General features: G+C 39.9%; 5 protein-coding genes, 1 long non-coding RNA gene and 2 pseudogenes across 24 annotated transcripts; 3 read left to right on the forward strand and 5 right to left on the reverse strand.

The window, feature by feature from the left end:
• Nucleotides 1-65,195: 65,195 nt before the first annotated feature.
• EFNB1 (ephrin B1) lies at nucleotides 65,196-78,152 on the reverse strand. Its single transcript, XM_082717205.1, has 5 exons — nucleotides 77,239-78,152; nucleotides 68,473-68,750; nucleotides 67,585-67,677; nucleotides 67,268-67,396; nucleotides 65,196-67,106 (listed from the first exon to the last, which is right to left on the reverse strand). The coding sequence occupies exons 1-5, from the start codon at nucleotides 77,364-77,366 to the stop codon at nucleotides 66,694-66,696; spliced, it is 1,041 nt and encodes a 346-aa protein (XP_082573331.1). The 5' UTR covers nucleotides 77,367-78,152; the 3' UTR covers nucleotides 65,196-66,693.
• A 110,032-nt stretch (nucleotides 78,153-188,184) lies between these two features.
• STARD8 (StAR related lipid transfer domain containing 8) lies at nucleotides 188,185-266,079 on the reverse strand. 4 transcript variants are annotated; one of them, XM_082716583.1, is made up of 15 exons: nucleotides 266,020-266,079; nucleotides 248,745-248,778; nucleotides 201,468-201,539; nucleotides 199,249-199,330; nucleotides 198,231-198,294; nucleotides 195,665-197,076; nucleotides 194,878-195,051; nucleotides 193,680-193,839; nucleotides 193,037-193,235; nucleotides 192,172-192,382; nucleotides 191,783-191,897; nucleotides 191,299-191,523; nucleotides 190,112-190,329; nucleotides 189,835-190,011; nucleotides 188,185-189,683 (listed from the first exon to the last, which is right to left on the reverse strand). In XM_082716583.1, the coding sequence occupies exons 1-15, from the start codon at nucleotides 266,062-266,064 to the stop codon at nucleotides 189,566-189,568; spliced, it is 3,306 nt and encodes a 1,101-aa protein (XP_082572709.1). In that variant the 5' UTR covers nucleotides 266,065-266,079; the 3' UTR covers nucleotides 188,185-189,565. The 4 variants fall into 4 exon arrangements, with proteins under 4 accessions (XP_082572709.1, XP_082572708.1, XP_082572710.1 ...); XM_082716582.1 differs by lacking the exons at nucleotides 248,745-248,778; nucleotides 266,020-266,079 and adding an exon at nucleotides 228,937-229,126; XM_082716584.1 differs by lacking the exons at nucleotides 248,745-248,778; nucleotides 266,020-266,079 and adding an exon at nucleotides 221,530-221,797.
• A 1,387-nt stretch (nucleotides 266,080-267,466) lies between these two features.
• Nucleotides 267,467-269,697, forward strand: LOC309855980. Its single transcript, XR_014307020.1, has 4 exons — nucleotides 267,467-267,563; nucleotides 267,687-267,806; nucleotides 267,899-267,978; nucleotides 269,321-269,697. It is a non-coding gene; the product is annotated as an uncharacterized lncRNA (long non-coding RNA).
• A 68,345-nt stretch (nucleotides 269,698-338,042) lies between these two features.
• Nucleotides 338,043-376,674, reverse strand: YIPF6 (Yip1 domain family member 6). 2 transcript variants are annotated; one of them, XM_082716836.1, is made up of 7 exons: nucleotides 376,308-376,674; nucleotides 359,156-359,284; nucleotides 357,788-357,866; nucleotides 347,931-347,973; nucleotides 345,123-345,248; nucleotides 344,335-344,492; nucleotides 338,043-342,572 (listed from the first exon to the last, which is right to left on the reverse strand). In XM_082716836.1, exons 1-7 carry the CDS (start codon nucleotides 376,362-376,364, stop codon nucleotides 342,454-342,456), a joined length of 711 nt encoding a protein of 236 aa, XP_082572962.1. In that variant the 5' UTR covers nucleotides 376,365-376,674; the 3' UTR covers nucleotides 338,043-342,453. The 2 variants fall into 2 exon arrangements, with proteins under 2 accessions (XP_082572962.1, XP_082572963.1); XM_082716837.1 differs by having other exon boundaries at nucleotides 376,200-376,382.
• A 6,083-nt stretch (nucleotides 376,675-382,757) lies between these two features.
• Nucleotides 382,758-384,127, reverse strand: LOC309855814 (keratin, type I cytoskeletal 18 pseudogene; annotated as a pseudogene). Its single transcript has one exon. The product of its transcript is annotated as a keratin, type I cytoskeletal 18 pseudogene (transcript).
• A 16,366-nt stretch (nucleotides 384,128-400,493) lies between these two features.
• OPHN1 (oligophrenin 1) lies at nucleotides 400,494-959,714 on the forward strand. 13 transcript variants are annotated; one of them, XM_082716849.1, is made up of 25 exons: nucleotides 400,494-401,444; nucleotides 401,575-401,745; nucleotides 568,881-568,976; nucleotides 597,303-597,364; nucleotides 607,754-607,825; nucleotides 664,208-664,309; nucleotides 685,330-685,440; nucleotides 687,939-688,043; nucleotides 689,797-689,926; nucleotides 692,588-692,688; nucleotides 696,663-696,754; nucleotides 703,210-703,288; nucleotides 707,960-707,993; nucleotides 708,496-708,558; nucleotides 709,913-709,987; nucleotides 790,431-790,515; nucleotides 795,504-795,562; nucleotides 796,937-797,042; nucleotides 821,689-821,848; nucleotides 873,882-874,029; nucleotides 900,634-900,960; nucleotides 927,807-927,972; nucleotides 929,008-929,058; nucleotides 940,080-940,121; nucleotides 941,360-946,738. In XM_082716849.1, exons 2-24 carry the CDS (start codon nucleotides 401,592-401,594, stop codon nucleotides 940,111-940,113), a joined length of 2,412 nt encoding a protein of 803 aa, XP_082572975.1. In that variant the 5' UTR covers nucleotides 400,494-401,444; nucleotides 401,575-401,591; the 3' UTR covers nucleotides 940,114-940,121; nucleotides 941,360-946,738. The 13 variants fall into 13 exon arrangements, with proteins under 13 accessions (XP_082572975.1, XP_082572970.1, XP_082572974.1 ...); XM_082716848.1 differs by having other exon boundaries at nucleotides 400,679-401,048; XM_082716851.1 differs by having other exon boundaries at nucleotides 400,686-400,995.
• LOC309856605 (uncharacterized protein) lies at nucleotides 471,248-479,565 on the reverse strand (the record flags this gene model as incomplete). The annotated part of the gene is made up of 3 exons (XM_082717945.1): nucleotides 471,248-471,506; nucleotides 472,432-472,548; nucleotides 479,473-479,565. The coding sequence occupies 3 exons, from the start codon at nucleotides 479,563-479,565 to the stop codon at nucleotides 471,309-471,311; spliced, it is 408 nt and encodes a 135-aa protein (XP_082574071.1). The 3' UTR covers nucleotides 471,248-471,308.
• A 132,517-nt stretch (nucleotides 959,715-1,092,231) lies between the features above and the next one.
• Nucleotides 1,092,232-1,092,902, forward strand: LOC309855906 (shugoshin 1 pseudogene; annotated as a pseudogene). The gene has a single exon. The product of its transcript is annotated as a shugoshin 1 pseudogene (transcript).
• Nucleotides 1,092,903-1,153,433: the final 60,531 nt, after the last annotated feature.

Genomic DNA, 1,153,433 nt, shown 5'->3' on the forward strand with positions numbered 1-1,153,433 from the left:
TCTAAGCTCTGCACACAGCATGATCTTAAAAGAACACTTTCCCTCATTATTCTCTGGACGAAACTAGAAAAAAAAAAAAAAAGAGTCAATTACAGCAAGAAGGCTCCAGGTCAGACACCAGGAAGAACTTCCTGAAGGTGGAACCCCACAGAAGCAATCCAGGTGGAATCTGAATTCTCCTGCCCTGAACTGGAAGCCCATTGGAGGGGGGGGGGGAGTAACATTCAGAGCTGGGCAAGGGCAAGCTGATCGACTTTTTCACCTGGATCCCTAAGCCTGGAGCTCACCATTGGGAAGTGGGGAGAAGTGGGGGACAAGTGGGAAAAGTCAATTCACCTCATTTCCACTCTAGTAGTCTGAAGCTAAAGCTACCTAGGAATATCCCCAGTCCAATGCTGACACTGCTGATTAGCAGGCGCAAGCTCAAGGCCACCACAGCCTCTATCTCCCCAGAGGCTGCCCAGGGGCTAGAACCCAGCTAAGGCAGACAGACCCAGGTCCACCCTCTAGCTTCACTACAGAGAAGCCCAGAAATCAATGCTGGCCCTTTGGCTCAGAGCTGAAGACAGGGTTAGGCTGGAGGATAAAGAAGGGAATGGCAGCCATGACCGTAGACACAGTGCAGGTGGGGGCAGTGTCGGGTTGTGTGTGTGTGTGGGAGGGTGGTGTGGATATGAGAACACCACATGTCTCTATCCCAAGGCAGAGGGGAATGAGAAAGACACAGAGCTCTCTCGGGAACTCTCGATATCGCTTTAAAGGGTGTTCATAGTTACCTTGTTCTCTACTTTAAAAGTCCTGAGGGTTTAATAACACTTTTAAGTGGCATCTTCTGTGGGGAAGTTCCCATTGGCTATAGGCCCAGCCTGTGTCATTTCCATTCCAGCCCCTTTCCCTCAGCCAAGCAGTGCATTTATCCCAGGCCAGGAATTAAAACTCAAGCATTCTGGATGTTCCCCTTAATATCTATCCTCCATCCTTCCTGCTGCAGTACCTACATCACCCTCTTTCTTCCTGCCTTGCCCCAAAATGGAAACGGAGCCTTCTTTGGTTCCTGAATGAACAAAGCTCTCAGATTAGAAAGTCTCTTCCTGTTCAGGAGGCCATCCTGGCACCCTGCCACCTGTCACTCCCCACCACTACCACCCCCAGCTCATTCTACCCCGGGAACTGGCCTAGGCTCTGTGCATTAAAGAAATGTCCTAAGACAAGTCAGGCCGAGGATATAATTCTGATGACCACTAGAAGGGAAAAAAGAAGGGAGGGGCTGAACTGGGTGGCCTTCGGGCTGTCAGGTAATAAAACTAAGCCACCTGCTGTTTGAGCCCAGAGTATAAATCGCTAATCGGTTTGGGACTTGCACATCCACTAATGAATTTCTCTCTATTCCCAGAAGTTTCTCTGGAGCTACCCTGTGGGCAGGGGTCAAGAAAGGAGCTCCTGGGGCTGGGGGCAGCTCTCTGCAGTCCCCACCCTGCTTCTCCTGCCCCCCAACCCCTTTAGGCCCTTCCCAGGGTTGGAGAACTCCAGGAAAAGGGAGAGGGGTTTCCAAGGCTGTGCTCCAGAGGCCCTAGACAAAGGTGCCCAACCTCAGTGCTCTCTTTGCCCTGCCCTACCGCAATGGCCATCAGCTTTCTAAGTTTCTCTGAGAGACTTGTAGGAGCAATAAAATGAGTACCCCAGGCTCTGTCCCATCTTGCTCCCTTATTTGCCGCCTGGCTTTAGGGAAGTAATGCCAACTCTTTGAGCTTTGGTTAATTCTGCTGTAACATGGGGACCCTCATTCTTGCCTTGTGGGATTGTCTGAGGAGTGAATAAAATCATGTAAAAGAAGCCCCTAGCCTGATGCCTGGCACATAATACATATGAACAGATTCACGAACACTGGCTGCCTCATCTCTAATATCATCCATAGAGATGGGTCAGCCACTCCTAATCTCTAAGAAGGAATGATCCAAAACTGGCTGCTGAATGAAGTCGGGTAAAAAAGGAAAATCTTCCTGATGGGGCCCGTGACCCCAGCCTCATCTTTGGCTTTTCATGTGGGCAGTTCCTGCCGCCACCTATTTGGACTTCCAAAGTGGCTATGAGCCCTCAGATGTGAGGGCTAGATTAGGTTCTGTGACCTAGGGACAACAGGCACACTCCTTTGGGCAACTCCTAGGCACCTGGGGGCTGCCTCGGAAAGGCTCCAGGTTGCTGCTCCTGGAGCTAGAGCTACTCCAGTGTCAGGGCACATATGGTCACAGCTGTCAGAGCTCTGCCAGCTGCTCTGCCCAGGCCCCTCTTTGTCCAGTACCCCCTGGTCTTCACGAACTCAGGCGGCACACATGAGGCTGAGCCCCTGATGTGCCATACGGTGGCAAATACAGATGGTAAAGACACTGTGAGCTGGAGTCCCCAGGGAGCGAGCATGTGGGCAGGGGGCAGGCCAAAGGCAACTAACTGAAGGACCGTGTGTGTCCTGGGAAGGGCGCCAAAGTGCACTATCGATGCTTCCCCATGGGATCTTGAGCCAGCTCCTCCCTCTTTGTGAACTCAGCTCCAAGGTTCTTTGCAGGTGCATCTGGGAGTGCTGCTAGGATTTGGTGCAGGGACTGGGGTCAGACCTAACTCTCAAGCTATACAATGTGTGTGGCTAAAATTAGCTTCCAAACTTTAGCTTAGAATGACCTCTCAGGGAGTGCCTGTGTGGCTCAGTATGTGAAGTGACTGCCTTCGGCTCAGGTCGTGATCCTGGGGTCCTGGGATTGAGCCCCGCATCGGGCTTCCTGCTCAATGGGGAGCCTGCCCCTCCCTCTCTCTCTGCTGCTCCCCCTGCTTGTGCTTCCTATCTCTCTCTCTTTCTCTGTCAAATAAATAGATAAAATCTTTAAAATATATATATATATTTTTTTTTTCTTTCTTTTTAAAAAGGATGACCACTCGGGACGCCTGGGAGACTCAGTCCGTTAAGCAATCGGACTCTTGATTTCAGCTCAGGTCATGATCTCAGGGTCCTGAGATCGAGCCCCACGTCAGGCTCCACACCAGACAGGGAGTCTGCTTGAGGATTCTTTCTCTCCATCTCCCTCTGCCCCTCCTCCCCTACTTGTGCTCTTTCAAATAAATAAATAAATAAATAAAATCTTTTTTAAAATTCCAAAAGGAATGACTTCTCATGGTTTATTTCTACCCTGACACTGGGAGATTCCATGGGCTTAGGGTCTTGCCAGGAAGTTCATCTGCTTATCTAACCGATATCCCAAGCATCTTCTGGTACAGCTCATTCATAACCTCCAGAGAAGTTAAAACAGAGCTGATCTTCACCTCCTGCTCAGTAATATGGAAGATATGGGCAGTGTAAACTGATCCTTTCTTCCCTCCCAGCCTCAGTGTCTCCATCTGTACAATGGGGAGAATTGGCTTCAATATGTTCTGAAGGCTCTCCCTTGGTTGAGTTCCTTCTACGTGCAAGAAGAAAACAAGATCTCAAGGACTGCCAGGAACCCCATATTAGATTCTGTCTCTCTCTTTATAAAACTCAATTGAAGGGGTGCCTGGGTGGCTCAGTGGGTTGAAGCCTCTGCCTTCGGCTCAGGTCATGATCTCAGGTCCTCTCTGCTCAGCAAGGATCCTGCTTCCTCCTCTCTCTCTGCCTGCCGCTCTGCCTACTTGTGATCTGTCTGTCAGGTGAATGAATAAAATCTTAAAAAAAAAAAACCCAATTGAATATCTGGACAAAGTGAGCCCAGTTCTGCCCAATCCCAGCCTCTGAGGGGCTGGCTTCCCCCTCCCCATGACTCTCCTAACAAGTGCCAAAATTAAATGCTTACATTCTCTAGGGTGTTGATGGATGCTACCCAGGCCTACAGAAGGGCCGTCTGTAGCAATATGGCCCAGCCTTGCTCTACTCCCAGAGGTCCCCAAGCCAGGGCCACCTGAGAGCCTGTCTGGACCTCAGAGCAGGGGGAAAGGGTCTGCTGGAGGAAAAGGCCGAGGACCATAAAGACAAGGAGGTTGGAGGAGGAACACCCAGCTTCTCCACAGCTGACATGCACCTTCTTCCTCACTTTGTTCAAAGACATCTCAAGACAGAGCCTAAAGGGGACTCCCAATATAGTCTCCCACAGTACAGATGAAGAAACCGAGGTCATAGAGAGAGGAAAGAACTTGCTCAGGCTTCTTGAGCTTCCCACAATAATAACTGTTGGTTGGTGACAGGGGACTTGCCATAGCTTAGGTCCCTGCATGCTCAGTGAGGCTGAGCAAAAGAGGCTGTGAAATAGATTCTACCGTTATCCCCATTTTACAGATGGGGAAGCCAGGGCTCAGAAAGAAACTGGCTGGCCCAAAGCCAGGCAGCCTGGAAGTGACAAAATCTGTATTTGAACCGAGGGTTGTCTGCCACCAAATTTCCACTCTTAGCTATTATGACTCCAGGGCCTCTCTTGGATGTATTTCCACCCTTGTTGCTGCCAAGCCACGGGCCTGATGATGCACCAGGCACCAACAGTAGCCTGGCAGGACCTTGAGGCTCTCCAAGTTCAGGCCCCTGCCTTCAGGGTGAAGTAAGGGGTGGTGCCAAAAATACTTAATGAGGTGGAGAAATGCTTCTGGTTCAATGATATGTGGGAAACTCAGGGTACAAAACACAGGGGCCAGAAGAGGACACGCAGATGACTGGCACATATGTGAAAAGCGTTGGGTATCCCTCATCGTCTGGGAAATGCAAATCAATGCCACAAGGGGGACCATCTCACACCTGTCAGGATGGCCATCATCACACCTCCATTGGGAAAGCAAAAATGAAAAATAACCACCACTGGTGAGAAGGTGGAGAAATTGGAAACCTAGTGCACCCGCTGGTAGGTATGCAGAGTGCAGCAGCCGCAGTGCAAAACAAGATGGAGGGTCCTCGAAAACTTAACCAGGGAACTGCCCTAGGATCCAGCAGTTACACTTTTCGGTATTTAACCCAATGGGATTGAAATCCAGATCTTGAAGAGACATTGGCATCCCATGTTCATAGCAGCGCTATTCACAATGGCCAATGGAGGAGACAACGTAAGGATCCATCAACAGACACACAGATAAAAAAACACAATACACTCACACACAGAGACACACATGCACATGCATACACACACAATGGAATATTATTCAGCCTTTAAAAAGAAGGAAATCCTGCTGTATGTGACATCGAGGATGAACCTGAGGGTCATTAAGCTCAGTGAGAAAAGCCAGTCACAGAAAGACAAAAACTGCCTCATTCCACTTGTATGAGGAACCTAAAATAGTCAGTCCTAGAAACAGAAAGTAGAATAGAATAGTGATTGCCAGGGCCTGGAGGAGGGAGAAATGGGGGAGCTGCCGTTCGATGGCTTATTTAAGTTATGCGAGGCAGAAAAGTTCAAGAGCTATTCTGCGCAACATTGTGCCTATAGTCAACCACACTTACATCTAAAAACTTGTTAGGAGGGTAGATTTCGTGTCACGTGAGGTTTTTTTAAACCACAATTAAAAAAACAAAAAACAAAAACAGAATGACCAGTATTATCACTTTGGTAAAAGGTAAGATTGTGTGTGTGTGTGTGTGTGTGTGTGTGTGCGCGCGCGCGCGAGCTTGTGCGCACACGCAGAGAAAAAAAAATGACTAAAAAAAAGGATACCAAAAAGTGAACAGTGCTTTTCCCTAGTTAGTGGGATTATAGGTAATATTTTCTTGGTAACACTCTTATGCGGTTTTTACATTTTCTACAGTGAATAGATATTACATTTATCATCCCCCTCTCCTCCCTCGAAATAAAAAAGCCCCAAAGAAACAAACCACCAAAACTCGGCAGATGCTATAGAGCTCGAAACACAGAAGATTACAGCCATGCTCCCACTCCCTGCGTGACTGCAGACAAGTCAACCAAGGCTCTCTGAGTCTCCAACACCTCACCTCTGGGATGAGTGTTGTGATACCACATTTCTCTGTCTTTTCTGTGGAGCCGGCTTACCTTTTCTTTCGGTCCCTCCAGGGAGATCAAGAACAAAGCTAGAAAAGCTGGTATCCTTGCCCGCAGACAAAGCTGCCAATATACAAGGAAGCCCTGGGTGTGGCCACCAGGCACAACTAGCTTGTCTTTCTCCGGCCAAATTAAGAACCAGGGCAGGATGGGTGCCTGGGTGGCTCAGTGGGTTAAGCGGCTGCCTTCAGCTCAGGTCATTATCCCGGGGTCCCGGGATTGAGTCCCATGTTGGGCTCCCTGCTCCCTGCTCAGCTCTCTCTCTCTCTCTCTGTCAGATAAATAGATAAAATCTTTATAAAAGAAAACCATTCACTGCATTCTTCAAATATGTGTTTACCTATTAAAGAAGAAGAACAACAACAAGGGGAGGATAAGGCCTCGGTTTATCAACATGGAAAATGAGAGTGCTGTGAGCAAGCCCGGAGTGGGCGAGGGTGAAGCTCCTGGGCTGGGTAAAGCCTTCTTGCCCCAGCAATGCCTGCCCACTGGGCCACAGCAAAGACCCCCAGGGCAAGACTGGCACCTGTGGGCACAGGTGGGGAGGACGGGCTTGTAAGAGGCGGTGGGGAGGAGGGAACACGGAGTCTGTTGGAAAGAGCCTGCATGGAGCCAGCCCCACTTCTCCCCCAGCCCACCAAAACCAGGCCAACCCTCGGTCACCTTTTTCATCACACTCCAGGTTCCTGGTGCTTGGGGCAGTGGCTGGGAAATATCTGTGGGTGTCCACTACTGCAGCACAGCAGGCCAATAGGACTCTGTCAGCCCCTCCCCAGCTGACCCTCTCCTGGGAATGAAAGCAACGCCCTGTTATCTCCCTTTATCCTTTAACTGAGTTTTTAGTGGCTAAAGCGGGGTGGGGGGGCAAGACTATGTCCCACCATGAGCAGGCTCCCTGGGTTGCTTCAGGGTGGCACAGCTCTCAGGGTACCCAAACTCTCCCCAGCAACCCTCAAAACACTGATCGAGGCCACTGCAGTGAATCACCCCATTCCCCTACCTGAAGACAAGTGAAGCTCTTCTCCACCCGAGGCAGCCTCCCTCTGCTCAGCACCAAGCAGTCCCTCCTCAGAGCCTCCTTGCATTCCCAAATCTCAGACACCCAATTGTGTTTCCCCCAGAGATTGAAAATTCTAACTTCTTAGCCTTCTCTACAGAAAAAATAAATATCCATATGGAGCCTGGAAATTCTCCACCTACGGGTTTCTGTATTTTAAGGGATCTCATTTTCTCCTGCCTTTCCTTAGATGAATCCTAGAACATTAGAGATGGAAGAGATTATTCAATTCAACTCTCCCCAGACACATCCATTATAAGAAAGGCCTACTGGGGCCCAAAAAAGGGAAAGGCCCAGCCTCAGGTTCAAAGCTGAGTGGTGGCATAGCTGGAACCAGAATCCAGAGTTCCCACCTGAGGACCCTGTCTGCATCTCTCCAATGCCAGGGCCCCCTTCTAGTATGTTCCCAGGCTCTCTCTGAAGCAGCAGGGGACTGGGACAATTCCCAGGGGCTTCTCCTGGTCCAGGAAGTCAGGCAATTTGAGGTACCCACTGCGTCACACCTACCTCCTTACTCCAAGGGGCTCACCTTGCCTAGCTCAGGTTGGCTACCTCCGAGTCCTGGACCCACACCTCGGCAAGGCAGCAGAAGAAAAACTGGATTGTTTTCTGCCTCTGGTTTCTGGTGGCACTCACACTCACCCTCTTTCTCATCAGTGTCTTGAGGGCTCTCTCCTGCCCCCTTTGTCTGCTGTCTCTCAGCCTGTCTCTCTCAAACATAATATTGCTCTCTCTTGAATCTTTCTCTCTCCCTTGTCTATCGCTCAGTCTCTCCTTCTCTCCTCATTCTGCCAGTCTCTCTGTCACGATATCCTCCGCCTCTCTCTATCTCTTACACTGTATCTCTTTCTTCCGTTTTCCCTATCTATTTCAGTAGCTGGGGGTTCCTCTCTCTTGGGGTCTGGATCCTGCAATCCTGCACCTTCTCTGGATCGATCTCTCTCTCTCTCTCTCTTGCTCTGTGAGGGGTGAGGATGGCCGTTGCCTGATTCCTCCCTGAAGTGAGCAAGGGGTTCCTGGAACAGGCACGAGCAAGGCCTTCAGGGCACAAGAGTCCTCCCAGGGGGCCAAGGCCAATGGGGGCAGGGCAAGGAATGGCAGCATTAGGCCTGGCTCTGATTGGCAAATGCCTCTCCCCACTTCCATTCCAGGCCCTTCCTGAGTCCAGCCCTGGGAATCACCATTTCAATTAAACTTTGGGGCTGCTGAGGCTGAGAAATTCTCCTTGCATCTCGTCGGCCCTGTGGGTCTCCAGCAATGGAGTCGTTGCCCTCCATTCCCCACTTAATAATAGGCATATCTGATAGTGTCTTAGCTCACTGTCACTGGAAACTTCTGGAAGGCAGAACAGGAGATCCTGCTGCCTGCTTTGTAGACAAGAATCCTGAGTTCCAACAAGTCAGAGGACTTGGCCCAGGCCATGCAGCCAGGTGGTGACAGATCTAGAGCAGGGAGGGGTGAAAACTGCTCAGCAAAGATCCACCAGCCTGCACTGTCCCATCCCAACTCTGTTCCTAGAAGCAGGGGCAAAGGAGCAGGTGGGTGTTCTCTCCTGCAAAAGCTTTGTCAATGAACACTGAGGTCCCGCTTTGAGGAAGAACCCAGGGATAAGCAGCCAGAGACTAACAGACTCAAATATCTGGTGAGAGTTTTACCCTTTCCAGAAGACCCTCTCATACATTGTCACAATGGACACCTTCTTAATAACCAGGGTAAATGATGATGAAGCTTATGCCCACTGTCTGCTAAGGAATCGATGGCAGAGAGAGGACTAGAGCCTATGCATACAATCCCAGATCCAGCGCTCTTTCTGCCATGCTCCCTGGCAGCAAGGGGACCCAGGCTGCTGGGGCCCTTTGTCACCAGGAATGTTGGTATCAGCCATTGGGGCCTACACCAGGGCCAGTTCAGGCTGCACGCACAGGACCAAACTTCAGGTCCATCCCAGCAGGTGGAAGCCAGGGAACGGTGTAAGAACATGCTCCTATTCTAGGATCTAGACATAAGAGATGGGACATTACGCCCTACCCTTAAATCCAGAACCCAGTCCAAACTGGCCTAGTGCTGGCAAGGGACTTTCTGTGGGAGAATAGTTTAGGGCTCCTTCCTGAGAGTAATACCAGGGAGGAGAGGCCCTCATGTGGCCCAGAGACCCCCAGTCTTACTTCCTACCCCCAGCTCCCAACCTCAGGTTTACAGAAGATTTGCCTTTTTATCATCTTTCCCTGTCCCCACTATAATTCTTGCTCCTTGAGGACAGGGATTTGTGCATTTTTGCAGTGCGTACGACAGTGGCTATCACATGGAAGGTTCTTGGTAAGTAACTGTTGAAGCAAACAAATAAATAAATGTTATACCCGGAGTCCCACAAGTGGGGAGGCTTTCACATCCTAAGATTTGCTCCCCTCTTTCTCTTGGACACATGGGGAGAGGGCATACCTCCTGCAGAGTTCAGACTCTGCCCCAGAGCACTCAGCCTCTATACCTGTAAGACCCTACCTTCTCCTAAGGGCTATGCCAGACCTGAGAGGAGAGGAACAAGGGGCTTCTATGAGTTCCCATAGGGCACAGCCAGTAGCACATTCTGTCTTAACTCCAATTTGTAGGGTATCTGGCTGAGCCCATTCCACAGTCAAAGAGACCACGGCCTGGGGAGAAGAGTAAAGGAGCAGACCAGAGTCACTCTGGGTCAGTGTGGAGCTAGGCTCAGGAGTCAGGGCTGGGGACTCTCCTGCCAGGTTCTGGGACAGATCAGGGAATGGAAGGGAAAGACAGAAAGGATGTTCTCAGGATGACCCCTCCTGGGTGCCCATACCAGGCCTACAACCTTTGGCATATTCACTGTCACCATCTGTTGCAGGCCTATATTACCCTTCTCCCTTCTTTAGGAGCCGGTGTAGCAGCCAAAGTGAGTGTTAATAGGGACTTGCATATCTGCTCAGGCCCCAGCCTTGGCCCACTCTTGTCCCAGCCCTAGTCACACATCCCCACCTTTCCACGTCCCTCCTCACATGGAAACTCTATCTCCACTCACACTTGCTCCCTTTATATCTCTCCCCTACGTTTTATGGGGTGGCTGTGGCAAGAAAGAATGGTGGGAAGGGGCTGGGGCTCAGAGACTATCCTTTATTAGTTCTCTCTTCCCTGGGAAATAAGGGGCTGCAGCTGGCCGGGGATATGGGTGGGGTGAGCTGGCCTCTGGCTGCTGGGAAGGCTGCACATCTGGGGGTGGAGGTCTGAAAGGGAAGCTGAGATGAATTACCTGTGTGTGCTGGGAGAATCAACTGGGCATGCTGGCATGCCGCCTGCCCCGTTGGAATTAGGGAGCTGGGCTGGGGGTTCCAGCTGGGGACCAAGCAAAGCCCCCATAGAGGGTAGAGGGCAGGCAGTGGCAAAGCCTTGGAGAGAATGCCCTCCTTGAAAAAGAAGAAAGCACTGTTTGCAAACTTGGAAAAATATCATGATAAATGGAGCCTGCCCTTCTCCAGGGTACAACCTTCTAGCCAAAACGCCGGACCCACATGCTACCCTCTCCACTCTCCACCCAGCCCAAAGCCACTTCTAGCTGGGCCCTCCTGTCTAGGCTCATCTGCTTAACTGGTCTGAGTGCTCCGTGATGCCTCCTGGTCCCCAACCCAACACACACACACACACACACACACACACACACACACACACACTTCCTCCTTCCTTCTCTAAAGCACTCCCGTTCCCTGCACCCCTCCAAGGTCTTCACTGATAACTGCCACTTGCCAGTGATGTAGGACCTCAGTTTTCCTCATCTGGAAAATGGAGGCATTCATGCTCAAATAGGATGTTTTGGGTGTTTAAAATCATTAACAGGGAACCCCTGGCCTCTGGCTCTTGCCCACACGGGGGAGGGGGCAGTGGGGTGAAATGGGAAAAGAGTGAGCAGAATGGAGTTCAAATACAGGTTCTGCAACTTGCTAGCTCAGTGAACCTAGATAGGTCACTTCTTATCTCGTTGAACGTCAGTTTCCTCATCCATAAATGGCAGTGATGATACCCACCTTGCGACATGGCCAAAGAAGTCTACAAGGAACATGTTTCGAAGAGCAAATCATTCTGCAAGCTGTGAAATGTGCAGCCAGGAGGTAAAACCCTGTCCTGATGATTCCCTTCTCTCTGCCTTCCCCCTCTGGGTCCTTGGAGGTCCTCAGCAGGAATGTGCCCCTTCAGCTCCCAAGGCGTCAGGAGAGCTAGGAGGCAGCTAGGGGTCAGAAAAACAGGTGGGCTGACTGGGACCTGGGCCTCGGAGGGGGCAGGCTGCCTAGGTGCTGGGGACAGTGGGAAGAGCCCCCTCCTTCCCACGCCTTCCCCTGTTTCTGCAGCCGTTCGGGTCCCTTGCTCTCCAGGAGGCAGCCTCCTCTCTGACATCATCTTCAGTCAACTCCCCTGAGGGCCATCCCCAATTTTCATTTCCTCTCACTAATCCTCACACACAGTCCCTTTGCACAGCCCGGAACAGCCTCTGTCCCGGAGCTGGCTCCACGCACCAGATATTTGTTGCAGCTCACAAACCTAGGTTTCTTAGCTGGGAGGGCCTTGCAGAGTTCATCAACTACGGTCCCCTTCATCCAGGGCTCCATGATGGGGATGGGATACAGGGAAGGAGCCAAGGCCCATCACTTCCACCCATCCAGTACTTTTGTGCTCATTAAAAAAGGGTACCCCCTGTTGGCGGACACAGCCTGCACCAGTCTGCCCAAGACTGGTAAACAGAAGGCAGGCAGGATGTCAGTTCCCACTGACACCCTCAGCCAGACCCTCTTGTGCAGTTCACAACCTGTACAAACATATATGGTGACTCTGGGAGACAGTCTGAGCTTTCTCATTGCAAGCTCAGAAAGCCTGGCCTGGGCTCCTTTAGACACCTTTGCTACAAGAAAAGCCAAGCTGGTTATATTAAGTCCCAGAAGAGCTCAAGAGATGGAAAAACAGCAAAGGAAGGTGGTCAGCTCACTCCACAGATGTGCATGCTTGAAGCAAATATGTGGAAGGGAGAGTCATCTCTGGGATCCTGGTAGCTAGAAAGGTGATTCAGGGCTGAGGGCAGGCTGGCTCAAGGGGGTCAGAAATGAAGTTCAAAATGACAACCTGAGTTGTAAGGCCCGGGGCTTGGGGCTGAGGTCTGATCAAGGATCAGAGAGATTGGTGCTGTAGGTCTGAGGAAAGAATCGTTAGTCCTGTGTTAGGTCAGATCACCATGGGGCAGGGACAGTAGGTGGTGGCCCCCCAAGACTGCATACAGCTGGGGCCATTCCTTTGCCTCCTTCTAGCCCCAGGCCCCCAAGGTTGTTAACGACTGACCATTAGAACCTTAGAATGCATGTGTTTAGCACTTTCACACTCCAACTCCCTTTTGCCCTGAAGGAAGCCAAACTCTATCCTCTCTATCTTACCCCAGCGGAGCCCTATTCATCTTTTGAGCCCCCTCAAAATTCAGACGTCACCTCCTCTGCAAAGCCTTCCCTGACGCCCCACCATTGATACCCTCTCAGGTCCCACGACTTCTTGGGCTCAGACTGCCTCCAGATAGATCTCACTGCCTTATATCTCTTGCTTTTGTGTGTCTACACCACCAGACTAAGGGCCCCTAAGAACGGGGCCTCTGTCCAACTTGCCTGAATCCCCACAGCCTGGCTCTGAGCCTGGTGCTAGGAGGAGCTAAAGAATTGCATATTGTCCGCATGAATGAGGCAAAACAGACACATGTCCACACACAGCGCCCTGGTTAACGGGTCTGGGAAAGGCGGCAAACTTAACCGTTGGGCCAGGGGATAAAGATCCATGACTGTTCTCATTGCAGGGTTCCAGGCCATGTGTGGATGAGGAGGAAGGCATGGCAGCAGGGGCAAGGACCTGATGGGATGGGCCAGTGGCCTGCAGGAACGAACTCCTGCTCATCCTGCGCCTAGCCTTTGGACCATTCCTTCCATAGTCTGGCTCCAAGCTCTGGACAAACTCCAGGAAGCCAAGGCAGAGGATATCCAAGTGACATCTGAACTTAGCCTTCTGGTGGGCACCACGCCAATGTCCTGTCTTGTTTTGGATGTCGGAACAGACTCAGCTTCCCCTTCTTCTCTGGTCATCTCAGGGGGAGCGCTGTCTCTCCTCAGTGCTCAAGTTCCTAAGGGGCCCTGCCTGGAGGCCCAAGCTTGTTCCGTGTTATCCCTCCCACTCCTCTCCCACCAAGCTGGAATGGGGCCAGGCATGACCAAGGAAAGGGGACTTAGGGCAAGGGGCCTGGCCCCTTGGATTCTTGAAGAAGCATTGTCATAAGCCCATCGGGCAACTATGGTCAAGTGTCTGGCCCTTGCTGACTCAGGATTGTCCCTGCTGGGGTCTGTAGGCTTTCAGGAGGCATAGCAGCTCCTGGAAGGGCCAGAAGAGGACTGACGTGGGGGCAGAAGCACGGCCCTTATGACCCAGAGCATTTGGAGGGTTTTTAAGGAAGGGCTCAGGACTTGGCAGGGTCCTACCGGCAGGACATAGGCAAGCAGCGTCCGGCGCCCGCCGTCCACCTGCCACCCGCCCGCCAGCCTGAGCCTGCGCCCGCCTGGCCACAGGCTGAGGAAGCATAATCATGCTGGGCTATTTCAGACCCATTATCTCAGCTCAGCTCCTGCTTCCTGAGCAGGCCCCGAATTAGCCTGGCGCTTTGTTCTCAAGTGCATTTGTCAGATCGCTTGGCCTGTACCTCGGGAAAGAGAGAGAGGAGGGAGGAGAGGGCAGGGGCGGGGAGGGGGCGGAGAGGGAGCCAGAGGAGGAACTCGACGCTAATTAAGTCTCATTAAAAAAAAGAAGACGACAATGAGGAGTAAGGAGAAGAAGAAAGAGAAACGGAGTGGAGGGGGGAGGGAAAGGCTTTCTGAGGAAGCAGAACAGCCGCTGGGAGACACACACACACACACACAGAAACACACGGGCACATGCACGCCCACAAAAAGACACACAAACACACACAGCTCTCCATCTTGGCAGCCCACACCCTTCTTCATGGCACTTGCCTGCGCGGCCCGACCCTGGCCTAGCCTTGACAGGTCCTACATGGGCACAGAAACCGGGGCCGTCTTTCCAGTGCCCAGGGCGGCCAGGTGTGAGGATGAAACAGCCCAGATCGGCTCGGCAATTCAAGAGCTCTGTGACCTCAGCCTGGTCTCCTCTCAGGACCTGGCTTTCCTTTTGGTTACAGGAGGAGAATCCTCAGGCCCACTTCCCCAGGCTGGTAGGAAAAAATAGGGGCCCTCCATTCAAAGAGCCCAGCAGGGTGCCTGGGCACAGAGAAACTCCTCTGCTCAGGGACATCTCCACTCACAGCGAAGCCTCTGCCTCTGGTCAGAGCCCAGCCCAGGTCAGACCTGGCTGAGCTGTTCTCGAGCCAGGGGTAGCTCTATGCTGGGACTCAGGGCCTGCTGGGCTCCCTCCCTTTCTGCCATCCTTGGCCTGTTCCCCTACGCCCCTGGCCGAGGCTGCTTTCATGAAGCATTGCTTGGGCAATGGACAAAGCTGCCCATGGCGGGGAGGCCTCTGCAGATCCACGAAGTTCCCAAATATCCTCAATGAACTAACTCTAGCTTGCTCTCTCCCCCACCCCAGAATTCTTAGTTTCTTAGTAACTCACATCTCCCAAGGCAGGAGCCCAGCTCAGTGCCAAGGTTGCCTTTCACATCACTTTAGCCCAGTCCTGGATGGAGGAGAAGACCAAAGTTTGGAATATCTACTACTCCATCCCTCACTGGCTGATTTCAGCCTTCCTGAGGTCCTATGAGGAGTAACTGACACTACCCCTCCACCCTTGGCCCCACTGCCTGTCCTAGGACAGGTGTCACCACCTCCAGGCAGGACTGTCCTTCCCTCCATTCAGAAAATGTGGGCTTTCAGCAGATCCTGACCGGTCTTTCAAAGATGTGAGTTCAGTCAGTGCCTTTGGGGCTGGTGTTTGTACCCCTGTTTGAGAGCAGAGCATAGAACTGATGATGCTTGGAAAGCACTCTTAACTTGAAGCACTCATAAAAGCAACTTAGTGGCAAGAACGATCATCTGGCAATCAGACAGTCCCGGGTTCAAATCTCTGCCCTACAAATCACTGGCCATGAGACCTTAAGTGAGTTGCCTCTCTCTTCTAAGCCCCAGTTTCTTCCTCTACAAATGAGGTTAAGGACCACACTACACTCTAGGGTACCTATGATGATGACATGAGATCTTTTGTGTGCAAAGTGCTGAGCGCTACATCTGGCACACACTAGATGATCAAGATGTTGGCCTGCCTTTTTTTTTTTTTTACTTGATATATAATTGACATGTAACATTGTATTCATTTTAGGTGTTCAACAATAATGATTAATACACAGATCTATTGTGAAATGATGACCCCTCTAAGAGTAGTGGACATCAACATAAGAACACACTGGATATTATTATCATATCCCTTCTGCCTCCATCGCACCACACCTCCCCCGCCCCATCTGATGCAGCCTGAACCTGAATCCCCTCAGAACAGTCCAAGTGCTCTGGTGCCTGGCAGTACAGAGGGTAAGGAAGAAAGTCCCTGCTTGGAGGGAGCGGGGCCAGGACTTCAGAAATTCATGTCACCATGGGGCTCCTCCCTGTGCTCTCCGGCAGGCCTGGGGGTATTAGGTTCACAGGCACTCTGGATGGCCTAGGCACTGAGGTCAGGGCCTGGGACTTCAGCATGGGGAGCAGTCAGCTCTAGGAGTGGGAAGGGCATGGCTGGGGTCCTGAAGACTGGATCCAGTACCAGATTTGCCAGGGAACCTGTGGGCCCTTGGTTGAGTCCCTGTTCTTATATGGGTGTCAGCTGGCCCCTTCTCCCCCAGTGGTGGGGCTCCAGGTTACAAAAGTGGGGGTCCCTGTGGAGGCCTTGTCTGGCCCAGTGAGGTCAGCTGCCATGCGTTGCCCTTCCCCGCACCCCTTCACTCCTTTCTCTGTTAGAGCTTTTTCTTGCAGCCTCTTCTGCAGTGTGCCCTTTGAGCCTTTCCGCCCCGCATTCCTGTGCGAGCCTTCAAGCCATCCCAGACTGAGCCCAGCTTGGATGAGATGCACTGTGAGCTGAGTTCCCATTGTCCGCAAATCGGGACCAGCTGTGAGCAGCCTGAGAGCCCCGGGCTCGTGGCCACCCCCACTCCCACTGCACTTACAGAAGAAGGGAGCAGGGTGAGCCCACTGCCTGCCTTCCTGGGGCTCCCCCCACCCCAATGCACACAGCATGATCAGCTCCCTAGCCAGGAACAATCAAGCATTATGAATAAAGATGTGCAGCTGGACAGAGAATTTCTCCACACCCACCTGGCCCACCCGACAGCTCACAGCCTTCCTCCCCCGACCAGGCCCTCTCCACCTCAGGGGTACCCCACCCTGGCACACAGGCATGCAGAGGCCAGTTTCAAGGGGGCACAGGACTTCCCCAGCCTGGCACCATCCTCAAAAGGGCATCCTGGCCTTCTGGAAAGAGGCTGCTTGACCCTGTCATGCCATAACTTGGGTGGGTTTTTGTAAAGACATTTTGTAAAGACCTCAGCCATTGGGATTGGTGGGGCAGGGGAAAGGAAGCCAGAGCCTGAGGAAGCTGAGACCAGGAAACTGATTCCAGAGGAGGAGGCTTGGTCCAGTGGAATGTGGACCCTGACCTTGGTCAGACTCAGTGTTGGGGCAGGTCCAATGACAAGAAGCCGGGGGGTAGGTAACCGTTGGTATCAGACTGGTAGAATTCTAGGTACTCTGCACTGATGACAGCATTCTAGCCATGGCCTGAGCATCCGTGAAGTAGCGTCTGAGGCTTTGGGCAAGGAGGGGGGCTTTGGGCAGAGCATCAACCCCATGAGGAAGAAATATGCTTTTTGAAATATGCTTTTTGATCAACGAGTCATATGGTTTGGACCTGTGTATGGCTGCAGGGGGCAAGAAAGTCACAATGGACACAAATGTGGCCTGGGATTCTCTCCCAGCTCCTGGTGCTACAGCCTATATTAATAAGAGAACTTCCAGGTACCTTTCCCATTATACCACCCCTCCCCGCAACCCGACCCCATGTTTTGCCTCTACCCCAAGATCCACTCCCACCCCTCTTCCAAGGCGGTCCAGGTCAAGATCAGCTTCAGGCCTGAGGGCTGGGCCTCTAGGTCAGTGATCTCCATCCTGGGTGCACAATGAAGTAATCTAGGGAGGTCTGAAATACCCACAAGGGACCAGGTCATACCACAGACCAATTTTGTTGGGATGTCCGAGTGTCAGATCTGGCCATGGATAATTTGTTAAAGCCCCTCAGGTGAATCTACTGTGCAGCCGAGGTGGAGAGTACAGTTGAAGGTTAGCATGCAGCAGAGCGGATAAGAACAGGAGCTCTGTGTGGACGCCTGGGGGGCTCAGTCAGTGAAGCAGCTACCTTTGGCTCAGATCACCATCCCAGGGTCCTGGGAGGGAGTCACACGTCGGGATCCTTGCTCAGCAGGGAGCCTGCCTCTCCTTCTGCCTGCTGCTCCTTCTGTTCATGCTCTCTCTCCCTCTCTCTCTCTCTGACAAATGAATAGATAAAAAAAAAAATCTTAAAAAAAATAATGAACAGGAGCTCTGCAAGCAGGCAGGCCTGTGTTTGAACTTAAGCTCTGCCACTTACTTAACTGTGTCTCACCGTGCAGATTACCTAATCTTGTCAAACCTCAGTTTCCTTATCCATAAAATATACCACAATGGTGGGGAGGATGAAATGAAAAAAAAATAATGCACCAAGATCTTAGCATGGTACACAGTAAGTGCCCCACAAAAGGCTGTCTATCATCTTTGTTAGCTAGAAAAGCAGATTCGGGCAGAGACTGGAACATGGGTCAAAAGCCATCCCTCTCCACCCAGAGACTTGTAAACTTCGGTTACAGGTTGGCAATGGCATTGGCTTCCCAAAGGCTCTGGTGAATTCATTAATGGTGGAGGCATAAAAAGTATCAGGACTGAGCCTTTAGAAGCTTTCAGATCCCATCTGGTCATGTTACAAATACGGAAATGGAGGTGCAGGAGGGGAGACGGGAAACTTGCTCTTGTGACTCTCAGGTCCGTGCGTGGGCTCCAGTTAATATGCATTTATCTCCTGTGTAGATAAACAGAAACTAGGGCACCTATTATGTGCCAGGCATTGTGTTGGCATGGAAGGGGCGCAGAGGTGAATATGGCAGAACCCCTGCTCTCTGAGAGCTTAGAGCCAGACTTGTTGATCTGTTATTCACAAAGGGTGGGGAGCATTCAGTTCCATCTGGATAGAAATGTTATATCCACTCAAAGAGGCTTCAACAGGCAGAGATGGGCCATTGGAGAAGGCATTCCAGGTAAATGAGAAGACATGTGTAAAGACACTGAAGGTTTTGGAGCAGAGGTTAAGCTTTCAGATCTTTAGAAAGAGTAATCTAGTTTCCTTCCAGAGGATGGAGGAATAGGTAAAGACAGGGAGGCCTGCTGGGGATTATTGCAATGGTTCAGGGGGCAAATTGATGGAGTTACGATTCCTTTTTCCCCAACCCCCACCCCTCACCGGTGACAACCTCAACTCCTTAAGCATTGAGAAAACAAGGGCCATCAGATGGGAACTTCCTTTTATTCGCACAAATTCTGTATCCCCATCTTTCCTCTTTCCCTCCTATCACCATGGAGGATGAGGCCTTTCTCCCATCTCAGACCAGCCCTTCAAACCTCAAATCGTCCTCCAGAGACCACCCTTCTCACCTTCCCAAGGCTTTTTTGGGTAGTTTCTTCTACTCTCTGACTCATTCTCTTGAAGAAAGACGCAAGTTCATTGTCTTTCTTCTGAATAAAGAAGAAAAAGGGGAGATGAAAGGGGAAGAGGTAGGGAAGGAGAGGGAAGGAAAGGGAAAAAGAAAAAAAATAAAGACAAGACTTCTCTTTGATCCACAACTCCCTCCAGCTATGACACCATTTCTATGCTTTCTTTCATAGGGAAATTTCTCGAAAGAGCCTTCTATATACATTCAGTCTCCACTTCTTCATATTCCCTTCTTCTGTCCACCCCTGCACTCTAGCTTCTACCCTCACCCCTCCACTAAAATCACCCTTGTCGAAAGCACCAACAACTACAAGATTGCCAAATTCAGCAGACACTTCTAGAAGCTGATACTATGAGAGGCCAGTGTAGTGATTAAGACAGGGCTTCTGGGGGCGCCTGGGTAGCTCAGTGGGTTAAACCTCTGCCTCCAGCTCAGGTCATGATCTCAGAGTCCTGGGATTGAGCCTCGCACCGGGCTTTCTGCTCAGAAGGGAACCTGCTTCCCCCATCCCCTGCCTGCCTCTCTGCCTACTTGTGATCTCTGTCAAATAAATAAATAAATCTTTAAAAAAAAAAAAAAAAAAAAGACAGGTCTTCTGGAGCCAGCCTGTAGAAGTTGAAACCCCAAATCTACCATTGAACAACTGTGTGACTCTGACCTTGAGAAAGACACCTAACCTCTCTGGGACTCAATTTCCTAATCTGTAAACTGTGACACATGTTGAGTACATTCACATAAGACTTGACTCGTAAGTAGGTGCTCCCTACGAGCAGGCTCCATCAGTAGCTTTAATGTGACCTGTCTTCTCAGCTGACTTCACCAGCATGGATCAACTTCCTCCTTCTGGAAAATGTCCCTTCCCTCAACCCTGTGACCACATACTCTCCCAGTCCTTTCCACCACCTCACTGGTTCCTCTGTTCACGCCCACTCTATCCAGCCTCTAAGTGCTGAAATCCCTGAGACCCATTCTGGGCTCTCTCCTTTCCTCTATTCTTTGTCTCCTCTAGGTAACTACACCCATTCCCATCTATATGCTCGTAACTCCAAAATGTCTATGTCTGTCCCAAACCTCTTTGCCCTCCAGCCTCATGTGACCAACCACTTACTTGGAATCTTCACTTGATTGCTTAAAGAAAATTCCAAATTCAATATGGCCAAGGAAAGAGGCTGAATCCACCCTGAAACCTCGCCCAGGCTTTCCATCTCAGTAAATGGTACCATTGACCAGTTGCCCAGGCCCAAACTCCAGGAGCTATCCTGGCTTCTTTCCTTTCCCTCGCTCCCCCTGTCTGACCTGTCAGTAGGTTCTGTTCTACCTTGAGCTTATTATCTTGTCCATCCATATCTCTCCACCTATTCCACCATTGCCATCTTCTCTCTCACAGACAATAGCACAGAACTCTTCTGCACCATCCTGCTTCCTCCCTCACAATACTACTCTCCTACCCCCACAATGGCCAGAGTAATTGTTTTACAAAATGCACACCAGACCATGTCTCTCCCTAAATGAAAACCTTGCAGTCGTTTTGGATTGTCCTTGGAATAAGAATGTGATCTTCTTACCTAGGCTTACAGTGTCCCTGGAGATGTGGCCCCTGCCTCCCTCTCTGACCACGTCTCGTCCTGCTGACTCCCTTTTTCACTCCACTTTGGTCACATTGGCATCCTTTCTGCTTCATAGCATACTTGAATGCCTCCTGGCCTCAGGACTCTTGAGGTTGTTGATCCCCCTGCCTGCAAACTTTAGTCACTGGCTCCTCACATCACTGGCCCTTTATTAGCCTTCAGGCCTTAAGCTTAAAGAAGGCCTCCTTTAAAAGGCCTTCCCTGAACACCATATCTAAAATAGGTCCCCCTGTTGCTCTCTCTCATGACCATCCATTTACTCCCTTCATTTTTCTTTATGTATTTGTTTGTTTCTTCACTGTCTGTTTCCCTCACCGGAATGTAAGTGTCGTGAGGACAGATGCTTGGCTGTCCTGTTTGCCAGGTGTCCCCCAGAGTCTGACACAGTGACGGTCACAAAGAATTAAATAGCTGCTAAATGAATGGATAAATGAGGCAAAACAGAATGTGGGGCTTGGGGGGAAAGTGGGCCAAGCTAGAGAGAGACTGAGGAAGCAGTCATGCTAAGATTCGGTGTTGGGTTGAATGTGGGGAGAAGAAGAAATGAGGCAAGGATGACTCCCAGGTTTCTGGCTTTATTAACTGAAGGGATGGTTGTGCCATTTATGAAACTGAACAATATGGGAAGGGGCCAGCTTGGGGAGGGTGGCAAATGATGACTTCAGCTTGATACTTTGAGTTCAGGGTTCCTGTCTGACATAATAAGATGCCCAGAAAGGACATTGGGACCTGAGTTTGGGACTGAATGAATGATCAGGGCTAGCGATAAATAATGGGATGGGATCAGAATGGTCGAAAGCAGGAGAGTAGACATGACTGCTCTGAGAGCATCGAGAGAGAAGACCAGAAACAAAAGCTAGAACAAAACTGACCCATGCATGACACAAGAAGAGAGTAAAGGAGCTGCAATAGGGCAAGAGACCTGGAGCCACCCTATGTCTCCAAAGCCAAGGGAAGAGAGAATATCAAGTAGGAAAGGACATATGGCAGATATGAAGATGGAAAAAGGCCCCTCACTTTGGCAATAAGGAAACCACTGGTGCCCATTAAAAGAAGAATTTCAGGGGCGAGGGAGAGAGGACATGATGCAGTAGACTGAGGAGAGACTGGGAGGGGAGGAAGCCGTGACAGTGACAGTAGACAATGCTTCCAAGAAGTTTGGCTGCGAAAAGAAGGCAAGGCAGAAGATGATAGCTTAAGAGGGAGGAAGGGTCAAGGGAGGGTTTCTTTGAAGGATGGGGGAGACCTGAAAATCCTTGAAGGATGAGGATGAAACAGCTCTCAAAAGAGGGGGAGAGATGGAGATATAAGAGAAAGGTAATAATTGATGGTGTTAGAGGTGAGGTACAGAGAGGAGGATAGACATGTCTTCCTAGGAGACAAAGGGAGAGGGAGGGAGAGAGGGGTAAGGGAAGGAGGGAGGTTAAGGAAGAAGAGAGCCTGGGAGGGTCAGAGGGAATACAGAGAAATTCTGAGATGGACAGCCTTTATCTTAGCAAAATTGGAAGCCAAGTATTAGGAGGGGTATAGTCGTGAGTCTGGAATGTAAGGGAAGCAGAAGAGGGGAATAGCAATCCCCATGGGATGACTCGAAGAATTATGGAACAGCAGCATCAGCAAGTGTCTCCTGTTGAAGCTGGAAAGCTTACAAGTACTACAATCTAACTGGCCAGGACAAGGGACAGAAGGCAGAAACAGCAAAGCTTGAGTGGCTCCAAGTCATGAAGGTCATGGCTGGCACCAGGGTCCAGAAAAAATAGAACAGGGAGGTGAGGGGGACTCGAGGAGGACTGAGTGCTGGGAGAATGGGATAGGGCATGGGGATGAAAGACTAAAGCACTCGGGAGTGGAACGACCAGTTCCTTTTTCTTGTTTATCCAGCAAATGGTTATTTGGCTCAGTACCAAGTGCTGGAACCAAAAGCAGGTTCAGGAAGAATAAAGCAGCCAGTCACCTGGGGCATGGGGGTAGAAGAGCTGAAGATAGGAAATTTTGGAGCTGGAGCCCAACCCAAGTAATGACAAGGTTTCAGATGTGGCCACACGAGTGGGAAACTTCAAGAGAGGATATGTAGATGATACCATGGAGGCAGGATGGCCGGTGTCCAGGCTGAGGCTATGCCCATGAAGGTGCTAAAGCCAGTAGGGAAGCCAGCAGGGGCTAGACTAGAGAGAAAAGCTTGGGACCTGGTACTCTGGGACCTGAAGACCAGTCAATATTCTGGTGGGCAGTGGGGCTGAGCAAGGGAAGGGGGCTTCTGGTCAAAAGTGGGGCTCCCTGTGGAAGAAGGAGAATTAGAATTAGGCATAGGAGACTTGAGCCATGAGCAGCAATTACACCAGTCTCCCAACTGCTCCTAGAAGCCAAGCTGGACAAAGGTAATAGCAGGGATTCCTTTGGAGAGAGTCGCTAATGGTAATACTGGGTTTCACTTCTGATCTGAGGGTAAAGGGAGAATGTGTTGGTGAAAATCTAGAGCCTGGTGGCTTTGTTTCTGATACAACAGGCTTTCATGGAGAACACTCAGGGCTGTGATAGGGTGAAGTCAGGCTTGGGTAGGAAGGATGGGCGCCTGCATGGCATCTGAGAGAGCCATTTGTCCTTCAAGCAGTCCTCTGGGAGCATGACCACAGCAGCTTGTCCAACCTCTTCCCAGCAGAGCCAAATGTAAGAGACAAGAGAGTGAGCCTGCCTGGGTCCCTGAAGCTGACCAGCACAAAGCATGTCAAGTCTCCCAGGTTCTGGAGGTTCCTCAGCTTGTCCAGTCACTCCATTTCATTTACCAAGAACCTGGCACCATAGCTCCATAGCAGCTCGGGACAGTATAAGCAGGCCTATGAGTTCTGCCCCATTGCTTTTGTTTCTGAACCTCTTCAGTTTCCTGACCTGAAAAATCTCTGTCTTTAAGGAGGCTTTCCTCACCAGGCATTTGTGATGATTAACTGAGAGAATGCCCTGAGGAGTCTTTGTAAACTGTTGGTCACTACAGAGATGGCAGCTGGGAGAATCTCATTATCCCTGGGAGGAAGACTGTGGACCTTCAGCTCACCTGCCTATGCAGTGGCTCACCTTCCCATTTGTCAGTACAGGAAGCTGGCATCCTAGAACTTTGCCAAGCCAGGGACCTGATGCTCCTGGCAGATTGTAGGCCAGTGGAAAAAGGGGGTGGGGAACCAGAATGCTGAAGAGTGAGAAGCATGGGGAGGATCCTTGAAGACGCATTCATCTAGCTATCAACCAGCCCTGCTCTCACCCCTGGGAATTCCAGAACATCTATGATTCCTATTTCTTGCCTTTTGGGTGGTTGGGGGCGTCAGGTTGGCCAACTGGATGCTGGGCAGGAAGCCTCCCAAACCAGGCTGAGCTGAGGGTGATTGCTACAGGGAACCCTAAGGAGTCTGGAGAATGTGGTGGGAGAAGCACTAGACAGAGCAGGGGAGTGGCCTACAGCCAGGCTGATCCTGCCTGGGACGGAGGGGATGTGAGCTAAACAGCTGAGCTGGAAATCGGGGAAATCAAACATAAACCACCTCAATAAACCTGTCAAGGCCAACAAACTCCCTCTTTTGTTCCCATTGCCTGACCTGTACTTGGCTTCTAAAGGGACAGCAAATTAAGTCTGTCTTTCAGGCGAGGCCTCTGGCGCCGCTCTGCCTGAGTTGGAATCTCAGCTCTACCCTTCATTAGCTGTGAGAACTTGGACAAGTAAGTTAGCCTCCCCAGGCCTCACTCTCCTCATCTGTGAAATGGAGGTATTGTGGGATTAAATGGCTTGATACTGGTAATGCAGTTAGAATGGGGTCCAGCACACAGTCAGCTCTTGAAGTTTCTAAAGCACTGAAGTTTGGGCAATGGGAAGTTCTATGGACAAAACGTGAAACTTGGGTTCGGACAGATCTGGCATAAACCCTTTGTTTCTCCCTTGACCTCTCTGAGCCTCAGATTCCTTGTCTTTAAATAGGGTGGTGGACTAACTAACTCTTAGCCCATAGTATGGTGTGTGGATTAGGTGAAGAAATGTCTGTGACTACATCTGGCTATCCCCAGCACATAGTCAAGGCTGTGGAAATGACAGCCTTTTGAAATCTCCACAACACCAAACATCATTTCCCAGAGACTACACCAGATGCCTGAATAATGATCAGGACAGTGCAGGACCCCCCACCCCCGCGCCACCTTCAGATGCTGAGGCCTGCTTGATACTCATCTTTGTCAGGGGGAGGGAAGTCCAAGGGCCTGACACTTCTCTGTGAGAACTTCCCGCCTTATGTACATAGAGCAACAGTTCTTCTTAAACTCTAGAGTCTACCAGAATCACCGGGAGAGCTTATGGAAACACAGATTGCCAGGTCTCACCCCCTAGAGTTTCTGATTCAGTGGGACTGGGGTGGGGCCTGAGAATCGGGATTCCTGGGGAAGCTGTGTGACTGTGGAGGGTCTGGGGTGGGGCCTGGGATTTTGGATTTCTGAGACGCTCCCAGATGCTGCTGTTGCTCCACCCCCCACACCTGGCGTAGCATGGCTTAGAGAAGTGGTCACCAGCCCCTCCCAACCAATAGGTTGGCAATTTAGCAGAGGTAAATGGATTGGGGGAGGGGAGTGCAGGGCTCGGGTACCAAATGCAGCATCCGTGAGGAGGTGAGGATGTAGTCCTTTGATGGCAGGGTGAGGACCACAATGAGGGCAAGAGTACTGGATTCCAGGAATGGCAGGCAGCCTGAGTGTGCTCAAGGCATGAACAGCAGTGTGCACGCATCCATGCATGCACGTGAGAGGGAAAGCCAAAAACTTTGAAAGAATTTGATATATTTTTTCAAGCATCAAAGTGGTATCTTGGGAAAAATTGAAACTTTGTTGGACTTCCTTACACGTATTTTATGGGTTAATATTGTTTTTAATTTTAATTATATATGGGCCACCGGGGCGCAGGGGCTGTGCCGGCTGTTTAGAGCTTTAGACCTCTAAAGGTCTTAAAACCCAGCCCTGGTGGCCACTGAAGTCTGTGTCCCAGAGCTTTAGGGCCTGAGGTTGTGGCCAAGTGTGTGTTTAGCAGGCTCTCCCCTGTTCCCCCCAGGATCCAGGATCCGCAGATGAGATTCGATTTTCTCAGATGGGATACTAGATGCCATACGGATATAAAGGGGGTCCGAGGACCTGGAGGGACATCAGTGTCACGGAATGGCGGAACAAAGGAAGGGGACGTGTTTTCCACATGCTCCAGTCAGCACGCATACACACCAGGTGGCGGTGCCCGATCCCCTGAGCTATGACGAGTGCCCCCAGCATTCCCCACTCCAAAGGCACAGAGGCCCCAGATTCAAAGTCATACAGATCTGCCTGGAAAGCCCAGCTCCACGTCTTCTTAGCTATGTGACCCCAGGACAAGTGACTTTTCCCTCAGTTTCCTCATCTGCAACATGGGAATCAGAAGTACACGAAGGATAGAGATGAGGTGCTTAGAATAATGCCTGGCCCTAGTGTGCCCTCAGAAACAGTGCTTGCTGTAATGGTCTAGTTAGCCATCATCAGGAGAAACAGAGATGAGTTTGGGCAGTGGGAAACATCTGTTCAAGGAGACAAATGGGGCACGTGTGAGAGGTGTGCTATGTTCAAGATGTGTCTGAAGGAGCCTGCCAAAGTTCCTCAGGGCCAACGTCCTACTACCTAGTACTGATGCATCATGCAGAGGTCAATGAGACTATCAGACAAAGCCCATGGCGAGTAGTCCTAAGTGGCCTAGAGACCCCAGTGATGGAATTGCAAAGGTTGGGGAGAGGGGGCTTCTTTTTAGTTAGTTTAATTTTTACTTTCTTTCTTTATTTCTTTTTTTTTTCTTCAGTTGGAAGCTATCCCTTGTTAAAACAGAGCAGCAGTGGGGGTCTGTGGTTTGGCATTCCCTCTCCAAACCCCTGCCAGCATCAGGTTCTTGCTGCTAGAAGCAAAATGGCTGCCCGCTTCTTGGTGGCCCTTGGTGAGCATCAGCCTCTTGGCTGCCAGAGGGGAACCTGAGGCCAGGGGCTTCTTCTTATCAGACCCACAAGAAGGACCTTGGGGGAAGAGGAGGAGGAACTGGGTTCCATTGGAGGAGGTCAACAGGTAGAGCCGGGCTGGCTCCCACCATGACAGAGGGCCTGGGCCCTGGGGCACCAGGAACACAGAGCTCAGAGAAGTCAGAGAAAAGACTGGGAAACACTGCTGTGAGGACGAGAGAGGCAATTCCAAGGCTCTGAGAAGAACGAGAGGTTCGTGTGTGGCCTGAAAGAGAGGGGAAAACAAAAATGGAAGTAGGCATATTTTTAAAGAACAAGTAAGAAGAGGTTCATAAACCCATGTGAAAACGGGGAAAAACAGAGGCCTGTAAGAATAGTATCTGACCCACTCATCAACACCAAAATGCTGGTTTAGATCCAAAATGCCCGAGGCCTTCCTTTCCCGAAAGAGCACATCTGTATTTCAGTGTCCTTGGGAGCCCTGAATTAGCTGAACTTTTTCCCATTGCCAACAAGGACGGCTATGTTGGCTGCGAGGATGATTTCAGAGTGTGACACAAGGTGGCCCCTCGTCTCTGCCTCCTCCCCACCCATGCCAGCCTACACAGGCTGGTGCGTCCCCCTCAACGTCACCAGGAATCTCTTTTACCCCTTTCTTCAGACTTTGGAAGATTTATTCTCCCACGCACAGAATTGGTGGAGCAACGTTTTATTTGTCTTCCTGGTTTTATTGTATAGACATCCTGGGCTGCCAATCAAAGCTTCGGGCCAGCATGAAATTGGCCAAGACCAATCAGTCATTGGCACGACAGCCCAAACCCAGGACAGACTTTCTGAAGCAGTGTGGGTGACTTTCAGAGGGCTCTGCAGCTGGTCTCTTCACGGACACTGGCTTGGGATGGGAACTACAGACCTTGCCCCAACACTTCGTGTCCCAGAAAGGGCCAGTGACTGATGTAAGGGCACACATGGATTGCCAGGAATAAAAGCCAGGTCTTGGGCCTTCCGACTCTATCCCCTAGCTGTGTCACTGCATTGCCTGAAACTTTCCCAAACCTTCCTTCAAGTGTGCATGCAGTGCCTATTAAATCAGTCTTCTTGGCCTGGCCAAAGCCCTTCCCCCAAACCCTATATCCTGCATCATAGACCCCCTCCTCTTCAGCTTCAGGGGCCTAATCCCAAGTGTCCTTTTCACATCCGCACCCCACCCCCTCCCCTAGCCTGTTCTCCAAAGAAATGGGCCTCCCCCAGCCTTCCCATCTCCTGCTTCCCACCCTCCTCACCCCCAGCCCTATAGAGTGTCATAAATTCTAACGAAACCCCATCAGGGAAAGAAAAGAAGCAAAAAGTGCCTAATTGGCAGGGGCCTCGAAGCTCTTGGTCCCTGTGGTGGGATTGATAAGGTTCCTGGGAAGCGGTAGGGGTTTGGAGAGAGAAGGGGGACGCTGAGGGCCTGCCTGCCAAATGTAGCCAATTAATGTCAGAGCTGCCTTTCATGCCAGCCAATTAAGTCCCACATACTTGTCACCAGCCCTGGGAAGGGGGGCAGGGAGGGCGGGGCATGGGGTTTCAAGGGAACAACTCATTTCCCTGTAGCCAGGAAAATGCAGCCTTCAAACCAGGGAGAGGGTTCAGGGGGAGCTGGAAGGTGGCTGGGGATCGCCAGGGGCAGGCAGCAGGGTAGAGGGGGGCAAGGTGCAGAACAGTGGGGCTCTGTGGGGACTTTGTTTGGAGCCTGGGAGAGATGGAAGGTGGGATTGGCTTCAGAGGCCAATAGGGGCTGCAAACTGGGAAGGAAACTTACTTTCTCACTTCATGCCCAGCACCAGCAAGAGCCAGGCACTTGCCAAAGTTATGTAAGTCAGTCTTCACAGTAAGTCCTTGCCAGGTCCGAGAGGTTCAGGAACCTGCTCAAGATCGCACAGCTCTAGCTGGCCAGAGTAAGGAGCTATTAGCCAGGCAAGGTCCCATGGCGAATGTGCCTTCGGTAGGAAGCGAGGCCGATGGCTTAAGCATCCAGGAGCCCTTGCCGTGTCTGTCCCTCCCCACCTCTGTCAACCGTGCAGAGCAGCCTAATGGAAGAAGTCACGACCCAGGCTTTTGGACGGCAGGCGAGGGTGGGAGATAGGGAAAGACCTTTTGAGGCAGGGAGAAGCAGATTGGGAGGGAGACTGGAGACAGTGTCTCAGTGCTGGGATATTCTTATGAAGCTGGGTCGGGGTGCCCACTCTTATCCCTTCAAGGAGGCAACTGGCTACAGACAGAAGAGACATTTCCAAGCAGTCAAAGATCGTGAGGGGATCTTGGTGGCCCTCACCTCAGAAAGCTGAATGCTTAGGGAAGTCACCTGTTCATGCTGGCTTGGGGAAGAATTCCCAGGACTCCTGAAGGAGGGTCTTGGAAGAGGCTGGAGAGGCCAAGGAGCCAGCAGAGGTCTTTGGGGCCCAAAAAGAGGCCCTGCAGAGGCCCCTGGGAGCAAACAAGGCAAGCACTTGCCCTCGGGAGCCCATCTGTTCCCAGGCTCACTGTGGGGAGAAAGAGAATGAGTGACATGGATCTGAGAACCAAGCGTGGCTCCTCCACCTGAGAGCTCGGTGATCTTACCAGAATCCTAGCCCCTCTCTAAGCCTTGGTTATCTTACCGGTGAAATGGGGATAAGCAGGGTTCCTGCCTCCAGGGTAGTGGTGAGGCTCATGGATGAGCCCAGATGGGAAAGGGTTTGTTGGGAGGGCTTCCGAGCTGACTGTTTGGGTAGAAGCGGATGTGCCCAGGAGCCTGGCCACACAGTGGCACCAGCTGGCCCCTCTGCCCTGGATGTGGGCAGAGGGGTCCACAATGTGTGCATTGTCATGCAGATGTTTTGCCTGCCCGCCCTCAGTGGGCCCACTAATGACCCTGAGAGCTGGTTGGAGGCTGGGGCAGGCTAATTACATGGCCCTAAGCCCGCCAAGACCCAATAATTACACAGCAACTTATACAGAGAGGGTGGCTAATTGTGTGACAAGCTGTGAGGGGAGGGCCAGGGCACCCCCCCAAGCTAATGAGCTTTCCCCCAGAGTCCAGGGAGCAGGGCCGGGGCAGGGGATGTGGCGGGCAGGCCCTTTCCATTCCCAGCCCCCCATGGCGCCTAGCCCCTGGGAGGGTGGCAGGGTGTGCGGGAGGAAGGGGAGCAGTAATTAAGAGCCAAAACTCGCCTCAGACCTGTCTCCTCTTGCCAAGTCTTGCTCAAAGCTGCACCTGGCCGGGTACTATGAGCCTGGCTGTCTCATGAAAAATATCCCCCAACACCTCCCTCATCCCAGGGTGGCTCACGCTCATCAACGCTTGCCTTCCTGTCCCCTAGCCCCACCTGCCTTACAGACTGGCCATCACAAGGAGTAAAAAAAAAAGACCTGGGAAATCCTTGATCCTCAGAGTTGCCAGAATCCATCAGAACACTCCGTTCTAGTCCCCACTGCTTCTCACAAGGGTGGGAAACCAGGTCAGGGCCAGAGTCCTGGCAAACCAGTGAGCTACTCTCTCACCTCCCTGACGGAACATCTTGTTTTTTTGCCATCCAAAGCAGTCCTAAGTACTCTGAAGACCTTGGAGTCAGCCAGATCTGTGTTCAAATTCAGCCCTACCACTTCTGTTCAAGCTGTGTGACTTGGGGTAGGTTGCTTTAATTCTCTGAGCCTCAGTTTCTCCACCTGTAAAATGACAAGATTACAAAGATAAACTGAGCTGATTGCAGTGAAACCTAGAACCCAGTACCTCGCACAATGGTACCATATCTAGTTTTCTACTCACGCAGGTTCCTGAGGCCTGACATCCCCTCTGAAGCCAAGCACCACAGGACAGCCTGAGACCTCCTAGCCATCACCTCCTTTCCAGGCCCAGTCCCCACCCCAGTTAGCCAGAGGCCACCCCACCTGCCTGCCCCACCCCAGCCACCTGTTCCTCTCTGGAGACTTCTCTTTTCCTGAGACAGGAGCACAACTGGAGGGGACAGGGGTATGAGGGCAATCGATTAATTATCCCATCTCTCTTCCCTTCAGACATGGCATCCTGTGGAGGTAAGGCCTCAAGATGGAGAGAGGCCTGAGCACCCCCTTCCTCAAAAAGCCTGTTTCTCACATGACCTCCTCTTTTCCAGCCTGTCTTTCAGCTCTTGACATTTTTGGACCCCCCCAAAAAAGCAATCAGGATCTAGAGGCATTGAATTGGCTGTTGACAAGTTGGAATAGCTTTACAAATTACTCCTAATAGACTACTGGGGGCTAGAGGAAGGGAGGCCAAAAGCCAGTCTGTTCCCAAAGCAGTCTGTCCATCAGTGCCCAGGTGGGCCTGGCCACTCCCAGGGCAGCCATAGGCTTTTCAGGCCTACACAGAGTATGTCTTAAGCTCCACCCCTCTCCCACCCCAATCCTAGCCCTGGGATCTGAGATTCCCCAGTTGTCAGAACCATGGGGACTCCCCCAGGCCAGAGGCTCTCATCTTCCCTGAACCCGGGCACTCTTCCCGGCACTGTCTGGCATGCCAGGAGAAGTGGCAAGGCCAAGGGCTCCCGCCCCTCGGGCTATCTCGTCCAGGAGATTGGGCTGGAGGCCCCCTACTTACTTGGTGCCTAGTCATTCTATCAGCATCTGGGTGGGCAGGATTGTCTCTGTAGGGCCCAGCTCTGGCCACTGACGAGACAAATCATCTCTTTTCTTGGCCTTGCTGCCCATCCCCCATCACTTGCCTCCTAGGGCTCTTCTGGGTATTACATAAGGCTGTGGACTGGAAAGTGCTTCCTCGACTTTAAAGTCCCAGACAGGGGTTGATATGGGGGACGGCTGCTGATTATTATTGGTTTTATTGTTATTCTTTCTTGCCCCTTCTGTATCCTCCACCTCTGGCCTCAGTGAGACTGAACTAGAGGGAGAAAAGGGTTGACCAGCTCTCCCAGCAGTAAGGAACACTTGGCAACATGCTTTCTCATGCATCTTTTTAATTCTCACATTCTCAGTGCCTCAAGGGAGATGTTACTGGGCCCTTTTACAAATGAGAAAACTGAGGCTCAGAGAGGTTATGCATCTTTCTCAAGATCACACGCCTAAGAAGTGGTGGGGCTGAGTTCTGAACCTATTTTTACCTTTGCATACTGCAAAGGTATGCCTTTCAAATCGGCTCATCTAGTGGGCCCGGACCCAGCTAGACTGAATAGATAAGAGGTCTCCACAGCAGGTGCTCAAGACACCAAGCTTCAGAGTGGGTTCTGTCCACAGGCTGTGGGCTCCATCCTGGAGAGCCCCGGAATGGGGATGTTCTTGAGGGTGAGCTGGGCACTGCTGGGACACACCAAATGCCGAAGCCTGTAATCTGATTAAGCCATTAGAGCCGCTAACCCAAACATGCGCTGCCAGGCCACCAAGTCCTCCAATTAATCCCCAGATTAATCCATTTCCCCTGCATGTGCCCTCCCCTGTACCTCCTCCTCCCCCAGCCCCAAGAAGTTCCTTCGGGCCTGGAGGTGGAGGGAGACCAGGCCCTGGAGCTCACAGAGCTGCAACAGGGACACTAGACAGCACTCCCTCCTCCCTCAAATTGCCATCATGTTGTCCCTCAGAGAAAGATGTACCATCTGCCCTGTCCACCCCACCTTGGGTCTGTCTTCCTCCTTAGCCTACCACAGATCTCTACCCCTTCAAGACCTATGTTCATTCGTTCAACAAGTGATTGAGCACTTCGTGTGTGGCAGGCCCCGATCTTGGGGCTCTAGTGGTGAAGACAGACAAGGCCCCGGGAGGTTTCCAGTACAGGGCAGAAGAAACACAAATGTGCAGGTACTAACACTTCCGTGTGCTCCATGCGGCAGCAGGGGGCCCACCAGCTGTTGTGGAAGGAGGTCGGAGAAAATAAAGACGAGCACTCCAGGCAGAGGAAATGTGCAAAAGCACAGTGAAGTAGTGTGAAAATGCACAGCCCATTCAAGGAAGGTGGTTTGGTTGGGGTGGTGAAGGAAAGAGGCGGAAGCTCGTGGAAGATGAGGCGGGGAGGAGGTTGTGGCCCGTGACGAAGATTTTGTATGTGTATATGGAAGTGTGAGCCGTGAATTAATGTCAGTTCGTGCCCATCCCTATAGGTGTGAGTTGAGCACACGTTCCTGCTTATGTGCATATGCAATGGCGGCCACTTCTATGATGGGCATCTGTATCCCAATGTGTGTTTCTATGTCTGCATATCTGTGGGTGGGAGGCCCCAAAGCCGCCTCCTCCAGAAAGTCCCCCGGGGTTCTCCTGAGCCATCTCCAAAAGCCCTTTTTCTCCCTGCCCCTCTCTGCTCCCAGCAGACATCAGGGCTGGGGAAAGGCTCTTCCTCAGCTGGCGTCTCCCTGTATTTATTTGGTCCCCTCAACCACACTGACAGCACCCCAAGGACAGGGACTGTGGGTGCTGTTTCTCCCATAAACGCCTTGCTCACCAAGTGCCAAGGACCAAGCTTCCCACACAGGATCCCTAGCTAGACGTGGCTCTCCATCAAATATGCCCGAATCCTGATGGGCGAGAACTTCTGGACCTGGATTCATATTCTCTTCCTAGACAGGGCTCTTCACTCTGTCCTGACTAAGCTGAGTCAGGGACGCAAGCACAAGAGGCTGGCAATGATGGGGTCTTCCGCCCACCTGTACCCCACGATCTTGGCTGAGCCTCCTCTCTGTCTCCCCAAGATGACTGCAGAGACTCCTCACTGTTCTCTGTCTTCTCCTTTGACGCTGCCAAAGAATAAGAGTTACAAACCAGTCCGGGGTCGGGGGGGTCTGTTAAAAATGAGGTCAGGTCCTCTGCTGCAAACGCTGCGGTAGCTCCTACCTCACTCAGAGGAAAAGCCACTGCCCTTTCCAGGATCCTTACTGCAGCCCTATGCAGGGTATGTGTCTCCCCTGTCCTACCCTGCCATTACTTCTCAGACTTCCTCTTCCAACTTTCCCCTTTGCTCGTTGGCCTCCAGCCCCACGGGCCTTTTTGCTGTTTCTCCAGCAACCAGATATCCTCCTGCCTCAGGGCCTTTGTATCTGCTACTCTTTCTGTACGAAGGGCTCTTCTCCCTGATATACACAAGGCTCACTCCCCCCTTCACTATTTACTCATGTGCCTCCTGTCACCCTCTCAATGGGACCCATCAGGACCACTCCATTCAAAATCACGGATCACTGCCCACCCTACCCTGGAATTCCCTGTTTTCCATAATCCGGTCCTTTTTCTCTCCGTAGTACTTAATCACGTCCTGGCACACTGAAGGATTCCCTTGTGTGTTATGTTTATTTATTGTCTCTCCTCACTAGAAAGTCAGCTCCATGAGATTTTTGTCAGCTCTAATCACTGATGTATCCCAGCTCCTGAAACATCTTCTGGCATCTCATAGACACCCAGTGAATATGCATACTAGGAGGGAAGACTACATCCTGGGGAGGAAACCCCAAAGGCCAAGTTCTTCCTAAAGCTTATTTTAGGATCTAAGAGTTCCAGGCCTTATTTCCAATGCCACCCAACCACCTCACCTCCTACAAAGATGCCTTTAGTTTCCTCCCAGCCCCAAATGGGATTAGAGTGACTGTGCACACAAGTGTATATGCGTTCATGTGTGTGCCCGTGTGTGCATGTGCAGACACACACACTGCCCAAATGTGGGCACTGGGGTCAGGTTCTTTGGTTCCACCTCCAGAGAACTGCCAAACCCTGCCCTTCTCCTAAATTTCTCTCACCTGCTGCTCCTGTTCCCCCAATAGCTCCCTTTTCTTGGACAGGCCCCTTAACCTCTGTCTCTCTCTTGAGCTCTTCCCTCTCCCTCCTCTGACCCTTTTCCCTATGCCCCCAGACCTTGTTCCCCCTCTCTTCCCCAACAGTCCCTGCTTCCCTCCCCTTGGTATCCCCAGATCTTGATCCTTCCCCTCACTGGCTGCCCAGCTGCCATCCCTCTGTTCTCAAGGTCTCTCCTGCCCCTCTCCCTCTCAGTGACCCCCTCTTTGCCCCTGCCCCTCTCTTCTAGGTGCCCTCGGGTCCTACCCCTCTCCCCGCAATGCAGTTCCTTCTCCAACTGCTGGCAAATGCCTAGGCTTTGGTTATCACAGCCTCTGTGTGTTTCTGCCTGGCCTTTGTGCCACCTGCAGGCCCAGCATCCCCAAGGGCTCTCCACACAGCCACTCCCTAATTAGGTCAATTATGAGGTCAATTATCTAATCCTCTCCATTCCAGCTCTGCATTGCTCCACACACTCCCATCCTCAGGCACTTCCAGAGGCCCCAGGCAGCAGATGTCCTGGCCCTTGCAGATGCCCCAACCCTGGCCTCCAGGCTGAGAAACTTCTCATCTCTAGAAACTTTGGAAGAGGCAGAAGGCACTGGATGGTGGCTAGGAGTACAGGGATTCCCCAAAGCAATATGAGGGGAGCACATCCCTGAGCAACACTGATGTCACCTTCCTGGTGATGAGACATCACTGAAGTAAATCCCCAGTGTCTGGACTTACATGTGTCTGTATGTATGTCTCTGTTGGGTACCAGAGGGTAGATCCTTGAAGACAAGGGGTGGGACAAGAAGACCTCTAAGGAGGGGTCTTCTTAATCTTTTTTCTGAAGTCATGTGCCTCTCAAGTATCTTGATGAGAAGCCTGGGAACACACACCCACAACCTGTTTGCAATTCATTTCAAAGATCGGATCCCCAGATCCCCAGAAGTTGCCCAGAGATCCTGGTCACCAACTGGAATCCAGAAACTCTGCTCCAATGGTTCTTCCCTGCATGGTGGCACTCCTCTTGGGAAAGATTACCCCTTTAGGATAAACTCAAGAAGTCTTCAGTCCTCCCTATCATTTCCCAGAGCCTCAGTTTTCACTTCACGTGGGTCTCGCCTGCCTACCCAGTTACGAGACAACCAGTGCCAGGAAAGCCTCGTGTCACTGGAGCCGCTGGGGCAGTGAGAACGACCCCAGGGGCTCTACTATCCAGGCAGGGCTGGCATGGAATGGAGGGGTCGGGCCAGCAGGCCAGCTCCAAAGTAGGCAATGGCTCACAGGCAGTTTGACCCAATAGGAGAGCCAAGGTGAAGTGGACCAAAAAACAGGTGGGGAGAAGCAAGGAAGTGAAAAAAAGGAAATAGGGAGCCCAGAGAGGGGTGGGGGGCAAGAATGCTACTAAAAAGAATGAAAGCAAAGTAAGTGCTCAGAGTGGATATTGCTTACATTGCCCAGGAAAACCCAAGAACTTCACCAAGTCTAATCTCTTCCATTGCATAGATGGGGAGTTTGAGACCCCAGAGTGAGAAAGAGACTTGCTCAAGACCCCACAGACTGTCCTTGGCAGGGTTGTAAACGGCCAAGCCCAGAGAAACTATCACAGTGGGCCCTGAGAAGGGCGGGGGCCAAGAGGGAGAGTTGACAGTCTCCAAATCTTCATCTCACTGACCAAAGTGATAGTCATGACAATAATCATTATGATTGAGAGGCATTAAAAACAACATAAAGTCCAACAGTTGTGTAAATTCTAGTTTACCCAGTGTTGACTGCTTTGTAACATAAAGAACCTAGGGATTAAATTTAGTGCCAGATAGTGTTTACAATCTACCTTAAAGGTCCTTTAGAAAAACCAAACCAGTAAACACATACAGGGGGGAAAAGACCAGAAGGAGGAAATATGACAAAACATTAACACTTGTTAACTCTGGCAGGGATGTTGCAAATTATTGCTGTCTTATTTTTGCTTGTCTACATTTGCCCTACATCTTTAAATAAGCATGTATTGCTTTTGTAATAAGAAAAATCAATATGAAAGTTACCCAAAAAGCCTCATCTCCAACCCAGACTTTTCCCCTGACCTCCAGGCTACAAAACCCGCTATTGGTTTCCATGGGGTCACAGGCTTCTACCCCTCTTAGAGCTGCAGCAACTATAATTCCACAGTCTTGACCCCATGCCCTTCCCAGCTTCCCCACAGCCATGCATCCACACCAAGCTCAGGCTGATATAGCCTCCGGCCTGTCCCCCTCCACCCCACCTTCCTCATGCTGGGATCTGGACAACCTTTGTTAACAGGTTTATCCAATCATGTTTCCCCCACCTGTAAGACAAACCAGAGGTTCCCAAGTGCCCATAAGAAAAGAGCTATGGGCTGTCAGCCTCTTTGAAAGCTTCATTTCTCAGGATCCCCTCCTCCAAGGAGGAGGAACACACACACATACACACACATGTGCACATGTGTATGTACACACACATGTCTCACCCTTGTTTCTATCATCCCACTCCAATTGGCAGAAGCGCTACCAAAACATAACCCACACCACCCTTCATACACACACTCTCTTTATTCATTTCCAATCCATTCCTTTTGTCTGACTTTATTTGGATGCCAGGGTCATGTTCCCCGCTGGCCAACCAGAAGCTGCTTCTTGATGTTCCCCAGTAGACTCCGCTAGAGCCCAGCCTGCTAATGGAGGCAACTCCGAAGAGCAGCAGGGTGAATTGCAAAGTAGGGACTGAGGGCGGGGCAGAGAGATCACAGGACTGTGTCACGTGACTGGCAAGTTCAGGACACCACTGTGCACACAGCCCTGCCCAGTCAGTGTACACCTCCAACAGCAGCCAACCTCAGCCCACAGAGCCCTCGCACTCCACACATCTACACCTCCCACAATGCACACATTCTCTCTATTCAGAGACCTCTCCCGAGCCCTGTCCTTTAGGGGTTAAAAACTTGGAGCGCACACTTATAAAGGAGAACACCACCATCAGTCCCTAGGATGTACCCATACTACAGCAAACATGCTCTACCATGTACCCGGGTGAGAAATTGTGAGTACAGTAGTGAAGACCCCGAATGCCGTCTATCTACATAGTCTGCCTGCAGCTAACCGTGTGGCCTGATGGCAAGTTATGTCCCCTCTCTCTGAGCCTCCAACTCTTCAACTGTAAAATCAGGGTAATGATAGCATGTACCCCCGAAGCTGCTGCACAGATGACATTAAGTTAATATATGTCAAGTGCTTAGAACAGTGCCTATCATAGTGTTATGTGTTTGTTATTATTGCATGTCATAAACACGTACAGCTATATACACACAATTCAGAACCTTTCTGCAAGAGTAATAGAGATGTGTGCGTGTGTGTGTGCACACACGTGACCTTATGAATAAGTGATTACCTAAGTTGTATGATTTAGAGGGGACTACCCACACCTCCAAGCCATAATCAACACCATTGCCTGAAATTCCACCAATATAGCATATATTATCTGAGTCTTGAAGGCCAGTCCTTTTCAACAATCCCCTATTAAAATGCACATACCCCTTGGGGGGTGTTAAGCCTTATCAACTAACACCTTAGTTGTCAACTAACACCTTAGTTATCAGGTAACACCTTAGATATCAGTTAACACCTTAGTTGACAGCTAACACCTTAGTTGACAGCTAACACCTTAGTTGACAGCCAGCTGAGAGCAAGACCCTACAGTACTGGCTTTGGAAGAAGGAGGACAGAAATAGGAGAAATAGAGGGCTTTGATATGGTCGAGAGCAAGGCACCAGGGCCAAACCGCACCTATTTCCCAGTGCTACCAATCTCCACCTGTCCCACAGTGTGTGGAAGGAACGGAGTCCTTCCTTCCAGCTGATGTCACCAGGCGCAGGTGGGGGGTGAGGCAGAAGGAAAGGGAGATCATACGCCAGATATTCCTTACAGCAGCTGGGAGTGTTGGCATAGCCGGCCCAAGCCTTCCTGTGGAGGTGGGTGGAGGTTCAGAGTTGGAATCTTTGCATCTTACTTCCTCTCCTGTAATTCCCACCCCTACTCTACCTACCAACCCCTAATCTGGGGCTAGGTTCAGGGAGCTGGAGGGAGGGAGTCCAGGTAGATGGTCTCAGAGACTTCCCCCACCCACCCAATTCCCACTGCCCATGACTGCCACTCTGCAAGTCCAGGGCTGGGCCCTGGGCCCTAAGGGGCCAGTTTCCTCCCATTGACCTCAGAGGTCAGTGTTGCCAGCTCCTGCTCAGAACAATCCGTGTCTCTGGCATTTATCATTCCATCCCAAAGCCATTCCTGTTTGCTGCCTAGACCACTCCTGTGTGTAATGAAAGCCATAAGCTCATTAAGTTGGGGTGAGGAAGGACTTCCTTTGATTTGTCCTCAATTTACCTCCCTCAAGCTTCAAAGAGGCCTCCCACATCCAGAGAACTGAAGTTTATGTGGCCAAAGTAGAGGCCCCGGTGTTCACAACACTTGTGGTTGGAGTGTGTAAGCTCAATTTTTCTCTAAAAAAGTTGGAGACCCAGGATTCTTGGGATGTCTGTTCAGGAAGGTTGATCAGAGATGATCTAGTCCCCTCTGTACTCTCTTCAGTTCCCACCCACTATTCAGATAAAGAGACTGAAACCCAGAGAGTTTATTAACCCCATATATACATCTATACATTGATAGAGTGGACAAAGCTCTTTAGCACATGTTTCCACATGGAGTACTTGGAATAATCCCAGAAGTAAGGAATACTTATTCTGCCGAGCTGAGAGAAGACAAGATTGAGGGTCAGAACTGCTTAAGAGCTGGTCCAATATCTCAGAGCAAAGTTGTGGCTGAGGAGGACTCTAACCCAAGCCTTCTCTCAAAAGTACTTTCAAGCTTTGGAGCCAGAGACCTGGGTTTGATTCCCAGTTACACCACCTCCTAGCGGGTGGCCTAGAACTTTCAGTTAGCTCCCTAAGGCTCAGCTTCCTGCTCTGAAAGCTGAGGGTTACCATTACCACTCTCACGGTGTTGTTGTCAGGATGAAGGCAGCTGACACATTGTAAAGTGTTTATTCATTCGGTCCACGAATACTTGGTGATCATCTACTATGTACCAGGCACAGTTCTAGGCCACGGAGACCCAGCAGTAAACAAGCACAGATGACAGCCTTTGCCTTCATGGAACTTACAATTTGGTGCTGTGGAGAAGCATGTAAATGAGTAAGTGACAAGACTACTTCAGCAAATGATGAGTGCAGGGAAGGAAATGAAATAAATGGTGAGATCGAGCATGCCTGGGGTGAGAAGCAATGTTTGAGCTGGGACCTACAGGAAGACTGTTAGACAGGGGGAAGAGCAAGTTCAAAGGCCCCAGGTCAAAACTCTGATCACTTCCATGTTTATACCTCTTGCCCTGACCTTTCCCCTGAGCTCCAGACAACTATCCCCATAACAACCCCCCACCACTTGGATGTCTAATAGGATCTTGAAGTTAACACAGTGAAGGCAGAGTTCTTGAGTGTCCCCCAAATCTTCTTTCCCCACCATGTTCCCCGGCTCCACACTGCCGAGCTAAGAGAACTGGTTGGATGGTATCACCATCCAACCAGTTGTTCCAGACCCAGCCCCTTGAATCTTTCCTTTTTCTCACCTCTTACATGCATTCCATCAGCTAGTATAGGCACCCTAACTCCATCCACTGACTCCATCTGAATCCATCCACTCTTCAGCACCTCTGCTTCTACCAGCCCAACGCAAGCCATCATGCCCATCCTTGCTCGCCCCAGTGGACCTCCTCTCACCTCCAGTCTATTCTCAACACAGAGACCAGAGAGGGTTTTTAAAAATGCAAAGTAGATCAAGTCACTTTCACGCTCACAACCCCTCAACGGCCTCTCCTTTGCCTTGGAACAAAGCCCCAGGTCCTCCCCATGGCTTACAGGGCCCTGACTACTCTGGCTCTCGCCCAGCTCTCCCACTCAGTCCTCACCATTTCTTCCCCTTACTTGCTCATCTCCGATGCCACCAACCTCCTCCTTGCTGAGTCCTTCAACATGACAAAGCTATTAGAATATAGTGAACACTCAGAAGATGTTAGGTGGCAGGTAAGAAAGAAGGAGAAGAAAGGTGGATGGGGCAGGGAGGAAAGAGAAGGGGAGGAGGAACATTGGAAACTCAGACACAGCACTTCATTGACATCACAGGCTCTGGCCTGGAGGAGCTCAGAGACCATCTCCTCTTCAGCGCTTGTCTCTCCTTCCTGAGGCTAGAGGACTTCCCTTCCTGGTCCAGCCTTACGTGCCCACTCTTCCTCTGTCATGGGGAAACAGTTGAGGCCACAGGAACAGATGAGTTTCCCAGGGGAAGATATTGGAAGAAGAGAAAGAATCCAAGGGAAGGCATGCAGAATCCTGAGGAGGACTAGTTGAGAGAAAGGAGAATTTGGAGAGCACAGTTCCAAAGAAAGCCTGGAAAGGGCCACAGCAAGGAGAGGCTGGACGATGGTGTCAAAACTGAACAGATGTTGTCAAGGCCAAGTTGGGAGGAGATGACTTTGAGTCCTACAGACAACAATGGCTTTTGTGGTGAGAGTAGAGTGGAAGGCCCTCTAGGCCAGAAGACAGTGCACATAGATGCTTGGCTATGACTGGGTAGACAAGCAGAAGCATGGGAGCTTGAGGGGGTATATAGCATAGAGAAGATATTTTCAGATGGGAAAAAAACTGGAATGTATCTGCAGGTTGAAGGCAGGGAAGCAGCAGAGGGGAGAAAATGACTGGAGCATGGTCCTCTAAGGGTTGGGCTTGTCAGACTTCGGAGGAGAAGGGCCACTTTTTCACTCCTTCCTTTGGAGAGGGTAGGGGTGAGGAATGGAGGAAGGCCATTGAGAAGAGGGAAGAAGGGAAAGAGGATCCAAGCCCATGACCACTGGCCTCCTGTTTTGTTTTCCTGTTCTGCTATGCCTTCCCCATCAAGGACAATGCCAGTGGCTATTATTCAGCTCTGGCCTTCACATTTAAGGGATGACTTGGGCCAGGGAAGGGAGAAGCAATGAAATGGGGTATTGCAACCAGCCTTTGTATCTGCCCCGGGGCCTGTGGGAACCTCCCAACATTGGGCTCAGGTCAACAGGACTAGTGGAGCTTATACCTGGTATGGCCTTTCTCCCTGGCTCCCTTGCCAGATTTCCTCAAGACCCAGACCAGTTCCTTCAACTACCAATTCCCATGCCCACCACCTTAACTCACATTCCTGCCTCAGTGTGCAGGAGGAGCCAAGCATGGCGGGACTGGGAACACAGTCAGCAATGCTGCCACCAGTCCTGGCCCAGTGGCCTTATGCTGCTCTCGGCGCACAGGATGTGTGTTAGGATTTCTGGACATGTGAGTACCCACAGTTAATGACTCCAAAGATCTTCTGAGGAAGGTAGTTTTATTATGCCCTCTTTTCAGTTGAGGAAACGAAGCTTAAAGAGATGCCAAGATGACATCAATTGCCTAAGGCCACCCAGAGCCACTGGCCAAGGGAAAAATTCCCCTGGAATTGTCAGTGATGTCTTACAACATTTGTCCAAAGTCAAGAACAGTCACTGAAGCAGGAAAGGCCCTCTGAGCCCATCGCAGGGCAACCAGTCCCAGTATAAATGGGAAAACAAAGGATCTGGCAGGGATGGTGGCAAGGTCACATGGGGGAATGACAGGTTCTCTGTCTTCTGGCTCCCTGGCTTGTCAAGTGAACTGCTGCTACAAGGTTCAGCCACCTGCCTCACAGGCCATGAAGGAGGCAACAAATATGAAGTCATGGAAAAATATGACTAAGAATGCACTGGATTCCATGGTCCTGGGGAGCAAGGACCTATCTGCCCCATCAGTGCTCCGATGAGATCCCTGGCAAAAGAGGCAAGGCTAAGTAAATAAGCGTTGAGTGGATGGATGGAAGAATAGCTAAGTGGACACATGTTTGGAGCACACCCAGAAGGCGGCTCAGGCAGGATACCCAACCCTCATCCTAAATTCTCTCCCAGATCCAGGGCCTCACTCCTTATCCAGCCACCTGGAGGCTGGGCCCTGGGGACCTGACTCTTGCTGGGGGCAGAGAAGAGTGGGGAAGAAATTCTGCCAAAATTGTCCTGGGTCTCTCATTGAAAGCTGGACCCCCAAACCTGTAGAGGTACCACCGATGAACCTCTCATTCTCCTCCCCAACCCTCACTCCAGGAAAGTTCCCTGAAACCAACCCCTGCAACCATGCTGATGAAGCAGAAGCCCCTGATCATTGTACAAACACACATGTGCACGCTCTCCTGCCCTCCTGAGTTGGGGATACTAAGGGAGCAAACTCCTCCTCAGTTGCCAGGGCCCACAGGAACAGTGGCTGTGGCTGGGGCTGGCACATCTGGCCTGCCTGTCTTCCAGGCCCCAGAGGCTGCTCAGTTCCCTGGGGCCTGCCCTCCTTTCCCTGCTTCCCATTTCCCTCTTACAAGCCTTCGCTGTTGTACTTGGCCTCTGGCATGGGCTCAGGGAAGGGCTTGTTTTTGTTCCAAAGCAGGGAGCAGTGGGAACAAAGGCTGTCACCCATGGTCACCATCCCACATCCTAGCTCTCTCTCTCTCTCTCTCTCTCTCTCTCACACACACACACACACACACACACACACACATCCCACACCGGTTATGGACACTCACTCATGCACATGCTGCTATTACACACACATATCTCTCCTGCCAGGGCCAGTGTGTGAGGACTCTCTCCCGGGTGGACCTGTCTTTGTTGAGGTGGGAGTGATAAGAAAAGGTGGAGGTTAAGCCGGACAGTGAAGGAAACTGTGTCTCTTTTATTTGGAGAAGGTTCTAAGGTCCAAAGAACAAGAGCCGGGGATTGTACCTCATTCTCTTAGCCCCCCCACTGACGCCCCAAACTCTCTTCTTCTTCCCAAAGCTCAGCCTTCTGCCCGGTGACCACCAGCCTGGTGGCCTGGCCTGGCCCTGCCCTCCCCAGTCCTCTGGGTACCAAATATGCAGCCAGGGCTCAAGTAACAGGCCTCGCCTTGCCCAAACCGGGAAGCTGCTCAGTGGTGGAAGAGACCCCCCGCCCCGGGCCCAAGGTTATCTAATGCTCCCACCCCTCTGAGGTCCTCTGAGGCCTTTCCCAAAGAGAAAGCAGGAGGCTTCCTCAGAAGGGAAGCCATATTTCCCAGTATTGACGGGCCTGGCATGGATCCTGCTAAGAGGAAGTGAAAAAAGAAGAGGGCACTGGGACCATCAGAGCTTCGGGTAAGGGAGAGGTGGCACTTCCTGGCTTCTGCTCTGCTGATCCCCCATGAGGAATTTCCCCAAGCCCCTCACTGCCTGCTGTCCCCACCTTCGTTTGTCTCCCCCATCCTGCCTCTCCTCTCTGCACTATCCTTCTCCTGATCCCCTCATGAAAAATGGATAGAGCTTTTATTAAGCTGTTTTTTCTTCAAAGGAACTTTCAATTTTTAATGATGTGCTGGGGTTGGGGAGACAGACTGGCCCAGACAGACTGTTAAGGAGGGGGCAAAAGAGGTCTTCCCTGGACTAGGGGAGGGGGCGTGGGAAGGGGGGGCTCTAGGCCTGCCTGAGGGTCAAGGGAGCTGGAGGCAAGAGAAGAGATGCCTGCCTAGACAGGCCGTTAGTCTTTGGGGTGGAAATACTTTCCTGTCTTCCATGTTGTGGTCCTATCCCAACTGAGTCTCACTGTACTATGTGTTCCCTTATATTAGTCACTTCACTCCCCTGGTGACAGAGACCTGAGCACACTACCTCCTTCCTTGGCTCTCTTGGCAGATGAAGGCACTGTGGAGGTTTGAGAGGAGCCCAGTTATTAGCTGAGAGTAAGTCTCCAGTAGGACCAGATGGCACAGGACAGGGACCCACAGTCCTAATTCTAAAGTACCCAACACGGTGTTTGGTACATGGTTTGGTTCCGCATTTTGAATACATGCATTCAGCTTTTTATTTTGGGATTTATGTTTGTTAATTACAAAAGTAATACATGGTAATGTGGGAAATTTAGGAAACCCAGAAAAACCTATTTTAAAAAGGAAGAAATCTCCTTTGAATCCATACTAGCTAAAGGGTTGATTTGACCTCGATTTGTCAACATGCTTTTCTCCTCTGATTTCTGAAGCCAGAGGATCTACTTCAAGACAGATACTGCAGAGCAAGTGTGTAGAAAAAGGAGGCATGAGGCCCTGCTGAACGCAATTCAAGCATGGACCCAGTGGTGCTCTAGGCAACTCCAGGGAGAAAGAGATGAGGACCTTTCTTCCAACCCATCTGGTCTGGCTCCAAGTGAAATGATGGGGGAAAAAAAAGTTGGTTCTAAACAATAAACTAGAGAAAAAATATCATATATCCTTAGTGATTATTTTTCCAGTTATTGGTCTTTTTTACATACTGCATGATGCTTTAACAAATTTTTTTGACATTTTTCAGCATTTTTAGTGCACCGTTCACTTTGAAGGGAGGAGCTCATTATTTACTTGTGGGGAATTATTTCTAATTCATTGAAACGTCCATTCTTGCCAGTCAGGTGTGCTGAAGGGTATTTGTTTCATTTTGGTGGAAGGATCAACACATGCAGGCCCCAAGGGGCCACCACTCTGCGCCTAGACTCCACTCTGATGCTACCCAGGGGTGGGACCCAAATCAAGTTTCTCAGGGAAAGCCAAGGTGGGGGGCAGCAAAGCTCAGATGGGGTGGACCAACACTGAAGCAGTGGTTCATGGGCCACCATGAACAACAGGCCCCAAGCCTTTTCATGGCCTTCTGATGCTTCCCTGACCTTACACTCCACCTGGTGTGCTGTGTGTGTGGACAATATGCCTGCTGGCCTTTTCCTTGCCAATAATACTTTCAAGCACCATTACACCAACAAAGCTCAGCCCAAGTCTGTCCCTGTCCCAGAAACCATACAGTGCTTCAGTCCTGACAGCAAGTGGCATTCCCAGTAGGAACAAATGATTACCATGGCACAGTTGAAAAGATGCTAAGCCAAAGCCCCTGAAGTTGAGAAGGGATGTATATTGAAACTGGTGAAAGAGTATGTTAAAGATAAAAAATGTGAGCATCACTGGAAAACAAACAAACAAACAAACAAATAAATAAAATTGGATTTGCAAAACTTAAAGACAAATCACTTGAAAAGCAGATTGTGTTGCATTGAAAGGTTGTATATTCATCTTAGCTTACACTTATGGAAGCTGGGACTAGCAGATGGAAACATTTCATTTTCAACTTACTTGCTTTGGGAGCAATTTATTTAGAAGAGGTAAGATTTCAAAGTTCGTGCAAATATAATTGAATGACCAGAGCAGGAAGAAGGAGTTGAAAATGAATCCCCAAGTTATTCTCCCCTGAAATATAAAAACTGAAAAATCCAGAAAATAGGTAAACATGCTTCAAGTGCAAAACAAACAAACAAAAAAAACAAAAACAAAGAAACAAAACAAAACAACAAAAAACTTTCCCCATAGTCCCTGGAAATTATTATTATATGGAAAACCTTTAGCTAGTCAGATTTATTTTCAACAAATTTATAATCCTAATGAATTTGCAGTTGCCACTGATTTCTCACTAGTTTGTTTGTGACCTGTTACCAGATCCGCAAAGACTTGACTGTCTCAGGTCTCCAATGGGGCAGCATAAGGCTGGTAAGCAGACACTACATCAGGAAGCAGATAGAGTACCTTCTAGCTTCATCCCCTAGGGTCCAACTGTCCCCCTCTCTGAGCCACACATCTCTCTTCTATGAAATGGGGAATAATGACCCATCCAGACCCATTTCCAGGGCTATTACCACAAAGATCACATGAGACAGGAAAATGTTAAGAAGATGTGCCCGGGAATCAGTCCACCTGGCTCTGCCACCTAGAAGCCATTTACTTAACCTTCCCAGATCTCGTTTTTCCCATCTACAAAATGAGGCCGCACCTTCTTCAATGACATTTCAACATCTTACAGGTAAAGTACCTGGCATATCATAAATATTCAATAAATGTCTGTTAGCAAGACAGATGGGAGAGTCCGCTTTGAGGAGTGGCGGGGCATGGCCACGATTTTTGCACCTGCCTCCCCAGACGGCTAGAACCTGGAGAGAGCAGGGGGTACCCTTGGCCCATCCGTGTATGTGTCTCACAGAATGGAGAAACCATAGTCACCGTGGCATGAAAATTTGAGTCCATCCTTCTCCCCCATTTACCCTCTGGCTGGCCAGATCTCTTAAAGAGATCCAAATGACTCCATGCAAATCCCACGAAGAGAAGAAGGACCAGACGAATCTTAATGAAACTCTCTGAGGCACACCCTTCTGCTTGTCCCTGCCACCGCCTGAGCCACGACCCCTACAAGTGTGACAGGAGTAGCTCTGGGCCAAACAGTGGGAGCCCAGCCCTCCGGTCTCAGCCCTGCTCCTGTCTTCCCAGAAGACTTCAGGCAAGTGCTCAGCCCTCACTCCGCCTCAGTGTCCTCCACTGAAACATAAAGGGACTGAACCAAGTCAGTGCTTCTCAACCGTGGAGTGGAATCCACAGCTCTTCCCTTTATAGGACGAACATTCCAGTGGAACCATCCCCTGAAACAGTATCTTTGAACAAGTACAACTCCCACACCCAGATCTGAATGTCTGTCATTTGAGAAATGTCTTCAGAATTGAACAGAGGCTATGAAAATGTCTTCCAGTGTAAATTATAGCTGTTGTTGTAATTGTAAGAAAAATCATGTCTAGATTACCATCAAAATAAGAACATAAGAGTTCAATTCTCAAAGAACTCGTGACCCCTGAGAATGGACCCCCCACTCCCACCCAAGAAATCGCACAAATCCCAGGCTGAGAATCACTGGGCCAGATGTTTGCCAACATGCTCTGGACCCATGCCTACTTTTATGGTCTCTTGGCTGTGTATATAACTTAATTCTATGGACCCAGACATGCCCCCACTCTTTATCTCTTCTTGTAACCCCCAGGCCCTCTGCCAGACTAGATAGGTTTCTAACTTTGCCGCCAGGGCTCCCAGAGCAGCTGTGTGGTCAGAATGGGAGATGGGCCTGGGGAGAAATCAGCTCAAGGCCCCACCTTTCACCTCCCATTGGGGCTGGGCCAGCTCCAGTGGAGCTCCCTTATAAAGGGGAAAATGGAGAGGGGACTCTGAGCGCAAACTTTTCCACTGCCCCCAGATCCACTTTTAGGTACTCCCTGGAAAGTAGCCACTGGGCTCCTGGAGCTCCTTTTACTTCTGTGGACACTGCTATCCTTCCTGGGCAGGTGAAGTCACCTGGGGAAGTGGGGAACTTGTTCTACAGGTGCTGCTGACAAAAGGAAAAGGGGGTGGAGCAGGGTGGGCAGAAAGCCAAGGTCAGCCATCCTTCTGCTCTCTTTCCTCTGGGAGGCTGCAGTGGTCAGGAAAAGACCTGGACCAGCATGGGGGGGGCGACGGTAGGAGGATCTAAGATAGGCTCTGGGTGAAGAGAGAACTGCCATGCTTGGCGTCCAGCAAGGACTAGCTGCTGTATGACCTCACCTTCCCGGAAGTCAGTTTACTCATCTGGGAAGTGGGCGGGATCCTCGTTGTTAAGAGGATCAGAGGAGGTTATAGGTGAGAAGGCCCTTGGTAAACTGCAAAGTGCTGGGCCCTGGGCACGTGTGGACATGTACATGGAAGCATGCATCCCGGCAGGCTTTGGGCCCCTCTCGCCTATATCTAATGCATACACTTGAGTAGCATCAGAATTACCTGGAGGGCTTGTTAAAACACAGATTTCTGGGCCCCACCTCAAGTCTCTGGTTCAGTAGGACTGGGCTAGGGTCCAGGAATTTGCATTTCCCTTTTTTAAAGAAAAGAATTTTTTGATTGATTTTTAAAGATTTTGTTTATTTATTTGTCAGAAAGAGAGAAAGAGCACAAGAAGGGGAGGGACAGAGGGAGAGGGAGAAGCAGGCTCTCCGCTGAGCAAGGAGCCCAATGCGGGACTCGATCCCAGGATCCTGAGATCATTACCTGAGCTGAAGGCAGATGCTTAACCAACTGAGCAGTTGGTATTCCAGATTTTATTTATTTATTTGAGAGAGAGGGAGAGGGAGAGAGAGAATTCGAAGCAGACTCCATGCTAAACACAGAGCCCAATGTAGAGGTATGATTGCAATATCAGGACCTGAGCTGAAACCCATAGTCAGATGCTTAACTGACTGAGCAACCCAGGCACCCCAGGAATTAACATTTCTAACGAGTTCCCAGGTGTTGCTGATGCTGCCAGTCCTGGGACTGCAGTTTGGAGAACCACACGCTAATGCTTTTCCATCCACCACGGTATCTGGGAACGTTCTTGCTACTATTTGTTGCTCTTGTAACAGGGATAAAGGGACCTGGACATGAGGTCACAATTATTTTGAACCACAGGCACCCAGCCCCCAGTCTTAGATAGCTCGCCCTGTGCCCCAGATACCCCCTGTGTGGAGCATGAAAGAGCAACTGGGAGTTAGCCAAGAACCCCTCCTAACTCACAACCATCATGTGTGCACACACACACACACACACACACACACACATGAAATCATCATGCACATACACTCATCTCACACCTATAACCTAGTGGCCAAGTACAAAAACTCATAAACAAAACTGCCCAAATTGTTCAGTTCCCCCATTTCTTTTTTATTTTATTTATTTACTCTGGCAGGGAAGAGATAGAACAAGCAGGGTGGGGAGCAGAGGAAGAAGCAGAGTCCTCGCTGAACAGGGAGCCCAATTCGGGGCTCTGTCCCAGGACTCTAGGACCATGTCCTGAGCTGAAGGCACAAACTTCACCGACTGAACCACCCAGGTGCCCCCAGCTCCCCAACTTCAAGCATATGACCTTGAACAAGTCACTTAACTGCTCTACTGCTCTGAGCTTTGACTTTCTCACCAATAAAAATAGGGTTACCACTAGTTCATAGGGTTATTGGGTCAGTGAGGTCATGAATGAAATCTTTTAGAAGACTGCTAAATGTTAGCTATCCTAATTTTTAGCAGTGGGCCCCAGGTCCCCAAAGGAATCCTCAGTAGACAAAAAAAAAAAAAAAAAGCTGGGGCAGGCCCAAGCTATTCACAAATTCACTCAGCTCAAAGGAGCCTCCCAGCTAAACCACGACCCGCATGGGAGGCAGGAGACCTAGAGCCCAGTTTCAGGTGTTTCTGACTTCTTCACCATGTGCCCATGGGTCAGTCCCTTGCCTTCCCTGGGCTCATCACCCCCATCTATCCCATAGGGGCTGAGCTGGATTGTTAAGCAGGGCTTTCTTCCAGCTCTGCCACATGGTGGGTTTATGCCCCGTGGTGCATGGTGAAGGCAACAGCCACAATGCCACAAGCCCATCCTCACTGGAGCTGAGACAAGCTGCTCACACTCCCTTGAGCAAGAGGCCGTCAGCAAGTCTCCCAGCCTTCTCTTCCACTGGCTCCTCCGGCACAAAGAGGCCTGGAAGGGGAAGCCAGAGAGATTTGTCATAACCCCTTAATGTCTGGGCCCTGCCTGTCAGGATAGAAAGCACCATTGTGTTCAGGCTCTTGCCACAGCCTCAGCAGACAAGGTGCACAGGAGAAAGGGAAGCTCGGAGGGGCAGTTTCCTTCCCAAGGAACCCAGGCCCGTCAGATCCCAAGTCCACTGGCCTGGGCTGTGAAAGTCTGTAGGAATCCAACAAGGAAAGCGTCCTTCATATGGCCTCTGCTTTCTTCACGTTTTTGAGACCTTCTTGAAAAGGTCTCAAGCCAGCCCCAACCTCAAGGTGCCAGCTCTCCATATTGTGCTCTATTTTGCCTTTTTCTGCAGCTCTCCTCCCCTTCTCATGTCATATAGAAATCACTTGTTTATTACGTCTATTGCTTATTGTGGGTCTCCGAGGGCAAGGGGCTTTGTCCCAGTTGTTTACTGCCGGGTCTCCAATGCCAACCACGGAGCCTGGTGCTTAGTAGGTGCTCTATAGATATTTGTTGAGACAGTGACCCACCAATGGTAGCAGGCTCCGAACTGGGTGGTGGAAACCACCTCTTACCTGGTCTCCTTGTCTGAGCACTTTACGTGGCTTCTCCAAACCAGCGTGACTCACTCAGTGAGTCAGGAGCCCCTCAAGGGTGGGGACACATCGTGGCTTAGTTATCTCTGTGTCCCCTGTGCCCAGCCATGTAGTAATTGCATGATGGATGAATGCATGAATGAATAGAGGTCCACAAAGGCATTAATGAACATGCACAAGTATCTCAATTTTTAAAAGCCCTAAGGGAGAATGACCATTTCTTTATGGTAGTATTGTTCAAGCTAAGGCATCAAGTTCTTTCACCTCACACTAGAAGTGTATCACTCCGAGGAGGCAACTCTGGTTATCTTATGGAAAAACCAATCATATCTTTCATCTCACTGTCTGTCTGTCATCTATGCCTATCATATATGCCTCTATCTATTTATCTAACCTGTCATCTGTATACACATATCCCCTAGATACCTACCTGCGTACCTACCTTCCATTTATCAGAAGCACATTGCAAAGTGAGGGTACAGCTCTGGAGTTGGACGGCACAGGTCCCTACCCAGACGTATAAAGCTGTATGATCTGACATGGGTAACTTAGTCTTCTAGAACCTCAATTCTCATGTCTATAAAAGTTGAATAATAATAACAGTCCCTAGGGCACCTGGGTGGCTCAGTCGGTTAAGTATCTGCTTTCGGCTCAGGTCATGATCCCAGGGTCCTGGGATCAAGCCCCACATCGGGCTCCCTGCTCAGTAAGGAGCCTGCTTCTCCCTCTCCCGCCCCCCTGCTTGTGCTCTCTTTCTCTCAACTAAGTAAATAAAAACCCTTAAAAATTAAAAGGTAAAAAAAAAAAAATAACAGCTCCTTTCTCATATGGTTATTGTGTGATTAAATAGGCTAATTCTTAAGGAGTACTCGTCACTAAATGATGGTGGCTCTTAACAACAGTCATTAATATCACAAGTTAGTCATTGAAGGATTTGGGACAACTGAGCAAATGTTATAAAATACAAAATGAGAAAATATGTACTTGAGAGAAATCAAGATAAGGAAAAACAAGGTCAGGAAATAAAACCAGAAGTAAGATTCACACACACACACACACACACGCACACACACACACACACACACGAGCAGAGCTTGCACACACACACACAAGACCTTCTCTAAAGTTCTATACAGATACTGGATTCCACTCCTCCGGTAGCCTCATAAAAGAGGAAAACATCAGCAATTATAAGCTTCATGACATTTGTACAATAAAGATAAAGCAAGTATTCCAGAGACGCATGGCTTTCCCTAGTCAGAGAAGAAATCACATCCTTTCCTTGGCCCTTCACAAAGAGGACCCTGGGAGAAATGACCACACAGTGTCTTCAACAACCTTGCAGCCAGTGAATTCCAGGCTGATTTTCTCACAGTGTTCCCTCTAGGCATCTACCACAAGGACCCAAAGCAATTTTTCCCACGATGACAATAAATAACACCAGCCACCATCTACTACATGCCAGGGATTGAATCCACTCCCCCCCCCAGATAAACTCAAGAGGTGAGCAATGTTATTATGCCCATTTTACAGAGGAGGAAACTGAGGGTCAGATGGAATCATTTGTTCAAGGACACCCAGGCAGGAGGTGGGAGGGCTAGATGAAAACCCAGACCAGTCTGTACCCAGAACCCAGATTTGTAATCACTATACCCTCCTGAAGGCCACCATGGCCTCCAGAAGGGCCATGGTGCTGTCTTCCAAACACCCAGCCTTCTGATGAGCTGCCTTAGGCTAAGGCTAATATGAGACTCCAGGACATGGGCTAGATAGATACTCCACTCTGCGGATTGTCCCCCATATAAATACTGGTTCTCCCAACTGAGCTGTTCATAAGGCTGGGGCCTCAGGGGCTTCAAGGCTGAGTTATCTGGAGCAAGATCCTGGAGTGTTGTGATTGTGAGTCCTTGATGCAGGGCAGAGCCCCAGGCTTGGCTGGGGAGCTAGACAGAGGGGAGGGCTTACAAGGATCAAAAGGGCCTGGGAACGATACTCACAGGGAGGCCTAGAGGGGAACCCATGTGCAAGGGCAGTGTTCTCCTGAAAACAGTTCTGAATCCCCTCCAACACGCAAAGTTCTCTGCCATCGAGCCAGGCCTATAGCCATTTCTGTCTGGAATGCTTTCAAAGCAGGCGTTACCAATTGCCACTGTGGCTATTTAAAAACTCAATAAAACACCCCTAGAACATCTAATTTAGGCAATATAGCTTCCTGGTGAACCCTCCAAGATGAATTAGCTGCAAATTGCACCCCCAGGTAACTAAATGATTTGACCCGCTATATGAAATTGTTGGAGAGAAACCAGCTGAATGCCGGGGGCTGTCTGCCAACGCCGATGATCTGGGTTTTCGGGTAGTTGATCTTAAGGTGTGCTTTCTGATAATAATTGGGCAGTCGGATAAATTGTCTGTTGCAGTCAGTCCTACAGCATGACAATAAAGCCAAATCAACAGCAGAGCGAAAAATACTGATCTTTCTATTCTCATTTGCAGGGGGCCCAGCCCCGGCCTCTGCTCTGCCCAGAACTCATATGGACTCATTCAAACTCAAGTTCAGAAGAACCGGGGTGTGTGGAGAAGGCAAAATCCATATACCTCTCAAGGGCAGTCTCTGATTTCCCAGGAGACCTGCCAGCCCCAACCCTGCTTTATGTTTTTTAAATGCAAAGGGTTTAGTAGACAAGATCTTCCAAAACTGCGGTATGGAGGGCAGGGAGGAGAGAGGCCTGGGGAGGAAGAATTCCAAAGGACAGCCCTAGGTGGTAAAATGGTTAAGGACCACTAACACTGAGCACCCTATATAGTCCCACCCGAAGTGTCCCTCTAAGTCTTCCCTGCCCCTGAGCCCCCAAAACCCCCAAACCCTGCCTTTCCAGGTGCTCGCTGTGAACCAATGACTATGGAGGTGGGTTCAGAATAAATACCTGGAAAGACAGGCTTCATGTTCGTGTATGCACAGATTATTTTTGGCAAGAGGGTCATTCCAAGCTGAAGAAACTGCCTAAGCCAGGACTGGGAAGCAGGTAAGGGCCCTTGATGTTCTGGAAGCAGTCACTTTGAACTACTCAGCTACTTTTCCTCCCTAGAAACAGTCTATGACTCCCCAGTACCTACAGGATAAAGTCCCAATTCTTTAAGCTGCCACTCAATGCTCAATGCTCACCCCTCCTTCTCCTCACCCCACAAATCACAAATCCCTATGACTGGGGAGTCATAGACTGTTTCTAGGGAGGAAAGATGGCTGAGTGGTTAAGAGGCCAAACTCTGGAGTCAAACTGGATTCAAATGCTTGATCAGCAGGTTAGTGACTGTGTGAGGTGCAGCAAGTTGCACATTGCCGTGCCTCAGTATACCCATCTGTGAAACGAGAACAATAGCAGTGATTACATGTAAAACTGTCATGGAGATTAAAGAAACTATCACACAGGAAGCACTTAGAACAGTGTCTGGCACACAGTAACCCCTCAGTTGGCATCAGCCTTTTTCATTATTAGCAGAGGAGATGACAGTACCAAGCACTTTCTCTTCTTCCGTGCATGGAGCTACGTACTTTACATCATGCTCTTGGTTCATCCCCACGACCCCACAATCCAGGTCTGATCATTATCCCCACTGCACAAAGGAGGAAGCTGAGGCCTAGAGAAAGTAGGTGTGTAACCTGGGTCTGGAGTTTGAGAAGGTCAGCCCGGCTTCAGTGTGTAGCAGTTGAATTATAGGGGCAACTAAAAGGAAAGTGGGACCAGGAGGGAGGCGGAGGCAGGGGTTCAAGTGAGAGGCTATGCGGTGACACAAGCAGTCTCAGGAAGACAATATAGGGATGAGGGAGCCCTGGGCCTCTGCTCTTCAGGCCTGGATCAAGATCCATAAGACTTGTGTGGACCTCCATTAATCTTGAGGTCCTTGTGTCCCAGAAGCTTCATGGCTTCCTATAAAGCCCCATGGGTCTCACACCCCACCAAAGTGTAGAACACAAAGACTGAGCAGCCCTGTGTTTTAGCCCTTTGGCCAGGACCATCCCAGCCATGAAATGAGGGGAGTGGGAAGAGCCATTGGAGCTCAGGCCACTGACATAGTCAAGCCTTAATCAGTCTCCTCACACAGGGCCCTCAGTTTACCCAATTATGAATCAGGGAGGTGTTTCCAGGGTGTTTCTAAATAACACTGGGCAAAGGAGCACACAGAGGAGGTAAGAGCAAGGTGAGGGGCAAGGAAACACCGGGTGAGGTAATGGGAGGCACACTCCACAGCCCTGACCTTCCTTCAAAAAATCAAGCTGCCATCTGGCCCCTGGGCACTCACAGAGCCTGTGTGCACCCCACCACTGAGGTACACGGGAGAACAGGGGCCTGCCCCTTCTCCTGGCTATGAAGAATCCCGGTGGGAAAGGAGGAAGCAGCTGCCAGAGGCACACCCCGCATAGGGAAGAGCGGGTGGAAAGCAACTCCTTTCTGGACTTCAATGGTGACCACAGCCCTTTCTCTGGTGCTCCTACCCCACTGTAAGCAGAGACTGCTTTCTGCCCAGGCTCCTTGGTGAAGACAGAAAAAACACAAGCAGCTATGCCCTTGTCTGTGTGTGTGTGTGTGTGTGTGTGTGTGTGTGTGTGTGTGTGTGTGTGTCAGGGGGTCAGGTCAGAGAACGATGGCATCTGGCATTCTCTTGCAGGTAGGTATGATGGGAAACCTCTCTCTCAGAGCCCTCCACAAGACAGAAAATGGAAGGGGCTTTCATCTGCATGTTAGAAGACCCAGGACCAAGTCCCATATTCCCCGCCACCTCCCTGCGTGAATGAAGCTGAGTTTTTTCTCCTCTCTGGCCTGTAGAATTCAACTGTGAGTTCTCAGCGTCTTCTTTCCTAAAAATCCAACTCGAAGTCAATGGAAGCCTGGGGGGCTGGCATCCCTGGGCACTGACTCTGAGTCATGTCAACGGGGGCCATCTTAATCCAAGCAGCCAGAGACTGCAACCATCCTCAGCAGATCAAAGGTTGGGGTGCAGGGAGAAGAGGAGTCTTGGAAGCAGGAAGCTCTGAGTTTGAAATGCCAGCTCTGTCATGTACAGCCTGTTTGATGTGGGCAAGACCGGAGGGTTCTCAGAGACACTGCGACCTCCTTGTAGGAGATGGTAATGAGGGTTTGATGATGTGAGAAATTCAGAGCACCCAGGACAACTCAGAAATTGCCCTCCCTGCTTAGCACACCACACCCCAGCATAAGATATTCCCTAGACAGAGTCAGCCTAGCAAAGCAGGGGTAGATAATGACCAGGGGCCTGGCCCAAGACTGGGAAGGTGACTTCTGCATCCAAAGAGGGCAGAGGGTGAGGCAGGGAACTTGGATGGGGGTGGAGAGGGGCAGAAAGGGGCTGGGGAAGGGGAGGTGGAAGAAAAGGGGAGTCTCTGAATGGGAAGGAAGGAAAAGGGGGGCAGGATAAAGGAAGTTTATTATTCTTCCTGCAGACCAATCATGGGGCTCCTGGAGTGTCAAATTCCAACTCCTGCAGCCAGATGTGACCTGTTCCTGTTATCATGGAATATTAATCAGAGGGGCCCTTGGGTAATTGGGGAGTTTTGATTAGAGAAATAGCCCTTAAAATAATAAGCAGGCGGGAGCCTAGGGAAACCCTCCCCCACTCCTGGTTGCCCACCTTTTAAGCTCCATGCTTCTGAAACTGGACTGAGGGGTTGGTGAGCATGGAGAGGGGGATGGTACCGAAGCTGGCATGGAGACCAGTCAGACCTTTGGGGGGTTGGTGCAGGGATAGATGGCTACAAATGGGGCCAGAGACTGGGAGTTCCAAGGGCCTGGTACTGGCCTGGCTTCACTCACCTCCCCATCAATCATCACATTAGTTGTTCTAGGGCTTTCCCCTTTGCTGGGCCCCTCTCAGCCAGCCCTCTGCAGGCACCACCGCCTCGGGCTCTGGCCCTGGTGGGACCCCAGCTCTGTTGCAGGCTGCACATGGCCCCTGGGCTCTGTATATTTAGACGGTTAATGAATCTTCCTGTTTGGCTGGGCCAGGCTAGAGCCTGAGATGGAGAGAATGAGGGAAAGAATGGGGAGGAGACCCAGCACACAGGCTCCCAGACCCAAAGCATGGAAAGAGTCCAGTCAGTTCAGCTCAAGGAATCCAGAAATTTGCTCCCAACCCTCACCCTCACAACAATCTAAGGACAGAAGAAGACCCAAGTTCTAGGCCTAACCCTTGATGCGCCCCCTGCTTGATCCTCAGCTGCCTCTTCGCATTGAGGGCTCTGGACTAAATTTCTTCTTTCATCAAACTCCCTCAGCACCTACTCTGTGCCAAGCTCTGTACTGGGTCCTGTATATTCAGAGAGGAGAAAGAAACATAGCATTTTCTTCACCCTCGAAGAGATCACAGTGTAATGATAGAGGAAGTCATGGAACTATCTCGCACTGAGATAGTAATCATCATAATAAAATGAATTGAGTGCTGATAGCCAGTTGGGCCCTGTGCTTAGGGCTTGCCATGGCATCTCTGTAACACCCCAGCACCATTAGTGGTATCAGCAGTCCCATTTTACAGAAGAGAAAACAGAATGACTGAGGGGTGAGGAACTCAGCAATTGTGATCCAATGTGTTAGAGCCCAGGGACACCCACAGAGCTCAGAGAAAGAACCGGGAAGGTTTCTTAATGGAGAAAACAGTTAATATATGCTACCTCAAAGCATCTGCATCATTACTGGAGGGGTGTGTGTGTGTGTGTGTGTGTGTGCGCACGTGCGTGTGTGTGTGTGTTTGAGTAGATGAAGGAAAGATATCAGAGAAGGTAGCTTTTGAGGTTTCTCCAATTTTTTTTTTTATTTTAGAAAAACCCTAAAACTATGTACAACTGCAATGAAAATCCTTTACACAGGCCCTTAATCCACAGTGGAATTGCTAGGTCAGAGGGCTTGCACCTTTTGGGGGCTTTTGATATGTATATCATTATCCAAGTGACCTCCTGAACGACTGCACTAGCTTACAGTTCACCAGACTCATAGGTGTAGAAAGAAGCCATCTAGTGTAGCGTCTTTCAGTTCAAGGGTAAACGGGAGCTCCCGTGACCCTGCTGACAATGGGAACAAGAGAGTCCCTGGATCTCATGGGCTTCTCCTGAACAGGGAAACACATGCTTCTTGACTTCCCAGAAGCTCTGCAGACCACTACCAGAGCACTCCTGCTTTGGAGCTGGACCTCTGGCTGCTGGAGCCTGGCAGGAGGATGGGTGTAGATTCCAAGGTGGGGTGGTGGTGGGGAAGACACTTGCTTAGTTATTCACTCATCAGCTCTTTGCTGAGTGCCAGGTTCACTGGCCCAATGGAACCCACCTTTTTTTTCTTTTTAAAGATTTTATTTATTTATTTGAGAAAGAGAGAGAGAGAGCACAAGTTGGGAAGAAGGAGAAGAAGGTCCCCACTGAGCAGGGAGCCCAACATGGGACTCGATCCCAGGGCCCTGGGATCATGACCTGACCCAAAGGCAGCCGCCTAACCCACTGAGCCACCCAGGTGCCCCAGGATCCCACATCCTGATGGGAAGCGGTGGCTCCTTACATCAAAGTTCAGTGGGGGCTTTTTTTTTTTTTTAACCATTTTTTGCTTATATCATTCCTTTCCCAACAGATGAAGAAGAAACCGGGCCCCAAGAGAGAAATTACTGAAGTATTAGTGGCAGATTCAGGCCTCAGATGCAGGCCTCCCGACACTTAGTCCAGGCTCCTGGGGCGGTGGAGCACAACAGACTGGAAGTTTCTTCCTTCAGGCCTGGAGGGGCTGGCAGCCTACCACCGCCCACTCCCAGTGGAGCCCGAGTGACCCAGGCTGAGGCTGAGGCCAGAGATTCTCTGGCTGCTGATCCCCTGCTTTCAGTGGCTGCCCAGAGACCAGCCTGGAGTAGGCTTGGTGCCTCCAGCAGGTTGAGAATCACCGAAGGCTGCTCCGGGACTCCCAGGCTGGTAAGTGGCATGCACCAAGCAGTTCCCAGGGCTCCGTTCCCAGGGCTTGTTAGGCGTGCAGTCACGGAATCCTTGCTGCAATCTCTCGAAGGCAGCTGCTACTCTCAGCCCCGTCTTCCAGAGGCAAAACCAAAGTCACAGAGGGGTTTCAGCAACCTGCTAAAGAACTCAGAGCCAGAAAGCCGTAGAGCTTGGGTGCCAACCCTGGCAGCATAACTCCAGAGTCTGCGCTCTTACCAACCACCGGAAACCGGCCTCTGATGCCATGTGGCTGAACGCAAGCCGTGCAGGCCGCTGGGCCCAGCTTTGCCCTCTCCTCTGGCCGCCACTACCACCTCAAGCCAGCAGCGTGGCCAAGGACCTAAGCATTTGGACTCTGGAATCAAGGCTCTTGAGTTCCAATCCTTGCTCTGCAACTTCCTAGCGGTGTGCTCAAGGACAAGGTACTTTCACTTTCTGAGCTTCTGCTTCCGTATCTGCTGCTCAGGGCTAATCACAGCCCTATCTCAGATAAGGACCTCTCTAGAACTTCATCGAGACCTGAGGTGTCCATGGAGTCATGCATGTTAAGTGTCCGGCACAGTGCCTGGCCCATAATAAGGACTAAGTCAATGTCCCCTGTTACTGTAAGGTAATATAGTAGGACGTTGGTGCTCCAGATTGGCTGGGCAGTAAGGTAAGCAGGTAGAGGGGCAAGGACAGGGCCCTGGGATGACCGCTCCAGCCCATCCAAGTGCCCCTTCAGCTCAACAAACCTTTCAAAAGGGTATTGACACTGTCTCTGGACTACACTCTGTTCTGGGCCTCACTCTGGGTGAGATACAGGGATGAACCAGACAGGGTTTCTGGCCTCTAGAAGCTCACAGTCTAGTGGGGGAAACAGACACAGTCTACACAGCATGAGCAGAAACACCATGAGAACTGAGATGAGAACCCTACCTTCACCTGTATTTGCAGGTGAGAAGCGTCCCTGAAGGATTAACAGGGGTTTCCCAGGCCAAGACCAAGTAGGTGGGCATTTCTGACCGAAAGAAGAACATTCAGAAAGGCTCAGAGGCTTAAAGGTGCCTGTCCTGGTCAAGGACCAGAGAGTGTGAGTGTGTCGTTGGAAGGTAAGGTGAGTATGGCGTGGAAAGATGAAAGCTTTGAAGCTTACAATACGGGTATAGGCATGGGGTCAGATCACCCCGGGCCCTGATACCCACGACTCAGGAGTAGGTGGATGATTGACACATTTGAAAGGTAGACAGAGATTGACAATATCAAGATTGAGTTTGAGAAAGATCATTTTGGCTGCTCTTTGTCAAGGGAGGGGCATGAGCTGGAAGCAGGGAGACTAGGTGGGAGGCTATTGTCATAGTCCGGGCTGGAGGTGAAGGCAGCTTGAACCAGAGTGCTGGCCTTAGGGGTGGTCAGCAATGGGCAGAGTCAAGAGCTGTTTCAGAGGCAGAAAATACGGGATTAACCTGTAAGTTTCTAGCTTAGATCCATCTGCGACAAGACCACGGCTGAGGTGGAAGTAACTGGTCTCTTTTTTTCCCCTTTGGTATTTGTGTGGGTTTCCTTGTGAAATTCATTGCAGACAATTCTGATCTTGTTTCAGCTGAACTGAAAAAAAGGGAGATTTTTCCATCCTGCAGCTGGGACTTGGGTTCCCGAACCTCCTAGGGCCAGGTTTTATTGGTGTCCGCTCCAGCGGAGGGATCATACACAAAGCTAGGAAGATCTGGCGAGGCTAAGGCCCAGGAGGTTTGGTGTGGCTTGGCAGACCTGCTAGGGTGGGCGGGGCGGAAGGAGGGGAGCTGGGGTGGGTGGGGGAGGGATGTAGGTGGGAGGGTAGCAAGAGCAGTTTGGCCTGGATTAGGGAGGGGATAAGGGTGAATGGGGTGTTGTATAGGGTGAGAAATGAGCAAATCCTGAGTGCTGGCTGTTTCAGAGGAGAATGGCTCCCTTCCCTGGGTAATGCCCCTAGGTCATAGGTACCTCTGGCCTTTTCTTCTCTGGATTTGACCCTCCCAGGCCCCAGGGGGGGGGTACCTCAGGTTGAGCCTCTGTGCTAGAGGAGGGGATTCCAGAGTCCACAGTAAACACCAGTGGCAGGCTGTGCAGTGGTTTGAAGAGGCAATGGGCTAGAAATCAGAAGACCTGGGTGAAGGCCAGTCCCGGTGAACTTTCTGCGTGACTGTGGGCTGTTCCTCCTTCCCCTCCCTGGGCCTCAGTTTTCCCATCCATCCACCAAGGGGGCTGGACTAGAAGGTCTCTAAACGCCCTAACAACTTGAAAGATTCCATTCTCTTCTCTGAATCTGCCCGGGGGGAGGCCTTGGGGGCTGGGGCACCGGCAGGGGCTGAGAATTCCATAGCAATTTGCATGTGAAAGCATGTTACTGCCATGGCTGTTAAGTGTGTGTAGGGGGGGGCGCTGAAGACAGGGCAAAGACAGCTAACTGTCAGGCTGGCCTGAGAGGCCCAGGCTGGCCGCCTGGCTAGCGGAGAAAGTGGGTGGAAGGTCCCAGAGGTGGACACTTGTCTCCCCAGGAAGGGCGAACCGCCTTCCGTTTAAGGCCCCGCCCAACTAAGATGCCCAGTTCTGGGGCCGGTCTCTACATTCACACCCGCCCCCCATCTATCTTACGGAGTGACTTCAGAGCTGTGTGAGGTGCCACAGGAGGCTGGGGAGCATGGGGTTACCGGGGAACACTCCTACTGCATTTTCCAGATCTGCTGCGACCAGGCCTAAACCTCCCAGGGCCGTGCTTCCCTCGGGGTTTATAGATAATATGCTATTTTGGTAATTGCTTTCTGTCAACTTACAGAGTTTGTCAGTATAAATACTGTGTATAGAGAGATACACTGGGTTCACTCACAGGCACAAACTTCTGCGGATTCTGAGAGAAGAAAGAAACAATGCATAACAAAGAGCAAGTGATCTTGGCCTGTGAGGCAAAGTTGCTGGTTCTGATGCCTGGCTCTGCCAGTCCTGGGTTAGTAAGTCCCCTCATGTGTCTGGGCCTCAATTTCCCCATAAGGGGCTTGGTCTGGAAAGGAGCTCTTGGGAAAGTCCTAGCTCCACCCTTTCCTGGCCTCTTACCTCTCAGATTCTACTGAACAGGCATGACGGCAGCCAGGGAAATCTGGCTCGTCCCCCCTGAGAGCAAAAGCTCTGCCCAGTAGAATCCAGCTGGTGTGAAATCCCCCTGATGCAGGGTGGGTTCCAGGATCTCCTTGGCTTCTCCTGGTAATCTGGAAGCTAAGGGAGCCACCTGGAGCCTCTCCCTTAGGACCCTGGATAGAGAAAAGGGGGCAACTCCTCCCTCAGAAGGCAGTTCCTCAAGTGCTGCCTCCAGGGAGGCAGCAGCCCATGGAGCTACAGGGGTAGCAAGGGCTGTGGACACACATCTCTTCTACTTTGGCTTTGGAAGTGTTGATCATGGGTCTATTTCAGCCAGCCTCCAGCCCAGGAACCTGGGACTGGAGCTAGTGGAGGCAGCCTGGAGACTGGAGCCTCAGGATAACTTCTGATGAGGATGTTCAGAAACTTTGCAAAAGGCCAGCTTTGGTCAGTGATGATGATAACAGCCGGGGACTTGAGGTCCCCAGGAAGTCCAGCCAAACTGCCCATTCCCTGCCTCGCCAGAAAAGCAACAGGTACCATTTATTGGTGCTGACTACGTGCCCGGCATTCGACATTTTATGGGGCAAGAAAATGGGTAAATGAATGCGTGAAAGGCTAACTTTAGAACCCTAGTTCCTGATCTGTGTACCTTCTATTTCTGCCTCTCCTGTTCCCACAGCCCATCACAAACACTTAAGAGCTAACTAGGGCCTTAAAGGCCCTTCTAGAACGTAAGGTCCCTGCTACATGTCTATTCTGTTCATCCCTGTACCACAATGCCTAGACCACAAGCTGGCATATAGTAGGTGCTCAGTAAATATTTTCTGAATAGATGAAGAAATCTTGTTCTATTCCTCATTACCCAGACAGGGAAACTGAGGCCCAAAGAAACAGGAACCTGCCTGCCTCTGGTCAAGAGTTACGTGGGAGCTGGCACAGGCCCTCAGTCTCAAGCCCCCATGCTGGGGCTCTTTCCCCTTTATCAAAGCGCCCTGCAGTGAACTCCTTCCATCCTCCCATATCCCTTCACACATTCCTCTCCCCCCCCCTCCCCGCCAGCTTTTCCTCTTTTCTTTCTCATTGCCAGCTGGGTAATTAACCATTGGAAACCGAACCCATAATTACTGTCTCCCCCATGCCCTTAAATTGTTTTCAGTTTGGGATCCGTGACCCCTGTCCTGGGTGGAGGTTGGTCTCCCCATCAGCAGCCTCCCAGAGGGGGATCCAACCTAACAAGCACCAGCTGGGGCTCCAGCCCCCCCAGATCTAATGGCCAGCTGTACAGGAGACCAGCAGCAGATGGGCAAGGAGGGTCCCCAGGCCGGCTGGGGCTGACTCAGCAGGGGTGTCAGTGGTGACTGTGACGTCCAGGCAAGGCTGGATTTCTGAAAGCGACTGATGCCATGTGGCCAAAGGGCTGCTTGTTTAGCTGGGGCAAACTAGGGTGGCCCCAGTCAGGCCCGGGTCTCTCCTTGAGTTCTTCAGCCCACACTCCGTCCCTGCCTAGAATGTGCCAGGCCATCCACATCCTCGGCAAGGCCTTCTGTGAGCATAAAGTGGACCAGTGCAATAAATCACAGGAGCCCTGGTTTTCCAGCTCATGCGAGGCCTGTCCCTTCGAGGGAAACTGAGGCCTGGTTAGCACCTGTCCAGCTTGCCTCATTGGTGATCTGGGTTCAGCCTGCAGAGGAAGCCAGGCAGCCCCACCCTCACCTGGAAAGCATCGTCTATCCCTGACTCACCAGGAGCTTGGCCCAGCTGGAACAGGAAGGAGAGCTGAGGGTGCGGCTAGTCTGGGCCCTACCACAGGAGGCTCACACCTCCAGCTTCCACCTAGCTCAGCTTGGTCTCTCTCTGACCCACAGAGCTGGGAAGGGAAGGTGGGGGAGGGCTCCTGTTCTTCAAGGTCCCTAAGGAAGCAAGCTTGCTGGGTCTCACTCCAGACAGGGCAAGGGGCAAGGGGGTGGGGAGAAGGAGAATTACCATCGAGGAACTTCTATTTGCTCACAGTGTAGAAAAGGCCTGGGCTCCAATCCCAGTGCTCTGGATCACTTGATGGTGCCCCTGGGCAAGTCACTGCATCTGATAGGGTCTCAATTTCCTCATCTCAGATAGGAGGCAAAGAATTCCCCACTGTCCACCCTCACGGGAAGGTTTTTGAGACTTGGTGACATAATGTGTGTAAGGTAAGTGTTTGAGACAAGTGGCAGGCGCGGGCCAGGTGAAGGACACTGCCGCAAGGAGCTACTGAGCACCACTGTGTGGCCAGCACTGCTCAGGCACCGAGCCCAATCCAGCACCCGCCACAGCCCTCAGGCCAGAGCAAGTGGGAAGAGCCAGTCACAGATCTGGGCTGTTAGAGAGACGGCCCCGCACTTTCCCCAGCTTTCTCCCACTGACTTGCCTTCACACCCCCACAGCTACTCCCAAGGGGCCCCCAGGAACTTGACCCCCCCACCGGCAGGGCAAGAGGGTAGCTGATAGCTGATAGTGGGGGACCACCCAAGGACATTGAGTTTCAGAAGTGCATGAAGGGCTCAATCAAGCCGGTCAGGCTCCACCCCAGTTAGAGACATCAACCTGTCCTGAAAACCAAGCCCTGGTTAAAGACCCCCCGACCCAGGCTGGGGGCCCCACTCTGGGCAGGCAGTCAAGTAGCAGAGGCCCCATCTGATCCAGGCACTTCCTTTGGTTAATGAGAAACCAAATAAACAGCCTCTGCCCCAGCTGGCTCCAGGAGCACCCCAGCCAGGCCCAGCCCTGCTCCAGCCCAGCCTCCCTTCCCTTCACCCTACAGGTCCCATAGCTCTCCTCCCCCTTCCTCTCCCTGTGCTTCCCACTTCCCTCATAGCTCTGCCTGTACCTTGGCTTGTTCTCTGAAGAGTTCCTGCTCTGGATCACTAACAAGCCCTCCCCTTCCTTCCTCCTTCTTCTTTCCTCTAGTGCCTTCTTATCCATTTCTAGCTACTGGGATCTCACTTGCCTCCTCTCCTGACATCTGCCTTGGCCAGCTCTACAGGGAGTTCCCCACCCCCAGACTGGAGCAGGAAGGCCCCAGGCCCTTGCCACTCTGCCTCTCTGTTGAGGGATTGGGGCCAGACCCTCCTGCACCCTCAGCCTGTGGGACACTGGGTGCTCACGGCTGTTCATGGCTGCTTAGCTCTAGGGCTTTGCCTGCCAGCCAGAAGCCCCTGAGTATGCCACGGTGAGGACTCTGGGGTAGCCCACCTCTGAAGACAAGAGAAGAAGATTCTTCTGGCTAAGAAGTGAACTGGGTGGCCTGAAGCAACCCCAGTCCCCAGTGGGCCACAGCTGAGGCCCAACTCTTGTAAAGTTATTTCTATCTACCTTTAGGTATCTTGAGGCAGGACAGGGCCAGGCCTGCCAACAGGTCCCAGATGTAGTTCCAGCCAAGTGGTGGCAGTGCCTGTGGACACACCCAGGTCCCCATGGGAACACCCCCTCCCCCATCAACTCTCTCTAGCAGAGCCTAATGACAGACTGGGCGGATGCTCATGGCCTGTGCCACAGAGGTGATGGGACAGACAGGGAGAAAGGGCTGCAGGCTCCAGCAGAACAAGAGGGCAGAGGAACTTGGGGTAGGGGTTGGGGGAAAATAGGATAGGCCTAAGTCACCTGAAACATCTTGTTCCACTAGGAAAGCCACCCTTTTCCCATACCTGCCCAGATTGTCAGTGATTTGGGCACAGGAAATCTTTCTCTCTCCTTCTCTCAATCTCTCTCTCTCTCTCTCTCACACACACACACACACACACACACACACACACAAACACTCACATACTCACAGCTCATTCCCCAATATCATGACACCATTTTACACCCATTTCTCCATGTGGTTAATTTTTTTTTTTTTTTAGTTCTCATTTTTTTTCTAAGAAAAAAGCAACAAGAAAATAATTCAGAGTTTATACAAAACATCTTTACATTATTTCTTCCAAAAAGACTAGTATTTACACAAATGGCAACAGAAACAAAAACAAAAAACCCTTCCAACTGCCACCTGGAAGGGGCTGGCTGTTTCGCTCCCTTTCCCACCTGGCACTGGGGTGGGCAGCTGGCCAGGAGGCAGTATAGAGGTGGGTGGTGATAGGCCCAGCTCCTTCCATGGCCACTTGGGGAGCGCCTACAAAGCGCACTCCAGTGGCAGTCTGTTAGCAGCCGTGCTGGCAAGGAATCGGGGTCAAAGTGCACGGCATGCTGGCCCAGCCCTGGGCAGCCTCTTCCTCTTTCCAGGCCCTGACCCAAGATTGGAGGGGCCAGGGGAAGCTGGGTTGAGGGGGACACCTGCCTGTGCTAGAGCCCAGGAAAGGAGCAGGCCACCTGGCTTTATACCCGCTTAGGTCTCTGCCCTGGGCCTCTGTTTCCCACTAGGCCAAAGGACGCCAAAGGTGAGAAGAGAACAGGACGGGGAGGGGGAGGGGGAACTCCCAGCTCTGCAGGGCAAATAGCCACCTGGGCACCTCACCTCCCTCCACCCCCATGAGGTCATTTGCCTGCAGCAGCTCTCCTGTTCCCCAGGCAACAGCCAATTAAGACGTTAATTACCGTGAGAGTGAGGGAGGCAGGAGATGCCCAAGAATCCCACAAGGAAGAGGTTTTTTTTTTTTTTTTGAGGGGGGTGGTGGAAGGGTGGCAGCCACTACCCCATTGCCAAGATCAGCTTTGTAGGAGGGTCAGGAGGGCATGGTGAGATGCTTTGCCCAATGGCACTCTCATCTTCCCTCCTGGGCAAGAATAGCTCTGGCCAAGCCACCCCTCCCCCAAACACCAAGGAGTTTATAAAAGAGATACCATCCTATGATTCCTGGCTGGCCATATCCTGCCCTTTTTCCCTTAAACTGGGCCAGGCCAGGCTCAGAAAGCCCAAGGAGGGGCTGGCTTTTACATTTTTCCATTTTTCTTTAAAAAACAGATGAAAATGAGTTGACAGCTAAAAAATGAACACAAAAACATTAAAAACAGTGATCATAGTGGACAAACAGTCCTGGGAAAGAGGGGAAGGGGGAAGGGGGGCAGAGTCAGGGGGGCATCTTCCTGCCTGCTGTCCATCAGCGTCCAACCCTGCCCTCCAAGAAGGGGCGCCCCTGCAGAGCCCAGAGGCCTGGCCAGAGGGGGAAGGCACAAGAGCGTGGGGGCTGGGGGCACAAGCACCCCCCTCCGAAGCCCAGGGGGCAGGGCAAAAGGGGGATTATAAAAGCCAAGAAACTACAAAACTAAATACAAAGGTGGGCACAGCTGGTCAGGGGAGGGAGTGTGGGGGATAAAGGAGAGATGCAGTCCTGGCCGACTGTCTCTTGGGGACCCGAGGCTGCGCTGGGCCCTCAGACCTTGTAGTAGATGTTCGCTGGGCTCTGGGGTGGCATCTCCTGGACGATGTAGACAGGGTGCCCGTAGTCCCCACTCACCTTCTCGTAGTGGGGGCAGTAGTTGTTCTCTGTAGTCCGTAAGGGGATGATGATGTCACTGGGCTCGGTGCCCGCCGTGCCACTGCCCCCCTTGGGACTGGCCAGGGTACTGAGGGAGAGGGCGGGCGCCCGCTGCTGGGTGTGCTTCCGGTGCCGTTTGCGCAGCTTGAGTAACAGAACTGTCAGGAAAATGATGATGAGCAGGAAGATGACACAGCCAGCGCCAACGGCTGCGAACAATGCCACCTTGGAGTTGAAGAAACTGTCGGGGTCCCCACTGCCACCTCCGCTTGCCCCAGGGCTGCTTTTCTCTTCCTGGTTCACAGTCTCTGAGGAAGGAGGAGGGAGGGGAGACGTGGTTGGCCATGGGTCCCAGGGACACACTGCCCATTCCTGGCTGGGCCCCGTCCTGCCTCGCTTCAGAGACAGGGCCTGAAAGGGTGGCCAGGCAATGGCTTCTGCCCTTTTGGGAGACACCCACAGCACTCACCATGCTTGCCGTCAGAGTCACCCAGGGAACCCCGGCCGCTGGGGGCCTGCGTGGCCATCTTGATAGTGTTGTCTGCCTCCTTGCTGGGCCGGCTGGTGGTCAGCTGCTCAGGCGTCACAGCATTGGGGTCTGGGGGTGGGAAGAGGATGGGTGAGCCAGGGACCTCAGTCATCTAGCACAAGCCAACAGTGACCTATAAGTCAGACCTCAGATACTCTGACCCCATTGCCCCTCCCCTACTCCCAAAAGCACGCATACCAAGCCAGGGACATCTGTTGCAAAGGCTCAACTGGGGAGCCCTCACACCAGGCACTCACCTTGCCCAACCTTCATGACGATCTTCATGGTGCGTGTACGGCACACGCCTCCCTCCCGGTTTTCCAGTCCCTCCAGGCTCCCATTGGATGTAGCTGTAGCAAGAAGCCAGAGAAGTCAGCAGGAGAGAAAGGTCTGCCCACACTACCTAGAAATCCTAGTGCTGTCTTATCCCATAAGAACAGAACTGGGAGTTGCGGGGGGTGGCAAGCAGCTCCCACCTACCTGCGAACCTTTCTGCCTGTCTCCCTTGCACTGAGAACAGAGTAGCCAGCCCCAGACCCAGCCCACATCAGAGACTAGCGCTTCCCCCAAGGATGCTACTCCTTGATCATGACCAGGCCTTAGCCCTTCTTTCTCAGTGGACACTAAGGCATCTTCTCTTTGAGCCATGTTGCTCAGAGGAAAAACAATCAGAACCAGAATATGGGTGAGGCTCCTGCACAGACTGGAAGGAACCCAGTCAGGTGAACTGGGCTGGAGTCCCAATACTGTCCCTAACTCCCCGAGTGACATGGGGCAAGAAGCTCCTTCACATCTTGGGGCCAATTTCTCATGAAGAGAAAGGCCCAACCGCCAGCTGATCCCAAAGAGTTCTGCCAACTCTGCCATTCCTGAGATTAGACCTTAGGCAGGCCAAGAAAATGAGGACTTCAGGTGGGCACCACAAATTGGGAGTCTTCCCCCACCCAACTTCTAGAGCAAAGGGGACTGGCAGCCACCCTCTTGGTGAATTTTAGGGCCAGAAATCCCAGGCCGGGTTGGAAGGAGAGCACACCGGTCTTCAGAGGGGTCCAGACCAAGACAGGCCATGTGCTAGCTCACTGTACTACTTAGAAACTTCTGCAGCTACCACATACGAGAGAACCCTATGATGGGAAGGGACTCACAGGTAATGTAGTAATCATGGTGCTTCTTGAACTCCAGGCCCATGTAGTTGGGGCTGAACTCCTGGAACTTAATGGTGAAGCGGATCTCCTGCTCTGGCCGATTGCAGGTGACCAGCACATTGGGGTCAAGCACAGTGCTGCAAGCAGCCGCCTGCTCCGGTCGCACCAGGTACAGCTTATAGTACTCGTAGGGCCGCCCTGCTTCTGCTCGGGGGCAGATGATGTCCAGCTTGTCTCCAATCTTTGGGTAGATCACCAGGCCCTTCCCACTCAGGAACCTGCCCAGAAGGGAAGACAGTCAGCCTCAGGGTCGGGGGTCCGGGGCCTTCCCCTGAACTGGGGGCGCACACCATGAGAACCAGGCTGAGCCTGCTAGGTGGACATGGGAAGGAGAGGTATCTCGTCCTTCTACCATCCTCAGGCTGGGGTGAGGAGAGACGATCACACTGCCAGCAGGGTGTGGAAGGGGTGGCCCATGGGCAAGGCTGCCAGGCTTTGACTGCTCGGCAGGGTGGGGCACGGCCTACCTGGGGGAGCCTTTTGTCCTAATGTGGCATTTCCGCAGGGGGCTGACATGGCCAAAGGTGTCAGACTTGGGCTGCTTGTCACACTTACATCCCTTCAGAGCCACTGCTACCATCTCCCCAGCACATGTGTGCATGCACGCGTGTGTGTGTGTATGTGTGCATCTGCACACACACAAACATACAATGAGCCCACACATGCCTTAGCCACCACCCCTGTGACTCCCAGACTACAACTGGGGGAGCTCAACCTGTCTGAGACCCAAGCCTTCTCTCCCATCCTTGCTAATCTTGGGCCTGATAGTGAGAGAGGAATAGGCATTGCTTGGAACCAAGGAGTAATGGGTAGTCTCTGGCGAGGTGCGACTCTACACAGCATTCCCCACTCCCTACAGGCCAGTGTCTTAGAGGGGGGACCCATCTAACCCCCATAGCGTGAGGACCTGAGTCCCCAAACTTGACTAGTCTCAATCCTAAAAAAGAGCAGACAGAGGGGAGAAATGGCCCAAACACCAACAACAGATCATGTAAGAGATGGTCCCAGGAACCTCACACATCTGTGTTCTAATACCCCCACCTCCACATCTGCCCCTGTTATAGATCCTGAGGGAGCAGGCCAAATGCCTTCTGAGCCAGGTTCATCTTCTAATTTTGAAGGCTGGGATCAGGGAGTAGCAGAGGGAGGGCAACTGCCCAAGCCCATCTACCCCTATCACTCTGTCCTTACGTAAGCTTATAGTCAAACCATGGTGCTATCTTGGCCATTTCTGAGCCTGGGCAGGCTGGAGCTGGGAGCAAGGCAATAGCATGGAGGAAGGAGAAAGTAGACAGACTTTGGAACCAGACAGACATGGCCCTTCCTAGCTCTGCGACCTTGGATGAGCTGTATGATCTCACAGAGTTTCAGCTTCTTCACTTATAAACTGGCAGTGGTAAGAGCCCTATCCATCACCCCTGCCCCAGGATTGTGGAGTGGGTACAGTGGTATATGCAGAGTGCCTAGCACATAGTAGGTACTCAACATGTTTGACTCCTGCTTAGAAACAGTCTAGTCTGCCACGAGGCAAGATACCAACAGCAAATGCCTATGACACCAGTCTTGGGTTTTTTGGGGGGGGGCGGGGGCTGGCTGGGAAGAGAAGCTACGACCCCATCCTTGAGGATTTTTCTGTCTGCTGTGGGTCAGAAAAGTAAAAAGGATCCATGCTTTAGCAACAGACAGTACCAGGCTATCTGTAGGTTATGTGGGAGGATGGTGGCTCAAACCGCAAGGGCTGGAAGCAGCGAGAGGAAGGAGACAATTCATCTGACAGGAGATGGTTCCTCAGAAGGAGCAGAATGCAAGTGGGTCCTGGCGGGGCGGGGGTGGGGTGGGGAGGGAGGAAGAAAATAAGAAGTTAACACAGAGCAAGAATGGACAGGAGTGGCAAGAACACAAACCCCAGGCCAGTGGCTGGTCCCACAATTGGTAGAGAGAAGCAGAAGAGGGGGTGGAAAAGCTCAGCTGGGGCGAGTCTGAAAGGCCTCAAGTGTCACAACAAGCATCCCACTGGGGACAGACCTTCTAGCAAGGACAATGGAGGGTTGAAAGTAGCACTTCAAAGGAACAGAGCTGACAGCAGGAGAGCATGGCTCCTCTTCCTGGGGGCCTGTTGCTCACTGGGGACCACAAGGTACGAGGGCCTGCCCGGGAGCTCAGGGCCCTCACTCAAAGGAGGCAAATGATACACAAGGAGGTGAGTCTAGACCAAGCAGATGAAGAAAGGCAGCCCTCCCTCTGTGTTAAACGAGGCTTTGACAAGCTGAGACCTGCCATCTTCCTCTACAGGAGGGTAAAAACCACAACAAGAAGGTCTTTCCCTTAGTACCTAGATTCTAGAGGGCCAAAAAGGAGGCAGGCATGGGAGGAAGGCCCCTATAAACACTGAAGAGGGAACAGCCTCACCCCAGGCCCCCATAATTCCCAAGGCCATTTTCATTTCCCCAGCCTCACACTGATAGCTGGATTCAATGACTTCTAACTTCTTAGAACCAGTGGAAACTTTGAGACCTACTGAGTCCAGGTCCCTCATATGAGGGACGGTGTGATCAGTTGAAAATTCCTATGGAAGAGAGGTGCTCCAAGCTGACTGGAGGACGCTACCCTCTGCCGGGACATTAAGCCCTGGGGCTCTAAGAAGACCTAAAGCCTTGGCTGATTCCTCACAGAGCTGCGCTTCAACAAGACCTTCCATGGAGGTGATGGCAGGTGCACAGAGGGCATGCGAAGGGATACAGGTCATCTCACCTCTCGTGCCACTTGGCCCTTGCTTCCTCACCGGGGGCTTAGCTGTTCTAAGCACATCTATGGCCGCTCAGGGTCTGGAGCTCCGGATCTGAAACACAGGGCTTCCAGCTACTGGGGGCTCTACCTTGAATCCAGAGCCATCGAGGAAACAGATGTCTATACAGTGGATGGAGGAGGGGGTAGAAAAAAGAACTATGGCCCCTAACACCGCTCAGACTCTCTTCAACCTCAGCAAAAGAATTCATGAATATTCATCAGTTCATTTGCATAGCAGCTGGCAGAGGGAAACTCACCTTCCCCTAAAGTGCAGAAGGAAGAGGAGCCTGATGAGACCTGCCTTCCCTGACCCTGATCCCCTATAATGGTGCCTCCACAGCATCTTCTCAAACATCAGAACTGCTTCTTGGCCTACGAGAAGCCCAGGAAAATGGCAAGGGGACATAAGGGGCAGGTGTGTAGCCAGCAAGAGTGAAGCCTACAACACTAGTCATAAACACTAGTCATACTATCCAGGTGGGGGTGGGGGGGACCCTGCAGGTCTCCCCTCATACATGTCAGGTTAGGAGTAGGGGCAAGAGTGGAGGACAAAGAGATTGCCCCCAAGTTAAACTCTTTATCCCCCACTTTTCAAAAACTATTATCAGGCCAAGCTTTCTTGCCTGGGGCCACCCCCAGACAAAGCCCTTTTCTGGAAAATAAGGGGATTGACAAGGCCCAGCAGGAAGCCCAAAGCAGGTCGCCATGGTAACCCCTGAGGCCTTCCCTCCTCAGCTTCTGATAGCCCCAGGACCCCAGTGAGCCACCCCAGGGAGAAAAAGGACTTGGGGGAGGCTGTTGGAGCATTCCAGCTCCTTCTTATGGCCTACCTCTTCCCTTCCACCCTAGCCCAAGTCTCTCCCTCAGCCTTTCTGCTGAGCTGAGAAGTGTCGCCATGACTGCTAGTTACAAATCCTGGGAGACGAGAAGACTGAAGGGTCTGGGGCAGTATCCTGGTCAGAGGCTAACTGCCCTCTTGCTTCCTTCGTTCCGCTGAGCCCCTCTCTGTCCAAACACAAACAATCTGCAGTGGGGGCAGCTTGCAGCTATGGGGGTCATGCCCAGAAATGTGCCCATGTTCCACCAGGCTCATGCTTTCCTTCCCTCAGGCTCTAGAAACTTGTGGTCAAAGAGTGGCCGAAGGGAGAGCCTGCTCCCAGGACGCACCAGTCCAAGTTTAGTAGTAGACTCCAGCCACTGCCTTGATGCGGAGACCCCGGCGGCACTGTGCCTGTACCCACAGAGTGGTAGGACAAGTGGAGGACAGACCCCAAGCCAAAGCTCAAGTCTGCTCCCATCCCAGCAAGGGTGGGGAGCCCCCAAATTAAAGGCTCCTCTTTCATTCCTCCAGCTCCACCCAGCCCCCGAGGCAGCAGGAGCAGGCCTGGCGTGTCCCAGCAGTGCCCGCCCAGGCGTGGGTGGGCAGGAACAGCAGCTGGGTCCTGGCACACACACACACACACACACACACACACACACACACACACCGTCGGAGACAGAGAAGCCAGGAGAATCCCAGAGGAAGTCACCCTCCCCACCTACACTGAACTCTGCCCTCCCTTGGCCCTCCCAGGCTCATACTTGGGTCCAATGGAGGGGGGCTCACACCCCTTTCCTTGTTGTCTGCTTTTTGTGGGATCCTTGAGAGGAAGTGAGGCTCCTGGCCCAGAGAGGAACCCAAGGTACCACTCTGAGCTTAGGAGGGAGAGTGCCAGGCAGGAGCTGACCGCCCCGAGTTCAGGTGACTGGAGCAGGCTGCCCTCAGAGGCAGACCTAACCAAATCGGAGAAGGAAGCCAGGGCACTGCTCGTCCCACACAGGCAGGGCCTGAGTCACAAGGACAGATGCACGCACACCTGTGAGGTAAGAGGGGAACCCAGGGGCAGGGAGCCGGCTCCTATTTCCAAACCCCACCTTGAATTCCTCTCTCTCCTAGATCCTGAGGGAGCAGGATGGCATGGAAAGAATGGCATACGGCAAGCTCTGCCCCCTGTGAGCTGAGTCTAGACAAGTCACTTCCTTCTTCCAGGCACAGGCCTTCTCATCTGGAAACAGGCAGCAGGGGGCAGGGGGGCAATTCCTACTCCCCAGGTCTCATGGGAACCACCAACGAACTCACATAGGAGGATGCTTTGTAAGTAAGTAGCAAGGTGCTGCCTGACTGTTAAGCTGGCCTGCCAAACACAGTACCATTTAGAAGAAGCTAAAGGAGCTTCCACTCCTGGCTGCTGGCACCCCCGCCCCAAAATGCCCACTATGAAAACACACACAGGAGGGGCTGCTATTCCAGGGCCAGGAATCCAGGATGTGGCTGGTGAGCAACGCCCCCCACCTCAACTTGCCTAATAATCACAGAGTGGACCCTCCCTCAAACCTGGTGTTTTCATGGCAACAAGCAGCCTCCCGGCTGGCCCATCCCTTCCACAGTCCCAACCCCAGAAAACAGTAGTGTCCAGGGCCTGTCCATTCCCATCCACCTGAGCTGATGAGGCAGCGGAGAACCTGAGGGGAGACAGGGAACCCTCCATTTAGCCCCCACCCCAGCCTCACAGGCCCTTCTTGCTTTTGCCCAACTGCCTGGGGTGGGGGTGGGGAGGGAGGGGAACAGGAAACTTTAGGAGCTGCTGGGTTCCCATCACTCTCAAGCCCCCACCTGTGGCCAATCAGCCAGAGTAGAAGAGGTCAGGTCTCTAGCCGCCCCGGAAAGGGGCCCCTGAGCTGGCCTCCCCAGGACTGTGAGCTGGAACAGCTGTGAGGGGGCTGGGACCAACATTTTGGCTCCTAGCAGGCAAGCCTAGGTTGGGGTCTGCAGCTGCCCCCACCCATGCTGGCTGGAGTCAAGGGTCCTGGACACCAAGCTGAACCCCCCACCCCCACCTCCTTATAGGGAAGGTGTAATGTGATCTCAGGCACATTCCCACTCCCTGGAGGTGGGGGAACCTGAGTTGGGGGCAGGAAGGGGTCAGAATGGGACAGAGAGACTGAACTGCAGCAGCTGGACTTGGCTGAGGACTCAAGTGTGAGGCCTGCCGGCTGCCCCAAGCTCTCTGGGGAAGAGGCTAGGGGGAGGGGGCCACTCTGGGACCTTCCATCACAGCCCCCACCCCAACCAAGCACATGCATACCCTCTGGTTTCTCCCAACCTGTAGTGGGACTAAACCTACCGCCCACCCCCCATGCTCATCAGGCAAATCTGACAAGAGGGGCAAAGGAGAGGCAGAAGCCCTCACCACCCAGAGACTTTCACGCTGAAAGACCCCAGCACCAATTCTGGGAAAGAGCCTGGAAGTCTTAAGTCAGCGCTTCCTGCTCCCCTCTCAGTCAGGGCGGGGGCTGCATGCACCCTGGAACCTGGAAACATACCCCCAGCCCCACCACTTCTTTATTTCTTTATTTTGATTTCTTTTCCCCAAGAAGGAAGCAATTAAGCAAGGTTTATAGGCACTGGGAGATTTGAGTGGGGGGGGGGTGCCAGCTCCTGACAAGGCTGAGGAAAGAGACCAAAAGCACGGAGGAAGAGGGGAGGGAAGAGAGAAAATGAGCCTGTGAGGGAGAGCACGGGCATGTGCGAGAAACAAAAGGACTTGAGAAAAAGAGGCAGAGAGTGACTAAGAGTGAGAGGGAGTGTGAGAAAGAGGGAGAGCAGGGTGAGCCTCACTGGAGAGGGGAGGTGAGTGAGGCTCATAGAGGGTGTGAGAGGGTGAACCAATAGAGACCTGAGAGGGAGAACTCGTGCAGGAGGCAAAGAGGGAGAGACAGACAGAGACAGACTGTTTATTTGAAAGGCTGTGGCAGCCTGAGGGTTGGGTGCGGTGGCAGAAGCAGCCCCTGGAGCTCTTGTGGAGCTGAGGGCAGTGCCCCCCTCCTGTCCTCCTGCCCAGCCCCCCATGCACCAACACACACAGACCCCCGGGCCTGGATGGAACTGGGGGGCATGCAGAGGCACCAGCATCAGTCCCCCACCATTCTTGGGATCTGCTCAATTACAGGACAGAATTTGTGCGGGTCCTACGTAGTCCTACTGAGTCCTCACCCTGCACCCAGATGCCTGCCCTCAGCCTGAAGTGGATGGTGGGGTGGGTGGAACTCAAAAACCTGGAAACTGGTCCACAGCACTAAAGGCTCAAAACACAAAAAGGGAGAAGCTCAGAGAGATGTTTCTCCCAGCCCCCCCCTCCAACTCTGCAGGAGGGCTCCTTTCCAGCTGCAGAGCTGCCTGCTATCTCTGGTTAGAGACCCGAGAGAGCAATTAGGTCACTCCCATGAGCCCCTATAATGGGCTACCCCAGGCGGATTTCAGCTATCCTGACTGGAGAGAGAGCATTTCCAGCCTCCACCTCCCCTGTAAGCAGGGGGTGGGGGGAAACTGGGCTCTTCACAACCCTTTCCCTTGAGCTAAACAGCTCAGGGCCCCCAGACTATCTTAACTCCCTGCTGTTAGGAGAGCGCTGCACCCAGTCTGGCTCCTGGGTGGGGAAGAAATTCTTGTCAATCCCTTTGCTTGTACCTTGTTTCCTTTCCGGAACCCTCTACACTGACCTTGTTTTAGCCATCCCACAAACTGGTAAATAGGACCCTACCTTAACCCAGGAATAGAACTAGAGAAGCGGCCTTCTCCCACTCCAGGGCTGAGAGAGCCACTGTCCCTGGAATGTAAGAGGCCAAGGCAGGCAGGAGCCCGGGAAGTTAGCCGGGGAGCCCAGAAGAGTGGAAAGAGATTACAGATACAAAAATCAGAGAGCACAGAGGGCAGGCCAAAGCCCCCCAGTTTCCTACTAAGTAGGGGTATCTGCACATTACCAGGACTTCCACAAAACAGGAAGAGCAATCTTGACGCTGAATTCCAACCCCAGTTCTGAATGCCAAAAGAGTAAAAGGTCCAGAGGTCACTACATAGCCCCAGACTCTTCACTAACAGCCCAGAAACCACTGAGCCACCGCCCTAAAAGGTGTGTGTGTTGTTTGGGGGTGGGGGGATTGTGAAGGGGAAGGAAGAGGAAGAAAAGAAAGGATCTCCTCTACATAGCTACATCCCCAACCCCTTGGGAAAAGCTAAGCATAGCTTCCCAATCTGAGGGACATGGCGGGGGGGGGGGGCACCGGGACCCGCCTGGCCAGGAATCCTTCCATCCCACCCTCCCTCCCTCGCCAACTCCGACGCCACTCTGCCTGGGCTGGCCCTCGAAGCTCTGCCGCTGGCTCCACTGGTCCCCCGACGGGCGCTGGATTGAACTCCCCTCCCCAACAAATCCCTCTCCCACTCCGCCCCTCTCCACCAGCCGCCTTTGTGAGCTTGGGAGCGGCGCCCGCCCTTCCATGGCCCCGATAGGGAGAAAAGAAGGGCCAGAAGAGACGGCAAAGCGAAAAGCTAGGGAAGCAAAGAGAGAAGAAAGAGAAATGGAAATGGGAGAAGCCCGAATGGGGATACAGGCGCAGCCACCCGCCCCACGCGCGGAGTCCCGAGCCGTGGTCCCTTCACAGCCAAACAAACGAGAAACCTGTGTTCCGACCTCGTCCCCCACCCAGGTCAAGCTTGCCCCTAAAGCGGCTCTCGGAGAAAACCGCCACGTTCCCAGGAGCCCCACAGGGGAATGCGTTCTCTCCCCCACCCAGCTCTCGGGTGCGCCCTCGAGCGCCCAGACTCCCAGCTCCGCCAGGCGCGGCAATCCCGACTTGATCCAGGACGTGCGAAGGAGAGAGCGCGGAAGCCAAGGGGTCACAACCCAGCCGAGCGCCCCCCACCCCACTCCGCCGCACCCTGCCCCACCCGCCCGCAGGAAAACACACTCGAAAACGCCAGAGACAAAATGGGGCGCCGCTCCTCCTAGAAACACCTCCCCACACGCACTCGGGGGCGCGTGGCCTCACCCTGCAGGAGTGCCTCCCACCCCTAGGGATCTGAGCCAATAAGTTACTCACTTGGGGTTGAGGGAGCTCCAGGACACGGGCTCCAGGTTCTTGGCCAGCGGCGTGGCGAGCCGGCACAGTGCCAAGACGACCATCGCCACAAGCCACTTGCCAAGCCAACGCTGCCCAGGCCGGGCCATCTTCCCAGGAGCAGGCTGCACTTGGGATCCCCTGGCGCCTCCTCAGCAAACTGGCCTCGCCTTCCCGTGCTGCGCTGCGCTCTGAACCGCTCAGGCGCCCATCCTCCGCAGTCACCGGCCTTGAAGTGCTCCCCTCCCGCCGGCTTCGGCGTCGCTCTTCTCCGGCCGGCGGGCCAGGCGGACTCACTGGGCAGCCGTCCCCAGCCCGGGCATGGGCCGCGGCCTCCGAGGTCTTGCTCCTCTGGTCTCTCCGCCGCACGAGGCGCGACGGGGGCTCTGCGCCCCCGGTGATCCGGCCCGATTCCGCTGGGCTCCCCGAGACTGTTCGGGTCTGCGCGCCCTTTCCCTGACTGGGTCTCCCCACTGAGGACTCGGTGGCCGCACCGACGCCTCGACTGTCCCGGGATCGACGGCCCTTGGAAGAAGTGGGAGTCTCCCCACAATGCGAGCTCAGTCCGGGGGCTCCCGGCTGGGTCGCCCTGGCACGGTCTCCGTTCCTCCAGGCCACACTGGGACTCTGGGCTGCGCGCCCCACCGACAGCTTCTACTTCAGCGGGGGCCCGGTTCAGTGTACTCAGAAGAGCGGGAAGACGCAGCGGACCGAGATAGTCCCATCGATTTGCGCTTCTGAAGCTTCGGCCGGGTTGCTCCGCAGCCCCGTCGCCGAGTCCTAGCTCCCCGGCGATTGCACCCGAAGGTCTTCGGCCAGTGCGATTCTCACACGCCTCCCACTGCTGTCCAGCGCGCATAGACTCCCCCGGCTGCCGCGGAGCTGTCTTCTCCCCTGCTCAGGCGAACGCAAGGCCGACCCTACTCCTCTTAGCCAATAGGAAGCTCCGTCTCGGGGTCCTTGTCTCCTGTCACGCCCCTAGAACAGGAAGGGGGCGGGGCTCCTGGGAGCTCTTAAGGACGCCGTGCTCACGGGCACCAATTTGAGAGTGCGGGTCTTGTGGTTAGGGCTTGGTCCGGTTTAGTCCCGTTCCCAGAGCGCTCGGCGGGTGGAAGTTAGCGTTCCTCTAGGGCTGTCGGCCTGCTCTCCTCTCGCGCGCCTAGTCGACACTCCGGCCCACTGAACCAGATAGGCCCTGTCGCAAGTATCCCGGGAACGTACTTCCATTCTCTTTATACAGGAACCCTAAAGTCCTGCTCTGTGCCCACCTCTGTGACAAAAGTACCCTGGTTGCTCCCCGTCCCATGTCCCATCTCACGTAGGGCTCTGGTGGGCCTTCCTCCTTCTTACCTCACAATGCAGTGTCTGCTTGCACTTGGACCTGGAGTCCTAAACACACAGATCCGATAGGTGATGGAGACTCAAAAGAGATCAAGTACCAGATGGAGGTGGGTGGGAGGTGCCCCTGGGGACCAGGTCTTTAGAATCTCAGCCTCAGGGGAGAGCTTTGTGGGACCTGGGAGCCCAAACTTAGAGTCTTGTCCTGTCTGAAGGGGCAGGCAAGACCCCGGAACAGGCCAGCGGGGATAAAGACTTTTATCTTTCTTCGATAAAGAAAGACACCTCCTGGGCAAAGAGGAAAGTGTGCAGGCAGACGCCTTTTGAAAAAGCAAAAGCGAGCGTCCTGGCCCCAAGACGCCAGACTCTAGGCCTCACCATCTGGGTCTTTGTCTCCCAGCCCTGGCCCATTCTCCCCGCCCCTCCTCGCTTCCTTGCCTATAACTTTGGCTCCATCCCACAGCTCAGACCCTCCCGGTCCGGCCCGCTCTCCTGGTCCGACCCCAACAGGCATACCCACGTGCTAATGTCTCCCCCTACTGGTCTTCCACAGCACTGCGGGAGCCCTGGAGAAATGGGAAGCTCTCATCCAGGAGCTTGACACATAGAAACCTAGCGCTTCACTTGAACTTGAGACTTAGGACGGGCGTGGTAGCCTTGGCAAGAACCGCGGTCCAGTATGGGGTGGAAGGGAAAGCACTAGGAGGAAGATCTGGGTTTGGGGTTGGCTTTGGGGGATAGTCTCCTTGGGGCTACTTGATGGAGACAGGTGAGCAACATTCCCAAAGGGTTCTACCGTTTACTAAACAGGTTCATGTCCTTATCGCACTCAAGTTGGTGTTTCTCACTGGATCCTATGATGGTTTCTTTGGCTTTAGAGTGGACCTGGATTTGGAGGGGATGGAATAAGAAGGGAGAAGCTAGGCCCCTCCTCCTTTTAGGGCCAGGGCCTGGAGGGTGAAAACGTTCTGGGGGGACAGAGACCAGGAGAAGCTAAGTCGGGTCTCTCACCTGACAGCTGGACCCCTTATTGGGGTGTGAACAAGGAGAGATGAGAACAAGGTGCAAGGGCACACCAATAGTCCAGCCTGGGGACTAGGATCCCTTGAAGTGTGTGCATAGCACCTGAGTATGGAAAGAAGCCTGCTGCTTACTGAGTGCTGACTCTGTGCCAAGAATCATGTTAGGTGGGTTTCCTCTCATAGTCCCTTGAGATAAGTTCCACACCCCTCATTTCACATAAGAGGGAAGACAAGGCTCAGGGAAGAGAAATAGCTCCACTGAGGTCACTGAACTAATCAGTGGTAGAAGCAAGACATTTCCCCAGGCATTTCTGTCTCCAAAGCCTAACCAATTCCAAAGCCTGTACCATACTGACTTGTCACATGTTCAGCCTCTTCTTGCCTACTTGCTTATGTAATTCATTCCTGGTCAAAAGCTGGCTCACACTTGGAAGGGAGCAGCGTCAGGATGGGTCAGGACTCTACTCTTTGTTCACAGGTTGCTAGGCCTGGGACTACCCATCTGTATTCCTGGTCACATCTCAAGATTCCCACCTAAAATCACCACTACCAAACCCCAACACCAGCCTCACATTCTGCTGCCAACACGCCCCCAGTGTCTCTTGGGAGGCAAGCCCGAAACCAGGTCAGGGAAGGGGGAAATGAGGCTATGGTGCCAGACTTGGGAACCCTAAGCAACTCCTGACTGTGCGTTGGCACCCCCTAATTCTGGGTGGAGATGGCAGCAGAGGAAAGAGGAGAGGACTTGAGGCCTGCTTTACATGCTGGTCACTGCTGGTCACAGCACAACCTTTCTGCCTCAGCCTGTCCACTCCAGCTCTAGGGGCCTCAGTAGTAGGACCAGACCTATTCTCAGCTGCAGCCAGGATCACTGACTCCAGGCCCCCACTGTCTGTGCCACCCTAGAAGGGCCTCAGATGTAAGGATTCAGGCCCCTGAGGTAGGGAGAAATTACCTCCCCCCAAGAGGAGACTGAGAAGAACTTGGAATCCATGCAGCACATGGATCCTCTCTTATCCAAGCCCTCACTGCTCCAGTAGCAGTCACACCCCTCCCTGGGCCTCCCAGATCAGCATCACCACACACACACACACACACACACACCCTCAATTTCTGTGGCCCTTGTCCTCGACCTGTCCTTGCCTGCCCTCATTCTGAGACGAGAGAGGTGAATTAACTTGCCTAAAGCCGCACAGCCAGGAAGTAGAAATGTCATGATTTTAACCTAGGCTTTTAACCTAGCTACCCAATTTGTGTTATAACCAATGACTCTTGTGAATCTACACTGATATCCCAAGGCTCTGGAAAGGAGTATGTGCCAAGGTGTGGGGCTTGCATACCAAAGGGTCAGAGCACGGGCAGCCTATTCCAGGCCCAGAGTAATGTAAGCTGGGCGAGCCCAGTGAGGCTAGCAACCCTCTATTAGATCGGGTCATCCCCAGCCTGCCCTAGGTCTCCTATCTGTCCTCACAGAGACCCACAGCCTCTGCGCATACCCTCCTCACAGACACACACAACCATTCCCTATAGGGAGAGGGGGATGCTGTAGCATCTTGGCCCAGTCCTGCTCCTGGCTCCTTAGAGAACACACTGGACATGTCAGACCCCATAAATGCAGGGAATAAAATTCCCTTGGAGGAACACCCGAAGCAGAGCAAACACCTGGACACAGCTGTGTTTCTTGAATACCCACTGTATGCCTGGCACTGTAGCTGGGTACTTTCACCTTTGGTGCTGTATTAGCTGAGTTTAATTCTCACAACATCCCCTGAGGCTCCAGGCTCAAATGGTCTGCATCCCCTTCCCCGCCAGCCTCCACCGGTGAGGCCCTCTCTTGAGCCCTGCTGGCTCATTCCCACTGTCCATTTCTCTCCTGTTCTTCCCTCTGCCCTCAGGGCTCTGCTGGCTGACATTTGCTGCCATCTGTGTGGGACTCAGGCTGTCTTCCTTCCCCCACAAATACCTGGTTTTTCCCAAATCACTCTATCTCTGGGTTAGTCTCCGGGCAAACCCAGGGTGGGGCTGGAGCCCTCCCGCTCTCCCTCTTCCCCTCTCCTGCATGCACCACACCCCACGACTAGGTCAGATCCAGCCCCAGGGAGGTAAACCTTGCAGGTCTAGTTCCACGGCAGCCATGGCAGTTTTCAGTGGCTGGTGAAGGAGGCGGTGGTCCCCAACGCCTAAGGTTCAACCAGACTCTTAACCCCCAGTCTCTGCCCCAGCTTCACACCTGGTTTACAGATGTTTGCACTGAGATTGCCTTGATCTTCCAGGTGTCAGCCTGGCCCCTGCTCAGGCTGTGGGTGGGATACTGGGGAAAGGAGCCTGTCTTCTGGAGATGGTCCTGCCTGCTCCCTCCCTCTCTATCTCCTTATCCCCTCCTTATTCCACTTCACCCTACCCTGGACTTCTAGAAATCTCAGGTCCCATACAGGCAAGTGACCTGCCACCGTCCCTGGAAAGAACCTGGAACAGGACATCTGAGACGGAGCATGGCTAGGTGTGGCAGAGAAGGGGGCACAAGGGTCTGAACAGCAGCTGGGACCTTGGGTTCCTTGGAAGCCTTGTCTTTGGACTTCCCTGCCCTCCTGTGTCCTCTAGCAGTCCCTCCTGTCTTGTGCTCTCTAGCCCAGCAGGGGGCAGTCTAAAGGGGGGAAATCCCACAGCACTATGGGTGGGGGCAGGTCTCCTGTTGTTCTCTCTCTCCCAAGATGTGGAGAGTATGCAAAGCAGGTCTGGGCCATTCATCACTGTCAAAGTCTCAGGAGTTTGGGGGAGGGGAAGCAGTAGCGGTCCCCACCTGTCACTGACCCCAGCCTGGCTCCCCATCTCAGAAGGCCAGCAGGCCTGGAGGAGGATGATGCTAGCTGGAGAAATAGCGTCTTCGCCCAGTCCTGCTCCTGGCTCCTTAGAGAACACACTGGACATGTCAGGCCCTATAAATGCAGGGAATAAAATTCCCTTGGAGGAACACCCGAAGCAGAGCAAACATCTGGACAACCCAAGGAGCAAAGGGAAGAGTAGCTGCTTCCTCATCTCTCCAGCCCTCCTAGATTTGACCTCTCACCAGCCCATGAGCTAACTTCCTACATCCTACCCTGCCTCGAGGGCTAAAGAGTCATCCCCCGGGCTTCCTTGACTGATAAACCCAGGCCCACTGATAGAGAGGTCATGAGCCCCTGGGAGTATCCTGAGGAGAGATAAGGGGCTGAACCCAGCTGGCCAGATACTCACTGACAGATATATGGCACTGAGGCCCACCAGCCTACAGCTGCCCCTTGGCCAACATAGCCAGGACCTCTGACATTGAAACCTCCCCTCCCCGTTCACAACTTAGTCCATTTGATTTAGAGACCTCCCGTCCTACACTCAGTCAGGAGGGTCCCAGTGTTCCCTCCTAGGCTCAGTGTACCTCCCAGTGAGCTCCCAGTTCCCTTCTAAGCCGTTAGTCTCCCCACCTAGCTTCTCCCACCCTGCCCCCACCATATCTCCACCTCCCCAGAAGGCTGCCTAACTTGGGGTTGGGATAAGACTTCAATTAAGGAACCATCCAGCATCTTACAGGATGCCAGATTCTCTGGGGAACATGAATTTTCTTGGCCTGGATGTTTTTCTTTCACAGACCCTCTCCAGGACACAAAATAGAGCCGACAGCAGTCCTCAACCTCAGGAGGAATTTTCTTCCTTGGACTGGTGTCCTGGGAAGGGGTGGGGAAGTCAGGAAGCTGGGGGCTTCTGAACTAAGAGGTGATTAGGGCTCTAAAGGTGTGGGAAGGAGGAGGTGGGATTTCAGCGGTGGGGAAATGAGGCATTAGGTAGGTTGTTGAATCAAAGGAGTACCCCAAGGAAATTCTTTCTCCCTGGTAGCTTCCCTATTCCTCAATCTCTGTCGACCTCCAGTGGCCAGCCCAGTATTTGCACCCCAAAAGCTGATCTAGCACTAAATCTGAGCGCTGACAGCCAAGAGGAAGTAAGGGAGGCTGCCAGCTTTGGGTGTTGGCCTGAGCTGGGCCAGGCCAAGAACATCCTTCCTTCTCCTCCCCATCCTCGCTCCAGGTACTATAAATCCAATCTATCCAGGCGTACATTAGCATCCACGTCCTCTGGGCAGCCTTACTGGCAGGTCCTAGAAGCCTTTCCTTCTTTGGAGGTTCATATCATGACTGTACTCCCTGTGATTGGCACTTAAATTTTCATTGTGTACATCCTCTCTCTCCCACTACATACTAACCTGGGGAAGAAATCACTGCTTCTCCTTTAGCCTCCATGTCAAGGTCAAGCATAAGGATGGGCATACAGAAGGTGTGCAATTAATGTTACTGGTGATGATGGTGATGGTGACAGCTGCTGTCTCCTGAGCGCCTACTACCTTCCATGTACTTCATATCCATTTTCTCATTCAAAAGTCCTTTTTATATACAGACCAGGAAACTGATGTCATCAGAAGTCAACCGACCTCAGTAACACCTCACATGCAGTAAGTGGCCAACTCCAAGGCTTGAGGTGGATTTCTCTGGCTCCAAGCTATAGGTATCACTATTTCCTGTGTCCCATACACTGTCCTTACTCCTGGAAGGGACATGGGGATGACTAGGACTCAGTCCCCAACAAGAAAGCATGCTGTGGACCACAGCAAAGATGATACGCTCCATGGAGCATGGAGGAATTGGCTCCACATGCTTCCAATTTTTCTCTAGTTTGCTCTTTGACAGAGCAGATCGCCAAGCCCAGATGCAAGTCTCCCAGGTCTCATCACACAAAGAGACTGGGGCCAACCAGAAGACTTCTATGGAAAATGAGTGCTTAAAAGAGTGAAGAATCCAGTGCCATTGGACTCTTCCTGGATCTTCCAATCCAGGAAAACTCCATCAGAGATTGCTATCAGTAGAGTACTCAGACCCTCTCAAGAATGAACATGGGTCATTTCAATTCACAAACACCACTGGACCTTCTCTGGGAGCCTGACAGGAGCTGAAATCGGAGGTTTAAAGAAATGAGAGAAATGTGTGTTACTTCCCCTCTCTCCATGCCGTGCCCAGTTAGCTAACAGTCCCAGGCCAATAAGCACCATGGAGTAGAGCACCCACTGATCTGAACCTTACTCTTGTCCGGACTTCCCTGAGCCATTTTGCCTTTCTCCAGCCTGGTGACCTAAGGAGAAACTGAGTCATCTGATGCCTGCCCTCCTTTCTTCCCCAGGTGAAACTGAGACTCCTTCAGTCATTCCATTCATAATAGTCCTTGGTGCAAAGATTACCTGCTGGGGCTGAAAAGGGAAAGAGCCCATTGTAGGTGTCTGGGTGGTTCAAGCTCCCTCTCCCTTGCCTGCTTCTACCACTAAGGTTCCAACAAGGCTTAGAGCTGACAGCCCTGGAAAGCAGGGAGCTTAGTTTTCCAGGCAGATTCTACAAGGAGCAGTGCCTTCAGGTTTCGGATTGGACTTTCCACAGACAGTTTATTAAAGGCTTCCCCCACCAAAAATAGGATGAGTGGTAACACCTGATTTTGAAAATGTCCAATCTGGGGTACCTGGGTGGCTCAGTCAGTTAAGTGTCTGACTTTGGCTTAGGTCATGATCTCAGAGTCCTGGGGTCAAGACCCGTGTCTGTCTTTGGGTTCCATAGGGGAGTCCGCTTGTCTCTCGCTCTCTCCTTCTGCCTCTCTCCCCTCTTGTGCTCTGTCTCTCTCTCAAATAAATAACTAAATAAAATCTTTTAAAAAATAAAAATATCCAGACTGAAATGACCAGGCACAGGTCTCTGACTCTGAAACCAGTTTGTTCATTCGTTCGTTCCTTCCTTCCTCTCTCTCTCTCTCTTCTTTCCTTTCCTTCCCCTCCCTTCCCCTCCCTCCCTCCTTCCTTTCCTCCCTCCCTCCCTTTCTTTCTTTCTTTCTCACATGGGTACAAAATAGAACTGCTTCCCATAAGAAATTTCAGCCCTGCTAGCAGGGCCTCCCAGGGCCACTGCTGGGCAGAAGCATAGTGATCTTCTTCCAGGAGCATATGTGCCCTCACCGGGAAACCTACCTTCCATCAGCAGTGAACAACCTCACTCCCAGCCTGGCTGATTGCTAAGACTGATGGGTGTGCACGTACCCTGCCACAAAGAATATTTGCACTCCAGGAGCTCATTAGGGAATCTGGACTCACACACTGCCACCTAGCACATAGCAAAACATATGCTTCCAGAAATAATGTCCCTAGGAGCCTTGTCAGAAGTCTTGCAGTCTAGTAAGCTATCCTAAAGAAGATGAAATCAGATCTGATATCCTGTCTGATGAAATCAGATCCCTGGGATCAATGGCACTCAGATGGATATTGTGGGGGCACACATCAATCACACAAGTCAGCAGACCCCTGTGAATGGGGCAAGGATGTCACACAATACTGGGTAGCCTGGTGGCATTCACTGTGAGGGGCTGGGAACTTATTTCACAGAGTTGTTGTGAGGGTTAAATGGGTAATATATGTGAAACATTTACACAGCACACACCATGGATGTGTTAGCTCTTATTAATTATCTTTTTGTCCTCTTCAAATATTTATCAGCCAATTTGTATTTCTTCTTAGCTTACATATTTCTCTCTTTTGACTTTGTAGTTTTTTTAAATTAATTTGCAAGAACAACTTATCTGTTGAGAATATTAATTATTTGTTGAAACTCTCTTGAACTTGGAGCTCAAATTATTTTTATTATGTTTTAGCTTTTTGGATTATCCCTTCTAACAGCCTTATTGAGACATAACTTACATACCATAAAATTCACCCCTTTAAAATGTACAAATCAGGGCAACCCTCTGGGGTCCCTCCCCTCCCTCTTTGGGAGCTTTATATTCTATCATTCAATAAACTTTACTAAAAAATAAATAAAATGTACAAATCAGTAGGTTTTAGTATATTTATATAGTTGTGTAAACATCATTATTATCTAATTTCAGAATATTTCATCATGCCCCACAGTACCATATATCCATCAGCATCCACTCCCCACTCCCCATTCCTTTCTCCCTTCAGTTCCCGGCAACTATGAGTTGACTTTCCGTCTTGGTGGATTTGCCTCTTCTAAACATTTCCTATAAAGGCAATCATCCAATACATACATCTTTTGAGACTGGCTCCTTTCATGTAGTATAGTGTTTCTGAGGTTCATCCAGGCTGTAGTACATGTCACTAGCTTTCCTGATTTTATTGCCACACAATAGGTCATGGCATGGCTATACCCACAATTTTTAGGCGTTCATTGGTTGATGCACATTTGGGTTGTTTCTACTTTTTAGGTATTATAAATAATGCTGTCATGAACATGGATGCACAGAGTTTTGTGCAGACATATATTTACCTTTTTCTTGGTTACATAGCTGCGAGTGGGATTGCTGGGTCATGTGGTAATTCTATCTGTAACTTTTTTCAGAAACTGCCATATTGTTTTCTGAAGCAGCTGTACCATTTTACATTCTCGCCAGCAGTGTACGAGGATTTCAATTTCTCCACATCCTCCCCAACATTTATTTCCTTTCTTTTTGATTATAGTTATCCTAGTGAGTGTGGAGTGACAGCTCACTGTGATTTTGGTGTGCATTTCCCTGATGACTGGTAATGTTGAGAACATTTTTTCTGTGCTTATTGGACATTTGTACATCTTCTTTGGAGAAATGTCTATTCAGATACTTTACTCATTTTTACTTGGGTTATCTGTCTTTTTAATGTTGAGTCCTAAATATACTTTATATATTATGGAGACAAGTCCTTCTCAGGTATATGATTTGCAAATATTTTCTCCCATTCTCTTTTGTTGCTTATGTTTCTGACATCACACAGCATAACGCAGGGTCTTAAAGATTTATTCATAAGGTACTTCTAAGAGTTTTATAGTTTTAGCTCCTATATCTAGATCTTTGATCCATTTTGAGTTCATTTTAGTGGCTGGTGTGTGATAGGGGTCCAACTTCTTCTTTTTCTTTTTCTTTTTTTTTGGCAAGGGGATATACAGGTATCCTGGCACTTTTGTTTAAAAGACTTCTCTGTCCCCATTGAACTGTCCTGGCACCCTTCCTGAAAATCAACTGACTATATGTGAGAATATTTATTTGGGGGCTCTCAGTCTTATTCCATTGATCTACATGTCTATTCTTATGCCCGTATGATACCATCTTGGTTATTATAGCTTTGTAGTACATTTTGAAATTGGAAAGTGTAAATTTTCTAACTTTGTTTCTCTCTTCCAAGACTGTTTTGCCTTTTCAGGGTCCCTTGCCTTCCATGTGAACTTTAGGATCTGCCCATAAAATCGACAAAGCAAAGCCAGCTGGGATTTTCATGGGAGTAGCACTGAAACTATAGATCAATTACAAATAAAATTTAAAATATTAAGTTTTTCATTTCATGAACACAGAGTATGACTTTCTGCATATTTAGGTCTTCTTTAATTTCTGACAATAACATTTTGTAGTTTTCAGATTACAAGTCTTGTACTTCCTTTGTTAACTTTATTCTTATTTTATTCTTTTGATATTATCATACATGAGATTGTTTTCTTAATTTTATTTCAGATTGGTTCAGAAATATACATTTTTGTACATTGATCTTGTATTCTGAAACTTTGCTTAATTAATTTGTTACTTTTGTAGGCTTTTAGTAGATTTGTTATGTTTTTCTATACATAAAATTATCTACTCTATAAATAGAGATAAAGATTTACTTTTTCTTTCGTTATCTGGATACCTTCTATTTATTTTTCTTGCCATATTGCCCTGGCTAGAGCCTCAGGTAAAAATGTTGAAAAGAAGTGTCAAAAGCAGACATCCTTGTCTTACTTCTTAACTTAGGGAAGAAAAACTCAGGCTTTCACCATTAAGAAAGATGTTAGCTCGGGGGGGAGGAGTCAAGATGGCGGAGAAGTAGCAGGCTGAGACTACTTCAGCTACCCGGAGATCAGCTAGATAGCTTATCTAAAGATTGCAAACACCTGAAAATCCATCAGCAGATCGAAGAGAAGAACAGCAATTCTGGAAACAGAAAAACAACCACTTTCTGAAAGGTAGGACCGGCGGAGAAGTGAATCCAAAGCGACGGGAAGATAGACCCTGGGGGGAGGGGCCGGCTCCCGGCAAGCGGCGGAGCAACCGTGCACAAAATCAGGACTTTTAAAAGTCTGTTCCGCTGAGGGACATCGCTCCAGAGGCTACCCGGGGCGAAGCCCACACAGGGTCAGCGTGGCCTCAGGTCCCGCAGGGTCACAGAAGGATCGGGGGTGTCTGAGTGTCGCAGAGCTTGCGGGTATTGGAACGGGAAAGCCGGCTACAGAGACAGAGCCGACAGTAAGCTCGGAGCTCGGGGTGACCTTGAACCGGTCGCAGGCTCGGTGAGCTCGGAGCGCAGCCGGAGGTCAGGCAGACGGGAGTAACTGAGCGCGGTTCTCTGGGCACGCACTGAGGAGTGCGGCCCTGGGCTCTCGGCTCCTCCGGGCCGGAGACCAGGAGGCCGCCATTTGTATTCCCGTCCTCCGGAACTCTACGGAAAGCGCTCAGGGAACAAAAGCTCCTGAAAGCAAACCCAAGCGGATTACTCACCCCGGCCCTGGGTAAAAGCGGTGCAATTCCGCCTGGGGCAAAGACACTTGAGAATCACTACAACAGGCCCCTCCCCCAGAAGATCAACAAGAAATCCAGCCGAGACCAAGTTCACATACCAAAGAGTGCCGTTTCAATACCAAGGAGAGCAGCAGAATTCTAGAGGAGGAGAAAGCAAAGCACGGAACTCATGGCTTTTTCCCTGTGATTTTTTTTAGTCTTGCGATTAATTTAATTTAATTTTTTTCTTTTTCATTTTTTTTTTTTTTTTTTGCCTTCGGGTAAAATTTTTTTTTTTAACTGTTACCTTTTTCTTTTTTAACGACTTTTTACTAGTTTATCTAATAAATATATATTTTTTTCTTTTTTATATTTTTCTTAGGTGTTTTCTTTTTTTTAAAAAAAAATTCTTTTTTTTTTTCTCTTTTTTCTTTTTTTTTATTGTTTCCTTTTTGAACCACTTTTTATCCCCTTTCTCCCCCCTCACGATTTTGGATCTCTTCTAATTTGGTTAAAGCATATTTTCCTGGGGTTGTTGCCACCCTTTTAGTATTTTACTTGGCCCTTCATATACTCTTATCTGGACAAAATGACAAGACGGAAAAATTCAACACAAAAAAAGAACAAGAGGCAGTACCGAAGGCTAGGGACCTAATCAATACAGACATTGGTAATATGTCAGACCTAGAGTTCAGAATGACAATTCTCAAGGTTCTAGCCGGGCTCAAAAAAGGCATGGAAGATATTAGAGAAACCCTCTCGAGAGATATAAAAGCCCTTTCTGGAGAAATAAAAGAACTAAAATCTAACCAAGTTGAAATCAAAAAAGCTATTAATGAGGTGCAATCAAAAATGGAGGCTCTCACTGCTAGGATAAATGAGGCAGAAGAAAGAATTAGTGATATAGAAGACCAAATGACAGAGAATAAAGAAGCTGAGCAAAAGAGGGACAAACAGCTACTGGACCACGAGGGGAGAATTTGAGAGATAAGTGACACCATAAGACGAAACAACATTAGAATAATTGGGATTCCAGAAGAAGAAGAAAGAGAGAGGGGAGCAGAAGGTATACTAGAGAGAATTATTGGGGAGAATTTCCCCAATATGGCAAAGGGAACAAGCATCAAAATTCAGGAGGTTCAGAGAACGCCCCTCAAAATCAATAAGAATAGGCCCACACCCCGTCACCTAATAGTAAAATTTACAAGTCTCAGTGACAAAGAGAAAATCCTGAAAGAAGCCCGGGAAAGAAGTCTGTAACATACAATGGTAAAAATATTAGATTGGCGGCTGACTTATCCACAGAGACCTGGCAGGCCAGAAAGAGCTGGCATGATATTTTCAGAGCACTAAATGAGAAAAACATGCAGCCCAGAATACTATATCCAGCTAGGCTATCATTGAAAATAGAAGGAGAGATTAAAAGCTTCCAGGACAAACAACAACTGAAAGAATTTGCAAACACCAAACCAGCTCTACAGGAAATCTTGAAAGGGGTCCTCTAAACAAAGAGAGATCCTACAAGTGGTAGATCAGAAAGGAACAGAGACCATATACAGTAACAGCCACCTTACAGGCAATACAATGGCCCTAAATTCATATCTCTCAATAGTTACCCTGAATGTTAATGGGCTAAATGCCCCTGTCAAAAAACACAGGGTATCAGAATGGATAAAAAAACAAAACCCATCTGTATGTTGCCTCCAAGAAACACATTTTAAGCCCGAAGACACCTCCAGATTTAAAGTGAGGAGGTGGAAAAGAATTTACCATGCTAATGGACATCAGAAGAAAGCAGGAGTGGCAATCCTTATATCAGATCAATTAGATTTTAAGCCAAAAACTATAATAAGAGATGAGGAAGGATACTATATCATACTCAAAGGGTCTATCCAACAAGAAGATTTAACAATTCTAAATATCTATGCCCCCAACGTGGGAGCAGCCAACTATATAAACCAATTAATTACAAAATCAAAGAAACACATCAACAATAATACAATAATAGTAGGGGACTTTAACACTCCCCTCACTGAAATGGACAGATCATCCAAGCAAAAGATCAGCAAGGAAATAAAGGCCTTAAACGACACACTGGACCAGATGGACATCACAGATATATTCAGAACATTTCATCCCAAAGCAACAGAATACACATTCTTCTCTAGTGCACATGGAACATTCTCCAGAATAGATCACATCCTTGGTCCTAAATCAGGACTCAACCGGTATCAAAAGATTGGGATCATTGCCTGCATATTTTCAGACCACAATGCTCTAAAGCTAGAACTCAACCACAAAAGGAAGTTTGAAAAGAACCCAAATACATGGAGACTAAACAGCATCCTTCTAAAGAATGAATGGGTCAACCGGGAAATTAAAGAAGAATTGAAAAAAATCATGGAAACAAATGATAATGAAAATACAACGGTTCAAAATCTGTGGGACACAACAAAGGCAGTCCTGAGAGGAAAATATATAGCGGTACAAGCCTTTCTCAAGAAACAAGAAAGGTCTCAGGTACACAACCTAACCCTACACCTAAAGGAGCTGGAAAAAGAACAAGAAAGAAACCCTAAGCCTAGCAGGAGAAGAGAAATCATAAAGATCAGAGCAGAAATCAATGAAATAGAAACCAAAAAAACAATAGAACAAATCAACGAAAGTAGGAGCTGGTTCTTTGAAAGAATTAATAAAATTGATAAACCCCTGGCCCGACTTATCCAAAAGAAAAGAGAAAGGACCCAAATAAATAAAATCATGAATGAAAGAGGAGAGATCACAACTAACACCAAAGAAATACAAACAGTTATCAGAACATACTATGAGCAACTCTACGGCAATAAATTTGACAATCTGGAAGAAATGGATGCATTCCTAGAAACATATAAACTACCACAACTGAACCAGGAAGAAATAGAAAGCCTGAACAGACCCATAACCAGTAAGGAGATTGAAACAGTCATTAAAAATCTCCAAACAAACAAAAGCCCAGGGCCAGACGGCTTCCCGGGGGAATTCTACCAAACATTTAAAGAAGAAATAATTCCTATTCTCCTGAAACTGTTCCAAAAAATAGAAATGGAAGGAAAACTTCCAAACTCATTTTATGAGGCCAGCATCACCTTGATCCCAAAACCAGGCAAGGATCCCACCAAAAAAGAGAGCTATAGACCGATATCCTTGATGAACACAGATGCGAAAATACTCAACAAAATACTAGCCAATAGGATTCAACAGTACATTAAAAAGATTATTCACCACGACCAAGTGGGATTTATTCCAGGGCTGCAAGGTTGGTTCAACATCCGCAAATCAGTCAATGTGATACAACACATCAATAAAAGTAAGAACAAGAACCATATGATACTCTCAATAGATGCTGAAAAAGCATTTGACAAAGTACAGCATCCCTTCCTGATCAAAACTCTTCAAAGTGTAGGGATAGAGGGCACATACCTCAATATCATCAAAGCCATCTATGAAAAACCCACCGCAAATATCATTCTCAATGGAGAAAAACTGAAAGCTTTTCCGCTAAGATCAGGAACACGGCAGGGATGTCCATTATCACCACTGCTATTCAACATAGTACTAGAGGTCCTAGCCTCAGCAATCAGACAACAAAAGGAAATTAAAGGCATCCAAATCGGCAAAGAAGAAGTCAAATTATCACTCTTCGCAGATGATATGATACTATATGTGGAAAACCCAAAAGACTCCACTCCAAAACTGCTAGAACTTATACAGGAATTCAGTAAAGTGTCAGGATATAAAATCAATGCACAGAAATCAGTTGCATTTCTCTACACCAACAGCAAGACAGAAGAAAGGGAAATTAAGGAGTCAATCCCATTTACAATTGCACCCAAAACCATAAGATACCCAGGAATAAACCTAACCAAAGAGGCACATAATCTGTACTCAGAAAACTATAAAGTACTCATGAAAGAAATTGAGGAAGACACAAAGAAATGGAAAAATGTTCCATGCTCCTGGATTGGAAGAATAAATATTGTGAAAATGTCTATGTTACCTAAAGCAATCTACACATTTAATGCAATTCCTATCAAAGTACCATCCATCTTTTTCAAAGAAATGGAACAAATAATTCTAAAATTTATATGGAACCAGAAAAGACCTCGAATAGCTAAAGGGATATTGAAAAAGAAAGCCAACGTTGGTGGCATCACAATCCCGGACTTCAAGCTCTATTACAAAGCTGTCATCATCAAGACAGCATGGTACTGGCACAAAAACAGACACATAGATCAATGGAACAGAATAGAGAGCCCAGAAATAGACCCTCAAATCTATGGTCAACTAATCTTCGACAAAGCAGGAAAGAATGTCCAATGGAAAAAAGACAGCCTCTTCAATAAATGGTGCTGGGAAAATTGGACAGCCACATGCAGAAAAATGAAATTGGACCATTTCCTTACACCAAACACGAAAATAGACTCAAAATGGATGAAGGACCTCAATGTGAGAAAGGAATCCATCAAAATCCTTGAGGAGAACACGGACAGCAACCTCTTTGACCTCAGCCGCAGCAACATCTTCCTAGGAACAACGCAAAAGGCAAGGGAAGCAAGGGCAAAAATGAACTATTGGGATTTCATCAAGATCAAAAGCTTTTGCACAGCAAAGGAAACAGTTAACAAAATCAAAAGACAACTGACAGAATGGGAGAAGATATTTGCAAACGACATATCAGATAAAGGACTAGTGTCCAGAATCTATAAAGAACTTAGCAAACTCAACACCCAAAGAACAAATAATCCAATCAAGAAATGGGCAGAGGACATGAACAGACATTTCTGCAAAGAAGACATCCAGATGGCGAACAGACACATGAAAAAGTGCTCCATATCACTGGGCATCAGGGAAATACAAATCAAAACCACAATGCAATATCACCTCACACCAGTCAGAATGGCTAAAATCAACAAGTCAGGAAATGACAGATGCTGGCGAGGATGCGGAGAAAGGGGAACCCTCCTACACTGTTGGTGGGAATGCAAGCTGGTGCAACCTCTCTGGAAAACAGCATGGAGGTTCCTCAAAATGTTGAAAATAGAACTGCCCTATGACCCAGCAATTGCACTATTGGGTATTTACCCTAAAGATACAAACGTAGTGATCCAAAGGGGCACGTGTACTCGAATGTTTATAGCAGCAATGTCCACAATAGCCAAACTATGGAAAGAACCTAGATGTCCATCAACAGATGAATGGATCAAGAAGATGTGGTATATATACACAATGGAATACTATGCAGCCATCAAAAGAAATGAAATCTTGCCATTTGCGACAACATGGATGGAACTAGAGCGTATCATGCTTAGCGAAATAAGTCAAGCGGAGAAAGACAACTATCATATGATCTCCCTGATATGAGGAAGTGGTGATGCAACATGGGGGCTTAAGTGGGTACGAGAAGAATAAATGAAAGAAGATGGGATTGGGAGGGAGACAAACCATAAGTGACTCTTAATCTCACAAAACAAACTGAGGGTTGCTGGGGGGAGGGGGTTTGGGAGAAGGGGGTGGTATTATGGACATTGGGGAGGGTATGTGTTTTGGTGAGTGCTGTGAAGTGTGTAAACCTGGTGATTCACAGACCTGTACCCCTGGGGATAAAAATATATGTTTATAAAAAATAAAAAATTATATTAAAAAAAAAAAAAGATGTTAGCTCTTCCAGTTCTGTCCATGTTTCTACAGAAGTTGGGTATTCATCCTTTCTGATGGAGGCATAATACTGTGTTATATGGGCCACATTTTCCTTATCCATTCTTCCGTTGAAGGGCATCTTGGTTCTTTCCACAGTTTCGCGACCGTGGCCATTGCTGCTATAAACATTGGGGTACAGATGGCCCTTCTTTTCACGGAAGAGATTATGCTGAGTGAAATAAGTCAAGCAGAGAGAGTCAATTATCATATGGTTTCACTTATTTGTGGAGCATAACAAATAGCATGGAGGATAAGGGGAGTTAGAGAGGAGAAGGGAGTTGGGGGAAATTGGAAGGGGAGGTCAACCATGAGAGACTATGGACTTTGAAAAACAATCTGAGGGGTTTGAAGTGGCGGGAAGGTGGGAGATTGGGGTACCGGGTGGTGGGTATTATAGAGGGCACGGATTGCATGGAGCACTGGGTGTGGTGAAAAAATAATGAATACTGTTATGCTAAAAAGAAAAAAAACTGGGTGTGTTACCCATCTACACAGATGAAAGCATATTTTTAAATTAAAAATAAATAAATAAATGGAAAAAAAAGAAAGATGTTAGCTGTGAATTTTTTGTAAATGCTCTTTATCTGGTTGAAGAAGTTTCCTTCTCATCCTAGTTTGTTGAGTTTGGGGGGTTTTAGTTATCATGAAAGAATGACAAATTTATCAAGTACTTCTGTGTCTATCAAGAAGCTCATTTAGTTTTGTCCTTAATTAATATGGGTATTTAACAATACTTTTATTCCAGGAATAAATTCCACTGATTCGGAATACTTAGTTATTTTTATTTATATGTTACTGGATATGGTTTGGTCTGTAGTTTTCTCATGATGTCTTTTTATAGCTCTAATATCAGTAATATTTACTTCACTGAGTGAATTGAAAAGGATTCTCTCTTTGTACTAGGATTCTCCAAAGAAATAGATCCAAGAGTATATATATGAATTGGCTTATTCACTTATGCAATAACAGAGGCTGACATTCTAGCTTGAAGGCTGGCAGGCAGGAAAATTATTTGGGGGCAAAGCCAAGTAAGATTGACGGGAATCAGCATTTTATTCCGTTTAGGTCTTCAACTGATTGGATGAGACCCATCCATATTATGGAAAGCAATCTGCTTTACTCAGTATGCCAGTTTAAATGTTAATCTCACCCAAAAAAACACCTTTACAGACATTCCCAAAATAATGTTTGACCAAATATCTAGGTATCCCATGACCCTATAATGCTGGCACATAAAAGTTTCTATCACAAGCCCACCTTATCAATTGACACCCATATCCATCTCCTTAAACCATACTTAGTCTCCAAATAAAGACAGTAACAAGGTTATAATACCACCAGTATGATGCAATTATCCTGCCTACAACCAAAAGCACACTAACCCCTTTCCCAGATGAGGGGTAAAGTCATTGAGTGACGTTTACTTTCCCTATAATATCCCCCAAATTTAAATAATACAATGTAAAGTTAACAATACTTAGATACTGATACTCAAATCTTCCTGTGCCTTTCTCTTTTAAGAACACTTGTCACTGAATTTAGAATGCACCCAGATACTCCAGGATGATCTCTTCATCGCAAGCTCATAAACTTAATCATACCTGCAGAGATAGATCCTTTTCCCAAATAAGATAACATTCATAGTTTACATAGTAGTAGGGCAGGGGCATGTATTTTTGGTGACTACCATTCAGAGGATGGGGTGAGGACCAAGTGCAGAGAAGGTATGAAAAGGGTCTATTGTGCTGTTTTTGTCTCAATCACCATCATCACCACTACAAACATTTAGGTAGTGATACCCATGTATCAAGCTCCGTGCTAAGCCCTTTATGTATATTATCTCATTAAAGTGACCCAACCCTCTGAGTTGTTACTATTATTACCCCCATTTGCCAAAGAGGAAGCTGTGGTACAGAGAAGTTATGCAGCTTGACCACATTCACATAGGCAGAAAATGGTGTGCTTGCTTACTAGCTGCCTGACTTCACATCCAGTATCCCTAACCACAACTCTCAGCTTCCCCCTCACACAGGCCTGGAGATTGACATTCAGTGCACTGACAGCGGTTTTAGAAGCCTTCTGGTATGATTTTTGGGAACCTGAGCTCTGAGGTCAAATAGACTTAGGTTCCCATTCTGTCCCTGCCCCTTATTACTTGTGTGATCCCCCTGAACGTTCCCATGATAAACTGGGGAGAAACCATTTATTCACTCATTAAATGTCTACTATGTGCCAAGAAAATAACATTTATCCATCAGCAAGCTGTGCAGATTGAATGAGTTCATGTATATAAATATCCTGGCACATACTACAGCTTTAACAAATGATGGCTATTTTTATTATTGTATAGTTATAGCTGAGAAAGAGAGAGGAAGAGGGGAAATGACCAGGAGGACTTATATTTGGAGTGAGACCAGATGGAGTCCCTAAGACCCAGGCTGATTTAAATGTCAGGAAGGCAGTGGTACAAATAGACAGAGATAACCTAGGACCCTTGGCTAGGCCCTGGAGAAAGAAGACTCTACCAGGAGGGTTATATGTTGACATCTCAGGCTGAATTAACATGAGGTGAACACAGGAGGGCATGTGATTCTCACAACAGGCTGATTCAGAGACTCCCAGAGAAGCTCCAGGCTCCTGCTCCCTTGTTTCTATCTCTAGGACAGCAGGCCCAGACCCTGTGACTGAGAAAGAGGCTGATGGAGGGAGGGAGAAAGTCTAGGAGTAACAGGTCCCTCTCTGGGGCACAAAAGATACCTTATGTCAACCCACTGAAGGGAGTAAAAGGGAAAGTAGAACTGGCTCAGCACATTTGGGGGTTGAGGGGGGAGGGAAGAAGTCACAATACAAGGGACTGAAATGACCTCTTAGCCTCCAGGCTAGGCAAGTAAACAGCATTAGTCTATTACACACACACACACACACACGCACACAGAAATTATGAGGGAGTCCCAGATTTGTGGAAGAGAACATGAGTGAGGCATGAGAATGTCCAGTTGGGAGCATTTCGGGTAATACTAGATCTCGGTCTTCATGTTCTAATTATGAAAAATAAAGGCATCAGGGACACCTGGGTGGCTCAGTTGTTTAAGTGTCTGCCTTCAGCTCAGGTCATGATCCCACTGTCCTGGGATCGAGTCCCACATCAGGCTCCTTGCTCGGCAGGGAGCCTGCTTCTCCCTCTGCCTCTGCCTGCCACTCTGCCTGCCTGTGCTCACTCTCTCTGACAAATAAATAAATAAATAAAATCTTCAAAAAAAATAAAGGCAAAATAAATAAAAGTTTCATGTGTCTATAGGGTTAGTATGTGGAAAAAGCTAAGCTGATAACTCTGATGAGAAAGATCTGATGAAATCAAGCCTGTTTGGAGATTAGAAATCTCAAAGAAATTCTAGCCTGAGCAGGATGGTTTACTTCAGAATCTAAAGAGCAAGAAATGGCAGCAAGATGCACCAGCTTTAGAGTCACGCACATTCACCAAGCATTTGCTGGCAGTGTGGCCATGCGCAAGTCTTCAAACTCTCTGATTTGCCCCATCTTTCAAAGGGTCATAATAATAATTGTACTACTAGGTAAGAGTCAAGTAAGATAGTGGGTGTAGAAGTGTCTGGTACACAGCAGGTGCACTAGAAAACGCTTGATCTGCAGCTATCCATGACGGAGTCTTGAGAAACAACTTTGGTGTGAATCCTCGGCAACCTTGAGGCGGGTTGTCTTACTTGGGAGCAGTAACCTACTGTTGGAAGATAAAATCCATGTAGGATTGGACCTTCTCCAGATAATCATTAGGAACCTTCCATTCCTGAGACAAGGAATTATGGGACGTGCAGAAAGATATCTGGTTCTCATCAGTCAAGTCTCAGCTAAATTGCTACCTCCTAGGAGAACCTTCTCCAACCATTCAGACTAAATTAGTGCCACTCCCCCAACCCTAGCCATTGCCTAAGCAATTATCGTGTTTATTTCTTCATAGCAGTTATCACAGTCTAAAATTACCATTTTCCTTATTGGCTTACTTTCTGGCATGCACACACACACACACACACACACACACACACACACAGAGTAAAATTTGTTGCTGTGATGTATAAAAAATGGACCTTAGCATCAAAGAACTTATGATACAGGTGTAAGAGTAGTTGGGGGCTCATGTGTCATGGCCAGGAGGTCACTTCCAGCCAAGAAGTATGAGTTCTGGGAGTTATGGGGTCTTGAGCAAGGCTTTGAAGGATGAATAGCATTTGAAAAAGTGGAAGTGAATGAAGAGAGAGGAGTCAACAAATGACAACAGCAACAGCAGTTCTGATTTTCTGGACACCACCATGGTAACATGCCTTGTTCTCAGCTCTGCAGTAGAACAGTGAACAAGCCAGAGGAGACCCTGGCTCTAGAATGGCACTCACATTGCAGTGAGAGGAGACAGGACCCTTTCAGATAGTAATCAATATAATGTAGAGGATAATGAAGGGTAATGGATGGGCTGAGAAGAGAGGGACATAGAGGTGGGTGGGGTTCCTATAGATGTAGGCAATCAGGGGGTCTTTGAAGAGGCCATGTCTGACCTAAGAGCAGAGTGATTAAAAAAAAAAAAAAAGCCAGGCACCCAGATTCCAGTCCACTGTTCTACACACAAGGCTCATTCCTCCTGCATTCAGCCCTTGCCACCTCTTCTCTTTCTCTGTTCTGTGATATTTCACCAGAGGCATTATTTGCTTCCTCTGGCCACTCTCTACTCCTTTTACTATAAATCACCCCAACCTTTCAAAGCCTCTTTCAATTTTCCTTTATTTAGTACCAATTCAACAAACCAAAAGGCCCCAAATCAAGCTAAAAAACTTAAGAAGCTTCTTAGAAGGAGAAAAAGACAAATTCATTGGGGAAGACAATGAATCCTCATGCCTCATTTTTCCCTGTCACATTGATGAACTCAAAATAAAAACAGCAGCCTGACAGGGATGCTGTGGGGATTGTCCTATCTACCATATAGTAGGTACTCTGGACACATTAATTCTCTTCTCTCCCTGACTCCTTGATATTCTCAAACATGAAGTGTTGGTTTTTAGTGTTATGTGTTCATCATAGAATAAATGAAAGACACCATGAAGAAGAAAAGAATAGTAATCACCCTCATAAATTTCCCGTGGCTCAAAAGTAACAACAATTTAACATTTTGGTGTATTTTTTCCCAGGATTTTCTCTAAGTTTATTTCTTAAAAAAAAAAAAAACAGATTTATTGGGGTATAATTTGACTACCATAAAGTCTACCTCTTTGAAGTATACACTATCATTTCTTAACATATTCCCAAAGTTGTGTGATAATTATCACTATCTAATTTTTGGAACATTTTGTCATTCCAAAAAGAAACTTTGTACTCATTAGCAGTCACTCCCATTTACCTCCACCTCATGTCCAGCCCTAACTAACCATTACTTTATTTTCTGTCTCTATAGACCTTACCATTCTGAACATTTTATATAAATGAAGTCTTTTGTGTCTGGTTTCACTTAGCATGATTTCAAGGTTCATCTATGTCATAGTATATATCAGTAATTCATTCCTTAGGAATTCCTAATTCCAACAAATAACATTTTGCTGTATGGATATACCACATTTTGTTTATACATTCTTCAGTTGATAGACATTGGGGTTATTCAGTTTTTATGTGGGCACATATTTTCTTTTTTTCTTGAATATTGTACATACCTAGAAGTGGACTTGCCAGGTCATGTGGTAACTCTTTGACATTTTGAGGAACTACCAGACTCTCAATGTTTCTTTCTTCATGTTATGGTGATGCTGTAATACAATCATCTGTACTAGCTTTCTGAGGCTTTATTTTTTCCCTCAGTTTCTCAATAAAGCTTATTTTTTCAGGTATCTATTTAAAAATGTGTTTTGGTCAATAAGGCATGGGTTAGACCCTGGGAATACAAATATAAATAAAAGCTGGCCCTTGCTGTCAATGACCCCACAATCTGGTGGGGAAAGCAAACACATCAAGTTCAATTCCATGTGGTCTATGCTATAGTAGAGGGAGATTTACAAATTGCTGAGAGAGCTCAGATGAAGAGACCAAAAGTCTTCCCATGGGGTGGTAGGGAAGGCTTCCTGGGGGAGGTTACATTTGCAGAGTCAGGAAAGATGAGTATGGGTTCATCAGGTTGATGAGGAAGAAGGAAAGGAGGAGATGGAGGAGGAGAAGAATGCTAAGCAGAAGCAACAAAATGTGAAAAAGCATGTAAACATGAAAGAAAATGGCACCCAAGATACTACTACAAACAGATTGGTGTGGTCAGAGTCCCAGGGAAGTTGTAATACTGCTAATGTAGGTCAGGGCCTGATTTTGAAAGGCTTTGAATGGCATGTAAAGAATTCATAATTTAACCTGACCACTGCAGAGCCTTAGAATTTAAGGCCACAAGTTGGCATGGTTAAAACCATGTATTTTTAAATACTTTAAAAGTGGCTCACTCAGTTAAGCATCTTCCTTTGGCTTAGGTCATGATCTCAGAGTTCTGGGATTGAGCCCCAGGTTGGGCTCTGCTCCCCACTTAGTGGCAAGTTTGTCTCTCCCTATCCCTCTGCCCACCCCCACTCATGCTCTCTCTCACAAATGAATGAATACATAATCTTCTTAAAAAGTAATTTTAAATCAATGGTATACATGTATATGGTTAAAAATCAAGGAACAGAAGTGGTTTTTTAAATTAACATATAATGTATTATTAGCCCCAGGGGTACAGATCTGTGAATCGCCAGGTTTACACACTTCACAGCAGTCACCATAGCACATACCCTCCCCAATGTCCATAACCCCACCACCCTCTCCCTACCCCCTCCCATCGGCCACCCTCAGTTTGTTTTGTGAGATTAAGAGTCTCTTATGGTTTGTCTCCCTCCCGATCCCATCTTGTTTCACTTATTCTTTTCCTACCCCCCAGACCCCCCACGTTGCATCTCCACTTCCTCATATCAGGGAGATCATATGATAGTTGTCTTTCTCTGATTAACTTATTTCACTAAGCATAATACCCTCTAGCTCCATCCACATCATCGCAAATGGCAAGATTTCAATTCTTTTGATGGCTGCATAGCATTCCACTGTATATATATACAACATCTTCTTTATCCATTCATCTGTTGGTGGACATCTAGGTTCTTTCCATAGTTTGGCTATTGTGAACATTGCTGCTATAAACATTCAGGTGCGTGTAACCCTATGTATCACTACATTTGTACCTTCAGGGTAAATTTCCAGTAGTGCAATTGCTGGGTCATAAGGTAAACTCTATTTTCCATTTTTTGAGGAACCTCCATGCTGTTTTCCAGAGTGGTTACACCACCTTGCATTCCCACCAACAGTGTAGGAAGGTTCCCCTTTTCCTGCATCCTCGCCAGCATCTGCCATTCCCTAACTTGTTAATTTTCGCCATTCTGACTGGTGTGAGGTGGTATCTTATTGTGGTTTTGATTTGTATTTTCCTGATGCCGAATGATGTGGAGCACTTTTTCATGTGTCTGTTGGCCATCTGGATGTCTTCTTTGCAGAAATGTCTGTTCATGTCCTCTGCTCATTTCTTGATTGGATTATGTATTCTTTGGGTGTTGAGTTTGATAAGTTCTTTATAGATTTTGGATACTAGCCCTTTATCTGATAGGTCGTTTGCAAATATCTTCTCCCATTCTGTCAGTTGTCTTGTGGTTTTGTTAACTGTTTCCTTTGCTGTGCAAAAGCTTTTGATCTTTTTGATCTTGATGAAGTCCCAATAGTTCATTTTTGCCCTTGCTTCCCTTGCCTTTGGCGATGTTCCTAGGAAGAAGTTGCTGTGGCTGAGGTTGTAGAGGTTGCTGCCTGTGTTCTCCTCAAGGATTTTGATGGATTCCTTTTGCACATTGAGGTCCTTAATCAATTTTGAGTCTATTTTCATGTGTGGGGTAAGGAAATGGTCCAGTTTCATTTTTCTGCATGTGGCTGTCCAATTTTCGCAACACCATTTGTTGAGGAGACTGTCTTTATCACACTGGACATTCTTACCTGCTTTGTCGAAGATCAGTTGACCATAGAGTTGAGGGTCTATTTCTGGGCTCTCTATTCTGTTCCATTGATCTATGTGTCTGTTTTTGTGCCAGTACCATACTGTCTTGATGATGACAGCTTTGTAATAGAGCTTGAAGTCCAGAATTGTGATGCCACCAACTTTGGCTTTCTTTTTCAATATCCCTTTGGCTATTTGAGGTCTTTTCTGGTTCCATAAATTTTAGGATTATTTGTTCCATTTCTTTGAAAAAGATGGATGGTACTTTGACAGGAATTGCATTAAATGTGTAGATTGCTTTAGGTAGCATAGACATTTTCACAATATTTGTTCTTCCAATCCAGGAGCATGGACCATTTTTCCATTTCTTTGTGTCTTCCTCAATTTCTTTCATGAGTACTTTATAGTTTTCTGAGTATAGATTCTTTGCCTCTTTGGCTAGGTTTATTCCTAGGTATCTTATGGTTTGTAAATGGGATTTGTAAAAGGGATTGACTCCTTAATTTCTCTTTCTTCTATATTGTTATTGGTATAAAGAAATGCAACTGATTTCTGTCCATTGATTTTATATCCTGACACTTTACAAGTTCTAGCAGATTTGGAGTAGAGTCTTTTGGGTTTTCCACATATAGTGTCATATCATCTGCAAAGAGTGATAGTTTGACTTCTTTTTTGCCAATTTGGATGCCTTTAATTTCCTTTTGTTGTCTGATTGCTGAGGCTAGGACTTCTAGTACTATGTTGAATAGCAGTGGTGATAATGGACATCCCTGCTGTGTTCCTGACCTTAGCAGAAAATCTCTGTTTTTCTCCATTGAGAATTATATTTGTGGTGGGTTTTTCATAGATGGCTTTGATGATATTGAGGTATGTGCCCTCTATCCCTACACTTTGCAGGTTTTTTTTATTTTTATTTTTTATAAACATATATTTTTATCCCCAGGGGTACAGGTCTGTGAATCACCAGGTTTACACACTTCACAGCACTCACCAAAGCACATACCCTCCCCAATGTCCATAATCCCACCCCCTTCTCCCCAACCCCCTCCCCCCAGCAACCCTCAGTTTGTTTTGTGAGATTAAGAGTCACTTATGGTTTGTCTGCAGAGTTTTGATCAGGAAAGGATGCTGTATTTTGTCAAATGCTTTTTCAGCATCTATTGAGAGTTCGATATGGTTCTTGTTCTTTCTTTTATTAATGTATTGTATCACATTAATTGATTTACGGATGTTGAGCCAACCTTGCAGCCCTGGAATAAATCCCACTTGGTCATGGTGAATTATCCTTTGAATGCACTGTTGGATCTTATTGGCTAGAATTTTGGTGAGAATTTTCACATCTGTGTTCAGAAGTGTTTATTATAACGACCAGCAGTCTCTTGCTCCATTTGTCCCATGTCAGACCCTCTCCTCTTTTGTTTCTCCTGGTAATTAGTTCTTTCATTTATTCCTAATAATATATATAAGCTGTTATTTCTTGATCTATCAACTTAAGACACAACCTCCCTACTTTTATCTTTTATCTCTGCAATAAACACTCTATCTTCTTATCATACTCTTATCTATGTACTCCCATCTTTCCATAGACACAACTATTTACATTCCCACCAGCAATTTATAAGAGTTTCAATCACCCCCTTGCTTTTCTGTGTAGCTTTAGACAATATACTTGTACCTGTATTTCTTGTTTCATCAACACTAAACATCTCTTGACTCTCCATTCTGTGAGATGAGGATATTAGTGACCCTGCTTTTCCCTAATGTTCTTCTATCCTTTCTACATCCTACCTTCTGTCACCTGTATTTTTAATTTTACACTGTCAAGATTGATATTTGCATTATGTTCTACAAGCATAATTAAATCCTCCATACTTTCTCTATAGGTTGATTCAAAATAAACAATGGTTGTATTAATTATTGTGACTTGAACATTTTGTTCCTTAAAAAAGCCAAGTTCCTAAAAAGCCAAGTAGTTCAGTGCCCTCATTTCCCTTTCTTACATAGCTTTTCATGTATTCTGCTGCTGCTGCATGGAGGATTCTGTTTATTTCTGTTAGGTCTAGTTAGTTTATAGTGTCGTTTAAGTTCTCTATCTCCTTACTGATCTTTTGTCTGGTTGTTCTATCCATAATTGAAAGTGGAATATTAGGGTCTCCAAAAATTATTGTAAAATCATTTATTCCTCCCTTTAATTCTGTCAATTTTGGCTTCACATATTTGGAGATCTGAGTTCAGTCACATATGCCATTCAGATGGTCACATTACTATCTCAAAGCTATATCCTTGGGGACAGCCTCTAGGAGCAGGAAAGGCAATCAGAATGCACATTCCAAGGACAGAGAAGTGGGTGAGGAGCTTCTGATTGCCCTGGTCCAGCTCACCAGTCAATTGATGTCATGTCCTCTCCATGACATCCTCTAACCTCAGATTTGGCAATGATTCTCATACATGACACCGAAACACAAGAAAACAACTCAAATAGACAAATTTGAATTTGAATTCATCAAAATGAGAAACTTTTATGATATAAAGGTCTTTCAAGAAAGTGAAAAAACAATGCCCCACATGGAAGAAATATTTGCATATCACAAGGGACTTGTATGTAGTATATATAAACAACTCTCAAAACTCCAAATAGATGATCCAATTTTTAAAAATGGGCAACGTATCTGAGTAGACATTTATCCAAAGAAGGTATATAAATGTTCAATAATTACATTAAAAGATTCTCAAAATCATTAGTCAACCATCAAAACCACAATGAGATACCACTTCACATCTATTAGGATGGCTACAATCAAAACGTTAGAGTGGGTGAAAATGTGGATAAATCAGAACCCTCATATATTGAAGGAAGGAATGCAAAATAGAGCAGCCACTTTGGAAAGCAGTTGAGCAGTTTATGCATGTTTATAGCAGCATTATTCATAATAACCAAAAGATGGAAATAACCCAAATATCTATCAACTGATGAATAGATAAATTAAATGTGCTATATCCTTATAGTGACAGTGTATTTAACAATAAAAAGAAATACAATTGAGACACAAGCTACAACACAGATAAACTTTGAAAACATTACATTAAGTGAAAGGAACTAGTCACACAAAGCCATGTATTATATGATTCCAATAGTTTGAAATGTCTGTAATAGGCAAGTCCACAGATACTCCTGATTGTCAGGACTTGGAGAAAAGGAGGAAGTGGGGATGATTGCTAATACAGGTACAAGATTTCTTTTTGAGGTGATGAAAATGACTGTGGTGAAAATTGCACATATTCCAAAAACCATTGCATTGTATACTCAGTAATGGATGAATTGTATAGTATGAAAATTATATCTCGATAAAGCTGTTTTTTTTAAAGCTCCACTTAGACCATTAAAAAAAAAAGAAGAAGGAGCTGTGATTCACTCAGACCTGCTCAGTAGTGGAGATCTCATGTATAGAGCAATAAGGAAATAAATATGGGACCTGAAGAGAGAAGCTTAGAATGCTCTAGCCCCATGGAGAATGGAATGGGATTCTAAGCTACTCCACAGATCCCAGCCGCAGGAGTTTAAATAATCACTCTTAGCCTCTCTTTTCATCTTTCAGTTCCAACATTCAATGCTGGCTGCTTGACAATTTTCTCTAATTCCTGTATCAGAATTTCTTTTGCATAGAATTTTGTGCCAGACCACCTTCAAGGTACCACCAAGTGGACTGCCCTTTGGTCAATTAACCAACCTGATTCAACTAACCATGGTCATCAGTACTCCACCTCACCAGATTCAGTTATTTCCTCTTCTCTTCCTTGCTCCCACAGCACTCTGAGTCTCTATTATAGTCCTGAGCCTCTTGGATTCTGGCCAGTAAGTATACATTTCTCTCCCAGAAACCTGGCCCAATTCTTTGCTGCTTCTCCCGGGGGCATCTGGTACAGTCAGACACAATATGGGTACTAAGTCAAAATGCATTCAACACTAATGATAATAGCATGTCTCACGTGTTTACAATATGGCAGGCATTGAGACCTTTTCATGCATTAACTTATTTAGCCCTCACATCAACCTTATAGGGTAAATACTATTATTATTCTGATAATACTGATGAGGTGACTATTACTTTAAAGAAGTTAAGTAGCTTGCCCAAGATCATACAGTTAATAAGTGGTAGAGCTAAGAATTAAACATAGCAGCCTCGCTCTTGAGACTGCAAATTACATGAAAACCAGTGGACTAGTAGCAAAGACAGTGAATCAAGCATCAGAGAGTTCTTTGCAGGCTGGAATAATAAGTTGAGATGGAAAAGGTGAAATATTATAGCACCAAATGTAACCTGTAACTAACCCCACCCCTCACCCCTCAGTCCAATGGCACATGCCTAAGAAAGGGAAGGTGGGTCTTAGCAGCAGTGAATTTGGAAGCCCTTTGAACTTGCTCCTTTCCCTTTATAACCTCTAATCAACCATTTGCCAAGTAAGGCTGCAGCCATTTCCACCCATGCCCCCCTCTCCATTCTCATTCTTTCTACCTTAGTTTAACACACTAACATCCCTTCCCTAGACCACAGCGAAAGTCTCTTAGGTAACCTTGCCTCCAGCCACCCCTTTCTCACACCTAGGGTGAATCTAAAACCTTACCTGGGGGCGCCTGAGTGGCTCAGTGGGTTAAAGCCTCTGCCTTCGGCTCAGGACATGATCCCAGGGTCCTGGGATCGAGCCCCACATCGGGCTCTCTGCTCAGTGGGGATCCTGCTTCCTCCTCTCTCTCTGCCTCCTTGTGATCTCTCTCTCTGTCAAGTAAATAAATAAAATCTTTAAAAAAAAAAAAAAAACACCTTACCTGGCAGAATTTGCCTTCAAGACTCCCTATCTCTCCCTCTTACTATTTTGTGAGCCCTTGAGGAAGAGACCAGACCTTGTTTATCTTTCTATTTCTCCCTACCATCACCAAAAAAGAAACACACATCCATGCAGTGCCTGGTATGACAAAGGCTTCTTAAATATCCTGGGTCTACCAAAGAGAAATTTCAACTTATTCACCAAATATGGTATGTATGTGAGGAGAAAAAGGCCTACATCACCGCTACACTCACATACTTCTGTGCCCCTAGGCATGAGCCTGGGCACCTCTCCATTACCGGCTGATAAAGCAGTATCCTTTCCTTCCTTGCCATGGGCCACCAGCAGCTCTCTCTGGCATATATAGACCCATCTGCCCATCAATAAAGTGAAACCACCCAAAGGTTTATCCAAGGTCCAGACATATGTGGATAGTTAGAGGAGCTTGGACATCTCTACCTCTCAGCAAAGAGTGAATGAGGCTGGCATCCACCAATGATTTTTATATCTTGCTTTAAGCTTTTCACATCATTTTCATCCTTAAGTATCCTGCAAAGGAGGTAGGGCAGGAGATTCATATTTTAAAAGGGGAAACTGAGGCTCAGAGGAGGAACAGGAACTTCACAGAGTAACTGAGGCTGCATGTGGAATTCCAGCTCCAGCACACACACATAGTACCCAGAGCACATTGTAGATACGTAGTGGTGGTGCCTTACCCATATTCATTCCTGCTATCCTTATAAATGCAGAGACCTGAGATAGCACGTACAATCTGCATTGGTTAATCAGACTTGTTAGTCACATTCCCAGTGTTTTAGTTTCTGCTGAAAGGTAGTAGCTACCCAGAAGCAGTTCTGGACTGTGAGGGCTGAGGTACTATTACATATATGCGTGGTGAGGCAGGGTGGGGTTAAGGGGTGATGTAGTGGGAAATGAGAAGAGATGAGAATGCATGCACCATGAAATTCCAGGCTCACACCAATCTCCAGAGTATGCGCTTAGGTCCCTGGCTCCTCGCTGTGGTTTCCACTTATAGGTCTGGTAGGGAGCTCACCTCTTTCTGGCCTTGCTCTTCCCCTGTACAACATCCTCTTGCAGGAGAGGCTTCTCACCTTCTGCAAGCTTTTGACTTCTCTACTTATAAATGAAACATACACCTCACCTAGCAACCTCTTAGTTCCCTTTGATCCTTACTTTTTCTTCTAACATTCTATACATTTTATTTATTTTTTTAAAGATTTTATTTATTCATTTGACAGACAGAGATCACAAGCAGGCAGAGAGGCAGGCAGAGAGAGAGGAAGGGAAGCAGGCTCCCTGCTGAACAGAGAGACCAATGCGGGGCTCATCCCAGGACCCTGGGACCATGACCTGAGCTGAAGTCAGAGGCTTAACCCACTGAGCCACCCAGGCGCCCCTACATTTTATTTTTTTATTGTTTGCCTTCCTTCACAAATATGAGCTCCACGAGGGAAGGGATTTTTTTTTTAAGTGGTGTTCTTTTTTTTTAAGATTTTATTTTTTTATTTGACAGAGATCACAAGGAGGCAGAGAGATAGGCAGAGAGAGAGAGAGGAAGCAGGCTCCCCACTGAGCAGAAAGCCCGATGTGGGGCTGGATCCCAGGACCCTGGGATCATGACCTGAGCCGAAGACAGAGGCTTCACCAACTGAACCACGCAGGCGCCCCAAGGGGGAAGGGATTTTTATATGTTTTCACCTCTCATAGCAGTCACTGTCTGTTCCTCAGTGTCCCGTTCCATGCTGTGTTCCTCAGTGCAAGAACAGTGTCTGGCAAATCATGGGTGCTCAGTAAATATTTGTGGGATGGATGGAGTCTCACAGTCCAAATCCTCCACTGTCAGCCACCCAGCCTATAAAGCAGCACTATGTGCACATGCTACAAGTCCATGAAGTATGGAATGGAGAATGTAGTTACAGAGAACTGCTTGGTCCCTTGAAGGGATAAAGCTGGTATCTTTCCTTCTCATTTCTATGTCAGGGCATGCACCTCACACCCACCTGCCCAGCTCTGTGGCCTGGACAGTCTTCCCCTTCTCTCAATTTACCTAGTCCTTCCTAGCTAAAAACCTCAGGTTTCAGCCAAAACGCTGCCTGACTACTTCAAACTCTATCCCAGTCCTATCCACTTTCATTGGCATCTACATCTACCACTACTTTCCTGAGTAGTAATTCAATCTAATAAACACTGGCTTAGGGTGCACATTTCCAGAATGTTCATTCAACACACAACTATTAAGCACCTACAAGAAGCCATATGAAGACAAATAAGACTCAGTTCCTGTCCTCAAACTGATCCCAGTTGAGTAAGGGAGTCTGAAATGTAACTAGATTCATACTAATTAGTGTGATTAATTTTGGGACAAAGAGAAGCCAGGGGTTGTGGGAGCCCAGATGGGGAAAACCCAGACTGGCTTTCAAAAAAAGAAGTAGGGTAAGCTGAGGCTTAAGAGGATGAGGAATTTGCCAAATGATAAAGTAGGAAAGAAGATGTTTCAGGCAAGAAGTGTGTGCCAAAGTCTGGATATGGGCAAGAGTGGTTTGTAAGATAGAAGTTTTGCCATCTACTAGGAAGTGGGAGAGATAAAACTGGGAAGAACTCATGTGTCATACTGTGGGGGGGGGCTTGTAGGCTATGGTGAGGAGTTTGGATTTGACCTAAAGAGCAATGGGGAACTAATGAAGGGTATTTCAGGGATGTAGAGCATGGCTTGAAGAGGCAAGAGTGAACCAAGAGAAGTCAGTTAAGAGGAACTATGATATTCCAGGTGAGTGATAAAAGATGATGATGACCTTGTGGTAGCAGTGTAGATATGGAGGACAGGACAGACTCAAACTTAAGGTGGAAGGAGGAGACAAAAGTCAAAAACAAAAACAAAATCCAACAACCCCGGACTTGGAGACAGTTTCACTGAAGGATATGATTCAAAGAAAAGGGATGCTGATTTGGGTTGGGCCCAATGAAAGGCACTGTGGCTTTGAGATGCTGGTGGCACTTCTGAGGGAAGATGTCCAGTAGGCAGATAAACTTCTAAGTGCTGACATTTTTCTCAAATAGTTCAGTCCTGCCCATCTTTGGGTTCTCCACTGTCTACATTATTTTCATCCCTTTGCCTTGTCATTTTTACTAGATCTTTGTGTCCATACCTCTCTTCAATCTTCTTTCTGAGGCCATCAGTTTGTCTGCCCACCTCTATATTCTTCTCTGTTTCATCCCAACTGAATATCCCTCAGTACATCTTGGAATTGTAAATGCATACTTCCAATTAATATGTGATTCTATTTTCCATCAGTCAATTTCTTCCCCATAGCGAATTTTTAATTGCAAACATGCATATTAACTCTTGACATATCATCATTTGATCAGAGGCTTTTGAACTACTAAATAGAAATACCCTTGGAATGTGAAACCCAAAGAGGGGAAGTGAGTTTTTAAGGTCACTTCAAGATCACAACTATGAGTTTGTAGTTGAAAGGGGACCAGAACCTGGTACTTTCTACACCCCAGGCTGATGCTGAGTGCATGCAGTGGATTCTTCCTAGCACCAAAAGGGCTGTTTAAGATACTGAGCAAATGAAGAGGGTGCTTACTTGCCATGAAGGCATAAAAAGGAGCTATGAAATTTCTTCTTCCAAACTCTCAGCAGAGAGTTGCTATTCAATTGACTTTGGCTCTTCTGCTTCAAAATAGGAATTTTACTAGGCTGACATCTCCCTTATATACATTCTCACTAGGTTGAATGTCACCTAACAAGTAGTAACTAAGTTATTGGGACCAGACCATGGGGAGATAATGGAGACAGGTATTTCTACTCCAACAGTATCCCATTAGAGATATAAGTGTCTTATCGGCCAATCCAGAGATCATCCTGAGATGACACACTTGTTCAAACAGTGACTTCTGAGAGCTGGGAGCCCAATGGTGAACAATAAGGGTAAATTATCCATGAGGACTAGGGTCTACCTCTTCCAGACCTTCCTTAGGGAGAAGGAAAACATCACAATGGGGGATAAGAGACCCTCTGAAGCTTCCAGCCCACTTGGTGGCCTCTCTGAGACCTGAAATCTGTGCCAGCATCCATCCAACTGACAGAATGACTGAGAGGCAGGAGAACTAAAATCCAATCTCTTCTCCATTACTAGGTACCTATGTGATCTTTTTTTTTTTTTTTTTTTTTTGTTACCCAATCTTTTTTTTTTTTTTTAATTTTTTATTTTTTTATAAACATATATTTTTATCCCCAGGGGTACAGGTCTGTGAATCACCAGGTTTACACACTTCACAGCACTCACCAAAGCACATACCCTCCCCAATGTCCATAATCCCACCCCCTTCTCCCAAACCGCCTCCCCCCAGCAACCCTCAGTTTGTTTTGTGAGATTAAGAGTCACTTATGGTTTGTCTCCCTCCCAATCCCATCTTGTTTCATTGATTCTTCTCCTACCCACTTAAGCCCCCATGTTGCATCACCACTTCCTCATATCAGGGAGATCATATGATAGTTGTCTTTCTCTGCTTGACTTATTTCGCTAAGCATGATACGCTCTAGTTCCATCCATGTTGTTGCAAATGGCAAGATTTCATTTCTTTTGATGGCTGCATAGTATTCCATTGTGTATATATACCACATCTTCTTGATCCATTCATCTGTTGATGGACATCTAGGTTCTTTCCATAGTTTGGCTATTGTGGACATTGCTGCTATAAACATTCGGGTGCATGTGCCCCTTTGGATCAGTACATTTGTATCTTTAGGGTAAATACCCAATAGTGCAATTGCTGGGTCATAGGGCAGTTCTATTTTCAACATTTTGAGGAACCTCCATGCTGTTTTCCAGAGTGGCTGCACCAGCTTGCATTCCCACCAACAGTGTAGGAGGGTTCCCCTTTCTCCGCATCCTCGCCAGCATCTGTCATTTCCTGACTTGTTGATTTTAGCCATTCTGACTGGTGTGAGGTGATATCGCATTGTGGTTTTGATTTGTATTTCCCTGATGCCCAGTGATATGGAGCACTTTTTCATGTGTCTGTTCGCCATCTGGATGTCTTCTTTGCAGAAATGTCTGTTCATGTCCTCTGCCCATTTCTTGATTGGATTATTTGTTCTTTGGGTGTTGAGTTTGCTAAGTTCTTTATAGATTCTGGACACTAGTCCTTTATCTGATATGTCGTTTGCAAATATCTTCTCCCATTCTGTCAGTTGTCTTTTGATTTTGTTAACTGTTTCCTTTGCTGTGCAAAAGCTTTTGATCTTGATGATATCCCAATAGTTCATTTTTTCCCTTGCTTCCCTTGCCTTTTGCGTTGTTCCTAGGAAGATGTTGCTGCGGCAGAGGTCAAAGAGGTTGCTGTCCGTGTTCTCCTCAAGGATTTAGATGGATTCCTTTCTCACATTGAGGTCCTTCATCCATTTTGAGTCTATTTTTGTGTGTGGTGTAAGGAAATGGTCCAATTTCATTTTTCTGCATGTGGCTGTCCAATTTTCCCAGCACCATTTATTGAAGAGGCTGTCTTTTTTCCATTGGACATTCTTTCCTGCTTTGTCGAAGATTAGTTGACCATAGATTTGAGGGTCTATTTCTGGGCTCTCTATTCTGTTCCATTGATCTATGTGTCTGTTTTTGTGCCAGTACCATGCTGTCTTGATGATGACAGCTTTGTAATAGAGCTTGAAGTCCGGAATTGTGATGCCACCAACACTGGCTTTCTTTAAAAGATCAGCAAGGAAATAAAGGTCTTTTTTTTTTTTTAAAGATTTTATTTATTTATTTGACAGAGAGAGATCACAAGTAGGCAGAAAGGCAGGCAGAGAGAGAGGAGGAAGCAGGCTCCCTGCTGGGCATAGAGCCCGATGGAGGACTCAATCCCAGGACCCTGAGATCATGACCTGAGCTGAAGGCAGCGGCTTAACCCACTGAGCCACTCAGGCGCCCCAGTACCTATGTGATCTTAAGCAAGTTACTTTATCTTAGTAGTTGGAATTAGCAGTTCCAATTGCTAATTATGTAAAATAGAAGTAATTAGTATCCACTTCACAGAGTAGTGAGATGCTTAAAGAGAAGTGGGAATATGAAAGAACTCCATAAACTGTAAAGCAGTGCACAAATGGGAGGAAGTTATATTGCCAGGGGTTATATTGTTGTTTGACCAGCAGTCCCACCTCTAGCATGGTCTCCTCTTGCTATAGTGTCAGCCCATGCCCTCTTGTGAGTCCTACTCTTCAAAGGTACATTAGGTAGCTTCCAAAGAGTATAGTTGCTTTCCCGAATCTTGTGGAACCCCCACTCTCATTTTACTGAAAAGTAGACACTTAAAAGTACATGATCTCTGACTTGAGACCTCAGAGGTATTGTCACGGGCAGAGGTTGTAGATGGGATCTCGGTGGCCTCCAGGGTAGGAAAGATAAGGACCCATGCTCAAAATTTGCTTCTTCCCTTCCCCTAGCAGCCCTTCTAGCCCATCCAGCAGATGACAAGCCCCAAGAAGCCACCCCAGAAATCTGCGTTTTTAACATACACTTCAGATGATTCCAATGCAGAGTTTCCCAGACCAGAGAGCTGTCTTAATTAATCTATATGGACAGGGCCAGTAGCCCTCCTAGGTTCCTTGCAAGGCACTACCTATCCTACATCATGGCGGTGAGACATTGTGAGTAACAGGTGGGACTGACATTTGGGGTCCAGCCCCTCTGATTCTCTCATATGGTACCTCATGAATGTGACCACAGGGTCCCACAAGGTGCAAATATGCTTTGGTCTTCCCATGTTTGAGCCAAACAAGTTTGTTTGTCCCCAGCCCTTGCTACAGTTCAGCCTGGGGGGGCTCTGAACACCACAGGAAGCACAAATAATGGAGAGGCACAAAGTCAATTTTTGTAAGTCTAGGAAGAATACACACAGCGGCTTAATGGAGGAAGGCAGTAGGAAGCCCCTTTCAAAGAGGACATAAGAGGAAAGGAGATAGAGCAACCAAGGGGTCTGGTCAGAGTCCTGGGAGGCATGTAGGAGGTGTCATTGAGGGAAGTCCAATGACAGCATGAGGCAGAGGACTGTGTGGGGGTGGGGATCATATGATTTCCAAATAGCTTGCAAGGAAAATCTGCCAGCTCCTTTCCTCCATGACTATATCACTGACAGCACAAACTGGTGTACTGCCTTTTGTCAGTGTCATAAAACACACACCAGACAAGGAAGCAGGAATCCCAGATCTGAGTGCAACCCCCAATATAAATGTTTGAAGGATGGGGAGAGGGAAAGTATCTATGAACAGTTTGCAGCTCTGTCTCTGCTACCAGTGCTAGAACCTCAAGAAGTGCTGAATAGCACTTGATAGGGATGCTGCACAGAAAGCCCCAATACAAAATAAGGGTAGAAGCAGAAAACTGTAAAGTCTCTGTCATCCCTAATTGTCTGCTTCTTTAGCTCTCTGCTTAATCCAATCAAGACACAGATTTTTCCAGGTAGGAGATCATAGTTATAGATCTAACATCGATTGGATCCTTTATTATATGTCCCAGACTGTTCTAAGCCCCTATGCATGACCCACTTAATCCTTACAGAAGGTTGGGATTTTTTACGACTCTAATTTTACAGATGAGGAAACTGAGGCACTTACTTAAGTAACTTAAGTAACTTGCCCATAATTCCCATTTTGGGCTGTACAGGCCAGGTCATGCTGAATTAATAAATATCACCTAAATCTCAGGTACTTAAAAAGAAAGTTTACTCTCACTCAGCTTATACATTCATTGTGGGTCACAGGAGGGGTGTAGGACACAGGTTGGGGGGGCAATCACCATCTTATGACAGTGATACCACCATCTCAACCTGGGCTTCCACCATAGCCAAAACTATGGAAGACAAAGTGGACAGTTGAAGATGTGCCATTAAATGTTTAGATCCAGATGCGACCCCAGTAAGTTCTGTCTTCACTCCTTTGGCCAGAACCAGTCCCATGTCCATATCTAACTTCAATCAAGTAGGGACATATAATCCTCTGTGTCCCTAGAAATGCAAAGAGAGCCTACTGTTGATGAATGTCAGCAATGTCTATCACAATTCCACACCTGGCACAGATTTAACCTCTGGCTGCCTTGTTCTCAAGATTCTCCTCTACCACTGAGCTTGAGTTGTCTTCTCCTGTGCACCCCAAGAAGAATGGCTGACACTTCTCCTGTGAGAGAGTTAGCAATTGACATGATTTGGGGTGGGAGGAGTGGGAGACTCAGGCCTCTCTGTGCCTTTTCAGTGTCTCTCTGTGACTCTTTCCACCAAATCCCTCATGATCCCAGGGTGTTTTCTATCTGCACTCCTGGAATAAGTCTAAGTCTAGTGTCCCCTTCTATTCTCTGAACTTGGAGGGATAGGAGTGCATAGGCTTCTTGTGAACCTCACCACACCTTACTCCTGCCACTAGCTCGGGCTCACATGAATACTTTCTTGTTGAGTTTTGGGTGCTGGCATATAGAGCAGTGGAGACAGAAAGCCCAAAGGGAAATTGGAAGTCCTCACTCCTGGTGAGAAGAGAACAGTAGTAGTAGTTCAACTTGATGGCTGAAGCTTCTATCACAGCCTACTCAGGTGATGTCAGGAAACTGAGGGAGGGCTTATATAGAGGAATCTGGGGTGACATCATCACAGAAAGCAGCAGGAGAGATTAAAGTTAGATACTGAAGACTTCCTGATGATAAACATAATTGTTGCTGTATGTCTGTCTCCCTACTCATTGAGGGAGACACTATTAATTTCACTTCTAGATTCTCAGCACCCAGCATAGGCCTGGCACAGAGCAGGCACTCAGAAAACATTTGGGGTGGGGGCACTAGGAGCAGATATTTAAGAAGAAGGTGGAGATAGCCTGGCTGGCTTAGACCCCTTCCGGGTTAAAGAATGCCCCACTAAGCATTCCTACACCATGCTCGGTTGCTTGATGAAAGGCAAAGCTAGGCTCAGGCCTGGGGAAGCTTGACAAGCTGCTATTTCCACAGGAACTGGGTAGCTGGTTTCCTCCACAGCCTCATTTCTCCTTTCAAATGGGGAACACTGTCCTTGACCCTTGGGTACCTGGAAGGGAATTAGGAAGGAACAAATCCCATAGGGTGACAGAATCTTTTTGCCTCAGTCATACCAGTCTCCTAATTCTGTAAGCAATCTGATCTCTTCCCCATTTTGAGGCCAGAGCTTAAAGTAGTCCCTCTATCTGGAACATTCTTTCCTTGAGTCTTCATTTGGCAATTATTACTCATCCTTTAGGTTTCATTTTGGGGCCTTTTCCTCACAGGGGATTTCTTTGACACTCCCCTCCCCAGCAATCTGAATTGTACTTCCCTTGCTATATACTCTCAAAGCCTCTCTCTTTTTTTTTTTTCAGAGCATTTATCACACTTTGTAATTTAGAATCAATTGGGGGAATGATTAGCTTTTTTTATGTCTCTCCCAGTAGACTGTAGTTTCATGATGTCAGAGATCATGGTTCTCCACTGCATAACCCCAGTATCTAGTAGGTTCAATAATTGTCTGTTAAGTAAATGCATAAAATTATGAACAAATGAATGAATGAGTGAATGAATGAATGAATGTCTAACTCTAAAACCTTTGCTCTTTCCATTAAACCATGTTTCCTTTGGTATCTAATACAGCACCTGGCACATAGGGGAAGTTTGATAAAAGTTTCTTCTCTCCCTCATCCTTCTTTTCCTCCCTTCCTCCTTCCCCTTCTCCTTTCTTCCTTCCTTCTCTCACTAGGGAAGTAAGTGAGAGAAGGAAACTCCTCCCTAGATATACATCTTCTACTGAGAACTTCAGACACTAAGACTCCAGATGGGTCAGCAGGAGTGATGAGCATGGCTGGGCTATGCCATGTTCTGAGTAAGCACACATTAGGAGGCAGAAAACATGCTACCTGACCCCCAGCATCTCCTACTTCCTCCAAACAAATGCCAAAACACAGTGGGGACTGGTCTGATGTACAAGGCTCCCCTGTTACCTAGCAAATAATCTTATGTTGAGGGTGGGGACTCAACTGCATGGGGCAAGTAAGAAGACTGGCAGGGAGACCGAGGGGTCTCTCAGACACTACTCACTAGCATCAGGGAAATTTGTTGACCTGGCTGGGGGACTGTGCCTCACTATCTGTTTATGGCAAAGCACTGAGGGGTCATCTCTGGAAAACAACTGGGCAGAATCTCCAAATTTCAGCTCTTAAAGCAGGAAAATATATGGAAGTTCACCTGGTTCCACTCCATGCCCACTGTCATTGACCCCTGATGCCCCATGCTGTAGCATCCCCAGCAGGTTTTCTCACAACTTTTGTTTGCACATTCCCAGCCACAGGGAGCTTACTACTCCTGATGGAGGAAAAGATAAACTCTCTGCTATATCATTTCCCTATCTACTGGATGTGCTGTCACAGCTCAGATCCCATCTCAAGGGAATGGTATTGGTCCAGGGGAATGATCTGCCACTCAGGCTGGGAACATAGAGGTATGGGGGCCCAGAATCCTCTGCCAGTCCTCCAAAAGTCCTAGGAACCCTACTCAGTACTCTCATATATAGTCCATGCCAGAGACTGAGCAGGGCAGTCTGTACAAGCAGCTAACTGGATGGTCAAGGTGCTTATAGACAAAAATGCTTCTTCTTGAGAGTGGGGACCACACCTCTCTGGTTTACCATTTCTATCACATGGATATTGCCCAGTAAAGGATAAAGATTGAGTTGTATTCATCTTTGTGACCAGCATAGTGCCTGACTTTGTCCATCAAGTGAATGGGGGATGGGTTCTCCTCACTGAGTATGTTACTTGACTTCTTTGAGCTTCATTTTCCTTTTGCTTCAAATGAGCACCATAACCCTTGCTCTATCTAGCTCTTAAGGACAGTTGTTGGGAAGGGGAAGGCAATGTCAGTTGGTATACTTTGGAAAGAGTGTGGAAAAATCATGTGTAGGTATTCTTTGTCTTTGTTTCTACATTTTTTTTCCACCTTGCAGAGGAACATCCACCTCTGCCGACTGGTTCTCCTGTCTCTGCCTCCCCCAAATTTTGTCCACCAGAAGTTCACAGGGATCTCCTGCTCATGAACAAAAGACTCCACAGGTTAGGCCACCCACCTTACAGGCACCCTTCAGACATTCTTGCCCCTATAGTCCCTGGCTTCAGCGGTCCTCTCCCTCCCACACCATTTCTAGAAAGATTGTGGCTGCTCTCATTGCCCACTAGACCCTGGAAGATACCCCCCAAAGCTCATTTTGTGGGCCCTGGCAAAGACTACTTCTTGGCAGCTGCCACAATGGGTGGATAAGCCAAGAATGGGAATTTATCACCAAGAAGGACAAAATGATAAGCAGTCTGGATTTGGTTGAAGAGCCACTTCAGAACTTGGAGGAATTGTATGTCAACTCAGAGAACAAACAAAAATAATCCCAAGGGGGAGACAAGATGGTGGGAAAGTAGGAAGAGGCGCCATTTCAACTGTACCCTAAAGTGAGCTGATTACCTACCAAAGAACTCCAATCATCCATGAAATCAGCTGGAGAATTATACACATCTGGATCTCTATGGGGGCAGAAGACGCCAGTGGGCAGGTAAAGTGGAGTGGGAACGTTGGACTGATATTGGAAGATAAACAAAAGGGGGAGGCAGCCACCAGAAGCAACCCATTGGAAAGTAATACCCCAATACGAGAGTGCACTGCAACTGGGGACCAGCATTAACTTGGAGTCTGGTTGAAAGCACTCAAAAAGAGCAAAGGGTCGTGGGGAGAAATTGTGGGAATCAGGGGAGTTAGGGACAGGGGCTTAAGTCCCCAGACCCAGGAAAGCCACCCCTGGCACTGAGCCAGAATGAGTGTAGCGGCGAAACCAGGTCTTGGTCCCTGAGCGGCAAGGGTGTCTGAGAGCGCGTGGGGTCCGGCTCTCGTGAGGGGCTGGGAGCCTCACCAGCCGGCAGAGGCACAGACTTTTTGCAGTCCCCACGCATGTGCTGTGCCATGCTTTCAGAGCCTGAGTCACGCCCCACACCATCCCCTGAGAGAGGCCGGCACAGGCACCAGCCTGGCTAACTCAGACCCAGAAAGACCAGGCACTCCCAGCCTGGGCCAGTGGGAAAATCTCAGTCTGCGATCGCTGCTTGGAACCTCTCTGGTGGTCTGGAGCTGCCTAGACAGTGGCTGCTGTCGTGGTTTTGGGTACAAGCAGGAGTTCCTGTGTCCCCAGGGACGCGACTCAGAATGTGCTCTGCCAGTGGCCGAGGGGGGAACAAACTGACACTTCTCTCTGAGAGGGAGGTCCAGGTGCAGTTTGCTTTCCTCTAAACCTCCAAAAACCACCAAAAGCTGTCAAGGCAAGAGAAAACAAATGAACAAACAAACATAAAAACCTCCACATTCCTCAAGAAATTAAAAATAGAGCTTCCCTATGACCCTGCAAATGCACTCCTGGGTATTTATCCCAAAGATACAGATGTCGTGAAAATAACGGACATCTGTACCTCAACGTTTATAGCAGCAATGGCCACGGTCACCAAACTGTGGAAAGAACCAAGATGCCCTTCAACGGACGAATGGATAAGGAAGATGTGGTCCATATACACTATGGAGTATTATGCCTCCATCAGAAAGGATGAATACCCAACTTTTGTAGCAACATGGATGGGACTGGAAGAGATTATGCTGAGTGAAATAAGTCAAGCAGAGAGAGTCAATTATCATATGGTTTCACTTATTTGTGGAGCATAACAAATAGCATGGAGGACATGGGGAGTTAGAGAGGAGAAGGGAGTTGAGGGAAATTGGAAGGGGGGGTGAACCATGAGAGACTATGGACTCTGAAAAACAACCTGAGGGGTTTGAAGGGGCGGGGGATGGGAGGTTGGGGGAACCAGGTGGTGGGTATTAAAGAGGGCATGGATTGCATGGAGCACTGGGTGTGGTGCAAAAACAATGAATACTGTTATGCTGAAAATGAATAAATAAATAAAATAAATAAAAATAGAGAATAATAAAAACAAACAAACAAAACAAAACAAACAAAAAAAACCCTCCAGAGAACAAAAGCCTGGAAAACTGGTTTCCTCAGAGCCCACCCCCTTGAGGGAAGGCAGGAGAAATTAAGTAAGGGAACACTTCCTGAAAACCCACATGGCAGTCCCCTCCCCCAGAAAGCTAAACAGAAAAAAAAAAAAAGATGAAAAGAGAACAACCACCACTACTTCATAGATACAACTTTTATTTTTACCTCATTCCCACTATTCTGGTTCATTTTTTTATATAGATAATTTTTTAACCTATTTACTATCACAGTGAGATGTCCTGTACATCAAATTCCATAATAACCTTTTAACCTGAACTTGTTGATACCTATACCCATGTTTTTCTTTTGCTTTTCTATTTTTTAATATTTTTAAATTTTATTGTATTTAATTTATTACTTTTTATTTTTATTTTTTAATATTCATATAGAGTTAAACTTCAAGGTAATCCCCTTTCCCCAATAAATGCTATCCTTATAGGTAAACCAAATTTTAATCCCCCTTTATCTTAGGAAAGTTGAGTCCTTTAACAAAGATATCAAGATACATCCAGGAAGAATAAAAATAAACTTCCTCACCCACACTGAGAATTTACAACCACTCTCCCAAATTTTTCTTCTGCCAGTGTTTCTGTGTATTTGTGTTTGTCCTGATAGTATATAAATTTTATACTTGGGGTTCTTTTTGATGAGGTTCTTTTTTTTTTTTTGCTTTTATATATATATATATTTTTTCTATTGTCATATACTTTTATCAGTGTTTTTGTTTGTATACTTCATAAATCTTACCTTGGGACCCATTTGGGTTGAGCCTTCTCTTTTATCTTTCTTTTTTTTTCCTGTCTCTCTCTCTCTCTCTCTCTTTCCTTTTTTCTCTCTTTTTTATTTAATTTGGGTGGGGATTGCTTGCTTCTTGATTGCTCAGAAGCGTTCCAGGGTGCATCTTGATTGCACCATGGTCGATACATCCAACTACATCCATTCAGCCATCTCTCACCAAAATGATCAGGAGGAGGAATGCCCAACAGAAGAAATGGGATGGGCCTTCTGCAACAGAGCTAATGACTATTGACATAAACAATATGTCAGAAAGGAAATTCAGGCTAACAATTATCCAGGCAATATCTAGGTTGGAGAAAGCCATGGATGAAAAAACAGAATTGATTAGGACAGAACTGAAAGACATCAGGGATGATGTTCACAATGTTAGGGCAGAACTGAAAGCCACCAGGGATGATGTTCACAATGCTCTCAATGAGTTCCAATCTAATCTAAATTCTCTAAAAGCTAGGGTAACTGAGACAGAAGATAGAATCTGGAGGACAAACAGATAGAGAGAAAGGATCAGGAGGAAGCCTGGAACAAACAGCTTAGAAGCCACAAAAACAGAATCAGGGAAATAAATGATGCCATGAAATGCTCCAATATCAGAATTATTGGAATCCCTGAATGGGGAGGAGAAAGAAAGTACTTTAGAAGATATAGTGGAACAAGTTCTCCATGAAAATATTCCCAATCTCTCAAATGGAACTAGCATTCATGTACTAGAAGCAGAACGGTCTTTCCCCAAGATTATAGATTCTTGAAAGTCCTCGAGACAACTAATAGTAAGAATGAGGAATTATAATTGTAGGCAGGCCCTCTTGAAGGCAGCTAGGACAAAGAAGCTCCTTATGTACAGAGGAAAGCCCATCAGAATAACATCAGAAATGTCGACAGAAACCTGGCAAGCCAGAAAAGGCTGGCAAGATATATTTAGGGAACTAAATGAGAAGATCATGCAGCCAAGAATACTTTATCCATCAAGGCTGACATTCAAAATGGATGGAGAGATAAAGAGTTTCCAAGACTGACAAGGCTTAAAAGACTATGCTACCACCAAGCCGACACTGCAGGAAATATTAAGGGGGGTTCTATAAAAGAGGAAAAATCCTAAGCATAGCATTGAACAGAAATATAGAGACAGTCTACAGAAAGAAAGACTTCAAAGGTAACTCAATGTCAATAAAAAACGTATCTATCAATAATCACTCTCAATGTGAATGGCCTAAATGTGCCCATAAAATGGCACAGGGTTGCAGACTGGATAAAATGACAGGACCCATCCATATGTTGTCTACAAGAGATCCATTTTGAACCTAAATATACACCCAGACTGTAAGTGAAGGGATGGAGAAGCATCTTTCATACCAATGGGCCTCAAAAGAAGGCTGGGGAAGCGATTCTCATATCAGATATATTAGATTTTAAACTAAACACTGTAATAAGAGATACAGAAGGACACTACATCATTCTTAAAGGGACTATCCACCAAGATGATCTAACAATTGTCAATATCTATGCCCCCGTAAGGGAGCAGCCAATTACATAAGAAAACTATTAATCAAGATAAAGAGTCATATTGATAGGAATACATTAATAGTAGGAGATCTTAACATGCCTCTCTCAGTAATAGACAGATCATCAAAGCAGAAAATCAATAAAGAAACAAGAGCATTGAATGACACATTAGACCAGATGGACCTCCTAGATATATACAGAACATTCCACCCTAAAACAACAGAGTACTCATTCTTCTCAAGTGCACATGGAACCTTCTCAAGAATAGACCACATACTGGTTCACAAATCAGGACTCAACTGATACCAAAAGACTCAACTGATACCAAAAGACTGCATATTCTCAGATCACAATGCTTTGAAACTGGAGCTCAATCACAAGGAAAAGTTTGGAAGGAACTCAAAAACCTGGAAGCTAAAGACCACCTTGCTTAAGAATGCTAGGATCAACCAGGAGATCAAAGAAGAACTGAAACAATTCATGGAAACCAATGAGAATGAAGACACTTCGGTCCAAAACCTATGGGATACAGCAAAGGCAGTCCTAAGAGGGAAATACATAGTCTTCCAAGCCTCCCTCAAAAAAAATTGAAAAATCCAGAATATACCAGCTGTCTATACACCTTAAAGAACTGGAGAATCAACAACAAATTAAGCCAACTCCATACATAAGAAGGGAAATAATGAAAATTAGAGCACAGATCAATGAGGTAGAAACTAAAGATACAGTAGAACATATCAATGAAAGTAGAAGCTGGTGTTTTGAAAGAATCAATAAGAGCGATAAACCATTGGCCACACTAATCCAAAAGAAAAGAGAAAGCCCAAATTAATAAAATTATGAATGAAAAGGGAGAGATCACAGCTAACACCAAGGAAGTAAAACAATCATCAGAAGTTATTATCAACAGTTATATGCCAATAAGCTTAGCAGCTTAGATGAAATGGATGCATTCCTGGAAAACTATAAACTCCCAAAATTCAACCAGGAAGAAATCGACAACCTGAATAGACCGATATCTAGTAACGAGATTGAAGCAGTGATCAAAAACCTCCCAAAAAACAGAGCCCAGGACATGATGGATTCCCTAGGGAATTCTACCAAACTTTCAAAGAGGAAATAACACCTATTCTCCTGAAGCTGTTTCAAAAAATTGAAGCAGAAGGAAAACTTCCAGACTCTTTCTATGAAGCTAGCATTACCCGGATCCCCAAACCAGGCAAAGACCCTACCAAAAAGGAGAATTTCAAACCAATATCACTGATGAATATGGATGCTAAGATTATCAACAAGATCCTAGCAAACAGGATCCAACAGCATATTAAAAAGATTATCCACCATGACCAGGTGGGTTTCATCCCTGGGCTACAAGGATGGTTCAACATTCGCAAATCCATGTGATACAACAAATTAATGTGAGAAGAGAGAAGAACCACAGGGTCCTCTCAATTGATGCAGAAAAGGCATTTGACAAAACCCAGCATCTGTTCCTGATTAAAATGCTTCAAAATATAGGGATAGAGAGAACATTCCTGAACTTCATCAAATCAATCTATGAAAGACACACAGCAAATATCATCCTCAATGGGAAAAAGCTCACAGCCTTCCCGTTGAGATCAGGAACATGACAAGGATGCCCACTTTCACTACTCTTGTTCAACATAGTATTAGAAGTCCTAGCAACAGCAATCACACAACAAAGAGAAATAAAAGGTATCCAAATTGGCAATGAAGAAGTCAAACTCTCTCTATTCGCAGATGACATGATTCTTCATATGGAAAACCCAAAAGACTCCACCCCCAAACTACTAGAACTCATACAGCAATTCAGCAACGTGGCAGGATACAAAGTCAATGTACAGAAATCAGTGGCTTTCTTATACACTAACAATGAAAATACAGAAAGGGAAATTAGAGAATCGATTCCATTTACTATAGCACCAAGAACTATAAGATACCTGGGAATAAACCTCACCAAAGAGGTAAAGGATCTGTACTTGAGGAACTACAGAACACTCATGAAAGAAATTGAAGAAGAACAAAAAGATGGAAGACCATTCCATGCTCTTGGATCAGAAGAATAAACATTGTTAAAATGTCTATACTGCCTAGAGAAATCTATACTTTTAATGCTATTCCGATCAAAATTCCATCGGTATTCTTCAAAGAGCTGGAGCAAATAATCCAAAAATTTGTATGGAATCAGAAGAGACCACGAATCGCTAAGGAAACGTTGAAAAACAAAAATAAAACTGGGGGCATCACGTTACGTGATTTCAAGCTTTATTACAAAGCTGTGATCACCAAGACAGCATGGTACTGGCATAAAAACAGACACATAGACCAGTGGAACAGAGTAGAGAGCTCAGATATGGACCCTCAACTCTATGGTCAATTAATCTTCGACAAAACAGGAAAAAATATACAGTGGAAAAAAAGACAGTCTCTTCAATAAATGGTGCTGGGAAAACTGGGCAGCTATATGTAGAAGAATGAAACTTGACCATTCTCTTACACCGTACACAAAGATCAAATCAAAATGGATAAAAGACCTCAACGTGAGACAGGAATCCATAAGAATTCTAGAGGAGAACATAGGCAGTAATCTCTTCAATATCAGCCACAGCAACTTCTTTCAAGATATGTCTCCAAAGGAAAAGGAAACAAAAGCAAAAATAAACTTTTGGGACTTCATCAAAATAAAAAGCTTCTGCACAGCAAAGGAAACAGTCAACAAAAAAACAAAGAGGCAACCCACGGAATGGGAGAAGATATTTGCACATGACAGTACAGACAAAAGGTTGATATCCAGGATCTATAAAGAACTCCTCAAACTCAACATACACAAAACAAACAATCATATCAAAAAATGGGCAGAAGATATGAACAGACACTTCTCCAATGAAGACATACAAATGGCTATCAGACACATGAAAAAATGTTCATCATCACTAGCTCTCAGGGAGATTCAAATTAAAAGCACATTGAGATATCACCTTACACCAGTTAGAATGGCCAAAATTAGCAAGACAGGGAACAACATGTGTTGGAGGGCATGTGGAGAAAGGGGAACCCTCTTACACTATTGGTGGGAATGCAAGTTGGTGCAGCCTCTTTGGAGAACACTGTGGAGATTCCTCAAGAAATTACAAATAGAACTTCCCTAGGACCGTGCAATTGCACTCCTGGGTATTTACCCCAAAGATACAGATGTCGTGAAAAGAAGGGCCATCTGTATGCTAATGTTTATAGCAGCAATGGCCATGGTTGCCAAACTGTGGAAAGAACCAAGATGCCCTTCAATGGACGAATGGATAAGGAAGATGTGGTCCATATACACTATGGAGTATTATGCTCCATCAGAAAGGACGAATACCCAACTTTTGTAGCAACATGGATGGGACTGGAAGAGATTATGCTGAGTGAAATAAGTCAAGCAGAGAGAGTCAATTATCATATGGTTTCACTTACTTGTGGAGCATAACAAATAGCATGGAGGACATGGGGAGTTAGAGAGGAGAAGGGAGTTGGGGTAAATTGGAAGGGGAGGTGAACCATGAGAGACTATGGACTCTGAAAAACAATCTGAGGGTTTTGAAGGGGTGGGGGGTGGGAGGTTGGGGTATCACGTGGTGGGCATTATAGAGGGCATGTGTTGCATGGAGCACTGGGTGTGGTGCAAAAATAATGAATACTGTTATGCTGAAAATAAATAAAAAAATTTTTAAAAAAAGCTTTTGCACAGCAAAGGAAACAGTTAACAAAACCACAAGACAACTGACAGAATGGGAGAAGATATTTGCAAACGACCTATCAGATAAAGGGCTAGTTTCCAAAATCTATAAGGAACCTAGCAAGCTCAACACCCAAAGAACAAAGAATCCAATCAAGAAATGGACAGAAGACATGAACAGACATTTCTACAAAGAAGACATCCAGATGGCCAACAGACACACGAGAAAGTCCTCCACATCACTCGGCATCAGGGAAATACAAATCAAAACCACAATGAGATATCGCCTCACACCAGTCAGAATGACTAAAATTAACAAGTCAGGAAATGACAGATGCTGGTGAGGATGCGGAGAAAGGGGAGCCCTCCTACACTGTTGGTGGGAATGCAAACTGGTGCAACCACTCTAGAAAACAGCATGGAGGTTCCTCAAAATGTTGAAAATAGAAATACCCTATGACCCAGCAATTACACTACTGGGTATTTACCCTAAAGATACAAACGTAGTGATCCGAAGGGGCATGTGCACCCAAATGTTTATAGCAGCAATGTCTACAATAGCCAAACTATGGAAAGAACCTAGATGTCCATCAACAGATGAATGGGTAAAGAAGATGTGGTATATATCCACAATGGAATACTATGCAGCCATCAAAAGAAATGAAATCTTGCCATTTGCTACGATGTGGATGGAACTAGAGGGCATCATGCTTAGCAAAATAAGTCTATTGGAGAAAGACAACTATCCTATGATCTCCCTGATATGAGGAAGTGGAGATGCAACATGGGGGGGGTTAAGGGGGTAGGAGAAGAATAAATAAAACAATATGGGATCGGGAGGGAGACAAACCATAAGTGACTCTTAATCTCACAAAACAAAGTGAGGGCTGCTGAGGGGAGGGGGGTTGGGAGAGGGGGATGGGGTTATGGACATTGGGCAGGGTATGTGCTATGGTGAGTGCTGTGAAGTGTGTAAACCTGGCGATTCACAGACCTGTACCCCTGGAGATAAAAATACATTATATGTTTATTTAAAAAATAAATAAATAAAAGTAAAAAAAAAAGAAGAAGAGAAATGTTTCCTTCATTGAATCACAGTGAGGGCCTTTTTTGTAAGTCAGTGACCATGTTCATGTGAGTCCATTTCTGGCATGAGCTGAAACATGAGTAAAGCAAGAAAGCCAGGCACAATGTTAAGGGAGACAGAACATCCCAGGACCTGAACTAGGGTAAGGCAGTTGCCTTGGGCTGAAATTTAGGGCATTGCCAAAAAAGTCTCAGTAATCTTTATGTATTCTAGCCTAATATATTTTTTAAAGATTTTATTTATTCATTTGACAGAGAGAGAGAGAGAGAGAGAGATCACAAGTAGGCAGAGAGGCAGGCAGAGAGAGAAAAAGAAGCAAGGTCCCTGCTGAGCAGAGCTCCCGATGTGGGACTCAATCCCAGGACCCTGAGATCGTGACCTGAGCCGAAGGCAGAGGCTTAACCCACTGAGCCACCCAGGCACCCCCCCAGACTAATATTTTTAAAATCAAAATGAATGCAAGAAATCCACGATAAGAACATTAGGACTATACAAGGAGGCAGGCTGGGTACTGCTGATTTTTCCCTTTGTCTCAGACTCCAATGTGTGTGGCATTGGCCTGTTGCATATTGAACTAAAGGTGGGGGTGGGGAAGCAGCCAGGAACAAAGTGCCTAAGCATCTGGGCCTGAATTGAAGGAGGGGCATATCAGAAAAAGCTTCCTAGAAGAGGTGATATTTGACCTAGTCTTGAAGGAAAACTAGGAGTTTCTAGGCAGACTCTGGGGTATGAGGGCAGCACAGGCAGAGCACAGTGAAAGCAAAAGGATGCTGGCCTGAAAGAGCCTGTAATTTGAGAGAAATCAAGAGGTAATCTGGTGTGGCTGGGTTCTGCCCACAGCGGGGAAGGAAAAGAGGATGAGGGACAAGGCTGGACAGATAAGCTAAGACCAGATGGCAAATGGCCTATAACTCCATCTAAGTATGGGCTTGGTTTTGAAGGTAAAGGGAAAACATATATGCATTTTACGGGGGGGGGGGTAGTTAGTACAGGCAGTGCTTAGGAAAATGTTACCCTCCCCAGAGCTCTTCCCTCTGCCTGGGTACTTGTCTGCTGGTATGGACATCAGGGCATGGGTTCCATTAAAGAGAGTTCCAGGGCATGGAGCCCAGGGCAAAAAACCATCAAACTCCCACATTAGCCTTTACTTCCCTTTGGGTACTTCATCCAAGTCACTGATCACTCCAGATGTTGGGCTTTCAAGCTGGATATTTGAACTCTGCTTGTGCACAGGCAGGCATTATTGCCGCCCTCCTCCTCCACCCTCTGGCAGATGGCCAGACACACTTCAGTGCTCTCTCCCCTTCAACACATGGTCTTTCCAGAGAGGCTCCTTTCTCCCTGCAGGGTCCTCTCCCCTCCATGAAGAGCCTTATCAACTGTATACAGTCTCTATGCCATAGAATTTAGGACTGTAAGGGGCTTCCCAGACCATCCAAGAGTGGTTCTCAGCTCTGCTTACACACTGGAATCACCTAGAAAACATTAAAAGTACTGATGCCTGGATTTTGCCCCCAGAGACTCTGAAGTAATTGGTCTGGGGTGTGGCCTGAGCATCAGTTGATTGGCTCACAGCCAGGTCTGACAACTACCAATTCAGGGTTTCTTAAACATCCGTGACGGTAAGAATTTCCGGGGGTACTTATTAAACCTACACATTTCTGGGCTCTACCTAAAAAATCTAGATGGGCTTCTTTCTGTCTAGACTTAGGAACAGGGTTCCCAGCATGTGGATGACTTCTTCTTGCTTCTCTTCATCCACAGAGATGACCCCCCCCCCCGGGAAAACTGTATGCAGGTTGTGGGTGAAGAGTTGGAGTTAGGGGCCTCTCATAGGGCCATTTGCCCTGGACTATTATATGTTAGCTTGTTTATTAAGCAGCAAGCAGGTTCTCATAGCTTCAACAACTGTAAGTGTAGATGATGCCTCAGCCCTAGGGGATGCCCCCCTTTTTAGCAGCTGCAAATTCCAGGATGATCTGGTTAGAAAGATAGGAGTAGGGAGCTGGATTAGTTCCCAGTGATAGCTTTCCCCTCCTGCCTTGGAACACATAGTGTTGGGCATATAAGCAAGAGACTGGTTGTGGAGGGAGAGGAGCAAGAAATAGGGAGCAGGAAAAGAGTAGGTTCAAGGTACTGAGTGAGCAATGGAGTATGCCCTCACAGGACATCAGAGACACAGAGGCAGAGGAACAAAAGCCAGTGCCCGAACCTGTAACATATCCCTTTGCTATCTAATGTCACAGAGCACTACAGAGTGGAAACTTTAAGTTTAGCCATAGTAGACTCTCAAAAAATATTTGTTCAATAAATGAGTGATGCCAAGCTTTCAGGTTCTAAGGACATGCCTCTGGAGCAGCTATTGAGGGGCAAACTGGCCGGACAGTCTCTTCACTAGAGCTAGTCTGCCTTTCTTTGTTTCATATACCTTTTTCCAAGATAGATTTCAATGGAATATAGCGTTTAAAAATTATTTTAAAGTGCAGAAACCACGAATGTGTTCCAATGTTTTCATACTCCAGATAAAAGGAAATTGAGGCTTGAAAGAGAGAAGGGACTCATGCAGTCAGTGGCAGAACAGGAGCTTGGGCCAATGACTGTCTGAGGGCTAGGATTTGGGCTTCCCAAAACTGTCTGAAGGTCATTTTCACTACATCAGGCTTCCCTCACCTCAGACCTCTATTTCTTCATCTCCAGTCTATTTAGTTATTAATTTATTTTTTAAATTAACATATAATGTATTATTTGTTTCGGGGTACAGTTCTGTAAATCATCAGTCTTAACTCAAAGCACTCACCATAACACAGACCCTCCCCAATGTCCATCACCAAGCCACCCCAGCCCTCCCACCCCCTCCACTCCTGCAACCCTCAGTCTATTTCCTGTCCATCTCCAGTCTATTTAGATAGCCTGGAAACTGGGGAAGAAATGATGGAAGGAAAGGAAAGAGGGATGAAGGAGGAAGGTAAGGAAAGAATAAAGGAGAGGAGAGAAAAGAGGAAGGTAAGGAAAGCAAGAGCTTGCTGCACTGTGTGTTCTAAAAGAAGAGAATTGGGAGAGCAGGGAGTATTAAAAAACCAGGGATTTCTTGAAAAGCAACATTTCTCTGGATAGAACTTGATGGACTTGAGAGTGATGCAAGGTGAGATGGAGGGAAAAAGTCAAACTTTAAAAATATATATATCTAACAGTCCTTGAAGGGGGCCCAGGCTGAACTCTGGAATGGTTTGGGCACTTGGAGATAACCTCTCTCATGATACATGAGAGTAAGGAGCCCTGAGCATCTGTGGACAATAAATCATTTATGAATAGATAAATTGGACTTCATCAAAATGTAAAACCTTCATGCAGCAAATAACATTATCAAGTAAATTAACAGATAACTTACAGAATGGGATAAAATACTTGCAAATCATATACTTGGTAAGGGTTTAATATTAGAATAGACCTGTTACAAATCTTATTTCTCAATGACGGAAAGTCACACAACCCAATTCAAAAATGGGCAAAGGACTTGAGCAGGTATTTCCTCAAAGAAGAGATATAAATGGCCAACAAGCACTTGAAAAGATAGTCAATATAATTGACCATTAAGGAAATACAAATCAAAACCACAGTGAGATATAAATTCGTGCCCACTAGGGCACTAAGGCTAGGATGGCTATAAATTATATATAAATGTATATATTTAAATATATAGCATATATATTTAAAAAAGAAAACAACAAGTGTTAACAAGGATGTAGAACCCTCGTACAGTGTTAGTGGGAATGTAAAATAATACAGCCTCTATAGAAAACATTTTGGTACTTGCTCAAAAAGTTAAATAGAGTTAACATATGACCCAGCAGTTCCACTACAAATATATACCCAGAAGAATTAAAATGGGTACTCAAATAAACTCTTGTTCACAAATGTGCATAGCAATTTTACTCATAATAGCCAAAAGGTGGAAACAACCCAAATGTCTATCAACAGATGAATGAATAAACAAATTGTGGTTTATCCACACATCAAATAAGAAAAAAAATAAATGAAATGAAATACCGATAATATATATAGAAAGAGATTTGGATGAACCTCTAAAACACAAGCTAAGTGAAAGTAGCCAGACACAAAATCACATAATGTATGATTCCTTTTATATGAAATATCCAGAATAGGCAAATCCATAGTGACAAAAACCAGATTAATGGTTTCCAGGGAATGGAGGAAAGGTGATTGAGGAGTGAGTGCCTAATGCACATGCAGTGTACTCCTGGGGGTGTGAAAAGTTTTGAAGCTAGAGAGAGGTAGTGGTCGCACAACATTGTGATTGCACTAAATGCCACTGAAGTCTATACTTTAACATGGTTAATTGTATGTTGTGTGAATTTCACCTCAATTAAAAAAATGATGAGGTCACAGTTGCCATCATTAAGTAGAAGACATGCAACCTGAACAGTCAGCACCTCAGATCTAGTATCATGTGGCATTCTATTGCATGAGCAACACATTTTCTATACATTCAAAGCCTAATTTGATAACCAACAGCAGCTCAAAGATGCAAATAGTATCCCCTAGCCAATCTGTTTATAGCCAGCCCAAAGTATGAAAACTAGAGCTCCCCCATGTTTTTTCTCTCTTATTGGAACCCTGATTTTGTTCAGGTAATCACCCTCCTCTGCTTGGTCATGTGATTCAAGAGGTGGGTCCTGATTGGTTTAAAACTATTGTAGAGCCATTGACCCCTGGCCTGTTACTGACTTAGGCATGGGCTTGTGACACAGTTCAGACTAATGAGATACTTGGGGAAGCTTACTGGGGGCCATTCTGGGAAAGGTTCCCTTGCTTTATAACAAAACTACATAAGAAGAGATGATCTTTCCCATGTTTTGTGGGATGTCATTGGGCTGGAAATGATATCCAGAGCAGTGGCAGCCATCTTGGAACCAGACACAGATTGAAGTTACCATATGGACAGAGAGGAGCCACAGGCAGGTAAATCATGCAATCATCTTGATACACATCCTCATTCCTATAATAATGTTTACCTACAGGTATCAAGTCCTAATCATTAGAAAAGGGGTCTTTGCATATGTAATTAAGTTAAGGATTTTGAGATGAGGTGATTACTCTGGCTTATCCAGGTAGGCTGTGAATGCAATCACATATATAAGAGAAAGGTTTTAGAGAGATATACAGAGGAGAAGGCAATGTACAGAAAGAGGCAGAGATTGAACTGATGCAACTGCAAGCCAAGGGATGGCAACAATTGCCAAGAAATCACCATGGGGCATGGGACAATTCTCCCCTAGAGCCTTAGGAGAAAGTGTGGCACTGCCAACACTGTGATTTTTGGACTTCTTCCCACCAGCGAAAAATCCTGTTGGTTTAAGCAATGCAGTTTGTGGTAACTTATTACAGCAGCCCTAAGAAACTAATATATATCCCCCCATATACTCTGTATTTCCCTTAGGCAAATTTCCTGCTGATCCATTCCAGTTTCAGTGGAAGTGACCCCATCATCTCTGTTTCCTGGGCCAGTTTTCCTGTGGTTGCCTCCCCCAGCTCATGTTGCCGTGGTGGCCTGGAGTGTGCCAATTGGTACTGATGAGGAGGGTCATGAGGAATCCTATATGCCCATTTCCCCACCCTTAGCCAACTCGCCCACCCTGGAAGCCCCTGGTGGCCCCACTATAAGCATTCAAACATACTTAGCTCTTGGTCTTCCATGGCCTCCAATTAGTTTTCTGGCACCTGACCCATAGGCTATCCTATTCCTTTCCAGAGGACTGCTCTTCCATTCTCACCCTCTCCCCACCCCAAAAGCTCCCTTCCCACAGACATACCTTATCACATCCCAAGAACTGATATTGTCTACCCATCAGGAAGGACTATACATAAGAAGTGGGTTCTGGGGCTTGGGGAGGGGAAATAGGAGTGGTTTGTCTTCACCACACAAATCCACCACCTCCCTTTTCTGAATCCCTGGCTCCTCATCAGTCACATGATAATTTTGGAGTCAGACAGATATGGAGTTTAAATGCCACTTCCCCCACTTAGGAGCTGTATAATTGCAGGCCAGTTCCAATTCCTCTAAAAATAGGGATAACAACATTGTGAAAGATTTTTATCTATGGTGGTTGATCCTTCACTTTATGCATTAATAGTATTTCCAAAGTTTGGAACGTTTATCCCAAAACAGAACAATTTTTAAAGGTACATGAAAAAGTGTATTTATTTTTTTTTAATTTTTTATTTTTTATAAACATGTATTTTTATCCCCAGGGGTACAGGTCTGTGAATCAGCACTCACCAAAGCACATACCCTCCCCAATGTCCATAAACCCACCACTCCTTCTCCAAACCCCCCTCCCTCCAGCAACCCTCAGTTTGTTTTGTAAGATTAAGAGTCACTTTGTCTCCCTCCCAATCCCATCTTGTTTCATTGATTCTTCTCCTACCCACTTAAGCCCCCATGTTGCATCACCACTTCCTCATATCAGGGAGATCATATGATAGATGTCTTTCTCTGCTTGACTTATTTCGCTAAGCATGATACGCTCTAGTTCCATCCATGTTGTTGCAAATGGCAAGATTTCATTTCTTTTGATGGCTGCATAGTATTCCATTGTGGATATATACCACATCTTCTTGATCCATTCAAATGTTGAAAAAGTGTATTTATATATGCATAATTTCTGTTAACCATGAAGACACATAAATAACTTGTCATTGTTATTACTAAATATGTATTACCAGTGAGACTCATTGTGGTATTACTGGGTTCAGGTGCCATACACACCATTCTGTCCATACTACATGAATTGGGCCAGTTTTACTCAACCAACATTATCCACTATCATCTTGTGATGAGCTGTGGTGCTCAATGAATCATCATTGCATTATTATGGTGTTTCTTAAGAAAAATTTATGTCCATTTAAAAGATCCCCTTTAGTCCTTTGTTATTCAGATGTCTTGGGTGTTTAGGTTCCAAATGAGTGACTTTCTAACTGGGTTTCCTTCTGTCATCAGCTAGACCCAAAATCTGACCATTACTGCCCATCTGCTTGCAACCTCTGACCTTTATCCAAACATTTTTCCTTAAGATCTTCTTTCCAGCTTATCTCTTAACTCAGGCAAATGGAAACCAAAACCACCCCTCAAGCAAGAACACCTGCCCTGACAAGACCTCCAGCCAAAACCAGACCACCCAGACCAGTTTAAGTGTAATCCTTGACTTACATTTACAAAAATGAACCATGGAGTGATTTCTAAATGATGGACAACTACCTTTAACTCATTATAATACTAAAATCTCTACCCAAGGAGGAGCACAAGCCTCATTTACATAGCATACAATGGATGTATAGGCATGTTTCCTTAAGGCACATATAAGGCCTTATGCCCACTTCTACATATGATAAAAAGTCTTTCCCATTCACCTAACCCTAAATTAAAGGATCCCATTCACCCTTGCTCAGGAAGTCATGGCTTTGGGAGTTATTTCCTGTGAGCTCCTTATTTGCTGCAAATAAAGTTTATGTTGTACAACAAATCCACCTAGTATGTCTGTGACTCACCAGGGAGCAAATTCATGTTGGTTTGGTTCTACTTCCTCCCAGGGTGTTATTAAGAGAGAATATTCAAGTTCCTGTCCACAGAGTCCCCACTCAAGTGTCAGATCCATGGAGTCTCTTGGCACATGGGAACACTTACAGTGAGGAGGCAGGGAGGCTCTGCTTGGGGTTTGTCCATTCTCCTTGCCCCAGCTCTTCTCTCTCCTGTCTCCTTCCCAGTGAACATCAGTGAATATGTACAGCTTTTAGACTTGATCAGAAAGTGAAGCAAGTATGAAAGTGGGTAAAAGAGGACCAGCTGTCAACAGGAAGGGAACCATAGTCTCTCCTTCACCCTCTCCCTGGGTGTGATAGTTAATTTTATGTGTCAACCTGACTGAACTATGGGGTGCCCAGATATTTGGTCAAAGATTATTCTGGGTGTGTAAGGGTCTTTTTTTAATTTTTTTAAAAGATTTTATTTATTTGTTTGACAGACAAAGATCACAAGTAGGTAAGAGAGGCAGGTAGAGAGAGAGAGGAGGAAGCAGGCTCCCCACTGCACAGAGAGAGCCTGATGTGGGGTTATATCCCAGGACCCTGGGATCACGACCTGAGCTGAAGGCAGAGGCTTTAACCCACTGAGCCTTCCAGGCACCCCGTAAGGGTGTTTTAGATAAGATTATCATTTGAATAGAAGACTGAATGAAGGAGATTGTCCTCCCTGATATGGAAAAGCCTCATCCAATCAGGTGAAGACCAGAAATGCACACAAAATGTTGACCTTCCCAGGAGAGGAGGGGACTCCTGCTTGACTATGTGAACTGGGACACCCATCTTTTCCAGTCTTTATACTTAAACTGAAACATTGGCTCTTCTTGAGTCTCAAGCCTGCCAACTTTGGACTGGAACTTATATCATCAGCTCTCCTAGTTCTCAGACTTGAACTAGAACTACATACACATGAGCTCTCCTGGGTCTCCAGCTCTCCAGCTTGCTGATGATAGGTCTTAGGACTTCTCAGCCTCCATAATTGTGTGAGTTAATTCTTCATAATTAATGGATCTATTTATCCTGTTGGTTCTATTTCTCTGGAGAACCCTGAAGCCATAATAACCTGTCACCCCATTTCCTCCAAGACATTGGCAGTTTCAGAATTTGGAATCAGGAGACCTTGGTTCAGATCCTGACTCTACCACTACTCTGCTTGGGTAAGTCATTTACTGTCCATTGCTGGTCTCAGTAGATTGGTTTGTAAAGATGGAAAATAATACCTGCTCTGCCATCTTGCTGGGCTGTTGATTCCTCCAGCCATAAGAAAATGGCAGATCCACAATAATTGAAGACTCCACCCCACCACCCCCATCTTTTTATCAAGAAAGATTTTTTTCCACTGGCAGAGCAAAAAAGTTTTGAAGAAGGAAGGCACCTGGAATCCTGGCATCTGGATCCTCCTCTATTACTATCTCACTGAGTAGCCTGGGCTGGGTCAATTACAGTGAGTACAGTAAGGAGGGTGACCAATGAAAACTGGACTATTCTAGGAAACAAAGAGACATTGACCCAGAAAAAGGAAAGAGCCATTTTCACAGTAGATTCAAAGATGCCCATTTATGAAACCATTTTCCAGGGACTGGGTCCCAGATCTCTTTCAACTCCAGCTACCAGGACATGGTTTTAATTTGGGTTTCATAACCAGGAAGCTCTGTTCTCCACATCAATCCATCAATCTCTCTTTCTCTTTTTTCCTCTTTCTTCCCCACCACATTACTAGCTTTTCAGAGATTTGCTCAGCCCAGTCATCCAGAATCAGCTATGCAGTCCAGCCTCTTGATTTGATTCACAAACCTCTGAATGGAGAGAATTTTCAGGCAGCCTAATACAAGGTTGTTATTAGCTTCTGATAGTCAAGACTTCTTCTGGGCTGTTTCTTATTAAAGAAACATTATTTATTTAATACCCAGATCCCAGGATCTCCATTCCAGGAGTTTTGGAGGTATTTCTAACACTTTGCTCTTCTCCTTTACTTTCTCTTCACCTTTCTCCCCTTTTCTATATTTTCCTGGTTTCTCTCCTCTGTCCTTGGCATCCATTTTTTATTGTGGTCTTAATATGCAGTGCCTCAATTACACAGGACACAGAACAGTTCCATCATCCCCCAAAATGCTCCCTTGTAGTCAGGTCCCTCTCTCAACCTCTAAACCCTATGCATCACTGAGTAACATTGTAGAGTGTGGAGACTCCTGTGTGTTTTCTTTCTGGTGCCAGGGTACATTAGGTGCCTGGTCTCTGGGCTGCCACAAAGCTTTAATAGTAGAAGAAAGTGCAGAGTGACCCCTAGAAATCCGAGGATTAATCACTGCATAGCCACAAGCCAGAACTGCTCCGAGGTGTTGCATTCTTTCTTAGTAAATTTATGCAAGCTTTGACATCAGCTTTCAAATGTATCCTTGCTTATTAATTTAAAAATGACCAGTGATCTCTTTCTTGCCTTTTCTTTCCCCACTGTATTAAGCTGTACTTTGTGACTTCATAGTAGCGCTTTCACAGAGCTGGGTACTATTTTATTTCAGAGACAGGGATCCTTTCCAGCGCTTTCAAGACCTGATGTGAAAACGGAATCATATATAACACAATTAGGAAGTAACTTTGTTCCAGGAAGGGGCTTACTATGGGATTCCTTGGTGTAAAATGCCACTTCATCCCTCCTCATATCTGCACTTGAAGCGTAACTGGGCATGCCTATGTTTGATTTGCATGTTGTTTTTTAGCATCACATCTGCTATTCAAGCTCAGGAGCACCTAGACTCATTAAACAACCTGAGTTATTTGGGCAATTCTTGGAGGCCAGCTATGGCAAAATTTAATATTACCTCAAGGCCATTGAATCTCTTAGACATTTGGTTTATGGGAGAATCACATTACTTTTGTCTCTTGAAATCCCTGGATGCTGAAACATCATAGAACAAAAGTATTTTAGAGCTAAATGGGTTGTGTGTGATGGGTTAGTAATCCAATCCATCCATTTCACATTTTTAAAAAATTTTTTAAATATTTTGTTATTTTATTTTATTTCATCATAATAAGTGAACTCTTTAATCCTCATCCCCTATTTCATCCATCCCCCCCAAGCTCCCCTCTGGTAACCATCAGTTTGTTCTCTATAGTTAATAGTCTGTTTCTTGGTTTCACCCTCCCTCTATCTCTTCTTTCCTATGCTCCTTTGTTTTCTTCTTAAGTTCCACATATGAGTGAGATCATATGGTATTTGTCTTTCTCTGACTAACTTATTTCGGTAAGCATTATACTCTCTACCTCTATCCATGTGGCTGCAAAAGGTGAGATTTTGTTCTTTTTGATGGCTAAGTAATATTCCATTGTATACACTCACCACATCTTCTTTATTGTTTCCTTTACTGAGGGGAACTTGGACTGCTTCCATAGTTCGGATATTGTAGAGGATGCTGCAATAAACATAGGGGTGAGGATAGCCCTTTGAATTAGTGGTCTTGTATTTTTGGGGTAGTGTGACTACTGGATTGTATGGTAGTTCTACTTTTAATTTTTTGAGGAACTTCCATACTGTACCACAGTGGGTGCACCAATCTGCATTCCCACCAACAGTGCAAGAGGGTTCCTTTACTCCCATATCCTCACCAACACTTGTTGTTTCTTGTCTTTTTTATTTTAACCATTCTGACAGGTGTGAGGTGTTATCTCATTTTTATTTGCATTTCCCTGATGGTAAGTGATGATGAACATCTTTTGATGTGTCTGTTGGATATCTTTATGTCCTTTTAGAAATGTTTACTCATGTCCTCTACCCATTCTTAGTTGGATTATTTGTTTCTTGGGGCTATTGAATGATATCAGTTCTTTATATTTGGAGACTAACCCTTTATCAGAAATAACATTTGCAAATAACTACCCCCATTATATACATTGCCTGTTAGTCTTGTTGAATATTTCCTCTCCTGTGCATAAATGTTTCATTTTGATGTAGTACCAATAGTTTATTTTTGCTTTTATTTCCCTTGCCTCAGGAGACATATCTAGAAAAATGTCACTATGGCTAATATGAAGATTACTGCCTAAGCTCTCTTCAAGGATTTTTAGGGTTTCAGATCTCACATTTAAGTATTTAATCCATTTTGAGTTTATTTTTGTGTATGGTGAAAGAAAGTGGTCGAGTTTCATTTTTTTTTCAATATGGCTGTCAAGTTTTCTCAACACCATTTGTTGAAGAGTATCCTTTTACTCTTTCCTCCTTTGTCAAAGATTAATTGACTAGATAATTGTGGGTTTATTTCTGGGTTTTCTGTTCTATGTCATTGAACTATGTGTCTTTTTTGTGTATTAGGACCATACTGGTTTAATTATTGTTGCTTTATAATATAACTTGAAATCTGGAATTGCAATGCTTCCAGGTTTCTTTTTCTTTTTCAAGATTACTGGCGCCTGGGTGGCTCAGTGGTTTGGGCTGCTGCCTTTGGCTCGGGTCATGATCTCAGGGTCCTGGGATCGAGCCCCGCATCGGGCTCCCTGCTCCGCAGGAAGCCTGCTTCTCTCTCTCTCTCTCTCTGCCTGCCTCTCTACCTACTTGTGATCTCCGTCTTTCAAATAAATAAATAAAATCTTTAAAAAAAAAAAAAAGATTACTTTGCCTATTCATGGTCTTTTTGGTTCCATGCAAATTTTAGGGTTGTTCTTTCTAGTTCTGTGAAAAATGATGTTAGTATTTTGATAGGGATTGCATTAAATGCATGGATTCTTTGGACAGTATAGACATTTTAGGATTATTTGTTCTTCCAACTCATGAGTGTGTAATAGGTCTTTCCATTCCTTTGTATCATCCTGAATTTCTTTCATCAGTGGTTTATAGTTTTCAGAGTATAGGTCTTTCACCTCTTTGGTTTGGTTTATTCCTAGATATTTTATTGATTTTTTGTGTAATTATAAATGGGATTGTTTTCTTAATTTCACTTTCTGTTGCTTCATTATTAGCATACAGGAATGCAACAGATTTCTGTACATTAACTTTGTATCCTGCAACATTACTGAATTAATTTATTAGTTCTGGTAGTTTTTTTTTTTGCTGGAGTCCTTAGGTTTTTCTATATACAGTATCATATCACCTGCAAAGAATAAGAGTTTTACTTCTTCCTTACAAATTTGGAAGTCTTTTATTTCTTTTTCTTGTCTGATTTCTATGGCTAGAACTTCCAGTACTATGTTGAATAAAAGTGGTGAGTGGACCTCCTTGTCTTCTTCTTGACCTTAAGGTAAAGCTCTCAGTTTTTCACCAGTGAGTATGATGCTGACACTGTGTTTTTCACATAAGCTCTTTATTATGTTGATGTATGTTTCATGTACACCTACTTTGGGGAGGATTTTTAGAATGAATGGATGTTGCACTTTGTCAAATGCCTTTTCTTTATCTACTGAAATGATCATATAACTTTTGTCCTTTGACTTACTGACATGATGTATCACATTTATTGTTTTCAAATATGGAGTAACCTTTGCATCCCAGGAATACATCCCACTTGATCATAGTGTATGATCTTTTGTTTTTTATTTTTTATTTTTTGAGTAGGCTCCAGACCCAGTGTGGGGCTTGAACTCAGGACCCTGAGATCAAGAGTCATGTGCTATATTGATGAGTGAGCAAGGTACCCCAAATGTTTATGACTTTTTACATGTATTGTTGGATTTGGTTTCCTAATATTTTGTTGAGTATATTTGCATCTATGTTCATGACAGATATTGGCCTATAGTTCTCTTTTTGTGGGGTCTTTATCTGGTTTTAGTATCAGGGTCACACTGGCCTCATAGAATGAATTTAGAAGTTTTCTTTCCTCTTGTATTTTTTGGAATAGGTTGAGAAGAATGGGTATCAACTCTTCTTTAAATGTCTGGTAGAATTCACCTGTGAAGTCATCTGGTCCTGGACTTTTGTTTGTTGGGAGTTTCTTTTATTACTAATTCAATTTCGTTGCTAGTAATTAGTCTGTCCAAATTTCCTATGTTTTCCTGATTTAGTTTTGGTAAATTATTATGTATCTAGGAATTTATCCGTTTCATTGAGGTTGCCCAATTTGTCAGCATGGAGGTTTTCATATTATTCTGCTACAATTGTTTGTCTTTCTTTGGTGTTGGTTGTTATTTTCCCTCTTTCATTAATAATTTTGGTTTGGTTTTTTTTTTCAGTCTCAATGAGTCTTGCTAGAGGTTTATCTTTGTTGTTGCTATTTTCAAAAACTAGCTCCTGGTTTCATTGATTTCTTCTATTGGTTTTTCTGTTCCTATATCATTTATTTCTTTTGTTATTTTTTATTAACATCTAATGTATTATGTGTTTCAGGGGTACAGGTCTGGGAATCATCAGTCTTACACAACTCACAGCATTCACCACAGCACATGCCCTCCCCAATGTCCACCACCCATCCACCCCATCCTTCCTCTACCCCTCCACTCCAGCAACCCTCAGTTTGTTTCCTGAGATTAAGTCTTTTAAGGATTGCCTCCTTCCTGGTCCCATCTTGTTTCATTTTTCCCTCTCTTCCCTCCATGACCCACCACCCTGCCTCTCAAATTTCCTCATATCAGAGAGATCATATGATAATTGTTTTTCTCTAAATGACTTATTTCACTTAGCATAATATCCTGTTCCAACCACGTCATTGCAAATGGCAAGATTCCAGGGTTTTTTTTTAATAGCTGCATAGTATGCCTATATATATACATGTATATGTGTGTGTGTGTGTGTGTGTGTGTATCACATCTTCTTTCTCCATTCATCTGTTGATGGACATCTAGGCTTTTTCCATAGTTTGGGTATTCTAGACATTGCTGTTATATGTGGGTGCACATGCCCCTTTGTATTTGTATTGTTAGGGTAAATACCCAGTAGTGCGATTTTCGGGTCATAGGGTAGCTGTATTTTCAATTATTTGAGAAACCTCCATACTGTTTTCCAGAGTGGTTGCACCAGCTTGCATTCCCACCAGCAGTGTAGGAGGGTTCCCCTTTCTCCGCATCCTCACCAGCATCTGTCATTCCCTGACTTGTTAATTTTAGCCATTCTGACTGGTGTGAGGTGATATCTCATTGTGGGTTTGATTTGTATTTCCCTGATGTGAAGTGATGCTGAGCATGTTTTCATATGTCTGTTGGCCATTTGGATGTCTTCTTTGCAGAAATGTCTGTTCATGTCTTCTGCCCATTTCTTGATTGGATTATTTGTTCTTTGGGTGTTGAGTTTGACAAGTTCTTTATAGATTTTGGATACTAGCCCTTATCTGATATGTCATTTGCAAATATCTTCTCCCATTCTGTCGGTTGTCTGTTGATTTTGTTGACTGTTTATTTTGCTGTGCAAAACCTTCTGATCTTGATGAAGTCCCAAGAGTTCATCTTTGCCCTTGCTTCCCTTGCTTTTGTTTATGTTTCTAGGAAGAAGTTGCTGTGGTTGAGGTTGAAAAGGCTGCTGTTTGTGTTCTCTTCGAGGAATTTGATGGGTTTCTGTCTCACGGTGAGGTCTTTCATCCAATGTGAGTCTATTTTCATGTGTGGTGTAAGGAAATGGTTTCACTTTTCTTCATGTGGCTGTCTGATTTTCCCAACACCATTTGTTGAAGAGACTGTCTTTTTTCCATTGGACATTCTTTTCTGCTTTGACAAAGATTAGTTGACTGTAGAGTTGAGGGTCCATTTCTGGGCTCTCTATTCTGTTCCATTGATCTATGTGTCTGTTTTTCTGCCAGTACTATACTGTCTGTATGATAACAGCTTTGTAATAGAGTTTAAAGTCTGGAATTGTGATGCAAAAAACTTTGGTTTTCTTTTTCAACATTCCTCTGGCTATTCGGGGTCTTTTCTGGTTCCATATAAATTGTAGGATTATTTGTTCCATTTCTTTGAAAAAATTGATGGTATTTTGATAGGGGTTGCATTGAATGCATAGATTGCTTTAGGTAGCATAAACATTGTCACAACATTTGTTCTTCCAGTCCATGAGCATAAAACGTTTTTCCATTTCTTTGTGTCTTCCTCAATTTCTTTCATGAGTACACTATAGTATTCTGAGTACAGATTCTTTGCCTCTTTGGTTGGGTTTATTCCTAGATATCTTATGGTTTTGGGTGCAATTGTAAATGGGATTGACTCCTTAATTCCTCTTTCTTCTGTCTTGCTGTTGGCATATAGAAATGCAACTGATTTCTGAGCATTGATTTTATATCCTGACACTTTACTGAATTCCTCTATGAGTCCTAGCAGTTTTGGAGTGGAGTCTTTTGGGTTTTCCACATAAAGTATTATATCCCCTGTGAAGAGTGAGAGTTTGACTTCTTCTTTGCCAATTCAGATGCCTTTAATTTCTTTTTGTTGTCTGATTGCTGAGGCTAGGACTTCTAGTACTATGTTGAATAGCAGTGGTGATACTGGACATCCCTGCTGTGTTCCTGACCTTAGGGGAAAAGTTCTCAGCTTTTCCCCATTGAGAATGATATTCACTGCAGGTTTTTCGTAGATGGCTTTGATGATATTGACCTATGTACCCTCTATCCCTACACTTTGAAGAGTTTTGACCAAGAAAGATGCTGTACTTTATCAAATGCTTCACCAGCATCTATTGAGAGTGTCATATGGTTCTTGTTCTTTCTTTTATTAATGTATTGTATCACATTGATTGATTTACAGATGTTGAAACAACCTTGCAGCCCAGGAATAAGTCCCACTTGGTCATGGTGAATAATCCTTTGAATGTACTGTTGGATCCTATTGGCTAGTATTTTGGTGAGAATTTTTGCATCTGTGTTCATCAAGGATATTGGTCTGTAATTTTCCTTTTTGATGGGTTCTTTGTCTGGTTTTGGGATCAAGGTAATGCTGGCCTCATAAAATGAGTTTGGAAGTTTTCCTTCCATTTTCTCTATTTTTTGGAACAGTTTCAGGAGAATAGGTATTAATTCTTCATTAAATGTTTGGTAGAATTCTCCTGGGAAGCCATCTGGCCCTGTTTGTTGGGAGATTTTTGATGACTGCTTCAATCTCCTCACTGGTTATGGGTCTGCTCAGGTTTTCTGTTTCTTCCTGGTTCAGTTTTGGCAGATTATTCATCTCTAGGAATGCATCCATTTCTTCCAGATTGTCAAATTTGCTGGTGTACAGTTGCTCATAATATATTCTTATAATTGTTTGTATTTCTTTGGTGTTGGTTGTGATCTCTCCTCTCTAATTCATGATTTTATTAATTTGGGTCCTTTCTCTCTCTCTCTCTCTCTCTCTCTCTCTCTCTTTTGATAAGTCTGACCAGGGGTATATCAATCTTATTGATTCTTTCAAAGAACCAGCTCCTAGTTTCATTGATCTGTTCTACTGTAATTTTTTGTTTCTATTCCATTGATTTCTGCTTTGATCTTTATTATTTCTCTTCTCCTGCTGGATTTAGGCTCTTTTTGCTGTTCTTTCTCCAGCTCCTTTAGGTGTAGGGTAAGGTTGTGTATTTGACATCTTCCTGGTTCTTTGTTTCTTGAGAAAGGCTTGTATCACTATGTACTTTCTTCTCAGGACCACCTTTGCTGTGTCCCACAGATTTTGAACAGTTGTATTTTCATTTTCGTTTGTTTCCATGAAATTTTTCAATTCTTCTTTAATTTCCTGGTTGACCCATTCATTCCTTAGTGGGATGCTCATTAGCCTCCATATGTTTGAGTTCTTTCCAACTTTCCTCTTGTGGTTGAGTTCTAGTTTCCAAGCACTGCAGTCTGAAAATATGCAGGGAATGATCCCAGTCTTTTCATACCAGTTGAGACTTGACTTGTGACACAGGATGTGTTCTATTCTGGAGAATGTTCCATGTGCACTAAAGAAGAATGTATATTCTGTTTCTTTGGGATAGAATGTTCTGAATACATCTGTGATGGCCATCTGGTCGATATGTCCTTTCAATCCTTTATTTCCTTGATCTTTTGCTTAGATGATCTGTCCATTTCAGTAAAGGGGGTGTTAAAGTCCCCTACTATTATTGTATTATTGTTGATGTGTTTCTTTGTTTTTGTTACTAGTTGGTTTATATAGTTGGCTGCTCCCATGTTAGGGGAATAGATATTTAAAATTGTTAGATCTTCTTATTTGGACAGACACTTTAACTATGATATAGTGTCCTTCCTCCTCTCTTATTATAGTCTTTGACTTAAAATCTAATTTGTCTGATATAAGGATTGCCACCCCAGCTTTCTTTTGATGTCCATTAGCATGATAAATTGTTTTCCACCCCCTTACTTTACATCTGGAGGTGGCTTTGGGTCTAAAGTGAGTTTCTTGTAGACAGCATATTGATGGTTCTTGTTTTTTTATCCATTCTGATGCTCTGTATCTTTTGATTGGGGCATTTTGCCCATTTACATTCCCGGTAACTATTGAAAGATATGAATTTAGTGCCATTCTACTGCCTGCAAGGTGACTGTTACTGTATATTGTCTCTGTTCCTTTCTGGTCTATGTGTTTCTTTACACTTTCTCTTTGCTTAGAGGACCCCTTTCAATATTTCCTATAGGACTGGTTTGGTGTTTGCAAATTCTTTTAGTTCTTGTTTGTCCTAGAAGATTTTATGCTCCTTCTATTGTCAATGACAGCCTAGCTGGATATAGTATTCTTTGCTGCATATTTTTCTCCTTTAGTGCTCTCAATATATCATGCTGGTCTTTCTGGCTTGCCAGATCTCTATGGATAGGTCTGCTGCCAATATAATATTTCTACCATTGTATTTTACAGACCTCTTGTCCTGGGCTGCTTTCAGGATTTTCTTTTTCTCACTGAGACTTGTAAGTTTTACTATTAGATGAAAGGGTGTTCACCAATTTAATTGATTTTGATGGGGGTTCTCTGTGCCTCCTGGATTTTTTTTTTAATTTTATTTATTTTTTAAATTTCTTTTCAGTGTTCCAGAATTCATTGTTTATGCACCATGCCCAGTGCTCCATGTGATACATGTCCTCCATAATACACACCACCAGGCTCACTCAACCTCCAACTCCTCTCCCCTCCAAAACCATCTGTTTGTTTCTCAGAGTCCATAGACTCTCATGGTTCATCTCCCCCTCCAATTTCCCCAACTCCCTTCTCCTCTCCAGCTCCCCCACGTTCTCTGTCTTATTCCTTATGCTGTGCAAATAAGCAAAACCATATAATTGACTTTCTCTGCCTGACTTATTTCACTCAGCATAATCTCTTCCAATCCTGTCCATGTTGATACAAAAGTTGGGTATTCATCCTTTCTGATGGAGGCATAATACTCAATTGTATATGTGGACCATATCTTCTTTATCTATTTGTCCATTGAAGGGCATCTTGGTTCTTTCCACAGTTTGGCCACTGTGGCCAATGCTGCTATGAATGTTGAGGTACAGATAGCCCTTCTTTTCACTACATCTGTATCTTTGGGGTAAATACCCAGTAGTGTAATTGTAGAGTCATAGGATAGCTCTATTTTTAATTTCTTAAGGAATCTCTACACTGTTTTCCAAAATGGCTACACCAACTTGCATTCCCACCAACGTGGAAGAGGGTTCCCCTTTCTCCACATCCTCTCCAACACATGTTGTTTCCTGTCTTGTTTATTTTGGCCATTATAACTAGTATAAGGTGGTATCTTAATGTGGTTTTGATTTCAATCTCCCTGATCTCTAGTGATGATGAACATTTTTTCAGGTGTCTGATAGACATTTGTATGTCTTCATTGGAGAAGTGTTTGTTCATGTCTTCTGTCCAATTTTTGATATGATTATCTGTTTTGTGTGTGTTGAGTTTGAGGAGATCTTTATAAATCCTGGATATCAGCCTTTTGTCTCTATTGTCATTTGCTAACACCTTCTCCCATTCTGTGGGTTGCCTCTTTGTTTTGTTGACTGTTTCCTTTGCTGTTCAGAGGCTTTTGATCTTGATAAAGGCCCAAAAGTTCATTTCCATTTTTATTTCCTTTGCCTTTGGAGACACATATTGAAAGTTGTTGCTGTGGTCGATGTCGAAGAGGTTACTATCTATGATTTCCTCTAGGATTTTGGTAGATTCCTACCTCACGTTGAGCTCTTTTAATCCATTTCGAGTTTATCTTTGTGTATGGTGTAAGAGAATGGTCAAGTTTTATTCTTCTATACATAGCTGTCCAATTTTCCCAGCTCCACTTATTAAAGAGATCGTCTTTTTTTCCACTGTATATTTTTTTCTGCTTTATAGAAGATTATTTGACCATAAAGTTGTGGTTCCATATCTGGGCTCTCTACTCTGTTCCACTTGTCTATGTATCTGTTTTTGTGCTAGTACCATGCTATCTTGGTGATCACAGCTTTGTAGTAAAGCTTGAAATCAGGCAATGTGATGCCGCCAGTTTTGTTTTTCTTTTTTGACATTTCCTTAGTAATCCAGGGTCTCTTCTGATTCCATACAAATTTTAGGATTGTTTGTTTCAGCTCTTTGAAAAATGCTGGTGGAATTTTGATCGGGATGGCATTGAAAGTATAAATGACTCTAGGCAGAATAGACACTTTAACAATGTTTATTCTTCTGATCCATGAGCATGGAATGGTCTTCCATCTTTTTGTGTCTTCTTCAATTTCTTTCATGAGTGTTCTGTAGTTCCTTGAGTACAGTTCCTTTACCTATTTGGTGAGGTTTATTCCCAGGTATCTTATGGTTCTTGGTGCTATAGTAAATGGAATAGATTCTCTAATTTCCTTTTCTGTATTTTCATTGTTAATGTATGAGAAAGCCACTGATTTCTGTACATTGACTTTGTATCCTGCCACATTACTGCATTGCAATATGAGTTCTAGTAGTTTTGGGGTGGAGTCTTTTGGGTTTTCCATATAAAGAATCATGTCATCTACGAAAAGAGAGATTATGACTTCTTCATTGCCAATTTGGATATCTTTTATTTCTCTTTGTTGTGTGATTGCTGTTGCTAGGACTTCTAATACTATGTTGAACAAGAGTGATGAGAGTGGGCATCCTTGTCGTGTTCCTGATGTCAAAGTGAGGGCTGTCAGCTTTTCCCCATTAAGGATGATATTCGTTGTGGGTTTTTCATAGGTAGAGTTTATGAAGTTGAGGAATGTTCCCTCTCTCCCTGTACGTTGATGTGTTTTAATCAGAAATGGATGCTGTATCTTGTCAAATGTTTTTTCTGCATCAATTGAGAGGACCATGTGTTTCTTCTCTCTTCTCTTATTGATTTGTTCTATCACATTGATTGATTTGCGAATGTTGAACCATCCTTGTAACCCGGGGATAAATCTCACCTGGTTGTGGTGGATAATCTTTTTAATGTACTGTTGGATCCTATTAGCTAAGATCTTGTTGAGAATCATAGCATCCATATTCATCAGGGATATTGGTCTGAAATTCTCCTTTATGGTGGGGTCTTTGCCTGGAAGTGGAGAGCAGGGTAATGCTGGCTTCATGAAAACAGTCTAGAAGTTTTCCTTCTGCGTCAACTTTTTGAAACAGCTTCAGAAGAATAGGTATTATTTCTTCCTTGAAAGTTTGGTAGAATTCCCCAGGGAATCTGTCAGGTCCTGAGCTCTTGTTTTTTAGAAGGTTTTTTTTTTTATTTTTATTTATTTATTTGACAGACAGAGATCACAAGTAGGCAGAGAGGCAGGCAGAGAGAGAGAAGGAAGCAGGCTCCCTGCTGAGCAGAGAGCCTGATGTGGGGCTCGATCCCAGGACCCTGGGGTCATGCCCTGATCCGGAGGCAGAGGCTTTAACACACTGAGCCACCCAGGTGCCCCTTTAAAAGGTTTTTTATCACTTCTTCTATCTCATTACTAGATATTGGTTTATTCAGGTTGTCAATTTCCTCCTGATTCAGTTTTGGAAGTTATAGGTTTCCAGGAATGCATCCATTTCTTCTAGTTTGCTTAACTTTTTGGCATGTAACTGTTGATAATAATTTCTGATGATTGTTTCTATTTCCTTGGTGTTAGTCGTGATCTCTCCCTTTTCATTCATAATTTTATTAATTTGGGTCCTCTCTCTTTTCTTTTGGATTAGCTTGGCCAATGATTTATCAATCTTACTGATGCTTAAAAAAAAAAAAAACAGCTTCTATTTTCGATGCATCCTATTATATCTCTAGTTTCTATCTAATTGATCTCTGCCCTAATCTTGATTATTTCTCTTCTCGTGTGTGGGGTTGGCTTAATTTGTTGTTGAATCTCCAGATCTTTAAGGTGTAAGGAGATATGGTATATTCTGGATTTTTCAATTTTTTTGAGGGTGGCTTGGATGGCTATGTATTTCCCCCTTAGGACCACCATTGCTGTATCGCATAGGTTTTGGACCAAAGTGTTTTCATTCTCATTGGTTTCCATGAATTGTTTAAGTTCTTCTATGATTTCCTTGTTGATCCAAACATTCTTAAGCAAGGTGGTCTTTCGCTTCCAGGTGTTTGAAGTCCTTCCACACTTTTTCTTGTGGCTGAATTCTACTTTCAAAGCATTGTGGTCTGAGAGTGTGCAGGGAATAATATCAGTCTTTTTTTTGTTGTTGTTTAATTTTTTATTTTTTATAAACATATATTTTTATCCCCAGGGGTACAGGTCTGTGAATCACCAGGTTTACACACTTCACAGCACTCACCAAAGCACATACCCTCCCCAATGTCCATAATCCCACCCCCTTCTCCCAAACCGCCTCCCCCCAGCAACCCTCAGTTTGTTTTGTGAGATTAAGAGTCACTTATGGTTTGTCTCCCTCCCAATCCCATCTTGTTTCATTTATTCTTCTCCTACCCACTTAAGCCTCCATGTTGCATCACCACTTCCTCATATCAGGGAGATCATATGATAGTTGTCTTTCTCTGCTTGACTTATTTCGCTAAGCATGATACGCTCTAGTTCCATCCATGTTGTCGCAAATGGCAAGATTTCATTTCTTTTGATGGCTGCATAGTATTCCATTCTGTATATATACCACCTCTTCTTGATCCATTCATCTGTTGATGGACATCTAGGTTCTTTCCATAGTTTGGCTATTGTGGACATTGCTGCTATAAACATTCGGGTACATGTGCCCCTTTGGATCACTACATTTGTATCTTTAGGGTAAATACCCAATAGTGCAATTGCTGGGTCATAGGGCATATTTTCAACATTTTGAGGAACCTCCATGCTGTTTTCCAGAGTGGCTGCACCAGCTTGCATTCCCACTAACATTGTAGTAGGGTTCCCCTTTCTCCACATCCTCGCCAGCATCTGTCATTTCCTGACTTGATGATTTCAGCCATTCTGACTGGTGTGAGGTGATATAATGTCAGTCTTTTTATATCAGTTGAGCCCTGATTTGTGACCCAGTATGTGGTCTATTCTGGAGAAAGTTTCATGTGCAATTGAGAAAAAAGAGTATTCTGATGTTTTAGGATGGAATGTTCTGTATATATCTATGAGATCCATCTGGTCCAATGTGTCATTCAAAGCCCTTGTTTCCTTATTGGTTTTCTGCTTGGATGATCTATTACTGTAAGTAGTGTGTTAAAATCCCCTACTATTAATGTATTCATATCAATATGACTCTTTATCTTGATTAACAGTTGTCTTATGTAGTTGGCTGCTCCCGTATTTGGGGCCTAAATATTTACAATTGTTAGAACTTCTTGGTGGATAGGCCCTTTAAGAATGATGTAGTGTACTTCTTTATCTCTGACTACAGTCTTCAGCTTAAAATCTTATTTCTCGTATATGAGAATCACTACCCCAGACTTCTTTTGAAGCCCATTGGCATGAATGGTGCTTCTCCATCCCTTCACTTTCAATCTGGATGTATCCTTAGGTTCAAAATAGGTCTTTTGTAGACTATATATGGATGGGTCCTGTCATTTTATCCAGTCTGGAACCCTGTGCTGTTTTATGGCAGTGTTTAAGCCATTCACATTGAGAGTGATTTTTGAGACATATGTTTTTATTGACATTGTGTTGCCTGAGAAGCCCTTGCTTCTATAGATTGTCTCCATAAATTTCTGTTCTATGACACTCTTGGGTTCTTTCTTCTTTTATAGAACCCCCCCTTAATATTTCTTGTAGTGCCAGTTTGGTGGTCACATACTCTTTTAAACTTTGCTGGTCTTGGAAGCTCTTTATCTCTCCATCCATTTTGAATGTCAGCCTTGCTGGATAAAGTATTCTTGGCTGCATGCTCTTCTCATTTAGTGCCCTGAGTACGTCTTGCCAGCCCTTTCTGGCTTGCCAGGTTTCTGTGGACAGGTCTGACGTTATTCTCATGGACCTTCCTCTGTACATAAGGAATCTCTTCCCCCTAGCTCCTTTCAAGATCTCCTGTCTAAAATTATGATTCATCAATTTCACAATCAGGTGTCTCAAGGTCTTTCTAGATTCTATGACCTCGGGGGAAGACTTTTCTGCCTCTAGGACATGAGCGCTGGTTCCATTCCCCAGACTGGGAATATTTTCTTGGAGTATTTGTTCAACTATATACTCTAGTTGTCTTTCTTTCTCCTCTCCCTCAGGGATTCCAATAATTCTGACGTTGGAACATTTCATGGTGCCATTTATTTCCCTAATTCTGTTTTCATGGCTTCTAAGCTGTTTGTTCCAAGCCTCCTCCTGATCCTTTTTCTCTATCAGTTTGTCCTGTAGATCACTAATTCTATATTCTGCCTCAGTTACCCTAGCTGTTAAGAGTATTTAGATTACATTGGAACTCACTGATAGCATTTTTAACTTCTTCCTGGGTGGTTTTCACTTCTACCCTAATCAATTCCATGTTGTCATTAATGGTTTTCTCCAACCTAGCCATTGCCTGGATAAATGTTAACCTGAATTCCCTTTCTGACATACAGTTTATGTCCATATCCCATAGCTCTGAAGCAGAAGGCCCAGTGTCTGAATTTTTCTTCTGTTGGGCATTCCTCCTCCTAGTCATTTTGGTGAGAGATGGCTGAATGGATGTGTAGCTGAATGTATCAACCGTGATCCAGGCTGGGTGCACCCTGGAACACTTCTGAGCAATCAGAAGTCCCCACCAAAAAGAAAAAGGGAGAGAGAGGAAAAAAAAAAAGAAGACCCAGCCAGAATTGGCCCCAAAGGTAAGATTTATGAAGTATACAAACAAAAACAGACAAACTAAAAGACCAACAAAAGTAAATGACAAGAAAAAAAGAACGCAGCTACAATGAACCCCAAAGTATAAGAGTTATATACTACCAGAACAAAAGCAAACACAAAGAAACACTGACAGAAGAAAAAGATGGGAGGGTGGTTATAAATCCTCAGTATGGGCAAGGAAGGTTATTTTGATTATTTCTGGGTGTTTCTTTATATCTTTGTTAAAGGACTCAATTTTCCAGGGATAAAGGGGGAATGAAAACTGGTTTATCTATAAGGGTAATATTGATTGGGGAAGAGGATTACCTTGAAGCTTATCTCTATATGAATAGTAAAAACAAATAGGAAAGCAAAAGAAAAACACAGGTATATGTATCAAAAACTTTCAAGTTAAAAGGTTATTATGGAATGTGTTGTACTGAACCTCTCATTGTGATGGTAAAATGTTAAAAATTATTTAAAAATTAGAATGAATGAGTATAGTGGGAACAAATTAAAAATAAAAGTTGTGTCTATGAAGTATAGAGGTTTTAGGGCAATATGGGAGCTTAATATCTTCTTTTCCCCCTGATATTTGGGTTTTACTCCTTTATGGGGACCCTGTGGTGGTTGTCCTCTTGGTTTTGTTTGTTTGTTTGTTTTTGTTGTTTGTTTGTTTGTTTTGGCTGACTCTGGGGGAGGGGCTTGCTGTGTGATTTTTCAGACAGTCTTGCTAGAGGTGAGTCCTCCTGCCCTCTATCAAGGGGCTGGGCTCTGAGAAAACCGGTTTTTCAGGCTTTTGTTCTCTGAAGGTTGTCCCCTCCCCCCTTGGGTGGCTTTTGGTGGTTCTTTGGAGGTTTAGAGGAAAGCAAACTGTGCACTGACCTCCATCTCAGAGAGAAGCCTGTTTGTTCCCCTCTGTGTGGTCCAGAGCAAATAGACTTCCCCTCTGCCACCTCCTACTGGCAGAGCACGTCCCCAGCTAGTCTCAGGGATAGCAGGAGCTGCTGCTTGTCTCTGTACCCTGGTGCTATTAAAACTGTGAGCAATATTAGTCCAGAGAGCCTGCTTCCAGTGGCTGCCTTTGCTGCAGATGTCTGGGCAGGTTCAGACCACTGGAGAAATCCCAACCAGAGACAGCACGCTGAGATTTTCATGTTGACCCAGGCTGGGAGTGTTCAGATTCTCGCTGGTCCTTGAGAGTTCTGGCTATTGCCTGCAAGGAGCTCTCTCAGGGGAGTGTGTGGAGTGCGACTCAGACCCTGGTCTTGCAGAGCGCATGCAGAGTACAAAAGGCTGCTGTTTTAGAGAGCACTGGCTGGTGTCCACACCAGACTCTCTCACACACGTTGCCATCTAGATGTTCTCACATGAGCTGGTGGCTTAGGGACCATGGCCTGGATGCTTTGCCACACTCTCTGACACTGCACCTGCTGTGACTGTCCTGGGTCAATGGATTTAAGCCTTTGTCCGTAACCACCCGATTCAACTAATTTCCCCTTAAGATATTTTGCTCTTTTTGAGTGTTTTTAAGCAGACTCCAAGTTAATGCTGGTCCTCAATCACAGGGCACTCTCGTATTAGAGTATTAATTTCTAATGAGTCATTTCTGGTGGCTCCCTACCCCTTTTATTTATCTTCTGATATCAGACTGATGTTCCCACTCTGCTTGCCTGTCCATTGGTGTCTTCTGACCCTGTGGAGATCCAGAAATGTATAATCTGACATCTCAGGCTGACTTCATGGGTGTTAAGAGTATTCTGGTAGATAATCAGCCCACTTTAGGGGACTGGTTGAACCAGCATTTCCTACTTCTCCGCCATCTTTCCCCCCAGTCCATATTATTCTGCCTCCTGGATTTCGATGCTAGTTACCTTCCCCAAAGTAGGGACTTTTTTTAACTATAATTTTCTGCAATAAACTTTCTTTATTTCTTCTTCTTCTGGGGTCCCAATTCTACTATTGTTGATCTTATGGTATCACTTATCTCTTGAATTCTCCCCTAGTGGTCCAGTAGTTGTTTATCTCTCTTCTTCTCAGCTTCTTTATTCTCGATCATTTGGTCTTCTGTATCACTAATTCTCTCTTCTGCCTCATTTATCTTAGCAGTAATAGCCTCCATTTTTTTATTGTAACTCATTAATAGCTTTTTTATTTCAACTTGGTTAGATTTTAGTTCTTTTATTTCTCCAGAAAGGTATTCTTTTTTTAATTTTTTATTTTTTATAAACATATATTTTTATTCCCAGGGGTACAGGTCTGTAAATCGCCAGGTTTACACACTTCACAGCACTCACCAAAGCACATACCCTCCCCAATGTCCATAACCCCACCCCCCTTCTCGCAACCCCCCTCCCCCCAGCAACCCTCAGTTTGTTTTGTGAGATTAAGAGTCACTTATGGTTTGTCTCCCTCCCAATCCCATCTTGTTTCATTGATTCTTCTCCTACCACTTAAGCCTCCATGTTGCATCACCACTTCCTCATATCAGGGAGATCATATGATAGTTGTCTTTCTCTGCTTGACTTATTTCGCTAAGCATGATACGCTCTAGTTCCATGTTGTCGCAAATGGCAAGATTTCATTTCTTTTGATGGCTGCATAGTATTCCATTGTGTATATATACCACATCTTCTTGATCCATTCATCTGTTGATGGGCATCTAGGTTCTTTCCATAGTTTGGCTATTGTGGACATTGCTGCTATAAATATTCGGGAGCATGTGTCCCTTTGGATCACTATGTTTGTATCTTTAGGGTAAATACCCAGTAGTGCAATTGCTGGGTCATAGGGCAGTTCTATTTTCAACATTTTGAGGAACCTCCATGCTGTTTTCCAGAGTGGCTGCACCAGCTTGCATTCCCACCAGCAGTGTAGGAGGGTTCCCCTTTCTCCGCATCCTCGCCAGCATCTGTCATTTCCTGACTTGTTGATTTTAGCCATTCTGAATGGTGTGAGGTGATATCTCATTGTGGTTTTGATTTGTATTTCCCTGATGCCGAGTGATATGGAGCACTTTTTCATGTGTCTGTTGGCCATCTGGATGTCTTCTTTGCAGAAATGTCTGTTCATGTCTTCTGCCCATTTCTTGATTGGATTATTTGTTCTTTGTGTGTTGAGTTTGCTAAGTTCTTTATAGATTTTGGACACTAGTCCTTTATCTGATATGTCGTTTGCAAATATCTTCTCCCATTCTGTCAGTTGTCTTTTGATTTTGTTAACTGTTTCCTTTGCTGTGCAAAAGCTTTTGATCTTGATGAAATCCCAATAGTTCATTGTTTCCCTTGCTTCCCTTGCCTTTGGCGGTGTTCCTAGGAAGATGTTGCTGTGGTTGAGGTCGAAGAGGTTGCTGCCTGTGTTCTCCTCAAGGATTTAGATGGATTCCTTTCTCACATTGAGGTCCTTCATCCATTTTGAGTCTATTTTAGTGTGTGGTGTAAGGAAATGGTCCAATTTCATTTTTCTGCATGTGGCTGTCCAATTTTCCCAGCACCATTTATTGAAGAGGCTGTCTTTTTTCCATTGGACATTCTTTCCTGCTTTGTCGAAGATTAGTTGACTGTAGAGTTGAGGGTCTATTTCTGGGCTCTCTATTCTGTTCCATTGATCTATGTGTCTGTTTTTGTGCCAGTACCATGCTGTCTTGATGATGACAGCTTTGTAATAGAGCTTGAAGTCCGGAATTGTGATGCCACCAACCTTGGCTTTCTTTTTCAATATCCCTTTGGCTATTCGAGGTCTTTTCTGGTTCCATATAAACTTTAGAATTATTTGTTCCATTTCTTTGAAAAAGATGGATGGTACTTTGATAGGAATTGCATTAAATGTGTAGATTGCTTTAGGTAGCATAGACATTTTCACAATATTTATTCTTCCAATCCAGGAGCATGGAACATTTTTCCATTTCTTTGTGTCTTCCTCAATTTCTTTCATGAGTACTTTATAGTTTTCTGAGTATAGATTCTGTGCCTCTTTGGTTAGGTTTATTCCTAGGTATCTTATGTTTGGGGTGCAATTGTAAATGGGATTGACTCCTTAATTTCTCTTTCTTCTGTCTTGTTGTTGGTGTAGAGAAATTCAACTGATTTCTGTGCATTGATTTTATATCCTGACACTTTACTGAATTCCTGTACAAGTTCTAGCAGTTTTGGAGTGGAGTCTTTTGGGTTTTCCACATATAGTATAATATCATCTGCGAAGAGTGATAATTTGACTTCTTCTTTGCCGATTTGGATGCCTTTAATTTCCTTTTGTTGTCTGATTGCTGAGGCTAGGACCTCTAGTACTATGTTGAATAGCAGTGGTGATCATGGACATTCCTGCCGTGTTCCTGACCTTAGTGGAAAAGCTTTCAGTTTTTCTCCATTGAGAATGATATTTGCGATGGGTTTTTCATAGATGGCTTTGATGATATTGAGGTATGTGCCCTCTATCCCCACACTTTGAAGAGTTTTGATCAGGAAGGGATGCTGTACTTTGTCAAATGCTTTTTCAGCATCTATTGAGAGTATCATATGGTTCTTGTTCTTTCTTTTATTGATGTGTTGTATCACATTGACTGATTTGCGGATGTTGAACCAACCTTGCAGCCCTGGAATAAATCCCACTTGGTCGTGGTGAATAATCCTTTTAATGTACTGTTAAATCCTATTGGCTAGTGAGAATTTTCGCATCTGTGTTCATCAAGGATATTGGTCTATAGCTCTCTTTTTTGATGGGATCCTTGTCTGGTTTTGGGATCAAGGTGATGCTGGCCTCATAAAATGAGTTTGGAAGTTTTCCTTCCATTTCTATTTTTTGGAACAGTTTCAGGAGAATAGGAATTATTTCTTCTTTAAATGTTTGGTAGAATTCCCCCGGGAAGCCATCTGGCCCTGGGCTTTTGTTTGTTTGCAGATTTTTAATGACTGTTTCAATCTCCTTACTGGTTATGGGTCTGTTCAGGCTTTCTATTTCTTCCTGGTTCAGTTGTGGTAGTTTATATGTTTCTTGGAATGCATCCATTTCTTCCAGATTGTCAAATTTGTTGGCGTAGAGTTGCTCATAGTATGTTCTTATAATAGTTTGTATTTCTTTGGTGTTCGTTGTGATCTCTCCTCTTTCATTCATGATTTTATTTATTTGGGTCCTCAGAAAGGTATTCTTAAGTATTTTCAATGCATTTTTTGAGCCCAGCTTGCAACCTAATAATCATCATTCTGAACTCTAGTTCCGACATATTACTAATGTCTGTATTGATTAGGTCCCCAGCTGTTGGTACTGCCTCTTGTTTTTTTTTTTTTTTTTTGAGGTGAGTTTTTCTGCCTTGTCATTTTATCCAGATAAGAATAGATGAATGAGACAACAAAATACTAAAAGGGTAGTAATGACCGCAGAAAAATATACACTAACCAATTCAGAAGAGACCTGAAACCAGGGGGAGAAGAAAGGAACAACAACAACAAAATGTATATATAGATTATATATATATATAAAATATACTATGTATAATATAATATATAATATAATATACAATATTATATATAATATACATATAAATATTTTTATATTTATTATATATTATTTATATATAATTATTTATACTTTTATGTTAAATAATATATAATTATACATAATATATAATATTTAGGTATCTATAATATGTAAATATCTATATATGTGTGTTAATATATATATATATATATATATATATATATATATATATTCAGACTGGTGAATAGAACAGAGCCACACACTTGATTTGGGGTATATTTTGGTCTGTTAGAAGAAAATGTCTCCCAAAATTTTGAAGAAATAAAAACTTATATATATACAAAATTAAAGGTAAATACAATGAAGGGATGGACTATGACTGTAATGGGTATTATGGAGGGCATGTATTGCATGGAGCACTGGGTGTGGTGCATAAACAATGAATTCTGTTACACTGAAAAGAAATAAATTTTTTAAAAAGATGAACATTTAAAAAGATTTTTAAAAAGGAATTGATAAGAAGTTGGTTGAAAAAAGAAAAAAAATGGAGAGAATGTGACTATAAGAATGAAATTTTAAAAGGACTTTTAAAAAGTTATTGATAAGATAAAATAGTTTAAGAGGTTAAAATACAATAGGGGAAAAATTAAAAAAGAATTGAATAAGAAAAAATAAAATTAAAAGAATTTAACTTTGACAGACTAAAGAATAATGGGAAAAATGCCATGAATTCTATGTGTTGCATTCCCCTAACCCTGGAGTTGCATCGTTCTCATTGATCAGTGAACTTGGGCTTGGCTGAATGTTCTTGCTGATCTTCTCAAGGAGGGACCTGTTGCAGTGATTCTCAAATGTCTCTGCCCAAGGCAGAAGTACACCACCCTTGCCAGGGGCCAGGCTAAGTAATCTGCTCGGGTTCACTCTCGGGAGGTTTTGTTCCTTGAACACTTTCCATAGAGCTCTGGAGGATGGGAATAAAAATGGCGGCCTCCCAATCTCTGGCTGGAGGAAACAAGAGCTTGAAGCTCCACTCCTCAGTGCGCCCTCAGAGAAAAGCAGTCAATCATTCCCGTCTCCCTGGTCTCCAAATGCACTCCATTCCCACCCAGCCTGTGACCAAGCATTTCTATCTCTGGTACATGGCCACATTTGGAGACTCCAAACCCAGCAGATTCCTGCTGCAGTGTCCCATGCCACTCCTCCCAGATGAATGAGGGGGTCTTACTGGATCTGCCACTTGTGAGGTCCCAGCTTGAAGAGCAGTGGCTCAACTGTGCCTCTGATCATGGTTTAAGGTAACCACAAGCTGAGAACCCCCTCCTCAGCTCCATCTCTGCAGCTGAATTTCCTGCTCCAATACCTAGGAGCTCTGCCACACTCAGGCACCCTTGGTCTTTCTGTGATCCTGCGGGTCCTGAGACCACACTATCTCTGCAAGACCTCCCTCCCTGCCCCCACTCAGTCTCTGGAGCAATGTTCCTCAGTGGAGCAGATTTCTGAAAGTTCCAATTTTGTGCTCCACTCCTCTACCATTTGCCAGGAGCCAGCCCCTCCACCCACGGTCTCTCTTCCCATCGCTTCAGATTCACTTCTCTGCATGGCCTACCTTCCAGAAACTGGTCGATTTTCTGTTCCTAGAATTGCTACTCTTCTTCTCTTCAATCTCCTGTTGAGTTTGTAGGTGTTCAGAATGGTTTGATAACTATCTTGCTGAATTCCTGGGACCAATGAAATTTAGGTCTCCTATTCCTCCATCATCATGTTCCTGTCCTCTATATCATTTATTTCATCTCAAATCTTTATTATTTCCTTTCTTCTACTAGTTTTAGGCTTCATTTGTTCTTTTTCTGGCATTTTTACATGCAAAGTTAGGTTGTTTATTTGAAATTTTTCTTGCTTTATGGTAGGCCTGTATTGCTATAAACTTTCTTCTTAGAACCACTGCCTAGATTTGCTGCATTCCAAAGGTTTTGGACCATTGTGTGTTCATTTTCATTTGCTTTCATGTACTTTTAAATTTTTTCTTTGACTTCCTGGTTAACCCATTCATTTTTTTAGTAGTAGCATGTTATTTAACTCCCATGTACTTGTGGTCTTCTAAATGTATGTGGGGGGGGGTGATTTACTTTCTATTTTCATAGTTTTGTGGTCAGAAAAGATGCATGGTATGATTTTGATTTTTTAAAATATTTGTTGAGGCTTGTTTTGTCTAATATGTAATCTAATCTAGGTATAATATGTAATCTTTTCAGGAGACTTTTCCATGTGCACTTGAAAATAATGTGTATTCTGCTATTTTAGAATAGAGTGTTCTGAATATGGCTGTTAAATCTATCTGCTCCAGTGTGTCATTCAAAACCAGTGTTTCAGGAGCCTGAGTGGCTGGCTCAGTCAGTTAAGCTGCTGCTTTTGGCTCAGGTCATGATCCCAGGGTCCTTGGATCAAGCCCCACATTGGGCTCCCTGCTCAACGGGGCACCTGCTTCTCCTTCTCCCTCTGCCTGCTGCTCTGCCTACTAGTGCTCTCTCTCTCTGTCCAATAAAAAATCTTAAAACAAATTCAAAAACAAAACCAGCGTTTCCTTGTTGATTTTCTGTTTGAATGATCTGTCCATTGATGTAAGCGGGATGTCGAAGTCCCCTACTACTATTGTATTAGCTATCACTTGTTTCCCTTCTGTTTGTTATTAACTATTTCATGTTAATTGCATAAATATTTGCAGTTGTCATATCTTCTTGGATTGTCCCTTGTATTATTATGTAGTGTCCGTCTTTGTATCTACTTAGTCTGTTTTAAAATCTGTTTTGTCGTAGGGTGCCTGGGTGGCCTAGTCTGTTAAGTGCACAGTTCTCAGGGTTCTTAATTCAAGCCCCATGTTGGGCTCCACACGTGGCAAGGAGCCTACATTAAAAAATATTGTGTCCGATAGAAGTATGCCTTATGTCCATTTGCATAATAAATGTTTCTCCATCCTCTCACTTTTAATATGCAGGTATCTTTCAGTGTGAAATGAGTTTCTTGTGGGCAACATAAAGATAGGTCTTTTTTTTAAGGTTTTATTTAAATTCCTATTAGTTAACATACAGGTTATATTAGTTTCAAGTGTATAGATGGGTCTTTTTTTTTGTTATCCACTCCATCACCCTATGTCTTTTGATTGTAGCATTTAGTCCATTTACATTCAAAGTAATTATTAATAGATATGTATGTATTTCCATTTTGTTACTTGTTTTTTGGTTCTTCTGTAGATTTTCTCTGATTCTTTCTTTTCTTGCTCTCTTCATGGTTCATTCACTTTCTCTATTGATATACTTGGATTCCTTTCTCTTTATTTTTTGCATATCTATTACTGTTTTCTGACTTGTGCTTACCATTAGGTTTATATATAGCATCTTCTGCATATAGCAGTCTATATTAAGTTGAGGATTGCTTAAGTTTAAACCCATTCTTTACACCCCACACACACATTTTAGGTATATGATATCATATCTTACATCCTTTCGTGTTACGAATCCCTTTACTGGTTTTTACAGAAATATTTATTTTTACTGACTTTGTGGTTTTTTACTTTTCATATTCTCATTTGTGATCTTTCATTTCCACTAAAAGCATCCCCTTTAATATTTCTTGTAGGGCTGGTTTAATTGGTCATGAACTCCTTTAGTTTTTGTTTGTCTGAGAAACTCTATCTCTCCTTCCATTCTGAATGAAAGCCTTGCTGGACAGAGTATTCTTGGCTGCAGATCTTTCCTGTTCAGCACTTTGACTGTATCATGTCCTTCTCTTCTGGCTTACCAAGTTTCCACTGAAAAATATGCTGATTACCTTATGGGATTTCCCTTGTATGAGACTGTCTTCTTTTCTCTTGCTGCTTTTAAAATGTTTTCTTTGTCGCCACTTTTTACCATTTTAATTACTAAATATCTTGTTGTGGACCTCCTTGAATTTGGGGGAGGATCTGTGCCTCCTGGATGTAAATATCTGTTTCCTTCCCCAGATTTGAGGAGTTTTCAGCTATTATTTCTTTAAATAAATTTTCTGACCCCTTTTCTCTTTCTCCTTCTGAGATCCCTATAATGTGAATGTTATTATGCTTGGTGAAGTCACTGAGTTCCCTAGACTAGTCTCAATTTGCATAATTTCTCTTTTTAAAGATTTTACTTGTTTATTGGAGAGAGAAAGACAGAAATAGGGACAAGTAGTAAGAGGAAGCATGAGTGGAGAGAAGAGGGAGAAGAGGGTCCCCCTGAGCAGGGATCCCAACATGGAGCTCAATCCCAGGACTCTGGGATCATGACCTGAGCCAAGGGCAGACACTTAACCGACTCTGTGTGTGTATGAGTACAGAGGAATGAGAGACTGTGCCTATACCAGGCCAATCTCCTCCAGGTGCTGAGTAGGAGAAGAGTGGCTATGGAAGGGTCTTGTATGAAGACTTTTGGGCTCCAGGAAGAGTCCACTGCCCACATAATCTGGGTGAGCCTGTCCTGAATGAGGAGTAAATGCTTACCCCTCACCTCATTACCTGTTAATGTGGTGTTTAGAAGGCCTCACCTATGAGCTGTCTGGACCAACAGCTTATTTCAGCCTAAGGATCACTGCCTTCCTAACTGCTTCTTCTCCACAGCCCCCAGCTGGGTAGAGGACCAGACTCTCTCCCTTCTCTCTCCCAGACAGGCTGCCCTCTTTCCATACAGTGCAAGCACCTGAGAACAAAGACATTCGCAGGACACTGCAAGGGGCATACAGAGCAGCATCCCCACATACACGCTTCTGTTGATGGGGCTGACTGTGTGTGTGATTCACCCCTGGGGGAGAACTCTTGGGTGGCCAATGGCTGCAACCAGTCCTGGGTCTCCAGCACTCCTCCAGCCCCACTAGCTCCTGGATGAACAGTTCATCCAGTACTCAATTTCTGAAGGCCTACAAGGGCCTGCATGACTCTGTCCTTGCTGTATTACTGGGGTGCCCAACACATACCCTGATTGCAGCACACTACAACCCAGAATTACATAAATAAGTAAATGAGGAGAGGAAATGATGTGTGTTAGAGACTCCTGTGTGTTTGTGGAGGCACCTGTGTGTCTTTGTGACTGGGTTTGTTCTTCTGTGCCACCGTGTACACATATACCTCTGCACCCTGCATCTTCATGCATTGCCATAGTCAGCACATCCTAACAGAATATTTTGAAGGCCATTCTACTGGAGCCACTAACACACTATACCCAGATGACTCGGTTACAACATAAAATCACCATGATTTTATTACCACATAATGGACTTCTGAAACACCCCTGAGCCTCCCTTCACCTATGAATCCCTCTATTAGTCCCCATCAGAGCCAGGGTCACCAATAGAGTGAGGTGAATTGGTGCAATGAGGATGTCCTTTTCTTTTTCTTTCTTAAAAAATAAACCATTAATCTGCACTTATTTCTTATTTTTTATTGAAGCAGGGTCAACACTTATTTGATTTTATGCTTCATCTTTTTGGTGCATAAAATGCTCCCATAATGCATCTTTTATCATTTTTAATTTTGGTCTCTTCTTTTTTGCCCGGTCAGTGTTATTGAGAAACTATGTAAGTTTAAGATGTACATCATAATGGTTTGATTTCCATAAATTGTGAACTGATTACCACCATAGGTCCAGGTAACATTCCATCATCTCATATAGATACAAAAAAAGAAGAGAAAATAGAAAAAATATTTTCCCTTTTAATGAGAACTCTTAGGATTAACTCTTTTAATAATATTCATATATATCATAGAGCAGTGTTAGCTATATCCAGCATATTACTTCGTATAACTGGAAGTTTGTACCTTTTGGCCACCTTCTTCAACTTCCCCCTCCCCTACCTCACCTCTGGTAACTGCAAGTCTGATCTATTTTTCTATAAGTACTTATTTTTATTTATTTATTTATTTATTTTAGATTTCTGCATGTAAGTTAGATTATACAATATTTGTCTTTGTCTGACCTATTTCACTAAGCATAGTGCCTTCAAGGTCCACTCATGTTGTCATAGATGATAGGATTTCTTCATTTTTATGGCTGAATGTTGTTCTATTTTAGCTATATATATCACATCTTCTTTATCCATTCATCCTTTAATGAACACTTAGGTTATTTCCATGACTTGGCTACTGTAAATAATGCTGCTATGAACATGGGGGTGCAGATACCTTTTTAGTTAGTGTTCTTATTTCCTTTAGCTATATTCCCAGAAGTGGAATTGGTGGATGATATGGTAGTTCTATTTTTAATTTTTTGAGGAACTTTGTATTTTCCATAATGACTGCACCAATTTGCATTCCCATCAATAGTTTATAATGGTTCCCTTTTCTCAATATCTATGCTAGCATTTGTTATCTCTTGTCTTTTTGATGATGGCCATTTTAACAAGTATGAGGTGATATGTCACTGTGGTTTTAATTTGCATTTCCCTAATGCCTACTAATGTTGAGCATTGTTTTCATGTAACTGTATGTATGTCTTCTTTGAAAAAATATTCAAATTCATTGCCGATTGTTTAGTTGGTTGGTTTATTTGTGTTAGCTACTGAGTTGTATGAAGTCTTTATTTTTTTAGTTTAATTTAATTTAAAATTTTTAATTCCAGTATAGCTAACATACAGCGTTACATTATTTTGAGGTGTATGATATAGTGATTCAACAATTCTATACATTATTTTACATTATTCAGTTCTCTGTATAAGTTTGTATGTTTTGGATATTAACCCCTTATCAGATACACGGTTTGCATATAATTTTTTCCATTCCATAGGTTGTCTTTTTACTCTATTGATGGTTTCTTTTGCTGTGCAGAAGCTTTTTAGTTTGATGTAGTCCCACATGTTTATTTTTTATTTTGTTTCTTGTGACTTAGCCTTCATATCCAAAAAATCATCATGAAGACCCATGTCATGGAGCCTTAAGTTTTCTTCTAGGACTTTCATTTAAGTCTTTAATCCATTTCAAGTTAATTTTTGTGAGTGGTATAAGATAAAGGTCCAGTTTCATTTTTTTACATATGAATATCCAATTGCCACAACACTGTTTATTGAAGAGACTCTCTTTTCTCCATTGAATAGTCTTGGTTCTCTTGTCAAATATTAGTTGACTGTGCGTGCTTGGATTTATTTCTGGGATCTTGATTCTCTTCCATTGGTCCATTTGTTTGTTTTTATGGCAGTACCACACTGTTTTCATGACTATAACTTTAAATCAGAAAATAAAGTCTTTAGCTTTATTTTTCTTTCTTAGGATTTCTGTGGTTTGGGGGGTCTTTTGTGGTTCCATATAAATTTTAGGAGTGTTGTTATACCTATGTAAAAATGCCACTGAACACTTGATAGAAATTGCATTGAATCTATAGATGGCTTTTGGTACTATTGACATTTTAACAATATTAATTCTTCCATTCCATGAACACAGGATATCTTTCCATTTATTTGTGTCTTTTTGATTTCTTTCATCAATGTCTTGTAGTTTTCAGAGTAGAGATCTTTCACCTCCTTGGTTGAATTTGTTTCTAAGTATTTTATAGTTTCTAATGCTATTGTCAATAGGGTCAATTTCTTTCACTTTAAGAAATTTTGTTGTTAGTATATAGAAATGCTACTGATTTTTGTATTAATTTTGTATCCTGTAACTGTACTGAATTCATTGATTAGATCTAATATATATATATATATATATATATATATATATATAATCTGCAAATAGAGACAATGTTACTTCTACTTCTTCCTTTCCTATTGTGATACTTTTTATTTCTTTTTTTTTTTAAGATTTTATTTATTTGACAGAAAGAGATCACAAGTAGGCAGAGAGGCAAGCAGAGAGAGAGAGAGGAGGAAGCAGGCTCCCTGCTGAGCAGAGAGCCCGATGCGGGACTTGATCCCAGGACCCTGAGATCATGACCTGAGCTGAAGGCAGAGGCTTAACTCACTGAGCCACCCAGGTGCCCCTATTTCTTTTTTTTTTTTTAAAGATTTTATTTGTTATTTATTTGACAGAGATAGATCACAAGTAGGCAAAGAGGCAGGCAGAGAGAGAGAGAGAGAAGCAGGCTCCCCAGTGAGCAGAGAGACCAATGCAGGACTCAGTCCCAGGACCCCGAGATCATGACTTGAGCCAAAGGCAGTGGCTTAACCCACTGAGCCACCCAGGTGACCTTTTAATTTCTTTTCTTGGCTGATTGCTCTAGCAAGGACTTCCCGTACCATGTTGTATAGGATTGGTGAGAGTGAGCACCTTTGTCTTATACCTGATCTTAGAGAAGAAGCTTTCAAACTTTCAACATTGAGAATGAATTAGCTGTGATCTTGTCACATATGACCCTTTTTACGTTGAGATATGTTACTTCCATGACTAATTTGAAAAAGTTTTACATGAATGGATGTTGAATTTTGTCAAATGTTTTTTCTTTATCTACTGAGATGATCTTACGATTTTTACTCGATTAATGTGATTGTTTAATTTGCATTTGTTGCATCTTAGGGATAACTCCAAGTTGATCATGGTAAATGTTTCATTTAATGTGTGTTGAATTCAGTTTGCTAGTATTTTGTTGAGAACTTTTGCATCTATATTCATTAGGGATATAGACCTGTAATTGGTTTGTTTGTTTTGTTTCTTGTTGTTGTTTTGTTGTTGTTGTTGTTTTTCTAGTAGTTGCCTCTTCTGGTTTTGGAATCAGGATAATGTTGGCTTTATAAAATGAATTTGAGAAAGTTTCCTCCCCTTTGGTTTTTTGCAAAAGTTTGAGAAGATTTGGTGTTAATTCTTTAAATGTTTGTAAAATTCACCAGTGAAGCCATCTGAACCTGGGATTTTCTTTGTTGGCAGATTTCTTATTACTGATTCAATCTCTTTACTAATAATTGGCTTATTCGGATTTTCTATTTCTTCCTGATTCAGTCTTGGTAAGTTTCATATTTCTAAGATTTTTTTTTCATTTTTTCTAGGTTTTCTAGTTTTTTAACATATATTTGTCCATAGTATTCTCTTATGATCCACTGTATGTCTGTGGTATCATTTATGATGTGTCCTTTTTCTTTTTTTTATTATTATATTATGTTAGTCACCATACAATATGTCATTATTTTTTGATGTAGTGTTCCATGGTTCATTGTGTATAACACCCAGTGCTCCATGTAATATGTGCCCTCCTTAAAACCCATCACCAGCCTAACCCATGCTCCCACTCCCCTCTCCTCTAAAACCCTCAAATTTTTTCCTGGAATCCACAGCCTCTCATGTTTTTTGTCCCTCTCCAATCCCCTCCTTCATTTTTCTCTACCTTCTCCTAATGTCCTCCATGCTATTCCTTATGTTCCACAAGCAAGTGAAACCATATGATAATTGCCTTTCTCTGCTTGACTTATTTCACTCAGCATTATCTCCAGCTCCATCAATGTTGATGCAAAAGTTGGGTATTCATCCTTTCTGATGGCTGAGTAATATTCCATTTTATATATGAACCACATCTTCCTTATCCCATTAACCTGTTGAAAGGCATCTTGGTCCTTCCACAGTTTGGCTATTGTGGACATTGCTGCTCTGAACATTGAGGTGCACGTGACCCTTCTTTTCACTACATCTGTATATTTGGGGTAAATACCCAGGGGTGCAATTGCTGGGTCATAAGGTAGCTCTATTTTTAGCATCTTGAGGAACCTCCACACTGTTTTCCAGAGTGACCATACCAATTTGCATTCCCAACAACAGTGTAAGTGTTCCCCTTTCTCCACAACCTTTCCAACATTTGTTGTTTCTTGCCTTGTCAATGTTTCCTTTTTCATTTATGATTTTTTGATTTGGGTTATCTCTCTTTTTACCTTGGTTAGTCTAGTTAAAAGTTTGTCAATTTTGTTTACCTTTTCAAATACCAGCTCGTAGTTTGTTTAATCTTCTGTATTGTTTTTGTTCTCTATTTTATTTATTTCTGCTCTAATCCTTATTATTTTCATTCTTCTCTTAACTTTAGGCTCAGTTTGTTCTTTTTTGAGTTCCTTAACAGATAGAGTTAGGTTGTTGGGGGGGGGCTCTTTCTTCTTACTGTAGGTGTTGATGCTCTTAACTTCCCCCTTGGAACTGCTTTTGCTGCATCCTATAAATTCTGGTATGTTGTATCTCCATTTTCATTTGTCTCAAGAAACTTTTTTATTTCCCCTTTAATTTCTTTTTTGGTCCATTGGTTTTTCAGAGGAGTGTTTTTTAATTTTCATGTGTTCAGAAATTTTCTAGTTTTCCTCTTGCTGTTATTGATTTCTAGTTTTGTGCCATTGTGGTCAGAGAAGATACTTGATATGATTTCTATCTTTTTGAATTTACTAAGACTTGTTTGTTTTGTGGCCTAATGTATGGTCTGTCAAAGATAATGTCCCATGTACATTCTGTTGTTTCTTTAAGATTTTTTTTTTTTTGACAGAGATCACAAGCAGATGGAGAGGCAGGCAGAGAGAGAGAGAGAGAGAGAGAGGGCGAAGCAGGCTCCCTGCCGAGCAGAGACCCCCATGCGGGACTCTATCCCAGGACCCTGAGATCATGACCTGAGCCGAAGGCAGCGGCCCAACTCACTGAGCCACCCAGGTGCCCCTGTTGTTTCTTTATAGAATGTTTCCTATAGATCTGTTAGGCCCATATGTTCTATAGTGTGTACAAATCCACTGGTTCCTTATTAATTCTTTGTCTGAATGATCAATCCATCGTTGGGAGTGTGGTATTAGTCTCCAACTATTATTGTTTTAATGTTTGTTTCTCCTTTTAGTTCTGTTAGATTTTGCTTTATATATTTAGGTGCTCCAATGTTGGGTTCATAAATATTTATAATTGTTTTATGTTCTTAATGTATTAACCCCTTTTTAATGGCCTTAAAAAGGGCCTTCTTTCCTCTTTGTATTTATTTTTAAGTTTAAATTCCATTTCTTCTGATATATCTACCTCTGTTTTGATTTTTTTGTTGTTGTTACCATTTTCTTGAAATGATTTTTCTCATCCCTTCACTCTATGTGAGTCTTTAAGGCAAAGGTGAGTTTCTTGGCGGCAACACTACTTTATCTCTTTTAAAAAAAATCTATTCAGCTTTTCTATGTCTTTCAATTGAAGGTTCTCTTTTATTTTTATTTTTAAAGATTTTTATTTATTTATTTATTTGAGAGAGAGAGAGAGAGAGAGAGAGAACATGAGAGAAGAGAGGAGAGCCAGAGAAACAGACTCCCTGCTGAGCAGGGAGCCCAATATGGAACTCAATCCCATGACTCCAGGATCACGACCTGAGCTGAAGGCAGTCGCCCAACCGACTAAGCCACCCAGGCGCCCCCCTGTCTTTTTTAATGTTTTGATATCTTTTGGTGTTAGCATGCTTTGACTTCTTTATCATTTTCTTTTGTGCAATTTCTATAGGTTTTTCCCTTGTAGTTATCATGAGGCTTACATGAAATATCTTAAAATTATAACACCCTATTTTAAGCTGATAACAACTTAACTTTAATAGAACTTCTAAACTTTATACTTTCACTTCTCTTCCCCTCACATTTTTGGTTATTGCTGGTGAAAGTTATACATTTTTATACTGTGTAACTAGTAACAGATTATTATAGTTATAGTTATTTTTGCTACACTCATTTTTTAACTTTTAAAGTACAGTTTAAGTGAATTATTCACTACCATTACCAAATTGCAGAATCTACCCTGAGATGTACATTTCAAATAGCATTTGATAATAATAATCTTTTTTTTTTAAAGCTGAAAGTTTACTCATTTAATTTTAGGCCTTTAAAAAAGATCTTTATGTCAAATCCACCATATTAAAGCAGTCAGGACAAAATGTTCCTGGTGTCCAAATGGATGCATCAAAGCAACCAGGTCAAAATGTCAAGTACCTGTGTATGCATGTGTGTGTGTGAGAGAGAGAAAGAGAGAGCACACCTCTGTGTGAATAAATAAGGATCACTGGCTATGTGTTTCCTTTTATGAACCCTTGGGGCAGCCCAAGTACCTGTAGGCCTGAAGGCCTTGTTTGGTGTACATAGTGTGTGCCCATGTGGACAAAGTTGCCTGTCACCATTGTCCACAGAAACAGTCTGTCAGATTGTTTCCATCTGTGATCTTGAATTCGCATTTTATTTATTTATTTATTTATTTTAATTTTTCAATTTATTTATTTTCAGAAAAACAGTATTCATTATTTTTTCACCACACCCAGTGCTCCATGCAATCTGTGCCCTCTATAATACCCACCACCTGGTACCCCAACCTCCCACCTCCCGGCCACTTCAAACCCCTAAGATTGTTTTTCAGAGTCCATAGTCTCTCATGGTTCACCTCCCCTTCCAATTTACCCCAACTCCCTTCTCCTCTCTAACACCCCTTGTCCTGCATGATATTTGTTTTGCTCCACAAATAAGTGAAATCATATGATAATTGACTCTCTCTGCTTGACTTATTTCACTCAGCATAATCTCTTCCAGTCCCGTCCATGTTGCTACAAAAGTTGGGTATTCATCCTTTCTGATGGAGACATAATACTCCATAGTGTATATGGACCACATCTTCCTTATCCATTCGTCCATTGAAGGGCATCTTGGTTCTTTCCATAGTTTGGCGACTGTGGCCATTTGACTGGGATGAGGAGGTAGGGCTGATCCATGGGGCGAATAGCTGCTCTTTACACCGCCCCCCTTTCTGACTCTTTTATTGCTTCTACCAGGCCAGCCAACCTTCCCAAGAAAGTACCTCTAGTTGAAAGTCTTAAAATGCCTCATAAAAGAGAAGGAAGCTTGATGCCAGGTCTCTAAGGCTGCAAATCCCATTAGGGAGAAATCAAATTGAGGAGTATGAGCCTTGTGAGATCTCAGCCTTTTAAGGTTTTAAGGCAGAAATGGGCCAGGAACCCAGCTTTTGTAAGTGCCAGCACACTGGTATCCTTGGCAGTCTGAAGGAATTGGGACTAGGGGGAGGTGACTAGGGCAGACAGACTTACAGTGAGACTAGGCTGACTGAGGGGGCTCAGTATTAGTCTGTGAGCAAGTTTCAAGTCACATGGACTGAGCCCAATTCAAAGATGATACAAGCTTCAGTGCTATCTGTCATCCCTTCTGCGCCATTGCTATGGATGGGACTCTCAGTTCTTTTGCCTGGGTGATTGCAGTGGTCTCTTCTGATCTCCCTGCAGTTCTTCTCACCCTCTCCAGTCCATGACACACTCAGTGTCCAGAATGAGCTTTCTAAAACAGGCTCAATCTCATCGTTCCCAGACTGAAACCCTATGCTCATTCCCTAATGTCTATAGCAACATTTCTCAAACTCCTTGGCCAGGGATGATCACTGGGACTTGTGACAAAAGGAGATCCAAAGTTAAATAAGTTAAGAAGACGCTGGGTTCAACAAAGTAAAGCAAGTATCTTTATTGTAGAACAGATCAGCACCTGTACTATGATAATGTGTACTGAGGCTCGCCAAAACCCTCTCTACTATTTTTCCCACAGGACATTGTGTTCAGCAGAACACAGTTTGGGAAACACTTTCTTGACAGGTCTCCGGGACCTGGTTCCTGCCTGCACCTCCAGCTCCCTTGTGTTCACTAATGCTGTTCCCTCAACTCAGATGCCTTCTTCGGCCCTTCCACTGCCTGACTAATTCCTACTTACCTTTGAGGACTCTTATACTTGTGCCTCCTCCAGGAAACCCACCATGGTTACCCCCACCCACTACACATCACTCACTCTCCCAGCTGTGCTTATCTCTGCCTTGTCAGTAATGGCCATGTATTGAAATGATTTCTATATTTGTCTCCTGCATGAGATTTTTAGCTCCTTGTAGATAGGGTTTCAGCTTTATTCTACTCTGCCCCCAGAGCCCAGCATAGGGCCTGTCAGTTCTCAGTGAATGCTGGATAGAAAGATGGGACAGAAAGAACAGCAGAGAAAGAAGGAGAAAGAAATTTTAAGAAAGAGAAAGATAGAAAGAAAAAGGGAATGGGGAAGTAACAGCAAGTACAGTTAGCCCTGGCACAACATGGGTTTGAACTGCATGGGTCCACTTATATGTGGATTTTTTTAAAAGATTTTATTTATGAGAGAGAGAGAGAGAGAGAGAGAGATTGAGAGAATGAGTGGGAGAGGGACAGAAGAGACACAGATTCCTTGCTGAGCAGGGAACCTAACACAGGACTTGATCCCAGAACGCTGGGATCATGACCTGAGCTGAAGGCAGATTCTTAACAGACTGAGCTACCCAGAAGCCCCACATGTGGATTTTTTTTTTACAGTACAATACTGTGAATGTATTTTCTCTTCCTTATGATTTTTAATGACCTTTTCTTTTCACTTGTTTACTTTATTGTAAGAATACAGTTTATAGTATATAATACAAACTTACAAAACATGTTGATGAACTATTTATGTTATCAGGAAGGCTTCCACTCAACAGTAGGTTATTGGTAAAATTTTGGGGGAGTCAAAGTTTACACAGGAATTTTTGACTAGTTGGGAGATCGATGCCCTAATCCCCATATGTTCAAGTGTCAACTATACAGAAGTTTCTGTTAGGAAGCCTTCAGAATACTCCAGGTTCTGTTTCAAGCTAATGGACTTGAAATTTAACAGCAGACATTACATAAGATACTTCATGCTGCTTTAGTAAGAATGGATGATATTTAGTAAGAATAGCTTATCAGCATCCAGTGATGCTATAGCCCACACACAGCAGCATGGCCGATACATTGGGCAAGTCGGTCCTACTAATTCAGCAGTGATCACTAATTTGAAAAAAAAAATGTCTACTGAAATGCTCAGGAAGGTCATCCCCCTGGTCAGGTAGCCCCCACTTGGCTGAAAGGCAGCATGTGTCAGTGTCAGGTTCTACTCCACTGGGGCCCTGCCCTCAAGCTGCTGTAGTGCCTCAATGGGAGGAAGGGCCTGAGGATTCCCCCATCTCCACAGAAGGGCACTGGGGCATCCTGGCCTCCACACAGGTGATGCATCTCTTGCTTCTCTGGGTCCGTTTCCCTCTCCTTCCTTCTGAGGCTCAGACTTTGGAAGTGAGGAAAAGAAGGACACTAGAAAGTTCAAAGGTAGGGTTTCAGTGGACTTCCCTGTGGGCAGAGCCCTGGCCTTCCTAGAACCTGATATAAAATAAGCAACCAAGAAGGATGCCTGGGTGGCTCAGTTGGTTAAGCGTCTGCCTTCGGCTCAGGTCATGATCCCAGGGTCCTGGCATTGATCCCCACATTGGGCTCCTTGCTCAGTGGAGAGTCTGCTTCTCCTTCTCCCTCTGCCTGCCCTTCCCCCTGTTTGTTCTCTCTCTGTGTGTCAAATAAATAACATCTTTAAAAAAAAAAGTACCCAAGGAATCTTTGTTAAATAATTGAATGTAGGCCAAGAGATGTGAGCTTGGGGGATGGAATGAAAACCTCACTCTTTCCAAAAGTAACTCTCTGAGGTGGCTGCAAAGCCTGAGTTTCCACCCTTGGGGTTGAAGCATTGTGTTTTGAGAGGACTCATTTGAAATGCAAACATATTACCAAAGAGGAGAAACCAGTATTTAGTCCCATCGTATCTACTTATCAATTTGCCCTAGATCTGCTCATTGATCAAACACAGGGGACATACAAAGTGTCAGTCCTGTATCAAGTGGGCATAGTCCTTGCTCTGTGGGACTCACAACCCATGTTGAAGATGCTTCCACCTGGGCACCAACCCAACTGAAGAAGGATAGGGTTTCCCAACTTCACTTGAAGGGTTTCACTGCTAATTCATTCAGTGCTTGTTCACTGAGTGTGTACTAGCTATTGTCCTGATTCTGGTGATAAAGAAGAGACCAAACCTATTGAACATCTCTGTCCTTAGTGGGGCTTCTGCTGAGTGGGGAAGGACAGACAATATATGAAATTCATCAATGACATAGTATGTCAGAAAAGTAAAGCAGAAAAATGGCATAGAGAGTATTGGGCCAAGGATGGGGGTATACAATTCCATCTCAAATAAGTGGTCACAAAAAGCTTTACTGACATCTGAGTAAGAACTCTAAGGAGGTAAGATAGAAAAGTATGCTGATTATCTGGGGATATAAGGACACCAATGTAAGGACACCAAGGCAGGAGTAGGCCTGACAGGGGAGATCAAGGAGGTCAGTGTAGCCAGTGCAAATAAAATGAGGGGGAAGTAATAGAATATGTGGTTAGAGAGGTAACAAGGGGCAAACTTGGGCAGGGCCTTGTAGACCATCGCAAAGACTTGAGCAAATCAGAAGCCATTGGAATTTTAAGCAAAGGGTCTTTCTGGTTTCTATATTGAGACTGAATTGTAGGAGGCGAGGGTGGAAATAGGAAGGCCAGTTGAGAGGCTCCTGCAATCACCCAGGGGAGAGATGATATTAACAAGGACTAGGGTGGGGTCAGTGGGTGTGGTAGGCAGCGGGAAGTTTCTGGGTGGATTTTGAAAAGAGAACCAACAGAACCTAGATTGAATGTGGGGCATGCAAGAAAGAGAAGCTTTTGGCTGAAGCAACTGGAAAGATGGAGCTGCCATTTATTGCTAGTTGCTGCAGATAATCAAACCAATTTTCAGGGCATGGTGAAGGTAGACCAAGTTCCTGCAAAGCCCATTTACCCTCCTCAGTGCAGGCCCCCACTGCAGGTCCTGCTTGACTTAGGGACGCCCCTCGTATTTTGCTAGAAGAAAGGGAATGAGATATCTGGCAGGCCCGGATAGAAATGCGGGAATCTGGGAGAGTCAGTGGGCCCAGGGACAACACATTGGGGATCTGGTTCTTCCCTTGAGCCCTGGGCTTCTCTGGGGCACAAGAGCATTTGATATCATAAGGTACCGTAGCACCTTTCTTTGTCTAACATTTTCCTTTAGACAACTGAATCCACCCTATCACTCCCAAGGCTTTCAAAGGTTTGTCAGAACTGAGAAAGCTTTGAGTGCCAGGTTTCCTGGTTGGAGCTTAGTGGTTAGGGAGTACGGATGGGATTGAGATTTTGGGAGCTAGAGAAAGATGGAAATGTTCAACAGTTTGGCTGGGTAATAGGGGAGATTAGGAGCCCAGTCCAGAGAGAAACTTGAGTTTGAGGTGGCCTCGGAATGTTTGGAGCCTATGTCAACTGGCCACTGGTTATTAGCCTTTGGCAGAGTTGAAAAGAAAGGGAAGTGTGTTCAGTCCCCAGTTATAAGTGACCTTGTACCCAAAGATTACACTTGTCTCTGATCCTAAGGATCAGGTCTGAAGGGACATCTGTTACTGCTTTCTGTCCCAGACCTTACCAAGTTCTTCCTTAACAAAAGTGACCAAAACTTTAGTCTTCATTCTTGGTCTAAAGACCGAGAGAACCATCACCACTTGCTCCCTTGACAACTCTGGGCATTTTGTGAGCTGACTGGCCCCTTTGGAGAAGTTGTTGTTGTAAGGAAGCAGTAATATACCTTGTAGGGCAAAAGTTACTTTTAGAAAAGTTAATCTTCCATGGGAAGACTCACCAGAGAAAAAGGTCTGTGTCTTTCATGGTCAACTAGGAATTTATCATGTATTTCTCACTTACATTAGATTTACTCTTTGATGCTTGTTGTTTTACTCAAGCCAGTCCTCCTTGACCCATGAGTACACCCACTGCCCAGGTAAGCCCCATGCCCAGTCCTGCCTTTGTCTTTGACTCAGCTCTTTTGGGACCCCTATGGCACCCCCTTCCTTGCTCTTTAGGACCTTTCCCTGAAGTGTCTGTGAGTGGCTTCGTATGAGAGTGAGAAGGAGAAGGGAGTCAAGAAAGGCTCAGTGAGTGTTGGGAAAGGCAGTCTCCTGTAGTCTTCCACCCCAACCCTGCCTCCACTGGGTCTTGGGCCTAGAACATTGTACTGGGCTTCTAGCCTTGTGAGGGACTATCTCTGCCTATTCTGGGCCTATTGCATACTCATGTGTTCTGCTTAAGCTCCCCCATTAGTGGCTCTCAGGCATGTACTCAGCTTTCTGTATTTCAAACCCCACAGTGGGTAATACCGCACTTTCTCCTTGCCTTTTTTTTTTTTAAAGATTTTTATTTTTATTTTTTATTTGAGAGAGAGAGTGAGAGAGAGCACAAGCAGGGTGAGGAGCAGAGGGAGAAGCAGTCTCCCTACTGAGCAGGAAGCCCGGTGTTGGACTCGATCCCAGGACTCCAGGATCATGACCTGAGCCGAAGGTAGATGCTCAACCAACTGAGCCACCCAGGCACCCCTACACTTTCTCCTCTCTTGTGCTAAGAGTTATGCCACTTGAGCCTGGTGTGCATCTTGTCTATTCTCAATGACCTCAAATCATGTACTGGTTTCTTCCCTGGGTGGCACCTTTCACCTTGACTTCATAGCCTCAGCATCCCATGAACAGTAAGACAGTGAGACCAGTTCATGCCTTGGTTATGGGCAGTCATCCCTGGTGTTCGGATGAACTAGAACAAAGCAAGGCTGGGGGCCTGGCAAGGCCCACCCTTGGAAGGGGACTTAACCTCAAATGTTCAACAAATTTTTGGCTCCACCATCAGGGCAATTCCGGGACATTTTCCTGGAATTCAGGGAAAGGCTCATCAGAAACCACACCTCTGTCTGTACCCCATCTTTGACATAGGCCTCCTGCCTGGGCAGTGCCCCCCTGCTGTACCCACTTGCTGAGGCTTGCGTCTTGCAGGATGTTCAATAGCATTAACCTCACCCAGCTGCTCCTGGGTACATTTTGGAGCAGAGTTACTTGTAAGGAACTCAACTTTCTGTAAATTCTTAATCCTGTTCTCCTTTTTCCCCCACATTTGCTCCAGCGAGGGAGCAAAAAGTCTGGTAACTGTACGTGTGCACACATGAGCATGCATGTCTAGTAAACATGTCTGGGAGCATGTGTGTGTATGCGTAGACCTACCTTGCAACCAGGAGAGGGGCAGGAGCTTCTTCCCAGAGAACAGAAGCCCAGGAGTCCCCACCTCATCCCCTAGAAGAGGAGGGGGTATGGAAGACAGACCCTGGTTTAGGTCCTTAGACCATGTCTCCACTTAAACTGCGTGGGCTTGGAGGAAAGGCTGAGTGTGAGAGGGTCTTGCTCAAGGTCACATAGTTCAGAAGTCACAGAGCTGTGACAGAATCCATGCCTCTTGATTCTCAGAGCTGTGTTTTTCCTACTCCCCCAGAGCAGAGAGAAGAATCTTCATCCTGTCAGTCCCATGGAGTGCCTATGAAGCTTGTAGGAACCCATGGACAGAACAATGCTTAGTTGGGTGTCAAAGGCCATGTACCTGTGAGAGGTGACTTTTTTTTTACATATAATGTTTTATTTGCTTCAGGGGCCCAGGTCTGTGAATTATCAGTCTTACACAATTCACAGCACTCACCATAGCACATACCCTCCACAATGTCCATCACTCAACCACCCTACCCCTCCCCTCCACCCCCCAGCAACCCTTAGTTTGCTTCCTGAAATTAAGAGTCTCTTATGGTTTGTCTTTCTCCCCAGTCCTATCTTGTTTCATTTTTTCCCTCCCTTCCCCCATAACCCCCCACCCTGCTTCTCAAATTCCTCATATCAGAGAGAACATATGATAATTGTCTTTCTCTGATTGACTTATTTTGCTTAACATAGTACCATCTAGTTCTATCCATATCATTGCAAATGGCATGAGTTTGTTTTTTGATGGCTGCATAGTATTCTATTGTATATATATACCACATCTTCTTTATCCATTCATTTGTTGATGGACATCTAGGTTCTTTCCATAGTTTGGCTATTGTGGACATTGCTGCTATAAACATTGGGGTGCACTTGCCCTTTCGAATCACTACAATTGTATCTTTAGGATAAATACTTAGTAGTGTGATTGCTGGGTCATAGGGTAGCTCTATTTTCAACTTTTTGAGAAACCTCCATACTGTTTTCCAGAGTGGCTGCAGCAGCTTGCATTCCCACCAACAATATAGGAGGGTTCCCCTTTCTCTAGGTCCTGACCAACATCTGTCATTTCCTGACTGGTTAATTTTAGGCATTCTGACTGGTGTGAGGTGGTATCTCACTGTGGTTTTGATTTGTATTTCCCTGATGCCGAGTGATGTGGAGCACTTTCTCGTGTGTCTGTTGGCCATCTGGATGTCTTCTTTGCAGAAATGTCTGTTCATGTCTTCTGCCCATTTCTTGATTGGATTATTTGTTCTTTGTGTGTTGAGTTTGGTAAGTTCTTTATAGATTTTGGATACTAACCCTTTATCTGATATGTCATTTGTGAATATCTTCTCCCATTCTGTCAGTTGGCTGTTGATTTTGTTGACTGTTTCCTTTGCTATGCAAAACCTTCTGATCTTGATGAAGTCCCAAGAGTTCATCTTTGCTCTTGCTTCCCTTGCCTTTGGTGATGTTTCTAAGAAGAAGTTGCTGCAGCTGAGGTTAAAGAGGTTGTTGCCTGTGTTCTTGTGAGAGGTGACTCTTAGGCATTGTGTCTCCCTGGGTTTCTGGCAGAGTCCTGAGTCCCTGGTAAGCACTAAGTCCTGTCTACTTGCTTGTCACCTTCTAGCTTCCTGCTACACAATTCTCTCAGCTCCATGCCCACTTCATCTCTGTACCTAGAGACTCAAGCTGAACTGGCTGTGAGGGCCCCTGCTTCAGAGCTCTGGGAATAAGGTTGGGTGGTTTACAGTCAGCTCCCCACAGCCCTTCCTTTCATCTTCCTTTATCTTCTCAACCTTGATTTTCTGGATTTACAGACTTCGGTACCAATGGCCTTGGCCAGTTAACCCCAATTGCAACTGGAAGGATTTGGTTTAGGCCAGCATTTCTCAATCTTGGTACTACTGACATTTTGGGTAGGGAGATTCTTTATTGTGGAGTCTGTCTTATGTCCTGAAAAGCAGCATCCTGAGCCTCTACATGGCATTTAGTGTGTGCCGCTACCACATTTCTCCTCACTGTCCCCTAGCTGGGTTGACGAAAAACATTTCCAGACATTGTTCAATGTCCCCTGGGAAGAAAAATGGTTTTCAGTTGAGAACCACTGGGTTAGGCTGAATGCAGCTACTCTGGCTCTGCCTCCCTTTCCTGGGAAGGCTGTGGTGTGGGTGGTGAACTAGACCAGCTCCAGTGTTTCGCATACCTCTCTGAGGCCCTCTTCCTGCCAAGTCCATTGCCTGCTTGGGGCTAAAAGCCAGAGCTCCAGGAGCCAGCACTTGTGAGCTGGGCCCTGAGCATTCCCATCTATACAAGTTGGGAGTACTTGGAAGTAGACTGGGATGAGATCTGATAGGGTGGGAAGGGGACAGAGATTAGGGGAGGACACTGGGATTTGCCAGTGTATTAATAGTGAAATGGTGTTTGTTTGCAAGGCCAGCAACCCCTGGGGCAATGTGCCACTTTCCTTCTAGAGCCCAGCTGGGTCTTTTTAAGATCTTACCTCTCCTGCTAGGTGCTCATGATGGCTGAGCTTCATAACTCCTTGTTTTTCTCCTCTCTAGGCAATCTGTCATCACTATATGGTGCCTGGGCAAAGCCAGTGATGCCAGCGGTATTCCTGGGATCTACCCTCCAACTCCTCTACCCTGAGTGTTGTGTGACACTCTCAGTGGCCTGAGCACCTCCGAGTATCAGGGCTGTAGGGCCTTCTTTGTGCTGTAAGTGACTGTATTCTCCACACACTTGTCTGTAAGACCTACCCTGCTTAACCAGCCCTCAGGCACCTTCACCTTTTCAGTCTTGTGGCCCTTGTGGTAGGACTAACCAAGGTTTTGAGTTGTTCCGCCAGAAGTTGTTGGAGGGAACTTGGCAAGTTAGAGCTATAGGAGGTCTTGACTGTAGGACCCTTGGAGAAACAAAGTCCAAATCACTGTGCAGATCAGAACCCTGAGGCCAAGAGAAGAGGGATAATGACTCAGTGGCTATATGGTCTCTAGAACTGATGCCTCTTGGGTCTCAGTTCATGACCTTTAACTTCTCTTTCCAGGAGTCTCTTTCCAGGAGTCTTAACTTCTCTTAGTCCAGGAGTTTCCTCTTTTGGTTTCCTGCTCCCCTTCTAACTTCACCTCACTATGCTGCCAGGTTTATCTTGCTTAGGCACAATTTTCATTACACTCCTCCACTGCTCAAAAACCTTCAAAGGCTCCCTGTGGCCTAGGCCCTAGGGAATTCAATTCAAAGTAGCTCTCTGGGGAGCCTCTTCTCCAGACCTATCTGCCTTCTCTCTCTGCTTCCACTGCTCTTACCTGCCAGCTCAGATCCTCAAGTTCACTAGGCGGGACCTGTGTTCTCCCACCTGCCAACTCTGGGTCACACTCTTCTCTCCTCCATGGGATTTCCTCCTCCCATCCTCCCCAAATCACCCTCCTCTTCTAGCTTCTCTTAAGTGCTACTTTAAAATGATGCTCCCCCAGCATGACTCCATTAGAATGCAATCTTGCCTCCTCTAAGCCCGCACCCCTTGGCATATCTCCCATGTCTCCTCTCACATTCCAGCACTCCCTGAGTCTCAGTTTCCCTGGCCTGAAAAATGAGTCTATAAACCTTCAGCACATGAGCCTCCTGTGGAATTCAGAGCAAAGCAGCCTATGTAGTGTGAAGCTGTTTGACAATGTTCTCCTGCTGCCCTTCATCACCATGCCATCCCCAGTGACCTAAGGCCTCCAATGGTGGTTCGTCTAGTTCAATAATGCTACCACACTGTGCACTGTCCTCCAGCTCTCCATCTTGTGGGAGGTTGGGGGCTGCACAGCCTTCTGAGAGGCTGGGCCTTTAAGCCTCAGAGTAGGAAGTAAGTTTTCCACTCTGGTGTAAATAATCAAATATGCAGCCTGACTCAAACCTGGCCAGGGAGGGGGCAGGTGGTGCTTGGGGCTCAGGCCCATTTCTGTTCCTCCTGCCTATCCCTGGGAGCTGGTCTCCAGAAAGGAACTCAGTCCTTCTGTTTGATGGCTAATTCTTGCATTTCCTTCCCAAATTCTGGCTCAAATTCCAGGCCTTGTGGGAGCCAATTTAGACAGCCTCTGTCTCCAGGTAAGATGCTGTCAGGTAAGTGGTGTTTTAGTGATCCACAGAATGAGGACATGCTCCTTACCATCCAGCCCCAGGGTCTCCGGTTGTTCCCTAGGCCTACTTGCTCTCTTTCCTCCGTGGACGGGGAAACCACTTGTTACCACCTTTTGGGTGAATCATGTCTCCATCATGTGTTGCTTCTTCTCCGGCTGGGCTCCATTTTCAGCCTCCTCACTATGCCACTGAGTCTAAGGCCCACTGCTGTGCCCAACCACAGCTTTTCTTTGGTCTTTAGAGTCTGACAGCCCAAGCTTCAAATTCAGTTTCCTTCACTTGCTAGCTCTGTGACCTCAGGTAGTTCCCTTACCCTCTCAGGGCTGCAGGTGTTCTTGTCCATAAAGTGGGGCTATTAATCATAGGATTGTTGTGCAAAGGGAATGAGCTCATGCATATAAAGGGCTCAACACCGCTTGGCATCATAATTGCACACTAAGCATCAGGAGAGGAAAGATGTGTAAACAGTGTAAACAGTGCTTGGCATATAGTAGGCATGGAATAAATTAATAAATAAATAATTAATAGCTACCCTAATGCTGATACCCACCTGAAGATCTTTCGGAAGCAAGTCAAGTACACTTTACCGGAGGCAGTAAGGAGACTGACCTGCACCCCCGGCCCCCAGACAAGTGAAACCATGAGAAATGGCACTCCTGCCTCACTCACTCTCCTTACCCACCTCACTGACTAATCTTTTCCCACCCACCCAACACTGAGTCATACAGACCCAATTTGTTCAAATGTAGCTCCCAGTACCAACTAGCTGAATGTAACATTGGCCAATCACCTTCCTTCACCTCGCTGAGCCTTAGTTTTTGCACCTCTAAAGTGGGGATCAAAATTATACCCACCTTCAGGGTTTTGTGAGTAATAAGAAAATAGGAATGTGCGCTATGTCAATCACATGGGAGAGAGGATGCTTTTCATTTCTGTGGTTCCTCCTCCTTTGCATAGGCCCTGGGTGGGCCCTGCCTCCCTTCTTACTACTCTGTCCCCTTGCCCCTAATCTCACCTTCCTCTTACCTCCCCTTCACCACCCCCCCACCCACATAAAGCTGTCACAGACCAGGACACAGCCATTTACTCTACATTTGTTTATGCCAACATTTTTTGGTGACCTGAACAAGGTGTCCATGGTGTCCACGGACAAGCTGTACCCACTGATTCAGCTGCTGATTCAGAAGAAAGAAGGCTGGGAACCCTGGGACCTCTGCCTCCCAGTCACGAGCCCTGAGCTATATTGCTCTCATTTGTCAGCAAAACACTTGTCCAAGGCCATAGAAGCCAGTTAGAGGCCCTGATAAAAACCTGCTTGCTTCCCTGAACTAGGAAGCGTAGCTGGGGGTAGTTAGAAAATGATAAGGGGCGTCTACACTCCAACAAGAGAGACAGGAAATGTCCCTACCAGTCGCACAAACTAGATCACCCGAAGTATAGGGTCAAGCATCCAGCAGTCCAGGACTGAGTGCCTTGCTCCCCTGGAGTGGTGACATTTTAACTTTAATACAGGCTCCATGCTGCCCTCTGCCAGGATCACTTTATCGTTAGGCATATGTTAGGCCTGGCATTGAGGGCCCATGAAAATGTCTTCCTCTTCATTGATTTTAACATCAGAAGAGAAAGGGGGAATAATAATGGCATATGTGTAATGAACAGTGCAGCCCAAATAATGTTTGCCTTTATACCAATGCAGTTGTAAAATAGAAGTTTAAGCATTGTTTATGGAGGCAAGGCCCAGGAAAGTCCACATGCAGCCCTGGACTCTGCTCAGTCCCAGGCCCTTCCCATTGGCTGAAGCACCACCCTCTTGTCTTAGAGTTACAGCAGCTGCCCAAGGTGACCCTAGGGCCCTCAGGAGCACTGCAGGGATCCAGGAGGCAGGGCAGAGCAAAGCAGGCCAACTCCCAGCAGGCTGTGAGGGTGGTCTTGGGGCAGAGGAGGGCAGTCTCTACCTCACTGTGCCTTCTACCATCCCTGGCCCTTTTCCCTCTCTCCTGGCCAGACTGCCCTTCAGCCAGCATTCCTCAAACACATTTCCTCCTTTGTTCAACAGCTCTCATACCTACCACTCCCAGTTCTCTCCCCACTGCCCCCCCTCCGCCCCCACCACACACACACTGAAGCTAGCAGTAGGAGGTGGGAGTGTCCTCTCCCTTTGCACTGGGCTCCAGTGGAAAGAACACAGGCTCAGGAATCTGGGCAGAAGTCCCCTTTCAGTCCCTTACTTGCTATGTGCTCCAGGGCATGTCTCCTTGCTTCTCAGACTCTGAAATCTCTACCTAGGAAAAGGGGGGGTGCTAATACCTCACAGGAGACTTCTGAGGTTGAAAGGACATCCTGTAAGGGGAAAATGCTATAAAGTAGACACTCAGATCTGTATCCATGCATCCCTTCTTAGGCAGTGGAAGGGTTTGGTACAGTTCTCACCCACTCTACCATGCTTCTTTGGGCTCCAGTGCACTGCACACTCCGTGCCTCATGCTCTCTCATGTCTCCCTGCTGCTACACACAAATACGTAAATGCATTCAGCACACCCTCCCTAAGACCCTGTGTTGGACCCTGGGGCCACAGAGATGACTCTCACTTGGTTCCTGTCCTTGACGTCCTAGCCTAAGCAAAGAGACAGGCTTGTCCATTTGAGGTTTTGTGTGATGAAAAGTGCTGCTTGAGTCATCCACTCAAAAGGTACTTTGGGAGCTCAGAGGTGGGTTGGTTAGAAAAGGCTGGCTGAGGCTGGAAGGGTGTGAGATAAAGGAGAGCAAGCCAAAAAGAGGGAACCTTGTAGAGCGAAGGCTTGGAGTGAACAAGCCAACATAGTCAAAGGTGATGAAACACTCCATTTATGCCTGTCAATGTACTAGGCACTGTGCTAGGTGCCTGGGCTCCTCTCAACATTCATTTTGCAGATGAGAAAGCTGAGGCTCAGGGGGCGAAGCAGGCTTGCTCAAGATCATACTGCTAAGAAATGGCAGAGCCAGGATTTGAACCCACCTCTGTGTGTCTCCAGATGCCCTCCATCAAGCCTCCCTGTCTCTCTGGGCTGTATACCACGAAGGACTCAGAGATGAACCTCACTGCTATCCTGATCCCAGGGGCTCCCAGGTTAATGAGGGGCATGTGATTGGTACCCAAAGAACAATCATAAGAGGAGACATAAGTGAGACAGAAGCTTGGAAATAGATACAAAGGGCAATGATGACTTGGAAGAGGGAGTGAAGAAACCTTGCTGGAAGCTTCAGGGACAACTTCACGGTGGGGATTGCCAAACTGATAAAGCTTGGGAGTACTAGCTTTTTGTAATAATTGACCTAGGTTGCTAAGTAATCTGTACATCTCCCCATTTAATGTGTGGGCAAACTGGGCTCCCAAAAGATTAAATAACTTGCCCACAGTCCCACAGCTGCGAAGTGGCAGAGCTGAAACTTGAACCTGTGTCCTCCAAGTCCATGACAGTTCTATATCTGCTCATGGCAGAGGTAAGAAAAGGAGCATGTCAGGCATGTGGCAGAAGAAGGGAAGTGAAAAGAAGAAACTTGGTGGAAAAGTCAAGGCCACATCATGGGTCCTGAATGACAGGACCTGAAAAACATAGATGATACTTGACTTTTTGACTTTTGAATGATTCACCTGGTTCTAAATGTAGGTGAAAGGGGTGGGAGAAGAGAGAAGTGAGGTGAGTGCCTCGTGCTAATGTCTGGGGGGAAAGGCGTGCAATGTGAGTAGTGTGCCTTGGACATTGGTTAGAAGCTAGATGCAGGAGGCACAGTGGAGGTAGATCTGGCAACATGTGGCTACCTCCCCTTTTAGACCCACATGATCCAGACCTCTACTCCACTCTCCTTCTACCCTCCCCTTGCTCCTGCATGCCAGCCATGCTCACCCTCAGAAAATGCCAACTTTGCCTCCACCCCAGGCCCATTGCATTTGATATTTCCTCTGCCCAGAGCTCCTCCCCTTCCTCTAACTTTGCGTAGCTGATTCCTTCTCCTTCCTCAGGTCTTAGCTTACATATCACCTCCACAGAAAGGCCTTCCCTTATCATCCTGTGGAGGTAAAGGCTCAGTCACCACTGCCTTCCCCAGCTTGACTGCCTTCATCACTCTTATCATAGCTGATGTTAGCTTGTGCGTGTGTTTATCATCTACCTCCCTCCACTTGTCCATCTACTAAGATGTGTGCTAGAGGCTCATGGGAACCTTGTGGGGCTTGTGGTCACTGCTGCATTCTCTGTACCTCCAGGCTGCCATATATGCCAGACTTTCTGCAACTACTTGTTGAATGGCAGAATGTATGAGAGCTCGGATTGATGGATGGATACCTGTATGCATTGGTCATGGGGAAAGGGGAGAGGGAGGGCAGAGTTCTGGCTGATTTAGAGATTGGGGCGAGGATGACAACATTGCCAACAGAGGTAGGGCAGGCAGTGGGGAGCAGATTACATGTGGGAAGATGAGGAGCTTGGCTTGGGCCTGGTGAGTCTGATATGCAGGAGGGGCCTATAGGTAGACAGGCCCACTCACACAGTGGAAAATATTGGCCTCAGCTCAAGGAAGTGATGAGGCTCTGGGAGGGACAGGGAATATCTGCCCCAAAGTGTAAACTGAAACCATGGGCACCAGTGAGGTCTCTGATGAGCAAGGTGAGGCAGAGAGGAGGAAAAGGAAGAACTTGGGGGAATGACCGAGGTTGAGGCGGGCCAGAGGGAGAAGAGAAATGAAAGGGGCAAGGGAAGAGGGTCATGAGCTGTGGTCAAAGAAGTGGGAAGAGCTCTCCTTGAATGGAGAAAGGAGGGCTTCTGGAGGGAAGATAGGTCCAGGGAGCCAAGTTCTCAAGGAGGAAGTGGAATGAAAAAACAATCCGTACTTAGGATACAAAAAGGCCACTGGGATGTTTTGAACCTGATGAGGAGGTGGGTTTGTCCAGCATGGGGGCAGCTGAGGTTACGGAGGTTGAAGAGCCAAGGAGGTATATAGGACCTCGATGCCAAGGAGAACATAATCCACACACCCGCCCACCCACCCAAGCCCAGGCCCTTAGCACAGAGGCTGCCTGGCAAGGGGGAGGCAGGTAGGAGGCTGGGTAGGGGCGACTACCATTTATTCATGTCTACCATTTATTCGCGTCCACTGTGTGCTACACACTGTGCGGCCACAGTCATGGCCATTGACTCATTCAACCCTAATGACAACATTGCAGTATGTAAGTAATTATCGGCCTTATCTTCTGTGAGGAAAAAGATATCAGAAAGGTTAAATGTGTCACTGAAGATCACAGCCAGGAAATGACGCAGCTCAGTGTGAACCTGGGTCTACCATCTATTCTCAGCCACTCTGGCAACAGGGCACTGGGGATTCAAAGCTAACAAACTGAAGCTCTGAGATACATTGTCCAGTTTCCACGTGAGACCTGCCAGCTGCCTGGCTTCTTTGAGGAGCTGCAACAGGGGAAACACAGGAGGAGAGAATACAGGAAACAGGGTTGAGAATTTGAAGGGGAGAATCGTCTAGCATTGGGGAAAAGAAAAGATCAAGTTAGGACAGGCTGAGGTACACGACTGAGGGCTAGAAATGGTCACAGGAAGTGTTTTCCATGTGCATGGAACTGAGAGGCCCCATCATCACCGCACCCACAGGCCACGGTGGTCCATTTGTTGACTGCACAGTGGCTGCTTTATGGAGGGGAATGACACTAAGGCCCAGAGAAGCTCCCTTACGTGTCACTAACTCTCCCAGAATGCCAGATATGGGGAACCACCCTGGGAAGTTGGTGCCGGGCATGGGTCCAGAGCTGGAAGGTGGGAGGAATTCTCTGGCTCTTCCAAGAATCCCCCTCATACACAACTCTTTGTCTCCTTGTGATTGTCACCCATTGACAGCATGCTCAATGCTATGCTCTGTACCATTGCCATAGCCTCCTTCCGTGACCAGGTCAGGTGGTGCTTAAAGGTCAGAAGATCCCCTGGCTGCTCTTGTCTGCCTCAAACTACTGGCTGGAGCTTCCCCCTAGTGTCCCTTAACACCATCATGGCTTGAGCCATCTCCCATCTCCCATACTGAAATGGGGGTAACTCCACTGTTCTCCCACAGGCAAAGTGCTGATGGGACCTCTGTTCCACCTCACTCCCTCCTGAGGCTAGCTGAGATCCCCAGGTGGCAGCAGTGAAGACAGGCCAAAGGCATGTAGGGACAGCCGAACCCAAGAGAAGAGAACGAAAGGTAACAGAGAAGTGGGACTTGACAGATGCCCCAACCTGTCCAGGTGGAGCAGGGCAGGCCCAACACAACACTTTTACTGAGCCAAGCTTGTGCCAAGCTGTCACTGGCCTGCTTGGCCCATGAGGAGGCTGAGCTTCAGCTAGAGGGAGAGCAGCAGGACCTGTTTGCCCCAGGCAACCCAGCAGCACTCAATGGGTACAAACGTAGATTGGATCGCGTTGCCTATACTTCCTCTCTAGCAGCCCCTAGGAGCTTGGGAACTTTATGGCCACGGCAGTGGGGCCAAGATACCCCTTTCCTGCAGGAAAATAAAGGTGAGGGGGCCTTTCTAGCCCCCTGGGCTTTGCTGGCCACTGGTGCCAGACCAGAGGCTGCCTTCGGGCACTCTGACCTCTCTTAGGCTGCTTTATGGGGAAAACATGGTCTCCAAGCTGTCAGGGGTTGGGTTTTTTCACTCTTCATCCTGAAGCCTGGGCTGTGGGTAGCAGGTGAAGGAAGGAAAGCATAGCCAGGGGCATTTCTCCCTATGGCTACTGTTAGGATGCCTGCGGTCATGATTGTGTGCCACACAGACTGGAGACCCTGGCCAGATCAAGGGATAGGATAGAAATCTGTGGCTTCTGCCCACACCCTGGCTTCTGGGAGTCCCACATTCCCCACCCCCAAATCACCTCCCAAAGAGAAGAACTGAGGCCCTCCCCAATCCTACCGTGGCCTACCCCCAAATCCTACACCGGTAATGTTCACAATGTCTGACACTAACACAAAGCCCACAGTTGTAACTTGCCCTTGGTCCCTAACCCATCATCTCAGGGAAGACAGCCACACAACCAAAGTTGTATTGCTTTATTGTTCTGCTGAGGGGTCACATGGTTCCTGCCTTCAGCCCCCATCATCTTAAATGCCCTATCCCCCTCAGGCTTTCCTGACCCCTGCTCGCACCCACGGATTATAATATACTCACAATAGAATACGTGTGCATATACAGATGTGCATATATATGTATCTATCTATATATATATACACACAAATACATATATATATTCTGGCTGTACAGTATTTATAGGTACAAATAAAAGAGGCTTAAAAATTACAGCATTGGCTGGAACCCATCCCACTCCAGTTTACTGAGCTGAAAGAAAAATGAAGCACCTGTTGGCATTTGAATGTCATTTGGAATTCCACATAAGCCAAGATGGCTGCCGGGTGGGGATGGATCAGGTTTAGATCAAGCCACAGCTGGCTGAGGTGACACTCGGCCCTTCCATCTGGAGGACCAGCTGCCTGAAGCAGGTGCCAGTTCTCTGCTTGATGACGGGGCTCTTGTGTCAGCCTGTTACCACAGGCAGGAGGAGCAGGAGAAGGGACATGGACACAGATATGTGTCTCTTCACTACTGTCTGCTTTTGCTGGGCCTATGTAGTGGGATTGAGCCCATTTGCTCTCCAAACATAAGAGTATGTGACCAAAGGCCGCACAGGACACTGGCGAGTGGCAGATAAAGTAGGGGGCCCAAGCCAGGGAGACTGGTTCACTGGTATCCTGAGACCTGAGAAAGGGAGCCCGCTTTCACCCCCATTCCCATATCCCAGGCTGCCCCAAACCATCCTGCTGCCTACTGCTAGTGCCACTCTTTAAATCAGCCTCGTAAAAATCAGTATCGTATTGACACAAATCAAACAGTTCACGGTGGTTGGGCTGCCCTGTGCTCACCTTCTCTAATTCCCTTTCTCTGAAAAAGCCAGTTCAGAGCCAAATATTAGACCCAAAGGCAGGATCAGAGCCTCCTGCCAACCTCAAAGGGAACTGAGCACCCAAAAGGATGGCTTGGCCTCCCTGAGCAGCAGAGACCTGGACGCACACCCTGCTGTCTATCTCCTTCCCCCTGCAGGTGGGGGAGCTGGCAAGGTTTCAGATGGATGGTGCCTTGTTGTGGGCCAGTAGTGTCGCAGCAGTCGTCTTCTTTGGAAAATAACTCCTCCCTCTTAGGAGGACAGAACACAGACTCTTGGGTGCCGGTGGAGTAGAGTCAGGACACTTGAAATTCTCTTCCCCTCCCTTATACATGTGGAAGAGCTTCAGGCAGCCAAAGGGACAGGAGGCTGCCAGATCAGCAAGGGCCGGGCTCTGCCCCTGGAAGCAACACATGAGGGCTGCTCTCCTCCCCTTACCCGCTTTCTTTCTCCCTTGGTGCCAAGGGGCCTGGTAGGGGGTGAGGCTCATAACTTTGTCTCAGGGCCAGCTGCCTGTAGGGTGGGGAAGGAGTCCCGGATCTTTGCCACTTCCATGGCACACAGGTGCCCAAAGACTTTGTTGTACCAGTCAGGAGAACGGCCCCTGTGGAGGTAGAAGCAGGCCAGCATGAGCCATGGTTATGGCCTGGAGCCCTTGCCCAGAGGAAGGAAGAAAGGACTTGCCCTCAGCCCCCTGGGACAGACGGCATGGGACAGGGGTGGGGAGAGTGCCAGGGCTGCAGGTGACCCAGTACCTGAGATCAGCACGGCAGATGTGAGTGAGCCGGGAGCGACCCAGGCCACAAGGCTCCATGAGGTACTGGGAAGTGAGCATCATAGCCCGCACCCCTGACTCTGGCACCGGTTGCTCAGGATCCAGGGACTGGGAGACTAGCAGGCAGCCACCACGGGGCAGGTCGGAGCGCCACATCCTGCAGGAAAGGGACATGCACAGTCAGGTTCCTGGCATCCATTCCCGGTCCACCTCCCTAGTCCCCCATGCGTAGCAGGCTGCCAGCCAGAACCCCTCACCGGAGCACCACAAAGTCACGGCAGGGATGGGGCGCCATGCTGTCGGTAACATAGTGGTACAGCTCTACGCCGGGCATCAAGGCCTCCAACACCTGGGCTCGCAGCAGGTCCTCGTCCCAGAGGGCCCTCTCCCGCAGAACACGGTGTAGCACCACGGCCGGAGGGGCTGCCACCTCAGTGGACACCTTCCACACACGCAGGGGGTGCCCGTCTGGTGCCTGTGAGCCATGGGAGTAGGGATGGGGGACAGCCGTCAGAGCCGGAGAACACCCACTCTGCACCCCCATCCCCCGATTCCAACCAGGCTGTCCTCATTTTATCTCCTGAAAATGGAAGTCTTGCAGGGGCACTCTGCTAGCCCTAGCCACATCCAGACAGGTAGTCCCTTTGTGCCCTGTCCTCTCAGTCCTTTCTGGATGTCTGCTTCTCCACCTAGTCAAAAGCATAGAGAGATGTTGAGACGCACATCCTCTGGGGCCTACTAGGCTCTACCATGAAAGGGACACGGGGCTTAGAATTCCTGGAGGTGAACAGGAAGAGAAGGTGGTGATCGTCCTGAAGGAACTCACCATCAAGCCCAGGCAGGAGGCCAAGGGCATAGCAATCAGAGCCTCTCGTCCCCATCCCATAAGGAAGTTTCACTATGACTGGCGCAAACAGAGCAAACCTTGGGCTTGCAGTCTTACTTGTCATTGCAATTCAAGAAAGAAGATGGCTAGTGCCAAGAGAACGACAGAGAAGTCATCTCCAGTTTGAGACATGACAGGAGGCTCTGAATGAAGGAGAATGCATATCAAATCAAGGCTTCCTGTGGCTTGGTAATGCTCAGGCCAGGTCAGCCCAAGTAGCAAGACGGCAGGGGCGGAAGCACAAAGGTGCAAGTGTGAGGGGCTCAGCACAGCCATAGTGCAGAAAGATACGAGAGGCGAGGCTCTGCAAAGAGTGAAATGTCTGCAGTGGGGCTTTGGTACAGGAATTCTGGCCCATGATGCCCAACAGAGAGCCCCTGGTCTCATCAGGGTCCTGGTTCCTTAAGGTCCTCGACTCTTCCAGCTGACATCTTCCAAGGTCAAGCCAAGGCATGCTGAGACTGGCAGGGTGGCTCCCTCCCTGGGGCCTCTTGACCTCCCTGCGTGTACTGCCCACGCTACCCGCTCCGTGGCAGCCACGGGCATTGTGTTCCTTACCTTCCTGCAAGCCAGCTCCGTGTGCTGGGGCCCTGGCATACTCATCCAGCCCTTGAAGCGCTCGGCAGCATCGCGGAGCAGCTCCTGGATGCTCTCCTCCATGTAGAGGCTCATGCTCACACCTGCAGCTTGGGCCCGCCGCAGCTCGGCCAGGGCTGGCCCAGGAGGACTGAGCTCAGCTGCGCTGTAGGAGCCACACAGTTGCAGCACCATGTCCTGGGGGACCTGGGAGAGCACACACACACTGGGGCCATGGGCAGCAACAGAAGGTTCGGGGCCCATCCATCCCAGAACCCATGGGATCTCTCAGGTTCATGTTCAGGGCCACTAGAGAGGTCTGGCTGTAGGAGTGAGGTAGATAAAAAACCTGATAGGACAGGAGTGGGAAGTTGAGGGGGTACGTGTCAAGCTGGGCCCTGCCCCTGACCGGGGGTGTGAAGCTCTGTTCTGGTGGTTCCCCTGATCTGGGCCTAGGGTTACTCACTTGGAAAAGTTTCTTGCAGTCACTGATCATGTGTGATAGGCCCTGGGTGGCAGCCATGTTCTCACTCAGGTCCCTAGGGCCTGGCCGGCCAACCAGGCTGCGTTTGCTCCTGATCCTGGAGGGCAGGGGAGGAGAGGATGGTGCATTGGCTCAAGACAATATGGCTGGCTTCAAGCTCCCCCCCCCCCAAGCCAATCAACTGCAACCCTTTAGAAGGACCTGCTTTGAAAACATCCATGCAGTCCCAGGCCCCTGAAGAGTCAGGCTGACCCCTTGTGGTAATGCCTGGGAACTGCAGGGCCAGCCCTAGAGGGCCTGCCATCCAAAGGGAGCCAAACCCTCCAGCTCCCACATCACACCGCGCCCTACTACATTCTGCCCTTTTTCACCTGGGTGAGGGGTTATCCTTCTTGGAGGCGTTGAGATGGAAGATGGAGGGTGCCAGGCACACGGCTAGGTTGCCGGCTGTCATCTGGTTTTCCTCAGCAGAGGCAATGTCACTTAGGAAATAGAGCAGGGTCTGTAGGACCTCTCGGTTCTCATCAGGGAGCAGCAAGGTGGCAGCCTGCGCTGCTGCCAACCACTGATCTTTGGGGAGGACTGTGAGAAAGGAATGGCAGAAGGGCTTTCTTACTCCCCTAAAGCTTCTGGCAACAAATTTCCTACTTCTAGGAATGCAGAGGGCACAGCAGTTCCAAAGGAAGTCAGTGAGAAGAAAAGGTAAAGATGGGCTCTGGGAGGTCTCTGGGTCCTAGACCAAACCCCACTCTAACGGACAATGTACATTTAGGGAAGCCCCTGCCTTTCCTCAGGGCTTTAGACCATCTTTCTGTATAATGGGTTTGGGGAATAGAATGTGGTCTCCCGGGGTGCCTGGGGGGGCTCATTCATTAAGCGTCTGCCTTTGGCTCAGGTCATGATCCGGGGGTCCTGGGATCAAGCCCTGCATCGGGCTCCCTGCTCAGCAGACAGGCTCCTTCTTCCTCTCTAGCTCTCACTGCTTATGTTCCCTCTCTCACCATCTCTCTCTCTGTGTCAAATAAATAAATAAAATCCTTTTTTTTTTTTTTTTTAAGAATGTGGTCTCCCTTCAAGGGTGGGAGGGCCTTTCCAACTCCAGATAGCAGATCATCCAACGAGCTCATTCCTATGTATGGCTAGATTTGCCCACATGGGGTTTATCTCTCACAAGCCCCAGGATTCTGGGAGCTTGAGAACGGGGCAGGCATCTGGTGACAATTGCAGGTGACTCACGCTGGTAGATCTGCAGGAAAGTGGTGGTGAGCTTGCTGGTGAAGATAGGCTCTGGTAGGTCCCGGAAATATTGCTTCAGCAAGTCAGCCACATCATAAGCTGACTGGCCCTCGTAGCAAACATTGTCTGGGGACATCTCATTCATTTGGCGCAGGTTCTGGATCCTGGACTTCACCCCCGACTTGCGGAATATGCCCACCTGGCCCATGCAGGAAAGGAAGGGAAGGAGACGTGCAGGGCAGGGGTGGGGTGGGGAGGAAGATTATGATGAGGCCAGGCCCAGGCTGGGTGTCAGGAGTGTAGTCCACCCCAGAGACTTCCAAGCTTGCCAGGCTTCCTGCCTGGAAAATGGCAACACCAAAGAGAAGGGTTGTTACAGCCTCAAGGTCAAAGAGAAAGATAGCTGTAGCAGGAATGAGCAGGAAAAGGACCTAGGCTAAGGCAGGCTTCCACAGATGGCGCCTACAGTGCCTGGGCCAGAAAGAAGTGGGCAGAGAGCTGGGCAGAGGGGAGCTTCAGCTCAGGAAAGTCCAGAAAGGTTTCTCGTGGGCTAGAAAGTCCCCAGTGGTCCCCCCACCCAGTTCCTTGGCCTTGGATTTCTTCCCCAGGGCTGTCTCCCTGCAGGTCCCCCAGAAGGGCTCACCTGGTCCAGGCACTGGCTGCGCAAGTAGCGCATGGCTTGCTGGATGCTCTGCGGCAGTGGCTGGCCTGTGCGCTGCACATGTACAAGGGGCGGCACCCCAAACACGTGCTGGCCCCGGTAGTCTGGGTTCTTGTTCCTTTTCATGAACTTGGGCACTGACCTGTTTGGGGCAGTAACAAGAGGTCCACTGAGAGCCATGGGCCCAGTCCAGATGTAGCCTGGAGACTGTGCAGTCTCAGGGGTCTCGGGCAGGGATGGGGAGGGGTAAGAAACACACCGTGTCCCCAGGGCCAACACTCCCTGAGCACCTGTTCAGGGCCCGGCCCTAGAGAGTCCCAGAGGAACACAGGGAGCTCTCAGGCTGCTTGAGGGGATAACTGCATCGACAGGCAGGGACACTATATGTGGTCGGGGGTGGAACAAGCAAGAACTTAGAGGAAGACCTACGAGGAAGGGGAACTGTACCTAGTGGATCAGAGAAGCCTTCAGGGAGGATGTGGGCATTCAGCAGGCTCTTGAGGGACAGGTAGGTGTTGTCCCAGAGAAGAAATGGGGAAAAGGTGTTCCAGGCAGAGAGAATAGTATGGACAAAGGCAAAGAAGCAGGGGAAGAAAAGAGTATGGCATATTGAGGGAAGAGCAATGATCCCAGTGGCCTACCTGGTGGCATTGCCTGAGGGCAGCAGGCTAAGGAACCCAACAGCTGGGGCAGGGCCAGAACATGAAAGGGTCATGATAGGAAGGAAGCTGGACCTTCTTTGGTTCCAGCAGTGGTTGTGGGGGAGGGAAGAGGGAGACGGGGGCACGAAGGGTGTTTATCAGGAAAGCAGCAACTAAAGCTGCCTTTCAGGACAATCTCACTGGTGGCAGCCTGGAGGCTAGGATGGAGGAGGTGTGGCTTGAGGACCTAGGGCCCCCTACCCCCACTCCTCCTTGCACACAGCACACACATGCACACACATCCCAGGAGCACCCCCCCATACACACACACAGACACATGTGCAAGCCATGCTGGCCTCTTGGGCCTCAGCCTCTCCAGCTGCCTGGCACAACCTACCATTACTGGCTTCTGGGCCCCTCCTACTTGTACCCACCTTCTGGGGGCTGACCCTCCCAGGGTCCTGGATTGGGAACAGGGAGGGAGTTGGGACCTGGGCAAGAAGCTCCCCACCAACCCTCTGTGGCCCAGGAGTGCTCACCAGACCCATCCTGGCTTGTGGGGCACAGTGTACTTCTCCATGAAGGCAGTGAGCCGCAGTAGTGAGCCCTTGTGCAGGAGGTGGATCTGGCCGGCGAATTGGCGGTTGATCTCCAAGGACTCTGAGTTGAGGCTGGGCCGGTGGGAGTTCTGGAAGCTGTGCCAGCGGAGCTTCCTGATAAAAGATAGGAGGTGGGCCAAGAAGGCCAAGGGAACAGGTGCAGATAAATCTTAGGAAAGTTTGCACTCTTCTGGTCCCTTTATTCTCCCCCAAAGAAAGCAAATGCGGGGAGATATGACCACTGTCAGCACTGCTACTGGGCCCCAGGGTGAAAAACTGAACGCCAGTTTCCAGGGCTGTCTGGTCGCCAAGATGCCGTCGGGGTGGGTGGCCCAGAGCTGAGGCCCATCTAGGGCCATCTAGGACCAATAAGCAGCACCATTACTCTGCTTCCAAGACTGCAGCAAAGGGGCTGCTCTGAGAACCCAAGATGGCAAAGCTGGAGATGAGAGACCATCTTCTCTAATATCTTTGATTGGCACATGGGGAAAGCAAGGCCCAAAGAGGAGCTAGAATTTGCTCAAAATCACAGCAGAGGCAGGCCCTGAACTTAACCTGGAGGGAACACAGACCCTGCCCCTGGGCCTCAGGACTAACATACTGGCTTGAGGGAGAGTTGTATGAGGGAGAGAGGGAAAGGAAGAGAAGGAGGAGGAGAGACGGGGATGGGGAGAGACAGAGAGACATGACAGAGTCCTCTGTCCCCACCCCTGCTCAAAACTCCCACCTGCAGGGTCTAGTAAGCGAGGCCCCAACGCCTGAATCTCGTCGTTCACGTGGTGCTGATGCCCGAAGTTCAGCTGGTGAGCCTCTGGCCCCGGGCTCATTCACGGAGGTTCCACTACTGTCCAGTTCACTAGAGGAGGCCACGCTGTCAGGAATGGAGTGTCCTTCCATAGACAGGCTGGAGGCTGAGGTGGGTTCCCCACCTGAATTCGCCTCCTGACCATTATCTTGGGCTGGACCCAGGGCCTCAGTATCGGCCTCAGCCTGTGCCTGTGCCAGGGGCTCAACCTCAGCCCTAACCTGAATCTGAGCTGGGACTACTGGCTGGACATCAGCCTGGCCCAGGGCCGAGGACCCTTGGCGGGCTGGAGCCTCCACCTGGGCCAGAGCCTCAGCTTGCCCTCCGACCTCAACCATGGCCATCTCTACGGATGAAATGACTTCCTCCTCTTCTTCCTCCTCTTCCTTCTCTCTAGTCCGCAGGTCTGGGTAGATGGCCTGAGACCAGAGTTCCACCCGTTGCTGCAGCCCCCACACATGCTGGAGAATGTCATCTAGGTGGGCATAGCTGCTGCTGCCCTCCTCCTCCTCCTCAGCTTCAGCGCCAGCCAGGACAGGCTCCGCTGGGTACAGCTTGGGCATGTTGTCATAGATGCTGGCATGGCTGCCTGTGGAGCCACAGGAGCCCCGACGCCCCTCACAGCCCCGGGGCCTCCCTGGCTGCCAATCTGCCAGGCGGTGTCCGTCCTCAGGAAACAGGCTCTCAATGGACAGGGAGCGAGGGAATGTGCCTGGTTTGTGGTCCCTGGGCACGTGTACAAGGCAGTCACCCTGGTGCGCCCGCTGTGGATGCTGAAATGCTGCCACAGGCCAGGCCTCCCAGGCCCTCGGGGTTGCAGCGCCACCGTCACCAGCTGAGGTGGCCGCCCTGTTCTTGGCCTTGTAGAATCCAGCAGAGAGGAAACTGCGGCGACTGCAGAAAGAGGAGGGTTTGCTGGTCTTCTCTAAGGTGGCTGGGCCACGCTCAGGCTCTGCTTGCTGACCACAACCCTTTTCCTTCCGCCTGAGAGATTCAAGGTGCTTAAGGAAGCTACGAGAACGGTGCTTCTTGGCTTTGTCCCGGGGACCCTTTTGGCCCTGGGTGGGGCTAAGGAGGAGCTGATTACTTGGGCTGGGGACATGGCAGGGTGAGGGCAGGTCCTCTGGCTCCAGTGATAGGCCCACAGTGATGGCTGGCAGGGAAGTGGCACTGAGCTCTGTGAGGACACTCTCACAGCTGGAGGTCCCCGGCAGGCCAGGGCTCGGGGGGGCCAGCAGGTCAGAGGACCCTCCGTGGGACCAGAATTTACTTTTTTGCTGGACAGCCCAATGGTTGCTGATGGTACAATGCTCTTCTTCTTCTGAGTCTTCATTCTGGGGACGGAGCCATGGGGTCAGGTCAAGTCAGAGAAGTCCACTCCCCAAGCCCTTGTTAGTACCCCCAACACTCTGCCTCCAAACTCTTGGGGGACTTTGAGGCAAAGGGCCCCGCTTTCTGACAGAGGACATGTCCTAGGTGGGGAGCTGGCTCTGGAAGCAACAGAATAAGATGGGGAAACCCTGACCCACAAATGAGAAGCCACTTGCCCAAAGTCATACAGTGGCATGCTGTGAGTCAGTGGGAGAGCCAGGGTTAGAATCCAGGTGTCTTGACCTCTTGTCCTCAGCAGCTCCCCAAGCCTCTAGGCTATGGTCTTAGATTAGAACTATGTAATGCCAGAACTGGAAGGGGATTTTAATTCTCTCCTTTGCAATATGGGGAAATCAAGGCCCAGAGAGGGGAAGAGGCTTACTCAAGGCCACTGAGCTGTTGGTGGCAGAGCTGGGACCAGGTTCCAGGGGTTTCCTGCTTCCCAGTCCAGCTTAGCTGAACCTCCTGGCTCCAGATCTCTAGTGGAGAAAGCCCTAGAAGAAACCTATGAAGCCGGACCCTACAGAAGGACGAGGTCATCAGGGCTACATGTGGACTGAGGATCTTCTCCGTCTCTTCAGTCTCACATTGGTAGAGTCAGAAAGGCCCCTTGAGGCTATTAATGCTCCCCTCCAGTTCAGTGCAGAGATGGGGAAAATGAGGCTCAGGGGTATAAGACCTCATGGGGACATGGCTGGGGATCTTGACTCCTCAGCTCATATAGACTGTGATTTTTCTACCACATTATTCTGTCTCTGCTCCCTAGGCAAGGATTTCTTGCCATCACAAAGCAGACGAGGCAGATAGACTTCCCTGAGGAAGGGCCATCACTGGATCAGGTTATGAGTAAACTCAGTGGGGAGAGGGGTACCGAGGCGGGTGTGTGAGGCCATGGGCCAGGGTACTTGTTCTCAGACTCCAACCTCTAAGCCACACTTGCCAAAACACAGCAGGATCATAGAGTCCCTTATACTTCACTCCCAGGCTAGACCAAGGCACTGCTCTGTACACCCCAGAGTCCCAGGACCCTGGAGCTACTTTTGCAAGTGGTCTGCATATATCCTGGGTTCCCCCATGGTGCCACAAGTCCCCAGGCCCTACCCTTGCCATGACTCACCTGCTTGCTTTGAAAGTGAACTTCCAGTTTCATTGAGGCACAATTGTTCAAGGTCATCAGCCTCCTGTAAGGAAAGAAAGTAGCACTCAACCAAGGGTCCCAGCCAAAGCCTGCAGGGCATGATCTACCAAGACAGTCCCAAGATGCCATCCACTACTTTACATGCTTGAGCCATCAGAACATCTCCAAAGACCTGGTGTTCAGGAAGCTTTCAGTGCCAGACACAGTGCTAGGGAGATCATGGCTTCTGTCCTCTGGGAGCTCATATATGCAAATAAACCACGACAGAGATGGGGCAAGTTTAAGAACAGTATATAGGGAGGTACAGCAGGCATACAGAGGGTGGGACAAGGAACTTCCGCAAAGGGGGATGGGATTCGGAAGGAGAAAAAGAAAAAAAAAACAAAACTGGGAACTTCTATCCCAGGCTTCCACAAGAGGCTGTGACAAGGTAGAGAGGAAAACAGTCAGTAAACAGACCAGTGCTGGTGTGACAGAGGCACTGAGGCTGATACGGTTGGTCAGAGCCCGATTGCAAAGCTGCCTCATGTTTAAAAATCTTTACTTTCCTCTGTAGGCAGCTGCACACACCAAGCGGAGGGGCACCTGCTTGGAAGCTGAAACTGGGAACTGTAGAGAGAGTCTGGATCAGGGTGAGGAGGGGAATGGCAGGAAGGTCAGTTAGTAGGCTACAGAACTGGATCCAAAAGGTTGTGGTTTGGCCTGAAACATGGCCCAAACCAGTTTAAGCAGAGGGGGGACAAAGCAGAGGAATGTCTGGGGAATGGAACTGAAGGGAGAAAATGAATCAAGGCCAGATCTTGGCTCTCTGGCTCGAGTGCCTGTGTGGCGAGGAGTCACGGACACAGAAAACAGAGTGAGCAGTATGACTGCTGCAGAGAAGCTTTGTTACAGTCTGGGCTCCTCCTCTGGTGAAAGGGCTGGGGACTGATTCTTTCCCAGGAAAGCCCACAAGCCGGGCCTTGACTTCTCAGGCCTGGCCCTCAGCGCCCCCTACCTGCACAGGGCCCCCAAAGAGTCCTCGTCCAGAAAACTGTGGTCCTTCTTCACAGAGCCAATATCCAGAGGAAACAGACCTTCTGTATGGCAGAAAAGAAGCCAAGATGAGTCACGGTAGTAGTAGGTCAGAAACTCAGTGCCAGCAACCCTTGAGGAGGAAAAAGGGGAGGCCAGGGAAGAGAGGAGGCTGGAAGGCAAAAAGCAAAGCAGAAGGAGCAAGCCTGGAGTAAAGGAGAAGCCCAGGGAGCTTGGGGTTGACCATCAGAGGCAAGTCCAGGGTTGAGGGAAAGGAGGGTTGAGCTGGATGAGAGGACCCAGCAATAAGCAGGTCCCTGGGAGATGGCGGGCCCGAGGACTTGGGTGACCGTCAAGAGCCAAGCTCGCACCACCCCCCCGCCCCCAGTCCCCTTTGAAACCTGGGCTACTCAGACAGGGAACCTCTTTCCAGGCCCAAGGTGAAGTAGGAGCAGGGAGAGAGTGAGGACAGAGAGGGCAGTGTGCAGCCAAACAATACCTCATTTCCTCCTACTTGTCCAAACAGGAGAGCCCACTCCCTAGGATGTAGGAAGGGGAGGGGAGAGAGGAAGGAGTAGGGTCGGAGGACAACGCATTCAGGAAATCCCACACCTCTCTGCCTGACTGCCAAAAGAAACCCACTTTCTCATTTAACTGACATTACCTGAGCACCTACTTGGTGCCAGGTACTGGGGATCAAACAGTGAATGAGATAAAAATGATCCCTGCCTTCATGGAGAGACTGTGTGGAACAAGATAAGACCGTTCTAAATGCCACAAAAAGACATTAGCCAGGATGATAGGGCCAAGGAAGGCTGGCGGGGTCGGGGGCACTCATAGAGAGGTGACTTCTGAGCCGAGTCCTGCAGAGTAAGAGGGGGCTGGCTGGGCCAAGAGCCTGGGAAGAGGATTTCAGGCAGGACTAACATTAAGGCTCTGAGGAAGGGAAGGTGTGAAGGAGTGGTAGGAAGGAGCCTGGGATGTAGCGAGCAAATGGAAGGGGACTAGACAGAAGTTGGGTGACATAGTCTTGCTGGCCAGAATAAAGCATGTGAGCTTACCCTCATTCTGAGTGTGCCAGAAAAGCAGCAGAGAAATGACAGAGTGAGGCCCGGGGTCCCTCTGGCTGCCATGGGCTGATGAGAGGCGAGAGGAGGGGGATGCAGGAAGGAGGCTGGTGCTCTAAGGCAGGAGAGCAGTGATGGTGGGTTACAAAGGAGGTGGCAGCAGAGGTGGTAGGAAGTGGACTGATTCGATATATAGCATGGAAGGAGAAAGTGACCAGCTGGAGGAGAAATGGAGGATGAAGGAGAAAGAGGACTCAGGGGTGATTCCTGGCTGTGGGGCTTGAGTGCACGGTAGTGCCCTCAGGAGATGGAATTGAGACCTGCTCCATTTGAGATGCCTATCAGACAGATGAGATACTGAATTGGCGGTTGGCTAGATGAATCTGGAACTCAGGAATGAGGTCTAACAGAACTATTTGGGAAGCACCAGAAGATACGTGGTACTTGGAGAAGGATCACCTGGGAAAGAAAGGTGGAGAGGGAAAAAAGGCCAAGATTGGGCTCTGGGATACCCCCAACATTTAGACACCAGTTAGAGAAAGCAGAGTCTATTATAAGAAGACTTACAGTGGCAGCTGGAGAGAGGCAGCCAAGAGAAGCGACCAGAAGCTGAAGCGAGTGTTCCAGAAGCTGAAGTGAGTGGCCAACTGCACTGAAAGCTCTTAAGAGATTAAGACTGGGGAGGGATCACTGAATTTGATCATGTGCAAGTCCACAGCGACCTGGACAAGGATTGTTTTGTTGGCAAAGTGGGAGTGAAGGTAGGGTACAGTGGGAGGTGTGGGAAGAAGAGGGAAAGTGAGAACAACGAATATAAACAACTCTAAAGAAAAACAGAAGAATGAAGGGAAACAGAAATTCTGGCCATGCGGAGGCTCAACCCTCAGAAGCAGTATAGTGCAGGGGCCCCTGGTTGAGACAATGTACTTGAACATAGTGGTGACACCAGAGCTTAGGAGAGCCAATCAGAGTGACCCACTGGAGATGATGGGGTCGTGATGGGAGCAGGACCAATGTTCACAGCTTCTTGTGTGGTTGGAGAAAGAATCTGATTGGCCTCATTTTACAAACAAAAAACAAGAGGGATAAGGCAAGATTTGGGGGTAGGGAAAGGGGAGCAACAGAGTAGCCTTACCCTCAAAAAGCTGCGCATACTGAGGGAATCCTGTCGCTCGGAGCCACTTGCATGCTCTCTTGGCCTCAGCTTCTAAAATGGAACAGAGGGACAGAAATGGGCCAAGAAATGGGGTTAGCTGGGTGCTGGCATGGAGCCACCCTGGGTGTACACTGCCTCACCTCGAGTTCTCGTGATCCAGAAATGGCAAGGAGAACATGGTGAGGTCTGGCATATTTGCTGCTAGGATTTACCTTCAGTTTCCCACACCCAACCCTCTGTATGTCCTGGCACACCCTTCTTGAGCCTCACTCTCTGCCTATCCCACTGCTCCTCTCACTCTACCATACCTACCCAAGAACAGAACCCACCAGCAGCAACTCCCAAGAAAGGAAGGAGTCAAGGAGTACTGCTGGGGGAAGAAGCCACAGCTGTGTCTTCACCTTCCCTTTCTTCGGGAAGCTGTCCCCCTTCCATGGCCCTGGGGAGGCCATCCTACTCCAGTCAGGGATACAAGATATTCAAGGATTAGCCTTCTCTTTCCCACCATTATTCTATGTAATATTCCCCAGCACTTTGAGAACTGAATCTCACTTAGCACACACAACATGCCATGAAGAAGGTTGTATTCTCTCTATTCTATGGCTCTCTAGACAGGTTCAGGAAGGGAGGGACTCCTCCATAGTTTCACAGTTGACCAAAGTAGCAGTGCTGGGGCCAGAGTTCAAACTCAGTCTGACTCCTCCTCAGGGCTCCTACCCTTCTGATCTGGCAGCCTCCCCGGTGCTCACCCTCCCTGGCCACACATCATCATCGATTTCTAGCCCTCCCTCCCCGGGGAGCCTCCTGGGACTGCTCCAGCTCTCCCCAGTGGTTAGGCCTATGTGATATAATCCAGTGCTGATTGTCCTGATAACGCAGTGCAGACCTGTGGGAATCTTAGAGGGCAGTGGTGGGATTAGCTTCCTCCCTCTGTGCTGGGAAGGCTCAGCACCCCTACTAGCCTCAGCAGAGACATGCACCTGGACTAAAGGAGGTTGGGTGGGCTGAATACCATCAGCAAAGCCCTGGTCCTTAGCGCCCACGACCAGGGGACTCCAAGGAGACTGGTGAGGTTTCTCTGAGACTGGGATAGCTCTTGCTTTCCAGGGCTTTCCTGCAGGAAAATCCAGGATGAGGCCCTAGAAGCTGGGACCGGAAAGTTAAACGACAAAACAGTACTTGAGAGAATGCCGGGTGGGGAGCCAAGGGAGGGAAGAGGACAGAAAGGTGGAAGCTGGTTAGAAAAAACAACAGGCTTCTCAAGGGTCACACACTGATGGGGATTTGAGGAGGGGAGGGGAGAAGGCTCTGGCTCCCCTGACAGCTTTGGGGGCAAACAGGAGTGTGGTGGAGATGAACATCTGTGCATTTCCCAGAGTGAGGGCCACCCCCAGCATCTCCTTCTGCTCACAGCTGCAGCCAAGTCTGCTCAGGTCCATGATCCATGAATATCAATGTGGGATGGCACTCCTGTACATGCACATGGACAGGCCCCTCAGTCTGTGCATGCACCCGAATCTGTGCACATGCACATGTTTTTTGTTACTGCAACCTTCTAACCTATGACAAAGATCTAAGGGTCATCAGGACTTCTGAGAGGTCCTGGAAGGCATTTGTTTCCACAGAGCTCAGCCAGCAGTCCCCCAGACCCTCTGGCAGGGGGCAATGCAGGCCTGGGAGAGGACTCAGGTCTCTAGACAAGAGGCAGTCTGGGAGAACTGTGCTACGAGCTGCTGGAAGGGACTTTGCCTCAGCCCAGGAAGCATTTCAGGGACATGGTTTTGCTGTAAGGACAGTTGAGCCAGTTGCCATAACCATCTCCCTGTCTTCTGATCCTACCACAGCCCCAGGAGAAGGCCCTTATCCATCCTCAGAGCCCCTGCCAGAAGCCAGCTCTGCTATCCCATCATCAGGACAAAGAGAAGGTCCCGAAGGAGGGATCTGCTAGGAGTTTCCAAAAAGGCAGGCACAGAAGGAAACAGTCACCCCTAAAGGACCATGGGTTTGGGATGGCCACCCCAGGCAGGGCTGTGAACTCCAGAGATAGGCCTGCATGGCAAGGACACACCTTCAAAGTCCACTCAGTCCTTTGTGGTTAGCGGCAGAACAAAGAGCGAAAGGAAGGAGAGAAGCACTAGCCTGTCCGTGACTCCTGGGCTCCTTCCTAAGCCTGAAGGAGGTGGGAGAGTGCAATAATTAAGTGTACATCTCAAATACCTGCACAATCTACCCAAGCCACAGAGGCAGAGCCCACAGGAGAGTGGTGAGCCACCTGCTCCTCTTGTGTTAGGCTCTAGCCAGGGTTGTTGGGAAGGAAACAAGGTCACACAAGAGGGCACCAAGTTCTTTCACTGCTACCTAGAGCCCTCAAGCCTCCTGCTATTCTATGTGTGATCCCTGGACCGGCAGCCATCAGTATCACTGGGAACCTGGTTAGAAATGCAGAGTTCCAGACCTACTGAATCAGAATTGACATTTATTTAACTAGATCCTGAGTTGATCTGCATGCACATTAAAGTCTGAGAAGCACTGGCCTATATTACCTAGCTCAAGGATTCTTACCCTTGGATGCATATTATAATCAGCTAGGAAGCTTTAAAAAATACCAGTTTCCTGGGTCCCCATCCTCAGAGGCTGATTTAATTGTTCTGTGGTGAGATTCTCCAAATCAACATTTTTTTTTTTTAGATTTTATTTATTTATTTTACAGAGAGAAATCACAAGTAGATGGAGAGGCAGGCAGAGAGGGAGAGAGAGAGGGAAGCAGGCTCCCTGCTGAGCAGAGAGCCCGATGCGGGACTCGATCCCAGGACCCTGAGATCATGACCTGAGCCGAAGGCAGCGGCTTAACCCACTGAGCCACCCAGGTGCCCCAAATCAACATTTTTTAAAAAGATTTTATTTATTTATTGGAGAGATCTAGAGAGAGAGAGCAGAGCAGCAGGCAGAGGAGAGGGAGAAGTGGACTCCCCACTAAGCAGGGAGCCCGATATGGAGCTCGATCCCAGGATCCTGGGATCAGGACCTGAGCCGAAGGCAGATGCTTAACTGACTGAGCCCTCCAGATGCCCCCAAATCAGCACTTTAAAAAAGTTATAGTATGGGACATATTGAGGCCCAAGAGGCTTTTCCAACTCCCACAGTTATTTATGTGTCACAGTTGAGACTGTAACCTTCATCTTTTCTTTTTCTTTTTTTTTTCAAAGATTATTTATGTATTTATTTGACAGAGAGAGTGAGAGAGAGAGAGATCACAAGTAGGCAGAGAGGCAGGAAGAGGGGGAGGGGGAAGCAGGCTCCCCGCTGAGCAGAGAGCCCCATGTGGGGCTGAATCCCAGGACCCTGAGATCATGACCCGAGCTGAAGGCAAAGGCTTAGCCCATGAGCCACCCAGGCGCCCCTTCTTTTATATTTAAATTCATTACTTAACATACAGTGTTATTTTAGTTTCAAGTGTACAATATGACGATTCAACACTTCCATGCATCCCCCAGTGCTCATTACAAGTGCCCTCCTTAATTGCCATCACTGATTACAGCCATCCCCCCAGCCACCTCCCCTCCAGTAACCTACCTCCAGTTTGTTTTTATGGTTGAGAGTCTGTTTCTTGCTTGCTTGCTCTCTCTTTTTCCCTCTGCTCATTTGCTTTGTTTCCTAAATTGTCTTTCTCTGACTTATTTCGCTTAGCATAAGCCCCCTAGCTCCATCGATGTTGTTGCAAATGGCAAGATTTCATTCTCATTTATGGCTAGGTAGTATTTCACTGTAAGTGTGTGTGTGTGTGTGTGTGTGTGTGTGTACACACACCATATCTTCTTTATCCATTCATCACACTTGGGTCGCTTCCATAGCTTCCCTATTGTAAATAATCCTGCTATAGACATAGGGTTGCATGTATCCTTTTTCATCTAGTGTTTTTGTACCCGTTGGGTAAATACCCAGTAGTGTGATTGCTGGGCCATAGAGTAGTTCTCTTTTTAACTCTTGAGGAACCTCCACTCTGTTTTCGAGAGTGGCTGCACCAGTTTGCTTTCCCATCAACAGTGCAAGAGGGTTCCCCTTTCTCCACATCCTCACCAACAACCGGAGTTTCTTGTGTTGTTGATTTTAGCCATCCTGGCAGGTGTGACATGGTATCTCCTTACAGTTTCGGTTTGCATTTCCCTGATGGTAAGTGATGATGAGCATCTTTTCATGCACCTGCTGGCCATCTGGATTTTTCTTTGGAGAAATATCTGTTCATGTACAACCCTGATCTTTTCATTTCCTGTCCAGTTCTCTTATGCCACCTGCCCTCAAATGCCAGGGAAACCAAGGGCCCACACTCAAAGGAACCAACTCCATGTCCCCTAAATTTTTTCCACCCTTCTGATAGAGTAGAGTGACAAGACTGAATTGAAATCCTGGTGCTACCAGTCATGAGCCCTCTGACTTTGGGCAAGTTATTTAACCTCTGTAAGACTCAGTTTCCCCCTCTGTAAAATGGAGGTAATAGAGTCTACTTGGAATAGCTACTGAGAGCATTAAGTTAAATACTAAAGAGGGAGAAAAAAAAAAAACAATAACCAAAAACCCCTGACACATAGTATAAATACTTGCAACTAACTGAAGGGTCTGAAGGAAAAAGAACAAACAGAAGAAAAGGCCCAGCTGGCATTTCCTTTTGGGTCTGTAAAGTGGCTGCATCCACATTACTGTCAAAATTATAGCCAAATGGCTCTGAGAAGTGAGGTTAGTTAAGAGGCAGACATTTCAAAGAGGCCACAATAGCTCCAAAAGACAAAGGAGCCAAGGAGTTTGAAGCAGGGCTATGGACTGAATCCCCAGCAAGTACTCCCTGGCAGGAATCTGGAGAATGTAATGGGTTATTACCCAACAGGATGTCAGGGACACTGCCTCCCAGCATTACACCACCTCGTGGAGGTCGGGGAGGCCCTAAGGCTCCTCCCAGATGAAGCAGTCAGAGACATATGTCTTGGTGATTAAGGACTGAGCTAAAGTACTTTGCGTTTACTCCTCCCACCCACCCCAGCCTGCCCAGGCTGGGACCAGAAGTGACCACTCACCCCCAGCAAGTCCACTCCCCTGAGGTTAGGGCCCAGGTGTTCCAGACTCAGAATTGCCTTCTGTGCCTGGCAGGGAGAGTGACACCGGGCAGGCCGATGCAAGCGATGAAGGAATGTCTGTGTCCCCTTGTCCTGCTTCTGTGTCCAGATGTACAGATTTGAGCAGCTTTCAACTGCTATATTTTGCAGGCTGTGCTCTGGCCAAGGCTAGGATGATGTGCTGGGACAGGTCAGGAATGGCACTCAGCTGGCACAAGCTGGTTTCCACAGAGATTTAGGCTCAGACTCTAAACCCGGGGATGGTCCCAGGTGATCTGAGCCATAAGAATCAGAGCAAGGGGCATACTCAAAAGCTCAAGAATCAAATTAGGTCTCAAGGCCATGCCCACAGGTTTCCTGGAGGGAGTGTCAAAGAAAAATGGCTGAACAGCAGGAGAAGGTTTTAGAGGTCAATGACAGGATCTACACCTACACTTAAACAGGCCATGTACCAGGAGCCTCTTAGCACAGAGCTCTCTTCTATTTTGAGAAGGAGAGAACGCGGAGAAAAGCATTTCTGTTCCCAAGAAATGCTGCATGAACAAGGGTAGCTTACGCACTCAGGAAAGGGCGAGCAACATCTCCCACGGAGGAAATGCAATCATGCTCCAAGATGATAGATAAGTGAGTCGAAGAGCGAGCTTTTTCCCATCAAGCCAGCTCCCCTACTCGCTGCCTAAGTCACTTTAGCCAACTTGCTTCTTTCCCTAAGCTTTGGATTTTGAACTAGGTAGTGATGACCAAAAGCTTTCCTGCCTACGTCCATGGTTATTGCATGGAATGGGTCAGGTTTTGCCTGGTTTTGAAAGTGGCTGTATGAAAGTTATCATTAGAGAGCACAATTTTTGTTAAGTTTACTTGAACTTGCCCCCCGCTCCTGAAACTATTATTACATTGTATGTTAACTAAGTGGAATTTAAAGAAAAACTTAAGAAAAAGACTCCTTGACCTTGGTATGCACACATTCACAGTTGGTGAGCCTCAGCTCAGATTTTGTCCTACTTTTTAAAAAGTGAGCATGAGCTAGGAGGGGAAGAAAAAGCAATTGCCAACTAAGTTGAGGGAAGTTGGGCCTCACCAAGCCAATATCACCAACCCCACCCTCTTCATGCCACATTCAGGGGACTTGAGTCCTTCTACTTTGTGGTCACTCAGTGGGCTATGAGAGAGCTGCTCAGACCCCACTCTGCCTACTCTTTCCCAACCCAAAACCCATCTCCAGGCATAGGTACCAGGTAAGACTCAGAACCCAGGACAAGCAATGGGTGGATGTCACAGAGGCCCCAGTCAACGGGATCCTTGTTACCACCAAAATAGTAACCTCTCAACTCAGACCACACATTATATATAGTCTGAGAGTTTTTAAAAATTCCAGGACCTGGGGGTTAGTTGGGTGGCTCCCTCGGTTAGGCTCAGGGCATGATCCTAGGCAGTGGTGACACCATCATCATCATCATCATTGGGATTCCCTGATCAGTGGGGAGTCTGCTTCTACCTCTGCCCTGCCCCCCTCCACTCATGCTCACAAGCACATGCATGTGCATGTGTGTGCGCTCTCTCTCTCTCTCTCTCTCTCTCAAATAAATATATAAAATCTTTTTAAAAATTCCCATGTCTGGGCCCCAGTCATTACCAATTAAATTAGAATCTATGGGAAAGCTTTCATTTGTTTTTGAGAGTTTTCTACATGATTCTTGAGTGCAGGCAAGAAAGAGCACCACTGCCCTGAACAAACACAGTCAGCCAAAAAGCCACAGCATAGGTCTCTGGAAAGATTCTAGCCAGAGGCCAGACTCAGGCCCATTCTAATCACTGGTCCATGTTCTCTCCAGGCCCCAGACAAGGAGCAAGAGAGCCATGAGTGGTAATACGAATGCATGTGGTGGGACAGGGGAGGGCGAGTCTGTGGGTGTCTATGAAGGTAATTTAGTCAAACAGTTAGCTGTCCTACTCCATAAAGAATCTTTCAGCAAATGTGCCAATTTCCTTTACCTTACTTTGCTTTATGTTTGGAAAAACATCTCCTTCACTGGCCCTCACTGTAGGACGAGTGTCTTCCAAACAAGGTCTGGGATCAGCATAGTCTCTCCCAACTTTAGTGAGCACAGGAGGGAAAGCCAGCATTCTGAGGGAGTAGAGAAAGACCTGGGATGCTGATGTCTGTGTGACAACCCAAGTTTCCGAGGTAGACTTTGTAAGGTCAAGCTGGTATTCCAGGTAGGCAGAAGCCCCCCACCCCACCCCACCCCGGCCCCATTACTATAGTTGGGAAATGCTAGGTCTTGGCAAATGGCTTCTTGGCCCATTTCTCTTGGGAAATGCAAAGCCCTCCTCCTTTTCCCACCTTCACTCCCAGAGAGGGATCCTGTCTAAGGAAGAGATGTTGTCTTTCTGGCAGGGGGCTTGGATCTCACTTGGCCTCAAATGCTTATTAGCAGCTCATTTCACCCTCCTGTAAGGATATAAGCTAAGGAGCCTAGGCCACAAGAAGGGTGCCCACCCAGCCTTGAGCCCTGGATCCCTCAGAGGTGGGGCTCCATTCAAATTTGCACAAATGCTGCAACAGGTGACTGTTTGGCTATCCCCCACCCACCAAGGGACAGAGGGAGAGGAGCTCTCACAAGGGCTCATACTAACAGCTGTCATGACTTTTACGACTGCCAAGACTTCACTTCCTGACCTTGAATGGGACATTCGGTGGGGGGGAGGGGTCTGCAGTACCCTGTTCGGTGGGACACTGGGTATACTCGTCTCCCCACTACTGCTGCTCATAGCAGGAATGACAGTTCTTACTCGATTCTCATGGGAGAGGGGGGCAAAGGGAGAGAAAGAAGCAACACCAAAATAGCTCTCATCCCACATCCCAAACCCCACAGGAGGCAGGGGCACAGGAAAGGCTGCTGGATTTTAAGCAGCCAGCTTGGCTGCGCTAGCCACTGGCTGGCCTCAAGCCTGTTAGGTCACAGGCAGGACATGGGGCCCCTGCTGCACCTGTTGGGATGCTGTGTCAATCTTAGCCAGAGCTGCAGCTGGATACCAAGCTCCCAAGCCCATGCAAGGGAGTCTCCCCATCAGAACTGCAGCACCACCGACACACACAGCCCAGGAAGGGACAGTACCATGCGGCTGGGTGGCAGCATGGTGAATCCACTGCATCTTCCGGCTGACTAGTGGCAGTTTGACACGTGCGGCTCTCCATTCAAATAGCCCTCTCTCCTTAATGCTACATGTCTGCACCAAAGCCACAGGACCTCAGGGAGTCTCACCCAGGGACAATGTTATGCCCTAGGGGACCTTTGGCAATGTCTAGAAATATATTGGCTCCAGGACAATCGCCACAATGAAAGAAAGGCAGACTCCAGTCCTGAACTGTGACCCCAAGGTCAGCCTCCACCTTACCTGGGGGCCTCAGGCACCCACTCCTTGAAGATGTCCTGAGGGATGAGGCAAAGACTGGATGCATGATTCAGTGGAGGTCCCTTGTGTGTGGAAACACTGATCCCGCAGGTCAGCCAGGGACAGGTGGCAGTTTGAGTTGAGAGTTTTTAAAAACATGGAAGTTATACAAGAAATCCCCAACTGCACCCCTCTCCCCGACAGAGCTGTAGTCTGAGATTTGGTGTACAGCTTTAAGTGAGGGAGGAACATGAGGGTACTGGGACCAAAACCAGGCCTCTGGCCTCCCGGGGCTGCTTAAAAGTTTGAGACCAGAGTCCAGTCTGTGGTCTCCCAGGCTGTCACTGGGTACAGCAGGGTTAAAGCAGGCGGTGGACATTCTGACCCAGCCCAGGGCTTTCCTGTGACAGTGAAGGTCAAAGCTGCCACCTGCTCAGGGGCAGTCACTCCATTAGCTTTCTTACCCTCAGGGAATCCTGCCCCCAACCCAGTCCCAAGTGCTCTGACAAGGTCATGGTTACAAGAAAGGACAGGTGTTTTCATAAGTTGTGCACTACTCCAACACCTCCAGTCACCAAGCTGTAGGCAAGAGATGCCCACCTAACTAGTCTGGGGCAGATGGTAGACCAACAAACTGCTCTCCACTATAGTATGGCTGGAAAGATTATCGGACTGAAGGTCAAGAGAACTACATTCTAAGAGCCTTAACTGTGCTAGAAACCTGTTGGGTGACCTCAGGCAAGCCACCAACTCTGTCTGGGCCTCCATTTTTCTGTCTCCTAGTGGCCACTCACCAAAATCTAAACCCAGAGCTGGAGTGTGTATGACTCTCCCTGGCTGGTTCAGTAGAGGAGCTGTGCTCCTCCTGCACACTCTTTTGGCAGACTCCAGTAAGTCTGAGTGGCAGACCCACGGTTCAGTGGGCACCAAGACCAAATCCATCTTCCCCTCCCAACCTGGCTCTTTGGCTTTCCTGCCTCCCAAGGCACCCGAACACCCAGGCTTAACCTACCAGTCATCCTGGTCTGTCCTCTCTCAACTTGTGTATTTAATCACTAAGTTCTATCAACTTTTCCATCAAGTGGTCATGGTTTCCCACGCCTGACTGTGCTCTAGGTTGGCATGCCTGGATCACTTAAGCCTCCAAATTCCCAGCCTCTAGTCTCTCCTTTCAATAGGTTGTCCTGCCATCTTCTTCTTACAAGAACCCAGTTCTGACCTGGCCACACTCCACTCTGCCTTGCAGGCTCCCCTGCCCACAGCCAAGGGCAACAACCAGACTGCTTTTCACCTGGCACGTGAGGCCTTCAGCACCCCAGACTCAGTCTGACTCGAAGCTGCAAACTCCCAGTATTCATCAAGATGGAGGTCAAACGTCCCATGAGATCTTCCTTCCCTGACCTCTCACTAATCCCCTACCAACTAACAGGTCACTTAAATTAAGTGACCCCTACCCCCTACGCATTTCCATTACCTTCTCAACTGCACATGAGACTGTCTGCCCCATTCAACTGGAGTCCCATGGCACTGGGTCCTATCGGTCTCAGTATCCCTACTGCATTGTGGTAAGGGCTACAGAATGTTCTGGCAACACCTAGGCAGGAAGTCCTGCTTTCCAACTAAACAGTGTGCGGGCCTCTGCCTCCACCCATTCCTCTGATATCACTACAGCAAAGACACAGAACTGAGGAGACACGCTTGCAACTCAGCCAACTAGATGACCAGCAGAACACTTTGCCCCAGGGCAGAAACCATGGCCAAGAACCAAGGCCCAGAGGTGTAAGATGTGAAAATAATCTCTGCCTAGGGACAAAGACATTCTGGCCCCAAGGAACCCTCAGCTCTTCCATCCCAAGCTCCTGTGAGGGCCCCCAAGCCCACTGGGCAAGGGACATGCACCGTCTCCTGCTTCCTCTCTTGGCCTGCAAAGTCTTGGCACTCACCCATCTTGAACCTGTGTCTCCACTTCTACATCCCACCCCCCTTGCCTACTTCCTTTTCCTTTTGCTGAGGCCAAATATAAACCCCCAGGCAGGAAATGCCTTGAAGGAGCCTGGCCCCACCCTGAGACCCAGAAAAAAATATTGTCTCTTACAGAAAGAAAATGGGCCCAAGAGAAGTAACCTCTTCACAGGGTCTGTTCCCCCTCTAGAAGCCAATGGATACAAGCCTCCCCTGAGCTCTGCAGCCAAAGGGAGGGCTGTGATTCTGTGCAGAAAGGGGGGGGCTTAGCTTTGTGGGCAGGGGGTGGCCATGTGCATGCTTAGGCCACCTGGGGTGAAGGGAAGGAGAATCTAAATGGCAACCTAATAACTGTGTAATATCTAGAAATAGAGGTTTTCAGGTGCAGTTGGAAGACTAACAGGCTAGTGACTGTGGCTTTTAGTCTTGGCTCTGCTACTTCTTAGCTGTGGTTGTGTTCCTTACTAATAATAATACTAAGGATACCGAATGTCATTATTAACAATAATTAAGATTAAACATTAATATTTACTGAGCACTTAATATGTGCCAAGCCCCAAGCTAAGAACTTTACACAGATCTCTTTGGGCAAGACTTAGCTTCTCTGGGCTTCAGGGTCCTTAGCTGTAAAATAGTGACATGTTTATATCCCTGACGTCAGGAGGTTTTTGCAAGTATAAAATGAGATAATAACAACAAGCAAAGGGTTCCAAGTCATTGTTGGGTCCCCAGCATAAGTACTTCTTATATGGTTTATTTCACTGAATCTTGACAACAACCCTGCAGGGGCTAAGTGCTATGAAATTTCTATTTGACAGATGAGAAAACTAAGGCCCAGGGATATTGAGTAACTTGCCCTAAATCAGCAACTAGGAAGTAGTGGGTCAAGGTGCAAATCCAGGCAGTCTAGAACCAGAGTCCTCCAAGTCCACCAAGTTAGAATACTCATTAAATAGAAGTTGCCTTGGCTGTGGACACAAGAAACATAGGCCAGGAGTTGTGCAGTATGAACCCTTAGCCTGAAGTAACTTCCCATCAGTGGAGAAAACACCTGACCATCCCACATCTCTTGTGGTCCCCATGACAGCCCTGTCCGAAACAGACCTACTGCACAAATGGGAAAACGGAGGCTATAGGAGGTCAAGTGGCTTCTACTGGACTATGGACGAGGACCAGGAGCCTGCCTAAATGACCACAACCAACCTGTTGATCTGTTCCCATGTTGTCTCCCTAGGCTCTCCCCTCCAAATCCAATCCTACCCTGTGCCAGGCCCCATGCTAGGCACCAGGGTCTGAAACTGAGCAAAAGCCAAACTCTCCTGGAGTACCGGACCAGAGCTGCTATCAGGCCCATACTTCTCAGGGAAGCAGATGCTAAGGTCAGCTATCCTCTGAAGCACTCTCTGGCCTCTGTTTGCAGGCAAGATCACAGAGAATGAGCTCTAAAGGAGGTACAGCCTATGGGAAGGAAGTCTTTAGCCCCCCCATGGGCCCTGAGGTGGGAACGTTGTGGGGAAGGTAGAGCTTCTGGACAAAAGCTTACCCTTCCACATGCCCAATACCAGCATGGACCACACCAAGCTGGAAGGGTCAAGCAAGTTAATTCAGCCAGCCTTCCACCTGCCCCTAACCACCCACACCTTCTAAATAATGAACTCTGGTTGTCAGGAGAGCTCATTATAGTGTCTCCTTTCCCTGATGTCACCCAGAACCCTTAGTCCTGGAAGGTGCTAATCAGGCAGGCCTGCCGCTGTCAGAACCACCTCCCCAGCTTCCTCCTGTATACCCGCCCCCACTGTGCAGCTCTGCTTAAAGCCTCAATACCCAGCCCTTTGATTTTCTCTCCCCTCCATCTGTCTGCCTTGCTGGGGAGGGAGCAGGCAAGGACCTAGGGACTGTCTGCCCAGGAAAGACTGATCATGATGGGTAAAATAAGCAGTCAGGGGTGGAAGGGAGACCCAAGCCCAAGCTCTGGCCTCCTGGCTGGCCACCCCAAAAAGGGAGGAGAGGCATGGCACCGTTGCTAAGGGTGTGGGTGGTAGACTCAGCCTACCTGGGTCCTGATTCCAGTTCCATGATTCCCTAGCCATGTGACCTTGAGTCCGTTCTTCTTTTAGCCTCTCCCTGTATACTTCTTCATATGTAAAATGTGGAGGAGAATAGCAGTACCTACCTTACAGAATTACCATGGGAGCTAATTAAGTTCAAAGGTGTCAAGAATTTAGAAGAGTTTACTATTATTATTGTTGTTAGCGTGATCATAAATGTCACTCCTCACTCGAGGAGACCAGAAGGATCCCTCCCTCCAGGTGAGTGTGGCCCAGGAATGTTTTTTGTGAGGAAGTGGAATCTGAGGGACAGAGAAGCCCAGAGAAGACCTAAGGCCTTGGGGGCCACATGTTTGGGTGCAGCACAGTCCCAGGTCAGTGAAAAACAGCAAAGAGATAAGGTGGCAGAAAGTGCCACTAAACAACAACAATAATAAGAATCCTGTTCATATTATTGGATTTATGACTCAACAACCCCATGAGGTAGGTACCTATAGCTCCATTTTACAGCTGACAAAATGGAGGCTCCCAGAGGTTAAGTGATTGGCCCAAAGTCACCCAGTGCTGTTTATCCCAGAGCCCCTGCTCCCCACCATGACACACTTTCCTGCCCCAAACTCTGGATGTACAGCTCTGTATGCCTTTCACTTCATCTCCATTCTGGCCCCTTTCCCACATCCCCTCTTGGTTTTGCCATTTAGAAGGCCCTGCTCAGGTGAGGGCTGCTCAGGGCAGAGGTCTGTGGCGAAGCACTTCCCAAGCTGCCTGCTCATAGCCCCAGCCTGACGTGACCTTGACCGGGAGCAGAAAAGCTGGCTGTGAGTGCGTGTCTCACACCTCAGACAGGCCAGCCTTTGGCCAGCCCAGATAAAAGACAGGAAATCCTTGGCCACCTCCCCTGGAGATTGCTCCCTTCACCATGGGAACAGAGTTTCAGCCTGGGCAGAGGTTCCTCTGTGGTGAGGAAGCGGCGGAGTCAGCCCCAGCTGCCTCAGCTGCTGGGTGTGGTTTGGGGGAAATAGTGAGGGCTGAGCATCAGGAGACCTGGGCTCTGAATCCTCCCTCCTCAGACACCAAGCCTGTCCCCCATCTGGGCCCCAGGTGGGCACCTGCAATGATCACACTGCTTCTCTTACCAGGGCCGCTCTGAGAAAAGGGTGGAATTGTAGAAGTGAAAGTACCTCGGAAATGGAAAGAAACGGGAATACTCATCGTGGTCTTCATCATCAACTGCAGAGGAGGAATGGCTGAGTTGGTGTTTCTCCCCATCTGATTCACCCTTCTACACCCCAGTGTGGGCATGGCTCATGCTCATTTCCGGCTTTGATGCTCCTCAAAACATTCCCTTCCCCCTGACCTCCACCAGCTCAAGGGAAGAAAGTAAGTGGCAGGAAAACAGGATATACTGACAGGCCACACAGAATACACTGCAGACAGCTCATCAGAAGTGAGCACTTCCTCTCACCAGGCTTGCCTTCTGCTATGAGGGCACCAAGAAGAAGGCCAGCCAGACCTAACCGACAAACAAATCAGAGAGCTGCAGGAGCTGTTTGGACCCAGGACCCTGGGGGTTCAGAATGCAACTGCTGGAGCCACCAGAAAAAGATAATGGAGAAGTCTTGTAGGAAAGTTCAGACTAGGGGCTGCTGGGTGACTCAGTTGTTGAGCATCTGCCTTCGGCTCAGGTCATGATCCCAGGGTCCTGAGATCCAGTCCCACATCTGGCTCCTTGCTCAGTGGGAAGTCTGCTTCTCCCTCTCCATTTGTCTGCTGCTCCACCTGCCTGTGTTCTCCCTCTCTCTCTCAAATAAATATATAAAATCTTAAAAAAAAAAAAAAAAAGTTCAGGCTAGAAATAAACAGAGAGTGAGGGGCTTCCAGAGCCCCATTTCCCATTCCCAGGGCCACAAACCGTAGCACGTGCAGAAGACAGTAATGAGGCTGGGAAGAGGACTGGTCCCAGGTCCCGTGAGAAGTCTTTGGAGGAACTGAAGCTATTTGGCCTACAGAAGAAGCGAGGGGACTTGGGTTCCGTCCTCAGACCTCTGGAAGTCAGAGAGAACGGCCCCTGGCTAGATGGTCCCAGGGGGCAGAGCTGGGATCCAGGGTTGTAGAAGCCACAGGAATATGGTGTGCAGTTCGACATAAGCAAATGCTTTTGGACGTTCCAGGAATGAAAGCAATTGCTTTGAAAACTTGAGCTCTCAGGTACTGAAGATGGGGGCACAAGAGCTGCACAAATCCCTGGTAGGAAGATCTAGGTTCATAAGGAGAATTGGACTGAGTGCCCTCTAAAGACCCTTCTCCCCAGAGCTAGGTTGGCTCTCTACCTCTGGGGTATTGTGCATAAAGGTGGGTGGGGCTGGCTAAGCCCTGAGCCACTTCCCTCAGAGACCTGGGATCCCAGGAGCACCTTCAGCTGCTAACCAGGGCCAACAGGTCACTCATTAACCTGTAGCTGAATGGGTCAGAGGGTAGCCCCTTGGGACACACACACACACACACACACACACACACACACACGGCGAGGGGACTGGAGAGCAACTGCACAAAAGCCCATGCTCGAGCAAAACCCAAGCTATGGCAGTTCAAGGCCTGGTCAGCTCAAACTGACCAGCCAACTGGCACAATGTAGTAACCGGGCCTGGCAGAATTTAAAGCCAACTGACCTTTGCCTTGTGAACAAGCAAAAGGTTTTGCCTGGGAATGCATAATCTTACAGCTGGAATGGAACCTGAGAGACCACTGAGTGCACACCACCTGTGAAAACTGAGTCCCAGAGAAAGTAACAGTCACTCATGCTGAGGTAGCTACAGAGAGGCACAACCAGAGGGCAGGCTTCCTGACTTGTAAGAGGCCCCCACTGGTTCCCTAAATGCTGGTTCCGTCTCTTCTCACTGAAACTGCAGAAAACTGCTTGGGGTCCGGAGCTTTCCAAATGGGACCCAACCTGACCCTTCCCAATTCCCACTGTTCGTCAAGATGCAGGCTCTTGGAGGGAGGTCTCCTCTTCCACCGTGGAGGCCTCAGCCTTACAGCAGGAGCAGCAGCAGCATGACTGACGGCTCATGTCTCTGCCTAGTGTGGAGGAGTGACCCACAGCTGGACTGAAAACAGACAGGCACACAGCCCCACTAACGGCAGATCCTTTGCGTGGGTATTTCTTGCTCTTTCAAATTGACCTGAGGGGGTGAGGGACTCCTGGAAAGACCCCCAGACCCTTCTGACTCATGCCTAAAGACTCCCCTTACCTCACTGCCCATCCGAATCCCTATCAATTCCCTGACCTTCTCAAAAACCACCCAAATGAACTTGTTTGCCCAAGCAAAAACAGAGGGCCAGAAGTTTAATTGGCTCCGGGAAGTTCCCGTGAAGGAATGTTTGTTAGTGTCCCCTTGAGGGAGGTGAGTGTTAAGAGGGGATCCCCCTTAAGGCCAGGGGTGGACGGGGAGTTGGTTAATGGCCATCCCCCAGAGGTGACTTTTCAAGGTGGTTATTATGTGGCTCAATCATTAACCAGGCAGTGGCAGGACCCCAGGCTTGTTGGAATGGAGCCACTCCTTTCCCAAGGACGGCCCAAGAGCAGGAGGCTGCAGCCAGGGAGAGCGCTCATGGGGTCTCCCGGCCCTCTCACAGCCTGCTCTGGTCTCACAGCCAGCTCTGGAGCAGTCGGAAGAAAGGCTGCTATGGAGGGCTGGCCCGGATGTGGAGGAAGTCAGCACACCCTCACTGAGGTGGAGGGAAAAGGGAGACAGTGAGAGGTTTTATCATGAATGAGAGAGGAAGCTCCAAGCTGGGCCTTGGTGATTAGCTGACAAGCTGGGAAAGACGCTCATCCTGAATGCATCCTATGCATCCTGTTTTGCTCCAAAGTGGCCTCAGGGGTCAGGGGAGGGGCCAGGAGGAGAGGAGCCTCCCAGGAATTCTCCCAGGCCTACTGACCTCAAGGTCCTGGGTGGCCCTGGAACTGGGGAGGCAAGTGGGAAAGTTCACCCCATTTACTGCTAGAGGAGCAAGGCACAAAGTTTCGGCAAGAAGCTTCCCCAAATCAGCCTCCGGAGTGGCAGTCCCAGGGACTGGGGCTAGTGTTTTATGTAAAACGAGGGCCCAGGATTCCCTAATTGCTCCAGCTCTGACTTTGCCTAGGCCCCTCTTCAAAGGTTCAGCTCAAATGTCACTGCCTCGCCTCTGTCAGTCACCTTCCCCTCAGTCAAAAGCAACAAGCAGGCTCTCTAGTCAGGCATCCCCAGGCAAAACAGCCCTCCTAGACAGCTGCAAAGATGAACACTGTCAGAATATCTGATGATATTAAGGGGCTGTTCTGGATGTGTTAATGGTACAGTAGTTTTTTTTTTTTTTTTGGAAGCCTTATCTTTTAGAGATCTATATATTGCACTATAGATAAATTGATAAGATGTCTGGGATTTGTTTCAAAATAACAAGAAAGAAGGTGAAGCAGATGGAGGTATTAATAGGCAGGATTATACCCATGGGCTAATGGGCTCTTACTACACTAATTTCCTCTATTTTTATATATGTTTGAAAGCCTTCATAATAATCTTTTTTGAAAAGTCCTCACTGAGGTAAAGGCTTTGTTTGCCACGCATGATTTATGCCACTAACCCCCAAACTAGTTGGTCGATTCCCTGAAGGTGGGGGTTACACTCTGTGTCCTCTAAGACCTAGCCAAGCCTGAACTTAATGACTAATAATTTGTACGGTCTTTGGTAGTTTACAAAGCACTTAGCCATGGATTCTCTCATCTAATCCAATGAGGTAGAAACAGTGAGGAGAAACCAAGAGCTGGGGAAGTCACAAATGGAGCAGCAGGGCCCAGATTTAAACCTCCCATATGTCCAGCTTTCACTCCCTTGTGCTTTGCCCCACACCACCCTGGATTCCTGAGGAACTTAACATCCAGTTACCCATACCAGCACCCTGATGGTTGGGGGTAAACAGGGACAGCAGTCAGTGAAATGTGAGTTCCCATAGTAGGGGGCTGGGCAAGAGAAGACACACACAAACACAGCATTTCAGACCTGCAATGGACCGATTCTGGGATGAGTCCCCCTCTCCTCCCATACACACGAACCAAGGCCATGGGTCACAGATGAAGAGAGCCTTAGTACACAGCTGACACCAACGATTATGTGCTCAGGCCTATTCTCCACTACTTTGTTTAAGGCTGCAGAGTGGGGGAGCTCACACTTCCCATCCTAGAGCCCTTGGATTTTTTAGATCATTTATCTCTATTTTATCTGATAATGGCCTCCCCAGGGCCAAGACACTCGATCTTACCCAAACTTAGAGTCCAAAGAAAAAGTTCTCTTTTATTCAAGCTAGAGGCAATTCCTTCTTCCAGCCAAAGACCCCTTGCCCCACCTTCTCCAAAAAAATGAGGGCACAGTCTTCATTTGTTAAGCCTGCCATCCACTGAACCTGAACATTCCAGAACAGTGAACTCCAAGAGTGTCCTAGCAGAACAGCACCAGCAGCTGCAACAGCATCCAGATTACAGAAACAATCCTCTGCTCCCGTGGAACCTTCTAGCTTTTGTGTTGCTGCTGGTATCCAGGGGTCCTATGCTCCCTCTCCAATCCCTATCCCTAAGGGTGGAACTTTAAAACTTCAAGAAGGCAGAGAAGGTCAAAGTTCAGGCCTCTTTGTGGCACCCTCTTTGCTCCTGTGCTCAAACTCCCGAAGTGTGCTTTAATTAAGAAAGTTCTTCCATCCACCCTGCTCAACTCATGCCCCACTCTCCAGCACTCCCACAAGATACACAGCCCCTTTGTGCACCTTCTGCTCCTCTTCTTGCTCTAAGCATCTCCAGCTATCTCTCAACCCTGTCTCCTCTCCTGGTGGGGCAGGGGAGCTGCAGATGCACAGGGAGGTTGAGCATTCTTCTCAAAGAGTTGCTTAAGAGGTGGACATAAGGCCAGCGAAGAGGGCAAATGGGATTTTGTCCATGTGGTGTTTACTAGCCCTAATGACAGAGGTCCAGGGAGCAGAAATGCCAAACCCCAAATCGGGAACAAAATTGGACATCAAATCCCGGAAATGAGCTCCAAACCCAGAATGCCCAGTGATATGGTAGCTACAGCTTTAGGGTAAAAAACCCCCAAACCCCAACACCATTCCCATGACACTCTTACCCACTTGCTCCATCTTCCATTCATAAACCACTTGCAGCCATGCCTCTTTCTCTATGCCCTTGGACTGTCTGCCTTTCCACCCCCAAATAGAAATTGCCTCTCCTTTATTCCAGGCAGATGGAAATGAGGGGAAAATTCAGAGAGCAACAAGAAAAGATGGTGGGTGGAGAGAGCAACCCTCAGAGTGGGGGCAGCAACAGGTCCCACAGTAGGAGTCAGGGTTTGAAAATAGCCCTGGGTGTGACTCATCACCCTCTCCTCCTAGGTGGGCAGACCTCAGGGCTCCAAGGGGGACAGAGAAAGCCAGGCTTTTCCAGCCCAACCTCTGGGGTCCCAGGCTCTGAGTTGGCCCCACTCCTCCCCACCTTGAATCTGGCTGCTGTCCTACTCACCCTTCCCGCTGGTTTGCCTGCACAATCACCACAAAGCTTTCCATCTGTATAGTTCCTGTCGCCCCAAGCACCTCCAAGACAAACTTTTACCTACCTATACCAGTGAGGAGCTTGGACCCGTGGGACAAGTCAAAATGTCATGGAAAACACTGGCCCTTTAGATACTGAAATCCAGCCCACGACCTTGGGTTGAGCGCTGTTGAAAACACTTCGGCCCGCAGAAGTAGCATGACTCACCTAAGGTCACATGAATTAGTAGCCGAACCCCAGATTCCTGAGTCCTAATTCAGTGCTCCACTTTAAAGAGCCTTGGGAGAAGAGAAATGGAGAGAACCCCAGACTACCTAATTTGGAAATCCCAAAAACTTCCACTAAAAGGAAGCCTTTCCTCAGAGCTTCCATAATCCAAACCCACTTGGGACTTCATGGGGCCACAGAACCGTGGAAGATGCGACTTATCCAAAGGTTTTTACTTGATCCCCACAGCCACCTTAATACCAGGAAAGTACGACCGCTTCTCAGAAGGGAGGACAATGGCCAAGGGGAAAGCCCACAGGGCCCTACCCGGGATTCCTGGAAATGCCCTCAATAGCAGAGGAAGGAAAAGGGTAGGCGAGGTGGCACAGAGCCCGAAGGGCCGCCACCCCTGCCCTGTTCAAGCCCCCCTCCAAAGCCCCAGAGCTAGGGCTCCAGACTCCGGCCAGGCCCGGGATAACGGGGGAAAGCCTCCTTCTACCACCCGACTGGCGGGGCTTCCGTGGGGAGAAGCGCTGCCAGCGGGCTCAGGGGATCCCCCAATTTCGGGGACTCCGACCCCAAATCCCGGGGCGGGGCGAAAGTGGCTCCTGAGTGCGCTGCCTCGCCGAACCGCTAAGAGCGGGGGCGGGCCAGAGCGCTCCCGGGACTAGGCCGGGCCAGGGGGCCCAGGGAGGCCCCGGGAGGCCCCGTGGGTCCGGATTTTTGCCTGACTTCACCCCAACTCCTACCTGGAGGCCGCGTCCACCACTTGGGGTTCGAGACCCTGACACAGCGGCCAGTGGGCAGGAGGTGAGTGCAGGAAGGACTGCTCCTGGCTGGGGCACGCGCGGAGCCTGGGGTCGGGCGGGGGTAATGGTGTCAGCCAGAGGAGCAGCTGCGGCGGCTGCTTAGCTGTTGTCAACCAGAGGCCACTTTCGGCTCAGGTTGGGAGGGAACAACTGCAAGTTGGGCGGTAGGGACGCCCCGCCCACCTACGGGCCCCTCCACCAATGAGGGCGCAGTCCGGCCCACCGGACTTCCCAGAAAGTTGCCCAAATTGTGGTGGGCGGGGCGCTGCTGCCTTCCAGCTCCTCCAATAACCGCTCCGGGGCCTCTTCCTCAGGTCACACCGCTGGTGGGAAGAGGGGTAGGCGGGGAGAAGCCACAGCCAGAGCTAGCAACGCGGGGTGAAGGAGCAAGCGGCTGGCCAGTCGCACAGACTATTTATTAGGTTCTGAATGTGCCTGGCACGGTCTGGGGAATTTAAATACATGTGCCTGTGCACGTCAAGGTTCAGATGCTTGCTGCGGGTAATTTATGGAGCATTCCGAAGACTTCAGTGAGATCTCCGATTAGTAGGGACAACCGAGAGGGAAACTTGGACATTGAATACTTGAGCAGGAAGTTGCCATTCCCACCTTGCTCAGCCCCCGGCATTCTGCAACTTCCCGCCTACCCCCAGCTCTCTGCCTCAAGTCCAAACTCTACCTCCGGGGAGAAATGCATGGACAACTTGGGGCATATGCATTAATCATGACAGGCGAGGGCTTCCAAGAGTGTGACATCAGAAAGCTGACTTAAGTTCTTTTTTTTTTTTTTTTTAAGATTTTACCTATTTATTTGATAGAGATCACAAGTAGGCAGTGAGGCAGGCAGAGAGAGAGAGAGGAGGAAGCAGGCTCCCCGCTGAGCAGAGAGCCCGATGCGGGACTCGATTCCGGGACCCTGAGATCATGACCTGAGCCGAAGGCAGCGGCTTAACCCACTGAGCCACCCAGGTGCCCCGCTGATTTAAATTCTATGAGAAATAGTGTTAAGATTTGATTTCCCTCTTGTCTTTCCTCACGAAGTTTACAAGTTCACAACCATAACTTTATTGTCGAATTGAGGACTCCTATTAGTGGGGACTGGGAGTACTCAAGACAATGTGCCATCCAGCTGCCCTCCTCCACATTTACAGATACAGAAACTGAGAAGACATGACTCACTCAAGCTAACCTATCAGATCCATGGGTTATTTTCTCCATACCTAACAGACGGGAGAAATGAAGCTGAAGTTCCTGGAAAGCAGGGGCCACATCCACCTAATTTCTTTGCTAGAGTACCCAACACAGACAAGAGCAAAAATTCATGTTTATTAGGACAACAACTTTGTTAAGGTCACCCAGGCAATGGCAAAGACAGGCATAGCCGCAAGTGTGCCCCCTCCTGTCTTGGTCTTCAGACAAATTGGAATTCTCCCACCTTCCTTCCCTAGTGGTCCTGAGAGAATCAGAGGAGAAATGCTGAAGCAAGGCTACGCCCAGGGTGCACCCCTTCTTTCCTCTCAATGGCAAGACGGGAGCTGGCACTTTGTTCAAGATGAGTCAGGTCCCTGTGGGTTTTGGATGTAGATGAGACCTGTAGATGAGACTTCAGAACTCACTTCTGGAAACAAAATCCTACCCAGAGTCAGGAACGTCTGTAAAGGGTGGGAAGGTAGACGACCTCCTTCCTGAGGCTGGGCTGTTATATTTGTGGACATCCCTAAGGTCCTGAGTTGGGGCCAAATTTATTTTGTTTCTGAAAAATGCAAAAAGGATATAAAAAGTGTGGGTCCTGCAGTATCCTTATAGCTTCCCTATGGGGAGGAAGCCATGTCAGAGCCAATTTCATCCACCACATAGCACCAAGCAGTGTCCACAGTAGTTTCTCAGTAATGTTGAAAGATATTCAAGGGACAACCAACCATGAAGAAATGAAATTGCAGTCACATAAATAATGACCAAACCCCAATAACCTTTTAGTAGATATATTTAAGTGACTCAGAGATGATGGATTCTGAGACACCCAGTAGTGTCTTAAAAAAATTAATAATCAAGCCAGACAATTAAAAAAGGAAAAACTACAGAAGTAAAAATATAGCAATTGCTATAAATAAGTGGAACAAGAACTTCACAGTGCCTGGCATAGAGTAGCCCATATCTAGGCTATTTCTTTGGGTCTTTCTTGATCTCTTTCTCTTAACCCATGAGCTTTAGAAAGGCAAGAACTCAGTCTCTTCAGAAGGAGATAACTCGTTGCCTTCAATCCTTGCTCTCTGATCTACCCCCAGGCCCTTACCTAAGTCAGAGTCTTGTGTGGAGCAGATATACAGTAATGGGGCCTGGTACAGATGAGGAAATGGTACCTCTTCACAGTCTCCTGGGTTGCATCTTGAATGGCTCTGGTGATAAATGGAGCCTTTAGGCCCCAGGTGTCCCTTTTCCCACAAGCCCCTACTACTGCCTGGATATCTTAGGGTGATGCTGCTGCTGCTACTACTACCTTAGATGCCAGCTCAGCCATTAAGCAGGGTAATGTAGAGTGCATGAGGGCAGACTGAGGGCAGGTGGAAAAACCTTGGGGTGCATGTATGCATTTCCACGCCCTAGACATGGGGCTTCCCTCTATCACTATCCAAGCCCAGGTGTGTCATACAAAGAGCCGTATGATGGAATCTGGAGCCAGACAGCCCAAGCACAAAGCCCAAAGCCCAACTCTGCTACTCATTAGCCATGTGACCTCACGCAAATTATTTTCCACCTTTCTGTGTCTCAGTTTCCTCACCTGTAAAGTGTGGCTGATAATCACAGTCCGGACTTTATATGGCTGTTAAGCGGATCCTCTGGGCTAAATTGTACTTAGAATGGTGGCTAGCTCACAGTAAGTGCTCCTAAGTGTTAGATACAGTGACAGAGGTACTAAGCAATAAAGAGAAAGTGCTGGATACTACTCCCAGTTCTACCACTTTTTGGCTGTGTCAAGGAGGGAAAGTCATTGTGCCACTCCAACCGTCAGGATTTTCACCTGTAAAATGAGGATAGAGCATAATCCCTATCAAGCAAAATTAAGACAATGGATGTGAGGGTGGGCTGTAAAGGGTGGTGGCAGGTGAGGGGATGGGCAAGCAAGGTGTTGGGCAGCTCAGCTTTTTCCCAAGGCCAACCAGCTCATTTCTTCTAGGAGGTGGCAGAGAGAAACTCCAGATGCCGTGACTGTGAGCCACACTCCAAGACACATGGGTTCCAATAAGTGTCTATCTGGACTTCTAATGCCCCCTAGATCCCTTACTGCCTAGGAATGGACATCCTTCAGACTGTGGCAGGCAGACCCGTAGCTCCACTCTGGAACAGCTGAGGGTGATTAAACAGGTGCTTCCACTACCTTTTACCATGGAGCTAAAGCAGCAGCAGCAGCAGCAGCAAATAATTTCCAGGGAACCCAGCTGAGAAGAAAGAAGGCAGGTAGGAACCATGAGGGGGAAATGAATTACACTTGGACCAGCCCCAGGCAGCACAGGACCACGGATGCCCTCACACCTGCACACATTTTCTCAGACCTCCAGTCTGAGGTCTGAAAGGCCTCCAGTCAATCCTGGAACGGTAAAGGCCTGCTCTTCAAAGTTTTTGGGGCCCCTGCCCAGCTTCATGAACGAGGGCTACTGCTCAGATCCCCACAACATGAGACAGTTACAGCTCTTTAAAAAAAAAAAAAATGCCATGCCATGGCAGGGGCGTTCGCACCAAGACAGGCAGCCAGAGTAGTGCCAGTGTAGGAAGAAAGGGATTGGTGGTGGGAGGGTCTTGAAAAGGTGAGGGGTAACAGGAACTCCACTGTGCATTGCTAAGTGGGAGTGGAGATGGAGCTAAGTCCTGGGAGGAGCACAAAGACCACCTCTCAGCCCACAGCCCAGGAGATCACCATGGCTGTGCCCACCCCACACCAGAGAGTACCCTGAAAGGGGGAGCTCCGTGCTGGGCTGGGAGCACTGGGCTAGCTGTGAGGAAAGCTGGGGTACTGGCTAAGCCAGGCAAGGCCAGGGGAGTTTCAGGGATTGCTTACTCTCTCAGGACATCCCCTCCCCCCAACTCCAAGCTAGGACTCAGATGCATTTATTCCCTCTCACCTGCCTCCTGGAACTATTGAAAGGAATGTAGGTGGCAGCTCATGATGAACCTCCAAGCACTTGGACTAAGCAGCTGGAAAGGGAGAACCCAAGCCCCCTCAGTCTCTGCCTCCCACTATTCTCCAGACACCCAAGAGCCTGCCCGCATCATTCCAACAGATACTAGGCAAAGCGACAGCAGCTAGAAAGCCAGCCCCCAGCATCCACGCAACAAACCCAAGTGAGCCATGACAGTGTGGTAGGCACCATTTCACACCCAGGATGGGCCCCTGACTTGGCTTTACTGGCCAGTCTCAAAGAGGCCAGAGGTTTTCTGCTGCAAGCAAATGGAGCACCCCTCCATTCTCTCAGGGAGGTCTGCCTGCCTCCTCTCGAACAAACAGAGGGGCTAAGCCCTTGGTGAACCTGCCACAGATACCCAGAGCAGGATGTCCACTCCCACCCCACCCCCCACCTCATTCTTGCCCTTCAGAGGATAGTCACCGTGCAGTGAGATGAGTAAAAACAAGTCAACTTCTAACACGAAAGCTTTCTCCCTGCCCCACTCCATCCTTAGGCACACCTACAAGCAGCTGAGACCAGAGAAACCCTCCCAGTGCTCCCTCAACAACATTCCCCTCTGCCTGACTTAGTTTCAGCCCTTGAGTTCACTCCTTCCTGGCCAGGCTCAGTTTCCTCATCTGGAAAAACAGGGCTGCGTCCTGGTTTCTTGGGTGCTTTCTTTCTTTTCTTTTCTTCTTTTTGAGAGAAATGGGGAGGGAAGGGCAGGGGGAGGGGCAGAGGGTCTAGAGCCCAATGAGGGGCGCAATCTCACACCCCTGAGATGGTGACCTGAGTAAAATTGACAGTCAGATGCTTAACTGGCTGAGCCACCCAGATGCCCCAGGGACCTTCTTTCCATAACATTCTCTGCTTCTATGAGGTTCTCTGTGTGTTCGTTCCTGTGGAGGGGGTGAGGATCCCAGAAACCCAACATCTCTGGAGCTTTTGCAGAGGACTAGAAGTACTTGGGGGTGTAGGAGTTCTCTAAGGATGAGGAGAAAAAGTTGAGGAAAGTGAGAAAAAGGAAGGAGGAGAAGGCTGAGGTAAAAGGCAGAGAAAGAGGCAGGGCAGATGCTGGGACCAAATGAGCCCAGAAGTCTAGAGACCTGATCCCTGCCTCCAGCACTGCCTCCAGCTCACCTGGTAGCAGTGGACACCCACGGCCTCTGAACAGAGCTCAGGATCCTGCCCCCTTGCCTGGGACCTATCCACTTGTCCCTCAAGGGAAGCAGCTCCTGGGACAAAACAGAAAGGGTGAGGAGGAAATGGAGGAGGATGAGTGGGCTCTTCCTTCCTACCCAACAGGCTGTCCCATCAACCCACTGTGGTCTGACGTCATGCTGCAACCAGATATGGTGTCCATGAAGTTGGAGGGTGGCTGGTGGGGGAGGGGGGATTCACTTTCACAGGCCTGCCCAGAGTCTGGCCCAGTTCAGCCCTGTGATTACCAGGATCTAGGGCTTGGTATTCTCAATTCAAGCAGACAGAATGATCCCTGGGCCACCCACCCTGTCTATTTCCCCTGAAGAATAGCCTGCAGAGGCCTGTGGGGACATCAGAGAAGGCATAGGATGTATGGTGATGCTCGAGGGCCACTCATCTAAGGCTCTGAGCTCTTAAAGCCCCTCTCAGTGTGCTCTTCTCCAAGCATAGCTACCTCCTCCACACACACACCCCAAAACACAAACACACATACTCACTAAATAAAAATTCTGAGCTGATCTTCAGCCAGGCATTCCTGGCTGAAGGAATAGGTGTATTCCCATATAGAGAATATATATATTCCCTGTTCATATGTATCAATGTATCAGTCAACATGGGCACCCAGGCATTGGGGTGGGGTGGACGGGAGGAGAAAACAAGGCAGGTAGGTCCAACAGCCAGGGTCTCTGCCTTATGGAGCTCTGACACCACTGGAAGGACAACAGTGGTCCCCAGATAAAGAATACCCAACCCAGGCAAGGGGGCAGCCAGATCAGGTCCCAGAGGACAGGGAGAGAGGGGACAGCAAGGCCCCCATGTTTCACACTTGATATCTCCGGATGAACAGACCCCACAGGAAACACCGGGAAAGTGGCTCCTGGGCCCCATCAAGGCTCTTGGATCAGGGCCCAGGACACTACAACTCTGGCTTCTACCCTCCTTTTACTACTGAGGAGCTGTGTGACCTGGCTGAGAGTCTTGCCCTCTCTGGGCCTTGGGCTCCACATATGTACAATCAGAGAGTCTGCTCTAAGGATTTCTGCAGGCCCTGTCCTTCAAGAGTGTTCATGTTCCATGACAAACCCATGTTGAGAAAGCCAACCCAGTTTGCTATTTCCTCCCTGCCATTTGGGCAGGAGCAAGGGAGAACTTACTGGGGGAAAAGGAAGCAGCAGAGCCTGGAGATTTTTTTTTACAGCACAGAAAAATAAGTACTTTTTTCAATTTTTAAAAAGACAAAGTGCCAGGTAGACTGGGAGACCCACTGGAGTGGAAACAGGCCTTGGGATGGAGCTTTTAGGCAATCAAGGTGCTGCCAGGGTGGCGGGCCCACATCATGCAACTAGGAGACAGAGTGAGGCAGTAAGGGTCCCCTGGAGTGACAGGGGCTGTGTGGAGCTACTGGCTAGGTAGTGAGACCCAAGGATCCAGAGACAAAAAGAGGGATAGAAGCACAGAAGGATAAAGGGATGAAGTCAAAACATAAGCAGGTCAGACATATAGTGGGACAGGAAGACAGACAGGAGGGTGGAAGTGTGACGCCAGTGTTGGAGACAAAAAAGTGCTAGAGGACTAGTGATAAGGGACATACAATTCATTAAATCCCTACTATGTGTTAACAACTAAAATGTTGGTCTTTTTGGAGTAGCGGATAAAGGCAAAGGGAGAGAGGCAGGTAGGGACACAGCCCGATGGACAGCTGGGATAAAAGGATGGGGGCACCCTGAAAAACAGCAAGAACTGCCAAAGAATTAGAAGGAAGCAGGAGCGCGGGGACGCAAGGTCTGAAAAAAGGAGAGTGCCAGCCCGGGATGGGATTCAGACAAACGGACGCAGAACTAAATAGATGAAAGCGGGACTGGAACCAAAGATTCGGAGGCGAGGGGGACTGGAGTTCTGCTTAGCCGGAGGGCAGCGCCAAGGCTCCCAGCGACTTGCAAGCCTAGCCCTGACCTCCCGCAGAGGTCCGCCCAGCTCTGTTCACCTGGCTTCCAGTGCGGCGGGTCCCACCGAGCGCCCTTCGCACCCCGCAGCTTCCACGGCATCCTCGTCCGGGGCTTTGGGAGCCGCAAGCCTGGCCCCCTGCCCGGGGCTTCAGCCATGAGTTCACCGGCGACTCCCAAGCGGAGCGCTGGTCCCTCGGGTTGTCGTCCCCGCACTGAGCCTGGGGCGAGGACGGCGCTGAGTGGAGGTAGGGAGGGGCTGAGGGAATGACGGCCCAAGTTGCCCCGCCCACTCAGCGACGACTAGAAAGTTCCACGCCCCCACCTTGAGCAGAAAACCCCCCTTCTCTAGCCTCCACTGGCCTCAGGTTACTTATTGAGCTCTGCCACTCTGCCTCGCGCCTCACAATCAGGTCTCCACTCCCGGGTTGGGGTCTGGCCTTTCCCATACTGGCCCCCAATTTGAGGGGTATCTCACCACAGATCCCACTCCTTTTTGCTGTCCTCTGCCAGTGCAAGATAGTGAGAGTCAGCCCCTCCACCTCCCGCCTCCCCCAAATCTCATCACTAGGTCAGCCGCTGCACCTCCTGTCTCCCCCACACCTCGCCAACCACGTTACATGGCAGAAGACCTTGTGCAATAGCCGGATGGAGAGGGAAACAGTGGCTCTAGCCCACTTAGTGGACTGACTGACTCACTCGCTCCTCAGCCCCCTCCACGCCCTGCTTCTTAGCACTCTCCCAGTCCCATTTTCTGTCTGTCTGACCAGAGCAACAGGACCCTAGGTTCCAACAAGGATGACCTGAAATCCTTCTAGCACCCAGAATATCCTGGACCTTAGGAGAAGAAGCATTCCTTTCTTATAGGCTCTCTTGCATTAGAGAAAGCAAAACGGACACCCTAAAATGCAAATGACTTGGTTGTCATCTCAGTGGGACAATTATCTCTGTTGCAGTGCTGTTTCGAGGCTCTAAAGAAAGATTAACTTCTATTCTCAAAGATATCAGTGCCGAGGATCTGCCACGAAGAAAACCTGGACCAGGACCCTAAATTCCATGACCCTTTTCCTTACCCTCACCTCCACCCACCCAGGGCAGGCAAATTTGCATGCCCTGATTTGGGGATGGTGGGGAGTTCTGTCCGACTTTGTTTATGATGGAGTAGCTCACAGACCTGGCTATTTCTGCTCCACTTCTTGTGGTGGCCAGTAAGGAGGCAAGATCTTATAGTGGCTCTGCACTTACTGGGCAAAACCCATGTGGTTTTCCCTCTCTGAGCCTCCATTTCCTTGTCTGTAACATGAGGATAATAATCCCATGACTCAGTCAGAATAATGATGAAGGGATACGCAGGTGAAGGTCACAGCTTCTTCCCTTTCCCATCTCCATACCTTGTGCCACTAGGCTAGGGCCAAGCAACGCCATTTGTGAGGGACAGGCTAGGAAACAGAAGAGGAGTTTGTGACTTGGTATGTGCTTATTTGCATGAGATTTGCACTCACTTTTCATAGATGCCATGTCAGAGCTGGAAAGGAATGAGAAATAAACATGTTGATCTCCACACCAGTCTCCCTTTGCCCCGGAGCAGTGTTGGCACACAGTAGGGTTCACAAAGTATTGAATGAACGTATTCTTCCCCCCGGGGAAGAAAACTTGCCCAAAATCACACAGTGAGTCTGTTTCACAGTCAAGAGAGATCTCACATCTACTCCTTCTACTAGGCCCTGTTCCTTGATGGAATTCTTTTCTCCCATTCGATCCTAAATCAGTGGGGAACTCATTCCTCTCCCCCAGAACCCTCTGGTCTATTGACAATCCCCATTCTGGTCGAGCTTAGCCAGGAGAAGCAACCACAGGGAGGCCCCGGTCTGGGCCCAGCTTGGTACTTCCAAGCCTTTGACTTCTGAGTTTCTCAAAGTCCTGGGACTGCCTCTGCCCCAGGGGCCAAGTTCCCCTCTGAGGAAAAGGAGGTCCCAGTCAGTTTCCTCCAAGCACAGGAGTTTCCCTTTTGCTCTCTTGTGGGGTGGGAGTGCAGGACACAGCCTCTCAGAGCAGTGGCCTTGAAGGAAGGGCGGCAGCAGCCATTTCCTACCCTGCTAAGGCATCTCCCTCCCTGTCTAGTCCCTCCCGTTTCCTGTGTTCTGCTGCTTTAGCCCCAGCCAGAACAGTGGTGTGAAAGGGACTCTAAAGTTTTCCTTGAGTCATAGAAACTTGGAACTGGAAAGACCTCAGAGCTCATTTATTCCCACCTTCTCCCCGCAGCAGGAGCGCCTTCTGGAGCAGAGAGGAGGGGGGCATGTGACCTAACCACTTCCGGCTTCAATTTCCTCCTTGAAGGAATGGACGGGAAGACATCTACCTGCCAGTGTTGTGGGACGGAATGTGAGAACAGATTTAGTAAAAGCTATCATGCACTTAGCACTAACTACATACCCAGCCTGGTTCCAGGTGTCCTTTGGGAATTCGTCTATTTAATTTTTACCACAACCCTCTAAAGTAGGTTACTGTTACGATTGTCATCATCATCACCATCACCCTCTTTGCACAGATGGAGAAGCTGAGGGATGACCAAGGTAACGTGACTTGCTAGGTTCCCCCAGCTAATAAGTGATGATGGCAGAATTTGAACCCTGATCCTCAGTTTTCACCTGTATCATGACAGAATTATCCCGGAGAATGATCCCTCGTTAAAGTCCTGTGAGCTCACATGTGTCTGTGTGGCTAGAATTTTTATACACAACAATCCTAATGGCTCAGGGGGAAGAATGCCTAGAAACGCTGGGGGAGCCAAAGACATAACCGGAAGCTTTGGCTCCATGCAGAGGATGTCTTTGAAGTCCCTGGTCTTATCTTAAACACCTACTTGAATTTCCTGGTTAACTCTGGTGCGCATCCATGTTGTTTTGAGGAAAGTTGACACTTCAGTGGTCCTGTGCATTTGTGTGCTCCAGGCAACTGCCTTTTACCTCATGGGTACCACACACCTGGCACATGGTGGGCCCCTAGTCACTGAGAAGAGCTAACATTAATGAAGAGCTTATTATATGAACCAACATTCTGAGCACTTTCCACTTATGACTTAATCATCATGACAATTCTACGAGGAGGGAAGATGATTATTATTGCCCTTATTTTCTAGTGGAAAAACCACAGCACAGAGAGGTTAAGCAATGAGCCCCAGGTCACACAGCTTGTAAGTAAGTGACCCCTAGGCTTTAAACCCCTACAGACTGACAGCCTTGGCTTGTCACCGCTCTGTGGATGGCCTCTTGGGCCACAACAGAGCCTCTCTTCCCCACCCATCTCCACCACTTGCCACCAGGATGATTGAGTTGATTCTTGGCATGACACATTCCCATTAGAGGAGCAGCTCCTTGAGGGCAGATACATAGCGTCTCCCCTACCAAGCCACCCTGTCCCGGATGATGCTGAACCAGGGTCTGGGGCCAAGCACAGGGCCTGTCCTCTCATGTGTGGCAACTGACTTCACTCTGGCCTGTGGCAGTCTCTCGGACCTCGCACCTACTGGGCTGATAGCCAGAGTGCTAACGATTCACATAGGACTCCTCTGCCACTCTCCGCGGCAAAGATCCAGCTTTGGAAATGGCTGCCACTCAGCTACAGGGGACAAGTCCATGCCTCTGATATTGACATTCAAACTGCCACCCAAGCTCACCCAGCCAAATCAGCAAGCATTCCCAGAATATCCTCTACTTCATTACCCCTCCAGATGTGTTTGTTACATGGGATCTTCTCTCTCACAAGAATGCTCATTCTTCTTTCTTTTGCCGCCCCCTCTTTTTATTTATTTATTTATTTATTTTTTAACAAACACGTATATTGGTGCTTTTTGTGTGCCTGGTCCTGCTCTCAGCTGTTTGCATATTTTCACTCATGGACTCTTACAGAAACCCTGCACGTAGTTACTCTCCCATTCTACAGATGAGATAACTGAGGCACAAAAGAGGCTAAGGTATTTGCTCTATCTCCTGCACCTGGCAAAGTCCTACATATTCCTGCAGCCCTTCCTGTGAATACCGTCAGCCCTTCCTTACCTGGGTTTATTCAGCAGTCATTCTATATTGAGTTCAGTTATCTTTTCCAATAAGAATGTGAATTCTCTGAGGGCCAGGACTGTGTTTTATTACTTATGGCATATCCGCTGCTCAGGAAGGAGTTTGGCATTGAGTTGGCACTTAGGGGATATTGGCTAAAGGACTGATGACAATTGAGAGGACGAATGAGTGACTGGCCCCAAAGTGGCACTGACCAAATCAAATGCTGGCTGAGACATTTGGGGTTTTCTTTCCCCAGTGTCACCGGGATAGAGGAGTGTAAAGGTGACTGAGCATGAAATGCAACCACGGGTAGGGAGAGGGGAAGCGAGAACTGCCTCCCTCCCCCTCATGCCCGTCCACCATCCTGCCTGCCATTTGTGTGGTTGGACTGATTTGGGGCTGATGGGGCATTGAGTACACCACAGAAGCTGGCACTCTGGGATCTGCTCTGGAAAGCTGAGCTCACTGGATTCTGCTTTTCTCCCTCAGAGGCCCCAGGACTGCCTTGGCACTTCAGAGGTTCAGATGGAAAAGTGCAAAGGGCTGAATTGTCACCCCAGTTTGCTGCTTTGGGTCTCAGACATTATGCTTTAGTGAACATATCTCTGTCTGTCTCTTGCTGGCCAAATGCGCTTTGTGGGAAAGCAGAGGGGAGTCTGGGCACAGCTCTGGTCTCAAGTCCTGGTTCCACCACTCAGTAGCTCTGTGACCTTTGGCAAGTTACCGAACTTAGAAAATGGAAATAATTTTTTCTGCCCCGCAAACAAAACTTGAGATAATGGATCTGAGGGCCTCTATAAGGGAAACATGACCAGATGTGGAGAAAATGACAGTAGGAGGACTGCTTTTAGCAGCTTTCAGCAGTTTTCCAGTTGAAGGCAGATAGGTGAGGGACCTGAGCCTCAGCCTCTCCCCTCTCTCACCTTGCTTCAGTATGACTCCTGTATGACAATCAACCTTTTCCAGGCCTTTGTAAAATGGGAAAGATCATTCCCAGGCCCCTGAGGCCAAGTCTTAGCAGGTAGCTGGATGGGAAGCAACTCTGCTTTGCAACTCTCAAAGCACCCTTGGGTTTGAAAACAGCTTTTTTTTTTTTTAAGATTTTATTCATTTGAGAGCATGAGAGAGGGGGAGGGAGGGAGAGAAAGAGAGAGAAAGTGCATGAGCAGGGGGAGAGGCAGAAGGAGAGGAAGAAGCAGACTCTTAGGTGAGCAAAGAGGCTGATGCACACAGGGCTCAAGCCCAGGACCCCGGGATCATGACCTGAGCCAACAGCAGAAGCTTAACCAACTGAGACCCCTGGGCTCCCCTGAATGCCAGCCCGAACACTTGATGACATGTTATATCACCTCTCTGGGCCTCAGTTTCCTCACTTGTTATATGGAGACAATAACACCTACCTCCCTAAAATGTTATGGGGATCAAAAGTGCAAGTGTCAGTGATATGCCTTTATGAATGACAGGATTGCCCCTTAGCCCTTCACCCTGCTTCGTGTCTTTCTTCCTGCCCTTGAATCATGTAGGCTGCAGATTTGAAACTTCAACAATTCTTTCTGCCTTTATCTGGGTCCACCCCTGGCCATCCCCCCACCCCCACTCCCCAGCCTTAGTACCTACACCTTTATCCCGGTCAAAACTCACAGAGTCCTCTCCTCCTCTTCCCATCCTCTGGCAGGGTGCACCACTAGCCCCATGGTAATGCTTATCTTGCACTATGGCTCGGGGGTTGAGGGCTCTGTCCATTTAGCAGCTGGCCTTGCGTTTATGTCAGAGGAGTAGTCTGCGAGTCAGGGATCGTTAATCTGCCTCCTGCATCCATGCCTTCTTATGACTGGTCCAAAGGGCCAGCAAACCGTGGCAGGGAGCAAGATTTATTTATGCATTTACTGCCTGGTGGGTTCCCTGGAGATTCTAGACCAGCACATGAGGGAGCGGCCAAGTCTGGGGCGGGGGGGTACTTCCACAGAAGACTAGCCTGGAGCTGGTGGGCCCGCAGAGCACATCTGCTCCACTCCTTCGTGGTCCAGATGAAGATCTTGAGGCCTATCCAGGGAGGGCAAGCGACTCAGGGCCCCTCCCTCAGGCTTTGCCCTCCAGTTTTTGCCTCTGGAAGATTCAGTCTTCCAGAGCTCTCATGGGGCCTGAGTTGCTCAAGAGATTAGGTCAGAAGAAGGGATTTCCAGAGAAGTCCCAAGGTTCTCTGGGAGGAACTTCTGTAATTTCTCCTCCATGTGGTGTCCTCAGGTAACCCGTGCTGAAATCTGGAAATAAAAGTTGGCAACACACAGGTTCTTAGATTCAGGAGCATCACACCTTGAATAGAGACGGGCACCCGCAAGCACAGCTGTAAGAGGGGCAGAGCATTGGGCCATTCTAGTGCACTGGAAGCCAGGCTGCCTTCCCAGACTCCTGGAGGCAAAGGAGCCTTATAAAAATGCCTTGCTAATGCCAAGAGTCCAGCCGGAATGGTAAAAGTTAGCCCCACGGCAGATGCATCCCACAGACTAGAGACCTCAGGGACTATGTCCCTTGCCAAACAGATCCCCAAAGCCTGTGAGAGGTCCTGTGATGGTAGGGTGCTGTCTTATTGTCTTGAGATCTAGGGTGGCTCCCATAGGATATGAGGGTTCCCAGGGTCTATTCACATCTAGAACTCAGGGGCAAGGCCTCTGGCTCAGCCTCCCATTCCCGCCTGCTCACCTTCCTTTCCTAGCTGTTCTCTGCCCAGGCCTAGCAGTCTCTGTGTTCTAGCTTAACCAAGGAGGCTTTTCTCCTCAACTAAATTATTTCCTCCATGCCCAGTGGTGCCACCTGTGCCCGCCCCTGCCTTTGGCTAGCTGTGCCACCCTTTCAGGGTTCATGATATCTTCATCTGAGTATAACAAGGTGGGATGGACTACATCAGTGGGCTTGCAGATTTTTCCTCACAGTGACCAGAGAAGACCCTCAAGGCCAGCCTTGGGGATGTTGGGGGAGGGGAAAACATGGGAAGGTTGAGGCTGGAGGCTCTAACTCCCACCCCTACCCGACTGCATCAGTCAGAGCCGTGCTGCTTTTTAAATCTATTCTATATATCAGAGTTCTACACAGAATTCAGTCTGGGCCAGGGAAAAGAGTCTGCCTCTAAGGAAAATTTAAAGGCCAGTGACTTGATATGTTCCTCCTGCACCTGGGCCTCAGCTACCTCCCAAGTGACGATTATACACCATGATATAAGTAAAACACTTAGCACCATGCCCAGCCATAATGAGGATGTCAACTGTAACCCTCATTTGCAGAAAACTAGGTGTCAGGAATTGTGCCAAGGCTGTACCTGGGTCAACTCACCTAATCCTTACAAATCTTCTCAAGAAGGCATTATCATTATCCTCACTTTACAGATAAGGACACTGAGGCAGAGAGGTTAAGCAAGTTTTCCAAGCTCACACCACGGATGAGAGGCTCATTGGGCATTAGAATACAGGTGGTGGGGCTTCTGGGGCCCTCATTGTTCATCAGCTATGATGAACTATGGGTTCTCAATACATACGTAGCTATCTGTATTGTTTTTTTGGTTATAATTTTCACTGACAAATGGTGTTACCCCTCATCTGGAAAAATGGGCTGAGTTTACCTCACAATGTGACTGTGTGCCTAAAATGGGATTGCAACCCCAGAGCCGGTGCAGTCCCGCTCTGACGACTAGTCCAGGTTGTACACACAGTGCCCTCACCTGCCACATCTGAGGCCACACCTACAGTGTGGGACCATTTCTGCAAACAGTGCCATGGAAAACTCCTGCATCTACTGAGAAAATAAGGACTAGCTTGCATGATGGGAGTCTAAAAGAAGTCAGGCAGCTGAGCTGGTGGGAACTTAGAAGATAGCTAGATGTTCCACACACCACAAAACACTACTGACGTGCTATGTTCAGCTCTTACTGAGCCTACTACTCTAAATATTTTCCGTCTGCCTGGTTTAGGCTTCCTTCTTCTCCTTCTCCACCCCCTTCTGACTCTATTTTTCTCTCCCTTTCTTCTCCTCCTTGCTCAGCCAGACTCCTAATAACTTGCTAAACCACGCCCCTCGTATTTCTTATATTTCCACTTTCCAGGGGAATTTTGCAGATGGTCCCATCTGCTTCCCCTGATTGATGCCCTGCCCCCTGCCCACATTCATCTCTTTTGGGGCCCCACACACTCTCTCCAGGCCAGTTCCCTTAACTTGAGTGCCCTCAGCCCAGAGCCTTGCCTTTTTCCTCCGTAACTTGGCTGTCAGAGCCACTAGCCTCCTAGGAAAATCCCTTCCCTTTTCTGGGCCTCCGTTTTCATAGAGGTTACAGGTTAGTGATTGGACTAAATGACACCTGAGGAGCTTTCCAGCTCTCGTTTCCAACCATTTACAGGCGGTCCATTTAAAAAATGGAATCTTCTTGGGGAGCCTGGGTGGCTCAGTCTGTTAAGCTTTTGCCTTTGAGCTCAGGTCATGATCCCTGGGTCCTGGGTTGGAGCCTGCATTGGGCTCCTCTGCTCAGCAGGAAGCCTGCTTCTCCCTCCCCCCACTCCCTCTGCTTTTACTCTCTCTCTCTCACTGTCTCTCTCTCTGTCAAATAAATAAATAAAATCTTTTTAAAAAATTTAAATGTTATAAAAAATAAAAAATTGAATCTTCTTAGTCAGCTCTCTCTATCGCTCACCTATATTTGTATCAATATCTACACACACACACACACACACACACACACAGAGAGAGAGAGAGAGAGAACTCCAAAAGCTTTAGCTGGGCCAGAGTCTGAGGAACTGGGAGCTGAGGGAGGTAGAGGCTGGAAATAACAGTTGCAGGATTTTCAAAGTAAAGCCAAGTAAACTTTACAAAATAATGGTCCTCTCGGCTGGGTTGATCTCTAAAGGAAGGTCAAGAACTATGAGCCCAGAAGCAGGATAGAAACAAAGCACCAACCCATCTAGGTATAGCACACCATCCAGAATTCAGTTCCCTATCTCCTATTATTCACTACCTGCATGTTATAGACAAGTCGTCTGGACTAAGGGCAATGGAAAGCCAGCCCCAGAGCGACAAAGACTTCTGTGCTCAAGGTGCTTACATTCAAGCTGCAGACACAAGAATGGAGAGAAATAGAGCACCCCTTATAGTTTCCCAAAATGCTTTTATTTCTTTTGTCTCATTTGGTCTTTACAACAGTCCTGGGAGATAGCAGGAGAGGAATTGTTATCCCATTTCACAGAGTGGAAGACTGAGACTCAAGAGAAGACCGAATTTACCCAAGCTTATCTGATCAGCAAATGGAGAGCTGAGGCACAAACCCAAGTGTTTAGTCTTCAGAGCCAGCACTCTGTCCAAAGCATCAGGCTCTGGCCTTTTCAGTCGCTTCAACAATAGGAGCTTTCTGTGAAGCTGCGAGGAAACCTCCAAACAGTGGTTAGTTCTGGCAAGTGGGAGTGAGGGTTTATAGAACTAGGGTTCTCCATTTTGTATCTAGATTACAGGTTGAAATCTTTCCTTGGGGAATGTATTTTATTTCTTATCCACATGTGAAAGGAAATAGCTCCAATGTGAGGTAGAACACAATCCATGCTAGAAGACACACACACAGTATGCTAGGGATTTGAAGGGGGGCGGGGAACAGTATTGGAAATGAACTTGGAAGAATGGCAAAGCTCTAAACAGGCTAAGATGGGGGTGGGGAGTCCCAGAGTCCCAGAGACCACAGCAGTCAGCTTTACAGCTCAGCAGCTGTTGCTGACTTCTGAGACAACATGCTGGCTTAGAAGGCATTCTTCCTGAACAATTAGGTGCGTATAGTGGACAGGATTTCCTGTTTTCTTCCCTTTCCTCATTTTACATTGTGGGGTACCTGGGTCAGAGCCCAGGGCTTGGGAAACACCTGCTTTATCCACTCACCCCTCACCTGGGCTGCTATCCTACAGTGCCAGTTCAGCCTGACACAGGCAGAAGGACCAGCAGCCTTAGAAACAGAAGGGGGTTCCAGCAAGGCCTCCCCACACCACTTTTCACTTTCTTTTTATTTTATTTTTTTTAATTTATTTATTTGACAGAGAGAGATCACAAGTAGGCAGAGAGGCAGGCAGAGAGAGAGAGAGGAGGATGCAGGCTCCCTGCCGAGCAGAGAGCCCGATGCGGGACTCGATCCCAGGACCCTGAGATCATGACCTGAGCTGAAGGCAGCGGCTTAACCCACTGAGCCACCCAGGCGCCCAACTTTCTTTTTTTTTTTTTAAACTGGGGTCCAGTATCAAACTATCAGGTGATCAGATTGATAACTTTTTTTTTTTTTTTTTGAGAATGAAAGTCAAACACCTTTTCAGTTAGAGGTCACATAACCACAGTGTGTAGGCCATCGAGGGCCTTCGAACCCCACCCTCTCCAATCTCCTCATTTTAATGTCGAAGAAGACTTACCCAAGGTCACAGAATTTGTTAGTAGTCAAATCATCATGCCTGGTTATACTTTAGCCTCTACTGACAAATGACCATTGCTGTGAGCTGGGCCACCTAGGAGCTCTTCGGAAGACATGAGAAACAAGCGCATCTAGCCTTTGAAGAGCTGAGGTCTATCTGGTACATCTGACCCTTCCGTCACTCCAATGGAAGAAGTTGCCCTCTGGCCTGCACACTGCTTCCCTGAAGTGGGGGGGTGGGGCTCTAGAGCCATGTTTCAACATCCACCCTCCCCATCCCAGAGGCCCAGGGGCTCATTCCTGAGGCTTCAAATCCTGTCTTCTTAATCTCAAATCAGACTTCTGGGCTGCAGAAAACATCTCTCCCTTCCCTTACCCTCCTGCCTGGGATAGGCATGGTGGTCATTTTATAATCCTAATAACTATGATTTGCATATTGCCTGGGAGCCTCATAGAACACTATTACACCCACTACCACACTTAGTTCCTATAACAACCCAGGAGATGGGTATTTCGATCCTCATTTTAAAACCAAGGCTCAGAGAAGTCACTACACAGCTAATAAGTGACAGAGTCAGAATCCAACCCAGAGCTGTCTGGATTCTCCAGAAACTGAGTTCTTTCCACCACTTTAAGGCTATATTTTTTTGCTTGTTCCTTGACAAGGACAAATGGGCCGATGGGTAGATGGAAAGATGAAGCAAACAGTTCTTGAACACACGCTGTCTGTGGCTTGCTTTGTATTGGGCGTGAAGATACAGAGAGAGGCGAAATGAAGTTTCCACTTTCAGGAAGCCCACCATTCCAGTGAGTGCTTCTCAAACTTTTGCACCCAAATACCTAATGGTTGAACTGAAAAAGACCCATTCTGTACCTGGCCCCAAGGAGATGGAGAAGCCCATGTAGTCATCCACAGGTGCAAAGTTCCTTTGAAGGCTCCACTTTTAGCTCACAAATTCATGTGAATTTTGCATGCTATTCCATAACATATATCTATGCTTGTTTTAATATAAAAATAATGCTCCCTCCAACCTGGATCTTTTAAAAAGAATGAGCCATTCCAAGCAGATGGTCTTAGACTCATCTTCCATGAAGAGACTCTGCTTACCCCTGGCCCAAGGGGACATATAGTCCCCTTTGAGAAGCAAGAGACAGGAGTAAAGTTTTGTGTTTTAAAGCAGCTGTTACTCTGCAAAACTAAGATTTTTGGTAAAGATGCTGTGTGTGTGTGCACATAGATGCGTGTAACATGTGGTTGTGTGTGCTTGTGGAAGCTCCAGAAGTGACCAGCACTGTTTCTTTGTAGGACCGTGTTCCTTTGGCATCCAGATGCCACACTTTTACCCTGCTGACTACCTGTGAACTAATCATGTTCCTAGATGCAAACACCAGAACTGGAAAGGACCTAAGGGGTTCTGGAAGGCATTTTCCTTTTCTTTTTTCTTTTTTTAAATTTTTTTTTACATTCAATTAATTAACATATAATGCATAATTAGTTTAAGAGGTAGAGGTCAGTGATTCATCAGTTGCATATAACACCCAGTGCTCATTACATCACATGCCCTCCTTAATGTCCATCACCCGATGACCCCATCCCCCCACTCCAGCAACCTTCAGTTTGTTTCCTATGGTTAAGAGTCTCTTCTGGTTTGTCTCCCTTTCTGATTTCATCTTGTTTTAATATATACAATGGACTATTACTCAGCTGTCAAAAATGAACTCTTGCCATTTGCAACAACATGGATGGAACTAGTGGGTATTAGGCTAAGCAAAATAAGTCAGTCTGAGAAAGACAATTTTCAGATGATCTCACTCATATGTGGAATTTAAGAATCAAAACAGAGGAGCATGGAGGAAGGGTGGGAGGTTTTTTTCTAAAAGACTTTTTGCATTGGCTCTTTTGGTAATTGCGCTTGGGAAACAAGATAGAACCCGCCTCCCAGAGACAAAGCTGAGAGGGGAGAAAGCCAGGCAAACTTAACAGCGGTTCATGTGGAGCGATGAAGCAATGATCCTGGGAGATATATGGGGACTGATAAAGTGCTTCCCTCCTTTTGCTGGCTTTAAGACAAGAGGCACTTACTTTGTAAAGCCTGAATATTATTCTGCTGCTTGTAGGTTGTGTAATTAATTTATGTCTTCTGTTTCTTGGTTTATAAAGGAAGGTTCTGAGTGAGAGCCTACTTTGATGATACTCAGATAAACAAGAAAAGAGGCTTAGACCTTCTTCTGGGCCATAGGTTAGAGCAGGGGGATCTCTGTGGACCAGATGTGGTGATAACAGCAGTAAGATCAAAGTACAACAGTTCCAAGTGCTGGATAGGGGAGAAGGGTTGGAGATTCTGAACTGGCTGCCCCTCCTCTCTTTAAGAGTCTCCTTTTGGCCTTTTTCTCTTTCCAAACCTTGAAGGGCTTTGTGCTTTGTTTTTAATAAGGAGGCCGTTCCCTTCTCTTGTGGAATGTATTCTCTGAAATATCCTGTTCCAGGGGCACATGGACACAGAGTTGGAAGCTCCTGTTCTCAGGAGCCCCACTTCCTATGTTTTCATTTTTCTTCTCAAATTGTAAACCAAACCAGCTCTTCCTGTTTCTGGGTTTGGGATGTTGGAAGGTCACACAGCAGGGTCCCTCTAGCGAACAGGTCAGAAGGGGCCTCTGAAAATTGTCCCTAAGCTGCCCTGACATGGGAGGAGCACTGTTTGAATGGAATTTGGTCCTATGGAAAGAGGAGGCGAATAGCATCCAGACTGCCCAGTGGGCACAGCTCGTTTTTTGATGGCAGTTTGCTTTCCTTTGCCTTTGCCCTTACCCCAGGCCAACAAAAGCCTGGGAACCATAGAGTTTTCACCAGCTGAGCTGCTGATCTTCAAGCACTGGTTACTGTCAATCAGAAACAAGTTTAGGGCATAGTCATCAGGATTGTGAGAAATCATTTTAGGAGTTGGAGCTATTTACTATGGGGAAAGACAGATTCAGGGGAAGATGTTATAGATGAATGGGAATGGGAACTTGGCTTCTAGTTTCAGTTTTACCACTGATGAGTTGTCTTTTATCATGCAAATCCCCGTCTTCTCTGGGCTTTAAGCTCCCCAACCACAGTGAAGACACTGGACTGTATGAACTACAGAGTCACTTCCATCTAAGACTTTGAGAAATTCTATGCCAGTAGATTGGTCATAGGGAAGAAGAAACAACTTCTGTGAGACTCCAAGGGGTGAAAATGGGACAGCTGGGTGAAAGTTGTAAGGCAGATTCTGGTTCTACATAAATAAGAACTTTCCACTAAGGACAGAACAAAAAGGGATACTTGACCATAGCTGGAGAGTTTGGTCCAAGCCCAAGTGGATGCATAGCAGGAATGGTATAAAAGGGAGGCTATTAGCAGTTAACTGGGCTAGAGCAGTGGTCTCCAACATCTAATTTTATGTGGTCAACTCCAATATCCAAATGAAATCCCCAAAAGGTAAAATCTATTTGGTTAAATGAAGTACCCTCAACTCTCTCCTCCTTTCACATACCCCATTGACTCTCTGGGAACTCTAGAGTCCCTCAGTATTTTGTTTGAAACAACTGGTTAATAAGGTCCTTAAGTGCCCTTCCTGCATTGATATGTAAGGCAACCTCAAAGTTTCCAGGTTTTGGTAGAGATGTGTTTTACATGAATCTGCACCATTAGCTGGAACTACAGGAACCTCAGGGCCTCATCTCCAGACAATTTGTCATCTGGAGACAGCGGGGTCTGTGTGTCAATTTATAATATCTAATGCAGAGCTGAAATGACAGAGAAGAAAGTCTGCTGAGAAGAAGTCATTAGCCTGATTACCAGCAGTTCTTTTGCTATGCCATAAAAAAATAAAAGACAGTCCTTGCCAGATTCATTGCTTGTGTTAAGCCCCATGCTCAGTTCTGGGACTACAGGGGTCAGTCAGATATACCTCTCATACACTCATGGTCTGTAGGAGGTATAGGAAAGAAAGGAGTCAAATGAGGAACAACATAAGGTGTTATAATAGAGATGTAGAACTGACGGAAAGGGAGTCTAGAGGATGGCTTAACAGGCCAAGTGTTTTTCTGTGTTTGTGTGTGGGGGTGCTATCAAAGACACTTCCAGTGAAGAGTCCAATATGAGAACTCACTGTATGTATAGGAAATAAGGAGTTGCCCCATGGAGCTCAGAAATGTGAGGATGTGGCAGGAGATGAAAGAAAGATAGGTTGTTTAAGTTGTGAAAGCTCTTGAATGCCACTGCACAGAATTTGGACTTTGACCAAAGGTAAGGAACAATGAAAAGTTTTTGAGCGTAACCAAATTGTTCTCTTAAAGGGTGAACTCTGGCAGCAGTATGGGAAATGGACTGGAAGGGAAAGCATGGTGGCTGGGAGACCAGTTAAGAAGCCATAGCAACCCTCCATGCCAGAGCTACTAAGGCCTGAGATGGAGGGCTATCCTAGTGTGGGTGGAAAAAAAAGAGGCAGAAGTAAGAAACATCACAAAGAAGTGGATGACAACAAATGAGAGAGATGGAGGAGTCCAGATGATTCCCATGATTCTTGCTTGACTGGGTGGATGATGATGGTGCATTAATCAAGAAAGGGAGTCCTGTAGAAGGAGAAGGTTTCCAGGAGAATGATCATGAATAATGATGCTGATTGTTGAGTCTGAAGGATTAATGGGATGTTCTGGTAGAAGTGCCCAATAACACTTCCCAGGTCTTTTCCAGACCTGTCACTCCTCCTGCAATTCTCATTCCCTTCCTAGCCCCTGGGTATTTATCCCATGCCATCCAGCCCTTGCTCTTATATTCTGGATTGGTCCAGGCTATAAAAATGTTCCACTAGGCTGTGCTTCAGGACATTTGCCTGACCTATGTCTGTAAACCTTGGCCTGACTTTCTGTTTTGCACTTCTGAAAACAAGTGTTGGGAACCTGGGCTTCTCAGCCCCTTTTGACCCAGAAGGAAGCTGTTACACTCCTCCACAGGTCTGTAAATCCTTCCCCCAATCCCAAAGAACATCTTGAAATTGCCCTTTCTACTGACCCTATCTCAACCTCTCCCTCCTTTCACTCTGACTCTGGCAGTGGTCAAGGATGACACAGAAACAGAGTACAAAGGACTTTGGGACCTTCTATTTCAACCTTTTTATTTTTCAGACAAGAAATTTGCGGCCCAGAGAAAAGAAACGACTAAGTCAAAGTCACAGAGAGAGCTAATGTCAGACCTGGGACTAGATCTTGGAATTCTCAACTCACAGTCCAGTATTTTTGCATTGGCTGAATTCATTATAGGTCATGGTTGTAAGGTTTCCTGTTTCAAATGATAATAAATTCCAGATATCCCCTAACTAAGTAGATCTTTATACTATTCAAAGTTGCTGGATAAGCTGTTTGTCAAATGCTAAATAAGTTATACCCTGCAAATTTTCTTCATGAAATAGCAAATGTCAAATGGCCAAGTCTGTCAAGAGTTTGTTACAAGAATGATTTGGTCATTTTCAAAAGAAAGAAAGTTAATTGAAACATTATTATTGATTTTCTTTGGCTCAGTATTTCAGTCTCCTGCCCTCCTGAGACTTGGAAGTGATACCAACTAGCAGCTTAAATAAATGCACTTAAATTAATGTATCTGTTTATATTTTTTCCCCTTTTAACTGGTTTCCCTGCTCCTTCAGAGCCCGAGGGAGGGGTCTGGGGCAACTGATACACAGAATCTAGTGCTAAGGCCAAGCCTGCAGCCAGGCCAGAGCCAGCGGGGTTGGGGAAGCAGACTCTTGTTACAGGCCAACTATTACCCACCAGGTCACCTCAGTCACTTCTGCAGGAGCCTGGAGAGGAGCCCTGATTGGCTTCAGGCAACAAAAGGGACTTTGCGCACTGGGAGCAAGGGACCTGAGGGAGGATTTGGCACAGAGGTAGTAGAAGCTCAGCTCAGCAGCTTCTCACCTCTGCAAGCTGTTGGGAGTCAATGGGTAAGCAGAAGTATGGGGTACCAGTGAAAAAGTCATTGAATTTCAGAGCAGCAAGATACCTTTGAGATCATTAGACCAAATTATTCATTTTATAGTTGGGGACACTAAGGCCCAGAGAGGGAATGGGACAGGCCCAAGGTCACACAGCTAGCAAACAGCAGAGCCAAAACTGGACCTAGAGCTCCTGGTTCCCTAGTCAAATGGCCTCACTTCAGCACCTGTGAGGCCATTTAGAATTATAGATTTTGTTTGGAGGTAGGGAGCTCCTTTTGGCCTCCAGAACCTTTTTCTATCTCAGGAGCAATTCATGCTTGCATAACATGATACAAGGACTTGGAAGGAGTATGAAGTGTTTTAGGAATCCCAAGAGCATTAGTGAGTCTTGGAGTGGGCCCTGAAGGCCTGAACCTCCTTCTGACCTGCTGGTTGTGTTACGGCTACCTCTGTGTTTTCCAATGCACAGGATGATTTGGAGTGATACATTTTGAATCATGATAGATATAGACTGAATTCAACATGTATTAAGAAAGATGTAACTAGTACTGCAAACACTAATTTCATAGATATTATGGCTTTGAGTAAGGTTATTGTTTAAAATCTGATTGATATAAAGAAAAAATTAAGTATGAACTGGCACAGGATGAAGTGATGGCAAAAATTGTGAAGTTGATTCACAAATACGTAAAATCTGGGAAACATTGTGCTGGTGGATTCCTTGACAGCTATCAAAGGTCCTTCAGCTCATCCTCTTGGGCTTGGGCAGCACTACATATGTTAAAGCCAGTTGGACATTCCTAATAGTTTCCTGTGAAGACAGTGCCAAAGGTTTCCTCTGTCAGTAAGAACACCAGGACAAAAGCAATAGCATGTCAGAGAAACCTTCAATTGGCTGATCTTAATATGAAGAAGATGACACGTAAATCATATTCAATTGTCAACTTTGAGTTGCCTTTTTCTTTTCTACAGTGTCCCTAGTTGGTCCTCTCTTCAATCATATCTGTTCAACTCCTGTGGAACTTGTCAGAATGGCATACGAGAACACAATAGTTTTCATGTGCAGATGGAACATTGAGGGTCAGAGAGGGGAAGGTTCTTAAGATAATTCAGCCACGATTGGAACAGTCAAGACTGGATCCTAGACCTCCTGGCATCCATATTCGTGCTTCTTCCACTACTGCCCCACATTTCCCCTCCACAGTTCCTTCTCCACTGCCTTTTCCACACATTCCCTTCATCAGGAACCCCCCCAACCCCGCCCCGCCACCCGACCCCAAATCAGGCAGCCACCTCTGCTGACGTCCTGTCTAGCAAACTCACTTGAGACCTTTAAACTCCTCAAGGGTTCAAGAAGCTGGTAACATTTGCCACCTCCAAGAGGACTGCTGGATGGTTGGGGACAGGGGTGGAAAGAATTTTTATTTTCCTATCTCTTGAAGTTTGAGGTATATTTGAGTATTACATACTCCAAAAATAAATGAATAAAAATCCCAAGAGTTCTCTTCCTTCCCTGAGCCAGATCTCAGAAATAATAACATTTGTTCAGCATTTTGACCTCTTAATGCACTATCTTGTATGATGCACACAAGAGTTTCATGCACTAAGTTCCATTGTATAGATGAACTATAAAATGGACACTGGTCCAGAGATAGGGAGTTCCTTATTTGGGCTCACACAGTGAACTGGTAATGAAATTTGGACTAAAATCTAGGTCCTTTGATTCCCAGTGCCTTGTTGCTTCTGTTGCCACATCCACATAAAGTCATAATTTGTGCCAGATGGTCCTTGGATTGACTTTGCCCTTCAATAGTCATTTTCAAACTTTAACCTAAAGAAGTAGGACAAAACTAGTACTAGCTAAGCTTTGCAGGTGTCAAGTTCTTCTGCCTGGGCCCACCCCCTAAAAGACACTCTTCTTTTTCCTCAGGAAGCCACAGGCTCTCAGCCACCTGGTGCCCACCCTTCCAGGATTCAGCCCGGTTAACTGAGCTTGGCACAGACATTCTAACTTGGCAGCAGCAAGTGTATTCATCTGAAAGGGTCATTATTTCAGGGTCTTAGGGTCTTCCTTTTAGCTTCTGCAGCTGGTGTATCTGCAATGGAGAAGTTTATTCTTCTCCCAGGATGGACAGCTCACAGATCTTGTGTACCCAGAAGTTACTTTTGCAAAGCAGGAACTGTGCTCTGCAAGAAATGCTGGAATGGTGATGGGTGAGGAGGTGGGGAGTGGAAGAGCAGATGTAGGCTCTGTGCTGATCACTGCAGGGATCCTACTTCAAAATAGGTCCTCTCTCATCTGCTGTCATGGCAATGCAAACAAACACCTCGCCCTGACAACTCTTCTTTTTTTCTAGCAGCCACTACCCAAGAACTCAAGATCTTAAGGTGGGAAGATATTTGGAAGGTCACTAGATCCCCTTTCTGCTTTCAGGTAAAACTGTGCCCAAACTGGATCCAACTGCTTGGGGAGGTCTTCAGGAGCAAGAGATCAGGTCGCTTCTAAAGTCTCCCTAAGGCGCCTCACACAGGCCCTTAGCATGCCACTTGTTCATTGATGCCTTCTGTTTCTGTGACCCTCAGCCCTAACTTCCACCTAGAAACGATGCTCAGTCAAGTCCTGAGCTCATCCTGAAAAACTGTACGCAGTGGGAATGGCTGAGGTTGGGCTAGAGCTCCGAGGATGGCCTAAATGACCTCAGCAAAGCTCAGCCAATACCCAGAGTTCAGACTCTGGCAGCAAATTCATTCCTGGCCAGGATCCTTCTTTCTCTTCCTCCCCAAACCAGGTATCCCTTCCAGACAACTGTGTCCTCCTCAATGAATGGGAGTTGTTCCCAGAACGCCACTAACTTGCCCACACCCGAGTAGGACACCAGCGACAAAAGGCAAATATGTAGTCGGGCTCAAAGAAACTTGTTAGAAAAAGGCTATGTATATTCCCTCCATCCTAACTAAACCTCCTAGAAGCCTTTAAGATAAAGCAAGTGTTGGGAATATCACAGACATTGAATTCTAAATGTCGTGTTTCTTTCCTTTATCTTCCACTTACTTATTCCTTTTCCCAACATACCTCCCACCCCTAATATACATCCTGGTCGGAAGTAAGCACCTGGGAACAAGGAAGCATATGGATGGGTACACTTGGTGATATATCTTTAGGAAAATCCTCCCTGGCTCCCTGACTAGAGAAAACCCTCCGTCTGAGAAATAAAGAAGTTCTGCAAGCTCACTCCCTTCCAAAAGGAAAAACTGAAAGAGGTCAGAAAATGCCCACTGGAGGGAGACAGAGGATGTATCCAGATTTTTGCATCTAGTCCATTGTTCAGGAACAAGATCAGCCAGGCCTTGAGTACCACTGAGAAGCTCTGCCCCATCACATGACACTTGTGACCCCCACCTCACACACTTACCAGTATTCTTCCTCCTCTGCAGCAATGGGAAGCACTGCAAAGGAAACAGAGAAGTCAATACATTGCAGAGACCTACTCAGTGTCAGAACTGGAAGGAATCTTTGAAATCAGCAAGTTCAATCTACTCATTTTACAGAAAGATACACTGAGTCTTACAGAAAAGGAGAATGAAGTACAATGGGAAGCCAAGTAGAGCCTAAAAGCCCAGACTTTTGACTGCCTGATCCATAATATTTTGTCTCACTCCATTGACTCCCCTGGTTCGCTTCACTCTCATGGATTGAGGAGTTTCCCTAAGTCAGGAGAGTGGAGACAGTCTGCACAGCTCACAAGGCTGTTCCAAGAACCAACAGTAAGGATTATCAAAGAATCAGTTAACAGTTGCTTTGCACATACCATCCTTGGTTAGAAACATGGTATGTTGGTGGGAAGAGCAGTATTTAGAATTGGAAAGCTCAAGTTCAGGACTACCTTATTATGTAATATTAGACATGCCTTCTTGAATCTCTGTTTCTGCATCCCTAAGACTACAATGGTAATAATCCCAACCTCATAAGCTTTGTGAGAAATCAGTTTACATGAAAGCACTTTATAAAATAAAACACACTTTAAAGTCATTCATTCAATAAATATTTATAGAGCACCAGTACCCTGTAGAGCACTACCCACTATGCTAAAGCTGTAGCAATCATCTAGACAGATAAGGTCCCTGTTCTCATAGAGCAGGGACAAACAATGAATAGGCAAACAAAAAAACAAATAAGGAATTTTCAGACATCACTTAGAACCAAGAAGGTGAAACTAAAAAAACAGGATGAGGTAGGAAGTGATAGGGTAAAAAAAAGGGGGGGGGGTAATAGGCATAATTGCTTTAGAAAAGGTGGACAGAGAGGGTGTGTCGGAAGAGCTGAATTTTTTTGTTTGTTTTTAGTTTCATCCCAGTTAGTTAACATATTAGTTTTATGTGTACAATATAGTGATTCACCAATGCCATATATCACCTTTGCTCATCTCCACAAGTGCCCTCTTTCATTCCCATCATCACCCCTATCTGCCTCCCCTCTGGTAAGCATCAGGGTGTTCTCTATCATTATAAAGAGTCTCTTTGTCTCTCTTTTTTCCCCCTTCGCTTATTGTTTTGTTTCTTAAATTCTACATATGAGTAAAATCACATTATTTGTCCTTCTCTAACTGACTTATTTCATTTAGCATAATACTCTCTGGCTTCATCTGTGTCATTGCAAATGGCAAAATTTCATTCTTATTTATGGCTGAGTAATATTCGTGTGTGTGTGTGTGTGTGTGTACACACACACACCATGTATATACACACACACACACACCATATCTTCTTTATCCATTCATAAGTCAATGGATACTTGGTCTGCTTCCATAATTTGGCTACTGTTAATAATATTGCTATAAACGTAGTGGTGCATGTATCCCTTTGAATTAGTGTTTTTGTATTCTTTGGGTAAATACTGAGCAGTGTAATTGCTAGATCATAGGGCAGTTCTGTTTTTACTTTTAGAGAAACCTCCTTACTGTTTTCCAGAGTGGCTGCACCAGTTTACATTCCCACCAACAGTGTGTGAAGTTTCTTTTTTCTCCACATCCTCGCCAACACCAGTGGTTTCTTTTGTTGTTCATTTGAGCCATTCTGTCAGGTGCGAGGTGATATCTCAGTGTAGTTTTGATTAGCATTTCCCTGATGATAAATAATGATGAACATCTTTTCATGTGTCTGTTGGCTGTCTGTATGTCTTCTTTGGATAAATGGCTGTTCAATGCTTCTGCCCATATTTTAATTAGGTTATATGTTTTTTGGTTGTTGAGTTTCATAAGTTCTTTATATTTTTTTTGGATACTAACCCTTTATCAGATACATCATTTGCAAATATCTTCTCCCATTCTGTAGGTTGCCTTTTAGTTTTTTTTTTAAGATTTTATTTATTTATTTGACAGACAGAGGCAGGGAGTGGGGGGTTGGGGGAGAAGGCTCACCACTAAGCAGAAAGCCCGGTGCAGGGCTCCATCGCAGGATCCTGGGATCATGACCTGAGCCGAAGGCAGAGGCTTTAACCCACTGAGCCACCCAGGTGCCCCTGTCTTTTAATTTTTGTTCATTGTTTCCTTTGCTGTGCAGAAATCTTTTGTCTTGATGAAGTCCCAGTAGTTTATTTTTGCTTTTGTTTCTCTTGCCTCAGGAGACATCTACAAAGTTCCTATGGCCAGTGTCAAAGAGGCTACTTCCTGTGCTCTCTTCTAGGATTTTGACAGTTTCAGGTCTCACATTTAGGTCTTAACCCATTCTGAATTTATTTTTGTATATGGTGTAAGAATGTAGTCCAGTTTCATTCTTTTGCATGTTGGTATGCTGTTCTCCCAAAACCATTTGTTGAAGAGACTTTTTCCCATTGGATAGTCTTTACTGTTTTGTCAAAGATTAATTGATCATATAGTGGTGGGTTTATTTCTGGGTTTTCTATTTTGTTCTATTGATTTATGTGTCTATTTTTGTGACTGTATCATAATGTTTTGGTTACTGCAGCTTTATAATATAACTTGAAGTCTGGACTTTTGATGCCTCCAACTGGGCTTTTCTTTTTGAAAATTACTTTGACTATTTCGGGTCTTTGTGGTTCTATACAAATTTTAGGATTATTTGTTCTGGTTACATGAAAAATGCTAGTGGTGTTTTGATAAGGATTGCATTAAATGCGTAGATTGCTTTGGGTATTTTGGACATTTTAAAAACATTTGTTCTTCCAATCCATAAGCACAAGATGTCTTTCCATGTCCTTGTGTCATCTTCCATTTCTTTCATCAATGTTTTGTAGCTGTCAGAGTACAGTTATTTACCCCTTTAGTTAAGTTTATTTCTAGGTATCTCTCTCTTTATGTTGGTTGGGTACAACTGTACAATAGATTTTTTTTCTTAATTTCTTCCTCTGCTGTCTCGTTATTGGTATATAGAAAGACAACGGATTTCTGTACATTGACTTTGTATCCTGAGTGATTTACTAAATTCATGTATTAGCTCCTGCCGTTTTGGGGTGGAATCTTTCAGATTTTCTATATAGAGTATCATGCCATGTGCAAATAGTGAAAGTTTTACTTGTTCCTTACTGATATGGATGCCTTTCATTTCTTTTTGTTGTCTGACTGCTGTGGTTAGGGCTTTCAGTATTATGTTGAATACATGAGGGAATGGACATCCTTGTCTTGTTCCTGATCTTAGGGAGAGAATTCTCAGCTTTTGCCCATTAAGGATGCTGTTAACTGTGGGTTTTTCATAGGCGGCCTTTATTATGTTGAGGTCTGTTCCCTCTAGCCCTCCTTTTTTGAAGGTTTTTATCATGAATGGTTGTTATACTTTGTCAAATGCTTCTTTTGCATCTATTGAAATGATCACATGGTTCTTATCCTTTATTTTATTGATGTGATGTATCACAGTGATTGATTTGTAAATATGGAACCACCCTTGCAACCCAAGGAATAAATCCTACTTAATTATGATGAATGATTTTTTAAAAATATATTGTTGGATTTGGTTTGGTAGTTTTTGTTGAGAATTTTTGCATCCGTGTTCATCAGGGATATTGGCCTGTAGTTCTCTTTTTTAGTGGAGTCTTTATCTGGTTTTGGTATCTTGGTATCATCAGGGTAATGCTGGCCTCATAGAATGAATTTGGAAATTTTCCTTCTTTTTTTATTTTTTGGAATAGTTCAAGAAGAATAGGTATTAACACTTCTTTAAATGTTGGTAGAATTGTCCTGTGGAGCTATCTGGTTCTGGACTTTGGTTTCTTGACAGTTTTTTGATGACTGATTCAATTTCTTTGCTGGTTATTGGTCTGCTCAAATTTTCTATTTTTTCCTGCTCCAGTTTTGGTAGTTTATATGTTTCCAGGAATTTATCCATTTCTTCTAGTTTTTCCAATTTGTTGGCATATAGTTTTTCATAATATTCTCTTAGAATTATTTGTATTTCCATGGTTTTGTTTATTATGTCTTCTCTCTCATTTGTGATTTTATTTATTTGAATCTTTTCTCCTTTTTTTCTTTATAAGTCTGGATAGGCATTTATCAATTTTATTGATTTTTTTCAAAGAACTGGCTTCTGTTTTCATTGATCTGTTCTACTGTGGTTTTTTGTTGCTGTTTTTTAGTTTCTGTATCATTTATTTCTGCTGTAGTCTTTTTTATTTCCTTTCTTATGCTGATTTTAGGTTTTGTTTGTTTTTCTTTTTCCAGCTTCTTTAGGTGTATGGTTAGGTTATTTATTTGGGTTTTTTTCTATTTCTGAAGGTAGGCCCATATTGCTATATACTTTCCTCTGAGAACTACTTTTGATGCATCCCAAAAGCTTTGGACCTTTGTGTTTTCAATTCCATTTGTTTCCATATACTTTTATTTCTTCCTTTATTGTTTAGTAGCATGTTATTTAATCTGCATGTATTTGTGGTCTTTCCAGAGATTTTCTTGTGGTTGACTTTTAGTTTCATAGCTTTATGGTCAGAAAAGATGTATGGCATGACTTTGATCTTCTTGAACTTTTTGATGACTGTTTTGTGACCTAATGTGTGATCTGTTTTGGAGAATGATCCATGTGCACTTTAAAGGATATGCATTCTGTTGTTTTAGCATGGAAAGTTCTGCATATATCTGTTAAATCCATCGGTTCCAGTGTGTCATTCAAAGCCATTGTTTTCTTGTTCATTTTCTGTTTAGATGATTTGTCCATTGATGTAAGTGGGTGTTCAAGACCCCTATTATTATTGTATTATTACTGATAAGTTCCCTTATGTTTGTTTTTAACTGTTTTATGTATTTTGATGGTCCTATGGTGGGTGCATAAATGTTTACAATTGTTACAGCTTCTTGTCAGACTGTCCCCTTTATTATTATACAGAGTTTCTGAAATTTGAACAGAGGCTTGCATGATAAGACAAAGCCAGTCTTGTGACAATATTGGTGCAGAATATTCCAGGCAGAGGTTGAAGAGAGAGGCAAGGGATTTTGAGGGCCAGGGTGATAACTGGGACTTTGATTTAAATTGCATTATGAAGCCACTGGAGGGTGTAGAGGAGAATGACAATATCTGATTTTCACTTTAAAAAGATCATTCTCTGGCTGCTGTGTGGGGAATGAATTGTGGAGCTAGAGTGGAAGCAGGGAGAACTTTTAGGAGGCTTTTGCAGTAGTTCAGGAAATGTTGGGATGTTAATTTGAAAGAAGAGATGCAGCCAATCAAAAGCTTATCAGGAAAGGAGTTGTCATAGTTATTTGTCATCTCTCCTATCCCCTGAAGAGTGATTGCCACACCAGGTGCAGACCCTTGACTACAATGATTGCTAGTCTTAGGAGATCAGTCTCAGCCCTACATCACTTTAAAATGGATAAAGTTCAGCTCCACCTTGGTAGACCACAAAATAATCTGGTGAATCTTCAACCTACAATTGGCCACAGGAGATGAGAGGGATGGATGGTGTTCCCCAGTGTTAATTGACAAGGACCTTGAGGGATGCTAGTATGAGTGAGTTAAATAATAGAATGAGATAGGTGGAAAAAGAGGGGAAAGACCAATCAAGAGGGACAGATACAGTATTCCCCTACAAGCTATGAGACCTATGATTAAGTAAGTTAATGTAATTCTCAGTGGTGGACAAAAGGGGAGTAAAAGAAAAGGATAAAGGAGTGGGAGAGAAGGAAGAAGCAGTCCCCTGTGAGGTCCTAAATGTGACCATTCTGAGAAATTAGGAGATGAACTGATAGGTGGAGCAGACTGTTACTCTGCAGTCCTGTTCTATGCACTTTCAATTCCCTCTTCTCCCACCCTATCTCCCAACCCATCATGGGTATGACAGAATTAAAGATAGTTCAGGTGCTAGTTAGGCTTCAATTTTACACAGGAATTTACAGGTTACAAATAAGTGACTTGGTCGTCACACACATTCCACAAGGTAAGTTTTTTATTATTATTATTCTCATGTAACACATGAGGAAAATGAGGTCCAGATAAGTGAAATGACTTATCCAAATGTCAGAACCAAGTTTATACCTTAGGCCTATGGAGTTCCCAATTTTATTGTATGCTATTTTTTTTCTCTGTGGGGACCCAGATAACCCAGACTGGGCTAGAACTATGAGTTCCACTCTGCTTTGGATCCTGATCTTAGTGGCTGAGAATTTTACAGGGAAAGGTGAGGCATAAACTTCTACATCAGAGTGTTCTGCTACAGAGTGTAGGCTCTTCTTGTTTCCTGTTGTAGAACATATTCTACATATTTGTCCTTGGGGCTGTTCTGAACCCGGGAACCTAGCAGTTACAGAGATAGCCACTCTGGAAAAGGACCAGGATTAATAGTGACAGTGTTCCAATCACTCATTCATTCATTCCTTCATTCACTCCCTACAGGCTTTGTCAGGGCCAGCCCCTGTGCTAGGTATTCAGGGATTCAGACAAATTGGGCACATTCCCTGCTCTTGAGCAAATCACAACCAAGTGGGTGGGAGGGGAAGCCACATGCACAAATCATCACAGTTCCATGTAAGTGCTATTGGAAAGCATGAAACCTTGTGGATATCAGCAAACAGAGTGCTGGGAATGCAGATGCATTGTCAAGAGGGCCTTCATGAAGGAAGCAATATTTGGAACAGGTGTTAAAAGATGAATAGTTGGGATACCTGGGTGACTCAGTTGGTTGGGGTTCTGCCTTCGGCTCAGGTCATGATCCCAGGGTCCTGGGATCGAGCCCCATGTTGGGCTCCCTGCTCTGCGGGAAACCTGTTTCTCCTTCTCCCACTCCCCCTGCTTGTGTTCCCTCTCTCGCTGTCTCTGTCAAATAAATTAATAAAATCTTTTTTTTAAAAAGATGAATAGTTGTTTATGAGGCAGGCAAGAGGGCAAAGAGCACAGCAGGTAGAAAGAAAAGCATAGAAAAGGCAAGGAGGTATAAAAGCATGTGATTTGTGCAAGTGTATAGTCTGGCTGGAGAGCAGAGTAAGAAATGAGTCTAGAACAGTGGGTAGGGACCAGATTATGGACCTTGTAGGTCATGTGAAGGAGCTTGAACCTTATCCAGAGCCCACTGGGGAGCCATTGAAGGGGCTTAAAGAGAAGAGTACCATAGTCAGATTTATATGGGTGAAAATAGATTGGGAATGGGACTGGGGGAGGTTAGACAAAACTAGAGACAGAGAGGCCAGAGCAGATTGCAGCAATGGCCTTTGGGACAGAAAAGGAGAGGACAAATATATGAACTATTTACATGGTAAAACCAAAGTCAATGACAGGATGTGGAAATATAAAAATGGAGTCAAAGATGAATCCAAAGTTTCTGACCTATGCAACTGTGTGGACAACAGGGCTATTAACTGAGGTCAGGAAGGGAGGAAAAGACATGGTTGGGGGTAGGGGACAGGGGAATTTCCTTTTATAATGAATCACGGTTTTGAACTTGTTGGATTTGAGGGGTCTGTGGAGAATCTGCTCAGAGCTCTCCAGAAGGCACTGTGGTAGACCCACAGATGCAAAGTCCCACAGAAGCAGATGTAGTCCCTGCCTTTCAAGGAGCTTGCAGTCTAGTGAGTAATAAAAAGACAAATCAGGAGTTTTTGAAACTGGAAATCACGTTGAAAGTGTGAAAAAGAGAGAACATGAGCTAAAAAGGGGATGGGAACAGAAAGCTTGCTGCTGGGTGAGAAGGTGGGAGGTCTGAGTGGGGTGGTTTGGAGACAAGTTGCAAAGGCAGACCTTGTCCAAACCTGAGGAGTCCTCAGCCATAAGCAGCAGAAATGGACCTCACTCTCTCCAGCAACTTCTCTGCTGGGCCTGCAAGTCCTGTGACCAGCCCTTGCCCTGCTATCTGAGGGCAAGCCTGGAGACTATTCAAACCTTATTTGCCTGGTTTCTCTGCTCCCCCTCATCCCCTGGCCAACTCTGTGCCTCAGGCCCAAGCTTGGGGCCAGTCATGAGAGCACGTTCTTCACATTCCAGCCTCCCCCAGCCCTATCAACTAGGCCACACAGAACCCTATTCACAGCCTGCCCCTCCTGGCCTCCAGAGTGGGCCCTCACCACCTCCACTCAGCCCCAGCTGGTGTTTTGCCAACACAGACTGTGGCCACTGTGGGAAGCAGGGTTTTCTGATTCCTCAGAGCTGACATCTCTGCATCCTAGGGTTTCTCTGCTAGGATGGGGTGCAGTGGATCTGGCCAGTGGTATGTGTCTGAGTATGTATGTATGTCCTATACACTCAGTCAAGTCCCTCTAGGCTAGGCCCAGAATAGGGGCTGTGTGGAGCTGGACACAGGGGTGGGTAAGACAAAGGCTGGGTCCTTAGAGGAGCCCAGAGTCCAGTATGGAGACATCTGGGTAATGAAGGGCATTGTGTGGGCAGAGTCTGGAATCATCCTGCCACCAGGTCCTAAATTGGAGCATTGGTGTCATGATACCACTTTTAAACCCCATCCTGGAGGCCTGGGGACATGTGCTCCTGTTCATGGTGTGATGTCTGTTGAGAAAGGGTGCTACAGCCCTCAGGGATGCCAATCTCTTTCCTGGAAAGAGGAAAGGAGACCTAATTTAGAGTAAGACTGACCCACACAGGCATTCTGGGCCTGACCATGTGCCTTCGACCAATTCTTTGCTGGTCCTCCAATTCTTTGTTGCCTATAATGATAGGTGAGTCCTTCATAATTCTCATCCTCCCATCACAGGGAGGAGGGCAAGGGACAATCCCAGCAGGGAAGGGGCAATAGAAGACATAATTTCTAGATCTTTGTAGAACAGAGTCTGGGACAGCCTTGTGAGGAATCCCCAGAGGGTCTACTTCCTTTATGCCCTCTCTGAGGGTACAAAGTGTCCTATGCTTGCTAGGAGTGTGGCCCTAGAAAGCCTGACTGTCCTTTCCTAGCCACCAGAACTATGGTGGTCTCATATCTACTCACCTCACCAACCCCCCCAAGAAAGTATCTGACCTGTAGCCTCAGGAATGCTGATTTGTGTATCATTTTATAACTCCTCTCATGACAGCAATTCTTGCTGCCTTGAACTCTTTTCACCTTAATTCCTTCCTGCCAGTTGTGGAAGGGCCTCCTTTCCTTCTCTCTCACTCCCCATTTCTCACCTGGTCAGCAGGGCTGTTCCAGGGCCAGCTATTTGCCTTTGGGGCTCTTTCTGTCCTTCTGTCCTTCCTTCCTGTCCTTCTGCCTCCACAGTAGGTGAGAGAGAGCCAGGGAGGAAAGTGAGTTCACAGCTGCAATCCCCAGGGGTTCTCTGGATAATCTCAGGAATGTCATATCTCTAAGGCTTGACTTTCCCACCAGCCAACAGGGACCCTTCTTCCTGTCCAGAGCTTGAGAGTCCTTCCAGGAGAGGGGCCTTGGATGGAGTGAGTGCAGGGAAAGACTGAAGAGGAGGAGAGACACAGTAGTTCCAGGGTGAAGCAAAGCCTTTTTTACAGACTCTACATCTAGTTCAACAAGGCATCGGAGTAGGGGTGGGGAGAAGAGAAGAAGGGAGTCACCTAAATAGCCCATTTCCTGAGCCTTGGGGAAGTAACATCAGGTTTCCTACTATCTTCACTTCTAGAGGATGTTCCTGAATCCAGGCTCTCCTCAAGCAGGTAAATCTTATTTTTTCAGACGAGGAAACTCAGAGCACAAACCATAGGTCCAGTATCACCTAGAACATCCAATCAACTATCTTCAAATTTAATTCAGATTTACTGAGCTCCTACTGTATGGCAGGCCCTTCCATATATGTAATCATTGTAATTAATTTTGAAGTAAAGAATATGCTCCCCATGTGGGTACTTGAGGAAGCAGGGGCTTGGAGAGGGGAAGTAGATGCTGACCTGGGCTAGAAGATTAGTGTCCCATTTCCAGCAGCTACTGGATTATATTATATTATAATATTATATTAATATTATACCATATTCTTCTCCCAAGCTCCAAGGATGACCCAGCCCAGGGCAGAGAAGAGTCCAGGGAAAGTCAGCCCACACCAATTTTCAGGACATCAAACCCCATTCCCCAAGTCCAGGGCTTCCTTTCTTCTGCCCCTTGGCAACACAAGCCTTGGAAATGCCAGTTGAAGTGGACTCCAAGGTCCCAGATTGCAGCAGCAGCAGCAGCAGCAGCAGCAGCTTGAGGGGTGGGCCAGAGAGCTGGGGTCAAGGAACTCCACTCCTCCACCCCTCTGTGAAACCTCGACCCCACATCCCAGCATAGGCCACTCGGGCTGCTGCTCCCTCTTATTGATCCTAGTAACTTGGAAATGCAGGCCAGGCCATGGCTCCCAGAGTTTGCCAAGCCTCCAGCTGTTCTCAGGCCCTGCTGGCTGCTGGGAGGACCAACCTCCAGGGAAGGCTCATTTTCCTGAGCCTGGGCTCCCTGCCCCTTCCCCAGGGACCTTGAGTAGACATCACTGACATTTGGAGGGCAGTTTTGCTTTCCATTTTGCTTGGAAGTTGAAAGAACTATATATGAAAAATGATGAGACTGAAAGAGCTGGAAAGACTCACAGAGATAAACCAGTCTAAAGGTAAAGTAAGAATTAGTGTCCAAGACATAAGTCAAAGTCAAAGCTTTGCTTCCCATTCCATCTCAATTCCCCAGTGCCCACCTCCATCTCTCCCAGTTCTCAGAAAAATATTGTCCAATCTCTTGATGACTTGATCAAACAGTATCAATTCTGCTGAAATGAGCAACTGGGAGAGAGGAACCAGGGTTAAGAGTTCAGATCAGGCAAGTTCTGGAGGTCTCTATCTCCATCTCCAGTCTGGGCCCACTTTTAAGATGGCTCTGGCTATGCTGTTGCAGGAAGTACCTGGGACTCCAGCTTAGCCATTGTTTTGCCTTGAAGACTAGATGGGAATTGTCATGCACTGGTGCTAGATAGACTAAAATTGTTAAGTGAACAGTTTAATACCTTGGCATTTTCTGGACTGAATCAGTCATTCCCACCAACAGGGCACTTGGGGATTGTGAGTATGAAAAACACTCATTTTATATCCACTAGACAGTAAGTTCCATGAGGTTAGAGGCCCAAAGCTGTTTTGTTAATGCTTGTCTATCTCTTCAGGGCCTGACACAGTGTCTGGCGCATAGTAGGCCCTGAATAAATATTACTTGGTAATGAGTGAAGGAATGAATTCCTCAAGACTGTACCCAGTTCAAGGAAACTTCCCATTTTCTTCAAGATAACAATAAATAAACATGTCAATAGGTCTTGCCGTCATTATTTCATGTGATCCTCACTACAACCTCATGAGGTTAAGAGTTATAATTTTCCCCAGTGTACAAATAATAAAAATGGTTAATGCTCACTAACTGGGTGTCAGGTGCTTTATATATGTTAACTCAGTTAAGCCTCATAACAACTTTATGAAGTGGGCACTATTATCACCTCTATTTCACAGAGCAGGAAACTAAAGCTCAAAATGGTGAAGTGCTTTTCTCAAAGTCACACAGCTCACACAGCTAGCAAGTTGTGGCTCAGAGAGTGAAGGGCTTGACTCCATGTTTTGTTATTGTAGAGACCCTGGCTTTTTTTACTGCATTAAGAGCACCCTCAGTAAAGTCGAACTCCCCACCCAAATTTGACCCCTGCTCTCATTTTGACCCCTGCTCCCATAACTGTCCACACCCAATTTCTATATCCAGGGCAAGCCCCCTGGCTCTGTGCCTCCTCTTTCTTGGGTCTCCAAACTTACTTCTTCTTGAAGAATCCTCCCTACTCTTCAGATTCTGATCCAATTGTGCACCTACTATGTGTTGGGCTTGTATACACATTATTTCATTGGCAATTCCACTAAGTCTGATCCACTGAGGAGAGACGGCTTGCCCAAGACCACTCAGCTTAGATATGGCAGAGCTGGGCATTACATCCAAGCCAGTCTGACTCCATGTCCAGTGTTCTTTCCGCACATCTGCTTTCTGTTCTGAGTCAGAATTCTCCTCCCAGAAAGCTTTCTAGATCACCCAGAAACCAACTCAAAACTCTCTTTAAGTCCATGTGTGCCAATAATGTTAGCACACCTCTTCTTTTACTTCAGACTATTGATTTGTGTCTCACAAATATGTGACATATGCCAGCAACTTGGCGATTTACCATTAGCCACACAGGGGCAAACCATAGTGTGGATTTTTCACCTATGTCAGGAGCCAGTACCTACCACTCAAGTTGACTAAACTGTGGAACTGCAAAGAGAGATCCTGAGGGTGAAGACTCCTTCTATGGGTTATAAGGCCTTGCCCTGCACTTGTTAAGTGGCTTTCCCATGACCTGAGAGTATGTCATAATTCTTGTCTTTGAATCCAGTAATTGGGAGGTGACTATATGTACAAGTCTCAGATGTACAGGTACATCTGAGAGGTACATCTGAGGTACATCTGAGGTAGATGTACCTACCCCTCCCACACACACACACACTGGTTAAGGGACCCGTGACAGTGTCTTCAGATGAAATAGGCTGTTTGAGGGGTGCCTGGGTGGTGCAGTTAAGCATCTGGCTCTTGGTTTCTGCTCAGGTCATGATCTTGGAGTTGTGAGATTAAGCCCCAAGTCAGGCTTCATGCTCAGTGGGGAGTCTGCTTTGGATTCTCTTTCTCTCTTTCTCACTATCTCCCTTGCTCTGCCCCTTTTCTCTCTCTCAAATAAATAAACAAACCTTAGAAAAAAGAAACAGCCTATTTGAAGAGGTGGTTAGCTCTACATCACTGGAGGCATGCAACAATATCTGGCCATCCTTTTGGCAAGATGTGCTAGGACTCCTACATGGGATGTGGGACTGCCATCCAGAAGCATTTAAGAGTTTCTATACATTCATATCCTCTCCTGAATTCTCTACACTCCTTCCTGCCTCTCCCACAATGAGTACACAGTACATGTGGCAAATTGGTCTCCCTTGGGACAATAAGGACAAAGGCTTGGAAAAGCAGAGACATCCTGGAGGCTGAGAGTACAACAGCTGAATCACCCAGTTCCCATCACACTTTCACACCATATTCTGCCAGGCTGATTCTGCACAAAGACTGGGGAGTTGTGAATTGGCCTGGGGACATAAAAAGCCCCAGGGTGAAGAAGCACACGAGTATGTGTGTTCCTGTGAGTGTATGTAGGTACATAAATATGAGCAGGCAGAGGGAGTGTGAAAGCACTCACTCATATAAAAAGGTACCTAAGAGTCTGGTGTAAGAACAGCTACATACAAGTCCCTTGTACACTCTGGCAGTGCACTCACAGGACAGGGTGCTTGAGAATATGTCCTTGGGTGAATCAGAAGAGCCCTTGTGCACCTATGCACTCATATGCATGACTAAGTATGTGAGTAAAGTGATTGGGGAAAAATGGTGTTGCTTGTTGGACCATGACTGAATGGCTAAACTCTCCAAGGCTTCCCAGTTTACAAAGGACTTTTCTGTCCATAATTTGCTTTGCCTCCTGGGTGAGATATGGGTATTACCATGTATGCTTATGTGTACATGTATATGTGATATGTGTGTAAAAGTCCCACCTGGTATTGCCCTTAGATTCTACTGCAGACAAGTTGTGTTTGGATTTTGCCGCAGTGGAAGGAAGGAGATTATGGTCTATTACATAGACCATGTGTGGGCCCAGCCGTGTCCTGGCTGCCCCCCTTCCCTGTGACCTTGAGCATGTATCTTTCCATTTTGTGTCTCATCTGTAGTTTAGAGGGAGGGAATGGGGAAGAACAGGTGACCTCTGGGGATCTTTCCATCTCTGGTATTTTATGACTATCTGTTCTAAGAGAAAAGAATTGAGATACAGCAGGAAGAATTGACCCTCTCAAAGTCACCTATGGGTAGGTCGTGGCTGAGATGGAGCTCCAGTCAGATTCTCCACCTTCCAGGTCAGTGCCCTCCAAGAAAAGATATGCCCACCTGATACAAAGAGAGTTCCATGAGATCTTAACCCTGGAGTTTCCAAATAGAGAATAATCCTTGTTCTTTGCCTCAGTGCCCCCGGTGTACAGTTTGGAAATATGCTTCCAACAAGTCATGTGTTGACCACCTTCCCCATACTAAGCACTTTAAAGACACAACCTCCCCAAATCCTCATGGCATCTCTGTAAGGCGGGCACTGATTTGTATCATTTTTTTAAGATAAGGAAACAGATGCTCAGAGAGGACTTCCTCAAAGGCACAAAGCTATTGTGTGTGTGTGTGTGTGTGTGTGTGTGTGTGTGTGTGTGTGTGTGTATCAGGGGGATGTAATTCAAACCTAAGTTTCTCTGCTTCCACCCCCATTCACACCTCTTCAGCTGATGGAGAGCACCACATGGTATGGGAAGATAGGGGGCTCGGTTTCTCTGTTAGGATCAAAAGAAGTTTGAATGAGACAATACAAAAGATCCCTCTCAGCATGGCCAGCTTGGCTATAGTTATGCCCCTTTCTGCAGTCAGGTCTCCCATAGTCAGGCGTCTGCTCGCAAGGAACCTGCCTCAGAAAGTGAGGGTGGCTCAGCACAGCCCATGCCCCTGACCAGGCTTAGAAGCCCAAAAGGCCTGCCTATCTGACTGGGACCTCAAAGCAGTAGCATTGGCAAAGCAGCATGTAGGTGGGTGTGGCAGGCTGTCTCTTAACCCTGAGATATAACATCTGCCACAGCCCTGTGTGTGGGCATGCGTGCACATGTACCTCTGTGCCATGTGCACACTTTTGTACATCTACGTGATTTTGCGTACATGTCTAGGTCTGTGTGTGTCTGCATGCTTATGCAAGGGAGGGTGTCTCTTTGTGTACCTGTGTACCTGTCTCTGTATGTGTATGCAGGCATATGTGCATGAGTTTATGTAATTGGGGATGTGCACTGTGCGTGAACATGTATGTGTATGTGTTTGTCTTGCTATGCATGTGTGTGCACACTTGAACGGTGTGTCTATGCACATGAGTATGTAATTATAAACACATACACATGGGTACATCCTGTGTTTGTGGGCATGCATGAATGAGTGAGTGTGTGTGTGTGTGTGTGTGTGTGTGTGTGTGTGTGTGTGTGTATGCTATTGTCTGGGACAGGGATAGAGGTCTCCAAGCCTTTTGGGGGACTCTCCTGTCCTAACGATTTCTAAGAGGCTGACATGGGCAGGGAGTGTTAGCTGGGAGTCTGAAAGACTGAGGTAATGACTGCAAAGTGATTTCAATCCCTACCATGCACCCAGAATGGTTAGCTGGAGTAGAGGACAGTGGTACCAATCAGGTGTCAAATATCACAGACATTTTTGCTCCCCCCCCCCGCCTTCTCTTTACCATTATACATCTCCCATCCTCTCCTCCCCACCCAGCCTCATTGCCATCACACCCACCTTCCTGTCCTCGGCATCATCACTTGGGCCTTTCCACACCGGAGTGGAAGACTGCTGGAATGCATTTCTTTTCTTTCTTTTTTTTTTTTTAAGATTTTATTTATTTATTTGACAGATAGAGATCACAAGTAGGCAGAGAGGCAGGCAGAGAGTGAGAGAGGGAGAAGCAGGCTCCCTGACGAGCAGAGAGCCCGATGTGGGGCTCAATCCCAGGACCCTGGGATCATGACCTGAGCCGAAGGCAGAGGCTTTAACCCACTGAGCCACCCAGGCACCCCTGGGGTGCATTTCTTAAAAGTGTCCATTGAATTATATCCCTACTTTACTGAAATCCTCCCAATCCCTTAAGACAACAGTCTCTGGACTTCAGAATTTCATAGATGAGAAAGACAATTTTTAAATAAACAGATAAGGGAACAGACTGCTGCAAACTTTTTATTTGCTCATATTTTAAAATATCTTGCTCTTGAATCCCACCCCATCAGAAGGACATAATAATCTCTAAATAAAGAACAGTCTTTTGAATTGAATTAATTTAGCTTTCTGAAAATTGTACATTATTCCCACTTTTCTTCCATTTCACCGCAGATGGGTGAAAATCTCATTTAGGACCCCCGACTAGGTGAAGACCACAGCCTCATGGATCAATTGCAAACCCTACAGGAGGCAGCCCCATTCCCCCTCTCTAACTTCTCTCCCTTTAGACCCTGTACTTGAGGGATGCCATGAAACCAGCCCTCCCCTAAACTCACCACCATCTGACTGCCTCCAGACTCTTGCTCACAAATGTCCCTCTGCCAGGCATGCCTGGAATGCCCTTCCCCGATTTTTGGACTGACAAAGTCTTCTCCTCCTTCAAGCCACAGGCTCAGCCCAAATGTGACTTCTGGCGAAACCTTTCCAAGTCCCTTCTGGTGGAAGTGATTTTTCCTTCCAAGGGTCCTAGCCTTCCCTCAGTCAGGCTAGTTAGTTAAAAGTTTCCCTCCTGAATTAAATTGTGGGAAGCTACACAGTCTCAAGAGAGGTATGGACTTAGGAGTTCAGATCCTAACTCTGTCAGGCATAGCTGAGTGATCTTAATCTTTTACAGTGTCCCTTCTGCATCTATAAGAACAGGAAAACAATGGTTTTGGTAAAGATTACCACCACAGTTAATGAACTGAAAGTGCCTCTGTCCGATATATAGCAGATACTAAATAAATATCAGTTCCTAGGATCTTGAGAGCAGAAATTATGCCCTGCAAATCCCTGTGAGTCCTGTTGCGCTCATTTATTCCTCATGCCCAGGATACAGTAGGCACTCAACAAATATTTACTGACCAACTATCCAGCATAGTGTCTAGCACTACTGGTGCTTGATAAAGATCTGTCACTTTTCTTACCTCATCTTTGAGGACAGAAGCCATGTCCCTTTTTGTCTTCATGGAACTCCTATGGTGCCTAACATAGAGCTTGATATATGTTGATGGAAATGAATAATAATAATCATAATAATAGTAATTGTTACTCGTATGGATGCTATATGCAAGGCATCATGCTAGGAATTTAACATGCATTATCTCTTTTATTTGCAAACATTTCATATATAAACAATAATACCAACCTCATCACCTTACAGAGGTTGGTACCAGTACTGGCTTCATTTTAAAGCTGAGGAAACTGAGGCTCAAAGGAGTTAAGAATATTGCCTTTGTGGCAAGGCCTGGGAAGCAATGGAGGCAGGTTTTATGATAGTCAGCTAGTCGACTTACTTTCATGGGAAAACAGCAGATATTTACAGAGCTGGTTAAAGTGACAGAAGCAAGATTTGAATCAATTCTTTCCAGCTCCAAGCTAGTCTCAGAAGCCCAGCTGCCTTCCCGCTGGGACTCAGTGGTCCCCAGCTGCCTCCTTCCTCTCTGAGCAGCAGAGCGGGCTGGGTCTGTGCAATCACTTACCTTCACTTCCCTGAAGCAAGCCCAGAAAACATCCAGCAGAGGCATGGTGGGGTGCAGGGAGCTGGCCTGCTGGGCACAGGCCTTTTTCTCTCTAGGGACTAGACTGGAGAGGATGCTTGCCTTCGTGAGAATCAGCCCCGGCCCTGCGCTCCATCTACTGCACCAGTGCACCAGCAAGAAGGAGAGAGGAACAGAGCAGCGGCTGCTGGCCTGAGCTCTGCTTGCCTCCTCTTCAGGCGCCTCCCAGAGGGCCCCAGGGAGGGAAGGTGGGAGGGAAGGAGGGAGGGAAGGAGGGAGAGAGAGGCTAGCTAAGGAGGAGGGACCAGGAGGCGGGTCACTGATTCAAACTCAGCACTGTTAACCGGTTGGCTGGGAGTGGAGAGCAATGTCAGTCAAAATTCATTGAACATAACAGTCTGCAAGCTTGGAATAGTCTGTCCTGCCTGCTGGCTCCCCCGTCACTCTGCCACCTGCACTCTGGCATGCATGCCTTCTTGCCTCCTGCTGAATGACACACCAGCTCTCCCTGGGGGTCTCTGTGTATAACCAAAACCACACAGGGGCTGTGGAAAGAGTGCCAGGAAAAGAGCCCAGGGAGGCCAACAGTCAACCCAAGCAGAACCTAGGCAACTGTGAAGACAGCTGGATGAAGCGGAAAAGCTATGAGCCTGGGAAACTTTTTCAGCCATGAGACTCTGGGCCTTTGGTCCCTGGGTCATTCTCATTCTCCAACCCCCACTGTCAAGTTAAGAATCGTGAATCACTCTGGCACCATGGGATGGCACTTTCCTTTTTGGACCTCAGTTTTCCCAGCTGTGCAGTGAGAGGCAGGGTCACAGTTGTCTAAGTCTCAGGTCTTTTGTATGACTCCCGTTAGGGGTTAGGTACTGGGCAATTCTAGAAGAAACTGCATTCTGGACAATAATTACAGCTCCTCTTAGACCTCCTGTGCTGCCTGTAAGAAGTCAGGTAGTGTTCCAAAGAGAATCTGAGTCCACAAAGGCCATTTCATTGATCTACCTGCCTCAGGCCATCGTAACTCTCTCCTACCTTGGATCACCCAGGTGTATGCCCTTTTCTGAACATCTGAGGAAATGATAGCTTTCCTCCTTCATCTATTTCCATGCTCAGAAACCTGAGCACACCAGGCTGAACAGATCCAGAAGTTCAGCTTGGAATCTGAATTTGAACCTCCTGGAAACACTGAAGTCAGTTCTTTCAACAAAAATAAAGTTGGCACCAGGCAGTTCTAGAGGCTTTATGGGCAGGAAGCCATTAAGAAGCAGTGATTCTCCCCTCCCCCAAGCTCAGCAGGCAGGGTGCTGTGGCTGGCAGCCAGAAGGCTCCTAGGAACTCCATGGCAAAGGGCCAGGCATGAATCTCTGGGGGCATGTGTCATCACAAGGCCCAGAATAACTAACTCCCCCTGACCTCACTTCCCTTTCAGAGACCCCAGCTGTTCGGGCAAAAGACCAAATCCTGGGAATCTCTGAGGACGCCACTGCTTCTTTGAGGACTTTCTTCATTAGCAGTTTGGTCCAGAGGTTTGTCCCAAGAGTCTGTGAGAATCTTTCCAGCTCTGCTTACAATGTACTCTGTGGCCCTCTGTTTCCCCATTTGTCTCCTGGGGGGGGGTTACAATAACTGATCTCTCATCTTCTCTCTAGCTCTGGCCTCTGTGGTGCCTCAGATGTCTGCTCTGTTGGGCCCTGTCAGGATGACAGTCAGCCATAGACAAGACAACTGGCTCCTTCCCGCTCACCTCCCATTGGACACAGTCTTATAAGGTAAAGCCCCTTGCACAGGGTGGGAGAGTAACATGAAGACCCAGAGCAGAGTACTGTTCCCTCTTCTGAGAATATGCCCTCTTCCCCCACAGCCAGGGACCTGAGGATGGAGAACCATGAACCAACTTTTGGAGAAGAGGCTGAATGGCAGGAGAACAGACCTCCAAGGATGGCGACATGACTCTTGCTCCCTGGAGTCTATCTCCTTCTTTAGATTCAGGCTACTGGGAGGAAGGGGCTTTGGACATTTACTGTAGAGGCAATAGTGCACAAAACAGTGACCTGAGAGGCCAGGAGTTTGGTTTCAGTTCTGGGTTTCTCACACCAGTTTAGCTTTGAGGATATTAGAAAACAGTGTTAAGCCCATGAACTCTGGAGGTAGACTGCCTGGATTCAAACTGCAGCTTTGTTACTTTCTAACCTGGTGACCTCGGGCTTGCTATGGCCTTAGTTTTCCCAGTTGTAAAATGGGGAATAATAGCAGCACCTATCTACTTGGGAGGTTTAAGTTAAATGAGTTAAAGCATTTAGTATAGATTTAGTATCATGCCTGGCATAAAGTAAATTCTCAATAGATGTTATTTGTTATTATTGAAGAATCTATGGCTTTGGGACCAGACAGACTTAGATCTGAGTGCTGGTTCTGTTACCTTCTAGCAGGGTTCCCTTAGGAAACACACTTCACTTCTCAAAGCCTGGTGCCTCATCCGTGAACTGTGGGTTCACTGTTTACATAAGGGGGCTACTGCCAGGTATCAATGAGATAATACCTATTTATACTTAGCACACTCAGCACATAGTAGGTGTTCAATAGCTATTAGTTCCCTTGCTCTCTCTCTTCCTCTACTGGATGTTCCTGACTCTCCCTGCTTCTGGTAAAGCATCATCCAAACCTGAGTTCAGATTCACGCCCAGCTACTTTTTGACTGTGCAAGCCACTTTGTCTCCAGGACTGTTTCCCTGGCTGTAACATGAGAATGAGGATAAAAATATTTACTCACCTCCCAGCTTTGGAATGGGAGACATGAAGAACCTGACATGTACTGGGTTCTCTCAGTTAACATGAATCCTCCCTCCTCTCTTTCTTCATTCTGCCTCCTGCACTCCATAAGGAGTCTGAATCTATGGGTGCCTCCCTTGCCTCACACCCAATACCTCCCAAGATCAGTATAGCAGACATGAAGCCTGCTTTCTTTGATGGTGGTTAGGGGGTGGTCATTGGGAGGATGTCAGGGAAGGGGTTTGGAGTTATAGAAAGTGCAGCATTTAGGGCAGGGAGACAAGCAGGTGGTGGGGGGAGTTATCTATCACATTAACATTCACCAGGCTAGCTGCTCTATTTCCTTACCCAGGAAGTGGCACTGCCTGTGATAGGGTGTCTTGTTTAAGGCCAGGATCACCAGTCTAAGCGAAGGAACCCAGGTAAAGGAGAAGAAAATCTTGGTATCATTGAGACCTGTGAGTTAGGAAGAATGGGTTTCCTCTCAAGGTAATTGTGTCCATCCTTCTGCCAGATATTGAGCAGATCACAACTGGAACCACTGGAAGGACAAGGCTGTACCAAATGAAGACAGGAAGTCAGAGACATACCGGAACAGCCATTCTCAAACTTGCTCTCCAGACACTTTTCCACTATTAAAAGTTATTAAAGACCAGAAATTTTATTTATGTGGGCTCTATCTATGGATATGTACCATACTAGAAATTAAAACTGAGACATTTAAAGAATATTTATTGATTGATTTATTCATTTAAAAAACATACTTAAGGAACACCTGGATGGCTCTGTCGGTTGAGCATCTGCCTTCGGCTCAGGTCATGATCCCGGGGTCCTGGGATCAAGTCCCACAATGGGTGTCCTTGCTCAGTGGGGAGCATGCTTCTCACTCTGCCTGCCACTCTCCCTGCTTGTGAGCACTCTCTCTCTCTCTCTCTGACAAATAAAATCCTTAAAAAATTAAAAAAAAAATATTTAGAATTTAGACATGTTAACATAAATGACATATGTTAGAACATGTCTGTATTTTACTTCATTTCATTTTAATTTAACTCCAGTTAGTTAACATTGAGTGCTATATTAGTTTCAAGTGTATAATACAGTGACTCAACAATTCCATACATCACCATGTGCTCATCACAAATGTGCTCCTTAATCCCCATTACCTACTAAACCTATCCCCCCATCCCCTTCCCTCTGGTAAGGATCAGTTTTTTCTCTATAGTTAAGAGTCTGTTTCTTGGTTTGTCTATCTCTCTCTTCATTTTGCCCTTTTGTTCATTTGTTCATTTCTTAAATTCCACATATGAGTGAAATCATTTGGCACTTTTCTTTCTCTGACTGACTTGTTTTGCTTAGCATTATGCTATAGGTCTCTCCATGTCCTTATATATAGCAATATTTCATTATTTTTAATGGCTGAAAAATATTCCATTATATGTATATATATATATATGTATATACTTACACACACACACATGCACACACATCCCTTCTTCCTTATCCATTCATCAATTTTTTTTTAATTTTTAAATTTTTTATAAACATATATTTTTATCCCCAGGGGTATAGGTCCGTGAATCGCCAGGTCCACACACCCCACAGCACACCCCCCCCAATGTCCATAACCCCACCCCCCTTCCCCCAAGGCCCCTCTCCTCAGCAACCCTCAGTTTGTTTTGTGAGATTAAGAGTCACTTATGGTTTGTCTCCCTCCCAATCCCATCTTCTTTCATTTATTCTTCTCCTACCCACTTAAGCCCCAATGTTGCATCACCACTTCCCCATATCAGGGAGATCATATGATAGTTGTCTTTCCCTGCTTGACTTATTTCACTAAGCATGATACGCTCTAGTTCCATCCATGTTGTCGCAAATGGCAAGATTTCATTTCTTTTGATGGCTGCATAGTATTCCATTGTGTATATATACCACATCTTCTTGATCCATTCATCTGTTGATGGACATCTAGCTTCTTTCCATAGTTTGGTTATTGTGGACATTGCTGCTATAAACGTTCGGGTGCACGTGCATCTTCGGATCACTACGTTTGTGTCTTTAGGGTAAATACCCAGTAGTGCAATTGCTGGGTCATAGGGCAGTTCTATTTTCAACATTTTGAGGAACCTCCATGCTGTTTTCCAGAGTGGCTGCACCAGCTTGCATTCCCACTAACAGTGTAGGAGGGTTCCCCTTTCTCCGCATCCTCGCCAGCATCTATCATTTCCTGACTTGTTGATTTTAGCCATTCTGACTGGTGTGAGGTGATATCTCATTGTGGTTTTGATTTGTATTTCCCTGATGCCGAGTGAATGGAACACTTTTTCATGTGTCTATTGGCCATCTGGATGTCTTTTTTGCAGAAATGTCTGTTCATGTCCTCTGCCCATTTCTTATTTATTTATTTATTTATTTTTAATTTTTAATTTTTTATACACATATATTTTTATCCCCAGGGGTACAGGTCTGTGAATCGCCAGGTTTACACACTTCACAGCACTCACCAAAGCACATACCCTCCCCAATGTCCATAATCCCACCCCCTTCTCCCAACCTCCATCCCCCCAGCAACCCTCAGTTTGTTTTGTGAGATTAAGAGTCACTTATGGTTTGTCTCCCTCCCAATTCCATATTGTTTCATTGATTCTTCTTCTACCCACTTAAGCCCCCATGTTGCATCACCACTTCCTCATATCAGGGAGATCATATGATAGTTGTCTTTCTCCGCTTGACTTATTTCGCTAAGCATGATACGCTCTAGTTCCATCCATGTTGTCGCAAATGGCAAGATTTCATTTCTTTTGATGGCTGCATAGTATTCCATTGTGTATATATACCACATCTTCTTGATCCATTCATCTGTTGATGGACATCTAGCTTCTTTCCATAGTTTGGCTATTGTGGACATTGCTGCTATAAACGTTCGGGTGCACGTGCCCCTTTGGATCACTACATTTGTATCTTTAGGATAAATACCCAGTAGTGCAATTGCTGGGTCATAGGGCAGTTCTATTTTCAACATTTTGAGGAACCTCCATGCTGTTTTCCAGAGTGGCTGCACCAGCTTGCATTCCCACCAACAGTGTAGGAGGGGTCCCCTTTCTCCGCATCCTCGCCAGCATCTATCATTTCCTGACTTGTTGATTTTAGCCATTCTGACTGGTGTGAAGTGATACCTCACTGTGGTTTTGATTTGTATTTCCCTGATGCCCAGTGATATGGAGCACTTTTTCATGTGTCTGTTGGCCATCTGGATGTCTTCTTTGCAGAAATGTCTGTTCATGTCCTCTGCCCATTTCTTGATTGGATTATTTGTTCTTTGGGTGTTGAGTTTGCTAATTTCTTTATAGATTTTGGACACTAGTGCTTTATCTGATATGTCGTTTGCAAATATCTTCTCCCATTCTGTCAGTTGTCTTTTGATTTTGTTAACTGTTTCCTTTGCTGTGCCAAAGCTTTTGATCTTGATGAAATCCCAATAGTTCATTTTTGCCCTTGCTTCCCTTGCCTTTGGCGATGTTCCTAGGAAGATGTTGCTGCGGCTGAGGTTGAAGAGGTTGCTGCTTGTGTTCTCCTCAAGGATTTTGATGGATTCATTTCTCACATTGAGGTCCTTCATCCATTTTGAGTCTATTTTCGTGTGTGGTGTAAGGAAATGGTCCAATTTCATTTTTCTGAATGTGGCTGTCCAATTTTCCCAACACCATTTACTGAAGAGGCTGTCTTTTTTCCATTGGACATTCTTTCCTGCTTTGTTGAAGATTAGTTGTTCATAGAGTTGAGGGTTTATTTCTGGGCTCTCTATAATGTTCCATTGATCTATGTGTCTGTTTTGCTGAATAACAGTACCATGCTGTCTTGATGATGACAGCTTTGTAATAGAGCATGAAGTCCGGAATTGTGATGCCGCCAACCTTGGCTTTCTTTTTCAATATCCCTTTGGCTATTCGAGGTCTTTTCTGGTTCCATATAAATTTTAGAATTATTTGTTCCATTTCTTTGAAAAAGATGGGTGGTACTTTCATAGGAATTGCATTAAACGTATATATTGCTTTAGGTAGCATAGACATTTTCACAATATTTATCTTCCAAATCAGGAGCATGGAACATTTTTCCATTTCTTTGTGTCTTCCTCAATTTCTTTCATGAGTACTTTATAGTTTTCTGAGTATAGATTCTTAGCCTCTTTGGTTAGGTTTATTCCTATGTATCTTACAGTTTGGGGTGCGATTGTAAATGGGATTGACTCCTTAATTTCTCTTTCTTCTGTCTTGTTGGTGTAGAGAAATGCAACTGATTTCTGTGCATTGATTTTATATCCTGACACTTTACGGAACTCCTACACAAGTTCTAGCACTTTTGGAGTGGAGTCTTTGGGGTTTTCCACATATAGTATCCTATCATCTGCGAAGAGTGATAATTTGACTTCTTCTTTGCCGATTTGGATGCCTTTAATTTCCTTTTTTTGTCTGATTGCTGAGGCTAGGACTTCTAGTACTATGTTCAATAGCAGTGGTGATCATGGACATCCCTGCCGTGTTCCTGACCTTAGCGGAAAAGCTTTCAGTTTTTCTCCATTGAGAATGATATTGCGGTGGGTTTTTCATAGATGGCTTTGATGATATTGAGGTATGTACCCTCTATCCCTACACTTTGAAGAGTTTTGATCAGGAAGGATGCTGTACTTTGTCAAATGCTTTTTCAGCATCTATTGAGAGTATCATATGGTTCTTGTTCTTTCTTTTATTGATGTGTTGTATCACATTGACTGATTTGCAGATGTTGAACCAACCTTGCAGCCCTGGAATAAATCCCACTTGGTCGTGGTGAATAATCCTTTTAATGTACTCTTGAATCCTTGGCTGTTATTTTGGTGAGAATTTTTGCATCTGTGTTCATCAAGGATATTGGTCTATAGCTCTCTTTTTTGATGGGATCCTTCTCTGGTTTTGGGATCAAGGTGATGCTGGCCTCATAAAATGAGTTTGGAAGTTTTCCTTCCATTTCTATTTTTTGGAACAGTTTCAGGAGAATAGGAATTAGTTCTTCTTTAAATATTTGGTAGAATTTCCCCGGGAAGCCATCTGGTCCTGGGCTTTTGTTTGTGTGGAGATTTCTAATGACTATTTCAATCTCCTTACTGGTTATGGGTCTGTTCAGGTTTTCTATTTCTTCCTGGTTCAGTTGTGGTAGTTTATATGTTTCTAGGAATGCATCCATTTCTTCCAGATTGTCAAATTTATTGGCGTAGAGTTGCTCATAGTATGTTCTTATAATAGTTTGTATTTCTTTGGTGCTAGTTGTGATCTCTCCTCTTTCATTCATGATTTTATTTATTTGGGTCCTTTCTCTTTTCTTTTTGATAAGTTTGGCCAGGGGTTGATCAATTTTATTAATTCTTTCAAAGAACCAGCTCCTAGTTTTGTTGATTTGTTCTATTTTTTTGTTGTTGTTGTTTCTATTTCATTGATTTCTGCTCTGATCTTTATGATTTCTCTTCTCCTGCTGGGCTTAGGGTTTCCTTCTTGTTTTTTCTCCAGCTCCTTTAGATGTAGGGTTAGGTTGTGTACCTGAGACCTTTCTTATTTCTTGAGAAAGGCTTATAACGCTATATATTTTCCTCTCAGGACTGCCTTTGTTGTATCCCACAGATTTTGAACTGTTGTATTTACATTATCATTTGTTTCCATGATTTTTTTCAATTCTTCTTTAATTTCCCGGTTGACCCACTCATTCTTTAGAAGGATGCTGTTTAGTCTCCATGTATTTGGGTTCTTTCCAATCTTCCTCTTTTGGTTGAGTTCTAGCTTCAGAGCATTGTGGTCTGAAAATGTGCAGGGAATGATCCCAATCTTTTGATACCGGCTGAGTCCTGATTTAGGACTCAGGATGTGATCTATTCTGGAGAATGTTCCATGTGCACTAGAGAAGAATGTTTATTCTGTTGCTTTGGGGTGAAATGTTCTGAATATATCTGTGATTTCCATCTGGTCCAGTGTGTCGTTTAAGGCCTTTATTTCCTTGTTGATCTTTTGCTTGGATGATCTGTCCATTTCTGTGAGGGGAGTGTTAAAGTCCCCTACTATTATTGTATTATTGTTGATGTTTTTCTTTGATTTTGTTATTATCCATTCATCAATTAACAGACATTTGAGCTGCTTCCACATCTTGATTATTATAAATAATGCTGCTATGAACAGGGGTTCAGGTATCTCTTTGAATTACTGTTTTTGTATTCTTTGTGTAAATATCCAGGGGTGTGATTGCTTATCATAGGGTAGTTCTTTTTTTCACCCTTTAAGGAACCTCCATACTGTTTTCCAGAGTGGCTACACCACTTTGCATTCCCATTAACAGTACAAGAGTGTTCCTCTTTCTCCACATCCTCACCAATACCTGTTGTTTCTTGCATCGTTTGCCCATTCTGACAGGTGTGAGGTGATATCTCATTGTAGCTTTGATTTGCATTTCCCTGATGATGAGTGATCTTGAGCATTGTTTCATGTGACTTTTGGCCATCTGGATGTCCTCTTTGGGAAGTGTCTATTCATTTCTTCTGCCCATTTTAATTGGATTATTTGTTTTCTGGGTGTTGATTTGTATAGGTTCCTTATATATTTTGGATACTAACATTTTATTATTGGATATGCCATTTGCAAGTATCTTCTTTCATTCTTCAGGTTGCCTAAAAGTTCTGATGATTGTTTTCTTTGCTGTGCAATTTTTTTTTGCTTTTATTCCCCTTGCTCAAGAGACATATCTAAAAAAAATAATGCTGCTCTGGCTGATGTCAGAAACCTTACTGCCTATGCTCTCTCTAGGATTTTTATGTTTTCAGTTCTCACATTTAGGTCTTTAACCGACTTTGAATATATTTTTATATATGGTGTAAGAAAGCTATCTAGCTTCATTCTTTTGCAGGTTGCTGTCCAGTTTTCCCAACACCATTTGTTGAAGAGACTATCTTTTTCCCACTGGATATTCTTTCCTGTTCTGTTGAAGATTAATTGATCATAGAATTGTAGGTCTATTTCTGGGTTTTTGAAATTATGTTCTATTGATCTATGTTTCTGTTTTTTATGCTAGAACCATACTGTTTTAATTATTACAGCTTTGTAATATGACTTGAAGTCCAGGATTATAATGTCTCCTGCTCTGCTCTTCTTTTTCAAGATTGCTTTGGTTACTCAGGGTCTTTTGTGGTTCCATAGAAGTTTTAGGATTGTTTGTTCTAGCGCTGTGAAAAATGTTGTTGGTACTTTGATAAGGACTGCATTCAGTATGTAGATTGCCTTGGGTAGTATAGACATTTTAAACATATTTGTTCCTGCAAATCATGAGCATGGAATGCTGTTCCATTTCTTTGTCATCTTCAATGTCTTTCATTAGTGTTTTATAATTACCACAGATTTTTCAGCTCTTTAGTTAGGTTTATTCCCAGCTATCTTATTGTTTTTGGTATAACTGTAAATGGGATTGAATCCTTAATTACTCTTTCTGCTTCTTCATTATAGGTGTATGGAAATGCAACATATTTCTGTACATAATTTTGTATCCTGTGATGTTACTGAATTTGTGTATCAGTTCTAGTAATTTTTTGATGAAGTTTTTTGGGTTTTCTAAATATAGTATCATGCCATCTGCAAATAGTGAGTTTCACTTCTTCCTTGTTAATTTGGATGCCTTTTATTTCTTTTTATTGTATGCTTGCTGTGACTAGAACTTCCAGTACTCTATTGAATAAATGTGGTAAGAGTAGACATCCTTGTTTTGTTCCTGACCTGATGTTAGGTGTGGGTTTTTCATAGATGGCCTTTATTATGTTGTAGTATGTGCCCTCTAAACCTACTTTTTAAAGAGTTTTTATTGTGAATGGATGTTGTACTTTATCAAGTGCTTTTTCTGCATATATTGAAGTGATCATACAGTTTTTATCCTTTCTTTCATTAATGTGATGTATCACATTGATTGATTTGCAAATATTGAAGGATGCTTGCAACCTAGGAATAGATCCCACTCAATTCTGGTGAATATTTTTTAATGTGCTGTTGGATTAAGTTGGTGGTATTCTGTTGAGGACTTTTGAATCTATATTCATCAGAAATATTGGCCTATCATCCCTTTTATTGTGGTGTCTTTATCTGGTTTTGGCATCATGGTAATGTTGGCCTCATCAAATGAGTTTCTCCTCCTTTTTTAGTTTTTGGAATAATTTGAGAAGTATAGGTATTAGCTATTCTCTAAATGTTTGGTAGAACTGGCCTGTGAAGCCATCTGGTCCTGGACTTTGGTTCGTTGGGAGATTTTTGATTACTGATTCAATTTCTTTGCTGGTTATCAGTCTGTTCAAGTTTTCTATTTCTTCTGGTTTGGGATTTGGTAGTTATATTTTCTTGGAATTTATCCATTTCTTCCAGGTTGTCCAATTTGTTAGCATATGTTTTTCATAATATTCTCTTAAAATCATTTGTATTTCCATGGTTTTGGTTGTTATTTCTCCTCTCTCATTTATGATTTTCTTTATTAGCATCATTTCTCTTTTCTTTTTGGTATGTCTGGTTAGAGGTTTATCAATTTTTTAAATTTTTTTCAAAAAGCCAACTCCGGTTTCATTGATCTGTTCCGCTGTTTTGTTTGTTTTTTAGTGTCTATATCGTTTCTGCTCTAATCTTTACTATTTCCTTCCTTCTGCAGGCTGTAGGCTTCATTTGTTGTTGTTTTTCTCCTTTAGGTGTAAGGTTAGGTTTTTTATTTGAGATTTTTTTCTTGATTCTTGAGGTCCACATGTATTGTTATATACTTCCCTCTTAGGACCACTTTTGCTACATCCCAGAGGTTTTGGACAATTGTATTTTCATTTCCATTTATTTCTGTGTTTTTTTAAATTTATTCCTATATTTCCTGGTTGATGTATTCATTGTTTAGTAGCATGTTATTTAACCTGCATTTATCTGTGGTCTTTCCATATTGTTTCTTTTGATTGACTCCTAGTTTCATAGCGTTATGGTCAGAAAAGATGCATGGTATGACTTTAGTCTTTTCTGTTTGTTGAGGCCTTCTTTGTGGCCTAATATGTGATCTATATGGGAGAATGTTTCACGTGTACTTGAAAAGAATGTGTATTCTGCTGTTTTAGGATGAAATGTTCTGAATATATTTGTTAAGCTCATGTTCCAGTGTGTCATTCAAATCCTTTGCTTCCTTCTTGATTTTCTATTTAGATGATTTGTTCATTGGTTTGAGTGGCATCTTAAAGTCCCCTACAGTTATTGTTCTGTTATCAACTAGTTCTTTTATGTTTTTTATTAATCATTTTTATATATTTGGGTGCTTCAATATTGGGTACATAAATATTTAGAGTTGTTGTATCTTCTTGTTGGATTGTCCCCTTTACTATCTAATATACTGCTCTTCTTTGTCTTTTGCCACCATTTTTGTTTTAAAGTCTAGTTTATCTGAGATAAGTATTGCTACTCCAGTATTCTTTTGATATCCATTTGCATGATAAAGTTTCACCATCCCCCACTTTCCATCTTCAGGTTTCTTTTTGTCTAAAATGAGTCTCTTGTAGGTTTTTAAAAAAAAAAAAAACATCTATTCTGCCACCCTATGACTTTTGATTGGAGCATTTAGTCAATTTATTCATATATTTGTATTTAGTGCCATTTTATTACTTGTTCTGTTGTTGTTTCTAGATATTTTCTCTGATCTTTTCTTGTCTTTCTTTCTTTAATGTTTTGGTGATTTTCTTTAGTGATATATTTGGATTTCTTTCTCTTTATTCATTTCATGTTTATTAGTGGTTTTTGATATATGGTTATCATTAGGTTAGTATTTAACCTCTTCTGCAAATAGTGGTCTATTAAGTTGATGGTCATTTAAGTTTGAATACATTCTTTATGCCTCTCCTCCCCATGTTTTAGGTATATGTTATTATATTTTGTTTTTTTATGAGTTCCTTGACTGATATTTTACAGAAATATTTATTTTACTGCTTTTGTGTTTCCTGCCTTTATACTCTCTCTTCTTAGCACTTAAAGTGCCCCTTTTAATATTTCTTGCAGGGCCGTTTTAGTGGTAATAAACTCCTTTAGTTTTTGTTTGGGAAACTCTATATCTCCTATTCTAAATGATAGCCTTGCTGGATAGCGTATTCCTGGCTGCAATTTTTTTTCTTTTCAGCACTTTGAATATATCATGCCACTCTCGTCTATGTTGGAAAGTTTCTGCTGAAAAATCCCCTGCTAGCTTTCTGGGGTTTCTCTTATAAGTTAATGACTTATTTTGTCTTGCTGCTTTTACGACTGTCTTTATCACTGTATTTTGCCAATTTAATGGCAATATGTCTTTATGTGGATCTACTTTTTGTTGGTTTTGATGGAAATTCTCCATGCCTTCTGGATCTGGATGTCTGTTTCCTTCCCCAAATTAGGGAAGTTTTCAACTATTATTTCCTCAAATAAATTTTCTTCCCTCTTTTCTCTCTCTGGGACTCTGGGACTCTTATAATATAAATATTACTATAGTTGATGGAGCCACTGAGTTCCCTCAGTCTATTTGTGTTCTACAATTCTTTCTCTCTTTTGTTCAGCTCCATTGCTTTCTGTTACTGTGTCTCCCAGGTCATTAATTTGTTCCTTTATCTCTTCCCACCTGCTATTCAGTCCATGGAGCATGTTTCTAATCTCCTTAATTGCACTCTTTATCTTTGATTCTTTTTAATTCTTTTATTTCTTTGGTAAGGGTCTCCACTCTTCAATTCTTTTCTCAACCCCTGTGTGTTCCTTATGATTGCTGCTTTATATGTCCATTAGGCATTTTTTTATATATCTGTTTCACTTAGATCTCTGGCTGTGGCCTTATCTTGTTCTTTCATTTAGGATAAATTCCTCCATCTTCACGTTTTGTCTAAGTCTCTGCCTTCTCTGTTTTAGAAAAGCCTGTTGTGCCTCCTTCTCCTGAAAGTACTGTCCTGAGAAGGAAAGGTCATGTAGTGCCCAGGGCTTGATGCTTCAGTAAGTGCATCCAGTGTGGCTATGTGTGCTCTGCTGTTGTGTTTTGGATACTCCATGATACTCTTGGATACTGAGGCCAAGAGGCTCTCCTTGCCTACAATGAGCAGTGTTTGGTCCCTGGCCTGAATGTGGTTGAGTTTTAACAAGGTGTGCTCAGGTCTGCTTGTGAAATGAGACCTGTGACCATCTCCACTGGAAGTATGTCCTCCAAAACTCTGTTTTGGGGAGATGTGGTATGACTAAGGGTTTGTGTTGGTCTTCTCTGGTAGGGACCACTTCACTGAAACTGAATCAAGTTTGACTGAGAGGGGGAGACCTGCTAGAGTGCAGGGAGGGGTGGAGATTAGTGCAAGCAAGTTAGGCAGCCATTGTCCACACTGAGCTGCTTCCTGCAGGTGGGTCTGTGTTTATGTTGAGAAGCGGGGAATGGAACTGTTTCCAGCCAGCTCCTTTGTTCCTGGAGTGGTGTCCTGTGAATGCTGACTCTCATGGACTCCCTCTGAGAAGAGCAAATGCTCTCCCCACTGTGTACCCCAGGCAGTCTTCAGATCACTGTTCCACACTGTCTGTCCTGGTTTGTTTGCCTGCCTTCTCTCCAAGAGCAGCACAATGATTTCTATCCAAGTCAAGCCCACTGACTTTTAAAGCTCCAGGCTTTAAGCCCCGCTAGCTGCAAGAACTTACAAGATTCAGCCACTCTCCTTTTTCAAACCAGTGGCTATGAGTAAATGTTCTCTCTGTGGGATACCCTGTGTGCACCACTTTCTCAATTGCCCTTCTCCACCACCTCCCGCTCCTCTGTAGTATCCAGGATCCATTTTTCCCCTAAAGCACATCTCCACAGTTCCTGCCTTCTTAGGTGTGGTTTCTTCTCTCTCTCTAGTTGTGGAGTTTGTTCTGTCAGTCTTCAGGTCGATTTTTGGAGTAATTTAGGATGATTTGTCAGCTATCTAGCTGTATTCATGGGATGAGGCAAGCCTAGGGTCCTCCTACTCCACCACAAACTTCCTCCCTATCTCTAGAACATGCTTTTAATATAGTTTATAAATAACAACAATATTTTCTATAGATAAAATAAATTTACTGAGAAGAGGGATATGGTTTCGCATTTTTGATACTATCTTTAACGTCTGCCTTAAGAGAAGAGAACTGCATTCTCGTAGATGCTTCTGCATTCAGTCTGCTGTAATATGCTGTTTTGGTTGAAGTATATGAAAAGAATACTTCCTTCCACAGCTATGTAGTTTGAAAAGGGAGACCTCACTGAACCTTGGAAATGGTGTCAGGTATCCATAGGGATTCTGGGGCCACACTTTGAGATACACTGTATTATGAGATCTTGATTAGACCTCATTACGGGATCCTAGAACATGTGAGCTGGAGGAGTCCTACAGATCAGCCAGTTTGAACCTGTCATTGTGCAGAAAGGGAATATGAGAGCCATATAAGGAAAGAGATTACCCAAGTATACACAACAAGTCAGTGGCAGAGCTCAGACTTGGACCCAGGTCACCTCCTGCTTAGGAAAGTTCTTTTCCCAACACCTCTGAATAAATATAGCTTTATAATTCCAAGGGTAGTACAATGGAGAGTACCCTAGTCTGACTTATAGAGAGGTTTGGGTTCTAGTACCAGATCTGTCATTGATGCCACAGTCAGACCTTTCTAGAGCACTCAAAGATCATAGCATAGATAAGAACATAGCAACAATTATAAAGTAGTGAGCCCCCATCACTAGACATAAACAAAGGAAAATTTAGCCCAACTAACTTCCCACGTTCTTATTGGCCTCAAGAGCCTACCGGAGGTGACTATAAATGGTACTTGCACCAAAGTTCAGGCAGTGTTCCTGTGGCAGAGCCTGATCAGTCACTTTTCCAGGTTGAACTAGGAATGTGATAGGCACCTACTATATATCAAGCAATATACTCAGTGTCTTCTAACAAAAGTCATTGTGATTTCAGATGACAATAATATATACCACTGCACTAGAAAACCACCTACCTTACTTCCTTTTGTTTTAAGTTCTACCTGTTTATTTTATGCTCATTTTAATAAATGCCATAGAATCAATGAACCCTCAAATACTGTATTTGTTGGGGTCGGCAATGGTGAGGAATCAGAAAAGTGAACCTGAACAGAACATGGCATTTATCTCATCTTTTTCCCCCTTGAGAATTCCAAGTATTTGCCAATATTCCAATCAATGATTTTCAGTGTAACTAAGGGAGAGAGCAAAGCCCAATGGAAATAAAGTTTCTTGGCAATTCATAGGAAGGTAAGGATAGAGTGAAAGGCACAAGTCTAGATTTTCATTTCCAATAATTAACTGTACACTGGAAGAGACAAACTAGAAATTTGTCTCTTCTAGTAGTACTATAGAAGAGACAAACTGTAACAATCTCTATTCCCACAGAGGAATATGATATTATATACAGCTCCTCAAGGGCAGAAACTTTCTCCTGAGGGAACATGGTTTTCTAATGTACATGTATTTTCAATGCAAAGCTGTTCACATTGGTGACTAACATTGTCAGTAGGCACAGGATCTTATATCCAGGACTTCTACTTTTATTCGTGTATTCATGTATTCATTTATTCATTGAGAAGACTCTACTGATAACTACTCTGAGCTATACCTTGAGGTTACAGAGATGATGATTTATAACAATAGCTAACATACACTGAGCAGTTTCTGTATACTAGCTCTCTTTTAAGTGCTCTCAAAGCTTCATCTCATTTAGTTTTCACAGCAACACTATGTAGAAATTACTCTTAAAATTCCCATTTACAGATGAAGAAACTGAGTACCAAAAAGATTTAAAAAAATCTTGCCCAAGTTCATACAGTTGGTAAGTGTCAGAGCTGAAATTCAAGAAAAACCCATTTGACTCCAGAGCTTATGTGTTTACACATTACTCTGTACTCAAATATGGTCCCTGCTGTGACGGCAGGCTGATCTATGATCCACAGGAGAGTTTAGATAAGTAGATAAAGAACTCACATTCAAGATAGAGCATGAGGATGCAGAAGTAGAGAGACAAGAAGGCTAGATGAAGATCAGCTCAAAAAACAAGAAAGCTTAAGAGCGGATGTGGCATTAAGGTTGAAGAATGGGCAGGGTTTGGGGGAAATAATGGGATGAGTATTCCAGACAGAGAGAACAGCATAAGCAAAGGCCTAGAAGAAAAAATTCAGAAATTATATCTGGCACATATGACAAAGTTCATTCAGGTGGTCTGTGGTGTAGGACGCTTAGAGTTGCCCAATTGAGTGAGTTTGAGTACAGGATGTTCAGTTAAATTAAATTTAAATTTCAGATAAACAATGAATAATCTTTTCAGTATAAGTATGTCTGAAATTAAAATTTAACTAGCATCCTGAATATTATATAGCAACCATAAGGGTGCATAAATGAAATGCTAGAATGAGAAAAGATAAATTAAAACTGATCATGGAGGGCCTTCGACATCAGGTTAGGTTGTTGCCATATGACCTGGAAAATATGCCTCTCTGAGCCTCAGTTCCCCCATCTGTAATGTGAGTGCACTGGATTAGACCAGTGCTTCCTGAACCTAGCTGCACATCTATATTTAAAAATATAGATTGTCAGGCCCCTCTTTGGATATTATGTGTCAGAACCTTAAGGGGGAGGGCCTGGATCTGTGGTGATTCTGATGAATATCTCAGTTTGGAAACCAATGGGCCAGGTGGTTCTAAGGGTCCTTCTACCTCCCATGTTCTTTGTGACCAACCCAAGAATTGATTATACTGGAGAAGCAGGATATACCTTTATGCTTTTAAATCCCTAAGCCCCGGCTGTCCCTCAGGTTTCCTCACCAGGGAGGCCTACCACAAAAGACTTCAGAATTCCCCTTCTATTCTCCCTGTGGCAGAAGACTCCCATTTCAAATGCCCACACTATGAGGAGTTCTGGAAGATGGGAAGGAGCCAATCATTTCTTTGCTGAAAAATGACCCTTGCCTTGGCAGGAATTTCTTACTGCCCAAGGCAGGGAACCAGGGATGGCTGGAAGATGAGATGTATACTGGAGCTCTCTGTGTCACAGGACCATCAGTGTAGGCAGCCAGAGACTGAGGCAGGGCAAAAGGTGATGCCCAGAAAAGGCATTAAATGACCCTTGGAGAAGTGAAACTCTGGGGTGGGAAATATTGACTTTCTAGCTCAGGAACACAGTGTCCCTGCACACTGCCACAGTGGCTCTGCCCATAGAGGTCAGCTCAGCACCTCCTAGCTCCTGTTGCCCCTACCTCAACCAGCCTGTAGGCTGAGAGTTAGAAGAAGAGCAGGGAACATGATCCCTAAGGACCAAGCTCAGTGACCTAGCCAGGCCCAGCAGCCTACAAATTGGGCCACTCTACTCTGCCTTTCTGAGGAAGCCTTGGACTCCTTTCTTTTTTTTTTTTTTCCAAGTATGGTTAACATACAGTGTTACATTTGTTTCACGTATACAATATGATTTAAAAATCTATGCATTTCATCTCCCTCTGGGAGCCACCAGCTATTCTCTATATTTAGGAGTCTGCTGTTTTGTTTTTCTCTTATTTTCTTTGTTTATTCATTTGTTTTATTTCTTAAATTCCACATATGAGTGAAATCATATGGTACTTTTCTTTCTCTATTTTACTTAACATTATACCTTCCAGGTCCATCCATGTCATTGTAGATGGCAAGATCTCATTCATCTTTATGGCTGAGTAATGAAGTAATATATATATATATGAAGTACTATATATGAAGATTATAAATATATGAAGAAAAAAAATATATATATATATCTCCATTCATCCATCCATTCATCTCTTAACTACTGCAATAAACATAGGCGTGCATATATCTTTTTGAACTGATGTTTCTGTTTTCTTTGGGTAAATACCCAGCAGTGGAATTACTGGATCATATGGTAATTTTATTTTTAACTTGCATTTAATTTTCTGAGGAACTCCCATACTTCTTTTCACTGTGGCTGCACCAACAATTTGCACTCTCACCAACAGTGCAAAAAAGATTCCTTTTCCTCCTCCACAACATTAGCAACATTTGTTATTTCCTGTCTGATTTTAGCCATTATGACAGGTGTGAAGTAATATCTCATTATGGTTTTATTTTGCTTTTCTCTGATGATTAGTGATGTTGAGCATCTTTTCATGAGCCTGTTGGCCTGTTGACCATCTGTCTTCTTTGGGAAAATGTCCATTCATGTCTTCTTCCCATTTTGATAAGATTATTTGGGGGGTTTTGGTGTTGATTAGTATAAATTCTTTATATATTTTGGATACTAACCTTTTATCAGATATTTATTTGCAAATATCTTCTCCCATTCAGTAGGTTGCCTTCTTGTTTTGTTAATGATTTTCTTCACTGTGCAGAAACTTTTTATCTTGGTGTAGTCCCAATAGTTTTTGGTTTTGCTTTCCCTGTCTCAGGAGACATATGTAGCCAAAATATTACGATAGCCAACTTTGAAGAAATTATTGTCTATGTTTTCTTCTAGGAATTTGATGATTTCAGGTCTCTCATTTTGGTCTTTCATCCATTTAATCCATTTTGTATGTGGTCTAAGAAAGTGGTACAGTTTCATTCTTTTGCATGTAGCTGTCCCGTTCTCCCAGCACTGTTTGTTGAAGAGACGGTCTTTTCCCCATTGTATATTCTTGCTTCCTTTGTCATAGAATAATTTGACCATATAAGTATGGGTTTATTTCTGTTCCATTGATCTATGTCTTATTTTTTTCATCAGCATCATACTGTTTTGATTACTACAACTTTCTAGTGTATTTTCAAATCTGGAATTGTTATACCTCTAGCTTTGTTCTCTTTCACAAGATTGTTTTGGCTATTTGGAGTCTTCTGTGGTTCCATATAAATTTAGTACTGTTTTCTCTACTTCTGTGAAATATGTTGTTGGTACTTTGATAGGAACTGCATTAAATCTGTAAGTTCCTTGGGTAGCATAGACATTTTAACAATATTGGTTCTTCTAATCCGTGATCATGGAGTATTTTTCCATTTGTTAGTGCGGTCTTCAAATTCTTTCATCAGCATTTTATAGTTTTCAGAGTATAGGTGTTTTGCCTTCTTGCTTAAGTTTACCTAGGTATTTTATTATTTTTGGTCTTGGGTTCCATTCTGAAGGTTAATGGCCCCTAAGGGCCACAGCTGGCTTGGCAGGGCCTCACAAGAAGTGATAATAACTGAGGGCTGAATCCCATGAGGATCTGATTATCAGCAGAATTATTGGTCATTATCAGTCCAGCACATGAATAATTTTCTGCATGAAGTAGTGGCTCCAAATGTTCTGGCATAATGACTGCTGCCTTGGTTCTCATGAGTCAGATAAAGCCTGGCCCAGTTAATGCAGCAAGCAAGGGAGGAGAACAAAGTCTAGTCCAAACAGCAGACAATGTCTCCTTGGACCACAGGATGGCCCATGGGCTTGTCTCAGGAACTCAGGGAGACCCTTGGGTAGTAGCATCTGATACTTGAGAACTTCTTTAACAGACTTAATAGGTGCAAATTCCTTGTCATGGGCTCATGGACTCAGTTTGCTGAAGCAAACCTGGATGCCCTGACAGAAGACAAGACCTGGACAGGCAGTGTGAAATAGGCCTTCCTACCGCTGCAGTAAGGCAGGAAGAACAGGCTCTCTGGAGAGCTGGGTAACAGTTGGAAATGGGACATCTATGGGGGCAGTGGAGGTCTTCAGTCTCATACAGACTTTCTCAGCAGAAAACATGGCAACTGATAACAAGTCTGGGGGTAGATGATGCCAAACACCCTAGGGGGCAACTGGGATGTTACAAGTGGAGGGTGTCTGTCTATACACAGCAGGATTCCAGCACAGGAAAAGTCTCAGATTTCAGTCTGTGAGGGGACCAGCAAAGGCAAGGCAGGGTTCAGTTTTCAAATCATCAAGGATGGAACTGGGGAACAGAACTGGGGTAGGCAAAGTGGAGACTTTGTCATATTATCAGTAAGAGCCCAGTGACTCAAACTAGGGCACAGGTTCAGGACCAAGCCATAGCAAGGCTCTGATGTTTGAAGCTGATAGGTGAGACTAGGGTTGCCCAGTAACAGGATGGCTGCCAAGGATTCTGCTGGGCCTACAGCTGGGATCAAAAATCTCAACTATAGGAGATGGATACCAACAGTGGTTGGGTCTCAGGCCTCCATAGTGCTAAGTCCAGCCCAGAAGCATCTGTCTCCTTGTGCTTGATATCATTCATTTTGCATAGCATGACTCAGATCCTAACTTAGTGGCAAGAAGATTTCCCAAGAGGCCCAAACTCATCAAAAGCAAGCCCTCAGCTGGGAAAGTGTGGCCTTCTTGGTGACTTGGTAAACTATGAAACCTGGGACAAACCACTGCGGAGCTTCTGCGCCTCCATTTCCCCATCTACCATCAATCTGTAAGGCTGGAGGAAGAAAAGTACATAGAATATATGGAACAAAAAATAAGGCAAAATAAAAGAAATGATAACAATAATGAGGATGGTGAAATAAAATAAATAATAGAACAAGAAGAAAGTAAAATAATGCCTTCTAGCAAAATAACAACAATCATGGCTAACATGTATCAAGTACTTATTCTGTGCCAGATACCCCTCCAAATACTTTTCACGGATTACTTCATTTAACTCTCACAGTAACTCTATCTGGTAGGTAGAGATGAGGAAATGGAGGTGGTTAGGAGAATTCATATACTTGGTAAGTGGTAGAACCAGCTTCCTAATCTTGGCAGGCTGGCCTCTCAGCCTGTATAAATAACTCTCACACTCATCAGCCTTCCACAAAAAGGGGAATAATGAAAAACAACTCCCAGCCACCCCTGCTAGCCCATCCACAGTTGGTAGGAGTGCCTTCAACAGTGGGTATGGAAATAGTTATCCATATTCTTACTCAGTTCCCTGGACCCCTGAGGGGATGCTATCTGGCCAGGCCCAGGGGCTTAGCTTATGGCTAATGCCAGAGCTTTCCTTCTTATAAGGCAAATGACCATTTTCAAGACTGTAGTGGTTATCATTGGTCCTGACCACCAAGTTCAGTGTCCCTCTTCTAGTGTCCTAGCCACCAAACCGACAGAGTGCTTTTAGAGCAAAACACTGTGCAGCAGTTATGACTCCATGGGAATAGAGAGAGCACTGTCCTGAGAGTCAAGAGAAAGAAGCACATGGTATCTTGTTCTCTGTGAAACAGGGACCAGCTGTGTGATTTGGGACAAAGCTGTTCCCTTTTGTGGAGCTTGATTTCCCCATTTATAGATTTCATTTATTAATTAAACAAATATTTACTTGGGGGTCATCATATTGCCAAACACTCTTCTAACCACTGGAACTTCAACAGTGAATGAGATGACTATAGTCCCTGCCTTCCTGAAGTTTGCCTTCTAGTGAGGAAGATAAATAATAAATAAACAAGTATATATGCAATAAAGGTAAGACAAAATGCCAGGTAGTGATAAGGGCAATACAATATAGCAAAGGAAGAAGATGAAAAATGAAGGGTTAGAGGAAGTGCTATTTTATCTAGGGTGGCCAGGAAAGCAGGGCCTTCAGACCTGGAGATAATGGCCCTTCCCTCTAAGGACTATTGTTGATTGTTGAGGTTCAAAATACAAAGTGGTCAATGACTGTGAAAGTATTTTGGAAATTGTAAAAATGCCCAAATGGGAGGAGTTATTCCTACTACTATCTTCAGTGACAGGAGGGTCTATTTATTACTTTTTGCTTTTAGTCACAACAGAGAACCCTTCTCTCAGCTTCTATCTCATGGATGTTTCCTTTCCCTCTCCCAGTCCTGTGCTTGTTCATTCTAAGATCCTGCTGAAGCTCTCCAGCATATAAAGGACATTTCCCAGGAAAGAAGGCAAAGCAGTTACCAGGGGCCTGAGGTGTGCAAGGGAAGTGGCTCTTCTGAAGTCCTGTGGCTTCCACCTCAGCAAGGTCAGAGAGCCAGGGTGTGAGAAGGGAGGACAGTGGGGAAAGAACCTTTCCCCAGATAGCCAGTGTGACTCCTGGGAGTAGAGTAAGAGAACAGCATGGAGTTATGAATGCTCAGATGTCTTGTGATCTCCCTTGCCTTAGACTGCGTGAAAAGGTAGTGGCCACATGCTGGCAGGGCTCTTCACAACAACACAGCCCAGCAGTTCTCAAATGGAGGATGTGTAAGTAGAATCAGCAAGGAATCTGTGGCCAAAGACAGAACCACGGTTCCTACCTCCTGGAGATTCTGCTTCAGTAGATTTGGAGTGAGGTCTTGGGACACTTGTGTTTTGAAAAAAGCTCTTCAGATTATGCCGGTCAGCAAGTCTTGTTACGAACTAACACTCTAGTTTAACCTGCCATATAATAGGGAGACTGAGGACCAGAGGGTAAAATGTGTCTGCCTGAAGTCACACAGCAGGTCAAAGCACCAGGGCTGTAACTGGAGCCTCAATGTCTCTGTGCTAATCCAGGCTTCCTTTCACTGTCCTATTCCGTATCCTTACCTTCCAGCCCACGTATCACCAACCGTTGCCAAAAGCCCTGGATTCTGTCACATCCTACCTGACTCGGGCCAGGGCTCAGTGCATGTGGTGGACTGGTTCTTCCCACGGGCAATGGAAGTCCCCTCACTAGCCATTAGGAACAGAAGTTCAAGGTTACCATTGTCTTTCCTCTCTCCTTCCTGCTGCCCTAGTTTCTGGACCCGGGAGCACTAGTGCTGACCCCTGGTGGCAAGGCCAAGCAATAGATGGAGAGGCTACTTTTCTCATAAATTTCTCATAAATTCTGGAACTCTCTAGCACTGAGCCCCTCAGCTTTCAGAAGCAAGTGAATCTGTGCCTCATTTGATAAATCAGTCAGTCACCAATCTTTTTGAGCATCAGCCATATGGGTTTACCCAAAATAAATAAGACACAATCCAGCCCTCAAAGAGCTTGCAATCAATCTAGTCTCAGAAACAGAACAGACATTTGTATTCGAAGGGAAGAAGCCCTAGGTTTAGAGGCAATAGATGTAATCCCAGCTCAGTCCCTTATAGATGAGTAATCTTGGGCAAATCTCTGCATGTCTCCATGCTTCAGTTTCCCCTTATGAGAAATCTGGATAATTTCTGTCCTGTCCACCTGCTAAAAATATTTTTAAAATCAAACGAAATGGTGGGTGTAAAAGTATTGGAGATCTGTAAAGTGCCATGCAAATAGAGGGAGATACTTACCTTTAGCCTGAACAGCTAAGCTGGCAATGGCATAGGTTAACTGAGACAAGGACAGCGTTGTACTTTTCAACATATTTATACTTATTTTCACAAAAATGAGACTATGAAAGCAGCTCGGCTTTAACATGAACTTCTATTAAGTTAAACATTTAAATCAAATGTAAAACTCACATATGATTTTAAAGTATACAAATGGATACAATTCCATTATGCATGAGGATTTTTTTTTTGTTGTAAATTGGAAAATACTATGGAAATGTGTCATTACTATTAAGTGTAGATTTCATCACATTTCCTTCTAGAATCCTTTAATTTGAAATTAGGCAGTCCAGTATGGCCTAATTGTCTGGCAATTAAGGTCATTTTGGCATCAAAGATGAGTGCATCTGTCACAATGGTAGGACGAGATGGGTCACAGTGGTAAGATGATGTGGGTTCCTTGGGCTCAGCTGAGGTCCACAGAGAAGGAGACCAAGCTACAGTAGGTGGGCCATAGTGGGGAGAGGTACTGATTGCTTCCCCACTGAGAAAGAAGAGCTCAGGAAGAGAGGGAGTTGATCTGGAAACATCAAAAATATAAGCCATTCAGTCTCCTTCCTTAGCATTTGGAGTATAAAGACCAAGGGGTACAGGAATTAGGATAGGACTATGAGGCTTAAGAGATACTACATGGCCTCCTGTGTCCATGTTTGTGTTCAGACTTGGCTCCATTGGGAAAAAAAGAAAATATAGAGGGAAGCATGTGAAATCTCAGGAGCTGAAAGATTTCAGGGGCCCCTCACTAATCTCTCATGCTCAGTTGCTTTGCCTGCTCAGCAATTTTCCCTCTTCTGTGAAATGTTCTACTCTCCATTTTTTTTTTAAGATTTTATTTATTTATTTGACAGAGAGAAATCACAAGTAGTCGGAGAGGCAGGCAGAGAGAGAGAGAGGGAAGCAGGCTCCCCGCTGAGCAGAGAGCCCGATGCGGGACTCGATCCCAGGACCCTGAGACCATGACCTGAGCCGAAGGCAGCGGCTTAACCCACTGAGCCACCCAGGCGCCCTACTCTCCATTTTTTAATGGAACCTGTTATATTCTTAGATACCCAGTACTACCATTCCCTTCTAAAACATACTTCCTGATAATAGCTTATTGACCCAGAGATGAATCTAGGGATGGTTGGCTTACTTAATTATGGATTAGCAAATTCTACCATTTAGCTTTTCAAACTGGAGCTTGGGAAAGGGCTTGTCACTCTGATTATACAAGGCACAGAGGCCATGCTATCATGTGAAGAAAGCCAGTCTGCATTTGGAGATAATGAAGATTATATGTAGAGATAAACTTATTACTGAGATACAGTGGATTCAAGTCTTGGCAGTGTGCAAAGACTTGATTCCAGTTGTTCCTGAGGTCCAGCTGTATCCCTGCTTCTCCTGAGGTTTGGTTGTTCAACCTTGCATTACATTTTTTTGCCTATGCTACTTTTAATTGAATTGTTTGGGACAGTTTCTAACAAAGTAAGTCTTAAAATTTTTCTATCCTTGGTTTTTCTTCTCTTTTCTTTTGAAGATTTTATTTATTTATTTATTTATTTATTTATTTATTTATTTGATAGAGAGAGACACAGTGAGAGAGAGAACACAAGCAGGAGAAGAGGGAGAAGCAGGCTTCCTGCCAAGCAGCGAGCCCATTGCGGGGCACGCAATCTCAGGACCCTGGGATCATGGCCCAAGCCAAAGGCAGATGCTCAATGACTGAGCCACTCAGGTGTTCCTATCTTTGGTTTTTCATCTTCAAATCTTTCACAAAAGGCCTTGAGAGAGAAACAAAGGAAACTTACTTTTTATTCATTTTTTAATTTGACATCTCCACTGAATTTGACTATTAATTGTTTTCTCTTTCTTTTACTTCTATTTCTTTCTTTTTCTTTTTTTTTTCTTTCTCTTTCTTGAAACACTTTTCTTCCATTGAAGACGTGCATTTTCATTATTCTCCTCTTTGTTTCTGGTTCATCCTTTCCCATGTCCTTCAGGGAGACCTCCTTTTCTGCCTATTCCCTAACTACTGCTTTTCTCTAAAGTTCTATCCTAGGATCACTCTACTCTTCCTGTATAATCTCACTTAATTCCAAGGTTTCACCATTTCCTTCCTGATGATTCCCAATATTTGTCTTTAGGTCAGACTGATCCCTGAGCTTCAGACCCATACATCTAATTGCCTATTCAACACATCTGCCTGAATCTGTCACAGGCACCTCAAATGCAACACATCTAACATTGAACTCATAATTTAGCCCTTTCCTATATTCCTCACCTTAATGAATAGCTTCCCTATATACTCAGTAACATAATCCAGAAACCTGGGAATCCTCCAAGCTTTCTCTCTCTCTTATTCTAATATCCAATTACCGTGTTTCATCAGTTCTGTCTGTTAAAAATCTCTCTTAGTTTGTCATTTATTTTTCCTTTCCTCAGTGTTAAATGGTAAAAGTTATTTGTAGCAAATTAGAAATTAGAAGTGGCCCAAAATATGCCACTTCTTATTGACAAAACTGTAACAGTTTGTAATTAGCTACCTGAGTTATTATCATGATTGGTCTGACAAACATACTACACACACTTAACTCTTGAATCTTCTCAGCCTCCCCATCTCTACCATCCTTGACCTAGGCCAGGCCTCAGCTTCTATTTGGGGGCATTCAAAGTACTCTGTAAAAGTATATCAAGCCACCATGAGGGGAGAGGGAGAGCATCAAAAACTAGGGTTCTAGACCCCATTTCTGCTTCAACCAGAGCAGTGCTGATTGCTTGCTTGATTGATTCCTTGATAGATGTACTGGGGTCCAGGAAAATTTCACTGAAATAAAGTGTTCCAACTGCCAAAAGAAAGAGAAAGACAGAGGGAGAAAAGGAAAGAAGTGTGGGAGGAAGGGAGGATGGGGGGAGGGAAAAGAAAGAAAATGAAAACCATTGAATTAAATATTTCAATAGCTTCCTAATTGGTCTACTCATCTCTAGTTTCCACCCTTCCCATTTGCTTTCCAATAAATGCCTGTGAATTTTGGTTTATGAAATAATATTTTAAACATTTTAAAAGATTTATTTATTTGAGAAAAAGTGTGAGAGGGTGGGGCAGAGGAAGAGAGAATTTTCAAAGAGACTCCACACTGAACACAGCCTGATGCAGGGCTCGATCCCAGGACCCTGAAATCATGACCTGAGCTGAAATCAAGACTCAACCACTTAACTGAATAAACCATTCAATTACCCCTAAACATCTTTAAAACATAAATACTACATGAATATAGGTTTGTAGTAAAAAATCAAAATAATAGGGACGCCTGGGTGGCTCAGTTGGTTAAGCAGCTGCCTTCGGCTCAGGTCATGATCCCAGCGTCCTGGGATCGAGTCCCACATCGGGCTCCTTGCTCTGCAGGGAGCCTGCTTCTCCCTCTGACTCTGCCTTCCACTCTGTCTGCCTGTACTCGCTCTCTCTCTCTCTCTCTCTCTCTCTTACAAATAAATAAATAAAATCTTTTAAAAAAATCAAAATAATAAAAATGTCTATAACCATAGTCTTTCAGCCTTGGCACCACTGACATTTTGGACTGGATTCTTCTTTGTTGTGGGAGTTGTCCTATGCTTTGTAGAATGTTTACCAACATTCTTGACCTCTGTCCACTAATTCCCCATAGCACTTTCCTACCCATGACTACAAAAAAAAGTGGAGACACTGTCACATATCCCCTGCAGGCAAAATCTTCCCCTGTTGAGAACCACTGCTAAAGAGTAAAATGAGTAAAATGTGCATATTCCCCTTCATTTCTGCCAATCCCACTCCCCTCTTCAGAGATAATTATTAGTATCAGTTGACATCTATCATTCCAGATTCTTTCTGTGTACTTATACAGCAATGTTATCTTCCAAAATGCAGATTTGATTATATTACTCTTCTGATCCAATTTATCTCAAATGGTCTGTAGGAGAAAATGGAAAATTCTTAGGCATATGAGGCCTTCAGAACCTGGATTCTTCAGGCTCTGTTCCCACCATTCCTTCCTTGTGGTAAAGCATCTTGTTGTAAAGGCTAAAAATGCAATATACTCACTTTCCTAGCCTCCTTGCACTGAGAGCAAGGGCAGAGGACTGGAAGAGACATCTGATGGAGAGCTTCAGTGAAAGGTTTTGCTGCCTAATAAAGGGACACATGAAGATTGAAGTGGTCCTCTTGTTCTTCACTGGATGTGGTTTCGCTTGCATGTGACATGATAACCATCTTACAATCCAGAAGACATTGAAAAAACAAGGATGGTAAAGCAGAAGGATAAGAAAGCCTCTGGCACCTTGCTGACAATATTGAACCACTGAACCTGCCTGGGAACCAACTTCTTTTGGACTTTTTGTCATGTGACATAATAAACTAATATATTGTCCCTGTGTTAATGATACTTTTAGTTGAATATCCACTTAGCTGCAGTTGAAAGCATCCTAACTAATATACACCATATTCAACAGTTGATAGTTGCCTTAATACACCAGTATATGCCTTTGTGCATGTTGGTTCCTCTGCCTGGAGTTCAGCCACTACCATATCTGCATGACAAATACTCATACGCCAAGTCCCATTGTAAGTGTCACTTTTTTCTCTATGAAGTCTTTCTCACCATCAACCTATACCCAGAACATCCCTCCTTCATGAATATATTTCATCTTGCTCACATTTTATTATAAAATCTATCACACTAAATTGCTATTTTTTAATGTGTCTGTCTTTCCCATTAGATGTGAGTCCTTTGAGGGATGAGGCTATATCCGATTCACTTCTGAATGAATGTGCTCATCACAAGGCTTGGTAAAGAGAAGGGACTCAGTAAATGCTTATTGAGTGAATTGATTGTTAGATGGATTCATGAATCAATGAGGACATGAATGAACTAACCAAACCAGCTGGGCAAGTGAGATGGTAATGAGTTTATTCCTCTCAATTCCCTGCTTCAGCCCATGCTGGTTGGGACCTTCAAAAATTAGGGAAGGAGAGGGTTCCATGGGTAGGAAATTTCCTTATATGACCTCGGTCCTTTTATGCTGCTGCTCTGCCACCACTTCCTTGGCCAGAGTAGGGCCCTGTGCTCTTTCTTTTTACTACCAGGCTCTGACTTAGAATTAAAGTAGAAAAACAAAGTATGCAGTCAGCCCATTGCCCCAGAGACGAGTAATCATCTCCAGAGGATGTGATCCCAAAGTGGTTATCTACCCACTTGTTCTTTGAAGTGTCTAGGGACATGTTGGAAATAGAGTCTTAGGACCCAACCCTTTCTGATTCTTTTTGAATCAGAATCTGCACTTAACAAGATCCACAGATGATTCCTATGCTTACTTAAGTTTGAGAAGCACTGCAGTCTATCTCTCCATGGAAGTAACATGGTATTTGTTCAATATAAGCAAGTGGGACTTTTGTTCACCAACGTCTCAATAAAAAGCCATTCCATAACTTGTCTTCATCACAATCTTAAATGTCTTTTTGACTTGTCTGTTCAAAATGTTCTTTATAGCTCACCTATGGTGGTGGTTTGCCATGCTCCAACTTAGCTCCATTAGGAATTGTCTGATAGCTATAGTACCAGAAGAAGCACACATTTGGTGGAGCACATCCTAAGAAATTTTCCAATAAAAAGTGTGTGAGCTTAATTTTTTAAGTCTTAAGGAGTCTGAATATGTCTTTTATTCTACAGTCATACTTAATGTATAGCTTTGCTAGGTATAGAATTATTGGTATGAAACATTGTCTCTCATAATTACTTCAAGGTATTGCTTCATTGTCTTCTATTTTTTTTTCCATTTTTTCCTTTTCATTGTCTTCTAGAATGCAGAATTTTTTATAAGAATATTAAGGTTATTCTGGTTCTTAATCCTTTGCATGTGACCTGTGGGTGATTTATACTCTGAAAGCTTTTAGGATCTCCTCTTTCTACTTAATGTTTTGAAATTTTGTCATACTGTGGTTAGGCATGGGGCTTCTTTTCATTCCTTGGGAGGACATTCACTGTACCCTTTAATTTAGGGACTCATATCCCTTGCCTCTGAGAAAATTTTTAAAATTATTTCTCTGATTATTTTTTGACTACACCTTCTCTCCTCTTTTTTATGCTATCCCACTTATTTAAATAATGAGTCTCTTGGATCATTTCCCTTATGGCCCTTATGTTTTTTTCCCTCCTATGTTTTCTTTATCTTTATCTTTTGTTTCTCCTTTCTGGGTGATTTTTTTGACTTGTCCACCAATTCCTCCATTGATTTTTTGGAATTTAAAAATACAGTTTTAAATTCCAGGAGCTCTCTTATTAATATGCTTTTCTATTCTAAATGCATTTTTTAAAGGACTTTGAAGAGACAGAGCCTAAGTGCACTTTTATTTCCTGAATTTTTACTGTTTCTTCTAAAATAATCTCTTTGTTTATCTGTCCTGTATATTTACTGTTGGAAATATTGAGTATGTGTCTGGGGAACCTTGACTTTCCATTCATATTTTATTATGGGACATTAAGAATCTCATTATGAATAAATAAAATCAACAAAGATAATGGAAAGTAAAAAATGACAAACAAACAGAAACAAATAAACCCAATCACATTTCAAAAAAAGAATAACCTCAGTGAAGAAGGAAATAAAGAACTACCTAACCAACTTTAAACACAGCATTTTTTACTGTATATCCTCAGGCTATAGACAAAAAAGAAATATAAGCAAATATTAAACTATAGTTAGTTGTTTGTTTTTTATGTGGTATGATTTGTTATTTCCAAAAATACTTTATATGTGTTCTAGGATTCAGCACATTAGTAAATATATCATGTAAAATGGGAGCCAAATTTTCACTCTTAAAGAAGGGAGTTATAAATATGGAAAGGAAGATGGTTAGAATGTTGTTAAACTGCAATTGGAAGTAACAGTAGGATTTTTAATAGATGTCTATACATGCATCTACTCTAGCTCCATCTTCTGAGAGCTTCATCTGTATTTATTTCATCATCCATTAAAAATGAAGAAATGCACAAAAGACCTGAAGAGCTCATGTAACCTTGATAAAGCAAAGCAAAGCTGGAGGTATCACAATTCTGGACTTCAAGTTATATTACAAAGCTGCAGTATCAAAACATTATGGTACTGGCACAAAAATAGACATCTAGATCAATAGAACAGAATTGGAAACCCAGAAATAAACCCACAACTATATGGTCAATTAATCTTCAACAAACAGGAAAGAATACCCAATGGGAAAAAGAATCTCTGTGGTGTTGGGAAAAACTAGACAACAACAAGCAAGGGAATGAAACTCAACCACTTTTTTTTTAATTCTTTTTTTTTTAAAGATTTTATTTATTTATTTGACAGAGAGAGATCACAAGTAGGCAGAGAGGCAGGCAGAGAGAGAGAGGAGGAAGCAGGCTCCCTGCTGAGCAGAGAGCCTGATGTGGGACTCGATCCCAGGACCCTGAGATCATGACCTGAGCCAAAGGCAGCGGCTTAACCCACTGAGCCACCCAGGTGCTCCCACTTTTTTATACCATAAACAAAAATAAATTCAAAATAGATTAAAGATTTATATGTGAGACCATAAAAATTCTGGAGAAGAGCACAGGGAGTAACCTCTTTGACCCTGGCCACAGCAACTTCTTTCTAGATATATCCCCTGAGACAGGGAAACAAAAGCAAAAATAAACTATTGGAACTTCATCAAGACAAAAAACTTCTGAACAACAAAGGAAACAATCCACAAAACTAAAAAGAAACATACAGAATGGGAAAAGATAATTTCAAATGACAGATATGATAAAGCATTAGTATCCAAAATATAGAAAGAACTTATAGAACTGAACACCCCCAAAGCAAATAATCCAATTAAAAATGAGTAGAAGACATGAATGGATTTTTTTCCAAAGAATACATACAGATGGCCAACAGACATATGAAATGATACCCAACATCATCCATCATTAGGAAAATCAAAGCTACAGTAGTAGTTTTCATTTCATACCTGTCAGAATGGCTAAAATCTGTTGAACAACTGAAAAGAAAGAGAGAAAGAGAGGCAAACGAAGAAACAGACCCTTAACTATACAGAACAAACTGATGGTTACCAGGGGGAAGGTGGGTAGGGAGATGGATGAAATAGGTGATGGGCATTAAGGAGTGCACTTGTTGTGATGAACACCAGATACTATATAGTTGTATGGAAGTGTTGAATCTCTATATTGTACAGCTGAAATTAATATCACACTGTAAGTTAACTACCTGGAATTTTTTTTTAAATCTAAACTCTAGTTAGTTAAAATACAGTGCAATATTGGTTTCAGGAGTGGAGTTCAGTGGTTCATCACTTATATACAACACCCAGTGCTCATCATAACAAGTACTTTCCTTAATACCCATCACCCATCTAGCCCATGCCAACCACATCCCTCCATAAACTCTCAGATTGTTCTCTGTCATTAAGAGTCTCTCTGGTTTGGGGGCACCTGGGTGGCTCAGATGGTTAAGCAACTGCCTTTGGCTCTGGTCATGATCTACAACTCCTGGGATTGAGCCCCATGTCATGCTTCCAACTCAGCGGGAAGTCTGCACCTCCCTCTCCCTCTGCTTCTCCTCCTGCTTGTGCTGTCTTTCTCTCTCTCAAATGACTAAATAAAATCTTTTGAAAAAGAGTCTCTTATGGTTTGTTTCCCTCCTCCTTTTCCCCCATCCCATATGTTCACCTGTTTCGTTTCTTAAATTCCACATATGAGTGAAATCATATGGTATTTGTCTTTCTCTGACTGACTTCTTTGACTTAGCATAACACACCTCTAGCTCCATACACATCATTGCAATTGGCAAGATTTCATTCTTTTTGATGGCTGAGTAATATTCCATTGTATATATAAACGACATCTTTATCCATTCATCAGTCGATGGACATTTGGGCTCTTTCCATGGTTTGACTATCATCGATAATGCTGTTATAAACATTAGAGTGAAGGTATCCCTTTGAATCTGTATTTTTGTATCCTTTGGGTAAATAATAGTAGTGCTATTCCTGGATAGTAGGGTAGCTCTATTTTTAAATTTTTGAGGAACCTCCATATTGTTCTCCAGAGTGGCTCTACCATTTCATGTTCCCACCAACATTGTAAGAGGGTTCTGCTTTCTCCACATCCTCGACAACACCTATTGTTTTCTATGTTGTTAATTTTAGCCATTCTGACATATGGGAGGTGGTATTTCACTGTGGTTTTGATCTGTATTTCCCTGTTGATAAGTGATGTTGAGCAACTGTTCATGTGTCTGTGAGCCACTTGGATGTCTTCTTTGGAAAAATGTCTATTCTTATCTGCCCATTTCTTAACTGAATTATTTGATTTTGAGGGGTGTTGAGTTTGATAAATTCTTTCTATATTTTGGATACAAACCCTTTAGCAGATATGTCATTTGCAAATATCTTCTTCCATTCTATAGGCCACCTTTTAGTTCTGTTGTTTCCTTTACTATGCAGAAGACTTTTTACATTGGTGGAGTCCCAATAGTTCATTTTTGCTTTTGTTTCCCTTGCCGCTGGAGATGTGTCTAGTAAGAAGTTGCTGAGATCAAAAAGGTTGCTGCCTGTGTTCCCCTCTAGGATTTTTATGGTTTCCTAGCTCATACTTAGGTCTTCAATCCATTTTGAATGTATTTTTGTGCATGGTGTTAAGAAGATGGTCTACTTTCATCTGTGTGTTACTGTCTAGTTTTCCCAATACCATTTGTTGAAGAGAGTATCTTTTTCCCATTGGACATTTTTTTGTGCTTTGTTGAAGATTAGTTGACCATATAGTTGTGGGTCTGTTTTTGGGTTTTCTATTCTGTTCCATTGATCTATATGTGTCTCTTTTTGTGCCAGTAACATAATGTCTTGATGACTACTGCTTTATAATATAGCTTGAGGTCCAGAATCATGATGCCTCCAGCTTTGTTTTTCTTTTTCAGAGTTGCTTTGGCTATTCAGGGTCTTTTGTGGTTCTATACAAATTTTAGGATTGTTTGTTCTAGCTCTGTGAAAAATGCTGATGGTATTTTGGTAGGAATTTCATTAAATATGTAGACTGCTTTGGGCAGTATATACATGTTAACAATACATGTTCTTCCAATTGATGAGCATGGAATGTTTTTCCATTTCTTTGTGTCTTCTTCAATTTCTTTCGTTATCATTCTATAGTTTTCAGCGTACAGATCATTGGTCTATTTGGTTAGGTTTATTCCTAGGTATCTTATGGTTTTTGGTGCAATTGTAAATGGGATCAATTCCTTGATTCCTTTTTCTGTTGCTTCATTATTGGTGTATAGAAATGCAACTGATTTCTGTACATTGATTTCATATCCTGTGACTTTGCTGAATTCATATATTTAGTTCTAGCAATTTTTAGGGAGTCTTTCAGGTTTTCTACATAAATTATCATGTTGTCTGCAAAGAGACAAAGTTTGACTTCTTCCTTGCTGATTAGGATGTCTTTTACTTCTTTTCAATGTCTGATTGCTGAGGCTGAATTCCAGTACTATGTTAAGTATTAATGGTGAGAATGGACATCTCTATCTTGTTCTTAACTGTAGAGGAAAAGCACCAGTTTTTCCCCATTGAGGATGATATTACCTGTGGATCTTTCATATATGGCCTTTATGATGTTGAAGTATAACTAACCAGAATTTAAATAAAAACTGAAAAAAATGAAGAAATGCCTGGTTTCAGAGCTGGAGCAAAGAAAATACAAAACAAGTCTGAAATATCTTGGAGTGCCAAAAAGTAAGGATATGCTCAAAGAATGTTGGAGACATGTCAAAAGGACACAGGAGCCAGTTTGAAGGGGGCTCCTACTGAGAAAATTTGAGTATCAAAATAAATAACAAAAGTAATAAAATATAACCCATAAAATATGTGACAATCCATAAACTCATGCTGATATAAATTAATGCATAAATGGAGACGGAAAAGCTTTTCTTTATAATAGAATGCCAACTAATAAATGTAAGAGAAATGCTGGAATTAGAAAAATGTTATTTGGCAACCACTATAGTAATGATTGTTTTAGGCAAGAATCATCAATGGATGCTGAAACTAGTAGGTAAAAATGAGATATAATACAAAACAGGATATTTCCATAGCCTGAAACATCTCCCCAGAAGTTAGTTATTATCTACAAAGAGAAATGTAGGAACTTAATAGTGGACAGACTTGGCCAACACCACCTTAAAACAAACATGAAAGTAAACATTACCAGTAATGAGACAGAAATTACATACCTGATGATATGATGACCTGAGAAAGATAAACATTGCCTCTGCAAAATGTTCGATAAGAATGCATAAGCCAAATTTAATCTTGAGGAAACATCAAGAAACTGAAGGTGAGGAATATTCATTTTACAAAACAAGTGGCCTCTACGCTCCAAAAATTTAAAGTTCCTGTCAAGAAAGAAAAAGAAAGATGGGGGAAACTGATCCCAATTAAGAGGGACTGGATCAGATCTTGGATCAGAATAAAAATTTTATTTTCATTCTGCTATAAATATATTAGTGAATCAATCAGTATGAACTGAATACAGTTTATAGATTATAGTATTACATCAATGTTAGTTTCATGGTTTTGATAATTCTATGAGAATATCTTTGTTCTTATGGAACTGGCACTTAAGTATTTAAGAGGAAAGTGGAATCATGCCTGTCATTTCCTCTCAAAAGGTTTAAAATTATATATATAAATTTTTAGGTAGATAAATGTAAATGTAGATAGGAGAAGACAAAGCAAATATGGTAAAATGTTAACACTTTGAGGAATGTGAGTGAAGAGTATACAGGAATTTTTTTAGTATTTTTGTAACTTTTCTGTAAATATGAATTAATTTAAAAATAAAAATAAAGAAGCATTTTAAAAATCCGGTTAGGAGCTAGGAGGAGGGCCTTGTTGATCGACAAGCTTCCTTTTAGGATGAAGGGGGATGAGCTGGACAATACACTAGGAAACCCCAAATGTCAGAAAATGAAGGCACTTACTTTTTTTGGAGTTTGTCAAATCTTTAGAGAACAATCTTCCAATTTTTTGAAAGTGCTGACTGCTAAGAATGGGAGTGAAGAAGTTGTTAGAAGGTAATAGGGTGATAGGACTGAAATCCTAGTACCTGTGTTCTTATATCTGAATCATTTGAGAAATTGACAAAGGAGACAATTGAGACAAAGAAGAAAAGCCTATGCACAACAAAACAGCATCTTTATATCCATAAATTTGAAATTTAATATGAGGCTAAATTGGTTTCCTAACACTGAAGCCTAGAGTTAGAGAGTTCACCCACTCAGTTGTCTGCAATGCTAGACCATCCATCCCAGGCCTCCCATTAAAGCAGGGCTTGTTCTGCTAAGGTGATTGCATGGTGGAGATCCATTGAGAGTATGCTTTCTCTGTGGGCAGGACCCTCCCTAGAAGGAGAGAGGAAGGGCCTAGACTTACCTGCTTGGTTTCTCCTTCCAAACTCACCAATTAGAGTTATGGGAAGAGAGGAGAAATGTTTAGGAAATTCCTTCTCCTGGAAACCAGGAATGGAGAGTTACTCCCTACAGAGAAGGGTTAGCTCTTCTAGAGTATAGAGACTCTCAACACCCATGTCTTCGGCCTCACTTTCCACATACACCAAGCATCAAAAATGGTGCTTTTTAACAATTATTCTGAAGGTCATCAAGAGAAGATCCTAAAGAATACAGAGAAGGCACAGGCAGAGAAATGCAACAAAAGCTCACTAATATGAAGCTGTGTCACATAGCTCACAGAAGAATCAACAACCAAGAAAGAATGGATTGTCAACAATGTTATATCAGTAAAAAGGTTCAGTAATATAAATTTTGGAATAAAGCCTCTGGATTGTAATTCTAAGCTAGAGCATCAGTAATATATATAGAGAAAGGTGATGGCAGAAGCTCAATTGCAAGGGGTCAAAGGGGATTGAACATTTCCTTTCTTGTGTCTTCCTTCATTACCTTACAAAGCATCCTATACATGCCCTGCCTCTCTCACTAAGGATACAGACTTTATTATCTTGACCATTACACTTTTTAGCTCTCCTTTCAATTCTGGATCTGACTCTGTTCAGCAGTGTGATGATGCAGAAAAAGGATGTGCTAGTAGGCTGGCTCTCATCTCAGTGCTGGTCATTTGTCAGCTTTGCACAGCCAGAACTTTTCCCAGTGAAAGGGGGCACTGAGAAAAACCAAGAACTGAGAAAAAGCAAGAACTGTTTTGCCCAGGCAGGAACAGAATTTGTCCTACTCCCAGAGAGTTAAATTTGACTTCACAAGGACCTGCAGTCAACCCACCTGATAGAGGCCATGTAGAAGCAGAATGGCAGAGAGGAACAAACATTTGCTCTGAATCAGATACGGGTTCAAAACATACCTCTGCTATTTACCACATGAGTGACATTGGGTAAATTACTCGACATTTTTGAGCTTTAGTTGCCTCAACTATATAGCAGGGATATCATTCAGTCACACATAAATATTTACTGGGCATCTATCAAGCGACTGAAATTGTGAACAACACAGGCACATCCTCCCAGAGCCTATAGTCTAATAGGAAAGCAGACATTGACAAAATAAACACAACACATGTTAAGTGCTAATGGAGTGGACAGAGGCAAGACAGAGGGGGAATGGACTTATTACTCTATATGGAGTTAACCAGATGAAAATGGGGTAAAGAGAGCACACCAAATGGGGGGAGGGGAATTCAGTGTGCAAAAGTTCAGAAATAAAAGAGAATGTAATACTTGGAAGAAAAAATAATTCCAACATTGTCTGCAAATAGAGTACCAAGGAGTGAGAAATGAAGCTGAAAGATAAGAATGAGCCAGATCTTAGTGGGCCTTAAGGTAAAGTTAAGGATTTTGAACTTCTTTCCTTAGTGCAGTGGTGAGAGCAAGACGAAAGATTTTTAAAGCAGGGCTACTAAGAGTAATGTCATCCATAATGGCAGAGTAAGGGACACCAGAAATTATTTCCTCCATGAAATCAATAAGAATACTAGCAGAAATGATCAGAATTTACTTTTTTTCAGACATTTGGACATGAACTAGAATTCTTCAGTACTTAGAGGAGTGCTTATTCCAGAAGACTGACTCTCACTAACAACATATTTTGTGGCATTTTAACTTACCCTATTACCAATACCCTTTTCAGCTCCACATGACCCACAATCACAGTGAAATCAGAAGCCAATCAAAGTGAATCAGTAGTCAATCAAAGAGGCAGAACAGAATAGGAGCTCTATTCTATCAAAGTCTAACATTTTCCTATGCTACTGAAATTAAGTAGATATTAATCTAAAGTAGATGGTTTTAAATTAAGTTGTGAATTGTAATCTCCAGGGCAAAAAGTAAGAAAATAATTCAAAAGCATAGTAAAGGAGAGGACAAGGAAGTTAAAAATTATACACTGAAAACACTAATTTAACATAAAAAGAAAGCAGTAATGGAGGACTAGATAAAAAAGACATAAAACTCACATGGAACAGAGCAAAATTGCAGATATAAATTCTACCTTATTAGTACAGTAAATACACATGGTTTAAGCACTTTAATCAAAAGCAGAGATCTGCAGAATGGACAAAGAAACATGATGCAACTATGTGCTGTTTATAACAAACATAATTTACATTCAAAAACACAAATAAGCTGCAAGTAAAACAATCAAAAGATATGCCATGCAAACACTAAACAAGAGACCTGGATTGGCTATATTAATATCAGATAAAATAGATTAAAGACAAAGATTGTTAGTAATGATAAAAAAAGATATTTAATAATGATGAAAGAGTCAATCCATCAAGAAGATATCATCATTTTAAACATAGGCATGTTTAAAAATGAAGCCCCAAAATACATGAAACATAAACTGACAGAATTGAAGAAACAGAAAAACAGTATTAATTGTAGAGTTTGGTACCCCACTTTTACTTATGTATAGAACAACTAGATAAAAGATCAACAAGGAAATAGAAGACTTCAACAATACTATGGACCAACTATAACTTCTAGAAAACTCCACATGACAAAATCAGAATATTTGTCTCTACTAAATATGAGGCATCCAATAAAATTAGTAATTAATAACAGAGGGACTTTAGGAAATTCACAAATATATGTAAATTAAACAACTCAGTTCTAAATAACCAATGGGCCAAAGAATAAATCATAACAGAAATGAGAAAAAAACTTTGATATGCGTGAAAACAAAAACATAAAACACAAAACCTATGGGACGTCTTCTCTGGGGTTTCTTTTAAAAGAAAACTAGTCCTGTTCAAGAGCACTTTACCCTCACAAGTTAATCACCTCTCCAAAAGCCCACATCCCAACACCATCACATCAGGGGTTAGGCTTCAATATGTGCATGTTGGGAAACACAAATATTCAGTTCACAGCATAGGAGGAAGCTAAAGCAATGCTTAGAGGGAAATTTATAGATATAAGCCTATATATTTTTTAAAAGAATTCAAATCATTAATTTAAATTTCCACCTTAGGAAGCTAGTAATAGAAAAACAAACTAACCCCTAGTAACCAGAGGGAAAGAAATAATAAAGATTAGATGGAAAATAAATGAAATGGTGAACAGAAAAAAAAAAATAGAGAAAATCAAAGAAAACAAGAGCTAGAGCTTAGAGAACACCAAAAATTTTGGCATACATTTGACCTAGCAGAAAAGGGGTGGGGGAGAAAAAACTGAAATTATCAGAATTAGAAATTAAAAGGGGGATATTACCACCAGTTTTAAGTGAAAAAAGGATTATAAGGAAATGCTATAAATAGTTCTATGCCAAAAATAACATATGAAATAGACAAATTTCTAAAAACACACAAAACTAACAAAACAACTGAAGAAGAAATAGAAAATCTGAATAGGCCTAGAACAAGCAAAGTGATTGTATTAGTAATTTAAAAAAAATGAAAATCACAGGGCCAAAATGATTTCACTGATTAGTTTTATGAAATATTTATTAAGAAATTAACACCAATCATTAAAATATGTTTCCAGTAAATAAAAGATGTAGGAATGCTTCCCAATTCATACTATGAGCACAGTATTACCTGGATACCCAAGCCAGAAAAAGACATTTTAGGAAAATAAATTACAGATCAATATCTCTTATGAATATAGACATAGAAATCTTCAACACAGCACACTAGCAAACTAACAACATATAAAAAGGATTTTTAAGCATGAATAGGAGGTATTTATGTGAGAAATGCAAGGTTGGTTTACCATATAAAAACCAATCAATGGCACCATGGCAATAGAATAAAGAACAAAAACCTCATAATCTTCTTTAAAAATAAAGTATTTGACCTCAACAAATTAGGATTAGAGGGGAGCTTTCTCAATCTGATAAAGGAAATCTCTGAAAATCTTATAGATAACATCATGCTTAAAGGGAAAGACAATTTTCTACCTAAAAGCAGGATTAAAACAAGATATCTGTGCTTAGCATTTCTTTCTTTTTTCTTTTCTTTTTTCTTTTTTTTAAGATTTTATTTATTTATTTGAGAGAGAGACAGAGAGTAAACAAGAGTGAGTGACAGAGAGCGGAACATAAGCCAGCAGAGGGGCAGAGGGAGAGGGAGGAGCAAACTCCCCACTGAGTAGGGAGCCTGATGTGGGACTCGATCCCAGTACCCTGGGATCCTGATCTGAGCTGAAGGTAGATGTTTAACTGAGTGAGCCAACCAGTTACCCCTGCTTTTGTTATTTCTATTTAACACTGTAATGGCAGTATTAATCAGAGAAATTAGGGAAGAAAAAGAAATTACAAGTATCCAGTTTGGAAAGAAAGAGTAAAACAATCTCTAGTTGCACAGAACATGATCTTTTATATATAAAACCATAAAAATCTATTTGAACTAATAAATGAGTTCAGCAAGGTTGTACAAGATCAACACACAAAATCAACTGTATTTCCATGTAGTAGCAATGTGAAATCTCAAAACTAAATTAAGAAAACAATTCAATTTACATCACTCTTGAAAAACAAATACTTAGGAGTACATTTTATTTCTTTTTTTTCACCAAAACAATTCTCATGATGTCCAAACGTTCAATGTTTTTATTGAAGTATAATTGATTGACATAAATTATATTAGTCTCAGGTTGCAATATAATGATTTGATATTTGTACATATTTTAAAATAAGTCTAGTTAACATAAATCACAATACAAGCTAACTGAATGTTATTTTATGTGATGGGAACATTTGAATTTACTCTCAGCAACTTTCACATATGTGTTACTGTATTAATTAATTATCAACAGTCAACAGCTGTACTCTTCATCCTCAAGACATTTATTTTTTAACTGGATTTTTGTAAATTTTTTTTAATTTTTTATTTTTATAAACATATATTTTTATCCCCAGGGGTACAGGTCTGTGAATCACCAGGTTTACACACTTCACAGCACTCACCAAAGCACACACCGACCCCAATGTCCATAATCCCACCCCCTTCTCCCAAACCCCCTCCCCCAAGCAACCCTCAGTTTGTTTTGTGAGATTAAGAGTCACTTATGGTTTGTCTCCCTCCCAATCCCATCTTGTTTCATTGATTCTTCTCCTACCCACTTAAGCCCCCATGTTGCATCACCACTTCCTCATATCAGGGAGATCATATAATAGTTGTCTTTCTCTGCTTGACTTATTTTGCTAAGCATGATACGCTCTAGTTCCATCCATGTTGTCGCAAATGGCAAGATTTCATTTCTTTTGATGGCTGCATAGTATTCCATTGTGTGTATATATACCACATCTTCTTGATCCATTCATCTGTGGATGGACATCTAGCTTCTTTCCATAGTTTGGCTATTGTGGACATTGCTGCTATAAATATTCGGGTGCACGTGCCCCTTTGGATCACTACATTTGTATCTTTAGGGTAAATAGCCAGTAGTGCAATTGCTGGGTATTAGGGCAGTTCTATTTTCAACATTTTGAGGAACCTCCATGCTGTTTTCCAGAGTGGCTGCACCAGCTTGCATTCCCACCAACAGTGTAGGAGGGTTCCCCTTTCTCCGCATCCTCGCCAGCATCTGTCATTTCCTGACTTGTTGATTTTAGCCATTCTGACTGGTGTGAGGTGATACCTCACTGTGGTTTTGATTTGTATTTCCCTGATGCCCAGTGATATGGAGCACTTTTTCATGTGTCTGTTGGCCATCTGGATGTCTTCTTTGCAGAAATGTCTGTTCATGTCCTCTGCCCATTTCTTGATTGGATTATTTGTTCTTTGTGTGTTGAGTTTGCTAAGTTCTTTATAGATTTTGGACACTAGTGCTTTATCTGATATGTCGTTTGCAAATATCTTCTCCCATTCTGTCAGTTGTCTTTTGATTTTGTTAACTGTTTCCTTTGCTGTGCAAAAGCTTTTGATCTTGATGAAATCCCAATAGTTCATTTTTGCCCTTGCTTCCCTTGCCTTTGGCGTTGTTCCTAGGAAGATGTTGCTGTGGCTGAGGTCGAAGAGGTTGCTGCCTGTGTTCTCATCAAGGATTTTGATGGATTCCTTTCGCACATTGAGGTCCTTCATCCATTTTGAGTCTATTTTCGTGTGTGGTGTAAGGAAATGGTCCAATTTCATTTTTCTGCATGTGGCTGTCCAATTTTCCCAGCACCATTTATTGAAGAGGCTGTCTTTTTTCCATTGGACATTCTTTCCTGCTTTGTCGAAGATTAGTTGACTGTAGAGTTGAGGGTCTATTTCTGGGCTCTCTATTCTGTTCCATTGATCTATGTGTCTGTTTTTGTGCCAGTACCATGCTGTCTTGATGATGACAGCTTTGTAATAGAGCTTGAAGTCCGGAATTGTGATGCCACCAACCTTGGCTTTCTTTTTCAATATCCCTTTGGCTATTCGAGGTCTTTTCTGGTTCCATATAAACTTTAGGATTATTTGTTCCATTTCTTTGAAAAAGATGGATGGTACTTTGATAGGAATTGCATTAAATGTGTAGATTGCTTTAGGTAGCATAGACATTTTCACAATATTTATTCTTCCAACCCAGGAGCATGGAACATTTTTCCATTTCTTTGTGTGTTCCTCAATTTCTTTCATGAGTACTTTATAGTTTTCTGAGTATAGATTCTGTGCCTCTTTGGTTAGGTTTATTCCTAGGTATCTTATGGTTTGGGGTGCAATTGTAAATGGGATGGACTCCTTAATTTCTCTTTCTTCTGTCTTGCTGTTGGTGTAGAGAAATGCAACTGATTTCTGTGCATTGATTTTATATCCTGACACTTTACGGAACTCCTACACAAGTTCTAGCACTTTTGGAGTGGAGTCTTTGGGGTTTTCCACATATAGTATCCTATCATCTGCAAAGAGTGATAATTTGACTTCTTCTTTGCCGATTTGGATGCTTTTAATTTCCTTTTGTTGTCTGATTGCTGAGGCTAGGACTTCTAGTACTATGTTGAATAGCAGTGGTGATATGGACATCCCTGCCATGTTCCTGACCTTAGCGGAAAAGCTTTCAGTTTTTCTCCATTGAGAATGATATTTGCGGTGGGTTTTTCATAGATGGCTTTGATGATATTGAGGTATGTGCCCTCCATCCCTACACTTTGAAGAGTTTTGATCAGGAAGGGATGGTGCACTTTGTCAAATGCTTTTTCAGCATCTATTGAGAGTATCATAGGGTTCTTGTTCTTTCTTTTATTGATGTGTTGAATCACATTGACTGATTTGCGGATGTTGAACCAACCTTGCAGCCCTGGAATAAATCGACTTGGTTGTGGTGAATAATCCTTTTAATGTACTGTTGAATCCTATTGGCTAGTATTTTCTTGAGTATTTTCGCATCTGTGTTCATCAAGGATATTGGTCTATAGCTCTCTTTTTTGATGGGATCCTTGTCTGGTTTTGGGATCAAGGTGATGCTGGCCTCATAAAATGAGTTTGGAAGTTTTCCTTCCATTTCTATTTTTTGGAACAGTTTCAGGAGAATAGGAATTATTTCTTTAAATGTTTGGTAGAATTCCCCCGGGAAGCCGTCTGGCCCTGGGCTTTTGTTTGGAGATTTTTAATGACTGTTTCAATCTCCTTACTGGTTATGGGTCTGTTCAGGCTTTCTATTTCTTCCTGGTTCAGTTGTGGTAGTTTATATGTTTCTAGGAATGCATCCATTTCTTCCAGATTGTCAAATTTATTGGCGTAGAGTTGCTCATAGTATGTTCTTATAATAGTTTGTATTTCTTTGGTGTTAGTTGTGATCTCTCCCCTTTCATTCATGATTTTATTTATTTGGGTCCTTTCTTTTTTCTTTTTAATAAGTCGGGCCAGGTGTTTACCAATTTTATTAATTCTTTCAAAGAACCAGCTCCTAGTTTCGTTGATTTGTTCTATTGTTTTTTTGGTTTCTATTTCATTGATTTCTGCTCTGATCTTTATGATTTCTCTTCTCCTGCTGGGCTTAGGGTTTCTTTCTTGTTCTTTCTCCAGCTCCTTTAGGTGTAGGGTTAGGTTGTGTACCTGAGACCTTTCTTGTTTCTTGAGAAAGGCTTGTACCGCTATATATTTTCCTCTCAGGACTGCCTTTGTTGTGTCCCACAGATTTTGAACCGTTGTATTTTCATTATCATTTGTTTCCATGATTTTTTTCAATTCTTCTTTAATTTCCCGGTTGACCCATTCATTCTTTAGAAGGATGCTGTTTAGTCTCCATGTATTTGGGTTTTTTCCAAACTTCCTCTTGTGGTTGAGTTCTAGCTTTAGAGCATTGTGGTCTGAAAATATGCAGGGAATGATCCCAATCTTTTGATACCGGCTGAGTCCTGATTTAGGACTGAGGATGTGATCTATTCTGGAGAATGTTCCATGTGTACTAGAGAAGAATGTGTATTCTGTTGCTTTGGGATGAAATGTTCTGAATATATCTGTGATTTCCATCTGGTCCAGTGTGTCGTTTAAGGCCTTTATTTCCTTGCTGATCTTTTGCTTGGATGATCTGTCCATTTCAGTGAGGGGAGTGTTAAAGTTCCCTACTATTATTGTATTATTGTTTATGTGTTTCTTTGATTTTGTTATTAATTGGTTTATATCATTGGCTCCTCCTACGTTGGGGGCATAGATATTTAAAATTGTTAAATCTTCTTGTTGGACAGACCCTTTGAGTATGATATAGTGTCCTTCCTCATCTCTTATTATAGTCTTTGGCTTACAATCTAATGGATCTGATATAAAGATTGCCACTCCTGCTTTCTTCTGATGTCCATTAGCATGGTAAATTCTTTTCCACCCCCTCACTTTAAATCTGAAGGTGTCTTCGGGCTTAAAATGAGTTTCTTGGAGGCAACATATAGATGGCTTTGTTTTTTTATCCATTCTGATACCCTGTGTCTTTTGACAGGGGCATTTAGCCCATTAACATTCAGGGTAACTATTGAGAGATATGAATTTAGTGCCATTGTATTGCCTGTAAGGTGACTGTTACTGCATATGGTCTCTGTTCCTTTCTGATCTACCACTTGTAGGCTGTCTCTTTGCTTAGAGGACCTCTTTCAATATTTCCTGTGGAGCTGGTTTGGTGTTTGCAAATTCTTTCAGTTTTTGTTTGTCCTGGAAGCTTTTAATCTTTCCTTCTATTTTACATGAGAGCCTAGCTGGATAGAGTATTCTTGGCCGCATGTTTTTCTCATTTAGTGCTCTGAAAATATCATGCCAGCTCTTTCTGGCCTGCCAGGTTTCTGTGGATAAGTCAGTTGCCAATCTAATATTTTTACCATTGTATGTTACAGACTTCTTTTCCCGGGCTGCTTTCAGGATTTTCTCTTTGTCACTGAGACTTGTAAATTTTACTATTAGTTGACGGGGTGTGGGCCTATTCTTATTGATTTTGAGGGGCGTTCTCTGAACCTCCTGAATTTTGATGCTCGTTCCCTTTGCCATATTGGGGAAATTCTCCCCAATATTTCTCTTCAGTATACCTTCTGCTCCCCTCTCTCTTTCTTCTTCTTCTGGAATCCCAATTATTCTAATATTGTTTCGTCTTATGGTGTCACTTAACTCTCGAATTCTCCCCTCGTGGTCCAGTAGCTGTTTGTCCCTCTTTTGCTCAGCTTCTTTATTCTCTGTCATTTGGTCTTCTATATCACTAATTCTTTCTTCTGCCTCATTTATCCTAGCAGTGAGAGCCTCTATTTTTGATTGCACCTCATTAATAGCTTTTTTATTTCAACTTGGTTAGATTTTAGTTCTTTTATTTCTCCAGAAAGGGCTTTTATATCTCTCGAGAGGGTTTCTCTAATATCTTCCATGTCTTTTTCGAGCCCGGCTAGAACCTTGAGAATTGTCATTCTGAACTCTAGATCTGACATATTACCAATGTCTGTATTGATTAGGTCCCTAGCCTTTGGTACTGCCTCTTGTTCTTTTTTTTTGTGTTGAATTTTTCCGTCTTGTCATTTTGTCCAGATAAGAGTATATGAAGGAGCAACAACCCCAGGAAAATATGTTTTAACCAAATTAGAAGAGATCCCAAATCGTGAGGGGGGAAAAAGGGGATAAAAAGAGGTTCAAAAAGGAAGAAAGAAAAAAAGTGAAAAAAGAAAAAGAAAAGAAAAGAAAAGAAAGAAAAGAATTTTAAAAAAGAAAACAAATAAGAAAAATATAAAAAAGAAAAAATATTTATATATTAGATAAACTAGTTAAAAAACGTTAAAAAAGAAAAAGGTAAAAGTTAAAAAAATTTACCAGAAGGCAAGGAAAAAAACAAAAAATGAAAAAGAAAAAATTTAAATTAACTGCAAGACTAAAAAAAATCACAGGGGAAAAGCCATGAGTTCCGTGCTTTGTTTTCTCCTCCTCTGGAATTCTGCTGCTCTCCTTGGTATTGAAACCGCACTCCTTGGTAGGTGAACTTGGTCTAGGCTGGATTTCTTGTTGATCTTCTGGGGGAGGGGCCTGTTGTAGTGATTCTCAACTGTCTTTGCCCCAGGCGGAATTGCACCGCCCTTACCAGGGGCCGGGGTGAGTAATCCGCTTGGTTTGCTTTCAGGAGCTTTTGTTCCCTGAGCGCTTTCCGTAGATTTCCGGAGGACGGGAATACAAATGGTGGCCTCCTGGTTTCCGGCCCAGAGGAGCCGAGAGCCTGGGGCCCCACTCCTCAGTGTGCCCTCAGAGAACAGCGCCCAGTTACTCCCGTCTGCCTGACCTCCGGCCGCGCTCTGAGCTCACCGAGCCTGCGACCGGTTCAAGGTAACACCGAGCTGTGAGCTTACTGTCAGCTCTGTCTCTGTAGCCGGCTTTCCCGTTCCAATACCCGCAAACTCTGCGACACTCAGACATCCCCGATCCTTCTGTGACCCTGCGGGACCTGAGGCCATGCTGACCCCGCGTGGGCTTCGCCCCGGTTCAGCCTCTGGAGCGATGTCCCTCAGCGGAACAGACTTTTAAAAGTCCTGATTTTGTGCTCCATTGCTCCGCCGCTTGCCGGGAGCCGGCCCCTCCCCCCGGGGTCTCTGTTCCCGTCGCTTTGGATTCACTTCTCCACCGGTCCTACCTTTCAGAAAGTGGTTGTTTTTCTGTTTCCACAATTGCTGTTCTTCTCTTCGATCTGCCGATGGATTTTCAGGTGTTTGCAATCTTTAGATAAGCTATCTAGCTGATCTCCGGCTAGCTGAAGTAGTCTCAGCCTGCTACTTCTCTGCCATCTTGACTCCTCCTCCGGATTTTTGTACCTTTTTACAACTTTCACACATTTGCCTTTCCCCCAAACCCCCAACTCTGGCAACCACCAATCTGTTTTGTGTATCTGTGAGTTTTTATTTTTTATTTCTTACTGAGTTTTTTTTTTTATTTTAATTCCTGTATAGTTAACATACAATGTTATATTAGCTCCAGGTATATAATATAGATTTAACAATTCTATGCATTCCTCAGTGCTTATCATGATAAGTGTACTCTAATTTTTAAAATTTTTTTTTTATTTGAGAGAGAAAGAGAGAGAGAGAGCACACTCGAGTTGGGGGAGAGGCAGAGGGAGAAAGAGAATCCTCAAGCAGACCCATGCTGAGCACAGAGCCTGACCCAGGACTCTGCAATCATGACCTAAGCCAAAATCAAGAGTGGGTCCCTTATCTAACTGAGCCACCCATGCACCCCACTAAGTGTACTCTTTAATCCACCTATTTCACCCATCCCCCCACCCACCTCACCTCTGGTAAACATCAGTTTGTTCTCTATAGTTAAGAATCTGTTTCTTGGTTTGTCTCTCTCTTCTTTTCTATTTCAAGTTTGTTTTGTTTCATAAATTCCACATGAATGTTAATTATATTTGTCTTTCTCTGACTTATTTTGCTTAGAACTATGCTCTCTAGCTCCATCCATGTTGTGGTAAATGGCAAGATTTCAATTCTGTATTGCTGCATTATATATATATATATATATATATATATATATATCCATATCTTCTTTATCCATTCATCTATCAGTGGATACTTGGGCTGCTTTCATAATGTGGCCATTGCAAGTGATGCTGCTATAAACATAAGGGTTCATGTATCCTTTTGAATTAGTATTTTTGTATTTTTGTGGTAAATACCCAGTACTACAATTACTGCATCATAGGGTAGTTCTGTTTTTAAATTTTTGAGGAACCTCCAAACCTCCAAACTGTTCTCCAGAGTAGCTGCTCCACCTTGTATTCCCACCAGCATTGTAGGAGTGTTCTCCTTTCTCCACATCATCACCAACACCTGCTGTTTCTTGTGTTTTTTATTTTAGCCATTCTGACAGGTGTGAATTGATAGCTCACTATAGTTTTGATTTGTATTTCCCTGATGATAAGTAATGTTGAGCATCTTTTCATGTGTCTGTTGGCCATCTGTATATCCTCTTTGGAGAAATGAGAAATAAGAAATTCATGTCTTCTTCCCATTTTTAATTGGATTGTTTGTTTTTTGGAGTGTTGTGTTGCATAAGTTCTTTATACATTTCAGATACTAACCTTTTATCGGATATGTCAGTTGCAAATTTCTTCTCCTGTTCCATAGGTTGAATTTTAGCTTTGCTTTGTTTTACTTGTTTCTTTTGTTGTACAGAAAGTTTTTATTTTATGTAGTCCCAATAATTTATTTTTGTTTTTGTTAACGCTGCCTCAGGAGACATATCTAGAAAAATGTTGCTAGGGTCAATGTCAGAGAAATTACTAACTATGTGCTCCTCTGGGATTTTTATGGTCTCAGGTCTCAATTTAGGTCTTTAATCCATTTTGAGTTCATTTTTGTGTATGGTGAAAGAAAGTGGTCCAGTTTCATTCTTTGCATGCAGATTTCCACTTTTCCCAGCACCATTTGTTGAGGAGACAGTCTTTTTCCTATTGTATATTCTTGCCTCCTTTGTTGTAGACTAACCATATAATTGTGGATTTATTTCTGGGTTTTCTATTCTCTTACCTTATCTATGTGTCTATTTTTATGCCGGTATCATACTGTTTTGATTACTACAGTTCTGTGATATAACTTAAAGTCTGGAGTTGTGATACTTCCACTATTGTTTTTCTTCCAGACAGATTTGGCTATTTGGGCTCTTTTGTGGCTCCATACTAATTTTAAGATTGTTTGTTCTAATTCTGTGAAAAATGCTGATGGAAAAATGCTAGGTATTGCATTAAATGTATAGATTGCTTTGGGTACTGCAGACATTTTTAATGATATGTGTTCTTCCAATCCAAAAGCATGGAACGTCTTTCCATTTCTTTGTGTCATCTTCATTTTCTTTCATCAGCATTTTATAGTTTTCAGAGTATAGGCCTTTCATCTCTTTGGTTAGGTTTATTCCTAAGTATCTTACTGTTTGGGTCCAATTAGAAATGGGATTGATCCCTTAATTTCTCTTTCTGCTGCTTCATTATTTGTATATAGAAATGCAACAGATTTCTGTGTGTTTATTTTGTATCCTGTGATATTACTGAATATGTTTATCAATTACAGTTTTTTTTAGTGGAGTCTTTCAGGTTTTCTCTGTATAGTATGGCATCAGGTGAAAAGAGTGAAAGATTTACTTCTTTCTTACCACTTTAGATATCCTTTATTTTTCTCTTTTTTAATTTTAATTTATTTTAAATTACTATTTTATTATTTTTCAAATTTAAATATGAGGTAGTTAACATACAATGCAATATTGGTTTCTGGAGTAGGATTCAGTGATTCATCACTTACGTACAACACTCAGCACCCAGTGCTCATCTTAACAAGTGCCCTCCTTAATCCTTATCACCCATCTAGCTGATCTCCCATAGACCTCCTTCCATCAACCCCGAGTTTGTTCTCTATTGTTAAAAATCTCTTATGTCTTTTTTCTCTCTCTCCTTTTTTTCTTTCCCCCTTCCCATATGTTCATCTCTTTTCTTTCTTAAATTCCACATATGAGTGAGATCATATGGTCTTATTTAACTTAGTATAACATACTCTAGCTCCATCCATGTTATTTCAAATGGCAAGATTTCATTCTTTTTTATGGCTGAGTAATATTCCTGTGTGTGTGTGTGTGTGTGTGTGTGTGTACACCACATCTTATTTATCTACTCATCAGTTGGTGGACATTTGAGCTCTTTCCATAGTTTGACTATTGTTAATAATGCTGCTATAAACATTCATGTACCGTTTGTAATCTACTTTTATATTCCTTTGGGTAAATACCTACTAGTACAATTGCTGGATGGTAGGTTAGTTCTATTTTTAAATTTTTGAGGAAACTTCATACTGTTCTCCAGAGTGGCAGCACCACTTTTCATTTCCACTAAAAGTGTAGGAAGGTTCCCTTTTCTCTGCATCTTTGCAACACATGTTGCCATTCTGACATGTGGGAGGTGGTATATCATCGTGGTTTTCATTTCTATTTCCCTGAAGGTCAGTGATGTTGAGCAACTCTTCACATCTGTTAGCCACCTGGATGTCTTCTTTGGAAAAATGTGTATTCATATCTTCTGCCCATTTCTTAACTGAATTATTTGTTTTCGTGTGTGTGTTGAGTTTGATAAGTTCTTCCTATATTTTTAATATTAACCCTTTATCAGATATGTCATTTGCAAATATCTTCTACCATTCTGTAGGTTGTCTTTTAGTTTTGTTGATTGTTTCCTTTGCTGTGCAGAAGCTTTTTAGCTTGATGAAGTCCCAATATTTCATTTTTTATTTTTTTTTCCATTTGCCTGTGGTGATATATCTTGCAAGAAGTTGTTATGGCTGAAGTCAAAGAGCTTGCTTGCTGCCTGTGCTGTGTTCTCCTCTAGGATTTTGATGGTTTCCTATCTCACATTTAGGTCTTCATCTATTTTGAATTTATTTTTCTATATGGTGTAAGAAGGTGATCCAGTTTCATTCTTTTGCATGTTGCTGTCCAGTTTTGCCAACAGCATTTGTTGAAGAGATTATTTCTATCCCATTGGATATTCCTTCCTGATTTATAAAAGATTAGTTGACTATATAGTTGTGGGTTCATTTCTGGGTTCACTATTCTGTTCCATTAATCTGTGTGTCTGTTTTTGTGCCAGTACCACACTGTCCTAGTAACTATAGCTTTCATTCAAAATAGAAGTATAAATAAAGAGTTTCCCAGACAAACAGAAACTAAAGGAGTTTGTGACCACTAAACCAGCCCTGCAAGAAATGTTAAGGGGGACTCTTTGAGTGGAGGGAAAACAAGGGCTAAAAGCAATAAAGACTAGAAAGGACCAGAAAACATTACCACAAACACCAACTCTACAGGTAACACAAAAGCACTAAATTCATATCTCTCAATAGTTACTATGAATGTAAATGGACCAAATGCACCAACCAAAAGACATAGGGTATCAGAATGGATAAGAAAACAAGATCCATCTACATTCTGCCTACAAGACACTCATTTGAAACCTAAAGACACCTGCAGACTGAAAGTGAGGGGATGGAGAACAACCTATCATGCTAATGTAAGTCAAAAGAAAGTTGGAGTAGCTGTACTTATATCAGACAAACTAGACGTTAAAAATAAAGACTGTAACAAGAGATGAAGACAGCCATTATATCATGAGTAAGGGATCTACTCATCAAGAATATCTAACAATTGAAAATATTTATACCCCCAGCATGGGAGCACTCAAATATATAAATCAGTTTATAACAAACATAAAGAAATACACTGATAATAATACAATAATAGTAGGGGACAATTAACATCACTTTTACAGCAACAGAAAGATCATGTAAGCAAAAAATCAATAGGGAAACAATGGCTTTGAATGACAAACTGGACTGGATGTCCATAACAGATATATTCAGAACATTACATCCTAAATCATCAGAATATACATTCTTCTCAAGTGCACATGAAACATTCTTCAGAATAGATCACATATTGGGTCACAAATCAACCCTCAACAAGTACAAAAAGACTGAGATCATACAATGTACATTTTTAGACCACAACACTATGAAACTGGGAAGTCAACCATAAGAAAAAAATTGGAAAGACCTCAAATACATGTAACTTAAAGAACATCCTAATAAGGAATGAATGGACTAACCAGGAAATTAAAGAAAAATTTTATGAATACATGGAAGCAAATGAAAATGAAAGCACAACAGACCAAAACCTTTGGGATGTAGCAAAAGCAATCCTAATAGGGAAGTATATTTCAGTACAGTCCACAAGAAGCAAGAAAAATCTCAAATACACAACTTAAACTTACACCTAAAGGAGCTGAAAAAAAAAAAAAAAAAGAACACCGAATAAAGCCTACAGCCAGCAGAAGAAGGGAATAAAGATTAGAGCAGAAATAAATGATATAGAAACAAACAAACAAAAAACTGTAGAAAGGATTAGTCAAACTAAGAGTTGGTTCTTCAAAAGAAAAAAATTGATAAACACCAAGCCAGACTTATCAAAAAGAAAAGAGAAAGGATCCAAAAAGATAAAATCATAAATGCAAGAGGAGAGATACAACCAACACCACAGAAATATAAACAGTTATAAGAGAATACTATGAAAAATTATATGCCAACAAATTGGGCAACCTGGAAAAAATGGAAAATTCCTAGAACCTTATAAAGTACCAAAACTGAAACAGGAAGAAATGGAAAATTTGAGCAGACCCCTCACAGCAAAGAAATTGAATCAGTAATCAAAAATCTCCTAACAAACTAAAATCCTGAACCAGATGGCTTCCCAGGGGAATTTTGCCAGACATTTAAAGAAGAGTTAATACCTCTTCTTCTCAAACTGTTCCAAAATATAGAAATGGAAGGAATACTTCCAAACTCATTCTATAAAGCCAGCATACCTTGATTTCAAAAGCAGACAAATACCCCAATACAAAGAAGAATTATAGGCCAGTATCCCTGATGAACATGGACACAAAAATTGTCAATAAAAAAGTAAATAAAATTCAACAGTACATTAAAAGAACTATTCACCACGATCAAGTGGGATTTATTCCTGGGCTTCAGGGGTGGTTCAGTGTTCACAAAACAATTAACACAATACACCACATCAATAAAAGAAAGACTAAGAACCATATAACCCTGTCAATAGATGCAGAAAAAGCTTTTGACAAAATAAAGCATCCTTTTCTGATAAAAACCTTCAACAAAGTAGGAAGAGAGGGAACATACCTCAATATCATAAGGCCATATACAAAAGATCCACAGCTGATATCATTCCCAAAGGGGAAAAACTGAGAGCTTTTCCTTTATGGTCAGGAACAAGACAGGGATGTCCACTCACCAGTTTGATATAACAAAGAACTAGAAGTTCTAGCCTCAGCAATCAGACAAGAAAAAAGGCATTCAAACCAATAAAGAAGTCAAACTTTCACTATATACAGATAACATAATACTCTATGTAGAAAACCCAGAAGACTCCAAAAAATTGCTGGAAGTCATACATGAATAAAGCAGTCACAGAATCAATGCACTTCTATACACTAATAATGAAGCAGCAGAAAAGGAATTCAAGGAATCAATCCCATTTGCAATTGCACCAAAACAGTAAGATACTTAGGAATAAATCTAACTAAAGTAGCAAAAGACCTATACTCTGAACACTAAAGAACACTTAATAAAGAAATTGAAGAGGATACATATAAATGGAAAAGCATTCCATGTTCATGGATTCAAAGAGCATTGTTAAAATGTCTATACTACCCAAAGCCATCTACACATTTAATGCAATCTCCACCAAAATGCTACTAGCATTTTTCACAGAGCTAGAACCAACAATCCTAAAATTTGTATGGAACCACAAAAGACCCCAAATAGCCAAAGCAATTCTGAAAAAGAAAAACAAAATGAGAGGCATCAAAACTCTGGATTTCAAGTTATATTACAAAGGATGCCTTTCATTTCTTGATTGTTGTTGGTAGGATTTCCTGTACTCTGTTGAATAGAAGTCATAAAAGTGGACATTCTTGTCTTATTTCTGAAATTAATGGAAATCTTCAGTTTTTCCACATTAAAGATGATGTTAGCTGTGGGTTTTTCCACATATGAGCTTTATTATGTTGAGGCATGTTTCCTCTAAACCTACATTGTTGTGGGGTTTTATCATGAATGGATGTTGTACTTTGTCAAATGCTTTTTGTGTCTATTGAAATGATCGTAATGTTTTTATCCTTTCTCTTACTGATATGATGTGTCACAAGGATTGTTTTGTCAGTATTGAACCACTCTTGGGGTGCCTGGGTGGCTCAGTGGGTTAAAGTCTCTGCCTTCAGCTCAGGTCATGATCCCAGGGTCCTGGGATCGAGCCCTGCATCGGGCTCTCTGCTTGGCAGGGAGCCTGCTTCCCTTCCTCTCTCTCTGCCTGCCTCTCTGCCTACTTGTGATCTCTGTCTTTCAAATAAATAAAATCTTTTTTAAAAAAAGTATTGAACATCCCTTGAGTCCCAGGAATAAATCCCACTTGATCGTAGTGAATGAATTTTTTAATGTATTGTTGAATTTGGTTTGCTAGTATTTATTGAGAATTTTTGCATCTATATTCATCAGGGATATTGGCTTGTAGTTCACTTTTTTAGTGGAGTCTTTATCTGGTTTTGGTATCAAGGTAATGCTGGACTCATAGAATAAATTTGGAGATATTCCTTCCTTTTCTAATTTTTGGAGTACTTTGAAAATAAGCATTAATTCTTCTACCAAACATATTGGCTTGTGAAGCCAATCTGGTCCTGGACTTTTTTTTTGGTGGGCGTTTTTGATAACTGCTTCCATTTCTTTGCTGATTGTCTTTTCAAGTTTTCTATTTCTTCTTGTCTCAGTTTTGGTAGTTTATATATTTCTAGGAATTTATCCATTTCTTCCAGGTTGTCCAGTATGTTACCATATAGTCTTTCATAATATTCTCTTAGAATTCTGTGGTGTCATCTGTGATTTCTTCTCTCTCATTTGTGAGTTTATTAATTTGTGATCTTTCTCTTTTCTTTTTGATAAGTATGACTAAAGGTTTATCAATTTTATTAAACTTCTCAAAGAACCTGGTTTCAAAGCTCCTGATTTCACTGATAGGTTCTATTGGTTTTTAAGTTTCTGTATCATAATTTTTTGCTTTAATCTTTATTATTGTCTTCCTTTTGCCGGCTTTAGGCCTTGTTTGTTATTCTTTTTCCAGCTCCTGTAGGTGTAAATTTAAGTTGTTTATTTGAGATTTTTTCTTGCTTCTTTAGGTCGGCCTGTAGTGCTGTATACTTCCCTCTTAGGACTGCTTTTGACACATCCTTAAGTTTTGGACCACTGTGTTTTCATTTTCATTTGTTTCTATGTGTTTTCTTATTTTTTTTTTAATTTCAAGTCTTTATTTGAATTACAGTTAACATATAACATAATGTTAGTTTCAGGAGTAGAATTTAGTGATTTATTACTTACATACAACACCAAGTGTTCGTCACAAGTGCCCTTTTTAATACCCGGCACCCATTTAACCTATCTCCCTGCCCACTTTCCTTCCAGCAATCCCCAGTTCGTTATCTGTAGTTAAAAGTCTATGATTTTCCTATTTTTATTTGACTTCCTGTTTAAGCCACTCATTGTTTAGTAGCATGTTGTTTGACATCCATGTATTTGTTGTCGTTCCAATTATTTTCTTGTGGTTGACTTCCAGTTTCATAGTGTTGTGGTAAGAAAGGATGCATCGTATAATTTCAATCTTTTTCTATTTGTTGAGGCCTGATTTGTAACCCAGATATGATCTATTCTGGAGAATGTCCTACGTGCACTTGAAAAGAATGTGTATTCTGCTGCTTTAGGATGGAATGTTCTGAAGATATCTGTTAAGTCCTTCTGGTCCAGTGTGTCATTCAAAGCTATTTTTTCCTTGTTGATTTTTTGCATAGATGATATATCCATTGATGTAACTGGGGAGTTAAGGTCCTATTACTCTTTTTTTTTTGTCAATGACTTCTTTTATGTTTGTTATTATTTTATACATTTTTGTGGTCCTGTCTTGGGTGCATACATATTTACATTTGTTATATTTTGTTGGATTGTCCACTTTATTATGGCATGGTGCCCTTCTTTGTCTCTTATTACAGTCTTTGTGTTAAAGTCTCATTTTTCTGATCTAAGTATTGCTAGCCCAGATTTCTTTTGACATCCATTTGTCTGATAAATGATTCCCCATCCCCTCACTTTCAACATGCAGGTGTATGTGGATCTAAAATGAGTTTCTTCGGGTGCTTGGGTGGCTAAGTTGGTTGAGCATCTCATGGTTTTGGTTTGTGTCATGGCCTCAGAGTCATGGGATCAAGCCCCATGTTGGGCTCCACACTCAGTGGGCAGCCTGCTTGAGATTCTCTCCCTCTCCCTCTGCCCGTCCTCCTGCTTATGTTATCTCCCTCTCTATTTAAATAAATAAATAAATATTTTTAAAGTAAAATAAAACGAGTCTCTTATAAGCAGAATATAGATAGTCTGTTTTTTTTCCTCCAGTCCATTCATATCCAGAGTAATTTTTTAAAACACTTATCCATCCATTTTGATAGAGAGAGAGCATGGAGGGTTGGGGCAGAGGGAGAGGGAGTCTTAAGTAGACTCTGGACAGAGTGGGGAGCCTGATGCAGGGCTCAATCTCATGACCCCGAGACCACAAGCTGAACTGAAACCAAGAGTCAGACATTTAGCCAACTGCCCCACTCAGGTGCCCCTACCTTCAGAGTAATTATTGATAGATATATTTTTAGTACCATTTTATTACTTGTTTTGTCATTGTTTCTGGAGATTTTCTCTGCTCCTTTCTTGTCTTTGTCCCTCTTTCCTTTCCAATCAAAGAATCCCCTTTAATATTTTTTCCGTGGCTAGTTTAGTGGTCACAAATTCCTTTAGTTTTTGTCTAGGAACTCTTTATCTCTCCTACTATTCTGAATGATAGCCTTGCTGGATAGAGTATTCTTGGCTTCAGATTTTTGCATTCAGCATTTTGAATATACTGTGCCATTCCCTTCTGGTTTGCCAAGTATCTGCTTAGAGCTGCAGATAGACTTACGGGTCTGTAAGTTAAGAACTTCTTTTGTCTTACCGCTTTTAAGATTTTTTTTCTTCATGAATACATTTTGCAAATTTAATTATAATATATCTTGGTGTTGGCCTACTTTGTTTGATTTTGATGGGAGTGCTCTGTGCCTCTTGAATCTGAATGTCTGTTTCCTTCCCCAGATTGGGAAATTTTCAGCTATTATTTCCTCAAATTTTCTGTTCCCTTTTTTCTCTCTTCTTCTGGGACTTCTGTTACATTTCATGAAGTCACTGAGCTCCTCCTCCTCCTCCTCCTCCTGCACAAGTGGTGTGGGATAGGTGCTGAAGGACAGGAATTGAGAGAGAATCCTAAGCAGGCTCTGACCCCAGTGTGGAGCCAAGGTGGGGCTTGGTATCACAACCTTGAGATCATGACCTGAGCCAAAATAAGTCAGAGGTTTAACTGACTGAGCCACCAAGGCATCCCCCAGCTTTTTTTTTTTTTAATTTAATTTTAGTTTTTTCAGTGTTCCAAGATTCATTGTTTATGCACCACATCCAGTGCTCCATGCAAAACATTCCCTCCTTAATACCCACTACCAGGTTCACACATCTCCCCACCTCCCTCCCCTCCAAAACCCTCAGTTTGTTTCTCAAAGTCCACAGTCTCTCATGCTTCGTCTCCCCATCCCAATTCACTTTTGCCCCAATTCACTTTTCCTTTCCTTCTCTTAATGTCCTCCATGGTATTCCTTATGCTCCACAAGTAAGTGAAACCATATGATAATTGACTCTTTCTGTTTGACATATTTTACTCAGCATAATCTCCTCCAGTCCCGTCCATGTTGATACTAAAGTTAAGTATTCATCCTTTCTGATGGAGGTGTAATATTCCATTGTATATATGAACCACATCTCCTTTATCCATTTGTCTGTTGAAGGGCATCTTGGCTCTTTCCACAGTTTGGCGATTGTGGCTATTGCTGCTATGAACAATGGGGTACATATGGCTCTTCTTTTTACTGCATCTGTATCTTTGGGATAAATACCCAGTAGTGCAATTGCAGGGTCATAGGGTAGCTCTATTTTTAATTTCTTAAGGAATCTCCATGCTGTTTTTCAAAGTGCACCCCCAGCTTATTAAGATAGATTATTTATTTTTTATTTATTTATTTGAGGCAGAGAGAGTGCAGGGGAGGGGCAGATGGAAAGGGAGAGAGAAACTTAAGCAGGTTCTATGCTGATCTAGAGCCCAATGTGGGCCCTAATCTCATGACCCCAAGATCATGACCTGTGCCAAAACGAAGAATTGGACATGCAACTGACTGTGCCACCCAGGTGCCCCATATATTTTGTCTTCTACATCACTAATTCATTCCCTTGCTTTTTCCAGCTTATTGTGCATTGCATCAGGGGTGTTTCCAATCTTGTTTATTGCAGTCTTCATCTCTGATTCTTTTTTCACCCTTTTATCTCTACTAAGGGTCTCCCTGCTTTCCTTTATTCTTTTCTAAAGCTCAGTGAGTATCCTTATGAGTGTTGATTTAAATCATCCATCAGGCATGTTACTTGTATCTATTTTGCACAGATCTCTGGCCAAGGCCTTATCTTGTTCTTTCATTTGGGATAAATTCCTCCATCTTGGCCTTTTGTCTAAGTCTCTGCCTTTTTCTCTGCGTTAGGAAAGCCAGTTATGTTTCCTGCTCATCGTGTCTGTTGCATGCACTCTGCTTGGTGTGTTGTGGCTGATCTATCCTTCATGCCAGTTGCTAGTAGAGGCTGTCCTTGCCTGCAGTGCACAGTGTTTGGTCCTTGGTCTGAATGTGGCAAGTTTTAATCATGTGTGCTCTGGTCTGCTTATGAAAGGGGACCCCATACTTCTTCTAGTAGAACTGAGGCCCTGCAGATGTGGTGTGGGCAGAGGTTTGTGCTGGTCTTCTGGGTGAAGGGCCCACGGCACTGGGACTGAGATTAGCAAGCCTAAGAAGGGCAGTTCCACCAAACAGCAGGGGCTTGGGGCCTAGTGTATTCAAGTTAGGCATCCAGTGTGTGCAATGTGCTGCTTCCAGCAGGTGGCTCTGTGTTTATGCTGAGGGGTGGAGGAGGAAAATGGTGCCAGCCAACTCCTTTGTTTTACAAGTGGTGTCTGGGTGAAAGCTGCCTCTAGGGAACAGGCTCCAATCAGAGCAAATAATCTCACCACTGTGTGCCCCAGGCATTCCTTAGATCACTGTTTCCATGCTGTCTGCCCCTGGGTTGTTTGCCTTCTCTCCAGGAGCAGGGCAGTACCCACCAGGCACTATCCCCGCCAAGTCTGCTGACCTTTAAAACTCTTGGCTTAAAGCCCTGCTGGTTGCAAGAACTCATGAAATTCAGCCCCTCTATTTTCCCAGCCAAAGGCTTTGGGGGAAACGTTCTCCTTTTGTGTTCCCCTGTGTGCTCCTCTATCCTTTTCTGTGACCATAGCTCACCCCCTCTGCAGCACCCATCATCCATTTCTCCCCTAAACCATGTCCACAGGTCTTAAGTTCTTTGATGTGGCCTCTTTTCTCCCTTTGGTTGTGGAGTTTATTCTGTCAGTCTTCAGGTAAATTTGTGGGGTATTTAGGATGATTTGATAGTTATCTATTTGTGTTTGTGGGACAGTCTTATGCCCTCCTACTCCAGTGCAAGGATACTAGTCTTGCTTGACAGACTATGTAAGCCATGAGTTTTGCTCTCTTTTCAAGTGCTACTAATTATAGAGTTGTGGAATGGGCTATATGCCACTTCCTGTGTGCTCTGGTTAGGTTCCCTGGTCAGATGGGCTGAGGGCTGTATTCAGTGGTAAGTAGGGCTATGAATTAAGAGTGGCTGCCCTTCAGAAGCACCTCTGAAGGCAAAAGCTCTCTGTTGTCTTAAGTCAAGCTAACCTATACCCCAATCCCCTGACTGAACAATGCCACTGTCTTTCCTCTGAAAATGATTGGCTGGGCCTACCTCTAGACTCAAGTGCTGCTGAGCCACACAGCTTCCAGGAGTTGTCTCCAGCTTTTCTGGTCTGATGAGTCCAGAATACACTTCACAGCAAGTGGGGTTGTCTCAGCTCCCTTACCTGCCTGGGGGTAGGAGCACTCTAGGCTACTCTCAACTTCTCAGTCTCTTGATTAGAAGAGGCTACCCTCAGCTTTGGCTATGAATTAATCTCCCTGGCAGTACTGGCTTGGGTCAGGGGGTCTCTCAGTTCAAGCACCACCGGGCCAGTACACTTTCCAGGAATTTTTCTCAGACCTTCTGGTCAGATGGGGCTGGAAGACCCTCCATAGTGGATGGAGCTATGATTCAGCTCCTCGCCTCTGCATAGGCAACATGGGTTCTAGGGCCAGCATATCTCATTTGAGGATCTGAATCAGGCACACCTGCACACCATCAAGTTCACTAGTCAAGGTGTGCCTCCAACTTGGTTCTGTAGGTGAGCGAAACTGCTAGGTGGGATTATACAGGTATCGTAGATAAGAATCTGGTCAGCCAAGATCCATGTGCTGGTTGTTGCCCCAGACTGAGAGTGGTTGAGCCCCATAAATCTCCCTACAGTCCCTAGAGTGTGAGGTCAGAGCAGGGGCTCCTGCAGAACCACCCACAATGATGGAGGGGCTGCTTGTCCCCCGGGGCTATCTTATCCAATGGAGGAACTGGAAGTTTAGGGGAGACCTTGCCACATGGTGTTGTGCTGGCCTGAGGGAGGAGCAATGTCATCAAAATGCAGGAATTTCCTTTGCCCTTCTACCTGTGTTGGTCTCTGTGGTTCGGCGGGATGCTTCAGCCACACCCCTACGCTCCACAATTCTCTGAGTGGTGTCTTGTTCTTGAATAGTTGTTAGTTATTGTTCTTGTGAGCGGGGAGCAAAGTTAGGAGCAACCTATGCCGCCAACTTGATGATATCACTACCTTGATATCTGAAATACCTTGGCATTTTTGAATCCTCAGTATCTAGCATAATGTAATGCTCAGTCTGTTAAGTGTGTGAACATTTAATCACCGATGCATCTAATCACTCATTCTTCCCTTTCACCTGACAAGAGGTTTCTCTAGTTTCTCCAAGGTTAAATCTACCAACTCTATTCAGAATCACAGTTCTTTTCATCTCCTTTAGGTAGTTACTCCCCTAATAAACTCTTTTACTTGGAGCCTATCACTATTTCTCAGGAGCTTCTTCCTTTTCCACTGTTACATATGCACATATCCACTGACAAAGCATTGGTGGTATTCTTCTTTTTCTTTTCTTTTATTTTTCTTTAAATTTTTTATTTCTTTTCAGTGTAACAGTATCCATTGTTTTTGCATCACACCCAGTGCTCCATGCAATCTGTGTCCTCTCGAATACACACCACCTGGTTCCCCCAACCTTTCACCCCCGCCCCTTCAAAACTCTCAGATTGTTTTACAGAGACCATAGTCTCTCATGGTTCACCTCCCCTTCCAATTTCCCCCAACTCCCTTCTCCTCTCCATTACCCTTGTCCTCTATGCTATTTGTTATGCTCCACAAATAAGTGAAACTATCTGATAATTGACTCTCTCTGCTTGACTTATTTCACTCAGCATAATCTCTTCTAGTCCCATCCATGTTGCTACAAAAGTTGGGTATTCATCCTTTCTGATGGAGGCATAATACTCCATAGTGTATATGGACCACATCTTCCTTACCCATTCGTCCGTTGAAGGGCATCTTGGTTCTTTCCATAGTTTGGCGATCGTGGCCATTGCTGCTATAAACATTGGGGTACAGATGGCCCTTCTTTTCACGACATCTTTTTCCTTGGGGTAAATACCCAGGAGTGCAATTGCTAGGTCATAGGGAAGCTGTATTTTTAATTTCTTGAGGAATCTCCACACTGTTCTCCAAAGAGGCTGCACCAACTTGCACTCCCACCAACAGTGGAAGACGGTTCCCCTTTCTCCACATCCTCTCCAACACATGTTGTTTCCTGTCTTGTTAATTTTGGCCATTCTAACTGGTATAAGGTGATATCTCAATGTGGCTTTAATTTGAATCTCCCTGATGGCTAGTGAAGATGAACATTTTTTCATGTGTCTGATAACGATTTATATGTTTTCATTGGAGAAGTGTCTGTTCATATATTCTGCCCAGTTTTGTGTGTGTTGAGTTTGAGGAGTTCTTTATAAATCCTGGATATCAACCCTTTGTCTGTACTGTCATATGCAAATATCTTCTCCCAATACCCTGGGTTGCCTCTTTGTTTTGTTGACAGTTTCCTTTGCTGTGCAGAAGCTTTTGATCTTGATGAAGTCCCAAAGTTCATTTTCACTTTTGTTTCCTTTGCCTTTGGAGACATGTCTTGAAAGAAGTTGCTGTGGCTGATGTCGAAGAGGATACTGCCTATATTCTCTCTTAGGATTCATTTTTTTAAAATTTTTTATTTTTTATAAACATATATTTTTATCCCCAGGGGTACAGGTCTGTGAATCACCAGGTTTACACACTTCACAGCACTCACCAAAGCACACACCGACCCCAATGTCCATAATCCCACCCCCTTCTCCCAAACCCCCTCCCCCAAGCAACCCTCAGTTTGTGAGATTAAGAGTTACTTATGGTTTGTCTCCCTCCCAATCCCATCTTGTTTCATTGATTCTTCTCCTACCCACTTAAGCCCCCATGTTGCATCACCACTTCCTCATATCAGGGAGATCATATAATAGTTGTCTTTCTCTGCTTGACTTATTTCGCTAAGCATGATACGCTCTAGTTCCATCCATGTTGTCGCAAATGGCAAGATTTCATTTCTTTGATGGCTGCATAGTATTCCATTGTGTATATATACCACATCTTCTTGATCCATTCATCTGTGGATGGACATCTAGGTTCTTTCCATAGTTTGGCTATTGTGGACATTGCTGCTATAAACGTTTGGGTGCACGTGCCCCTTTGGATCACTACACTTGTATCTTTAGGGTAAATACCCAGTAGTGCAATTGCTGGGTATTAGGGCAGTTCTATTTTCAACATTTTAAGAAACCTCCATGCTGTTTTCCAGAGTGGCTGCACCAGCTTGCATTCCCACCAACAGTGTAGGAGGGGTCCCCTTTCTCCACATCCTCGCCAGCATCTATCATTTCCTGACTTGTTGATTTTAGCCATTCTGACTGGTGTGAGGTGATACCTCACTGTGGTTTTGATTTGTATTTCCCTGATGCCCAGTGATATGGAGCACTTTTTCATGTGTCTGTTGGCCATCTGGATGTCTTCTTTGCAGAAATGTCTGTTCATGTCCTCTGCCCATTTCTTGATTGGATTATTTGTTCTTTGGGTGTTGAGTTTGCTAAGTTCTTTATAGATTTTGGACACTAGTCCTTTATCTGATATGTCGTTTGCAAATATCTTCTCCCATTCTGTCAGTTGTCTTTTGATTTTGTTAACTGTTTCCTTTGCTGTGCAAAAGCTTTTAATCTGGATGAAATCCCAATAGTTCATTTTTGCCCTTGCTTCCCTTGCCTTTGGTGATGTTCCTAGGAAGATGTTGTTGCAGCTGAGGTTGAAGAGGTTGCTGCCTGTGTTCTGCTCAAGGATTTTGAAGGATTCATTTCTCACATTGAGGTCCTTCATCCATTTTGAGTCTATTTTCGTGTGTGGTGTAAGGAAATGGTCCAATTTCATTTTTCTACATGTGGCTGTCCAATTTCCTCAGCACCATTTATTGAAGAGGCTGTCTTATTTCTATTGGACATTCTTTCCTGCTTTGTCAAAGATTAATTGACCATAGAGTTGAGGGTCTATTTCTGTTCCATTGATCTATGTGTCTGTTTTTGTGCCAGTACTATGCTGTCTTGATGATGACAGCTTTGTAATAGAGCTTGAAGTCCGGAATTGTGATGCCACCAACTTTGGCTTTCTTTTTCAATATCCCTTTGGCTATTCGAGGTCTTTTCTGGTTCCATATAAACTTTAGAATTATTTGTTCCATTTCTTTGAAAAAGATGGATGGTACTTTGATAGGAATTGCATTAAATGTGTAGATTGCTTTAGGTAGCATAAACATTGTCACAGTATTTGTTCTTCCAATTCATTAGCATGGAACGTTTTTCCATTTCTTTGTGTCTTCCTCAATTTCTTTCATTAGTACTTTATAGTTTTCTGAGTATAGATTCTGTGCCCCTTTGGTTAGGTTTATTCCTAGGTATCTTATGGTTTGGGGTGCAATTGTAAATGGGATGGACTCCTTAATTTCTCTTTCTTCTGTCTTGTTGTTGGTGTAGAGAAATGCAACTGATTTCTGTGCATTGATTTTATATCCTGACACTTTACGGAACTCCTACACAAGTTCTAGCAGTTTTGGAGTGAAGCCTTTTGGGTTTTCCACATATAGTATCATATCATCTGCGAAGAGTGATAATTTGACTTCTTCTTTGCCGATTTGGATGCCTTTAATTTCCTTTTGTTGTCTGATTGCTGAGGCTAGGACTTCTAGTACTATGTTGAATAGCAGTGGTGATAATGGACATCCCTGCCGTGTTCCTGACCTTAGCGGAAAAGCTTTCAGTTTTTCTCCATTGAGAATGATATTTGCGGTGGGTTTTTCATAGATGGCTTTGATGATATTGAGGTATGTGTCCTCTATCCCCACACTTTGAAGTGTTTTGATCAGGAAGGGATGCTGTACTTTGTCAAATGCTTTTTCAGCATCTATTGAGAGTATCATATGGTTCTTGTTCTTTCTTTTATTGATGTGTTGTGTCACATTGACTGATTTGCAGATGTTGAACCAACCTTGCAGCCCTGGAATAAATCCCACTTGGTCGTGGTGAATAATCCTTTTAATGTACTGTTGAATCCTATTGGCTAGTATTTTGGTGAGAATTTTCGCATCTGTGTTCATCAAGGATATTGGTCTATAGCTCTCTTTTTTGATGGGATCCTTGTCTGGTTTTGGGATCAAGGTGATGCTGGCCTCATAAAATGAGTTTGGAAGTTTTCCTTCCATTTCTATTTTTTGGAACAGTTTCAGGAGAATAGGAATTAGTTCTTCTTTAAATGTTTGGTAGAATTCCCCTGGGAAGCCGTCTGGCCCTGGGCTTTTGTTTGTTTGGAGATTTTTAATGACTGTTTCAATCTCCTTACTGGTTATGGGTCTGTTCAGGCTTTCTATTTCTTCCTGGTTCAGTTGTGGTAGTTTATATGTTTCTAGGAATGCATCCATTTCTTCCAGATTGTCAAATTTATTGGCGTAGAGTTGCTCATAGTATGTTCTTATAATAGTTTGTATTTCATTGGTGTTACTTGTGATCTCTCGTCTTTCATTCATGATTTTATTTATTTGGGTCCTTTCTCTTTTCTTTTTGATAAGTCTGGCCAGGGTTTTATCAATTTTATTAATTCATACAAAGAACCAACTCCTAGTATCATTGATTTGATCTATTATTTTTTTGGTTTCTATTTCATTGATTTCTGCTCTGATCTTTATGATTTCTCTTCTCCTCTGGGCTTAGGGTTTCTTCCTTCTTTCTCCAGCTCCTTTAGGTGTAGGGTTAGGTTGTGTACCTGAGACCTTTCTTGTTTCTTGAGAAAGGCTTGTACCGCTATATATTTTCCTCTCAGGACTGCCTTTGTTGTGTCCCACAGATTTTGAACCGTTGTATTTACATTATCATTTGTTTCCATGATTTTTTTCAATTCTTCTTTAATTTCCCGGTTGACCCATTCATTCTTTAGAAGGATGCTGTTTAGTCTCCATGTATTTGGGTTCTTACCAAACTTCCTCTTGTGGTTGAGTTCTAGCTTCAGACCATTATGGTCTGAAAACATGCAGGGAATGATCCCAATCTTTTGATACCGGCTGAGTCCTGATTTAGGACCAAGGATGTGATCTATTCTGGAGAATGTTCCATGTGCACTAGAGAAGAATGTGTATTCTGTTGCTTTGGGATGAAATGTTCTGAATATATCTGTGATTTCCATCTGGTCCAGTGTGTCGTTTAAGGCCTTTATTTCCTTGCTGATCTTTTGCTTGGATGATCTGTCCATTTCAGTGAGGGGAGTGTTAAAGTCCCCTACTATTATTGTATTATTGTTGATGTGTTTCTTTGATTTTGTTATTAATTGGTTTATATAGTTGGCTGCTCCCAAGTTGGCGGCATAAATATTTAAAATTGTTAGATCTTCTTGTTGGACAGTCCCTTTGAGTATGATATAGTGTCCTTCCTCATCTCTTATAGTCTTTGGCTTAAAATCTAATGGATCTGATATAAGGATTGCCACTCCTGCTTTCTTCTGATGTCCATTAGCATGGTAAATTCTTTTCCACCCCCTCACTTTAAATCTGGAGGTGTCTTCGGGCTTAAAATGAGTTTCTTAGAGGCAACATATAGATGGGCTTTGTTTTTTTATCCATTCTGATATCCTGTGTCTTTTGACAGGGGCATTTAGCCCATTAACATTCAGGGTAACTATTGAGAGATATGAATTTAGTGCCATTGTATTGCCTGTAAAGTGACTGTTACTGTATATGGTCTCTGTTCCTTTCTGATCTACCATTTGTAGGCTCTCTCTTTGCTTAGAGGACCCCTTTCAATATAGAGCTGGTTTGGAGTTTGCAAATTCTTTCAGTTTTTGTTTGTCCTGGAAGCTTTTAATCTCTCCTTCTATTTTCAATGATAGCCTAGCTGGATATAGCATTCTTCGCTGTATGTTTTTCTCGTTTAGTGCTCTGAAAATATATGTCAGCTCTTTCTGGCCTACCAGGTCTCTGTGGATAAGTCAGCTGCCAATCTGATATTTTTACCATTGTATGTTACAGACTTCTTTTCCCGGGCTGCTTTCAGGATTTTCTCTTTGTCACTGAGACTTGTAAATTTTACTATTAGGTGACGGGGTGTGGGCCTATTCTTATTGATTTTGAGGGGTGTTCTCTGAACCTCCTGAATTTTGATGCTCATTCCCTTTGCCATATTGTGGAAATTCTCCCCAATAATTCTCTCCAGTATACCTTCTGCTCCCCTCTCTCTTTCTTCTTCTTCTGGAATCCCAATTATTCTAATGTTGTTTCGTCTTATGGTGTCACTTATCTCTCGAATTCTCCCCTCATGGTCCAGTAGCTGTTTGTCCCTCTTTTGCTCAGCTTCTTTATTCTCTGTCATTTGGTCTTCTATATCACTAATTCTTTCTTCTGCCTCATTTATCCTAGCAGTGAGAGCCTCCATTTTTGATTGCACCTCATTTATAGCTTTTTTGGTTTCAACTTGGTTAGATTTTAGTCATTTTATTTCTCCAGAAAGGGCGTTTATATCTCCCGAGAGGGTTTCTCTAATATCTTCTATGCCTTTTTCGAGCCCGGCTTGAACCTTGAGAATTGTCATTCTGAACTCTAGATCAGACATATTACCAATGTCTGTATTGATTAGGTCCCTAGCCTTCGGTACTGCCTCTTGTTTTTTTGTTTTTTGCTTTTTTTTTGTGGTTAATTTTTCCATCTTGTCATTTTGTCCAGATAAGAGTATATAAAGGAGTAAGTAAAATACTAAAAGGGTGGCAACAACCCCAGGAAAATATGCTTAAACCAAATCAGAAGAGATCTTAAATCGTGAGGTGGGAGAAAGGGGATTAAAATGAGGTTCAAAAAGGAAGAAAGAAAAAAAAAGGAAAAAAAAAGAAAAGAATTAAAAAAAAGAAAAATATAAAAAAGAAAAAATATATATATTAGATAAACTAGTTAAAAAACGTTAAAAAAGAAAAGGGTAAAAGTTAAAAAAATTTTACTAGAAGGTGAGAAAAAAAAATGAAAAAGAAAAAAATTAAATTAACTGCAAGACTAAAAAAAAATCACAGGGAGAAAGCCATGAGTTCCGTGCTTTGCTTTCTCCTCCTCTGGAATTCTGACGCTCTCCTTGGTATTGAAACCGCACTCCTTGGTAGGTGAACTTGGTCTTGGCTGGATTTCTTGTTGATCTTCTGCGGGAGGGGCCTGGTGTAGTGATTCTCATGTGTCTTTGCCCCAGGCGGAATTGCGGAATTGCTGACTAATCCGCTGGGCTTTGCTTTCAGGAGCTTTTGTTCCCTGAGTGCTTTCCGTAGAGTTCCAGAGGATGGGAATACAAATGGCGGCCTCCTGGTCTCTGGCCCGGAGGAGCTGAGAGCCCAGGGCCCCACTCCTCAGTGCGCCCTCAGAGAACACTGCCCAGTAACTCCCATCTGCCTGACCTCCGGCCGCGCTCTAAGCTCACCGAGCCTGTGGCTGGTTCAAGGTAACCCTGAGCTGCGAGCTTACGGTCGGCTCTGTCTCTGTAGCCGGTTTTCCCATTCCAATACCCGCAAGCTCTGCGAGACTCAGACATCCCCGATCCTTCTGTGACCCTGCGGGACCTGAGGCCACGCTGGCCCCGCGTGGGCTTCGTCCCGGTTTAGCCTCTGGAGCGATGTCCCTCAGTGGAACAGATTTTTAAAAGTCCTGATTTTGTGCTCCGTTGCTCCGCCTCTTGCCGGGAACCGGCCCCTCCCCCCGGGTTCTATCTTCCCGTCGCTTTGGACTCACGTCTCCCCCAGTCCTACCTTTCAGAAAGTGGTTGTTTTTCTGTTTCCAGAATTGCTGTTCTTCTTCTCTTCAATCTGCCGATGGATTTGCAGGTGTTTGCAATCTTTAGATAAGCTATTTAGCTGATCTCCTGCTAGCTGAAGTAGTCTCAGCCTGGTACTTCTCTGCCATCTTGACTCCTCCTCTCTCTTTTTTTTTTTTTTGGCATTAGGTTATGGCCCTTTCAGCTACTCTACTGTGTTATGTTATATAAAGAGCAGTGGACTGGAAATGAAAACTGTTTTATTTTGGCTCCTTTTAACAGTGTTGGGTAAGTAGCCTTCCCTCTCCGGCCCTCAGCTTTTCATTTTGTAAAATAAGAAAATAGAATTAATTATCTCTAAAATTCCTTTCATCTCCAATGTTCTGTGCCTGATATGACTCTACAAATAAGAAACCAATACTCAGTGCCTCCATCTCCTAGTAACAGGAAACATGAAAAAAAAATTTAAAGAATGGCTTTTGTATCCAGTTATCTATTGCCACTATAATGCTGCATACCAAACCATTCAAAATTCAATAGATTAAAACAATAAGCATTCATCTACTCCTTGAGTCTGCAGATTGGCAACTTAGGTTGGGTACAGCTGCGAAGTTCTTCTAGTCTTAAGAGGGCTCACTCATTTGTCTGACAGTCATTTGGTAGTGGGCTAATCTAGAATAGCTATGGCTAGGATGACTAGGCTATGTTCCAGCAGGCGAACTCAGGCATGTTCTCTCAGGATACGGCCATGAAATGAGAGACATATAAAAAACACATAGAGCCTCAGGTATTCTGGATCAGAAATTGCACACCATTACTTTTGCCAGATTTTATTAGGCAAAGCAAGCTATGAAGACCACCTAGAAAGAAGGGGTAGAGAACAGGTTCTGCCTTTTATTGAGCGGAACTCCAAAGTCACATGGCAAAGGGTAGGGATTCAGAGAGGGGTAAAACACTGGGCCACTAGTGCAATCAACTTACTATATTCTTCTACCCAAATATATTTTCTCAATTAACTAACTCAACATGTTTCTTGAACACCTGCTTTGTGCAAGGCACTCATTCTTAGGTTGTTGGAGTATAAAACTTTCTGTAAGGGTAGCAGAGCACAGGAGGAAGAGCATAGGCTTTTGAGTAAAAACGAGAGCTGTGTTCATGTTCCACCTTTGCTGCTTACCAAATCCAAACTGCTTCCTCCTCTAAAAATGAAGGAAACTACGTCAAAGGATTCATGTAAGATTAAGGTAGCATGTAGAGGGGCGCCTGGGTGGCTCAGTGGGTTAAGCCGCTGCCTTCGGCTCAGGTCATGATCTCAGGGTCCTGGGATCGAGTCCCGCATCGGGCTCTCTGCTGAGCAGAGAGCCTGCTTTCCTCTCTCTCTCTCTCTGCCTGCCTCTCTGCCTACTTGTGCTCTCTGTCAAATAAATAAAATAAAAATCTTTAAAAGGTAGCATGTAGAAATCCACAGCACATAAATAAGATTCATTCCCTCCTCCTCATCTTTGATTCTTTTTTAGTCCTGCTCTTTAGCAACTATACCTGTCAATAAGACTGAAACAGTACATTCTCTCAACATGAATAGCATCTGCAGACTCAAATTTACATTTCTAGCTATGATTTTTACTATACTTAAAACTCATATTTCCAGTTGTTTTTAGGATATGGCCACTTTGATAGCAAACTCAGCACCTCCCCAACTCTCCTCAGAACACACCATTCTTCCAGACCCATGGTTAGAAATATATTGGCACTCCTTTCTTGTCTCTACCCTACTTGCAATCCAATTTTTCGATATGTCCTCATTTATTCCTTTATAAGTAACTTTCTTTGAGATAGTCCCCTGCTCCAGAACTTTTGAAAACATCCTATTTCCTACCACAGTACTCACTAATCCTATCACAACTACTCACAATTTCCTACTTTTCAATACTTACCCTCAATGACTTGGTCTCATCTTATCCATCAACTTTATTTCCCAAAGTTAGTTGAATTCATTTCAGTATGCAAGCTATCATTAGAAAAGGGTCAATATTTACATGAAGATCAACTTTCCAATTGTGTTCTTGAGACTGGCTTTATCACCCAAGGCATACTACTTCACTTATTTGAGCCTACCTCCTTAGCTATAAGCTTAGAAGTTTTATCTGCCTTGTAAAGTGAAATATATAAAGGCAGCTAGAAAATTTTCACAACACATTCTGATATGTACAGGACAGTGACACAGTTGCACATGTGTAGATACATGGCTTTAGACTTGGCTGCTACCTCTCATCTTTCTTCTTAAATATTCCCTACCATCTGGAATGTCCCCCTCTCCTCTTGGATGATACAAATTCTCCCAATATTTCAAAGACTTTCTCCTATATTCACTGACCATTCTAACGTTTTATGTGGTACCAAAAATAAGAATCACAATGCATTTCAACTATGAGTGTGCACGGATGGTGAGGAATTTGGTTTCTCCAAGTAGATCATAAACTGAAGGCAGAAACCAGTATTGTCCCCAGAAGATGGGTGAAAACCCAGTTTCCCACCATATTATTAAGCTACCTGATTGATGTGGCTTAGTTTAGTGGGTAGGTATGATTTTAATTTGGCAAGGAACTAATATAGAAGACTATGGAGTCATAAAACCTGAGTTTGAACCCTGGCTGCACCACTCACTGCAACTCTGGACAATTTATTTAACCTCCCCAAATTCCCAGGTTTCAAAACTTTTAAATAAGGTTAATAACAAAACTTTAAAAGGCGGCTGTGATTAGAAGATACTGTTATAAAGCAGCTAACATAATAGCCTGGTGTATATTACTTGCTCAGTAAATGTGATTTAAAATTACTGCCTGTCCAATCCTACACAGCATTCAGTACTGTCTGATGACAATATATTACCTCTGAAAACAGTATGTAGCAAATATCTCTGTGTCTTTCCCCTCAAGAATGGACATGTACAAAATCTCCTTTTCCAGTGTTTTTATTTGCACGTTTAACATTCACAAATCATCTTACAGATTTACTCTTTCCATAGGTTCATTATTTACAGGAAATATCAGGATTAAAATGGAGTATTGAAGAGAACCAAGAAATTACCAGCAGTGATGGCACAGAGCACAAAGGCTCTGAAGTAAACAGAACAGAGTGAACAAGAGTAGCATGTGGTTACTTCTTACCAGGTGGAACCACTGACTTCATTAAAGCAAAGCCCTTACTCTGTTATTTTTCCCACCTAGTTTAAACCAATTAAAAAAGATTTTTTCTCACACTACTGCTCTCCGAGGTCTTAGAAATATAACTGGTATTATAAGTGACTAGATGCATCCCCTGACTATAAGCACCTGAATAAACAGGTTAAATTTTGATGCACTAATCTTCCCTCTGGGAGAATTAAAATGAAAGAGGCAGAAGTTGGTTGACTCATAAGACTTTGGGAAAAAGAAGAGGAGCGTGCATGCGTGCATGTGTCAGGTGGGGGAAAGGAGACAAAAGGGGCTGAAGGTGGGGGAAGGCAGGAAACCTAACTCTTTCCAACGTACAACTGCTCTTGTGTTTTTCTCAGATGCTAATATAGTGTTCTATTACTCAGGGGGGAAAAAAAGAATGAGAGTTATCTATCTCCAGTCAGTTGTAGGGTGTAATGGCTAATGACAGGGAGCATACCCATACCCTGGGAAAAGGGTATATTCATTTCATGTACATAACAATGCAATTCAAAACTGTGTCCTACTATGCTCCCATTTAGTGTTTTCCTATTTTAAATCAATTTACTGTGTGACCTTGGGCAATTTACTTAACCTTTCTGTGACTCAATTTTCTACTTATAAAATGAGAATTGTAGCACTTTTTGTTACAGAGTAGAGGAGATACATAAAAAGCACTTAAGAATAGTGCCTGGCCAAATCAATAGAGACAGAAAGCAGACTGGTGGTTGCCAGAGGCTGGGGAGAAGGGGAAAAGAAGTGATGCTACTGGATATGGGATTTTACTGGGAGGTGATGAAAATGTTCTAAAATGACCTAGTGGTGATAATACACAATTATGTGAATATACTGAAGAAAAAATCACTTAATTGTACATCACTTTAAAAGGATGAATTTTATGGTAAAGTATATCTCAACAAAGCTGTTATAAAAATTCTTAAAAAAATAGAATATTGCCTGGCACAATGTAAGTGCCCAATAAATATTAGCCATTATTAGTAGTAATATTATTGTCATTATTATTACTTAGCCATCTTATGGCCTGAGTAAATCCCTAGAAATTCTTTATTTTCAATAAAAGCCCACAGAATCTAGAAAAGTATTTATAATTTACATACATGAATTAACATTCACAGATTTATCTCTATCCAAACTGTCTCAGAAATTAACAGTCTAATTAAGAATAACAATTTCAGTATCTTACTCTGGAATAAAACAGCTCATGCAATGGATGTCTGATCATATCATTATAGCATGTAGATAAATTCCAATGACTTGACATCACCCAAGGATTTGAAATGACAGGAGATTTTCATTTTCATCTTTAGGAAGTCCAGGTAGAGTAAGTAGTTTGATTATAAGAAGTATACAATTAAATCTTTAACTACAGGCTTGCTAGCCTTCTAATCACATCTGGGAGATACTTTATAAAAAGACAAATATAGTAAACAGTAAAATGCTGACTGGTCCTATGTCCTGTGACAAGCCCACCTTGCCCAACAACAGAAAAATCCATCACAATAAAAAGATCCTATTCAACTCATGTAATAAGACTCCCAAGAGGCAAAAGACTTGACAATTAATGGTTGACATTTAAGACTACACTGCACATTCAAATACGTTTGCATCAGTTGAGTTTTTATAATCTGAAGAGCAATTATATCCAGTCTTCACCTTTCTATTGCTAAAGAATGTTACAACAGAGGCTCAGTCTCAGAAGTAGGGTCAGCAAATGACAACCCAAGACAGTGATACACCACATTCGGCAATAATGCAGTATATTTGGTTAATGATGCTCACACACTTGAGTTTCAACTAAAGCATGAAACTTCCCAATTCCTAGAACAGGATTTCCTTTGTTAAAATCCCTTTCTCTTCTAGTCCTTCTTTCTATAATTAGCCATGTGCCTTTGCAGCAAACCAGGGAAAGCTGTGTTGAGGGTTATAACTTCCAGATAATCAGGTCTTCTGCCACAGAGAGCAATGCACTTTTTTTGCATATATTAAGAAAATAATCATTTATACCATAAAACTGACCATTCATTTTCAGAAAGATAATCTCCATTTTACCCATCTTCATTTAAATCAAATAAAACCATTCCTTAAATCACCCAAGACCAAGAGATTAACACACAGAACAAACTGCCTTAACACCCAATATAACCCCCTCCCCACCATAAAACTGCCACCCCTGTTGTAACCTTAAACATTTCTGATCAAAATATTTAGCCTGAGTAAAATTCGGTAGGCAATTCCCTTTTGAAAAACATGATCATTTCTTTAATTTTACATTATAACCACTGGGACAGATAATGAAATAACTTTGGAAAAGAGAAGTTTTTAGTAAAGGTTGGGAAATTTCAGACGATGGAAATTTCAGACGATGATAACTTAAGGACCAATTTCAAAATCAAAACCAGTTTCATAATATTGTCTTTACCAATTCAAGACTGAAAAATTGGCTTTGTGCTCAGCAGGTTTATTTTAAAATTTAGAAGAGAAATTAAAATGAATACAAATATATAATAACCAAAACGTCTGGAGAAGGCTGGTATTGAGAGGACCAACTTTGAAATGCTCAGTAATTTAGTGATAACTCCAAGAACCCATTTGTCCTAGTAGTATTCTTGGTTAATCTGGGAATGGACAAAATACGTTTTTAAAATTATATATCCATGTGTAGATAGTCTTTAGATTAAAAAAATGAATAAATATTTAGATTCCATGATAAAGAAAAACCATGGAATAAATTCCTGTCTTTAAAGTAACTGTATATACAATGAATGTTTTCAGCCTGACTCCTAATCTTTTGTCTATTAAAAGTTCTTCAATGTGCAATTTATAGATGGCAGCAGTTCATATTACCCTAAAGGAATATGTTTAGCTTCGAATCAGCCTTTCCAGACACTCTTCTCCCTGAAAAGCCTTCACACTTGTGTGTACAAATAGCTGAGAATACAAGTAGGTGCACATGTGCAAAAAAAAGTACTCGTCTAAAGAAGAGCTAAGCAGCTTTACAAATATAGTCTAAAACCAAGAAAATAAATTGCTATTCCCCAACACAAAAAGCACAACTAATGAAAAAACTGCTAAGCCCACTATGAAGAGGTGGCAGCTGTAAACCCATGGCATCCAACGTCATGCTCTAAGCATCTAGCTGTTCTGTGAACCAGCCATCAGAATGCTAAATCCGTCCATGTGCATGGGGTTAAATGCAGGCTTCTGATTTAGCTTTACTTTCTAGTTAAAGCCCAGACTACACAGAATAACGAGGGCTTCCTTAGAGCTATGCTGTGTCCAAAATGCCTCAATCTACCGGAAGAATAAGTGCCCAAATGATAATATGCATTAAGGGCCTACTGATCTAAAATTCTTGAGGTCTCCCACTTGGGTAAGTTCAAGCACTGGTCCACCAAGAGCTTCAATGACAGGAAAATTACATATTGACTACGAACAGCTTGCATATTCAGAGCTAGGGAGCAAGATTAAAAACTAGAGTGTCAATGAGGTGCTGTTAATAAGCATGGTGGAAAGGGAACCATACAGAACAACTAAAGAAGCTGATTCTTTACCTGTCCTTCGCTTTTTTAGAAAGCAACAAGTGCAGAATTTTCTCCAGTCAAAATCTGAATACTGGTTAATGCATGTTTTCTCCTCTGCAATTATGAAGCCCCTTCCCAACCTCTGTCATTGCCTTTTTAAGCCTAAGAAAGAAATAAAACAAAATGGATAGACTACCCATTCCTATGTATGAAAAGAGAGGCATATTCTAATAGTCATAAGGCAATGTGTTTAAGATCCGCACCTGAACTGGTATTCTCAAAACTGAAAATACAGCAGTTAATTCCACTCAACTCGCAGGATGCATTCATGTGCTTCCCAAATCACTGGCTGTCACTTGAATGGACCACAGTGACCCTATCACGCCTTAAGGCAGCACTATACTGCATATACTACATATTTTAAAGAAATAACATCAAGAGGCAAAGGACAGCCTTTCAAACATCAGTTCCTTATAAGCAGTGATGGTGCTTTATGGCTCCCTTTTAATATCCTCACATACCAAATACCTCCAAAATTACACAAAAGAGGGCCAGAGGGAAAGCTCCATGGTGAATTGCATCTTTCAGATGAGCTTTCAATTCACCGGTTTTTAATTTCCATTTCCTGATTTATTGAGGAGTGAATGTGAGAATCATCCAACTGATGACAAAATAGAACAAGAAAACAGGATAAATGGCCAGGGCTTTGCGGTTTGGAGGCTGGCTATCGGCAAGAAAAGCTGTAGAGGCTAAACAAAACAAACAAAACAAAATGGAATCTTTAATATAATAAGATTGTCACAGCCACTAACATTTACTATACTTTAATGTGCTTGGCATAGTCTGGAACACAGAATTACACAAAAAGTTCAGTTATATTTGTGACCTTTGGGGAAAAACGCATTCTGCGGCATAGTTTTTCCAGACAGTTGAGAGCTACTTGTTTCCAATACTAAACTCTGAAAGTTGTCAACCATTTCACATGAAAATCTTTCTAAAAGGGGCTTCCTAACCTTTTCTGAGAAGTTACTGACCTGTGATGAATACACTGAGAAAAATGTCTAAGGCGAGTTGCTCCTATGGCAAATGGCCTCATACTGCTATGCTTCTTGAGTAATTGTTCTTATTATTCAGTTATTGGCTCTTTTAGATGTTATTCTTGTCCACCCAGGAAATGAGACTCAACCTTTCACACATCTGATCATCCGTTGCAGGCAATCTTTCCTAAGCAACCATCACATATCCTCCCATTGCAGGCAGAACTGCCCACGTACATCCTCTGTGTCCCCACCATACCCTGCACACACTTCCATCTCCCACCTGGGACACCTATTGCCCTTAAGTGTTTACATGTCTGGCTGCTCCACTATGTTATGAACTCTGAGGATAGAGACTGTGCCTAGCACAATGCCTGACACACAGTTTGTGCTCAAGAACTATCTGCTGAATTAGAAAATGGAATGCTTATAGGAGCCTCTCTCTCTTCTAAGATTCTACTTCCTGAACAGCTATAAGCCTGGACACCAGATATTCACAACTACAAGTATGGTAAGTTATCAGACGCTAAGTGAGGGAATGAGGGGGTTCTCCATGGGTAAAGCACTCGAGCTTAACACACAGTCTTTATAATATTAATTCTGGCATTCTCAGACTGTATTTTTGGATTACTTCTTGGATTTTAACCATGTTCCAGAGCAAATGTGTATGTTAATGCACTTAAAAATATTAGGCAGTCTGTCTATCCCATGAAGTAAGAAGCCAGTGAGCAGTTCTAGTTGAAGGTAGAATTTTAGGAATGCAAAAACAATGAGCACATAGTATTCACTGCCACCACTATAGGCTCTTCCTAATTTTTGGCAGAATTTTCTACTGAAGCAGAAAAGTACTACATGATAATACACATAACAACCTATACTGGGAGGTAGTATAATACAGTTCTAAACAGGTGTGTCACCTGCTTGGATTTGAAACATAATTCCCCTATTCACTAGTTATGTGTCCTAGGGCAAGTGTTTTAACCTCACTGGGTCTGTTCCTCATATGTAAAAAAAGGGACTAAGAATACTACTTTTTATTTGCGTTGTAAGGGTTAAGTGAGATAATACATATAAAGCACTCACAACAGTGCTTGGCCTAGAATAAGCAATCTGTAAATGCTGGCTACTATTCTTATCATGATTAATTTGTTAGGAAAAGGCCCAAGTCATTTCTCAAGTCACCTATGCCTCCTATATGTTAGGATCTGAGCTAGGTCTAGTATAATCTCCTTTCCTGACCCTATCAATTATTTAAGAATAAAAAAGAAAGAATATGACCCTCTGCATCTCACAAGGCCAGATATCCAACTCTGATAAGATGTTGCCTACTTGGAGAAGAGGGTTCTGTGGATGATACTGGCAAGAATCCTATCACTCTCATATGACTCAGGAGTTACACTGCACCTCATCTGGTTGTCATCTCTAACTCATGTTTTTGTCTGCTTTGCTACTGTAGAGATAAGTACATTCTTACCTACTATAGACCAGGCAAACATCACGATCACCACAAAAAAACGGACCATGAAGTTTATAGGTCCTGGCTCGGCCAAAAGCACCAACCGGCAAACCAGCATTGCCACCGTCAAGGGAAGTATACAGTAACCCAGCACACAGAGGCTCTGAAAAAAAGATCTAAAAAATAACATACATCTTTAAAGATCATAAATATAGTTGATCTGTATCATGATATGGCTTATTTCACAGATTTCTATATACGTAGATTGTTACCTTCCTTCAAATATGTAATACCTATACCCTAAGATTGATTCTATAAGGAGGCTTCTGTATTAAGCATAAGCTTTAATTTTTCTCTCCCTCTACTCTTTCTCCCTTCCTCTCAAACTCCTTGAGAGTCAACCACCTAAGGTACCAGATGATCTACTCTAATTCCTAGAGATTTCCTTCTCCCGATGAACTTCTAAGATAGTGGTTCTTAATATTTTCTAGTTTAAAGACCTAGTTGAGAATTTGTTGGAAGCTATGGACCATCTCCTCCACAAAATGGACATAATCTTCTAACACAAAAAAAGTCTCCACATGATTTCAGGAGCTGGAGAGAGCATCTGAAGCTTATCACAGGACCCTAGATAATTTAAGGTAAGTTAAACTAGGTGATCTCTGTTCGGTGGGTTTAAGAGAATTTCTCTTTAGCCCTCATTTATTTTCATTTTTCTTTAAAAAAATACCTAACTAGCCAGACTTCCTTAAAAGTCTAAGATATACTATCTGGCAAGGCAAAAAGTACATTTTAATAATACTCACATGTTTCCTCCAAGAAGTTTTGAGTTGAGGGTGATGGTAACTGCACCAAACCAGACAATGACAAACACTTCTGCAAACTGGGGTCCTCCATCCTTTTCACTATCTATAGAGCTTCTTTGAAGCATTCTGTGAGAAGGAAATGGCATGAGAATTGCTTCATCTTTTATTTATGGCAATAAAGTTAAAGCAAACTTTGAATCAGGGAGCTGTCCTAAACCTCACCTGAAGATCTATAATATATAGGTTGTACGAAAGCAAGACATCAGAAATATTCGGTATGGCTCCCTTATTTCCAATTCCAAATGCCTCAGGACTGCATGGGTCACCACATCTGGCCTTGCTGGGATGTGTAAATGGATTACTAAAGACGTTTTTGGTTAAGCAGAGGTTAAAAACTGAAGGGTCAAATGTGGCTCACAGACATGGAGTTATTAGTCCATACAAGATTTAAAATGGGTTTAAATTCAAGTGATAATATTTTAAAATTGGGAGGTTTCACTTAAAAATACATATTTCTGGATTTTCTTAAAAAACCTGAAGAATTTCTAACAGTGGGCCTACGTTCCTACATGGCAACAACTGGGAGCAGTTGACTGACATAGCAGCAGGTCCCTTCACAAGGGACCAAATCATGTACACCAAATCATGTACACATTCAGGTTACTTCTCTACCCCTTAGATACATTTGCATTTATAATCCTTCAGTTAAGGCTTTAGTTCTGACATTTATTTATTATTTTTTAAGATTTTATTTATATGAGAGAGAACAGAGCAAAAGAGAAAAAAATGAGCTGGGGTGGGGCAGAGGGAGAGGGAGAAACAGGCTACCTGCTGAGCAAGGAGCACAACTGGGGACTAGATGCCAGGACCCAGGGATCATAAGCTGAGCCCAAGGCAGACACTTAACTGACTGAGGCACCCAGGCACCCCTAGTTCTGACATTTCAGAATGGAAAGACTCTATAAACCTATCTATTTTTTTGAATCAAAACACAGATTATTACTAAAAGACTTCACTTTAAAATGGGGTAGTTAAAAAAAAATGGGGTAGTTCAGCAGGCACTGATATATCTTCTCTTTGTCTAAGAATTCTACAAACTTTTGAATTGTGGACTAGAACACTTGGACTTAATGTTATTTTTTTCCAGTAACACCAAACTCACAACCTCTTTTAGTAAGTCTTGCCCTGCTATGCTGCTTGCCAGGGCAGGCTTCTGTATTCTATACCTGTACGTACTCCATTCTGAGTCCTAACAATCCGATGCAAGGAATGCTGGCACTGATCACTTGTTGTCTGGAATCTCTACTGCTTTGGCCTGGTATGAAGAGAGAACATTAATGGGCCTCGAAGGCAGGAGATCCAGAAAGTGATTCAAGTTTTGTCATTAGGTATGCTAACTAGAGTACATCACTGGATGTCTTGAGATTCCAGTTTTCCTCTCTGCAAATAAATTGGGCTAAACTACATAATCTCTAATGTTAATCTTTTAAAACTTAAAAAGCATATGTTCAGTCATTCTAATATAAACCTGTCCATCAACGCACTGGAGTATTGCCCTTGATGTGGTTATTAAAGGCGTAAGAAACAGCACTCTACATTACTGCCTAAATTACCAGATGTTTAATTCTCATTGAAAAATGGGCTGAGAGGGGTGCCTGGGTGGTTCAGTGGGTTAAGCCTCTACCTTCAGCTCAGGTCATGATCTCAGGGTCCTGGGATTGAGCCTTGCATCAGACTTTCTGCTCAGCAGGGAGCCTGCTTCCCTTTCTCTCTCTCTCTCTCTCAGCCTGCCTCTCTGCTTACTTGTGATCTCTCCCTCTGTCAAATAAATAAATAAAATCTTTTTAAAAAATGGGCGGAGAAGCCATTAAGAAATTTGTTCAGTTTAGAATCATAAAAAGTCAAGCCTAGAAGGGATCCTCAGCCATCTCCTTTTATAGATATGGAAAAGGAGACCCAGAGGGGTTAGGTGGGCAGAGATGTAAAATAATCACAGAGGAAGACAGTGGGCAGTCAAGGAAACCTAAGGTTGAATCCCAAGTCTACCACTGATTGTGTGATGTCGGTTCAGTCCCCATTCTCTTTGAACCTAAGCTTGTTTGTCAAAAAAAGAAAATAATATTCTTGCTATGAGGATAAAATAAAGAGAAGGTATTTAAAAGTTTTCTGTAAATAGGAAAAAAAATCATTATACACATTTTGGTTCTAAGTAGTCCAAAATTGCTCTGGTGATAGCACAGTCAGGATGAGAACCCAGAAGTGAATCCTAATGCAGTATTTTTTCCACACTACCAATGGTTATATTCCCCTCTCCAATGGAACTATGCTCTCCTGTCCTCTCCCTTTATGTCAATGTGTATGGAAAGTCTAACACTTTAAAGTATGATCTTTCTTTGAACTTGAACACTTCTACTCTTCCTAATTTATTCTCATTCTCATTCATATTATTAAGATTTAAGAAGAATTAGGTTTACAAATAAACAGTACTGAAACCTACAAATATTTAATTCACTTAGTTTACTGATGGAGAGGTGCATGAGAGTAAACAAATGTCATTTCAAGAGAAATGGCTAAACAGGCTAAGAAGTTATTGCTAAAGAGAGAGGAGAATGATTTTCACATCTTTAATTCTATCACTCTTTGAATTGATCTGGAAAACTACTTGACTTTTTAGACTGAAATCATAAGGAGTACAATATATCATAGAAATCCTAAATAAAATATTCAAAATTTCCTTCAATTTTGAAACTCCACACAAGAAAATATAGTCTATCTCAAATTGCAAAGGAAGGAAATGTAAGTACTTACAATGCAAGTGTCACACAAAGGATCAAAGGGCCCCACAGATCCCCTACAAGGCAAGATAAAAACCAGAAGACTGTTAAACAACTATGTAGTATTTTCTATCTTTATTCCAATTATCTACCTCTCCCACTCTTGGAATTCAGACATCAAGGCTCTTTCTGTCTGCCCAAGCCTACCCAACCTCTCCTACCCCTCTACCTGCCCTCCCTGCCCCCCGATTCTGAATGCCCTTCTTCATATATCCTTTCAATTTTGTTGACTTCATAGACCACAAATCACCCCTCTTCCACCTACTAAGCCACATTCCAACATGCTATAAAGACCAATGGGCCAGAGGTCAAAAACTTAGGTGCCCCATCCTCAGAAAGACTAGAGCCAAGTCACTGAGACTACATTAGTATAATCAGGTTCACCTCTAGAATATGAGAAATGAAGCTGAGAAGGAAGTGACTTCCCCACATATATATGTAATAGTTAGGTATGGAAGTGGGACCAGAACCTCAGTCTTCTGAGTCCTACTCCAAAGTTCTTTCCACTCTGCCACACTGCTTCCCTTTCAAAATTATTACACTGAACTAGTATGGAACTGCTGTTTGTATAGGTGAGAAAACAAGTCTATATTGGTAATTTCATAAGGTCAAACCTTAGCAAATAACAGGCAACTTTTAGAAAAGTATAAAAGCCTCTGCCAACATCAGGTCTAAGCACAGTGGTTCTCAATTAATAGCTGTTAGGTAAATTCATCATCCAACAGTTCAGTAACATACAGCTTACAGCAAAATTAACCTTCCCCAACAAAAATGAAAAAAGATACATATACCATTTCTAACTTTCACTTCTTACGTACATAACTCTAAAGAAGTATGCATATGTACATATTTACATTTTTTTGCCCACATTATATAAGTAATTTTGACACCACTGTGGAAAGTTTGGAAAAGGTATAAAGAAAAATCATAATCCTACCACTCTGATAAAATACTGTTTTTCTTGTTAAATTTTTGAACTTATCAACTAAAAAAGTAAATTCAAGTACAACTGATACTAATACACATTTAAAAAAATACACTTAAGGGGCGCCTGGGTGGCTCAGTGGTTTGGGCTGCTGCCTTCGGCTCGGGTCATGATCTCAGGGTCCTGGGATTGAGCCCTGCATCGGGGTCCCTGCTCCGCGGGAAGCCTGCTTCCCTCTCTCTCTCTCTCTCTCTCTCTCTGCCTGCCTCTCTGCCTACTTGTGATCTCTGTCTGTCAAATAAATAAATAAATAAAGTCTTTAAAAAAAAATACACTTAAGTTTTTCTTAATTCATAAAAAGTCTGAAATAGTTAAAACTATTTTCTTATTTTAGTAGAATATTAGTAGAATATATGTATATTCTACTAAAATAAGAAAAAATATATATATATCTCACAAAATTTGCCATTTTAGTCACTTCTAAGTGTACAAGCTTTGGGTACATTCACTGTTTTGCAAACCTTGTATCATCCATCTCCAGAACTTTTTCATCTTCCTAAACTAAAACTCCAACCCTATTTCCCACTTAACCTCCAGCAATCATCATTTTACTTTGTATCAGTTCAACTACTCTAGGAACCTACTAGAAGTGAAAAAAAATATGTCCTTTTGTGACTGGCTTATTTTACTTAGCGCAATGTCTTCACAGCTCATCCATGTTGTAGCATGGATCAGAATTTAACTCCTTTTTAAAACTGAGTCATAGTCCGTTAGTATATGGTATATGTCATGGTGTGTATACCACAACTTATCTATCCATCCATTCACCTTTTGGCTATTGTGAATAAGGCTGCTATGAACATGGCTGTACAAATATCTGCTTGAGTTCCTGCTTTCAATTTTGGGGTATATACCTAGAAGTGGAATAAGTGGATCATACAGTAATTCTATGCTTAATTTTCTGAGGAACCATCATGCCATTTTGCACAGCAGCTGCACCATTTCACATTCCCATTAGCAATGCAAAAGGGTTCTAATTTCTCCACATCCTCACCAATAATTGTTATTTCTATTTCTTTGATAATGGCTATCCTATTGGGTGTGAAGTGATACAGCATTGTGGGTTTTTTTAAGTCATGATTTTTTTCCTTAACACTTTGCCAAGGGCTATGCTAACAGGGCAGGGCAGAAGTACAAATTTGGGCCATGACTAACTTACCCTTTGTGCCAGCCTATCTGTCTATCCCCACAAGGTCTGGAAATGGACTTTAACACATGACATAGCTAATCATCATCACTAATAAGCAAAATACCACACTGGTTCTGCATTGCCACGAAAGCAAACTTGTTTTGGACTGAGCCACAGCAGCAGTTGAAAGGGTATCCTTACACCTGGGCGAGTAGTGGTAGAATGGAAAGAAAATGAACTTGAAAACTGGGTTCTAGTACTGCCTGTGTCATCCTAACCAGACTCTTAGCTTCTCTGAGACTCATTTTCTTCATCTGTAAAACAGGACCAATAATTCCTACTTCACAGGGTTGTTGTTAAGGATTAAAAAAGATTGTGTGTGTGTGTGTGTGTGTGTGTGTGTGTGCGTGCAGGAGGAGGGCATGGCACTAGAGTAACAGTTACCATTTATGGTGCAACTATCAAATGTCACATGCTGTGAGAGGTGGTTGATATGTATTACCTCTAAGCCTCACCAGCAGATATACATTTTTATCTCCTCTTTAACAGAGAAAGAAACTTGAGCCTCAGAAAAGTTAACTGTCTTATTCAAGATCACACAGGTAGTAATGGAACCATGATTCAAACCCAGATCTGTCCATGCTCTTTCCACTACATACCAGTAGTAACAAATCATGTCAGCTCTAACCCACCGTGTACTATGTTAAGAAAGATTCTGATGCTGCATCCATGTGCCACATGTTGGCATCCCTACATTATAGCTGAAATGCTGCCCAAATAGAAGGTGCACTCATGTACATCATTGTCACTATTCTCAAACAACTGATTCAATTTTTCTGATAAAGGGTACTATGAAAGCAAATATAAAAGGTCTAATGATTTTAATAATAAATTCTAAATAGACCATAATTTATTGCAAAAACTGTTTTGATAGTCCTCTTAGTCAAAAAAACATAGTCATCAGACTAAGTAATAGTTCTGCAAATAGAAATGTCAATAAAGATACTATTAATTTGTTAATCCTAGGCTGTTATTCTAATTTAATATTGAAACATTTTGCCTTTCCCTTGGAGATTGTCAGCTCAGGTCGAATAAAGTCCCTATGTGCTTATAGCTTCCAAAACTGTTTTTTATTTCCAGTGGCAGATAGAGATATACCGTCTATAGAGAGAGGCAAGATGGCAGAGGAGTAGCAGACTGAAACAACATCAGATCCCAGGAGTTCAGCTATATAGGTATCCAATTATTCCGAACACCTAAAAACTCAACAGGAGATAAAAGAGAAGAAGAGCAGCAATTCTAGGAACAGAAAATTGACTAATTTCTGAAAGGTGGGACATGCAGAGAAGGAAATCCAATGTGACAGGGAAGGTAGGCCATGAGAGGAAGGTCCAGCTCCTGGAAAGCAGTGCAGCAGTGGAGCACAAAATCAGAATATTTAGAAGTCTACTCCACTGATGGAAATCACTCCAGAGGCTAAGTAGGGGTGGAGCCCTCCTGGGACAGTGTGCTCTCAGGTCCCACGGGGTCACAGAAAGATTGAGGGTGTCTGAGTGTGACACAGCTGCCAGGTATTGGAGCGGGGAAGCCAATTGCAGAGCCAAAAGAGTGAGCTTTCAGATCAGGATTACCTTAAACCATGATCCAAGACACAGTCGGGCTACAGCTCTTCGAGCAGGGCAACACAAGTGGCAGAGCCAGGGAGACTACCTTCCTGCTCTGGGAGGAGCAGCTCGGCAGGAATCTGTTGGGTTTGGAGACTCCAAAAGGGGCCATGCACCAGAGAAAGAAATGCTCTTCACAGACCGGGTGAGCTCGGAGTGTGGCCGGAGACCAGGGAGACAGGAGCGATTGACTGCATATTTCTGAGGGCACACTGAGGAGTGGGGCCCCAAGCTCTCAGCTCCACCAGGCCAGAGACTGGGAGGCCACCGTTTTCATCCCTGTCCTCCAGACCTCTGTGGAAAGCGATCAGGGAACAAAAGCTACTGAGAGTGAATCCGAGCAGATTACTTAGGCCAGTCCCTGGCAAGGAGGTGCAATTACACCTCGGGCAAAGACATTTGAGAATCACTGCAACAGGCTCTTCCCCCATAAGATTAGCAAGAACATCCAGGCAAGACCAAGCTCACAGGTGGCTCAAGGAGAACAGCAGAACTCCAGAGCTAGGGGAAAACAACACAGAGAATTCACGGCTTTTCCCCCATGATCCATTCCTTTTGCAAAGTTAATTTCTTTTATTTTTTTTCTTATTCTATTTTTTAACTTCTCCTCTTTCCTCTTTTAGCGTTTTTTAACTAGTTTATCTTAACAATAGCTTTCTAAAAACGATCTTTATAAACCCTCAATATTATAGTTGTTTTTTATCCCTTCACTGTATTTAACCTTCCTTTTTGTATACACATAGGTTTTTTCTTTATTCTAAAAAATTTGGGGACACAATTTCTTCTAATAGATCAAAATATACCCTAATCTAGCACATGGCTTTGTTCTAGTCTCCAGCATAAGCACATTCCTTCCTCTTTTTTTTCTTTTTCCAACCAACTTATCTTATCAATTCCTTTTTTAGAATTTTTTTTTAAATTTTCATCTTTACAGTCACATGCCATCCCTTCATTGTGTTTACCCTTATATTTATGTACCCTTACATATATAACTTTTTCTTTCTTTAAAATTTTGGGAGGTAGTTTCTTCTAAGATACCAAAATCAAGTGGGTGGCTCTGTTCTATTCACCAGTCATATACATACATATATATATATATATATATATATATATATATAATTTGTTTTTATTTTAAATTTTTATCTTTTTTCCCCTTTCTTCTCCTGCCAGTTTTAGGATCTCTTCTGATTTGGTTAGCATGCATTTTTCTGGGGTCTCTGCCACACTTTTAGTGTTTTATTCTCTTGTTCATATATTCTTATCTGGAAAAAATGACAAGGCAGAAAAACTCACCACTAAAAAAAGAACAAGAGGCAGTACCAATGACTAAGGACCTAATAAATATGGACATTGGTAATAAGTCAGAACTAGAGTTCAGAACAACGATTCTCAAGGTGATAGCCGGACTCAAAAAAGGCATGGAAGATATTAGAAAAACCCTGCCTGGAGAAATAAAAGCCCTTTCTGGAGAAATAAAAGAACTAAAATCTTACAACATTGAAATCAAAAAAGCTATTAATGAGGTGCAATAAAAAAATGGAGGCTCCTACTGCTAGGATGAATGAGGCAGAAGAGAGAATTAGTGATATAGAAGACCAAATGACAGAAAATAAAGAAGCTGAGCAAAAGAGAGACAAACAACTACTGGACCACAAGGGGAGAATGAGAGAGATAAGTGATACCATAAGAAGAAACAACATTAGAATAATTGGGATTCCAGAAGAAGAAGAAAGAGAGAGGGGAGCAGAAGGTATATTGGAGCAAATTATTGGAGTGAATTTCCCTAATAGGGCAAAGGGAATAAGCATCAAAATCCAGGAGGTGCAGAGAACCTCCCTCAAAATCAATTAAAAATAGGTCCACACCCCATCATCTAATAGTAAATTTTATAAGTCTTAGTGACAAAGAGAAAATCCTGAAAGCAGGATTAAAGATTTAAAAAAAAATTTAAAGATTTTAAGTCAAACACTATACAGAGATAAGGAAGGACACTATATCATACTCAAAGTGTCTGTCCAACAAGAAGATCTAACAATATTAAATATCTATGCCCCTACCATAGGAGCAGCCAACTATATAAACCAATTAATAACAAAATCAAAGAAACATATCGACAATAATACAATAATAGTAGGCAACTTTAACAACCCCCTCACTGAAATAGATGGATCATCCAAGGAAAAGAGCAAAAAGGAAATAAAGGGATTAAATGACACAATGAACCAGATGAACATCAAAGATATCTTCAGAACATTCCATCCCAAAGCAACAGAATATACATTCTTCTCTAGTGCACATGGAACATTCTGCAGAAAAGATCGCATCCTGGGTCACAAATCCGGTCTCAACTGGTACCAAAAGATTGGGATCATTCCCTGCATATTTTCAGATCACAATGGCCTGAAGATAGATCTCAATCATGAAAGCAAAGTTGGAAAGAACTGAAATACATGGAGGCTAAAGAGCATTCTACTAAGGAATGAATGGTTTAACCAGGAAATTAAAGAAGAATTGAAAAAATTCATGGAAATAAATGATAACAAAAACACAACCGTACAAAATCTGTGGGACACAGCAAAGGCAGTCCTGAGAAGAAAATATATAGCAATACAAGCCTTTCTCAAGAAACAAGAAAAGTCTGAAGTACACAACCTAATCCTATACCTAAAGGAGCTGTAGAAAGAATAGCAAAGAAATCCTAAACCAGCAGGAGAAGAGAAATAATAAAGATCAGAGCAGAAATCAATGAAATAGAAACCAAAAGAACAGTAGAACAAATCAACGAAACTAGGAGCTAGTTCTTTGAAAGAATTAATAAGATTGATAAACCCTGGCCAGACTTAACAAAAAGAAAAGAGAAAGGACCCAAATAAATAAAATCATGAATGAAAGAGGAGAGATCACAATCAACACCAAAAAACTACAAACACTTATAAGAACATATTATGAGCAACTATACACCAGCAAATTTGACAATCTGGAAGAAATGGATGCATTCCTAGAGACCTATAAACTGCCAAAACTGAACCAGGAAGAAATAGAAAACCTGAGCAGACCCATAACCAGTAAGGAGATTAAAGCAGTCATCAAAAATCTCCCAACAAATAAGAGCCCAGGGCCAGATGGTTTCCCAGGAGAATTCTACCAAACATTTAAAGAAAAATTAATACCTAATCTCCTGAAACTGTTCTAAAAATAGGAATGGAAGGAAAACTTCCAAACTCATTTTTTGAGGGCAGCATCACCTTGACCCCAAAACCAGACAAGGATCCCATCAAAAGGAGAATTGCAGACCAAAATCCTTGATGGACACAGATGCGAAAATTCTCACGAAAATACTAGCCAATAGGATCCAACAGTACATTCAAAGGATTATTCACCACGACCAAGTGGGACTTATTCCAGGGCTGCAAGGTTGGTTCAACAGCCACAAGTCAATCAATTTGATAAAATACATTAATAAAAGAAAGAACAAGAACCATATCATACTCTCAATAGATGCTGAAAAAACATTTAACAAAGTACAGCATCCCTTCCTGATCAAAACTCTTCAAAGTGTAGGGATAGAGGGCACATACCTCAATATTTATCAAGCCATCTATGAAAAACCCACCGCAAATAACATTCTCAATGGAGAAAAACTGAGAGCTTTTCCACTAAGGTCAGGAACATGGCAGGAATATCCATTATCACCACTGCTGTTCAACAGAGTACTAGAAGTCCTAGCCTCAGCAATCAGACAACAACAACAACAAAAATTAAAGGCATCCAAATCGGCAAAGAAGAAGTCAAATCATCAATCTTTGCAGATGATATGATACTATATGTGGAAAACCCAAAAGGCTCCACTCCAAAACTGCTAGAACTTGTACAGAAATTCAGTAAAGTGTCAGGATATAAAATCAATGCTCAGAAACCAGTTGCGTTTCTATACACCAACAGCAAGACAGAAGAAAGAGAAACTAAGGAGTCAATCCCATTTACAATTGCACCCAAAACCATAAGATACCTAGGAATAAACCTAACCAAAGAGGCAAAGAATCTATACTCAGAATACTATAGTGTACTCATGAAAGAAATTGAGGAAGACACAAAGAAATGGAAAAACGTTCCATGCTAATGAATTGGAAGAACAAATACTGTGACAATGTTTATGCTACCTAAAGCAATCTACACATTCAATGCAATCCCTATCAAAATACCATCAACTTTTTCAAAGAAATGGAACAAATAATCCTAAAATTTACATGGAACCAGAAAAGACCTCGAATAGCCAAAGGAGATAGAAAAAGAAAACCAAAGTTGGTGACATCACAATTCCAGACTTCAAGCCTCTATTATAAAGCTGTCATCATCAAGAGAGTATGGTACTGGCACAAAAACAGACACATAGATCAATGGAACAGAACAGAGAGCCCAGAAATAGATCCTCAACTCTATGGTCAACTAATCTTCAACAAAGCAGGAAAGAATGTCCAATGGAAAAGAGACAGTCTCTTCAACAAATGGTGTTGGGAAAATTGGGCAGCCACAAGCAGAAAAATGAAATTGGACCATTTCCTTACACCACACACGAAAATAGACTCAAAATGGATGAAGGACCTCAATGTGAGAAAGGAATCCATCAAAATCCTTGAGGAGAACACAGGCAGCAACCTCTTCGACCTCAGCCGCAGCAACATCATCCTAGAGACATTGCCGAAGGCAAGGGAAGCAAGAGCAAAGATGAATTCTTGGGACTTCATCAAGATCAAAATGTTTTGCACAGCAAAGAAACAGTTAACAAAACCAAAAGACAACGGACAGAATGGGAGAAGATATTTGCAAATGACATATCAGATAAAGGGCTAGTATCCAAAATCTATAAAGAACTTATCAAACTCAACACCCAAAGAACAAATAGCCTAATCAAGAAATGGGCAGTGGACATGAACAGACATTTCTGCAAAGAAGACATCCAGATGGCCAACAGACACATGGAAAAATGCTCACCATCACTGGGCATCAGGGAAATACAAATCAAAACCACAATGAGATACCACCTCACACCAGTCAGAATGGCTAAAATTAACCATTCAGGAAATGACAGATGCTGGCGAGGATGGGGAGAAAGGGGAACCCTCCTATATTGCTGGTTGGAATGCAATCTGGTACAACCACTATGGAAAACAGCATGGAGGTTACTCAAAAAGTTAGAAATAAAGCTACCCTATGACCCAGTAATCGCACTACTGGGTATTTACCCTAAAAATACAAATGTAGTGATTTTGAAAGGGCATGTGCACATGAATGTTCATAGCAGCAGTGTCCACAATAGCCATATTATGGAAACAACCTAGATGTACATCAACAGATGAATGGATAAAGATGTGGTATATATGCACAATGGAATACTATGCAGCCATCAAAAGAAATGAAATCTTGCCATTTGCAACAATGTGAATGGAGTTAGAGGGTATTATGCTGAGCGAAGTAAGTCAATCAGAGAAAGGCAATTATCATGTGATCTCTTTGATATGAGGAATTTGAGAGGCAGAATGGGGGGGATTTGTGGTTAGGGAAAGGAAAGCGAAACAAGATGGGATTGGGAGGGAGACAAAACATAAGAGACTCTAAATCTCATGAAACAAACTGAGGGTTGCTAGGGGGACAGGAGGGATGGAGAGGGTGGCTGGGTTATGGACATTAGGGAGGGTATGTGATTTGGTGTGTACTGTGAAGTGTGCAAGCCTGATGATTCACAGACCTGTTCCCCTGGGACAAATAATACATTATACTTTAATAAAAATAATTAATAAAACAAAAACAAAAGCAAACAAAAAAAGATATACTGTCTATATTTATTGATGAAGATGATACATTACGCAAAATCTTCCAATCTCTGAAATTCAATTCTAAATGTTTAAATTCTTCCAAAACGTTCATTTACATATTCTTTTATATATTTTTCATTTTGCAAAATGCCAGTTTTCTTATCACAGAAATGTAGCCACATAACGTATTTGATAAGGTACATTGAAAAACAGCAAATCCTCAAAAAACTATATACTTACAATCTCTCAACAGAGTATTACTTTTCCTTGGGTACAAAACATGCATGAATTTTTTCCCAACAGCTTTTAGATCACGCATCTGAAAGACATAAGCAACTTGTAGTGTCCTGACCAAGTTACGAAGTAGTCCCCTCACTTAATTTGCTCAAATTTATTTTAACCTCCTAGGTTCACTGAATTTGGGAACTACAATGTCAGTTTAACACCTTCCCTATACAAACAGAAAGGTAATGTATTTCTACTAACTTTTAAAAAATTTACTTAAATTCAATTAATTAATATAAAATGCATAATCATTTCAGAGTTAGAGGTCAGTGATTCATCAGTCTTATATACTACTCAGTGCTCTATTAACTTTTTAATTAAGTCCTTAAGCCAACATTTAACTCTTTACCACATCCACCTGTTCTGTTTTGATTTTTAAAGCTCTGTAAAGGAGAAACACAGCTGTACCAATATGTTACTTAAAGAAACTAAAATAATGTAACTATTAAAATCTACTCTGCAACACATGGCATCTGACTTTCAGTTCATAACTGATGAAGTCCTAAGGGCCAATGAGCCTGCTCCCTAACAACCATATTATACAGAATAAAACAAATTAATTTCCAACATTTCCAATTTAACTGGTAAATGAATCCTAGAAGCAAGATTTTTAAAGATCAAGACAGCTGAGGAGCACCTGGGTGGCTCAGGTAATGATCTTACAGTCCTGGGATCAAGCCCCCTGTTGGACTTCCTGCTCAGCAGGGGGTCTGCTTCTCCTTCTCACTCTCCCTCTCCCCCACCCTGTTCAATCTCCTCTCTCTTTCAAATAAATAAATAAATAAATAGAACTTTAAAAAAATCTAGACATTTGTAAAAGAGTACAACAATATAAATATAACCTGTCAAATATAGTTGAGATAATTCTGTCCTAATTTTTTCACCTATCAATTTCTTCATGTAATTAATAGTTCTTTATGAATATATTAACAAATGTTTAGTATTCCATCCCATAGATATAACACAATTTACTTAACTGAAATCCCTTCTGTTGTTCAATTTACCCTTATTATAAGGAATGCTGTAATAAACATCTTTGTATATTAATATTCTTCTGTATTTTGAAAAATATTTTTTTTTAAATTCCATATACCCTATGTGGAGCAGAATGACCAGCTTAAAAATATTCGAACATTGTAAGATTCTTAATACTCATTACAGCCAAATTGCTCTCCAAAAAGGCTGTACGAGTTATTCTCTAGGGGAAAATCTTAAATTTCAATAAATAAGATATACTGAAAATCAGTGAGCCAAACCAAAAAGTCCTATAGTTACTTAGTCCCATGATACTGAACAGAAGTTCTCTCAGCTAGGCTAACTTACAATGGTATTCTGAACAGATTCATTTAATGTGGAGCTGTCAAATTCCCGAATATGAGATCTCATAGGAATGGTGATTTCTCCTTCCACAGGGATGTCTTGTGAGATCGATATATCAGAAAGGCCTGCAAACTGAGAAGAGTTGGGGAAAAAAGTTAAAGTCTGTAATCAACTGCAGCATTTTTCAAAGACATCATTTCCTAGTGAGTAGAGACTATGTCTTTTCATGGGGTGTTACACAGTTTTTAAAGTAAGGTATTAGTTTACCAGACATTACACAATGCGTTCAACTAAAATTCTCAAATGGTTTTTTCTTTTAACTTAAATAAGGAGATGGCACATGATAGAAAAAATTACAAAGTAAACGGCATAGACACTTTCTTGCTCTCAAATATTTGCTTTCTTTCAAGCATGAAACCTTCACATGGCACAAGTTAGCAAGATTGCAAAGCTATCTGAAAACAACCTTTTGGGAATTGCATATTCACACAGCCACAATTCTGTAGCTCTTTTGCTCTGTGGTAGGCTCTGGTGGCCTCTGCCGGCTACCAAGGAGCATGAAGTGAAGCCTAACGGGAAACTGGGAAGAACAAGGAAATATCAAAATAAATTCTCATCTCTACTCTTTCTAGCAGGTTACCTAGCAAACCAGATCAAGTAACATTTCCCAAGTGAATTGTGAGATTGCAAGCTCATAAACTCTTATGTTCAAATGCCAAATTTTATTAGTATAACTAAAACTCTGAAATCTTCAAGTCCCTAAGAAAATAATCCCTTCTCACATGGATATTGTCCCAACAGGCACAATATTTAAAGGGTAGCAGTTGCAGGTAAATAAAGTACAAGACAGTACACTGAAATTTTAGGAAGAATAAAGTTGCTCAAAGAACTTATGAAAAATAACTTCTCAAACACACTTTTAATAAGAAATGCAAATTAAAGCTACTTGTAATAAATGTTTTTCCCTGTTAAGACTGACAAAAATACAACAGTATGACAACATACTCTGGGAGTGAAGTATTCACACATATCTGGTGGGAATGCAAAATAATACTACAGTCTACGAAGATGAATCTGGCAATGTCTAGCAAAATTTATACATGGATCACCCATTGACTAAGCAATGCCACTTTTAGGAGTCTAAAGACAAAAGGCAAAAACACATATACTCAAAGCTACTTATTAACACTACTTATAAAAGCAAAAACCCGAGAATAACCCATATGCCCACCAACAGAGGATTACTTGAATAAAGTATGGGATATGGACATAACAGAGCTCTATGCAGCTGTAAAAGAAATGGGAGTCTCTTCAAAGTACTATTTATGGAGTGTTAAATAAAAAAGGAATGTGGAGAAAAGTTTGTAAAATATGCTACCATTTATCTAAGAAAGGAGAGAATACAAATACACACTCACACCTGAATGTTATTTTTAAGACTTTATTTATTTGACAAAGAAAGAGCATGAGGAGCAGAGGGAGAGGAAGAAGCAAACTCCCTGTGGAGCAAGGAGCTCGATGTGGAACTCGATCGCCAGACCCTAGGATCATGACCTGAGCCAAAGGCGGATGCTTCACCAACTGAGCCACCCAGGCATCCCGAATGTTATCTTTTAAATGTAAGAAATGTGAAAGAAATAAATCATGCAGTGTGATGTAAGTCATAGGATTTTTTTAAAAAGAGGTCTCCTAGAGGCGCCTGGGTGGCTCAGTGGGTTAAGCCGCTGCCTTCGGCTCAGGTCATGACCTCGGGGTCCTGGGATCGAGTCCCACATCGAGCTCTCTGCTCAGCGGGGAGCCTGCTTCCCTCTCTCTCTCTCTGCCTGCCTCTCCAACTACTTGTGATTTCTCTCTGTCAAATAAATAAATAAAATCTTAAAAAAAATAAAATAAAATAAAAAGAGGTCTCCTATTAAAGAAAGGGAGGAATAAGGTAGAGGAGACAGGGAAAGAGGCTAGGCTTTTTCAAATACAAGTTGTTCCATGTATATGACTTGATTTCATATAAATAGTTCACATAACTATGAAACAAAATTAAAACTTAAAAGAAGTCCTTAAAATTGAAAGAAAAATAAAATAAATGAACCTATGGTATGAGGAATTAAATATTTCAAGTGGTTTTAAAACACTATAATTTGACTTGTGATTAGGATGTGGAGAGCTGGAAAGAATACCGTTCCCCCCACCCTGCCAACAGAATGAGAAAAAGTTAGATGAACTACAAAATCACAACTTTTCTTGAGCCCATCAAAGAGTTAAGGTTGTAGGGCAACCAAGCAGCCTGCATAAAATTCAAGGAAAGAAAGGTGCTTCCAGAGGGGAGGAGTCAAGATGGCGGAGAAGTAGCAGGCTGAGACGACATCAGGTAGCAGGAGATCAGCTAGATAGCTTACCAAAATCATTCCAAACACCTACAAATCCAAGAGGAGATCGAAGAGAAGAAGAGCAACAATTCTAGAAACAGAAAATCGACTACATTCTGAAAGGTAGAATGGGCAGAGAAGTGAATCCAAAGTAACAGGAAGATAGACCATAGGGTGGAGGGGCCAGATCCTGGCAAGTGGCGGAGCAACAGAGCAAAAAATCCGGACTTTTAAAAGTCTGCTCCACTGAGGGACATCACTCCAGAGGCTAAACTGGGGTGAAGCCCACATGGGGACAGTGTGCCCTCTGCTCCCACAGGGTCACAGAAGGATCGGGGGTGTCTAAGTCTCTCAGAGCTCACAGGTATTAGAGCAGGGAAGCCAGCTACAGAGACGGAGCTGAGGAGTGAGCTCTCAACTCGGGGTTACCTTGAACCCAATCCGTGGCACAGGCCACTGCTCTGTGAGTGGGGTCCCCACAAGATCCGGGGAAACCCCCCCTTGAAGAGCTCAGGCAGCTGCGGTTCAGAGACCCCAGGCAGAGCTGTGTGCCAGGGACAGAGATGCTTGGTCACAGGCTGGGTGAGCTCGGAGTGCAGCCAGAGGACAGGGAGACAGGAGTAATTGAGTGCTTTTCTCTGAGGATGCACTGAGGAGTGGGGCCCTGAGCTCTTGGCTCCTCCAGGCCGGAGACTGGGAGATGCCCATTTTCATTCCCATCCTCCTGAACATTCAGGGAACAAAAGCTCCTGAAAGCGAACCTGAGCAGATTACTTAGCCTGGCCCCTGAAAAGGGTGGTGCAATTCAGCCTTGGGCAAAGACACCTGAGAATCACTACAACAGGCCCCTCCCCCAGAGGATCAACAAGAAATCCAGCCAGGACCAAGTTCACTTACCAAGGAGAACAGCAGAATTCCAGAGGAGGAGAAAGTAAAGCATGGAATTCATGGCTTTCTCCCCATGATTCTTTAGTCTTGCAAACTTAATTTTTTTTAATTGTTTTTTTCTGCTGCTAAATTTTTTTAACTGTTACCCTTTCCTCTTTTAATGTTTTTTAAACTAGTTTATCTTAACAACACCTTTCATTAAAAAAATAATCTTTTTTTGAACCTTCATTATTATAGTCATCTTTTATCCTTCATTGTATCTAACTTTATTTTTGTATACACATAGCGTTTTTTCTTCTAAAAAATTTGGGGCACAACTTCTTCTAATAGATCAAAATACACCCTAAATCTAGCACTGGGCTTGTTCTAGTCTCCAGCCCAAGAAAATTCTCTCCACTTTCTTTTTCTTTATTCTCCCAACCTACTTACCTTATCAACTCCTTTTTCAGAAATACAAAAAAAAGGTTTTTTTCATCTTTATAGTCATATTCCATCCCTTCATTATGTTTGCCCTTATACACATTTTTCATTTATTAAAATTTTGAGAGGCAGTTTCTTCTGAGAGACCAAAATACTCCCAAAATTAAATGGGTGACCCTGTTTTAGTCAACGGTATTTTATATACATATATATATATATATACACTATTTTTTATATTGTTTCTTTACTTGTTTTCCTTTTTAATTTCTTTTTCCTGAACTTCTTTTTACCCCCCCTTTCTCCCCCCCAACAATTTGGGGTCTCTTCTGATTTGGTTAAAGCACATTTTCATAGGGTCTTTGCCACCCTTTTAGTATTTTATCTGCTCCTTCATATATTATCTGGACAGAATGACAAGGCAGAAAAACTCACCACAAAAAAAAAGAACAAGAGGCAGTACCAATGGCTAGGGACCTAATTAATATGGACATTAGTAATATGTCAGATCTAGAGTTCAGAATGATGATTCTCAAGGTTCTAGCTGGGCTTGAAAAAGGTATGGAAGATATCAGAGGAACCCTACTGGAGAAATAAAAGCCCTTTCTGGAGAAATAAAAGAACTAAAATCTAACCAAGTTGAAATCAAAGAAGCTATTAATGAGGTATAATTAAAAAATGAAGGCTCTTACTGCTAGGAGAAATGAGGCAGAAGAAAGAATTAGTGATATAGAAGACCAAATGACAGAGAATAAAGAAGCTGAGCAAAAGAGAGACAGCTACTGGACCACGAGGAGAGAATTCAAGAGAAAAGTGATACCATAAGACGAAACAACATCAGAATAATTGGGATTCCAGAAGAAGAAGAGAGGGGGAGCAGAAGGTATATTGGAGAAAATTATTGTAGAGAATTTCCCTAATACAGCAAAGGGAACAAGCATCAAAATCCAGGAGATGCAGAGAACATCCCTCAAAATCAGTAAGAATAGGTCCACATCCCATCTTCTAATAGTAAAATTTACAAGTCTTAGCGACAAAGAGAAAATCCTGAAAGCAGCCTGAGACAAGAAGTCTGTAACATACAATGGTAAAAATATTAGATTGGCAGCAGACTTATCCACAGAGACCTCGCAGGTCAGAAAGAACTGGCATGATATATTCAGAGCACTAAATAAGAAAAACATGAAGCCAAGAATACTCTATCCAGCTAGGCTACCATTGAAAATAGAAGGAGAGATAAAAAGCTTCCAGGACAAACAAAAACTGAAAGAATTTGCAAACACCAAACCAGCTCTAAAGGAAATATTGAAAGGGGTCCTCTAAGCAAAGAGAGAGACTAGAAGTAATAGATCAGAAAGGAACAGAGACAATATACAGTAATAGTCACCTTACAGGCAACAATGGCAATAAATTCACATCTCTCAATAGTTACCTTGAATGTAAATGGGCTAAATGCCCCATCAAAAGACATAGGGTATCAGAATGGATAACAAAAACAAAACCCATCAATATACTGCCCACAAGAAACTCATTTTAGACCCAAAGACACCTCCAGATTTAAAGTGAGGGGGTGGAAAACAATTTACCATGCTAATGGACATGAAAAGAAAGCTGGGGTGGCAATCCTTATATCAGATCAGTTAGATTTTAAGCCAAAGACTATAAGAGAGGAGGCAGGACACTATATCATACTCAAAGGGTTTGTCCAACAAAAAGATCTAACAATTTTAAATATCTATGCCACTACCATGGGAGCAGCCAACTATATAAACCAATTAATAAAATCAAACAAACACATTGACAATAATACAATAATAGTAGGGGACTTTAACAGTCCCCTCACTGAAATGGACAGATCATCCAAGGAAAAGAGCAACAAGGAAATAAAGGCCTTAAATGACACTGAACCAGATGGACATCACAGATAACTTCAGCACATTCCATCCCAAAGCAACAGAATACACATTCTTCTCTAGTGCACATGGAACATTCTGCAAAATAGATGACATCCTGGGTCACAAATCAGGTCTCAACGGGTACCAAAAGATTGGGATCATTCCCTGCATATTTTCAGTCCACAATGCTCTGAAGCTAGAACTCAATCACAAGAGGAAATTTGGAAAGAATCCAAATACACGGAGACTAAACAGCATCCTTCCAAAGAATGAAAGGTTCAATCAGGAAATTAAAGAGGAATTGAAAAAATTCATGGAAACAAATGATAATGAAAAGACAATGTTTCAAAATCTGTGAGACACAGCAAAGACAGTCCTGAGAGGAAAATATATAGCAATACAAACATTTCTCAACAAATAAGAAAGGTCTCAAATACACAACCTAACCCAACACATAAAGGAGCTAGAGAAAGAACAACAAAGAAAGTCTAAGCCCAGCAGAAGAAGAGAAATAGTAAAGATCAGAGCAGAAATCAATGAAATAGAAACCAAAAAAACACAAAAGAATAAGTCAACGAACCTAGGAGATGGTTCTTTGAAAGAATTAAAGACTGATAAACCCCTGGTCAGACTTATCGAAAAGAGAAGAGAAAGGACCCAAATAAATAAACAAATAGCCTAATCAAGAAATTGGCAGTGGACATGAATAGACATTTCTGCAAAGAAGACATCCAGATGGCCAACAGACACATGAAAAAGTAGTCCACATCACTTGGCATCAGGGAAATACAAATCAAAACCACAATTAGATACCACCTCACACCAGTCAGAATGGCTAAAATTAACCATTCAGGAAATGACAGATGCTGGCGAGGATGGGGAGAAGGGGAACCCTCCTACACTGTTGGCTGGTGCAACCACTCTGGAAAACAGCATGGAGGTTCCTCAAAAAGTTGAAAATAGAGCTACCTTATTACCCAGCAATTGCACTACTGGGTATTTACCCTAAAGGTATAAATGTAGTGATCCGAAGGGGCACGTGCACCCGAATGTTTATAGCAGCAATGTTCACAATAACCAAACTATGGAAAGTACCTAGATGTCCATCAACAGATGAATGGATAAAGAAGATGTTGTATATATATACAGTGGAATACTATGCAGCCATCAAAAGAAATGAAATCTGGGGCGCCTGGGTGGCTCAGTGGGTTAAAGCCTCTGCCTTCAGCTCAGGTCATGATCCCAGAGTCCTGGGATCAAGCCCCGCATTAGGCTCTCTGCTCAGCAGGGAGCCTGCTTTCTCCTCTGTCTCTCTGCCTGCTTCTCTGACTACTTGTGATCTCTGTCAAATAAATAAATAAAGTCTTAAGAAAAAAAAAGAAATGAAATCTTGCCATTTGTGACGACGTGGATGGAACGAGAGGGTATTATCCTTAGCAAAATAAGTCAATCAGAGAAAGACAACTATCATATGATCTCCTTGACATGAGGAAGTGGAGATGCAACGTGGAGGGTCTGGGGGTTAGGAAAAGAATAAGTGAAACAAGATGGGATTGGGAGGGAGACAAACCATAAGAGACTCTTAATTTCACAAAACAAACTGAGGGTGGCCGGGAGGAGGGAGGTAGGGAGAGGGTGGTGGCGTTATGGACATTGGAGAGGGTATGTGCTATGGTGAGTGCTATGAAGTGTGTAAACCTGGTGATTGAACGACCTATACCCCTGGGGCTAATAATACATTATTTGTTTATAAAAAAATTTAAAAAATTAAATTTAAAAAAAGGTGCTTTCAGGAAAACATAGGTCATGGGAACTACTTTGCACACTGTAGCACAACACAGAGAATGACGCCGCGTACCACACAGATGTTTAAGAATTCTGCTAAAAGTGAAAATGAACTGCTAAAGGCCAAGCATGGACTTGTATGAGGGCACAGAGGCCCTGGAAGCATCAGACACAAGGGAATTTCACACCCACCTAAAGAGTCTTCTCCACAGACTTCCACTAGGTCTAGGTTTTGGCCAAGGGAGCAGCTGCCAATTCTGAGAAAAGCTAAAAGAGCCCTGCTTGGACCCTTCTCCCCTACAGAACAAGATCCTTAGAGCAACTGGGGGAACTCTGCTATCTCCAGGGAACAGGTGAAGACCCACTACAACTGGCGAAAGAGAAAAGACAAATCTTTCTACTCCTGGGGGAGGGATAGGAAAACAGCCTGAGGCCAGACCACTACAGTCTCCTTCGACTGGGGGAGAAACACAATCACTGACAAAGTCCCACTCAGGAGACACAGGGATACAGGGACTACCTAAGACAAAGCCTGGACCAAGACAGCAAGGAGTCCCTCCTCCCAGGCAATAAGTAGGGCATCAAAACAAACAGCAGTCTACTGCTAGGGGAGGGGCTAGAGGTTGAAGGAAGAACCACTATCTTATGCAAGGGCAAAGGGAAAATATAGAAAGCTTAGAATAGGGGCGCCTGGGTGGCTCAGTGGGTTAAATCCTCTGCCGTCAGCTTGGGTCATGATCCCTGGGTCCTGGGATCAAGCCCCACATCGGGCTCTCTGCTCGGCGGGGAGCCTGCATTCTCTCCTCTCTCTGCCTGCCTCTCTGCCTAATTGTGATCTCTATCTGTCAAATAAATAAATAAAATATTTAAAAAAAAAAAAGAAAGCTTAGAATAGAACAGGAATATTAGGTAAAACACTGGGATGATCTAGCACTCACCCCATGGACCATGTAATAGAAAAAGAATTTGAAGCTGGTGACACATTGAAGGTTCCCATAGCAAGGAAAAAACCCAAGCACAGTTCACCCCCTGACCAGACTGATCTAATCCCCACAGTAAAAACATAGCAGAAAAGATGTGCCACTTCCAGGCAGTCTCTACTCTTCTATACATGATGGCCAGCATTCAATAAAAAAAATTACCCCCCCACAATGAAGAAACAACCCACTATGATGAGACACAGCTATCAATAAAACCAGACAGACTCTGAGATGACCCAGATTTTAGAATTATCAGAATAAAATCAAGAGGACTATGATTAATATGTTAAAGGCTCTAGTAGAAAGGGCATATGCACAAATGATGATGAATTTCTGCAGAGTTGGAAACTGTAAAAGTCAAATGGTAATCCCAGAAATAAATGAACATAGTAACAAATGAAGAATGCCTCTGACAGCTTTATTTGCAGATTCAACACAGCCAGAGAAAAAAATCAGTGATAGGTCAGTCAAAATTATCCAGACTACAACAAGAGAAATTTTTATAGAGAAAAAAATATACCAAATCATTGTTGTATACCTGAAACTTACACAGTGTTATTATGTCAATCATTATCCCAATAAAACTAGAAAAACAAACAAAATCGAAAACAGAATAAGCATCTAAGAGCTGTGGGTCAATATTAAATGATTTTATATATAAATAAAAAATTGAAATCCCAGAAGAGAGAGAAGAGAGAAAATGTGTCTGAAGAAGTATTTGGAAAGATAATGACTGAATATTTCCCAAAAATAATGACAAACATCAAATGACAGATTCAAGCCCAGAGAACACCACTCAAGATAAATACCTAAAGACAAAACAAAACAAAAAATCCACAAACTTGGACACAATCAAACTACTGAAAACCAAAAATAAAGAAAATCCTGAAGGCAGCCAGAGGAAAAAAGACACTGCATTCAGAGGAACAAAGATAAATAACAGACATTTCACCCAAAACTACCCAAGCTAGAAAAAAATGAAAGCACCTTTAGAATGCTACAAAAAAACTGTCAATCCAGAATTCTGAACCCAGGAAAAACAGCTATCAAAACGAAGGCAAAGTACTTTTAAAGCAAAAGCTGAGACACACACTACAAGAAATGTTAAAGAAAGATCGTCAGGAATGGGATATCAGAAGGAAACTTGGATTTACACAGGAAAAGAAGATCTCTAGAAATGGTTAAAATGAAGATAAATATAAAAAATATTTTTTCTTGTTTTAAATTATTCTAAAAGATGTTGGCCTAGAGCAAGGGCCACAAAACTTTTTCTGTAAAGGGCCTCAGAAGTAAGTGTTTCAGGCTCTGAGAGCTATGTAGATTGTGTGGCAACTACTCAACTCTGCTGCTGAGGCATGAAAGCAGTCCAAGACAAGACATAAACAATTAATAAAACCTTATTTATAAAAATAGGTAGTGGGACAGATTTTAAATCATAAAAATATGACATTTAGAAGATAACTGGAAATTTGAACACTGATAAGATATTTGATATTAGGGAATTACTAACTTTTTCAATGTACTAATGGCATTGTGGTTATGTTCTTTAAAAACAGACTCCTTTCCTTCTAGAGAAACATGTTGAATATTTACTAAAGTAATGATGCCTGATATGTACTTCAAAATAATAGAAGGGAAATAGATAGGGCTACAGAAGAAAGAAGATTGGCCATAAATTAAGTATTGAAGGTTAGGACATGAGGGCATATTTTACCACTGTACTTTTATATCTCTGAAACTTCTTAATAGTTGAAAAGTAAACATTGCTAATTTTAGGGGCCATCTGAGTTCTTTTTCATTCTTGCCCCTCCTCCATCCGAAATGAACCTGAAAACAATCCAGCTCCTGTGTCTTATTAGAGTTTATAGGAAATATGTGGATAGAGGAACATAGTAAAAATACCATGAGGATACAATCAGCCAAATACAGAAAAGTGGAGAGGACTACAAGACAAATGACTGAATTTTAAAAAATAAATTAAATTAAAAACAGGAGAACATTTAAATATTAAGAGAGATTTATTATCCAAAAGCAATTTGTTGACTTTGTTTGGATCCAGATTTGGGCAAACTATAAAAACATATGTTTTTAGAAAATTGTGAGATGATGAGCAGAGGTTAGATGATACTGAGAAATTATGAGTTTTGTTATTGTGATAACAAAGAAAACGTCCTTCCCTGTTAGAAAAACACACTGACGTATTTACAGGTGAAGTGATATGTCTGGGATTTGCTTTTAAACACTCAGAAAAGGGGTGCCTGAGTGGCTCAGTCATTAAGTGTCTGCCTTCAGCTCAGGTCGTAATCCCAGGGTCCTAGGATCGAGGCCGGCATCAGGCTCCCTGCTCAGTGGGAAGGCTGTTTCTCCCTCTTCCTCTCCCCTGGCTTGTGTTCCCTCTCTTATTATCTCTGTCAAATAAATAAATAAATAAACACTCAGAAAAGATCATGAAAGACAATAAAAAGACCATTAAAGATCGAATAAAACTAAGGAAAAATAACAACTCAAGGCAATGTAAGACCCTGGATAAGATCCTGGAACATTAGTAGAAAATCTGGTATAATTCAAATAAAATCTGTGATTTAGTTAATAGTATTGTGCGAATGTTAATTTCTGATCTGATCACTGTATACTATGATCACTGTATACTATGGTTATGTACAACGTTAACACTGGAAGAAATGGGATCAGGGCTATCTAGGAACTCTCTGTTGCAATTTTTCTGTATGTATAAAATTAGTTAAAAATAAACAGGTTAGAAATCATACTCCAAAGAAAAAGGAAGCTTTGTGCATTGTTGGTGGGAATACAAACTGGTGCAGCCACAATGGAAAACAGTATGGATGTTCCTCAGAAAGTTAAAAATAGAATTACCATAGGATCCAGGAATTCCACTACTGGGTATTTACTCAAAAAACAAAAACAATTGGTGATGCAACATGGGGGCTTAAGGGGGTAGGAGAAGAATAAATGGAACAAGATGGGATTGGGAGGGAGACAAACCATAAGTGACTCTTAATCTCACAAAACAAACTGAAGGTTGCTGGGGGGAGGGAGGTTGGGAGAAGGGGGGTGGGGTTATGGACTTTGGGAAGGGTATGTGCTTTGATGAGTGCTGTGAAGTGTGTAAATCTGGCGATTCACAGACCTGTACCCCTGGGGATAAAAATATATTACAAGTTTATAAAAAAATTACAAATTAAAAAAAAAACACTAATTTGAGAACTATGTTTACTGCAGCATTTATTTACAATAGCCTAGATATGGAAGCATACCAACTGTCCTTTGATAGATGAATGGATAAAGATGTGGTGTCTATGTACAATGGAATATCATTCAGCCAAAAAAAAGAATGAGATCTTGCCATTTGCAGCAACATGGATGGATCTAAAGGATAAGTATTGCTAAATAAAAAAAGTCAGAGAAAGACAAGTACCGAGTGATTTCACTCATACACGGAATTTAAGAAACAACAACAACAAAAAAATGAACAAAGCAGGGGGGGAAGACCAAAGAAACAGACAGACTCTTAAACATAGAGAACAAACTTGTGGTTGCAAGATGGGGGGGGCTGGTTGCAGGGATGGGTGAAAACAATAAAGGGGATTAACAGTACATTTATTGTGATGAGTACTGAAATGTGTACAGAATTGCTGAATTATTATATTGTACACCTGAGACTATTATAACACTGTACATTAATTATACTTGAACTTAAAAAATAAATTAAAAAAAAAAGATTAAGCAAAAAAAAAAATCATACCCCAGAAAAAAAATGTTGGGGAAATGAAATAAAAATGGCAGAATTTTGAAAGGTACCACTCTTTATTTTATTTACATACTTAAAAGCTTCTGTAATAGGATTTTTAAATACATCACTTTCTTGTTTTTGCTATTCTCTCAAATTACTCTCCTTCCTCTCCTCTTCCCTGATCAAACTGCTCTGCACTCACCCACTCCCTTAATCCTTTGTAATTTGGCACTTCGCCTTCCCACAACTTTACTTTCCCCACGGATCTGGAACAGTGACCTCATAACCAAGAAGTACAAGGATCCTTTCACCCTCTGAATATTCTTCAGCACTTAATATGTCAATCACTCTTTTGAAGCTGTATTGTCTCACTACTATGACACTGATCTTTCGGGCTCCAGGACTGGTGCTCTGAGTTTTCATGCTGTCTGCAACTGCTAGGGAAGGCAAAGCAGTATAGAAGGAATGAGCTTCAAAGCCTAATTCAGCTCTGCCCTCACTTGGAGACGACACCATCATAAGATTTAGGCAAGACCAGCATTTCACCTAGCCCGTGGTCAGCCCTCGATATATGATATTTGAAGAGTACTGGTTAAGAGTGCTGTAGGAAGCCATCCAGCGCTATCACCAACTACCTATGTGACACTGAGCAGGTTTCTTGACCTCTCCATACCTCAGTTCCTCATCTATAAAACTGAGAGAATAGTATCATCATCACACGGTTGTTGTGGGAAGAAATGTGTTACTATGCATAAAGTACTCAGTAGGAGGCTCACAGCAGGGCTACATACATGTTAGCTCTAGCTCAAGATGCCCAGGGGGTTAATTCCAGTTTTGTCACTTGTATAATGAAGAATTTGGCTGGCCTTTGTCTCCTGTTCCTGTAAGGTAGCCTCTAAACCCTTGGAATTTCCTAAATGATAGTGTTAATTTTGTTACTCATGGTGGGCCCTAACAGTTTAGCTAACAGGTGAGTCATGGTAGGCCCCTAGACACTTTATGCTAATGAGATGACTCAGCATGGGGGCAAACCATTCCAGACAGACAAAACACAAGTTTAGAGGGTTGAACCTTTGACTCCAGTGACATAAACCTGGCCTCCAGGGACGGGAGGAGTCAATAATCTAGTCAATCATGCTTACAGAAAGAAACACTAATAAAGACTCTCGATACATGAGTGCACTTTCCTGATTGGCAATATTCTGCCTATTGCCACAGACTGATGTATCAGTGGGTACAAGGTCCTGACTCCACAGGGAGAAGACAAGGAAGCTTTGTGTTAGAGACCTTCCTAGGCCTCACCATATGTATCTCCCCCTTTTGCTGGTTTGGATTGTATCCTTTCGCTATAATGAAACTATAATTTTAAGCAGAGTGCTATCCTGAATTCTATGAACCATTCTAGTGAAGTATGGAGCTCAAGGGGATCATGGGAACCCCTGAATTTACAGCCAGTAGATCAGAAGTAAGGGTGGTCCTGGGAACATCCAAACCTGTGGCTGGTGTCTGAAATAAGGGCAGTCTTGTGGAAGACTGTGCCCTTATCCTGTGAACTTTGGCCTAACTCCAAGTAATTGCTTTTGTAAGTCACTGCAGTCATTATAGTGCCATGTGGTTCCTATCATATCCCTCATCCCAACATTTCCTCAGTAACTCTTTTCAGAAGAATTAGTGATGTGGTTCAGAGAGCTGAGCCAGGATCTGTGGACTTCAAGCCCCACATATAACAAACAGGGCTTCTAGGCCCTCAGCTAGTGGACCTTGCTCTCTGATTAGCCTCTCAGTGCAGATGAAAGGTGACTTGGAGCCAATGTCCCTTCCCTTCTCCTTGTGCAGGTAGGCTCTTGCACATGTACACACATGTGTGCACAGAAATCCATGTGTACACTTCGCTGTCTGGCCTGGACCAATGAGGGGACAGATAGAGGCAGGGCCAAAAAGATATAGTAAAAGCAGGGACTGCAGCCTTAAGAGAGCAGCTGGGTCCAAATAGGTTATACTACTGACCAAAATCCTAGAGAAGAGAGTCAGTAAGTGGGGAGGGGTGCATCAAGCAGAAACCAGCTCAGACCAAGAGGCTTGGCTTCAAGAAGTGGGGAGGGGTGACTGCTGGTGTGCTATTCAGCCAGCCCCTTTACCTGAGACCAACATCCTTCCAGACCTCAGGCTAAAGCCATTATTACAGCTCTTTTTCCTGCTCTCCAAACAGACAAAGATAGGCATTACCAAAGACTATCTTCTCAACTCTATGCAAATGACTCCTAATTAAACCTAGTCCTGACTTCTGAGCCCTGAAGTCCAGGTTTTAGACAAACTGCCTTTTGGATGGCCTGCCGATAACTCAAACCAAACACGTCCAAAAGTGAATTAGTGAACTTTTAGGGTCCCCATCCTCCTCTTATGTATTTCTGTGCAGGGGCATCAGTATGCTCCCATTTGTCTATAGCCTTGCTTTTCACAATGTGGTATGGAAGCAGTAGCAGCAGCAGTATCACCTGGGAGCTTGTCAGAAATGCAGAATCTTAGGTCTCATTTCAGATCTACCAAATCAGAATCTGCAACTTCACAAGATTCCCCAGATGACTGCTAGGCACATCATAGTTCAAAAAGCTCTGATCCAAGACACAGCCTCCCTAGCACACCAAACCCTCAAGGAACCTGCTATCTCCAGTACTCATGACTCCACCACTGCTATAGTGCAGGTAGCAATCACTTGTTCTAGAACTACTGGTTTCGCTGGTCTAGATTCCAAACATTCCTCATGGTAACTCTCTCTCAATTATGTTGTCAAATTCATGATTTTAAACCCTTCCCTCCTCAAAAATTCCCAGTTTCCTCATTGCCTATTAAACCTCCAAGCTTACTAGTCAAGAAGAAATAACACTTATTGTATAATCATTACATACCAGGCACTCTACCAAGTGTTTTTCATCTCTTAATTCATTTAATCCACCTAACAACCCTATGAGCTAATTATTACTGTATCTTCATTCTATAGATGGGGAAACTGAGGCATGGAGAGGTTAAATGACAGAGCTGAGAATCAAACTTAGATAATCTGACCTCAGTGCACAAATTCTTAACCACTGTTTCATGGTGCCTCCCTAATTCAGTAGCTTTATTTTTTTAAGGCTTACCTCCTAAGACTTCCCTGTACTTTATCAAGTGATCTACCTGTTGTTCTATAAATACATTAACACTTCCCAACTTGTGTACCCTCACCCTTGAGAGGTTGTGTAGTCTTAATGGAAATAATCTGGGCTTCAGAAGCAGACCTAGTTTCAAATTTTAGGCCTGGTCATTAACTAGCTCGAAGACCCTAGGAAAATCATCAAACCTCTCTGAGTCTCCTGTCCTCATCTGCAAGTAAAACACAGTTTAAAAACCACCTAAGTGAAATGGTTGCTGTGAAGTTTAGAAAAAATGCTGAGGATGTCTAGTACAATCCTGGCACACAGCAGGTGCTCGATCATTAACAGCTCTTACACTCACCTGAAATTTCTAATCCTACCCACCCTTTAACACCCTTTCAAATATTACTTCTACTGCATAGCTTGCTTTGTCACCCAAAGTGGACATAATAGCAACTCCCTTTAAATTTTGTTAATATTTTATGTGTAACACTTTCTGATTTACTACCTTATTTTACCATTGTACATTTGTCATAGTAGACTGTAGGCACCATAAGGGCAAACCATTTGTATGCCCTAAAACAGCTAGTATAATGCACTGCATTGTGGGAGTTTAATAAACATTACTGAATAGAATTGGATTGGACATTAAGTAATGAATGACCAGAACCACTAAAATTAATTGGGGGAAAACATCATAAAAAAAGAGGTGTAACAGGAACTAAAAACAGCTAAGCACTTGTAACTATGTCACTATACACTGTGTGTATAATAGCTCATTAGTTATCTCATTAATTCTGTGATGAGTTACCATCCCATTTTCCAAATGAGGAAACGGGTTGAGAGTGACTTCCTCAAGGCCACAATTGTTCCATGACAACTTGGACCCACTCACTCTCTTTCATTGCTGCATTCCCAGTGCCTAAAGGAATGCCTGGAACATAGATGCTCAATAAATAACTTGTTGAGTGAATGAAGAGATGAAAAAATAGTGCTAGTAAGTAGAACCAGGACTAGAAGCAATTTCACCTGACTCCCAGTTCAGTCCTCTCTTGTTAATTTGCCAATTTAAAAGAGGAAAAGGATGTACCATTTATTAAATAACTGTGAAGAAATTGAACACCATTTGGGAAGAGGGATTTTAGAGCAGAACATTGAATAATTACACTCCTCAGTTCATGACACTGTGTTTGACACTTGAAATTATATCATTTCACTTTCCTAAAAACTCTTTTCGGCATTTTTATATCCATTTTATGGATGAAGAAACACTCCCCATGAAATGACTTGCCCTAACTCTCATAAGAGGCAGAGCGGGTGATTCTAGCCCAGATAATTTTAACTCCAAAACCTGTGTCCGTAAGTAATACTCGCCCAGGCTTTGGGCTTGTACTTGCAAAGGAATTCGTACCCAGTGTAGAGACAAGAGACAGGAGCGAGATAGCATCATGAAGAGCACTGCGAGGAGCTGCAACACGGAGAACAGGGATTAAATCAAGACTACTGAGGTCATTGAACAAATCAATAATAAAGTTATAAGGTCCTATGGGAAGCAGTCTCATTAATCCAAGAATGCTGTTATTCCAACAACAACTAGTGACAGAACTTGATAACATGAAGGGCAGCAGAAAAAAAAAAAAAGATAATTAAGAAATCACCTAAAGCTCGGCATTCACACAATGTACGGAAGGAGGACAAGCCCTGAGAGTATGGGACAAGAAAGTGAATAGGAGTTTCACAAGAAGGCGTGAAAGGAACGAGGAGGGTAAAGAGGTTAGCCCTACGAGCAGGTGCAATGTTGAGACTGGTTCTAGCATGGGGTATAGGACGGGCCTACCGGGAGGAAGGAGTTCCAGCCTTCTCCGGCCAGGAAGCCAATCATCCAACTTCCTTAAGAGCACTCTACCTCACCCTCAGTCCCTTTTGCCGCAGAACCCAAGCTCACCAGGGGCCTGGGCGATGTTGTCCCCGGGTCTCCTGAAGACTCGGCCGCTTTCGCCATCTTGGCCCTCCTTCTCCCGGGTCGCTCCCACAGGCCTTTGCGGAACCTGAGACGTGTAGGCCACGGCTGGTCAGCGCGTCATCGCGCGGCGGTCGCGTCACCGAAAGGCGCCCGACAGCGGCTGCCAGTGCGGTCACGTTGCTGTCTCCGTCCTCCTGGTGTCTGGGAGAGGGGCGAGTTGTTGCGCCTCGCTTCGTTTCTTAGGGACCACAGGTCCCTTTAGACGTGCCCCCCTTTTCATACTCAACCCCGATCCTGAGATCGCTCCACGTCTGCGTTTTCTTTTAATCCAACGCACCCGCGCATCCGTTTGTCGCTCTCAGGGCGGGTCCGCAGAGCTAGCGCTTCACGGAAAAACCTGCGCCTCCACAGGCCGCAGAACAATTTGGCGGTTTCCTGCTCCTGAATAAAGCGATCAACTCCTGACCAGCCGCTCCCTCCGCCGTCGCTCCTGCTTCTCTGATTCTTGGTGCATTCCCCTCATCCCCCACTCACCCCGCTACCAGCCTTTTTCCACTTCTCTGTATACGTTGGCCAAAATGTTAATCTCACTACAACTTCTAAAATTGCTAAGTGATTTGGAGCAAGTACTAAAAATGTTTAATGTCTAAAAGAGGATGATTATTGTAGGAATCACAAAACCAGACCAAAAACAAACAAAAACTCGGCGTGTCCCAACCTCTTTTCCCTACCTAATTCTGGGTCTTTCTCACTCCACTTTACCTCAGCGCCAGGTTAAAATGCGATCAGGACATACAGTCCATTTTTGATGCAAGAAGGATTCAGGATATCTTGAGTGTCCTTTGGTGGTGTGAATATCGGGTTTCCCCCGCTTTTAACAGGGTAGGGATGGGTATGCAATAAAGTGCTTTATGTTTTTGTATAGGCAATCTAGAAAGAAATCAAGCCTTAAATTTAAGAAGGAAGAATGTGGAATATGGTGGGACGAAATTCTCAAATAAATGGTTGGGGTGTGTGTGTATAGGGGACTTGTTGTGTGGTTTTCTTTGGTTTAAATATTCTCATAATTCTTCAGATCCAGCACATTTTCAGTACTTGCTCAGGTACTGATGGGAGCGATCTTAAAATTGAGACAGTAGAAATGAAACATTTCCTGAAACATTTTTTTATAAAGATTTCACTTATTTGATGTAGAGCGGAGAGAGCAGGAGTAGCAGGGCAGAGCGAGAGGAAGAAGCAGGCTCCCCGCTGAGCAGGGAGCCCAAGTGGGACTGATCCCAGGACAGGGTCATCTTGACCTGAGCTAAAGGCATATGCTTAATGACTGAGGGGCTCAGGCTGTCCCTGAAACATTTTTTTCCCCTCAAGAGAATATTATGTACAATTCCCCAGTCCCAGCTTGGCCCCCCACTGTATCACTCCCACTTCCACCCAGTCCAGATTTTTGGTACTTGTTATTGGGTTACCAAGTCCTTTCCTGCTTTCCTGAGGCTGTTGATAATCTCTTGTTTCCTTGCCAACCTCCAAAATTAGTTATCTCTCCCTAACCCCAAGCTCCAACTTCCGCCACCTACCCTTATCTCTTGACCTCTTTGCTACTGGTTTCAGGATGGCCTTGATGCTGGGTTAAGAAAAGGACAGACCAGAAAACAATTGTTGAGGCAGTCAGTGTTCAGGTTACCTAGGCATTATTTCAGTCTAAAATGTCAGTTTTCTTCATTTAACTAATAGGGTACAGGTTAAATATGAGGTAATACGCTATGAAGGAAAAAAACTCAGAAAGGTTTTAGAGGAAGATGATGGCATAGGGACAAGCTCCTAAAATAGGAATTATTTTATATTTTTAGATGCAAATATATCTTACAAAATTGCCAAACTCGGTATTCTTTTTTTTAGTTTATTTATTTATTTGACAGACAGAGATCACAAGTAGGCAGAGAGGCAGGCAGAGAGAGAGGAGGAAGCAGGCTTCCCGCTGAGCAGTGAGCCAATGCGGGACTCAATCCCAGGACCCTGGGATCATGACCTGAGCGGAAGGCAGAGGCTTTAACACACTGAGCCACCCAGGTGCCCCAAATCGTGGATATTTTCAATAGACCAGTTTACATTTGATTTTTTTTTTTTAAAGAGGGAGTTTTCTTTTTTTTTTTTTTTAGTTTTATTTCATTTATTTGACAGAGAGAGATGACAAGCAGGCAGAGAGGCAGGCAGAGAGAGAGGAGGAAGCAGGCTCCTTGCTGAGCAGAGAACCCGATGTGGGGCTCGGATCCCAGGACCCTGAGATCATGACCCTAGCCGAAGGCAGCGGCTTAACCCACTGAGCCACCCAGGCACCCCGTATATTTGATTTTTTAATTCATAAAATTACATTCACACCCTTAGCATGTGTCCAAATTGTAATTTTGTACCAAAGAAATATTTTGATAATTTATTTTTAATACTTGTACATTTGTCCATATTATTCAAGTTGTTTCATACTTTCCCCAAAATTTTGCTATGAAAATATCCAAATATATAGAAAAGTTGAAAGAATAGTGCAGTTTGCCCCCATATACACACTGCCTAGATTTCTACAATTCACACTTTGCTATTTCTGCCTCATTACATCTCTAACTACTCATCCAACAATTCTTCCACAGGCCTACGACAGAAAGTGAGATATAGCATAGCATAGACAAGTGCTTATCGGTTCAACCTGGCAGAATGGAGGGCTGAGAGGATGTGAGACAGGGCATGTGAGGAAGATGCCTAGTCTAAACACAAGATGATGGACATCTGAAAAATAGTGGTGGCGGCAGTAGGAATGCCAAGGGAGAATTTTGCTTTCACTTTCCTTTTTTCTTTATTTTTATATTTGAATTTATAAAAAGAGGCAACTTAGTGAAGCGAATAAGAACGCAAACTCTGGAACCAGAACACTTGGGTAGGAAGCTCAACTCCACCTTTTACTTATTTACTTTTTACTTGACTTTTTTCAAGTTACTAAAACTCTTCGTGCCTCAGACTCAGCATCTATAAAATGGAGAAAAGAACAATAGCTGCCTTATAGAGTCTTAAGGACTATGAGTTAAACGGTAGTTATTTTTTTTAAGATTTTATTTATTTACTTCAGAGAGAGAGCATGAGAGGGGAGAGGGTCAGAGGGAGAAGCAGACTCCCTGCTGATCAGGGAGCCGGATGAGGGACTCAATCCCAGGACTCCAGGATCATGACCTGAGTTGAAGGCAGTCGCTTAACCAACTGAGTCAGCCAGGCACCCTAAACAGTAGTTATTAATACTTAAAACAGAAATATATGTTTGTTGAAAAGAATCAAAATACATAAGTATATAAAACACAAAGTGTCCTGTATCTGTTAGGATGCTTTTGTTTTCAAGTGAAAGAAAATCAAGCCGCAGTCAATGAGGCATTGGACATGGATGGAATATTGAGGTAGGAAGTCTTGGGCTCAGGCAGTTGGAAGGTGACACAAAACTATTCTGTCAGCAATGTCATGTCAAGGGGTTGAAGGAAACTGAAGAGTGGAATACAAAGCAGGTAAACTGAGTAGTACGTGTTAGTATCTAGCTAGCCAAGGAAGAGTATTCCTCCCCTTACCCCCTTTGGTTATTCCTTCCGCCTCTTTTTCTTATCCTTCACTATCTTGCTTATTAGCAGCAATGTCCTCCTCTTTTGTAGCTAGGAAGAAGGAGGATACGGGACTGCTGTGAGAGAATTTCTTGGCTCAGTGGACAAAAAGAACTAAAAATGGTCAATGTTTGTTCTGGATAAGTTCATCTGAAAAGTGTACTTTTTGAAAGTGAACAAAACCTTTGCAATTAGATTTTCATTAAAATTACACACAGAGCAAAGAGAAATGTGTCTGCTGGACCACACATTTCTTTTTCCCACCCTTTACCAACATCTCTTTTTCAAAAATGGAGGTTGTAAATAAGGAAAGGAGGAGGAAGGATGGGAAAGGAAAGAACAATTTAAGGAGTGTGGAACAGCTTTGCTTCCCTTTCTTTAAGTAACCTGCAATATGAAAACACCATTTGGAGGACAAGAACTCATCCTTTTTATGGTTGTGTAACATTTCACTACATATATCTCAAAGAACACTTAGGTCACTTCAATATCTTGGCTACTAAATAATGCTGCAATAAGCATAGAGGTGCATATATCACTTCAAATTAGTGTTTTCGTTTGCTTTTGGTAAATACCCAGTAGTGCAATAACTGGATCGTATGGTATTTCTATGTTTAATTTATTGAGGAACTTCCACAAGTCTTACCAGAGTGGCTGCACTAATTTACATTCCTACCAACAGTGCATGAAGATTCCTTCTTTTCCATATCCTTGCCAACACTTGTCTTTTTGATACTAGCCATTCTGACAGGTGTGAGTTCCATATCCTTGCCAACACTTGTCTTTTTGATACTAGCCATTCTGACAGGTGTGAGGTAATATCTCATTATGGTTTTAATTTGCATTTTTCTGATGAATAATGATATGAAACATCTTTTCATATATCTCTTGGCCAACTCTATGTCCTCTTTACAAAAATGTTTATTTGGGGTGCCTGGGTGGCTCAGTGGGTTAAAGCCTCTGCCTTCGGCTCAGGTCATGATCCCAGAGTCCTGGGATCAAGCCCCACATCGGGCTCTCTGCTCAGCAGGGATACTGCTTTTTCCTCTCTCTCTGCCTGCCTCTCTGCCTACTTGTGATTTCTGTCTGTCAAATAAATAAATAAAATCTTTAAAAAAATGTTTATTCAAGTGTCTTTCATTTTTAAATCAGATTATTTGTGAGGTTTTCTGGTGTTGAGTTGAATAAATTTTTATATATTTTGAATATTAAGCCTTTATTGAATTCATCATTTGCAAATATCATGTCCCATTCAGCAGGTTGCCTTTTTGTTTTTTTGGTTTCCTTTGCTGTGAAAAGCCTTTTATTTTGATGTATTCCCAACAGTCTATTTTTAGTTTTGTTTTCCTTGCCTTAGGAAACATGCTTAGAAAAATGTGGCTATAACTGATGTTAGAGAAATTACTTCCTGTGTTCTCTTCTAGGACTTTTATGGCTTCATGTCTCACATTTAGGTTTTTAATGATTTGTAGTTTATTTGTATGTATGGTGTAAGTAAGTAGTCCAGTTTAATTCTTTGCATGTCATTGTCCAGCTTTCCTATTGGATATTTTTGCCTATTTGGTTGCAGATTGAAAATCTAAGCATGGGTTTATTTCTGAGCTCTCTAGTCTGTTCCATTGATCTATGTGTTTATTTTTGTGCCAGTACAATACTGTTTTGATTACCATAGCTTTGTAGTACATCTTGAAATCTAGGACTACAGTACCTCCAACTTTGTTCTTTTTCAAGATTGCTTTGTGGTTCCATACAAATTTTAGGATTATTTATGGGGTGCCTGGGTGGCTCAGTGGGTTAAGCCTCTGACTTCGGCTCAGGTCATGATCCCAGGGTCCTGGGATTGAGCCCCGGGTCGGGCTCTCTGCTCAGCAGGGAGCCTGTTCTCCCCCATCCTTTCTCTGCCTGCCTCTCTGCCTACTTGTAATTTCTGTCTGTCCAAAAAAAAAAAAAATCTTAAAAAACAAATTTTAGGGTTATTTATTCCAGTTCTGTAAAAGATATTCTTGGTATTTTGGTAGGGATTGCATTAAACCTGTAGATTGCCTTGGATAGTATGGACATTTTAACAATAGTAATTCTTCCAATCCATGAGCATAGAGTTCTTTTCATTTGTTTGTGTCATCTTCAATTTCATTCATGGATGCTTTCTAGTTTTCAGAGTATAAGTCTTTCACCTCCCTGGTTAGGTTTATTCCTAGTTATTTTCTTCTGTTTGGTGCATTATGAGTGGCATTGTTTTAATTTCCCTTTCTGCTACTTCATTATTAAGTGCATAGAGATGCTATCAATTTCTGGGTATTAGTTTTGTATCCTGCAACTTTACTGAATTTATTTATTACTTTTAATAAGTTTTTGGTGAAATATTTAGGGTTTTCTATTTATTGTATCATGTCATCTGCAAATAATGACAGTTTCCTTAGCCATATGGATGACTTATTTCTTTTTCTCGTCTAATTACTGTGTCTGGGACTTCCAGTACTATGTTCAATAAGATTGCTGGGAGTGAATATCCCTTATATCTTAGAGGAAAATGTCTCAGTTTTTCACCATTGAATATGGTGTTAATTGTGTGTTTTTCATATGTGGTCATTATGATACTGAGGTATTTTCCCTCTAAACCCACATTGTTGAGTTCCCCCCCCCCCCATGAATAGATGTTGAGTTTTGTCAAATACTTTTTCTGCATCTATTGAGATGATCATATGATTTTTATCCTTCGTTTTGTTGATGTGATGTATCATAATGATTGATTTGCAGGTATTGAATGATCCTTGCATTTTTTTTTTTTTTACCTTCGAACTTTTTATTGGCCTCCTGCTCCCCAAAGTGTACCCTGCTTCTGCTCCCTCAACGCCTCGGAACTTTGGTGTCATTGGACTCAGACACGACCTTGCCGTCCACAATCTTGCGAGTAGTGGTTTTCTGGATGGTTTGCATGGAGCTGCTGCTGTCCAGGGCGTCACTGAGATTGAAGTCCTCCCCACCTTCCAGCAGGCGATGGTAGGTAGCGATCTCAGCCTCCAGCTTGACCTTGACATTCAACAGGGCTTCGTACTCCTGGGCCTGGCGCTGCCCCTCTGCCCGGGTCTGGGACAGTTCAGACTCCAGGTGCAGCAGGACCCCGTTGAGCTGCTCCATCTGCATGGCGTAGCGGGTTTCGACCTCCCTGAGGCTGTTCTCTAAGCTGGCCTTCAGGTTTCTCATCGAATCCAGGTTGATCTCCAAGGACTGGGCGGTACGTCTCAGCTCCGTGAGGGTCATCTCAGCCTCTCCTATCTCTGAGGTCTGTGTGGTAATCACTGTGGTGCTTTCCTCAATCTGCTGGGACCAGTATTTGTCCAGCTCCTCTCGGTTCTTCTGAGCCAGCTCATCATACTGGGCCCGGATGTCTGCCATGATCTTGCTGAGGTCCTGAGACCAACCCGGAGTTGGCAATTTGGTTCTGTAGACCCTTTACTTCCTCCTCATGGTTCTTCTTCATAAAGAGCAACTCCTCCTTGAGAGCCTCAATCTCTGTCTCCAGCTGCAGCCTAGTGACATTGGTGTCATCGATGACCTTGCGGAGCCCGTGGATGTCACTCTCCACGGACTAGCGCATGGCCAGTTCCGTCTCATACTTGACTCTGAAGTCATCAGCAGCAAGACGGGCATTGTCAATCTGCAGAATGATGCGGGCATTGTCCACAGAACTTGCAAAAATCGGAGACCTCAGCTCCTCGATGGTCTTGAAGTAATGCCCCCAGTCTCTGACCTGGGGTCCCTTCTTTTCCAGGTGTTCCCGGATTCTCACCTCCAGTCTCTGATTATCTGCCTCCAGGCTCCTCACCCTCTCCAGGTAGGAGGCCAGGCGGTCATTCAGGTCTTGCATGGTCTCCTTCTCGCCCTGCATGCCCCCTATGCCGGCCAGACCCCTGGCCATCCCGGCGGCCAACCCCGTGGCCAGGCCCCCGGACCCCCAACCGCCCGGAAGCTGGTGGAGCGGGATACGGAGATCCGGGAGCCTGAGCCTCCGGCGCCTGCATAGACGCTGGTCGCGCTGCTGACAGGCCGGACCCGGTGGCTGGGCGACTGCATGGAGCCCAGGGACCGATAGTTGGAAGAGAAGGTGGAGTGGGTGGTGAAGCTCATGCTGTTCGGAGAGTAAGATGAGAGGCCAGGACTCGGGTTCGGGCCAGTGATCCTTGCATCTTTAGAATAAATTCTATTTGTGATTTTTTGGTTTTGGTATCAGGGTAATGCTGACCTTGCAGAACGTATTTGGAGATTTCCTTCCCTTTCTCTGTTTTGGAATAATTTGAGAATAAGTATTAACTCTTTTTAATTAACATATAATGCATTATTTGTTTCAGAGATACAGGTCTGTGAATCATCAGTCTTACACAATTCACAGCACCCACCATAGTACATACCCTCCCCAATGTCCATCACTCAACCACCCTACCCCTCCCCTCCCCTCCACCCCCCAGCAACCCTCAGTTTGTTTCCTGAGATTAAGAGTCTCTTATAGTTTGTCTCCCTCCCTGGTCCCATCTTGTTTCATTTTTATCTCCTCCCTACCCCCCCCCCACCCCCCGCCCTGCCTCTCAAATTCCTCATATCAGAGAGATCATATAATAATTGCCTTTCTCTCATTGACTTATTTCGCCTAGCATAATACCCTCTAGTTCCATCCATGTCATTGCAAATAGCAAGATTTGGGGGTTTTTTGATGGCTGCATAGTATTACATTGTATATGTGGTACTAACTCTTTTTTAAATGTTTGGGAGCATTCACCTGTGAGTCCATCTGGTCCTGGACTTTTAAGTTTTTGGTTGTGTTTTTATTACTGATTCAGTTTAGTTATTACTAATTGGTCTGTTCAGATTTTATATTTCTTCCTGATTCATGTTTCTAGGAATTTATCCATTTATTATAGGTTGTCCAATATACTGGACAATAGTTTTTTGTAGTATTCTTTTATATTCTTCATTTGTCTATAGTGTCTGTTTTTACTTCTTCTCTTACTTTTCTGATTTTATTTATTTGGGTCCTTTCTATTTTTTTTCTTGATGAGTCTACCTAAGGATTTATCAATTTTATCTATCTTTTCAAAGAAGTAACTCCTGGTTTCATTGATTTTTTTTCTATTTTTTGGACTCTATGTGATTTATTTCTGCTCTGATTTTTATTATTTCTTTTCTTCTACTCCCCTTGGGCCTTTTTTGTTCTTTTTTAGTTCCTTTTGGTGGAAAATAAGATTGTTTATCTGAGATTTTTCTTATTTCTTGAGGTAGACCTGAATCCCTATTTATTTTCCTCTTCAGAACTGATTTCATCCCATTCCAAAGATTTAGAACATTTGCATTTTCATTTCATTTTTATCATGTATTTTTAAAAATTTCTTCTTTAATTTCTGCATTGACATATTGTTTTTTTTTAATTAACTTGTTGCTTAATGTCCATGTGTTTGTGTTTTTTCCAGTTTTTTCTTGTGATTGATTTATAGTTTCATATCACTTTGGTTGAAAATGATGCACGGTATAATTTCAGTCCCCTTAAATTTATTAAAACTTGTTTTGTCACCTAATATATGATCTATTATAGAGAATGTTCCATATGCACTTAAGTTTTTGGATACAATGTTCTATATAAATCTGTTACGTCCATCTGGCATAATGTGTCATTCAAAGATACTGTTCATTTGTTGACTACCTCAATATCCATTGATGTAAGTGGAATGTTAAAGTGCCCTACTATTACTTTATTATCATTCATGTCTCTGTATGTCCATTAGAATTGCTTTATGTATTCAGATGTTCCTCTTGTTGGATTAATCTCTTTATCTTTATGTAATGCCCTTCTTTGTCTCTTGTTATAGTTTTTTTAATTGTTAATTTTATGTATTTTATGTACATACATAGGTAACATGTGGTTTTGAGTGATGGGATGACAGATCATTTTTTTTTGCTTGGAAGCCAACTAAATCCTATTTTAATCCCATGAATATTGTGAATTTTAAATATTTGGAAAATTTAAAATATTCTTTTTGTTTACTTTTTCACTTTGTTTTCTAACAGACATTTTTAAAAGTGATTTCTAAGAAATATTTTATTTATTTACTTATTTGAGAGAGAGAGAGTAAGCACACAAACAGGGGATTTGGGGGGGGAAAGGAGAGATAGAAAAGAACTCCCTGTTGAGCTGTGAGCCTAATGTGGGGCTCCATCCCAGAATCCCAAGATCACATCTTGAGCCCAAGTCAGAGACTTAACAGACTGAGCCCCCCAGGCACCCCTAAAAGTGATTTTTTTAAAAAAAGAATTTTTTTTTGTTTTTATCTTGAAATGATTATAGACTTGCAGAAAATTTTGAAGTACAAAAGTCCCAGGTAACTCTGACCCCAGAATGACATCTTATATACTTGTAGTATAATGTCAAAACCAGAAAATTGACATCAGCGAACTACACTACCAAGAACTAGAGAACTAGACTACAGACTTTTGTAAATTTTCACCTTTTTAAAACCTACATTTGTGTGTGTGTGTGTGGTTCATTAAAGTCTTCATTTTAAAGTGTATTTTCTCTGATTTAAGTATTGGTGCCCAGTTTAAAAAAAAAAAAAAACATTTTAACTAGTCAGAGAATCTGTTCTCTAAATCAGAGGTTGAAAAATGCTATTTGTAAAAGAACAGACGGTAAATGTTTTTGACCTGTTTGAACTGCTACAACAAAATATCTGGGTTCCTTATAAAAAATAGAAATATATTTTTCACAGTTCTGGTTTCTAGAAGTACAAGATCTAAGCACTAGCACCAAGGCCCTTTTTATGGTTCATAGCTGGCACATTTTCACTACGTCCTTATATAGTGGAATGAGCTAGAGGGTTCTGTGGGTTCTCTTTCCTAAAACTGCTAGTCCTATTCATAAGGGCTCTACCCTCATGACCTAATAACCTCCTCAAAACTCCACCTACTAATACCATCACCTTTAGGGGTAGAATCTCAACATATGAATCAGAGGGAGGGGATACAAACTTATAGACCATAGCACACAAAAAACATTTTTTACTTAAGCAGCAGCAAAAAAACAGGCTGCAGGCTGGATTTTGTTTGCAGGCTCTAGTTTGCCAATTCCTACTTCAGATCTAGTTACTTATTTACAAGATATACAGAAGGCAGAAGGACATGTTCAATGCTACTGTAGGGATGCAATCAACAAAATCTGAACTGAGGGAAACTCTAATCTACAAACAACCTGTTTGTGGTGTATCCTCAGAAGCTCAACATCTCTTCAGTCTCAACTTTGAAAATAAATTGCAAAAGCAAAAGTCAGTTGCTGTGTGTGAATTTTACTTGGATCCTGATTTGAAAAAGCAAACAGGTTAAAAAAAAACACCATTTGAGACAATCTGGATAATTTCAATACTGACATTTTTGATGAGATCAAGGAATGGTTTTATTTTGTTTGTTTATTTTTGGTCTGATAACAGCTTGTCTGTATCTGCCAAAAATTCTGTTGGGATTTCAGTTGGAATTACAGTTAACCTATACATGAACTTGGGGAAGACTGACATTTTTAACAATATTGAGACTTCAAACACATGAATATAGAATATATCTGGGTTTTTTTACATTGTTGATTTCTTTCATCAATATTTTGTAGTTTTCAGCAAAATATGTACATATTTTTGTTAAATTTATACATAAGCATTTCATTTCCAGCATTATTGTAAATGGTATTTTTAAACTATCAAATTCTACCTGTTCATTGCCAATATTTGTATTGAATTTTTATCCTGCCATCTTGCTAAACTCATTTAGTAGTTTTAGGAGATTTTTGCAGATTTATTGAGATTTCTGGGAGAACAATCATGTCATCTGTGAATAGGACAATTTTATTTCTTCCTTTCTAATCTAAATGTCTCATTTCTTTTTCTTGTCTTTTGTACATGATAGGACTTCCAGTATGACACTAAATGGAAGTGGTGAGAGAGTACATCTTGCTTTGCTTTTAAATATGACATTAGAGTAGATTTTTCACCAATGCTTTTTATTAGATTATGAAAGTTCCTGTCTATTTCTGGTTTGCTGAAAGTTATTATTGGAAATGGGTGTTGTTTTGTTCAATACTTCTTCCATATTGATTGCAGAAAATGCATACCATATGACATGATCATATGGCTTTTCTTACTTGGTTTGTTAAAATGGTGAATTACATTGATTGATTTCTCAAATGTTGAACCGGTCTTGCTATCCTAAGATGAAACCTTCTTAGTGTTATTGTATTATCCATTTTATATATCATTGGGCTTAATGTTAGTGTTTTGTGAAGATTTTGTTGAAGAAAGTATTTCAATCTGCAGTTTTCTTTTAATATCTTTGCTTTAGTATTAAAGGAATGTTGGGCTCATAAAATGAGACAGGGAGTGTGCAATATCCTATTTACTGTAAGAAAGTGTTTAGAATTTGTATAATTTCTTTGTCAATATTTGGTAGAATTCATCAGTGAAACTATTTGGGCCTCAATTTTCTTTTTTGGAAGTTGTTTTTAAAGATTTTTTTTTTAATTCCTATTTATTTAATTGAGAGAGAACCAGTGCAAGTGAGAGAAAGAGAGCAGAAGCAGAGGGAGAGAAAGAAGTAGCAGGAAGCCTGATGTGGGGGTCCATCCCAGGGCAGGGGAATCATGACCTGAGCTGAAGGTGGGCACTTAACTTATTGAGCCACCCAGGTGTCCCAAGATTTCTTTTCTTTTCCATTTTTTTTTTTTTTTGGTGGCTGATAGAAGTTTTTGTTGTTGTTGTTTGTTTTGTCTTTTCTTTAGATTTTATTTATTTATTTGACAGACAGAGATCAGAAGTAGGCAGAGAGGCAGGCAGAGAGAGGGGGGAAGCAGGCTCCTTGCTGAGCAGAGAGCCCAATGTGGGCTCGATTCCAGGACCCTGAGATCATGACCTGAGCTGAAGGCAGAGGCTTTAACCCACTGAGCCACTCAGGCACCCCTTGTCTTTTTTTTCTTTTTTAACTTAAATTCAATTTCTTTAATAGACATAGGACTACAGGACTATATAGGCTATTTCTTCTTGAGTGATTTATGATAGTTGATCTCTTCTAAGGAATTGGTTCCTTTTATCTAAGTTGTTAAATTATGGGCATAGGGTTCTTTGTAGTAATTTTCTTATTATCCTTTTAATGTCTTTGCAATCAGTAGAGATCTCTTTCATTTCTGATTTTGGTAATTTGTGTCTTTTTTCCCTTATTCAGATTTGCTGGAGGTTTGTCAATTTTATTAATCTTTTGAAAGAACCATCTATTGGTTTTATTTATTTCCAATATTATTTTTCCAGTTTTAACTTCATTCATTTCTCCTCCAATTTATACTATTTCCTTCATTCTGCTTGCTTTAGGTTCAATTCTCTTCTGCTCTTTTTTCTCCAATTTTATAATTTAGAGACTTAAGTTACCCACTTAAGGTCTTCTTTCCTTTCTAATATAAGAATTTAATACTATAATTTTCTAAGCACTGTGATAGCTGCATCCTACAAAAAATGGTATGTTTTATTTTCATTTTCATTTAGTTCAAAATATTTTAAATTTCCCCAATTCTTCCTTTTGATGTACCAGATATTTAGAAGTGTGTTGTTTAATTTATAAATATTTGAGAATTTCTCAAGATATTTTTTTATTAATCTCTTATTTAATTACATTATAATTTGAGAACACATTTTGCATGATTTATATCCTTTTAAAATGTAATGTTTGTTTTATGACTTAGAATATGGTCTATATTGTTGATTGTTTCAAGTGTACTTGGAAGGAATGTCTGTTCTTCTGCTGTTGAGTGGAGTGCTCTATAAATATTTGTTAGGTCAAGTCGACTGATTGTGTTGTTCGTGTAATCTATGTTTAACATTTTCTGCCTACTTGTTCTATCAATTACTAAGAAAGGAGTGTTAAAGTCTTCAATTTTACTTGTGAATTTATCTACTACTCCTTTCAGATTAATCAGTTTTGCCTCATATATTTTGAAGGTGCATGCACATTTAGGATTTTTAGGCTTTTGGAGAACTGACACTTTCACCATTATGTAATATCTTTCTTTATTCCTGATAGTATTCCTGGTTCTAAAGTCTAGTTTCTCTGAGGTTAGTAGAGGTACTCCATCTTTCTTTTGGTTGGTGTTTGCATGGTATTTTTTTTGCTATCTTCTTACTTTTAATAGAATAGATTTTTATATTTAAAGTAACTTTCTTTTACTGTTGCTAGAACTTCTAGTACTATGTTGAACAACAGTGGCAAGAGTGAGCATCCTTGTTCCTGATCTCAGAGGGAAGGCTGTCAGCTTTTCCCCATTGAGAATGATATCCACTGTGGGTTTTTCATAGATAGATATTATGAAGTTGAGGAATGTTCCCTCTATCCCTATACTTTGAAGCGTTTTAATCAGGAATGGATGCTGTATCCCGTCAAATGCTTTTTCTGTATCAATTGAGAGGACCATGTGGTTCTTCTTTCTTCTCTTACTGATTTGTTCTATCACATTGATTGATTTGCAAATGTTGAACCACCTTTGCATCCCAGGGATAAATCCCACCTGGTCATGGTGGATAATCTTTTTAATGTACTGTTGGATCCTATTAGCTAGGATCTTGTTGAGAATCTTGGCATCCATATTCATCAGGGATATTGGCCTGAAGTTCTCCTGTTGGATGGGGTCTTTGCCTGGATTGGAGATCAGGGTAATGCTGGATTCTTATAAAGAGTCTGGAATTTTTTTTCTGTTTCTTTTTTTTGAAAAAGCTTCAGAGGAATAGGTATTATTTCTTCTTTGAATGTTTGGTAGAATTCCCCAGGGAGTCTGTCAGGTCCTGGGCTCTTGTTTTTTGGGAGGTTTTTGATCACTGCTTCAATCTTGTTACTAGATATTGGTGTATTCAGATTGTCAATTTCTTCCTGCTTCAGTCTTGGAAGTTTATAGATTTCCAGGAATGCATCCATTTCTTCTAGGTTACTTAACTGATTGGCATAAAGCTGTTGATACTAATTTCTGATGATTGTTTCTATTTCCTTGGTGTTAGTCATGATCTTTCCCTTTCATTCATAATTTTATCAATTTGGGTCCTCTCTCTTTTCTTTCGGATTAGTTTGGCCAGTGGTTTATTGATCTTATTGATTCTTTCAAAGAACCAAGCTTCTAGTTTTGTTGATGTGTTCTACTGTATCTCTAGTTGTATCTCATTGATCTCTGTTCTAATCTTGATTAATATCCTAGCTAACAGGATCCAACATATATATATATACATATGTATATGTATATATATATATACATATACATACATATATATATATACACACAGTCCCAGTTTTATTTAGATACAACTTAAAAATATTATAAATTATAATATATAATACAAAACACAAAATTTATCATACTCTAGATACTAAAGTAAAACTAGTTTTCAACTAGTTTGATTCACTTACATACCTTGGGTGGATTTTTGTACTAAATTGTTCTTTATGTGTGCATAATCTCCTACTGAATGAATGTATATCATTTATATATCTAGTTCTATAATGGCCATATCAGAGGTTTCCTGTTTGGCTGCTACAAAAAAAATGCTGTAGTATACATACTTGTCCACATCTTTGCATTCTTTCATGATGAAATATATAGCACAAATTCCTAAAAATAAAACTATTGGGTCAAGGGAATATGCATTTAAATTTTGATATATGTTGCCAAAGTGCCTTCCAAAGTGTTTACACCAGTTTACATTTCCATAATCAGTCTATGATGGTTCCTGTTTTTCTTCATCAGCATCAGTTTTTAGAAAACTTTTAAATCTTGTTCAGTTTGATGAAAATAATATCACCAGCACATATGCAGTCTAGCATAGAAATTAATAATGAAATCCTGGGGTCCCAGCAGCTAGATTTGATTCCCAGCTCAACAACTTCCAAGTTGTGTGACTTAGGTTGAATTACTTCATCTTTTTAAGTTTCAGTTTCCTCATCTAGGGAATGGGAATGATATTCCTAGGTACCTTGGACACAGTAAGTGTTAGTATTTATTTACCTTGCAGTATTTAACATTATTAACTTAAAATTCAAAGTTTTTTTAAAGGATAGAAAGTAGAGTAACTTAGTGGTCTAATCAGGCTTTTTGAAGGTTGAAATGTGAATTCACCCACAATTCATTTTTAGTAAAGTTCTGCAACCAGTTTCCTTCCTGTGGTAATGTTGGTTTAACAATGGGAAAGAGAAAGTGTGATTGACATGTACTGGCTCCTGCCACCTTTCCAGAGCATTTTCACTGTACTGTTCCCTTCTTTAGACAACTGTGTTGATGTTCATGGTGTGATGTTTTCATTTATAAAGTTACTAGTATAAAATTACTGCAAATTTGTGGGAAAGGGCCAATTATATTGCTCTAGAATTATTAAAATGCTTTATTTTATATCTTAATATTTTACTATAATTACATATCCATTTGCAGTCAGTGATATGTAAATCTTTACATTTGTCTACTACTTGTTTTACTGATGAAAAAAAGGAAGAGATTTAAAATTTGGAAAGAACTGTATGTTTTATCTTGTGTTGTTTTACTGTAAGAGAAACTAAAATAACTTGCTAGCCTCAATTGCCTGAAGGCTTCCTCATGTCTTATTACCCTCAGAGCCAGAAACCTGTTGGAAAATACCTTAGTTGTTTTATTTTTCTCAAGTTATTCTAGTAATTCTGTTAAAAAGTAGGTAATGTGCTATGTGATATGAGTAAAAATGACTGCATATAAAATGTTAAACAAATGCTACTGTTATTGAATCACATTTATTTAATTTTTAGCTTAGAGTATAAGATGTCAGAAAGTCTAACTGTTGCCAAATGAGGAGTGAAAAACTTTCACTCATGTTATTATTCAAAACCACTGTTGTTTGAGGAATATCATGTCTAAACCAGTTTTTAATAGATCAAACTCTATATCAATGACTGGATGACAGGACTGTGGACCCCCTCCAACAAAATCACATGTTGGTACTTGTTTAAAATTGAGATTTCCCAAATACTTACCTAGGTCTCCTCTCTCCCCCATTTTATTTTATTCCTTGTTACTTTCAGGCCTCAGTCCATATCATTTGACCTCAACCCATACCCGAATCCATATTATACTGTCAGACTCTGGGAGAGGGATTCAGGAAAGTCTTCATTTTCAACAAACACCCTGGGTGATTCTTATATGACTCAAAGTTCAAGAAAAATTAATTGAACAACATGACTTAGGTTCCACTATATAGTAAGAGACTTTAAAAATTGTTGGAAAGTTTCTGGACCCTCAGTACCTCACACTACCTTCTTTTTTTAAAAAGATTTTATTAATTTATTTGACACAGAGGGAGAGAGAGAGCACAAGTAGGCAGAGAGGCAGGCAGAGAGAGAGGGGGAAGCAGGCTCCCTTCTGAGCAGAGATCCTGATGTGGGGCTTGATCCCAGGCCCCTGAGATCATGACCCAAGCAGAGGGCAGAGGCTTAACCCACTGAGCCACCCAGGTGCCCCATCATCACACTACCTTCTAAGATGTTAAAAAATGGGGTAGGCCAGTAGGCTGTACTGAAATCGTAGGTATTGATATCTTTCCAGGAGGTTTTTAAAAAAAATTTTATTTGTCTATTTTAGAGAGAGAGAGAGAGCATGCATGTGTGTGAGTAGTGAGGGGCAGAAGGAGAATCTGAATCAGACTTCGCACTAAGCTGGTCTTGATCTCATGACAGCAAGATCATGACCATTAGATCATGACCTGAGAGGAAACCAAGAGTCAGGTGCTTAACAGAATGAGCCACCCAGGTGACCCTTTCTGGGATTTTAAATTTAAACAGCCATGCCTTCATCTCCCTTAGAATATCTCTCAGAATTGAAATAGGCTCAGTTTGGATTTTCTTTTTTTGGAACTGTGGTTAGTTAAGAATCAAAATGGACACAGAAAATGGCCACAAAGAGACCATCCTCAGATCTTTATCAATAGACAGTTTTGATGTAGTCCTGCTGATATGAAAGTGTAATGAAAATGCTAAATTCTAGGAACAAAGAATTTTGGTGGATGGTAAATCACATGGATTAAATAGATTACAATTTTAAAGCTATAAGTTGATTTTTTTTTCACCAAGAAACATCATAAGGGGAGACTTGAGGGGGGAAGTTAAGTGGAAAGTTGGACATCTGGATAACTATGGAAAAAGATTTTCCCTTCCTTCTACCATTTGCCACTTATAGCTACTAAAATCTTGGCCTAGGCTAAGGAAAGAAACGAGGCCAAGTCTTGTCAAAACAGGGAGGGAATGGGTCAGAGCCAAGGCTGGGACTTGGGAATGGTGCCAACAATAGTATAGGATTTAGGCTAGGCTAGAACTAAGAGCAAGGCTAGCCACGTGGTGGGGCTGGGAAGCTGATATGCACTTTGTCTTATGTTCCAGGCAGTTCAAGTCTGGAAAATCTAGAAGGCTGGGCATATGTAACATGGAAGTCAGATTTGTCAGCTTCTGCCTTCAAAGAATTCACCATAAAAACTTCGTTAATATTAAACCTAGGATAATTTCAAATTATTTGCTGCAATGACCAACAAATGACTTTGAATTATTTTTTTCCGTGTCACAGTACTAAGTACACACAGACACATAAACGGGAGGGAATGGAGATTAGATATTGATTTATTAGACTGGAAGGCATTATAAGGCAATGGCAAAAAAATGGTTTCAGATTCATACATGGATTTAAATCTCTGGTACATCATTTAATTTCTTGGCCAAGTAGCTTGACTCCTCTGAGTTTTAATTTCCTCATATGTAAAATGAAGTTAACAATAGAACCTTTCTCACTGAGTTGTCATGCAAAGTAAATGAGAACACTTGCTTCAAGTGCCTGGCATAAGAGAAGTGATCAGCCTGTGCTGCCCCCTAGCCCTCCAATTCTTACTCTTACTTCCCCTCTAGTTTCTCTTCTTGTTACTGACACAACCCAGTTAATTTCTGTTATCTTTTCTGTGTTTTTGTGAATGAAGGACTATAATATTTTAGGACAAACACCTTTACGATTTTTTAAAAGATTTTATTTATTTATTTGACAGACAGAGATCACGAGTAGGCAGAGAGGCAGGCAGAGAGGCAGAGGGGGAAGCAGGCTCCCTGCTGAGCAGAGAACCTTATGTGGGGCTTGATCCCAGGGCTCTGGGATCATGATCTGAGCTGAAAGCAGATCATGTGCCACCCAGGTGCCCCATCTTTATGATTTTTTATAAGAAACAGAAGGATTATAAAATATTATTTTGTATCTTTAGGATAAAACTCTCTTAAAACACATCACATAAGTTACTAAAGCTCAAAATGTCATTTGGAAAAATTACTTTTTTTTCCAGGTTCCCAGAGCATTAAAAAAAAAAAACCCTCCTTATATTTATATTTTTTCACATGTGGATAAGAACAAATGATTAGCAAATGATTAATGAGCATTGTATTGAAATATTTTAATGAAGCCAGCTGTGGTCCCAGATGGAAGAGGTGAAACAGAAGTTGGCATATTAAGTTAATATTGGATATTCATTTGATTTTTCTCAGGGAGGTATACTGCCTTTTCTATAAATCTATGACTTATGGTTTCTTTATTTTCCCACTACTTATATCTTTCAAACTGTGAAAGCAATTTTTAAATTTATAAGAGGCTGATCTGTTTCACTGAGTTAAAAGTTTATGGCTCTGATTCCAACATGAAGGACAGACAGACACATCAAGTTGATAAGCTCCTATCCTGGAGGATCTGAACTGAACAGTGTGGAGACTTATAGCTGTCCTGAAACTCTACCATAAAGGAATCCACTAAAATGATTAACTCCTGGGGATTTCAGGTTCTGGTTCTTAAAATCTGAAAGGGAGTCTTGGCCTTGTTACGCTGCAGACTCTGAGTGTCCTGAAAGTTAAGGAAGTACATTTAAAGAAAGCACACCAGACCACAAATCAGGATATAGTTTCTGTATTGAAGTATAAATTTCTCTGAGCATGTTTTTGTTTCTGTTTTCCTATAATGATAAAGAACAGGGATCAAGTTGGGTTGTTATATAAATAGCAATGTTTTTCTAAGACTATCATTGTAAGCAATCTGACTCTCTCTGCCTCTGAGGCTGTCCATCGACCAAGAACAATGAAAAAAGCTTTGGGCTCAACCAATATTTATTGAGGAGTTATTATATGCCATATACTTCCATATATATTATCTATAGTTAATCCTTAGGAAAACTTTTGAAGAAGATATTATTCCAAGGAGAGTTCATATGACTTACTCAAGGTCACAGGTGGAGCTGGACCATATTTCAGTTCTGTATTACCTATATTGTTCCAGCTCTGTGTTCTTCCCACAGCATCACAGCTAAAATAGAGAGATTACTTAGGAGAGAGATACTGTCCTGTATTAAGACTGTAGAGGTGATGTTACCTTTACATACAAGAAATAGGGGAAATGAGATTTTTAGATCAATTTTAAGGTGACAGCAAAATTGAGAGGGAGGTACAGAGGTTTCCCATATACCCTCCATCCCCCACATGCATAGCTTCCCTTGTTATTAACATCTCTTACCAGAGTGGCACATCTGTTACATTTAATGAACCTACATTGACACATCATGATTATCCAAAGTCCACAGTTTACATTAGTGTTCACTCTTGGTACAAATATATAATGATATGTATCCACCATCATAGCATCATACACAATATTTTCACTGCCCTAAAAATTCTGCTTTACTCTACCTATTCATTTCTCTCCCTCCTTTACATAACCTTCAGCACAACCTGTCTTTTAACTGTCTTCACAGTTTTGCCTTTACCAGAATATCATAATGTTGGCATCATACAGTAGGTAGCCTTTTCAGATTGGTTTATTTCCCTAATAGGCATTTACGTTTCCTCCATGTCTTTTCTTATCTGGATGGCTCCTTTCTTTTTTTTTCTATGATTTTATTTATTTATTTGAGAGAGGGAGAGAGACAGAGTGAGAGAGAGAGCATGAGAGGGGAGAGGGTTAGAGGGAGAAACAGACTTCTCACTGAGCAGGCACCCCAATGTGGGACTCGAGCCCAGGACTCCAGGATCATGACCTGAGCCAAAGGCAGTTAGTTAACCAACTGAGCCACCCAGGCGCCCTTGATGGTTCCTTTCTTATTAGAACTAAATGATATTATATTGTATGGATGTACCACAGCATATTTATACATTTACCTACAGAAAGACTCTTAGTTCCTTCCAGGTCTTGGTGATTATGAATAAAGATGAAAGGGGACCACTTTCCAAATCCTCAACTTTCTTTAGTCCTACTTCCTTAAAAAAAACTATCTGCCTTCTCTCACCTTCTCTCTGCCTTTCCTCCTTCTCTTTCCAAGTCTCTAAAAATGAAAGCCTACCTTTCAAAGGTCAGAAATCTTACTAAGGTACATTGATTCAGGGTGTAAAAACCCTTGGTGCTAAGTAAAGTGCAATTTCAAAAATCGATGCCCAGAAATTTTCTTTAAGTCAAGGTCCTGTGCTACCCCTTTCCCATCCATCTCACTAAGAGCTGAATTTCCAATAAAGTTTATGTTTTATGTTTAATAATAATAAATACCATAGGATTTCACTCATATATGGCATTTAAGAAACGAAACAACCAAGTAAAAGGGAAAAAAAAGAAAGAGGCAAACCAAGAAACGGACTCTTTATTATAGAGAACAAACTGTTGGTTACCAGAGGGGAGGTGGGTGGGGGGATGGGTTAAATAGGTGATGGGCATCAAGGAGGACACTTGCTGTGATGAGCACAGGTGATGTACAGAAGTGCCGAATCACCATACAGTACACTTGAAACTGATATTATACTCTATGTTAACTAACTGGAATTTACACAAAAGCTTAAAAAAAGAAAAACCTCTGAATGACCACACTTAGACTTGCCCAGTCAAACTGGATCATTTATTGACTCAAATCTTTGATCCATGGAACAAGATAACTTAGGGATAGCAGCATAATCCTATTACATGGTTCATATTGATAGGATGTTTTATGATCTTGATGCTGGATCTCAGGTTACCCTAATTGTGTAATGGCTATTTGAGGTATGTTGTTACAAAGATTATGAGATCTGAGAAAAAGTAATGATCACAATGTATAAGAGTTTTATGTGTTTTTTATCTATTGTGTATGCATAACAATTGTGATTGTAACTGAGTCTAGAAGACTTTTTATACTTGGAGGCTATGATCACAAAGAAATAAAAATAGTTCAATTTCTATTTATGGATAAAACTTTGTTGCAGAGAAATTCAATATGGTGATCAATAGGAGACTTTCAAGTATAAAAATATATTATGAAGGAATACAATTCTTTGGGGAGAATGCAATGTATATTCGATTTCAAGGAGAAGAGAAGAAAGAAACAATGCAAATTTTCTGAAGGTTAAAAGAAAGTTTACACTTTTGTGTTTAATGTTGAGAGTGGGCATAAAATTGCTTTGGTATTTAGAATCCAGTGAAAATCTTTAAAAGCACAACATAAAGGTTTTATTCTAAGTTGTCAATATGTATAGTATACTGGATATTATACCTTTTGCAACTATTTAAACTTGATGAAAAATTTCGTTGTCAACCTAAAAATATGTGAGGGAGTACATAACTTCTCAAAATTCTTCTAGGGGTTATGTGAATAAAAGTTTGAAGATCCAAATCTTATAGTGCTTTTGTGAGGGTGAAGTATAATGTGTGCAAAGCATCTAGGATAATGCTCAATTAATGCAGCTATTATTTGAGGACTGAGTTCTAATTTTAGTCCTTTTCTTCTCTGGTATTTGATCCAGGGCATTTTGATCCAGGCACTTTGGCCTCATTGTCTAGATAAAGGATAAAATAGATGGCTGTAAAAACACTTTAAGTATAAGAAGTTAGACAAGCAAGAGTGTACCTAACATCAATAATGTCAGTGGTAATATTCATAGTGATGAAAACAGGTATAGACTCTGTAAGTCAAGGCATATAGCAGATATGCAATAAATGCTTGTCAAATTAGTGAATGAATGCTATACAGAACCTTGCTAGAATGAAAGAACATATGCCTGTTTATTGGACACCTTCCCTAGAACCTGCAATAATGTTTTAAAAGTCCAATTTGGACATTTTCTCATAAATATAAAATGAGTAGGCAATAAAGTCCTTCCCTGGGATGTGGCTACTTATTAATTTTCTGGAGGCATTTCTTCATTGGACTCTTTACCATACTGCATTATAGTATAGTGTGTAAGAGCAGTGGGTTTTAAAGAACCAGCTAGGTTAGGCTCAAGTTCCAACACTGCCACTTAACTAGCTGTGTGTCTTTGGGCAAGTCATTTAACTTCTCTTCAAGTGGGGTATCTTTACCTGGGTATAATAAGGATACCAATCTCATAGGGTTATTTTGAGTATTAGTGAAATGGGTTTATAGAATTACAGGTTGTGTGGAAAGTGGAGCAATGTTGCCTCGGAATATGTCCATGTCCTAATCCCTGGAACCTGTGAATATATTACTTTATGTGACCAAAAAAAAAAAAAAAATCACAGATGTGATTAAGTTAAGGATCTTGAGATGGGGAGATTATCCTAAGTTATTTGGTGGGATCTTTTAAGTGAAAGAGGGCAGGAGAGTCAGTGTCAGAGCAATGCAATGGGAGGAAGACTTGATTAGGCATTGCTGGATTTGAAGATGAGGGAAGGGGGCTATGAGTCAAGGGATGTGGATAGCTTCTAGAAGCTGGAAAAGGAAAGGAAGTGGATTCTCGCCCTTGATCCTCCAGAAAAGAACACAGCCCTCTGACATCTTAGTTTTGACTCAGTGAGGTCCATTTCTGATTTCTGACTTCAAGAACTCTAAGACAATAAATTTATGTTGTTTTAAGTCACCAAGTTTCTGGTGACTTTTTTTTTAATAGCAGAAATATGACCCCCATACAGGTGGGTTGGCCATTATTACTCTATTTACAGCCCCCTTCAATTCTGGCTTTTCTTGGCTTTCTTCACAGGGCAATGTAATCTAACCACTTCTCCAAAATAAAAATGGATCCTTTTGCCCATGTACACATGATTTTCCAACGCAAAGCTGCTCTTAATCTCAAGGCATCCAACTGTAAAGAGTAGCCACAGTTCTCCCACCTTGACAATGAACAAGAGGTCTCTCAACTAAGCCGCAAGACAATTTATAACATCCTGTTCTTAGGTTTTCCACTTACACATGGAAAATCATGTGCTTTAATGAACAGCCTTCGGGATGAGTGGAATCACAAAATCCATGCTCTGAGGTCCTTTTCAGAAAAAAGTGAACTCCTAATTATGGCCTCCCTTCCTTTGGCAGGGAGTTCTGAGCCTAACATTGCGATCCTCGGGTAGGAGCCAACCCTTGAGGTTGTTCAGGTCGAGGGCCCAGGAGAATTAGAACACTAGGATAGGGAGAAATGGGCAAGGGAAGGGGAAAGGAAGTTGCTCTCACAGAGGGATGCTGGAAAGAGTGTAAGGGAAAACAAAAACAAAAACACAGTCAAGTAATGGGAAGTGAGAGATGGCCTCCCACAACCGACGCCTCCGGGGTTCTCTCGCTCCTTTTGGAAACTTTCCCTCTTTAGGCTCCAGGGCAGTGCACCTGCCTCTCTTGGCTGGGCCTCAGGAGCGAGCCTGGGGCAGGCTGGGAAAGTCTTGCCTGGAAAGCCTCCGCCCTGGCGGGGTGGTGGGGAGACTGCAGGGAGGAGTCAAGGGGCGAGAAACGGAAAGACTACATCTCCCAGGCCACCACGCTTCCCAGCTGGAGTCCTAGGGCTCCGAGTGCTCTCCAGTTTCCGTAGGGAAGTGCCAGGCTACCGCAGCTATTGTGCGTAGCGATATCGCCCTCCCCTTCCCTCTCGGGTGTCTAGTGAGGAAGGCTACGTTTCAACTACCGCCAGGGCTTAACCCCTCCGACGCCTAACAGGACAGCAGGCCGGCTCCCTTGGACCAGGAAGAACTCTCAGGAGCAAGAACAGTTTGGTAACGCAATCCCAGGGTGCGTGGAAGACAGTTGAAGAAGGAGCCCGAGTGTTGGGGATCCGCGCAAAGGTTCGCTAGGGCGGGGCGGGAGCTCTGGCTTTAAGAAGGGGGAGGGGATAGTGCAATCAGGGTTGCCCGCGGAGTTCAGCAAAGGAAATCTTCAGTTAGCTCGGGAACGAGGAGCGGGGAGAGGAAGCTTCCAGTCCCAGCGTCCACCCCAGCCTCCACCCTGGGCGGGCTAAAGTGTCACGTTTGCAGTTGCTCAGGAAGGATCCCACTGGTCTCCGGAGGCAGGCTGGGCTGCCTGTCTGGGGAGGCAATGCCTTGGGGGCATGCTGCTTGCTAGGCAGAACCCCTCCAGGATCGGACTGCATTAGTTAGGTCTCTGTGTCACCTGAAGCAATTGCCGGCTGCCTGCTTCCGGTGGAGACCAGCCAGTTCTACCCAGGAATCTCAAAAGAACAGGTACCTGTCCTTCAAAGGGAGGGAGGCTATGAGTTTCCCAAGCGGGTCCCGCACTCAGTTCCCCCCATCTCCTTTCCCCTACTGTCCCGCTGATGCTCTTGGTCTTTGTGTGTTTCCTCGCTCCTTTCAGCCCTCGCCATCAGAACCATGGGGCATCCCCCGCTGGAGTTCAGCGACTGTTACCTGGACAGCCCCGATTTCCGTGAGAGGCTCAAGTGTTATGAGCAGGAGCTGGAGAGAACCAATAAATTCATTAAGGACGTGATCAAAGATGGCAACGCGCTTATCAGCGCAATGAGAAGTAAGTGGGAGGCTTTGGTGGATGAGCTGGTGGCTCTGGCCTTTAAGCTCTTCCACACCACAGGGGGAAGGGAGGTTTCAAAGTGCTTTCCAGTTCAGTTCTCTGAGGCGAGTGGGTTTCCGAACACTTCGGAAGTGGGGTCAGTGGAAGGCGGTGGCTGTAATTAGAAGGCCTTGACCTTACAAGACTTGATCAGTACCTGTGCCGGGGACCTTCTTGCTCTGCAACTATCATTACTTGGAGGATTGTTGTTCTGAAGGGACAATTTGCCTGTACTGTTGGACGTGTTTAGTACTCATGTGTACTGTATATCTCTCTATCTATATATTTGGGTAAGGGTAAGGAGATTTTCAAGCTGACCAAGGAACTGCCCTAGCACCTTCTAAAAAAGAGAGATTAGAAGCTGGCAGAACAAGTAATGGTTTTGTCCTGGCCTATGGTTGCTAACGAATGAGGGTTGAGGTAGTGAGAGAAAATTCCCTGTATCAACCTGTTTTCTAAGGAAAGTTCCTTCGCCCCAGATTTTTTTTTTCTTTTAAGGTACTGAGCTATGGGGGTGCCTGGATGGCTCATCTGGCTCAGGTTGTGATCCTGCTGTCCTGGGATCACATTGGATTCCCTGCTCAGTGGGAAGCCTGCTTCTCCTTCTCCCAATCCTCCTGCTTGTGTTCCCTCTCTCACTGCGTGTCTCCCTATGAAATAAATAAATAGAATCTTAAAAAAAAAGGTACCACAGGGGCGCCTGGGTGGCTCAGTGGGTTAAGCCGCTGCCTTCGGCTCAGGTCATGATCTCAGGGTCCTGGGATCGAGTCCCGCATCGGGCTCTCTGCTCAGCTCTGCCTGCCTCTCTGTCTACTTGTGATTTCTCTCTGTCAAATAAATAAATAAAATCTTTTAAAAAAAGTTACCACAAACACAAATTTAAAAAGAAAATAAGGGGGAGGGAGGCAGGGAGAGGGTGGTGGGGTTATGGACACGGGGATGATATGGGCTATGGTGAGTGCTGTGAAGTGTGTAAACCTGACGATTCACAGACCTGTACCCCTGGGGCCAATAATACATTATATGTTAATTTCAAAAAAATAAAAAATAAAAAAAGAAAGAAGGAAAATAAGGCACTGAGCTGTGGTTTTGGTCAGAGTCAGTCTGAGCTCAGAATTTTGGATGGCCTCACATGCCACTGAATTCTCCTTGGGGGTGAAACAAAGACCTGCTTAGTACCTGGCACAAGGAACCCAGTCCCCAGAGAGCATACTTCAGGGCTAGGCTTAAGGGCCACTGGTCTGAAGGAACCTCATCTAGCTTGGCTTTGCCAGTGGTCACAACTGATGTCTGTGGGACCCTACCCCACCTTCCCCACTGTGTGGAGTTTTTATTTCTGCTAGTTGGCAGAAGGCTTGGAGTAAGAGAAAGAATAATAAACATTCCCAACAAGAGCGCAGGCGAGCCAGCCCTTTGTGCCAAAGTATATATACCCAGAAGAATGGAGGCTAGCGTTTGGGTGGAGTGATAATTTTTTCTCTTCTTGGCTGCAAAATGGTTTCAAAAAAGAAAGTCACTGCTCAGAGTTACTGGTAAATGTGTCCTGTCAGCTTATGACTTTGTTCTGAACGCATTTATCCCTGAAAAACTGTGTCTAAGTCCTGTGCAAGGACCTTCTTAAGGCAGATGGAGTCAAAGAAGAGTGGGGAGAAAGGCTTGATATTTTTGTGCAGCTCTTTTGATTTGCTCCTGGCAGGCCTGTGCTTTCACTGCCAGTGTTGTCTGCCCACTTTGGTCAGAATATATAAGTGGCCCACGTCCCTGCTGGTCATTTGATGGAGTCTGATTATTTAATTTTTTTGTCATATTGTTGTCCAAAGAAGAGCACACTCTCGGCAGCAACTGAAAGATGGGGTATTGGAAATGCTGGTTCTTAGAGGCATATAGGCCTTTGGGGTGTGTTGTCGCCTAATAGAATTCACTGAGGGGTTAAAGATAAGACACAAGACTAGTTAGACAGATTGAGGGTTCATTGAAAGGAAAAGGGGAGAATGTTTGGATTTTTTAAAAAAAATTTACTTATTATGATAAGCTGCTTGGTATATGTAGCTCCTCATGAACCCCAGAAAGGGGTGTGAAGTGTATGGTAAGCTGAAACTGTGCTAAAAAGTGACCAGCTACAGAGAGATTAAGATTTTTAAGAGACAATAAACAATTCAATAACACATTTGAGGAAGAGTAGATTTTTTTTTATTTTTTTTTAAAGATTTTTATTTATTTATTTGATAGAGAGAGATCACAAGTAGGCAGAGAGGCAGGCAGAGAGAGAGGGGGAAGCAGGCTCCCCGCTGAGCAGAGAGCCCGATGTGGGGCTCGATCCCAGGACCCTGAGATCATGACCTGAGCTGAAGGCAGAGGCTTAAACCACTGAGCCACCCAGGCGCCCCAGGAAGAGTAGATTTTTGTATGCTAAGGGCAAATAGTGGTTCTGACTCTTTCCTTCTCTGGAACGGAAACTGGTAAGAATCAGCAGTTATTAAGGCCTAAACCTTTGCAGATGGGTGGAAGATCCAAGAAAATATTTTGGCCCATGGGGCTTCTTGATATTCAGGGTGGTTTTCTGTTTCCGAATATACATAGAAAGCCAAAATAGGGCAGGGTGGAAATAAAACCCAGCAGCTAACCCACACTCCATTTCTTTCCTTTAAGTTGCATGATTCTAAAAACATGATTAGGTAGAAGCATAGGCGGGATGTTTCCCACTGTCTTGATCACAGTAATGTTAATCCTCCCACTCCACTTCCTTACACTGCTAGCTTTTTGAGAATGAGTGGGGAAGCAAAACAAAGGTAAGCTTTTCTTTGTGTGAAGGAAACAGGAAAAAGAGAAGGCTGGAACTGGAGTTAGAAGACGTGGCTTTTCCATCTTGGGATAAGATGGCATAGATTACTGACTTCATCTGTTAAATGGGGGTGATTACACCCACCTCACAGGGTTGTTGCGAGACTCAAAGGAGTTAATGGATTATGAAACTGCTTTGTAAATGGAAACAGTCAAACATAGAAAGTTGTTGATAATGCATCTTTAGGTTAATAATGTATCTGATGGTGAGTGTATGTTTCTCAGTAGGTTTCTGAAGGGCAATGAATAAGCAGAAGTCATTGGAAACATATTTTTTACTGTCATCTTATTGGAAAATGTCACTCTCTACATTGACATGTCTCAGCAATTAATTTTGTCTTCCTGTGTGTGGATTCATTTTGGCATTTGGAGCCTGGCATGAAAGGCTGATTGTCAGAAACAATGATTGACACCTTTCCCTTTAACTTACTCTGTTGACTAGAAAATCAAATGGCTAGTGTTTCTAGGAACCAATGAAACTTGGTGCATTGTGTTGCAAAAACTAGGTGCAGTTTTTTTTTTTTTTTTAAGTTGTGAGCCTAGGTGGAACTGGATTTCTGCATTTATCCTGTTTGTGTCTGATTTTGTACAGAGCTCCAGATAAGGTTTAAGTCAACTTTGTGTGATGATTTATTCATTAAACATGGGTCCCTTTTGAACATTTAGGTTTACTTACATCTGTCCTCAGAGGTAAATGATGTTATTAACAATACTCAACATGTCTCTCTCCTAGGGAAGTGGTTGATTACCCCCCTTTAAATGTGATCTATTTATAATTGTTGGAGTACAATATGATGGTTATAACTTAAACTAATGGAAGATAAAAATACTGTGACTCTGAAAGGTGAACATATTGCTTGCTTTTCTGTTTGTCCTTTGGCTTTCTGTTGGCAGTTTTGGTCCCTGATGTTGTTTGAATATTTTCTAAGCACTCAGGCTAGGAATTATTCAGAACAATTGATGTGGCTCCTGCTTATATCACAAGGCAACATGATACATCTAATAAATGTTATATATAGTTCAGTGAACACATACCATTCATTCAGGAAATGCCTGTGCACATACTGTATTCAGGCTGCCATCCTCAGGGCTGTCACAAATGTGACAGTCTTTGTAACAATGGTTCCTGCCCTCAGAGAGTTCCTAGACTAGTGGGAGAGAAAAGACATGGGTAGAGATGATTATCAGGTAGAGATCACTATCACTATCCCTATCAAATGTGGGTAGAGGTCACTATCAGTGGATGTGGATCCAAGCCATACGAATGGAACAGGTGGATATCGTGGCACATGAAGACCAGCAGGAGAGCTCATTTCTTGGTGAGAGGGCAAGGAAAAGGAAAGAAGGAAGTGGCATTGGAATTTGTCCAAATTCATACTTATTGCATGTTTAACTGTTCACAGTGCCAGGCATTGAAATATTATAACAGCCTTATGAGGTAAGGATGATTATTCCCATTATATAGATGAAGAAACTGAAGTTCAGAGGTGCTAAATAACTTTCTCAACAAATAAGGGCAAGAGTCTGATTTAGAACCCAGACCTGAGTCTGAAGGCCTTGCTTACTTTACTGTGTTGCACTGTATTCAGGATGAGGTATTTCATGTAGTAGAAATGACCCAGAGGATGTAAAGGGACAGCAGATAATTCAAGTCATCTGCAATGGATAGGTCACAGGAAGGGCGTTTTGGGGAGATGAAGTTGGAATGGCAGGCTGAGGCCTTACTGTGCAGGGACCTGTTAAGTACTTCAGATTTTTCTTGATAGAGAGAGGGAGTATTAAAAATGTTTTTGGTAGGAGAGAAGCATGATTTGAGTTGTGCTTCGGGAAGATTCATCTGATAGTGATGTGTGAGGGGTGAGAAATTCCACACAAATATTTGTGACTTTTCAGAAGTTATTTGGCAGCTTTAAATTCCCTTTTTTAAAAGATTCATTTATTTATTTGAGAGAGGGAGGAGGGGCAGGGGAGAGACAGTTTTAGGCAGACTCCATGCTGAGCGGAGAGCCCAACATGGGGCTCGATCTCATGATCCTGAGATCACAACCTGAGTTAAAACCAAGAGTCCTTCACTTAACTGGACTGTACCACGCAGGTGCCCCTAAATTCTCTTTGATATAGCTCAAGGGTTAGCAACAGATCTCTTCTGTAAAGGGCCATGTTTTAGGCTTTGCAGGCCATACAGTCTTGGTGGCAATTATTTAACTGCCGTTGTTGCGAAAAAGCAATCATAGATAATATATACATGGAATGAAAGTGGTTGTGTTCTAATACAACTTTATTTGTTGACATGGAAATATGAATTTCACTTAATTTTCACAAGTCATGAAATATTATTCTTTTGAATTTTCAACTGTTTAAAAATATAAAAACCATGTCATCTCAGCTAAGGGACAGAGGCATACAAAATAGGCAGCAGGTTGGGTTTGTCTGACTGGTAGCAGTTGGCAGACTTTTGATACAACTAGTTAACCTAAAAAAAAGCTAAATGGAATTTTATTGGTAAAGCAATTAAAATAGCTAATGGTAGCATTTCCATCAACTAGGTTTACTCTGGTGTGCTGTTAACTATGCCTGATCCAGATTTGGGGATCACAGCCTCAATTCCTGTCAGGGGCCAAGGAGAAAATGGAAAAGTTTAAAGCTGTTGGAAATGAGTTAATAGGGCTGGAATGATTGGGGTAAAATATAGCAGCCTCACCACATTCAAACGGCCTTTACTTTCTTCTTTTTTTAAAAAATGTGCTAACTAAGTAAAATACATTCACAGCCTACTTTTAATCAGGTTGCAACTCCTGAGCTAGATGATCTAACTCTATTAGTCTAGGAGTCTTTGATGCTAATGTGCTAGGGAAATGAAAGGCAGTAGTCTCCAGATAGAGATTTCTCCTGGGAAGCACTACTAGGCACTGTTGGCATATGAGTGAAGGCAGAATGAAAGTATAATGGAAAAAACCCTAGACATGAAGATTAGATACTTGGATATGGTTCTATTACTAATGGGATCTGTGACCTTCATAAATCATTTTGCTGGGGCCCCAGGTCTGCGGCTTTATAAAGGTAGGGTTGGGCAGTAAATCTGTAAGCTCACTTTCAGCTCTAACATTCCATGCCTTTTTTTTGTATTGTATATTGTAGTTTAATCATTTGGGAAAGGAATGACTAACCCAATTATAGGAACTTATTTTATGCCTATGTAAATGTTCACATTATTTTAGTGTACACGTCAGTATTTAAATAGAAACATTTAAACAAAAATTTTAGTCTTTCAAAAACCAAGGATAACATACTTTTTGTATGTTTGTATATATAAAGCAGATTTCAGAAAAAAATAATTATATCACAAATCTACACATATACATGAATAGTCACACATACATAGGCTGTCTGGGACTAATTAAGACTTATGTTTTATAAGAATTCAAAAAAGGGGTGTCTGGCTGGCTTAGTCAGTAGAGCATGTGGTTCTTGATCTCAAGGTCATGAGTTTGAGCCCCATGTTAGGTGTACAGACTACTTACAAAAATAAACAACAACATTAAAAAACTAAAAATATGAAAGATGCATTCTATTCTAAAAATGTACATGAAGTTGATAAAGTAGAAATCATGTAATTTGTATAGTTTTTATAACCTAGTCTTAAATTCTTTAAAAATGCCACTTTCTTATATTCTGTACTTACATTCTATACTTTATAGACCAGAGTTTTAGATGTTTACATTAAGGTGACCTTTTGGAGTATCTGTTTACCTCTTGCTTTGGCAACTGGGGCACCTATATGGTGAATGCTTTCCTGGAAGAATGGATTGATTCCCTTTGTGAGGCAAATTTGATCTTGAATATCCTCAGTGGGGAGTATCTCCAGCTTGACACAGAGAGAAACTCGTTGCTAGTTCCAGCTCTGTCACTAGCTTGCTGTATGATATTGAATAAGTATTTAGCTTTGTGAGCCTGAGTTTTCCCATTTGTAAAATTAGAGTTTTGGTCAGTAAGCCTTAGTGTTCCTCCTGGCTTTATCATTCTCTTTTTTCTGGGCTGCAGCTGTCTTGCTCATAGTCAAGCAGCCTAAATTGATTCTGTTATGAACTTTAGAGCCCATCACCTTTACTCTGGAAGAGCAGGCAAGGGGAATATCAAACTGATAAGTCCAGCATAACTAGATGACTTGAATCATGCTAACTTATCTGATTATCTTCTTGATGAATGTTTCCTGAAAGGTGTCACCCTGATGGCTTTTCATTCTGTCCTGAATAGCTCTGTAGTGAGAGAACCCAAAACTTATAATTCCTTTGGGGTGGGTATAGTGCCATGCTGTGCAGGGAAGAGTTGGTGATGTAATATACATTCTCAGTAGATATCCTGTCATTATCTTGGTGATATTTAATTAGTGCCTTAGAACACATGGGGTTATTTTAAATACTCTCTGAAGTCAGATCAATGTAATGAGTATGTTATATGGTACTGTTATCAGTAGGTGTTAACCAGTGTCAAATAGAATTTGGTGGAGGCATTATTGCCATGTTCATTGAAGGCCCTCAGAACACCAGATTCCAAAGTCTAAAGTAGTTGGACGAGTAGTGATGTAGGGACTTGGAAGGAGAAGTGAACCAAGCTTTAATAGTGATGAAGGAAATAGTGATGAAGGAAAGTTGCTTTTCAGCTTAATTTTTATAGCCACTTGTTAAAGCATAGCCACAGACTCGTTTATTCTGGCATCTGTTTCTCTAATCATTTACTATAGGAATTTTCTAAAGCCTGTGAAGATCTAGAAGGAAATATGGTTTTCCAGGGGTGTACCCTGGAAATCTTGAGCTGATTTTTTTTTTTTTTTGGCTAGTGGGATAGAGAGCCCTCATGATGCTTGACTGGACTTGCATCAAGTACTAGAGCCTTGCACAATGTAAAGGCATTTCAATTTAATTCAACATGGATTTGCTAAGCACTTGTATGTGTCAGGTACTATCTTGGAAATTGGGGGAATAGTGGTGAATAAGGCCGCTACGGGCCCTCCATCTTGGAGCATAAAACATAAAACATCTGATTGCTCATTTAAATAGTTTAGGGCACCTGGTTGGCTCAGAGGGTTAAAGCCTCTGCCTTCGGGTCATGATACCAGGGTCCTGGGATGGAGCCCCGCATCGGGCTCTCTGCTCAGCAGAGAGCCTGCTTCTCTCTCTCTGCCTGCCTCTCTGCCTATCTCTGTCTTTGAAATAAATAAATAAAATCTTTAAAAAAATAAATAGTTTAATTACAATTAATTACAAAATAGCAATGAAAATTTCAGGTTATGATGTATATTCTATCTGATGTTACAAGGAGGGGTGTTGTGGGGGAGAAAAGACCATGGGGATGTAATTTCCCATAGTAAAAAGAATGAACTGAAAAAGGAAAAGTTCCTAAGTCATAGCTAGTTGTCTTACTACCCTTGGTAGTTAATGGTCCTGGCTAATGGTAGTTAACAGACACATCAAGTGAGTGGAAATTTTCTCAGAAACAGACAGAGTATAGTACATCTCATGGAGTCTTCAGGGAAGATCTGAAGTACCTACTATCTCCTTTTATGAGTATATTACAATTTTTTTGATTGGTAACACATGAACATGGTACAAAATTCAAAATGTACAAAAGGCTAAACCTTCTGCCTCCTCTTATGTCCCATTTCCCCAGTTCTCCACCCTAGCAGCAACAACGGGTAGCTGTTTGTTTATTCTTTACCCCATTGCTTCTTTTAACTTCTGTTTCCTCAGGAATGTGTTTCATTGTAGGAAAATTTCCAGCCATACTGCGGCAAGAGAACCTTAAAAATGTGTTTGGAGGGAATTAAATACCTCAGAAAATTGACTCTGTGAAAGCAAAGAGGACACTGGAAAAAATTGCCAAAATTAACTTTTCAGAACTCTGGAAATTAACCAAAAGGCTTGCAACAATCGAAAGAGTGTTTACTGATGAAAAGATGTTGAAGCTTTGTAGCAGCAGAGTTTGTGGCATTTTAACTTAAACTGCCTCATTTTCCCTTCTCCATAGTTTCAGGGTAACCTTGAAAATCCACAGCCTTATAACCACATTAGCTGTGGAAGCCAGCCCTTTTAACATCTGGGGGGTGGGGGGAAGACTGTGTTGGTAGCTCCTCAGGAACTCACATACCCAGAGTCTTGTCACTATTTAACCTGTCTCAAAGCTACCTAGAAAATCCCATTAATAGGGCTTCTCTTTACTTCACCTGACTTAGGGCTAGCTTAGTGAGAAAAATTCTATCCCTAGGGTGTTTAACATTACAGCTGCCTGAGACTGCAGTACCTGTAGGGCAAGCAAGAGCCTGGGCAAAAACATGAAAGGAAGAAATGGGGAAATGAGATACCTACTGGAGGTTTTGGTAAACTCTGACATATTCCTGAAGATCTAGAAGGCTACATGCATGTTCTTTTCTAGGCTGTTTGTGTGCCTAGAAAAGACCTCAGGGGGCTCTAATTTTTCCCCTATGCTTGAACTTGAGGCAAAGTTGTAAACTACCTGGCTGAGTGTTGAGGGAATGTCCCAACATACACACAGAGCTCCTTGGCAAAATGTGGCAGTCTTAGTGGTTCAAGTCATTTAAGAAGATATCTGAAGTCACTAGCTGGCCACTAAGCTAACCAAGCAGAGAGTCAGTGGCAAGGAATACAAGGAATACAAGCATTACAGACATAGTCCAAGAAAGACACTAAACAAAGCAACAGCAACAACAATAATAACAGAACAACAATAGCAACAAAACCTGGGGGTCAAGATCTGATTTCCAGAGGTACCACATTATATTGTTTAAAATGCCCAATTTTCAAAAAAGTTAATCAGGCATGCCAAAAAAATTATGGCCTCTATGCAGGGAAAAAAGCAGCCAGTAGAGACTGTTCCTGATGTGGCCTAAATGTTGGAGTTTAGATAAAAAATTAAAATCAGCTAATATAATCAAAGAAATAAAGGAAACCATGTCTAAAGATTTAAAGGAATGCATGAGAACAATGTATTAACAGACACTGCAAAGAAATAAAAATGGTAAAGAAGAACAAGAGAAATTCTGGAATTGAAAAGTAAAATAGCTGAAGTGAAAAATTCAGTAGCAGATTTGAGCTAGCAGAAGAAAGAGCAAAGAACTTGAACATAAATCAATTGAGATTATCTGGTCTCAGCAAAAACAGAGAAAAAAATGAAGAAAAATGAACAGAGCCCCAAAAACTGTGGGACATAATGGAAACTGTGGAACACCAATAACATACACATTATGGAAGTCTCAGGAGAAGATAGATTGAAAGGAGCATAAAGAATATTTGAAAAAATAATGGCCCCAAACTTCCCAAATTTGATGAACAACACTAATCTCCAGGTTCAGGAAGCTCAAAAAACTCTGCATAGGAGAAACTCAAGGAGAGCCATACCTAGATATGTTATAGTTAAACAGCTGGAAACCAAAGACAGAATCTTGAAAGAAGCAAGAGAAAAATAACCGGGTTCCTTATAAGATTAAAAGCAAACCTATCAAGAACCATGGAGACCAGGAGCCAGCCCTGGTGAAATTCGAAGTGCTGAAAGAAAAATAATATCAACCAAGAATTCTGTATTCATGAAAACCATCCTTCCTCCTTCAAAAACAAGGGAGAAATTAAGACATTCTCAGGTAAAAAAACCAAAAACTGAGAATTTGTCACTAGGATACCTGCCCTATGAGAAATACTAATGGGAATCCTTCAGGATGAAATGAAAGAACGATGAATGGTAACTCAAATCGTACAAAATATAAAGAGTATCAGTACATGTAACTATATATGAAGGTATAAAAGACAGTCTGTCTTTTAGTAACTCCTTTTTTCATACCCTATTTAAATGACAACTGCATAATGCAATATTTACAAAGCTGTGTTAATGAGCTTATAATACATAAAGATGCAATACATATGGCAATACAGCACAAAGTGGTATGGGGGGAAGGAAATAATTATACTGGCACCATGTTTCTATATGCTTTCTAAATTAAGTTAAAATTAATATGAACTTGATTGTTTTAAATTAAGATTGTTTTAAATTAAGCCACTAATAAAATAACTTAAAAAAATACTGAAAGAAACAAGGGAATTAAAATAGTACAGTAGACAATATTTAACAAGGAAGAAGGTAGTAATGGAGGAAGAGAAGAAACAAGATATATAGAAAATAAATTGTAAACATAAATCCTGCCTATCTATAATTAGGTGTGAATGGAATACACACTGCAGTAGAAAGGCAGGAATTAGTAAAATGGGTAAATTGATTAAAACATGTACTGTCTTTAAGAGTTACATTTTGGGGGCACATGGGTGGCTCAGTGGGTTAAGCCACTGCCTTCAGCTCAGGTCATGATCTCAGGATCCTGGGATTGAGCCCTGCATTGGGCTCTCTGCTCAGCAGGAAGCCTGCTTCTCCTGCTCTCTCTGCCTGCCTCTCTGCCTACTTGGGCTCTCTCTGTCAAATAAATAAATAAAATCTTAAAAAAGAGTTACATTTTGGATTCAGAGACACAAATGGTTGAGAATAAAAGGATGGAAAAATATTCCAAGCAAACAGTAACCAGAGAGAGTTGTGGTGGCTATACTAATATCAGACAACATAGATTTTTTAAAAAAAGATTTTATTTACCTGAGAGAGAGAGAGCAAGCAGAGGGAGAGGGGCGAGCAGATTCTGTACTGAATGTGGAACCCAAAGTGAGATCCAGTCTCAGGATGCGGAGATAATGACCCGAGCTAAAACCACGTCAGATGTTTGACTGAGCCACACAGGTGCCCCCAGACAACATAGATTTCAAGACAAAGTACTTTTGACATACAAAGAAAAATATTTTATAATGGTAAACACAGTTCATATATCAGGAAGATATAAAATTATAAACATATGCACCTGACAACAGAGCTCCACAATACATGAAATGACAGTGGCCAAACTGAAGAGAGAAATAGATAACTCTGAAGATAGTAGTTGGAGACTTCAGTATTCTACTTTCAATAAAGTCTAGATTAACTAGACAGAGATTAACAAGGAAATAGAAGACTTGAATGGCACTATAAACCAACTAGACCTCTTTCAGACATTTGTAGAACACTACATGACAAAGGCAGATACACATTCTTCTCAAGTGCACATGGAACATTTTTCAGGATAAACCTTCTGCTAGGCCACAAAACATGTGTACGTATATTTGTTCACATGAAGTATATTCTCTAGCTATAGATGAATGAAATTATTAATAACAAAAGGACATTTAGACAGTTTACAAATATGTGGAAATTAATATCACAATCTCAATGTGTGATTAATATCACACATTGGGCCAAAGAAATCATAATGGCAATTAGAAAATACTTTGGAATGAATAAAAGTGAAAACACAACACGCTAGAAATTAGGGGATGCAGGAAAATTGGTGCTTAGAGGAAAATTTATAGCTTTAAACACCTACATTAGAAAAGAAGAAAGACCACAATTCAGTAATCTAACCTTCCACATTAAGTTACTAGAAGAAGAATAAACTAATCCCAAAGAAAGTAGAAGGCATGAAAAGATGAATATAAAGTGGAATTAAATGAAATAATGAGACAATTAAAAAATCATAAGTTGATTTTTAAAAAGACCAACACCATTGAGGAATCATTAGCTAGACTGACAAAGAGAAAAGATAGAAGGTTTGACTTATTAAAGGCAGGAATGAAGGAGGGGACACTACCAACCCTACAAAAAAATAAAAAAAATTAAAGGGAATACTATAAATAACTTTATGCCAATAAATTATGTAATTTAGATGAGATGGTCAAATTTCCAGGAAGACACAGACTACCAAAAATTGACTTCACAATAAATGGAAAATCTGTAGAGACCTATAACAAGTAAAGACATTGAATTAGTAATCAAAATACTATCCACAAAGAAAAGCCCAGGCTAGCTCATTTCACTGGTAAAGTCTTCCAAACATTTAAGTAAAAATTAATACCCATCTTTTGCAAACTCTTTTAAAAGAGAGAGAACACTTCTTAACATATTCTCTGAGACCAATAGTAGCCTGATCGTAAAACCAGATATCACAAGAAAATAAAATTATAGACCAAATTCCCTTAATAATATAGACACGAATGTCCTCAACAAAATGCTAGGAAACCAAATCCAGCAACACATGAAAAGGATTATATACTATAATCAAGTGGAATTTATTTCAGGAATCCAAAGATAGTTTAACATCTGAAAATCAATCAGTGTAATAACGTAATATACCAAATAATTGTAATAAGAGAAAAAAATATAATAGGTACAGATATATTTTCTTAAAGACTTCTATTTATTTATTGGAGTGTGAAAACCAGTGAGAGAGATCATGAGAACATGAATTGGGGGAAGGGCAGAGGGAGAGGGAGAAGCAGACTCCCTGCTGAGCAGGGAGCCCAATGCAGAGAAATATGTGGGAAATATGTGGCATTACTAAAGGGTGACAAAGTCCTCCCTTCATATTATTTTTATTGTAAGGCAGCATGACGTTTCTTCTAAGTGACAAGCAGTAGGCCCCACAGTATAGTACCATATTAGGAACTTAAAGGCAGTTCTTTGCAAAAGGTTTTCATTAAGGATTTCCCAGAAATAGGATGGCCACGTTTCAGCTTCCAATTCTCTTTCCAGAGCCAGGCTGTCGTCGAAAAGTCTTTCCGTGTGATTGGAAAAATATGTATTATGCATGTGGCAGTTGACAGCTGGGGACTAATCCCTAGTTCATCCACCCTGAATTTATTAGGTGGGGGGAACCAGCCATCAAGGTGTTTTATTACTGCCCCTTACAACTTTTGTTTAGAGCAGGGAAAAAAAAACTCCAAAGGGAGTTGTAAAGAGAATGTCCTTACCACCATTGTCACCATGCTGAATTTCTCTTGCTTTTAACACTGGAGATAGTGATATCTCTCTGTATTTGGTTTGTCTGGAGAGAATTGTCTTCTAGAATCCATACCCATGCCCAGTGTTTTAGGATTTATGGGAATGATAGTTCTGTTATGGCACTAAATAGGAAAGCAGAAGGTAATCAGTGTGCTAATTGTTTAAGACCTCTGCCAGGGATTGTATGGTTGTACTAGGAGAAAGGAAGAGGAGGGAAAGCTGGGGCTTCATGGCATTTTGTTTGCTTTTCCTTTGTGAAAAGCAGTTGCTGTTCATTTCCTTTTCTTTTTGACTAATGCACACTATCTTGCTGGAAATGGACGCATAGTGTTCCAAGGGCCCTTCAGAGAACATTTAACTCTTTCATATTTCAGATGAGGAAGCAAACTTAAGAGGGCATGTTCCTTTCCAAGATCATGGAGCCAGTTGGTCAGAGAATCAGAACTGGCACACAGTAACCAGTCCCCATTCCTGGGCTCTGTGCAGTATCACCGTGCCTCACAAAACAGTCTCTACTCTTCACAGCCTCTTCGCTGGGCCTGTGATTATTTTTCAGAATCACTTTCAGATTGTGAAAGAAAAGACTTGCTTTCTCTTTAGTGCCTCTTGCCAAGAAGGTACCTTCAGTGTTGGTCTGAAGACAGCCATGCATTTCAGAGATCTGAAATGCAGGAATGGAGTAGGGGAAGGAAGGTTCAGGAAGGCTAAAGTTACTGCTGTACTTTTTCTAGTTGGTGCTTTCCTAGCTTGATGAAGCAGAAGATCAAGAGAACAATCTCTCATAATAGAATTCTCCTCCAGATATGTGGAATTTAGAGAATCCAGTCGTGAATGAGGAAGAAGTAATTCTACTACAGATTGGGTTGTTTCAGGTATGGTGAAGTTTGTGCTGGGCAATGACAAGACCGAGATCTGTGAATGTGATCTTACTCAGGTTGACCGATTACCTGGATGTGGATATAGATATAGGCCTAAACTGTGAGTATAGATATGGGTATAAATCAACATTTGCAGAGTACTTTATAGCATACAAGGCACTTTTAAAAAAGGTTTTATTTATTTATTTGACAGAGAGAGAGAGAGAGAGAGAGAGAGAACGAACACAAGCAGGGGGAGTGGGAGGGGGAGAAGCAGGCTTCTCGTTGATCTGGGAGCCCAATGCGGGGCTTGATCCCAGGACCCTGAGATCACAACCTGAGCCAAAGGCAGCCATTTAACTGAGTGAGCCACTAGGCGCCCCTACAAGGCACTTTTACATATATTATGTAGCTTAATCTGGGAAGGTACATGTTTTTATCTTCATTTTATAGATGAGGAAACTAAGGCTTAGAGAGCTGAAGTATTTTCCCACTGCTAGTCAGTCATAGGGCTAAGCCTTAGATTTTCTGAGTCATCTGTTTGCTGTTCCACATTGCTTTTATTCCCTTTAATGATGATAGAGAATCTAAGTGCTATTGAGAGGAATGGATAGTTTAGAAAGAACCAATGTGAAGAAGAGATATGTCGCCTTCTGTAGAGAAACAGGAGTGGCCACCAGAATGCGTGTACAGGGAAGTGGCCATTAAGAAGCTGGAGAAGAGCAGTAAAGAAGTGGATAGCTGGCAGGATTGATGGCTCAGAGCTTGTGGTAGAGTTTCTGGCATCATCAACCAACTGTGTGCTCTTCTGGGAAGGCTGCTGTGAAGAAGACAGTCTGGACCAGGGTAGAGGTCTTTAAAGGAGAATTCTCTAAAGCCAATGCTGGTGGTTAAAAAGAATTGAAGATGCCTCATACTGATGATGGACGAGGGGAAGGCCCTGGGCAACATTCGTTACGGATTTGGGATATAAAATGAAGCTTAAAATAGGGAATTAGTTAATAAAGAAGAAAGGTGGATATTTTAATAGGGCCACTTAGTTTACTCTTCTAGAGGTTTCATGAGTGGTGCAGATATTATTTAGTCCAAGTTATGTGAATGTTGACTTTCCAGGCTAATACAGATCTTGTTCAAAAGCAGTTTTTCATCCTGAGATGGAGTTGTGTGTTTGCCCTGATAGCATACATAACAACACTTCATAAAAATATTGGAAATAAAACATCTTTCTTAGTATTTTTCAGTTTGCCTGTTTTACCTATGATTTCAATTTGATCTTTACAGCAACTGGAAGAGCTAATCAGGCAGGGTATTATTAGCATTCCTCTTTATACAGGTGAAGTGACCAAGGGCAAATAACTGTCTCCCAGTTTTATAGATGAGGAAGTTGAAATTCAGAGGAGTTATTTGCTCAGAGTTATTCAGCTAATGTGTGGCAAATTGGGGTCCAAACCCTGATTTTCTGGCTCTTGAGGGCTTCAGATTTTATTCTGTATTCCCATGGATTCTCTGTAGAGTGGGGTCAGTGGTTCTGCCTTATGGGGTGGGTTTGGGAAGTCCATGTCTCTGGGCTTTCTTGTATGGTCTCTTGCTAGGGGGTGGGGGGGATACCAGATTCTCCCTGATATGTGTCCCAGCTTTGGCCTGGCTTTGTACGCAGCCCTCTTCTGCTCCTTTTTTTTTTTTTTTTAAAGATTTTATTTATTTGACAGAGAGAGAGAAATTAGAAGCAGGCAGAGAGAGAGCGGGAAGCAGGCTCCCTGCTGAGCAGAGAGCCTGATGTGGGCCTCGATCCCAGGACCCTGAGATCATGACCTGAGCTGAAGGCAGAGGCTTAACCCACTGAGCCACCCAGGCGCCCCCCTCTTCTGCTCCTTGAGCCTGCTCTTCCAACACCATTTCCATGTGTATCTCGCTATCTGTCAAATTCTTACTGTTCACTCTTTTGTGTTGCCCATTGCCAGCTGTCATCTCCTGCCTTCTGGATCATAGGAAACCCTCTCAGAAACCTTACCTTACTGTGCCTTGTTTGTATGCCTCACCACCTCTTTCTGTTCTGATGACTTGCCTACCACCCTCCAAATTGGGATTTAAAGTCTTTGGGCCCCTCCCTCAAGCCATGTGTTAGGCAGCCCCCATTCAAAGGAGATCATAAAGATCCCAGGGTGTGCCGGTGATATTTAGGACCAATCCTTTGCCTCTTTCTTACCCCCGTGCCTTTAATCAGCTTCTGCTTCCATGGTAATATGACAATAATCGGCGTGTTTCCTGGGCAAAGCCCATTATAAAGATTTCCTTTGCAGCAGGCCGTTTTGCCCTGAACCATGTCTGGCATGATTACCAAAGTTATTGCTGTTGTTTGGTCAGGTCTAACAAGTCCAGCAGGATCTGGCTGATTAAAGCACTGAACCAGTCACTGGGCAAGGAGGCACTTGCTGGGCAGGTCTTTTTTCTAGGGAGAATTCTTTTATCTCAGTAGCAGTCTCATCCTGAAGGAGTTAGTATTCCTCTTTAGGGCTGGCTTTCCCAAAGTATGGCCCTCTGGGAGCTTCTGGGTGTTTGTGAAGGCTATTGGACAATTGTGGCTTTAATGTTTCTTACGGGGTGCTGTCTGAATTTCTGCACCAGACAAGAGTTAATAATGTGATGTTTATTTATTTTTAAAAAGATTTTATTTATTTAATTGACAGACACACACAGCGAGGGAAGGAACACATGCAGGGGGTGTGGGAGAAGCAGGCCTCCCGCTGAGAGGGGAGAAAGATGTAGGGTTCAATCCCAGGACCCTGGGATCACATCCTGAACTGAAGGCAGATGCCTAATGACTGAGCCACGCAGGAGCCCCATTAACGTGATGTTTAATTAAAGGAAAAAAGTATCATTCGACTGGCATGTCAGAAGTCACTCTGGTCTCTCTATTGGATTAGCAAAGACTTTTGTTTTCTAATGGTGACAAGTAAAAATAGGTGGAATGGATACTCATAGGCATCGTATGCTTCCAAGTGTTTTGTAGGCTCTGACTTTAAGAATAAGTGATTGAGGGAAAACTTCTAGCCTTGTGCCTTTGCTCTTTGCTCCTTCTTAGAAGTCCTGGGCTGAAGGGAGAGAGGATAAGGAATTACTTGATTTCTCAGAGAGGTCTCCTTGCTCTGTTTACATAAAAGCAAGGGTCAGCATACTGTGGCTCATGGACCAAATCTTACCCACTGCCTATTTTTATAAATAATATCTATTTTTGTAAATTACATTTTATTGGCACAGAGCCATACCCACTTGTTTATATATTGCCTAAGGCTTCTTTTGTGCTAAAATGGTAGAGATAATATAGCCCTCGGTAACTAAAATAATCTGTGTAACATTTGGCTATTGTTGGGTAGGGTAAGACATGAGTTCTTTGAAAATTCCTTGGACCTTTTAGTTTTTGTCCAGCTTCATCTGGGTTTGTGTAGAGAGATGTATAAGGAAGTGGTTTTAGAAAGAGCCTCCTTCCTAATACACAATGAAGGCTTAGAATCCATATGGTGCTGCTAGGTGTTTTTGTTTGTGTGTTTGTTTGAATAGGTAAAAGCCGCCATCATTAGTGATACATTCCTAATGCCTAGCCCAGGGCCTGACTCAATCTCAGTTCCAGTCTCAAGAAACTATCATCCAGGGTTTTTGCTTTCCCCAGTTACCAGTCAGAAGCACATTGCTTCTCCAGTACAGAAATTGATCATCTTTCAGTGTTTGGCCACGAACCCCTGTTTTCTCCTATTAGAGACCATCATTAGTCTCTATTCCCCTGAATAGTTTGTATGTATTTGTTGATTTTGAATTTTGAACTGGTATATTAAGCCCTAAGGTGTAATATGTGGCTTTGATAGAAGGGAAATGCATGATTTCTGATATATTATTTGTCATAAAATAATAGGAATCTTTTCTTCACCTTGATTGATTTGGGAACTTCCAATTCATTAAAGGGGCCAGATAGCAGTTACCTTGGTAGTTAACAATGAAGGTGACAGAACAGGAACCATAAAAGTCACAACTGAGCATGCTGCTCAGTCAGGCTTTCTCCAACTGGTCAAATATCATTTCAGAGGTCCAAAGAAATGGAATTTTATGAACACAAGTACCTCTCAGCGTTCCTGGTTTTTATTTATTCCTTGTGATTAATTGGTATGATTTTGGCATTTTGGTATGATTTCATATAAATTTTAACAGCATGGCAATTGCTAGATGTGATTTCATGTTACTTGTGGTACCGCTACTGTAATGGAACAGTCTGGCTTCTAAAACCTAGTTTTAGAGAATAACCACAAGATCCCCTATATAAGTAAGGTTTTCAGAATTACAGTGTTAGAAGAGGTCTGGAAGGTAATGGAGTCAACAACAGCTTTTTTTTCCCGGTACCTAACTCAGCCAAAACAGATGAGAGCTAGAAAAGGAATGGATTTAGATTGTTGCCTTAGTGATGTTTTCCATCATTAACTTCTGTCCTTTTGGGAGTACTGGGTACCAGTTTGTTAGGGAAAATATAACTTTTGGATCCCAGGGCTTCTATTTTTTTCCCAGCCATACCTAAAGGACACTTGGGACTGAAGTAGTTAAAGATATGCTTTTGGTTGAGGTTATATTACTGAGCTTAGGTTTCAACATATTCTCTGTCTAGGAAATAGAGTTTATTAGCAAAGAATGACACAGTGAGGCTTAGCAGAGTAGCTTGATGTTTTGGGAATCAACACTGGCCTTCTAGGCACATAGACCTGGGTTAAAATTCCATATTTGCCTTTGATTAGTTGTGTGGCATGGCAAACTATCAGCCTCTTAAAGTCTCAGTTTTCTCAACCATAAATGGAGATTGTAATACCAACCTTGGTCATTGAGTGTATTAATGAAATAAGATACTTAAAAGTAACATGCTTTTAATAAATGTTAAGATCTGCTAAGTATTTTTTAAAAACATATTTGTGGCAATGCTTGTGCCATAAATAAAGTTAGATTGTAGTAATAAACAACTTGGTTGGAGTTTGGATATGGTCCATTAATTGAGAATTCAGGAATACGTTTTACAAAGAGAAGAACAAAGGAACATGAGTCATAGTGCTTTCTATCAGCCCCAATGATAGTAGAGTAGGGACTGATCAGAAAGCCTTCTGATATAGCATATAAAAGCAATTTCACTCACGAGGAAGGTACCGTGCACCTGATCTTGGGCTTCTTTTCTATAGTAATCATTTGAGAAAGATTTGCATTGCTATTTACAGTGCTGTTGGGTGTCGTATTTTTGTTACAGTTTACTGGCACTGAGAAAGGGAACATACTTTAGGTCTGGTCAAAATGCCTAACATAGTGCCTGGCCCTCAGGATTCTCTAAGTATTCTATTTGAATGAATAATGAGAGCCATTTTACAACAGGTAAATTGAGGCAAAGAACAGTAAAGTTGCTTATGCAAGGATTAACATAGAAATTGTGGCCTTGTCCCTACTGGGACCTATTCTCACGGATCCTTCCCTTTCCAGTCTCTTCCCTCTTGCCCCATGCGTATCATGCAGTATAAAGTAAAGGGATTTCCTTTCCCCTCACCAGCTGTTGATTAGCTCCTACCTAAATTAGGAAGAGTGGGTTAAAAATGCAGTGAAAAAAAAATGCAGTGAGAATGTTATATGGCAATTCAAAGTACAGTGTTTTATCTAGAATTTCATAGTTGTGAAATTGCAACAAATAGGGAGGACCCTTTTTTGTCTATATAATCAAAGAAGAGGTTGAACAAAGGGGCCTATGTGAAAGTATGGAGAAGGATGGGTGTCATGGCATGGATTTTATAGGTGTTGACTTTGAAGAAAAGTATGGTAACAGTGATATGAGAATATCAGTATAAAGGGTATATCTCATTCTACAGCTTTGAATCCTTGGATCTGACTACATTCCTCAGGGACATGGCATTGATTAAAGTGAGTTATTCTGATAGAGCCACAGGGTAGGGCTAATGTACATTAATAAAACTGTGTATAGAAATCCTGTTTCTGAATATACAGACATCCTCTGTCTCTAGAAAGCTGGCCCCTTTTTGAACTCCTCACTGTGCCCCAATTGTTGCAGAAGTAATTTGGAAACCCCAGCAGAAATACATAAACAGGGCCTGTTACACAGTGGGCCTAAACAAGTTGGAGAGGTATAATTTCACATTCGATGGCAGGCTGTTTTTGTCTTTTCCTCTTTCTTTGCTTCCCGTCTGCTTTTGAGTAACTGCAGCGGCTCTTTTCTTCCTTTTTATTTTTTTTTCCTTTTTGAAGATTTTTTAAAAAATTGAAATATAGTGGACACACAATGTTACATCAGTTTGGGTTGTACAACATAGTGATTCAGCTTCTCTATATGTTATGCTGTGTTCATTACAACCGTAGCTATCATTTGTCACCATACAATGTTATAACAATTTAATTGATTAGATTCCCTATCCTGTACCTTCCATCGCCATACTTATTGATTCCATAGCTAGACGTCTCTATCTTCCACTCCCCTTCATCCATTTTTACCAAACTCTTCCCTTCTCCCCTCTGGCAACTGTTACTTTGCTCTCCATATTTGTAAGTCTGATTCCGCTTTTTAAAAAATTTGTTTCCCTTTTTAGATTCCACATATGAGTGAAATCATACAGTATTTGTCTTTCTATGACTAATTTCTTTCACTTAGCATAATACCCTCTAGGTCTAGCCATGTTGCTGCAAAGAGCAAGAGCTCATCCTTTTTTGTGGCTATGTAATATTCCATCACAAGTATATACCACATTTTCTTTATCCATTTATTCATTGATGGACCTTTAGATTATATCCATATATTGGCTGTTGTATGCTGTAGAGTTGTAATGCTGTTGTATATGAGTTGTATGCATGTCGTATGTATGTTGTAATGCTGCAGAGAACACATGGGTGCTGTTGTATGTATGTTGTATGTACGTTGTAATGCTGCAAAGAACACATGGGTACATATGTCTTTTTGAATTAGTGTTTTCATTTTCTTCTGATATATACCCAGAAATGGAATTGCTGGATAAAATGGCAGTTCTGTTTTTAGCTTCTTGAGGAGCCTCCATTCGTTTTCCATAGTGGCTATACAAAATTACATTTCTACCAGCAGTGTATTCCTTTTTTCCCACATCCTTGCCAACACTTGTTATTTCTCATCTTTTTGATAATAGTCACTCTGACAGGTATAAAGTGATATGTCACTGTGGCTTTGATTTGTATTTCCTTGATGGATAGGGATGTTTAAAATCTTTTTCATGTGCCACTTGGCTGTCTGAGGTCTTGGAAAAATCTCTATTGATGTCCTCTTATTTTTATTTATATATTTATAAAATATTTATTTATTTGTTAGATTATTTATTTATTTAGAGAGAGTGAGAGTTGGGGGGAATAGGGGCATGAGGAGAGGGAAAAAGAGTCTGAAGCAAGACTCCCCATTGAGCATGGAGCCTGACATTGGGCTCAAGCTCATGACCCTGAGATCATGACCTGAGCTGAAATTAAGAGTTGGATGCTTAACTGACTGAGCCACCTAAGTGCTCTAACTAAGATTCTCTATTTTTAAATAATTTTTTTTTGCTGTTAGGTTGTATGAATTCATTTTATGTTCTGGATATTAACCCCTTATCAGATATATCATTTGCAAATATCTTCTTGCATTCAGTAGGCTGCTTTTATTGTTTGTTTGCTTTGTTTTGTTGATGTTTTCCTTTGCTGTGCAAAAGCTTTTTGTTTTTTATGTAGTCCTAATAGTTTCTTTTTGCTTTTGTTTCCTTCGCCTTAGGGCTGCTGTATCTAGAAAGATATTGCCAGGGCTGATGTCAGGGAAATCACTGCTTGGGTTCTTTTTGAGGATTTTTATGGTTTTGGGTTTCACATTTGGGCCTTTAATCCATTGTGAGTTTATTTTTGTGGATGGTGTTAAAAGATGGTCCAGTTTCATTGTTTAACCTATAGCTGTTCTGTTTTCCTAGCACCATTTATTGAAGAGATGGTCTTTTCCCCATTGTTTATTCTTGGCTCCTTTGTCATAGATTAATTGACCCGAGGATCATGGTTTCTTTCTGGGTTCTGTATTCTGTTCTGTTGATCTATGTGTCTGTTTTTGTGCCGGTACCATACTGTGTTGATGACTACAGCTTTGTAATAAAACCTAAAGTCTAGAATTGTTTTTCTTTTTCAAGATTGCTTTGGCTAGTTGCGGTCTTTTAAGGTTGTATACAGATTTTAGTATTTTTTTCTAATTCTGTGAAAAATGTTACTATTTTGATGGGATTGCTTTAAATCTGTAGATTGCTTTCAGTAGTATGGAAATTTTAATAACATCTGTTCTTCTAATCCACAAGTGTGGGATATCTTTCCATTTGTTTGTGTCATGTCAATTTCTTTTATCAGTGTTTTACAGTTTTTAGATTGCAGCATTTGACTTCTTTGGTTAAGGTTTTGTTTAGGTATTTTATTCCTTCTGGGATAATTGTAAATGGTACCATTTTCTTAATTTCTCTTTCTGCTACTTTGTTATTAGTATGCAGAAATGCTACAGATTTCTGGGTATTAATTTTTTATCCTGCAACTCTACTGGATTCATTTATTACTTTTAGTAGTTTTTTGGTGGAGTCTTTAGGGTTTTCTACATATAGTATCTTGTCTGCAAACAGTGAAAATTTTATTTCTTTCTTGCCAGTTTGGGTGCTTTTTTATTTCTTTTTCTTATCTGATTGCTATGGCTAGCGCTTCCAGTACTGTGTTAATGTTAAGTGGGGAGAGTGGACATCCTTGTCTTATTCCTGATCTCTTAGGGGTAAAGCTCTTAGTTTTTTCACCATTGAGTATGATGTTAGCTGTAGACTTTTCTCATATGTCTTTTATTATGTTGAGGTATGTTCCCTTTACACCTAGTTTGTTGAGAGAGTTTATCATGAATGGATGTTGTACTTTGTAAAATGCTCTTTCTGCATTTACTGGGATGATCATATGACTTTTATCCTTTCTCTCATTGATATGGTGTATCATGTGTACTGATTTTGTGAATATGGAACCACCCTTGTATCCCCAGAATAAATCCAACTTGATGATGTTGAATGATTTTCCTAATGCATTGTTGGATTTGGTTTGTAAGTATTTTTGAAGATTATTTACATCTGTATCCATCAGAGGTATTAACCTATAGTTTTCTCTTTTTGTAGTGCATTTATCTGGTTTTGTTATAAAGGTAATGCTGGCCTTGTAGAATGTATTTGGAAGCTTTTCTTCTTCTTCTCTTTTTTGGAATAGTTTGTGAAAAATTGGAATTAACTATTCTCGACATGATTGATCAAATTCACCTGTGAAGCTATGTGGTCCTAGACTCTTGTTTGTTGGGAGGTGTTTGATAATTGATTCAGTTTCATTGCTAGTAGTTCATCTGTTCAACTTCTTTATTTCTTCCTGATTCAGTTTTGGAAGGTTATATGTTTCTAAGCATTTACCCATTTCTTCTAGGTTATCCAATTTGTTGGCATGTAATTTTTCATGGTATTCTCTTATAACCCTTTGTGTTTCTGTGGTATTGGTTGTTATTTCTTCTCCTTAATTTCTGATTTTATTTATTTGAGTCCTCTCTCTCTCTCTCTTTTTTTTTTTTTTTTGATGAGCCTGGCTAAACATTAATCAGTTGTGTTCATCTTTTCAAAGAACCAGTGCCTGGTTTCACTGATCTGTTCTATTGTTTTTTAGTCTCCTTCATTTAATTCTGCTCTAATATTTTTCATTTCCTTCTTTTACTGGCTTTGGGCTTTCTCTGTTCTAATATGACTCTAATTTTTCTTTAAACTGATTCTTTGGAATTTCAAGATGATGCCTACTTAAATTTTGGTTTTTTAGATTTGCTAAAAAACAAAAACAAAAACCCCCCACAAAACCCCACATATTAACATCTCTTTACCTTGTGTGACTCTGCCAGTTTCTATTTTCAGCTATCAGTCCTCCTCTTGTCAAATAAAGTAATTGTAATTATTCTATTAGCATTTCATTTTAAAACAAATCAGTTGCTTGGTGAACATGTTGTCCTCTCTTTCTGGATCATGTTCTGGTCTCATATGACATTCTGAACATTGTCCTAAGGATTCCAGGGCAGTGCTGAAGCCTAGGGAGGAGATTTTAGTCTGCAAGGTGTATAATTGCCTGCCCAGTGATAATCACTGTTTTGTTGGGCTTGTAATTTTTGGAAACAGTCCATACCTCATCCCTTTCAGGATTGTAGCTGATAAGATATTATTCAGAGTTGCGATACTTACGGAAATGCTTTGGTGTGTTCATGTCAATGTGGTCTAGTACCATGAAGACTGGCCTAGCATTCTCAGAACCAGGAGTCAAGTCCTAAATCTTTGCTACCCAGATACTAAGTACAGTTTATCTTTTAGAGCCGTAGTTTCTATATATGTGAGATGGAATCAAGAGCATCTGCCCGGCCTACCCCAGGGGTGCCGAGGGGGGTCAGATGGTTAAGCATCTATCTTTGGGTCAGGACATGATCCCTGGGTTCTGGGATCAAGCCCTGCCTGCATAGCAGGGAGTCTGCTTCTTCTCCCTCTACTCTTCCCCACCTCCTGCTCATGCTCTCTCCCCACGCCCTGCTCATATTCTCTCTCTCAAATAAATAAATAAAATCTTTAAAAAAAAAAACACCTTCCCTGTTTACCCCTTAAGATTATTCTGAGAATCAAGTGAAATTATAGAAGTTAGATTACTTTTTCATTAAGTGCTGTACACTGGTGGGAAATGTTGATTGATTAAATATTATAGGGTGTATCAAATAATTTTGCTTTCCTGATTTATTTATAAGCCATTGGACCAGGTGCTAATTAGAGTAACTAACCTAACATGCATAAAGCTGCTCTTACTGCCTCATTGTAGTAGTAGCACTATATATTTGAAGGTTAGTTTTCTAATCTCAATATCCAGAATAAAACCAGGAGTCTAAAGGCTGGCCCCAAATGGTCTTAAATAGCTAAAGTGGTTTTCACTGGACATTCTACTCCCTGAAAGAGCATGTAGTTTCCTACCCCTCAGAAATTTAGAGGCAAAAACTAAGGATGTGAAGGTGAAGTAGGAGGGGGTCTAGAAACAGAACTTTGATATGAAGAATAAGTAACCAAATTTAATTGAATTAAGGTTAGGGAGGAAACTGAAAATATCTGAAAAACAGGTACAAAGTCTACAAAACATTTTGTTTGGGTCTATTTTGTGGAGAGATAAACAGCTCTATGTACCTGAATATTTGTTAACTATATGACAATCTCAGTTTGATTGATGGTATCATGATAATGAATTTGAGTCATCCAAAATCTCTTTGGAAAGAAGTATTAAATGATAGCTTTCTATTATAATGGTTAAAATGAAGAAAATCTGTGCTTAAAGGGTTAAGTCTTATTCAAATTGAAAATTAACTTCTTTAATGATGTATTATCTAATAATGCTGAATAAATAGGACACTACTAGGTTAATATTTTAGTGATCATTATATTATAAAATAATTTTTTTACTTTTTACAATTGGATACTTTAGTATTATTACAGTTAATTTATAGGTATAGGTAATTTATAGGTATAGGACCTTAACAAGGCACTCTTATGCCAGATTTGTGGCATCATCTGGAGAGGAACACATGGTTCTTATCTTTTCTGGTATGTTGCCACCCTCTATAAATAAAGGACTTCCCTATAGGCATTGTCTCATTTTACAAACTGCACAGTGATCCATTGCGATACATATTGTTACTCCCATTTTCCAGATGAGGATGCTGAGGCTTAAGGTAGGATCCATGCAATCTGTTCATAAAAGTGGTAGAACAGGGGGACAAGATGGCGGGGGAGTAGGAGGAGGCACCTTTTTCAGCCTGTACCCCAAAGTGAGCTGATTGCCTACCAAAGAACTCCATTCACCCATGAAATCAGCCTGAGATCAGAATTATACACGTCTGGATCTCTACAGGGGCAGAAGATGCCAGTGGGCAGGTAAAGCAGTATGGGAATGGCGGACTGATATCGGAAGATAAACAAAAGGGGGTGGGAGCCACCAGAGGCCACCGGTTGGAAAGTAATAGCCCCAATACCAGCCAGAGTGCCCTGCATCTGGGGACCAGCATTAACTTGGAGACTGGTTGAAAGCACTCCAAAAGAGCAAAGGATCGCCCGCGGGGCGGGGGGGGGGAGGGTTGTGGGCATCAGGGCGGCTAGGGATAGGGGCTTAAGTCCCCGGTCCCAGGACAGCCTCCCTGATGCTGAACCAGAGAGGGTGCTGCGGAGAAACCAGGTCTTGGTCCCTAAGCCACCAGCACCCCCGAGAATGCCTGGGGTCTGGCTCCTGTGAGGGGATGGGAGCCATGCTGGGCGGCAGAACTCGTGAGCCCTGCTACAAAGCCTGAGATATGCACGGCCGTCCCTCATGCTCCCTTGAGAGAGTCACAAAGGCCCCGCGCCATTGTTTCAGAGCCTAAGCCGTGCGCCCCAAACTCTCTCCCCTGACAGAGGTGCACAAAAGCCCAGCTTGGGGCTTTTGGACCTGCACCCCGTTCTCAGTGCCTGAGACGTGCGGGACCCATAGCCGCCCCTGACAAGCCAGGCACTCTTAGGCCCAGCAAGACCAGGCACTCCCAGCCCGGGCCAGCGGGAAAATCTCAGTGTGTGATTGCTGCTTGGAACCTCTCCAGCAGTCTTGAGCTCCCAGACAGCTGCCACTGCCTTGGCTTTGGGTACAAGCAAAAGATCCTGTGTCCCCAGGGTCTGCAACTTGGAACCTGCTCTGCTAGCGGCCAAGGGGGAACTTATTTAGCCTCTGCACCCAGACTGAGGCCTTTCTCTGAGAGGGAGATCAGGTTGCGGTTTGTTTTCCTCTAAAACTACAAAAACCATCAAAAGCGGTCAAGGTGAGAGAAAAAAAAAGTGAACAAACATAAAAACCGCCAGAGAACAAAAGCCTGAAAAAAACCAGTTTCCTCAGAGCCCACGCCCTTAAGGGGGTGGGAGGACTTAACTCAGGAAACATCCACGTGGTGGCAGGCCCCTCCCCCAGAAAACAACCAAAAAAGAAAAAAAAAAGAGGAAAAAAAAAAAGGACTACAAGAGAACAACCACTACTTCATAGGAAAACTTTTATTGTTCAATTCCCACTATTCTTGTTCTGTACAGTACATCAAGTTCCATAATACCCTTCTAACCTGAACTTTTTGATACATACACCTATGTTTTTCTTTTACATTTTTGTTTTTTGAATTCCTTTTTAAAAATTTTAGTTTAGTCTAGTTTATTCCATTTTATTTTTATCCTCTAATATTCATATAGAGTTAAACTTCAAAGTAATCCCCTTTCCCCAATCAATACTACCCCTATAGGTAAACCAATTTTTAATCCCCTTTATCTTAGGAAAGTTGAGTCCTTTAACAAAGATATCAAGATACATCCAGGAAGAATCAAAACAACCTTCCTTGCACACACTGAGAATTTATAAGAACTCTCCCATCTTCTTCTTTCACCAGTGTTTCTGTGTTTTTGTGTTTGTCATATAAATCTTACACTTGGGGTTCTTTTTGACGAGGTTCTTCATTTGCATATATATATTTTTTTCTCTTGTCATATACTTGTATTAGTCTTTTTGTTTGTCTCTTTTTGTTTGTCTACTTCATAAATCTAATCTTGGGGCCCATCTGGGCTGAACCTTCTCTTTCATCTTCCCTTTCTTTCCTGTATCTCTCTCTCTCTCTTTTTTCTTTTCTTTTTTATTTCCTTTTCCTTTTTCTTTTCTTTTGTCTCTCGTTTGGGTGCGGAATCCTCATTGCTAAGAAGTGTTCCAGGGTGCACCTTGACTGCACCACAGTTGATACATCCAGCTACATCTGTTCAGTCATTTCCCACCAAAATGACTAGGAGGAGGAATGCCCAACAGAAGAAAAATATAGAGGGTGGACTGCCTGCAACAGAGCTAACGGCTATCAACATAGACAATATGTCGGAAAGAGAATTCAGGCTAACAATTATCCAGGCAATACCTAGGTTGGAGAAAGCCATGGATGACCAAGTGGAATTGATTAGGGCCTAACTGAAAGATACCAGACAGGATGTTCACAATGTTAGGGCAGAGCTTAAAGCTACCAGGGAGGAGGTTCACAATGCTCTCAATGAGTTCCAATCTAATCTAAACTCTCTCAAAGCTAGGGTAACTGAGACAGAAGATAGAATTAGTGATTTGGAAGACAAACAGATAGAGAGAAAGGATCAGGAGGAAGCCTGGAACAAACAGCTTAGAAACCACGAAAACAGAATCAGGGAAATAAATGATGCCATGCAGCATTCCAACGTCAGAATTATTGGAATCCCTGAAGGGGAGGAGAAAGAAAGAAGTCTAGAAGATATAGTGGTACAAGTCCTTCATGAAAATTTTTGCAATCTCGTGAATGAAACCAGCATTCATGTACTAGAGGTTGAACGGTTTCCACCCAAGATTATACATTCCAAAACAACATCACGACACCTGATAGTCAAATTGAGGAATTAAAATTGTAGGTATAATCTCTTGAAAGCCGCCAGGGCAAAGAGGCTCCTTACTTACAGAGGGAAGCCCATCAGAATAACGTCAGACCTGTCCACAGAGACCTGGCAAGCCAGAAAAGGCTGGCAAGATATATTCAGGGAAATAAATGAGAAGAACATGCAGCCAAGAATACTTTATCCAGCAAGACTGACATTCAAAATGGATGGAGAGATAAAGAGTTTCCAAGACTGGCAAGGCTTAAAAGACTATGCAACCACCAAGCTGACACTGCAGGAAATATTAAGGGGGGATCTGTAAAAGAGGAAAAATCCTAAGAATAGCATTGGACAGAAATATAGAGACAGTCTACAGAAAGAAAGACTTCGAAGGTAACTCGATGTCAATAAAAAACGTATCTATCAATAATCACTCTCAATGTGAATGGCCTAAATGCGCCCATAAAACGGCACAGGGTTGCAGATTGGATAAAACGACAGGACCCATCCATATGTTGTCTACAAGAGACCCATTTTGAACCTAAAGATACACCCATACTGAAAGTGAAGGGATGGAGAAGCATCTTTCATGCCAATGGGCCTCAAAAGAAGGCTGGGGTAATGATTCTCATATCAGATATGGATATGAATACACTAATCGTAGGAGATCTTAACACGCCTCTCTCAGAAATAGATCATCGAAGCAGAAAATCAATAAAGAAACAAGAGCATTGAATGACACATTGGACCAGATGGACCTCATAGATATATACAGAACATTCCACCCTAAAACAACAGAATACTCATTCTTCTCAAGTGCACACGGAACCTTCTCCACAATAGACCACATACTGGGTCCCAAATCAGGACTCAACTGATACCAAAAGACTGAGATTATTCCCTGCATATTCTCAGATCACAATGCTTTGAAACTGGAGCTCAATCACAAGGAAAAGTTCAGAAGGAACTCAAAAACCTGGAAGCTAAAGACCACCTTGCTTAAGAATGCTAGGATCAACCAGGAGATCCAAGAAGAACTGAAACAATTCATGGAAACCAATGAGAATGAAGACACTTCAGTCCAAAACCTATGGGATACAGAAAAGGCAGTCCTAAGAGGGAAATACATAGCCTTCCAAGCCTCCCTCAAAAAAAATTGAAAAATCCAGAATACACCAGCTGTCTCTACACCTTAAAGAACTGGAGAACCAACAGCAAATCAAACCAACTCCACACATAAGAAGGGAAATCATTAAGATTAGAGCTGAGATCAATGAGGTAGAAACCAGAGATACAGTAGAACGTATCAATGAAACTAGAAGCTGCTTTTTTTGAAAGAATCAATAAGATCGATAAACCATTGGCCACACTAATCCAAAAGAAAAGAGAGAAAGCCCAAATTCATAAAATTATGAATGAAAAGGGAGAGATCACAACAAACACCAAGGAAGTAGAAACAATCATCAGATGTTATTATCAACAGTTATATGCCAATAAGCTTAGCAACGTAGATGAAATGGATGCATTCCTGGAAAACTATAAACTCCCAAAATTGAACCAGGAAGAAATCGACAACCTGAATAGACCGATATCTAGTAACGAGATTGAAGCAGTGATCAAAAAACTCCCAAAAAACAAGAAACCAGGACCTGACGGATTCCCTGGGGAATTCTACCAAACTTTCAAAGAAGAAATAACACCTATTCTTCTGAAGCTGTTTCAAAAAATTGAAGCAGAAGGAAAACTTCCTGACTCTTTCTATGAAGCCAGCATTACCGTGATTCCCAAACCAGGCAAAGATCCTACCAAAAAGGAGAATTTCAGACCAATATCACTGATGAATATGGATGCTAAGATTCTCAACAAGATCCTAGCCAACAGGATCCAACAGCACATTAAAAAGATTATCCACCATGACCAGGTGGGATTCATCCCTGGGCTACAAGGATGGTTCAACATTTGCAAATCAATCAATGTGATAGAACAAATTAATATGAGAAGAGAGAAGAACCACATGGTCCTCTCAATTGATGCAGAAAAAGCATTTGACAAAGTCCAGCATCTGTTCCTGATTAAAATGCTTCAAATTACAGGGATAGAGGGAACATGCCTGAACCTCATCAAATCTATCTATGAAAGACCCACAGCAAATATCATCCTCAATGGGAAAAAGCTTGCAGCCTTCCCGTTGAGATCAGGAACAAGACAAGGATGCCCAATTGCACCACTCTTGTTCAACATAGTATTAGAAGTCCTAGCAACAGCAATCAGACAGAGAAATAAAAGATATCCAAATTGGCAATGAGGAAGTCAAACTCTCTATTCGCAGATGACATGATTCTTTATATGGAAAACCCAAAACACTCCACTCCCAAACTACTAGAACTCATACAGCAATTCAGCAACATGGCAGGATACAAAGTCAATGTGCAGCAATCAGTGGCTTTCTTATACACTAACAATGAAAATATAGAAAGGGAAATCAGAGAATCGATTCCATTTACTATAGCACCAAGAACCATAAGATACCTGGGAATAAACCTAACCAAAGAGGTAAAGGATCTGTACTTGAGGAACTACAGAACACTCATGAAAGAAATTGAAGAAGACACAAAAAGATGGAAGACCATCAGAAAGGATGAATACCCAACTTTTGTAGCAACATGGACGGGACTGGAAGAGATTATACTGAGTGAAATAAGTCAAGCAGAGAGAGTCAAGTATCATATGGTTTCACTTATTTGTGGTGCATAACAAATAGCATGGAGGACAAGGGGTGTCAGAGAGGAGAAGGGAGTTGGGGTAAATTGGAAGGGGAGGTGAATCATGAGAGAGTATGGACTCTCGAAAACAATCTGAGGGGTTTGAAGTGGCGGGGGGGGTGGGGGTGGGAGGTCGGGGTACCAGGTGGTGGGTATTATAGAAGGCACGGTTTGCATGGAACAATGGGTGTGGTGAAAAAATAATGAATACTGTTTTTCTGAAAATAAATTAATTAATAAAACAAAGTGGTAGAACACTGGGTTTACATCTTGTCTTTAGACTGTAAAGCTTTTTTTTTTTTTTTTTTTCCAAGTCTTCCACATAGCATCATTATGCTCTGCACTTTGGAACATTTCTGGAAAGTAAGTAGGGCATATAGGTATCATTGCTTCCATTTTACCATCTGAAGAAATTGAATTGAAAGGTGCCAAGTAACTTCCCCAAGGGTCACATGATGCCTAGAACAAAAATGGGAATACGGCTACCCTCTTTCCTTTGAACTCACCTCAGATTGCTTGCACCCTCTGTGAAACCTCACCTACTACCCAGAACTGTTGAAGATAGAGATCACTTATTCAGTAGTCGCTTCTGCTTTCAACAAGGCAAGGACTTGGGCCTCTTCCAGCATTCCTGTTGGCATCTAGGAAATCCTAGTCATGTACAGGTCTGATGTCAGTTGTATTACAGGAATGTGGCTGTGCCAGAATAGAAGAAAAGTAAAATAATTTCAGGGACTGTAATGAGTGAAATTGGGGGATAGATGATGAGTAAGAAATGTGGTACCTTTATGTAGGACTTTATTATTTCAAAATAATATATATTACTTTAATGATTCTATTTGCATTTCATACAAATTATTTGAAATAGGGTTGTTGTCATTAACCGTGGATAACATATAAAGAAGCAAAATAACTTAATTATACAAAATTACCCTGTGGTAAAGCTGAGACTTGAATCCAGGTCATCTTACTCTGTATTCAGTATCTCATTTCTTCCTTTATTACCTCCCTGCTTCTGCCTTCCCACCAGAGGTCCTCTGATGTGATTGTGTTACTTCTGTTTTAGAATTTTTCCTGAGACTGTGTGGTACCGCTGTTCCCTTTGCTCAAGAAATGTCCCACCTATCAAACAGTATATCTGGTGTAGTACCTGACTTCCTAGAGTTCAGAATGATGCCCCACTTGAGACTCATCACTGCTCCTTTGCCTTGTGCTTTTGAACTCGGGGTCAAACACAAGGAAGCAGCCAACTGTCACAGCTTTGTGAATCTATGTGGCAATAGGTCAGTGATAGGGAATTTTTCTTTTTAGAGTTGAACGACATAGTTAGTCTTGGATTTAGTTGCTGAGCACTGAACCCTACCCCTTAGGTTTCTGCTGATTTAAAGCAGGAATTATTTCAAAATCAACACTTCCAAAAATAATACATGCTTGCACACATTGAAAATGTTGCTCATCTGTACGGAAGAGAGACACTTCTAAAATATATAAGGCATACAATTTTTATATTTCAGTTGTAGAAAACATTACCCTTCTCTCTAAGAATGCTTCTTACCACAGGTTGTGTCTCCCTGATTTGAGTTTTTAAATGTGGTTTTTAATTTATTTGGTGCCTTTTTCTTCTTCCATAAGGATCATTTTGGATATTCTCTTTTGCTAAAGTGAAAGGCATTTGATACTGGTTCTGTATCTGGGCTCTGAGGTTAGTGGTGTGACAGCATGTAAAACCAATCTCCCTAAGCTGCCATAGATTGCTAAGTAAACAGTGTCCTGGAGTCTGCAGACTTGAAACATTTGGTGTCTGTGTTCCTCTTCCTATTCAGCACACAGGGACAGTTGGGAGCAGGGACTGTATCTTAATTCTCTGTCTTTGGCTTTGTTTCTTTATCATCTTCCCATCTTACCTGCTTATGATTTAGTGCTGGCTTGTTCAAGTTCCGTCTTTAAAGACACTATCGTTCTTTCTAGGCAGGCTATCAAAACATTGTTGAATATTTACTTCAACTACTCCTATATAATTACAACTCTACATTAGGAGTTTTGTGGGAACATGCCCCCCCATTTATTTATTTTTCATTTCTACTGAAGTACAATTAATATACAGTGTTATAGTAGTTTTAAGTATACAACATAGTGAATGATTCAACCCTTGTATACATTACTCAATGCTCATCACAATAAGTGTACACTTCAACCCCTTTATCTATTTCACCCATCCTCCCAAATATCTCTCCTCTGGCAACCACCAGTTTGTTCTCTGTATTGAAGAGTCTGTTGTTGGTTTTTTTTTGGTCTTTTTTCTTTGTTCATTAGTTTTATTTCTTAAATTCCACATTTTTCTGAAATCAGAAGTTATTTGTCTTTCTCTGAGTAATTTCACTAAGCATTATATCCTTTAGGTCCATCTGACATCCCCTTCCCACAATTTTATATTTTAATGTGTGAGTATGTACTAATGTATGTTTTTCTCAGGGAGCAAGTCCATAGTGTTCAATAAAAGTTCAAAGACTGAAAACTGCTGGCCATATGTGGGACCTGTCTTGGCCCTTTTCATTATGAAAATATGTTGCAAACCTGATCTTGTAAGCACTCATCTGAATATCTACCAGGGCTTATTTCTTTGTCTCCTAGTTCTTGGTGTAGCACTACCTATAACTCTTATTGAACTGTTTGAAGAGAACATATAGCGAACTTAATAACATATAGCTAACTTAATAATAAGATAACATAAGGTATGCAGCGGGATTTATTTATACCTGGGGTTTAATGATTTTATTTACTTTGTCTCTGTTTTGAGTCAAAACCCAGCTAAGCATTTTCCCAACATCCTGCTGACTTCCTTATTTTGGTCCCTGGTATCCCCAGCTTGCCAGCTGGCCAGACTTGAAACCTCAAAGATAGCTTTTCTTTTTTTTTTTTTTTCCTCCCTTGGCTCTCACATCTACTAAATGGCCAAATCTGGTAGGTTTATCTCTGGCAGTGTCTTTTGCATTTAACTTTCCCTTTCCCTTGCTCTTCTTGGTACATCTCAAACCTTTACAACTTTTTACCTGAGCAAAAACTGGTCCTCAACTCTTTTTTTTTTTTTTTTTTACCCACTTTAGTTTGTCCTATACTGATTCCAGATGAACTGTTCTAAGTCAAAGCACCCATCATGCCACTTCCTGTTCAGAAACATTAAGTGGCTTCTCATACTGTGAACTTCCTTAAAAAAAAAAAAAAAAAAAAAAAAAAAAAAAGAATGTTTGGTCTGACCAAAACAAAGGTTTTCCAGATTAGCCACCTAGGTGTCGTCTCCAGCCTCATTTCCTGCTACATTCATTTGTATCAATTGTTTTCAAGCTAAATTGGACTCCACACTGTTTTCCAAACCTGTACTCAAGCTCTGTACCACCTTAGTCCTTTTTGCCCTAGCCATTCTTTTGCTTTGTTGTAATCTTTCCATCTTACAAGGCCTGTGTCAAATCTCACCTTCTTCTTCCCAGATCCTTTAAACTGAATGTAATTTCTTCCTTATTTGAACTTTCATGGGCCTATCTATATCTCATGAGGCTTGTATGGTTCTTGATATTGTAGATATTTAGGTGCTCATCTTTACTGCTTCATTGGATATTGTCCTTGAAAGATAACCTTGGTTTCTTAATAATCTTTATATTACTGAATAATATGAGTCCTGGAGCTTTGCATGTATCTGGCTTTCCACTATTATTTGTGAAACTGAATAGAGTTCTCTTTAGTTATCTTTATTGTTTCAGTAGTATATCTGACATTTTTGAGGCCAGGCTCACATGCCACCTTCTCAGTTAGAACTAGCACTACCCCACTGATACCTGTTGTTTATACTGTATTTACAGCCATCTATCTTGTTATTAAGTTAGCTATATTTGTGAATATCTCCCCTCCTTTCCTGGGAGAAGGATTGGTTCTGATTCATCTTTGTATATCTCGTGACATTAAGCACATTGGCTAGCTCATAGAAAGATATTCAGTGACTATTAGTTGAATTGAGTAACTGTAATTATTCTAAAGTTTATGTTTTTTCAGCTTCTTTTCAAGAAAGCTATTCTTATGATCAAGCAGCAATATTCATAGAGTGATTAGTATACAGAACAACTTTTCTCCCAATTGCTTGAGACCTACTCTAAGAACCTTTCTTTGTCAAAGTCATGAATGGTGAAGTTCCAGTGTCAACTAGGAAGTAGAGGCTATATGAACACATCTGGGGTTGATGTTGTGTGTAAGAGTAGAAGATTATGACTTTAAAAAATTCTGTGAGTGTAATACTAACAATCAGTGATAAGATATATCAGTGAGAATGGTTCTATCTCATGCTACAGTACCAAATAACCTATAGAAAAATCAATGGCTTTTAGTAACAAAGGTTGATTTCTTTTTTTTTTTTTTAAAGATTTTATTTATTTATTTGACAGAGAGAGATCACAAGTAGGCAGAGAGGCAGTCAGAGAGAGAGAGAGGAGAAAGCAGGCTCCCTGCTGAGCAGAGAGCCCAATGCGGGACTCGATCCCAGGACCCTGAGATCATGACCTGAGCTGAAGGCAGCGGCTTAACCCACTGAGCCACCCAGGCGCCCCAAAGGTTGATTTCTTTATCATGATACATATCCATGGAAGTTTGTCTGGGTGCCCTGTTTATCATAGATACACATGGACTGAGGCTGATGGAGCTCCATTTTGTTTTGTTTTGTTTTGCTTGTTTCAATTTTTTAAATTTAAATTTCAGTTAATATATAATGTAACATGGTTTTGGCAGTAGAATTTAGTAATTCATTGCTAACATATAACGACACCCAGTGCTCATTACAAAAAGTGCCCTCCTTAATACCCGTCACCTATTTAGCCCATCCCCTATCCACCTCCTGTCCAGCAATCCTCAGTTTGTTCTCTGTAGTTAAAAGTCTCATTGTTTGCCTCCCTCTCCTTTTTTTCCCTCTTCCCCCATGGTCATCTGTTTTGTCTCTTAAATTCCACATATGAGTGAAATCATATGGTATTTTTCTTTCTCTGACTGACTCATTTCACTTAGCAGAATATTCTTTAGCTCCATCCATGTTGTTGAAAATGGCAAGATTTCATTCTTTTTGATGTCTGAGTAAGATTCCATTATGTACCACATCTTTATCGTTTCATCAGTCAATGGGTGTTAGGGCTCTTTCCATAATTTGGCTATTGTTGATGATGCTGCCATAAACATTCCTTTGAATCAGTACTTTTGTGTTCTTTGGGTAAATTCCCAGTAGTGCAATTGCTGTATCATAGGGTAGTTCTATTTTTAACTTTCTGAGGAACCTCCATATTGGTTTGGAGAATGGTTGCACCAGTTGGCATTCCTACTAACGGTGCAAGAGGGTTTCCCTTGCCAACACCTGTTGCCATCCTTGCCAACACCTGTTGTTTCCTGTGTTGTTAATTTTAGCCATTCTGACAGGTGTGAATGGTCTCTCATCGTGGTTTTGATTTGTATTTCCCTGATGATGTATAGCATCTTTTCGTGTGTCTGGAGCTCCGTTTCATAAATGCTTTTCATAATCTCTAGGGCAGGGGGAAAATGGGGGTTTCCTCCATGGCTCTTAGAGCTTCTACTTGAAATGATACACATCACTTCTGCTCAGATTATACTGGCCAGAGTAAGTCACCTAGTCAAAACTGCCTTTAGAGAAGTTGGGAAAGTGCACCCCTAACAGCTGCCTTGAGGTAGGAATCAGCAATATTTGGTGTACAACACTAATATTGACCATACATAGTAAAGGCTTCATGAAAATAATATAAAAACTTAACCTGGGATGCTTAGGGAGGGCATGGAAGAAGGATAAGGAAGTGTTCAGCTCAATCAGAATATAAGTCCTTCAGAGGTACTTACTGAGCACCTTTTGTATACAAGGCATTTGTATAGGGTGATGAATAAGACTAATATGGTCTCTGCTTTCAGGGAACTAACATTCCGGAGGCAGGCAAAAAAAAATCAGTAAGCAGACTAATCTTGTGGTAAAAATTGTGATGGGACTACACAAAGGTTGAGAGAATTAACAGAGGGAGACTTTCTTTTGGTAGTGAGGTCAGAAAAGGCTTCTTAGAAGAGGTAGTATTTAATTTGGAACTGAATGATAAGAAGGCACCAATCACACAAAGGGATTAGGAGAACTTTGCAGGTAGAGGGAACAATGCGTGCAAAGACTCTGAGGTTGCAAAGGGCTTCCTTTCCTCTCCTTCAAAATACTGAAAGAAGAGCAATGTGGTTAGAAGGTATTGAGTAGTTGCCTGTTCACTCAGAGCCTGTTGGGCAGGTAGGGATCGAAAGTCTAAACCCATTGGAGAGTTTAAAACAGGAAGGTTCAAGTGATGTAATTTATATTTTCAGTTTACTCTAGTTATACCATGAACAATGAATTCAGAATGGGCAAGAGTGGACAAGGGGAGACTGGTTAGGTTGTAGGTGCAGTGGGTGCATGTGAAATGATGATGGCTTAGACTGGAGGGAGACAGAGCAAAGCATATTAGAGAGATTCTTAGGCGTTTAAATCAATGGGTTTGGTGATGGATTAGATATGCAAAATGGGAGAGAGGGAAATATCACAGATATCTGGTTTCTAGATGGATATTGGGGTCAGTCTCTGAGATGGGGGATCCTAAAGAGGACCAGTTCTTTGGGAAGATTTGGCATTAGATTACATATATATTGAGGAGCCTTCATGACACACAGACCAGGCATACTGCCTGTAGGTTAGGGCTGGCTCTCCAGTCCTGTGTAAATGTGCTCCTCATTTGAGGCAAGGGAACCAGGGCAAGTGACTTCTTTATAAGCTTGATAGCCCTGTGTGGCTTCCTTTTCACCATTAAATGCATCCTCACTGCAGGAATGGAACACATAGAAGGAGCTGGAGAACATTTTAGCAGGTCTGAAAATTTCAAGTGAAAAATGTGTTGGCTTGAAATCTTTGGCGACCATTCCATAAGGTTATTATAGCTGCAGCTGTAATCAATTAATAGAGCAGTAGATGCAAATCCAAAACTTCCAAAGATCATTTTAGTATTTGGGCACTATGGAAGAGGGTGATTTTTAGTTGGACCTTTCTCTTATTGGACAGAGGATAACTTGAGGAAAATGCACACAGATGCAGTCATAAGCAACTATAAAAGTGTCTCGTAAAAATACTAGCTACTAAAAGCCAGTAAATGGAGGTACAGAGAAAAGGCAAGAGGCAACATAAGATTGAAGTCAGCTCCAGTTTCTTTGCAGTCCTTGTGTCCCAACCTGCTAATTTTCCTGTTAATATTCTGGTCTGGAATAGCTGGCCTCTTAGCTGTTCTTCGACTCACTTCCCAAACCTAAGCAAGATGATGAAATTACCTTTTTATGAATGTTAGAGGATGGAAATAGCCTGATTTGGGAAGAAAAAGTAGCAAGCAAGAGCAGTGCCACAGGCAAGATGGTGCTAAAAACAAAAACAAAAACAAAACTCACACAACTGAGGGAATTAAGAAGTGTTAGCTAGTTAACCTAGTAGAGAAAAAAAAAAGCCAAAAGAAACAGGCTGTGTTGAGGCAGCAGTGTGGAAATGGATTAAGCTACCTGAGAAACTGCAGGCTTGTAGTGAAGTTTAATTGGCTTCACTGATAAAAGGCCTGAGGCAAGGTGAGGGATGGAAAGCCTATTTTGTAAACTAGCTGAAAATCTTATAGCAAGTTCATATGATTCCCAGTTAACAGCAAATTTTAAGTTAGAGGTTAAAGAAAAAGAGGAAAAAGTTGTTAACTTTCCTATGATTTATCTAAATGGAACTTCCATTACAGGCTTAGAGAAATCTGAGTGAACTGTACTGGAGGCTGTTTACATAACTTTTGTTCAAGAGCCCTGGGACTGCTCCCAAGGCGAGAGCTGCTCACAATGGGGACATAATTTTCATTAGCCACCCAGAGAAGATTAACAGCAGGATCCAGTTATTTGCAGTTTCCTCAAGCCCCACAGTCCAGATAGAATCACGTGCTTCTGGGAGCAAGTTCCCTTAAGAAGGCAGGGAATGATGGGTAAACTTATAGCCAGTTACTACTGACCAGGGGCTCAACCTGCAAGACAAGCATTCAGAGTTAGTAACTCCCTGGTAGTCCTTCCTATAAATGCTTAAGGGATAGACATGGGGGAGAGGCATGTGGATTCTCTCAGCCCTCACATTCTTTTGTTTTTTTGTTTTTAATTTTTTTCTTTCCAAGTTTTTACTTAAATTCCAGTTTGGTTAGCATACAGTGTAATATTAGTTTTAGGCATACAATATAGTGATTCAGCACTTCCATACAACACTGGGTGCTCATCACAGCCAGTGCTCTCCTTAATCTAGCCTTCACATTCTTGATGCTTACTGCCTGTACAGGGAAATCCTCCCTTGTTATGTCTCAGGGAGGAATGGTTTGAAGATCTTAACAGCCAGCTTCCACCTTCAGTAATCTATTGATCTGAATCTTTGCTGTGTATTCAAAGGATTCCAGATTCCTCTGGAATCCCTAAATTGTTTTCTTTCTTTTTTTTTTTTTTAAAGATTTTATTTATTTGACAGACAGAGATCACAAGTAGGCAGAGAGGCAGGCAGAGAGAAAGGCACGGGGGCCAGGGGTGGGGGAAGCAGGCCCCCTGCTAAGCAAAGACCCTGATGCAGGGCTCCATCCCAGGACCCTGAGATCATGACCTGAGCCAAAGGCAGAGGCTTTAACCCACTGAGCCACCCAGGCACCCCCCCAAAATTGTTTTCATGTAAAGTAGTAACAATTAGAATATATAATGAAATAAAAGACCTATTTTATTTTATTTTATTTTAAATTCCAGTAAACTTAAGCTAGTGTTATATTAGTTTCAGGTGTGCAATATAGTGATTTATCAATTCTATACATTACTCGATGCTTATCAAGGTAAGTATACTCTTAATCCCCTTTGTCTTTTTCACCTATCACCCCACCTATCTGTCCTCTGGCAACTACCAGGTTTTCTCGATCCTCAAGTATCTGTTAGGGGGGATCACTTACCGTGATGAGCACTGAGTGATGTACTGAACTGTTGAATTGCTCTATTGTACACCTGAAACTAAAATGACACTATGTTAACTATTATGGAATTAAAATAAAAAGACTTTTTTTGTTTGTCTCTTTTCTTTGTTCATTTGTTTTGTTTCCTGAATTCCACATGTGAGTGAAATCATATGGTGTTTGTCTGTGTCTGAATGTCTTAATTTCACTTAGCATTGTGCCCTCTAGGTATACCCATGTTGTTATAAGTGGCAAGATTTCATTCTATCTTAAGGCTAAATAATATTCATATGTGTGTGTATGTGTATATATATATGTATACACAATATGTATCCATATATTGGATATATAATGGAATCTTCATTATTCATTTAAAGATGGATAGCCACATGGGTTGATTCTATATCTTGGTTATTGTAAATAATGCTGCAAGAAACATAAGGGGGTTTGAATTAGTGTTTTCGTTTTCCCCACTAGTGGAATTATTGGGTTATATGGTAATTCTATGTTAAATATTTGAGGAATCTCCATATTTTTTTTCTCCATACTATTTTCTACAGTGGGTTCACCAAATTGCATTCCCACCAAGAGTGCACGAGGGTTGCTTTTCACCCACATCCTTGCCAACACTTACAGATTTTTATGTTTTTGATTTTAGACATTCTGACAGATGCAAAATGATATCTCACTGTGGTTTAATTTGCATTTCCCTGATGATTAATGTGATGCTGAAGACCTTTTCATGTACCTATTCGCCATCTGTATGTCTTCTTTGGAAAAATGTCTGTTCTGGTCTACTGCACAATATTTAATAAGATTTTTTTTTGTTTTTTTGTTTGTTTTGGCTTGCATAAACTTTTTATATATTTTAGGTATAAACCCCTTATTAGATATATCATTTGCAAATACCTTCTTGCATTCAGTAGGCTGCTTTTCTTGTTTTGTTGATGTGGTTTTCTTTGCTGTGCAAAAGCTTTTTGTTTTTCTTATAGTCCTAATAGTTTCTTTTTGCTTTTGTTTCCTTTGCTTTAGGGCATGTATCTAGAAAAATATTGCCAGGGCTGATGTCAGGGAAATCACTGCCTGGGTTTTTTTCAGGATTTTTATGGTTTTAGGTTTCACAGTTAGGTCTTTAATCCATTGTGAGTTTATTTTTGTGGATGATGGTGTTAAAAGATGGTCCAATTTCATTGCTTAACCTGTGGTTGTTTCATTTTCCCAGCACCATTTATTGAAGAAACAGTCTTTTCCCCATTGTTTATTCTTGGCTCCGTTGTCATAGATTAATTGACCCCAGGATCATGGTTTTTTTTTTTTGGGCTCTGTATTCTGTTCTGTTGATCTATGTGTCTGTTTTGGTGTCAGTACCATACTGTGTTGATGACTATAGCTTTGTAATATAACCTGAAGTCTGAAATTGTGATGTCTCAGCCTTGTTTTTCTTTTTTTTTTTTTTTAAGATTTTATTTATTTACTTGAGAGAGAGAGCATTAACAAGGAGAAGGTCAGAGAGAGAAGCAGACTCCCCATGGAGCTGGGAGCCCGATGCGGGACTCGATCCCGGGACTCCGGGATCATGACCTGAGCTGAAAGCAGTCGTCCAACCAACTGAGCCACCCAGGCGTCCCTCAGCCTTGTTTTTCTTTTTCAAAATTGCTTTGGCTAGTTAGGGCCTTCTGTGGTTCCATAGAAATTTCAGTATTATTTGTTCTAGTTCTGTGAAAAATGGTGTTGGTACTTGGTAACAATTGCATTAAATCTGTAGTTGGTTTTGGCTTTGTTTGTTCTTTTACTAGCTCATTTGTATTTAAAGTTTGGTTGTTAAAAAAAATTTAAAAAAAAGTTTGGTGGTTTATTTTGGATTTTTCTTGCTTCTTGAGGTAGGCTTGTATAATATTCCCTCTTAAACAGCTTTTGCTGTAGCCAAAAGATTTTGGAATGTTGTGTTTTCATTTTCAGTTGTCTCCATGTATTTTTTGATTTCTTCTTTGATTTCTTGGTTGATCCATTCATTGTTCATTAGCATGCTATTTAGCCTCCATGTATTTGTCTTCTTTCCAGATTTTTTTTTAGTGATTGTTTTTTAGTTGCTTATCATTGTGGTCAGAAAGGATACATGAAATAATTTCAGTCTTTTCATTTACTGACGCTTGTTTTGTGTCCTAACATGTAACCTGTTCTGGAGAATATTCCATGTACACTTGAAAAGAATGTGTATTTTGATGTTTTTAGATTAAATGTTCTGAATATATTTGTTAGGTCCATCTCATTTGAAGCCACTTGTGGATTTTCTGTCTGGATGATCTGTCCATTGATATAAGTGGGGTGTTAAAGTCTCCTACTATTGTTATATTACCATCAATTTTTTTCCTTTATGTCTGTGAATAGTTGCTTGAGGTATTTAGGTGCTCCCATGTTGGGTGCATAAATATTTACAGTTGTATTCGCTTATGGGATTATTCCCTTTTTCATTATGTAGCTACCTTCTTTGTCACTGTTACAGTCTGTTTTGAAGTCTACTTTGTCTGATACAAGTATTGCTACCTGAGCTTTCCTCTTGCTTCCATTTGAATGGTAAATACTTTTCCATCCTTTTACCCTTTCAGTTTTCATGTGTGTTTAGGTCTGAAGTGAATCTCTTGTAGGCAGCATATAGATGGGTCTTCCTTTTTCATCTACTCAGTCACCTTGTTTCTTTTTTTTTAATATTTTATTTATTTACTTGACAGACAGAGATCACAAGTAGGCAGAGAAGCAGGCAGAGAGATAGGAGGAAGCCGGCTCCCTGCTGAGCAGAGAGCCCGTGCGGGGCTCGATCCCAGGACCCTGGGATCATGACCCGAGTCAAAGGCAAAGGCTTTAACCCACTGAGGGACCCATGTGCCCCCACCTTGTTTCTTTTAATTGGAGCTTTTAGTCCATTTAAATTAAAAGTAATTATCAATAGGTGCTGTTCTTCTCTGTTCCTTTCTTCTCTTGCTCTCTTCCCTTGTGGTTTCCTTAGTAATATGCTTGAATTCCTTTCTCTCTATTTTAGAGTATCCATTGCTTATTTTTGAATCATGGTTACCATTAGGTTCCTATATAACATTTTATGCATACAGTGGTCTATATTAAGTTGATGGTCACTTAAATTTGAACCCATTCCCAAAGCACTAAATTTTTAGTCCCAAAACCTATTATGTGTATGATGTCATACTTTACATTCTTTTAGTTTGTGACTCCCTTGATTGATTTTTATAGATAGAATTGATTTTATTGCTTTTGTGCTTTAACCTCTGTACTGGTTTTATAAGTGATTAATCTGCCACATTTATTATGTTTGTATGCAACTGTATAATTTTTTTCCTTTCCTAATTTTCTTACTCCTGATTATGGTCTTCTCTTTCCACTTAAAGAATTATTTTTAATGTTTTTCATAAGGCTGGGTCAGTGTTGACAAACTCCCTTAGCTTTTGTTTATCTGGGAAACTCTGTGTGATCTTCTCTTCTAAATTATAGCCTTGCTAGAAAGATGATACTTGGTTTTTTTGAAGTGAAAAAACACAGTTTTTTTTTCCTTCCAGGACTTGGAATATATATCATGCCACGATTCTGGTTTGCCAAGTTTCTGCTGTAAAATCTGCTGATAGCCTGATGGGATTTTCCTTGTATGTAACTGTTTTCTTTTTTCTGGGTGCTTTTAAAATCCTATATGTATCACTAGGGTGCCTAGGTGGCTCAGTCAGTTAAGCGTCTGCCTCTGGCTCAGGTCATGATCTTAGGGTGCTGGGATCCAGCCCCACATCAGGCTCCCTGCTCAGCGAAGAGTCTACTTCTCCCTTTCCCTTTGCTCCTCCCCCTGCTCATGCTCTCTCTCATGCAAATAAATAAAAATATTCATTTTTTTAAATTTAATTTTTCAGTGCTCCAAGACTCATTGTTTATGCACCACACCCAGTGCTTTATGCAATACATGCCTTCCTTAATACCCACTACCATGCACACTCATCCCCCCCAACCCCTCCAAAAACCTCAGTTGGTTTCTCAAAGTCCACAGTCTCTCATGGTTCATCTCTGCCTCCGATTTCCCCCAATTCACTTTTCTTTTTCTTCTCCTAATGTCCTCCATGTTATTCCCTATGCTCCACAAGTAAGTGAAACCATATGATAATTGACTTTCTCTGTTTGACTTATTTCATCTCTTCGTATCACTACTTTTTGCCACTTTAATTATTATGTGTCTTGGTGTATCTCCTTGGGTTCATTATTCTGGAGTTTCTCTGTGCATCCTGGTTCTGGATGTCTATTTCCCTTGCTAGATTAAGGTTGTTTTCAGCTATTATTTCTTCAAATAAATTTTCTACGCCCTTTTCTCTCTTGTCTTCTAGGATACCTGTAAGTGAATGCTACTCTTTGATGATGTCACTGAGTTCCCCTATCCTATTCTCATATATTTTATTGCTCTTTTTATTTCATTTGCTGTTCAGACTTTATTGCTTTCCATTACTATCTTCCAGTTTGTTGACCTATTCTCTTTTTTTCCTAATCTATTGATTCCCTCTAATACATTTTTAAAAAGATTTTATTTATTTATTTGATGGACAGAGATCACAAGTAGGCAGAGAGGCAGGCGGGGGGGGGGGTAGCGGGCTCCCCGCTGAGCAGAGAGCCCTATGTGGGGCTCAATCCCAGGACCCAGAGATCATGACCTGAGCCAAAGGCAGAGGCTTTACCCACTGAGCCACCCAGGCTCCCCATATTTTTTTGAAAGATTTATTTATTTGAGAGACAGAGACAGACAGAGAGAGAGAGAGAGAGAGAGAGAGAGAGTAGGGGATGAGGGGCAGAGGGAGAGGGAGAGAGAATTTTAAGCAGATGTCCCACTGAGCATGTAGCCCAATGTGGGGCTCAAACTCATGACCCTGAGATCAAGGCCTAAGCTGAAACCAAAAGTTGGACACTTAACCAACTGAGCCACTTAGGTGCTTTGATTCTCTCTAATATATTTTTAATTGTAGTTATTGAGTTCTTCATCTCTAATTGGTTCTTTTAAAAATTTCTATCCCTTTGTTGAAGGTCTTACTGAGATTTTCTACTCTTTCGTCAAGTCTAAAGAGTGTCTTTCTGACCCTTCCTTTAAATTCTTAATCAGGCATTTGCTTATCTCCATTAAATTTAGTTCTTTTTCTGTTCTTTTACTTGGGACATATTTCTCCACCTCTCATTTTGTCCAACTCTCTATATTTGTTTTTATGTATTGGGAAAATCAGCTAAATCTTCATAAGTGGACTTATGAAGAAGAGATCCTGCAGTGCACTGTTGTGCAATGCCCTCTGTTTACCAGAACCAGGCACTTCAGGGTTGTCTTTTATATGTATTGTGTGTGCCCTCCTGTTGTGGCTGATCTGTGTTTGCCTTCAGTCCAGTTGGCTTTAATCACCTCCTTTGCCTATTGTGGGCAGAGTTTGGTCCCTGTGCAACTGACATGGGCTTATAGTTGGGCAGTATCAGCAGTCAGACCAGATGTCTGTTCTCATTCCATTTGCTGAGGCTACAATATCACTGAACTGCAGGGCACTCTCCCTGTGTTGTATTCTGATATGCTTTTGTTGGTATATGGGTCTTGCAGTTCAACTTGATGTCTGTTCCTAGTCCATTTGTTGGATATAATAGCACTGAGTTACAGGATGCTCTTCTTGCCTTGCCCCTCAAGATAATTTTGTTGGTGCGTGAGGCTAGCAGTCAGACCAGATGCTTGTGCCTGGTCTGTCTGCTGGAGCCACAGTGACCTTGAACTACAGGGCTCTGTCTCTGTGCTGTGCCCTGAGAGGTTTCTGTTGGTGGGTAGGACCAGAAGTCAGATCAGATATCTGCCCCTAGTTCATCTGCTGTATGTGGTTATCTTCCCCTTTCTCTAAAGCACTTTGGAGTGATTTTAGTCCCTGCTGGGGCTGCTTACAGGATGAGACATGGCAGGAACCACTTTAGAGGGACTCTTGCTGAGTGTGGTGAATTGGATGGGGTGGATCTCCAGGAGAACCTGGAGGTGGGGCAGGGGGTGTTAGCGAGTTTAGGTGATGGGTGTTAGTGCTGGTTCCTGCAAGTGTCCAGCTATCTAGGCTGGTAGAGTGGGTGGTAAGAAATGGTACCTGCTAGTTCTTTTGTTCTTGAAGTATCCTAAAGATCCCTGCCCTTCTAAACATGTTTGAGATTAGTAAGTGAATCCCCTCCCGCATACCCCAGGCACTTTTCAAACTGTTGCTTCTATGCCATATCTCAGCAGGGTTGTATGTTATGCTAGCTCCTTAAGGGCTGGGACTGTTTCATATCACCCTCTAGCTTTCACAGAGCTAAGCCTGCTGATTTTTATTTTATTATTATTATTTTTAAAGATTTTATTTATTTGACAGAGATCATGAGTAGGCAGAGAGGCAGGCAGAGAGAGGGGGAAGCAGGCTCCCTACTGAGCAGAGAGCCCGATGTGGGGCTCGATCCCAGGATTCTGGGATCATGACCTGAGCCGAAGGCAGAGGCTTTAACCCACTGAGCCACCTAGGTGCCCCTATTTTATTTTTTTTTTAAAGATATTATTTATTTACTTGACAGAGAGAGACATGAAGAGAGGAAATACAAGCAGGGGTAGGGGCAGAGGGAGAAGCAGGCCTCCCACTGAGCAGGGAGCCCAATGCAGGGCTCTATCCCAGGACTCTGGGATCAGGACCTGAGCTGGAAGCAGAGGCTTAATGACTGAGCCACCCAGGCACCGCAAGCCTGCTGATTTTTAAAGTATTGGGTTTTAAGTCCCACAGATTATAAAAAAATACTCCTGAAGTTAAGCCCCAGTGGTTTTCAATGCCAAATGTTATTGGGACTTGTCTCTCCACTGCAGATACCCCTTGTCTGGTGTGACTGGTGTGGGGTCTGTTCCTCTCCCTTTTCTGTGCTTCTGGTATCCCTCCCATTTGTAGTTACTATCACTGGGAGTTCTGGGAGTTTGGTTCTTGACTGCATGTCCTCCCCTCTTATCCTTCTTGATGTGGCCCCCTCTCTGTGATTAACTGTAGAAAGCCTATTCTGCCAGTCTTTGGGTCATTTTCTGTGTTAGTTGCAGTGATGTGGCTATTATCTAGGTATGTTCATGGGATGAGGCAAGCATCAAATCCTCCTGGTCTGCCATCTTCCAAGAAGTCTCCCAAAAGACCACATTTAAATAGTAATAGAAAAAAGAAAATATCTAAAAGGAGACTTAATAAACAACACTTAAGTTCTACATGAATGAAAAAATAAATATTACTGAGGAATATTAAAGAATATTTAGACTAATAGAAAGGCATGGCATATTCTTAAGTGGAAAAATAATATAAAATACTAATTTACTTAAGACTTAAGTAAATAGTAGGATAAATTAGACAGTCCAAGTAAAGATACATTTTTTTTTTGTTAAGCTGGATGTAAAATTCGTATGTGAAAACAAGCAATCATGAAAACCCAGAGAAATTTGGAAAAGGGGAATAGTTAAGGGAGATTAGTTTTATAAGAGATTTAAAATGTCTTTAAGGTACAGTACTTAAAGCAGTGTGGTACTGCTACATGACTTTATGGACAAATCAATGAAACAGACTAGAAAGTCTAGGAATAGATTGAAATCAGATAGAAATTTAACATCTGATAAAGGTCGCATTTCAGGGCACCTGGGTGGCCCAGTGGGTTAAAGCCTCTGCCTTTGGCTCAGGTCATGATCCCAGGGTCCTGGGATCGAGCAGGGAAAATGAGTAGCATCCGTACCTCAAAGTTAACCACAGTTAGATAAAAGATTTAAAGATTTAAATGTAAAAATTTAAATGCAAAATATTGGACCATAAAACTAATAGGAAATATGGAAGTATTTAAAAATTAAGTTTGGGGTGAATATTTCTATAATGTGATCAAAATGAGGAAACAATAAGAGGAAAAGATGCATGAAACTCATACCTCTGTATGGAAAAACAGCATCCTGGTAAAGTCAAATGAGTTACACTATACATTACTGCAATAGAGATTGGTAGGAAGTTTAGAAGTTTAAATCAAAATGAAAAACTACATACTTTAACCCAGGAATTCTAATTCTTTGGGTTTATTCTACTGATATATCCAGTATATCCATACATCTACAAAGCAGATCTATGTTGCCACTGGAACAAGTGACCACAAATTTAGTGGTCTAAAACAACACAACTTTATTCTCTTATAGTTCTGGGGGTCCTAAGTCTAAAATCAGTTTCACTGGGCAAATCAAAGCATGAGTAGGGCTGATTCTTTTTGGAAGCTCTGAGGGGAAAATTTGTTTTCTTGCCTTTTTCATCTTCTCAATTTTTTGGTTTGTGGGCCTCCTTCCACTTTTAATGTATATCTCTCCTGATGTGGAGAAAGGGGAACACTTTTACACTGGTGGTGGGAATGCAAGTTGGTGCAGCCACTTTGGAAAACAGTATGGAGATTTCTCAGAAAGTTAAAAATAGAGCTACCTTAAGACCCAGCAATTGCACTACTAGATATTTACCCCAAAGATAGAGATGTAGTGAGAAGAAGGGCCACATGCACCCCAATGTTCCTAGCAGCAGTGTCCCCAGTAGCCAAACTGTGGAAGGAGCTGAAATGCCCTTCAACAGATGAATGGATAAAGAAGATGTGATCCATATACGCAATGGAATAGTACCCAGCCATCAGAAAGGATGAATACCCACCCTTTGCATCAACATGGAAGGAACTGGAGGGGATTATGCTGAGTGACATAAGTCAAAGAGAGAAAGACAATTACATGTTTTTACTCATATGTGGAACATAAGGAATAGCACGGAGGACATTTGGAGAAGGAAGGGAAAAATTAAGGGAGAAAATCAGAGGGGAAGATGAACCATGAGAGACTGTGGACTCCAGGAGGCAAACTGAGGGCTTTAGAGGGTTGGAGATTATGGGGGATGGGTTAGCCCGGTGATGGGTATTAAGGAGGGCCCTATTGCTGTGAGCACTGGGTGTTATATGTAAACAATGAGTCATGGAACACTACATCAAAAACTACTGATGTACTGTATGCTGACCAATATAACATAATAAAAAAAAAGTATAGGTCTTCAGTCTTTGCTTCTGTTGTCACATAGCTGTCCATTCCCCCTAATTCCTGCCTCTCTCTTTTAAGGATCCCTGTCATTATATTGGGCCTATTCAGACAGTTGGTCATAATCACCCCATCTCAAAATCCTTAATCATATCCACAAAGTCCTTTTTCCAGTAAGGTAATATATTAGCAGGTTCTGGGGTTTTAGACATGAATGTCTTTGAGGGACCATTTGTTAGCCTGCCATGGATATTGAATATCCTCTGTCTGGAAGAAGAAACTACTAATGATAATTGCCACTATGGAGAGGAACCTGGGGCTGAGGGTCAAGAGCATGACAAAGACAATTTACTATATGCCCCTTCGAACTTTCTGTGTTTGTATGTCTGTATTGTCTCTTTAAAAAAGGTGACATATGTCCATTTTAGAAATTGCAAAAGGGTAAAACTTAATCTAACCATCCAGACTCAACAATGTTAATATTTTTTCTATATTTCCTTCTATTTTTTTAAGTTCAAAGTTATGTCTCTGGTAGACAGAATAAAGGGCTCTCATAGATACCCAAGCCCTATTCCACAGAACCTGTGAATATACAATGCCACACATAGCAAAAGAAAGTTTATAGATGTGATTAAGCATTGTGAGATAGGGAGATAATCCTGGATTATATAGGTTGTGTAATGCATCTAGGAGCCAAAGAATGTGCACACCCTTTATCAGCCAAAAAAGGGAAGGACTGAACTCTTGGACTTCTGAGCTCTGGAACCGTAAGAAAAATTTATGTCCTTCTAAAATACTGAATTTGTGGTAATTTGTTACATTGGCATTAGGGAACCAATGCAAGGTCTTTAAATAAGCATTTCCCCACATGCTTTAACTCTTTTTATGAACACTATAATGGCCCTTTAATATTGTCATTTGTTTATTTATTTGCCTTATTTTCTAGACTGTAAGTTGTATAAGGGCAGGGACCATTTATGTATTTTTTCCATAGCTTTATTGAGATGTTATTGACATATTGACATTTCAGATGTCCAGAATGGTGATTTGATACATGTATATATTGTATAATAATTGTCACAATATTAGTTAGCACCTCTATCTCCTCATATATTTATCTTTTTTTGGTATGTAGTGATAACATTTTAACAACATTCTTAACAACTTGCAAGTATATAATATAGTACTGTTATAGTCACCATGCTGTACACTGTATCTTCAGAACTTATGCATCTTAAAACTGGAAGTTCGTAGCCTTTAACCAAAATCTACTCATTTCCTCCAACCCCCAACACCTGGCTACCACCACTCTGCTCTTTGATTCAGCTTTTGTCTTTCTGTGTCTGACTTATTTCACTTAGCACAGTGCCCTCAAGGTTCATCCATATTGTAAAAGGCTGGATTCCCTTCTTTTTAAAGGCTGAATAATATTTCATTTATTAATATTCTATATAGAAGTATATGAATACATACCACATTTATATTTATATCACATTTTCTTTATCCATGCAACACTTAGGTTGTTTCCATGTCTTGGCTATTGTGAATGCAACAAACCTGGGGGTACAGATACCTCTTTTAGGTAGTGATTTCATTTCCTTTCAATATATCCCCAGAATTGAGATGCTAGATCTATTTTAGCTCTACTTTTAATTTTCTGAGGAACCTCCGTACTGTTTTCTATCTTGGCTCCACCAATTTACATTCCCACCAACAGCTCACAAGTTTTCCCTTTTCTCCACATCATTTTCAACACTTATAGTTTTTCTTTTTTACAATAGCCATCTTAAAAGGTATGAGGTGATATTTTATTGTGGTTTTCATTTATACTTCCCTGATGATCAGTGATATTGAGCACATTTTTCATGAACATGTTGGGCATTTTTATATCTTTTTTGGTAAAATGTCTATTTGGATTCTATGTTTTAATCAGATTATATATATATATATATATATATATATATATATGCTATTGAGTTGTTTGAATTCCTTATATATTTTGGATATTAACTTATCAAATGTATGGATTGCAAAATTTTCTCACATTCTACAGTTGTCTCTTCACTCTTGAAGCTCTTTACTTTCATGCACTTATATTTGTCTATTTTGCATTTGTGGCTTGTACTTTTGGTTTCACATCCAAAAAAATTGTTGCTAAGATAAACGTGAAAAAGCTTTTCTTCTATGTTTTCTTCTAGTAATTTTATAGTTATGGGTCTTATATTTAAGTGTTTAATCCAGTTTGAATTAATTTCTGTGAATGGTGTAAGATAGGGGTCCAATTTTATGCCTTCGATATGTATATCCAGTTTTTCCAAAACCACTTATTGAAGAGACTGTTGTTTTCCTATTGAGTGTTCTTGGCTCCCTTGTTCAAATATTAGTTGACCATATACATGTGTGGATTGATTATGGGCTCTCAGTTCTGTTCCATTGGTCTATGTGTCTGTTTTTGTGCCATTACCATATTATTTTGATTACTATAGATATGTAATAAAGTTTGAAATTAGTTATTGTGATGCCTTCAGCTTTGTTCTTCTATGTCAGGATTGCTTTGGCTATTGGTCTTTTATTGTTTCATATGAATTTTAGGGTTGCTTTTTCTTTTTTAAAAAAAGATTTTATTTATTTATTTGACAGACAAAGATCACAAGTAGGTTGAGAGGCAGGCAGAGAGAGAGAGAGAGAGAGAGAGAGGAGGAAGCAGGCTCCCTGCTGAGCAGAAAGCCCAATGCGGGACTCGATCCCAGGATCCAGAGATCATGACCTAAGGCGAAGGCAGAGGCTTAATCCATTGAGCCACCCAGGCGCCCCAGGATTGCTTTTTCTGTATTTGTAAAAATGCCTTTAGACTTTTGATAGGGATTGCATTGCCAAATGTCTTTGGGTAGTATGGACATTTTAGCAATATTAATTCTTCCAATTCCATGAACATGAGCTATCTTTCCATTGTTTTGTATGTTCACCAATTTTTATCAATGTATATGATTTTCAGTGTACAGATCTTTTATCTTTCTAGTTAAATTTATTCCTAAGTATTTTATTATTTTTTATAAAATTGTAAATGGGATTTTTAAAATTTCTTTTTCAGATTATTTATTATTAGTGTATGGAAACAGCTGATTTTTGTATAGTGGTGAGCATAGCCATTTTCTGTTTGTGTCTTGATTACAATTATATTTCCAATGTCTTTTCTACAGTGGCCCTTTAATAACTATTTATTTAGTAAACTAATGAATATGCCATAATTTATCTTCCTAATATTTCATTTAGCTATTAAGCTTGTTTCCAATGATTTGATTTTTCAAAAGTAGCTCTTGTCATACATAGCTGATAATAATAATATAATTATCTCTGAAGTGCTTTACATACATTATTTCAATTTAATCCTTATCAAAATCTCATGAGGGGTAGATGTTGTTATTGTCACCCTTGTCTAAGATCACATAGTTTGTTAGTGGCAGAAACCCAGATCTGTCAGACTCTAGATCTAATACTCTTTTTTTAAAAAAAAATATTTATTTTCTTGGCAGAGAGAGAGAATACAAGGAGGGGAGCAGCAGGCAAAAGGAGAGGGATAAGCAGGCTCCCCGCTGAGCAGGGAGCAGGACCCTGGGATTATGACTTGAGCCAAAGGCATATGCTTAACCAACTGAACCACCAAAGCACCCCCCAGATCTAATACTCTTAACTACTACATTCTACAGCCTGCTCAAAAACTGGCTCTTACTGTATATGCTGATTTTGATAACTTGTTTTTTTATTTTTACCAAACCACACATCATAAACATCTTTCCATATTATTAAAGATTTTTACTGTCATTTAAACATATTGCTCAATATTTCTTTTTTTTTTAAGATTTCATTTATCTATTTGACAGAGATCACAAGCAGGCAGAGTGGCAGGCAGAGAGAGAGGGGGAAGCAGGCTCCCTGCTGAGCAGAGAACCCGATGTGGGGCTCCATCCCAGGACCCTGGGATCATGATCTGAGCGGAAGGCAGAGGCTTTCAATCCACTGAGCCACCCAGGGACCCCTGCTCAATATTTCATTATGTATATCTACTATAATTTATAGGACCAAGATCATATTAGTACTTTCTTTGTAACCGTAATTGAATTTGTTTCCAGTTTTAATATGGAAAATTTTAAATAGACACAAAAGTCAAGAGGAATATAAAGAACATCTGTGTAGCCATCATGCAACTTTATAAATTATTAACATATGGTCTGTCTTTTTAAATCTATAATCCTCACCTGATACCTTACAAGTGAGCCTGGATTTCATTGAAGCCAATTTTCAGACAGACAAATTTATCTGTAAATACAATTAAACACAATTTTTGTACTATTCAGTTGTAGCAACAATACCCTAGTAGCTTAGTAATTCGAATTAATGTAGAAATTAGTATTCAGAGACAACCTGGAAAATGAGGAGAACAGATGACCTCAGTTGGGTTGGGAAAAGCACAGTTGGGCATTCATGATCAGTGATCTGCCAGTGATAATTGAATGTGCCCCAAGAGAGCAAAAGGTACAAATCTATGATTCATAGTCTTGGCTGACCACTGGAATAACTCCAGGTACTTGAAAAATACTGATGACAAGACTACTTCCAGAGATTTTGATGTTATTAGTCTAGGTAGCATAAGTGTGGGACACTGAAGTTTTATTTTATTATGGTAAAATATACACAATGTAAAATTTATCATTTCAACTATACTTAAGTATACAGTTCAGTGGCATTTTAATAATTTTATGCAACCATCACCCCTGTACATTTCTAGAACAGTTTCATTATATCAAACAAAAACCCTATACCCACTGAATAATAATTCTGTTACTCTAGCCCCTCAGCCCCTTGCAATCATCATTTTACTTTTTTTCCATGAGTTTGCTTATTCTGGGTACCTAATATAGAGTGGAACTATATAGTATCTGCCCTTTTGTGTCAGGCTTATTTTACTTAGCATGATAGTTTCAAGATTTATTCATGTTGTAGCATGTATCAGATTTTCATTCATTTTTTCCCATTTCGTTTTAAGGTTGAATAATATTCCATTATTTGTATTACTACATTTTGTATCTCTGTTGTTTCTGCCTTTTGGCTATTGTGAATAGTGCTGTTATGAATGTTCGTGTGCAGTTATCTACTTGAGTCAATTCTTTTGGGTATAAACCCAGAGATAGAAATGTTGGAGCAGGGGCACCTGCGTGACTCAGTGGGTTAAACCTCTGCCTTCGGCTCAGGTCATGATCCCAGGATCCTGGGATCGAGCCCCACATCTGCTCAGCAGGGAGCCTGCTTCCTCCCTCTCTCTCTGCCTGCCTCTCTGCCTACTTGTGATCTCTGTCTGTCAAATAAATAAATAAAATCTTTAAAAAAAAGAAATGTTGGGGCATATGGTAATTCTGTTTAATTTTTTGTGGTGCTGCCATACTGTTTACTGCAGTGGCTGTACCACTTTATTTTCCCACCAGCAATGTACAAGGGTTCCAGTTTCTCTACATCACCACAGTGCTTGTTTTTGTTTTTGTTGTTGTTGCTGTTGTTGTTTTGTCTTTTTAGTAATTGATATCTTAATAGGTATGAGGTGGTATCTCATTGTGGTTTTGTTTTTATTTCTTTATTTTTTTAAAGGTTTTATTTTATTTGAGAGAGTGAGTGGGAGGAGAAAAGGAGCAGGGGGAAGGGCAGAGGGAGAGGAAGAAGCAGACTTTGCTGAGCAGGGAGCCAGATGTGGGGCTCAATCCTGGGACTCTGCGATCATGACCTCAGCCAAAGGCAGATGCTCAACTGACTGAGTCACGCAGGTGACTTTGATTTGCATTTCTTTAAATGGCTAGTGATATTGAAACTCATTTCATGTGATTATTGTCTGTTTCTATATCATTTTCTGAGAAATAACTTTTCAAGTCCCATGTCCAATTTGAATTGTACTGTCTTTTGTTGTTAAGTTGTAAGAATTCTTTATATATTCTGGCTATTAATCACTTAACAGATGAATGATTTGCAAAACAGTTTCTTTCATTCCATGGGTTGTTTTTTCAATCTTCTGTTAGTATCTTTTAATGAACAAACATTTTTAATTTTGATAAAGTCCATTTTTGTTTATTTTTTTCTTTTGTTACTTATATTTTTGGTGTCATACCCAAGAAATCATTGCAAAATCAAATGCTATAAAGATTCTCCCCTATGTTTTCCTCTTAAGAGTTTTACATGTTTACTTCTTACATTTAAGTCTTTGACCCATGTGAAGTTAATTTTTCTATGTATCATAAGATAAGGGGCTATGTTCATTCTTTGTATATGTACAGTTTACCCAGCACCACATGTTGAAAGTCTTCTTTCCCCATTGAATGGTGTTGATATCACTATTGGAAATCAATTGGCCATATATGCAAGGATTTATTTCTCGATTTCTATTCTATTCCATTGGTTTATATGTCTGTTCTTATGTCAGTTCCATATGGTATTTTTTAAAAGATTTTATTTATTTATTGGAGAGAGAGAACATGATCAGGGGGAGGGACAAAGGGAAAGAGAGAAGCATACCTCCCACTGAGCAGGGAGCCCAACATGGAGCTCCATCCTGGGACTCCAGGATCGTGGCCTGAGCCGAAGGCAGATGCTTAACTGACTGAGGCGCTCAGACACCCCTCCATAAGGTTATTATTATTATTATTATTATCGAACCTTTGTTTGATAAGTTTTGAAATAAAGAGGTATGGGTTCTCTAACTTTGTTCTTCCTTTTCAAAATTGCTTCGGCCATTCATGGTCCCTTGAGATTGTGTATGAATTTTAGGGTGAATTTTGTATTTCTGTAAAAAATACTGTTGGGATTTTGACAGGGCTTGTACTGAATCTGTAGATTGTTTTAGGTAGGATTGTCATCTTAGCAATATTGTCTTCCAATTTATGAATACAGGACGTCTTTCCTTGTATTGTGTCTTCTTTCTTTCATTGATGTTTTGGAGTTTTCACTGTAGAAGGCTTTCACCTTTTTGATTAGGTTTATTTCTAAGTATTTTATTCTTTTTGATGCTGTTGTGAATAGAATTGTGTTTTTTAAAAATTTCCTTTTTGTATTGTTCATCACTCCTGTTTAAAAAGCATTAATTTATTTCTTAGCTTTTTGATTTTAGCCATTCTGACAGGTATAAGGTGATATTTCGTGGTTTTGATTTGCAATTTCCTTGATGATGAGTGACATTGAGCATCTTTCATTGTGTCTTTTGGCCTGTGTATATCTTTGGAAGAAGGTCTATTTAGGTCCTCTACCAATTTTTTTACTGGATTGTTTGTATTCTTTTTTATGTTGAGTTACCTAAGTTCTTAACTATTTTAGATATTAACCCCTTATCAGATAGATCATTTGAAAATATCTTCTTCCACTCAGTATGTTGCCTTTTTGTTTTATTGATGGTTTCCTTCATTGTACAAAACTTTTTCTTTCAATGTAATCATAGTTTCCTTTTGCTTTTCTCTTAAGAGACATATCTGGGAAAATGAGTGATGACCTCTGTCAGAGAAATTACTGCCTGTATTCTCTCCTAGGGTTTTATGGTTTCAGGTCTTACATTTAGGTCTTTAATCCAATTGGAATTTATTTTTGTGTATGGTGTTAGAAAGGGGTCATTTCATTCTTTTACATGTAGCTGTCCAGTTTTCTCAACACCATTTATTGAAGAGACTGTCTTTTCCCATTGTATATTCATCTTGTGTATTCTTCCCTGCTTTGTCATAGATTAATTGACACATAATGATGGATTTATTTCTGGGGTCTCTGTTGTGTTTCACTGATTACTATGTCTATTTTTGTGTCAGTACCACACCAAAAAAAGGAAAAGGAAACTACAAGCCAACATCTCTGATGAGCATAGAGGCAAAAATACTCATCAAAATATTAGCAAATTGCACTCAAGAATATGTTGAAATAATCATTCACCATAATCAAGTAGCATATATTCTGGGGGTGAAAGGGTGTTTCCATATTCACAAATCAATCAATGTGATACACCACTTCAAAAAAACAAAAGATAAAAATTATATGATCATTTCAACAGATAGAGAAAAAACATTTGACAAAATTTAATATCTATTTATAATAAAAATTCTCAACAAAGTGTTCAGAGTCAACCTCAACAATATATGAAAAACCCACAGGCAGTATCATACTCCATGATGAAAAACAGAGATTTTCCCCTAAGGTCGTGAACAAGACAAAAATATTCACACTCATATTTTTATTCAACATATTACTGGAAGTCCTAATCACAGGAATCACAGAAGAAAAAGAAATGAGGCACTTATACTGCTAAGGAAGAAGTTAAACTTTTGCTAGTTGTGGATGGCATGATACTATACATAGAATATCCTAAAGACTCCACCAGACACTACTAAAAGTAAAAGATGAATCCAGTAAGGTTGCAGAATATAAAAGTAATATCCAGAAATTGGTAGCATTTCTATACACAATAACATAGCAAGAAGTGAATTACAAAGAAAAATTCCATTTACAATTGCACCAAAAAGAATAAGATACCTAGGAGTAAATTAAACTAAGGAGGTAAAAAGTATATACTTGGGAACCTGTAAAGCATTGATGAAAGAAATTGAAGACAGCACAAACAAATAGAAAGATTTCCTGTCCGGTGGATTGGAAGAATATATTATTAAAATGTCCAAATTATCCAAAGCAATCTATGGATTTGATGCAATCCTTGCCAAAATATCAACAATGTTACTTACTAGAACTAGGGCAAATAATACTAAAATTCATATGGAATCACAAAAGACCTCAAATAAGCAAAGCAATCTGGAGAAGGAAAAAGAGTGCTGAAGGTATGTCAATTCTAGATTTTAAGAAATACCACAGAGAGAGGAAGATGGCAGGAGAATAAGGAGGATCCTGGGCTCATCTTCTTCCACAAATAAAACTAGATGAATATGAAATAATCTGAAATACCCTAGAAATTGACCTGATTGATCTGAAGACTGACAGAACGCAACTAAATGGAGAGAAGGGGCCATACAGAACAAGATAGGAAGTGTGGAGACATGGTTTAGGGAAGAAATGGATTGTAGGTGCTGTGGTGGGAAAGGGGCCATGGTCTCAGGATCACCCACAGGAATGCACAGGGAAAAGATTTCCTCAACATCATTGGCTTGGAAAATGAGGGGCTGAATTTTGTGAGTTCTTGCAAGGGGCTTAAAGCCTGAAGGTTTGAAGATCAGCAGTCTTGGCTGGGAAGGATCCTGGAGGGCACTGCACTGTTCCTGGAGAGAAGTCAGACAAATAATTTGTGGAGAGGACCCCATGGAAGCAGCAGTCTGAAGAAATCCTAGGTCACGTAGTAGGAGATCATTCACTGTTCTTGGAGCACTTGCCTGATGGGCAGCATTCATGAAGATGCCTCTGTGGGAACAAAGGAGCTATCTGCTGGCATTTTCCTCCTCTGCTTCTCAGCATAAGCACAGAGCCAGCTGCTGGAAGCAGCATAGTGTAGATACTGGCTCCTTAACTTGTGTACTCCAAGCTCTGTTCTCCTGTGCTCTGGCAGGGCTGTCCTTCTCAGTTCAGTTTGCATTAGTCCCAGTGTAGCAGAGCCATGCCACAGAAAACCAGCACCAACCCTTGTCCACACCACATCTCTGGAGCAGAGAGTTCTGTAGGGCCTCAGTTCTGGTGGAGTTGGTGTCAGGTTTCATTTCACAAGTAGATCAGAGCACACCTGGTTAAAAGTAGTCACATTCTGACCAAGCACTAAGTACCACTCACCGCAGGCAAGGAGTACCTTTGCAGATTGACTGGTCTGAATGATACAATAGGCAAAACACAACAGAAGAGCACACACAGCACACTCCAGAGACACTCCCTGAAGCACCAGGTCCTGGACACTATATGACCTCTTCTTTGTAAAGCCATTACTCTCAGGAGTAGTTAACATAATGGGCTGTTCTAACATCCTGAAGAAGACAGAGACTTAAACAAAATGTCAAGTTGGAAGAATTCATCCCAAATGAAACAAGATAAGGTCAGTGCTAGAGATCTATGTGAAATAAATATAACATGCCTGATGGAGAATTGAAAGCAAAAATCATAGGGGTACTAACTGGGCTTGAGAAAGTAATGGAAGACTTCAAGGAGACCCTTACCACAGAGATAAAAGAGTTAAAAAACAATCAAATGAAAAATACAATAACAAAGATTCAAAGCAGGCTGATTCAGTGAACACAAGGATGGAAGGAACAGAGTAATGAATAAGTGATATAAAAGATAAAATAATGAAAAATAATGAAGCTGAAAAATAAAGAGAGAAAGAATTATGGAACATTGGAATAGACTTAGGGAAATCAGTGACTCCATCAAATATAGTAACATTCATGTTATAGGAGTTCCAGAAGAGGAAGAGAAAGAAAAGGGGGCAGAATACATATTTGAAGAAATAATAGCTGAAAATTTCCCTAATCTGGGGAAGGAAAGAGACATCCAGATCCAGGAGGCACAAAGAACACCCATCAAAATCCACAAAAGTAGGCCAACACCAAGACATATTGTAATTAAATTCATGAAATATAGTGATGGAGAATGAGTCTTAGAAGAAGCAAGACAAAAGAAGACAGTAACATACAAAGGAAACCTCATAATGTGATCAGTCCATTTCTTAATAAAAACTGTGAAGTAGAAGGGAGTGGCATTAATATTAATAATACATTAATAATTAATACTATTGATAAATAATTGACAGAACATTAATATTATAAAATAATATGTTAATAACCAATATGCAATTAATGTATAATTAATAATACATTAATATTGACTGATGATACATTAATATAAACATTAGTGCATCAATAATATATTAATTGATGATGATACATTAATATTAATGGATAATAATACCTTAATAATACATTAATATTAGTATTAATAATACACTTACATCAACTGACTGAGCCCCCAGGTGCCCAAGACCACTTACATCAAAGATAGGTCATGTAAACAGAAAATTAACAGGGAAACAATGACTTTAAATGACAAACTGGACCAAACGGACTTATCAGAAATATTTAGAACATTCCATCCTAAAACAGCAGAATGCACATTCTTTTCAAGTATACATGGATCACTGTCCAGAATAGATCACATATTACATCACATATTCCACCTCATCAAATAGAAAAATTCTGAAAGTATCTTTTCTCACTACAATGCTATGAAACTAGAAGTTAACTACAAGAAAAAAAATTTGGACAGACCACAAGTACATGGAGGTTAAACAGTATGTTACTAAACAATGGGTCAACCAGGAAGTCAAATAAGAAATAAGAAAATATCCATATGTTGTCTACAAGAAACTCATTTTAGGCCAAAGGTAACTCCATATTGAAAGTGAGGGGGTGGAGAACCATTTATAATGCTAATGGACACCAAAAGAAACCTGGGGTAGCAATCCTTTTATCAGACAAATTAGATTTTAAACCAGATTCTATAGTAAGGGATGAAAAGAGACACTATGTCATACTTAAAGGGTCTATCCAACAAGAAGATCTAACAATTATAAATATTTATGCTCCTAATGTGGGATTAGCCAATTACATAAACCAATTAATAATAAAATTAAAGGAATATATTGATAATAATGCAATAATAGTAGCAGAATTTAACATGCAACTCACAGCAATGGAGAGATCATCTAAGCAGAAGATAAACAATGAAACAAGGTCTGTGAATGACACACTGGACCAGATAGACTTCACAAATATACAGAGCATTCTATCCTAAAGCAGCAGAATACATATTTTTCTTGAGTGCACATGGAGCATTCTTCAGAAGAGATCATATACTGGGTCACAAATCAGGTTTCAACCAGTACCAAAGGACTGGGATTATTCCCTGCATATTTTCAGACCACAGTGCTTTGAAACTTGAACTAATCATGAGGGGAAATTTGGAAGGAACTCAAATACTTAGAGGGTAAAAAGCATCCTACTGAAGAATGAATGTGTAAATAAGGAAATTAAAGAAAAATTTTAAAAATTCGTAGAAACACATGAAAATGAAAACACAACTGTTCCAAACATTTGGGATACAACAAAGGCAGTCGAAGAGGGAAGGTCACAGCAATACAAGCCTTTCTCAAGAAACCAGGAAAGTCTCAAATACACAAGCTAACCTTATAAAAGAGCTAAAAGAGCTGGAGAAAGAACAGCAAATAAAGGCTAAACCAAGGAGAATAAAAATAAAGAAATCAATGAAATAGAAAACAAAAGAACGATAGAACAGATCAACGAAACTAGAAACTGGTTCCTTGAAAGAATTGATAAGATTGATAAACCCCTAGCCAGACTTATCAAAAAGAACAGAGAAAGGACCCAAATTAATAAAATCATGTATGAAAGAGGAGTGATCACCACCAACACCAAGGAAAAAGAAACAATTTTAAGAACATATTATGAGCAAATGTATGTAAACAAATTAGGCAATCTGGAAAAAATGAATGCATTCCTAGAAACTTATAAACTACCAAAACTGAAACAAGAATAAATAGAAAACCAGAATAGACCCATAACCGCCAAGGAAATTGAAGCAGTAATCAAAAGTCTCTCAACAAACAAGAGTCCATGACTGGACACATTCTCAGGGGAATTCTAGTGAATATTTAAAGAACTAAAACCTATTCTTCTAAAGTTTTTTCAGAAAATAGAAATGGAAGGAAAATTTCCAAACTTGTTCTATGAGGCCAACATTACCATGATCCCAAAACCAGACAAAGACCCCACCAAAAAGGAGAATTACAGACTACTTTCTATGATGAACATGGATGCCAAAATTCTCACCCAGATACTAGCCAGTGGGATCCAACAGTACATTAAAGGATTATTCATCATGCCTATGTGGGATTTATTCCTGGGCTTCAAGGGTGGTTCAACATTTGCAAATGAATCAATGTGAAACATCACGTTAATAAAAGAAAGAACAAGAACCATATAATCCTCTCAATTGATGCAGATAAAGCATTTGACAAAATGCAGCATCCTTTCTTGATTAAAACTCTTCACAGTGTGGGGATACAGGGAACATGCCTTAATATAAAAACCATCTATGAGGGGCGCCTGGGTGGCTCAGTGGGTTAAGCCGCTGCCTTCGGCTCAGGTCATGATCTCAGGGTCCTGGGATTGAGTCCCGCATCGGGCTTTCTGCTCAGCGGGGAGCCTGCTTCCCTCTCTCTCTCTCTCTGCCTACCTCTCCATCTACTTGTGATTTCTCTCTGTCAAATAAATACATAAAATCTTTAAAAAAAAAAACCATCTATGAAAAGCCCATAGTGAATATCATTCTCAATGGGGAAAAACTGAGAATTTTTTCCCTAAGATTAGGAACATGACAGGGATGCCCAGTCTCACCATCTTTGTTTAATATAGTACTAGAAATCCTAGTTTCAGCAGTCAGACATCAGAAATACATAAAGGGCATTCACACTGGCAAAGAAGAAGTCATACTCTCACTTTTCACAGATGACTTGATACTTTATGTGGAAAACCCAAAAGACTCCACCCCAAAATTGTTAGAACTCATATAGGAATCCAACATTGTGGCAGGATATAAAACCGATGCACAGAAATCAGTTGCATTTCTATATACTAGCAATGAGACAGATGAAAAAGAAATAAAAGAATTGATCTCATTTACAAATGCACCAAAAACCATAAGATACTTTGGAGTAAACCTAACCCAAAGATGTAGAGGATCTGTACTCTAAAAACTACAGAACACTCATGAAAGAAATTGAGGAAGACACAAAGAAATGGGAAACCATTCTATGCTCATGGATTATAAGAATAAATATTGTTAAAATGTCTATGCTTTCCAGAGCATTCTACACATTCAGTGTAATCCCTATCAAAATATCATCTTCATTTTCTACAGAGCTGGGACAAATAATCCTATAATCTGTATGGAACCAGAAAAAGCTCCAAATAGCCAGAAGAGTGTTAAAAAAGAAAATCAAAACAGGTGGCATCACTATGCCGGACTTCAAACTATATTACAAAGCTGTAATCATCAAGACAGCATAGTACTGACACAAAAACAGACACGTAGATCCATAGAACAGAATAGAGAAATGGACCCTCAACATTATGGTCAACTAATCTTCATCAAGGCGGGAAAGAATATCCAATAGAAAAAGGATTGTTTCAATAAATGGTTTTGGGAAAATTGGACAGGCACATGTAGAAGGATGAAATTGGACCATTGTCTTATACCATACACAAAGATAAACTCAAAAGGATGAAAGACCTATATGTGAGACAGGAATCCATTAAAAACTTAGAGGAGAAGAAAGGCAACACCCCTTTGTTCCCAGCCACAGCAAGTTCTTGCTAGATATGTCTCCAAAGGCAAGGGAAACAAAAGGAAAAATGGACTTTAAAATTTTCTGCACAACAAAGTAAACAATCAACAAAACTAAAGGGCAAACTTCAGAATGGGAGAACATATTTGCAAATGACATATCAGACAAAGGGCAAGTATCTAAGATCTATAAAGAACTTATCAAACTCAACAACCATAAAACAAATAGTCCAGTTAAGAAATGAGCAAAAAACATGAACAGACATTTCTCCAAAGAAGATATACAAAGGGCCAACAGACACATGAAAAAATGCTTTCTGTCACTTGGCATCAGGGAAATACAAATCAAAACCACAATGAGGGGCGCCTGGGTGGCTCAGTGGGTTAAAGCCTCTGCCTTCAGCTCGGGTCATGATCCCAGGGACCTGGGATCAAGCCCCGCATCGGGCTCTCTGCTCAGCGGGGAGCCTGCTTCCTCCTCTCTCTCTGTCTGCCTCTCTGCCTACTTGTGATCTCTGTCTGTCAAATAAATAAGTAAAATATTTTTAAAAACCACCACAATGAGATACCACTTCACATCAGTCAGAATGGCTAAATTTAACAAGATAGTAAACAACAAATGTTGGGGAGGATATGGAGAAAGGGGAACCTTCTTACACTGTTGGTGGGAATGCACACTGTTACAGCCATTCTGGAAAAGAGTATGGAGGTTCCTCAAGAAGTTAAAAATAGAGATACCCTACAACCCAGCAATTTCACTGACAGGTATTTACTCCAAAGAACTAAATGTAGTGATTCAAAGAGGCACATACATCCCAATGTTTATAGCAGCAATATGCACAATATCTAAAATTATGGAAAGAGCCAAGATGTCCATTGATGGATGGATAAAGAAGATGTCACACACACACACACACACACACACACACACACACACACACACACGAATATTACTCAGCCATCAGAATGGCTGAATACTTAGCATTTACATTGCTTTGGTTGGAACTGGAGGATATTATGCTGAGTAAAATAAGTCAGTCGGAGAAAGACAATTATATGGTTTCACTCATGTGGAATAGGTACAGAGAATCGTAGAGGAGGGAAAACTGAATTTGAATTCATTATAGAGGGACACAAACCATGAGAGACTTTTAACTAGGGTTGCTGGATGGGAGGTGGGCTGGGGGATGGTTTAATTGGGGAGGGCACACCGTATGTTGTGCACTCGGTGTTTTAAGCACTTGGTGGATTACTAAGCTCTGCATCTGGAGCTGGTGATATATGTTGTCTAATTCAATTTAAATAGAAAATAAAGATGATTTGTACACACACAAAAATAAGAAAATAACAGACTCTTAACTATGGAGAACAAAGTGATGGTTGCTGAAGCGGAGGTGTGCAGGGGAATAGGTTAAATGGGAGATGGGTATTAAGGAGGACATTTGCTCTGATGAGTACTGAGTGTTGTAAGTGATGAAACTAAACTGTACTCCTGAAACTAATGTTACACTCTATGTTAACTAATTGGAGTTGAAATAATACGTGAAATTAAAAAAAAAAGTACATGGAAAGAAATGAACATGAAAACACAGTGGTCCAAAACTTAGGGATGCAACAAAACTGTCCTAAAAGGGACATATACAACACTACAAGCTTACCTTAAGAAGCAAGACAAATCTCAGGTAAACAACCTAACATTATACCTAAAGGAGCTAGAAAAGAAAAAAACAAGGCCTAACACAAGCAAAAGGAAGCAAATAATAAATAGTAAAGCAGAAATAAATGATTCATAAACTTAAAAAAAAACCAATAGAACATATCAATGAAACCAGGAGCATTTCTTTGCGAAAATCAAGCAAACCTAAAAACCTCTTCCCAGACTTATCAAAAAGAAGAGAGAGAGGACCCAAATAAATAATATCATAAATGAGCATGGTGAAATAGCAATGAACATGACAGAAATAAAATAATTCTATGAGAATATTATGGAAAGCTGTATGTCAAGAAATTGGGCAACCTGAAGAAATGGATAAACTCCTAGAAATATATAAACTACCAAAACTGAAACAGGAAGGAAACAAAAACTTGAACAGACTGATAATCAACAAGAAATATTGAATCAGTAAGCAACAGTCTTCCACCAAAGGAACATCCAGGACCAGATGTCTTCACTAATGAATTTTACCAAAGGCATAGGATTTTTTTTACCAAAGATACAATATTTTTTTTTTACCAAGGATATAATATTTTTTTTTACCAAAGATATATCTTTTACCAAAGATATAATATTTTTACCAAAGATATATCTTTTACCAAAGATATAATTTTACCAAAGATATATTCTTGTCCAACTATTCGAAAACTAAAAAAGGAAGGAAAACTTCCAAATTCATTCTATCTGGCCAGCATTAATGTGATACCAAAATCAGATGAAGTCTCCACTAAAAAAGGGGAATGCTGACCAATATACCTGATGAACATGGATGCAAAAATTCTGAATAGAATAAAAGCAAACCTAATTCAACAATACATTGGAAAGGCATCATTTACCACCATCATGTGGGATTTATTCCTGGGTTGCAAGGAAAGTTCAGTATTTGCAAGTGAATCAATATGATAGGTTATATCAATAAATGAAAAGATTAGAACCACATTATCATTTCAATAGATGCAGAAAAAACATTGTTCCAAGTACAACATCCATTCATGACGACATCCCTCAACAAAGGTGGTTTGGAGGCATCATACCTCAAAATAATAAAAGCCAGCTACAAAAAACCAATCATCGTATATGGGGGAAAACTAAGATCTTTCCCTCCGCAGTCAAGGAACAAGACAAGGATGTTCACTCTCACCACTAATATTTAACATAGTAATGCAACTTCTAGTCACATCAGTCAGATAACAAAAAGAAATAAATGGCATCCAATTTGGCAAGGAAGAAGTAAAACTTTCATGATTTCCAGGTGACATGATACTCTCTATATAAAACTCTGAGACCACCAAAAACCTGCTAGAATTGATAAACAGATACTGTTAAGTTGCAGGATTCAAAATCAACCTATAGAAATGTGTTGCATAGGGACGCCTGGGTAGCTCAGTGGGTTAAAGCCTCTGCCTTTGGCTCAGGTCATGATCTCAAGTTCCTGGGATCGAGCCCTGCTTCAGGCTCTCTGCTCAGTGGGGAACCTGCTTCCTCCTCTCTCTCTTTGTCTCTCTCTGCCTGCCTCTCTGTCTACTTGTGATCTGTCTGTCAAATAAATAAATAAAAATCTTAAAAAAAAAAATAAATCTGTTACATTTCTAAACACCAATAACGAAGCAGCAGAAAGAGAAATTAAGGAATCAGTTACATTTACAGTTGCACCCAAAACAATAAGATAGCTAGGAATAAACTTAACCAAAGAGATGAAAGACCTATACTCTGAAAACTATAAAACACTGAGGAAAGAAATTCAAGATGACATGAAGAAATGGAAAAACATTCCATGCTCCTGGATTGGAACAACAAGTATTGTTAAAATGAATACTACCTGAGGTAACCCACACTTTTAATATAATTTCTATCAAAATATCAATAGCATTTCTCACAGAACTAGAACCAATGATTCTCAAATTTTTATGGAATCACAAAATACCCTAAATAGGGAAAGCAGCCTTGAGAGAGAGAAACAAAGCTGGTTGCCTCACAATTCTGGACTTCAAATTACATTATGAAGCTATAGTAATCAAAACATTATGTTACTGGCAAAAAGGAACACATTAGATGAATGGAATAGAAGAGAATATCCAGAAATTAACCCACAATCATAAGGTCAATAATTTTTGACAAAGCAGGAAAGACTTGTCTAATGAAAAAAGACAGTCCCAACAACAAATGGTGTTGGGAAAACTGGACAACATGCAAAAGAGTGAAACTGACCACTTCATCACACCATATGATAAAATAAATTTAAATTGGATTAGAAGGCTAAATGTGAGACCAGAAACCAAAAAATCTAGAGGAGTACATAGGCAGTAACCTGTTTTGCTTTGGCTGTAGGAGCTTCTATCTAGGTATGTCTCCTGAGGCAAAGGAAAAAGAAGCAAAAATAAACTATTGGGTCTAATGAATATAAAACCCTTCTGCACAGTGAAGGAAACAATATAACTAAAGGGCAGCTCCTGAATTGGAGAAGGTATCTGTCGCTCTCGGCCCGCAAGAACGACCCGCAGACGAGGTGAGTGGCAAACTTCTTTATTGACAATCTTCAGCCCCGGGACCCTGTACAACGATTATAGCCCCAAATTATAGAACACAGCGGATAGAAAGCAACCAATCACCACATAACACGACTAGTATAACATCCAATCAGAAGGGACACAGATGACTTCAGTCCGGAGCATGCAGGATGCTCGTGTCTAATGACGTGAGCTCCCGAAACTTATTGTTCACTTACTCCTGTGCCTTTCCCATGGTCCCTGGTTAATCTTATACTAGTCCCAATGCTTTAGTACAGGTTGTGTGTCACCCTTGAGCGCCCCCACATACCATAGGTTAAACATTCACCTGCCCTTCTCAAGCCTCGCCTAGTACGTGACTCCTAGTTTCTGCTGCATGGCTCTCCATAGCTCCCCCTTTTTTATTTATTACATGGCAGGGATCGTGCCTGTCTTAGGTTGCCAATCCTCAACACATGCTTACCCGTCATCGGGTACTCCCCTTCACCGAGGAGCCCCTGTCTTAGGTTGCTAAGGTGAGGGATCAGTCTTACCCGTCTTTGGCTATCGACCCAGCATACAGAGCCATATTCAGGGGGAGGCACTAGCCTCCAGAGCCATCATGGCCATGTTTGCCATGTTATTCAGCAGCTACAGCTTTAAGAACATTTGAGTCACACTCATTAGGCTGGTTCGTTTGTCTAGCCTGAGGAGGAGTACTATAAAGTTCTTATTACTAATACCAGGGTCAAAAGGCACATAAGAATAACGATTATTGCTAATACACCTATAATAGTTCCTATAACATACCATGCATGCGTCAGGGAAGGGAAGTGAGAGAACAAAGAGCTCACGAAGCTTTCAGCAAGCTGAGCAACAGTTAACTCGGCATGAGGAGGATTGCCAACACGTGTTGCATTAAAATAAGCGTCAGTAGCAAACATGAGTTCGGGTGAGAAGAATGCACTCTATGCTGAGCCATTTGAAGAAGGGTCTGAAGCTGGGCAGTCTCTTGTCTCGGCCACAGTTGAATTGGTTCCGCCTTCGTGGGAACAGGCTGCAGGACAGTCATCGTCGCTATCATCACCATCACCAGCATCCTCCATAGGCTCCGTGGCCACCAGCCTGGTGAGGCGTTCCGGCACCCAGAGTGGGGCGGGCGCATCCTGCGGGAAAACACAAAGGGAACCTCGGTGCCGCCTAAGCACCGGGTTGGGCCCTTTCCATAAGCCAGTAAGGACATCCTTCCATTTCACCATTAACTGCTGTGTTTTCTGTTGGCCCCAATGCCGCTCCGCGGCCGAAATGCCGTCTCTGTCGACCGTGAGGAAATTTAAAATAAAACAATAGCACGTCTTGGTGCAGCTGGTCTTATAAGGCGGGGGCCACTCATGGGGTGGCGCTGTGGGGTTAGAATGCGGAAGCGGCGTAATCCCCTCTGAGCTTTCGCTTTTGGAGTCAGAGTTTTGGGAGGAGCCCTTACGGGATTCTTCTTTCACTTGCTCAAAAACTTCCCCTCCCTGTAGTACTGCTCGCTGCAGGGGCTCTCGGGGGGATTGCAAACATACTTTCACAAGGGACCACACGGCAAGAGTGCCGGCAGTAACGGTGGGGCTTTGCCTCAAATCCTCCCCCAGATGTTCCCACTGAGGCACATTCAAGAGTCCTTCTTCTATAAACCAGGGGGCAATCTCCCCTACCTCTTTCAAGAAGGCGCGAGCTGTCTTTGACTTTAAAGGAGTGCCATTTGCTTTGAGGATATCTCTTAAAGGACCCTCCATCCTATACCTAGCAAGCTCGTTTCCCATCCGGGAAATCTTTCGTTACTATAGTCTCTGTGGAGCCTAAATTGCTTCGTCTATGATCGTCCCCAGAGAACCTTCTAATGACTAAAATTGTTCCTCATCCCGAGGAAACTTTCCTTATTGTCCCCGTAGAACTTCACCAGCCACTTAACGTCTTATCGTCTACGGGGAGCTTCTTATCGTCCCTGAAGAACTTTATAAACAACCTAACCTCCGATCGTCTTCAGGGAACTTCCCTGTCAATAGACAGAAATAGGTGCACTCTTTTCCTTATCGTTGCTCTTACCTCAATCCTCGTTCTGCGTCCGGCGTCTCGGGTCCCGGGTTTCGGCACCAGATGTCGCTCTCGGCCCGCAAGAACGACCCGCAGACGAGGTGAGTGGCAAACTTCTTTATTGACAATCTTCAGCCCCGGGACCCCGTACAACGATTATAGCCCCAAATTATAGAACACAGCGGATAGAAAGCAACCAATCACCACATAACACAACTAGTATAACATCCAATCAGAAGGGACACAGATGACTTCAGTCCGGAGCATGCAGGATGCTCGTGTCTAATGACGTGAGCTCCCGAAACTTATTGTTCACTTACTCCTGTGCCTTTCCCATGGTCCCTGGTTAATCTTATACTAGTCCCAATGCTTTAGTACAGGTTGTGCGTCACCCTTGAGCGCCCCCACATACCATAGGTTAAACATTCACCTGCCCTTCTCCTCAAGCCTCGCCTAGTACGTGACTCCTTGCTTCTGCTGCATGGCTCTCCACAGTATCTGCAAATGACATATCCAATAAAGGGTTAGTGTCCAAAATATATAAAGAACTTATAAAAAACTCGACAGCCCCAAACCAAATAATCCAATTAAAAATGGTCAGAAGATAGGAATAGATATTTTTTTACCCAATGGTCAGAAGATAGGAATAGATATTTTTCCAAAGAAGACATACAGATGGCTAACGGACACATGAAAAGATGCTCAACATCACTGATTATCAGGGAAATACAAATCCAAATTACAATGAAGTATCACCTCACACCTCTCAGAATGGCTAAAATCAAGTACACAAGAACAACAGGTGTTGGCAAGGATGTGGAGACAAGAGAACCCTTTTGTACCTTTGGTTGGAATGTAAATTGGTGCAATCACTGTGGCAAACAACATGGGATTTCCTCAAAAAGTTAAAAATAGTAGTACCCTATAATCCAACAATTGCACTACTAGTTATTTATGTAAAACACACAAAAATACTAATTCAAAGGGAAATATGCACCCCCAATGTTTATAGCAGCATTTCAAGTATAGCCAAATTATGGAAAGAGCCCAAATGGCCGATGACTGATGAATTCATATGGAAGATGTGGTGTACATATACATAATGGAATATCACTCAGCTGTAGGAAAGTATGAAATCTTGCCTTTTGCAAATTTGTGGATATAGCTAGAACGTGTAATACCAAGCGAAATAAATCAGTCAGAGAAAGATAAATACCATATGATTTCATTCATAAGTGGAATATAAGAAACAAAACAAGGAAGGAAAAGGGAAGAAAAGAGAGAGAGGGGCAATACAAGAAGCCGATTCTTTTTTTTTGTTTTGTTTTGTTTTTATTTGTTTGACAGAGATCACAAGTAGGCAGAGAGAGAGGAAGGGAAGCAGGCTCCCCAGTGAGCAGAGAGCCCGATGCGGAGCTTGATCCCAGGACCTTGAGATCATGACCTGAGCTGAAGGCAGCAGCTTTAACCCACTGAGCCACCCAGGTGCCCCAAGAAGCCGATTCTTAACTATAGAGAATAACCAGACAGTTACAGAGGGAAGGTGGGGGGTGGGAGCTGAGTAAAATAGGTGGTAAGGATTAAAGAGTGCTCTAGCTGAGGTGAACACCAGCTGTTGTATGAAAGTGTTAAATCACTATATTGTACAATTGGAGCTATATTGCTCTGTATGGTAAGTAACTGGAATTAAAATAAAAACATTTAAAAAATAGAGTAAAGAAATATAGTACAAAGCTGTAGTAATCAAAACAGTATGGTATTGCTAGCATCTTCCAATTTTCTGCCTCCCTTTAGTTTATTCTAAATGTTGGTATACTCTTGCTGTTGTTACCTGATTTATCTTCCTTAAAAACAAGTATCTCCACACACTTAAACATTTGTTGAATGGATGAATCTTTTTCACTCTTTACTTGCACTTGATTCCTCCCTGTGTACAAGAATTAATATCAAACTTCTTAACAAAGCATGCTCATTTTATAGTCTGACAGCCACCCATCTCTTCAAGCTTCCTTTCCTAGCCTCCCCCCATACATACACTCCATTCTAGCCACCAAACTACTTAGTTTTTCCTGAATGTTGTTGTTATTCTTATGCCCCATATCCTTGCTTACAATTCCATTCTCAGCCTTTATTGTCCCCTATATCTTTCATACACATTGCACATTTTCTCAGTCTAGAAAATGTATGCATTTTTCAAGTTCCTCCTCAAATTTATTCTCTTCTATGAAGCTTTCTGCATCTCATGCAAGTATAGTCACATGACTCCCTGTTTTATTTTTCCAGGTCATCTGATTTATACTTTTATTGTTACATTCATGACATTGTATTATAATTATTTAATGTCTTTATCCCTCATATGAGCTCTTCCAGGTCAGGGACTGTCTTTCTTGTCTCCATCACCCATAGCACCTGTTTTGTGAAGTAAGTGCTCACTTAAAGTGTGTTCAAAAATAATTCATTTATTAATTCTGCACATATTTATTGAACATCTCCTATATGCCATGAAATTTCTAGGTATTGCAGATTCAGTAGTGAAAGAGACCAAGTTTTTTCTCTTACGGAGCTTGAATTTTAATGAGGAAAAACATAAAGTGTAGTAAATAATTAAATAAGGTATTTCATTTTTCAAAAGTTTTTTAATTCTAGTATGTTAGCATATAGTGTTATATCAGTTTCAGGCATATAATACAATTACATACATCACCCAGTGCTCATCAGGATGGGTGCTCTCCTTAATCCCTGTCACCCATTTCATTCAGCCCCCTAATCCTTCCCTTCTGGTAACCATCAGTTTGTTCTCTATAATAAGATATTTTTTCTTCCTTCCTTTCTTTCCTTTCCTTTACCTTTTCCTACCTTTCTTTCTTTCTATTTATATAATATTTCTTGATAATTATTAGTTCTATGAAAAAATACAAGATAATAGGATAGAGAATATCATATGTATTATATTTTTAAGAGTTGCTTGTAGCTTCTATAGGTTTAATGAAATAGGACTAAAAGTGGAAGCAGGAAGATTAGTTAAAATGCTATTACAAAAATCTGGGTAAAAGGTGATGGTGGCCTGGACTAAAGTAGTGGTGGAGGTGGTGGAAAGTGCATAGTGATTCAGGATGTTTAGAAAATGGAACCGATGGGGCCTGTGGGTGGCTCAGTTGGTTAAGTGTCTGATTCTTGATCTCAGCATAGGTCTTGATCTTAGGCCCTAAAATGGGCTGCATGCTGGGCATGGGGCCCACTTAAGTGATGGTGACTCTAATTTCTTTTTTACTATTACTTGCCAATGAATTGGTTGAGAGATATAGAAGGAAAGGGAGAGGGAGGGGAAGGGAGGAAAGGAGAGAGATCAAGGATGAGTCACAAGTATTCTTGGCTTGATAACCTGGATGGTGTGTGTGTATGTGTGTGTGTGAGAGAGAGAGAGAGAGAGAGAGAAAACAAGAGTGAGTGCGAGAGAGAAGATAGGGTTTTATTTGAACATAAAAGATTTGAGAAGCCTATTTGAAATGAATAAAATAAGGGTAGTTTATGTGAGTCTAGAATTTTTATCAGCTGGATAGCATAAGCAAAACTTCATTCCCCATGCTTATTTCTTTGATTTGTGAGAGCAGAGGTGAGAGAAGGAATCATTTTTGGCAGTTGAAAATGGGTTTCCTTAGGCATTAAAATTGCTAGAGGTTTTTTAATATTTCACCTTTTGCAAATGTTAGATGGAGACAAACTATTTACTTCTCCCTTTCCTTATTCAATTTTCAAAAAAAAAAAAAAACTGATCCACATAACTGGCCCTTTAGAAGGGCCATATTGGTCTTTGAAAGTTAATAACAGTTGTGGATAGATTGGCTAGAAGTCAACTGGTGGGTGGCAAGGAAAATAACTGATTAGTCAGAGGCAAATACAGATATTAGTTCCCCAGTATAGATGAGAATTTTTGGGGAGCGAAATATTCTTAGAAGACGCTACTAAACAGTAAGGGTGATTGTTCAGAATTGGGTTTGGCTTATTTTGAGACATTAGACCCCAGAGTTTGGATACCAGCCCAGTGAGGCCAGTGGCAAAAACTGCTAGCACAGATTCAGGATTTTTAAATTTCTGAAACTCCAGGCTGTATTCTAGGAGACTACTGCCAAGGTGGGGTTTGCTTTAGAGATCTGCTTTTTCTGCCACAGAAAATAACTCCTTTTTGAAATACATCCTTGAAAGGATTTATTTGCTATAATCTCTTGGTTGGTTTCAGGAAGCGGTTAAATTTGGCTTTGATGAGTAATGGGTATGGATGGAGTTATTATAGTTTGTGTCCAGAAAAATCAGAAAAGCTATTTTTTTTTCCTCAAACCTATTTTCTCAAAAGATCCTATTTGACTGTTGGCCCTTCTTCTGTTGATTTGCTAGAGGCTTTTATGTTTTCCCTCTGCCTGCTGGTTTTGTATCAGTGAGTTAATTATCAGTTTATAACAGCTCATGCTTAAAACCCTGGAGTTCGAATTTTTATTCCAGTTGATTTACCAGATTGGTAAGTAACAGACACAATGTAGCTTACTGTTTCTGATCCATATGGCAGATCACATCATACAGATTTGTGGGAAGAATTTCAGAGCAGGAATTAAAAATGGTAAATTACATTAATAAGTAAAACCTCTTCAACTCCACCCCCTTGACTCTTGGGGTTGCAGCTGATAACCAGCCACTCATGTTTTTTTATTGGCCTAAAACACGTGGATCCAGCAAAGTAAACATTTTGCTGTTCTATGAACACTTTTCCAACCCCTTTTCTTACTTGTTCCTTAGTTTCACTTGGATTTAAAATGTGAACAACAAAGTCTAATGGAATTTATTGTTTGTGTTTTTTTAAACAAAGGGTTGTTAAGGAACATCTGGTTACAGTTAATAGTTCTCTGTGTGTGTGTGTGTGTGTGTGTCTAATGTGTCTTTATTGTAAGGCTCATTGCCAGATTCAGATATGTTCCTGAAGAGATTTTGTTAATTACATGTTTTAGAGCATGAAATGCAGAGTAATTTTTTTCTCCTCATTTACTGAGAAAAATATGATTGAAGTTTCCCCACCATTCAGTCTTGATAAGACAAACACAGTATTGCAGTATTCTTTCTTACATTTGCCTATGGCAAAGGATTTTAGAGGTTGACAAGATCTAATTGTTTTGTCCATTTATTTCTGGGAAAGGGAGATAAATATGCTCTTGAGGTTTTAGACAGGATAGTTCTTCGCTGTGTTTGTTTGTTTTGGGCATTGCTAGCTGTCCAGTATCTTAGCTCTCCTTCATTATGTTGGAATAAATGCCAGTAGTTCTAAGTTATTGTGCCAACCAAAATCACCTCCACACATTTCCAAGTGTCCCTGGCTGTAGTATTGCCTTGAGATTGAGAACTACTGATGTATTTTAAAGTCCTTAGATTTTAGAGGGGGAGACTGAGGACTGGAGAGACCTATTAAAGGTTATACTACTAGTGACAAAACTGGACGAAAATTTAGTTCCCCTGAAATTCACCTGGTGTCCTTTCTTGCTACATATTTTGAAGGCCTCATTTAATTACCTTTAGGCTGATGTCTTTCGTGCTTTTAGGGAGTTTTGACTGGTGGGAAGGTAGTCTCAGGCATACATATATTCAGAAGGTTGTAGAATCTGGAATTTAATTAATGAATAATATGCTTCAGTTTTTACTTATACAAGAAAGTTAGCTCATGTCTGCTGTGTGACAACTTAAAAAAAATGGTACCTCTCATGAGCCTCTACTTTTTACATAATATAAATGGGAAGAGGTGGTGATGTGAAGAAAATTACTTAAGGATCTGGAAAGGGGTCTTTTTTTTTAAAGTTGAATGCAATGAAGTATTTGCTATCCATTCTCTCCTTTCCTCTCCATAGCTGCTTCCCAGTATTCACTAGGAATCAGGTATGATCACCAGCTGCTTTATTTTTTCTTCAGTCACTCTTCCCCCATAAGTTATAGATGACATATAAACTTCTCGTTTTCTGTTTAATTAGCCTGTGTCAGTGTGTGGACTCATCAGGTACCTGGCAAATGTTCCTGCTTGGGGAAATGATTCTGAACATATTCCCAGGTCAAGTGGTAGCATCTTGCTTCGTCTTGCCTTTTTTACCAGTGACAATGAGATAAATAAATAAAAACAGAACTGTCTTCTCTGCCATGAAGTTTCTGCTTGAGGTTACTAAATGGGAGTAGATCTCTTGTGGATAAGAGAAAGAATTGAAAGAATACATTGGAGCTTTTGGAGGATCCCTGAGGACTTGTCCTCTTCTGTACAGCCCATTGTTTTCCATTTATTTTCCCCTTGTTTTCAATGTTGACCTTTCCTTTAGAGGATTTTTCTTCAACTGCCCGTTTAATTCCATTTTGATCATGCCAAAATGTTTTCCAAATAGACTTAGGCAGTCTGCAGTCAGTCTGCAGTTGGTCTGAGATGAGAAGTGATGTTTTTCTACCCCTTTATCTCTGATTTCATTCCATAGCATTTTTTTTTAAAGCTGAAGGATTTTTTTTTTAAAGATTTTATTCATTCATTTGACAGAGAGAGATCACAAGTAGGCAGAGGCAGGCAGAGAGAGAGAGGAAGGGAAGCAGGCTCCCTGCTGAGCAGAGAGCCCAAAGCGGGACTCGATCCCAGGACCCTGAGATCATGACCTGAGCCGAAGGCAGCGGCCTAACCCATCGAGCCACCCAGGTGCCCCCCGTAGCATTTTTAATATAATCTCTAGGCTTAGCATGGTGACCCTCACCCCTCCTTGTAGGTGGGCTACAACTATAAAGGTCTTGCCTATCATCAGAAAAGAAAGTAAACCTCATGTATTCTACAGGTTTTGGGCAGATAATGTTAATAATTTGCTTTTAGGCCAAGATCCCCTTATGTTCTTCCTCCTGTTCCAATTAATGAATAGATCCAAGGCCTCTTTTATTTTTGGGGTTATTTTTAAAATACCTTTATTGAGATATAGTTAACATACCATACAGTTCACCCATTCATATTGTGCCATTTACTGGTTTTTAGTACATTCATAGTTGTACAACCATTACCACAGTCAATTTTAGAATATTTTTATCGCTCCAAAAAGAAACCTTGTACCCATTACAAAGGCTTACTATTAAGCCTAAGTCAATATCAGTCATAATGGCTAATGTTCGTTGAGCGTGTATTCTGTGCACTGGGCTGAATATTTGCATGTATTATCTTGTTAATACTTGTCACAACCCTATAAAGTATGGACTGATGCTATCCCCATTTTACAAATGAGGAAACTGAGGCATGGAGACATTTTAAAACTTGTTCAGAATCAAACAGGTTTTAAGTGGTGAAGCCTGGATTCAAAGGCAGACTATTTGACTCCATAGCATTTTCTAAGTTTTTAATTATAGTTTGTAAAAATACAGTGTTATATTAGGTTCAGATGTACAATATGCTAATTCCATATTTCCATACATCACTCTGTGCTCATCACAAGTGCCTCCTTAATTCCCATTGCCTATTTAACCCATCTCCCAACCCCCCTCTCCTCCAGTAACCACCAGTTTGTTCTCTATAGTTAACAGTCTGTTCTTGGTTTGTTTCTCTCTGTGTCTCCATCTCTTTTTTCCCTTTGCTTATTTGTTTTGTACCTTAAATTTCACCTGTGAGTGAAATCATATGGTATTGGTCTTTCTCTGATTGACTAATTTTGCTTGGCATTATACTGTCAGCTCCATCTATGTCATTGCAAAAGGCAAAAATTTCATTCCTTTTTATGGCTGAATAATATTACATTGTATGTATATTCCACATCTTCTTTATCCATTCATCAACCAATGGACACCTTTCCTGTTTCCATAACTTGGCTATTGTAAGTAATGTTGCCATAAATATATCAATGCATTTATCCCTTTGAATTGGTATTTTTATGGTCCTAGGGTAGATAATCAGCAGTGCAATTGTTGGATTATAGGATAGCTCTATTTTTAACTTTTTGAGGAAACCCCATACTGTTTTCCAGAGTGACTGCAGCAGTTTGCATACCCACGAGCAGTGCAAGAGGATTCCTCTTTTTCCACATCCTCACCAACACCTGTTATTTCTTGTGATCTTGATTTTAGCCATTCTGACAGGTGTGAGGTGATATCTCATTGTGGTTTTGATTTGCATTACCCTGATGGTGATTGATGCTGAGCATAATATAAAATGGGAAGAGGTGGTGATGTGAAGAAAATTACTGTGGGTGAGCATCTTTTCATCTGTCTATTGGCCATCTATATGTCTTCTCTGGAAAAATATCTATTTGTGACTTCTGTCCATTTTTAAAGTGGATTGCTTTTTGAGTGTTGTGTTTTATAAGCTTTTTATATATTTTGGATATGAGCCCTTTATTGGATATATCATTTACAAATATCGTCTCCCAGTTTGTAAGTTGCCTTTCAGTTTTGTTGGTTCTGTGCTGTGCAGAAGCTTTTTTTTTTTTTTTTTGAGTATTCCCAATAGTTTATTTTTGCTTTTATTTACCTTGCCTCAGGAGACCTATCTAGAAAAACGTTGTTATAGCCAATGTTAGGGAAAAAATCCTTATAGGATTTTTATGAATTTAGGTGTTAAATTTAGGTCTCTGATCCATTTTGAATTTATTTTTGTGTATCATGTAAGAGAGTGGCTCAGTTTCATTCTTTTGCATGTGGCTGTCCAGTTTTCCCAGCACCATTTGTTCAGGAGACTCTTTTTTCCACTGGGTATTCTTTCCTGCTTTGTGGAAAATTAACTGACCATATAATTGTGGATTTATTTCTGTATTTTCTATTCTGTTCTATTGGTCTATATGTCTGTTTTTGTATATGTATGATGCTGTTTTGATTACTGCAGCTTTGTAATATAACTTGACATCCAGAATTGTGATGTCTCCAGCCTTGCCTTTCTTTGTCGATTGCTTTGGTTATTTGGGGTCTTTTGTGAGTCCATACAAATTTTAGGATTGTTTGTTCTAGCTCTGTGAAAAATGCTGTGGGTATTTTGATAGGTATTGCATTAAATGTGTAGATGGCTTTGGTTAGCATAGACATTTTAACAGTGTTTGTTCTTCCAATCCAGAAACATGGAATGTTTTTCCATTTCTTTGTTCCCTCTTGAATTTCTTTCCTCACTGTTTTATAGTTTTCAAAGTACAGGTCTTTCATGTCTTTAGATTTGTTTCTAGGTATCTTATTTTTTGTTGCGTTGTAAATGGGATTGTTTATGCACTTTCTCCTTTTACTGTTTCATTATTTGTGTATAGAAATGTAACATATTTCTATATGTTGATGTTGTATCCTGAAAATCAACTGAATTTGTTAATCGATTGTAGCAGTTTTTTCGTGGAGTCTTTAGCACTTTCTATATATAGTGTCATGTCATGTGCAAATAGTGAAAGTTTTATTTCTTCGTTACCAATTTGGATTCCTTTTATTTCTTTTTGTTGTCTGATTGCTGTGGCTATGACCTTCAGTACTGTTTTGAATAGAAGTATTGAGAGTGGACATCCTTATCCTGACCTTAGGAGAATGGCTCTCAATTTTTCTTATTGAGGATGATGTGCACTGTGTGCTTTTCATAGATGGCCTTTATTATGTTGACATCTGTTCTCTCTAAACCTATTTTGTGGATGGTTTTTTATCATGAATGGATGTTATACCTTGTAAAATGCTTTTTCTCGCATCTATTGAAATGTTCATATGGTTCGTATCCTTTCTCTTATTGTATCATGTTGATTGGTTAGTGAATATTGAAATCTTGCATCCCAGGAATATATACTGATTGATCTTTTATGAATGATTCTCTTATGTATTATTGAATTTTGATTGCTAGTATTTTGTTGAGGATTTTTGCATCTGAGTTTATCAGAGATACTAGTCTTTAGTTCCTTTTTTCTTTGTGGTATATTTATCTGTTTTTGTTTTTGTTTTTTTTTTAAACAGGGTAATGCTGACCTTACATAATTAATATGGAAGTTTTCCTTCTATTTTTTGGAATAGTTTGAGGAGACTAGGTATTAATTCTTCTTTAAGTATTTGGTAGAATTTGCCTCTGAAGCCATCTGGCCCTGGACTTTTGTTTGTTGGGAGTTTTTGATTGTTGATCTATTTCTTGCTGATCAGAGGCTTGTTCAAATTTTCTATTTCTTACTGGTTCAATTTTGGTAATTTATATATTTCTAGGAATTTATCCTTTTCCCCCCTAGGTTGTCCACTTTATTGCCATAGAGTTTTTCATAATATTCTCTTAGAATTGTTTGTATTTCTGTGCTGTGCTGTTTGTTATTTATCCTCTTTCACTTGTGATTTCTTTTAGTCCTTTCTCTTTTTTTCTTGATAAGCCAGTCTAGTAAATTTTATTGATTTTTTTTTCAAAGAACCAGCTCTTGGTTTCATTTATGTGTTCTTTTTTTTTTTTTTAAGTTTCTCTATCATTTATTTTTTCTCTAATATTTATTATTCCTTCCTTCTGGTGGTTTTAGGTTTTGTTTGTTGCTCTTTTTAGTTCCTTTAGGTTTAAGGTTAGGTTGTTTATTTGAGATTATTGTTACTTCTTGAGATAGACCTGTATTGCTAGAAATTTACCTTTTGGAACCACTTTTGCTGCATCCCAATGGTTTTGAGCCATTGTGTTTTCATTTTCATTTGTTTCAATGTACTTTTTTATTTCTTTTTCTTTTTTAATTTCCTTGTTGACCTATTCATTGTTTAGTAGCATGTTATTTAACCTCCATATATTTGTGGTCTTCCATAAATTTTCTTGTGGTTGACTTCTAGTTTCATGGCATTGTGGTTAGAAGAGCTTCTTGGTGTGACTTCCATTTTCTTGAATTTGTTGAGGCTTGTTTTGTGGGCTAATATGTGATCTCTTCTGGAGAATGATCTGTGTGCATTTAAAAAGACTGTATTCTGCTGTTTTAGGATGGAGTATTCTGAGTATCTATTAAATCTATGTGTTCCAGTGTGTCATTCAGTCATTGTTTCCTTTTATTTTCTGATTAGATGGTTGGTCTATTGATGTAAGTGGGGAAGTAAAGTCCCCTACTGCTACTGTATTATTATAGATTTTTTTTTATTCATCTATTTGTTATCAACTCTTTTATGTGTTTAGGTGCTCCCATTTGGTGTGCATAAATATTTACCATTGTTACAATTGTTATATCTTCTTATTGGATTGTCCCCTTTATTATTGTATATGTCCTATGTCTCTTGCTGCAGTCTTTGTTTTAATGTCTATTTTGTTGGATATTAAGTATTGTTATTCTGGTTTTCTTTGACATTCATTTGCATTATAGATGTTTCTCCATCCCCTCAATTTCAATCTGAAGGTGTCTAGGTCTAAAATGGTTGTCTTTTAGGCAACATATAGATGGATCTTTTTTGTAATTATCCATTCTGCCACCCTTAATGTCTTTTGATTGGAGCATTTAGTCTATTTACTCTGCAAGTTATTATTGATAGATTATGTATGTGTTACTATTTTATTACTTGTTTTTTAGTTGTTTCTGAAGATTTTCTCTGAATCTGTTTTGCCTTTCTCTCTTCCATGGTTTGTTGGTTTTCATTTGTGATAAATTTGCATTTCTTCCTCTTTATTCCTTGCATATTTATTAGTGGTTTTTGATTTGTGATTACCATGAAGTTTATATAGCATCTTCTTATAGCAGTCTATAGTAAGGTGATAGTCCTTTAAGTATGAATTCCTTCTTTGCTCCTCTCCTCCCCACATTTTAGGTATATGGTGTCTTATTTTACATCTTTTATTTTGTGAGTTCCTTAACTGATTTTTTACATAAATATTCACTTTTACAGCTTTTGTGTTTACTACATTTTGACTACTTTTTATTTTTCTGTTTCACACAAAGTGGCCCTTTAATATTTCTTTCAGGTTTTGAATAATGTTCACGAACACCTTTAGTTTTTGTTTTTCTGGAAAACTCCTTATCTCTCTTATTTTGAATGATAGCCTTGCTGGATACAGTATTCTTGGCTACAGATTTTTCCCATTGTGTTTTGTTGATATTGTTGGAGATGTGTCATGTCTCCTGGATCTGGATATTTGTTTCTCTCCCCAGATTAGGGATATTTTCAGCTATTTCTTCAAATAAATTTTTTGCCCTCTTTTCTCTGTCTTATTCTTCTAGGACTCCTATAATATGAATATTAATTATATTTAATGGAGTCACTGAGTTCTCTAACTCTATTCTTGTTTTACATAATTTTTTCTCTTTTTTGTTGAGCTTGGCCACTTTTCATTACTCTGTTTTCTAGGTCAATAATTCATTTTTCTGCTTCCAGCCTGCTGTTCATTGCATCAAACATGTTTCTAATCTCCTTTTTTTGTACTCTTTATCTCTGATTTTTTCTTTTTTATCTCCATGTTAAGAGTCTCTTTGATGTCTTCCATTCTTTTCTTAATTACTGCGAGTAGCCTCATGATCATTGCTTTAATTACTCCATTAGGCAAGTTACTTATATCTGTTTTGCTTAGATCTCCAGTCATGACCTTATCCTATTTTTTCATTTGGGATGGATTTCTCTGTCTTCTCTTCTTGTCTCTCCCTGTTCCTGTTTCTGTTTGTTGGGAAAGTCAGCTATATCTCCTGTTTTGGAGGGTAAAGGTATTATGAAGAAGCGGTCTTGTTTCATTGTTCCATGTAATGTCCCCTGTTCCTCAGGGTTTGGCAGTTCTAGGAATGTCGCCAATGTGTGCTCTGTGTGTACTGCATTTGTGTCTTGGCTGCTTTATCCTTATGGCCACTTGTCTCCAGAGGCTCTCTTTGTATGTTATGGGCAGTATTTGGTCCCTGGCCTGAATCTGGCAAGTTGTATTACGTATGCTATGGTCTGCTTGTCACATGAGACCTGTTGCCACTCTGCAAAACTCCCGGGTCAGCAGACATGGTCTGAGGTGTGGTTTGGGCTGGTCTTCTGGGGGAGGGATTTGCCATGTGAAATGTGACTGGGACATGATCTGAGGTTGGTTTGGGCTGGTCTTCTGGGGGAGGGGCTTGCCATGTCAAATGTGACTGGGAAGGGCTATTTCACCACAGTGTGGGTGGGTGGGGCTTTGTGTAAGCAAGCTAGGTAGCCAGTGTCAGTCCTGTACGGGTTCCCATAGGTTGCTCTCTGCTTATGCTCAGAGATGGTAGAGGGAAATGGCATCTGTCGGTTTCTTTGTTCCTGGAGAGATCTCTCCATGAATGCTGTGTCTCTGGGATAGGATTCAAAATGAGCAAATACCCTCCATATAATGTGCCCATGTGTTCTTCAGATCCCTGTTTCAGTGCTGAATGTTTATGGGTTGTTTGCCTTCCTTCATTCCAAAGTAGCACAATACCTTTCAGGCTATATTTGTGCCGAGCCCATTGCCCTTTAAACTTCCAGGCTTGAAGCCTTGCTGGTTGCAAGAACTCATGAAATTCAGCCCCTCTCACCTTATAAACCAGTTGCTATGGGAATTCATTTTTCCCATGTTAGGCTATCCTGTTAGTTCTCTGTCTTTCACCCTTCTCTGTGTTGCAGCTACCTTCCCACTGCAGTGGCCATCTTTTTATCTCCCAGTCCCTATCTTTGTACTCCCTATTTTCTTTGATGTGGCCTATTCACTACCTTTACTTGTGGAGAGTTTGTTCTGCCAGTCTTTTGGTTGATTTCTGGGCTATTTAAGGTGATTTGATAGTTATGTAGTTGTGTTCATGGGATGAGTGAGCCTAGGGTTCTTGTGCAGTGCCACCATCTTTCTCTCTTCTTCCTTGACTCCATATCTTTTAACAGATCATCACCCTGTCACACTTTGGTCATGTGATAGGATCAAGCACAGTCTTCCCTACTTTTTGTCAATGTGAACCATGATTTGAGATGTTCTATCATAAACTGGTGAGTGAGCACAAAATAACAGTTGCCAGAGAGAAGGGGGGTGGGAGGATGAACAAAATGGGTGAAGAGTGGTGGGAGATAAGAGACTTCCATTAATAGAATGAATAAGTCATGGGAGTAAAAGGCACAGTATAAGGAATATAGTCAGTGATAAATGTAATAACATTGTATGGTGAGATGTTGTAGTTACACTTGTGGTGAACATAGCATAAATGTTTAAACTTGTGAAATCATCATGTTGTAGATGTGAAACTAATGTGACATTGTGTGTCAACTAACCCAAATAAAATAAAAATAATAGGAAGTAATTCAGTATTTATTGATTACTTGCTATATATCAGGTACTGGTACAGAAGCAAAGTGGCATGTAGAGAGGGCTGAAACAGAGATCATTTCCTTAAGAGGTTTCCAATCTAGTTAGTTGCTGGTTTATAATGTAGCACCACACTTTAGAGGTGCCATATGCTTGCCACAGTTAGTTGATACTGTGAAGCCTAGTGGAAGGTGAGATTAATGTGGGTTGGTGTGATTAAAGATTTCCAGAAAGAAGTAGGCTTTACCTAAATGTAGATGGGAATAACATCAAAGGCATAGGGTTGGAAAGGCCTGGAAACATATTGGGAGGATCTTGAGATAGGTTGGAGATTGGAAGATGGTGAAGGAGACTACTGTGCAAGTCAGACTGTGAAGGGCTCTTCATATCAGACAAAAGAGTACATTCATTCATTCATTTGACTGATGTTTATTAAGTGATTGCTATGCACTAGCACTTGTGTAGATATTCAGGTAGAACAATAGGTAGAAGACAAAGATTTTCGTCCTCAAAGAAAGTTAAATTCGGTTTGAGGAAGTAGATGACAAATAAATCAGTTATATAATCAGATTGTGTGATCAATTAAATAGGGGGTAGAGTATGTCAGGTGCAGGAGGTAGTGGCTGTAAATTTATAGTTTTAACTTTTCATTTAGATAGCAGAGAGCTGTTAACAAACTTCTTGTATTGTGTTTTGGCTGAGTATTTATCTTTGGGATTGCCTAAGAGAAATGATTTAGAGGTGAGAAGTTAGGTTTGGAGAAGTATAGGCAGGTGGGAAGGTCAAGGACAAGTCAGAGCTGGGTCTAGCTTGTTAATTCTGAGTCTAGTTGCTGTGGTATTGTGGAAAAATCACAGGATTTGAATCCGTATGGTTTGGACTCTGCCAGTAACCTTAGGTCACTTCAATTCTCTAAGCTTTGTTTCCTTTTCTATAGAAATATAAAACTAACTGTTCTGGATTACTTGGCATAATATGAATAAAAATTTATTAGTTGTGTATTACTGTATGAGGTGAAGAGTTATTATGGACAATGCCTGTGAAAATTGCATTTTCATTCTTTTCAGTCCATCTACAGTTCTGATAGTAGCATTTAATTTTTTGTGTCAATGAAGTCATAAATTACAATTTTAAGTCACAAAGTACAATTAATCTAAGACACTCTCCTAGATACTGACCGATAACTGTTTTACCCCAGGAAGTTTTCTTTCTTCCTTTGTTCAGGGCTGCCTGTATGAAAGAAGAGAAACTTTGTTATGGAGTAGGTAGTGTATTCAGTACTTGCCATATTTCTTCTGCAGCCTTGCCCTGCCTTGCAACCAGCCTTCTCACCACACTGAACCATGTTATCACTGATATGTCTTTGTCTTTTTTCTGTCTCTTTGTCTTTCTGTCTCTATCATTCATTTGTTTGTAGCTAAATTTCCTTCTGCCTGAAGCACCCTTCCCTGCTGTATTTTTTTTAAGATTTTATTTATTTGTCAGAGATCACAAGTAGGCAGAGACAGGCAGAGAGAGAGGGGGGAAGCAGGCTCCCTGCTGATGAGAGAGCCTGATGTGGGGCTCAATCCCAAGACCCTGAGATCATGACTCAGGCTGAAGGCAGAGACGTAACCCACTGAGCCACTTCGGTGCCCTCCCTGCCATATTTTTGTAACAATATCTAATTTCACATCCTCAACTCATATATCCTTCTCCTCCAGGAAACATTCACTGATATTTTTCCCACTGTCAGAGTTACTGCACTGAATTGCACTTCTTCCATGTGAGTCACCATCACCAGAATGAGCTCCTCAAAAACAGGATTGTATTTTGTCGCTCCTTGGGTCCCTGGTACTTAGTGCTGGAATTAGTATTAAGCAAGTGCTTGCTGACTGAAGGAACCATAACTATACAGATCCCTATGTGTTATCTAAGAAAATTTTCAACAGTCCTATGTTCATGTATCTTTAATGAACCTAAACATAAACCAAAGACCTAGTGACTGGAGAATGTATTACAGAAAGACTATAGAATATAGTAATAAGGCTTTGTAACAATTATGAGTAGGTAGTTCTAGATCCAGATTACATTGTTGCTCCTTCTGTTCCTGGAGATGGGGCCTGGAAGTAAGTCCTTTAATTTCTCTGTGACCCACTTTTCTCATCTATAAAATGAGAACCATAATTATCTCTAACTTCTAGGGCTGTTTTGAGAATTACATGTGTATACACACACACACACACACACACTATATACATATATACATAGATATGTGTGTGTGTATATATATATATATATAAACACATGAATTAATATACATATACGACACTCTTAGTACACAGTAAGTACTCTAAGTGTTAGCTTTTCTTACCTAAACCAAATAGAGTAACCCAGCATATTTATGGACAAGGCAATTTGGGAGAAGTCTAGTGATGTCTTTAATTTCAGCATTACTGAAAACAGATATTTCCTGAGTACCTGCTATGATATAAGTACTGAGGCAGAGCTGTATAAAATTTGGTCTACTGCCTTCAGGAGTCTTTCCTTCTTGTTTTGAAAAATTTTCCTGCAGAAAGTCCTTGACAGTCTAAGATTTTAGCCACATGTAATATTAGCATTTGTTATAAGAATTTCTTGAAAAAAATTCAGTTCATCATGTGATTACCCAACAAAGAATTCCTTTTATCTCTGCATATATAGCTACTGGCATATTTCTCAGAGGTGTCTGTAGGCTTTCCTAAGGTCTCAATTTCAAATTCTCTGACCTCAGGCAATCATTGATCTGTTTCTATCTCTATAGTTTTGTCATTTCGAGAATACACATTTAATGGAATCCTATAGAATGTGAACTTTTGAGACTGGCTTTTTTTTTTAATTCAGCATGATGCCCTTGTTATCCATCTAAGTGTTCCATTGTATGGATGTAGTAGTTTGTTTATTCATTCTCCAGTTGAAGGACATTTGGATTATTTGTAGTTTTTGGTGATTACAAATACAGCTGCGTTAAACATTGTCATACAAGTTTTCATGTGAATGCAAGTTTTCATTTCTAGAGGATAAATGCCCAGAAATGGGACTGTAGGCTCATATTTGTACATGTTTAATATTATAAGAAATTGACTAACCCTTTTTCAGAGTGGCTAAACCAATTTATATTCCCACTAGCAATGTATAATAATTCCATTTTCTCTGTATCCTTGCCGGCATTTGGTATTATCACTATATTTTATTGTAGCCATGCTAATAGGTGTGTAGTGATAGCTCATCTGGGCCTTAATTTGCTATTCCTTATTGGTTGATGATGTTGAATATCTTTCCATGTGCTTAATTTCCATCTGTATATTTTGTTTCACTAAGTATCTGCTTAAATATTTTGCTCATTATCTTATTGGGTTGTTTGTTTTCTTATGTTTGGGTTTAATAAATCACTTATATATTCTGGATATAAGTTCTTTGTCAGATATGTAATTTACAAATACTTTCTTCTAGTCTGTGGCTTAATTTTTTGAAAGTTTTCTCATTAGGGTTTTCAACAGAACAAAAGTTTTTGGTTTTGGTGAAGCCCGATATATTTAATTCTTATTTATGTATTGTGCTTATGGTGTCCTAGAATATGTCACATAACCCTAGGTTACTAAGATGTTATCTTATGGTTTCTTGTAGAAGTGTCACAAGTTTAGGTTTTAAATATCTGTAGTTTATTTTGAGTTCATTTTTGTATAAGGTGCAAGGTTTAGGTTGAAGTGGTTTGTTTGTTTTTGCCTATGGATATCCAGTTGCTCCACAGCATTTGTTCAAAAATCTCTGCCACTTCTTGACTGTGACACCTTGGGAATTTATTTAGCTTCTCATGGCCTCACTTTTCTTTCCTCAAAAATGGGGATAATAATAGGACCTAATGTCTAAGATTGAAATGAGGATTCCAGACTGCATGTGTTAACAGCTAGGAGTAACCATTACCATTACTTACAGAGTTTCAAATTTTGGTATGTTACTTTACGATTTATAAAATTTGATAACATACATTGTCTCTTTTAATCCTTCCTGAGGATGTTGGGGAACATGGATCAGTGTTAAGGTAGGATTCTGGCAGATGGGTTCTGTTGTGATGAAGATTGAAAGTACTTAGGGGCGCCTGGGTGGCTCAGTGGGTTAAGCCGCTGCCTTCAGCTCAGGTCATGATCAGGGTCCTGGGATCGAGCCCCGCATCGGGCTCCTTGCTCAGCGGGGAGCCTGCTTCTCTCTCTGCCTCTGCCTGCCTCTCTGCCTGCTTGTGATCTCTGTCTCTCTCTCTCTCTCTCTGTCAAATAAATAAATAAAACCTTTAAAAAAAAAAAAAAAGAAAGTACTTGTAGTGAGGGAGTGACAGCAATTCCCATTGGGAAGAGAAGCTGAGGCCAAGGCCAGTTCAATACAAGTCAAGAGTGTGTGGAGCCAAAAACAAGAAATAAAAAATGAAGTCAAATGTTATGAGAGAGAGAATTCAAGAAATTTTTTCTAAATAGGTAAGGGCAAATAGGGTTCTGGACTTTGTGTGTGTATAGAGCGAAATATTGGGATGCACTCTTACTGAGTTCTGGCCTCTTAGCGTTTTTTAACGTTCTTGGACTTGGCATTTTATTTCAGGATGCTCTTTACTAGCTCTGTGGGGGAGTCTTTTGCCCTCTCTTGTCTAAGTGAATTTAGTCCAAGACCTAGTTTTGCTGTGAGCATTTCTGCTTTGGTGCCAATAGTGTGGTGGTGTGCCAGGTGCCTTCTGGGAAGTCTTTCTAAAACATACTGCTTAATAAAGCTGTAAAGCCTGAAGAACCTTCTCAGGATGCTGATTGTGCCTGTGGTAGGTCTTGGTCTAGGAGCCATTTCAAAAGCTGGATACCACTGCCACTTTGTTGATCCCCACTATGCTCTTTGGGACTGCATACCTTGTTGGCTCCCTAGGAACTCTCCGTAGTCTCCCTGAGAAAGAGCTGAAAGCTTCAGTGTTTTTGTTTTTTGTTTGTTTGCTTGCTTTTTATTTCCTCTTTGGTCTGTGTTCCTCTTTAGTCTGAGATCCCACATGAATTAATCTTTTCTGATAAGTACATGTAGGATATCTTGAAGGAAGTATACTATTCAATGGAAAAATTGTAGTCACAACAAGCCTGACCAGAGATTCCTATCTGGTCAAGTGTGAAGTTTTACCTGGGGTAGTGTCATTGGAAACTGATAGTGCAATTGAAATTGCCTCTGAGCTGTATGAAATAGCAAAACAAATATGTTTTTTTTTTTTTTTGCATAGTACTGAAGATCATCTTATTGTGATAGTTTATGTGTAAACCTCCAAGATAGTAATGGTACCTAACTTCAGTTCTTTGCAGTTTAGAAAGCCCTGTGATGTATGCTATTGAATTTGACTCTTAAAACAAGGATAAGAGAGGCAGGGCAGGGATTATTACTCATATTTTTTTAAAATTTATTTATTTGACAGAGAGAAACCACAAGTAGACGGAGAGGCAGGCAGAGAGAGAGAGGGAAGCAGGCTCCCCGCTGAGCAGAGAGCCCAATGCGGGACTCGATCCCAGGACCCTGAGATCACGACCTGAGCCGAAGGCAGCGGCTTAACCCACTGAGCCACCCAGGCGCCCCGTATTACTCATATTTTATAGATATGCAAGCTATCGGGGACTTGGAACTAGAATGGGCTGGGTTATCACTCTGTGATCAAGAGCATAGTCTCTGGGGGCAGATTGCCTACTTATTTTTGAATTTTTGTGTTTTGGTAAAATATATATAACCTAAAGTTTATAATTTCGAGCCTTGATAAATGTACACTTCAGTGGCATTATGTTCATAATGTTGTATAACCATTGTCGTCATTTTTAAAATGTTTTCATAACACCAAACAAAAGCTCTATAACCATTAAACAACTCCCCATTAGCCCTCCCCTTAGCCTTACTAACCTCTATTCTACTGTCTGAATGAATTTCCCTATTCTAGATATTTCATGTAAATGGAATAATATATTTGTCCTTTTGTAGCTGGCGTATTTCACTCAGCGTAATGTTTTCAAGGCTCATTCATGTTGTAGCACACATCGCTATGTCATTTCTTCCTATGCCAAGTAATGAATATTCTGTGGTTCATATGTGTATATGATATATATATCACACATTGTTTATCCATCTGTTGATAGGCATTTAGGTTGTTTCCACATGCTGACTACTGTGAATTGTGCTACAATGAACATTTGTGAACAAGTTTTTGTTTGAATACCTGTTTTCATTCTTTTGGGTTATACACCTAGAAGTAGATTTGCTGGGTCATGTGATAAATCTTTTAAAAAATATTTTATTCATTTATTTATTTGAGAGAGAGTCAGTGAAAGAGAGAGAGAGAGAGAGAGAGAGCGAGCATGAGTGGTCAGAAGGGCAGAGGGAAATCTTGCCATTTGCAATGTTGTAGATAGAATTACTGTGTATTATGCTAAGCAAAATCAGTCAGTCAGAGAAAGACAAATACTATATTAGATTTCACTCATATGTGAAATTTAAGAAATGAAACAGATGAACATGATGGAAAGGAAGAAAAAAATAAAATAAAATAGAGAGGCAAGCCATTAAAAGACTCTTAATTATAGTGAACAAACTGAACGTTGCTAGTAGTTGGGAGGATGGGGTAATTGGGTGGTGGGCATTAAGGAGGGCACTTGATATAATGAGCACTAGGTGTTATATGCAACTGATGAATTAGTAAACTCTACCCTGAACTTAATAATATACTATGTTAACTAACTTAAATTAAATTGAAAGAATAAAAAAATGTCTATTCAGATTCTCTGCCCATTTTTAAATCAGATAAGATATGTTTCTTGTTTTTGTTTTGTTTTGTTTTGTTTTGCTATTTAGTTGTAGGGGTCCTTTATTTTTTGGATAATAACCCCTTATCAGATATATGATTTGCAAATACTTCCTCCCATTCAGTAGGTTGCCTTTCCATTTTCTTGATGATTTCTTTTGCTCTTCAGAAGTTTTTTAGTCTGATGTAGTCCCACTTGTTTATCTTTGCTTTTGTTTCCCTTGCTTTTGGAGTCAGTTCCAAAAATCATTGCCAAGAGTGATGTCAAGGGGTTTACCATCTATATTTTCTTCTAGGGGTTTAATGGTTTCAGGTCTTACATTCAAGTCTTTAATCCATTTTGAGTTAATTTTTGTGTATGGTGTAAGATAGTACTCTCATTCCATTCTTTTCGTGGGGCTGTTTAGCTTTCCCATTACTACTTATCGAGGATACTTTCCTTTTCCCATTGTATATTCTTGCCTTCCTTGTCATAAATTAATTGACCATATACATGTGGGGTTATTTCTGGGCTCTCTATTCTGTACCATTGCTTTGTGTGTCTGTTTTTATGCCAGTGCCATACTGTTTTGATTACTATTTGTATGGAATAATTTTTTCCATCCCTTATTTCTTTGGATGTATTTCTGTCTTTGGATCTAAAGTGAGTCTGTTGTAGATACCATGTAGTTGGATCCTGTTTCTTAATCCATTCTATGGATTAAATTATATGTGATTATTTAATCCTATGGATTCTGCCTTTTTATTGGAATGTTTAATCTATTTACATTTAAAGTAATTATTGATAGTTAAGAACTTACTTCTTCCATTTTGCTAGTTGTTTTTTGTATGTCCTCCACTATTTTTGTCCCTCATTTCCTCTTACTATCTTCTTTTGTGTTAGTTGAGTTTTTGGAGTGATCCATTTTTATTCCCATCTCATTTCCTTTTATGTTTTTATGTTTTTAATGTTTTATGTTTTTAAAATATTTTATTCATGGACACCTTGGGGATTAAATTTAACATCTTTAATTTATAACAAGCAAGTCTGAATTGATACCAACTTAGCTCCAATAGCATACAAATCTCTGCTTCTTTACAGCTCTGATCCTTCCCTGTGTATTGTTTTCACAAATGACATCTGTATACACTGTGTGTCCAGGAAATATAGATATGTAATTATTTGCATGCATTTGTCTTTTAAATCATGTAGGAAATTAAAAAGTGGTGTTACAAACCAAAAATACAATAATTTATATTTGCATATATAGTTACCTTTATGGGAGATCTTTCTCTCTTCATATGGTTTTGAGTTATTTTCTAGTGTCCTTTTGTTTTAACCTAAAGGAGTCTATTTAGCATGTCTTGTAGGGGAAGTATAGTGTTAACGAACTCCCTCAGCTTTGTTTATCTGGAAATGCCTTATTTTCTCCCTCATTTTGAAGGACGGTTTTGACCTCCATGGTTTCTGATGGGAAATTGGCTGTTAATCATAAATGAGGGTCCCTTCTACATAACAAGTCACTTCTCTCTTGCTGCTTTAAAGATCCTTCCTTTATCTTTGGCTTTTGGCAGTTTAATTACAATGTGTCTCAGTTGTGAGTCTCTTTGCGTTTGTTCTTGAAGTTTGTTGAGCTTCTTGGATATATAGATTTTTATCTTACATCAAATTTGGTGTGTTTTGGGCTATTCTTCAAATATTCTTTATGCCCCTTTTACTCTCTGTTCACTTTCTGGCAATATAGTGTATATTCTTGTGTGCTTGATGGTATCCCATGGGTCTCTTGGAGTCTCTTCACTCTTTAATATCTATATACTTAATGATAATTTCATTTGTTTATTTATCATATTCCTAATTTTTATTTGCTATTTGTTTTCCTTTAGCCATTTTAGCATATTTAAAAAGTTATTATTCTGAAATTATTGCCTGATAAATCTCGATATGTGTACATCCTAATGGACAGTTTCTGACTATTTTGTTCCTTTGGAGAATACTTTCCTATTTCTTCATAAGCTTTGTGATTCTGTTGTTGGAAAGTGAACATTTGAACATTAAAAGGTGGTAACTCTGGAAATTAGATTCTCTCCTTTCCACAGGACTGACTGACTTTCTTTCTTTCTCTCCCCAACCCCCCCACCCTCTTTCTTTCTAACTAGTTTGGCAAAGACTATATCCTTTGTCCTTGTCCTGTGGGGACACTATTGTCTCTGTTACTTAGCTTGTGTTCAACTTGAATTTTAACACAGATTTTCTTGAATGCTGAAAACTGAAAACAAATATAGAAACCAATAAACAAATACCTCTCCCAGTCTTCCATGATTGGCCCTGTGCTTGAGTTGTCCTTTAAACAATTAGCCAAGCTTGCACCGACTAGGGATTGGCCCAAGGTGAAAGTTTAGGGTCTTCTCAGATATTTTCTATGCATAATGCTCTGGGCATGAATGTGGTTTTGTTTGATTCTTCATATACACAGTTGCTTTTAAATATTCCAATTTTCCAAGGAAACTCCCCCTCAGCTTTTGCTCCCAGGCCTCCATCAGTGTATTGTTTGTTTCAACATAATCTCCAGTCTTAGGTATCAGAAGGTTGTTAGTTCAGCTTTCAGTATTTTCAGTTATTGCCCAACCACTTTCCCAGCTTGAGTTTTGAGTTATGTGAAACAAATACAAGCACCTGACCTCAGTTTTTCAGGTATCTCCCAGACAGGTTCAAATAGGTATGCATGATGATTTGTGAAAAAGATCTGATCTGCATCTTCAAGAACAAAGGGCTAGGGTCACACACCAGGAACCTAGGCTGCCACTATTTTAAGACCACAGATGTCATTACATCAGATATGGGGTGGGTAAAAGGCAAGTTAAAAATCCCACAAAGCTTCCTACTATTGTGAGGTTGCCTTATTTTTGATTCAGCACTTTTTGTTGGGTGTAAACTTTTGACTGTTATCCAGAGTTCTGATGAAGTTGGTTCTGACATTTTCTGCTTGCTTTTTGATGTTCCTGGTTGAGGGAGTGGGGCGAGAGCTTGGAGCTGCCTATCTGCCATTTTGCTAATGTTACTTTCTGACCATACTTTTTTAAAATTTTATTTTAATTCCAGTTATAGAAATTTTATAATTTTTTTCAGAGAATCAGCTCCTGGTTTCATTAATCTCTTCTAGTGTTCTTTTCAGTTTCTATATCATTTTTTTTCTGCTCTATTCTCTATTATTTCTTTCCATCTGCTGGTTTTAGGTCTTTTTTTTTCTAGCTCCTTTAGGTATAATGGTGGGTTTTTTATTTGATATTTTTCTTGCTTCTTGAGGTAGGCCTATATTGGTATATACTTCCTTCTTAGACCTGCTTTTGCTGCATCCCAAAAGTTTTTAGCATGTTGTGTTTTCATGTCCATTTTTTCCATGTACTTTTTAATTTCTTCTTTATTACTTGGTTGACCCATTCATTGTTTAGTAGTATGTTATTTAACCTCCATATATTTTTGGTCTTTCCAGAAATTTTCTTTTGGTTGACTTCTAGTTTCATAACATTGTGCTCAGAAAAATTTCATGGTATGACTTCCATCTTCATGAATTTGTTGAGATTTGTTTTGTGGACTGATATGTCATCTACTCTGGAGAGTGTTCCTTGTGCACTTGAAAAGAATGTGTATTGTGGTGTTTCAGGATTAAATGTTCTGAATATATCTGTTAAAATCCTTCTGGTGCAGTGTGTCATTCAAAGCCATTGTTTCCTTGTTATTATGTTTATATGATCTGTCCATTGATGTAAGTGGGGACTTAAGTCCCCACGATTATTGTATCATTATCAATTAGTTCTTTTATATTTGTTATTAACATTTTTATGTACGTGGGTGCTCCTATGTTTGGTGCATAAATAACTACCGTTGTTATACCTTCTTGTGTGTTGTCCCTTTTATTATCGTATGATGTCCTACTTTGTCTCTAATTACAGACTTTTTAAAAAAGGTCTATTTTGTCCAATGTAAGTATTGCTACGCTGACTTTCTTCTGACATCCATTTGCATGATAGATCTTTCTCCATCCCCTCACTTTAAATCTGCAGGTGTCTTTAGGTCTAAACTGAATCTCTTGTAGGCAGCAGATAGATGGGTCTTGTTTTTTAATCCGTTCTGTCACAGTATATATTTTATTTGGAGCATTTAGTCTATTTACATGCAAAGTACTTTTTGACCTATCAAAAATATGGTTATATTGCTATTTTATTACTTGTTTTGTGTTTCTGAATATTTTATCTGATCCTTTCTTCTCTTTCTCTCATTGGTTGGTGGCTTTTTTTTTACTGATATATTTGGATTTCTGTCTCTTTATTCTTTGCATAAGTTAAATGTTTTTTTAAGATTTCATTTATTTATTTTATTTGAGGTGAGGAGGGACAGAGGGGTAGGGAGAGAGAATCTCAAGCAAACTCCACACTAAGCATGGAGCCTGTTTTGGGGCTCAGTCTCATGACCTGAGCCAGAATCAAGAGTTGTATCCTTAACCAACTGAAGTACCCAGGTGCCCCTATTTTAGTGTTTTTTGGCTTGTTGGTTACCATTAGGTTTTTATATTAACATTTTCTGCATATAGCAGTCGATATTAAGTTGTTGATTGTTTTAAGTTTGAACCTATTCTTTACTACTCTCCTCGTGTTTTTGGTATATGGTTTCATATTTCACATCCTTTTATTTTGTGAATTCCTTGACTTACATTTTACAAAAGTATTCATTTTTACTGCTTTTTTGTTTCCTTCCTTGATACTTTTACTTTTGGTTTTTAATTTTCACTCAAAGAGTCCCCTTTAATGTTTCTTTCAAGTCTGGTTTAATGTTCATGAACTCTTAGTTTTTGATTGTCTGGGAATCATTATCTCTTTTTGCATTCTGAATCATTGCCTTACTGTATAGAGAATTCTTGGCTGCAGATTATTCCCTTACAGTGCTTTGAATATATCATGCCACTCCTTTCTTGTTGGAAAGCTTCTGCTAGAAAATGGCTGATCACCTCTTCTTTTGATTTGCTATTTAAAATTTTTTATCTTATTTTATTTATTTACTTGACAGACAGAGACACAGCAAGAGAGGGAATACAAACAGTGGGAAAGGGAGAAGCAGGCTACCTGCTGAGCAGAGCCCAATGCGGGGGTCAATCCCAGGACACTGGGATCATGACTTGAGCTGAAGGCAGATAGTTAACCACTGAGCCACCCAGGCACCCCTAATATTTTTTTCTTTATCACTGTGTTTTGCTGTTTCAATTACAATATGTCTTTGTATACATCTTATTTTGTTAATTTTGTTTCTCGGTTTCTCCTAGATCTGGGTATCTGTTTCCTTCCCCAGATTAGGGAAATATTAAGCTATTATTTCTGCAAATAATTTTTCTGCCCTTTTCTCTCTTTTCTTTTGGTGCTCCTATAACAGATGTTATTACATTTGATGGAGTCACTGAGTTCCCTACGACTATTCTTCTTTTGCATAATTTTTTCTCTTTTGTTCAGCTTCATTATTTTCATTATTTTCCATGAGTCTGTCTTCTTGGTCGTTAATTCTTTTCTCTGCTTCAGGCAGCCTGCTGTTTATTCCATTAAGCATGTTTCTCATTTGTTTTATTGAGTCCTTTATATGTGTTATGTTATGATTCTCTAGATCTGTGTCCATGGTGCTGTCCTGTTTTTTCATTTGGGAAAAATTCTCTGGTGTTTGGGCTGGTCTTTCTGGGGGAAGGGACCCACTGTGCTGGATGGAGGCAAGTGTGACTGGGAAGGGCAGTTCCACCAGAGCACTGTGGTGCAGGGCATGGTTTAAGCAAGTTAAGTAATGAGTGTCAGCACTGCGCTCAGTCCCACAGGTAGCCCTGTGCTTATACTGAGTGATGGGGGGAGTGAAGTGGTGCCTGCCAGTTTCTTTGTTCCTGGTGGGTTCTCTGTGAAAGCTGCCAGTAACCTTCCCACTATGTCATATTAACTCTTCATATTGCTGTTTCTTTGTTGTGTATTTATGGGCTGTTTACCTTGATTCTCTCCAAGTGCAGTACAATGCCCTCTGTGCTCTCTCTGAGCCAAGGTAACTGATCATTAAAACTCCAGGCTTTAAGCCCCACTCTTTGCAGGAACTCATGAAATTTGGCCCCTTCCATTTTCCAAGCCAATTACTTTGCAGAGTCATGCTTCACTATATGTTTGTCTGTCTCTTGCCCTTTTCCACAACTGTGCCTCCCTCCCCACATCAGTGACCATTTGTCTCCCAAATCATGTCACCACACTTCATGCCTTCTTTGATGCAGCCTCTTCTCTACCTTTGGTTGTGGAATTTGTTATTCCAGTCTTTAGATAGGGTATTTAGGATGATTTGATAGTTATCAAGCTGTATTTGTGGGACAAGATGAGCCTAGGGGCCTCTTATTCCTTTACCATGTTCTAAAAACCTCTTACTGCACTTTTTTAAAAATATTCTTTTTAAAATAGCCTTTATTTTTTTGAAAATGTCTTTTCAGTGTTCCAGAATTCATTATTTATGCACCATACCCAGTGCTCCATGCAATACATGCCCTCTATAATACCCACCAACAGGCTCACCCAACCTCCCATCCCCCTCCCCTCCAAAACCCTCAGTTTGTTTCTCAGAGTCCATAGTCTCTCATGGTTCGTCTCTCCTCTATTTTCCCCCAACTCCCTTAACCTCTCCAGCTCCACATGTCCTCCATGTTATTCCTTATGCTCCACAAATAAGCGAAACCATATGATAGTTGACTCTCTCTGCTTGACTTACTTCACTCAGCATAATCTCTTCCATTCCCATCCATGTTGATACAAAAGTTGGGTATTCATCCTCTCTGATGGAGGCATATACTCCATAGTGTATATGGACCACATCTTCCTTATCCATTTGTCCGTTGAAGGGCATCTTGGTTCTTTCCACAGTTTGGCGACTGTGGCCATTGCTGCTATGAACATTGGGGGTACAGATGGCCCTTCTTTTCACTATATCGGTATCTTTGGGATAAATACCCAGTAGTGCAGTTGCAGGGTCATATGGAAGCTCTATTTTTACCTTCTTAAGGAATCTCCACACTGTTCTCCAAAGTGGCTGCACCAACTTGCATTCCCACCAACAGCAGAGGAGGGTTCCCCTTTCTCCACATCCTCTCCAACACGTGTTGTTTACTGTCTTGTTAATTTTGGCCATTCTAACTGGTGTAAGGTGGTATCTCAATGTGGTTTTGATTTGAATCTCCCTGATGGCTAGTGATAATGAACATTTTTTTCATGTGCCTGTTAGCCATTGTATGTCTTCATTGGAGAAGTGACTGTTCATGTCTTCTGCCCATTTTTTAACATGATCATTGTTTTGTGTGTGTTGAGTTTGAGGAATTCTTTATAGATCCTGGATATCAGCCCTTCATCTGTACTGTCATTTGTGAATATCTTCTCCCATTCCATGGGTTGCCTCTTTGTTTTGTTGACTGTTTCCTTTGTTGTGCAGAAGCTGTTGATCTTGATGAAGTCCCAAAAATTCATTTTCACTTTTGTTTCCTTTGCCTTTGGAGACATATCTTGAAAGAAGTTTCTGTGGCCGATGTTGTAGAGGTTACTGCCTATGTTCTCCTCTATGATTCTGATGGATTCCTACCTCACATTGAGGTCTTTTATCCATTTCGAGTTTATCTTTGTGTATGGTGTAAGAGAGAATGGGTAAGTTTCATTTTTTTTACATGTAGCTGTCCAATTTTCCCAGCACCATTTATTGAAGAGACTGTCTTTTTTCCACTGGATATTTTTTCCTGCTTTGTTGAAGATTATTTGACCATAGAGTTGAGGGTCCATATCTGAGCTCTCTACTCTGTTCCACTGGTCTATGGGTCTGTTTTTATGCCAGTACCATGCTATCTTGGTGATCACAGCTTTGTAGTAAAGCTTGAAATCAGGCAACGTGATGCCTTCAGTTTTGTTTTTCTTTTTCAACATTTCCTTAGAAATTCGGGATCTCTTATGATTCCATACAAATTTTAGGATTGTTTTTTTCCAGCTCTTTGAAAAATGCTGGTAGAATTTTGATCAGAATGACACTGAAAGTATATATAGCTTGCTCTAGGCAATATAGACATTTTGATAATATACTTTTTAATCCAGATTGTCTACTTTTGAATACTGGCTCTGTCACTTATTAACTCTATAACTTTGGACTAGTTATTCAACTTCTCTGTTTTCTCTAAAGAAAAATTCGGTATAATAGAAGTACTTATCTGAGAGAATGGTTATAAGAATTAAATTTGAAAATCCATGTCAAACTTTTTTCTAAAGATTTTATTTGTTTATTTGAAAGGCATAGATCACAAGTAGGCAGAGAGGCAGGCAGAGAGATAGAGAGAGGAGAGGAAGCAGGCTCCCTGGTGAGCAGAGAGGCTTGATCCTAGGACCCTGAGATCATGACCTGAGCTGAAGGCAGAGGCTTTAACCCACTGAGCCACCCAGGTGCCCCATGTCAAACTTTTAGAACACTGTGTGGCACATGCTCAAATGCTCAATAGTTGTTTCCCATCTTTTAAAATCACACCATAATTTTATGAATCATTAGGAAGGAAAAGAAGTCAATAAAATATGACATGGCATGGATAATAAGGTATACCTTGATTTTAGAAATGTTAAAAATAAAAACACATCTCATAACTGATGAAGTATGTTGGTGGTGTAATGATTGTTGTCATCCTGTCATCATAATCACTGTGATCAGTATCTGGTTCATCCTTCACTTTCAGCAGATAGGGCACCTGAGGCCCAGAAAGTATAAGTGACTTGATCACACATATGTAGGAAGTTATGTTTTAGGAAATCTGGAATCTGTGTTTCCTGATTTTTGTTCCATTTACCAGTCTAGTTATCAGTTAGCTAGCTATCAGTTCACCTTATGAATAATGTCCTTCTAATCTCTCAGTGTAGGTATGTTTGATGTTTGTTAGTGGTGTGAGCAAAGTAAAAAGAAAAGGAGGAAGTAGGGTAGCTTATGTATTTTTTTTTAAGATAAATCTGCTGAAAACTAGCAGGTTGAGTCTTTTCTAAAAGCATACCTCAAAATCAGCTGTTATTTTCTAGCCATGAGATCTTAGACAGCTATTTAACCTCCTTCAGCCAAATAGTTTTAGAAATCTCAAAAATGGAAATAATGGCTAATCCATAGAGTTATTTAGAACGTGAAATGATATCACTTCTAAGTATAGTGATTGGTAGATGATATATATCTACTAATTGGTAGTTTTCTTTTCTACTTCTTAGAGAGAAGTAGACATTTTCCCATCTCAGCTCAAATCTTGTATCTGATTACTTTATCATGTAAAATTAGACTAGCATTATTCTCTTCAGTGAATTTGTGGATGAGGGAAAAAGTCATATCTATGATTGGGCAAAGAGACATTCCTAATGCTGAGTGAGGAAAAGACAGCTGCTTATGGAAAATGAACAAAATGGTCATTACTTCATGTCAACTTGTGCATTATGAGATTTTTGCTTTCTGTTGGTTTTTTCTTACATTAACCATGTAATGGCTTTCATACATTAACCATATCCCCATCTACTTGCCACATAGGTCTTCTGCCAGCTTTTTCAGCATGCTCTTTCTTTGTAAGCAATTTGTTAGTATCATCAAGACTAGGTGTTAAGGCTGTGCAAATTGGAAAAATTGTTATTAGGAATAAATATTCTTTGCCATTACTTTAAAATCTGTCTTTCTACCATTTTTAATTATATAGCACAAAAATGAAACATTGCAGTAGATGTTACAGGCGGGGGGAATGTTTTAGCTCTGGCTGAAACACAAACATGTAAAAATAATTATTCCAATGGAAGTTGAAAATCACAGAAATACTACTGCCTTAAGCATCTCATCAAAGACAATTGGCCTTGGGCTAAAGGAACAGGAGATTCTGAAAACCACCCAGTAAGCGAAGTCGCTGCTGACATGACAAGAAGTCCTAGAAAAATAATCCATTGCAGGCTCTTCTTATGAGTGGATATTACAGATTGAGGAAGAATGCATTTTTATTATTTATTGAAAAACTCAGCTTCCCACACAGAACATGAATTGAATAAGGATGGACATCTTCCAGGCTATTTAACCTTAGAGCTAGAAGGAAACTTTAAACTCTTTCGGTGTTTCAGTGCATACCTATTTAAAAAAGATTGTTATGGAAAATCTCAAGCATACCAAAACCAGAGTCTGGTATAATGAACCCCAGGTATCTATCACTTACCATTTTTTCAATCTTATTTCATCTCTTCCCCCACAAGCCATCAACACATGCATACACACACACACACAAATTATTTTTTCTGGAGTATTTTAATACAAATCTCAAGAATGTCATTATAACCACAAATATTTCAGTACATATCTCTGATAAGTAATTTTTAAGTATATATAACTGGTACAGATCATTATACTCAATAAAAGGTATCAGTAATTTGTTATATCATCTACTACCCAGTCCAAGTTTATATATTTTTTGATTGCCTCAAACTATATCTTTTTTTTAAATTAGGGTTAACTTTTCAGAGCAATTTTATTTTATAAAAACATTGAACTGAAAGGACACAGTTTTCATATGCTCCCTAATTACGCCCCCACCTTTCCCATTTATTAAAATCTTGGATAGTTTACATAAGTGCTTACTCTTTATGTTGTACATGCTCTGGGTTTTAACAAATATATAATGATATTTATCCACTATTATAGTAGCGTACAGAATAGCTGTTGTATTCTAAACATCTCCTGTGTGTCACTTATTCAGCCTTATGTGTCACCTGCCTACTGAGTCCTTGGCAACCATTGATCTTTCTGCTGTCTCCATAGTTTTGTCTTTTTCAGAATGTCATATAGTTGGAATCATATGGTAGGACCCTTTCCAGATAGGCTACTTTCATTTAGCAATATGCATTTAGAATTCCTCCTTGTTATTTCATGGCTTGATAGTATTTTGTAAATTGCTAGGTAATATTTTATTATCTAGATATACCATAGTTTATCCATTCACCTACTGAATGATATACTGGCTGCTCCCAAGTTTTGGCAATTATGAGTAAAGCTATATAAACGTGTTCAGGCTTTAGTGGAGCATGAGTTTTTAACTCATTTGGGTAAATACCAAGGATGGTGTTTGCCAGATCATATGATAAAACTTATGTTTACTTTTGTGACAAACTGTCAAACTGTATTCTAAAGTGTGTGTAGTATTTTCATTAGCAGTAAATGTGTTTTTAAAAAATATTTTATTTATTAGAGAGAGAGAGCACGCAGAAGCAGGGGGAGGGTCAAAGGAAGAAGAGGGAGAAACAGACTCCCTGCTAAGCAGGGAGCCTATTGCAGGGTTTGATCCCAACCCACTGAGCTACCCAGGTACCCCTCTCCTTTACTTTTGAAGTATAATTTTGCGTTGCACGTAATTCTAGGTCAGTGGATTTTCTTTTTCACTTCAGTATGATAAATATTTCACTCCACTGTTTTCTTGCTTGCATGGTTTCTTTTCTTTATTTATTTTTGCTTACATGGTTTCAAAGGAGAATTTGGATATAATTCTTATCTTTGCTCCTCCATAAGTATGGTGTTTTTTTTCTCTGGCTTTTTTCTTTTTTTCTCCCCTTATTTTGATTTTCTGTCATTTGAGGATGATATACCTGAAGGTAGGAATTTTTGGTATTTGCCATGCTTTGTGTTCATTGAGCCTGCTAGATCTGTAGTTTGGTATCTGAAAATAATTGGGGGGAAATTCTCAGTCATTATTGCTTCAAAAATTTCTTTTGTTCTTTTCTTTCCTCTTTTTGTGGTAATTTCATTATGCATATGTCGCACCATTTTTAATTGCCCTACCATTTTTTGATATTCTGTCTTTTAATTATTTTTTCTTTTTGCATTTCAGTTTTCGAAGTTTCTGTTGACTTATCTTTAAGCTCATACTGATCTTTTCTTGGTCTATTCCAATCTATTTATGAGCCCATAAAAGGCTTTCTTCATTTTTATTCTTGATTCCTAGCATTTCCTTTTGATTCCTTTCTGTAGTTTATCTTTTTCTTTATATTATTCATCTATTCTTGCATTTTGTGCACTTTTTTCATTAGAGCCCTTAGCATATTACTCATATTTTTAAAAAAATCTTGATTTAATAATTACAACATTTGTGAAACATCTGAGTCTAGTTTTGAAGCTTGCTGTGTCTCTTGAAATTGTGTTTTTTGTCTTTAAGTATGCTTTCTCTTTTTTGTTGTTGTTAAATGTCAGGCATGATGTACAAAAAAAAAGGAGTTGTGGTAAATATACCTTTAGTGTGAGACTTTATGTTTATCTGGATAAGACTTGGGTTGTATTGCTGTTAGCTGTTTCTAGAGGTGTCAGAAGCTAAAGTTTCCTTTTGTGTCCTTGTTTTTGTCTCCTTTATTGTTTTTGGGCTTCTCTAATGATTTCTTCTTAAATAAGGTTTGAAAGGTACAGTACTTTCAGTTGTATTTTCCTCATGTTATACATAAGCCCTGTTGATGTTTGGCCAAATTTTAGGGGGGAGGAGAAGATGGAAGATGAAAGCATTCAGTAGTCATATGCTTAGAATTTAGTGTTTTAGTGATCCTGTGCCCCTGGGCTGTGACCTTTGCAAGTGTTTCTCAGTTTTCTTACCTTACCTTCTCAGGTACTCCTGAGTTTCTCAGTTTTTTTTTACCTTAGAGAGGAATGCTAGTGGGTCATAGTGTTGGTATTTTCCTTTCATTGCATGAAAAAATAGAGGTCGTTGGAGTTGCGTACTTTCATTCTGTATGTGAATGGCTAAATTTTGCTTGAGTTGGGAATTTTTCTTTCTTCAGATTGGTTAGGCTTTTATCAAAGCCTAACCAATTAGACTCCCCAAAATAATTTCCCTTGAGTTAAGGTCTTGTTAAGAAGAATAGAACTCTCTAGGTGTATTTCAGAATGGTTATTTCCCCCCTTTTCTTGCTGAAAACATAAGGGTGTTTTTCTCTGATCTTCATTGTGAGAACCTGGTAGTGCTCCTGGTGCAAAAACTCACAGAATTGTTGGGGACTCCCTAAGGCTGCCCCCCCTAACAGAGCTTTTAAATCTCAAGTATGGTCCACACTGATCCTGCAAAAATTTATCAATTAAAATTTTATTTTTTTACCCTGGTACTGTCTCCAATGTGGGATGGTACTCCTGAACTACTACTCTACCAAGGGATGATGGTTTTTTTTTTTTGGTATTCACCTGTCCGTCTCCAAATTTGAGGACCCAGTTTGTCCTGTGACCTCAATTATCTGAAGAATATAAGAGGAATTATTGATTTTCAGTTTGTTCATTCTTATTTTTCTTGTGAGAATTATAGTGACATCTTTCACGCTCTTTACATACCTAACTGGAAACCAGGAAGTTGTATCAAACTTTCTTTTTACAGCTTGAGCCACTTGCTTTAAGAGAGTTGTGATGATTTATCTAATATCCAATGATAATAGTAATACCCAAGTAGTTTGTAAATTACAAGCACTTATTATATGCCAAGCACTGTTACAAGTACTTTAGAAAACCTATAAGATTAGTGTGCTAATATCATGCTCATTTTATAGAAGAGGAAGCTGAGGAACAGAGAAGTTAAGTAACTTGCCTATGGCCACAAACCTATTACCTTTCAGAGTAGAGATTTTAACTTAGGCAGTCAGGCTCTTTTTCTCTTCTAGATGATTCTTAGCAAGTGATGAGTATTACTACTAAATTTAGGATGGGTGTAAATGTGCCTTTTTTGGGGCCTCCCTGTAATATGCTCCAGGAAGCTCTTATTTCAGGGGAGATACCTTTTTAATTATCTCTAATATTTTCCTTGTGTGATCTCTTGTGCTTCCTTAAAAAAATAGAAACTACTCATTTTCCATTGCAGTCACTCTGTTTCATAAAAGCCATAGGTCCTATGGATATAAGATCACTGGATGCTTGTGTTTGTTATTAAGCATCAACAAATCCATATGTACCCTAGACTTTATCTGTAGAATAATAGTGTGAACACTATTTTTTAAGTTTATATAAATAATAAATAGAATAAGAGGGTTCCCCTTTCTCCACATCCTCTCCAACATTTGTTATTTCCTGTCTTGTTAATCTTTGCCATTCTAGCTTGTGTAAAGTGGTATCTCAATATGGTTTTGATTTGAATTTCCCTGATGGCTGAGGATGATGAACATTTTTTCATGGGTCCGCTAGCCATTTGCATGTCTTCATTGGAGAAGTGTCTGTTCAGGTCTTCTGCCCATTTTTTTGATATGATTATCTGTTTTTTGGGTGTTGAGTTTGAGAAGTTCTTTATAGATCTTGGAAACCAGCCCTTTGTCTGTAGTGTCATTTGCGAATATCTTCTCCCATTCCGTGGGTTGCCTCTTTGTTTTGTTGACTGTTCCCTTTGCTGTGCAGAAGCTTTTTATCCTGATCAAATCCCAAAAGTTCATTTTCACTTTTGTTTCCTTTGCCTTTGGAGATGTGTCTTGAAAGAAGTTCCTGTGGCCGATGTCAAAGAGCTTACTGCCTATCTTCCTCTAGGATTTTGATGGATTCTTGTTTTACATTGAGGTCTTTCATCCATTTTGAGTTTATCTTTGTGTATGGTGTAAGAGACTGGTCGAGTTTCATTCTTCTATAGATAGCTGTCTAATTTTCCCAGAAGCATTTATTGAAGAGACTGTCTTTTTTTCACAGTATATTTTTTCCTGCTTTGTCAGATTATTTGACCATAGAGTTGAGGGTCTGTATCTGGGCTCTCTGCTCTGTTCCACTGGTCCATGTGTCTGTTTTTATGTCAGTACCATGCTGTCTTTGTGATCACAGCTTTGTAGTAAAGCTTGACGTCAGGCAAGGTGATGCCCCCAGCTTTGTTTTTCTTTTTCAATATTTCCTTAACAATTCGGGGTCTCTTCTGGTTCCATACAAATTTTAGAATTGTTTATTCCAGCACTTTGAAAAACGCTAGTGGTATTTTGATCGGGATGACATTGAAAGTATAGATTGCTCTGGGCAGTATAAACATTTTAACAATGTTTATTCTTCTGATCCATGAGCATGGAATGTTTTTCTATCTCTTTGTGTCTTATTCATTTTCTTTCATGAATGTTCTGTAGTTCACTGAGTACAGATCCTTTACCTCTTTGATTAGGCTTATTCCAAAGTATCTTATGGTTTTTGGTGCTATAGTAAATGGGATCGATTCTCTAATTTCCCCTTACGCTGTTGGTAGGAATGCAAGTTGGTGCAACCACTTTGGAAAACAGTGTGGAGATTCCTCAAAAAATTAAAAATAGAGCTACCCTATGACCCTGCAATTGCACTACTGGGTATTTACCCCCAAGATACAGATGTAGTGCAAAGAAGGGCCATCTGTACCCCAACGTCCATAGCAGCAATGTGCACAATCACCATAGTGTGGAAAGAGTCAAGAGGCCCTTAATAGATGGATGGCTAACGAAAATGTGGTCTCTATATACAATGGAATATTACTCAGCCATCAGAAAGGATGAATGCCCAACCTTTGTATCAACATAGATGGGACTGGAGAAGATTATGTTGAGTGAAATAAGTCAAGTAGAGAGAGTCAATTATCATATGGTTTCACTTACTTGTGGAACATAAGGAATAACATGGAGGATATTAGGAGAAGGGAAGGAAGAAAATGAAGTGGGAGGAATTGGAGGGGGAGATGAACCATGAGAGACTGTGGACTTTGAGGAGCAGGGTTTTGGTGGCCATAGGGGGATAGGTGAGCCTGGTGGTTGGTTATTAAGGAGGGTATGTATTGCATGGAGCACTGGGTGTGGTATATAAGCAATGAGTCTTGGAACACTGGGAAAAAAACTGGGAAAAAAAACCAAGTAGCAATGCACTGGCATTTTCTTACTTGTTGAATATTATAAATTATAATTGCAATCATGTGAAAAGGTCCAAAATTTGGGGGTGGGCATGCATCAAAAATGTTCTTTTCATTCCTGAACAGGGTAAACATTGCTAAAGAGAGTATGAATGAAATAATAGAGCAAAGATGAATAGAAAACAGAACCTTTGGTGAGAAAGGGAAACCCTATCCCCATTGGCTCTTCCAGGTGAGAAAATGTTTTCCAAACTGACCAGGTCTGCCTTTTTGGGATAATAGGAAAAGAAGACATACATGAGGTGGTGCTACGGATATTAACCTTAGGAGAGTTTGGGATTGGTATTCTTGATTTGAATCACATTTCCAGTGTTTAATAGTTGTTTGATTTGGGACAAGTTACTCACTCTATCTGTCTCAGCTTCCTTATCTGACAATGCAATTCTTAATACGCAAAGTAGATCACAAAATACGTAAGACAGAAAATAAGGTGGCTAGGAACTCAGGTTTTGGTAGCATGAAGCCAAATGGACTGGGATTCAAACCCTGGCTCTGTCACTTAATATTTGTTTGACCTTGAGGAAGTTACTTAACCTCTCTCAGCTACATTTTCAACTGGAACTAGCAGTGGCTCCTATCACAATATAGTTATGAGTAGTAAAGTAGAAAATCCTTATAGGCCATTTAGTTTAGTGCTTGATATATCATATGTTTTCAGGAAAATAATGGCTCTAGTCTTGATAATTATTATACTAACACAAATGAAACTTGCCTAACATGTATTTGTAGTTCAGTAAATCTTTAAAGTTCAAAAGAGATGGTAGTTTTTGTATGTGGATATGTGTGTGTGTGTGTGTGTGTGTGTGTGTGTGTGTGTGTAGAGATATGATTTATTTTTATACTTATATACCTTAGTTACATCTTCCTTTGACTCTGGGCTACTTGTGGCATGGGTTTTAGACTCCTTTTTGCTTTTAACTGTGGACTAAGATTTTATGGTGGAGAGCACCACTTGTTTTCACCAAACTCTCCTTATAGCAGATCCTTTTCTTCTTCCTGGAAAAGAAGAATAGTTCTTCTGTGTTTCTTCTTCCTGGAAGAGATATTATTATTATTATTATTACCTTCAATTAATCTCCTTGCCAAGGATGATGGCTCTTTGAATAAGCATCCTGAGAACAGTAGTTCTTAAAAAAAAGGATTTGATTGATTTATTTGAGCTAGAGAGTGAGACAGAGAGCAGGAGTGGGGGAGCAGGTGGAGAGGGAGAAGCAGACTCCACACTGAACAGGGAGCCTGACCACAGGGCTTGATCCCAGGACCCAGGATCATGACCTGAGCTGAAGGCAGAGGCTTAATCGACTGTGCCACCCAGGTGCCCCTGAGAGCAGTAGTTCTTAACCTTAGTTGTAATAGAAATTATAACAAGGGATTTACAAAACATATGCCTGGTATCCATAACTAGAAATTCTGATTTAATTGGTCAGGGGTGCATTCAGTGCACAGGAAATTTTAAAGCTCCTAAGTCACTCTAGTATGTAAACAGTGTTGAGAACCTTTGCCCTGAGGCATCCCTTGTCAGAACCTTCAGTGACTCTATTATGTACACAATAAGTATGGACATCTGAGCATGGTTTTCTGGCACCATCACAGACTGGCCTGTCCTGGCCAGCTTTTCTGAGTGTTCTCTTTCATTACATTACTTCCCAATATGATCCTGCTCTTTTAATCTAGAAGACATATTATTCTTTGAAAGTCTATTTTCTTACATTCATTCTTTGGCATATATATATATATATATATATATATATATATATATATATATATATATTTGCTTGGTATGCCTTCCCCAGTTTTTAGCTGTTGAAATATTGCAGATCTTTAAAGCCCCACTAAAAAAACACATCCTCAAAGAAGCCTCTTGTGATTTAAGCAGTGGAAACTATTCCTCCTTTCTCTGCCTGTACTTTGGAAGCATGCATATTGTACTTATTTTGCAATAACATACAACAGAATAAAATGCATTCTACAGTTGTTTATTTTATGAGGCTTAGAGAGTAAAGAGTAATAATTATTATTTTAGTTATAATAACTCAGTAGACACTGTTATATTCCAGGTATTGTATTAAGTATTTTTATAATATTAGTTTAATCCTCAAGACAATTTTATGAGGTTGGTATAATTTTCCTCATTTTGGAGATGAGGAAACTAAGGCCATGACAAGTTAAACAGTTTGCTTTGAGGTTAAAAAGCCTGTGATGGGTAGAGCTGGACCCCAGGCAGGCTATTTCCAGAATCTATGCTCTTAAGTACTACATTTTACTAAAGATGAGTCTAAAGACAGTCTGAAAGATGGTTTAAGCAAAGTCCACTAAGTGACAGTTCAGTCTTTGGCAGAGTGGTAGAGTGGGATTTGTACCCAGGAAGTCTGCATATTTTTATGTCTAGAACTACCTTGTATACTATGGTAGGCACTGATTACATGTGGCTATTGAATAGTTGAATTGTGTCTAGTCTGATTTGAGATGTACTATAAGTGTAAAATATATATTGGATTTCAAAGACTTGGTATTATAAAATAAGACATCTCATTTTTACCTCTATAGATACAGAATACCATCTTTTATATTAATTATATGTTGAAATTATATTTTGGGTAAATTGAGTTAAATAAAATTATTATAATTGATTTATTTCTTTTTAATTTTTTAATGGGACTACTAGAAAATTTAAAATAATTTACGTGTTTACATTTGTGGCACACATCTATTATTGGATGTCATTGATGTAGAAAGTATTTTAATGGAAGAGGTCATTTTAATTCTTATGACAGAATCATAAAGCAACAAGAGAGATGCTTTTATCCTCATTTTAATTTTTTTATAGATGGGGAAGCTGAGGCTTATAAAGATTTATGAATTGACTAAAGTTATGCAACTGGAAGGTGAAGGTCATCTTTCTTTTTTTTTTATATATTTTATTTATTTATTTGACAGAGATCATAGATAGGCAGAAAGACAGGCATAGAGAGAAGGGGGAAGCAGGCTCTCTGCTGAGCAGAGACCCCGACGTGGGGCTTGATCCCAGGACCCTGAGATCATGACCCGAGTGAAGGCAGAGGCTTAACCCACTGAGCCACCCAGGGACCCTGAAGGTCATCTTTCTAATCCTGGATACTAAATACTGTTTTAATTCCATTTTATGTCATATTTCTTCATTATGCAACTATTTAGTAGTTTATGGGATATTCTTATTTGAATCTTGTGAACTTGGTTACTGATCACAATTTCAAATGGCTCCCAAGACACTAACAAATTACTGCTATATTTGGTAGTCACAGATATTTTAATCTGCAGGATTACTCTTTCTTGTATCCGTACCATCTTATTAAACTAGATTTTGACTGAGAATGATTTTTTCAGGTCTATTTTTTAGTTGTGTCCAGTAGTGCAACACTCTCTGTTATGAAGTTTCATCCAGGTCTGTGCTGTATAAACTTTATTCTGATGATCAGAACTCATGACTGAGCCTTAGTTTTCTCATATGTAAAATAGGGTGATATCAACTTTCACATAGGGTTGGTAGGATGATGATATGGGATGATATAAAGTACCCAGGGCAGTACCTAATACATGATAGGAAATCAGTTAGCAATAGTTCCTTTCATCCCTCCAAATGGATCACCAACAGGAAACCTTTTACAGGCTCCATAAGCCAAGTTTATTATTCTTTCCTAAGGACTACCACAAAAAAACTCTTTTATAGCCCTGATTTCATTCAGGATTATGGTGGTTTCTGCTCTCATTTTCTCCACTTTATGTATTATAGACTTCTCAATGGCCAGAATCACATTTTATTAATTTATATCACTATAACTTCGGGCACAGTGCTATACCCACAGTAGGTGCTCATGACCAGTCCAGAAGTTAGAAATGGAGCCTATTACCTGGTGGTTAGAATGGGAGTCTAAGGTGGCTTTTTTGTTGATTATTATAATAGATACTGCTTGAAAATGAAAATGTTAAGTATTTATCATATATAAAGATTATACAACACACACACACACACACACACACACACTCTGTAGGGGACATCCCTGTCTGGAAATATAGAGTAGATGCACTTTTCCTATCCCTCCTGCAATGCACAAATAAGAACCCTGGACATTGTATATAAAACAAATACACTACAAGAAGACTAAGTAGAGATAAGTAAAAACAAGTAGACAAACTGGCTAGAAACCTTGACCTGAAGAAATACGTGGTGGTGAATTCCCTGGGTGTTCTTTTGTCTTCATATACCCAGTTTGGGACCTGTAGAAGCTGGTAACCAGATAATGTCAATAGGCAGAAGCAAAAGTCAAAAACAAAAACCCAAGCAACATCTGCTCTCTCTCTCTCTCTGGGAGCAGCCTAGTTACACAGAAAACTTTTTAATATCATAACGGTTATTCTGAAGTCAAATACCACAGAATACTGTATGACTACCATCATTGCTTCCAGCAAAGACCAGCTAAGGAATCTATACCATCCTTGCCTGACTGAAATGAATGAAGTACCTTAACCACTTTTTCCAGTATCAGTGGAAGCACTACTGAGGTTCTGAGGAACCTGAACTCCCACATCTATGTAGCAGTAAGGAGAAACCCTTCTGCTTTTAGGTGTCAGTGAAGGCCAAGATCCTTGATTTTCCCGGGATGTGCCATTTTCCTTCACCTATCAGAGAGGTGTCAGAGGAGGCTCTCTAAAACACAAGATTTAATGAGATCAAGGATCTCATAATAGAGTACCTTAAATGCCCAGAATATAAAAGAATCTTCTGTTACACCAAGTCATTAAATGTTAAACATCGATCTTAAAATTTCTTTGATAAGTAATTGTCAATATGCTTGAAACAAATGAAGAAATAGAAATTCTTAACAAAATATAGACAATAGAAAAAAGAATAAAATGATAATTTGAAATTGAAGAATTACTGAAATTAGAAACTCAGTGGATAAAGCCAACAACAGAATGGAGAGGACAGAAAAGAGAATCCATGAATTTAAAGACAGAACAATAAAACACACGAATTTGAACATAAGAGAGAAAAAATAGATGAAAAAATGAACAGAGCCTAAGGGACTTTTGTGATTATGACAAAATGTCTAATATTTGTGTCATTAGAATGGAGAAAAAAAGGAGATAAAAGGTGGGGCTGAAAAGTGGAATATACACTAGTAAAACCTGATTATTGCCCTGGCATTTGAATATTTGAGTTTCTGGCTGATCAATGTGACTTAATCCCTTCCTCTCTCCCTCCCTCTCTCTCCCTCCCTCCCTCCCTTCTCTCCTCTGAGCATAACATTTCAAGGTTCAGCCACATTGTGGAGCCTGTTCTTAAAATTTCTGCATTTAGAGGTGAGACTTTGCTGTATTAGTCAGGGTTCTCCAGAGAAAGAGAAGCAATAAGATTTGTATATGTATAGAAAGGTATTTATTTTAAGGAATTGACTCACATAGTTGTGGAGGTTTGCCAAATTCAAAATCTGTTGGAGGAGGCCAGAAGTTTGGAAATGTAGGAAAGAGTTGCAGTTCTAGTGCAAACGCAATCTGCAGTAGAACTAGTGTCTTAGCGCATTTGGTCTTCTATATAACAAAAATACTATAACTGGGAACCATATAAACCACGGAAATTTGTTTCTCCCAGTTTTGGAGACTGGGAAGACCAAGATTGAGGTACAGGCAGATTCAGTATGCTGTGGTACTGGCAAATCAGGAGGGCCTGATTTGTAGTTCATAGATTGTAACTTTTTGCTGTAACCTTACGTGGCAGACGGGGGCAAATGAGCTCTCTGGGACTTCTTTTATAAGAGCGCAAATCCCATTCATGAAGACTTTGCCCTCATGATCTAAGCACCCCTCAGAGGTCTTACCTCCTGACACCATTACACCTGGGTATTAGGTTTCAAAATATGAATTTTGGAGGGACAAAAACATTAAATCTATAGCAGTCAGGAAGAGGCGATATTGAAAATAAAGTTCAAACGCAGTCTGTTGGAAAATTCTCTTTTCCTGGGTTGGGAAGGCAAATGTTTTGGTCTGTCCAGGTCTTCCATTGATTGGACGAGGCCTACCCACAATGTGGAGGGCAGTCTGCTTTTCTCAGAGTCTACTGATTTAAATGTAAATCTTATCCAAAAACACCTTCACAAAAATATCAAGAAGAATGTTTGACAGAATATCTGGGTACTGTGGCCCAGCCACGTGGAAGTGTAAAATTAACCATTACATTTGATCAGTCTATTTTTATCTGGTAAATAGGTAAACAGACTTAACATTGAGGTTTGTCTTCATTTGAAATGTACAATTTAAAATTAGCACCAGAAATTGCTATATTTTGTATCTCTTTCTGTAACCAACTTCTCTGAGGAAAAACATGACTTTGAAATGATGCAGAAAGAAGAATATTGATCTTGTACAGGCATCGCAAAGCTCAGCTAAAAAACTTTTTTTTTCCCATCGCCTCGAAATAGGGAAGTATTTCATCTTGAAAGCATCTGGGCCTTTCTTCCTGTCATGGATAGCCCACATCCAAATAAATTTGGAAAGAGAGAGATTAAGCCACATTTATCAGCCAGAAACTAACTATCAAATGTGGGGACCATATTCAGGTTTTAGTGGTTTACATGCCATAGCAGACATTGATCTTCCCCATTGGACAGATGTCATGTTTTAGGTTCTTCTGTGTTTTATCCCTGTCTCTATTTTTTTATTTATTTGACAGAGTGATCAAAAATAGGCAGAGAGGCAGGCAGGGAGGTGGCGGGGGGAGCAGGCTCCGTTTTGAGCAGAGAGCCCGATGTAGGGCTCGAGCCCAGGACTCTGAGATCATGACCTGAGCTGAAAGCAAGAGGCTTAACTCACTGAGCCACCCAGGCACCCCTCCCCTATTGGTTTCTTAAATCCATTTTCTTGCAGACTCTAGATTGTAGTTACCAGGCTATCTAACGTAGCTAGAAAGATTTCCCTTTGTCTCTGCATTTCAAGAGGGAGCTTCTGTAGTTAGTCATGTAAAATGTAAAATTCTTCAGGATCTTTCAATAAAAGAGCTCAGTGGAATTTGAAAAAATTGTAGGCTGATTAATATGTAGGGAAACTGTCCTATTCAACAAATTCTTCAGCCTCCATGCTACTGACATATATGAGCACCCTCCTGGGCTCAACAGTTGTGTGTGTGGAGAGAGAGTCTGTTAGTCCCCCATAATGTGCTGAGGATATATGTCCAATGTCATTTGAAGGACCATTTGGCCTAGAGGTATGGAATATTAGGGATAAGGACAACCTTACATAAGGTCCCAAAGACAGTAAGAACTATGGCCAGAATTTGAGCTACAAAGCCAGTGTTCTTTTTACTTCATCATGGCTTTTCAAATACCATTCAACGTCTTGTCCAGAGGCATTATTAATGGCTAAAATCATTGCAATGCTGTTTTGTCAAAATAGATACTGAGTTTGTATGAATATTTGTGACTTCAAAATGTATATCTGAATCAGAAGCCCCATTCTTTGAAATAATGTACTTTTTTATAACTTTTTGGATTTGAACATACATTTTGAGGAGTCTTCATCACTATGATCTGGGATGTTGAAATGATAATATTGAAAGATCTGGCTGCCTATTTTGCTAACTTTTTACAAGATTATGTCTTAGCAAGAAAAAAAGGACTTGCTGTATGCTTTGTGGTATAGCTACATTGAGTATATGTTAAAACAATTATGGACATTGCAATGAAGAAGTTATACAGTGAAAATTATTACAGTAGATTGGAATCTTACAAATGATTTCACTAGAGGGGGAATGATAAGGAAATGTCATTTTTTGACATTATTTGAAGATGTCATGCTGTAATATTCTAAAAAGAGTATAGTTTTAAGTAGGAAATATAAAAACAACATAAATTTACCTTTTACACTTTAAATGGGTGATTTTATGCCATATGAAATATATCTCAATAAAGGTATTTTAAAAAATTCACTTAATCTCCCCATTACTCTGATTTTATATGTCTTTGTAATGCAGAAACTTTTCTTTCTCTTTGTCAACAATTCTTCTTCCTTATCCCAAAGCACTGAGAAGCTCCTGTGCCCTAGGATGCTGCTGTTTCCTGTAACTAGTTTTTTTTTTTTTTAATTTAATTTTTTATTTTTTATAAACATATATTTTTATCCCCAGGGGTACAGGTCTGTGAATCACCAGGTTTACACACTTCACAGCACTCACCAAAGCACATACCCTCCCCAATGTCCATAATCCCACCCCCTTCTCCCAAACCCCCTCCCCCCAGCAACCCTCAGTTTGTTTTGTGAGATTAAGAGTCACTTATGGTTTGTCTCCCTCCCAATCCCATCTTGTTTCATTTATTCTTCTCCTGTAACTAGTTTTAAAACATACTCTTTCTCTCTTTTTAAAAATTTTTTAAAATTTTTTTTAAAATTTTTTTATTTTTTATAAACATATATTTTTATCCCCAGGGGTACAGGTCTGTGAATCTCTTTTTAATTTGTATTAAAATGTCTCTAATTCTGACATTGAAAAGACTTTATGAAAGGTTTTATGTTTCAGTTTCATCAAAATCCCCAATGGAACCCAAGTTGCTTTCCATTCTAGGCCTTGTCCTCATCTTTCTGTCCATAAATATTCATGGTGTAATTGTAGCCCTGGTGATATTATTCCTTTACACAGAGGTTAAAGCTTATGAGAAATTTGTACATAGCAAGTCAGTGGGCTCTGCTGATAATTTACTTCTTACTAACAGTAATGTGCTTTGGAGAGGGCTTGTTCCCCCACCCCCCATTTCTTTAGTTAATTAATATGAAATAATAATAAAAAAAAACCTTAAGGATTTTTCTAGGAACAAACTACTAAATCTTCTTAACAGGGAAAACTTGTAGGAATGAGATGAATATTCTATGGGAAATTTTACAAAGTTTAAGACTCTTAAAGGGGTTACACCCACTGGATGCTGTGACTACCCTGAAGTTCTGTGCTAGGCCTAGGAGATAGAGAGATGAAGTAAACACAGTGCCAGATTAAAGGTGGCACATGGCCTAATGGGAAAGAGGCATATTTACAACTAGCCATACTATGGTCACCCTTCTTAGTGAACCCAAATTTGAAATATATGCTCTTTATTAATAAGAACGTACTTATGTACTTAAGGTAACAACAGGATAGATTATTTTAAATGAGTGCTATTTCTTATTTTCTGAGACACTTAGTGCTAGTAGTAGACAAAGGAATTTTGTAATTTTCTTTTGAGAGTACCCCTGAACTTATAGACAGTGATGAGTAGAGAGGAAATAATGCTTACTGAATTTCTTGCCTCTTTCTTCTCCCTCCCCTGACATTTTCATGTTGTTAAAATCTGGTTGAGGGAATGCCAATAAAAATCACTAATAAATAAGGAAGGTACTAAAAGATATTATGTAAAAGATAAGAAAATATGGCAGAGGCTGTCTTATATTTTACAAACAGTTGGCATGTTAAAAAGCTCTTTTTACCATGTAAATATGGTTTGGTTATTCTTTGCTTCATAAAAGCTTTTGTAGGTTGAAATTCAAATATTTTTAAATTTAAACTTCTTTGTGTGATACACAATCCTCTTTATAGTTGGTCTTCTACTTATAAGACTTTTCCAGATTTAATTCCTACTATTCTTAAACATACCTCTACTTGCCAACTCCTAGAGGTTCTTAGAATATTTCTAATTTTTCATATTCATTATATCTTTATCTGCTATTTCCTTTGCCTAGAATTTTCTCATCCCTTCTCACCTGGATAAATGTCTTTTAATTTTTTAGTCACAACCAAATATATATTACTCTTTTTTTACACATTACTCTTTTATGAAGTCTTTCCTAGATCAAAACAGTTGCTCTCTTGTCTTTGTAGCTCTAGTGCCTGCCATAGTTCCTGACACAAAATAGATACTGAGTAAACATTTTACATGAGGCTTATCCTCTTTCCCACTATAATAGTAATATCCATATATGCTTGCCAAAAAATTTGGAAAATACAGAAGATATAAATAAGAATCATGCACAGTCCCCAGTAACCACTTTTTTTGACATGTTTTCTTTTAGTCTTTTTCTCTAAGCATAATTATATTCTTTAGATAGTTTTGAATTTTTTGGTAAATGTTTAATAAGCTCCCTTTATTAATTCCTTTTAATCTCATGTTTTATTATTCCCCTAGTTTGTTCCCCTCTTCTCCAGCATGTTCATGCAGCTGCTATCTTCTCTCTTTTCTCCATATTCTACTTTCATACTTACTGGTTTCCTCCTGAAAATGTAATTATATGGTATTCTGTTAGCTGTGACCACCACCACTAATCTTGTTTCACTAATCTTGTTTTCCTTTAAAGCCTGTTATAAAATCAAAATTCCAAATACATTTTGCATGATTAAATCCATCTGCTTTTCTACCTTGTTCTTTCAACACTGATAGAGATTAAATTTGGGTGTTTAAGCTGGAAGACATCTTGGGGGAGATAGTCCTCATCATTTTCAGATCAACTCATTGTGCCTGGCACGTGATAGGTACTCAGTGAATGTTAGTGTCCTTCCTACTCCCAGCCTCTTATTCCTACTAAGGTCACACACTGGTAATTGACACATTAAGACTGATTCCTAGGTTAATGTATATTCTTGATTGGTTACTTTGTTCAAGTGTTGTTTGGTTGTTGAAGATACCTTTCATCTCCAAAATCTACAGGTCTTTTCTCATCAAAATTCTTGCAAAATTAGTGTTCCTCACATATTAGTTTGACTGACTAAATGACCCAGGGTAGAATGGTTCCTTGCTTTGGGACTTCTCCCAGGCTCACCTGGAGAACTTATTAGAGCTGGGAATATAATTTATAACTTCAGTTCTTAGATTTTGAATTTAGGCCATTAAGACCCTCTGGTTTCTCTGAAGAGAGTTCCTAATTTTGTCATAAGGAAATATAAGTTTAATATGGAGGTTTTGAAAGTTTGTTAATAGCAGTGTTAACTTGGGTTCACAGGATCATAAGACGTTAGAATTGAGAGAGACCTTTGAAGTCATCTAGTACAGCTCCCTATTTTATTGATGAAGGAAATGGAGCTAAGATCACTTAGCTGTAAAATGGCAGACACTACTAGGAGCTCAGGCCTCCTGCCATTTGTACCGAAGACACTAGAGAATGTATGTAGGCAGAAGCCAGAGGGTAGGTAAAGGAGATGGGCTTTGTATATGTTTCTTTCCTGTGATAAATAGCAATGATCATATTTACAAATGTGAAATGGTCCACAAAAATGCATTTGCTTCCTACACCTTAGTCCTGTGTTGTAAATACACAGGAGCAATTGTCTCAGGCTAAAGAAATTGGATTGTTTTCCTAGAGAAATTCTCTACAGAGAAATTGAGATGACATTGCCCCATTTTTATGATGAACCCAATTTGGAGTACAGTTGACCCTTGAACAATGTGTGGATTAGGGGCAGTTACCCCTCTCCCCTGTGCAGTAAAAAAACCACATATAACTTTTGAATCCCCCAAAACTTTCTAATAGCCTACTGTTGACTGGAAGCTTTACTGTTAACATAAAATAGTCAATTAACAAATATTTTATGTTTGATGTATTATATACTATATTCTTACAATAAAGTAAGCTGAAGAAAAGAAAATGTTATTAATAAAATAGGAGAAATACATTTAGAGTACTGTGCCGTATTTATGAAAAACAAATAAACCCATATGTACGTGTATCCATGCAGTTCAAACCTGTGTTGTTCAAGGGTCAACTGTGTGATTGTTTGGGAGTTTTAGATTTCCCTCATAAAAATAGTAATATTTTCAGCATGCATACTTTGGGGAAAGCAGCTGGTGTTGGTAGAAAGAGTTCTGGTCTGGGATTAAGTCCTAGTACTGTCCAAATTTACTGTGGACTTTACATAAGACCCTTCTCCTGCTCTCTGGGCCTTGGTTTCCTCTTATGTTAAGATCAGATGTTATGTTGGTTCCTCTCGTGAATCTTCTTGTGTTGATATCCTAGGTTCTAGAGGCATTTTTAGCATTCTGCTGAGGCAGCCACTCCTTCTAGCCATCTGCTGCATTCCAAGAGAGGCCCCCATTCTCTCCCTATTGCCTAATTAGATTGTTTCATGCTACAAACTAATGGGCATGCTGCACTTGTCGTTTCTGAAGATCCCTTTGTTTGGTCTTGAATTTCACAGTTGTTTCTTTGCTTGTTCATTTTGCATCAGACTCTATTGTTCTCCTGTTAATAGAGGTTTATCTTCTTTGTCATTTCTCTCCTCAACTCATCAGTTCTGAACAACCATTCAGTGCTCAGAGGAGTCCACTCTTATTTTATTTTAGCTGGAACACCACCAAATATAACAGTATGTGTATCTCAAGGCCATGCAGTTTGTATCCCTGCTAATAGTCTCCGTACTTTCTTTAAAAGGGGTATTTTTGTTTTACTATCAAAATATTATTGTAATAATATTGAAAAATTTTTTAGTCATAAGCTTAGCTTTTAATTTTTCTATGTTCTTGTCTAATTTTATCCATATATATTTTTGCATGTTTTTGAAAAAAAATTTTCATTGTAAAAGTAATGTAACTACATAAAATATCTTTTAAATTTTTAGAATAGTACTAGGAATTTCTATATAAACTTCATACTCTTAACCTAGGTTCTTCACGGGTTAACATTTCTAACACTTTAAAAAAAATTCAATTCCTGTTATAGTTCATGTACCATGCTATATTAATTTCAGGGGTATGACATGGTAATTCAACACTTCTGTATGTTAGCTTGTGCTCATCCTGACGAGTGTATTCTTTAATCCCCATCGCCTAGTTAACTCATCCCCCAATCCACCTCCCCTCTGGTAACCATTAGTATGTTCTGTATAGTAAAGAGTCTTATTTCTTGGTTTCTCTCTCTCTCTTTTTACCTTTGTTTGTTTTGTTTCTTAAATTCCACATATGAGTAAAATCTTACTGTATTTGTCTTTCTCTGAGTGACTTATTTTACTTAGCATTTATACTCTTAGCTCCATCCATGTTGTTGCAAATGGCAAGATTTCATTCCTTTCTATGGCTGAATGACATTTCATTGTATATATGCACTACAGCTTTATCCATTCATCAGTTGATGGACACTTGGGCTGTTTCCATATCTTGACAATTGTAAATAACACTACTAGAAACATAGGGGTGCATGTATCCCTTTGCATTAGTGTTCTTACATTCTTTGGGTAAATACCTAGTAGTGCAATTCCTAGATCATAGGGTAGTTCTGTTTTTAACTTCTTGAGGAAGCTCCATACTGTTTTCCAGAGTGACTGCACCAGCTTTCATTCCTACCAATAGTGCATGAATGTTCTTTTTTCTCCACATCCTTGCCAACACCTGTTGTTTCTTGTGTTGGTGATTTTAGCCATTCTCACAGGTATGAAGTGCTATTTCATTATAATTTTTATTTCCATTTCCCTGATGATAAGTGATAATGCGCATCTTTTCATGTGTTTGTTGGTTGTGGCACTGCTTTTGTTGGGCTCCAGCCAATGGTGTATTGGTGGGGGTAGTTCTGCAGAAGAACATGGGGCTTAATGCCTCCTGTTAGTTAGCAAGGGTTGCTCAAGTCTGCTGTGGAGGGGACTTGAAGCTGTGGCTTGGCTGGAGAGGGTGTGGCCACAGGAGAATATGGGGCAGGGCATGCTATTAGCCAGGTAGGTAGGTAGTGCTTTTTGTGCTTCACTCTTTCCTGCAGTGTTGTGTATCTAGGATGGGTGTGTGGGAGGGAAGTGGTGCCTGTCAGCTCTTTTGTTCTTGGAGAAATCTCCCTAAGATTTCTGCCCCTCCAGCACAGCTTTGAAATTAGTAAACAAATCTCCCTCCTCTATACCCTAAGTGTTTTTCAAATCGCTGGTTCTATGCTCTGTCTCCCCAGGGCTGTTTGTTGCGCTGTCTCTTTAAAGATGGAGACTCAATTTCCTTTTGCACTCCTGTGCTTCAAGGTCCTGCTTGCTGATTTTTAAAGTTCTAGGTGTTAATCTCCGCTGATCATAAGAACTTGTGAAATTGGGCCCTTTTGGTTTTCAAAGCCAAATGTTAAGGAGATTCATTTTCCCTGTGCAGATTCCCTGTGTCTGGATTACCTGGTGTAAGTGTCTCTTTTTCTCCTTTCTCAATGCTACCTATGGCGTCCCTCCCTCCCTTGGACAGCCCTCTGGGCCGGTTTAGCTCTAGACCACAGGTGTCTACCTTTTCTACCCTCTTAGATATGATCTCTTCTTTATATTTAGCTGTGGAGTCTGCTCTGCTAGTCTTTGGGGTGTTTTCTGGGTTGTTTGCACTGATATGGGTGTAATCTAGTTGTATCCATTGGATGAGGTAAGCTTAGGGTCTTCCTACTTCACCATCTTTCCCAGAAATGAGATTTTTTTAATATCCTTTGTAATAGATTGGCAGTCTCTTAAGTAAATGGATTTCTTGAGTCTTGTGAGCTTCTCTAGCAAGTTAAACCCTCTACGGGAATCCTGGGAACTTCTTAACTTCTAATTGACTTCTGAAGTGGAGGGCAGTCTTGTGGGACTGATTCCTTAACCCATGGAATCTGATTCTATCTCCAGGTAGTGTCATAATTAAATTCTTATTTGTGTGAATATCTGCCCCCTGTAACATACACATACACATACACATTGAAATGAGGTTCAGAATCTGTTACTATTATAAATGGAATGGTTTTTTAAATTTCATTTTTGGATTGCATTGCTAGTATATAAACACATGATTTGTTTTGCTGAAGTTGTTTATTAGTTCTAATTGATATTTTTACCAATTCCATTTGAATAGTCTGTATTTAAGATCATGTCATCTACAAATATAATTTTTCTTTTTTTTCTCCTGTTTTTAAAGATTTTATTTATTCATTTGAGAGAGAGAGAGAGAGAGAGAGAGAGAACATGAGTAGTGGGGAGAGACACGGGGCTTGATCGCAGGACCTGGAGATCATGACCTGAGCCGAATGCTTAACAATCTGATCATGACCTAAGCAGATGCTTAACAATCTGAGCCACCCAGCTGCCTCAAATATGTTTTTTCTACTTCCTTTCCCATCTGGATACCTTCTATTTCATTTTTACTACTCCTCCTTCTCCTTCTCCTTCTCCTTCTCCTTCTCCTTCTCCTTCTCCTTCTTCTTCTTCTTCTTCTTCTTCTTCTTCTTCTTCTTCTTCTTCTTCTCCTACTTCTTCTCCTCTTCCTCCTTCTCCTTCTTCTTCTTTTTCTTCCTACCCCCCTTTCTCTTCTCCTTCTCCTCCTTTTCCTTCTCTGTCTTCCTCTTCCCTGGCTAGAATCTCTAATATAATGTTGAATAGAGCTGGTTGGAGTGGACATCCTTGTCTCATTCTTGAATTATGGGGAAATTATTCAGTCATCACTACTAAATATGAAGTGGACTGTACATTTTTCATAGATGCTCTATAACCAGGTTGAAGAAATTTCCTCTATTCCAACCTTATTGAGTGTTTTAATAATGAAAATTGTTGGATCTTTGTCAAATTCTTCATTTCTATCAACTGAGATAACTATATGATTTCTCTCCTTTATTCTATTTTTTAGAGGGGAGTGGACAAGGGGCAGAGAGATAAGGAGAGAGAATATCTTAAGCAGGCTCCATGACCCGCACAGAACACAACACGGGGCTCTATCTCAGGACCCTGATGAGATCATGACCTGAACTGAAATTGAGAGTTGGGCATTTAACTGACTGAGCTACCCAGGTGCCCCACTCTGCTTTATTCTATTGATGTCATGCATGACATTGATTTTCATGTCAAACCATCTATGCATTTCTTTTTTTAAGATTTTATTTATTTATTTGAGAAAGAGAGAGTAAGCCAGAGAGAGAGAGAACATGAACAGGGGAAGAGGGAGAGGGAGAAGCAGCACGGAGCCTGATGTAGGGCTTGATCGCAGAACCTTGGGATAATTACCTGAGCTGAAGGCAGATACTTAACCTACTGAGCCACCCAGATGCCCCCACCCATGCATTTCTGAAGTAAATCCCCTTGGTCATAATGCATAATTCATTTTATATGTTGCTTTAATATTCCCTTGCTTACACTTGCTTTTCTTTTTTGTTCTTCTCTTTCCAGTATCTTGAGAGGAAAGGTTAATGATTTGACATCTTTCTTCTTCTTCTTTTTAAAAAAAATATTTTATTTATTTATTTGACAGACGGAGATCACAAGTAGGCAGAGAGGCAGGTGGTGAGAGAGGAGGAAGCAGGCTCCCTGCTGAGCAGAGAGCCCTATGTGGGGCTCGATCCCAGGACCCTGAGGTCATGACCTGAGCCAAAGGCAGAGGCTTTAACCCACTGAGCCACCCAGGCACCCCATCTTTCTTCTTTATTAATATAAGTATTTATAGCTATAAATTTTATAGTAAGCACTGCTTTAGCTACATGCCCTATGTTGTGTTGTGTTGTGTATTCATTTTCATTAATCTCTAAGTATTTTCTAATTTCCCTTGTGATTTCTCATTTTACCCATTTTACTACTTAGTAGTGAGTTTATTTTCTGCATACTTGTGAATTTCCCAACTTTATTTCCATTAGTAATTTCTAGTATCATGCCATGTGGTCATAGAACGTACTCTATGATTTCAGTTCTTTCAAATTTATTGGGGATTATTTTATGGATTAGCATATAGTCTATGTGAGAGAATATTCTATGTCCCCTTGAGACGAAAGTGTTTTCTGCTGTTGTTGGATGGAGTGTTCTATAGAGGTATGTTAGATCTAATTAATTTGTAGCGTTGTCCAAGTCTCGTATGTACTTATTGATTTTTCTGCCTAGTTCTAACCATTATTGAAAGTAAGATATTGGATTCTCCAACTATTATTGTTGAATTGTTTATTTCTCCTTTCAGTTTTGTCATTGTTTGTGTTACATATACTTTGGGGGCTCTATTGTTAGGTACATATATGTTTATAATGGTTATACCTTCCCGATGGATTGGACTTTTTAATCATTATAAAATGTCCTTCATCATTTCTGGTATCATTTTTGCTCTGAAATATATTTTATCTGATGCTTATGTAGCCACTAAAGCATCCTCATTATGTTTTTCATCTTTTCACTTTTGACTTATTTGTGTCTTGAATATAATATGTATCTTCTATAGACAGTATACTGTTCAATTTTCCTTTTTTTAAAATCCAGTTTGCATTCAGTCTTTTGATTAGGCTGTCAGATCAGTTTACATGTAATAATTTTATTGATGTAGTGGCTTTATGTCTGCCATTTTACTGTTTTAATGTTTCATACATTTTTTGTTGATATATTCCTTTGCTGCTTTCTTTTCTATTAAATGCTGTCATCATCATTATCATTATAAATATTACATCTGTTAAAAACCCAATAATAGATTGCTACAATAATTACCTTATGAAGCTTTGTCTTTTAACAGGGTTGAGAGAAGAAGGAGAATAGGCATACATTTATAGAGTTTGTTATATTCACCTTCTTGGGTGCAGTTTTTGGTTCTCTTTATTTGCTTTTGTGGATTTAAGTTACAATTTTTTGTCATTTCCTTACTCTATTTTAGCTTTGCCTTTACCTTCGTTCTTTGTGATTTTATTATAAAATATGTTTCCTTATGGCACAAAATCCAAAATGCAATTATATACATATTGTTTTACACAATTGTTTTTTTACATCAGAAGAACAAACAAGAAATATGCATTTATACTCTTTTATAATTACATAATTACTTTGCAAGAGATCTGAATTTTTCATGTGAATTTGAATTACTGTCTGTGTTCAGTTTCTTTCAGCCTGAAGAAGTCCTTTAGTATTTTTTATTTGTTGTAACATGAACAGGAATCTTACTTATGCAATTTAAATCATCTTTGAGGGTGGATCCAGGCAAAGTTGATTAAAAAAATCATACTGTGTTATTTTAATAATAAACCAGGAGCTATAACCACTGGACTAGGGTTTTCTGAGGTCCCTTGTGGTTCTGACATTCTGTGATACTGTAACAGTGATGTTACCCCTGAGATTTTTAATCCATGTTAGACTACATATTCCTGACTTGTCAGTATGGCATAGATCTGTAGATCTTGAAGTGTATTCCCTAGACCAGCAGTATTATTTTTAATTATTTTTAATAATTTTTAATTATTTTCTGATTGCCATTGCTAGGACTTCTAATATTATGTTGAACAAGAGTGGGGAGTGTGGGCATCCTTGTCGTGTTCCTGATCTCAACGGGAAGGCTTTTTCCCATTGAGGATGATATTCACTGTGGGTTTTTCATAGATAGATTTGATGAAGTTCAGGAATGTTCCCTCTATTGCTATACTTCGAAGTGTTTTAATCAGGAGCAGATGCTGGATTTTGTCAAATGCTTTTTCTGCATCAATTGAGAGGACCATGTGGTTCTTCTCTCTTCTCTTATTGATTTGTTCTGTCACATCGATTGATTTGCGAATGTTGAATCATCCTTGCAACCCTGGTCATAGTGGATAATCTTTTTAATGTATTGTTGGCTCCTATTAGCTAGGATCTTGTTGAGAATCTTGGCATCCATATTTATCAGGGATATTAGTCTGAAATTGTCCTTTTGGATAGGTTCTTTGCCTGGTTTGGGGATCAGGATAATGGTGGGTTCATAGAAAGTGTCTGGAAGTTTTCCTTCTGTTTCTATTTTTTGAAACAGCTACAGGAGAATAGGTGTTATTTCTTCTTTGGAAGTTTGGTAGAATTCCCCAGCGAATCCATCAGGTCCTGGGCTCTTGTTTTTTGGGAGGTTTTTGATCACTGCTTCAATCTCCTTACTAGATATTGGTCTATTCAGGATGTCAATTTCTTACTGGTTCAATTTTGGAACTTTATAGTTTTCCAGGAATGCATCCATTTCATCTAGGTTGCTCAAATTATTGGCATATAACTGTTGAAAATAATTCCTGATGATTGTTTCTATTTCCTTGGTGTTAGTTGTGATCTGTTCCTTTTCATTCATAATTTTATTAATTTTGGCCTTCTCTCTTTTCTTTTGGATTAGTTTTGCCAATGGTTTATCGATCTTATTGATTCTTTCAATAAACCAGCTTCTAGTTGCATTGATGCATTCTACTGTATCTCTAGTTTCTATCTCATTGATCTCTGCTCTAATCTTGATTATTTCCCTTCTTGTGTTTGCAGTTGGCTTAATTTGTTGTTAATTCTCCAGTTCTTTAAGGTGTAGAGACAGCTGGTATATTCTGGATTTTTCCATTTTTTTGAGGGAGGCTTGGAAGGCTATGTATTTCCTGCCTAGGACTGCCTTTGCTGTATCCCATAGGTTTTGAAGTGTCTTCATTCTCATTGGTTTCCATGAATTGTTTCAGTTCTTCTTTGATTTCCTGGTTGATCCAAGCATTCTTAAGCAAGGTGGTCTTTAGGTTCCAGGTGTTTGAATTCCTTCCAAACTTTTCCTTGTGTTTGAGCTCCAGTTTCAAAGCATTGTGATCTGAGAATATACAGGGAATAATCTCAATCTTTTGGTATCATTTGAGCCCCAATTTGTGACCCAGTATGTGGTCTATTCTGGAGAAGGTTCCATGTGCACTTGAGAAGAATTAGTATTCTGTTGTTTTAGGGTGGAATGTTCTATATATATCTATGAGGTCCATCTGGTGCAATATGTCGATCAATGCACTTGTTTCTTTATTGATTTTCTGCTTGGGTGATCTGTCTGTTACTGAGAGTGGCCTGTTAAGATTTCCTACTATTAATGTATTCATATCAATATGACTGTTTATCTTCATTAACAGTTTTCTTATGTAGTTGGCTGCTCCCATATTGAGGGCATAAATATTTACAATTATTAGATCTTCTTGGTGGATAGTCCCTTTAAAAATTATGTGGTGTCCTTCTGTATCTTTGACTACAGTCTTTAGTTTAAAATCTAATTTATCTGATAAGAGAATCACTACCCCAGCTTTCTTTTGAGGCCCATTGGTATGATAAATTCTTCTCCATCCCTTCCTTTTCAGTCTGGATGTATCTTTAGGTTCAAAATGGGTCTCTTGTAGACAAAAAATGGATTGGTCCTTTTGTTTTATCCAATCTGCAACCCTGTGTCGTTATATGGGTGCATTTAGGCCATTCACTTTGAGAGTGATTATTGAGAGATACGTTTTTATTGACATTGTGTTACCTGTGAAGTCTTTGTTTCCATAGATTGTCTCCATATATTTCTGTTCAATGATATTCTTAGGATTTTTCCTCTTTTATAGGATCCCCCTTAATATTTCCTGCAGTGTTGGCTTGGTGGTTGCATACTCTTTTAAATCTTGCTGGTCTTGGAAACTCTGCCTCTCCATCCATTTTCAATGTCAGTCTTGCTGGATAAAGTATTCTTGGCTGCATGTTCTTCTCATTTAGTGCCCTGAATATGTCTTGCCAGCCCTTTGTGGCTTGCCAGGCTTCTGTGGACAAGTCTGACGTTATTCTGATGGGCTTTCCTCTCTATGTAAGTAATTTCTTTGCCCTTGCTGCTTTCAAGAGCTCCTGTCTAAAATTGTGATTCATCATTTTCACTATCACTTTTCTTGAGGTCTTTCTAGATTCTATTATCCTGGGGGTAGACCTTTCTGCCTCTAGGACACAAAGGCTGGTTCCATTTGCGAGATTGGGAAAATTTTCATGGAGAATCTGTCCAACTATATCTTCTAATCTTCTTTCTTTCTCCTGCCCTTCAGGGATTCCAATAATTCTGATGTTGGAATGTTTCATGGTGTCATTTATTTCCCTAATTCTGTTTCTGTGGCTTCTAAGCTGCTTGTTCCAGGCTTCCTCCTGATCCTTTTTTCTCTGTCTGTTTGTCCTCTAGATCACTAATTCTATCTTCTGCCTCAGTTACCCTAGCTTTTAGATAATCAAGATTAGATTGGATCTCATTGAGAACATTGTTAACATCATCCCTGGTGCCTTTCACTTCTGCCCTAATCAATTCCATTTTGTCATCAACGTCTTTCTCCAACCTAGCTATTGCCTGGATAATTGTTAACTTGAATTCCCTTTCCAATATACTGTCTATGTCCATATCCAATAGCTCTGATGCAGAAGACACTGTCTCTGAATTTTTCTTGTGTTGGGCATTCCTCCTCCTAATCATTTTGGTGAGAGATGGCTGAATGTATGTGTAGCTGAGTGTATTGACTGTGGTATAATCAAGGTGTACCCTGGAATGCTTCTGAGCAATCAAGAGTCCCCACCAAAAAGTAAGAAAAAAGAAAAAAAAGAGTGAGACAGGAAAAAAAGAAAGATAAAATAAAAGAGAAGGTCCAGCCCAAATGGGCCCCAAGTTAAGATTTATGTAGTATACAAACAAGAACAGACAAACAAAAAGACTGACAAAAGTAGATGACAAGAGAAATAAATAAATAAATACAAAAAAAAAATAAGCTCATCCAAAAGAACCCCAAGTGTAAGATTTATATACTACCAGGACGAAAACAAATACACAGAAACACTGACAGAAGAAAAAGATGGGAGAGTGGTTATATATTTGCAGTGTGGGCGAGGAAGATAATTTTGATTCTTCCTGGATGTATCTTGATATCTTTGTTAAAGGACTCAACTTTCCTGAGTTAAAGGGGGATTAAAAACTGGTTTACCTGGGGCGCCTGGGTGGCTCAGTGGATTAAGCCGCTGCCTTCGGCTCAGGTCATGATCTCAGGGTCCTGGGATCGAGCCCCGCATTGGGCTCTCTGCTCAGCGGGGAGCCTGCTTCCTCCTCTCTCTCTGCCTGCCTCTCCGCCTACTTGTGATCTCTGTCAAATAAATAAATAAAATCTTTAAAAAAAAAAACAAACTGGTTTACCTATAGAGGTAGAATTGATTTGGGAAAGGGGATTACCTTGAAGCTTATCTCTTTATGAATATTAAAAATAAAATAAAATAAAGTAAAATAACTTAAAAGATAGAAAAGCAAAAGAAAAACACAGGTATATATATCAAAAAGTTCAGGTTAAAAGGTTATTATGGAATTTGATGTACCGAACATCTCACTGTGATGGTAAATAGGTTGAAAAGTTATATATATTTTTAAAAAAAATGAAAAGAACCGGAATAGTGGGAACGAATTAAATGTAAAAGTTGTATCTATGAAGTAGTGGTGGTTGTCTTCTTGTCTTTTTTTTTTTTTTTTTTTTTTTGATTGGCTTTCTGGGGGTGAGGTCTGCCTGCTGTGGGTTTTCAGGCAATGATGTTCCTAGAGTTAAGTCCTCCTGCCCCCAACATGGGGGTGGGCTCTGAGGAAACAGGTTTTTCAGGCCTTTTATCTCTGGAGGTAGTTTTTGTTCATTTGTTTTCTCTCCCCTTGGCAGCTTTTGATGGTTTTTGGAGGTTTAGAGGAAGGAAAACTGCACCCAGACCTCCCTCTCTGAGAGAAGTCTCAGTCTGTTCCCCTCTGGGTGCTCCAGAGCACATAAATTCCCCCTTGGCCACTGGCAGAGCACGTTCCCAGTCACGGTCTCTGGCGCACAGGAACACCAGCTTCTACCCACACCCACGAGAAATACTAGCCCTAGCCTTGGCTGTCTGGGCAGCTCCAGACCGCCAGAGAGGTCCCAAGTAGAGAGAGCACACTGAGATTTTCATGCTGGCCTGGGCTGGGAGTGTCCAAGAGAGTGATGGCTGGCATCTGCATGCATCTCTCTCAGGGGAGGGTGTAGGGCGAGTCTCAGACTCTGGTCACACAGCGCGTGCCTCTGCAGAGTGGAAAAGGCTGTGGTTCTGCCAACTGGCGAGGCTCTCTCACCCTCACAGGCACCACCACCCAGATGCTTTCAGGTACACTGGCTCAGGGACAAAGATCTGGCTTCTTTGCTGCACTCTCTCTGGCTCAGCGCCAGCTGTGGCTGTCCCGGGTCAGTGGGCTTACGCCCCTGTCCCTAACTACCTGATTCCCACAATTTCCCCCTATGATCCTTTGCTCTTTTTGAGTGCTTTCAACCAGACTCCAAGTTAATGCTGGTCCCAAGTGCAGGGCACTCTCATATTGGGGCATTACTTTCCAATAGGTCGCTTCTGGTGGCTTCCTCCCCCTTTTGTTTATCTTCCGGTATCAGTCTGATGTTCCCACTCTGCTTTACCTGCCCACTGGCATCGTCTGCCCCCATAGAGATCCAGATGTGTATAATTCTCATCTCAGGCTGATTTCATGGGTGATCAGAGTTTTTTGGTAGGTAGTCAGCTCACTTTAGGGGACAGGTGAAACGGCTCCTCCTCCTACTTCTCCTTGATCTTGTCCTCCCCCAGTCATGTCTCCCATTATGTACATGTTCTAAGCTAAACTATAACTTGTCCTCAACTAGTGACTTGACAGCACTATTAGATATACATAGGTCATCCGAAATTCACCTGGTAATTGAAGTGGTTATACATTTAAATTGCCTTTATGAAAAGAAAAAAATAAAACTTTTCTTGTCTCTATGACTACCAGGCAATTAAAACTTGAGGCAAGCCACCTCGAATAAACTTCAGGGTAACGGAGATAAGGACTTACTCTACCTTAATGTTAAGATTTCCAAAATTGCTCTTAGGCCTCTAAGAAGAATATTCCTAGGTTATAATGCTTATTTAGCTTTGACAAAATTTATGTACATATCAAGGGGTAGAAGGCAGTTTTACAATTAAATTTTCTCAAGGAAATAAACTAAGAAAAGGGAGAGGGGAAAAGGTCTTTCCTTTGTGACAACCAGAAACATCCAATCCTACAATATACCACATATTTATCTGTTCATTTCTCTATTAATTGGCTTGTAAGCTGTTTCCAGTTTTTCATTATTGCTAATAATATGCCAATAAACATCCTTATATATGCCTTCCTGGAAGATGTGCGAGAGTTTCTGAACATTTTTGAACATTTTTGGCATTACCAGATATTTCCAGATTACACTCCTGAGTGTTTATATCCATTTATACTTCTACCAATAAATATGGGATTCTCCATTTATCCATGTCCTCAATCCTCAATTTTTTACGTACAATATCAATTGTATGTAAAACATTTTGCCAACCTGATGACTCTGAAATGGAATCTTCATTATTGATTGATTTTTGTTTTCCTATTTTTAAAAACTTGAGTATAGTTGACACAAAATGTTACATTAGTTTCAGGTGTATAATGCAATGATTCAATTTAGTATGTGTTATCCTAAGCTCACCACAAATATAGCTACCTAACATCCATCACCCTATAACACTATTACAATAACATTGAATATATTTCTTATGTTACGTCTTTTGTTCCTATGACTTGTTCATTCTGTAACTAGAAGCCTGTATCTCCTACTCCCCTTCACACAATTTTTCTAATGCCCCACCCCTTTTCTCTCAGATAACCATCAGTTTATTATCTGCAGTTGTACTTCTGATTCTGCTTTTTCTTTATATATTCATTTGTGTTTTAGATTCCACATATAATTGTGAAATCATATGGTGTTTGTTTTCTCAGTCTGACTTACTTCATTTAGCATGATACCCTTTAGATCGATCCATGTTGTACCAAATGGCATGATATCAACCTTTTTAATGGCTGTATAATGTTCCTCTCTGTGTATGTGTGTGTGTGCTTATGTATGTGTACATCACATCTTCCTTTTCCATTCATGAATCGATGGGCACTTAGTTTGATTCCCTATCTCGGCTATTATAAATATAATGCTGTAATACACATAGCGGTGCATATACCTTTTCAAATTAGTGTTTTGGTTTTCTTTGGGTAAATACCCAGTAGGGGAATTATTAAGGCATTTGGTATTTCTAATATTTCTCACTGTTTTCAATAGTGACTCTACCAGTTTACATTTTCACTGACAGTGTATGGGTGTTCCTTCTTCTTTACATGTTTGCCAGCATTTGTTATTCCTTGTCTTTGATTTCAGCCATTCAAACAGGTGATATCCCAATCTGGTTTTAATTTCCAATTTTCTGATTTTTGGTGATATTGAGCATCTTCTCATGTATCTATTGGACATCTGCATGTGTTCTTTGGAAAATGTCTATTTAGGTCTTCTGCTCATTTTTTTTTAAAGATTTTATTTATTTGACAGAGAGAGAGACCACAAGTAGGCAGAGAGGCAGGAAGAGAGAGGAGGACGCAGGCTCCATGCTGAGCAGAGAGCCTGATGCGGGACTCGATCCCAGGACCCTGGGATCATGACCCGAGCTGAAGGCAGAGGCTTTAACCCACTGAGCCACTCAGGCGCCCCTCTTCTGCTCATTTTTAAGTCAGATTTTTTGTTGATGTTGAGTTGTATAAGTTCTTTATATATTTTGGATTTATAGAAGTTCTTTATATATTTAACCTCTTATTGAATGTATCATTTGCAAATATCTTTTTATATTCAGTAGAATGCCTTTTCATTTTGTTGATGGTTTTCTTCCCTGTGCAAAATTATTTTGATGATGTCCCAGTATTTTTGTTTTGTTTTGCTTTTATTTCTCTTTCCTTAGCAGACGCATCTAGAAAAATGTTGCCAGGGCTAATGTCAGAGAAATTACTACTTGTGTTCTCTTATAATATTTTTATGGTTTCAGGTGTCACATTTAGATCTTTAATTCATTTGAGTTTATTTTTTGTATGGTGTTTAAAAGGAGTCCAGTTTTTACTTTTACATGTAGCAGCCCAGTTTTCCCTGCACTATCTATTGAAGACACTGTCTTTTCCCTGTTATATATTCTTGTCTCCTTTGTTATAGATTCATTGACCACATAATCATGGGTTTCTGGGCTCTCTATCCTGTTGCATTGATTTATGTGTCTGTTTTGTGTGCCAGTACCATACTTTTTTGATGATTACAACTTTGTAGTATATCTTGAAATCTGGAATTGTAATACCTCTAGCTTTATTTTTCTTTCTTAAGATCGCTTTTATGGTTCTATAGAAATTTTAGGATTATTTGTTACATTTTTCGAACAATGCTGTTGGTATTTTGATATGGAATACATTAAATCTGTAGATTGCTGTATGAACATTTAAAATGTATGAACATTTTAACAATGTTGGTTAAGCATGGAGTATCTTTCCATTTGTTTGTGTCATCTTCTATTTTTTTCATCAACATTTTATAGTTTTCAGAGTACAAGTCTTTTGCCTCTTTGGTTAAATCCATTCCAAGGTAATTTTTTTTGATGCAATTATAAATGGTGTTGTTTTCTTAATTTCCCTTTTTGCTCCTTGTTATTAGTATAACATCATCTGCAAATAGTGCCAGTTTACCTTCTTCTTTACGAATGTGAATGCTTTTAATGTTTTTTTCTTATCTGATTACTGTGTCTAGGACTTCCAGGACTATGTTGAATAAAAGTGATAAGAGTTGGGCATCCTTGTCTTTTTCCTGATATTAGAGGAAAAGGTCTTAGCTTTTCACAATTGAGTACAATGTTAGCTGTGGTTTTTTCACATATAGCCTTTATTAAGAGGAGGTATACTCCCTCTAAACCTGCTTTGTTGAGAGTTTTTATCATGAATGTATATTGTACTTTATCAAATTTTTTTTCTGCATTTATTGAGATGATCATATAGTTTTTATCCTTTCCCTTGTTGATGTGATATATCATGTTGATTGATTTGTGAATACTGACCCATCCTTGCATCCCTGGAATAAATTCTACTTGATGTGGTAAATGACATTTTAATTATTTTGTGTTGTAGTATGGACTTCCTTGGCTTCATCTTGTTTGGAACTCCTTGGTCATTTTGGACTTGGATGTTTATTTTTTCTCCCTAGGTTAGAGAATTTTTCAGCTATTACTTATTTAAATAAATTTTCTATCCCCTTTTCTTACTCTTTTTTCTTCAGAGATCCCTATGTTGTGATGTTTGTTCACTTGTGCAGGTGATCCCTTCAAACTATTCCCATTTGTATTTTATTCTTTGTCTCTTTTTGCTGTTTAACTTGGGTAATTTCCCTTGCCCTGTCTTCCAGATTGCTGATATAGTCTGCATGTGCTAATCTATTATTGATTTTCTCTAGTGTATTTTTATTTCAGTTATTATATTCTTCAACTCTGATTTTTTTTAATATTCTTTATTTCTTCATTAAAGGTCTCACTGAATTCTTCTGCTCTTCATTCCAGTCTAGTGAGCATCTTTTAAGATCATTATTTTAAATTCTTTATCAAGGATACTATATATCTCTATTTTATGTAGTTATTTTTTGAGCTTTTTTTCTTGTTCCTTCTTTTGGAGAGTATGTCTGTCTCTCCATTTTGCTTGACTTTCTATATTTGTTTCTGTGGATTTGGTGGACCAGCTACCTTTCCTAAACTTGAAGGAATGGTTTTGTGTACGATTGTCGTATATAGACTGTGTGGGTATGGTGACTTTTTCCTGGCTGAGTGGAGCTATGGCTGGCAGGAGTTGGGGGTCATGGGGCTTTTTACGTAGTGGATGCCCTGTCAGGACAGCTGAAGCTGAAATGGGTACAAGCTGTAGTATCCCAAGGTATTTATCGTGGTGGGGTGTGGGGTTTGTGTTCCTGACTGGTTTAGAGCTGAAGCCAGTGCAGGCAAGTGTGCTCCAGGATGCCCCACGTAGGGGAGCCCTGGTGAAATGGCTGGAATCAATGTGATATAAGCTTAGGGTTCCCAGAGCCCTCCACCTGAGGGGCATCCTGGCTGGGTGATTGAATCTGTGGCTGATATCAGTCAAGAGATTCTGGAGCATTCCACACCAAGGCTGCCCTCATAAGCTGTCTGAAACCAAAGTGGTGTGGGCCTGGAGTATTTGTGGTACTTTACATCCATGTCACCCAGGCATGAACCCTGGGGCTGTAGTGAGTACTAACCAGTGGCATTCCAACGTGCATTGCCCCATAACCACCTTCATTGGGTGACTGTGGCTAGAGGCCTGGGGATTCACTGAGGCAGCAGGCCAGTTAGAGTGTCCAGACTGTACACTAGTCTGTGCTTTCAAAGTGGAGGGGTAGTGTAGACCATGTCTGTTGGCCCCACCCACCTGGAAAATGTTCTAACACCCAACTATTATTTGGTGGAGTACTAGGGCTGAGGCTTTAATAAAACAATAGTTTTTTAAAAAATTAAGTCTTTTTAAAAAATATGAAGTAAAAGGAAAAAAAGGATAAAAGGGAAAGAAAAAACAAAAAGGAAAGAGAAAAGAAAGAAGAACAAAATGTGAGAATGAGGCAGGGAAGACTGTGGAGTGGGAGGATGCTAGACTTGCCTCTTCTCACACATACAACTAGATAACACTCACATCAGAGTAAATAACATAGAAAATGACCTGAAGACTAGCAGAACAAACTCCATAGCTAAAGGTAGAGAAGAGGCCACATCAGAGAGGGTAGAAAGGACAGAGACACAGTTTGGGAGTGGCCATCTGTGGGTTGGAGGGAACCAGTGGTGCAGAAAAGGGCGAGAAATGGACTATCACGCCAGGGAACTTGTATGGGGGAAAACAAAGCTCCATATTTGGCTTTGAAAGGGAGAGGGGCCAAATTTCATGAGTTCTTACAACCAGTGGGACTTAAAGTTTGGAATTTTAAAAAATCAGTATAGTCTAGGCTCTGGGAGAGCATGGAGGTTGTTAGGAATCTGAGTCCCCACTTTTAAAGAGACAGCATGAGTAACAACCCATGGAGATATAGTGTAGAACCACCAGTTTGAAATCATATGGGGCATATGGGAGGAGGACTTATTTAATCATTTCAGAGCATGTCCCAGAGAAAGGGATATCAAGGATACCCATCCAGGATCAAAGGAGCTTATAGGTACCATTTCCCTCTGCTCCCCCCAGCATAACCACACTGACACTTGCAGGAACCAGTATAATGCTGACATTTGCTTCCTAAGTGGTTTTACCAAGACCTGCCCCCATGTGCTTTGGCTTATCTGCCCTTCCAAGTCATGCTTGCCTCAATCCACAGCACTATAGGTCCACTCTCCCAGAAGACCAGTACAAATGCTACAAATACCCATTTCTGACCTGCTTATTTTGCATGGACGCAGGTCTGGTGTCAGTGTGGCAGGTCTCACTTGTCAAGAACACCAGTGTGTATCTTGTTAAAACATGCTTCACCCTGGCTGGGACAAAATGCTTCCCATAAAAGGTGAAGAGCCTCTGTAGATGACTGCATTGGAGAAGAAAACAGCCAGGACACAGCAGGAGCACATCGGCAACATATATAGTCAACATTTTTTGGCATGACAGGTCCTGGGAAACAGAGGATACTGCATTGCAGGGAACTGCAGGACCTCTTCTTCATAAGGCCATTACCTTTAAGAACAGAAGATGTAACAGACTTTCATAATGCACCAAAACAAACACAGAGAGGTAGATAATATGAGGAGACAGAGGGGTATGTTCTAAACGAAAGCACAGTACAAAATCTATAGCAAGAGACCTATTTGAAATGGATAAAAGTAATATATCTGACAGAGAATTTAAGACATGATTTAAAAAAGGTAAAAAAAAATAATGATCATAAAGATACTCAGTGGATTTGAGAAAAAAAAATAGAGGACATAAGTGAGGGCCTTAAAAAGAGATGAAAAAAAAAAAAACAGATGAAGAACACAATCTGCAGATTTAATGCAATCCCTATGAAAATAACCACAGTTTTTTTTTTCTACTGAACTAGAGAAAACAATAGTAAAATTTGTATAGAACCACAGAAGACCCAAATAGTCAAAACAATCTTGAAAAAGGAAACCCAAACTGAAGGCATTACAACTCCACACTTCAGGATATATTACACAGTTGTAGTAATCAAAATAGTATGGTACTGGTGGAAAAACAGACATATAGATCAGTGGAAGAGAATAAGGAACCCAGAAAAGAACCTACAATTATATGGTCAATTAAACTTCGACAAAGATGGAAAAAAAAGACATTCTCTTGAATAAATGGTGTTGGGAAAACTGGACAGCTACATGCAAAACAATGAAAGTAGACCACTTTCTTACACTGTACACAAAATGAAACAAAATTGATGGAAGACTTAAATGTGAGAGCTGAAACCATAAAAATCCTACAAGAATGCACAGGCATTGATTTCTCTGACATTAGCCATAGCAATAGTTTTTCTAGATATGTCTTTTGAGGAAAAGGCAATAAAAGCCCCCCCAAAATTTTTGGGACTATATCGAAATATAAAGCTTCTGCACAGCAAAATAAATAATCAATTAAAGTAAAAGACAACCTATGGAATGGCAGAAGATATTTGCTAGTGACATATCTGATAAAGGGTTGGTATGGCATGTGATGTGATGAGCACTGGGTGTTGTATACAACTAATGAATCATTGAACATTATCTCAAAAACTAATGATGTACTCTACATTGGCTAATTGAATTTAAATTAAAAAAAATACAAAATGTATAAAGAATTGTATAATCAACACCCAAATATGTTGGTGTATGTATGAATTAACACCCAAAAAACAAGTAATCCAATTAAAAATGGGCAAAAGACATGAACAGACATTTCTCCAAAGAATAAACTGGCTGGTAAACAGACACATGAAGAGATACTCAAAATCTGTTACCATCAGGGAAATGCAAATCAAAACTATAATGAGATATCACCTCAAACCTGTCAGAATGGCTAAAATCAGGAACACAAAAAACAACAATGTCAAGAAAAAGGACTATTCATGCACTGTTGGTGGAATGGAAGCTGATATAGCCATTGTGAAAGCAGTGTGGAAGCTGTACCTTTTGATCTACTACTGGTTATGCAAAAATAGTAATTCAAAGGGATATTGATGAATAACTGAATTTTACTCCAGAAACCCATATTGCACTGAATGCTCATTAACTAAAATTTTTATTAAAAAACAAACAAACTCAAAGGAGTACATTCACTTCTATGTTTATTGCAGCATTATTTATAGTGGCCAAATGATGGAAGCAGTGGAATTTTGCATTGAAAGATGAATGGATAAAGAAGAGGTGATATATATGTACATGTACACACACAAACACACACACACTGGAATATTATTCAGTCATACAAAGAATGAATTCTTGCCATTTGTAAGGATATGGATGGATGGAGCTAGTGTGTATTATGCTAAGTGAAATAAGTCAATAAGAGAAAGACAAATAACATGGTTTTGCTCATATGTGGGATTTAAGAAATAAAAGAAATGACCAAAGGAAAATAAAAGACAAACCAAGAAGCAGACTCTGTAGAAAACAAACTAATAGGAGAGGGGAGGTGGGAAGGGGGATGTGTTAAATCAGTGATGTGGATTAAGTAGTTCATTTATGATGAGCACCGGGTGATGTAATAGAATTGTTGAATCACTATATTGTATACCTGACACTAATATAATACTGTATTTTAACAATACTGGAATTAAAATGAAAGCCAATAAAAAAGAAAAAAAAGGGGGGCGCCTGGGTGGCTTACTCTGTTGGGCATCCAACTCTTGATTTCAGCTCAGGTCATGATCTCAGGGTCATGGGATCAAGTCCTGCACTAGGCATGGGGTCTGCTTTGGATTCTCTCTCCCTCTACACACCCCTCCCCACCCCACTCATGCTTTCTTTCTCTCTTAAAAAAATTTAATTAATTAAAAAAATTAAATAGATAATTAAAACAGAAAAAAATAAAAAAACCAGAAAGCATTTTTTCTGTGCCCCAGCATAACCAGGGCTGTTGTGGGCTTGTGGATTCTGAATTCACTCAGTCAACAAGCTCACTGTATCCACTGGACTCTCTTTTTATCTGGGCTTTTAATGTGAAAGTGGAGACAGAATTTGTGCTGCTCCCTCCTTGGTCCTTTTAAATTGTGATTTTTTTTTTTTTTCTGTGCCTCAGTATGCCCTGGCCTGATGTGGGCTTGTAGACCTGGATCTCACTGAGACATCAAGCTCACTGTGTGGACCAGAACCTCTGGCTTTGATGTCTAGACCCAGTTCTGGTCTGGGCTTTTTATGTTAGAGAAAGAATGTAAATTGTGTAGATCTCCAGTCTCTCTGACTCAGATAGGAATTGGCTGAAGCTCTTCTGGTTTTTGTCAAAGTTCTAGTGTTGTCTCTGATAAAGTAGTTGTTCTTTTAAATGATGCCTTTTCTCTGTGGGCGGGCAAGAGGAAGCTGTTCCTGGTCCCTTAGTATTACCCATCCCTGCTGCTATTCTCAGCATCAGGTTGGGGTTTCCCTTTGTTACTGTGTTTCCCCCTCACTTGGTGTTCTCGTTTGCTGTTCTCTGTGTCTTTTGTTGTACAGATGCTGTTCAGTTGACCCTCAGTTCTTCTGGAGGAATTGTTCTATATATAGGTGCAATTTGTGTGTGTTCCACAGACCTGGTGAGTTCAGGGTCTTCCTACCTCATCATCTTGGACCAGACTTTATATTTTTCAAGCTATTAATTGAGCATTTTATAAAATATTTATTGGCCATTGGTATTTCAATGTGAATTGCTTAGTTTTGTATTATTTGTACATTTTGTCTTTTGATTTGCTGGTTCTTATTATTGGTTTATAAGTGTTATTTGTATATTCCAGAAGTTAATTCTGTTAAATATGTTACAAAAAACTTCACCCATTCCTTAGTCTTTTCTGTTACAAAAGGCAAACACCGTTCAGTTTCTCTCCCTTTTCATCTTGTTTGTGGTGCCTTTTGTCATAAAGAAGTTTTTAACTATTAAATATATTCATACTTTTATTACTTGTACATTTTGTATCTTTAAAAACTGTTATACTAAAGTTAGAAAAATATTTTGTTTTCTTATGTAAGTTTTAAAGATTTGATGTTCACATTTAGGTCATAATGCATCTAGGTTTATCTTATAACAAATCTAGCCTATTGGTAGGGAGAGTTTGACCAACTTGTTATTCATTACTTTCCTTACTATTCTTGGACTGGCACTTTTCTATTGAATGATTAAGTATTTCAAAATTGCATTGAATTTATAGATTGAGAGAATTGGCCCATTATGATAATTCACTTTCTCCCATGTATGGAAATGGGTGATTGGTATATTGATATGGGGACATTTGTGTCTTTTAACATTGTTTAAAATGTTTTACAAAAAATTCATGCACTTCTTTTCCTAGATTTACTTCAAGGTAGCTTATTCTTTTAGTTGCTATAATAAATCCCTTTAAGCTATATTTTCTAATTATTTTTGATAAAAAGAATTCTATTAATTTTTATATGTTGATTTTATATATAGGAACCTTGATAAATCTCATTAGTTCTAACAGTTTGCCTGTAGGTTCGCTTGGGTTGACTGAGTAGTAAATTATGTCACCTCTAATTTTAAGACCTTCTTTTCAGATTTTATACTTCATATTTCTTTTTCTTATCTAATGGCAATGGCTGGAATTACCATATGATGTTTGTCAGTAAGAGTTATAGAGGTGTGGTGAATTTGGTCTATACTTTAATGGGAATGCTTCTAAAAATTCACTGTTACATCTAGCATTTGATAGTTTCAGTAGATGGTAATTGTCAGATTAAGGATGCCTCTTTCTCATCTTAGGCTGTTTTTTTTTCCTTTTTGGTAATAATGAATATGAATGAGTGTGGCACTTCTATCAAGTGCTTTTTTGGTATCATCATTTTATAAATGTGGTAAACTGTGGTGCCTGGGAGGCTCAGTGGGTTAAGCCTTTGCCTTCAGCTCAGGTCATGATCTCAGGGTTTTGGGATCAAGGCCGCATCGGTCTCTCTGCTCAGCAGAGAGCCTCCTTCTCTCCCCACCCCCACGCCAGCCTCTCTGCCGACTTGTGATCTCTCTCTCTCTGTCGAATAAATAAATAAAATCTTTAAAAAGACTAAATGTGGTAAATTACACCAATAAGTTTTTAAATATTGGATTATCCTTGAATTCTTAGAATAAACCTTATTTGAACATGATATTTAGTGACTTTTTTTCAGTTTTATTGAAGTATATTTGACATACAGCACTACATAAGTTTAAGATAGCATAATGACTTGATTTACCTATATTACAAAAAGAATACCACAATGAGTTTATATAACATCCATTTCCTTGTATGTATAAGCCCTGTTAACTATAGGCCATTGTGTTGTACATTGCTTCTCAGGTACTTATTTATCTTAAAACTGGAAGTTTTTATCTTTTGATCACTTTCATCTAATTCCCCCAGGCTCCCATTCCATACTCCCTACCTCTAGTAAACAAAAATTTGATTTCTTTTTCTGAGGTGGGTTTTTTTTTTTGTTTTTGTTTTTAGATTCTCCATATAAGTGAGGTCATACAGTATTTATCTTTCTCTGTTTGACTTACTTCACTTAACATAATGCCCTCAGTGTCTATCCATGTTGTTGTATGTGGCAGGATTTCCTTCTTACAGTGATTTTCCTATGCATTGCTTATACATGAATATTTTGTTTAGGATTTTTGTATCTATCTTCATAAATGAATTTGGTCCATAATTTTCTTTCCATGTACATTTAATAATTCACTCATTCAATACATATTCATTAATTTCATATTGTGTTCCATGTATTGTTTTAATAAATGTGGAGATAGTAATAAATAAAGTAGGTAAAAATCATTGCCTTCATTGAACTTTATGTTCTACTAAGAAAACAGATCATAAACAAGATAATTACATATTATAGTATGCTAAATATTGACAAATGTTAATGATAAAAAATAGGAATGGGGATAGAGTGTATGTATGTGTGTGTGTGTATGGTATATGCAATCTTAGATAAGGATTTATAAGGAAGGCTTTCACTCTAAAGTGACATTTCAGTGAAGATATCGGAGGGAAATTTTAATGGTCCTAAAGTTTGCATGTTTCTGGTTAAGTTCAAGGAGCAGAAAGAAAACCATTGTAGCTAAAACTGGTTTTGCTATCAGGCCAATAAGTAGTTGGATAGCTTTTTCAGTTTTTAAAAAAATACATATTTTTGAAATAATTATAGAACCACAGGAAATTAGGGTGCCTTGGTAGGTCTATCAGTTAAGTGATCAACTCTTAGGGCTTAGCAGGGAGTCTGCTTGGGACTCTTCTTTCCCTCTGCCCCTCCCCTCTGTTCTCTCTCAAATAAATAAATAAATCTTTTAAAAAAGAATCATAGGGGATTACAAAGGAAGTACAAAAACATTCCTTGTCCTTTTCATTGAGTTTATCACAATGGCTACCTCTTAACTATTATAAAATATCAAAACCAGGAAACTGACATTGGTATGGTGTGTATGTAACATCCTATGCATTTCATTACACTTGTAGATTTGTGTGACTATAATGTCAATCAAGATATATAACTAGCCAATTACCAGAAAGAGCTCCTTTGTGCTACCCCTTTATATTTGTACTTACACACCTTCCTGACACCACCCTTACCCCCTGGCAACCAAGAATATGTTTTCCATCTCTATATTTTTGTCATTTTGAGAATGCTATGCAAATGAAATAAAATAGAATATGATTTATTGAGGCTGTTTTTTTTCCCTACTCAGAACAATTTTTTGGAAAATCTCTTAAGTTGTGTCAACAGTTTGCCCCTTTTTGTTGCCAATATCATTCCTTGGTGTGGATATATCATAGTTTGTTTAACCACTCACCTGGTTAAAATATCTAGGTTGTTTTCAGGTTTTGACTACTAATAAAGCTGCAATAAATATTTGTGTAGAGGACTTGGGGCAGGCATATATTTTCATTTCTAAGGGGTAACTGCCCAGAAATACAATTGCTGGGTTTTATGATGTTTTTAAAGTAAATTTCAAACTGTTTTCCACAATGGTCTTACAGCTTTACATTTGCAACAACATTTGCTTTACATTTGCAGCATTTACATTTGCTTTACATTTGCAGCAACAATGGTGTATGAAATTCAGTTTTTCTGCGTCATTGTCAGCTTTTGATATTGTTACTGTTTTAGCCTTTTTGGTAAGTATATAACAATATCTCACTATTGCCTTAATTTGGACTTCCCAAATAGCTAATGAATTGTTGAATGACATATCTTGTACTGATTTGCAATCCATATATCCTTTTCAGTGAAGTATTTCTTTCTATCTGTTGCCCAGTTTCTGATTGGATTGTTTGTATTTAGTTTTCAATTTTGGGTATTCTTTATATATTCTATATTCTATGAAGCTTTTCTGATATATATGGTTTGTAAATATTTTCTCCTGCAGTCTATAACTTGTCTTTTCATCCTCTTAACAGTGTCCTTTGCAGAATAAAATTTTAAAATTTTGATGAAATTCCATTTATAAATGTATTTCTTTTATTGATCATGCTTTTAGTATCAGGTCTAAGAACTTTCAGCAAGAACTATGACCTAAAGATTTTCTCCAAGTTTTCTTCTAAAAATGTATTGTTTTAGGTTTAGGGCTATGGTCTATATTGAGTTAATTTTTGTATAGGGTGTAAGGTTTGGATTGAAGTTAATTTTTATGCCTCATGTTTAATGACTCCAGCACTTTATGCTGAAAAAGCTATCCTTCTTTTAATCAATAGTTTTTACACTTTAGATAAAAATCAGTTGGGCAATAGTTTATGTAGATATTATACACTTGAGGAGGTGGAGCATAACTGCCCTCTCTTCGAGTGTGGACTGTATACCGTGTTTTCCTTCCAAAGATACAGTTTGGAATAAAGGAAAGAAACACTAATTTTAGTGTGGACAATCTTGAGAAACACTGCTTCTTCCAGGTAGACAGTGTCAACTTTAGCAATGATAAGTCATGTTGATAGTGTGTGTCAATGATATGATGTGATAAAAATGGCACTTTTGTGTTTTGTTCCCCCAAACATTTAACCCTAGGTTATGAGAGAAGTATCAGAAAATTCTGATTGGAAGATATTTTACAAAATACCTGACTAGTGTGCTTGAAAATTGTCAAGATCATTAATATAAGGAAAGATTGAGTAACTATCACAGCTAAAAGGAACATAGGGAGATATGACTACTAAATGTAATATATGATCTTCCAGTTATAAAATAGTTAAAGGGAAGTAATGTACAACATAGGGAATGTAGTAAATAATGTTGTAACTACTTTGCATTGTGTTATATGGTAAAGGCTTATTGTGGTGACCATTACATAATATTTATAAATATCAGATCACTGTGTTCTATAGCAGAAACTAATAAAATATTTTATGTCTCTTTTTCTGTTGTCAACCAAGAAAAGAGGAAGTGCTGAAATAAAAGCATTTATTTGGGGGGTCTTAGAATTGCAGTTCAGGGAGCACAGATTCAGGTAGCATCACAAATGTGTCCTGTTGAGGAGTAAAAGTCCAGGGTCTTCATTACTAAATTGTGTAGTTATTAGGAAATGCATGGAAACTGTTTTCCAAAGATTATGAATGGAAGATATAATTACATTTTATAACTCATTGGTTTTTTGGGTACCTTGTATCTGTTACTAGGAAAATTTATGTGCAGTGTCAAGTTTTTTTTCAAGAATATGGGTGTAGCATCTTGGGTTCAGTCATATGCTTCTGCCCACTTCGAAGGTTCCGTGTCATTCCTATTTCTAAAAAGCAGGATGAAGTTTTTAGTCCTAAAATAAAGTCTCATGTTCAGAGGTTTTAAACAAATTTACATTTCCTGCTTTTGATTGAGATATCTTCTCTGTAGAACATCACAGGTCAACATTTTTCCCCTCATTGCCAGAGTAGTTTTCAATACCTGCTCTGGGTCCCTCCTGTACCTTGGAAGGGAACATTAGTGTTCCTGTTCTGGTATCCTAAGTAAGAAGGTAGATTCATATGGGTTGTCAGCTTTGTGAATTTTAGTAATGCCGAGCATGGTCATGTGGGAAAAAGCATGTGATTGAGCTGGGTAGAGCAGAAAGGATAAGTTTGGATATGCATTTAAGAATCATTAAATTACAGAGTAGTATAAAAAACTTAATGAAATCAGTTTAGTGTATAATGATTAGAAACCACTGAGGTCACATTTAACAAGGAAGGGTAGTAGAGAGAACATTCATGTACTTCACATCTAAAGTATATACTTATCAAGGTCATAAGCTTTGGAAATCTTCAAAACACTGAGCTACCATCATCCTATTTGGTGCATTATTTTTGCAGAAATTTGACAGGCAATAGGTACAAAGTTTTAAAATAATTATATAAAAAAGAATTAAAAGTACTATGGTAAGTACAGTTTGTATGATAATTCTAAACCAAGTGCCCAAACCTGAAGGTAACCAGTTAAATAGATTAAGAGACCTGCAGTCTTCACTTGAAATTCAGTGTACCAATGTGCTTGTGTTCTGATTTTATGCAGTTGCATTTCTACTTTCCCAGAGAAATTTATCCATGTGTAACAGGTGGTATTACTATTAAATACATGTCTACATGCCTCCTTGTTCAGCAAGTAATCAACGGCTAGGTGCACTGGGCATCCTCTTACAAGGAGAACAGTGTTTTATTGAACTTGTGCAAATACACACATTGTCATGGAAAATAAGAATATTTAAAAGAATTTCAGAATTCTGAAGGGATAATGTAGGGAGAGAAAGATAAAAACTTCAGCCTTTGTTGTAAAGATACACTTTACCGAGTCATTCAGTTATAAATAGCTTAAAGGAGAGGAGAAAAAGGGGTCCTTTAAATTGGGGAAACAAAACATTGAAGAAATCTGTTTTCTACTAGAGTTTGAGAAATTCTTACCACTTCAGTGTAACAATCTTTAATTTATCAAAACCTATGTTTTCGCATATTTGTCAAATTATAAATCTCTTTGAAGATAAAGTACTTAACACCATAATTGTCCATAAATGAAAAAAGACTTAAAGGAATAGCAATAGTTAGAGATCAGAAGCAAGTTCATTATGATGCAAGCAAGTGGCAAGCAGATTTGATGATTTCTGTGGCACACCATTTCAAGAAAATAACTAGAATTATCTTTATACCAAGACATATTAGGATTTTAGGAATATTACATTATTTCTAGAAGACTTAGAATATATGCCTACACAAATACATTAAAGAAGTATTACTTTTTGACCATGCTTCCTATGTAAATTAACATATTAGGTAATCATAATTATTGTAACATCTCATTTCTTATAAGAGAGGGAACAAATCTTTTGAGAAGTTCCAGGGACCATCTAAAACTCAGAGTTATGGGGGTGGGGGTTGGGCAAAATGCGTGAAGACATATGAGAGATAGATACAGGCTTCCAGTTATAGAATGAATTAATCATGGGAATAAAAGGCACAACATCAGAAATATAGTCACTGATATTGTAATAGCATTGTATGGAGACAAATGGTGGCTATGCTTGTGGTGAACAAAGCATAATTATGTCTAAACTTGTTGAATTACTATGTACAACTGAAACTAATGTAATATGTGTGTGAAGTATACTCAAATTAAAAAAAAATACAAAAGAGTTTACAAGAATTTGATTTTGGGAAGCCTGTTAAAAGAACCAAAAATTTTTGGTTCTCTTGACCAAATAAGATCACAGATCATTATGAAACAATATTTATCTATGTGACCACTGTGACAATAAAAAATCTCAAAGACAAGGGCACCTGGGTAGCACAGTTGGTTTTGGTTCAAGTTGTGATCTCAGAGTCATGAGATTGAGCCCCACTTTGGGCTCCTCATTCAATGTGGACTCTGCTTGAGGTTATCTTTCCATTTCCTTCTGCTTCTCTCATTCATGCTCACATGCTCTCTCTCTCAAAAATAAATAAATAAATCTTTAACAAAAAGTTAAAAAGATTTCAAGGACAAATATAAGGGTTACATAGTGGTACAGGAAATTATTTTGATAAAAAGACAAAATCTTTGTTTTTTAAATATATTACTTTGAAAGATAAAGAATGCCATTCACAATATTTATCAAAAACAACTCAATGCTCCAAGATGCTTTGTCTTTTTAACAAGGCTTTTAATTTGACATTAGTATGTTATGGGTATTAAGGCTCAATTTTAAAACCCTTATAACAATTCAGTCTTTAGCTAACTTGATCACATGTATAATTCATTTCTCCAAATTTCTTTTCCATAAACATTTTACAACTTTCTATATCTATTTAGGCTTTGTCCTTTTTCCTGGAACAATTATTTTACATTACAACTCCCTTACCATGTCCTTTGTATCTTTCCTTATCTATAAAATACATTTGATTTTCCTTATTTACTTTTCACATATAGTCACTACCTTTGACCCTTATTATTTTTAGTAGTTCTGTAAAAAAAAATCTCATTTTTTGACATTTTCAACTTTATTAGTTTAAATGTATTTTTCTCAATTAAAAAATTGCAAATCTTATCTGGAAAAGAAATGATGTGAGTTATTACAGAATAGTTACAGATTTACTCTTTCAGGATAGCATAATTGCTTATGCTTTACATTAAATGCATATAAACTCTTTCCATATTATATAGTCAAAACATACCATACACTTTTTGGACCTTATAGTATGAAATTTATTTGCATCTGTAAATTATCCTGACATTGCTCTGCTAGACTGGTAATAACAGAACAGGCAGGAGCAAGAGGATCCCCAAATTATTGCTGAAGAGTGTAACTCTAAGTTGACTAGGAAGCATAAAGGTTTTTAAAAGTGGGACAATTTCTAGGCAATAGAAGTGCAGTGTTTGGGAAGCCATCATCAGAATTCCCAGATAGTTACTACTTGCAAGTAGTTATTAAAAAATAGGAAAAGTTCCTTTAAATAAAAATTGCTGCCTGCCTGCATATCTAAAAAAAAGGCAACAAAATATGAGCCTATTCAAGAGTGATACATTTTGGCCTTGAGGAGCTATCACTATGTTTGTACATGACAGAAAGGGTGATGGTTCTTGTATTGGCCTTTCTAGTTTTCTGCACAGACCCTTTTGATGCTCAGTTTATTGTGGTATGAGTAGTACCCTTAGGGAGAGAAGCAACTGAGGGGGCTGCATAGTACTAGGACCCTAGGCTCCTCTTGTCCCTTGAACAGAACTAGATAACTATCAAATATTTCTGAAAACCCAAGAAGCCAAGTTGAAGACTGACAGAACAAACTCCACAACTAGAAGGAGAGAAGAGACCACATGGAAGAAGGTAGGAAGTGCAGAGATATGTTTTGGGGGAGAAAGGTATTGCAGGTACTGAAGAAGGGAGGGAGACCTGGTTGTAGAGAAAGGCAAGAGAGAGAGGAGCACACAGGGGAATGTATACGAGCCATTGTCTAGGAAAATGAGAGGGGCTGATTTTTCTGAGTTTTTGCTATCAGGGGGCTTCGAAGAGTAGAGTTTTAAAGGTCAGTGGGCTTGGCTGAGGTAGAACCTTAAGGCAGTGCACTACTTAGGGCCAGAAGGCAGACAAACAAGCCAGGGGTAGATTGAAAGGAAACAGTGATTTGAGGAATGCCTCAGGCTCACAGTGGTGAGATTATTCACCCTTCTTGGTGCACTTGCCTGAGTGGAAGCATTCACAGGACATATCACCAGTGATAAAGGAGCCAGGCAGGCAACATTTTCCTCCCCTAACCTTCAGCATATATGGAGAGCCACCTGCAAAGGGCAGCTTGGCTTCTGTATTAGCTGCCTAACCTGCTTGTTCCAAGTCCCGTGGCCCTGCACTCTGGCATGACTGCACTTCTCTGTAAAACTTCCCTTGGTCCCAGCATGGCAAGACTCTCCCCCAGAAGATGAGGACAGGCCCCTGCCCACACCAATTCCCTAAAACCTAGAGTTTTAAAAGTCAGCAGGCTTGGCTGAGATAGAGCCCAGAGGGAACTGTGCTGCTCCTGGAGAGAAGGAAAGAAAACAACACAGAGGCAGACAGTGTGGAATCAGTGATGTGAAAAAAGCCTGGGACACACAGAGGGGAGATTACTAGCTCCTCTTGGAGTGCTACCCTGAGTGGCAATATTGATGGATAGGGCTCTCTAGGGACAAAGGAACTGGTTAGTGCCATTCTCCTCACCCCCACCCCTCACCATAAACACAGAGCCACCCAAATGTGGTAAACAGCACAGCACCCACACTGGCTATCTGACCCACTTACACCAGGGCCTCTGTGCTCTGCTGTAGTGCCCTTTTTGGACAAGATTGCCTCAGGCCCAACATGGTGGGCCTCTCTCCCAGAAGTCCAGCAAGTACTTCTGCTCACACAACATCTCCCAACTAGAGAGTTCTGCAAGGCTTCAGTTCTAGAGGAAGTAGCATCAAGTCTCATTTAATAAGCAGACCACAGTACACCTAGTTAAACTCATAACACTCTGGCCACAGACCAAACACTGCCTACTGCAGACAAGGAGAGCCTTGGTGGATAACTGGCCTGAAGTAGCCAAAACACAACACAGAGTTCATGCAGCACATACCAGAGACAGTTCCTGAAGGTACAGGCCCTGGACAGCATATGACCTCTTCTTCATAAAGCCATTAATCTCAGGAGCAGGAAACAAAACAGGCTTTTCTAACACAAAGAAGATGTCGGAGATTTAGACAAAATGTCAAGAGAGGGGAATTCATCCCAATGAAACAAGATAAAATCATGACCAGAGATATAATCAAAACAGATACAATCAATGTGAATGAGGGAGAATTTAAAGCAAAAATATTAAAGATATTCACTGGGCTTGAGAAAAGAATAGAAGACTTCAGGAAGGCCCTTGCAGAGATAAAAAAGTTAAATGAAATGAAAAATGCAGTAATTCTGATTCAAATCAGACTGGATGTAATGAAAACAAGAATAGCAGAAGCATAAGGACAAATAAGTGATATAGAAGACAAAATAATAGAAAATAATGAAACTTAAAAAAAGAAAGAGTTACAGAATATGAGAATAGACTTAGGGAAATCAATGACTACATCAAACATAGTAACATTGTATTATAGGAGTCCCAGAAGAGAGAGAGAGGAAAGTTGGCAGAAAATTTATTTGAGGAAATAATGGCTGAAAACTCCCCTAATATGGGGAAGGGAACAGATATCTAGATCTAGGAGTCACAGAGAACTCCCAACAAAACCATCAAAAGCAGGCCAATTCCAAGACATACTGCAATTAAATTAGCAAAATACAGTGATGAAGAAAATCCTAAAAGCAGCAAGACAAAAGAAGTCCCTGACTTATAAGGAAAGACAAATAAGGCTAGCTGCACCTCTCTCCACAGAAGCTTGGCAAGCTAGAAGGGAGTGGCATGACATATGCAACTTGCTGAATGGAAAAATATGCAGCCAAGAATATTCTATCCAGCAAGGCTATCATTCAAAATAGGAGAGATAAAGAGTTTCCCAGACAAACAAAGACTAAAGGAGTTCGTGATCAGTAAAGTATCCCTGCAAGAAATATTAAAGAGGACTCTTTGAATGGAAAGACCAAAAGTTACAAAGATAAGAAAGGATCAGAGAAAATCCCCAGAAATAATGACAAAACAAGTAATAAAATGGCACCAAAAACATATCTATCAATAATTACTCTGGGGGCACCTGGGTGGCTCAGTGGGCTAAGCCTCTGCCTGTGCCTCAGGTCATGGTCCCAGGGTCCTGGAATCAAGCCCCACATCAGTCTCTCTGCTCAGCAGGGAGCCTGCTTCCCTCTTCCCCTCTGCCTGCCACTTTGCCTACTTGTGATCTCTCTCTCTCTCTCTCTCTCTCTGTCAAATTAAAAAAAAATAATTACTCTGAATGTAAATGGACTAAATGTACCAATCAAAAGACAGGGTTTCAGAACAGAATAAAAAAAAGTGCATCTACATTCTGCCTACAAGACACTCATCTGAGACCCAAAGACACCTGGATATTGAAAGTGAGTTGATGAAAAATAATTTATCATGCATGTGGCCATCAAAGGAAAACCAGAGTAGCAATAATTATTTTAGACAAACTAGATTTTAAACCAAAGACTGAAATAATAGATGAAAAAAGGATACTGTATCTTAATAAAAGGGACAATTCAACAAGGAGATATTATAATTGTAAATACTCATATACCCAACATGGGAGCACCCAAATATATAAAACAATAACAAACATAAAAGAAATAATTGATCATGATACAAAAATAGTTGGGGACTTTAACACTCCACTTACATCAATGGGCAGATTATTTAAGCAGAAAATCAACAAAGAAAAATGGCTTTCAATGACATACTGGACCAGATGGACTTAACATAAATTTAGAACATTCCATCTTAATGCAGCGAATATACTTTTCAAGTGCACATGGTACATTCTTCAAAATAGATCATATACTGGGTCACAAATCAGGCCTCAAGTATAAAGTGATTAAGATCATACCAGGCATATTTTCTGACCACAATTCTATGAAACTAGAAGTCAACCACCAGAAAAGGTTTGGAAGGATCATAAAGCCCCATACTTAGGATCATAAAACCAACATGCTACTAAACAAGGAATTGGTCAACCAGGAAATTAAAGAAGAAATAAAAAATACAGAAAAAATGAAAATGAAAGCACAGTGGTCCAAAATCTTTGGAATGCAACAAAAATAGTCCTCAGATGGGAAGGGATAGCAATACATGCATACCTCAAGAGGCAAATATTTCAAATAAAGAAGCTAACCTTACATTTAGAGGAGGTGTGAAAAACAACAACAACAACAACAAATGAAGTCTAAAGCCAGCAGAAGGAAAGAAAGAATACAGATTGAAGCAGAAATAAATGATATAAAAACTAAGAAAATCCCAGTGGAAAAGATCAATGAAACCAGGAGCTGGTTCTTTGAAAAAAACTAATAAAATTTATAAATGTCTATCAGACTTAAAAAAGGAAAAAAGAACCCAATAAATAAAAGCAGAAAGGAGAGAGGATAAATAACAACTAACCCTACAGGAAAACTATATGGCAAAAAATTGGACAAACTGGAAGAGATGGATAAATTCTTACAAATATATTAACTAACAAAACGAAGGAGGAACAAATAGAAAACTTGAAAAGACTGATAACCAGCAAAAAATTGAATCAGTAATAAAAAAAATCCTAAAAACAAATGTCCAGGACAAGATGGCTTCACCAGTGAATTCTACCAAATGCTTAAGGAAGACGTAATATCTATACCTAAAAAGCTATTCCAAAAAATAAAAAGGAAAGAAAACGTCCAGGTTCATTCTGTGAGGTCAGTATTATCCATATATTAACACCAGATAAAGAGTCCACTAAAAAGAGAACTCTAAGCCAATATCCATGGTGAATGGGGATGCAAAAATTCTCAATAAATACTAGCAGACAGACTCCAACAATATATTAAAAGAATCATTGACCCTGAGCAAGTGGGATTTTTTCCTGGGTTGCAAGTGTGGTTCAATATTTGCTAAAAATCAATCACTGTGATACACCGCATTAATAAAAGAAAGGTAAAGGACCATATGATCCTTTCAGTACATGCGGAAAAAGCACTACACAAAGTACAACATCCATTCATGATAAAAGCCCTCAAAAAAGTAAGGTTGGAGGGAACATACCACAACATAATAAAGGCCATACATGAAAACTCACAGCTAATATCTCTAGTGGGGAACAACTGAGAGCTTTTTCTCTATTGTCAGGAAAAAGACAGGGATATTCACTCTCACCAGTGTTACTCAGCATAGCACTGGAAGTCCTAACCACAGCAATCAGACAACAAAAAGAAATAAAAGGCATCCAAATCAGCTAGGAAGAGGTAAAACTTTAACTATTTGTGCATGACATAATACTCTATGTGAAAAACCTGAAAGACTCCACCAAGAAACTGCTAGAACTGACACATGAATTCAATAAACTCTCAGGATACAAAATCAGTGTACAAAAATCTGTTGCCTTTTAGGGTGCCTCGGTAGTTCAGTCAGTTAAATGTCAACCTTCGGCTCAGGCCATTATTTCTGGGTCCTGCAGTGGAGCCCTGCATTGAGCTCCCTGCTCAGCAGGGAGTCTGCTTCTGCCCCTCCAACCCTGCTCATGCTCTCTCTCTCTTTCAAAGTAAAAAAATAAAATCTTAAAATAAATCTGTTGCATTTCTAAACACCAATAAGAAAGCAGCAGAAAGAGAAATGAAGGGATCAGTCCCATTTACAACTATACACAAATACATATAGAAGACAAAATAAATGCATTTTATTTGTAACTCTTTTCTTCTTATATATGTTAAGAAGGAAACTGTATTGCAATACATACAAAGTTATATTTATCAAATTAAAACATATGAAGTACAATTTGTATGAAAATATGGTACAAAAGAAAGGGTAGGTAGCAGCTATATTGGAGAAAAGATTTTTATGCAATTGGAATTGGTATTAATCTACCCTACATTGTGTCACTGAAGTATTAATTGTAATTCCCAGGACAACCACTAAGAAAATATCTGAAAATATATAGTAAATTGAACTAATTAAAGAGTATACTGGATAAGCTACTTTATGCAAAGGAGAGAAATAATGGTAGAACAGAGGAACAAAAGCTATGTGAGGCATACAGAACATTAAAGTCATATGTAAATCCTACCTTGTCTGTATTAAAATAAACATGAATATAGTAAAACAAAAACAAAAAACTAGTCAAAGCCAGGGAGTGGTAGAATGGATTTAAAAAGTGACCCTTAGCTGTCTATAAAACACTTTCTTCTATCATAGACATGGGTACTTTGAAAGTTACAGGATGGAGAATGATATGCTATGCAATCAGTAACCAAAGGGAGAAGGAATGTTTATAATAATAAAAGACAAAATATACCTTAAGACAAAAATTGGGACTAGAGACAAAGAACATATACTAATGATAAAATTGTTAATCCAACAGAAAGAAATCACAATTATAAACAGACATTCATCTATCAACAGAGATATGAGTACATGAAGCAGAAACCTGATAGAAAGGAAAGAAATAGAGAAATCAACAGTAACAGATGGAGATTTTGATATCTCATTTTCAATGATGGATAGAAAAAGTAGGAAAAAACAAGGAAATAAAAGACATTAACAGCATTGTAAACCAATAGACATAATATACATCTATAAAATACTCCACCCAACAACAGAAAAATACACCTTTTTCTCAAATGCACAAGAATGTCCTCAAGAAAACATATGCTAGGCCTCCAAAAATTTAACAGAATTAAAATCCTACAAAATATGGTCTCTCACCACAGTGGAATAAAATTAGAAATCAACAGGAGGGGTGCTTGTGGTTCAGTCAGTTAAGCAGCTGCCTTCAACTCAGATCATGATTCCAGGGTCCTGAGATGGAGTCCTTCCCCCTCTTCCCTTCCTCCCTGTGCAAGATCTCATTCTCTCTCACAATCTCTATCTCAAATAAGTAAAAACCCAGACAAACAAAAATAAACAAAAAATAATTTTAAAAAATCTACAGGAAAGAATTTGGAAATTCACAGATATGTGGAAATTTAACACACTTCTAAATAACCAAGGGATCAAAGAAGAAACCACAAGATAAATTAGAAAATACTATGAGATAAATGGAAACAAAAATACAACATACAAAACTTCTGCAATAAAATTAACACAATTTATACAGGAAGATACATGGTTTCAAGTTACAAAAGGAGAAATATCAGAAATATGTGAGATATCTGAAATCAACAACATACTTTTATATCAGGAGAAACTAGAAAAAGAAGGAATTATTAACACAAGGCAAGCAGAAGGAATGAAATAATAAAAGGGATTAGAAAATAAGATAATAGAAAAATTAATAAAAGCAATGAAACCAAATAATCAAAATTAAAAAGCTTTTAGTTAAAAGGACCAAGAAGAAAAAGGGAAAAGATTCAAATTACTAAAATCAGGAATGAAAGATGAGACATATAAAAAAGCATTATAGAGGAATATTATGAACAATTAGACACCAATAAGTTAGACAATGTAGATGAAATGGAAATTCCTAGATACACACAAATTACTTAAACTAACTCAAAAAGAAATAGAAAATGTTTACAGACATATGACAAGAAATGAGAATGAATAAGTAATCTAAAAAATTATCCAAACAAAAAATCTCTGGGCAATAAGGCTTCACTGGTAAACATTACAAAAACACGTAGAAAAGAATCAATACTAAACCTTCCTAAAATTTTCACAAAATAAATTACATGACAACACTTCTTGACTCATTTTTTGAGTCCACTATTATCTTGATACCAGAACTAGACAAAGACATCACAACAATAGAATACTAGAAACCAATATCCCTTATAAATAAAAATGCAAAGGGCACCTGAGTGGCTCAGTCACTTAAGCATCTGATTTCAACTCTGGTTGTGATCTCAGGGTCCTGGGATCAAGCGCCGCATTGGGTTTGTGGGTGACTTTAAGTTTCATAGATTTGTGGTCAGAAAACAATACATGGTATGAGTCAGTCTTTTCATATATATTGTGTATTGTTTTGTGAACTAATATGTGATCTGTTCTGGAGAATGGCCCATGGGCACTTGAAAAGAATGTGTATTCTGCTGCTTTAGGTTGGAATGTTCTGAATATTATCTGTTAAATCCATGTGGTCCAGTTCATCATTTAAAGTTGTTTCCTTTTGTTCTCTTCAGATCATCTGTCCATTGATGTAAGTGGGGTGTTAATGTCCCCTACTGTTATTGTATTATTATGATTGCATTCCTTTATGTTTGTTATTAATTATTTTATATATTTGGGTCCTCCCATGTTGGGTGCATAAACATTTACAATTGTTAGATAGTCTTGTTGGACTTTCCCTTTTATGATTATGTAGTGCCCTTCTTTTTTTTTTTTAAGATTTTATTTATTATTTATTTACTTGACAGACAGAGATCACAAGTAGGAGGAGGCAGGCAGAGAGAGAGGAGGAAGCAGGCTCCCTGCTGAGGAGAGAGCACAATGTGGGGCTCGATCTGAGGATCCTGGGATCATGACCTGAGCCAAAGGCAGAGGCTTTAACCCACTGAGCCGTCAGGTGCCCCTGTATTGCCCTTCTTTATCTCTTGTTACAGTCTTTGTTGTAATGTCGAATTTGTCCAATATATGTATTGATACAATAGCTTTCTTTTTTTAAAAAATTTTTATTTTAAATTTTTTTAATTTTTTATAAACATATAATATATTTTTATCCCCAGGGGTACAGGTCTGTGAATCGCCAGGTTTACACACTTCACAGCACTCACCAAAGCACATACCCTCCCCAATGTCCATAACCCCACCCCCCTTCTACGAACCCCCCTCCCCCCAGCAACCTTCAGTTTGTTTTGTGAGATTAAGAGTCACTTAGGGTTTGTCTCCCTCCCAATCCCAATAGCTTTCTTTTGATGTATATTTGTATGATGAATGTTTCTTCATCCCCTTTCTTTTAATCTCCCAGGCATCTTTAGGCCTTAAATGAGTAAGCCACATATAGGGTTTTTTTTTTTCCCATTCTGACACCTTTTATCTTTTTTAAACATATTTTATTTATTTATTTGTCAGAGAGAGAGATAGCGAGCCGCCCACAGGCAGACAGAGTGGCAGGGGGAGAAGCAGGCTCCTTGCTCAGCAGGCCCATGTGGGCCTCAATCCCAGGATGCTGGGATCATGGCCTGAGCCAAAGGCAGCCGCTTAACCAACTGGGTCACCCAGGCATCCCACCTTATATCTTTTCGTGAAACTTTTGTCTATTTACATTCAGAGTAATTATTGATATGGATTTAGTGCTTTTTTTTTTTTACTTGTTTTGTCATTGTTTATGGAGATTTCTGTGATCCTTTCTTGTCTTTGTCAGTTTTGGCCTCTCATTTCCACTCAAGGAATCCCCGTTAATATTTCTTGCAGGGCTGGTTTAGTGACCATGAAGTTCTTTAGGTTTTGTTTGGGAAATTCTTTAACTCTTCTTTCTGAATGATAGCCTTGCTGGATAGGTATTCTTGGCTACAGATTTTTTTTTTCATTCTGTACATTGAATTTATTATGCCACTATCTTCTGGCTTGCCAAGTTTCTGTTGCTAGGGCAGCAGTTATCCTTATGCATCTTGTCTTGTAAGTTAGGGACTTCCTTTGTCTTGCTGCTTTTAAGAGTTTTTTTTTTCCTTTATTACCATATTTAATTGTAACATATCTTGGTTTTGACCTGCTTTTGTTAATTGTAATGGGTGTTCTCACTGTCTTGTAGATCTGGATGTCTCTTTCCTTCCTAAATTAAGGAACTTTTTACCTATTATTTCCTCAAATAAATATTCTGCCTGTCTTTCTCTCTTTTCCTCTTCTGTGACTCCCGTAAAATGAATGTTATTACAGTTGATGGAATCACTAAGTCTATTCTTGTGTTTCATAAATCTCCTTTCAGTCTTTTGTTCATTGCATTAAGCTTCTTTCCAGTCTCAGTTATTGCATTGTTCATTTCTGAATGATTCCTTTTTAACTTTTATATCTTTGGTAAAATTCTCCTAGTTTCCTTCCATTCTTTTTTCAAGCCCAGTGAGTATCCTTATGAATGTTGCTTTAAATTCTCTATCAATTTTGTTACTTATATATGCTTTGTTTAGAACTCTGCCCAAGACCTCATCTTATTCTTTCATTTGCAATAAATTCCTCTATCTTATCATTTTGTCTAAGTCATTGTCTTCTCCTCTGTGTTAGAAAAGCCTGTTCTGTTTCCTGTTCTTGAGAGTAATGGCTTTATGAAGAAGTGGTCATGTAGTGTCCTGGGCTTGGCACTTCAGAGTGTGTGCTTCTGTGCTCTGTTGTTATGTTTTGTCTGCTCTATATTTTATGCCAGTCATTAGTAAACCTCTCCTTGCCTGCAGTGGGCAGTGTTTAGTCCTTGGCCAGAGTGTGGCAATTTTAACTATGTATGCTGCCGTGCGCTCATGCAAAAAGAGTGGATCCTATTTTATCTAGAACTAAAGCATTTGGAACTCTAGTCAGGAGACATGGTGTTAGTAGGGTTTTCTTCTGGTCTGGGAGAATGGCCTGCACTCTGGGACTGGGTCAAGCTTGATGGAGAAGGGCAGTCCCACCAAAGTGCAGAGATCCAAGAGTTGGTATAAACAAGTTAGGCAACCTGTGTCAGCCCTGAGCTCCTTCCTGCAGGTATCTCTGCATTTATGCTGGAGGGGGAAGGGAAATGGCTCTAGCCAGCTTCTTTGTTCCTGGAGAGGTGTCTCACTGAAGGCTGCCTCTTAGAGAAGCACTCTGAGAAGAGTGAATAATCTTCTCCTTTGTGCCCCAGGGATTTTTGAGATTTTTGTTTCCATGTTGTCTGCCTCAAGGTTTTTTTGACTACTTCTCACCAGGAGCAGCCCACTGACCTTTGGGCTCTAATTCTGTCAAGACTGTTGACTTTTAATACTGCATGCTTTAAGGAACTGTTGTGGGTAGGGGATTATGCTGGACTTTGGGGGGAGGGTCCTGCCATGCTGGGACTGAGGCAATCTTGACTGAGCAGGGTAGTCCCGCCAGAGCACAGAGGTGAAAATTGTTGTAATCAAGTCAGGCAACCTGTGTAGGCCCTGTGCTGCTTCCTGCAGATGGCTCTGTGTTTATGCTAAGGGGAGAGGGAATGGAATGGGACCAGTCTGCTCTTTTGTCCCCACAGAAACATCTCTGTGAGCACTGTCTCTCAGGGAATCACTCACAGTAGAATGAATAATCTCCCCTCTGTGTGTCCCAGATATTTTTCAGATTGCTTTTTCCAGGCTGTCTGCCCCCCCCTTTTTTTGCCTGCCCTCACTCCAGCAGCGGTGCAGTTCCCTCCAGTCTCATACCAGCCAACCCTGCCGACATCCAAAACTCCAAACTTTAAGCCCTACTGGTTACAAGAACTCAGGAAACTCAGCACCCCCCCACACATTCCCCAATCAATGGCTTTGGGAAAACATTCTCCTTGTGTGTTCCCTTGTGTGCTTCTCTCTCCCCCTTCTCTGTGACCATGGCTCCCTCTCATCTGCAGCACACATGATCCATTTCTCCCTCAAACCATGTCTCCCCACTTCCTACCTTCTTCAGTGTGGTCTTTTCTCTCCCTTTAGTTGTGAAGTTTGTTCTGTTAGTGTTGAGGTTGATTTCTTGGGTATTTAAGATGATTTGATAGTTATTGTATTTTATTCATCGGTCTAGACCAACCTAGGGTCTTTCTGTTCTGACTGCATAGTCCCAAATACTGGTTTATTTATCTTTGATTTTAGCCTGGTAGACTCTCTTTAGTATTTAGTGTAGGGTAGATATACTAGCAACTAATTCAGTTTTTGTTTATCTGGGAATATCTTCACTTTTGAAATTTAATTTTGCTAGATGTACAATATTATTGTTGCAGGGTTTTTGTCTCACAGAGTCGAGGAATGAATCTTCCTGGACACAAAAGGGTGAAGTGAGGTGAAAATTTATTAAGTAAAGTTGAGAAGAGAAAGTAAAGAAAAGGAGCTCTGTAGTGTGAGCTCTGTAGTGTGAGAGAGGTCCTGAATGGGTTGCCACTGAGGGCTTTTATGGTCTGTCTTTTATAGAAATCTGACCATATCTTGTCAATAACATGTAAAAACAAACATGATAGATTTGTAAATATCATGAGACTATCCTGTCTATATTTAGAACAAAAGTGGTGGATTTGTTACCTTCCCTTCTCTCTGGTTAATCTCATCTATAACATTTCTTCACATTGGGATTTCTTTGAGACTAGTCATGTAGCTCCCTACCTGTCTTCCACTTCCTAGCCTCGCCTGTCCCTTACTCATTATCTTGATAGTTCCCTCTACCCTGGTATTTTGAGTATGCTACTTTACTGTCTGATTCTTCATGATTCCTGATGAAAAATTCAGCTGGTAATCTTTCTGAGGATTCCTTGTTGATGAAGAGTTTTTTCTTTTGCCTTTTTAAAAGATTTTGTCTCTATCTTTCAGCAGTTGACTGTGATAGTTTTAGGTATGTATGTCTGAGTTTATCTTTCTTTAGGTGTTTATTGAGCTTTTTGGGAATGAAGATGATTTTTAATTTTTATCAAATGTGGCAAATATTTTTTCTTCGTCTCCCTTTCCTATTCTAGGTTCCCATTGTGTGTGTTGTTATGTTTATGGTGCCTTGTAGGTCTCTGAGAGTCTGTTGATTTTTCTGCCTTCTTTTTTCTTTCTGTTCTGTAGATTTGGTAGTCTCAGTTGACCTCTATTTAGCTTCACTGATTCTTCTGTCTGCCCAATTCTAATCTTAAGGTTATGTAGTAAATTTTCCATGTCTGTTATTGTGTTTTTTTAACTACAGAATTTTTAGGGGATTCTTTAAAAGTATTCTTCAATTCACTATTGATATTCTGTATTTGGTGAGACATTTTTCTCATTTTCTCCTTTAGTTTTTTTAGATATGGTGCTCTTTGATTCTTTGAATATATTTAGAATAGCTCATTTAAAATCTATGTCTAGTAAACCCAATGTTTGGGCTTCCTCATTGACAGTTTCTGTTGATTACATTTTTATTTTTTAGTTAGTCAAAGTTTCCTGTTTCTGTGTATCTCCTAATTTCTTATTGAAAAGTATGCATTTAATATTATGTAATGTGACAATTCTTGAAATGAGAACCTCTCTCTTTCCCCATGGTTTATGTGTTGTTGTTTCCTTGTTTTCCTTCTTGAACAAATTCTGTATTAAATTCTATATTTTTGTTGTGTTTAACTGCTGAAGTCTTTGGTAGTTTAGCTTAGTGATCACCTACTGATTGCATAAGGATTCCATGAGATGCCTTGAGGCAGCAAGTTTCCTAGCCTTTGGTGAAGGGCTGTGTTGGTGTATGTTATGTCAGTTTGCAACTCTGCCTACCATTCTCTGCCTGCTTGTTCAGGGCCTTCAGTTCAGATAGAAGTGAGCGACTGGGTCCATCTCAAACCTTTCATGGACATAGACACAGCCTGGGGTGTGCACACATACCTTCACATGCACATGTCTTTCTAGATTTTTAGGGATAGGTTGTTGCTTTGCATAGGTCATGTGCACATGTTATTCTCCAAATTGTCATTCTCTAAATCTTTATGAAGCATTTTGGGTTCCTGGACCCAATTCCAATGTATTTTTGGGAGTGGATTCCCCACACTAACAAGCAATTCTCTGAATACCAGGTAGATGTCCTACTATCATATATCATATCATATCATATCATGATATATATCATATCATGATATATATCATATCATGATATATCATGTCCTACTATCATATATCATATCAATACCAGGTAGATGACACTATCTCCCTGGAAACCAGATTCTACAGGTTAAGTTTTCAGTTGTACAACACTGCACTAATGCTTTCAGATGTCTGTCACAAGTCCAGTTCTTTTGATCAACTGGCTGTAAACTAGAGGTTCCAACAATGCCCTTATTAGGTTTGATTAATTTTCTAGAAAGACTCACAGAACTCAAAGAAATATTTTACTTACTAGATTACAGTTTTATTATAAAGGAATATAACATAAGAACAGCCATATAGAAGGTATATATAAGGCATATTATGGGAGAAGGGTGTGGAGCTTCCATGCCCTGTCTGAGCATACCATTCTCCCCACTTCTCTACATGTTTACTAACCTGGAAGTTTCTTTTGGGTTTTTATGGAGGTTTTGTTACATAGGCATGATTGATCATTCATTGGTGGTTGATTCAACCTCCAGCCTCTCTCCCTCCAGAGGTCAGGGGAGTGAGAATGAGAGTGAGAATGAGAGTTCTAATGCTCTAATCACATGGTTAGTTGTCCTGACAACCAGTCCCCATTTTTAGGTGTGGTCTAAAAGTCATGCCATTAACCTAACAAAAGGCAATTTCATGGCTGTCATCACTTAGGAAATTTCAAGGGTTTTGGGAGCTGTGAGCTGGGAATGGTGGATGAAGACAAAATATATATGAGAAATATATTCTAGGCATCTGAATTGATCAAATATATATTTCTTATAAATCACAATTTATATATGCAAGCAAATATTTTGGTCAACCTCTTGATAACTCCAACTTTTACATTTCCTTTGGGCTACTGCAATTTTAAAAATTTGAGATGATTATTTTTGACAAAGCCCCCCCCCCCAAGCACTGTTTATACAGAATGAGCTTTGGGTTAAGACAGAGACAAGCCTTAAGAATGGAGCCTTCAGGACCTGTTAAAATGGACAAATAGTGATAGTTCTGTAAGAGTGCAGCCTTGTGAAACTCCAGCCCCATTCTGCCCTCTCTGGTGGCTGCTAGCCTGTTGGTTTTCACAGCTATCATTGTTGTGATACTGTTGATTTTCAGTGCTACAGCAGAGCTGGGGAAAGAGTGATCTGATTGACTATACTTAATGCACAGCAAAGTACACTGGTATTATCAAGATTCAATCTTTTATCTTGAACAGAGGATCCTTAGATTCTTAAACCTTTAGTTTATTAGAGAATATCATATATATTATATAATCTGTCATATATATTATATAATCTGTTTTTTATAATATATATTACAGAAAAAAGTTGTATCCAGGATTTATAAAGAAGTCTTATACCTCAGTAGCTCAGCAATAAGAAGACAAAAATCCAGTTATAAAACTGGCAAGAATTTTAACAGACCCTTCATGAAAAAAGATAAATACCCAACAAGTAAATGATAAATTACTTAGCACCATTAGTCATCAAGAAAATGCAAACTAAAACTATAGTGAGATACCACCACACAGCCATTGAAATGGTTAAAATTAAAAAGTCAGTTATCAGATTTTTAGTGTAGCTTTATTCACAATAGGCAAGATATGGAAGGAACTCAAGTGTCCATCAATGGACGAATGGATAAAGGAGATGTGGTATATGCATACAATGAAATATTACTCAGCCATAAAAAGGAATGAAATATTGCCATTTATTACAACATGGATGGAGCTAGAGAGGATTATGCTAAGTGAAATAGGTCAGAGAAAGACAAATATCATATGATTTCACTCATAGTGGGGAAAAAAAAGGAGCAGAAACAGACCCACAAACACAGAGAAGGAACTGGTGGTTGCCAGACTAGAGGTGAGTGGGGGAATGGGAAAAATGAGTGAAAGAGAGTGGGAGGTGCAGGCTTGTAGCTATGGAATGAATAAATCACTGGGATGAAAGGTACGACATAGGGAATATAGTGAGTGGCGTTTTAATAGCATTATATGGTGACAGATGGTAGCTATACTTGTGAGCATAGCATAATGTATAGAGTTATTGAGTCACTATGTTGTAAACATAAAACTAATATAACATTGTATGTCTGCAATACTTTACTAAAAAGATTTTAAGGTAAGTTACCAGATGTTGGAAGATATGTGGATCAATTGAAATTCTCATATATTGTTATAAGAGTACAAAATAGTACATTGACTTTGGAAAACAGTTTGACATTTTCTTATATGTTGTAAGATACACTTACAACTAATCTTAAAACCCATTCATTGGACTCTTATGTATTTACCCAAGATAAGTAAAAATGTATGTCCTAGAAAGATTTATACATGAATTTTTAAAGTAACATTCTTCGCAATAGTGAAAAACTAGAAACAGCACAACGTCCATAAATAGGTGAATGAATGAATAATGGTATATTTATCCAATGGAACCTACTCAGCAACAAAAATAATGAATTACAGATAGATGAATTTCTAAGATATTGTGCAGACCAAAGTAATCTAGATATAAGAGTATATTCCATTATGATTCCATAGAAGAGAAGAGTGATAAGTAAATTGGTTTCTGTACAGCATTAATTACCTGCCTAATTAATCCTGTTTATTCTACCGTATTCCCAGAAAACTTCAGTTGCCTAAAATACACTATCCAGCTACATTCTAGAAGGAGTGAGGGAAAAACATAGAAGGCCCATGAATAAGAAGGTGGTGTAGAGAGAATCCTCAAAGATATCTTGAACAATTATGAGATAGAAGCTTGGTGGACTGGGATGCAGAAGTATTAGGGAAGATAAAATAATGATTTTACATGGTCTAGAATGATGTAGTAAATTTTATTTTAATAAGGAAATAAATGCCTCATACATAACAAGCATTTCTATGTTATTTATTGATTCTTTGGAGTCCAATAGTTACCCAACTCATTTATCTGAAATACATGGCTCATTCCTGACACTTTTCTTAGTACAGAGGCTGAATATATGAGACTTTCTTTTAATGAAGAGCTCCTAATTTATGCTTGTTCATATTTGTGAATGTGATTTGTCTCTGCATTGTCTCGTTTTTTGTTTGTTTATAAGGTAAATATGGTAATACCTACCTTTGTGTATTCAAGAGGAATAAATGAGAGTGCTTTTGGTAAGTCCTTCATAAACTTTTTCAAGCTCTGTGCAAATGTAAAGTAGTGTTTTCAATCATACCAAAGGTCTGGAGAAGAGAAGTTGGTGCAAATAATGAAAATGGAAATTAATGCAGCTCCTTTCTTATCCCATGGCTTCACTTACAAAATAATATAACTGTAAAAAAATCACAATATTTGTGGTTTCTGAGATGTTCAGATAATTCTAAAAGAGGAGTGGTTATTGACTATACCTTGTTTTATCAAGAAAAAAACTGAAAGAATCCAGGTATTTGTGAAAGGGCAATATAAAGAATATTCTTATTTAATTTCCTTGAGTGACACAGAAAGCACATGGGGGAGTTCCAGGCCTGTCCTTTTCTGCTGCTGGCCAAGGAGACCAGAGAAAAGTTATTATTTTCCAGCCATGGAGCCTGTTTTGCATTCTCTTTGCTGATGAAATATGAAAAACAGGAAAACATCCTCCTCTTACATTGGTGTGGACCAGATTTGAAGTAGAAAATGTTACTGCAAAGTGTGGAAATTTGAGAAGGCATGGTAACCTAGTCTGCAGTCCCTATTCTTTGTAAAACGTTTCTTCTTCTTCTTTCTCTTCTTTTTAAAAAATATTTATTTATTTATTTGAGAGAGAGAGAGAGAAAGCAAGTGGGGGGAGGGGCAGAGGGAGAAGGAGAGAGAAATTCTCAAGCAGACTCCATGCTGAGCTTGGAACCTGAAACAGGGCTCAATCCCACTACCCATGAGATCATGACCTGAGATGAAATCATGAGTCAGACACTTTTTTTTTTTAAAGTCACTGATCCTTTATTTGTCTCCAGTTAATGTATTAAGTATTAGTAAAACGAAAGCTACCATGTATTGAACACCGGTGTACCAAGCGCCATGCTAACTGACTGAGCCACCCAGGCACTCCTCTCCTCCTTCTCCTCTTTCTCCTGCTTCTCTCTCTGCTACTTCTGCTTCACGTCCTCCTCTCTCTACCTCCTTCTTGCCGATGATGTGTTCAAAGGCTCAAGGCTCTAAATACTGAAAATAAGCTTTTCTGGAAATGGGATGTAGACAAGATGGCAATAAAATTCTAGGCAGGTTTATCTGTTCCAACCAAAGGTCTGAACATGTTTTATTGTGTTTGTGCTTAACCATGTTAGCTTTTTATTGAAAGGAATAGATATTGTCTGTATTGTCTCCCTTTCTGTTGGTCTGAGAGCAAAAACTCTCATAGACCTATGTATCTCATAGATGTAAAGGTGGAGGATGATGAAACTATGGAGTTAAAGAAGAAATAGAAAAAAAGGAACCAAAAATAACCAAAATTTTGAGCTTTCCTAGAAGATGGTCTAATGGATTACTTTAATTAATGAGAGCAGTGCTCCTTGAACATTAAAGGACATATGAATCCCCTAGGGATTATATGAAACTGCATTTTGTGATTCAGTAAGTCTGGGGTTTGATCTGGGAATGTGTATTTCCATAAAGCTTCCAGGTGATAATGATTCTGCTCTGAGAACCACTGAGAGTAGCAAGGCTGGAGAGTGGCTGGACCTCTTTGTGAAGGAAATATTTTTAAAATTTCACTAGAGATATGTCAAAAGGCTAGCTAAATATGATTTAGTTTTGTACCTTCATTAGACTTTCATTTAATAAAATTTAAAATTATTCCCCAAAAATATAAGCATTTGTCTGGCCTTACGACCCTGAAGTTTTTCATTAATTGCTTTCTTACTTCAGGTCCCTTGCTGAATACTCTGTGAACAAGTTAAATTTGTTGTCCTGCCTGATCGTAACCTAACCCAGGCTGCCATATGGTTAATGTGTAAAATATCCAGGTTGTGCCTGTGTTGCCATGGAAAAGGCCCTAGAGAAACAGAAAGACTGTCTGGCTTCTACTTTTGACACTGCTGGCTAGCTTAGGGCCCTTGAGTACCACAACTCCAAAATTCAGCTTTTTCCTTTGTAGAATGTTTGTGGGTATTTGTTTGGTGAGAGGTAAGAAAACATTTAGTCCATTGCCCATAATTGGTGCTCAATTAATGCTTAAGGAGACTCTTTAAGGAGTAAAACTAAGTAGTTTTAATTCTTATGGGCTTTGGATAGAAGGAGTCAGAGAGGACAGGAATTGAGATTAAAACATATCTCATAATTTAAAAGAAGGACTTCACTAAACTGCCCTCCTTCTTCTTTAATGGGTTTAGTTCCTCGAATCTTCTACTGAAGTTTTAATATTTTGTTAAACTTTATTTATTTTTTAAATTTTATTTTATTTTTTCAGTGTTCCAAAATTCATTGTTTAACTTTATTAAATGCAAGTTGCTAACTACTGGGAGCACTTCTCTTTGCTTTTGTCCTATCAGCCCTAACAGATATGAGTAAATCAGTTAAAGGACAGTCTTGACAATTTCTTCTGTTTCTCTTACTTTGCAGATTATTCTTCAGCTGTTCAGAAATTTTCTCAGACACTTCAGTCCTTTCAGTTTGATTTTATTGGAGACACTCTGACTGATGATGAGATTAACATTGGTAAGTCTTCAGCTGCATGTGGCCTTGTGCCTCTTGAGGCAGTTCTGAAACCATGAGTCTCCTAGGTTTCTGGATACAGGAAACTTGGACATCTTCATCCTCTGTGGTCTAGTGCCAATTTCATGGGAGGCTGCTTAAGAAGGATAGAGAAACACTGTTTTCCAGTCCCATTCCCCTCTCACACAAAAGCAATAAAAAGATATCCCTTAGGCCTCCACTGAGGTCTTTGACTCAGTCAGTCTGCAGGGGACTTTTTCTTTAAAGAATCTAATACATGAACATAGATATTTTTGTGAAGGATAAAGTAAAGGTGATTTTTTTTTGAAAAAAATTCCAAAATGATTTAGAGTAACTGTCCTCCAAGGAATAAACTCTAGAATGTTTAAAAGTAGCATTTATATAGGTCCAGCTTTTCCGACAACAGGACATTTGACATAAACTCTTGGGAATTTAATTTAACAACTCACTGTGTGAGTTGTGTGATATTGGACAGATACTTCCTTTTTTTGAGCCTTAGTCTTGTCATCTATAATATGTGGTTAATATTAATATCAAGAGTGTTACTAGGAAGAGATTGAACAGTGGAAGTTAAAGAACTTTGTTTTTGTGTTAGTTACTATGAAGTTAAAGTGTTGTTGGCCAACTCTGGCCCTTGGCCCAAATCTTGCCTGCCACTGTTTTTCAATAAATAAGGTTTTGTTGGAACACAGCTACATTTATTCATTTAAATATTGTCTAAGGGAAAAATATTGTCTAAGGGTACTTTTGTGGTAGGACAACAAAATTGAATAGAAGTGGCAGAGACTAGATGGCTTTCAAAGCCTAAAATATTTGCTCTGGTCATTTAAGAAAAAGTTTGGTAACCAGCAAGTTAAAGAATTCATGTAAAGCATTTGCTAGACAAGATCATTGAACCACAGAACTATTGCGAATGCTTTAATGTCACTGAAACAAGTTAGTTAGGCAGTTGTATTTATGAACCCCAGCATTAAAATATAAAAATGTATTATTATTTAATGGTCATTATAGTAAATATGAATCGTATATAAAAGTATAAAATTACCTATGATAGTAAGATATTCCAGTACAGAAACAATGTATTGAATGCTATTGGCATATTATATTTTAATTCTCTTTTGTACATGTATCTCTTTTATGTGTATGCAATTTAGTTCATGCTAAATACATAGTTTTATCTTTTTAACCTAACATTTTATCATAATCATCTTCTGATAGCATTTAAAATTCTTTGTATATTTCATGGTGGCGGGGGCAAGGGAATTGTTTTTATTCACTGCTGTTTCCCCAGTGTGTAGAGGAGTACCTAACATATAGTAGATGCTCAGTACATGTTTGCTGAATAAAAAAATATAATGGATGCATTCAGATCTCTTTATTATAGGAGCCATACTTTATATAGTATTCAGCTATTTAGCTTATTTCCAGTTTTTCACTATTATAAATAATACATCAGTGAGTACTTTTGTGAGACTAAGATTGATGACTTTTAGTAAATATGGTGGTATAAATAATGAAGCACACATTTGCATTTATATTATTTATTCACTTCATTTTAATTTTATAAATCTATTTTTGTCTAAGGGCATGACTTATTTAAAAATTAATATCATGGGCTTGAGAGTCAGATAGCCCAAATTTGAACTCTAGCTTTGGAACTTATTATCTGTGTAATAATGAACTTATCACCTGGGTAGGTGACTCCCTTTCTTTTTTTTTTTTTTTTTTAACGATTTTATTTATTTATTTGTCAGAGAGAGATCACAAGTAGGCAGAGTGGAAGGCAGAGAGAGAGAGAGAGGGAAGCAGGCTCCCCGCTGAGCAGAGAGCCCAATGTGGGACTCGATCCCAGGACCCTGGGATCATGACCTGAGCCGAAGGCAGCGGCTTAACCCACCGAGCCACCCAGGCGCCCTGGTGACTCCCTTTCTAAGTGTAAATTTTTCTCATATGGAAATAGGGATGAGATGATCAATGCCAAGTGTGCACAGTGCCTAAATACATGTTAACTGTTTAATCATTGTTAATATAATATTTGCTTTTTTTGTGCTCTGCAATGGACTGAATGTTTCTGTGTCCTTCCCAAAATTCACATGTTGAAATACTAACCCCTGATATGGTGGTATTAAGAGCTGGAGTCTTTGGGACGTACTTAGGCCATGAAGGTGGAACCCCTCATGAATGGGATTAGTGTCCTCATAAAAGAGACACCAGAGGGCTCTTTTACCTTCCTTCCATCATGTGAAGATACACAAGAAGTTGTCAGTCTGCAACCTTGAAGAGGGCTCTCACCAGAACCTAACTATGTTGACACCGTGTTCTCAGATTTCCAACCTCCAGAAATGTGAGAGATAAATTTCTCTTGTTTATAAGCCACCCAGTCTATAGTAGTTTGTTATAGCATCCTAAACTTAGTAAGGCAGAAGAAATTGGTACTGAAAAGTTGGGGTGTTGCTGTACCACATACCTAAAAATGAGGTAGCTTTGGAATTAAGTAATGGGAGGAATCTGTAAAAGTTTGGAAGTGCATGCTAAGAAAAGCTTAGATTGCCATGAATGGAATTTTAAAGGCAATTGTGGTGAGAGTTCAGAAAGAAAAAAGGCGAGCCATAGAGAAAGTTTCCATGAACAACATGTTATTAGACAATGGAGAAAAGCAATCCTTGTTATAAAGTAGGCAAAGAACTTGGCTGAACTGTGTTTATATTCTGGTGTTTTGTGGAAGGTAGTGTTTTCCAACTGAAAAAATTGAATGTTTGGCTGAGGAAATTTCTAAGCAAAGTGTTAAAAGAATGGCTTGGTTCCCCCTGTTTCTACTAAAAACTAAGGGGAGAAAAATGAATTAAAGATGGAATTATTAAACAAAATGGAACAAGAATTTCAAGATGTGGACATTTCTCTGCCTGTCCATATTACAAAAAAATGACAGTGTGTTTGAAAGAGAACACCAAGGTTGTGGTGGACCGACCATTGCATAATGAGATCAATGTGGGTGTGAACCATGGATGTAATCAACTATTCCAACAGAAGCCAGGGATAGAGATGGGATTTTATGAGCAGAAACACTCCCCACTGCGACTATAGGAAACAAAAAAATGGGACAAAATGAAGGAAGACTCTTTGACTTCTTAGACCCTATAAGACCCGACCATACAGCTATTTGGCTATGAACATGCACTATTTTTCAAAGACAAGAGAAGAAGGACTCTGAAGCCAATCCAGAGATCATCAGGGTTGCCATTTCTATCAGATGCCTAGAGTCTAGAGGCCCTGTGGCCTCCCACTAGATTTGAAAGGATGAGACCAATGCCTAAGGAGCTGTAGGGGTGGGCCCACTGAGGGTACAACACCTACCTTACCATAAATGTCAACCAGTGCCATTTAGGAAAAAGGTGTGTGAGTTTGAGCATGATGGTTTATAAACAAAATAAAACAATATAAATAAACAAAACAACACCCCCCAGTGATACCATGTTCTTGTGGGTGTTTGTGAGCTCCATGTAAGTTTGCTAGCTGTGACACATTTGCTTCTTAATGTGTGCTTTACAATAACACTTTAACTCAGTTACCATTTGCCTGCCAAGTCCAGTAACTCATAATTATCATCTGGTCATTGCCTTTAGGGATGATGAATCATGAATTGACCTTTATTGATGGGGACTGAAAAAAGATTTTGAGATTTTAAGTGGCCTGACATAGTCATCTTTGTTGAGTATGCTATTTTGAGAACTGGGATTTGTGGTAGTAGTGAGAAGAACAACCAGTGCTCCAATAGTTTAAGGTGATGTTCTTTGTAGGCTTTGAGAAGAAATATTAGCGATCCTACTGGGAGGGCACTGCTAGGAAAGAACAGTTGTGTTGGAAGCTGAGATGGGAGAGTGTGCCATACCCTCTAATTGTCAACACTACTAGCCCAGAGTGGATAGATCTTCTGTTTAACCAGAAAAATTGGTAAAAGTACAGTTATAATAGAATTTTGGGTTGAGATTTAGATTTCATATTATCTGTGAAGAGAACCTTGAAGTGCTTTTCATAATGAATTTTGTTGATGGCTGCAAAATGCAACTCAGTACCATTAACTCCCTTGTAGATACCAGTTGTCTAACAGAGATGGAAGTGATTCCTAGAGGATGTGAGTAAAACCTGAGACTTCTCTGAAGAGTCCCTTCCCTTGATTATCAGCACTAGTAACTAACTTGAGTAGTCTGTATGTATTAGGGACAAGTGAGAGGAAGTGTCTCACTGCCCTGATGACATTTGTCCCTGCTCTAGAGCAAGACATCTATGCCTTCAATTGGCATTGTGTGGCTTTTTCTCTACCTCTATATCTTAGTAACCAAAGGAAATTTCAGGTGTTTAGGTAGTTTTGTGTATACTTCAGATTTCTTAGCTATGGGATCTTAGCAATATTACCCAAGCTTATTGGGCCTCTGTTTTCCTCATCTGTAAAGCAGGAAGTATAATCTATTTCACATGGACTGTGGGAAATAAACCAGTTAAGTACATATACCAGAGAGTATATGTAAAACATTAGGCTCAGTGTCTGACTTATGATTGGTGCTCAGTATCTCATAGTTGTTTCCAGGAAGGTGGTAGAAACTAAGTTTTGGAAAATCTCAGTTTGAAGTTATATTTCTTGAATAACTGTGAAGGAAAAGGTAAAATAAAATATTAATATTCCAAGAACATTAGAGAGTATCTAGCTTAGTTATTTCTAATATGTGTCAGAGTGACCTGAAGCTCTTATTGATCCAGAGTTTCAGGACCTCTCTTAGATCAAATGAATCGGAATCTCTGTAATGGAGCCCCGGGCTCTGATTCCTACACAGTCATCAGTGAGCATTTTGGAACCCCATGTCAGTTTTCAGGTTTTTTCAAACTGTTCCTTGGATCCTCAATTTCTCCTATCCACCAAAGCTCAAATGAAGCAGGTTAAGAATTTACTTGAAGAATTGCATTTCCAGGTGAAAAAAAATAAGCTGATACTTTCAGAGTGCTTACCAAGTACCACATCTTCTTTTAAGCACTTTACATAAACTGATGAGAGAGAGACAGAGACAGGTGAATGCGAGCGTGTGTGCACACACACATACACACATACACAGTGAGAGAGGGAAAAAATGAGAATATACTAAGCTGGTTTACTAACCCTCCCACCACAACTCCTGCCAATCCTACAGATAGGGAAACTGATGTCCAGAGTTGGGCTAGTGGTTGTTGAAGATAGTGCCAGAACCAAAGTCTCCTAAAGCCCAACTGATTTATTCAACTAATTTTTATTGAGCACCTGCTATGAATCCTGCCATCATGGAAATTCCATTCAGTTAAGTTTTGGGAAGAAATATATGCAAATAACTTCCTATATCATTGCAGTACTAGGAGCAAGAAAGGTGGGTGCTTTCCACATAGGCATCAGAGAACCTCCTTGCTCTTTTCTGAGGAACCCTGCTATGCATTTGTTCATTAATAAATAGGTGGAAAGTATCCACTAAATGCCATAGACTGGGGACTCAGAGATACAATGAATCTCCCTGTCCTCGAGGATCTCAGTCTGTTAAAGGAGGCAGATGAGTATACAGACAATTGCAAGACAATATAATAAGTACTATGATAGAGGTAGGCACACAGTAGCCCCTATTCCACAGCGGTGTGTGTGTGTGTGTGTGTGTGTGTGTGTGTATGTGTGTGTGAGATAGGGAGAATAAACAAGGAAGGCTTTTCAGGGAAATGATACCGAAGTTAGATGCAAGGCTAGGGTGAGGCAAGTGAGGATGCTAGGGCTGAAATTTAAGAAAGCACTTATTCTCAGGTTCATGCAAAGTGCAGGTGGGCACCATTTTGTGAGTGCCTCCCAAATTTTGCACCCTCACTTGCCTTTCTCCTGTCCTGGTCCTGATCTGAGTTGGATTTCTAAAGGATGAATGAGAATTAAGAAAAAACAACAGAGAAAACAAATATACAAAAGTACAGTTGAGGGGAGTAAAATTATATCTTTCTTAAAACTGGAAGACACTGAATGTGACAGGAAAAAGTTGAGGGGGAGTCAGAGATAAAGACCGGAGAGGTTGCATAAAGGCTATGTGAGTTTTGGCAGGTGATGAAAATGAGCAAATCAGACTGGATATAAGATGGCAATTGATATTCTGTCTCTGTGGCTTGTAATGAGAGGTAGGACTTGTGACAAACAGAAAAAGACATGCTACATCTAAGAGCAGCATCTTGAATGGGCTCCAGTGATTGTTGCCATCTAAAAATGTACATCTATGTTGCCAGTATCTCTTATTTTTTTTCAGAAAATTACACCCAGATATTTTATGCATAGTATTAATTGTCAGCAGTTAAGTCAAATAAAAACACTATGGACTCTGAGAAACAAAAAACTGAGGGTTTTGGAGGGTAGGGGTGGGTGATGTGTGAGCCTGGTGGTGGGTATTAAGGAGGGCACATATTGCATGGAGCTGGGTGTTGTACATAATCATGAATCTTAGAACATTGCATCAAAAACTAATGATGTATTTTATGGTGACTAACATAACAATAAAAATTAAAAAAAAAACTAATGATGTATTGTATGGTGACTAACATAACTCAACTAAAAAAAAAAAAACCCACATTATTCAAAGCAAGAAAAACATACCTATTGGCCAAATACAGTGGATGGGTTTGTGATGTTGATGCCTGGGTTAGACAGTGAGGGGCCTGGAATACCTCATGAAATATTTTGGATTGTACCCTGAAGTTTATGGGGAATAAGACACAGATGGGAAAAGATCAGGAAGGAGACCTAGGCAGATTCCCAAAAGTTTTGACTTAATCCTAAAAATTCTGATGGACCTCACTGGAGAACCTTATACATATATATTTTTTTCTTTTCACGTTTTTTTTTTAAAGATTTTATTTATTTATTTGACAGAGAGAGATCACAAGTAGATGGAGAGGCAGGTAGAGAGAGAGAGAGGGAAGCAAGCTCCCTGCTGAGCAGAGAGCCTGATGCGGGACTCGATCCCAGGACCTTGAGATCATGACCTGAGCCGAAGGCAACGGCTTAACCCACTGAGCCACCCAGGCGCCCCTTTCTTTTCACGTTTTTATTTAAATTCCTGTTAACATACAGTATTATATTAGTTTCAGGTATAGAATTAAGTCATCCATCACTTATATATAACACCCAGTGCTCATCATAAGTGCTCTCCATAATATCCATCACCTATTTAATCCATACCCCTGCCTACCTCCTCTCCAGCAACTCTCAGTTTCTTCTCTATAGTTAAGAGTCTTTCCTTGTTTGCCTCTCTCTTTTCCCCCCATGTTTATCTCCTTTGTTTCTTAAATTCCACATATGAGTGAAATCATAAGCTATTTGTCTTTTTCTGACTGACTTATTTCGCTTAGCATAACACACTCTAGCTGCATCCACATCATTGTAATGTCAAGATTTCATTCTTTTTAGAACCAAGTAATATTCCATTGTATGTGAGTTTGAGTGTGTCTATGTGTGTGTGTGTGATAGATATATGTGTGTACAATGTGTATATATGTGTGTACACAAAATACACATATGCATATGTATACACAATATGCACTATATATATGTATGTGTGTATCTGCATATATATATACATATATTTGTATATTCTCATATCTGCTTTATCCATTCATCTTCATCAGTCAGTTGACATTTGGCCTCTTATCATAATTTGACTATTGTTGATAATGCTGTTACAAACATCAGGGTACATGTATCCCTTCAAATTAGTATTTTTGTATCTTAGGGTAAATACCTTGTAGCGCAATTGCTGGATCATTGGGTGCTTCTATTTTTAACATTTACATGAACCTCCATACTGTTTCCAGAGTAACTGCATCAGTTTGCATTACCACCAACAGTGTAAGAGGTTCCTCTTTCTCTGCATCCTTGCCAACATCTGTTGTTTCCTGTGTTGTTGATTTTAGCCACTCTGAAGGGTGTGAAGTGGTATCTCATTGTAGTTTTAATTTGTATTTCCCTGATGATCAGTGATTTTGAGCATCTTTTCATGTGTCTGCTGGCCATCTGGATGTCTTCTTTGGAAAAATGTCTATTCATGTCTTCTGCCCAATTTTTAATTGGATTATTTGTTTTTAAGCATTTGTCAGATACGTAATTTGCAAGTATCTTCTCCCATTCTGAAGGTTGCCTTTTAGTTTTACTGATGGTTTCCTTTGCTGTGCAGAAGTGTTTTATCTTGATGAGGTCCCACTAGTTTATTTTTGCTTTTGTTCTCTTGCCTCAGGAGACATATCTAGTAAGAAGTTATGGCTGATGTCAAAGGGGTTATTGCTTGTTGTGTTCTCCTTTAGGGTTTTGATGGTTTCCTGTTTCATATTTAGGTCTTTCTTCCAATTTGAATTTATTTTTGTGTATGGTGTAAGGAAGTGGTCCAGTTTCATTCTTTTGCATGTTGCTGTCCAGGTTTCCCAACACCATTTGTTGAAGATACTGTCTTTTTTTCCATTGGATATTCTCCCCTGCTTTGTCAAAGATTAGTAAACCATATGGTGTAGTCTATTTACATTCAGAGTAATTATCGAAGATACGTACTATTTAGTGCTATTTTATTATTTGTTTTGTTGTTTCTGGAGATTTTCTCTATTCCATTCTAATCTTTGTTGCTTTTGGTCTTTCCTTCCTACTCAAAGAATCCCCTTTAATATTTTTTTATTACGTTCTGTTAGCCAGCATCTAGTACATCATTAGTTTTTGATGTAGTGTTCAATGATTCATTAGTTGCATATAAAATCCAGTGTTCATCACAATATGTGCCCTTTAATATTTTTTGCAGGACTGGTTTAGTGGTCATGCACTCCTTTAGGTATTGTTTGTCTGGGAAATTCTTTATCTTTCCTTCTATACTGAATGATAGTCTTGCTACTGGATAGAGTATTTTTGGCCACAGATTTTACCCATTCAGCACATTGAATATATCATGCCACTCTGTACAGTCTTGTAAAGTTTCTGTGAAGACATCTGCTGCTAACATAGTGGACTTACCTTGTACATTAGGGACTTTCTTTTTCTTGCTGCTTTTAGAAATTGTACCTCATCACTATATTTTGCAAGAATTTTTTTTTCTTTTGAAAATTTAACTGCAATATATCTGGGTGTTAGCCTGCTCTTGTTGATTTTGATGAGGGTTCTGTGTGCCTCCTGGATTTGGATGTCTGTTTCCTTTCCAAGATAAGGGAAGTTTTCAGCTATTATTTCCTCAATAAATTTTCTGCCCTCTTTCTCTTTCTGCTTCTTGAGGGACTCTTATGATATGAATGTTATTATGTTTTATGGAGTCACTTAGTTCCCTAATTACATTCCCATGATGCATCTTTCTTTTTTCTCCATTTTGTTCAGCTTCATTATTTTATCTTTTATATCACTTATTCATTCCTCTGGTGTTTCCATCCTCATGGTCTAGTCAGTTTCAAATCTCAGATATTGCATTTTTAATTTAGAACTGATTTGTTTTTAGTTCTTTTATCTCTGTGGGAAGGGTCTTCCTGATGTCTTCCATGCTTTTACTGAAGCCTACAAAGTATCCTTATAAGTCTTAGTTTAAATTCTGCAGCAGAAATATTACTTATATCTGTTTCAATTATATCTCTGGCCATGATGGTTTTTTGTTCTTTCTTTTGGGATGTATTCCTCTGTCTTGCATTTTGTTTAGGTCTTTGTCTTCTCTGTGTTAGAAAATCCTATTATCTTTCTTGTTCCTGAGAGAAGTGGCTTTATGAAGATGAGGTTGTATAATGTCCAGGGCCTGGTGCTTCAGGAAGTGTCTCTAGTGTGTGCTGTATGCATTGTGCTGTTGTGTTTTTGCTGCTCTGTCCCTTAGATCAGTCTTCTATAGTGGTTCTCCTTGTTTGCAGTGGGCAGTGTTTGATCCTTGGCCAGAGTATGGCAAATTTTAACTAGGTATGCTCTGTTCTGCTTTTTAAATGAAACCTAATGTTGTTTGCACTAGAACTGAAGTTTTGCAGAACTCAGTGGTCAGTAGACATAGTGCTTTTGAGGATGTGTGTGTTTTTCTTGGGAAGGAGCTTGCTGTGCTGGTCCTTAGACACACTCTCCTGAGAAAAGCAGTACTAGCAGAGTGCAGGGGGGTGGGACTTGGTGTATGCAGGTTAGGCAGCCAGGGTTGGTGTTGTGCTGTTTTTTGAAGTTCATTTATGCCGAGGAGCAGGGTATGGAAATGGTAACAGCCTGTTCCTTTGTCTCGAGAGAGTGCTTGCTTAGTGCTGTCAGGGAGTGCTCCCAAAAGAGTGAATTATTTTCCCTCATGTGTCCCCGGTGTTTTTCAAATTGTTTTCAGTGTCTCCATGTTGCTTTCCTGCCTGGATGGCACAGTTCACTTTGGGTTCTATCCCAGCCAAGCCAGCTGATTTTTAAGATTTCATACTTTGGGGACTTGGTGTTGTGGGGAGCTGTGCTGGTCTTCTGGGAGAGGGTCTGGCCATGCCAGGACTGATGCAGTTTTAACCCAGAAAGGCAGTCATTGCCAGAGCATGAGGACATGGGACTTGGAGCAAAGCATGCTAAACAGCCAATCTCTAGGTTAGGCACCTTTAGCAGGTATGTCTGTACCTATGCTGAAGGACAGGGAAGGGGAATGGTGCTAGCTGGGTCTTTTGTTCCTCTAGAAGCAATGCCACCTTTTACAGATGTACTCCAAGAAGAAGGAACAGTTTCTTCCAGTGTGCCTTAAGTGATCTTCAGGTCATACCATCTGACCCTAGGTTACCTGCCTGGCATCTGTCTAGGAGTAGGGCAACACCTTCAGGGCTCTATCCCAGCGATACTGTAGAGCTCTAAAACTCCAGTTCTAGAGTACCCCTGTTTGCAAAATCTCACAAAAATCTCAGTTCCTCTTGATTTCCCAGAAAGTTGCTTTGGGGAAGTGTTTTCCTTGTGTGGTCCCCTGTGTGCTCCTCTCTCTCTTGTCTTTCTCCGCATTTGGGTCTCCATCCCCTTTGTAGCATCTGAGATCCATTTCTCCCCCAAACCATGTCTCTGCAAAGAGCCTTGTATTTTAACCCTGATTTTAAGTCTCGTCATCACTAAGCCGGTTGTCCACTGGGTGAACCCTGGTAGCATAGTCCTCTTTAGTGCAACTGGCTTGTTACCTCTTTCCCAGAAGTTGGAAACTATTAAGTTTCAGCAAGTTGTTTATGTCTAGAGAAAGAAAAAACAGTGTTGTAAAATCTCAGACTACAAATCACATTTCCACTCTAATCGTAACATTTTTGAAGAAACTCCTTTGTGGACCAAGAATATTGACTTAAGGTCAAACTTGCAGGTAGAAAATTTCATCAGCCACTGATTACTACCTTCTGGGAGCAGATAGCTCAGATAAAGTTCAACATTGTCATTCCAACCCCCCAGGCCCATACGTTTAATCAACATGCATAAAATTCATTACTAAAAACTCACAGGCAATCATAAACCACCTGATTAGAAAAGAATTAATCTCTTGAGGATTTTTCTTGATGTTTTTTCTATAAAACTGGTTGGATCATTTTTTTTTTTTTCATTTTTTGACTTTTTATTTTTTATAAACATATATTTTTATCCCCAGGGGTACAGGATCATTTTTTGAGAGGGGTGGCAAAGGTCAGTCAGTTGTTTTACGATCAAGCATCTTACCGCTTCTGATGGCACTTCCTACGAGGCATCTTAAAAGAAGAGAGATACCTAAAGTGAAAAAGAGAAATACTAATATTAAAGTGTGTATTAAAGAAAAGATCTTGGAGTTAAACCCTGAAGTTTCAGTGGTTTCTAAGAAGTCAGTTGGGGAAAATCTTTCAACTATTGTGTTATACCACTCCTGGAGTTTCTTGAAGTTCCCAAGCTGGTTGTCAGTTTTCTATGTGACATTGTCCACAGTCTTGGCTACCTTTTTTTAAAAATTTTTTAAAATTTATTTTCAGCATAACATATTCATTATTTTGGCACCACACCCAGTGCTCCATGCAATCTGTGCCCGCTCTAATACCCACCACCTGGTTCCCCCAACCTCCCAATCCCCGCCCCTTCAAAACCCTCAGATATTTCTCAGAGTCCATAGTCTCTTATGGTTCACCTCCCCTTCCAATTTTCCCCAACTCCCTTCTCCTCTCTAACTCCCCATGTCCTCCACGCTATTGGTTATGTTCCACAAATAAGTGAAACCATATGATACTTGACTCTCTCTGCTTAACTTATTTCACTCAGTATAATCTCTTCCAATCCCGTCCTTGTTGCTACAAAAGTTGGGTATTCATCCTTTCTGATGGAGGCCTAATACTCCATAGTGTATATGGACCACATCTTCCTTATCCATTCGTCCATTGAAGGGCATCTTGGTTCTTTCCACAGTTTGGCGATCGTGGCCATTGCTGCTATGAACATTGGGGTACAGATGGCCCTTCTTTTTACGACATCTGTATATTTGGGGTAAATACCCAGTAGTGCAATGGCAGGGTCATAGGGAAGTTCTATTTTTAATTTCTTGAGGAATGTCCACACTGTTCTCCAAAGAGGCTGCACCAACTTGCATTCCCACCAACAGTGGAAGAGGGTTCCCCTTTCTCCACATCCCCTCCAACACATGTTGTTTCCTGTCTTGCTAATTTTGGCCATTCTAACTGGTGTAAGGTGGTATCTCAATGTGGTTTTAATTTGAATCTCCCTGAGGGCTAGTGATGATGAACATTTTTTCATGTGTCTGATAGCCATTTGTAAGTCTTCCTTGGAGAAGTGTCTGTCCATATCTTCTGCCCATTTTTTGATATGATTGTCTGTTTTGTGTGTGTTGAGTTTGAGGGGTTCTTTATAGATCCTGGATATCAACCTTTTGTCTGTACTGTCATTTGCAAATATCTTCTCCCATTCTGTGGGTTGCCTCTTTTGTTTTCTTGACTGTTTCCTTTGCCTTGCAGAAGCTTTTGATTTTGATGAAGTCCCAAAAGTTTATTTTCACTTTTGTTTCCTTTTCCTTTGGAGACATATCTTGAAAGAAGTTGCTGTGGCTGATATCGAAGAGATTACTGCCTATGTTCTCCTCTAGGATTCTGATGGATTCCTGTCTCACATTGAGGTCTTTTATCCATTTTGAGTTTATCTTTGTCTATGGTGTAAGAGAATGGTCGAGTTTCATTCTTCTACATATAGCTGTCCAGTTTTCCCAGCACCATTTATTGAAGAGACTGTCTTTTTTCCACTGTATATTTTTTCCTGTTTTGTCAAAGATTATTTGTTTTCTTATGTAATTGGCTGCTCCCTTATTAGGAGCATAGATATTTACAATTGTTAGATCATCTTGGTGGATAGTCCCTTTAAGAATGATGTAGTGTCCTTCTGTATCTCTGACTACAGTCTTTAGTTTAAAATCTAATTTATCTGATATGAGAATCGCTACCCCGGCCTTCTTTTGAGGCCCATTGGCATGAAAGATGCTTCTCCATCCCCTCACTTTCAGTCTGGGTGTATCTATAGGTTCAAAATGAGTCTCTTGTAGACAGCATATGGATGGGTCCTGTCGTTTTATCCAATCTGCAACCCTGTGCCGTTTTATGGGCGCATTTAGGCCATTCACATTGAGAGTGATTATTTATAGATACATTTTTATTGACATCGTTTTACCTTTGAAGTCTTTCTTTCTGTAGATTGTCTCTATATTTCTGTCCAATGCTATTCCTAGGATTTTTCCTCTTTTATAGTACCCCCCTTAATATTTCTTGCAGTGTTGGCTTGGTGGTTGCATAGTCTTTTAAGCCTTGCCGGTCTTGGAAACTCTTTATCTCTCCATCCATTTTGAATGTCAGTCTTGCTGGATAAAGTATTCTTGGATGCATGTTCTTTTCATTTAGTGCCCTGAATATATCTTGCCAGCCCTTTCTGGCTTTCCAGGTCTCTGCGGACAGGTCTGACGTTATTCTGATGGGCTTTCCTCGGTAAGTAAGGAGCCTCTTTGTCCTAGCGGCTTTCAAGAGATTATACCTATAATTATGATTCCTCAATTTGACTATCAGGTGCCTTGATGTTTTTTTAGAATCTTATCTTGAGTGGAGACCGTTCGGCTTCTAGTACATGAATGCTGGTTCCATTCGTGAGACTGGGAAAATTTTCATGAAGAACGTGTTCCACTCTATCTTCTAGACTTCTTTCTTTCTCCTCCCCTTCAGGGATTCCAATAATTCTGACATTGGAATGTTTCAGGGCATCATTTATTTCCCTGATTCTGTTTTCATGGTTTCTAAGCTGTTTGTTCCTGTCTTCCTTCTGATCCTTTCTCTCTATCTGTTTGTCCTCCAGATCACTAATTCTATCTTCTGTTTCAGTTACCCTAGCTTTGAGAGAATTTAGATTAGATTGGAACTCATTGAGAGCATTTTGAACCTCTTCCCTGGTAGCTTTTAGCTCAGCCCTAACATTGTGAACATCATCTCTGGTCGCTTTCAGTTTGGCCCTAATCAATTCCATTTGGTCATCCATGGCTTTCTCCGACCTAGCTATTGCCTGGATAATTGTTAGCCTGTATTCTCTTTCCGACATATTGTCTATGTTGATAGCTGTTAGCTCTGTTGCAGAAGGTCCATCCTCTTTATTTTTCTTCTGTTGGGCATTCCTCCTCCTAGTCATTTTGGTGAGAGATGGCTGAACGGATGTAGCTGGATGTATCAACCGTGGTGCAGTCAAGGTGCACCCTGGAACACTTCTGAGCAATCAGGATTCTCCACCCAAAAGAGAGAAAAAAAGAAAGGAAAAAGAAAAAAAGAGAGAGAGAGAGACAGGAAAGAAAGGGAAGATAAAAGAGAAGGTTCAGGGGCTCCTGGGTGGCTCAGTGGATTAAAGCCGCTGCCTTCGGCTCAGGCCATGATCTCAGTGTCCTGGGATCGAGCCCCGCATAGGGCCCTCTGCTCAGCGGGGAGCCTGCTTCCCCCTCTGTCTCTGCCTGCCTCTCTGCCTACTTGTGATCTCTCTCTCTGTCAAATAAAATAAATTAAATCTTTAAAAAAAAAAAAAAAGAGAAGGTTCAGCCCAAACGGGCCCTAAGGTAAGATTTATGAAGTATACAAACAAAAACAGACAAACAAAAGGACTGATAAAAGTATATGACAAGAGAAATAAAATTATATCTATATCTTTATCTATATATAGATAGATAGATATGCAAATAAAGGAAGAACCTCGTCAAAAAAAAAACCCCAAGTGTAAGATTTATATACTATCAGGACAAACACAAAAACACAGAAACAGTGGTGGCAGAAAAAGATTGGAGAGCGGTTATTAATTCTCAGTGTTGTCAAGGAAGGTTCTTTTGATTCTTCCTGGATGTATCTTGATATCTTTGTTAAATGACTCAACTTTCCTGAGATAAAGGGGGAGTAAAAATTGGTTTACCTATAGGCCTAGTATTGATTGGGGAAATGGGATTACTTTGAAGTTTAACTCTATATGAATATTAGAAAATAAAAATAAAAAAGGAATAAACTAGAGTAAACAAAACTAAAAAAAAAAAGAAATTCAAAAAATAGCAAGGTAAAAGAAAAACACAGGTCTATGTATCAAAAAGTTCAGGTTAGAAGGTTATTATGGAATTTGATGTACTGGACAGCTCACTGTGATGGTAAATAGGTTAAAAAATTATGTATATAAAAAAATGAGCCAGAATTGTGGGAACAAATTAACCATAAAAGTTGTCCTATGAAGAAGTGGTGGTGGTTCTCTTCCACTTTTTTTTTCTTTTTTTTCCTGGTTGGTTTTCTGGGGGAGGGACCTGCCACGTTGGTTTTCAGTCAGTGATGTTCCCTGAGTTAAGTCCTCCAGTCCCCCTCAAGGGGGTGGGCTCTGAGGAAACCGGTTTTTTCAGGCTTTTGTTCTCTGTAGGTTTTTATGTTTGTTCACATTTTTTTTTTCCTCTTGCCTTGACCGCTTTTGGTGGTTTTTGGAGGTTTAGAGGAAAGCAAACTGCACCCTGACCTCCCTTTCAGAGAGAAGGCTCAGTCTGTTCTTCTCTGGGTGCTGCAGAGCCCATATAAATTTCCCCTTGGCCTCTGGCAGAGCAGGTTATGAGTCGTGGTCCCTGGGGACGCAAGATCTTCTGCTTGTACCCCAAACTATGGCAGCGGTGACTGTCTGGGCAGCTCCAGACTGCCAGAGAGGTTCCAACCAGCAATCGCACACTGAGATTTTCCCACTGGCCTGGGCTGGGAATGCCTGGTCTTTCTGGGTCTAAGAGCGCCCGGCTTGCCCGCACCTCTCTCAGGGGAAGCTGTAGGTTGCACATGTCTCAGGCTCTGAAACAATGGCGCGGGTCTAAGAGTGCCACCGGGGCCTTTGTGCAACTCTCTCTCTCAGGGGATGATGAGGGGCACGTGCATCTCAGGCTCTGTAGCAGGGCTCACGCGTTCTGCCATCTGGCTTAGTTCCCATCCCCTCACAGGAGCCAGACCCCAGGCAATCTTGGGCTTGCTGGCAGGTCAGGGACCAAGACCTGGTTTCTCCGCTGCACTCTCTCTGGCTCAGCGCCAGGGGAGGCTGTCCTGGGTCCGGGGGACTGAAGCCCCTATCCCTAACTGCCCTGATTCCCACAATTTCCCTCCCTCCACCCCGGGATCCTTTGCTCTTTTGGAGTGCTTTCAACCAGTCCCCAAGTTAATGCTGGTCTCCAGATGCAGGGCACTCTTGCTCACATTGGGGCTATTACTTTCAAACAGGTTGCCTCTGGTGGCTCCCTCCCCCTTTTGTTTATCTTCTGATATCAGTCAGATGTTCCCACTCCGCTTTACCTGCCCACTGGCGTCTTCTGCCCCTGTAGAGATCCAGACGTGTATAATTCTGATCTCAGGCTGATTTCATGGGTGATCGGAGTTCTTTGGTAGGTAATCAGCTCACTTTAGGGTACAGGTTGAAAAGGCGCCTCCTCCTACTTCCCTGCCATTTTGTACCCCCCAGTCTTGGCTACCTTTATATATAAGGACATACATAACCTGAACATTTCACCAGACTTCCATAATCCAGACAATGTCTTCTCCAGGGAAAGTCTAGCTCAATGCATGGTCTCCTGTTGTGGCAAGCCCTTCGAGGTTTATACCAAGTTATCAGACTTTATTTCACAAATCTTCTTCAGATCTTGGGGAAAGGGCCAGTTGTGAGGCAACGTGGAATCCTTATAGGAAACTTCACTGTCAGATTTTAGTTATTCATGAGCCTGAGTCAGATCAGAGGGGAAAAATTGGAATTGTTAGTTTGGAGGATTATAACTAGGTATTAAAGAAAATAGAAAGGATTGAAAATTTGGTATTTACAAATAGGGCACAACAGGATCCAGTCTGATATACAGGTAGGTATGAAAATTGTGGTTTGTTTTGTTTTGTTTTGTTTTGTTTTTGGGTTTTTTAAAATTTTTTAACAGAGAAGGGGAGAAAACCAGTGAAATTTCAACCAGGGAAGATAGAATTTGCGTGCTCAAAAATTACCCACAATTAACAAGAGGTCTGAAAGCTCAACTAGCTCAAAGACAAAAAAGAGGGTAAAACCAATAATCCAAAAGGGTGTGCTATGGACAGTGCATTGTTATCCATTAAAATAAAATTTCTCTCTCTTTTTAAAAAAGAAAAAGATTTTTTTGTTTATTTGACACAGAGAGAGAGAGAGAGAGAGAGAGAGATCACAAGTAGGCAGAGAGGCAGGCAAAGAGGCAGGCTCTCTGCTGAGCAGAGATGGTAATTTGTCCTATGGGTCTATTTAAATTTGCTTTGCAAGAAGTTTTCATAAAGACTCTCAGATTGGATTTGTAAAACCTATTCAGGCTAAGAAGTTGATCTAAGAATTAAATCTACCAGATTTCATCTGTATTACCTGAATTTGGATGAATTTCTTTCTTCACTAGCTCCCCCAAAATATCCCAAAGTGTTTGGGCCTGCTAGGAGGAGATATTCCTACTTATAAGACTGGAAATTGTGTAACCAGGTATCAGCCTGGTTTCCCTAAGAGGGCTCTGTATTCATTGGCTTTATAAAGTCAACCTTTCCTCCTTAGATACCTGGTCACATATATCTGATTTAATGAACATCATTTTCAGATATGTCGTTCCAGACAAGGCTTTGGTTGCATAACCAATGTTTTCAATCCTGTCCTGATGATGAAGCAGTCAGGCTATCATTATCTATGCAATAATTATATATTTTTGGAAATAAGAATATTTAATGTGGATTTATTAAGCATGGAGAGGTTTTGGAAGAGAGAATAAGATATCATTTAGAAATGTTTCATTTCATATTATAAAAGCATAATCCATTAATTGTTATGACTTATACATAGCTTATGAAATAAGCTTTCTCATTAATAAAATGGTAATAATGAATAAGACATGAGAAGAATGTCTCATTAATAAAATGGTAATAATGAATAAGACATGAGAAGCATCTAGCATATTGTCTTTCTTCTCTCCCTTAACCTTTTGCTCTTTCTCCCTTGAAATTTTCTAGGGATAGTTATTTTTTTTTCTGGACTATCATTTTAATACTCTGGGGCCGGTAGGCATTATTGAAGAGTATTTGTTGGAGGAGGTCATCGAGAATATGTGACCTCTGCACCCATGAGCTGGATCCTTGCAATTGGAGGCTTATGTCCCCTACCTCTGTCCACATTGCCTTCTCTGCTTCCCAAGGCTGCCACAAGGATATAGCTTTAAGAAAATGATGTGGTGGTAAGACCATCTAGATAGTATATGTGATTGAACCAAGTTAAGACCTCTATAAAAACTTTTAAGATCTGGTAAGTGGGTGCAGGTATCTCCTCATCTCATTGTCAGCCAAGACAAACATTGCATGTATGTTTCCTTTGCCTAATTAAACTATCACCTACTAATCTTTCTTCAGTCTCTCCCCAATCTCTGCTTATGAGGACCAATTTCAGATACTCCTGGGAGGCTCCCTAGGAGTTTGCAAACCAACAGTATTTCAGTCAATTTCTTAAGCTATGTCTTGTGGTGAGGAGGGCAGGGGATATTGTTGCCAGCGGTGGTGGTGACACTGGTGGTTATGCAGGTCTGTTTTCTTCTTTTTCTAGCCATTTCTTTCTTTTTTTTTTTTTCATTTTGTTATTGAAGTATATTTGGCATAAATATTATATTGAATTCATGTTTACAACATAGTGATTCAACAACTCTATATGTTATGCTATGCTCACCTCAATTATAATGACTACCATAAAAGACTATTACAGTATCATTGACTGTATTTCCTATGCTGTATCTTTATTCCCATGCCTTATTCCTCCTCACCCATTGTGTCCTTACTCTCACCCCTATCCCCTCAGGCAATAGTTTGCTCTCTTTAATTATGGGTCTGATTCTGCTTTTTTGCTTATTAATTTGTTTTATTTTTTTAGATTGCACATTTAAGTGAAATCATACGGTATTTGTCTTTGTCTTAGCATAATTTAGCACATATTTAGCATAATATCCTCTAGATGATCCTCTAAATCCATCCATGTTGTTGCAAATAGCAGGAGCTCATTCTTTTTTATAGCTGAGTAATATTCCTGTGTGTGTGAGTGTGTGGGTGTGTGAGTGTGTGTGTTTATGTTTCACATCTTCTTTATCCATTCACCTAACAGCAGACAGTTGGCTTGCTTTCGCAACTTGGCTATTGTAAATAATATTGCAATAAACATTGGAGTGCATATATCTTTTCAAATTAGTGTTTTTGTTTTCTTTTGGTAAATACCCAGTAGGGAAATTACTGGAATTTCTATTTTTAATATATTGAAGAACCTCCATCTAGCTTACCATAGTGGCTGAACCAATTTACATTCCCACCAACAATGCATCAGTGTTCCTTTTTCTCCACATCCTTACCAACACTTGTTTCTTGTCTCTTGATTTTAACCATTCTGACAGGTGTGAAGTGATATCTCATCTCATTGTGGTTTGATTTGTATTTCCCTGATGATTAGTGATGTTGAGCATCTATTCATGTTTGTTTTGGCCATCTGTATGTCTTCTTTGGAAAAATATCTCTTCAGGTCATCTGCCCATTTTTTAATCAGATTATTAGTTTTTATGGTGTTGAGTTATGAGTTCTTCATAGATTTTGGATATTAACCCCTTATTGCATATATCATTTGCAAATATCTTCTCCCATTCAGTTGTTTTTGTTTGTTTGTTTGTTGATAGCTTCCTTTGCTATGCAAAAGCTTTTTATTTTGGATTAGTTCCAATAGTTTATTTTTGCCTTTGTTTCCCTTGCCTTAGGAGATGTATCTAGAAAAATGTTGCTATGGCTGATGTCAGAAAAATTGCTGCTTGTGTTTTTTTCTAGGATTTTTATGGTTTCAGGTCTCATATTTAGGTCTTTCATCCATTTGCTTGTTGATACTGAGTTGTGCAGATTCTTTATATATGTTGGATATAAACCCCTTATCAAATATATCATTTGCAAATACCTTTTCCCATTCAGTAGGTTGCCTTTTGTTGTGTTGATGGCTGTCTGTGCTGTGCAGAAGCTTTTTATTTTGTTGTATTCCCAATAGGTTACTTTTTACTTTTGTTTCCCTTGCCTGAGGGGAGATCTATATCTATATCTATATCTATATGTAGATATATATATTGCTTAAATTGGTGTTTAAGGTTTAATGCTTATGTGTGTTTTTTTATATCTTTCCATTCCATTTTATTGTTTCTTAATGTCTTAATTTAATTTTATTTTTTTCAGTGTTCCAAGATTCATTGTTTATGCACCACACCCAGCGCTCCATGCAATACGTGCCTTCCTTAATACCCACCACCTGGCTCACCCATCTCCCAATCCCCTCCCTTATGTGTGTTTTTAAGGTATTTTTATGGTTTCAGTTTTCATATTTAGGTATTGAATTCATTTTGGGTTTATTTTTGTGTATGGTGTAATAAAGTTTATTTTGTATGTAGCTGTACAGTTTTCTCTACACTATTGAAAAGGCTACATTTCCCCATTGTATATTATTGCTTCCTTCCTTGTAGATTAGTTGACCGTATGATTATGGGTTTATTTCTGGCCTGTCTATCCTGTTCCATTGGTCTATGTTCTATTTTGTGTCCATACTATATTGTTCTGGGTACTATAGGTACCTCCAGCTTTGTCCTTCTTTCTCAAGATTTCTTTGTCTATTTGTAGTCTTTTATGGTTCCATATGAGTTTTAAGATTGTTATAGTTCTGTAAAAAATAATATTGGTATTTTGATAGGGGTTGCATTGAATCTGTAGATTGTTTTGGGTAGACTAGGCATTTTATTAGTATTAATTTTTCCAGTGAACAAGAATGGTATATCTTTTCCTTTGTGTCATCTTCAATTTCTCTGATCAATGTCTTACAGTTTTCAGAGTATAGGTCTTTCACCTCCTTGGTTTATTTTTTTCCTGGGTATGTTATTCTTTTTGGTGCAATTGTAAATGAAATTGTTTTCTTAATTTCTCTTTCTGCAACTCTGTTATATGTATTGAAGAATACAACTGATTTCTGTATATTAATTCAACTAATTTCTTTATCCTGCAACTTTAATGAAATCATTTATTAGTTCTAATGTAGGGGGAAAATGGAAATGGTGAGTGATGCTAATGAGTTTGTAATTTCTTTTAGGGTTGATAAAAATGATCTGAAATTATATAATGATGGTGGTTGCACAACTTTGAGTATATACTAAAAACCACTGAGTTGGATAGTTTAAAATGGTACATTTTATGGTATGTGAGTGATGTCTCAAAAAAGTGTTACCATTTAGCTAAAGTTAAATATTGTCAAATTTTTCATTTTTTTTCCCTCATGAATGATGAACCCTGACTAATTTTAAAAATCTACCTGCTGGTAGTAGTAGCTTCCCCCATCTCTTTTTGATAATCTCTTCAGATGGTATTTAGTAACCTAATCTTCAGTTATCTCTACCTGGAGAGTTGTGGGCAGTCAGACAGTAGAAGGACCTTAGATCTTGCAGCAAGACAGGTCAGAATTTGATAGGTAAGATTGTCATTTACATCTTGCATGACCTTGAACAAGTTACTTAGCTTCGGTGAGCCTTCATAGTCTCATGTTCAATTTAAGGATAATTACATGTCCCTAATAAAGTTATTGTGAGTATTAAGCTGTCAACCAAAGGGCTTTGTCTATTTATGTTTTGGGAAATTGACCCTTTCCTTTAAACGTTCCAAAGTGACATGCATTGCATTTCTTTTAGAGGCACACTGATCTTGCCTGGAAAAATGCTAGAATAAGAAAAAAAAATCTCCCTGACTCCTTCTTTAGTGTTTTATTTTATTTATTTATTTATTTATTTATTTATTTATTTATTTGGGAATAAGAGAGGATTACAATTCAGGACAAGTAAGTTATGGCAAAACGTAGACAAGTTCAGTAAACATAGAAAAGAAACATTATTTTATGGGAAGGAGAAAGTTAAGAGGGGTTGTAAAAGTCCATTGGAAAAAAAGCAAGACTTTAGGGTAATGACTCTCTCCTTGGCTGAGTTGTAGGGGTAGTTGATATCTGTAGGAGATGCAATGTACATTTTTCCTTGTTGAGGCCTATAATTGATTATTCTTTCCTTCTGGGTAATCTTCCCTTAGGGGCTGTAATTGATGATTGGTCCCTTAATTGACATTGAGTGGTATGCCTTCCCCTTCCAGCCCTTCCTTCTAAAGCATCCTGAGTTCAGTTTAGTTAGGTTTTCCTTTATTAATTTTCACAGTAGTATACAGTATTTGGGGACAGAAGTCAGAGAACATTTCCCTTTTCTTCCTATTTACTCTGCTTGATTAGACTATTTTTTTTTTCTGTGTTGAGCTTAAGCTTTTAATTTGCAGTCTTTACAAAGGTGACCTTCCTGTGTGTGTGCAGCAGCTTGATTCTTAGAAGAAAAGAATGTCATTGGTGTCCTGTATTGACCTAGAACTTAGTTTCTTTGGTACTAGGGGTTCTGGATTAGTTGTCCAGTTCTCTTGGGAGGGGAAATCTATTTTTGATTAAAAAATATTAATATGAATATATTTATTTTCTAAGCTTTCAGTATGTTTTCTTTAATTCAGATACCATTTGAGAATATACTTCCTGTTTCTGGTGAGAAGTTGTGAACTTTAAAATAATAGTTACCAGAATTTGAAAGGACACTAAAGACTATTTAACTCATCTTTCTTTTTATATGTGAAGACCATGAAGTCCAAGAAGTTACTTGCCCACTCACCTTGCCAGTAGGTGGCAGAACAGGCAGTAGAAGAGTAGAAAGTTGGGAGGGGGGAGAAGGGATTAGGTTTATTGCCTACTGTGTGTTGGCACTTTGGATTTACCTTTTAGTTTTTATAACAGCACTCTCAGATAGATATGCCTCTTTGACAAGTGAGGCAAATGAACTCAGTTAAGTTACTTATCAAAAGTTGTACAGCAAGAAGATGATAAAATGTGGCTGCAAGTCTAATTCTCTCTCTAAGTCATGCTTTTTTTTATTTCACTAAGCTGTCCCCTAAACTAGAATTCTCTATATCTATCACCCTAATAATAGATGTTCTATCATGTCACATGCCCTTCTTATCTATAATCCCACAAAAACTCTTCAGGAACCTGAGGAAAAACAAAATTAGAATGCAGGGAGTTGGAATTTATTTTAATATTAAGGAAAGAGATTTAAATAAAGACATCCTGAAAGCAAGGAATGGCCTGCCTTAGGAAAAAGTGAGTCCTGTCATTTAGGTGACTTACAGTACTTGGCAAACTAGGGCTTGGGGATTTCCTAGAACAAGGGGCTTCCAGTTTAATAACTGTGACGGTCCTTGGCACAAGACGACAAGTTGGTCATCACTACTCTCACTGGAAGAGTGTTAGCATAGACTGGATAGTTCCTCAAGGTTTGAAGCATTGCATGAAGACAAGACCATCTGAGTTCATTCTGTTACTATAGAACAAGATGTTTACCTTGTTTTTGTTTTTGGAGCTAATATCCAAATTCTGATAAAATTAGGTCTGAAGGCTGGTAGTTAAATATAATAATAACAACAACACAAAAAAGAAACAAAAGAGTACCTGGGTCTTACTGCTCTCTGTACCACACAATATAGTTTTATTATCGTTATTTTGTCCTGTTCATTCATTTTTGTGTTATTTCAATATAAGAATATACTCTTGGGTAATTAAGTTTTATTTTCTGACTTAGCTTCTGAGTGTTCACCACTGCAATTGTATTGTATCAGTCAAGCTATATGACATTTAACAAGTGAATCTGAGCTTAAGTTGTCTCAATGAGGGTGCCGTGGCAATGGTATCTAAGCTTCCCAGATAATTCTAATATTTAGCCAGTGTCAAGTATCACGACCTTAAATCAAAGAGGGAACAGAACTAACATTTATTGAATCACTATCGCATGTTCTGGGACCTGTACTTGATGTTATCTTGTTTCATCATCAAATAACCCTGTGAGATAGGAATTACTATTTCTAGGCAAGTAAATTTGGTCTCAGGGAATTTGAGTAACTTGTCAAAGGTCATAGATAGTATGTGCTTTTTAATCAGCCATAGTGCTTCTAAAAACAAGAAAAAACACTCAACCTTTATAAAATCTGTTGGCAACTCATTATTCAATTATATCTCCATAATGTCTCTGATGTAACAATTACTAATAGCTTCATTTTTCAGATGGAGAAGTTGAGACATGGAAGGGTTAATTTGAGAAATTTTTCTAGGTTTTTAAGTAGCAGAGCAGAGATTCATACTCAGGTCTCACGATTTTAGCTCTGCTTTTTTTTTTTTTTAATACAGCAAACCCATTGCCCCTCACCTAATCATTTTGCTTGTCTATGAAAGGAGTGAAACCCTAGCTACTCCTAAGGATGTCTGTGGTGATGATGTCTGTGAAGATTAAATTAAATTCTAGCTATGAAAGAACTCATGGAAAACCACAGGCCAATATTCCTGATAAATACAGATGTAAAAATTCTCACCAAAACATTAGAAAGCAGAATTCAGAAGCACATTGGAAGAAGCATATACCAGGATCAAGTAGGATTTATCCCTGGGGTGCAAAGATGGTTCAACAAATGCAGATCAATAAATTTTATATATTACATTAATAGAATGAAAGGAAAATCAATGATCATTTCAATTGATGCAGTAAAACCATTTGACAACTCTCAAAAACAAAAGGCCAGGATCAGAATTCACAGGTGAATTCTATCTAATATTTAAAGAAGAGCTAAAGCCTTTTTTTCTCAAACTATTCCAAAAAATGCAAGTAGAAGGAAAACTTTATTCTGTGAGGCCAGTATAACCCATATACCAAAACCAGATAAAGATACCACAAAAAAGAGAACTATAGGCCAATATCTCTCATGAATATAGATGTAAAAATCCTTAACAAAATATGAGCAAGCCAAATCAAACAATATATTAAAAAATCATACACCATGATTAAGTGGGATTTATTTGTGGGATTCAAGGTGGTTCAATATTTGTAAAGCAATCAATGTGATACATCACATCAATAGGAGAAAGGATATCATTTCTATATCATTTCAATAGATATAGAAAAAGCATTTGACAGAGTACAATATCCATTCATGATAAAATCCCTTTGCAAGACAGGTGTAGAGGGAACATACCTCAACATAATAAAGGCCTTATATGAAAACTGTATAACCAATATCATACCTGTTGAAAAACTGAGAACTTTCCCCTTAAGGTCAGGAAGAAGACAAGGATGATCACTCACCACTTTTATTCAATGTGGTATTGAAGTCTTAGCCACAGCAATTAGACAATCTAAAGAAATAAAAGGTATCCAAATTGGTAAGGAAGAAGTAAAAATGTCACTATTTTCAGATGACATGATACTCTATATAGAAGACACTAAAGACTCCACCAAAAAACTACTAAAACTGATAAATTAATTCAGTAAAGCTGCAGGATGCAAGGTAAATGTACAGAAATCTGTTGCATTCCTGTACATTAATAATGAAACAGCAGAAAGAGAAATGAGGGAATCGATCCCATTCACAGTTGCACCATAAACAATACAATATCAAAGAATAAACTTAACTAAGGAGGTGAAAGACCTATACTATGAAAACTATAAAACTAAAGTCCTATACTATGAAAGAAATTGAAGACAATGTAAATAAATGGAAGACCATTTCATGTTGATGTGTTTGAAGAACAAATATTGTTAAAATGTTTATACTACACAAAGCAATCTACAGATTTAATGCAATCCTTATCAAAATACCAACAGCATTTTTCACAGAGCTAGAACAAACAATCTTAAAATTTGTATGGAATCACAAAAAACAATCTTGAAAAAGAAAAACAAAACTGGAGATATTGAAATTTCAGATTTCAATTTATATTTCAAAGCTATAGTAATCAGCACAGTATGATACTGGCATAGAAATAGAAACATAGGTCAATGGAACAGAACAGAAAACTCAGAAATTAACCCATTATTATATGGTCAGTTAATCTTTGACAAAAGAGGAAGAATGTCCAATACTGGACAGCAACATGCAAAAGAATGAAAATGGACTACTTTCTTTCACCATACACAAAAAACAAACTCAATTTGGAGTAAAGACCTAAATGTAGGACCTGAAACCATAAAAACCATTAAAGAGAGCACAGATAGCAATATCTCTTGACATCAGCTGTAGCAACATTTTTCTAGATATGTGCCCTGAGACAAGGTAAATAAAAGCAAAAATAAACTATCAGGACTACACTAAAATAAGTTTCGGCACAAAGAAGGAAATAATCAACAAAACTAAAAGGCAACCCACCAAATGTAAGAGGATATTTGTAAATGGGATATCCAATAAATGGTTAATATCCAAACTATATAAAGAACTACCACAATTCAATGCCCAAAGAACAAATAATCCAATAAAAAATGGGCAGAAGATATGAACAGACATTTTTCCAAAGAAGACATAAATATGGTCAACAAACATATGAAAAGTTGCTCAACATCAGTCATTATCATGAAAATGCAAATCAAAACTAAAATGAAATATCATTTCACTCCTGTCAGAATGACTAAAATAAAAAATACAAGAAAAATGTGTTTATGAGGTATGGAGAAAGAGGAAACCTTTTGCATTATTGGTGGGAATGCAGATTGGTACAACCACTGTAGAAAACAATATGGAGGTTCCCCCTCAAATTAAAAATAGAACTACCCTACAATCCAATAATTGTGCTACTGGATATCTGCCTCTAAAATATGAAAACATTAATTCAAAGGGTTATATGCACCTCTATGTTTATAGCAGCATTATTTTCCATAGCCTAATTGTGGAAGCAGCCCAAGTGTCCTTTGATAGATGAATGGGTAAAGAAGATATGGTATGAGTGTGTATTAATATTTTATCTGTATATCTATGTATCTCAGAGATGTATATAATGGGATAAGACAGTCTAGTGCTGGGAAAGCTATTCACATGTGAATATTCACATGTGAAAGAATGATAGTAGATCCTAATCTTACACTGTTCACAAAAGTTAACTTGAAATGGATTAGACTTAAATGTAAGACCTGAAACCATAAAATTCCTAGAAGAAAACATGGGGAAAAATCTTCTTGATTGGGTCTTGACAGCTTTTTTGATATAACACCAAAGGAAAAGCAACAACATTAAAAAAAATTAACAAGAGGGATTATATCAAACTAAAATTCTTGTGCACAGTCAAGGAAAAAAATCAACAAAATGAAAAGGAAACCTAAGGAATGGGAGAAAATATTTACAAATCATGTATCTGGTAAGGGTTAATAGCCAACTCTGACAAACTCAATATAAACAACTCTGACAACTCAATAGCAAAACAAACAAAAAAAAAGTAAATAAAAATGGGCAAAAGATTTGAATTGATATTTTTCCAAAGAAGATACTGAAATAGCCAAGAGGTACATGAAACTTGATTAACATCAGTAAACGTAAGGGAAATGCAATTAAAGCCACAATGTCCCTCAGTTAGAATGGCTTTCATCAAAAAGAGATGACAAATGCTGGTGAGGATGTGGAGAAAAAGGAACATTTGTACACTGTTGGTAGAAATGCAAATTGGTGCAGCTACTGTGGAAAAAATAGAATGGAGGTTCCTCAAAACATTAAAAATAGAAGGAAGGAAGAATAAAGAAAAGAAAAGTAATATTCAACATGCATTGAACACATTCTCCTATTGGCCTTAGGTTTGATGCCTTCCCCTAGTGTCCACCTTGTAGCACTGATCTCTGCCCACTTCCCTACCAAGTACTCTGATTAATTTGGTTTATTTTTATTCTGTCCTAGCTGAATCCTTCAAGGAATTTGCCGAATTGCTCAACGAAGTAGAAAATGAGAGGATGATGATGGTAGGTCTCTAACACTGGATCTTGAACTGATGTCTTGGCTGATATGGGAGATTTTTCTGTCCTCATTCATTGGATTAATAGTCTATTGTTTTAGTTTCTGTCTCATGGCTGTTTAGAACAATAAAAATATTTAGGAAATAGATCTGATTATTCTATTTCAAGATTTACCCTGGGAGTTTAGCATTAGGTAGAGAGAAATTAGTGTGGAAATTCCATTCCTGTTCATATCAGGGACAAGTGGTTTGAAAGACATTAAACCGAGCTATTGAACATGTAGAAAGAAATTGTGGCCCTTAATTCTTTAAATTATTCATTTATTTATCTGTTTCTCTGCTTTTAGAAAGCTTTATTTATATTTGACATATAATTGTTTTATTTAAATCTGTGTGAAGACTTTTCCTTATATTTAAATTCTATTTCTTAAAATAATTGACATTTTTTAGAGCACTTTTAGTTTTACAAAAACACTGATTGGAATGTATAGAGAGATTTCACATAATCCCTTTCTTCTGTTTTGATTACTGTAGCTTTGTAGTAAGACTTAATGTTACATATAAACTTCAGAATCAGTTTGTCAGTACCCACAAAATAAATTGCTGGGATTTTTATCAGGATTATATTCAATCTATAGAACAAGTTGGGATAAGCTGACATCCTAAGAATATTGTCTTCATATTTATGAACATGGGTTATCTCTCCATTTATTTAACCCTTCTTTGACTTCTTTCATCTGTTTTGTAGTTTCCTTACATAGATCTTGTACATATTTTGTTAGATATATTCCTAAGTATTTCATTTTTGTGAATTCTATTTTATCAGTTTTAAAAATAATCTTTTTGTGTGGTCCCCAGACAAGCAGCACCAGTGTCACCTGGGAAATTGTTAGAAATGCAGGTCTTTGGCCCCACCCCAGACCTGTTTGGACTAAATCTAGAAGTTAACCTAAATTGGTCAATATTTATTTTTACTAGGGTTGTGAGGGTAATGATGGAACTTTGTAGAGGGCGATGAGAATTCTATCTTCCCTTTCTTAATAGGATGACTTCCTGTGGGCAGTTCAGTTTTGTTAAGCCTATTCAATAGCCAGAGTTCTTTCATCTGTTATTACTCATCCTTTTCAACAGTGTGATACTGGCTTCCAAGAATACTGCTATCATATCAACTAGGCTCCTAGAGAAGTGGGATTGAAGGCAGGACTTGAAGGTAGGGGATGTAGAGACTTGGGTGCTACAATGGCAGTGCCACTAATTGTTAATTTCAAATTAATTATGGTATTTCATTTTCTCTCTTTTTCCGTATGTATAATGAGGAAAATAATTCCCACCTCCTAAGGTTGTTATAAGAACTCCAAATGATATAATGAATATGAAAATGTTCTATGAATAGCAAAAAACACTTATTCAGTGAGTGTTGTTTGTAGTTTACTTTTGTTACTCCCAAGATTCTGCTTATGGAAATTTGACTTGGGGATTTTCTTAGATTAAGAGACTTGCTTCTAAGAATATTAATGAGAGACCAATATGGGTAATTTCCCTGGAGTCTGGTAGATGGTCTCCATAGCTAATCTGTACTCTACTAAATGTTTTCTTCTGCTTGAAGAGTTTGTGGACTACTGCCAATGTTGATCTCAAAGGCATTCAACTGCATTTCATTCATATACCACTAGAAATCTTAACTGTACTTCTCTTTAGCTCTCGTTGTTTCTTGATCTCTTTTATTTATCCAATTACAAAGCTCTAAAATAATAAAGTAGGACTCATCTCTTAAGATAGTTTTTCTCACCCTTCTTGCTGGCTCTTTTCCACAGGATTGACTCATTTTCTTCTGTCTTTCATTATATCATGCCTTTTTTTTTAAATTTTAATTTTATTTATTTTTTTATTTTTTATAAACATATATTTTTATCCCCAGGGGTACAGGTCTGTGAATCACCAGGTTTACACACTTCACAGCACTCACCAAATCACATACCCTCCCCAATGTCCATAAACCCACCCCCTTCTCCCAAACCCCCTCCCCCCAGCAACCCACAGTTTGTTTTGTGAGATTAAGAGTCACTTATGGTTTGTCTCCCTCCCAATCCCATCTTGTTTCATTTATTCTTCTTCTACCCACTTAAGCCTCCATGTTGCATCACCACTTCCTCATATCAGGGAGATCATATGATAGTTGTCTTTCTCTGCTTGACTTATTTCGCTAAGCATGATACGCTCTAGCTCCATCCATGTTGTTGCAAATGGCAAGATTTCATTTCTTTTGATGGCTGCATAGTATTCCATTGTGTATATATACCACATCTTCTTGATCCATTCATCTGTTGATGGACATCTAGGTTCTTTCCATAGTTTGGCTATTGTGGACATTGCTGCTATAAACATTCGGGTGCATGTGCCCCTTTGGATCACTACATTTGTATCTTTAGGGTAAATACCCAATAGTGCAATTGCCGGGTCATAGGGCAGTTCTATTTTCAACATTTTGAGGAACCTCCATGCTGTTTTCCAGAGTGGCTGCACCAGCTTGCATTCCCACCAGTGTAGGAGGGTTCCCCTTTCTCCGCATCCTCGCCAGCATCTGTCATTTCCTGACTTGTTGATTTTAGCCATTCTGACTGGTGTGAGGTGATATCTCATTGTGGTTTTGATTTGTATTTCCCTGATGCCCAGTGATATGGAGCACTTTTTCATGTGTCTGTTCGCCATCTGGATGTCTTCTTTGCAGAAATGTCTGTTCATGTCCTCTGCCCACTTCTTGATTGGATTATTTGTTCTTTGGATGTTGAGTTTGCTAAGTTCTTTATAGATTCTGGACACTAGTCCTTTATCTGATATGTCGTTTGCAAATATCTTCTCCCATTCTGTCAGTTGTCTTTTGATTTTGTTAACTGTTTCCTTTGCTGTGCAAAAGCTTTTTATCTTGATGAAATCCCAATAGTTCATTTTTTCCCTTGCTTCCCTTGCCTTTTGCATTGTTCCAAGGAAGATGTTGCTGCGGCAGAGGTCGAAGAGGTTGCTGCCCGTATTCTCCTCAAGGATTTTGATGGATTCCTTTCGTACATTGAGGTCTTTCATCCATTTTGAGTCTATTTTTGTGTGTGGTGTAAGGAAATGGTCCAATTTCATTTTTCTGCATGTGGCTGTCCAGTTTCCCCAGCACCATTTATTGAAGAGGCTGTCTTTTTTCCATTGGACATTCTTTCCTGCTTTGTCGAAGATTAGTTGACCATAGATTTGAGGGTCTATTTCTGGGCTCTCTATTCTGTTCCATTGATCTATGTGTCTGTTTTTGTGCCAGTACCATGCTGTCTTGATGATGACAGCTTTGTAATAGAGCTTGAAGTCCGGAATTGTGATGCCACCAACGTTGGCTTTCTTTTTCAATATCCCTTTGGCTATTCGAGGTCTTTTCTGGTTCCATATAAATTTTAGATTTATTTGTTCCATTTCTTTGAAAAAGATGGATGGTACTTTGATAGGAATTGCATTAAATGTGTTGATTGCTTTAGGTAGCATAGACATTTTCACAATATTTATTCTTCCAATCCGGAGCATGGAACATTTTTCCATTTCATTGTGTCTTCCTCCATTTCTTTCATGAGTACTTTATAGTTTTCTGAGTATAGATTCTGTGCCCCTTTGGTTAGGTTTATTCCTAGGTATCTTATGGTTTGGGGTGCAATTGTAAATGGGATGGACTCCTTAATTTCTCTTTCTTCTGTCTTGTTGTTGGTGTAGAGAAATGCAACTGATTTCTGTGCATTGATTTTATATCCTGACACTTTACGGAACTCCTACACAAGTTCTAGAAGTTTTGGAGTGGAGTCTTTTGGGTTTTCCACATATAGTATCATATCATCTGCGAAGAGTGATAATTTGACTTCTTCTTTGTCGATTTGGATGCCTTTAATTTCCTTTTGTTGTCTGATTGCTGAGGCTAGTAACTCTAGTACTATGTTGAATAGCAGTGGTGATAATGGACATCCCTGCCGTGTTCCTGACCTTAGCGGAAAAGCTTTCAGTTTTGCTCCATTGAGAATGATATTTGCGGTGGGTTTTTCATAGATGGCTTTGATGATATTGAGGTATGTGCCCTCTATCCCTACACTTTGAAGAGTTTTGATCAGGAAGGGATGCTGTACTTTGTCAAATGCTTTTTCAGCATCTATTGAGAGTATCATATGGTTCTTGTTCTTTATTTTATTGATGTGTTGTATCACATTGACTGATTTGCGGATGTTGAACCAACCTTGCAGCCCTGGAATAAATCCCACTTGGTCGTGGTGAATAATCTTTTTAATGTACTCTAGAATCCTATTGGCTAGTATTTTGTTGAGTATTTTCGCATCTGTGTTCATCAAGGATATCGGTCTATAGCTCTCTTTTTTGGTGGGATCCTTGTCTGGTTTTGGGATCAAGGTGATGCTGGCCTCATAAAATGAGTTTGGAAGTTTTCCTTCCATTTCTATTTTTTGGAACAGTTTCAGGAGAATAGGAATTAGTTCTTCTTTAAATGTTTGGTAGAATTCCCCCGGGAAGCTGTCTGGCCCTGGGCTTTTGTTTGTTTGCAGATTTTTAATGACTGTTTCAATCTCCTTACTGGTTATGGGTCTGTTCAGGCTTTCTATTTCTTCCTGGTTCAGTTGTGGTAGTTTATATGTTTCTAGGAATGCATCCATTTCTTCCAGATTGTCAAATTTATTGCCGTAGAGTTGCTCATAGTATGTTCTTATAATAGTTTGTATTTCTTTGGTGTTAGTTGTGATCTCTCCTCTTTCATTCATGATTTTATTTATTTGGGTCCTTTCTCTTTTCTTTTTGATAAGTCGGGCCAGGGGTTTATCAATTTTATTAATTCTTTCAAAGAACCAGCTCCTAGTTTCGTTGATTTGTTCTATTGTTTTTTTGGTTTCTATTTCATTGATTTCTGCTCTGATCTTTATGATTTCTCTTCTCCTGCTGGGCTTAGGGTTTCTTTCTTGTTCTTTCTCCAGCTCCTTTAGGTGTAGGGTTAGGTTGTGTACCTGAGACCTTTCTTGTTTCTTGAGAAAGGCTTGTACCGCTATATATTTTCCTCTCAGGACCGCCTTTGTTGTGTCCCACAGATTTTGAACCGTTGTATTTTCATTATCATTTGTTTCCATGATTTTTTTCAATTCTTCTTTAATTTCCCGGTTGACCCATTCATTCTTTAGAAGGATACTGTTTAGTCTCCATGTATTTGGGTTCTTTCCAAACTTCCTTTTGTGGTTGAGTTCTAGCTTTAGAGCATTGTGGTCTGAAAATATGCAGGGAATGATCCCAATCTTTTGATACCGGTTGAGTCCTGATTTAGGACCGAGGATGTGATCTATTCTGGAGAATGTTCCATGTGCACTAGAGAAGAATGTGTATTCTGTTGCTTTGGGATGAAATATTCGGAATATATCTGTGATGTCCATCTGGTCCAGTGTGTCGTTTAAGGCCTTTATTTCCTTGCTGATCTTTTGCTTGGATGACCTGTCCATTTCAGTGAGGGGAGTGTTAAAGTCCCCTACTATTATTGTATTATTGTTGATGTGTTTCTTTGATTTTGTTATTAATTGCTTTATATAGTTGGCTGCTCCCACATTGGGGGCATAGATATTTAAAATTGTTAAATCTTCTTGTTGGACAGACCCTTTGAGTATGATATAGTGTCCTTCCTCATCTCTTATTATAATCTTTGGCTTAAAATCTAATTGATCTGATATAAGGATTGCCACTCCTGCTTTCTTCTGATGTCCATTAGCATGGTAAATTCTTTTCCACCCCCTCACTTTAAATCTGGAGGTGTCTTCGGGCTTAAAATGTGTTTCTTGGAGGCAACATATAGATGGGTTTTGTTTTTTTATCCATTCTGATACCCTGTGTCTTTTGACAGGGTCATTTAGCCCATTCACATTCAGGGTAACTATTGAGAGCTATGAATTTAGTGCCATTGTATTGCCTGTAAGGTGACTGTTACTGTATATGGTCTCTGTTCCTTTCTGATCTACCACTTGTAGGCTCTCTCTTTGCTTAGAGGACCCCTTTCAATATTTCCTGTAGAGCTGGTTTGGTATTTGCAAATTCTTTCAGTTGTTGTTTGTCCTGGAAGCTTTTAATCTCTCCTTCTCTTTTCAATGATAGCCTAGCTGGATATAGTATTCTGGGCTGCATGTTTTTCTCGTTTAGTGCTCTGAAAATATCATGCCAGCTCTTTCTGGCCTGCCAGGTCTCTGTGGATAAGTCAGCTGCCAATCTAATATTTTTACCATTGTATGTTACAGACTTCTTTTCCCGGGCTGCTTTCAGGATTTTCTCTTTGTCACTGAGACTTGTAAATTTTACTATTAGGTGACGGGGTGTGGGCCTATTCTTATTGATTTTGAGGGGCGTTCTCTGAACCTCCTGAATTTTGATGCTCGTTCCCTTTGCCATATTGGGGAAATTCTCCCCAATAATGACAAGACGTAAAAATTCAACACAAAAAAAAGAACAAGAGGCAGTACTGAAGGCTAGGGAACTAATCAATACAGACATCGGTAATATGTCAGATCTAGAGTTCAGAATGACAATTCTCAAGGTTCTAGCCGGGCTCGAAAAAGGCATGGAAGATATTAGAGAAACCCTCTCGAGAGATATAAAAGCCCTTTCTGGAGAAATAAAAGAACTAAAATCTAACCAAGTTGAAATCAAAAAAGCTATAATGAGGTGCAATCAAAAATGGAGGCTCTCACTGCTAGGATAAATGAGGCAGAAGAAAGAATTAGTGATATAGAAGACCAAATGACAGAGAATAAAGAAGCTGAGCAAAAGAGGGACAAACAGCTACTGGACCACGAGGGGAGAATTCGAGAGATAAGTGACACCATAAGACGAAACAACATTAGAATAATTGGGATTCCAGAAGAAGAAGAAAGAGAGAGGGGAGCAGAAGGTATATTGGAGAGAATTATATCATGCCTTTTTGTCCCCACAACTCTTCAATCATGTATTGAGTGTTGGCTCTCCATTTCCCATTTAATTCTAGGAATGCCGTAAAGGTTAGGCTCAATGAGGGCCTTTCACAACATGCCAGGAATTCATTGCTTGACTGCACCTCTCCCTTTTTCTAGAACTGTGGTAAAAAGACTTCTAATCCCACCATGGATAATCTGGGAGGTGTTAAACAGCTTTTTATCCTTTCTTTAAGAAGAGACCAAAAGAAGCTTAAGAATAGGAAGTAAGTTCACAGCTCTAGCCTGTAATAATTGCAAATGTCTAGTCATTCCTGTAAATGAACTTAAATTGTGGAAGCAATTATGGAGGAAAGAATTGAGGGGGGGCATTCCAACTATGATGTTCTTAAATAGTATCCTAGGGATATTGTATCACCTCAGAAGATGGCCTTGGAAAGTCTGGATAACAGACTTCCTGTTTGATTAACTTTTGGCTTGACTTTCTGACTCTGAAGGGAATCCTATTAGCAATGTGCAAGTTCTGTCTTTGAGGACTGTGGAGAATGACCTAAAGAGAACCATATTGTTTCAAGCAGTATATCCTCAAAGACTCCTTTTGGTAATTAGTTAACTATGAAAGATTTGTGAACAGTCCTAACGTGCTGGATTGAGTACCAACTCTAATCTGCTAAATGACTATCTAGTGTTAAATGGGATTCATGCAATAGTTACCTGATTAGCTAAACTTACTAATATGTTTAGAGTGTCGCTTATCATGCTGGGGGTTCTACCCTGAGATAGCAGGTAGGAGCTTTTCTGCTAGAGAGCTTATGGAATGGATTCAGTGATCAGAAAGGGGAATAAATATCATGTTTAATTAAAAGTTCTTTTTTGAATAGTTGCTAGACTTCTAAGGGATTTAAGGATAAAATAAAATGAAAAAAACAAAAACAAGCCAAGCTTCAGTGTGATGTTTTCCTATATCTCTAGCTCTGTGTTCTGGCATAAAGTATTATAATAACCAATGAGTGTCAAAGAGAGTAAATGCTCAGAGTATCTATTTGAGTTGTTGGAGACTGGGAGTAATATTATAATCAATGTGATCAAGGGAGTACTATGGTCTCCAATTTCAGTGAATCATGTACTAGTTTTCTAGACAGAGACAGGGCCAAACATTCAAAAAGCTTTAATGGCTTTATGGACCCCTCATAAGCAGTGGCTGGCACACCCGCTTATAGAAGAAAATTCTCTTTGAAGCATAAAAACTGGCAACTGTGCCATCCTTGGGCTGCCTGTGTATGCAAGGGCTCAGCTGAAAGTCCATATGTAAGTTTGAGAGATACTATTCTCCTGAGAAATGGTATGTTCACTTCGTAGTCAAAGCTAAACTTCCTCAGTGTGTCCCAGGTCATCACTTTTTGTGTCACCTTTGTGAAAGTGGAAAATGTTTTTCTAAGTATCTGTTGCTGCATAACAACCTATTCCAAAATATAGTGGCTTAAACAAACCATTTAATTTCATCTCATTATGTTGTGGGTCAGGAATTCAGGCAGGGGATAGCTGGGTAATTTTTCTGCTTCATGTGGTAGCATACACCTGGGAGGCTGGTTGAAGTGGAGAGTCCAAAGCAGCTTTGCTCACCTATCAGGTGTCTTAGTGGAATGGCTGGAAGGCTGGGCTCAGCTGGACTTTTGACTAGCAAGTGTGTATTTGGCCTCTCTAGGTTAGTAGTCTCAGGGGAGTCTAACTTCTTATAGAGTGACTCAGGGCTCCCCAGAGTGAGTGTTACAAGATAATCAGGTGGAAGTTGTTGGCCTTTTATGACCCTAGTCTGAGAAGTCACATAGTGTCACTTCTGCTATACTCCACTGGTTCAAAGAAGTAATAAACCCACTCATATTAAAGGTGGAGGGGACAGAGACCTCACCTCTCAACAGGGGAAGTGTCACAAATTCCGTGGCCATGTTTTAAAGCTTTTACAAAAGGAGAGAAGTAAAATGACTTTTCTGTACTGGATCTATGACACTAGTGACATAATTTGTTTCTAAGTACATACACAAAGTTGATATCATGTAACTCACAGTACATAGAACTGTAGATTGTGTTGGGTGAGAGAGATGGGTTAGTACTTTAAAATTTAAATTCTGTTAGCCAACAAATAGTACATCATTAGTTTCTGATGTCATGTTCAGTGATTCATTAGTTGTGTATAATACCCAATGCTCACCCTATCACATGCCTTCCTCAATTGGGTTAGTACTTTTAATAGATTAATTCTTAGTTTTGATCAAGGAGAATCACTGCTGTCCTTATTTTTGGTACTAGGGGTACTGGTAGAGCTTTGATTAGATGGGAGTTTGGCCATTTGGTTGAACTCTTTTCACTCCTGGACAAAAAACAGGAGACCCAAAGTACCTGCAGGACACAGATTAAAAATATGTACTAATGCCCCAACTTGCCATGCATTTTGGTAGTAGTTTATAAACTGCTTCTTAATCTGGAGAATATAGGACTGGTCAAAACTGGCTTTCTACTCTTTTTTTCTACTTTTTTTTTTTTTTATGAAGCTATATCTTGTCTTACTGAGACTTTGTCTCTTTTGACAAGAAAGGCACTACCTCATTTCCCTATCTTATATCAAAATTAATGGAATGGGTCCTAAAATCCAGCCCTTTAGATGTAGTCTCTTAGGTCCTCCATTAATATACAATTGATTTGTATATTGTTGCCTTGGACAGATGCAATCTTTGAAGAGGATTATATGAACACAAAGCTTTGTATATCTCTGCTTGCCTGCTGAGCAAGGGATATGGTTTGCAAATGGTGTTTTTATATCTCTAGAACCATATTAATGTCAATATTCTTCATTCTTGAACAGGCTGTTTTTATCCTCTTTGGAGCAAATATAGGTAGTTTGAAGGCCTGATCCGGTGCTCTCTGTGATGCTGTAAGATGCTCTTAAGTTCCGAAGAAAATGTTCTAATTTTATGACATACCCTGGCAGGACCAGAAACAATTTATCCTGGGATTTATCCTGATGCTATTATTGCTAACTCATTTACCTCCCGTAAAATGGTTTGTACTTGGTGCAATTGGTATTTTCATACATTTTCCATTCTCTTTCTCTTTTCCACATATACTTCAGGCCCCCTGTATCTGTTTCTGGACATGGCTATAGATATTTATCAATGATCAGACTACTAGTAAGTTACAGAGAAATGCCCCCAGTGTTGCTTCTCTCATTTCCTCTCAAAAAACATTTGATTTTAAGAGACCAATATGGGGAAAAAAGACAGTAACAACAATGAAAAAAAAAAAAAAACAAAAACAACGCCAGTTGGTTTGCATCTTGCAGGTTGATGTATTACATGCTAATGCCTTAGTAACAAGGAAACTTGAATCTGATCCTTTCTAATTTGAAAGTTGTTTTATGTGTTCTTTCTTCTTTCTAGGTACACAATGCTAGTGATTTGCTGATTAAACCCCTGGAAAATTTTCGGAAGGAGCAAATAGGCTTCACCAAGGTACATTTTCTCCAAATATATGAGACATTTTTTATAGCTGAGTAGTTTGGGCTACCACTCTTCACTCTTTAGGGATGAGGAGGGTTCATATATATAAGAAAATCTATTCAAAAAAGTGAAAAAAGCTGAAATTGGCACCTGGCTATTTTTTAAATTTATTTTTTATTGTGTTCTGTTAGTCACCATACAATACATCATTAGTTTTTGATAAAGTGTTTCCAACCAGCTGTACAACTATGAACAAGTCTCTTCTCTTTTTGGAGCTTCAGTTTCTCCATCTGTAAAACGAGGAGCTTGATAATAGGCATTATTTAAAGGGCTCTTACTATGTGCTTGCTAAACACTGGGCTACATGCTTTACAGTCATTCTCTAATCACTGCAATTGTGTGAAGTTCTGGTATTTTCCACAGTTTACAAATGAGGCAACTGAGGTTTGGGGAAGATTAAAAAAAACCTGACCAAAGTTATATAATTAGTGACAGTAGCCAGCATTTAGACATTAGGACTTTTTTAAAATCTTCAAATTCTACATTCTTTCCATTAAGTCATACTGTATATATATTTACTGTCCAATATGGTACCCATAGCTATATAAATAAAATAAAATTAATAACTCAGTTTCTCAATCATCCTAGTCACATTTCAAATGCTTGGTACCCACATGTGGCTAGTAGAGCTACGATGTCGGATTGCACAGATATAGAACATTTCCATCATTGTAGAAATTTCTACTGATCAGCACTGTGCCAGATAATTTCAGATTATTTTCAGCTTGACCACTCATGGATCTGATTCCCCAGTGTCTCATAAAAAGGTATGGAAAACTGTAAATTTATTCTTTTCAGCTAGGTATAGACCTATTTTGTGAACTTCAATATCTATGCAACCTAGATGGTCTTCCAGAACTAAATGTAGCATCTTGACTAAGCATCTTGTCCTAAAAAGGAGTGAGAACACACCATCTGGTTATTATTTGGAATATTTTGACAAGCAGTTTGTGTTTGACCATAGCAAGTTCAGAGAGGAAAATGGAAAGATGAGATTAGTGGATGTGATGTCACTGCTGGATGTCATCAGTCATCTTGACCTGGGCATTATTTGAGTGACATTCAGGCTAAATAAGTTAATCTGGATAGCCCAGCATTTCTAGATTCCACTTGATATATCTGGAATCTCATTAACATAAGTACTTAATTTGGAAAATATATATAATTGAAGGAGAGAAGAACCTTTAAAGTGACAAGTGTGGTATGAAAATAATTAAGTGATGTGACAGGTATTAAGTAACAATGAATAAAGAGTATGAAGAAGGATAGATAATGTGAAAATCCTCACACAGTGTACTTTCACTCCTGGATGAGATTTGGAAAAAGGAAAGAATATGCTGCCATGGTTGACCTTATGTCCTCTGAAAGAAAGAAAACAAATTTCTATTATTTCCTATGTCCCAGGCCTGTGCTGAGGATTTGACATATGTTGTCTTCCTTAATTCTTACAGCAAACCTATGAAGTAGGATGTATAATATCCATTATCTCAATGAAGAAACAGACTCAGTTTCAGCCTTTTTTTCTATTTCTTTACAGAGGGTCAATTTGCACACCTAAAAGGAGAGTGACCAACTCTCAGTGTGAGTGTTGTTTTCAAGAAACTATCTAGAATTATCCTGGTAGTAAAATTTAGGGTAATAGAAAGAGCAGTGAACTAAGGACTAGAAAATGCAGCTTCTGGTCTACGCCTGTGTGTTTTCAAATTATTGCCTATCAGTTCCAACACTTCTCAGTACCTATTCAGTGAACATGGATGGAATTCCTTTAAGCATCTCTCCTTTACAGTGATCAAGCTGCTAAACTTTCTCAGTAGAGGGTGCTGGAGGGATACTGTAGGAAGAAGGGGCTCTCCTGTAGTTTCCAACTGCTGCAAAGTGGGGGTCAGTAGAGGAGTGAGCTATCTGGTGTGGTCTCTGACCCAGCCACACATCTAGAGTACATAGTCGCTCCATGACTTTGAAGCCTCTGCCTGGCCTGGCAATAGATAACTTATCTGCACGTCTCTCAGTTTAGGTCTTTCCCTGAACACCTACCCACTCGTTCTGTCCCTCCACCCCCCAGCTTCCCTCTGTAGTTCCCACCCTTTCCCACCTGCTGAATGAAGGTTTTTAAGGGAGCTGCTGCTGCCTACTTCCTCCGCCAGCCCCCATACAATATGCTTGCTCCTTAGGAGGTTCCAATGAGGCAGGCTGGTCCTGCAAAGCTTGCTGGTAACCTAAAAGGTCCCCATTCTCTCTCTATTCCTATACCACTGGATGCTGATTGCTCCACACCTGCACTCTGGAGAGTTGCCTCCTACTTACGTAGCAACTCTAGACCACCAGGCCAAACCAATTTAAGCTAACTGCTCTGCTTAAATCACACTGTTTCCAATGAGTTTGTAGCCCTGTCCAAATTTGCCCTTCCTTGGGTGCCTTCCCTCAGCCTCAGAGTACTGTAAAGAATTTCCTTATATATTATAGTTAGTATTTTTTTTTAGTTTAGTAAGTTAGTAGCTTATTAATTTTGTATAGTGGTTTTTATCTTTTGATTAGGCCTAGACTGATACAACCAGCGCTGCTGCTAGTTGGCTCTGTGACTTAACTGGTAGTGAGTGGTATGTGCCCTTAAAAACATAGATGTATGTTCTCATTTGAACCTTGTAAAGAAGAACTTACTGTCCTTTTTTAACTGATGAGGACACTAAGATTTGGTGAGGTGTGGTGTCTAAAGTCATTCAATCAGGAAGTGGCAGAGCTTGGATTTGAATTCATTTCTCTTGGTTGTAAGTGTGTGTGTAGGGGGCCGGAAACACCTTGGAGCCCAGGTTGCAGGTCCAGATGGAGCCACTGCAGGTACATATCTTGGTAATACTCAATGGAAAACTTTAATGGTTAAAGGGTTCCTTGGGGATACCTGGCTGGCTCTGTTGGTAGAGCATGTGACCCTTGATTTTTGGGGTCATGATTTCAAGCCCCATGTTAGACATAGAGATTACTTTTTAAAAAAGTTTTTTAAAAAAGGGAGGGATTCCTTGTTACCCGTCCACTTAGCATGGCCTGCTAAGAGGGGCAATGCTAAGTTGATCTCTTTTGTTTTTAGAAGGCAACGTACACCACAACATATACCACAATTGGATGTGCTACTTCAATTTTCTACTTCAATTTTTAGAGGCAACATACACAACATATACCACAATTAGATGTGCTACTTCAATTTGACAAGTAATCCAAAAGCTCTGAGCCTAGAGGAAAAAGAAAACAAAAAAACCTTTGCAGCAGGGTCCAGTTTCGTCTGCCTGCATGTTCTGAGAAATAACTCCCAATTTTATATGCTTCAATTCAAGGAATCACCTTTTCTAATAAAGGCAGGCTTACATGTCCAGTATTTCATAATAAATAATTCAATTCTCAGGTAAATATTGTTAGCAGAAATTATTCAAATAATATGAAATGTAGGCCATTATTTTTCCCACAAGAATCCCAAGGGGGAAAAAGTCCTTATGAGAGATAACACTTCTCTCTTGGCCTCAGTTTTCTCATATGTACTACAAAAACAATGGATAAATAATTCTTATCTAATCTTCTGTGTGAGATTCTAAGGGTAATTAACTAAATGTGCATCTATTCAGTAGTAGAAATTGTCTAGTCAGAATTTACTGTGCTAATAATATAAAATATGTTTTTGAAGGCAGTGTGACAAATGTAAAATATCTTTAGTGTTTTTATTGATCACATGTCAAATGGTATTTTGGATATAGTGGGTAAAATGAGATACACCATTGAAATTAATTTCACCTGTTTCTATTTCCTTTTCTTAATATGATTACTATAAAGGTAAAAATTATAGATATGGCTTGCATTAAATTTCTATTTGGTAACACTGAACTAAACAAAGGAATTACAGTTGAATTATTTATTTAATAACTGAATGTTTGTACTTCTTGATTCCCTTTATCCATTTTACCCATCCCCCCACCCCGCTCCTCTCTGGCAACCTCCAGTTTGTTCTCTGTATTTAAAAGTCTCTTTTTTGGCTGGTTTGTTTTTTCATTTGATCATTTGTTTTGTTTTTTAGATCGCACATATTGGTGAAATCATATGGTATTTGTGTTTGTCTGACTTATTTCCCATAATACCCTCTACATCCATATATGTTGTCACAAATGGCAAGATCTCATTCTGTTTTTATTGCTGAGTAATATCACTATATTTACCCATTCATTTATCAATGAACACTTGGATTGCTTTCATATCTTGGTTATTGTAAATAATGCTGCTGTAAATATAGGGCTACATATATATTCTTGAATTAGTGCTCTTTTTTTCCTTTGAGTAAACACCCAGTGGTGGAGTAACTGAATCATATGGTATTTCTAATTTTGAATTTTTGACGAAACTCCATACTGTTTTTCACAGTGGCTGTATCAGCTTACATTCCCAGCGGCAGTGCAAGAGGGTTCCCTTTTCTTCCTCTGCATCCTTGCCAACACTTGTTGTTTCCTGTGTTGCTGATTTCAGCCATCTGACAGGTGTGAGGTAGTATCTCATCCTGGTTTTGATTTGCATTTCCCTGGTGATTAGTGAAGTTAAACATCTTTTCTTGTGACTGTTTGCCAACTAGATGTCTTCTTCGGAAAAATGACCCTTCAGATCTTCTATTTTTTATTTGGATATTTGCTTATTGATACTGAGTTGTATTGTACTTCTATATATATTTTGAATAATAACTCCTTATAGGTATACCATTTGCAAATATCTTCTCTCATTCACTAGGTTGCCTTTTCATTTTGTTGATAGTTTCCTTTGTTGTGCAAAAGCTATTTATTTTGGTGTCATCCAATATTTTATTTTTTTTTTTAGTGTTCAGTAATTTGTCATTTGTGCATAACACCCATTTCTCATCATAACATGGGTCCTCTTTAATGCTCATCACCCAATTACCCCATCCCCTCACCACCTCTTCTACAGCAACTGTCAACCTATTTCCTATGGTTAAGAGTCTCCCATGGTTTGTCTCCTTCTCTGATGACTTCCCATCAGTTTTCCCTCCCTTCCCCTATGATTCTCTGTACTATGTCTTACATTCCAAATATGAGTGAAACGATATCAAAATTGTCTTTCTCTTATTGACTTATTTTGCTCAGCATAATACCCTCTGGTTCCATCCATATCAATGTAAATGGTGATGGCTGAGTAATATTCCATTGTACATATATTCCACATCTTCTTTTTTTTTTTTCTTAAGTTCAATTAGCTAACATTAGTTTTTGGTGTAGTGTTCAATGATTCATTAGTTGTGTATAACACCCCGTGCTCATCAGATCACATGCCCTCCTTAGTGTCCATCACCCAGTTACCCCATCTCCCACCCCCTCCCTTCTGCAACCCTCTGTTTCCCAGAGTCCAGAGTCTCTCTTGGTTTATCTCCCTCTCTGATTTCTTCCTATTGAGGTTTCCCTCCTTTCCCTATGGTCTTCTGCCCTATTCCTTATATCCCACATGTTAGGGAAACCATATGATAATTTTCTTTTTCTGCTTGACTTATTTCACTTAGCATAATACCTCCAAGTTCCATCCATGTCGATGCAAATGGTGGGTATTCATCCTTTCTGGTGGCTGAGTAATATTCTTTTGTATTTATGAATCACATCTTCTTTATCCATTCCTCTTTTGAAGGTCATCTCAGCTCCTTCCATAGGTTAGCTATTGTGGACATTGTTGCTATGAACATTGAGGTGCCTGTGGTCCTTCTTTTTACTACATCTATATCTTTTTTTTTTTTTTTTTTTTTTTTTTTTTTTTTTAATTTATTTTTTATTTTCAGCATAACAGTATTCATTATTTTTCACCACACCCAGTGCTCCATGCAATTCGTGCCCTTTATAATACCCACCACCTAGTACCCCAAACTTACTACATCTATATCTTTGGGGTAGATACCTAGTAGTACAATTGCTGGGTTGTAGGGTAGCTCTATTTTCAACATTTGGGTAACCTCCATACTGTTTTCCAGAGTGGTTATACCAGCTTGCATTCCTACCAACGGTATAAGAGGGTTCCCCTTTCTCTACATCCTCACCAACTTTTGTTGTTTCCATTCTTGTTAATTTTAGGCATTCTGACTAGTATGAGGTGGTATTTTATTTTGGTTTTGATTTGTATTTCCCTGATGTCAAGTGATGTGGAAGATTTTTCAGGTGTCTATTGGCTACTTGTATGTTTTCTTTTGAAAAGTGTCTGTTCATGTCTTCTGCCCATTTTTTGACTGGATTATTTGTTTTTCTTGGGGATTAAGTTTGATAAGTTCTTTATAGACCTTATCCACCAGCCCTTTGTCTGTAGTGTCATTTGCAAGTAATCTTCTCCCTTTCTGTGGGTTGACTTTTAGTTTTGTTGACTGTTTCCTTTGCTGTGCAGAAGCTTTTTATCTTGATGAAGTCCCAGTAGTTCACTTTTGCTTTTGTTTCCCCACACAGAGAGCAGTCTCCCAGCCCTGCACGCATCCATGATGCCCTTCCTGGGGCAAGGTAAATTGTTGCTGGGTCTTTGCCCATTTCAGGGCCCCACATGGAAAGTGGTCACCCGATAGTGCTGCACACAGTTCAGGATTTATGGCAAACTGAGCCAACGGCCCCCTCTTGGGCTTGTTGACTGCAACCAGTTTCCCCATTCCAATGCTTAAGAACTCTGCGAACTCAGGGACCCCTGTTCTTTCTGTGACCCCTGGGTTCCTGAGACCACACTCACAGTGTCCCAGCTAGCATTCTGCCCTGCGTCACCACCTGAGCATCTTTAAGGAAGGGACATTTCTCACTGGAGCATACTTCCAAAGGTTTCAATTTGGCACTCTGGGGCTATATCAGTTTCCAGTAGCTGGCTTACAGAGGCTCCCTCCCCCCAACATTTATTTCCCCATATATCCCCTCAGGTTCACTTCTCTGTACCTCTTACATTGCAAAAGTGGTCACTTTTCTGTTTGTAGAATTCCAGCAATTCTTTTTTTACATCTTGGGCTGAATTCATGGGTATTCAGAATGGTTTGATAGTTATCTAGCTAAGTTCAAGGGACCAGATGAAAGGAGTTCCCCTATTCTTCTACCATCTTGCCTCCCTCCCCCAGTAGTTTAATTTTGGTTTTGTTTTCCTTGCCCAAGTTGATATATCTAGGAAAATGTTGGCTGATGTCAAAGAGTTTACTGTCTATACTGTCTCTAGGAGATTTTTGGTTTCAGGTCTCATATTTAGGTCCAAGTATTTACTTTTGGTAGAAAGCTTCTGCCATTTCATATGTTCTCTGGATTCAGAATCAACAGGAAGGCAGCGTTTGATGAAAATTCATATACACATAGATATAGAATTAATTAAATTAGCTAACATAAAATTATTCAAATAACACCTAGCATGTAATACATATTAGTGTTTTCTGTTGTTATCATCATCCTCATCATCCTCATCATTATCATTTTTATTGGCTGTAAAACAAAGAAAATAGAATACTCTCCATGAAATTGTCCAATTGGTGATGATCTTACGCTGATTAAAAATTCACAAGAAGAGAAATTAATGAGACAGGAAGAGAAAGATAGTGGCAATGAATGTTTCCCACATGATTACTGGTATATGGAGGGGTTTCATGTCACTAGATCTCCAGATTTGTGTCTCTGGCTCTGCAGGATGTGGGAGATGTCTTTTTGTCATAGGAATTTCAAAAAAAGGTCAGGGACAAATAACTGAGAGTGTTGGGAACTAAGAGGGGTCATATTTGGAATAAATTCATCTTGTTGTTCAAAGAGGATTAGGCTTTTCAAATGACACTGATGATAGTACCTACTGAAATAATAAATGTCTTGGGTGAAATTTGTGGAAAATTTTGGGACATGCATGGTGGTTATTGATGTATAATACTCAAATAATACTCTTCTCTGGCTCCTATAATAAATTTTGAGCTATTGGTTAGGAATTTTGCTAGGTAATGCAAGTTACTCTGTTCACAGAGTCCATTTGCAGACGAATGAACTCTGTTGTCAGTTCCACTTGGCTGACTGAGTCCCAGTGGACAGGCTCTTTCAATAATCAGAATCTCAAAAGGCCATTTTGTAACCGAGATATTTCACAAAGACAACAGTTTCTTTATCTGTTTAGCCTTTCTGTCATGCCTTGGATACCAGCTTTTGTTATATAATAACTAGTAAATGCCTCAGATGGTAGGCTTCCTAAGCATAGAATCATGGGCCAAATGATGTTACAGGTATCCTCTCCATCAGAGGACTTTTTCCCCAGGGGCAATTGTGCTGGTAGGGCTCCTAACTCCCTACTTTAGCCAGAGCGGTTTCTCTTGGATCTGTTTTATATAATGAACTTTTGGGACAATATTATTTTTAATAGGACTCTATTAGCTAAAAAATCTGCAAACCACCTCTTTATGCTAAAACTTGATTGGTCTCCCTTTTCCAATTAAATATAAGTCTGTATGTCTTCTAGTCTCTGTATGGTAGTTAGGATACTTAGGCAATTAGGTAGATGTTAGTGTATCATCTGCAATGTAATCAGACTAATTTTACAGCTCTTGAGTTTTGAGAAAAAAGTCTTTATTTTTTCTACTGTAAAAATTGAACTTAAAAGCAACACACACACAAAAATGTAAAATAAAATAATACAATAAGATCTATTAAAAACCTCAACAGTCTTCATTCTTTCCCCACTCCTCAAAGTCACACATTTTTAACCATTTGTATTCTTTTGGTGGTTACTTTCAGATAAAAAATGCTTTTATTGCTGTTTGCATTATCTACTTGAGAAATTATTTATTTTGTCCTGCTCCAACAGAGGAGATCACTGCTTACGTCTCTCTTTCCCTCCCCTTCTGTTGCTGGGTGGACAGGGGAGACCCCCCAGACCCTGACACCTCCTCCCAGCCTATCTCTGGGTTATTGCCAGAGGCTCTTTTTTTCATTACAAGAAAGAATTCAAGGATGGATCAGACACAGTGGGTGAGTGGTGCAAGTGGAAAAGTTTATTAAAGTGATAGTACACTGGAGATCTGAGAGCTGGTGAGCTCAAGGGAGAGCTGTGCTAACTTTGGGGTCTCTATCTTTTATTAACAGTTATTAACTAAGGGGTAAAATATTTGTTATTTGTGGAGGGGGTTTCTTTGGGAGCAGGGTTTCATGCCTTTTCTCCCTTACTTGGTCAGGCTCTCAAGCCTTCTTTGTCTAGGGCCCATCTGATGTGATCTGGCTTCCTTTGGCTTTGTGTTTGGAGTACTGCCAATACAGATTTCTAACTTTCTTGATAATGGGCCATGACTACCATTTTACTGGCCGCCAGACATCCTGTTAAAGCCCAACTGTCTATTCTAACACTTTAAATTTTTGTTAACTATAACATCCTTTTACTTCTTCTGTTTCTTATCTCTGTTACTTTAATTTTTTTTCTCTGTTACTTTAAATAATATACTTAACCCCTGTTTCTTACTTCATCAGCTTTTGACTGTAGCTTTGTAAGACGGAGATATTAACACTTCTGTCTTCCTTTACTACCTTTAAACCCTCAAATCCTGTCAGCCACACCTTCACTATTCACTCATGGGGTTGATCACATTACTATTCTATTCTGGAGCCTTAATAAAATCCTGTCAGTGGTTATTATTAAACTCATTTTATAGTGGGAAATGCAAGTGACAAATCCAGGATTTGAACTCAAGTTTCTCAGATGCAAGTCCATGAATTTTCACATTTCTTATATTGGATTAATATGAATATTAATTTCTGGTGGCTAGAATAGATCAAGGATGATCCCTTTCTTTACTCTTTTCTCCTAATTTCTTGTCTACTAGGCTTAGAGGTTTTTTGTCTACCTGCTCTAGATTCCTATTTGGTTAACTCCTTCTATTCCTCTCACCTCTCGAAAGTCCTGGCACATGAAAATCTTGTGAGTAATTTCCCATGTGTATATTTTAGCTATTACTTGATTAGCAGAACCCATCCCACCACTATTCCCCTTCTCACCACCTTTCAACTTCCCTGAACCTCCTGCACCAAGGTCAAAGAAGGACAAACCAACCTCAGTCCAGTTCTGTTCATAATGGGTCTTTCATCCTGCAGTGTAGAATGCTGGACTGCCCATTGGAGATGGCAGAAGAAAGACTTAGTCATCCACCATAGGCACATGACAGAGAAAGTATTTGTTCCCTTTGATTCATATTTTTTGGGGCTTGTCAGAATTGCCCACAGTATTATGTTTTCAGTTCTTTTTCAAGGATGCTCTTGCCAAAGAACAGTCACTGAATCAAGCCTTTGTGTATTCTCTGGTAAGAATAAGGGCCAAATGGCCCAAGACATCTGAATCTCTGGAGAGTTGGAGCTTGTGTGGAAGCTATGATATAGTATGTTCTCACCCAACAGTTGTCAGGCAAGTGGGCATTGACAATAATGTATGAGGTTGCCAGTCTTACTGTTTTTTGTTTTTTTTTTTTTTGTGAACAGAGATCATAGAAAGAACTTTAGGAAAAGGGCTTGTTCTGGAGATAGATAATGTTGAAAAAATAAAGAAGATGGAACAGAATGCACCCTGATAGGGTAGGTGAAGCCAAGGGTATTAATCTGCCTTGGATTACAAATGTGTGGGACAGAGCGAAGGGAAGCAGGAGAAAATAACCTTGAAAAGCTACAAACAGTTTTGAATTTCAGATCCCCTCATCCCTTGTTTGAGTTTCAATGGCCCCATAATGTATTAGCAAGGAGAGTCGAGTACTTAATGTGCTCAAGAGCTAAGCTGTTTGACAGTAGTCCGTAAGTGATTTTCAAGCCAACATCAAATACTTTATATGCTGTATAATAATAATTATCACATACTAGGTACTTGTTCTATATTATCTCAATTAAGCATCATTATCCACTTCCTACAGATGAGGAAGTCAAGACCCATAATGGCCAAATAACTTGTCCAAAGACAGAAAGTTATTAACAGACAAGTTTCAGCTAGATATTTGTAACTCCATAAATTATATTTTTCTATTTTATGTATTTTGAACCCAGCTTTGTGGGGTTGCTATGAAAAAATTTATAAAGATAGATTAATAATGCCTACTGACAATTTAATGGATAAATACATTTTGATAAAATCACAGTATTTTACACTAATAAGAATGAATGAACTAGGCCTGTTGTATAAAACAACATGGTTGAATTGACAGATATAAGGTCAAGGGGAATAAAAGCTAGTCACAAAAGATTGCCTACTGTATGTACATATTTTTATAAAGCTCAGAAACAGGCAAAAATACGTGATGGTGTTAGAAGCCAGGATACTGGTTACCTAAGAGTGAGGGTATAAGTGAGAAACTTAGGCCCAAGAGTAACTTTAAAGGTGGTGGTGATATTTTGGCTTTTTATATGAGTGCTGATTACATAGGTATATTTAGTTTGTGAATATTTATTGAGAATAGTGTATTTTTCAGATTGTATGTTACAATTTTTTTTACTAAGTTTTTCATTTTAATTCCAGTATAGTTAACATACAGTGTTGTATTAGTTTCAGGTGTACAATATAGTGACTCAGCAATTCTATTACAAGTGCACTCCTTACTTCCCATCACCTATTTAACACATCACTCCCTCCACTCTGATAACCATCAGTTTGTTCTTTATAATTGAGATTCTGTTTCTTGCTTTTTCATGTTCTCTTTTTCCATTTGTTTGTTTCTTTTGTTTCCTAAATTCCACATATGAGTGAGTGAAATCATATGGTATTTGTCTTTCTCTGACTGACTTACTTCATTTACCATTATATTCTCTAGCTCCATCATTGTTTTTGCAAATGGCAAGATTTCATTCCTCTTTATGGCTGAATAATATTCGTGTGTGTGTGTGTGTGTGTGTGTGTGTGTGTGTGTACACACCACAGCTTCTTTACCCATTCATCAGTTGATGGGCACTTGGGTTTTTTTCTATAATTTGTCTATTGTAGATAATGTTCCTATCAACATCAGGGTGCATATATCCCTTTGAATTAGTATTTTTGTATTCTTTGGGTAAATACCTAGTAGCACAATTGCTGGATCATAGTGTAGTTCTATTTTTAACTTTTTGAGGAACCTCCATTCTGTTTTCTAGAGTGGCTTTACCACTTTGGATTTCCACTAACAGTGCAAGAGTGTTGTTCCCCTTTGTTTCTCCGCATCCATGCCAACACCTGTTGTTTCTTGTGTTGTTCATTTTAGCCATTCTGGCAGATGTGAGGTGATACCTCATTGTGGTTTTTATTTGCATTTCCCTGATGATGATTTTGTATCCTGCAACTTTACTGAATTCATTTATTTTCGTATTTTTTGGTGGGATTTTCAGGGTTTTCTATATATAATATCATATCAGCAGCAAATAGCAACATTTTTACTTCTTCCTTATCAATTTGAATACCTCTTACTGCTTTTTACTGTCTAATTGCTGTGGCTAGGACTTCCAGTATTATGCTGAATGAAAGTGATGAGAATGGACATCCTTGTCTTGTTCTTGATCTTAGGGGAAAAGTGCTCAGGCTTTCCCAATTGAGTATGTTTGCTGTAGGGTTTTCATATAAGGCCTTCATTATTTTGAGGTTTGTTTTCTATAGAACTACTTTGTTGAAGTTTTTTTTTTTAAAGTCAAGAATGGATGTTGTATTTTGTCAAATGCTTTTTTATATCTATTGAAATAATTATATTTTTTGTGCTTTCTCTTATTTTTTTTTAAATTTTTTATTTTTTCTAAACATATATTTTTATCCCCAGGGGTACAGGTCTGTGAATCGCCAGGTTTACACACTTCACAGCACTCACAGAAGCACATACCCTCCCCAATGTCAATAACCCCACCCCCCTTCTCCCAACCCCCCTCCCCCCAGCAACCCTCAGTTTGTTTTGTGAGATTAAGAGTCACTTATGGTTTGTCTCCCTCCCATTCCCATCTTGTTTCATTTATTCTTCTCCTACCCACTTAAGCGCCCATGTTGCATCACCACTTCCTCATATCAGGGAGATCATATGATAGTTGTCTTTCTTCGCTTGACTTATTTCGCTATATGCTTTCTCTTATTGATGTGATATCACATTGATTGATTTGCAAATACTGAACCACCCTTGCATCCCAGAATTAAATCACATTGATTATGATGTATAATATTTTAAACTGTATTGTTGGACTTTGTTTACTAGTGTCTTGTTGAGGATTTTTGTTTATATGTTCAACAGAGATACTGGTTTGTAGTTCTCTTTGTTGTGGTGATTTCATCTCGTTTTGGTATCAGAGTATTGCTGGTCTCATAAGTGAATGTGGACATTTTCTTTCCTCTTCTATTTTTTTGGAAGTACCTGAGAAGAATAGGTATTAATTCTTCTTTAAGTGTTTGCTAGAATTCACCTGTGAACTTCTTTGGTCTTTGCCTTTTGTTTTTGATTACTGATTCAATTACATTGGTGGCAATCAGTCTGTTCAAATTTTCTATTTCTCTCTTCTTCAGTTTTGTTGGCTATATGTTTCCTGGAATTTATTTATTTCTTCTAGGTTGTCCAATTTGTTTGCATATAATTTCTCATAATATTCTCTTATAATTGTTTTATTTCTCTGGTAGTGGTAATTATTTCTTCTTTTTCATTTGTGATTTCATTTATTTGGGTCATTTCTTCTTATCTTTCTTTTTTCATGAGTCTGGGTAGAGGTTTATCAGTTTCTACTGATCTTTTCAAAGAACCAGCTCCTAGTTTCGTTGATTTCATCTTTTTTTTTTTTTTTTTTTTAGTTTCTATATAATTTATTTCTGTCCTAATCTTCATTATTTCCTTTATTATCTGGTTTGGGGTTTTGTTTGTTTTTCTTTTTGTAGCTCCTTTAGATATAAGGTTACATTGTTTATTTGAAAATTTTCTTATTCCTGAGATAGGTCCAGTATTGCTATAAACTTCTCTAGTTGTCCACATTGCACTGGAGACTCTGGAGGGCCACCAGAGGGCTATCATGTCCCATATGACTGTGGAGGAAATCTATCAGGACAGGCAGAAATTCTTAGAGCAAGTTTTCAAAATGGCCTCCTCAAACCTGGTCAACATGGGCATCAGTATGGTTAGCTATAACCTGAAGGACATTCGTGATGATCATGACAATTTGTACTCCTCAGGGAATGCCTGAACAGCTCATGTTAAATAAGATGCTTAGATTGGGGAAGTGGACGCCAAAAGAGGTGCTGGGATCTGGGAGGCCAAAGCCAAGCAGCAAAAGGTATCCACTTAGTACCAGAGAGATCAAGATGGCCAAGGCCTAGGGAAATTATGGGCTAAGGAAAGAATTATATGACATTGAGGTCAACACCTGCCAAGCACAAGCTGACCTGGCCTATCAGCTTTAGAACCTCCATCTTCCAAAGAAGTCATCAGAAGACTGTACAGCTGAACTTGACCAATCCAAAAAGACTGACTTACGGTTCCTCAGTGGATGGCCTGCCCAGATTGCCTTAAAGTGAAGCTCAAAGTCAATAAGTATCACCTGTATATCCAGTTTGCTTTCATTGTTTAGACTTCCCTCACTGTGGGCAGACAGCCAAGAGTTACCTAATACATGGGAGAATCCTGCCACAGGGAAGGCTGAGACTAAAATCACAAACAGCAAAGTGATTTGAACATACATACTCCATAGGGAGAAGAAAGCTTTAAAAAATGTAATGTCCTCAGTGAGATAAGAGAAGAATTTTTTTTTTTAGAATTTGTTTCTTTTTTCCATTTTATTTTATTTTATTTCTTCAGTGTTCCAGCATTCATTGTTTAAGCATCACACCCACTGCACCATGCAATACATGCCCTCCATACTATCCACCACCAGGCTCACCCAACTCCCCACGCCGTCCCCTCCAAAACCCTCAGTTTGTTTCTCAGAGTCTACAGTCTCTCATGCTTTGTCTCCTCCTCCAATTTCCCCCAACTCACTTCTCTGCTCTATCTCCCGATATTCTCCATGTTATTCCTTATGCTCCACAAGTAAGTGAAACCATATGATAATTCACTGTCTCTACTTGATTTACTTCACTCAGCATAATCTTCTCCAGTCCCATCCATGTTGATACAAAAGTTGGATATTCATTCTTTCTGATGGAAGCATAATACACCATTGTATATATGGACCATATCTTCTTTATCCATTTGTCCGTTGAACGACATCATGATTCTTTCCATAGTTTGGCAACTTGGCCATTGCTGCTATGAACATTGGGGTGCAGATGGCCCTTCTTTTCACTATAAGTATCTTTGGGATAAATACCTAGTAGTGCGATTGCAGGGTCCTATGGGAAGCTCTATTTTTACTTTCTTAAGGAATCTCCATGCTGTTTTCCAACATGGCTGCACCAACTTGCATTCCCACCAACAGCAGAAGAGGGTTCCCCTTTCTCCACATCCTCACCAACACATGTTGTTTACTGTCTTGTTAATTTTGTTTACTCTAACTGGTGTAAGGTGGTATCTCAGTGTGGTTTTGATTTGAATCTCCCCAATGGCTAATGAGGATAAACATTTTTTCATGTGTCTGTTAGCCATTTATATATATCTTCTTTGGAGAATTGTCTGTTCATGTCTTCTGCCCATTTTTTGATGTGATTATCTGTTTTGTGTGTGTTGAGTTTGAGGAATTCTTTATAGATCTTGTATATCAGCCCTTTGTCTGTAGTGTCGTTTGCGAATATCTTCTCCCATTCCATGCGTTCCCACTTTGTTTTTTTGACTGTTTCCTTTGCTGTGCAGAAGCTTTTGATCTTGATGAAGTCCCAAACGTTCATTTTTGCTTTTGTTTCCTTTGCCTTTGGAGACATATCTTGAAAGAAGTTGCTGTGGCCAATGTCGAAGAGGTTAATGCCTATGTTCTCCTCTAGGACTTTGACAGATCCCTGCCTCACGTCGAGGTCTTTTATCCATTTCAATTTTATCTTTGTGTATGGTGTAAGAGAATGGTCAAGTTTCATTTTTTTACATGTATCTGTCCAATTTTCCCAGCATAATTTATTGAAGAGACTGTCTTTTTTCCAAGGGGTATTTTTTTCCTGCCTTGTCGAAGATTATTTGACCACAGAGTTGCGGGTCCATATCTGGGCTCTCTACTCTGTTCCACTGGTCTGTGTGTCTTTTTTGTGCCAGTACCATGCTGTCTTGGTGATCACAGCTTTGTAGTAAAGCTTGAAATCAGGCAACATGATGCCCCCATTTTGTTTTTCCTTTTTCAACTTTTCCTTAGCAATGCAGGATCTCTTCTGGTTCCATACAAATTTTAGAATTGTTTGTTTCAGCTCTTTGAAAAATGCCGGTGGAATTTTGAATAGGATGGCACTGAAAGTATAGATTGCTCTGGGCAGTAAAGACATTTTAACAATGTTTATTCTTCTGATCTATGAGCATGGAATGCTTTTCCACCTTTTCGTGTCTCCTTTGAATTCTTTCATGAGTGTTCTGTATTTCCTCGAGTATAGCTCCTTTACCTCTTTAGTTTGGTTTATTCCAAATTATTGGATGGTTTTTGGTGCTATTGTAAATGGAATTGATTCTCTAATTTCTCTTTCTAGGGTTTTATTGTTAGTGTATAAGAAAGCAACTGATCTCTGTGCACTGATTTTGTATCCTGCCACATTACTGAATTGCTGTATGAGTTCTAGTAATTTTTGGGTTGAGTCTTTTGGTTTTCCATATAAAGTATCATGTCATCTGCAAAGAGAGAGAGAGTTTGACTTTTTCTTTGCCAATTTGAATACCTTTTATTTCTTTTTGTTGTCTTACTTCTGTTGCTAGGAGTTCTAGTACTCTGTTGAACAATAGTGGTGAGAGTGGGCATCCTTGTTGTGTTCCTGATCTCAAAGGGAAGGCTGTTCTTAAGGGTATTACGAATCTAGATTGAAATGGTCCATCAAATGCCCGACACAGTGGGTAACAACAACTACACTGTGAAATTTCACAACGAGAAGAACAAAGAAAGGATCTAAAAGCTTCTAGAGAGAAAGAACAGATCTCAAGGACACTATGAACAATGCTTTCAAAATTCTGATGGAAAATAAATTCTAACATAGTAATCTGTTTTAAACCTAATTGTCATTCAAGTAGAAAGATAGGGTCTGGAAGATTGGAGGTCAGATGGTGGCAAATAGGAGGACTCTAAGCTCATCTCTTCACTCAAACACAGCTAGATAACTCTCAAGTCATTCTAAGTACCCCAGAAATCTACCCGAAGACTGACAGAACAAACTTCACAATGAAAAGGAGAGAAGCAGCCATACTGAAGGAAGCAGAAAGTGTAGAGACCTGGTTTTGGGGGGGCAACAGATTGCAGGTGCTGCAGAGTAGAGGGAATCGTGGTTGTAGAGAAAGGCAAGATATAGAGGAGCACAGAGGGGAGTGCACAAGGAGGACAATTCCCCAAAGCTACTGGCTGGGAAAATAGGAGTGGCCTATTTTCTTTTCTTTTATTTTCTCTTTCTCTCTCTCTCTCTCTTTTAAGATTTCATTTATTTATTTGAGAGAGAGAGAGAGAGAGAGAGCATGAATGGGGTAGGGGAGGGAAGGAAAAATGGAGAGGGAGAAACAGACTCCTGTGCAGGGAGCCTGATGTAGAGCTCGATCCCAAGACCCCAAGATCATGACGAGCTGAAGGCAGATAGTTAACTTACTGATCCACCCAGATATCCCTAGAGGGGCTCATTTTCATGAGTTCTTGCAAGCAACAGGGCTTAAAGACTGGAATTTTAGAGGTTAGTGGGCTTGGCTGGGCTAGAGCCCTGAGAGCACTGCCCTATTCCAGGAGAGAAGGCAAGCAAAGAACTGTGGGGAAGACTGCATGGAAAGAGGGTTGTGAAGAATTCTTGGGGCACACAGGGAGTAGATTATTTGCTGTTCTTGGAGTGCATCCCTGAGAGGAAAAGTTCAGGGAGACCGCCTCTCCAGGGAGAAGGAATCCATCTGGTGTCATTTCCCTTCCCTGCCCCTCAGCATGAACAAACGCAGAGCTACCTGAGGGAAGCAGCTCAGAGGCTACCTAACTAGCTTACACCGAGTCCCATACCCCTGCACTCTGGTGTGATTGCCCTTCTTCAAGCTCCTCTCTGTCCCAGTGTAGCAGGCCCCTCTCCCAGAAGACCAGCACAGGGCCCTACCCACATTGCCTCTCTAAAGCCTGGAGTTTTATTTATTTATTTGTTTGTTTGTTTGTTTGTTTATTTTAGAAAGAGACTGTATGTGAGCAGCGGTGGAAGGAGGAGCAAAGGGAGAGGGAGTGAGAGAACCTTAACCAGGCTTTCTATCCAGCATGGAGCCTGACATGGGGCATGACATGAGGCTTGATCTCACAACCCTGAGATGACCTAAGCCAAAATCAAGAATCAGATGCTTAGGCACCCCTAAAGCCTGGAGTTTTAAAGTCAGGAGGCTTGGCTGTGGTAGAGTACAGAGGGCACTGTGCTGTTCCTAGAATGAAGACATGCTAACAATCCAGAGGCAGGCATAATGGAAACTTATCTGAAAACCACTCTGGACACACAGAGGGTGTTTACTTGAGATATTTTATTTTTATTTCATTTAAATGAACTGAGATATTTTCCCTGATTTAGGTCTTTATTTTTTTCTACTTTCTTCGTACAGTCTTTTTATATTTATGTATGTATGTATGTATTAAAAAAATTTATTGTGTTTTTAGTCACGATAAAATACATCATTAGTTTTGATGCAGTGTTCCAAGATTCATTGTTTATATACAGCACCCAGTGTTCCATGCAATCCATATCCTCCTTAATACCCACCACCAGACTCACCTACCTCCCTACCCCATATTTTTTAAAAAGATTTTATTCCTTCATTTGAGAAAGAGGGGTACAGATAGAGCACAAGCAGGGAGGGTGGCAGAGGGAGAGGGAGAAGCAGACTCCCTAGTGAGCTGGGAGCCCAACATGGGGCTCAATCCCGGGACGTGGAAATCATGACCTGAGATGAAGGAAGACAACCAATCATCTTAGCCACCCGGGTGACCCAAGTGGAGATTATTTTTAACATTTTGAGGAACCTCCATACTGTTTTCTAGAGTGGCTACGCCAGTTTGCTTTCCCATCAAAATTGTAAGAGGTTCCTCTTTCTCTGCATCCTAGCCAACACCTGTTTTTCCTGGTGTTGCAGATTGTAGCCATTTTGACATCTGTGAAGTGAAATGTCACTGTACTTTTATTTGTATTTCCCTGATTGTAAGTGATGAAAATTTTCCCATGTGTCTTTTGGCCATCTGTATGTCTTCTTTGGAGAAATGTCTGTTCATGTTTTCTGCCCACTTCTTAAGTGGATTGTTTGTTCTTAGGTGTTAAATTTTATAAGTATTTTATATATTTCAGGATTTTTTTTCACATATCAGTAGTGTCTTCCTTTTTGTTGCCTAGTAATATTGCATTGTGTGAATATATTCATTAACCGGTTAATGGGCATTTGTATTTTTCCCCCTTGGAGACATTATAAACACTGCTACTCCAAACATTTGAATATGGGTTTCTGTGTGTGTATGTTTTAATTTCTATTGGGTAAATGTTTAAAAGTGGAATTTTTCACTTTTAGAATTCCATTGATTATTATAGTTTTTATTTCTCTGTTGTTTGTGTATTCATTATTAGCCCATTTTATTTATCCCGTTGAGAATAGTTAAGGTCACTATTTTAGTTTTTTTTTTTCATGTTTTTATTTAAATTCCACTTATTTAACACAGTATAATGTTAGTTTCTGGTATAGAAATGATTCAACACTTCCATGATTCAACACTTCTACACAGTGCTCATCAAAGCAAATGCACTCCTTAATAACCCTCACTTATTTAACCCACCCTCCCCACCCTGTTCCCCTCTGGTAACCACAAGTTTGTTCTCTATAATGAAAAGTATGTTTGTTGCTTTGCATCCCTCTCTCTTTTTACCCCTTTGTTTATTTGTTTGTTTCTTAAACTCTACATATGAAAGAAATCATATGGTATTTGTCTTTCTAAGATGACTTATTTCACTTAACATAATAATTTAGAGCTCCATCCATGTTATTGCAAATGGCAAGATTTCATTCTTTTTTATGGCAGAATAATATCCCATGGTATACGTATACCACATATTTTTTATTCATTCACTAATCAATGGACACTTTGGCTGTTTCCATAATTTCACTATTGTAAGTAGTATTGCTATGAACATCAGGGTGCATGTACCCTTTGAATTAATATTTTTGCATTCTTCTGGATCATAGGGTATTTCTATTTTTAACTTTTTGATGAGCTTCCATACTGTTTTCCAGAGTGGCTGAACCACTTTGCATTCTCACCTGGAGTGTAATTTTCCCCTTTCTCCACATCCTTGTCTACACCTGTTGTTTCTTGTGTTGTTTATTTTAGCCATTCTAACATGTGTGAGGTGATATCTCATTGTAGTTTTGGTTTGTATTTCCCTGATGATCAGTGATGTTGAGCATCTTTTCACGTGTCTGTTAGCCATCTGGATGTCTTCTTTTGGAAATGTCTATTCATGTTTTCTACCCTTTTTTAGGTTGAGTTATTTATTTTTTGGTGATTTATAAGTTTTACATATTTTGGCTGCTAACCCTTTATCAGATATGCCATTTTCAAATATCTTCTCCCATTCCATAGGTTGCCTTTTAGTTTTAGTGTGCAGAAACTTTTTATTTTGATGAAGTTCCAATAGTTTATTTGTATCAGTTTTCCTTGTCTCAGGAGACATATTTAGTAAGAATTTGCTATGACCCATGTCAAAGATGTTACTGCCTGTGTTCTCTTCCAGGACTTTTATGGTTACAGGTCTCTCATCTATGTCTTTAATCCATTTTGAATTTATTTTTGTGTTTGGTGCAAAATGTTGGTTCAGGTTTTTTTGGGTTTTTAATGTTTTATGTTTTGTTTTTGTTTTTGTTTTGCTTGTTGTTCTACAGTTTTTTCAGCAACATTTTTGAAGAGACTGTCTTTTTTCTATTGGATATTATTTTCTGCTTCATTGGGGATTAACTGACCATATAGTGGTGGGTACATTTCTGGGTTTTCTATTCTGTTATATTGGTTTATGTGTCGTTTATAAGCCAGTTCCATACTGATTTGATTACTATAGCTTTGTAATATAACTTGAAGTCAGAAATTGTGATACATCCAACTTTGCCTTTCCTTTTCAAGGTTTGGCTATTCAGGGTCTTTTGTGGTTCCATACTAAGTTTAACATTGTTTGTTCTAGTTTTGTGAAAATGCTGTTGGTATTTTGATAAGGACTGCATTAAATATGTAGATTGCTTTGTGTAGTATAGACATTTAAAACATATTTGTTCTTCCAGTCCATGAGCATGAAATGTTTTTCAATTTCATTTTGTCATCTTCAGTTTCGTTCCTCACTGTTTTCAGAGTACAGGTCTTTCACCTCTTGGTTAGGTTTATTTCTAGGTATTTTATTGTTTTTGATTTAATTTAAGACGGCATTGTTTCTTCAGTTTCTCTTTCTACTGCTTAATTATTGGTATATAGAAATTCAATAGATTTCTGTTGTTGGTTTTTTTATCCTGTGACTTTACTGATTTTTTTTTTTATCAGTTCTAGCAGTTTTTTGATTGAGTCTTTTGGGTTTTCTATATAGAGTATCATGTCATCTATAAATAGGGACATTTTTACTTCTTTGCTGATCTGGAAGCTTTGTTGTTGTTTGATTGTTGTGACTAGGACATCTAGTTCTATGTGAAATAACAGTGGTGAGAGTAGACATCCCTATCTTGTTTGATTGGAGACCATGTTAGCTGTGGGAGCTTCACATATGGACTTTATTATGAATGAAGTTGTACTTTGTCAGATGCTTTTTCTGCATCTATTGAAATGATCATATCTTCTTATCCTTTCTTTTAGTAATGTAATTATCACATTGATTCATTTACAATTATTGTATCACACTTGCACCCCTGGAATGAATTCCACTTGATTGTTGTGAGTGATTCTTTTAATGTATTGTTTGATTCGGTTTGCTAGTATTTTATTCAGAATTATTGTATTTGTACTCACCGGAGATGCTGTCCTATAGTTTTCTTTTTTTGTGGAGTCTTTATCTGGTTTTGTTATCAGGGTAATGCTGGCCTCAAATATTGAATTTAAAAGTTTTCCTTCCTTTTCTATTGTTTGGAATAGTTTCAAAGAAACAGGTATTAATTTAGAAGTTTGCTAGAATTCACTTGTGAAGCCATCTGGCCTGGGACTTTTGTTTTTGGGGACTTTTTTGATTATTGATTCCATTTCTTTGCTTTATTGGTCTGTTCATGTTTTCTATTTCTTCCTGTTTCAGTTTTGGTAGTTTATATGTTTCTAGTAATTTATCCATTTATTCCAGGTTGTACCATTTGTTTGCACACGTTTTTTTTCAGTTTTTAAAAAAATTTTAATTTCTTTTCAGCGTAACAGTATTCATTGTTTTTGCACCACAACCAGTGATCCATGCAATCCGTGCCCTCCCTAATACCCACCACCGGGTTCCCCCAACCTCCCAACTCCTGCCCCTTCAAAACCCTCAGCTTGTTTTTCAGAGTCCATAGTCTCTCATGGTTCACCTCCCCTTCCAATTTCCCTCAACTCCCTTCTCCTCTCCATCTCCCCTTGTCCTCCATGTTATTTGTTATGCTCCACAAATAAGTTGCACACAATTTTTCATCATATTGTCTTAAAATTGTTTGCATTTCTGTGGTGTTGGTTGTTATTTATCTTCTCTCATTTGTGATTTTGTTTGAGTATTTTTTCTCTGATTAAACTGGTTCAAGATTTTCAAATTCTGTTGATCTTTCATGGATCCTGCTATTGGTTTCTTTGATCTTTTCTATTGCTTTTTTAGTTTGTATATCTTTATTTCTGCTCTAATTGTTATTATTTCCTTCTTTTCACCAGCTTGAAGTTTTGTGGGGTTTTTTTGTTCTTCTTCTAACTTCTTTAAGTATAAGACTAGATTGTTTATTTGAGATTTTGCCCGAGTCTTTGGATAGGCCTGTATTACTATAAACTTCCCTCTTATAATGCTTTTGCTGTATCCCAAATATTTTGGATCATTGTGTTTTCATTTTCATTTGTTTCTATGTACTTTTTGATTTCATTGACTTCTGGTTGACCCATTTATTGTTTAGTAGCATATTATTTGACCTCCATATATTTGTATTCTTTCCATCTTTTCTCTTGTGGCTGATTCCAAGTTTCATAGCAGTGTGATCAGAAAGGATGCATGGTAAGACTTTTATCTTTTTGAGTATTCTAAGCCTTGTTTAGCATCCTAATATGTGGTCTGTGCTGGAGAATATTCAGTGTGCACCTTGAGAAAAATGTGTATTGTCCTATTTTAGGATGAATGTCCTGAATATATTTGTTAACATCTATCTGTTTCAGTGTGATATTCAAAGCCACTCTTTCCTTATTGATTTTCTGTTTAGATGATCTGTCCATTGATGTGTGTATTGTTTTAAAGTCCTGTACTATTCTTTTATTACTATTGATTTTTTCTTTAAAGTTTTATTGATTACTTTATATATTTGAGTGTTCCCATGTTGAATAAATAAATATTTATAATTTTTATGTCTTCTTTTTGAATTGTCCCTTTATTATATAGTGTTCTTCTTTGTCTCTAATTACAGACTTTGTTGTAAAGTCCATTTCTTGTGATATAGGTATTGCCACTCCAGCTTTCTTTTAACAGCTATTATTATAAATATTTATCCATCCCCTCTCTTTTAATATGCAGGTATATTTAAGTTTGGAATGAGTCTCTTGTTGGCACTGTATGGATGGGTCCTTTTTTTTTTTTTTTTTCCGAATGTGTCACAGAATGTCTTTTGCCTGGAAAATTTAGTCCATTTATAGTGATAAATATGTATTTATTGCCATTTTGGTGTTCATTATATGGTTGTTTTTATAATTTTTCTCTGATCTTTTCTTGTCTTTTTCTCTTTAATGTTTTGCTGGTTTTATTTAGTGGTAAACTTTTCTCTTTATTCTTTGCATATCTATATGTTTTATTTAGTGGTAAAATTTTCTCTTTATTCTTTGCATATCTATATGTTGTTTTTGATTTGAAGTTACCATTCAGCTTATATATAACATATTCTGCATAGAGAAGTCTATATTGTTGATGGTCACATTAACATATGTTATATATATACACTAATGTATATAATATTTGATAACTTTATTATAACGAATAACATATATAACATATATGTAACATATATATCCAGTCAAAGAAATCAAGAGCTGGTTCTTTGAAATTATCAACAGAGTTGGTAAACTTCTAAACAGAGTCATCAGAAAAAAAATAGGACCAAATAAATGAAATCACAAATGAGAGAGGTAAAATTACAACCAACACACTTATAACAAGTAATTTAAAGGTAATATTGTGAAAACCTGTGTGCCAACAAATTAGACAACCTAGAAGAAATGGATAAATTTCTGGAAACATGTAACCTACCAAAACTGATACAGGAAGAAATAGAAAATTTCAATAGTCCAGGACCAGATGGCCTCACGAGCAAATTCTAGAGTTAATACCTATTCTGCTCAAAGTATTCCAAAAAATACAAGAAGAAGGAAAACTTTAAAATTCATTCTGTGATGTGAATATAACCCTGATACCAAAATCAGGTGAAGATACCACAAAAAGAAAAGAATTACCAGCCACTTTCTCTGATGAATATAGGTACAAAAATCCTCAACAAAATACGGGCAAGCCAAATCCAACAATGCATTAAAAACATCATTCACCACAATCAAGTGAGATTTATTCCTGGGATACAAGAGAGGTCCAATATTTGGAAATCAATGCATGTGATAAATCACATTAATGAATGAAAGCATAAAGTCCATATGATCATTTCCATAGATGCAGAAAAAAAGCATTTGATAAAATATAACATCCATTCATGATAAAAAGCCCTCATTATACCTCATCATCATAAAAGTATATATGAAAAACACAATTGACATCACACTTAATGGGCAAAACTGAGAACTTATCACCTAAGGTCAGGAACAAGACAAAGATGTCAATTCTCTTTTTTTAAGATTTTATTTATTTATTTGACAGAGAGAGAGAGAGATCACAAGCAGGCAGAGAAGCAGGCAGAGAGGGAGGGGGAAGCAGGCTCCCTTCTGAGCAGCGGGCCTGATGCAGGGCTCAATCCCAGGACCCTGAGATCATGACCTGACCCGAAGGCAGAGGCTTAACCCACTGAGCCACCCAGGTGCCCCAAAGATGTCAATTCTTATCACATTTATTCTACATAGTACTGGATGTCCTGGACACAGCAAACCGAAAGGAAAAAGAAATTAAAAGCATCCAAATGGGTAAGTAAGACATCAGACTTACACTATTTGCAGCTGACATGATACTAAGTGTAGAAAACCTGAAAGACTCCACCAAAAAACTATGAAAACTAATACATGAACTCAGTCAATTTGCAGGATACAAAATCAATGTACAGAAATCTGTTGCATTTGTATATGTTAATAATGAAGCAGCAGAAAGAGAAATTAAGGAACCAATCCCACTTACAATTGCACCATAAACAATAAGATACCTAAGATTAAATCTAACCAAAGAGGTAAAAAGCCTGTACTCTGAAAACTATGAAGCACTGGTGAAAGAAACTGAAGATGACACAAACAAATGGAAAAATATTCCATGCTCATGGATCAGAAGAATAAATATTGTTAAAGTGTTTATACTACCAAAAGGAATCTACATATTTAATGCAAACACTAGCAAAATACCACCAGCATTTTTCACAGAACTGGAGCAAGCAATCTTAAAATTTATATAGAACCACCAAACAGCCCAAATAGCTATGCAACCTTGAAAATGACACACAAAATTGAAGGTATCACAATTACAGAATAAAAGTTATAATACAAAGCGGTAGTATCCTAAACAGTGTGGTTCTGGCACACATATAGACACAAAGATCCATGGAACAGAAAAAAAAAAACCCAGAAATGAAGTCACAGTTATATGGTCAATTAATATTTGGCATAGCAGGAAAGAAAATGTAGTGGATAAATGACAGTCTCTTGAACAAATAGTGTTGGGAAAACTGGTGAGCTACATGCACAAGAATAAAACTGGACCACTTATACCATACAGAATAATAAATCAAAAATGGTTGATATTCAGGATCTATATAGAACTCTTCAAACTCACCACACACAAAACAGATAATCATATCAAAAAATGAGCAGAAGATATGAACAGACACTTCTCCAATGAAGACCTACAAATGGCTATCAGACACATGAAAAAATGGTCATCATCACTAGCCATCACGGAGATTCAAATTAAAACCACATTGAGATACCACCTTACACCAGTTAGAATGGCCAAAATTAGCAAGACAGGAAACAACATGTGTTAGAGGGGATGTGGAGAAAGGGGAACCCTCTTCCACTGTTGGTGGGAATGCAAGTTGGTGCAGCCTCTTTGGAGAACAGTGTGGAGATTCCTCAAGAAATTAAAAATAGAGCTTCCCTATGACCCTGAAACTGCACTACTGGGTATTTACCCCAAAGATACAGATGTAGTGAAAAGAAGGGCCTTCTGTACCCCAATGTTCATAGCAGCAATGGCTACGGTTGCCAAACTGTGGAAAGAACCAAGATGCCTTTCTACGGACGAATGGATAAGGAAGATGTGGTCCATATACACTATGGAGTATTATGCCTCCATCAGAAAGGATGAAGACTCAACTTTTGTAGCAACATGGACGTGACTGGCGGAGATTATGCTGAGTGAAATGAGTCAAGCAGAGAGTCAATTATCATATGGCTTCACTTATTTGTGGAGCATAACAAATATCATGGAAGGCAAGGGGAGTTAGGAGAAGGGAGTTGGGGGAAATTGGAAGGGGAGGTGAATCATGAGAGACTATGGACTCTGAAAAACAATTTGAGGGGTTTGAAGCGGCGGGGGGTGGGAGGTTGGAGGAACCAGGTGGTGGGTATTAGGGCACGGATTGCATGGAGCACTGGGTGTGGTGCAAAAACAATGAATACTGTTATGCTGAAAATAAATAAATAAATAAAGAGACAGTCAATGCCTTTCCAATTAAAAAAAAAAAATGGATTGAAGACCTAAATGTGAGACCTGAAATCATAACAATCCTAGAGGAGCACACAGCAGTAATGGGTCTGAAATCAGCCATAGCAACATTTTTCTTTCTTTCTTTCTTTCTTTCTTTCTTTCTTTCTTTCTTTCTTTTTTTTTAAGTTTTTATTTATTTAATTGACAGACAGAGATGACAAGTAGGCAGAGAAGCAGGCAGAAAGGAAGGAGAAAGCAGGCTCCCCGCTGAGCAGAGAGCCTGATATGGGGCTTGATCCCAGGACCCTGGGATCATGACCTGAGCCAAAGGCAGAGGATTTAACCCATTGAGCCACCCAGGCACCCCGCAACATTTTTCTAGATATGTGTCTTGAGGAAGGGAAATAAAAGGAAAAATAAAGTATTTGGGATTTCATCAAAAAAGCTTCTTCACACCAAAAGAAACAACCAACAAAACTAACAGGAATTCTACTAATTTGGAGAACATATTTGCAAATTCCTTCTCTGATAAAAGGTCAGTATCCAAAAATACATAAATAACTTATACAACTCAGCACCCCAAAACAAATAATCCAATTAAACAAATGGCCAGAAGACTTAGACATTTCTCCAGAGAAAATCTACAGGTGGCCAAGAGACATGTGAAAAGATGCTCACCAACATTAGTCATCAAGGAAATGCAAAATAAATGTATGATAAGATATCACCTTTTGGTTAGTATGACTAAAATAAAAAGCACAGGAAACCACATATGCTGGTGAGGATATGTAGAAAAATGAACCTTGTGGACTGTTGGTGGGAAGGCAAACTGGTTTAGCCACTGTGGAAAATAGTATGGAGGTTTCTCAAAAAATTAAACATAGAAATATTATATGATAAAATAATTTAACTACTGGGTCTTCACCCAAAGAAAACAAAAAACACTTCTTCAAATATACATATTTTCTGATGTTTATTGCAATACAATTTGCATTAGTCACCATAAGTTAGTATCCATTGACAGATGAATGCATAAAGATGTGTTATGTATATACAATGGAATATTACTCATCCCTAAAAAGAATGAACTTTTTCCATCAATGAGCCTAGAATATACTGTGATATGAAATTAGCCAGAGAAAGGCAAATACCATGTGATTTCACTTATATGTGAAACCTAAAAAATAATATAAACAAATAAAGAAACCAGAAACCAAACTACATGGTGAGCAAACTGTTCTAGATGGGAGGGGGTAGCAGGAGAGGTAAAATGGGTGATAGGGAATGTGATTGGCTTCCAGTTATAGAATGCAGTCATATGGATGAAGTGTACAGCATAGGAAATATAATCAATGGCTTTGTAATAATGTTGTATGGTGGCAGATACTAGCCACATTTGTGGTGAGCATAGCATAATATATAATAGATTCATTGAATCACTGAGTTCTACACCTGAAATTAATGTAACATTATGTTTCAACTGTACTTCAATATAAAAAAATTTAATATAAAAAATATTCAATATAAAAAATAGGGGAGCTAACATTTGTTCAGTACTTACTATGCATTGCAGTCTATATTGGCATTTAATTCTCACAATACCTGTGAAGACATTATTATCCCTATTTCACAGATGAATAATCCAGGGATCAGAGAGGGTAAGGACTTGTCCAACATTTCATAGGTACAAAATAGTAGAGCCAAGATTATACTCCAGTCTGCCTGGTCTCTCCAATTCCAAAGTCATTCTATTCATCTTGTATGTTTTGGATACAGTTTTGTTCTTTCCTTTTGGCTCTAGCTATTAATAAGGAAAGTTTAAAATTCAATGCCCTATACATAATATGTTTATTTAAAAAAATTTTAAAAATAAAAAATTAAAATTAAATCCAATGCCCTGTAACACAGGTAGTTGCAAATTCTTAACTGCTAATTTGCATTAACAAATTGGTTTGTCAATACATTAGATTCCAAGGGCTTTGATGATGATTTTTCTTTTAGTAAGAAATTCAGGAAGAATAGTAAGTAGCCAGGAATAAAGTGACTGAGTCAGTTGGGCTTCTTGTTAACTTGAAGCAAAAAATAATTCCTGGAGAAGCTAAATGGTGGAGTAGTAAGTGTACTCTAGGCTTCTCTCACCCCTTGAACACAGGTAGGTAAATATCAAATAATTCTGAATACCTCAGAAATCAATCTGAGGACTGACAGAATGAACTGCACAAACAGATGGAGAGAGGAGACCACATCGTGGAGGGTAGCCAGTGCAGAGATGTGGTTTGGAGAAGAAACAGATCTTGGATGCTGCAGAGGGGAAGGAGCCCTGATCATGGAGAGAAGCAAGGAGAGAGAGGAGTGCACAGGGGATCGCACAAGGAAAATATTTCCCCAAAACCATTAACTTGGAAAGAAAGCAGGGAAGATTTTCATGAGTTTTTCCAACTATTAGGCCTCAAAAACTGGGGTTTTGGAGGTCTGTGGTTTGGATGGTTTAAAGCCCTGAGGGCACTGCAGTGCTCCTGTAGGGAAGGCAGGCAGGTGACCTGGGGGCAAAGGGTACAAACTGTGGAGTACCCAAGACGGACTGGGAAAGACAGTTCCACCTTCCTGGTGTGCATCTGAGAGAGGTAGCATGGCAGGCACCATTTCCCTCTCCTGCCCCTTAGCATAGGCACAGAGACACCTGCTGAGGGTAGCTAACTAGGGCACTGCCTCTTTAGTGCTTTTGCTCCAAACCCATTTCTCCTGTACCCTGGTGTGATTGCCCTCTGGATCAAACCTGCATCAATTCCAGTGTGATGAGACCCTTTCACAGAAGGCCAGTGCACATCCCACCACATCAGTTCCCTAAAGTTTAGAGTTTTAAATATCAGATGGCCTGGCTGGCATAGAACCCAAAGTGCACTGTGCTGGTCCAGGTAGGCAAGCAACCCAAAAACAGTGGGAAAACAGCAATCTGAAAAACACGTACAGCACATGAATTGAAATCATTTGCAGTTTTGGGGGGGCTTCCCTTACAGCAGTGAGCCAGACTCCACTCTGCTGGGACAAAGGAGCTGGTTGGCAACATGTCCTTCTCCTGCCCTGCAGTATAAACTAATGTTAGTAAATAGCACAGTGACAATACAAGCTGCCTAACCTGATTACAACCCCTGCCCCCGCATTCTGCTGGTACTGCTTTTCATGGGCAAGGGAGCCTAAGAACCAGCACAGGGGACACCTTCCCCAGAAGACCAGTGCAAATCCCTGAACATATTATGTCTACTGACAGTAGAGTTCCTCAAAGTTTCAGTTCTAGTGGAAATACCATCAGGTCTTTTCTAATAAGCAGACCAGATCACATCTTGTTAAAACTTGCTACATTCTGGCCAAGGCCCAAACACAACCCACTGCAGACAAGGAGAAACTCTGTGGAAAATTGTCCTGAGGGATAGAGAAGCCATAACAGAGCAGCAGAGTGCATGTGACATACACCAGAGACACTTCTTGAAGCACCAGGCCCTGGACATTATATGACCTCTTCATCATAAAGCCATTACGCTCAGGAGCAGGAAACATAACAGCCATTCCTAACATATGGAAGAAACCTAGACAAAATGTAAATAGGGAGGGATTCATCCCAAAAGAAAGAATAAGCATAGGTCACAGCCAGGAAATCTAATTGAAACAGATATAAATAGTATGCCTGATTCAGAATTTAAAGCAACAATCATGAAGATACTAGCTGGTTTGAGAAAATCAAAGATGGCATCAGGTATTCTCTTACTGCAGCATTAAAAGAGTATAAAACCAAGATTTTAAAGTGAGTATATGTAATGACCACAAGGGTAGAAGAAGCAGAAGAACAAATAAGTGATATATAAAATAGAATATGGAAAATAATGAAACCGTTTAAAAGAGGGAAACAAAAATCTTGGATCATGAAACTAGATTTAGTGAACTCAGTGATTCAGTGAAACATAATAATATTCATATCATAGGAGTCCCAGAAGAAGAAAAGAGACAAAAAGGGATAGAAGATTAATAAAAAGAAATTCTAGCTGAAAACTTCCCTAATCTGGGAAAGGAAATAGACATTGAAATCCAGGAAGCACAGAGAACTCCTATTAAAATAAACAAAAACAGGCCACCAAAAATACTGTAGTTAAAATTGCAAAATATAGAGATAATGAGGAAAAAAAAAAAACCCTAAAAGCAGGAAGACAAAAGAAGTCCCTAACTTACAAGAGGATACAAATAAGGTTGGCAGCGGATTTTTCCATGGAAAGTTGGCAGGCCAGAAGATAGTGGCATGATATATTCAACATGTTGATTGGGAAGAATATGCTGCCAAGAGTATTCTATCCAAGGCTATCGTTCAGAATAGGAGAGATAATGTGTTTCCAGACAAATAAAAACTAAAGGAGTTCATGTCCACTAAACCAGCCCTGCAAGAAATATTAAAGGGGAGTCTTGAACTATAGACAGAGCACTGATATCCAAGATCTATAAAGAACTACTCAAACTCAACACTCAAAAAACAGATAGTCATGTCAATAAAATGGGCAGAAGGAATGAACAGACACTTCTCCAATGAAGACATACAAATGGCTATCAGACACATGAGAAAATGTTCATCATCACTAGCCATCAAATTAAAACCACATTGAGATACCACCTTACACCAGGTAGAAGGTTAAAAAGTAACAGGGCAGGAAACAACAAATTTTGGAGAGAATTTGGAGAGAGAGAGCCCTCTTCCACTGTTGGTGGGAATGCAAGTTGGTGCAGCCACTTTGGAAAACAGTGTGGAGATTCCTCAAAAAATTAAAAATGGAACCACCCTATGACCTGGCAATTGCACTACTGGGCATTTACCCCAAAGATACAGATGTGGTGAAAAGAAGAGCCATCTGCATCCCAATGTTCATAGCAGCAATGGCCACAATAGCCAAACTGTGGAAAGAGCCAAGATGCCCTTCATAAGATGAATGGATAAAGAAGATGTGGTCCATATATACAATGGGATATTACTCAGCCATCAGAAAGGACGAATACCCAACTTTTGAATCAATATGGGTGGGACTGGAGGAGATTATACTGAGTGAAATAAGTCAAGCAGAGAAAGTCAATTATCATATGGTTTCACATACTTGTGGAACATAAGGAATAACATGGAGGACATTAGTTGAAGGAAGGAAAAGTGAAGGGGGGAAATCAGAGGGGGAGATGAACCATGAGAGACTATGGACTCTGGGAAACAAACTGAGGGCTTCAGAGGGGAGGAGGGTGTGGGGATGGGTGAGCGTGGGGGTGGGTATTAAGGAGGGCATGTATTGTATGGAACAGTGGGTGTTAAACAATGAATCTTGGAACACTACATCAAAAACTAATGATGTATTGTATAGTGACTAACATAACACAATAAAAAAAAAGGGAGTCTTTGGTAAAATGACTAGAAAGGAACAGATACAATAGAAGGCAATAAGATGGTACTAAATTCATATCTATAAATAATTACTCTGAATGTAAAGGGACTAAATGCTCCAATCAAAAGCCATAGGGTATCAGAATGGATAAAAAAAAAAAAAAACAAGACCCATCTATATGCTGTCCAAAAGAGACCAATTTTCAATACCTGCAGATTAAAAGTGAGGACAAGGAGAAACATTTGTCATGCAAATGGATGTCAAAAGGAAGCCAGAGGAGCAGTACTTATATCAGACAAACCAGATTTTAATTCAAAAACTAGTAAGAGGCAAGGAAGCACATTATATCAACAAAGGGTCTGCCCAACAAGGGGATCTAATAATTATAACTATTTATGCCCCCAACATGGGAGCACCCAAATATGTAAAACAGTAACAAACATAAAGAAACCCAATCATAATGATACTATAATAGTAGGGAACTTTAACACCCCATGCTCATCAAGGAACAGATCATCTAAGCAGAACATCAAAAAAGATAAAATGGCTTTGAATGATACACTGGACCAGGTAGACTTAACAGATATATTCAGAACATTTCATCCTAAAGCAGTAGAATAAACATTCCTTTCAAGTGCCTATGGGCCGTTCACCAGAATGGATCACATACTAGGTCACCAATGGGGCCTCAACAAGTACAAAAAATCTGAGATCATACCATGCATATTTTCTGACCACAACACTATGAAACTTGAAGTTAACCACAAAAAAAAAAAAAAATTGGAAAGACCATAAATACATGGAGGTTAAATAATATGCTACTAAACATGGAATTTGTCAAACAGATAAAGAAGAAATTTTAAAAAATGCATGGAAACAAATGAGAATGAAAATAGCACTATCCAAAACCTGTGCGATTCATCAAAAGTGATCATAAGAGGGAAGTATGTAGCAATACAAGCCTACCTCAAGAAAAATCTCCAGTACACCAACCTAACCTTACACCTAAAAGAGCTAGAAAAAGAATAACAAATGAAGCCTAAAGTCAGCAGAAGAAGGCAAATAATAGAGACAATATAAATGATACAGAGAAAATCAACAGTATAACAGATCAATTAAACCAGAAGTTAGCTCTTTGGAAAAACTGATAAAAATGACAAAACCCTAGGTAGATTTATTAAGAAGAAAAGAGAGAGGACCCAAACAAATAAAATCATGAATGACAGAAGAGAGATCACAACCAACACCACAGAAATATAAACATGTATAAGAGGATATTATGAAAAATTGTGTGCCAATAAATTGACCAGCCTCAATGAAATAGGTAAATTCCTAGAAACGTATAAACTACAAACACTGCAACAAGAAGAAATAGAAAACTTGAACAGACCAATAACCAGAAAATAAACTATTAATCAAAAACCTCCCCAAAGACAAAAGTACAGGATCAGATGGCTTCTGAGGGGAATTCTGCCGAACATTTAAAGAAGAGTTTATACCTATTATTCTCTCAGTATTCCAAAAAACAGAAATGGAAGGAAAACTTTCAAACTGAATTTATGAGGCCAGCATTACCTTGACTCCAAAACCAGACAGACCCGACTGAAAAAGGGAACTACAGACCAATATCTCTGGTGAGCATGTATGCAAAAATTGTAAACAAAATACTAGCAAACTGTATTCAGCAGTCCATTAAAAGAATCATTTACCACCACCAAGAGGGATTTATATCTGGGGTGCAGGGATGCTTCAGTATTCACAAATTAACATGACACACCACATTAGTAAAAGAAAGGATAAGAACCATATGATCCTCTCAATAGATGCAGAAAAAGCATCTACTAAGTACAACATACATTCATGATAAAATCCTCAACAATATAGGGATAGAGGGAACATACCTCAACATGATGAAGGCCATATAAGAAAGAATACAGCTAATATCTTCAGTGGGAAAAACAGAACTTCTCTATGGCCTGGAACAAAATAGGGATGTCTACTATTACCACTGTAATTGCTAGAACAGATAGACGAATATAGTAAAGTCACAGGACACAAAATCAGTGTGTAGAAATAGGTGGCATTTCTATACAACAATAATGAAGCAGCAGGAATAGAAATCAAATAATTCCTCCCATTTTCAATTGCACACACACACACACACACGCACACACACACACTAAAAGATAGCCTGTAATAAACCTAACTAAAGAGGTAAAAGATCTGTACTCTCAAAAGTATAAAACACGAAACTAATTGAAGAGAAGACCAAGAAATGGAAATACATTCTATGCCCATGGATTGGAAGAACAAATATTGTTAAATATCTAGACTACTCAAAGTAATCTACACATTTAGTGCAGTCCAAAATAGTCAAAACAGCAACAGCATTTTTCACAGAGCTCGAGCAAACAGCCTAAAAATTTGTATGGAACCACAAGAGACCCTGAATCACCATAGCAATCTCGAAAATTAAAAGCAAAACCAGAGTCATTACAATTCCAGAATTCAAGTTGTACTACAAAGCTATAGTGATCAAGAGAGTATGGTCCTGGGGGAAAAAACAAAACAAAACAAAACAAACAAACAAACAAACAAAACCCAGTCACATAGATCAATGGAATTGAATAGAAAACCCAGAAATGTACCCACAAGTGTATGGTCAGCTGATCCTCCACAAAGAAGGAAAGCTTATCCCATGGAAAAATGGCAATGTCTTTAGCAAATGGTGTTGGGAAAAGTGGACAGCAACATGCAAAAGAATGAAACTGGACCACTTTCTTACACCATTCCGAAAAAGAAATTCAAAATGCATTATAAACCTAAAATGTGAGGGGCACCTGGGTGGCTCAGTGTGTTAAAGCCTCTGCCTTCTGCTCAGTTCATGATTCCAGGTTCCTGAGATCGAGCCCCGCATCGGGCTCTCTGCTCAGCGGGAAGTCTGCTTCCCCCCCACCCCCCCGCCTGCCTCTGCCTACTTGTGATCTGTCTGTCAAATAAATAAATAAAATCTTAAAAAAAAAAAAACAACTAAAATGTGAGACCTGAAATCATCAAAATCCTTGAAAGAATATAGGTAGTAGCATCTTGACATTGGCCATAGCAACTTCTTACTAGATATGTTTCCTGAAGCAAGGGAAACAAAAGCAAAAATAAGCTATTGCGATTTCATCAAGATAAAAATTTCTGTGCACTGAAGGAAACAACAAAACTAAAAGCCATCTTCGAAATGGAATAAGATATTTGCAAATGACATAACTGATGAAGGGGTCTTTCCCAAATCTATAAAGAACTTAAAAAAAAAACCCAAAATAAGTAATCCAGTTAAAAAGTGAACAGAAGTCATGAATAGACATTTTTCTAAGAAAGACATACAGATGCCTAACAAACACAGGAGAAGATGTCATCATCACTCATCATCATGAAAATAAAAATCAGAATTACCATGTGATATCACCATTCTCACACCTGTCAATGGCTAAAATTAGGAACACAGGAAACAACAGGCTTTGGTGAGGGTATGAAAAAAAAGTAACCTCTTACCCTGTTGGTGAGAATGCAAACTGGTGCACCACTCTTTCTTTTTATTTATTTAAATTCAACTAGACAACATATAGTACATCATTAGTTTTTGGCGTAGTGCTCAATTGATTGTGTATAACACCCAATGCTCATCACTCTTGAAAGCACTATGGAAGTTCCTAAAAAAGTTAAAAGTAGAACTACCCTACAATCCAGCAATTGCAGTCCTAGGTATATAGGATATAACAATACCGATTTGAAGGGATACATACACCCCAATGTTTATAGCAATATTATTAACAATAGCCAAATTATGGAGAGAGCCCAAATTTCCACTGACTAATAAATGGATAAAGAATATATTGTGTATATATAAAGTGGAATGTTACTGAGCTATATAAAAAAGAATGAAATTTTGCCTTTTGTGATGACATGCATAGAAATAGGGAGTATTATGATAAGGGAAATAAATCAGAGAAGGGCAAACACTATATGTGATATCTGCTAGTGGGAGAGCTAGAATTAGAACCCATATTCATTTTTTTTAAGATTTTATTTATTCATTTGACAGAGAGAAATCACAAGTAGATGGAGAGGCAGGCAGAGAGAGAGAGAGGGAAGCAGGCTCTCCGCCGAGCAGAGAGCCTGATGTGGGACTCGATCCCAAGACTCTGAGATCACGACCCGAGCCGAAGGCAGCGGCTCAACCCACTGAGCCACCCAGGTGCCCCTCATTTTTTAAAAAATATTTATTTTGTTATGTTACGCACCATACAATGCATCAGTTTTTGAGATAGTGTTTAAAAATTCATTGTGTACCTTAACACTCAGTGCTCAATGCTATACATGCCTTCCTTAGTACCCAGCACCAGGCTCACCCATCACCTACCCCTCCCCTCTAAAACCGTTAGTTGTTTCTCAGAGTCCATGGTCTCTCATGGTTCATCACCCCCTATGATTTCCCCCAATTTACTTTTCCTTTCCTTATTCTAATGTCCTCCATGTTATTCCTTATGTTCCACAAGTAAGTGAAACCATATGATAACTGACTTTCTCTGCTTGATTTATTTCACTCAGCATAATCTCCTCCAGTCCCGTCCATGTTGATACAAAAGTTGGGTATTCATCCTTTCTGATGAAGGTGCAATATTCCATTGTATATATGGACCATCTCTTCTTTATCCATTTGTCTCCTGAAGGGCATCTTGGCTCTTTCCACAGTTTGATGATTGTGGCCATTGCTGCTATGAAAATTGCGGTACAGATGGCCCTTCTTTTCACCACATCTGTATCTTTGGGGTAAATACCCAGTAGTGCAATTGCAGGGTCATAGGGTTTCTCTATTTTTAATTTCGTAAGGAATCTCCACACTGTTCTCCAAAGTGGCTGCACCAACTTGCATTCCCACCAACAGTGGAAGAGGGTTCCCTTTCTCCACATCCTCTACAACACTTATTGTTTACTGTCTTGTTAATTTTGGCCATTCTGTCTGGTGTGAGGTGGTATCTCACGGTGGTTTTGATTTGTATTTCCCTGATGGTGAGTGATGCTGAACACTTTTTCATGTGTCTGTTGGCCATCTGGATGTTTTCTTTGCTGAAATGTCTGTTCATGTATTCTGCCCACTTCTTTATTTTTTTAACTATAATTTTTTATTTTTTATAAATATATTTTTATCCCCAGGGGTACAGGTCTGTGAATCACCAGGTTTACACACTTCACAGCACTCACATACCATCCCCAATGTCCATAATCCCACCACCTTCTCCAAAACCCCCTCCCCCCAGCAACCCTCAGTTTGTTTTGTGAGATTAAGAGTCACTTATGGTTTGTCTCCCTCCCATTCCCATCTTGTTTCATTGATTCTTCTCCTACCCACTTAAGCCCCCATGTTGCATCACCACTTCCTCATATCAGGGAGATCATATGATAGTTGTCTTTCTCTGCTTGACTTATTTCACTAAGCATGATACGCTCTAGTTCCATCCATGTTGTCGCAAATGGCAAGATTTCATTTCTTTTGAAGGCTGCATAGTATTCCATTGTGTATATATACCACATCTTCTTGATCCATTCATCTGTTGATGGACATCTAGCTTCTATCCATAGTTTGGCTATTGTGGACATTGCTGCTATAAACGTTTGGGTGCACGTGCCCCTTTGGATCACTACGTTTGTATCTTTAGGATAAATACCCAGTAGTGCTATTGCTGGGTAATAGGGCAGTTCTATTTTCAACATTTTGAGGAACCTCCATGCTGTTTTCCAGAGTAGCTGCACCAGCTTGCATTCCCATCAACAGTGTAGGAGGGTTCCCCTTTCTCTGCATCCTCGCCAGCATCTGTCATTTCCTGACTTGTTGATTTTAGCCATTCTGACTGGTGTGAGGTGATACCTCACTGTGGTTTTGATTTGTATTTCCCTGATGCCCAGTGATATGGAGCACTTTTTCATGTGTCTGTTGGCCATCTGGATGTCTTCTTTGCAAAAATGTCTGTTCATGTCCTCTGCCCATTTCTTGATTGGATTATTTGTTCTTTGGGTGTTGAGTTTGCTAAGTTCTTTATAGATTTTGGACACTAGTCCTTTATCTGATATGTCGTTTGCAAATATCTTCTCCCATGCTGTCAGTTGTCTTTTGATTTTATTAACTGTTTCCTTTGCTGTGCAAAAGCTTTTGATCTTGATGAAATCCCAATAGTTCATTTTTGCCCTTGCTTCCCTTGCCTTTGGCGTTGTTCCTCGAAGATGTTGCTGCGGCTGAGGTCGAAGAGGTTGCTGCCTGTGTTCTCCTCAAGGATTTTGATGGATTCCTTTCTCACATTGAGGTCCTTCATCCATTTTGAGTCTATTTTCGTGTGTGGTGTAAGGAAATGGTCCAATTTCATTTTTCTGAATGTGGCTGTCTAATTTTCCCAACACCATTTACTGAAGAGGCTGTCTTTTTTCCATTGGACATTCTTTCCTGCTTTGTCGAAGATTAGTTGATCAGAGTTGAGGGTTTATTTCTGGGCTCTCTATAGTGTTCCATTGATCTATGTGTCTGTTTTTGTGCCAGTACCATGCTGTCTTGATGATGACAGCTTTGTAATAGAGCATGAAGTCCGGAATTGTGATGCCCCCAACGTTGGCTTTCTTTTGCAATACCCCTTTGGCTATTCGAGGTCTTTTCTGGTTCCATATAAAGTTTAGAATTATTTGTTCCATATCTTTGAAAAAGATGGGTGGTACTTTGATAGGAATTGCATTAAACGTGTATATTGCTTTAGGTAGCATAGACATTTTCACAATATTTATTCTTCCAATCCAGGAGCATGGACCATTTTTCCATTTCTTTGTGTCTTCCTCAATTTCTTTCATGAGTACTTTATAGTTTTCTGAGTATAGATTCTTAGCCTCTTTGGTTAGGTTTATTCCTATGTATCTTACGGTTTGGGGTGCAATTGTAAATTGGATGGACTCCTTAATTTCTCTTTCTTCTGTCTTGTTGGTGTAGAGAAATGCAATTGATTTCTGTGCATTGATTTTATATCCTGACACTTTACGGAACTCCTACACAAGTTCTAGCACTTTTGGAGTGGAGTCTTTTCTTCTAAGAGATCAAAATACTCCCAAAATCAAGTGAGTGGCTCTGTGCTATTCACCAATCTAATATATATATTTTCTTTTACTTTTAAAAATTTTTTAACTTCTTTTTACCCTCATTCCTCCCCCACAATTTGTGGTCTCTTCTGATTTGGTTAATGCACATTTTTCTTGCGTCTTTGCCACCCTTTTATTATTTCATTCTCTAAATCATATATTCATATGTGGATGAAATGACAAGGCAAAAAAACTCACCATAAAAAAAAGAAGAGGCAGTACTGGAGGCTAGAGACCTGATCAATACGGACCTTGATAATATGTTAGATTTAGAGTTCAGAATGATGAATCTCTAGGTGCTAGCTGGGCTCACAGAAGGCATGGAAGATATTAGAGAAACACTGTCTGGATTGTGGAAAAATAAAAGAACTAAAATCTAACCAAGCTGAAATGAAAAAAGCTATTAATGTGTTGCAATAAAGACTGTAGGCTCTTACTGCTAGGATAAATGAGGCAGAAGAGAGAATTAGTGATACAGAAGACCCAAAGACAAAGAATAAAGAAGCTGAACAAAAGAGAGACAAACAACTACTGGACTAGTAGGGGAGAATTTGAGTAATAAGTGATACCAATAGATGAAATAATATTAGAATAATTGGGATTCCAGAGGAAGAAAGAGAGGGGGGGGCAGAAGGTATATTGGAGTGAATTATTGTAGAGAATTTCCCTAAAATTGCAAAGGGAACTAGCATCAAAATCCAGGAGGCTCAGAGAGCCCCCCCTCAAAATCAATAAGAATATGTCCACACCCCATCGTCTAACAGTAAAACTTAGAAGTCTTAGTGACAAAGAGAAAATCCTGAATGCGGCCCAGGATATAAAGTCTGAAACATACAATGATAACAATATTAGATGGGCAGCAGACTTATCCACAGAGACCTGGCAGGCCAGAAAGAGCTGGCATGATATATTCAGAGCATTAAATGAGAAAACATGTAGCCAAGAATAGTATATCCAGCTAAGTGATCATTGAAAATAGAAAGAGAGATAAAATCCTTCCAGGACACACAAAAACTAAAAGAGTTTTTAAAGACAGAATCAGCTATACAGGAAGTATTGAAAGGCATCCACTAAGCAAAGAGAGAGCCTAAAAGTAGTAGACCAGAAAGGAACAGACTATATACAATAACAGTCACCTTACAGGCAACACAATGGCAGTAAATTCATATCTCTCAATATATACCCTGAATTTAAATGAGCTAAATGTCCCAATCAAAAGACACAGGGTATCAGAATGGAAAAACAAAACACAAATCCCATCAATGTGCTGCCCACAAGAAACTCATTTTAAACCCAAGGACACCTCCAGATTTAAAGTGAGGGGTTGGAAAACAATTTACCATGCTAATGGACATCAAAAGAAAGCTGCGGTGACCATCCTTATATCAGGTCAATTAAATTTTAAGGCAAAGTCTATAATAAGAGATGAGGAAGGACACTCTGTCATACTCAAAGTGTCTGTCCAACAAGATGATCTAACAATTTTACATATCTATGCCCCTAACATGTGAGCAGCTAACTACATAAACCAATTAATAAGAAAATCAAAGAAATACATTGAGAATAAACAATAATAGTGGGGGATTTTAACAGCTTCCTCACTGATATGGACAGATCATCCAAGCAAAAGATCAACAAGGAAATAAAGGCCTTAAATGACACACTGGACCAGATGAACATCACAGATATATTTAGACCATTCCATACCAAAGGAACAGAATACACATTCTTCTCTAGTGCACATGGAACATTCTCCAGGATAGATCACATTCTGGGTCACAAATCAGGTCTCAGCTGGTACCAAAGGATTGGGATCATTCCCTCCTTATTTAAGGACCACAATGCTCTGAATCTAGAACACAATCACAAGACAAAATTTGGAAAGGACCCAAATACATGGAAACTAAAGAGAATCCTATTAAAGAATGAATGAGTCAACTAGGAAATTAAAGAAGAATTTAAAAAAAATCACGGAAACAAATGATAAAACACAACTGTTCAAAATCTATGGGACACAGCAAATGCAGCCCTAAGAGGAAAATACATAGTGATCCAAGCATTTTTCAAGAAACAAGAAAGGTCTTGAGTACATGACATAACCCTGCACCTAAAGGAACTTGAGAACTAACAAGAAATAAAGTCTAAACCCAGCAGGAGAAGAGAAATAATAAAGATCAGAACAGAAATCAATGAAATAGAAACAAGCAAAAAAAAAAAAAAAAAAAAAAAAAGAAGAAGAAATCAAGAAAACTAGGAGGTGGTTCTTTGAAAGAATTAACAAGATTGATAAACCGCTGGCCAGACTTATCCAACAGAAAAGAGAAAGGACCCAAATAAATAAAATCATGAATGAAAGAGGAGAAATCATAATCAACACCAACGAAATAAAAATAGTTATAGGAACATGTTATGAGCAAATATACGCCAGCAAATATGACAATCTGGAAGAAATAAATGCATTCCTAGAGACATATAAACTACCAAAACTGAACCAGGAACAAATAGAAAATCTGAACAGTCCCATAAACAGTAAGAAGATGGAAGCAGTCATCAAACATCTCACAACAATGAGGAGCCCAGGGCCAGATGGCTTCCCAAGGGAATTCTACCAAACATTTAAAGAAGAATTAATTCCAATTCTCCTGAATTGTTCAAAAAAAAAATAGAAATGCAAGGAAACCTTCCAAACTCATTTTATGAGGCCAACATTTACCTTCAGGCAAAGACTCCATCAAAAAAGAGGATTACAGACCAATATGCCTGATGAACACAGATTTGAAAATTCTCACCAAAATACTAGCCAATATCATCCAACAGTACATTAAAAGAAATACTCACCATGACCAAGTGTGATTTATTCCAGGGCTGCAAGGTTGGTTCAACATCCACAAATTGATCAATGTGATACAATATATTAATAAAAGAAAGAACAAGAACCATATGATACTCTTAATAGATGCTGGGAAAGCATTTGTCAAAGTACAGCATCCTTTCTTGATCAAAACTCTTCAAAGCGCAGGGATAGAGGTTACATAAGCCAATATCATCAAAGCCATCTATGAAAAACCATCACAAATATCATTCTCAATGGAGAAAAACTGAGAGATTTTCCACTAAGGTCAGGAACATGGCAGGGATGTCCATTATCCCCACTGCTATTCAACATAGTGCTAGAAGTCCTAGCCTCAGCAATCAGACAACAAAAAGAAATTAAAGACATCCAAATCGGCAACAAAGAAATCAAACTCACACTCCTTGCAGATGATATGATTCTTTATGTGGAATACCCAAAAGACTCCACTTCAAAACTGCTAGAACTCATACAAGAATTCAGTACAGTGTCAGGATATAAAATCAATGCACAGAAACCAGTTGCATTTTTTTAAAATAAGGATTTTATTTAGTTATTTGACAGAGATTACAAGTAGGTAGAGAGGCAGGCTGACGTGGGGGGAGGGGAAGCGGGCTCACTGCTGAGCAGAGAGCCCCATGTGGGGCTCGATCCCAGGACCCTGGAATCATGAACTGAGCCGAAGGCAGAGGCTTTAACCCACTGAGCCACCCAGGAGCCCCTCAGTTTTTTTTTCTATACATCAAGAGAAAGGCAAAAGAAAGAGAAATTAAGGAGTCAATCTCATTTACAAATCCATCCAAAACCACAAGATACCTAGGGATAAACATAACCAAAGAGGCAAAGAATCTGTATTCAGAAAACTATAAAGTACTCATGAAAGAAATTAAGGAAAACACAAAGAAATGGAAAAATGATCTATGTTCACAGATTGGAAGAACAAGTACTATGAAAATGTCTATGCTACCTAAAGCAATCTACAGCTTTAATGTAATCCCTATCAATATACCATCCATTTTATTTCAAAGAAATGGAACAAATAATACTAAAATTATATGGAACCAGAAAAGACCTCGAATACCCAGAGGAATGTTGAAAAAGAAAGCCATGTTTGTGGCATCACAATTGCAGACTTCAAGCTCTATTAGAAAGCTGTCATCATCATGATAGTATGGCACTGGCACAGAAACTGACACATAGATCAGTGGAACAGAATAGAGAGCCCAGAAATAGATCTTCAACTCTATGGTCAACTAATCTTCAGCAAAGCAGGAAAGAATGTCCAATGGAATAAAGACTGTCTCATCATCAGTCGGTTTTGGGAAAATTGGACAGCCACATGTCAAAAAGTGAAACTGGACCATTTCCTTACACCACACACGAAAATAGACTCAAAATGGATGAAGGACCAAAATGTGAGAAAGGAATCCATCAAAATCCTTGAGGAGAATACATGCAGCAACCTCTACAACCTCAGCTGCAGCAACTTCTTCCTAGAAACATCACCAAGATCAAGGGAAACAAGGGCAAAAATGTACTATTGGGACTTCATCAAGGTCAAAAGCTTTTGCACAGTAAAGGAAGCATTCATCAAAATCAAAAGACAACCGACAGAATGGGGAAAGATATTTGCAAATGACATATCAGGTAAAGGGCTAGTATCCAAAATCTACAAAGAACTTACCAAACTCAACAACCAAAGAACAAATAATCCAGTCAAGAAATGGGCAGAGGACATGAACAGACATTTCTGCAAAGAAAACATCCCAATGGCCCACAGGCACATGAAAAAGTGTTCTGTATCACTTGGAATCAGGGAAATACAAATCAAAACCACAATGATATACTACCTCACACTAGTCACAATGCCTAAAATTAACAAGTCACAAAATGACAGATGCTGGCAAGATGTGGAGAAAGGGGAATGAAAGAAGAAAATGAAAGAAAATGGTATCAGGGGGGAGACAAACCATAAGAGACTCTTCATCTCACACAACAAACTGCGGGTTGCCGGGGGGAGGGGGTAAGGAGAGGGTGGTTGGTTTATGGATAGTTATGGACATATGATCTCGGGGTCCTGGGATCGAGTCCTGCATCGGGCTCTCTGCTCAACGGGAAGCCTGCTTCTTCCTTCCCCGCCCACCACGCCTCTCTCTCTCTCTGCCTGTCTTTCTGCCTACTTGTGATCTCTGTCTGTCAAATAAATAAATAAAGTATTTTTTAAAAACGAAACTCTTAATCTCACAAAACAAACTGAGGGTTGCCGGGGAGAGGGGGTTAGGGAGAGCGTGGTAGTGTTATGGACATTGGGAAGGTATGTGCTATGGTGAGTGCTATGAAGCGTGTAAACCTGGTGATTCACAGATCTGTACCCCTGGGCCTAATAATACTTTATATGTTAATAAAGAATAAAAATTTTTAAAAAGTCTCTTAAGGTTTGTCCTACTCCCCAGTCCCATCTTATTTCATTTTTTCCCTCCCTACCCTACATGACCCCCTGCACTGCCTCTCAAATTCCTCATATCAGAGAAATCTTATGATAATTGTTTTTCTCTGAAGGACTTACTTCACTTAGCATAATACCCTCTAGTTCCATCCATGTTATTGCAAATGGCAATATATATATATATATATATTTCTATTTCTATTTCTATTTCTATTTCTATTTCTATTAAAAAACCCTGAAATCTTGCCATTTGCAATAACATGGATGGAACTAGAGGATATATACATATATATATATATACATATATATATGTATATCTCACATCCTCTTTATCCATTCATCTGTTGATGGACATCTGGGCTCTTTCCATACTTTGGCTATTGTGGACATTGCTGCTATAAACATTGGAGTGCATGTGCCCCTTCGGATCACTACATTTTTATCTTTTGAGATTGCTAGGTCATAAGGTAGCTCTATTTTAAATTTTTGAAGAAACTCTATACTGTTTTCCAGAGTGGCTGCAGCAGCTTACATTCCCACGAACAGTGTAGAAGTGTTCCCCTTTCTCTGCATCCTTGCCAACATCTATCATTTCCCGACTTGTTAATTTTAGCCATTCTGACTGGTGTGAGGGGGTATCTCACTGTGGTTTTGATTTGTATTTCCCTGATGCTGAGGGTTGTGGAGCACTATTTCATGTGTCTCTTGTCTATTTGGATGTCTTCTTTGCAGAAATGGCTTTTGATGTCTTCTGCCCATTTCTTGTTTGGATTATTTATTCTCTGGGTGTTGAGTTTGATAAGTTCTTTATAGCTTTTGGATACTAGCCCTTTACTTGATATGTCATTTGCAAATATCTTCTTCCATTCTCTTGTTTTTCTTCTGTCTTCTGGTTTTGATTACTGCTTCCTTTACTGTGCAAAAGCTTTTGATCTTGATGAAGTGCCAATAGTACATTTTTGCCCTTGCTTCCCTTGGCTTTGGCGATGTTTCTAGGAAGAATTTGCTGTGGCTGAGGTTGTAGAGGTTGATGCCTGTATTCTCCTCAAGGATTTTGATGGATTCCTGTCTCATATGGGATTTTATTTCTCCAGAAATGGATTCTCTAGTATCTTCCATGCTTTTTTCAAGGCCTGCTAGCACCTAGATAATTGTCATTCTGGACTCTGGGTCTGATATCTTACTAATGTCTGTATAAATTATGTCCCTAGATGTTGGTACTGTCTCTCTCTCTCTCTCTCTTTTTTTTTTTTGAGGTGAGTTTTTCCACCATGTCATTTTATCCAGATAAGAATAGATGAATGAGAGAGTCAAAATACTCAAATGGTAGCAACAACTCCAGAAAAATATACAGTAACCAAATCAGAAGAGACCCAGAACTGGTGGGAGAAGAAGGAAGAAAAAAAATATATATATATACATACATATATGTGTATATAAAATATATATATATATGTGTGTGACACACTGTGATCACAATATATATATCCATGCATATATATGTATATGTATATATATATGGATATTAGATTGGTCAATCGAGCAGAGCCACACTTGATTTGGGGTCATATTTTGGTCTGTTATTAGAAACTGCCTCCCAAAATTTCAAAGCAAAAAATATATAAATATAAATAAGTGTAAAGGTGAGGAAGGAATAGAATATGACTGTAAAGATGAAAATTAAAAAAGATCCTAAAATAGAAATTGAGAAGATAAGTTGTTTGAAAAAGAAAAAGAAAGAAGAGGAATGAATATGATCAGGCTGGAGACTAGAATAATGCCATGCACTAGATTTAGGGTATATTCTGATCTATTTGACGAAAATGTATCCCAAAATTTCAAAGGAAGGAAAACCGATATGTATCCAAAAAATTAGGTTAAATAAAATGAAGCGATAAAATATGTCTATAACAATGAAAATTGAAAAAGAGTTCTAAAAATTTATTGATGAGATAAAGTAGTTAAGAAATGTTAAAATAGGGAAGAGGAATAATTTTTAAAAAATGAGAATAAGAAAAAAATAAAATAAAAATATTTATCTTTGAATGACTAAAGAATTATGGGAAGAAACACATGCATTCTATTTGGTGTATTTCCATAGCTCTGAGATTTTGCAGTTTTCATTGATTGGTGAGCTTGTTCTTCCCTGGATGTTCTTATTGATATTTTGGGGGAGGGGCTTGTTGCAGTGATTCTCAAATGTCTTTGTCCAAGGAGGAATTGCACCACCCTTGCCAAGGGCCAGACTAATCTGCTCAGTTTTGATCTCAGTAGCTTTTGTTCCTTGAACACTTTACACACAGCTTTGGAGTACAGAAATGAAGATGGTGGCCTCCCAATATCTGGCCCAGAGGAGCTGAGAGCTCAGGGTCCCAGTCCTCAATGTGTCCTCAGAGATCAGCAGTTAATCACTCCTGTCTCCCTTGTTTCCAGATGCATTCTGTGCTTACTCAGCTTGTGACTGTGCATTTCTGTCTCTGGCACATGGCTCCTTTTGGAGTCTCTGAACCCTGTAGATTCATACTTCATGCTCCCACGCCTTTCCTCTTAGAGGAGGAAGGAGGGGTGTCTTCCCGCCTCTGCCACTTGTGGGGTCCCTGTTCAAAGAGCATTGGTCCAACTGTGCCTCGCATCACAGTTTAAGGCAACCCAGAGCTGAGAACCAACTCTTTGGCTCTGTCTCTGTAGCTGGCTTCCCCATTCTAATACCTGGGAGCTCTGCCACATCCAGACAACCTGGTCTTTTGGAGACCCTGTGGGTCCTGAGATGACTCTGACCCTACAAGGCCTCCACCCCCCAGCTTAGCCTCTAGAGGGACGTCCCTTGGTGGAGCAGACTTCTTTTGATTTTGTGCTCTGGTGCTCTAGCACTTGCTGAGTTTACTCCTCCCCCCCGCAGTTTATCTTCCCATATATCACCTTGGATTCACTTCTCTGCACATCCTACCTTCCAGAAAGCGGTCAGTTTTCTATTCTTAGAATCACTTCTTCTCTTCAATATCCTGTTGGGTTTTTAGGTGTTCAGGATGGTTTGATAACTATCTAGCTGAACTCCTGGGACTCGATGATATTTAGGTGTCCTACTCCTCTACCATCTTGCTCCTCTAGCCTAGAAAATTTTCTATGTATAGTTGAGAGGTATGTGTTTCCTGCTTTTCTTAGGTGAGATGTTTAACATGTGTCTGTTAGGTATAGATAATTTATGGTATTGTTTGTTTTGTATTTCCTTATTGATCTTCTGTCTATATATTTTATCCATTATTGAAAGTGGGTATTGATGCCTTCATCTTATGTAAAATAACATAATTTTTCCTTCATTTTTTTGAGTTATCAATGAGTTTGTTTCAATTTAAATTAAAGTTAGTTAATATACAGTGTAATGTTAGTTTCACATGTATAATTTAGTGATTTAACAATACCATACATCAGCCAGTGCTCATCAGGAGAAGTGCATTTTTTATTTCTGATCACCTACCTTTATTGTATTATTATCAGTTAGGGCCTTTATATTTTTTATTATCCGTTTTATGTATTGGCATGTTCCCATATTAGATGTAGAAATATTTACAAATGTTACATATTCTTGTTGTGTTTTCTCACTTATGATTCTATAGTGTCCTTCATCTCTTGCTATACTCTGTTTTAAACTCTATCTTGTCCAATATAACTATTGCTGCTCTGGCTTTCTTTTGACATCCATTTGCATGATAGATGTTTCTCCATCCCTCACTTTCATTCTGTTGGTTTCTTTTGGTCCAAAATGAGTCTCTTGATTGGCAGCACATAGATGGGTCTATTTCTTTCAATTCATTCTGTCACCTTGTGTCTTTTGTTTGAGCATTTAATCCATTCACATTCAATGTACTTATTGATAGATAAGCATTTATCACGATTTTATTGTTTTTTACTTGTTTATGAAGATTTTCTGTAATCCTATCTTGTCTTTCCTTTAAGGTTTGCTGGTTTGCTTCAGTGACATATTTGGATTTCTTTCTCTTTACTCCTTGCATATTTATTAGTGGATTTTGATATATAGTTAACATTAAGTTTATATATAACCTCTTCTGTATATAGTAGTCTATAGTATATTGATGGCTGTTTAAATTTGAACCCATTCTTTTTTTTTCCAAAAAATTTATTTATTTATTTATTCATTTGAGAGAGAGTGAGAGGACAAGGAAGTAAAATATGGAAAAAAAAAAAAGCACAGGATTCCAAGCAGACTCTACACTGATCATGAGGGGTTTGATTCTACAACCCTGAGATCATGACCTGAGTTGAAACCAAGAGCTGGACAATTAACTGAAGCTCCCAGGCACCCCTTAATCCATTCTTTACTCCTTCCCACATTAGGTATGTGTTGTCTTATTTTATATACTTCTATTTTGTGATTTCCTTGACTGATTTTTACTTGCTTTTATGATTTTTATTTGCTTTTATGATTCCTACCTTTATGCCATCAGTTTGGGCCTCTCCTTTCCACTCAAAGAGTTCTGTTAATATTTCTTGCAGAGCTGATTTAGTGCATGAATTCCAGTTTTCGTTCATCTCAGAAAGGCTTTCTCTCTCCTGTTCTGAAAGATAGCCTTGCCTGATATAGTGTTTTTAGCTTCAGATTTTTCCCATTCAGCACTTTGAATATATCATTCCACTTCCTTCTGGCTTTCAAATTTTCTGCTAAAAAATCAGATGATAGCCTTATAGGATTTTCCTTGTAACTTACTTCTTTTGTCTTGCTGTTTTTAAATTTTTTTCTTTATCACTATACCTTGTCAATTTAATTACAATTAATCTGTTTTTGTTGATTTTGATGAAGGTTCTCTGTGTCTCCTAGATCTGGGTATCTGTTTCCTTCCCCAGTTTTGGGACGTTTTCAGCTATTATTTCTTCAAATAAATATTCTGCCCTCTTTTCTACATCTTCTTCTTCTGGAACTCCTGTGATACAAATGTTACTATATTCGATAGAGGCACTCGGTTCCTTAAGTCTATTTTCATTTTTTTTAAGTCTATTTTCATTTTTTTAAGTCTATTTTCATTTTATATAATTCTTTTTTCTCTCTTTTGTTCAGCTTAATTTCTTTCCATTACTTTGTCTTCTATGTCATCAATTCCTTCCTCAGCTTCTTCCAGCCTTCTGTACCTTCTATCAGTCATGGTTCTCATTTCATTTATTAAGTCATTTAACTCTCCTATGTTATTTCTTATCCAGGTTTTAAGGGTCTCACTCATGTCTTCCTCTCTTTTCTCAAGTACTGTTATTATTCTTATGATCTTTAAATTATCAGGCATGTGACTTATATCTGTTTCACTTAGCTCTCTGGCCATGGCCTGTCCTGTCCATTTATTTTGGATAAATTTCTCTGTCTTCTCATTTTGTCTATGTCTCTGTGCCTGTTTCTCTGTGTTAGGAAAATCAGCTACATCTTCTGTTTTTGAGGTTAATGGCCTTATGAAGAAGAGTTCTTATTTGTGTCTTGCCATGTCATGTCCCCTGTTCCCCAGGTTCTGGCACTTTCAGTAGTGTTCCCAGTGTGTGCTGCATGTGTTCTGTTTTGTCCTATCTGATTTATCCTTTAGGTTAGTTGTCTATCAGGGTTCTCTTTGCCTGTTATGGGCAGTGTTTAGTCCTTAGCCTCAGTGTGGTGCATTTTAACAAGATGTGCCCTGTTATGATTGTGAAATGACACCTATCCCACCTGCTTCCAGAACTGAGGCTCTGCAAAACTCTCATATTGAGATATATGGTATGAGCAGGGGTGTGGGCAACTCTTCCCAGGGAGGGTCCCCACCACACTGGGACTGAGTCAAGGATGACTGAAAAGGGTGGTTCCACTAGAGTGTGGGAGATGGAAGACTTGTAAGCATGTGAAGTAGGAAGGGTTGTTTTATACGCTGGTTTCTGCTTGTGGCCCTGTGTTTATGTGGAGGTGTTGGAGGATAGAATTGTCACTGGCCAGATTCTTTGTTCCCAGAGGTGTCTCTCCTTGAATTCTGTCTCTCTGGGACATGCTCTGAGATGAATGAGTAATCTCCCAACTCTATGCCCCTGGGTCTTCATATTGTTCCTTCCAGGCTGTTTGTCACCAGATTGTTTGCCTGTATTTTCTCCAAGAGCACTGCAATGCCTTTGGACTCTATCCCAGCGAAACCTGCTTACCTTTAAAACTCCAGGTTTTAACCCTGCTGGTTGTAAGAACTCAAGAAATTGGCCCCTTTTGTTTTCCAAGCCAATTGCTACAGGAATTCATTTTCCTTGTGAACTCCCCTGTATGCTAGTGTGTCTCTCACCCTTCCCTGTGACTGCAGCAGCCATGATCTGTTTCTCTCCCAAAGGACATCTCCATTCTTCCTACCTTCTTTCATGTGGCCTCTATTTTTTGCTGTGGAGTTTATTCTTCCTGTGTTTAGGTCAATTTCTTGGGTATTTAGGGTGGTTTGATAGTTATCTAGTTCTACAGGAAATTAACATTAATGAAATATATATATGAGCTATAAGTAATACTTAGATTGTCATAAAAATATAACTACTGACTATAAATTAAGAAAAATTGCATTAAAAGTATATTGGGTGTATCAGGAAACGGTTTTGGGTTGGGAGCAAAGGAGATGGTGGTGATGAGACTGAGGAAAGGGTTAAATCCTCATCTTTCTTTGGAAGTTAATAGATAATGCACAAAAGTTAAAAATTCATAATAGGAATATAAATTTATTTTGAGATATTAAAAATACGGGAGTAAATACTAGGTAATTAGCTTAGAGACAGAAAGAGGTTATTTCTAGAGAAGAGGAAATAGGAAAATGTGATTGGGGATAGCTGCTTGTCTTAGCCTACTGCATGGAACTAGATGATAATTTGAATTTTAAAAAAATAATAAAAGTCTTAAACATGAATGCTTCTTAAGTGATCACATGGGCATTATGAGTGTAATGCTGCAAGCAAATTTTTGGTTCTGTTTTCTCTATTCAGTCTCTCTTTACTTATAAATTTCTATTAAATAAGAAATTTTGTTAAATTTAAACCTAGCATTTAGAGTTGGTAGTTGACATACAATAAAGAAACTCAATTCCTGCTTGGGAAAGTTGTATTCTCAATGTATAGGGTTCCTTTCCTTCTTCATCTGTCTAACAATTGTCTTAATACAATTAGCTTGACGATGGACAGTGACTGTTGATCAGAGCCTCTGCTATATTTGACTTTGGAGTCAAATTATCCCTGAAATGAAAGTTCTTTTTAACTGATATTGGAATGTCCTGGAAATAGTAGGTTGATGTCACTGATTTTTGACATTAGTGGAATTAAATGTAAGTGAACTCCAGAAGAAATAGAAAATCTTAATAGACTTTTAGAAAGAAAAACTCTGGACTAACTGGACCCACTGGGAATTCTACCTAATGTTTAAAGAGTTAACACTTATCTTTTGCAAACCCTTCCAAAAACAGAAGAGGAGGAATTGCCTCACAACTCATTCTATAAGGCAAATATTATCCTGATACGGAAACAAATGCATAACAAGAAATCAAAACTACATGCTGGTGGGGTGCCTGGGTGGCTCAGTGGGTTAAGCCTCTGCCTTCAGCTCAGGTCATGATCTCAGGGTCCTGGGATTGAGCCCAACATTGGGCTCTCTGCTCTGCAGGGAGCCTGCTTCCCCCTCTCTCTCTGCATGCTTCTCTGCCTACTCGTGATATCTCTCTGTCAAATACATAAATAAAGTCTTTAAAAAAAACCTACATGCTGGTATGTCTCATGAATAGAGTTGTTCCCCCTTATCTATGAGAGATACATTCTAAGACCCCCCCAAATGGATGCTTCATATCACTGGGCATCAGGGAAATACAAATCAAAACCACAATGAGATATCACCTCACACCAGTCAGAATGGCTAAAATCAACAAGTCAGGAAATGACAGATGCTGGCGAGGATGCGGAGAAAGGGGAACCATCCTACACTGTTGGCGGGAATGTAAGCTGGTGCAGCCTCTCTGGAAAACAGCATGGAGGTTCCTCAAAATGTTGAAAATAGAACTGCCCTATGACCCAGCAATTGCACTATTGGGTATTTACCCTAAAGATACAAACGTAGTGATCCAAAGGGGCACGTGCACCCGAATGTTTATAGTAGCAATGTCCACAATAGCCAAACTATGGAAAGAACCTAGATGTCCATCAACAGATGAATGGATCATGAAGATGTGGTATATATACACAATGGAATACTATGCAGCCATCAAAAGAAATGAAATCTTGCCATTTGCGACAACATGGATGGAACTAGAGTGTATCATGCTTAGCGAAATAAGTCAAGCAGAGAAAGACAACTATCATATGATCTCCCTGATATGAGGAAGTGGGGATGCAACATGGGCGCTTAAGTGGGTAGAAGAAGAATCAATGAAACAAGATGGAATTGGGAGGGAGACAAACCATAAGTGACTCTTAATCTCACAAAACAAACTGAGGGTTGCTGGTGGGAGGGGGGTTGGGAGAAGTGGGTGGGATTATGGACATTGGGGAGGGTATGTGCTTTGGTGAGTGCTGTGAAGTGTGTAAACCTGGTGATTCACAGACCTGTACCCCTGGGGATAAAATATATGTTTATAAAAAATAAAAAATTAAAAAAAAATAAAATATAAAAAAAATTAAAACCAAAAAATATAAAGTTCTTGGAAGAAAATATAGCTATAAATCTTCATGACCTTTAATCAGGCAGCGTTTTCTGAGATATAACACCAAAAACACAAGAAATTGAAGAAAATAGGCTGATTGGACTTCACAAAATTAAACATGTTCATGCTTCAAAGGACACTACCAATAAAGTACCAAAATAATCCAAAGAATGGGAGAAAATACACCACAGGTGGCATCCAGAGTTATGTAATAAATTCTTATAACTTGAAAATATAAAGATACAAACCAAATTTACAAATGGGGAAAATAATTAAACATTTCTTCGAAGAGTATACATATGTGTGTATGTTTACAGGTATACACAAAGGGTCAATAAACACATGAAAAGGCATCATTAGACATTTTGAAGTCAAACTACAGTAAATGCAAGTTAACACCCACTAGGTTATTTGTAACCAAAAAGGCACATAAGAGTTGGTGAGGATGTGCAGAAATTGGAACTCTCATTCATTGCTGTTCACAATGTAAAATGATACACCTGCTTTGGAAAACCATTTGGCCGTTTTTTAGATAGTCAAACACAGAGTTGCTATATCACTCAGCAGTTCCACTATTTATGTATATATGCCCAAAAGAATTGAAAACATGACCACAGAAAATCTTGTACATGAATGTTCACAGCAGCGTTATTCATAATTGCTGAGGAAATGGAAATAACCCAAATGTTCATCAACTGATAAATTTATAAGGAATATATGGTATATCCATATAATCAAATATTATTCAGTCATAAAAAAGAATGAAGTACTGATACTTGGATGAATCTTGAAAACATGCTAAGTATAAGACGACACATACATGGTCACATACTGTATGGCTAGAATTATATGAAATCTCTATAATACACAAATCCATAGAGACAAAAATTAAAGTGTGGCTTCTTGAGGTGAGTTTTGGGAGAAGGGAGGAAATGACTACTAATAGGTATAGGGTTTATCTTAGGTGATGGAAATATTCTGGGATTAGACAGCAGTGATGGTTGCACAACTTTGTAAATACACTAAAACCCCCTGAATTATTCACTTTAAAAGGATGAATTTTATGATATGTTTATTGCATTTCATAGTTTTTATTTTAAAAAAGGAATTGGAGGAGGAAATGACCAACAGAACTTTATCTGTTCTTAGAAAAGTCACAGACATTTCTCAGGGTTTTGAAGATTAAGTGAAATAATGGATTAGAAGTACCTACTTCACTGCCTGACCTGATGTGGGCCTCAATTAATGATAGCTTCCTCTCAACTTCTTTATCTTTGGTAAAAAGCATTTTCTTTCCAGTTCAGAGGTCACTGATTTCTGTCCTGGCTTTCTGCCTGGGATCAGATTGCCTCTAGAAATAAATCATGGAGGATGTATTTTGTTTTTTGTTTTTTGTTTTCTTTCTTCTTTTTGGCTGTGTGTCTCTTGCAGTTACTGCCACACTGTAGGCGCTCAGTGAATTTGGATTTACTATGATACAGTAGTCTTTTTACATGAATTTCCTAGCATGGTGTTGAGAGGATTGCAGAGTGTCAGCATTACTGTGTAACAGATGAACATTTTTAATGCTCCTCTGGAGCTGTGTGACTTTTGGTTGTGCTGAGGCAGAGAACTTAATTAAATTTCATACTTAAGGAGAGTGATGACTGAGTTCTCCATCTTCCATAAAGCTTTTTGACTCTTGCTCTCTAACTACACTTTCCAGGATTGTTTCCTCATTTTATATATCATCTTTTAATAGGCAGTAGCAAAAACTTAAACAGTGTGAAAGAACTCATCTTTTTTAGAGGCGGTCCAAGGTTCCTATTGCCTTGGAAATGTTTTACTTAGTATTAGTCTGTCTAAATGCATTGTATCTTACTTTTATTTTTTTTTATTTTTTATTAAAAAAAATTTTTTTTTAAAGATTTTATTTATTTATTTGTCAGAGAGAGAGTGAGCGCGAGTGAACACGGGCAGACAGAGTGGCAGGCAGAGTCAGAGGGAGAAGCAGGCTCCCTGCGGAGCAAGGAGCCCGATGTGGGACTGGATCCCATGACGCCAGGATCATGATCTGAGCCGAAGGCAGCTGCTTAACCAACTGAGCCACCCAGGCGTCCCTGTATCTTACTTTTAAAGGCATATATTTAGTTTATCACTATGTTCCTTCTTTCTACTTTGAAAAAAATGAATGAGTAGTTAATGCATGTGAAAAAAAAAACAAAAATATTGGGAAGAAGGAAAAGTAACAAGTGTACAGGCCCATCTTAAGTGTCATTTTCTGAGCAGCAGCTCCCAGAGCTTTCAGCTCTACTAATAGGAATTGCCAGTTGTGTAGGTGGAATGGTTCAGGGTTATATTTGAGGAAACTGAAACTCCTGAGACCAATGCAAATGCAAATTCTCTCTTTCTTTGTTCTTTCCAGAGGCTAGAGAGATTGGAAAGCTGACACATGAAACCTGACACTGCATTCTTTATTCTCAGTTCTGAGTGGAGTGAATTAAAAACTGTAGATATCTTTTTTTTAAGGATTTTATTTATTTGACACAGAGAGAGATCTCATGTAGGCAGAAAGAGAAGGCAAACAGGCTCTCTGCTGAGCAGCCCTGCCGATGCAGGGCTCGATCCCAGGACCTGAGATCATGACCTGACTTCAAAGGCAGAGGCTTAACCCACTGAGCCACACAGGTGCCCCCCAAAATATATAGATATCTTAATGTGTGCTTTCTCTCACACATCTAGGAACGGAAAAAAAAATTTGAAAAGGATGGTGAGCGGTTTTATTCCTTGCTGGATCGGCACTTACATCTATCATCCAAAAAGAAAGAATCTCAGTTACAAGAGGTATGTTCAAAAAGCTTGTTCCCACCTTCCTTTGCTGGCTGTGCCTTGGTAACCTTGGGATCTTCCTATTAAAAAGTTTTCCTCCTGCCCTGCCTCAGCAGGGTTCCATTATAATATTAGTGCTTACAGTTAAAACTTTTGCCTGGGACTCAGGAGTTCTCAAAGCAGCTCCTCCAGTAACTTACCATGTGACATTCTTGTTATTGTTTGTTTTTTGGACCTTAGAATAAATAATTTAATACATAGTGTTTATGAAAGGAATAAAATGCAAGTATGAGAAAATAAAATTTCACCAAACAACACTCTTACAATACTATTGACTATATTCCTTATGCTATGCCTTTTATTCCTGTGACTTAGTCACTCCATAACTAGAAGTCTGTATTTTTCACTCCCCCTCACACATTTTGTCCACCCCCTTTCCTTTGGCAACCATCAGTTTTTTTCTCTGTATTTATAGGTCTCATTCTGCTTTTTGTTTGTTTATTCATTTGTATTGCTTCTTAAATTCCACATATCAGTAAAATTATGATTATGAATCTTTCCAGTTTGACTTATTTCACTTAACATAATACCTTCTAGAGCCATCCATATTTTCACAAACAGCAAGATCTCATCATTTTCTACATCTTCCCTATCCATTCATCTATCAATGAATATTTAGTTTTTTTCCATATCTTAGCTACTGTAAATGCTGCAATAAAGATAGGGGTGCATATACATTTTTGAATTAGTGTTTTTATCTTCTTTGTATAAATATCCAGTAGTAAAATATCTGGATCATATGGTAATGCTAATTTTAATTTTTTGAGGAGCCCCCATACTGTTTTCCACAGTGGCTGCCCCAGTTTGCATTCCTACCAACAGTTTCCTTTTTCTTCACATCTTCCCTGACACTTGTTATTTCTTGTCTTTCATGGTGTGACTACAGAACATTTTTTCCTTGGCCTCATGTTCCTGTCAAAGGAGGAGTGGTACTCAGTGATATCCAAAGCTCCTTTCAGTTCTATGTTTCTGATTCCAGTATCTACATGAGGATAAAGTTAAACTAATGCTGTATTTGAAAGATCAGGAGCAAATCTACATTTTTCCCGAGATATTCCAACATTAGCTTTTTTTAAAAAATTGGCTTTCAGTGACTTCAATTCAATTAAGCCACTATTCCAAGTGTGTGCTGGGTGCAACAGGACTACAAAGACAATGAGACATACTTCTTATCCTTCTGCAGCTTCTAATTGGAATGCTAAAATAAGAATACACATGATAGGGGCAGCTGGGTGGCTCAGTGGGTTAAAGCCTCTGCCTTCAGCTCCGGTCATGATCCTGGGGTCCTGGGATTGAGCCCCGCATCGGGTTCTCTGCTCAGCAGGGAGCCTGCTTCCCCCTCTCTCTCTGCCTGCCTCTCTGCCTACTTGTGATCTCTGTCTGTTAAATAAATAAATAAATAAATAAATAATCTTTAAAAAAAAAAAAAAAGAATACACGTGATACTTTAACAAGTAGAATTTTTACGGACTGTAACACAAATGTGCATGCGGTGTCCTTGTAGAGGTGGGAAGGTGTTGAAAGATAAAAAATACTTACATTTGGATGTGGTACCATAGTGGTGCCCATTCAACAAAAGGTAAAGCCTTTGACAGAAATGGAGAAATGGACCTCTCACATGGAGGGAAGTGGTCCCAAGAATAGAAAACATGGAGTATGTTTGGGATATGGTTTGACCAGAATTTTTATTGCTATTGGAGAGTAGTGAGAGACAAGATAGGATCAGGCAAGTTGAGGTCATATTATAGAGTAATAGGCTCAGGAGTTTGTATTGAATTATTTTCACCCTGGGAGGATCATTAAGAGCTTTTGGTAGTACAAGCAATATGAGTAGAATTCTCTTTTAAGAATCTTAAACTGTCTGAGGTTGTAAGATGAATTAGATCTGAGAGAGAGTAGAAGCAAGAAAACCAGGTCAGCAAACTATTGCTGTGATCTAGAGGAGAGAGCCTAAGTCACACAAGTGGCACTGGAGAAGGAAGGGAAGGAATTAACTGATTAAAACCGTTTTCAGTGGTAGCGTGCCTGGGTGGCTCAGTCAAACACTGGACTTTGATTTCAGCTCACATCATGGTCTTAGGGTCATGGGATTGAGCTCTGCACTGGGCAAGGAGCCTGTTTCAGAATTTCTCTCTTCCTCTCCCTCTGCTCCTCTCCCCACCCATGTGAGTTCTCTTTCTCTCTCTCTTTCTAAAATAAATAAAACATTAAAAAATAAAACTTTTTAATGGATAGATCTATGCGTTGAATAATAGGTCCAGTAAAAGTTGGAGATATTTTTGATTCAAGTATAAAAGGAGACACTCAATTGAGTAAAGTCTTTGACATGGCTATGAAAGTTCTTAGAAATCATCTTGTCCAAGGTTATACAGATTGTGACAAAGCTGAAGTTTATCTCCTGATATGTGCTTTGGTGACTCTCCATTAATTATATCATGTCAGGAGCCTCAGTGGTGAATAGAGTTAGTATTGAAAAGGTGAAGGACTACTTTTCTTCTATAAAGTGGAATAGTCTGAGGTCTTCTGTCATTTTCCTTCTGCAGTCTTTTGTTTTCTTCCTTTTGCATCTATTCTTGATTAGGTTCCTAAGCAGAAAGGAGTTAACATAATAGGCCTGAGTCTACTATGATTAGAAAAATCTGACTACAAGATTAGCTCTTGGCTTGTATCTGGGAACTTGGCTAGTGAACAGTTTCTTACACAGGATATAAAATTTTCCCTAAATGGTGAGAGTGACTCACTGTGCCTAGACTGCCTATACACACAATGTGGTTTATGTTGAACATCTTATTTTCTTCTGGGAGTCTGGAATTTTGGTATATGCTTAGCGGTGGGTGCCTCTGTACAACCCCCAACAAATACCTAGGGCACTGAGTCTAAAGAGCTTCCACAGTAGACAAAATTTCACATGTGTTGTTATAACTTGCTGCTGGAGACATTAATTGTGTCCTGTGTGACTGTTTTAAGGGAGAACCCTTGGAAGCTTTCACCTAGCTTCCTCTAGACTTCATCCCATATATTTTTTCCTTTGGTGATTTTGCTCTATATTCTTTCATTAAAGTAAATATTAGCCATGAGTATGACTATTAGCTGAGTCCTTTGAGTCCCTCTAGATAATTACCAAAGGTGGGGATTTGTAACCCTGGACACAGTCCAAACTTTATTCTTTTTGAGGATTTTGCAATGAAAGCTTTCTGGAATGTCCTAGAAGTTTCGTGTTTTATGTAGATGTTCCTGGTGACTTTCCTAAAGAGCAAGAATGTAGCCTTTGTACTTCTTCAACTAAAAATAATCTGGACCCAGTGTCACTTTTTTTAAAAATAAGAAACTTTATTTTTAGGGCAGTTTTAGGTTTACAGAAAAATTGAACATAAGTACAGAGTTCCTATATATCCCTAATTCCCAGCATGCAGTTTCCTCTACTAGTAACATTTGTATTAGTGAGATACATTGAAAAAATTGGTGAGCCAATGTATTGTATATTCTGTGGGTTTTGACAAATGTATAATGACATGAATTCACCATTATACTATCATGTAGAATAGTGTCACTGCCAGCAAAATCTGAGAGCACCACCTATTCATTCCTTCATAATCCTTCCCCAACCTGCAGACCCCTAGAAACTATTGGTCTTTTTATGGCCTCCATATTTTTGCCTTTTCAAGAATATTTTATTGTTGAAATTATACAGCATGTAGCATTTTCAGATTGGCTTCTTTCATCTGGCACTATGCATTTAAGTTTCTTCTGTGTCGTTTCATGACTTAATAGCTCACTTATTTTTAGTGCTGAATAATATTACATTGTGTGGATTTACCATGGCTTTTTTTAAAAAAAAGATTTTATTTATTTATTTGACAGAGATCACAAGTAGGCAGAGAGAGAGAGAGAGAGAGAGAGAGAGAGAGAAGAGGAAGCAGGCTCCCTGCTGAGCAGAGAGCCCGATGTGGGGCTCAATCCCAGGACCCTGGGAACATGACCTGAGCTGAAGGCAGAGGCTTTAATCCACTGAGCCACCCAGGTGCCCCTGCCATGGCTTTTTTTTTTTTTTTTCAATCTTTTCACCTATTGAAGGATATCTTGGCTTTCTCTCAACTTTGTCAATTTTTTTTAAAGATTGTTATTTGAAAGAGAGAGAGCACATATGAGAGAGAGTACAAATGGGTGTGGGGCAAAAGGAGAGGGAGAAGCAGGAGCCCCACCGAGCAGGGAGCCTGAATCAGGGCTTCATTCCTGGACTCTGGAATCAGGACTTGAGCTGAAGGCAGATGCTTAAGTGACTGAGCCACCCAGGTGTCCCTCAAATTTGTCAGTTATTAATGATGCTGCTATCAACATTTGTGAAGAGGTTTTTATGTACATAATTTTTCAAATAATTTTGGCAATTTTCCAAAACCACAATTGCTGAATTGCACGGTAAGAGTAAATTTAGTTTTGTAAGAAGCTGTTTAAATTTCTTTCAAATGACTGCCATTTTTTATTTCTATCATCAATGAGTGAGAGTTCTTGTTGCTCTTGTTCTCTTTGCCAGCATTTGGTGTTTGTGTTTTGGAATTTAGTCATTCTAATAGGTCTGCACTGTTACCTCTTTGCGATTATAATTTTCATTTCCTGGGCAATTTTCTTGGGTCCCTTCCCTCTTCAGGAGCTTTGTACTATTGCTTGACCCTATTTCTCAATACACTTTGCTTTGCTGCCCACCAAAAAAAAAAAAATCATTTCCCTAATGACATGATGCTGAACAATTTTCATATGCTTTTTTTGCCATGTATAGATCTCTTGGTGAAGTGTCTATTCAAATATTTTACCCTTTTTAATTGGACTGCTTTCTTACTATTGCATTTCAAGAGCTGGATGTCTATTTTATTTTTATTTCTATTTTTTATTTTCATGTGTGAGGGTGGAGGGGGCAGAGAGGCAGAGGAAAAGAGAGAAACAGACTCCCCACTGAGTGGGAAGCCCAATATGGGACTTGATCCCAGGACCCTAGGATCATGACATTAGCTGAAGGCAGTTGATTAACTGACTGAGCCACCCAGGTGGCTTTTCTTAAAAGACATTTATTTTTATTTTTTAATTTTAATAAATTTTTAATTTCCTTTTTTTTAAACAATATCCTACTACTGTCCACCTGTCACTGCCCCCCACCCCCCACCCCACCCCGGATAAGAGATATTTATTTCAACTTTCTAGGAGTAAAAATAAATTTTAACATGGGTTTTTGTTTAAAGTTTTTACTTAAATTCTAGTTAGTTAACATATATTGTAATACTGGTTTCAGGGGTAGAATTTAGTGGTTCTTCACACACACATACACACACATATATATACACACTCCCGCACATACAAATGTGGTATATATATATATATATATACACATATATATATGTGTATATATATATGTATATATATATACACACACAGACACACACACAGACCACATTTATTCATACATTCATCAATTGATGGGCATGTGGGCTTTTTCATAATTCAGCTATTGTTGATATTATTGCTTGTTTGCCTATTTTATATATCAGACCTTTATGAGATGAGTGTTTTGCAAAGATATTCTTCCAGTCTATGGCTTGTCTTTCATTCTCTTAACTGAGTGTTTCACAAAGTGGACATAGTTTTTCTTATTTTTAATGAAATCCAACTTACCAGTTATTTTTGGTGTATTATGCTTTTGATATTATATCTAAAAAATTGTCACCAGAATAGTAGAATGACCCTAAACTTGTCTCATCCCTTGAACACATCTAGATAGTTATCAAATTATTCTGAGCACCCAAGAAGTCAATTGGAATTCTGAGAGAACAAATCTTCAAGTACAAGTAGAAAAGTCACCAGTTTTTTAGAAGGTAGGAAGTATGGAAGTTGACCTGGGGGAGACATAGCTGTGGATGTGGCAGTACGGAGGAAGTGTGATTACAGAGCCTACCAAAAATTATTAGAAGCAATGGAGTGCAAAATGGTTGTGAACTTCTAAGTTCACTACCATGGAGGACATGCTTGGATTAAAGATATTCAGGTGGTGAAAGGCATCCCAGTTAGCATGGAAGATGTCAGGCTTTCACTATGTGCAGACATGATACTCTATGTAGAAAACCCAAAGGACTGTCAAAAGATTGCCAGAATGCATAAATGACCTGGTAATTTCACAAGATGTAAAATCAAGTGCAGAAATCTGTTGCATTTTTATACCCCAATAACAAAGCAGCAAGAAAAAGAAGTCAAGGAACCAATTTAATTTGTAATTGTACCAAAAACAATAAGATCCCTAGTATAAATCTATCTAAAGAAGTAAAAGATCTATAGTCTCAGTCAAAATACTACAAAATATAGCCTCATCAAAATATTACCATCATTTTCACCAGAGCTAGAACCAGCAATCCTAAAATTTGTATGCAACCACAAAAGACCCACAATAGCCAAAGCAATTCTGAAACACAAAAACAAAAGTGGAGACATCACAATTCTGGATTTCAAGCTATATTATAAAGTTGTAGTCATCAAGAAAGTATACTATTGGCACAAAATCAGACACATTATCAATGGTACAGAATAGAGAATCCAGAAATAAACCCAGATTTCTGTGGTCACCTAGTCTTTGGCAGAACAGGAAAGTCTATCCAGTGTAAAAAAAAGAAAGTCTCTTAAATAAGTTGTGTTGGGAAAACTGGACAGCAAGATGCAAAAAAATGAATGTGGACCACTTTCTTATAGGATATAATAAAAAAATTCAAAATGGTTGAAAGACCTACACCCTGAAGAGTTTTAATCAGGAAAAGATGCTGTATTTTGTCATGTGGTTTTTCTTTTTTCTTTTTCTAAATTTTTATTAACATATAATGTATTATTACCTCAGGAGTACAGTTCTGTGAATCGCCAGGTTTACACATTTCACAGCACTCACCATAGCACATACTGTCCCCAATGTCCATAACCCAGCCACCCTCTCCGTACTTCCCTACCCCCGGCAATCCTCAGGTTGTTTTGTGAGATTAAGAGTCTCTTATGGTTTGTTTCCCTCCCAATCACATCTGTTTCATTTATTCTTTTCCTACCCCCCAGGTCCCCCATGTAGCCTCTCAAATTCCTCATATCAGGGAGAACATATGATAATATTTTCCATTTCTTTATGTCTTTCTAAGTTTCTTTAGTGAGTACTTTATAGTTTTCTGAGTACAGATTCTTTGCCTCTTTGGTGAGGTTTATTCCTAGGTATCTTATGGTTCTGGGTGCAATTGTAAGTGGGATTGACTCCTTAATTTCTCTTTCTTCTTTCTATTGGTGTAGAGAAATGCAACTGATTTCTGAGCATTGATTTTATATCCTGACACTTTACTGAATTCCTGTATGAGTGCAGGAAGTTTTGGAGTGGAGTCTTTTGGGTTTTCCACATAAAGTATCATTTGCACAGGTTGGGAGGTTTCCACATAAAGTATCATTTGCAAAGATTGAGAATTTGACTCCTTCTTTGCTGATTTGGATGCCTTTAATTTCTTTTTGTTGTTATTGTCTGATTGCTGAGGCTAGTATTTCTAGTACTATGTTGAATAGCAGTGGTGATAATGGAAATCCCTGCCATGTTCCTGACCTTAGCAGAAAAGCTCTCAGTTTTTCTCCATTGAGAATGATATTTGCAGTGGATTTTTCATAGACGGCTTTGGTGATATTAAGCTACGTAGCCTCTATCGCTACACTTTGCAGAATTTAATCAGGAAAGGATGCTGTACTTTGTCAAATATTTCTTTCAGCATCTATTTAGAGTATCATATGGTTCTTGTTCTTTCTTTTATTTTTGTTAATTTATTTTATTTATTATTATTATTTTTTAATAATTTTTTATAAACATATATTTTTTTCCCCAGGGTTACAGGTCTGTGAATCAACAGGTTTACACACTTCACAGCACTCACCAAAGCACATACCCTCCCCAATGTCCATAATCCACCCACTTCTCCCAAACCCCCTCCCCCCAGCAACCCTCAGTTTGTTTTGTGAGATTAAGAGTCACTTATGGTTTGTCTCCCTCCCAATCCCATCTTGTTTCATTGATTCTTCTTCTACCCACTTAAGCCCCCATGTTGCATCACAACTTCCTCATATCAGGGAGATCATATGATAGTTGTCTTTCTCTGCTTGACTTATTTCGCTAAGCATGACACGCTCTAGTTCCATCCATGTTGTTGCAAATGGCAAGATTTCATTTCTTTTGATGGCTGCATAGTATTCCATTGTGTATATATACCACATCTTCATGATCCATTCATCTGTTGATGGACATCTAGGTTCTTTCCATAGTTTGGCTATTGTGGACATTGCTACTATAGCCATTCGGGTGCACGTGCCCCTTTGGATGACTACATTTGTATCTTTAGGGTAAATACCCAATAGTGCAATTTCTGGGTCATAGAGCAGTTCTATTTTCAACATTTTGAGGAACCTCCATGCTGTTTTCCAGAGTGGCTGCACCAGCTTGCATTCCCACCAACAGTGTAGGAGGGTTCCCCTTTCTCCGCATCCTTGCCAGCATCTGTCATTTCCTGACTTGTTGATTTTAGCCATTCTGACTGGTGTGAGGTGATATCTCATTGTGGTTTGATTTGTATTTCCCTGATGCCGAGTGATATGGAACACTTTTTCATGTGTCTGTTGGCCATCTGGATGTCTTCTTTGCAAAAATGTCTGTTCATGTCCTCTGCCCATTTCTTGATTGGATTATTTGTTCTTTGGGTGTTGAGTTTGCTAAGTTCTTTATAGATTTTGGACACTAGTCCTTTATCTGATATGTCGTTAGCAAATATGTTCTCCCATTCTGTCAGTTGTATTTTGATTTTATTAACTGTTTCCTTTGCTGTGCAAAAGCTTTTGATCTTGATGAAATCCCAATAGTTCATATTTGCCCTTGCTTCCCTTGCCTTTGGCGTTGTTCCTAGGAAGATGTTGCTGCGGCTGAGGTCGAAGAAGTTGCTGCCTGTATTCTCCTCAAGGATTTTGATGGATTCCTTTCGCACATTGAGGTCTTTCATCCATTTTGAGTCTATTTTCGTGTGTGGTGTAACGAAATGGTTCAATTTCATTTTTTTGCATGTGGATGTCCAATTTTCCCAGCACCATTTATTGAAGAGGCTGTCTTTTTTCCATTGGATGTTCCTTCCTGCTTTGTCGAAGATTAGTTGACCGTAGAGTTGAGGGTCTATTTCTGGGCTCTCTATTCTGTTCCATTGATCTATGTGTCTGTTTTTGTGCCAGTACCATGCTGTCTTGATGATGACAGCTTTGTAATAGAGCTTGAAGTACGGAATTGTGATGCCACCAATGTTTGCTTTCTTTTTCAATATCCCTTTGACTATTCGAGGTCTTTTCTGGTTCCATATAAATTTTAGAATTATTTGTTCCATTTCTTTGAAAAAGATGGGTGGTACTTTGATAGGAATTGCATTAAATGTGTAGATTGCTTTAGGTATCATAGACATTTTCACAATATTTATTCTTCCAATCCAGGAGCATGGAACATTTTTCCATTTCTTTGTGTCTTCCTCCATTTCTTTCATGAGTACTTTATAGTTTTCTGAGTATAGATTCTGTGCCCCTTTGGTTAGGTTTATTCCTAGGTATCTTATGGTTTTGGGTGCAATTGTAAATGGGATGGACTCCTTAATTTCTCCTTCTTCTGTCTTGCTGTTGGTGTAGAGAAATGCAACTGATTTCTGTGCATTGATTTTATATCCTGACACTTTACTGAATTCCTGTACAAGTACTAGCAGTTTTGGAGTGGAGTCTTTTGGGTTTTCCACATATAGTATCCTATCATCTGCGAAGAGTGACAATTTGACTTCTTCTTTGCTGATTTGGATGCCTTTAATTTCCTTTTGTTGTCTGATTGCTGAGGCTAGGACCTCTAGTACTATGTTGAATAGCAGTGGTGATTATGGACATCCCTGCCGTGTTCCTGACCTTAGCGCAAAAGCTTTCAGTTTTTCTCCATTGAGAATGATATTTCTGGTGGGTTTTTCATAGATTGCTTTGATGATATTGAGGTATGTGCCCTCCATCCCTACACTTTGAAGAGTTTTGATCAGGAAGGGATGCTGTACTTTGTCAAATGCTTTTTCAGCATCTATTGAGAGTATCATATGGTTCTTGTTCTTTCTTTTATTGATGTGTTGTATCACATTGACTGATTTGCGGATGTTGAACCAACCTTGCAGCCCTGGAATAAATCCCACTTGGTCGTGGTGAATAATCCTTTTAATGTACTGTTGAATCCTATTGGCTAGTATTTTGGTGAGTATTTTCGCATCTGTGTTCATCAAGGATATTGGTCTATAGCTCTCTTTTTTGATGGGATCCTTGTCTGGTTTTGGGATCAAGGTGATGCTGGCCTCATAAAATGAGTTTGGAAGTTTTCCTACCATTCCTATTTTTTGGAACAGTTTCAGGAGAATAGGAATTAGTTCTTCTTTAAATTTTTGGTAGAATTCCCCCCGGAAGCCGTATGGCCCTGGGCTTTTGTTTGTTTGCAGATTTTTAATGACTGTTTCAATCTCCTTACTGGTTATGGACTGTTCAGGCTTTCTATTTCTTCCTGGTTCAGTTGTGGTAGTTTATATGTTTCTAGGAATGCATCCATTTCTTCCAGATTTTCAAATTCATTGGCGTAGAGTTGCTCATAGTGTGTTCTTATAATAGTTTGTATTTCTTTGGTGTTAGTTGTGATCTCTCCTCTTTCATTCATGATTTTATTTATTTGGGTCCTTTCTCTTTTCTTTTTGAGAAGTCGTGCCAGGGGTTTATCAATTTTATTAATTCTTTCAAAGAACCAGATCCTAGTTTCGTTGATTTGTTCTATTGTTTTTTTTTTCTATTTCATTGATTTCTGCTCTGATCTTTATGATTTCTCTTCTCCTGCTAGGCTTAGGGTTTCTTTCTTGTTTTTTCTCCAGCTCCTTTAGGTGTAGGGTTAGGTTGTGTACATGAGACCTTTCTTGCTTCTTGAGAAAGGCTTGTACCGCTATATATTTTCCTCTCAGGACTGCCTTTGTTGTGTCCCACAGATTTTGAACCGTTGAGTTTTCATTATCATTTGTTTCCATGATTTTTTTCAATTCTTCTTTACTTTCCCGGTTGACCCATTCATTTTTTAGAAGGATGCTGTTTAGTCTCCATGTATTTGGGTTCTTTCCAAACTTACTTTTGTAGTTGAGTTCTAGCTTTAGAGCATTGTGGTCTGAAAATGTGCAGGAAATGATCCCAATCTTTTGATACCGGTTGAGTCCTGTTTTAGGACCAAGGATGTGATCTATTCTGGAGAATGTTCCATGTGCACTAGAGAAGAATGTGTATTCTGTTGCTTTGGGATGAAATGTTCTGAATATATCTGTGATGTCCATCTGGTCTAGTGTGTCGTTTAAGGCCTTTATTTCCTTGCTGATGTTTTGCTTGGATGATCTGTCCATTTCAGTGAGGGGAGTGTTAAAGTCCCCTACTATTATTGTATTATTGTTGATGTGTTTCTTTGATTTTTTTATTATTTGGTTTATATAGTTGGCTGCTCCCACGTTGGGGGCATAGATATTTAAAATTGTTAGATCTTCTTGTTGGGCAGACCCTTTGAGTATGATATAGTGTCCTTCCTTATCTCTTGTTATAGTCTTTGGCTTAAAATCTAATTGATCTGAATAAGGATTGCCACTCCTGCTTTCTTCTGATGTCCATTAGCATGGTAAATTCTTTTCCACCCCCTCACTTTAAATCTGGAGGTGTCTTCGGGCTTAAAATGAGTTTCTTGGAGGCAACATATAGATGGGTTTTGTTTTTTTTATCCATTCTGATACACTGTGTCTTTTGACAGGGGCATTTAGCCCATTAACATTCAGGGTAACTATTGAGAGATACGAATTTAGTGCCATTTTATTGCCTGTAAGGTGACTTTTACTGTATATGGTCTCTGTTCCTTTCTGATCTACCATTTGTAGGCTCTCTCTTTGCTTAGAGGACCGCTTTCAATATTTCCTGTAGAGCTGGTTTGGTGTTTGCAAATTCTTTCAGTTTTTGTTTGTCCTGGAAGCTTTTAATCTCTCCTTCTATTTTCAATGATAGTCTAGCTGTATATAGTATTCTTGGCTGCATGTTTTTCTCGTTTAGTGCTCTGAAAATATCATGCCTGCTCTTTCTGGCCTGCAAGGTCTCTGTGGATAAGTCAGCTGCCATTGTAATATTTTTACCATTGTATGTTAGAGACTTCTTTTCCCAGGCTGCTTTCAGGATTTTCTCTTTGTCACTGAGGCTTGTAAATTTTACTATTAGGTGACGGGGTGTGGGCCTATTCTTATTGATTTTGAGGGGCGTTCTCTGAACCTCCTGAATTTTGATGCTCGTTCCCTTTTCCATATTGGGGAAATTCTCCCCAATAATTCTCTCCAGTATACCTTCTGCTGCCCTCTCTCTTTCTTTTTCTTTTGGAATCCCAATTATTCTAATGTTGTTTCGTCTTATGGTGTCACTTATCTCTCGAATTCTCCCCTCATGGTCCAGTAGCTGTTTGTCCCTCTTTTGCTCATCTTCTTTATTCTCTGTCATTTGGTCTTCTATATCACGAATTCTTTCTTCTGCCTCATTTATCCTAGCAGTGAGAGCCTCCATTTTTGATTGCACCTCATTAATAGCTTTTTTGATTTCAACTTGGTTAGGTTTTAGTTCTTTTATTTCTGCAGAAAGGGCTTTTATATCTCTCGAGAGGGTTTCTCTAATATCTTCCATGCCTTTTTCCAGCCCGGCTAGAACCTTGAGAATTGTCATTCTGAACTCTAGATCTGACATATTACCAATGTCTGTATTGATTAGGTCCCTAGCTTTCGGTACTGCCTCTTGTTCTTTTTTTTGTGTTGCATTTTTCCGTCTTGTCATTTTGTCCAGATAAGAGTATATGAAGGCAAGGAAAATACTAAAAGGGTGGCAACAACCCCAGGAAAATATGCTTTAACCAAATTAGAAGAGATCCCAAATCGTGAGGGGGGAGAAAGGGGATAAAAAGACGTTCTAAAAGGAAGTAAGAAAAAAAAAAAGAAAAAAAGAAAAAAAAAAGAAAAGAAAAGAATTAAAAAAAAAGAAAACAAATAAGAAAAATATAAAATAGAAAAAATATATATATTAGATAAACTAGTTAAAGAACTTTAAAAAAGAAAAAGGTAAAAGTTAAAAAAAAAATTTTACCAGAAGGCGAGAAAAAAAAAACAAAAAATGAAGCAGAAAAAAATTAAATTATCTGTAAGACTAAAAAAAATCACAGGGAAAAAGCCATGAGTTCCGTGCTTTGCTTTCTCCTCCTCTCGAATTCTGCTGCTCTCCTTGGTATTGAAACCACACTCCTTGGTAGGTGAACTTGGTCTAGGCTGGATTTCTTGTTGATCTTCTGGGGGAGGGGCTTGTTGTAGTGATTCTCAAGTGTCTTTGCCCCAGGCGGAATTGTACCGCCCTTACCAGGGGCCAGCGTGAGTAATCCGCTCGGGTTTGCTTTCAGGAGGTTTTGTTCCCTGAGCGCTTTCCGTAGAGTTCCGGAGGACGGGAATACAAATGGCGGCCTTCTGGTCTCCAGCCAGGAGGAGCCGAGAGCCCAGGGCCCCACTCCTCAGTGCGCCCTCAGAGAACGGCGCCCAGGTACTCCCGTCTGCATGACCTCCGGCCGCGCTCCGAGCTCACTGTGCCTGCGACCGGTTCAACGTAACCCCGAGCTGCGAGCTTACTGTTGGCTCTGTCTCTGTAGGCGGCTTTCCAATTCCAGTACCCGCAAGCTCTGTGACACTCAGATACCCCCGATCCTTCTGTGACCCTGCGGGACCTGAGGCCATGCTGACACCCCGGCTTCGCCCCGGTTTAGCCTCTGGAGCGATGTCCCTCAGCAGAACAGACTTTTAAATTCCTGATTTTGTGCGCCGTTGCTCTGCCGCTTGCCGGGACCCGGCCCCTCCCCCCGGGGTCTATCTTCCCTTCGCTTTGGACTCACTTCTCCGCCGGTCCTACCTTTCAGAAAGTGGTTATTTTTCTGTTTCCAGAATTGCTGTTCTTCTTCTCTTCCATCTGCCAATGGATTTTCAGGTGTTTGCAATATTTAGATAAGCTATCTAGCTTTTCTCCGGCCAGCTGAAGTAGTCTCAGCCTGCTACTTTTCCACCATCTTGACTCCTCCTCCCTGTTCTTTCTTTTATTAATGCATTTTATCATATTGATTGATTTTCAGATGTTCAACCAACCTTGCAGTCCTGGGATAAATCCCACGTTGTCGTGGTGAATAATCCTTTAATATACTTTGGGAGTCTTTTGGTTAGTGTTTTAGTGAGAATTCTCGCATCTGTGTTCTCAAGGATATTGATCTGTAATTTTTTTTTTTTTTGGATGGGATCTTTTTCTGGTTTTGGGATGAAGGTAAATGTTGGTCTCAAAAAATGAGTTTGGAAGTTTTCCTTCCATTTCTAATTTTTGGAACAGTTTCAGGAGAATTGGAATTAATTATTCTTTAAATGTTTAGTAGAATTCCCCTGGGAAGCTGTCTGGCCCTGGACTCTGGTTTGTTCGGAGATTTTTGATGAGTGCTTCAATCTCCTTACTGGTTATGGGTCCGTTCAGGTTTTCTATCTTTTTGGTTCTGTTGTGGTAGTTTATATGCCTCTAGGAATGAATCCATTTCTTCCAGATAGTCAAATTTGCTGGCATATAGTTGCTCTTAATGTGTTCTTATTATTGTTTGCATTTCTTTGGTGTTGGTTTTGATCTCTCCTCTTTCATTCATGATTTTATTTATTTGGGTCCTTTCTCTTTTCTTTTTGAATCTGGCCAGGGGTTTATCAATCTTATTAATTCTTTCAAAGAGCTAGCTCCTAGTTTTGTTGCTTTGTTCTATTGGTTTTGTTTTGTTTTGATTTTTTTTCTGTTTTATTTTGCTTTGTTTTGTTTTTTGTTTCTATTCCATTGATTTCGGCTCTGATCTTTATTTTTTTCTCTTTTCTGCTAGGTTTAGGCTTTCTTTGTTGTTCTTTGTCCAGCTCCTTTAGGTGTTGGGTTAGGTTGTGTATATGAGACCTTTCTTGTTTGTTGAGAAAGGTTTTATCACTCTATATTTTCCTCTCAGGACTGCCTTTACTGTGTCCCACAAAATTTGAACCATTGTGTTTTCATTATCATTTGTTTCCATGACATTTTTCAATTTGTCTTTAATTTCCTGGTTGACCCATTCATTCTTAGAAGGATTCTGTTTAGTCTCCATGTATTTGGGTTCTTTCCAAATTTCCTCTTGTGATTGAGTTCTAACTTCAGAGCATTGTGGTCTGAAAATATGCAGGGAATGATCCCAATCTTTTGATATGGGTTGAGAACAGATATGTGACCCAGGATGTGATCTATTCTGGAGAATGTTCCATATGCACTAGAGAAGAATGAATATTCTATTCCTTTGGGATGGAATGTTCTGTATATATCTGTTATGTCCATCTGGTCCGGTGTGTCATTTAAGGCCTGTATTTCCTTGTTGCTCTTTTCCTTGGATGATCTTTCCATTTCAGTGAGTTTTTTTTAAAGTACCCTACATTATTGTATTATTGTCAATGTGTTTCTTTGATTTTGTTATTAATTGATTTATATAGTTGGTTGTTTCTGTGTTAGGAGCATAGTTAATTAAAATTGTTAGATCCTGTTGTTGGACAGACACTTTGAGTATGATATAGTGTCCTTCCTCATCTCTTATTATAGTCTTTGGCTTAAAATCTAATTGATCTGATATACGGATTGCCACCCCAGCTTTCTTTTGATGTCAATTAGCATGGTGAATTGTTTCCCACTCCTCACTTTAAATCTAGAGGTGTCTTTGGGTTTAAAATGAGTTTCTTGTAGACAGCATATTGATGGCTTTGGTTTTTTATCGATTCTTATACCCTGTGTCTTTTGCTTGGAGCATTTGGCCCATTTACATTCAGTGTAACTATTGAGAGATATGAATTTAGTGATATTGTATTGCCTATAAGGTGACTATTATTGTATATTGTCTGTTCCTTTCTGGTCTAATACTTTTACGCTCTCTCTTTTCATAGAGGACCCCTTTCAGTATTTCTTGCAGAGCTGGTTTGGTGTTTACGAACTCTATTTTAGTTTTTGTTCGTCTTAGAAGCTTTTTATCACTCCTTCTATTTTCAGTTATAACCTAGCTGGATATAGTATTCTTGGCTGTGTGTTTTTCTCATTTAATGCTCTGAATATATCATGCCAGTTCTTTCTGGCCTCCCAGGTCTTTGTGGATAAGTCTGCTGCCAATCTAATATTTTTACCACTGTATGTTACAGACTTCATATCCTGGGATGCTTTCAGGATTTTCTCTTTGTCACTAAGACTTGTCAATTTTACTATTAGATGATGGGGTGTGGACCTATTCTTATTGATTTTGAGGGAGACTCTATGAGTCTCCTGAATTTTGATGCTTGTTCCCTTTGCCATTTTAGGGAAATACTCTACAATAATTCACTCCAATATACCTCCTGCCCCTCTCTCTCTTTCTTCTTCTTTTGGAATCCCAATTGTTCTAATATATTTTTGTCTTATGGTATCACTTATTTCTCAAGTTCTCCCCTTAGGGTCCAGTAGTTGTTTGTCTCTCTTTTGTTCAGCTTCTTTATTCTTTGTCATTTGGTCTTCTATATCAATAATTCTCTCTTCTGCCACATTTATCCTAGCAATGAGATCCTCCATTTTTTAGTGCAACTCATAAATAGCTTTTTTAATTTCAACTTGGTTAGATTTTAGTTCTTTTATTTCTCCAGAAAGGGTTTTTATTTCTCCAGACAGGTTTCTCTAATATCTTCTGTCCCTTTTTCGAGGCACACAAGCACCTTGAGAATTGTCATTCTGAACTCTAGATCTGACATATTATCAATGTCCATATTGATTAGGTCCCAGGCCTTTGGTACTACTCCCTCTTATTCCTTTTTTTTTTTTTTTTTGTGGTGAGTTTTTCAGTCTTGTCATTTTATCCAGGTAAGAATGTATGAGAGAGAGAATAAAATAGTAAAAGGGTGGCAATGACCTCCACAAAATGTGCTTTATCTAAATCAGAAGAGACCCCAAATCCTGGGGTGCCGGGGAGAAGGGGTAAAAAGAAGTTCAGAAAAAAAAATTAAAAAAAGAAAATAAATAAATAAGAAATATATATATATATATTTTAGACTGGTGGATAGAACAGGGTCACCCACTTAATTTGGGGAGTATTTTGGTCTCTTAAAAGAAACTACCTCCCAAAATTTTAAAGAATGAAAAACATATATAATGGTAAACACGATGAAGGGATGCAATATGAGTATAAAGTTGAAAAACTTTTTAAAAAAGAATTCTAAAAAAGGAATTGATAAGTTGTGTGGTAAAATAAAGACAAAGAAAGGGGGTGCCTGGGTGGCTCAGTGGTTAAAGCCTCTGCCTTCGGCTCAGGTCATGATCCCAGGGTCCTGGGATCGAGCCTCATATCGGGCTCTCTGCTCAGCAGGGAGCCTGCCTCCTCCTCCTCTCTCTTTCTGCCTGCCTCTCTGCCTACTTGTGGTCTGTCTGCCAAATAAATAAATAAAAAAAAAAAAAAAAAGAAAAGAAAGTGGAGAGAATTTCCTCAGGCTGCAGACTTGAAGAAGGCCCTGTGTTAGATTTATGTTATATTTTGATCTATTAGAAGAAGTTGTTGTATCCCAAAATTTTCTAGAATAAAAAAACCCAGTGTGTATACAAAAAGGAAAGTTAGATAGTATGAAGGAAAAAATATGACTATAATAATGAAGTTTCAAAAAATAGTTTTGAAAGGTATTGTTAAGACAAACTAGTTAAAAATGTTAAAAGAGGAAAGGGTAAAAGTTAAAAAAATTTAGCAGAAGAAAAAAATAAAATAAAAAAAAATTAATTAACTTTGTACGACTAAAGAATCATGGGGTAAAGCCATGAATGCCATGCTTTGCTTTCTCCTCCTCTGGAATTCCACTGTTCTCCTTGGTAAATGAACTGGGTTGTGGCTGGATTTCCTGGTGATATTGTTGGGGAGGGGCCTGTTGCAGTGATTCTTAAATGCCTTTGCCCAAGATGAAATTGCACCGCCCTTACCAGGGGCCAGGCTAAGATATCCACTCGGGTTTGCTTTTGGGCGCTTTTGTTCCCTGAACACTTTCTGTAGAGTTCCAGAGGACAGGAATGAAAATGGCCCCCTCCCAGTCTCCAGCCTGGAGGAGCCGAGAGCTCGGGGTCCCACTCCTCAGTGTGCCTTCGGAGAAACATGCTCAATCACTCCCATCTCCCTGGCCTCTGGCTGCATTTTGAGCTCACCCAGCCTGTGACCAAGCATCTCTGTCTCTGGCACACAGCCCTGCCTGGAATCTCCAAACCCAGCAGATCCCTGTGTTCTTCCAGGGGTGTCTCCCCAGATCTTGTGGGGTCCCCACTTACAGAGCAGTGGCCTTTGCCACAGATCACAATTTAAGGTATCCCTGAGTTGAGAGCTCCCTCCTCAGCTCCTTCTCTGTAGCCAGCTTCCCTGGTCTAATACCTGTGAGCTCTGTGACACTCAGACACCCCCGATCCTTCTGTGACCCTGTGGGACCTGAGACCAGGCTGTCCCCATGTGGGCTTCACCCCGGTTTAGTCTCTGGAGCAATGTTCCTCAGTGGAGCAGACTTTTAAAAGTTCTGATTTTGTGCTCCATTGCTCTGCTGCTTGGGGGGAGTTGGCCACTCCCCCCACAGTCTATCTTCCTGTCGCTTTGGATTCACTTCTCCGCCAGTCCTACCTTTCAGAAAGTGATGGATTTTCTATTGCTAGAATTACTGCTCTTCTTCTCTTCGACCTCCTGTTGGATTTTTGGGTGTTTGGAATGGTTTGATAAGTTACCTAGCTGATCTGCTACCTAATGTCTCAGCTTGCTACTTCTCTGCCATCTTGACTCCTCCCCGCTCTTCTTCTCTTTATGTTGGTATGCATTTCTCACTTACATTGTTTTCACTATTTTTGAAGAAGTTCTTATTAATATTTCTTGGGTCACAATTTTACTAGCAACACATTCCTCCATATTTTGTTTGTTTGAGAAAATCCTTAATTCTTCTTCACTTTTGAAATATAATGTCACTGGATACAGAATTCTCAATTTGTGATTTTTCTTTCAATATCTAAAATATCTCACTCTACTCTCTTCTTTTTGCATGGTCTTTTGAGAGAAATTCTATTTTTATGCATCTTTAGATAAGGTGTTTCTTCTTCTTCAAGATTTTCTCTGTCTTTAAATTTGTGTTATTTGAATATGATATGACTACATGTATTTTTTTTTTTTTTTTGTATTTATACATCTGTTCTCTGAGCTTTCTCAATCTTTTGTTTGGTACTTGTCTAATTTTGGAAAATTTTCAGTCATCACTTTAAGTATTTCTTATATTCCATTTTTTCCTCCTTTATATATCTTATACCTTTTGTAATTGTCCAACATTTCATAAATATTTCTGTATTTTTGATTCTTTTTTCTCTTTGCATTTCAGTTTTTGAAGTTTCTATTAAACATACCTTCAGGTTCACTGATTTTTTTCTGTAGTATTTTTTAGGCTGTCGATAAGCCCATTCAAAGGCATTCTTCATTTCTGCTATTGTTTTTGATTACTAGCATTTCCTTTTGATTGATACTTCAAGTTTTCATATATCCACATATATTATTCACATGTTCTTGTGTGTTTTCCTCTTTTTCAATTAATGCCTTTGCTGTAATTTCTGGTGTAATAGTTCCACTATCCACTATCTTGACCTTATCTAAGTTTGGGTTTGATGTTTGTTCTTTTTTTCTAAAGATTTTATTCATTTATTTGACAGAGAGAGAGAGAGAGAGAGAGAGATCGATCACAAGTACGCAGAAAGCTAGGCAGAGAGAGAGACGGGAAGCAGACTGCCTGCCGAGCAGATAGCCCATGTGGGGCTTGATCCCAGGACCCTGAGATCAAGACCTGAGCTGAAGGCAGAGGCCCAACTCACTGAGCCACCCAGGTGCCCCTTGATGTTTGTTCTTCATCTTCAACTGGTTTTTGTTCTTGTTGTTGTTGCCCTTTTGAATGCCTTGTACTATTTTGTTGAAAGCCAGGCATGATGTTCCAGGTAAAAGGAATTGAAATAAATAGGCCTGTAGTATGAGGCTTTATGTTTACATTACTAGGAGTTAGGCTGGGCTTAGTTTGCTTTTCGACTATGCTTGTTTTTTTCTAACTATTGTTCTGAAGCCAAAATTTCCTCTGGTATTTTTTTTTTTTCTGTTTTCCCTGTTGTCTTTTGCTTTCTTTAGAGAGGTATTCTTTTTTTCTTTAAAAAAATAATTATTTATTTGAGAGAGAGAGAGAGGAAGAGGGAGTGAATTTGGGGGGCAGAGAGGAGTAGAGGGAGAGAATCTCAAGCAGACTCTCTGCTGAGCTTGGATTCGGATGTGGGGCTCAGTCTCATGATCCTGAGATCATGACCTGAGCTGAAAGCAAGCGTTAGGCACTTAACTGACTGAGCCACCCAAGCACCCTGAGAATTATTCTTAAATAACTGGTAGTCTAATTTCTGCTTCTGTGCTTCTGCTCTGGTAATCTCTGATTCTCTATTTTCAACTGTCTATCTAATATTGGAGGCAGCTGTTTTCCTTCTGACTTTACTTCTCTGTTGTTTCTAAGGGGAATTACTCATTTTCAGTTTGTTCATCATTTTTCTTGTGAGGATGGGTAAGGTAACTTTCAAGATCTTTAATTGTTGAACCAGAAATCAGAAGTTTCACAATGATCACTTTTTAATTCTTGGTTTACAATTCTCTGTCTGTAAAATAAATGAATAAGATCATTACTTGGTGGCTAAATTCTCCCCTAGCTCTAGCATTCTGTTGAGTCCATAAGCAGTGACTTGCAAAAGTGACTGTGCTGTTATGTGACATTTGCTACTCTTCTTTACAGGCAGACCTCCAGGTGGACAAGGAGAGGCAGAATTTCTTTGAGTCCTCCCTTGATTATGTATATCAAATCCAGGAAGTTCAGGAGTCCAAGAAGTTCAACATTGTGGAGCCAGTAAGTTCTATCTGTTGATGAATAGTCTAAAAATATTTACCAAATACCAGGTAAATATGGAGAACTTTGACCATAAAATTGAGATTTCAAAGATGCTGAAGGATATTTAATGCTTAATAATGAATGTCAAGAAAATAAACACAGTAGCTTGGGTTGCTCTTGCTCTCTTACTAACAGTATTTTCTCTCTCTTCTTTACCTCTACTCCCCTGCCTTTTTTTCCTCTCCCATTTTCTGTCCCCTCAGCTATGATTTTTCTTTCCTTCTCTTTTTTGTTTCCTTTCTCCTTTTCTCCCTTCTTTGATTTCTCTGACACCCTTTCTTTTTTTTTTCTCTTCCCTTCCTTGCTCTCATGCTTTCATAAAACTTTTAAAGTGCCTATAATATGCCCGTCAATTTGCTAGGAGCACATGTCCCTTGCACTTAATGACTTCCTATTGTACTATTTTTACTTTGATCTTCTTTATTTTCTAATTACATCTCCTTGACTATAAAAAGGGTGTGCTTTGATATGACAACTATGTTGAATTTTAATTCTTAGTAAAGAAAATCTAGAAAAAATTATAGGAAAAACAAAAATAAATTCCCATACAGAGATGATCACTGTTGATATTTTGGCATTTTCTTTCCAAAATTTCTGTATTTGTTATATTTCTCTCTCTATATATGTCTGTCTTTGTACTTTAGATGTGGATGTATGTACACATGTGTGCAGGTCTGTTTACACATGTATATATTTTTCACATGAACATGTATATGTATATACATGTATACATGTATATGAACATGTATATCTGTGTGCAACCAAGTGTTTATTTATTTATACAAAAAACAATTAGCTTCTGTTATATGTCAGGCACTGTGCTAAGCACTGGGTATCTTATAGTGAATAAGACAAACTCTGTTTCTGTCTTCATAAAGACTACACTCTTATTGGGTAGACAGAAGGGAAAGAAGAATATATATAAATATAACTAATTGTAAGTTATAATAGGGGCTAAAACAAATAACAAGAATGGGCAACTACTTTAGATTAAGTGGTCAAGGAGGAAGTCTGAAAGTATCACTTAAGATAAGTTCTAAAGAAAGAGAGGATGCAGCCACATGCATAATGGGGAAATAATATTAAAGATGCAGAAAAAAACACATGTGCATGATCCTTAAGTTAGGAAAGAATGGTGTACCTAAGGAATGAAAATGTTAGTGCCTTTAGATATAGGTAATAGAAAAGGAGACTGGCAGGAAATAATGTATGATAGGAAGGCATAGGACTTGTAATCATGGTAAGGAGTTTGGATAGTAGTCTAAGTGTAGTGGAAAACCATGGATATAAGTTTTTTAATCAGGATATGATATAAGCTGATTTTGTTGTGTGGAGAATGGCTTGGAAGAGATCAACAGTGGAAGCAAGGAATCCAATTAGGAGGCTACTACTGCAGTCTAGGCAAGAAAAGAGCTTGGTTTGGGTTAGGGTGCTGAAAGTGGAAACATAAAAGAATGGCTGGATTAGAGATATATTTTGGTGGTAAAACTGACAGAATTTGGATTGAGATGTGAGTGGAAAAGAAATCAAGGATGATTCTTTACTTTCTGGCTTGACTGAGTAAGTGGTAGTGTCATTTCCTGAGATGAGAAAGCTTGGAAGAGAAACAGAAAGATTGTGTATATGACAAGGTATGTAGTACACAAACCCAATTACATTTATATATAAATAAATGTATATATGTACATGTATATATATATGTACCTTTGTTGTGTTTTTGTGTATACATAGTTTGTGTTTATATGTATAATATATGCATGTGTATATGCATATTGTGTATCTGTGTGCATATTTACATATACCTATCCACTTATTTTCTAAATAGAATAGGGAAATTATTACTACTTCCTATTATTATACTTTATTATTGCCAGAAGTGAGCATTATTGTTTAAAGGTTTGTATTTCATAGATGAAATCATATTTTCATTGTTTTTCTGTGTATTTATTAATGAATTTGAATATTTGGAACATTAAAAAATTAGTTATTTTATGTCTAATTCTTAAACCCCTCTGAAATATTTTTAATTTGAAAATGGGTTCATACTATTTGAATCTTTTAGCATTAGGACATTCTTCATTAAGGTACATACTTTACTCATTTATTCACCTATTTTTTTTTTTGCCCAACAAATATTGATCAACTATTCTGTGCCAATTCTGAGGATATAGAGAGAAAATGCACAGTCTATTCCACATGGTCCAAACAATGAATGGTTTTATATGCTATCTGGAAAGGATTTGAATGAATACATTTGTTAGTAGTTCTTGTTTTCTGGAACTAAGTTCAACATAAATGTTTAATAAGAGAATAGCTATGTGTAGACCTGCTTGTGTTTTCATGATTACTTTTAACACTATACTTGGTATATGGAGTTTCTTTTCCAAGTTTCTTTTTCCTTTATTTAGTAATGAGAAGGTACTGATGATGAAGTTATTTTTACACATTTCCCCTAGGTTTTGGCCTTTCTTCATAGTCTCTTCATTTCCAACAACTTGACTGTGGCGCTCACGCAGGATTTCCTCCCATACAAACAGCAGCTCCAGCTCAGTTTGCAGAATGTGAGTTTGCATGTGGATTTCTTCACCTGTCCCTGCATTCCAGCTGGATCTCAGCTGCAATGACCTTGATCTTGAAATCCCAGCTTATTGCATTCTAGCCAATTTGTCAGGACATACTAATGTGGATCATAATTATTTTAGTATGCTTTCTCTTCCAGTTTCAACTCTTACCAGTCTTTGAGGCTTATTGTTGTTCAAACCTACCCTTCTGACACTTATATCTATCCAGTAAACATTAAATGTTGCTAATTTACTGCATCCCTCTCAGATCAGAACACAACTATGGGCTTGTTTAAGCACAGGTTTTATGCTACTTCCATGTTGGTCAGTCAAGGCACTTGTGAGTTTTATGACATGAATGCCCATTTTTCCCTCTCTTCCTTTTCTCACTAATCACTAGAATTAAATTATGTATAAAGGTTTTATTCACCTTCTTTCCCATGCTGGTTCTTATAGATGGCCATAGGCATAGCCTTCCCATCTTCGTAACATATATATTTTTTCTCATTTGTTTATTTAACCCACTATTCAGTGAATGGCTATGGATATAACATATACTCTGTGCCAGGCATGGACATACCATAATGAAGTATGTTAGGTTTTCTGTCCTCAGGGAACATACAGTCTCTTGCAGGAAAGATACATAAACACTGGAGCACACCATAATTCCTTGTGATAAGTGTTTGAATAGCATCAAGACCAGAAATTTTAAGGAAGCACAGAAAGTGGAACATTTGACAGCCTGACACAGTTAGAGAAGGCATCGCTGAGATAGTGACTTTGGACTAGTTGTTACATTACATGAAATTTGTAGAGTATTTTTATACGAAAAAGTTGCTAATAAGGTTGTTAGTGGAAAATAAACTTCACCTGGTTGTTTAGGAGGATCCTGACTTACAATTGTTTTGTTTCTTTCTTTGTGGGTACTCATCTTCACCAGAATGTGAGTCCCTGACTTCTATGGATTTTTAAAATCTTCCTATAACCAGGTTAATCATTTGAATCTTCCTCCAAATAGAACTTGAAAAGTATGAGTTTAATAACAATGTTTTGTATCTGTGTATATGATGAACTCATTCACAAGATAATCAATAGTGTGGGCCTAACAAGATAGCTAGCTCAGATCACCTTTGTGACTGATGTAACAATCTTGAGACTGGACATTAAGAACCTATCTCTAATGATTTTCATACTCACATTTCAAGCAGTGTTTTGCTATTGTGTTTTAGTTGTGCAGTTTTAAATAGATTTCTTCTTACCATTAGTTTTTGTTATTAACATCTTCAAAGATAGCACCTTGTCATGTATTTTATCCTAATAAGCCAGAATTTGATTCAGAGTCAAGTAGGCATTAACTTTACTTGAGGCAGAGCTTAGAAGTTGCCATGATAATATTACCTTTGAAAACTTTTACAATTTCCTATTTTGTAAAGCAGAGTTCAGTCTGGCGCTTAGAATTCTAAGAACCTTTATTTATTGGCTTATGTGATTCCCATTAGAATAAAGTCTCCCAGATGTATTTTTATGGTTATATTGCTATTTATGTTTCTGTTTCCCTTTTAGTCTTTGGCACTGTTAATCTCGTAAAGTTGTTTTCTAGTCACGATGCTATTCAACATTTTTGTTGTTGTTTTTGCTATGTTGTAGCATATTATGCAAACCAAGAAAACTCTGCACTGGATCTATAACCAATAAATGCTTTTTAATAACCATGGTGATAATGAGAGTAATTATGATGATAATGTCTTCACAGACAAGAAATCATTTCTCCAGTACCCGAGAAGAGATGGAAGAACTTAAGAAAAGGATGAAGGAAGCTCCCCAGACATGCAAACTTCCAGGACAGCCTACCATTGAAGGCTATCTCTATACACAAGAGAAATGTGTGTGGGAATACAGGGATACACACTGGGTTTCAGTAGGCTAGCACCTACTGCCACTTGGCATCTCCAAACTCCAGGCACCCATATTGTTCATAGACCCCTGACAGCTATACCTCTTTGGAGAACAGTCTGGGAACAGAGGGAAAAAAGGAAAAGGAAGGAGAAATTGGAGGGGTAGTAGTTAAGGATTTGTCTTCTGAAGACTTGGGGATGATAAGATCTAAGGTTTTTCTCTGTGATCCAAAGTGGGGATTGTTAATTGTTTAATCCTTCTGATGACTATGACTGGGGGGGAAAAGGAGGTAGGGGAAAGGAGGCAGAAAAGTAGTATTTATTATACCTACTATGTACCAGGCATGGTGTAAAGTGCATTAAATATACTATCTCATTTAATCTTTAAAACCACTTACCATACCATTTTACTTGAGGCCACTGAGGCTTATAGTGATCACTAGTTGAAAGCTACCCAATGATATGTTGGCAAATTGAACATAATTAAAAACCAACAACAGCAAAGTTACCCAACTATCAACTAGCAAGCCTGAGTAAACTCAGTTCTATGAAATGCCAAAACCTATCCTCCTATCACTATACCCTGTACCTTCCACTGCCTTAGGAATACATGATTGCTCTTAAAGCAGTAAACAACAACCATTGTGCTTTCAGTGGGCAGGACAGTTGTTCATTGCTAACCAAGGCCCATGGATTAACTTCTCCATTCACTGAATATTGCAGAGTATTTAAGCCTTCCTACTTCCTAAATTACTTTATGAAAACTTATGTGTGCTCTTTGATTTCCTTATGAACTATGACCCAATGGTTTCAAAGCCTGTGGTTTCAGCCCTGCCCAGACTTATTATACCTGAGAAGAAGAGGCAAAGGAGGCTATTTACATGTTACCAGTGACAAATCTACTGCAATTCACAAAGCATGGCATTCAGGCAGTGATAGTATCATCTTTCTTCTCTAAGAGAAATTAACTTCTGGTGGTTTTCAAACATATGTTCTTTAATCTCTTGGGTTTATCTCTACAACTGTGCATTGCAGAATTTCTCAGTCTCAGTGCAATTGACTTTTTGGGCTGGGTAGTTCTTTGTTCTGAGAGGGGGGTCATGTACATTATAAGATATTTAGGAGCGTCTGTGGCCTGTCCTTACTTTATTCTAATAGCATTCATAGGTATGACAACCTAAAGTGTCTCCAGACATTGCCAAATATCTCTTTGGCAAAATTGTCCTTGGTTGAAAACTACTGCTATATTATAAATGATGTGGGAATAATGATTTTCTAATCTTGGCTCTAATATCAACTAGCTACATGGTGCTTCTGTGCCCCAGTTTTCTAATGTGTCGAATGGATATGATGTTGCTATTCAGTTGAATGTTTACCGAACATCCTTTTTGCCAGGCGATATGTAGTGCATTGAGGATTTTAAAAAATATGAACCAATCTTATTTTTTTTGAAATCCAACATTATTTTTATTTTTATTTATTTTTAGTTTTTGTTATTCTTTTATTATGGTCTGTTAAAACCTTCAAGAAGTTCATAGTGTGATGAGGAAGACAGACAACTATATCAAGAATTATAAAGAAATGTGTTGAACACTGCATTTGGGGCATATATTGAAGGGCTTTTTTGAGGAAGCAATGTTTAAATTAGGAATTGAATTATGAGTGGAAGGTTGATAGACAAAAAAAGGGGGGAATTCCAGGTATATACCATTGCATGTTACTCAGGCCCAAAGGTATGAGGATGTAGTTAATTTTCAGGGTCATAGTTTGCAAAGAATAGCCCTGGTATACACTTTCCATCCTGATGTAATTATTAATAGTGACCCATTCACTCTTAAATATGTATTGAATTTGGACTAAAAATATTTGGTCACCTGTTTATTTGGTAACTGAAAGTAATTCAATGAGACAGGACCATAGAGGGTGGCAAATGACAAAGTAGGAAAGGTAAATGTCATATTAGGAAGGGTCTTGTGGGCCAACATGAGTTTAGAGACAGTGGGGAAGCCATGCAAGATTTATAAGAAAAATGATATAATAGACATCAGTATTTAAAAAATAATTCCTTTAGCTAAAGAATAGAGAATGGACTGGAAAGGAGTGATCAGAGATGGGAGCAATCAGAGAGAAGGTCACTGTCATAATTAATTAGTGAAATGTTCAATTTTTATTTTGTTTGAAGTAGATCATAAAACATTATAAGGAATTCAGCAATAGGGTCCTGAACTAATTCAGTTCTAGAAGGGATGGAGAGAGGAAACAGCTGAAGGAGAGACATGTGGGAAAAATAATGAGCAGTTCCCAGCCACCAGTCAAAAGAGACAAGTTACAGGGAAGAAGAAGCAGAAGATTACACATGTTTCCAACTCATACAATAGGATGAACAGCAGAAGCGTTTAGAAGAGACATGACAAAAAGAGTTATTTGGAGCAAGCTAGAGCAGATATGGAAAGCATTTGATGAGGATTAGGATCTCTGTATGTGCTGTGCATCAATAGCCCACAGGGTTGGAGTTCAGGGGAAGATTAGAGCTACATCCAAAGCCCTGTGATTATGAAGAGCACGCTATACCACTTCCATCTTAGGAGTGTATTGACCAGACAGCCAAATGGATATAGTCTGTCAGCTCACTTTTGCCTATCATTGTAGGGGCTTTGGGAATATCCTGGGTGAAATATTACTGCCAGTATGAGAAGGAGACCAAAATGCTCACCATGACACCTATGGAGCAGAAGCCAGGTGCTAAACAGGTCAGTTCTTTTGTGTGCCATATTTTTTGAAATGCATCTGTGACTGTATCTTAGAAAAGAGTATATCTTGACTTAGTTTCAAAGATTCAAGTCCAGCATGGTTATGTGAAGCCATGATTTTGTATGTTCCTCTTGACACAAATTTGCATTGGGCCAGCTACTACTCAGGTGAGTGAAATATGTCCGTTAATTATGTCAAGCCTTCTGAAAATGCCTGTGCTTTTTCAGATCATTTATTAAATTATTACAAGTTCTTGTCACATTGTACAAGAACATTAGCAAGAATATGGATGAATTGCAAGAGGATAGTGTTACTTGCCTTTAAGAAGTCACTACTTCTTATGATTCTTAGGATTCCTTTAAATAGCAAGTGTTTAAAATATTTTCTGAAATTCCTTGTTTTTTAGAGAAGTATGTCTGTTTCCTGAAGTTAGAATAATCTGTACCCCCTATTGTATATAATTTTCAGATATATTTAAGCAGGTAATGCTGCTTCTTCTGTCCTTCAAACCTTCCCCATCCCCTAAAATGTCAAGATGAGTTTAACACACTAAGAAGATAGTTACTTACCTGGAAGAACCTAATCTTATATATTACATACTATACTATACTTACTGTACTATGCTATAGTATATTATATATATGACAACACAGCCAAAAAACTTATTCTGTTATCTCACTTTTTGCCTATCTTTGGTAATTCTGTCTCTCAAGGATTTATTAAGATAAAATCTGATAGAATATTCATATTCTAAAAGTAGTTTAGTGTGTCCCTTTAAACTGTCTCTCAGACTGGGTTGTAAGGCATTATTTTTAAGGATTTCTATTCTTTATAAATTGTTTACAAAGTCAAACAAGGTTCATTTTGTTAGCACTGAACCTTGGTGGCGTGAAAAAACCCAATTTTGGTAGGCAGAAATTTGGAGAAAAACTGGGCCATTCTGTCTCCTTTGCTGGTGCTTTCCCTGGAAGATCTCTCTTGTGTGACTTGTTTACAGAAAATTAGAGAGGACTGAGATTTGGTGTCAGGCTATAGAAAATTGCCTTTTTTGTCTTGAACCCAGAATTTTGTCATTCAGTTTTGAATGGGTATTGGAGATGGAATGCACCTCTAATGAAGGATACCAAATAGGGTTTCCAGAACCCTCATCCATGCTTCTATATGGCCCAGTTACTCATTCTTGACTCCAAAACTCTTCTTAGTTTCCAGTCTGTTAATTGCCAAAGTACCTTCCAAGTAGTTTCATTAAATTTATCTTGGGCTCTATCACAGCATTTTTTCCATTTCTGTCGGTACTTAGCTGATGTATCTTATTGACTAGTGCTTATAAGCACTGTCCTGTAGTTTCTTCCTTTTATTTTCCTACACACATTTCTTTCCCAGTCCCAGACTTTAAAATAAGCTGATTAGGCCCTTTTCTGCTCAAGCACTTACTGAAAAGCTCAAGACAGAAGCAGTCATCCCACTTTCATATCCTCCTAGGAGATGAGCACAAGCTCTCCTTTTAGTTTTTCTTTCCTTCTTCCCTTTTCATTGAGTGGCTGCTTGTAAAATTGCAATAGTCAGCCTAAGCAGTTTTAATATGGGATTCCTTATGGAGTGGAAAGAAGAACTTGGTTCTCTATTTAGAAGGAGGGGAAGGTAAATTAGTAACGAATTTCCCTAAAATGAAGTTGGAAATGATTTCTTCTTGTCATTTCTTTCAGTTCCTATTCCTGGTTTGTGTTTTAGAAAGGTAAATAATACAAGGAAGTGAGACTATAATAACACCATGAAATCCACTATTTATTGACATCTACGTGTGCCTGGCACTGAGCTAGACACTTTTGGTCAAGCACTTCATTTACTTTCTCAGTATGCCTGTCAAGTATTAGTAGTTCAGTTTGAAGACGGATCCCTCTTTCTGATTATGGTACTTAACAGTGTTCCCTACTAGTTTAGCCTATCAACTTCCACTTTTGTTGTGCTGCTCATTTTATAGGTTATCTTCCCAAATTCTCTTTTATAGGATCCCCATCATTTCCCTGTCAGGCAGTTGTAGTAAGAGGAAGGAGTGCTATCTTTTGACTTTCAACAACTGGGTTTAAATCCTACCTCTGTGACCTTTTTGACCCCAAGTAAATTATGTAATATTGCTCAGTATCATTTTCCTCATCAGAAAAATGGCAAGAATGATACTGTAGTTCATAAAAATTTCTTGGGCACTAATCATTCCTAGATCCTAGAGATAAAAAGATAAATAAGATGCCCTTGAATTCTCAGTCAGTTGCATGAAAACGGGAAGCATTAATATAATGCGCAAAATACATAGTGAACAGTGTATGGGATTGGGGAAGAATTTTGGAGGAAATTAAAGCTGAACTGCAGTATGTAGAACAATTATGAGTTTAGCCAGACCAAGAATATAGATAAAGTCATTGCAGGTGGAGGAAACATTATTTGCAGTTATGGAGTCATGAGAGTTATGACATGTGTGAAATGAGAGCACTTCTGCATGGATGGGGCATAAAACAGATGGGGGTGGCTAGGGGTAACCTGGAGTAGTAGACAGGGCCTAGGCCCCTGAGCTATGATGCCTCTGAATCTGAGAGAGTTGAGAGTTTAAAGGGGGAGGGTGAGTATATGATGCTGTTAGTTGCTGTCATCCTGAAGGACTTGTAATTCTTGATACCCTCAGTGTTAGGGTAAATAAGGCAGATTGAAGGATGAATTTAGAGTTGAGTTTTTATAGTATAGGGGCAGTAAAAGGGTAGGCCTGAAAGGGAGTTGAGTGTACCAATAAGAAATAAGTATTACAAGCAATTAATGAATTGTCGAATATAACATCAAAAACTGATGATGTATTATATATTGCCTAACTGAACATAATAAATAATAAATAAAAAAGTATTGTTTGATCAGTTGGATCAACTGTATGGACCAGTTTGGGTGGCATAGTACCTAGACCCAGAACTGACACTTGGGAATTATTTCTGAATTTCTGGCATCAAAGTGGTTGGCATTTTTCCCATTTAATAGATTGTGAAGTTAAGGTTCAGAGAGGAAAGTCATTTGCTCTGGATTGTAAGCTAGTAAATGGAGTAACTGAGACAAAACCCCAAATTTTAAACTTCCTAATTTAATACTATTTCCACTATACTGACTTGGGTGACTTTAGGTAAGCCATTTTACCTCTCTGAGCTTTATTTACTTCTTTCTAAGGGTTGTTATGAAGAAAGTTGGTTTAAAGATACCTAGCATAATGTGTGTCAAATAGTAGGTAATTGTTAAGTGTTTCTTCTCTTTCCTATACCACATTGTCTCTGTTGAGATAATAGAGGGAAACCGAACAATGTTGGATTGGGAAATTTTAATCTGTGGACATAGCAGACTTCAATGGCCTTATTAAGTGACCATAAGACTAAGGTGGGCTACGCTGTTTTGCATATATGAAATACCAAATGGAACTTTGTAATATATAAATTTGCTCATTTTCTGTACTTCTGCCTATCTTTGGAGAGATTGCTTTTGTGATTTCTGTCTTCCTGAAGAGTCTGGAGGTGGGGAATGAAACTGTTTCTCTCCCTTCCTCCATCTGCCAGTTTAATGGAAGGAAGGCTGCATAAGGCCATTCCCAACCTGCAGGTTTTATGAAAATTTTATTCAGTACACTTAATGCCATTTGGTCAGCCCATTTGTCCTATATTCCCCTTATATTATGTATAATGAGCTTCCTATTTAATCTACCATGCTAAAAAAAAGAGTACTGACCTACCTGTAGCATTTTGTCCTGGTCTCAACCATTAATTACTGGAGCAAGAAGAAACCATCTGCTGTAAATACTGTTTGAAGGGACAAGGTTCTTGGTGAGGCTAAACATTGCTCCTGCTGCCCTGACTGATGCCTTCCAACTGACTGAGGCTACTGCAGGAGGCATAAGAAGCTTCTGTGCATTTTTTTTTCAAATTGGCTATTAATCCTTCTCTTATATCAGGGGCCTTTGGACTTAACCCTGAAGTACTGCGTGAGGAGGAAGACAGAGTCTATCGACAAAAGGTTCTGTTTTGATATAGAAACTAATGAAAGGTAAGCTGTGCTAGTATGAATGGGTAATGTCCTCATGTACCAAGTGCTAAGCCTGAGTAGAACTTTTATTTTCCTCTGTCATCTCTTGTGATGAAAATGAGCAAATCTATTTATGACATTATTGTCTTGGTTCTTCTGGCTGCTGTTCACAGGGGTCCCTGTTAGACCTGGCCCAGAACTGACTGGAAACTTCAGTCAGCTTTGCCTCACCTCCTCTAGGCAGAACAAATCACTCCTAGGATTTAATTTGCTATCAGATATGCAATGGTCAATATTCGGCAACACTATAAGGACAACATAACAAAACTCATTGTTTTTGTAGTATCAAGTTTAGATATTTAAATTCCAGTTAGTTAACATATAGTATGATATTATTTTCAGGAGTAGAATTTAGTGATTTATCACTTATATACATCCAGTTCTCATTATCACAAATGCCCTCCTTAATACCCATCACCCATTTAACCCCCCCCCCCCCAGCAAACTCCCCACCAGCAACCCCAGGTTGTTCTCTAGAGTTAAGAGTCTATTTCCTATTTTGCATCTCTTTTTCCTCCATGTTCATCTGTTTTGTTTCTTGAATTCCACATGAGTGAAATCATATGGTATTTGTCTTTCTTTGACTGACTTACTTCACTTAACATAATACTCTCTAGCTCGATCCACTTGGTTGCAAATGGCAAGATTTCTTTCTTTCTTTCTTTCTTTCTTTCTTTCTTTCTTTCTTTCTTTCTTTCTTTCTTTCCTTCCTTCCTTCCTTCCTTCCTTCCTTCCTTCCTTCCTTCCTTCCTTCCTTCTTTCTTTGATGGCTGGGTAATATTGCAGTGTGTGTGTGTGTGTGTGTGTGTGTGTGTGTGTGTGTGTACACCATATCTTCTTTATCCATCCATCAGTCAATAGATACTTGGGATCTTTCCATAGTTTGGTTATTGTTGATAATGCTGCTATAAATATTGGGGTGCATATATTACTTCAAATAAGTATTTTTGTATCTTTTGGGTAAATACCTAGTAATATAATTGCTAGATCATAGGATAGCTCTATTTTTAACTTTTTGAGGAAATTCCATATGGTTTTCCAGAGTGACTGCACTACATTACATTCCCACCAGCAGTGTAAGAAGGTTTCCCTTTTTCTGCATCCTTGGCAACACATGTTGTTTCCTGTATTGTTAATTTTAGCCATTATACAGGTGGGGGGTGGTATCTCATTATAGTTTTCATTTGTATTTCCCTGATGATGAGTGATGTTGAGCATCTTTTCATGTGTTAGCCATCTGGATGTCTTCTTTGGAAAAAATGTCTATTCGTGTCTTCTGCCCATTTCTTAACTGGATTATTTGTTTTTTGGTTGTTGAGTTTGAGGAGTTCTTTCTATATTTTGGATACTAACCCTTTATCAGACATGTCATTTGCAAGTATCTTCTCCCATTCAGCAAAATTCTTTTATCTCCTAATATATCATACAAGAACAAGTGAATTAGAACACCTTTTTAAGGGGAGATAGAAGGGATGGAGGGTGATAGTGATATTGGGGAGTCTTTTTCCCCCACTTGGTGCAAACATGATACAGACTTCTCCTACTTTTCAGGTAAACTGGAAATAGTTGGATTATCAACTTTCTGATTTCAGTTAAGGCTTTCAAACATTGTACTATGTTGTATTTGTTTCTCTCCAGTACCCCCTTTTTGTTTTCTGGATCTGGGCAGTTTTATCAGAGGTGCATTTAACCTTGAAATTTTAAAATTAGAACATTTGGAGTTACTTTGGAGGAAAGCATATTATGCAGGTGAGAGGTTGATCCAAAATTCAGTGAATAAATGTTACTATATATTATTTCTTTCTAGTATTTCTATATATTATGTTCTGCATAGTAGAAGAGAATTTTAAAAAATGGTCAGATTCCTAGAAAGGCACTTAAAGGTTGAATTATAATATCATATGAACAAAACTATCAATGAATGGAATTATAAAGATTATACTAAGAGATGAGGGCTTTGCTTTTTAGTCTGGTAATAAGTAAAAAGTCCTTTTCCCCATTTGAAATTTCTATTTGTCAATCCATATGATTTCTTTGTTAAAAATGGATTGTCCTGACCAAAGATGGTTGTGATAGTAAACATTGTTACTGGAAACCATGCAGCTGTCACTTATTTTTCTAACAGCTTCAGGCTGTTGAACTATACTTCTATATACTGCAGAAAATGACTGTTGAGTGTGGCTTTTTTTTCATGAACCTTTGTTGTCTTTCGCTATGTATCATCAAGATGCTTAAAAGAAATTAAAATTTTCTGTGTCCAGTTTCATTCTGATTCCCCTTCAGCTTAAATTTGCAAGCTGTATGCAAATAATATCCCCATAGACTCAAAGCAGTTACAGACAATTTGGCCCTGAGATTATGTGCTGGGAACAGTTTATCTTTATGATGATAATGATGATTATGTTATGTTAGTCCTCATACAGTACATCATTAGTTTTTGATGTAGTGTTCTATGATTCATTGTTTGCATATAACACCCAGTGCTCCATGCACTACATGCCCTCCTTAACACCCATCACTGGGCTCACACATTTCCCACCTCCCTCCCCTCTAAAGCCCTCAGTTTTGTTTCTCAGAGTCTGCAGTCTCTCTTGGTTCGCCAGTTTATCTTCATGTATCTTCTACCTAGTGGTATGCATGGCTCATGATAGGTACTAAATTTGGCGTGTGTTTATTTATTTTTTTAATATTTTTTCAGTGTTCCAAGATTCATTGTCATGCACCACACCCAGTGCTCCATGTATTTATTTTTAAATGCATTTTCCCACCCCATAACACTGGGGAATTCTGAGACTAGAACCCAAGAATTAAAGTTTTGCTGTGTCTATGATTTTAATTACCACATATTGGGCACATAAACAACATTCACTCATTTAATCCCCCTCCCCTATTTTACCGGTGAGGAGAATGAGACTTGAATATGTTAAGTAAGTTGCCCAAAGTCACACAGTGGCAAGGCTGAGCTCAAACACCCATTTATAGTTCATCAAGGTCCATGTTGTTGTTGTTGTTGTTTAATTTTGTTCCACTGTCTTATAAGGAGAATAAACATGCTGTGAAATGAAGGGTCAAAATATTAATGAATGAGTGCTGAGGTACCTCTGTGGACATGGAGTTTTCTGAGGGGTGTGGCATCTGCTTTCCTGGCTAGTAAATCTGATATAAGAAACAAAGTCAGCATTCCCAATAGGCATTAGGTACCTATACTCATGTCACTGAAGCACAAAGAACAAAGGACTTCCTGAGTCCCTTTTACTATTTCAGCAATAGAGGGCATTTTTTTTTAATTGGCTTTGCTGCCATGGTGCCTGGGTGGCTCAGTTGGTTAAGCCTCTGCCTTCATCTTGGGTCATGATCCCGGGGTCCTGGGATCGAGCCTCATATCGGGCTCCTCACTTAGCAGGAAGCCTGCTTCTCTTTCTCCCTCTGCCTGCCACTCTCCCTGCTTGTTTTTGCTCTCTCTCTCTGTGTCAAATAAAATAAATAAAATCTTTAAAAAAATAATTAGCTTTTCTGCCAATATTGAAATCACAGGTTTATAGCTCATAGAGCTTGAAGTGCAATGATAACAACAACAACATAACAACTGCTAACAATAGCCTCCGTACCAGGCACTATTCTCAGTCCTTGAAATGCATAATTTCCTTTAATCCTCACTAAAATTCCATGAGGCATGTGGTTTTATCCCATTTTCACAAAAGAAGACAAGGAGACAGAAATGAAGCAATTTAGGTAACATGGATAGCAAATGGTAGAGCCAGGATTCAAACCCAGGAATTCTAGTCTTCAAACCCATACTCTTAGCCATTGCATTGTACTGCATATATGCTATATAAGCCTTTTTGTTCTGGATGAGTGACTGGGACCTCAGGAAGTACAGGGGATTTGTCTAAGGTCATTAAGATAGTCAATGGAAGATCCTGGACTAGAAGTCAATGTTCTTTCTACTTTGTCATCCTGTTCTTATAAATATTATTCTGTTACTTTGACTTTCTGTGGCACCTAAGATTCCTCAGTGCTTCTTGGATAATCACTTATTCATTCTTTTAAGCGCTCTGTAAGGTTAAGAGGAGACATACACATTGGATTTTTCATTTCCCAGATAGGGAAGCTGAGTTCCAGAATGTTTTTGTTTTTAAAGATTTTATTTATTTATTTGACAGACAGAGATCACAAGTAGGCGGAGAGGCAGGCAGAGAGAGAGAGAAGGAAGCAGGCTCCCTGCTGAGCAGAGAGCCCAATGCGGGGCTCGATCCCAGAACCCTGGGATCATGACCTGAGCCGAAGGCAGAGGCTTTAACCCACTGAGCCACCCAGGCGCCCCCAGAATGGGTTTAGTGTCATATCTGGTCTGTACTGTCTGCTTTTATGTCTGTTGCCCATTTCCTTGTTCTTCCTCTGGCTTTAGGATTCAGGTGTGTAGATGTCTTTACAAGGATTTCTAGACTTTCTAGCCCCATGTGATATATCCAAAAGGTTGGTTATTGGTTAGAGAAAAGTAAACTTGAAAGAATCCAGTGCCCAAAGCCAAGTCCTGGTTTTCAGTTGATTTTGGCTTAAAGATCATTTGGAGTTTTTCTTTTTTAAGATGCACTTGAATGGAGTAAAAGATGGAAAGTCAAATAGGAATCCGATGGTTTCAAAACTGGATGGGACCTCCCAGCCCATCTGGTTCCACACCCTTATAATAAAGAAACTGAGGCCCATAGAGGCCCAGTTACTATTCCAGGCTCTCTGAACTCTTGTCATTGTTTGCACCATTCCATGAGTCAGAGAGGTCTTTTCTTAACAGAAGGAATAAGAGGGATGAGTTTCTCATAATGATGCAGATATACAGAGAATGCAAGGAGACTTTACATCTGCATAATATGATTAATCTGAAATTTTGAGCTTGGTCATGAAGGTTTAAAAAGACCATACAGATTATACCACCTTGGGGTATCTTTGGTTATACAGAGCTTACAATTAAATAGGAAAAAAAAAAAAAGGGGGTTGAGACCATTTTTGATACAGAAAAAGTGTTGTAGCATAGTGGTTAAGAAAGAAGATGGCTTAGCGAAATAAGTCAAGCAGAGAAAGACAACTAACCTATGGGATACTACAAAGGTGATCCTAAGGGGGAAATATATAGTCATTCAAGACTCACTCAAAAAAATAGAAAAATGCCAAATATACAAATTAATTTTACACCTTAAAGAACTGGAGAAAGAACAATAAATAAAGCCTAAGAATACAGTAGAGCAAATCAGCAAAACTAGAAGCTAGTTCTTTGAAAGAATTAATAAGATAGATAAACCACTGGCCAGGCTTACCCAAAAGAAAAGAGAAACTATCATATGATCTCCCTGATATGAGGAAGTGGTGATGCAACATGGAGGCTTAGGTGGGTAGGAGAAGAATCAATGAAACAAGATGGGATTGGGAGGGAGACAAACCATAAGTGACTCTTAATCTCACAAAACAAACTGAGGGTTGCTGGGGGGAGGGGGTTTGGGAGAAGGGGGGTGGGGTTATGGACATTGGGGAGGGTATGTGCTTCAGTGAGTGCTGTGAAGTGTGTAAACCTGGCGATTCACAGACCTGTACCCCTGGGGATAAAAATATATGTTTAGAAAAACTAAAAAAATAAGAAAAAAAAAAGAAAGAAGATGGCTGTTGGACCAGAATTCCTACATTTTATATCCTGGTTCTATACTTACCTACTGCATGAACTTAAGGAACACCTCAATGCCTCAGTTTCCCCTTCTGTAAAATAAGGATTCCTACATAGTATCTGCTTTATAGGTTCCTGGGTAGATTACATGAATTAATACCTATAAAGTACTTAGAAACTGGTACCAATCTTGTGAGAATTCAGTAACCATTATTATTAGTCATAGATTGCTTTAGTCAGCCAGAAGGCCTCCTCCCTGTGCTGAGCCAGCGTGCATGTTGTTGAATTCTTTCCAACTGGAAATACTCTTTAGACACCATAGATGGGGGAAGTAGGAAAGCCGTTTTTGTTCTGTTTTGGTTTTGGTGGATGGATGTGCCCATGCTGAATATGCTTACTCCTAGAGCCCAGATGAAACTGCTGGCTTCCCAAAGAGAAAAGTAGAGAGAGCCACAGTTTGTCTCAAGTACAATGGAGCTAATTTATTGTGTATTATGGTGAAGTGTCTTGGCATCTACCTTCCTATCTCCTTGCCTGACCCTGGCATGACGCTGCCAAGATACCATCTCTCCTAGGGTTCCCAAAGTTACTGTTCTCTAAATGTTCCATTGGTTTTTTGAGTAAAAGAGATTTTGAAAAATTGGAATTCTGTATGTGCCTGCTCAGTGTGATACCTCCCAGGGCTGAGAGGGACCCTAGATCACAACACTCCAATTTCTCAAGTGAGTTTTCTACTTTTAACTTGTCATTCTTCCCCCATTAGGCCAGGAACCATCACTTTGCAGGCCCTTTCAGAAGCTAACAGAAGGCTATGGATGGAAGCCATGGATGGAAAAGAACCTGTAAGTTGCCTCAGGATACTAGAGAAACCTCAGCACCATAGTACAGTGTGTGAGGGCCCTTAGTGGTTCACTGGGTCTAGGAAAATTAAATAGTCAGATTGTCAGATTCAAAATTTTAGAGCTAGAAGGAATTGTTGACTTGACATTTCTTGTTTAAAAAGTAAGCTATTTTGAGTTCCAGAGAGAGTGAAGGACTTATCTGGGATTTCTCAGAAAAGGCATAACAGTGGGGCGTAAAATTCAGGTTTCTGAGCTTCTTGCTTCAGTGTTACATTATGCAGCTGTGCCCACAAAATCTTTTTTTTAAAAGATTTTATTTATTTATTTGCCAGAGAGAGAGAAAGAACACAAGCAGGGGAGTGGCAGGCAGAGGTAGAGGAAGAAGAGGAAGAAGCAAGTTCCTCACTGAGCAAGGAGCCTAATGTGGGACTCGATCCCAGCATGCTGGGACCATGACCTGTGCTGAAGGCAGACGCTTAACTCACTGAGCCACTCAGGTATCCGACCCACAAATCTTCTTCTTAAGAAAGAAAATTAAGTGGATAACCCAAAAGACCCCACCCCCAAACTAGTAGAACTCATATAGCAATTCAGTAACGTGGCAGGATACAAAGTCAATGTACAGAAATCAGTGGCTTTCTTATACACTAACAATGAAAATACAGAAAGGGAAATTAGAGAATCGATTCCATTTACTATAGCACCAAGAATCATAAGATACCTGGGGAATAAACCTCACCAAAGAGCTAAAGGATCTGTACTCGAAGAACTACAGAACACTCATGAAAGAAATTGAAGAAGACACAAAAAGATGGAAGACCATTCCATGCTCTTGGATCTGAAGAATGAACATTGTTAAAATGTCTATACTGCCTAGAGCAATCTATACTTTTAATGCCATTCCGATCAAAATTCCACAGGTATTTTTCAAAGAGCTGGAGCAAATAATCTAAAAATTTGTATGGAATCAGAAGAGACCCTGAATCGCTAAGGAAATGTTGAAAAACAAAAATAAAACTGGGGGCATCACGTTACCTGATTTCAAGCTTTACTACAAAGCTGTGATCACCAAGACAGCATGGTACTGGCATAAAAACAGACACATAGACCAGTGGAACAGAGTAGAGAGCCCAGATATGGACCCGCAACTCTATGGTCAAATAATCTTCGACAAAGCAGGAAAAAATAAACAGTGGAAAAAAGACAGTCTCTTCAATAAATGGTGCTGGGAAAATTGGACAGGTATATGTAGAAGAATGAAACTCGACCATTCTCTTACACCATTCACAAAGATAAACTTGAAATGGATAAAAGACCTCAAGGTGAGACAGGAATCCATCAGAATCCTAGAGGAGAACATAGGCAGTAACTTCATCGATATCAGCCACAGCAATTTCTTTCAAGATATATCTCCAAAGGCAAAGGAAACAAAAGCGAAAATGAACTTTTATGACTTCATCAAGATCAAAAGCCTCTGCACAGCAAAGGAAACAGTCAACAAAACGAAGAGGCAACCCATGGAATGGGAGAAGGAATTTGCAAATGATAGTACAGACAAAAGGTTGATATCCAGGATCTGTAAAGAACTTCTCAAAAAACAGATAATCATATCAAAAAATGGGCAGAAGATATGAACAGACACTTCTCCAATGAAGACCTACAAATGGCTATCAGACACATGAAAAAAATATTCAGCATCACTAGCCCTCAGGGAGATTCAAATTAAAACCACATTGAGATATCACCTTACACCAGTTAGAATGGCCAAAATTAGCAAGACAGGGAACAACATGTGTTGGAGGGGATGTGGAGAAAGGGGAACCCTCTTACACTGTTGGTGGGAATGCAAGTTGGTGCAGCCACTTTGGAAAACAGTGTGGAGATTCCTTAAGAAATTAAAAATAGAATTTCCCTTTGACCCTGCAATTGCACTACTGGGTATTTGCCTTGAAGATACAGATGTAGTGAAAAGAAGGGCCATCTGGACCCCGATGTTTATAGCAGCAATGGCCACGGTTGTCAAATTGTGGAATGAACCAAGATGCCCTTCAACGGACAAATGGATAAGGAAAATGTGGTCCATATACACTATGGAGTATTATGCCTCCATCAGAAAGGATGAAGACTCAACTTTTGTAGCAACATGGACGTGACTGGCAGAGATTATGTTGAGTGAAATGAGTCAAGCAGAGAGTCAATTATCATATGCTTTCACTTATTTGTGGAGCATAACAAATAGCATGGAGGGCAAGGGGAGTTAGAGAAGAGAAGGGATTTGGGGTAAATTGGAAGGGGAGGTGAACCATGAGAGACTCTGAAAAACAATCTGAGGGGTTTGAAGCGGCGGGGGGTGGGAGGTTGGAGGAACCAGGTGGTGGGTATTATAGAGGGCACAGATTGCATGGAGCACTGGGTGTTGTGCAAAAACAATGAATTCTGTTATGCTGAAAAGAGATTAAAAAAAAAGAAAATTAAGCTTTTTCAGTTTATAAAACTAATATGTATTTATATAGAAAGATGGAAAATAATTGTCATAACTGAATAAGCATTTGTTAAGATTTTATTCAAAATTATTTTGCTGCCCCCATCTTACATTCCCAAATCAGCTTATTCTCTTGAACGGTACAGCTGGTGGGGAAGATGGTACTGTCATCCTATGTTTCAAGATGTACCAGTCTGTTTAGAACATTGTTACACAGGAGTACAAGCAATACCTTAAATGTTTTAGTGACTATCATAGAATAACCAATATGAGGAGTCAGAAACGAGTGAAAAGCACTTTTTCTCTTCAGTATCTTCCATGTAGTGGCATATGAACTAATATTACCTTCCTAGTGTTGGAATTCCAAAAGCCTGAATTTGGATCCTAGTTGTGCTGTTCAGCGGTTGTGTGACTTCAAGCAAGTCATTGTAGCTGAGATTCAGTTTTCTTCTCTTCAGTAAAATGGGTTTAATAATCTCTGTTCCACTTAACTCACAGAATTGCTTTGAAAAATCAAATGAATGGGATATCTGTCAACCGTAATGTGCTGTATTAGTTTTAGGTGCTTCTAACTGGACTAAAGAATGAGTGCAAGTCTACTGCGATTCAATAATATTTGAATATAGTCTAATATTCTTGTTTTATTCAAGGCAAAAATTTGTTAAGAGGGGAAACACACCACAGACTTTTCTTTCTGTGTCTCCTCAGTGCCCTGGAGACTAAAGAGGAGTGGTCAGATCTCAGACTGCATTTATAGCAACCAAGAAGTTAGCAGGAGGGAAGTGGTACTGTGAGGACTGGCATACAGAAAGTAGTCCATGACCTGTCTCTCCCTCCTTCCCAGAAACCTGGAGCTTAACTATTGCATGCCTCTGATGTTTCTCTAGGAAGATGGTAGGAGGCTCAGCAGGGCATTTTATTCTTGATTCCCTCTTTTAAATTTGTTCTCTCTTTAGGTTTTAGAGGTTGAAGGATACAGATGGGTTTTTGTGGAGAATGACAGCATATGGATTCACTAAATATTGATCCCTAACAACTTGACTTTGATAGTGTTTCTGCAAATAGCTTGTTAATGAAAGTGGCAGCTAGGGCTGGTCAGCACAGAAATCTCCCTCATTGAATTGTCCATGGGCATACACACACACATGCAGATGATTTTCTTTTAAAAGGACAGATTGCTGGGGCACCTGGGTAGCTCAGTGGGTTAAGCCTTTGGCTTTGGCTCAGGTCATGATCTCAGGGTCCAGGGATTGAGCACCACATTGTGTTCTCTGCTCAGCAGGGAGCCTGCTTCCCTTCTTCTCTCTCTCTGCCTGCCTCTCTGCCTAATTGTGATCTCTGTCTGTCAAATAAATAAATAAAATCTTTAAAAAAAATAAATAAAAGGAGAGATTGTTAAAGCCGACTAACAAATACCATAGAGAAGGCTTCCTTCCTGCAGTTTCACATTATTATTCTTGCTGATTTACTAAACACCCCAATTCACTAATCTTAGATGTGGTATACATGCCTTTGTTTAAAGTGTCAAAGAAGATCAGGACTTGAAGGGATATCTGTTCCAATCCTCATCATTTTAGAGATACGAGTCTTAAAGTATAGAGACAAAAAGGACATGCCCGAGATATCCTAATGAGATAGAGGTGGAACCAGGACTAGATTTTGTTGAGGATCTCCCCTTTGGTGTCTCATGTAGCTCTCAGTGTGTTCTTCAATATGACTCAGACAAATCTTGATCAGTGCAGGGGTGTCTTTCAGCTGTACACTTGCTTTTCTACAGAGAAACACCCATTACTTAGCCTTTGGAGTAGGAGGCTGTTACTGGAAGTATTTACATTTTACTGCCAATGCCCATTAGCCATGTATCTATTAGAAAACTGTTTCTTTTCTCACATGCTCTCTTGCTCCATCAGAAAAATTCTCCAAGCTTTACATAAGTAAATTTCTAAGATGGGTAGGCTACACCTTCAGCTGCAGTGAGCTACTTGGAATCTGCTTCAAAGATTGTTAATCCAAGTGTTTTCTGGGGACCTATGCAAAGATTCTGCTTAGCCCAGTTTTTCATCTTATTAAAGCTTCAGGGACACCAATGGTTTTGATGGACTACCTGAGAAAAGAGATTAGTATTATTTGCCACACTTATCTATAGTGATTGACAATAGCCTTGGCTTTTTCTTTCTCTTCTTTTGTAGATCTACCACAGCCCCATAACAAAACAGGAAGAAAGTGAGTCAAATTTATGGTCTATTGACATTACAAACTGCTTGCTGTCCTAATCAGTTAATGTTCTGTAATACTGACGCAAATGTGTTGATGACTCTGTGTGGAATAAAATTCATACCTATTTTTTAGTATGTCTACTTAGTGAAATAAGGAAGTCACTTCATCTTAGTTTATGGTATAGGTAGTAATAGTAATATAGAGAAGAACATTGTATCTTTCTTATTCTAAACATGATAGAAATTATGTGCATTTCTACCCTAACATTTCATGTCTGATGTTGCTCATGCCTAAAATAAACATAATGCAAAGAGATCAGTAACAGTGTTTTGTGGTAGAAGAGTAAAAAACTCTTTTAAGGGGAAAAATATTTCTATTTAAGGGTATTAGTGATGAAAAACCATACCCCTTAATCTCTCACTGCAGTCTCCTAGCATGATCAATAAATGTTTGGTAGGTAAAGCTTATTATAGCAGGATCTAACTCTGTTTTCCTTTGTTTCAAATAGTGGAACTGAATGAAGTGGGGTTCAAGTTTGTTAGGAAGTGCATCAATGTCATTGAGACCAAAGGTAAGAAATGAACCAGAGTATTGGTGGTGTTTGAATTTGGTCACTCTGAATTTATTCTAGGGAAATTTCTTAAAATTAGCAATGATGTTGTTTGTTGGTCAGGACTCATTTTAGCGATAAAGACTGTTTATAAACCTGGAACACTAGACCTAAATTTCTAAAATTCTAGCAAATTTCAAGCCAGTGGTATCCAAGTATATTGGGATAATTTGTGGTTTCCTGCATTTAAAGAGAAAGAGCTTAATTAATCAAATGGTACAAAGTTCTAAGTTATACAAGATAATTATGTCCTAGAGATATGGTGTACAGCATAAAGCTGTAGTTAACAATACTGTATTGTAGACTTTAAAATGTGCTAAGACGGTAGATCTTATGTTAAGAGCTCTTATCACAAAAAAATAATGAATAAGGAGGGCTACAGGAAAGCTTTAGAGGTGATGGGTATGTGATGGGTAGATTGTGGTGATGGTTTCACTTATCTCCAAACTCACCAAGTTGTATATATTAAATATGTACAGCCTATTGTATTTCAAAAAAATAAATAAAGAGAAAGAGCTTCCAACATCTTATAAGATACTCTAAAGTACTACTGAACACTCCTCAAGTAGTGTTCTTACCATTCCATCATAAATAAATAAGAGTTCAATTTCTACCACAGTACATATCAGTTTAGGGGTGCCTGGGTGGCTCAGTGGGTTAAGCCTCTGGCTTCAGCTCAGGTCATGATCTCAGGGTCCTGGGATTGAGCCCCAAATCAGGCTCTCTGATCAGCAGAGAATCTGCTTCCCCCTCTCTCTCAGGCTGCCTCTCTGCCTACTTGTGATCTCTCTCTCTTCCAAATAAATAAATAAAATCCTTAAAAAACTCTAACTCTCTAGTCTCTCTCTGAGAATTGTTAGAATGTAGGCAGGTAGTATATGAGCCAAGCCTCTCTGTTTAACATATGCCATAGTCCATCCCTTTCTTCCTTTATATCACTGCTCACAAGCAACTTGGAGATTGGTATTTCCTCCTTTTTCAATTAAAACCTAGCTCCCTTCCAAGATGGTGGCACTTTTCCCAGCCACCCGCTGCTACCCACCTAAGCATACTTTTCTTTTTACTATAGAGTATATTCTCTTCTGTTCATATTAATGAAATTTTGGTATAATCCAAATGAAAGTGTAGAGAGAATAATTTGGAGAGAGGTTTCAAAACTGTTCCCCTATTGCAGGGAAAGGCTGGAGAGCATGGAGAGGATAGGGAGACACTTTTCTGTTTGAACTGACTAGGATGTAAGTACCTACTTTCTTTACCCTGAGGGAAATGAAAGCTCTAGCTGTGAAACAAAACTGATCTCAATTTCTTTCCCTAGGGATCAAGACAGAGGGATTGTATCGTACTGTGGGCAGCAACATTCAGGTTCAGAAGCTGCTGAATGCCTTTTTTGGTAACAATTTTAATTTCATAATTCTTATTGGAAATTGTGTATTAAAAATAAATGTGACTAAAAGAGAAAGGAGACATTGCTAAAAAAGGTTATAGAATGTTTAAGAAATATTTTCAAAGGAAAAATATACACATATTTGCCTACCCTGGCTCAGAGACAATCTTGCATTGATACAACTAGCATTTCTTCTTTACCACATCATATTGACACCTGAGAACCTTTGCAGTCTGGCTTCTACCCCAACCTCTCCACTGGAACTACTTTTGCCAGGCATAGAAGATATCACAGCAGATATTCACAGCAGATAGTTCTCACAGTTTGTCTTGCTTAAAGTTTTGAAGATATTCACAGTGGACGGTTTTCACAATCTATCTGGCTTGATCTCCTTGTTGACTACTCCCTCCTTTTTGAAACTTTCTCCCTATGTGACTTCTGTGATTCAACATCTTGTGATTTTTCTAAAATCTTGTGTTAAAACTTTCAAGTGACTCTTCTGAGGTCCTTTTTCTTCTCATCTTTTAAATCGTGGCTGGGTATTTTCCAGCATTCCCTCTTTACCACCCTTTATTTCTTCCTCTACATGTATTCCCAATGAAGAAATATTAACCTGGTTATGCATGACATTTTTTCACTTTTTACATGTCAAGTAATTTTTAAAGTTTTTATTTAAATTATTTAAATTTCAGTTCATTAACATACAGTGTGATAGTAGTTTCACATGTATAATATAGTGATTCAATACTTCCATACAACATCAGTTGTTCATCAAATGCAATGCTTAATCCCCATCACCTATTTAACCTATCCCTACCCAACTTTCCTCTGATAGCTATCACTTTGTTCTCTACAGTTAAGTGTCTGTTCTTGGTTTACCTCTCTCTTTTTCCCCCCATGCTCACTTGTTTGGCTTCTTAAATTGCACAAATGAGTGAAGTCATATGGTGTTTGTCTTTCTCTGACTGACTTGGCTTAGTGTAGTACTCTCTAGCTCCAACCACGCCATTACAAATGGGAAGAGTTCATTCCTTTTGATGGCTGTGTAATATTCCATTGTGTATATACCACATCTTCTTTATCCATGCGTCAGTTGATGGACATTTGGGCTCTTTCCATATTTTGACGTATATTCAAGTGCTGCTATAAACACTGGGGTGCATTTATCCTTTGAATTAGTATTTTTATATTCTTTGAGTGAATACCCAGTAGCACAATTCCTAGATTATAGGGTAGTTCTGTTTTCAACTTTTTTGAGGAACCTCCGTATAGTTTTCCAGAGTGGTTGCACCACTTTGCCTTCCCACCAACACTGTAAGAGGGTTCCCCATTTCCACATCCTCGTCAACACCTGTTGTTTCTTGTGTTGTAATTTTAGCCATTCCAACTAGTATGAAGTGGTATCTCATAATAGTTCTGATTTGTATTTCCCTGATGACTAGTGATATTGAGCATTTTTTCATGTGTCTTTTGGCCATCTATTTGTCTTCCTGGGAAAAAAATGTCTAGCCATGTGTTCCCATTTTTTTTAAATGTTCAGTTTTATAAGTTCTTTATAAATTTTGGATACTAACCCTTTATCAATGTGTCATTTGCAAATATCTTCTCCCATTCCGTAGGCTGTCTGTTAGTTTTATTGATCGTTTCCTTTGCTGTGCAGAAGCTTTTTATTTTGATGAAGTCCCAGTAGTTTATTTTTGCTTTTAATATTTTGCATGTAGATTACCAGTTTTCCCAATATCATTTTTTGAAGACAGTCTTTTTCCATTTATATTCTTTCCTGCTTTATTGAAGATTAACTAACCATACAATTGTGGGTACATTTCCAAGTTTTCCATTCTGTTCCATTGATCTATGTGTCCTTTTCTGTGCCAGTACTATGCTGTCTTGATCACTACAGCTTTGTAATATAATTTGAAGTCCAGAATTGTGATGAATTCAGCTTTGCTTTTCAAGATTGCTTTGGCCATTTGGGGTCATTTGTGGTCCCATACAAATTTTAAGATTGTTTGTTCTAGCTGTGTGAAAAATGATGTTGTTAATTTGATAGGGGCTGCTTTGGATACTATAGTCATTTTCATAATATTTCCTCTTCCAATCCATGAGCATGGGATCTTTTCCCATTTCTTTGTGTCATTTTCAATGTCTTTCATCAGTGTTTTATAGTTTTCAGAGTACGTATCATTTATCTTTTCAGTTAGGCTTCTTCCTAGGTATGTTATGCTTTTTGGTAGAATTGTAAATGGGATCGAGTCCTTGAATTCTCTTCCTCCTGCTTCCCTATTGGTATATAGAAACACAGCAGATTTCTCTACATTGGTTTTGTATCCTACAACTTTACTGAATTCATTTATTGTTTTTAGCAAATTTTTGGTGTAGTCTTTCAGGGTTTCTAAATATAGCATCATGTCATTGGCAGGTAGTGAACATTTGACTTCTTCCTTGCCAATTTGGATGCTTTTTAAATTTTTTTTTTCTTGTCTGATTGCTGTGGCTAAGATTTCCAGTACTATGTTAAGTGTCAGTGGTGAGAGTGGGCATCCCCTGTTGTTTCTCACTATAGAAGAAAAGCTCTCGGGTTTTCCTTACTGAGAATTATATTAGCTGTGGGTTTTTCATATATGGCCTTTACATTGCTTAGGTATTTCCTCTAATCCTACCTTTTTTAGGATTGTTATCATGAGTGGATATTGTACTTTGTCAAATGCATTTTCTTCATCTACTGAAAGGATCATATGGTTCTTTCCTTTGTCTTATTAATCTGGTTTGTCACATTGATTAATCTGCAAATTTTGAAGCACTTGCACCCCAGGAATAAATTCCACTTGATCATGCCAAATGATTCTTTTAATGTACTGTTAAGGATTCAATTTGATAGTATCTTGTTGAGAATTTTTACATCCATGTTCATCAAGGATATTTACCTGTAGTTCTCTTTTTAAGTGGAATCTTTATCTGCTTTTGGTATCAGGAAAATGCTGGCCTCAAGGATGAATTTGGAAGTCTTCTTCCTCTTCTAGTTTTTGGAATAGTTTGAGAAGAATAGGTATTAACTCTTCTTTAAATGTTTGCTGGAATTTCCTTGTGAAGCTATCTGGCTCTGGACTTCTGTTTGTTGGGAGATTTTTTTATTGCTGATTCAATTTTTTAGTGGTTTTCAGTCTGTTCAAGTTTTCTATTTCTTTCTGTTTCAGTTCTGGTAATTTATATGTTTCTGGAAATTTATCTACTTCTTCAAGGTTGTCCAATTTGTTGGCATTTTTTTTCATAATATTCTCTTATAATTATCTTTCTGTGGTATTGGTTGTTATTTATTCTTTCTCATTTGTGATTTTATTTATTTCGGTCATTCTTCTCTTCTTTTTAATAAGCCTGGCTAGGAGTTTATCAACTTCATTAATTTTTTTCAAAGAACCAGCTACTGGTTTCATTGTTCTGTTCTATTGGTTTGTTTTGTTTCTGCATCATTTCTTCTGCACTAATTTTTTTATTTTCCTTCTTCTACTGGCTTTAGGCTTCATTTATGCCTTTTTCTAGCTCCTTTAGGTGTAAGGTTAGTTTGTATGTTTGAGATTTTTCTTGCTTCTTGAAGTAGGTCTACATTGGTATATACTGCCCTCTTAAGAGTATGTCTAGCAATTTTTATAGGATTCTGAAAATCATGGGTATTACATGTCTATTTTGTTGACTTCTATTAAAGAGTATTGAAATTTGTTTTTTAGGTAGTTATTTGTAGATCAGCTATCCATTTGATGCTTCTTTTTAAGCTTGTCAGGACCAAAATAAGGTATCTTTTACTGGCTAGGTTAGCCCTACTACTGAAGTCTGTCTTCTTTTGTCTCTTCATTCTTATTGTTTGGAACTTAAACATCTGCCAGCTCTGCATCACTTCTTGGAATTATTCAGCTTAAAATTCCTTGATCTGTCCATTGGCTAACCTTGTAGACTTTTTTTTTAAAGATTATTTATTTATTTGAGGGGGAGAGAGAGAGAGAGAGAGAATTCACAAGCCAGGGGAGCAACAGAGAGGGAGGCAGAGGGAGAGGGAATGAATCTCAAGCAGACTCCATACTGAGTGCAAAGCCCAATGCAGGGCTTGATCCCATGACCCTGAGATCATGACCTGAGTCAAAATGAAGAGTTGGATGCTTAACTGACTGAGCCACCTAGGTGCCCCTAGCCTCATAGAGTTTTATCTTGGCCACTCATAGCTTAGTATTCAATGGACAGACTCAAGGAGATCCACGGAATTTTTTGTTGTTGTTGTTCTTTCTCTGTATAGCTCCCTCTTTTCTGGCATAATGCCCTGCAAATTCTAGCTTCCACAGCCTCTCTGAACTCCAGGCTTTTTCTCTTCCACCTGAGCAAGACTTCCATGCTCAGCTTTGAGTTCTTATTCCTGATGCTACTATTCAGAAAGTGCTTTTAGGTAGCAAGGTGTGACAATGGTAGGACTTATTTTATTTGTTTCCCCTTTTTTCAGAGTCATAGTCCTATGCTGTCCATTGTTCAGTGACTACAAATAGCTCTTTCTTACTTACATTTTGTCCAGTGTTCTTATTGTCACAACAGGAGAGCAAGTCTAGTGCCAGTTATTCCAACATGGCCTGGCATAAAGTCCTTCTGCAGGGTTTTACTAGCACTTCTATGCTAACAGCACCCAAAAATCTCTAGTCTAGACATCATTTCCTGAGTTCTAAACTCAGTGTCTCCAGTTTCTCACTGAACCTGTGCTTACTAAACATAGAGTGATCATATCTGTATAGCATAGTCTGTTAAATCATCATGGCATGGCAGAGATGTTAATCTCCAAAGGCTGAAGGAATCAGAATTGGAATTGTCTTTGTCATAGTCTCTGTCTGTATATACATGTTTCACAGATACATATATTTGACATGTCCAGAACTAAACTTAATTGTTTTTAATCTTTCTGCAAACCTGTTGTTCTTCCTTTTGTGAATGGTAGTGAACTGATAATCTCAGTTTTCATAAAGCATCAGAAAACAAACTCAGTGTGGAGAGCTGCAGTTTGAATAAAGCACATATATTTGGTCTCTTCTGTGATGCATAGCTTAATTTTCATAACCCTGTAGGCCTGACAACATAACCCTGTTAGTACATGAGGATGCAACAACATGTAGTAATAGCAGAATGTAGAGTTTTTGTATTATAGAGTACATTATTATTGCCTCAGCATTGCTTGCTTTTATCACTTTATATTCTTGACTTAAAAATTCACATTGTCCTATTCCTGGCCTTTTACAGCACATTTTATAAGCTATAGGACACTTTTTTTGGGAAAGGGCTTAGAGCATGGCCCAGAATATTTAGTTTCTGAAAAATTATTGGACTCATTAACTGTTTAGTTAATTTTGTTCTTCTACCTAATATATAATAAGCTGAAACATGTGCCATGCTCGGCATCCTACTGATTCTCTTACAGGCTTCAATAGGACTGAAATGGTTCCTTCAAATCATACATGGCAATATGATTTGATTCATGTATCATAGAAAGTGGCAGGGTTGGCATATTGCATCTATTCAACATCCAGCTCCAAATATTACTTACATGAATATCTGAAAAGTAGCCCAAGAATTTCTGGATATAAATATTTATACATACAATATAAAACAGTGCCTGTTTTACATATTTCTGCATAAAAGTAGTAATCCCTGATTCTTTCCCCAATTCCAATTCTAGATTTGATGATCCTTATTCATTTAGCAAATGAATCTACTAAGGGTCAGGCATTTTGCTCAAGGGTATAGATTAGAGTGAACATACCACTAGCATTTCCTACCTTTGTGGAGTTTACATTCTGTAGGATAGACTGACTTTCTGCTAACTTACAATTTATCTTTGTGTGGAGTGATCTCCCTTCTAAGCTTCTTTTATATTCTATCTTCCGGGGATTCTCATGGGATCCTCAAAGTTGTCTTGCTTCTTTTCACCCTTCCCTGATCTATTCTCACACCATTAGGGGCTGACTGCTTTGGCTTTGTATAGACTCATCATGATTTATTCTGGGAGAAAGAACATTCCTCTCCTTTTACTAGCACAGCATGTTTTCCTCTCTTTTTTCCTTAAGTCTTGTGCTCTATGCCCATCAAAAGTACACTTCTAGTATTGTTTTTTTAACTTCAACAACCTTTAGACTACTTTCTTTATAGTGATTCCTACAACACATGACTGTGGGCTTTTTTCTGTTGTTTACTAAAGACTTCCATTTTTTCCCCACCTGAAAATCTGTCTTTTTGGCAAATAAAATGCAACACAGACTGCTAAGTCAGTGGGAGGGGGAAACACATCCACAATAAATAATTATTTTTCATTCAGTCCACCATTGGGTTAGTCACATTTCTCCCCCACCCAAGATTGTTGCATTATGCTTTATGTTAACATATCCTACAAACTGATGGGAAGCATCTTCACTCATGCTTAATTCATCATAAACCACTAAAGTCACAGAGAAGCTAATCTGATTACCTCAGAAACAGCTTGGTACTGCATCTAAGTGTTCTGCTTCTCCACCTCTTATCAAGTCATTGTCATCTTATTAATGATAATGCCTCTTATAATAATTACATATATTTATATTATAATGTTAATAATTATAATCATGCTCGTGACAATACCAGTGTACCTAGCACATTGCAGGTACTCAGTAACTGTTCCTTCACTGGAACTCTAAAATCTTGTGCTCTAGAGAGTATTTCACAATGACTGAAACAGAGGGGTGAGATAGAGCAGGGAGACTAAATGTATTGACATGTGTCCTTTATGAAGTTGATTCTAGCTAGGAAGCCATCCACAGAAAATCATTATTTACTGAACTAAACAGAGGAGAAACGAATATAGTGAGTAAAGTAACAAACCATTGGTAAGATGTTACTTATTTAGGTTTTAAAATTTCTCCTTTTATCTTTACACTATTAACAGAAAATACATTTAATTTTCAGAAACCAAATGGAGCACCTAATGTAATCATATGTAGACAGTTAGAGTAGAGATGAGAATAGACTTTTAAAAAAAATCCCTCATACTTAAGTGTTCAGCATCTGAAGAATTAAGTTTAGTATTAAACTCACATATATCGGGGCCCTGGGTGGCTCAGTGGATTAAAGCCTCTGCCTTCAGCTCAGGTCATGATCCCAGGGTCCTGGGATCGAGCCCCGCATCGGGCTCTCTGCTCAGCAGGGAGCCTGCTTCCTCCTCTCTCTCTCTCTCTCTCTCTCTCTCTGCTTGCCTCTCTGTCTAATTGTGATCTCTGTCTGTCAAATAAATAAATAAATCTTTAAAAAAAACACATATATCTAGACAAATAGATAATAAATATGTATCAAAAAGAAGCAACTTCAAATATGAGTTCTTTGAGTAACAGTGAAATAATACCCCTAGCAAGTAAAACAAAACCATATCACACTCCACTTTAGGAGCTGTAAAACTTGAACTCTATGCATTTATCTGTAAAGCAATTCTGTAGGTTAATCACTTTTTTTATACTCAAGTATAGTGGGGAACTTTACTTTTCAATACATATCAAAGCATTTTTATTCCCAAGGTCAGGTGTGTGTATATGTGCACACGTGCATGTATTTAAAAACTTATATAGTTTCAGCACATTAATCACAATTATACTTGGTAACCTAGATAGGTACTTTGAGTATTCTCAGATCATGTGTGCTACACATGTAGCACAGTACTACAAGAGGCTGGAATAATTGGTAAATAGTAATTTAATGTTGTCCTTTTTAAAATTATTTATTTGCCTCCAGTTTTGAAGCTAGAAATAAAGTTTGTGGTCTGAATATTTGTTCTTTATCGATTGTTTTCTTAAAAACTAAAAAAACAGATACCAAATTCATCTTTAGTTCCCAACGAACGTATTGCCCTTTTCTAGCATTCTTGTCAATGTGTAAAAAGGGGGATAGAAATATTTGTGTCAGAAGTATCTTAACTTACAAAAAAAGTTAAATTGTTGACATGTAAATCTGGTAGCCTCCTTACTGCACCTGCTCCCTGCTGCTGGGTTTCTAATCTGGATAGTCTATCTGCTATCTCACTATGAATAAGGAACCGGGGAACATTTTGCATTAATGTCCTATCGCTACTGTAACAAATCAGTGTTAGGGAGTTAAAATCAAGGTTATTGGTGGGGTTGCATTCACGCTGGAGGATCTAAAGGAGAATCTGTTCCTTTGCCTTTTGCAGCTTCTAGGAGATGGCAGTTTTCCTTGTTTCCTATATGCCAGGCACTGTATCAGGTGGTAGGTGTATATTAGTAAAAAAACAGACAAAAATCTCATTCCTCATGAAGCATAGAGTCTAGCAGCTGCCATATAGTTCATGGATATAGTCCTCCATTTTCCCCTCAGAATAAACTCTGGAATATCCCAGATCCAGGGTTCTGTTGATATCCACCTGACAGTATAGGCAATTGGAAAATAGAAATCACAGTGTTTCCTTATGAAGAACCATTCTGCTTCTTGAACCAGTCTTTGTACCATTTATCTGAAGCATATAAGAAGAATATATTAACTTTGGGATAATGTAGATATATTCTTTTTTCTGATAGAGAGTATATATGCTTCATTTCCTCTGTCTGAACTCCACTGATTCTCATTTTGTTCCTAATCTTATTGCTTATCTTCTGCCTCCTCCTGTCTTGGCTTGTGAACCCCTTTCTACTTTCCTTAGACCAGTCTTACAGTTAATGACATTTCTTTTTTTTTTTTAAGATTTTATTTATTATTTATTTGACAGAGAGAGATCACAAGTAGGCAGAGAGGCAGGCAGAGAGAGAGGAGGAAGCAGGCTCCCTGCTGAGCAGAGAGCCCGATGCGGGACTCGATCCCAAGACCCTGAGATCATGACCTGAGCCGAAGGCAGCGGCTTAACCCACTGAGCCACCCAGGCACCCAGTTAATGACATTTCATCCATTGATTCATCCAGTGTTGATTGAATGTCTACTATATTATAGACATTAGTGTTTATGGCTGGTCTTTACCTCTCTATCTTTTTCTTTTTCTCTTGTTCTTCACATATCCCTTGCCTTCTATTTTGATATATTGAGACTATCAATTTACTTTCATAATATGTCTCCCATTAGCTCACACTGGAGACCCTTTCAAATACAAATAACCAGTCAAGTCAATCAGAAATGAAAGACTAGTCTTCTCTAGATCAAACCTAGTTGTCATCTGGGAAAATTTCATTTATAGAATTCTCAGGTAGGTAGTACATGCTGTAGCATTCCTCAATCTATTTTTTTTTCACAAGATTTTTTTCTCTTGGATCTCTAGCAATCTAATATCCAGCACAATGACTGACATAAATATTTGTAGAATGAATGAGTGCTGTAAAGATAATCCCAAAAGTCCAAAACATATGACACAGTGTTAGCCACAGCAAAATCGAGCTATAGTTCCATATTCATATATTTATCATGTACTTTTTTTGATGCACAAATTCTCATATAGTTTTAATCATGGTACAAATAATTAATTGCCAGTTACATTTAGCAATCGTTCACATACTTTTTCAAATAAAAACAAACATTAGAAATTAGCAAAATTGTAGAATAAGAATGCTCAGCAAGTACCATTGTAGTGAGTATACATTCTAAATTGATTTTACAGATTGATCAGTCTATACTTGCACTCACAATTTTACATTCCATGATAGGTACATGTACTGCTAAAACATAAACTGTGGCATATTAAAAATTTTAAGAGCTAATTTTCACAAAAATCCTTTTAAATTGGGCAACATTCTGTCTAACAGTTAGAAAAGAGCTGCAAGGATCTGTAGAAAATGACAGGTTTTTTTTTCCTTTAAAACATTTTTATTGTCATAGAGTATATACAACATAAAATTGCCATTTTAGCCATTTTTAAGCATACAGTTTTGTGGCATTAATTACATTCACAGTGTTGAGCAAACATCGCCACTATTTATTTACAAAACTTTTTCATTATCACAAACAGAAACTGTATAGCAATTAAGCAATAACTCCTCACAACCCGCCTCCAACGTTTTTTTTTATTATGTTATGTTAGTCACCATACAGTACATCATTAGTTTTTGATGTAGTGTTCCAGGATTCATTATTTTCATATAACACTCAATGCTCATTAGAGCACATGCCCTCCTTAATACCTGTCACCAGGCTACCCCATCCTCCCAACCCCCCACTCCTCTGAAACCCTCACACTGTAGTCTCTCATGGTTTATCTCCTCCTCTGATTCCCCCGTTCAGTTCTCCCTTCTTTTCCCTAATATCCTCCATGCTATTCTTTATGTTCCACATATGAGTGAAGCCACATCTATAAAAAAACTTCTCAAACTCAACACCCCAAAAAACAAATAATCCAGTCAAAAAGTGGGCAGAAGACATGAACAGACACTTCTCTAAAAAGACATACAAATGACTAACAGACACATGAAAAAAATGTTCAACATCTTTAGCCATCAGGGAAATGCAAATCAGAACCACACTGAGATACCACCTTACATCAGTTAGAATGGCAAAAATTAACAAGGCTGGAAGCAACAAATGTTGATGAGGATGTGGAGAAAGAGGGTTCCTCTTACACTGTTGGTGGGAATGCAAGCTAGTACAGCCATTTTGGAAAACAATATGGAGGTTCCTCAGAAAGTTAAAAATAGAGCTACCCTATGACCCAGCAATTGCACTACTGGGTATTTACCCCAATGATAGAGATACAGGGAAAAGAAGGGGCACATGCACCTCAATGCTTATAGCAGCAATGTCCACAATAGCCAAATTGTGGAAGGAGCTGAGATAACCTTCAACAGAGGAATGGATAAAGAAGATGTGTTTCATAGATAAAGAGTTTCCAAGACCAGCAAGGCTTAAAAGACTATGCAACCACCAAGCTGACACTGCAGGAAATATGAAGGGGGATTCTATAAAAGAGGAAAAATCCTAAGAATAGCATTGAACAGAAATATAGAAACAATCTACAGAAAGAAAGACTTCAAAGGTAACACGATGTCAATAAAAACCTATCAATAATCACTCTCAATGTGAATGGCCTAAATGCTCCCATAGAACAGCACAGGGTTGCAGATTGGATAAAATGACAGGACCCATCCGTATGTTGTCTACAAGAGACCTATTTGGAAACTAAAGATACACCCAGACTGAAAGTGAAGGGATGGAGAAGCATTTTTCATGCCAATGGGCCTCAAAAGAAGGCTGGGGTAGCGATTCTCATATCAGATAAATTAGACTTTAAACTAAAGACTATAGTCAGAGATACAGAAGGACACTACATAATCCTTAAAGGGACTATCCACCAAGATTATCTAACAATTGTAAATATCTATGCCCCAATATGGGAGCGGCCAATTACATAAGAAAACTGTTAATCAAGATGAAAAATCATATTGATATGAATACACTAATAGTAGGAGATCTTAGCACGTCTCTCTCAGAAATAGACAGATCATCAAAGCAGAAAATCAATAAAGAGGGGCGCCTGGGTGGCTCAGTGGGTTAAAGCCTCTGCCTTCGGCTCAGGTCATGATCCCAGAGTCCTGGGATCGAGCCCCACGTCGGGCTCTCTGCTCAGCAGGGAGCCTGCTTCTCTCTCTCTCTCTCTCTGCCTGCCTCTCTGCCTACTTGTGATCTCTGTCTGTCAAATAAATAAATAAAATCTTAAAAAAAAAAGAAAAAAAAAGAAAATCAATAAAGAAACAAGAGCATTAATGGCACATTGGACCAGATGGACCTCAGATATATACAGAACATTCGACCCTAAAACAACAGAATACTCATTCTTCTCAAGTACACATGGAACCTTCTCAAGAATAGATCACATACTGGGTCACAAATCAGGACTCAACCCATACCAAAAGACTGAGATGATTCCCTACATATTCTCAGATCACAATGCTTTGAAACTGGAGCTCAATGACAAGGAAAAGTTCCGAAGGAACTCAAACGCCTGGAAGCTAAAGACCACCTTGCTTAAGAATGATTGGATTGGGGCACCTGTGTGGCTCAGTGGGTTAAGCCTCTGCCTTTGGCTCAGGTCATGATCCCGGGCTCCTGGGATCGAACCCCACATCGGGCTCTCTGCTCAGCAGGGAGCCTACTTCCTCCTCCCCCCACCCTCTGCCTACTACTGATTTCTCTCTCTCTCTCTCTGTCAAATAAATAAATAAAAATCTTAAAAAAAAAAGAATGCTTGGATCAACCAGGAGATCAAAGAAGAACTGAAACAATTCATGGAAACCAATGAGAATGAAGACACTTCGGTCCAAAACCTATGGGATACAGCAAAGGCGGTCCTAAGGGGGAAATATATAGCCATCGAAGCCTCCCTCAAAAAATTGAAAAATCCAGGGGCGCCTGGGTGGCTCAGTGGTTTAAAGCCCCTGCCTTCAGCTCAGGTCATGATCTCAGGGTCCTGGGATCGAGCCCCACATTGGGCTCTCTGCTCAGAGGGGAGCCTGCTTCCTCCTCTCTCTCTGCCTGCCTCTCTGCCTATTTGTGATCTCTGTCTGTCACATAAATAAATAAAATCTTTAAAAAAAAATTGAAAAATCCAGAACACAGCAGCTGTCTCTACACCTTAAAGAACTGGAGAATCAACAACAAATCAAACCAGCTCCACACATAAGAAGGGAAATAATCAAGATTAGAGCTGAGATCATTGAGGTAGAAACCAGAGATACAATAGAACATATCAATGAAACTAGAAGCTGGCTTTTTGAAACAATCAATAAGATAGATAAACCACTGGCTGCACTAATCCAAAAGAAAAGAAAGCCCAAATTAATAAAATTATGAATGAAAAGGGAGAGATCACAGCACCAAGGAAGTAGAAACAATCATCAGAAGTTATTATCAACAGTTATATGCCCATTAGCTTAGCAACCTAGATGAAATGGATGCATTCTTGGAAAACTATAAACTCCCAAAATTGAACCAGGAAGAAATCAACAACCTGAATAGACATATCTAGTAACGAGATTGAAGCGGTGATCAAAAACCTCCCAAAAAACAAGAGCCCAGGACCTGACGGATTCCCTGGGGAATTCTACCAAACTTTCAAAGAAGAAATAACACCTTTTCTCCTGCAGCTGTTTCATAAAATTGAAGCAGAAGGAAAACTTCCAGACTCTTTCTATGAAGCCAGCATTACCCTGATCCCCAAATCAGGCAAAGACCCTACCAAAAAGGAGAATTTCAGACCAATATCCCTGATGAATACGGATGCTAAGATTCTCAGCAAGATCCTAGCAAACAGGATCCAACAGCACATTAAAAAGATATGAACAGACACTTCTCCAATGAAGACTTACAAATGGCTATCAGACACATGAAAAAATGTTCATCATCACTGGCCCTCAGGGAGATTCAAATTAAAACCACATTGAGATATCCCCTTACACCAGTTAGAATGGCCAAAATTAGCAAGACAGGGAACAACATGTGTTGGAGGGGATGTGGAGAAAGGGGAACCCTCTTCCACTGTTGGTGGGAATGCAAGTTGGTGCAGCCTCTTTGGAGAACAGTGTGGAGATTCCTCAAGAAATTAAAAACAGAACTTCCCTATGACCCTGCTATTGCACTACTGGGTATTTACCCCAAATATACAGATGTAGTGAAAAGAAGGGCCATCTGTCCCCAATGTTTATAGTAGCAATGGCCATGGTCGCCAAACTGTGGAAAGAACCAAGATGCCCTTCAACAGACGAATGGATAAGGAAGATGTGGTCCATATACACTATGGAGTATTATGCCTCCATCAGAAAGGACGAATACCCAACTTTTGTAGCAACATGGATGGGACTGGAAGAGATTTTGCTGAGTGAAATAAGTCAAGCAGAGAGAGTCAAATATCATATCGTTTCACTTATTTGTGGAGCAAAGCAAATAGCATGGAGGACATGGGGAGATAGAGAGAAGGGAGTTGGGGGAAATTGGAAGGGGAGGTGAACTATGAGAGACTATGGACTCTGAAAAACAATCTGAGGGGTTTGAAGGGGCGGGGGGTGGGAGGTCGGGGTACCAGGTGGTGGGTATTATAGAGGGCACAGATTGCATGGAGCGCTGGGTGTGGTACAAAAATAATAAATACTGTTATGCTGAAAATAAATAAAAAATAAATTTAATAAAAAAAGATTATCCACCATGACCAGGTGGGATTCATCCCTGGGCTACAAGGATGGTTCAACATTCGCAAATCAATCAATGTGATAGAACAAATTAATAGGAGAAAAGAGAAGAGCCACATGGTCCTCTCAATCGATGCAGAAAAAGCATTTGACAAAATCCAGCATCCATTCCTGATTAAAACACTTCAAAGTATAGGGATAGAGGGAACATTCCTGAGCTTCATAAAATCTATCTATGAAAGACCCACAGCAAATATCATCCTCAATGGGAAAAAGCTTGCAGCCTTCCCATTGAGATCAGGAACAAGACAAGGATGCCCACTCGCACCACTCTTGTTCAACATAGTATTAGAACTCCTAGCAACAGCAATCAGACAACAAAGAGTAATAAAAGGTATCCAGATTGGCAAAGAAGAAGTCAAACTCTCTCTCTTCACAGATGACATGATTCTTTACGTGGAAAACCCAAAAGACTCCACCCCCAAACTACTAGAACTCATACAGCAATTCAGCAACGTGGAGGATACGATGTCAATGTACAGAAATCAGTGGCTTTGTTATACACTAACAATGAACATACAGAAAGGGAAATTAGAGAATCAATGTGTTTCATAGATACAATGGAATCGTACCCAGCCAACAGGAAAGATGAATACCCACCACTTGTATCAACAGGGATGTAACTGGAGGGGAATACGCTAAGTGAATTAAGTCAAGCAGAGAAAATGAAAGACTTTTATAGACAGATGGGAGCAGTAACAGGAAGTTATATTAGGGGGAAAGGAGGTTGTTTATTGCAAGGTTATTTTCCTTTAGAGAATGACATGGGTCTATCAGACATATAATCTAACTAGAGCTGATCAAGTGATTTCTGATGGACTGGTTTAAAATTCCTTTTCTGGGAAAAGCAAAATAATAATTCTCAGTTTGAGCAGTGTGGGGCTTACCATAAGTGACTTTATTTTGGGCCTTTTGTCATTTTTTTAAAGAAGTCCACCTATTTTTAACAGACCTTCAGCCTAACTGAAAGATGTGATCAAAATTTAAAGCACTAGTGCTACTTCCAGCTTCTGCACTGAAGTGCTCACAGGTTTTTCACTTTATGTTTTTGTTTTTTTCTTTTTAGAATCTGTGTGGTATTCATATGTCATGACATCAGGTTCACATTCTTTAAGTTGGTCATTCTCTTCACTCTTTTTCTGACATTCTAATCTCAGGGAGTTTATTTTCTTGGTGATTAGCAGCTATGAGTTTGCATTTAGATTTTGAGAAATACAATGTATGAGGGAGACTGCTATGGTTATTACAAGGAAGATAATTCCCCATGTCTGGCGTGTACATTGGAGCCATGGTTCCCAATACCCAAACCAATCAGAGTCAAAGAAAGTCAAAGAAAGACCCCATTGAAGTTGCCTTCTTAACCCAAGTGAGTTGTTCAGTAATCTTATGTAGCTAAGTCTCAACTTCCCTAGAAGTGTCAATCCACGTGCTGCATTTGGTATGAACCATAGCACAAACACCCGCCTACTCGAAAGATAATCAAAGCCTACCCTATTATCAAGAACAATTTTATCCAGAGTCTAGGACAGTTATTTGTTGGACAGTTATTGCTCAAGTAATAGATTCAGGTATAGTCACCAGAGATAAGAAGCATTACTTTCCTGTGTATTAACAGAAAAAGAAAGTAGTGAAAGGCAAAAGGAATAAAGGCTTCCTATTGGAGATGTAGATCCTGATCTACAACCTTTGGAGAGCTCTTCACTTCAAGATGCCATCTATTTCTGGGGAGGAACCTCCCTAGTCAATAGTAATTTTAGATCTCCAGCCAGTGTGCAGCTCCAAGAGTCGAGGAGCTTTCATAAATTGGGAGGTTCAAGTTCCAGAAGTGTGACTCCTGTCTGGGTGGTGATGGGTCCATAGTATAATCCCTTTCAAGGAGGATCAAGAACAGTTTTTATTCTTAATGATTCTAAACTAGAAGAATGGGAGAAAAATTGAAAATGTTATTTTGGAAAAATTATAGATTGAAACCTGGATAATTGAGGAAAGTAGCAAATTTAAAATCTACTCCAGTGTAGAGTTATAACAAAATCTCAATGACAATAAATAGGACTAGAATTAGATATTGCAGAGTTGTGTTATAATTTTCTTGAGTAACACTCATTTTTTTATACAATCACTCTCACTTCTATCAAAGATAATCCCAGTGAGATTAATTTGTTTTCACAATAAGTCTAGTCTCATTACACTGGCTTGATTATTTATATGAGTGTAGCAAAAGAATCATTGACCATATTGGCTCTTTTTAGATCTGCTTTACTGGAATTTTTCATAAGTAATCTTAGAGCAGACTTTTAAAACCCTCTCAAGGCTAAGAAACCAATCCAAAGACTTACCACCAGACTTCTGGAATACATTTAGATTTGTATGAATTCCTCTCTTCATGAGAGGAATATTCTGAAGTCCCTAGTCCTGCCAGGAAGTAACTTCCTTTACTCACTGGTTAGGCTGCCAGGAATCCTATAAGTAAGGTACCAGGCTTATGGCTGGTGATGATGAGCATTTTTTTCATGTGTCTGATAGCCATTTGTATGTCTTCATTGGAGAAGTGTCTGTTCATATCTTCTGCCCATTTTTATTTATTTATTTTTAAAATTTTATTTATTTATTTGACAGAGATTACAATTAGGCAGAGAGGCAGTCAGAGAGAGGAGGAAGCAGGCTCCCTGCTGAGCAGAGAGCCCTATTCGGGGCTTGATCCCAGGACCCTGGGATCATGACCTGAGCTGAAGGCAGAGTCTTTAACCCACTGAGCCACCCAGGCGCCCCTGCCCATTTTTATATGATTATCTGTTTTGTATGTGTTGAGTTTGAGGAGTTCTTTATAGATCCTTTTCCAAGGGACTGTATTGAGTCCATAACGTCAACCTTAGTTCCTTAAAGCTGTCTCTTCGTATTTGATTCTATACATATTCTCAAATACAACATTCCAGTGAAAGCATTGGTAACATAATCATTGTTTCCAGTTATGTCTAAGGAGAACAAATTCTTACTGAACTTATTCAAATAACTATATTGCCTTGAAAATAAGAAAACTCAGTAACTTTCCAAATTCTAGAGAAGCCAGGTAGAGAGAATCAGTAAATAGTTACATTCTGTTTAAAAAGTTATACTTTATAAAACTCCTATAATTCATAGATAGCTTAAGAGAAAAAGATTTCATTAAATCTGGATAAAAGAAAACATGAAGGAACCAGTAATGTTTCAAACAAAAAGCTTTAAAAAATACAGTTGTCCTCATTAATTCATTCATCCTCATGTTATTGTTGTTTTACTTAAGTCCAGTTTTTCCATTAGTTCTAGACATTCCTGCTCAGTTCAGGTTTATAATGGTAACATTACCATATTCTAGCGTATTTTTCAGATTTTTTTCATGAATGTTTTCAATGAGGAAGTGCATTTGCAAAGACATCAGAGTAAATAACTGCCTGTAAATGGCAGAAGACAAATGTCTGTGGTTAAGGAGCTAATGATAGCTCAGTATAATAGAATTGTCAACAAAATTTGGCTATATCTGTGACATATAACATTTTATGGTAATTACTAGAATTATGACTGATGGAATTATACCAAGATGTATCACATTTTTAGGAATTTCACCTGATTTCTAGATCACTTATATTGATAACATGCATCCATACAATATCACCTAAGAAAGTTTATCATCATTTATCTAACAATATCCTCCATGTAATTTAACAACCAAATAAGCCTAACATTTCTCTTTTACAAGGTGAGAGACAAATCCTTCAAGATTTTTCAAGGTCCCTGTGAGAAATTTCAAAGTTAGTTTGAGGTAAAAAAAAGATGCCATTTAGAATTTGATTTTGAGAAAGTTTCAAAGTTTTGAGCATTTGATTAAAAGGTGTCAAAGATCATTTTGAAATAATATTTTATATATTTAAGCAAAGTGACATAGAAGATGGTAAAGGCAAACTCAGAAGGTTACATAGTTCTTTTTTAAAAAAAGTTTTTATTTATTTATTTGACAGAGAGACAGTGAGACAGGGAACACAAGCAGGGAGAGTGGGAGAGGGAGAAGCAGGCTTTCCTGTGGAGGAGGGAGCCTGATGACATGGGGCTCATCCCCAGAGCCAAGGATCATGACCTGAGCCAAAGGCAGATGCTTAAGGACTAAGCCACCCAAGTGCCCCGAAGGTTACATAGTTCTGAACAAAATTTAGTTCTGTTAATATTGAGAAGACTAGGTTTTCTTAATCTTAAAGACCTGATCAAGACAGTGTGAAGTATAGTAAGTTATTTTGGTCAGACACAAAATCTTTGTGTTCCTTGTAGATTATTTTATTAAAAGGCAAAGAAAAACCTTTCATCAGTTCTTATCAAGAGCAGACCAATAATCTAGGAAATTTTTTTTTCCTTTTAGAATATGAAAGAAAATTTTTAGCTTTAGTTTTACATAAGTATACTATTGATATAATAGCTTGTTTTTAAAACCCTTATTATTTCTAGTAGTTTTAACTACATATATTAATTAGAATTCTTAACCCTTAGAATCCTTGATTTCTAGTAAATATCAAGAAGTAAATGATAGTAGACTGGAACATTTATAAGTACATTTAATAATTTCTAGAAGTATATTCTCCCTCATAGTGAATTTTCCAGAGTGGCACAAAATATATTTAATTATAGGCTCACATATCTGTTCCTCTATAAAGGGAAGCCAAAGGTAGATAAACCTATGTTTAATAATTGATGTTTCAGTGTTTTTTCTTATTTGGAAATGATCTAGATATTCAGTGAATATCCATCATTTAACTTACCTCAGTATAACTTTTATGTTTTATTTTACCAAAAAGATTTAGGAAACACACATCTATAACATACATATATAGACATTCATAAATGTACAATCACAAAAGGAGATCTTTCATCTTTCATTTTAGCCTAGGGGTGGAGGCCTAAAAACTTTCTATCAGGCTCTGAATATAAACTTCCAATTTAACCAACTTCTGAACTTAAAATTACCTTAAAAAAAAATCATTTCAGGGACACTGGGTGGCTCAGTGAGTTAAAGTCTCTGCTTTCGGCTCAGGTCATGATCCCAGGGTCCTGGGATCGAGCCCCACATTGGGTTCTCTGCTCAGCAGGGAGCCTACTCCCCCCCCCCAACCCCGCCTGCTTCTCTGACTACTTACCATTTCTGCCTGTCAAATAAGTAAATAAGAATCTTAAAAAAAATCATTTCAGTATCTTGTCAGGATTCAACTGGGATGAATAGTAAATATTCTTGGCAATACTGAACAACCCTTTGGATGTAAGAATTGTCCCAAAAGAGAAGATGCTACCTCCTAAGATACAGAACTGAAAGAAAGTAATAGCTAAAAAAAAAAAAAAAAAGAAAGAAAGATGTAATCAATTCCCCTGAGAGTAGGCAATAGTTGGTAGGACCCTAGATGCAAATCAAACGTGACCTGCATTTCTGTTCAGCCATAGCTAGCTGTAATTGAGGTAGAGACCACATTTCTGTCTGGCCACATTTGGGAGACTCCCCAACCTGACAACTGTCAAGCCAAACTCTTAGGACACAAAACAAGACAAAGAAGGCAATGGCTGTCCATGGTAAAGATCAACAATCCATGACAAAAGTATCTGAAAGCAAAGTCATGAATCACAGTTCAAAATTTAATTTTTTCCCCCAAATTTAATTCTTATAAAAGTTTAATTCTGGAAATCTGAATTTGAGAAGGAAGGGATACTGTAAATGTTTACCTTTCTCTCTGGACCAGGCACTACAGAGATCTGTGAGAGCTGACTTTGGTAAGAGTTCTCCCCATTTGCTGGCTTCTGCCCATTTTTCTGGGATCACTCTGTAGACTCTAGATGTGAGTGGGGTGTCCCAGTTGGTATTATCATAGTCAACAGATACTATAGGAGAGGAAAGATAATTTTCCCTCTACTTTTATGGTGACTGTTTGACTGGAGGCCCATTTATCTCTAGAAGATTTCCTATTTAGGATACGCATACTTAAGTTAAAAGTTCTTCGTTGTAGTCATTGCAATGCAAGATTATTTTAGTAAGGTTAATGTGCTTGTTCATCCTTAAAATAAAATTTTATCCATCTGAGGCCTCACACTGGAGCCAGTCCAGCTTAAGTCAGTCTCAGTCTGATCCCACCCAGTCTGGCTTCTAAATCAGTCTCTGATGCTGGACCCAGTCTGGTTTCCACATCAGACTCAGTCCAGAAAAATATATGCTCAAATAAATTCTGAAAACTTATAATGCAAAGGCTGCAGAGCCAGGATCCAAAAAGGACTTACCCACAAACTCCAGAGGCAGCAAGAAAACAGCAAGCTCAGGGGACTCAACTGGTACCCTTGTGTGGCTGCTTGTTGTTCCTGGACAACAAGCAAGCCTTTGGGAGTCAGTTTCTCCTTCAGATCCTATTTGTGACATCAGAACTATTACAAGATAAAGTGAGGCAAATTAAAAACTTTAACCGTATTTGAGCAAAAATCAATTCAAATCAGACATCATGCAGTCTAGCAGATAGAAAGGAGCTCAGAAGAGCTGTACAAAATGAAATACTTTTATGGGCAGAAAGGAGCAGGAACAAGGACGTTATACTACCAAAACAGCACGCTGGTTATTGCAAGCTTATTTCCTTTATAAAGGATGGCAGCAGTTTATTAAGGAGATTACCTAACTAGTGCTGTAAGAGTGATTCCTGATTATTTAAAAATTCCATTTTTCTTGAGAGCCAAAAGCGTAATTAAGTTTCACTTTGGTAACATGGACTTAACATAAGTGATTCCATTCTGGGCCTGTTGTCCTAATTTTTAATAACTCAAATTTCTATAGAATACAGAGAAGAGAACTAATAAATCATGACTAAAAGCATGAAACCCATAAATAATGGACAAATTTAACAATAAGGATTTCTATTGCTCAGAATTAAAGTAATAAATGTTTTACTCTTCTGAACTATTTTCATATCATGAACACATTTTTTTGTTGTACTTATCACCTATCATGTTGTATTGAAATTATTTTTTGATGCATATCTGTCCCAGGAGAATTTGTTTCTCAAAAAATAGAAACCATTCTATAAATGATTGTACTTCATACCATTGAATAAAATTCCTACTATATATAGTTTTATAAAATACAGTTTCTGTGAATCTCTACAGATAGCATCAGTACCACCATGTTATCTAAACTGACATGTAATGAATATTTGGAAATAACAGGGGCACCTGGAAGGTTCAGTCAGTTCAGCATTTGTCTTCAACTCAGGTCATGATCCCAGGCTCTTGGGATCAAGCCCACATCAGGCTCCCTGCTCAGCAGGGAGCATGCTTCTCCTTTTCCTGCTGCCTTGTGCTCTCTCTCTATGTCTGTCAAATAAATAAATAAAATCTTTAAATTATATATTTGGAAATAACGGATAGTAATTAACAAGTTAGTAATATTTTCACATGGGAAGCCAGAATTCTCAAAGATGCCTAAATCCCCATCAGAGGCTATCCCTCATTTAAAGTATGTAGATTAGAATTGGCAAAAGGAAATAACAGTTTTTCTTTTCTCTGTTGGAAGGTATTTTTCATTTTTTCTTCATACTTCCCTCATCTGTCCCTCACTGTTGTTCCTTTGCTGACTGATGGTCATATCTAGCCTTTCTATAGGCTGTTCTTACCTGGCTAGTTAGTTCAGTTTTGATTATTCTTCCCACCCAATTCATCTTAATTCTTTTAAAGAGCATATTGTGGTCTCCCTCTAGTGGGGAAACTGTCATCTCAGAAAAAGAAAAAAAAATATGTACATTCTAAAGCCAAGCAGTTTGGCCATAGTTCCATATTTGTCCACCTTGTCAATTTTTATTCACCTATTAGAATTCTGTTCTGTACCCATGGAAGCCAAACCACATCTTACTCAAAACAATTAATCACTTTCTTTTCTCTACTAGGTCTGTACTTTACACAATTTCTATTATTGTGTATTTTCTACTGTGATGTAATTACTTTGAGACTTATCTGTCCTGTTTCACTGTGTCTTAAGGAGAGGGACTACTGCTTAATCTTGGTTTAGCATAATGTATATATGCATATCAAGAATTTCTAGAATCTTAATTCAGTGGGATATGACTGTGGGCCTTTGAAATCTTTCACTTCCATCTGGAGTTCCTGGGGATATCTGGAATTTGTGACAGACACTCTTACCACAAATTTCTTGAATATTTAGAAATGATATGTAAGCAGAAGGGTCTACAAACTTCTTGGACAGGACCTCTATTTTCAACATTAACCTCAGTCCTTTCAATGACCCCTTAGACCAGTCTATTATCTGTTGCATGGTCCCAGCTGGATGCTTTATCTCTGGGTACTTTTTGGATATCAACTATTCACAACTCTTAGATTTCAAAAAGGCCAGAGATGATTCTACTATTTCTCTTCTCTGTTCCTTTTGAGTCCCTCTACTTCTCCCATTCTTTTCTCTTCCTCTCCCCCTCTTTTTTTCTCTTCTCTCCTGACTTCTCTTTATCTATTTTAACTTTTTCCAATAGGAGCCCTTCTGTTTACGAAGCCTCCATTTTCCAAGCAATCAGTTTCCCTAGGGCCCTTCATGTCTCTCAGAGTTGTCAAATTAGGACCTGCTTATCGCCCTTGACCCGCAAGGACGACAAGAAGCCCCAGTTCGGATGCATCTTCTCTCTCTTTATTTCCACAAGTCTACACACTTATATACGCTTACATGACCAATCAGCGAGCAGGGTACAGGAGGGAGCGAATCAGGCTGTGCACCTAAACGAACAACTTTGCTAGCAACCAATGCTGTTTACTTCCTCTTTGGGCGTTCCGCTTAGTCTCACGAGGCAATCCTAACCTGGCAACTAGCCAGGCGCCATCTTTTAATGGAGGAGGCCGCCCTGGCCAGGGGCCTGCCTCCGACATCTGCCCCTTTTTTCTTTTATGGCAGGGATCGTGCCTGTCTTAGGTTGTCAGTGGCTGGGAATATCCTTACCCGTCATCAGACGGCAGATATCAATGATCTGCGTCCTGTCTTAGGTTGGTATATTTCCCCCACCAATCTTACCCGTCGTTGACTACCGATCCAGCATACTTAGCCACACTTGGGGGGATGTTCCAGCCTCGATGGCTAACAAGGCCTGCACCATGGCTTGCTGTTGCCTATGTTGCTGTCGCTTCCAAATTTGCAGTTTCCTTACTAGCAGAATCAAGCCCACTACGAGGATTATCATCAGACCAATTATGCTAGCCCATTGTTTTGTAAAGGTTAACACATCTTGCAATGTTTTGATTATCTCTGGGAGGGTTGCAAGCTCACCTCTGGTGTTATTTATCCTTGTTATGCCTAGTAGCAGGTGCTGAGTATAGTTTTGGAATTTTGTGGACTAATTTCCCCGCAAGTATTGGGAGACCTGTCAGGAGACATTCTGTAAGTCATTCATATTAGAGACAGCTTGCACCACATATCTACTATCTGATAAAAGGTTGAAGGGTTCTTGATGAAACATTTGAAATGCTTTTATCACTGTGAGCAGCTTGGTTTCTTGGGGAGAGAAGCTTTGAAATAGGAAGGTCCAACTCTCTTCTTTGGTAACTATAGCTCCTACAGGTGTCCTGGCTTCCTGCAGTAATAGCAAACTCCAGGAGTATCCCTATGTTTATATTGTTGAGCTCCCTGTAATCCTTATAAACCTTGAGTGATAGCTGCAGCCATAACCTGCCCTTGAATAACACTGTCGTTGATATCCCTGCAAACTTTAATATATGTACTCAAGTCTTTGCTTTTCCAAGGTCTGATGGCTTCTTTACACCATTTATTTAGCCTGCTCATAAGCCAGCTGTTTTATCAATGGCATGGCTGTCTCTACCTCCCAAATATTCGACCAGCTGTTTGCATCAGCCTCCCTACAAAATCAGCATATGCTTCATTTGGTCCTTGTATTACCTTAGACAGCTGACCGTGTAAATCCCCACTGCCCTGAATTGTCTTCCATACTTTAGTGGCTGCCGCGGCTATTTGCAGATACACCGCAGGGTTGTATTGTATTTGGGCCTGCTTTCCCATGTATGGTCCTATTCCCATTAACATTTTTAGGTCCCACTGAGGATTTCCAGCCGCTGCATTATGGCAGGCAGTGTCCTCCAAAGAACTAAGGGCTTGGGGGAAGAATCCATACGGGCTGAATGTCTTTCAGCTGCTGCTTGACCGTTTTTATCCTAGCAGTTTTCGTTTTTAACGGCGTGCCATTGGCCTTTAGAAGGTCCTTTAGGGAACCCTCTAACCTCGACTTTGACAGTCCAGATCCCATAATTAGAATCCCAACCTAATTGCTGTTCCACGTATACTCGCCGCTAAATCCCGGCTCTAAGGCTGCCCTCCTTCTTATTGCGGACTTGTACAAGTTAATCCCGGCTCTAAGGCCGCCCCACTTCTTATTGCGGTCTTGTACAAGTTTCCCACCACCTTTGTCGTGGTTTTACCCCGCTTACCTGCGGACTTCTCCCTTGCAAGGATTTTCTATTTTTACTCCCCGCTTTACCACGGAATTCCCACTTTTGAACATGGCTAATGTCCCCGCTTACCTGCGGACCTTTACTCCCTGCTTTCCTGGGGATTACCTTGCAAGATTCCTTTATTTAGTTCCCGGGTGCCGGCACCATTTATTGCCCTTGACCCGCAAGGACGACAAGAAGCCCCAGTTTGGATGCATCTTCTCTCTCTTTATTTCCGCAAGTCTACACACTTATATATGCTTACCTAACCAATCAGCGAGCAGGGTACAGGAGGGAGCGAATCAGGCTGTGCACCTAAACGAACAACTTCGCTAGCAACCAATGCTGTTTACTTCCTCTTTGGGCGTTCCGCTTAGTCTCACGAGGCAATCCTAACCTGGCAACTAGCCAGGTGCCATCTTTTAATGGCAGAGGCCGCCCTGGCCAGGGGCCTGCCTCCGACATCTGCTCAGTGTATATTGATTATTTACGCACACGTAGGCAACCCCCCTAGTGAAGAAACTGTCACCCTAGAGAAAGAAGATACAGGGATTTTTACTATGTCAGTCCTAAGATTTTATCAAACTGTAATTACTTCACTCTGGTGCCCATTGTGCAGCCACTCTCCTATATCTGTATATATTCACCAGCATTCTGGGAGATCATCCCACTCTTGAGCCCAAATGCTCAGTTAGTTAATTGCCTCCTTCAGAGACTAATAACCTGCCTTACTGACTCCATCCAGCCTCTGCCCAATGTTCTACATATGGTATCTGTGTACCACATGGATAAATACTGAGAATTGACCTCTAAAAAAATGGAAAAATGAAAAGTGACCCTAAGATAAATATGGAGGAAGGTTGCCAAATGTGACAAGCAAAACTACAGGATGCCCTGTAGAACTTTAATTTTAGGTAAACAGATTTGGGACACACTTATATAAAATAAGACAAAACAAAAAAGCCCTAACTATTGTTTATATGAAATTGAAATAAAACTGGGTATCCTATATATTTTTTTTATTTTTCTTAAATTTTATTTTTTATAAACATATATTTTTATCCCCAGGGGTACAGGTCTGTGAATCACCAGGTTTACACACTTCACAGCACTCACCAAAGCACATACCCTCCCCAATGTCCATAATCCGAACCCCCTTCTCCCAAACCCCCTCCCCCCAGCAACCCTCAGTTTGTTTTGTGAGATTAAGAGTCACATATGGTTTGTCTCCCTCCCAATCCCATCTTGTTTCATTTATTCTTCTCCTACCCACTTAAGCCCCCATGTTGTATCACCACTTCCTCCTATCAGGGAGATCATATGATAGTTGTCTTTCTCTGCTTGACTTATTTCACTAAGCATGATACGCTCTAGTTCCATCCATGTTGTTGCAAATGGCAAGATTTCATTTCTTTTGATGGCTGCATAGTATTCCATTGTGTATATATACCACATCTTTTTGATCCATTCATCTGTGGATGGACATCTAGGTTCTTTCCATAGTTTGGCTATTGTGGACATTGCTGCTATAAACATACGGGTGCACGTGCCCCTTTGGATCACTTCCTTTGTATCTTTAGGGTAAATACCCAATAGTGCAATTGCTGGGTCATAGAGCAGTTCTATTTTCAACATTTTGAGGAACCTCTATGCTGTTTTCCAGAGTGGCTGCACCAGCTTGCATTCCCACCAACAGTGTAGGAGGGTTCCCCTTTATCCGCATCCTCGCCAGCATCTGTCATTTCCTGACTTGTTGATTTTAGCCATTCTGACTGGTGTGAGGTGATATCTCATTGTGGTTTTGATTTGTATTTCCCTGATGCCGAGTGATATGGAGCACTTTTTCATGTGTCTGTTGGCCATCTGGATGTCTTCTTTGCAGAAATGTCTGTTCATGTCCTCTGCCCATTCCTTGATTGGATTATTTGTTCTTTGGGTGTTGAGTTTGCTAAGTTCTTTATAGATTCTGGACACTAGTCCTTTATCTGATATGTCGTTTGCAAATATCTTCTCCCATTCTGTCAGTTGTCTTTTGATTTTGTTCACTGTTTCCTTTGTTGTGCAAAAGCTTTTGATCTTCATGAAATCCCAATAGTTCATTTTTGCCCTTGCCTCCCTTGCCTTTGGCGTTGTTCCTAGGAAGATGTTGCTGCGGCTGAGGTTGAAGAGGTTGCTGCCTGTGTTCTCCTCAAGGATTTTGATGGATTCCTTTAGCACATTGAGGTCTTTCATCCATTTTGAGTCTATTTTCGTGTGTGGTATAAGGAAATGATCCAATTTCATTTTTCTGCATGTGGCTGTCCAATTTTCCCAGCACCATTTATTGAAGAGGCTTTTTTCCATTGGACATTCTTTCCTGCTTTGTCCAAGATTACTTGACCTTAGAGTTGAGGGTCTATTTCTGGGCTCTCTATTCTGTTCCATTGATCTATGTGTCTGTTTTTGTGCCAGTAACATGCTGTCTTGATGATGACAGCTTTGCAATAGAGCTTGATGTCCGGAATTGTGATGACACCAACTTTGGCTTTCTTTTTCAATATCCCTTTGGCTATTCGAGGTCTTTTCTGGTTCCATATAAATTTTAGAATTATTTGTTTCATATCTTTGAAAAAGATGGATGGTTCTTTGATAGGAATTGCATTAAATGTGTAGATTGCTTTAGGTAGCATAGACATTTTCACAATATTTATTCTTCCAATCCAGGAGCATGGAACATTTTTCCATTTCTTTGTGTCTTCCTCCATTTCTTTCATGAGTACTTTATAGTTTTCTGAGTATAGATTCTGTGCCCCTTTGGTTAGGTTTATTCCTAGGTATCTTATGGTTTTGGGTGCAATTGTAAATGGGATGGACTCCTTAATTTCTCTTTCTTCTGTCTTGCTGTTGGTGTAGAAAAATGCAACTGATTTCTGTGCATTGATTTTATATCCTGATACTTTACTGAATTCCTGTATAAGTTCTAGAAGTTTTGGAGTGGAGTCTTTTGGTTTTCCACATATAGTATTATATCATCTGCGAAGAGTGATAATTTGACTTCTTCTTTGCCGATTTGGATGCCTTAAATTTCCTTTTGTTGTCTGATTGCTGAGGCTAGGACCTCTAGTACTATGTTGAATAGCGGTGGTGATAATGGACATCCCTGCCGTGTTCCTGACCTTAGCGGAAAAGCTTTCAGTTTTTCTCCATTGAGAATGATATTTGCAGTGGGTTTTTCATAGATGGCTTTGATGATATTGAGGTATGTGCCCTCTGTCCCTACACTTTGAAGAGTTTTGATTAGGAAGGGATGCTGTAATCTGTCAAATGCTTTTTCAGCATCTATTGAGAGTATCATATGGTTCTTGTTCTTTCTTTTATTGATGTGCTGTATCACATTGACTGATTTGCGGATGTTGAACCAACCTTGCAGCCCTGGAATAAATCCCACTTGGTCGTGGTGAATAATCCTTTTAATGTACTGTTGAATCCTATTGGCTAGTATTTTGGTGAGTATTTTCGCATCTGTGTTCATCAAGGATATTGGTCTATAGCTCTCTTTTTTGATGGGATCCTTGTCTGGTTTTGGGATCAAGGTGATGCTGGCCTCATAAAATGAGTTTGGAAGTTTTCCTTCCATTTCTATTTTTTTGGAACAGTTTCAGGAGAATAGGAATTAGTTCTTCTTTAAATGTTTGGTTGAATGCCCCCTGGAAGCCATCTGGCCCTGGGCTTTTGTTTGTTTGGAGATTTTTAATGACTGTTTCAATCTCCTTACTGGTTATGGATTGTTCAGGCTTTATATTTCTTCCTGGTTCAGTTGTGGTAGTTTATATGTTTCTAGGAATGCATCCATTTCTTCCAGATTTTCAAATTTATTGGAGTAGAGTTGCTCCTAGTATATTCCTATAATAGTTTGTATTTCTTTGGTGTTAGTTGTGATCTCTCCTCTTTCATTCATGATTTTATTTATTTGGGTCCTTTCTCTTTTCTTTTTGATAAGTCGGGCCAGAGGTTTATCAATTTTATTAATTTTTCAAGGAACCAGCTCCTAGTTTCGTTGATTTGTTCTATTGTTTTTTTTTTTTGGTTTCTATTTCATTGATTTCTGCTCTGATCTTTATGATTTCTTTTCTCCTGCTGGGCTTAGGGTTGCTTTCTTGTTCTTTCTCCAGCTCCTTTAGCTGTAGGGTTAGGTTGTGTACCTAAGACCTTTCTTGTTTCTTGAGAAAGTCTTGTACTGCTATATATTTTCCTCTCAGGACTGCCTTTGTTGTGTCCCACAGATTTTGAACCGTTGTGTTTTCATTATCATTTGTTTCCATGATTTTTTGCAATTCTTCTTTAATTTCCCTGTTGACCCATTCATTCTTTAGAAGGATGCTGTTTAGTCTCCATGTATTTGGGTTCTTTCCAAACTTCCTTTTGTGGTTGAGTTCTAGCTTTAGAGCATTGTGGTCTGAAAATGTGCAGGTAATGATCCCAATCTTTTGATACCAGTTGAGTCCTGATTTAGGACCAAGGATGTGATCTATTCTGGAGAATGTTCCATGTGCACTAGAGAAGAATGTGTATTCTGTTGCTTAGAGATGAAATGTTCTGAATATATCTGTGATGTCCATCTGGTCCAGAGTGTCATTTAAGGCCTTTATTTCCTTGCTGATCTTTTGCTTGGATGATCTGTCCATTACATTGAGGGGAGTGTTAAAGTCCCCTACTATTATTGTATTATTGTTGATGTGTTTCTTTGATTTTGAAATTAATTGGTTTATATAGTTGGCTGCTCCCACGTTGGGGGCATAGATATTTAAAATTTTTAAATCTTCTTGTTGGACAGACCCTTTGAGTATGATATAGTGTCCTTCCTCATCTCTTATTATAGTCTTTGGCTTAAAATCTAATTGATCTGATATAAGGATTGCCACTCTTGCTTTCTTCTGATGTCCATTATCATGGTAAATTCTTTTCCACCCCCTCACTTTAAATCTTGAGGTGTCTTCGGGCTTAAAATGAGTTTCTTGGAGGCATCATATAGATGGGTTTTGTTTTTTTATCCATTCTGACACCCTGTGTCTTTTGACAGGGGCATTTAGCCCATTAACATTCAGGGTAACTATTGAGAGATATGAATTTAGTGCCATTGTATTGCCTGTAAGGTGACTGTTACTGTATATGGTCTCTGTTCCTTTCTGATCTACCATTTGTAGGCTCTCTCTTTGCTTAGAGGACCCCTTTCAATATAGAGCTGGTTTGGTGTTTGCAAATTCTTTCAGTTTTTGTTTGTCCTGGAAGCTTTTAATCTCTCCTTCTATTTTCAATGATAACCTAGCTGGATATAGTATTCTTGGCTGCATGTTTTTCTCGTTTAGTGCTCTGAAAATATCATGCCAGCTCTTTCTGGCCTGCAAGGTCTCTGTGGATAAGTCAGCTGCCAATCTAATATTTTTACCATTGTATGTTACAGACTTCTTTTCCCGGGCTGCTTTCAGGATTTTCTCTTTGTCACTGAGCCTTGTAAATTTTACTATTTGTTGACGGGGTGTGGGCCTATTCTTATTGATTTTGAGGGGCGTTCTCTGAACCTCCTGAATTTTGATGCTCGTTCCCTTTGCCATATTGGGGAATTCTCCCCAATAATTCTCTCCAGTATACCTTCTGCTCCCCTCTCTCTTTCTTCTTCTTCTGGAATCCCAATTATTCTAATGTTGTTTCGTCTTATGGTGTCACTTATCTCTCGAATTCTCCCCTCATGGTCCAGTAGCTGTTTGTCCCTCTTTTGCTCATCTATCTTCTTTATTCTCTGTCATTTGGTCTTCTATATCACGAATTCTTTCTTCTGCCTCATTTATCCTAGCAGTGAGAGCCTCCATTTTTGATTGCACCTCATTAATAGCTTTTTTGATTTCAACTTGGTCAGATTTTAGTTCTTTTATTTCTGCAGTAAGGGCTTTTATATCTCTCGAGAGGTTTTCTCTAATATCTTCCATGCCTTTTTCGAGCCTGGCTTGAACCTTTGGAATTGTCATTCTGAACTCTAGATCTGACATATTACCAATGTCTGTATTGATTAGGTCCCTAGACTTCAGTACTGCCTCTTGTTCTTTTTTTTTGTGTTGCATTTTTCCGTCTTGTCATTTTGTCCAGATAAGAGTATATGAAGGCAAGGAAAATACTAAAAGGGTGGCAACAACCCCAGGAAAATATGCTTTAACCAAATTAGAAGAGATCCCAAATCGTGAGGGGGGAGAAAGGGGATAAAAGGAGGTTCAAATAGGAAGAAAGAAAAAAAAAAAGAAAAAAGAAAAAAAAAAAGGAAAGAATTAGAAAAAAGAAAACAAATAAGAAAAATATAAAAACTAAAAAATATATATATTGGATAAGCTAGATTAAAAAACGTTAAAAAAGAAAAAGGTATAAGTTAAAAATAAATTTACCAGAAGGCGAGAAAAAAAACAAAAAATGAAAAGAAAAAAATTAAAGTAACTGCAAGACTAAAAAAAAATCACAGGGAAAAAGCCATGAGTTCTGTGCTTTGCTTTCTCCTCCTCTCGAATTCTGCTGCTCTCCTTGGTATTGAAACCATACTTCGTGGTATGTGAACTTGGTTTTGGCTGTATTTCTTTTTGATCTTCTGGGGGAGGGGCCTGTTGTAGTGATTCTCAAGTGTCTTTGCCCCAGGCGGAATTGCACCGCCCTTACCAGGGGCTGAGGTGAGTAATCCGATTGGGTTTGCTTTCAGGAGCTTTTGTTCCCTGAGCACTTTCCCTAGAGTTCCGGAGGACGGGAATACAAATGGTGGCCTCCTGGTCCCAGGGCCCCACTCCTCAGTGTGCCCTCAGAGAACAGCGCCCAGTTACTCCCGTCTGCCTGACCTCCAGCCTGGGACTGGTTCAAGGTAACACCGAGCTGTGAACTTACTGTTGGCTCTGTCTCTGTACCCAGCTTTCCCGTTCTAATACCCATAAGCTCTGCGACACTCAGACACCCCTGATCCTTCTGTGACCCTGCGCGACCTGAGGCCACGCAGACCCCGCGTGGGTTTCGCCCCGGTTTAGCCTCTGGAGCGATGTCCCTCAGCGGAACAGACTTTTAAAAGTCCTGATTTTGTGCGCCGTTGCTCTGCCGCTTGCCGGGAGCCGGCCCCTCCCCCTGGGGTCTATTTTCCCGTCGCTTTGGATTCACTTCTCCGCCGGTCCTACCTTTCAGAAAGTGGTTGTTTTTCTGTTTCCAGAATTGCTGTTTTTCTTCTCTTCGATCTGCTGATGGATTTTCAGGTGTTTTCAATCTTTAGATAAGCTATCTAGCTGATCTCCGGCTAGCTGAAGCAGTCTCAGCCTGCTACTTCTTCGCCATCTTCGGGTATCCTATATTTTGTCTGGCAACCTAAATATGGGGTCAGGTGCTACAGGAACTAATAAGTCATGTTAATATTGTATTCCTTAGCATAAGAAAAATGACTAATGAAAGAATATTTTAAAATAAGTTTTATTAATTAGGTTTACATTTTATTGACTGATGATTCCATGAGGCCACTATTCCATTAATCCATGGATCAAGCAAATCCAAGTTTGTTGCACTATTGTAAGGAAGGCTACAACGATTAAAATGCTTAGTTTCTTAATCTTAGTATCTTCGCAGAAGACAACATCAAAGAAAGGAATGCATATTATGAGATTCTTGGAATCTGTTTTGAGGCAGGTCTCAGGCCTCAGGTCCCGCAGGGTCACAGAAGGATCGGGGGTGTCTGAGTGTCGCAGAGCTTATGGGTATTCATGCCTATGTAATTCATATTGGGCAAAGTTCAGAACACACAGATGCCATGCATCCCAAGTTGCCAGAATTGTGGCTGTGCACTATGCACCTGGCAGCCACTGGATTGTGGGGGATCTGGCCTATGACTAGGGGCTCAGTGCAAACTTTGCTAATACTGCCGGTCTGAGTCCTTCTGCTTTCAGGCTCCCTCAGAGCCAGCTTGCCTGGGTATCACTAACATCAGAGAGAGAAAGCAAAACTCCCAACAGGCAAAGAATCAGTTCAAATGTCTGGACTAAAAGGAAAAGTGACTTAGACATAATAGCAGGACACAGGCAGAACACATAGGAAAATCCCATGAAGTGCCAGGTTCTGGTGAACAGGGGAACTGTACTGCAGAGCAGAAGACATAGCTGACTTTCCTAACAAAAAGAAACAAACAAAAAAGAATAGATAAAATGAAGAGACAGAGAATTGTATCCCAATGAAAGAACAGGACAAACTCACAGCAGGAGATCAAAGAAAAGGAGAAATAAGTAATGTGCCCAGTAGAGAATTTAAAGACATGACCATAAGATACTCACTGAACTTGAGAAAAGCATGGAGGACAGTACCGAAAAACAGGATGAGGAGCTAAAAAAAAAATCATAAATGAAGAACTCAATAGATGAAATTAATATACAATAGATGGAAGAGATAGCAGGCTACAGGAATCAGAAGAACATATCCGTGACCTGGAGGATAGAGTAATGGAAAGTAGTCAGTCTCAGCTAATCAGAAGATAGATACATACTGCATAGTGAGAATAGACTTAGAGAAATCAGTGACAAAATCAAGCATAATAACATTTGCATTATAGGGATCCCAGAAAGAAAAGAGAAAGAAGGGGGGCAGAAAATGTATTTGAAGAGATAATAACAAAATTCCTTACTCTAGGGAGGAAAACAGAGACCTAGGTTCAGGAGGCACAGAGATCCCTCAAAATATTCAACCCAAGGAGGTCCACACCAAGATACAGTAATTATGATGGCAAAAATAGTACAAAGGAAGGATTTTAAAGGTTATAAGAGAAAACAATATGGTTACATAGAAAGAAAATCACATAACACCTTTAGCTTATTTTTCAGCAGAAACTTTGCAAGCCAGAAGAGAGGGACATGGTGTATATAACGTGCTAAAAGGGAAAACTCTGTAGCCAAGAATAAATACTCTATCCATCAAGGCTATCATTCAGAATAGAGGAGAGATAAAGTGTTCCCCAAACAAAAGTTAAAATAATTCATGAGCGCTAAAACATCTCTGTAGGATACTGTCTTAGTATCCTTTCAGAAGAGGAAAATCAAAGGGAGTGCATACGTACTAGGTTTTTCAAATCTGGTTTGAGGTAGGTTTTTCATTATTGGTGCTTGCATGATTGAGTTTGGGCAAAGTTCCATGTGCACAGATGCAGAATGTTAAGGGGGAATCTGATAGTGGAAAACAAAATCCATAAGTAAGAGTAAGAAAAATAAGCACAAATGCAGAAAAAATAAGTATATCTGTAAAAATCAGTCAAGTAAAGCACAAAAAAGGATTCAGAATATGAACCAAATATAGGAAATGTGGAGGCAAGAGGAGTAAATAATGAATTTAAAATTAATATAGAGGGACGCCTGGATGGCTCAGTGGGTTAAGCCGCTGCCTTCGGCTCAGGTCATGATCCCAGCATCCTGGGATCGAGTCCCACATCGGGCTCCTTGCTTGGCAGGGAGCCTGCTTCTCCCTCTGCCTCTGTCTGCCATTCTGTCCACCTGTGCTCGCTCTCTCTCCCTCTCTCTCTGACAAATAAATAAAATATAAAAAAAAATAAAATTAATATAGACTACAATATGCAAAAGATGTTACTTATACAATGAATGGTAACCACAAAGGAAAAAATAGGAATGGATATGCAAAAAATAGAGTAAGGAAGTCAAGTATATCACTAAGAAAACCAGCAAACTATGAAAGAGAGAGAAAGAAGAATGGATATGAAAGACAAAAACATGAAATAAGTAACAAAATGGCAATAAATATATATCTATCAATACTTGCTTTGAATGTAAATGGACCAAATTTTCCAATCAAAAGATATAGGGAGACAGAGTGCATGAAAAAGCAAGACACATGCATATGTTGCTTATACGAGGCTCATTTCAGACCCAAAGACACTTGTGGTTTGAAAGTGAGGGGATGGGGAAATATACATCATACAAATGAATATCAAAAGAAAGCCAGACTAGCAATATCATTATTGGACAAAATGTGTCTTAAAATGAAGGCATATTTTATACGCCTTATTATATAATAATAAATGGAATGATCTAATATTTTCAAGAGCACATGGAACATTCTCCAGAATAGATCACATATTAGCTCACAAAACCAGCCTCAACAAATTAAAAAAGACCAAAGTCATACCATGCATCTTTTCTGACCACAATGATAAGAACTAAAAATCAACCAACCATGAAAAAAAAATCTGGAAAGACCACAAGCTCATTGATGTTAAACAGCATGTCACTAAACAATGAATGGGTCAACCAAGAAATCAAAGAAGAAATCAAAAAGTGCATGGAAACAAATAAAAATGAAAACACAATGGTCCAAATCCTTATGGATGCAACAAAACTGGTTTTAAGAGAGAAATTTCTGGCAATACAAGCCTAACTCAAGAAGCAAGAAAATACCAAAGCCTTCACCTTATACCTAAAGGAACAAAACAACAACAAATAACCATAACCTAAACAGCAGAAAGCAGGAAATAATAAAGACTAGAGTAGAAATAAGTGATATAGAATCTAAAAAATAGTAGAACAGATCAATGAAATCAGGAGCTGTTCAACAAAATTAATAAACCAACAGCCAGATTCATTTAAGGAGAGAGAGAGAGAAAGGACTCAAATAAACAAAATCACCAATGAAAGAGGAGAAATAACACCACAGATGTACAAACAATTATAAGAGAATATTAGGAAAAACTATATGGTAAAGATTAGACAACATATAACCCATCAAAACTGTACCAGGACAAAATACAAAATTTGAACATATTGATTACTGGCAAAAACATTGACTCAGTAATCAAAAAACTCCTAACAAATAAAATTTCAGGACCAGCTGGCTACACAGGCAAATTCTTACCTATTCTCAAATCATTCCAGAAAAAAAAATCCAAATTTATTCTATGAAATGAGTATAACTCCAATATCAATCAAAACCAGAGGTAGACACCATAAAAGAAAGGAGAACTATAGGCCAGTATCTCTGATGAATATAGATGCAGAAATCCTCAACAAAATACTAGCAAACTAAATCCAACAGTACATTAAAAAAAAATCATTAAACACAGCGGATTTTATTCCTGGGGCACAAGGTTGTTCAATATTCACAAATCAATCAACATGATATATCACATCATTAGGTGAAAGGATAAGAACCATAAGGTCATTTAAGTAGATGCAGAGAGAGCATTTGACAAAATACAGATCTGTTTATGATAAAACTCCTCAACCAAGTAGCTGAAGATAAAATGTACCTCAGTGTAGTAAAGGATGTATATGAAAAAACTCACAGGTAATATCACACTCAATGGGGGAAAAACTGAGAATTTTCCCCCTGAGGTCAGGAAGAAGACATGGTTGTCCACTGTCACCACTGTTATTTTACATAGTACTGGAAGTCCTAACCATGGCAATCAGATGTCACAAAGAAATGAAAGTATCCCAATCCATAAGGAAGAAGTAAAACTTTCACTATCTATAGAAGACAAGATACTAGATGAAAACACAAAAGACTCCACCCAAAATCTAGTAGAACTGATAGGTTGAGTTCATAAAATTCACGGGATACAAAATCAATATACAGAAGTATATTGCATTTCCATACACCAATACTGATGCAGCAGAAAGAGAAATTAAATAATTCCATTACATTTGCACAAAATTAATAAGATACCAAGGAATAAATCTAACCAAAGAGATGCAAGAGCTGTATCCTGAAAACTATAAAACACTGATGAAAGAAATTGAAGAGGACACCAAAAATGGAAAGATACTGCATACTTCCAGATCAGAAGAACAAATATTGTTAACATGTATATACTACCTAAAGCATTCTATACATTTAATGTGATCCCTATCAAATTTCCAACAGCATTTTTCACAGAGTAGACCAAATCATCCTAAAATTTCTCTGGGAGCACAAAAGAACCTGAATAGCCAAAACAATCTTGAAAAAGAAATATAAAGCTGGCATAATTCCAGACATCAGATTATGTTACAACCCTGTAGTAATAAAAAATACATAGTACTGGTATGAAAATAGACACATAGATCAATAGAAGAGAACAGAAATGAACACTCAATTATATGGTCAGTTAATATTAGACAAAGCAGGAAAGAATATCCATTGGGAAAAAGACAGTGTCTTCAATAAATGGTTTTGGGAAAATGGACAGCAACATGGAAAGAATGAAACCAGACCACTCTTGCACCATACACAAAAATAAATTCAAAATGTATTACCTAAATATGAGACCTGAAGCCATGAAAATCCTAGAGGAGAACACAGGCAGTAACCTGCTTGTTGATTATTTCTCCTCCCTCACTTATGATTTTATTTATTTGGGCCCTTTCTCTATTATTTTTGGTAAGTCTGGGTAGAGGTTTATCAATTTTGTTTATCTTTAAAAAAAAACCCAGCTCCTGCATTTATCTGTTCTATTGTTTTTGGTTTTGTTGTTATTGTTGTTCTTGTTACTGTTTTTCAGTTTCTGTATCATTTGTTTCTGCTCTAATCTTTATTATTTCTTTCCTTCCACTGGATTTAGGCTTCATTTGTTTTTCTTTTTCTAGCTTCTTTAGGTGTAAGATGGGTTGAGATTTTCCTTGCTTCTTGAGGTTGCCTGTATTGGTTTACTTTTCCATTTGAGGACTACTTTTGTTGCATCCCAAAGGTTTTTGGAGAGTTGTGTTTTCATTTTCATTTGTTTCCATGTATTTTCTTATTTCTCCTTAAATTCTCTTTCTTTCTTTCTTTCTTTCTTTCTTTCTTTCTTTCTTTCTTTCTTTCTTTCTTTCTTTCGAGAGCACTTGCTCACAAGCTGGGGTGGTGGGACTGGGAGGGGTAGAAGGAGAAAGAGAGAGAATCTTAAGCAGTCTCCATGCCCAGTGCCAAGCACAAGGTAGGGCTGAATCTCATAACCCTGAGATCATGACCTGAGCCAAAATCAAGAGTAAGAAGCTTAAGCAACTGAGCCACCCAGCACTCCTGTATTTTCTTCTTTCTTTTTTGATTTCTTGGTTGACCCATTCATTATTTAGTAGCATGTTGTTTAACCTCCACATATTTGTGGTGTTTCCAAAATTTTCTTGTGGTTGACGTCTAGTTTCATAGTGTTGGGATCAGAAAAGGGGTATGGTATGATTTCTGTCATTTTATATTTGTCAAGACTTGTTTCATGACATAATATGTGATCTATTGTGGACAGTGTTCTTTTTGTAAGATTTCATTTATTTATTTGACAGAGATCACAAGTAGGCAGAAAGGCAGGCAGAGAGAGAGAGAGAGGAGGAAGCAGGCTCCCTGATGAGCAGAGAGCCGTTGTGGGACTTGATCCCAGGACCCTGGGATCATGACCTGAGCTGAAGGCAGAGGCTTTAATCCACTGAGCCACGCAGGCACCCATGTGGACAGTGTTCTATGTGCACTTGAAAAGAATGTGTATTCTGCTGTTTTAGGATAGAATGTTCTTAATATATCTGTTAAGTCCATGTGGTGCAGTGTGTCATACAAAGCCATTGTTTCCTTGTTGATTTTCTACTTAGATGATCTGTCCATTGCTGTGAGGTGAGGGGATCTATTATTATTGTATTATTATCAATGAGTTTCTTTATGTTTGTTATTGTTTTACATGTTTGTGAGGTCAATTGTTGGGGTCATAAATATTTTACAGTTGTTATATTTTGGTGGAATATCCCTGCTATGATTTTATAGTACACTATCTTACTACAATCTTTGTTTTATTATTTTTTATTTTTTTAAGGAGCTTATTTATTTATTTGACAGAGAGATACAGAGACACCACAAGTAGGCAGTAGGCATAGCGGGAGGAAGAGAGAGAGGGAGAAGCAGACTCTCTGCTGAACCGGCAGCCCAATGTGGAGCTTGATCCTGGGTTCTGGGATCATAGCCTGAGCTGAAGGCAGCCGCTTAACTGACTGAGCCACCCAGGTGCCCCTAGAGTCATTGTTTTAAAATCTGCTTTGTCTGATTGAGTATTGCTACTCTGGCTTAATTTTGGCATTCTTTTGCATTTGGCATTTTCAATCTGCAGGTATCTTTAGAGATAAATTGAGTCTCTTGTAGTCAGCATATAGATAGCTCTTGTTTCTCATCTGTTCTGATACCCGTGTATTTTGACTGTCCGTTAACTTTCAAAGTAATTCTGGATAGATATGTGTTTTTTTTTTTTTTGCCATTTTATTACTTGTTTTGTCATTACGTCTAGAGATTTCTCTGATATTTGCTTGTCTTTGTCATTTTTGGTCTTTTCTTTGCACTCAAAGAATCCCCTTTAATATTTCTTGCAGGACTGGTTTGGTGGTCAGGAACTCATTTAGTTTTTATTGTTTTGTTTTGTTTTACTTGGAGAACTGTTTATTGCTCCTTCTGTTCTAAATATAGCCTTGCTGGATGGACTATTCATGGCTGCAGATTTTTCCATTCAGTTTATATATATCATGCCCCTTTCTTCTGGCTTGCCAAATTTCTGTTGAGAGAGCTGCAGCTAACCTTATTGGTCTACCCTTGTGTATTAGGGACTTCTTTTGCCTTGCTGCGTTTTCTATTTTTTTCTTCATCACTGTATTTTCCAAATTTAATTACAATATATCTTGGTATTGGCTTTTGTGGATATTAATGAAAGTTATCTGTGCCTCCTAGATCTGGATGTCCATTTCCCCAGATTAGGGAAGTTTTTTGGCTGTGATTTCCTCAAATTTTCTGCCCCTTTTTCTATCTCTTCTTCTTCTGGGACTGCTAAAATACAAATGTTATTACATTTGATGGAGTCACCAAGTTTCCTAAGTCTATTCTTGTGTTCCATAATTCCTCTTTCTCTCTTTTGTTCAGCTTCATTATTTTCCATTATTCTGGACTGTATATCACTTACTTGTTCTGCTTCTTCCAGCATTTTGTTCATTGCATCATCTGTTTCCAATTTCAGTTACTGCATTTTTTATTTCTCATTCTTCCTTAGCTCTTTTATCTTTGTGGTAAAGGTCTCCCTGAAATCTTCTATTCTTTTCTCAAGCCCAGTGAGTAACCTTATGATTGTTCCTTTAAATTCTCCATCAGATGTGTTACTTATGTCTGTTCCACTTAGATCTCTGTCCTCAACCATATTTTGTTTCATTTGGAATAGATCACTCTGGCCTTGCATTTTGTCTCTCTGCCTTCCTCTGTGTGTTAGCAAAGCCTGTTATGTTTCCTGGTCCTACCAGAAATGATTTTATGAAGAAGTCATATAGTGTCCATGGTGTGAAGTGCAGACACTTAACAGAGTGTCTCTGGTATGTGCTTTATGTGATCTTCTGTTGTGTTTTACCTGCTCTGTCCTTTAGGCCAGTCATCTGCAGAGGCTCTTCTGGCCTGCAGTAGGCCAGTGTTTGGTTTTAATATGGCCAGTGTTAAGTAGGTATGTTCCGGTCAGCTTGTGTCATAAAATCTGACACCACTTCTACTGGAACTGAAGCTCTGCTTTACTCTCTGGTTCAGAGTCATTCTGTGGGCAGGGTTTTGTACTGATATTTTGGGGGTGGTACCTCATAGTGTTCGAACTGAAGGAAGCATGACTGAGAAGGGAAGTTTCACTGGAGCAAAGGGGAATGATGTTTGATGTAAGCTACTTAGGCAGCTAGTGTTGGTCTGTACTGCTTCCAACAGGTGGCTCTGTGTTTATGCTGAGTTTAAGGGAAGGGAAATGATGCTGACATTTCCCTGCCTCAGAATAGGCATCTGTGTGAATACTGCCTATCAGAGATGTGCTCAGAATAATCTTCCTGTTTGCCCAGAATTCTTTAGATCACTGTTTCTTTGCTGTCTGCCCCCAGATTGTTTGCCTGCCTTCACTCCAGGAGCAATGCAGTACCCTCCAGACTTAGACCAGCCAAAACCACTGTCCTTTAAAACTCTAGGCTTTAAGCCCCACTGGTTGCAAGAACTCAGAAAATTCATCTCCTCTCACTGTTCAAGCCAGTGACTTTGGGGAAATGTTCTACCTGTGCATTCCCATGGGCTCCCCTCTCACTTGCTCTGCTCTGTGACCATGGCTCCCTCCCTTCTACAGTACCTGTCATCCCTATTCTCCCTAAGCCTTGTTTCTGTGCTTCCTACCTTCTTTGGTGTGCCCTCTTTTCTGCCTTAAGCTGTGGAGTTTGTTCTGTCAGTCTTCAGGTCAAGTTCTGGGTCATTTAGGATGATTTGATAATTATCTAGTTGTATTAGTGGGTAGATAGGAGCCTAGGGTCCTCCTACTCTGTTGCCATTTTACTCTATCTCCGGGTACATTTTAAATTAATGTGCCTTTGCTGTGTCTCAAGCAGAGTTATTTAGTGTGCTGTCTTTTTAAAGGTGTGGTCTGGTTTTCTGTAGCCCTCTGGCTCTTTGAGTTAAGGGCCACTAATTTCTAACATGCCAGCACTCAACCCCACTATCAAAGCCACACATTTTGGGGACTTATCTTCCCAATGTGGGTCCCCAGACCTGGGGATGCCTGAAGTGTTTGACACCCTCTCTTCTCTGTGCTTTTCATACCCTTCCTGTTTGTGGTTAATCATACTGGGAATTTGGTTCCCAACCTTTTCTACAGCCCTCCTCCCCTTTTTGGTGTGGCCTTCTCTTTACAACTATCTGTGGAAAATCTTTTCTGCTCGTCTTCAGGTTATTTTCAGAGTTAGGTGAAATGTAGCTCCTGTCTCAGTGACTGTGTGGGATGAAGTGAACTCAGGATTCTCCTACTCTACCACATAACATGCACTCTTGTTTTCTTCTTCTTTTTTAATTTGTAAGTATTTTCTTTGTAGCTACCAGAGGTTTTTGTAAAGCATCTTAAAGTTTTAAAAGTTTATTTCAAGCTAAAAATAAAATTCAATCCATGAAGAACTTTATGCTTCTGCTTCTGTGCCCCACAGTTTGCTATTGATATGACTGATATCTTTTTATATTGTATATCCATTAATAATTTTTAATTGAAGTGATTCTTAAATTTTTTGTCTTTTAACTTTTATACTAAAAAGTTAGATACCACCAATAAAGTATTATGGAATTCTTTTTTTCTTTCTTGAGGCTGAGAAGTATCTTTTTAATATTTTATTTTATTTTATTTTATTTTATTTTATTTTTTTAAAGGTTTTATTTATTTACTTGACAGAGATCACAAGTAGGCAGAGAGGCAGGCAGAGAGAGAGGAGGAAGCAGCCTCCCTGCTGAGCAGAGAGCCCGATGTGGGGCTTGATCCCAGGACCCTGGGATCATGACCTGAGCCAAAGGCAGAGGCTTTAACCCACTGAGCCACCCAGGCACCCCTAATTTTTATTTTAATACTGATTCTATAACATGTGGCACAATATTGGTTTCAGTAGTAGAATTCAGTGATTCATCACTTACATAACTACACCCAGTGGTCATCATGAGTGCCCTCTTTAATACCCATCACCCATCTAGTTCTTCTTTTACCCATGTCCCTCCATCAACCCTCGGTTTATTCTGTATTATTAAGAGTCTCTTAGGGTTTGTTTCCCTCTCTTTTTTTTCTTTTCCCACCTTTCCATATGTTCATCTGTTTTGTTTCTTAAAGTCCACATATGGCATTAATCTTTCTCTGACTGATTTATTTTGCATAGCATAATATACTCTAGGTCCAGCCACATCATTTCAAATTGCAAGATTTCATTTTTTTATGACCTAATATTCCTGTGTGTGTGTGTGTGTGTTTGTGTGTATGTACCACTTCTTCTTTATCCATTTATCGATTGATGGACATTGGGCTCTATATATAGTTTGGCTACTGTTAATAATGCTACTATAAATATTGTGGTGCATGTACCCCTTCAAATTATACTTTTGTGTCCTTGGTTAAATACCTAGTAGTACAATTGATTGATTGTAGGGTAGTTCTACTTATAACTTTTTAAGGAATCTCCATATTGTTCTCCAGAGTAGCTGCACAGTGTGCATTCCCACCAACAGTGTAAGAAGGTTCCCTTTTCTCTGAGTCCTTGTCAACACATGCTATTTCTTGTATTGTTGATTTTAGCCATTCTGACAGGTGTGAGGGGATATCTCATCATGGTTTTGATTTGCATTTCCCTTATGATGAATGATGTTGGGCATCTTTTCATGTCTTATCCATCTAGATGTCTTCTTGGAAAAAGTGTCTATTTGTGTCTTCTGCCTATTTTTTAACTGGATTATTTGTTTTTTGGGTGTTTAGTTTGATAAGTTATTTAGAGATTTTAGATACTAACCCATTATCAGATATGTCACTTGCAAATATCTTCTCCCATTCCATAGGCTGCTTTATAGTTTTGTTGATTATTTCCTTCACTGTGCAAAAGCTTTTTATCTTGATGATGTCCCAATAGTTCGTTTTTGCTTTTGTTTCCCTTGCCTCTGGCAGTGCGTCTAAGAAGTTGCTACAGCTGAGGTCAAAGAAATTGCTGCCTGTGTCATCCTCTAGGATTCTGATGGATTCCTATCTCATATTTAGGTCTTTCATTCATTTTGAGTTTATTTTTGTGTGTAGTGTAAGAAAGTGGTCCAGTTGCATTGTTCTTTGTGTCACTGTCCAGTTTTCCCAACACTGTTTGATGAAGAGTCTATCTTTTTTTATTGGATAGTCTTTCCTGCTTTGTCAAAGATTAATTGACCATATAGTTTTGGGTCCATTTCTGGGTTTTCCATTCTGTTCCATTTATCTGTGTCTATTTATATGCCAGTATTATTCTGTCTTGATGTGTACAACTTCATAATATAGCTTGAAATTCAGAATTGTGATATCTCCAGCTTCTTTTCTTTTTAAGATCACTTTGGCTAATTGGGGTCTTTTGTAGCTCCATAAAAATTTTAGGATGGTTTACTCTAACTCTGTGAATAATGCTGTTATTTTGATAGGGATTTCATTAAATGTATAGATCACTTTATGTAATTTAGATTTTTAACAATATTTTCTTTTCTAGTACATGTAACATTTTTCCCTTTCTTTATTTTATATTCAATTTCTTTCATCAGTATTTTACAGTTTTCTAGAGTACAGGTCTTTTACCTCTTAGATTAAGTTTATTCCTAGGTATCTTATGGGTTTGGGTGTAATTGTAAATGGGATTAATTTATTGGTTTCTTTTTCAGTTGCTTCATTATTGGTGTATAGAAATACAACAAATTTCTGTACATATATATATTTTTTTATCCTGCATCCTCACTGAATTCATGTATCAATTCTAGCAATTTTTGGTGGAGTCTTTCAAGTCTTTGGTATAGAGTATCATGCCATCTACAAATAGTAAACCTTTTTTTTTGTTGTTGTTGTTGCCAATTTTAATGCCTTTTATTTCTTTTTATTGTCTGAATGCTGAGACCAAGACTTCCAGAACTGTGTTTAATAGAAATGGTGAGAGTAGACCTTCTTGTCTTATTCCTGACTGTTGAAGAAATGCTCTCAATTTTCCCCATTTAGGATGATTTTAGCTGTGGGTTTTTTTTTTTTTTTTTTTTTTTTTGTAGATGGCCTTCATGATGTTGAAGTACATTCCATCTATCCCTACATTGTTGAGAGTTTTTATCAAGATTGGGTGCTGTATTTTGTCAAATGCTTTTTCTGCCTCTACTGAATGGTTCAAATTGTTCTCATCTGCTATTTTATTAATGTGGTATAATATGTTGGATTGATTTACAAATATTGAACCAGCCTTGCAACTCAAGAATAAATCCCACTTAATTGTGGTGAATAATTATTTTAATGTACTGTTAGATTTGATTTGCCAGTGTCTTGTTGAGAATTTTTTTACATCCATATTCGTAGGAGATATTGGCCTGTTAGTTCTTTTCAGATGGGTCTTTGTTTTTGAAATCAAGGTAATGATGACTTCATAGAATGAGGCTGGAAATTTTCCTTCCATTTCTATTTTTTGGAATAGTTTAAGAAGAATAGTTGTAGTTTGAGAAAAATAGGTGTTAATTCTTCATTAAATTTCTAGTGGAATTTCCCTGGGAAAGCATGTGGCCCTAGACTTTTGTTTGTTGTTAGATTTTTTATTACTGATTCGATTTCTTTGTTGGTTGTGGGTCTGTTAATGGTTTCTATTTCTTCCTGTTTCAATTTTGGTAGGTTGTATGTTTCTAGGAATTTGTTCATTCCTTCCAGAGTACCCATTTTGTTGGCATATAATTTTTTCATAATGGTCTATTATAATTGTTGTATTTGTAGGGTGTTTGTTGTGATCTCTCCTCTGTCTTTCATGATTTTGTTTGGGTCCTTTCTCTTTTGTTTTCGATAAATCTGGCTATAGGTTTATCAAGCTTGTTACTCTTTCAAAGAACGAGCCCTCAGTTTTGTTTATCTATTGTACTGTGAGTTTTTTTTTTTAGCATGTTTGTTAACATATTTGTTAACATTTATTTCTGCTTTAATATTTACTACTTCCCTTTTTCTTCTGCTTTTAAGTTTTATTTGCTATTCCTTTTCTAGCTTCTTTAGATGTAAGATTAGGATGTGTATTTGAGACTTCCCTTGGCTCTTGAGGTAGGCCTGTATTACAATATACTTCCTCTTAGGACTGCCTTTGCTGTATCACAGAGGTTTTGGACTGTCATATTCTTATTTTCATTTGGTTCCATGTACTTTTTTATTTTGTCTTTAATTTCATGATTAACCCCTGATTCATTAGTACAAAGTTTTCTAAATTCCATGTATTTATAGTCTCTTCATATTTTCTTTTCTTTTAGTTGACTTCAGGTTTCATAGCACTTTGGCCTAAAAATATTCATGCTATGATCTCAACTTTTTTGTGCTTGTTGATGGTTGTTTTGTGACTCAGCATGTGATCTATTCTGGAGAATGTTCCATGTGCACTCGAAAACAATATGTGTTTTGCTTTCTGATGACGTGCTCTGAATATATTCCTCAACTCCATCTGGTCCAGTGTATATCATTCAAAGCCATTCTTTCCTTATTGATTGTCTGCTTTGATGATCTGCTTTTCATTGCTGTAAGTGGGGTGTCAAAGTCTCCTACTCTTATTGTATTATTATCAAGGAGTTTCTTTGTGTTTTTATTAATTGATTTATATATTTATATGCTTCCTTGTTGGAGGCATAAGTATTTACAATTGTTAGATCTTCTGGATGGATAGACCCCTTAATTATGAGATAATTCCCTTCTTCATTTGTTGTTAGCCTTTATATTTAAAAGTGCAGAAATTTGTTTTAAAATCTAGTATGTCTGATATAAATATGGTTATCCTGGTTTTCTTTTGACATCCATTAACATGATAAATGGTTCTCCATCTTCTCACTTTCAATCTGCACGTGTCTTTAGGTCTAAAATCTGTCTCCAGTAGGCAGCTTATAGATGGATCTTGTTTAATTTTTTTTTATCCATTTTTGAATCCCTATTTCTTTTGATTGGAGCATTTAGTCCATTTACATTGAGTTATTATTGTAAACTATGAATTTAGTACCATTGTGTTACCTGTAAAGTTCGTGTTTATGGTGATCTCCTTTGTTCCCTTATAGTCTTTGTTGCTTTTGGGTCCCCCCCCCTTAAGGAATACCTCTTAATATTTCTTTCAAGACGGGTTAAGTGGTCACAACAAATTCCTTTAGTTTTTGTTTTGTTTTGTCTGAGAAACTCTTTATCTCTCATTCTATTCTAAATGACAACCTTGCTGGATGAAGTCTTCTTGACTAAAGGTTTTTCTCAATCAGCACCTTGAATATATCCTGCCATTCTCTTCTGGCCTGCCAAGTCTCTGTGGAGAGATCTGCTGCAAACCTGATCTGTCTTTCCCTATAGGATAAGGACTTTTTCCCCCTTGTTGCATTCAGGATTCCTTCCTTTTCTGTGCATTTTGCAAATTTGACTATTATATAACTTGGCAATGGCTCACCTTTTTTTTAATTTAATGGAATTCTTTGTGCTTCTTGGATTCTGATTTTTTTTCCTTCTCCAGGTTAGGGAAGTTTTCAGCTATAATTTGCTTTAAAAAACCTTCTGGCCCTTTATGTCTCTCTTCTTCTTCTGAAATTCCAGAATTCACTGGAATGTTATTCCATTTTAATAAGTTGCTAAGTTGGGGTGCCTGGGTGTCTCAGTCATTAAGCGGCTGCCTTTAGCTCAGGTCATGATCCCAGGGTCCTGGGATCGAGTCCCGCATCAGGCTCCTTGCTCAGTGGGAATCCTGCTTCTCCATATCCCACTTCCCCTGCTTGTGTTCCCTCTCTTGCTGTGTCTATCTCTGTCAAATAAATAAAATCTTCAAAAAAAAGTTGCTAAGTTCCCTAAGTCTACCTTCATGATCTTTGTTTCCCTCTTCTTTTAAGTTTCATCTTTTTTCATAATTTTATCTTTCATGTCATTGATTCATTCTTCTGCTTTGTCCAGCCTCATTGTTCTGACATCCATTCAGCTGCATCTAGGTTATATCCTTTTTAATTTCAGCCTGACTAAATTTAACTCCTTTTTTCATGCCCAGGTAATATCCTTATAATTATTATTTTAAATTATAGTTCAGACATCTTACTTATATCTGTATTGATTAAAGCTATGACCATCATTCTTCCTGTTCTTTCTTTTGGAGTGAATTCCTCCATCTTGTCATGTTGGAAGTAAAAAAAAAGTGAATTAAAATTAAAACTAAAAAATAAATAAATAGGGGTTCCTGTTTGGCACAGTTAAGTGCTCTTTGTTAGAACAGTCTATCTCTTCTTCATTTTTGCACAGTTTTATGGGGTAAAATATTCTTCTTTGGCAGTATTTTTTTTTCTTTTAGCACTTTCAATATATTATTATACTCCTTTTATGGCCCACAAGGTTTCTGCTGAGAAATCTGCCCATAGTCTTATGAAGGCTAATTTGTATGTGAAAATTTGTTTTTTTCCTCCTGCTTCCAAAAATATCTCTTTAACATTTACCAATTTAATTTTAATGAGTTTCATTTTGGTCTTGTTGTGTTTATCTTTTGGGGGGGGGATTTTGGACCCCGTGAATTTGGATGTCTGTTTTCCTCCTTGTATTTGGGACTTCTTTGGACATTTTTTCTTAAAATGTTTATTTTTGAAAATGTTTTACTTATTTATTTGACAGACACAGAGAGAGAAAGATCACAAGTAGATAGAGTGGCATGCAGAGGGAGAGGGAAAAGCAGGCTTTCCACTGAGGAGAGATCCCAATGTAGGGCTCAATCCCAGGACCCTGGGATAGTGTGACCTGAGCCAAAGACAGACACTTAACCAACTGAGCCACCCAGGCATCCCTAGACATTATTTCTTTAAATAGATTTCCTGTTCCTTTCTTTCTGTCTCCTCCTTTTGGTACAGCTTGTGTATATTGGTTCACTTGATGGGAGTTCTATAAGTCCTTTAGGCTTTTTTTTTTCCTTTATGCCCCCTCACTGGATAATTTCAAATGACTTGTTTTCAGGATCACTGCTTCTTTTCTTTTTCTTGATCTGATTTGCTTTTGAGGCTCTCTATTGAGGTTTTCATTTCACTCATTGTTTTCTAACCTCCAAAATTTCTGTTTGGTTCTTTGTCTATGGTTTCTCTTTTTTCCCCATGATTTCCTTTAATTGTCTACATTTGTTTTCTTATAACTGACTGAGTTTCTTTAAGGTGATTATTTTGAATTATTATTTTTTTTGCATATATCTCCATTTCAGAGATCCATAGATCTCCATGTTTTTTAGGGTAGCTTACCAGTACTTCCTTTAGTTGCATCATAGTTCTTCATTCTTAATGTTCCTTGTGGTGTTGGTTTAGTTTCTGCACATTTCAAACAACAGCTACCTTCCTAGTCTTTTTGGATTGGTTTTGACTGAAAAAGACCACCAATCAGTGTGCTAGAGACTCTAGGAGCTTCTCAAAGTTTTTCTGTGGATGTATGTTCCTCACTCCTTTCGCTCTGTCCTGGGAGAAAAGCCTCAGTACTGTGTACCTTCACCCAGTCTTGCAAATCCATGTCCCTGTATTAAGCAACCCATCTCTTACCTTTGTTCTTAGCTGCCCCCAGGTGTCCCAATTATGGAATTTCCTTCATGGCTATAAGTAAAGTAATGCACTTGCTCCTGTGCAGGATGGGGTAAACCCTCACACAGAAGACCTGTTACTATTAGGCTTTCCCCATTGTGTTGTTCTAAAAACTGTATAGTGTTATAACAGGTACAAATGTTAGTACCTATGGATTTTAGGGTCTCTTTTTACAAAACATCATTTTATTTCCATTGCAGTTTGATGGAGAATGGGTTTCAACATGAAACAGCAGACTCATACCTATTAAGAGACAGGAAAGACATTATATATGTAGCTGTCCTTTTGGGCACGTTAACAAACTATGGTCTACTGCCTGTTCTTATAAATGAAATTTTACTGAAGTAAAGGTTCACCAATTATTTCACTTATTGTTCATAGCTGCTTTTGCTGTACAATGGCAGCTTTGAATAGTTGCAATAGAAACTATATTGGCTGGCAAAATCTAAAGTAATTACTATCAGGTCCTTTACTGAAAAAGTTTGCTAACCCCTGCCCTCAAACTGGTGCTTGAATCCAGAAGCCACAGCTACACTGTGGGCTACTTGCCATCATTCTTTCACTCAGGTGGTTTAGTGGTCTTACATTGCTGTCTTTAATCCATTTTCTTATTTAGATATAATTCATGTGTTTTCAATTCCTCTGTTACATTACATATATGATGTTTACCTTATTAGTTCTACCAGTGTGAAGTCTTAAATAAGACTTATTAGAATAATAGTAGAATAGACTTATAAGATTAATTTTTTGAATTTTAAGTAATTTTAGTAAGTCTATTAATAATAAATAGATTTATTGGAGTAATATTAGAATTCAAATTTCTTATCATAAAATTATTTCTTATCATATTAATTATGATAAATTAATTAAATCTTATCATAAAATTGTTATTTCTTATCATATCAATTATTTCTTATCATAAAATTTTATTCACAAATATATAGCCATGCTTCTATACAGACTTATCTCTTCATTTTCCTCAATTTGCAGTTTCACATTCAAAAGGTGGTTTAGATAAAATGGCCTTAAAAAGCTCTATTTTGAAGCCATTCTTTCATCATTTTAGAATCCACTTACTATGACTTAATTATCATTGCTAATCCATTTTAAAAATCAGTCCCTGACAAGTCCAAGGGTAGTCATCAATCTACTGACTTTTCATCTCCTTTAGTCTTAAGTAAAAAAATGCCAATGTAAATTCTCAGATAGTCTTTTGTAAGTTCTTTATTCTTTTCTATAAATCTCCCTGCTACACATTAAGTTGTTATTGTCTCCTTCACCACTACTAAGCAAGTCTTTGCTGTTGTACTTTATTACTAAAATAGTGATTGGTTAGATTTTTGCTATAATTTATTATTTTATTCTATTGTAGCCCACTCTACCCTACAATTTGTACCTTCTCTTCAGGATAAATGTAGAGAATGACTTAAATGTTTCAAAGTGATTTAATGCATTCCTTTTAATTATTGACACAAAATTCACCTAAGTAAAATAAGCCATTTTAAAATAAATGGTTTGGGGGCACCTGGGTGGCTCAGTGGGTTAAGCTTCTGCCTTCAGCTCAGGTCATGATCTCAGGTTTCTGGGATCTAGCCCTGCATTGGGCTCTCTGCTCAGTGGGGAGCCTGCTTCCCCCTATCTGAGCCTGCCTCTCTGCCAGCCTCTCTGTCTAGCCATACCTGCGATCATGCTATCAAATAAATAAATAATATCTTAAAAATTAAAGTAAATGGTTTTGTGGCATTTAGTGAATTTTCGGTGTTGGATAACCTGCCTTTATCTGGTTCCAAAACATTTTTAATACTCTAAAAGGAAACCCAATTCCCATTAAGCACTAGTTCCACATTCCCCCCTTCCCTCTGCCCTAGTACCTAAAAATCTGATTTTTTTCTATGTAGATGTGCTTATTCTAGATATTCCATATTCAGATATTATATGTAGATGGGATTTTATGATATGTAATCTTTTGTCTGGCTTCTTGGCATAATATTTTTGAGTTTCATCTATGTTGTGGCATATGTGAATATTTCATGTTTTTTATGGCTAAATGATATTCTATTGATGGATATTTGGGATATTTTTGCCTTTTTGCTATTATAACATTGATGGTATAAACATGCATGTTCATGTACTTAAGTACCTGTTTACAATTTTTTTGTTATATAACTAGGAATAGAATTTCTTGATTGCTTGGTAATTCTGTAACTTTTTGAAGAAAGCTGAGCTGTTTCCTGTAGCAGCCAGACAGTTTTACATTCCCACTAACAACGTGCAAGTGTTCCAATTTTCCACATCCTTGCCAACACTTGTAATTCTCTGCTTTTTTAAATTATAGCCATCACCTTGTTTCTGAAATGACATCTCATTGTCATTTTAATTTGCATTTCTCTAATGATTAATGATTTGTGCATTTTTTCATATGCTTGGTAGCCATTTGCATGTCTTTTTTAGTGATGTATTCTTGTATACATTTCCACTTTTCTATCTCAATTTTAGGGAACAGATTGCATATAAATACAGTTTTTATTAAAAAACAAACAAACAGGATTGCTGGAGGGGAGAGAGGTGGAATGGATAGGGTGGCTGGGTGATGGACATTGGGGAGGGTATGTGCTATGGTGAGTGCCATGAATTGTGTAAGACTGATGAATCATAGACCTGTACCCCTGAAACAAATAATACATTATATGTTAATAAAAATCATGCTGGTTGTAAATTTTGAGCTTTAAGGTCAGTGACATCTTAACTTGTCATGAACAATATACCTGGAGGTTATTTTAATGCATGTTGGCTCAAACTTTGGTATAACTTATTATAAATTGGTTTCTCCCACATTCATTAGAGCCTGACACTCAAAGATGTAATAATTATTTTGATTCTTTCCCAGAAATGGTCAGTATATGTGGTGATTTTTTTATTTGGTACAGTTAATTATTTCTGTGGTATGGGTTTTAAGACTGAAGCCAGAGAAGCAAGGAATTATTTACTGAAGTGAGTCCAGAAGAGTCTTAAGCATATAAGTCTCAACTGTGGCTTTGTTATTTTTCATTATAATATTCCTGAATTTGGGAATTCTTTTAAGGGCCACATTATGGTTTTCATGGGCCCTAGGCACTTCTGCTTTCATGGGAAATTCTTCCATAAGAAATATTAAAAATTCCTTTTTTTAAAGATTTTATGTATTTATTTGACAGAGATCACAAGTAGGCAGAGAGGCAGGCAGAGAGAGGAGGGAAGCAGGCTCCACGCTGAACAGAGAGCCGGATGCGGGGCTTGATCCTAGGACCCTGAGATCATGACCTGAGCTGAAGGCAGAGGCTGAACCCACTGAGCCACCCAGGTGCCCCTTAAAAAATCTTTTTATAAACGATTTTATTTATTGACTTGAGAGAGAAAGTACGAATGGAGGTGGAGTAGAGGGAGAGGGAGAAGCAGACTCCCCACTGAGCGGGAAGCCAGACTACAGCATGGGGCCCAATGCCAGGACCCTGGGATCATGACCTGAGCCAAAAGCCCATGCCTAACCAACAGAGCCATGGAGGTACTCCTAAAAGTTCTATTTTATGATGTTTTGTTATAAAGGCATTTATAGAGACTGAATTATATTAATATTTTCTTTTTATTTTAAAAAAGTTATTTTTTGAACCTCTGAAAGTATCATGGGCCCTTGGGATTGTGCTTATTACTCTGCACAGTAGATGTCTGTCCTGGATATTTGGACAAATTCCCTTATGATATCATATAGCTCTTTGTGATTTTATTGTCATTGGCATATGAGTTCTTAATAGTTATAGTGATTACTTCCTAATAAAAATGTGCTCCTTACACCTACTTTGAAATATCTGTCTTCGATAACTCAGATCATGTTAAACTTGTCATTTTTCTTCAATTGTATCATGGACTCAAAATCACTTTGCAATTTCAGCTGGTTCCATTTTATTTTTTATTTTCTCCTCATACCCTGCTTGGTAACATTTGAAGTCTCAGGTGTTGGAAAGCCTTTATCAGATAAGGCCTTTTGCTTGGCATAGCAGGTTTTGGCTCAGTATGTTTCAGAATGAAACATATTCAGAATGAAACATTCATTCAGAATGAAACAAACATTCAGTATGTTTGATCTCCACTTGTAGCATTGAGGAGACAACTTAGGTAGACTGGAAAAGAAAAATTCACACAAGCGAGGCTTCCTGGGGGAATTCTACCAAACATTTAAAGAACTAATTCTATTCTCCTGAAACTGTTCCAAAAAAATAGAAATGGAAGGAAAACTTCCAAACTTATTTTATGAAGCCAGCATCACCTTGATCCCAAAGCCAGACAAGGATCCCATCAAAAATGAGAACTACAGACCAATATCCTTGATGAACACAGATGCGAAAATACTCACCAAAATGCTAGCCAATAGGATCCAACAGTACATTAAAAGGATTATTCACCATGACCAAGTGGGATTTATTCCAGGGCTGCAAGGTTGGTTCAACATCCACAAATCAATCAATGTGATACAACACATTAATAAAAGAAAGAACAAGAAACATATGATACTCTCAATAGATGCTGAAAAAGCATTTGACAAAGTACAGCCATCCCTTTTTGATCAAAACTCTTCAAAGTGTAGGGATAGAGGGCACATACCTCAATATTATCAAAGCCATCTATGAAAAACCCACTACAAATATCATTCTCAATGGGGAAAAACTGAAAGCTTTTCCGCTAAGATCAGGAACACGGGAGGGATGTCCATTATCACCACTGCTGTGCAACATAGTACTAGAAGTCCTAGCTTCATGAATCAGACAACAAAAGGAAATTAAAGGCATCCAAATTGGCAAAGAAGTCAAACTATCACTCTTCACAGATGATATGATACTATATGTGGAAAACCCAAAAGACTCCACTCCAAAACTGCGAGAACTTGTGTAGGAATTCAGTAAAGTGTCAGGATATAAAATCAATGCACAGAAATCAGTTGCATTTCTCTACACCACCAACAAGACAGAAGAAAGAGAAATTAGGGAGTCAATCCCATTTACAGTTGCACCCAAAACTATAAGATACCTAGGAATAAACCTAACCAAAGAGGCTAAGAATCTATACTCAGAAAACTATAAAGTACTCATGAAAGAAATTGAGGAAGACACAAAGAAATGGAAAAATATTCCATGCTTCTGGATTGGAAGAATAAATATTGTGAAAATGTCTATGCTACCTAAAGCAATCTACACATTTAATGAAATTCCTATCAAAATACCATCCATTTTTTTTCAAAGAAATGGAACAAATAATTCTAAAATTTATATGAACCAGAAAAGACCTTGAATAGCCAAAGGAGTATTGAAAAGGAAAGCCAAAGTTGGTGTCATCACAATTCCGGACTTCAAGCTCTATTACAAAGCTGTCATCATCAAGACAGCATGTTACTGGCACAAAAACAGACACATAGATCAATGGAACAGAATAGAGAGCCCAGAAATAGACCCTCAACTCTATGGTCAAGTAATCTTCGACAAAGCAGGAAAGAATGTCCAATGGAAAAAAAACAGCCTCTTCAATAAATGGTGCTGGGAAAATTGGACAGCCACATGCAGAAAAATGAAATTGGACCATTTCCTTACACCACACACGAAAATAGACTCAAAATGGATGAAGGACCTCAATGTGCGAAAGGAATCCATCAAAATCCTTGAGGAGAACACAGGCAACCTCTTTGACCTCAGCCGCAGCAACATCTTCCTAGGAACATCGCCAAAGGCAAGGGAAGCAAGGGCAAAAATGAACTATTGGGATTTCATCAAGATCAAAAGCTTTTGCACAGCAAAGGAAACAGTTAACAAAACCAAAAGACAACTGACAGAATGGGAGAAGATATTTGCAAATGACATATCAGATAAAGGGCTAGTGTTGAAAATCTGTAAAAAAACTTAGCAAACTCAATACCCAAAGAACAAATAATCCAATCAAGAAATGGGTAGAGGACATGAACAGACATTTCTGCAAAGAAGACATCCAGATGGCCAAGAGACACATGAAAAAGTGCTCCATATTACTCGGCATCAAGGAAATACAAATCAAAACCACAATGAGATATCACCTCACACCAGTCAGAATGGCTAAAATCAACAAGTCAGGAAATGACAGATGCTCGCGAGGTTGCGGAGAAAGGGGAACCCTCCTACACTGTTGGTGGGATCCGAAGGGGCATGTGCACCTGACTGTTTATAGCAGCAATGTCTACAATAGCCAAACTATGGAAAGAACCTAGATATCCATCAACAGATGAATGGCTAAAGAAGATGTGGTATATATACACAATGGAATACTATGCAGCCTTCAAAAGAAATGAAATCTTGCCATTTGTGACAACGTGGATGGAACTAGAGGGTGTCATCCTTAGCGAAATAAGTCAAACAGAGAAAGACAACTATCATATCTCCCTGATATGAGGAAGTGGAGATGCAACATGGGGGGTTAAGGGGATAGGAGAAGAATAAATGAAACAAGATGGGATTGGGAGGGAGAGAAACCGTAAGTGACTCTTATTCTCACAAAACAAACTGAGGGTTGCTGGGGGAAGGGGGGTTGGGAGAAGGTGGTGGGGTTATGGACATTGGGGAGGGTATGTGCTATGGTGAGTGCTGTGAAGTGTGTAAACCTGGCGATTCACAGACCTCTACCCCTGGGGATAAAAATATATGTTTATAAAAAATAAAAAAAATTAAAAAAAAAGATCAGTAGGATTTGAATAGGCTCAATATGGGAGGAATGTTTCAAGCAGAAAAGATAGTGAGCAAGGTTTTAACAGCAGGAATAATACTCTTTGAAGGCCAGTGACAAGTAAGCACATCACAGCATAAAACTTGATAATTTCTAAAAGCAAAAAGCAAAAAACAAAACAAAAAAACCTTGATAATTCCTTAATATCCATCCAATGTCCCATCTCCTCCCAGAAGCCTTCCTTGTTGATATCTTTCAAGATACTCTGTCCTTCCTATGTTTCTTATTGTCTCCAAAAATAGCTTGATACTGAACTATATTCAATCTGGAGAACAGTATTGTGCCTTTTTAATAATATGATGCTGTGTAACCATTGCTTTTCTTGTTCCAAGATCAAGACTGGCATTCTTTCCTATTGACCTTGAATTCATTTGGTGAAGAGTTATGAAATGAACTGTATATTGAGTTCCATGAGGACAGAAATTTTATTTTATTTAATGCTATGTTCTCAGAACCTTGAAATGTTTGGCACAGAAAAATTACTTCTGAAACATGTGTTGAATAAAAAAAATGAATGATGTTATTCCTTTCAGAGGGCATAGTTCTGCATGGTTTCTAGTGAGATATGGGGTTATTCTGAAGGCAATTTTAGATAACACAGTGGAAGGTGGATACTCAAAGCTCTGGGTGCTTTGTGACTGATTAACTTAGAGTTTCATACCAGTTCCCATTTTATTTCTTACTTTAGTATGATTTTACTTTTGAGATCCTGTTTCCTTTTTTATTTTTTCATATACAACAGGCATATATCAGATTCTGTGTAATATGCTATTTATTACCTCACCCAATTTCATGTGTTGAATGTGTTTTATAAACCTTAATATTTAAATGTGAATTTTTGGTTACTTAGTTGAAACTTGTTTGTGTGACTCTGCAAACTTTTTTTTCCACATTTGATGCTTATATCTGTGCTGTCATTACCTCATTGTTTTAGTTCATTACTCTCTATTACTGTCACTTATTATGGTACAGTGGCCATAGTCATTGTCAGTTGAATTACAGAAAAACTAAAAAGAAAATTGCATCTGCTGAGTCCCAGTAGTCTGGTTATATGCCGGAGATAGGGTATGATTCCAAAAAGTACTTTCTTGTTTACTCTAAGAACCCTAGGGTCTTCAAGAATCCTCTTTGAGATTATGGACATTGGGGAGGGTATGTGCTTTGGTGAGTGCTGTGAAGTGTGTAAACCTGGTGATTCACAGACCTGTACCCCTGGGGATAAAAATATATGTTTATAAAAAATAAAAAAAATTATATACCAAAAAAAAAAAAAAGAATCCTCTTTGAGAGCCCACATTTCCTTACCAAAATAAGTGGTTTTCAAGTCTAAATCCAGAATAAAGGAACTCACAGAGAAGACTTATTCTATAATGGTTAACATAGAAGGTAAGAGACCACAAATCATGTTCATCTATTAATCTGAGCAATTGAAATTAGACATGACAAAAAGGTCCTTGTAGGATAATATATACCAAGAACAGTGCTTGATGCTTATTGACATTTTTAAAGCTATGTAATTTCCATTTGACAATGTATTATTGGTGAAATAAATCTGATCATAGATTTTTATCAAAGAAAAAGAAGCATAGGCACAATTCAAGTACTGAACATAATCCATCATAAGAAGCAAAAATTTTTCACACACATAGAACATCCCAGATATCCTAAATATTGTTATAAATAATTCCTATTCACTTTTGTTAACATCTCAGAAGTTAAATCAAACAAAAGCAGGGAATAGGGATGTGTATAAAGTAAAACTTTATGTTTGATGAATCCTACTGAGAGTGGTTGCCAGGTCCAGATTTTCACAAAATTTTACCATGCCATAATTGTTCTCCAGTTTTATATTTTTTCACTGCCAATTATCAAGCAGAGAATGGGTAATTTATCTCAAGATTTTATATCATAAATTTCTAAAATAATGATTCTGTTTACCAATAAAATATCCATCCTTACTCAAATTAAAACTATCTGGAAAAAATGTTTCATTCCTCTTAACTACTAATCACATACTTATCCCTATCACACTGTAATACTTTATCTTCATGTATGTTCTTAAAACTTTGAATAATCCTTTAACATCTATATTTGTATAACACCTATGTCATCATACTCTTATAAGAATTCCCCAGGGTATTATGTCTTAGAATATTGTTGTTTGTGTCCTAAGTCTTGTGTCAGTACCATCTAAAACATGGAATAGGCACCGTTATAATTCATTCAGCTGAATAGATGTTTCATAAGTTTTAGGAAACCATGTAGGAATATTTGAAGCAGGGGACAATGTCAGGACTAAAGGGCTGTTTGCCAGGGGTCCAGTTGTAGGTATCATCTCAAAGACTGTTCAGATCCATAGGCAACTCTCTTCATTTGTAACTCTGACAAGCTGGGCCCTTGACTCCAATTCCTTTTCTCTTAGCAACACCATGCTTTCTGCTATTAAATCATACCTATCTTCAATTTCTCTCCCTCTTTTGACTTTGCTTTTCCTGGTCAGAATGCACTTCTGGATTCTTTTAGGGCCTCTCTTGCCCATAAGTCTCAACCATTGACCCTCTTTATGAATAGCTGTACCCACACTGGAAAGAGCCAGTCCCAGCAACCATAAATATATTTCATTGATTCCAAGAACCATGCATTTTTCACATTTTAGCATTTATTAAGTTGAGATTTATTTCATAAGTGATGGTATGTTATAGTATAATTGACAGTTCTTTTTTCTCTTAATAATACAAAAGTAATGGTAGAAATTTTATTTAAAGTTATCTTAGATTTGAAGTAGCAGTAATTTAAGAAAGTATACAAAGTCATACTGGTAACTTCCACACACAGAAATTTTGTTTACATGTAGTCCCTTGTTTCTGCCCTGATCTTACCACATTGCTTTATCTTGGCCTATTAAAGCAACATGACAGAGATTCTTCATGCTGCCCTTATGAGTGTTTCCTGTTATATTGGCCTATTGTAAGTCCTTCTGTTGAGTGTGTATTGAATAAATTCTATGTGTCAAACATGGTGATAAATGCTAAGGATAGAAATATGAGCAAAACCAGGCACAGTCTTTGCTTTTTTTCAAATTCTGATCATTGGTCAGATCATGCAATTGTTCCTCTGGTATCTAGGTTCCTCAGTCTTTTTCTCTTCCATAAGGAAGGAAATATTCTGGGTGATTATTTTGTATGTCCAACAAACTTGTAAAGATATGGCAGCAGTGTGGGATGACTGTTTCAAGCTCATCCATCTCTTTCATGGCCTCATCAGTTACTGCTGAGGCTTTCTTCCTAGTGTGTGGATCTAATATGTTGTATCTGTCATTGTCAAACTTCTAAAGGATCTATACCAAGTTCAGTGGAATTGCCTCAGAGTTTAGTTTTTCTCTTTACAATAGTAATTATTTAGCTCAAGTTCCCACTGAGAATGTGTCAGCTGGCACTTGCTAGGTCTAAAGGTAAGCTGTTATTTCTTATCTTGAGTAAAATTATCTTCAGAATGTTGGTGTTTGGATAGAGATTTCTGAGTGCCCTAACTGTTTTCTTAGTGTTCTCTGGTTAAATCTGTAATCACTTCCTCTTGGGACAGCAAGTAGCCAACATGCACTCTCTTGGTGGGGCCTTGCCCATGGTGAGGTTTTGTACTTTTTTCTTTTTTTAAATTGAAATACAGTTGACATATAACAGTGCATAAGTTTAAGGTATACAATGGTTGGTTTCATACATTTATATATTGTTGCATTATTACTATAGTAGCATTAGCTAACACCTTTATCATGTCACACATTTATCATTTCTTTTCTGTTAACAAGAGTTAAGAATTTGTCTCAGCAGCTTTAGAGTTTATAACATAGTATTGTTGACTATACTCACTTGGTGTGCATAAAGCTCCAAAACTTATTTACCTACTAATTGTAATATTTTACCCTTAAGCAACACTTCCCCAAATCCCCCAACCCAAGCCCCTGGTAAACTACCATTCTCTTTATGTTTATGAGTTCAGTTTTTTAAGAATCCTGTTAGGATGGCTTTTATCATAAACATGAGATAACAAAAGTTGGTAAAGATGTGGAGAAAAAGGGAAACCTTGTGCACTATTGGAAAGTAAATCAGTGCAACTACTGTGGAAAACAGTATGAAGGTGTCTCAAAAAATTAAAAATGGAAATATCTATGATCCATTACCTCACTTAATGGGTATTTACCCCCTCAAAATGAAAACACCAGTAGAAAAGATAAATGCATCCCTATATTTATTGCAGCATTATTTATAATAGTCAAGATACAAAATTAGCCCATCATTGATAGGTAAATAAATAAAGGAGTTGTGGCATATACATACAACGGAATATTACTCAGCCATAAAAATGAGACTTTACCATTTGTGACAGCATGGATGGATCTAGAAGATGTTATGCTAAGTGAAATAAACCAACAGAGAAACACAAATATGATACAATTCCATTTATATTTGGAATCTAAAAAGCGAACAAAAGAGCAAAGAAACAAATCAAAAAGCAGAAACAAACCTATAAATAGAGAGGAAAAAAGGTGGTTTCTAGAGCAGAAAGGTGTGGGGAGATAGACAAAAAGTGGTGAAGAGGAGTGGGAGATATGGGCCTCCAGTTACAGAATAAATAAGTCATGAGGATAAAAATTAGAGCATAGGGAATGTAGTCAGTGATATTATTTTGTTTTTTAAAAAAGATTTTATTTATTTATTTGAGATAGAGCATGAGCAAGAGAGGAAGAGAGACAGAGTCCCTACTGATTCCAGACCCCAATACAGGACTTGGCACAGGGCTTGATCCCAGGACCCCAAAATCATGACTTGAGCTAAAGTCAGACGCTTAACTAACTGAGCCTCCCAGGCATTCCTGTAGTCAGTGGTATTATAATAGCATTGTATACTGACAAATGTTAGCTATACTTGTAGATATAGCATAATGTATAAACCTGTTGAATCCCTATGTTGTACACCTGAAACTAATGTAACATTAGGTGTCAACGATGCTTCAATTAAACAACAACAAAAGAAAGAACTGGATAGTAGAGAAAATGGTGACTGCTATTGCTTCCTGGGTTGGAAACTGGACAATTAGGAACCAAGGGTAGAAGGAGACTTTCTTTACTATAGTGTACCCTTTATACTTTCAAAATGCTGTTCCAAATATATACATAACCTGTATGAAATTAAATGAAAAGAAATTTAACATGTCTTTTGTGGATGAATATTGACAACAGACCACAATATTATGAGCAGCAGCCGTGACTTTGTCACCAATGAAACAAAGGTATGCTCATATCACATTACAGTTATGGCAGATAACTGGGTATAAATATTCTTTACACTCATTGTTACTTCAAAATTAGATAGGCAATTAGACCTAGCCCTAGATCTTGTTATTTAATGCATTAGTAAATGTATTTAATACTATAAAACAAATTCATTAACATTTTTATATCAATATCATATCAACATCATTGGTTTCTTTTGTAATTCTATATCATTGTTTTCAATATCATTGGTTTCAATATCATTGAATGACATTGAATCATTGGTTTCTTTTGTAATTCTATATCGTTCAATATCATTGGATTCAATATCATTGGTTTCTTTTGTAATTCTATGATTTTACCTTGTACATTTATTTTTTTTTTTTAATTTCATTTAGGCACTGCTGAAAATTTAAAAAAATATTTTTTTCCATTCAAAATCACATGACCTTTATTTTGTTAATTTAAGTTCAATTAGCCAACATACAGTATATCATTAGTCTCAGATGTAACACTCAAATGACCTTTAAATTCTATTCATGAATCTCAGCAAAGAAAAGCTCTATTCTAGGGTATATTCTTAAAACAGGAATTGTTTTATTGCAGGGTATGGGGATCTTAAATAGATTTCCCATGTTGTTGTACCAGTTTATACACCTACCAGCAGTGTTTTAGTTCCCATTGATCCATACTTTTTTTGTCAGCCCTTGGTATTAATAGGTTTCTTAATTTCACCAATATGGATAGTATGAAATATTACTTCATTATACTTATATTTGGCAATCTTTAGAAACTGTGGAAATTAATATTTGTTTTTTTCTTGACTAAAAGCATTTCTTTACATATATTATATATAATATATATTTATATATTATATATTTTTTCTTTTTCTTGTCTAAAAGCATATCTTTATATATAATATATAAATATATTTCTTCATTATATATATATATATAGCATATATACTATATGTGTATTATATATAAATATGGGACATTAATCCGTTGTCAGTTATATTGTTGCAAATATCTTGCTCCATTCTCTGGCTTATCTTTTTTCTTTTTATATTGTGAACATATTCTGTAATTTTTTTATAATGTATTATTAGCCCCAGGGGTACAGGTTTTTGTTTTGTTTTGTTTTGTTTGTTTTTTGTTTTATAATGTATAGAAAAAAAAATGAAAAGAAAAACAACTTCAGTTTTTTTCTGGATTCCACATGTAAGTGATATCATAAAATATTTGTCCTTCTCTGTCTGATTTACCGCACTTAGAGTAAGGCCTTCAAGGTCCATCCATGTTGTCACAAATTCACAAGTGGCAGGATTTCCTTCTTTCTCATAGCTGAATAATATTTTCTATATATTCATCCGTTGAAGAACACTTAACAAGACTGTTTCCAAGTATTGGTTGTTGTAAATAGTGCTACAGTGTACACGGGGGTTGCAGATATTTCTTCAAGATACTGATTTCAGTTTTTTTGGATATATATCCTGGAGTGAGATTGCTATTCCTATCTTTTTGATACTAGTCATTCTAACAGATATAATTTGACATCTTATTGTGTTTTTAATTTGAATTTCTGTGATTATTAGTGATATTGAGCATCTTATCCTGTGTGTTGGTCATTGATATATCTTCTTTGGGAAAATGTCTATTCAGATCCTCGGCCCATTTGTTATTGTGATTGTTTTGGTTTTTGGTGTTGAGTTGCATACACTCTTTATATATCTTGAATATTATCATATATAGCATATGCAAATATTCTCTTCCTCTCAGGAAGTTACATTATCATTTTCTTGATGTTTTCCCTCACTATGCAAAAGTTGTGGTTGTTTTTTTTTTTAATTTTTTTTTTGCAGTCCCAATAATTTATTTTAGCTTTTATTTACCTCAGCTGAGAAGACCTATCTAGAAAATGTTGCTAAGGCTAATGTCAAAAAGATTACTGCCTGTATATTCTGCTAGTTTTATGGTTGCACTCTCATGTTTAGGTCTTTAGTGCATTTTGAGTTTATTTTTGTGTGTGGTGTAAGATAGTGGTCCAGTTTCATTCTTTTGCATGTAGCTATCTAGTTTTCTCAGCACTTATTTATTGAAGAGCATTTATTAAAGAGATCGTCTTTTTATCATTGTATATTCTAGCCACTTTTTTCATAGATTACTTGACTGTGTAAGTGTGGGTTTATTTCCAGGTTCTCTGTTATGTTCCATTGATGTATGTCTGCTTTTGTGCCAATAACATTACTATTTTTATTACTGTAGCTTTGTAGTATATCTTGAAATCTGGGGTTGTAATACCTCCAGCATTGTACTTTTCTCAATATTGCTTTGGCTATTTGGGTTCTTTTGTAGTTCTACTCATATTTTAGTATTTTTTGTTATATTTCTGTGAAAAATGTCACTGGTGTTTTAATAAAGATTGCATTGAGATTTTTATCTGTCATTTTGTTGATGTGGTATACCACATTGATTTGCACATATTGACTATGTTACATAATAAATGTAACAGAGGGTTAATAGATATTAACCCCTCTTTTTAAAAAAGATTTAAGCAATTTCTCCACCCATCGTGGGGCTCAAACCCACATCTCTGAGATCAAAAGTCACGCACTGCACTGGATGAGCCAGCCAGGCACTCTGTAACTCTTCCTTAACTATTTGGTAGTATTCACACGCCATCTTCTCCTGGACTTTTGTTTGTTGGTAGTTTTTTGTTTACTGATTCAATTTTGTTACTAGTAATTGGTAACAAAATGTCTATTTCCTCCTAAATCAATTATGTAAGATTAGATATTCTAGAAATATGTTCCTTAGATATTCTAGAAATATGTTCAACTGTTGGTTGTCAAATAACTGTTCAGTTATTTGACATATATTTGAATATAATTTCTTTTTTAAAAGATTTTATTTATTTGACAAAGAGAGAGAGAGACTGCGAGAGAGGGAACACAAGCACAGGGAGTGGGAGAGGGAGAAGCAGGCTTCCTGCAGAGCAGGGAGCCGATGCTGGGCAGGATCCCATGACTCTGAGATCATGACCTGCGCCTTGACATATAATTTCTTATAGTACTTTGTTATAATCATTTGTATTTCATAGTATTGGTTGTTTTTTCTTTCATATTTCATTTATTTGAGCTTTCTCTCCTTTCTTCTTGATGAGTCTGTATAAATGTTTATTGATGTGGTTTCCCTTTTCAAGGAATCAGCTTTTGGTTTCATTGATCTTTTCTATTGTTTCATTAGTCTCATTTCATTTATTTCCACTCTGATCTTTATTTCCTACCATCTACTAACTTTGGGGTTTGGTTTATTTTTCTATTTCTAGTTCCTTTAGTGGTAATGTTAGAGTGTTATTTGTGATTTTTCTTGTTCCTTGAGATAGTCCTGTATTGATATAAATTATCCTCTTATGGCTGCTTTTGCTGTATCCCAAAGATTTTGGACCAGTGTGTTTTTATTTTCATTTGTCTCCATATACATGTATTTTTTAATTTCTTCTTTGATTTCTTTATTGAACTGTTGGTTGTTTAGTAGCATGTAGTTTAGCCTCACATGTTTTTGTTTTGTCCAGTTTTTATTCTTAAAATTGTTTTTTTTAAAGATTTTATTTATTTATTTGACAGGCAGAGATCACAAGCAGGCAGAGAGGCAGATAGAGAGAGAGGGGCAGGCAGGCTTCCCGCTGAGCAGAGAGCCTGATGCGGGGCTCGATCCCAGGACTCCAGGATCATGACCTAGGCTGAAGGCAGAGGCTTTAACCCACTGAGCCACCCAGGCGCCCCTTAAAATTGTTTTTTAAAAAGTTTTTGTTTTAATCCAAGTTAGCTATCATAGTGTTATTATTAGTTTCAGGTTTACAATATAGTTTACTATTATTAGTTTCAGGTTTACAATATACTTCAACATTTACCTATGTCACCTGGCACTCATCAAGTACACTCCTTAATCCCCATCACCTATTTAACCCAACCCCCACCCACTCCCTTCTGGTAACCATCAATTGGTTCTCTATATTTAACAGTGTGTTTCTTGGTTTATCTCTCTCTCTCTCTCCCCCTTTACTCATTTGTTTTGCTTATTAAATTTGACATACAAGTGAAATAATGTGGTATTTCTTTTTCCCACTGACTTATGTCATTTAACATTATACACTCTAGCTCCACCCATATCATTTCAAAGAGCAAGTTTTCATTCTTTTTTTTTTATATATATTTTATTTATTTATTCGACAGAGAGAGACCACAACTAGGCAGAGAGGCAGGCAGAGAGGGGGAAAGCAGGCTCCCCACTAAGCAGGGAGCCCGACGCGGGGCTGGATCGCAGGACCCCGGGATCATGACCTGAGCCGAAGGCAGAGGCTCAACCCACTGAGCCACCCAGGTGCCCCAAGTTTTCATTCTTTTTTATGGCAGGATAATATTCCATTTTGTATATATACCACATCTTCTTTATCCATTTATCCATCAGTAGATAATTGGGCAGATTCCATCATTTCGCTATTGTAATTAATGCTGCTACATAGGGGTGCATGTATCTTTTTGAAAGTAGTGTTATTTTGGGGGGAATAGATACCTCATAGTGCAATTACTGGATCATACCTAGTCCTATTTTTAATTTTTTGAGGGACCTCCATACTGTTTTCAAACACCGGTTTGCATTCCCACCTAAAAGGCAAGAGTTCCTTTTTCACCATATCCTTGCCAATACCTGTTGCTTCTTGGTTGTTCTCCTTCTCCTTCTTCTTCTTCGTCATTCTGACATATGTGAAGTAATATCTCATTGTACTTTTGATTTAGATTTCCCTGGTGATGAATGATGTTGAACATCTTTCTGTTCGTCATCTATGTCTTTGTTGGAGAAATGTCTCTTCATATCTTCTACCTATCTCTAATTGGATTATTTATTTTTTCCATATTCAAATTTATAAGTTCTGCATATATTTTGGATAATAATTCTTTATCAGGTATGTCATTAACAAATATCTTCTTTGAGTCTGTAAGTTGCTTTTAAGGTGATTTTTTTGTGGCTGTGCAAAAGCTTTTTATTTTATTGTAATCTGAATAGTTCATTTTTTATTTTATTTCCCTTGTCTCAGGAGACTATTTAGGAAAAATACTAATACAGAGAGATTACTGGCATGCTCTCTTCTAATATTTTTATGGTTTCAGTCTCATATCTGGGTGTTTCATCCACTTTGAATTTATTTTTGTGTATACTAAAGAAAGTGGTCCAGTTTCATTCTTTTTCATATAGCTGTCCAGCTCTACCAATAAAATTTGTGAAACAGACTGTCTTTTGCCCATTACATATTATTTCCTCCTTCATTGAAGATTAATTGACCATATAATTGTGGGTTTGTTCTTGGGTTATCTCTTCTGTTACACTGATCTGTGTGTCTATGTTTGTGCCAATACCATAATTTTTTTATTAGTACAGCTTTATAATATAACTTGAAGTCTGGAATTGTGATGCCTCCAGCTTTGCCATTATTTTTCAAGATTGTTTTCACTAGCAGAAGTCTTTTCTGGTTCCATATAAATTTTAGGATTTTTGTACTGGCTCTGGGAACAGTGCTGTTGGCATTTTGATAGGGATTGCTTTGAATGTGTAGATTGCTTTGGGTAATATATATTATATTATATATATAATATCATATATTATAGATATAATATGTAGGTATATATAAATATAAAATATAGAATATATTTTAACAATATCTTCTAATCTATGAACATGGAATGTCTTTCCATTTCCTTGTGTCATCTTCAGTTTCTTTCACCAGCACTTTATAGTTTTCAGAGGACAGGTCTTTCACCTCTTTGGTTAGGTTTATTCCTAGGTATCTTATTATTTTTGGTGCAATTGTAAATGAGATTTTTCTCTTAATTTCTCTTTCTGCTTCTTCATCATTAGTATATAGAAATGCTATACATTTCTTCACAGTGATTTTTCATCTTATGACTTTACTGAATTCATTTACCATTTCTAGTAGTTTTTTGGTGAGTCTTTAAGGTTTTCTATCTCGAGTATCTTGTTATCTGCAATGACATGATGAAAGTTTTACATCTTCCTTACTAGTTTGGATGCATTTTGTTTCTTTGTGTTGTGTGATTGCTGTTGCTAGGACTTCCAGTACTGTGTTGAATATAAGTGGTGAGAGTGGACCTCCTTGTCTTCTTTCTGAGCTTAGAGGGAATAGCTCTTAGTTTTTCTCCATTGAGTGTGGCGTTTTTGCATCTATTGAAATGATTATATGTTTTTATACTTTTTCTTATTGGTGTGATGCATCATGTTGATTGATTTGCAAATATTGAATCACGCTTGCATCCTGGGAATAAATCCCACTTGATCACTGTGAATGATTTTTTTTTAATATATTGTTGGATTCTTTTTGATAGTATCTTGTTGAGGAATTTTCCATCTATGTTCATCAAGGATATTGGCCTATAGTTCTCTGTGGGTTGGTTTTTTTTTTTTTTTGTCTTTATTCAGGTTTTTGTATCAGGGTAATGCTGGCCTCATAGAATGAATTTGGAAGTTTTTTTTTTTTTCCTCTTCTATATTTTGGAATAGTTTGAGAAGAATAGGTATATCTGTGGTAGAATTCAATTATAATGTCATCTGGTCCTGGACTTTGTCAGGTGTTTGTTTTTTGTTTTTTGTTTGTTTGTTTGTTTTTGATTACTGATTTGATCTCCTTGCTGGTATCCATCTATTCAATTTTCTATTTCTTCTTGCTTCACTTTTGGTGGGTTAAATGTTTCTAGGAATTTATCCATTTCCTCTATGTTTTTCAATTTGTTGGAAAAGAGTTTTTCATAATAGTTTCTTACAATTGTTTGTATTTCTGTGGTTTTGGTTATTTCTCCTCTTTCATGTGTAATTTTATTTATTTTGGTCCTCTCTCTCTCTCTCTTTCTTTTTTTGATGAGTTTAGCCAGAGGCTTATGAATTTTATTTATCTTTTCACAGACTCAGCTCCTGATTCATTGATAAGTTCTTTTTTTATAAGTTTCTATATCTATATCATTTATTTCCTCTATAATCTTTATAGTTTCTTTCTTTCTGCTGGTTTGGGGTTTAGTTTTTCTTTTCCTAGCTCCTTTAGGTGTAACGTGGTTGTTTATTTGAAATTTATTTTGTCTCTTGATGTAGACCTGTATTGTTTTTGCTGCATCCTAAAGGTTTTGGACAATTGTCCTTGCAATTTCATTTTTTCCATGTATTTTCTAATTTCTTCTTTGATTTCCTGGTTGAACCATTCATTTTTTAGTAGCATATTGTTTACCTTCTATGTATTTTTGGTCTTTCCTAAATTTTTTGTTGACTTCTAGTTTCATAATGTTGTGCTCAGGAAAGGTACATTGCAGTCATTTTGTATTTGTTGAGGCCTGTTTTATGTCATCTATTCTGGAGAATGTTTCTTTTTTTTTTTTAATTTACTTGTCAGAGAGAGAGATAGAGACAGCATGAGCGAGCACAGGCAGACAGAGTGGCAGGCAGAGGCAGAGGGAGAAGCAGGCCTCCTGCCAAGGACACTGGGATCATGACCTGAGCTGAAAGCAGCTGCTTATCCAACTGAGCTACCCAGGAGAATGTTTCATGTGCACTTGAAAAGAATGTGTATTTTGCTGTTTTAGGATGGAATGTTTTGAATATATCTGTTAAGTCTATCTGGTCCAGTGTGTCATTCAAAGCCACTATTTCCTTCCTAAAGTCAAACAGAGTTTGGCTGATCTACCCATTGGTGTAATTGGGTTTTAAATTCCCCTGCAATTATTGTATTATTATTTATAAGTTCTTTTAGGTTTTTCATTATCTGTTTTATGTATGTGGGTTATCCTATATTGTTTGCATAAACACTTAACAATGGTTATATCTTATCATTGAATTTCCCCCTTTATTATTATATAATTTCCTTCTTTGTCTGTTTTTATAGATTTTATTTTTAAGTCTATTTTGTCTGATAGAAGTATTACTACTCTGTCTTTCATAGTTTCTTGGTTTTCTTGGATTTCTTTCTCTTTGTTTTTTATATATCTACTGATGGTTTTTGATTCATAGTTACCATTAGGTTTGTATATAACATCTTCTGTCTATAGCAGTTTATTTAGTTGATGGTCACTTACATTTGAAACCTCTCTTTTCTCATCTGTACCCCATTTTAGGTACATTTTGTTATATTTTACAACCTTTTATTTTGTGACTCCCTTTACTTTTTTTTTATAGGATTACTTATTTTTACTGCTTTTGTGTTTCCTTCTTTTCATACTCTCACTTTTGATCATTACTTTCCACTCAAAGTGTCCCTTACCTGAATGTTTATAGCAGCAATGTCCACAATAGCCAAACTATGGAAAGAACCTAGATGTCCATCAACAGATGAATGGATCAAGAAGATGTGGTATATATACACAATGGAATACTATGCAGCCATCAAAAGAAATGAAATCTTGCCATTTGCGACAACATGGATGGAACTAGAGCGTATCATGCTTAGCGAAATAAGTCAAGCAGAGTAAGGTTGGTTTAGTAGTCAAAAACGTCTGTAGTTCTTTTTTATCTAAGAAACTCTCTCTCTCCTTCCACTTTGAATGATAGCCTTGCTGGATATTCTTGGCTGTAGTTTTTTCCCTTTTAACACGTTGACTATATCTTGCCACTCTCTTCTTGCTTGTAAGGTTTCTGTTGAAAAATCTGTTCATGGCCCTATGCATTTACCTTTTTATGTGACTATCTTCTTTTCTCTTGCTGATTTTAATTTTCTTTTTCTTCATCACTACTTTTTCCATTTTAATTACTATGTGTATTGGTGGATCTCTGTGCCTTCTGAATATGGATATCCTTTTCCTTCCCAAGATTAGGGACATTTACAGATATAATTTTTTAAAAGTTAATGTACTGGCCCTTTTTCTCTGTCTTTTCCTTCTAGGATGCCTATAGTGTGAATGTTATCCTTGCTAGAGTGACCAGTTTCCCTATGTGTATTCTCACCTTGCATAATTATTTTTCTCTCATTCATTCATCTTTATTTACTTTACATTACTGTGTCTTCTAGGTCCTTAATTCATTCCTCTGCAGCCTGCTATTTATTCTATCAATTGTATTCCTAGTTTCATTTATTGTTTTCTTCATCTCTGTTTTTTTCCCCTATATTAAGGATATCACTGATGTCCTCCTCTCTTTTCTCAAGTCAAGTGAGTATCTTTATGATCATTATTTCAAATTCTCTATGAGGCATGTTACTTAGATCCTTTTTGCTTTCGTCTCTTACAGTGGTTTTGCCCTGTTCCTTCATTTATAATATATCCTTCTGTCTCTTCATTTTGCCTACCTTTCTGTGTCAGTTTCTGTGTTTTAGAAAAGTCAGCTATAATTATTGTTCTAGAAAGTAGTGTTCAGAGTGTGTACTTTGTACTAGGTGGCACTTGTCTTCCACCATAGGAGATACTCAGCCACTGTGAAGCCTGGAACTGGCAAAGGCCACTGCACAAAACTTAAGTGGACTGATGTGAGCACTGTGCCAAAAACTGTTCACACTGGCCCTCCTCCACTGGGGATGCACATCTGCTACAGAGACTGGGGCTCACTGCTCCATACCTCATGGTGGACAGCAAGTGCAGTTTTAACAAGTTTTGCACATCCTCTCTGAGAGGTTGACTGATAAAGGGTTTGCAAGGTTTGCATGTGTCTTCTAGGCGAGGGGATCTGTAGCACTGGGACTGAGGGAAGTCTGGCTGGGGACATGTGCTCTGGTGTAAGCATGTTAGGTAGTGAGTGCTGGTGCTGCAATACTTCCCACACATGGCTGTGCATCTGTGAATTTGGACTGGGGAGCTAAATGTCACCTGCCAGCTCCTTTGTTCCTGGAGAAGTCCCTCAAGTGAACTCTGAGATTAGTAACTAATTCTCCCTCCTGTAAGCCCCAGTTACCTTTCAAACTGCTGCTTCCAATCTGTACCCCCATGAGCTGTTTGATGTGCTGTCTCTAAGGAAAGGGGCTCAGTTTCCTATTGCCTTCTTAGAGCCTGCTGATTTTTGTAGTTCCAGGTTTTAAGTCCTACTGGCCATAAGCACTTGCAAAATTCTACCCCTCTGATTTTCAAAGCCAAATTCTCTGGGGATGTCTTTTCCTTTGTAGGCTCCACAGTGTGCTAGTCTGTTTCTTGCTCCCCCCTGAGCCTGCAGCTCCCTCCTTCCAGCATTCAGACCCATAGGTTTTATGTTCCCACCAAAACCTTGCTTTTCTTATCTGCTTCAATGTGTCTTCTTCTCTACATTTAGTTATGGAGTTATTCTGCCAGTCTCTGGGTCTTTTTCTGGGTTGTTTTCTCTGTGCAATTGTTACCTAGTTGTATCCTTGGGAGAGGTGAGTTTAGAGTCCTCCTTCTCCTCTGGAAGTCCATATTGTTGACTACTTTTATACCCTGTATTTTTGCTTTATAAAGTTGGTTGCCATGTTATTTGATGTGCAGATATCCATCTGCTTTACTTTCATTTTCACTATGGCTTTTAGCATTAAAAAGTATTCTTTGTCTCATTTCCTACTTTTGGGCTTGGAATCTACTTTGTCTGATACTGATTACATTTTCCTGGTAGATCATTTTTTTTTAAGATTTTACTTATTTATCAGAGAGAGAGAGAGGGAGAGTGAGCGGGCACAGGCAGAGAGAATGGCAGGCAGAGGCAGAGGGAGAAGCAGGCTCCCTGCTGAGCAAGGAGCCCGATGTGGGACTCGATCCCAGGATGCTGGAATCATGACTGAGCAGAGGGAGCTGCTTAACCAACTGAGCCACCCAGGCGTCCCTAGATCTTTGCCCATTTCTAAATTTTTATCTTTTGCTTCACTTCCCTTTGGCTGATGTCTTTCCATTATGTTTTGCCCTTTCATTTCCTAGGAACAGTACCATTCCATGACTTCTTTTTATTTTTTTTTAATTTTTTATTTTTTATAAACATATATTTTTATCCCGAGGGGTACAAGTCTGTGAATCACCAGGTTTACACACTTCACAGCACTCACCAAAGCACATACCCTCCCCAGTATGCATAAACCCACCCCCTCCCCCCAGCAACCCTCAGTTTGTTTTGTGAGACTAAGAGTCATTTATGGTTTGTCTCCCTCCCAATTCCATCTTGTTTCATTGATTCTTCTTCTACCCACTTAAGCCCCCATGTTGCATCCCCACTTCCTCACATCAGGGAGATCATATGATAGTTGTCTTTCTCTGCTTGACTGATTTCACTAAGCATGATACGCTCTAGTTCCATCCATGTTGTCGCAAATGGCAAGATTTCATTTCTTTTGATGGCTGCATTGTATTCCATTGTGTATATATACCACATCTTCTTCATCCATTCATCTGCTAATGGACATCTAGGTTCTTTCCATAGTTTGGCTATTGTGGACATTGCTGCTATAAACATTCGGGTGCACGTGCCCCTTTGGATCACTACGTTTGTATCTTTAGGGTAAATACCCAATAGTGCAATTTCTGGGTCATAGGGCAGTTCTATTTTCAACATTTTGAGGAACCTCCATGCTGTTTTCCAGAGTGGCTGCACCAGCTTGCATTCCCACTAACAGTGTAGTAGGGTTCCCCTTTCTCCGCATCCTCGCCAGCATCTGTCATTTCCTGACTTGATGATTTTAGCCATTCTGACTGGTGTGAGGTGATATCTCATTGTGGTTTTGATTTGTATTTCCCTGATGCCGAGTGATATGGAGCACTTTTTCATGTGTCTGTTGGCCATCTGGATGTCTTCTTTGCAGAAATGTCTGTTCATGTCCTCTGCCCATTTCTTGATTGGATTATTTGTTCTTTGGGTGTTGAGTTTGCTAAGTTCTTTATAAATTTTGGACACTAGTCCTTTATCTGATATGTCGTTTGCAAATATCTTCTCCCATTCTGTCAGTTGTCTTTTGATTTTGTGTACTGTTTCCTTTGCTGTGCAAAAGCTTTTGATCTTGATGAAATCCCAATAGTTCATTTTTGCCCTTGCTTCCCTTGCCTTTGGCGTTGTTCCTAGGAAGATGTTGCTGCGGCTGAGGTCGAAGAGGTTGCTGCTTGTGTTCTCCTCAATGATTTTGATGGATTTCTTTAGCACATTGAGGTCCTTCATCCATTTTGAGTCTATTTTCGTGTGTGGTGTAAGGAAATGGTCCAATTTCATTTTTCTGCATGTGGCTGTCCAATTTTCCCAGCACCATTTATTGAAGAGGCTGTCTTTTTTCCATTGGACATTGTTTCCTGCTTTGTTGAAGATTACTTGACCATAGAGTTGAGGGTCTATTTCTGGGCTCTCTATTCTGATCCATTGATCTATGTGTCTGTTTTTGTGCTAGTACCATGCTGTCTTGATGATGACAGCTTTGTAATAGAGCATGAAGTCCGGAATTGTGATGCCACCAACTTTGGCTTTCTTTTTCAATATCCCTTTGGCTATTAGAGATCTTTTCTGGTTCCATATAAATTTTAGATTTATTTGTTCCATTTCTTTGAAAAAGATGGATGGTACTTTGATAGGAATTGCATTAAATGTGTAGATTGCTTTAGGTAGCATAGACATTTTCACAATATTTATTCTTCCAATCCAGGAGCATGGAACATTTTTCCATTTCTTTGTGTCTTCCTCAATTTCTTTCATGAGTACTTTATAGTTTTCTGAGTATAGATTCTGTGCCTCTTTGGTTAGGTTTATTCCTATGTATCTTATGGTTTTGGGAGCAAATGTAAATGGGATGGACTCCTTAATTTCTCTTTCTTCTGTCTTGTTGTTGGTGTAGAGAAATGCCACTGATTTCTGTGCATTGATTTTATATCCTGACACTTTACTGAATTCCTGGACAAGTTATAGCAGTTTTGGAGTGGAGTCTTTTGGGTTTTCCACATATAGTATCATATCATCTACGAAGACTGATAATTTGACTTCTTCTTTGCCGATTTGGATGCGTTTAATTTCCTTTTGTTTTCTGATTGCTGAGGCTAGGACCTCTAGTACTATGTTGAATAGCGGTGGTGATAATGGACATCCCTCCCGTGTTCCTGGCCTTAGTGGAAAAGCTTTCAGTTTTTCTCTGTTGAGAATGATATTTGCGGTGGGTTTTTCATAGATGGCTTTGATGATATTGAGGTATGTGCCCTCTATCCCTACACTTTGAAGAGTTTTGATCAGGAAGGGATGGCTGTACTTTGTCAAATGCTTTTTCAGCATCTATTGAGAGTATCATATGGTTCTTGTTCTTTCGTTTTATGATGTGTTGTATCACATTGACTGATTTGCAGATGTTGAACCAACCTTGCAGCCCTGGAAAAAATTCCACTTGGTTGTGGTGAATAATCCTTTTAATGTACTGTTGAGTCCTATTGGCTAGTATTTTGGTGAGAATTTTAGCATCTGTGTTCATCAAGGATATTGGTCTATAGCTCTCTTTTTTGATGGGATCCTTGTCTCATTTAGGGATCAAGGTGATGCTGGCCTCATAAAATGAGTTTGGAAGTTTCCTTCCATTGCTATTTTTTGGAACAGTTTCAGGAGAATAGGAATTAGTTCTTCTTTAAATGTTTGGTAGAATTCCCCCGGGAAGCCGTCTGCCCCTGCGCTTTTGTTTGTTTGGAGATTTTTAATGACTGTTTCAATCTCCTTACTGGTTATGGGTCTGTTCAGGCTTTCTATTTCTTCCTGGTTCACTTGTGGTAGTTTATATGTTCCTAAAAATGCATCCATTTCTTCCAGATTGTCAAATTTGTGGTGTAGAGTTGCTCATAGTATTTTCTTATAATTGTTTGTATTTCTTTGGTGTTAGTTGTGATCTCTCCTCTTTCATTCATGATTTTATTTATTTGGGTCCTTTCTCTTTTCTTTTTGATAAGTCGGGCCAGGGGTTTATCAATTTTATTAATTCTTTCAACGAACCAGCTCCTAGTTTCGTTGATTTGTTCTATTGTTTTTTTTGGTTTCTATTTCATTGGTTTCTGCTCTGATCTTTATGATTTCTCTTCTCCTGCTGGGCTTAGGGTTTCTTTCTTGTTCTTTCTCCAGCTCCTTTAGGTGTATGGTTAGGTTGTTTACCTAAAACCTTTCTTGTTTTTGAGAAAGGCTTGTACCGCTATATGTTTTCCTCTCAGGACTGCCTTTGTTGTGTCCCACAGATTTTGAACTGTTGTATTTTCATTATCATTTGTTTCCATGATTTTTTTCAATTCTTCTTTAATTTCCTGGTTGACCCATTCATTCTTTAGAAGGGTGCTGTTCAGTCTCCATGTATTTGGGTTCTTTCCAAACTTCCTTTTGTGGTTGAGTTCTAGCTTTAGAGCATTGTGGTCTGAAAATATGCAGGGAATGATCCCAATCTTTTGATACCGGTTGAGTCCTGATTTAGGACCGAGGATGTGATCTATTCTGGAGAATGTTCCATGTGCACTAGAGAAGAATGTGTATTCTGTTGCATTGGGATGAAATGTTCTGAATATATTTGTGCTGTCCATGTGGTCCAGTGTGTCGTTTAATGCCTTTATTTCCTTGCTGATCTTTTGCTTGGATGATCTGTCCATTTCAGTGAGGGGAGTGTTAAAGTCTCCTACTATTATTGTATTATTGTTGATGTGTTTCTTTGATTTTGTTATTAATTGGTTTATATAGTTGGCTGCTCCCATGTTGGGGGCATAGATATTTAAAATTATTAGATTTTCTTGTTGGACAGACCCTTTGAGTATGATATAGTGTCCTTCCTCATCTCTCATTATAGTCTTTGGCTTAAAATCTAATGGATCTGATATAAGGATTGCCACTCCTGCTTTCTTCTGATGTCCATTAGCATGGTAAATTCTTTTCCACCCCCTCACTTTAAATCTGGAGGTGTCTTCGGGCTTAAAATGAGTTTCTTGGAGGCAACATATAGATGGGTTTTCTTTTTTTATCCATTCTGATACACTGTGTCTTTTGACAAGGGCATTTAGCATTCAGGGTAACTATTGAGAGCTATGAATTTAGTGCCATTGTATTGCCTGTAAGGTGACTGTTACTGTATATGGTCTCTGTTCATTTCTGATCTACCACTTGTAGGCTCTCTCTTTGCTTAGAGGACCCCTTTCAATATTTCCTGTAGAGCTGGTTTGGTGTTTGCAAATTCTTTCAGTTTTTGTTTGTCCTGGAAGCTTTTAATCTCTCCTTCTATTTTCAATGATAGCCTAGCTGGATATAGTATTCTTGGCTGCATGTTTTTCTCGTTTAGTGCTCTGAAAATATCATGCCAGCTCTTTCTGGCCTGCCAGGTCTCTGTGGATAAGTCAGCTGCCAATCTAATATTTTTACCATTGTATGTTACAGACTTCTTTTCCCGGGCTGCTTTCAGGATTTTCTCTTTGTCACATAGCCTTGTAAATTTTACTATCAGGTGATGGGGTGTGGGCCTATTCTTATTGATTTTGAGGGGCGTTCTCTGAACCTCCTGAATTTTGATGCTCTTTCCCTTTGCCATATTGGGGAATTCTCCCCAATAATTCTCTCCAGTGTACCTTCTGCTCCCCTCTCTCTTTCTTCTTCTTCTGGAATCCCAATTATTCTAATGTTGTTTCGTCTTATGGTGTCACTTATCTCTCGAATTTTCCCCTTGTGGTCCAGTAGCTGTTTGTCCCTCTTTTGCTCAGCTTCTTTATTCTCTGTCATTTGGTCTTCTATATCACTAATTCTTTCTTCTGCCTCATTTATCCTAGCAGTGAGAGCCTCCATTTTTGATTGCACCTCATTAATAGCTTTTTTGATTTCAACTTGGTTGGATTTTAGTTCTTTTATTTCTCCAGAAAGGGCTTTTATTATATCTCCCGAGAGGGTTTCTCTAATATCTTCCATTCCTTTTTCAAGCCCGGCTAGAACCTTGAGAATTGTCATTCTGAACTCTAGATCTGACATATTACCAATGTCTGTATTGATTAGGCCCCTAGCCTTCGGTACTGCCTCTTGTTCTTTTTTTTTTTTTTGTGGTGAATTTTTCTGCCTTGTCATTTTGTCCAGATAAGCGTATATGAAGGAGCAAGTAAAATACTAAAAGGGTGGCAACAACCCCAGGAAAATATGCTTTAACCAAATCAGAAGAGATCCCAAATCATGACGGTGGAGAAACGGGATACAAAGAGGTTCAAAAAGGAAGAAAGAAAAAATAAAGAAAAGAAAAGAATTAAAAAAAGAAAATGAATAAAGAATAATATAAAAAAGAAAATATGTATATATTAGATAAACTAGTTAAAAAACGTTAAAAAAGAAAAAGGTTAAAGTTAAAAAACAATTTTACCAGAAGGCGAGAAAAAGAAAAGGAAAAAGACAAATTTAAATTAACTTCAAGACTAAACAAAATCAGAGGGAGAAAGTCATGAGTTCCGTGCTTTGCTTTCTCCTCCTCTGGAATTCTGCTGCTCTCCTTGGTATTGAAACCGCAATCCTTGGTAGGTGATCTTGGTCTTCGCTGGATTTCTTGCTGATCTTCTGGGGGAAAGGCCTGGTGTAGTGATTCTCAAGTGTCTTTGCCCCAGGCGGAATTGCACGGCCCTTATCAGGGGCCGGGCTGAGTAATTGGCTCGGGTTTGCTTTCTGGAGCTTTTGTTCCCTGAGCACTTTCCGTAGAGTTCCAGAGGACGGGAGTACAAATGTCGGCCTCCTGGTCTCCGGCCGGAGGAGCCAATAGCTGGGGTCCCCACTCCTCATTGCGCCCTCAGAGAACAGCATCCAGTAACTCCAGTCTGCCTGACCTCCGGCCGCGCTCGAGCTCACCGAGCCTGTTGCTGGTTCAAGGTAACACCGAGCTGTGAGCTTACTGTCGGCTCTGTCTCTGTAGCCGGTATTCCCGTTCCAATACCCGCAAGCTCTGCGACACTCAGACATCCCCGATCATTCTTTGACCCTGTGGGACCTGAGCCCACGCTGACCCCGCGTGGGCTTCGCCCCGATTTAGCCTCTGGAGCGATGTCCCTCAGTGGAACAGACTTTTAAAAGTCCTGATTTTGTGCTCCATTGCTCTGCTGCTTGCCGGGAGCCAGCCCCTCCCCCGGGGTCTGTCTTCCTGTCGCTTTGGATTCACGTCTCCTCCAGTCCTACCTTTCAGAAAGTGGTTGTTTTTCTGTTTCCAGAATTGCTGTTCTTCTTCTCTTCGATCTGCCGATGGATTTTCAGGTGTTTGCAATCTTTAGATAAGCTATCTAGCTGATCTCTTGCTAGCTGAAGTAGTCTCAGCCTGCTACTTTTCCGCCATCTTGACTCCTCCTCTTTCCATGAGTTCTTTTTTTTTTTTTTTTTTTTTTTTTTTTTTTTTTTTTAGTTGTAATAGTTACTAAGTTTACTGTTGTAGTTTATATTTTTAAAAGGTCTCTTCTTTCTTTTTTTTTTGAAGAACACTTAGAACACTCTTCCACAAGTGCTCTGATTAGCTCTATTTTTCAGTATTTTTATACTTCGTTTAGACTTTGTCTTTCTGGTGCTGGTTTTAGATTAATTTTAGTCTTCCAGACCTCTTATTTTCTTATGAATGAAATTTTGCTGGCATTTTGCTTGCTCTCTGCAAATGTTTGTGGAGATGGAATATTAGTGATATCTCCCTGGGATTTAGTGTTTCTATTTCTAATTTCAAGTGATTTGGAATTTGGTTATTCTCTATGTTTCTGTTATGTGGAGGACATGGCTTTGTGTAACCCTGTTTTTCTCTTCGTTCTATGTTTTCTGGAGGATGTGTAGGGTTATTTAGGCTTAGATGGCTAACCACATTATCTTGACATATGCATCACATATGGTTATAAATACTTTATAAATATTTTAATTGGTACATAAAATTACAGTAAATGAAAGAACAAATGTTTATCTGATAACTTCCTTATTATTGATCATTTCACTTTTTTCCTTTTTTGTGATGACGTATTTATAGATGAGTCTATTCTGATATATACTTTGGGTAAATTTGCTGACATAGAATTATTGCTTCAGGGTTATAAATGTTATTAGTAATCTTGATGTAATTTGAATCCAGGGAAAACCAATAGTTCACAGATGAATTTACTTTAAGCTGCTAATGTAGTCTCTACCCTTTTATAAGGTCACATCCCTCTTTCCTATGTATATAACAGGATCTGGTTCTGAAATGGCTGGGATCCACCAGCATAGCTATTTCTGGTGAAAAGTGAGAATTTGACTTCTTCTTTGCTGATTTGGATGTCATTTATTTCTCTTGATTTTCTGATTGCTGAAGCTAGGACTTCTAGTAGTATGTTGAACAACAATGGTGAGAGCAGACATCCCTGTTGTGCTCCTGACTTTAGGGAAAAACCTCTCCGTTTTTCTCCATTAAGAATGATATTCACTGTGGGTTTTTCCTATATGGTTTTTATGATATTGAGGTATGTTCCTTCTGTCCCTACACTGCAGATTTTTTATCAAGAAAGGATGCTATATTTTGTCAATGCTTTTTTCTGCATCTATTGAGAGAATTTTATGGTTCTTATCCTTTTATTAAAAAGAAGCATGAAGGGGCATCTTGGTGGCTCAGTCATTAGGCATCTACCTTCAGCTCAGGTGATGACCCCAGGGTCCTGGGATGAAGCCCCACATCAGGCTCCTTCTCTCTCTCCTCTCTCCCTCTGCTGTTCCCCCTGCTTGTGCTCTCTTGAAACCTGAAAATAAGAAGGAAAGAAAGAAAGAGAGAGAGAAGGAAAGAAAGAAAAAAAGAGCCCAGAAACATGAGTGAATTGTTCTTAGATCTTCACTGTGAGAACCTCATAGGGCTCCTGGAGGCAAAATTCACAGAAGTGTGCAGGTACCCCAGGACCGGTTCCCCTTAGAATTCTTAACTCTCAAACTTATCCACTGAGCCTCTAGCAAATCAACTGTAGGTTAGGTTTTTCTAACCTTGTACTGTTCCTATAGAGTTTTCTGCTCCATGGCTTCTCCTCTAGTAAGTTTCTATTTTCTGGCTCTCCCAGTCTCTCTCTACAGTTTTGAGGACAGTAGTTTGTTATGTGACCTCAGATCGCTGATGGACCTAAGAGGAGTTGATTTTTGGTTTATTATACTTTTTTCCTTGTGTGGTTGGAAGACATGACTTCCAAATGTCTTACATGCCTGAGTGGAATGCAAGGGAATTTTTAAGACATCAAAGACATGGTTGTTGTACAAAGTTTCCATCTCTTGAAAACTGGGTAGAGTGACTATCTTTTAATATAATGTATTTTATTTTTCTTCTTTAAAGATTTTATTTACTTTAGAGAGAGAAGGTGGGGGAGGAGCAGAGAGAGAGAGAGAAAGAGTCTCAAGCAGACTCTGAGGCACTGAACACAGAGCCCATCCCAGCTCTCTATCCCACCATCCTGAAATCATGACCCAAGCAGAAACCAAGAGTCTGATGCTTAACCAACTGTGCCACCTGGACACCCCACTTCCTTTTTCTTTTTTTTTTTTTTAAAGATTTTGTTTATTTATTTATGAGAGAGAGAGAGCATGAGAGGGGAGAAGGTCAGAGGGAGAAGCAGACTCCCCATGTTGCTGGGAGCCCGATGTGGGACTTGATCCTGGGATCATGACCTGAGCCAAAGGCAGTTGCTTAACCAACTGAGCCACCCAGGCAAGGGGTAAAAAGTAAGAACTTTTGGAATATTAACTTTTTAATTTTTTTCCTCAAATAGATCCTAAATGCCCAGGAGACGTTGATTTTCATAGTAGTGACTGGGACATTAAGACAATCACCAGCTCTTTGAAATTCTACCTCAGGTATGTCTGATACAATTTGGGAATTTGTTTTTCATAGTTGGTGAAATTTGTCTAGGTGGAGATTGGAGCTTATGTGGTTGGATAGCTCAGGAGCTCAGGAAGTTAGATAGGTTTGGTATAAAAAAAAAGAGTGAAAAGAATTTCCATCAAAAAAGAACGTGTATTAGAAAACCTTTAATTTGGGAATTTAGGCAAATTAAGCATCAAAATAATAGAATTATTATTGAAAAATGGCTTTTCCTTAAAATAATGGAAGTTTTGCCATTGTGCGTAGAGTGATGTCACAATGTGCTCATGAATAATATCAGTATTTATGACAATTCAAAGTTGTTAACATGCTTGGTTGAATAATAACTATTTTGAAACATTAAATTGCGTTTGGACAAACATATTTGTGTTTCTGTGTTATGTGTCATGTTTTATGCATTCATCCATATAATAGAAATAAAAAGCAAGAAAATACAGTTACACATATGTTAGAACTGAGTGAATTGAGAGCAATAAGAAAACAAAATTTACCTTATCAGCAAAATTTTGTGGTACATAATGGTGATGAATAGAACTTTTAGTTCACTGGCATAAATTTATATCATGTAAAAATATTTGGGGCATATATTTTTTGGGGGGGACATATACTCATTCATTTCTTTCTATTCTTTATGTCCAATTGTATGTATCATACATTATTTACTAATCGTCTTTTTTTTCAATTATTGTACTCTTTAGGTACTTGGATAGACACTTGAATATCATTAATCCAAAATAAATTGGGTCCCAGATATTGCTGTTAAATGATGTTTTGCTGTATTATCATCTTAGAACTTTATATAAACTTGAGTGCTCTTTCCAGGAGTATTTCTCTGGCATCTGCCAAAGAAGAAATGTACTGTTGTTAGAAGGTGTTCTAGGTTTACATTGACAATATCGTTTTTTGTTTTGTTTTGTTTTGCTTTACAATAATCCTGTAAGGTATGTGGTATCATAACTAATTTTACAGATGAGGAAATTGAAAGGCACCACTTTCCAGTTAAGTATTATCCATGCTCACAGCTCACATTATTTCAACCTAAGTATCCCTGACATATAGGTCACTGGTATTGGAGCATCTTCTTCCCATTTTCCATCCTCAGGGGCTATAGCATTCTTGAAGTTGCCTGGGTCATATTAGTGAAGACAGAGAGCAATCTACTCTGCATACTTTTAGAAGACTGGTGATGATAATAATGAGAGTAAATGATTCTATGTCTGTAGCTTTTTTCAAAGGAGTCAATTTTTTCCAAAATTTTATATAAGTTAAGTAACTCCCCACATTAAATCTTTCCCAACTCATCCCATAATAAGCAGTGTGGTCCCTTTTAAAGATGGTAAGATCAAGCCTGAAAGCCTGAATGAGCAATACCTCCAATAAGAGATTTGTCCTTAACACTTAATGTATGGGCCTTTAATATGCATTAACCAGTTAACACCCTTTAGGTTTCTCAAATAATTCAGTATTTTCAGAAAGGGGACTCTTCATCTGTGTTATACATACATAACTTATTCCTTATCTCCAACATTACCAGGAAAGTACCCTAAAAACTAAAACTATCCTTTCCTTTTTTAATTTATTTTTCCAGTGTTCTAAGATTCATTAAAACTATCCTTTCTTTCGCTAATATCTTTATTCTCTCTTATTCAACTCTTTCCTCTCAGCATATAAATATACTCCTATAAAACATATCTCTTTGACCTTGTGTGTTTTTTCATAAATGAATAAATTCATTCTGCCATTTATTAAACCATTCAATAAACATTTCTTGAGTATCTAGTCTATGCCTAGCATGATACTAGGCATTAGGCATGCAATTGTGAATAGATGTGGTCTCTAAATTTTAAAAAAGTCATAGTCCAGTTAGGAAAGCAGTAAAAAACAAATAATCATATCAACATGATATAATCATATAATCAATAATCATACAAATATAACAAACCATAATAAGTGCTCTGAAGAAAAGGTGCAAGGTGTTATGAAGGCATGTAATAGGAATACCTGATTTATTCTGGTGGTTTTTTGAACCGAGGTTTGAATTATAACTTACAGTCAGCTGAGAAGAGGCAGTTCCAGACAGAGATATACACAAAGGCCTTGAAGCACAAGAGAGAATGATCCTTTCAAGAAACTATGTGTACCAGTATAGAGAGGGAGGGAGAGATACTAGGAGCCAGATCATGCAAGGTCATATGGGACATAAGAATTGGGGTCTGGATTTATTTTAATAGGAATGGGAATAAATTGAGAGATTTTAAGCAGTAGGTTATATGATGAGATTTGCATTTTGAAAAAAACATATAAAGATCAGATTAGAGGGAATCAAAATAGGTAGAGATAGAAACCAGTTAGTAGGCTATTGCTGTGCTCTATGAAAGGGATGATGCCTCTGCTTGAACTAGCAGTGTAGATTGGTAGAAATAAGCATATTCAAGAAATTTAGGGAGTAAACTTAGATATGAGAATAGGAGAGATGGAGATAAAAGCATGACTTCTAAGTTTATGGCCCATATAATCAAATGGTAGCCATATATTTGCTGATTTGAGAAACACAAGAAAAAGACTAGATTCAGGGGAGATGACAAGATGGACTTTAGATATGTCAAATGTGGGTGTCTAACGACATCAGGTCAAGATATTAAGTGAGCAATTGAATATATGGGAATGAACTCAGAAGAATTCTGAGCTTGAGTTAAAACCGTGAATCATCAACAATGTATATGATAATTGGGAGGCAGGAGCTTGGATGAGATTTCCTAATAAGAGGGATAATTCATGCCTTCCTATCCAAGCATCAGTACATGAAGTAATCTACATACAGTGTCTCTATTTCTTTTTTTTAAGACTTTAAAAATTTATTTATTTGTTAGATAGCATATAAATTGGGAGTGCAGGCAGAAGGAGAAGCAGGCTCCTCGCTGTGCTAAGAGCCCAATGCTGGACTTGATCCCAGGACACTGGGATCCTGACCTGAGCCAAAAGCAGACACTAAACCACCTGAGCCATCCAGGTGTCCCAGTGTCTCTACTTCTTAACCTCCCAGTTTTCTCCTTAACCCATTGCAGTCACCGTCCCAACACCTCTGCTCCACTGCAAATGCTCTTGCCAAGGTCACGAGTGATTCCCTCAGTGCTAAACACAATGTACAATTGTCAGTCCTTACTTGATTTCTTTGCAACATTTGAAGCTGTTAATGAAGCCTCCTTGATACTTTCTCCCCTTTTGGATTCTACTGTATCACTTGTTTTTGGCTTTCCTCATACCTTTTTTGACCATTTTTAGAAGTTCCCTTTATGGACTTTCTACCTGATATTTTCCAGGATTCTCCTCTCTTTTTACTATAATTGAGGGTTGGAAAATTCAAATATCCACAGAAATGAATGAAGCAGACTACTTTCCTATTAAAACATTACATATTGAACCTGTATTTGCATAGTGATCCCTTTGTTTATATATAATCAGCCATAATATTTATTTCCACAAATAACCATATGGGCTCAATATAACCAGGTCTTTCCATTTTTCAATAGAGGCAGAAAATGCAGATTTTATGTGAGGTATCTCAGTTTTTTTTTATATTTTGACACCCAATACAACTTGTCTTTTTAATACACTATTCTGAACAAATAATAATTGGAAGGCCTCTTGGCTATGAGTTGGTCATCTCTCCTTGAGCAGTGGTATCTGTTCTTGTGGTTTTAACTGCTCACCTATGTTCATGGTTTTAAACACTCACCTAGGTTTATGATTTTCATATTTACTTCTCAGATCTAGAAGGGCATTCCATCCATCTGCCTAATAGACATGTGCCTTTGACTACTCCAAAAGTCCCTCTGGCTTAACGTCTCTACTTCCTTCTGAATCCATTTCTATTCTATCCAGTCTCACAAACCAGATGACTCTCTGCCTTACCAATACACCCAATCATTGAAGAAGCTCTGTCTTTAATGTCTTTTAAATAATTCTCCTTATCATTTCTTTTTTTCTTTGATGCCACTATTTTTGTTTAGGTCTTTATTACCTCTCAACTGGATTACTATGATAATAGTAATGTCAGACCATATAACATAGTGATTAAGAGCATAGGCTCAAGAAAGACTGCCTAGTTCTGCCACTTACTGGCTTTGCGTGGTCTTGGATGACTTATTTAACTTTTCTGAACTTCAGTTTCCCCATTTATAAAATGGATATAATAACAATATCTACCTTACAGTGTTGTCATGAGGATTAAATTAGTAAATATATGCAAATCATTTAGAACAGTGAAGCATTTACTAATATTATTATCATCACACTGGTCCTTTTACATTGTTAATTCTGTATATGGCACTGTTCTCAACTAGACTATTAGCTCTTGGAGGTTTGGGGGTCTTTCTTACTCATCTTTGGATCCTAATATCTGGCACAATGTCAGGTATCTGTAGGTGCTCAGCCTATGTATGTATGTATGTATGTGTATATATATATATATATATATATATACACACACATATATATATATGTATATATATATTTAACTAAATAAAGAAATCTGTTGGACCTCAGTTTTCTCCTCCATTAAGCTGAGATTTGAATAACTGCTGCATGTCACAGGATCATTGGAAGGATCAGATGGGAAGATAGATATGAAAGTACTTTGAAAACTAAGGAACTATCAAACTGCAAGGACTTTATAGCAGCATTCAGACTGGATCCACTTTGGAATTTTTCAGGGCTGGTTTATGACTCCTTTCACCTTTGGAAACTAATTAGGGACCCTGCAGGACTAATTGGCTTATACTTTTGCAGGTCTTCTATTGATTTACCAGTAAGTGGCATTTCTCTGACAAAGTTTCAGGTGAAGAGAGAAATACATGTAATCTCACTAAGCTATAGGGATTAGGAACTTTAAGCCTTGCTGCCCACAGAACTGAAAATCCAAGGCTTCCCCAAAGGAACTTACAGTCTTCATTAATTTCAGGAATCTTTCTGAACCTGTCATGACCTATAGACTTCACAAAGAGCTGGTCTCTGCTGCCAGTAAGTATTTATGTTGCTAGTTAATTGTGTTGTTTTGGCTTCTTAATAATGTTCATTAGTAGGGGCGCCTGGGTGGCTCAGTGGGTTAAGCCACTGCCTTCGGCTCAGGTCATGATCTCAGAGTCCTGGGATCGAGTCCCGCATCGGGCTCTCTGCTCAGCGGAGAGCCTGCTTCCCTCTCTCTCTCTCTGCCTGCCTCTCCATCTACTTGTGATTTCTCTCTGTCAAATAAATAAATAAAATCTTTAAAAAAAATAATGTTCATTAGCAATAAACCTAGAAAACTGTTTGAGAAAAAGTGAGGGGAAAAATATCCATAGATTTTTGTGCACTACCAAATGAGAGTATTCTTGCTTGCTGTCTAACTCAAGTGTTATATTATTTTTCATAAATAAGTAGAAGTTGAGTAGGTTGGATAAAACTGGCTAACATGAGGGATGTTACGGGTGTGAGGGCTTTACTGACTGCATATGCCTCTTCTGCCAGAACAAGAGCATTAATTCACATAACTGGGGCAGCAGAATGGTTTCATTATAGTTGCTGTTTTAGATTTTTTTCATAGCTTTGCCTTTTTGAATGTTTTTCATTTGTGCTATGAATTATTACTCCTAATGTGTTAATGCTAGAATCATATTTTCTAGATAAAACTGAGGGTGCAGTGGAACATTGCATGGGAAATAAAGCATATAGAATCACCCCAAAAGTCAGCAGCTGAAGAAGTATTAAAAGTTTTGGCTGAGGCCACTGTATGGGTATCCCTCCCTATCTTTACATGGCCCTTCTATTCTGTGCTCTCTGTGGTGTACAGGAAAAATACTGATAAGACTTGACCTCATAATGAATTTTTGTTGAGGCAATGGACCTTTGATCTGACCTGAGACCTCTAAACTGTCTCAGGGATTTTCACATAAACCCAAAGGTAGCAGTACCCCTCCCAGCACCACAAAAAGATGGATGGGCAAGGGTTTCCAGCGTAAGTTTACATGTGAAAGGGTAGAACAACCTGCTGTACCTAGAACTTTGACTTCCTCAGAGATAGTCTTGTGTTCTCATCTTTCTATTCTCTCTCTCTCTCTCTCAAAACTCCCAGACCTATTTCTTTGTTATTATCTCTCTGTCTTTTATCTCTCTTTTGGTGTCTTTGTCTTTCTCCCTCTCTCTCTCTGTCTCAATGTCTTTTTTTCCTTGGTGTCTCTTTGCCATTGTTTCATTGTACCTGCTTCTCTCTTTCTCTTTTCATCTCTCTGTTTCTGATTGTGTGTGTGTGTGTGTGTGTGTGTGCGCGCGCGCGCGCGCACGCACGGGTGCCTATATGAGAGTTTGCTTGATCCACTTGCCTAAAAGGCAAAACTGTCTCTCTCTGTTCTCTCTCAGAGTCTGACAACCTGGATTACCGGCTGGGAGCTATTCATTCCCTGGTATATAAGCTACCTGAAAAGAATCGAGAGATGCTGGAACTTCTTATAAGACACTTGGTCAAGTAAGTAACTTCTGAGTTTTCAGGAAGAGTTTCTATTTGAGGATTGGCCCACAGGGTACGCAGAGAAACTGTTTGTTATCTCCTTAAATCCCAGCCACCAACTGTTTAATCCTGGACAGGCTGAGTGCTCTATAAAGAAGGTGATTTTGCCTTGGCCCTTGTATATAAATCCTCCCAGTGTCATCATCCATCTCAATTGAAGGGTATTACCAGATAAAGTGGGCTGAACATGGGCTTTGTAGTGAGATAAATTTGGTTTTAAATTCCAGCTGTATCACTTATTTAACTGTATAATCTTACATAACCTCTTAGATATCATCTAACCTCTTAGATATAATCTTAGATAATCTCTCTTAGCCTGTTTAGTCATCTGTAAAATGAAAATAGTATTGCCCAACATGCAGGACTGTTCTATGTATTTGAATGAACACAGATAAAGTGCATAGCACATAAGAGATTCTCAAGAAATGGGAGTTATTATGATTGTGGCCAACTTTTTGCTTGGGTATGGCAGACAGGAAAGACATATTGTAGAGAGTAGGCCTAGTGATGAGCTCCGAGATGGTGTGTTTATGTGGCATGGGTCGTACTTTTTGGCCAGAGGATTCAGTGTTGTGGATAAAGATGAATTTACTTGACTCATAAGAGCCAGTTGCTCTTATGAAGAAGTATGGTACAGCAGAAAGCACTCGGACTATGGACAGGTCAGTAAATCTGGGTTCTGGTGTCAGTTCTGTTACTAGCTTTCTTGATAATCATGGACAGGTCACCCTCAAGGCTTCTCCTGGTATATTAAAAAGTACAGAAATGAGACAACAAGCTTAGAGAAATTGCAATGGATTTTACATGTGTCTATTTTTCAAAATAAAGCTATCATCACACTCACAAAAATGCAGTAATCATACATTTTTAACCTCATTTGGAGAAGATCTCAAATACCTAAACCTGAAACCCTTAGTGAAGGTGAGGCTCCAGGCTAAATGGCCCTCTTGGTCACCCCCTGTGATAAATTCTGCATCTCTGGATCTCAGGTTTCCCTGTGATATAATGAGATATTACCAAGATTCAGTGCAACTCTGACATTCTGGTTTTTTTTTTTTATATTTCTATAACAAATTAGCATTATAGACACTAATGTAGATAAAAAGGCAGAATTAGCAAGAGGATACCTTTTATATTTATTGCCAATATTTGTAATTTGGGCTAATTGAGAGGCAATTTCTTCCCAAAATGTTGTTTGTGATAATCTTAGTGAAAGTACAAAAAACAACACATAAATCATTTGCATATTAATTTGAAGTTACCCTGGGGGAAAGAGAAATTGGGTTCAAGTTCCACATTATATCTAATTTTCTGTGTGAACGAAAGAAAGTTCCTCCCACTCTCTGGGCTTCCTTTTATTCATCTATAATATGAGAGGACTGAACTAGCTAATCTGAAATAGTTATTCCTGCTCTGATTTTCTAAGATTCTTAGTATGTGACAAGGACTTAGCTAAGGATTATCCTGCTAGCAGTTAGTGAGGAGCACCTACTTCCATTCACCCAATGTCTGGCTACTACCTTACCTCAACGATCTTGATCTTCAAAAAGCCTAGAACAAAAGAGACAAGAGACACAAACATACAAGACACAGAAATAGAAAACAAATACCCTTAAGTATATGAAAAACTGCTCATTTTCTCAAAGGAGAAAAATGCAAATTAAACCTGCACTGAGATACCACTTATTCTTGAAACCTAATACATGATCTATTGATGAGACTTTGGGGCAAATAGGTATTCAACTATATTGCTGACATTAATGCAATATATAACTAGAGGAGGCAAATTTGACAAGATCTAACAAATCTGCATATTCACTTACCCTATGCCTAGAAATTCTACTTTTAGACATATACTCTGAAGACACACCTCCACAAGTACCAAACAACATATACACAAGGTTCAACACTGTGGCATAATTTTTTAATAGCAAAATATTGGAAATAGCAGAAGCACCCAACAATAGGGGACTATTTGAATAAATAATGGTATATTCAAACAATGTAGTCATTGTATGTAATCATAAAATACAGTCAAAAAAGTATTAAGAAAATATCTACAAACTTTATTTTGTAGTGATTTAGAATGCATTGCAAATGTCAGGGTGTATAACAGAGAACAACAGCAAAAACAAAAACAAACCCAAAGTTTAAAACAAGATATATGAGTATGCTACCCTTTCTATAAGAAAAAAAAGAGGGAAATAAGAATATATAAGAATATTAAACACATGTTTTCTTACTTTTGTCAAATTAAGCAGTAAGACAAAAAGCGAATGACTCAAAAAGTTAAGCCACAAGACCCACTAATTCTATTCTTAGGTATATAATAAGGAAAAATGAGAACATATTTTCATGCAAAAACATATACACAAATATACACAGTAAAATTATTCGTAGTTACCCAAAAGTGGAAATAACCCAAATGACCACCAAGTGATAAATTTAAAAAAGGTGGTATAAATATACAATGAGATATTATTCAGTGATAAAAAGAAATGAAGCACTAGGGCACGTGGGTGGCTCAGTCATTTAAGCATCTGCCTTTGGCTCAGGTCATGATCCCAGTATCCTGGAGTCCAGCAGCAAATCTGGCTCACTACTCAGTGGGGAGTCTATGTCTCCCTCTCCCTCTGCCCTTCCCCTCCACACTCATGCTCGCTCCCTCTGCCCTTACTCTTTTTTTTGCATTTATTTTTTTTAATTGTGTTATGTTAGTCACCATACAGTTTGTCACTAGGTTTTTTTTTAATATAATTTTTTATTTTTTATAAACATATATTTTTATCCCCAGGGGTACAGGTCTGTGAATCACCAGGTTTACACACTTCACAGCACTCACCAAAGCACATACCCTCCCCAATGTCCATAATCCCACCCCCTTCTCCCAAACACCCTCTCCCCAGCAACCCTCAGTTTGTTTTGTGAGATTAAGGGTCACTTATGGTTACACTGTTGGTGGGAATGCAAGCTGGTGCAGCCACTCTGGAAAACAGCATGGAGGTTCCTCAAAATGTTGAAAATAGAACTGCCCTATGACCCAGCAATTTCACTATTGGGTATTTACCCTAAAGATACAAACGTAGTGATCCAAAGGGGCACGTGCACCCGAATGTTTATAGCAGCAATGTCCACAATAGCCAAACTATGGAAAGAACCTAGATGTCCATCAACAGATGAATGGGTCACTAGGTTTTGATGTAGTGTTCCATGGTTCATTGTTTGCATATAACACCCAGTACTTCATGCAATCCATGCCCTCCTTAATATCCATTACCAGGCTCACCCATTTCCCCTACCCCATCTCTTCTGAAACCCTCTGTTTGTTTCCCAGAGTCCATAGTCTCTCATAGTTCATCTCTCACTCCAATTTCTTTCCCTTCTTTTTCCCTTCCTTCTAATGTCTTCCATGCTATTCCTTATGTTCCACAGATACGTGAAACCATGTGATAATTGACTTTCTCTGTTTCACCTATTTCACTCATCATCTCTTCCAGTCCTATCCATGTTGATGCAAAAGTTGGGTATTTTATCCTTTCTGATGGCTGAGTAATAGTCCATTGTGTATATGGACCACATCACGTTTATCCATTTGTCTCTTGAAGATCATCTTGGATCTTTCCATTTTTTCATGCCCTTCCTCTTATGTTCTCTCACTGGTATTCTCTCTCTCAAATAAATAGATAAAATCTTAAAAAAAAAAAAAAAAAGAAATGAAGCACCGATTCATGCTACAACAAGGATGAACTTTGAAAATATTATGCTAAGTAAAAGAATCTAGACACAAAATACCACATATTATATGGGTCCATTTATATAAAATGTTCAGAACAGACAAATCTACAAAGACCAAAAGTAGATTAGTGGTTGCCTAAGACTGGGATATGGGGACATGGGAGTGAATGGGTAGTGATTACTATGGGGTTTCTTTCTGGAGTGGTGAAAATACTCTGAAATTAGATAGTGATGATGGTTACACAACTCTGTGAATATACTAAAAACAATTGGGAAAAAGCATTAAAAGGGTGAACTGTATGGTATATGTAATATATTTCAATAAAGCTCTTATAAAAACAAACTAATAAGTGCAGCAAAAGAAACCATCAACAAAACAAAAAGGGAAACTATCAAATGGAAGAAGATGAAGTTAATATCCAAAACACATAAATCATACAACTCAACAACAAAAATTCCCAAACCATCTGATTTAAAACTGTGTAAAAGATATGAATAGATCTTTTTCCAAAGAAGACATACAGATGGCCAACAGACACATGAAAAGATGCTCAATATCACTTAGTTTCAGGGAAAGACCAATCAAAACCATAATCAGGTATCACTTGGCAGAATGTCTCATATCAAAAAGACAAGAAATAACAAGTGTTGGTGAGGATATGGAGAAAAAGAAACCCTCATGCACTGTTGGCAGGAATGTAAATTGGTGCAACCACTGTGGAAAACAGTATGGAGTTTCCTCAAAAAGTTAAAAAAATAGAATTACCATATTATCCAGTAATTCCATTACTGGATTTACCCAAGCAATACGAAAACATTTTGACTCAAAAAGATATATACACCCCTGTGTTTACTGAAGCATTATTTACAATAGGCAAGGTAATGAAGCAATCCAAGTGCCCCCTCCATAGATGAATAAAGAAGATATGAGATATTTTATATAAATACTACATATATTATATGTATAATGGATGTTGTATATGTGCATACACACACATACACACACACACAAAATGGACTATTACTCGGTCATAAAGAACACAGTCTTGCCATTTGCAACAACATGGATGGAGATAGTATTATGCTAGGTGAAATAAGACAGAGAAAGACAAATAATGTGGAATATAAAAACAAAACAAACAAAACAGACTTTTAAATATGGAGCACAAACTGGTATTCGTAAGAGAGGAGGTGGGTGGGGGAATGGATGAAGGAGATTAAGAGGTACAAATATCCAAAAGGTAAAAAAAACACCCTAATGAAAATGATTACTAAAGGGAGTAGGTGGTGAATAGGGTAGAAGTGATAAAGGTGAGAGCCACATTCCTCTAAATCCACCTCCTTGTATGGTTTCGACTTTTGAACCATACTAATATTTTATATATCCAAAAAGTAAAATGCAACCAAGGATTATAAACCCTGAGATTGAAGATTAAAAAGTAAATGAGGGACACCTGGGTAGTTTAGTCATTTAAGCCTTTGCCTTTGGTTGAAGTCATTGATCTCCAGGTCCTGGGATAAGGCCCCTCAATGGGATTCCTCCCTGCTCAGGGGGAGTCAGCTTCTCCCTCTCCTCTACCCCTCCCCCTGCTCATGTGCAAACATGCTCTCTCTCTCAAATAAATAAATAATAAATAAATATTTTAAAAAGCAAATGAGTCTGAATGTTTATCAAATTGATAACATAACCACATAAAGAAAATAGTTATTTCAACTAATTTACTGTGTAGTCCTCTGACTCATCCTTAATGAGATAATATTTAAAAACAGGAAAAGCTACAAAAAAGTAGTAAGCATCACCCAGTAGGTTTAGTAATAGTAATAATATTGTAATTAAATTTTAAACTATTTTATACTTATGTATCACAAGGATAAAGAAAAAAGTTAAAAAGTGAGTATATTAATATTATCACAAGAGAAGATTTATGCTGTAAGAAAAAGAGATAAGGATATAAAATGTAAGATATTAAAAATCTATAATGATGGGGCGCCTGGGTGGCTCAGTGGCTAAAGCCTCTGCCTTTGGCTCAGGTCATGAACTCAGGGTCCTGGGATCAAGCCCCACACTGAGCACCACATCAGGCTCTCTGCTCAGTGTGGAGCCTGCTTCCCCCTCTCTCTCTGCCTGCCTCTCTGCCTACTTGTGATCTCTGTCTGTCAAATAAATAAATAGATAAAATCTATAATGGTAAAGCCGAATTAAGAAAGCCAGTATGAACTAGTGATTTATTTTTAATTTTTTTCCTTTTGTTAAGATTTTATTTATTTTATTTGACAGAGACAGTGAGAGAGTGAAAACAAGCAGAGGAAGTGGGAGAAGCAGGTTCCCCACTGACCAGGGAGCATGATGTGGTGCTCAGTGTGGGGTTTGATCCCAGGACCCTGGGATCACGACCTGAGTCAAAGGCAGACGCTTAACAACTGAACCACCCAGGAGCCCCTTAACTCATGATTTAAAAAAGAAAATGATGGATCTAGAGTGTATTATTTTAATATAATTAAGTCAATCAGGGAAAGACAAATACTGTATGATTTCACTCATATGTGGAATTTAAGAAACAAAACTGATGAACATAGGGGAAGGGAAAGAAAAATAAATAAGGTAAAAATAGAGAGGTAGGCAAACCATAAGAGACCCTTAACTATAGAGAACAAACTGAGGGATGCTGGAGGGGAGGTGGTTGGGAGGATGGAGTAATTGGGTGGTAGGCATTGAGGGCATTTGATGTAATGAACACTGGGTGATATATGTATAAATGTTATATGTTATAAATTACTAAATTCTACCCTGAAACTAATATATATTAACTAATTGGAATTTAAATAGGATAAAACAAAAAACAACCCCAGCAAAACAACAAAACTTCTACTCATTGAACCAGTCTTGAAGTGATTCTACCCCTCCATAAAAGCAATGAGCATACATAATGCCCAGATCTTTGTTTCTAAACAACATTCATTTCCTAGAGAAATGGCGGACTACTGGTCTAAGGCAAGGAAAATACAAGGTGAGTCTAGGATAAAGTATACCTTTGTAAACAAATGAGAGCTTAAGTACTGATACAGTCGTGTCACAAGGACACAGCAACCTGTTTGAAAAGGCTGACATTGATTACGTCTGGAGTCAACATAAACATCAAAAACAAAAGTGCTATATTTGAGTATAACTTTTTGAATAAATATTTATTGGAGATGAGTACAATAAGGAAAGCTCTTCCTTACAGAAGAATGCCAGCTAATAGATGTGGGAGGAATAATAGAATTAGATAAACCAGTAGTTTATAATCTCAGTACCCTGTTTCAGGCATACATCAAAACCATTGGGTAAAAGATTGCTCAGGAACAACATACTCACATAATTCCCTTGTATCACCCACAGATTACTTACTAATTACAAATGAAAAATGTATCTTTATAATCAAGCTATCTTGCAAACATCATCTTAGTTAATTGAGCAAAGTTAGCATCACTAATAATAGTACAAATTGACCTTATGTACCTCTTGATAGGATACAGGAAGAAGTACACAATATAACTTAAATAATTTTGCCAAAAAGGTTTAACCTGAATCAAATTAAATCATTCCAATTTACAAAAAGTAGAGGGTATAGGAAAAATACAGACTCCTTGATATTCTATTAAGAAACTAGCCTGGACTTTTCACTGTCCGGGAAACAGAGGTAGGTGTACTGTTCTATATCAAGAGATTAAAGAAACATAAACAAATGTAGTGCATGAACTCTGGATCTAGGTTTGAAAAAACCCAAGTATAAAATAATTTTTCGCATGACATTTGAGAAAATCTGAAGGTGGACCACTAATTGGATAATATGACACTGTAAATTTTCTTGGGTATTAAAATATTTTGTGATTTTTGTAGAACAGTGTGCTCTTTCTTTCTTTTTTTCTTTTTAAGTTTTTATTTAACTTCTAGATAGTTAATAGTGTAATCTTAGTTTCAGTGCTAGAACGAAATGATTCATCTCTTCCATACAATGACCAGTGCTCATCACAAGAGGTCTCCCCCACTTCCCCTAGAGTAACCCTCAGCTTGTTCTCTTCAGTGATGAGTCTGTTTCCTGGGTGCCTGGGTGGCTCAGTGGGTTAAGTTGCTGCCTTCAGCTCAGGTCATGATCTCAGGGCCTTGGGATCGAGTCCCACATCGGGCTCTCTGCTCAGCAGGGGGCCTGCTTCCCTCTCTGTCTCTCTCTCTCTCTCTGCCTGCCTCTCCGTCTGCTTGTGAGCTCTTTCTGTCAAATAAATAAATAAAATCTTTAAAAAAAAAAGTCTGTTTCCTAATTTGCTTCTCTTTTTTTCCCCTATGTTCATTTGTTTTGTTTCTTAAATTCCACATATTAAAGGGATCATACAGTATTTGTCTTACTCTATTTCCTTTAGCATAATACAGTCTGGCTCTATCCATGTCATTACAAATGGCAAAATTTCATTCTTTTTGATGGCTGAGTAATATGCCATAGTATTTGTGGACCACATCTTCATCCAATTATCAGTTGACGGACATTTGGGCTCTTTCTATAATTTGGCTATTATTCATAATGCTGTTATGAACATTGGGGTCCATGTATCCCTTCGGATCAATATTTTTCTATTCTTTGAGTAAATACCTACTAATGCAATTGATGGGTTGTAGGGTAGTTCTATTGTTAAAGTTTTGAGGAATCTCCATACTGTATTCCAGAGTGACTGCACCAGTTTGCATTCCCACCAACAGTGTAACAGGATTATCCTTTCTCTGCATCCTCACCACACCTGCTTTTCCCTGTGTTGTTAATTTTAGCCATTCTGACATGTGTGAAGTGATATCTCATTCTAGTTTAGATTTGTATTGTCCTCGTGCTGAGTGATGTTGAGCATCATTTCATGTGTCTTTTGGCCATCCGAATGTCCTTGAAAAAATGACCATTCATGTCTTCTACCCATTTCTTAACTGGGTTATTTGGTTTTTGGGTGTGGAGTTTGATGAGTTCTTTATATATTTTAGATACTAACCATATATCACATATGTCATTTGCTAATATCGTTTCCCATTCTGAAGGTTGCCTTTTAGTTTTGTTGGTTGTTTCCTTCACTGTGCAGAAGCTTTTTTTCTTGAAGTCCAGTGTTCATTTTTTCTTTTGTTTCCCTTGCCTCCAGAGTCATACCTAATAACAAGTTGCTATGGATGTTATGAAAGAAATTACTGCCTGTGTTCTATTCTAGGATTTTCATGGTTTCCTGTCTCACATTTAGGTCTTTCATCCATTTAGAATTTACCTTTGTCTATGGTAAAAGAAAATAGTCCAGTTTCATTCTATTGCATCTTTCTGTCCACTGTTGTGCTATCCATTTCTTGAAGAGACTCTTCTTTCTCTAAGATATTCTTTCCTGCTTTGTTGAAGATTAGTTGACAATATACTTTAGGGGTCCATTTCTTGGTTTTCTGTTGGGGGTCCATTTCTCGGTTCTCTTATGTACCACTGATCTATATGTTTGTTTTTGTGCTAAAACCATACTGTCTTGATCACTACATATTTGTAATATAACTTGAAGTCCAGAATTGTGATGCCTCCAGCTTTGCTCTTTTTTTCAAGCTTGCTTTGCTATTTGAGGCTTTTTATGGTTCCATACAAATTTTAGGATTCTTCTAGCTCTGTGAAAAATGCTGGTAGTATTTGATAGGGATTGCATTAAATGCTTTGGGTAGCATAGACATTTTAACAGTATTTTGTTCTTCCAATCCATGAGCATGAGATGTTTTTCCATTTCTTTGTGCCATCTTCAGTTTCTTTCATAAATGTTCTATAATTTTCAGAGTATGGATCCTTTATTTCTTTGGTGAGGTTTAATCCTAAGTACCCTATGGTTTTTGGTATAATTTTAAATGGGATCAGTTCTTTGATTTCTCTTTCTGCAGCTTAATTATTGGTGTATAAAATTTCAGAAATTTCTGTTCATTATTTTGTATCCTGTGACTAGTTCTAGCAATTTTTTGGTGGAGTCTTTCGGGTTTTCTACATAAAGTATCATATCCTCAGTGAATATTAAGAGTTTCATTTCTTCACTGCTGATTTAGGTGTAGGTTACTAAGCTTACTAGAGTCTTATTTTTGTAATAATATTTCTGTTACTTTTGAAGCAATAATGTGCACTGTAGAGATTAGAAAATACAGAAACATTTAAAAAGTAAAAGTTTTCTATTCCCAGTATCCAAAATCACTACTATTAATAATTAGCTTATTTTCTTTCAGATCATTCTGTTAGTGTGTATTTCTACACACACACACACACACACACACACACACACATGCATTCACATTTTTTACCAAAATGGAGATTATGGTGTTTTGCAGCTTATTTTTTTTCAGTTCTATAATTTCCACCTTTCCATACAATGTTAACATTTCCCTAGTTTACCCAAAAATGCCCTTTATAGGTGGTGTGCCCAAACTAGTACTCAATATAGTGTCACACACACACTATTTTTTATATTCTTTTCATTTTTCAAAAATCTAGCTCAGGTCTTTTTTTTTTTTTTTTTTTTTTTTTTAACGAGTGGCTTGTTGATAGGACTAGATCCACCGGTTGTCCTACAGAGTCTTACTAGTTTTGTCTACTTTCTTCAGTGTTATATTTTTGAGCTTGTTACCCCATTTTCTTTATTTCTTATAAAGTGGAGATTATACTTAAAGACAGATGAATTCAGTTTAACTATTTTTTTGGCCAGAACACATCATAAGCAATACTGTGTCCCTTATGCTATATCACATCTGAAGATGCGTATTTGTTGGTCTACCTTAGTGATGTTATGATTAACCATTGCACTATTCTTCTAACCTGTCTGTGGAAGTTGAGAGTATATATACAATATTTGTAGCCAATCCATATATCTTTTTTTAAAAAATTTTATTTATTTATTTGACAGAGAGAGGCCACAAGTAGGCAGAGAGGCAGGCAGAGAGAGAGGAGGAAGCAGGCTCCCCACTGAGCAGAGAACTCAATGCGGGGCTTGATCCCAGGACCCTGAGATCATGACCTGAGCTGAAGGCAGTGGCTCAGCTTAACCCACTGAGCCACCCAGGCACCCCGCCAATACATATATCTTGACACATCTAAACAATGGGAAGTCACTTTACCATCAATGATGCTAATTAACAAAGCTACTGGTGTTGATTGAAGGTCCAGTTATTTGAGGCTTATAATAACTCCTCTGCCTTCTGATTAGAGTTTTTAAAATACTGATTAATCACTCCTAGTATAGTAAGTATGTATTTATAATTAGAATACTATATTTATAACTATCCTAGAATATACATGAAAGCTAACAAACATATATCAAATTTTATCAATTCTTTTTTTAAAGATTTTATTTATTAATATTTATTTATTTAACAGAGAGATCACAAGTAGGCAGAGAAGCAGGCAGAAGAGGGGGAAAGCAGGCTCCCCATTGAGCAGAAAGCCCAATGCAGGGCTGGATCCCAAGACCCTGAGATCATGACCTGAGCTAAAGGCAGAGGCTTAACCCACTGAGCCACCCAGGTGCCCCCAAATTTTATCAATTCTAAGGGAAACTTGTTTTTCAAGATGTAACCTGAATTTTGAATGCATCTTAGAATCAATGGTTTCTGAAAATTACTGTTGTCAGGCAGCAGAGCAGTTTTGGTTTAATTATCATAACCTTTATATTCATGAACTTGGTCCTACCCATTCATATTGTAGTCATTTTGGTAAAATTTTGTTCATTGTTGGGTTTATTTTCTATTTAAAAGGTTTTAAAAATACTAAATAATTTGACAATAGAGTGATTTTTTTTTATTAGTGGTCCATAAAATGTTGGTGTGGTTACAAATGATGACATTGATGAAATTCAGGACATTTACACCGACTGTGTTGAAGCTTTTAAATGGAAATTATATTCCATTGGAGATATGAACCACATTTTCTTTATTCAAATATACAATGGAATATTACTCAGCCATCAGAAAGGATGAGTACCCACCATTTCATTAACATGGATGAAACTGGAAGGGACTATATTAAGAGAAATAAGCAGAGAAGGACAATTATCATATGGTTTCACTCATATGTGGAACATAAGGAATAGCACAGAGTAACACAGGGAAAGAGAGGGAAAACTGAAGGGGGGGAAATCAGAGAGGGAGACAAACCATGAAAGACGCTGGACTCCAGGAACCAAACTGAGGGTTACAGAAGGGACAGGGACAGTGGACGGATGGGGTAACTGGGTGATGGGTATTAAGGAGGGCACATGATGTGATGAGCACTGAGTGTTATACACAACTAATGAATTATTGAACACTACATCAAAAACTAATGAACATAATAATAAAAAAGAAAAAAAGTAAATTATAGATAATAAAATAAAATAAAAAAGTAAATTGAAGTTAATATAACACCAGTGGAGGAAACCAAACTTGTCTGCCCTAAGGGCACTATCCTCAAGAATGGGGACTTCTCACTTTGTGACAGACACTGACTCACTCTCCCTCTCTTAGTATCTTATCCCTTAAAAAACTTGTTATTATGCAAGATTTCAAGTATATGCAGAAATAGAAGGAACAATGTATGGACCTCTCATGTGCCTATCACCCAACCTCAATAGTTATCAACATGTGGCCAATCTTGTTTCATCAATATTTCCATTTGCCCTCCCCCATATTATTTTGAAGTAAATCCAAGACATCGTATTATTTTATCCATAAATATTTTAATATGTATATTGAAAAAAAGAAAATTATTTGTATACATAAACACAATTATGATGTCTAAACATTAGTTAGTAATAATTACTTATTATTAAATATTCTGTGTTTAAATTTCTAAGTGTCAAACATGTCATGTGTTTTTTTCCTTGAATCAGGATGCAAATAATATCCACACATAACATCTGTTAAAATGTTTCTTAAACCTCTTTTAATCTTTAGCAGAGGTCAGCAAATGTTTTCCATGAATGATTACGTTATGCATATTTTAGGCTTTGTGAGCTATATAGACTCTGTCCCAACTATTTATTTCTACATTTGTAGTACAAAAACAGCCATTGATAATATGTGAAGAAATGGGCAGAGCTATGCTCCAATAAAATTTTATTTACTAAAACAGATGGCAAGTTACATTTGGCCCAAGAGCCATAGTTCATTGAACCCTGATCTATAGCAGTAGTTTTCAAACTTTGGTGTGTATCATAAACACTTAGAGGGCTAATAAACACAGAAGCCAGGTCTTTATATAGGATAGGGCCTCTATGGGATTTATAAAGAGATTTATTTATTTATTTGAGAGAGAAAGAGCATGCATGCACATGAGTGAGGGAGAGAATCTTCAAATAGACAACCCACTGATCATGGGGCCTGTTACAGGGCTTTATCAAAGGATCCATGAGATCATGAACCTGAGCTGAAGCCAAGAGTCACATCAGATTCTTTTTTTTTATGGACTTTTTTAAAAATTTTTAATTTTTATAAACATATATTTTTATTCCCAGGGGTACAGGTCTGTGAATCACGAGGTTTACACACCTCACATCACTCACCAAAGCACTTACCCTCCCCAGTGTCCATAATCCCACCCCCTTCTCCCAACCCCCCTCCCCCCAGCAACCCTCAGTTTGTTTTGTAAGATTAAGAGTCACTTATGGTTTGTCTCCCTCCCAATCCCATCTTGTTTCATTGATTCTTCTTCTACCCACGTAAGCCCCCATGTTGCATCCCCACTTCCTCATATCAGGGAGATCATTTGATAGTTGTCTTTCTCTGCTTGACTTATTTCACTAAGCATGATACGCTCTACTTCCATCCATGTTGTCGCAAATGGCAAGATTTCATTTCTTTTGATGGCTGCATAGTATTCCATTGTGTATATATACCACATCTTCTTGATCCATTCATCTGTTGATGGACATCTAGGTTCCTTCCATAGTTGGCTATTGTGGACATTGCTGCTATAAACATTCGGGTGCATGTTCCCCTTTGGATCACTCCGTTTGTATCTTTAGGGTAAATACCCAGTAGTGCAATTGCTGGGTCATAGGGCAGTTGTATTTTCAACATTTTGAGGAACCTCCATGCTGTTTTCCAGAGTGGCTGCACCAGCTTGCATTCCCACCAACAGTGTAGGAGGGTTCCCCTTTCTCCGCATCCTCACCAGCATCTGTCATTTCCTGACTTGTTGATTTTAGCCATTCTGACTGGTGTGAGGTGATATCTCATTGTGGTTTTGATCTGTATTTCCCTGATGCCCAGTGATATGGAGCACATTTTCATGTGTCTGTTGGCCATCTGGATGTCTTCTTGCAGAAATGTCTGTTCATGTCCTCTGCCCATTTCTTAATTGGATTCTTTGTTCTTTGGATGTTAAGTTTGCTAAGTTCTTTATAGATTCTGGACACTAGTCCTTTATCTGATATGTCGTTTGCAAATATCTTCTCCCATTCTGTCAGTTGTCTTTTGATTTTGTTAACTGTTTCCTTTGCTGTGCAAAAGATTTTGATCTTGATGAAATCCCAATAGTTCATTTTGGGCCTTGCTTCCCTTGCCTCTGGCGATGTTCCTAGGAAGATGTTGCTGTGTCTGAGGTCAAAGAGGTTGCTGCCTGTGTTCTCCTCAAGGATTTTGATGGATTCCTTTCGCACATTGAGGTCCTTCATCCATTTTGAGTCTATTTTCGTGTGTGGTGTAAGGAAATGGTCCAATTTCATTTTTCTGCATGTGGCTGTCCAATTTTCCCAGCACCATTTATTGAAGAGGCTGTCTTTTTTCCATTGGACATTCTTTCCTGCTTTGTCGAAGATTAGTTGACCATAGAGTTGAGGGTCTATTTCTGGGCTCTCTATTCTGTTCCATTGACCTATGTGTCTGTTTTTGTGCCAATACCATGCTGCCTTGATGATGACAGCTTTGTAATACAGCTTGAAGTCCGGAATTGTGATGCCACCAATTTTGGCTTTCTTTGTCAATATCCCTTTGGCTATTCAAGGTCTTTTCTGGTTCCATATAAATTTTAGATTTATTTGTTCCATTTCTTTGAAAAAGATGGATGGTACTTTGATAGGAATTGCATTAAATGTGTAGATTGCTTTAGGTAGCATTGACATTTTCAGAATATTTATTCTTCCAATCCAGGAGCATGGAACATTTTTCCATTTCTTTGTGTCTTCCTCCATTTCTTTCATGAGTACTTTATAGTTTTCTGAGTATAGATTCTGTGCCTCTTTGGTTAGGTTTATTCCTAGGTATCTTATGGTTTTGGGTGCAACTGTAAATGGGATGGACTCCCTAATTTCTCTTTCTTCTGTCTTGTTGGTGGTGTAGAGAAATGCCACTGATTTCTGTGCATAGATTTTATATCCTGACACTTTACTGAATTCCTGGACGAGTTCTAGCAGTTTCAGAGTGGAGTATTTTGGGTTTTCCACATATAGTATCATATCATCTACAAAGAGTGATTATTTGACTTCTTCTTTGCCGATTTGGATGCGTTTAATTTCCTTTTGTTGTCTGATTGCTGAGGCTAGGACTTCTATTACTATGTTGAATAGCAGTGGTGATAATGGACATCCCTGCCGTGTTCCTGACCTTAGCGGAAAAGCTTTCAGTTTTTCTCCATTGAGAATGATATTTGCGGTGGGTTTTTCATAGATGGCTTTGATGATATTGAGGTATTTGCCCTCTATCCCTACACTTTGTAGAGTTTTGATCAGGAAGGGATGCTATACTCTGTCAAATGCTTTTTCAGCATCTATTGAGAGTATCATATGGTTCTTGTTCTTTCTTTTATTGATGTGTTGTATCACATTGACTGATTTGCGGATGTTGAACCAACCTTGCAGCCCTGGAATAAATCCCACTTGGTCGGGGTGAATAATCCTTTTAATGTACTTTTGAATTATATTGGCTAGTATTTTGGTGAGAATTTTCGCATCTGTTTTCATCAAGGATATTGGTCTATAGCTCTCTTTTTTGATGGGATCCTTGTCTGGTTTTGGGATCAAGGTGATGCTGGCCTCATAAAATGAGTTTGGAACTTTTCCTTCCATTTATATTTTTTATAACAGTTTCAGGAGAATAGGAATTGGTTCTTTTTTAAATGTTTGGTAGAATTCCCCCGGGAAGCCATCTGACACTGGGCTTTTGTTTGTTTGCAGATTTTTAATGACTGTTTCAATCTCCTTACTGGTTATGGGTCTGTTCAGGCTTTGTATTTCTTCCTGGTTCAGTTGTGGTAGTTTATATGTTTCTAGGAATGCATCCGTTTCTTCCAGATTATCAAATTTGTTGGCGTAGAGTTGCTCATAGTATGTTCTTATAATAGTTTGTATTTCTTTGGTGTTAGTTGTGATCTCTCCTCTTTCATTCATGATTTTATTTATTTGGATCCTTTCTCTTTTCTTTTTGATAAGTCGTGCCAGGGGTTTATCAATTTTATTAATTCTTTCAAAGAACCAGCTCCTAGTTTCGTTGATTTGTTCTATTGTTTTTTTGGTTTCTATTCCATTGATTTCTGCTCTGATCTTTATGATTTCTCTTTTCCTGCTGGGCTTAGGGTTTCTTTCCTCTTCTTTCTCCAGCTCCTTTAGGTGTAGGTTTAGGTTGTGCACCTGAGACCTTTCTTGTTTCTTGAGAAAGGCTTGTACCACTATATATTTTCCTCTCAGGACTGCCTTTTTTGTGTCCCACAGTTTTTGAGCCGTTGTATTTTCATTATCATTTGTTTCCATGATTTTTTTCAATTCTTCTTTAATTTCCCGGTTGACCCATTCATTCTTTAGAAGGATGCTGTTTAGTCTCCATGTATTTGGGTTCTTTCCAAACTTCCTTTTGTGGTTGAGTTCTAGCTTTAGAGCATTGTGGTCTGAAAATGTGCAGGGAATGATCCCAATCTTTTGATACCGGTTGAGTCCTGATTTAGGACCGAGGATGTGATCTATTCTGGAGAATGTTCCATGTGCACTAGAGAAGAATGTGTATTCTGTTGCTTTGGGATGGAATGTTCTGAATATATCTGTGATGTCCATCTGTTCCAGTGTGTCATTTAAGGCCTTTATTTCCTTGCTGATGTTTTGCTTGGATGTTCTGTCCATTTCTGTGAGGGGAGTGTTAAAGTCCCCTACTATTATTGTATTATTGTTGATGTGTTTCTTTGCTTTTGTTATTAATTGGTTTATATAGTTGGCTGCTCCCACGTTGGAGGCATAGATATTTAAAATTGTTAGATCTTCTTGTTGGACAGACCCTTTGAGTATGATAAAGTGTCCTTCCTCATCTCTTATTATAGTCTTTGGTTTAAAAAAATGGATCTGATATAAGGATTGCCACTCCTGCTTTCTTCTGATGTCCATTAGCATGGTAAATTCTTTTCCACCCCCTCACTTTAAATCTGGAGGTGTCTTCGGGCTTAAAATGAGTTTCTTGGAGGCAACATATAGATGGGTTTTGTTTTTTTATCCATTCTGATACCCTGTGTCTTTTGACAGGGGCATTTATCCCATTAACATTCACGGTAACTATTGAGAGATATGAATTTAGTGCTATTGTATTGCCTGTAAGGTGACCGTTACTGTATATGGTCTCTGTTCCTTTCTGATCTACCACTTGTAGGCTCTCTCTTTGCTTAGAGGACCCCTTTCAATATTTCCTGTAGAGCTGGTTTGGTGTTTGCAAATTCTTTCAGTTTTTGTTTGTCCTGGAAGCTTTTAATCTCTCCTCTATTTTCAATGATACCCTAGCTGGATATAGTATTCTTGGCTGCATGTTTTTCTCGTTTAGTGCTCTGAAAATATCATGCCAGCTCTTTCTGGCCTGCAAGGTCTCTGTGGATAAGTCAGCTGCCAATCTAATATTTTTACCATTGTATGTTAGAGACTTCTTTTCCCGGGCTGCTTTCAGGATTTTCTCTTTGTCACATAGCCTTGTAAATTTTACTATCAGGTGACAGGGTGTGGGCCTATTCTTATTGATTTTGAGGGGCGTTCTCTGAACCTCCTGAATTTTGATGCTCGTTCCCTTTGCCATATTGGGGAAATTCTCCCCAATAATTCTCTCCAGTATACCTTCTGCTCCCCTCTCTCTTTCTTCTTCTTCTGGAATCCCAATTATTCTAATGTTGTTTCGTCTTATGGTGTCACTTATCTCTCTAATTCTCCCCTCATGGTCCAGTAGCTGTTTGTCCCTCTTTTGCTCAGCTTCTTTATTCTCTTCATTTGGTCTTCTATATCACGAATTCTTTCTTCTGCCTCGTATATCCTAGCAGTGAGAGCCTCCATTTTTGATTGCACCTCATTTATAGCTTTTTTTATTTCAACTTGGTTAGATTTTAGTTCTTTTATTTCTCCAGAAAGGGCTTTTATATCTCTCGAGAGGGTTTCTCTAATATCTTCCATGCCTTTTTTGAGCCCGGCTAGAACCTTGAGAATTGTCATTCTGAACTCTAGGTCTGACATATTACCAATGTCTGTATTGATTAGGTCCCTAGCCTTCGGTACTGCCTCTTGTTCTTTTTTTTTTTTTTTTTTTTTGGTGAATTTTTCCGTCTTGTCATTTTGTCCAGGTACGTGTATATGAAGGAGCAAGTAAAATACTAAAAGGGTGGCAACAACCCCAGGAAAATATGCTTTAATCAAATAAGAAGAGATCCCAAATCGTGCGGGGGGAGAAAGGGGATAAAAAGAGGTTCAAAAAAGAAGAAAGAAAAAAAAAAGAAAAAAGATTTTTAAAAAAAGAAAACGAATAAAGAAAAATATAAAAAAGAAAAAATATATATATTAGATAAACTAGTTAAAATATGTTAAAAAATAAAAGTGTAAAAGTTAAAAAAAAATTGACCTGAAGGCAAGAAAAAAAAATGAAAAAGAAAAAAAGTAAATTAACTGCAAGACTAAAAAAATCACAGGGAGAAAGCCATGAGTTCCCTGCTTTGCTTTCTCCTCCTCTGTAATTCTGCTGCTCTCCTTGGTATTGAAACCGCACTCCGGGCGCCTGGGTGGCTTTGTGGGTTAAGCCGCTGCCTTCGGCTCAGGTCATGATCTCAGGTCCTGGGATCGAGTCCCACATCGGGCTCTCTGCTCGGCAGGGAGCCTGCTTCCTCCTCTCTCTCTGCCTGCCTCTCTGCTCTCTGCCTACTTGTGATCTCTCTCTGTCAAATAAATAAATAAAATCTTAAAAAAAAAAAAAAAAACGAAACCGCACTCCTTGGTAGGTGAACTTGTTCTTAGCTGGATTTCTTGTAGATCTTCTGGAGGAAGGGCCTTTTGTAGTGATTCTCAAGTGTCTTTGCCCCAGGCGGAATTTTACCGCCCTTACCAGGGGCCGGGCTAAGTAATCCGCTGGGGTTTGCTTTCAGGAGCTTTTGTTCCCTGAGTGCTTTCTGTAAAGTTCCAGAGGACAGGAATACAAATGGCGGCCTCCTGGTCTCCAGCCCGGAGGAGCCGAGAGCCCGAGGCCCCACTCCTCATTGCGCCCTCAGAGAACAGCGCCCAGTTACTCCCGTCTGCCTGACCTCTGGCTGCGCTCCAAGCTCATCGAGCCTGTGGCTGGTTCAAGGCAACCCCGAGGTTTGAGCTTACTCTCGGCTCTGTCTCTGTAGCCTGCTTTCCTGTTCCAATACCCGCAAGCTCAGCCACACTCAGACACACCATATCCTTCTGTGACCCTGCGGGACCTGAGGCCACGCTGACCCCGTGTGGGCTTCGCCCCGATTTGGCTTCTGGAGCTATGTCCCTCAGTGGAATAGACTTTTAAAAGTTCTGATTTTGTGCTCCGTTGCTCCGCCGCTTGCCAGGAGCCGGCCCCTCCCCCCCCCCAGGGTCTATCTTCCCATCTCTTTGGATTCACGTCTCCGCCAGTCCTACCTTTCAGAAAGTGGTTATTTTTCTGTTTCCAGAATTGCTGTTCTTCTTCTCTTCGATCTGCCGATGGATTTGCAGGTATTTGCAATCTTTAGACAAGCTATCTAGCTGATCTACTGCTAGCTGAAGTAGTCGCAGCCTGCTACTTCTCCGCCACCTTGACTCCTCGCCCTGGACTTTTTTCTTTTTTTTTTTTTTTGACAAGCAGAGATCACAAGTAGGCAGAGAGGCAGGCAGAGAGAGAGGAAGGGAAACAGAATCTCTGCTGAGCAGAGAGCCCGATGCGGGGCTAGACCCCAGGACCCTGGGATCATGACCTGAGCTGAAGGCAGAGGCGTTAACCCACTGAGCCACCCAGGCACCCCAAGAGTCAGATTCTTAACTGGCTGACCCATTCCAGGCACTAGAGGGCTTCTATCTTTTTACTGTGTCCCCAATCTATAGATTTCTACATCTTTTTTTCCTTTAGTTTATTTTTTAATGAAAAGAGATCATTTGTTTTTTAAAGTTGGATCGAGAGGCTTGTGCTTATTCCAGTTCTTTTTTCTTTTTCTCTTTCCTGATACAAGTTTTTTTTTTTTTTAGCTATTTGATTTTATGGTTTTTTTGTTTGTTTGTTTGTTGTTTTGAGATATTTGCTTTTGGGTTTGTTTTGGTATTTTTATAGTGCTGTTGTTGGTGGTGTTTATTGTGGGAAAGACAAGCACACTTGTTGTTCTTCCAACAATATACACATAATGTATGACTCCCTCCCATTACTTTCAAGAGAAGGACTTTCTTAGATTCATTAGATGGCCGAGCTGGAAGCATCTTCCGATGACTTAGTAACTGTCTCATTTTACAGATGAGAGAATACATAAGTGGGATAAAAAAAATAAGCCAAAAATCACGTAAGTGATGGAATCAGCTTTAATGAACTGCTTCAGTTTTTATGTTTTCTGTCTTTATTGAGGTACAATTGACAAGTAAAAATTATATATATTTAAGATATACAACTTAATGTTTGGTGTATGTATACATTGTGAAATAATTGCCACAAGAAAGCTATTAATATATCTAATTTCATAATTAATTTAATTTTCTTCTTTTTGTGGGGATTACACATAACATTTACCCACTTAGCAAATTTTAAGTATAATACAGTATTATTAATTCTATATGTGCTGTTATATATTCGATCTCCAGAACTTAATCATCTTATTAAAACTGGAACTTTGTACTTCTTGACTAACATCTTCCCATTTTCCCCTCCCTCCAGCTCCTGCCAACCACCATTCTACTCTCTACTTCTAAGTCTGACTATCTTGGATTCTACATATAAGCAAAATTGTTTAGTATTTGTTTTTTTATGTCCAGTTTATTTCATTTAACATGTTTCTAGGTTCATCCAGATGGTAGCAAATGGCAGAATTTCCTACTTTTTTAAAACTGATTAACATTCTATTATATGTATATATTTATCTATTTGTCCATTGTTGAACACTTAATTTCCTTCCATATATTGGCTAAAGTGAATAAGACTGCAATGGGACTACACGTATCTTTTTGATATAGTTCTTTCATTTCCTTTGGATTGTCTATGCAAAATGAACAAACCTTTCAGAATCCCTAATAAAAGTAGAAAGAGAGTTTCATTTGAGCCCAAGTTAGGACAGCTGACCAGGAAACATGGTCTTTACAAGGAAGGAAGTGCTCCAGAAAATGAACATTTTTTGTGGGTCTATATCCTTTTTTTACGTCTTATAAAGGCTCAAAATATTATAGATTAGCACATAGACAGGGATCACAAGTTTTTTCATACAGGAATGCAGGTGATGTTGAATTTCTGAGAGAAAAATGTCAAGAAAGAATTCTTGACACATTTTCAGTGCAGAAGGTTTTTATTAAAGCATGGAATAGGACCCATGGGTAAAATTGGTGTACTGTGACTGTGTGGGGAGCAATTGACTATATACATTCAAGTTGGGGGACAGAGATAAGGGAGGTCAATAAAGGGATTTCCACATGTTAAAGAGAATTTAAAGGATCCTGGAGGTCTGGCTATTGTCAAGCTAAAGTCCCTTTTAATCTCTAGCAAAACATTAATACTAAAGTAACAATGAGTTCCTTGTGGAATGTCACACCCTGCATATCTCAGGTTATTTCTCAGTGGGCTGCAAGTTGTAAGGAAATTTAATTTTATCTACATTTCTTTTGCCTTTGTTCTCCACATCATAGGGAGTAGGAACATTGACTGACATCTCAAGGACATGATGGTTTTCCTTTAGGCTGTGCATTCCCAAAGTAGGTGTACAATGAATACATGTTGAGCCATAAATCAGGCTTTTGATTTAAACAATGTTTGTGTACAGTCATGCTAAAACTAAAGAAGAAATCTAAAATGGCTTCCCTTGTATATCAGTCCTTGAGAGAGCTTTTCTCTCATCAAGGTATATATCCAGAAGTGGGATTCCTGGATCATAAGGTAGTTCTATTTTATACACATTTTAGTTTATGACCTATGATCTAAGCCCTCTAATCAAAATTATTTTTCTAAACTGGATGCTTTTTACAACCTTCTCTGATAGCCATTTTTTTTGTTTTAAATTTTGATGTTCCAGAAGTTGTATCCATTTTCGCTAGTCCATGTGGACTAGAGAATTTAAGATCTGTTTGCTGCCAAATCATATCACAAACTCCTACCTAATTCACTACTAACAATGCTCTTATTTTTATTTTATTTCTCTCATTATCTCACACTTTTGAGTGTGAATTATACCTATTAATGATAATGTATAATAAAAAGAGAGATGTCAAATGCAAAAAAATCTCCCTCCAAAATAGCTTACCTTCCAAATCTTGTAAGAAGGACAAGAAGAAAAATAATGTCCTGAATAGGATACCAGGAACCTCACTTAGAAAAATAGAATGTGGCATTAGCTTAAAGGGAACCCTGTAAGCGTGTTGTTTCCTTAACAGGAATTAGATAAGCAAGCACTGAGATGCAATAGGATGACGGTAAGACTTGTGACCCAACAAATATGAATTTGAATCCTTGTATTGCCATGAAGTCACAAACTGTGTGACCTTGATTAAGTGCTTTACCTTCTGTGAGTGTAGCGTTCAGAGATAAAACACTCTGCCTTTTTGGAGTTGGGAATATTAAGTGAGCTCTGTCACGTTTACCAGAAGTCCATTCCTTTCAGAGTTCACAAAAGGAGATAAGCATTCACACATGTTGGAGGCTGTTACATAAGTGTCCTTGCCTTGCTACTCGTGGTTTAGCCACTTGGTGGTGGTATGGAGTAGCTTTTCCATTTTAACATCTCAAAAATATTGTTGTTAAATAATAAGGGTAATTATCAAAATATTTAAATTGTTAAAGGGACCCATCACCAGCCCCAAAGTAAAAATGCCTGTGAATAGTTGCTGTTCATTATCACGTGAATGGAACCCAGCCTTTGTCAGTGGCTTAACAGATTTCATCAGGGTTTGTCTAAGGATTCTGTCTCAGGCAATGACCCACTTAGTAAAAAGAGCATGCCTATCGATGGGGTCAGTCTCTCAGGGGCATTTACCTGGTGGTGGGGAGTTTGAAAATTAGTGTTTGAGATGGGTTGTCTCACTGCCTCACCTCTCTGCCCCCAAACAGCTTCCTATACTTTATTTGCTACCTCTAGTAATATTTGAAAGAGCAGTGGAGGCACTCAGTTCCATTAAAAATAATTAACTGATACCTGCTTTGTATGGGTCACATGCACTTGCACTTGAAAGTTTACCACCTGGTAAGGGAGGCAGGTAAGAAACAGAAAATTGCAATGTATTTGCTTGCCAATGGTGTCAGTCAAGAAGAGGACAATAGGCTGTGATAGCCCTGAAGGAGATGTCACCTAAAGGATAAATAGACATTATTTAGATTCAGAAGGAAGAGGACATTCTAAGCAGAAGGAGTGGCATGAAACAACATGGTATAGCCAGAAAACCCAATCTAAGCGGTATAGTGTATCGAGAGTGTCAGAGGTCAGCAGTCCTCAGATGGAGAATCCTAGAGAGGTAATAATAATAGCAGAGATTTCTAATGCAATATTTCCAGGATACCATTCTAAAGCAATTTACTCTATGTAACAGCCCTCTGAGGTGGATACTATTTTTGCATGCAGAAAAACTGAAGTCCAGAGAAGTTAGGTCACTAATACTGTTGCAAAATTGAGTTGTACTGTTAGGATTCAAACCTAGGTCAGATTCGGAGTCCAACCTGTACACTAGGATTAGAAAATAGGCTATAAATTGCAACTTTGAAGAGTCGGCCCTATCCTATAAGAGCTACAAAGCCCCTACAGAGAATTTTAGAAAGGAGAGTGATTAGGAATCAGAATATTGGTGATTGCAGGCTTTACTCTGATGAGACTGACTGACTGATTTCAAGGAAATCCCCTTTCTTCTTTGGACCTCTGGGTTTTTTGTTTGTTCGTTTTGTTTTTGTTTTGGGGTGTGTGTGTGTGTGTGTGTGTGAGAGAGAGAGATTTCATCTGTAAATTGAGGACAGTGATGATAAAGGGCTAATTTTAAAGATCCCTTCTAGCTCTTTGAGTTTTTTTACTTTCAAACTAGGGGTGGGGGAGGTGCTAGATTCCCGACTGAAGTCAGACTGGTGAAGCTGGTAGGTACTTTTTTGGTTTTGGTTTTTTTATGTATCCTTTATACATGCTATATTTGTTGCCTAGAATGTTGTCTTGCTTCTTTCCTGTCTTTCTAAATAACTTTCTAACTATAGCTGCCTACTCTCCTTCTCTTAACTCCTACAATGCTACTAAGTTAGCTATGTCTCACTTAGGTACCTAATAATATACTATCTTTTATTCTTTGCTACTTGTTTTCTTTGTGGTATTTTCTTCTCGTATATATTTTGGACTTGCCTTTTCTCCTACTTTTTAGTTTCTCTTTCCCCCTATATCATCTAACATAGTCTTGGTTACAAGGAGTTCTTGGAGAGAATTTTGTTAATCATTTTTTTTTTCTCTTTTGGCAGTGTATGTGAGCACAGCAAAGAGAATCTTATGACCCCCTCCAACATGGGTGTTATCTTTGGGCCCACTCTGATGAGAGCTCAGGAGGACACTGTTGCTGCCATGATGAACATCAAATTCCAGAACATTGTGGTGGAAATTCTAATCGAGCACTTCATCAAGGTATGTATTCCCTGTTCTCACTATCACTTCTCCAAGCATGTGACACTTTCTCCTAACCAACTTTTAGAGTTGTGTCTCCCTCCCTTGCTCAAGCTGGTAATGGAAGGAAATTCCATTATGACACAATGGCATTTAATAGCATTTCTGACACTGTGAAATTCATTTAGCAAATATTGCTCAATTCTGTAACTATTTTATTATCAGACACCAGGCTCAATTCTGTAACTATTTTATTATCAGACACCATTATCAGATGTACTTGGTATAGAAGAAGAAAAAAAATCATTGTTCCTGCCTTTACAGAGTTACAGATAGCCATATATACAAATGAAGATGATAGATATAAAAGTGTTGCATGTATAATGAAACCATAAAGAAATACCTATTCTTTTTAAACCTCATCTCATTTCAAAAACAAAAATACCGTGGTATATTTTATATGGTATATAAAACTCAAGGTACTATACATTATAATTAGGTCAAATGAAAAAGAAAAATTAAGTATAGAGACAGAAAATGAATCCAGGAATGAGGCTAGACAAGAAATAATCATTAACAAGTCCTGTGCACTTGTTACAGATGGCCCTTCATCTGGCTATAAGCTTTCTAGCAGCCAGTAACATCCTAGGAAGGTATAATTCAATAAAAACTTTTCTGCAGGGGGAGGAGTCTAATGACACAGTCTAAACCCAAGCTCTGCCACTTACCACCTATATTACCACTAACCTATATTTGGTGGGATACAGGTTAGGTTTCTAAGACTCTACATACAAACACAGTGGCTCCAACAAAAGAAACATTTATTACTTGATTAGGAAATAGTCCAGTAAGGTATTCCAGTGCTGGTATGGTGACTTGACAGGGGCAAGAACCCAGTTTCCTTCTTTCTTGTTGTTCTGCCATCTCTAAGGTACTGCTTCACCTGCATGACCATATAAATACCTTCTATATTATATCAGTTGAGAAGGATGAAAGAAAGTCAAATGAAGGATATAACACTTTCCTTTAAGGCCAGGACCTGGAAACCACGTATATCACTTTTATGTAAATAAATGGTATGTAAATACCATTCCAAAATAATCCAGTGGTCACATCTGGTGGATGAGTTAAGGAAGTATAGTTTTCATTTGGGGCCATCTAGTGCCCAGATTAGTCTTTAGTTCTTTTTCTAAAAGAAAATAAGATAATATATATTGGATTACAACTGGCATTCTCTTCTATATTATCTGTATAACATCAAACAACTTCTCTGATAGTCATTTTTTTTAGCTGAAATGTGAAGATGATAATAAACCTATACTATGTGAAAGTCACATGTCCAAGGCTACTTAGCTAGTAAGAGAGACAGGGTTTAAATCCAAGTAGCCCGGCTTAGAGTTGATGTACTTAATCACTATGAAATGCTGCCTGATGAATCATTTTTGAATGGTGATATTATTGGGCATAGAGGACAATTTGGGATTATCAAGGATGGGTACTTTCAGAGAAGTACAACCTATGTAAGTACTAAATGTGGAAATAAAGGAAAATAGGGAAAGGAAATTTCAAGGAGATGACCCAGCATGAACAAAGGCCAAACACCTTAAACTTCAAGAAATTTGGTATTGTTGGAACATGAAATAAAAATAGCAGTGGCCAGAGATGTGAATGGAGTCAAACAGGGCCAGGTCCTAAAAGGACCTTGTCTTGTCTCATTGAAGAGTTTGGAATGTTTGTCATTGTTCCTACAGGCTTGGGAAAGCATTGCTTAAAAGTAGAATAGTATGATGGATAGACTTACATTCAGGAGATGTTATCTTGTCTGTAGTGTGAAGGATAGATTACAGGAGAGAGGGTAGTGCCATTGTCAGATCAATAAATAACTGTAGTCTGAGTCAGGGTGGTGGGAAGAGGAACATGTATGGAAAAGCATAGGACTTAGTGATTAGAAGTGGAAAATGCGGGAGTGGAAGATGTCTGAACTCTGGATTTCTGACTTGGCTGACTAGATGGATGGGGCTGTCTTTCATAAATATAAGAAATAGAGAATGGGAAAGTTTGGGGGAAGATGGAAAAAAAAAAACTTGATTTGCTGCCAGTTGAAAGTCAGATTCCTGAAGGATATTGAGAAAGCAGTATTTAGGAAGTAGCTGGAATAAAGTAAGGAATAGCAAAGTTTACTCAAAGAAAATATTTATGGTAAGTATTTTAGGCTGTGCAGGTCACAGAAATCTTTTACAACTATTCAACTCCACCTTTATATTGGAAAAGCAGCCATAGACAACATATAAACAAATGAATATTCCAATAGAACTCTGTTTATAAAATAGGGAGCAGGCCTATGGGCTGTAATTTCTTGACTCTTGGTCTAAAGCCCAAATTTCATTTATTGATTAATTACTTGAGTGATATTCATTCAACCAATATGTATTGAGTACCCACTATTTGCCAGGTACTATTTTAGGCCCTAGAGGTACAGCCCTTTACATTCATCTTTAGAATTTACATTCTAAAGGAAGTAGAAAAACAATATGCAAAATAAGTAAAATACATAGTATATTAGATGGTAATAAACATTAAGAAGAAAAATAAAGCAGAGAAGAGGAATAGGAAGGGTTGGAAAGTGATTTTGCAATTTTAAAATACAATAAGGACTCACTAAAAGGACAAATTTTGAGCAGAGATTCATAGGAAATAAAGGAGTGATTTTTTTTTTTCAGATAATCTGAGGGAAAAGCATTCTAGGCTGAGATAATGGTAAGCACAATATCCCTGAAGAAGAAATGTGCCTATCATGTTCAAAGTGCAAAAATCGTTTTTAGCTACAAAAGATTAAGCAAACAAACAAAAAAGAAATAGAAGAAGATGGATTCAGAAAGAAAATAGAGAAAGCTGAGTAAATTCTATAGGTCCTTGGAAGGATTTTGATTTTACTGTATCTGAGTAAGATAAAAGGTAGGTTTTTAAGAGAAGTAACACAATCTGATTTATGTTTAACAGGACTATTCTGGATACTGTGTAGAAATAAGGGTAGAAGGAAAGAAACTAATTAGGAAGCTGTTTTAACAGTGCAATCAGAAAATGGTTGTATTTTAGATGAGGATAGTAATAGTGGAGATGGTCAAATTAGAAGTGGTCAAATTCTAAATGTATTTTGAAGTCAGAGCCAACAGGATTTGCTGACAAATCACATGTGGAATATAGAAGAGAGGAGTCATGGGTAACTTCCAGGTTTTTAATCTGATCAATTGGAAGGATGAAGTTGCCATTTACTGAGATATATAAGAATAAAGGAGGACAGATTTGAAAGGGGAAAAAAAACGCAGTTCAGCCTGTGTGACATCTAAGGTCAGAGAAGGAAACAGGATTAGAGAAATAGAGTTGGCCTTTAACAGCATAGAGATGGTGTTTAAGACAATATGAATGAATATTTTTGCCTAATGAATACTTGTGTGAGAGAATAAATGTTAAACCAAGAACTGAAAACTAAGAAGTGCCAGTGTTTGAAGGGCTAATAGAAGAGATTACAAAACAGATTGAGAAGGATTGGTCAGTGATGGAACTAGGAGATAGGGGAGCCACAGGCCCTGGAAATGAGTCTTAAGAAGAAAGAGAGGACAGAAGTTTCAATTTCTCAAGACATATCGTGTCGGACAAGCACTGAAAAGTACCTACTGCTCTAAATGTTGGTGATTTTTTAAAAATATAAGCAATATATGGGCGCCTGGGTGGCTCAATGGGTTAAGCTGCTGCCTTCGGCTCAGGTCATGATCTCAGGGTCCTGGGATCGAGTCCCGCATCGGACTCTCTGCTCAGCAGGGAGCCTGCTTCCTCCTCTCTCTCTCTGCCTGCCTCTCTGCCTACTTATAATCTCTCTCTGTCAAATAAATAAATAAATAAAAATCTTTAAAAATATATATATATAAGCAATATATGTATCTGGCAAAAAACACAAACTATAAAGAATAGAACACATTTCTATCCTTTACCTATGCTCAACTCCTAATTCCAATCTTCATTTCAATAATTTTTTCACTTTGGTGATGGAAAAAAGTACATATATACACATATACATGCACTAAAATATTTGATATATTTTATATGCATATATTATTCTTCTACTTAGTACAGCTAAAATCTCTGGGAATTATATATAAAAATAACACAAGAAGACTCTCAAATATGGAAGGAAGAAGGTGAGCCAGACTGGCTAGGGACCTTAGGACCTGAGGAATGACATGACCACAACTCACCTGGATTTTGTCTTTGCCTCATCTCCCAGATGGGTAGTGTAGAAGCTGACAACCTGAGAACACCAACAGATGCAGTCAAAAGAGGTATCAACAAAAGCCTACTCTCTTTAGACAAAGGACCTGGAAAGGAACAGCCCTAACAATTTAGATAGTAACCTCTCTACTCCAGCAAATTAGCACAGAAGAAAAACTCAGCCCTACCTCCACCCCTTCCAGCAAATGCTGAGTGGAGAATCTAGATTTCTACCTTTTCTAGGCTGTAGCAATCACCTGAGCCTTTCTCCCCTGATTCCATGCAGTGCTGTCAAGAAGGCCAAGTGGGGACCCAGACTTTCCTCCTTACCTGATGGTAATGAGACACCATCCTCCACTTTCAATGGTATCGGTGGAGACTACATGAAGCACCTGGACACCCATGCCTATTTAGCATTGGAGTAACATCAGAGGAGGCTTGGTAGAAATACAGGACTTTCACCACCACTCAGTGGTAATAAGGTTAGCACACTATGATTTCAGTGGAGAAGAGACCATTTGGGGAGCAGTAATGAGCTACCCCTCCTCCTCCAGCCAGAATGGTATCAGCAGAGGTGTAGTGAGAAGTCTGAACACCTACACCTGCCTAGCAATAGCAACAAGTTCTTACCTTCCACTGAGATGTCAATGGAAGACAAGTGGAAAACCTGGACTTTGACTCCATCCTGGCAGAAATGAGGCAGTGCTCCTCCTACCTTATAGTGGTAGTGTCAGAGGAGGCCTGCTATAACAGAAGATATAAGTAAGAACAAGACTCATATAGTACCCAAATTGTACAGGCCTCAGTCAAAAATCATTTGTCAAAATCTTACCAAGATGATTCATCACAACATAAATGAGAAAAGACCATCAATAGAAATCAACATCAAGATGACACAGATGTTAATGATCTGACAAGAATTTTAAAGTAGCCACTATAAAAATGCTTTAATGAGCCATTAGGAATACATTTGAAAAAAAAATAGAGAATCTCAGCCAAGTAATAGAAAGTTTCTGCAAAGAAGTACAGATTCAGAGGTGCCTGAGTGGCTCAGGGGGTTAAAGTCTCTGCCTTCAGCTCAGGTCATGATCCCAGGGTCCTGGGATCAAGCCCCACATTGGGCTCTCTGCTCAGCATGGAGCCTGCTTCCTCCTCTCTCTTTCTCTGCCTGCCTCTCTGCCTGCTTGTGATCTCTGTCTGTCAAATAAATAAATAAAATCTTAAAAAAAATAAATACAAATTCAGCAAATAAATAGAAGATATAAATAAAGAAGAACTAAGCAAAAATTATAGAACTGCAAAATGCAATAAATGAAACTTAAAAATCCAATGGATGGGCTCAACAATAGAATGGAGAGGACAGGGGAGAGAAACTGAATTTTTAGAATAACAGAAGTTATTCAATCCAAACAACAGAAGACTAAGAGATATTGTTGCTAGCAGACCTCTCCTAGAAGAATGGCTAATGTAAGTTCTCTAAACAAAAAAGACACAACAAAAGAAGGAATCTTAAAATATCGGGAAAGAAAAATTAACAATAGAAAAAGCAAATATATGGGTAAATTTTATAGACTTTCCTTTTCCTCTTGAGTTTCCCAATTGTGTTTGATGGTTAAAGCAAATTGTGTTTTAGCTTTATTGGGATAAAACAAAATTTACAGTATGATCTGATGTGATTCTCAATGTACACGACAGAAAAGTTTAAGACAATTGCATTATAAAAGGGGGAGCATAAAGAACGTTAAAAGGAGGTAAGGTTTGTACATTTCAGCAAACAGGTAAAATGTTGAAACCAGTAGCCTGTGATGAGTTATATATGTAAAATGTAATACCTAAAACTACCACTAAAAATATATACAACGAGATACACTCAGAAACACTATAGATAAATCAAACTGGAATTATAAAAAGTGCTCAAGAAAACACAGAAATCCTAAGCCTTTATGTTTTATGTAATAAACAACAAAACTTCCATAGACATGAAACAAAGATCTGTGGAGCTGAAAGGAAAAGTAGAAAAATTTACAGTTATACTCAAAGACTTTAACACCCCTCTCTTAGAACCTTTTTACACTGTTGGTAGGAATGCAAACTGGTGCAGCAACTCTGAAAAACAATATGGAGATTCCTCAAAAAAGTTAAAAAGAGGGGCACATTGGTGGTTCAGTGGGTTAAGCTTCTGCCTTCAGCTCAGGTCATGATCTTGAGGTCCTGGGATAGAGCCCTGTATCAGGCTCCTTGCTCCCTGCTCATTTTTTCTCTCTCTCTCTTTCTTCTCTCTCTTTCTCATCCTCTCTCTCTCTCTCTCTCTCAAATGAATAAATAAACCTTTTCAAAACGTTAAAAATAGAACTACCCTAGGACCCAGCAATTGCACTACTAGGTATATATATACCCAAAGGATAAAAAAATACAGATTCAAAGGGAGCACATGCACCCCAATGTTTATAGCAGCATTATCAACAATAGCCAAATTGTTGAGCCCAAAGAGCCTAGATGTCCATCGACTGATGGGTGAGTAAAGAAGTGGTGTATTTATACAATGGAATATTACTTAGCCATCATAAAGAATGAAATCTTGCCATTTGTAACAAGGTGGACAGAGCTAGAATGTACTATGCCAGGTGAAATAAGTCACTCAGGGAAAGAAAAATATCACATGATTTCACTCATATGTGGAATTTAAGAAACAAAACAGATGAACATAGGGGAAAAGAAAAAAAAGAAGGAAGCAAACCATAAGAGACACTTAATGATTATTATCAAACTGAAGGTTGATGGAGGGAGGCAGGCAGGGATTGAGCTAAATGGCTGATGGATATTAAGGAGGGCACTTGTTGTGATGAGCACTGGGTATTGTATATACGTGATGAATCACTAAATTCTACTCCTGAAACTAATGTTATACTATATGTTAACTAAAATTTAGATAAAAACTCAAAATATTTTAAAAAATAACACCTCTCTCTCAACAACTGAAAGAGCATCTAAATAGAAAATCAGAAATTATTTAGAAAAATTCAAGAATACTATCAGCCAACAGAACTTACAGAATGCTCCAACCAACAACAGAAAAATATAAATTTATTTTCAGTGGCCACAGAACACAAACCAAGATAGACCATATCCTGGGCCATAAAACAAACTTTAAAAAGACCTTAAAAATGGAATTATGCAAAAAAAATGGAATTATGCATAATGTCTTCTCTGACCACAATGGAATCAAACTAAAAATCAGTAACAAAAGGCAACATAAGGCTTAGAGGGAAAAATGGCAACATTGAAGAACCCGGGTTCTCCATCCTCCCCACAAAGATCAATGATTGGATAGATGTTTGTGAACACAAATAGCTTTGGCATACCTATAGAGTTCACTTAGGAAGTTTTAGCAACACAGTGGAATCAAGAGAAAAAAAAAAACCTGAGAATAATTGTGCTAGAAGAGAAAAAAGACTGACTTCATTTGCCTATATCATCCCATTCTCCAAGGTGTCATTGTTCAGTGCCAAGAAGGAACTTCCCAGCTAGAAAATCTTCCCCTCACCATGAAAGGAAGAATAATGTGAACAACCAGCTTCTCCATCCTCTCAGGGCACTGTGTGAAGGTCCATCTTCAGTTTTACCCCACTCAGATTAGCAAAGCTGAGATGTACATAGCTGGCTAGGAATAAGGAAGAAAAGCGTAGGCTGTTACAGACATGCACTGGGAGTGATCACAGTTCACAGATACCTGCTTTGCAGGCAAACTCAGCAGATTTCATCACTGCTAAAGCCAACAGTTCAACAGTGGTATGTGTTCAACAGTGTGAACCCACTGTAGATTTCACCAGCTTTCTCCCCATAGTAGTCATGTTCCCTAATGCCAGCCACCTGAGTTACTCTCTACTCCCTCACCCTTGATGGAGCCCAGGAACCACACTGGCAGTCATCCAAGATCTCTGCAGATGCCCAAGTTTAAAATGGTACCTGCCTGGGACTTGTGCCACCCCTACTGGAGCCCAAGAGACATGCTTACAGCCTGCTTGGGCCTCTGTGGCTTAATGAGTGGAAAATGCCAGCCTAGGTCTCCTAGGCTAACCACTACCACTGTGCGCTCATTGTGGGCTAGTCTAGTCCAGCTGTGCAGCTGCATACCACTGGTCTGACACCTGTCTTTGGCTTCTACCACAGCACATACGTTCTGAGGTAAGAATGTGCAAACATGGGGCACCGGGCTGGCTCATTCATTGGGCATCTGCCTTTGGCTTGGGTCATGGTCTCAGGGTCCTGGGATAGAGCCCCACATCAGGCTCCCTGCTTGGTGGGAAGCCTGCTTCTTTCTCTCCCACTCCCCCTGTTTGTGTTCTCTCTCACTATGTCTTTTTCTGTCAAATAAATAAATAAAATATTTTTAAAAAATGAATGTGCAAACATGGTTGAACATGCCAAAAGCCTGGTTCCCCCCAGCACCATTATGCTCACTGGTAGCTGGCCCTCCATGCACATGCATGCACTTAGCCCAACCCTTATCACCAGTAACACTGTAGTGTGCATGCCCTTGGGCAGAGTGTGAGCATACCAACAACCAGGGCCTCTACAGCTGTTTGTGGACCCAGATCAGGCAGATCACAGCAGATCACTAGCTGACACTACTAGCCCCTCCAGCTGTGCATCTGCACACCCTAGCCTGAACCCCATCACCAAGCTCCACTGATGTATATATGCCTCAGGGTAGAATGTGCACCCGTGTGAGATCACAGTGATGTCCAGGAACTCTGCAGTAGCCAGTGAGCCCATAGATAGCCCCAGCCCTTGCTGCCTGCTCTGGTCCCTATGTGTATGTCTGCAAATGACCCCTGCCTATACATAGGCACCTTTAACTGGATCTTACAGCTGACTGTGTGTATACCACCAGGTCAAACCACCACTGCTATCTGTCATTATCTCTAGCTGCTGGACCCAGAGGTGACACTTGGGAACCCAGCAACACTTGCATCCACTGTGGACCCCCTGAAGTGCTCACTAAGGGTCACACAGTTGATAATCCTGTGGAGCCCAGCAGCCTGAACTAAAGAGACAACATACTCCCTCTAGACCTGGTGCTACCATGTTCTCCCACACTTAGAAGCCTGTACCGCTAGACTAAGGATCATAGCACACCTAAGCATGCCCCCACTTATAGGTGAAAGGTTTCTTTTCCAAAAGTAACTCTATAAAGTCTAAAAGAGGTGACTGCTTCTTCCAGTGAGCAGATATCTACACAAGGCTATAAGGATTGAAAGAATTTGGAAACATTTCTCCACCAAAGGAATACAGTAAACCTCCAATAACTGGCTTCAAAGAAATGGAGATCCAGGAATTGCTGACAAAGAATTTAAAATAATTGTTATACAGATGCCCAGAAACTATAAGAGAACACAAATAAATAGTGTAACAATATCAGGAAACAATCCAAGAACAAAACAAGAAGTTGAGAGACACCTGGGTGGTGCAATTGGTTGAGTGTCCAACCCTTGGTTTCAGCTCAGGTCATGATCTCAGGGTCGTGACATTGAACCCCATGTCAGGCCCCACACTCAGCATGGATTCTGCTTGAGATTCTCTCTCCCTCTCCCTCTGCCCCTCCTGCTCATGCTTTCTTTCTCTAAAATAAATAAATAAATCTTTTTTAAAAATGAGAATTTCAACAAAGAGAAAACAAAAAAGAAACAAATTTGGATCTGAAAAATACAATGACTGAACAAAAGAATTCAATAAAGAACTTCAAAAACAGACTTGAGCAAACAGAAGCATCAGTGAGTTAGAAGACAAATCAATTGAAATTATCCAGTAAAAAGAGAAAAAAAAAAGAATGGAAAGGAGTGAAAAAAGTCTATTGGACTTACGGGACAACATCAAGCAAAATAATGTACTTCCAGCAAAATAATGTACTCCCAGAAGGAAGTGAGAGGGAGAAAGGGATTGAAAGCTTAAAGGAATAATGACAGAGAACTTCCCAAACCTGGGGAAAGATTTGGACATCTACATTCATGAAGCTAATAAGTTATCACAAAATTTCATTCCAAAACAACTTGTCAAAGACACAATAATAAAACTGTCTAAAACTAAAGATCAGAGAATTTTTAAAGCAGCAAGAAAGAATTATTCTCTCATAAAAAGGAACCCCCATAAGACCATTCCTGAATTTCTCAGCAAAGACCTTATAGTTCAGGAGAAATAGGATGATATATTCACAGTGATAAAAGAAAGAAACTGCCTACCAAGAATATTTTACCTAACAAAATTGTCCTTCAGAGTTGAAGGTGAAACCTAATAAACAAAAGCTGAGGGAATTCATCACCACTAAACCTGCCTTGCAAGAAATTCTGAAGAGTTCTTTAAGCTGCAACAAAAATACACTAATCAGTAATGTGAAAATATGTAGCACATTGGTAAAAGTAAGCATATAGGCAGATTCAGAATACCCTAATACTATAATATGGTGATGTGTTAGCTACTTATTTCTAAAAGCTAAAGGACAAAAGTTTGAAAACTAGCTAGTTTCAACAATACATTAATATATATGCAATATTTAAAAAGGCATAAATGGGGGTGCCTGGGTGGCTCAGTCAGTTGAATGTCTGCCTGTGGACTGGGTCGTGATCCTGGTTTCCTGGGATTAAAACCGGCATCCTGCTCCCTGTTCAGTGTGGGGGGCCTGCTTGTCCTTTTCCCTCTGCCCCTGCCCTGCTTGTGCACTTGCTCTCTCTCTCTCTCTCTCAAATAAATACATAAAATCTAAAAGTATAGAGTATTGGAATGAGATCCAAGTTAAATTATTAGCATAAAATAGGCTCTTTTATATGAAATGTTTTATGTAAGTTTCACACCAATCACAAGAAACTTACAGTAGAATCACAAAAGATAAAGAGAGGAAAATCAAAGCACACCACTTAAAAAATAATCAATTTATCCATAAAAAGGGCAACAAGAAATGAACAAAAATAGAGCTAGAAATAGCCAAAGAATAATTAATAAGATATTAGTAAGATTTTATCAATAATTACTCTAAATATTAATGGATTGAATTCTCCAATCAAGAGGCATAGAGTGGCTAGATGGATTAAAAAAAAAAAAACAGGACCCTATGATATGCTAAAAGAGACTTATTTCAGATTTAAGGACATACAGGCCTGAAGTGAAAAGAGGCCAAAAAATAGTTCAGACATGTGGAAACCAAGAGAGCAGGGGTAGCTATACTTAAGACAAAATAGAATAAACTAAAAATAATAACAAAAGATAAAGAAGGACTTTCTATAATGATAAGGGGGTCAATTCATCAACAATATGTAGCTATCATAAATATATGTGTACCCGATATGACAGCACCTATATATAATTAGCAATCACTATCAGCAAAAACTGTAAGAGAGAAATAGAGAAAAGTACAATAGGTGGAAGACTTAAATACCTCCACTTCAACAATAGATAAGATTATCCAGACAGAAAATCAACAAGAAAACAATGGACATTGTTATGCCCCAATAATGGGTCCTTGATTAAAGGAGGAGACTGATATAAAGCGAAGGTCAAGAAATCTAACCGAATGCTTGGGGATGCACCTCTTACAAGAGAGGGCGACCCTTCTGTTTCACAGACTAGCTTTTAAGGGCAAAGGCCATGCGGTCGGGCCTGGCCACGCACAGGTGAACAAAGAGATTGTAACACACACAGTAAACTCCACAGTGATGCCAGGTTAGCAAATGAGTTACAATTTACCCTAGTAGACATTTGATTTAGCCTATCATACCTTGGTTAGGATTGGCGCCCAAAAGGCTCCCAAAGGGCGGGGCCCATACTCCTTGGTAACCAGGGAGACAGTATGCATTCCCCCACTGACTGGATGTCTCTACCTGGCCTGCCCCTCCCTTGTATCTGGGCTTTGTTACCTGGAGCTGGTTTCCAGGACTTGTTTTAAGTGAATCCCCCGGGGGAAGGGGAGCAGGGACAGTTTAACTTTAATGAAAGCCTCTTGCTAAGTAGGTCCTTACAGAAATGAACCATATTTTAGACCAAATGGAACTAACAGATATATATAGCACATTTATTCCAACTGCAGCAGAATGCACATTCTTCTCAAGTGTACCTAGAATAGTCCCCAGAATAGATCACATGATAGGTCATAAAACAAATCTTAGCAAATTTAAGAAGACTGAAATTATACCAAGCATTTTTTCCAACCCCAATGGAATGAAACTAAAAATCAATAACTAGAAGAAAGCTGAAAAATTCACAAATATGTGAAGATTAAACAACATGATCCTGAATAATGAATAGGTCAAAGAAAAAATCAAAAGATAAATCAAGAAGATGTGGTATATATACACAATGGAATACTATGCAGCCATCAAAAGAAATGAAATTTTGCCATTTGCAACAACATGGATGGAACTAGAGCATATCATGCTTAGTGAAATAAGTCAAGCAGAGAAAGACAACTATCATATGATCTCCCTGATATGAGGAAGTGGTGATGCAACATGGGGGCTTAAGTGGGTAGGAGAAGAATAAATGAAACAAGATGGGATTGGGAGGGAGACAAACCATAAGTGACTCTTAATCTTACAAAACAAACTGAGGGTTGCTGGGGGGAGGGGGCTGGGAGAAGGGGGAGTGGGATTATGGACATTGGGGAGGGTATGTGCTTTCGTGAGTGCTGTGAAGTGTGTAAACCTGGTGATTCACAGACCTGTACCCCTGGGGATAAAAATATATGTTTATAAAAAATAAAAAATTAAAAAAAAAAGAGAAATCTAATGATATCCTGAAATAAATGAAAACAGAAGCACAGTAGTACAGTAAGAGAATCATTCTACATGATCAAGTGGGATTTATCCCTGGGATGCGAGGGTGGTTTAACCAAGTCATTAAATATGATACACCACATTAATAGATTGAAAATTAAAAAAAAAAAATCATCCGCATAAGAGTAGGAAGAACATTTGAGAAAACACATCATTTCATGATAAAAATGCTTAACAAATTGGGTAAAGAAGGAACATACCCCCAAACAATAAAGGATATATATGACAAACCCACAGCCAACACAGTACTCAATGGTAAAAATCTGAAAACCTTTTCTCTAAAATCAGGAACAAGGTGTCCACTCTCACCACTCTTATTTAGCATAGAATGTAAATTATAGCCAGAGCAGTTAGGCAAGGAAAATAAAGGCATCCAAATAGGAAAAAAAAAGAACTAAAATTGTTTTCATTTGCATGTGATATGATTTTATATTTAGAAAATCCTAAAGGCTCTACCAAAAACCTGTTTGAACTAATCAGCAAATTTAGTAAAGTTGCAGGGGCACCTGGGTGGCTCAGTGGGTTAAAGCCTCTGCTTTCCGCTCAGGTCATGATCCTAGGGTCCTAGGATCGAGTCCCACATCAGGCTCTCTGCTCAGCAGGGAGCCTGCTTCCCTCCCTCTCTCTCTGCCTACTTGTGATTTCTGTCTGTCAAATAAATAAATAAAATCTTTTTAAAAAATTTAGTAAAGTTGCAGGATACAAACTCAACATACAGAATACAATTGTGTCTCTACACATTAGCAAAAAGAAATGTGAAAAAGAAGGAAAGGAAACATCCCATTCACACACAATAACATAAATAACAATAAAATGCTTAGGAATAAATTTAAATGAGGAGGTGAAATATCCATATCCTGTAAACTCTAAGACTTTAATGAAAGAATTTGGAAAAGACACAAATAGAAACATGTCTTGCATTCATGGTTTGAAAAAAGTAATATTGTCAAAATGTCTGTTTACCCAGATCCACCTATAGAGTTAATGCAGTCCTTATAAAAATTCCAATAACATTTTTCACAAAATTTGAAAAAAAAAAACCAGAATTTTTGTGGAGTAACAGAAGTGCCCAAATAGCCAAAGCAATCCTGAGAAAGAACAAAGTCAGAGGTATCATACTACCTTATTTTGAACTAAATAAAGCTGTAGTAATTAAAACTATATGGTACTGGCATAAGAAATAGACACACAGACCAATAGAACTGCAGCATGAGCTCGGAAATGACCCTCACGTACATGGTCAAGTAGAATTTGACAAGGGAACCAAGAGTACTCATTAGGGAGAGAATAGTGTCTTCCATAAATGGTGCTGAGAAAACTGGATAACCACATGCAGAAGAATGAAATTGGAACCCTATCTTACACTACTTATAAAAATTGACTCAAAATGGATTAAAAACTTAAATATGAGACTTGAAACCATAAAAACCCTAGAAGAAAACATTGGGAAAATTCTCCTTGACATTGTCTTTATAGTGAATTCCTAGATGTAACACCAATAACATAAGCAATAGAAGGAAAAATAAGTAGGAGTACATCAAACTCAAAAGCTTCTGCACAGTAAAAGAAACAATCAATGAAGTGAAAAGGCAAAGTATAAAATTGGAGGAAATATTTGCAAACCATATTTTTGATAAGAGGTTAATATCCAAAATTTAGAATGGCTATCTTTGAAAATACAAGAGATAGCAAGTGTTGGCAAGGATGTGGAGAAAAGGGAACCCATATGCACTTTTAGTGGGAGTACAAATTGGAAAACTGTGGATATTCCTCAGAAAATTAATAATAGAACTACCATATGACCCAGAAATCCCATTTCTGGGTCTATACCCAAAGGAAATGAAAACAGGTTCTCAAAGAGATGACTGTACCCCTTTGTTCATTGCAACATTATTCCCAATAGTCAAAATATGGAAGCAAGCTAAGTGTCCATGAGAAAGAAGGAAAATCTGTGGTTTGTGATAACTGGATAAGCTTTCAGGGCATTATGTAAGTGAAATAAGTCAGAGAAAAAAAATATTGTATGATATTACATATTTTGTGGAAACTGAAAATCCAAACTTAGAAAACAGGAAGTAGAGTGGAGATGAGAGGTGGAGAAAATGGAGAGATATTGGTTAAGGAGTACGAACTTCCAGTTATGAAATTAGCAAGTTCTGGAGACCTAATGTATAGCATGGTGATTATAGCTAATAGTCTATATTGTATACTGGAAAGTTCCTCAGTAAATTTTATATGCTCTAAACACAAAAGAAAAATAGTGATTATGTGTTGGGATAGGGGTGGTAGCTAATGTTGTGGTGATATCCTTCTGCAATATAAAAATCTATTAAACATGTTGTATACATTAAACTTACACAATGTTATAGGTCAGTTATAATTCAATGAAGGTGAAAAAAAGAAAGGCAAAATGAGAAACTCCAAAAACGTGCATATTAAACATACTTCCAAGTAATTCATGTGTAGATAAGGAGGTCTCAAGAGAAATAAGAAATTACACTGAACTGAATGACAATATAAATATATGTCAAAATTTTACAGAAAACAGCTAAAGTAGTGAGAATAGGGAAATCATAGGATTGAATATTTTATTTTATTTTATTTTATTTTATTTTATTTTAAATACTTATTTTGGAAAAGAAAAACAAGTGTGAAGTCAGTAATCTCAATTGCCCACTTTAAGAACTTAGAAAAGGAAGAGTAACATAAATCCAAAGAAAGTAGAAAGTAGGAAATAATAAATATAAATAATAAAGATAAGATAGAAATCCTTGGAATTGAAACCAGAATAGTAGAGAAAACCAGTGAAAGAGCTGGGTACAAAGAACAAGTATCCAAAGATCAATAAAATTGACAATCCTCTTAAAGCATTGAGAAAGAAAACCAGACAGTAAACATAAGTTGCCAATAAGAGGGAAAAGTAGAGGGTATCATACTAATCCTGTGGATCTGAAAAGGATAATAAGAGAATAATATAAACAATTCTCTGTACATAAATTTGACAACTAAGATGAAACAGACCAGTTCTTTAAAAAGCACAGATTACCAAAACCCACCCAACACGAAATAGATTATTTGAATAGCCCTAAAACTATTAACAATATCCAGTTCATAATTAAAGTAGCATCTGAAGAAATCTTTAGGCCCAGATGGTTTTACTAGAGAATTCTACCAACTGTTTAAAGAAAATGTAAGACTAATTCTAATCATTCCTTTTAGAAAATAGAATGGGAGGAAACCCCTTCCAAATCATTGTATGAAGTCAGTATTCTCCTGATACCAAAACCAGAAAAAAATTACAAAAAAAGAAAACCATAGACCAATGTCCCTCATAATTTAGGGGTGAGAATCATACAAAATGTTACCAAATATATGTACATATAGATATATCTATATCTATCTATATATATATAATAGGTTTACATTTAAAGGTATAATCATTTTGAGCTAATTTTTATATAATATGTGAAGTTTGAGTTATATATTTTTATATAATTGTGAGGTTAGGTTTTATATAAATACATATTTATATAAACATTGTATTATTTTATGTATATACATATACATACCTACATACATATATATATTATGCTCAAGTGGAATTTATTCCAGGAATGAAAGGTGGCCAAATATGATTTAAAAATCAGTCAATATAAACTACTATATTAACAGGCTAAAGAAGCAAAATCACATGATCATACCTATTTCTACAGAATAAGTACTTGAAGAAATCAACATATATTCATAAAGAAACAAACAAAAACCTAGCAAATTAGGGATAGGGGATAATTATCTCAATTTGGTAAAGAACATCTATAAAAATAAATAGATAAATAAATAAAACCTGTAGCTAACATCAGACTATAAGGTGAGATAGTGAAAGCTTTCCTTTTAAGATTGAGAATAACACAAGAATGCTTTATCTCACCACTGCCATATACACCATAGTAATAGAATTCTACCCTGTGCAATTTGGCAAGAAAAGAAGATAAAACACATACAGGTCAGAATGAAAGAAATATAAGTTTCTCTATATGCTGATGGCATGATTTTCTACATAAAAAAATCATAAAGAATATATTAACAAAACCTCCTACAACGAATATGGGAATTTATCAAGGTTACAGGGTACAAGGCCAACATGCAAAGCTCAATTGCATTTTTGTTTTATTTATTTTATTTTTTAAAAGATTTTATTTATTTATTTGACAGAGAGAGACTGTGAGAGCAGAAACACAAGCAGGGGGAGTGAGAGAGGGAAAGCAGGTTTCCCACCAAGCAGGGATACTGATGTGGGACTCGATCCCAGGACCCTGGGATCATGACCTGAGCTGAAGGCAGACACTTAACAACTGAGCCACTCAGGTGCCCATCAATTGAATTTTTATATACTAGCAATGAATGTGTGGAAAATGAATTAAAAATACAATTTACAAACTCTCAAAAACAAGTAAAAGAAGTAGCTTTACATCAAATAAAACATTTACAGGATTTATTTGCTGAAAATTACAAAATGCTGATGAAAGAAGTAAAGGACAATACAGATAAATTCAGAGACATCTTGTGCTCATGAAGTGGAAGATTCCCAGTAATGAATATGTTCTTCCTAAACTGATATATAAATTTAAGGTAATTCATATCAAAATCTCAAAAAAATATTTTGTAGATAGAAGGACACCTGGGTGACTGAGTTGGTTAAGTATCTGCCTTTGACTTAGGTCATGATCCCAGGGTCCTGGGATCAAGTCACACATCATGTTCCTTGCTTAGTGGGGAGTCTGCTTCTCCCTCTGCCTGCTACTTACTCCCTCTGCTTGTGCTCTCTCTCTCTCTCTCTCTGACAAATAAATAAATAAGACCTTTAAAAATATTTAATAGAGACAAGATTATACTAAAATATATATAGAAAAACAAGGGAAGTAGAAGAGCTAATGCAGTTTTGAAAATAAAGAATAAATTAGGAGGTATTACTAATATTAATTCTTACTATATTGCTGCAGTAAGAAAGACACTGTAAGATTGGCAGATGGATAAGCACATAGATCAATGGAAAAGAATGGAGAATCCACAAATAGCCTCACAAAGTACAGCCAAATTGTTCTTGGAAAAGGCAATTGCTTATCTATAGGCAACAAAAGTAAACTTGAACCTAAACCTCACATTATATAAAAATTAGCTCAAAATGATTATGCATTTAAATGTAAAACTATAAACTTTTAGAAGATACATAAGAGAAAATGTTTGGAATCTGTTGAAGAGTCTTGTTGAAGAGCTTTTAGACATGACAACAAAAGCACAAACCATTAAAGAAATCAATAAATTGGACTTCATCAAAATTAAACTTTTCTCTGTGAATGACCTTTTTAAAAAGATGAAAAAACAAGCTACCAATGTAGAGAAAATATTTGCAAACCATATATTTGACAAATGACTCATATTTAGAATATATAAAGAACTCTGAAAAGTCAATAGTAAAAATCAAATAATCCAATTAGAAAATGAGCAAGATGTGAAAAAGATGTGTGATTGACAAATAAGCACATGAAAAGGCGTTTAAGATCATGAGGCATTGGGGAAATGCAAATTTAGATCACAAGGAGATATCACTGCATAACTATTAGAACAATCAAAAATAGCAATAACACCAAATGCTGGTGTTATTATACACAGAAATTGGATCGCTCATATTCTTCTCTTGGGAATATAAAATGGTATAGCTATTCTAAAAAAGTTTTGCAAGTTCTTAAAAAGAAAACTAAACATGTACTTAATATAGAGATCATCTTTTACACTCCTGAGCATTTATCCCAGAGAAATAATAACATGTCCACACAAAATCTCTACAGGCATTTTAATAGCAGCTTTATTTGTAAACAATAGCCAAAAAGTAGATACAATTTAGGTGTCCTTCAATGGGTGAATTGTTAAACAAATTGCAGTAATTAATACAATAGAATACTACTCAGCAATAAAAAGTAATGAATTATTGGTATACACAACAACTGGGATCGGTCTCAAGGGCATTATGCTGAGTGAAAAAGCCTATCTCAGGTTACATACTGTATAATTCCATTTGTATAATATTCTCAAAATGCCTAAATTATAGAGATGAAAACATATTAGTGGTTGCCATTTTTTAGTGATGTGGGGGCAAAGAGTGATGGGTGTGAGCACACAGGATATACAGGGAGATCTTTGAGATGATGAAATAGTATCTTGATTGTGATTGTGGTTACATGTGATAAGATGGCATAACACTATATACACATTGTGCTAATATTCTTTAGTTTTGATATTATACTGTAGTTACGTAAAATGTCATCTTATGGGGGAAACTGGGTGAGAGGTATGTGCAGCATCTCCGTACTGTCTTTGCAGCATCCTGTGAACCTGTGATTATTTCAAAATAAAAAGTTAGAAAATGTAAATCAATTCAAATTTTTTTATTGGTTACATGTGGGAATAATATTTTGGACATAACTGGTTTAATAAAATATATTATACAAATTTTTTAAATGAAGAAATTCTCAACATGCTCATATGGATGATTTCCATTATATACATTTAAACTAAAACAGACTAGTGCTAAAGTATATCCATAATATACTCTGCTTTAAATAAGAAAGAAGGAGATGGAAAAAAATAGAAATATGTCTTCATATTGTGTACAATTTTACAGGACAGGTAAACCAGAACCTAATGAATTAGCACAGTATTTTCAGGAAAGAACCATTAACAGATATTAAAATTAGTGGACCAAAGTATGGCCAGAATCAAGATATCTTCATGGTTTCAAAATATCCCTCTGCAAGATACTTATTAATGAGAAGCAGGGAAGTGGTATTTTTATGGTGGAAAGTCTGGTATCACCTGTAATTAGATATATTAATATCTTGTGTCATTAATATGATGCACTGGGAGGGGTACAGCATCACATCTTCTCTAAAAATGCATAACCTAAATCTAATCACGAGACAATATCATAAAATCCCACATTGCCTGAATCCTACAAAATAACTGCCCAGTTGTATGCACTTTTACCATGTAAGGTGACCTATTTACAGGTTCTGGGGATTAGGATGTGGACATTTTGTGGGGGTCATTATTCTGCCTGCTACAATTCACCCTCTGGACCCAAAAGTTTTACATCCATCCCACATACAAAATATATCCAAATTATTCCAAGTTTCCCCAAAGTCTCAACTGATTAATAGCATCAACTGAAGTCCAAAACCTCATCTAATTATTATCTGCTCAAAAGTCACAAATTTCATCATCTAAATTATCTAAACTATATATGGTGAGTCTCTTATTATAATTCATCCTAGGGTGAAATTTCTTACCATCTGTCCACCTGTGAATCTACAAAACAAGTAATTTTCTCCCAAAATATAGTGGTAGGACAGATACAAAAAAAGCAGTTATAGATATTCCCAAGAAAAAGGGGAGAAGATGGAAGGAACAATGAGCCACCAATACCAAGCAGTTTTGAAATCCAGCTGGGCAATTTTTTTTTTTAGGTTTCAAGGCCTGGAATCTATTGAGTCTCTGTGAATGTGGCTCAATCCTTTGGGCTTGCAGCTCCACCCTCTCTGAGTCATCCTTCCTTTTTCATGAAAAGTAGCCTATGTTTGAAGCTGAGTAGTTTCATCAGCCTGTTTCCTACTTGTAGAATTTTGAGGGTCTGAGCCTTCTTTCATTTCATCTACTCTCTTGAGGCCAAGCTGGTAGTGTTTACGTTGGTATAAGTATCCTCAAAATCTTGTGGGTCCCCCAACTATGTCATTTAGATTCATTCTATGAGACAAGAAGTTTCTCCACAAGTCTTTCCTAAATAATCCCCTTAGCCATACCATCTCTAATTTTGGCTTTTACTGAGATAATTAAGGGGATCCATGAGTCATATGCATAATCTCTTTAAAGAGCCCCCTGTGTAACTACTGTGCTCTTTTGATCCTTCTGAGTCACTAGCAAAAGGCTATCTAGCCACATCTTTGTCTTTCTCTCAAGAACATGCTTTTCTGACAGTGAATCTCCTAATTTTAGAATCTTTTACAGTCTGCACAGGCTGATAATTTCCTAAATTATCTAGTCATAGAAGACCTAATCCCCTTTTGCTTAACAGTTCTTTCCTTAATTTATGTCTTTGCACTTGTGTTTTAGTATAAACAGCAAGAAGAAACCAAGCTACATCTTTTGATACTTTGCTTGCAAATCTCTTCAGCTAAATAACTCAGGTCACTGTTAAGTTCTGCTTCCCACCTTGCTGTAGGACACAACTCAGCTAAGTTTTCTGCCACTGTATAGCAAGAATCCCTTTTCCTCCAGTTTCTACTAACATGCTCATTTCCTTCTGAACTCTCAGCAACAGCATCTTTAATATCCATAATTCTACTAAGAGTCTGTTTATAACAATTTCAGCGTTCTCTAAGACAATTTACAGTTTTTTTCTATTGTGTCCTTCACTTCCTTCTGAGCCTTCACTAGCAGAATTGTTAATATGCACATTTCCAACAGTTTTGTTGAAGGCAGTCTAAGCCTTTTCTATCATGTTGATTTTCTATCATGCTGATCACTGCCCAATTTTCTATCATGCTGATCACTGCCCAATTTTCTATCATGCTTCTATCATGCTGATCACTGCCCAATTACAAAGCCACTTCCACAATTTTATTAAAATTTCAACTTACACAATTTTTATGTATTTTATGTACAGTACACCACTTCCAGGTACCAAAATTTATATTAATTTCCTACAGTTGGTGTAAAATATTACCACAAACTTTGTGGCTTAAAACAAACCAAATGTATTATCTTAACAAGTATGAAAGTCAGAAGTATAAAATTAGTTGGCAATGCTGCATCTCTTTCTTAGCCCTTTCCAGCTTCTAAAGACCTCCTGCATTCCTTGGCTTGTGTCCCTTCCTTCATCTTCAAAGTATAGCATCTTCAACTTAATCTCTGTCTTTTTGTCTCTCTTTCTCACTCCCTTACTCACTAACTCACTTTTGCTTCTGTTATCACATCAGCTTATCTCTCTGACCCTCCTGCTTCCCACTTATAAGAACCCTTGTGATTATAGTGGGTTTACCCAGATAATCCAAGATAATCTTCTCATCTCAAAATCCTTACCTTAATCATATCTGCAAAGTCTCTTTTGCCATGTAAGATAGCATAATAACAGTATCTGGGGATTAACACATGAACATCTTGGGTGTCATTGTTCTATCATACCAGTACTCTTGAAAAAAGTGTTATGGTCATGAAAGACAAAGAGAGATAAAGGAATTATCACAGACTGGAGGAGATTAAAGTGACATGGCAACCTAATGCTACATGGGATCCTGGGCTGCATCTTAAACCAGAAAAAAAAAAAGACATTAATATGAAAACTGACAAATTCAAACAAAATTTGTGATTAGTTAATATTGGTCAATATTAGTTTCCTTATTTTGATAAATGCATTATGATTATATAAGATGTTAATGTTAGAGAAATCTGGGTGGAAGTTATACCGAGAATCTGTTCTATTTTTGCAATTTTCCTGTAAGTCTAAAAATCACTCCAAAATAAAAAGTTAAAAACACTTTTATTGATATATATTGACACCATCATTATTTAGTCTTCTTCACATTGTCAATAAACTAGGATATTACCAAATGTTTTAATGCTATCCAGATTGTAAATGAATATTTATATTTCATTGATTTCAATAAATTTTAGAAATTATGAATGAGATTAGTTATCCTTTCATATGTTTATTGGTTCTATTAATTTACTAGGGCTGTAATTACAAAATGGCACATATTGAGTCACTTAAACAACAGAAATTCCATCTTGAGGATGGAACTCCAAAATCAAGGTGCTGGCAGGGTGGTTTCTTCTGAGACCTTTCTCCTTAGCTTGCAAATGGTAACCTTCTCACTGTGTCCTCATGTAGCATTTTATGTGTGTGTGTGTGTGTCTCCTTGGAGTCTCTTCCTCATCTTTTAAGGATACCAGTAATATTAGATTAGGGCTCCACCTTTATGACCTTGTTTAACCCTAATTATCTTTTAAAGGCCCTATCTCCAAATACAGTCACATTGGGGGTAAATTCTTCAAAATATGAATGAGAGGGCACATTTCAGTCCATAACAGCGATCTATTTTAGTTGAGAGATGGGGGTGGCAGATTGTTTTTACTGGGTTGAAATTTGGATGTGTGCCTATTATTCTTGTACACCCATTTAATCTTTTTTTTTTTAAAGATTTTATTTATTTATTTGACAGATAGAGATCACAAGTAGGCAGAGAGGCAGGCAGAGCGAGAGGAGGAGGCAGGCTCCCCACCAAGCAGAAAGCCCGATGTGGGGCTTGATCCTAGGACCCTGAGATCATGACCTGAGCCGAAGGCAGAGGCTTAACCCACCCAGGCACCCCTACCCATTTAATCTTTAATCACTAAAAACTTCTCTTCAGGATAGTGGTTGCTTCTGTGAGAAGAAAGGGAGTGCAATTGGTGAGGATTATTAATCTTAAAATGAGTGGTAGTTACACAGGTTTTTTTGTTATATTTTTAATCTCTTATCTGAAATATTTCATAGTAAATTATTTTAAAATATTTAGTGGGAGGTAAGGAAGTGAATATTAAGTAACTTAGTTGTAAAAGGAAAGAAAAATTGAAGACAATGGCTAAAGAGGCATTGATTCAAGAGATAATAATTTTAAAACTGATAAACCTGTACATGTTTCTAAACCAGGGTGAATAGAATTATTACGATAGAAGCAATTAAAGATCTAAGTGAGAGAGAAGATAATTGATGGAGGGAGGTCCCTAAGGAGCTTTGAGCAGAGGGCCTCCAGATTACTGCAAGAAGGATTGTTTTGAATGACCTTTTAGGAGGGAGGGAAAATGAGATTAAATGCATGTGAGTTTATAAACTGGGGTCATGAGAAGGCAGTGTCTGTGAAAACTGAAGAAGATAATGATTGCTGTACTCCATTTTCTCAAATAAAATGTAAGTTTATCTTATCTGCTGAGAGTAAGGGAAAATGGGTGTAGGGCTGGAAGCTTGAAGTGAGTAGGAGAAGGTTTAGAACAGTCTATGAAGGGAATGGAGAAGGACACGTTATGGGGTTGTTATTAAGGGAAACTGCACACCATAAATCTAGAGTGGTGCCATCCTTGGTGGGGCTTTACTTTTCCACCCAGCACTGCTCAGAAGCCAGTGTGAACATTTAGAAAAGACTGATTATGTGCTGCCTTCAGGTGTTTTTAAGGAAGTGCAGAAAATGAACAAAGACCAAAAATGCTGACATAGTTATTTATTATTCCACCATTTTGACCAATCTGAGAAGGAGGGGAAGGAATTGAGGGAATTGGTAGGCTGAAAGCAGAATAATCAAGGAAGTAGAGGTTTTATTATTAAAGACCAGGAATAGAGAGAGTGAAAGCATGAGCTTGTTAGAAGGATAAGAAGTTGTCATATAAGACTGATGAATCACAGACCTGTACCCTGAAACAAATAATACATTATATGTTAATTTAAAAAAGTTACTTTCTGCTTTTCAATCAACTTCTGAACTTTTGAAGAAAAAAAAAGAAGTTATCATCAAAGTTGGATACTAGCGTTAATTTTTCATTGCAAGTTTTTATTTAAATTCTAGTTAGCTTAACATATAGAGTAATATTGGTTTCAGGAGTAGAATTCACTGATTCATCACTTACATATACCAGCCAGTGCTCATCACAACAAGTGCCCCCCTTAATACCCATTACTCATGTAGCCCATCACCCACCCATGTCCCTCCATCAAACCTCAGTTTGGTCTCTATAGTTAAGTGTCTCTTATGGTTTGCTTGCCTATCTTCTTTTTTAATCTATTCTCCGATGTTCATCTGTTTTGTTTCTTAAATTCCACATGAGTGAAATCATATAGTATTTGTCTTTCTCTGACTTATCTCGTTTAGTATAATGCACTCTAGCTCCATCTATGTCATTGCAAATGGCAAGATTTCATTCTTTTTGATGACTGAGTGCTACTGTTGTGTTTGTGTGAGTGTGTGTGTGTGTGTGTGTACACCACATCTTCTTTATCCATTCATCAGTCGATGGACATTTGTGCACTTTCTATAATTTGGCTATTGTTGATAATTCTACTATAAACATCAGTGTGCATGTGCGTGCCCCTTTGAATCAATATTTTTATATCCTTTGGATAAATACCTAGTAGTTCAATTGCTGCTTCATAGGGTAGTTCTATTTTTAACTTTTTGAGAAACCTCCAAACTGTTTTTCCAGAGTGGCTGTACCAATTTGCATTCCCACCAACAGTGTAAGAGGGTTCCTCTTTCTCTGCAGCCTCACTGACACCTGCTGTTTCCTGTGTAGTCTGTTTTAGCCATTAAGCCAAACCTCATCATGGTTTGGATTTGTATTTCCCTGATGATAAGTGATATTGAGCATCTTTTCATGTATTTCTTAGCCATCTATTTGTCTTCTTTGGAAAAAAATATCTATTCATGTCCTCTGCCTGTTTCTTAACAGGATTATTTGGATTTGGGGGGATGTTAAGTTTGATCAGTTATTTATAGATTTTGGATATTAACCCTTTATCAGATATGTCACTGGCAAATATCTTCTCTCATTCTGTAAGTTGTCTTTTATTGTTGTTGATTATTTCCTTTGCTGTGCAGAAATTTTATCTTGATGAAGTCCCTATAGTTCAGTTTTGTTTTTGTTTCCTTTGCCTCCTATCGCCCTCGCCCTGCAAGGACGACAAGACGCCCTGGTTCGGATGCATCTTCTCTCTCTTCTTTCTCTTTATTTCCGCAAGTCTACACACTTATATACGCTTACATGACCAATCAGCGAGCAGGGTACAGGAGGGAGCGAATCAGGCTGTGCACCTAAATGAACAACTTCGCTAGCAACCAATGCTGTTTACTTCCTCTTTGGGCGTTCCGCTTAGTCTCACGAGGCAATCCTAACCTGGCAACTAGCCAGGCGCCATCTTTTAATGGAGGAGGCCGCCCTGGCCAGGGGCCTGCCTCCGACATCTCCCCCTTTTTTCTTTTCTGGAAGGGATCGTGCCTGTCTTAGGTTATCAGTGGCAGGGAATATCCTTACCCGTCAGCAGATGGCAGATATCAATGATCTGCGTCCTGTCTTAGGTTGGTATATTTCCCCCACCAATCTTACCCGTCGTTGACTACCGATCCAGCATACTTAGCCACACTTGGGGGGATGTTCCAGCCTCGATGGCTAACAAGGCCTGCACCATGGCTTGCTGTTGCCTAGATTGCTGTCGCCTCCAAATTTGCAGTTTCCTTACTAGCAGAATCAAGCCCACTACGAGGACTGTCATCAGACCAATTACGCTAGCCCATTGTTTCGTAAAGGTTAACACATCTTGCAATGTTTTGATTATCTCTGGGAGGGTTGCAAGCTCACCTCTGGTGTTATTTATCCTTGTTATGCCTAGTAGCAGGTGCTGAGTATAGTTTTGGAATTCTGCGGACTAATTCCCCTGCAAGTATTGGGAGAGCTGTCAGGAGACATTCTGTAAGTCACTCATATTAGTATAGGCTATGGGAGTTACACAAATTGCCGGGAAGGGTGCTATACATCCCAGTCCCAATAGGGCCCCCCATATGTCCACTTGTTCTTGAACCAAATCCACTCTCTGGTTGACTATCAGGATTCCTGCTTGCAGATGTGCATTGATCTGAGTCTATGTTTGAAGGGCAGCCGCCGTTCCTTCTGCAAGGGTGTTCACAGCTTCCGAAGTGGGTATAGTTGCAGCAAGCGAGACTGCTGCTGCCATGGCAGCTACTGTAGATATAGCCAATGCTTTCACAACAGTGGCTGTGATTCCAAAATCTCTCTTCTTTCTGGATAGCACCACCGGTAACTTGTCCTCTGGAATGGAAACTGGGATAGGAACATGGGTAGGGATCCACATAATCACAGCCAGCTAGAAGGCCGTGACATTCCAGCACTGGGAAAGATAGCAATTCTTAGTGCAATTCAACGTATCATTCAGCTCACTAGCATTTGTTATGAGGAAAAGGAATGGTGGTGAGACCCATATGGGAGTGGGCTGATAAGTAATATTATTGGGACAAGACACATTAACTGTTGTCTCAAAGATACTAGAGTCATTTTGTTTATAAGAACAGTTGAGGAATTTGCCACCATTTAACATGGACACTGCTGAGATATCAGTACATGCTCCTAGCAAGTTACAGACCTGCCATGCATCAAAGGGAGAGGAGGGAATATTAGAGAAGAGTTAGTCACTGGTAAAGGATATAGCCATGCTTTAACCACTGCCCACAGCTCTCTGGCTTGAGTCTGCCACAGGAGATGTAGCATCCCCAGAGTTATCATCAGCATCTTCAGCATCATGACTGGTGTTTGGAGGCAAGGCTGCATGCACCAGCTGCTCTGGGATCCAAATTGGAGCCTCCTTTTCCTGTGGAAAAACACATACAAACCCCCTACTCCATACTAACAATAGATCTGGTCCATTCCACTTTCCTGTGAGGATGTCCCTCCAAAGTACTAAAGACTTAGGGGAAGCAGCAGCATCACTTGCATGTCTGTCTGCAGCTGATTTACCCGTTTTGTCCAATGTTAAAAAATTCAAAATAAAGAGAATGGTGTTGAGCTTATCTTTAGGGGACCTGAAGGTGTCCCCTATTCCCCCATTTTGTTTATAAAGCGCATTTTTTATTGTAAGATGTGCACGCTCCACAACACCCTGTCCTTGTGGGTTATACGGTATTCCATGTATCAAGTGAATGTCAAGTTGTTGTAGGAAGGCTTTAAAGGGTTGTGATATGTAGTCTGGACCACTATCTGTCTTTAATTGGCGTGGTTTTCCCCATTCCGCAAAAGCCTGTAGACAATGGGCAATAACATCTCTGGATTTTTCCCCCGTATGCACTGAGGCGAAAATTATTCCAGAGCAGGTATCTACAGAGACATGAACATATCTTAACTTTCCAAATTCTGAAACATGTGTAACATCCATTTGCCATATATGATTAGGTAACAAACCCTTAGGATTAACCCCCAAGGTCGGTGCAGGTAGTAAGATCACGCAATTTCTGCAGGAGACTACTATGTCTCGTGCCTGTGCTTTTGTTATGTTAAATTTGAGGCGAAGAGTTAAAGCATTGTTTCTTCAAATCCTCCCCTAAGTGGTCCCATTGAGGTATGTTTAGCAAGCCTTCATCTAGGAACCATGGAGCTGCCTTTTCCACTGTATTCAAAAAGGCCCGAGCAGTTTTTGCTTTTAGTGGAGTTCCATTGGCTTTCAACAGGTCTTCTAAAGACCCTTCCAACCGCACTTTAGATCCCATTATGAACACACAGACAACAGACGCGGACGTTAAAGACTCGCCGCTAAATTCCAGCTCTAAGGCTGCCCCGCTTCTTATTGTGGACTCGCTAAATCCCGGCTCTAAGGCCGCCTCGCTTCTTATTGCGGACTTGCTAAATCCCGGCTCTAAGGCCGCCCCGCTTCTTATTGCGGATTTGTACAAGTTAATCCCGGCTCTAAGGCTGCCCCGCTTCTTATTGCGGACTCGCTAAATCCCGGCTCTAAGGCCGCCCCGCTTCTTATTGCGGACTTGTACAAGATTCCCACCACTTTGATCGTGGTCCCTTCCCCGCTTACCTGCAGTTTCAATAAGAAAATCCCGGCTCTATGGCCGCCCCGCTTCTTGTTGCGGTCTTGTACAAGTTTCCCACCACCTTTGTCGTGGTTTTACCCGCTTACCTGCGGACTTCTCCCTTGCAAGGTTTTTCTATTTTTACTCCCTGCTTTACCGCGGAATTCCCACTTTTGAACATGGCTAATGTCCCCGCTTACCTGCGGACCTTTACTCCCCGATTTCCTGCGGATTACCTTGCAAGAATCCTTTTTTTAGTTCCCAGGTGCCGGCGCCATTTATCGCCCTCGCCCCGCAAGGACGACAAGACGCCCTGGTTTGGATGCATCTTCTCTCTCTTCTTTCTCTTTATTTCCGCAAGTCTACACAATTATATATGCTTACATGACCAATCAGCGAGCAGGGTACAGGAGGGAGCGAATCAGGCTGTGCACCTAAATGAACAACTTCGCTAGCAACCAATGCTGTTTACTTCCTCTTTGGGCGTTCCGCTTAGTCTCACGAGGCAATCCTAACCTGGCAACTAGCCAGGCGCCATCTTTTAATGGCGGAGGCCGCCCTGGCCAGGGGCCTGCCTCCGACAGCCTCCACAAATGGCTAGTATTTTAAATATCAAAGGTGAAGTAAATTTTCAGGCAATGAAAACAATACTAGCTGATACTTACAAGGTCCTTACTATATGTCAAACACTGTTTGAAGCACTTTACACATGTTAGGAAATTTACACCTAATTTCACATAAGAAAAATACAAGGCACAGAGCAGTTGTGACTTGTTGAGGGTCACAAAGTGAGTAAGTATGGGAGCTCAAATTTGGAACCATAGAGTTCAGATCTTTACTACTTCAAGATCTTTGTTACTTTCATAAGAATAGGTACCTGAAATGGAGGTGAAGGTCATTGGTGATGAAAAGACTAAGGAACTTTGAGTCAAGAGTTGCTGAGAAGTCACCTACATAGACCATGACAAGTTGCATTAGGAGATTTTCTTCTAATTTTAGCATTTAGTGGTCAGAACATGCATCTGGTGTGCTTGGCTAAGTGGTTAGGTCTTATATTTTGAAGGTAGTAGGGAGACATGGACGCTCATTGCATGATTCATTGCATTTTAAATGTTATAATTAATTAATAAGTGGATACAAGATTGGCACAGTGTGCTCAGTCTCTCTTCATTAATCTAACAAAATAGGCGCTTTTGTATTGTTATTCTGTATAATTTTTAGGGAAAATGTCAACTTCAATTTACCAGAAGGTCCTTTTTTAGTGAATAACCTCAACCCCCACTGAGTTTGTTAGTGTGATTTTGCTATGCTTTTGGCCAAGACACCAAAAGTGTATTCTGTGGAGCGATTAAAGTGTTGATAATCTGTTATCCCCAGGATATAATAGGAAGTCATTTCTACTAACCAATGGTCAGCTTTTAAGTGAAGCTGTTATACTCTTGTAACCTGTAAATATGTGTTAAATGATTGAAGTTCTGACCTTTGTGTGATACCAGAGATGTACTCTGACCATGTTTTCCAAACAAAGACATGGTAACCAAGGATCTTCCCTGACTTATAAATGTATTTCATATGAAATACTATGAAATGAAGTCGCAGTTTATTATACATTTATATTGAATTGCCTTTTTAAAAAAGAACAAAATGATGTGTGGGTGAGATTGTTTCAGAAATTCTGGACCTTATGTAGGTATAACATCATAGGATAGTTGCAAGGATTAAAAGAGATAATATATATGAGAACTGATGCTGCTCTATAAGTATTAGGGATTATATGTTCCTGCCAAGTTGTTCTGTTAATGGGATATGATTTTTCAGTTGACATGTTATAATTTCAGTAATGTGTTTTTTTCCATTTATACTTGCTCTTAAATAGAAAAGGGCTTAATCACGTTGGTTTTAAGTTTCCCTGTCATTCCTTTCCTTCGGCCTTTCTTTTAATATATGTTTATAAAAAATTAAAAATTAAAAATTAAAAAAATAAAAATAGGAAAATAAAAAGAATGTCCAGGTTTTGTAAATAAAATTTAAATGCATCAAAAGAATTGATACTTAAGGAGTCTTTTTGCAAGGCTTTTTAAAAGTATTTTTAAAACAATTTGAATCATCCTTTCTAAATTATTTGTTCTCTGAGTTGGTAGGTAGGTAAATGATTGGGGAAGATCTGCCTCTGCTCTGATCCCTAGAACAACAATAATTATTCTTCAGTTCTCTCTCTTCCCACCTCATTGAGCAGTATGTGTCAGGGCCCAAATCTGATGCTGCTGTCTTGAGATACAGAGGCAACTTGGACTGATAGAGGAAGGCTGACTTCAGTTTTTTGAACATTTTGTCTTGGGAAACTTTCAGGAAATAGAGCGGAAGGGAGGTCAATTTTGTTTTGAGGACAGCAAGTCATTTCACTTCAGAAGACAAAATATAGGATAGATCCATTTAAATATTAGTACTGGGAAAGGGACTTTGAAGATCTTCTGGTCTCGGCTCATCATTTAAATTCAGTCCCTTTTTGCATGCAGCAATAGCGGTAACAAATTTGCATTTCTCCAACTCCATCCCCAGTCATCTACTTTTTGGAACTTTAGCCCACCCCCTCTCACCTACTTCCACAGTTCTTCACAGCTAGTTTATAAAAGGACTCTGGTACCAGCCCCAAAGTCTTACCAACTGTTTCACTTGTGCTTTGCAAACTCATCTTCTCAGTTATGCAAACTGGCATTTTCCTTTTACTACTGCTGAGATCATTATATTGGAGCTAGGAACCAGAAAGTTTGCCTCTTTAGTTTTAGATTTGTATTCAAGGAACATGAAATCAGGCTATGTGACCAGTGTGGGGCAATGTACTTTTTTTTTTTTAAAGATTTTATTTATTTAATTGACAGAGATCACAAGTAGGCAGAGGGGCAGGCAGAGAGAGAGGAGGGGGAAGCAGGCTCCCTGCTGAGCAGAGAGCCCAATGTGGGGCTCTATCCCAGGACCCTGGGATCATGACCTGAGCTGAAGGCAGAGGCTTTAACCCACTAAGCCACCCAGGCACCCCAGGGCAATGTACTTTTTAAACTCACTTATTCCTTATTATAACTCTGTGAATGATGGATATTAGTATTTTCATTTTTTTGGATTAGGCACTGAGTGTGGTCAGTGGCAAAGCCATGACTTAAATCTAGGTCTGTTATGGTAAGGCTGGACTTCAGAGAATGTGGATCTGTTTTATGTGAGATGTTAACAACAGCAGCAAGTTGTGGTACTTATCTTTGCATCACTGATGTTGACTTAGCTTTTCTAACATCCCTTGAGCTCTATCCACATTGCCAATCTTTTCCTTTTACTGGGTGACAGGCTGCCTTTTAATCCTACAGAATCATGCCTTAATGCCTTAAGTGCAGTTTTCTGGGTAAATAGTTATTTTCAAGACAATTGGAAAATCTATTATCAGTATATATGAAATGGATTTTATTCTTATTTCTAAATATGTATGGTTAGAAGCCATGGTTGAGGAAACTAAACAGTATAGTCTTTGCTACAGAGCTATATGGCTGAGGGCAGATCTTTCTGTAAATTGGCCAGAGTAAGCTAGGTTGTTCTTTGTACAGTTTGGGGGAACTCAATTGTTGCCTAGTTCCCTAATGGCCAAATGGGATCTTGTCCAAGAAAAACTCAACATCGTAGCAATATAATGGATTTTGGAAATCAAACAAGAGTCCCTTTTAAGGAACAGCTCTGATTTATGTATTTTTTTAGACACCCACTCTAGCAATTCAGAGGAAACAGACCCTTCTAGTCCTAGTCTGTTCCTCCTCTTTGTCTGAAATGTGGCTTCTGTGAATTTTGGTCTGCCACCAGAGGGCAGCAAGAGAATAGATGAATGTTTCCCTCCACCTCTGCTTTCTGGAATAATAGGTAGATAGATGCATGGTTTAAGATATAAGTAAATATAGATATAGATTTATGTTTTATATATTTTAAAATATATATCTATGTATCTAACTACATATATACCTATATGTGTACACACACATATATGCATATGGAGAGAGCAAGAGAATCTAATTAAGCCGGGTCTTTACTTCATGGTCTTTCATTTCTGAAATGATAAAGTTAACCCAAAAAATTATTAAAAATAATGCCTTGTTAGCTTCTACATGTGAACACGTTTTCAGTCTAATATGTAGTTAGCTGGGATTTGGCAAGCATTTTCAAATGAATCTTCAGAAAAAATATCTTTAAGAGCAAACTGTAACCTGAAGGAAAACATCTTTGAAAAGAGAATTATTAAGATTGAGAAATTCAGATGTGTTCATTAGTCATAGTGAATCTTTGAAAACATAACTTCAAGTTTTCAATTCTGGCTAAATCAAGAGGATCTTCACACACTTTCCAAAAGCCTAGTTGTCTTAGCTTTGAAGTTAAGTCAAAGACCTGTTTGAAATGAATAAACATGTCCAAGCCTGATGAGATAGTGTGATAAGTGTAGAATGCAGCTGTGATCTGGGGTTTATTTACCCTTCAACCTTCAGAGAGCTGAAACATAGCCCATGAGTCACACTTTTGATTCTTGTCACCCTAATTCAAGATTCAGCAAAAGGTGGAAATGCCTTCTCCTTCCATTTTCTCCCCTCAGCTGGCACTGAAACAATAATTGCAACAGCAAAAATGATAGCATTAATGAGAGCTTGCTATGTGCCATATACTATGGTAAGAAGTTGACATTCAACATCTCATTGAATCCTTGAAACTTTTATGAGGTATCCCCTCATTTTACTTGAGGTAAACTGAGGTCTAAAGAGGCTGGCTAAATTTTTTAGGGAATACCAAAGTCAGGTATCTGTTTTTATTGTATTTTTGTAGTTTGCTTGCATATGTTTGTACATGTGTGCACTTGTTGAGAGAGAATGAGAGAGAATTATAGAGTTAGAGACTTTTGAGAATTAAGAATTAAGAATATACTTTTGCCTTTCCTGTTGTCCTTTGAGTGGTCTGATTCTCAGGTTTGAAAATCAGAGCCTAAATAAGATGGTAAGACTGTGGCCAGTGTGCTAGAGGGCCAGGTGTGTACTTTGGCAGTTAGACATGAAGCAGCCTGAAGTTCCTCAGTCTGGTAGTACTGCCTATAGAAACTTCAAAAACCAGGAATCAGTCAGGGACCATTGAAATTGGGTGGACTTTTTCTTTGTTCTGAGATTTTGGAACTGATGGCTAGATCACTGTTACTTTCTTAGATTAAAACTTATTAAAATAACCCTGAAAATGCCAAGGCCAATTCTAGCCTTGCCAAATACTACTAAAGGTAAGTATATGATGGAAAGAATGGAAAAAGGCTTTGGAACCAGATGGTCCTGAGGTTGAATCCTATCTCCTTCCTTTGCTAGCTGGGTGGTCTTCAACAAGCTAGTCTACCTCCCTGAGCCCAGTTACCATTACTTTAAAAATGGAGCTAATAATTAGATCTCCTTCACTCTGTTGTTGGAAGGATTCAATGAGATAAATATGTCAAGTACTTTGTAGGTAGTATTTCCCACCAAATTTTAATACCTCCATTTGCCATATACTACTATAGGAAATTAACTTTATCTTAGTGATGACCTTCTTCCACAATCCTTTTACCTTGGTATCTGTTAAGTCTTTGTAGTGAAATGAGCTTTCCTCAGTTTTCACTAGACCATTCTTAATTATTGGTTGTTAAGCGATACAAAAACTTCACTTCCCCCTCCTAAAAGCATCCTAAATATATCTAAAAGGAAAATTTCATTTGAAATATGCAATCTCATTCTTAGTACAAAACATAAACCATGCCACGTACATGGGTGTGTCCTTAGCAGAATTTGACTATTGTTTCTCTCTCTCAGTATTCTCTTCCCAAGTCAACTCGACAGGGGAATGAACTGACAGACAGAACATGGATTATAGACCTATTATATATAATCAGTGGGAGTATAAAACTTTTATATAGGAAGTACTATGTTTTAAGGGAATAGGGTACCAGATTGAGGATTAGAATTGTTGGGTTCTTATCTCAGTTCTTCCACCTACTAGCTTTGTAGCCTTGGGCAAGTCACTTCCCCTGTTTGGACATTAGTTTTCACATAGTGTGATGTATGGGTAAGACTAGATAGGATTCTAGATTATTACATCAAGATGGGCCTTAAAGACTATGTGTTGAAGAGACCAAAGACAGAGCTGGTAACAGCCCTCTTTAAAAAGTTGGCTCTTGGTAAAAACAGACATGATATTTTCAAATTTCTGTGCATACCCTAAAAAAACTTGGTGACACGCTTGATGTTTAAAGTGATCTCTGCCAAATGCTAAGAGCTCATTATTTTAACCCCAATGCCACTTTTTTTTCTGATGAAGTTCAGAGTACAGCTTTTGCTAATATAACCAAACACCAGAAAGCCTGACACAGCCTCAGCTAGAGTATAAATGGGGACTCAGTGGAGAGATGGATCTCATCAAGGCCAAGTCTTGTAGCCTTGATTTATAGAAAGGCAAGATGCTTTTCATACAGTCTAGTATTTGCAGCCCTAAAGCAACATCTGGAAAGAATTTGGATAGTTGCTCAGTTCTGCCAAAATTTCTGAGAGTTTGAATGAATCTTCACCTCATGACAATTAGCAATTGAAAGATGATTGTTTTGTGTTGAATTTCTTCTCTATTTCCCACCTAAATACATGGAAGAGAAGAAACCAGAAGAGGGTTAATATATGGCCAGTCAGGCAAGAAGTTCATGAACCCCCTTCCCTATGTTGATCCTTCTCTGGCTGTCTCTCAAATCTCTACAAATTTTATCATCCAGTGTTAGCTCTCAGAAGCTTTCAGAAGAATTTCCAGGAGTTGGACTCCTGATTACAACCTAGACAATGCCCAGGGCCCAACAGAGTGAAATAGTATTTCTTCAATATTGAGTTTTTTAGACCAGGCCTTTAGAATTCAACTCAGCTAACATAAATTCAGTGCCACCATGTACCCAGCAAACAAATAAGCACTGGTTTATCCACAGACTCTGCTCTGGCTCCCTCTGGTATTTTTCTTGAAGTCACTATCAAAAACTACAAAACACTAAGTATTCCTAACCAGTCCACAGAAAGCCAGATCAGTATGTTCTCTAGCTGGAGTTTTGGAGAGTGGGAAAATAACCCCCCATTTGCCCAATACCCTTTCCATCCAAGGAATTATTTTTTAAGCTTAAAATGTTTCCTTCTACATTATATAGTAGAAAAATGTTAACTTTGAAGTCAGATACATCTGAGTTCATATCATGGTCCTGCTACTTAGGATCAGGGTACCTTGGAAAATGCATACTATTCTTAGCCAACTCTTTGACCTCAAATCCTCTGTCTAGCTTTCTTTCTAGTGAATTGACCTAGTCTGTCTAAGATTTAAAAATCCCAGCTTGGTTTTCACCTATAGAAAAGCTACTCCAGTGACCAGAGTGGAGGAAAGTAAGGGATCCTGTCAAGTTTTAGTGAGTTTCTTCAACTTTCCATTTATGTTGTCAGTTATTCTCCCCTTTTTTAATCCTATGAAAAAGGGTGGATAGAGGAATTTATTATGTGGTTACCCTAATGTGCTAGTTGATCAACACTAAATTCCCTTTGGAAGTTCAGAGAAAGAAATTTGTGAAAAATCAGTAAATGAATTCATATATGCAGAATGTTTAAAACTGTGCTTGGTACATAATAAACACTGTATAGGAGTTGGTCATTAAAAACAGCTCTGACCCTCGGCTTGAACTTGGAAAAAAATTTTGTGCCACCAAAGCCATTTTTTAGTCAGTCTTCTAGGTCAGCATCTAGTCCCACCATTTATGCCCTTTCCTGCCACTGATGTCACTTCCCCTTTGAAATGATTGCATGAGATACAGAGGAGCGATTTTTTGTATCCTATGGCATCTAGTGTTTGTCCCCATCCATATAACAGTATCATTATTTTTTCGCCACACCCAGTGCTCCATGCAATCCGTGCCCTCTATAATACCCACCACCTGGTACCCTGACCTCCCACCCCCCTGCCACTTCAAACCCCTCAGATTGTTTTTCAGAGTCCATAGTTCTCATGATTCACCTCCCCTTCCAATTTACCCCAACCCCCTTCTCTCTAACTCCCCATGTCCTCCATGCTTTTTGTTATGCTCGACAAATAAGTGAAATCATATGATAATTGACTCTCTATACTTGACTTATTTCACTCAGCATAATCTCTTCCAGTCCCATCCATGTTGCTACAAAAGTTGGGTATTCGTCTTTTTTCTGATGAAGGCATAATACTCCATAGTGTATATGGACCACATCTCCCTTATCCATTCGTCCCTTGAAGGGCATCTTGGTTCTTTCCACAGTTTAATGACCGTGGCCATTGCTGCTATAAACATTGGAGTACAGATGGCCCTTCTTTTCACTACATCTGTATCTTTGGGGTGAATACCCAGGAGTGCAATGGCAGGGTCATAGGCAAGTTCTATTTTTAATTTCTTGAGGAATCTCCACACTGTTCTCCAAAGTGGCTGCACCAACTTGCATTCCAACCAACAGTGGAAGAGGGTTCCCCTTTCTCCACATCCTCTCCAACACATGTTGTTTCCTGTCTTGCTAATTTTGGCCATTCTAACCGGTGTAAGGTGATATCTCAATGTAGTTTTTTTTTTAAGGTTTTTATTTATTTATTTGACAGAGAGGAATCACAAGTAGATGGAGAGGCAGATAGAGAGAGAGAGGGAAGCAGGCTCCCTGCTGAGCAGAGAGCCCGATGCGGGACTCGATCCCAGGACCCTGAGATCATGACCTGAGCCGAAGGCAGCGGCTTAACCCACTGAGCCACCCAGGCGCCCCTCAATGTAGTTTTAATTTGAATCTCCCTGAGGGCTAGTGATGATGAACATTTTTTCATGTGTCTGATAGCCATTTGTATGTCTTCATTGGAGAAGTGTCTGCCCATTTCTTCTGCCCATTTTTTTATATGATTGTCTGTTTTGTGTGTGTTGAGTTTGAGGAGTTCATTATAGATCCTGGATATCAACCTTTTGTCTGTACTGTCATTTGCAAATATCTTCTCCCATTCTGTGGGTTGCCTCTTTGTTTTCTTGACTGTTTCCTTTGCTGTGCAGAAGCTTTTGATTTTGATGAAGTCCCAAAAGCTCATCTTCACTTTTGTTTCCTTTGCCTTTGGAGACACATCTTGGAAAGAAGTTGCTGTGGCAGATATCGAAGAGATTACTGCCTATGATCTCCTCTAGGATTCTGATGGATTCCTGTCTCACATTGAGGTCTTTTATCCATTTTGAGTTTATCTTTGTGTACGGTGTAAGAGAATGGTCGAGTTTCATTCTTCTACATATAGCTGCCTAGTTTTCCCAGCACCATTTATTGAAGAGACTGTCTTTTTTCCACTGTATATTTTTTCCTGTTGAAATTTTGAAGCACTTGTTAGCTTCACAAATCTCTCCCCAGATTTGAGAAGTTCTCAGTCATTTCTTTTTTTTTTTAATTTTAATTCCAGTATGGCTAACATACACTGTTATATTCCTTTGAGGTGTATAATACAGGGATTCAACAATTCCACACATCACCCGGTGCCCATCAAGAGAAGTGTCTTCTTTAATTCCCATCACCTATCTCACCCATCTCCACCCACCTCCCTTCTAGTAATCATCAGTTTGCTCTCTATAGTTAAGAGTCTGTTGCTTGGTCTTTGTATGTGTGTTTCTCTCTTTTTTTCCTTTGCCCATTTGTTTCCTTTCTTAAGTTCCAAATATGAGTGAAATCATGGTATTTGTCTTTTTCTGACTGACTAATTTTGCTTAGCATTATACTCCCTTGCTCCACCCTGTCATTGCAAATGGGAAGATTTTACTTTTTATGACTGAATAATATTCAATTCCATTTATATACCACTCCTTCTTTATCCATTTATCTACCATTGAACACTTGGGCTACTTCCATAATTTGGCTATGGTAAATAATGCTATAAACACAGGGATGCATGTAGCCCTTTGAAGTAGTGTTTTGTATTTCTGGGTAAATTCCCATAGTGTGATTACTGGATCATAGGGTGGTTCTATTTTTAATTTTTTGAGGAACGTCCATACTGTTTTCCACAGTGGCTGCACAGGTTTTCATTCCTACCGACAGGACACATGGGTTCTTTTTTCTCCACATCCTCACCAACACTTGTTGTTTGTGTTTTTATTTTAGTCACTCTGACAGGTAATATCTCATTGTAGTTTTGATTTGCATTTCTCTGATGATTGATGTTGAGCATCTTTTCATGTATCTGTTGGCCAACTGGATGTCTTTTTTGGAGAAATGTCTGTTCATGTCTCTTGCCCATTTTTAATTGGATTTATTTTGGGGTGTTGAGTTGTATCAGTTCTTTATATATTTTGGATATTAACCCTTAATCAGATATGTCATTAGCAAATATTGTCTCCCATTCAACAGGTTGCCTTTCAGTTATGTTGACTGTGTCCTCAGCTGTGCAAAAGCTGTTTTTTTTTAATGTAGTCCCAATAGTTTATTTTTCCTTTATTTTCCCTTGAAACAGTAGACATATCTAGAAAAATGTTATTATGGCCAATGTCAGAGACATTATTGCCAGTGCTCTCTTTTAGGATTTTTAGGGTTTCATGTCTCACATTTGGTCTTTAATCCATTTTTTATTGTGTTATGTTAGTCACCATACAGTACATCATTAGTTTTTGATGCGCTGTTCCATAATTCATTTTTTACATATGACACACAGTGCTCCATGCAATCTGTGCCCTCCTTAATACCCATCACCAGGCTCACCCTTTCCTCAATTACCCTTCCTTCTAAAACTCTCCCTTTGTTTCCCAGAGTCCATAGTCTCTTATGGTTCATCCCCCACTCCAGATTCTCCCCTTTTATTTTTCCCCTTCTCCTAATGTCCTCCATATATTCTTTATGTTCCACAAATAAGTGAAACTGTATGATATTGACTTTCTCTGTTAGACTTACTTCACTTAGCATAATCTTCTGCAGTCCCATCTGAATTGATGCAAATGTTGGGTATTCATCTTTTCTGATGGCTGAGTAATATTCCATTGTGTATATGGACTGCATCTTCTTTATCAGTTCATCTGTTGAAGGGCATCTTGGCTCTTTCTAAATTTGGCCTTTAATCCATTTTGAGTTTATTTTTGTGCAGGGTGTAAGAAAGTGGTCCAGTTTCTTTCTTTTCCATGTAGCTGACCAGTTTTCCCAATACCATTTGATGAAGAGATATTCTTTCCCTTTGGATATTCAGGCATTATTTCTTTAAATAATCTTTCTCCTATTTTTTTCTGGGATTTCTAGGACTTCAATAATTCACAGATTGTTTCTTTTAATGGATCACACAGTTCACACAAACTATCTTTATTCTTTTTTGTTTTATTTTTGCTCCTCTGAATGTATGATTTTAAACACTCTTCACTAAATCTTTCTTCTATTTGGTCAAGTGTGATGCTGAAGCTCTCTATTGAATTCTTCATTTTGATAAGTCGGGCCAGGGGTTTATCAATTTTATTAATTCTTTCAAAGAACCAGCTCCTACTTTCATTGATTTGTTCTATTGTTTTTTTTTGGTTTCTATTTCATTGATTTCTGCTCTGATCTTTATGATTTCTCTTCTCCTGCTAGGCTTAGGGTTTCTTTCTTGTTCTTTTTCCAGCTCCTTTAGGTGTAGGATTAGATTGTGTACCTGAGACCTTTCTTGTTTCTTGAGAAAGGCTTGTACCGCTATATATTTTCCTCTCAGGACTGCCTTTGTTGTGTCCCACAGATTTTGAACCGTTGTATTTTCATTATCATTTGTTTCCATGATTTTTTTCAATTCTTCTTTAATTTCCCGGTTGACCCATTCATTCTTTAGAAGGATGCTGTTTAGTCTCCATGTATTTTGGTTCTTTTCAAACTTCCTTTTGTGGTTGAGTTCTAGCTTTAGAGCATTGTGGTTTGAAAATATGCAGGGAATAATCCCAATCTTTTGATACCGGTGGAGTCCTGATTTAGGACCGAGGATGTGATCTATTCTGGAGAATGTTCCATGTGCACTAGAGAAGAATGTGTATTCTGTTGCTTTGGGATAAATGTTCTGAATATATCTGTGATGTCCATCTGGTCCAGTGTGTCGTTTAAGGCCTTTATTTCCTTGCTGATCTTTTGCTTGGATGATCTGTCCATTTCAGTGAGGGGAGTGTTAAAGTCCCCTACTATTATTGTATTATTGTTGATGTGTTTCTTTGATTTTGTTATTAATTGGTTTATATAGTTGGCTGCTCCCACGTTGGGGGCATAGATATTTAAAATTGTTAAATCTTCTTGTTGGACAGACCCTTTGAGTATGATATAGTGTCCTTCCTCATCTCTTATTATAGTTTTTGGCTTAAAATCTAATTGATCTGATATAAGGATTGCCACTCCTGCTTTCTTCTGATGTCCATTAGCATGGTAAATTCTTTTCTACCCCCTCACTTTAAATCTGGAGGTGTCTTCGGGCTTAAAATGTGTTTCTTGGAGGCAACATATAGATGGGTTTTGTTTTTTTATCCATTCTGATACCCTGTGTCTTTTGACAGGGGCATTTAGCCCATTAACATTCAGGGTAACTATTGAGAGATATGAATTCTTCAGTCACTGTTTCTTGAACTCTAGAATTTCCCTTAATGTTTTTTATTTCTTTGTTGAACTTCTCATTTTGTTCATGTATTTTTCCCCTGATTTTATTTAGTTGTCTATCTTTCTTCTCTTAACATTCACCTAATTTCTTTAAGATTATTATTCTGAATTCCTTATTGACAATTCCTGCATCTTCATTTCTTTAGGGTCAGTTATTGAAGTTTTATTAGTTTCCTTTGATGGTGTCATGTTTCCTCCATTATTCATGATCCTTGTGTCCTTGCATTTGTGTCTGTGCATTTGTCCAAGTAGGCATCTGTTCCATTTTTTGTAAACTGGCTTCAGCAGGCAGAACCCTTCAGCAGTTAGCTCATTCTGAGATCCTGATGGGCCATCGGTGGTGTCTGTGGGGTGACTTGCTGCTGGAGTTCTTGGACAGGTATATCTAGTGTGTGGGTGAGTAGATGGGCAGGCCTGATACCCAAGGGGGTGGGCCTGGAGCTTGAGTCTATGATGATGGACCTGCAATCTGAGTTTATGTGGATGGATCTAAACCTGGACCTGGGTCCATGGGGGCTCACTAGGCTCAGGAGATTACTGAGATGGTCCTGGTATCTTGGTCCACAGGAATTGGCATGATGCTGGGTGGGCCAGGAGACTGGTTTCATAGGAACTGGCCTGGAGACTAGGGCCATGGGGGCTGGCTTACTACTAGAGTAAGCCTGGAGCCTAGGACCATGGAAGTTGACCTGTAACCTGGGGTCTTGGGGGTCAGCCTGAAGATTGTGTCTATGAGGCCTGGCCTGGTACTAAGGCAGACAAAGAGCCTAGATCCATGAGAGTTAGCCTATAGGCTGAAGCGGCAGTTGTTGGCCTAGCACTGAGGTAGAACAGAAGGCTGGATCCACAGGACCCCACATGGAGCTTGAGCCACAGGGACAATCCTGGTATTGGAGCAGGCCAGGAGTCTGGGTCTGTGGGAGGTGGCCTAAAGGCTAGTTCTGTGGAAGCTTGTGAGTTCTGTAATCAACCAAGAGTCTGTGTGCACTGGAGCCCACCAGGAGCCTGGGGACATGGGGATTGACTGTGAGTGGGTGGGCCAAAAGCCTGGGTTTGTGACAGCCTACCCATAGCCTGATGTCTTGGGAGCTGCCTAGGAGCATGGGATCTGGGTGATGGTGGTGAGGCTTGAGGAACTGGGTTCACAAGAACCTGCTAGGCCTGATGCTGTGGAAACTTTCTGGGGCTACAAGAGTTACTTGGGACCACAAAAGCTAGAGGACACATGGGTGGCATAAGGAACTGGGTTTTTAGTAGCCCACCATGAGATTAGGGCCATGGAAAACACCCCAACCTGCAGGAATTGGTCTGGTCCTAGGGAGTGCCAGCTATTGGGTCCATGGTGAAGTCAGATGCTCACTTTACTCTCCTCCCATGTGTCTATCTCTGCACTGGGCTGTCAGAGATTGCAGGAGGGGTGACAGAAATAACATAACAATCTATCCTACTTTGTGTGTCTTTTCTTATTTCTATGCTTCACCCAGGTGTTGCTATCCCTAACCAGGATTCCTTAGTTCTTGTGAAGATATTTTTGCATATAGACAACTGTTCAAATTTATGTTTCTGGGGAAGGACTGGAGCTAGAAATTCCTATACTGCCATTTGGCCGATGTCATTCCACAATCTCCTGGCTTCTACTTCTTCACAGCCCATTTGCTCCTCAACCTGGTCTCTGTCCATACCACTCTTGTAACTCTTTATACAATGATTACCACCAACCTTTTAACTGCCAAATCCAATGGTCCTTTCTCAATCCTTATTTTGACTTTGCTCCAGCATTTGACAGAGTTGACATTCCTGCTCTATAAATGCCTTACTCTTTACCTTTCTGAATGAACATATTTCTGCCTCTCTGAACACTGCCCAGTCTTTTTCACTGGCTCTTCCTAAATGTTGATCTTCCCCAAAATTATGTTTTCAGTCCTCTAATGATCTCATTTATCTAGACTCATTCTCTCTCTCTCTCTCTCTCTCAGCACTTTAATCTACTCTCATGGTGTGCATTATGAGTTTTCTCTAATAATTTCTATACCAGTATATCTGATTACCTGCTCAGTAGATGCCATTTGGATATCTCAACTTCAATATTCTGAAAATTAAACACATTTAATTCTTCCCTTATAACTGTTTATTACTAAAAAATGTTGTTAATATCCAAGAGAGAAATCTGAACATTATTATCCTTGTATCCTCCCTCTCATATCCCACATCCATTTAATCACCAAGTTCTATCAGTTATACTTCCTTAATCTCTCTAATATATCCTCTATGTTCACTGCCATAGTTTCATATCTCATCATGTCTCTCTAATATTACTACAATGGTATCCTGTTTTTCTGTGCCTCCTCTCACTTCTTCCTTTAATATGTCTACCAAAGTATAGATTGAGTGACCTGTATAAATTCAACATTTAATTTTGCTCCTCCTCTGCTTAAAATATTTCAGTGACCCTACACTATCTTTGGCATAAATTCTAAATTCCTTAGTACACAAGGTGTTCTATAATCTGGCCACTGCCTGCACTCTCCAGTCTCATCTTCCATTATTTTTATATTCATACTATACTACAGTCATACTGAATTATTATAGTTCTTTACATATCATGTTTTCTTACTCTTTTGTGTATACAGAATTCTCTGTGCTTATAACACCATTCCTCTTATGGCACAGACTGCTAATTGTTTCTTAGTGTCTATCCCTTCTTCTTGCTTTTATTCATAGAAGTCACTGAGTTTTAGCTGGGTATCTATGCCTACATTTTCTAGTCTCCCTTGCAACTAGGTAAGACCATGTTACATAACATGTACTGAAGTTATAGGTAATAGAATACAAGTGAAAATTATGTATGTAAACTTCTGGTACATGTTTTTATGAAGAAATTTTCTTTTTTCCATTCCATCTCTTTTCCCTCTTCTCTGTGGGTGGTACTGATGAGTACCAAGATTGAAGCCAAGTGGTGAGGAGAGCAGAGCTGCCCCACAAATTCTGGACTGTTTACCTCTAGACTTCTCCATGAGAGAAACAAACTTTTCTTATCTTATTTGTATCACTGAATGTGTGGTCCTTTATTTTACAGGAATTAGCTTATACTTTAATTTATCTACTCCTCTTTAACTTTCAGGACTCAAATCAGGCATTACCCAATGTATGAAGGCTTCTCTGACTCCCAAACAGAGATCTATTCCCCTTCCTTGTGCTCTCATAGCATCTGATATATATCTTCATCTTCAGTAGTTATTATACAATATCCTGAATGTTAGCTGGTCCAAATTCTCTGTCAGTATCAAAAGTTTCCTAATAGTTAAGATTTTTGTCTCATTCATCTTTAGAAGTAAGAGCCCTACTAGGGCACCAGACAAAAGTTAGTGGCTCAATGGCAGTTTTCAGAATTAATAAATGAATCTCGGCTGCCAGGCCCCTCAAGGCCTATTAAATAATAGAGCCTATTCTCACTTATTCCTTCTCCAACTGCAAATGGGAAAAGAAAGCATATTATATAGATTACTGACAGCTTTGATTTTGTTGGGGCTTTACCACTTACTAGCTAAGCAACCTCAGGCAAGGTACTTAAACTATATGAGCTTGACACTTGAAGCTCAGTTTGCATTTTGCAAACAGTTGCAAAATTAGGATAATGATACCATCTACTTTATAGGGTTTTTGTAATGATTGAATAAGAAGATATATGTAAAGAGCATAGTTTCAACACATGAGATACTCAATAAATTATAACTATTAGCAATCCTAAAAAGGACTTAAACCCATGTTTCCTTGGATAAGGGTGATAAGTAGCTGGGGCACGAGGGAAGCAGAGATTGGAAGAATAAGAGGTGAAGTGGTTATGTGCTAATCAAATCAGGGGATGTGAACTTGTTGGTTCCTTGAGGTCTCTGGCAGATTAAATGATTTCATTTCCTTCTTCCAGTTACACAAATTATTCACTTCTCATTCCTTGAAGAACAGGCTGTAAAGAAGGAGATTTTATCCATTCATCTGTTGATGGACATCTAGGTTCTTTCCACAATGGAAAGAAGATATATGTAAAGAGCATATGGAAAGATTGTTGATTTTATCCATCAACAGATGAATGGATAAAATCTCCTTATTTACAGCCTGCTCTTCAAGGAATTACCCAGGCCCCAAGATGGATATGGGCTCACCAAATTCTAGGGTTTGTACTGAGAGCTTCCAAATTTACCTGTACAGGATGCTGGCTATAGTTCCTGTCTCCACCAAATAGACTAAGACATTGGTTGGGAGTCTTTTGAGACCAGTTTTGCCAATGTGCCAGAAAAAATGCTTATTAGGCTTAAGTTCACACTCTCTCTAAGTGAGAAAAGTCTAGAAAAACAGAGAGGACGCTTTCTGCTGTGCATCCTCTCTAAAATTAAAACATGGCCTTTACAACCCTATAGTCAACACAGATTACATCTTCTCCAAAGCTGGCCTGCAGAGGCAAACCTTGAAGAGAGGCTTTAATGTGGAAATACTGGCAATTACTGTGGTAAGAATAATCCACTACCTCTCTCTGTTCTGTGGGCCCTCCAAAGGTCTCATTTCGCATCTCTTTTTAAATGAGCTTTAACCTATGTGTTACTGCTATTCACAAGGAAATGGAGTAAATGGTCCTGCTTGCTCATTCAACTCTGGCCACTTCGGCCTCTTTGCTGTTCAACATGCCAAAATCTTCTGCCTCAGGGCCTTTGCTGTTCAATATTCTTGGAGCAGTTCTTCCCCAAGATATCCACCATGGTTTGTACCCTTAATTAATTTACTTTTTTGCCTAAAATATATTATATTATATTATATTATATTATATTATATTATATCATATTAATATCATCTTCTATAAGATGACAATCCCTTACCTTGTTTTATTTTTCTTCAGAGCACTTACCACCACCTGGAAAATATATCAAATTGTTTATCATTTGTCTTACCCAAGTAGAATATAAGATCCTTTGTTTTGTTTATAGGTATATACAATAAGAATTTAGTAAGTACTCATTTAACTAACAGATATCATTAGCTCTTCAAAAATAGAACTATAAACTACAGATTAACTACTGACCCTCAGAAGGAAATCCTGGGAAAATCCTCATAGTTTCTCTTATGAGAGGAGAAGGGAGAGATGATGGGCCTATGGTCTCTGGACTCACTTTTGGCAGCCCAGTTTTAATGAGGGGATAACTTTTAGAGACAAAGGGAGTTAAGAAAGGCACACGAAAAGAAACCCAGTCTGCTCTACTCAATTCCCTATCAACTTCTTGATTATCCATGAAAAGACAATCATCTAACTATGTTCTGAGAAAGGAATAACAGTATACCCTTTGAAGGTAAAAGAAACAAATCCTAAAGGAAGGGGAAACTCATAGTGCATGGGGCTCTCCTAGGGATGTATGCTGAAAAAAAATAAATTAAAAAAAAATTCAACCTGAAACAATATTCTCCAAGATATCATGTAAAATGAAAAATGAAAAGAATTTTCAAGGCAGTAAGAGAGAAAGTAAAACCTATAAGGGAACATTATAAGGCTATTTGAAGATTTCCCACAGATGTCTTTCAGGCTTAGGGATAGTTGGTTGACATATGCAAAATGTGGAAGGAATAAAATTCAACCAAGAATATTTTACCTGGAAAAGTCATCTTTCAGAAATGAAGGACAGATAAAGACTTTGCCAACAAACAAAAGCTGTGGTAGTTCATAAACTCTAGACCTGCCTTACAGGAAGTACTGAAAGGAATTCTTCATGCTGAAATGAAAGGACACTAATTAGTTATATAAAAATATATGAAAATAAAAAATCTACTGGTAAAGATAAGTATATTCTCAAATTCAGAATACTCTAATACTGTAATATGGTAGTATGTTAACTTTGTAACTTTAGTATAAATGTTAAAGTACAAAAGTATTAAAAAAAACTTTAGGTACAATAATTTTAATAGGTACACAATATAAAAAGAGGTAAAATTTCAGGGTGCCTGGGTGGCTCAGTGGGTTAAAGCATCTGCCTTTGTCTTTGGTCTTGATCTCAGGGTCCTGGGATCGAGCCCCACATCAGGCTCTTCATGCAGTGGGGAGCCTGCTTCCCCCTCTCTCTCTGTCTACCTCTCTGCCTACTTGTGATCTCTATCTGTCAAATAAATAAATAAAATCTTTTAAAAAAAAGAGGTAAATTTTGACGTCAAAAACAAAATATGTGAAGAGGTGTAAAATGGTTGAGGTTCTGTGTGTGATCAAAGATAAGTTGTTCTCAGCTTAAAAGAGGTTTTTATATTGATATTTTTGTTTACGGAAGCCTCATGGTAACCACAAAACAATAACTAAAAGTAGATACACAAAAGATAAAGAGAAAGGAATCAAAACATACCGGCACAGAAAATGATCAGTTCACTAGAACAAAGACAGCAAGAGAAGAGGAAAGGAACAGCAGAATTACAAAAGAGCCAGAAAACAGTTATTAGCAAACTGAGGGTTTTAGATGGGGTGGGGGATAGGTTGGCCCAGTGATGGGTATTTTTTTTTTAAGATTTTATTTATTTATTTGACAGAGAGAGATCACAGGTAGGTAGAGAGGCAGGTAGAGAGAGAGAGAGAGAGAGAAGCAGGCTCCCCGCCGAGCAGAGAGCCCGATGTGGGACTCGATCCCAGGATCCTGAGATCATGACCTGAGCCGAAGGCAGCAACTTAACCCACTGAGCCACCCAGGCGACCCCCAGTGATGGGTATTAAGGAGGGCACAGTATTGTATGGAACACTGGGTATTATATATAAACAATGAATCATGGAACACTACATCAAAAACTAATGATGTACTGTATGGTGATGAACATAACATAATCTAAATAATAAAAAAGATATAATTAGTAAATCTTTACCTATCAATAATTATGTAAATGTAAGTATACTAAAAATTTCAATCAAAAGGCATAGAGTGCTGATTGTATTAAAAATAAGACCCAATAATATGCTGCCTAAAAGAGACTTACTTCAGCTTTAAGGGCACACAGAGGCCCAAAATAAAGGGATGGAAAAAGATAATACCATGCAAATGGAAACAAAAAGAAAGCAGGGATAGCTACACTTTTATGAGACAAGGTAAACTTTAAGCCAAAGACTATAACAAGAGAAAAAGAAGGTCATTATATAATGATAAGTCTATTTTTCAAGAAGATGTATCAATTTTAAGTATATATACACTCAGCATTAAAGCACAAAAATATATTAAGTAAATACTAACAGATCTGAAGGGAGAAATAGATAACAAAAAATAATAGTAGGGGACTTAAACACCCCACATTCATCAATGCATATAGATCATCCAGATAGGAAATCAATAAAGCAGTATTGGACTTGAACTATACCTCAGACCAAATGAACCTAACAGACATTTATAGAACACTGCATCCAACAGCAACTGAATACACATTCTCCTCAAGTGCACATGGAACTTTCTAAAGCATAGATCATAGGTTAGGTCACAAAACAAGCCTTAGCAAATGTATGAAGATTAAAATCATACCAAATATCTTTTCTGACCAGGATTTTATGATACTAGGCATTAGTAACAGGAGGAAAATTCACAAATATGTGGTAATTAAACAACACACTCTTGAATAACCATTGGGTCAAGGAAGAAATCAAAAGGGAAATAAATATTTTGAAATAAATGACGGTAGAAAAACAGTGTATCAAACTTAGGGGATCAGCAAAAGCAGTTCTAAGAGGGAATTTTATGCTGATGAACACCCACTTTAAGACAAAAGAATGATGACACCCAAGTCACAACTCAGCCTTCATGCTGCTGGAGCTAGCCAGCTGCCTGCATGATGCACATCTGCAGTGCCCACCACCCATAGCACTTAATTATTTGATTTTCCACTGTGGCTGGTGAGAGCTGGAATTCTTTTAGGCACTGTGTGATCTTAGGTAATTAATCCCTCTAATTCAATTGTGTGGTTCTTTCCTCACACATAAGCATTAATCATACCTCAGCTAAAGTCTTAAAGAGAACTTCTGCAGCTCTCCAGAGCTCTTTGTGCAGCTACCTTCTCTCTGATATTTTACCCTGAAAAATTCTCTTTCTTGCCCTCTCCATACTTGCAACTTGTGTCTTCAACTTAAGCTGACTGATGGGCTCCCTCTGAGCTTTCCTCCATAAATTATGGCTTACAGACTTTCTCCATGCTGTAAGCTGGGAATATCATGAGACTCACCTCATTTCTTTTTCCTGTCTCTCATGGATCACCGTCTTTCATTATCAGATTTCCAATGTCTTAAAGCCCATTGTCATGTGTATTTTTTCTAGTTTTTAAATTATTAGTTGCAGAAGATGTAAACCTAATACCTGTAGTCCTACCTTGACTAGAAGTGGAAGTAGCTATTATAGTGTTTTCAGAGGACAGTTTGGCCTTTTATATCAGTATTTTAAATGTGTTTTTCTTTTGACTCAGCAATTCCAGTCATTCTTCTAGTTGCTGGAGATATAACAGTGAATATGATAATGTACTTCCCTATGGCTTACAATAGATTAGAGTGGCAGACACAAAAACAAAAAAATGAATAATTACAATATATTTTGTTGGGAAGTAATAAAAAATTCTAAGGAGAAAAAAAGGGGGGGTAGGACGCATTGCATACAGGGAAGTATGGGCTCACTGAAAGGAGTATATTTGATCATAACCTACTGAAATTAAGAGAGCAAGCTATATGAATATCTGGAGGAAGAGCACTCCAGGTAGATGAAACACTCAGTACAAAGTCCGTGGTGTGTTTGATAAATAGCAAGAGATACTCTTTTTTTAAAAAAAATATTTTTATTTATTTGACACAAAGAGATCATTAGTAAGAAGGGAGGCAGGCAGAGAGGGGGGCGAGGGAAGCAGGCACCCCACTGAGCAGAGAGCCCGATGTGGGGCTCAATCCCAGAACCCTGGGACCATGACCTGAGCTGAAGGCAGAGGCTTTAACCCACTGAGCCACCCAGGCGCCCCAGCAAGAGATATTCTTAACAATTCCTATAGTGCATAAACATATGCTCACAAAATGGTAATTATTCAGAATATTACTACTATTAGTGTTGAAACTGTATTGCCTCAAAGTTTATCTGCTTGCTACTATGTCATATTCTCTCTTTCCTATGCCATGAGACATTGAGACGTGTATTGCCTTGTGATTGTGCTTGCAATGTTTTCTATCATTGATCAGCTTTTACACAGGGTTTCCTTATGTTCCCAATCCTGTAATTTCTGTGACATTGCAGCCTGATACAATATTGGTCTCTGGCATTTCTTTTTGCACTAATCATTTGGGTTGATTTCATTTGTCGCCTTCCTCCCTCACCATGTGTGTGTCCTCCCAGAGTGTGTGCACTCTGGCCAAAAGCTCAGTTCTCCCAGAGCCAAGAAAGGTTTTCAAATACATATGACACTATATAAAAATTGTAATCATTTGGGGGTGCCTGGCTGGCTCAGGCATCTGATTCTTGATTTCGGTTTGGGTCTTGATCTCAGGGTCATGAGTTGAAGCCCCATGTTGAGCTCTGTGCTGGGCATGGACCCTGCTTTAAAAAATCTTATAATGGGATGCCTGGGTGGCTCAGTCATTAAGCGTCTGCATTTGACTCAGGTCATGATCCCAGCATCCTGGGATCCAGCCCCACATCAGACTCCCTGCTCAGTGGGAAGTCTGCTTCTCCCTCACTCTCCCTGCTTGTGTTACCTCTCTTGCTGTGTCTCTCTCTGTCAAATAAATAAATAAAATCTTTAAAAAATTTTTGTAATGATACCCTCTCCCTCATTTGTCCAGCACTTTTTACAATGGATAGGACATTTTGTTTTCACCCTTTCTTATTTTTTTAATTTTATTTTTTCAGTGTTCCAAAATTCATTGTTTATGCACCACACCCAGTGCTCCATGCAATACGTGCCCTCCTTAATACCCACTACCAGGCTCACTCAGACCCCCACCCCCATTCCCTCCAAAACCCTCGGTTTGTTTCTCAGAGTCCACAGTCTCCCATGGTTTGTCTCATCTTTTTTGAATAATATATCCATGGTATGAAATTTTAAAAGATCAAGATGATATAGGAGTAAGAAATAAGTTACCGCCATCCTTTCCTCAGCCACTTATTATTCCTATCTTGAAGCAAACAATTTAACCAATTTCTTTGGTATCCTTTTAGAAATATTGGGTGCATTTTAGTAACCCTCCACAACCAACCCCTACCCATACAATGTACCTTGACTACCCTTTTCACTTGATTCTTATCACACCGTGTGAGGTAGTGGTGATCTCCCCATGTTACAGATGAGGAATCTAAAACTCAGAGATAGGAGGTGACTTGCCTAAGGTTTTCCAGGGAGTAAGTGAAAATCCAGGATTGACTGTGCAGTTTTTGTTTGCATTCTTTCCTCCACAATGTGAAGGGCCAGGTACTGTGTCTCAAACATGATGGGAGACTTCTAAACACTTGTTTGTAGCTGGAATGATTTTAAAAATCCCAATTCCTTTAGTCATATTAGAATTGCTATGGCAAACTCCAGGTGTAATGTTGGTAGGCATCAATGGGTAGTTAGAATTAGGGAGACAAAAACTTGGTCTTTCTCATTGTTTCCTCAAAATATTCTTTTACAGATCTATTCAGGTCCACCTGAAGAAAGTTGTACACCCCCAGTGCCTCCACCTCGAGTGACAGCAAGAAGGCACAAACCAATCACGATTTCAAAACGCTTGCTGCGAGAAAGAGCAATTTTTTATACTTCTTCCCTGGATGAACGTGAAGGTCAGTACTGAGGTATATCCTTAGCTTCTTAATAGCATTAGAAGTGACTGGATTGCTGCGATCTCATGAGAAAACTTCAACAGATGAGGATTTGCTTCTTATGGATGGGCAAAGACAGTGGTTTCTTGAGATGGAATCTACTGATGAAGATGCTGTAAAGACTGTTGAAATGACAACAAAGGATTTTGAATATTAAATAAGCTTAGTTGATAAAGAAGTGGCAGGGTTTGGGAGTATCAACTCCAATTTTGAAAGTTCTACTGTGGGTAAAATGCCATCAAACACTATTACATGTTAAAGAGAAATGGCATGTAAAAAGAAAAGTCAATCAATTCAGCAGACTTCATTATTGTCTAATTTTAAAAAATTGCTACACCTAACCGAACCATCACCCAGATCAGTTAGCAGCCATCAAAAATAAGGCCAGAGCTTTCTCCAGCATAAATATTATGACTTGCTGGAATCTCAGATGATGTTTAGCATTTTTAAGCAATAAAGTATTCTTTTATTTATTAAGCTTTTTATTCCAAAATAGTTAATATAAAGTGCTATATTAGTTTCAGGTATACAATATAGTGGTTCAAAACTTACATACAACACCTGGTGTTCATCACAACAAATGTACTCCTTAATCCCCATCACCTATTTTATCCATTCCTACACCCACCTCCCCTCTGGTAACCATTAGTTTACTCCCTATAGTTAAAAGTCTGTTACTTGTTCTTTTTGTTTGTTTCTTTGTTTCTCTCTCTCTCTCTCTTCCCCTTTGCTGGATTGTTTTGTTTCTTAAATTCCACATTTGAGTGAAATCATATGGTATTTGTCTTTCTCTGAGTAACTTATTTCATTTAGCATAATACTTTCTAGCTCAAAACACATCATTGCAAATGATAAGATTTCATTCTTTTTTATGGATAAGTAATATTGCGTTATATATATTCCACATATATACCATATCTTCTTTATCCATTCATCTATCAAGGAACACTTCTTTATCCATGCATCTGTTGAGGGACACTTGGGCTGGTTCCACAATTTTACTCTTGTAATAATGCTGCTATAAACATAAGGGTGCATGTATGCCTTTGAATTATTGTTTTTGTATTCTTTGGGTAAATACCCAGTAGTATAATTGCTGGATCATAGGGTAGTTCTATTTTTAATTCTTTGAGGAAACACCATACTGTTTCCCACAGTGGCTGTAAAAGTTTGCACACCCACCAATAGTGCACAGATTTCCTTTTTCTGACCATCCTCACCAATACTTGCTGCTTCTTATATTTTTAATTTTCACCCTTTTGACAGGTTTGAGGTGATACCTCATTGTAATTTTGATTTACGTTTCCCTGATGATGAGTGATGTTGAGCATCTTTTCATGTCTGTTGGCCATCTGTATGTTTTCTTTGGAGAAATGTCTGTTCATTTCTTCTGCTCATTTTTAATTTGATTATTTGTTTTTTAGGTGTTGAGTTGTATAAGTTGCTTATATATTTTGGATACTAACCCTTAATCAGACATGTCATTTGCAAATATCTTCTCCCATTCAGCAGGTTGCCTTTTAGTTTTGTTGATTGTTTCCTTCACTGTGCAGGAGCTTTTGTTTTGAGGTAGTCCCAATAGTTTATTTTTGCTTTTATTTCCCTTGCCGCAGGAGACATACCTAGAAAAAATGATGTCAGAGAAATTATTGCTTATGTTCTTTTCTAAGATTTTTAGGGTTTCAGCTCTCACATTTAGATTTTTAATCCATTTTGAGTTTTTTTTTTCATATGGTGTAAGAAATTGGTCCATTTTCATTCTTTTGCATATAACTGCGCTGTTTTAGAGGCAACATTTGTTGAAAAGACTATCTTCTCCCCATTGTATATTCTGTCCTCCTTTTTTGGAGATTAATTGATCATACGATTGTGCATTTATTCCCGGGTTTTCCATTCTATTCCATTGATCTATCTACTTATTTTTGTGCCAGTAACATACTCTTTTGACTACTAGAGCTTTGTAGCATAACTTGAAGTCTGGAATTGTGCTGCTGCCAGTTTTGTTTTTCTTTTTCAAGATTGCTTTGGCTATTTGGAGTCTTTTGTGGTTCTGTATAAATTTTAGGATTATTTTCTCCAGTTCTGTGAGAAATACTACTGGTATTTTGGTAGAGATTTCATTAAATCTCTAGATGGCTTTGGGTTGTGTAGACATTTTAACAATACTTGTTCTTCCAGTCCATGAGTATGAAATGTCTTTCCATTTCTTTGTGTCATCTTTAATTTCTTTAATGTTATGTAGTTTTCAGTGTACAGGTCTTTCTTCTCTTTCACTATGTTTATTCTTGGATACTTTATTAATTTTGATGCAATTTTAAAAAGAATTGTTTTTTAAATTTCTCTTTTTGCTGCATCATTATTATTACATAGAAATGCATTGACTTTTCTGAACATTGATTTTGTATCCTGCAACTTTATGAATTTATTTATCAGTACTAGTAGTTTTTTGGTAGTCTTCAGTTTTTTCTATATAAAGTAGCATGGCATCTGCAAATAGTGAAATTTTACTTCTTCCTCGCCTTTTATTTCTTTTTCTTGTCTGAATGTTGTAGCTAGGACTTCCATTACTATGTTGAATAAAAGTGGTGAAAATGGGGGACCCTGGGTGGCTCCATCATTAAGCCTCTGCCTTTAGCTCAGGTCATGATCCCAGGGTCCTGGGATTGAGACCCACATCAGACTCCCTGCTTAGTGGGGAGCCTGCTTCTCCCTCTCCCCCTGCCTGTTTTCCCTCTCTCCCTCTTCCCCTGCCTGTGTTCCCTCTCTCTGTCAAATAAATAATAAATAAAGTCTTTTTTTAAAAAGTATTGAGGGACTGGAAGAAATTATGCTGAATGAAATAAGTCAAGCAGAGAGAGTCAATTATCATAGGGTTTCACTTATTTGTGGAGCATAAAAAATAACACAGAGGACATGGGGAGTTGGAGAGAAGGGAGTTGAAGGAAATTGGAGGGGGAGATGAACCATGAGAGACTATGTACTCTGAAAAACAATCTAAGAGTTTTGAGAGGGAGCAGTGGGAAGTTAGGCCAGCCTGGTGGTAGGTATTGTGGAGGGCACATATTGCATGGAGCACTCGGTGTGTTGCATGAACAATGAATTCTAGTACAGTGAAAAGTAATTTAAAAAATAAAAAAATTTGGCGCCTGGGTGGCTCAGTGGGTTAAGCCACTGCCTTCGGCTCAGGTCATGTTCCCAGGGTCCTGGGATCGAGTCCCGCATCGGGCTCTCTGCTCAGCAGGGAGCCTGCTTCCTTCTCTCTCTGCCTGCCTCTCTGCCTACTTGTGATCTCTCTCTCTCTGTCAAATAAATAAATAAATAAAATCTTTAAAAAATAAATAAATAGGAGGAGGAGTCAAGATGGCGGAGAAGTAGCAGGCTGAGACTACTTCAGCTAGCAGAAGATCAGCTAGATAGCTTGTCTAAAGATTGCAAACACCTGACAATCCATCGGCAGATCGAAGAGAAGAAGAACAGCAATTCTGGAAACAGAAAAATAACCACTTTCTGAAAGGTAGGACTGCCGGAGAAGTGAATCCAAAGTGACGGGAAGATAGACCGCGGGGGAAGGACCGGCTCCGGGCAAGCGGCAGAGCAACGGAGCACAAAATCAGGACTTTTAAAAGTCTGTTCCACTGAGGGACATCGCTCCAGAGGCCAAATTGGGGCGAAGCCCACGCGGGGTCAGCATGGCCTCAGGTCCCGCAGGGTCACAGAAGGATCGGGGGTGTCTGAGTGTCACAGAGCTTGCAGGTATTGGAACAGGAAAGCCGGCTACAGAGACAGAGCTGACAGTAAGCTCACACCTCGGGCTTACCTTGAACCGGTTGCAGGCTCAGTGGCTCGGAGCGCAGCCAAAGGTCAGGCAGATGGGAGTTACTGGGCGCTGTTCTCTGAGGGCGCACTGAGGAGTGGGGCCCCGGGCTCTCGGCTCCTCTGGGCTGGAGACCAGGAGGCCACCATTTCTATTCCCGTCCTCCAGAACTCTACAGAAAACGCTCAAGGAACAAAAGCTCCTGAAAGCAAAGCTGAGCAGATTACTCAGCCCAAGGTAAGGGCGGTGCAATTCCGCCTAGGGCAAAGACACTTGAGAATCACTACACCAGGCCCCTCCCCGAGAAGATCAACAAGAAATCCAGCCAAGACCAAGTTCACCTACCAAGGAGTGCGGTTTCAATACCAAGGAGAGCAGCAGAATTCCAGAGGAGGAGAAAGCAAAGCACGGAACTCATGGCTTTCTCCCTTGATTTAATTTTTTTCTTTTTCATTTTTTTTTTTTTTGGTTCTTCTGCTAAAATTTTTTTTTTAACTTGTACCCTTTTCTTTTTTAGCATTTTTTAATTAGTTTATCTGATATATATATATTTTCTTTTTTATATTTTTCTTTATTTTCTTTTTTTAAATTCTTTTCTTTTCTTTTCTTTTTTTCCTTTTTTTTCCCTTTCTTTCTTTCGGAACCGCTTTATCCCCTTTCTCCCCCCTCACGATTTGGGATCTCTTCTGATTTGGTTAAAGCATATTTTCCTGGGGTTGTTGCCACCCTTTTAGTATTTTACTTGCTCCTTCATATACTCTTATTTGGACAAAATGACAAGGCGGAAAAATTCACCACAAAAAAAGAACAAGAGGCAGTACCGAAGGCTAGGGACCTAATCAATACAGACATTGGTAATATGTCAGATCTAGAGTTCAGAATGACAATTCTCAAGGTTCTAGCCAGGCTCGAAAAAGGCATGGAAGATATTAGAGAAACCCTCTCGGGAGATATAAAAGCCCTTTCTGGAGAAATAAAAGAACTAAAATCCAACCAAGTTGAAATCAAAAAAGCCATTAATGAGGTGCAATAAAAAATGGAGGCTCTCACTGCTAGGATAAATGAGGCAGAAGAAAGAATTAGTGATATAGAAGACCAAATGACAGAGAATAAAGAAGCTGAGCAAAAGAGGGACAAACAGCTACTGGACCATGAGGGGAGAATTTGAGACATAAGTGACACCATAAGACGAAACAACATTAGAATAATTGGGATTCCAGAAGAAGAAGAAAGAGAGAGGGGAGCAGAAGGTATACTGGAGAGAATTATTGGGGAGAATTTCCCCAATATGGCAAAGGGAACGAGCATCAAAATTCAGAGAACGCCTCTCAAAATCAATAAGAACAGGCCCACACCCCGTCACCTAATAGTACAATTTACAAGCCTCAGTGACAAAGAGAAAATCCTGAAAGCAGCCCGTGAAAAGAAGTCTGTAACATACAATGGTAAAAATATTAGATTGACAGCTGACTTATCCACAGAGACCTTGCAGGCCAGAAAGAGCTTGCATGATATTTTCAGAGCACTAAACGAGAAAAACATGCAGCCAAGAATACTATATTCAGCTAGGCTATCATTGAAAATAGAAGGAGAGATTAAAAGCTTCCAGAACAAACAAAAACTGAAAGAATTTGCAAACACCAAACCAGCTCTACAGGAAATATTGAAAGGGGTCCTGTAAGCAAAGAGAGAGCCTACAAGTGGTAGATCAGTAAGGAACAGAGACCATATACAGTAACAGTCACCTTATAGGCAATACAATGGCACTAAATCAAATCTCTTAAAAGTTACCCTGAATGTTAATGGGCTAAATGCCCCAATCAAAAGACATAGTGTTTCAGAATGGATAAAAAAACAAAACCCATCTATATGTTGCCTCCAAGAAACTCATTTTAAGCCCCAAAACACCTCCAGATTTAAAGTGAGGGGGTGGAAAAGAATTTACCATGCTAATGGACATCAGAAGAAAGCAGGAGTGGCAACCCTTATATCAGATCAGTTAGATTTTACGCCAAAGACTATAATAAGAGATGAGGAAGGACACTATATCATACTCAAAGGATCTGTCCAACAAGAAGATCTAACAATTTTAAATATCTAGGCCCCCAACGTGGGAGCAGCCAACTATAGAAACTATATAAACCAATTAATAACAAAGAAACACATCAACAATAATACAATAATAGTAGGGGACTTTAACACTCCCCTCACTGAAACGGACAGATCATCCAAGCAAAACATCAGCAAGGAAATAAAGGCCTTAAACGACACACTGGACCAGATGGACATCACAGATATATTCAGAACATTTCATCCCAAAGCAACAGAATGCACATTCTTCTCTAGTGCACATGGAACATTCTCCAGAATAGATCACATCCTCGGCCCTAAATCAGGACTCAACCGGTATCAAAAGATTGGGATCATTCCCTGCATATTTTCAGCTAGAACTCAACCACAAGAGAAAGATTGGAAAGAACCCAAATACATGGAGACCAAAGAGCATCCTTCTAAACAATGAATGGGTCAACCGGGAAATTAAAGAAGAATTGAAAAAAATCATGGAAGCAAATGATAATGAAAATACAACGGTTCAAAATCTGTGGGACACAACAAAGGCAGTCCTGAGAGGAAAATAAATAGCAGTACAAGCCTTTCTCAAGAAACAAGAAAGGTCTCAGGTACACAACCTAACCCTACACCTAAAGGGGCTGGAGAAAGAACAGGAAAGAAACCCTAAGCCCAGCAGGAGAAGAGAATTCGTAAAGATCAGAGAAGAAATCAATGAAATAGAAACCAAAAAAAACATAGAGGAAATCAACGAAACTAGGAGCTAGTTCTTTGAAAGAATTAATAAAATTGATAAGCCCCTGGGCATACTTATCAAAAAGAAAAGAGAAAGGACCCAAATAAATAAAATCATGAATGAAAGAGGAGAGATCACAACTAACACCAAAGAAATACAAACTATTATAAGAACATACTATGAGCAACTCTACGCCAACAAATTTGACAATCTGGAAGAAATGGATGCATTCTTAGAAACATATAAACTACCACAACCGAACCAGGAAATAGAAAGCCTGAACAGACCCATAACCAGTAAGGAGATTGACACAGTCATTAAAAATCTCCAAACAAACAAAAGCCCAGGGCCAGATGGCTTCCTGGGGGAATTCTACCAAACATTTAAAGAAGAACTAATGCCTATTCTCTTTAAAACGTTCCAAAAAATAGAAATGGAAGGAAAAGTTCCAAACTCATTTTATGAGGCCAGCATCACCTTGATCCCAAAACCAGACAAGGATCCCATCAAAAAAGAGAGCTATAGACCAATATCCTTGATGAACACAGATGCGAAAATTCTCACCAAAATACTATCCAATAGGATTCAACAGTATATTAAAACGATTATTCACCACGACCAAGTGGGATTTATTCCAGGGCTGCAAGGTTGGTTCAACATCTGCATATCAGTCAATGTGATACAACACATCAATAAAAGAAAGAACAAGAACCATATGATACTCTCAATAGATGCTGAAAAAGCATTTGACAAAGTACAGCATCCCTTCCTGATCAAAACTCTTCAAAGTGTAGGGATAGAGGGCACATACCTCAATATCATCAAAGCCATCTATTGAAAACCCACTGCAAATATCATTCTCAATGGAGAAAAACTGAAAGCTTTTCCTCTAAGGTCAGGTACATGGCAGGGATGTCCATTATCACCACTGCTATTCAACATACTACTAGAGGTCCTAGCCTCAACAATCAGACAACAAAAGGAAATTAAACGCATCCAAATCGGCAAAGAAGAAGTCAAATTATCACTCTTCGCAGATGATATGATACTATATGTGGAAAACCCAAAAGACTCCACTCCAAAACTGCTATAACTTATACAGGAATTCAGTAAAGTGTCAGGGTATAAAATCAATGCACAGAAATCAGTTGCAATTCTCTACACCAACAACAAGACAGATGAAAGAGTAATTAAGGAGTCAATCCAATTTACAATTGCACCCAAAGCCATAAGATACCTAGGAATAAACCTAACCAAAGAGGCTAAGAATCTATACTCAGAAAACTATAAAGTACTCATGAAAGAAATGGAGGAAGACACAAAGAAATGGAAAAATGTTCCATGCTCCTGGATTGGAAGAATAAATATTGTGAAAATGTCTATGCTACCTAAAGCAATCTACACATTTAATGCAATTCCTATCAAAGTACCATCCATCTTTTTCAAAGAAATGGAACAAATAATTCTAAAATTTATATAGAACCAGAAAAGACCTCGAATAGCCAAAGGGATATTGAAAAAGAAAGCCAACGTTGGTGGCATCACAATTCCGGACTTCAAGCTCTATTACAAAGCTGTCATCATCAAGACAGCATTGTACTGGCACAAAAACAGACACATAGATCAATGGAACAGAATAGAGAGCCCAGAAATGGACCCTCAACTCTATGGTCCACTAATCTTTGACAAAGCAGGAAAGAATGTCCAATGGAAAAAAGACAGCCTCTTCGATAAATGGTGCTGGGAAAATTGGACAGCCACATGCAGAAAAATGAAATTGTACCATTTCCTTACACCACACACGAAAATAGACTCAAAATGGATGTAGGACCTCAATGTGCGATAGGGATCCATCAAAATCCTTGAGGAGAACACAGGCAGCAACCTCTTCAACCTCAGCCGCAGCAACATCTTCCTAGGAACATCACCAAAGGCAAGGGAAGCAAGGGCAAAAATGAACTATTGGGATTTCATCAAGATCAAAAGCTTTTGCACAGCAAAGGAAACAGTTAACAAAATCAAAAGACAACTGACAGAATGGGAGAAGATATTTGCAAACGACATATCAGATAAAGGACTAGTGTCCAGAATCTATAAAGAACTTAGCAAACTCAACACCCAAAGAACAAATAATCCAATCAAGAAATGGGCAGAGGACATGAACAGACATTTCTGCAAAGAAGACATCCAGATGGCCAACAGACACATGAAAAGTGCTCCATATCACTGGGCATCAGGGAAATACAAATCAAAACCACAATGAGATATCACCTCACACCAGTCCGAATGGCTAAAATCAACAAGTCAGGAAATGACAGATGCTGGCGAGGATGCGGAGAAAGGGGAACCCTCCTACACTGTTGGTGGGAATGCAAGCTGGTACAGCCACTCTGGAAAACAGCATGGAGGTTCCTCAAAATGTTGAAAATAAAACTACCCTATGACCCAGCAATTGCACTATTGGGTATTTACCCTAAAGATACAAACGTAGTGATCCAAAGGGGCACGTGCACCCGAATGTTTATAGCAGCAATGTCCACAATAGCCAAACTATGGAAAGAACCTAGATGTCCATCAGCAGATGAATGGATCAAGAAGATGTGGTATATATACACAATGGAATACTATGCAGCCATCAAAAGAAATGAAATCTTGCCATTTGCGACAATATGGATGGAACTAGAGCGTATCATGCTTAGCGAAATAAGTCCAACAGAGAAAGGCCACTATCATATGATCTCCCTTATATGAGGAAGAGGTGATGCAACATGGGGACTTAAGTGGGTAGGAGAAGAATCAATGAAACAAGATGGGATTGGGAGGGAGACAAACCATAAATGACTCTTAATCTCACAAAACAAACTGAGGGTTGCTGGGGGGAGGGGGATTAGGAGAAGAGGGGTGGGGTTATGGACACTGGGGTGAGTATGTTCTTTGGTGAGTGCTCTGAAGTTTGTAAACCTGTTGATTCACAGACCTGTTCCCCTGGGGATAAAAATATATGTTTATAAAAAATAAAAAGTTAAAGAAGGAAAGAAAGAAAGAAAAATTTAAAAAATTAAAATAGATACATTTTCTTGCATGGACATTATATCTCAATAAAGTATTTTTAAAATAAAATTTTTTTAAAAAGCAGTGAGAATGGATATCCTTGTCTTGTTCATGATCTTAGGGGGAGAGCTCTCAGGTTTTCCCCACTGAGTATGGTGTTCACTGTGAGTTTTTCATGTAAGACCTTTATGTTGAGGCAAAGACCTACTTTGTTGAGATTTTATTTTGTTTTTCATGAATGGATTGGTGCTTGTCAAATGTCTTTTTTGGATCTATTGAAATGATCATATGGTTTTTGTCCTTTCCCCTATTGATGTGAAGTATGACTTTGATTAATTTGCTAATATTTAATCACTCTTGCATCCTTGGAATAAATTCCCCTTTATCGTGGTGAATGAATGTTTTGAAGTATTGTTGTATTCAATTTTCTAGTATTTAGTTGATTTTTTTTGCATCTATATTCAATAGAAATGTCAGATTTTGATTCTTTTTTTTGTGCTTTCTTTATCTGGTCTTGGTATCAGGGTAATGCTGGTCTCATAGAATGAATTTGGAAGTTCTCCTTCCTTTTCTATTTTTGTAATATCTGGAGAAGAATAGGTATCAAATCTTCTTTAAATGTCTGGTAGAATTTGCCTATGAAGCTGTCTTGTCCTGGACTTCTGGTTTTGGGGAGTTTTTTGATAATTGAATTCACTTTCTTTGCTGGTTATTGGTCTATTCAAGTTTTCTCTTTCTTCCTGCTCCAGTTTTGGTAGGTTATATGTTTCTAGGAATTTACCTGTTTTTTCTAGGTTGTCCAGTTTGTTGGCATATAGTGTCTCATAATATTTTCTTACATTTGTTTGTATTTCTGTGGTGTTGGTTCCTATTTCTCCCCTCTCATTTGTGATTTTATTTGAGTAATTTCTCTTTGTTTTTCTGGTGAGTATGGCTAAAGTTTTATCAATTTTGCTTATCTTTTCAAAGACACAAGTCCTGGTTTCACTGATTAGTTCTACGTGTGTGTGTGTGTTTAAGCTTCTGTATCTTTTCTTTTCTACTCAAATATTTACTATTTCCTTCCTTCCCCTTAGATTTTAGTTTTGTTTATTCTTCTTTTTCTCACTTCTTTATGTATAATGTTAGGTTGTTTATTTGAAATTTTTCTTGCTCCTAGAGTTTGGCATATATTGCTATAAACTTCCCTCTTTGCATTCCCTTTGCTGTATCCCATTGATTTTTGGACTGCTATGTTTTCTTTTTCATTTGTTGCCATGTAATTTTATATTTCTTCTTTGATCTATTAGTTGACCCATTCATTATTTAGTAGGATGTCATTTAGTCTCCATGTGTTTATGTTCTTAACAGATTTTTTTCTTTTCGTTGATTTGTGGTTTCATAGTGTGGTAGTCAGAAAATATGCATGGTATTACTTTAATATTTTTTAATTTGTTGAGACTTTTCTTGTGGCATAATTTGTGTCCCATTCTGGAGAATGTTCCATGTGCCCTTGAAAAGAATGTGTATTCTGCTGTTTAAGGATGGTGTTCTGAATATATCTGCTCAATCCATCTGGTCCAGTGTCTCCTTCAAAGCCATTATTTCCTTGTTGGTTTTCTGATTGGATTGTCTGTCTGTGATGTGAATGTCCCCTACTATTATTGTGTTACTATCAATTTGTTCCTTTTTTTGCTTTTAAATATCTTATATACTTAGTTACTCCCATGTTAGGTGCATAAATATTTACAAATGTTATAACTTCTTGTTAGATTTTCCTCTTTATTATTATACACTGTCCTTGTTTGTTTCTTGCTACAGTCTTTTTTTTAAAGCCTATTTTCCCCAAGTCACAAGATATAAAATCAGTGTACACTAGTCAGTTCCATATCTATACACTAACAATGACACAGCAGAAAGAGAAATAGAGGAATTGATCCCATTTATAAATGCACCAAATACTATAAGATACCTGGAAATAAACCTAATCAAAGAGGTAAAGTGTCTTTATTCTGAAAACTATAGAAAACTTATGAAAGAAATTGAAGAACACATAAAGAAATGGAAAAATCATCCATGCTCATGAACTGGAAGAACAAATATTGTTAAAACAACTATGCTACCCCCAAAAAGTCTATACATTCAATAGAGTCCCTATCAAAATGCCATCAGCATTTTTCACAGAGCTGAAACAAACAATCCTAAAATTTGTATGAAACCAGGAAACATCCCAGATAGCCAAAGGAATGTTTAAAAAGAAAACCAAAGCTTGTGGCATCACAATTCCAGACTTCAAGCTGTATTACAAAGCTGTAATCAGCAGGACAGTATGGTCTGGGCACAAAAACAGACATATAGGTCAATGGAACAGAATAGAGAACCCAGAAATGGACCCTCACCTCTATGATCAACTGATCTTCAACAAAGCAGGAGGGACTATTCAATGGAAAACCAGTGGTGTTGGGAAAATTGGACAGCCACATGCAGAAGAATGAAACTGGACCAGTTTATTATACCATACACAAAAATAAACTCAAATTGGATTAAAGACCTAAATGTGAGATAAGAATCCCTCAAAATCCTGGAGGAGAATACAGGCAGCAATGTCTTTGACCTCAGACACAGCAACTTCTTGCTAGACACATCTCTAGATGCAAGGGAAACAAAAGCAAAAATGAACTATTGGGAGTTCAAGATAAAAAGCTTTTGCACAGCAAAGGAAACAATCAACAAAACTAAAAGGCAAGCTATGGAATTGGAGAAGATATTCACAAATGATGTATCAGATAAAGGGTTAGTATCCAAAATATATAAAAAGCTTATACAACTCAACATTCAAAAAAAAATCCAATTTTTAAAAAATGGACAGAAGATATGAAGAGACATTTCTCCAAAGAAGACATACAAATGGCTAACAAACACATGAAAAAATGTTCAACATAACTCAGAAGCAGGGAAAGACAAATCAAAACCACAATGAGATATCACCTCACACTGGTCAGAATAACTTAAATTAACAAGTCAGGAAACAACAAATGTTGGTGAGAATGCGGAGAAAGAGGAATGCCAACTGGTGTAGCCACTCTGTAAAACAGTATTGGGGTTCCTCAAAAAGTTAAAAATAGAACTACCCTACAATCTAGCAATTGCACTGCCAGGTATTCTTCCAAAGGATACAGACACAGTGATTTGAAGGGGCACATGCACCCCAATGTTTATATAGCACCAATGTCCACAATAGCCAAAATATGGAAAAAGCCTAGATATCTATCAACAGATAGATCTCCCCCAACTTGTGTTCCTTCTATCTCTGTGTGTCTCTCTCTGTAAAATAAATAAATAAAATCTTTTTAAAAAAAAAAAAGACAAACAAAATTGACATTTATTTAGACTAGGGAAAAAAAGAGAGAAGACTTAAATAAAAGTAAAAATGAAAGAGGAGACATTACAACAGAAATTCAGAGATTCATAAAGAGACAACTGTGAACAATTAAATTCCAACAAGTTGGATAAGCTAGAAGAAATGGATACATTTCTAGAAACATACAAGCTCTCAAGACTGAATTATAAATAGAAAAACTGAATAGACCAATAATGAGTAAGGAGATGAATTGCAACCAAAAACCTCCCAACCAAGAAAAGCTTCACAGTCTAATGTATTCACTGGAGAATTCTACCAACCATTAATGAAGAATTAATACCAATCTTTCTAAAACCCTTGCAAATCTTTAAGAAGAAGGAACAATCCTATCTCATTTTTTGAGACCAGCCTTACCTCGGTACCAAATCCATGAAAGACAATATAAAACAGGAAAATTGTAGGCCAGTATCCCTGACGAATATAGATGCTAAAATCCTTGACAAAGTACTTGAAAACTGAATCCAACAGCAGATTAAAAGAATCTTGAACCATGGTCAAGTGAGATTTATCCCTAGGATGGGTACAAGTATGGTTCAGTATAAATAAAACAATAAATGGGACACATCACATTGGTAGAATGAATGATAAAAATTATATGATCTTTTCAATAGATCCAGAAAAAAGCATATTCATCAAAATTATTTCATGATAACAATTCTCAACAAATTACATATAGAAGGAATGTACTTTGGTATCATAAAGGCCATATATAACAAACCCACAGCTAATATTATACTCAAAGGTGAAAAGCTGAAAGCTCTTGATCTTAGAAAGATCAAGAACAAGGATGTCCACTGCCTCCACTTTTATTCAGCATAATATTGTAGTCCTAGCCAGAGAAGTTAGTCAAGAAAAAGAAAAAAGAAAAGTGTCCAAATTAGAAAGCAAGAAGTAAAATTGTCTGTTTGTAGGTGGTATGCTCTTATATAGAAAAAAATCCTAGGGGGTCCTGGGTGGCTCAACTTGTTAAGCATCTGCCTTCCAGCTTAGGTCATGATTCCAGGGTCCTGGGATTGAGCCCTAGGTTAGGCTTCCTGCTCAGTGGGAAGCCTGCCTCTTCTCTCCCTTTGCCACTCCCCCAGCTTGTGTACGCTCTCTCTCGCTTGCTCTCACTCTTTCTCTCTCCCTCAAATAAGTAAATTAAATATTTTTTTAAATAAAATAAAGAAAAAACTCTAAAGACTCCAGCAAAAGACTGTTAGAACTAATAAGCAAATTCAACAAAGTACAGGATACAAAATCAACATACAAAATTCACTTGTGTTATATACTAACAATGAACTATCAAAAAAAAAAAGAAAGAAAAAGAAATTTTAAAAAATACCATTTACAATAGCATCAAAAAATTAACCAAGAAGTTGAAGACCTGTGCACTGAAAATTAGAAAGCATCGATGAAAGAAATTGAGAAAAACATAAATAAATGGAAAGATATTCTGTGTTCATGTATTGGAAGGATTATCTACAGAATCAATGCAAGTCTGTATATTTGAGTTTTTAAGGTTCCACATATAAATGAGATCATGCAGTTTTTTTTTTTTTCCTTTCTGTGTCTACCTTGTTACCCTAAGCATAATGTCTTCCGGGTTTTATCCATATCATTGCAAATGGCAGGATAGCCTCCTTTCTTAAGGCTGAATAATATTCATATATGTGATTATATAGCTATATTTTCTTCATTCATCTGTTAGCAGACACTTAAGTTGTTTCTATATCTTGTTATCTTTTTAATTCTTGCTGTCATAAGTGAATGTGAATCCATACGCCTTTAATTCTTATGACTTCCCATTTAAGATAGGTAAATTGAGATCCATTTTGTAGTGACGTCATTGGATGCTCAGAGAGGGTAAGTAGTTTGCTAAGTCCACATAGTTTCTAAATGACAGAGCAGCAATTTGCATCCACCTCATTCGAGAACTCATTTGTCTACTACATAGTGTCTAAACACTCTTCCGAGAAGCCATTGATCCTACTCACCACTGTTCTTTACCAGCAACATTTCATTATTTCACTCCCAAACTTGTTATTCCACTCTATAGAGTATTTCAGTGAGTCTTTTCACCAACATCACGGACGCCTGCACACCCACATATCTAAACAATGTCCATACCACTCTTTACATCTCTTGACTCTGTCTCTCTTTGCTGCTGGTATTCTAATTTAGATCCTTCTAATCAGCAGTTTCCTATCTTGCCTCCCTACCTCTAGTCTCTCTACTCCTATGTTTTAATATGACCCAAAAGTGATATTCTAAAAACACATGTGATAATGCCACTTCCTGGCCCAAAAATAACCTCTTTAACCCAGTGATAAAGTTTATATCCCTGAACATGGCATTTATGGCCTTAATGATACATTCCCAATCCACCTTAACAACCTCATCTCCAACTACACACACTTTTCATCTAAAATCAGTTACTGTGCCCAAGCCACACTAAATTTTATTTTATGTTTTTTATGTTTTTTTTAATTTTTTATTAACATAAATGTTTTATTAGCCCCAGGGGTACAGGTCTGTGAATTGCCAGGTTTACACACTTCCGAGCACTCACCATAGCACATACCCTCCCCAATGTCCATAACCCCACCATCTTCTCCCTACCCCCCTACCCCCAGCAATCCTCAGTTTGTTTTGTAAGATTAAGAGTCTCTTATGATTTGTCTCCCTCCTGATCCCATCTTGTTTCATTTATTCTTTTCCTACTCCCCAAACCCCCATGCTGTCTCTCAACTTCCTTATATCAGAGAGATCATATGATAATTGTCTTTCTCTGATTGACTTATTTCACTAAGCATAATACCCTCTAGTTCCATCCATGTCTTTGAAAATGGCAAGACTTTGTTTCCTTTGAAGGCTGTGTAGTATTCCATTGTATATATGTACACCACATCTTGTTATCCATTCGTCTGTTGAGGGACATCTAGGTTCCTTCCATAGTTTGGCTATTGTGTACAGTTGCTATAAACATTTGGGTGCACGTGCCCCTTTGGATCACTACATTTGTATCTTTAGGGTAAATACCCAGTAGTGTAATTACTGGGTTGTAGGGTAGCTCTATTTTCAACTTTTTGAGAAACCTCCATGCTGTTTTCCAGAGTGGCTGCACCAATTTGCATTCCCACCAACAGTGTAGGAGGATTCCCCTTTCTCCACATCCTTGTCAGCATCTGTCATTTCCTGATTTGTGAATTTAAGCCATTCTGACTGGTGTCAGGTGGTATCTCATTGTGGTTTTGATTTGCATTTCCCTGATGCCAAGTGATGTGGAACACTTTTTCATGTGTCTATTGGCCATCTGGATGTCTTTGCAGAAATGTCTGTTCATGTCCTCTGCCCATTTCTTGATTGGATTCTTTGTTCTTTCAGTGTTGAGTTTGCTAAGCTCTTTATAGATTTTGGATACTAGCCCTTTATCTGATATGTCGTTTACAAATACCTTCTTGCATTCTGTCTTTTGGTTTTGTTGACTGTTTCCTTTGCTGTGCAAAAGCTTTTGATCTTGATGAAGTCCCAATAGTTCATTTTTGCCCTTGCTTCCCTTGCCTTTGGCGATGTTCCTAGGAAGAAGTTGCTGCAGCTGAGGTCAAAGAGGATGCTGCCTGTGTTCTCCTCAAGAATTTTGATGGATTCCTTTCTCACATTGAGGTCCTTCATCCATCTTGAGTCTATTTTCATGTGTGGTATAAGGAAATGGTCCAATTTCATTTTTCTGCATGTGGCTGTCCAATTTTCTCACATCATTTGTTGAAGAGACTGTCTCTTTTCCATTGGACATGCTTTCTTGCTTTGTCAAAGATTAGTTGACCATAGAGTTGAGGGTCTATTTCTGGGCTCTCTATTCTGTTCCATTGATCTATATGTCTGTTTTTGTGCCAGTACCATGCTGTCTTGATAATGACAGCTTTGTAATAAAGCTTGAAGTCTGGAATTGTGGTGCCACCAACATTGGATTTCTTTTTCAACATTCTTCTGGCTATTCAAGGTCTTTTCTGGTTCCATATAAATTTTAGAATTCTTTGTTCCATTCCTTTGACAAAAATGGGTGGGATTTTGATAGAGATCGTATTAAACGTGTAGATTGCATAGACATTTTCACAATATTTGTTCTTCCAATCTGTGAGCATGGAACATTTTTCCATTTCTTTGTGTCTTCCTCAATTTCTTTCATGAGTACTTTATAGTTTTCTGAGATAGATTCTTAGCCTCTTTGGTTAGGTTTATTCCTAGATATCTCAACCATTCCTAGGTAGGTTTTGGGTGCAATTGTAAATGGGATTGACTCCTTAATTTCTCTTTCTTCTGTCTTGTTGTTAGTGTAAAGAAATGCAACTGATTTCTGTGCATTGGTTTTATATCCTTACACTTTACTGAATTCCTGCATGAGTTCTAGAAGTTTCGAAGTGTAGTCTTTTGGGTTTTCCACATATAGTATCATATTATCTGCAACGAGTGATAGTTTGACTTCTTTGCCAATTTGGATGCCTTTAATTTCTTTTTGTTGTCTGATTGCTGAGGCTAGGACTTCTAGTACTATGTTGAATAGCAGTGGTGATGGACATCCTTGCCGTGTTCCTGACCTTAGAGCAAAAGCTCTCAGTTTTTCTCCATTGAAAATGATATTTGCGGTGGGTTTTTCAGAGATGGCTTTGATGATATTCAGCTATGTAGCCTCTATCCCTACTCTTTGCACAGTTTTAATCAGGAAAGGATGTTGTACTTTGTTGGATGCTTTTTCAGAATCTATTGAGAGTATTATATGGTTCTTGTTCTTTCTTTTATTAATGTGTCATATTGATTTTCGGATGAACCAACCTTGCAGCCCTGGAATAAATCCCACTTGGTCGTGATGAATAATCCTTTTAATTTAGTGTTGGAGCCTATTGGCTAGTATTTTGGTGAGAATTTTCACATCTGTGTTCCTCAAGGATATTGGTCTGTAATTCTCTTTTTTGATGGGATCTTTGTCTGGTTTTGGGATCAAGGTAACGTTGGCCTCATAAAATGAGTATGGAAGTTTTCCTTCCATTTCTATTTTTTGGAACAGTTTCAGGAGAATAGGAATTAGTTCTTCTTGATATGTTTGGTATAATTCCCCTGGAAGCTCTCTGGCCCTGGGCTCTTGTTTGATTGGAGATTTTTGATGACTGCTTCAATCTCCTTACTGTTTATGGGTTTCTTCAGGTTTTCTATTTCTTCCTGGCTCAGTTGTGGCAGTTTATATGTCTCTAGGAATGCATCCATTTCTTCCAGATTGTCACATTTGCTGGTGTATAGTTGCTCATAATATGTTCATATAATTGTTTGTATTTCTTCTGTGTTGGTTTTGATCTCTCCTCTTTCTTTCATAATTTTATTTATTGGGGTCCTTTCTCTTTTCCTTTGGATAAGTCTGACCAGGGGTTTATCAATCTTATTAATTCTTTCAAAGAACCACTTCCAAGTTTCATTGATTTGTTCTATTGTTCTTCTGGTTTCTATTTCATTGATTTATGCTCTTTATTATTTCTCTTCTCCTGCTGGGTTTAGACTTTCTTTGTTGTACTTCCTCCAGATCCTTTAGGTGTAGGGTTAGGTTGTGTATTTGAGACCTTTCTTGTTTCTTGACAAAGGCTTGTATTGCTATGTATTTTACTCTCAGGACTGCCTTTGCTGTGACACACAGATTTTGAACTGTTGTGTTTTCATTATCATTTGTTTTCATGAATTTTTTCAATTCTTTAATTTCCTGGTTGACCCATTCATTCTTTAGAGGGATGCTCTTTAGTCTCCATGTATTTGGGTTCTTTCTAATTTTCCTCTTGTAATTGAGATCTAGCTTCAGAGCACTATGGTCTGAAAATATACAGAGAATGGTCCCAATCTTTTGATACCAGTTGAGACCTGATTTATGACCCAGGATGTGATCTATTCTGGAGAATGTTCCATGCGTACTAGAGAAGAGTGTGTATTCTGTTGCTTTGGGATGGAATGTTCTGAATATATCTGTGATGTCCATCTGGTCCAGTGTGTCATTTAAGACCTTTATTTCCTTGTTGATCTTTTGCTTAGATGATCTGTCCTTTCAGTGAGGGGAGTGTTAATCTCACCTACTATTACTGTATTATTGTTGATGTGTTTCTTTGATTTTGTTATTAATTGGTTTATATAGTTGTTTGCTCCTATGTTAGGGGCATAGATATTTAAAATTGTTAGATCTTCTTGCTGGACCAACCCCTTGAGTACGATATAGTGTCCTTCCTCATCTCTTATTATAGTCTTTGTCTTAAAATCTACTTTATCCGATATAAGGATTGCCATCCCAGGTTTCCTTTGATGTCCATTAGCATGGTAAATTGTTTTCCACCCTCTCACTTTAAAACTGGAGGTGTCCTCGGGTCTAAAGTGAGTTTCTTGTAGACTGCATATTGATTTTTTTAATCCATTCTGATACCCTGTGTCTTTTGATTGGGGCATTTAGCCCATTTACATTCAGGGTAACTATTGAGAGATATGAATTTAGTGCCACTGTATTGCCTGTAAGGTGACTATTATTGCATATTGTCTCTGTTCCTTTCTGGTCTACTACTTTTAGGCTCTCTCACTTGGAGGACCCACTTCAATATTTCCTGTAGAGCTGGTTTGGTCTTTACAAATTCTTTTAGGTTTTGTTTGTCCTGGAAGCTTTTTATCCCTCCCTCTATTTTCAATGGTAGCCTAGCTGGATATAGTATTCTTGGCTGCATGTTTTTCTCGTTTAGTTCTCTGAATATATCATGCCAGTTCTCTCTGGCCTGCCAGGTCTCTGTGGATAAGTTTGCTGCCAATCTAATATTTTTAACATTTTTTGTTACAAACTTCTTGTCCCTGGCTGCTTTTAGGATTTTCTCTTTGTCACTAAGACTTGTAAATTTTACTATTAGATGACAGGTGTGTACCTATTCTTATTGATTTTTAGGGGGGTTCTCTGCACCTCCTGGATTTTGATGCTTGTTCCCTTTGCCATTTTAGGGAAATTCTCTACAATAATTTGCTCCAATATACCTTCTGAACCCCTCTCTCTTTCTTCTTCTTCTAGAACCCCAATTATTTTAATGTTGTTTCGTCTTATGGTATCACTTATCTCACGAATTCTTCCCTCATGGTCTCGTAGTTTTTTGTCTCTCTTTTGTTCAGCTTCTTTATTCTCTGTCATTTGTTCTTCTATATCACTAATTCTCTCTTCTGCCCCATTTATCCTGGCAGTAAGAGCCTCCATTTTTTATTGCACCACATTAATGGTTTTTTGATTTCTGCTTGGTTAGATTTTAGTTCTTTTATTTCTCCAGAAAGTGCTTTTATTTCTCCAGACAGGTATTCTCTAATATCTTCCATGCCTTTTTCAAGCCCAGCTAACACCTTGAGAATCATTATTCTGAACTCTAGATCTGACATATTACCAATGTCCATATTGATTTGGTCTCTAGCCTTCGGTACTGCCTCTTGCTCTTTTTCTTTTGTAGTGAGTTTTTAGTCTTCTCATTTTATCCAAGTAAGAATATATGAAGGAGAGAATAAAATACTAAAAGGGTGGCATATACCGCAGTAAAATGTGCTTTATCCAAATAAGAAGAGAATTCAAATCATGGGGGGAAGAAAGACGGTAAAAAGAAGTTCAGGAGGGGCGCCTGGGTGGCTCAGCAGGCTAAAGCCTCTGCCTTTGGCTCAGGTCATGATCCCAGGGTCCTGGGCTCGAGCTCCACTTCAGGCTCTCTGCTTGGTGGGGAGCTGCCCGCCCCGCCTGTCTCTCTGCCTACTTGTGATCTCTGTCTGTCAAATAAATAAATAAAATCTTTTAAAAAAAGAAGTTCAGGGGAAAAAATTGAGAAAATATAAAAAATATATATTAGACTAGTGAATAGAACAGAGTCACCCACTTAATTTTGGAGTATTTTGGTCTCTTAGAAGAAACTACCTCTCAAAATTTTAAAGAATGAATATATATATGTATACACACACACACACCCACACACACACAAGAAGGGTAAACACGATGAAGAGATGGAATATGACTATAAATATGAAAATTTTAAAAAAATTTCTAAAAAAGGAGTTAAGATAAGTTGGTTTGGAGAATAAAGAAAAAGAAAGTGGAGAGAATTTGCTCAGGCTGGATACTAGAGCAAAGCCCTGTGCTACATTTATGGTATATTTTGATCTATTAGAAGTTGTATCCCAAATTTTTTTAAGAAGAAAAACCCTATGTGTATACAAAAAATAAATTTAGATACAATGAAGTATAAAATAGGACTATAATAATGAAGGATCAAAAAGATTTTTTTCATGAAAGGTATTGTTAAGGTAAATTAGTTAAAAAAGGTAAAAAAGGAAAGAGTAAAAGTTAAAAAACTTTTAGCATAAGAAAAAAATAAAATGAAAAAAATTAATTAACTTTGGAAGACTAAAGAATCATGGGGAGAAAGCCATGAATTCCATGCTTTGCCTTCTCCTCCTCTCGGATTTTGCTGTTCACCTTGGTAAGTGAACTTGGTCTTGGCTGGATTTCTTGCTGATCTTCTGGGGTAGGGGCCTGTTGTGGTGATTCTCAAGTGTCTTTGCCCGAGTCTGAATTGCACCACCTTTACCAGGGGCCAGGCTAAGTAATCTGCTGGGGTTCAGTTTTGGGAGTTTTTGTTCCATGAACGTTTTCCGTAGTGCTATGGAAGATGGGAATGAAAATGGTGGCCTCCCAATCTCTGGCCTGAAGAAGCTGAGAGCTCGGAGCCCCACTCCTCAATGTGCCCTCCGAGAAAGCACCCAGTCACTCCCATCTCCCTGGCCACCGGCCATGCTCTGAGCTCACCCGGCCTGTGACCAAGTGTCACTGTCTTTGGCACACAGCCCTATCTGGTGTCTCCAAACCCAGCAGATCCCTGCAGTCGTCCAGGGGGGTCTCCCCAGATCTTGTGGGATCCCTGCTCAAAGAGCAGTGGTCTGACTGTGTGATGGATCACAGTTTAAGGTAACCCCCCAGTTGAGAGCTCACTCCTTGGCTCTGTCTCTGTAGCCGGCTTCCCCCCTCTAATACTTGCAAGCTCTGTGACACTCAGACTCTGCCAATCTTTCTGTGACCCCATGGGACCTGCGACCACGCTGTTGCTGTGTGGGTTTCACCCTGGCTTAGCCTCTGGAGTGATGTCCCTCAGTGGAGCAGACTTTTGAAAGTTCTGATTTTGTGCTCCATTGCTCCACCACTTGCCAGGATCTTGCCCCTACCCCCATAGTCTATCTTCTTGTCGCTTTGGATTCACTTCTCCAGAGGTCCTACCTTTGAGAAAGTGGTTGATTTTCTGTTTCAAGAATTGCTGCTCTTCTTCTCTTTACTCCTGTTGGATTTGTAGGTGTTCGGAATCGTTTGATAAAATATCTAGCTGATCTCCTCCTTCCTGATGTCACCTCAGCCTGCTACTCCTCTGCCATCTTCCAATTATCCCGATTAGGTGATTTTGAGGCTCTGATCACATTTTTTATTATTTTCAATTAAATTAAAATTTTTTAATTTTATATTTTTAAAAATATTTTTATATTTTATTTTATTTTATATAAAAATAATTTCATTTTAGTTTTTCAGTATTCCAAGATTCTTTTTATGTACCACAGGCAGTGCTCCATGCAATTCATGCCCTCCTTAATACTCACAGCCAGGCTCACCCACCCCCACCCCCCGCCCTCTAAAATCCTGTTTGTTTCTCGGAGTATACAGTCTCTTATGGTTGGTCTCTCTCCCTCCAATTTCCCCCACTTCACTTTTCTTTTCCTTCTCCTAATGCCCTCTGTGTTATTCCTTGTTTCACAAGTAAGTGAAACCGTATGATAATTGGCTTTCTCTGCTTGACTTACTTCACTCAGCATAATCTTGGGTGAACCATGATCTTTCACTCCTCCAAATTGTTCTGTCTGAAATTCACTTTCCTACTTTTCTACCTATTGCATTACTTCAAGGCCCAGTTCAAATGGTACCTCTTTTACAAAAACTTCTTAAGCTCCTGCAGACAGAATTAGCAGGTCCTCCTCATAGCACTTATTTGCATGATTCTACTTGTATTATAGTAACTATTATTTTTCTCCTGCTGCACTAGTATGTTACATCTCGAAGATTCTTCCTACCACTTATCCACACATAGAAGAGAGGCCCCTCCATTGGCTACTTGCCTATTTGTGAGCCCTCCCTGTCAGTCCTGATCCATTCCCAGTTTTCTGCAGTTTCTGAAGCTGTTCTATGTGTTTTCCTGTGGAAATTGATGGCTGGTTAAAGAAAGAGAATGATACTAAATTCTTATTATCTATAGTGGAATAAACTCTCTTCAAGAAGAGTGGACTCTGGAAACAGACTTCAGACTTTGAAAACTGGTTCTGCCGCATTAGTTTTGTGACATTGAGCTTGTATCAGTCTTAGATTCCTTATCTGTAAAATGAGACTAAGGGTTCACTACTTTGTAGAGCAGTTTTGAAGATAATGGTGAGATAATCTTTGTGAAGCACTTAGAACAGGACTTGGTGCAGATAAAGTGCTCAAATAATGGTATCTGTTACCATCATCATCACTATCATTATTATCATCACCATTTTCTCATTTTGTCAATAATAATTCAGCATATTCCAGAACCTAGAATTAGTTTCCCTTGGCAGAAGGTCTTATTCAGAGTCCCCATTGCTGCTATCATTCCATCTCCTATTTCCTTGAGTCAGGAAATGATCCTTTCTCATGTGGAAAGTAGTGACCTCTCTGAGACTGTATATGTGGATCATCTTTATGAGATTGGACTTCCCTAAATGTACTGAGATGGTAACAATGCTGTTATGGCCTGTAGGGAACAGCCAACCCCTGTGGTGTCTTCTGAAGTAGAGCAGGGATAAAATTTCCTAGGGCCTTTCTACTAGAAGAAAGTATTCATGTAACTGAGGTTTAGGGCCTAAAAATATTTAGGCACATGAGAGAAAAAATTCATGTCACTGTTCCCTTCATTGTTCTGAGAGGGTAAATGTGGTTAGGGTTACTCCTAAATGCTAGAGCTTTGCAAGCTACCTCAGGCTTAAGGCATGTCTAGTTGCATGTAATCTAGTTAACATGGCTCCTTTGTGCTTATGTCCTTACTATTATTTGTGATCCTTTAGTGAATTTTTGCTTGAATGTTCTATTCTTACAGCAATTGTGCTAGAATTAATAAAAGCAGGACTATATACCTACCTTGGTACAGAGTAGGGAAACTATAGAGGGAATCCTTTGGGCCCTGATCCCTATAATGGTGGCAGCACTGATTGGTCACAGGTTCTCAAGGAGAAGAAAGTTCTCTGGGGGAGAAAGTCTTTGCAGCAAATCTTAGCCCTTCCTTCCCACATAAAATCTCTTGCTTCACTGCCCTTTTAGAGCATAATAGCATAAATAATAGCTAACAATTATAGAGTGTTTATTATGTCCCAGGCACTGAAGTAAGTATACAATCTCATGTAACCCTCACTACAACCTCATAAAGTAGTTACTATTATTACTTCCACTTTACTGAGGAGAAAACTTGAGGTATAGAGAGATTATGAATTTGCTTAAGGTCCTACAGTTGATAAAAAGCATAACTGAGATTAAAACCTGGCTATCTGACTCCAAAGCCTGCATTTCTTTTAACATTTTACTATGAAGAGTTTCAAACATAAACCAAAGTTAAAAAAAAAAGTATAATGTACTCCCCATGTGCCTACCACCCAGCTTCAACATTTACCACCCATATGCCCATTCTTATTTCATCTGTACTCCTACCCATATCCCCAGCCAAGACATCATGTATGTATTTCATCCATAAATTTTTCAGTATATATCTCTAAAAGATAAGGACTTTTTGAAACCAAAATTAAAATACCATCATCATACCTGAAAGAAAATAAAACAAAACAAACAGTAATTCCTTAAGAGTGCTATCTAGTCAATGTTCAAATTCTCCATATTTTTTTAAAATCAGGATCCAAAAAGATATATGTATTACAACTGCTCAACATGTTTCTCAAGTCTCATTTAGCTAACAAGAACCTCTATTCTTAACCACTGCACTCTAATCTAGGTTTTCTATTATGAAGAAATGTGACAGTTTCCTTACAGCAGTTCTCAATCAGGGATTAACAGCTTTAAGGGACTCTATGAATCTCTTTAAATTAAAATTAGTTTTTAAAATTTTTCATGTATTTGTGTGGGTTAATTTGGCTGTTATTAAAGTCTCAAAGTCTTAAGTAAGACTCATAACAACGGTAAAGTAGATACTATTGTCACAGAAAATTGTGGACCACAAAAGCTAAGGGAGGAACATAAAGTGGCTAGTTGGAGGTTTCTTCATGAGGGTGGAGAATGAAGTTAAATTCTGTTGTTTAACTTTAAATTTGAGAGATTTTAACAAATTACTTTTGAGAGAAATAGAAATAGTTAAGGATTGACTAATGTCTCCTAAAAAGATCAGGGTTATACTTGGGGACTCTTAAGACCCATCCATCCATCTATGTCTATCATCTATCTATTTATTTATAAATAATCTTATTTTATTTTTTCAGTGTTCCAAGATTCATTGTTTATGTTCCACACCCAGTACTCCATGCAATACGTGTTCTCCTTAATACCCACCTGGTTCCCCCATCCCCTCATCCTTCTCCCCTTTAAACCCTCAATTTGGGGGCATCTGGGTGCCTCAGTGGGTTAAAGTCTCTGCCTTTGGCTCAGGTCATGATCTCAGGGTCCTGGGATCAAGCCCCACATCGGGCTCTCTGCTCAGTGGAGAGCCTGCTTCTCCTCTGTATCTGCCTGCTGCTCTACCTACTTGTGATGTCAAATAAATAAATAAAATCTTTAAAAAAAACCCTCAACTTGTTTATCAGAGTCCACAGTCTCTCATGGTTCATCTACCCCCTTCATTTTCCCCTTCCTTCTCCTAATGTCCTCCGTGTTATTCTTTATGCTCCACAAGTAAGTGAAACCGTATGATAATTGACTTTCTCTGCTTGACTTATTTTACTCAGCATAATCTCCTCCAGTCCCATCCATGTTGATACAAAAGTTGGGTATTCATCCTTTCTGATGGCTGAGTCATATTCCATTGCATATATGGACCACATCTTCTTTATCCATGTTGAAGGACATCTTGGCTCTTTCCACAGTTTAGCAATTGTGGTTATTGCTGCTATGAACATTGGGGTACATATGGCCCTTCTTCTCACTAAATTACATATCCCTTGGAATAAAGCATCTTGGTATATTAGGATTTTACTAAGTTGTGGTGAAAATCAAACTCTCATCTTGTAATGAATTCCCTATTTGATGGGATCTGTGACTCCACATGGGTTGGGGTAGGTAGAGACTGATTATGCAAGTTATCAGTGATTTGTCCCACAATAATAACTCCATTGAGTATGTGTAAAATTCTTTGATATTATATATACATTTATAAAAATGAAATGGCAATAAAGTTAGCATTAATCTTCCCTCTTTGCACCACCTTTTCCTAGATGAAATCCAACATCAAACACCCAATGGTATTATCACCAGCAGTATAGAACCCCCGAGGCTACCACAATACCCCAAATTGCCTATTCAGAGGAGTGGGGAATCTGACACTGGGAGGAAGTCTCCAAGCAACTGGTCTGTTTCAGACGGCAAGTTGGAGTCCTGTCCTGAAGTGGATGTAGGGAAGCTGGTGTTTAGGCTGCAGGATGGTGGGACCAAGTCCATACCAAAGGCCACCAATGGACCTGTACCAGGCACTGGGCCCACAAAAGTCCCCTCTTTCCACATAAAGAGACCAGCTCCTCGGCCCCTGGCTCACCATAAGGAGGGTAAGTGCTTGAGAATTCCATTGGAATCAGAATTGAAACCAGCAATTTTGCATCTTAAGATCTTTCTGAGGTTGGAGATAATTAAATAGGAATCTAGTTCCAATTTACTGTCACTAATATTGGAATTGTGGGTAAGAACATAAAAACCATTCACAATAATCACTGGAGTGTAAAGCTAATGAGGGTGGGGATTTGGGACCTGCTTTATTTACTTCTTTATCCCAAGTACTTAGAACAATGTTTGACTGTCACAAGGTAAGCACTAATTGTTTGTAAAATAAATTAATAATAATAATATTTTTATCAATGTTATTATTGCTGTTGTTGCCATTGAATATCTACTGTATCCCTGGCACTGTACTAGATATTGACAAATTATTTCTGATCCTTCACCTTACTGTGAAGAACACATTACTCTTTTTCTTTCCTACTAGAAAACTGAGGATCCTAGAGCTAAATGACTTGCCAAAGGTTCACAGTTACTAACTGGCAGAGCTGGAATCTCAGTCTTACCAAGTGTGGCAGGTACCAAAGCCTGTGTTATTTCCAATAATTCAGAACTATCAATTCATATAAGAAGCTTTGAAATTCATGAACTAGTGGTTTCTCATTCTCACTTTTCAGATTAGTCAAAATACAGACAAACGGGCACAACTTCTGCAAAACTCTGGACTTTCTAAATTACAAATCCAAGATGTGGCTGACTTTGGTAAATTTAATTCGAGACTCATGTTTGGAGGTTGGGGGCTAATCCAGAGGGTATCTGGAGGGTGGTACATAATTCCATGAAGCTAATATGATATAATGGACAGAATATGGACTTTGATATCACAAAAGCTCAGACCCAAATTGTGACTCTTACTTTCTAGCTAGATGACCTTCTAAAAATGTGCCTTGATTTTTATCCTGTCTTGTTCCAGAAAGGATTTAAGGCTTTCACAATATAGAAAATATAAGAACTTAAAAATAGTAAGAATAATTTATTCAACAAGTATTTATAGAGTACTTGCTGTTTGTCTAGCCCCATTCTTGGTATTGAGGACATAAGAATGAATAAGACATAAGGTCCCTACTCTCTTGAGACTTATATCGGAGCTTAGCAAACTATGACCTTAACTGAAAAATATCAAAAGAAAAATAATATGTCATGACACATGAAAATTATATGAAATTCAAATTTCTGTGCCCATCAACAGATGCACACCAATTCATTTACATATTGTGTAAAGCTACTTTCACACTAAAACAGCAGAATTGTGTAGTAGCAACAGAGATCTTATTGCCCACAAGTCCTAAAATATTAGCTATCTGATACTTTACAGAAAATGTTTGCTGACTTCTGCCTTAGATTCTAGAGAGTGCAGGTGAGAAAAAATGAAGCCAAGAGAGGGGAAAAATGGTAGGATAGTAGGGATATGGAAAGAATGAAGTTAGTCCACAAAATGTTTGTTGTGAAGCCTTACACACTTGCCAGAACAGTGTCACAGATTTGGCTCCAAACTTTCTAGAGAAAATGAAAAGAGAAAGAACTTAATAGTCATATAAATCCATGGTCTTGAGGTAATAATAAGCAAGTTGTTCAAAGAAACACAACTCATCCATTTTTGAAGCCAAAGAATACTTCTAAAAAGCATTTTATCTCAAGGATTATTGCATATGGGCTGATGACATTGTCTCTGGTCACAATTCAGTAAAATCTATTCTATGAGAGTCTGATAAGATTTCCACTAAGTAACTGACTATGAATTCTTTGGCTTGACCCAGTGATGCGTCTGTCTGTATGATTAATGGTTATTTACGATCTGTGCACCTTGGTTTCTATATCTGTTAATAGGATTAACAGCTCATCCCACAGAACTATTGCTAAGGTTAAAAGAAATAACAAAATATCTGTCATATAACCAATATTCAAAATATGTTATTAATTCCCTTTCTCTGCCCTTCCTCTTCCTAAGATTTTTCTATTCAGGAAAATAGCCAACTAGAACTGGACTTCTATGTAGACACAGTTTCAAATTATAGGTCATGTGTTGACCTTCACATCAATCTGTTACAGAGTTGGGTAACTCAAATTATATTCATCACAGTGAAGTTTGTCTTGCCTGCTGCCAAGCCTTGAGGTCAGCCAGATCCTATAAGTTTAGCACACACAGTAACTTAGCCCTCTTTCTTCCATCATCTACTGCGAAGTTAAATTCCAGATGCATTCCCCTTTCCCCTTTCTCCACAGTCCTGCTCCAGACTTCTGGCAGCAAGTAACAGTTTCAGTTAATGTAAGTACTGATCTTACTGTCCAGTATCAGCCAGAATATCTAAATTTGGGCCATATAATTGCCTGCTTTTGCTTTATATCTTAAATCAGTCAGCAACAGACTAGTGTGATGCAGCTTTTCTCAAAGCGCCATGCCTCCAGCCTTAGCTACAGAAGACAGAACTGAGGTAGTGGTTCTGGCCTTGGTGGAAAATCAGGCAAACTTCTGCCTCCTTTTTTTTTCAAGCTTTTATTTAAATTCTAGTTAGTTAACATACAGTGTAACATTCATTTTAGGAGTAGCATTTAGTGATTCATCATTCACATATAATACCTAGTGCTCATCACAAGTGCCCTCCATAATATCCATTACCCATTTAGCCCATATCCCCCACACACCTGCCCTGCAGCAACCATAGTTGAGAGTCTCTTTTATGGTTTGCCTCTCTATTTCCCCCTATGTTCATCTGCCTTGTTTCTTAAATTCCACATATGACTGAAATTCTATGGTACTTGTTTTTCTCTGACTTATTTCACTTAGCCTAATATGCGCTAGATCTACCCACATCATTGAAATGGCAGGATTTCAGGTTTTTTATTTATTTATTTATTTATTTATTTATTCTTAAAGATTTTACTTATTTATTTGACAGAGAGAGATCACAAGTAGGCAGAGAGGCAGGCAGAGAGAGAGAAGAGAGAGGAGGAAACAGGCTCCCTGCTGAGCAGAGAGCCCAATGCAGGGCTCGATCCCAGGATTCTGAGATCATGACCTGAGCCGAAGGCAGTGGCTTAACCCACTGAGCCACCCAGGCACCCAGGATTTCAGTTTTTTTGATAGTTGAGTAATATTCCATTATATATATATATATACCATGACTTTTTTCCATTCATCGGTCAATAGACATAGATATTTGGGATCTTTCCATAATTTGGCAACTATATATAATGCTGCTATAACAATCAATACCCTAGAGGAGAACACAGGTAGAAACCTCTTGGACATTGGCCATAGCAACTTCTTACTAGATAAGTCTCTGTAGTTGCCTCTTTGAAGTTTGCTCACTACTCACCTCTTTCTTCCTCCCTTCCTCCCCATTTTGGCTGTCACTCCAGTGATAGATTCCAGGTATCAGAACAAATATCAGTTAAGAAAATGCTATAAAAGACTGTCCTGACATATAACTGGTAGTTGTTATCTCCCCAAGTGCTGGCCAGCAGCCTAAATGACAGTCAGAGGGAAGGAACTGCCACCTGAGCTGACCCACTCTGCACCTTCCAGTTGTCACTCTATTTCAGCTCTTTTTTTTTTTTTTCAAAAGGCCCTCCTCACTACATGGCAATTTGCTTGCTCAAGGTCAAGAGAAGACTCTTTAATTTCCAATCTCTTCCGATAAGGAAGGGTCTTTATTTTTATTTTATTTTATTTTTTATTTTTGTAAAGATTTTTATTTATTTATTTGACAGAGAGAGGTTACAAGTAGGCAGAGAGGCAGGCAGAGAGGGAGAGGAGGAAGCAGGCTCCCTGCTGAGCAGAGAGCCCGACGCGGGACTCGATCCCAGGACCCTGAGATCATGACCTGAGCCGAAGGCAGCGGCTTAACCCACTGAGCCACCCAGGTGCCCTCAGCTCTTTTTATTCAGAGCTTTACCTACATGTCAAGAGCCAGTGCAAGGCCTCATTGCTTTAGTGATCCAACTGTGCCACTGTCTTGTCTTCCATCTCCATCCTTTGTCTCATTCCAACATTTGAGTGGTCTTGATATTCTTTACATTTTTCCTCAGCAATTAAAAATAGCAAACACAAGCTGTGTGTTAAATCACATTGTTCTATGGCAGTTGGCTTAAAATAAAATCAAAATTGTTTGCTGTTATAATTTTGTCAAGGACTTTTTTCTGTTCCAGACATAGAACTGCATACTTTCTCTTTTTCTATTTTATCTAATTATGAGAAACCTATGAGATAGACTCTTTTTTCTTCATTTCACATTTATTTCCCCATTAAGGAACAACTGAGGCTTAGAGAAGTGAAACAACTTTCCAGCATCACCAACGTTGTAAGATAGGAGGACAGAGCTTGAACTTTGGCTTCTTGAGTATCACATTTTTATTTCTTAAACATCTTTATCTACCTTCTCCTTTATATTGTCTAAGAAGCATTAGCTGTTAAGAGAGAAAAATTATACAAGCCAATATCCTATCCTCTCTTGATATCACTGCTTCTAACCAGGCTTGGCTTTGAAGAGGACTTTTCTCTAGTTTCTACAAAGGGACTTAGGACTTTCCTTTTGAGAATAAGGTGGGGAAGATATCTATTTACCTGCATTTGTTCATGTATTCCAGCATAGTGCTATGCAATGGGAGAGAAAGAGATGAAAGGCCATGCATGGTCTCTGCCCTCCAGAGGTTCATGGCGAGGCTGGCATGTAAGCAACCAGTCCCAATCCAGTATGACCCATGTTCTGATGGGGGTGAGAATTAATTCCTGTTGGAGTATGGGGCAAGGAGCCCTTCACTGTGCCTTAGGTTCTGAGATAAAAGTGAAGGATATAACTACACTGGAAACCTATAATATATGTGCTTAGGAGCACTTCTTGGCTCTTTCTTCTGCCTTGACTAGAGAGAAAAGACTGCATTCTGATGGTGTCATTATGATGGTGTGTTCTAGGATTTGGAGAAAGCATGCTTGTAAGGCCTTGCTCAGCCACAGGGCCATGAATTCTCCACTATGGTAACTATTTCAATGAGTAGCATTTGCATCTGCTCCAGAGGTATTAGAAACAGACTTGTTCTTGAAATAATTGGCTGTGCTGGCCATTATTCACATTTGGTTGTTTGAATTCATTGTGCTTTAAAATCTGCTGCATTTGGTTTTAATTCTCTGCCTTTCCTAGAGCCTAACCCCCAAGTGATCCAAAAGAGTAATTAGTGGCTACAGGAGTAGAGAGGCTTTCAGGTGAGCATGGCAGAATTTCCTAGAAAGTAAGAGATGATTCTAGAAAATTGGAAGAATGTACAAGTAGAAATAACCACTCCTTATCATGCTGTTAGGTTGGGTGTAGATGAATATAAGAAAAGATCGGAGAAAGTTGCTTAAAGTGATTTCTTAGTACCTCTTGAGGTAAGAAATCAATAAGTGCTAAGATTGGCTATGGTCATTTTACAGAGAATGGGGAGAGAGAGAAGAGTCTGGGCTGGAGAGGGAGGTCAAATTTGTAGTAAAAGTCATGTTGTGGACCAAATTGAAAAGGAAATTAAGGGGATGTACAGTTTGTTAGAGAGATCATAGGCTCAGAAGGCTTAGTGAAGTCTCAGATTTGACAGGCTTCAGAGTTTCCCAGATATGATTTTGATTCCTAGCTCTGCCTCAGAGGTGTGGGACTTTTGGCAAGCCACAACCTCTCTAAGTCTTAGTATTATTTATAAAATGAAGATAATAATTATGCCCATGAGATTATTGCAACAGTGGAATAAGGTATCAATGTGCTTAGCACATAATGAGTACTCAGTAAGTGGTAGCAGTTGATTTGCTTTTACAGGAAGCTAAATACTAGCTACATAATCTTAGGTAAACTTAACTTCTTTCAGCCAGTTTTATTAACTGTAAATGGGAACAAGGGCTACATTGTAGGAAACATTTTTGTGGGTAAAAATTAAGATTATGTATAGAAAACATTTATACAATAATACAATAGAAGTTCAAAAAGTGATGTTACTGGATGGGTAACAATTTCTCAGGAAATGGCAGCCATAGAAGATGGTACATGTTTACTCTTTTGTATTTAGGAGCCTATGGGAAGCCTCAAGCCTCAAGCATAGATGTCATCAAAGAACTCAGAGCTACTCTTTCCACCCTTGAACTTTTTCTGACCTTGCCAAACACTGAGAAAGAGGAGGGCCATTGTTGAAGGGAAGGGACAAGGAAGGATTTTTAGCCATCCCTCAAGGTCCACTTCAAGTCCTATTCCTTCCATGAAGCCTTCTGCCCCAGGGAACTCTACCTTACCTCATTTCTTCTGACATTCAAGTTTGACCCTTTAATGTGGATGCTGAGTTACAGTATTCACACTTATTTCCCAAATGTATGACTTCATTGTCTAATTCTGTTTTAAGCCCCTGGAGGGCAAGGTCTATGTCATATCACTAAGACTGGGCACAAAAGCCCTCAAGAAACACAACATATTGAAAACCTTTCAATTTAGGTTTCAGAATAGCCCTGAAGTTTGGCTATATCATGTTTGTATGTGTCAAAGATGTCACAAGTGGGAACTTAAAAAAGAAAACCTCTTTATGTTGTCCTTCTATTGGACTGAAGTACATCATTTTTTTACTCAATATTTATTGAATATCAGTTATGTGCAAAGCAATTTACTTGGGCTTTTAGTGACTACAGAAATGGATCTTGTCATCAGGTTGCTTCCATTATAATATGGAACATAGAGACACCAAAACAAAGAGCACTGATTCAAAGTACAAGATGATTAGCACCTTAGGAGTCAGAGAAAAGAATTTGGAGCATCTTAGTCTTGGAGCACTTAAGCTGAATCTTAACAGATGTAAATTTAGGCATGTGGGAATAGGGTAAAGGGAACCTGGGGAAAATATGATCAATTGTGAAACAGGTATATGGAACAACAAATAATACTGTTTGTGTGGACTGTAGGATATGTGAAGAGAAATAGTGGAAAGGCAAATCACAAAGATCAGTTGAAGTCAAGTGGAAGAGGATAGTGACTTCCAGGTTAAAAATGATTGAGTTTATTCTGCAGGCAACAGGGAACTATAGAGTCTAAATCTAAATAATCTATTTTTGAAGAGATTTTCTTCAGGCTGGTTAAGTACATGATCAGAACTGGCTTCTAAAGTATGCCAAAACAGCATTTAAAAGTCAGCAGGGAGAGATATAGATAGGTCTATAGACTTATATCATGAACCCACTGATCTATGAGACAGTCCAAATCCACATTTCACAGGTATTGAAGTGATCTTGTCACGGTCATACAACAAGTTAGTTTTAGTATTAAAACTGGAATCTAGCTCTCTTGACTCCCAGTTACATTACTCTTCCACCTCTGCCTCCTCATTGTGGTTTTACTGTGGCAAATTAGAGTTAAGAGAGAATAACACTGGAGTCTTTCAACCAAGAAACCCCTTTGCTGTGACTTCAAACTTTGACTTGTAATGAATCATCAGTGAAGAGACTAATGTTTGTTTTCTAAGGCCTTGGTTTGATGTCCATTTGGATTTGGCTGTAAGTTGGAAAGAAATGGGATTCATATTTAAGGAGGCATCATCTGGCTCTCTTATAAAGAAGAGCAGTCACACTAAGATGGACCCATGTTTGGGTAGAAGTGTTTTCTGACTCTGACTACAGCACATACTTCCTGCCCAACACCCCCTCCACTATCCAGTTGAAATGAAACAGCATTATCAGCTCTGATCATTTTGATCTGCAGTGACAAAATTAGTGTCATGTGTCCTGGTGGTTCCTAACTCTGGCTACACAGAGCATCACCTGGGGAACTTTTTTTGTTTTTCTTTTTTTTTTTTTAAGATTTATTTATTTATTTATTTTAGAGAAAGAGAGTGGGGGGGGGTGGGGCAGAGGGAGAGAGTACCTCATGCAGCCCAGTGCAGAGTCCGATACAGGGCTTGATCTCACAACCCAGAGATCACATACTGAGCTGAAACCAAGAGTTAGATGCTCAACCAACTATATCACCCAGGCATTCCACCTGAGGAGCTTTTAAACATACCCATACCCAAGTCATTACCCTAATAAATTAAACTAGGATCTCTGGGGATTGGGTTCAGATACTATATGATTTTAATGTTCCCAATGTATAGCCAAGGTTGAAAACCACTGGTACTTAGGTCTACATGGACTTCAGAAATCAGATGTATCTGAATCTATTGCCAATTATCTATGAAGTTACTTCTTATCTGTGTCTCTGTTTTCACAACTGCAGAATAGGACACTTTCTACCTTGGAAGTTTATGACCTATGTTTAAGGAGAATATATGCATAAAATACTGAGTATAGTATCCCAATATCTAGAACAGAGCAAGTGTTCAATAAAAAATAGCTAAAATTTTTACCAGTTATGTTATCACCATTACTATTATTTTTACCATTTATAATTTTTATATGATTAATAATAACAAAACAGCAGGCACTAGGGAAAACAGCGGATGCAGGAACAAGAGATAGGGCTTTCAACCCTTACTCTATCACTTACCTAACTATGTGACTTGAATTACTTCATCTTTCTCAACCTAAGTTTTGTTCTCTATGAAATGAAGAAGATAAGACCCACTGCTTTTTCCCTCCCATGCTTATTGTGAACATCAAATAGTTATCTGGAAGACTGGTTTGAACAGTATAAAGTGTGTTAGAAAAATCAGATTATCATTATAATTTTGGTCATTTTTTAGCTGCAATTCTGTGTACCTAGCCTGGTGCTAGGGGGAATGGCATGTTCAGAAATAAAAGATACAGTCTAGATGGGGAGACAGAATTTGTATGTGTATAAACAAATTCTTCCATTAGAGGTATTACATTGTATTATCGTTGTCTTTTTTCATATCTGTCACCCTCACCAGAATGGCTGGCTAGCTGGAGGAATTAAAAAAACCCACAAGGCAATATATAAGTACTTCATGAGTGTTACCTGAAATGTTCAGCGGGGTGAAATCGGAGCTGTTTTGAGGGATGCTTATAGTACAGATAAGACAAGAGAGCTGGGGCATATATCAGGCAGGAAGCAAAGCAGAGTCTAACACTTACTTATCCCTACTATATGCTAGGAAGTCTCATTAGGCACATTTAGTCCTTACGATCACCTGATGGTGAGACGTTATTATACTCACTTTGCAAATGAAGACATCAATGGTCAAAAAGGGGAAATAACTGCCCAGAGTCCACTAACTTGGAAGCAGCAGCTCAATACCTCAAAATCAGGTCTACTCAACTCTAAACTTTCAGTATTTTCCACTATACCATAATGGCTCACCTAGAAGTAAGAATCAAGGGTTTGCAGGATGCTTGGGTGGCTCAGTTAGTTAAGCATCTGCCTATGGCTTAGGTCATGATCCCAGAGGCCTGGAGTGGAGTCCTGAATTGGACTCCCAGCTCAGTGCAGGGTCTGTTTCTCCTTCTGCCTCTGCCCTCTCGCCTGCTTATGTTCTTTGTCTCTTTGCTCTCTTTCTCAAATAAATAAATAATATCTTTAAAAAAAAAAAAGAAAGAAAGAATCAAGGGCTTGCTTTGACGGGACAATTAGGAGACCAGTTAGAATAGAGTAGAGCTGGAAGATAAAGTCCATATTTGCTGCCTGGGATTTTAACTTAGGAGCAGCTCATAGAGGGCCTTGAATATATATTAAGGAATTTGAACTTCATCCTATACATTTTATAGCTACTGTATGACGTTTAAGAAGAAAAACAATGTTAAAATACTTAGGGTAAACCTTATAACAATATTATATGGATTAAAGTTTTTTTTTATATTTACCTTAAAACTCTATAGAAGAAAACTTGAAAATATAGACATACTAAACAAAAAAAAATCAAGAAATATAAAAATCTACCAACAATATTCTTCTTCTTTATTTTTTAGATTTTTTTTAAGGTTTTATTTATTATTTTGACAGACAGAGATCAGAAGCAGGCAGAGAGGCAGGTAGGGAGAGAAAGGGAGGAAGCAGGCTCCCTGCTGAGCAGAGAGCCTGATGCAGGGCTCAATCTCAGGACCCTGAGATCATGACCTGAGCCGAAGGCAGAGACTTAACCCACTGAACTACCCAGGCGCCCCTCTATTTTTTAGTTTTTATCTAAATTCCAGTTAGTTAACATAGAGTGTAATATTAGTATCAGGTGAACAGTTTAGTGATTCAACACTTAAAACATTCTACTAATCACAAATGCACTCCTTAATCCCCAACACCTAGTTATCCACCCACTCCCCATGTCCCCTCTGGTAATCATCAGTTTGTTCTCTATAGTTAAGAGTATGTTTCTTGGTGTGCAACTCACATTTTTTCCCCTATGATCATTTTTTTTGTTCTTAAATTCCACATTTTAGTGAAATCATGGTATTTGCCTTTCTCTGACAGATTTATTTTGCTTATATGGTACTCTGTAGCTCCATTCACATCATTGAAAATAGCAAGATTTCATTCTTTATAATGGATGAGTCATATTCCATTGTGTGTATGTATGTGTATATATAAAGATATATATACACACAATATTGAATGCATATGTACACAAATATATTTCATTGTGTCTATATATACATAATATATACAATATTCCACTATGTGTGTATATATATATATACATATATATAAAAGCCCTCTCCTCGTCACAAGTGCACAACCTAATCCCCATCACCTACTTAACATATTTCCCCACCCATCTCTCCTCTGACAGACATCGTTTGGTCTCTGTAAATTAAAAAACTGTTTCCTGTTTTCCTCTTTTTTCTCCTACTCATAATCATTTGTTTTGTTTCTTAAATTTCTTGAAATTATATGGTATTTTTCTTGCACTGACTCATGTATTTCACTTAGCATAATACTTTCTGCCTCCATTCAAGTAGTTGCATATAGCAAGATTTCATTCTTTGTAAGAGCTGAGTAATAATGCTGCTGTGGGGGAGATGGGTGTGTATATGGGTGTATGATATGTCTATATCACCTCTTCTTTATCCATTTATCAGTCAGAAGTGGGCTGTTTCCATATTTTGACTATTGTGTATAATGTCGCTTATAAACATCAAGGTGCAGGAATCCCTTTGAATTAGTATTCTTGTACTGTTACAGTAGATACCTAGCACTGCAATTGCTGGATAATAGTGAAGTTCTATTTTTACCTTTTCTTTATTTAAATTCTTACAAAATTTCATTTCATTTAATTTTTTTATCATCTAATTTTTCCTCTTATGTTAGTCACCATAAGTACATCATTAGTTTTTTAAAATTATTTTTATTAACATATAATATATTATTTGCTCCAGGGTATTTTTACCCTTTTAAAAGCAACCTCCATACTGTTTTCCAGCATGTCTAAACCAGTTTGCATTCCCACCAACAGTGCACGAGGGTTCCCCTTTCTCCACATCTTCACCAACAACTGCTGTTTCTTGTGTTGTTGATTTCAGCCATTCTGACATACGTGAGATGGTATCTCATTGTAGTTTTGATTTCCGTTTCCTTGATGAGTGATGTTGAGCATCTTTTCATGTGCCTGTTGGCCATCTGGATGTCTTCTTTAGAAAAATGACTATTCATGTCTTCTGCCCATTTTTTAACTGGATTATTTGTTTTGGGGGTGTTGAGTTTTACAAGTTCTTTATTCACATTGGATACTAACCCTCAATATGATATGTCATTTGCTAATATCTTCTCCCATTTTGTAGGTTGCCTTTCAGTTTTGTTGATTGTCTCCTTCACTGTGCAGAAACCTTTTATCTTGATGAATTCCCCAAATTTATTTTTGTTTTTGTTTCCCTTGCCTCAGGAGACATATCTAGTAAGAAGTTGCTATGGCCAATGTCAAAGGGGTTACTGCTTGTGTTCTCCTCTAGAGTCTTAATGCTTTGCCGTATTAGGTCACTAAGGTCTTTCATCCATTTTGAACATATTTTTGTGTATGGTGTAAGAAAGTCATCTGCTTTCGCCCTTTTGCATGTTGCTCTCCACTTCTCCCAACACCAGTTGTTGAGGAGACTGTCTTTTCCACATCAAATATTCTTTCCTGCTTTATCAAAGATTAATTGACCATATAGTTATGATTCATTTCTGAGATTTCTATTCTGTTCCACTGATCTATGTGTCTATTTCTGTGCCAGTACCATACTGTTTTGATCACTACAGATTTGTAATATATCTCGAAGTCCAGAATTGTGGTGCTACCAGCTTGGCTTTTCTTTTTCAAGATTACTTCGGCTATTTGGGGTCTTTTGTGGTTCCACACAAATTTTAGGATTGGTTATTCTAGCTCTGTGAAAAATGCTGTTGTTATTTTGATAGGGATTGCATTAAACATGTAGATAGCTTTGGGCAATATAGATTTTTCATGGTATTTTTTCTTCCAATCCATGAGCATAGGATCTTTTTCCATTTCTTTGTGTCATCCTCAATTTCTTTCATCAGTGTTTTGTAGTTTTCAGAGTACAGATCTTTTACCTCTTTGGTTAGGTTTCTTCCTGGGTATCTTACAGGTTTTGGTGCAACTGTAAATGGAATCAATTCCTTGATTTCTCTTTCTTCTGCCTCATTGCTAGTGTATAGAAGTGCAACTGACTTCTGTGCATTGAATTTATATCCCGCCACTGTGCTGAATTCCTGTATGAGTTCTAGCAACTCTGGGGTGGAGCCTTTTGAATTTTCTATATCGAGTGTCATGTCATCTGCAAATAGTGAATGTTTCACTTCTTCCTGGTGATCTGGATGCCTTTTATTTCTTTTTGCTGTATGCTTCCTGTGGCTGGGCCTTCCAGTGCTATGTTAAATAACAGTGGTGAGAGAAGACATCCGTTGTCTTGTTCCTGACCATAGAGGCAAAGCTCAGTTTTTCCCCATAGGGATGATATTAGCAATGGGCTTTTCATAAATGGCCTTCATTACACTGAGGTATCTTAGAGGGTCCCTCTAACCCTACTTTGTTGAGGGTTTTTATCATGAATGGATGTTGCACATTGTCACATTTTTTCCCTGCATCTATTGAAAGGATCATATGGTTCTTTTCCTTTCTTTTGTTAATGTGGCATATCCCGTAGATTGATTGTTGAATAGTGAGCCACGCTTGCAGCCCAGGAATACATCCCAGTTGATCCTGGTGAATGATTCTTTTAATGTACTGTTGGATTTGGTTTGCTAGTATTTTATTGAGAATTTTTGCAACCATATTCATCAGGAATGTTGGCCTCTTGTTCTCTTGTTTAATGGAGTCTTCATCTGGTTTTGGTATCAGGGTAATGCTGGCCTCAGAGAATGAATTTAGAAGTTTTTCTTCCTTTTCTATTTTTTGGAATAGGCATTAACTGTTCTTTAAATGTTTGGTAGAATTCCCCTGGGAAGCCATCTGGCCCTGGACTTTTATTTGTTGGGAGACTCTTGATTGCTGATTCAATTTCTTTGCTGGTTTTCAGTTTGCTGAAGCATTCTATATCTTCCCGTTTCACTTTTGGTCATTTATATGTTGGGAATATAAATGTATCTATTCAGGAATGTATCAGTTTCTCCCAGGCTGTCCACTTTGCTAGCATATAGTTTTTCACAATATTCTAATTGCTTGCACATCCATGGTTTTGGTTATTTCTCCTTCTCATTTGTGATATTATTTATTTTGGTCCTTTCTCTTTTCTTTTTTGGTTAAGTATGGCTAGAGGTTTATCAACTTTATTTACTTTTTTTCAAATAAACAGTTCGTGCTTTCATTGATCTGGGTTTTTTTTTTCAAATATTTTCTTTTTTTTAAAATATTTAGTTGATAGAGAGACAGTGAGAGAGAACATGAGAGGTGTGAAGGTCAGAGGGAGAAGGGGACTCCCCTTGGAGCTGGGAGCCCGATGTGGGGCCATATTCCAGGACTCCAGGATCATGACCTGAGCTGAAGGCATTTGCTTAACCAACTGAGCCACACAGGTGCCTCTAAAATATTTTCCTTTTAAAAAAATTTACTTTAATTTTTTTCAGTGTTCCAAAATTCATCTTATATGTACCACACCCAGTGCTCCATGCAATACGTGCCCTCTATAGTACCCACCAGGAGGCTTACCCCCTACCTGCTCCCCTCCAAAACCCTCAGTTTCTTTCTCAGAGTCCACAGTCACTGATGGTTTTTCTCTCCCTCCTATTTCCCCCAACTCACTTCTCCTCTCCATCTCCCAATATCCTCCATGCTATTCCTTATGCTCCACAAGTAAGTGAAACCATATGATAATTGGCTCTCTCTGCTTGACGTATTTCACTCAGTCCTGTCCATGTTGATACAAAAGTTGGGTATTCATTCTTTCTGATGGAGGCATACTACTCCATTGTATATATGGGCAATATCTTCTTTATCCATTTGTCTGTTGTAGGGCAGTTTGGCGAATGTGGCCACTGCTGCTATGAACATTGGACCTCCTTTTCACTACACCCGTGTCTTCGGTGTTAAATACCAAGTAGGGCAAATGCAGGGTCATAGGGTAGCTCTACTTTTAATTTCTTTTTTTTAAAGATATTATTTATTTATTTGACAGAGATCACAAGAAGGCAGAGAGGCAGGCAGAGAAAGAGGGAGAAGCAGGCTCCCTGCTGAGCAGAGAGCCCGATGCGGGGCTTGATCCCAGAACCCTGGTATCATGATCTGAGCTGAAGGCAGAGGCTTAACCCACTAAGTCACCCAGATGCCCCTACTTTTAATTTCTTAATGAATCTCTACCCTGTTTTCCAAAGTAGCTGCACTGACTTCATTCCCAACAACAGTGTAAGAGGGTTCCCCTCTCTCCACATCCACTGCAACATTAGTTGTTTACTGTCTTGTTGATTTTGGCCACACTGACTGGTATAAAGTGTTATCTCAATGTGGTTTTTTTTCTTTTTTTTAATTTATTTTTTATTTTCAGCATAACAGTATTCATTATTTTTGCACCACACCCAGTGCTCCATGCAATCCATGCCCTCTATAATACCCACCACCTGGTACCCCGACCTCCCACCCCACGCCCCTTCAAAACCCTCAGATTGTTTTTCAGAGTCAATGTGGTTTTGATTTGAATCTCCTTGATGGCTAATGATGATGAACATTTTTTTCATACTTCTGTTAGCCACTTGTATGCCTTCTTTGGAGAAGTGTCTGTTCATGTCTTCTGCCTATTTTAGACATGATTATCTGTTTTGTGTGTGTTGAGTTTGAGGAGTTCTTTATAGATCTTGGATATCAGCCCTTTGTCTGTAGTGTCATTTGCAAATATCTTCTCCCATTCCGTGGGTTACCTCTTTGTTTTGTTGACTGTTTCCTTTGCTGTGCAGAAGTTTTTGATCTTGATGAAGTCACAAAAGTTCCTTTTCACTTTTGATTCCTTTGTCTTTGGAGACATATCTTGAAAGAAGTTGCTGTGACCGATGTCAAAGAGGTTACTGCCTATGTTCTCCTCTAGGATTCTGATGGATGCCTGCCTCACGTTGAGATTTTTTACCAATTTTGAGTTTATATTTGTATCTTGTTGATCACAGCTTTGTAGTAAAGCTTGAAATCAGGAAACGTGATGCCCCAAATTTTGTTTTTATTTTTCAACATTTCCTTAGTAATTCAGGGTCTCTTCAGGATCCATACAAATTTTAGGATTGTTTGTTCCAGCTCTTTGAAAAATGCCGGTAAAATTTTAATCAGAAGGGCATTGAAAGTATAGATTGCTCTAGGCAGTATAGACATTTTAACAATGTTTATTCTTCTAATCCATGAGCATGGAGTACTCTTTTTGTGTCTTCTTCAATTTCTTTCATGAGTGTTCTGTAGTTCTTCTAGTAAAGATCCTGTACCTCTTTGGTTAGGTTTATTCCCAGGTATCTTTTGGTTCTTAGTGCTATAGTAAATGGAATTGATTCTCTAATTTCCCTTTCTGTATTTTCATTGTTAGTGTATAAGAAAGCCACTGATTTCTGTACATTGATTTTGTATCCTGCCACATCACTGAATTGCTGTATGAGTTCTAGTAGTTTGGGGGTGGAGTCTTTTGGGTTTTCCATATAAAATATCATGTCATCTGCAAAGATAGAGAGTTTGACTTCTTCATTGCCAATCTGAATACTTTTTATTTCTCATCATTGTCTGATTGCTGTTGCTAGGACTTCTAATACTACGTTGAACAAGAGTGGTAAGAGTGGGTATCCTTGTCATGTTCCTGATCTCAAAGGGAAGGCTGTCAGCTTATTCCCATTGAGGATGATATCTGCTGTGGGTTTTTCACAGATAGATTTTATGAAGTTGAGGAATGTTACCTCTATCCCTATACTTTGAAGTCTTTTAATCAGGAATGGATGCTGGGTTTTGTCAAATGCTTTTTCTGCATCAATTGAGAGGACCATGTGGTTCTTCTCTCTTCTTATATTGATTTTTTTCTATCACATTGATTGATTTGCAAATGTTGAACCATCCTTGCAACCCAGGGATGAATAATACTTGGTCATGGTAGATAATCTTTTTAATTTGCTGTTGGATCCTATTAGCTAGGATCTTGTTGTGAATCTTAGCATCCATATTCATCAGGGATATTGGTCTGAAATTGTCCTTTTTGATGGGGTCTTTGCCTGGTTTGGTTTTCAGGGTAATGCTGGCTTCATAAAAAGAGTCTGGGGCACACCTGGGTGGCTCAGTAGGTTAAAGCCTCTGCCTCCGGCTCAGGTCAAGATCCCAGGGTCCTGGGATCGAGCCCCACATCGGGCTCTCTGCTCTACAGGGAGCCTGCTTCCTCCTCTTTCTGCCTGCCTCTCTGCCTACTTGTGATCTCTATCAAATAAATAAATTAAATACTAAATAAGAAAAAATAAATAAAAGAGTCTGGAAGTTTTCTTTCTGTTTCTATTTTTAAAAGAACTTCAGAAGACTAGGTATTATTTTCCTTTGAATGTTTGGTAGAATTCCCCAGGGAATCTGTCAGGTCCTGGGTTCTAGTTTTTGGGGAGGTTTTTGATTACTGCTTCAAACTTGTTACTAGATATTGGTCTATTCAGGTTGTCAACTGCTGCCTGATTCAGTTTGGGAAGTTTATAGGTTTCCAGGAATGCATCCATTTCATGTAGCTTGCTTAACATAATGGCATATAACTTTTGATAAGAATTTCTGATAATTGTTTCTGTATCGGTGTTAGTTGTGATCTCTCCCTTTTCATTCATAATTGTATTAATTTGGGTCCTCTCTCTTTTCTTTTGGGTCATTTTGCCCAATGGTTTATCAATCTTATTCTTTCCAAAAACCAGCTTCTAGTTTCATTGGTGTATTCTACCATATCTCTAGTTTCTATCTCATCAATCTGTGCTCTAATCTTGATTATTTCCCTTCTTGTGTGTTGGGTTGGCTTAAGTTGTTGTTGATTATCCAGTTCGTTAAGGTGTAGACAGCTTGTGTATTCTGGATTTTTCAGTTGTTCTGACTGAGACTTGGATGGTTATGTATTTCCCCCTTAGGGCTGCCTTTACCATATTCCATAGGTTTTGGACCAATATGTCTTCATTCGTATTGGTTTCCATGAATTTTTTATGTTCTTTGTTGATTTCCTGGTTGATCCAAGCATTATTAAGCAGGGTAGCATTTAGTTTCCAAGTGTTTGAATTTGTTCCAAAATTTTCTTGTGATTGGATACTAGTTTCAAAGCATTGTGGTCTGAGAATATGCAGGGAATAATCTCTATCTTTTGTTATCAGGTGGACCCTGATTTGTAACCCAATATGTGGTCTACTCTGTAGAAAGTTCCATGTGCACTCAAGAAGAATGAGTATTCTGTTGTTCTAGGGTTGAATGTGCTGTATATATCTATGAAGTTCATCTGGTCCAACGTGTCATTCAAAGCTCTTGTTTACTGATTTTCTGCTTAGATGATCTATTACTGAGAGTATCATGTTAAGATCCCCTATTATTAATGTAATCATATCAATATGACTCTTTATTTTGATTAACAATTGGCATATGTAGTTGGCCGCTCCCATATTGGGGGCATAAATATTTAGAATTGTTAGATCTTTTTGGTGGATAGACCCTTTAAGAATGATGTAGTGTCCTTCTGTATCTCTGACTACAGTCTTTAGTTTAAAATCCAATTTATCTGATATGGGAATCACTACCCCAGCTTTCTTTTAAGGCCCATTGACATGAAAGATGATTCTCTATCCCTTCACTTTCAGTCTGAATGAATCTTTAGGTTCCAGATGGGTCTCTTGTAGACAGCATATGGACGGGTTCTATTGTTTTTCCAATCTGTAATCCTGTGCATTTTATGGGAGCATTTAAGCCATTTATATTGAGAGTGGTTATTGAGAGGTAAGTTTTTATTGACATCATGTTGCCTGTGAAGCCCTTGTTTCTATAGATTGTCTCTGTAAGTTTCTGTTCTATGTCTTTCTTAGGTTTTTTCTTCTTTTATAGAATCCCCGTTAATATTTCTTGTAATGTTGGCTTGGTGGTTACATACTCTTTTAAACCTTGCTGGTCTTGGAAGCTCTTTATCTCTCCATCCATTTTGAATGTCAGCCTTACTGGGTAAAGTATTCTTGACTGCATATTCTTCTCATTTATTGTCCTATATATGTCTTGCCAGCCCTTTCTGGTTTGCCAGGTTTCTGTGGACAGGTCTGACCTTCCTCTGTACACAAGGAATCTCTTCCCCCTAGCTTCTGTCAGAAGCTCCTGTCTAAAATTGTGATTTGTCAGTCTCACAGTCAAGTGTTTCAAGGTCTTTCTAGATTCGTTGATCTTGAGGGGTGTTCTCTCTGCCTCTAGGACATGAATGCTTGTTCCATTCCCCAAACTGGGAAAATTTTCATCCAGAATTTGTTCAACTATATCTTCTAGTCTTCTCTCTTTCTCCATCCTCTATGGGATCCCAATAATTCTAATATTGGACTATTTTATGGGGTTATTTATTTCCCCAATTCTGTTTTCATGGCTTCTATGTTGTTTCTTCCATGCCTCCTTCTGATCCTTTTTCTCTATCAGTTTGTCCTCTAGATCACTAATTCTATGCTCTGCTTGGTTACCCTAGCTGTTAGAGTGTTTAGATTATATTGGATATCATTGATAGCACTTTTAACTTCTTTCTGGGTGGCTTTCACTTCTGCCCTTAGAGATTCTATGTTGTCACTAATGGTTTCCTCCAACCTCACCATTGCCTGGATTATTGTTACTCTGTGTTCCCTTCCCAACATACTGTTTATATCCATAGCCAAGAGTTCTGATGGAAAGGGCACAATCTCTGAATTTTTCCTCTGTTGTGTGTTCCTCCTCCTAGTTGTTTTGGTGAGAGTTGGTTGAGAAAATGTATAGCTGAATATATCAACTACAATCCAGGCAAGGTGCACCCTGGAACATTTCAGAGCAATCAGAGTCACCATCGAAAAGAAAGAAAAAAAGAAAAAGAGAGAGAAAGGATGAACAAGAGAGAGAGAGCGAGCAAAGGGAAGACCAAGCCAGAATAAGCCCCCACAAGTAAGATTTATATGGTATAAAAACAAAAACCGAGAAACAAAAAGACTGACAGATAAATGACAAAAAAAAAAAAAAAGAACCTAGTCAAAGTGAACCCCAAGGATGAGATTTATATACTACCAGAACAATAACAAATACACATAAACACTGACAGAAGAAAAAGTTGGGAGGGTGGTTATAAATCCTCAGTGTGGCAAGGAAGGGTATTTTGATTCTTCCTGGGTCACATACTCTTTTAAACCTTGAAATGAAAGTGGATGTATCTTTACACACTTAACTCCCTTTATCTCAACTTCCCAGAGATAAAGGGAGATTAAAACTGGTTTATATATAGGGGTAGTATTGATTAGCGAAAGAGGATTACCTTGAAGCTTATATGTATATTAAAGAAAAGAAAAGGAAAGGAAAAACACAGGTATATGTATTTAAAAAGTTCAAGTTAAAAGGCTATTATGCACTGGGGAGGGTATGTGCTCTGGTGAGTGCCGTGAAGTGTGTAAACCGTGAAGTGTGTAAACCTTCTGTGATTCACAGACCTGTACTCCTGGGGATAAAAATACATTATATGTTTACAAAACATTTTTAAAAATGAAAAAAAGTCTATTATGGAATATGTTTATTAAACCTCTAGTTGTAATAGTAAGCAGGTTAAAAATTTTTAAAAGAACAAGAAAAATGAGAACTAATTAAGAATAAATGTTGTATCTATGAAATACACAGATTTTAAGGCAATACCGGGTGCTTATTATATTGTTTTCCCCTGATGTTTGGGTTTTACAGTTTTATGGGGACACTGTGGTGGTTGTCCTCTTGTTCTCTTCCTTGCTTTCTGGGGGAGGGACCTGCCACATTGTTTTTCAGTGTTGCTTGGGTTTAGTCCTCCTGCCCCCTATCAAGGGGCTGGGCTGTCTGGAAACCAGTTTTTCAGGCTTTTGTTTTCTGGAGGCTTTTGTTCTTTGGAAGCTTTCTGCTGCTTTTCAGAGGTTTGGTGGAAAGCAAACTGCACCCAGACTTCTGCCTCAGAGAGAAGCCTCAGACTGTTCCCTTCTGGGTGGTCCAGAACACACCAGATTCCACCTCCGCAAACTGCTGTACCCTGCAACCTCCCATAGGCAGTGCACATACCCAGCCACCATCTCAGGGGTCACCTGAAGTGCCCACTTGTCTTTGCACCCCCATGCCACTAAAACCACAAGTAGTATTGGTCCAGGGAGCCCACTTCCTGTAGCTGCCTTTGCTGAGACTGCTGTCTGGGGTTCAGACCTCAGGGTTACACAGGTTGCCTATGAAGGATCCCGGCCAGAGATTGTGCTGAGTTCATTCAGGCCCGGGCTTCGATCATCCAGACCCTCCTCTGGTCCTTGAAACTGCTGACTACCACTCACACAGAGCTTTCTCAGGTGCGGGTGGGGAGTGGGTCAGATCCTGGTTGTGCAGTGTTCGTAGAGTGCAAAAGGCTGTAGTTCTAGAGAGTGCAGGCTGGCAACCAAACCAGACTCTCTCATGCAGGGACGGGAGCGTGCCCAGCCAAGTGGTGGTGCAAACTGCACAACCCCAGGGGCTCAGGGACCAGGAACTGGAGGCTTCACCACACTCTCTTTGGCCCAGGTGGTCGCAGTGATAGCTGTCCATGCCCAGTGATAGCTTAGGCCCATGCCCATGACTGCCCAACTTCACCAGTTTCCCATTAAGATCTTTTGCTTTTTTTGAGTGTTTTTAACCAGACTCCAAGTTAATGCTGGTCCCCAATCACAGGGCATTTTCATATTGCATATTACTTTCCAATGGGTCACTTCTGGTGGCTCCCTTCCCCGTCTGTTTATCCTCTGATATCAGACCGAGCGTCCCCACTCTGTTTTTCCTCTCCACTGGTGTGTTCTGTCCCTGTAGACATCCAGAAGTGTATAATACTACATCTCAGGCTTATTTCATGGGTGTTCAAAGTCTTCTGGGAGATAATTAACTCTCTTAAGGGGACCGGTTGAAACAGGGTCTCCTACTTCTCTGCCATCTTGCTCCCTCTTCTCTCATTGATCTGTTTTATTGGGTATATTTTAGGTTCTGTTTCATTTATTTTTGCTTTAGTCTTTATTATTTCCTTCCTTCTCCTGGTTTTAGGCTTTGTTTATTATTCATTCTCTAGCTCCTTTAATTATAAGTTTAGGTAATTTAAATCTTTTTTGCCTCTTGAGGTAGACCTCTATTCCTATATCTACTTCCATCTTAGGACCACTTTTGCTGCATTCCATACATTTTGGACCATCATATTTTCATTTTCATTTAATTTCATTTTGTTTCCATGTATTTTTTAATTTATTCTTTAAATTCCTGTTTGACCCATTCATTGTTCAGTAGCATATTGTTTAACCTCTATGTGGCCTTTCCAAATTTTTTCTTGTGGTTGACTTCAGGTTTCATAGCCTTGTGGTCAGAAAAGATGCATGGTATGTTCTCAGTCTTTTCATACTTGTTGAGGTCTTATTTGTGACATAGTATGTGATCTATTTTGGAGAATGTCCCATGCACACTTGAAAACAGTGCATATTGTGCTGTTTTAGGATGGAATGTCCTGAATATATCTGTTAAATATATCTGATCCAGGTTCTCATTCAACACCATTGTTTTCTTGATTTTCTTGTTGGTTTTCTGTTTAGATGATGTGTACATTGATGTAAGTTGGGGTGTTCAAGTCCCCTATTATAGTATTACTTTCAGTGAGTTCCTTAAAGTTTGTTACTGTTTTATATATTTCCATGCTACCATGTTGTGGGCATAAATATTTACAATTGTTATATCTTCTTCTTGGGTTGCCCTCTTTATTATGATATATTTCCTTTCTCTATCTCTTGTTACAGTCTTCGGTTTAAACTCTAGTTTGTCCAATATAAGTATTGCTAATCTGGCTTTCTTCTGATATCCTTTTGTAAGATAAAAAATTCTCCATCGTCTCTTCAATCTGCAGGTGTCTTTAAGTCTAAAATTAATTTCTTGTTGGCAGCATATTAATGGGTTTATTATTTTATCCATTTCAACACCTTATGTCTTTTGATTGGAGCATTTAATCTGTTTACATTCAGAGTAATTAGTGATAGATACATATTTAGTGCCATTTCATTATTTGTTGTTTCTGGACATATTCTGTGTTCCTTTCTTGTCCTTTTCAGTTTTGGTCTTTCCTTTCCACTCAAAGAGTTCCCTTTAATATTTCTTGTAGGGATGTTTTAGTGATTATGAACTCCTTTATTTTTTGCTTCTCTGAGAAACTCTTTTTCTCCCCTTCTATTCTGAATGACAGCCCTGCCACGTAGAGTATTCTTGGCTGCATATTTTTCCTATATAGCACTTTGAATACATCTTGCTTCTGTCTTGCCATGTTTCTGTTGAGAAATCTGCAGCTGGCCTTATGAGTCTCCACTGTAAGTTAGGGAGTTCTTTATCTTTCTGCTTTAAGATATTTTCTTTATCATTATATTTTGAAAATTTAATTACAGCATATTCTAACGTTGGCCTGATGTTGTTGATTTTGATGTGAGTTTTCTGTGTATCTCGGATCTGAATAACTGTTTCTTTCTCCAGATAAGGAAATTTTTAGCTATGATTTGCTGAAGCAAATTTTCTGCCCCCTTTTCTCTCTTCTTCTGGGACTGCTAAAACACAAATGTTATTACATTTGATGGAGTCACTGAGTTCCCTAAAAATATTCTCATGTTCCATAATTACTTTTTCTCTTCTGTTAAGCTTCATTATTTCCCATTATTTTGTCCTCTACCTCACTTATTCACTTTTTAGTGTTCATTCCATCAAGTTTGTTTCCAATTTCAGTTATTGCATTTTCATTTCTGACTGATTCTTTTTTTTTTTTAACTCTTTTGTCTCTGTGGTAAGGGCCTCCCTGAAATCTTCCATTCTTTTCTCAAGCCCAGCAAATATCCTTGCCACCTTAATTTCTCCAACAGCCATGTTACTTATATCTGTTTCATTTGGATCTCTGGCTGTGACCTAATCTTGTTGTTTCATTTGGGATAAATCCCTGTCTTTGCATTTTTTTTCCTATGTATCTGTCTTCTTCTCTGTGTTAGAAAAGCCAGTCATATTTTCTGCTCCTGAAAGTAATGGCTTTATGAAGAAGAGGTCATACAGTATCCATGGACTGGAGCTTCAGAGACTGTCACTCATGTCTGCTGCATGTGCTCTGCTATTGTGTTTTGCTGCTCTATCCTTCAGACCAGTCATCCTCAGAGGTTCTCCTTGCCTGCTGTGGGCAGTGTTTGGTCCTTCCCCCAAATATGGCAAGTTTTAACTATGTGTGCTCTGGTCTGCTATTGAAATGAGAGCTAATACTTCTTCCACTGGAACTGAAGCACTGCAGAGTTTTCTGGTCAGGAGATGTAGTGTGGGCAAGGGTTTCTTTGGTCTTCTATAGAAGGGGCCCACCACACTGTGATTGATGAAAGCTTGACTGAGAAGGGCAGTACCACCAAAGAGCAATGGTGTGGGACCTGGTGTAAGCAGCTTGTTTTGGTGTTGTAGTGTTTCCTGCAGGTTGCTCTTTGTTTATGCTGGGGGGCTTGGGCAGGGGGAATGGTGCCAGATATCTTGTCCCTGGAGGGGTGCCTCTGTGCACACTGCCTCTCAGGAAAGCACTCCAAGAAGAGCAAATAATCTCCCCACCACGTGTCCCAATCATTTTTCAGATTGCTGTTTCCACACTCTGGGTTGTATACTGCCTTCTCTTTGGGAGCAGCACAGTACTCTTCAGGCTCTATCCCAATGAAGCCTGCTGACTTTATTTTCTTTTTAAGAGCAAAAGCCATATTTTATTCATCTTTGCATCCTCTAGGGCACCCAGCACAGTGTCTGGAGAAAATGGAGTTAATTGTTTTTTGAATAAACTCTGTTTCCATATTTGGGTTTCTCTAGTTTCTTCAATTCAGATCATTTACATAAGTTTCTTCCTCATTTCCATCCAAGTACTAACCAGGCCCGACCCTGCTTAGCTCTTCCTCATTTCCAGATAAATTTTATATGTAATAGCATTAATGGAAATTGTGAAAAGAAAAAGGTATCTATGTGCAATACCACAGTATTATGTCCATTGTATGTATAATTACCCTGTGACGAGGTGCTCATCAAGGAACATTAACAGGTGAGATAGTTCTTCCTTATGTGGACTGGCCAGCATACTGACCTATCCTTTTGAATGCCAGTGGGTCCCTCCATCATTTTGGCAAATCAAAACGGCCAGTATAATTAATTTTTCAAAATATTAACCACAAATGCATCTTCTAAATTGAAAATGAAAGTTCATTAGGTACTTGTTTTTTTAAAATTTTTATTTAAATTCAATTTGATTAACATAGTACGTATTATTAGTTTCAGAGGTAAAATTTAGTGATTCATCAGTTGTATGTAACACCAAGTGCTCATTACTTCAAGCCTGCTGACTTTTAAAACTCTAGGTTTTAGTAATGTGGTGTGAGCAGGGGCCTTTGCTGCTCTGCTTGGGAAGAGGCCCACCATGCTGGGATTGAGGTGAGCTTGACAGAGAAGAGCAGTTGTGCCAGAGGACCGGAGTGTGGGACTTGGTATAAGCAAGTCAAGCAGCCAGTGTAAGGGCAGAGCTGCCCTCTGTAGGTAGCTCTGTGTTTGTGTTAAAGGGTCGGGGAAGAAAGAGGCACCAGCCAACTCCTTTGTCCCCAAAGAGGCATCTCCATGAACTCTGCTTTCAGGATGGTGTTCCAGGAAGAGCGAATAATCTCCCCTCTATGTGCCCCAAGTGTTCCTCAGATCACTGTTTCCATGCTGTCTCCCCCTTGGTTGTTTGCTTGCCTCTCTCCAGGATTAGGAAGCTCCCTCAGAGCTCTATCACAGCCAAGCATGCCAAACTTTAAAACAGCAGTCTTTAAACACCCCTGGTTGGAACTCATGAAAATCAGCTGTTCCCATTTTCCCAGCCAATGGTTTTGGTGGTGCATTCCCCTGTGTGCTCCTCTCTTTCTTGTCTTTCTCCACGATCATGGCTCCTTCATTTTGCCACACCCCTGATCCATTTCTCTCCCAAACCAAGTGTCCACACTTCCTAGCTTCTTTGATTCCTCTCTCCTTAATTGTGGAGTTTGTTCTTCCTGGCTTCTTTGCTTCCTCTCTCCTTAATTGTGGAGTTTGTTCTTCCTGGCTTCAGGTTTATTTCTGGAGTATTTAGAATGATTATGATAATTATCATTAATATTATAGATAATATTATAGATATATTATATCTATATCTATATTATAGATATAGATAATTACCATTATCTAGCTGTGTTTGAGAGACAAAATGAGTCTAGAGTCCTACTCCACTACCATCTTAGCTCCCATTTCTGCCCTCCCACCCCCAGCTAACAACTTTGCATACTTGTACACATGCCTGGTGTTCATTAGGCCATGAGTACTTTCTATGGATTTTTCCACTTAAATGAATATTTTTTTGACCTGACCTTGTAAGTTCATGTACAATATGTATTGGCTAAGTACTTGTACAAAATGGGTTTGCTTATGCTTTGTGGTTGGGCCCAAGTTTCTGCTATTAAGAAGAATATATTTGTGCCAATTGTTTCTCCTATTTTTGGGCAGTTAATTCCCTTGGCCTGTTTCCCAAAATGGATCCACTGGATCAACAAGTATGAAGTATCTCAAATGTATGATTTTACATTTAATCAACATTTTTCCAGAATTCTTTATGGCTATGTAGATATAATTTTTATGGCTATGTAGATAGAAAAAGCCCAGTGTACAGTGTACAGTGCTTCCAGCAAGTGCATTAGTGTCTCTCATGCCAAAGCTCCTGCTAAATCCATTTCATAAAAAAATTATATATATTTATTTTATATTGACTAACCTGGCAACCAGAGACATAGGTGCAAGGAGGCAAGTTAGGAGACTGCTGTGATAGTCAATATCTAAGTTAAAAGGGTCTGAGTTTGGGTAATTATGAATTTAACACATTCAAATTCATCATCAATAATTGACTAAATGCCCACTATGTGCCAGGCTCATACTAAAAATGTTAGTATCTAATTAAAATTTTAATATCTTTGTAACATAATGTATTATTGGCTTTCATTATATAGATGAGGTAACTAAGACTTAGCAAATTGATATGACATACCCTAGGTCACAAAAATTGAAGTTCTAGAGCTGGGTTTCAAACAGACTTTCTGAAGGATTAAGCTGTTGGAAGAATTACACACATACACACACACACACACACACACACACACACACACACAGAAAAGAAATCCAGAGTTGTTAGTGACCAAAAATAAGTGGTTGCTAAGGGAGGTAGCCCAGATAACTTCAATACTGGGTGCTTGTTCATGAATAGTGTTCCATTTGGCTTATCATTGAACTATGTGTTCTCTTTCAGGAGACTCTGACAGTTTCAGCAAAGTGCGGCCTCCAGGAGAAAAGCCTACCATTGTTCGTCCCCCAGTGAGGCCTCCAGATCCTCCGTGCCGAACAACTACTCCCCAAAAGCCAGAACAAAAGCCAGATATTGTGGTTAGCAATGCAGGGGAAATCCCATCATCTGTGTAAGTCGAGTTTTTCCTAAACCTTGGCGTAAGGCTCATCTTAGGCCACCAGGAGTTCTTTCAGGATCATCATAATGGTTTTGAAGGGTACACAGTGCACAACCCCAGGATATCATTCACTTCATAGTCTAAGGAAATTTCACAGACAAGTCCTGTTTGTACTGTTCCTCTCAGCACCCAAGGGTGAGAGATTTAACTAATGCTGCCCCGATTTATGTTGGGTAATAAGATTACCTTCTGTTTTCATGCTCCCTTGGCTCTGGAAGTTTTTCATACTTTCTTATTATGGCTACTGTTTTTTAAAGAAATTTAATGAACAGATTTGTTCATTGTACTTGTGCCTTCAGGCTTTCTTTTTAAATCAATGATATGATTTTTTAAAAATCTTCCAAAATGACTCAGATTCTCCAGAGAGCCTCTTGTAAGGTAAGAACTGAGCCAATGTGCAGCAGGTTTTCCTGAAGTGGGACTGGAAGCTAAGGAACAAGGTATAAAGTAGCTAATGCAGGGCCACAGCCCTCTCAAGGACCAGCCTTGTATGGTCGCAACTAGCCTGACTGGTCCCTCTTCAGCTAGTGTTGGGACCCCTCTCATACACTGCCTCCCAGTATACCTTTTTCTTGTGTCTCTTGTTTTCCATAACTGTAAGATGTGGGAATAAGAATAACAAAGCCTCTATCATGTTGATTAAGTAGCTAAGTATATTTATGAAAATGTCAAAAATTTATACATTGAACCCAAGGATTTGTTTCACTTATTTCTCAAAAGAATAACCTGAATAAAAAACACATTTAGGCCACTCTGAACCATGGGAAAGCAAAGGGCATTAGGCATAGCCTTGGGGTGCTTATGGTCTCTGAGTCATTTCACATTCCGATATTTGAGTCTCTCCTTAGACCCAGGTCCTTTGCAAGTGAGGGAAGAACCTTCAGTTGGTGGCCTGTCTGGTTTATAATTTTTGTCTTGTCCATTGGCTATTGGTTTTCATACACAATCCAGAGCAACTCATGAGAATTGATTGGCCTCTGTTTGCAGGGTGGCTTCCAGGACCAGGTTCTTTGAAACAGCTTCCCGGAAAACAGGAAGGTAAGACACATAGATGACAGAAGAGAAATCAAATTACTTTTTACTAAATGGATCATGAGCATCACAGTTGCTCTTACATTCTATTTTTCTGTTTCTCTGCAGCTCCATCTCTGTCTCTCTATCCCTTTCTCTCCCCTAGTTCTGTCTCTCTGTTTCCTAGTCTCTCCCTGTACATCTGTTTTTGTCTCTGTACATATGTTTCTCTGTGTTTGTTTTTCTATATGTCTCTCTCATGATGTTTCTTTCTCTGTGTCTTTGTCATTCTCAGTCTCTCTGTCTCTCTTTGTGTTTTTGTACATCTCTGTTTCTGTCTTTGTCTCTCTGGCTCCCTATTTGTTCGTTTTACTCTTTTTCTGTATCTCTCCCCTCTGTCTCTCTTTCTTTGCCTGCTTCTATATCTGTTGTATCTTTCAGTCTCTATGTTTTTCAATCTCTTCCTCTCTTCTGCTTCTCTCTCTCTCTCTCTCTCTCTCTCTCTCACACACACCCACACACACATACAGTTCTCACTAAGTAAAATTGCACAAAAGCATGACATTCAATGTCGGTCTTATTTTTTTGTTCATTTACTTATTTAGATTCTATTATATTCTAAAAGGGCAGCTAATAGGAATATATAGAACATTACACTCTAACATAAACAGCCTTAGAATAAGCATAGCTAAACACTAGGTGGTGTGATATAAATGACCTGGAAACAATTGAGGGAACAAAAATACAAACAGGTTCTTGCTTTCCACTCTAGACCCACTAAAACAGAATCTCTAAGAGTGGGACCTGGGAATCTATTTTTTTTATTTCCTTCTTTTCTACCTTCCTTCCAGTTAGTTTGTTTTTAAAACTTCTAAAGTATTGGTACAAATTGTCCAAAGCCTGGCATTTGGGACCCTTTAGACAAAAATACCTAAAGAAATAGTTGCTTAGCTTTTAGGGACCCTTTTGTGAGTTTGCTCCATGTTGCTTTTTAGAGAGTTTGAAATTGCGCTTCCTGATGGTTGATAAGAGTATAAATGTTCAAGGTGGTCAGTTAAAATAACAATGTGCCTTTACCAGCAGTGGAGCTAGGGTAACTTTAACATCATCTAGTCAAAACTCTGAGACCTAACTCATCAAGTTGGGTATTCGTCCTTTCTGATGGAGGCATAATACTCCATAGTGTATATGGACCATCATATGGATTGATATGATTGTCTGTTTTGTGTGTGTTGAGTTTGAGGAGTTCATTATAGATCCTGGATATCAACCTTTTGTCTGTACTGTCATTCGCAAATATCTTCTCCCATTCCGTGGGTTGCCTCTTTGTTTTCTTGACTGTTTCCTTTGCTGTGCAGAAGCTTTTGATTTTGATGAAGTCCCAAAAGTTCATCTTCGCTTTTGTTTGTTTTGGCTTTGGAGACATATCTTGAAAGAAGTTGCTGTGGCTGATATCGAAGAGTTTACTGCCTATGTTCTCCTCTAGGATTCTGATGGATTCCTGTCTCACATTGAGGTCTTTTATCCATTTCAAGTTTATCTTTGTGAATGGTGTAAGAGAATGGTCAAGTTTCATTCTTCTACATATAGCTGCCCAGTTTTCCCAGCACCATTTATTGAAGAGACTGTCTTTTTAACACTGTATATTTTTTCCTGTTTTGTCAAAGATTATTTGACCATAGAGTTGAGGGTCCATATCTGGGCTCTCTACTCTGTTCCACTGGTCTATGTGTCTGTTTATATGCCAGTACCATGCTGTCTTGGTGATCACAGCTTTGTAGCATATCTTCTTTATGCATTCATCTATTGAAAGGCATCTTGGCTCTTTCCACAATTTGGTGATCGTGGTCATTGCTGCTGTGAGCACTGGGATACAGTTGGCCCTTCTTTTCACTGCATCTGTATCTTTGGGGTCAATAACCAGTAGTGCAATTGCAGGGTCATAGGGTAGCTCTATTTTTAATTTTTTTAGGAATTTCCACACTGTTTTCCAAAGTGGCTGCACCAACTTGCATTCCCAACAACAGTGTAAGAGGGTTCCCCTTTTTCCACATCCTCTCCAATACTTGTTGGTTACTGTCTTATTAAATTTGGCCATTCTAACTGGTGTAATGTGGCACCTCATTGTGGTTTTAATTTGAATCTCCCTGATGACTAATGATGATGAACATTTTTTCATTTGTCTGTTATCCATTTGTATGTCTTTGGAGAAGTGTCTATTCATGTCTTCTGCCCATTTTTTTGATGTGATTATCTGTTTTTTGAGTGTGGAGATTGAGGAGTTCTTTATAGATATTGGATATCAGCCCATTGTCTCTAGCATCATTTGTGAGTATCTTCTCCAATTCTGTGGGTTGCCTCTTTGTTTTGTTGACTGTTTCCTTTGCTGTTCAGAAGCTTATGATCTTGATGAAGTCCAAAAAGTTCATTTTTGCTTTTGTTTCATTTGCTTTTGGAGACATGTCTTGAAAGAAGGTGTTGTGGCCGATGTCAAAGAGGTTGCTGCCTATATTCTCTTCTAGGATTTTGATTAATTCCTCAGGCCAACTTCTAATAGGTAAACTATAGCCAAACTGATGTTGAGAGTGTGAAAAATTGGTAAATTCTGAGCTTTGTCACCTACTGTTCAGGGAATTCTTGGACCAATCCAGAAAATAAGGGGGCTAATGCCAAACCAGGAACGGCAGGCTAGAGTACCACTCTACTTCTCCTCTATTTAGGCCTCTGGAACCTAAATTTAATCCTGTTCCTTAACCCCAGATTCCATCTTGGCAGGAGTGTGGACAAGAGTGAAGTGAATACACCTGTCCTCCAGTGTGTCATGAGCCATAAAGCCATACGGGTTTCTCCCATTTATATCCACATAGGAAAAAACACCTCTTCTGTCTATGGTCCCACCTTGTAACCACCACTTACACCAGTACATCTACATGCTGGACACTGGTCAAGATCCTCAGATTATCCACATCAGTACCATCTACAGACATTGTTTGCAAGCTCTTCTCTCATCTGTGATGAAAATAATGATCTGTTTCAATTTTGATTGTACCTTTATGCTTCCCATTTTTACCTAACTGTAGCCTGACATTTGAATCATGTTACTTCCTCATTCATCTCTCTTCATCAACCAATAAAAAACTTAGAACTTATGTGAAAATGAGAAGTGGTCCATCAAAAAAGAGAAGGAAGGGGAAGATGTTTCAGCAAGGCAGAACAGCTTATGCAAGACAGGTTCAGTAAGTGATTAATGTTGCACTTTAGCTACAGTATGGGGGTGAAAAGAGGGAAGCTTAGCTGGAGGTGAGGCCAGAAAGATAGACTTGGACCAGATTGTAAAGACCTTACAGGAAATACCAAGGTAAGGAATTTGGTCCTTAGACTATAATCCTTAGGGAATCATGGAACTTGTAAGCATGACAATGCATATTCAGAGATGACTGCATTGTAAAAAGCAAAACAAGACAAAACAAAACAAAAACAAAAAACCTCATTATTTTAATAATGGGAAAGAAGGTGGGAAAGCAAAGACTGGAGACAGAGATCAATTAGGAGACTAATCATCATCACAACAGTTGATGAGGCCCTAATCTATGGCATTGCCAGTGAAATGGAAAAGGACAGATGTGAGGTAGACGCAAGAAGACCTGTGACTTTTCAGAGAGCATTGGTTAGTCTCCCCTTCCAATTTCCCCCAACTCACTTCTCCTTTCCAACTCCCAATGTCCTCACATTTTATTCTTCATGCTCCACAGGTAAGTGAAATGATATGATAATTGACTCTCTGGTGGTGGGTATTAAGGAGGGCAGATTTATGCACCACACCCAGTGAATTGAATCTTGGAACAACACTGAATCTTGGAACACTGAAAAAAAAATTAAATTAAATAAAAAAAAAGAAATGTATCCTAAGAAAATTATCATACATATAAAATTATCATGTAAGTGCATGAAGGTTAACTTATAAGGTTATTCATTGCTAGACTGCTTAGAATATAAAAAAAAGAAGTAATTCAAATGGCCAATGAGAGTTGATTTCAATAAATTATGGTACATACACACACACACACACACACACACACACATGCATTTGATGGGCAGCTGGGTGGCTCAGTCAGTTAAGCATCTGCCTTTGGCTCAGTTCATGAAACCAGGGTCCCAGAATTGAGCCTCACATTGGGCTTCCTGCTCAGGAGGGACTGTGCATCTCCCTCTCCCTCTGCCCATACCACTTGTGCTCTTGATATCTCTCTTTCTCTCTCTCTCAAATAAATCAATAATATCTGAAAAAAAACATGGAGCATTGGAGAAGGATTAAGAGGGAAAAAAGTCTAACCTGGAAAATTAAGTAGATGGTAATAATAATTAATCATCAAAAAACAGGTTTTGTGGGAAAGTTGCTCCCCTCAATTTTGGACACAGTGTTTTGAAGACCCTGTGAAATATCCAGACAGAAATGCCCAGTACAGGTTGAGAGAAAAATGGTAGTGGAGTAGGAGGACCCTTGGCTTGCCTCATCCAATGAACACACTAGATAAATAAAAATCATCAGAAATAGACATGAAGACTGTCAGAAAAACTCCTCAAGTAAAGGGAGAGAAGAGGCCTCATTAAAGAAGGTAAGAAGGGGAGAGAGGAGGCTTAGGGGAGAAAGGGATCCCGGGTGCTGTGGAGGGGAGGTCGTTGTAGTTATAGACAAAGGCAAGAGAGAGACCGGCACACAGAGGAATGTACAAAAAGAACATTTCCCTAAAGTCATTGGCTTGAAAAATGAGAGTGTTTGATTTTCCTGAATTCTTTCACTCAGAGGGGCTTAAAACCTGGAGTGTTAAAGGAGAATGGGTTTGGCTGAGCTAGAGGCCTGAAGGCACTGTGTTGCTCCTGGAAAGAAGGCAGGCAAACAACCCAGAAACAGACAGCATGGAAAAAGTAATCTGAAGAACACCTGTAGAACACAGAGGGGAGACTGTTCACTTATCTCAGAGTACATCTCTGAGAGACAGTGTTCACAGAGATACCTCCAGGAATAGAGGAGTTGGATGGTGCCATTTCACTGCCCACCCTTCAGCATAAGCACAAAGCACCTGCAGGAAGCACATCAAACAAAGCCTAAATACAGGGGAAAGAAGGAAATAATAAAGACTAAAGTAAAAATAAATGAAAGAGAAGCTTAAAAAAAATAAAAGAGATCAATGAAAGCACGAACTGTTTATTTGAAAAAAAGTAAATAAAGTTGATAAACCTCTAGCCATACTTAACCAAAAAAGAAAAGAGAAAGGACCAAAATAAATAATATCACAAATGAGAAGGAGAAATAACCAAAACCATGGATGTGCAAGCAATTAGAATATTGTGAAAAACTATATGCTAGCAAAGTGGACAGCCTGGGAGAAACTGATACATTCCTGAATAGATACATTTATATTCCCAACATATAAATGACCAAAAGTGAAACGGGAAGATATAGAATGCTTCAGCAAACTGAAAACCAGCAAAGAAATTGAATCAGCAATCAAGAGTCTCCCAACAAATAAAAGTCCAGGGCCAGATGGCTTCCCAGGGGAATTCTACCAAACATTTAAAGAACAGTTAATGCCTATTCCAAAAAATAGAAAAGGAAGAAAAACTTCTAAATTCATTCTCTGAGGCCAGCATTACCCTGATACCAAAACCAGATGAAGACTCCATTAAACAAGAGAACAAGAGGCCAACATTCCTGATGAATATGGTTGCAAAAATTCTCAATAAAATACTAGCAAACCAAATCCAACAGTACATTAAAAGAATCATTCACCAGGATCAACTGGGATGTATTCCTGGGCTGCAAGCGTGGCTCACTATTCAACAATCAATCTACGGGATATGCCACATTAACAAAAGAAAGGAAAAGAACCATATGATCCTTTCAATAGATGCAGGGAAAAAATGTGACAATGTGCAACATCCATTCATGATAAAAACCCTCAACAAAGTAGGGTTAGAGGGACCCTCTAAGATACCTCAGTGTAATGAAGGCCATTTATGAAAAGCCCATTGCTAATATCATCCCTATGGGGAAAAACTGAGCTTTGCCTCTATGGTCAGGAACAAGACAACGGATGTCTTCTCTCACCACTGTTATTTAACATAGCACTGGAAGGCCCAGCCACAGGAAGCATACAGCAAAAAGAAATAAAAGGCATCCAGATCACCAGGAAGAAGTGAAACATTCACTATTTGCAGATGACATGACACTCGATATAGAAAATTCAAAAGGCTCCACCCCAGAGTTGCTAGAACTCATACAGGAATTCAGCACAGTGGCGGGATATAAATTCAATGCACAGAAGTCAGTTGCACTTCTATACACTAGCAATGAGGCAGAAGAAAGAGAAATCAAGGAATTGATTCCATTTACAGTTGCACCAAAACCTGTAAGATACCCAGGAAGAAACCTAACCAAAGAGGTAAAAGATCTGTACTCTGAAAACTACAAAACACTGATGAAAGAAATTGAGGATGACACAAAGAAATGGAAAAAGATCCTATGCTCATGGATTGGAAGAAAAAATACCATGAAAAATCTATATTGCCCAAAGCTATCTACATGTTTAATGCAATCCCTATCAAAATAACAACAGCATTTTTCACAGAGCTAGAATAACCAATCCTAAAATTTGTGTGGAACCACAAAAGACCCCAAATAGCCGAAGTAATCTTGAAAAAGAAAAGCCAAGCTGGTAGCACCACAATTCTGGACTTCGAGATATATTACAAATCTGTAGTGATCAAAACAGTATGGTACTGGCACAGAAATAGACACATAGATCAGTGGAACAGAATAGAAATCTCAGAAATGAATCATAACTATATGGTCAATTAATCTTTGATAAAGCAGGAAAGAATATTTGATGTGGAAAAGACAGTCTCCTCAACAACTGGTGTTGGGAGAAGTGGAGAGCAACATGCAAAAGGGCGAAAGCAGATGACTTTCTTACACCATACACAAAAATATGTTCAAAATGGATGAAAGACCTTAGTGACCTAATACGGCAAAGCATTAAGACTCTAGAGGAGAACACAAGCAGTAACCCCTTTGACATTGGCCATAGCAACTTCTTACTAGATATGTCTCCTGAGGCAAGGGAAACAAAAACAAAAATAAATTTGGGGACTTCATCAAGATAAAAGGTTTCTGCACAGTGAAGGAGACAATCAACAAAACTGAAAGGCAACCTACAAAATGGGAGAAGATATTAGCAAATGACATATCCTATTGAGGGTTAGTATCCAATGTGTAAAAAGAACTTGTAAAACTCAATTAAAGGCATCCAAATCGGCAAAGAAGAAGTCAATTTATCACTCTTCACAGATGATATGATACTATATGTGGAAAACCCAAAAGACTCCACTCCAAAACTGTGAGAACTTGTGTAGGAATTCAGTAAAGTGTCAGGATATAAAATCAATGCACAGAAATCAGTTTCATTTCTCTACACCAACAGCAAGACAGAAGAAAGAGAAATTAAGGAGTCAATCCCATTTACAATTGCACCCCAAACCATAAGATACCTAGGAATAAACCTAACCAAAGAGGCACAGAATCTATACTCAGAAAACTATAAAGTACTCATGAAAGAAATCGAGGAAGACACAAAGAAATGGAAAAATGTTCCATGCTCCTGGATTGGAAGAATAAATATTGTGAAAATGTCTATGCTACCTAAAGCAATCTACACATTTAATGCAATTCCTATCAAAGTACCATCCATCTTTTTCAAAGAAATGGAACAAATAATTCTAAAATTAATATGGAACCAGAAAAGACCTCGAATAGCGAAAGGGATATTGAAAAAGAAAGCCAACATTGGTGGCATCACAATTCCGGACTTCAAGCTCTATTACAAAGCTGTCATCATCAAGACAGCATGGTACTGGCACAAAAACAGACACATAGATCAATGGAGCAGAATAGAGAGCCCAGAAATAGACCCTCAACTCTACAGTCAACTAATCTTCGACAAAGCAGGAAAGAATGTCCAATGGAAAAAAGACAGCCTCTTCAATAAATGGTGCTGGGAACATTGAACAGCCAGCCACATGCAGAAAAATGAAATTGGAACATTTCCTTATACCACACACAAAAATAGACTCAAAATGGATGAAGGACCTCAATGTGCGAAAGGAATCCATCAAAATCCTTGAGGACAACACAGGCAGCAACCTCTTCGACCTCAGCCGCAGCAACATCTTCCTAGGAACAACGCCAAAGGCAAGGGAAGCAAGGGCAAAAATGAACTATTGGGATTTCATCAAGATCAAAAGCTTTTGCACAGCAAAGGAAACAGTTAACAAAATCAAAAGACAACTGACAGAATGGGAGAAGATATTTGCAAACGACATATCAGATAAAGGACTAGTGTACAGAATCTATAAAGAACTTAGCAAACTCAACACCCAAAGAACAAATAATCCAATCAAGAAATGGGCAGAGGACATGAACAGACATTTCTGCAAAGAAGACATCCAGATGGCCAACAGACACATGAAAAAGTGCTCCATATCACTCGGCATCAGGGAAATACAAATCAAAACCACAATGAGATATCACCTCACACCAGTCAGAATGGCTAAAATCAACAAGTCAGGAAATGACAGATGCTGGCGAGGATGCGGATAAAGGGGAACCCTCCTACACTGTTGGTGGGAATGCAAGCTGGTACAGCCACTCTGGAAAACAGCATGGAGGTTCCTCAAAATGTTGAAAATAGAAGTGCCCTATGACCCAGCAATTGCACTATTGGGTATTTACCCTAAAGATACAAACGTAGTGATCCAAAGGGGCACGTGCACCCGAATGTTTATAGCAGCAATGTCCACAATAGCCAAACTATGGAAAGAACCTAGATGTCCATCCACAGATGAATGGATCAAGAAGATGTGGTATATATACACAACGGAATACTATGCAGCCATCAAAAGAAATGAAATCTTGCCATTTGCGACAACATGGATGGAACTAGAGCATATCATGCTTAGCGAAATAAGTCAAGCAGAGAAAGACAACTATCATATGATCTCCCTGATATGAGGAAGTGGTGATGCAACATGGGGGCTTAAGTGGGTAGGAGAAGAATCAATGAAACAAGATGGGATAGGGAGGGAGACAAACCATAAGTGACTCTTAATCTCACAAAACAAACTGAGGGTTGCTGGGGGGAGGGTGTTTGGGAGAAGGGGGTGGGATTATGGACATTGGGGAGGGTATGTGCTTTGGTGAGTGCTGTGAAGTGTGTAAACCTGGTGATTCACAGACCTGTACCCCCGGGGATAAAAATATATGTTTATAAAAAATAAAAAATTAAAAAAAAAGAACTTGTAAAACTCAACGCCCCCAAATCAAATAATCCAGTTAAAAAATGGGCAGAAGACATGAATAGTCATTTTTCTAAAGAAGACATCCAGATGGCTAACAGGCACATGAAAAGATGCTCAACATCACTCATCAAGGAAACGGAAATCAAAACTACAATGAGATATCATCTCACGTATGTCAGAATGGCTGAAATCAACAATACAAGAAATAGCCGTTGGTGAAGATGTGGAGAAAGGGGAACCCTCGTGCACTGTTGGTGGGAATGCAAACTGGTTTAGACATGCTGGAATACAGTATGGAGGTTGCTATTAAGAAGGTAAAAATAGAACTTCACTATCATCCAGGAATTGCAGTGCTAGGTATTTACTGAAACAATACAAAAATACTAAGTCAAAGGGATTCCTGCACCTTGGGGTTTATAGCACCATTATCTACAGTAGCCAAAATATGGAAACAGCCCATTTCTGACTGATGAGTGGATAAGTAAGAGGTGATATATACATATTATAAACACACACACACACACACACACAGGCATAATACTCAGCTACAAAAAAGAATGAAATCTTCCCATTTGCAACTACTTGGATGGAGGGAAAGAGTATTATGCTAAGGGAAATACATTAGAGCAAGAGAAATTCTGTATAATTTCACTCAAATGTAATTTTTGAAGCAAAACAAATGAGCAAAGAGGAAAAAAATGGAGAGAGACAGAAACCAAGAAACAGACTCTTAATTATACATAACAATATGTTTACCAGAGGAAAGGGGGGTGGGGATTGGTTAAATATGTGGTGGGCATAAGAAGGACACTTGTGATTCACAACCGGTATGGCGGAAGTGTCGAATTACTGTGTTGTACACCTGAAGCTATTACTACACTGTATGTCAACTCAATAGAATTAAAATGAAACTTAAATAAAAAGGGAAATGTCCACTGGGTAACTGCAACTTAAAATAGTAATTGGGGTTGAACCACGGAGATTTAAGGGTAGAACTGTTGATTACAGCCACTGTGCAACTTCATGGGGCACTTATATTCACCATGATGTGAATAGTGGCCCCCTTGGTGGTTTCCCAGCTTTTAGAGGTGATTTAAACCATGAGTGGGAATAAGATTACTCAAGAAGTAAGTATAAACGGACTTGGGAAAGAAGTGAAAAACAAAGCCAGAAATAGCCCAGGGCCCAGCTCTTTTCTGTGATGTTCTGGTAACAATATGTAGGATTGTCTCTTCCCTCCAGCTCTTCCCAGACAAAGCTAATTTCGTACTGATATAAGCCCACCAAGAGGCTGGGGAAAGCTGGTTTGATCTTCAAGGCAAAGTATGATTCATGTTTTGCATGACATTTGCCCTTCCAGCTTGCCCTTCTACCTGTGAGAGATAATCACAGAATATAGTCTTTGAGCCAGTTTCTCTGGGCTCTACTAGCCTTCCATAGTCTAACACTTAAAGGATTGTTCTGACATCTGAGGGATTTCTTTGTATCTCGGTTACTGGGCTTTCTAAATCTGCCAGAGATAGCCCAACTTATAAGTATAGACCTAGATGTTCTGAAACATTTGGATAGAATCACTTCCTATTTTTCAAATGGCCTCTGGCACTGGCCTGGAAGGGTCACCCATCCCTTTGCTTCACCTTTCCAGTTCTGATTTCTAGAGACTTAGTGAAATGTTTTTCCTCCTTTACCCACAGTTCTCAAGGCAGAGTTCCTGGAGATGAGAGTTGAGGCCTCCGGTATGTAGTCTCCACTCCTGATTACAGAACCTTGTAATATGTAAGCCTTCTTTGTGGGATCGGAGCTTTCGAGAACTAAAATGTCTTGTAGGTCCAGAGGGTAGGAACACACTCCATGTCTCAGTTCATTAACCTATAATTATGTGACTTACTGCCTTCCAATTCTGAGGTTCTCTGTGTTTTTAAGTCTCTCCTCTTTTCTTTCTTTCTCCCCCAAACAAATTACGGTAATTTTACAAGTTGCCTTTGGATAAAATTCATTAGGAATCCTAAACTGTGACATTCGTGGCAAGTACATTTTGTTCTCTTAACCCCAATTTCCTAATCTGTAAAATTAAAAGTTTGGAAACCTGTGACTCTGACATCCTTTGGGTTTGTAAGAAAATCAGTAACCTCTCTTTTGGTATCATAGGAAGTACCATGAGTCCACATCATGAAATCAGACCAAATCAGTATTTAAGTCTTATCCCCCAAACCTGTATCCTTAGTCCTTTATCATTGTTTGATGAAACTTAATGACTGTAATGACCTTTCACTTCCATTATTTGATTTGATCCATATCAAATGTCAGGATAAGGAGGATAATATGTATTTTAACTTAGCAAATAAAGGAACTAAGGTTCAGAGGGGATAAATTAACTTGCTAAGGTCACAGGAGCTACAGAGATCATACAATTTTTTTTCTCCACTTAGGAGTTCTAATTGTTTGACTGTCAGATTGCTGGCATGAATGAACCAATATACATATAAATGAGATCTGGGTATCTGGAGAAGAGCTTTCCATTTTTCCCCAGCTTTCCTTTACTTCCTATCACTTACAGTCCTCAGAGGTACATGGGTCAATAAGATTTTGCTTATTATCCCTCATGGAAGTGAAATCCCAGAAAAGAAATCTGGAGTCAGTATAGGACCATTAAGGCAGTGTCTATGTTGTGGATGGGTAGTCAAACATGTCAGGCTTCATCTTTAAGGGATTAGAATTGAGGTCAAATGCACACAGTTTCCAGCCCTGATTATAGCAACATCTTAGGCCTATTTCATGGGATCTGAGGGGTTTTTTTTGGGGGGGGGCGGGGGCTCTGAGTTTTAAGGGTGTTTTCCTAGCCAACCTCTGTTTCTCAGAAGATTAGCTACCAATTATATAATTAGCTACCTAACAAGACAGGCCTCACTTCTCAGTGGCTATTAAGTACTTGAACAGTCGTAGCCAATTACTTACTCTCTTCTTTCCTTTTCAGGTTTTACAATCCTTGGCCTCAGAGGACCCTTCACAGGTTCTGGAAGGGTCTTCTTCAAACTCTTCTATGCTGAATTATTTTGTGCTGAAGAGAGCACCTCCTTCCTGGCCCTGCAACTTCAGGCTCTAGGATGCTATAAAATAAGGGGCACATATCTTAGACACAGATTTATTTCTCTTATGTATTCTCTCTTTGCTCCCTCGGAAGGTCTATGTTGAGCTCCTATATGATTGTGAATGGCTGAAGTCCCTCAAGCCAGACTGCAGAAACCAAACTATCTACTAACCTGAGTCGAAGAAAGGAGCTTAGTTTTCAACTCTTCTCTGAATTTCCTGTCTCCTCAAAAGACCATCAAACTCTGAAATATTGGGACTAAAGACTGATCTCAGAGGTCTTACCCTGAATTAAAAGCTACTTGAGTTGGGGCCATTGCTTGCCTTGGAACTAGAAGTGTAGGAATGTTTGTCAAACATTGGTGAATCTTAACATGTCTCTTACTGAAGATAATGACTCTGGCACCAGGTTGGAGCTCTGGCACTGTAGTATATTGCCAAGAACATGTCTGCTCCTTTTGGGTCAGACAGTATGTGTGATACCAACCACAACTTCTTCATGTGAACTCAGGATGGCGGCCTTTCTGTTTTTGCATACAACCACTTAGGACAAATCTGCAAAGAATATCTTGCATGTTGAAGCCTAGGTCTGTTTGGATTATTTTTCTTCCCATTTATTTCCCAACAGCTTAATTTCTAAGAAATCAAGAAAGAAACAAAAGCTGAAAACAGTTCTTTTAAAAAGACAGACTATATTTGTCCTGCAGAAGTTCCATTTTTGGATCAAATACTGGGAAAAATAGTTAAGATGGATTGAGGCCAGGCAGCTGGCATGTTGCTTCATATTTGCCTTCTGCAGATAAGCTCTCTCGTCTCCTCCAAGAAGCAACCCCTGGCCCAGTGTCGGTGGATTCAGAAACTCCATGAAGTTTCTAAAATGGTATGCAGAATTCCATGACAATATGCCTTTTCTGGGGAGATGGCCCATAACATTCTACTGAATTTCAGATGGGCCTGTGACCCAATAAAGGTTAAGAACCACAGCACTTGAGATAAAACACTCTTTACAATCCATAAAGTATTTGATTGGAAGGGCCTTCCAAAATTATTTAGTCCAAGTGTCTAGTTTACTATTGAAGAAACTAGAAAATTATCAGCCATGCCTAAACAAGTCCTTAGGTCCCTGGGCTCCCGTACAAGTTTCTTCCCATTATACAATACTTGTCTAATGAGGAGCTTATGATTGGTGGCTTTAGTGGTCATCATTTTGAGTGTTTTTGGCTTTTACCCTCTATCTTGAGCCTCCCATATTCATTATCAAGTGGAAAACTTTCATACATAAGCTCCTGGTGTTCCATTTGCCATTTCAATCACTGGAAAGCATCTAAAACACAACTGGTGCAGTGACTCAAAAATCTGAGTAGATATTTCTGATTCTTGTTTATTGATGGGAAGCTGCTGGGGAAAGTGTCACTACGTGTGTTCCCATGTTCTCTGGGCCATAATCTGTCATTAGAGTCTATGAAATTATAATATGGCCAAGTATGAGAAAAAGAGCTTTTCTACTTGGACCCTTCTAGCAAGACCCTGACTATGAAACTGAGAGAGAAGCACAGAGATGGGTTGAGGGAGGAGAAGGAGAGAAGAAAGGAGAGGGAGACGGAGGAAGGGGAAGAGAGAGAATATACACATGCCCAAACCAACTCTGAGATGCCTTTGAAGCAGTGTTACTAAAAAATTATAGCCACTTTTAAGACTGAACTCAATATCACCCATTGGTGAATTAGTAACATGCAGGCCTTTGTGGAAGTAATTGAGTGGAAACTTGATGCTGTTCCCAACAAAGACATGCCCAGGTGGCCATGTAAAACTCTCTCAGCTCTACCTGGTGTCAGAGTCCAAGTTAATAAGAACCAGGAGCAAGAGAGCCAAGTGATCACCATTCTACCTGAGGCTCATCTCCAAAGGAAGTTGCTGTGAGACCGCTGGCCTCACACAGGAAGTGCTTTTTGAGCCCTGTTGTCAGAGTTGTGGCCCCTCTGCTTACTCTATCCCACTAGATAACTAATTAAAGCAAGTAAGTGTAGATTTTGGCCACAGAAGCAGTGGCCAATGGGGTTTCAGTACACTTGAAGATGGTACAGACATCATTTCGCTCTTGTTTCCTTGTGGAGGGGGAGATACCATAATCGCCGCTACAAATATTAAAAGATTATTGAGAACCAGAGAAAGCCACTGCACTCCCAGTTGAATAGGTGTCCCAGAAATGTAACCATGAGATTACTGTGTGTTTCCCGGGATATAGATCAAGAGCCTGGCCTAGAAAGTTGGGACCACAGGCTGGCTGGAGACCAGGAAGCAGTGGCTGGATAGCTCTGCCCCTGCCCTGGGATATACCCAAAGAATGCGCAGAAATGAAGCTCAGTACGTCCCGCTTTTGCACTCTAATTTAAAGAGAAAATCTGTGGTGAGGCACACTGTCACGGAAATGAGACTGGCCTGGCCCAGGCTTGGATGAATAGTCATTCAGAAGAGGCTATGGGAATGGGATGATAATTGAAGAGTGACAAGTATAGGAAATTATCTGCATACGTTGGCCAGCAGGTTAGAGAAACTGGCAATGGATGAACCATAAACCTTGAACTGACAATATTTATTAAGCCCCTATTAAATTCTATGTGCTTCATATACATAATCTCCTTTGTCTTTACAACAATGATGCAGGTAGATGCTATTCCCTCAGTTTACAGATAAAAGAAGTATGGCACAGGAGGCTACAGTAACTGGCTCAAGGGCTCACAGAAAATAAATAACAGGACTGTGACTCAAATCCAGGTCTTTCTGACTGTACTCCATGCTGTTTTCTCTTTGCCACACAGAGGCTACATTATTAGAACTGTATGACTCTGACTTTTTCTGCCTAATAAAATATTGAAAAGCAAGCATTTGAAGGGGAGTAGGGCAGGTCTAGTTTACAGGGGAATGAAAACTGGGCTGGAGGAGATTTCCAAGTTGGGCTTTCTCCTCACCTTCTGTATACTCATATGGTAATGTTTTTAAAAGGATCATTCAAATTTACCTTGTGAAATGAAGGATTTATTTTTTTAGTTGGTAGTTACTAAGTCTTTGGATTAGCTGTTTTTCAAAGAAAAATGGTACCTGTATGTGTCTATGTACTTTACTAAGGTGTGTGTTTTCAGTCCAAGAGTCTGAAGACATCCACACATACAGTTTGAGAAGGAAAAAAGGTATTGATGCCTCTCTGGTACTTAATGTCTTGGGGTCAAATCTTTACAAGGTTTTCTGTGGTGACCAAAAAAAAAAAAAGTTTAAGAGATGATTTAGAATAAAAGATATTATTGAAGTTTTTGCTTAAAAAAGGCAGAGAGGTTTTCCAGCCACTCAGCATCCGACTTCAGTAATAAAACAGCATCATAAGGAAATACTCTAGTATTTCTAAAATAATTGGTTTTCAAGGGGAAATATCTCTCCCTTTTCTAGAAGTTCCTTGATTATGTAATAAGTAGAATAAAGTAGTAGAAGGAGATGTATCTCTGTGACCAAAAAAAAAAAAATTCTCTCAAAAGAATGGAGATCAATGATACTAGTTTTAACATAGCCACACTACACTACACACTACAAGCCCAAAAAGCTTCCGGAGCATTTAAAAATTGCAGAAAGGAGCAAGATAGCTTGAAGAGATGTTTTGGATGAAGAAAGGTCTTCATTTTCATAGGCAAGAGAAGCACTTGATACCAAGGACATTAATAGATGCTAGAAAGACTTCTTAAGGGAAACATCAGACAAAAGAAAGAGATCCTGGGGCCCATTCATGTGACTTTCAATAAAATATGCAGACTCTCCGGTACTGATGGCATCTATCTGCAGTTTTTTAAAATTTTATTTAAATTCAAGTTAACATACAGTGTATTATAAGTTTCAGAGGTAGAATTTAGTGATTTATCAGTTGTATATACCCAGCTGTAATTTTTTCATGGAAAAAAAGCTTTGAGCTTATTAGACATGATGATGCAGCCACCATGCCCTGCTCATGTCATCTTTTGCAATCCTAAGGAAACCCAGGCACAGAATCTTTTTATAACTGGGATTCTCAGTCTACAGTCTACTTTGCACCAAGTCCTTGTCATTCCCTCAGGCCTCACAATATTGCTGCATGATGGTTAATAACCCCGTTTTACAGATAAGGAATGTTGTGGGGGAGATGAGGGAGATGAGAAATGACTTTGCTAATGATTGGTAAAAATTCAGGATTGGAAGCTCCAGAAGCTTTACTGTTTCTAATACATCACACTACCCCCCGCCCCCTTAGTAGTAAAGGAATCCTGATGGTAAATAGAGAAGATGCTTAGAAATGAGGCTGGTGGAAACAACATCTACAAGTCTTGCTACTCCAAATGTGGTCCATCATCCCCTTCAGCATCATCATTACCTGGGAGCTTGTTAGAAGCAGATTCTTGAGCACCACCAGAGATATTTGTAATCAGAACCTTTATTTTAATAAGATATCTATATTTCTATGTACACTAAATTTTAAGAAATGCTGATATAAGGAACTTGAAACAAAAAAGCAAGTTGAGGAAGGAGACTTTGGGTGAGGCAAAGACCAAAAATGGTGGATAAGGCCAATCTGGTTATGTTGGGAGTATTTACAAAGATTGTGTCCATATCTGACTGCTTCTTAGAGTGCTTTGTACATGGCCCTGTACTTCAATGACATGCAAATGAAGTTTCTCCACTTCAAAGAACAATGAAACCAGCCTAGGAAAAAGACTGAAAATCACCTGATTTTCAAATCTCTGCCTACTGGAGCCAGTGGAAAGATCACATGCAGCAGTGGAAGAAACTCCTTTCAGAAGCCTTGGGGGGGGTTCCAGATTTGCTTCTGTCACTAACTCTCTTTATGCTCAGCAAGTATCTCCCTCTCTGTAGGTCTCAAATTGTACATCATTAGTTTTGGATGTAGAGTTCAGTGGTTTATCAGTTGCATGTAACACCCAGTGTTCATCACATCATGTGCCCTCCTTAATGCCCATTGCCCACTTACCCCATCTTCCCACCACCTCCCCTCTAGCAATCCTCAGTTTGTTTCCAATATTTGTCTCTCATGGTTTGTCTCCCTCTCTGATTTCATCTTATTTTATTTTCCCTCCCCTCCCCTGTGATCCTCTGCACTATTCCTTATATTCCACATGTGAGTGTCTTTAAACAGGATAGTCTCAAAGTTCCTTTTAAGTTTTGACATTCTGTTATTCTCCACTGTGGGTTTTGCTACAGACTACATTTAATTAAAACATGGACAAATCTATAGGTTTATGTCTGACCCTAATTTGGCATCCTCGGTTCACATTAGAAGGGATATTCTGGGAGGAAATCTCAGTCACAACAAAGCAACATTAATGGGAACTCCAAGGAGGTGGGGAGGGCATGACTCTAGTTAACTAGCTTGAAATTCGCTAGGAAAATTTTAAATTTGAAAACTTTGAAATTTGAGAACTAATTGCTTCAAACCACATACTTGGAATTCAAATCTTATATCCTAAATGGGCTTATTTTGTGTGATTTAATAAAGTACACTGCTCTGACTTGGGCTTTTAGGCGATAGTTTATTTGGGGTAGGAGGAGACATATAAAAAAGAGAGGACTTCTACTTATCTCCCATCTGCCACTCATCTCTAGAAATGATTGTGATGTCTATTAACTGAAGACAACTGGTTATAATATAACCTCTTATTATGGGACAACAGACCCAGAGAGGAGAAGGGATATGTCTAAGGCCACATACCAGAGACAATGGCAAGAAACAAGTGATCAAAGTTCAACTCTACTTTCTTTGGGTGCTTACTTTACCCAAATCATATCTGCTTCCAGCATCAAAGCACACACTGGGGAGGAGTAATAGACCTTCCATCTGGGTATTTTGTCCTCATCACATGTTCACAGTCATTATTTCAGTCAAGCCTCGCACAGCCATATCACTTAGGTGAGCAGAGATGATGACCTTCATTTTATTGATGCTTAGAGAGGTGACACAAAATGACTAAGGACATGCAAGTTAAAAATAAACAGGCCTATGTTTTCTGATTTCATCTATATTGCACTGCTTCTCTAGGAGAGGAAAAGCAGCTCTCCAAACCCTCAGCACTTCTGGAAAATTCAGCTCTAAGCTTTAAATTGCTTCAGTCCAATTGCTTCAAAAGAGATGGACTTTTGGGGGTGCCTGAGTGGCTCAGTGGGTTAAGCCTCTGCCTTCAGCTCAGGTCATGATCTCAGGGTCCTGGGATTTAGCCCCCACATCTGCTCAGCAGGGAGCCTGCTTCCCCCCTCTCTCTTCCTGCCTCTCTGCCTACTTGCGATCTCTGTCAAATAAATAAATAAAATTTTAAAAAAGAGAGAAAGATGGACCTTTTTTTCCCTGTTGGAGAATATCCTAACAGTCTTATAACTTGAAACTACAGAGCCCTATTATATCCATCATTTTGTACTCATAACAGCCCAAAGTTAGACAAGACAAGGCATTTTGCACTATTTGACAGATGTACAAATTGAGGCTCAGAGCATTGTATTAGTTCTCTGTTGCTGCTGTAACAGATGATTACAAATTGAGCAGCTTATAACAACATGCATTTATTCTCTCAAAGTTTCTGTAGGTCTCAAGTTCAGCATAGTGTGGATGGATTCTTTTCTTAGGGTCTCGCTGAACTAAAATCAAGATAGCAGCTGGTGATGTGGTTGTCATTTGGGGCTAAGAATCTTCTTCCAAGCTTGCTGGTTATTGGCAGAAATCAGTTACATGTTATATGGCTGAGGTCATCATTTTTTTGGACATGTGCTCCTCTCCATATTCAAGCTAACAATGGCAGGTCAAATCTTCCTGCTTCCCCTTTTGCATCTCTCTAACTTCTTTTGCCTCTTCTGTTAAGGGCTTACTCTTTTATTGGAGTGATTTCATTGGGCCCACACAGATAATCCAGGGTAGTCTTCCCATTTTAAAGTCAGTAGTAACCTTAATCATATTTCAGCATCTCTTTTGCCATATAATTACAGTTCTAAAGATTAGAACATAAAATATTCTTGGGGGTCATAACTTTTCTTTACATTGAAGCAGCTACCTACAGAAGCCCTACCTTTCACTGTAAAGACACATGATTATCAAGATCTTTATCCTGTGGATGAAAAAAATTAACATTTTCATCCTACTTACATGAGCAGTTGGAAACTCTGATGCTGTTCAACTTCTCCCAACTCTCAAATTCACTCAGACACAATTGGGTAACACTCCAGAGAAAGTGGTAGCTGGAGTGCAAGGGCGGCTCTCTGGAAGCTGACGGTATTCCTAGATGTCACCTTGATGCTGGTGACTAATTCCTTAACTGGTCTCATTCTATCTAGGATGGGGAAGCAGCTTCCCCCAAAGGCCCAAGATGAGATATATATTGTCATATATATTAAGATATACACACCCCATATAACTTGACCAGAGGTGCTAACATTTATATAGCATGTACTATATGCCAAATATGTCTTTATGTGATTTTGATTTTGAATTTGTCCTGATATTTCTAAGAGGTAAGTAATGGTGATAACTCTATTTCATAGATGAGAAAACTGAGGCACAGAATGATTATGTCATTTGCCCAATTTCTCAGCGCCAGGAAAAGTTAAATTCCTCTGTGGCTAATCCTCTGTGGCTTCCATCAGACAGAGAAAAGAGGAAAAGAGACATTGAGGCCAAATTGATTTAAAAGTCCCTTGCACCTTTGATTCTCTAAGCTTGCCCTCAGGGTCCTGGAATTCTGGGAACCCAAGTGAACACTGCTGAACTTTCTGAAAGAGTATGTTAAATTTAGGCTTCTTGGGTTTTACAGAGCCAATGGACCACAAAGCAAAGGTGTCCAGTCTTTTCTCAGAGGCTGGAAGAACAGGTGACTGTCGGTCCTTGTGAATGGGGTCAAGATGGATTGACCTCATGAATGCTCTGTCCACATGAGAGGTGTGTTGAAGTTGTACTACTTTTTCTGACTCTCTGTGAAGCACATTTCCTGAAGGCCCAAGCCCTCATAATTTCCAAAAAAATGTACCTAAAATTAAGCCTGCAAAAGAAGGCTTTCCTGGTCCTGGAGAACAAAACTAGGCAGTAATCTTCTCTATGCTGGCCCTTTCCCAGCCTTTGGCAAGCTTGGGGGTACTGAATTTACTCAAGAATTGTCAGACCTAGACTTACTCCTCTGGCTTCTGCTTCCTCAGCTACTCCCATCTAGGTCCCATGATGCTACCAACCTATTGTAGTTCCCAGAGCCATTAATATATGAGGTAGGGGGGCACCTGGGTGGCTCAGTGGGTTAAAGTCTCTGCCTTCAGCTCGGGTCATGATCTCAGGGTCCTGGGATCGAGCCCTGCATCGGGTTTTCTGCTCAGCGGGGAGCCTGCCTCCCTCTCTCTCTGCCTGCCTCTCTGCCTACTTGTGATCCCTGTCTGTCAAATAAATAAATAAAAATCTTAAAAAAAAAAAAGATAGGTAGGTTGAATATGAACCACCTCAGTCAAAACTGTTGTTCACCTTTTCTCCACCCTTACTATCATCCGGCAGGACTTAGAATTCTGTCTCCCTTATGGGGCTAAGATCTAGAAGGACACAATAAGGACTGATTTTCTCTATTGCTCCCTGTGTCTTCTTTGCTAGCCCCTGCAGATCAGACCCTGGCCTCTAATTCTATGGAAGGAATTTGAAACACTATTATCTATATTCATGCCTAACTCACCATGGGGAAGTTATTTCACCCTAATAACTGTGGTTGACCCTTAATAAATGCTCAATTAATAGTAACCAGTCATAGTAATAGAAGTAGTAACCCGAAGTAGTCATAGAAGGAGTGGTGGTGGTGATGATGATGGTAGCACAGCTGCCTCAGCTGCTATCCAGGAATAGAATCTTCCCTACGGTGTAGTGTAACCTGTTTACAATGCAGTGTAACCTGTTTGGTTGGGAACTATTATGTCCTTTGTACTGGTAACTAGCCATCCTGACCACTACTACTACCCTATGTTGTTCCCAGAACTGGCTCAGTTCCCCCCAAACTTGTTCTCATACAGGAGTTTCATGCCAAAAACAGTTCCAATTCACAGACCTGTACCCTGGGGGATAAAAATATATTACATGTTTATTAAAAAATTAAAAATTAAAAAAACAAAACAGTTCCAACTCCTCTGCCCTGTGCAGTTGCCAACAGCCAGGTCTGGAGGAGTCCTATGAATTGAGGTCTGACAGGTGCTTTTTCTTCCTACGACAATTATGCTCCTGGTGATGTAGCTAGGGTATCTGCACATTTTTGTGCATCTCTTAGGATATTTTGGAGAGCAGCTCTTTTTCCATTCTCCCTCACTTTCTTTTACTCTCCCTCTTACCTTTTTTAATCCTACTGCCATTATAATTGTGCTTATGGTACTTCCTCAAATGCATTCAGTAAAAGGGTAGACAAGTCCTACAGGGGTGATAGAAAGAAGCCCTATCATGCTACTGGCTATTTCATGCTTAATTGTAAATTAATCCTTGGTTGGCTGTCCAGGGTGTATTTATGTCCAGGAAAAGATCACATTATTTTCCCTGTAATAAATAAGACATCACAAAATGTGTTGGGAAATGAGTCTAAAGAGCCAGGACAATCCTGCTGCGACAAAGGCAGAAAAGGGCCCAGCCCTGACCACAAATATATAGATTATGAGAATCAGATCCAGAGACATTGTACAATCTGTACTTCTAGAATTCCGGTCATTGGGAATTGAAACAGGACCCACAATGAAGTTGGCAGGTCCCCTGACACTAAGGGAAGGAAACAAACATTGTGGAGTATCTATCATGAGCCAAGCATGAAGTAGAAGGAGCCTGAATCCTTTCCAGGAGATCTGGCATTTTAGTTAGAGTGATAACTGGGTGAAAAAATGAAAAATAAAAACAGTACTACCACCTGGGGGGTACATTACACATGCTGTATGTACATTATTTCATTTGAGCCTCTCCAATACCTCATTTAGTCCCATTTTGCAGATAAAGAGACTGAGATCCAGAAAAATTGTTACTTGCTCAAAGTCACATAGAGATTAAATAGTAGAAGCCAAGATAGGAATTTAGACTTATAGGAATCCTGATCCTGTAAAAATATGGCATATTCTCATTACTGAAACGTTTTTAACATTGAGGGCCCCCAAACTAGTTGATCTCTAAAAGAAACTTCTCATTATAGTGCTTTAAGAGGTGGAGCAAGAAGTAATGAGTATAGAACCAGTGCCTGAAGCAAGTTTGGCATAGGGAAGTACAGGACTACCTCTAGTTTATTTCTTTTTAAAGATGGTATTTATTTATTTGTGTGTGTGTGTGTGTGTGTGTGTGTGTGTGTGAGAGAGAGAGAGAGAGAGAGAGAGAGAGAGAATGAATGAGTGGAGGCAAGGGGCAGAGAGGGAAATAAAGAATCCTCAAGCATACCCCCCACTGAGCAAGGATCTTAATATGGGGCTCCATCCAGGACCCAGGGATCATGACCTGAGCTGAAGGCAGTCACCAATGGACTGAGCCACCCAGGTGCTCTGGGACTACTTTTAGTTTACATGGAGACTTTGTGGGAATTAGAAAAATACCCATTGCTCAAGACACATTATGGCCATCCACCAGAAAAATTTAACAAGTAGACAGATCTCTGATTGAAAGGTGAGATGTGGCCATCACAGCCACATTCTGTGGCCCTGAAGAGGTGCCCAGAAGTGCAAAGGAGGTGAAATAATCATGAAACAACTCAGGCATTAATGAGTATGCCTCAGATCAATCTAAGGACTAGAAGATTATTCTACCTATTAAGGCCTACATGGTTCTAAGGGAAAAGAATTATGGAAGCCAAGTTAGAGGGAAAGAAGGGCTTTGAACTTACAGTATTAACTTACATTTTTGAAGCCCTGAAAGCGTTGCACTGCTGACGGGTAGCTAAGAGAAAGATTTAAGCAATGAAAGAGGTAAAGGCCCTCTGCTAGGATCTTATACACTTTATTTCTCATTTATTTCTCATAATAGCTCTGGGAAAGACAATGCTATACTAATTTGAGATATGTAGAAACTGAAGCTCTACAAGTCTTTTTTTTTCTTCCAAGTCTTTTTTTTTTTAACTACAATATAGTTAACATACAGTATGATATTAGTTTCAGGTGTATGATATAGGGAATCAACAATTCCCTATATCACCCAGTACTCATCACAACAAGTATACTCCTTACCATCTGCCCCCTACTTCCCCTCTGATAATCATCACTTTGTTCTCTATAGTTAAGATTTCTGGGCGCCTGGGTGGCTCAGTGGGTTGAGCCGCTGCCTTCGGCTCAGGTCATGATCTCAGGGTCTTGGGATCGAGTCCCGCATCGGGCTCTCTGCTCAGCAGGGAGCCTGTTCCCTCTCTCTCTCTCTCTGCCTGCCTCTCCATCAACTTGTAATTTCTGTCAAATAAATAAATAAAATCTTTAAAAAAAAAAAAAAAAGATTTCTTCTTCATTTCTGTCTGTCTCACCCTTACTTTTTGCTTTTGCTTATTTGTTGTTTCTTAAATTCTACATATGAATGAAATCATGGTATTTGTTTTCTTTGATGTATTTCACTTAGCACAATAATCTACCTCCATCTATGCCATTGCAAATGGCAAGATTCCATGTCTTTTTTTGGCTAATATTCCATTGTGTTCTTTTTTATTTAAAGTCAATTAATTAATTAAAATATAGTGTATTATTAGTTTTAGAGATAGAGTTTAGTTATTCATCAGTTGCATATAACACCCAGTTCTAATTACATGTAGTGTCCTCCTTAATCCCCATAACCCAGTTACTCCATCCCCCCACCTACTTCCCTTCTAGAAACCCTCACTTTGTTTCCTATAGTTAAGAGTCTCTTATGCTTTATCCCCCTCTCTGAGTGGGATATTTTTCCTTCTCTTTCCCTATGTTCATCTGTTTTATTTCTTAAATTCCACATATAAATGAAATCATTTGATATTTGTCTTTCTCTGATGGACTTATTTTGTTTAGCGTAATGCCCTCTAGTTCCATCCAAATGGCAAGATTTCCTTCTTGATGGCTGAGATATATAGATATCTATATAGATAACTATATATATACCACCTCTTCTTTATCAATTCATCTGTCAATGGAAATCTGGGCTCATTCCATATTTTGGGTATTGTGGACATTGGTGCTATAAACACTGGGGTACACAGGCACCTTCAAATCACTATGTTTGTATCCTTGGATAAATACCTAGTAGAGCATTTGTTGGATCATAGGGTATTTCTATTTTTAACTATTTGAGAAACCTCCATAATATTTTCCAGAGTGGATATACCAGTCTGCATTCCCACCAACAGTATAAGATGGTTCACCTTTTCCACATCCTCACCAGCATGTGTTGTTTCCTGAGTTGTTAATTTTAGCCATTCTGACTGCTGTGAGGTGGTATCATTGTGGCTTGATTTGTATTTTCCTGATGTCCAGTGATGTGGAGCATTTTTTCATGTGTCTGTTGCCCATTTGTATGTTTTCTTTGAAGAAAAGTCTGTTCATGTATTCTGCCCATTTCTTGACTGGGTGTTTTTTTTGGGGGGTGTTGAGTTAGATAAGTTATTTATAGATCTTGGATACTACCTCTTTCTCTCATAAGACATAGGCAAATATCTTCTCCCATTCTGTAGGCTGGCCTTTAGTTTTGTCAACTGTTTCCTTTATTGAGCAAATCTTTTTATCTTAATGAAATCCCAAATGTTCATTTTTGCTTTTGTTTCCCTTGCCCTCAAAGACATGTCTAGCAAGAAGTTGCTGCAGCTGAGGTCAAAGAAGTTGATGCTTCTGTTCTTCTCTAGGATGTTGATGGACTGCTGTCTCACATTTAGGTCTTTCATACATTTTTTTTCTTTTTTTTTTTTTTAATTTCATTTTGTTTTCAGTGTTCCCAGATTCATTGTTTATACACCACACTCAGTGCTCCATGTAATACATGCCCTCCTTAATACCCACCACCAGGATCACCCATGTCCCCACTCCCCTCCCTTCCAAAACCCTCAGTTTGTTTCTCAGAGTCCATAGTCTCTTCTGGTTTGTGTCCTCCTCCAATTTCCCCCAGCTCACTTCTCTCCATTTCCCCATGTCCTCTGTGTTATTCCTTATGCTCCACAAGTAAGTGAAATTATATGATAATTCACTCTCTCTGCTTGACTTATTTCACTCAACATAATCTCTTCCAGTCCCATCCCTGTTGATATGAAAGTTGGGTATTCATCCTTTCTGATGGAGGCCTAATACTCCATTGTATATATGGACCATATCTTCTTTATCCATTTGTCTGTGAAGGGCATCTTGGTTCTTTCCACAGTTTGTGACTGTGGCCATTGCTATTATGAACATTGGAGTACAGATGGCCCTTCTTTTCACTACATCTGTATCTTTGGGGTCAATACCCAGTAGTGCAATTCAGGGTCATAAGGTAGCTCTATTTTTAATTTCTTTTTTTTTTTTAAGATTTTATTTATTTATTTGACAGAGAGAAATCACAAGTAGATGGAGAGGCAGGCAGAGAGAGAGAGAGAGGGAAGCAGGCTCCCTGCCGAGCAGAGAGCCCAATGCGGGACTCGATCACAGGACCCTGAGATCATGACCTGAGCCGAAGGCAGCAGCTTAACCCACTGAGCCACCCAGGCGCCCCTATTTTTAATTTCTTAAGGAATCTCCACACTGTTATCCAAAGTGGCTGCACCAACTTGCATTCCCACCAACAGTGTAGGAGGGTTCCCCTTTCTCCACATCCTCTCCAATACTTGTTGTTACTGTCATGTTAATTTTGGTTATTCTAACTGGTGTAAGGTAGTTTCTCAATGTGGTTTTGATTTGAATCTCCCTGATGGCTAATGATGATGAATATTTTTTTCATATTTCTGTTAGCCACTTATATGTCTTCTTTGGAGAAGTGTCTGTTCATGTCTTCTGCCCATTTTGGACATGATTATCTGTTCTGTCTGTGTTGAGTTTGAGGAGTTCTTTATAGATCTTGGATATGAACCCTTTGTCTGTAGTGTCATTTGCAAATATCTTCTCCCATTCTGTGGGTTGCCTCCTTGTTTTGTTAACTGTTTCCTTTGCTGTGCAGAAGCTTATGATCTTGATGAGGTCCCAAAAGTTCATTTTCACTTTTATTTCCTTTGCCTTTGGAGATGTCTTGAAAGAAGGTGTTGTGGCTGATGTCGAAGAGGTTACTGCCTATGTTCTCCTCTAGGATTCTGATGGGTGGCTGCCTCACGTTGAAGTCTTTTATCCATTTCAAATTTATCTTTGCATATGGTGTAAGAGAATGGTCGAGTTTCATTCTTCTATACATTGCTGTCCAATTTTCCCAGCACCATTTATTGAAGAGACTTTTTTCCAGCATATATTTTTTCCTGCTTTATAAAAGATTATTTAACCATAAAGTTATAGGTCTATATCTGGGCTCTCTATTCTGTTCCACTAGTCTATGTGTCTGTTTTTGTGCCAGTACCATGCTCTCTTGGTGGTCACAGCTTTGTAGTAAAGCTTGAAATCAGGTAACATGATGCCCCCAGTTTTGTTTTTCTTTTTTCAACATTTCCTTAGCAATTTGGGGTCTCTTCTGGTTCCATACAAATTTTAGGATTGTGCCAGCTCTTTGAAAAATGCCAGTGGAATTTTGATCAGGATGGCATTGAAAGTATACATGGCTCTAAGCAGTAGAGACATTTTAACAATGTTTATTCTTCTGATCCATGAGCATGGAATGCTCTTCCCTCTTTTTGTGTCTTCTTCAGTTTCTTTCATGAGTGTTCTGTAGTTCTTCCAGTATAGATCCTTTACCTCTTTGGTTAGGTTGATTCCTAGGTATCTTATGGTTTTTGATGCAATTGTAAATGGAATCAATCCCTTGATTTCTCTTTCTTCTGCCTCATTGCTAGTATATAGAAATGCACCGATTTTCATATCCTGCCACTTTGCTGAATTCCTGTATGAATTCTAGAAATTTGGGGGTGAACTCTTTTGAATTTCCAACATAGAGTATCATGCCCTCCATGAAGAGTGAAAGTTTGACTTCCTTCTTATTGATTCAGATGCCTTTTATTTTTGTTGTCTGATTGCTGAGGCTAGGCCTTCCAGTACTATGTTGAACAAATTGGTGAGAGTGGACATTCCTGCTATGTTCCCGATCTTAGGGGAAAAGCTCTCAGTTTTTCCCTACTGAAGATAATATTCATTGTGATTTTTTTAAAGATTTTATTTATTTATTTGACAGACAGAGATCACAAGTAGGCAGAAATGCAGGCAAAGAGAGATGGATGGGGAGAAGACTCCCTGCTGAACAAGGAGCCTGATGTGGGCCCCAATTCCAGGACCCTGAGATCATGACCTTAGCCAAAGGCAGAGGCTTAACCCACTGAGCAACCAAGGGACCCCTATTATGGGTTTTTCCTATATGAATTTTATGACATTAGATATGTTTTCTCTATCACTACATTGCAGAGTTTTAATTAAGAAAGGGTGCTATAGGGGACATCTGGAAGGCTAAGTCAGTTAAACATATGCCTTCAGCTCAAGTCATGGTCCCAGGGTCCTGGGATGGAGTCCTGTGACAAGTTCCCTGCTCAGCAGGGAGTCTGTTTGTACCTCTCTCTCTCTCTCTCTGCCCCTCCCCCTGTTCATGATTTCCCTCTCTCTCTGTCTTTCTCAAATAAATAAATAAAATATTAAAAATAAATAAAAGATGTATTTTATCAAATGCTTTTTCTGGCATTCTGTATTTAGTTAGAGGGTCATATGGTCCTTGCCTTTTCTTTTATTAATGTGGTATATCACATTGATTTATAGATGTGGAACCACCCTTGCAGCCCAGGAAAAAATCCCACTTGATCATGGTAACTTACCATTTTAATGTACTGTTGGATCTATTAGCCAGTATCTTGGTAAGAAATTTTGCATCTATGTTCATCAGGGATATTGGTCTGTAATTCTCCTTTTCTGTGGGGTGTTTGTCTGGTTTTGGTATCAAGCTAATGCTGGCCTCATAGAATGATACTGGAAGTTTTACTTCCATTTCTGTTTTTTGAAACAGATGCAGAGGAAAAGGTATTGATTCAGCTGAGAGGCCATCTGGCCCTGGACTCTTGTTTGTTTAGAGATTTTTGATCAGTGATTCACTTTCCTTTCTGGTTATGGGACTGTTCAGGTTTTCATTTCTTCCTGTTTCAGTTTTGGTAGGTTATGTTTCTAGGAATACATCAATTTCTTCAAGATTGCCTAATTATTTGGTACATAATTACTCATAATATGTTCTTATAATTGTATTTCTTCAGTGTTGGTTGTGATCTCTTTCATTTATAATCCTATTTATTTGGTTCCTTTCCCTTTTCTTTTTGATAAGTCTGGCTAGGGGTTTATTAATCTTATTATTCTTTCAAAGAAACAACTTCTAGTTTCATTAATCTGTTCTACTGTTTTGATGTCTATTTCATTGATTTTTGCTCTAATATTTATTATTTCCCTTCTCCTGCTGGATTTAGGCTTTATTTCCTGTTCTTTTCCCAGCTCTTTTAGGTGTAAGGTTCGGTTGTGTATATTAGACTTTTCTTGCTTCTTGTGGAAGGCCTATATTACTATATACTGCCCTCTTAGGACTGCCTTTCCTGTATCCCAAAGGTTCTGAAATGTTGTGTTTTCACTTTCATTTGCTTCCATGTATTTTTTTAAATTCTTCTGTAATTTCCAAGTTGACCCATTAATCTTCAGTAGGATTCTCTTTAACTTCCATGTATTTGTGTTCCTTCCAAATTTTCTTCTATAATTGAGTTCAAGTTTTAAAGCATTATGGTCTGAAAATAGGCATTGTATAATCTCAGTCTTTATGTACTCGTTGAGACCTAATGTGTAACCCAGTATGTGATCTATTCTGGAGAATGTTCTGTGGGCACTTGAAAAGAGTGTATACTCTCTCGCTTTAGGATGAAATGCTCTGAATATATCTGTGAAGTCCATCTGGTCCTGTATTTCATTCAAAGCCCTTTTTTCCTTGATCTGTCCATTGCTCTGGGTGGGGTGTTAAAGTCCTCTACTATCAAAGTGTTTCTTTAATTTTGTTATTAATTGGCTTCTCCCAAGTTAGGATCATAAATATTTACAATTGTTAGATCTTCTTGTTGGGTCCTATTATGATGATATGGTGTCCTTCTCTTGTTTCTTAACACAATTTTTGGTTTAAAATTTAGGTTGTCTCATGTATGGATTGCTACTCCAGCTTTCCTTTGATGTCTATTAGCATGATAAATGGTTCTCCACCCCATCCACTTTCAAACAGAGGGTGATATTTTTGTCTAAAATGAATCTCTTCTAGACAGCATATCAATGGTCTTGTTTTTTAGATCCAATCTGTTATACTGTGTCTTTTCATTAGAGCATCTAGTCCATTTACATTCAGAATGATTATTGATAGATATGAATTTAGTGCCAATGTATTACCTGTACAGTCTATGTTTCTATAGACTGTCTCTCTTCATTTCTAGTCTTTGTTACTTTTGGGCTCTCTCTTTGCTCAAAAGATCCCTTTAATATTTCTCACAGGGCTGGTTTAGTGTTCACAATTTCCTTTACATTTTGTTTGTCCTGAAAACTCTTTATCTTTCCTTCTATACTGAATGACAGCTGGTAAAATTCTTGGCTGCATATATTTCCCATTTAGCACATTGAATATATCATGCTGGTCCTTTCAGGACTGCCTGGTCTCTGAGAACATGTCTGCTGCCAGCCTGTAGATTAAGGACCTCTTGTTTTTCTCTTTTTTTCTCAGCTTCTTTATTACCATCATTGTGTCTTCTATATCACGGACTTTCTCTTCTGCCTCACTTATCCTAGTAGTTAGAGCCTCCATTTTTTTTTTTTTACTGCACCTCAGTAATATCATTTTTACATTTTTGTCTGATTACATTTTAGTACTTTTATTTCTCTAGTAAGGGATTCTCCACTGTTTTATATGCTTTTTTTTAAAGCCCAACTAATATCTTTTTAATTGTTTTTTCAAATTCTAGTTCCACAGAGTAAAGAGCCCAGATATGGACCCACAACTCTATCATCAAATAATCTTCCACAAAACGGGAAAAAAATATACAGTGGAAAGAAGACAGTCTCTTCAATAAATGGTGTTGGGAAAATTGGACATCTATGTATAGATGAGTGAAAGTTGACCATTCTCTTACACCATATACAAAAATAAATTCGAAGTTGATAAAAGACCTCAACGTGAGGCAGGAATCTGTTAAAATCCTAGAGAAGAACATAGGCAGTAACATCTTTGACATTTGCCACAGCAACTTCTTTCAAGGCATGTGTCCAAAGGCAAAGGAAACAAAAGTGAAAATAAACTTTTGGGACTTCATCAAAATCACAAGCTTCTACACAGCAAATGAAACAGTCAACAAAACAAAGAGGCAACCCACGGAATGGGAGAAGATATTTTCAAATGACACTACAGACAAAGGGCTGATATCCAAGATCTATAAAGAACTCCTCAAGCTCAACACCTAAAAAATAGATAGTTACGTCCAAAAATGGTCAGAAGACATGAGCAGATACTTCTCCAAAGAAGACATACAAATGGATACAGACACATGAAAAAATGTTCATCATCGTTAGCCATCAGGGAGATTCAAATCAAAACCACATTGAGAAACCACCTTACACTAGTTAGAGTGACCAAAATTAGCAAGAGAGTAAACAACAAGTATTGGAGAGGACGTGGAGAAAGGGGAACCCTCTTCCACGTTGGTGGGAATGCAAGTTGGTACAGCCACTTTGGAAAGCAGTGTGGAGATTCCTTAAGAAATTAAAAATAGAGCTATCCTATGACCCTGAATTGCACTACCCCAAAGATACAGATGTAGTACTCCAATGTTCATAGCAGCAATGTCCACAATTGCCAAACTGTGGTAAGAGCCAAGACAACCTTCAACAGACAAATGGATAAAGAAGATGTGGTCCATATATACAACGGAATATTACTCAGCTGTCAGAAAGGATGAATATCCAACTTTTACATCAACATGGATGGGACTGAAGATTAGGCTGAGTGAAATAAGTCAAGCAGAGAAAGTCAATTATCATATAGTTTTGCTTAAATTGAGGAATAGCATGGAGGACATTAGGAGAAGGAAGGAAAAAATGAAGGGTGGGGAATTGGAGGGGGAGACCAATCATGAGAGACTGTGGACTCTGAGAAACAAACTGAGGGTTTTGGGGGGGGGGTGGGGAGGTGGGTGAGACTGGTGGTGGGTATTAAGGAGGGCATGTATTGCACACAGCACTGGGTGTGGTGCACAAACAACGAATCTTGGAACACTGAAAAAATAAAAAATATTTAGGGGCACCTGGGTGGCTCAGTGGGCTAGGCCTCTGCCTTTGGGTCCTGGGATTGAGCCCCATATCGGGTTCTCTGCTCAGTGGGGAGCCTGCTTCCCCCTCTCTCTGCCTGCCTCTCTGCCTACTTGTGATCTCTCTTTGTTAAATAAATAAATAAAATCTTTTAAAAAATAAAATAAAAAATAAAAATAAATTTAAAAATCATATACTATAATCAGCTGGGATTTCCTCCTGGGTTGCCAGGGTGCTCCATATTCAGAAATCAATGTTGACAAACCACATTAATAAAAGAAAGGATAAGAACTATATGATTCTCTCAATAGACACGATGGGGGGAAGCATTTGACAAAGTATAACATCCATTTTTTTTAAAGGTTTTATTTATTTATCAGAGAGAGAGAGGGAGAGCGAGCACAGGCAGACAGAATGGCAGGCAGAGGCAGAGGGAGAAACAGGCCCCCTGCTGAGCAAGGAGCCCGATGTGGGACTCGATCCCAGGATGCCGGGATCATGACCTGAGCCAAAGGCAGCTGCTTAACCAACTGAGCCACCCAGGCATCCCTATAACATCCATTCTTGATAAAAACCCTCAATGAAGTAGGATTAGAGGAAATATACCTCAACATAATAAAACCTCACATATATGAAATATGTGAGTTTTCATATATGAAAAACTTACAGGTAATATTCTCCATGGTGAAAAACTGAGTTTTCCTCTAAAGTCAGGAACAAGATAGGGATATCCACTCTCACCACTGTTATTTAGCATAGTACTGAATGTCCTAGCCTCAACAATCAGATAACAAAAAGAAATAAAAGGCATTCAAATCATAAAGAAGTCAAACTTTCACTATTTGCAGACAACATGAAACTCTATGTAGAAAATCCAAAAGATACAACAAAAAATGCCAGAAATCACACGGATTTAGTAATGTCACAAAATCAATGTACAGAACTCTGTTACATTTCTATACACGTATAATGCAGCAGCAGAAAGAGAAATCAAGGAATTGATCCCATTTACAACTGCCCCCCAAACCATAAGACACCCAGCAATAAACCTAACCAAAGAAGTAAAAATCTGTATCCTGAAAACCATAAAACATTGATGAAAGAAATTGAAGAGGATACAGAGAAATGGAAAAACATTCCATGCTTGTGGATTGGAAAAGCAAATATGTTAAAAATGTTTATACTACCAAAAACAACCTATATATTTAATGAAATTCCCATCAAAATGCTACCAAACTTTCTCACAGAGCTAAAACAAACAATCCTAAAATTTGTAAGGAAGCACAATAGACCCCAAATTGTCAAAGCAATCTTGAAAGTGAACAGTAAAGCTGGAGGCATCATAATTATGAACTTCAAGATATACTACAAACTTGTAGTGATCAAGACAGTATGGTACTGGCACAAAACCAGACACAGATCAATGGGGCAGAACAGAAAACCCAGAAATGGACCCCCAACTATATGGCCAACTAATCTCTAAGAAAACAGGAAAGAATATCTAAGGAAAAAAGACAGTCTCTTCAACAAATGGTATTAGGAACACAGAACAGCAACATGCAAAAAAATTAAACTGGACCCCTTCCATATAACATACACAAAAATAAACTCAAATGGATGAAGGACCTAAATATGAGACAGGGAACCATCAAAATCTTAGAGAAGAGGGGTTTCTGTGTGGCTCAGATGGTAAAGCCTCTGTCTTCATTTCGGGTCATGGTCTGCTGGTCCTGGGATCAAGCCTCACATCAGGCTCTCTACTCAGCGGTGAGCCTGCTTCCCCCCTCTCTCTGCCTACTTGTGATCTCTCTCTGCATCAAATAAATAAATAAATAAAATATTTAAAGAAAATCCTAGAGGAGAATACAGGAAGTAAGCTCTTTGACATCAGCCATAGTAACTTCTTACCAGATAATGTCTCATTACTCAAGGGAAACAGAAGGAAAGTAAATTTTGGGACTTCATCAAGATAAAAATCTTCTGCACAGCAAAGGAAATAACCAATACAACTAAAAGGCAGCTATAGGAATTGGGAGAAGATATTTGCAAATGACATATCTGATAAATGGTTAGTATCCAAAGTCTATAAAGAACTTTTCATATCCATTACCCCCAAACCAAATAATCCAGTTAAGGAATGGCCAGAAAACATGAATATATATTTTTCCAAAGAAGACATACAGATGGCTAACAGACATGAAAAATGCTAAATATCATTAATCATCAGGGGAATACAAATCAAAACTACATTGAGATATCACCACACACCTGTCAGAATGGCTAAAATGAACAACACAGGATATACCAGATGTTGGCAAGAATTTAGATAAAGGGGAAACCTCTTATACTGTTGGTGGGAATGCAAACTGGTGCAGCCACTCTGGGAAATGGAGGCTATTCAAAAAGTTAAAAATAGAGCTGTCCTACAGTCCTACAATTGCACTGCTGGGTATTTACCCAAAGGATACAAAAACACTGATTTTAAGGGATACATGCACACTTATGTTTATAGCAGCATTATCCACAATAACCAAAGTATGGAAAGAGCCCAAATATCCACAAACTGATGAATGAATAAAGATATTGATATATATATACTCCAAGTTATGTGTGTGTGTGTGTGTGTGTGTGTGTGTGTGTGTGTGTATGCAATGGAATATTATTCAAACATAAAAAGGAAAGAAGTCTTAAAATAACATGCATTAGATCTAGAGAGTTATGCTAAGTAAAATAAGTCCGTTGGAGAAAGACAAATGCCATTAGATTCCACTCATATGTGGAATTTAAGATCAAAACTGATGAACATAGGGGAAAATTAAAAACATATTGGCAAGCCAGAAAACAGACTCTTTCCTAAAAATTAACATATAATGTATTATTTGTTTCAGGCGTACAGGTCTGTGATTCATCAGTCTTACACAATTCACAGCACTCACCATAGCACATACCCTCCCTAATGTCCATCACCCAGCCATTCCATCCCTCCCACCCCCCTCCACACCAGCAAACCTCAGTTTGTTCCTGAGATTAAGAGTCTCTCATGGTTTGTCTCCCTCTCTGGTTTCATCTTGTTTCATTTTTCCCTCCCTTCCCCTATGATCCTCTGTCTTGTTTCTCAAATTCCTCATATCAGTGAGATCACATGATAATTGTCTTTCTCTGATTGACTTACAGAAAACAGACTCTTAACTATAGGGAACAAACTGAGGGTTTCTGGAGGGGAGATGGGCAGGGGAGATGTGTTAAATGGGCAGTGGTATTAAGGAGGGTGTTTGCGATGAGCACTGGGTGTTGAATGTAAGTGATGAATCACTAAATTCTACACCTGAAATTAATAGACATTGTACGTTAACTAACTGGAATTTAAATAAAACCTTGAAGCTACAAAAAAAATAACGTCTGTTTTCTTCAATGTGAATATTGCTACTCCAGCTTTCTTTGCTTCCATCTGCATGGTAAATATTTTTCCATCCCTTCACTTTCGATCTGTCTGTGTTTCTAGGACTGAAGCTGAAGTCTTGTAGGCAGTATATAGATAGTTCTTTTTTTTATCAATCTAGTCGCCATAAGTCTTTTGATCAAATTATTTTGTCCGTTTACATTCAAAGTAATTACTCATAGGTAGGTACTTATTACCATTTTGTTACTTGTTTTTATAGCTCTTCTCTATTCTCTTGCTCTCTTCTGTTGTGGTATGATAGCTTTCTTTTGTGATATGCTTGTATACATTTCTCTTTATTCTTTTGTGTATCTGATACAGATTTTTTAAGGATTCTGATTTTAAGGATTTTATTTTATTTATTTATATTTTATTTATTTATATTTTATTTTATTTCATTTATTTTATTTTATTTTTATTATGTTCAGTTAACCAACATATAGTACATCATTAGATTTTGATGTAGTGTTCAGGGATTCATTAGTTGTGTGTAACACCCAGTGATCATATTTTTGACTTGTGGTTACCATTTGACTCATATATGACACCTTACAGTCTATATTAAGTTGATGGTCACCTAAATTTGAGCATTATATTTTTACTTCCCCTTTTATATGTATGGTGTTATGCTTTACACACTTTTTTTTTATTAGACCCTTGACTAATTTTTATAGATAGAATTGATTTAAGTGTTAGGGTGCCTGGATGGCTCACTCAGTTAATTGGCTGTTTTCGGTTCAGGTCATGATCCCAGGTACTGGGATGGAGCCCTGAATCATGCTCCCTCTTCAGCAGAGAGTCTGCCTCTCCCTATGTCCCCACCACCACCACCACCTGGCTTATGCTCTCTCTCTCACTCTCAAATAAGTAAATAAAATCTTTAAAAGAATAATTGATTTCAGTTCTTTTGTGCTTTAAACTCTGTATTTGTTTTATAAGTGTTTAATTTACTACATTTATTGTTTGTATGTACCTGTGTAATTTTTCCCTTTCTTCTTTTTTTTTTCCACTCCTGATTATAGCCTTCTCCTTCCACGCCCCAAATCCTTTTAACATTTCTTGTGAGGCTGATTTAGTGGTGATAACCTCCTTTAACAAACTCTTTATCTCCTCTTACATTTTGATTGCTAGCCCTGCTGGAAAGAGTATTCATGGTTGTGGATTTTTCCCTTTCAGTACTTTGAATATATCATGCTACTTCCTTCTGACTTGGAATGTTTCTGCTGAAAAATTAGCTGTCAGCCTTATGGACCTTCCCATTGTAGGTAATGTTCTTTTGTCTTGCTGCTTTTAAAATTCTATCATTGTCATTACTTTTTGCAGTTTTAATTATTATGTATCTTGGCATGGACCTTATTGTACTGATTGTGTTGGGGAATCTGTGCCTCCTGGATATGGATATCTTTTTCCTTCCCCAGATTAGATATGGTTTCAGCTATTATTTATTCACATAAATTCTCTGCCCCCTTTTCTTTCTTTGTCTTCTGGGATCCCTATAATGCAAATTTTTTTATTCATGATGATGTCACTGAGTTCTCTTAACCCATTATCATCTTTTTATTATTCTTCTTTTCTGTTCAACTTGGTTGCTTTCTCTTACTCTGTTTTCCAGCTCACCTGACACATCCTTCTGCCTTTTCAAATCTGCAATTATTTCCTGTAGTGTATTTTTTGTTTCAGTTATTGAATTATTCACTTTTGATTGGTTATTTTTAATATTTTCTCTCTCTTTGTTGAAGGTCTCACTGAAATCTTACACTCTTTTCTCAAGTACAGTATCTTCATGACCATTGCTTTGAATTATCTATCAGGCATGTTGTTTATCTCTTTTTCACTTAGCTCTTCTGTTGTGGTTTTGTCCTGCTCATTCATTTGGAACATATTCCTCTGTCTCTGATTTTGTCTATCTCTACTTCTATGTATTAGGAAATTCAGTTATATCTCCTGATCTTGCAAGTAGTGGCCTAATGAAGATGTCCTGTGCTGCCCTGTACCACAATGTTCCCTATTCACCTGAACCAGGCACTTCAGGAGTGTCTCCTATTTGTGTTGTGTGTGGCCAAATGTTGTGGCTGAGTCTTACTTGCTTTCAGTCCAGTTGGCTGCAATGGCCCACTTTGTCTATTGTGGGCAGAATTTTGTCCCTTTGCTAATAAGGGCCTGTCTTGGTCTTCCATGGGCTTGCAGTTGTGTTGGACCAAATGCCTGCCTTCATGCTGCTTGCCAGGTCTGTGGCTGTCCCTAACTGCAGGCTCTCTCCCTGCATCATCCCCTGAGAGATTTTTGTTGGTGGATGGATCTGAAAGTCAGATGAGAGACTTGTCCCCAGTCAGTCTGACCTGGCTGCAGACATACTGACTGTCAGAGCACTCTCTCCACACTGCCAGTTACGAATTTTGGCTGCTGAGACTGCACTCAAGCTGGTGTGTCTTATTATCTTCTCTTCTCCCCAGGGCAGAAGTGATTTTGGAGTTGTACCATTCCCTGCAGGGGCTGCTTAGAAGATGAAAGGGGACAGGAACTCCTTTGGAGGGATTGCTATCTGGTGGGACAGTCTGGATGATGCAGATCCATAAGAGAATGTGGTGGCAGGGTGCACAATGTTAGCAAGTTAGATGGAAGTTGTTCTCACTGATTCCTACACCAGTTGTCTAGGCCAGGGAGAGGGGGAGAGAATCAACACCTGCAGCCCTTTTGTTCTTGGAGAAATCTCCAAGTATGATCCCTGCCTCCCCAGCAGAAACTTTGAGATTAGTAAATAAATCTCCTTCACGTATACTCCAGGCACTTTTCAAGATTTTATTTATTTATTTGACAGAGAGAGATCACAAGTAGGTAGAGAGGCAAGGCAGAGAGAGAGGAGGAAGCAGGCCCCCCATGGAGCAGAGAGCCCGATGCGGGGCTTCATCCCAGGACCCCGGGATCATAACCCAAGCCAAAGGCAGAGGCCTTAACCCACTGAACCACCCAGGCACTTTCAAAATGCTACTTGTATACTGTATCTCAATGGGATTGTTTGTCATGCTGTCTCCTTAAGGGTGGGGACTCAGTTTCATATCATGCAATTGCTCATGTCAAAAGACCTGGGCATAATTTATATGCCTCCTTCTCTCTCATTCACCACTCCAATGCATCAGTGAGTTTTGTCAATTTTACATGCAAAATACATCCAAAAACTATGCACTTTTTTCTTTATGACCATCGCTTAGGACTAAGCCGCCACTATCTCTCACTATTTTCATATCCTTCTAATTAGTTTCCATATTTCCTCTCATCTCACTTTATAATAAATTTATCACATAAATACTAAAGTGATTTTTAAACATGTAAATCAGATCATGCCACAGCCCTACTAGAAGTGTTTTTCCATTTTACTTGACACCCAAATTCTTAATATGCCCTACAATCTCACATTATCCCCCAAGAGGACTTCTCCAGCTCATCTCACAGTATTTTTCCCTTCATGCTCACATTCCTCCTCATATACTGGCCTATTTTCTTTTCCTCAAACATACCATCCTCCTCTCTGTCTCAGAGCCTTAAGACATACTTTTTATTTTTTTAAGATTTTATTTGACAGGCAGAGATCACAAAAAGGCAGAGAGGCAGGTGGAGAGAGAGGAAGAAGCAGCTCCCTGCTGAGCAGAGAGCCCAATGCAGGGCCCGATCCCAGGACCCTGGGATCATGACCTGAGCCGAAGGCAGAGGCTTTAACCCACTGAGCCACCCAGGTGCCCTAACACATACTTTTTCTTTAAACTTGGACAATTTCTTTCCATTTATTTGCATGAGTTAATGTCTTATCTTTCAGCTCTAACTACCTAGTTAAATGTTAATACCTTAGAATTTTGTCTTGAACTCCCAAACTAAGCCAGACAATTTCTCTGTTATGGTCTATTATCCCATTCTTTATTTTTCCTTAATAGCACTTTTCATATTCTACAATTGTGCATTTATTTTGTGATTATTTCAGACCTGTCTTGTCAGGAAAGCTTCACCCGCCAAGGGAGATGACCCTCACAGAAGATTCTTCAGGCCCTCCTTTAAGTCTTTGCTTCTTACAGAATCTCCAAAGCCTTTGATTTTTATTCCTATAGAGTACCATGTCTAGCTTATACTATCCACCCACCCTTGCCCCTGCCAACTAATTCTCAATAGGAATAGAAGATTCACAATTACTTTGAGTCTTAGAAATGCCAACACCCCTGTTTCAGTTACCAGATGGCTGAGACAAGACCCTTAGATTTTGAAAATTCAACAATCAGAGTTTCAAATATGACCCTAAAAAATTAAAAAATTAAGTCATTTGTCAATTGTCAATAAAGAAATTAAATCAAATGTGGTGTTTTGGCATGAGTTACTTACTAATGGGTGGTCCCATCATCTGTACGTCAGCTTGGCTATGCAGATCACTACTTATTGGCAGTATGATATATGGTTAAGTGTGTGGTATCAGAGGCAGACTGCCTTTTTTCTTTCTTTTTTTTTTTAAATTGAAGTATAGCATATATACAGAAAAACACAAAAATTATACGTATACAGATTCCTGAATTTCACAGAATGAATACATCTATGCAACAACACTCAGATCAAGAGACAAAACATTACCAACACCCTAGAAGTATCATTCCTCCCACTCCCTTAGAGTAAATCCACACCCCACCAGTGGAAACCACTAAACTCAATTCTAACACACTAAGTTAGGTTTGCCTGTTTTATAATTTACATGAATGGAATAATACCATATCTACTCTTCTGTCTCTAGTTTCTTTTTCTCAATGTTTTATTTGTAATATTCAACGATATTGCTCTAATAGTTGTAGTTGTTTCACTTTCACTGCTTTATTATATTTCATTTTGTGAATGTACAACAATATATTTATCTAGATCATTCTGCTATCCATTACCATTAAGTAGTTTCTAATTATTGGCAATTATAGTGCTGCTATAAACATTTCTACACATGCCCTCTAGTGAACCTGTATGCATTGCTGATAGGTATATGGCTTGGTATGGAACTGTGCGTGCATACATTCAGTTCTGTAGATGTTGTCAAATATTTTTCCAAAGTCATTGTATCATTTTGTATTTCCATCAGCAGTATGTGAGTTTTGGTTGCTCTAAATCCTCATCAAGGGGCACCCGGGTGGCTCAGTGGGTCAAGCACCTGCCTTCAACTCAGGTCATGATCTCAGGGTTCTGGGATCAGGCTCTCTGCTCAGCAGGGATCCTGCTCCTCCCCACCCCCTGCCTGCTGCTCTGCCTACTTGTGATCTCTCTCCCTGTCAAAGAAATAAAATCTTTAAAAAAATGCTCATAAAAACTTGGGGATTTTGTATTTTTTCTTTTAATCATTAATAATTTTCATTTAATCACACTCTTCATTATTATAGAGTAACATCTCATTATGGTTTCCTTTTGCATATCCCTGATGACTAATAATGTTGAATACCTTTTCTATATATTTATTGACTGTTTGTATATCTGCTTTTCTAAAGTGCATATTTGAGTTTTTTGCTTATTTTTTCCACTGGTCTGCCTTTTCTCATTAATTTGTAGGGGATATGTCTATCTATATCTATATCTATGTCTATATCTATATCTGTATCTATATCAATATTATCTATCTATATCTGGATATAAACCCATTGTCAAATACATGCATTGAAACATCTTCCTCTAATCTGTGGCTAGACTAGCTTTCTAGTTTCTTATTGATGTCTTTTAATGAACAGAAGTTCCAAATCTTAACATAATCTATTTTTAAATGATTAACACTTTCTTTATACTGTTTTAAAAATTGTTGTCTCCTCCAAGACTGCCTGGGTTTGAATACTGGCTTCACCACTTTTTACCTTATGACTTTGAGCAAGTTATTTAACCTCTTTAGCCCTCAGTTTTCATCATAAAATTGCTTTATAGGGCCTTATGAAGATTAAAAGAGGTAATGCACGTGAAACAGTTTAACATCACACCAGACATATACCAAGTAATCAATAAATGCTTATTATTTTTTGTTTTAGATTATATTTTCTAATAGTATTTATAATTTGGAAGTTCATACACTTTTGGGTGCATTTATCTCTTAAATATCAAGATCTTCTTTATATACATTACATAACAATTTAGAAATCAGACTGTTACCACTGCAGGTAATATTTGTTTTTTAGCATTCTAATTTTTTAGAATTGAAACAATAAAAATCTTGAGCCAAAATAAATTTCAGGCTGTAGAACACCATGTTTTCAATGATAGTTAATGGCATATCACTGATCTTGGTTGTAAGAGGTACATATGTGTTAGCATAGAGACATGGTATTCCTAAGCAAAGATTTGCAAGCAAGGATTCTAAAGAATAGTGGAAAAGGTAATGGATTGACAATTGTTGAATTGATACATCAATGTGGAGGTAACTGGTAGGCAGGAGAAAAGTCTTTTTAAGAAATAGAAACTTCTAAAACATTTACATATTCATGGTGGTTGAAGTCCTAGGAGCAAACTAAACCTCCCAGGAAAAGTGTATAACTTATGGATTTCCAGTATTTAAGAATGGACTAAGAAGAGAAAACAGTTTACAGACCAATATCCCTAATGAACATGGATGCAAAAATTCTCAACCAGACACTAGCTAATAGAACCTAAAAGTACATTAAAATGATTATTCCCAAGGACAAAGTGGAATTTATCCCCAGTCTGCAAGGGTGGTTTGACATCTGCAAATCAATCAATGTGATATATCACATTAATAAAAGAAAGGATAAAAACAATATGACTTTCTCAGTAGATGGAGAAAAAGCACCTAACAAAATATAGTATCCCTTGCCTGATAAAAACCCTCAAGAAAGTAGGAATAGAAGGAACACACTTCAACATTCTAAAGGCCATCTACAAAAGAACCACAGTTAATATCATCTGCAACTGGGAAAAACTGAAACATTTCCCCTGAGGTCAGAACATACCAGGAATATCCACCCTCACTTTTGTTGTTCAACATAGTACCAAAAGTCCTAGGCTCAGCAATCAGACAACAACAATAAATAAATAAATAAATAAATAAATAAATGGCATCCAAATCAACAAGGAAAAAGTCAAATTTTCACTATTTGAAGACAATGTGATATTCTATGTAGAAAACCCAAAAGATTCCACCAAAAAATTGCTAGAATTGTTACAAGAATTCAGGGAATTCATAGCATATAAAATCAATGCACAGAAGTCTGTTGCATTTCTATACATGGATAATGAAGCAGCAGAAAGATAAATTAATCAATTAATCCCTTTTACAATTACATCGAAACCATAAGTTACCTAGGAATAAACCTAACCAAAGAGGTAAAAGATCTATAATCTGAAAACTATAGCACACCTATTAAAGAAATTGAGGAAGACACAAAGAAATGGGAAAACTTCCCATGTTCATGGATTAGAATAACAAATATTCTTAAAACACCTATACTACCAAAGTAATTTGCACACTCAATGCAATCCCTATCAAAATACCACCAGCATTTTTCACAGAGCTAGAACAAACAGTTCTAAAATTTGTATGGAACCAGAAAAGATCCCAAATAGCCAAAGTAATCTGAAAACGAAAACCAAAGCTGAAGGCATCAGAATTCCAGACTTCATGCTATATTACAAAGCTGTAATCATCAAAACAGTGTGGTACAGGCACAAAAACAGAATGGAGAACCCAGAAATGGACCCTCTACTCTATGGTCAACTAATCTTTGACAAGGCAGGAAAGAACATCCAATGGAAAAAAAGACAGTCTCTTCAACAAATGGTGTTAGGGAATTGGGACAGCCACATGCAGAAGAATGAAACCGGACCAATATTTTACACTGTACACAAAAATAAACTCAAAATGGATGAAATACTTATATATGAGACAGGAATCAATTAAAATCTTAGAGAAGAACACAGGCATGAACCTTTCTAACCTTGGCCACTGCAACTTTTTTTCTTACTAGAGACAGCTCCAGAGGCAAGGGAAACAAAAGAAAAAATGAACTATTGGGGTTTCATTAAGATAAAAAGCTTCTGTACAGTGAAGGAAAAAATCAATAAACTAAGAAGCAACCTATAGAATGGGAGAAGGTATTTGCAAATGACATATCAGTTAAAGGTCTAGTATCCAAAATCTTTAAAGAAGTTATCAAATTCAATACCCAAAACACAAAAATCCAGTCAAGAATGAGCAGAAGAGGGATCACTGGGTGGCTGAGTTAGTTAAGCATATGCCTTTCAGCTTGGGTCATGATTCCTAGGGTCTTGGGATTGAGTCCTGCATTGGGCTCTTTGCTTGGCAGGGACCCTGCTTCTTCCTATGCCTGCTTCTCCCCCTGCTTGGGCTCTATCCCTCTCTCTGACAAATGAATAATTTTTTTTAATGAATGAGCAGAAGTCAAGAACAGACATTTCACCAAAGAAGACCTGCAAATGGCTAAATGCTCAACATCACTAGGCATCAGGGAAATACAAATCAAAAGCACAATGAAATACCACCTTACACCGATCAGAAAGGCTAAAATTAACAACTCAGAAAGCAACAGATGTTGGTGAGGATGCAGAGAATCAGAAACACTCTTGACTAGTTGATGGAAATGTAAACTGGTGCAGCCATTCTGGAAAAGAATATGGAGTTTCCTCAAAAAGTTAAAAATAAAAATACCCTATAATCCAGCAATTGCAGTACTGGGTATTTATCCAAAGGATACAAAAATAGTGATTCCAAGGAGCACATGCACTGCAGTGTTTATAGCAGCAATGTCCACAGTAACCAAAACATGGAAAGAGTCTAAATGTCCATCAACTGAAGAATGGCTAAATAATAGATGATCTTACACACACACATGCACAGTGGAATATTATTCAGCCATCAAAAGAATGAAACCTTGTCATTTGCAACAGTGTGGGTGGAACCAGAGTGTATCATGCTAAGCAAAGTAAGTCAGTCAGAGAAAGACAAAGACCATATGATTTCATGCATATGTAGAATTTAAGAAAACACTGATGAACATAAGGGAAGGGAAAGAAAAATAAAATAAGGTAAAAACAGAGGGAGGCAAACCATAAGAGACTCTTTACTAGAGGGAAAAAAACTGAGGCTTGCTAGAAGGGAGGTTGTTGGGGGTGATGGTCACTATGGAGGGCACCTGATGTAATAAATACTGGGTGTAATTTGCAATTGATGAATCACTAAATTCTATCCCTGAAACAGTATATGTTAGCTAACTTGAATTTAAATAAAATCTAGAAGGAGAAGGAGGAGGAGAAGGAGGAGGAGGAGGAGGAGAGAAGGCAGTGAAGAAATTAGAAAGGTAGGAGAAAAACCAGGAGAACCTACCTTCAATATTGGTGGTAAGGAAGATTACAGAGAGTAATCAAGTGTGTGAAAGGCAACAATCAGTTCAAGAGGATTTAATATGAGAAAACCCACTGGATTTGGCAATTAAAATGTCATCCTTATACAAGTTGGAAAAGGAGGAAGATTGATGACTTATTCATTTAACAAATATTCATTGAGCACATTCTATAGGATGTTAATGACTTTTAAACAAAGGCCATGAGGGGAATGACTGTAGTTAACAAATTGGATTTTATTACTTGCTGGAGTTAGGATACACTCTTTCAGAAACCATGGTATTCCTCTCAGTAAGAGGGTGCTAGAAAGAGCCTATTATAAAATTTGGGCTCTGTTGCATAACTTTTGGAAAGGTTGAAGGAAGTGGGGTTTTTCTCAAGATAAGATGCAGTCAAGGATGCTGCAAGATGGTGGAGGAATAGGAGACCTAAATTTTGTCTGGTCCCAGGAATTCAACTAGATAGCTATCAAACCATTCTAGACACCTACAAACTCCACAGGAGATTGAAGAAAAGAATAGCAGCAACTCCATGAACAGAAAAGTGACTACTTTCTGCAAGATGGGATGTGTGGAGAAGTGAATCTGAGGTGATATCAGGAAGATAGATCCCAGGGGAGGAGCCTCCATCAGCCAGCTATTAACAAGTGACAGAGCAGGAGAGCAAAAAATTGGAACTTTTGGAAGTCTGCCCCACTGAGGGACATCACTCCAGTGGCTAAGCCGGGGAATGGAGCCCTTGCCGGTACAGTGTGTCTTAGGACCTTTGGGGTCACAGAAAAACCTAGAGTGCCTAAGTGTGGCAGAGCTCCCAGGTATTGGAGTGGGGAATCTGGCTGCAAAGACAGAGCTGAAGCGTGGGATATCAGCTTAGGGTTGCAATAAACCATGATCTGCAGCACAGTTGGGTCACTACTCTTTGAACAGAGATACAACAAGTCACAGATACTGGGAGACTTGCCTTCCTCCCTTGGGAGGAGTGGCACAGGTGTACACCACAGGAATCTTCTGGGTTTAGAAACTCGAAATGGGGTTGTGTGCCAGTGCTAGAAACACTCAGTCACAGGTCTGGTGAGAACAGAGTGTGGATGGAGACCAGGGAAAAAGGAGTGACTGACTGCTTTTCTCTGAGGCCACACTAAGGAATGGGGCCCCAACTTCTTGGCTCCTCCATGGCCATTTTTATTCTCATCCTCCGAAGCTGTATAGAAAGCTTTCAGGAAAAACAAACAAACAAACAAAACAAAACAAACAAACAAACAAAAAACCACAAAAAAACAAAAAATGAAAAACACCTACCAAGAGCAAACCCAAGCAGATTACTTAGGCTGGCCCCTGGCAAGGACAGTGTAATTCCATCTTAGGCAAAGACATTTGAGAATCATTGCAACAGGCCCTACTCCCAGAAAATCAGCAAGAACATCCAGCCCAAAGCAAGTTTACTGATCAAAGAAAACTGCAGAACTCCAGTGCTAGGGTAATACAGCACATAGATTTCATGGCCTTTTTACCAAGATTCTTAGTCATTCAGAGTTAATTTTTTAAATTGTCCTTTATTTTTTCTTTTTCTTTTTTTTGTTTTTCTTCTTCCTTTTTTCAAACATCTTATCCACTCCTTTTTAAGAGATCTTTTGTAATTTTTATTTTTACCATCATATTCTATCCCTTCATTGTATTTAAACTTATTTTTTGTATATATAGAAGTTTTTCTTTCTTTAAAATTTTGGGATGCAGTTTTTCCTAATGGACCAAAATATACCCTAAATCTAGTGTATGGCTTTGTTTAGTTTTCATCTTCACAGTCATATTCTATCCTTTTGTTACATTTACCCTTATTTTGTATATCCAGATATGTTATGTATATCCAGATATACTATACTATATATACTATACTATATTATATATTTTTTTTTTCTTTAAAATTTTGGGAGGCAGTTTCTTCTAACAGACCAAAATACACCGAAAATCTAAGGTGTGACTCTGTTCTATTCACCAGCCTGATCATATTCTTCTTTTCTTTTTTTTCCCACATTTCTTTTTCCCTCAGTTTTGGATCTCTTCTGATTTGTATATTTTTCTGGGATCATTGTTACCCTTTTAGCATTTTGTTCTCTCATTCATCTATTCTTCTCTGGACAAAATGACAAAACAGAAAAACTCACCTCAAACAAACAAACAAACAAAAGAGGCCCTATCAACTGCCAGGAACCTAATCAATATGGACATTAGTAAGATGTTGAAACTAGAGTTCAGAATGATAATTATAAAGATACTAGCTGGGTTTGAAAAAACCATAAAAGATACTAGAGAATCCCTTTCTGGGGAAATAAAAGAACTAAAGTCTACCCAATTCAAAATGAAAAGGGCTATTAATGAGGTACAATTAAAAAATGAAGGTTCTAACTGCTACTATAAATGAGGCAGGAGAGAGAATTAATGATATAGAAGACCAAATGATGGAGAATAAAAAAGGTGAGAAAAATAGAGATGAATAACTACTGGGTCACATGGAGAGAATTAGAGAGATAATTGATACTATAAGGTGATACAATATTAGAATAATTGGGATCCAAGAAGAAGGAGAAAGAGAGAGAGGGGCAGAGGTGTTTTGGAGGAAATTGTATCAGAGAACTTCCCTATTTGCAGAAGGAAACAGTCATCAAAATCCAAGAGACAGAGAACTCCCCTCCAAATAAATCAAAATAGGTCAGCACCCCATCATCTAAGAGTAAAACTTACAAGTTTCAGAGAAAAAGAGAAAATACAGGAAGAAACTCAGGAAAAAAGGTCTGTAACATACAAAGGTAGAAATATTAGATTGGCAACAGACCTATCCACAGAGACCTGGCAGGCCAGAAAGGACTGGCATGATATATTTTAGAGTAGTAAACAAGAAATATATGCAACCAAGAATACCATATCCAGCTAGGCTGTCACTGAAAATAAGAGAGATAAAAACCGTCCAGGACAAACAAAAACTAAAAGAATTTCCAAACACCAGGGGCACCTGGGTGGCTCAGTGGGTTAAAGCCTCTGCCTTCGGCTCAGGTCATGATCCCAGGGTCCTGGGATCAAGCCCCGCATTGGGCTCTCTGCTCAGTGGGGAGTCTGCTGCCTCCTCTCTCTCTCTGCCTGCCTCTCTGCCTGCCTCTCTGCTTACTTGTAATCTCTGCCTGTCAAATAAATAAATAAAATCTTTAAAAAAAGAAAAAAGAATTTCCAAACACCAAACCAGCCCTACAGAAAATACTGAAAGGGGTCCTCACAGCAAAAGGAGAGCCTAAACGTAACAGAAAAGGAACAGACAATATACAGTAACAGTCACATTACAGGCAATAAAGTGGCACTAAATTCACATCTTTCAATAGTTACCCTGAATGTAAATGGACAAAATGCACCAATCAAAAGACACAGGGTATCAGAATGGATTTTTAAAAAAACAAGACATCAATGTGCTCTCTACAGGAGACTCATTTTGGATGCAAAGATATCTGCAGATTTAAAGTGAGCAGGTGGAAAATCATTTAGCATTATAATGAACATCAAAAGAAAGTTGGGGTGGTTATCCTTATATCAGACAAATTAGATGTTAAGCCAAAGACTATAATAAGAGGTGAGGAAGGAGACTTTATCATACTTAAAGTGTCTATCAACAGGAAGATCTAAGAGTTTTAAATATCTATGGCCCTAACATTGGAGCAGTCAATTATATAAGCCAATAAATAACAAACTCAAAGAAACACATTAACAATAATACAATAATAGTAGGGGACTTTAACACTCCCTTCACTGAAATGGAGAGATCATCTAAGCAAAAGGTCAACAAGGAAATAAAGGCTTTAAATGACACACTGGACCAGATGGACATCACAGACATTTTCAGAACATTCCACCCCAAAACAGAATACACATTCTTCTCTAGTGCACATGGAACATTCCTCAGAATAGATCACATCCTGAGTCACAAATCAAGTCTCAGCTCATACCAAAAGATTGGGCTCATTCCCTGCATAATTTCAGACCACAATGCTTTGAAACTAGAACTCAACCACATGAGAAAAGTTGAAAAGAACTCAGATATATGGAGAGTAAAGATCATCCTACAAAGAAATGAATGGGTTAAACAAAAAATTAAAGAAAATTGTTAAAAAATAATAGAAACAAAAAAATGAAAACACAACTGTTCAAAGTCTTTGGGATGCAGCAAAGGTGGTCTTAAGAGGAAAGTACATAGTAATACAAGTTTTTATCAAGAAACAAGAAAAGTCTGAAGTACATGACCTAACCCTATACCTAAAGGAGCTAGAGAAAGAACAATAAAGAAAGCCTAAACCCAGCAGGAGATGAGAAATCATAAAGATCAGAGCAGAAACCAAAAGAACAGTAAAATAGATCAACAAAACGAGGAGCTCATTCTTTGAAAGAATTAATAAGATTGATAAACCCATGACCAGACTTATCCAAAAGAAAAGAGAAAGGACCCAAATTAATAAAATTATGGATGAAGGAAGAGAGATAATTACCAACACCAAAGAAATACAAATTATAAGAACATATTATGAGCAACTATAAGCCAGCAAATGTGACAATCTGAAAGAAATGGATGCATTCCTAGAGACATATAAACTACCAAAACTGAATCAGGAAGAAATAGGAAATCTGAACAGATCCATAACCAGTAAGGAAATTGAAGCAGTAATCAACAATCTCCCAACAAACAAGAGCCCAGGGCCAGATAGCTTCCCAGGGGAATTCTACCAAACATTTAAAGAAGAATTAATACCTATATTCCTGAAACTGTTCCAAAAAATATGAATGGAAGGATAACTTCCAAACTCATTTTATGATGCCAGCATTACCTTGATCCCAATACAAGACAAAGATCCCATCAAAAAGACAATTACAGACCAATATCCCTGATAAACATGGATGCAAAAATTCTCACCAAAATACTAGCCAATAGGATTTAACAGTACATTAAAAAGATTATTCACCACCACCAAGTGGGATTTATTCCTGGACTGCAAGTTTAGTTCAACATTCACAAACCAATCAGTGTGATATGACACATGGATAAAAAGAAGAACAAGAACCATATGATACTTACATTAGATACTGAAAAAGCATTTGACAAAATACAGCATCTTTTCTTGATCAAAGCTCTGCATAGTTTAGGGACAGAGGGTACAAAGCTCAATATCATAAAAGCTATCTATGAAAAGCTCACAGCAAGTATCATTCTCAATGGAGAAAAACTGAAAGTTTTCCCCCTAAGTTCAGGAACATGGCAGGGATGTCCACTATCACCTCTGCTATTGAAAATAGTACTAGAAGTCCTAGTCTCAGCAATCACACAACAAAAACAAATAAAAGGTATCCAAATTGGCAAAGAAGAAAGTGAAATTTTCACTCTTTTAAGATGATATGATTCTTTATGTGGAAAACCCGAAAGACTCCACCCCAAAACTGTGAGATCTCATATAGGAATTCAGTGAAGTGTCAGGATATAAAATCAATGCACAAAAATCAGTTGCATTTCTATACACCAACAGCAAGACAGAAGAAAGAGAGTCATTCCCATTTACAATTGCCCCCAAACCATAAGATACATAGGAATAAATCTAACCAAAGAAACAAAAGATCTATACTTAGAAAACTATAGAATACTCATGAAAGAAATTGAGAAAGACACAAAGAAATGGAAAAACATTCCATGCTCATGGATTGGAAGAACAAATGTTAAAATGTCTGCTACCTAGGGCAATCTCCACATTTAATGCAATCCCCCATCAACTTTTTCAAAGAAATGGAAAGAAACCTAAAATATATATGGACTCAGAAAAGACCCTGAATATCCAGAAGAATGTTGTAAAAGAGAACCAAAGCCGGTTGCATCACAATTCTGGACAACAAGCTTTATTACAAAGCTGTAATCATGAAGATAGTATGGTACTGGCACAAAAACAGACACATAGATCAATGGAACAGAATAGAGAGCCCAGAAATATACCCTTGCTGCTGTCCCTTGGAACAATTTGTTACTTAAACTGTAACCTCTGGAGGATTTTACTAGTTGCCAGGCACATTTAGATATGGCCTTAAGAAACACTGATACTGACAACAGGTCTTTGGGGAGAAGGACGATGTACGACCGTGAAGCTGGGCAGCTGGGGATGCCTGGCTCGCTCAGGGCGGAATGCCGCCCCTTCACAGAAGCTGGGCAGCCGGGAACGCCCGGCCCGCCCAGGGCAGAACGCAGCCTGCTTCAGGGAAGCCGAGCACCTGGGAATGTCCAGTCAGCTCAGGGTGGAACGAAAACCACCTGCTTCCCTTTTTCGTTATTGCTCCTTTCTCTTCCCAGAAGTGCTCGTTGTTAGTTAGATGAGTCCTTTGAATGTGCTTGGTTAACTATAAACTTTATCCTCCTTCTTCTTGCTTGTCTGCAAGACAGGATTAACGTTTGACCTTCATCAATCCTTCTGTTGGCTATTGTTTTCTATCTAATAAAAGTGAGACTGTGGAGTTGCTCATGACAGCAGTCCTTTTTGACTGTTGTCCCCTGCTCCCAGTCTTTTGCAGCTGACTTGTGTGTGCCTAATTCTTCTCTCGTCACCGACTGGAAGCGGCAAGTGGCGCCCGAACAGGGACCGGGGCCAGACCAGACCCGATCTGATCAGAAATAAAACAGGAGAAGAAGCCCCAATGTGAATTTTGCATGGCTGTGCCTTTTTCCCGCTGGTGAGTTGTGGGCAATTGTCACAGGGGATGGGTAATCTAGAGAGCACAAACGATTATCACCCTTATGTGTGTTTATTGAGAAGGCTCCTGAAGGCGGGAGGAGCAAAAGTCAGCGAGGGCCAACTTATGGAGCTTTTAAAGGTAATTAAAGAACATTGCCCCTGGTTCCCTATATTAGGGACTTTAGATTTACAAACATGGGAAAAAGTAGGTCACGAGTTAAAACTTTCGTATACGAAAGGAAAGCAAATTCCAGTCACTATATGGCCTACTTGGACCCTCATTCACTCCGTTTTGGAGCCTTTACAAACCCCTGATTCGGAGAGCGATAATGAATGTTCAGGAGAAACTAAAAAAGAGGAACCTGAACATGCCATCCAGGAGGAGAAATAAACTATTAAGGCCACCAGAAAGGAATATAGAAAGGAGGAAACTCCTCCTCCTCCTCCTCCTCCAGTAACAGAGCAAAAGGTGTCCATGTCACTGTTGCCGTCGGCTCCACCGTTCTATAAGAGGGCACCATTTAATGAAAAAGATGGAAAGTACATGCTATCGGCTGTTCAGAAAGGCCTCCTTGAAGCACAGCGAGTGGAAGACCTAGATGCCTTGAATTTTAATTTCCCGGTTATTATTACAGAACATGTCGCTCCAGGACATGATCCTAACAACCCTAATGGTGTCTATGAGGCCAAGCATGAGCAATTTCCCTTCAAATTGTTGAAGTAACTAAAACAGGCAGTACAAAACTATGGAGCTAATTCTCCATTTACAATGGGAATTATTCAAGGCATCGCAGAAGGCAATCGACTTATTCCAACGGATTGGTCATTGCTAGCAAGAACAGTTCTCTCTCCAAGTGAGTTCTTGCAGTTCAAAACATGGTGGCAAGATCAAGCAGAAATAGCAGCTTCCCATAATAGAGCTCATAGCATTCCTATTTCCATGGAACAGCTCATGGGTCTTGGACCATGGGCCCAGGTTCAAGACCAGATATTAATGAATGATCAAGCTGTTGAGCAGCTCCAGCATTTCTGTTTGAGAGCATGGGAGAGAATAGAATCTCAGAGAGATAAGTTCTCTTCTTTTCAAAAGGTGGTACAGGGTCCAAGGGAGCCCTATACTGATTTTATTGCAAGATTACAAGAGGCTGTCAGAAGACAGATAAATAATATTGAGGCTGGGGATACCATTATGCAACTGTTGGCTTATGAGAATGCTAATTCTGATTGTAAGAAGTTGCTAGCACCCTTTAAAGGCAAGGGAACATTGACAGATTATATTAAGCTATGTCAAGGAGTAGGAACAGAGACCTATAGAGCTGATTTGTTAGCTCAAGCAATGGCTGCTCTGACCACAGGAAAATTTAAAGGATGGTGTTTCAACTGTGGGCAAACAGGGCACAAATATTAATCTTACTTTTGGATATTAAAATAGGCCAATATGTATCGGCAATCATTCCAGCTGCCTTGTTCCTGGTGATCAGAGATTGTTGGTGGACCTTCCTACTAATAATTATTTGACTAAAGCTCAGTTACATTTACTCTCTGTTAAAGGATTCCAAGCCTACAAATATCAGGGTCCTAGCTATAATGCAGCACCCCCTATTCCCAAATGCAAACCAGCACAGATGTGGTCAGATGAGAGAATTCGCCCTTTATGGAAGGATTGTAGAGCAGCTCACCCCAGTATTGTTATTGATTCTTACGGAATTGTATGGGACTGGTCCCCTAGGGGATGGCAGTCACCAATTGCACGGGTGAACCCTGCTCCCCTCATTGAAAGTTAAAATGGCAAGTTTTTGATGATCCCATTTTACCATAAACCTTAGCTTCAGGAGATGCACCTCTGGTGTGGCTTGGGCAAGGACTTTCTATGCCATCTCCTTTTGTTGATTATCATAAAAGACAAAATAATTTATGGAAAGTTACTACTGCTTTAAGTCACGTAAGAGTTTGGAATGGCTCTTACATTCATCAGTCTAATGCATTTTCTTTTTTCCTCATGGATGAAGAATGGATAAGAGCTTGTGTTAGAGATCCCTATGTTTTTGTTATTGGCAAAATGACTTTTATTCATAGTAATAGAGAAATAGACTGTCTAAACTGTAAGATGTTCACCTGTGTAGATAGGAATATTTATAAAGACAATTCTATCATTCTTTTAGCTAGAAGAAGAATAGGCATTTGGCTACCAGTGAAACACCACCATGTTTGGGAAAGTTCTCCAAACGTACATATACTTTTAACAGTATTGAAGAACTGGGTTCATAGAACAAAAAGATTTGTTGGGTTACTTATAACAGCTATTCTAGGAATTATAGCCATTACTGCTACAGCTACCACTGCAGGAATGGCCTTGCATTAAACTGTACAGACTACACAATTTGTACAGAAATGGCACGAGAATGCTAGCAAGGTCTGGAATCAACAAACGTTCATAGATCAAAAATTAGATGAATGTGTCTCTGATTTAGAAACAGCCATGATATATATAGGAGATGATCTTCAGAATATAAAGCTTAGACTTCATATTTTATGTGATTGGAATGTTTCTTCTTTCTGTGTTACTCCCCATGCCTATATTGAATCAGAAGTATCTTGGAGCAAAATTCGCCGACATATTACTAACCATTACGGTGATAATCTAACCTTAGATATTAAACAACTTCAAGATACAATCCTAAGTATTACTCACTCATCATTACAATCTGTTCCAGGAGTGAGTTTTACTCAAAGAATTAATGATAGTCTATCTGATTTAAACCCTTCTACTTGGATCACACAAACTGGTCTCGGTGTTATAAGTGGATTGATTATTCTTCTTATTGCTGTAATCTTTTTATGCTTAGTCCTCAGAAGCACGCGAAAATCCCTCCAACGACTGAAAAAATCAAGAAGCTGCAAAATCAACTTTTCTAATCTTCACAAACAAAAGGGGGGAGATGCTGCTGCCCCTCGGAACAATTTGTTACTTAAACTGTAACCCCTGGAGGATTTTACTAGTTGCCAAGCACATTTAGATATGGCCTTAAGAAACACTTATACTGACAACAGGTCTTTGGGGAGAAGGACGATGTACGACCGTGAAGCTGGGCAGCTGGGGATGCCCAGCCGGGAATGCCTGGCCCGCCCAGGGCAGAACACAGCCTGCTTCAGGGAAGCCGAGGACCCGGGAATGCCCGGTCAGCTCAGGGTGGAATGAAAACCGCCTGCTTCCCTTTTTCGTTATTGCTCCTTTCTCTTCCCAGAAGTGCTCGTTGTAGTTAGATGAGTCCTTTGAATGTGCTTGGTTAACTATAAACTTTATCCTCCTTCTTGCTTGTCTGCAAGACGGGATTAACGTTTGACCTTCATCAATCCTTCTGTTGGCTATTGTTTTCTATCCAATAAAAGTGAGACTGTGGAGTTGCTCGAGGCAGCAGTCCTTTTCAACTGTTGTCCCCTGCTCCCAGTCTTTTGCAGCTGACTTGTTTGTGCCTAATTCTTCTCTCATCACCAACTGGAAGCGGCAGACCCTCAACTCTATGGTCAACTAATCTTTGACAAAGCTGAAAAGAACATCCAATGGAAAAAAAAGACAGTCTCTTCAACAAATGGTGTTGGGAAAATTGGGCAGCCACATGTAGAAGAATGAAACTGGATCATTTCCTTCCACCACACAAAAAAAACAGACTAAAAATGGATGAAAGACCTAAATATGAGACAGGAATCCATAAAAATCATCAAGGAGAGCACAGGCAGCACCCTTTTCGACTTCAGCCACGGCAACTTCTTCCTAGGAACATTGCCAGAGGCAAGGGAAGCAAGGGCAAAAATGAACTATTGGGACTTCATCAAGATCAAAAGCTTTTGCACAGCAAAGGAAAGAGTTAACAAAACCAAAAGACAACTGACAGAATGGGAGAAGATATTTGCAAATGACATAGCAGATAAAGGACTAGTATTCAAAATCTACAAAGAACTTATCAAACTCAACACCCAAAGAACACATAATACAATCAAGAAATAGGCAGAAGATATGAACAGACATTCCTGCACAGAAGACACCCAAATGGCCAACAGACACATGAAAAAGTGTTCAGCATCACTCGACATCAGGGAAATACAAATCAAAACCTCAATGAGATACCACCTCACACCAGTCAGAATGGCTAAAATTAACAAGTCAGGAAATGACAGATGCTGGTGAGGATGTGAAGAAAGGGGAACCCTCCTACACTGTTGGTGAGAATGCAAGTTGGTGCAACCACTCTGGAAAACAGCATGGAGTTTCCTCAAAAAGTTGAAAATAGAGCTACCTTATGACCCAGCATTTACACTACTGGGTATTTATTTTAAAGATACAAATGTAGTGATCTGAAGGGGCATGTGCACAAAATGTTTATAACGGCAATGTCCACAATAGCCAAACTATGGAAAGAACCTAGATGTCCATCAACAGATAAGTGGATAAAGAAGATGTGGTGTACATATATACAGTGGAATACTATGCAGCCATCAAAGGAAATGAAATATTGCCATTTGCAATGACATGGATGGAACTAGAGGATATTATGCTGAGCAGAATAAGTCAATCAGAGAAAGACATTTATCATGTGATCTAATTGATAGGAGGAATTTGAGAAACAAGACAGAGGATTATAGGGGAAGGGAGGGACAAATGAAACAAGATGAAGAGAGGGAGACAAACCATAAGAGACTCTTAATCTCAGGAAACAATCTGAGTGTTGCTGGAGTGGAAGGGGGTGCCATGGATAGGGCGGCTGGGTGATGGACATTGGGGAGAGTTTGTGCTATGGTGAGAGCTGTAAGTTTTGTAAAAATGATGAATCACAGACCTGTACCCCTAAAACGAATAATATATTATATGTCAATAAAAATAAAAATAAACAAGTAAATAAAAGAGATCAGATGCAGTCAGAAAGTGGAGACACGATGGCATTGTTGTTTTAATCTGCGCTTGGACAAAAAAATTTTTTGGTGGTTAGTCACTTTTTAAAAAATTTAGTATTCTTTTTTCCATGTTCCAAGATTCATTGTTTATGTATCACACCCAGTGCTCCATGCAGTACATGCTAGAGAAAATTATTAAGTGACCCTTTTTGTTTTATTTCATTGTAGTCTTAGTGTAACATAATCTGAGGTTATGTTCCTTGAGATTGTTTATGTTCAATAATGGGACAAAATGGCCTGGGTCTGAAGTGTAATTGTGAATGCCAGATTGGTTTTGGAGGTCAGGGTCTGTTTATTTTCATTCTCTGTTCCCTCCTTATGGCCAAAGACATATTGCAGGACAATTGATGTTGCAGGACATTAATCCATGATATCTAGATTTTTTTTCACTCTATCAGTATTTTCTTCATTAAGATCAGAAGAATGTCCATTGAGTGCCAGCTGTAATTGAACCAAGGTTAATTTCTCACTGCAATAGGGAATTGCAGTTATAGGGTAAATTTTTGAACCATCAGACATGACTATGGATGCTTGACAACATGTAAGACTCCAGACAGAATATATCAGCCAACAATAACAAAGTTGATTGTCAGAAACAGTATAACTATTAGTCCTTCTAATAGATCTTGAAGATAGGGACTTAGATTATGAAACCCATGCAATTAAAAATATATCCCAGAATTCATCAGGATCTGTTTCAGAGAGCCAGGTACTTTTAATTTCACAGAATGTTCTATTTGTCTTTAGTATTTATATAGATGCAATGAGAAGTATTTGCTATAACAAAAACTTTCCCTTGGCTAGCTAAGAGGAAATCAAAGGCTATACCACTGTCCATGATAACTACAATTAATGGATTTAGAATTTGTTGGCCTGTAGAGGAGAAATACTATCATCTAATGACTTTTGGTAAATTTGGACACGTTTTGAACCAACTTTTGTTGTTGTATTATTTCCAGTGTGGAAATTATAACTCACATGGGGAAGAAATCAATAATCCCCCTGGAAGTTTTCTAGAAAAACCTGTGATTGTTTTAATTTGGGAGAATTCTGGCGAACATATCAAAAGAAACATCACTTACTGAGTAATACATAAAATTGTTGAATCATATTTCACACCTGAAATTCATATAACACTGTAGATTAATTGTATTTTAACTTTAAAAAAGAAAAAATAGTGTCATATATTGGGTACTATTCTGGTTATGACCATTTGTTTATCTTCAGAGGTACTTCAGCTCGCTTTACAGTAATGGTTTGATTCCACTAAAAAATCTGCCAAGGGACACAAAATTCACTCACTTCTATTATAGAAAATAATACTTCTGGTCTTAATATAAACTGAGATCCACTAGGATACTATATTTCACATGGACATCAGGCTTATAACTGTCAACTGTGTATTAGTTATAATTGTTAGAGATTTCCAGATATCTAAAACTATCATTGCTCCAGTAAGTGCTCATCAAAGTAAGTGTACTCTTCCTATGCCAACTAACTGAAATTCAACTTAACATCTTAAAAAAGGATAAATGTACTCTTGATACCCTTTATCTATTTTACCTCTTCTCCACCTACCTCCCCTCTGGCAAGCACTGACACTTCTCTCTGAGTCTGTTCTATTGTTTGTTTTTCTCTTTTTTCTTTGTTTATTCACTTCCTTATTTCTTAAGTTCCACATATGAGTGAAATTAGCTGGCATTTGTCTTTCTCTGACTGACTTATTTCACCTGGATTGGCTTGACTAATGTAATATATGGCTTGACTATTGTAAATAATGCTATAATAAACATAGGGGTGCAGATATCCTTCCCAGCTGGTATTTTCAGTGGGTAGATACACAATAGTAACACAATAAAAAAAGAAAAGATATCAAACATCACTAATCAATCAGGAAAATGCAAATTAAAAGCACAATGAGAAATCACTTTACACCTGTCAGAATGGCTAAATCCAAACCACAAGTCATATGAGCCCATTTTTTTTTGTTTTCCAGGCCTTGCTGATAGGATTATAGTGACCTCAGTATTTTGTTGATGTGAGGTCAAAGTTCAATTTTTATGTCACTGAAGGTTAGGAATAATGATGTCAAAGAAACTAAGGATCAGAGGAGCTTGTTGAAGGGAAATTATCTTTTGAAATATTTAGAGGAAAGACTATTAAATTTTCATCAGACATATCAGATGAGGTGCAAAAGGTTCAGCAACCTGTTAGATTTAAAGCAGTAGCTACCAGCTGGAGAAAATGTGTAAGATAGCTTTACTATCTCTTAAATAATAGGAAAGTGTAAAGGTCAGAAATAATAAGGTGAAGGTGAGAAAGATCATCTTAGTGTTTTAAGTGTTATAAAAGTGGAACAACAGGACAAATTAGTAATAAAGCAAAAAGACAGGAAAAGTATTGAAGAATCGAAAATCTAATATGGTTCCATTGGGTTAGACAGAAGTTGTCCATCTTTGAAGTCAATAGATTCTGGGGAATTTATGAGAATCCTGTTTATGATTTCTAGTTAGAATGGATATTAAGTAGTCAGGAGGAAAAGACATAGCTATTTTGAACTGGCAAACATGAATGTAAGAATCTATATCTTAGTTTTGTTGCAGTTGTTAATGCATCTGATAGAGTACTTTTTATCAAATCTCAAGGGCAACTCTTTTCTGGTGTCTTTTTCAATATTAAATTTCAAAGTTGCATATTATGTAGAGGCTGCTTATGTGTGAGTTTTGGAAAGAGAGCTCCATACTTGCTAATGATAAAGCTGGAGGTATCACATGAGTCCCTTGAAGTGATTAATGATATCTGTTTGTAATATCAAATGCATGAGGTGGTCTGTTATTATTTTATAAAGAGATCCTATATGTATTTTAGCTAATGGTGATAATTTGGGACATGATAGTTCAAGGGTTTCTCAGAGTGTTTTCCATTTTAGTTTGAGAACTCCATCAGTTCCCCCTATTTTTTTATTTTCCTAAAGACTGTGGATGAAAAGGCTATTGACACCTCTGGGTAAAAGATAAAAAGATAAGTCCCCTAATAGCATTATGAGCAAAATTAATATCTGTTGTTAGAAAAATAAATGGGCATTCTTTAGGTTGGAAAAAAGAAAACAAGCAGCTTTGTTGCGAGAGAAGGGACATTTACAGGGCAATGGTTCTCCAGTAAGGAAAAACTTCAACTTCCTCTGAGAATGAGCAAAAAAATATCCATAGCATATTCATAGCCTATTGTAGAAAACATGTGTATGAAGTCCTTTTGGAAGTGTTTAAAAGTCTCTTAAGGCTTTAGTTTCTATTCATGTCCCACTTTTGCAGTTTTACCAAGATTAAGTTGTTGACAGGTTTGGATATATTTTGGGTCACTCTTAGCAGTACCGCTGACATTGTCCTATCAATGATTGTTTAATATTGTTGCCAGTTTATCTTTGCTATTATAGGTCAATTCATGAAGCAGTTTACTAAATTCCATTTTTAATTATTTGGTGCTTGCATCTTGAAAATGGAAACTACTATCTTTATGAAATAAGCATCTTAACTTTTCCCTTTTTTTCCCGTCTAAATCAGGGACTTGTCTCTGACTGTTAATAAATAGCCTCTCCCTCCTCTGTGTGATTACAGGAGCAATTATATTGGTTAATGCTGCTTGTTTAGCTTCCTGTTCCTCTGAAGCATTACCATGAAATTCTGGGTGTTTATACTTCACATGGCCTTTTATTTTTATTAAAGCTATGTCCTTAGGTAATAGCAAAACAACTAAATAGCAAATTACTAAAAATAGAAAAACAACTAAAAGTTCAATTTGTCATCACTTTTCTCTTCAGTTTTTTTCAAATCTCTTTATTTCCAAAACATTCCCAATTGTTGGATTACCCCAAAAGCACATCTGTCAGTAGAAATATTTGCTTTTACTTTCTTCCAGCTGGTAGGCTCAGGTAAGGGCAAATTGTGTGGCCAACAGACACATGAAAAAGTGCTCCATATCACTCAGCATCAGGGAAATACAAATCAAAACCACAATGAGATATCGCCTCACACCAGTCAGAATGACTAAAATAACAAGTCAGGAAATAACAGATGCTGGCGAGGATGCGGAGAAAGGGAAACCCTCCTACACTGTTGGTGGGAATGCAAGCTGGTACAACCACTCTGGAAAACAGCATGGAGGTTCCTCAAAATGTTGAAAATAGAACTGCCCTATGACCCAGCAATTGCACTACTGGGTATTTACCCTAAAGATACAAACGTAGTGATCCAAAGGGGCACGTGCACCCGAATGTTTATAGCAGCAATGTCCACAATAGCCAAACTATGGAAAGAACCTAGATGTCCATCAACAGATGAATGGATCAAGAAGATGTGGTATATATACACAATGGAATACTATGCAGCCATCAAAAGAAATGAAATCTTGCCATTTGCAACAGCATGGATGGAACTAGAGCGTATCATGCTTAGCGAAATAAATCCAGCAGAGAAAGACAACTATCATATGATCTCCCTGATATGAGGAAGTTGTGATGCAACATGGGGGCTTAAGTGGGTAGGAGAAGAATCAATGAAACAAGATGGGATTGGGAGGGAGACAAACCATAAGTGACTCTTAATCTCACAAAACAAACTGAGGGTTGCTGGGGGGAGGGGGTTTGGGAGAAGGGGGTGGGATTATGGACATTGGGGAGGGTATGTGCTTTGGTGAGTGCTGTGAAGTGTGTAAACCTGGTGATTCACAGACCTGTACCCCTGGGGATAAAAATATATGTTTATAAAAAATAAAAAAAAATTAAAAAAAAGAATCTTGACAGCACTAATCATCAGGGAAACACAAATGAAAACTACAATAAGATATCATTTTACACTTGTAAGAATGGCTAAAATAAAAAACATAAGAAATGACAACTGTTGGAGAGGATGAAGAAAGAAAGGAACCCTCATGTACTGGTGATGAAACCACTCTGGAAAACAATATGAACATTAGTCAGAAGATTAAAAATAGAATTACCATATGATCCTGTATTTACACTGCTGAGTATGAAATGAAAGAAATGAAAACACTATTTCAAAAACATTTATTCACCTCTATGTCTACTCTGCATTATTTACAATTGTCATGATATAGAAGTAACCCAGGTGTCCAAGTATGGAAGAATAAAACAGATGTAATATATATACATATATATATATATATATACCTTAACCATGTAATAAATATTACTTAGCCATAAAAAAGAATGAAATCATGTCATTTGTAACAATGTGGTTAGATCTAGAGGATATAATTGCTAAGTGAAGAGAAAGGCAAATACCATGATTTCACTCATATGGAATTTAATAAATAAATGAACAAAGAAAAAAGAGACAAATTAAAATCCAGGCTCTTAAATACAGAGAACAAACTGGTAGTTTCCAGAAGGGGGAGGGTGGGAGGATGGGTGAAATAGATAAAGAGGATTAAGAATAGTTATTGTGGTGAGTCCTGAGAAAATGCATAGATTTTTCGAATCATGTATTATAAATCTGAAACTAACATTACACTGTATGTTAATTATACACTGTATGTTGATTTTTTTAAAAGAAACAAAGGGATATCATTACACATCTATTGGAAGAGTTTAAGTAAAAAAGTGAATACATCAAATGTTGTTGATGATTCATAGAATTGCTTTCTCATACTTTATTTTTGGGCATGTAAAATGATACAACCATTCTGGGAAACAGTTTTCAAGTTCTTAGAAAAAAAAAACCTATGCTTACCATACAATCTAGCTATTGTATTTCTGGACATTATCTCAGAGACATAAATATTTATGCACACATAAGAACTGGTATATCCAGCTTTGTTCATAGTAGCCTTAAAATTCAAAGCCCAAATATCCTTTCATAAGTGAAACATATTGTGATACATTCATGCCATAAAACCTACTCAGCAATGAAAAGAAATAAATATTGACATGCAAAACAACTTGGGTGAACTTTCAGGGAATTACTCTCAGTGAAATAACCACTTCCAAATGTCACATTCTGTATGCTTTCCTTTCCTTTATATAACATTCATGAAATGGTAAAGTTATAGAAATGGCAAACAGAGTAGAGGTTTTAGAAATATTGATCTCATAAAAGGAGGTTCCCTCCTTTTACAATTTCTGGAAAAGATTGTGTAGAATTGATGTTAATTTTTTCCAGATGTTTCTTAGAATTCTCCAGTGAAACTATGTGGGCCTGGACATTATTTTTCAGGAATGTTAATATTGTGAAGTCAATTTATTTAATAGTTATAGAAGTACCAAAACTATTTAATATTGTTTGAGTCATGGTGGTTTGTTGTTTGCAATGAATCGGTCCTTTTTATCTAACTTACAAATTTATGTGTGGATTACTTTATAGTATTCCCTTATTATACTTGCAACATCTACCAACATCTACAGTGATAGCCCACTTCATTTCTGATATTGGTAAATCATGTATTTGCTTTTGTTTTCATTGTCAGTCTTTCTAGATGTGTGTCAACTTTTGAAGAGATTTATTTATTTATTTATTTAAGAAAGAGAAAGAGAGAGAGAGAGGGAGAAGGGGTGAGAGGATCTCAAGCAGACTCCTCACTGAGGATGGAGCCCGGTTCAACATTTGATCTCATGACTCTGAGATCATGACCTGAGCCAAAATCAAAAGTTAGATGCTCAACTGACTGAGCCACCCAGGAGCCTAATATATGACCATTTTCAAAAATCCCAGCTTTTTTTCATTGACTTTCTCTATTCCAGAGGTGTTTCTGTCCAGAAATTTGCTGCATTTCTATACACCAATAATGAAAGAACAGGAAGAGAAATGGAGGAATCTTTCCCATTTACAGTTGCACTAAAAACAATAAGATGCCTAAGAATAAAGCTAACCAAAGTAGTGAAAGACCTGTACTCTGAAAACCATAAAATACTAATGATAAAACTTAAGAAGACACAAAGAAATAGAAAGAAATTCCATGCTCATGGATTGAAAGAACAAATATTGTTAAATGCTTCCTCTCAGGAACATGGTCCAAGTATAGGGAATAATCTTTCCACTTTGTGCCCCAGGAATTTTCCAGGTCACTGTTTCCAACCTACATCATCACTATAACATCCATTCATGTTAAAAAACAACCAAACAAAAGTAGAACCTTAGAGGTTTAGAGGGAACATACCTCCACATTGATTTTTCTTTTTTGTGTGTGCGTGACTTCATTGAATTCTTTTATCAGTTCTAGTAGATGACTCATTTCTTTTTGTTGTCTGATTGCTGCGGTTTGGACTTCCAGTACTATGTTGAGTATGAGTGGTGAGTGTTGACATCCAGCTCTTGTTCCTGATCATAAAGAAAAAGCTTAGAGCTTAGAGGCCTCCAGTAAAATCACTTGTTGAGAAGGAAAAAACGTGTCTCAAAATTGTTCCCCAAATGGCTTCCACTGAAATTGTGTGATGGAATGGGCACTTCTTTACAACGAGATGAGGTTGGAAGTTACCATTATGGAATGGTGACACTAGATACCACTCAAGTGGAATGGGAGAAGCTCTTTTCTGTCACTAGGTAGGGGAGACAGTCAAGGTTCTCCATGCAGTCTTAGTGACACAAACTGTGGACAGTGTTGCCACCAGATGGGAATCAAATGTCCAGATTCCCATTCAGTGTCTTATTATCCCACCTTTGTAAGGTGAGGTGAGGAAGGATGTTTCATTAGACCTCAGTGAAGGTGAATGTCTAAGTGTCCTGATTAACTTTGCTGGTGAAAATGAAGTGAAACCACATGTTTTTCCATATTATTTGGCTGCAGCAGGAGATTACCATCTAGCAGATTTGTGTCATGAGGGGCTGTCCTCATTTCACGGTTATTTGAAAAAAGAGAACTGATTTCTTCTTCTTCTTCTTCTTCTTCTTCTTCTTCTTCTTCTTCTTCTTCTCCTCCTCCTCCTCCTCCTCCTCCTCCTCCTCCTCCTCCTCCTCCTCCTCCTCCTTCTTCTTCTTCTTCTTCTTCTTCTTCTTCTTCTTCTTCTTCTCCTCCTCCTCCTCCTCCTTCTTCTTCTACAACTACTACTACTACTTATTCTCCTCCTGCTCTTCCTCCTCTTCCTCTTTCCCTTCTTCTTCTTCTTCCTTCCTTCCTTCTTCTCCTCCTTCTTCTTCTTGTCATCATCTTGATCTTCATCTTCAATCTGAATCCTGTAATTTCTGATGCCAGTTTCCACAGTACCCAATCCTGGATATATGAATCAAAAAGAAATCCAAGGTTTTCAGAAGCAAAAAGAAATCAGAAAAATTCACTACCACATTGACAATAGGGTATCAAGGTACCAAGGTTGACTTCCTTCTTTTCCCAACTTTCAGAGCCTTCTTCATTTATTTACATATAATTTCTAGTATTTTAATCTGAACTTACACAAAGAATAAAAAGAAGTGCATATACTACATTTCATTTAAAATTGGATGTCAAGGAGGAGAGGAAGATGGTGGTGGAGTAGAAGAACACTAGGTTCACCTAATCCCATGAATAGAACTAGATAAGTACCAAGTCATCCTAAATATCCAGAAATCAACCTGAAGCCTGACAGAAAAAAATCCACAAATAGAGGGAGAGAGAAAAGGCAACATTGAAAAAGGTAGGATGTGGAGATGAGGTATAAGGGAGAAAGGGTTTGTGGCTGCTGTGAAGAGCAGGGAGCATTGGTCATGAAAAAGGGTGACAGAGAGAGAAGTGCACAGAAGAGAATATTTCCTAAACCATTGGATTGGAAAATTAGAGTGGCTCATTTCATGAGTTCTTGCAATCAGTGAGGCTTAAAGCCTGGAAACATTGAGGGTCAGTGGGCTTGATTGAGGTAAATCTCAGAAGGAGCTGCACTGCTCCTAGAAAGAAGGCAGGAAAACAACATGGGGAATAAAGGAGCTGGATGACATCATTTCCCTACCCTGCCCCTCAGTATAAGTGCAAGAACACTTGTGAGAAACAATGGAACAGCACCACGGTTTGCCTAACTGGAATACACTATGCCCCACCCCCACTGCTTTCACAGGACTGCCCTTCTTAGTCAGGCTTGCCTCAGTCCCAGCATGATTCTCCAGTTCATCAGAAGATGAGCACAAACCTCGTCCACACCATAGCTCTTGGCCAGATAATTCTAAAGGGCCTCAATTCTGGTGTAAGTGGTATCAGGGCTCATTTCACAAACAGGTCAGAGTACACCAAGGTAAAACTTGCCAAATTCAGGACAGAGACCAAACACAGCCCACAGCAGGCAAGGAGAGCCTCTGCAGATGACTGTACTGAAGGACAAAGCAGCCAAAACAACAGCAGAGCACATGCAGCACATACCAGACACACTCCCTGAAGTGCCATACTCTGGACACTACATGACCTCTTCTTCATAAGGCCATCACTTTCAGGAGCAGAAAAAGTAACTGGTTTTGCAAACACATGGAAGACAAAGAGTTAGACAAAATAAAAGAGACTGGGAATTTATCGCACATGAAAAAATAAAAACAAAAATGCAGAACAAGGTCACAGCCAGAAATCTAAGTGAAACAGATATAAGTAATATACCTGAAGGAAAATTTAAAGCAGCTATCATAAAGATACTCACTAGAGCCAGGAAGAGCATAGAAGACAACAGTGAGATGCTTGCCACAAACATAAGAGTAAAAACAGAATCAATCAGCGATGAAGAATGTAATAAACAAGTTTGGAAACAGGCTTGAGGCAATGGACAGCAGTCTAGAAGAAGCAGAGGAGTGAATTAGTGACATAGAAGATAAAAAATGGAAATAATGAAGCTGGACAAAAGAAAAAGAGAGGAGTTATGTACATGAGAATAGACCTAGAGAACTCAGTGGCTCCATCAAATATATTAATGTTCAATTTATAAGAGTTCTAGAAAATGAAGATAGAGAAAGTGGAGCAGAACATTTATTTGAAAAAATAATAGTTGAAAACTTCCCCAGTCTGGCAAAGAAAACAGATATCCAGATCCAGGAGGCACAGGAACCACCATGAAAATCACCAAAAGTAGGCCGACACCAAGATATATTGTGATCAAATTGGTAGAATACAGTGACAAAGAAATGTTCTCAAAAGCAGCAAGGCTAAAGAAGTCCTTAATTACCCAGGGAAAACTCATAAGGCTAGCTAGTGATTTTTCAAGAAATCTTGACAAGCCAGATGGAAGTGGCAGGATATACTCATGATATATGGTATATATGATATATGGTGAAATGTGGTATCTATCTATCTATCTATTATCATGATATATGATATATGCTGAATGGAAACAATCTACAGCCAAGAATACTCTATCCAGTGAGGATATCATACAGAATAGAAGGAGAGTAAGGAATTTCCCAGACAAACAAGACCTAAAGGAGTTTGTGACCACTAAACCAACCCTGCAAGAAATATTGAAGGGGACTTCAAAGTAGAGACTGTGAAGTAGAGACGAAAAGTGACAAAAACAAGAAAAGATCAGAGAAAATCTCCAGAAACAACAACAAAATAAGTAATACAATTGCACTCAACACATATCTGTTAATAATTACCTCGAATGGTTGAATGTCTCAACCAGGAAGCCAAGGAAGAAAACTTTTAAAAAAACACATGGAAACAAATAAAAATTAAATACAATGATCCAAAGTGTTGGGATGTATCAAAATCAGTCCTAAGATGGAAGGATATAGTAATACAAGCCTATTTCAAGGAGCAAGAAAAGTCTAAAATTAACAAGCTAACCATACACTTAAAGGAGCCAGAAAAAGAATAGCAAACAAACTCTAAAGCCAGAAGAAGGAAGGAAATAAAGATTTCACAGAAATAAATGATATACAAACTAAAATAAATAATAGAACAGATTGATGACACCAGGAGCTGGTTCTTTGGAAAAAAAAAAAAAAAAACAATTGATAAACCTTTAGCCAAATCTATCAAAAAGAAAAGAGAAAGGACCCAAATAAAAAATAAGTGGGGGGGGCACATGATGTAATGAGCACTGGATGTTATATGCAACTAATGAATCATTGAACACTACATCAAAAACTAATGATGTACTGTATGTTGGCTAATTGCATTGAAATAAAAAAATGAATGAAGAGAAAGAGCAACCAGCACCACAGAAATATAAGAAAATATTATGAAAAATGATATGTCAACAAATTGGACAGCCTGAAAGAAATGAATAATTTTCTGGAAACATGTAAAAAACCAAAACTGAAAGAAAAACAAATAATAAACATTAACAGACTGATAACCAGCAATGATTGACTCTGTAATCAAAAGAATCCTAAGGAACAAAAGTCTAAGACAATAATGCTTCAAACACAAATTCTATCAGACACTTAAAGAATTAATACCTATTCTTCTCAAACTATTCCAAAAAATAGAAATGGAAAGAAAACTTTCAAACTTTCAAATTCATTCTGAGGGCAGCATTACTCCAATACCATAAGCAGATGAAGACTCCATTAAAAAAAAAAATAAGGGGCGCCTGGGTGGCTCAGTGGGTTAAAGCCTCTGCTTTCTGCTCAGGTCATGATCCCAGTGTCCTGGAATCGAGCCCCGCATCGGGCTCTCTGCTCGGCGGGGAGCCTGCTTCCTCCTCTCTCTCTGCCTGCCTCTCTGCCTACTTGTGATCTCTCTCTGTCAAATAAATAATAAATAAAATCTTTAAAAAAAAAAAAGAGGCCAATATCTCTGATGAACATGGATGCCAAAAATTCTCAATAAAATACTAGCAAATCTAAGCCAATAGGACATTAAAAGAATTGTTCATCATGATCAACTGGATCTACTCCTGTGTTGCAAGGGTGGTTCTATATACACAAATCAATCAACACGGTACACCACATTAATATAAAAAAGGATAAGAATCATATGATCCTTTGAATAGATGCAGATAAAGCATTTGCAAAGTACAACATTCATTCATTATAAAGGCCCTCAACAAAATAGGGTTAGAGGGAAAGTACCTCAACATAATAAATGCTATCTAAAAAAACCCCACACCTAATGTCATCCTATATAGTGAAAAGCTGAGAGCTTTTTCTCTATGGTCTGGAAGAAGACATGGATTGATTCCACTCTCAACACTCTTATTTAACAGTACTGGAAGTCCTAGTCACAACAATGAGACTACAAAACCAAGTAAAAGGCATGCAAACTGGCAAGAAAGAAGTGAAACTTTCATGACTTGCAGATGACATGATGTTCTATATAGAACACCTGAAAGGCTGAACCAGAACCTTGCTAGAACTGATACATGAATTCAATAAAGTCTCCAGATACAAAAATCAATGCACAGAAATCTGTTGCATTTCTATACAACAATAATGAAGCAGCAGAAAGAGAAATCAAGGTATTGATCTAATTTACAATTGCACCAAAACCAATAACATACCTAGGAATAAACCTAATCAAAGAGATAAAAGATCTATGAACAAAATTAAAGATGACAGAAAGAAATGGAAAAATATTCCATACTCATGGGTTATAAGAACAGACATTGTTAAGATGTTTATATTACACAAAGCAATCTGCACATTTAGTGACATGTCTATAAAATTACCATCAGCATTTATCACAGAGGTAGAACAAACAATCCTAAAATTTCTGTTGAAGCACAAGGGAATCCAAATAGCCAAAGTAATGTTGAGAAAGAAAACCAGACATAAAAGCCTCACAAATCCAGACTTCAAGCTATATAACAAAGCTGTAGCCATCAAGACAGTACCATACTGGCACAAATCAGATGCATAGATGCATGACACAGAATAAAAATTTCAGACATGAATCCACAACTATATATTTTATTAATCTTTAACAAAGCAGGAAATAATATCCAAGAGAAGGGGCACCTGGGTGGCTCAGTGGGTTAAGCCTCTGCCTTTGGCTCAGGTTGTGATCCCGGGGTGCTGAGATCGAGCCCCACATAGGGCTCTCTGCTCAGCGGGGAGCCTGCTTCCTCCTCTCTCTCTGCCTGACTCTCTGCCTACTTGTGATCTCTGTCTGTCAAATAAATAAAATTAAAAAAATATATATCCAAGAGAAAAAAGACAGTCTCTTCAACAAAGGATGTTGGGAAAAGTGGACAACTATATGCAGAGGAATAAAACTGGACTACTTCCTTATACCATACACAAAAGTAAATTCAAAATGGATTAAAGACCTAAGTGGAGAAAGGAAGCCATCAAAATCTTAGAGGAGAGCACAGGCAGTAATCTCTTTGACATTGGCCATAGCAAGTTCTTATTAGATATGTTTCTATGTCTCTGAGGCAAGGGAAACAAAAACAAGAATAAACTATTGAGACTTCTTCAATATAAAAATTTCTGCATAGTGAAGGAAACAACAAAGAAAATTAAAAGACAATCTACAGAATAGGAGAAGGTAATTGCAAATGAAATATCTGATAAAGCATTAGCATCCAAAATATATAAAGAACTTATCAAACTCAAAACCCCTAAATCAAAACAATCCAGTTAAAAAATGGGTAGAAGACATGAATAGATGCTTTTCCAAAGAAGGCGACCAGATGGCTTACAGACACATGAAAAGATGCTCAGCGTCACTGATTATCAGGGAAATACCAATCAGAACTACAATAAGATACCACCTCACATCTGTCAGAATGGCTAAAATCAACAACACAAGAATCAGCAACTGTTGGTGAGTGAGGAAAAAGGGGAACCCTCTTGCATTCTTGGTGGGAATGTGAACTGGTGTAGCCATTCTGGAAAATAGTATGGAGGTTCTTCAAAAAATTAAAAATAGAACTAGCCCACAACCCAGATATTGCTTTGCTAGGTATTTACCAAAAGAATATAGAAATATTGATTCAGAGGGAACCATGCAATCCAATGTTTATAGCAGCATTTTCTACAGTAACCAAATTATGGAAAGAGCCCAAATGTCCACTGACTGATAAATGGATAAAGATGATGTGGTAGATAAATACAATCAGATATTACCCAGTCATAAAAAAATGAAATCTTTGCCATTTGTAATGACATGGTTGTAGCTAGAGGGCACTAAAATAAGCAGCATACGTTAGTCAGATAAAGAAAAGTAGTATATGATTTTACTCATATGTGGAATTTAAGAAACAAAACAAATGAATATGGGGGAAATAAGAGAAGTAAACCAATAAATAGACTCTTAACTAGAGAAAACAAACTGATGGTCACTCAAGAGAGTTGGGTTGGGGATGGGTTAACTGGGTGGTGGTATTAAGGAGGACACTTGTGGTGAACATTGGGCATTGTAAGTGATGAATCACTAAATTCTGTTCCTGAAACTAATATTATACTGTATGTCAAGTAACTGGAATTTAAATAAAAACTTAAAAAAATATTCTTTATCTCTCTTTCATTGATGGGTGATAACTTTGCTGTGTGGAGTGTTTTTTGTTTTATTATTTAAGATTTATTTACTTATTTGAGAGAGAGAATATGAGCAGAAAGAGGGACAGAGGTAGAGAGAGAATCCTGAAGCAGACTCTCTGCTTAGTGTGGAGCCCGATGCAGAGCTTGATACCAGGACCCCAAGACCATGATCTGAGCTGAAATCAAGGGTCAGCTGCTCAACAAACTAAGCCACCCAGGTGCCCCTAGTTGTATGTTTTGAATATATCATGACACTTTCTTCTGGCCTTCTAACTTTCTGTTGAAAAATTAGCTAACACTACGGGTTTTCCTTGTACTTAACTAGTCACTGCTCTCTTGTTGCTTTTAAGAGTCTCTATTTTTAAATTTGCCATGTTACTTTTCTTGGTGTGGACCTCCTTAGGTTCTTCTTATTTAGGGCTCTCTTCGGTTACTGGATCTGGATGTTTGTTTCCTTCTCCAGGTTCAGAAATTTTCAGCTATTATTTCTTCAAATAAAATTCCTGATTCTTTGTCTTTCTTATCTCTTTAGAGAACTGTAAAATGTAAATATTAGTATGTTGGATGCAGTCTCAGATGTCCCTGAATCTATCGTCTTTTTAATTCTTTTTTTTTTCTTTTGCTGTTTAGCTTGTGTGCACTAAACCCTTTCTTCCAAATTGCTGATTTGTTCTTCTTCAGCTTCTAATCTGATGTTGATTCCTTTTAGTTTCCTCTACTTTTCAGATATTGTATTCTTCAACTTTGATTGATTATTTTTAATATTTTTTACCTGTTTGTTGAAATTCTGTCTGAGTTCATCCACTTTTCTCTCAACTTTGGTGATCATCTTTATATCATTACTTTGAACTCTTCATCAGGTTAGTGCATGCTTCCTGGAGTTTTCTGGGTACTTTATGTTGCAACCACTCTGGTGGGATGACTGGACTCTTTGGCAGACTGGATGACTGGACTTGAAGTGGGTGGCAGATAGGGAGTCTTAGGGTACCCTATCACAGGGGGCACCCACTTGAAATTGCTGTATTTTAAGAAGGCACAAGTGTGAATTAGCAGTCTCTAGGGCATTTGAGCATGAGAGTGCCCTGAGGGATATCTGAAGCTGAAGTGGATGTGGACCAGGTGGTCCTGGGTTGCTCCAAATAGGGGATACCCTGGCAAATTGGCTTAAGTTGCAGTGAGTGTAGGCCTGCAGTTTACTGAATTGCTTTGTACCTGTGTCACCCACCATGTGAGATGTCTGGATTTGTAGTAGTTGCAGCCTGAAGATGTCCCAGTATACACCACACTGAGGTCACCTTAGCAGGATGTTTAAAGCTCTGGCAGATATGGGTGTGGGTGCCCCTTTAGGGGGACAGAGGCACTGGGATGGACTAGGGTCCTGGTGTTCACTGAAACAACAGGCTGGCTAGATACCCAGATCCTTCTCCTGTCTGTGTTATAAGGGTGGAGGGGAAATGTAAACAATGCTTGTCAACACTTTTAATGTTGGAAAGACTTCTAACAGTTCCCCCACCATTTGGTAGATCCTTTGTGGCTAGTTTAATTCTAGTCTAGTGCTTTTTATACCATAGTTTTTTTTTTTTTTTTCCTGTACCCCAGTGTGCCTGAGACTGGTGTGGACTAGAGGTCTGGGCTTTGCTGAGGCAACAGGCCAGCTAGAACACCTAGACCCTACTCCTTTCTGTGGTATCAAGGTGGAAGGTGAACATAAATAATGACAGTTGCCAACACATCCAGCACTGGTGGGAATTACAGTGTTTTGCTACTCTTTGGCAGACACTCTAGAATTAGTTCATTTGTGATATAATTGTCCTTTAAACTGTGGCTTTTCTCTGTCCCCTGGGGCAAACAAAGCTGCCCAGAGTCCCTCAGTATTATCCTTACCCATTGGAGTTCAGAGCATTGGGAGTGGGGTTCCTATCATTACCCTGTCTCCATCTCTCCTGCCATTCTCTGTGAGATCCTTCTATTCATTGTTGTGCCAAAGCTTTTCAATGAGCCCTCAGTTCTTTAGGAGGAATTGCTCTATATGTAGGTATACATTCAGAGTGTCATGTGAGAATTTGAGTTTAAGATCTTCCTATGCTGCTGCCTTGGACCCTCCCTCAAGATGTGTTATGTATTATGTGGTATGTGGTATGTACAAGGGAATATTATTCAACCATAAAAAGGAGAAAATACTGCCATTTGTGACTATATGCATGGACATTGAGGTGATTATGCTAATTAAGTCAGAAAAAACAAGTACTCTATGGTATCACCTATATGTGGAATATAAAAAAAGCCAACATTTGAAAACAGAGTAAATTGTGCTTATCAGGGGCTGGACAATGGGTGAACTGGGAGATGTTGATTAAAGGGTGCAAACTTGCAAGTAAAAGATGCATAAGTTCTGGATAGCTAACACATAGCATAGTGATTTAAGTATACAGTACTGTATTGTATACTTTAAAGTTGCTAAGAAACTAGATCTTAAATGCTGTGACCACAAAAAAGAGATGATAATTATGTGATGTGATAGAGGTGTTAATTAATGCTAAAGTGGTAATCATATTAAAATGTACACATGTATCAAATAAAAACACTCATGTGGAATTTAAGAAACAAAACAAATACGGGAGAAAAAGAGAGAGGCAACCCAAAAAATGTTGTACACCTTGAAGTTACAGAATGTTGAATGTGCATTATATCATAGGTAAATAAATAAATAAATATTTCCGAAGTCCAGCATAGACCTACTGTGCTTGTACTTTTAAAACAGATTTATTGAGGTACTTTTTAAAAAAAGATTTTATTTATTTATTTGACAGACAGAGATCACAAGCAGGCAGAGAGGCAGGCAGAGAGCAGAGGAAGCAGGCTCTCTGCTGAGCAGAGAGCCCGATGCAGGGCTCAATCCCAGGACTCTGAGATCATGACCTGAGCGGAAGGCAGCAGCTTAGCCCACTGAGCCACCCAGGCGCCCCTGAAGTTAATCTACATTTTTGCATGCTTTATTGTTGAGTACTATCATATTGTATGAATGTACCATTTTATTTATCCATTATCATCAGTTGATGTTCTTTGGATTGTGTCAACTTTTTGATGGTTACATATAAAGCTACTATAAATATTGACTTCTCAGTTATTTTTATGAAAATAAGTTTCCACTTATCTTGGGTAAATGCATGGATACGGAACTACTTGGTCATATGGTGACAGAACATTCAATTTCATAAGAAAGAAATATTTGCCAAAAAGTCCCTACCAATTTTCATCTATGAGACTTTCAGTTACTCTAACTTCTCCTCAGGACATGGGATTTTTGCTTTAAATTTATTTCACCATTCTATTAGGTGCAATATAGTATCTTGATGTGATTTTAATTATTTGCTAATTCCTAATGATGTGTAATATTTTATTTTTTAATAAAAGTAAAGAAATTCAAATGTGGGTTTAAATACTCACAGGTCTTTTGAAAAATAACTTTATTGAGATACAATTTACATACAATAAGCTGAACATATTTAAAGTATACAATTTAGTATTCATATAATTATGAATTTAAAATTTTTACCTTGTACTATATTTGAGTAGGTTTTGAATATAATTTCTTAAAAAATTTTTTTGTGCCAATATCTTTTTTCTCCTCTTTTGAGAATCCAATGACCTAAATGTCACACACTCTGATATTATTCCATAGTATTCCATAGGCCTCTGATATTCAGTTTATTTTTAATATTTTTTTCTGTTCCAAAGATTTTATAGTTTTTATTGACCTTTGTCATATTTATAATGACATCGCCCCAACCAGTGATTCACTGTTTTATTTGCTACATTTATATATTGTAATATAATTGCCATTGTAGAGATAATTAACCCCACTACCTAATACACAGTTATCATTTCTTTTTAGTAGTTGGAATAATTAAGTTCTATTTTATTAGCAGCTTCAATGATTATAATAAAATATTGCTGTCTATATTTGCTATCCCGGAAATTAGATCCCTAGGACCTGGTTATTATTAATTGCAAGTCTGTACTTTTAAGAACCATCTGTCCCATTCCTTGGGTTGCCTCTTTGTTTTGTTGACATTTGGCTATAGTTTCCCTATTGGAAGTTGGCCTGAGGAATCTATTAAAATCCTAGAGGAGAACATAGTCAGTAACCTCTTCAACATCAGCCACATCAACTTCTTTCAAGACATGTTTCCAAAAGCAAAGGAAACAAAAGTGGAAATGAATATTTGGGACTTTGTCAAGATAAAAAGCTTCTGCACAACAAAGGGAACAGTCAACAAAACAAAGAGGCGACCCACAGAATGGGAGAAGATATCCACAAATGACACTACAGACAAAGGGCTGATATCCAAGATCTATAAAGAACTCCTCAAACTCAACACTCAAAAAAACAGACAATCATGTCAAAAAATGGGCAGAAGACATGAACAGACACTTCTCCAATGAAGACACACAAATGGCTAACAGGCACATGAAAAAATGTTCATCATCATTAACCATCAGGGAAATTCAAATCAAAACCACATTGAGATACCATCTTACACCAGTTAGAATGGCAAAGATTAACAAGGCAGGAAAAAACAAATGTTGGAGAGGAGGTGAAGAAAGGAGAACCCTCTTACAATGTTGGTGGGAATGCAAGTTGGTGCAGCCACTTTGGATAACAATGTGGAGATTCCTTAAGTATAGACAGTTTAGACGTATTAACATTTATTCTTCTGATCCATGAGCATGGAATGCTTTTCCATCGTTTTGCGTCTTCTTTAATTTCTTTTATTTGTGTTTTGTAATACCTCAAATACATATCCTTTACCTCTGGTTAGGTTTATTCCCAGGTATCTTATGGTTCTTGGTGCTATAGTAAATGGAATCAATTCTCTAATTTCCCTTTCTATATTTGCATTGTTAGTGTATAAGAAAGCAACTGATTTCTGTATATTGATTTTGTATCCTGCCACATTACTGAATTGCTGTATGAATTCTCTAGTTTGGTGGTAGAGTCTTTTGGGTTTTCCTTATAAAGTATCATGTCATCTGGGAAGAGTTTGACTTCTTCTTCCCCTGCTCCTCCTCCTCCTCTTGCTCCTTCTTCTTCTCCTTCTCCTTCTTCTCCTTTTTCTTTATCTTCTTCTTCTTTTTAAAGATTTTACTTATTTGACAAACAGAGATCACAAGTAGGCAGGAAGGGATGGGGGAGCAGGCTCCCCACTGAGCAAAGAGCCTGATGTGGGGCTCAATCCGAGGACCCTGAGACCATGACCTAAGCTGAAGGCAGAGACTCAACCCACTGAGCCACCCAGACACCTTTGCCCATTTTGAAAACCTTTTTATTTCTTTTTGTTTTCTGATTGCTGTTGCTAGGAATTCTAGTACTATGTTGAACATCAGTGGTCAGAGGGGACATCCTTGTCACGTTCCTGATGTCAAAGGGAAGACTGTCAGCTTTTCCCCATTGAGAATGTTATTTGGTGTGGGTTTTTCATTGATAGGTTTCATGAAGTTGAGGAATGTTCCCCCATCCCTATACTTTGAAGCATTTTAATTGGGAACAGATGCTGTATCTTGTCAAAAGCTTTTTCTGCATCAATTGAGAGGACCATGAGGTTCTTCTCTCTTCTGTTATTGATTTGTTCTCTCACATTGATCTGTGAATGTTGAATTACCCTTGTATCCCAGGGATAAATCCCACCTGATGATGGTGGATAACCTTTTCAATGTACTGTTGGATCCTATTAGCTATGATATTGTTTAGAATTTTGGCATTCGTATTCCCCATGAATATTCATGTGAAATTCTCTTTTTTGGTAGGGTCTTTGCCTGGTTTGGGGATCAGGATAATACTGGGTTCATAGAAAGTGTCTGGAAGTTTTCCTTCTGCTTCTATTTTTTATTTTTTTTTTGAACTTTTATATTTTTATTTTTTTATAAACATATATTTTTATCCCCAGGGGTACAGGTCTGTGAATCACCAGGTTTACAGACTTCACAGCACTCACCAAAGCACATACCCTCCCCAATGTCCATAATCCCACCCTCTTCTCCCAAACCCCCTCCCCCCAGCAACCCTCAGTTTGTTTTGTGAGATTAAGAGTCACTTATGGTTTGTCTCCCTCCCAATCCCATCTTGTTTCATTTATTCTTCTCCTACCCACTTAAGCCTCCATGTTGCATCACCTTCTGCTTCTATTTTTTGAAAGAGCTTCAGGAGAATAGGTATGATTTCTTTGAATGTTTGAATCTTATTACTAGATATTGGTGTATTCAGGTTGTCAGTTTCTTCCTGATTCAGTTTTGGAAGTTTATAGGTTTCCAGGAATGCATCCATTTCATCTAGGCTGCTTAGCTTATTGTCATAGTACTATTGATAATAATTTCTGATGATTGTTTCTATTTCCTTGTTGATAGTTGTGATCTCTTCCCTTTCTTCCATAATTTTATTAATTTAGGTCCTCTCTCTTTTCTTTTAGATTAGTTTGGCCAGTGCTTTATCCATCATATTGATTTTTTCAAAGAACAACTTTTAGTTGATGTGTTGTAGTGTATCTCTAGTTTCTAAGTCATTGATCTCTGCTCTCATCTTAATTATTTCCCTTCTTATGTGTGGGGTTAACGTAATTTGTTGTTGATTTTCCAGTTCTTTAAGGTGTAAAGAGAGCTGGTGTATTCTGGATTTTTCAGTTGTTCTGAGTGAGTCTTGGGTGGCTATGTATTTCCCCCTTAGGACCGCCTTTGCCATGTCCCATAGGTTTTGGACCAATGTGTCTTCATTCTCATTGGTTTCCATGAATTGTTTAAATTCTTCTTTGATTTCCTGGTTGGTCCAAACATTCTTTAACAGGGTGGTGTTTAGTTTCCAAGTGTTTGAATTCCTTCAAAATTTTCTTGTGTTTGAGTTCCAGTTTCAAAGCATTATGGTCTGAGAATATGCAGGGAATAATCTTAATCTTTTGGTATCAGTTGAGTCCTGATTTATGACCCAGTACATAATCTCCTCTGGAGAAATTTCCATGTGTACTCAAGAAGAATGAGTATTCTGTTGTTTTAGGGTGGAATGTTCTGTATATATCTATGAGGTCCATCTGGTTCAATGTGTCATTCAAAGTTCTTGTTTTTTATTGATTTTCTGCTTGGATGATCTGCCTATTGCTGAGAGTGGCTTGTTAAGATCTCCTAGAATTAATGTATTCATAACAATATGATTCTTTATCTTGATTAACAGTTATCTTATGTAGTTGGCTGCCCCCTTATTGGGGGCATAAATACTTACAATTGTTAGATCTTCTTGGTAGATAGACCCTTTAAGAAGGATGTAGTGTCCTTCTTTATCTCTCACTGCATTCTTTAGTTTAAAGTCTAATTTATCTGATAGGAGAATTGTTACCCAAGCTTTCTTTTGAGGCCCACTGGCATGAAAGATGGTTCTCCATTCCTTCTCTTTTAGTCTGGATGTATCTTTAGGTTCCAAATGTGTCTCTTGGAGACAGCCATATGGATGGGTCCAGTTGTTTTATCCAATTTGCAGCCCTGTGCCAATTTATGGGAGCATTTAGACCACTCATCTTGAGAATGATTATTGAAAGATACATTTTTATCAACATCATGTTGCCTGTGAAGTCCTTGTTTCTATAGATTGTCTCTGTAAATTTCTGTTCTATATCACTCGGGTTTTTTTCTTCTTTTATAGACCCGCCCCCTTTAATATTTCTTGTAGTGCCAGCTTGGTGGTCACATACCCTTTTAAACCTTGTCAGTCTTGGAAGCTCTTTATCTCTCCATCCATTCTGAATGTCAGTCTTGCTGGATAAAGTATTCTTGGCTGCATGTTCATTTCATTCAGTGCCCTAAATATGTCTTGCTAGCCCTTTCTGGCTTGCCAGGTTTCTCTGGACTGTTCTGACATTATTCTGATGGACCTTCCTCTGTACATAAGGAACATCTTCCCCCTAGCTGCTCTCAAGAGCTCCTGTCTAAAATTATGATTCATCATTTTCACAATAAGGTGTCCTGAGGTCTTTCTAGATTCTATGATCCTGGGGGGTGACCTTTCTGCCTCTAGGACACGAATGCTGTTTCCATTCCCCAGATTAGGAAAATTTTCATGAACAATTTGTTCAACTATATCTTCTAGTCTGCTCTCTTTCTCCTCCCACTCAAGGATTCCAATAATTCTGATGTTGGAACAGTGTCATGGCATCATTTATTTTCCTAATTCTGTTTTCATGCTTTCTAAGCTGTTTATTCCATGCCTCCTCCTGATCCTTTCACTCTATCAGTTTGTCCTCCTGATCACTAATTCTATCTTCTGCCTCAGTTACCCTGCTGTTAGAGTATTTAGATTAGATTGGAACTCATTGAGAGAATTTTTAACTTCTTCTCAGCTGCTTTTACTTGTGCTGTAATCGATTCCATGTTGTCATTAATGGTTTTCTCTAACCTAGTCATTGCCTGGATAATTGTTACCCTGAATTCCTTTTCTGACATACTGTTTATGTCCATATCCAATAGCTCTGATGGAGAGGGCATAGTCTCTTAATTTTTCCTCTGTTTGGCATTCCTCCTCCTAGTCATTTTGTTGAGAGATAGCTGAGCGGGTGTGTACATGAATGCATCAACTGTGATCCAGGCCGGGTGCACTCTGGAATGCTTCTGAGCAATTGGGAGTCCCCACCAAAAAGAAAGTAAACGGAAAAAAAGAGAGGAAGAGAGAGAGAGAGAGAAGAAAAGAGAAGACCCAACCAGAATGGGCCCCAAAGGTAAAATTTATAAGGTATACAAACAAAAATGGACAAAGAAAAAGACCGACAAAAGTAAATGACGAGAAAAAAAGAAACTAGGCAAAATGAACCCCAAGTATAAGATTTATATAATACCAGAACAAAGACAAATACACAGAAACACTGACAGAAGAAGAAGATGAGAGGGTGGTTATAAATCCTCTGTGTGGGCAAGGAAGGTTGTTTTGATTCTTCCTGGTGTATCTTGATATCTTTGTTAAAGGACTTAATGTTCCAAGGATAAAGGTTGATTAAAACTGATTTTTATATAGGGGTAGTATTGATTGGGGAAAGAGGATTACCTTGAAACTCATCTCTATATGTATATTAAAAAAAAATAGAAAAGCAAAAGTAAAACAGATGTATATGTATCAAAATAGTTCAAGTTAAAAGGTTATTATGGAATTTGTTGTATTGAACCTCTCATTGTGATGGTAAATAGGTTAAAAATTTTAAAAATAAATAAATAAATAAAAAGAGGGAGACACCGGCATGGGGCGACAAGCTGAGGCCTGGTTGTGTGGTGGGAGGACGAGCTGGCAGGGGCCTAGGGAATTGATAGCAGAGAAGTAGGAGTCACTGTTTCAACTTATCCCCTAAAGTGAGTTGATTACCTACCAAAGAACTCTGCTCGCCCATGAAATCAGCCTGATATTAGAATTGTATACTTCTGGATCTCTACAGGGGCAGAAAACACCAGTGGACAGGTAAGGCAGAGTGGGAACATAGGACTGATATTGGAAGATCAACAAAAGGGGGAGGGAGCCACCAGAAGCGACCCATTGGAAAGTAATACCCCAATATGAGAGTGCCCTGTGATTGGGGACCAGCATTAACTTAGAGCCTGCTTGAAAGCACTCAAAAAGAGCAAAGGTCTTAAGGGGAAATTGGTGGACTTGGTCGATTAGGGACAGGGACTTGGGCCCATGGACCCAGGATGGCCACCACTAGCACAGACCTAGAGAACACAGCAAAGAAGCCAGGTCTTGGTCCCTGAGTTGCTGGCATGCCTGAGAGTGTCTGGTTGGCGGCACCCATGAGGGAGTCTGGTGTGGACACCAGCCTGTGCTCTCTAGAACCACAGCCTTTTGTGCTCTACACGTGTCTGCTGCACGACCAGGGTCTGAGTCGTGGTCTGAGTCGTGCTCCACACCCTCCCCTGAAAGAGGTCCATGCGGGTGCTTGCAGGCGCTCTCTAGGACCGGGAGATTGTTAACTCTCTCAGCCCTGGCCAGTGTGAAAACTTCAGTGTGTTATTTCTGGTTGGAACCTCTTTGGCCTCTGGACCTGGCTAGACAGCCATGCCTAGGATTTCTCATTGTTTTGGGTACAAGCGGGAGTTCCTGCGACCCCAGAAGACTGTGACTGGGGACATGCTCTGCCAGTGGCAGAGGGGGACTTTATGTTCTCTGGAGCACCCAGAAGGCAAGAGACTGAGGCTTCTCTCTGAGATGGAGGTCTAGGTGCAGTTTGCTTCCTTCTAAAGTTCCAAAGAACCGCCAAAAGCCTCCAAACAAACCAGAAAACCTCCAGAGAACAAAAGCCTGAAAAACTGGTTTCCTTAGAGCCCAACCCCTTAATGGGGGTAGGAGGACTCAACTGTAGCAAGACTCACTGAAAAACTAAGTGACAGACCCCTCCCCCAGAAAGCCGCCAAAAAAACCCCAAAACCAACACAAAACAAAACAAAACAAAACAAAACAAAACAAACAAACGTGAAAAAAGAGGGCAACCACCACTACTTCATAGATACAAATTTTATTTTTAATTAGCTCTCACTATTCTGGTTCTTTTCATTTTTTAAATATAAATTTTAACCTATTTACCATCACAATGAGATGTTCAGTACATCAAATTCCATAATAACCTTTTAACCCAAACTTTTTTTGATACATATACTTGTGTTTTTCTTTCGCTTTTCTATTTTTTAAATTTATTTTATTTTAATATTTTAAATATTCATATAGAGATAAGCTTCAAGGTAACCCCTTTCCACGGTCAATGCTACCCCTATATGTAAACCAGTTTTAATCCCCTGTTATCCCAAGAAAGTTGAGTCCTTTAACAAAGATATTAATATATATCCAGGAAGAATCAAAATAACCTTCCTTGCCCACACTGAAAATTTATAACCACCCTCCCATCTTTTTTTTTTCTGTCAGTGTTTCCGTGCATTTGTATTTGTTCTGGTAGTATAAATCTTATACTTTGGGTTCATTTTGACTGGGTTCTTTAATTTATTTATTTTTCTTGTCATTTACTTTTGTAGGTTTTTTTGTTTGTCTGTTTTTGTTTGTATACTTTGTAGATTGTACATTTGGGACCCATTCGGGCTGGGCCTTCTCTTTTATTTTTTCTTTCTTTATTTCTTTTTTTCCTCTCTCTCTCTCTCTTTTTCTTTTTTCTTTCTTTTTGGTGGGGACTCTCGATTGCTCAGAAGCATTCCAGGGTGCACCTTGCCTGCACTACAGTTGATACATTCAGCTACACATCCATTCAGCCATCTCTCACCAAAATGACTAGAAGGAGGAATGCCCAACAGAGGAATAATTCAGAGACTGGGCCCTCTCCATCAGAGCTATTGGATATGGACATAAACAGTATGTCAGAAAGGTAATTCAGGGTAACAATTATCCAGGCAATAGCTAGGTGGGAGAAAGGCTTTGATGACAAAATGGAATTGATTAGGGCAGAAGTGAAAGGCACCAGGGATGATGTTAACAATGCTCTCAATGAGTTTCAATCTAATCTCAATTCTCTAAAAGCTAGGGTAACTGAGGCAGAAAATAGAATTAGTGATCTGGAGGACAAACAGATAGAGAAAAAAGATCAGGAGGAAGCCTGGAACACATAGCTTAGAAGTCATGAAAACAGAATTAGGGAAATAAATGACACCATGAACCATTTCAACTTCAGAATTATTGGAATCCTTGAGGGGGAGGAGAAAGAGAGAAGGCTAGAAGATATAGTTAAACAAATTCTCCATGAAAATCTAACCAGTCTGGGGAATGGAAATGTTCATGTCCTGGAGGTGTAAAGGTCATGCCCCAAGATTATAGAATCTAAAAAGACCGCAAGACACCTGATTGTGAAAATGATGAATCATAATTTTAGACAGGAGCTCTTGAGAGCAGCTAGAGGGAAGATATTCCTTACGTACAAAGGGAAGCCCATCAGAATAACGTCAGAACAGTCCACAGAAACTTGGCAAGCCAGAAAGGGCTGGCAAGATGTATTCAGGGTACTGAATGAGATGAACATGCAGCCAAGAATAATCTATCCAGCAAGACTGACATTCAAAATGGATGGAGAGATAAAGAGCTTCCAAGACCGACAAGGTTTAAAAGAGTATGTGACCACCAAGCTGGCACTGCAAGAAATATTAAGGGGGGGGGTCTATAAAAGAGGAAAAAACCCAAGAATATCATTGAACAGAAATATATGGAGAAAATCTATAGAAATAAAGTCTTCACAGGTAAAATGATGTCAATGAAAATTATCTCTCAATATTCACTCTCAACATGAATGGCCTAAATGCGCCCATAAAATGGCACAATGTTGTAGACTGGATAAAATGACAGGACCTACCCATATGTTATTTACAAGGGACCCATTTTGAACCTAAGGATACATCCAGACTGAAAGTGGAGGGACAGAGAAGCATCTTTCATGTCAATGGGCCTCAAAAGAAGGCTGGGTAGTGATTCTCATATCAGATAAATTAGATTTTAAACTAAAGACTGTAGTCAGAGATACATAAGGACATTGCATCATTCTTACAGGGACTATCCACCAAGAACATTTAACAATTGTAAATATTTATGCCCCAATATGGGAGCATCTAACTACATTAGACAACTGCTAATCAAGATTAAAAAGTCATATTGATAAGAATACATTAATAGTAGGGGATCTTAACATGCCACTCTCAGTAACAGACAGATCATCCAAGCAGAAAATCAATAAAGAAACAAGAGCAAAGAATGACCCATTGTACCAGATGGACCTAATAGATATATACAGAACATTTCACCCTAAAACAACAGAATACTCATTCCTCTCGAGTGCACATGGAACCTTCTACAGCATAGACCACATACTGGGTCACAAATCAGGACTCAACAGATACCGAAACATTGAGCTTGTTCCCTGAATGTTCTCAGATTACGATGCTTTGAAACTGGAAACTTTGAAACTGAACTTTGAAACTGTGCTAAACCACAATGAACAGTTTGGAAGGAATTCAAACACCTGGAAGCTAAAGACCTTGCTTAAGAATGCTTGGATCAACCAGGAAATCAAAGAAGAACTTAAATAATTCATGGAAACCAATGAGAATGAAGACACTTCAGTCCAATACCTGTGGGATACAGCAAAGGTGGTCCTAAGGGGAAAATACATAGCCATCCAAGCCTCACTCAAAAAATTGAAAAATCCAGAATAGATCAGCTGTCTTTACACATTAAAGAACTGTAGAATCAACAACAAATTAAGCCAACTCCACTAACAAGAAGGGAAATAATCAAGATTAGAGCAGAGATCAATGGGATAGAAACTAGAGATACAGTAGAACACATCAAGGAAAGTAGAAGCTGGTTTTTAAAAAATTAAAAACATTAAAAAGAACGAGACTAGTGGGAACAAATTAAAATAAAAGTTGTATCTATGAAATATACAGGTTTTAGGGCAATACCAGGAGCTTAATATCTTCTTTTCACCTGAAATTTGGGTTTTACAGTTTTATGGGGACCCCTGTGGTGGTTGTCCTCTGGTTTTTTTTTTGGCTGGTGTTTTGGGGGAGGGGCCTGCTGTATTGTTTTTCAGGCAGTCTTGCTTGGGTTGAGTCCTCCTGCCCCCTAGGCTCTGAGGAAACTTGTTTTTCAGGCTTTTGTTCTCTGGAGGATTTTTTGTTTTTGTTTTTGTTTGTTTACTTTTCCCTTTTTGGCTTTTGGCGACTCTTTGGAGGTTTAGAGGAAAGCAAACTGTGCCCAAACTTTGTCTCAGAGAGAAGCCTCCATCTGTTCCCCTCTGGGTGGTCTGGAGCACACAGACTCCCCCTCTGCAACCTCCCACTGGCAGAGCATATCCCCAGCCATCCTCCCAGGGGTCACACAAGCTCCTGCTTGTCTCTGTACTTTGGTGCTACTAAAACCACAAGTGATATTTGTCCAGGGAGTCTGCTTCCGGTGGCTGCCTATTCCTGGGCCTTTGCCTGGGCAGGTCCAAACCGCCGGAGAGATCCCAATCAGAGACAGCATGCGGAGATTTTCACACCTGCCTGGGTTGGAAGTGTTGAGACTCAAGGAAGATCCTAGAGACCACAGGCAGGCTCCTGCATGGATCTTTCTCAGGTGAGGGTGTGGAGCATGGCTCAGGCCCCAGTTGCACTGCACATGTGTAGAGTGCAAAAGGCTCTGGTTCTAGAGAGCTGTGGCTGCTGTCCACACCAGACTCTCTCAGGTGCATCGGTGGCTCAGGGACCACAGCCTGGAGGCTTCGCTGTACTCTCTGGAAAGGGTGGTCGCCAGTGGTGGCTGTCCTGGGTCCGTGGGCTTAAGCCCATGCCCATGACTCCCAATTCCACCAGTTGCCCCTTAAGATCTTTTGCTCTTTTTGAGTGCTTTTTTTTTTTTTAAAGATGTATTTATTTGACAGAGAGAAATCACAAGTAGACAGAGAGGCAGCCAGAGAGAGAGAGAGAGGGAAGCAAGCTCCCCGCCGAGCAGAGAGCCTGATGCGGGACCCGATCCCAGGACCCTGAGATCACGACCCGAGCCGAAGACAGCGGCTTAATCCACTGAGCCACCCAGGCGCCCCTCTTTTTGAGTGCTTTTAACCAGACTCTAAGTTAATGCTGGCCTCAAATCACAGGGCACTCTCTTACTGGGGTATTACTTTCCAAAGGAACACTTCTGGTGGCTCCCTTCCCCTTCTGTTTATCCTCTGATATCCTCTGATCATTCAAAACTCCGCTTTACCTCACCACTGGTGTCTTCTGCCCCTGTAGAGATCCAGAAGTGTATAATCCTACATCTCAGGCTGATTTCATGGGTGTTCAGAGTGTTCTGGTAGATAATTAACTCACTTTAGGGGACTGATTGAAACAGCATCTCCTACTTCTCCGCCATCTAGCCCCCTCACCCCACTTTCATTTGTTTTAAGATGTTTTTATTTCCCTTTTGATTTCTCACTTACCCATAGGATGTTCAAAAATGTGTTGTTTACTTTCCATTTACCTGTAGATTTTCCACCTGTCCTAACTTTGTTGATTTTAATATTCATACCATTGTGTCAGAAGAGAGATTTGATAAGATTTTAATTTTCTTAATTTTTTAAGACTTATTTTGTGTCCTATTATGTAATCTATCCTGGAAAATATATTGTGTGTGCTTGAGAAAAATGTTCATTCTGCTACTGTTGGGTGGAATGTTCTATATATATGTCTAGTAAGTCCAGTTGATCTAAAGAGTGCATCAATTTTAACGTTTTAGGGCGCCTGGGTGGCTCAGTGGTTAAGCCACTGCCTTCGGCTCAGGTCATGATCTCAGGGTCCTGGGATCGAGTCCCGCATCGGGCTCTCTGCTCGGCAAGGAGCCTGCTTCCTCCTCTCTCTCTCTGCCTGCCTCTCTACCTACTTGTGATTTCTCTCTGTCAAATAAATAAATAAAATCTTTTAAAAAAAATTTTAACGTTTTATTGTTTATTTTCTGTCTGAATGATCTATTATTGAGAGTAGACTATCATAGTCCTCTACCATTATTTTATTGTTTATTTTGTCCTTCAGATTTGTCAGTATTTGCTTAATATATTTAGGTGCTCTGATGTTGGGTATTTATGTATTTATGATTGTTACATTTCCCCTTTTTATTGAAGTATAGTTGATATAGTGTTATATTAATTTCAGGCATACAATATAATTATTCAACAATTCTATACATTACTCAGTGCTCATCACAATAAGTGTACTCTTAGTCCTCTTTATCTATTTCACTCATTCTCCCACCTACCTCCTCTTTGGAAACCATCAGTTTATTCTCTGTATTGAAGAGTCTGTTTTCTTCGTCTCTTTTTTTTCCCCCTTTGTTTAGTAATTTGTTTGCTTTTTTAAATTCCACATATGTCTTCTTGATGTATTAGTTCCTTTATTTTATAAAATGACTTTTTTTGTCTTTTGTTACTGGTTTTGCCTTAAAGTCTAATTTGTCTGATATAAGCATAGCTATTTCCACTTTTGTTTTCCACTTGCTTGAAATATCTTCTTCCATCCCTTCACTTTGAACCTATATCTCTCCTTAGAGCTGAAATGAATCTCTTGTATGCAACATACATTTGGGTCTTTTAAAAAATCTTCCCTGCTATCATGTGCTTTTTGATTAGTGAATTCAATCCATTTACATTAAGGGTGATTATTGATATATAAGGATTTATGTTTGCCTTCTAGTAATTTTGTATCTACATTTTTTCTTTTTTCTTCCATTTCTGCATATTTTTCTAAATTGGTGCTTTTTCATGTTGGTATGTTCTGTCTCCCTACCTACCCACCCCCCTTTTGCTTCATCAATCAACTCTAGATTTTTACTTTGCCATTAGCACCAGGCTTATATTAAACATCTCATAAAAAGAACAATAAACTTTGTATTGATAGAGCTTTATTTTTATATAGTTTCTAGCATTTACTCTTCCATTTTTATTTTTTGATGCCACAATCTACCTCTTTTTATGCTCTGTATTTGTTAACAAATTACAGTAGCCATAATTTTTTTAAAGATTTATTTATTTATTTATTTGAGAGAAAGCATCAGTGTGGGTAGGGGCAGAAGGAGAGAATCTTTATGCAGATTCCCCATTGAGTGTGGAGCCTGATGCAGGGTTGGATCCCATGACCCATGAGATCATGACCTGAGCCAAAACAGAGTTAGACACCTAACTGAATGAACCACACAGGCACCCAGCTCTTGTTATTTCTAATACTCTTTCCTTTAACTTTTCTACTATAGTTAAGTGGTTAACATTCTATTCTAATATACAGTTACAGTTTTCTCACGTCTATTGAGTATTTTCACTCACTAAAGTGTTGTGTACTTTCATATGTTTTTATGTCACTGATTAGTATATTTTCTTTTCAGCTTGAAGAACCCCTTCTAGTATTTCTTATAAGTCAGGTCTACTACTGATAAGCTCTTTTGGGTTTTGTTTCTCTGAGAAATTCTTTCTCCTGAATATCTGAAGGATAACTTTGCCAGATAAAGTACTCTTGCCCCGGGTTGTGAGGGATGGCAGGTTATGTACCCTGCTGTTGGGGGAAGGTGAGGGGAAGGGAGGTTTCAGTGGAGTTTTCATATGCTAAAGAGGGCCTACAAGGTGCCAGGATGTTCCAGGCCTTGCCCTTGCTGCTGGATCAATGTTGTCTTTAGACCAGCCATTAACATTTAAGATAGTTGGGAGACTTTTTGGTGGGGTGTCACAATCCTGCTATCAATCGTCTTTGTTAGTGAGATTTAGGACATTTGTAAGCCAAGGGAGACTCCTGTCTAGCAGGATTGTGAGCTCTGCAAGTTAACTATTTGCTTATTGTTCATGGCGGTCAGGGCTGTCTGAGGGATGCTACACTTATGGAGGGGAAAGGGTGAAGAGGGGGTGCAAGGCACCAGCTTTTGCTTTGTCCTCAGCCAGCCTCCTGCTTCCTCATCATTCCCCCCTGAACAATTTTGACCCTTAAATCTTTAAGGTGGTTGAAGGTGGAAGGTCTCATCTTCTGTAACTTCTTCTGAAAGACCCCTCCCCTAGAAGATAGATAGGATAACTAACCGCTTGTTTGCTTTTCTGTGAACCACTGGCTTTTAGGCGTAAATTAGGTTATTAATTGCTTATTAATTGCTCTTTTGCCCTTCTGTAACTGCTTGGCTTATAGAAATAATAGAAGACGCCATGATGGCATTCCTACCTTCCCCCTTCTTGTTCCCCCTCCCTGCCTCTCTCCTCCCGCACGCGGGCCCTCAGAACCAATCAGCTTGTTCCCCCTTCCCGCGCCTCTCTCTTCGCGCGTGCGGGTCCCCAAAGCCAATCAGCAAACTCCATGTATGCCTTTTTCAAAAGTTCTAACTGTAAACCAATCAGTTGCGCCCCACCCAAAACTTGTTTGTACCTGTCTATAAAAACCCGGCACCACCCCAGCTGGGTGTGCTCAGCTAGCAGGAGCTGCTGACCACCCGCAGGCGCGCGCTGACCACCCGCAGGCGCCTGCGTAACAATAAAGAACCTCTTGCTGATTGCATCCAGTGGCAGTGTTGGATTCTTGGGTAAGGGGATCCGTGGGTCTTTCATTTGGAGGTCCCACCGAGACCATCGGACTCCTGCCCAAGGATCCAACCGACTCCCACCGGGAGGTAAGCTGGCCAGCATTTAAATTTTAATAACTGTGTGTTTTTGTCTCCTGTCTCATGTTCTTGTTTGTCTCTAGTCTTGTGAGGCCTCTGTTTGACCTATACTGCAGGTAGCGGTATAGTGTTTGTACAACAGCGCGCGTTGTTGGATTGTATTTGTAGGCAGCTTGAGAAGGAGCTGACGAGCTCGGACTTCTCCCCTGCCACCCTGGGGGACGCCCCAGGGATTAGAGGGGCCCAATTTTTTGGAGCCCCGCATTTGTCCGAGGGTTATATCCGTTTGTCCATTCCAGAGGAACCCCTCGGCCCTGGACGGAATTTGTCCACTGCAGGGAGATCTCGAGGCTCCTCTGGGCCGGTGGAAACCTTGCTTTCGGTAGTATACTGAAACCGTGCAGCGACCTTTTTGTTAATTGTCTTGTGTGTCTTGTGTGCTTTTCTCGTCGCCCTTTGTGTTTCCCTTGATTAAGGTTAACTGGAGCCAACTGGGGTTAGTCTAACTCGAGACAGAGACCATAAGGAATATTCCCAAGCAGCTGCCGAAACTCTCTTTGTTTCGGGGAAGTTTCCCTGTGTTCTCTGGCCTGACTTGGACTGCCTAACCCCTCCCCCCTTGCTGGTGGGAAAGCATGGCATCTGCTCCTCTGTTGGGGCTTAGGAGCTCCAAAACCGGGAATCCTTTTTCTGCCTCCTGGCGGCGCTTTGTTTCTTCTGTTTCCCCCTTACGTGTTTCTGTACCAACGTGTGTGCAGCCTGCATGACTGGCCTCTAGATCATGCACCACGGCTCCTTCTCTCTCCACTGTCAAGGAGCAAGAAGAGTACCCCCTAGACCTAACACACCCACTCCAGATCTTCCCACGCATGTCTCAGGTAAACATTCAAATTGGAGTGGGCCCAGGTGGAACGTAAATCAGTGTTGGAACTAAGTTAAGTTTGTTGGTTTAATTAAGATAAGACGTGTCTTTGAAGTTACAGCAGTAAATGTGAAGCTTTATTCTATCACTTTACTGAAGGTCAGATAAGCTTGTGTTACTTGTTAAAATTTGTTAGCAAAGAAATAACTAAACTGATGGTTAATTGTCTGTCTCAAAGTTCTAATGGGTAATTGCTGAAATAGCTTTCAAAGTCTTTGGTAACCTGAAAGTTTTAAAGTCTCACTTGGATGACAAATGGAATTGAATTGTGGACATCTAGGTCTTAACCAAACAGGATAAAATGCTAAGTCGTTAATTACTGAATGTAGGTTTGTGCTTTTGACTTCTTACTGCAAAGAAACTAAGAGTATTTAAATCTGCTGGTAAGCTTGTTTTCTACTTAACTGATTCATAAATTTGCCACCTGAAGAATTCTGTTGTAGCAGTTCACAAAGGTGTTTCTAAGAATACAAAGTTCTGCTTAGTGTAACTAAGACTGATGGAAATAAAGGGAAACCGTATGTAGGAAAGTAGGAGATATGTAAGAAAGATTTAAGGAATGGGAATACATTTTGTTGAAGGTGAAGGAAGGTAATTTTGTCCTAAATGAGATGGTTGTTTGGAAGGAAATGGCTTGGGACAAAACCTGAATGCAAAGGAAAGTTGTAGAAGGTTTGTGAAGGGAAATCTTCAGAAAAGGAATTTTAGCTATGGTCAAGAATGGATTATGATTGAAATGAGTGGGTTTTAAAGGTACATTGGTACAAGACTGAAATTGTCTCTGTTCAAACGGACAATGTTTTCTTAGGTCAATTTATCTGCTGTTAAGAAAATGTAAATGGTTTTCTCTTTGCCTGCCCAGAAAAACCAGTTTCTATGTTTTGTTTTATCAGGTGTTTAACATCCCTAATTATATTTAGGCATGTGTTTCAACACTTTCTAAGATTTTAGGAAATGTTGACAGGATTTAAATTGTAAATCTCTTTAACTCAGGCTTTTCCTTGGTATGTGAAGTTGCTCATGAAGTACTACTGAACCAATGATAAACCTTGGGTTACATTTGGGAAAATGCTATAATTATTCTAGAGATTCTACGCACTTCCTAAAGTTTTAATGTTTTGAGAGATCATCGCTTGATATTGTAATTATGGAAATGTTATGTGTCACAGAAGTAACCTGATTTCCTTGCAGCTAAATTGTAAACTCCCGTGTCTCTTTAGCTCTAACCATATCCATTCTGAGTTTTTGTCATTTATAATTGTTTTAATTCTCTGGTAAAATGAGTTTTATCTTCAAGGAGATTCCTATAAAGGACTTTCAGGACAAATACAGATATTTGATATGCTTGAAAATCCTAAAACTGAAATGGGTAAGAATTTCCAGAACTGACTAAAGCCGCATTCACCAGAGTTAGTAACATGGGACTAAATGAACTAAAAGATTATAGTGTTGTGTCTCTTAATGTTTTGTCTTATTTTAAACATTGCTGGTTCTCTCTAATGTTTGCTCTTACAGACTAGGGATACTCCCTCCTAGTTATCTGTAGCTTATAGAGATGTAAAAGTGCTCATTTGTAAAAGTGCTCAAAGCATTCACCTTTTCTCTCTATCTGAACCCTCTGAAACCAAAAGGTCTTAGTAAGTATTCTTTCTTCCATGGCAATCAGTCATTTGCATAAGTTCAATAAGAATCTGTTCTCCTTGTAACAGGAAAGAATTGGAAACACGGGTTATTTTACCAAGGCTTTGACTGGGATGTCATATTTGAAAAGACTCAGATATGACCAGACAGCTTTAAGGAACTAAGGTTGACTTTATGAAACCTGGAGCCATAAAGCCCCTTGGGACTATTGGCCTGATACCTTGCTTACAGAGTTCCCAGCAGCCTCACCAGGTGAGTAAAGAATGTCACTCCTTGGTAGGTGTGGAGACTCAGAAGAGGAACTCACCCAAATCAACAGGTATTGCAGGCATGCCTGATGGCAAGTACAGGGCTTGGCTTCTGGCCCGGAGAGGCTACTAAAAGTTCAACCTAGAGATTCCTTATAAAAAGTTCCAGCAAAGCAGATGCTAAAAGATCTATTGATCACACTGAACGGTTCTTGCTGAGCTTATCTAAATAATAGGCCAAGTTTGTTAAAACTGGACTTGTTTCACAAGTGAATTAGTCCTGATTTGGCTATCTCTGTAAATGAGGGTTATTTTAGAGAGAAAAATTATGTTTTAACACACCTTTATGGATGTTAAATTCTAGATTTGATTGTCTTTAAATGTTTACCTAAGCTAAACAATTTGAGGTAAACTTCAGAGAAGTTGTACAATAGCTTCTTTAGTCGATCTTACTGTTTTGTGGGAATATTAGCAGACCCCACGGCACATGATGAAACAACTGGAATAATGAAATTGTTTAAAAGCCAGCATACTGCACTCCATAGGATTAACTATGGACTTGTGGAGATAATGGATGACCCCACTTTCTTTATGAGTGGATTGTATGATGCATGGGGGACTCCCCTTATCTCTTGACAAGTTTTCTCTCACTTGCCAGTGATCCTCTGTAATCAGGATATTGTTAAGGCTGGACCACTCAAAGGTCTTCTTATTGGTTTCTCCCCTTTGTCATATTTATCCTAGAGGCCACCTCTGTTGAGGTGCAATTGCAAATAGATGCTTTAGCAAAACCTAGAACAGCCCTCCTCATAAAAAGAGCCTCAAAGCTCACTATAAAACAGTCCCTGACTGTAATGACTTCACATCAGGTCCAGATTTGTCTTAGGGATAAGTCTCTCTCTCTCTCTTTTAGTGATTGGTTAAGTTCCTGGTTTGAAGGAGGACTATGGCCAAATCTCCTTCTCAGGCTTCTCATTTTTATCACCTCATTAACCTTAATATGTTGCTTTGTTCAATGTTTCTCTACTTGGTGCCGAGACTCCATTGCTGCAATGACTTCACCATGACAGACGATCCTTGTCGCGTGAGAGGACGCCTCTTCGCTGTCAGCGCTGGATTCGGCTGCCTCCGCCTTTCGTAACTCCCCTATACATTCCTCCACTGATCAATATTGACCCCAGTAGGTAGGGACAGCTCTACGCCCCTATTCAGCAGGAAGAAGTTACAGAAGATGAGACCTTCCACCTTCAACCACCTTAAAGATTTAAGAGTCAAAATTGTTCAGGGGGAAATGATGAAGGAGCAGGAGGCTGGCTGAGGATGGAGAAGAGGCTGATGCCTTGCACCCCCTCTTCACCCTTCTCCACCGCGAAAACTGGTTCAACAGATTGCCTTGGCTTACTACTTTCTTGTCATCTATAACGGGCCCTCTTATCATTCTGTTATTAATTCTAACTTTTGGTCCTTGTGTCTTAAACAGGTTAGTACAGTTCATTAAAGATCGCCTGTCTGTTGTTCAGACTATGGTACTGACACAGCGATACCAACTCCTCAAAAAACAGAGCCCCGGACTAGCTCAATGCAAGGGCAGGACATGCAAGAACAAGACAAATGGATAGAAGATTCTATCCATGATAAAGAAAAAGGGGGGAATGAAAGACCCCTCCCCTAGAAGATAGGTAGGATAACTAACCGCTTGTTTGCTTTTCTGTGAACCGCTGGCTTTTAGGCGTAAATTAGGTTATTAATTGCTTATTAATTGCTCTTTTGCCCTTCTGTAACTGCTTGGCTTATAGAAATAATAGAAGACGCCATGATGGCATTCTTACCTTCCCCCTTCTTGTTCCCCCTCCCTGCCTCTCTCCTCCCGCACGCGGGCCCTCAGAACCAATCAGCTTGTTCCCCCTTCCCGCGCCTCTCTCTTCGCGCGTGCGGGTCCCCAAAGCCAATCAGCAAACTCCACGTATGCCTTTTTCAAAAGTTCTAACTGTCAACCAATCAGTTGCGCCCCACCCAAAACTTGTTTGTACCTGTCTATAAAAACCCGGCACCACCCCAGCTGGGTGTGCTCAGCTAGCAGGAGCTGCTGACCACCCGCAGGCGCCTGCATAACAATAAAGAACCTCTTGCTGATTGCATCCAGTGGCAGTGTTGGATTCTTGGGTAAGGGGATCCACGGGTCTTTCACTTCCTGCTGAATAGGGGCGTAGAGCTGTCCCTACCTACTGGGGTCAATATTGATCAGTGGAGGAATGTATAGGGGAGTTACGAAAGGCAGAGGCAGCCGAATCCAGCGCTGACAGTGAAGGAGTGTCTTTGCGCGTGGTAAGGATCATCTGTCGTGGTGAAGTCATTGCAGCAATGGAGTCTCGGCACCAAGTAGAGAAACATGGAACAAAGCAACATATTAAAGTTAATAAGGCGATAAGAATGAGAAGCCTGAAAAGGAGATTTGGCCATAGTCCTCCTTCAAACCAGGAACTTAACCAATCACTAAGAGAGAAAGAAGGATCTTGTAGAGCCTTAATCTGGGCATTCATATCCTTTATCAATCCTGTGACATTTTTGTGATAGTCTGGGATGTACATACAACATTCTGTCTTGATAATTGCACATGTGCCACCCTGGGCTGCTGTCAGGATATCTAAGGCCATCCTATTTTGTAGGACTGCCTTGCGTATCTGTGAGACTTCGGTATTAAGGAGGGAGATGCCATTTAGTGAATCATTGAGTGCCTTTGTAGTATATTTATTAAGGGCTTCTACATGCCACATGACATCCTCTAGTCCCGCAGATGGTACAAAAATGGATGCTAAGTGATCATACCATTTAAAAACAGATCGTGTCCATCTTTGTTTTAAGTTGGGGAGATTAGCTGGAGTGGTGATGGTTTTAGTAATGCGCACATGAATCCAGGCAAATCCTAAAGTACAGCGACCTATCCACCCTGGAGGAAGCCAGGGCCACAGGTTGGTTCCACATATCCAGTGGGTTCCGTTTGGAGCTGGCCATCTGATGCCAGGTCGCCTTGCCCAGTCAGTAGCAAACCAGTCAGTAGCCTGGAGTACTATTACTTGGGAACACATTTCTAGTGAGCCATCCTAGACATAGTGTGTTATTTGCCCAAGTACCACTCATATGATTCCTTTGTTCCCAGCATAAAACTGCCTTCTGACTGAGCTGTCCAATCGTGGGTGTAAGCCACAGATATGTATCTCAGATTTGATATATGCCATCCTTAGTATAGCGATAAGGAGGGTTTTGTAACTTGGGCCCATATTTGATTGGGGAGTTATGGCTTGACAGCAATCCCCTTTCCTTCCAAATAGCTCCATGGGCATGTAGTACCAGGAAAGCACATTTGGAGTCAGTATAAATGTTAATTCTTAGGCTTTGGCAATTGCAAAGTGCTAGTGAGCACTATGGCACACCTAGCTTATCTTATTTTTTTCTATGAAAACTATTGTCATCAGAAAACCAACTGTCATTCGTATTTTTAACAGGGGCATCTTAAATCTGGACAAATAGAGTAAGCAAGATCAATAACCCTTTTTGCTCTATTGAGAAAGAAGTACAGTGGTCAGGTTCAGGCATACAGGTAACTAGGTTTAAAGTTTGACAAGTTTTAAGTACTCTTGGTTGGGAACTTTTTTGTCTTTCAACACATTGAGTATGCCATTCCATTCTCTCCTGACCTATAGAGTTTCTGTTGAGAAATCTGCCCATAATCTAATGGGAGTTCATTTTTAGGTTACTTCCTTTTTACTCTGGTTGCCTTTGAGATTCTTTATCACTGATTTTTGACAGATTCATTATGTCTTGGAGAAAATATTTTCATATTGAGATAATAGAGTGTTATATTAGCTTTATGTATTTATGTATCCAAATTCTTCTCCAAGTTTGGGAAATTCTCAATTATTATTTCTTTTAATAAACTCTTTGCCACTTTTTCTCTCTTTTCTCTTCCTGGAATTCCAATTATTATAATATTTTCCTTTCTGATAGAAACTGAGCTTTCATAGGTTTCTTCACTTTTAAAAGAATCTTACTTCTTTCTTCTAACTGAATTATTTCTATATTACTATCCTCCTGTTCACTTATTCCATGTGGCCTTCTCTATTATTGATGCATTCTATTGCATTCTTCTCATTTCTTGAATTTTATATATAATTAAAATTATATCTAATATATTAAATAATATATAATTGAAATTACATAATATATAATCTAATAATTATATAATACAATATACAAATATATAAAATATATTCAATAATTCTATATAATATAATATATAAATATATAAAATGTATATTATATACTTACATATACTATATATAGTTTTTATGTTTTTATTTTTATATTTTTACATGTTTTTATATGTTTTGAATTATATGCATATAATTTAAAATCTCTTTGGTAAAGAATTCCTTCTGTTTTTTAATTTCATTCTTGACTTCATTGGATTATGTTCTGAGATTTCTTATAGTCATTGGATTTATATGAAAAGGTTATTTTGAATTCTTTATCAGTTCACAATATTTTGTGCCTTCGAGTTCAGTAGTTGGGGGATTACTGTTTTCTTTTTTCAATTCAATATTTGTCTAATTTTTCATGGTGTTTGTAGGTTTGTGCTTCTGCTTTCATGTTTGAAGTAGCAGACTCCTCCTTAACTAAAGTTTTTGTCTTCTTCAGTTCTCACGATTCAATAGGCTGGTTATTTGAAACACTTTTAATATTCCAGAAGGTGGTGCAATAGCTCAAGTTTGTAGTTTCTCCCTGGCCCACTGACTTTGGCCTATTATCTGAGGACCCTGTTTTTACCAGAGCTCGCTCTCACAGATACAGTCTGGAGCACTTACAAGGAAATGGCAGCAAAGTTCAGAAAGTTGTAGATTTAGCAGTTGGGGCTTGGATGGTGTCCATAGACCTGGTGGGGACATCATCAACTGGTGTACTCCCAGAAGTTTATGGACAAACTTTCTGCTGAAGTCCTGAAGTAGACAGCAAGAAACATGTTCATTTAATGTCTTTTGATGTTTTTACTGTGTCCTTCCAGTTCTCCTTTTTCTCCCTCCCCCTAGTCATTGAGGTACTCACTCAGCAATCCAGCTGCTTCTGGAGAGAAATGTGTTTTCTTCAGCTGCAACGTACATAACTGGAGAAGGCAGGCAGTTACCCATTAATTTTGCTTTTACATTCTCCTGGAAAAGATTATCACTTTCCATCTCCTCTCCTGGAGAGACTACTGCTACTGCTGCCAAAAGTCCAGCTCCTTGAAGTGTCATCCTAGGGAGTGGGCTACCTTGACAAGTTTTTCTCTCTCTTTTGCATTCAAACTGGTCTCTATCCCCTTCCAGTAGTGTGCTGGAATTCCTCCTCGGGCAGGCTGGACTTCAAACAGTTCTCCTGTTCATAGGTATATGCTAAGATTAGCATTCTTTAGGTTTCTACCTCCCATGATAGGGGTGGGTAGGTCTGGTATGCCTACTGTCTTGGATTTACAATCCTTACCAAGATATTCTTTGTTTATTTCAGATACACATGTGGGCTAGAAACCTTCCATGTCCCTTGATATAATGTGCAGAGGAATTTTTGTTTGGTTATGGATGTCTAATTAGTTGTTTAAAAAGAGGGAAAGAAAAGAGGAATGAGGTACACCATCATGATGCTGACATCCCTGGTGATTATTTTTATCAGATATATTTTTGTTCTAAAATCTTCTTTTACTCCAAAGAGGAATTAAGATTGTGTAGAACGCGGGGAGCCCTGGGCTTTCCTTGTCCTTTGAACACAGCTGTATTGAGGTCAAATCACTTGGAACACCCAGGAAATTGATCTGAGTGTTGGAGGAAGGATCTATACAGTTGGAAGGAAACAGTGTGGCAGAAACAAGGTGCATGGAAGTAAACTGGGGGAGAGAAAAGCTGTCCTGCTGCTAAAGGGAGGGAACTTTTCTGCAGGGAGAGAAAAGAGAGGGAGGGAGAGTGGGGTTAAGGGGGTGCAGCACTGAGTTCAAACAGGAAGCACACCTCTCAGAACACAGACTAGGGAGCCAGGTGGGGCAGGAACTGAGTGGCACAGGTAGTTTGCAAACAGTAACTGGACCTCAAGTTCTGAGATCTTGGAAGTGCATGACTTTTGCTGGGGCTGAGCTATAGGGTGAACACCTGGAGAGAAAGAGTGCTCTGGTCCAGAAGGAAACACAAAATGGTGTAGGGTTCTCCAGGGTCCCACTGGGAAAGATCATTCCTCTTCCTAGAGTATATTTGGAAGAGGGTACATTGCCTCTCCAAAAACAAAGAATCCTGAAGGCTCCAGCAAAAGATCTTTCCTAGGCAGGGGACAAAGGCATGGGCAGAGGGTGGATAACCTTGTTACTCCTTTTTATGGAGACATACCACAGATTCTGTGCACTGCACAAGCAAGGGACTGTTTTTCTGTGACAAAGGACACTTGTCAAGCACAGCAAGCTTCTAATCTGGAGGAGGGAGCAGATCTGAGCAGTGCCAGCTCTTTAAGATTTGGAGTTTTGAATCCCAGCGTGTTCCAAAGATAAAATGCAGAAGATTTGGAGTTTTGAATCCCAGTTGTGCCAAAGATAAAACTCAGAGAAGCTGGCTACTGGGCACACAAAGGGTCCATGCTTTTTTGTGAAGGCTTCCTGAACAGGAGCGGGTGAGAGATTCTCTGTCCAGGGACAAGACCGTGGGGTGTCACCATTTTACCACCACTACCAAAATGGTTAGACATGAGAGAGTAAGGCAGAGGCCCCCAGTAGTGATGGGAGCCACTTATATCAAACTCTGCCCCCCTGTGCATGGCAAGTGTTTTGTTGTTGTTGTTGTTTGTTTGTTTGTTTTTACTGGGCAGGATTGACTCTGAGTCACTATAGCAGGCTTCTCTCCCAGAAGAGCAAAACAGGCAGCATGCCAAATGCACCAAATCTACTGATCATACAGTGCTTCAAAGCATCCTTTTCAGTTCAGTGGAAATAGTACCAGTCTCTTTTTTGTTTTGTTTTGTTTTTCTTATTCTTTCTTTCTCTTTTGAAATCAAGGTTATGGTTTTTTGTTTGTTTGTTTGTTTGTTACTTCATTTCCTTTTTTACTCTCTCTTTCCCTCTCTCTTTCTGTTTTGTTTTTGTTTTTTAATCAAGCTTCTTTTTTTCTTTTTATTTTTTCAACTTTTTTCCTTTCCTTTTTCTTTGGAATCAGGTTTTGGTTTTTGCAGTTGTCTGTTGATTTTTCTTCTTTTATTCCCTTTCTTTTCTCTTTTGTTTGGAGCAGGATTTTTTCTCTCTTTTTTTTTTCCTTTTTCTTTTCTTCCTTTTCCACCAGGCTTTATTAGACAAGTCAAAGCACACCTAGATAAAGGTCCAAGCGCTCCCCACTGCAAGCAAGGAGGAGCTCTGAGGAAGACTGACCTGTAGTAAAGAGCAGCCAAAATATAACAGCACAGAGCACACAGTATATACCATGAACACCTCCTGAAGTGCCAGGCCATGGACAGTGTATGATCTGTTTTTAATATAGTATTACTCTGAAGTGCATGAAACAACAAGTTTTCATAATACACAAAAGATAGAAACTTAGCCAAACTTAGCCAAAATTTCAAGATGGAGGAATTCTCCCCAAAAGAAAGGTCAGGAAGATATAACAGCCAGGGGCTTCCTGAAAACAGATATAATCAATTTGTCTAACAAGAATTTAGATCTATAGCCATAAGACTACCAGCTGGACATGAAAAAAAGAAAAAACACAGAAGACACCACAGAAATGCTTGCTGTTGAGATAAAAGATATAAAAACTAGTCAGACTGAAATTGAAAAAAAAAAGTTATAACTGATGCAAAACAGATTGGACATGAGAAGAATGATAATTAAAGAAGCAGAAGGAGGATATGTGATATAGAAGATAAAATTATGGAAAGTAATAAGCCTGAAAAGGAGAAGGACAACTATTAGATCTTCAATATGGACTTAGGGAACTCAGAGATTCCACAAAGTTCAATAATATCCATATCATAGTAGTCGCAGAAGAAGAGCAGGGAAAAGGGGCAGAAAGTTTATTTGAACAAATTAAATCTGAGCACTTCCCTAATCCAGGGAAGGACACAGACATTCAGACCAAAAGACACAGAGAACTCCCCTCAAAATCAACAAAAACATGTCCACCCCATGTTGCATCATAGTGAAACCTCAAAGTACAAAGGTAAAGATAGAATTCTGAAAACAACTAGGGAAAAGGTCCTTAACCCACAAGGCCAACAGCAGACCTGTCCACAGATACCTGGCAGGCCAGAAGAGACTGGCATGATGTACTGAATGCATTAAATGGGAAAAAATATGCAGGCAAAAATACTTTATCCAGCATGACTGTCATTCAGAATAGAGAGATAAAGAGTTTCCAACATAAGCAAAACCAAAGGAGTTTGTGGACACCAAACCAGCTTTGCAAGAAATATTAAAGAGGACACTTGAGTGGGAAAGAGATACCAAAAGCAACAAAGACTAGAAAGAAACAGAAACAATCTACAAGAATAGCAACATTGACTGGAAGAGATTATGCTGAGTGAAATCAGTCAAGCAGAGAGAGTCAATTATCATATGGTTTCACTTATTTATGAAGCATAACAAATAACATGGAGGACATGGGGAGATGGAGAGGAGAAGGGAGTTGAGGGAAATTGGAAGGGAAGGTGAACCATGAGAGACTATGGACTCTGAAAAACAATCTGAGGGTTTTGAAGGGGCGGGGGTTGGAGGTTGGGGGAACCAGGTCGTGGGTATTAGAGAGGGCACATATTGCATGGAGCACTGGGTGTGGTGAAAAAAATAATGAATTCTGATATGCTGAAAAGGAAAAAAAAAAGGTTTAAAAAAAGAGAACAGCAACATTGGAGGTAATACAATGACACTAAATTCATATCTTTCAATAATTACTCTAAAGGAAGAGGACAATATGCTTCAATCAAAAGACACAGAATGGAAAAATAAATATAAAATAAAATAAAAATAAAAAGACCCATTTGTATGCTGCTTACAAGAAACTCATTTTAGATCCAAAGACACTCTCGTTTTCAAAGTGAGGGGGTGTAGAATCATTTGTCATGCTAATGAACATCAAAAAGAAAGCTGCAGTAGCCAAACTTATATCAGATAACCTAGATTTTAAACCAGACTATAATAAGGCATGAGGAAGGACACTATATCATAATAAAGGCTCTATCCAATAAGAAGAGCTAACAATTATGCCTCTAACTTGGGAGCACCCAAATATATAAACCAATTAATAATGAACTTAAAGAAACTCACTGATTAATAATACAAGTATAGTAGGGGACTTTAACATCACACTCAGCAATGGGCAGATCATTTAAGCAGAAGATCAACAAGAAAACAAGGGCTTTGAATGACACACTAGACCTGATGGAATTCAGATTATTCAGAGCATTTCATCCTAAAGCAGCAGAATACACATTCTTTTTGAGCACACATGGAACGTTCTCCAGAATAGATCACATTCTGATTCACAGATCAAGCCTCAATAAGAACAAAAAGATTGAGATGTTACCATGCATATTTTTAGACCACAATGTTATGAAACTTGAAGTCAGCCAACAGAAAATGTTTGGAGGGGCCACAAATACATGGAGGTTAAAGAATATCTTACTAAAGAATAAATGGGTCAACCAGGAAGTTAAATACGAATTAAAAAAAATACATGGAAGCAAATGAAAATGAAAACACAACACTTCAGAACCTTTGGGATGCAGCAAATGTGGTCCTAAGAGGGAAGTGTATAGAAATACAGACCTTCCTCAAGAAGCAAGAAAACTCTCCAATACACAACCAACTTTACATCTAAAGGAGATAGAAAAAGAACAGCAAATAAGCCTAAATCCAGCAGGATAAGGGAAATGATAAACATTAGAGCAGGAAAAACAAACAAAAAACAGTAGAACAGATAAATAAAATTAGGAGCTGGTTTTCTGAAAGAATTAACAAAATTGATAAACCAGACTTACCAAAAGGAAAAGAGGAAGGACATTAATAAATAAAATCACTAATGAGAGAGGAGAAATCACAACCAACACCACAGAAATACAACAATTTTAAGAGAATGTAATGAAAATTTTATGTCAATTAACTGGGCATTCTGGAAGAAATGGATAAATTCCTGGAAACATATAAACTACCCAAAGTAAAAGAGGGAGAAATAGAAAATTTGAACAGATCAATAACTGCCAAAAAATTGAATCAGTAATCAAAAATCTCCCAACAAACAAAGGTTGAGAGCCAGATGGCTCTCCAGGGGAATGTTCCCAAATATTTAAAGAAGAGTTAAACCTATTCTTCTCAAGTTGTCCCAACAATAGAAATAGAAAGAAAACTTCCAAACTATTTTTATAAGGCCAGCTTTAATTTGATATCAAATCCAAAGACCCCCACTACAAAGGACAATCACAGAACAATATCCCTTTTGAACATGGATAAAAAAATTCTCAATAAGATGCCAGCAAATTGAAAGGAACAGTACATAAAAAGAATTATTTACCATGATCAAGTGGAATTCATTCCTGAGCTGCAAGGGTGGTTCAGTATTTGCAACTCAATCAATGTGATAAGTCATATTAATAAAAGAAAAGATAGGAACCATAAGATCCTCTCAATAAATGCAGAAAAAGCATTTGACAAAGTACAACATCCTTTCTTGATAAAATCCCATAAGAATGTAGAGATAGAAGGAACATAACATCATACAGACCATATAAAAAAGACCCATAGCTAATACCCTTACTAGGGGAAAACTGAAAGGTTTTTCTGTAAGGTTAAGAACACAACGGGAATGTCCACTATCACCACTGTTGTTCAACATAGTACTGAAAGTCCTAGCCTCGGCAATGAGAATACAAAAAAGAAATAAAAGGAATCCAAATCTGCAAAGAAGCAGTGAAATTTTCACTATTTGCAGAGTACACGATAATCTATGTAGAAAAGCTAAAAGACTCCACCCAAAATTGCTAAAACTGATAACAGGAATTCAGAAAATTTATAGGCTATAAAATCAATGCACAGAAGTGTGTTGCATTTCTATACACCAAAAATGAAGCAGCAAAATGAGAAATTAAGTAATCTGTTTTTTTACAATTGCACCCCAAACCATAAGATACTTAGGGGGATGCCTGGGTGTCTCAGTTGGTTAAGTGTCTACCTTATGCTCAGGTCATGATCCCAGGGTCCTTGGATTGAGTTCCACATTGCTTAGTGTATAGATAGATATAAATATAGATATACAGATATAATGAAATATTACTCAGCCATTAAAGAGAATGCAATATTGCCATTTGCAATGACATGAATGGAAATAAAGTGTATTATGTTAAGCAAAATAAGTCACTCAGTAAAAAATGAATACCATATGATTTCACTCATATGCATAATTTAAGAAACAAAAGTGATGAACATAAGGGAAGGGAAGGGAAAATAAAATAAGATAAAAAACAGAGAGGGGCAAACCACAAGGAACTCTGAACTAGTGGTGCCTGGGTGGCTCAGTGGGTTAAGCTTCTGCCTTCAGCTCAGGTCATGATCTCAGGGTCCTGGGATAGAACTCCACATCAGGCTCTCTGCTGAGCAGAGAGCCTGCTTCCCTCCCTCTCTCTGCCTGCCTCTCTGCCTACTTGTGATTTCTCTCTCTCTGTCAAGTAAATAAATACAACTTTGAAGAATAAAAAAAAAAAAAAGAAAGAAACACTGAACTATAGGGAACATATTGAGGGTTGCTGGAGGGGAGATCAGTGGGGAAAGGGGGTAATGTGGTGATGGGCATTAAGGAGGGCACATGATGTAATGAGCACTGGGTGTTCTTTGCAACTGATGAATCACTAAATTCTACCCAGAAACTAATAATAAACTATATGTTAACTCTAATTTAAATAAAATCTTGAAAGAAAATATTAAGAAAAAAATCTTTTTAAAAAACTTCATTTACTCCATTTTATACTTTCCATTTACCCACTGGAAATCTTTCTCTTTCTGCTAACTTCAACGTTTTCATCTGTACTTCGTAAAATTTGGCTATAATAGTTGCTTCAGGGGCATCTGGGTGGTTCAGTGGGTTAAAGTCTCTGCCTTCAGCTCAGGTCATGATCCCAGAGTCCTGGGATCGAGTCCCGCATTGGGCTCTCTGCTCAGCAGGGAGCCTGCTTCCCTTCCTCTCTCTCTGCCTATCTCTCTGCCATTCTTGTGATCTCTGTCTGTCAAATAAATAAAATCTTTTAAAAAAACAGTTGCTTCAATGTTTGTTCAATAATTCCTACATCTGGATTATCTTGTAGGCAGCATCTATTGATTGTGTTGTCCCTGGAGAATTATGCTCATGTTCCTAGTTCTTTATATGTTGAATAATTTTGGGTTGTATTCTGCACATTTTGAATATTATGTCATAAGAATCTGGGTCTTGTTAAAAGTCTCTTGGAAATATTGATTTTTTTTTTCTTTGTTAAAATTTGAATTCCAGTGTGGTTAACAAACAGTGTTACATTAGTTTCTGTTGTACAATATAGAGGTTCAACAATACCATATATTAGTCAGTACTCAAGATAAGTGTGCTCCTTTTTTCTTTATTTTTTTTTAAATTTTAATTCCAATACAGTTAACATACAGTGTTTTGTTAGTGCCAGGTGTACAATATAGTAACTCAACAGTTCCATAATTCACACAGTGCTCACCATGACATGTGCCCTCCTTAATCCACATCACCAATTTCACCCATCACCCCACCCACCTTCCCTCTGGCAACCAAGTTTTTTCTCAATAGTTAAAGAGTCTGCTTCTTGGTTTCTCTCTCTCTTCCCCACCCCTTGAACATTCGTTTTGTTTCCTAAATTACATGAGTGAAATCACATGGTATTTGTCTTTCTCTGACTGACTTATTTCACTTAGCATTATATTCTCTAACTACATCCCTGTCCTTGCAAATGACAATATTTCATTTTTTTATGGTTTCCATCTCCTGGTTTGGGCTTTTATTTCTTCTTTTTATAGCCCTGTAGGTGTAAAGTTATATTGTTTTTTTGAGATTTTTCTTGCTTCTTGAGGTAGACCTGTATTGCTATAAAATTCCTCTTAAATTTTGCTGCATCCTAAAGTTTTTAAGCCAATGTATTTTCATTTTTATTTGTTTCCATGTATTTATTAATTTATTCTGTTATTTCCTGATTTACCCATTCTTTGTTTATTAGCATGTCCTTTAACCTCCATGTATTTGTAGTCTTTCCAGATTTTTTCATTGTGTTCGAATTCTAGTTTCACAACACTGCATTCAGAAAAAAAGCATGGTATGACCAATATTTTTGTATTTGTTGGCCTAACATGTGCTCTTTCCTGGAGAATGTTCTCTGTGAACTTGAAAAGAATGTGTATTCTGCTGTTTTCGGATGGAATGTTCTAAATATATCTGTTAAATCCATCTGATCTAGTGTGTCATTCAAAGTGATTGTTTCCTTTTTGATTTTCTGTTCAGATTATCTATTCATTGATTCAAGTGGGATATTAAAGACCCTTGCTACTATTTTATTATCAATTCATTCCTTCATTTTTGTTATTAACTGTTTTATGTATTAGTGAGCTCCCATGTTGAGTGCATACACATTTTAATTTGTTATATCTTCTTGCCAATAAGATTGGATTGTACCTTTCTGTTGTCACTTTCCCTTGTCAATTATTACATAGTGCCCTTCTTTGTCTCTCAGTACAATCCTCGTTTTATTTTTGTTAAGATTTTATTTATTTACTTGACAGAGAGAGATCACAAGTAGGTAGAGAGGCAGGCTGACAGAGGGGGAAGCAGGGTCCCTGTTGAGCAGAGAGTCTGATGTGGGGCTCTATCCCAGGACCCTGAGATCATGACCTGAGCTGAAGGCAAAGGCTTAATACACTGAGTCACCCAGGCACCCTGCAATCCTTGTTTTAAAGTCTATTTTGTCCAATATTAGAATTGCAACTCCAGCTTTTTTCTTTTATTATGTTAGTCACCATACAGTACATCATTAATTTTTCAATGCAGTATGATTCATTGTTGGCATATAACACCCAGTGCTTCTTACAATATGTGCCCCCCTTAATACCCATCCTATCACTGGGCTAACACATCTCTCCCCTCCCCCAAACCTCTAAAACCCTCAGTTTGTTTCCTAGAGTCCATAGTCTTTCATGTTTCATCTTCCCCTGTGATGTCCCCCCACCCATTTTCCCCTTCCTTCTCTTAACGTCCTCTGTGTTATTCCTTATGTTTCATATAGAAGTGAAACCATGTAATTGTCTTTCTCTGCTTGACTTATTTCACTTAGCATAATCCCCTCCAGTTCCATCCATGTCAGTGCAAATGGTGCGAATTCATCCTTTTTGATGGCTGAGTAATCTTCCATTATATATATATGGACTGCATCTTCTTTATCCATTTGTCTCTTGAAGGGCATCTTGGTTCTTTCTATAGTTTGGCTATTATGAACACTGCTGCTATGAACATTGGGGTGTATGTGCCCCTTCTTTTTATTACATCTGTATCCTTGGGGTAAATAGTCAGTAGTACAATTGCTGGGTCATAGGGTAGCTCTATTTTTAATCTTTTGAGGAGCCTTAGTACTGTTTTCCAAAGTGACTGCACCAACTTGCATTCTTACCAACAGTGTAAGAGGGTTCCCTTTCTCCACATCCTCTCCAACATTTGTTGTTTCCTGCCTTATTAATTTTTGCCATTCTAACTGGTATAAGGTGGTATCTCATTGTGGTTTTAATTTGAATCTCCCTGATGGCTAATGATGTTGAACATTTTTCATATATCTGTTAGCCATTTGCATGTCTTCTTTGAAGAAGTGTCTGTTCATGTCTTCTGCCTATTTTTTGACATGATTATCTGTTTTTTGGGTGTTGAGTTTGAGAAGTTCTTTATAGATCTTGGATATCAGCCCTTTATCTGTAGTGTCATTTGCAAATATCTTCTCCCATTCCGTGGGTTGCCTCTTTGTTTTGTTGACTGTTTCCTTTGTTGTGCAGAAAACATTTATCTTGATGAAGTCCCAAAAGTTTATTTTCGCTTTTGTTTCCCTTGCCTTTGGAGACATGTCTTTTTATTTTTTTTAAGATTTTTTTTTAATTTTTTATAAACATATATTTTTATCCCCAGGGGTACAGGTCTGTGAATCACCAGGTTTACACACTTCACAGCACTCACCAAAGCACATACCCTCCCCAATGTCCATAACCCCACCCCCTTCTCCCCAACCCCCTCCCCCCAGCAACCCTCAGTTTGTTTTGTGAGATTAAGAGTCACTTATGGTTTGTCTCCCTCCCAATCCCATCTTGTTTCATTGATTCTTCTCCTACCCACTTAAGCCCCCATATTGCATCACAACTTCCTCATATCAGGGAGATCATATGATAGTTGTCTTTCTCTGCTTGACTTATTTCGCTAAGCATGATACGCTCTAGTTTCATCCATGTTGTCGCAAATGGCAAGATTTCATTTCTTTTGATGGCTGCATAGTATTCCATTGTGTATATATACCACATCTTCTTGATCCATTCATCTGTGGATGGACATCTAGGTTCTTTCCATAGTTTGGCTATTGTAGACATTGCTGCTATAAACATTCGGGTGCACGTGCCCCTTTGGATCACTACGTTTGTATCTTTAGGGTAAATACCCAGTAGTGCAATTGCTGGGTCATAGGGCAGTTCTATTTTCAACATTTTGAGGAACCTCCATGCTGTTTTCCAGAGTGGCTGCACCAGCTTGCATTCCCACCAAAAGTGTAGGAGGGTTCCCCTTTCTCCGCATCCTCGCCAGCATCTGTCATTTCCTGACTTGTTGATTTTAGCCATTCTGACTGGTGTGAGGTGATATCGCATTGTGGTTTTGATTTGTATTTCCCTGATGCCAAGTGATATGGAGCACTTTTTCATGTGTCTGTTGGCCATCTGGATGTCTTCTTTGCAGAAATGTCTGTTCATGTCCTCTGCCCATTTCTTGATTGGATTATTTGTTCTTTGGGTGTTGAGTTTGCTAAGTTCTTTATAGATTCTGGACACTAGCCCTTTATCTGATATGTCGTTTGCAAATATCTTCTCCCATTCTAAAAGGTGTAATGTGGTATCTTAATGTGGTTTTGATTTCAATCTCCCTGATGGCTAACGATGATGAACATTTTTTCATGTGCCTGTTAGCCATTTGTATGTCTTCTTTGGAGAAGTGTCTATTCATGTCTTCTGTCCATTTGTTGATGTGATTATCTGTTTTTTGAGTGTTGAGTTTGAGGAGCTCTTTATAGATCTTGGTCATCAGCTCTTTGTCTGCAGGGTCATTTAGGAATATCTTCTCCCATTCTGTGCATTGCCTCCTTGTTTTGATGGCTGTTTCCTTTGCTGTGCAGAAGCTTTTGATCTTGATGACTTTCCAAAACTTCATTTGAACTTTTGTTTATTTGCCTCTGGAGACACCTCTTGAAAGAAGTTGCTGTGGCCAATGTCAAAAAGGTTACTGCCTTGTTCTCTTCTAACATTTTGATAGATTGCTGCCTCACATTGAGGTCTTTCTTCCATTTTGACTTTGTCTTTGTGTATGGTATAAGAGAATAGTAAAGTTTCATTCTTCTACACATTGCTGTCTAATTTTCCCAGTACCGTTTATTGAAGGGGCAGTCTTTTCTCCACTGTATATTTTTTCCTGCTTTGTTGAAGATTTTTTGACCATAGAGTTGTGGGTCCATATCTGGACTCTCTACTCTGGTCCCCTAGTCTATGTGTCTGTTTTTGTGCCAGTACCATGCTGTTTTGGTGATCACAGCTTTGTAGTAAAGCTTGAAATCAGGAAACGTGATGCCCCAGTTTTGTTTTTCTTTTTCAACATTTCCTTAGTATTTCAGGGTCTTTTCTGGTTCCGTACAAATTTTAGGATTGTTTGTTCTAGCACTTTGAAAAAAGTAAGTGGAATTTTGATTGGGATGGTATTGAAGGTATAGATTGCTCTAGGCAATATAGACATTTTAATAATGTTTATTCTTCCTATCCGTGTACATGGAATGCTTTTTCATCATTTTGTGTCTTCTTTGAATTCTGTCATTAGTGTTCTGTATTTCCTAGAATATAGGTCCTTTACCTCTGTGGTTCAGTTTATTCCAAATTATCATATGGTTTTTGGTGCTATACTAAATGGAATTTATTCTCTAATTTCTTTTTCTATTGTTTCATTGTTAGTGTGTAAGCAAACAACTGATCTCTGTGCATTGATTTTGTATCCTGCCACATTACTGAATTGCTGTATGAGTTCCAGTAATTTTTAGGTTGAGTCTTTTGATTTTCCATATAAAGTATCATGTCATATGCAAAGAGAGAGAGTTTTATTCTTTATTACCAATTTGAATACATTTTATTTCTTTTTGTTGTCTGATTGCTGTTGTATTATGTTAACAGCAGTGGCGAGAGTGGGCATCCTTGTCGTGTTCCTAATCTCAAAGAGAAGGCTGTCAGCTTTTCCCCATTGAGGATGATATTCACTGTGGGTTTTTCATAGATTTTATGAAGTTGAGGAATGTTCTCTCTATCCTTATACTTTGAACCATTTTAATCAGGAACGGATGCTGTATCTTGTCAAATGCTTTTTCTGCATCAGTTGAAAGGACCATGTGGTTCTTCTCTCTTCTCTTACTGATTTGTTCTATCACATTGATTGATTTGCGAATGTCAAACCACCCTTGCATCCCAGGGATAAATCCTATTTGGTCATGGTGGATAATCTTTTCATTGTACTGTTGGATCCTATTAGCTAGGATCTTGTTGAGAATCTTGGCATCCATGTTCATCAGGGATATTTGTCTAAAATTGTTCTTTTGGATAGGTTCTTTGCCTGGTTTGGGGGTCAGGGTAATGCTGGCTTCATAGAAAGAGTCTGGAAGTTTTCCTTTTGTTTCTATTTTTTGAAACAGCTTCAGAAGAATAGGTATTCTTTGAAACTTCTTTGAATATTTGGTAGAATTCCCCAGGAAATCCATCAGGTCTGGGCTTCTTGTTTTTTTTCTTTGGGAGGTTTTTGATCAGTGCTTCAATCTCATTACTAGATATTGGTCTATTCAGGTTGTCAGTTTCTTCCTGATTCAGTCTTGGAACTTTATAGGTTTCCAGAATGCATCTTCTAGGTTGCTTAATTTATTATCATAATACTATTGATAATAATCTCTGATGATTGTTTCTATTTCCTTGGTGTTAGTCATGACCTCTCCCCTTTCATTAATAATTTTATTAGTTTGAGTCCTCTCTCTTTTCTTTTGGATTAGTTTGGACAATGATTTATCAATTTTTTTGATTCTTTCAAAGAACCATCTTCTAGTTTCATTGATGTGTGGTACTATATCTCTAGTTTCTAACTCCTTGATCTCTGCACTAATCTTGATTATTTCCCTTCTTCTGTGTGGGGTTGGCTTAATTTGTTGTTGATTTTCTAGTTCTGTAAGGTTAGATTCCCCTTCAATATTTCTGTCAGGGCTGATTTAGTGGTCATGAACTCCTTTATCTTTTGTTTGTCAAAAAAACTATCTTGCCATCTATTCTGAATGATAGCCTTGCTGAATAGAATATTCTAGGCTGATATATCATCCCAGTCCCTTATAACTTGGAAGGTTTCTTCTAAAAAAGCCATGAGTTTCTTTTGTATGTAACTGCTTTATTTTGTATTGCTGCCTTCAAGATTTTTTATTTGTCACTATATTTTACCATGTTAATTACAATATGGATTGGTGTGGATCTGATTTTGTAGATGTTGGGGTTTCTGTGTGCCTGTTGTATCTGGATATCTATTCCCTTACTCAGATTAGGGAAGTTTTCAGCTATTCTTTCTTCAAATGAATTTTCGGTAAGCTTCTTCATCTCTTTTCATTTTGTGTTTTTTTATTATTATTAAATTTGTTTATTTTTTTAAAAAATAAACATATAATGTATTTTCATCCCCAGAGGTACAGGTCTGTGAATTGCCAGGTTTACATATTTCACAGCACTCATCATAGCACATACCCTCCCTAATGTCCATATTTCACCACCCTCTCCCATCCCCCCTTCCCCCAGCAACCCTCAGTCTGTTTTTTGAGATTGAGTCTTTTATGGTTTGTCTCCCTCCCAATCCCACCTTCTTTCATTTTTTCTTTTCCTACCTTCCAACCCCCCCCCCCCCACATTGCATCTCCACTTCTTCATATCAGGGAGATCATATGATAGTTGTCTCTCTCCAATTGACTTATTTCACTAAGCATAATACCCTCTAGTTCCATCCATGTCATCACAAATGGCAAGATTTCACTTCCTTTTATGGCTGCGTAGTATTCCATTGTGTATATATACCACATCTTCTTGATCCATTCATCTGTTGATGGACATCTAGGTTCTTTCCATAGTTTGGCTATTGTGGACATTGTTGCTATAAACATACAGGTGCACGTGCCCCTTCGGAGAACCACGTTTGTATCTTTAGGATATATACCCAGTAGTGCAATCGCTGGGTCATAGGGTAGCTCTATTTTCAGTTTTTTGAGGAACCTCTACACGGTTTTCCAGAGTGTTGCACTAGCTTGCATTCCCACCAACAGTGTAGGAGGGTTCCCCTCTCTCTGCATCCTCGCCAGCATCTGTCATTTCTTGACTTGTTAATTTTAGCCATTCTGACTGGTGTGAGGTGTTATCTCATTGTGGTTTTGATTTGTATTTCCCTGATGCTGAGTGATGTGGAGCATTTTTTCATATGTCTGCTGGCCATCTGGATGGCTTCTTTGCAGAAATGTCTGTTCATGTCCTCTGCCCATTTCTTCATTGGATTATTTGTTCTTTGGGTGTTGAGTTTGCTAAGTTGTTTATAGATTTTGGATACTAGCCCTTTATCTGATATGTCATTTGCAAATATCTTCTCCCATTCTCAGTTTTTTGGTTTTGTTAACTGTTTCCTTTGCTGTGCAAAATCTTTTGATCTTAATGAAATCACAATAGTTCATTTTTTCCCTTGTTTCTGTTTTCTTTGGCGATGTTCCTAGAAAGAAGTTGCTGCGGTTGAGGTCAAAGAGGTTGCTGTCTGTGTTCTCCTCAAGGATTTTGATGGATTCCTATCTCACATTGAGGTCCTTCATCCATTTTGAGTCTATTTTCATGTGTGGTGTAAGTAAATAGTCCAATTTCATTTTTCTGCATGTGGCTGTCAATTTTCCCAGCACCATTTGTGGAAGAGGCTGTCGTTTTTCCATTGGACATTCCTTCCTGATTTGTCAAAAATTAGTTGACCATAGAGTTGAGGGTCTATTTCTGGGCTCTCTATTATGTTCCATTGATCTATGTGTCTGTTTTTGTGCCAGTACCATGCTGTCTTGATGATGACAGCTTTGTAATAGAGCTTGAAATCTGGAATTCTGATGCCTCCAACTTAGGCTATCTTTTTCAATATTCCTTTGGCTATTCGAGGTCTTTCCTGGTTCCATATAAATTTTAGGACTTTTTGCTCAACTTCTTTGAAAAAAATGGATGGGATTTTGATAGGGATTGCATTAAATGTGTAGATTGTTTTAGGTATAATAGACATTTTCACAATATTTGTCCTTCCAATCCATGAGCATGGAGCATTTTCCAATTCTTTGTGTCTTCCTCAATTTCTTTCATGAGTACTTTATAGTTTTCTGAGTATAGATTCTTAGGCTCTTTGGTTAGGTTTATTCCTAAGTATCTTATGGTTTTGGGTGCAATTGTAAATGGGACTGACTCCTTAATTTCTCCTTTTCTGTCTTGTTGTTAGTGTAAAGAATTGCAACTGATTTCTGTGCATTGACTTTATATCCTGACACTTTACTGAATTCCTGTACAACTTCTAGCAGTTTTGGAGTGGGGCCTTTTGGGTTTTCCAAATATAGTATCATACCATCTGCAAAGAGTGATAGTTTGACTTCTTCTTTGCCGATTTGGATGCCTTTAATTTCCTTTTGTTGTCTGATTGCTGAGGCTAGGACTTCTAGTACTATGTTGAACAGCAGTGGTGATAACGGACATCCTTGCCGTGTTCCTGACCTTAGCAGAAAGTTTTTCTCCATTGAGAATGATATTTGCAGTGGGTTTTTCATAGATGTTTTTGATAATATTGAGGTATGTGCCCTCTATCCCTACACATTGAAGAATTTTAATCAGGAAGGGATGCTGTACTTTGTCAAATGCTTTTTCAGCATCTATTGAGAGTATCATATGGTTCTTGTTCTTTCTTTTATTGATGTGTTGTATCACATTGACTGATTTGCGGATGTTGAATCAACCTTGCAGCCCTGGAATAAATCCCACTTGGTCGTAGTGAGTAATCCTTTTAATATACTGTTGGATCCTATTGGCCAGTATTTTTGTGAGAATTTTTGCATCTATGTTAATCAAGGATATTGGTCTGTAATTCTCTTTTCTGATGGGATCCTTGTCTGGTTCTGGGATCAGGGTGATGCTGGCCTCATAAAATGAGTTTGGAAGTTTTCCTTACATTTCTATTTTTTGGCACATTTTCAGGAGACTAGTAATTAGTTCTTCTTTGAATGTTTGGTTGAATTCCCCTAGGAAGCTGTCTGGCCCTGGACTTTTGTTTGTTTGGAGATTTCTGCTGACTATTTCAATCTCCTTACTGGTGATGGGTCTGTTCAGGTTTTCTATTTCTCCCTGGTTCAGTTGTGGTAGTTTGTATGTCTCTAGGAATGCATCCATTTCTTCCAGATTGTCGAATTTGGTGGCGTAGAGTTGCTCATAGTATGTTCTTTTAAAAAAAAAAAAGATTTTATTTATTTGACAGACAGAGATCACAAGTAGGCAGATAGGCAGGCAGAAAGAGAGGGGGGAAGCAGGCTGACCGCTGAGCAGAGGGCCTGATGCGGGGCTCGATCCCAGGACCCTGAGATCATGACCTGAGCCGAAAGCAGAGGCTTAACCCTCTGAGCCACCCAGGCGCCCCACTCATAGTATGTTCTTATAATTGTTTGTATTTCTTTGGTGTTGGTTGTGATCTCTCCTCTTTCATTCATAATTTTATTTATTTGAGTCCTTTCTCTTTTCTTTTTGATAATTCTGGCCAGGGGTTTGTCAATCTTATTAATTCTTTCAAAGAACCAGCTCCTAGTTTCTTTGATTTGTTCTATCATTGTTTAAATTTCTATTTCATTGATTTCTGCTCTGAACTTTATGATTTCTCTTCTTTTGCTGGTTTTAGGCTTTCTTTCTTGTTTTTTCTCCAGCTCCTTTAGGTGTAGGGTTAGGTTGTGTATTTGAGACCTTTCTTGTTTCTTGAGAAGGCTTTTACCACTATTTATTTTCCTCTCAGGACTGCCTTTGTTGTGTCCCACAGATTTTGAACCGTTGCACTTTCATTATCATTTGTTTCCATGAATTTTTTCAATTCTTCTTTAATTTCCTGGTTGACCCATTCATTCTTTAGAAGCATGCTGTTTACTCTCCATGTATTTGGGTTCTTTATAAATTTCCTCTTGTGATTGAGTTCTAGCTTTAGAGTATTGTGGTCTGAAAATATGCAGGGAATGATCCCAATCTTTTGATACTGGTTGAGACCTGATTTATGACCCAGGATGTGATCTATTCTGGAGAATGTTCCATGTGCACTAGAGAAGAATGTATATTCTGTTGCTTTGGGATGGAATGTTCTGAATATATCTGTGATGTTCATTGGTCCAGTGTGTCATTTAAGGCCTTAATTTCCTTGTTGATCTTTTGCTTTGATGATCTGTCCATTTCAGTGAGGGGAGTATTAAAGTCCCCTACTATTATTGTATTATTGTCAATGTATTTCTTTGATTTTGTTATTAATTGGTTTATATAGTTGGCTGCTCCCACATTAGGGACATAGATATTTAAAATTGTTAGGTCTTCTTTTGGATCAACCCTTGAGTATGATATAGTGTTCTTCCTCATCTCTTATTATAGTCTTTGGCTTAAAATCTAATTGATCTCATATAAGGATTGCCACCCCAGCTTTCTTCTGATGTCCATTAGCATGGTAAATTGTTTTGCACCCTCTCACTTTAAATCTGGAGGTGTCTTTGGGTCTAAAATGAGTTTCTTGTAGGCAGCATATTGATGGGTTTTGTTTTTTTACCCATTCTGATACCTTGTGTCTTTTCATTGGGTCATTTAGCCCATTTACATTCAGGGTAACTATTGAGAGATATGAAATTAGCCATTGTATTGCCCATAAGGTGACTGTTACTGTATATTGTCTCTGTTTCTTTCTGATCTACTACTTTTAGGGTCTCTCTTTGCTTAAAGGACCCCTTTCAATATTTTCTATAGAGCTGGTTTGGTGTTTGAAAATTTTTTCAGTTTTTGTTTGTCCTGGAAGCTTTTTATCTCTTCTTCTATTTTCAATGATAGCCTAGCTGGATATAGTATTCTTGGCTACATGTTTTTCTCGTTTAGTGCTCTGAATATATCATGCCAGTTCTTTCTGGCCTGCCAGGTCTCTGTGAATAGGTCCACTGCCAATCTAATGTTTTTACCCTTGCATATTACAGACTTCTTTTCCCGGGCTGCTTTCAGGATTTTCTCTTTGTAGCTAAGACTGGTAAATTTTCCTATCAGGTGATGAGGTGTGGATCTATTTTTATTGATTTTGAGGGTCATTCTTAGCATCTTCTGGATTTTGATGTTTGTTCCCTTTGCCATATTAGGGAAATTCCCTACAGTAATTCGCTCCAATATACCTTCTGCTCCCCTCTCTCTTTCTTCTTCTTCTGGAATCCCAATTATTCTAATGTTGTGTCATCTTATGGTGTCACTTATCTCTTGAATTCTCTCCCCATGGTCCAGTATTTGTTTGTCTCTCTTTTGCTCAGCTTCTTTATTCTGTCATTTGTTCTTCTATGTCACTAATTCTTTCTTCTGCCTCATTTATCCTAGCAGTAAGAGCCTCCATTTTTGATTGCACCTCATTAATAGCTTTTTTGATTTCAACTTGGTAAGATTTTAGTGCTTTTATTTCTCCAGAAAGGGCTTTTATCTCTCCAGAGAGGGTTTCTCTATTATCTTCTATGCCTTTTATTTCTCCAGAAAGGGCTTTTATATTTCTGGAGAGGGTTTCTCTAATATCTTCTATGCCTTTTTCCAGCCTGGCTAGAACCTTGAGAATCGTCATTCTGAACTCTAGATCTGTCATATTAGCAATATCTGTATTGATTAGGTCCCCAGCCTTCGGTACTGCCTCTTGTTCTTTTTTCTGTGGTGAGTTTTTCTGCCTTGTCATTTTGTCCAGATAAGATTTGCTTTCTCCTCCTCTGGAATTCTGCTGTTCTCCTTGGTGAATGAAGTTGGTCTTAGCTGGGTTTCTTGTTGATCCTCTGGGGGAGGGGCCTGTTGTAGTGATTCTCAAGTCTTTGCCCCAGGCGGAATTACACTGCCCTTACCAGGGGCTGGGCTAAGTAATCCACTCGGGTTTGCTTTCCGGAGCTTTTGTTCCCTGAGCGTTTTCTGTAGAGTTCCAGAGGATGGGAATGAAGATCGTGGCCTCCCAATCTCCAGCCCCGAGGAGCCAAAAGCTCAGGGTCCCGCTTCTCAGTGCACCCTCAGAGAAAAGTGCCCAACTGCCGCTGTCTCCGTGGCCTCTGGCCACACTTGTAGGAAAGTGCCGGGTATCTTCTGTCTCCGTGGCCTCCGGCCGTTCTCCAAGCTCACCCAGCCTGCTACCGGTTCAAGGTAACCTCGAGCTAAGAGCTCACTCCTTGGCTTTGTCGCTGTAGCCGTCTTCCCTGCTCTAATATCTGTAAGCTCTGCAACACTCAGACACCCCCGGTCCTTCTGTGACCCCGCGGGACGTGGTTTTATGCTAACCCCACGTAGGCTTCTCCCCCCGGTTTAGCCTCTGGAGCGATGTCCCTCTGTGGAGCAAACTTTGAAAAGTCCTGATTTTGTGCTCAGTTGCTCCGCTGCTTGCCGGGATCCGGCCCCTCCCCCTGCAGTCTATCTTCCTGTCACTTTGGGTTCACTTCTACACAGGTCCTACCTTTCAGAAAGTGATTGATTTCCTGTTTCTAGAATTGTTTCTCTTCTTTTCAATTTCCCATTGAATTTGTAGGTGTTTGCAATGGTTAGATAAGCTATCTAGCTGATCTTCTACTTCCTGATATCGTCTCAGCCTGTTACTTCTCCGCCATCTTGACTTCTCCCCCTCATTTTGTTTTTTTTTATATGAATGTTATTGCATTTAGTCTCTGAGTTCCCTAAGTCTATCATCATTTTGTATATTTACTTTTTCTCTTTTGTTCAGAATTATTATTTTCTATTGCTGTCTTTCAGGTCATTAATTCATTTTTCCTATTTCTTGCAGTCTGCTGTTCATTGCATAAAATGTGTTTCTTATTTCATTTATTGTGCACTTCATCTGATGTGTTATTCCTTATCTCTGTATTAAGGTTCTTACTGATGCTTTCTATTCTTTCTCAAGTTTGGTGAGTATTTTCATGATCATTTCTTTAAATTGTCTTCAGACGTGTAGATATCTATTTCACTTAGGTCTTTGGTTGTGCCCTTGTCCTATTTTTTAATATGGAGCAAATTCACCTGTCTTCCCATTTCATTTATGTGTCCGTGCCTGTGACTATGGGTTAGGAAAGTCAGCTCTGTCTCCTGTTCTTGAAGGTAAAAACATTTTGAAGAAGAGGTCTTATCCTGTCCTGCTGTGCTGTGTCCCCTGTTCCTCCGGGCCTGGTTCTTCAAGGATTACTCCAATTGGTCTCTGCTGTTATGTCCTGGCTGCTTTATCCTTCAGGCCAGTTATCTGCAGTGACTCTCTTTGCCTGTTGTAGGCAGTGTTTTTTTCACTGGCCTGAATTGAATGTGGCTAGTTTTAACTCTGTTTGTAAAATGAGACCTATTGCCACTGCTGCTGGAACTGAGCCCTGCAAAGCTCCCAGTTCAAAAGATGTGATGTTGGCAAGGGTTTGGGCTGGTCTTATGGGAGAGGGGGCCTGCCACACTGGCTTGAGGCAAGTGTGACTTGAAAAGACAGTTACACCTGAATGCAGGGGGTCGGGGCTTGTTGTAAGCAAGTTAGGTAGCAAGTTGCTGGTGGGTGCTGTGCTGGTTCCCACAGGTTGCCCTGTGTTTATGTTGAGGAGTCGGGGAGGGAAATGGTGCCTGTCAGTTTTTTTGTTCTAGAAGAGTCTTTCCATGAATGCTTCCTCTCTGGGACATTCTATTGAAACAGTAAGTAACCTCTACACTGTGTGCCCCAGGCATTCTTCAGATTGCTCTTTGCAGGGTATATGTGTGCAGACTGTTTTCTCTGTCTTCTCTCCAAGAGCTGTGCAGTGCCCTCTAGGCTTTCCCTGAGTCAATCCTGCTGACCTTTAAAACAATCTTTAAGCAACACTCATTGCAAGACCTCACAAAATTTGTTCTCTCTTTCTAAGACATTTTCTATGGGAAATTATCTTCCCTTTGTGGGGACTTTGAAGGGATGCCCATGGAGTAGGAAGGGTTGGATGTGGTGAATGTTCAGAGGAATATGGGGGGCAGGGCATGAAGTGCTAGAAAGATAGGTGGAAAGTGCTAGCACTGGCTCCTGTAAGTGTCTGGCTATCTAGGCTCAGGTTGGGGGGTGAGATACATGGCACCTGCAAGCACTTTTCTTTTTGGTGAAGTCTCCTAAAGATCCCTGCCCCTGAAGCACATGTGACTAGTGAATAAATTTCTTTCACTATACTTTAGGTGCTTTTCAACCTACTCTTTCTATGCAGTGTCTGGGCCAGGTTTTTGTTATGTTGGCTCTTTAAGGGTGGGGATTCTGTTTCTTACTGCCCTCTGGCTCTCCTCAAACTAAGGCAGCTGATTTGAATTTACCTGGAGTTTCTATGATTGTAAAAATTCAGAATGTTAAGCCCTCCACTGGTTTTCAAAGCCAAATGATATGGAGACTTGTCTTCCTGGTACATGCCCCAGTGTCTATGGTACCCTGCTGTGGAGTTTGATCCTGTTGTTTCTCCATGCTTGTGATGTCCCTCCCATTTGTAGTTTGTGTATCTGGGACTTTGGTGCCTGAGTCTCTTCCCCTTTCACCCTTTTCAATGTTGCCTCCTCTCTTTGATTAGCTGTGAAAAGTCTGTTCTTGTAGTCTTTAGCTCATTTAAGCATTAGTTTCTCTGATATATCTATTATCTCAGTGTGTCTTTGGGTAGAGGTGAGCTCAGGATCCTCCTATTCTGCCATCTTTCCAGAAGTCTAGATTCTCTTAATTTGTATCTAAAAAGTTTTTATTTTGCCTTAATTTTTTTAACATCTTTGCTGGAGACAAAATTCTTGGTTGACAAGTATATTTCCTTGAGAACTTTGAATATGTTATCTTACGGCCTCTGGCCTCCATTATTTCTGCTGAGACATCAGCTATTGATTTTATTGGGGTTCCCTTATAAATGAAATGGAATTTTTTTCTTGCACCTTTCAAGACATTTATCCTTATTTTCAGCTTTTTTATTTGTTTGTTTACTATGATGTGTCTGTTAGTGAATCTCTTTGAGTTTATCCTACGTGGACTTCATTGAGCTTCCTTGACATGTATGTTGTCGTTTTAAAAATACATCTAAAACAGTTTTGGCTATTATATATTTGAATATTTATTGTCTACTTCTTTCTGTCCTTCTGATACTCCCATTATGTGCATTTTGGCATTCTCAATGATGCTGTGCATTACTCTGAAGCTTTATTAATTTCTCTTCATTCTTTTTTTCCCTCTGTTCTGTAGTTTACATAATCTCTATTAATTTACCTTTGCTTGCTAATTTTTTCCCAACCTGATAAATCTATTCTTGAAAGACTTCTAATAAGTATTTTAATTCAGTTATTGTATTTTTCCAGAATTTACATTTGATTCATTTAAAATTTGGGGTTTAAAAAGAATTCTAATTTTTTATCTTTTGATCAATGATATCATACCTCCTTTTACTTCTCTATTGAAGTGTTTTTGTATGTTTTGTATGTGTTTTTTAGTTATACTTTGTTTTGTATTTTTTTTAGTTATACTTTGAAATATTTTCCTCTTCAATTTTACATCTTGTCACTCTTATAGGTTTATGGGTCATAGTTTCTTGGGTTTTTTTTTTTTCTATTCCTTATAAATTTTTTTTTTTGGTTGGGAACTAGATATTTTAGAAGATATGTTGTAGCAATTCTGTATACTATGGAGGGGTACTTAATAATGACTTGTTTACTTCTTCAGTGAATGGCTGTATTTTTTTTAGTGAAGTCTGCTTTCCTCCAACCTTCTACAGTCTTAAATCTCTGATGCTGTGTCTCTAGATGGTAAAACTTTGGGTGTATCCACAGCTACCAGGGAATGATAGTAATAATAGTAAGGCTCTCTCCCACTCTTTCTCTGACCATACTTTGTTGCTAAGCTACCATACTTTCTCTGACCATACTTTGTTGCCAAGCTTCACTAATTTCTTCCCTATTTCTCTATCATTTACAACAGTGTGGTGGAGCATAACATTGATCTGCAAACCAGTCTAATTAAATTGTGACTCCTTTTATGGAATGGTTTCAGTGGTCAGGGTTTCATATTTGTTCTGACATTAGCAGAGCTCCTCCCACCTGTCTAGGTCCCTAGTTCTCTCCTTAAAACTAGCCAGTCTATAGTTTAGGCTGTATCTTCATTATAAATCTTTTATAAGTTCCCTTCACCATAATGTCACTGGTTTTGAGAGAACTCTTCATCTTAAACTTCTCCATGCTCTTAGAAATGAAATCAGTTCCTTTGGGAAGAGAGTAAAACTATCTGTTTTATATCTTGTAGCTCCACCTAGACAAAATGTTTAAACTAGGGCTCTGGAGGTGGGGGCAATGGCAAGCATCTCTCTGAATGACACTTTCATTCTAGGAGCTGAATGCTCAGTGGCAGTGGGGAGGCCGGGCAGTAGCTGGAAGTCCTCTCATCTTGCTTCTCTTGGTATTTAACCACCATCTGAAATTATGGGTGAAAAACCCCATAGCTCAGTATTTTCAACACATCATACTCAGGGCAAGGTCACCCTTTCAGAAGTGGAGGTTAGGCAGAAAAAGCCAAAAAAACCAAAAACAAAAAACACTCTAGACTGAACTTCCCATTTATTGAACCTCAGCCACAAATATCCGAAGGCAATGTGAAAAAATGCTGAATTCCTGTTTCTCTAGGAAAGAATGGCCTCTGGCTGGTAGCTGAGGGGAGAGGGAACACTGTGTTTTTGGCTGCAGCTCTTTGGATTTTTTACCTTGTTAATCTGGGAGCAGAAAGGGAGTGGTTTTGATTCAAATACCAAATACTCTTGAGTTTCTTACCTAATCTTTACATATTTTTCTTGAATACTTGTTGCTTCATCTGCTGTTTTCCTTCAGGACAACCTCCAGAGCTTTTAAATGGTTGTTTCAAAATACTGTTAAGGAATTTCACCAGGGAGTGGCACCACGGAGTTCTTCACAGTGACATATCATATGTATATATACCTTTTCTTGGATATATGCTTTGAAAATATTTTCCCCTAGCCTGAAATTTGTCTTTTCATCCTTTTCTCATGGGCTTTTACACAACAAAATTTTTATAATTTTGATGAGGTTCAATTAATTAAATATGGTTTTGATGGATCATGCTTTGGCAACAAATTAAAGAACTCTTCTAAATTTCAGACACCAAAGATTTTGTTCTTTTTTCCCTCAAAGGTTTAGAGTGTTATGTTTTACATTAAAGTCTGGGATACATTTAGAGTTAAGTTTTGTATAAAGGAGTTTATATCAAAATTCATATTTTTCGCCCATGAATATCCGATTGCTCCAGCATCATTTGTTGAAAAGTTTAAACTTCTTATATTGAATTGCTTTGTACCCTCCTCAAAAATCAGTTGGGCATATTTGTGTGGGTCTATTTCTGGTTTTTCTATTTCTATTGAATTATATGTCTATCCCTCAATGCCATAGTCTTGATTACTGCAGCTATATATGAACAGTTTATATCTGTTATTCCTCCCACTTTATACCTTTTTTTCAAAACTGTTGTAGGTTCTCTAGTTCCTTTGCCTTTTTATCCACATTTTAGAATTATCTATTCTGTATATACAAAAAAAATTTGCTGAGATTTTTACAGGAATTATGTTAAGCTTATGTAAATTTGGGGGAGAATTGACGTTTTTTATTATGCTGGCTCTTTGAACCCATGACCATTGTATTTCTTTCCATGTACTATATGTCTTCTTTGGTTTCTTGTATCAGCATTTTCAGCATACAGATTCTATAGCCAGGGAAAAAAGAAATAGCTTATATGTTCAATCACAAGGAATTGTTTAAATAAATATGAAACATCTTTATAATGAGATACTTTATAGCTGGTAAAATGACAACATAGAAATATAGTTATTGAAATAGATCTCCACTGTTAAATATCACAATACCATTTACCTTTTTTGTTCTCCAGATTTCTGGCAAATGGAAAGCACACAAGAAGATAACTACACAAATGGGAAACAACCACTAATTGTATTCACTTGGACAAGAGAGTTTTATCCCCAGTGTAGAGCTATAGTTTAGAGAAGGTAGTGGAGGTTTGAGGCTGAACTGCTGTATTTTATACTCTATTGAATTTGCACAACTGGTCTGGGTACATTTACCCAACAAGTTCTATAGACAAAGATTAGAATATGCCATATACATCAATTTCAGACAGAAGAAAGAGAGTTGGGAGGATAACTAAAAAGCAAGTTTGGGTTTCTTACCTAGTGTCCTTAACTTATAGTGTCCAGAATGTGGAGGGAGGCATAAGCATTGCAAATGAAAGGAAAGAATGTTGCTACTTTTTAACTATTGTAACCTTGCCTTTGATATATATGTCCATTCCAAATTTTTCTAAATTAATAACTACTCTAAGAGCTGGGAGGATGGCAGGGTAGGATGACACTGAGTTCACCTCATTCCACGGTTACAACTAGATATCATCTACATTCAAGTCAATAAACAAGAGAGTGATCTGAAGACTGAAAGAACAAACACCACAACTAAATATAGAGAAGTATCTGCATCTGAAAGATTAAGAAGGTCAGAAAGCCTGAGGAAGGCTGCCTTCAGGAGGGAGGAAGCTGTAAACATGGAGAGGACAAAGAAATTGATCTTTTCACTAGGAAGTTCACAGGGGTGAAGATTAATCCCCATAGTGTTTCTCTTTACAAACCAGAGAGACTGAATTCCATGAATATGTATAACCAGTGATACTGGGAGCTAAAAGTCAGTTAACTCAGCGCTGGGTGAGCAGGAATGGTGACTGATAGCTGGGTTGCTGCCCTTAGACAGCTGCCTGTGTGGAGAGACAACATCAAAATGGCTGTTTACACAATGCACAGAGTAAATGGGAGACAAATCTGTTCATATTGATTTTGGAGCATGCTGGGGGACATCTCTGAAAATGAAGGAGCTGGCAGGCTCCACATTCCTCACCCACCCTCCAGCAAAAATACAGAGTCAAGCAGAGAAAGACAACTATCATATGATCTCCCTGATATGAGGAAGTGGTGATGCAACATGGGGGCTTAAGTGGGTAGGAGAAGAATCAATGAAACAAGATGGGATTGGGAGGGAGACAAACCATAAGTGACTCTTAATCTCACAAAACAAACTGAGGGTTGCTGGGGGGAGGGGTTTTGGGAGAAGGGGGTGGGATTATGGACATTTGGGAGGGTATGTGCTTTGGTGAGTGCTGTGAAGTGTGTAAACCTGGTGATTCACAGACCTGTATCCCTGGGGATAAAAATATATGTTTATAAAAAATAAAAAATTAAAAAAAAAAGATATAGAAAAATACAGAGCCATCTGCACGAGGTTGTATTGCACAGACACTTGCTACTTAACTTGCTAGCAGTGTATCACAGTCACGAGTTCTGTGAAATGGCCCATTCCAAGATGGCTAGCCTCAGGCTTGACACATTCTAGTAAAGCCCAATGTGCACCATGCCCAGCCACCATGTCCACCTGAACTCTCCAGTCAGCATCCTACAGTGGGCCATACTGAACCCAGGCATCATCATATGCTGTGCTAAACCTCATGTCCCTTGCACATAGCCCCCAGTCACTGTAGCACTTCAAGAATTCTGGCATAGGACTGTTGGCATGGTAAAAGTTTTGTTAATACCTCTGCCCTGCTCCCAAGTTCCCCAGCAGGCATGCACCACCAGAGCTGCCTTGCCTGTGTCCCACTAACACAACAGAGAGCAAGCACAACCCCTAAAAGGCAGAGAGTCAGTGCAGATGACTGCACTGAAAGGGAAAGTGACTCAAACAAAAGAGAAGGGCATAAGAAACACACATAGGACACTTTCCTGAAGTGCTAGGCTCTGGTGAACAGAGAACACCTCCCTGCAGGGCCCTCCAGGACCTCCTCTTCATAAAAGGCACTACATTCAAGAACAGAAGACACAGCTGACTTTCTTAACACAGTGAGGCAAACAAAGTGAGAAAGAGGATTTTATCTCAAATGAAAGAACAGGACAAGGCCATGGCTACAGATCTAAGTGAAACAGATATAAGTAATGTAACATAATAAAGGATTAAAAGCAATGATCATAAGGATACTTACATGATTTGAGAAAACAGTGGAAGACATGGGTCTCCTTTACACAGAGATAAGGAATAACGTAACAGGGGTAATGTGTTCAATAAACTCAATAAGAAACATGCATGATGGAATGAACAGCAAGATGGAAGAAACAGAGGAATAGATTAGTCACCTAGGTGACAGAGTAATAGAAAGTAATTAAGCTAAATAAAAGAGAGAAAAAAGAATTATGTAAAATGAGAATAGACTTAGGGAATTCAGTGACTCCATCAAATATATCATTCATATTATAGGAGTACCAAAAGAAGAGAGAGAAAATGGGACAAAAAATGTATTTGAAGAAATAATAGCTGAAAACTTCCCTAATCTGGTGAAGGAAACAAATATCCAGATTCAGGATGCACAAAGAACAGACACTTCTCCAATGAAGACATACAAATGGCTATCAGAACTCCTAACAAAATCAAGAAAAGTTGACTCACACCAAGACATATTATAATTAAATTGGCAAAATATAGTGACAAAGGAAAAAAATGTAAAAGCAGCAAGGCAAAAGAAGTCAATAACTTATAGAAACCCCATCAGGCTAGAAGGATATTTTTCACCAGAAACTCTGCAAACCAGAAAGAAGGGGCATGATATATTCAATATGCTGAATGTGAGGGTCACCTGGATGGTTCAGTCAGTTAGGAGGCTGCCTTTGGCTCAGGTCATGATCCCAGGGTCCTGGGATCAGGCCCTGGGTTGGTCTTCCTGCTCAGTGGGGAGCCTGCTTCTCTCTCTCCCTCTGCCTGCTCCTTCCCCAACTTGTGCTTTCTCTATCAAATAAATGAATAAAATCTTTTAAAAAATAGTGCTGAATGTGAAAAATCTGCAGCCAGGAATACTCTATCCAACAAGGCTATCATTCAGAACAGAAAGGGAGATAAAGAATTTACCAGACAAACAAAAACTAAAGGAGTTCATGAAAACTGAGAAAGCCTTGCAAGAAATATTAAAGGGGACTCTGTGAAAGGGAGACCAAAAGTGACTGTGTGAAGGTTAAAAAACAGAAAATCAGTAAGAATGAATATTTCTGTAAAAAATAAACCAGGGAAACAAAAAAATTTTATAAAACATATTAATGTATACCTGAAATTTAGGGAGGAGAGGAAAAAGAATAGATTCAAACTTAAACAACCATCAACTTAATACTGACTGTTGTATGCAGAAGAGGTTATATACAAATCTAATGGTAACCATCTATGAATAACCACTAATAAATATGCAAAGGATAAAGTGAGAGAAATCCAAATATATCACTAAAGAAACTCAGGAAAACATGAAATAATGGAAGACAAAGAAGTATCAGAGAAAATCTTCAGAAACAACCACAAAACACATAATAAAATGGTAATACATAAATATTTATTAATAATTAATTTGATTGTAAATGAGCTAAATGCTCCAATTAAAAGATATAGGGTGAAAGAATGAAGAAAAAACCAAGACCGATCTATAGCCTGCCTGTAAGAGATTCATTTTAAACCTAAAGACACTTGGAGATTGATAGTGAAGAGATGAAGAAACTTCTATCATGGAAATAGATGTCAAAAGAAAGCTGGAATAGCAATACTTATATTGAACAAAATTGACTTTGAAACAACTGTAACGGGAGACAACAAAGGATACTATAATATATATATATATATATATATATATATATATATATATATATGGAGACACTTTATATATAAAGGGGACACTATATAAAGGGGACAATCCAACAATAAGCTATAAGAATTATAAATATTTATGCACCCACCATAGGAGCACACAAATATGTAAAAACATTTAATAGCAAACATAAAAAAAACTAATTAGTAATAATATAATAATAGTAAGGGACTTTCACACCCCACTTACATAAAAGCCAAATCATCTGAGCAGAATATCAACAAGGAAACAAGAGCTTTGAATGACACACTGGACCAAATGGACTAAGCTTATGTATTGAGAGGATTACAACCTAAAACAGTAGAATACACATTCTTTCCAAGTGCACATAGAACATTCTCCAGAATGGATCACATATTAGACCACAAAACAGGCTTCAACAAATTCAAGAAGTTTGAAAGTATATCATGTATCTTTTCTGACAACAATGTTATGAAACTGAAAGTCAAACTTAAGAAAAAAAAAAAAAAATGGACAGACCCCAAAGACCTAGTGGTTAAATAACATACTACTGAACAATGAATGGGTCAATTGAGAAATGAAAGAAAAATAAAAAGTATATGGAAACAATAACAGTCCAAAACTTTGAGATGTAGCAGAAGCTGTTCTAAGAAAGAAGTTTATTACTAAACATCCTACCTCAAGAAGCAAGGAAAATTTCAAATAAACAACCTAACCTTGCACCTAAAGGAGCTAAAAAGAGAATAACAAATAAAGCCTAAAACAAGCAGAAGGAAGAAAATAATAAATATTAGAGCAGATATAAATTATATAGAAACTAAAAACAAAAACAAAAACAAACCACAAAACAATAGAACAGATCAATGAAACCAAGAATTCTTTCTTAGAAATCTTGCCATTTACAATGATGTGGATAGAACTAGAGGGTATTATGCTAAGTGAAATAAGTTAGTCAGAGAGATAATGATATGATCTCACTGTTACTCAGATTTTAAGAAACAAGGTAGAGGAATGTATAGGAAGAGAGGAAAAATGAAAAAGACAAAACCAGAGAGGGAGACAAACTGTAAGAGACTCTTAATCTTAGGAAACAAACTGAGGATTGCTGTCGGTGAAGGGAGTGGTGGAATGGATTGGCTGGGTGATGCACACTGGGGAGGGGATGTGTTGTGGTGAGCACTGGGTGTTGTGTAAGACTGTTGAGTTACAGACCTGTACCCCTGAAACAAGTAATATGTTATATGTTAGTCAAAAAATAAAATAAAGGAAAAAACTCACAAATATTTGGAGGAAAGTAAAAAAAGTAACTAATTAATTTTTTTTTCTACAAAAAAAGAAAGAAAGAAACAAGGGTGTTCGCAAGGAATGTGGAGAAAAGGAACCCTCTTGCACTGTTGTTGGGAATGTAAACTGGTGCAGCCACTGTGGGAAACAGTATGGAGGTGCTTCAAAATTTAAAAGTGGAACTTTTTGATCATCCAGCAATTGCACTACTGGGTATTTACTCAAAGAATACAAAAATATGAATTCAAAGGGATGCATGCACCCCTATATTTATAACAACATTATTTACAATAGCCAAGCAATGGAAATAGTCCATGTGTACATGGATTGATGAATGGATAAAAAAGGCATATGGCCAAATAGTATTCTATGGTGTGTGTGTGTGTGTGTGTGTGTTGTGTATATATATATATATAGTATTTTATGGAATATATATTCCATGGAATACTATTTGACCATAAAAAATGATGAAATCTTGCATTTACAACAACATGGATGGAGCTAGAGAGCATTAAGCTAAGTGAAATAAGTCAGCCAGAAAAAGACAAATACCATATAACTTCATTCATATGTGGAATTTAACAAAACAAAGAAGCATAGGGTAAAAAGAAAAAGAAAATAAGGCAAATCAAGAAACAGACTCTTAACAATAGAGAGCAAACTGCTGGTTACCAGAAAGCAGGTTGTTGAAGTAATGGGTCAAAGAAAATATGAGGATTAAGGAGGGTCCTTATGAAAAGCAGTGGGTGTTGTATGGAATTGTTGAATCACTATGTTATACACATGAAACTGGTATAACACTGTATGTTAATTAATGGAATTAAAATAAAAACTTAAAGGGTTAACTACCGTGAAGGAGCAAATAAGAAATTAGTAATATTGTGACAAAAAGGGTAAAAAAAATCTCTCTCTACTGTACACCTGTATAAGGAGAGAAAATGGAGATTTCCTATGTTTCAAATCCATAACATGAAGAGAGTGGCATAAATTTTCCATCTCTGCACAATATTCATTATTCATTGAAAATTGAAAAGAGCAGATTATAAAATAGTAGTCTATATGGTATGAATCTATTTTTTTAAAAAGTCCAAATGTAATATATAAGCATAGATAAAGGTGCATAGAAAATGTTCAGAAGGGTAGATATCTCTCAATTTTAACAGTAGTTATCTCTAAGAAATGAAATTCTAACTGATTTTTCTTTTTCTTTTGTTGTTTATATTTTCTTAATATTATGCAGTGACCTTGAAATACTTGTGTAACATTTTTAAATTATTTACTTGACAGAGAGAGACACAGCAAGAGAGGGAATATAAGCAGGGATAGCAGGAGAGGGAGAAGCAGACTCCCCACCGAGCAGGGAGGCCAGTGCGGGATTCGATCCCAGGATCCTAGGATCATGAGCTGAGCCAAAGGTAGATGCTTAATGACTGAGCCATCCAGGAGTCCCCAAGATTCTTAAGTCTGTATGAGAGTTTGAAGAAGCCCAAAGGAGACTGTCAGAAATAGAAAGGCCCCTAGATACTAGTTAATCTACTTCCCTGAGCTCTAATGTGGAAAGCAATGCCCAAAAAAGAAGACACTCTGCTAAGATTAGAATTTTGATGTCCTGACATCTAGCACACTAATCTGTCTTACTACCTCATGTAATTGAACGTCTGAATATAAACCTAGTCAGGAATAGACAACAACCACCTGGAATGTCTATACTCACCAATTCCAAGAAGCAGAGTAAAGATATATGTTGTATTGCAAAATCACATGTGAGCTAATCCTGATCCTCCAGAGCCCTGCACTGAAAGAATAGAGAGCAACTTTTCCCCACTGAGGTAACAGAGACTTCAATGACTACTCAGAATTCACAAAGCAAGTGGAAGGCCCTTTCAGGGTCTGAACCCAGCTAGGACACCCTCTTCCAGATTTGCTAAAGCTGCAAGCAGTCTCATGGCTCTCTAGCTTAGGCCTCAGGTAATAAACTTGCCAAGACTAGGCTGTTCCTACTTCACTTACAAAATGAAGTTATTGGAAATCTCTCCCTATTGCATCCCTCCCTCTGAGTCAGGCACATTATCAATCACTCCTAATGAATTTTTAAATGCTTTAAAAGCAATAAAAAGAAATAAGTCAGTCTGAAAGCCAACAGGAACTGCATCGCTTTTGAGCATGTTAGAAAGAGGAGCCCTCCTCTTTTGTCATCATACATACAAGATAAGCCAGAGTTATTTTTCCATTGCTCTCTACTACCTCCTCATCAAGTTTCTCTTGTGGATTTGAAAGTTGAGCACCCTAAACCTTGACTCAAGAGGAGTAAGGAAGTGAACCAGAACAATAAACTTCTCCTTGAGGGCACCTAGCATGACAGTGTGATACAGTGGACAGATTATCAGGTCTGAGAACACACAGACTGAGTTAAAATCCCACAACCATCAAGAATTTATACTAGAACCTCTACTGGGTCCTTTCATCATTCTGAGACTCAGTGTTATCTCACCTGGAAAATGGTATAAAGTGGGTTTCAATGAAGTGCTTTCCCACTTGCTTCTATCTCTTTCATTTCTGTTTTAAATACATATTCCCTGTCTTTTTTCAGGAATCTGGCACTGAAAATGTTGCTCTTTCTTCAAGTGTGGGCATACTCAAACATTCTCATGCTTTTAAGCCCCATGCCAATGTTCTGGGGTTTGCAGTCTGCAAATTCAAAGCAGATTTTGACTACACACTCACATACCACAGAGCTTTGCGTGTCTCCAGCAGTTAAGACAGAACATTCCCTAATGGAGTGGACTGGAGGGTGTGGCTTGTCACCAATCACTAAAAGCTTCATCCACTGGAGACCAGATGGGTTTAAAGGCTGCCAGCTCGTTGGCTGTGGTAAAAGGGTCTTGTTAAAAGAAGGCTGATCCCACTGTGGGTGTAAACTACCCTGATTCAGAGGCCCATGGTAGAGCAGAAAGAAAATTAGAGAGGGAATTATGTAGTCATACAATGCTTGTATGTATACATTGAATACAATGCTTGTATTCAATGCTTGAATCCTTGCACAATTCAAAACCCCTCTCAGGAACACAGTTTTTTTCTTTTGAAAATGGAGATAATAACCTCTGATCTACATTTCACAGGGAAGGATTAAAATAAATCATGAGCATGCATGCTTTAAAAGCTTTACTGCTCTATTTACACATGTGTTATTATTATTATATAGGGCTTAATCTGCATAACCACCCTTGGAATTTTGAGTGAGTAGAGCCTAAGACCAGGAGAATTGATTAAAACTAGGCAGGGCCCAAGCCCTCCCAATAAACACAGTGAGACAACTTTGTAACAATATAAACATTAGAGTCTGGAACAAAAGAGAGGACAAAAAGTGAGCCAATTTAGCTAAGGGAGCAACCATTGCTCCAGGAGGAGTATAATGATCACCCTGAGAAAATAGGAAAAATAAAAAACATGTACCCAATCTTAGAATTAGTTATTTATTTTGTGAAATGTGTTTGGGCCATAACAAAAATGGTCTATCCCTAAGGAGTTTCTTCTAACAAGTTTCTGAAAAAAATCTGATGCCTTTTGGAGACCTCCAAATAACTGGTCTTAAAAAGAGAGACTTTCCAAAAGCTAGTGTAGAGGATTGAAGTCCCTTCAAGAAGGATTGAACAGTTGAGGAGCAATTGAACAGATTCTGTTTTCCAGAATCAGCCTCAGAGGTTGGAAACTATTAGAAATCAACATCAATAGACTTCAAAGAAGTTGAAGGAACCAAACATATAAAACAGCCTTTTAGCAAGGGCCAAATAATGCAGCACCCAATTCAGGGATGTTGAGGAAAATTTTAAAATAGTTAAGTCACAGGTCATAGTCCAGTGAAGGAAGGCAAAGAGGTAGGGATGGATTGTTTAAACTCCTAGACACTAGGACTAGACTAAATATATACTAGAAACCTGTAGTCTTCTCTTGCTTTCCTTTCTGTAACCTCTCTGATTTGACTTTCACCTCTGCCTGCATTCCCCATAGGTCTGTGTCCACAAGATTCCTATGAAACAGCACTGTTGATGTACTCTTTTGTAGGCTGAGCAGACAATCCTAACAATTTTGTCCTTGACTCCATCTCAGCCTTGGTTATCCTCCACAAAGCTTCTGTATCCACCCTCTCTGTATCAGCTGATTTCTGAAAGCCACAATTCTGCACTCCATTTTTAATCTTTTTGCTGTTGTCTTGATCCTCATTTACCACATCACTGCCTTTCTTTAAAAATTTTAAAAATGTTATTATGTTATGTTAGTCACCATAAAATACATCATTAATTTTTGATTCAGTGTTCCAAGATTCATTGTTTATGTACAACACCCAGTGCTCCGTGCCTTCCTTAATACCCACCACAAGGATCACCCCACCGTCTACCCCCGGCAAAACCCTCAGTTTGTCTCTCAGAGTCCACAGTCTCTCATGGTTCATGTCCCCTCTCCCCCCCCAATTTCCCCTCCTTCACTTTTCCTTTCCTTCTCCTAATGTCCTCCGTGTTATTTCTTATGCTCCACAAGTAAAATGAAACCATATAATAATTGACTTTCTCTGCTTAACTTATTTCACTCAGCATACTCTCCTCCAGTCCCATCCATGTTGATGCAAAAGTTGGGTATTCATCCTGCTTTTACACCCACATTCTCCCTTTCTCCCTTGTCCTAGGATGAAACATGAATAACATTGCAAGTACTAACTAACTAATTGTGACTGTGTTGTATACTGTTTTGGAAAGGATTGTGTGGCTCTGTCTGGGCTTGGTAAGAGAGAGTACCATGATTGTATACCATTAGAGTGTAGGTTAATGAGGGGATTGTGAGTGGCAGTATGCAGTCTGTATATTTGTTGACAGAGATGAGCCCCTTTGGACAAATGGTTTCAAAGCGTACTCGGTTTTAATTTTGGTTTATTTAAAATACTGACTTTTGGATCAAGCCCAGTCATCACCATCACTCTTACTTGTCCCACTCATGGGACAGCCTGTATTCTTGAGTACTGAATAATTTCTGAGGACTTCATGATACAGTCAGTACTAGGACTTCAGGCTTCTGACTAGGAGGCATATGTTGGGGGAACAGAGAGTAAGGGCAGAGTGCAGAGGGTAGGAAAGCTACAACTATTATGCATTTAATGGTGTGTGCGTGTGTGTGTGTGTGTGTGTGTGTGTCTAGTCCAGTGCCAGACCTGATAGGATAAAGGGTACGCAAACTCACTGTTTTATGCAAATTCACCTTACATGCCCAGACTCAAATACTCTTGGACCATGATCAGAACTCCTAATTCCACAGTACTCTTTCCTTGCTAGGCATTTTAGAGGAAAGTAAACTCCTAGGAAATAAATTATTTTAGTTTTTTTCACAACTAGGCCTGGTAACTCCTTCCTGTAATTTTTAAATAGGGATTTCACATTCTTCAGGAAAATCTATTTTTACCAAATGCCCAAAAAAAGAAATGAATTCCTTGCCCTGGCTATGATGGTTCCCCACCTCCAAAAGGCCTGCCCATAGTTTCATAAATTAAGCATTGTCTTCACCTGTGAATAACAGAAAACTCCACAGAGTTGTTTTTATTAGGGATTTTACTTTTCTCACATGAGAATTCCAGAGGTAGGTGGCTTTATGATGCCTTGAGATATCTAAGCCTTTTCTGGTCTTCTGTTTAGTCTGGACTGCAACATGTGGTTCTAACAATTTTCACTGTCCAAGTGGTGCTCAATAAGAGGGTAAGAGAAAGATAAAATTGGCCCTGTGTTTAGAGGCAACACATTCTCTTCCTCATGACAAAATTATATGGTTTGGCTATGGTTAACCATGTCTTCTTAAGACAAAAAGATAGCTACTTTATATCCTGTATCACATACATGTACTAGATAAGAAGAAAGGAAAGGGCATAGAACAAAAGAAATACACAAGATGAGTCATCCTGACCTTAAGAGCTTTTCTAGAAGTTTGACCTGGAGATTTCTATTACATTTCAATGACTGAACTCTGTCACATGCTCACTTCTTATTACATAGAAGACTGGGAAATGTATATCTTCCTTTAAAGTTGAGAAAATTGTTACACACAGAAAATCATAATTCTCTTACTATGAAAGAAAAATAGACTAATACATAGATGGAATACATTTTCCCAACAATTGTAAGGTTCAGTCATTCAAAAATATTTTGGGGGAACTACTACATGACAGGTACTTTTCTAGACAATGGGGACACAACAGTGAATAGGATACATGTTCTTTACATTAGGGCAACTCACCTAAACTCTATGGACCTAATTTTTCAAACCTAACAGGGTAATATAATGCCTGCTTTGCATGATTGTTATAAAATATATATAGGTTTTGCATATGTATGTATATATATATATATATACATACATACATATACACACAAATACATATATATATAAATAGTGATAATACAAATCTAAATAATGATAAATTGTAGTTGTACAATTTGTAAGTAACCTATACTTTTCCTATTGATTTGAAAAGCTGCCTTAATTCTATACTGAATTATAAATATCCTTTTTTCTTTTTTCCAGTTTTATTAAAATATAATTGACCTATAGCATCATATAAGTTTAAGGAATACAGTACAGTAATTTAATATATGAATATATTGCAAAATGATTACCATGATAACTTTGGTTAATAATCTATCACCTCACATAGTTACATTTTTTCTCTAGTGATAAGAACTTTTAGGGCTACTCTCTTAGAAACTTTCAAATATACAATATTGTATTGCTGGCTATAGTCATCATGTTGTACAGTACACCCTGGTAACTTCTTACAACTGGATGTTCATACATTTTCACCATCTCCACCCATTTCTCTCACCCCATCCATCCATGCTGGCAACTACCAATCTGTTCTCTGTTTCTCTAAGTTCGGTATTTCTGGTTCTGCTTATAAATGAGATCATGCAGAATTTGTCTTTCTCTGACATTTCGCTTAGCATCACATCCTCAATATTCATTCCTGTCATCATAAATGTCAGGTTCTTCTCTTCTGGCTGAATAATATTCCATATCTATCTATCTATCTATCTATTTATCTAGCATCTATCATTTATCATCATCTATCTATCATCTATCTATCTCCTATATTATCCAAACATCTGCTGATGAACACTTAGGTTTTCATGACTGGGCTATTGTAAATATTGCTGCTGTGATAATAGGGATGCAGAGATCACTTTGAGATATTGGTTTAATTTCCTTTGTATATACACCCAGAAGTAGAATGGCTGGATCATATGATAAGTTGATTTTTAATTTTTCAAAGCCCTCTATACTGTTTTCATGGTGCCTACACAAATTTACATGCCTAGTATGAGTGTACAGGGTACCCTCTTCCTCATTTCCTTGCCAGTATTATCTTTTGTCTTTTTCATAAGCTATTCTAGTAAGTGTGAAGTGATATCTCATTATGTTTTCATTTGCATTTCCCTCATGATGAGTGATAGCACTTTTTCATGTCTGATGGCCATTTGAATACTTTATTTGGAAAAATGACTACTTAGGACCTACATCTATTTCTAAATCAGTTAATCTCAGATTTTGTTTATTATTTTTCCTGTTTAATTGCATGAATATTTTATGTATTGTGGAAATAACCCCTTATCAGATATGTGGTTTATAAATATTTTCTCCCATTTCATAGGTTCCCTTTTTAATTCCACTGATTTTTTGTTCCTCTTTTTTCTTTTTTTTTTTTTTTGGTCACCTTTTTATCTTTATCTTTAAAAACTTTTTTTAAAATTCAATTTAGTTAAATTGAATGCTCAACATCACTTGGCATCAGGGAAGTTTTAGGGGTAGAATTTAATGATACATCATTACACCAGTGCCCATTACATCAAGTGCCCTCCTTAATGCCCATCACCCAATCACCCAATTACCCAATTCCCCCAACCTACTTCTCCTCCAGCCACCTTCAGTTTCTGTCCTATAGTTAAGAGTCCCATGGTTTGCTTTCTTCTCTATTTTTACCTTATTTTATTTTTCCATCCATTCCCTTATGTTCATCTGTTTTGTTTCTTTTTTTTTAACTTTTTTATTTTTTTATAAACATGTATTTTTATCCCCAGGGGTACAGGTCTGTGAATCGCCAGGTTTACACACTTCACAGCACTCACCAAAGCACATACCCTCCCCAATGTCCATAACCCCAACCCCCCTTCTCCCAACTCCCCTCCCCCCAGCAACTCTCAGTTGTTTCTTTTTTTAAAGATTTTATTTATTTGACACAGAGAGAGAGATCACAAGTAGGCAGAGAGGCAGGCAGAGGGGGAGGGGGAAGCAGGATCCCCACAGAGCAGAGAGCCCAATTTGGGGCTCGATCCTAGGACCCTGAGATCATGACTTGAGCTGAAGGCAGAGGCTTTAACCCACTGAGACACCCAGGCACCCTTGTTTCTTCTTCTTTTTTTAAAAAAAATATTTATTTATTTAACAGAAAGAGGGAGAAAGGGAGAGAGTATAAACACTGGGAGCAGCAGGCAAAGGGAGAGGGAAAAACAGACTCCCCACTGAACAGGGAGCCTGATGTGGGACTTAATCTCAGAACCCTGGGATCATGACCTGAGCTGAAGGTAACCACTTAACTAACTAAGCAACCCAGGTACCTTATCTATTTTATTTCTTAAATTCCACATATGAGTGAAGTCATATGATATTTGTCTTTCTCTGATTGACTTATTTTACTTAGCATAATATTCTATAGTTCCAACCACATCATTGCATTGCATTGCAAATAGCAAGATTTCACTCTTTTTTATGGTTGAATAGTATTCCACTATATATTATCCATTCATCTATCAATGGACATCTGGGCTCTTTCCATAGTTTGGCTATTGTGGACGTTGGTATTATAAGCATTGGGAAGCATGTGCTCCTCTGAATCACTATTTTTTTATCCTTTGGATAAATATGCAGTAATGCAATTACTGGGTCATAAGATAGCTCAATTTTTAACTTTTTGAGGAACTTCCATACTGTTTTCCAGAGTGCCTGCACCAATTTCCTTTTCCAGCAACAGTGTAAGAGGGTTCCCCTTTCTCTGCGTCCTTACCAACATCTGTTGTTTCCTGAGTTGTTAGTTTTAGCCATTCTGACTGATATGAGGTGGTATACCATTGTAGTTTTGATTTGTATTTCCCTGATGCCAAGTGATGTTGAGCATTTTTTCATGTGTCTTTTGGACATTCGTATGTCTTTTTTGGAGAAATATCTGTTCATGGCTTCTGCCCATTTCTTGACTGGATATTTTGGGGGGAGGAGTTGAGTTTGATAAGTTCTTTATAGATTTTGGATGCTAGTCTTTTATCTGATAAAACATTTGCAAATATCTTCTCCCTTTCCATAGATTGCCTTTTAGTTTTGTTGAGTGTTTCCTTTGTTGTGCAGAAGCTTTTGTTTAGATGAAGTCCCAATAGTTCATTTTTGCCTTTAGAGACATGTCTGGCAAGAAGTTGTTGCTGCCAAGGTCAAGGAGGTTACTGCCTGTGTTCTCCTCTAGGATTTTGATGGATTCCTGTCTCACATTGAGGTCTTTTATCTGTTTTGAATTTATTTTTGTGTATGGTGTAATAAAATGATCCAGTTTCATTCTTCTGCATATTGTTGTTTACCTTTCCCAACACCAATTTTTGAAGAGACTGCCTTTTTCACATTGGATATTCTTTCCTGCTTTGTTTAATATTAACTGGCCATATGATTCCATGTTCATTTCTTGGTTTTCTGTTCTATTCTATCAATCTATGTGTCTATTTTTGTGCCAGTACCACACTGTTCTGATCGCTATAGCTTTGTCAAATAACTTGAAGTCAGGAATTGTGATGCCTCCTTCTGCTTTTCTTTTTTAAGTAAGGTTGCTTTGCTTATTTGGGGACTTTTGGCGTTTCATACAAATTTCATTATTTTTCTAGGTCTATGAAAAATGCTGTTAATACTTTGATAGGGATTGCATAAAATATGTAGATTGCTTTGGGTAGAATAGACATTTTAAAAATAGTTGTCTTTGTAATCCATGAGCATTGAAAGTTTCCACTTCTTTGTGTCCTCTTCAATTTCTCTCATCAGTCTTCTCAAGCTTTCAGAATACAGGTCTTTTACCTCTTTGGTAAGGTTTATTCCTAGCTATGATACCTTTTTTAGTGCAATTGTAAATGGGATTGATTCCTTAATTTCTCTTTCCATTGCTTCACTACCAGTATACAGAAATGCAACAGATTTCTGGGTGCTAATTTTCTTTTCTTCAAATTTACTGAATCACTGCATTAGTTCTAGCAATTTTTTGTGGAGTCTTTTGGGTTTTCTATATAGAATATCATGTCAAGGGCGCCTGGGTGGCTCAGTGGTTTAGGCCTCTGCCTTCAGCTCAGGTGGTGGTCTCAGGGTCCTGGTATTGAGTCCCGCATTGGGCTCTCTGCTTGGCAGGAAGCCTGCTTCCTCTTCTCTTTCTGCCTGCCTCTCTGCCTACTTGTGATCTCTCTCTGTCAAATAAATAAATAAAATCTTAAAAAAAAAAGAAATCATGTCAAAGTATTACTTCTTCTTTGCTGATTTGGGTATCTTCTATTTCTTTTTGTTATCTATTTGCTAAGTCTAGGACTTCCGGTACTGTTAAATAACTGTGGTGAGAGTGACATGCCTGTCTTGTTCACGACTAAAGAAGAAATGCTCTTAGTTTTTCCCCATTTAGGATGACATTAGCTGTGAGTTTTTCATATATGGCCTTTATTACGTTGAAGTACATTCTTTGTAAACCTACTTTGTTGAGGGTTTTTATTATGAATTGATGCACTTTGTCAAATACTTTTTCTGTATCTACTGAAACATCATATGGTTTTTATCCTTAGTTGTATTAATCTGGTGTATCATGTTGATTGATTTGCGAATATTGAACCAAACTTACAGCCCATGAATATATCCCACTTTGTTGTGGTGAATGATTTTTTAAAAATGTATTTTGGATTCTGTTTGCAAGTATTTACTGAGAAAGTTTGCATCCATACTCATCAGGGATATTGGCTTACAGCTCTCTGTTTTAGAGGAGTTTTTATATGGTTTTGATATCAGGGTAATGCTGGCCTCATGGAATGAGTTTGGAAGCTTTCCTTCCTTTTCTGTTTTTGGAGCAGTTTAAGAAAAATAAGTATTATCTCTTCTTTAAATATTTGTTAAAATTCATGTGTGAAGCATACTGGCCCTGGACTTTTGTTTTTTTGTAAGTTTTTTGATTAACAGTTCAATTTCTTTGTCGGTTTTCAGTCTGTTCAAGTTTTCTATTTCTTTCTGTTTCAGTTTTGCTAGTTTACATGTTTCTAGGAATTTATCCAATTTCTAGCAATATATCCATTTTTTGCAGGTTCTCCTATTCATTGGCATACAGTTTTTCATAATATTGTTTAATCATTCTTTTTCTTTCTGTGGCTTTGCTTGTTATTTTTCCTCTCTCATTTGTGATTTTATTTATTTGGGTCCTTTCTCTTGTCTTTTGAATGAGCCTGGCAAAAGGTTTATCTATTTTCGTAAAATTTTCAAAGAACCAGCTCCTGGTTTCATTGATCATTTCTATTGGTTTTTTGTTTGTTTGTTTGTTTTTGTTTTGTTTTTGTTTCTGTTTTTATTTTAGTTTCCTTTTTTTAAGGTTTAGTTATTTGAGAGGGAGAGTGTGTGCTCACATGCTGGAGGAGGGCAGAGGGAAAGGGAGAGAGATAATCCTAAAACAGACTCCCCACTGAGGGCTGATTTCCCTTGTGGAGCTCAATACCAGGACCCTAAAATCATGACTTGAGTTGAAATCAAGAGTCAGACTCTTAAACAACTGAGCCACCCATGTTCCTATTTTTTTTTTTTTTTTACTTATAGAACTAAAAATCATTTATTTCTGCTCTAATCTTTATTTTTACTTCTTTTCTGTTTTGGCTTCAGGCTTCATTTCTTTTTCTTTTTCTAGCTCCTTTAGGTGTAAGGTTAGGTTTTTCATTTGAGATTTTTCTTGCATCTTGATGCAGGCCGTTACTGCTCTGTCCTTCCCACCTAGGATGGCTTTTGTTGAATTCCAAAAGTTTTGGACAGTTTTGGTTTTATTTTCATTTTTTCCAAGTATTTCTTATTACTTATTTGATTTCCTGGCGTTGACCCATTCAGTGTTTATTAGCATTTTGTTTAACCTCCATGTACTTGTGGTCTTTCCAGATTTTTTCTAATGGTTGATTTTAAGTTTCATAGCATTATTGTCAGAAAAGACGCATAGTGTGATTTCAATCTTTTTGTATTTGTTGAGGCCTGATTTGCAACCTAGTATGTCATCTAGTCCGGAGAAGGTTCCTTGTGCACTTGAAAAGTATATGTATTCTGCTGCTTTAGGATGGAATGTTTTTTTTTTAAGATTTTATTTATTTATTTGACAGAGAGAGATCACAAGTAGGCAGAGAGGCAGGCAGAGAGAGAGAGAGGAGGAAGCAGGCTCCCCGCTGAGCAGAGAGCCCGATGCGGGACTCGATCCCAGGACCCCGAGATCATGACCTGAGCCGAAGGCAGTGGCTTAACCCACTGAGCCATCCAGGCGCCCCGGGAAGGAATGTTTTGAATATATGTATTAAGTCCTTCTGGTCCAGGTTGTCATTAAAAGCCATTGTTTCCTTGTTGATTTTCTCCTTAGGTACTCTGTCCATTGAAGTGAGTGGGGTGTTCAAGTCCCCTACTATTATTGTATTATTATCAATGAGTTCCTTTTTTATTTGTTATTGATTGTTTTATATATTTGGGTGCTCCCATGTTGGGCGTATAAATATTTACATTTATTAGATATTCTTGCTGCATTGTCTCCTTTATTCTGATAAAGTATCCTGCTTTGCCTCTTGTTACAATGTTTGCTTTAAAGTCCAGTTTGTCTGAGATAAGTATGGCTGCTCTGGCTTTCTTTTGATATCCTTTTGCATGATAAATATTTCTTCATCATCTCACTTTCAATCTGCCATGTCTTTAGGTCTAAAGTGACTCTCTTGTAGGCATCATATAGATGAGTTTTGTTTTTTGTTGTTGTTTTGTTTTGTTTTAATCCATTCAGACAACCTATGTCTTTTGATTTGAGCATTTCATCCATTTGTATTCAGAATAATGATTGACAGATAAGCATTTAGTGCCATTTTATTACTTGTTTTGTTGTTGGTTCTGGAGATTTTCTTTTATCTTTTCTTGTCTTTATCACTTTTGATCTTCCTTTCCACTCAGAGTTCCCTTTAATATTTCTTGCAGAGATGATTTAGTGCTCAACAACACTTTTAGTTTTTATTTGTTTGGGAGACTCTTTATCTCTGCTTCTATTCTGAATGGTAGCCTTGCCAGATAGAGCATTGTAGGCTGTAGATGTTTTCTATTCAGCACTCTCTTCTGGCTTGCAAATTTTCTTTTTTTTTCTTTAATTTTTTATTTTTTATAAACATATATTTTTATCCCCAGGGGTACAGGTCTGTGAATCACCAGGTTTACACACTTCACAGCACTCACCAAAGCACATACCCTCCCCAATGTCCATAATCCCACCCCCTTCTCCCAAACCCCCTCCCCCCAGCAACCCTCAGTTTGTTTTGTGAGATTAAGAGTCACTTATGGTTTGTCTCCCTCCCAATTCCATCTTGTTTCATTGATTCTTCTTCTACCCACTTATGCCCCCATGTTGCATCACCACTTCCTCATATCAGGGAGATCATATGATAGTTTTCTTTCTCTGCTTGACTTATTTCGCTAAGCATGATACGCTCTAGTTCCATCCATGTTGTCGCAAATGGCAAGATTTCATTTCTTTTGATGGCTGCATAGTATTCCATTGTGTATATATACCACATCTTCTTGATCCATTCATCTGTGGATGGACATCTAGGTTCTTTCCATAGTTTGGCTATTGTGGACATTGCTGCTATAAACATTCGGGTGCACGTGCCCCTTTGGATCACTACGTTTGTATCTTTAGGGTAAATACCCAATAGTGCAATTGCTGGGTTATAGGGCAGTTCTATTTTCAACATTTTGAGGAACCTCCATGCTGTTTTCCAGAGTGGCTGCACCAGCTTGCATTCCCACCAACAGTGTAGGAGGGTTCCCCTTTCTCCGCATCCTCGCCAGCATCTGTCATTTCCTGACTTGTTGATTTTAGCCATTCTGACTGGTGTGAGGTGATATCTCATGTGGTTTTGATTTGTATTTCCCTGATGCCGAGTGATATGGAGCACTTTTTCATGTGTCTGTTGGCCATCTGGATGTCTTCTTTGCAGAAATGTCTGTTCATGTCCTCTGCCCATTTCTTGATTGGATTATTTGTTCTTTGGGTGTTGAGTTTGCTAAGTTCTTTATAGATTCTGGACACTAGTCCTTTATCTGATATGTCGTTTGCAAATATCTTCTCCCAGTCTGTCAGTTGTCTTTTGATTTTGTTAACTGTTTCCTTTGCTGTGCAAAAGCTTTTGATCTTGATGAAATCCCAATAGTTCATTTTTGCCCTTGCTTCCCTTGCCTTTGGCGTTGTTCCTCGAAGATGTTGCTGCGGCTGAGGTCGAAGAGGTTGCTGCCTGTGTTGTCCTCAAGGATTTGGATGGATTCCTTTCTCACATTGAGGTCCTTCATCCATGTTGAGTCTATTTCTGTGTGTGGTGTAAGGAAATATTCCAATTTCATTTTTCTGCATGTGGCTGTCCAATGTTCCCAGCACCATTTATTGAAGAGGCTGTCTTTTTTCCATTGGACATTCTTTCCTGCTTTGTCGAAGATTAGTTGACCATAGAGTTGAGGGTCTATTTCTGGGCTCTCTATTCTGTTCCATTGATCTATGTGTCTGTTTTTGTGCCAGTACCATGCTGTCTTGATGATGACAGCTTTGTAATAGAGCTTGAAGTCCGGAATTGTGATGCCACCAACGTTGGCTTTCTTTTTCAATATCCCTTTGGCTATTCGAGGTCTTTTCTGGTTCCATATAAATTTTAGAATTATTTGTTCCTTTTCTTTGAAAAAGATGAATGGTACTTTGATAGGAATTGCATTAAATGTGTAGATTGCTTTAGGTAGCATAGACATTTTCACAATATTTATTCTTCCAATCCAGGAGCATGGAACATTTTTCCATTTCTTTGTGTCTTCCTCAGTTTCTTTCATGAGTACTTTATAGTTTTCTGAGTATAGATTCTGTGTCTCTTTGGTTAGGTTTATTCCTAGTTATCTTATGGCTTTGGGTGCAATTGTAAATGGGATGAACTCCTTAATTTCTCTTTCTTCTGTCTTGCTGTTGGTATAGAGAAATGCAACTGATTTCTGTGCAATGATTTTATATCCTGACACTTTACTGAATTCCTGTATAAGTTCTAGCAGTTTTGGAGTGGAGTCTTTTGGGTTTTCCACATATAGTATCATATCATCTGCGAAGAGTGATAATTTGACTTCTTCTTTGCCGATTTGGATGCGTTTAATTTCCTTTTGTTGTCTGATTGTTGAGGCTAGGACCTCTAGTAGTATGTTGAATAGCAGTGGTGATAATGGACATCCCTGCCGTGTACCTGACCTTAGAGGAAAAGCTTTCAGTTTTTCTCCATTGAGAATGATATTTGTGGTGGTTTTTTCATAGATGGCTTGCAAATTTTCTATTGTGAAATCTGCAGCTAGCCTTATGGGTCTTCCTTGTAAGTGAGGGAGTTTGTCTTGCTGCTTTTAAGATTTTTTCTTTATCACCACATTTTGCAAATTTAATTATAATATGTCTCATTTTTGGCCTGCTTTTGTTGATTTTGATGGGATTTTTCTGTGTTTCTTGGATCTGGATGTCTGTTTCCTGCCTCAGATTAGGGAACATTTCAGTTATCATTTCCTCAAATAAATTTTCTGCACCATTTTCTCTCTTTTCTTCTCCTGGGACTCCTATAATAATGATTGTTATTATGTTTGATGGAGTCACTGGGCTCCTTAAGTGTATTCTTGTATTCCATAATTCTTTCTCTCTTTTGTTCAGCTTCATTTTTTCCCCCACTATTTTGTGTTCTATATCACTAATTCATTCCTCTGCTTCTTCCAGCCTATTGGTCATTGCATCAATCTTGTTTGCAATCTCATTTGTTTTCTTCACTTCTGATTGATTTTTTAAACTTTTTTTTTAAATTTCTGTGGTAAGGGTCTTTCTGATATCTTCTATTCTCTTCTCAAGCCCAGTGATTATCCTTATGACTGTTCCTTTAAGTTCTCCATCAGGTGTGTTACTTATATCTATTTCACTTAGATCTCTGGCCATAGTCTTAACTTATTCTTTCATCTGGGATAAATTTCTTTTCTTGGCATTTTGTCTAAGGCTCTGCCTTCTTCTACCATGTATTAGAAAAAACAGTTATGCTTTCTTCTTCTGAAGGGCAGAAAGAAGAGGCCATGTAATATCCAGGACCTGGTGCTTCAAAGAGTCTCTGATGTGTGCTGCATGTGCTCTGCTGTTGTGTTTTGGCTGCTCTACCCTTCAGGCCACTCATTCACAGAGGCTCTCCTTGTCTGTTGAGGGCAGTGTTTGTTCCTTGGTCAGAATGTAATGAGTTTTTGTTTGTTTGTTTGTTTTTAACATATTTGTTATTTTCAGGGGTACAAGTCTGTGACTCATTAGTCTTACACAATTCACAACGTTCAGCATAGCATATATCCTCCCCCAAGTTCATCACTCAGCCACCCCATCCCTCTCCTCCCCCCAGTTTTAACTAGCTGTACTCTGGTTTGCTTGTGAAATGAGACCTGATACTAGTTCCACTAGAACTGAGACATTGCGCATCTGTTTGGAAGATGTGGTGTGGATTGGATTTTGTGCTAGTTCTAGGGGAGGGGCCTGCCATGCTGGGACTGAAGCAAGCTTGACTGAGAAGGACAGCTCTTCCAGAGAGCAGGGTGTGTGGCTTGGCGTAAGCAAGTTAAGCAGCCAGTGTGTGCTCTGTGCTGCTATCAGCAAGTGGCTCTGGGTGTATGCTGAGGAGTGGGGAGTGGGAGAGAATGGTACTGATGAGGGAGCAGGAGGCTGGCTGAAGATAGAGCAAGAGCTGGTGCCTTGCACCCCCTCTCCACCTGCTCCCCTCCATATGTGTAGCATTCCTCAGGCACCCCTGACCGCCATAAAATGATAAATAGTTAACTTGCAGGGATCACAATCCTACAGAACAGGAATCTCCCTTGCTCTACAGATGTCCTAGAGATCTAAACAGGGAGGTTACCTTATCAATAGCACAAATTTCCAGAGGCAAATAACTCTCAGTTCCTGAAGCCCCAATGTCTCCCTCCCCACCATAAACTGGAGGAGGCTGAGGTAGAAGAGAATGTAAATGATAGCAGGATCATAACACCCCACCAAGAATCTCCCAACTATCTTGATGTTAATGGCTGACCTAAAGATGACATTGGTCAAGCCATAAGGGCAAGGCCTCCCCCCCCTCCCCCGGCACCTTATAGGCCCTCATTAACATGTGAAAATTCTGTTGAAACCTCCCATCCCTTCACCACCCCCCCCAAGCGCAAGGTATATAACATGCCTACCCTCACAACCCGGGGCAGCTGCATCTCCGCCTGCCCACGGGTCCTGTCCCCATCCTCTAATAAACCACCTTTTGCACCAGCGATGTCTTAAGAATTCTTTCTTTAGCCATCGGCTCCGAACCTCACCCCACCGAACCTGACTTAGGTTCTGGGATTTCATCATTTTTGGCGAGCCAGCCAGGAGATTTGTGAGTCTTTACATTTGGACTCTGAGCTTCGGTGCAAAATTGGTGAGTACTTTCTCTCCTTTTCCTTTACTCTCATTTCAGGGCTTTTCAAGGAGTATGGTCTTACTGGAACACTTACATGTCAATTGCTCAGGCTGTAATCCTCTAGTCCGTGGCTACCCTATGGGGAGGAGAGCGTCTGCCTTTTGGCTGTAAGTTAGTACCCTGGCCGGAAACTTCTGGGTTAGTACCCAGAAACTTGATGGCCTCTCTCTATTCCTGTTCTTATAGAAAGTTGTCTCTCTTGGGCACAGGACAGCCATCTAAGTCACCAGGACGGCTGCCAATCTTAAGACTCCCGTGTGAGGTTTCCTCCTGATTGATCTAATGTGATCCCCTCCACATCCCTGGTCTAGCCACTTCTGGCCACGAGACCTCCACTGGGAGCCGGCAGAAACCAGTACCCGATTGAATTAAAACGCAACTGGGGACCATTTCCTAAGGAAGTTGGCTGCAAGGGCCACATGTGTTGGAATGTCGCATAGACCGTGATGGATTTCAGTCTTTACTGTTTCTTGTCAGTGTCTCCTACAAACTGCCTAAAACTATGAAATTGGGTAATTTCCCCTTGCCAAAACTTCTCTAGCAATTTTTGTGGGTTAAAAATGACAGGACAGCACAACCTTTCGAGTTAGGATGGCATAGTTCCCTAGTCCATTCACCAGGCACCCATCTGCAGCCTAGGATGCGATGGGGAAGTGGAGGGACGCCGGCACCCCTCCAGGGCCTTTAACGGCAGAAATGCCTTCCTAGGGAAGGCATGATGGTGATCAATAGCGATATCTTGAGGGACGCCTCTGGTTGCTTTTGACACCTGAAACCTCTGACATACCCTGTGTGGGACGGCACCCAGGAGTTGGGGGAATTTATGGTAATGGACCTTCTTTACTTTTTAGGATCATGGGATCCTCCTCTTCTGTACCCAAGGACTCTCCCTTGGGATGCCTCTTAACCCACTGGAATCAATTCAAACTGCAAGTTTTAAGAAAGGAAAGTGATGACCTTCTTCTGTAATACTGAATGGCCTCACTACTTTTTAGGATACGGAGAAAAGTGGCCCATAAATGGGACTCTAAATTTTATGTCAATCTATCAGTTAGACCTCTTCTGCAGGGAAAAGGGCAAATGGATTGAAATTCCATATGTCCAAGCCTTTATGGCCCTAAATCAGGACCCAAACTTGCGGGCCTCTTGCAGAATGTGTCTAACCCTAGGCCAGGTTAGCGCCCCCCCCCCAGGATATATTGGATGATGACTGTCTAAACAGGCTGATTCCTCTCAACAAACCCGGGATGTTGAGGGAACTGCCAGACAGTCCCAAAGAAGAGAACACTGACTCTAATGCTATTCCTCCTCCTTATAAACCCCAAGAACCCTCTGCCCCTAGTCCCACTGGACATACTAGGAGTGGGATTCCCTATTTACCAGGAGCTCCATCTAAGTATGGGATGCATCCTCTTAGGGAAGTTGCCAGTGGAGAAGCAGGCACAATTAGGGTCCATGTCCCATTCTCCATGGCAGATCTGGCTCAGATAAAACAGCGTTTAGGACGGTATTCAGAAAACCCCTCTCAATTTATTGATGGTTTTCAGGAAGTATATATTATGTTCAATTTGACCTGGAAGGATATATATATATATATCATTTTAACTTGTTGTTGCACCCCTGAGGAAAAGAGACGAATCTGGGAGGGAGCACAGGAGTTCGCTGATGAACTGGCAATAAGAGACAGGAATCATTACCCAGTTGGAGGCATTGTTGTCCCTAACACTGAGCCGCATTGGAACTATCAGGAGGATAGTTCAGGGAGGGAAAAACGGGACCATATGACTACTTGTTTGATAGAAGGAATGAAAAAAGGATTTTCTAAACCTGTAAACTTTGACAAACTCCAGGAAGTTACACAGGGAATTGATGAAAATCCAGCCCTATTTCAGGGGCGACTGGTAGAGGCCATCTGTAAATACACTAATCTGGACCCAGCCTCACCTGAGGGAATAACCATACTGAACATGTATTTTATAAGTCAATTGGCACCTGGCATCCGCCAAAAATTAACTAAGATGGCTCTAGGTCCTCAGACTCCCACCCAGTGCCTATTAAAGGTAGCGACTGAAGTCTTTAACAATAGAGATGTGGCCTCAAGGCAAGAAAAGGACCGGAGGACTAAATTGCAGGGTAAGATACAGGCTCAAGTTATGGCTGCCGCTATTGCGGATTCCCCACAGCACCAGACTAACCAGGGGCCAAAGAAGGGGCTGGCAGCAGGAAAGGAACCAGGTAAGTCCCCATGCTATACGTGTGGCCAGATCGGACACTGGAGCAGAAAATGTCCGAACAGGCACTCTCCACCAGGGCCATGTCCTGTCTGTAAAGAAACAGGACATTGGAAGAGAGACTGCCCTCGTCTCCAGAGAGAGAGGGGGACAGGAGCTCACTTCCCCACCCAAGAGTCGACGCTGGAGGAGGAACTGGCATGAAGGGGCCATAAGGGTGGTCTGGCTCCCTTTGTCATCAAGATGACTGAGCCCCGGGTTACCCTGGACATAGGAGGTAAGTTTATCAATTTTCTTATTGATACTGGAGCCACTTACTCTGTCCTTATTCAGCACTCTGGCCCTACTTGTCCTTCTAGCCTTAAAATTGTTGGCATAGAGGGAGAAACTAAAAAATGCCATCAGACAATGCCTTTAACCTGTAAATATAGGAGTCAATTGGTAACTCATGTTTTTCTAGTCCTTCCGTCTTGTCCCACCCCATTACTTGGACGAGACTTAATGTATAAACTGGGTAGCCTATTTGCTCTTACCATAGAGGGGGGATGGCTTGTTCTCTTTGACGTCTGGAGAGCTTGATCCATACCCTACTATTCCTTCCAATGTCTGGAAGGAAGTAAACCCACAGGTCTGGGATTGTGATGTCCCAGGATGGGCTCTTACAGCCCAACCCGTCAAGGTGATCTTAAAGGACCCAGCCAATATACCTCATAAGAAACAGTATCCTCTAAAACCTGAGGCCAAAGCAGGGTTACAACCGCTTATTGACAAGTTTTTAAAACATGGTATACTAAAGCCTTGTCAATCTCCTTATAACACCCCAATTTTACCAGTAAAAAAATCGAATGGAGAGTATCGGATGGTACAAGATTTAAGAGCCATAAATGAGGCAATAATGCCTATTCATCCTATAGTGCCAAATTCGTATACTGTTCTCACCCATGTCCGTGGTGACGCCAACTGGTTTACTGTACTTGATTTAAAAGATGCCTTTTTCTACATCCCATTAAGTGAGGAAACACAGCCGCCATTTGCTTTTGAGTGGACTTCACCCTCAAGCTCACAGGCTGCTCAGTTAACCTGGACAGTCTTACCACAAGGATTTAAGAACAGTCCCCATCTACTTGGAGCTGTACTTAGCAAAGATCTCCATGATGTGTCCTTATCTGAGGGGACAATAATTCAATATGTAGATGACATTTTAATCTGTAGTCCCACAAAAGAGACATCTGATGAAAATTCTATAACTTTACTTAACTTTTTGGCAGATTGAGGGTATCATATATCCCCTAAAAAGGCACAAATTTCTCAACAAAAGGTATACTATTTGGGATATGAACTAACGCCTGGTCACCGTGTTCTATCTAGTGATGGAAAAAGGGCCATACTAGATCTCGAGCCTCCAACTACAAAAAAACAACTTCGCACTTTTCTAGGAATGGCAGGTTTTTGCCACCTGTGGATTCCTGGGTTTGGACTTTTAGCCAAACCATTATATGACTCAGTTAAAGGCCCCAATGAGGAACCTTTGTTATGGACTAAAGCTCAGCAGACAGCCTTTCAAACATTAAAAACTAAACTTCTGTCAGCTCCAGCTTTGGCACTACCGAATTTAGAGAAACCGTTTACTTTATATGTGGCAGAAAAGAAAGGCCAAGCCTTGGGAGTTCTCACCCAGAAATTAGGGAATGAAACAAGGCCGGTGGGCTACTTTTCAAAGTCACTTGACAATGTGGCCCAAGGGTGGCCAGCTTGTCTTCGAGCAGTGGCTGCCACCGCCCTCCTAGTAGAAGAAGCCTCAAAGCTCACGATGGGACAGTCCCTGACAGTGATGACTCCGCATCAGGTCCAGAGTCTTAGAAACCAAGGGTCACCAATGGATGACAGGAGGCCGCCTTACTAAATACCAGACTATGCTCTTAGATATGCCTGAAGTAGTACTTAAAACCTGTCAAACTTTAAACCCAGCGTCTCTGATGCCTGTACCTGACCATCCTGCTTCCGTAGAACATAACTGCTCATAGATTGTTGACCTTGTCTATTCAAGCAGGCTGGATTTAAAGGACTCCCCTATTGAAAATGCGGATGATAACTGGTTTACTGATGGCAGCAGCTTTATGGATAAGGGAGAACAAAGGGCCGGGTATGCTATAGTTAGTTTGGTTGAAACAATCGAGGCAAAACCCCTTCCAGTAAATACTTCTGCCCAAAAAGCGGAAATAGTAGCACTTACTCGTGCCCTTCAATTGGCAGAAGTTCTCAGAATTAACATTTATACTGACTCCAAATATGCTTTTCTGGTACTACATGCCCGTGGAGCTATTTGGAAGGAAAGGGGATTGCTATCAAGCCATAACTCCCCAATCAAATATGGACCTGAGATCATAGCCCTTCTTGTGGCTGTACACTTGCCTAAGGGGGTAGCGGTGATTCACATCAAAGGACATCAAAAGGATATGACCTTAGAATCTAAAGGAAACAATCTAGCAGACCATGCAGCCAAAGAGGCAGCAAAGGGTAAACAGATATTAAGCCTTATACCAGTCTTGACTCCAATGGAGTCCATAACTCCAGTCTATTCAGACCAAGAAATTCATATTGCTCAGGAGCGAGGGTATACTAAAAATGCACAAGACTGGCTTGTTAACAATGAGGGAAAATTCTTTATGCCTAAGATTAGCCAATGGAAAATAATACAGGGCTTGCACCAGCCTACTCATTTGGGCAAAGATGCCTTAAAACATTTAATCAAAAATATATTTGATGGAGTAAATTTAACAACCACAATAAAACAGGTGTGTCAATCCTGTAGTATCTGTGCCCAAGTAAATCCGGAGGGTGCACCTCGCCCCCCACCTCTCTTAAAACCAGTCCAGAGGCGTGGATCCTATCCAGGAGAGGACTGGCAACTTGATATCACACAAATGCCACCTTGCAAAGGCTATAGATATCTATTAGTATTTGTTGATACCTTCACTGGATAGGTTGAGGCCTTTCCATGTAAAACTGAAAGGGCCGTAGAAGTAACTAAGGTTTTCTTGCGAGAAATTATCCCTAGATTTGGCCTTCCTCAATCTCTTCAAAGTGATAATGGTCCTTCTTTTACTGCTCGGATAACTCAACAAATAGCCCAAGCCTTAAAAATTAAATATATCTTACATTCAGCCTGGCATCCACAGTCCTCCAGAAAGGTAGAGAAAGCTAATCATACTTTAAAATGTCATCTTACTAAACTTAGTCTAGAAACCCAGGAAAATTGGGTTACTCTCCTACCAATAGGACTTCTCAGGATGAGAACTGCCTCAAAACAACCTATAGGACTCAGCCCTTTTGAGTTAGTTTATGGAAGACCATTTCTTTCTGTAGATCTGCTATTAGATAAATATTTTTAATGCCTTACTAAATTATTCACTGGAAGCTGGTTTAATTCATAAGTTACTCAATGAGTATGCTAATCGTATTCTCCCCAAACCTGATTTAACTATAACTGAAAACCCACCCCGTGTAAATCCTGGAGACATGGTTTATTTAAAAAATTGGAAGTCAGATATAACCAAAAACTTACATCCAAAATGGAAAGGTCCATATCGGGTCATACTATGTACTCCCACTGCGGTAAAACTAGAAGGACACTCTTCACGGGTCCATATATCTAGAATAAAATCTGTACCTCCTCCACAGGAACCGAGTAAACAAACCAACGTGACTTCTTACTCCTGTGAGCCCATAGAAGACCTCGAACTTTTCTTCAAACAAAAATGAAGGTTATATATATTCTCTTTATCTTCCTTTCGTCTGTCTTAGCTGACAATTCCTTTCTACAGTGGGCACAGCATTTTGCTGAACTACATAATCAGACAGATTGCTGGATATGTGGAAGTTTGCCTATTTCAAGTACGTCTGGATTACCCTGGTGGGTTTCCCCTTTACAGGGCACTGATTGGCATTCTCTGCAAAATTATATTTCAGATATGGTAGATGGAGACAGTACATTCCGGGATAAATCTATTACTAATCAAAATGTTTCTTCCTGGCCCATGATCAGTAAAACATGGGATTCACCAGGACATAATCAAACTTTTTCATATTCTCAAACTATTAAAATCCTAACTGACCTTACAAGCTCACAAGGTGATGCTCACCGGCTAGGGCCTAAGTTACGAAACCCTCCTTATCGCTATACTAAGGATGGTATATATAAAATCTGGGATACATATCTGTGGCTTACACCCACAATTGGATGGCTCAGTCAAAAGACAGTTTTATGCTGGGAACAAAAGAATCATACGAGTGGTACTTGGGCAAATAACACACGATATCTGGGATGGCTATCACTAGAAATGTATTCCCAAGTAATAGTACTCCAGGCTACTGACTGGTTTGCTGACTGGGTAAGGCAACCTGGCATTAGATGGCCAGCTCCAAATGGAACCCACTGGATATGTGGAACCAACCTGTGGCACTGGCTTCCTTCCTCCAGGATGGATAGGTCGCTGTACTTTAGGATTTGCCTGGATTCATGGGCGCATTACTAAAACCATTACAGCTCCAGCTAATCTCCCCAGTTTAAAACAAAGATGGACGCGATCTGTTTTTAAATGATCACTTAGCATCCATTTTTGTTCCATCTGCGGGACTAGAGGATGTCATGTGGCATGTAGAAGCCCTTAATAAATATACTACAAAAGCACTCAATGATTCACTAAATAGCATCTCCCTCCGTAATACCAAAGTCTCACAAATACGCAAGGCAGTCCTACAAAATAGGATGGCCTCAGATGTCCTGACAGCAGCCCAGGGTGGCACATGCGCAATTATCAAAACAGAATGTTGCATGTACATCCCAGACTATCACAAAAATGTCACAGGATTAATAAAGGATATGAATGCCCAGATTAAGGCTCTACAAGATCCTTCTTTCTCTCTTAGTGATTGGTTAAGTTCCTGGCTTGGAGGAGGGCTATGGCTGCTCCTTTCGGGCTTCTCCAGGAGCAGCACAGTGCCCTCCAGGCTAATACCAGCAAAGCCCATTCTCATTTAAAACTCTAGGCCTTAAGCCCTGCTGGTTGTAAGGACTCCAAGAATTCAGCTCCTTTCACTTTCCAAGCCAACTGCTTTGGGAGAAATGCTGTCCAGGTGCATTGGCCAGTATGTTCCCCTATCTCTTGCCCTTTTTCTCCCCAACTGCTTCCTCCCCTCTGCATCACCAGCAGTCCCTGTATGTCCTACCTCCTATGTGGCCTCTTCTCTCCCTTAGGTTGTGGAGTTTGTTCTGCCAGTGTTCAGACTGAATTTGAGGGGTATTCAGGATGAGTTTATCGTTATTTAGTGGTGTTCATGGAAGAGATGGGCCTGTGGACCTCCTACTTCACTACCATCTTCTTGAATCTGATTATTTGCTTTCACTAAAAAACCTTCTCATTTAGACATAGTCCCACTTAATTATTTGTGCTTTTATTGCTTGCCCTTTAGGTGTCATATCCAAAAATAATTTCTAAGGCCAATATCAAAGATGTGTTCTCTTATGGTTTTATTTTTGTTGTTGTTATTATTGTTAGAAATTTTATGATCTCAGGTCATACCTATAGTCTTTAACATATTTCAAGTTAATTTTTGTGAGCATAAATAATGGTCCAGTTTCATGCTTTTGCATGTAAACATACAATTTCCCCCATACCATTTATAGAAGAAATGATCTTTGGAGTGCCTGGGTCTGAGCCACCCAGGCTCAGATCCAAAGCTGATCTGCCTTCAGCTCAGATCATGATTGTAGGGTCCTTCACAGCACTCACCAAAGCACATACCCTCCCCAGGGTCCTGGGATCAAGTCCCACTCTGGGCTCTCTGTTCAGCAGGGACGCTGCTCCCCCTCCCCCACAACCTGTCTGCCTACTTGTGATCTCTCTCTGTCAAATAAATAAATAAAATCTTTTAAAAAAAGAAAAAATGATCTTTCCACCATTAAATGTTCTTGAAGCCTTTGTCAAATATTAGTTGAACAGATGTGCATGAGTTTATTTGTGGACTCTTGATTCTCTTCCATGTATCTATTTTATGCAAATAGTATACTGTTTTGATTACTATAGATTTATAGTATAGTTTAAAATCAGGAAGCATAATGCCTCCTTCTTTGTTCTTCTTTCTCAATATTCTGTTCACAATCTTCTGTGGTTTCATGTAAATTTTAGGATTGTTTTCTATTTTTATAAAAAATTACTTGAATCTTACAAGGTTGGCATTCAATGTGCAGATAACTGGGTAGTAGTTAACAATAGTAATTAACAATATTAATTCTATAAGCCATGAGCATGATATATCCTTTATTTATGTCTTGTTTAAATTCTTTCACCAATGTCAGTTTTCAGTGCAGAGTTCTTTCACTCCTTGGGTTAAATTTATTCCTAAAGAATTTTCTTTTTGAAGCTATTATAAATGGGATTGTTCTCTTTATTTCTTTTTAAGATAATTTGTTGTTAGTATATGGAAACATTATTGATTTTTTTAATGTTGATTTTATATCCCGCAACTTTATGGCATTTATTGATAAGATCTAAAAGTTTTGGTGGAATATTTAGGATTTTCAATATATAAATCATGTCATCTGTAAACAAAGTTAATTTTACTTCTTCCTTTGTGATTTAGATGCTTTTTGTTTCTTGTTTTTATCTTATTGCTCTGGCTAGGACATCCAGTACTATTATAATTTAGAGTGGTGTGAGTGGCCACTCATATCTTGTTCTTGATCTCTTAAGTGGAAAATTTTTCGACTTTTCACCATGAAGTATTATATTAGCTGTGGGTTTGTCATATTTAGCCTTCATTGTGTTAAGGTACATTCCTTCTGTACTTAATTTATTGAGAGTTTTATTAGGAATGCATGTGGAATTTTGTCAAATGCTCTTTCTTCCTCTGTATAGGTGGTAATTTGATTTTTTTAACCCTGACCTGAAGGTCTTTTTAAGATTGAGGTATAATTAAAATATAACATTATATTAGTTTCAGGTACACAACATAATGGTTGAATATCTGCCTACACTGCTAAATAATCACAACAATAAGCCTAGTAATTATTTTTCACCAGAAAAAGTTTTAATTTTTTTGTGATGAGAAATTTTAGGATTTACTCTCTTGGCAACTTTCAAATATGCACTACAATGTTATTGACTACAGTTACTGTGTTGTACATTACATCTCCATAACATGTATTTTATATTGGAAAGATTTTACTTCTTGACCCCCTTTACCCATTTCACCCAACCCAAAGCCCTCTCCACTCTAACACCCACAGTTCTGTCCTATCCGTGAATTTTGTTTTGGTTTTAGATTTCTCATATAAGTGAAATATGGTGTTTGTTTTTTCTCTGTCTGACTTATTTCACTTACCATAATTCCCTCAAGGTCCATTAGTGTTGTCACAAATGTCAAGATTTCATTTTTTTTAATGGCTGAATACTATTACATTGCATTTATATATCACATCTTTGTTATCCATTTATCCATTGATAGACACTTAGGTTATTTCCAAATCTTGGATATTGTAAATAATATTACAATGAACATAAGGGTGTATATATCTTTCAGAAGTAGTGTTTTCATTTTTTTTTCATATAAAAGCTAAGTAGTAGAATTGTTGGATAAGATGGTAGTTCCATTTTTAATTTTGTGGAGAAACTCCGTATTGTTTTAAATAGTGGTTGCACCAATTTATTTAATTTTTTAAATTTTTTCAATTTATTTATTTTCAGAAAAACAGTATTCATTATTTTTTCACCACACCCAGTGCTCCATGCAATCCGTGCCCTCTATAATAACCAAGACAAGGTACCACAACCTCCCACCCACCCGCCACTTCAAACCCCTTCAGATTGTTTCAGAGTCCGTAGTCTCTTGTGATTCACCTCCCCTTCCAATTTACCCCAACTCCCTTCTCTTTCTTTCTTTTTTTTTACATTTTTTAATTAATTAATTATTTATTTTTTATTTTTTATAAACATATATTTTTATCCCCAGGGGTACAGGTCTGTGAATCACCAGGTTTACACACTTCACAGCACTCACCAAAGCACATACCCTCCCCAATATCCATAATCCCACCCCCTTCCACCAAACCCCCTCCCCCCAGCAACCCTCAGTTTGTTTTGTGAGATTAAGAGTCACATATAGTTTGTCTCCCTCCCAATCCCATCTTGTTTCATTGATTCTTCTTCTACCCACTTAAGCCCCCATGTTGCATCACCACTTCCTCATATCAGGGAGATCATATGATAGTTTTCTTTCTCTGCTTGACTTATTTCACTAAGCATGATACGCTCTAGTTCCATCCATGTTGTTGCAAATGGCAAGATTTCATTTCTTTTGATGGCTGCATAGTATTCCATTGTGTATATATACCACATCTTCTTGATCCATTCATCTGTGGATGGACATCTAGGTTCTTTCCATAGTTTGGCTATTGTGGACATTGCTGCTATAAACATTCGGGTGCACGTGCCCCTTTGGATCACTACGTTTGTATCTTTAAGGAAAATACCCAATAGTGCAATTGCTGGGTCATAGGGCAGTTCTATTTTCAACATTTTGAGGAACCTCCATGCTGTTTTCCAGAGTGGCTGCACCAGCTTGCATTCCCACCAACAGTGTAGGAGGGTTCCCCTTTCTCCGCATCCTCGCCAGCATCTGTCATTTCCTGACTTGTTGATTTTAGCCATTCTGACTGGTGTGAGGTGATATCTCATGTGGTTTTGATTTGTATTTCCCTGATGCCGAGTGATATGGAGCACTTTTTCATGTGTCTGTTGGCCATCTGGATGTCTTCTTTGCAGAAATGTCTGTTCATGTCCTCTGCCCATTTCTTGATTGGATTATTTGTTCTTTGGGTGTTGAGTTTGCTAAGTTCTTTATAGATTCTGGACACTAGTCCTTTATCTGATATGTCGTTTGCAAATATCTTCTCCCAGTCTGTCAGTTGTCTTTTGATTTTGTTAACTGTTTCCTTTGCTGTGCAAAAGCTTTTGATCTTGATGAAATCCCAATAGTTCATTTTTGCCCTTGCTTCCCTTGCCTTTGGCGTTGTTCCTCGAAGATGTTGCTGCGGCTGAGGTCGAAGAGGTTGCTGCCTGTGTTGTCCTCAAGGATTTGGATGGATTCCTTTCTCACATTGAGGTCCTTCATCCATGTTGAGTCTATTTCTGTGTGTGGTGTAAGGAAATATTCCAATTTCATTTTTCTGCATGTGGCTGTCCAATGTTCCCAGCACCATTTATTGAAGAGGCTGTCTTTTTTCCATTGGACATTCTTTCCTGCTTTGTCGAAGATTAGTTGACCATAGAGTTGAGGGTCTATTTCTGGGCTCTCTATTCTGTTCCATTGATCTATGTGTCTGTTTTTGTGCCAGTACCATGCTGTCTTGATGATGACAGCTTTGTAATAGAGCTTGAAGTCCGGAATTGTGATGCCACCAACGTTGGCTTTCTTTTTCAATATCCCTTTGGCTATTCGAGGTCTTTTCTGGTTCCATATAAATTTTAGAATTATTTGTTCCTTTTCTTTGAAAAAGATGAATGGTACTTTGATAGGAATTGCATTAAATGTGTAGATTGCTTTAGGTAGCATAGACATTTTCACAATATTTATTCTTCCAATCCAAGAGCATGGAACATTTTTCCATTTCTTTGTGTCTTCCTCAGTTTCTTTCATGAGTACTTTATAGTTTTCTGAGTATATATTCTGTGCCTCTTTGTTTAGGTTTATTCCTAGGTATCTTATGGCTTTGGGTGCAATTGTAAATGGGATGAACTCCTTAATTTCTCTTTCTTCTGTCTTGCTGTTGGTATAGAGAAATGCAACTGATTTCTGTGCATTGATTTTATATCCTGACACTTTAATGAATTCCTGTATAAATTCTAGCAGTTTTGGAGTGGAGTCTTTTGGGTTTTCCACATATAGTATCATATCATCTGCAAAGAGTGATAATTTGACTTCTTCTTTGCCGATTTGGATGCGTTTAATTTCCTTTTGTTGTCTGATTGCTGAGGCTAGGACCTCTAGTAGTATGTTGAATAGCACTGGTGATAATGGACATCCCTGCCGTGTACCTGACCTTAGAGGAAAAGCTTTCAGTTTTTCTCCATTGAGAATGATATTTGTGGTGGGTTTTTCATAGATGGCTTAGATGATATTGAGGTATGTGCCCTCTATCCCTACACTTTGAAGAGTTTGATCAGGAAGGGATGCTGTACTTTGTCAAATGCTTTTTCAGCATCTATTGAGAGTATCATATGGTTCTTGTTCTTTCTTTTATTGATGTGTTGTATCACATTGACTGATTTGCGGATGTTGAACCAACCTTGCAGCCCTGGAATAAATCCCACTTGGTCGTGGTGAATAATCCTTTTAATATACTGTTGAATCCTATTGGCTAGTATTTTGTTGAGTATTTTCGCATCTGTGTTCATCAAGGATATTGGTCTATAGCTCTCTTTTTTGGTGGGATCCTTGTCTGGTTTTGGGATCAAGGTGATGCTGGCCTCATAAAATGAGTTTGGAAGTTTTCCTTCCATTTCTTTTTTTGGAAGAGTTTCAGGAGAATAGGAATTAGTACTTCTTAAATGTTTGGTAGAATTTCCCCGGGAATGGGGCGCCTGAGTGGCTCAGTGGTTTTGGCCACTGCCTTCGGCTCGGGTCATGATCTCAGGGTCCTGGGATCGAGCCCCGCATCGGGCTCCCTGCTCCGCAGGAAGCCTGCTTCCCTCTCTCTCTCTCTCTCTCTCTCTCTGCCTGCCTCTCTGTTTACTTGTGGTCTCTGTCTGTCAAATAAATAAATAAAATCTTTACAAAAAAAAAAAGAATTCCCCCGGGAAGCAGTCTGGCCCTGGGCTTTTGTTTTTGGAGATTTTTAATGACTGTTTCAATCTCCTTACTGGTTATGGGTCTGTTCAGGCTTTCTATTTCTTCCTGGTTCAGTTGTGGTAGTTTATATGTTTCTAGGAATGCATCCATTTCTTCCAGATTGTCAAATTTATTGGCGTAGAGTTGCTCATAGTATGTTCTTATAATAGTTTGTATTTCTTTGGTGTTGTGATCTCTCCTCTTTCATTCATGATTTTATTTATTTGGGTCCTTTCTCTTTTCTTTTTGATAAGTCGGGCCAGGGGTTTATCAATTTTATTAATTCTTTCAAAGAACCAGCTCCTAGTTTCGTTTATTTGTTCTATTGTTTTTTTTTGTTTCTATTTCTTTGCTTTCTGCTCTGATCTTTATGATTTCTCTTCTCCTGCTGGGCTTAGGGTTTCTTTCTTGTTCTTTCTCCAGCTCCTTTAGGTGTAGGGTTAGGTTGTGTACCTGAGACCTTTCTTGTTTCTTGAGAAAGGCTTGTACCGCTATATATTTTCCTCTCAGGACTGCCTTTGTTGTGTCCCACAGATTTTGAACCATTGTATTTTCATTATCATTTGTTTCCATGATTTTTTTCAATTCTTCTTTAATTTCCCGGTTGACCCATTCATTCTTTAGAAGGAAGCTGTTTAGTCTCCATGTATTTGGGTTCTTTCCAAACTCCTTTGGTGGTTGAGTTCTAGCTTTAGAGCATTGTAGTCTGAAAATATGCAGGTAATGATCCCAATCTTTTGATACCGGTTGAGTCCTGATTTAGGACCGAGGATGTGATCTATTCTGGAGAATGTTCCATGTGCACTAGAGAAGAATGTGTATTCTGTTGCTTTGGGATAAATGTTCTGAATATATCTGTGATGTCCATCTGGTCCAGTGTGTCGTTTAAGGCCTTTATTTATTTGCTGATCTTTTGCTTGGATGATCTGTCCATTTCAGTGAGGGGAGTGTTAAAGTCCCCTACTATTATTGTACTATTGTTTATGTGTTTCTTTGATTTTGTTATTAATTGGTTTCTATAGTTGGCTGCTCCCACGTTGGGGGCATAGTTATTTAAAATTGTTAAATCTTCTTGTTGGACAGACCCTTTGAGTATGATATAGTGTCCTTCCTCATCTCTTATTATAGTCTTTGGCTTAAAATCTAATGGATCTGATATAAGGATTGCCACTCCTGCTTTCTTCTGATGTCCATTAGCATGGTAAATTCTTTTCCACCCCCTTACTTTAAATCTGGAGGTGTTTTGGGGCTTAAAATGAGTTTCTTGGAGGCAACATATACATGGGTTTTGTTTTTTTATCCATTCTGATACCCTGTGTCTTTTGACAGCGGCATTTTGCCCATTAACATTCAGGGTAACTATTAAGAGATATGAATTTAGTGCCATTGTATTGCCTGTAAGCTGACTGTTACTGTATATGGTCTAGGTTCTTTTCTGATCTACCACTTGTAGGCTCTCTCTTTGCTTAGAGGACCCCTTTCAATATTTCCTGTAGAGCTGGTTTGGTGTTTGCAAATTCTTTCAGTTGTTGTTTGTCCTGGAAGCTTTTAATCTCTCCTTCTATTTTCAATGATAGCCTAGCTGGATATAGTATTCTTGGCTGCATGTTTTTCTCGTTTACTGCTCTGAAAATATCATGCCAGCTCTTTCTGGCCTGCCAGGTCTCTGTGGATAAGTCAGCTGCCAATCTAATATTTTTACCATTGTATGTTACAGACTTCTTTTCCCGGGCTGCTTTCAGGATTTTCTCTTTGTCACTGAGGCTTGTAAATTTTACAATTAGGTGACGAGGTGTCGGCCTATTCTTATTGATTTTGAGGGGCGTTCTCTTAATCTCCTGAATTTTGATGCTCGTTCCCTTTGCCATATTGGGGAAATTCTCCCCAATAATTCTCTCCAGTATACCTTCTGCTCCCCTCTATCTTTCTTCTTCTTCTGGAATCCCAATTATTCTAATGTTGTTTCATCTTATGGTGTCACTTATCTCTCGAATTCTCCCCTCGTGGTCCAGTAGCTGTTTGTCCCTCTTTTGCTCATCTTCTTTATTCTCTGTCATTTGGTCTTCTATATCACTAATTCTTTCTTCTGCCTCATTTATCCTAGCAGTGAGAGCCTCCATTTTTGATTGCACCTCATTAATAGCTTTCTTGATTTCAACTTGGTTAGATTTTAGTTCTTTTATTTCTCCAGAAAGGGCTTTTATATCTCTCGAAAGGGTTTCTCTAATATCTTCCATGCCTTTTTCAAGCCCGGCTAGAACCTTGAGAATTGTCATTCTGAAATCTAGATCTGACATATTACCAATGTCTGTATTGATTAGGTCCCTAGCCTTCGGTACTGCCTCTTGTTCTTTTTTTTTGTGTTGAATTTTTCCGTCTTGTCTTTTTGTCCAGATAAGAGTATATGAAGGAGCAAGGAAAATACTAAAAGGGTGGCAACAACCCCTGGAAAATATGCTTTAACCAAATTAGAAGAGATCCCAAATCGTGAGGGGAGAGAAAAGGGATAGAAAGAGGTTCAAAAAGGAAGAAAGAAAAAAAAGAAAAAAGACGAAAAAACAAAAGAATTAGAAAAAAAAAGAAAAGAAATAAGAAAAATATAATAAAGAAAAAATATATATTGGATAAAGTAGTTAAAAAACGTTAAAAAAGAAAAAGGTAAAAGTTAAAAAAAAATTTACCAGAAGGCGAGAAAAAAAACAAAAATTGAAAAAGAAAAAAATTAAATTAACTGCAAGACTAAAAAAAATCACAAGGAAAATGCCATGAGTTCCGTGCTTTGCTTTCTCCTCCTCTGGAATTCTGCTGCTCTCCTTGGTATTGAAACCGCACTCCTTGGTAGGTGAACTTGGTTTGGGCTGGATTTCTTGTTGATCTTCTGGGGGAGGGGCCTGTTGTAGTAATTCTCATGTGTCTTTGCCCCAGGCGGAATTGTACTGCCCTTACCAGGGGCCGGGTTAAGTAATCCGCTCGGGTTTGCTTTCAGGAGCTTTTGTTCCCTGAGCACTTTCCGTAGAGTTCCAGAGGACGGGAATAGAAATGGCAGCCTCCTGGTCTGCGGCCCGGAGGAGCTGAGAGCCCAGGGCCTCACTCCTCAGTGTGCCCTCAGAGAACAGCGCCCAGTTACTCCCGTCTGCCTGACCTCCGGCCACGCTCCGAGCTCACCGAGCCTGCGACCGGTTCAAGGTAACACCGAGCTGTGAGCTTACTGTCGGCTCTGTCTCTGTAGCCGGCTTTCCCGTTCCAATACCTGCAAGCTCTGCGACACTCAGACACCCCCGATCCTTCTGTGACCCTGCGGGACCTGAGGCCATGCTGACCCCGCGTGGGCTTCGCCCCGGTTTAGTCTCTGGAGCGATGTCCCTCAGCGGAACAGACTTTTAAAAGTCCTGATTTTATGCACCATGGCTCCGCCACTTGCCAGGAGCCGGCCCCTCCCCCTGGGGTCTATCTTCCCGTCGCTTTGGATTCACTTCTCCGCCAGTCCTACCTTTCAGAAAGTGGTTGTTTTTCTGTTTCCAGAATTGCTGTTCTTCTTCTCTTCGATCTGCCGATGGGTTTTCAGGTGTTTGCAAACTTTAGATAAGCTATCTAGCTGATCTCCGGCTAGCTGAAGCAGTCTCAGCCTGCCACTTCTCCGCCATCTTGACTCCTCCCCCTCTGGTTGCACCAATTTAAATTCCAACTAACAATGCATGAGAGTCCCCTTTTCTCCACATTTCAGCTAACACTCATTATTTCTGGTCTTTTTGATACTAGCCATTCTAACAGATGTGAGGTGGTATCTTGTGAATTTGATTTTCATTTCCCTGATAATTAGTGATTTGGAGTATTTTTTCATAGGCCTGTTGGTCATCTATATGTCTTATTTGCCAAAAAGAAATCTATTCAGGTCCTCTGACAATTTTTCAATCAGTTTTTTTTTTTTTTGCTATTGAATTCTGTGAGTTCTTTATATATTATCTTCATTAATCCTTTACCAGATATGACTTGCAAATATTTTCTTTCATTCAGTAGGTTTCTATTTTTTTTTCTTTAAATATTTTTAATTTGACAGAATAGAGCAAGCAAGCACAAGCAGGGGAAGTGGCAGAGGGAAAACGAGAATCAGGTTTCTTGCTGAGCAGTGAGCCCCATGTGTGGCTTTATGCGGGGCTTGATGTGGGCTCAATCCCAGGATCCTGGGATTATAACCTGAGCAGAGGCAGATGCTTAACTCACTAAGTCACCCTGGTAGCCCATCATTCAGTAGATTTCTTTATCATTTTACTTGATGCTTTCCTTTGCTGAACAGAAGCTTTTCAGTTTGATATAATCCCTTTTGTTTATTTGTGTGCATTTGTGGGTTTTGTTTTGTTTTGCCTTTCTTTTAGGTCAGGTATAAGTTGCCAGAACCAATGTCAAGGAGCTTATTGTGTGTATTTTATTCTAGGAGTTTTAGATTTTTAGGTCTTCCTTTTAAGTCTAAAACAGTTGAGTTCATTGTGTATGATGTAAGATAATAGTCTAGTTTCATTCTTTTGCCTGAGGCTGTCTAGTTTCTCCAACAACATTTACTGAAGAGATTATACTTTCCCCATTGTATATACATAGATTTTTTTGTCATGAAATTCAAGTGAGTTTATTTCGGAACTTTCTATTTCCTCCATTGATTTTTGTGTCTGTTTCTTGACAATACCATACTGTTTTAGTTACTATACCCTGTAATACAGTTTTAAATAAAGAATGTGATGCCTCCAGTTTTGTTCTTCTTTCTCAACATTGTTTTGGGTATTCGTGATGTTTATCAGATACATGCAAATTTTAAGATTGTATGCTATTTCTGTGTAAAAATGTCATTGAAATTTTGATAAGGGACAGTAGATGGAACCTAGACTCAAATGGTCCAAAATACGGGATACAACAGCTGGACAGCCTCACAGAACTTTGGAATGTAAGGAGGAGGGCAATAGCTGTGGCAGAAGTACTGGGCAAGCAGAAGATGGCCAAGGAAAGGTCCCTTAAAAAGTCCTTTCAAGACAGTATTGAAGACATAAAGAAATGGATGAAAGAGAATAGGAATAAAAATTTTCCAGAGATGGCAAACGTAAGTCTTTTGTGACTGCACCATGCCAAATAGTCTCTAACACTTCTAGACTGCAAAAACAAAACAAAACAAAACAAACTACCAAGATAACAACAGAATGTTAATTTTAACTTTGGAAAATGAAAAATCCAAATTGAGAGTAGCCCAAGATATCATCCTCCAACTGAGGAAAGAATGTTACTACCTCACATGTCAGCTACATGCATTGAAAGAAAAACTTCACACCAAACAGAAGAAACTGTTCAAAACTAGGAAATATGTCCCTCTGGAATGGACTCCAATAGTGACAATAACTCGGGGCATTTATTTGTAAGGATATACCACAAGTTCCTCTTTAGGAAGCTCAATTTCCAGGACAAAGAGAATCATTCCAAATAAAAGAGCAAATACCTATTTTTCAAGATAGACTGGGATTTGATTTAGATTCAGATGAAGATAAATCTGCTGATAATGTCTTACCTAGATCTATATCTGTTTATCAAAGTTTAAAGAAACATTTTAACAATCTATGTCAGTTCAATACCTTGGATGATTTTAAAATCAGTCATTTCTTTTTTTTTTTTTAATTTTTTTCACTTGTTTATTTTACAGAGATCCCAAGTAGGCAGAGAGGCAGGCAGAGAGAGAGGAAGGGAAGCAGGCTCCTTACCAAGTAGAGAGCCCGACTTGGGGCTTGATCCCAGGACCCTGGGATCATGACCCGAGCTGAAATCAGAGTCTTTAACTCACTGAGCCATCCAGGTGCCCCTAAAATCAATCATTTCTCAGTGCAGCCTTTTGAATCTGAAATAATTAGATGTCTAGACCCACTAGTAAACATGAACATACCTGAAAACATAGAACAAAGTGTTTGTCAATTAAGTAAGGATCAAATTAACTTATCACCAATGTTGACTGACTCAGGAAGACCTATTAAAACAAAATAAAACATTTTAGAATATAAGTTTGAACAAACTAAAAGTAAGCATAGAGGTGCAGAGGAATAAAAGGAGACTGGCAAAGCTAATAGAGAAAATAAAAATCTGTATCAAAGTATAGTGGAGCAAATGTAAAAATTAAAAACTGTTTCAAAAAAAAGCTGGATGAATCTGTCACTTCCTGTGATGCTTACAATTTTAATTTGAAAGATGTTATTCATCTCACTCCTTTCTGACAAAAAAAATTGAGCAATGATTCTAACAGAGAAGAAAACAACAATGAATTTGAAGTGAGTATCTGTGAATCAATTGTTTCAGGAGATTATTCCGATGACCTCTATTTGCCCAGTTGCAAGTTCAGTCTTGAATCAGATAGGAGTACAGTTGCCACATCTCAGCCTAAAAATGCACTAAAATATAGGGATGAAAAAGAGATGGAAGATTCTAAGCCTATAATAAACTCCTATCTGTGCACTACCTAAAACTCACAGCTCACCTCATTTTAGCCTGAAGGATATCACCAATGTCTCCTGGCATCTTATAGTGAAAATCAGAAAATTGCTCTTTCTCCAAAAAAGAAATCAGTAGTGTCTCTGTCTAAGTGCAGGTGGGCAGTCAGTATGAATTATAAGGAATCCATACTCACTCAAAACTTACAGATTTGTGTTTCTTTAATTCTCTGATTGTAACAGAAAACAGATTCCAGATGCTATTCTAAAAATAAAAATATATGAAGCAAATACAGTGAAGTGTTTGTTGGATGCTATTTAAATTCGTCCTACTATAGCTCCTATCTCTCCAAGAGAGAATCTCTAAGATAGTACACAATAGGGTTGGACTGTAGTCATGGAATATTCTTTGAACTGTAGATCACAAAAATTTCTTCAAAACTATACTTCAAATGTGATACTTTTTTTTTCATACCATTAATAAATTTCATTTATTTTTTCCTTTAAATATAAATAACAGGACCTAAACCCTATTTCTTAAACTGCCCCAAAACTCTTAATTTTACTCAGAATGTATCTTCTGCAAAAAATTTTTAGAAATTAATAACCAAATTAAGATGTTTTAATTACAAGATTTTGGTGTCTTTATTTCTTCCATAAGTGGAAAAATGCTAGAATGAATGTTTTTTGGATACAGGCCAAGGATTTTTGAAACTCTTTTTATAATATTGGAATAAATAAATCCTTGACATGTACAGTAGGGTATACCTTAAGTTGTTTGTGAATCCTTTATACCACTGTTCTATTTAAAATTTCAAATAAAATGTGAGATAATTATTAAAGAATTAATGGTTTCTTAGGCTCAGGGAATAGGTAAGTGAATACCAAGCTCCATGTGTACATTGTTTAGTGATACTTCAGCAAAATCACAAATTGTTACACCTTGGACTTTCAGGATAGCTCCCTAATTAGTGGTTACCATGCTGGGGTCAATGCAGATATAGAACATTTCCCTCACCACAGAAATCTTTCTATTGGGTGATTACAAATTAGGTGTCTTTGTACTTTTAATATTTCTGTATTCTTGCTGCAGCATTTATCTATAGACTGTTAAGAATTGTTTTATATTTTAACAATTTACATGAATATTATATTATAATTTTTTCTTGCAACAGACTTTTAATTAACCATTGTTTGAGATTTATCCATGTTGGCAGATGTAGATTATTTTCATCATTGTACAGTATTTTATTATATAAATAACTTGGACTTATTCTTTTGAGAGATAAATAAAAGAAATTTTTTTAGGGATTACACTGAATGTGTTAATTACTTTTGGTGGTATGGAAATTTTAACAATATTAATTTTTCCAATCCTCAAACATGGAATAGCTTCCTATTCATTTGTGTCTTTTATTTCTTTCATTAATGTCTTGTTTTCAATATGCAGGTCTTTTACCACCTTCATTGAATTTATTTTTAGGTTCATTCTTGTTTATGCAATTATAAATGAGATTGTTTTATCAATTTCTCTTTTGGTAGCTCATTATTAGATGTTTGCATATTTGTTTTCTACCCTAAAACTTCATTAAATTCAATTACTAATTGAAACAGTTCTTTTAATTTTTTGTGGAGTCTTTTTAGAGTCTTTAGAGAAACATTTTTACACAAAAATCTATTGGCTATAGCAAAAGCAGTTCTAGAGTGAAGTTCATAGTGATATAGGTCTAACTTTAGATACAAGAAAAATGTGCAATGAGTTATCTAGCTCTAGACCAAAGGGAACTAGAAAAAAGAACAAAGAAAACATAAAGTTAGTAGAAGGAAGAAAACAACAAAGATGGGTTGGGTTAAATAGGTGATGAAATTTAGGAGTGCACCTGTGAGCACTAGATGATATATGTAATTTTTGAACCACTATATTGTATATGTGAAACTAATATAACATTGCATGTTAACTCACTGGAATTAAAATTAAAACTTTAAAAATTAAACAGGAGTATAGCTAAAAAATTTATAAGTGTTAAATTCTCTTGTTGGATTAATACCTTTATCATTATATGATATCCGTCTTTGTCTTTAATTCCAGTCTTTTGTTGACTTTGTCCTATGTAATTATTGATACTCCAGCTTCCTTTTGATTTCCAGTTGCATAAAGTTTTCTTTCATCCCTTATCTGTTCAGTCTGTGTGCCTTATACCTTGAAGTGAGTCTCTTGCAGACAACATATAAATGGAATTTGTTTGTTTGGTTGTTTGTTTGTTTTTTTAAAGACTTTACTTATTTATTTGTTCGTTTATTTATTTATTTATTTATTTATTCATTCATTCATTTATTTATTTATTAAGAGGCCATGTGAGTGGAAAGAAACAGAGGGAGAGGGACAGGCAGACTCTGTGCTGAGTGTGGAACCCAATACCAGGCTCCATTCCATGACTCTGAGATCATAACTTGAGTCATAGCTTAAATGACTGAATCAAGACTCAGATCTTACCTGACTGGATCACTCAGGTGCCTGTTTTGTTTTTTAATCAATCCAGCAATTCTATGTCATTTGATGGATGGATTTAATCCATTTACATTAAGAGTTATTAGTGAGAGGCATGTACTTATTACTATTCTGTTACTTGTTTTCTGGTTTTTTTTCTTGTTTATGCCAATTTCTTTTTTCCTCTCTTCCTCTCTTCCTTTGTGATGTGATGACATTGTTTAGTTTTATTTTTATATTCCTTTCTCATTATCTTTTGTGTAACTACTATATGTTTTGCTTTGAGTTTACCAAGAGGCTCATGTATAACACCATATATATATGAGTAGATATTAAGTTGACAGCAACTAAAATTTAAGTGCATTTAACATGCCACATTTTAAATTTTTCTCTTGTGTTTTAGGTTTCTGTTGTCACCTTTTACATTTTTGTGTGTGTATTCTTTAATTACTATAGTTATACTTATCTTTATTACTTTTGTCTTTTTACTTTCATAAGGCTTTATAAGTGATTAATCCACTATTCTTAATATATGTTTTTCCTGTATCAGTAAGATTTATATTTTTATAGATTTTCTTTCTACTATTTAATGCTTTTTCTTTTCAGCTTAAAGAAGTCCCTTTAACATTTATTTTAAGTCTTGATTAATGGTGATAAGCACCTTTAGCTTTTGCTTGTCTGAGAAATTCTCTCTCAATTATGAATGATAGCTTCACTAGATGGAGTAATCTGTGATGGAATTTTTTTTTCCTTTCAACACTTTGAATTTATCATGTTCCTCTTTTCTGGTCCATTTCTGCTGAAAAATCTGCTGAAATTCTTATGAGGGTTCCCTTGTGTGTAACAAATTGTTTTCTTCTTTCTACATTTGAGACTTACTTTTCAATATTCGAGATTTTAATTATAATGTGACATCAGGTGGATGAGTTTGAATTTATGTCACTTAGAAATCTCTGAAATTCCTGGATCTGGACTTTTCTTTTTTTTTCCTTTCCCAGGACAGAGAACTTTTCAGTCATTATTTCTTCAAATTAAATTTTTTCCCTTTCTTTCTCTCTTCTTTTGTGACTGCTATAATGCAAATATTGATCTACTTGATGTTGGCCCATAGGTCCCTTAAAGTATCTTCACTTTTTACATTGTTTTCTTACAGCTTCTCTGTTTAGGTGAGTTCCACGGTCCTGTCTTCTAGCTCACTGATCTTTTATTTTGTTTTATCTAGTCTGCTGTTGAACTCCAGTGTATATTTCAGTTCAGTTATTGTAGTCTCCGGTTCTGTGACTTCTGTTTGGTACTTTTTAATATTTTCTATCTCTTTGTTAAAGTTTTTACTACACTTACCCCTTTTCTTGTATTTTGGTGGGCATTTTTGTGACCATTAATTTGAACTCTTTGTAAGCTAAATTACTTATCTCTGTTTCATTATGATTTTTCCTCAGGTTTTTTTTCATGCTTTTTCATCTGGAACACATTCCTCTATTTCTTTATTTTTGTCTCTGTATTTTTTTTTCCTGTATGTTAGGTGAAACATCTACCTCTCCAACTTCGTGTGCAAGTTATGAAGCTTGTCACTTAACACTGTTCTAACTTTTGGTTGTCTATAACACCTTTTTGTTTATGTAAGAAGCCTGATTTATTCTTCATAGGTTCCAGGTATTGAGGGTAGGCCAAGACCTCTCAGTGATCAAGTGATCTCAGTCAGCTCCTAGTTGAGAATGACTGAGAGCCATCATGCTGCAGTTTATAAAGTATGCAAATATTTAATATCCTCTGGGTGAACTGTAGCCACAGACCCTACTGCTCTTTAGACCAGGTAATCTACAGCTGTCTCCTAGGCAAGAGTTACATAATTTGAGGCTGCATTTGAATGTATATGCTCCTTTCTTGAAGATACTGGTGAGCTGTATTGAGGCCTATATAGAATCCCAAATTTTGCCACAGTCCACATTCCTGGAGAGCACCTAACATAGTCTCTATATGTGTGGTGAACCTAAAGCCTACTCCTCAGACTACAGGATAAATAAATGGGTATTTTTAATAGGAAGACTATAAATATGTCTTTGTTTGCTTTCTTTGTCATTACCTGGGAGTGGTAGACTGGTAAGAATTATTTCTGCAATTGTCACATTCTCAAGGGGCTCACATATGCAAGCCATCTTGGCTACCAGAGCTAAGTGATAAAACAGAGTCCACTCTGTGATCTGCATTTTCCTGCTGGCTCTGGTAAGTTTATTGGAGAGTTCAAGGGCAAGTCATGCCTACTGGTTTTATCGAGGCCTTAAGAGAGTTCATGTATATCCACCAATTTTGGGAGGGCAGGGGGAGAACATAGGAACCATGTGCACCTTCCATTTTTGGAAGGGCACCTTGAGAGTACACAAACCTTAAGGGTCTGCTGACATTGACAGGGCAGCTGGAGAGCACAGGGGTAAATCATGCCCACCAGCATTAGCAGGGCAGAGGGAGAATGCAAGAACTGTGATAATTTGATTTTTATCTTTCATTTTATTAATATCTATCACATTTATTAATTGGTGTATGTTGAGCCATCCTCTCTTCCCATGTATGAATCCCATTTGATCAACATGTATGATACTTGTGCTGTAGAATTCAGTTTCCTGGTATTTTGTTGGCAATCATTGCATCTATATCATCAGGTATATTATCATATAGATTTTTCCCCTGTATTGTCTTTTTAAAAAGATTTTATGTATTCATTTGAGAGAGAGAAAGCGCACAAGCAGGGGCTCAGGGAGAGGGAGAAGCAGACTCCTCTACTGATGAGGAAGCCCAACGTGAGGCTCAATCCCAGGACCCTGGCATCATTACCTGAGCTGAAGGAAGACACTTAACCAACTAACCCACCCAGGCACCCCTCCTTGTACTTTCTTATATGACTTTGGTATCAGGGTAGTACTGGCCTCAAAAAATAAGTTTAGAGATATTCTCTTCTCTTCATTATTTTGAAAGCATGTAAGAAGAATTAACATTACCTTCTTTGTAATAGATCAATTAACCATATAATCATGAATTTATTTCTGGGCTCTTCATTTTGTTCTATTAATCTATGTGTCTATTTTTGGTCCTGTGCCATGCTTTTCTTTTAAATTTAATTTTTTCAGTGCTCCAAGATTCATTGTTTATGTACCACACCCAGTGTTCCATGCAATCTGTGTCCTTAATACCCACTACCAGGTCTCCCAACCCTCCACCTCCCTCCCCTCCAAAACCATCAGTTTGTTTCTCAGAGTCCACAGTATCTCATGGTTCATCTCCCCCTCCAATTTCCCCCAACTCACTTCTCCTCTCCTTCACTCAGTGTCCTCCATGTTATTCCTTATGCTCCACAAGTAAATGAAACCATATGATGATTGACTCCCTCTGCTTGACTTACTTCACTCAGCATACTCTCCTCCAGTCCTGTTCATGTTGATACAAAAGTTGGGTATTTGTCCTTTCTTTAAAAAAAAATTAATTCCAGTATTTAATTTAATTCCAGTAAATTTAATTCCACTATAATTGCAGACAGTGTCATATTAGTTTCAGGAGTACAACATATTGATTCAGCAATTCTATACCTTACTCAGTGCTCATCATGACAAGTGTACTCTTAATCTTCTTTACCTATTTCACCCATCCTCCCAACCCACTTTCACTTAGTAGCCATCAGTTTGTTCTAAATAATTACGAGTCTGTTTTTTGGTTTGTCTCTTACTTTGTTCATTTGTTTTGTTTTTAAATTATGCGTATGAGTGAAATCATATGATATTTGTCTTTCTCTGACTGACTTATTTCACTTAGCATTTTAGTCTCTCTATCATGTTGTTGAAAAAGGCAAGATTTCATTATTTTATATGGCTCAGTAATATTCCATTATCTATAATATATATAATGCTAACACACACACACACACACACACACACATCTCAAATCTTCCTTATCCATTCATCTATCGATGTACACTTGAGATGTTATCATAATTTGGTTACAGTAAATAATGTTGTAATAAACATAAGGGTGCATATAATCCTTTGAATGTGCGTGTATGTATGTGTGTGTGTTTTGTTTTTGTTTTTAATATTTATTTAAATATTATTACATAATATTATTTAATAAATACCCAGTAGTGTGATTACTGGATCATAGGGTACATCTATTTTTAACTTTTGGGGGGAAATTCTACAGTTTTCCACAGTGGCTCTACCCGTTTGCCTTCCCACCAACAGTGCAGGGGGGATCATTTTTCTCCAAATCTTCACCAACACTTGTTGCTTCTTTTGGTTTTGATTTTAAGCATTCTGATGATTGTGAGATATATCTGTTGTGGTTTTTATTTTGATATGTATTTCTCTGATACTGAGTAATGTTGAAAATGTTTTCATATATCTGTTGGCCTTCTGGATGTCTTCTTTGGAGTGCTTATGTCTTCTGCCTATTTTTAAATTGGATTATCTGTTTTTTAGGTATTGAGTTTTATAAGTTCTTTATATATTTTGGATACTAACCTATTATTATATGTGTCATTTACAAATATCTTCTTCCATTTGGTAGGTTGTCTTTTAGCTTTATTGATTGTTTCCTTTGTTATGCAGAAAAAATTTATTTTCATGTAGTCCCAATAGTTTATTTTTGCTTTGGTTTCCTTCACCTCAGGAGACATATCTAAAAAACTGTTACTATAACCAATCTCAGAGAAAGTACTGTGTGTCCTTTCTTCTAGGATTTTTTGTGGTTTCAGCTCTCACACTTAGGTCTTTAATCCATTGAATTTGTTTATGTGTTTAGTATAAGAAAGTGGTCCAGTTTCATTCTTTTGCATGAAGATGTCCAGTTTTTCCGACACCATTTGTTGAAGAGACAATCTTTTCTCCATTGAGTATTTTTCCTTCCTTAGTCAAAGATTAATTTGACATGTAATTTTAGGTTTATTTCTGGGTTATCTATTATGTTCCATTTTATCTATGTGTCTTTTTTTGTGTCAGTACTATATTGTTTTGATTACTACAGTTTCCTAGTATAACTTGAAATCTGGAATTGTGATACCTCCTGTCTTGCTTTTATTTTTCAGGATTGCTTCGACTATTTGGAGGTCTATTGTGATTCCATGAAACTTTAGGATTGTTTGTTCTAGTCTTGTTAAAAATATTGCTGGTATTTTGAAAGAAATTGCATTAAATGTGTAGATTGCTTTGGGTAGTATGTGCATTTAAAAAATATTTGTTCCTCCATTCCATGAGCATTGAATTATCTTTCCATTTGCTTCTTTCCCCAGTGTTTTATACTTTTCAGAGTATAAGATTTTCACCTCATTGCTTAAACTTATTGCTAGGTATTTTATTTTTTTGGTGCAGTTTTAAAAGGGATTATTTTCTTAACTTTTGTCTGCTCCTTCATTATTACTGTAAAGAAATGCAATCAATTTTCCGTTTTTAGGATGATATGAACTGTGGATTTTCTTTTTTTTTCTTAATATTTTATTTATTTATTTGACAGAGATCACAAGTAGGCAGAGAGGCAGGCAGAATAAGAGAGAGGAGGAAGCAGACTCCCTGCCAAGCAGAGAGCCCGATGTGGGACTTGACCCCAGGACTGAGATCATGACCTGAGCTGAAAGCAGAGGCTTAACCCACTGAGCCACCCAGGCGTCCAAGCTGTGGGTTTTCATATATGGTCTTACTATGGTGAATACATTTCCTATAGAACTACTTTATTGAAAGATTTTTATCATGAATGAATATTGACCTTTGCTTTTTCTGCTTCTATTAAAATAATCATATGTTTCCTATCCTTTCTTTTACCAATGTTATTGATTTACAAATTTTGAACCACCCTTGCAATGCAGGAATAGATCTGACATGATCGTGGTGAATGACGTTTTTTAAATGTACTGTTGTGTTAAATTTGGTAGTATTTCATTTAGAATTTCTGCATACATGTTCATCAAAGATATTGGCTTGTAGTTCTCTTTTTTAGTGGAATCTTTATCTGGTTTTGGTATCAGGGTAATGCTGGCCTCATAGAATGAATTTGGGAATTTTCCTTCCATTTCCTTCTTTTTCTTTCCTTTTTTTTTTTTTTTTTTGAATAGGCTGAGAATATGTATTAAGTCTTCTTTAAATGTTTGGTAGAATTCATGTGTGAAGCATTCTGGCCCTGGACTTCTGTTTCAAGGAAGTTTTTTCAATTAATGATTTAATTTCCCTGCTAGTTATTGGTCTGTTCAAGTTTTCTATTTCTTCTTATTTCACTTTTGTAATTTATGTTTGTAGCAAGTTATCGATTTCTTCCAGGCTGTCCAATTTGTTGACCTATAGTTTGTCCTAATATTCTCATAATTGTTTGTACTTCTATGATGCTGGTTGTTATTTCTCCTCTTTAATTTATGACTTTATTTATTTTGGTCCTTTCTCTTTTCTTTTTGATGAGTCTGGTGAGAACTTTACCAATTTTACTAATTTTCAAAGATCCAGCTCCTGATTTCATTGACATTTTCTGGGTTTTTCTTTGTTTGTTTGTTTCTATATAATTTCCTTCTGTTTAATCTTCCATATTTCCTTCCTTCTGCTGACATTAGGCTTTGTTTATTGTTATTTTTCTAGCTCTTTTTAAGTGTAAGGTTAGGTTGTTTAATTGAGAATATTCATGTTTGTCGACATAGGTCTGTATTGATAGGACCACATTTGCTGTATCCCAATGGTTTTGAACCATATATGAAAAAGCCCGCAGGTAATATCATCCTGAATAGAAAAAAGTGAGAGCATTCCTTAGTAGTCAGGAACAAGTTAGGGATTCCAATCTTGTCACTGTTATTTAACATTGAACTGGAAGTTGAAACCCCAGCAATTGCACAACAAAAAGAAATAAAAATCATCAAAATCAACAAGAAAGAAGTAAAACTTCCTCTATATGAAAATAACATGATATTCTATATAGAAACCTTAAGGAGTCCATCAAAAAACTGGTAGAACCGATACATGAACTGAAAAATCAGTGTACAGAAATCGGTTGTATTTCTATATACCAGTAATGAGGCAGCAGAAAAAGAAATCAAGGAATCAATCCAATTTACAATTAGAGCAAAACCCATAATATACCTAGGAATAAACCTAACCAAAGGTGGTAAAATACCTGTACTCTGAAAGCTATAAAATTCTGATGAAAGAAATTGAAGATGACACAAAGAAATTGGAAAGCATTCTGTACTCATGTGTTAGAAGAACAAATGTTGTTAAAGTGTCCATACTACCCAAAGCAATCTACATATTTAATGCAATCCTTATCAAAAGACCAACAGCGTTTTTCACAGAACTAGAAAAAACAATCTTAAAATTTGCATGAAACCACAAAAGACCCCCAAAAGGCAAAGCAACATTGAGAAAGAAGAGCAAAGATAGAAGCATCACAATTCCTGACTTCAAGTTACATTACAAAGCTGTAGTGATCAAGATAGTATGGTACTGGCACAAAAATAGACATGGAGATCAATGGAACAGAATAGAAAAACCAGAAATGAAAGCACAACTGTATAGTCAACTAATCTTCAACAAAGCAGGAAAGAATATCTGAATGGATAAAGACAGTTTCTTAAATGATTAGTGTTAGAAAAACTGGACAGCAGCATGCACAAGAATGAAACTTAACCACTTTTTTTTTAAGATTTTATTTATTTGACAAAGAAAGAGAAAGAGCAAGCACAAGCAGGGGGAGCAGCAGGCAGAGGAAGAGCCCAATGCAAGGCTCAATCCCAGGACCCTGGGATTATGACCTGAGCCAAAGACAGACACTTAATTGACTGAGCCACCCAGGTACCTCATGTTGAATGATTTTTTTAATGTATTGTTGGATTTAGTTTATTCATGTTTTGTTGAGGATTCTTTGTTGAGGATATTTATTCTTATCAGGGATATTGGTCTGTATTTCTCTTTCATTGTATATTTAGCTGATTTTGGTATCAGAGTAATGATGGTCTCATAGAATATACATTTCGAAGCTTTCCTTCCCCTTCTACTTTTTTGGATGAGTTTGAGAAGAATAAATATTAACTCTTCTTTAAATGTTTGGTAGAATTAACCTGTGAAGGCATCTGGTCCTGGAGTTTATTGGTTGGGAATTTTTGATTACTGATTCAAGTTCATTCTTGGTAAATGATTTGTTCAAATTTTCTGTTTATTCCTGATTCAGTTTGGGCAGTTTATTTGATTCTGGGAAGCTATCTCTTTCTTCCAGTTTATCCAACTTGTTGGCATATAATTTTTCATAATATTCTCCTGTATTCCATTTATTTCTGTGGTGTCAGTTTTAAATTTCTCCTTCACTTCTGATGTTTTTTTGAGCCTCCTCTCCCCAAAGTTTGCTCAAGGTTTGTCAATTTTCTTGATTATTTCAAAGAACATACTTTTGGTTTCAGTGATCTTTTCTATTGTGTTTTTTTAAATTAGCATATCATTTATTTCTGCTTTCTTAAAAATTATTTCCTTCCTTCTTTTTTTTTTGGTGGTTGTTATTCCTCTTTTTCTAGGTCCTTTAGGTATAAGGTTAGGTTGTTTATGAGATTTTTCTTGTATCTTCAGGTAGGCCTGTATTGCTATAATCTCTCTCATTTTTTGTCTTCTTTGAATTTTTATTTAAATTCCAGTTAGCTAACATAAAGTGTAATATTAATACCAGGTGTAGAATTTAGTGATTCAACCGGTACACACAACACTCAGTACTCATCATAAGTGACCCCCCTATACCCATCACCAAATTAACTTATCCCCCATCCACCTCCTCTCCAGTAACCATCAGTTTGTTCTCTATATTTAAGAATCTGTTTCTTGTGTGCCAGGGTGGCTCAGTCTGTTAAGTGGCTGCCTTCAGCTCAGGTCATGATCCTAGGGTCCTGGGATTGAACCCATTGGGCTCCCTGCTCTGCAGAGAGACTGTTTCTCTCTCTCCCTCTGCCTGCTTCTCTGCCTATTTGTGTTCTCTCTCTATCTCTCTAACAAATAAATAAAATCTTTAAAAAAAGAGAGAGATACTGTTTCTTAGGTGGCTGCTCTTTACCCCTCCCCCACGTCCATTTGTTTTGTCTCTTAAATTCCATGTATGAGTGAAATCATACAGTATTTGTCTTTCTCTGACTGACTTATTTCACTTACCATAGTACTTTCTAGCTCCATACATGTCATTGCAAATGGCAAGTCTTCATTCTTTTTATGGCCGAGTAACAGTCTATTGCATATATATCATTTCTTCTTTATCCATTCATTAGTCCATGGACACTGGGCTCTTTCTATAATCTTATTATTATTGATAATGCTGCTATAGACATCAGGGTGCATGTTTCCCTTTCAATCAGTATTTTTGTATCCTTTGGATAAACACGTAGCAGTGCAATTTCTGGGTCATAAGATAATTCTAATTTCAATTCCATACTGTTTTCCATAGTGACTGCACCAGTTTGCATTCCCATCAATAGTGTGAGAGGATTCTCCTTTCTCTGCATCCTCACCAACAACTGTTGTTTCTTGTGTCATTCATTTTAGCCATTCTGCCTAGTGTGAGGTGATGTGTCTCATTATATTTTCAATTTGTATTTCCTTGATGATGAGTGATGTTGAACATCTTTTCATGTGTCTGTTGGCCATCTCTGTGTCGTCTATGGAAAAATTTATATTCAAGTCTTATGCCTATTTTTAACTGAATTATTTTTTGTTAAGCGTTCACTTTTAAAAGTGCTTTATAGATTTTTGACACTAAGCCTTTATCAGATATGTCATTTGCAAATATATTCTCCCATTCTGAAGATTGCTTTTCGGTTTTGTGGATTTTTTTCTTCAGTGTGCAGATTTCATTGTGTTGGAATCCCAATAGTTCATTTTTGTTTTCGTTTCTGTGCCTCCAGAGACGTGTCTAGTAAGAAGTTGCTTCAGCTAATGTCAAAGAGATTGCTGCTTGTGTTCTCCTGTAGAAATTTTATGGTTTCATGTCTCACATTTTGGTCTTTCATCCATTATGAATTTATTTTTGTGTATGATACAAAAAAGTCATCCAGTTTCATTCTTCTGCATGTGGCTGTCCAGTTTACCAAATACCATTTGTTAAAGAGACTGTGTTTTTTTCCACTGGATATTCTTTCCTGCTTTGTTGAAGATTAGTGGAACATGTAATTGTGTGGGTTTATTTCTGGGTTTCCTATTCTGTTCCATTTATCTATGTGTCTTTCTTTATGCCAGTACCCTACTATCTTGATCATTGCAGCTATGTAATATAACTTGAAGTCCAGAATTGTGATGTCTTCAGCTTTTTCTTTTCCAGTATTAATTTTGCTATTCTGAGTCTTTTGTGGTTCCATGTAAATTTTAGGGTGGTTTGTTATAGTTCTATGGGAAAATGCTGGTGGTATTTTGATAAGGATTGCATTAGAAGATTTCCTTGTGTATGGAATACTATGCAGCCATCAAAAGAAATGAAATATTGCCATTTGCGACAACATGGATGGAACTAGAGCGTATCATGCTTAGCGAAATAAGTCAAGCGGAGAAAGACAACTATCATATGATCTCCCTGATATGAGGAAGTGGTGATGCAACATGGGGGCTTAAGTGGGTACGAGAAGAATAAATGAAACAAGATGGGATTGGGAGGGAGACAAACCATAAGTGACTCTTAATCTCACAAAACAAACTGAGGGTTGCTGGGGGGAGGGGGTTTGGGAGAAGGGGGTGGGATTATGGACATTGGGGAGGGTATGTGTTTTGGTGAGTGCTGTGAAGTGTGTAAACCTGGTGATTCACAGACCTGTACCCCTGGGGATAAAAATATATGTTTATAAAAAATAAAAAATTATATTTTAAAAAAAAAAGAAGATTTCTTTGTGTAATAGAATCATTTGCACAATCTTTGGATTCCAAGTACTATGCTAAATAATAGTGATGAGAGTGGACTTCCCTTTTCCCTCCATCCCTACTTTGTTGAGGATTTTCTAATCATGAATGGATGTTATACTTTATCAAATGCTTTTTCTGCATCTATTGAATGGATCATATGGTTCATATCCTCTCTTTTTATAAATATGGTGTATCATGTTGATTGATTTGTGAATATTGAACCATACTTGCAATCCAGGAACTAATCCAACTTGATCATGGTAAATGATTCTTTTAAAGTATTTTGGGGTTTGATTTCTTGTGGTATCATGTTGAGAATTTTTGCATCCATATCTAGCAACAATATTGGAATATAGTTCTCCTTTTTATTGGAGTCTTTGATTTTGAAATCAGGGTAATGCTGGCCTCATGGAATGAGTTTGGAAGTTTTCCTTCCATTTCTTTCTTTATTTTTTTTTAATTTGAGACAAATAAGTATTAAGTCTTCGTTAAATGTTTGGTAGAATCCATGTGTGAAGCATTCTGGCCTGGACATTTGTTGGGAGATTTTTAATTGCTGATTCAATTTCTTTGGTTGTTATGTCTGTTCAAATTTTCTATTTCTTCTTGTTTCACTATGCTAGTTTATAAATTTTTAGGAATTTATCATTTTTTCTAGGTTCTCCTGTTTGTTGGCATATAATTTTCATTATATTCTCTTATAATTGTATGTATTTCTGTGGTGTTGGTTGCTATTTCTCTTCTCTGTGATTTTATGTATTTTGGTCCTTTCTTTTTTTTTGTAGATAAGTCTGGCAAAGGGGTTATAATTTTTTTCAAAGATCCAGCTCCTGCTTTCACTGATTTTTCTATTTTTTAAATTTTTATATCCTTTATTTCTACTCTCATTTTTTTCATTTCCCTTTATGCACCAGCTTCAGTCCTTGTTTGTTGTACTTTTCCTAGTGCTTTTAGGTGTGTGTGGTTTTTTAAGATTTTATTTATTTATTTGACACACACACAGAGAGAGAGAGTGCACAAGTAGACAGAGAAGCAGGCAGAGGAGAGGGAGAAGCAGGCTCTCTGCTGAACAAGGAGCCCAATGTGGGGCTTGATCCCAGGACCCTGGGATCATGACCTGAGCTGAAGGAAGCCACTTAACTGACTGAGCCACCCAGGTGTCCCAGGTGTTGTTATTTTTTTATATGAGATTTTTCTTGCTCGTTGAATTAGGCTTGTATTTCTGTATACTTCCCTCTTATCACAGCTTTTGCCAAATGCCAAATGTTTTGGATCATTGTGGTTTCATTTTCATTTGTTTGATGAATTTTTTATTTCTTTGATTTCCTGGTTGACCCACTCATTCTTCAGTAACATGTTTAACCTCAATAATTTGAGGGGTTTCCAAATTTTTTTTTTTTAGTGGTGAACTTCAAGTTTCATGTGTTCTTGTGAGTAAATATGCATGGTATGATCTCATTCTTTTGTGTTTTTTGATGCCTGATTTGTGACCTCATATGTGATCTATTGAAGAATGTACCATGTGCACTTGAAAAGAATGTGTATTCTGCTGCTTTGGGGTGAAATGTTCTGAGGATGTCTGTTAAGCTCATCTGGACCAGAGTGTCGTTCCACTTTTTCCGTGTTGATTTTCAGCTTAGATAATGTGTCCATTTATGAAAGCGTAATGTGTCCAGCCATGTGTTCAAGTCCCCAACTATTACTGTATTATTATCAATGAGTTCACTTATGTTTCTTATTGTTTTATATATTTGGTTGCTACAATGTTGGGGGCATAAATATATGCAACTGTTAGATATTCTTGTTGGATATTCCCTTTTATGGTTATAAAGATCCCTTTTTTTATCTCTTGTGCAGTCTTTGTTTTAAAATCTAATGTTTTGGGATACCTGGCTTGACCTGTCCATAGAGAATGCAACTCTTGATTTCAAGGTCATGAGTTCAAGTCTCATGTTGTGTGTGGAGCCTACTAATTTGTTTTGGGATACCTGGCTTGGTCTGTCCATAGAGCACACAACTCTTGATCTCAAGGTCGTGAGTTCAAGTCCCATGTTGTGTGTGGAGCCTACTTAAGAAACAAAACTGGGTTTCTTTTGACTTCCATTTGCATTATAAGTGTTTCTACATCCCCTGTGTTTCTATCTGCAGGTATCTTTAGGTGTACAATGAGTCTTTTTTAGGCAGAATATAGATGGGTCTTATTTCTTAATTTAGTTTGACACCCTATGTCATTTCATTAGAGTATTTAATCCTTTTACACTCAAAATAATTATTGATTGATATGTATTTGTTGCCATTTTATTACTTGTTTTGCCATTGTTTCTGGAGATTTTCTCTGATTCTTTCCAGTCTTTGTCACTTTGGTCTTTCCTTCCCACTCAAAGAGTCTTCCTTTAATATTTCTTGCAGTGTTGGTTTAGTGTTCACAAACTCCTTTAGATTTTGTTTGCTTGGAAAACAATCTCTCCTTCTATTCTGATTGATAGATTGCTTTGCTAGGTAGAGTATTCTTGGCTGCAGATTGTTCCCATTCAGCACTTTCAATATATCATGCCACTTGTTCTGGCTTGCCAAGATTCTGTGGAAACCTGTGCAGCTAGCTTCATGAGTCTTCCCTTGTAGGTTAGGGTCTTCAACTGCTTTTAGGATTTTCTCTTTATCAGTATATTTTGCAAAGTTAACTACAATATATCTTGGTATTGGCCTGTTTTTGTTGATTTCAATGGGAATTCTCTGTGCCTCCTCGATCTGGATGTCTATTTCCATCCTCAGATTAGGGAGGTTTTCAGAAATTATTTCTTCAAATCAACTTCAAATGAATAGGAATCTGGAATTCCTATGATACGAATATTATTATGTTCCATGAAGTCAATGATTTGCCTACATCTATTCTCATGATCCATAATTCTCTATTTTGTTCAGCTTCATTATTTTCCATTATTCTATCTTCTATATCATTTATTCATTCCTGTGTTTTTTACATTCTTGTGGTAATTACTTCTACCTGTTTTGAATCTGTTATTGTATTGCTTATTTTTGTATTGCTCATTTTTGTATTGTATTGCTCATGATTGTTGATTGTTTTTTAGTTCTTTTCTCTCTCTGGTAAGGGTCTTCCTATGTCTTCTATACTTTTCTCAAGCCCAGCAATTATCCTTATGATTGTTGCTTTAAATCTCTATCAGGTATATTAATTATATCTGTTTTGATTAGATCTCTGGCTGTGGCCTTTTATTTTCTTTATTTTGGGATTAATTCCTCCACTTGACATTTTGTCTAAGTCTCAGTCTTCTTCCGTGTGTAATCAAAGTCGTTACATTTGTTGTTTTTGAGAGAAAGGCTTTACAAAGAACATTTCATATAGTGTCCAGAGCTTAGCTCTTCAGGGACTGTCTCTGGTGTATGTTGCACGTATTCTGCTGCTGTGTTTTTCTGGCTTATTCTTCAGGCCATGCATCTGCAGAAGCTCTCCTTGTCTACAGTGGGGAGTGTTTTGACCTTGGCCAGAGTGTGGGGAGTTTTAACTAGGTGTGTTCTGGTCTGTTTGTCAAATGAGATCTGATGCCATGCTGGCAGTGAGGCAAGCATGACTAGAAAGCGCAGTTCTACCTGAATGTGGTGAATCAGGGCTTTGTGTAAGCAAGTTAGGTAGTGAGTGTTGGTGCTGCAGTGGTTCCCACAAAAGACTTTGATAAAACTGAAGGACAGGAGAGAGAAATGGTTCTAACCAGTTCTTTTGTCCCGAGAGAGTGGCTTCCATGCTTGCTGCTCCCAGAGTTGCACCCCCAGTAGAACAAGGAATTTCCCCCTTGTGTGTCCTAGGCATTTTTCATATCACCGTTTTCATGCTGCCTGTTCCAGTTGCTTCTTTGCCTGGAGCAGTGTAGTGCACTTTGGGCTCTACCCCAGGCAAGCCTGCTGACTTTTTTTTTTTAATTTTTAATTATTTTTTTATTTTTTATAAACTTATATTTTTATCCCCAGGGGTACAGGTCTGTGAATCACCAGGTTTACACACTTCACAGCACTCACCAAAGCACATACCCTCCCCAATGTCCATAATCCCACCCCCTTCTCCCAAACCCCCTCCCCCCAGCAACCCTCAGTTTGTTTTGTGAGATTAAGAGTCACTTATGGTTTGTCTCCCTCCCAATTCCATCTTGTTTCATTGATTCTTCTTCTACCCACTTATGCCCCCATGTTGCATCACCACTTCCTCATATCAGGGAGATCATATGATAGTTTTCTTTCTCTGCTTGACTTATTTCGCTAAGCATGATACGCTCTAGTTCCATCCATGTTGTCGCAAATGGCAAGATTTCATTTCCTTTGATGGCTGCATAGTATTCCATTGTGTATATATACCACATCTTCTTGATCCATTCATCTGTGGATGGACATCTAGGTTCTTTCCATAGTTTGGCTATTGTGGACATTGCTGCTATAAACATTCGGGTGCACGTGCCCCTTTGGATCACTACGTTTGTATCTTTAGGGTAAATACCCAGTAGTGCAATGGCTGGGTCATAGGGCAGTTCTATTTTCAACATTTTGAGGAACCTCCATGCTGTTTTCCAGAGTGGCTGCACCAGCTTGCATTCCCACCAACAGTGTAGGAGGGTTCCCCTTTCTCCGCATCCTCGCCAACATCTGTCATTTCTTGACTTGTTGATTTTAGCCATTCTGACTGGTGTGAGGTGATATCTCATGTGGTTTTGATTTGTATTTCCCTGATGCCGAGTGATATGGAGCACTTTTTCATGTGTCTGTTGGCCATCTGGATGTCTTCCTTGCACAAATGTCTGTTCGTGTCCTCTGCCCATTCCTTGATTGGATTATTTGTTCTTTGGGTGTTGAGTTTGCTAAGTTCTTTATAGATTCTGGACACTAGTTCTTTATCTGATATGTCGTTTGCAAATATCTTCTCCCATTCTGTCTGTTGTCTTTTGATTTTGTTAACTGTTTCCTTTGCTGTGCAAAAGCTTTTGATCTTGATGAAATCCCAATAGTTCATTTTTGCCCTTGCTTCCCTTGCCTTTGGCATTGTTCCTAGGAAGATGTTGCTGTGGCAGAGGTCGAAGAGGTTGCTGCCTGTGTTCTCCTCAAGGATTTTGATGGATTCCTTTCTCACATTGAGGTCCTTCATCCATTTTGAGTCTATTTCTGTGTGTGGTGTAAGGAAATGTTCCAATTTCATTTTTCTGCATGTGGCTGTCCAATGTTCCCAGCACCATTTATTGAAGAGACTGTCTTTTTTCCATTGGACATTCTTTCCTGCTTTGTCGAAGATTAGTTGACCATAGAGTTGAGGGTCTATTTCTGGGCTCTCTATTCTGTTCCATTGATCTATGTGTCTGTTTTTGTGCCAGTACCATGCTGTCTTGATGATGACAGCTTTGTAATAGAGCTTGAAGTCCGGAATTGTGATGCCACCAACGTTGGCTTTCTTTTTCAATATCCCTTTGGCTATTCGAGGTCTTTTCTAGTTCCATATAAATTTGAGCATTATTTGTTCCATTTCTTTGAAAAAGATGGATGGTACTTTGATAGGAATTGCATTAAATGTGTAGATTGCTTTAGGTAGCATAGACATTTTCACAATAATTATTCTTCCAATCCAGGAGCATGGAACATTTTTCCATTTCTTTGTGTCTTCCTCGATTTCTTTCATGAGTACTTTATAGTTTTCTGAGTATAGATTCTGTGTCTCTTTGGTTAGGTTTATTCCTAGGTATCTTATGGTTTTGGATGCAATTGTAAATGGGATTGACTCCTTAATTTCTCTTTCTTCTGTCTTGCTGTTGGTGTAGAGAAATGAAACTGATTTCTGTGCATTGATTTTATATCCTGACACTTTACTGAATTCCTGTATAAGTTCTAGCAGTTTTGGAGTGGAGTCTTTTGGGTTTTCCACATATAGTATCATATCATCTGCAAAGAGTGATAATTTGACTTCTTCTTTGCCAATTTGGATGCGTTTAATTTCCTTTTGTTGTCTGATTGCTGAGGCTAGGACCTCTAGTAGTATGTTGAATAGCACTGGTGATAATGGACATCCCTGCCATGTTCCTGACCTTAGCGGAAAAGCTTTCAGTTTTTCTCCATTGAGAATGATATTTGCGGTGGGTTTTTCATAGATGGCTTTGATGATATTGAGGTATGTGCCCTCTATCCCTACACTTTGAAGAGTTTTGATCAGGAAGGGATGCTGTACTTTGTCAAATGCTTTTTCAGCATCTATTGAGAGTATCATATGGTTCTTGTTCTTTCTTTTATTGATGTGTTGTATCACATTGACTGATTTGCGGATGTTGAACCAACCTTGTAGCCCTGGAATAAATCCCACTTGGTCGTGGTGAATAATCTTTTTAATGTACTGTTAAATCCTATTGGCTAGTATTTTGTTGAGTATTTTCGTATCTGTGTTCATCAAGGATATTGGTCTATAGCTCTTTTTTGGTGAGATCCTTGTCTGGTTTTGGGATCAAGGTGATGCTGGCCTCATAAAATGAGTTTGGAAGTTTTCCTTCCATTGCTATTTTTTGGAATAGTTTCAGGAGAATAGGAATTAGTTCTTCTTTAAATGTTTGGTAGAATTCCCCTGGGAAGCCGTCTGGCCCTGGGCTTTTGTTTGTTTTGAGATTTTTAATGACTGTTTCAATCTCCTTACTGGTTATGGGTCTGTTCAGGCTTTCTACATCTTCCTGGTTCAGTTGTGGTAGTTTATATGTTTCTAGGAATGCATCCATTTCTTCCGGATTGTCAAATTTATTGGCGTAGAGTTGCTCATAGTATGTTCTTATAATAGTTTGTATTTCTTTCGTGTTAGTTGTGATCTCTCCTCTTTCATTCATGATTTTATTTATTTGGGTGATTTCTCTTTTCTTTTTGATAAGTCGGGCCAGGGGTTTATCAATTTTATTAATTCTTTCAAAGAACCAGCTCCTAGTTTCGTTTATTTGTTCTATTGTTTTTTTTGTTTCTATTTCTTTGCTTTCTGCTCTGATCTTTATGATTTCTCTTCTCCTGCTGGGCTTAGGGTTTCTTTCTTGTTCTTTCTCCAGCTCCTTTAGGTGTAGGGTTAGGTTGTGTACCTGAGACCTTTCTTGTTTCTTGAGAAAGGCTTGTACTGCTATATATTTTCCTCTCAGGACTGCCTTTGTTGTGTCCCACAGATTTTGAACCGTTGTATTTTCATTATCATTTGTTTCCATGATTTTTTTCAATTCTTCTTTAATTTCCTGGTTGACCCATTCATTCTTTAGAAGCATGCTGTTTACTCTCCATGTATTTGGGTTCTTTCCAAACTCCTTTTGTGGTTGAGTTCTAGCTTTAGAGCATTGTAGTCTGAAAATATGCAGGGAATGATCCCAATCTTTTGATACCGGTTGAGTCCTGATTTAGGACCGAGGATGTGATCTATTCTGGAGAATGTTCCATGTGCACTAGAGAAGAATGTGTATTGTTGCTTTGGGATGAAATATTCTGAATATATCTGTGATGTCCATCTGGTCCAGTGTGTCGTTTAAGGCCTTTATTTCTTTGCTGATCTTTTGCTTGGATGATCTGTCCATTTCAGTGAGGGGAGTGTTAAAGTCCCCTACTATTATTGTACTATTGTTTATGTGTTTCTTTGCTTTTGTTATTAATTGGTTTCTATAGTTGGCTGCTCCCACGTTGGGGGCATAGATATTTAAAATTGTTAAATCTTCATGTTGAACAGTCCCTTTGAGTATGATACAGTGTCCTTCCTCATCTCTTATTATAGGCTTTGGCTTAAAATCTAATGGATCTGATATAAGGATTGCCACTCCTGCTTTCTTCTGATGTCCATTAGCATGGTAAATTCTTTTCCACCCCCTCACTTTAAATCTGGAGGTGTTTTCGGGCTTAAAATGAGTTTCTTGGAGGCAACATATACATGGGTTTTGTTTTTTTATCCATTCTGATACCCTGTGTCTTTTGACAGCGGCATTTTGCCCATTAACATTCAGGGTAACTATTAAGAGATATGAATTTAGTGCCATTGTATTGCCTGTAAGCTGACTGTTACTGTATATTGTCTAGGTTCTTTTCTGATCTACCACTTGTAGGCTCTCTCTTTGCTTAGAGGACCCCTTTCAATATTTCCTGTAGAGCTGGTTTGGTGTTTGCAAATTCTTTCAGTTGTTGTTTGTCCTGGAAGCTTTTAATCTCTCCTTCTATTTTCAATGATAGCCTAGCTGGATATAGTATTCTTGGCTGCATGTTTTTCTCGTTTACTGCTCTGAAAATATCATGCCAGCTCTTTCTGGCCTGCCAGGTCTCTGTGGATAAGTCAGCTGCCAATCTAATATTTTTACCATTGTATGTTACAGACTTCTTTTCCTGGGCTGCTTTCAGGATTTTCTCTTTGTCACTGAGACTTGTAAATTTTACTATTAGGTGACGGGGTTGGGCCTATTCTTATTGATTTTGAGGGGCATTCTCTGAACCTCCTGAATATTGATGCTCGTTCCCTTTGCCATATTGGGGATATTCTCCCCAATAATTCTCTCCAGTATACCTTCTGCTCCCCTCTATCTTTCTTCTTCTTCTGGAATCCCAATTATTCTAATGTTGTTTCATCTTATGGTGTCACTTATCTCTCGAATTCTCCCCTCGTGGTCCAGTAGCTGTTTGTCCCTCTTTTGCTCATCTTCTTTATTCTCTGTCATTTGGTCTTCTATATCACTAATTCTTTCTTCTGCCTCATTTATCCTAGCAGTGAGAGCCTCCATTTTTGATTGCACCTCATTAATAGCTTTCTTGATTTCAACTTGGTTAGATTTTAGTTCTTCTATTTCTCCAGATAGGGCTTTTATATCTCCCGAGAGGGTTTTTCTAATATCTTCCATGCCTTTTTCGAGCCCGGCTAGAACCTTGAGAATTGTCATTCTGAACTCTAGATCTGACATATTACCAATGTCTGTATTGATTAGGTCCCTAGCCTTCGGTACTGCCTCTTGTTCTTTTTTTTTGTGTTGAATTTTTTCTTCTTGTCATTTTGTCCAGATAAGAGTATATGAAGGGGCAAGTAAAATACTAAAAGGGTGGCAACAGCCCCAGGAAAATATGCTTTAACCAAATTAGAAGAGATCCCAAATCATGAGGGGGTAGAAAGGGGATAAAAAGAGCTTCAAAAAGGAAGAAAGAAAAAAATGAAAAAAGAAAAAAAAAAGAAAAGAAAAGAATTTAAAAAAAGAAAACACCTAAGAAAAATGTAAAAAAGAAAAAATATGTATATTAGATAAACTAATAAAAAAATCGTTAAAAAAGAAAAAGGTAACAGTTAAAAAAAAAATTTTACCCGAAGGCGAGAAAAAAAAAAAAAACGAAAAATGAAAAAGAAAAAAATTAAATTAACTGCAAGACTAAAAAAAATCACAGGGAAAAAGCCATGGGTTCCGTGCTTGGCTTACTCCTCTTCTGGAATTCTGCTGCTCTCCTTGGTATTGAAACCGCACTCCTTGGTAGGTGAACTTGGTCTTGGCTGGATTTCTTGTTGATCTTCTGTGGGAGGGGCCTGTTGTAGTGATTCTCAAGTGTCTTTGCCCCAGGCGGAATTGCACCGCCCTTACCGGGGCCGGGGCAGGGGTGAGTAATCCGCTCGGGTTTGCTTTTAGGAGCTATTGTTCCCTGAGCGCTTTCCGTAGAGTTCCGGAGGACGGGAATACAAATGGCGGCCTCCTGGTCTCCGGCCCGGAGGAGCCGAGAGCCCATGTGCCCACTCCTCAGTGCGCCCTCAGAGAACAGCGCCCAGTTACTCCCGTCTGCCTGACCTCCGGCCGCGCTCCGAGCTCACTGAGCCTGCGACTGGTTCAAGGTAACACCGAGCTGTGAGCTTACTGTCGGCTCTGTCTCTGTAGCCGGCTTTCCCGTTCCAATACCCGCAAGCTCTGCGACACTCAGACACCCCCGATCCTTCTGTGACCCTGCGGGACCTGAGGCCACGCTGACCCTGCGTGGGCTTCGTCCGGTTTAGCCTCTAGGGCGATGTCCCTCAGCGGAACAGACTTTTAAAAGTCCTGATTTTGTGCGCGGTTGCTCCACCGCTTGCCGGGAGCCGGCCCCTCCCCCCGGGGTCTATCTTCCCGTCGCTTTGGATTCACTTCTCCGCCCGTCCTACCTTTCAGAAAGTGGTTGTTTATCTGTTTCCAGAATTGCTGTTCTTCTTTTCGATCTGCCGATGGATTTTCAGGTGTTTGCAATCTTTAGATAAGCTATCTAGCTGATCTCCGGCTAGCTGAAGTAGTCTCAGCCTGCTACTTCTCCGCCATTTTGACTCCTCCCCCCTGCTGACTTTTAAAATCCATGCTTTAGAGTCTTATTGTGGCAGGGTCCTACACTGGTCTTCTGGTGGTTGGACTCAACACACTCACACAGATGCAGATTTGACTGACAAGGACATTTACACCAGAGTGTAGGGCTGTGGGATTTAGAGCAAGTAGGCTAAACTGCCTGTGTTGGGGTTAGCTGCCCTCAGCAGGTATCTCTGCATATATGCTAAAGGTCAGAAGAGGGAAATGTCTCTCACCAGCTATTTTGTCCTGAAAGAGGCATCCATGAACACCACCTCTCACAGATGCACTCCAAAAATTAGGAACAGTCTTTTTCCTATGTGATTTGGGTTATCCTCAGATCATGCTGTCCGCCCACAGCTTATTTGTCTGCCTTTTCTCCAGGAGTAGGGTAGTGCCTTTAGGGCTCTATTTCAGCCAAGCCCATCTACCCTTAAAACTATTATTTGAGGCCCACTGGTTACAAAACCTCATGAAAAAAATCCCCCTGTTTTCTCAGCCAGTGGCTTTAGGGTAATGTTCTCCTTGTGTCTTTGCCTGTGAACTCCTCCCTCTCACCTTTATCCCTCCCCTTGGCAGCACCATCCATCAAATTCTCCCCCTAACTACATCTCTGCACTTACTACTACCTTCTTGAATATGGCTTCTTCCTTGCTCTAGTTGTGCAGTTTACTCTGTCAGTACTCAGGTCAATTACTTTGGTATTCAGGATGATTTGAAAGTAACCAGTTGTGCTGGAGGGAGGAGACAAGCCTAGGGTCCTCCTACTATGCCATCATAGTTCCTCATGTATACAGTGTTAATTTTAAACAACTTTTGGTGAATCACAAGTTTTTGAACTACTGTGTTTTCATTTTTATTTTTCTCCATGCGTTTTTTAATTCCTCTTTGATTTCTTAGTTGACCCATTTATTATTTTACATAATTTGTTTTCTTTTCAGATTTTTTTCTGGTTAATTTCTAGTTTCATAGTTGTGTGGTTGGAACAGATTCATGGTATGACTTTTGACCTTTTTCAATGTGTTGAGACTTGTTTTGTGACTTAATATGTTATCTATTGTGGATAATATTTCCATGTGCACTTGAAACTGCTGTTTTAGAATAGAATGTTCTCAACATATCTGTTAGATCTATCATGCCAATATGTCATTCAAAACCACTGTTTCCTTGTTGATTTTCTATGTATCATCTATTTGTTGATGTAAGTGGGGTGTTAAAGTCTCCTACTATTATTGTATTCATATCAATTACTTCTTTATGTTTGTTATTAGCTCCTTTATGTTTTTATGTGCTCCTATGTCGGGTACATAAATATTTACAATTATTTTATCTTTTTGTATCATTTGCTTTATGATTATATAGTGTCCTCTTTTTTTTGTTGTTGTTACAATTTTTTTTTTATAAAGTGTAATTGATTTAAGTATTGTTACCCTGGCTTTCTTTTCACACCTACTTACATGATACTTTGCCATACATTTCTTTCCATTTTGTATTTGTCTGTATGTCTAAATGGAGTCTCTGGTAGGCAGCATATAGATGCATCTTGCTTTTTTTATCCATTCCATCACACTATGTCTTTTGATTGGAATGTTTAGTCCATTTTCATCCAATATAATTATTGATAGGTGTGTACTTACTGCCATCTTGTTCGTTATTTTATGGTTGCTTTTATAGTTTTTCTCTGTTCCTTTCTTCTCTTGTTCTCTTTTCTCACAGTTTGCTGGTTTCCTCAGCAATATACTTGGATACATTTCTTTTTATATTTTGCCTATATATTGCTGGCTTTTGATTTGTGATTACCATTAAGTTTGTATATAACATATTGTGCCTATATAGGTCTATATTATGTGGATGGCAACTTACATTTGAACATATTTTTACACCTCTCCTCCCCATATTTTATGTATATGTTCTTATACATTACATCTATTTAGTTCATGATTTCCTTGACTGATTTTTGTACACATACTTATTTTTAATGCTTTTCTGCTTCCTACTTTTTTTTAATATGCTGAGTATTTTTAAAAGATTTAAAAAGCATGCTCAGTTAGCATACAGCCTTTTCTCACTTATATAACAGATGCATTTCTATTTGCTTGTGTACAGTAAAGGGTTAGAACCTGAATCAACTTACTTATGACTTCAGAAATGTGTGATTTCAGAAATTATTCCATGGAATTTTCTTCACTGCTCCTACCACTGATTCTTCAAATAAGCAGAGTATAGAGGGTCTCATCCCTTGAAAACTGTTTTTGAACACCAGCACTTTAAATTGGAAAGGTAGAAACCTAGCAATTCCTAGTACAGTGCCTAGACTTAGTCTTAATTAATGTTAAGATTTGAATGTACAACATAAAATCCATCATTTCTTTATCCTTGGAGGAGAGGGAAGGAAAAAAGGAGAGGTGGGAGATATGGTGCAGTATTCAAGAGCTGAATAAGAACACAATGACTCATAATGCCATCAACCCCACAATGAAGAACCATGGATCTCATCAATTTTATAATTCATATTGGATCAAGAAATTTGGTTCCCCTCTATGTATATCAATGAATTCAAACCTCATACTCTCCAAACTACAAAGATGAATAATGTCAGATAAACTCCAAATGCAACAGGTATTTCCTCAGAAGACTGAACATCAAAGGAATCCCTCCTTCTAACATCTTCTGAAATGGTTAAGATCTCACCAAAGCAGAAACCTAACATTTAAATATGCAATTGCTTGGCCAAGTAAGAAACTACAACTGTTATGTGTATTACCTTATATAATCACTATATGTATTACATATTAAACCCAGCATTACATATACTTGCACAATTATGCTGTGAATGATGATAATAGTGATGATGCCAGTGAAAAAGGACTATCTTTAGCCCAAAGAGTACTGGGAGGGGAGAAGGGAGGATGTGAAAATAAGCAGAAAGCACACAAAGAGATGGGTATTTTCTGACCAGGAAAGGTCACTCTAAACACAAAAATATTAAAAAAAAAAAAAGTATTCCCTTATTTCCCCTATGTGGAAATAATGCAAAACATTTATTTTCTATATCAGACAAGAACACAGCTAAGTAATCCAAGTCTACTGCAGCATTATAAAAATCATCCCTTCACCACAGTGTAAGATTTAAATGCATCTGCACAAGGGTGCATGCTATATAAAAAGAGGTTACTGCTGCCCTGCCAAGCACTTCCAGTCCCTACCCAGGTCCGACTGCAATACTGGTGGTCCCAATGGTTCTATCAAAATAAATTGTGTTTAAAAAATAAGGCATTTAAAAAGACAAGTGAAAATGCCTCATAAACTGTATCTCCAACTCATACTTCATCTATTTTAATGTATTATTTGCCTCCCACTAATAAACCTTTATTTCACTCGTTATAATGGAGCAATGAATCTTCCACACTGAAATATCTTCCTTGCCCAATTAATCCAAAGGAAAAAAACTGAAATGATTAGTAAAGAAAAATGTAGGGACTAACACACCCTTTTAATATATTTTTAAATATTTTTAAGGTTTAAAAAGTGTTTAAAGTTTGTAGTTCATGTGTTACTTTCAAAATTCCCTCTTTATCATGAGGTTTTGCCATTTTTCTTACTATATCTTTTGGTGTGGACCTCATTTGGTTGATTTTGCTGGGGGATTTCTGTGTCTTCTGGATCTGGACTTGTTTCCTTCCCCAGATATAAGTTTTCAGTGATTATTTCCTTAAATATGTGTTCCTTCCCCCTTTTCTCTCTCTTCTTCTGAGATTCTTATAATGAAAATATTATGCTCAATGCTGACCTTGAGCTTCTGAAGTGTATTTTCATTTAAATTTTTTTCTCTCTCTTGTTCAGCTTCATTACTTTCCATCAGTCTGCCCTCCATATTGCTGATCCACTCTTCTTCTCTAAGCTACAATCTATTTCATCTGGTGTATTTTAATGTCAGTTATTGAGTTCCTCATCTCTTATTGGTTCTTTGTTTTCTATCTCTTCATTTAGGGTCTCACTCTGGTCCTCCACTCTTTTCTCAAGTCCAGTAAGTATCTTCCTGACAATTACTTTAAATTCTATATCAGGCATATTAGTTATCTCCCTTTTATTTGGGTTACTTGCTGTGATTTTGCCCTGCTCTCTTTACTTGGGACATATTCCTCTGTATCCTCATTTTGTGTAACTCTCTGTGTCTGTTTCTGCATGACAGGAGTCAGCTGTGTCTCCTGCTCTCAATAGAGTAGTGGCCTTATGATGAACAGTTCCCGTAGTGCCCTGCAGTGCACTGTTCCCTGTTCAGAACCTGGCTCTTAAGTAATGTCTCCCATGTGTTGCATGTGCCCTGCTTTTGTAGCTGAACAGCTTTTTTTAAAAAAAGATTTTATTGATTTATTTATTTGACAGACAGAGATCACAAGTAGGCAGAGAGACAGGCAGAGAGAGGGGACAAAGCAGGCTCCCTGCTGAGCAAAGAGTCAGACACTGGGCTCAATCCCAGGACCCTAGGATCATGACCTGAGCTGAAGGCAGAGGCTTTAACTTACCGAGCCACCCAGATGCCCCTAGCTGAACAGCTTTTGACTTTAGTCCAATTCTCTGTAATATTTGCCCTGTGAGCAGGGTTTGGTCCCTCTGTATTTAGTGGCTCAGTTTGGGGCCATGTTGTGCTTGAGTTAACTCAGACCAGCCATTGCCAGAAACACAATACCACTGAAGTATCAGGCACTTTTTCTGTGCTGTCTCCTGAGAAGATTTTGTTGGTGGGTAGAGTCTTCTGTTAGACTAACAGTCTGTACCTAACCCACTAATGTGGTCTCTTCTCTACAGTTAGCTGTAGAGAGTCTATTTTGTCAGTCTTTGGGTCATTTTTTGGGTTATTTATACTGACATCGGTGTTATCTAGTTGTATTCATTGAACACGGTGAGTTTAGCATCCTCCTACTCTTCCATCTTCCTTAGAATTTTACCATACTGTTTTGATTACTACACATTCGTAGTGTATTTTGAAATCTTGTATTGATATCTCCAACCTTATTTTTCTTTCTCAAGATTTCTTTGGCTATTCAGGGTCATTTGTGGTTCCACAGAAATTTAGTATTATTTGTTCTAGTATTATGAAAAATGCTGTTGGTGTTTTGACAAAGATTGTATTGGATCAGAATTGCTTTGTGTCATATGGACATTTTAACAATAGTAATTCTTCCAATTCATGAGCATGGTATATATTTTCATTTGTTTGTTTCATCTTCAATTCCTTTAATGAATATATTATAGTTTTCAGAGCACAGGTCTTTTACTTTTTGTTAAGTTTATTCCTAGCTATTTTGTCATTTTTGGTGCTTTTGTGACCATGGAAACCACTTTGCCTTGGTATTTTCCCTGATGGGAAATTTATGATTAGTGATTCAATATACCTCACATTTTATTCATCTGTTCAGAGTTTCAATTTCATGGCTCATTTTTGATAGGTTGAATGTCCTAAGAATCATCTATTTCTTCTAGGTTTTTTTTTTTATTTTGTAAGTATATAATTATTCAAAGTAACTATGATTCTTTATATTTCTGTGATATCAGGTGTAATTTCATCTCTCTTTTCTGTTTTTATTTGTATACATATTCTCTTTCCTTAGTCAAGCTAAACGTTTTTAAAATTTTGTTTATCTTTTCAAAAAACACAACTCTTACTTCTATCGATCTTTATTAATTTTCTGTTTCTATTTAATTTACTTCTGCACTTTACTATTTTCTTGTGTCTGCTAGCTCTGTGCTAAATTTCTTTTTTTTCTAGTTCTTGAGGAATAAAGTTAAATTGTTTATTTGAGATCTTTTTTTTCTTGATGTATGCATTTATTGCTATACAATTCCTCTTCTGTTTTCACCTGGAGGGGAACTTGCACACATGCCTTTGTTTTTATATCTGGTACATTGATTTTTGTATACATCACCCAATAGATGTACCTTGATCTCATGCTCGGTGATGAATAAGGCTTCTGTTCACGTGTTCCTTCAGAGTTTAACAGATGGAGAAGCATCCCATGACCACCTAATTTCCTCTAGGTACAGCACAAATAGCAGACTGAAATACACACCTGCTCTTTTATGAAAAATGCCTATTTTCTGAATTTGCAGCTTTGGCCTAAAAGGCAGGGTACTGGATTGGTACATCCAGGTCCCTACTGCAGGACTCTTTCCTGGGAAAGTGGCAGGTAGATCCCATCTTTTACTAACCTTTCTGCCTCAATTAAGACCCTTGGTATCTTCTGAAAAGGAACTTTTTTTTTTTTAAAGATTTTATTTATTTATTTGACAGAGAAATCACAAGTAGACAGAGAGGCAGGCAGAGAGAGAGAGAGAGGGAAGCAGGCTCCCTGCTGAGCAGAGAGCCTGATGCGGGACTCGATCCCAAGACCCTGAGATCATGACCTGAGCCGAAGGCAGCGACTTAATCCACTGAGCCACCCAGGCGCCCCTGAAAAGGAACTTCTAAACTCACCTTGTACCCTGATTTTTGTGGCTGTCTTCCCAGGGAACAACTCTATAACACTAGATATGGTGGTCAATGGGGTTTATACTCAAATCCCACAGGACTATATATATTTGCATACTTTGCAAAATCAGACAACTTACATGCTGAGAAATGAAACTGGACTGATCTTATGCCCTATGAAAAATTACATTTACAAAGCCATAAAAATCCTAGAAGAAAACATAAGGAGTAGGTAAACCTTGACATCAGTCTTGGAGATTTTTTTTTTTAATTTGACACCAAAGGCAATAAAAACAAAAATAAATAAGTATAACTATATAAACCCAAAAAGCTTTTTCCTGATTAAAAACTGGGCAAAGGAATCGAATGGACATTTTCTTACAAGAAGATGTACAAATGGCAAACAGACACATGAAAAGATGCTTAGCATCACTAATCATTAGGAAAATGTGAATCAAAACCACAATGAGATATCACCTCACACTAGAATGGCCAGAATCAAAAAGACAAGAAATAACATGTGTTGGTGATGACGTGGAGAAAAAGTAACCATCAGGCACTGTTGGTGCAAATGCAAATTTATGCAGTCATCATGGAAAACAGTATGGTGTTTCCTCGAAAAATTAAAAATAGAATTAGTATAAGATCTAGTAATTTCACTATTGGGTATTTACACAATGAAAATGAAAACACTAATTCAAAAACACATTTGCATCCTTATGTTTATTGTAGCAGTATTTATAAGAGCCAACATAAAGAAGCAAACCTAGTGTTCATCCATAGATAATTGGATAAATATGTTATGTATATATTTAATATATATACTCAGATATATGTATATAATGAAATAGTACTTAGTCATAAAAAAGAATGAGATGTTCCCATTTGCAACAACACGGATGGACCCAGAGGACACAATGCCTAGTGAAATAAGTCATTCAGATAAAGAGAAATCATTATTTCACTCATATGCAAAGCTTAAGAAACAAAACAAATGAACAAGGAAAAAGCAACAAACAAAAAACCCAGACTGAAATATGAAGAACAAACTGTTGGTTGCCAGAGGGGAGGTGGGTTGGGGAATTAGTAAAACATTAAGAGGATTAAGAGTATACTTATCCTGATGAACACTAAATAATGTATAAAATTGTTGAATCATTATGTATACACCTGAAACTATTATAACACTATATTTTAGTTGTACTTCAATTGAAAAAAAAACTAAAAAGCTTATGCACAACAAAGGAACCCACTAGTAATATTCAAAGGCCATCTACAGAATGGGAGAAAATACCTGAAAATCATTTATCTGTTTGGGGTTAATATCCAAAATATATAAAGAACACATACAACTCAATAACAAAGAACACAAATAAGTAGAAAGTAAAACCAGTTCAATTAAAGTGTGAGCAAAGAATCAGAAGTTTTCCCCAAAAGATGTGAAGATGTCCAATTGATACATGAAAAGTTGCACGGCATTACTGATAATCAAGGAATTGTGAATTAGGACCACAGTGAAATATCACCTCAGACCTCTTTGTCTATTATCAATAAGACAAGAAGTAATAAGTGTTGGTGAGTCTGGAGAAAACAGACCTTTTATGCAGCATTGGAGGAAAGGTTAATTAGCACAGCCACTATATAAAACAGTATGGTGATTCCTCAAAAAAAAAAAAAAAAAAAAAGAACTGGCATATGCTACAGCAATTCTTTTTTTTCTATTTTTTAAAAGATTTTATTTATTTATTTTGTGTGTGTAAGAGAGAGAGCATGAGTGGGGGGACAGAGGGAGAAGAAGACGCCCCACTGAGCAAGGAGCCCCACAAGGAATCTATCCCAGGACCCTAGGATCATGACCTAAGCTGAAGGTAGATGCTTAACCCACTGAGCCACCCAGGCATTTTTTTTTTTTTAAGATTTTCAGCAATTCTATATCTACCTATTTTCTGAAGGGAAGGAAAATGCTGACTCAAAAATATATATGCACCAACATATTCGTGGTAGCTTTATTTATAATAGCAAAAATAGAGAGGCAAACCAAGTGTCCATTACCAAATGAAGTTAATGAAAATGTAGTATATATAGCGTGGAATACTATTCTTCCACTAAAAGGAAGGAAATCTTGCCATTTATGACAACATGGATAGATGTGTAGGGTATTACAAGTGAAATAAGTTAAAGAAAGACAAATACCATGTAATCTCACTCATTTGTGGAATTAATTTTTTTTAAATTAGAATATCTTATTTTTTATGGCTAAAATATTCCACTGTGTGTGTGTCTCTCTGTGTGTGTATCTTCTTTATTCATTCATCTGTCAATGGACATTTGCAACAACATGGATGGATTTGGATAGTATAATGCTAAGTGAAATAAGTCAGTCAGAGAAAGAAAAATACCATATAATTTCATTCATATGTCCAATTTAAGAACCAAAAAAAAAAATTAACAGAGGAGAAAAGACAAACAAAAAACCCTGATCTCCTTTTTAACTCATTTTTTATTTTTTTTCAAATTTTATTTGAATTCTACTTCTTTAACATATAGTGCAATATTGTTTTCTGGAGTAGAATTTAGTGATTCATCATTTATATATGATAATACTCAGTGCTCACCATAACAAGTGCTCTTCTTAATATCCATCACCTATTTAGCCCTTACTCCACTCACATCCTTCCATCAACCCTCAATTTTTTCTCTATCAGTGTCTCTTATGCTTTGCTTCCCTCTTTCTATTTTTTTCCTCCTCATATGTTCATGCTTTGTTATTTTACACATATATGTGAAATAATATGGAATTTGTATTTCTCTGACTGACTTATTTCATTTAACATGGCACACTCTAGTTCCATCTGCATCATTGCAAATGGCAAGATTTCATTCTTTCTGATAGCATAGTAATATTCTATATATACAAATATATACATGTATATGTATGTGCATATATATATAGAGAGAGAGACACAACACATCTTTCACATCTTTATACAGTAATTTTTTGATGGACTTTCCATAGTTTGGATATTGATGATGGTACATATACCCATCTGAATCTGTATTTTTTATTCCATTGGGTAGTACAATTGCTGGGTCATGGGGGAGTTCTATTTTTAAACTTTATGAGAAACCTCCACACTGTTTTCCAGAGTGGCTGCACTAGTTTGCATTCCTACCAAAATTGTAAGAGGGTTCCTCTTTGTCAGAACTCTCACCAACATTCATTGTTTCCTGTGTAGGTATTTTTGTCAGTTAGGAATGCATCCATTTCTTCAAGATTGCCTGATTTGTTAATATTCAATTGTTCATAATAGTCTCTTATAATTATCTGTATTTCTTCACTGATGGTTGTCATCTCTCCTCTTTCATGGGCCTTCTCTCTTTTCTTTTTGATAGGGGTTTCTTGAACTTATTAATTCATTCTAAGAACTAGCTCCTAGTTGTTGTTTTTTTAATCTTTTCTACTGATTTTTTATTTCTGTATCATTGATTTCTGCTCTAGTCTATATTATTTCTCTTCTCTTGCTGGATTTAGGCTTTATTTTCTGTTCTTTTTCTAGTTCCTTTAGGTGTAAGGTTAGTTGTGTATTTGAGGCTTTTCTTATTTATTGAGAAAGACCTGTATTGCTATCCACTTCCCTCTTAAGACCATCTTAGCTTCATCCCAAAGGTTCTGAAGTGTTGTGCTTTCATTTTCATTTGCTTCCATGTATTTTTAAACTTCTTCTTTAATTTCCTGTTTGACCCATTCATTCTTTAGTAGGATGCTCTTTAATGTTCATGTATTTGTGTTCCTTCCAATTTATTTTGTGTGTGATTGAGATCAAATTTTAAAGCATTCTATTCTAAAAATATACATGGTAACATCTCAATCTTTTTGTACCAGTCAAAACCTGATTTGTGACCTAGTATGTGATCTATTCTGGAGAATGTTCCATGTGCACTCGAGAAGATTGTGCATTGCTTCTGGATGAAATGATCTGAATATACCTGTGAAGTCCATCCTGTTCAGTGTGTCATTCAAAGCCCTTGTTTCCTTCTTAGTCTACTTTAATGATCTCTCCATTGCCGTGAGTGGGGTGCTAAAGTCCTCTACTTGTAGTATTATTATTGTGTTTCTTTATTTTGTTATTAGGTGGTTTATGTATTTGGCTACTCCCAAGTTAGGGGCATAAACATTTACAATTGTTAGATCTTCTTCCTGGACAGACCCTTTTAATATGATATAGTATCTTTCTTCATCTCTTATTACAGTTGTTGGTTTAAAATCTAGTTTTCCTGATATAAGGATTGCTACTCTAGTTTTCTTTTGATGTCTATTACCTTGACAAATGGTACTCTACCCCCTCAGTTTCAGTCTGGAGGTGACTTTTGGTCTAAAATATCTTGTAAATAATGTATTCATGGGTCTTTTTTTTTTTTTTAACCATTCTGACACCTTATGTCTTTTGATTAGAGCATTTAGTCCATTTTCATTCTACATAATTATTAAATGATACTAATTTAGTGCCACTGTATTACCCATAAAGTCACTGTTTCTGTAGATTGTCTCTGTTCCTTTGCTTCTTTCTGGTCTTTCTTACTTTTGGGCTCTCTACTCAATGAATCTGCTTTAAGATTTCTTGCAGAGCTGATTTAGTGTTCACAAATTCTTTTTTTTCCCCTGGAAACTTCTTATTTTTCCTTCTATTCTGAATGACAGCCTTACTGGATAAAGTATAATTGGTTATATATTTTTTTCCAACTAACCCATTGAATATATTAAGCCAGTCCTTTCTGGTCTGCAGGTAACTGTGGATAGTTCTGTTGCCGACTCATGTTTCTACATTTGTAGGTTAAAGACCTTTTGTCCCAAGCTCTTTTCAGGATTTTCTCTTTATTTTTGAAATTTTCAAACTTTGCTATCATATGTCAAGGTGTTGACCTATTTTTATTGATTTTGAGGAGTATTCTCTATGCCTCCTGGACTTGAATGCCTGTTTCCTTCCCCAGACTGGGGAAGTCCTCAGCTATAATTTGTTCAAATAAACCTCCTGCTCCTCTCTCCCTGTGTTCACCTTCTGAGACCCCAATTATCCATATATTATATTGCTTTATGGGATGGCTGAGTTATTGAAGTCTCCCTTTGTGACTCAGTAGTTGTCTTCTCTTCTTGTCAGCTTCCTTATTTTCTGTCACTTTGTCTTCTATATCACTGGCTCTCACTTCTATCTCATTTATCTTCTCTTTTAGAGCCTCTTTTTGGCACCACATCTCAATAATAGTATTTTTAATTTTGGTCTGATTGAAGTTTAGTTCTTTTATTTCTACAGTAAGGGATTCTCTAGTATCTCCTATGCTTTTTTTTGAGCCCACCTGATCTTTATAATTAGTTAAACTGTAGTTCAGACATTATACTTATATCTGTATTGATTCAATCCCTGGTGGTGAATACTACTCACTACTCCATTTTTTCATTTTGTCCAGAAATGAATAGAATAAAGAAAGAGAAAAAACAACAGTCACAACAACAACAAGATAAAAACCAAAAGCAAACCAGAAAAAAAAAAAAAGAAAAAAATCAAACAAGAAACAAAGTGGAAAAAAAAAATAGATTCTGTGTGTTTCAGTCTGCTTGTTAAAAGAAACTGGGTCTGTAAAATAAGAAGAAAGAAAAAAGAAAAAGAAACAAAAATAAAATTAGATATGATTGATTTTGCAGGTATTCAGAATATTTTGATAACTAGCTGAATTCCAGGGACCAATATTAGGGTCCCCTACTCCTCTGTCATCTTAATTGAAAGTAGTTCTTATAGGCTACAGTTCTGGTTGCAAAGGATGACATTGTTTTTTAGGTTAAAATCCCATCAAATTAGCGTTTTTTTTTTAAGTTAAGTCCAAAGCAATTTAAGGCTATTCTCCCATCTTTCCTGGGTTGTTTTTAAGTTCCAAGAAATTAATAAGGTGGCCCATTTCATGTAGGAGGATGTACCTAGTCCATAGTCATTGACATCTGTGCCGACTGACTTCTACTGAAAAGTGTGGAACCTCAACCAACATCTATTCATTGGTCTGAACAAATCCCTGGAGTTCTAGGCCTGACCATAATACCTCTGAGCCTTACCTCGATGTTACTATCATACACGTTAGAGAGAGTAGGATCGATTACATACAGAAAGTAGGATCCATTAGCCTAATATAGGCCCATTTGTACTAAGTACCCCATTCCAGCAAGTCTACTCTCTCATGCACCTCTTAAGAAAACAGTGAGAAGCAAGATAAAAGTATAATTTTCTCAGCTGCATAAATGCATCTGGAGGTTTCTGATGCTCCATTCCTTAGAGGGACCAGGTTGACACTTTTTTCAGTGACACTCACCAGTTTATATCTCTTACTTCCCTCTCTCTATCTCCATCTCTAGATGGATAACTCCCACCACTATAGTAGGATAACTAATTCTTATGTCTTCATTCATTCTTTCTAATCGAGAAACTATTGAATTTATCCTGATTATTAGTACTCAAAAGCGTATTTTGAAAATCAGAATCCAAAAACTAACTCTTGTCGTGTGTTATTCTTCCGTGGCCTCCTTTTCAAGAGTTAGGTAATATTTCACAAATGTTATCTAAAAAGGAGAGAGGGTCCAGGACAACAGGAATTAAAGGGACTAAAACTGACTTGTCCAATATTAAAATATTGCCATAATATGAATGTTTAGAAAAAAATAGAATATTCCCCCTTTACTACTCTCACTTCTACCTTATTCTTTTCTCCTACCAGAGATAACCAGTGTTAACTATTTTGATATATTTATGATACTTTCCTATGCCTTTTTTTTTAATTTCTTTCTTTTTTTTTAATATAATTTTTTATTTTTTATAAACATATATTTTTATCCCCAGGGGTACAGGTCTGTGAATGTGTGTAAACCTGGTGTTTCCTATGCCTTTTAAGATATATATGGATACATAGTTTTCTTACTCTAAGTGGAAAAATACAATACATATGCTTCTGAAACTTAAGATTTTTACTTAGTAGTATATGAATCATTTTTATATGCTAGTTCATGTAGGCTGATATCATACTATTTAATGGTTCCTTATGCATAATATGGATGTACTACAACTTAGTCATTTGCATATTGAGGGACATTTAATTAATTCCAGATTTTTATGGTCCAAATAATAGTGCTGTCTTCTAAGGATCCTGGAAGATTATGGCCTCAGTGCACATCTCCCATTATAATTTTTTATTTGCAGAAGCACAACAAAAAATTGGCATGCTTTTTGGTCTTATTATAGTACACATTTGAGGCTACATGTTCTTCTGAGATTTACAGAAGTAAGGGCTGGCACGGGATTTAATCTTCCATGCTACCAAAAGAGGGACAGTATTCTAGAAGTGGAAAAGAAAGACAACCTCAAGGTGTCTGTAAGATAACTGATAAGGAAGAACCTCCCAGAAAGAAAAGCCAGGCAACAAGAAAGGCAATGGACAAGGGAATGAATGTGTCCAAGATTAAAGAAACATGAGCCAGCCCTCCAATATTATTTCACAATTAGGAAAGAGAATTGTTACAATTTCTACTCAATAAGATCTTATAATTTTTATGGACCTTTTTTTTTTTGTTTATTTTTTTTCCACATTTGTGCTTTAGTGCAAGGATATTATTTCTTTTCCTCCATTGTATATTGTGTGTGTACAGATAACTTGTCTATTCGTATATTGGTCACTGCTACAAGAAACCACATCCAGACAAGATGGCAATAGCTTCTCATTATTCAGATATTTTGAGCTTGATGCAAGTGTGTTTCTTAAGTACAGGGGTGAAGATATTGATGTGTGGGGGAGGGTACACATTTAGATGGTCAATAGGGTGGAATGTTGAAAAAAAAACCCCTACAAATCCTCCAATATCCATTTTAACCTTCTTTCTTAGTAGTTAAACAGTAATAAAACTAAATTGTGACTAATTTGATGGAGATCAGAGGTAACTTATGCAAAATATGAATCATATACTTAGAGGGAAGAGAGAAGCTCTCCCCTTTTCTATTTCTTCCTGCCACCTGGACTTTAAATATGATAGTAAATACTGGTGATTCCAATTTGTACCATGAGATGTAAGCGATGTTTTGAGAATGTTAGAGCAATAAAATACAAGAAGCATGGTTCTCTTGCACTGTTGAACTGACATACCTACATTTGATTACCTACCTTGATTTTTATATGAAAAAAAATAAACTTACATCATATTTAGGTAACTCTTTGCATGTTCCTTTTGTTACAGAAACCTAATCTATTTCCTAGCTAATATACACAAAAAACCAGAAGACAGTAAAATAATGATTAAGGGGAAAAGATCAATGAATCCTGAAATAAGCTAAAATATCATTCATCTGATGGGGAAAGTGAAAAAAATGTGTACATATATAGTATGAGATACAGTATCACTTGGTCTCCTCCATTTAAGGAAAATATTTGAGTAAGTACCCTAAACAAATATAAATAGAATGTTAAGTGTTCTTAAGCTAACTTTATGATGAAGAGTATAAGAGTAGTTAGCAATCGATCTTATAATGTGTGTATATATAATTAGTGTTAAGTGAGTAATGATACTATACTGTCAAAAATATTTAAATGTTAATTAAATATTGTTGAAACAGAAGAGTCATGAAAATGATGTAAGGAAAACAATGATTGCCTGGAATTAAAATGTCTAAAACTCTTTGCAGACACTGTAGTGGTTATTTTTGTTGTTCTTGTTGCTATTGGCGGATGATGTGACTGATGGGAGTTTGTGTCAGAATGCAGAGAAAGATGAATCTTGGGTAATAAGGAAGTTTAAGTGAGCAATTTAGTCTATGGGTGAGTGGAGGGTTATGGGTAATTAGAGCATCTTGGCAAAAATATGGTTATTAGATATCAATTAATAGTAACAGAAAATTAATGTTGTGAGACATGAAAATGAAGCCATTATCAATATAGAATTTTTAAAAAAAAGCTACTAGAACTTTCAAAATAACACTGGGGGAGATGGGAATAAATGAAAGCTGACAAAACTAGAAAAGTTAAGTAAGGGGGAAAGTGAGCCAAAGAAAGAAAGTCAGACAAGAGGAAATGACAATAAGATACAATAAAGATTAAGTAAGATAGAAGTATTAGCCAAGTCTTAGTTATCAACATAAATGTAAACAAATGAGGAACCTGGGGGGCTTAGTTGGTTAAGCGTCTGCTTTCAGCTCAGATCATGATCTTGGGGTCCTAGGTTCAAGTCCCACATGTCATCAGGCTTCCCACTCAAACCTGCTTCTCCCTCTCCCTCTGCCTGCCACTCACTCCCCTTACTTGTTCATGCTTTCTTTGTCAAATAAATAAATAAAAATACTTTTAGAAAATGTGAAAAACTGAATTCTCCAAGCAAAAGAGATCTTTAATATTGGATTAAGACACAAACTATGCTGCTTATGAGAACCGTACTTTCTAAAAAAAAAAAAAAATGAGAAAGAGAATTTAAAAATAAAAATGGTTTGACATACTAAGTGAAAAATATATTGTTGGGAAAAATAAAGTTAAATGATAAAACCATTATGTAGGACAAAGGGGTATAATATTACTCTGGTTATATATTGCTACGTAACAAGCCTCCTGAAACAGTGACTGCAAACAATCATTTTATTATATTTCATGATTTTCTAGGTCAGGAATTTGAGAAGGACTTTGATTAGGTAGTTTCTGATCTACCTGAAGCCTGCTATGGTATCTGAGACTGGAAGATCCCTTACAAGAAGACTTCTTCACTTATGTGTGGCACCTAATTACTCCTTGGCCTCACTATTTTTTATACTCTCATACTTCTCAGTAACCTGATTTATTCTTGATAAGTCTCAGTTGTTGAGGTTTTGCCAAAAATTGTCAGTGTTCTAAAGGGAAGGATAACAGTCAGCACCTAATTTCAGGCTGATTTCAAGCAGACTCACCAGCAGCAGCTTGTAAAGTATGCAAACATATACAGTCCTTTGGAACAACAGTTATAACCCCTACTGGTCTTCAGACCAGGTAAATTAAAGGTGGCCCTTAGACAACAGTTGCAAAAACTGGGGCTCCTGATGAGTTTATAAGCTCCTTTCTGAGAGGTACCAGCAAGCTCTAGGGAGGCCTAGGGAGAATGCAAAACAGGTGTCCCTTAACTATAGAGTTGAGGATCCATATCTGGGCTCTCTATTTTGTTCCATTGATCTATGTGTCTGTTTTTGTGCCAGTACCATCTTGTCTTGGTAATCACAGCTTTATAATATAGCTTAAAATTAGTCAAGGTGAGGGACGCCTGGGTGGCTCAGTGGGTTAAGCCACTGTCTTCGGCTCAGGTCATAATCCCAGGGTCCTGGGATCAAGCCCCAAGTCGGGCTCTCTGCTCAGCAGGGAGCCTGCTTCCTCCTTTCTCTCTGCCTGCCTCTCTGCCTGCTTGTCATCTCTCTCTGTCAAATAAATAAATAAAATCTTTAAAAAAAATTAGTCAAGGTGATACACCCAGCTTTGTTTTGTTTTTCAACATTTCCTTGGTGATTGAGGATCTTTTTATTGTTTCATACAAATTTCAGGATTGTTTGTTCCAGCACTTTGAAAAATGTTAATGGTATTTTTATCAAGATGGCATTGAAAGTATAGATTGGGGGTGCCTGGGTGGCTCAGGGGGTTGGAGCCTCTGCCTTCAGCTCAGGTCATGATCTCAGGCTCCTGGGACCGAGCCCCGCATGAGGCTCTCTGCTCAGCGGGGAGCAGGCTCTCCTGCCTGCCTGCCTCTCTACCTACTTGTGATCTCTGTCTGTCAAATAAATAAATAAAACCCTTTAAAAAAAAAAGAAAGTATAGATTGCTTTGGGCAGCATGGACATTTTCACAATGTTTATTCTTCTGATCCATGAGCATGGAAGGTTTTTCCATCTTTTTGTGTTTTTTTTTTTTAATTTCTTTCATGAGTGTTCTGTAGTTCCTAGAGTATAGATCCTTTAGCTCTTTGCTTAGGTTTATTCCAAGTTATCTTATGGTTTTTGGTGCTGCTGTAAATGGAACTGATTCTCTAACTTCTCTTTCTACAGTTTCATTGTTAGCATATAGGAATGCAACTGTTTCTATGCTTTGATTTTGTATCCTGACACATTGCTTAATTGCTGTATGAGTTCTAGTAATTTAGGGGTGGAACCTTTTCAGTTTTCCACACAAAATATCATGTCATCTGTGAAGAGAGAGAGTTTGGCTCTTTCTTTGCCAATTTGAATGCCTTTTATTTCTTTTTGTTGTCTGATTGCTATTGCTAGGACTTCTAGTACTATGTTGAACAGTAATGGCAAGAGTGGGAATCCTTGTCGTGTTCCTGACCTCAAAAGGAAGGCTGTCAGCTTTTCCCCTGTTGAGAATGATGTTTGCTGTACATTTTTGAAAGATGGATTTTATGAAATTGAGGAATGTTCCCTTTATCCCTATACTCTGAAGAATTTTGATTAGGAAAGGATGCTCTATTTTGTCAAATGCTTTTTCTGCACGAATTGAGAGGACCATGTGGTTCTTCCCTCTTCTCTTATTGATTTGTTCTATCACAATGATTGATTTGTGAATGTTGAACTTCCACCCTTGCATCCCAGGGATAAATCCCACCTGGTTATGATGGATAATCCTCTTACTGTACTGTTGGATCCTATTAGCTAGGATCATATTGATACTTTTTTGTCCATATTCCTCAGGGATATTGGTCTGAAGTTCTCCTTTTTAATGGGACCTTTGTCTGGTTTAACCTTTGACAAAGTAGGAAAAGTATCCAAAGGAAAAAGGACAGTCTCTTCAATAAATGGTGCTGGGAAAACTGGACAGCTATATACAGAACAATGAAACTCGACCATTTGCTTATATCATACACAAAGATAAACTCTAAATGGATGAAAGACCTCAACGTGAGACAGAAATCCATCAAAATCTCAGAGGAGAACATCAGTAGTAACCACTTCAACATCGGCCACAGCAACTTCTTTCAAGACACACCTCCACAGGCAAGGAAAACAAAAGCAATAATAAACTTTTGGGACTTCATCAAGATAAAATTCTTCTGTACATCGAAGGAAACAGTCAACAAAACAAAGTGGCAACCCACAGAATGGGAGAAGATATCTTCATATGACACTACAGATAAAGGACTGATATCCAAGATCTATAAAGAACTTTTCAAACTCAACACCCAAATAACAAATAATCCAGTCAAAAGATGATCAGAAGACATGAACAGACACTTCTCCAAAGAAGACATACTAATGGCTAATAGACACATGAAAAGATATTCATCATGATTAGCCATCAGGAAAATTCAAATGAAAACCACATTGGGATAACATCTTACACCAGTTAGAATGGCAAAAATTGACAAGGGAAGGAACAACAAATGTTGGTGAGGATGTGGAGAAAGAGGAACTCTCTTACACTGTTGGTAGGAATGAAAGTTGCTGCAGCCACTTTGGAAAACAGTTTGAAGGTTCCTCAAAAAATTAAAAATAGAGCTACCCTATGATGCAGTGATTGCACTATCGTATTTACCCCAAAGATACCAATGCAGTGAAAAGAAGAGCCATATGCACCCCAATGTTCATAGTAGCAATGTCCAGAATGGATAAACTGTGGAAATAGCTGAGATGCCCTTCAACATACAAATGGATAAAGATGATGTGGTCCATATACACAATGGAATATTACTCAACCATCAGAAAGGGTGAATACCCAACATTTGCATCAAAATGATGGAGGTGTTTATGCTAAGTGAACTAAGTCAAGCAGAGAAAGTCAATTATCATATGGTTTCTCTTACTTGTGGAACATAAGGAATAGCATGGAGGATATTAGGAGAAAGAAGGGAAAGATTAAGAGGGGAGATATTAGGGGGAAATGAACCAAGAGAGACTGTGGACTCCAAGAATCAAACAGGATTTTAGAGGGCAGAGAGGTAGGAGGATTGGTTGGCCCAGTGATGGGTATTAAGGAGGGCATATATTGCATGGAGCACTGGGCGTTATACACTGACAATGAATCTTGGAACACTACATCAAAAACTAATGAGGTACTCTATGGTGGCTAATAGAATACAATAAAAAATTTAAAAAAAAAGATGTCCTTTGGCCTATATTCTCTAAAAGCTCCTCTGTAACATCTAGACATTATTAACCTGAAATCCGACCCTCAGGCTGAGCTCCAGGACAAGTTAATAGGCCCTTTTCACAGGATGACTGGGGATGTGTTTGAGTCTGCTCTGTCATGCCCTAGAGTGGGTAGCCTTCCAAGAACTGCTTTGCCATTTGTTTTGGTCCCCTGGTGCTCAGCAATATAAGTGCTCCTGGTCTCAGAGCCAGGTGTTTAAGTGGTGTCCCCTTTGTGGAATACATGAGTCTGCTGGCTTCTTCATAAGCTCTTGGGAGCCCAGGGTTGGGGCAGACCTATCAGTTTCAGCAGGAACACCAAGGAGCTTGGGGCCAAGGCAGGCCTGCAAGCTTCAGCTGTGCCATGGGGGAACCTAGATCCAGGCTGGCCTGCTGGCTTCAGTGGAACTGTGGAGGTAACCAAGACATGAGAGTCCTGTTGGCTTTGACAAGGTTGTGGGAGCATGTGGAAGCAGGCCAACCCAGCCAGCTTCAGCAGGGCTTCAAGAGAGCCCGGGGTCAGTTGCAAGCCCACTGGCTGCAGCAGGGTGACAGGGAATGCTGGGCCAGAGTGATCATGTGAATTGCAGCAGTAATAAAGGTGTGCCTGGGTGGGGAGCAGTTCCACTGGCTTCAGGGGGCCTGTGGGGGAATCACAAAGGGAGAGCACATCTGCAGACTTTATCTATGTTATCAGGGCTGGGCGAAAAGCTTGGCTGTGGGACACTAACAAAGTAGATCAAGAACAAAAATTGCCACCAGCAAATGCATTCTTCTTGGTGAAACTCCAACCAGAGCCCCACATCTCTGGTGGATTCTTTAAGATTAGCTAATGAATCTTCTTTGTGTATAGTCTTGTCTTTTCTTTTCTTTTCTTTTCTTTTCTTTTCTTTTCTTTTCTTTTCTTTTCTTTTTTCTTTTCCTTTCCTTCCCTTCCCTTCCCTTCCCTTCCCTTCCCTTCCCTTCCCTTCCCTTCCCTTCCCTTCCCTTCTCTTTCTTTCTTTCTTTCTTTCTTTCTTTCTTTCTTTCTTTCTTTCTTTCTTTCTTTCTTTCTTTCTTCTTTCTTTCGAGGGAGAGAATCTTAAGCAGGCTCCACACCCAGCACAGAGCCTGACTCAAGACTTGATCGCACAATCCTGAGATCAGACCTGAGCCAAAATAAGAGTCTGATGCTGAACTAACTGAGCCACCCAGGTGCCCCTATGAGCTTTTCAAACTAGTACTTCTCTTCTGAATCCCAGGGTGAGGGAGCCCTTTAAGAGCAGACTTTCCATTCCCCCTAGCCTTTTAGGTCTCTGGGAAATAAGTCTCATTGGTTTTCAGAGCCAGAAATTTGGGGGACTCATTTATCCAGGTTATGCCCCCAAAGTTTGGGTGCCCGATGTGGGGTATGACCCCTTCACTCCTCAGGGAGAATCTCTGTATTTGTGAGATTTCCCCCTTATTGTGAATTGCACTGTTGTGGTGCGGTTTTTGGTGAGATGCAATTCTTCCTCTCCTCTCTCAGTGTGGCCCTTTTATTCTCTGTTGTGGAGAAGCTTTTCTGCTAGTTTTCAGGTCTTTTTCACAGGGAATTGATTCATGTGTAGCTGTAGATTTGGTGTGTTTATGAGAGGAGGTCAGTTCAGGATCTTTCTATGCCACCATCTTGAACTACTTTTCGATTGTTCCATGTCATGTTTAAGAAATACTTCTTTGCTCCAGAGTCACAAATTTATTCTGCTATAGGGCCTTCAAAAATTGTATACATTTGCAATTCTCATTTATATATTTTTTTCATTTATATTTTTAATCTACTTAAAATTGGGTTTTGTGAGATCAAATTTCATAATCTTTACATATGAATAACTATTTATCCCAGCACTATTTACTGAAAAGTCCATCCTTCTCTCTATGATATGCAGTGTCTACTCTGTCCTGAATCTGTTTCCTATGGGTTATATGTGTGAGATAGATCTAATGAAAGTTGTGCAGGATGTGTATTCTCTTCCACTGAAAAGTTTGTCATTCCTGTGTTAACACAACATTGTAGTTCCTATAGATTTATTATAGCACATGGTTTATAATGTTTGTTTTGATGATCTTGAAAATGGTATGTTTTCAAATTAAAATTTCAAACTGCTTGTTGTTGGAGTATAGAGATACAATTGACTTCCACATACTCATTTTGCACCCAGCAACTTAGCTAAACTATTTTTATTAATTCCAAAGATTTGTCATTGTTACCTTTATTTTAGATAAGCAATTGTGTTTAAATAACTACAGCTTTCCTTAATTTTAATCCTTTGACTTTTTATTTCTTTTTACTTTACTGCTCTTGCTAGGATATCTTCTATTTACTATAATTTAATTGGTAGTATTTGGAACACTTTTTTTCCTTATCTTAAAAGGAAAGTATTTTTACCATTATATATAATTTTACCAGTTTTTTGTTCTAGGTTTTTTTTTTTTTTAGCTGTAGGGTTTTTCATTTTTTATACCCATTTATCGGATTATGTAAATTTGTTCTTATTCCTAGTCTACAAATAGGTTTTCTTTTGTTTAAATTTTATAAATGAACATTGAATCTTATCAAAAGCCCTTCCTACAACTAAACTGTTTCTAGATTCATTGAGATGTTGTTATGACTTTTTTCTCTAATTAATTAATGTGGGTAATAATAATAATTGATGTCTAATATTAAACCAATTCTATTTTCCTGAATGATTTAAATTGATCATGATGATCTTTTCTTACACTTTGCTGTATTTGATTTGCAAATGTTTTGTTTAGAATTTTTTCATCTATACTCATTAATAATATTTACCTGAAATTTATTTTTCCTACCTTCTTTGTCATGTTTTGGAATTGAGGCTATCCTACCCTTAATATGACTAGAGAGATATAAAGTGTTGTTTCTACTCACACTAACACGTCTGACACCAAATGTGTGGGTTTTCCACATCAAACAATTTTCAAATTCTCTGCAGACTTCAAGTGTCCTACAAGTCAAATAAATTCTGATACTAACTACATGGAGTTAATGCAGACCCCATAGTTGAGAATTCAGTCTTTCAAGACTGACCACACCCTGTTCAGATGCCAATTGTAGGTAATGGATCCCCAGGTTCCTTACACTCTTATTCAACTTGATTATAAATTGGGGTTCTCACACCCATCTTCTCAGGTTTGATAATTTGCTAAAGACTCATGGAAACCAGGGAAAACACTTCACTATTACTGGTTTATTATGAAGGATACAATTTAGGGGCAGCCAAATGGAAGAAGTGATTAGAGCAATGCATGGGGGAAGACACCCAGAGCTTCCATGCCCTTTTTGGTGTGTTATCTTCCCATAACCTCAATGTGCTCAATAATGTAAAAGCTCATCATCAAATCTTGTTCAAGGGTTTCTATAGAGCTTAGACTTCATCCCCTCCTCTTCCTGGAGATTGGTGGGTTTGGCCAAAAGTTCAAAAGCTGATCATCAAGTCTTGTTTGAGTCTCAATAAAGCTTTATCTTCAGCTCCTCCTTCTTTTCCTGGAGAGTGGTGGGTTGGACCAAAAGTTCAAACCCTCAAATTATAACAGCACTGTAGCTGGTCTTAAGGGCTAACTTAAAGTTAGCACACTTTTTGCTTGCTTGCTGACTGACTAAAGGTCTTTGATGTGTAATAGAACTAATTTACTTTCTTTGAGATTTGCAGACCACTGGCCTTTGAGAATAAAGGACCAAAATGTCCCCAGGCCACAAAGGGCAGCAAGTCTGTTTGAAGCTCCCTTAGCTTTCTGATTAGCCAAGGAATCATTTAGCAAAATGTTTTTCATTTTTAAGGTCACACAAAGGACTTTACTGACCTACCTTTGCATATCTGTAGACCTTGCCTTTCTTTCCAGAAAGAACAGAGTACCCTTGAACAATCCATGGGTACCAAGAATCCAGATCTTCTTGTACAACTTCCCTGGGCACCAAGGAGCTAGAACTTCTTGCACAATCTCTGAGCAGAGATAACTCTGTAGTTGACATTATTGAGTCTACATGTAATCAAGAAATGTCACAGGGTATCTGGGTGGCTCAGTCAGTTAAGTGTCTACCTTGGGCTCAAGTCATGATCCCAGGATCCTGGGATTGACTTCTGCATCAGGCTCCCTGCTCAGTGGGGAGTCTGCTTCTTCCTCTACTTCTCCTCTGATCTTTCTCTCTTTCTGACAAATAAATAATTAAGATATAAAAAAAAATGTTATAGACCACAGCACTCTCTTAATTGATTAACTCCTTTAAAAATCTCTGGGACAGGCAGAATCCTGGAACTTGGCCTTAGTCAAGAGTCTGCCTTTTCCCCGTGTGGCCAGCCTCCTGAGGAAAACTCGTGTTCCTTTTCAATCAAAGTTCATCTCTTGAGTACTTGTCTTTTGAGTGATCAGCTGCCAAAGGAGTTTATGGTGACCAGCCCCTCTTGCAACTATCTAAGGGCCCCACCTTAAGTCACCTTAGCATAAACTTGAATGTGTTTAAAAGGGCTCATTATGAATAACAAAAAATATTCCTATCACTCAGGGAATTCCAAGTTTTAGGAGCTCTATGTCAGGAATAGAGGATGAGGATCAAATATATTTCCGATTATACTATAAGAATATAGTTGTCGCAAATTATATATATTTTTCCTCAAATGTTTATTAGAACTGTCTAGTAAAATTGTCTGATCTATGGTATTTGTGGTGGGGGTGGGGAGGAAAATTTAAATAACAGATTTAATATCTCTAATTGTTATAAAACTATTTAGATATTGTTTCTAGTTTATTCCATTTCAATAGCTGTATATTTTTAAGAATTTATTCATGTCATCTAAATTTTCAAATTCTAGCATAAACACAATATCTTATTATCTTTTCATGTTTTGCATCTGTAACTATTACACTTCTTCATTCTTATAATTGTTTCTTTGTTTCTTTTGTGTATCTTGCCAGAGCTTGTTCATATTAGTCTTTTCAACAATCTTTGACTTTGCTGATAATCTATGTATTTAGTTCATTTTATTAATATCAACTATCTTTAATTTTTCCTTTCTTCTACTTTGGCTTTATTCTGTTGCTCTTTTTCTAACTTCTTAAATTGAATGGTTAGTTCATTAAATTTTAACCTTACTTTTTCTTCTAATATAAGCATTTAAGAATATAGAATTTGCTCTAACAATTTCCTTAAATATGTTTCACAATTTTTATGTGTAACATTGTTATCATTATCAAAATCTAAATATATTCTATTATCCATTATTATCTTCTTTTACCAATGAGTTCTTTAGAATTATGTTTCTTTTCTTTTTTCAAAGATTTTATTTATTTATTTGACAGAGAGAGAGACAGTGAGAGAGGGAACATGAGCAAGAGTAGTGGGAGAGCGAGTAGTAGGGTTCCCACTGAACATGGAGCCTGATATGGGGCTTAATCCCAGGACCCTGGGATCATGACCTGAGTGGAAGGCAGATGCTTAACAACTGAGCTACCCAGGCACCTGAATTATGTTTCTTGATTTCTAAATTCATGAGGAATTTTCTAGCATACAAGGAATTATAGTTTTAAAAATATATTACAAATATTAACTAAAGTTTGTTGGTGCTAGAGAATATGGCCTGTATAGTATTAATGCTTTAAAAATTACCAATATGTGATCACTTTTAAGAAATATTCCATGTGGGGCGCCTGGGTGGCTCAGTGGGTTAAGCCTCTGCCTTCGGCTCAGGTCATGATCTCAGGGTCCTGGGATCCCCCCACATCGGGCTCTCTGCTCAGCAGGGAGCCTGCTTCTCCCCTCTCTCTCTGCCTGGCTCTCTGTCAGCTTGTGATCTCTCTCTCTCTGTCAAATAAATAAATAAAATATTAAAAAAAAGAAATATTCCATGTGGTATTGAAAAGAATGCATACTCAGCAATTTTGTATGTACATATTGCATATTTATAAATGTATATATATGTAATTACAGATGTGTGTATAAATATATACACATATACATTAGCTATATAAAAACATACATACACACACATATACGGGTAGACATATATATATATACACACACTGTTTTTTATATAGGTGTAGATATAGATGCAGGTATAAATAAATTGATATGTATATCTTTTTTTATTTTTATGTTTTTAAAGATTTTATTTATTTATTTGACAGAGATCACAAGTAGGTGGAGAGGCAGGCTGAGAGAGAGAAGAGGAAGCAGGCTCCCTGCTGAGAAGAGAGCCCGATGTGGGGGGATCCCAGGACCCTGGGATCATGACCTGAGCTAAATGCAGAGGATTTAACCCACTAAGCCACCCAGGTGCCCTTATATGTATATCTTTTTGCATATAATTGTCAATTATGTTGATCAAAATTTCATATCATTACTCATATTTGACTTCCTTGTTCTATTTTATTGTGATTAAGTTAAAATCACTCACAGTCAAGATAGGTTTATTATTCTTTGTATTTGTCAATGTTTGTTGTAAATATTTTGGTAGAATTTTAAAAGGTTTACCCTATTTCATCTATTTTAAGTTTTACAATTCTTCCTTATTTTCACATTTCTGAAATCAATATCTATCTGATAATTGATGGTGTCTACAATAATGATTAACTACATTCTTTTAATTTAGCACATATCTACGTATCCTACAATTTATGTAACTCTTGATCTGATGAAATATGATGTGTCATCACTGTAAGCTGAAGCTTCTTTCAGTATAAAGTGATCTTTATGTTCAATAATGCTTTTGTTTATCTTTTTGTTTGCTAGGACTATAGCTATACAATATTCTTGCTGGTTAATATTTGTTTGGGATATATTGTTTTCCTTATGTTGTATATACGTATCTTATAATTAGTCTTAAAATTTAATCTGAGATTCTTTATTTTTTTAATTACATGGAATATTGAGTCATTTTTTATTGTAATGCTGATATTTTTGGATTTTCCACATCTTATTTTATGCTTTTTAATTGTTTTTTTTCAGTTTCTTTTTTGTTGTTTCTTTTAAGTTATTATCCATGTTTCTTTTTGCATTTTGTCACTCTACTAAGAAGTTAAATTCTCTCTGTTTATTTCTTTCATTGCTATACTGGAGAATTTTAAAGCTAATCTTGACTTTAAAGATTAGTCATTGAAAATAAAAAGATAATAAGGAAAATATAAAGATTAGTCATTATCTTTACCATTCACCTGAAAGATATGAGGACCTTAGAGCATCATAATTTTATGACCCACTACTGATATATTTGAATTTTGTCACATGTTAGATTTGTCTCTCTTTTAAACACACAAGATATTGTTGTTATCACTGTTATTGTGGTTGTTGTTTTATACAATTATTATGTATTTTGATTTATCAGTATATTTATAACTTCTTTCATTCTCATTTCTTGTTGTTTCTCAGACACTCTTACTGGGCTTATTTTACTTATGCTGGAAGAACATTCTTTACATTTTCCTTTATATGGATCTCTTGGAAACAAACTTATTTTTTGTTTGTTAAAAATATGTTTATTCTGATTTTCAGATTTCTTTGCTAGATATAATATGCTGAGTTGATGGATTTTGTTTGTTTCATTGTTCTCTCAGCACAACAAAGATACAAATCCGTTCTCACCTTGTGTTTGAAAAGTTAGCTAGAGGCAAGCAAGATGATGGAGGTGTAGTTCCCTGAATTTAAAGATTTTGAACACCCACAAAATCAGACTGAGGTGTAAGAATATATATCTGGATCTCTACAAGAAGAAAAGTGACCACCTTTTGCAAGGTAGAACATGCAGAGTCATGACTCTGAGGGCAGATATTGGAAAATAAACATAAGGGGGAGAGAGCTTCTGTAAACTGGTCCTAGAAAGTGATATAACACTGGAGCTTAAAATCAGAACCATTAGAAATCTCTAGTGAGAGACATCCCTCTCTTAAAGGGGCTCTGGAAATGAAAAGACAGAATTCTAGACAGGGCATTGTGGTCTTGGGATATGAAGGGCCATAGAACATAAGGTGCTTCCTGGGCCAGCAGAGTGCCCCAGCAGTGGAGCCAGGAAGCAGGTTATGGTCAGTGAACCCATGAAGGGTCTTAGCTCAGATTGCCATAAACCAAGAGCTGGGCCTGTCAGTAACCACTCTTTTTTCCTGAGCAGCCTGAAAAATCTGGAAACTGTGCCTGACCAGATAAAAACTCATAGGGTGGTAGCAGCCTGGAAAGGGCTTCAGAAAAGCACCCAGACATGATACAGAAGCTTCAGGTGCCAGCACAAGCCTGTGGCCACTCAGTTTTAGAATCACAAAGGACAGTGACACTCCCGGTTCCCTGGGACTACCTTTTAGAGGGTTGCAGTGTGCAGGCACCATGGGAGGCTGCAGTTTTCCCTTGGGCATACAGAAGTGGAGACTCTTTGTCCTAGAGGGTTTATTAAGGAGAGAAGACTGATTTTTCTGCTCTGGGCCAGATTTGGGGTGCAGCCATTTTTGCTCTGATCCTCTGAAGAAGCATGGGAAACATCCAGGGAAAAAAGGCTACACAGAAGACTGATTTCCACTGAGCCTAACCCCTAACAGGGAGTGGGTCAACTCCAGCCACGCATGGTTATCTGAGACACAGCACACAGGCCCCTCCCCCAGAAGACAGGCTGGAAGAACAGGTGAATGACAACCCTATGGATTCCGTAATACTTTAAATCCCAACACCAAGGGAAAGCCTCATGACTTTATTTTCCAGATAAAACACTCCTTTATCTTTTTGCTTTTGCTTTTGCTTTTTCTGTTTTTTTTTTAATTTTTCCTCATTTCAAGTAGATGTTTATTGTATCAACTTATATTTCATAGTCACTTTTTTTTTTATAAACATATATTTTTATCCCCAGGGGTACAGGTCTGTCACTTTTTAACTTGTGTTTTTTCACAGTTATATTTTTTATAGATACATGCCTCATTTTAGTCCTTTTTTTTTTTCACTCAATTTTACCTTTATACATATGTAGGTTTTATTTTCTTTGTAATTTTGGGATGTGGCATACTCTAACACAGAGACCAAAATACACCCAGGAACAACTGGAACACCCTGCTTTATTCACATTGAGAGATTATAGTCCCCATTCACCTCCTCCTTTTCTTCCTTTTCATTTTTCTATTTTCATTTTTAAATTTTATTCTTGTGCTTCATTTTGACTTTGCTCTTCAATGGTGGTTTCTGACCACTCCAGATTTTGCCAGGGTGCATCTTGCTTGGGTCATGGTTGATATTCTGGACTCTGCTCATTAACTCAACCATCCCTTGACAGAATGACTAGGAGGAGGAACTCTCAACAAAGAAAGAACCAGAGACTACATTCTGTGTCCCAAAACTAATGGATATGGATACAAGCAAGATGTCAGAAATAGAATTCAGGGTAGCAATCATAAAATCAAAGTCAGACTTGAAAAAAAGAATTAGTGACAATATAGAATCTCTAAGGGCACAAATTAAATCTAAAAAGGCTAGACTAAGAATGCTATGAATGAGATATAGTCTAAAATAGATACTCTAACAGCCAGGGGAAATGAGAAGAGAGAGACTAAGTAATCAAGAATATAAGCTGATGGAAAGGAAAGAAGTTGAGGAAAACAGAAATAGGCAGTTAGTGGCACATGAAAAAAAAAAGGTTTGGAAAGATTAATGATGCCATGAAATGTTCCAATGTCAGAATTATTGGCATCCCTCAAGGAGTGGAGAGAGAGAAAAAGAGAGAAGTAGAAGGTATGTTTGAGAAAATTCTAGCTGAGAACTTCCCTAATAAGGGGGAGGAAACAAGCATTTGAGTGCAAGAGGCAGAGTGGACCCCTCCCCCAATCAATAAAAACTAGATCAACACTCTGACATATAATCCTGAAACTTGCAAATCTTACAGCCAAGGAAAATATCCTAGAAATAAGTAGAGAGATGAGATTCCTTACATATGGAGGGAGAAACATCAGAATAGCATCAGACCTGTCCACAGAAACCTGGCACGCTGGAAAGGTTTGGGAAGACATATTTGGGGTACTAAATGAGAAGAAGATGCAGCCAGGAATACTTTATCTAGCAAGGCTCTCATTCAGAATGGATGGAGAGATAAATAGCTTCCAGCACAGGCAGAAATTGAAAGAATATGTGACCACAAAGCCAGTCCTACAAGAAATATTAAGGAAGATTCTCTAAGTAAAGAGAGACCCCAAGAGCCCCATAAATCAGAGAGAAACAGACAATCTGCAGAAACAGGGACTTTGCAGGGAATACAATGGCACTAAATTAATCTTTCAGTAGTTACTCTGAACGTAAATGGGCTGAATGTTTCCATCAAAAGATACAGGGTTTCAGATTACATAAAAAGCAGGACCAATCCATATGCTTTCTACAAGAGATTCATGTTGAAACTAATGAGGGGATAGAGAACAATTTACCACACTAATGGACCTCAAAAGAAAGCTGGGATAACAATCTTCATATCAGACTAATTAAATTTTAAAACAAGGACCATAGAAAGAGATGTAGAAGTATACTATATTATACTTGAAGTGTCTGTCCAATGAGATCTAACAATTATAAATATCTATCTCCTCAACATGGAGTGGCTAATTATATAAACAAATTCATAACCAAAATAAAGAAACATATGGGTAATAATACATTAATAGTAGGAGACTTCAGCACTCCACTCTCAGCAATGGAGAGATCATCTAGGCAGAAGATCAACAAAGAAACAAGATTCTTTTTAAATATTTCATTTATTTATTCATCAGAGAGAGCGCACAAGCAGGGGGATTGGCAGGCAGAGGGAGAAAAAGTCTCCCCACTGAACATGGAGCCTTAACATGGACTCAAACCCAGGGTCCTGAGATCATGACTTGAGCTGAAGGGAGCTGTTTAACTGACTGAGCTACCCGGTTACCCAAAACAAGAGCTTTGAATGACACATTGGACCAGGTGAACTTTGTAGATATATACAGAACATTTATCCTAAAACAAAAGGGTATTCATTCTTCATGAGTGCACATGGAGGTTTCTCCAGAATAGACAACATACTGGGTCATAAATAAGGTCACAACTGATAACAAAAGATTGATATTATTCCTTGTATAAATTTAGACCACAATGCTTTGAAACTGGGACTCAACCACAAGAAAAAAAAAAATGGAAGGAACTCAAACGCTTGGAAGCTAAAGAGAATATTGCTAAAGAATGATTGGGTCAACTGGGAAATTAAAGAAGAACTTAAACAGTTCATTGAAAGTAATGAGAATGAAAACATACCAGTTCAAAACCTGTGGGATACTTCAAAGGCAGTCCTAAGAGGAAATGCATAGCCATCCAAGCCTCTCTCAAAAAATTAGAAAAATCCCAAATGCACAAGCTAATCTTATACCTAAAGGACCTGGAGAAAGAACAGCAAATAAAGCCTAAACCAAACAGAAGAATAAAATAAAAACTATAGCAGAAATCAATGAAATAGAAACAAGAAAATAGTAGAACAGATTAATGAAACTAGAAGCTGGTACTTTGAAAGAATTAATTAGATCAGTATAACTCTGGCCAGACATATCCTAAAGAAAAGAGAAAGGACCCAGATTAATAAAATTGTGAATGGAAGGGGAGAGATCACAACTATTACCAAGAAAATAGAAACATTAGAAATTATTACCAGCAGGGATGCCAGGGTGGCTCAGTCAGTTTGGGGTATGCCTTTGGCTCATTTAATGATCCCAAAGTCCTGGGATTGAGTCCTGTATTGGGCTTCTAGCTTAGCAGGGAGCCTGCTCTCCCACTGCCTGTTGCTCCCGCTGTGTGTGCTCTTTGTCTCTCTGACAAATAAATAAATGAAATAAAAAAAGAAATTATTACCAGCAACTATATGCCAACATATTAAGCAATCTGGTAGAAATGGATGCATTCCTAGAAACTTATAAACTACCAAGACTGAAATAGGAAGAAACAGACAATCTGAACAGACCAATAACCAAAAAAGAAATTGAAGCAGTAATCCAAACCCTCCCCCCCAAAAAAATAAGAGTCCATGATCATATGGCTTCCCAGGGCAATACTACCAAACATTTAAAGAAGAAATAAGAGCTATATCTATTCTATTGAAGCTCTTTCAAAAAATAGAAATGGAAGGAAAACTTCCAAACTCATTCTATGAGGCCAGCATTACCCTCGTCCCAAAACCAGACAAAGACCCCAACAAAACAAGGATTACAGACCAATCTCCCTGATGAACATGGATGTTCAAATACTCAACAAGATTCTAGCTAATAGGATCCAACAGTGGATTTAAAGGATTATTCACTATGACCGGGTAGGATTTATTTCTAGGATGTAAGTGTGGTTCAACATTTACAAATCAAGCAACAGGATAGAGCACATTAATAAAATACAAGAACCATGTGATTCAACTGATGTAGAAAAAGCATTTGACCAAACACTACATACTTTCCTGATTAAAACTCTTCAAAGTATAGGGATAGAGAGAACATACCTCAATATAATAAAAGCCATCTATGAAAGTCCACAGTCAATATCATTCTCAATGGGGAAAATTGGAAACTTTCCCCTTAAGGTCAGGAACATTATAGGGATGCCCACTTTCACCATTACTGTTTAACTTAGTACTAGAAATCCTAGCCTCAGCAATCAGAAAACAAAAAGAAATATAAGGCATTCCAGTTGGCAAAGAAGAAGTCAAACTCTCTCTCTTCACAGATGACATGATATTTTATGTGGAAAACCCAAAAGACTCCACCTGGAAATCACTCGAAGTCATACAGCAATGTGGCAAAATACAAAATCAATGCACAGAAATCAGTTGCATTTATATACACTAACAATGTACTGAAGAAAGAGAGATTAAGGAACCAATTCCATTTATAACAGCACTAAAACCCATAAGCAATAACACAGAAATAAACCTAACCTGAAGAGCTAGAGGAGCTATACTTTAGAAGTACAGAACACTTATGAAAGAAATTGAAGAAGACACAAAAAGATGGAAAAATATTCCATGCTCATGGATTGGGAGAATAAACATTATTAAAATGTCTATGCTGCTTAGAGCAATCTACACTTTCAATGAAATCCCTATCAAAATAGCATTGACAATTTTTACAGAGCTGGAACAAACAATCCTAAAATTTGTATGGAACCAGAAAAGACCCCAAATCACCAGAGGAATGTTGAAAAAGAAAACCAAAGCTGGGGACATCACAACATCTGACCTCAAGCTATATTACAAAGCTTTGATCACCAAGTCACCAAGAGAGTGTGGCATTGGTACAAAAACAGACATGGACCAGAATAGAGAGCCCTAAAATGGACCCTCATCTCTATGGTCAACTAATCTTTTATAAACCAGTAAAGAATATCCAATGGGGGGGGCAGTCTCTTCAATAAATGGTGCTGGGAAAATTGGACAACTGCATGCAGAAGAATGAAACTAGACCATTCTCTTACACCATACACAAAATTAAACTCAAAATGGATTAAAGATCTAAATGTGAGAGACAAATCCATAAAATCCTAGAGGAGAACATAGGCAGTAATCTCTTTGACATCAGCCACAGTGACTTTTTTCAAGACACATCCCTAAAGGCAAGGAAAACAAAAGCAAAAATGAACTTTTGGAACTTCATCAAATTAAAAAGCTTCTTCAGAGCAAAGGAAACAGCCAACCAATCTAAGAAGCAACTCCTGGAATGGGAGAAGATATTTGTAAATGACATTATGGATAAAGGGGATAAATGGATGGTATACAAGGTCTATAAAGAACTTCTCAAACTCAGCACCCAAAAAACAAACAATTCAGTCAAGAAATGGGCAGAAGACATGAAGAGACACTTCTCTGAAGAAGACATACAAATGGCTAAGAGACACATGAGAAATGTTCAACATCACTAGCCATCAGGGAAATACAAATCAAAAACTACAATGAGATATCACCTCACACCTGTCAGAATGGCTAATTTCAACAGCACAAGAAACAACATGTATTGGTGAGAATGTGCAGAAAGGGGAACCCTCTCATACTGTTGGTGGGAATGCAAGCTAGTACAGTCACTCTGGAATACAGTATGAAGGTTCCTCAAAACAATAAAAATAGAACTACCTTATACTCCAGCAATTGCCTTACTAGGTATTTATCCAAAGGACACAAAAATACTGATTCAAAGGTATATATGTACCTTGATGTCTATAGCAGCATTATCAATAATAGCCAAATTAAAGAAAGAGCCCGTGTCCATGGACTAATGAACAGATAAAGAAGAGGTGGTATATAAATGCAATGGCATATTACTCAGCCATAAAAATGAATGAAATCTTTCCACTTACAATGATACAGATTGAACTGGAGAACATTATGATAAGCAAGACAAGTCAGTCAGAGAAAAACAAATACCATATGATTTTACTCATATGTGGAATTTAAGAAAAAAAAACATGAATACAGGGGGAATAAAATAAATGGCAAACCAAGAAACAGACTCTTAACTATAGAAAACAAACTGAGGGTTACTGAAGGGGAGGTGGATGGGATATGCTTTAAATGGTGATGGGTATTAAGGAAGGCACTTTTGAAGAGCACTGGGTAATATATGGAAGTAATGAATCAGTAGATTCTACATCTGAAGCAAATGTTACACTGTGTATCAGCTAACTGGAGTTTAAATAAAAACTTGAAAGATGAAAAAAAGGAAAATAAGCTTGATATGATTTCAGTTTTTTTAAAGTTATAGTATTTGTTCTGTCTCTTTTTATGTGATTTAACTAGTGAATTTTTCTGTGTGTACTTGAGGAAAATATGTATTCTCTTTTTTTTGGATGGAATGTTTTATATATATAGCTTTGAACTGTGAATTCTAAAGTATGCTTCAAGTAATAAATGTTCTTTTTGACTTTGCAACTAGATAATGAAATTTGTTGAAAATTAAAAAATAAATTTAAAATATTAATTGAATATATAATTTAGGGAAGAATGATTTACATGAAATAAGTTTTTCTTTTAATATAGTTAAGACTGTTTAAACTCATTAAATTAAAGGAATTAGAGTAAAAAATTAAGGATTCTATGATTCTTAGGCAGCATTAGTGTGGTAGAAACTGACTGCTAGATACCTCAACCAAATATTACCCAAATTCTGTTCATTCTATTGCCTAAATATCTTTCTTATCTTTTCCACTGACTCAGTACTGACCTTCAAAATGTTCTAACTGGTCTCCTTGTTTCTAGTCCTCCTTTCTCCAGCTAACTCTTCACACTGCTTCCATAATTATCATTTAAAAGAAAATATAACAAGAAAAAACTGTAATCTTCTTACTCCCCTTCTTAAAATTTTTTGATGACTCTCAATTGCATCTAGGATAAGATTCAAACCACTTAGCCTTGCATTGCAGGATTCTATTATTTTCTTTTCCTTTTTTAAAAAGTTTTGTATTGTTAACATACACTGTTACATTAGTTTCAGATATACAATATAGTGATTCAATATCTCTATGCATTATTCTATACTCACCACAAGTGTAGCTACCAGCTGTCACCATGCAACGTTATTTCAGTATATCATTGACTATACTTCCTAAGCTGTACCTTTTATTTCCATGACTTATTCATTCTATTACTGGAAGCCTACATATCCCACTCCCCTTCTCCCATTTTGCCCAATCTCCTATCCCTTTTCCCTTTGCCAACCATCAGTTTGTGACCTTGGTTTTTGCTTTCTCCTCTCTAGGCCTTTGGGTCCCCATTTATAGCAAGAGGGAGATTTGATAATATATTTTACAAAGGTTTGGCTTGAGGACACTGTACATTTATAATTTCATAACTATCAGGTGTGTTTGTGAGTGTGTGTATATATGCTTGAGTTTGGATGTGACTCTGTCCCTTGGGCTTCAGTTAACTTATAAAATGAGGATTTTAATCTAGATAATCTCTTTAAGGTTTTTAAATGTCATAATCCAGTATAGCCCAAGCCTTTTTCCAAAATCAGATCCTAGGTTTTCTCCTCATAGCTTTCTTTTGGGGGGTATCTTTATTGTTCTCCTAATGTTTTCTTATAGTTCAAGGATGCTCTCCCTCTTGCAACTCCCAGAAAAAAACACAAAAACTTTCAGGTCTTGCCTCAGAACTTGGGAGTAGCGTTCCCCTCTGGAAACACTCCTCTCAGTTCCAAAGAGCTATAAAAAAAAAGCCAGCTGTTTGGAATTTTCTTCCACTTCTAATAGTTTTTTTTTTTCAGTTGTCTTGAGAAACTATTCTCCAAATACACTTCTATTAGGTTTATATTAAATGTGATTTAAGTGGAAAATTATCACTCTATCATGCTGGGAAAATCTTTCCAATCTTTCCAGGGAAGAAATACTTTAGTAACCAGGGCCTCTGCCAGAATTTTCAAGGCAAGAATCTCACCTTGAAGTGGCACTCAGAGATAAACCGCTATGG

Source organism: Mustela nivalis (assembly GCF_964662115.1).
Source record: "Mustela nivalis genome assembly, chromosome: X".
Taxonomy (NCBI): Eukaryota; Metazoa; Chordata; class Mammalia; order Carnivora; family Mustelidae; genus Mustela; species Mustela nivalis.

Coding starts and splice junctions, on each gene's coding strand:
- OPHN1 (XM_082716844.1), top strand. CDS start 401,592: ATGGGGCATCCCCCGCTGGAGTTCAGCGACTGTTACCTGGACAGCCCC. Junction 790,516..795,503: donor TCTTTGAAATTCTACCTCAG/GTATGTCTGATA, acceptor CATTAATTTCAG/GAATCTTTCTGAACCTGTCA. Junction 929,059..941,359: donor GCTTCCCGGAAAACAGGAAG/GTAAGACACATA, acceptor TTTCCTTTTCAG/GTTTTACAATCCTTGGCCTC.
- STARD8 (XM_082716582.1), bottom strand. CDS start 229,054: ATGGCTGAAGCCCCGGGCAGGGGGCCAGGCTTGCGGCTCCCAAAGCCC. Junction 193,840..194,877: donor CACAAGCCAGGATGGGTCTG/GTGAGCACTCCT, acceptor TGCCCCAAACAG/GTCAGTGCCCAAGTTCATGA. Junction 190,012..190,111: donor CGTGACTTTGTGGTGCTCCG/GTGAGGGGTTCT, acceptor CCTTTCCTGCAG/GATGTGGCGCTCCGACCTGC.
- EFNB1 (XM_082717205.1), bottom strand. CDS start 77,366: ATGGCCCGGCCTGGGCAGCGTTGGCTTGGCAAGTGGCTTGTGGCGATG. Junction 68,751..77,238: donor TGGAGCTCCCTCAACCCCAA/GTGAGTAACTTA, acceptor CCTTCTGGGCAG/GTTCCTGAGTGGGAAGGGCC. Junction 67,107..67,267: donor TGACTCTGACGGCAAGCATG/GTGAGTGCTGTG, acceptor CTCCTTCCTCAG/AGACTGTGAACCAGGAAGAG.
- YIPF6 (XM_082716836.1), bottom strand. CDS start 376,364: ATGGCGAAAGCGGCCGAGTCTTCAGGAGACCCGGGGACAACATCGCCC. Junction 357,867..359,155: donor AATCTGTTCAGAATACCATT/GTAAGTTAGCCT, acceptor TATGTCTTTCAG/ATGCGTGATCTAAAAGCTGT. Junction 347,974..357,787: donor TAATACTCTGTTGAGAGATT/GTAAGTATATAG, acceptor CTTGCCTTGTAG/GGGATCTGTGGGGCCCTTTG.